At 40.8% G+C, this 1,068,631-nt stretch overlaps 2 protein-coding genes, 1 long non-coding RNA gene and 2 pseudogenes across 4 annotated transcripts; 4 read left to right on the top strand and 1 right to left on the bottom strand.

The window, feature by feature from the left end:
• The first annotated feature begins 17,944 nt into the window (after nucleotides 1-17,944).
• Nucleotides 17,945-35,681, top strand: LOC137231268 (uncharacterized). The gene is made up of 3 exons (XR_010946434.1): nucleotides 17,945-18,515; nucleotides 18,968-19,119; nucleotides 35,506-35,681. It is a non-coding gene; the product is annotated as an uncharacterized lncRNA (long non-coding RNA).
• Nucleotides 35,682-53,667: 17,986 nt separating this feature from the next.
• On the top strand, nucleotides 53,668-108,539 carry SLC6A5 (solute carrier family 6 member 5). Its single transcript, XM_067749620.1, has 16 exons — nucleotides 53,668-53,910; nucleotides 55,296-55,832; nucleotides 58,411-58,549; nucleotides 61,120-61,251; nucleotides 61,599-61,772; nucleotides 69,581-69,722; nucleotides 72,845-72,977; nucleotides 81,290-81,424; nucleotides 83,371-83,474; nucleotides 86,907-87,031; nucleotides 92,318-92,430; nucleotides 93,169-93,300; nucleotides 94,268-94,367; nucleotides 100,769-100,869; nucleotides 104,856-105,023; nucleotides 107,434-108,539. Exons 1-16 carry the CDS (start codon nucleotides 53,908-53,910, stop codon nucleotides 107,587-107,589), a joined length of 2,394 nt encoding a protein of 797 aa, XP_067605721.1. The 5' UTR covers nucleotides 53,668-53,907; the 3' UTR covers nucleotides 107,590-108,539.
• Nucleotides 108,540-124,591: 16,052 nt separating this feature from the next.
• On the top strand, nucleotides 124,592-990,416 carry NELL1 (neural EGFL like 1). 2 transcript variants are annotated; one of them, XM_067749618.1, is made up of 20 exons: nucleotides 124,593-124,802; nucleotides 133,506-133,634; nucleotides 206,144-206,294; nucleotides 254,596-254,766; nucleotides 292,927-293,023; nucleotides 312,548-312,620; nucleotides 313,256-313,338; nucleotides 321,645-321,779; nucleotides 322,685-322,787; nucleotides 331,357-331,430; nucleotides 339,143-339,242; nucleotides 351,905-352,033; nucleotides 534,140-534,265; nucleotides 657,062-657,184; nucleotides 778,178-778,273; nucleotides 917,349-917,489; nucleotides 945,427-945,620; nucleotides 985,508-985,684; nucleotides 987,968-988,192; nucleotides 989,930-990,416. In XM_067749618.1, exons 1-20 carry the CDS (start codon nucleotides 124,748-124,750, stop codon nucleotides 989,978-989,980), a joined length of 2,433 nt encoding a protein of 810 aa, XP_067605719.1. In that variant the 5' UTR covers nucleotides 124,593-124,747; the 3' UTR covers nucleotides 989,981-990,416. The 2 variants fall into 2 exon arrangements, with proteins under 2 accessions (XP_067605720.1, XP_067605719.1); XM_067749619.1 differs by lacking the exon at nucleotides 917,349-917,489 and having other exon boundaries at nucleotides 124,592-124,802.
• On the bottom strand, nucleotides 664,885-665,207 carry LOC137231267 (vacuolar ATPase assembly integral membrane protein VMA21-like; annotated as a pseudogene).
• LOC137230458 (isocitrate dehydrogenase [NAD] subunit gamma, mitochondrial-like) lies at nucleotides 708,297-709,436 on the top strand (annotated as a pseudogene).
• Nucleotides 990,417-1,068,631: the final 78,215 nt, after the last annotated feature.

Raw genomic sequence — 1,068,631 nt, 5'->3', positions numbered from 1 at the left:
CCTTAAGAAACAATTAAACCTGAGTGTTTTTATGTTAGGTTTGATAAAGAGTGGGAAGCCTTGGGAAGATGTAGTAGGACAAAGGTGAGCTGAATTTAGTAAACAGGGAAACAGCAAGGCCCGATTGTTGGATTCTTCCGGGCAGCCCTGTGCCTTCGGAGATAAGGATGTGCCTTTCTTCTGGGTACAGGGAGGGCACCTATCACATGATGGTTTTATGACCTGCTTCAGGGGAAGGTCAGGAGGTCCTTCCTGAAGGTGGAAGAAATAAGAACAAATCAATGTTTATTCTCATAGCCTCTGTTGAGCACTGTGGGTTCACCTGTTTGCTGAGAAGCAACAGGTCATAAGCAGACTAACAAAATAGAAAAGAAAAGAAAGAAAGAATCTTCCTTCACCTGCCATTTCTCAGATTTTTTCAGCTTGAAATATTCACTATGCCAAGGTGCCATATCTGGAGGCAGCGTGTTCTGAACCTGGACAGTGGTATAATGACTGATTTTTGACACTGTGTAATGAAATGTGTCAACATTTGGAAGATCTGCATAATTCAGTGAACTAATATTCCCCACTCACCAAATTGCATAATGCTAATAATATCCATTCAAGGGGCAAGATAAACTACTTGTCATGTTTGGGTTTAGTATTGAAGATTATCTATGTGAGGCCATATTTTCTTCATATACCTCAACCAAAACAACATTTCATAGCAGGCTGAATGCAGAAGCCACTATGATAATCCAGCTATGTTATTCTAAACCAGATAATAGAGATTTGTAAACATGCTAAACAACACCACTCTTGTCACTAAATATTGTTTTGAAAAATACAGTTATTTTCATTAAAAAGTGTTATTTCTGTGTGTGGGTTTATTATTCAGTGAATTAATCCAGGACTATAAATGTTTCTCAGTTTTAATTTCTAATATAATAGCTAGCAGTAGATGTAATCCACATAAACAAAAGCTCTCTGGGGTCCTTAATAATTTTTAAGAATGTAAGACCCTCCTGTTTTTTTCTGATTTTGACCCACCGCACCCTGCCCCTATCTGTTCTCAATACATCAGCTGAAGTAATTCTCTCAGGACGTAAATCAGATTGTTATTCCTTTACTCGAAACACTCCCAAGAAGCTTCTCATCTCCCTCAGAATAAAAGCATAAGTCCTTACATTCACCTGCAAAGCCCTACACAGCCTCACATCCCATCACTTACTTCTCTGAAGCATTCCCTACTGCTCCCCCATGGACCCACCTCCAGCCACCCTGGCCTTGCCCTCCTTCCTCACCCTTGTTCTCACGCTGGAAGGCACACTTCTGGCTGAGGCTCTTCCTTCTGCCTAAAAAGCTCTGCTCCCCAGTTTGTCCCCTGACTTATTCCCTTGTCTCCTTCAGGTCTGGCCTCAAAAGTCAGTTTCTCAACGAGACTTCTCTGGCCAGCCAATTTAAAGTTGTACAACCCACACTCACGCTCCCAATCCCCTCCCCCTCTTTTATTTTTCTCTTGGCTCTTATTGCCATCTAATATACTATTTTACCAATTTATCTTCTTTATTTTCTTTCTCCCTCCACTAGAATGTAAGCTCCAGGAGGACAGGGATTTTTGTCCGTTTTATTAACTGCTGTATTGTGCCCTGGCACATAGTAGGACCTCAGTAATTATCTGTTGGATTAAAAAATGAATGCAGGGAATTCCCTGGTGGTCCAATGGTTAAGACTTGGCGCTTTCACTGCTGAGGCCCAGGTTCAATTCCTGGTCAGGGAACAAAGATCCCGCGAGCCACACGGCCAAGAAAAAAAAGAAGAATGCAGCATTTACTGGCCAGTCATCTAAGACTGGTGGTTTGCTACAATTAACCAATGATACAATGCTGGTTTATCCTAATTATTATCTATGAATTATTTTTGCCTTTCTGAGTTAGGAAACTTCTTGCATATCAGTTGTACATATTTAAATGTTTCTGTTTTTTCACCCACCCTGATGTTTTAAAATTTCAGAGCCTAAGACTATCATATGGTTTGGAGCCCACAGAAGAACCCTGGGTTTGCATAGGGATGAGTCATTTAGTTGACATATACACATTTACATAGTTTTTAATTGACTTGCATGTTCATCCTTTGCAAAAAGTACATAATTTTGTATATTTCAGAATTGTCAAAGACTAATTCTGCTGTTTGGTAAGTGTGTGGAAACTGCAGAGATACAGTTTAAACTTCTTTTAAAAGATCAAATTATTTCTAAAACAATGCTGTTTTCCTTATTTATGAATTAGTAGATACGGAAACAAGGACAAAATTATGAGTCACTCTCAAAATCTCTTCAATGCACGGCTACATAAACTAATAACATTCATAATAGGAATATTTTAGCTAATGAGAAATCTTGACCATAAATTTTCAAAATCTTACAGAGTTTTATAACAACAGTGACAGCAAGGATTTTTTCAAGTCATGTTTTTGTCTCCATCTCTATCCTAAAGGATGTTGAAAGAACAAAATGTCTTGTGTGGTTTAAGCAGTGCCTTTGGAATGTTTTCTGAAAGCAAACAGCACATTTTTCCCCGTCGGTGACTGGAGCAGAGACCACATGAACGTGAATGTAGCCCCAGGTCATTCTTTCATTAGTGTGTGTGTGTGTCTCCAGTGACCCTCCTGCTGGGAACCCTAATAGGATTTCTTCCCCTTACACCTTTGTCTGCCCTGGCTTCTCACACTGTTCTATGGTGTTTGGTTTAATGAGGCAACTCCTGTGATTAGGGGGGCGGGGGGGGGGAGCCTTTTTCCTTAAATAGATACAAGGATAGCTGAGGGAATTCAAAATTATGTTCTGTGTTTCTTACCATTATATGTGACCCAGCATTTGATGACAGACCTGAGTATGCTGAACCAGGAAGATGACAGTAGTCACTTAATCTCAGGTCTCAGCCATGGCTGGGCAGGTTGCATGTCACAGAAGAGGCTCCATCTAGCCTTCATAATGTGGAAAGACAGAAGACACTACCTGGGAGTGGAAAGGGGTGGGTGCAGAAAAGCAGAGGAGAAAGTAGGAACACTAACATTTTTCTGATGAAGTAAGAACTTGAAATACAATCTAGTGTCGATGGGATAAGCAATAAAATCTATGTGTAAGATGTCTGAAGTAACCAATTATGAAAATTGGAAGGGTAATAGATGCTGGGAAGGTTAGGATAGTATAAGTAAGTAAAACCCTCTTCTGCTGTAGAGAAAGGTAATAACAGATACTTCCTAAAATGGATGTATCAAAAATAGAGTTATAAATACATTATTTAAGGATTTAAAGGTGACGGCAAGAAAAATTTAGAACAAATTGTTTAACAAATTAAAAGAGGTTGGTTCTGGGGAGGAGGAGTGGGGTTGAAGAGGACTGGGAAAAGGGAATCTTGTTTTATTATTATGATCTCTTACAGTCTTTGATTTGATGACCAAGTGTGTATGTGTAAATACATACATATACATACATATCTGCTAGGTAATAAAGGTAAAACATTTGAAATTGAGCCACAACTAGTGACTTCTCTGATCGTCCATGGAGAGGTGGAGCATGTCTGGGATGTCCGGCTCGGGTCTGATTCAGTACATCAGCTCCGGCTGTGAGCCTTGTTCAGATGTAAATGATGCGCAGAGGCTTCGAAAGCCTGCACTGATCCTGGTGTCTCAGCCTTGACGGTGAGATTTGGATGAAAGACAAGTAAAAAAGGCTCATGATAGTAAAGAGCATTACTAAGTGCAACCTCAAAAAACTGAGTTATTTGCACATCCTTCGGATGGCCTAGAAAAATTATGGACACAGAATTATGGACACAAAGTAGCTCTGGGGAGCAGGGAGACCCTTTCTCGGCCTCAGCTCTGTATCAGGTCCCACTTGGGAAAGAGAAATCTTGACTTTATGCTTGCTGCTTATGCTGGAGGTGGAAGAGAAACATAACTCTTCAGAGCTCGTTAGTCCAGAAATTTCCTTATTTTTTCCTGCTGGTGGTTTTAACCACTTGTTCCCAAATGCAGGTCCACGTGCCCTGGGGAGCTTTATTTAAAATGCAGATCCCTGGACATCACCCTGGAGATTCTCATGCTGTAGGTCTTGAGGAGCACTTGGGGATCTGTAGCGATTCTGATGTGCAGCCAGGTGTGAGAACAACTGCTTTAATCCAGTCTAGTTATGTAACCCTCACAAACCACCTGGAGAAATAGAAGATCAAAGTTCAAAGACATTGAGTCATTTTCTCAAAATTGCACTTACAGTGAAGTTAGTATTTTAAGCATATGTGTCTGCTGTGGTGTGCTGGTAAATGTTTAACAGCCAGTTCTACAAAAACAGACCTCCTCCCCTTCAAAAGAGCTCCGATTTGGAGCCCTTGACAAATTTTGGTGGTGTAAATACTCTTCCCATGGCTGACTTCAAGCTACCAACATGATGTCACTGAACTTGGAGGTGGGAAGAGATGCTTAAGAGATCCTAGATATTTTCACCATGTGGACACAACCTTAACATCAAGGACTTACTGTAAAAAATATATTTATCTACTTTAAATATAGCAGTATGTACATGGTAATCCCAAACTCCCAATGTATCCCTCCCTACCATTGAGATTGGTATAGTGTAGGTCCTAAGAAGTGCTGAGGGAAAGAGACCTGATAACCCTGACCCAAAGTTTCCTTTTTTGTTTAACAGCATTCAGCTGATCCTGCAGAATCAGTGTTCCTTAGAATCCACTTGGGGACAAGCTGTGCATTTGGAGAAATTCTAGCAAATTGATTAAAGCACAGACTCTGGAGACAGACCACTTGAGTTTGAATCCTGACTCCACCATTAACTAGTTGTGGGTCCTTGGGCAAATATAACCTTCTTGTCTCGGCTTCCTCAGCCATAAAATAGGTATAATAATACAAGCACACCTTGGAGATATTGTGGGCTTGGTTCCATACCACTGCAATAAAGTAAGTCATATGAATATTTTGGTTTCCTAGTGCATAAAAAAGTTATGTTTACACCATACTGTAGTCTATTAAGTGTGCAATAGTATTATGTCTTAAAAAATGTATATACCTTGATTTAAAAATACTTTATTGCTAAAAAATGCTAACCATTCTCTGAGCCTTCAGTAAGTTATAGGGGTAATATCAAAAGTCAGTGCTCACAGATCACTATAACAAATATAATAATAATGAAAAAGCTTGAAATGTTGTGAGAATTACCGAAATGTGACACAGAGACACAAAGGAAACAAATGCTCTTGGTAAAATGGTGCCGATAGACTTCCTCAACACAGGTTACCCCGAACCTTCAATTTGTAAAAAAAAATGCAATCTCTTCGAAGTGCACTAAAGTGAAGTGCACTAACATAAGGTCTACCTGTAATACCTATTTCATGTGGTCGTTGCAAAGAGTAAATGAGTGAACGCACATGTAAAGTGCTTAGGGCAATGCCAGGCATCTAAAAAGCGATATGTAAATGCTTTTAGTGTCATGTTATTCTCATACCACTAGGCTTCCAGCCCAATCATTCCAGTCTCCCCAGCTCTCAGGTTTCCTGTCAAGCAATCTGGAAGAAGGCAAAGGGATGGGAAGGAAGGGTCTCTTGACATTCTTTTCTGACATCAAATCATCTCTAGCCACACTAGAGGGATATATGATTTGCCATTTTCTTCCCAGAACCTGCCAACTGGGACTGTGATTTTAGATGTACATGTATTTAAATAAAAATGCCCTTAACTAGAAACCATTTAGATATCCCATGACATTGGTTACAGAGAACTTTTCCCTTGCATTAGAAAGAATACTAGTGAGTTTGTACTAGGCCTCTTCCTTCTGAGTCAGCATCATCAGGAGCAGGAATTGTCACCCTTCACAGAAGACTGGTTCCAGGTTCCGACCTTCCGTAGCTATCTCACATCCGTCGCTTCTTCCCAGTCAGGTGAAGGGCATGAACCCTTCCATTTTTTTGCCTTCTTGCCAACTTAGCTGATTGTATTCTGCTCAGTAAAGGGGATGGTGGTGAGGTAACAGCATACAGAATTCCATAAGAGTTGGCTTAAGAGAAGCTAGCAGTGACTTCATCCTAGTTTTGTGAAAATCTGATTTTATTTGAAAAAGAGTGTGTTGAGGTTAAGAGCATGAAGAAGTCATTCAAAAAATATATATCTAAAAGACCAACAAACAAAAATATTTCTAACCTCACTAGTAATCAAAGAAATGTAATAAAGTTAAGATGTCCTATTTCTTCTATCAGAGCAAAGATTTTTTTTTAATTATTAAAACCTAGTAGTGGCAAAAGTGAGGAAATAAGCACTTGATTGCACTGTTATTCGGAGTATACAACCTTTTTGGAATAATATTAGATAATATGCCTCAAGATTCGAAATGCATATGCACTTTGCCATAGCAATTTGACTTTAGAAATTTATCACAAGAAGGAATTGGACATGTAAACAAAAGTGTATGTTCAGAGAGGTTCAAAATGGCTCATAATAATAAAAAACTGGAAAGCATACTAATTATCTATGTAATAGATTGAATGGTTGGTCTTCTTCACCCCAATCTGCACATGTCTTCATTGTAAGCAAAGTTTAGACTTGGCCATGTGGTAAGTTTTGGTCAGTGGTACGTGGGCAGAAGTGACATTAAGCCTAAACTTTAAGAGACTTCAAGTGTTTCTGCTTTCCCTCCTGTGTTTTTGTATTCTCCCTAGCATGCCTCAGTTGGCTCTTTGGCCCCAGAAAGAGGATGAGAGACACATGGAGAAGAGCCATCTTTGCCAGCCTATAGATAGAGCAGCTAGGCCAGGCTAGCTCAGCCAAACTCCAGCCAACCTGCAGACATGTGATATATGTATGGAATTTATATAGAATATGTATAATTTATATAGAATATGCATATTGCTTAAAATTGTTTTAAGCCACTGAGTTTGGGGATGATTTGTTATGTAGCAGTAGTTAACCAATACAGACCATCAATAGACTGTTAAATGTTATTATATGGTAAACCATACTACAAAACTGTTATAAATGGTGATATGATCTATATTTACTGACATGAAAAGATGTCTATTCAATATTGTTAAGTGAAAGAAATAAGATTTCAGAACACTATCTAGGCACAATTACACGCACATACATAGATGTAAGAAAGGATGTTTTGCAGTGCTGACTTCTCAGGGGGACAGTCAGGAATCAGGAAAAAATTGTTTTTCTTTTCTCTATAGTTTTGTTTATTGTTTGATTTTATTTTTCAAAGAGCATCCACCTGTTTTGTAGTTGGAAATAGGGTAATGGCAATAATTATCATACGTACTGAGAGAACAAAAAGATGAGCCTTTGTAGAATAAAGAGAAATGCAGTTAGAGAGGAAAAGAGGAGCCCAGATTACATGCAGCCTTGAAAGGTGGCTAGAGTTCAGATTTGATGTATAAAGAATTAGAAGTAGACGTAATAATAGTTAGCATTGATTATTGCTTATGCTAAGTATGCCAGTAAGTGTACTGTCTCACTTGGTCCTCATAGCAATCTTATGAGGTCAGAGTTTTAACTTTTCTTACTTTACAGAAAAAGAAACTGAGGTTCAGAGAGGGTAAATACTTTGCTGTGGCTCACACAGCTTGGATCTGAACCCAAGTCTGTGTCCAGAGCTCATCTTCTCTCCAGTATACACGCTTATTCTCACTGCATGGCTTTGAGTGGAAGGAGGACATGGAGGAGTGACCAGGAAGCACCAGGTATGGAATCCAAATACCCGAGGGACTGTGGGTAAAGGATAAGTAGAGAATGTTAGAGGATAGGTCACAGAATCAGCCAGAATGACAGGTCAGATCCTACCGCTGCAGTTAGGAGCTGAGTAATTGCGCACCAGTCACTTAGGCCCCTCCAGCTCTGGCTCTATCCTTCCATGAAAACATAGAATAAATAATAAATGCCTTCTTCCTGCTCACAGGAATTACTTCAGTGCCTGGCATAGAAGACACCAATAAGTGATTGCTAATATTTTAACATAAGTAAAGGCACTTTGGAAACTGTAAAATGCCAGTCAGATACTAATAGTTGCTATCTGTAATTTGAACGATCACAATAGTTAAAGGAAATTGATCAGGTCGGCTGAGGCGAGATCGGAGTCGCCTGAGAGACGGCTCGCCTGACCTGTGAGTGTCCTGATGGGCTCGGCGACGGGCTGGCAGTGGGGATGCCTGTCAGGCAGGGGAGACATTCCAGTGGAAGAATCCACAAGAATTGGCAACTGGCCGGTAACTGAAGATGCATGAATGTGACAAGTTTAAAAGGCTGCCAAGGTTTCAAACCTGGAAAAATAGTGATGATCTTGATGAAGAAAGCTTCATTCTCAGTTTGTGGGAAATGTTTGAAAAGTCAGGGAAAAACTCTCTGTGAAGGATTTGTTCACTCATTCATTCATTCACAAATACGTATGGAGCAGTTGCCATGTGCCCGGCACTGTAGTGTACCCAAGCAGATTACGGTGTGTGGTAAGGGCGGCGGGGGACAAATATTAAACAAGCACACAAATCAGTGTAAAATATGCCTCTGATACAGGGGGTGATGGAAGCACAGAGCTGGAAAATGTTTCCTGAGAAAGTGATGATTCAGCTGAGATCTGAAGGAGAGTAGAAACGTGAACAGAGTTTAGCTCAGGCTGTTACTTTGTAGATGCACAGATCAGCTGTCCCAGAGGCCATTTACATCTTGCCGTGTAAATCAGAGGTTCTCAAACTTGAGTGTGCACTTGAATCATGCTGAGGGCTTCTTAATACACCAGCTTCTGCGCCTTCCCCTCAAAATTTCTGATTCCGTGGGTCTGGGTGGGGCCTGAACACGTGTGCATATCTAACAAATTCCCAGGTGATGGTGCTGCTGCTGATCTGGGGGCCACCCTTTGAGAACCGCGACGCTAAGTGAACAGCCACACCACCTCTTGCCAATTCATAGTTCAAAACATGAGCAACTTCTAACAAATGTTTCCCAGGTTGCTCACCACAAAAATCAATTTCCAAAGTCTTGGGGTTGAAATGTTTTTACACCAGGTTGAGCGTTAACATTACATGTTCAACCTTTCTCTTTACTGAAAAAAAATAAACAAAAAAACACGGCTGTAATCGTAGAATCACCCTGCAGTTAGCTCTGGGTGAACAAATGTCAAAGCCCTGCAAACAACTCTAATGGAATCTTTGAAGGGAGAAGATGAGTGCCTGGCCTCTGAGACCGTCCTGAGAGGCAGAGGGCTGTTTGAGTGCAGAGCCAGACAAGGCACGTGCTGGGGGGAGTGGGCTGGTTTGGGATGATCCTGTAATTGACGGCATAGGAGTTGTGTTCCTTGGAGGTTGGGAAAAGGGGAGCCTGCCAGCCACCAGCTACTAATATATTTTAATACTTAACAAAAAAAAAACAGTCTTTAAGATTACACAAGTCATGCACAACTATGTCACCTTTCTGAAGAAACCAGAGCAGTAAAGATAAGGCCTCTCCAACACTGATTCTCCTCTCCCTTTCCCCAGAACTAATTTATATTGTCAATTTGGCATTTATGTTGCCAGGCTCTCTTCTATACAGTTTCTATGGGAACAATTGATTGCTGTTTCCTGTGATGGTATCATACTCTCTTGTTTCACAACTTATCCTTTTTTCACCCATGGGTATGTGCTATGGATTTTTCCATGTCAGTACATATCTCCACCAGACTCTTCTTAATTTTTGCATATTACTGCATAACAGAACAAATGAGGTTTATTTATAGACCAGCATTGAAGTGGCTTCCTCTCCTTCCATTTTTTGTTGTTGTTTTGTCTTGTTTTTCAATGATGACAAACAGTGCCCGAGTCACCATTCTTTATGTGCCTCCCTATAGGCAGGTGTGGGTGTTCCTCTAAGGGACAGATTGGGAAAGAGAACCACTGAGTCCCAGTATTTGAAGGTTTTTTTAACCTTTTAACAGATACTGCCAAGCTGCCTCCCCCTCCCACTAACAGGGTCACTGCTTTTCCCTTCAGCAGGCTGCTTATGTCACCAGGTCTCACACAGTCCCATGAAAGCAGCTCTTCTAGCTTCTGCCTGTCCTGGAGGGCTCAGACCCGAGTCTGTGGGACCAGGCTGAGGATCCAGAGCTGAGCAGACACACACCCCCTCACCTCCCCAACCCCGTTTTCCCCCTTCAACTCCAGCCACATTTCAGGATTAGGAAGCCCAGCTCATCCATTCATCACATGGATAGCTGAATCCCATTTTTAGACTTTAGCTGAGACCTCTGGTGTACGTGACAGATAAAGTTGCCCCAGGAATTTCACTATTGCTGAGCCTGCACTTGAGAAAGAATCATTTTCACTGGGCCTGAGAGATAGCGCAGCGGTTCTCATTCATTCTGAGGACTTAGCCCTTGTGGCCCCAAAGACTTCCTGGCATCCCTCCTCCAGGCAAGTCGAGAGCTCTTTTTGATCTTCAGACAGAGGCCTGCGGCGGATCTGACTCCTGTCTGATTCGGTTGCAGCCATTTATAGTGCTGCCGCGCCCATCAGACTGGCTGAATCTTGAGAATAGATGATCCTGCCTGCCTTTAAATTCCCAGTTCACTGCCTGGCGCTTTTAGGCACACAGAAAATGTTTGTCCAGTGATTGAATGAGGCAATGAGACATTGAGACCTTCTGGAAAGCGGAACTATCACTAGCAGATGGGTTCAAGCACAAACCGGCTTGGCAAGGCAGGTAACACGGAGGCCTCTCAGCGCGCGCCCTGGGTGATGTTTGTCCCTTTCTCGAGGCTGTGTGCTCATGACAACAAAGACTCCTCCCTGCTTACTACTGTATCCCCATACCTAGAACAGAGCTTGGGACAGATGGGCCCTCCATCCGTATTTATTGAACAAATGAACGAACTCCAGGTATATTTCCATCTGTCTTCTCTTTAGAGACACTAACTAGCTTGATTTTCTGGTTTTCTTCCCCTCCTGGGTAGGAGGGCATGGAGCTAATATTTCTTCCCCCATCCTAACATGATGGTGTATTGCAGATGCATTTTTGCAGATGTAAGCTTGAACCTCAATGTAGGTAAACCAGAAGTACACCCCGGAGAGCTGTCAACCAGAGTCACAGTGAGCCATCACCCAGAGTCACAGTGAGCCATCACCCAGAGTCACAGTGAGCCGTCACCCAGAGTCACAGTGAGCCATCACCCAGAGTCACAGTGAGCCGTCACCCAGAGTCACAGTGAGCCGTCACCCAGAGTCACAGTGAGCCGTCACCCAGAGTCACAGTGAGGCATCACCCAGAGTCACAGTGAGCTGTAACCCAGAGTCACAGTGCTACAGATGGGCTGAGGGCAGATGAGAATTTGGTCAGTGAACTGAAACTGTAGGGCAGAAGGTAGAGGGTATTATGCTATATATATATATTTTTTTTTTTTGATGTAGTGCTTTTGTAAGAAGTGGCCCATGTACCCAGAGAATGATGAAGATAATGTAAAAATCACTACAGATCCTGCACTCCTAAGGCAGCCACTGTTAACATGATGATGAACATCCTTGCAGGAATGTGTCTAGGCACATGCACGCCCGTGTGTGTGCATGTGTTAGGTTATGTTTAGCTAACAATGACGGGCAACCAAAATAACGATGATGGAAACGTGATAGCAGCTCATTTCTCTCTCACCTGCAAGTCTGGGTGGGTGGTTGGGGACTGGCAAGGTTCTCCCTGGTGTCAGCCATCCAGTCTTATGCTATCTTGTCATTATATTGTATATGGCCTCCACCTCATGGTCCAAAGGACAGCATCTGCATTCTAGAAAGCAGAAGGAGGAAGGAACAAAAGAGAGAGAGGTTGAGAGAGAGAGAGAGAAATGCCAAAGGAATACACAATATTTCTGCTTATATCCAGTTGGCCGGAACTAAGGTACATGGCCATACCCAGCTGCAGGGGACTTTGGGAAATGTAGTCCTTGTTATAGCAGCCATGTGCCCAACTAGAAATCCTGTTACCATGAAAGAATGGAGAAATGGATATCCAGGGGTATCTGGCAGTCTCTGTCATAATGTTTATGCAACATTACTTAACAGGATCACAGAGACGGTAGAATATAGATTACAGGCTCTGAAGATGACTGGGCTGAAATCTGGCTTCACCACTTACTTTTCAGTTTACTTGTTTATAAATTAGGGATCATAACAGAATAAACCTATTTCATAGGACCAATGTGAGGATTGAATGAGCTAATGTATGTAAAAGGGCTAATGTATGTAAAAGGGCTTAGCATGGTACCTGACAGTAAGCTCTCAGCACGAGTTATTAATTAATCTCCTGCTTTTTCTTTTTAACGCTCACCAATATAATATGGATAAGGTTCTGTGTCATCACCTGTAAATCTCCTTATATTATCCTTTTCAGTAGCTGCACAGGATTTCATTATGTGGCGAGAACATAATTTATTTAACTAGTCCCTCATTGATCACCATCTTAGGTTGTTCTTAATTTTTTGCGTTTATCAACAGTTCTTGGATCCACATCATTTTGTACTTGCATGAATATCTCCTTAAAGTAAATTCCTAGATGTGGGATAGATGGGTCAAACTTAACGCATATTTTAAATGTATTGACATGTCGCCAAATGTGGGTATCATTAACAGGTGATTTCTGAGGACACTGGAGTATTCCATTTTGACCACAAATTTTTGAGCACCTACTACATGCTGAGCCTTTTGCTAGTTGCTACAGAGAGCCCAGAGGTAAATAAAGCATGCCCTGCCATCGGCAAGGAAGTAACCAATCAGGATTTGTGGATAGGAAATTCAGGATGCTACGAGTGCTGGTGACCCAGGGCTTGAGAAGGTCTCCCTAGGGAAGTGCTATTTCACCTTGAACCTGAGGCCCAACACATGTGTGGGTGTGGTGGGAAGGGGAGAATTGGAGAAGGAGAGCATGTTCTAGTGGAGAAGGAATGTGGGTTGAACAGTATAATGTAGAGGTGAAAAGCATGCATTCTACAGCTAGAGTGTCTTGGTCCAAGTCATGGCTCAGCCACTTATCACCTGAGAAAGACCTCTATGCCTCAGTTTCCTCATCTTTACAATAGAGATGATAGTAATAGTAGGGTGGTTACGAAGATTGAATAAGTAATGCACAGCAGTACTTAGAAGAGCTCCTGGCTGATAGAAAGCACACTGTGTCCGTTATTATTAATACTTTCATCCCACCTTTGCTTAAAAGTCTTAACCCAAGACTGTGAGAGTTCCAGCAGTCAGCACCAAAGCCCCCTCTTCATTTTCCCCAATGTTGAACTCATCCATTCAACAAATATTACTGAACACCTCTAAGGGAGATGGTGTAAGCAAAATACTCCCAGACACAGTCTTCAAGGAACAAACTGTTTGGTGGTGAAGATATTTTAAATGAAAAATCCCATACAAACAGAAGCCCAGTTAGCTACAAAGCAATCTGTGCTGTTTCGAGAAGCACGGGGTGATCTGTAAGAGCCTGTCAGGGGCTTTTCCAGTGAGGATGTGACAAAATGACAAAGAAACCAAGACCAGGGGGTTGGGGAGGCTTCAGCCAAGTGGAGGGGTGAGGGGAGAGAATAGACCAGGCAGAGGGAGAGCTTATGGAAAGACCTTGAGGAGGGATGTCTAGCACATCAGAGGAAATAAGTAATTTTTTATTATTAAAAATTATAAATAATTTATAATAATTATTATAAATAATTTATAATAATTATTATAAATAATTATAATAATTATTGTAATTATTTATAGGGGGAGGGTGGGGTGGAGGGAGTGAGGGTAATGGGCAGAGCGAGTGGGGGGAGAGGTCAAGGGTGAAGTGCAGAAGTAATCAGGGCTGGGTCACGTGGGGTCTCCAGCTCTCAGACAGAGGCGATCCCTGGACTCTAACGGTGAGTATGGAGACTGAGTCCCCTCACGAACAAGTTTGTAGCCCCTCCAAGGTCTTAATTCCTGCCAGCCGAAAGGTACCTCCTGTCCAGTAGTTCCTCAAAACTTTTCTTGCCCTTGGCTCCCAAAGAATCCTGAGACTCAGCAGAAAAGTTCTCCACACCAGCACTTTTTCAGGAAAAAAAAAAGAGCATTTAATGAACACCTATTATGGGCCAAGGAATGCCCTGAGCCTTTTACCCATCTTACCTCATTTACTGCCCAACAATCTGCAAGATAAGTAGTATTACCACGAAAACAGAGACTCAGCGTAAGTAACTTGTCCGAAGTCACACAGCTATCAAATAGTAGAGTCAGGTTTCTGAAGGCAAAGTCATGATTATTGACTCTGTGTTGCTGTGACCATGAGGCAGGCATGGCCTGTTTCACACCAGCTTCTTAAGAGTCTCAGGAAGCCACTTCCCTGTGCAGTGTGATACATTTTCAGGCAGCAGTGAGCTGAAAATTACAGGAACCTCTCTTCAACCAATTGTAGAGTTCATTAAGCTGCAGGGAGCTCTTACTATCTTCAGATATTTCAAGGCAGCTCTCTGCTCCAGGAATAAAGGAAAGAACAAATACCCATCCCCAAAAAGGTGAATGAAAGCCTTTGCTAACTAAATACTGCAGATGAGCATCTTCCTCATTTGGCTACAATTACCTCAGTCCCAACTTACATCATTGCTAGTGAAATGATTAACAAAAAATGGTAATGGCACCGATGGTAAATTAAATGGAAATAAAAGGAGCTCAGTGTACTGTTCAATTTCCCACTTGGAAAATTTCCTAAGTTGTGTTCTTCAGCTTCCCACCAGGAATTTTCACATGTAAATAAATAGGCCTGATTGAAACTGCAAACCCAGACCTCTGTGCGTGGCTAACACTGAACTGGAAGCCTGGGATCGCTTCTCTCCATCCCAAGGCTAATGTCAGTGAAGATGGATTTTCCCCTCGTGAAATGTTCTAATGAATTATGTAAATAGAGACAAACACCTTATAGGACTGACCTCTGCCATGGAATGTGACATCCTCCTGCCCTAGCCAAACCAAGTGGAACACTGGATTTAAAGAAGAATCAGGACTTCATGACAACTCAGATGCTTGTGGTGTCTGGGTTCTCGCCGCCACAAATCAACACCACCCACCAAGAGAAATTACCAACAGGTGTGACAAGGAATGGGCATGACAGCTGGGGTCCAGTTCAAGTCATCAGCAGATTCCTATCTCGTTAGAAGCCCCTTATTAGGGTTTTAGGCATAATTGTTAGTTTTTCTAATAGGACAACCTACAAGAAGAGTAAAAGCCCTGGGTTTAAAACCCAGCTCCTCCTCTTACTAACTGTGGGATTTGGGACATGTTACGCAAAAATCTTTCTGAGCGTCCATTTCCTCATCTTTAAGGTAAGGGTAATAATAGCACCTATTTATTTTTATTTATTTATTTTACATCTTTATTGGAGTATAATTGCTTTACAATGGTGTGTTAGTTTCTGCTTTATAACAAAGTGAATCAGCTATACATATGTTCCCATATCTCTTCCCTCTTGCATCTCCCTCCCTAATAGCACCTATTTATGATGTGGATTTGAGAATTAGAAAGAGAATGCATGTTGCACAGTGCCTGACCCAGACTGATTGCTCAAGAAATGGGATCTGTTCTTATCATTATTCGCCTCAAATGAAAGGTTGATTCCATTTCAGGATGAATATAAATTGGGTTTTAGACTCTGACTTCTTAACATAACTTGAGACCCTTTTGGTCTTGAAGTTAGATGTATTTCAGGTTGTACAAAATTAAACTGTTTTTTTAAAAATTACTTATCTGACACTTATTAGCAATGTAACTTGGAGCAAATCCTACCTTCACTGGGTCTTAGTTTCCTTGTTGAAATTATTGAAGCTAAAACTATAAAGCTCTTAGAAGAAAACGAAGGAGTGAATTTTCATGACCTAGGATTAGGCAATGATTTCTGAGATATGACCAAAAGTGTACAAGCAATAAAGGAGAAAGTTGACAAGTTGGACTATATCTGAATTGAAAACTTTTGTGCTTCAAAGGACACCATCAAGAAAGTGAAAGGACAACCCACAGAATGGTAGAAAATATTTGCAAATTATATATAGCAGATAAGAGGTGTGAATCCAGAATATATAAAGAACACTTACAATTCAACAACAAAAAGATGGGCAATCCAATTTAAAAATGGGCAGAAGACATTTGTATGGTCAGGCCATTCAAGATGGCTGTTCTCTTCCTCTCTGTACATCCCCTGCTTGACCAGTCCCGCTTCACTCACATGACTATCCAATTCTCTTAATTATAGAGCTTAATTAGTCCCTGGTAACTAATGATGAGCCCACCTGATGTCAATTCCCCCCCGTAAATGGTAGCCTCCTTCTCCCCCAGTAGCGAAGACTGCTGCCATTCCTGCCCATGGTCTGCCACACACAGTGGGGTGTCCCTCCAGGACCATTTGTGTAAGATCCCCTGTCCCATGAACCACTGATGTTTCTGTTGCTGTCTCCAGGCTCTTTATTTGGTCTCAAGGCTCAGCAACTACTAAGGCGTGAAGGCCTGTGGAGTGCAGCCCAACAACATTTCTCCAAAGAAGTATACAGATGGCCAATACAAAAGCATATGAAAAGACGCTCAACATCATTAGCCATCAGGGAAATACAAATGAAAACCATAATGAGACAGCACTTTATACCCACCAGAATGACTATAATAAAAAAGACAATAAAAAGTGTTGGTGAAGTTGTGGAGAAATTGGAACCTTTGTACATTGCTAGTGTTAATGTAAAATGGTACAGACACTTTTGGAAAAGTCTGGCAGTTCCTCAAAGGATAAACATAGAGTTACCGTAAGATGCAGCAGTTCCAATCCTGGTACCTAAGAGAAATAAAAAAGTATGTCCACACAAAAACTTGTACATGGATATTCACAGCAGCAATATTCATAATAGCCAAAAAGTGGAAACAACCAAATGCCCATTGACTGATGATGAATCTTGAAAACATTAGGCTAAGTGAAAGTCAGTCATAAAAGACTACATATTATATGATTCTATTTTTATCAAATGTTTAGAATAGGCAAATCTATAGAGACAAGTAGATTAGTAGTTGCCTAAGGCTGGGGGTGCTGGGGGGGTGGGCAGGGAGGAACTGGGAAATGACTGCTCCTGGGTACAGTTTTTGTGGGGTGGGGTGATGAAAATGATTCAAAATTAGATTATGGTAATGGTTGGTCAACTCTGAAAATACACTAAAAACCGTTGAATTATACACTTTAAAAACTAAATGGCCTGGACAAGATGATTTGTTTGGATCTTGCCCGATTTAACATTTTCTGGATGAGAAGCACATCTTGGAATGGAGCCAGGCCCTACTGGAAAAGAATGACCCTGCCCATGTAAGTGCACCAAGAAGGGAGAAGAGGTGGATAACTTCGCCTGGGCACGGTGACAGGATCCCATCCCTGGACCATAAACATTAGCTAATTCACAAGTTATCTGCTGCATATGCAAATTGGTGGTCACATGCTCAATAACCACTAATGCTTGATAGGATACTTGCCATATGCCTGGTCCTAAGCGCTTTCCATGGATCTCATTTAATCCTCACAACAGCCCTATTAAGCTTCAGATGAGAAACTGAAGATTGGAGGGTTACAAACACAGGAAGTTGAGGGATCAGAAGCAAATACAGTTTGACCAGTGGCCCAAGGCCTGCCCAGCTTTCTCTCTACATCCTGCCCAGCTTTCTCTCTACATCCCCCTGGGTGTAAGGAAAACGTGTGCTTCATCAGCAGTGAGCAAATAACTGAGTTTAAAATAACCTTATCATTTCTTGCTACAGTTCTTAAAAGCAGGGGTTATGATCATTTCATTTTTTAAAAGCCCTGAATTCAGCTTTCTCGCTGCTCTGGCAGGTACTGCTGTTTGCTTTGCAAGACACACACTCCTGGCTTCCCAAGGCTAGATGTGCACCGCTTATCTAAACCAGGCTGACTGTTCTCTCTTCTTTTTCCTTTGCAAATGTCTGTAATCCAGCAGCTTCCTGGCAGGCTCCAGGAGCTCCGGATTGCTCTACACCTGGGAAGTTTGCTACGGAAGCCTTAAAGGAGCCAGATTTTGAAGCGCCTGCCATTTGTTTTTCCTCTCACCTCCAGCCATAACGCTTTATTTGCACCCTAGTGATTGTACCACCGCCAGCGATTCCTCCATCATAAACAAGAAAATGAGTGGGAATGAGGAGAGCAGTAGGAGACGTAAGTTGTGCTGCCGGCCTTTGCCCCAGCTATCCTGACATCAGAGCCTGGGCTGCAGGGCGCTTGCCTCCAGCCCGACTCTCCCTGCTCACACAGGTGGCCCAGCTCTTATGCTGCTATCAAGCAGGGCCCAGGCCAAAGCTCAAACCCAACAGAGGCTGCACAGAAAGACCTGAATGTCTGCTTATAACTGAGAAACACCTCTCAGTCCAGCTTTGGAGCTTGCCATGGATATATGGAAAGCAGGTGCCCAGGTCTCGGAAAGAACTGCCAGGCTCCATGCAAGCATTTGGGCCTCCACCACGTGGACAGCCCCACAGGTGAGGCGAGGCTGCCATCCTGCCCAGATCCCCGCCCTCATCCCTGCGCAGCCGCGAGCTAGGAGCGCTCGCCGGTTGCCGGGGCTCAGTGGACTGCCATGGGCACAAGAGGCCCCTTCGGAATGATGCTTCCTTTTCAGATAACTAGTGCTTGTGTGAACGAATTGCCAAGGTGTGTGTTTTATAAAAATTCCCAAACCTGAAAACCAGAGTTGTATGATGACCTCACCTGGAGTATCAAAACTGCCCGGAGCGCTGGATCCCTGCCCCTCTACATACCCCACTTCCAGTGAGGGCCCCTGGGGGTGCTGAGCCCAACCCTGGGATTCCCTGTCTACCACAGATCTAGGGGTGGTGGAGATTCCCAGGGCCATGCTTGGGCTACCTTCCTGCATCGCCTGATCTCCCAGGGTCAGATTTACTTCTCCAATGAATGTTCCTTTCTTCTTTAGCAAGGAAGCCTGAAGAGTAAGTGGAGCCTGACTGGGCACAGAGCCAGATCCAAGGACAAATCTACTGTCTCCAGTCCCTGCAAGGAGGGCCAAGAAAGCAGCGATAAACTTAAGGGGATGGCGATCATTCTATTTTCCAGGACTCCATGGAGGTAAGGTAATAGGCATGCTCTGATAAACCGCCTAAAGTGGGTGCAGGTGGTGAGACCTTCCAAAAGCACTGCCTGAGTAACAACAGGTAAGTGCTGCCTTCTGAGCTGGAAGGTCGGTGGGAAGAAAAGTCTGGGCCAGAGCTGCTTGGGTCAGGAAGGAGAGAGATGGAGCCCTGCTCTCTGTGCTCTCCGTCTCAGCCATTTCCTGCACGGCTCAGGCTCTTCTCTAAACGACTAAAGAATGTCTGATTGAAGAGGTGTCTAATTATCAGGCTCCCAGGATCCCCCAGGCCTGGTCTGGCTGTGTGGCTGGTCCCCACCCCCTGCTCCCAGCCCTTTTCCAGGCCTCCCTTTCTGCATGTGGAGAAGGTGGGGCTGGCCCACAGGGGTCTCTCAGGGTCGGGCCTGCGGGGTCAGCCTGAGTCTGTACTGTGATTCACTCTGAAACCCAGGTTGAGTAATAGAATCTGAAGCTCTTCCTGTAATTTTCATGATGGTTCCCTTGGGTTTGTTTATCCGTCTCAGTCTCCCTGATTCTGGCCTGAATCTGAATCTAGGCCACAGTGTGATGAGCAAAGTAAATGGTGCAAGACAATTGCTTAGATTTGCTGTTTGCTTCAAATCTGGATTACAGTTGCCCTTCTAAGTAAGCCTCTGTGAGCACAGGATTTAAAAACTCACAGGTGTCAAGGTCCTTAAAAATCACCAGTCCTTCCCAATTGGTCCTGTGACTCCCTTTCCATAAAAAAAAAAATATTTTATAATACCCTCTTTGCTAACCTGAAGTGCAACTCATAAATAATATAAGCCACCTGTATACATAATTTTTAAAAATCATTATTATATCCTTATTATATTATATAATAACGATCCATGGCCCAATGTGGATGAACCTCAAGAAACGTGCTAAGTGAAAGAAGAGAAACACAAAAGGCTATATATATTGTATGATCCTATTTATGTGAAATTTCTAGAAAAGACAAATCTGCAGAGACAGTAAACATATCAGTGGTTGCCTGGAGCTGGGGGTGGGCATGAGAATTGACTGCAAACAGACCCGAGGGAGCATTGAAGGAGGATGGAAATGTTCTGAAATTGCCTTGTGGTCATGGTCACCCAACTTGTCAATTCTACCAAATCACTGAATTGATGAAAACCCTATCTGAATTGGACACTTTTAAAGCGAGTGAATTTTATATTATGTAAATCACAACTATTTTTTTCTTTCTTATTGAAATATAGATGATTTATAATATTGTGTTAGTTTTGGAAATCACAACTATTTTTTTAAATGTACTTTATCCTTGATTTACATGGTAACTCAATTTTTAAAAAATTCAGTGTGTGTATACTGGTTGTGAAAAAAACAAATTGTGTTCATATTTAAAGCAGAGCTAGATTCCAGAGTCAGAGAACTACGAACAAGTTCTTCATCTACATGAGTATCCAGTAGGACACGTGACAGTTGTGTAGGGTATGGGATAATTCTTCACTGTGAGGGATTGTCCTGGATACTGTAGGATATCTAACATTCTTGTCCCCTGCCTACTAAATTCCAGAAGCAGCCTCTAATCATTGTAACACTGAAAAATGCCCCTATAGAAGTCCAGATCACCCCCTAGGAAGTGGCTTCACCCCCACTGAGAATCCCCGATGTTGTCCAGCATCACGTGGGGAGACTGAGGCCAAGCGAGGGGCAGAGACTTGCCTGCGGGCAGAGAGTGAGCTGGTGCTTAGCTGAAGTCAACCCAGACGTCCTAAATCAGACTTCAGAGCTCTTTGGCCTATACCAGGCCTTTTCACTCTTGCTTGTCTTTCTCTCCCAACTTCGCTGTCATTCTGGTACCTAACATGTAAACAGCTTCATCTCATTCAGAGCTATGGAAAAGGCAGACAGGGGGGCAGAGCTTGTCACTATTATGCTAGCTCATGAAATTCACCCACAGGGAATCCAAGCAATGGGGACAGCTGGTTCTGAGTCCCGAACATGAAGCCTCGGTGAGTGTGTGAGCCCAGGAATATCAAACATCCACTGTACAGACTGCTGTTCCCATCCCCTCCCATGGTAGATATTGCTAATCACTGATGACGTGCTTGCTCTCTGAGATTGAACGCAGACTCTGCCTCTTTCTCAAGGCAGCCATTGTCAATTACCTAAACTTGCAGAAGAGATAAATCAAGTTACTGTCCTAGGGGTGCTGTGTCTAAAGAAAGGAAACAGGCTGGGTGCAGACCTGAAACAAAGAGCCACCATTAATCCAAGAAGTTCAATGCAGGGGCGGAGGAGAAGGCTTCTGGGTGTGATGAACAAAGGAACAGACCAAACTGAGAGACCAGGCAAGGGCACTGGAAACAGCGCTTCAGGCTTTGGTTGAGACAGATGGGTCCTAAGAGAACAGATGCTCAGTAACTGCTTGACGAATGACCACTGAGAGAGGAACAGGGACTGTCTGCCCTGGCTTCATAGCAACCTCTTGGTCAGAGCCCAAGGAGGTGTGTGCTGCTCCCCAAAGTGAGGCTGGAATCCGGAGGCCTCTGAAGCTGATCTCATGGGCTAGACTCTCTGGAGGGTCTTTGCCCCTTATTAGATGTAATTCACCCGGGGCCCAAGGAGTTCCCCAGCACAGCTGGAGGCGATCCCAAGAACAGGTTCCTCTTAAAGGCAACCAGAGAGACTCACGCAATGTCTAAAATTTGGAGAGTAGAGTCTAGTAGCCAAGTGCATGGGCTTTGGAGGCAGACAGACCTGGGTTTGGATCCCAGTGTTGCCAATTACTAGCTTTGGGATCTCAAATTGCTTGACTTCTTGGAGGTCATTTTTCTCTTCTCTCCGTGGGACCTAATTCACAGAGTTTTGTGAGGGTTAAATGAATAGACATTCATTTGGCTTTTCAATGTCCATTCATCTCTCTCACTGTTTAAAAGTAGCCATGCAGTTTAGTTAGGATGGCCTGCATCCTAGGTTCCAGGGATAGACCATCACTGATCTACCCATTCAGGATAATACCAGCCCTGTTGCTACACTGATTGGTTCAGGGATGAGTTACTTAGGCTATGCCAACCAACATGTGGTTTTCTCTTGGTTAGTTCAGTTTAGTTCTGTTAGAATAAATCCAGAAGTGTTGTTTGATGGTAGGAGGAGGTCTCTCTCCTTCTCTCTCTTTCTCTCTTTCTCCTCCTGGATATGAGTGAGGGATTGTGTGTCCTCAGCTTCTGCCAGAAGTCATTTCGCATCCAAGTCATTTCGCAGTCCAGCCTGAGGAAAGCAAACACATGGAATAGGGCAGAGCCGAATCACAGAGAAACCAAGCCAGACCCCTGATCAAACTTTACCTGACCCAGTCTGATCTGTACCTGAACTTTTTTTTTTTTTTTTTTTTGCGGTACGCGGGCCTCTCACTGTTGTGGCCTCTCCCATTGCGGAGCACAGGCTCCGGACGTGCAGGCTCAGCGGCCATGGCTCACGGGCCCAGCCGCTCCGCGGCATGTGGGACCTTCCCGGACCGGGGCACGAACCCGTGCCCCCTGCATCGGCAGGCGGACTCTCAACCACTGCGCCACCAGGGAAGCCCTGTCCCTGAACTTTTAAAGCAAAATTTGGGTTGGAATTCCTGTTACATTTAAGTACTCAACAAATGGTAGCAGTCAATACTATTAGTATTATGATCAAAAGGATTACTAAATAAAGCCCAAAAAAGGGTTTGACATTTTCATTACAAGATACAGTACAATTTTCCCAGTGGTATTCATTTATTTCACAAATTCATCAAACAAATTAATTCAACAAATAATGATTGAGTTCCTACTATGTGTCCCGCTTGGTGCTAGGTGCGAGGTTAGAGTGATGAGCAAGAGAGGCTTGGTACTGCCAAATGCTCAGATCCCAGCCCCACCCCTCGGAGAGGTCTCCTTGCTGAGCTGGAAGGGAGGCTGCTTGTTCACAAATGTGTGCATATTTAAAAGGAAAGCCTTGCAAAATGGTCACACATGTAGAAGCTCTACATCAAAGTCAAGTGGTTCTCAGCGTGAAGATGGCAGGATTTACTCTTATCTCTTCCTGCCTTCACACACTCCACTTCAGCCAGGTACACCCTCCTCACCTTCCTCTGCCTTCAAGGCCCCACCGGAAACTCTATAAGAGGCTTCCTGGCTGATGTAGATGCTTGCTTTCCTCCTCCTGGGACCTCACATCTGTTTCTCTTTACATCTCACCCTGCTCTAATCTTGTAGTCACTCCGGGTCTCCTAGCTGCCAGCTGCCCACTCTTCTAGGTGATCGTCGCCTTGCCTTGCCCTCCAGGCCCTGAACTCTTAGTTTGCATTTACCACCATGATTTCCAACCTACTGCTCTGTCCCAAGGGCCTGCTGTGAACCTGCTGATGGTCCCACTTGCCCAGAGGTGTTTATAGGTGGTTTAGAGGTGATTTATCTGAAGATAATTCAATTCCTATGTTTGTTTGTTTGTTTAAGATTTTTTGATGTGGACCTTTTTTTTTTTTTTTTTGGCTGCATTGGGTCTTCGTTGCTGCGCGTGGGCTTTCTCTAGTTACGGCAAGTGGGGGCTACTCTTCGTTGCGGTGCACAGGCTTCTCATTGCAGTGGCTTCTCTTATTGCAGAGCATGGACTCTAGGCACACGGGCTTCAGTAGTTGCGGCACGCAGGCTCATTAGTTGTGGCACACGGGCTTAGTTGCTCCGCAGCATGTGGGATCTTCCCGGGCCAGGGCTCAAACCCGTGTCCCCTGCATTGGCAGGTGGATTCTTAACCGCTGCGCCACCAGGGAAGCCCCTGGACCATTTTTTTTTTAAGTCTTTATTGAATTTGTTACAATATTGCTTCTGTTTTATGTTTTGGTTTCTTGGCGGGGAGGTATGTGGGATCTTAGCTCCCTGACCAGGGATCGAACCCACACCCCCTGCATTGGAAGGCAAAGTCTTAACCACTGGACTGCCAGGGAAGTCCCCTCAATTCCTGTGTTTTTGTACCTAAATTCCTGACTTCTAGTTCCTGGCTCCTGGCCTTGACTTGCCTGGTGCCTAAATAAATTCCTACCATTAACTAAGGAACTAGTGCCTGGTCCTAACTCAAAAGTTACATTGTAAAAAGGCGAGGGGGGAAATGCTACACTGCTATCCCATCTTCCCCAGCACTGCTTTTCCTTTTATGATATCAATATATTTTTAAAGCAAAAAAGTAGCACATGCTTAGGGGGAAAACTCAAACAGTATAGCATTTGGTAAAGTGGAACGTGAAAGCCTTCCCTCCACTGGCCCTTAGTCCCTTACCCCAGAGGCAGCCATGCTACCAGTTGGCTGTGTTGCCCAGACCCAAGGTGGTCCCTGGGCTCCAAAGGCAGGTTGCCTATATTCAAACCCAGCTCCATCATTTATTAGCCATAGACGTTGAACAATTCAGCTAACCTCCCTGTGCCTTGGTATACTTATCTATAAAACTAGGATAATAACAGGACTTGCTTTTGAGGTTACTGGGGGAAAATATTTTTTAATTTCAGTAAAGCACTTAGAATAGTGATTGGCACATGGTTAAGTGCTTAATCAAAGTAAATTGTTATCTACCTCTTTTTAAATAACAGTTATTAGGGTTCTGTGGTGTGGATGTCTTTTATTATAACCCATGTGGTTTATAGATTCACTAACTAGTTTCTGCAAACTCAGGATCCAATACCGAGAAGTTGGGGCCACATGGAACATCAAGAATGTGTGGTTATGGTTTTCTAACTTGGAACCCAGTGACATCAGAGCTTGCAGGGGTTCACCTGCTGGCCTGAAGATACTGTAAGAAACCATTTTCTAGCTGGGGTCACTTCTTCATTCTTCTAGACCTAATGTTCTCAAACCAGACATCCTTTCCTTCCTCCCAAGTTCTGTGTCCGGGGAAACCAGCACCCTGGACGATGAGCTCTGCTCTGAGCTTAAATTGCTACCAATTAGAGTTAGAGCAGTTTTTCTCTCTCCTCTTCAACATGCTGGGCTGGCAATACTGTGGCTTCCCAGCAGGTTAAAGTGATCACAAGTATCTTGGAATAGATCTCTTTCCTGGAGAGAAAGAAGGGAAACAAGATAAACCAGATGGATCTAAATTGAACACGCTGTTCCTGGCACTTAATTTCCCAAAAGGCATTTTGGTGGCCTCCTGGGAATACTTCCCAAGCAATGCCTGGAGTTTTAACCATTTGACAGCCGTTAACCATGTTGAGCCTCATGGGGCTTAGCTCCCCACCCACCAGTGAAGAGCACCAGCAGAAACTACCGTTTGCCCTGGGAAAATGTCCTATAAGTAGCACCAACAAATCTTCCCCCAATAAGAGCAGGCCACAAGCAATGCTGACAACAGTGCTCAGCAGAGCCTTGATCTGAAAATGCCGAGGAGAAGAAAGAGAAAGACCCAAGCTAGCCCCTTGGAAGCAAATTTTCCATCTTCCTCAATTAAGATGTCCATGCCTCTGTTGTTCCTTTTTGTTGGTGGCACTATTCCGTAGCACTCGGGGGGTTAAAGGCAGATCAGTAGGAGGCAGAATTCCCAGACATTGTTGTTCTTTCACCTCTCGTGTCTAATCAGCTATGGGTCAGGTCTGTTCAGTTATGGGTCTTCCATCCATCCCACCTTTTGCATTGCTAATGTGTATTTCCTGGTTCAACAGAGTATATTGGAACTATTGGGACTTTGTTGACACTCAGCTAAGGGCACAAATTCTAACAATTGTTGACCTCCAGGAAGCCACTTAACTTTGCTGAGTCTTGGTCGCAACGGTTAAAGGAGGAAACCAAAGCTGAATGCGACATTATTGTAAAAGTGAGAGTCGCATTACAAGTGCCCAGTGCTGCTGGTACCTGCTGGATGCTCAAGAAATACCTGTCAGGCTGCTGAAGTAGAAGTGAATGGAGACTTCCAGTTAAATGTGGTGGAACTGACATGTATGTGCAATTTTACTGCTTCCCCAAACCACAATAAAATGGTAACACAGGGCTAAAAACAAGTGTAAACGTATAAGGACACAGAGAACGAAAACAGCATAGCCTTGATCTGTGTGACCTATAATTCAAAGGGAACAAAAAAGAAAGCTTCATTGTAACACCTCTGTATCAGTTATCACACTTGCATAACAAACCATCCCAAAACTTAATGGCTTAAAACAAATACCATTTTATTTGCTCACAGTTGTGAGTCAGTGATTTGGGCTGGGCTCATACAGGTGGATCTTCTGCTAGAATTAACTAGCTCACTCATTTGCAGTAAGCTGGGAGCTGGTATGACTTAGGGCTGGGCTCTGCTGGGATGGTTTATCTTCTCCCTGCACGTGGTCTCACCATCCAGGAGGCTGGCCTTTGCTTCTCCACTTGGTGGGCTCCGGGTTCCTAGCAGCCAGAGGATAAGACCCAATGCACTAGCCTCTGCATGCCTCAAATTTGCTAATACCTCATTGGCGAGTCACAGATTCAGTGGCTGAGCCCAGACTCAATGTGGGAGAGATCTACACAAGGTCACAGATACCTTGGTTCATTCCTGCAACAGTCTACGACAACCTCTGAAGCACGTTTACCATCTTTGCCAATTAAGATGATCATGTCTGTGTTGCCTCTTATTAATAGAGATGCTATTCAATGGTGCTGACAGAGTCAAAGCTAGATCAAAAGAGATAAAAAGCAGGTGGACAAGAAAGACCAACTTAGCAGACCAGAGAAAATGGAAACCAAAGCCTGAAGTGGGGGACTGAAGGAAGCTGGTTCATTCTATAGAACCCTAGAGATTCAGAAATTGAAGCTACCAAGTATCAATACATCTGAAATTCAGAGTACAGGTGGGGCTAAAAACAGAAGAATAGGCTAAACGTCTGTGTAAGAGGCACTATCTCGACCCTCTGCATCTTTGTTCCTGCCCCACACAACCAAGTGAATACCTTTCTATATCCCAGGATTGAGGTATGCTCTGTGGAGAGGTAAAAATGGAAAGATTCTTATCTTGGGGTACCAGGCATTGCTAAAGGTGGGGACACCATACTGAAAACAGGGAGATTACCCAACTGACAGTAAAAGAACATTCATGAGAAAATTAATTAATTCCACAATTGATTAGTAGGAATTCCAAAGAGCAAGAAGACACAGAAAAAGAGAAGTGAAAGTTATCAAAGACTTCAATACATTTCAATAAAATTTCCCAGAACTTAAGTAAATGAGTTGGAAAAGACCCACTGAGTACTTTGTGGAATGAATTTAAAAAGAAAAAACAACTAAGGCGAATCATTGTGAAATTCAGGATATCAGGGATAAAGAGAAAATCCTAATGGCGTCCACAGAGAAAAGATCAAACAAACAACAACAATGAAAACAGGTGACATACAAAAGTTCAGAAATCTACATGGCATCAGACTTAATGGCCACAGGAGATGCTAGAAGATAATGGAGGAATGCGTTCAGAATAATGAGTGGAGAGGGGACCTTCAAGATGGCGGAGAACTAAGCCATGGAGATCACCTTCCCCCCAACAAATACATCAAAAATACATCTACATGTGGAACAATTCCTACAGAACACCCAGTGAACACGGGCAGAAGACCTCAGACTTCCCAAAAGGCAAGAAAATACCCATGTACCTGGGTAGGGCAAAAGAAAAAAGAAAAAACAGAGACAAAAGAATAGGAATGGGGGGCTTCCCTGGTGGCGCAGTGGTTGAGAGTCCGCCTGCCGATGCAGGGGGCACGGGTTTGTGCCCTGGTCCGGGAAGATCCCACATGCCGCGGAGCGGCTGGTCCTGTGAGCCATGGCCGCTGAGCCTGCACGTCCGGAGCCTGTGCTCTGCAACAGGAGAGGCCACAACAGTGAGAGGCCTAAGTACCGCAAAAAAAAAAAAAAAGAATAGGGATGGGACCTCCACCTCTGGGAAGGAGCTGTGAAGGAGGAAACGTTTCCACACACTAGGAAGCCCCATCACTGGCGGAGACAGGGGGGTGGGCGGGGGGGAAGCTTCAGAGCCATGGACGAGAGCGCAGCAACAGGGGTGCAGAGGGCAAAGCGGAGAGATTCCCCCACAGAGGATTGGGGCCAACCAGCACTCACCAGCCAGAGAGGCTTGTCTGCTCACCCGCCAGGGTGGGTGGGAGCTGGGAGCTGAGGCTCAGCCTTCCTAGGTCAGATCTCAGGGAGAGGACTGGGGTTGGCTGCGTGAACACAGCCTGAAAGGGGCTAGTGTGCCACAACTAGCCGGGAGGGAGTCCAGGAAAAAGTCTGGACCTGCCAAGAGGCAAAAGACCTTGTTTCGGGGTGCACGAGGAAGAGGATTCCTTCCCCGTCTGCCCACAGAAGGCAGAGAACCACCTAAGTGAGCTCTAGAGATGGGCGCGAGCCATGGCTATCAGCTCGGACCCCAGAGACGGGCATGAAACGCTAACAGTGCTGCTGCAGCCACCAAGAATCCTGCGTGCAAGCACAGGTCACTCTCCACACCTCTCTCCCGGGAGCCTGTGCAGCCCGCCACTGCCAGGGTCCTGTGATCCAGGGACAAATTCCCTGGGACAACACACGGTGCGCCTCAGGCTGTTGAAACGTCATGCTAGCCTCTGCCGCCACAGGCTCGCCCTGTATTCCAATTCTGACTACCGTACCCCTCCCTCCCCCAGTCCTGAATGAGTAAGAGCGGCCCTACTCAGCGGCTGCTCATGTCGGGGTGGGGAGCAACGGCCTGAGGGTGACCTACACTCAGGTGAGGCCAAAACGAAAGCTGAACCCCAGGAGCTGTGCGAACAAAGAAGAGAAAGGGAAATTTCTCCATGCAGCCCCAGGAGCAGCAGATTAAATCCCCACAATCAACTTGATGTACCCTGCATCTGTGGAATACCTGATTACACAACAAATTTTCCCAAAATTTAGGCAGTGGACTTTGGGAGCAACTGTAGACTTGGGGTTTACTCTCTGCAACTGATTTGTTTCTGATTTTTATGTTTATCTTAGTTTAGTGTTTAGGGCTTGTTATCATTGGTGCATTTGCTTATTGGTTTTGTTGCTCTCTTTTTTTCTTTTTTTACATCTTTATTAGAATATAATTGCTTTACAATGGTGTGTTAGTTTCTGCTTTATAACAAAGTGAATCAGTTATACATTATACATATGTTCCCATATCTCCTCCCTCTTGCGTCTCCCTCCCTCCCACCCTCCCTATCCCACCCCTCCAGGCTGTCACAAAGCACCGAGCTGATCTCCCTGTGCTATGCAGCTGCTTCCCACTAGCTATCTACCTTACGTTTGGTAGTGTGTATATGTCCATGCCTCTCTCTCGCTTTGTCACAGCTTACCCTTCCCCCTCCCCATATCCTCAAGTCCATTCTCTAGTAGGTCCGTGTCTTTATTCCTGTCTTACCCCTAGGTTCTTCATGACATTTTTTTTTTCTTAAATTCCATATATATGTGTTAGCATACAGTATTTGTCTTTCTCTTTCTGACTTACTTCACTCTGTATGACAGACTCTAGGTCTATCCACCTCATTACAAATAGCTCAATTTCATTTCTTTTTATGGCTGAGTAATATTCCATTGTATATATGTGCCACATCTTCTTTATCCATTCATCTGATGATGGACACTTAGGTTGTTTCCATATCCAGGCTATTGTAAATAGAGCTGCAATGAACATTTTGGTACATGACTCTTTTTGAATTATGGTTTTCTCAGGGTATATGCCCAGTAGTGGGATTGCTGGGTCATATGTAGTTCTATTTGTAGTTTTTTAAGGAACCTCCATACTGTTCTCCATAGTGGCTGTACCAATTCACATTCCCACCAGGAGTGCAAGAGTGTTCCCTTTTCTCCACACCCTCTCCAGCATTTATTGTTTGTAGATTTTTTGATGATAGCCATTCTGACTGGTGTGAGATGATACCTTTGTACTTTTCAATTGCATTTCTCTAATGATTAATGATGCTGAGCATTCTTTCATGTGTTTGTTGGCAGTCTGTATATCTTCTTTGGAGAAATGTCTATTTAGGTCTTCTGCCCATTTTTGGATTGGGTTGTTTGTTTTTTTGTTATTGAGCTGCATGAGCTGCTTATAAATTTTGGAAATTAATCCTTTGTCAGTTGCTTCATTTGCAAATATTTTCTCCCATTCTGAGGGTTGTCTTTTGGTCTTGTTTATAGTTTCCTTTGCTGTGCAAAAGCTTTTAAGTTTCATTAGGTCCCATTTGTTTATTTTTGTTTTTATTTCCATGTCTCTAGGAGGTGGGTCAAAAAGGATCTTGCTGTGATTTATGTCATAGAGTGTTCTGCCTATGTTTATCAAACTAAGAGTTTGATAGTTTCTGGCCTTTCATTTAAGTCTTTAATCCATTTTGAGCTTATTTTTGTGTATGGTGTTAGGGAGTGATCTAATCTCATACTTTTACATGTAGCTGTCCAGTTTTCCCAGCACCACTTATTGAAGAGGCTGTCCTTTCTCCACTGTACATTCCTGCCTCCTTTATCAAAGATAAGGTGACCATATGTGCGTGGGTTTATCTCTGAGCTTTCTATCCTGTTCCATTGATCTATCTTTCTGTTTTTGTGCCAGTACCATACTGCCTTGATGACTGTAGCTTTGTAGTATAGTCTGAAGTCAGGGAGCCTGATTCCTCCAGCTCCATTTTTCGTTCTCAAGATTGCTTTGGCTATTCGGGGTTTTTTGTGTTTCCATACAAATTGTGAAATTTTTTGTTCTAGTTCTGTGAAAAATGCCATTGGTAGTTTGATAGGGATTGCATTGAATCTGTAGATTGCTTTGGGTAGTATAGTCATTTTCACAATGTTGATTTTTCCAATCCAAGAACATGGTATATCTCTCCATCTATTTGTATCATCTTTAATTTCTTTCATCAGTGGCTTATAATTTTCTGCATACAGGTCTTTTGTCTCCTTAGGTAGGTTTATTCCTAGATATTTTATTCTTTTTGTTGCAGTGGTAAATGGGAATGTTTTCTTGATTTCACTTTCAGATTTTTCATCCTTAGTGTATAGGAATGCCGAGATTTCTGTGCATTAATTTTTTATCCTGCTACTTTACCAAATTCATTAATTAGCTCTAGTAGTTTTCTGGTAGCATCTTTAGGATTCTCTTTGTATAGTATCATGTCACCTGCAAACAGTGACAGCTTTACTTCTTCTTTTCCGATTTGGATTCCTTTTATTTCCTTTTCTTCTCTGATTGCTGTCGCTAAAACTCCCAAAACTATGTTGAATAAGAGTGGTGAGAGTGGGCAACCTTGTCTTGTTCCTGGTCTTAGTGGAAATGCTTTCAGTTTTTCACCATTGAGGACGATGTTGGCTGTGGGTTTGTCATATATGGCCTTTATTATGTTGAGGAAAGTTCCATCTATGCCTACTTTCTGCAGCGTTTTTATCATAAATGGTGTTGAATTTTGTTGAAAGCTTTTTCTGCATCTATTGAGATGATCAATCATATGGTTTTTCTCCTTCAATTTGTTAATATGGTTTATCACATTGATTGATTTGCGTCTATTGAACAATCCTTGCATTCCTGGAATAAACCCCACTTGATCATGGTGTATGATCCTTTTAATGTGCTGTTGGATTCTGTTTGCTAGTATTTTGTTGAGGATTTTTGCATCTATGCTCATCAGTGATATTGGCCTGTAGTTTTCTTTCTTTGTGACATCCTTGTCTGGTTTTGGTAACAGGGTGATGGTGGCCTCGTAGAATGAGTTTGGGAGTGTTCCTCCCTCTGCTATATTTTGGAAGAGTTTGAGAAGGATAGGTGTTAGCTCTTCTCTAAATGTTTGATAGAATTCACCTGTGAAGCCATCTGGTCCTGGGCTTTTGTTTGTTGGAAGATTTTTAATCACGGTTTCAATTTCAGTGCTTGTGATTGGTCTGTTCATATTTTCTATTTCTTCCTGATTCAGGTTTGGCAGGTTGTGCATTTCTAAGAATTTGTCCATTTCTTCCAGATTGTCCATTTTATTGGCATAGAGTTGCTTGTAGTAATCTCTCCTGATCTTTTGTATTTCTGCAGTGTCAGTTGTTACTTCTCCTTTTTCATTTCTAATTCTACTGATTTGGGTATTCTCCCTTTTTTTCTTGATGAGTCTGGCTAATGGTTTATCAATTTTGTTTATCTTCTCAAAGAACCAACTTTTAGTTTTATTGATCTTTGCTATCGTTTCCTTCATTTCTTTTTTATTTATTTCTGATCTGATTTTTATGATTTCTTTCCTTCTGCTAACTTTAGGGTTTTTTTGTTCTTCTTTCTCTACTTGCTTTAGGTGCAAGGTTAGGTTGTTTATTCGAGATGTTTCCTGTTTCTTAAGGTAGGATTGTATTGCTATAAATCCATATTCTTGGATGGGAAGAATCAACATTGTGAAAATGACTATACTACCCAAAGCAATATACAGATTCAATGCAATCCCTATCAAACTACCAATGGCATTTTTCACAAAACTAGAACAAAAAATTTCACAATTTATATGGAAACACAAAAGACCCCGAATAGCCAAAGCAATCTTGAGAAAGAAAAACGGAGCTGGAGGAATCAGGCTCCTGGACTTTAGACTATACTACAAAGCTACAGTAATGAAGACCGTATGAAAGACTGGCATGAAAACAGAAATATAGATCAATGGAACAGGATTCAAAGCCCAGAGATAAACCCATACACATATGGTCACCTTATTTTTGATAAAGGAGGCAAGAATATAAAACGGAGGAAAGACAGCCTCTTCAATAAGTGGTGCTGGGAAATCTGGACAGCTACATGTAAAAGAATGAAATTAGAGCACTCCCTGACACCATACACAAAAATAAACTCAAAATGGATTAAAGACCTAAATGTAAGGCCAGACACTATAAAACCCTTAGAGGAAAACATAGGCAGAACACTCTTTGACATAAATCACAGCAAGATCCTTTTTGACCCACCTCCTAGAGACATGGAAATAAAAACAAAAATAAACAAATGGGACCTAATGAAACTTCAAAGCTTTTGCACAGCAAAGGAAACCATAAACAAGGTGAAAAGACAACCCCCAGAATGGGAGAAAGTTTTTGCAAACGAAGCAACTGACAAAGGATTAATCTCCAAAATATACAAGTAGCTCATGCAGCTCAATTTCAAAAAACAAACAACCCAATCCAAAAATGGGCAGAAGACCTAAATAGACATTTCTCCAAAGAAGATATACAGACTGCCAACAAACACATGAAAGGATGCTCAACATCACTAATCATTAGAGAAATGCAGATCAAAACTACAATGAGGTATCACCTAATACCGATCAGAATGGCCATCATCAAAAAATCTACTAATAGTAAATGCTGGAGAGAGTGTGGAGAAAAGGGAACCCTCTTGCACTGTTGGTGGGAATGTAAATTGATACAGCCACTATGGAGAACAGTATGGAGGTTCCTTAAAAAACTAAAAATCGAACTACCATATGACCCAACATTCCCACTACTGGGCATATACCCTAAGAAAACCATAATTCAAAAAGAAGCATGTACCACAGTGTTCATTGCAGCACTGTTTACAATAGCCAGGACATGGAAGCAACCTAAGTGTCCATCTACAGATGAATGGATAGAGAAGATGTGACACATATATACAATGGAATACTACTCAGACATAAAAAGAGACGAAATTGAGTTATTTGTAGTGAGGTGGATGGACCTAGAGTCTGTCATACAGAGTGACGTAAGTCAGAAAGAAAAATACCGTATGCTAGCACATATATATGGAATCTAAAAAATAATGGTTCTGATGAACCTTGGGGCAGGACGGGAATAAAGACGCAGACGTAGGGAATGGAGTTGAGGACACGGGGTGGGGGGAAGGGTAAGCTGGGACGAAGTGAGAGAGTAACATTGACATATATACACTACCAAATGTAAAATAGGTAGCTAGTGGGAAGCAGCTGCATAGGACATGGAGATCAGCTTGTTGCTTTGTGACCACCTAGAGTGGTGGGTTAGGGAGGGTGGGAGGGAGACACAAGAGGGAGGGGATATGGGGATGTATGTATACATATAGCTGATTCACTTTGTTTTACAGCAGAAATTAACACAACATTGTAAAGCAATTATACTCCAATAAAGACATTAAAAAATACTGTTACATAAAGTTTTTGTTATACAAGATGCGTAAGTTCTAGACATCTACTGTACAACATAATGAGTATAGTTAACAATGCTGTGTTATGCACTTCAATAAATGTTAAGAGGGTAAAAAAAAAAAGTGATGAGTGGAAATGAATTTCATACCAGAGTGCCACGCTCAGCCAAACTATAATTGTGATGGAAGGCTAAGGATATTTTAGACATTAAAGATCTGGAGAAATATACCTTACATGCATTCTTCCTTTGGGAGAAATGAGGAAGACATAGAAATCAGAGCAAAGGTGTGCCAGTTATTAGCTAATTGCCCGTTAGCTGCAAACCTACACTTCTATACTCTGCTGTGTGATGCTGAGGCCAAGACTCTAAAAATCCCTTTCACCTTGGCCCACTGGCCCCCTGTTAAGCTCTCTAATGGGGAGAGATTACTAGAGGGCGACAGGAGGGCTGGAGAAGGGAGAAGGGACTTTCTCCTTCCTGTTGGATTCCTGTCTACTTGTGGTTCCTGAGAGCATCACACTGGCAACCCTTCACCCCACAGAAACAGCTCCTTCCTGTAGCAACAGTTGAGTCCAGTCTGCAGTTTTCTCAACACTTGCAGAAGCAACTTTTCTGGGCCCTTTAGAGATACCAGCACCAGCTATGTCACCTCCTTCACCCCCAGCACACGCAGTTAAAATAGCTGGCATGGTTTCTAAAGCCTGACTGATATACAGGGGATCCAACACAGGATAAAAAGTAAAAACTCCAAGGATGATAGTGAGAGGAGATTCCAGGGCAATAGCTATGCGTCAGACTGGTGGCTTGCTTGAACTGATAGCCCCAGTTCGTGACCTTCCTGTATCCATGTTCTTTGCAAAGTGACTTTTCAGATTCTTCCATCAAGACGTGCAGTCTATTTCTGTTCTCCTTGATTCTGGCCTTGTGACATGTTTGGCCAATAAAATATGATGGGAGTCATGGTGAGCCAGCTCCAATCCTAGCCTCAAGAAGCCTTGCATATTTCCTTTCTCTCTCTTGGATCCTTATTTCCGTCATGAAGTCTTGTCTAACCTGCTGGAGGATAAGAGACCATGAGGCACGCCATCCAGTAGCCAGCTACCCATCCCCTCCCCTGGCAGAGATGCAGTTAACTGCAGATGCCTGAGGAAGTCCTGCCAAGTCCAGGAGGACCATCCAGCTGAATTCAGCCCCAAATGCCAACCTGCAGAATTGTGAGCTAAATAAATGATTGTTGTTTTTAACCACTAAATGTTTGGGCGATTTATTATGCAGAAACAGCTAACTGATCCACAGACTTAGAGAATAACCAGTCCACACCGGACCAGGAGGATTGAAGGCTCACAGATGGATGAATTCAAGAAGCAAAAGTGATATCATTAGGGAAGCTAATATGTTCTCTGGAGGGCAGTGGGGTGAGTTGGAGTAAAGGCTTGCAGCTTCTTGTAAGCCTTGTAGAAATATTCAGTGTGACCTACATATATGTATAACAGATAGAAATAAAATTCAAATTTACAAAAATGAACGGACTTTGTGGATTTCCTTCTGTAGTGAATGTCAACTCACGATCGTGGACTTGAATCCCAAGGCGTGGTTTCAGCAATCTTGTCTTTTCATGACTGCTGTTTTCACTAGTGGACATGCAGGCAATATTCATCAGCAGTACTCATTGTGCTGCTCGGGCCATCACTCCCAAATCCAATCATCATCTTTGATTCTACCTCCTAAATATGGTCCACCTCTCTCCATTGCCATGCGTCTGCAAGAGCTCAGGACACCATCTCTCACCTGGACCATTACAGCATCTTCTGAACTAGTGTCCCTGCCTCTCTTCTTTTTTTCTTTTTTCTTTTTTTTTTTTTTTTTTGCGGTACACGGGCCTCTCACTGCTGTGGCCTCTCCCGTTGTGGAGCACAGGCTCCGGACGCGCAGGCCCAGTGGCCGTGGCTCACGGGCTCAGCCGCTCCGCGGCACATGGGATCTTCCCGGACCAGGGCACGAACCCGCGTCCCCTGCATCGGCAGGCAGACTCTCAACCACTGCGCCACCAGGGAAGTGCCTCTCTTCGTTCTTGTTTCCTTCAAATAGTCTTCACTGAGCTTCCAGAATGATCTCTCTAAGCAAGTCATCTCAGCCCATGGCCCTGTCTAAAATCCTTTATTGATTCCCCTTTGTCTACAGGACAAAGTGTAAACTCCTTAGGATGGCATACATGGCCCTTCTTGCTCTGGATGCTTGCCTTTCCAGATTCACCTCTTGCCAACTGTCAAGCTTGTCTCCAGCCTTACTGAGCCTCCTCCCACCCCTCATTTTTGTCATGCTCTGCTTTTCTGCCAAGTTTTTGCACATTGGATTCCCTCTGGCAGACTCTGTTGGCTGCCTACTCAAAACTCACTCTTTTATTTTTGCCTGCAGAATCCTAGAAATCCCTTGGTCTCAGGGAAGGTGAGCCTTAGCCCTAGTCTAGAGGTAGACATATACCCTAGTTCTGGCTAATTATTTGTAAGAGGAAGTCACTATGGAACATATGGAAAGTTTTTCCCTTCCTGATAAGAGGCAGGTATGCCAGTCAAAACTAGATCAGCCAAGAGATACTCAACAGTCAGTGCTGGGCTGTAGCATTTTGCCTTGTCCTGGTCCAAATCTGGCCTTCTTGAGATGAAGCCTGTAATCAAAGGTAGAACGTAGGAGATAACAATGAATCAAAGCACCCTGATTCCAGATAATCGTTTCCCCAGTATCTTTCTTGTTTCAGTTTGAATTACAATGCTTTTTCTCTTGCCACTCACACTGTTAGCAGGGCAACTTCTACTCTCTGGACTTTCGGCTCATCCTTATTCTTCACTTGGGCTGGAACCTCATGACAAAGCTATTCTTTGTAGCGTGTGTGCGTGCTACATGTGCAAGCGTGTGTATTTGTGTAAAAGTAGAGAAGGGAAACCTAGCACAAGCATGATTGCATACAAGTATTTTCTGGTGCGTGTGCAGTTTTATTCCCTCACGTCTGCTGACAAGTGACAGGGAAGATACTTGCTGGGTCTTCAGAAAGCTTCTATTATTGCCCTTCGTGATAATTTACTTTATCTCTTTTCCATTCACCTTGAGCCATTATGCCTTCTTTCTTTGCAGCTCAGTAATTGGAAAACTGGTTTACAAATCTACTTTTTCTTCACTAAAGGATTTTTTCCTCATCACACATAGAACCAAGGGAAAGAGAAGAGAAAGGGGGAAAAGAACACACTTTAGTGAGATCTAAAAAGGATGAAAATTGAATTTATTTACTATTCCCACATATTATTTTTCAGGAAAAATGGGAAAAGGACACAGGAATTTGATACTTTGGATAACACAATGCTAAAGCCACACAAGGGATATATTTTTTAATGTATTTAAAAATGTTTGTAGCCTCTAGATCAAAGACTTTAAACTACCTTTGTGGGAGGATGTCAGCTCCAGAGATCACTCCATAACAGAGAAATAACAATGACAATAATAATATTAACAACAGCTCACCTTGATTAAGGATTGTGCTAAGTACTTTATATATCATACTTCATTCACTCCCAGCAAACCCAGAGGTGGGTTCCATTATCACCTCATTTTCAAAAAAGGAAACTAAAGTTAAGAGAGGTTAAAAATAACTTACCTGAGGTCATGGAGCTAATACATGGAGAGGCTAAGACCTCAAACTAGGTCTGACTCCAAAGCCTACAATCTCAACCAGCCGGAGAATTTACATAGCATGCATGACCAGTATGGGAAGGGTTTCTGGACCCACCGCGAAACTACCTACATTTTGTCAGGGGTCTCCCATTCAAGTTCTTATGATTTGAGAAGCCTGGTTTTGATCAAAAGGGTAACCAAAGAGTGTAGGCAGGAGGTAAAAAGTACAGCTGGCACCTGTACTTTTGCTTGCTTGCTCCAGAAGTATTTTTAAAGACTACGTAATTAGGCAGGTATTTTTAATTTGCAAAAACAACCAAATCCCCCATACCTTTCCAGGAGCCCCTGTAAATGCAGAGAACCTCTGTGGAGGTAGACGGTGCAGTCAGACTGCTGGGAACATCACCCTCATCTGCCTCTCACTAGCTGTATGATCTTCTGCAGGTTCTTCACCTCCTTTTTCTTATCTGTAAAGTGAATATAATAATAGCATCTGCCTCAAGTCCTCCAATCTAGAGAATCATCCACAAGCCTTGAAACCTAATGGAATTTGCCCCTTGGGTTTTGAAACTTTGCAAGGGTGACCTCTTTCTTCTTTACATTTTCTCCCTTTGGAATGGGAATTTCTGTAACTGCCCATCCCACCATTGTATTCTGGAAGCAGATAACTGGTTTTCTAATTTCATAGGTTCACAGGTAGAGGGGGATTTTGGCCTAGGATGTTATCCTACAGAGTCTCACCCCCACTTGATTTAGATGATTTAAGTGATGAGATTTGGGACTTTTGAGCTGATATTTAGATGAGATTTTTGGACAGGTTGATGCTTTAATGGGTTGAAATTTGGGGGAATGTAGGGATGTGGTGAATGTATTTTGCCTGTGGGAGAGAAATGAATCTTTGGGGCCCAGAGGACAGGTAACAATAGGCTGAATAATGCTCCCCTACAAAAGATATCCCTGTCCCAGTTCCTGTAACCTATGAATGTTATCATATGATGAGAGAGAAAGAGAAAGAGAGAGCTTTGCCGATGTGATTAGGAATTTTGAGATGGTGAGATTATCCTGGATTATCCAGGTGGGACCTAAATGCCTTTTGTTTGTTTGTTTTTGTTAGAATTATCATTATTATGGGCATTGGAAGGCTTTCAGGAAATAGAACTTTGCAAGGGTCCTTCAGTAGGGGTCTGTGGATGTTCTGGGGTAAATTATAAATTCCCAGAATTTGTGTGTGAAATTTGGTGTGTATGTGCATCTAGTTAGTTGTTTATTCGTTTCCCAGGACAGCAGTAACACGGTATCGCAGGCTGGGTGGAAGAATCTGTTCTAAGCCTCCCTCTGGCCTGTGGATGGCTGTCTTCTCTATGTCTCTCACAGCATTGTCCCTCTATGTGTGTCTGTCTACGTGTCCAATTTCTCCTTTTTTCTAAAAAAAGGGATTCATTTATTATTTATTTATTTTATTTTTGGCTGTGTGGGGTCTTAGTTGCGGTGCACGCGATCTTTCATTGAGGTGAGCGGGCTTCTCTCTAGTTGTAGTGTGCGAGTTTTCTCTTCTCTAGCTGTGGCATGCAGTCTCCAGGGTGCGTGGGCTCTGTAGTTGTGACACGTGGGTTCCAGAGTGCGAGGGCTCTGTAGTTTGAGGCACGCGGGCTCTAGTTGAGGCACGCAAGCTCAGTAGTTGTGGCGTGCAGGCTTAGTTGCCCCACGGCATGTGGGATCTTAGTTTCCTGACCAGGGATCGAACCCGTGCCCCCTGCATTGCAAAGTAGATTCTTTACCCCTGGACCACCAGGGAAGTCCCCAATTTCTCCTTTTTATAAGGACACAGGTCATATTGGACTAGGGCCACCCTCATTTTAACTTGATCGTCTCTGTTAAAGACTCTGTCTCCAAATAAGACCGCATTCTGAGGTACTGAGGCTTAGGAGTCCAACATATTTGGTGGGGCGGGGAGCTTAACGATGTGGATGTTTCCAGAGCTTTCATCAGATCTCAAAGCATCCAGTACACACATTCATGCTTGCACAGGCACACATGCTCACAAAGATTAAAACCCTCAGAAAGGGTGAAAGCCCAGAGAGTGGGCAGCAGGTAGTGAATGGTGGTGGGGAAAGGCTTCCAGGCCCTTGGATTCTCATCTCAGTAGGCAGATGCCAGCTTTGCTAAGCAACATTAAACCGTGTTTTGAAGTAGGCAGTTTATTTGAAGGCAGTGCATGGAGTGGAGGAAGCACAGGCTGTAGAATGAGTCCAATCTGCCTTGACATCACCGAGGCTGTGTTTCTTCAGGGAACTCACTCAACCTCTCTGAGACTGTTTCTTGGTCTAAAAAATACCATGTACCCTAAGGCTATGGATATAAAGTACCAAACTCAGAGTCTGGATCCTAGCAAACATGCAAAGACCCGTTATCATTATGGGTGGGGTACAACTAATGAACAAATATGCTGCTCTGCCTCTGGAAGCCTAGCTCAACAGCAGCACAGAATAAAGGAATAGTGGTGGTGACTCACGCTCTGCTTTCAATCTGAGACAGACCATGCTTGCCTCGTGTACGTGACTTTGGCAGGCTGGGCTGACAGATACGGCTTTCAAGAAAATGGCTCATTGGTCTTCCAGTAAGTCAAGGAGGCAAGGAATCCTTTAGTCGGTTGCATGGGCACTGCCTCAGTTTGACAAAAGACTTTTGCTCCCCCCTGGGGCAGGCTCAGGTTGATGTTGTGTGGAATGTCCAGTGTGTTAGTTAGGGTAAAGTCTGAGCTGCTGTAACAAACAGCCCCAAATGTCATCAGCTTAAACCAGATAAGAACTTAATTGTCTTAATGTCATAGCAGAGAGATAAGAGGTGCTAGGTTGATAGGCTGCCCTGCCATTCTTAACATGTGGCTCTTCCTTGTAGGTACAGAGTGGTGGCTCTTCATCTCTTAACTAGCAGGGAGGGAGAGCATATGCTCAAGATTTTAAGAGAAGACCCTGAGGTCACACATCATCAGCTTATGTCCTATTTGGCCAGAAGTTAGTGACAAGGGCTCATCAAGCTGTAAGAAAGGCTTGGATGCATCATTGTTAACAGGGTTGCCATGTGCCCAGCTAAACTTAATTATTATGGGAAAAGAAGAGAACTAAGAGTGGGGACTACAGCTAGCAGATTGCCTTATCTGGCTCATGGCATCTTTTTCTCATTCTGGGACTGTCCCTTCCTTAGGTAAGTGACCTTGATTATGCTCCTCTTTAAGAAACACCCTCCTCCTGCAACACACACACACACACACCCCTGTATGATTCAGCCCAGATGTGTGGGTATCAGGCCCATGAATATTGGAATATAGAGGTTCAAGCTCCCGTGATTGCATGGTATTTTACAGCCACCTAGCTCTCTCCGTTCCATTATCTTATTTGATCTTCACCTCAGCTTTGAGAGTTAGGCACAGCAAGATTTATTATCTCCTTACAACTGCAGAAAGTGAGTCTCAGAGAAGCTAGTAATTTATCCAAGGCTGCACAATTCACTGGTTCTAGACTCAAGGTATCTGATAGCTAATTTAGAGCATATCCATCTACAGCCAGGGAAAAAGATGGGAAATTGGAACTCAGTTCAATTGGAACAAATTCATTCATTCTTATTAGTGATTCTAGGGGAGTGATGATTGAAAGTAGCTGAAACGCAAGAGAGAAAGTTTACCTTTCTCAGGCACCTTTACGCCTCCTGATGCCTCTCTTCTGACGGCTCCCAGGTCCAGAATCATCATGTCCTCTTCTGGCAGCATGCATTTGTCTACTGTTGGGGGCCTCCACTACAACAGCTTATGGGGCAACACTGTCTATCTACCCCTATCTTTGCTAACTAGGGTTTTCCTTTAAGGATACTTCATGTGTCAACTAGGCGTAAGGAGGAAAGCCATATAGTAAAGTTTACACCAGGATGTAAATGTGTAATTAGTTGTTCTAGGAGCATGTGAAATCAAAAAAAACTTGGTTATGATACTAAATGGACTTAGAATTGGTGGAATTTCAGGGGGGTTGGTGGCCAAGTAAAGATGGTTGAGTTTGGGAGGTTCTTTTGACATAAGGCCCCAAATCTTTGCCTGGCAGGAAAGTCTGCCTTAAAATAAGGTTAAGGGATCACAGCAACACATTATCATTAATTAAGCACCTACTATGTCTCTGGCTCTCTCCTGGGCATATTACCTGCATGACCTAATTCAAGTCTATAACAATGCTGTCAGTAAGGTGTGATGGTCCTTATTTTACAGACGATAAGAGTAAGAGCTGCTATTTTGTTTAGCATTTACTACGTGTAAGTTAAGATATGAGGTTTTGTAAGATTAAATACATTGACCAAGGTCAAATACCTAGTAATAAGAACTAGAATTCAAACCCCAAGCCCTATGACTCCAAAATTGGTACTCTTCTTAACATTGCTTCCTCTGATGCCTGCAATTCTACCACTAACACTTTTTCCTCTGGGAAGAGAGGCTACTGGGGATTTCGTATATTCTTCTTCCCAGTCCACTTTTTTTTTTTTTAATTTGGTTGTGCCAGGTCTTAGTTGTGGCAGGCAGGCTCCTTAGTTGTGGCTCGCCTGCTCCTTAGTTGTGGTATGTGTGCTTCTTAGTTGCTGCCGGTAGGCTCCTTAGTTGCAGCTTGCGAGCTCCTTAGTTGCGACTCACCAGCTCCTTAGTTGCGGCATGTGAACTCTTAGTTGTGGCATGCATGTGGGATCTAGTTCCCCGACCAGGGATTGAACCTGGGCCCCCTGAATTGGGAGCTCGGAGTCTTAACCACTGCACCACCAGAGAAGTCCCCCCAGTCCACTTTTAATCAAATAATTTAGCACAAAAAATTTTAAATATATTGACTGATATATTTGATATATTTCTACAATATATTCATATGAAGTGTTCACTATATATTGAAGTGATTACATATTATTAAGAAAAAAGTGAAAGTATACATAGATGGCATGTTTCCCGTTTGGAAGGAAAAATGTATAAATAGATATAATCTGGGGCTTTCCTGGTGGCACAGTGGTTAAGAATCCGCCTGCCAATGCAGGAGACACGGGTTCGAGCCCTGGTCTGGGAAGATCTCACATGCTGCAGAGCAACTAAGCCCATGCGCCACAACTACTGAGCCCACGCACCACAGCTACTGAGCCTGCACACCTAGAGCCCGTGCTCCGCGACAGGAGAAGCCACTGCAATGAGAAGCCGCGTACCGCAACAAAGAGTAGCCCCCGCTCGCCACAACTAGAGAAACCCTGCATGCAGCAATGAAGACCCAATGCAGCCAAAAATAAATAAATAAAATTTTAAAAATAGATATAATCTGGAAGGATATTTACCAAAACATTCAATGGTTATAACCCTATAACAGAATTAAAGTTTGGAAGTGAATATCTTTTATAATTATGATGATGTCCATCATCTCTCCTGCACATATTCTGATATCTGTAATTGACTACCTCCCCCTTTGCTTTGGGAAATTTCTTCCCCCTCCACGTGCTTTGGATGGAGCTTCCACTCATGGCACGCTGCCCCACTGTGCCTAAGAAATGGACACAAGCCTGGACCAATCAGTGTCCTGTGTGATTGGTCTCAGTGGGGAACAAGCTAAGGTGCCGTTATGATGCCCCATCCACACTGATTTGTCCCATCTGAGTCTGTCGGCAGTAGTGCTGGGGAATTTCTGGGGTACTGACAGCTTCCCACCTCAGACATCCATGTCTCTCTGTTTCTCTATCTGAGAGTTTTTCCCAGTGCTATAGAAACTTGCCAGCCCAAGTGCAGAGTGCTCACAAGAGCTGGGGATTAACACCCTCAGGGATCATTCTCAGCCAATTAGGGATGGGAGTCTGTGGACAAATCACCTTCTGGCTTCCCTGTCCCCTGGTGGGAGAATTCTGACTTGTGTTCCACGTGTTGCCTCTGAGGGACCCCGCAGGCCTGAACTCCAGTTGCCCACAGTGGAATCTCACTCACTAACACTATGTTGACTCTTCTCCCATCTGTTGAGCTTCTCTTGCTCCCTCACCTGTTTTCCCTGGTACCCTTTCCCAAATACTCTACCTGCATCAAAGGCCTTGTCTCAGGGTCTGGCCCTTTCCCCAAACTTCCCAAACTCAGGTAGAGACGTAGCTATCTCTTTCCGCTTGCATGATAATCCATGAGCATTAAACCCAGAATTCTGGTGGCATGACTTCTACAACATGAGAGTCTGAAAACATGAGACAGATGGACCAACAGAGTCCAAGACTCAGAGAGAGGGTCCTCATGCTGTGGGCATCCTGGGATCCAGCCCACCTTGAGGTCAGCTCCCCTCTGACCCTGATCTAGCCATTACTTGTTACCTTGAGCTTCAGCTAGTGTTGAATTGGGTTTCTGTCCCTTGCAAGCAAAAGAGTTCTGGTAGGATGATGTTTATTTTCTTTTTTTTGCTTATGTTTTTCTCTAATGTAATATACAGAAACTTTTTAATGCAAAAAATATGGCAGAATAGGGCAGCTCCCTGGTGGTCCAGTGGTTAGGATTCCGCTCTTCCACTGCTGTGGTCCGGGTTCCATCCCTGGTCAGGGAACTGAGATCCTGCAAACTGTACGGTGCAGGGGGGAAGAAAAAGGCAGAATGACATTCTAAAGGGAAAAAAAAACCCACTGCAAATGTCATTGACATTGTCACATAAATAGCGCATGTGGGTGCACAGTTCACCTTCCTCTCTTAGTATCAGTGAAACCAGGCCTTCCTGAAACAATGGATTCATTGAACCATGAGTCTCCACAGGCAATCACACTCCCCAAATGCTCCCACGGTGCTGAATGACAGAGGGTGTTTCCTTTGTCAGCTCTACCAATCGCCCCGACTCTTAGAATGATTTGGATGAGGCTTCACATTTGGCCCCAAAGCTGTGCCCAAGTTAATGACTTGGAAAAACATATCATCATCCATGTAATCTGCAGAAACCAGAGAGAGCCCTGAATCACGCATTTCCACTGCAGAGGAAGCATTCGCAAATCCTGCACATTTTAACGATGTTTATATTATTTCTCACAACTATTTAGTTAAATGCTGTATAAACAGATGGGCTTATTTGTTTGGTCCTAATAGTTATAAAATTTGAATATTGTGCATATTGACAATTACAAATATTTGTATTTGCCAAGTAATATTCTTTCCATTTAAAAATTCCTTTATGCTAAAGAGGAAGCTGGTTTAGTCTTTATAGAAACATACTATGGCTTTATGTTTCCATGGCTTTTCTATAACCAGAGGTATTCACAGATTGCTGGGTATCACTGGGAAGAGGAATGGAAATAAACCACAGAACACTGTCACGCTGTACTCAGAGCTTGGTTACATCTTCATACACAGCTCCATTCTATGTCTTGAGGCAAACATCAACAAAACAAAACTGGTGCAAATAAGATGGCTCTAATTCTCAAAAATGTGCAATTTCTTTAAACTATAATTCCATGTTTAGGAATTTGCACTAAGAATCCAAATTACAGATGTGAGCAAAGATATATATAGATAGATATGTAATGCAGTAGTATTTATAATAAATATTGGAAACAATTCAAATGTAAAATAATTATTAAATTGTGGTGTATTCATATCATGAAAATCTGTGCAACAATTAAAAACAATAATGTAGGTTTCATGGCAGTGGGGCAGAGCTATTTCAACAATATAAGTGAAAAAAGGCAGATTACAAAAGACTATGGGGACTTACCTGGTGGCGCAGTGGTTAAGAATCTGCCTGCCAATGCAGGGGATGTGGGTTCGAGCCCTGGTCTGGGATGATCCCACATGCCGCAGAGCAACTAAGCCTGTGCGCCACAACTACTGAGCCCGCGTGCCATAGCTACTGAAGCCTGTGTGCCTAGAGCCTGTGCTCCACAAGAGAAGCCACCACAATGAGAAGCCTGCGCACCACAATGAAGAGTAGACCCCGCTCTCCACAACTAGAGAAAGCCCGTGGGCAGCAACAAAGACCCAAGGTAGCCAAAAATAAATTTTAAAAAAAGACTATGAACAGCATGATCTCAATTTTATAAAAACAAAAACCATACCTTTATGCACATGAAAGTCTAGAAGGTCTTACACCAAAATATTAATAGGATATATTTGGAGGTGTTGGGAATATATAATTGTATGTTCTTCTTTGGGCTTTTCCAAATTTTCTGTAATGAGCACGTATTGTCTTTATAATCAGAAAAACAAAATGAAAAAGAATAAAAAGGCACAGTAATATGATTTAGAGAATGCAGTAAGGTGACATAAGAAACCAAGAGGTTATTCTATGACTTTTAAGTCACTCATTCAAAAATACTAAGGGCCTACTCTATGTCAGTACGAGTAGAAATACAGAGGCTGTAAAAAAAATCAAGCTCTTCTGCCTTTGAAGGCTTCACAATTTAGAACAGCACTGTCCAATAGAATGTTCTGGAATGATGTAAATGTTCAGTGCAAGTAGCTATTGGGTAGTTAGTATGACTGAGGTATGGAATCTTACATTTGATTTTAATTAATTTAATCGTATGTAGCCGCGTGTGGCTAGTGGCTTCTATAGAAGAAAAGGCACACTTGGAAATAATTATACTACACTAGTGCTAGAGAAGCACGGAGCGTGGAGCTATTAACTCCGTTCAGAAGAAGCCTCTGAGAGGAGATATTTGGGCAATGAGTCTAAAGGTGTGGTTAGGAATTCACTCTGTAGGGAGGAGAACTTCAGGCAAAGTGTACCGCAGATGCAAAGGCAGAGTCATGACTGTGCCTGGCCTTTCTAAGCAAGACGGAAAACAAAAAGCAAAGCAAACAAAAAAGGATTCCAGAGAAAGCTCAGAAAACAGAAAAGGACACCAGAAAAAGCTCATGACCCATCAGGAAAGATGGGGAGAATGAAATTTGGCCAACAAATCCAGTCATATTAAGCTCTCGAGGAAGGAGTCATTTTGTTACACTGCTAGCGGAATGGTGTTAATCAAACCCACTAAAACCCACTGTCTCACGGTAGGAAGAGCTCTTACTCTGTGCCAAGCACTGTACTAGACGCTTTCAAATGCTTAATCTCATTTAATTACGACAGAAGCCCCGTTTTACTGAAAAAGAAAGCGAGGCTCAGAGAAGTAACTGCCCAAGAACACACAGCTAGTAACTGAACTTGGATTCAAACCCCTGAGTCGTCTAATTCTAAAGCCCTATTTTCACCATATCATGTTACCCCCACCTAGGAATATGTTTAGATAGAACATAGAAACACTCTGCAATGGAATGCAAACCCTAAGAGATTATTTTTAAACATATCATGGGTCATTTCTAAGCTCTCATGGCTCTAATGGTGACATCCCGGGGGCAACTACCATCATGATCAATGAACTCTGGGTTGTCTATCAAAGATAGTAGACTGAGCTGGACTCCTCCAGGTCATTGTTTGATATGGTCTCATGCTGTAGTGAATGCTGTAGATTACTAGAGCTAACAGTACCAAATTTGGTGCCAATGTCCATGGCCCCCTAAGCCCAATTTACAAGAGCACCACCAAATGACAAAATCATAAGGCCCAGAAACCTATCTATGCTGCCTGGCAGCTCCCACTCATGTAAAAGATCTCGAATTTTCAGTGTCCCACTTTCTGGACCGCTGTCCTCACCATCGTGTCTTTTTGTACCTTGCTCAGATTTGACTCGGTAGCCTTGAGTTAACTCCATCAGCTGCCTATACAGTAAAGCTTCCCAACATCTATTCTGCTCTACTTGTGGGAATTCCTGCTAGGTTTGCATGACATTGAACTCAAATTTTTTCCTCCACTAACTAGGACAGCAACAGAAGGCCAAGGGAAACAGGGACATTCAAGAAACAAAAAAAGAGACTCTTCTTTGCTAACATTTAATAAAATGTCAATTCTCTTGTACCCCATGTATTAGAAATCTTCTATTTCTAATAATGAATATATTTGGGACCTGATCTCTCTTTCAAGGATGGTTTCCCCAACTTTGGGTTTGGGAACTTTGAGCAGAAGACTTAAACTTGGGAAGTGATTACTGGGTCGTTTTACCAAACATATGCAACCATTAAAGCAGGGCTACCAAAAGAATGATTTAAAAAAAGGGGGGCGGGGAGCAAGGGAAAGAAGTGAATATGTTGTTGGTCAGAAAAGTATCAATGTTGTCATTATGGAAAAAGTAGAAATCAGAAAAAATTTCAGTTTAGTGTTGTTTTAGTTTAAATTATTTTATAGTTTAATGGACATTGCAAGGATGGGGTGGGGGGAGCAGAACATCATCATATTTTCCAAAACTATGTTCTCTAAAGGTTTTCATTAGGCCCTGGTTCCAGCTCAGCAGAGCTAGGAGGCAGAAACAGCAGGACTTTAGGAAGGAGGATTAGCCAAATATCGGTAGCTCGGATCCTTAATTAACTGAATTCATTTCTCTGAGTTCTGCTCCTCAGAGAAAGACAGTCAGATAGATGTAGGCTTAATACTTCCTAATGAAAGTAGCTCGTTTGGTGACTATCCTCATTAGTTAAAGCAGTAGGTTCTAGTACTGAATTTATTTTTCTTTTAAAAATTGTTTATACACTTTTTAACAAATTTATACATATGACAATCAAAACCATTTTTAAGACATCTTTATTGGAGTATAATTGCTTTACAATGGTGTGTCAGTTTCTGTTATATAACACAGTGAATCAGCTATACATATACATATATCCCCATACCTCCTCCCTCTTGCATCTCCCTCCCAGCCTCCCTATCCCACCCCTGTAGGTGGTCACAAAGCACCGAGCTGGTCTCCCTGTGCTATGCGGCTGCTTCCCACTAACTAGCTATTTTACATTTGGTAGTGTATATATGTCCATGCCACTCTCTCACTTCGTCCCAGCTTACCCTTCCCCCTCCCTGTGTCCTCAAGTCCCTTCTCTACGTCTGCGTCTTTATTCCTGTCGTGCCCCTAGGTTCTTCAGAACCATTTAAAACCATTTTTTTTTTTTTTTACAGTACAGCCTTTTCCTTCTCTTTTCCTTTTTTGTTTACCTCTTACCCTCTCTCCTCTCCACTCACATCAATGCCCATGCTGCCCACCAGTAATCCTACATACTACCCAGTGTGTATGCTGGAAAACACACACACACGCAAACACACACACACACACACAAACACACATACACACACACAAACACACATACACACACGCAGGAATGATATTATATACACTTTAGTGCATCTGCTGTTCTCATTCAATACCTCATGAGTATCTGTCCAAGCCAACTGTATGGCTCTGAACCATTCTTTTTAAGGCTACAAAATCATTTCATGCTTTAGACGTACTATTGATCTAATGTGGATATTTTCCCCCGAGGCTTCATTTATCAACTGTGCTATAATAAGCATTCTTGCACTGTAGTGTTGTTTCTTTGGGATAGATTTCTAAGAGTGAGGTTGCTACATCAAAAAATAGTGTAGTTGCTCTTTTTTTCTCTCTCCTTTTAAAAAAGATTATGCTAGACGTTCTTATTTTGCAAGTGACCTTGAGCACTCACCTCTCTTCCCTGGACCTCTGTTTTCTCACTGTAAAGCAGGCGTGTGGGACTATAGATGACCTTGAATGTCCTCTGCAGCTTGTTTTAAACTTCTCTGCGTCTGCACCTATGCCCACTGCTCTGTGTTTTGCTGCAGTGAAGTGAAAATCATCACTGCTGCTGACTCAAGAACAAGCGTCCTGCCTGTCTGAGTCTCAAGATTTTGGACCTACATTTTGCACACAGGCTAGTTACTTAGCTGAGCCACTGATTTCCAAGTACAAACTCTTCTGAAATGCTATAGTGAGGGAAGATGTCCCTGATTAGTTTGTGTTTCCTTGACACCCGCGGTTCAAATGAGAGCTGGACAGTGAAGCTGATTGCAGAGTTCTAAGGTTCTGCTGTGTACGTTTAGATTTACCTCCATCTAAACAGGACACACTCCTAGCAGCCTCTTTGATTACTTTTTCAGGATGCTCCCAATTTTAATGAGGATAAATACTTGATTATTGTGTGACCACACCACTGAATGAGGAGGGAAAATGTTGCACAATGGTTATCTAGTTTGCCAGGCTTTCTATTCTGTGCATGTCTACCCATAGTAAAGCTTCTGGACCAGGGAGAAAGAACTGTTTTATTTGCTAAATCTAAGGGGCTTCAAACAGATAATTCTTGCAGTCTGAGTAATAACAATTGCTTATTGCAAGAATACCACGCAGCCGACCTCAGTGTAGGTACTTCACACGCATACTCTCATTTAATCCACAAACAACCCTTGAGGGAGGTTAATACATATTCTTATTATCCTCATTTTACAGATCGAGAATTTCCCCGCAAGGTCACAGAGCGAGGAGGTGGTGTAGTCTGTCTGCAGAGCCCACATTCTTAACACAGAACAACACTGCAGTGGAACCCGGCAGTAGCAGACAAGTGGGACAAAAATACTGCATGGCTTCTTGACTATGTTATCAATGTCACCTGAAACCCACACTGAGCACCCCGCACCCATCATCTATAGAAGTTTCAGATGTTTATGGCTCCCATAGCAAAATCATCTGAACACAGATACAGACTGTGGACCAGAGTCAGCACAGACCGTGGGCTCAAATTCTGGCTCTGCCCTCTGACCTTAGGCAAGTTTCCTCGCCTTTCTGTCAAATTGGCCAGGCAGCTGTTTCTCACCTGCTGCCCTGAGGACGAGAGGAAGCTGGCGCCGCAAGCGACAGGCTAACACCAGAGCCAGGGCTTGTAAAACGCCGTTTCCTCTCCATTTCTCTCCTCCTCTAGTGTGGAGGAGGGCAGCATCTTGAAGGCAAAAGGCTGCCCTCCAAGCCCTCTCCTGCCTGGGTTCCAGTTTGCCCCCTGTGTCTTGGCACAAACACTGGCGTCAGGGCTGCCACGGGATGGCCTCCTTTTCAGTAGACTCCCCTTCCCCTGCCCCCCCCATTCTGCTGGGTGGACAGGGGGGTTCAAAAATAGCTATTTATTTGCTTAACTGCGGGGCGGGGGGAGCAGAGTGATCAAGGGCAAAATCAATTACTATTTTTCATCTTTGACAAAGTAATTAAGGCCATAGCGACCGGCTGATTCCGACCGAATGGCTGCTCAGTGACGGATGCGGATTTACGGCCTGCTCGGCGGCGGCGCTCAGAGGCCGATTATCACTCCAAACAGGCGGCGGCGTAGGGCGTGGGTGGAGGCCCGCAACCGCAGGACTTGAGCCTTTTCTTCTTGTTTTTCTCAATACTGCGGCTCACTCCTCGGCGCTTCCCGAGCGCTGACACCCAACGGGGCGCAAGGCCGCCCCTGGCCTCCTGCCCCCGCACGCTCTCTCTTGCCTTCGCCCCCTACCCGGCTGCCAGGCTGGTGCCCGCCACTCCGCATCCGCGTTGGCTTCAGAACAACCCCTCTAGGTCTCCCCGCTCCGCACTCTTCCTCCCCTCTCCACGCAGCCCCTCCTCTACAGAACCTTGCGACTGGAAGTGGGGGGAAGGTGGGAAGCCAAAGCAGTGCCTCTGCCAACCGCCTGCAGCCTGCGCGTCAACCGCCTTTGAAGGACCTGACGCACGTCGGGCCCCAGGAGGGAACCGAGTGCGCACTTGGCGAGGGAGGGCCTGCGGGAGAAACGTCAGACCCGGGGGACTGACCCGGGGCGCGGGGCGGCGAGGACAGCAGTACTCCACCGCCTCTGCGCACTCCTTCTCTCTCCAACCCGGGCAGGGACGTCAGTGCGCCCCGGAGCATCATCGGTGCGCTGGCTGGACGCTCCGCTGGCGCCGGGCACTTGGTGCGGGCGGCTCAAATGCAAATTGCGAAAACTGACTTTCGAAGTCGGGACTCCCTCTTGGACGTGGGCCCAGGGCCCGCCGAGGGAGGCCTACTCTGACCTAGGGGCGCGCTTCCTGGCGCGGAAGTCGGGGGGCTGCCAGGCCTGCCCTTTACAGTTCTCGCATCCTGGTTTGGCTCCTTGGAAACTGGGGACTGTTTCCGAAGAAGCGCCCAGTAGAGCCCCTCGGCTTTCCCCGTGGCTGCCAGAGTCCAGGGTGTTTTCGAGCGCCCACCAGGGCCGAAGCAAGCGCCCCTGTGGGATTCCTGGCCCCGCCTTCTCTCCTGACCTCCCCCAGCGAGAGCCCACCACAGTCCCACCCCATCTCCCTTCCTCCCCGCTCCCGACCTCGCTGGGTTTGCCTTAGAGCGGTCCTCTAGGGAGGGCGCGATCGGCCCCCAGACGGCCCTGTGGGAGGGTTTGGGAGATTCTCCAGGGGTCGAACGCGACTTTCTGAGCCTCAGTTTCTCCAGCTTTCAAACTGGGAGTTTCTCAAAGGTTGTTGTTAAGCCTAGATGGGGTAATTCATGGAAAGCCCTTGCACGATTGAGAGCTTAATAAATATTAAAGCGACAATACAAAGCGGCCTGAAGCCCTCAAGGAAGCTCACAAGGAAGGTCTCTTCAGGGAACCTGTCCTCCTTCCATAGTCATGCAGACCGTGGGTCCCTAGCCGGCTGCCCCCGGAGGGGCCAGGGGGCAGAGTCAGTGAGCTGAGGCATCCGCGTGCGTTCGCGCAGCTCGGAAGTGGAGGGAGGGGCCCGGCAGTAGTGCTCTGGGCGCCCACCGCAATCTGCCGCCGCAGCCTCGCCTGCTGCCGCCGCAGCATTGTCCTCCCGCCGCGTGGGGACGGCCCAGTCGAGTGTGACGGAGCCGACCCCGAGGCAGTTGGCAAGGCTGCGGGCAGCAGGGAAGGGACAAAGTGCTTTCCGTAGCTCCCCATTTCCGAGGCCTGGAGTTGCCTGAAGGAGCCCGGCCAGAAAGGAGAGAAGGGAAGCGTTTTGATACGAATCCCCTATTAGTCTCCAAACTACACCTATGTAAAGGTGTTTTCCCTTTCTAATGATTATAGCCATTGCTTTGTACCAGCAGGAAAGTCCATCTTTCTATCGCCACGGCCACCTCCACCCCAGCCAAAGAGCAGTAGAACGTCCTCTGGTGGCATCTCGGAGGGCCAGCCCTACCGCCTGGTTGCAGCAGATGGTGATTTGGAGGGTCTGTAACACCTTGTGCGTCCAAATCATTCCTGGCTCTGGTGAATTTTTACTGAGAGGGCTAGGAAGAAAGAATGGGTTTCCTTTGACTTTGAAAGTGACCTAAGAACCAGGTCAGTGTTGGAAATAATTTCCTTTTTACTTATAATATTTTCAGAGGAGCTTAAAACATACAATGAGAATAGTGCTAATTTTACTCAGGGATTTCTCTTAATTGTGTTAATGGAGATAAAATAGAAATGCAAACACTAGACCTCAATTTTTAAGCGAAAACGTAGGATCTCTCCAACACTGGTTGGCTGGGAGGTTGGGCTGTGGGAATCTGAAGTCCCACACGCAAGGTTGGTACAGCCTTATAAATGCAGGAACCGTGCGTACAGCCATTGCAGAACTGTGTCGCTTCGTGAGACCCTCCATCTCTTTATAGTAATATTGCGGAATCCGCTGCCTGCAGGTTTGGAGAGGTGGCAACGGGATCTAGCCGAAAGAAAGAGGGAAACATGACAGTGATTTAACTCCTTCCTCTGAGCCCACCTCAGCAGCCCAAAGTGCTCCTCTGGCGGCTGCGCCTCAGCTTGGGTGCAGTGGGACGTGTCCCTCTCATGTTTCCCTTAATTAGGAGGAGGCAAACTTCTATCATTCCCTCCCGCCTGCTTCGGTTTAGTAATCAGACCCACATGAGTCACGCCAAACACGCAGCCCCCTCCCGACCGAGTGACAACTGGCCAGCGTACTCTCGGCTGTTGTCCCTTTAAAACTCGAATCCAAGGAGGTAATGATTTATCAAACTTGTCTTATCAAGAAAATGTCAAACGAAGGGCACCTTGCTTTGCACTGACGCAAACCTGGCCTTTCCCAAGGAGATATAGAAAGCGCCTCTCTTGCTGGAGCCGAACCCAGTCTTGTCAATAGCTGGTTTCACTCTCTGCCTTCAATCTATTATTGCCTGTTTCAGACATGGTGAGTGTTTGCTTTTGTTCTTTTAAGAGGAGAGGGGGCTGCGAGGGTAGGAAGGGCAGATTCGTTTTGGATATTTCTTTTTGAAATGTTCTGTGCATTCTGGAAGGCGAAGGGAGCGCACATTGTACTTGTGAGCATCACCTGGGGTCGGAAAGAGGTTTCCGAGGCTGTGGAGCTGAGAGGCTGGAGGTGTCTCCCAACCCCGCTATTCTGGGAACTGTCCTTGGTGCTGAAAAGCCAGGTGCCGGTACTGAAGAGAGCCTCTGTGGGTCCTAGAGGCTATTGAGATAAGAATGCTGACTAGAACTGAGATACTTAGATTTGGTGCAGATTAAAGAGTTCTGATCTGTGCGTTTGTGAAAGAAGGTTAGACGAGAGGTGTGTGGTTGAGGTGAAGGTAATAGGATTATTCTTAAAGTATAATAGTAATTATTGGAACGAATATTTACAAAGCCCGGAAAGATAACATGAGGGGAGAAAGTGGATGGAAAAAACACCGCTGACAGTTATTTTCATTTGAACCTCAATTGGGAGAAAGCAAATGAAAACTAGTCGTGAGTTTTGGTTCCCAAGCCAGTGGAGGGGCATGGATATTAAACTCGTGTGAATAGTTATTCGTGGGGAGTGGATCAAAAAACTTCTCAGGTTCTTTTACATATCTGGGAATCTAGAAATGAATGTAGGTTGTGTAAGATAACTCCAGTTACTACCTTGTGTTTGAAATCTGGTTTATTACTGTTCTTGTGGGGTTGTTGTTGCTGTTATTTTGGTCGTTATCCTTATTCTTGCTTTTGCTACCTGGCGGGCGGGGGTGGGCTTTGGAGCACTGGGATTCGCACAAGCAATTTGGCCTCAAACACTCGCAGGTGCCCGGGCATCAGCTTTTGTGGCCGCAGCTTGTTTATCGCTTATTTAAAAAAAAAAAAAAAAGCAATGTGCATTGTTGAATGACAAAGGAAATGGGGCGGAAAATTAAAGAATCTTTCTACAATGGTGATGGGAACGTGGGCACTCTACAGTCGTGATGTGAAATCCAAAGAGGGCAGGGACCTCATGGCTGTAGGGTGATTTCCGCGCTCCGCTTCTCCCCCCTCCAAAAAACATTTCTGCCTCTTTTCTTAGTTCACCTTCTATCAGGGAGGAGAATATTAGTTTCTTTATGTCATCCAGTTATCCACAAGACGGACAGACTGAGAAATAATGATTACAGTTTTTCTTGGAGAAGGAAAAAAACAATCCAGATTCCAATTTGTTCCCTAGATATTATGTCTGGACCTGAGTTGTGAACATCTCTATAGGTAGATACAGGTATTTTTAAAGCTGCCGTGACTTTTTTTTTTTTTTTTTTTTTTTTTTTTTGCACGAACTTCACATTATGTTTGCAGGATTGTGGTGCTCCCAAGGAAATGAATAAACAACCAGCCAACAGCCTGGAGGCGGCGGTGGCGCTGGGCCACCACGATGGCTCGTGCGCACCCAGGACGAGCCCGGAGCAGGGGCTTACCGCGGCCGCCGCCGCGCCGCCGTCGCGTGTGCCAAGGTCCTCTTCCACCGGCTCCCAAACTTTCCATTTCCCCGACGCGCGAGCCTGCGAGGCCGAGTGGCCGGGAGTAGGGGCTTGCAAACTCGGTAGCCCGCGGGCGCCGGCGGCCTCGGCGGCTCTGCGGGACTTGAGCGAGGCGCACGGCGCGCAGGCCGCCCCTCCTTCAGGGGGCGCCGGGCCCGGCAACGCGCTGCATTGTAAGATTCCGGCCCTGCACGGCCCGGAGGGGGATGCGAACGTGAGCGTGGGCAAGGGCACCCTGGAGCGGAACAATACCCCGGCCGTAGGCTGGGTGAATATGAGCCAGAGCACCGTGGTGCTGGGCACGGATGGAATCACGTCCGTGCTCCCGGGCAGCGTGGCCACCTCTACCGCCCAGGTAAGCAGGTCGCGCTCGAGCCGCGCCGCCTTCTGCTCTCCAGCCGCGCGAGAGGCGAGCCAGGCCGAAGCGGGTGCACGTGTGCTGTTGGGGAGACCGGACGGCAGAGCCAGGTGATGGATGCGGGAGGCAGCTTTGGGGCTTCGGAAACTCGCACTGCGCTGGGGTCACTAGTTCAGGGCGCGAGGGCTGCAGCGAAGCTGCCAGAGGAACTGCGACCTCAGGACCTGCCGCTACCTGCCCCCTCCCAGCCTCAGTGGTAGCGGAAATCCAGGTGCAGACTCATTAAGCAGTTGAGGCATTTAGATTCTTGCCCCTTTCTGCAGACAGAACCCCCTCTTGCTAATGACTGGGTCTTCGTTTTTTTCCAAAACAATTCTTAATTTAAAAAAGGAGAAGAAAATACAGAGAAAAACCTGGGGGAATAATCACTTAAGTCCTGTAGGCTTTGCACTGCGAATTACATTTATCACATGAGAGCTCATTTGATGAGAGGTGGCTTACATGAGGCCAGTACTGAAGTTTAAGCCTCAGAGCCTATATTTTCCAAAACCTGGTACCTAATTTTGTATATATATTTTCTTAGAGTACCTCTCTCAATTGTATGAGCCTCAGGCCCCCAAAACCTGGATTCACCTGTGCATTTGATCCTTTACGCTCAACCAGAAGCATGAAAAGCCCACAAAGCAAATCCCAGTCCTGAGTTAGGGATGAGGCAGCTATTCCTGGTGGCCCCCCTCCCATATGGACTTTTGTCTTCTTCCATCTCCCTCCAGTTTCTCTCCCTCCTTCCCTGATTTCTTTCCTCCATCCCCTTTCACATACTTTAGCTCTTCCTTTCCCATTGCCTGCCTCTACTGCTATCTCCTCTCCTCCCCTGGGCTCAAGGGCTAAGCGTGTGTAGCCAGTGGTGGACTCTTGAACCAGAACATCTGCCTGTGTGAGATCTAGGGTATGTATAGCCCTTCTTAGTTACTCTAGTGTTTGTACACACACACACACACACACACATGCCCACACAGCAAGAGCTCAGCTGTTACAATAACTAGAAATGGACATAAACTTAGGCTTTCCTGCTCGCCCTTGCTTTTGGGGTTCACCTCTGGAGCGTTTGACTGTGTGCATTAACAGCAAGTGACAGCATGTGCCCAAGAGTGTGACCTCAGGTAGAGGCAGGAAATTTGTTCCGCATGCCTTGCTTAACCTCCGCACTGCGGCAAAAGGGCTGGAATCCCCACCCTTCGTAGCCCCGGAAGAATTGAAGTGGGGTGGTGGTGGCTGGAGGTGGTCTGTGTGTGGGAGGAGTGTAGTGGGGTTATTAAAGATGTTCAGTATAGATCAAGCCCTGCCTTTGCCTATTTTCAGCTCTGCCCATCTTTCCGATTCTCGCCTTTCTGCCACCCACCTCGACCCTCCTCCTCTCTCCCCAAGACTTCCTTCCCATTTTGGCAGGTGCTTCTTTACCCTCCATGGCCTGTGGAACAGTGTGGACATGCCAGGTTGCTAGAATGAGGTGGAGGGTGACTGAGGAGGTGGAAGCTGTGCGGTGGCTTGGGTCCCTGGCAGCTTTGTGTGGTGTCCAGGTGTCCTGAACATTTCCCGAGTTTATTTGAGGTGGCTTCACCTCCAGTTTTTTCTGCTTTCCAGTGAGGCATTCCAGAACCAGGGACTGCCCCAAGAAAGCATCTTAGTGTGAGCTTGGAGAGGTGAGCTCCAAAGATCCAGAGACTGCGGGAGCTGGGGGGTGCCTCAGGGGACAGTGATTCTGAGCCCCTCAGTTTACAGATGGGGACACAGAAGCTCAGCAAGGGCCAGTGGCTTGCCTGGGGTTATCCAGCTGGGACGATAAAGTTTAGACCAGACCTCAAGGTTTTCAATGTCCTGTCTCTTTGCATGTCTGTTTCTCCATTCTTCCTGTTGTTTCACCCCCGCGTCTCTCTCCTTCCCACCTCCCTTGCCCCACTGCTGAAAGGTGCCCCCTTCAGTGAGCTGACCAGGCAGGTCCTGCCCGTAGGCTTTAGAGAAAGTGAGGCAGGGGCTCTGGCTGGCTTCAGGCATTGCAGCTCTCCTTCTGGCCTTAGCATGGGGTCCAAAAAAAGAAAGGGCTGAGTAAGGGGTGTGAGGAATTTTGGGAGGAGGGGCTGGTTAGGGACCTGCTTGCTGGGGACTCTAGGCATGATATTGGGGGCCTGCTTGCCAAATGAACTCTCGGTCGTGGGTTGGGGATGGAGGGACCTGCTTGCAATCCACCTACAGTTCAAGGTTTGGGGAAAGCTGCTTGCTGGTGTGATTTGACTGCAGGGAGAGAGGGGTTCAGGAGTCTATTTAAGATGGCTCTTCTGATCAGAATTGGGAGCCTCCTGCTGACAGACTCTCTGCAGGGTTGAAGGGTCAGGGCCCTGCTTGTAGATGCATCCTCTCTTCAGAATTGGGGTCCTGCTTGCCGATGCATCCTCGGTTGAAAAGTGGGGGCCTGCTTGCTGGGAAGGATCCTCAGCAGTGGGGGAGGGGCGGAATGGGGCCTGCTTGCAGACCTTCCCCGGGGCTGGTATCCGACCATGTGCTTTTCCGCCCCCAGGAGGACGAGCAAGGGGATGAGAATAAGGCCCGAGGGAACTGGTCCAGCAAACTGGACTTCATCCTGTCCATGGTGGGGTATGCAGTAGGGCTGGGCAATGTCTGGAGGTTTCCCTACCTGGCCTTCCAGAACGGGGGAGGTATGGCTTTTCCGCTCTTTCCGCCTGCGGCGTGGCGGGGCGGGCACTTGTGGGTTGGGGGGTGACACAGAGCCCTGGGACGGGGACCGAGGCTGAGAGGGGAGGCTCAGAGCAGCCTCTTCACACTCCAGTTCGTCCCCTGTGGGCATCCGTGTGAAGCCGGAGGGCAGGAGCTATTGAAAGAGGTTGGCACTAGATCCGGGAGGCTTTTGTCTGGAGATGGAGCTCAGAGAAGAGATGGGTCCCCACGCTTCCTCACTGGTCCAGCTTGGGGGGCTGGGCCCTGATCCAGCTGAGCCTTGGTGCAGGGAAGTTCAAATCCTAATTTAGCCCACAGGTATTTCGGTACCCGCCACACTCCCCGCACTTAAGCAACTTTAGAGCCAGGAGCTGTGCGATCCTGGACACTGAATTAAGGAGGCTTTAAGATCATAACCTGGAAATCCGAGCCTACATAGGAGACTTTGGGAATGGGCGCTTGGGTCGTGCAGAACGCAGGATAAAGGCGAACCAGGAGTGGGGAGAACAGAGGGGCTGGGCGTTGTGCTGTTGAAAATCTATTAGAAGCACCCCCCCACACACATCCTCATGGGCACAAGCAGGGCATATTCTGACTTTAGCAAACATCGTTTTGCAAAAACGGTTTCCATTTCATTTGTCCTCACTGGGTGGAAGGAAAACCGTTTCTACAATGGGGAGGACGCCAGTTAGGCCTCTAGGATCCTCTCCCCTGCCCACCGAGGAGGGACCCGGCACATTCACGGTCTCCTTTGCAAGGCGGGGCTAAAGTGACAAGTCAAACCCCCTCTAGGAATAGGAATTTGCACCCAGGATTCCCTTTCACAGCTTCTCAACTGGACCAAGGAGACCAGAGCTGCGCCCCTCACTCCATCGGGTTAGGCAGCTTAAGTTTGTTTGTTTGTTTGTTTGGTTGGTTTTGTTTTTTGATTTTGGTCTCTCGGTGTGCTCCAGGCACAGGGACAAGGGACAGATGCAGCCCCACGTGATGATGAAAACGGAAAAATATGTTAATACCCTCCCCCTAATTCCAAATTAGGACACGTTGACAAGTATTTACGAGGAGCGCAGAGCGTTCGCAATCAGGGGTGCCCCGGAAACAGAAGAACGCATGCTGGCCACACACATACGGGCGCCCCAGCCGTGTTACCCCTTGGTTCTCTGCAGGGAGTCCCCAGACCAGGGTGCCGTGTTAAGCTTTACAGTACCAGGAAAGGGGGCGGGCACTCAGGTTGAGGGTGGGAAGGGAGTTCCAGTCCAGGGAGCGCGGCAACTTTGCAGCCCTGCTGCTCTCCTTGCTGGACAAGTCAAAAGGGTCCGTGCTTTGCTCGCCCGGGATCTGCGATCTGCAATCTGCAAAGTGTTGGGCTGCGCAGGGAGCCGGACGCTGGGAGGGTAGGCAACCTCTTCCGCACTGCGGCTCCGGGCCCTTTCGCGGCGCGGGTGGAGAGCTCGCTTCCTCCCTCCCAGCAGCAAAAGAGAAAGATTGCGCAATCTACATCTTTCTCGAAAACCCATTCAGGAGAGGATAAAGCAAGAGCCCTGGTTTAAAGCAAGAGCCCTGGTTTTGCCCCGACAGGAAAGGCCCTTCCAGCAGGAGGAAGAGACTACAGAAAGATCAGCTTTCCTTCAGTGGAGCCCAGTGTTCTGGACTCTGGCATCTCGAGTCTGAATTGGTTCTGACTCTGCAGCAGCACTCCCTTGTCCAAAGATCATGGCTATTCCCCAAGCCTCTACCGAACAACCTCAAAGAATCCTTGAGGATAAAGAACCCCAGAGAACCCTCAGGAGGTCTGCGGAGGCCTGCCAGCTACTGGTGCCCTAGACTGGGCGTTCTGGGGAATAGACGGGAAGGATCAACATCAGGGGCCCTCGGTCTAGATGAGACACCCACATAAATAGTGTCAAGTGCTTAGCGCCGGGGGAGAGGTACTGTGGGAGGATAGAGAAAGGAGGCTTCCTGAAGGAGGAAGCATTTGAGTTGACCTTGAAGGATGGAAGGGACTTCTAATGTGGAGAAGGAAGTTGAGACGTGTGTGATGGCTGAGGCAGTGGGGAAAGGGATGTCCCTGCCACCCGTCTGGCAGAGCGGGTCCAACCCTGGTTGGCAGAAGGTATGCAGGTGACAAGTTGAGGGCTCCTGGAGTCCTAGCTTAGAAGATTTTAAGGTTTTGGAGGGCTGAGGTGCCAATGAGATTTCACCAAATCTGACTCCAGTAGTGAATCAAAGATGTGAATTTGTTGAACATTAGAAGAGCTTAATTTGGAGACATTGAGGTACTAGAATAAAAAGAGAAAGAAGAGAAAAGAAAACTCACCCAGTATGCAACCCCTAGCAACCCATCCAATGGGGAACTGAAAAAAAGAATGTGTTTGCAGGGTACCCTTGTACATTTCAGAGGAGGGCTCTTAAATGTCCTGGGTACCTGTGGTTGAGCTGGAATATCGAAAGCTTCCTAGAGAAGGCAAGGGAGCTTCCTCCTTGCGGGGGAAGGTGGAGCCAGCTGGCCTGGGCCTCCCTGGGCTCTCACCTCGCACTCTCTCTTTCCAAGGTGCTTTCCTCATCCCTTACCTGATGATGCTGGCTCTGGCAGGGTTGCCCATCTTCTTCCTAGAGGTGTCTCTGGGCCAGTTCGCCAGCCAGGGGCCGGTGTCTGTGTGGAAGGCCATCCCAGCCCTACAAGGTGAGTCCCCCCTGCCTTCCAGCTCCCTCAGCCCTCCCCTGCCCTCCGTGGCACCACGTGGCCCCGGGGAGGGAGACCTGCTTCTGTGATCAGGAGAACCTGCTCCTTCCTTCTCTGTTTGATTGGTTTCACCACTGGGGCCCTCTGGAGAATGGCCAAGATCACCTCTGGCATCGTTCCGTTCCTGGCAGAGTGCCTCAGTGTTCCTGGTAGACACAGAGTCTATTCCACTATTAGCGTATCCATCTGTAAGAGAGAGCCAAGACCTAGGTCCCCACCCTGTGCCCAACTGTAAGGATTCCGCAGGATTTGGAGGGAATGAATCCCCGGAACTTTTGCTTCCACAGGCTGCGGCATCGCAATGCTGATCATCTCCGTCCTAATAGCCATATACTACAACGTGATTATTTGCTACACACTTTTCTACCTGTTTGCCTCCTTTGTGTCTGTGCTGCCCTGGGGCTCCTGCAACAACCCTTGGAACACGCCAGAATGCAAAGATAAAACCAAACTTTTATTAGGTAAGTTTGGATATACCTACACTAGGTGAACTATTCATTCATTCAACGAAGACGAATTGAGCACGTATTATGTTTGCCAGGTTTTATGCTAGGTGCTGGGGGCACAGAGATTAAAACCAACATCAAATGTACTTAATTCTAATATTTAAGGAACTCGTGGCCTAGAGGAGGGGTAATCAAATTTTTGTTTGCTCATGAATAGCTGGAGTGTTTGTTTAAAATGTAGAATTACAAGTCCACCAAATAGTCTGATTTACTAGATTTGGCTGGGGTCAGGTCCCCAGGTGACTCACATGCACGGTACAACTTGTAAAGCAATGGGGTCTAGCATCTAGGGGAGCGATGCTTGTGATCCTGGGTCCACACTTCACAAAATGCTGCCCAGTGCATGAGGTAAACATGAGAAGAGACACTTGAACTGAGGACCTGTGATAGAAGACCTAACCTAGAAGAGGGGAAGGCTGCCCAGGGAGGCAAGGCGTGTGCCTGGGGGAAGGCTGGTTCGGGCCTGAAATCCACTGGGACTTGAGGACTTGGGGGAACTGTCAGCTTGTTGGGTCAAGGGCAAGGGCGTGACGGTGAGGAGGAACAGTGCAGAGTGGCTGGCAAGGCTTCTGATCTGTAAGACGTTTTGCCCCTGATGGTACATGTGTTTGTGTCAGGTAACTTCTCTCTGGATCTCAGTTTTCCTCATTTGAAAAATAGAACTACTAACAACATTCTTCATCCTACTTACCTCTGTAAGGAGAAAAGAAACGGAGGATATGATCGTAGTTGGAAAAACATACAAATAGAAGGTGCTAGTATCACTTGCCTTTGCAGGGGCTCATCATTTTAATGGGCACCAATAAGCAAGGAGTTTCTTCTCTCCCCGGCGGAGCTGTTATTCCCTTTAAGCTGGATCTGGCTGAAGTCAGAATCTTGTGGTCTCTGTATGATTGGCTTTTAGTGTTGGTCCCCCAAACCAGCACTTTTGCCCTGACAGCCTGCACACTGCAGAAGTAGGAAGTTACTTAAATGCTTTGAGTGTGTAAGAGAGAAAGATGACCCATCCCTCCCACACCCCAGAGAGATGCACATTCCTAAAGGCAGTAATGCACACTGGAGTATTTTTCCACACATGTGCATGTATGCACACAACACGTCCAGCCTCCACCTTGAGAGGCTTTGAACGAGACTGCAGGAAAGCTGAAACTGGAAACATGCGCCCATCAAATTCAAGCCCAGTGCACCTGAGTGCTCAAGAATGGGAGGATGGGGATTTGTGGGGTTCCCAGGTGTGCGGCCCAGTGGAATGACCAAGAGTAAGCGCCTCTAGACTCTCTGGGCCTCAGTGCCCTCATCTTTACAATCTCCACGTGGACGGATTCTTAACTTAGCGCAGTGGTTCTCAGCCCAAGCTGCTACACAGGAGAATCACCTGGGGAACTAGCAAATCAAGACATCACTTAGGGTCCAGCCCAGACCAGCTAAGTTGGACTCTCTGGGGATGGAGCCTAGGAATCTATTTTTACAGTTCCCCAGCTGCCCCCAAGGGTGAGAACCACCAGGTTGGTGTTTGCCCACATCCCTTAATTAAGCTGCCCTTAACCATGTTTGGAATGGAGTGCCCACCTTCTTTGCCCTGGAGTCCCTACCAACTCAGGGTCACCTCTGCAAAGCTGCTGTCTGAGAGAACCCCACTCAGATACCCCACTTAAGGTAGCTGTTCTCAGATTCACAACCAATAATCTGCTGCTGGAATGGATTCCCAAAAATGTCGTTTTGGCAAAGTGCATTTTCTAGGATGTGGGGCTGGAGTGGAGAAAAACCTCAAGGTCATCCCAGTGCCCTGCCTGTCTTTCCCAGATTGTGTCTGGGACGGAAGTTACTTTCCAAGGGAGTACCTCTTCCAAAGAGAGCTGTTGTCTTGATCCAGCCTCCAAGGAAGCTTCCCTGGACACTTCCCTCAGGGGTCACGTGTGTCCCACAGCTGTTCCTCGCGAGGGATAGGAGTTCAGAAACACGTTCTCCTCTGCCAACAATATCCACTAATATGTGTGCAGCACCTTAATAATAATAGCCAGCATTACTTACTACACACCAAGCACCATGTTAAACCCTTTAACTCATATTATCAATGTTAAGATGGACAACAGGGGCTTCCCTGGTGGTGCAGTGGTTGAGAGTCCACCTGCCGTTGCAGGGCACACGGGTTCATGCCCCGGTCCGGGAGGATCCCACATGCCGCAGAATGGCTGGGCCCATGAGCCATGGCCGCTGAGCCTGCACGTCCGGAGCCTGTGCTCCGCAACGGGAGAGGCCACAAGAGTGAGAGGTCCGCGTACCGAAAAAAAAAAAAAAAAAAAGATGGACAACAAGCCAACGTATGGTTTAATTATTATTTCCATTTTACAGGTGAAAAATCTGGAGCTCAAGTTTACAAAGCGAGCTCTGTGGTAGACCTTAGATTTGACCCCAAGTTTGCCTGCCTCCCAAGGCCACGGTCCTAACGACCAAGTTAAATGCTTCTCAGTCTACAAAGCAGCTTCATAAATGATGTCTCTGCTATTCCTAATAAGAGCTCTATACGTCCCAAGAGGCAGGTGACGTGATCACTATTTCACAGGTGACAAAGTGGACTCTAAGCCTTAGAGGGTGGAAGTATCAGGCCACAAGTCTCAAGGTAGAGCCAGCACAAGGATTTGGGTCTCATGACCCCTGATTCTCTGCTCATCCAGGGTTCCTGAAGGTTCTATTCTATCAGCCCTGGCAGAGTGACATCTGTCCAGTTGTTCCCTAACTGATGTTTTTAGCTGAGATTCTGTAGGTTTAAAAGAAAGCTCATTTAGGGGCTTTCCTGGTGGCGCAGTGGTTGAGAGTCTGCCTGCCGATGCAGGGGACACGGGTTCGTGCCCCAGTCCGGGAAGATCCCACATGCCGCGGAGCGGCTGGGCCCGTGAGCCATGGCCACTGAGCCTGTGCGTCCGGAGCCTGTGCTCCGCAGCGGGAGAGGCCACAGCAGTGAGAGGCCCGCGTACCGCAAAAAAAAGAAAGCTCGTTTAAACAGTAGTTTGACTTAGTAATTCCACTTCTGGGGATCTATTGTTAGAGGAAAATCAGAGACACAGGTAAGGACTATTCGAGATTGTTCATTGCAGTCATATTTACAATCTAGGAAAACACCGGAAACAGACATGTAACAAAAATTCAATAATTCCATGGTTCAAATAAATCATGGTGCATCCATAGGATGAAGTATTCTATAGTCTTTAAAGGTGAATATTCATTAAACATAGGGAAATCGTCAGCATATCCTGTTAAATGTAAAAGCAGGATACCAATTTATAGTATAATTTCATTTTTACTAACAATATGTGCTGGCTAGAAAACATATAGGAAGGTGATACACAAAATGTTAACTGGTAAACTTGGGGCCATTCTTTTTTTTCTACATTTTCTATCAGGGATGTGTATTTATTTTATAGTCAGAGAATATATATGTATATATATGTATGTGTACATGTATATATATATACACACACATATATATAGTATGTGTGTGTGTTTTTTACAGCAAGCTGAGCACAGTGACTGGGCCAGGCGTGTGGGTGCAGGGCCCCCCGGGTTTTGTGGAATTTTTTGCCTGGCTCACAATATCCCAGGGAACATGAAAGGCAGAGTGAAGACATTAGACAGCTAAGCACCTTGTCGACTGGTATAAACCGTAAAAACGATGCAAGCTCTGAGCAGAGAGAGACAATGGACATTTTTCACTCTGTTCCCTGGAAACATATGGACAGGCTGGGCAGATCTTATTTCATTCTTAGCCAGTGCTTTAAAATTTTTTGTTTGTTTGTTGAAAATGGAGGTATCAATCCTTTCCCCTCTCTTAGTGGAGACCCTCAATCTGTCCTTCCCTGGGTTATCCTCACTTGACTGGGGCCAGGTATCCTTTGTGTAAGTATTGATCCTTTGGGGTCCTGGGGTGTCTTGGAAAAGGGGATGATGGCCTGACTTATAGAGACATGGATAGCTTTGTAGCCCCACTGCTCTGCTGGACAAGACCAGAGTCCAGACAGTCCCAGGCTGCCTCCCAAGTGGCCATACTGAGAGAAGCTTGTTTAGGAAATGGAAAAACTCCCTCCCCCAGGGCGGTGTTCCACAAATGACCTTCCAGGCTCACCCTCCCCCTTACAACCCCATAACCACCGTACCCTGTGTTAGTAGGAAGCTTGTCCCAGGAGATGGGGGTAGATTCCCACGCCATTATGACCTTCACTCATAGCAGGGAGGGGTTTATCCCATGGCCCTTCAGCTCTGCTAGGGACATACTGCCTGGGAGCCCTACCTCATCATTCAGATGCCAGGACCCTGTACCTGCTCCGGCCATGGGCAAAAGCCCTGGCTCCATCCACCGTGGAGGCTGAGCTTGCCACACATTTCTCAGGTGTAGATTGTGAGAGAGGCTGTCTTCCTTAGGGGCATTCAACCCTCCAGGTATTTGTAATGTTGAAGGGCTAATCCATGGCCCGCCAAGTAAGACCAGCAACGGTTCTTTGAAATTGGGAGCTAGCTGGGTCATTTAAAATGCGAAGTGCACAAATATCATTTCTGTTTCTGGAATGGCTTAATTTTCATTAGAACCTTAATTCAGTGATTCCTTTTCTCCCCAGTCTTTCACATGCTTTCATTTATTCATAATTGCCCGCGTAAGGAGAATCTCATTCGAACAGCTTCCAATTCAGCACGATCCTTATCGCTGTTCTTTGTTCAGGGTTGCTGGGCCGCAGAGCTAGCCGATGACACGGCCCATCGTTCCTTCCGTTGCTGGCCGACCTGAAGGCGCAGTGTGCTGGGAAGCGCGCCTCTGCCGCCCAGTGGTGGGAAGGGATGTTGCAGGAGGCTTGAGGCTGCAGGGAGCCCTGCTGCAGTGCCTCAGGGACGCTGTGACCTTGCACTGCAGGGGAGAGCGGTGATCCAGGGACGCCCAGAGACGCTCTGTAGGGAAGCTGTCCATGTGCTTCTCAGTGCCAGTTTTGGAAGCAAGCGATTTGGCGTTTGCCCGTGTGTTAGCGATCTCGTCTGTCTTAGGGGACGTACTTTTGGGCAGGAGGGCGAGAAATAACTTCTGTGCTTACTTACAGAAAAGGGCTATGGATGGTGCTTTAATTGTCTTCATTCTGGTGCCTGCTGGGGGAGACAAATGCTTCCTCGGTAAATAGTTGATAATTATGAGGTGAGATTCCCCCTGAAAGTCTCTGTTATTTGACTAAAGAAGATAGTTTTGAGTAAGAAGGTATTTTGAGGACTCTAATAGTGGTTGGTGGTTCTCAAACCTGGGAGATTTTGGCAGGAGACATTTGACAGTGTTCATAGACAGTTTTGGTTGTCACAACTGGGCTGGGGTGGGGTGGGGTGGGTGGATGTTCCTGGAATCCAGTGGGCAGAGGCCAGGGATGTTGCTAATACCCTGCAATGCATGGACAGCCTCCCACAACAGAGAGTTTTCTCGTCCCAAGTGTCAGTAGTACTGCTGTTTAGAAAAATTCTGGTCTAAAGGACTCATCAGAGGGAAGGGATTCTTTTAATTACTCTTTGCAGTTTTATCCAGTATTCTGAGATATTCTGGGGGATGTGTGGGAGGTAGTAGATAATTTACGGCTGGCAAGTGGGATTGAGAGGTGACGCTGAGGATTAGAGATGCTCACCCCATGCAAAGGTATAACAATGGCGATTGCATTGCGCCCAAGTTTTACTGAATCCAGCTGTGTGCTAAGCATTGCATGAAATTTTCCATTCATGATCAATCTCACTTAATTTGGTTCTTGGAACAACCTTCACACTAGATACACTATTATCAGAAAATGGAGGCTTGGACAGATTAAGGAACTCATCCAAGCTCTCAGGGCTAGTGGAACTCCTGAACCCATGGTTTTACCCACTTTGCTGTTCCACAGAGGGCATAAATTGGGAGTCCATGCACCAGATCTAGGCTGCATGTGCTTTTTTTTTTGGTTTTGTTTTGTTTCGTTTTGGTCCACAGTGCTTAAAGACAATGTGGCCTTATTTCCAATGTTTTAAAATGGAGAGATTTCATGTAAATATTCGGATTTTCTGCATCTTTTATCAGGACACCTAGCAAAGCATGGCACTGATTGGCTGGTAAGTCGTCCCTCGGTATTAATGGGATTGGATCCAGGAGCCCTTTCGGATACCAAAATCTGCAGATGTTCACGTCCCTTATATAAAATGGTGTAGTACAATGAAAACAGTATTCAGCCAACCGCCATCGAAATTTCAATCCGTGGTTGATTGAATCCATGGATGTAAAACTGCGGATACGGAGGGCAGACCGTACTCTCTGTTCGCCACCCCTTTTTACCCTCCATTTTATATCTTTCTAATTTGTGTCACCAGCCTGGCTTCTGAAGGTGTTTGAGTTTATGTTCCCTGCTCTCTGTTTCCCAGTAAAGTGGTTAAGAGCATGGCCTCCAAAGAGAGAGTGACTGTTTGCCTCCTGATTCTGCTGTGTGACCTTGGCAAGCAACCGCACTTCTCTGTGCCCAGTTTCTTTACCTATAACATACAGATAATAACAATACCTACCTCGCAGGCGTGATGTGAGGCTCAAATTAGTTAATGCATATAAGACATTTAAAATAGTACACAGTAAGTGCCATATAAGTGTTAGTTATTGTTGTTATTGTTACTTTTCATCTCTTTATAAATTAATATCCTTTGGCATTAATCCCGGTGGACTCTTTATCTAAAATATCCATCAAGTGATCATAGAAACATTGTAATGTGGTCAGGAAGACTTCAGTATCTTCCTATTTCAAATGAGGATCATCATAGGCACCTCCCAGGTCTTCTGAGGCTTCCACAAGATAATAATTGGTAAAGTGTCCAGCACGGTACCTGACATGCTAAGACTCACCTGATTAGTTCCCTGTTCCCATCCCAGCCTAGGTCAGGCATTCTCAGCCTCAGCACTATTGACATTTTGGGCTGGATAATTCTCTGTCGTGGGGCTGTCCTGTGCATTGTTGGACGTTTAGCAGCATCTCTGGCCTCTGCCCTCTAGTTGCCAGTACCACCCTTTTCCCCAAATATGACAACTAAAAATGTCCCCCGACATTGCCAAGTGCTCCCTAGTGGACAAATTCGTTCTCAGTTGAGAACCACTGTGTTCAGTCCTGTTGCAGGCTCACGAGCACATGCGAGTGTGCAGAAAGCGCGTGGCACACGTATCTTAGGGAACTTCCGTATGTCGGCCGTTGTGCCAGGCAGTAGGTTCAAGGTGGGCTTATTAGTGAGCCTTCTGTGGTAGAGCCCTTCAGAAGTTTTACTTATGTCTCATTAAAATTCATTTCTGCAAGCCATTTATTTTTTGTGGAGTCATAACGACCCGGCTTTGAATCCTGATTCTCTTCCTCATTAGCTGTGTGATTTTGGTAGAATGACCTAACCTCTGAGGCTTTTCCCTCATCTGAAAGACGGAGGCAATAGTACCCACAGCACAGGCTGTTGTGAGCCTTACGTGAGATAATGCATGTAAAGTGCTTGGCGTGTAGAGAGCGCTCCAGAAATGAGAGCCATTGTTGCCAGGACCGGGCACTGCTGGGGGGGTACTGGGGGCTCTGGGATGAATAGCACACAATTTGGGGGTTCATCTGCGTCTAGCTTTGCTCGGTTAATACCCTCGCAAAGTTACTCTCCAATATTTGGCAAATGTTTGGCTTTTATTTTTAAGTTGCTAGAGAGATACACGTGTCTACTTCCTGTACAGATTTAACTGTGTTTTCGTTCCATCCTCTCCTAAACAGATTCCTGTGTGATCAGTGACCATCCCAAAATACAGATCAAGAACTCAACTTTCTGCATGACGGCTTATCCCAACTTGACAATGGTTAATTTCACCAGCCAGGCCAACAAAACATTTGTCAGTGGGAGTGAAGAGTATTTCAAGTAAGATTTTTAAAAAACTTTTCTAAGAGAAACCCAGTGAATTAGTGACTATCCAACTTGTAGACTAGAGGGATGGGTTGCCTCCCTCTGTACCTCCCTACATACTCAGATGCTCAGGGAGGAAGATTTTTTTCCCTGGTCTGGCTTCTGGGAGCGGGTTACTGTGCCCTGTGGGCCTGGAGAGGAGAGTTGGCTGAATGCTGGTGGGAACAGAATTGGTGCTGCTGTAGTTCATGACGCTGATGCCAAAAACATTGCAAAACCTTCCTCCGATGCGATCTAAGCAGACCTTCAGTTGACTAGGTTGTTTTTTGTTTTTACTTGTTTTATTTTTTTCCTTCTGCACTTGTGAGGGGAAGAGAGACACAAATTCAGGAAAGTCAGGAAACAAATCATGATCAGTGATTTGGTTTAAAGAAGAACTAATTCTTTCCTTTTTTTTCTTTTTTAAACAGTTCTGTCTTAGTTTTCTACTTTCTTCGTCCATTTTGCCAGACACTGGGGATTGAGGAAATCCTCAGCCACCACAGGAATATTTAATAATGTTCAGGGAATTATTTCATAAGGGAGGTAGTTGGAGACAGAGTTCAACAGAGAGTAGATAATGTTCTCTAGCTAAGCCTTAAGTCGGGGCTTGTAAACTCAAATGTACTTGGGGGCTTGGTAGGGAGGTAGAGGTAAGACGATAGAGAATGGTGGGGACTGTGGCCAACAGGAGGGGAGGTCTGCCCAGTGGAAGGGAGGCTGCTGATGCTCAGCTCCAACTGGCCCCTGTCTTATGGGAATTGTAGGCAGTGCTGCCAGAGCTTCCATTTTACAAGAGAAGTTGGAAATCAAATAGGAGTTTTTATGTGTCTCTCCCACTTTAAATGTTAGCAAACGAATTCAGATGAAACACTGGGGTCACGTAAAATGCATGTGTCAGGGGGCCCCTGGTTTGTGGCCTTTACTTAGATAATAGGAAGTGGTTACTACTGTTCCCACTAGTTCTTCCAAGCTTTCTCTCTTGTGGACTTAGAGGGCACATGGATGTTTCCTGTAGAACAGAAGGGGGGCACTTAGGCTGAATGAAGAAATAATCCCCTTTGAAGAAAACGTAGGACCAGTGAGGGTGGGCCTTGATTCACCCTGAGCTCTGAGAAAGGAGTCTGACCTCGTGGTGGGCTGAAATCTGATCACATAATCCATGTGGTCAGGTGTATTATGAAGTGTTTTGCAAATCTGCTTTTGGTGGCTTTGCTAATCCTCTGGGACCAGTCTTAGTTTCCAAGAGGGAATGTTATCAGGAGCTTCTTGGGGCCCATCCAACATCCCTTATTAAATCATGGAGTAGTTGAGATGGCCAAGGGGCCGTGGAATTGTTGGCTAGATGGCCTGCCCATTGTAGGGTTGGGGGTCCTTTTCAGTGCTTTAGAAGTACGGTCCCTAAGGTTTGGTAGCCCAGGCTGGTTCCACCCTTGGTGACTTCTACTCTACTCTAGAGCCCAGATTGCCCCAGGAGTTGAGACTAAAAGAGCTCCGGGTTGCTCTTGTGAACCGCAAAACAGCCTCTCACAGTGTCGCTGGCTAGCTGGCCGGAGGGGTGCTGTCCCCTTCACTTCCCTCAGCAGGTCAGGACACTCGGCTGTCATGTCTGCAGTCCAGTAGAGTCTGGATGCTGGCTGGCCCTTGATTCAGGTCACAAAAGACACCCACCTACATGCACAGCACTTTCATCCAGGCAATGTGACTTTATCACAGAGTTGAGGGGATTGTCCCCTCTGGCGTCATGACTCATGGTCTCTGAAGCTGCTTCCTGTCCCCAGGGATGAGGCTACCTGCTCGCCCTCTAGCCAGGGATGTGAGCGTCGCCACCTTCAGCTTACACACAGGTGCCAGCAGCCGCTACAGATGAGCGCCAGCCCCCTTCTGTTTGCGGCTGGTTGTCTGTCTTCGAATACGTTCCCTGAGTAAGGCCCCGCCAGCCCTGCTTTTACATTTCAGCCAACCTCAGCCCTGGGACACGCTCATCACAACCTGAACTAAAATGCACGGCGGCATTTTAAATTCTTTTACCATAATGACTCTGTACTGAATTTTTTAAATTTAAAGTTGTACAAAAACTATTGGGATACGTTCTCACAAAAGAGTAGAACAATACAGAAACACACAAAAATCATCCTTGACAGTTTAGAGTTTCTGTTACTGATGTGTCCTTATGTAAAGACAACAACCTCCATAATGCCCATTCCAGGGGCTGCTACACCAGGACCCCCGACGCTGTTGGATTTGTTGCACTGCTCCTGGGGCAGCTCCAGTTGATGGTGGAGCTGACATAGCCTTGTTCAGAGCCTGCCCAGGGCCATAAATAATTTTTTTTAAGTCGAAGTATAGTTGAATTATAATATGGTGTTAATTTCAGGTATATAGCAAAGTGATTCAGTTACACACACACACATATTCTTTTTTAGATTCTTTTCCCTTATAGGTTATTACAAAATATTGAGTATAGTTCCCTGTGCTAATACAGTAGGTCCTTTGGGACCATAATTTTTTTTTAAATTTATTTATTTTTGGCTGCGTTGTATCTTCGTTGCTGCGCGCGGGCTTTCTCTAGTTGCAGCGAGTGGGGGCTACTCTTCACTGTGGTATGCAGGCTTCTCATTACGGTGGCTTCTCTTGTTGCGGAGCACGCGGCTCTAGGCGCGCGGGCTTCAGTAGTTGTGGCACGCGGGCTCAGTAGTTGTGGCTCACGAGCTCTAGAGTGCAGGCTCAGTAGTTGTGGAACACGGGCTTAGTTGCTTTGCGGCATGTGGGATTTTCCTGGACCAGGGCTCGAACCTGTGTCCCCTGCATTGGCAGGTGGATTCTCAACCACTGCGCCACCAGGGAAGCCCCTTTAGTGCCATAATTAATTAAAAGCAGGGTAAATTCAGTTGGTCTCACCGCAGACAGCTGTGGGAGGGAGCCCGGATCAGCAAATCCCTCACAACCTGATCTGATCAGGTCCCTGATGGGGAGGGTGGGGATGCTGGGATTTTGTCTGAGGCTCTGCAGGAAGATAAAGCCTGCAGACTGTCACCTCCGCCAGCTCATCCTTCCCCTCCTTCCTCCCCTCCCTTCTCTCTCCTTTCAACTCATAGGTACTTTGTGCTGAAGATTTCTGCAGGGATTGAATATCCTGGCGAGATCAGGTGGCCACTGGCCTTCTGCCTCTTCCTGGCTTGGGTGATTGTGTATGCATCCCTGGCAAAAGGAATCAAGTCTTCAGGAAAAGTAAGAACTTGTATTTATCTGAGAGAAAGCTCTGGGACCCCCAGGGCTGTTTGTGTCATAGAGCAGCCAAAGGGCACTGGGATGAGAGTCGGGAGGTGTGGGTGGAATTCTGACTCGTCCCTGAGTAGCTGTGAGGCCTTGGACAAGTGACTTCACTGCTGTCTGTAAAATGGGATAATGCCTTTCTCCCCGGGAGGTTTTAAGGGTTAACTGAGACAGATGTACTCAGGGCTCCTTGTGGATGGCGGGGGCTCTGTGGTGAGTTTCCTTCCTTCCCTATTGGGGACCCTTCACTCAGCAGATGGCACTCCCCGATAGGATTCAATCTCTCCCGAAAGTCTAGAGTTGGTGCTGCCGGCTTTTTGCTTCTTGGTCTGGCTGCCAGCTCAGTCACTGCTCCTCCCAGGAGGCTGCAAGAAGATCAAAGTTGTGAAGGGGATTCCTTCTCCTCCCTCCTGACCACCCCGTTCTCCGTCTTTCGTGCCCTTTCTCCAACCCCCTCCCAACACTCTCCCATCCCACGTGCCCCCAGCATGACAGGGCGATAATCCTGCCAGTGGGAGTTTGGTCGAGCACGTGCTTGGCCCCTCTTGCTAGATAGTCGCTTGGCAGGTCCTTTGGAGGTGGTGGGACACCCACCCCAAGCTCAGTTCCAAGGCACGGCAGGCACGGTGTGCAGGGTCCCTCAGGACACGCTGGATGTTGTGGTAAAGGTCCCAGTGTTTTCCCCTCATCTTCCTGCTGCTTTAGAAAAACCCCGTGAAACAGTTAACCAACCACTTTGATGATAACCAATACGAGTTCATCGTCTGGAGGGTCATTTGCATGTCTCAGCATGAAACCCCAAATGTCTTTACGGCCCAAGGAATAGAATGTGATGGTGGACTCTGAGACCATAGGTTGTGGAGTTCGGCTTGGTCCAGTCGTCCAGGCCAGGGTTTACTGTGGTCACAATAGCAAACAACCCGTTTGGAAGGATCCGGCCTCACGGGAGTGAGGGTCCGTGCCGCCTCTCACCTCCCAGGCATGCTTCACAGGCCCCACCAGGCACCCACACCTGGCACCCATCAGCTACAGAGAGCGGTCTGTCTTCTCCCTGGACTCATGGACAAGCTCACGAGGGCCGTCTGATAACAATTCTTTCTGGTGCCCTCCATGTAATCTGGTTCCACACGGGCTTGAATGGTGGATTCTGGCAGCTTGGCCGGGGTCGCCTGAGCCAGTGGTGCCCTTAAATGACATCAGGTGGGGAGAGAGCCAGACTGGGGGTTAGGAGACCTGGGTTCTAGCCCCCCAGCCCTTCCGTGGTGTTTTCTGTGTAGGGACATCTCCGCTTGGACAATGAAACCTGGTTGAGCTTCGGATTTGCCCTTAGCTTTTATTTATTTAGCCGATAAGTGGAAAGCGGATTTTCTTTATCTTAGCTATTTCAGGAGGCTTCGGTTGTCTCATTTCTAAAGTGAAGGCAGTTGGATTGGGCGATGTCTAAGACCTGCTGGCTCTAACATGATTCTGTCAGAACACTTGCTGGGTGAGCTGGGGGTACTTTTCCTCTCTGACCTCTGTTTCCCCCTCTGTAAAATGAGAGCTGGGATTGAGGACCCTGCTAGCTCTGAATGAGTATTATGAGACTGGAGCAATTGTTTTTCTAGGGCAGCAGGAAGATGAGGAAATGTTAACATGACCCTCACAGTAACGTCCTGTGAGTCCTGAGGTTTCCTGGGCTCCTCGCCTTCCGTGACTTGGAACTGAGCTTGGAGTGGCAGTGAAGGGCCAGCCAGGGCTTCCCTGGTGGCGCAGTGTTTGAGAGTCCGCCTGCCGATGCAGGGGACGCAGGTTCGTGCCCCAGTCCGGGAAGATCCCACATGCCGCAGAGTGGCTGGGCCCTTGAGCCATGGCCGCTGAGCCTGCGCGTCCAGAACCTGTGCTCCGCAATGGGAGAGGCCACAACAGTGAGAGGCCCGCATACCGAAAAAAAAAAAAGGGCCAGCCAGGTGGTGATTGTTTAGCAAGGGGGACCATGTCTTTGCTCAGCCAAAATCGAACTGCAGGACCATCACGTATAGCTAGAGATGGAGAGAGGGCACCTTCAACCATAATCGAAGTGGCCGGACAGGTCTCTAGCAGGATAGGCTAGAAGGTGTGATTGGCAGGAGAAGAGGTGTTAGGTGAGGAGGATCAGAACAGCAGCCTTGTTGGCGACATGAGGAAGGATGGCCTGGTGGCTTTAGAGTCAGACCAGTCTGAGTTCAAATCCCGTCTTGATCACTTTCTAGTTGTGTAACTCTGGACAAGCTGTTTAACCATTGGAACCTCAGTTTCCTCATCTGTAAAATGGGGATAATAGTACATACCTTGTAGAGCTGTTCTAAGATTAGGTGAGAGAATATATATATATATATAATATATATAAATACATATATATAAAAAATACCTGGCATATGATCAGTTCTTAATTGACATTAACTCTTTTCATTTTTGTGATAATGATTGGCTGATGTATTGAGTGGATATTGTCCCGTGATGACATCTTGAAAGCAGTGGCTCTGGTGGGAAAATGGAAAGAGAAAGGGAAGTTGGTTGAACACTCTGTGTGCCAGGCACTCTGCTAACTACTTCATCTGCATTAGTGCATTCAATCTACCCAGCAACCAGCTAGGTAAGGACATTTCTTCCCATTTTATAGATAGAGAAGCTGAGGTGCATCGAGGTAGAGTAAATTGCTGGAGGTCACACAGCTTTTTTTTTTTTTTAATGGTGTAGTATTTACATATAACCTACTCACAAACTCCCGAATACTTTATTTTACTTTATTATTTTTAAAATTATTTATTTGGCTGCGCTGGGTCTTTGTTGCGGCATGAGAACTCTTAGTTGCAGCATGTGGGATCTAGTTCCCTGACCAGAGATGGAACCCGGGCCTCCTGCATTGGGAGCGCAGAGTCTTAGCCACTGGACCACAGGGAAGTCCCGGTCACACAGCTTTTAAGTGGCAGCGCTGGGATTTGAACCCAGGTCTGTCTCCCTTTAAAGCCTAGACTCTTTCCACTACGTGACATCCTCTCCCAAGGAGGGGCTGTTAGGAATAGATGGAAATGCAGAATTCTGGAGCCATCATTTGCATCTGGGGGGATAAAAGTCCCCCCCACTGTGAATCAGGACCCTTGCACTGCTACCCCGTCCTGCTGTCAATAGCTGTCATTACCAGCTGGGCAAGTCCCAGGAGGCATCCGGGTCCCATCTTCCACGTCTGCAAATTCAAGGTTAAGATAAATATTCTCTAAGATCCTTCTTTGCTTATCAGTCTGCAGTTTTGGGGGGATGGTGTTAGAATCAGTTCTTGGCATTGATTTAGAATTTAATCCTTGGTGCTAGATTTTCTGGGCTCTCTCTCTCTGAAATGGGGATTTTTGAGTAGCCCTGAGCAAGTCAGCTTTTCTTTTAGATCTGCTAAGTTATCTTTCTACTTCATCGAGCGAGGTTTCCAATTAGGGTTCAATGATGGATTTTCTTTTAATGAGGAATACCACCGGAAATAATGCCTCCCGGTTTATTATCCTGCCCTGGCTCGTGCAGACATTAATCACGGAGCTTTGTTTGGAAGCACGGCTGCAGCACCTCATTATGACGGGCTCCTTTGTGACCGAAGTTCCACCAAGACTGTCATTTCTAAGCAACAGAGATGTCCTTCTTCTGTTGCGGCAAGATAAACTCCGTTCCTCTTGTTCAGGGCCCTAGGAGACAACGGTGGCCGGTTGCTTCCTATGAGACCTGAGTCTCCCTTTGAGCAGCTAGAATTCCAGAGGCACGGGCGACCAGCAGGCAGCCTGAAGGTCAAATGCAGCCCATCTGACCTCAGGGGCCGCTCTGCCTGAGAGTTATGGCGAGGACACAAAGCCAGCTTAATTAGCTGGCACTGGCTGGGGTGGGGACCGTGGCCTTACCACCTGTTCAGGGCTCCTGTTGTGAGGACTGTGCTGCCAGGTGTCGGGCCAGCAGGCTCAGATCAACTCGTCATTGTCACTCCTGCCAAGTATAATTCATTACTGTTCAAGTTTAATTCTGCTGGCAGTCCATCCTGAAACAGGTACATTCTGAAGCCCCCGTGACACAGGAGAACTAGCTGTGAAGAGACCTCCACAAACACCTGACTAACACTTGGCTCACATCGGAGGCATCCCCGGGATTTCGAAATGAAACTCTGTGCCCTTTCAGTTCACCGCAATCCCCACTGACAAAGTGAGTGCATCATTCCACATACCAGGGCCGGACCTGGTGAGGCAAGCAAGTGCCTAGGGTGTGAAATTTAAGGCGGCGCTCACTCCCAGGTTCCTGCACGTGCAGGCTCGGCCCCATGAGGGTGAGTGCTTCCTTAAATTGTGCACCCCGGGTGTTCCCTTGCCTCACTCTAGTCCCCGCCCTGCCTCACATGTTTCTGATCCTGTGGCCCAGGGAGTGGCATTAAAGGTATGGAAATAGGCTTTGTAGTTAGAAAGCTTCAAGTCTGGACCTTGGCTCCAGCTGGGAGACCTTGAGTGAGATATTTAACCCTTTGTGAGAGGCTTAACCTGAGCCTCAGTTTCCTCCTCTGTAAAATGAGACTGCAAAGAGCTGATCCACGGAGGGAACTCCAGAAATGCGCTGTCTCCCGCACTCAAATGGGAGCAGCGTCTCAGCCGGTTAGACTGGTGCCACTCTTGGGGTCTTCTTCCTGCCGGACCCCACTTTCTATGTCATCTCCTCTCCCTTGCCTCCTTCCACCCTCATCTCCCACCAGCTCCACATGGTCAGGAGGTGAGGAGGATATCCCTTAGTTGTCACCCTGCCCCTTCTGTCTTGGCGGGGCCCCGCCCGGCCCTGTAGCGTTCCTCTCCCCAGCCCCATCCGACAGCTGGGAGGACAGCCCGGGTCATCCTGTGGTGGGTGATTTTCTCCTGAGATGTCAGATGCCTTTGGGTTTCCTACCGTCTGTGTGTGGAAGGGTTTCACTTAAGGGGAAGGAGAGAAGCAGCTTTGGGGGTGGATAGGAGGGAGCAGGGAGCCCCCCCTTCATGGTCCCTGGTAATTCCAGTGCCTCAGGGCAAAGAGTGAAGGGGGCTGCTGTCCTGGGGAACAGGGAGGAGACTCCTGGTCAGTGGTGGCAGCAGTGCAGAGAAAAGGAGACCAGCCCATCTCTGGTCTGTAGACAGGAAGACTTTGGCCTTGACGAGTAATTGGGTTTAGAGGAAGAAATAACTCCTTATCTTTCTTTGACCTGCAGCCTGTCCCATTTCAGCTGACGGAAACTCTGCCCACCACCTGCTGAGGCCACAACCTTTGGGGTCACCCTTGACTCCTGCCTCCCGCCCCCCTCACTCCACATTAAATTGGTCAGGAAGTTCTGTTGCTCTTCCTGCACGGTGTATCTGGTTTCTGATCATTTCTCCTAACTGCCCTGAAACACCCTGGATGGAGCCTTCGCTGTCCCTTGCCTGGACTGCTGCTGTGGCCTCCTAACCGCTGCCCCTGCAGTGTAAACGTGACGCAGCAAGGCGGCGACAGCTAAAATGTTAGATCGTATCACTCCTCTGCCCAAATCCCTGCAGTAGTTCCCCATCCCCTCCCCACCCACACAGACCCACAAGGCTCTGCAGGATCTGTCCCTGCCTCCACCCCTACCCCTGCCCTCCTCTCCCACCTGTGCCCCTGCCCAGCCACAGCAGCTGTCTGGCTGCCCCTAGAAGGCTGGCACACTCCCTTCTTAGGGTCTTTACTCCAGCGGTTCCCTCTGTCTGGAATGTTCTCCCAGATATCCAGTTGGCGCATTCTCACTTCCTTCAAGTCCTGGGCAACTTCTCAGTGAGGCCTTCCCTGTCCTCCCCTTTATTATGGCCATCGTCCCAGCCACCCTGCCCAGCATGTGCCTGGAACATATTAGATGCTCAAGAATATGTGTGCCTATGTATGCATGTGTGTGTATTTGTTGGATTAATAAGAAGTAACCCCGAGAGATTTATCTTCATCTCAACCCTAACTTTCCCTCAATCCATCCTTTGCAAGTCCTTGGATCAGTTCTCATCTCTTAAACATCCCAGTGCCTGCCAGTCACTGCCAGGCTGGAGCCCCTGTCAGGCCACGGGCTCTGTGCAGCCAGCGTGTGACGGGGACTCTATCTCTCGCCCGGAGGCAGGTGTTCTGGGTTCCCCAGGATGGAAGGCTGGGGGTGAGCACAGAGGGGCTCTGAACCAACAGTGCTCAGCTGGTTGTCTATGCCCATCCTGTGGGTGAGGATGAGGGAGGGTTTGGTGGTCCAGGACAGGAGCTTAGCCTCATCCTTCCAAGTGTCTCCTACTGTACTTTTGGGATGTAACTGGCCTATGAGCTGAGGGTTGCGAGGGTTATTAAATTTAGGAGTCATTGGCAAGACAGAAATGGTACTTCCCTTTCCAGGGTCCCAGGCCTGTTCCATGGCGTATGCATCGTCCCACTGTGCTCTTCCAACAGCCCTGTGAGGAGTATGCTTTTGTTATCGCCACTGTGCAGGTGTGGGCACTGAGACTCAGTGAGGTTAAGTCACTTCCCAAGGCGGCCCAGCTCATAAGGGATGGAGCTAGGGTTGGAACTCAGGCCCGTTGGAGTGCAGAGCCCAAGCTCTCCCAGTCTGCTCTTCTCTCTGTCTACTGAATCCGGGTCCCAAGCCCTTCCTGCATTCTGAGTTTTTTTTTTTTTTTTGCGGTACGTGGGCCTCTCACTGTTGTGGCCTCTCCCATTGCAGAGCACAGGCTCCAGACGCATAGGCTCAGTGGCCATGGCTCACGGGCCCAGCCGCTCTGTGGCATGTGGGATCTTCCCAGACCGGGGCACGAACCCGTGTCCCCTGCATTGGCAGGCGGACTCGCAACCACTGCGCCACCAGGGGAGCCCCATTCTGAGGTTTGATTGACAGATAAGGAAGGTGCCTCTCACTCATCCCCATTCAACCACAGCCCCCAAGTTCTGCGATGATATTTCCCAAATATTTCTTGGCTCTGGTCCTTCCCTCTCGTTCAGAATCCAGGAGCCTCCTTTGGCTGGTACTCAGGGCCTCCACGACCTGTCTCCTCCCATGTCTCTAGTGCCCCATTGCTCTTAGTCTCAACTGTGTGCTGTGCTCCTAGTGAATTTAGGGCCTTGCCCTCACCCCTGCCTTTCCCACTTTCTCCCCTCACCTTCCCACCTCACCTCACCTCCTCTGCGTTGCACTTGGCCTCTAAGATCCGACTCGCACGTCATCGCCATGCATCTTTCTGTAATCTCCTGGATTGAATCCAGTGTCCTCCCCAGGACTTCACAGTGTCCTGTTTGGAACTGCTTAGCCCATTATTCAGACATTGTCTCTGGGTCTCCGAGGTCGAGTTCCTTCACTGTTATGCATCTAAGCCCTGGCACAGCTCCCAGGTCATAGTAGGCTGTGATAAATGCTTGTTGAACTTAACTGCATTGAATGACCATCTGTTACAAGTTAGGTGCTGTGCTAGGGGCCCATTTAATCCTCAATTATTTTAAGAAACATGCTATTATCCCCAGTTTACAGCTGCAGAAACTGAGATTCAGAGAGCTGATTAGCTTGACCTAAGTCTCATAGCTACTCAGGGCCAGAGATGTGATTTTATTTGAACCTAAATATGTCTAATTCTAAGATCATGGTTCTCTCATGTCACTAGGCTGCCTCACTTAGGGTGTGTGTATAAACAAGGATGGAAAACTTAAGATAAAGAAATTAATCTCTAATGGTGGGATTTGGGGCCTGAAGCAGAGGGTGGGCTAGGAGTTAGGGAGGAGGGGGGCACATAACCTTTCTCTTTCAGTTGGTCCTTAGGGAGTTGTCCACTTCTGCGCTGCAGGCTGACTCAATCCACAGTCTTGGGTGTCCCCCTCAAGATTTCATTTCTGGGCTTCCCTGGTGGTGTAGTGGTTGAGAGTCCGCCTGCCAATGCAGGGGACACGGGTTCGTGCCCTGGTCCGGGAAGATCCCACATGCCACGGAGGGGCTGGGCCCGTGAGCCATGGCCACTGAGCCTGCGCGTCCGGAGCCTGTGCTCCGCAACGGGAGAGGCCACAATAGTGAGAGGCCCGCGTACTGCAAAAAAAAAAGACTTCATTTCTGGCTCTCTCTGATTCACCTTTGTTCCCAGTGCCTTCCTTGTGTCCCCAGACCTGGAAGAGTTTGGGGAAAACTACCCTATCAGGCACTTGCGTCCGGGTGGCAGATCACACTCTGCCTCTGTCGATGCTCCTTTGGTCACGTCCCGTGTGTCTGCTCCTTCCTGCCCCCATGTCGGTGGCTTTTCCAGGTGGTGTACTTCACGGCCACGTTCCCGTACGTCGTGCTGGTGATTCTTCTCATCCGAGGTGTTACCCTGCCTGGAGCTGGCGCTGGGATTTGGTACTTCATCACGCCTAAGTGGGAGAAACTTACGGATGCCACGGTGGGCTTCTGATTTCATTTATGATGTGCCTGTGGGGGGAACGGCACATGGGGGTGGGTCCTGCTCCAGAACACTGTTTAGCAGAAGGGGTCAGACCTCCGACCACAGGGCATTTCACTGTTTGCCTTTACAAACTCCTGATAATCTTGAAATGTTACACACTCTGGAAGTTTTTAATGAGAACTGAGCAGCTGGGGGTTTCAGATTCCTGGAATAGTTGTCCTACGCCTGGGAGGCTGCAGAGGCTGAAATGAAGAATGAAATTCCCTTAATAGCTTTGGGCCACCTCATGCCACTTATCTGTTGCTAATTATAGTGTGTTGGAAATGGAGTTTTCCTGGTTGGAAAATAATAGCACTTAGGCAAACCGCAAGCAATTATAATTTAAAGGGCTCAGACAGATTTGAATACTTCTGACACACCGAGACACAGAGCCAGCACACACTTACACTTTCTCTTGGCATATTCTGTACAGGCATATCTTACTCTAAAATTCCCAACCCCCAGAACTTCACATGAGGGGGTGATTGTTTAATAAGAAATGCATTTTCTCACCTTAAAGAAAAATCTGCTTTTCCAGAAGATTTTAAGAAAGCATAACTAGGATTGAGTTTGCACATAATGAAAAACCTCCAGATAATGGCAGCTTTAACAAAAGTTTATCTCACTTGCAGCCCAGTGGTAGATAGTCAAGCCCTGGTTGGGTGGCTCCACAGTGTCCCAGGTTCCTGTCTTTCCGCCCCACCATCCTCAGTGAATAGCTGCCATGTAGCTGCCAGAGCTCCACCCATCATGTCAGCATTCCAGGTGGCACAAAGCAGTGAGGGAAGAGACAAAGATAGGCATCCTCCTTCTCTTTAAAAGAGGAGAAAGCCCAGAAATTCCACATAACACTTGATTTTCTCATCATTGGCCAGAAACTAAGTCATATGATGATTTCCTCTCAGCTGCACCTCTCCTGGATTCTGGGAGTTGGCCATTTGGCTGGACATATGGCTGCCTTTAAATAAAACCACAGCTTTGTTAGTGAGGAGCATGGGAGAATGGAGGTTGTGGTACAGGCTTTGCCAGCACACACTTGAACTTTCTCTTTGCATATGTTAAGCACAATTTAAAAAGCAGTTTTAATTAATAAAAAGGATAGGAAGTCCATATCAAATCATATAAATCTATAGCTCAAACTCTTGAGTAGCTTTCTGGAGTTTAATGAGGACAATTAAAAGAAATCGCCAATGGGCTCCCCTGGCGGCTCAGTGGTTGAGAGTCTGCCTGCCGATGCAGGGGACGTGGGTTCGTGCCCCGGTCCGGGAAGATCCCACGGGAGAAGCCGCGGCGCTGAAAGGCCCGTGTACCTCAAAAAAAAAAAAAAAAAGAAAGAAAAGAAATCGCCAAGATGACCAAGAGGTGTTGTCAGCCAAGTTCGAGAATGAGGAGGCACTGTAACATCCACTCAGCTGTGGCACAGAGCTTGCTTTACTTTGATGAGGGGCTACAGAAGTTCAGATTTTTAGTAAATTGTCCTAATCTTTAGGAATGTCAATTTTGTTTTTTATTTTTGGGGGGGAATGTCAATTTTAAAAGGTTTTCATTTTGTACCCATGAATATTTTTGCTGTTCCAAATTGTTTTTTTGAGTGTGTTTCCAGCTAAAGAAGGGGTTCTCCCCTTCTGTATAGTTTTACATTGTAGGGTTTGCAAGCATGAAATGTGTACATTGCTTATTGAGTTCCTCTCCTTTGATTAGAATGAAGTTAGAGTCTCCCAGGTCATTTACTGCCTTTTTGGCTTCCAGTGCAAATGACGTATGTTTCTCGTTTATGTTGGTGCCAAAGTCATCTTGTCCTGACTGCCTTTTCCCCCGGGGAGATGGTGTGGCTTTGGGAGACTCCCCTCCCCTGGGCCAGCCTCCTTCAGTGACCTTAAATCTTCCGCTCTTTTGCCTCCCAGGTGTGGAAAGACGCTGCCACTCAGATTTTCTTCTCTTTATCTGCCGCATGGGGAGGCCTGATCACTCTTTCTTCTTATAACAAATTCCACAACAACTGCTACAGGTATGTGGAGGCACTTCAAGCCCCAGAGGTAGCGGGTGAATGGGACTAGGGCCTGGGGACAGAATCATGGGCTGTGTCATCAGACACCTGAGGCCATATCCTCACGCTTCACCCAAGGCAGAGCCAGACAGTTAGCTCTGGTGTAGGGGAAATCTCCTGCTAAGGCCTAGCTGCTGGCTTCTGGTGGCCTGGCTTGGACCCCAACTTGCACCCTGATTCTGATGCAGGGGATGGAATTGAGTTTCTCTGGAGGTGCCATGCAGCTGGTTGTGTCCTGGAATAGTCATTTGTGAGCTATCTAGTCCATGGATACAGTTGTATGGTAGTCGCTGATGAAGTGTGGTCATTCAGTCACTCGACAAACACCTTTCTAGAGAGCCCTGTAAGAAAGGCAGCATGGTACAGTGGAAAGAATACCTTGGTGATGGATGTGTTAATTAACTCAATGGTGGGACTCCTGTTTCAATGCATATGTATATCAAATCATCACGTTGTACACTTTAAATATGTTAAAATGTATTACAGTTTTATCTGTCAGTTAAACCCAAAGTTATGCAAACTTTGAGTCTCCTCCCAGATTTAGGAAACAGAACATCTGGGAGGTTGGGCGGGCCTGGGAATCTACATATCGAGACAGGATCCTCAGGTGACTCTGGTGCAGGATGACATTTGGATAGTGTGATATTAGGGGACTCTGGAACCCCAAAGATGTGAGAGAGCCTGGACAGCTTCTGGAGGAGGTGACATCTGAAAGTTAAATCCATCTGTGACAAACAGTAAGAAAATACTGAGGGGCTGATTAAAAAAAAAAAAGAAAAAGAACCTTGGAGTCAGAGAGACTTGCATTTGTATTATGACTTCACCATTTTCTAAAACTCCAAGACATGGGTAAGATACTTCACTTCTCTGAATCTCTGTTTTCTCATCTGTAAAATGCAGATTATAATATTTTGTTGAAGGGTAGGAGATGATGTATGCAAAATTCCCACAGCAATATTTTGCACGTAGTAGGTGCTCAGTAGACAGCAGTAGCCATTCTTATTATTTTTAATATGCATGAGATATTTCGTGAACCAAAAGGAAGAGATTATAGTTAAACTGTGGCCTAGCCTGGCTGGGATGGCCTCACACAAGGGACATCTATGCTGGGCCAAATTTCAAAAGGTGTTAGGGGAGGAAGTGAATGTTTTCAGGTGGGGATGAGTGTGGATGGGTGTGATGGAGACGTGGGAGGGAGCAGGTTGATGAGACTGGAGCAGGTGTGTGCTCACCGGGCAAGAAGGAAATAGGGCCTGAGAATTGGCTGAGGCCAGACTGGAGAGAGCCTTTGTGCTAGTCTCCTGGGGCTGCCGTAACAAATAGCACAGAGTGAGTGACCTGAACAACAGAGATTAATTTTCTCGCAGTTCTGGAGGCTAGAAGTCCAAGATCAAGGTATCGACAGGGCTCGTTTCTTCTGAGCCCTCTCTGCGTGGCTTGTAGCTGGCCGTCTTCTCCCTGTGTCTCTACATGGTCTTCCCGCTGTGCACCCTGATCTCCTCTTCTTATAAGGGCATCAATCGTATTGGATTAGCGCCCACTCTCACGATTTCCTCTTAACTTACTCACCTGTTTAAAGACCCTATTTTCAAATGCAGTCACATTCTGAGGAACTGGGGGTTGGGACTTCAACATTTACATTTTTGGGGCACACAATTCAGCCCGTAACAGCTAGAATGCCAGACTAAGGTGTCTGAACTTCTTTGGTCATAGTTGCTTATTAACTTATGACCCGCGAGACTCAGTCTGAGCATCGTCCAAGGGGGAAGCATTGCTCTGTGCTTTGTTAGAAATGAGGCTGTGTGGTGTGGCTAATGGGCAGGAAGTCTGGGTTCAAATCAGAACCTACCATTATGAGCCCATTACCTTCCCCTGGGCCTCAGTTTCCCCATCAGTAAACTAAGGTCCTGGACAAGGTGGGCTGTATCCTGAGCACTTGCTCTGTGCCAGGCTCTGTGCGGTGCAGGCCTCATCTGGTTCTGTCCTCACAACAACCTGTGAGGGAGGTGGAGTCATTGCCACCAGTTAAAGTCAGAGTGGAGAGAAGGGAAGCCTGCAGCACTGTTGGTGGGAATGTAAATTGATACAGCCACTATGGAGAACAGTGTGGAGTTTCCTTAAAAAACTAAAAATAGAACTACCATATGACCCAGCAATCCCACTACTGGACATATATCTGATGAAAACCATAATTTGAAAAGATACATGCACTGTTTATTGCGGCACTGTTTACAATAGCCAGGACACGGAAGCAACCTAAATGTCCATCAACAGAGGAATGGATAAAGGAGATATGGTACATATATACAATGGAATATTACTCAGCCATAAAAAAGAACAAAATAATGCCATTTGTAGCCACATGGATGGACCTAGAGACTGTCATACTGAGTGAAGTAAATCAGACAGAGAAAGACAAATATCATATGATATCGTTTATATGTGGAATCTAAGAAAAGGGTAGAGATGAACTTATCTACAAAACAGAAATTTTTGTAGAGTTACAGATGTAGGAAACAAACTTATGGTTACCAGGGGGTAAGAGGGGGAAGGATAGATAGGGAGACTGGGATTGACATATACACGCTACTATATATAAACTAGATGACGAATAAGGACCTACTGTATAGCACAGGGAACTCTACTCAGTACTCTGTAATGACCTATATGGGAAAAAAATTTTAAAAAAGAGTGGATATGCGTAAAAAAATAAAGTCAGAGTGGAGAGGAAGTGACTTGGTCAAGGTCATGCCTCTAACATGTAAGAGAATTTGGCCTCACGGCTCCATCTAGCTGTGACCCCTCTCTTGGGTCTGGGATGGACAGGGCAGGCCGGGAACGGCAGCCATATGGCCAGCAGAGGGCGCCGGCACCGAGGTGCTGGTCTCTCCTCTCCCCGCCTCCCTTGCCCTTCTAGGCCCCTGTACTCCAACCCCAGGCTGTTCTCATGCTTGGTGGCATTTGTTGGTCCCACCGCCTTCTCTTCTCTCATACGTCGTTCCTGTCCCGGACTCTGCAAAAGGCCTCATCCCCTCAATTTCTGCTCTGATGGACAGACTTACCTCTGCCACTGCCAGGAGGGGAGATCCAGTTCTCGGGCAGGTGGAGCCAGAGCTCTGTCCCAGAGGCCCTGGAGCAGGGCTGTTAGGGGAGGGAGAGCTTTTTGAGTCTTTTGGTGCTTATCCACTTGGCCCAAGAGAGCCTGCGGTCAGGACTGGTGGTTCCTTTCCTTGTGAATAAGAGAGAACAAGACCAGCCTACAGTGAGTACCTATTTAGGAATGGGCATGTGGACGTGGGCACACAAACACGCGAGCACACATTCATGTGTCCCTCCCCTATCCCTTCCTCCTCACAAAGCACGCCTATTGGCAAACTTGTCTCTTCCTCCCAGGGACACCCTCATTGTTACCTGCACCAACAGTGCCACGAGCATCTTCGCCGGCTTCGTCATCTTCTCAGTCATCGGCTTCATGGCCAATGAACGCAAGGTTAACATCGAGAACGTGGCAGACCAAGGTACAGTGCGCTGGTCACCCTGCTGTCGTAGGGCAGGTTCCAGGTTCACACCCTGAGCTCCTCATTCATGCTATGCTAGGAAGTTGGCCTTCTGGAACCGGCTGGAGAGGGGGACAGCCTAGGTCCCCCTTTGCGGAGAGACCCAGAACAGCTGGAGTCTGAAGCTCATGCAGGGTTCGATCTGGCCGGTCCTTCCCCAGAGGTGTGGCTATAAAAGCCCCTTTCCTGTTTCCCTCTCCTTTCCTTCGTTTTCCTGTCCTCTGTTAACTCAGCTCCGGCAGAAGTAAGGTCTCTACCTGTTGGGCGCGGGGAGAGGATTCTCTAGGCAAACGATGGCTCCTGCAGCGGATGTAGGCACAACCTGCTTCCGGGTGGCTTTCCTTGCCGCGGGCTCTGTAGGCACCAAACGCTAATGCTCAGCAAGCACAGCCTTTTCCTGATGAAGCACTTTCCCGGTTGTCAGGTCAGATGTGTTCTCAGGGTCTTCTGCTTAGTTCGCAATGCAGACCCTGCAAATCGTTTCCCCAGTGGGTGGAAAGGTTGGACGGTGGTGTGGGAGGGATGTGGAATACATGTTTACCTTCTGCCCAAGGGATCCCTCTATGAACGCTAACGTTTGTGTGGTCCCTCTGGAGTGTACAGAGAGCGCTCCTTTTTTATCTCATTTAATCCATATTTCTAGCACAGAATCTTGCAGAGAGTGTGTAATACTTTTAGTTGACTTTTTACTTCCACCCAGCCTTGATCTACAGAGGGTTTGGGTGCTGAGCAGGCCTCGGTGATGGAGGGATTTCATCGTGGCGTCGTGTATCATGACGGGCATTCTCTAATCAGGCATTTATGGGCTGCCTTGGTGTAGGGACTGTGCCAGGGGCTGTGGGGACAGGGCTGTGGGCCCGGACGATCCAGAGTGTGGACCTGTCTGTGACTTCCCTGTGCAGTTATCTTTCTTCAAGGAGCTCACTGCAAGTCTCAGGTAGTGGCTCAGACGCCAGCACGAGAAAGAACTAGGCCCTAGCAATGTCATCTTCTTGGTGGGCTGCTGGCTGTCTTCTGGCTCCCTAAGGATAATTAATTACTGCTTCAGCGGCGCTGATGGTGCACTGCAGGCCGCAAAGGGTTACAGAGCCAGCTTGTTGGTGGGGGGAGCTACCTCTCCCTGCAGAGGGTGCTGAACCCCCAGGGCTTTTGGTTCTGCAGCAGTGCACTAAATTAGAGGTCCCAGAGCTGAGCAAATGCCCTTCCCTGGTTGAAAAATTTAAACCTTCTGGGGAGCAGGGAGGTGATGAGGGGGAGGGAGAGAGTGGCGGAGGCTTTGTTTTGGGAGTGCCTATACCACCCGCGCTGTCCTCATTTCCCTCCAGCAGCGTAGCTGGAGCAGGTAGGCCCTGCTCCACCTGCCAGCAGATCTGAGGTGTTCTGTTATTTTTGTGACATTACTGAGCTCCTTGTGAACCAGTGGCCGAGTGGCCAGAGATAGTGATTCTTAAGATGTGGGCCCCATTCGTTAACTCTTCTGAGCGTTTCCTGCCCCAGGAAAGGGATTTGGGGGCACAAGTTGCTAAAACCCAAATTAAATTTTGGTTTTCATTTATATAAAAAGCATCAGACAAATGGCCTGTGTTTCCCTCTGAAACTTCCCCTTTCCAGAATTTTTTCATTTCCTCTGATTTTAACAGGGAGAGAGGAGTACTTCTCACAGGTTCTAACGTGTTGCGTTCATACAGTTGACCCTTGAACAATGCAAGGGTTTAGGGGCGCCGACCCTCCACGCAGTGAAAAATCCGTGTTATAATTTAGAGTCAGCCCTTCGTAGATACAGTTTCTCTGAATCTGCAATTCCTCCGCATCCTTGGATTCGACCAACTGCAGATTGTGTTGTACTGTAGTATTTATGATTGAAAAACATCTGTGTCTGGGTGGACTCGTGCAGTTCAAAACTCTGTTGTTCAAGGGCCAGCTGTACTTGGTAGTTTCTCATTGTCAACAGCACAGGGACAGTGGGTCTCATCTCCCACAGGGGAGGGGCAGTGGCCCGGGAGGTCTTCTCCCAGACCCGTGGGCAGCTAAACCTGCTCATCTGAATTCGCATACAGTCTTACATGTGATTAGCAGGCTTGTCTGATTTCCCCCGTTGTAATGGAGGCTCTGCAGAATACAGAGATCGGGGTCAGGCCTGCATCAGGTACCAGCCCCAAGCTGTCCTAGCTGGGCGACATTGGCACGTGGACATTCAGTTCATTTTTGCTGACCCAACATTAGAACCTGTGCTTTGGTATTCAGTCAAAAGCAGGTTCTCTTTAATGACCTAACACTAGTCCATTTCGTCTACAGCCCCCTTGTAAGGGAGGCTCAAAGTTATTACCCCAAATCTTGGCCGTATCAGAGCTTCTGGGGGCTTGAGGGTGGGGTTGGTGATGAGACCAAGCTGTCCTCTGCTTTTATGATGGGCACAGGGAAGGGGGCGTGGTCTTCTCAGGCATCTACTCCAGAGAAGGAGCTTGCTGGGGAGTCAGCCTTTTAGAGTCATCTCCCAGCCAACTGCTGCCTGGGGAGCACTGACTCATGGTCAGAATCCAACTCAGAGCCCTACCAAGATGCTCACCCACTAGCGGCAAGACTGGGTTGGACCACAGCAGAGGAACACAGAGGTGCGTATTGCATATAGAGTCCCAGGTCTAGGTGGTAACTCTCAGGTAACCAGGCCACTAGGAAGTTCTGCCCTGGCTCCCTCACCCCCTCATAGTTCAGAGACCCTGCTGATGAAGATGAACGCTCTCAAACTGGACTGACCGTCCCACCATCTGTCTGTCACCTGGATGCCAGTCCTTCCAAAGGCACAGGAAAGGGTTCCGGTGTTGCGCCCTCTGAGAATGCATCCACATGTAGTGGGTTTCTCAGAAGAGTAACCACTCCCCGTGTGCTGCGGGTCGTGATGGGTCCATTGACCGGAGCCCCTGGTTCTGTCTTCAGTGGCTCTCTAGGACCAAGGAGGCTGTCACTGTAGGTCTCTGGGGGCCCCACCCAAGATGCTGGCATGCAGAACCCCTTTGATCCCCTCTCATGGGAAGAGTAATAATGGTCTATGCTTACTGAGTTCTCGCCATGGCCAGGCATGGTTCTGAGCCCTTTACTTGTATCAACACGCTTAATGCTCACAGAAATTCCCTGAGTGTAGGTGCTATTATTATCTCCATTGTACAGATAAGGAAACTGACGTTTGTCCAGAGTCTTACCTACGATCCCGCAGCTAGTAAGAGGCAGAGCCAGTTTTCTGGTCCATGGGGGAGAGAAGCCTGCGGTCCACCCACTGGGTCTTGCTGCCTACCAGAGGGAGAGGAAAGAGGCAGGACTCAGCCTCCATCAGACACGAGGGCCTAGCCCGGGGAAAACTCCTCTGTGGCTCGGACAGTCCATCTTTCTGAACTCTACAAAATGTTCTAAAAACATATTTAAAAAATCCACTCTCTAGCCGTCTTGGATAAACAGTGTGCTGAAGATGATGCCTTTACCCTGCATACTTTAGGGAGGCCGCTGAAATGGAAACAGGCCGAATATTTTGAAATCATTCCCCTCCCTGAGAAAGCAGTAAAGCCCAAACGGCCAGAATCCTGTTAACGCAATGAGCCGAGGTCCTCCGGCAGTGGCCATTTGAAGACCTTCTTGTCCACTTTATGGGCCTAAACTGAACTGGCTTCCTCGGTGTTCAGGGCACTGAACTGGCTTCTTCGGTGCATTGCATTTGAGACCTATTTTGAACTGTAGCTTAATACAGATTTTTCTTTCATGGTTCACTCAGGGAGACTTCAGAGGCTGTCTCTACTGTCTGTTCAATAAATGCATCGAGCAGGGGCATCTTAGGCATTCCAGGCTTTATGTTTTAAATAACCAAGGCCCTAGGCAACACTGGGAGCTAACAACCTGATGAATTCCAGTTTAAAAAAGTGTCATTATGCTTGAGTTATAAAAACTCCAGGAGCTACGATTTCTGGCTTCCAGACGTGCGCTGGCCGTGGATTACCCCGATGTTCCCTGGTCTCTGCCCCTTATCATCTAGGTTTCTACCTACAGGGGAATTCACAACTGCCAGGTCTTTAGCCATCTTCCCAGGGAGGCTGTGAGGAAGACAGGAACGGCTGGTGGGGCTTTCTGTTAGCAGAGAAAACTGCAGGTCAGACATCCTCCACCAAGACCACACGCGATATTCTTGGGAAAACCGGAATCAGAGCTGCTAATTTCCAATTTCATTGTCTACCCCTAAGAAAAGCTAATATTCTGTGAGTGCTGATGATGTGCAAGGCACTGGTCTCAGTGCTACCTGCGTTTCCTCATTTGTCCCTCATAACCGCCCTGTGAGGAACTATTGTTATCCCCATTTTACAGATGGGCAAGATTGAGGCTTACAGAAATTAAATAACTTCTCTAGGGTTGCACAGCTGGCAAGTCATGGAGTCTGAATTTGGACCCAGGTCTGTCTAACTATTAGAGACCAAACTCTCTTAACCCTTCTATCATGCTTCCCTCTTCCCCACTTAATTACCTGTGGACTGATGAATCCCCCTCTTTACCAAGCCTTTATAGGGCAAGTTCCTAAAAGCGTTGGACTGATTCATGTTTTATGTACATGGCTTCTCCTGGAGGAGTGACTAGGAACAAGGGTAACAAAATGGGGAAACGATGTCATTCTGGGCATGTTTAACCCTTACGGCAGGGTTTCTCAACCTCAGCACTCTTGACGTTTGGGTAGGATAATTCTTTGTTGTGGGGACTGTGCCATGCATGGAAGGATGTTTAGCAGCATCCCTGGCCTTTACACACTACACACCAGTAATCATCCCCCATAACATCCCAGTTACGAGAATCAAAAATGTCTCCAGACCTTGCCATGTGTGCCTAGGAGGGCAAAATCACCCCCTGTTCTAGAGGGTAATCATTACATTCTCCCCCAACTTACGAATACAAAGATGGAGGTTTTCATGTTATTCGCATGGGATACAGCCTGGCCTTAGAGTCGAGTTGGCCCCGAGTCTCTGCTTTGGCACTCTTTTTGAGCATCTCCTCTGAGTTCCCTGAGGTGTGGACCTAATTCCCCTGGTCTTTCCCTCCCGGGAGCTTGAGGTCTAATTGGGGAAATGGATAGAGAGGAGTAAAAACATAGCAAATAGCAGGAGCAGCAAGTGATAACTAACAACTCGGGGCTTCCATGGAGAGAGGACCCTGTGGGCTTCCAGGAGGAGGGGGCCTTGAGCTGGACCTGTTTGCAGTCATGTGTCTTGTTCCTTCCAGGGCCAGGCATTGCATTTGTGGTTTACCCGGAGGCCTTGACCAGGCTGCCCCTCTCTCCGTTCTGGGCCATCATCTTTTTCCTAATGCTCCTCACTCTTGGACTTGACACTATGGTGAGCCCCTCCCCGCTTCGATCCCTGCTTCTTCTGAAGACTCCTGTCCTGGGTCCTGCATCCAGCCTGCAATGGGGTTGAGCTTAGTGGTCCTTAAACGCCCATCCCTGAGTGATGTAGGGGTGGTGAGGTACCTGTCCAGGGCTCAGGATAACCTTGCATTTGTGGGTGACTCAGGGGATGGGCGGAGGAGCCGTACTCTCTCCCTCTCTGTTCTCCATGCAAGTTTGAGCCTGTGTACTTCCTGCTTTTGGTGTCATTTTGCCAAAGCAAGTCCTTTGGGGCTGAATAAGGGAAAATAATATGAGGTCAATTTTAGGGGAATTGCTCTGGGGCTGAGACTACTACAGATCATGGTGACAGGCACTCAGGGTTTAGTATTTGGGTGCAAAGAGGGTTTTTCCTCAAGCAGAAGATCAAATGCGATTTAAACGGGAGGAGAGGAATTTACATCTCATGAATACAAAGTGAAGCTTAAAGTGTCCTGATGGATGGGTATGAGTGCAGCCTCTGGGGGCTGGAAACACTGCTCTAAGGCCTACATCCTGCTTGGATTCCCCTCACTGGCCTTGTGGGTTGGACCCCAGCAAAGTCTTTCAGGCCCATGGAGGGAATGCAACCCTAAAACCCAAACCTCATACAAATACCACTTGGCCTGGTGGGAAACACAAAGGGCTTTTTGGAGACTTTGGGGTTGGGCGGTGTGTCTCAAGTGTCGCTTTGCTGGCATCATTCCAGTTTGCCACCATCGAGACCATAGTGACCTCCATCTCGGACGAGTTTCCCAAGTACCTGCGCACACACAAGCCGGTCTTTACTCTGGGCTGCTGTGTTTGTTTCTTCCTCATGGGCTTCCCCATGATCACTCAGGTAAGCTGTCTGCTGGGCACAGGCTTGGGATGGGGGCAGGTTGCAGGGGCGCCTGATGGCTCTCCAGCCTTTTACTCTTAGCTCCCGGACCTTATAACAACAGCCAAATCATTGCCATTTCCACGTAGATGGAATCAGTTCATTAGGGATTCTGACCACAGATGGAAATATGTCACCTTGGCTACTAATGATACTTCTAGCATCTTCGTAATTGAGATGTAGCCTTCTTGAGCCAACGAGACAGGTGTGTCCTACTTTAAGAAAATGGAATACATGAAAATACTGACTAGAGAAATTGATTACCTGTAATATACAAGACTTGTAGCCATTTGAGTTCCTTCTAGCCCTGAGTGTCTGGTAAGTTGAGTATTAGCTTACCTGATATATATATATATATATATATATATATATATATTGCTGTCCCTGTGACCTTGAGCGAGTCACTACTTTGGGCCTTGGTTTCTGCATCTGTAAAATGATAGATTGAAAGGAGATGGTCTCTAAGCCTCATCTATTGTAGAGAGACTTAAAGAGTGAGCTGAAAATGCAGGGGGTTGCTTGAGGAATGCCCAGAGACACCTATAGGTCATATGAAGGTCAGTCACATGCAGGTATATGGATAGAAATGGTCATCTATTTCTTAAAGCAAACATGAAGCAATCTGGCTACTTTCACGTATACATCTTCAGATGCTGACCTTTGCCCTTTAAGAGTAAGATGTTAGATCACGTTTCTGGGCTTGTTCTATTGATTAGCTTGGAGTCTTTCCAGGGACTGCTTTGCTAACATGGCAAGGCCCCCAGCTTACATACCTGGCCAGCGTTAGGTTACTGATGTCAAGGGGAGGGGAGATCTTTTGACTCCTGTTTGCACCTGACCCAGCTCAGGATGGAAGGATTGACTGCTAGAAGTGGGAGAGAGCCTAGATCCAGGCCTATTGATGTCGGTTGTTTCTCTCCCCTACCAGGGTGGAATTTACATGTTTCAGCTCGTGGACACGTATGCTGCCTCCTACGCCCTCGTCATCATTGCCATTTTTGAGCTCGTGGGGATCTCCTACGTGTACGGTAAGGGAACCACTGTGCCTCATGCTGAGGCAGAACTTAGTGTCTGTTGCCAAGCGTCCAGCAAGCAGGTCTCCCATATTAAGTAAGACAATGAAAGGGCTTCCTTACAGCTATTTGGGAAACATAAGAGAGCCGCACCTTTATTTCCAACTTGCCTCAGGACCTCTGGGGTCTAGATTTAATAGAGGAACAAAAGACGGCTGATGGTGAAACTCAGTAGTCTTTGTACCAGAAACTACTAGGACCAGGACATGCCTTTGGGTGTGGTCTGGCAAGCGAACTGTCGTTAATGCCTGAGGACAATGGCCAGATTGGGTGGCGGGGGAAGGCTTCTTTTGTATTTTGAGGTCTTGGTAGTTGCAGTCTTCCTGTAGCTTGAGGTGAGGAGAAGCTTCATGGCCGATGCCCGGATACTTTAGTGAGAAAAGAGAACACAGGCCTCGCAGATCCTTAGGAGATTTTGTTAGCATCATGGGAGCCTGTGATACAAGATCTCAACCCCAGATTTTCCTAGGAAGAAACTGCCTGTTCCCTTTCAGATTAGCCCTTCTTAATATCACCATAGCAACCTGCATTCCATTATCAGCAGGGCCATTATCTAGAAGAACAGGAATGGTAAGTCAGCGGATGCTATCTTTGCCCTTCAGTGGAGGTGTCTGTGCGTGCGGGGGAGGGGTCTCACCGGGTGATCTCCTGGGCTCCTTGTGTGCCCCACCAGTCGGCACAAGCAAGTCCTATTGGATTCAAGGCACTGCTGACTTCCCTGTGCCTCGAAGTCTCAGAATCATCCCTAATATAGATGAGGCCTCCTTAGCAAATACCAAGAAGGTGAGAAATGCCAACTCAGATGATCCATCAGTACTTCAAAACCAAAAAGAGATGGTAAAAAGGAAAGCAGGGTATCACTTGGAAGCAGGATGTCCTTGGTATGAGCATCTTGCTTTTAATGTAACTGTTAGCCTCCTGTCCATCAGGGTTCAGCAGCTTCTTGCTTGCCTGAAAAACGCATTAAAATGGAGGGTGATGGGGAGTGAAAATATAAAAAGGAAACCTCTCATGTAAACGTTAGGTGCCCTAGGAAGAGGAAGATACTGTAGTCATCGTTAGGTGTTGGCAGAAGGGAACTTTGTCTCAGCTGGCGATTACATCCCCACTGCAGGGAGAGTTTAGTTTCTGGCCAGAGAAGTGGGCAGGCATGCCAGCTGTCGTCATGGGATCAGAGGCCAAACTGCCAACACTTTGGGCTGATGAGACAGCCTGGAGCCTGCAGTGACACTGTGATTGAGGACCTGCATTTAGGGTGAGGCTACAAAGAGCTTCCTACCTGAGCAGAGAGTGGCAGAAACCCAGCCAATCTACCACAATCCTAACTTTCTGCCCAGATACCAAAGGCTTTGCCATGGAGAGGCCTCTGGGGCCCTCCTTTGGAAACTTAAGCCCTCATGGGTCCATATATAAGCTAAAGTCACCAGATAGTCTGTTGGCAAAGTCAGGAAAGCTCTTCGTTGCAGCACTGGCCCAAGTGCAGGTGGCCATATCATTGACCTCCTCTGCGGTCTGTATCCTCAAAAGACACATTTGCACAGTTCTTTCCGATAGAACAGGGCTGTTCAGTGTGGTTTACAAGCATCATTAAAACAGAAACCTTTTAACGTCTCTATTTTTAGAACTTAAGTAGCTCCCCCCAGCCTCCATATAAAACTGGTGGTAGATTTTTTGGTTCTGAAGGAAAAAATAAGTCCTGAGTGCTTCCGTCCCTGGGCTCTGCTAATCTTCCTGGGGGACCACCCAGGAAATCGCCTGGCCTCTAGAGGGCTCGTGCTGGGCCAGCTTCCAGGGCCAGGTGGACTCTGTGCTGAGCTTAAGGTGAACTTGACTCCTGCTGTGTCGGATGTGGGTGTGAACCTCTGATTTGGACCTGGATGGAATTGTAAGAAGGGGCTCTTGGAAGAAATATTTGAAATAAGCTAACATAATTGTTCGAGGTGAAAGCAAAAGCCTGCACAAATATATAATGTACGCTCCAGAGGACACTGGATTCTTTACTGAGGTGATGAGGCCCCAAACAAATGCAAGGTTAGTTTAAGGAAGTTGGACATGAACCTGTGAAGAGTGAAAATGAACCCGACTGATTTGATTCCCCCCATCCTGGCTGCTGAATTTGAAAAATAAGTAGCTGGATTGCAGACATTTGTGTTTTCTTCTTAGTTCTAAGGATCTCTAGATTCTAGAGGTTGCCATTCAAACATTTAAAATACAGTAGGTACAATTTTCAAGTTTTATCTTTAGATCATAATATCTGATTCAGGTTCTCAAGGCAACACTCTTCAAAGGCCAATATTTGGGTTTGAGGTAGCTAGAAAAGTGGAACTCCCTGAGTTTGGTGTAGGAACAATCCCTTTAACAGGCTGTTACCTAACAGAGTCGCTTTGAAGAAGTGATTCGCATTTTCCCGGGAGCCAATACAGGGACTTTCTGGCTGCGGGGACCGTAGGACTGACCTGCCACCACAAAGCCCTGCTGCCTGCTTCTCTGCTTGGCCCCACACTGTGCATTTCCCCCAAATCACTATATGCTCCATTGTCTTGATCTCTTTTCTTCCGTGTTGATCAGTTACTTGTTTCACGTCCTACCCCACTCTGTCTTTCTCCACATCCTTGTGAGGGATGTTGGAGTCACACAGGCAATGACTTTTACGGGATGGAATATGTCATTCTCCAGTTCTGGCTGTCCATGCTGCAGGCTGAACGCCTCAAAGTGTTTTTGTTTTTGTTTTTAGTATAAAAGAAAACAAAATAACAAAACAAAACACATGATCTCTCTGGAACCCCACAAATGCAAGCTTAATTTTGTTCCTCTCTGGTCCCCCGCCCTGAGCTCCATCTTCACATATGTTCTTGGCTGAAATGTCACTGTCCACCTCTCATTCAGGGTGTAAGTTCCCCCAGCTCCATTTGCTGGGGTTCAGAAAACATTAGGAACAAGAGGTTTCAGTCCATTCATAACCCACATAGGTAAATGCCTGTGTTTAAATGTTATCTTTTTAAATTAATTAATTAATTTTTGGCTGCGTTGGTTCTTCATTGCTGTGCGCAGGCTTTCCCTACTTGCGGCGAGTGGGGGGCTACTCTTTGTTGTGGTGCGCGGGCTTCTCATTGCGGTGACTTCTTTTGCTGGGGAGCACGGGCTCTAGGCGCGCGGGCTTCAGTAGTTGTGGTGCATGGGCTTAGCTGCTCTGTGGCATGTGGGAACTTCCCAGACCAGGGCTTGAACCCGTGTCCCCTGCATTGGCAGGCAGATTCTTAACCACTGCGCCACCAGGGAAGTCCTCAACAGGTATTTATTAAGTGTTCACTGTATGCCCTGCATGTGGGGAGGGCAGAGGTAGTTTTCTATATTCACGGATATTTCCAACTAGCTGCCGGGAAGAGCGAATCTACTTCGTATATTGAGAAGAAGGCCAGTACTAAGCTGTGCATCCCAGCTGTGCGCTTTTGCTGCCCAGAGATAAAGGAGGGCCAGGGTAGCCAGAAAAACTTTGAGAAGGTGGAGTTTTGGAGATAAAAGAATATAAAAGTAGATAAAGACGTAATTTAGTGTTGAGTTTATTGCTAACCAAGGCAGGGAAATTCTGAGCCCACACATAGGGTTTTGGCTCCAAGAGATGCAGGCAGAACATTACATTAACTGTAAGAGAATAATATTTGAGATACACACAGGACTGGAGACCTCATTTGTGGGACCTAGTGCAAAATGAAAATGTGGAGCCCTGTGTTAAAAAATTGTCAAGAGTTTCAAGATGGCAACAGGAGAGATTAAGATTAATCCAGGGGTGGCGCCCTTCTGAGCACCAGGCCCTGTATGAGTGCTTGGCTCACAGGCTAGGAGGCTGGCCCTGGCCACGCAGTGGGGAGAGCAGCCCCTGGAAGATCATAGTCAGACCAAGGGCAAGGGTATGGTTCATAAAGACAAAAGCCACAAAGTTGCATGGGTGAAAGTGGTCGGTTGGTTGAAGGAGGTCCTTGACTTACAGTTCAGGATTGGCTGGTTATACGGAGGTTGTGGTGGGCACATTTCTGGACACCAAATCTGTTGGTTTGAATCTAGAACAGTTGCTATGAGTTCACCACTTTTTTTTTTTTTTTCTGCTATTTTTCTGCTAATTCAGTGAGAAACAGTTGCTCTGATCCCTTTTGGAGCTCTTACCCCTCCAGGTTCAAGGTCATGCTGCAGGCAAGTCTCCATGCACATGCTCCAGGCCCCAAGATCAAGTCCTCTATCAAGAGGTAGCCTTCTAAATAGGAAGGAAATCCAAAAACGAGGGGTGTATGTGTATATTTAGCTGATTCACTTTGCTGTACAGCAGAAGCTGACACAACAATGTAAAGCAGCTGTACTCCAATAAAAAAAAATAAAAAGAGTTAGCTTTGAAGAGGGATCTGGACCAGCAGGCAGGATAGAGCAGGCAGAGGAAGCCGTATGAACGAAGGCGGGAGGGGAAGGTAGACACTGAAGCTGTAAGGGACTCAGGTGGGGGCGTGAGTCAGGGTGTGGGCGGGCTGTGCTGGGCGGGGGCTGGAGCAGCCAGAGGATGGAGGGACAGGAGAGCCTGGCTCAGGAATGAGCAAGGGGCAGGAGGCTTGCCGGGCGGCTCCCAGCTGGGGGGCCACATTTGTGGAACAAGCAGAGCAGTCAAGGGACCTGGAGCCTGTTGAAGGCAGAGGCCTGTCGTCCAGAGCCCTCGCGGAGGCCCACGGGGAGAGCTGACCTCCAGGGCTGGAGCTGACTCTGGAAACCACCGTCTCCCCTTCAGTCCCAGCACTGCTCTTCAGCATCAAACTGCCTCTTGCTGCAACTGGGCCCCCGTCATCCACCCCTTCCTACAGCTCTGGGTCCAGCTCTTGGTTCCCTCTGGGGGAGCTTGAGCACTTCTACTGCCACCCCCCTCCTCCCGTAGGAGGCTATCTGTATGTCTTCCTCTGTCTAACCTTGAACCCTGTCAAATCGATTTCCCCAGGTGAGCTGTGCACCGTCATCTCCTGGGGATGATTTAATAGCCTGGTAACAGGATTGATACTGATAATAGACATTTTTAGAATCTTTTTTTTTTTTTTTTTTTTTGCGGTACGTGGGCCTCTCACTGTTGTGGTCTCTCCCGTTGCGGAGCACAGGCTCCGGATGCGCAGGCTCAGCGGCCATGGCTCACGGGCCGAGCCGCTCCGCGGCATGTGGGATCCTCCCAGACCGGGGCACGAACCCGCATCCCCTGCATCGGCAGGCGGACTCTCAACCACTGCGCCACCAGGGAAGCCCCATTTTTAGAATCTTTTAAGAACTGAGGCCTGCTTTCAGGATCTCATGTGTGCTTCTGAGGGCCTCATCTTTGACCTTTGTCTCTGTTTTTGTTCTCACCCCTCACTTATGCCCAGAGGGTCTACTGTCCAGAGGCCACTCGCTTGAAGGTGTTTGATGACATGAAAGGAGACAAACCAACCAACCCAAAGATGGTCAGGTCAGCTGCTCAAAGTGTGCAGTTCTTGCCTGTGGTGGCCCGTGATTTGGGGCCACCAGTCAGAACCGCCGACTATGAAAGGGCTTGAACTTGGGGCCCTTTCAAGTGCCTTCAGCATAGCGATCCCGCGGTTCTGAGAAAGCCGTGCTTCTGATGAGCTCAGGAAACAATACAGGAAACCGTTCCCTCCTCAAACATCCTCTGTCGCTTTTCCTTTCAGAGAGTGGATGCTGGTTACATGGGGTCCTGAGAATAACTCTCTTGTCTGCTTTTTACTTTACGTAGTTATGTTGATCAGCGACCAAGAAGATCGCAATCCTCTGAGTTCCAACAAAGTGGGTGATGGCCACGTGGCATTCACTTTGGTTCTTGCCTGCCTGTAGCATCTTACATAGAGCGGAGTTAAACTGACTATGGGAGAGTGTCCTTGTGATGGTGAGGGGTAAAAAGCCACATACAGCGAGTCTCCCTCAAAATCCCAAGGCTTTCCTAACACACTGTGCTTATCGATCACAGTCTCAATTGGCTTTGTCAGAGTTGGTTGCTGAGCCCGTGAGCCTACCTCCAAAAGCAGCCGCACGGGTGACCATGCCAGGCTGTGGCAGTGTGGAGACTCCCGGGGCAGGCCGGGATGGAGGTTTTTAGATGTCATGGTGGGATGACATCTCACTTTGAACTTCACTGCAGAGGGTGTTTACTATCTATTTAAATGTCCCATTTGCCTTAATCTTCCCGGCAGCGAGTCATTTGTCTGATGGTTTCCTGCATAAATAGGGGTCACGTTGACACCAGGATGGGGCCGTCCCAGCCAACGGCACTCGAGTGAGGGGCTCTCGCGCCGTCCCCTGCCGTGGCATCTCATGCTTGATCTCCATTGGTCTCTTTGCAGGCTTGCAGAGGTTCTGTGAAGATATCGAGATGATGATTGGATTCCAGCCCAACGTTTTCTGGAAAGTCTGCTGGGCGTTTGTTACTCCAACCATTTTAACTGTAAGGACCGTGTGCTTTATTGCATGGGTAGCACCTTGCGAGCATATGTGATGCTTTATGTTGAACAAGACCTGTGCCTGCATACAGAGGAGCCTGCGGAGCTGGTAGGATGAGTGTTACTCGTGTCTTTCAGCTGAGGAAATGCAGATTTGAAGAGGTGAAGCACCTTGCCTAAAGGTGCTTGACTGACCGGGTGCAGAGCTAGGACGCACGCACAGTTTGGAGCATCCCTAGGGAACATTTCCCATTATATCTGTCTGCCTCATGTGATCACATTTCCCATGTGCTAACTGGGGTCCACGCTCTGTGCACAGTGCTTTATATTAGGGGTTCCCAACCCCTGGGCCGAGGACCGGCAGCGGTCTGTGGCCTGTGAGGAACCGGGCCGCACAGCAGGAGGTGAGCGGTGGGTGAGTGCACGAAGCTTCAGCTGCGGCTCCCCGTGGCTCCCCATCGCCCGTGTTACTGCCTGAACCATCACCCCCATCTGTGGAAAAATTGCTCTCCATGAAACTGGTTCCTGGTGCCAAAAATTTGGGGGGCTGCTGATTTATATGTATTACCTCATCTCTCCCTCACAGCCACTCTTAGGGGTTGGTATTATAATCATCTCCATTTTACGGATGGGGAAACTGACACCCAGAGGTTATGTGACTTGCCTAGGATTGTACAACTATAATTAGCAACAGCCTGGGTTCAAACCCAGGCAGTCTGGCTCCAGAACACTTAATCCTAAACGCTGCTCAACACAGCTACTCTACAACGAATATGTATAGCAGAAGTTAGACTTTTATTGTTCATTTTTATTGCTTTTGGGGACTATCTTATCATCCTCAAGTGTGATGATGACATTTTGAGATCATCTGACATTCATCTTCTTAAAGATCAGAGCCCTTCATGTGTCAGTAAATCTGCATAGGGACTTGCAGGCATATCCTGTCACCGCCTTTATCGTGCCCCAGCTCCTGGCTTTGCCTCCATCTACTCTCCAAGCACAGTAATTGACAGAGACCTTGCCTTTCCCTCTCTTCCTCCCTGGCTTGAAGGTGTCATCTGGGCAAAGGCTGCAGGAAGCTGGCTGTAGCCCCTCCTGGGCCCAGCAGGTGGCACTAGAAACCAGATTAAGACCCTTTTACTACACTGTACCAGCTTCTTTAAAGGAAAACAAGACAGTAAAATTGTAGAGAAAACATATATTTTCCTAAAAAAAAAAAACCCAAACTGTCACAGGGTGAGTTTTAATCAAAACATCTCAATTTCTTTCTGAAAAGACAGAAGTTTAGACAGAAAAACCATTCAGCGTTTACCTCCCTCTGCATTGACAGGAAGACATCATACAGAAGCCCACATCTGTACTCAAATTTCAGAGGCTGTAATTTGTCTGAAAAGTCCCACCAGATTTGGGGCATGAGAGTTGAAAAGGACTAAGGTAGACTTTTCAGTTTCATGAATCTAGGACTGAAGTGTGTGTGAAGGATGGAGAATTACCCATCTCCTGGGAGGAAGACGGGAGACCCCCCTCCCCGCTGTTCCCTATCTCTGCTGAGCTTTGCCACGTCCCTCAGTTACTACTATACACAATTTATTCTTGGGTGGAATCAAAGTTAGAATCTGTTCCAGATTCTACCGACCTTTCCCTCCTGTCTTGGAAGAGATTAAGCTTTAGAGAATCTTATTATATTCTGCAGATGCAGACCACATAATAATAATCAGCAGGATGACTTGTGGTAGCTGCTTTAGTAAGTACGTCTCTCAAGCTGCCAACCACTCTGATTGGTGGGTGATTCTTCCCCCATTTTACAGTTGCCTGTGCTGAGGCTTGGAGAGGCTAAGGAGCTTGCCCAAGGCCACACAGCTTGCAGGGGGCAGAATAAGAATGGAACCCAAGGCTACCTAGGCTTCAAGATAACACATTTCTAAATACATTTCTAATACATTTCTAAAAGCCTAGTTGCTTTCATCTCCAAGTGGAGTTTGGCCAATTCTGGATTAAAATAATCCTTATCTTCTTTAGGAGCAGAATGTCAGGGGAAAGGGATTCTAGGGCCTTGCTGTGTTTTTCTGAGACAGTTCCTCAACGGTGCTGTGCTTTACTCGATTTCCATTATAAAACTCACCTCAGAAACCTGTGGAGAGGTCCCTGGCTCGGTGGCTAAATTATCCTTTCTCCTGGCCAGGTTCATCTGAGGGCAGGGTGTTTGTCAAACCTGACCTGGCAGAGGGAAATTGATGGCAAGACCAAGTTGGCACAGATAAATTTGATGTGATATTTGTGTCATAGGAAATGGGTATCAAAGGACCAAGGCTAACCCTTCTTTTTTTTGCCACTTGCCCTTCTGTAACATGGCTATCTTGTAGTAGGCTAGAATGAGCTGAGATTATGGGTTTAAATGACTTCAAAAACCCTGAAATGAAATTGATCATTTTTATATGTGCCTTCATGGAATTATAGAGCTATAAATATTCTGCATGCCATTATTGTACACATAGGCGATCACGTGACTGAATTATGCACACACATAAGCAGATGTATTGCTGTTTATATAGTAAATGAAATGGAGCAACTTACCATAATTACATGAGGCCATGCTTCCAACAGACTGGTTAATAAAGCTTATAACTCTAGGGGCCGATATTTGAAAGGGGGCCTAGAGGAGATATCTCTTATAGGAGCAGTTTTCTCAACCACTGTCTTCAGTCTCATGTTGCTTCGAATCCATATACTGAACTGCTGTTGCATTGAAATAATCACTTGCCCCGGCAGCCTGGGCTTTACAGCAATCAGGCAGATGCCTTACATTTGTCTAATGCTTCGCACTTTCCCCAAACACTTCCATATATTATCTCGCCTGACATAATTCCCTCTAATCATTTTCAGGCAGTTCTTTTACTGCTTAAGATAGAATGAGAGAGCTGGGGAGGAGGGAAGGACTTAGGCAGGTACACTGTTCTAGGCGGAGGCTGCCATAGGCGGGATGAATACAGGGAAGAACTCAATTTTCTGAGGGCGGTGCCCCCTCCCCCAACAGAGGCTTGGCTAGAGCGTTAGGACCCCTCTTCTGTCCTTTTCGGTGCCTCTTTTTCCAGCATATCTGTCGCCTTGTTCCTCCTCAGCTGCACTAAGACTTCAGAGGGCTCGCATCACTGTTTCCAGCCAAAGTGTGCGGTGATGGGGGAAAACGGGGCGGCTCCTGAGTAAATACCAGACTGTTGTTCCCGGAAAATCCCTGTGTTGTGTACCTGGTGTGAAGTGGATCTGTTATATAGCAGAGAAGTCTGAGACATACAGGTCCCTCAGCCAATTCGTGGTAGAGCTGGGATTAGCCTGCCCGTCCCCGGCCTCTCGGCTCACAGGTTGCTGACGAGGCCCGTTCACCTCGCATCAGTTGAGGGGTGGGCTGGGCCTCCACTCTCTTTGTCCCACAGCTGATTATAGGACCAAACTTCCTGCTCAGCCACTGCTTGGGGACCTCTCAGCCGGCCTTAGAGGCAGCTCCTGCAGATGGGCTCTTCCCCATTCAAGGTGAAAGCAAAGTAGATTTTATTCATTTTTCACATTAATCTAATGGAGTTTTTCCTTATAACAAAAGCTTGATTATCCATTATAGACAGTAGAGACACCCCTCTCCTTAAAAACACCCACCATCCCCTCTCCTGCCTCCACCCCTCTGTCACCTTAGCGTATAGCCTTTAAAATCGTCCTCTCAGCCAGTCTGTGTGTATAGACACCCATATGCATTGCTCAGTTTTTATGGGATGGCGAACGCAGCATCAGCGGCTCAGTGTGTGTCACGTTCATCTCTGTGAAATCCAGTTTCTTCATTTAGAAAATGAAGTAATAATACTTCCCTTTCAGGGTCGTTATTGGGGTAAAATGAGGTAATAGACAAAGAAGCAGCCAACTCACAGCAGGCGACCAGCACATGACTGTTGAAGGAATACTTCACATCCCCACCCTAACGCGTGTGTTTCTCTTTCCTTCCCAGTTTATCCTTTGCTTCAGCTTTTACCAGTGGGAGCCCATGACCTATGGCTCTTACCGCTACCCTAACTGGTCCATGGTGCTCGGATGGCTAATGCTCGCCTGTTCCGTTATCTGGATCCCGATTATGTTTGTGGTAAAAATGCATCTGGCTCCTGGCAGATTTATCGAGGTAATTGTATCAGCTCCCTCTCCTGCCGTCCCCTCCCAGGGCAAAAGCTCCGAGAGCTCTGTGCTTTAAAAAAACAAAAGATTTGGTGAACTTATTCTAAGGGGAGACATGGTGATTAAGTGGTTACAGTTGCTACCGTTTCTATTAAACCCATTTTTATTACGTATTAGTCCTCTAATGGAGGGACTCAGCCAGTCCAGTGGCTGAGCAGTGGCTCTGGGGAATAAACGATCAGAGTGTCGCCTCTCTCCTGGTGCTTCCCCCTCCTCTCCCCTCATCCAGAGCTTAAATCCCAGTGTTTGGTTTTTAACCACACATCAAATTCCCCCTTTCCTGACGTTCCTCTCTGTCCGAGGTGCCTCCCCCAAAACACCTATTACGATTACGTTTAAAATCACTCCCCCTTCCTGCTATGCCTGTGTTAGGCATGGCTGAGGGGTCCAAGCTGATTAAAATGTCACCATCCCCGAAGGATGTAATGAAAGGTCCAGGGCATGCCTGGTATAAGGCATGTTGGTTGTCTTTGTCGGTTAGTCCCTTGCTGGACCCATTTCTAATGCAAAAAACTCCCCACCCTCACTCCAGAGAGGGTGGTAAGGGGACTGCCACTTGCTGAGCCACCAGTGAAGTGTGGTCAGGCCTTTGTTATTCATGAGAAATCACGTGCTCAGACGTGTTAGGAAGAGATCGGCACTGCCTTGTCTTGGCGGTCCAGAGGGCTGCCATTTTGATCTGGCCCAGGGACTATGGAAATGCAAATGATCGGCCTCCAACTCTGCTCCGCTGAACTAGACTCTCAGGGAAGTAGGACTCTGGCGTCCATTGTTTAACGAGCCTCCAGGTGATTCTGATGCAAATTCAAGCTTGAGAGGCATTGGATTAGACTCAGGCAAAGAAACACCTGCTGATGAGGGTAGTGAAGAACAGCTGGGTGGGCTTTGCTCTTGGTCAGCCGGATTGAGGAGGAGAGGGCCCTGGAGCATCTCTCGCAGGCTCGGGAGGGGAGAAGCAGATGGGAATAGAGCATGTGAGTAAACGCCTTACACACATGTCCACGCGATAAGGAGGTGGCCTTTGTGGGGGGTTTTTTGTGGGGTTTTTTTGCGGTACGCGGGCCTCTCACGGCTGTGGCCTCTCCCGTTGCGGAGCACAGGCTCCGGACGCGCAGGCTCAGCGGCCATGGCTCACGGGCCCAGCCGCTCCGCGGCATGTGGGATCTTCCCGGACCGGGGCTCGAACCCGTGTCCCCTGCATCGGCAGGCGGACTCTCAACCCCTGCGCCACCAGGGAAGCCCTGGCCTTTGTTTTTATTGGACTAAAGATGGAGGCAGAGTTGACAAAGGGAGATGCAGGAGTCTTCTTACTGAAGCAGTGTTCCAGTTTCCATCCTCAGGAAATTGTTATCTCCTTAAGGTAAATTGACTCAGCCCTCTCACCGCCAGGGATGGCTTGCCTGAGCCTCAGATGGACCTCCTACCCACTGACCCAGAAATCTCTGTCCCTCTGAACAGAAGCTGCTTTAGCCTCTGCTACTTTTGTCTTAGGCTGAAATCCTCTAAACTGATGAGTCGGCAATATACATTTATTATGGTTGGTGCGGGACACGAAGGTTGCAAACTGATGATTAAGGGGAGATTAAACTAACAGCTATAAGAAGCATCTTCACTTTAATAGGTAATAAACACATACCTGTTGCCTCTTATGTAGTCAGAAATATGTTTTCTTTCCTTTTTCTAGAAAATGCTCCAGTCAAATTATGTTTTCCATGAAAGGTTCAGTTGACGGATTAGAGACATTCCCATTATTTTTAGCTTGCCTGCAAGAACCCACACTTCTGAACCAAGTCAGAAGCGTGTATTTTTGTCAACAGATAATTAAAATCTTTGCTCACTCCTGGCAATGTATCTTTGTGGTTGAGGGTTTTTTTCCTGGCCATTTATATACTTTGGGGAAATATGCTAAACAAAACCCAATTATTTTGATATAACAACTCACTGTTGAGGCTACAGAACAAAAGTGAGTACATGTCCTTTGCAGACTGCATTTGGCAGTGGAGAGAGCAGCTTGTAGATCCTCTCCATTTGGAGGGGAAAAAATGTATAATTAAAATCTGGGCCCTTTATTCTCTATTAATCTTGTGCAAGGCAAACCCTGGGCAACTGTAATATTGCTTGCAGGGTGATATAAATAATTTCCAGTGAACTGAACTAAGTCTCCTCTTAACTGCATCCCTGGCCTTGTTAATTAATGGGGCTGATCTTCCTAACTGCTTCTCTTGGTGGGGGACCTCTTGGTTCCAGGAGGCGTTCTGGCGAATGTGGTCACACGCAGTTTGGGGATGGGTGGGTGGTGCCTGGGGGAAGAGGGTGCTTTGCTTCTGTGACCCTGTGTGTCTTTGGCTTCTTTGCAGAGGCTGAAGTTGGTGTGCTCGCCGCAGCCGGACTGGGGCCCCTTCTTAGCTCAGCACCGTGGGGAGCGTTACAAGAACATGATCGACCCCTTGGGAACCTCTTCCCTGGGACTCAAACTGCCAGTGAAGGATTTGGAACTGGGTACCCAGTGCTAGTCCGATGGCATGGGTGGCCCAGACTTGATTCCGTTTCTGCTCTCTGCCTTCCCCTAGTGTTTTCCCCAGCTCTCTTCCCATTTTTCTTCTTCTCTCTCCCCACATCTCGGTTCATACCCGTGCACGAGAGTGGTGACTTAGAAAAGTAGGACATAGTGTCGCATGCTGTAGCCAGGAGCTAGATGGACCACTTGAAGAGCGGTTTGCCTGTGTCCATGCTGTCAGTTTCTGGTGGGGTTTACCCCGCAGGCTCGAATCAACTAGGGGAGCACTTTCCAGCGAAGTCTCAAGTAGATGTGCGTGCGCTGGTCAGTAGAGAAGCGTCCTCTGTGGTCGTCACTGGTGGTGCCGGTCAGGCTTATGCAGCAGGATGGCAGGATAACCAGACCGTTAGTTTGGACTCATCTGAGCAACGTAGTGATTTCATTCCGACACCCAAAGTTCAGGACTGGGTACCTTTGGAGGGTCAGCAGTGGTCAGAAAATGGTTTTGAGTAAGACGAGCCGGTGGATTTGGACACCCCCGAGGTGGTGAAGTTCCCATTTCCATTCATGATTGGGGCTCTGTTTCCTTCATCTGGACCAACTGTCTCAAGTGTACCAAGGACTCAGATGCTTTCTCTCTGCAAACTGCAAATCTCAGCAAAGAGTTGGTTCTCTCCCCTCAGTTGTCTTTTGTTGGAATAACCATATTTGTGAATTCTTTGGATGCTTTCCCCCACCTCTGCATTGTATTTGTGCCCAAAGTTGTACATTCATAGCAGAGTGCCCTTTTTGTTTCTCCATGACGTCTAGCACTGTGGTTCAATGTCGCCCTTCCATGTTTCTTCTCTTCTAAATGTCTTTCTATGAGCTGTAGCTACCTTGTCTTTCAGCCTCTGGGAAAGCAAGACTTACCCCGGTTCTGTCTGTATATTATATATATAAGACACAAACTCTTAAAAAACATAATGTCTCGGTTTTTACTCTTCATTTTTTCATTCACAGTCAATGCCAATTGTGGCCATAGAATCAAAGAAACGGAGAGTTGAAGAGAAAGCAACCACAGTATTCACTGCACTGGTAGCACATTTAGGTCACTGTATTTACAGAGATTTCTGATAGGTACAGGTTAGGTCAGTAGCAAGTGAGCTAATTAAAGCTATAGCTTTTAAGACTACATTTAGCTAATTCAATTGTAAGAGTTCCCAATTCACAGTACTCATAACCACACTCTAATGAGAGCGAATCATAAGTCCGCAGAGGTTGGTGAAGCCGTAACCTTTATTATCTTCTTGTATCCCGAACATACATATATGAGATTTCTATAATGTGATATGTGTTCACGTAGTGTGTACTCGCAGTGGTGTTTTCTGTCTTTATAAATATCTTATTAATCACTGTAGAGATGGTGAGTGTAGGATAGTGTAGTCTGCGTTTGTTTTTTTTTCCCTTACAGTGATAATATCTAAACCTAAAATTGTTTCCTTAGGGGAGACCATTTCAATCATTTTCTTATTTGTCTTCATATTACAGGGTCTCAGGCAAAGTTTTCAGTTCAAATCTTGTATACTGGTGTGCCATTTTCATCCTGTTGAACAGTAATGAAACGCAACAATAGACCTTAAAGTAACACTTTTTAAAAAATGACTTCATTTGTTAAGGAAAAAGGAAAATCTCAACTCATCTTACTGAGCTCTCCCTTTTCTGGGGCAAATATTGTTGTCATTTGCCGGCACTGACGTGAACTTCCGGTTTTCAAGAGCAGCCTGTGGAAACTTTCAGAAAAGGAAACAAAGATGGGTTTCGAACTTTAGGTTTTTCATCTCTTTTGTCTGCAGGGCACGTTTGTTCTTCCCCCTCCTCGTTCTCTTCTTCTGCTTACCTCCCAAAGCTAGAACTTACTAGAATCCATCACAGAGACTGAATCCTAAGCTTCCCCTAGACTTAGCTTTAGGAAGCTGAGTTGTGGCTTCCCCTGTCCCAGTGTTTCCCATAGTGACCTGTCTGCCATTAACACTGGTTTCCCCAAGAAAGCCATATTGTAGAGAAACCCCCTTTGCTGTAGCAGATTCTGCATAGTGGTACCAAAAATTAGCCTCTCCAGTTGATATCTGATGAGGTGGGAGAGGAAGGAAGCACTAACTTAGGTTTGGAAGTGTTCTGCAGCCTTTCCCCTTTGAAGGTTGAAGAAGAGAGCTGAAATCAATTAGCATTCTCCCATAGGACTGGTACGTTTGTGTCAGGATGAGTGGTTTTTGGCTTTCCTCTCTTGCCTCTTGGCTAAAACTCGAGTCTGATGCTGGATGCCAACCCAGTTTCTGTTAATTATTGCTGTTGTGATTAAAAGAAAGGGGGAAAAACTCATGGATGCTGCCAGATTTGTTTTGTACACACTGCAAGTTAACTTAATTGTCAGAATGGGGACAGCCTCACTAGCTAGTGTGTTTTGCATTTGGGGGCAGCGACATCCGTATTCATTACAATTTGTCCAGTTAAGACCCAGGACCTGTTCCCTGAGCAGCTGGGTTTTTGTTTTTTCTTCCTTTTTCCTACAACTTTCAAGTTTTATGTACAGTTTCCTTAAAGGTGGAAGGTTCTAAGCTTATCTGGAAATAGTTACCTTGTGAGTTTAGTTTTGCCAGTTTCTACAGTCGTGTTTAACTTTTGAGGCTTTCCTTGTCAGAGATGTGTTCAGTATCTGAGCTGTTTCTAGTCATCACCAATCTACTCATGCTGCACGTCCCCTAGACTTGGCTGGGACGCTAAGAGCTGAGATGCGTATGACCAGATGGATGTTTCCATGCTATTAAAATGCACAGTCAAGTGGAAGGGAATAAAATGAACGAATAAAAATAAAATGAGCAGCATTGTCATAAGGTACCACTTGAGATTTCCCCTTCAAACTGAGGCAAAAACCGAGTTGCTGAAGAAAGACTTTCATTGGTTCACTGTGCAGAATGGTGGGGTATTTTCCACTTGTGAGATTATTTCCTAATACCAACAAATGCCAGAAACCCATCCAGAGAAAAAAAAAAAGCCATATGTTAAAAACAGTAACGCTGTAATATCCTTAAAGGAGAAAAAAATGTATATGTCTTAACAATTGGTGTTGTGGCTTCTTATGCAAACATTTGTCTTGCATATTAGTAACTTTTAATCTCTTTAAGGCTGTGTGTTTGCCATGTACAAATGTGTCCAGTCTGGTCTTTTTTCTCTTTTTCTTTTATATTTATTTATTGCATGAAATCTGTGGTCAATGCAAAATCTCGATGACCTCAACGTCTTTGAAATTTCCAATGTGTTTTTAGTATGTCAGAAATGGAATCAACTTGTTTTTCAGTGAGTGGCACTTTAAAAGGACACTGAACGCAGTGACCCGGAAATGGATAAGACTTGGGCTGTCTTTGCTAATGTTGCACTGGAGTGGAGTTTTCCTTTAATTAAGTTCTAATTTTGTTATCTACATGTGCCTCAGTGCTTCTTGATAACCTTAACCTGTCAGCATGGTTTTCCCATGCCTAAAATTAAGATATTTTTCTTTCCTCTTTGTTCCCTTGGCTATCGGTATCGGTCATCATTCTCTCCTCAGAGACTTGCACAATAACTATGACTTAAAGTAAGTGTGATGGCAAGATCCTACTGCTGCTGCACTTGGATTTGGGTCTGTGACACGCTTCTCTGAGGCAGATGACTCGAGCAAGGCAGGCTGGGTGGTAGGTTATCTTGCAGAGAAATAAAGACCAAGGCCAACGAGTGGAATGAGCGTCACCTATGTTTCATACCAGGTATCACGCAGAAAACCTCCAGGCTGGGAGCAAAGGTTTGGGTGATTTAATCTTGATACTAATTTCTCTGCAAAGTGGCCCTAGGATTTGCAAAAGTGAAGCTTCCTATCTTTCCTGGATTTTGCTTCAACTGTACAGAAAGGCCAAGTAATTTTGAATTGTGGTCTCTGCTCGGGTCACCTCTGAGCAGCCTGCAGCGAAAGAGGAAGGGTTCTCGGATTGGGCGTTCATCGCCTCTGAAGAGCAAGCAGTGGTTTGATTTGCCTGCTATGGGTTAAATACATCTTCAGGTAACCATTTGCCTTATAGGTGTATTTTATTGTTAGGGTGATGCCTAGTAACTGACTAGGAGCTGTTTTGTCTCTCATTTTTTTGGTCTTTTTTTGCACTTTATATGGACCTATCATGGAATAGGTTTACTCTTAAATTGTGTACTTGGCTAATGTCCTAAATGCAGGCATCTTACATGGTCCTGTCGCCTATGAATAAAGATATGTTCCGTAATCAGGTCCTTATATTTTTTCATTAACTGTACTTGAAGAAAATATATTACGTTATAAATGATGCATCATATATATATATATCTTATAGAGTACATATTATATACTGTGCATTATTCATTTAAGAAGTCATTATTCTTGAGGCCCTACCTCAAATTTTGTATTTATGTGTACAAATGCAATTTATGGTATTATATATTTGCCTATTATATACTGATATAAATTAGAATTTATCCTAATAATGTATGAGTTCACAAAACCCTAAATAAATGTCAGTGTTTAACCTGATGATTACAGAATTGTGTCTATTTCAAACCCGTTACCCACATTCTTTCTTTCTTAACAAGTGGCCTTCAGGTATTCCCAGGATTGATCTGTTTTGTTGGGAGAAACCTGGAACAGAAATGGAAAACTGCCTTCTTGGGAAAATGAGATATTGCACTGCTGCAGAAACAAATATCAATGAAATTGTTATATTCTTAGCCATTGGAATACACTAATCATCCCTCCTGGAGAAGGAGAAGGAGGGAGGGAGAGAGGATCTGAGTGAATCTGAACAGAAGGATTGGGCAAGTTAAATCCTTGGGTGTGTTTTAACGACCATTTTGTCAGTCTTCAATTCAACTTTATTTCAGTTCTGCAAACATTTACGTTGCTCCTCCACTGAGTCAGACCCCAAGCAACACTGAATAAAAAATAAAACAGTCCCAGAGCTCATGGAACACAGAGCTTAGCAGAAAGACTACCCATATTAAACCGACACACAAGCAAATAAACGTCATTCCTCTCCTTTTAAGTGTGTGGAGCCCGCACATTCCCTGCCCAGGGAGGGGCCCTGAACTCTGGTATCATGTGTAGAGACTGGCAGCTGGACACTCCTGTCTGATCATGTTAACCCGGAAGCTTGACCCTGTCCTCCTCCAATAAACACAGACACTCGCATTCCACCTCCAACTTCAGCTGCCACGTGGGCAGGCTATGGGCATGAGCTGCACCGCTCTTGGTGGGAAAAGAGATGCCCTCAGAAGCTGATGCTGCAAACCCCAGGCCATGAGCATAGGTGTCCATCCTGTGGTAAGGAGGCTTTCACACACCCCCTCAGGCTTGTCCATAATACTGTGCTTCGGCAGGCAGATGGAGCCGCAAATACTAAACTCAGTGAAGACCTCATCTTGAAAGAAGAACGCTCCGTGGCATCAGAATTTGGTGCTGGCTTGTCATCCTTGATTTCCTTCCTGTGATGTATTTGCTCAGTTGTGTTTTAACTTTTTCTGGAAAATTCTCAAGCATATATAAAAGTGGAGAGTGTGGAAAAATGAACTCCCCTGTCCACATCACTCAGTTTCAACAACTATCAACTCATGTCCAAGTTTATTTCATGTATCCCTCTCCCCACTCTGAACTGAAACTTTATTTCTTTGGTGTATTTCAAAGCAGAGCCCAGACACCATGGAATTTCACTTGGGAATGCGCTGTTGTGTTTCTATAGCCCTATAGTATTTATTTTTTTTATTGAAGTATAGTTGATTTACAATGATGTGTTAGTTTCAGGTGTACAGCAAAGTGATTCAGTTATACGAACGTGTATGTGTATATATATTCTTTTTCAGATTCTTTTCCATTACAGGCTATGAGAAAATATTGAGTTCAGTCCTCTGTGCTATATACAGTGGGTCCTTGTTGGTTATCTAGTTTATATATAGTAGTGTACTATGTGTATGTACCCCTTTAAACCGTCTTTCCCTAAATGGGGATAATGCAATGTGGGAAGCTTAGCGTCCACACATCTGTAGCAGGTTGATCTACTCTGGGCTGTTAAAGAGGGTACAAGGATCTTTCTGGAAGGAGCTAATGGTGTTTGCTCTGATACCTCCCCTGGCTTCCTGCGTCCAACCTTTCATCTCGTTTTCATTTGTTTGGCGACTATTCCTCCCCGTGGACTTTGTGGCTATTTTCCTAAGGAGCTCATTCCTGCCCCTTTGTTCTCTGCTTTTGTTCATGCCTCCTTCCTGCATCTCCTCAGATGTCTCTCCTGGAGCCAGACATTCAGAATCTCACAGCTGCAGAGAAGTCCAAGGTCATTTATTCCAGCATCTCTGATACACAGATTCTTCTATGACAGTCTGTTTTGTGGGAACTGGATTTACAAGGCAATGCAAGGAGGGTGGGTAGTCGCTGTCTGAAAGGTTCACCATAGGAGCCTTTTACAGGAGAAAGCTCCTCCCGTGCCTTTCTCAACTTGACAAAAGTGGATTTACTTCTCTGAGTTACACATTCTACTGCATAAACTGAGACTGTGTGTGGTTTGGGCCGCTCCTTTCTTGCCTTTTAGTGTAATCTGTAATTTTATGAGAATTTTCGTATTGTACGTCATTGAACCCAGCCCCATTCCCTTTTGCAGAAAACTTCTCCTGTTGCTTGTAGGATGAGGAGAAAATAACATCTGGAATAGAGTGTGGATCGGCATTGAAACAGAATCACATTTTCATCATTATTGATCCATTCACTCATGTATTTACTTTTACACTCTACTCAATGTCTTAATTATGTTAAGATGTTAATATAGTTCCAGTACCTAATAATTTGTGACACAGTAGGTAATAAATGCATTTTTTATTCAAATGAGCAAATACTGAGTACTGGCTCTGTACGAGGAACAGAGCTCAGTGTTATAACATGTAGGAAAAACACGAGTAAGACTTGGTCTCTCCCTCCAGGTTACTCAGAGTGAGTGGGGCTTTGAGACAGGTACACACGTTGCCATAACACACGGTGGCAAGTACCAAGTGTGGCCACAGGATTTAGGACAAGAACATACTGAGGGGATGCAGAGGAAGAAATTCCTTCTGGCTGAGAGGATGAGGCAGGACTTCAGGAGATAGGGACACGGGGAGGGTTTTGACCATGAGGAAGGTATTAGGATGAACTTCCCAGGTGGATGAAAGCAAGTGAGTGATGGTATGAGGATAGGACTCTTTCAAGGAAGAGTGGTGGGCGAAGTTGGAAAGCATCACATATGCTTGTGGAAGTGAGAACTAAGGCTGAAACAGAGTTTAGGACTTGACAGGCAGGTGCCTCCAGTGGCAACAAGAAGAGTTTAGAGGCTCCCGGGGACGGTTATTGAATCATGGAGAGATATCTCCTGGCAGAGGCATCCATGATGCCGGAGACAAAGCACTGTCACGAGTTCAAGTGCCGGCTCTATATCTTATTAGCACAGTCTCAGTTTTCTTACTGGTACAGTTGGAAAACATACCCATCTCACATAATTGCTGTGAGCATTAAGTTAAAATCTGTATGTGCAAATTTAACACCACAGATAAATGTTGGATGTTTACTGTTATCGTCAGATCTGTGCATTCGGAATATTGACCTGGTCACAGTGTCAAGGATCGGTGGAAGTGGGGAGAGACCTGGGGCAAGAACACTGGTTTGATTGTGCAAGAAACCAGCCTTTTCAAAATGTTAGAAGAAACACCAAGACACCAGGTCGTAAACCTAGAAACATAGGGGTCTGTTTACAGGTAATCTCCTTTCTGACTCATGTGACTGGGGCCATCAGCGGTTATACTTAAAAATGTGAGCAATCAGCATGGAGATGACACCAGCCAATAGGGACAGAGGCTGGAGCATGGTCCTGGAGACTCTTGCCCTGCCAGGTGCTGCCATGTTAGTTTCTGGATCTTGGCAAATTCTCAGAGTCCAGGGGAGGTGCTGGGATAGGGGTGGGGCTTTGAGGAGGGACTCAGGATTCTCAGGACAGCCTGGATGTTCTTATCCCATTACTCGGTTCCTCCTGCTTTCTCCTCTCACTCAGGAAGGGGAGGCTAAGGCATTCTGTGGTTATTTATGAGGGATACTCATTTGTACCATTTGCAACCAGACTGCGTGCCATCTGCATCCCATGCTGGTGTTGGGGAGAGAGGCACCGAGAGAGCTTTGGGTGCTACCTTCCAAGGTTGTATGAATTTGATCTTTCTTGCCTGTGGGTTTTGAAAAGAGACCATAATAAAAAAAATCACTCTGCCCCACTTGCTTGAAAGTGGAGAGCACTGCTAAGCGTAGGCTTGTGACAGTCTTGGTGTGCGGTCCCTCTCTTTTCCTGCCTTCAGGTGAGTGTTTCTTATACACCCTGTGTCTTGGGGTGAGGGTAAGAATGATGATGAACTTGCACTAGACCAGTATTGGTATTTTGCAAAACTGGAACAAGGTGAGGGAGTGCCACAGAGATAGAATTTCTCTGAACTTCTGTTCTTGCCTTCCTCAGGAACATTTCTGACTTTAGCTAGGCTTGTCACCCATTCAAAACATGACGTTCCCTAGTTCCCTTGCAGCCAGGTACGGTAGATGGACTACCGGCTCTACTTGTCTTCACCCCGATCCGAATCACACCCGGGGTTTGTCCTCATCGTGGACGGATTGTACTTGTCCCTCGACTTTACTAGCATGTAAGCAGGAGTGCCAGTGTGCCAGTTTTGAGTCTAGACCTTAGGAGACCTGGCCTGTTTTCACATCCTCTTTGTGCTATGAGAAGAACATGTCCTGACATGTGGGACAGAGTCGTTCAGCTGACACACAGACCTGCTGTGAGAAGTGGGATCAGCCCAGCCACTGTAGCCTGAAGCACACATGCCTGAATGAGACTGAATGAGCTGAATCCTCGCCAACCTGCAGATGTGTGGGAGTAAGTGCTTAGTGTTGGATGCCACTGAAATTTAGTGGTGTTTGTTATGCTGCAGTAGCTAACAGATACATAGGGAGTGACCATGTGACTAGGTTCTGCCGAAGTTTGAGTGGAAATGATACATGGGGCTCCTAGGCATACCCTTCTCCTTCTCATTCTCTTCCATATTTGCTGTCTGGAATGTGGATCTAATGGCTGGAGTACCAGTAGCCATACTGAGCCATGAGGGCAAGAACTACGTTCTAGGAATGATGGAGCAGAGATCTGGGAAGAGCCTGGCTCCCTGTGGACTTCATAGAGCCACTAAATTAAACCTGGTTCATTCAACTCTAGGATATTTTTTTTGCCTGAGAGAGTCTTAAACATCTCTTATGTAAGTTATTACTTGGGAGTTTTTCCTGTTATATGAAGGCAGATAGAATCCTTACTGATATAGGTAATAAAATGAACTGGGCTGACTGGAAGGAGACCCAAGGAGCCTCTGGGAGATGTGGGAGAGTTTAATGTTACTTTGTTGGTGAGGAGAATTTTCATGGCCTGTGACTCTGGAAAGCAGTCTTAAAAGCGCTGGAAATGACCATTTCTGTTTTATGTATTGTAGATGGGCAGAGCCAGTCTCAAGAATTGATGTGATAGGTTGTTGCCTAAAGTACCTCGAGCAGGCTATCCCTGTTCAAAAATACCTCTCCCACTATAGCATCCCACGGCCTGAATTCCCTCCAGTAGATATTCATTGCTTTGTGTCAACAGGCCAGCTCACTGATGTGGCACTTTAGTGAGGGATGCCCCATCTTCCCTAATTCAGTGTGAGTACCAAAGGATGCCTTCCTCCTAATTTTCCTGCAGAGTGATGGTAACACTGTGGAGCACATGGGCCTTCTACCAGGCATAAAGGATCATTTTCAGCCCTGGAAAAGAAGGCTGGGTGAGCACCTTGTGGGCAGCCCAGGGCCACGGGACAGTAGAAGGAGGCTTTATGGAGGAAAGTTTGAGAGTTGATCAAGAGGATCATATCTTCCCCAGTATTTTGGTTTCCATGTGAGGGATTTTCCTTAGACCCTCCTGGCCCTTTACTACGCTCCCTACTCTCTCCTCTTTTATAGAGGAGGTGGATGGCCACTGGTCCTCATTTCTCAATGAGCTCTCTTTCACTTTCTTTCTCCACCCTGATCAGTGAGAGCAGACGGCTGTGCCAAGGTCCAGCCTGGAGGGAGGGCAGATGGCCAGTCCGTTCTGGCTTTCACACGAGGCTGTGCTCTCCCAACACTGTCTCTATATTCATAAAGGCCATGTTTGGCCTCCTGTTAACTCTTTTATTTCTCGGTTGGTCAGAACTCATGCAGGAAATAGGGCTGCTTTGTATTATTAATCTCCCACAGGACCTCAACAAGGAGACTGAATCCACAGGCTTTAGCCCAGGAGAAGCGGTATAGCTCAACTGTTAAGTACACAGATTCTGCAGTCCTACTGTCTGGGTTTGAAGCTTTGCTCGGGCATATGTTTGACAAATGGCTCAGTTTCCATATCTGTAAAATGGGTATAATAATCCCACCTACTTAATTGGGCTGCTTTGAGGAATAAATCCATAGAAAGCACTTGGCTCAGTAACCCACACCTAGTTACACTTAATAAATGGAGCCATTATCATTCTGGTTAGTGTTGGGGCAAGGTCTGCCTCTAGGGCCTGTTAGACGATAGGGTTTCTGCTCTCCCCTGGTTATAGGAATGGACATGTACTTATATAACACTGAAAACCTGGATATTGTGTACACCTTGGTCCTTATCCTCAGAAACTCAAAACTCAGATTATTGATTTTATGGATTAGGAGAGTTTCTTCCGAAAGAATTATGAGATGCCTTTATCTATATGTCTATGTACAGATTTTTCTATGTCTTCCTGCGGACTTACACCTAGCTTTGTTCTAAAATGTGTTTGAAGCTGCAAGACAGAAGGACAATAGTTATCTTCACAAAATATGAGTCCCTGTAATCTGGATGTCATTGAAATTGATTGTAGTAATTGGAGTAGGGAATACATTTTTTGTGTGTAGAATTCTTATATTCATATTGAAACAGAGGTATGGGCGTGAATATATTCACTCTACCCCTCTTTACGATTGCACGTGCATTTCAGGAAATGAAAATACCCACCCAGGTCCAGGCGTGCATAGTTCTAGAGAGTTTGGGGCTTGCTGGGTTTGTGAAGGAAACTTGGGGGTTTTTGCACTTCCCTGGGCTCTGTCAGCAAATTGGCACTTGTGTTAGTTTCCTAAGGCTGCTACAAAGCACTGTAAATCGGAAGGCTTAAAAACAACAGACATTTGGTCTCTCTCAGTTCTGGAGGTTTGAAGTCTGAAATCAAGGTGTTAGCAGGTCCATGCTCTCTCCAAAGCCTCTAGGGGGAGGATCCTTCCCTGCCTCTTCCAGCTTCTGGTGGCCCCAGGCACTCTCTGGCTCGCAGCCCTTCAGTGTCTGCCTGTCACATGCTGACATCTGTTACATCTCTGTCTTCACATGGCATTTTCCTCTTCCTATAAGGACACCAGTCACATTGAATTAGGGCCCACTAATGACCTCATCTTCACCTGATGATGTCTGTAAAGACTCAATTTCCAAATAAGGTCACATTCATAGGCACTGGGAATTAGGACTTCAACATATCTTTTTTGGGGGACACAATCTTATCCATAACAGCACTATCCTCTATTCTCTCCAGTTTTACAGGGAAATGTGTTGTGCACCCATAAATATGAAGGTAGTTGGAAGGCTGTTTGGACAAAGGAGAGTGACTTATGGAGGGGACTGGAGGGCAGTATATGAGATGGAGAGTTTCTCAGCCTTGGATACTAAGGAGTCTTCCTCATTCTTCCTCTCTGGAATCCGCTGCCCTACATAGAGTCAGCAGTGGAGCAGCTCCGAGGGTCAGTGGGACATGGCAGTCTTACTGTTGCCTTGGTGATGGTCAATGAGAAATGTCAGTTCTCTATGCTGCTTCCTGGGAGAACATCCGTTGGTTCATTCAGCAAAGGTTTATTGAGCTCCTAAAATGTGCCAGGCACTGTTCTAGGTAGAGAGATATGGCGGTGAACAAGGAAGACGAAAATCCTACTCTTGTGGCATTCTCTGGGGGGGAGACAGAATAAATGTCAACAAATCAATTGATATTTCAGATAGTAATAAGCACTATAAAAACATGAAGCAGGGTTAGGAGACAGAGAGCCATGGGCGTGAAGTGAGAAACTTCTTTAGGCAGGTCTCCCCGAGGAGTTGACATCTGAGCAGAGATGTAAGTCAGGTAAAAAGTGAACCACACAAAGATTTATGGAAAGAATGTTCCAGGCAGAGGAAGCAGCACATACAAAGACCATGAGGAGGGTGTGAACTTGGAATGTTTGAGGAATAGCAAGATGCTGGAGTGAATGAAGGGGAGAGGGAGAGAGAGCTGGGAAGGTGGGCAGAGACCTTGTAACATGTTTGGATTTCTTCAAGATATGATGGGAAAATGCAGGGGAGTTTTGAGCAAGGGAACGTGATCTGATACATGTTTTACATGTTTACATGCCTGCTGGGGGATGGCTGAATTGTCAGGGGCAAGAGGGGAGGCTGAGAGAATGATTGAGAGTCTAGGGCAGTAGCCGAGGGAAGGGGTAGTCATGGATTGGAGGAAGGTGGGAGTAGTGAAGGGTGGTGAGAAGTAGCTGATTTGGGATTTTTCTTTAGGTCTAAGGGAAAGCAAGTCAAGGATGACCCCACGTCATTTGGTTGGAATACCTGATGAAGGCTGGTACCATCTCCTTAGAAGGCAGCAGGAAGGGAGTTTGGAGGGGGGCAAATCAAAGGTCCTCATCTGGCCACATTACAATTTTTTTCATGATCATTAACAAAGTTTTTTAAAAACAGGTTTATGGATATACAATTCACATATTATACAACTCACCCATTTAAAGTGTACAGGTCAATGGCTTTTAGAATATTGTGAATATCTGTGAGAGTTTTACGTCCATCACCACAATCAATTTTAGGACATTTTCATTTCCCCCCAAGTAAACCCTGCGTTCCTTAGATGGCACCCGCCAAGCCTTCCTCCCCCTTCCCCCTGCCTTAGGCGACCAAGAATCTACTTCCTGTCTCTATGGATTTGCCAATTCTGGACATTTTATATCAATGGAATAATACGACGTGTGGTTCTTTGTGACTGGCCTCTTTCACTCAGCATAATATTTTCAAGATTCATCCCTATTGTAGCATGTATCCGTACTTCATTCCTCTTTATTGCCGAATAATATTCCATTATGTAAATATACTGCATTTTACTTACCCACTCGTCATCAGCTGATGGGCATTGGGGCTGTTTCTACTTTTTGGCTATTATGAATAATGCTGTTACGAACATTTGTGTACAACTTAGTGTGTGGCCATATGTTGTCAGTTCTTGTGTATGTACCCAGGGGTAGAATTGCTGGGTCACATGGTAACTTTACGTTTAACTGTTCGAAGAACAATTTTACATTCTTGCCGACCAGCAGTATATGAAGGATCTAATTCCTCCACTTCCTTGTCAACATTTATGATCTGGCTTTGTGATTTTAGCCATCCGAGTGGGTGTGAAGTGATACCTCATTGTGGTTTTGATCTGCGTTTCCCAGCTCGCTAATGATGTTGAGCATCTTCTCATGTGTTTACTGGCTGATTGTATATCTTCTTTGGAGAAACGTCTATTCAGATCCTTTGCCCGTTTCAAAACTGGGTTACTTGTCTTTCACTATTGAGTTATAATAATTTTTTTTTTTTTTTTTGTGGTACGCGGGCCTCTCACCGTTGTGGCCTCTCCCGTTGTGGAGCACAGGCTCCGGACGCGCAGGCTCAGCAGCTATGGCTCACGGGCCTAGCCGCTCTGCGGCATGTGGAATCTTCCCGGACTGGGGCACGAACCTGTGTCCCCTGCATCGGCAGGCGGACTCTCAACCACTGTGCCACCAGGGAAGCCCTATAATAATTTTTAATAAATACAAGTTTCAATCAGATATAGGACTTGAAAATTTGTTTCCCATTCTGTGGGTTGTGTTTTCACCCGTCATGATGTCCTCTGAAGCACAAATATTTTTAATTTTGATGATGTGGCCATGTTACAATTAAGGCACCTGATAGGTAGTTGGGTATGTAAGCCTGGGGTTCAAAGGAGAGGTGGGGACTGGAGATACGCATGAGAGAATTATCCATGTGTAGATAGTAGTTAAACCCAGGAGGCTGGATGGCAACACATAGGAGTAAGTGTGGCCGGAAGAGAAGAGGACCGGGGACTGAGCCCTGAGTCTCCCCAGTATTTAGGGGTCAGGAAGAAGAGGCAGAGGCATGATCAAAGGAAGCCTCTTCCTGGAGAGACCATGGAGGGAGGCCATTCAGAAGGGCAGGGTGGACTTGGGATGTGGTATTGGGTAAACCAAGGCTCACTGCTTTCACTGAGCATGGATCCCATTGCAGTATCCCAACAGCATAGCCACGTGGTCCCTTAATTGACACCACAGAAATTTGATAGACGAATTCTGTGAAGGTTACCTTAGGCTACACACTCCAAATCCCTACTCAAAGGCATTTATAGGAGGAGATTGAAGTACTTAGTTATCTAGGAAGATTTATGACCTTGTTAAGATTAACACTTGTTACTGCTAATGGATGTGATGCTGCAAAGCTTTGACAGAACATATGCCTTGCTTTATTTTTTAATGGAACATGCTAAAAGCTCCATCCCACAGGACCAACTAATTACACAGAAGCTTTAACAGAGAGAAAGCTCTAAAGGTCTGACTCAGACTACCTTTTCCCTTTGTTGGGGTCACTGTGACTTCTAGGATTTCTGAGATCAATAAAAGGGCCTTTAAAACAACAGTTCAAAGCCACGAAGGGCTGCTCCTGCTGAGGTGTATTTAAAATCCGTGGAGAGACAGGGGGCATGGGTCTCACAACACAACATGGTGTAGGGGAGTTCTCGTTCATTAGGCTCAACTAAACTTGGGGAATCCAATTTTCTGAAAGATGTGTGATTTTAATGTTAGCTTTAAATGTAACATGCTCCAGGTAGAAGGAAAAAGTCCTGACTCTGTAATGAAAACACACAGAGAGAGTCAAGGCAGACAGATCCCCTCTGGGCTGGAGCTGATCCCAGAAGAGATGGAGAATCAGTTCAGCCTTGACGTCAGTTTACCTCAATCCTTCAACTCAACTTTGGAGTGGCAGTACACTTCTTTGTTGGCTTCCCTTCTTCTACTTCCGCTGGTAGGAGCTGGAATTTATCTCTTGTTCATTTCCTTTTTCATCTGCTAAGGGACCACAATGCAAAGGGCCTAGTGGGACAGTGGCTTGCATACAGAAATATCCAGAAAAATAGGGCAGAGATCAGAAGAGTATGCAGATAAAACCTTCTCTTAAGGGCTTCCCTGGTGGCGCAGTGGTTGGGAGTCCGCCTGCCGATACGGGGGACATGGGTTTGTGCCCGGGTCCGGGAGGATCCCGCATGCGCATGGGAGGATCCCGCATGCCGCGGAGCGGCTGGGCCCGTGAGCCGTGGCCGCTGAGTCCGCGCGTCCGGAGCCTGTGCTCCGCAATGGGAGAGGCAAGAGTGAGAGGCCCGCGTACCGGAAAAACAAAAAACAAAAAAACCCCACCTTCTCTTAATAAACTGTGTTGCAAGTTTGGTGACCTTCAGTGGTGGATCCTGGGATCATAGCGATGTAGGGGTTACGAGTACAGGGAGTGAGAGGGGGCACGAGAGGTGAGAAGGGCAGATCCTTATTAGTGAAGAGGATTCTGGAACGTTGGAATTGTCTCCTGGGAAATAAGGGAGGGTTGTGTTCAGAGAAGTTTCCCTTTCCTTCTCTGGGATCCCTGTTGCCAGTATCAGAGGTGTGGGGTGGACTCGGAGAGGGGACCAGTGCGAGCAAGCTGAGGAGTTTTAAATCACGTGGGGCTCATTGGGTACAAATCAAAGGTTCTGTCATGTCTGATTTCACGACTCTGCATCCTAGTTATAAATAACATTCCTGGATGGAAGTGCGACAAACCTGGGAGCTATTTCTAGGGAAGGCTCGGTTCCAGAAGGGGGTCACATAGAAGGAGGAGGACTTGAGTTCTTTCCCACACTCCTAAAACAAAGCCCAGCTTTTCCCTCCGGGGAATGGTGCTCGGGAGGGTCCCAGAGGGACTGCGGGACAGGCCTAAAAGTGACTATGATGGCTTTTGACAAAACCATCGAGAAAGTCACTCAAGAAAAAAAAAAAGGTTAGGAATTTCCCCTAAGTGGCAGCATCTGACCTGCGGAACCGGAAGGCTTGCAAGTAGACCCCCCAAACCCCACCGTGGCTCGCTCAGGCTCAGCGACCCTTTTTCTGGGCCCCCTGCCTCAGCGTCCTCTCCCTGAACCTCCAAAGCGTGTACCCAGTCAGAGGGACCCACCGAGGAGAGGGGACAGAAGGTGCAGGTGGCGAGCCGCGACTCGGCCATCATTCCCCTCAGGGCCCTACTCGCTCCTCGCCAACCAGTTGCCTAAGCAAATCCCGAGTAATTGTTTTCCGGGGAGGGGCTGGGCGCGCTCTTTGGCGCCCCCTGGGTCGGGATTCCCCCTGGAAAAAAACCCACCCGCGGGGGCTCCGCGGTTCTCAGTCTCGACCAAGATGAACTAGGGCAACTTCTGCAGTCTCCAGCACGGCACGGAGGCAGAGACAGCGGCGGTGGCGAGGCCGGCTCGTCTGGGCTGGAGAGCGTGAAGCCGAAGGGGTGCTTCCGCCTCCAGCTCCTCCCTTTTGCCCGCGGGTCCTGGGACTCCAGCTCCGGTGCTCCGAGGGGTAGCGGCTGCTGCGCCGTCCGCCCGGGTCTTCGCAGCGGAGGGGAAGCCGCTCCCAGCGCTGAGCGCAACCTGCCGGAGTGGCCGAGCCCCGCGCTCCCGCTCCAGCTCCGAGGAGAGCGCAGCCGCAGCGGGGGCCGGGGCCCGAGCGGGGTGCCGCCGCCCGCTCTGGGGGACGGGCTGGGGGCGGGGCGGCCGGGGCCGCCTTCCTGGGCGCGATCCCCGAGCGCAGCACCCGGCGCTGCCGAGCCACCTCCCCCGCCGCCCGCTAGCAAGTTTGGCGGCTGCGAGCCCGGCGCGCCTCGGAATCGAGGCGCATTTGTTTCCTCCTGGCTTCCGTGCGCCCGGTTCGGCGGGGACCCTTGGGAGCGATGCCGAAGGATGTGATCTTAATTGTGTGGTTTTGTGTGTGCACCGCCAGGACAGGTAAGCACGGCTGTGGCTGTCGGAGGGATCCAGGGATAGGGGGGAGCCGCGCCGCTGTGCCCGGCGCCCACCTAGGCGTGAGGAGAGCTGGAGCTGAGCTCTGCACTGGTCCGGGGAAGGGCGTGGATGGGTCCCTCGAACCTCTCTGCCCCGGTCCAGGTGAAAGGGTGAAAAGTGGGACTCACAGGCTGGAAGATGCCCCCCGAGGAGTGCCCCCTTCCCGGAGGACACGGCCTGGCGGACCCAGGAGTGAGGGGCGCGGCCATTCGGGCGCACCCTCCTGCTGCTAGTAACCGGCTTCCGGGTCGAAACCCACAGTAGGGCGGGTCCGCGAGCCCCACACCCGTGAACTTGACAGATGCGGTGGAAACCGCTGTTCTTGCGTCCCGCCGGGCCGCAGAGGGAGCGCTTCCGGCCGGCGGGCGCTGCGAGGGCCGGGAGGGCGCGGCGCGGGGTGAGGGCTGCGGGCGATCCTGGGATTCCGCGATCTCTTCCTCGTCCCCTCCTGACTCTTCTCCAGGGGAACTCCAGGAGTGGTCTCTCTTGCCACCCCTATCCCCCCCTCCCCCAGAGGGCAGGACAAACTGGGGGGAATTGGAACTGTGGGAGCAATCCCGGGGAGATTCTCTCAAGCTCGCACTAGTTTTCCCGTGCTATAACTGCACGTTGGGGGGTTGTAAAGGGGAGGCAAGGATAATTGGCGTAATTTTCTGAAGTCCTCACTTCTTTCTGCCTCCAGAGACGCAGTTGTGAGGACTCTAAGCGCGCCTCCTTCCTTCAGCTTCTACTCGCCCCCAGCCCCCATGTCCCTTGGGGTTTGGAGACCCTCTCTCAGCCGCCTTCTCCAGGGGACTAGTAGTAGATTTGGAAAGGTGGGGGTGGGGTGGGATGGAGGAGGAAATTAGCAAAAATAGGACCCTCCCCCCAGGGGTGGGGACCGGGCGTCGCGAGGTTTCATCCCTACGCTAGCCATCCTCACCACGCGCGGCCGACTTTGCACCCCAGAATCGGTGTGTAGTCATTCCCTCTGCTTTTCTCTTTTATCACTCTCATTTCCCTTCTCTAGAGGCATAGCCTCCTTCCCATGCAGAGTTTATCTGTAGAGGGCTGGGGAGGGATGCCCGGCCTTGGTCCGCTCAAAAGTTCCCTCCGCTGGCCCTTTCCATTTTCCCCAGGACTGAGCGGGAAGCAGCTTTTCCTTTGCTTAATGAAAGAGCGGCGGGTGTGGACTTCTCCGGGGACAAAAGGCATCCCCATCCCTTTCCTATCTCCATCCGAGCTCCCCAGGCTGCCGAGGTGCCAAGACTCGGTCCAGCCTAGAATAGGTGCTTCTTGAGTGCCGGCCCATCTAGATGGGTTAGTCTTTTAAAAACCGAGAACACACTGGAAAAAACGCGCCCCCGGAAGATCAGGGCAGGCGAGGCTAGTGCAGAGCCTGGGCTGGCAGCCCTGCGTGCAGAGAATTGGAACCGAAGAGAGAGAAACTAGGTGGGGGAGAGGGCAGCATCGGGCATTTCAGGTCTCAAGTGCACATCACAACCAAATATACTTAACGTCCTTTGTTCTCATTACTCTTTTGAAAAGTCGGCAAAAAGTGCTTCCCCCAGAAGTGGACTGTGTCTCCAGGGCACGTTGCTTTTGGAGATCTTTAACGACACTGTCTTTTCCCCTTCCCCACATCAAGCCCCTTTAAAACTTGTAAACAGTCTCTTGCAGGGAAGATTTACTCCTGTATCTATTCATTCATTCAGCGAAGAGTTGAGTGTCTTGCTGGGTGCCAGGATTGCTTATATAAAGAGGAACCGGCTTGCTTGACTTCCAGAAACTTACAGCTTAGCTGAGAATCTACATAGAAACTGAAAAGCAGTTTTATTGTACAGCTTGATGGGGGTGGGGGGGGGGAAGAGAGGTGGGAGTACAGGAGTTTGTATTGAGGAAACAGAGGAGGGGAGGTAGGAGTGAATTCTGGGGAGGGGTGGTCGGTAGTCAGGGAGGTGACGTTTGAAAGTTGTGTCTGGAAGGCTTTGTAGGGAGTTTTCCAGGTGCACAGAGTAGGGAAAGCATTCCAGGCAGAGGGCACAGCTTGTCCAAAGTCAAGGAAGCATGGAAGGATCTGCCCATTGGTTGTGGCAGTTGCTTAGGGAGCTTGAGTTTTCCATGCCACTTGGTACTCTTTGAACACCAGAGGCTGCCTATTTCTTCTACAGAAATTATCAGAAGAATGAGAAAGACGGGGGGAATTATATCTCACTTCTTTCACTTACAATTTCTTGCAGCTTGAGGTGGTCTGATGAGCAATTTTTTTCTTTGGTTTTGGCCAGGAACCATCATACGAGCATCACACATCCATCCTCTGAGGTAGCTAAGCCTGGCTCTCAATTAGTTTATCAGGAAAGTTTATTTGTCAAGTGGGACAATTGCTGTCTGGGCTGTTAACAGTCCAAGATGAAATAAACACGTGGTTCACTGAGTGAGCTGCTCAGATATCACTGCCTTTTAATGGAAATGAACAGATGGTATCAGGCACATTTTAATTAAAGCAGCACTGCAGTGCAGTAGCAGTTACATATGAAAAGATCTAATGATAGGTGTCACAGGAAGCTGCTTAAATTACTCATTGTTCAGAGAATTTGTTTTAAAGAGTAAAGTGGAGTCAAGAATAGGTCCTGTTCTCCAGTGCTGGTTATTTCTGGGTGAAAAAAATCTGAGATTTCCAGGTACCTCACTAATAATGAAAATTTAGAAGGCTATGATAACAGCCGTAATAATACATTACGTCCATGAGTTTTCTCCAGTAACCTGGAAGTGTGAATAATGTAAAACTCAGTGATTACTCCCCCATGGCTTTCAAGTGTGGTTTGGTCGCCAGGGCAATGGTTAGAGGGAGCCCCTGGGGCTGAGTGGATGCCTTTTGCTGCCACCTGCTGGAAAGGAGAGCTTTTCTTTTAGAAGCACCTCCCAGGCAGTTCATTAACTATGAATTGAATAATAGAGCTGTGAACAAAAGCCTCCAGCCTCCAGTGATCATGTGAAATATTGGCTGACTTGGAACAGGCATAGAGCATGTTCTTTAAGGACGTTGCTTTCGGGGTAGTAAGAAACTTTGTAGGAGTCCAGAGGCCCAAGTCCGATCAAATGGTTGTGAAATCCTGCTGGTAAATGAGGTCTTGGAGCAACTCTGCAGCATCGTATTCCCCTGCATGTGCCAGAGGAAAACAGCTGCCACCATGCACAGTGAGCTGGATTAGATCTGAAGTGAGCCACGTCCAGGAGGATTCGCTTGGGAGCTTAGGCCTGGGACCCTGAAGGTGGACTGAGTGGGCTTTGGGCCTCAACACTCTCTGGGCTAGACTGAGGAGTGGCCAGCAGCAGGTGTCCTGGGAGATTAGGGTGGAGAGTCTGAATCTCAGAGCCAGGCCTCAAGTGCCTCTGTGACATTGACATGCTGCCTTCCAGGTTTTAAAAAATATTTTATTTTTCCCCAGAAGCTTTTTTTTTTTTTTTTTGCGGTAGGCGGGCCTCTCACTGTTGTGGCCTCTCCCGTTGCGGAGCACAGGCTCCAGACGCGCAGGCGCAGCGGCCATGGCTCACGGGCCCAGCCAATCCGCGGCATGTGGGATCTTCCCAGACCGGGGCACAAACCCGCGTCCCCTGCATCGGCAGGCGGACTCTCAACCACTGCGCCACCAGGGAAGCCCGTTCCCCAGAAGCTTTTTATCCTGCTTAATTCCAATACCCAACTTCAGCCATTTGAGAGCAGTTATGGCCAAAGTAGAAAACTTCAATAGAGTTTCCTTGGAAAGGGCAAGAGCTCCATGCTTGGATAAGAAGCAGAAACATTAAAATAAAAAAAATATTTTTATGGAACCAACACTTTCATACTGTATAAGGTTCAGGTGAAGCCATGCAAATGCTGCCTTATTAAGATTTTCTGATTCTTTAGGCAGTGGGCAAAGTGCTATCTTTTACTCATCCAGCTATTGGCACCAGGTATTTTCATCTTGAAGGGGACCACTTAGAGAAAAGAATACAGTTCTGTTTCTGGAAGCCTAATTGATTTCTCTTGTTCTGTTTTCATGACTAGAGGAATACAGTTATCTTAAAGCCAGGGAAGCCCCTTCGCTTGCAGGGTATAGGGGGAGGGGTTAATATACATTTAATATATAGATTTCACAAAGCACAGCCAGGGACTTCCCTGGTGGCGCAGTGGTTAAGAATCTGCCTGCTGATGCAGGGGACACGGGTTTGATCCCTGGTCCGGGAAGATCCCACATGTTGCGGAGCAACTAAGCCCGTGCGCCACAACTACTGAGCCTGCGCTCTAGAGCCCGCGAGCCACAACTAATGAAGCCCACGTGCCTAGAGCCCATGCTCCGCAACAAGAGAAGCCACTGCAATGAGAAGCCCGCGCACCGCAATGAAGAGTAGCCCCCGCTAACCGCACCTAGAGAAAGCCCACGCACAGCAACGAAGACCCAACGCAGCCAAAAAATAAAAAAAAAAAAGCACGGCCAGAGTGAGAAGCCCTTCTACGTCATCTGGGCATGTGGAGGGGTTGGGAAAATGGGAGCCGCCTGTATCTTTCGTATGATTCCAGTGGAGTTGAGGACCAGGGAGCTGGAATGGTCTGGAGAGCTGGTCCTGTGAAAGACAGACGCAGCAGACCCCAGCTGGGCACCAGATATGTGCTAGGAGTGTTCATACAGTTATCACTGAAACCTCACGAGGCTGGGAGGTGGGTATTGTCCCCATTTTACAGTTACGGGAAATGAGGCTCGGAGAAGTGAAATGATTTTTCCAAGGGCACAAATTTAGTAGGGAGAAGAGACGGGACTGAAAGTGGCTCTTAGTTTAGTGTTGTTTCCACAACACTTTCCAGATTGAGGTGTTCTCACATGGAGGTGGGAATCCAAGGGCACCATTGGGGGGTTCTGCCAGTTCTACAGAATCTGTGTGGGTGCCTTTGAGGCTTGTCCGGTTGCAGGGCTCCAAGTTTGGGAGATTCAAACAACTTAGGGATAACCATTATTGTGGGTCTTTAGTCCCCGCGTTGGTCAACTACTGCCACAATAATATTGTATAACAAGCCACCCTAAACTCAAAGCAACATTTCTTTCTGTTCACGCGTCTGTCGGTTGGTTTGGTATTGGCTCACTGGGGCCAGGTTGGGCTGGGAGTCGTTCCAAACCCAGGTAGGGTGTCTGCTCCGTGTGTCTTAGTCTCCTTGGAGCGTGGCCCAGTAGGGCCATGTTTTTCTCACTGTGATGCAGAGGTACAAGAGAACAGGCCCCACCACACAGGCACATCCAAGCCTCTGCTTGTGTGACATTGCTAACATACTAATGACCCAAACTAGTTACATGGCTGGGCTCAAAGTCAAGGGATTGGGAGGTTTACTCCGACTCTAGTGGAAGGACATGCAAAGCCACATAGCAAAGGGTGTGGCTATGGGAGGGGTAAAGATTTGTTTTTTTAATTTATTTTTGGCTGCACTGGATCTTCATTGCTGCGAGCAGTCTTCTTCTAGTTGCCCTGAGTGGGGACTACTCTTGAGGCGCGTGTTTTGCGGTGGCTTCTCTTGGTGCAGAGCACGGGCTTTAGGCGCATGGGCTTCAGTAGTTGTGGCACACCGGCTCAGTAGTTGTGACTCACGGGCTCTAGAGCGCAGGCTCAGTGGTTGTGGCGCATGGGTTGTGGCGCATGCACTCTGCAGCATGTGGGATCTTCCTGGACCAGGGATGGAACCCCTGTCCCCTGCATTGGCAGGTGGATTTTTAACCACTGCGCTACCAGGGAAATCCAGGGGTAAAGATTTGAAGCCAAGAATTCGGTCAACCATATTCCTTTTAGAAGGTTTCCTGGGCTCGAATGCCATCCTGTCCTCTTGTGGTATTCCTCAGGTATGCATATTGCCCTTAGATCACTGCACCCAAAGCAGTGATCATACATCCACTCATCAATTAATTAATCAGGTCCTGGGCTTCCCTGGTGGTGCAGTGGTTGAGAGTCCTTCTGCCGATGCAGGGGACACGGGTTCATGCCCCAGTCCGGGAAGATCCCACATGCCGCGGAGCGGCTGGGCCCGTGAGCCATGGCCGCTGAGCCTGTGCTCCGCAACGGGAGAGGCCACAACAGTAAGAGGCCCGCGTACCGCAAAAAAAAAAAAAAAAAAATTAATCAGGTCCTAAATTCAGGGCCTGACATATATGAAGCCTTGTGCAAGACACTGGGGCTACAGGGATGCTTCCTTCCTCTTGTGTCCAGCTAAGGGCACATTTCCCAAACCACGTTCCAAATTCCTGGCCAGAGATAGACTAGTGTGGAGGTCCTCTGAGATCACTCTTAATTTAATTTCTGCCATATAGGTGTAGAGCACTATAGATCAAACTGAAATATTAGTTCCTTTCCTGCCTTTTCAAGGTGATCAAAGAACTGCTGGTATCTGAGCTCACTTGGAGAAAAACATTGCCAGTCTCAACAAGAGGCTTATGGTGCTGTGACCTGGGCTGATAGATGCCCGTTAGCGCAGTACTTCTTTGCACAGAGTAGGTACTCGGTCAGTCATCAGTCTTTGTGAATGGAGTCTGTGTCAAGCAGGTAGGATGGAACCTTAAGTGAGATCATAAGGTAAATCAGAGCACATCCCACTCTTCCTCCCCTTAAACACATACCTTAAAGCCCTCCATTGATACTCCATTGCAATTAGAATACTGTCCCTTTCCTTGTTGCAGCTCACAAGGCAGGGCCTACTCTGGGGCCTCATTTTCTACCACTCTCCCCCGGGCTCACTCTGCTCTGGCCACACTAGCCTTTTCACTGTTTCCTCTACACGCCAAGTTTGTTCCTGGTTTGCATTTGCATTTTCTGTTCTCTAAACCTGGAAAGCTTTCCCCTCCAGGTCTTCCCTTCCGGAATGACTGCACCATCGCCAGCCGCTATAGTCATCAGTTGTCTGCTCAGAGGAACCTTCCTCTACCACCCTTTCTAAGTCTCCACCCAAGCTGCTTTCTGTTTCATAACTCTGTTTTATTTTCTTCGTGGCATTTATTGCCATCTCAAATTATCTTATTTATGTATTTGTTTATTTTTTGCCCTCTCCTCACCCGCTGCCCTAGGAGTGCATGCCCAGGGAGGCCATCTCCAGTGCCTCGCAATGCAGTGTGTGTGTTACATAGAAAGCACTCAGTCGTATCTGTTGAAAAACGACTGAATGAATGAGTTGTCTTTGGGTAAACTGGTCTCGCATCTGGCTGCATTTCAGAGGACGAGGGGAAGCCTGACAAAAATTGAGAAGGCAGCTCTATGCATGTGCCTTTAATTTAACCCTTTGTCCACCTTCGGCTCCAAAGACCCTTCCCAGAGCCACCTTCTGTGGACAGAAGCCTAGATTGCTGCAGCAGCCCCTGTTTCCTAACAGGAAAAGAGTGAGGGGAGGGTACATTTCCTTCTCCAGTTCTGTGGGGAAAGGGGTGAGGGCAGGAGGACAGATGAGATTATCACAGCGCTTGGTGCCCTGATGAAATGCACTCGGTCTCTCTGGAACAAATTGGGTGTAAGCTCTCCACATCTTGCCTCAGCGACTGCATTACCACCAGACAAACGTTGACAGTTGTTGCTGATTAAAGCATTTCCAGCTGTGCAGTCAGAATTGCACTACTGAGGTGCTAAGTGTAGACAGGCACAGCCTTTAGGAATGGCTTAAACATGGTCCCTTGGAGTGATCGCTAGCCTTATTAATATATATAATTGGAAGCCACTTTGCAGTCAGGAGTGAATCATTCTGCAGAACACCCTGTAGATGAGAGACAGGCTTAAGGATTTGCCTTTTTCAGATGAGGCAAGGGGGGCTCAGGGCCCTGTTTCTCTGTGCTAAGTTTCTCCAACAAGAGTTGTCAGGGTGTCTAACTTTTCACGAATCCCCTTGAAATCGACATCCATTGTTCTGAGGATCTCTTTCCTGGCCAGTCCCTCTGCCACCCTTATCCATCAGGGTCAGGATCCCTCTCATTTTCTTCCTCTTTATCGAAGGTGTTGTTGCCTCATTAATAGTGCTCTGTGGAGGTGTTTCCTGGTGACGGTGGTGTCAGATTTCACTACTGTATCAGTCTCTGAAGCAGGTAGATCAGGGGCACAATCCTGTATCCACAGTTCCCGAATCTAGAAAAGCTCAGAAACCCAAAGCTTCTTCATAACCCACCTGACAGCAACACCTACCCTGAGCTGAACTCCTCTGGTGGCAGAACTTGACCTGAACAGATATGAGGCTATTTATAGTCTTTATTTATACCAATTAGAGGACAATATCAGACTTCTTGCTCTACAAATATTGTGTTTGGTGATGGGGGACTGATGCAGACTTTGCGGAGGGTGTTACATAGAATGTAGTATGTGGGCCATATTAGCTTTCCAACAGATGATCCAGTCTGAGTTCTGAAATATATTTGGCCCCTAGGGTTTTGCATAGGGATTATCAATCTGTCATGGGGAATGGGAGAGGGGGAAGGGATGAAAAAACCACAGTATCAGCGGGGGTGATGGAGCAAAGAGTTGCCTTCATTTTCCATCCGGGGAAAGAGCATCTCTAAGCGCTCATCGCTGGGTTCCTTGTATTCCCTGCCACTCCTGTGGCCTCTGTCATTTCTGTTCCATGTTCCGCAAGCAAGTCAGCATTTTAAGCCAAGATGGCTCTTTGTTCCTTTGCAGTGGTGGGCTTTGGGATGGATCCCCACCTTCAGATGGATGTTATCACTGAGCTCGACCTCGTGAACACCACCCTTGGAGTCACTCAGGTGTCTGGACTGCACAATACCAGCAAAGCATTTTTATTTAAAGGTAAAGGCATTTTTCTCCTTTGCATGGGGGCAGAACTTGGGGAGGAGGGTCTGTCTGGGGACTGTTCCTCTGGTGTGTATGTGTCGGTATTTGTGTGTATTTGCTATTTCCCTTGTGTTACCGTCGTGAGGAATGTTCAGAAATGCCGAGGGTGTTTAGATGTTTGGGGGGTGTTCTGAGGGTGTGGGAGGGGGCAGTCGGGGGCGTGCTGATGAAATATTTGGCTTGGCAGTGACGTATTTCCCGGGGGATTTTGGTGGGGCTCTAAAGTGGAATGAATTTGTAAAGTCCTTGAAAGCCATGGGCAGCCACATTATTTTTACAGGATATTTCTTCTACTGTTATTCCTATCTTTACCTATACCTACGTCCATTCCTGTTCCTGTATCTTTATCTCTCATTTAATGGGTGGACCATGCACAAAGAGGATGTTTCATGGCTGCATTTTCTTAGGGGTACAGCTTACTTGGTTCTGCCCACTATAAACTTGACTATAATTCATTAACTTGTTCAGCAAGCATTCATAAAGGCAGTGCAGTGCGCTTCTTAAAAGCCTGGGCTCTGGAGCCTGACTCCCTGGGATTAAATTCCAACCCTACCACTTACTGACTTTGCGACTTTGGGCGATTCCTTAGGCTGACTCTGCCTGTGTCTTCATCTGAAATAATAGTACCTAATGGGGCAGGTGCAAGGATTAGAGGAGCTAATCCATTAAAGTGGTTCAAACAGTGCCTGATAACATAGTAGATCCCTGGTAAGTATTAGCTGTTATTATGGAACTCCTATTGTGTACCAGGCAACATGCTAATAGTAGGATTATTAGTAAGAGTAAATAAATGTGGTGAGAGAAACAGTCATTACACAAGTAATTATTGACTTCCAGTGGCTATACTTACCATGAACGGGGTGTATAGGTTGCCAAATAAGAGTATACAGGGAGATCTGATTTATTGGGAGTGGGGAGATAGTGGTGGTCAGGAAAAGTGACCCTGAAAAAGTGATACGTCAGCAGAAAAGTGAAAAATGAATAGAAAGCTTGTGTAGGAAGAGGTGGCGGCTCAGAGCATTCTGGGCAGAGAAAATAATATGTAGGAAGGTCTTAAGGCAGAAACAAATGGAAAGACATTTAGCGTGGCTACAAGGTGGTGAGTGGCTGGAGAGGTAGGCAGGGGCTAGGTCACACTGGGCCCAGAAAGCAGAATTGATATTTAGCTTATATCCACGGGCTTGGGTGTACTGACGCTTTATGGCCAGTGTCTATTTTGATAGGTGGGAGGCCATGTACTTGTTAACTATTGCAAATATTACCCTTGCCCATAAGCCATGTTAGTTTTTCACTTTACTCTCAGATCAGTGGGGGCCTTTGATGAGTTGAAGGAGGGGAGTGATCTGATCAGATATGGCAGCCTAGATATTCCTCTATGAAAATGCCTGGCAGGCTTCTTTTAACCCAGCCTTTTGTGAAGATAACAGAAGGATTATTTTAGAATGACTGAACCAACATTATGGGATGAGATATATATATATATTCCCTCTGCAGAGAACTTAAACCTTCTTAGTAATATACAGCACATCTACAGATACTACTATATAATAATATATAACAAGACTACAGATATGTTAATTTCCACTTACTCTTACTAAGGAATTGGTGAAGTAAGTAAACTGGGCATGGTTGAGAGAATACAAACAGGATTAGTTTTCTCTTTGCATTGTGCAAGGTCTCTTCAGTTACTGTTGAGAGGCCATTCCATTCTTTTTTTCTTTAACGTTTTTATTGGAGTATAATTGCTTTACAGTGGTGTGTTAGTTTCTGCTTTATAAAGAAGTGAATCAGTTATACATGTATACCCATATCTCTTCCCTCTTGCGTCTCCCTCCCTCCCACCCTCCCTATCCCACCCTTCTAGCTGGTCACAAAGCACCGAGCCGATCTCTCTGTGCTATGCGACTGCTTCCCACTAGCTATCTATTTTACATTTGGTAGTGTATATATGTCCATATATACACTACCACTCTCTCACTTTGTCCCAGCTTACCCTTTCCCCTCCCCGTGTCCTCAAGTCCATTTTCTAGTAGGTCTGTGTCTTTATTCCCGTCTTGCCCCTAGGTTCTTCATGACCATGGTTTTTTTTTTTTTTTTAGATTCCATATATACGTTAGTATAAGGTATTTGTTTTTCTCTTTCTGACTTAACTTCACTCTGTATGACAGACTCTAGGTCCATCCACCTCACTACAAATAAGTCAATTTCATTCATTTTTATGGCTGAATAATATGCCATTGTATATATGTGCCACATCTTCTTTATCCATTCATCTGTCGGTGGACACCTAGGTTGCTTCCATGTCCTGGCTATTGTCAATAGAGCTGCAATGAACATTGTGGTACATGACTCTTTTTGAATTATGGTTTTCTCAGGGTATATATCCAGTAGTGGGATTGCTGGGTCATATGGTAGTTCTATTTGTAGTTTTTTAAGGAACCTCCATACTGTTCTCCATAGTGGCTGTATCAATTTACATTCCTACCAACAGTGTATGAGGGTTCCCTTTTCTCCACACCCTCTCCAGCATTTATTGTTTGTAGATTTTTTGATGATGGCCATTCTGACTGGTGTGGGATATCTCATTGTAGTTTTGATTTGCATTTCTCTAATGATTAATGATGTTGAGCATCCTTTCATGTGTTTGTTGGCAAGCTGTTTATTATGTTGAGGTAAGTGGAGAGATATACCATGTTCTTGGATTGGAAGAATCAACATTGTGAAAATGACTATACTACCCAAAGCAATCCACAGATTCAATGCAATCTCTATCAAACTACCACTGGCATTTTTCACAGAACTAGAACAAAATATTTCACATTTTGTATGGAAACACAAAAGACCCCGAATAGCCAAAGCAATCTTGAGAAAGAAAAACGGAGCTGGAGGAATCAGGCTCCCGGACTTCAGACTATACTACAAAGCTACAGTAATCAAGATAGTATGGTACTGGCATAAAAATGGAAATATAGATCAATGGAGCAGGATAGAAAAACCAGAGATAAACCCACGCACATATGGTCACCTTATCTTTGATAAAGGAGGCAAGAATATACAATGGAGAAAAGACAGCCTCTTCAATAAGTGGTGCTGGGAAAACTGGACAGCTACATGTAAAAGAATGAAATTAGAACACTCCCTAACAACATACACAAAAATAAACTCAAAATGGATTAAAGACCTAAATGTAAGACCAGACACTATAAAACTCTTGGAGGAAAACATAGGCAGAACACCCTATGACAGAAATCACAGCAAGATCCTTTTTGACCCACCTCCTAGAGAAATGGAAATAAAAACAAAAATAAACAAATGGGACCTAATGAAACTTAAAAGCTTTTGCATAGCAAAGGAAACCATAAACAAGATGAAAAGACAACCCTCAGAATGGGAGAAAATATTTGCAAATGAAGCAACTGACAAAGGATTAATTTCCAAAATTTACAAGCAGCTCATGCAGCTCAATATCAAAGAAACAAACAACCCAATCCAAAAATAGGCAGAAGACCTAAATAGACATTTCGCCTTCCCATTCTTGATTTGAGAAGTGCTGCTGACACTTTGTCAACAGAGTTGCTATGGAAGCCTGGCTCATCTGTAAGCTTCATGAAAGCAGAAGTCTTCCTGTCTAAATACCCCTACATCTCTAGGGCCAAGTATTGTGCATGGCACACAGTAGGTGACAAGTAAACATTTTGAATTGAATTAAAATTTCCTCTGTCCAATGTGCTCTATGAAAGGCTTGTTGCCTACTTTATATGCTGGTCATTCACTCAATTTATTTATTCCCTGGGCTAGATCTCTGCTTTCTAATTTGTGTGTTCTCTGCTTTAGCAGCTGCTTTTGGGATGTCTGCCATCCCAAATCTCTCCAACATTAGGGAGAGATTTTCAGCTTCTTTGCTGGGAAGAGTAACTTTATTATGGGACTTTGAGGAGGTTTTTCCCTTTCAAGGTCTCTTGTGATGACCTTACCTGGATAATCTCTCCATCTCTGAATCTGTAATTTAATCACATCTGCAAAGTCCATTTGCCATGTAAGGTAACATATTTCATAGGTTTTGGCAATTGGGACATTGACATTTTTGGGGAGCCATTATTCTGCCTACCACAAAGTCTGCCCACTGGCCCCCAAAGATTCTTGTCTGCCCCACATGCAAAATACATTCACCCCATTCCAATATCTCCAAAGGTCTTAACCAATTATAACATCAGCTCAGAGTCTGAAATCTCATCCACTCATCAGTTGAAAAATTCCAAATCTCACTCTCTAAATAATCTAAATCAGGTATGAGTGGGACTCTGAGTATTTGCCATTTTGGAGCAAAATTACTCTTTATCTGTGGATCTGTGAAACTAGAAAACAAGTAATCTGCTTACAAAATATAATAGTGGGACAGATATAGGATGCCAGTTATAGAAGTTCCTGTTCAAAAGGGAAAATTGGAAAGAAGAAAGGGGTCACCAGGCTCAAGAAAATGTGAAATCCAGCAGGGCAAACTCCATTGGGTTTCAGGGCCTGAGGATCATTCTCTATGGTCCTTGACTCTGCCTTCTGGGCTTGTGACTCTTTCCTCTGAATCCTTCTTTTTCATGAACAGTAGCATAGGTTTGTAGTTGAATAGTTTTATCAACCTGTTTCTTGCTTATAGAATTTTGGGAGTCGATCAGCCTTCTTTCATTTCATGTTCTTTCTGTCCCCTTCAGTCCAAGTTGGCAGTGTTTCTGCTGGTATAACATTCTCAAGAACGCAGAGGGTCTCCTGTCCATTAGACAAAAGGCTCATTTACAGATCTTTCTGAGATAATCTAATCTCTATTTCTGACTTCTGCTGGGATGGCTGAGGGGATCCATGAATTACAACCATGATCTCTTCAAAGAACCCTCTGTGTGACTGAATATTCTGACCCTTTGGTCCTTCAGAGTCACTAGCAAAAGGTGGTTCAACCACACCCTTGGCTTTTTTCCAGAGCAGACTTTTCCTGACAGTGAATCTCCTAATTTTATTGTCTTTTCCAATCTGGATAGGCTGGGAATTCTGCATATAATCAGTCCTGGTTCCTTTTTGCTTAACAGCTCTTCCCTCAATCTGTCTTTTTCTTCTTACCTTTTACTATAAGCAGCAAAGAGAAACCAGGCTGAAACTTCAACACTTTGCTTGGAAATCAGAAGTCAAAAATGGGCTTTAAAAAGGGCTAAAATCAAGGTGTTGGCAGAGCTGTGTTCCTTCTAGAGCCTCTATAGGATAATCCATTTATTGTTTTTCCAGCTCTAGAGGCTTTTACATTCCTTGGCTTGTGGGTGCATCACTTCAACGTCTGCTTCTGAGGTGACATTTCCTTCTCTATGTTTCTGGCATGTTTTCTTCTCTGGTACTGACTCTTCTGCTCCCTTTTTCCCTTATAAGGACCCTTATGGGTCCTTTTCCCTATATTGGGTCCACCTGGATAATCCAGGATAATTTCTTCATATTAAGATCCATAACTCAGTCACATCTGCAGTGACTCTTTTGCTGTGTAAAGTAATATATTTATAGATTTTTGGGATAAAGATGCAGACATCTTTTGGGGGTAGGGAATATCATTTTGTCTGCCATAGGATGGCTACCCTCTGTTGGGCAGAAATATGAGCAATATGATATTTCCAGTTTACTCCAGATAAGTACTCCTTTCCAGTGCAGCACTGCCCAATAGAAATATAAGTAAGTGAGCCATATCTGTGATTTTAATTTTTGTAGTAGCTGTATTAAACATGTAAAAAGAAACAAGTGAAATTAATTTTAACTATACATTTTATTTAACCCAATATATGAAAAATATTATCATTTCAACATATGGTCAATACAAAAAATTATTAATGAGATATTTTATATTTTTTTCAAAGTCTTCAAAATCTAGTCTATAATTTATAGTTACAGTTATAGTTAGAGTATACAGTAGATTTGCCAAGTTATTCCATACATAGTTTTAAGTATCATTAAAAAATTTAACAGCTTTGTTAAGGTGTAATTGCTTATAATAAACTGTGCATATTCAGACTGTATCGATTGTTAATTCTGATATGTGAATGCATCGGTGAAACCATCATCACAATTAAGATAATGAGCATACCTATCTCCCCCAAAGTTTCCTCTTTTTAAAATAATCCCTCCTTCCTATATTTCCCAACCCCCATCTGCAGGCAACTACTAATCTGCTTTCTGTCACTATACAGTAGTTTACATTTTCTAGAAATTTTATATAAATAGAATTCTACAGTGTCTAGTTTTTTTTTTTTGATCTGAATTCTTTCACCTATCATAGTTATTTCGAGATTAATCATATAGTAACATGTAAAGTGCTTTTCTTGTAGCCAGTATATAGATGGGTCTTACTTTTTTTTTAAACCAGTATGATAATTTCTGTTCATCAAGCTATTTAGATCATTTATACTAATGTGATTATTGACAGTGTCATATTTAAATCTATGCTTTTGTTGTTTGTTTTCTATCTGTCTATCTATTCTTTGTTTCCTTTTTTCCCTCTTTCTGGCTTCTTTTAGATTAATTGAACTTTTCAACTGATTTTTTGAAAACTCTTTTGTTGGCTTACTCATTGTTTCATTATTTTAGTGGTTGTCTTAGGGTTTATAGTATACATCTTTAAATGACAACAGTGTACCTTCAGGTGATACAACTTTATGTATGTAGTAAGTATATTTCAAGAGTATACATCTCTCCCCCTGACATTGTACTATTGTTGTCATACATTTTACTTTTGATTCTGTTATAAACTCCATATTACATTGTTGTTATTTTTATTAGTCAATTATCTTTTGAACATATTTAGATAATAAAAAAATCAATCACATGTTTACTCTTGTAGTTACTGTTTCCTGTGTTCTTCAGTCTCTTGCGTGGATTCATATTCCCATCTGGTATCATTTTTATCCTGCCTGACGGACTTCCTTCAACATTGCTTTTAGTGTAGGTCTGCTGGTGATGAATTCTTTCAGATTTTGTATGTCTGAAAAAGTCTTCATTATTTAAAACAATTGTTGCTGAGAGTAGAATCTTGGGTTGACAGTTTTATTTCTTTCAGTACTTTAAAGATGTTGATCCACTGTCCTCTCACTTGCATTGTTTCCAGTGAGAAATCAGTTGTCGTCCTATTTTTGTTCCTCTGTAGGTAATGTAACTTTTCCCCCTGCTTTTAAGACTTTCTCTTATTGCCAACTTTAAGTGATTTGATTATGATGTACCTTGGTCTGATTTTCTTAATGTTTCTTGTGTGAGGGAGTTATTGAAATTCATCACATTTAGAAAAAAAATGGCCATTATATCTTCAAATATATTTTGTTTCTCTTTCTTTCCTTTAGGGACTCCAATTATGTGTATATAAAGCTGATTAAAGTTGTTCCATAGCTCACTGATACTCTGTTCATTTCAAAAATTCTTCTTTTTTCTCTCTATGTATCATTTTTGATAGTTTCTATTACTTTGACTTCAAGAACTGTTTTTCTGTATTGTTTGCTATTAGTATCATTCTGTTTTTTTTTATGTCATGTATAGTAATTTCATCTCTGTACATTCAGTTTGACTCTTTAAAAAATCTTCCATGCCTTTATCTAACTTTTTGAATAGATGGAGTACAATTGTAATAACTGTTTTAATATCCCTGACAACTAATTCTAATATTTGTATTAGCACTAGGATGATTCTGATTGACTAACTTTTCTCTTCATTACTGCTTCCTTGTATACTTGGTAATTTTTGATTGAATGCCAGACATTGGGAATTTTGCCTTGTTTGGTTCTGGATATTTTTGTATTATAAATATTCCTGAGTTTTGTTTTAGGACACAGTTAAATTACTGAAAAACAATTTGATCCTTTTGGATCCTGTTTTTTTTTAAATTGAGGTATAGTTGATGTACAATATTATATCAGTTTCAGGTGTACAACATAGTGCTTCACAATTTTTGAAGGTTATGGATCCTACTTTTAAGATTTGTTAGATGGCTCAGAGCAGTGCTAGTGCTAGTATATAGAATAGAATTAATTACTTCCCATCACTGAGGCAAGACCTTCTGTATACTCTACCCAGTGCCCCATGAATCATGGGGTTTTCCAGTTTGAGTGGTGAGAAGAGGTACTCTTCTTGGTCCTGTGTGTATGCCAGGCACTGTTGCCTTTTGGGTGGTTCTTCTATGTCAGCTGAGAGAGTTCCATATTTTTCTCTCTGCCGTTATCTCTCACGTGTGCTGTCCTGTGAAATCTAGGTGCCTTGGTCTCCCCACACTCTCAGCTTCTCCTCAATTTGAGTGAAGACTGCTGGGCTTTGCTTGCATTTCTCTTCCTTGTGGCACAGCCTGGAAACTCTCAGAGGGGTAAACTTGGGTAATTGTAGGGCTCATCTCTTTTGTTTTCCATCTCTTGAGGGTCACTGTTCTTCATTGACTGATGTCCAGTGTCTTGAAAACTGCCATTTCATTGAATATTCATTTAAATTCAAACTAATTCAAATTAAATAAAATTAAAAATTAATCTCCTCCACCACACTAGTCACATTTCAAGTGCTCAATTGCCATATGTGGCTTGGGGTTACCATATTGGACAGTGCAGGTCTAGAGAGGCTCAGAGATTTTAGTGTTTCACCACGGTTCAGTTAATATGAGCAAGGTAAGAAATCCTGTCTTTCAAGTTTAATACATGATAGTAAGGAGCAAACTACTTAATCCCTCTACCTCACAGTACCTCCATTTACTCACTGATAAGATGGGGTAGTAATTGTACTTACTATATATGGCTGTAGTGAGGATGAAATATTTATACACATAATAAATTAATACACATTAATACACACAACACACTGTATTTGGTACATGGCAAACTCTTGTTAAATGTGAGTCCATGCATTTTTAAGTAATAGGGTATAACTTTGGTCTTCTTCTCCTATGTGTATCATCTGTCTTGTGTGTTGTTAATGTCAGATTTTAAAAAAAATTTACTTATTTATTTATTTTTGGCTGCGTTGGGTCTTCACTGCTGCATGCGGGCTTTCTCTAGTTGCAGCGAGTGGGGGCTACTCTTTGTTGCGGTGCGTGGCCTTCTTATTGCAGTGGCTTCTTTTGTTGCAGAGCATGGGCTCTAGGCACATGGGCTTCAGTAGTTGTGGCACGTGGGCTCAGTAGTTCTGGCGCATGGGCTTAGTTGCTCTGCGGCATGTGGGAACTTCCTGGACCAGGGCTCGAACCCGTGTCCCCTGTATTGGCAGGTAGATTGTTAAACACTGCACCACCAGGAAGTCCCTTAATGTCAGATTTTAACCTGCAGACGTAACTTGGGATAGTGGGAAAAGCAGAGGGTTGGGGAGGGGGCAGAAGATTAGGGGTTAGCACTTTCTATGTATTAATTTATTTTACCTTACTACACCATATAAGGTAATTATTATCATGCTTCCATTTTATCAGTAAGTAAATGGAAGTACCTTGAGGCAGTACTTAGGGGGACCAGTGGATATGTCTCTTAATGTCTTCCAGCCTCAGTTTCCTCATCTGGAAATGGGATTGATTGTAAGAATTTTATGACAATGTGTGAGAAAGTACTTTGAAATGTAAGTATAACTGATGCTGCCTGGGTGGGAGCTAAGCCAGAGCCAGAGCCACAGAGACACGGAAACATGGAAGCCTGAGGTGACATGTATCACCCTGGCTGTCCTGCTACTGTGGCTTGTTCTGTTCCCCTCTGCCACTCACTCATTTTCCCATGAGCTGGAAGTGGATCACCCCACTGGCTGAGACAGGTTGTCTTGTGGAAATGAAAAAAAAAAACTATTATATATAGTATGGATAAACAATCAGGTCCTACTGTATAGCACAGGGAACTATATTCAATATCCTGTAATAAACCATAATGGAAAAGAATATGAAAAATAATATATATAGACGTATAACTGAATCACTTTGCTGTACACCAGAAAATAAGACGACATTGTAAATCAACCATACTTCAATAAAATAAATGAAAAATAAAGAAAAAAGAGAAAAATATAAAGTATAAAAAACAAATTCATTCTCTTTCCTTCCTTTATTTTTATTTCTTCTCCTATTTCACCATCCTAAGGCCAGCTCTGAGTTGATGTGTATTGAGGGAGTGAAAACCTTCATTTCAATGCTAGCCTCTTAATATTGATAGATTTAAGTAGAAAGCCCAGTTAACTGGAAGCACTCCTATTATACCAGCTCCAAAGCCTGATAGGATTTATTTTCTGGCTACTCAGCTTTTTAAGGTTATCTTTGTCACTGCTGTCCTTGTAGAGTGTAAAGGCTTGAATGAGGAAGATTTTTATTGTCTTCTTACCTGAAACAAATCGTATTTTAATAGGGATTGGTGATGGGGGCGGGGAGAATAAATGGCTATGTGTAAGACAGTCATAGATCTTCTCTAAGCTGAAAAACATCCTAAATATTGAATACCAGAATCAGAGTTTCAAAAATCATCCTGGAATATTTTGCTTTGCTTTGAGTGGGACTCACAGAAGCTCTGATGGTTTGGGACTGTACTTCTCCCTGACTGGCCATGTCTTAGCGTTGAGTAGTTGGGAGGATTTGTCTGTCTATTGGTGTTTCATTTATAAAACTGAATTAGAATATACATGAGTGCAAATTCTTTAATGTGTTACTTTCTTTTTCCTGTCAGGAAAGTGCTACCTTTTAGGAGTTGTACATTAGAATTTCTAAAGAAAAAGTAGTATCTTTCCAGTAGCTTGTTTTATGTGACAAGATAGAACAAAGGCTAACGTGGGATACTTTGAGGAGAAGATTGAGGCTTTTAGCACCTATTTGCATTCTAGGCTTTGAGCTAGATGTTGGGGAAGACACAGATGAATAAGGCAAAGATCCTGGCTGCAACGAGGGTACAGTCTAGAAGGCAAACACAGCATGTTGTCAGACGTTGTAACGTAGAGGACAAGAGAATGGGCTTGCAGCGGGCTATGGATAAAGTATGTTGAAGAGAGACATTTCTTCTCACTGGCTAACCTGGGGAAGGCTCCCTGGGGAAGGTGGCACCTGAACCAGAACTTGAAAGATGGATAGGAAGTAAATCCGTTTCTGTTTCATAGGAGCACTGCCTAGGTATAATCATTTTTACAAGATGGTGCTTGAAGTTTGAGCCATAACTCTTAATACTTAGAAAATCTGAGTAAGATGGAGTTACCCAAAGGGTTTGTTTAATGCTGATCTTCCAGATTTCCTGCCACCCACTATTGCCCAAGTCTAAATTGTTTTTTCTGTTGATTGGATGTGCCTAGTCGCTAATTACCTCTGGGAGCATTTCAGAGTCAACCTCACTTTGAGTGGAGTGATTTAGTATAACTTTGCATTTAATCAATTAGTGGAGTGATTCAATTCACATGCCAGCGTCTCCCAAATATAGGTATTTTTTTGCTCTTGGCAAAAAACAAAAAGCAAAAAACAAACAAACCCTCAAGCAAGCTGCGGGAGTGGAGTGGGTTTACAAGTTCCTCTCTGGCGCAAATTAACACCTGCACTGGTGTATTCTGGAAAATCATTCAATGGCTATGTGAGTAAATGGATGTCATAGATCAAATAAACTCTGTCTTTGTTTCCCAAAACTGCCCACTTCTAACATCTGCACTAAAATCTATTTTCTCAGTCATGCTCCTTTTCCTATCAAATTGTACATTAAGGAAAGCAGAGATGGAGAGAGACAGCAGAGAATGTAAAAAGATAATAATTCTTTTAGAAACTATTAGGTATAAGAGCCAATTCCATACTAACAAATTGACCTTGGGCAAATTACCTCTTGGGATTTGTTTCTTCTCTGGACATTAAGTAATAACGGTAGTGTCTATGATACAAGATATTTTAAAGGGTTAATTTAGATAATATAAATTTATCATAAGTCATAAAAAGAAATTGAAAATGTTAGTCAATATTATTATTAAGAGTATTTATTCAGAAAATATACTTTTAAAAATTAAATAAATATTTAGCAGGTACCTACTATGTTTTAGGCACTCTTTCAAGCACCAGGACTATAGCAGTGAGCAAATCAGAAGTCTGGCTCTTAAGGGTAAACAGACAATAAGCAAATAAATAGGTATAAAGTAAGTTCAGATAACTTTAAACAATTAATATATTTACAGTCAGGAAAATATTTCTGTTCATTTTCTCTCAAGGAGTATATATTTGCAGTTACCTACTTACTTAATTCCTAATAAGGATGGATAACTGTTGTCTGACCTTCATTTTTTTTTTAAAAGAAGGGTTACCTCAACTCCTAAAATTTATCTGCCTTTTAATCCTTCCACCAACATTCCTGTATATGTACTGTTTTCATGTCCATTATACAGATGAGGAAACCGAGACCCAGAGAGTTCCAGTAACTGACATTAGTTGTAGTGACAGACATAGGATTTAAATTCAGGAGTCTATACCTGCAGAGTTTGTGCAGGTCCCAATCCGTCTCATGGCTGTTTTTCCCTACTTCATGATGGTGGGAAAGACAAAATAAGTGCAATATGCTAGAGATATATCTTCTTCTAAGAGACACCAAAGGACAATCTGTCAAAATATATTTTGGCAGGTATTTTATTTTTATTTATTTATTTAACATCTTTATTGAAGTATAATTGCTTTACAATGGTGTGTTAGTTTCTGCTTTATAACTAAGTGAATCAGCTATACATATACATATATCCCCATATCTCCTCCCTCTTGCGTCTCCCTCCCACCCTCCCTATCCCACCCCTCTAGGTGGTCACAAAGCATAAAGCTGATCTCCCTGTGCTATGCGGCTGCTTCCCACTAGCTATCTATTTCACATTTGGTAGTGTATATATGTCCATGCCACTCTCTCACTTCGTCCCATCTTCCCCTTCCCCGTCCCCGTGTCCACAAGTCCATTCTCTAGGTCTGCGTCTTTATTCCTTGGCAGGTATTTTAAATCAACCAGGGCAGATGGTTGTTTTGTAAGTTGATGAATTTCATTTAATAGAATTTTTAATAATTCCTTCACTTGGAGGGTCCTGCTGCATATCTGGAGATGAATACCTGGTAATCTGTTTGGCTGCTTAAAGAGAACATGCAAGAAAATCAGAATTCACCATGGGGCTACAGTTTAATATGTGTCCATTTAAAATGTAGTCTCTGTGGCCATTTGACCAGCCTTTCTTGAGAGAGCATTGTGGGAGAATTAGCTCCACCTTAACTGCTGTGCTTTTTAATGAATGCTGTGATTCTTAATTGGGGTTTATTTTAACATATTGGGACTAAACTCTTTTCTGTGGGAACACATCTCCAAAATTAGAATGTAAATCAGTGGAGAAAGTATGATTTGATATGCAAATATTTTATTTAAATACAACTTTTCAGGGATGCAGCCAGTGTACGAGGGGGAGCCAAGATGTTCTGATAAGCTAGGCTTGCTCAGCCCTCATGCTTACTGTCTGTGAAAAAATAAGGCACACACACCATCTGGCAGCATGGGGTCGCAGAGCATGCACGCACCGCGAGCCTGGGAACCCAGGGTCTAGCTTGGCTCTTTCGCTGTTGATTCCTGGGTATATCCCTTGACTTCTCTGGACCTCAGGTCTTTAAAGTCATAGAATATCTAGCTTGACAAGGAATTCTTTTGCAAAAGAAAAGAAAAATCTGGACAAGCACAAGGCAACAACGCTGTAGCTGTTTTCTAGAATCAACAAATATTAATGTTTTGTCATATTGTTTAGAGCCTTACAAAACTTTAGACTCAGTTGAAGTCTAGATTCCCCTCCCTGTTCTTTCTCTCTCTCAACCTCCTTAAAGGCCATCACTAACGTGGTTGATTAGTATTTAGTCCATTTGTGTATATGTAGGTGTGTGTGTATGTGTTTGCACGCTCACATATTGCCACATTTATGTTTTTGTACGTGTCCATACACAAGACACATAACAGAGAGGGTGTATGTGTAGGGGCTAAGTACAGCCTTTGGAACCAGATGGCCTAGATTCAAATCCCAGATATGACTCTTAATAGCTGTATCACCTTGGGGAAGTTCTTTAACCCCTCTTTGCCTCATTTTGCCCAGGTGTAATATGGAGATAATAAAGCATCTGTCTTCAGATTGTTCTGTGGGTTGACTTGATTCATGTGATATATTAGAATATTATTGGGCATATAGTAAACATTTGGTAAATGTTAGCTGTTGCTTTATGTGGCCTAAGACATATGAATGGCATCATATAGTATGGACCTTTCTGAAACTTATTATATTCACCATTATTCTTTTGAGGATGAATAGATCTAGTCCATTAGTTTGAACTGTTGTATAACTGCACAATGTATTCATTCGCCTATTGGTGGAAACTTGGCTCGATTCAGATTTCTGACAAACAATACTTAAAGGTACATCTTTGTGCATGCTTCCTTGCCCATGGTTCTTAAATTCTTCAAATACGTACCTCACTATAGGGAGTCTTCTTTAAGGGAATCCTTAAGTGTCCAATAATCCATTAGTCCAATCCTATGGTTGGTCGCCTAGTGATGGAAGTAACACCACATCGTGAGGCAGCTCATATTACTTTTGGAATTCTCTGTTGGAAATAATTTAAAGGAAGACAGATTTTGGTTTAATGCCGTGCCCTTGCATTGATCCCATCTAAATAACTCTAGGCCAAATAACATTGGCCACCTCTTTGTTCCTTGACTGCAGCAAGATTTTCCCTGACCCACGCCATCATTCCTGCTTGCCTTTTGCCTGGAAGACCACCTTATAGCTGCATTTTCTCTATCTGGCTCCTACTCTTATATATCACTTCCTCAAGGAGGTCTTCCCTGACCATCTTACATATGAGGGTTCCCCATTTTGTTATGACTCATCACTTCCTGGTGTTTAGTCCCTCAGAGTTCTTTTCATAAGTTGAAAGTATGTATATATATACACACACACATATATTTTTTGTTTGTTTGTTTCCTATGTATGTTTTTGTCTCCCAGAAGATCATAGGTAACTCCATGACTCCACTTGTTTTTTTTCTGTCGTAAGTCAGTGCCTAGCACAATGCTTGGCACTTAGAGTTGGTACTTAAGAAAGAGTTGTTTAGGCAGTGAATAAAGAAATGATTTAATGAGGCACTATGACCACAGAGATAAAGTCTAAATCCTTTCTCATGAGACATCCTCTCAGATATTTGCAGACAGCTTTCAAGGTCTCCCTCCTTTCCTTTCTCCAGGGTTAACGTTTCTGGTTGCTTCAGCAGTTCCTGATAGGACATCATTTTGAATTTCCCCATCATTTTCTCTTTTTCAACTACCTGGCTAATTGTCTCTGCTCCTAATGATGTCTGATGTCTTGAATTGAACATGGTGTTTACAATCTAGTCTGACCAGGACACAGCAGAGCATCCCTCCTTGTTCAAGTTTATATTCAAGTTCATATCAAGTTTCTATTACTGCAGCCCCATCACAGAATTAATTCATAATAAACTTATTGTGGACCAAGACCCCATAGAGATTGGTTTGTTTGCTGTTTCACTTGCTAAGCTCTGACTTTTCCCTTCTTGATCTTACACAGTTGGTTTTTTGGACCCATGTTTATGTCCTTATGCTCATTACCATTAAATTTCATTACTATCTATAGAGGGAGAGGGTTGGATTAAACCACCAAGGTCACTCGCAGCTCTTAAAAATGGAATTGGTTGTTACAGAACAGCACTGTCCGATAGAACTTTAAATTTAAGTAGCCGCATGTGGCTAGTGGTTACTGTATTGGACAGTGCAGTTCTAGAGAAAAAGTTTCAAATTTTGAAAAGATGAAATGGTATGTATAACATTTAGGGAGAAACCAGTGTGGGATCAAATGGTCTGCTCAGGGTCAGGATTCATTTATTCAGTGTTCTTTTATTTTATTTAATAGATTTGTTTTCTTTTTTTTACTGAGCGTTAGCAAAGTGCCAGGCACAATACTAGATGCTGGAGATATAGCTTTGAAGAAGGTAGTTATGACCCCTGCTCTCAAGGAACTTCCTGTCTGGTACAGTGTTTTCAGCCCTGGTTTCATACTAGAATCACTTAGGGAACTTGAAAAAATTCAGATGCTGAGGACCTACCTTTAAGAGATTATGATTTATTTCATCAAATGTGAGGTTCACGTTAGACTTTGATAGTCTTATAAAAACTCTCTGGGTGACTCTAATTGGCTGTTGGGGTTCAAAATCTTTGGTCCAGGGGAAAGTAACTGCCCTTCTCGATAACTAGCTGGAGAGAGTCCTATTTAAAGTTACACTTTGGTGGGTAGGTTTTCTGCATATTCTAAAGTCCTCTACTTGATACTCTGATGTGACCTAATCTTCCCTCCCCAAGTAAGAAAGACTGCCTGAAACACGATGGTCCATGGAATCGATTACATGGTCTTGTTTGTTGTGTAGTGACGTCAAACATGCAAATATATCCTCAAGATAAGCTCTGAACTCCATCTCTTGACAAAATGTATTATTAGTCTTCAAACTGGATTTCTCTGCCCGTGCTTTTTTCATCTATAGTCTTGACCAGGTCTCCAGATTCTAGAACTTGATACTTTAGAACTCAGCCCCAGTAGAATGAGAGGAATGAGGAGACAAATGTTCATGAGGTGGAGGGAATATTGGCTTGGACTCTTCAAGCAGGAGGATATTTATGATTGTGTCACTCAATCTAGGCTGGGTTTTACTGCGTCTCATAACAAGGGCTGGTTTCTCTCTCCATGCTCATCGTGGGACATCTGGGGCCTCTGGAACAAGCAGACAGAGCATTCTTTACGTAGAACTTTGCTGGTTGTTGTGACAGAGGGAAAAGAGAACATGGCAAAGCATGAGCTGACCTTTAAAACTTCTGCCTAGAAATATGTCACTTTTGCTGAAAGCAAGTTCCATGACAAAGCAAAGAAGGGGCCTTCCCCAGGGAAAGGCAGCAAATATTTGTGAATGATAATATAGTTTATTATAGTCTTCCCTTATCATCACAAATATTTGGTTCAATTTCTTTTCAGCTCGCAAAACACACCCTCCTCCTGCCTTCCTCTTGGGAGACCATACGGAAAGTCTATCCAGTCGTGGCGGTCCACTCAAAGCCCAGGATCCTGTGATGGACTTTACATCAGTTATTTATTTGGCCTCTCTTGCTTCTGATACCCATGCACTAAAAATTCTGCTTCCCGTATACCCAATATATAATGTTAGAACAGGGCTAGAATAACTTAAATAAATACTTTTTTTTGGAAAGGGAAAGACTGATAGATACACAATTATAGCAATTTTGGGATTTAATGGGAGAGATGCTAAAAGGGCCTCTTACCTTAGGGATTGGGCATGTTCTGTGGCTCCCCAGAAGTGGATCTCCTGTCTGTTGTTTTCGATGGCTCTTGCTTTCACTTTCTTGGGAGTCTCTCTTCTTCCATTATCCTTTTTGGCAGCTGAAAAACTCTGTCAATCCACTTCTTCCCCATAGAAGGTTGGGGGCCCAAGTGTTGTTTTGTTTCCTAAATGGTCACCGTCTCTCTTAGTTTAAGATAGTATTCATTTAATTCCAGTCAGTTTTATGTACCAAGGGCCACACTCACAATTACTTTTCATTACCTTGAACTTATCAGGCTTTCATGGAAGAAGAGCCAGACCCTTAGCCATTTTGTCCAACTGAAGGGATTCACTGGAACTACTTTAATTTGTTAAGATGTTTTAACAAAGGGTGGATGTCCGAACCCTTGATGTGATCTTTGCCTCAAGGCTGAGTTTTTTTTTTTAAAAACTGAGTTTTGATTGGCTTGCTCAAAGTATTTCTCAGTTGTATCTTTTTTACAGTTTGGAGATAAAAAAAAGTTGTCTCTTTCAACAATACAAGTCCTGGAATTTCTAGACTATGTTCCCTTTCCATCCACAAGGTGGCCAATTCTTTTGTCTCTCATCTTGTATTAGTTTTCCAGTGTTGCCATAATAAAGTACCACAGACTGAGTGGCTTCAATAACAGAAATGTATTGTCTCATAATTCTGGAGGCTAGAAGTTCAAAATCAAGGTGTTGGCAGGGTGAGTTCCTCCTGAGGACTGTGAGGGAAGGATCTGTTCCAGGCCTCCCTTTTTGGCTTGTAGATGGTTGTCTTCTCTCTATGTCTCATCATATTATTTTCGTTCTATCTACATTTCTGTGTCCAAATTTCCCCTTTTTATAAGGGCACTAATCATATTGGATTAGGGTCCACCCTAAAGACCATGTATTAACTTGTTACCCATTCCAAATATGGTAAAGAACCTATTCCATATATGGTCACATTTTGAGGTATGGGGGGGGTGGGCACTTCAATGTAGGAATTTTGGGGGGACCAATTCCAATGCATAACACATCTCTTTCCCCTAGTCCTTGTCAAATGCAGCCAATAGTAATTGAGACATACACTAACTTTCTGGTCAGTGTACCTGAACTCACCCTGCCAACACCTTGATTTTGAACTTCTAGCCTCCAGAATTGTGAGGCATAAATGTAGTCACCAGGTACATTTATGTCTTCCAGTTTATTTCAGATGACAGCTTTACCAAATAGTCCATCACTGTATAATAGAAATAAACATCTTTCCAGTCTCTAATAATACAGTTTCTGCCCACTGCCAGAAGCCAATGCCACATATTTTTAGTTTATCTCTTGTTGTTGTTGTGTTGTTACAGCAACACCTCATTTCTTGTACCAATTCATGTATTGACGGGAAGGCTAGGTGTTGTTGCAATAAACAACTAGTGATTTACAAGATCAAGAGTTTATTTCTTGCTTATGCCACGTGTCCTTCATGAATTGGCCACCTCTCTCCTTCATGTTTTTCGCTCTCTGAGATCTAGTGCAACCTCTGTCAATAGCCTGGCCATTGCTGTGGCAAAGGGAAAAAGAAAGGTGAAGTGTCCACTGGCTCTTAAAGCTACTGGTCTGAAGTGATATGTGTCACTTCTGCTCAAATTTCATTGGCTGAAGCAAGGGGTATTGCCAAGCTTTAAATGAAAGGAGACGGGGAGTACAGTTCTCTTCTAGCGACAGGCAGGAAATATTTGTGAGCAGGTTTACAGTCTAGAACAATGGACTAAATATTTTTAGAAAAGTTCAGAGAGATAGAGGACAGAGCTTGACACCTTGGGACTAAGCAGGTGGGAAAACTAGAGCAGTTGGTGAAGAGAAGGACTTTGGCCTTGGGAATGAGAGGAGCACCAGAAGATTCTATCTTTCATCAGAGACTTAACAGGTTAATATGTCAGAGTTGAAAGGATCCTTGGAGGGGGCATAGTAGGCTGTATACTCCAGAATTTCAAGTTGCAGCTCTGCCACTTAATTGCTGTGTGACTTATGTCAACTGACTTGACCTCTCTCAGTCTCTGTTTCTCACTTGTCAAAGAAGATAGCGGTATCATTCATTCCACAGGAATGTTTTGAGTATCTCACTTCCCCTGTGTAGTAACTGTGTAACCTTGGATAAGGTGCTTGACTTAGATATACCTCAGTTTCTTCATCTGTAAAATGGAGATAATAACCGTAAGTGTTTCGGGGGGTGGATAAAGGATTTCCTGGTTTAAAACATTTACGCCCGTACCTGGCTGGTAGTAAGTGCCCAATAAAAGCTAATTATTGTTGTTGTAGCTGCAGTTAGCCCAGGTGATACACAGTGCTAGACGCACAGTGGACAGTGGGCACATGGTACATACGAGATCATCACTTTCTGCACCAACACTTTATTGAGGAGTGTGAGTCTTAAAAGATGAAGCAGAGGAGGGGGGAGTATAAGAGAGAGCATCACCAAGCAGGCCATGGGTTCCTGGCAAGCTGATTTTTCCGTCTCTCAGGATGTACTCATAGAGGTCATGTATTGTCATCGCCTCTCCAAATGGTCCGTACACTAAGGGGGGACGGGAGAAGAATGTACCTGTTGACTCCTAACTCCCATGGGTCCAAATTCCTACCATGAAGCATCTATGTTTCAAGACATCTGGGCTACATGTGCGTGGATGCCATGTGAGTCCTGAGATGTCTCCTGCCTCTGTGGCATCAGGGAGGCCCCAGAGCATGAGATGAAGGTGAGTGGCCTGATGAGAGGGGAGGAATTGTTCGAGCATGCATCTGGGCGACAAGAGTAACTGGGAGCAGCTCCACAGCAGATGTGTTGGTGGCAGCAGTCGTCTGGCTGCATCACCGTGGGACTAGTGTAAATGGGTGCCAGGGCCCTCTCTGGCTTGAAAGCAAAGCAAGTTCATGAATCCGGGTGTCCTATAAACATAATCACCTTTTGAGCCCCGTTTTCTCACTTTACAGGTGAGGGAACAGATAACCAGAGTGGGAAAGGATTTATAGAGGGTGATACTACTTGTTACTTGCAGAATAAAAATTAGAATCCAGGTCTTATGAAGAGTTAGTTCTGAGATTTCCTGATCTCTGGTTCAGGCCTTGCTCATCTCCATCCATCCATCCATCCATCCATCCATCCATCCATCCATGCATTCATCCATCATCTCTGTGCTTGGCATTTACTGAAGTTCTCCCTTGTATCTGGTGCTATGCTGTGCTGGGCACGTCTCACAAGAGAATGCAGTCACCTCTTTCTCCTATCTTTATGTCCTCTTCTGCCATGGTGGTGGGGAAGGCAAGCCAACAGGGAGGAAACTGGAAGCACTCCGGATGCCTGGTAGACGGAATGACTGAGGTTGCCCGGGCCAAGGGAAAAGGAAAGGAGCTGTTCCATCTCTGCCTTGAGCTCCAGTGTAGTGGCAGCAACTCCCCAATGTAGGGAGAAGATGGATTTCCAAGGAGGATACCCGGCTTCTCTGAATCTCACAGGACCTTAAGACATACAGCCTCCCCATTGGACCAAATCATCAAAGGGCCTAGTGGCTCGCTAACTGCAAGGCACTGTGTAGGAATTATGAATTACAGGCAGGTCCATGTTATGATTCCTATCCTTTAGCAAATGAAAATGTAGTTGGGGGATAAGCAAATATATAAAATATTATTAATAGTACTATGTTATTAATATTAATAACTAAGTTACTGTTCTTGGCTAGGAGGCATCTGTTGTATCTCAGTGATCTCAACTTGGAGTCCATGGACAAGCCTGGTGAATCTGTGGACTCCCTGAAGTTACATGCAAATCTATGTATTTTTCTGGGGAAAGGGTCTATTCCTTCCATCATATTCCCAAAGATGTGTGCAGTCCCTTGCAAATAGAATTCACTCTATTGAATTCATTTTCATAGCAGCCCTAATTTTTCAGATGAGAAAACCAAGGCCCAGAGAGGTTAAGAGGCAGAGTCAGTACTTGGACCCAGACCTCTTTGACCCCAGACCCTGTGCTTGACCCACTTTGCCGTGGTGTATTCCTACAGCATTAATAAGGGGAAGATGAGGCAAGCACCTCTGATCTGTGCCTGGGAATGGTGTGTGATTGCTGCTTTGAACAGAAAGTACATGCTTTGGGGCAAGGCCCTGAGACTTGGGATCATTCATCTTGGAGAGCGGGGGTCCGAGGGCAGCACGCCTTCCATTGGGTTCCTGGATGTGCACAATAAGGGTGGTGGCAGCCAGCTGTCCCCATCCCCACAGAGGCCAGGGCCAGTGCCTGGCTGCATGAGGAGTGTAGTTTATACCCAAGGAGGAACTTCCTGACTATAAGGGGGTGACTGAAGGAGGAATTAAGTCTCCTGAGTGGTCAGAGTTGGCTCTGTCTTGAATAGTTTTATTTAAATTCAGGGGAAGGATACATCATCTCTGAAGGCTTCCTGTGATCACCATTTTTCTTTGTGGTTCTAAATCCACTATAATTTCCTGACATCCAGTTGTCACTGGTGAGTTCATTGGTATGTCCAGGTCCGGGTTCTCTGGTATCTTCAAGCTGCAGCCCCAGCAGGGGCATTCACACCCGCACCCCTTAACTCTGCTCTTCACCTTGAGAAATGCAGTTCTGCAGATACCCGGGGAGGTCTGCACCTGCATGAGGCACTAGGGGCTTCAGATGCGTTGTGAGAACTTTCACAGCTTGGCAAGTTGCAAGACTTTGGAGATGACCTGGTGAGGTTCTGTTGCGTGACTTGAGACCACGCTGGGAAATCATTCTGTTGGGTTTAACAGGCTAATGGTTGTGGCCAGATGAAAGAGGAGGAGAAAGCTGGAGCTTCTGGAATTCATGGCTGAAAGAACCTTCTAGAACTACAGAACTGCATGTGAGCTAGGCCGGAAGGGGGTTCACCATGAGGGTGTGCATAAGAGGTGTGGAGTGGTGTGTGTGAAGTTATGTGTGTGAATGTACCCCTATGGCTTTGGGAGTGTGATGTGGGCACGGGTGTGAGTGTGAGTATGTGCTTGGGGAGGGGCTGTGTGTGTATGTGGTAACGAAGACCTGGGTCTAAATTCCAGACCCACCGTTTATGAGTGGGGTGGGTTAGTTAATTTACCTCTCTGCATGTCAGTTTTCTCACCTGTCAAATAAGAAGAATAATAACCACCTCACAGAGTTACTGTGAGGGTCAACACAGAAAGCATGCATGAAAAGTGCTAAGTAAGGGTCGAGTCCATGGCAGATGTTAGTGTCTGTCATGGGAGTATGTGTGCGCATCCATGTGTGGTAGGCTGTGCATATGTGCATGCACACACATTGGTTTTATCCCCAGCTGTCTTAGCAGACTCTCTTTAACTAAGGGGCTGTCTTAGCAGACTCTCTTTAACTAAGGGGCTGTCTTAGCAGACTCTCTTTAACTAAGGGGCTTCCCTCATCCAAAATCACGGGTGTACTCTCCAAAGCTCCTTTTCTAGAGAAGCATTTCACAGGGAATCTCTCCTGGGACCCATCCTTCCTAGGATTTGCCCTGATTTCCCACTAGGATTGTTCACAGTTTTTGTGCTGCCTTTTTGAGTCTTTTTCTCACCAGCTGTCATTTCCCAGGTTCTTTCCCTGTTGTTGGTGGAGGGAGGAGGTGATGGGGGCGCTTAGGTGATCTTATGTACATCGGGCTCACTTACGTCCACTTGAGACCTACCTACAGTTTGCCCTTTCCTCCTGCCTGTTCCCTCCTGGTTCTTGTGCTTTGTGGATCTTAGTGAGTGGAAGATGGTACTTAAGTTCCACTTTCAATCCGCATCAGCTTTTTGTGGTCGGTATTACCATATTTTCTCTATTTTGAGATTCACGTTTTACCTTTTAACATGGTGTGTCGTACAGTCAAGGTATACATATAGTCACTGAAGGTGATATTGCTTGTCTCTAAAGCTTTTACTAAAATAATAGTGCAACTTAGAGGGGATGGCTTCTTTGACCTTCATCTCAGCACTCGTAACCTTACATTTCAATGATCTGTTTCTAGGACTGGTTCCCCAGCTTCATCAGGAGCAACTGTGGGGCAGGAGGGACTGGGTCTGGCTTCTGAGCAGTGTCAGGCACATTGTGGGTGCTCTGCTCAGGCTGGTTTGAATGAGTGTGTAGATAAGGTGTGAATCCTCCCTGGAGGAGCCCGCAGGCTGGTGGGTCTTAGTTGCTCCCTTTACTGTGGCTTTTGTCCTTTTATTCTGCATTAAAAGTTTGGGGGTACTCCTGTAGTTTTGCTGCCAAGGTCACTACCAGAAGAATCTAGTTAGGGAGGCAGTACAGGTGTGCGTGAAAAGATGATGAGCCATGGGGGGCATCCCTGGTGTTCCTGAATGGCTCCCCGATGGTGGGTGCGGTGGAGGGGTGAGGTTCAGAGATGCTTCAGGGCTGGCGGGATCCGGAAGGACTTGCAGCAGGAGCGGAAGAATGAGTAGGGCTGGGTTAGGCTGAGAGGGGGAGGAAGGCATAGGATGCTGGGGGAATGGCATGAGCAAAGGGACAGGGGGACCGTGATCAAGGGACAGTGAGAGGAGAGTTTGGCTTGAATAAAGAGTTCATGTGAGAAAATGTGGGAGAGAAACCTGGAAAGGCAGGTTAGGGCTTGGCTGTGAGAAGCTTTGAATGCCAGGCTCAGGAAGTTATGGGGGGGAAGGCATGGACTTTGGTATCGTTTAGACCTGGCTTCATTCATTCTTTCTTTCAGTAAGACATTAACTGAAATGCCAGGTACTCTTCCAAGTGCTGGGACCACAGTGGAGAACATGAAGACCAGCCCCTACCCTTGCACAACTTACATTCTAGTAGATTCAAGTCCTAGTTTTGTTATTTACTTCCTGGGTAAACATCAAGAAGTTCCTTAAACTTCCCAGGTCTCAGTTCTTCGTCTGTGGGATAGGGATAGCCGTCACTAAATGAAATCATGTAAAAAAAATAACAGCTCTGTATCCAAGTGGTGTTAGCTTCCCCCTTCCTCTTTCTTCTTGCCATTTCCCTTTCCTCACTTCTTTCCATAGGTTCTGGGGAGCCATTGGCTCCGCTCTATGCCTGCTGCTCTGAGAGAAGGACATCGCACCTTTTCAACTGCCGCTGGGACTGCCAACTACAGTTTAGCGCTCTCCATAGGCTCTTGACCTCATGCATTTGCCTCCTGGGAGTGACTGTAAATTGTCATAGACTGAGGTAGTTCATCAGCAGTAGAAATTAACCTACACGTGCCTTGGGAGTTTCTCCAGGACGACTGCAATTTCAGGGTGTGGTCTGAGCTCAAGCTGAGGCATACCTAGCAAAAACTAGATTGGGAGCACAGGCCAGAAGGGGCAGGAACAGGTGGAGGTACGAAGCAGAGTCGGAGGAGGGGAGAATGGGAGATGAGAAGAGATAAAGGGCCCTAGGTGTAGGGCGAGACTCTACTGGGGAGGGGTGGACCCCATGCAAAAGTTTAACTCCTGTTAAGTATTTGTTGAGTGCCTGCCACACGCCTGCCAGTGTCCAGCTGCTGAGGCTAGAGCAGTGAATAAGAAAACAAATTCCCTGCCCTCATGGAGCTTGTGTAGATCAGAAGAGACAGATAATAAGCACACTAACAAAGAAATTACAAGATAATTTTGAACAGAGATGAGGACCATTCATTCATTTACTTATTCATCAACAAAATTTTGAGTGTATTCTATTTGCTAGCTATTATTTGAGGTGCTGAGAATACAGCAAGGAAGGGGACAGTCTTTACTGTCATGGACTTTGCATTCTAGTGGAGACAAGTCAGTCAGTAGACAAATATATAGTAAGGCTCAGTTAGTGATAAGTACTATGAAAAAAAGGAAGATAACAGAGTACAGTTGACAAGGGTGCTTTTCAGATCAAGTGCTTATAAAAGGTCTGAAGAAGAAGATGATGTTAGAGCTGAGACTTGCTGAAGTAATGGAAGAAGCTATACCATATCCTGGGGGAAAAGCATACTGGGTAGATGGAACTGCAAGTACAGAGGCTCCAAGCTTGGTGAGTTTGAGAAAAATCTAGGAGGTCAAGGTGACTAAAGTGAAGAGGGTGAGGATGAGAGTAGTAGGAGTTAAGATCAGAGAGGTAAGCAAAGGCCAGATCGTAGTTGGACTTTATTTTCCATGGGTGAGAGCAGTTGGAGGATTTTGAGTGGGGCAATGATGTATGATTTGCGTTTTTGAAATATGACTGGCGCTCTGTGGAGGATAGAATGCAGAGGGCCAAGGGTATACTAGAGAGATCAGACAGGAGGCATACAGGCAGGGGTCCAGGGAAGATGATTGCTTTGACTAAGAATGTCGTGGAGGAGGTGGTCAGAAGTGTTCAGGTTTGGGATGTATTTTGCAGGTAGAGACAACAGGATTTGTGGATTTGTGATGAACTGAATATGGGGCTTGAGGGATCTGGTGGAATCAAGGCTGCCTTCTCCTTATTGCTGCTGGGAAGACTAGTGGGGATACTGCTGTCATTCAGTCCTATTAGGTCATGTTGTCTTTGGGGAGCCTATTTAATGTCCACAGGAGAAGTGAGGAGACATTGGGTCCTACAAGTCCAGAGTTAAGGGGAGAGGCATTGGGTCCTACAAGTCCGGAGTTAAGGGGAGAGGCATTGGGTCCTACAAGTCCAGAGTTAAGGGGAGAGGTGGGGCTGGAGGTATATTTCTGGGTGTCATCAGCACGAGTGTGGTATTTGAGGCCAAGGGAGTGTTGAAATCACGTAGGGCAGCGGCTTTCAAAATGTTGTCCATGGATGAGTAGCAGTGGCAGTAGCACCTGGTGACTTGATAGAAATCCAGATTTTTCAGCTCTTCCCTAGACTGACTGAATCAGAAACTCTGGGTGTAGAGTTCAGTGATGTGTGTTTTAACAAGCCCTCCAGATAATTCTGGTACAAACTCATACTGAGTGTTGGGGGGTGAGTGTAGACAGAGAGGAGGTCCAAAGATTGATCCATGGGTCCCTCAACAATTAAAATCTGGAGTAGAAGGAGCCAGCAGTGGGAACTGAGAAGAACCAACCTGGAATTTAAGAAGAAGACGCAGAAGGTTTTGCAATGGATGACAAATGCTTATGAGGAAGATGTGGATGGTTGGTTCAAATGCTGCTGAAGATTGAAGGAGATGAGGAACCAAATGGTCCAGTGGATTTGGCAAGATGAGCATCTTTTCTTAGCCTTAGCTAGAGCAGTTTCAATGGAGTGGCTGTGACGAAGCTTGTTAAAAGAGAAAGTGAAGTTGAAGAGAGAAAGGAAGGTAAAGAAGCAGAGACAGCAAGTATAGGCAAGCGTTTGGAGAGGTTTTGTTATAAAGGGGAACAGTGAAAAGGAGCAGCTGCTGGAAGGTGACTTGGCGTCTATAGGGAGGTTTTTGTTTTGTTTTGTTTTGTTTTGTTTTAAGGCAGGAGATATAACATATTTGAAATTGAGTGGGAATAACATAGTGGAGACAATTAAACAGGAGATAAACAAAATCTACAAACCTCTAGCCAGGCTTTCCAAGAAGAAAGAGAGAGGACCCAAATAAACAAAATAAGAAGTGAAAGAGGAGAAATGGCAACCAATACCACAGATATACAAAAAATCATAAGAGAATACTATGAACAATTATATGACAAATGCAACAACCTAGAAGAAATGGACACGTTTCTAGAAACATACAGCCTGCTAAGACTGAGTCAAGAAGAAGCGTAATTTGAACAGACTGATCACTAGAAGTGAAGTAGAATCTGTAATAAAGCTCCCTGCAAACAAAAGTCCAGGGCTGGATGGCTTCACTGGGGAATTCTACCAAACATACAGAGAAGAACTTCTACATATCCTTCTCAAACCATTCAAAAAAAATGGAAGGGGAGGGAACTCTCCCAAATTCATTCTATGAGGCCTCCAAATGCTCTGATACCAAAACCAAAGACGCCACCAGAAAAGAAAAATTACAGGCCAGTATCTTCGGTGACTATACATGAAAAATTCCTCAACAATATAAGCAAACCAAATCCAGCAATACGTGGAGAAGATCGTACACCGTAATCAAGTTGGATTCATTCCAGGGTCACAAGGGTGGTTCAACGTATGCAAATCAATCAGTGTGATACACTATTAACAAAAGGAGAGACAAAACCACGTGATCATCTCAATAGACATAGAAAAAGCATTTGACAACGTTCAGCATTCATGCGTGATCAAAACTGTCACCAAAGTGGGTATAGATGGAACATATCGCAAATAATGAAAGCTATATATGAAAAACCTAGATAGACATTTCTCTAAAGAAGACATAAGACAGCCAAAAAGCACATGAAAAGGTACTCAGCACTGCCAGTTATTAGAGAAATGCAAATCAAAACCACAATGACCTCACAGCAGTCAGAATGGCTGTCATCAAAAAGTCTGCAAATAACAAATGCTGGAGAAGGTGTGGAGAAAAAGGAACCCTCGTACTGTTGGCGGGAATGTATACTGGTGCAGCCACTATAGAAAACAGTATGGAGGTTCCTTAAAAAACTAAAAATAGAGCTACTGTATGATCCAGCAATCCCACTTTTGGGCATATATCTGGAGAAAACTCTAATTTGAAAAGATACATACATGCACCCCAATGTTCACAGCAGCACTATTTACAATAGCCAAGATATGGAAGCAACTCAAATGTCCATCAACAGATGAATGGATAAAGATGTGGTGCATGTATATACACAATGGAATACTACTCAGCCATAAAAAGGAATGAAATATTGCCATTTGCAGCAACATGGATAGATCTAGAGACTATTACGCTTAGTGAAATAAGTCAGACAGAGAAAGAAATATAGTATATGATATCACTTACATGTAGAATCTAAAAAATAATACAAACGAATCTATAATATGTATAAAACAGAAACAGACTCACAGATGTAGAAAACAAACTTATGGTTACCAAAGGGGAAAGTGGGGGGAAAAGGGATAAACTAGGAGTGTGGGATTAACAGATACAATACTATATATAAGATAGATAAGCAACGAGGATGTACTGTATAGCACAGAGAATTATACTCAATATCTTGTAATAACCTATAATGGAATATAATCTGCAAAAAACTCCCACAACTGAATCACTATGCTGTATACCTGAAACTAACTCAATATTGTAAATCAGCTATACTTCAGTAAATAAAAAAGAATGATGCAGGAGAGAGGGGTACTAATAGCAGGAGGGAGGTCCTTGAACAGGGGTGAGAGGAGCTGGAATCCCATACATGAGTGGGGCACTGATCTTAGGAGCAGGACGAACCGATCCTTGGCAGCCAGAGGGGAGGCAGGCTATCATACATACAGAGGACAGTGAATACAGAGGACAGTGAATACGGGGCCATGAGGTTGGCAGACTTAAAGGTGCAAAGATGAGGTCGTTTCCTCTAGTTTCTCAGTAAAATAAAAGTGAGGTCATCCATGGAGGGCTAGGGGAGGTGGTGGAGGTTTGAGGTGAGAAAAGTAGGTGTGAAATAGAAGAAACTACAATGGGTGATGTGATATGATAGAGAATGCTTCCTCACGCCCCTCTGCTCTCATGGGTGGCAGGTGAGAGGGCGGGGAGGGGAATCAGAGCTCCCACAGGGCACACTGGCCTTGCCCCAGGAACCCCAGGTACCCACTGGCTGAGGAGGACCAGCTGTTAGCACACAGGGATGGTGCAAACAAGCATCCCAAGATGCCCCCAGTCAGGAAGGAAGCCGGGCACTCAGCCCAGAGTTGAAGCTGAGCCCCTTCACTGTGGTTTGGGATGGTCTAGAAGTTCTAGAATCGTCTTGGCTTTTCTCTCCATCCAGAGAGGACAGAGGTCTCCTTGGTCCCTGGGGTTTCTCAGGCCTGTGCTCTGCTGACCCGTGTTCAAAATGTGGCATTAGTTTATTTACTTTATAGAACATTCTGTATTTATCTTTTAAATTGCAAACTACTTTTTCACTGTAACAAAGGAAATAATCCTAAAATTTATACAGCAAAAATCAGTCATCTCCAGACCCTTTCTTCCTGCCCAACCCCACCTACATCCCGTAGTTGTGCATAGCGTTCTCCCTACTGTTAAGTTTTGTTTTCTTAGTCCTATTTTTATTATTTTCCCGGGCTCTTGAGTCTGATAACCTGGTTTCAGTCTTGGCCCTCTGGCTTCCTGTTTTTTTTTTTTTTTTTTTTTTTGCAGTACGCGGGCCTCTCACTGTTGTGGCCTCTCCCGCTGCGGAGCACAGGCTCAGCGGCCATGGCTCACGGGCCCAGCCGCTCCGCGGCATGTGGGATCCTCCTGGACCGGGACACAAACCCGCGTCCCCTGCATCGGTAGGCGGACTCTCAACCACTGCGCCACCAGGGAAGCCCTGGCTTCCTGTTTTGTCTCTAATATTGTTCTCCATTGAAGGGGACCGGAGCTCCCTAGGTGTAGCTAATTACGAAATTTGGGGCAGGGGAACATCACGATGGCCCTGGGTTGTCTGCTTTCAGATATATCTGGATTAGTGCAAAAAATGGCCAAGAGGAACAGTGAAAAGGCTCCCGTTGGCTGAGGTGGGGCAATTTACTTATAAAAAGCAATAATTATTGCCATCAATTGAAATAAGCTGTTACTGGCAATCCGTGAATACATGATAATGGTCAAAAGGAATATGACCCTGAACAAATGCTTCAACTTCTCGGTGCCTCAATTTTGCCATCTGTGAAAAGATTGTAAAGATTGAGGAACGTTAATTCCTGCAGAGAGATTAGCAAGCAACTGGCACATCATATTCAATGAGCATCAGCCATAATTCACATTATTATTGGTATTATTTCCATGGAATGCTCTACAGGATTCTAGGATAAATATTCCATTTGTAAAAGTTCAGAGTGGGAAAAACTCAAATATTTACTAAGAGCTACTATTATGTAGGCGCTGTGCTGCACTCTGAGTTGGAACCAACAGGAAGTGTTGTTTGCAGTTATATGTGAATTTGATGTGTTTCTTCCCCACTAGATACAAGCTCCATGAGTTAGGTTCTTTGTGGTGTTCAGCAACTGTATCCCAGTAATACTCAGTTGAGTGGCAAAGGGAGGTATTTATACAGACTATAAGTAGTGTGAGAAAATGTAATCTAAAAGATTGTGAGATCATAGCAAATATTTCTGCTGTGGGTTGGAGGGGTGTGTGTGTGAATGCACGTGTGCATGCATGTGTGTATGGTGTCTGGGAAAGCATCCCACGAGAGGATCCTCCAAGCCTTGGTGAGTGGGGGCAGGTTGAAGAGTAGGCAGGAGACGGTCTGGGCAGAGATGCTAGGGCCTGGCAGAGCACTGGCGCACAGAAGTGCTCGGTGCACACAGACTGAATGGATGAATGAGAAAGAAAGGCGCTGAGGTGCTGTCCAGGGCGCTGGGTTTTCTGGGTCCAGGGAGCGCAGATGATGGGGAATCACTGATGGTTTTGAACAAGAGTGCTTCAGCTTGGACAGGAGGTCTCAGGAGAGAATGGTTTGAGCTGTTGTGGAATCAAAATCTGGGTCGCTTTACTCCTTGAACTCTTGTCAGAAAATGTGATGTTTTTCAGAGGCTATTTCTTTTTTTTCCCTTCCTTCTTCTCTGGTAAAATTCAGTAACAGCCTGGGCTCTGGACTGGGACCTGGATTCAAGTCCCAACTTGGCCAGGACTAACTGCGTGACATTGGGCCATGTCCCTCACTTGTAAAGTGGGGGAAGTAATACCCATTTCCCAGGGGTCTGTGACTCACCGGTGAGGTAGCGTCTGGGGAGGAGCCCTGTAGACTGGCTAAGAGCCATGGAGATGCGAGGGATGGGGCTTCTTCCTTTTCTCCTCGGAGGCGGTGGTGCCCTGGTCTTTAACTCCAGAGGAGCCAGACTTCGCTTCGATTAGTGAATTCCTTGAAAGTGTGGTTCACACTGCACTGGCTAGTGTCCTGGATAGCACAGCTGTCGCTGTAGAACATTCTAGAGGATGCACTGCCTGTGAAGGGGTAGGGAGGGAGGCCACAGGGGTCTGCAGACAGCGCCGAGGAGATGGCGGTGGCTTGGCAGTGCCTTCCAGGGCCTGCTGACATTGCCCATTGGAACCTGCAGAGGAGAGAGCCCTCAGGTAAGAGTGACCTCGTTTAGCGGCAATGTCACTCTGTCTTACGGGCTGTATTTGGGGACGGGCAGGACACACACTACCCTTGTTTGGTTGTTTCCTGGGAGCCAAATGCTCCCCATCAATGAATGCTGCCTCTGAGCTTCCTGCTGTGCTTTGTAGCTCTTTTTTCTTTTTTTAAACATCTTTATTGGAGTATAATTGCTTTACAATGGTGTGTTAGTTTCTGCTTTATAACAAAGTGAATCAGTTATACATATACATATGTTCCCATATCCCCTCCCTCTTGCGTCTCCCTCCCTCCCACCCTCCCTATCCCACCCCTCCAGGTGGTCACAAAGCACTGAGCTGATCTACCTGTGCTATGCGGCTGCTTCCCACTAGCTATCTGTTTTACGTTTGGTAGTGTACATATGTCCATGCCACTCTCTCACTTTTTCACAGCTTACCCTTCCCCCTCCCCATATCCTCAAGTCCATTCTCTAGTAGATCTGTGTCTTTATTCCCGTCTTGCCCCTAGGTTCTTCATGACCTTTTTTTTTTCCTCTTAGATTCCATATATATGTGTTAGCATACGGTATTTGTTTTTCTCTTTCTGACATACTTCACTCTGTATGACAGTCTCTAGGTTCATCCACCTCACTACAAATAACTCAATTTCATTTCTTTTTATGGCTGAGTAATATTCCATTGTATATATGTGCCACATCTTCTTTATCCATTCATCTGTCGATGGACACTTAGGTTGATTCCATGTCCTGGCTATTGTAAATAGAGCTGCAGTGAACTTTAAACGTTCCCAGCAGACAGTAACCCAGCCGCTTGCCTGCCAGTGTTTACATTTTCTGTCGAGGCAGAGAGAGTGGGAGCTGTAGCATGGTAAAAGCACTTTCCCGTTTCTGTCATTCTCTTGACAGTCTTTCCAGAAACCTTGGGCAGTGAACGTCACAGCGGCCCCTTGCTCAACTGATGTGCAGTGGGATTTGGGTGGGATTCAGCTGGGTAAATGACAGACACATTCATGGACATCTTCCCCAGCCATTCCCTGGGCACAGAGAGAGGACGTGACCTCCCCTCACTGTCTGCAGGGCTCCCCAGAGGAAGTGTTTGATGTACAGTGGGGGGTGGAATGGGAAAGGCAGGTGGGGAATGGTCCAGAAAAGTCGAGTGGTCTGGAAGGGTGGTTTTTAAAGGACCCATCCAGAGGTAGATAACAAGATACACAGTAACTCTGTGCCATATGATCCAGCACTCCCACTCCTGAGCATGTATCTGGACAAAACTGTAATTCAAAAAGATACATGCAACCCTATGTTCATTGCAGTAGTGCTTACAGTAGCCAAGGCATGGAAACAACCTAAATGTCCATCAACAGATGAATGGATAAGGAAGATGTGGTACGTATATACAATGGAACATTACTCAGCCATTAAAAAGAATGAAATAATGCCATTTGCAGCAACATGGATGGACCTGGAGATTATTATACTAAGTGAAGAGAAAGACAAATACCATATGATATCACTTATATGAAGAATCTAAAATATGACAGAAATGAACTTATCTATGAAACAGAAACAGACTCACAGACATAGAGAACAGACTTGTGGTTGCCAAGGGAGAGGGGGAGTGGGGGAGAGATGGACTGGGAGTTTGAGATTAGCAGATGCAAACTGTTATATATAGGATGGATAAACAACGAGGTCCTAGCGTATGACACAGGGAACTATATTCGATATCCCGTGATAAACCATAAAGGAAAACAATAACAACAAAAAAAGAAATAGTTACTAATACGCTTCACCCTTATACTAGGATGAAGATTCAGAGAGAGAACTATTCATTCACCTAACAAATATTTATTGAGCAACTACTATTTGCCACGTCCTCTTCTAGGTGTCTAAGCTTATAGCAGTCACAGACAATAATCCCTGTCCTCATGGAATTTACATGCAGTGAGGGAAGAAGAGCCAGCACTTACTGAGTGCTGAACACACCAGACACTTTTCTAATCCAGTGACTTGTTGCAACAACCCTATGAGATCCACGCTCTTATTACCCCCCATTCTTCAGAAGTTAGGTAACTTGTCCAAGGTCACTCAACTTGGAAGTGGCATGGCTTCTCCTCTTCTTTCTGTCATTTTCTAAAACTGCAGGATCCTGATGCTTTCTTAGCCTTGCGATGCCATTTAGGGCACAGCAGCTTCCGGCTGCCCCTGGCCCTGAAATTCCTCAGATTTAGGACTCCTTTCTTCCTTGGTCCTGATGGAGAAGCCCCTTAACAGATTCCTGCTGCTACTGGTGCCCCAGGTCGCAGCATCAACCTACTTTGTCTTTCCACAGCATTTGATTTCTGCAGGCTTAGGTCCCTTTTCTGTTTCAGTGATGTCAGGAATAATCTTTTGCCTAGCACCTCTTTGCCTGCAGAAAGGGAACTTGAATCTATTTTTTCTAATATTTTCTTTTTGATTCTGTCTGGTGTTCCCGTCCCTCTTTCTGCTGGTTTAACTTTTCTGAAATGGCTTCAACCTGCTTCTTCAGTTCCTTCTCTGCCACTTTTAGGCCTAATACTGTGGACTGGTCCTGAGATTTTCCTTTCCTTTTCTTCTTTCTCTTTCCCACTCTTCTTGATTTGACTTCAAGATCAAAATCAGTTTTTAAGCTATTCTAATCCTTCCCGGGTTTCTGATGTCCTTATGCAAAGTGCAAGTAGTAGCTTTGTGTGCACACGTTCGTCCCTGAAGCCTTCATGCCTCCTGATGGTGCTTTTCCCTCTGCCTTGATGCAGGTCTGGTTCTCAGTGCCAGCATTTTAGATAGAGACCTTTTACTTTTCCCGACTGGAACCTGGCTTTGTGCTACCACCAGTATGCTTTTTTTATCTATCTCAACTTAAGAACGTGTCATATTACATCACCTGGCAGAAGAGCTCTCATTCCTCTCTACCTGTTCACGGGTGATGCCACCTTCTCATTGTGATTGAATTGATCCCCCTGTCTCTGAAGTCCACGAACATAATCAGGATTTATTTAATATCCCCAATTAGGATAAAAGGGGCAGAGGCATCTTGGAATCCTCCTGTCAAACCACCAAGATCATCAGGGTCTTTCTTTGTTTTCATATCTGTTAACATCCCTAAAAAATTCCAGAGACTCGGGTTTCTAAGAGATGGACTTCTGGGAGTGGTGAGTAATTCAGAGAACATACAGACAAGCCACTCGAACCCATCAAGGTTAAGTCTGCCATGGAACACTACAAGTCTTGTGCAAACCTCTCTCAACTCCGGGAATTCTAGTATCTTGTGCTCATGAAGATTGGATTGGGTATTTGGCCAGGGAACTGAGGAATACATCATCTCTGCTCCATCAGTCATCCCTTCCTACAAAGTCCCAAGGGACATACATACTGAAGTCATGCTTTTCCAAGTTTACTGTGCATATGAAACTTGCAGGGATCTTGCTAACGTATGGATTCTATTCAGTAGATTGGGGTAAGACTTGAGACTCTGCATTTCTAACAAGTTCCTAGGAGACGCTGATGCTTCTGGCCCATGGACCACCCTCTGAGGAGCAAAAGGCTAGACGGCGAAGAGTCAGCAAAGGAATATTTTTATTATTTGCTGGAGCTTTGGCCCCAAACTCTGTTACTTCCTCTAATGAGGTGGACTTTGCAGTAGGGAGGACTTCTTTTTCCAAGAGAAGCCTGTTGTTTCTATCGGGGCATCAGTCTGGTTCTTTTTTTTTTTTTTAATTTTATGGAAGTACAGTTGATTTACAATGTTGTGTTTAATTTCTGCTGTACAGCGAAGTGACTCAGTTATACATATTTATATTCTTTTTCATATTCTTTTCCATGTTGGTTTATCATAGGATATTGAACATAGTTCCCTGCGCTATGTAGTAGGCCCTTATTGCTTACCCATCCTATATATAATAGTTTGCATCTGCTAATCTCAAACTTACCTCACCCTGCTCCCCCCCACTGCCAGCCCTGGGCAACCACAAGTCTGCTCTCTATATCTGTGAGTCTGTTTCTGTTTCATAGATATGTTCGTTTGTGTCGTATTTTAGATTCCACATATAAGCGATACCATATGATATTTGTCTTTCTCTTTCTGACTTACTTCGCTTAGTATGTTAATCTCTATGTCCATCCATGTTGCAGTCTGGTTCTTATTTGGCTTTCTTAGGGGTGAAGAGCTGCGAAGGACACATCTTCCCAAGCTGGAGAAGGTTTTGAGCCATGTCTTACCTTAATGGCTGTAGACAAGGAAGGGGGTCAAAGAGGCAGTGAAGGGAAACCAAGAGGGAAATGACTGGAAATCCCTCCAAGCAGCAGCAAACACAATGCCTTTCCTTGACATTCAAGGATCCTGGTCTTTGTGGGCCTTGCCTTCACCTCTCCTTCTGGAACACTAAAGACTCTACTATCTGCCCCTTAATATCACCAGTCCATAGCAGTGCTTCTTTTTGGTGGTGGGGGAGATATGGGGATAAAAGAACTCACTCTTCCTTTGCATTCTGTTCTTTCCACCTAGGATGGCTCTGTGTACACCTCTCCAGTAGATATAGATGCCAGATGATCTACACTGAACTAATGTAGTCCTACCCAGTCTCCAGTCACAGACTCCACAGAGCTCTCTTTCTGCTTGTAGAAACCATTAAATCCCGTGACTCTGAAACTTTTCTAACTAAAGTCCACTTACGCACAAGACCTGTGACTCACCTGCCAAATCTATCCCTACTTTCTAGAGGTGAGGTATCATAACAATGAGATGTTACTCTTCAAAGTGATTCTTGGCCTTTATTTTCTTTGGTAATGAGATGTACATCTTCTTCAGCAAGCACTCAGAGCCATGTATGAATTCAGTTTGATCCATGACTTTTCTCTTCATTTCCTGCTACTGACCTTGCCCGCTTTTCTCCTTGCATAGGCCCATATTTCCTGGTGTCCTTTGCTGACTTATCCTCAGCTCCTGTATCTCCAAATGTTGGACTCAGTTGTATCTTCAGGTATCTTATCATATTCATGTCTTTAGGTGATCTCCTCTGGTCTCATGGCTTGAAATGCCATCTATACATTGTTGACACTCAAATTTATATTTCTAGTCTGTACCACTTTCCGGAAACGCAGAATTGAACACCTAACTGCCTAGTTAACCTCTCAGATATAAGATGCCAAAACCACCCACCTTCCCCACTCCTCAACTCTGGACATCTTCTTACCCCAAGCCTTCTCCATCATTTACTCAATTGCTCAGACCCAAAACTTAGGGAGTATCCTTGAACCTTTTTATCTTTTTTTTTTTTTTTTAAATGTATTTATTTATTTTTGGCTGCGTTGGGTCTTTGTTTCTGTGCGAGGGCTTTCTCCAGTTGTGGTGAGCGGAGGACACTCTTCATCACGGTGCGCGGGCCTCTCACTGTCACGGCCTCTCCCGTTATGGAGCACAGGCTCCAGACGCGCAGGCTCAGTAGTTGTGGCTCACGGGCCCAGTCGCTCCGCGGCATGTGGGATCCTCCCAGACCAGGGCCCGAACCCGTGTCCCCTGCATCGGCAGGCAGACTCTCAACCACTGCGCCACCAGGGAACCCTGAACCTTTTTATCTTTACATCACTAATCCAGTCCACTAATTAGAACCATCTCCTCTACCTCCATAATATATCTTGACTTAGATCACTTCTCAGCATTTTCATAGCCATATCCCTATTCTAAGCTACTATCGTTTCTTGCTTGGAATATCATGATAGCCACCTCACTGGTATCCCATCTTCCACTTTTGCACCTCTGCGGTCCATCCTACATACAGCAGCCAGATACTATTACTCTTATGTTTGAAACTCCCTAATGACTTACCAATACACTTAAAATAGAATCCAAGCTAAAACCATTCTTGTAGAGCTCTACCTTATCAGGCTCCTTGCTATCTCATCCATATTGGCATATGAGTATGGAAGATGACTTCCTTCCTCACTGTAATCAGACCGATTTCCTCTGTCTGAACATATGAGTCAGCTATTGCTGTGTAATAAACTACCCCCAAACTCAGGAGCATAAAATGATAAACATTTATTCTCACTTTTATAGGACTCCAAGTTGAGTGAGTCAGCTGATCTAGTCTGAGCTTGGCTAGGAGGTTCTTCTTCAAGCTGAAAATCCAGCTGGTCTTGTCTCTTCACAGTAGTTTGAGCTCAATTCTGCTCCAGCTGTGATCATTATGGAACCCAGGATGAAGGGCCAGCACCTACTCAGGGCATGCTCTTCTTGTGGGCAAGGCAGAAACCCTGGGGGGCAGGCCAATCACACAGGCCCATTTTAAGCCTTTGCTCATGCCACATTTGCTTATACCCCATTGGCCAAAGCCAAGTCATATGTCCAGTCTCAACAGCAGGGGGCAGGGTAGTGTTTTCTGTCCACAGTGGGAGGAGGACAGGAATACATTTGGTGAATGACAGTCCAAACCATGATATACTCCAAACTTGTTCCTGCCTCAGAGCCTTTGTACTTGCTGTTCCCTCTGCATGGAATGCAGTTCACCTAGATCTTCATGAGCCTGCTTCTCATTATTCAGTTCTTAACTTACATGTTACTCCCTTAGAGAAGACTTTGAAGGTTCTTGATCTTGGCTAAAGTAACCTTCTCATTCCCTCTTTACCACATTACCCTGTTTTATCTTTTCCATCATACTTGATTGAGGCCTGGCATTGCCTTACTTACTTGTTTTGTTTGTTTATTGTCTATAATCCTCCAATAGCACATACAGTTTTGGAGGACAGGACCTTCTGTTGTTCACAGAAGGATTCTAATACCTGGAACAGAACTTGTTACATAATAGGTGCTCAATAAATATTTGGTTTGACCAGGCATCCAATTCTTATATGCCTTAAAGTCCAACTATTGAAAATCCTAGGCCTCAAACACTGTGGACACAAGAGTGCATCACCACACGTGGTAGGGTTAATCAAATGACCCCCTACAATCTATAATAGTAATTATGGAGCTTAATTAACATTAATTTATAAGCAGTCTTAACAGTAATTGAGAGCCACAATCAACTAAAGATAGCGCTAATGATGTTGATACCAATATATTCTTCCTGAAAACTGTGGGTCTTCCAACCATCTGCACATGTTCATACACCGTAGGAGATTGAATGTTGCCAGTAGGAGCATTGGATGTTGTCAAGTATTTAAGTCCTTAGTAGACTAGAAACACGCTAATTTTAGTTGACTGGTAACACATTACAGTAACCTAATTAGTATGTTGCTGGTAAGTAACCCTTAGCTGTCCATAAAAATAATTCTTTGAAATGATGGGCTATCTACTCATGAAATTTATAAAAGCACCTTTATTTCTTGGTCAAGTTTGAGACTCTTGAAGAGAATGCGAGTGGTGTACCCCTGGGCAGTGGGCCACATTTGAAGAGTTACTGATCTGGTGCAATGACATCATCTTCTGAATGAGGACATTGAGGCTCAAGGTTGGGAAAGGATTGTCCAAGAACACATGGGTAGTAATGGCTGAATCAAGAACTATTATTTCTGGTCACCTGACTCTGATCTCACGGTTCCTTCTGCTCTTCCATTCTGAACCTCCATGCAAAGTGAAAATGCCTTCACAAGGAATAAGATTTTCTTACCTATCTAGGGCCTATTCACTCTTAAGTATTTAACTCTGAATGGGCTGGTGAGGCAGGTCAGGGCAGGTATTATTCTATTTAATAGGTAAGGAAACTGAGATGTGAGGGGCCAGTCAGTAGCAGAGTTCCACTAGAATCCCTATCTCCTGAGTTAGGGAAGACTTCTCTGGTTATGTGGACTGTGGCTACAGGTCAAGGGTATCATTTGACAGTGTTAGTTGACAGAGAGTGAAGCACAGGGTCTGTAGGACCTTTGACCTTACTCCTAACAGTGGGCCATAGACTGAAGTTCTTTGAGAACCATCAGACAAAGGTCTCTAAGCTTCAAAAACTTTAAGGTGACATGGACTAGTGGAAAGATGTGATTTGGAGTCAGATTTGGGTTCAAATCCTGCTGTCTACTTACTAGGTCAGTGGTCTTGGGCAACCAGTCTGACCTCAAACTCCTCATCTGCAAAGTGGGGGGACATTGACAGCCTTCCCCTTTTAGGTGTGTAGTAAGGAATCAAAGCATGTGGCCCATAGTGGACACTCAGTAGTGATGATGATTATTTAAAGTTGTATTGAGCATTGCCCTTTTGCGATTCTATCACATTTGCTGAGTGGGACTTTCATATAATGTGAAATTTTATTTACATCATGTATCCTAGATCATTTTAAGGTCTGTTTTCTTGATCCGTTCACCATTCTTTACCAATTATTTACTTCTTTGTGGTGGTTTGGTAAATGGAAATTTAAGACGTGTAAGACATACAGCCTCCACGGAGCTTTGTTCCTGGTTATACACGATATACTCTGAAAGCTGGAAAGACCTTGAAACGACTTTGACCTATCCCCATGACTGAAGTTTAACACCATGCTCACCCCGTACCAGGCTGATAAAACCCTGTCCTTTTCTTTGCCTTCTGATGAAGTCTCCGGTGACGACTCCTTTTTTTATGTAATATTTAGTTTTTTGAAATTTATTTATTTATTTATTTTTGGCTGTGTTGGGTCTTCATTGCTGCGCTCGGGCTTTCTCTAGTTGAGGTGAGCGGGGGCCCCTCTTCGTTGCGGTGCGCGGGCTTCTCATTGCGGCGGCTTCTCTTGTTGCGGAGCATGGGCTCTAGGCTCGTGAGCTGCGGAAGTTGTGGCACGCAGGCTCAGCAGTTGTGGCTTGCGGGCTCCAGAGTGCAGGCTCAGTAGCTGTGGCGCACGGGCTTAGTTGCTCCGTGGCATGTGGGATCTTCCCGGACCAGGGCTCGAACCCGCGTCCCCCGCACTGGCAGGCGGACTCTTAACCACTTGCGCCACCAGAGAAGTCCCCACTGATGACTCTTGAGATAACTCATTGTTGGTCTTCTCCCCTTTAACTCAGAGATGTGTCTTGTTCACAATTACATGCCTGACTTCCTTCTTATAAAACACCTGGCATATGTAATAATAATTTTGTGGAACAACTGAATATTGTCTCAGAGTGACGGACAGTGCTGACCTGGAGTGCAGTTGAATATATTTAAATAGTGGGAAAAAGTTAAGTAGTCTGTGTGGGAAATGTACCTGCTTTGAACCTCTGTGTATAAAAAGATATTCTCATGTGGTCATGCATGTTTGGGAATATTTTATATGATATATTAGTAGAAATAAAATGTCTTTTGAAATAAGCATATAAACATACATTGATTGATTCAGCGAGAAGAATGTGTCTCGATCAGCAAGATACTAGGAAGTCTAGGCATGATGGGAAGCAAGAGCTGTTTGGTTTGGCATCTTTTCATTTAAAAGGGAGGAAGGACTTGAGATGGAGTTTGGAAGGCATCTATGCAGAGGACAATGCCTGAGATCCTATGATAATGTTCAGATGAGAGTGATCTGGATATCAGAGGAGAAGTCGAGTTTGTGAGCTTCAGACCTGGATCCTGTCAGCTCTGTGTGGTTTCTCTTGCTTGTGTGGTTGGGACCTGCATGTCAGTAACCCATATGCCCTCACCTGGCCTGTCTGTTGGCATCACTGTGTGAAAGAAAGGTGGGTCTGGGGGTGGAGTTTATATTCTTAGTGAATTTCCTGACCGGTCAGATTGCTAAGCACGAATTGCTCTGCATACCCTGGCCATAGCCAAAGATGGTTGAGCTTGTGCCAGAGTTAGGGCTACAGTGTGTCAGTCTACGCGCAAATCCTTCGTTCCACGGCCAAAGTTTTCTCCTTCCTGCCTATCCACAGTGGAGTTAGAACACCAGTGTTCCTTCAGTGCCTTCCCATCACCTTGGGATGTGTGACATGGCCTCGTCTAGATGCGCGACTGTGTCTTACCACCCTCTTTGCTCTCTGTACTCCAGTCACGTTGCTGTGTCAGTTTCTCGAATGCTGCGTATTTCCTCATGCTCTTGTGTAAGTTTTGGATATTTTGCCTGCAAGTAAGTGATCGTTCACACTCATCTGGCTTAAGTAACAAGGAAGCTTTACGTATTATCTCATGTAATAAGAAGTCCTAAAGAAGAGAAGCTCTAGGTTCAGTAGATCGGCAGGCGGACTCTGAACCACTGCGCCACCAGGGGAGCCCTGTATGCAGTCTTTGTATCTGGTTTCATTTTGCTCAACATAATATTTTTGAGATTCAGCCATGTTGTTGCATGTATCAGTGTTTCATTTTTACTGCCAATTAGTCTTCCATTGTATGAATATATTTTAATTTCTTTTGGGTAAACATCTAGGAGTGGACTTTCTGGGTCAGAGGGCCAGTGTAAATTTATAAGAAACTACCAAAGAGTCCTCCAAAGTGGTTGTTCATTTTGCTATCCCATCAACGGAGTGTGAGAGTTAAGGTGCTCTACATCCTCGCCAATATTTGATATTATTAGTCCCTTTAATTTTAGTCATTCTGACGTGTATTTAGCAATACCTTATTGTGGTTTTAATTTGCATTTCCCTGATGACTAACTATGTTGAGCATCTTTTCGTGTGTGTGTGTGTGTGTGTTTCCCCATTCCTATATCTTTGTGAAGGGTCTGTTACAGTCTTTTACCTGTTACTATTTTTTTTCCTTTTAATTATTGCTTTATGGGAGTTCTTTACATATTCTGGCTACAAGCTTTTTGTCAGAAACATGCATTGCAAATATTTTTCTCCCAGTCTCTGACTTATCTATTCATATTCTACTGGTGTTTTCATGAGCAGAAATTTTAAATTTTGATGAAGTCCAATATATAATCTTTTTTCTTTTGTGGTTAGCTTTTTGTATGTTGTCTAAGAAATCTTTGACTACACTATAAAGTTATGAAAAAATTTTATCTTCCAGAAACTTTATGGTTCTAACTTTTATGTTTAGGTCTATGATGCATCTTGAATTAATTTTTGTGTGTGGTATTAGATAAAAGTTGAGACTCATTTTTTAATATACATATATCCAGATCTTCTGGCACCATTTGTTAAAAAGACTTTTCCTATTTCATTGACTTGGTGACTCTGTAAAAAAAATCATGTGATCGTGTTCTCTATTCTTTTCTCACTGATCTGTAGCTTTATTTTTACACTGATACCACATTCTTTTGATCACTGCAGCTTTATAGTAAGTCTTGAAATCAGATAGTGTAGTAGTTCCAGCTTTGGTCTTTTTTCATGATTGCTTGGTAATTCTAGATCCTTTCAAGTTAAATTTACATTTTAGCATCAGCTTTTCAATTTCTTCAAAAAATTCTACTGAGATTTTGATATGTTTTATATTAAATCTGTGTATCAATTTGGGACAGTGTGCATCTTAAAAATATTGAGTCAACCAATGAACACTATATATCTCTCCAGCAATTTAGGCTTTTAAAAATATCTCTCAGCATTATTTTGTAGTTCTTAGTGTAGAGGTGTTGCACATCTTTCATTGGATATATTCTTTGATGTTAGATTTTTAAAAGCTATTTAAAATGTAATACCATTTAACTTTCATTTTTAATTGTTGCTATTTTGTAGAATTGAATTAACTTTTATATATTGATCATTTATCTTGAGACCTCGGTAGATCCACTTATTTGTTCTGGTAGTTTTTTTTTTTTTCCTTTCATATACTCTATGAGGTTTTCTTCATTTACAATGATGTCATCTGTTAATGATGGCAGTTTTACTTCTTTCTTTCTAATCTTTTGTCTTTCATTTCTTTTCTTGCCTTATTGCACTGTTTAGGACTTCCAGTACAATGCTGAGTGGAAGTGATGCAGAACATTTTTGTCCCTATTTTAGAGGGAAAGCATTCAATGCTTCACCATTAAACATGATGTTACCTGTAGGGCTTTTTTCTGGGGTACATGCCCTGTATCAAAATGAGGAAGTTGTCATCTATTCTTAGGTTGCTAAGAGGTTTTTTGTTTTTTTTATTTTTTGAGGTATAATTGACATATAACATGATCTTGGTTTCCTTGTACCACATAATGATTTGATATTTGTACGTATTGAGGAATGATCACCACAACAAGTCTAGTTAACATCTGCCACCATACACAGTTACCTTTTTTTTTTTTTTTGTGGTTAGAACTTTTAAGGTCTACTTTGAGTTCTTTCCCCCCTATCATCATGAAAGCTTGTTGCATTTTGGTCAGGTGCTTTTCTTGCATCAATTGAGATGATCTGATGCCAACTCTAGCTTTAGTCAGCTTTGGGAGCACCCGTTCCAACAGCAGGAACTGTGGAAGGGCAAATATTTATAAACATCTCTTGTACAAATGGCAAAGAAAAACCTACTCTTCTTTGAGAATTTTGTCTATTAAATAAAGTTATAACTGGTGAGACCACAAAATTATTCTTTACCCTAATTATTGTCCTTTAAACAGAAAATTTCAGAGATATGTCTCATATACTAGAAATTACCGTGCTTTTAAAATCTTATCATTAACTATGTCTGGGAGAAGTAGAAGAGAAAGGTAGGAATGGGTACCATGCTTGGACTAGGTGGTGTGAGATTAACAGATGACACAGAAACACTTTCTTTCATTTGGCTCAATCTTTCCTTCTAGAGGAGTGATCTTAACATGGGACAGTGTGGAACAAACAGGAAGTGAAAGTCCAATTTAGTTACAAAATGGAAAGAGAACTTCAAAGTGCTTTAAACAAGTTCTAGCCCTGAGGCTCAGATGAATCTCATCCAGAGAAATAGGATGGACTTAGTTTTGATCATCCAACCTCTGTCTTATAATCTTAGGGAAATCATGGGAAATGAGGGAGGAGATGAAGGGCTGGATATTTATCCTTTATAATTATTATTTTTTAAAGGGGAAATTCTGGGTTCCAGAAAGCATAGCCTAGTGATCTTAATATCTCTTCTTGGCAAATTTTTTAATATCTCTTCTTGGCAGATTTCTTTCTTAATTAAACATATGGGAACATTAGAAGAGAAATTGTTGACTCCCCTGGAGCTGGTTCAAGAATCCATTCAAGTGTCACCTTTCTTTGATGGCTTCGTGGACCCTAAAAGGCAGAATCAATTCAGTTTGGTCTTTGTGCTCCTACATTAATTATACTTGACTCTGGCCCTGACCACATATTTTCTCATAATTTGTGTCTTTAGCTGTCTGTGTCCTTCACTAAACTACCTTTCTAAAGGCCAGAACCAAGTTTATTCTCAGTTATATCCCTGAGTTTAGCAAGTGCCTTAAATGTAAAGGCACATACTAAATGTTTGTGTGATAAATGAAATGATAGGACTTGCCAAACTCATATTTTTGAAAGAATATTATGTACCAGCCAAGCTCTTTTACTTGTAATAGATCAACAGACAACTAAAATGGCTTAAGTAAAAAGGAGAAATTTAATTGGCTTGTGTAACCAAAGTTAGGGATAGAAGTGGCTTGAGTCCTCATAGATTAAGGTACTCTAATGATGTCATCATGACTTAATTTCACTTTCTCTTCGTTTTTTAGCTCTGCTGTTTGGGGCTGGTTATTTGCAGACAGGCTTCTCCCGTGGGGAGCAAGGTTGCCCCTAGGATCTCAGGCTTATATCATATTCTCTCCAGAATGTCAGTGGAAAGATGCCTCTTTTTTGTCAAGAAGTAAAACAAAAACTTTGGAACTGTCTTATAGGGCTGTCATTGGTCATATACCCATCCCTGAGCCAAATACTGTGCTCAGAAGGATAGATGATGCTGATTGGTCAGGCTGGGTCATATGTCCACCCATGGAGTTGAGGGGTGGAGTCAAGACCTGAACCCAGTAGACTGAAAGTGAGTGAGTGGTGGATCTCCAAAGGAAGACAATGGTGTAGTTACAGAAAAGGAGGGAAAGTGCGTAATGAACAGGGAAAAAACCTCAAATACCTCTGGGTTCTCAACCAGTTCATCCATTGTTATCTCATACACAAGTATACTTTGATTTCAGTGGGGCCTTAAGCACAGTCTCTCAGGATGCTCTTTGGGCATGATGGTTAAATGTGAGCTCGTTGATAATACAGTTCGGTGGATTTATAGTTGGTTGAACAAACATATCCTAAATGTGTTGATTCATGAATTGATGTTGACAGGAAGGGTGGTCCCCAGGGCCATGCTGTCTGATTTTGCACGTAATCCTCTCTGGGCTGGCACTTTTCAGCAGCAACTTGGAAGAAGACGATCATAGGTATGCTTATCAGACCTTTGGGTTGACAGCTCCTGGAATTTTGGGTTTCCCAATCTGGTAAAGTTGCAGAAAACCTTTAGGAAATGATGCAGAGTCTTCAGCTTTTTATTTTTGCCAAGTAAGGATGCAAATATGTTAACTATCATCTATTCATTTCACCAATATTTTATGGAGAAAAGATATTTTAATATCAAAAAAGGGAGGAAGAACGTGATCTTACAGAAAAAGAAAGCGCTTCCCCCAAAAGGACAATTGGCTTCCTTATAGTGACATTAAAAGAAAATAATAAAATGGGTATAACACAAATGATTGCAACGTAAAAAGTCAATTTTCCAAATTACAACGAGTCTGATTTCTGTAATTTTCTCCCTTATAGATTTGGCATTTTGGAGATTTATATTTGACAGTACATCACAGCACAGAGCTTTAATGTCAGCCTAGGGACCAGATTAGTTTTTAGACTTAGTGGAAAGTTCAGATTCACATAACTCTGCTGACACAAATAAAAGAATGACACTCTTAATGCTATTTCACTCGATTCAGACATTTTACGTTATACCAAGAGAGGATAGGAAACAACTCACCCACCTACCCACCTACAGGCCATATACGTGCACATCTCTGGCCTGACATGCCTCAGCCATTTCTGCTGCCTACTTTTCCCCACAGGGCAGGGAAGAAGCTCTGTGGTTTCTGGTAGTGAGGTGTGCAGGAATGATGGTGGGGGACTCGGGAGTGGTTATGGGGAGCGCTGTCACCTAGAGGGCTGCCCTCACCTGGTGTGCTCAGGCAAAGGCCCTGAGCATCTTGAGTGAAGCAGGCAGGAAAGCAGCTGAGAGGAATGCTGAAATCAAACCCTCCTTCACCCACCCGCAACCAACCCAAAGTCTGTTCAAGTCCCCTATTCCACAGCTGTTGCTGGAGGTGATGAAGAGCTGGGAGAAATAGCTCCTTCACTGAATGTCAGGATCAAGGTTCTCAGTATCCCCGTGAGCAAGAACCAGGAACCGAAACTGACAGGATGGAATTTCATAGGGATTAGTACAAAGTTCTTCCCAGTGGTTCAACTGCACAAGAGCAAGCCTACCTTGAGAGCAGTTTAGGAGAAAAAGACCTGTTTTGTAAAAAATTTATTATTATTATTTTTTTTGCGGTACGCGGGCCTCTCACTGTTGTGGCCTCTTCCGTTGCGGAGCACAGGCTCTGGATGCGCAGGCTCAGCGGCCATGGCTCATGGGCCCAGCCGCTCCGCGGCATGTGGGATCTTCCTGGACCGGGACACGAACCCGCATCCCCTGCATCGGCAGGTGGACTCTCAACCACTGCGCCACCAGGGAAGCCCAACGTGGGGTTTTTAATGGACTCAAGTTCAGTATGAGCCAAAAGAACCTATGCCATCAGTCTTTGACCACCTTAATGGGAACATAATGTCCAGATCATTCTAATGACTTCATCTGAATGTAATTACTTCCCAAAGGTCCCCCCTTCCAAGTACCATCACACTGGGGGTTAGGACTTCAGCACAGAATTTATGGGAGGGAACACCATTTAGTCCATAACACATACCTATCACTTTCCTTCCCAAACAGCCCCTCATTCTGATTTCCCCTCATACCATTGCTAATCTTTCTTTTCTCTAGTCTGCACTCCAAGCTGTGGCCAGCAGCATTCTCCCATAGGACCTGTTCAGAATGCGGTGCCCTGTTTAGAATGTGGCCTGATGAATCCAAACTCCTTAGCATGACATTTGAGACCTTCCACCAATCTGGCTCCAACCCATCTTTCTGTTCTCATCTCCCACCACATCACATTCCTGATTCTAAGATCTGTCCATCCTACAGCTGATCCTTGAGAGTGTGTTGCCCTTTCCTGATGGAAGTCTGTGCTTTTGGTGTTTCATCAGCCAGAGATGCCTCTGTCTCCGTTTCAGCCTCTTTAACTTCTTTCATGTGTATCACATTTTTTCTTGACCCATCCTGGATGACCTCAGACTTAAATGGGTTCTTTCTCCTGGAGGATACGGTATATTTCTTACCATTGTCTTTAATCCACATTTTATTCTGCCTTATTTTGTAGCTTGTTCATCTCTCTATCTCCTCTGTTAGGGTGTAAGCTTCCTGAGGGCAGGGGCTCTGGTCATTCATGTTCTATTCTCCCCCAGGGCTTTGCATACAAGTGGTTGCATACACCAACCTCTTGACAAGCTCAAGAGGTTTTAGGTTTATTCTGTGGAGAAGGAAAGGGCACAAGTAGGACCAACCAGTTGAAAGTTCTTTATTTTGATTTAATCTACAGAGAGACATTTTGAATTAGGTCTGATCAATAATGGAGAGGGTTTGTCAGGAGGTGGTGAGTGTCTGTCCCTGAAAGTATTCAGACAAAAGCCAGGAAGACCATCTCTCAGAGATATTAGAGAGAGAATGCCTGAATTAGTGGGAGGTTGGGTTAGGGGTCCTCCCAGGCAGGGTTTCTCAGTCTTGGCACTGGTACCATTTGGGGCTGGATAATTCTTTGCTGTGAGGGCTGTGCTGTGCATTGTAGGGTGTTTAGCAGTATCCCTGTCCTCTAACCACTAGGTACCAGTATTACCGCGTATGGCTGCCAGGTTGTGACAACCAAAAATGTCTCCAGACATTACCAAATGTCCCCTGGGGGCAAAATCACCCCAGTTGAGGATCGCTGTTTTAGGGTCCCTTCTATCAGTGAGAATCTGTGAATGTTTTTGTTTTTCTGTGTAACAAATCTGCCAAAATCATTGCAAATTCTGTGGGTTGGGAGAGCAAAAGGGAAGGATGGAGAAGGAACAGATCTTTATGGAGTCTACCATATTCCATGACAATCTTGGAGGTGGGGCGTTTTACTTTTATTTTACAAATGAGGAACCTAAGACTCAGAAAAGTCCTTCAGCTGTTGAATAGCATAGTTGGGGCTCAATGTGGGCTTGCCTCACAAACTCTGTCTTCTTCCCCCGCCTCCCCCGCTTGCTGTTACCTAAGTGTGTTTCTCATTGCCTTTAAACTCGACTCTTACGTTAACCTACCTCCTTTTGTGAGCCTCACATTTAAAGTCTGAGGGTGTTTCAGTACAGTTGTCCCTTTGTATCCGCAGGTTTCGCATCTGCAGATTGAAACAACCACAGATCAAAAATATTTGGAAAAGAAAAAAATTCTAGAAAGTTCCAAAAAGGAAAATTTAAAGTCTGTGCTGTGGCAACTATTTACATAGGGTTTACATTGTATTATGTATTATAAGTTGTCTAGAGATGATTTAAAGTGTATGGGAGTATGTGTGTACGTTATATGCAAATACTACACCATTTTACATAAGGGGACTTGAGCATCCCTAGATTTTGTTATCTGAAGGGGTCCTGGAACCAATTCCCCATGGATACCAAGGAACTACTGTATTTACTTCTTGTAAGTTTCCGCAGAGCTTTCGCTCAGTGCTCCCCAATAGGGCTGACCTAGAGCCTCGTGGAAGAAGCCCACGTTGTGATGCCTTGGCACGGATGCCCTTACTTAACGCTGCTCATGGCTTGTTCTCCCCCTTCACCAACTTTATCAAGATACAATTAATATGTAACATTGTGTAAGTTTAAGGTGTAGAACATGATGATTTGCTATATGTATCTATATATTGTGAAACGATTACCACAACAATGTTAGTTAGTACCCATTACCTCACATAATTACCATTTTGGTGTCTGTGTGGTGAGAGCATTTTAGGTCTCTCTTAGCAAGCAGATCTTAGAAGTTCTCATCACAAGAAAAGTTTATAACTATGTATGGTGATGGATATTTTTGTGGTGATTGTTTCATGATACCTACAAATGTCAAATCATTATGTTGTGTACCTGCGATGAATATAATGTTCTATGTCAATTATATCTCAATAAAAAAGATCTACTCTTTTAGCAACTCTCAAGTATATAATACAGTTTTGTTAACTACAGTCACCATGCTGTACATTAGATCCCCAGAACTTATTCATCTAACAACTGGAAGTATGTATCCTTTGACCAACATCTCCTCATTTCTTCCACCTCCCAGCCCCTAGCAACCAACGTTCTCCTCTCTGTTTCTATGAGTTTATTTTTTTTAGATTCCACGTATAAGTGAAATCATACAGTATTTGTTTTTCTCTGTCTGACTTATTTCTCTTAACATAGTGCCCTCAAGTTTCATCCATGTTGTTGCAAATGGCAGGATTTTCTTCCTTTTTATGGCTGAATAGTATTTCAATGATATAATAATATTATTATATAATATAATAATAATATATATATATACCGCATTTTCTTTCCTTTTTTTTTTTAAGTGAGCAATGTTTATTGAGCCTCTATTATTATAGTCCTGGGAGGTGATTTACAGGAAAATAGACATGGTCCTATATCAGGAGGTTATGTGTGAAGACTCTGGAGAAGTTTTTATAATGATAAGAATAAAAAGTACTATTTTTTTGAGGGATTTCTACTTTATAGGATTATTGTGAGGATTACATGAGAAACTTTTACTCCCTCCCCACTTTTGTACAGATATAGAAACTAAGCCTTAGCAAGGTCAAATGGAGACAAACTCAGATTGAATGTTTCCACTATCCTGGTGCTCTGTCAGCATCATATTGTACAGTTGAGCAGGTTGTTCAGTGCTCAGAGGTGCCTGGCTGAGAGTGGAAGTTATACCACATTTTCTTTATTCATTCATTTGCTGATGGACACAGGTTGTTTCCGTATCTTGGCTATTGTGAACAATACTGCAGTGCACATAGGGGTGTGGATATTGCTTGAGGTAGTGATTTCATTTCCTTTGGATATATACTCAGAAGTGGGATTGCTGGAACACATGGTAGTTTTATTTTTAATTTTTTGAGGAACCTCCATACTGTTTTCCATAGTGGTTGTATCAATTTACATTCCCAACAACAGTGCACAAGGGTTCTCTTGTTTCCATGTTTTCACCAACACTTGTTATCTCTTGTCTTTTTGATAATAGCTCTAATGGCTTGTTTTAAGGGAGACTTAAATGTCACCAGGATTCACAAACCTGTGAATACCAATGGAACCCCACGGTATTCATAATAACCACAAAAACATCTATTCTCGCTCCATTCTGCCCAAGAAGAACCTAGTTTTCTGTGCACCATCTCAGGAACCCCAGGTCTTTCTGGGGTCCCTTATAGGACACCTCACCACTCAGTCTGACAGCTTCATCCACCACTGGGCATGTTTTTTTTTTGTTTTGTTTTTGTTTTTTGCGGTACGCGGGCCTCTTACTGCTGTGGCCTCTCCCGTTGTGGAGCACAGGCTCCGGACGCGCAGGCTCAGCGGCCATGGCTCACGGGCCCAGCCGCTCCGTGGCACGTGGGATCCTCTAGGACCGGGACACGAACCCGCGTCCCCTGCATCGGCAGGCGGACCCTCAACCACTGCGCCACTGGGGAAGCCCTGGGCATGTTTTTTTTTTCTCAACTCTGGCCAATTCAGGAGTCTGCTGGGAGAAGGTTCATTATTGCCAGGACTGTTAGAATCTCTTATGAATCACTACTTCTGTCCAGGGTGCTGTGCCCAGTGGACCCCAGGGATGCCGGTCTTCAGGGATGCAGAAGGCACTTGCTCCATTTGAAGACAGAGCTATCCTCCCTACTTTGGCTTGGGACCCAGCCCCTTGGAGGAACAGAGCATTCCTAGCTTTAAGTAGGAGAAGGACTCTTATTCCAATTACTCCACACTTTGTTTCCTGGCCCCCAGTTATCCCTGCTTTGCCTAGACCCCACAGAATCTCTCAAGAAAAGACTCCGTCTCCTCTGAGCTCTTATCCCTCTAGATATAGAAGCTCAAACCCTGCCCAAAGGCTGGGCTGGGGAGGGAGCAGACATCATTCTCTACCTGCATCCTCACAGAAAAAAGGAATCCTTCTTTTTTCCACCCCAGTTGCCAAACGAAAGTCCCAGAACATATAGCGGCTCTATGGTTTAGTGCGGGGAGGGAGCTTGCCTATACTTACAGCACCTGAGTCTCCACTCAGCCAGCCATGATGCCCTCTTACACAGAGGAAAGAGGAGGTCTAACACTCGAACTGGGAAATGCCAATATTTCCTGTACCATCAGTGAAAGGTTTAGGCTGGAGTACATGTAACTGTAATGCTCTCACGTGTGTTTGTTTCATCCTTTTGATTGGTTTGACTAGTGTGGCCGGTTTCATTCTCTGCTACTCAGGATCTGTCTAGGACACCACAGATAGCTGCATGTAGGGTTATGATTGGAGAGCCCTGGAAACATTTGGGTACACACTGGTGTTGGCACACATGTGGATGGGTCTCATGTCCCAGATCGTGAGTCCCTAGACTTGATCCGGGACAAGTGGACCTAATGAGCGCTGTCCTTCCTCTGCCCTCATAGGCCTGGGTGGGAGAAGAAGGGAGATGGGGTGTGGAAGGTAACACCCAGCCAATGGGGGAGAGAGGGAGTGACCGACTAGGGCCCATGGTGCTAGGAGTCAGCTCCCAGATCTATCGAGCAAGACCTTGAGATTTGCCACTTGAGATCCTGTGACTTAAAAACAAGATTTCTTAGGATTTCAGGCAGCATTGTTATTGGTATACATGCGGCTGATTTGGTCATCTTTTTATCTTCGTTTCTTTTTGCCCCTAAACCTGAACTTTGATGTCTAATCCCATTTGACAGTGTCTTTTAAAGATTTAAATGCTGCTGCCAGATTTCCCAGCCCTATTTGGCCTCTTTGAAATATTGGGTCTGAAAGAAGGAAGGCTCAGCCCGGCACCTACAAACGGCAGCCCCTCAAGAGTGCCAAACGGTGCTACTGTGCCTTGCGCCGAGGGAATAAAACTTAGCTTTTCCTCATGAGCATTCAAGCTGCTACCTTATTTTTCTGCCAGAGATTCAGACTCATCTTGCTGTCCACACTGCAAGCATGTCTGGCATGTGAGTGTGTGTGTGTGGGTGTATTTGTCATCAGCACCTAACCACCTTTGCATTCCCTGATGTCATGAAGTGTCAGTCGATGGCAAGATGCCGTTTAATGCAACATGGCATTAGGTAAGACAATGTGACTAAAGTCATCTCGGAAACTACAGCCTCGATGTAGTCGCCATTCACTGGGCTTCAGAATGGTTCTCATGGGTAGTAAAAGTCACAGTTCAAGACTACCTGGTGTCTTGGAGGAAGTGAGTGAAGATGAAAAAAAAACGTACGAGTTTACAATTTCCCCAAATAGGCATCACTGTGCACCTGCGAAGTACACACAAGAAAACAACAACATATGCTGAAGCTTTTGCATTCTGGTTTTCCTGATGATGCCGGGTTTCATTTTCTGGAGGAGTGTTAGAAATGTTTCCTAGCCTCAGCTTAATCTTAAATGTGCTTGTCATGTCCCACAGACAAACCCATAAGTTGGGAAGTTTGGCAAATTGCTCATCCAGGAGGTCTACATCTTGGTTCTTCAAGTTCTAGGCAAGCAGTGACTTTAAACTGTCTTTTTGCTCTTACATATTTTGAAACAAACTCTGGGGCAAAAATGTATTGGGGAGGAAACTTGGAAGCCAGCTGGTTTTCTATGTGTGATAGAACAAGATGCTCAGAGATTCGTTTGAAAAAAATGAAACCTCGAAACTTGAAGTCTGATGTCCCTGGGGCCATATGATAAATGCCAGTGGTTGTGCAAGTTCCTTTCCTTTCTTTTTCACATATATTTCTTTGAAAGACAGACCAGAGCCTGAACTTGGAAGGAACCTGGCAGCCTTTGCTGGGGAGAGGAAAATTCTCGAAAGAGAACGCTGTGGGTGATTTAAATATCTCTCCAGGTGAGTGCAATCACCTGAATGATGTTTAAGATGTAAAGTCACATACTTTGCCCACTAGTCTGTGGTTCTGAATGTGTCTCTTTGAGTATTGGCAGGAGGATTCTTAACCACTGTGCCACCAGGGAAGCCCCCTGAGTCACATTGTTTGATGTGCTGTTTCAAGTCAGTTTCATAGTGAGCAGAGCACCCTTTGGTTTTTTGATTTGTTCCCTAATTATCTAGAAATGTCCTCATTAAGAGAGAAAGTAAACACGGTTTCAGGTTCTGTGCTGAAGACAGGAATTGTCAGGTAGTGGGAGGGGGACCCGGGAGAAGGGAGAACCCACGTGTTTCTTCTTTGAGATAAAAGCCCATCCCAGAAACAAAGGCTGTTAGAATACAAAAGCTCTTTGTACACTGAGCACGTCTGCTGTTATGGATGAACCCTCTCCAATGGCTACTATCAAACTTGTCATATTTTATTCATGAGTTGTGGTGTGCCTGGATGAAATAAGAAAAGCAAAGCTCCAAATCAAAATTATTGCATAAAAAAGATAAAATAGTTATTATTGTGACATTTTGGAAGAATTCTTAAATCTCTCCAAGAATTCACTTGAAAAAGTTACACGGAACGGCTGGGTGTGCGGCATGTCATTTTGCTGGTCGGGGCTCCTGGGCTCAATTACATCTGGACCCACACTGACAGACTCTATGCCTATAGTGAATAAGAGCATAATTAAAGAAAGGGCGACAGCAGTGGTCGTCAGGCATCTTTTTTTTTTTGCAGTACACGGGCCTCTCACTGTTGTGGCCTCTCCCGTTGCGGAGCACAGGCTCCGGACGCGCAGGCTCAGTGGCCAGGGCTCACGGGCCCAGCCGCTCCGCGGCATGTGGGATCTTCCCGGACCGGGGCATGAACCCGTGTCCCCTGCATCGGCAGGCGGACGCTCAACCGCTGTGCCACCAGGGAAGCCCTGTCAGGCATCTTTGCATTTATCATTCTTACATTATTACTCTGTGGTTGATAAAATATGGCATTCTTGTTGTTTTATTTTTATCTTTTTTTTTAGAATGTGGTGTCTGGATTGTGTGGTATGCCTTGTATGGGGAGATTTGGGGGAATAGTGGCAGGAAAGTCCACTTAAAAGTATGCCTTAGGGCTTCCCTGGTGGCGCAGTGGTTGAGAATCCGCCTGCCAATGCAGGGGACACGGGTTCGATCCCTGGTCCGGGAAGATCCCACATGCTGCGGAGTAACTAAGCTCGTGTGCCACAACTACTGAGCCCGTGTGCCGCAACTACTGAAGCCCACGTGCCTAGAGCCCGTGCTCCACAATGAGAGAAGCCACTGCAATGAGAAGCCCGTGCACCGCAATGAAGAGTAGCCCCTGCTCGCCGCAACTAGAGAAAGCCCGCACGCAGCAACAAAGACCCAACACGGCCAAAAATAAAAAAAAAAAAGTATGCCTTACACCCATAGATGTTGTAGGACAGCAACAAAGAGTTTAGGAAAGAAGCTGTTGGTTTACATCATGAATTTGAAAAAGTAAGCTGAAGTGCTTTTGTAAAAAGACATGCCAATTTCACTGAAAAAAAAAAAAGAAAAAAGAGAAAAAGGCCCACTATTGCTCTAGTGGCTCTCTCTGCTGACACAGGGCTTGGGTGATCCCCATCTATTTCCTGATTTATCCGGAAATGCCTACCATCCCACTCTACCCTTATGCTCATGGCCTCCCCGTCTCTGGCCCAAATTAGTGATGGATTCATTGTAAGCTAACTTACTCAGGATTTATTTTCATCCTATGGTGTTCTCTCCACTTGTTCACACTGCCGGATTGTAAGTGACCTGAAAGCCAGTGAGAGAAAGCCTTGTCCACATAGTCTCCGTACGCGCCCAACTCGTGTGGTGTCGTCCAACCCCTGGCACTCAGACAGGGAAGAAAGTGACAGTGACGAACATTTTAAAAAACTGTTCATGTAGATGATTACATGTACATGTCATGTAGATTCTGTGATATAAGTATCATCATTATATTAGTCGCCATTTAATGGAGGAGAAACTGAGTTTCGGGGGGATTGAATGACCTGTCACTCGGATGCTAAGTGCCAGGACTGATGGTGGATCCAAGGTCTTCTGATCTCAAATTCCACTTCCACACAGGGCAGTGTTTCCCAACCTTTTCCATATCATGACACATGATTTTCAAATGGCTATATTTGTATATTACACTGGGGAAAAGACAAGGGGCTGTTTTCTTTTTTTTGCCTGAAGTACTCTTCCTGGCCACACCGAGGGCTGAGAGGATCCAAACCTCAGAGATACCTGTTACCAGAGCCGCAGCATCTGTGGAGAAGCACCTGAGTGAGCCAGAAAGGGCCTGGGAAGGCAGGGGATGGAGGTTTTGTGTGGAGCCTGGGTGTATGTAGAGTGTGTGGTATTAGCACATGTTAGAGCCATGCCGGGGACGGGTTGCGATCCCAGATGCATGGAGGGTCAGCCAGGTCATCGCTGAGTGTGTGCACCAGCGAGGGAATGCAGACAGCGGGTGACATTGTGCAGTGCCCTGTTATCTCCTCAATGCCACATTCACTGCATTGTTACCTGTGGGAATGTGGGCCCTGTTGCCAGATCATTTAATTTTTTACTGGAGGTCTGGATCTTTATATGAAAGCTGGGAATTTTTATACTATATCCCATTGATTCCAAGACACACACACATTCACATTTTTGTAGTTATGTAATAAACGGTCTTATGATCAATAGTGTCTCAAAGTCCTAATGGGTAGCTTTTGGTGTTCTTTGTAGGGTGTGTAAAATAACGGTGTATCTTGTAATCTGTGCCACCTTGGACTTGATGAAATGTGATGTGTAGGTTGGGAGAGCGGTGGAAGACACTGAAGGCTAAACTAACATGCTGGCGCTGCGCCTGGCCTGAGGCTGGTCACTTTATCACTTTGGACCTGGAGCCAGGACTCCGCACAGGACCCAGTTCTCAGCTGTGACTGCTTCTTACAATCACTTCGGATACTTAAACAAATAAATCCTGATGCCGTCTTCACCCCAGACTACTTTCCTGAGTCTCCGGGTGTGAGGTACCTTAAAGGAGAAGGCCCCCGTCTGCCTAGGCATTTATGAGCTGCAGGCATCAGTGGAAAGGAGAAACACAGGGTGACAGGTACTTAGGGCTTGGCAGAAGTTGCCCTGGCAATTGGCTTTTAACTGTATGTTTCATGCATAAGCTAGCCACAGCATCCTTTTTGATATTTCCTTTAAATCGAAGATCTCACCATGATTAGAAAGCTGCCCGACCCACTAGTGTGTGCTGGGGACAGGGCAAGCTTGGGAGCACAGCTTCCTGGACATCTGCTTTGTTTTTTAAAATTTTTAGTTTTGTTTTTTTAGTTGAAGTATAGTTGATCTATAATGTGTTAATTTCTACTGTACAGCAAAGAGATTTAGTTATACATATATTCTTTTTTTAATATTCTTTTCCATTATGGTTTCTCATAGGATATTGAATATAGTAATACACTAGGACCTTGTTGTTTATCCATTCTATATATAATACTTTGCATCTGCTAATCCCAACCTCTGACTCCATGTTTCCCCCAATCCCTTCCGCACTTGGCAACCACAGTCTGTTTTCTATGCTGGACTTTTGCTTTGAATCTCGCTTTTTTCCATGTGTAACTTTGGAATCCGTTCCCTCTTTGAGTGACTGGCTGGAGGACAATCTTTTTTTTAGAGCCCTTATCTTAAAGGTGCCTCTAAAGCTCATTTATATATTAATCAATCAGCAAGCATTAACTGGGAGTCTGCTGTGCTGCCGGGTGCCAGCCACTGTGCTGGGTCCTGTTTGCACAAGAGGAATGTGGAAGATGCTCTGCGCTTGGGGGCCCTTGGTCCAGGTGCAGGGATGAGAGAACCAGAAATAGATCGTATTCATTCATTCAAAAATGTTTATTGCACACCCATATGATGGGCACTGTTCTGGCTGTTAGAGATGTAGCGGAGAAAAGACAGAGTCTCTGGGTTCCTGAAACTTCGGTTCCAGCATTGATGGGGAATCACAGTGAACAAGTATACTCATAAATTAGTAACTATAGATAGCCATATAGACTCTGAAGGAAATAAAACAGCAATACCGAGGAGAGAAAGAAGGAGAGGAGAGACTTTAGATAGATAGGATTATTGGGGAAGGCTTCCTTGCAGAGGAGGTGTTTGATCTGATGCCTGAATGAAGAAGCCAGCCATGCAAAGATAATAGTATCATTCCTGATCACTTACATGATTAATGATGAACACTTTTTATGTGCTAGGCACTGTTTTAGATTCTTTATATTTGTTAACTAATTTCATCCTTAAAATAATCCATAATAGTTGTAACAGGGAGATGGGTATTATGAGCCCCATTTTACAGAAAGGAAAACAGAGGCACAGGGAGGTTAAATCATGTGGCCAAGGTTAGGTCCAGTAAGTGGCAAAGCTGAGAATTGAATTCAGGCTGTTTTGCTCCAGAGCTGACATTTTTGGAAGAGCTGGTACAAAAACCCTTGGATCAAACAAGTTTAAGGGGCACAAAGATGGCCAGTGTGGGTGGAAGTACCCGAGGAGGTCGGAGAGTGCGGCCAGGGCCAAAGTAAAAGCTTGGTCTTTGTTTCAGCCCCAGCAGCAACACCAAGCCACGCAGGGTCTTTCAGGCCATTGTAAGGAATTAGGGTCTTATTCCAATTGTGCTGGTCAGTGTGGTAGGTTGAGAAATGACCCTCCCCCACCCAAAGATATTCTGTCCTAATCCCCAGAACCTGTGACTGTGTTACTTTACATGATTAAAAACAACTTCGAAGATGTGATTAAGTTAAGCATCTTTTGGTGGGGAGGTGATCCTGCATTATCCAGGTGGGCCCAATGTAATCACAAGCGTCCTATAAGAGGGAAACAGGAAGTTCCGTCAGAGAGCGGGTGATGCAAAGATGGCGGCAGAGAGAGATTCTACGTTGCTACAAAGCTAAGTTGGAGGATTAGGAAGGGGACCTGAACCACGGAAAAGGCAAGGTAAATGGATTCTCCCAAAGAGCTTCTGGAGGGAAGGTGGTCCTGCCCGCATCTTAGTTTTGGTCCAGTGAAACCCATTTCAGCCTTCTGACCTCCAGAACCGTGGGATAATAAGTTCGTGTTGTTTTAAGCCACTAAGGTTGCAGTGATTTGTTATAGCAGCAACAGGAAACCAATACAGGCACCTGTTTGAGGGTTTAAAGTAAGGGGTCGACGGGATTGATATGATGTGATTTAAGTATGAAAAAGATTTCCTTGATTCTCCAATTGCTACATGAGAGAGAGAGAGAGAGTCAGAGAGGAGTGGGGAGAGGAGAGGAGGGGGAAAGAAACAAGTGGAAGCAAGCTGGCATTTGACAACTGCTGCAGTATTACAGTCAAGAGGATGGAGGGTCTCGGTGGTGATGGAGGTGGAGCTCAGGGCTTGCTGATGCACGGATGTACCCTGAGACACCCTGACAGAGAGCAGGCAGATGAGGGCATGAAGGAGCCTCAAGATGGCTGGAGAGGTGGGAGGAAACCCAGAAGAATGCAGTGTCCAAAAGACAGAGTGCCTCAGGGCTTCCCTGGTGGCGCAGTGGTTGAGAGTCCGCCTGCCGATGCAGGGGACACGGGTTCGTGCCCCGGTCCGGGAAGATCCCACATGCTGCGGAGTGGCTGGGCCCGTGAGCCATGGCCGCTGAGCCTGCGCGTCCGGAGCCTGTGCTCCGCAACGGGAGAGGCCACAACAGTGAGAGGCCCGCGTACCACAAAAAAAAAAAAACCAAAAAAACAAAAAAACAGAGTGCCTCAAAAAGGAGGGAGAGGACAACGGTTGGGAGGTTGCTGAGAGGTTAGTTAGGCCGAGGATAGAGAACTGACTATTGGATTTGGCAAGATGCAGAATGTAAGATGGGTCACAATGGGTGGTAGTGGTCAGTGTAGCTACAAATACTGGCTGGATGTCTCTGTCTAGACCAAGTCTGTCCTACTCACCGTGGCCCAGCGCCTGCCACAGAGAACACGCCCCGAGAATATGTTTGAGCGAATGATTGAATTTTGGAGTGAAGGGGGAAAGCACGCTGAACTGGGGGCTCCAGAGCTTCACGGAGCTAGAGGAATTGGGTTGGGTCTCGCGAGATGGGCAGGTTTTGCATCGGCATGGTGGCTGGAACTCCAGGTGGGAGGAGAGTTGAGATCCCATGCCCGTGGAGCTCCTCACCTGTGCCGGGCACTGCCCCAGGCACCACACGTGTTCTGCATTCCCAGGGCTCACCTGGGGCCCGAGAGAGCTCGCCAGAGGGTCAGCGAACAACCACTCGTGGTGGCAGAGGTTCAGGTGGTTTGTGGCTGAAAGAGTATCTGCAGGGACTTCCCCGGCGGTCCAGGGGTTAGGACGCTGTGCTCCCACTGCAGGGGGTGCGGGGTTTGATCCCTGGTCGGGCAGCTAAGATCCCACATGCAGTGGGGCATGGCCAAAAATTAAAAAAAAAAAAATCTTCTGGCTGAGTCAGATCATACCCAGGTAGAAAAGACTCCTTGGAAACCTACCGGGCACCCTTTGAGATGAATTAATCATAAAGACACTATTTAAAACACTGAAGGAGTAATTTACTGAAAACTGACTCAGCGTTGTTACCCTAGGACGTGCCAGAGCCAAATTATGTGTGGCAACAACGATCAAAGACCAATTTTCCCCCAAACCAACATGTTCATTTCTTTACAGAAGCCTCAGTAGGTAGGGCTTGTAATTTGAGCCCTTGGTTGTAGATCTTGTTTGGGAGGGTGGCCGCGGGAAATTGGTGGAGAAGGATCCAGTAGCCAGACGGCAATGGGCTTTGAATTCAGGCAAGCAGCATCTCCAGCGGTTCATTTTAAGGGTGACATTAAAGATTGTATTCTCATCCTAGTAAACATTAAGAGGTCAGTTTTCAAAGGAGCACAGCACGTCTGCCAGAATCCACACCCAGAGCCCCTTTCTGCACTCACCCCATTCTGCACTCACCCCACATTTCCTGGAGCTTCTGTTCACAGCCTGGAGTTTCAGGTGTTCAGAAAGCTTTACTGACCCTCCTCAGCACAGGGTCTGAAAGGCCTGTAATGACACTTTCCGGGAGCCAGGAAGCACACCCAGCGAGCATTGCAGATAGATGAATAGTGCGGGAGACCTCCCCAGCAGTGACTCTGGAACTAATGAGCTAACAAGGCATGTAATTAGATTAACACATGTGATCTTAGAGCTGATGATCTACTTTTTAGGACAGTGGAAATAAAGGAGCTGAAAAGAAAGCATTCCACTGAGGAGTTCCAAATTATTATCCCTTTGGAAATATTCAGGGCACTTGAAATAATAGAGCAGAGCACCTTCTCCAGTGGCCATGCCAGCAAGTATGGGCCCTGACAGGTGGTCAGTCTCAGGCTGGGGGTAGGGCGGTGCTGAGCCGAGAGGGTACCTCATTCATCACTTAGTTCTTGCTGTGTTACCTGGGACCGATGCTGCTTTATGATTTCTCTGTTGTGGAAAGGATTTCTTTTTCCCTCCTTTGCATAGCATAGTGAGACGTTCCCATATTACTTTCTTGGCATGTATAGTGACCGGGCCTGCCCTAACCTAATAGGCCAATTACTTCTGGAAGGACCTCCTGTAGCGTTCCTCTTTTTCCTTCAGCTTACTTGGAGAGAAAGAAATCGCACATTTGAGGTTTGCCAAGCTGCCTCCCTCTCCCCAGCTACAGACTTCTGCCATGCAGAGTCCCTACCCCCTCCACCCTGGAGTCATACCCCTCACCTCTGACCACTGGGACCCCAATAAAGCAGATTTTACCTCTGACCCTCCCCTCATTCCTTACTTCTCATTCATTCTTTCACCTCTGAGCTAATGCTACCCTGTTGGTCCCCAAGTGCTAAATTTGTGCAGTTTCTGGGGTGAAATCTCCGAGGCCACCAACATTGTTTCTCACTTGAGCTCCTGACGGCTTGCTAATTAATATGATTTTGGCCGTTGCAGCCTGTGTTGAAGTTGGACCACTTTCCCAGAGGTGGGAAGTCAGACACTCATCCACAAAACCAAGTAAATCACTCGTATGTGAGGGGGAAGACCTCAGATACATCAGGAGCATCTTCCTGTGGTTTGGCATCTAGCTTTGCGGGCTGTGGGCTTTTAAGAGCACTTCCTGGCCTCATGAACAGGGGTGCTTGGATTCCTGATAGAAGAGTTATGTGATTAAGATACCTCAAGTAAAACACACGCTTAGAGCTCTCTGCCTATCACCATGATGAGATGCCAGCTCTGTTGCGAAAGCTGGGAAAAGAAAGCGCTGTTTTCCATCAGGCGGAATACAGGCTTATCTGGAAGAGTGTCGCTTTCTGCTTGTAGATGCCACAACTATCTCTTTGCCCACAGAGCCACGGGAGCTTGCCTTTGAAACATTAGCTGTTCACCCTCGTAATTGCACCATCCTTTAATTTAATGAAAACCCATTAAACCGAAACAATAATTAAAATGAGACATCATCTCTGTAGGAGGTTTGCATATTAAAATCACTGCATTTCAATGCCAGCAGATTTTTATTCTTGAACAGTATTTGAAGCAACATGTAAAAATGATTTATAATGAATAATCATAAACTAGAGAGCTTGGCGGTTGAACATGATGCCTCACTGTTCACTATTGAATTTGAGTAGATGTGGCATGGTCAAGGCCAGTACAGCATTGAAAATGTCTCTCTTAAGCCTGAGAATTAGGCCTGTGCACAAAAGGGAAGTAATTATAATTAGGTTAGCCCACTGCTCCAAACTTTTCAAACAGGCTAGAGAGTGCATGTTCAATATATGGGGCGGTTTAGGGTTTTGGAGGAGCGATGCCCCTTAGATAGGGGAGACCTGGCATTGGAGTGCAGTGGAGAAGTTTAAAGGTTCTTCCTTGTCTGGGGATTAGGGAAGTCGTACAGAAATATACAGAAAGAGCTGGGAAGCTGGAGTCAGAAGACACATCTGTACTTGCTGGAGGTAGGATCTTGGGTGAGTCACTTAACTTGTACACACCAGAGATTCCTTATCTTTAAAGGGAGGTTATTAATGCCTACCTAGTGGTTATTATGAATATGAAATGTGGTCATGTGTGAACCCATTGGCAAATGTTAAAGCTCAGGCTTCCAGTGTGTAGATTTCTGAGCCACCTTTGCAAAGCGTCTCGGAAATGCTGTCCTAAAGAGGCCAGGGAAGGGGAAATACTTCTGGCGCACAAGCTATATGGTAGGCACACTCCATGTATTCATCACTCCTTACTGAGCCCTGCCACGTGGGTGGTATTACCACTGTGTTTACGCATGGGGCAACTCAAGGATGAAGGAAGGAAGCTGAGTTACCCAACCTCTCACAGAGGCTACATGGTGGAGCTGGCATTCAAACACCAGTTGGGCTGAGATGGGTGAACAGGGCAGAGGCGGTGGTGTGCCGTGATTGGCAGTACACAGATCTGAGTTTGAAATCCAGTGACGATACTTAACTCTTAACGATACTTAACGATACTTAACTCTTAACTTAAGAAACTTTCTAAGTTTCTTAACTCTTTGTGCCTCATTTATAAGATGGAGATAGCAATACTGACATCCCTGGGCTGCTGTGAGGATTAAATTAGGAAGTATATTTAAAGTCCTTAGCTCAACATCCAGCACACAGCAAAAATTCAAAGATGTTTGGATGTCGGTCGGTTGGCTGGACCTAGATTGGAGTACCTGGGAGCTCAATAGACTCTGCCCACTTTTTAGTTTAAGAGAAGAGAGAACTGGCCACTCATGCCTCCAGCCATGGCTGGCAACCCCTGCTGACCCGCCCGTTGCCCTCCTGCTGGGCCACAGCCATAATCTGCCACAGCCCCAAGCCTCTCCTGGCAGGGTGGTGGTTGGCATAGCTTGGTACACCCCATCCTCCAGGACTCAGGGCCTGCCCCAGCTGTGTTCCAGATAAACAGTTGGCCTGTTCTTCCTGTGTGGCAGGCACTGTTTTAAGAGATTAACATGTGTGAATCTTATACTAGCTCTATGAGACAGATGCAGTTTTATTCCCATTTTACAGACGAGGAAGCTGAGGCACAGAGAGGTTAATGAGTCCATGGTCACACAACTAGTAAGTGGTGAAGCTGGAATATGAGCCAGTCAGGCTCCAGAGTCTGAGCGCTTAACCGCTGCCCCGCACTGTCCCTTATCGGGAGGATCAGGTCTCTGAGGGGGAGCTCTCTGGTCCTGCTCCAGGTTATTTCCAGCCATGTGTTGCCTCCTGAGCATACTATTCTTTTGCCTCTGAACTGAACAACTGAACAGTTCCCATTCATTTATGTTTGTGTCTTTTTTTTTTTGGCAGTATGCGGGCCTCTCCCTGTTGTGGCCTCTCCCGTTGCGGAGCACAGGCTCCGGACGCGCAGGCTCAGCGGCCATGGCTCACGGGCCCAGCCGCTCCGCGGCATGTGGGATCTTCCCGGACCGGGGCACGAACCCGTGTCCTCTGCATCGGCAGGCGGACTCTCAACCACTGCGCCACCAGGGAAGCCCCATATGTTTGTGTCTTTATTACTAGATGCTTAGCCCCTGGCAGATAAAAGATGTGTTTTCGTCAGTTTTGTGTCCACAGTGCCTGGTTCAGAAGAGTGCTCGATAAAGGTTTTAAAGGTGAAGAATTAATGAGCTAATGGTCGGATGGATGAGTGAGCAGTTCGCAGAGGGCCGGGACCAGGACTGTCCTCATGTCTTTTGTAGCAACCCAGAGAGCGTCCCGTGCTGGGAACAATGTTCTTGCCTGTGCTTGACAAACTTCTGTGCAACTTCATCCACCATGTGGTGGGCATACCTCTGCGTTCTCAGACTCTTGACCGTGAGTGTGGATTAAAATGACACCTGACTTGACTGTCAGTTATTACCAAAATACACCTCAGTCCCATCAGCCTGAGCTGTCATGAGCTGAGGGTCTCAGCTTATGAGAAATGCCCCAGCAGGCCATTCGGGGAGCTGACCAGTCCTCTGCTTTAAGAAGGGGAGTGTTATTCCATGGGAAGCCAGACCTGGTTGAGCTTGGCTGGAGGGAGAGGAGGGGGGAATGTCACTAATTTAAAGAGACATGGTTTCATGATGGAAAGCTGGGTGGTTTATGCTTATTTTCTTCTTTTGTAGGATGCCCTCTTTACTTCTCCCCTGTTTCTATAACAAAACTGATTGTTTTTTCCTTACAATAATTCTGGAAATAATACAATCTAGAAAATTGAGATGTGTGGAAAGGAGAAAAATGTCACCCAGATTAGCTCCCAATGCTAACATTTTGATTGAAGGCCATCATATCTTTCTGCTGTGCATCACCAAATACATTTTTTATATACTTGGTATGACATTCTACATAAAATTGTGTCCCTGTTTGACATTATTGCCTAGGAATTTCCTGTGTTATTCTAGTACCTTTGATATTATGTTATCCTACGTAATTTTCCATTGTATACAGTCTAATTTACAATCATTCCCTGGATAGCTTTTTTGCTATATGATGCAGTCTTCCTCTCCTCCCTGCCCCAGTTTTAATGAGATATAATTGGCATGAAACATTGTATTAAAGTGTACAGCTTAATGATTTGATATATGTATACTGCAAAATGATTACCTCAGTAAGTTTAGTTAACATCCATTGCCTCATATAATTAGAATTCTTTTTCTTGTGATGAGGACTTTTAAGATCTCTTAGCAACTTTTTTTTTTAAATGTATATATTTATTTTTGGCTGCATTGGGTCTTTGTTGCTGTGCGCTGACTTTCTCTAGTTGCAGCGAGCGGGGGCTACTCTTCATTGCGGTGTGTGGGCTTCTCATTGTGGTGGCTTCTCTTGTTGCAGAGCACGGGTTCAGTAGTTGTGGCTCGTGGGCTCTAGAGCGCAGGCTCAGTAGTTGTGGCACACGGGCTTAGTTGCTCCGCGGCATGTGGGATCTTCCCGGACCAGGGATCGAACCCATGCCCCCTGCATCGGCAGGCGGACTCTTAACCACTGTGCCACCAGGGAGGTCCCTTAGCAACTTTCAAGTAGCCAGTATGGTATTGTTAACTACAGTCACCATGCTCTACATTACATCCCTAGAACTTAATTCATCTTATAACTGCAAGTTTGTAGCTTATACAGTGCAGTCTTTTTATTAAAAAAATCTTTATCAGCCTTTTTTTTGTTGTTGTTCTCCTGTCCTGTGATTCAGATAGAGCTGGCATCCATGCTTTACCCCTATCTTTATTATGAGGCATCCAACTGAGATGGGGGTGGAGGGATGAGGGTTAGTGGGGAGACTTGACCACTGGTAGGTTATAGTGCCAGTGTAGGGGGACAGCGTGAAGAGAAAGAGTGATCACAGTTTGCTAACTTCTTAGTGACAAGGGGATGCATTGATATTCCTTACCAGTATTTTTTTTTTGAAGTTCTGAACACTACTTTTAAATGGTTGGCTTTGTTCATCACTGAATTTTTTATTTATTATTTTTTTACATCTTTATAATTGCTTTACAATAGTGTGTTAGTTTCTGCTTTATAACAAAGTGAATCAGTTATACGTATACATATGTTCCCATATCTCTTCCCTCTTGCGTCTCCCTCCCTCCCACCCTCCCTATCCCACCCCTCTAGGCGGTCACAAAGCACCGAGCTGATCTCCCTGTGCTATGCGGCTGCTTCCAACTAGCTATCTATTTTACGTTTGGTAGTGTACATATGTCCATGCCACTCTCTCACTTTGTCACAGCTTACCCTTCCCTCTCCCCATATCCTCAAGTGCATTCTCTAGTAGGTCTGTGTCTTTATTCCTGTCTTACCCTTAGGTTCTTCATGACATTTTTTTCTTAAATTCCATATATATGTGTTAGCATACGGTATTTGTCTTTCTCTTTCTGACTTACTTCACTCTGTATGACAGACTCTGGGTCCATCCACCTCATTACAAATAGCTCAATTTCGTTTCTTTTTATGGCTGAGTAATATTCCATTGTATATATGTGCCACATCTTCTTTATCCATTCATCGGATGATGCACACTTAGGTTGTTTCCATCTCCTGGCTATTGTAAATAGAGCTGCAATGAACATTGTGGTACATGACTCTTTTTGAATTACAGTTTTCTCAGGGTATATGCCCAGTAGTGGGATTGCTGGGTCATATGGTAGTTCTGTTTGTAGTTTTTTAAGGAACCTCCATGCTGTTCTCCATAGTGGCTGTACCAATTCACATTCCCACCAGCAGTGCAAGAGGGTTCCCTTTTCTCCACACCCTCTCCAGCATTTGTTTCTAGATTTTTTGATGATGGCCATTCTGACTCCTTACCAGTATTTTAAAATATTTATAAGAAGAGCTTAGCTCCTCCACCATGATGATCTACTTAGTAAAATTATGGGGCCACCTGAATCTCTTTTTTGAGTCATGTAGTAATTATAAAAATGATTAATACCATGTGTCACAGGGTTCCTTGGGTTTAGTCCCCGAATAGAGGAGTTAAGGATGCTTAGCTGGCTTTACCCTTAGGTGGCTCATTATGTTAATGTACTTTTTCTCAGCAGGTTGGGGTTATAGTTGAGTGTCTTTGGTAAACCTCCTCCGTTGTGTTCCAGGCTTTGGAATCAAGAAATAGTATTAATGCAGTAAACATTTTTCGAGGTTCTACCATGTGCCAGGCAACATGCTGAGTGTATCTGTTGATAAACCTTCCCTGTGGAATGTAGTCCAGTAGGCATGATAGCCATTAATGAAGGGATGACACACAATAAAGTGATTAGACACATAAAGACTTGATATTTACAAGAAGTACAGTGAAGACAACATAGGGAATTCGAGCTGGTCTGGGATGGTCAGGGAAAGCGGGCCTGAAGGAGTAACGATTAAGCTGGTATCCACGGAAGAGAGAAAGAAGAGAGGTCACTGAAGATGAGAATATACCAAGGTGGGAAGGAATATGGCCCTGGGAAGAAGAGGCAGGAGGCTTGTGTGGCTGGAGCGCAGGATGAAGCAGGTGGGAGAGAGGAAAGACAGGCGAATGAAAACGTAAGCAGGAGTGCCAGGCGGATGCTATGGAATGTCCTGATCACCTCTGCTGGGGCAAGACTCAGTTTTATCTCCAGTCATGTTGTGTGACCTTGGGCAAGCCATAAAACTTATGTGTCTCAGTTTCTTTACCTGTAAAATGGGGGATTGTTATTTAGCTCAGGGGTTGTACGAATAGATTGTTCATAAATATTTCCCGAGTGGATACAGTGTCGGGCGCTGGGTATATGATGGTTTGTCCCTTTTCCACAGGCACCAAGCCCTGAGGTCCTACATATTGGCAAACCGTAGACATAGCACAGTGAAGAGTGTAGCATATGGGACCAGCCTGCCAGGTTGGGATCTCAGAACGTGGACTCCTAGCACAGTGTCTTTTAGAAAGTCATTTAAATTCTGTAAACCTTACTTTTCTCATATGTAAAGTAGGAAAAATAATAATGGCTACTCCTAAGATTATTGTAATTAGATGATATGCGCAAAGCAGTTAACCCTGCGCTTGGCACCATCGTAAGCCATACACGTGTTTGCTTTTTATCATTCAGGCTCCTGGAGCTAATGGAGGTTTAATGGGATATTATCGTGAACTTGTTCATGGAGATAGAAATCCTTTACACATTAAGTGGGAGTCTTCTGGTGTCCCTATTACTTTCTGCTTGTGATTTCTGCTGCTTTGAAAGTGCTTGGATCAATAACATCTGAAGTTCTCAAAGAAGGGCCCCAGGACCTAACAGGGGGACATGTGCCTCTCTCCACACAGTAGGAATTGCCCTGTGGACAGTTGGCAGTTCTGAAATGGCAAATTTCCTCTCTACTTAGAAATGAAAAGCCAACTGTCCTTTCAAATTAGCAAGTGTTGCTTTATCTTTCGGGGCCAATCTTAACCACAAGCTTATGTGGGACTCAGGCTAGAAGGAGGTGCTATGTCTATATGGAGGTTCTGCCACGTGTCGAGGTTCTTAGTGTACACATGCTGTGATTACGGAGACGTCGCCTGAATTCACCATCACTCAAGACTGAGGCCAGCTGCCCTGGTGTGTCTGTTTCGTCCTGTTTCTGGCTGCTGCTGTCTTTGCTCTCTCAACTCACCAATCAGTGGAGAGTTCCCTCCAATGTTAGATTGAGTAGATGCTCTCCTGCTGGACTTTTAGTGACAGAGGCTTGCAGAGAAAGAAAAACGCCAGGATAATGGAAAACACCTGGGTGTTCATAGCCTCACAGCGATCCTGCAAGGAATGCCCTCTTCTCTCTATTTCTCACCTGGGTGTTCATAGCCTCACAGCGATCCTGCAAGGAATGCCCTCTTCTCTCTATTTCTCCTGTCTAGTAAATGCTTATTCATCTTTTTTGACTCAGGCTCAAAGTTACGTCCTGTATGATGTCATCCCCAGCCTCCCCGGGTCCCTTCCTTCCTTCTTTTATGCATTGCCCTACTCTGTTTTCACCAAGTAACTGTCTTGCTTATGTAGCTGTCCTGGATGCCAGAAACGGTTTTTACCTTTTTGCTGATACCTGACACAGCGTTAACACAGGTATATGTTTGTTGACATTGAAAATCACCACCCTCCTCACCCTGTAAGTCAGGGAAAATGGAAGTGAAGTTTCTTCTACATTAGGCAGAGAAGAGCTTGTGAACACCCTCGTTTAATTTCTCTCCTCCATTCTTCAGCCTCCTTCCTTCACCTAACACGTTTTTACTGATGCTTCCTCATCACATTAGCATTTTTAGTGTTTCTCGAAAATTGACTAGGTAGAGCTATTTCATCCTAGTGGGGAAAGAAAGGAAATAAGGTAAGGAACATGAAACAAGATTATGGTAAGTGATACAAGGAAATAGTTGATCACAATACATATACTGTGATAAGTGGTCTGAAGGAAGTCACCAAAGTGGCATTTTAGACATTAATGGGGGCCCCGTTGGAGGGAGTGGCCAGGAGGTTGCATTTGCAGTGAGAGCTGGGGGAGAAGGGAGAGGTAGGCAAGAGGCATTTGTGTGTGACTGTGCGGGCCATGCGGAAGAGCCTGATTTTATCCCGGGAGCGATGGGAAGCCACTGGAGGGTTTTAGGCAAGAGATGGAAATGATCCTGATTTCTGCCTTAAGAAGGGCACTTGGGCTGCTGTGTGGAGGATGGAGAAGGGAAGGTAACACGGAGACCAGTGAGGATGCAGTTGGAGAGATGATGGCAGCTTGGACAAGAGTTTGAAGAGTACAGCTGGGAAGAAATGGACAGATGCCAGACATGGGAGCCCTCATGACACACTCTCGGATTGAATACGGAGCGTGTAGGAAAAGAAAAAATTGAGGACAATTTCTAGTTTTTTGGCCTGAGGAAGTAGGTGTTTCCATTTACTAAGACTGGGAACTCTAGGAGATAAGAGAGGGTTGGGGGAGAGAACAAGAGCTCAGTGGGCGAATACAACTTGGTGTTAGATATTCAGATACTGAATATGGAGATGTTCAGAAGGACACTGCATATATGAGTCTGTTACTTAAGGGAGAGGTTGAGGTTGCAGATATAAGTTTGGGGGTCATTGGCCATCTGGCTTGATGATACTCCCCCAGGGAGAATTGAATGAGAGGTGAGGATACCCGTAATTGATGTGATATTAACTCCCCTAGTAGGCATTGCTGATCAATCATGGCCCTCTTTGCATTGGGCCTAAGCTTCAGAATCCTCTAATGAGCTCCCTGGGCAGCCACCGACAATCAGTTGATTCCTAATTGATGGGTAAAGTAGGAAGTAGCAAACAGGAAAAAAAAAGTAAACGACAAAGTTAATCAAGAACCAAGTGTCTTTTCTGGCACCAAATTCTAGGTAAAATATATTATGAGGCTCTTTGCCCAGTAGTAGTAATAATAAAAATAACATTAACAAACATTGGCTAATGATCTCTAGTTTACAGAGTGATTTGTTCATACGTTTAATTGGTTTTGAATATCATCCTGGAGAGTCTTCGGCTAGGATTCTGTAGAAGGCATAAAAGCATTCCCTAAGTGGCTGTCTCTTATCTCAGCCCTGGACAGAAGCTGACAGCATGCCGCTTAGTAGTAAAGTAGTGAAAGCCTTTCTTTGGGCAGAAAGGCAAATGTCATTGAGGTAGGTTTTCTGTGGGTACAGTGTTCTTGGGTTGGGTCCCTCCTTGGAAGAGGACCAACCTTGCTTCCCACTGTGCATAGCCTAGACTTGAACAGCTGCAAGACTGGTGTTCTGTGCTGCAGACTTGAAACAGCAGTGTATAGAGTTATAGGAGATAAAGCTGGGGAGGCCCTGAGAAATCACCTAGTCCAAGCCCCTCATTTTGCAGATGAGAAGACTGAGGCCTGAGGTCAAGAATTCAAGGATTTCTTTTTGTTAAAAACCACTCTTCAGGATGAGGTTCTTCAGGGTCCGAATACAAGTCTGTGATGTTGCTTGGGCCATGCAGCCTTTGCAGTTCTATGTTTTTCTTTTAAAATGTTTTTAATACAATTTTTAAAGGTTACTTTCCATTTACAGTTATTACAAAATATTGGCTATAGTCTCTGTGTTGTACAATACATCCTTGAGCCTGTCTTACGCTCAATAGCTTGTACCTCCCACTGCCCCACCCCTGTGTACTCCCCACTTGTAACCACTAGTTTGTTCTCTGTATCTGTGAGTCTGCTTCTTTTTGGTTATATTCACTAGTTTGTTGTTTCTTTTAGATTCCACATATAAGTGATATCATACAATATTTGTCTTTGTCTGACTTATTTTAATTAAGCATAATGCCCTGCAAGTCCATCTATCTTGCGGCAAATGGCAATATTTCATTCTTTTTTATGGCTGAGTAGGATTCCATGGTATATATATATACCACAGCTTCTTTATCCATTCATCTGTTAATGGGCACTTAGGTTGTTTCCGTATCTTGGCTATTGTAAATAATGCAGTTCTATGTTTTTCAAAGCTTCCTCGGGCAGTCCTGGAGAAATACCCAAGTAGTTACCATTACCATCAGAGGACGTGGTCAGGGCATGAGAGAAGGCCACCAAACACGTCTTTGGTGTTCATTTGTCATCCTCTGAATAGTTTTCTCTAATTCAGCTCCCTTGGTGCCCACTTTCTGCTGCCAGAAAGTGTAGTGTAAAATAGTGATGTAATGCCCAGTTTATCATGACAAGGGTGAGCCGGAAATGAGGGATGTCTCTCATTATGCGGATGTTGCAGAAAGAAAGATTTCTGTCCAGTAGCAGGATTAGCTGGACTCGCACACCTCTGGCCTGCTGAATTGGCCTCAACCTTAATAAACATTTCACGAGGACAGTCATCCGCTGCATGTTTACAGAGGAATTCCAGGCGCGCTGATGGATCATGGGCATGCCTTGTATTTATCCTTTAAGCAAAAGCAGAGTTGTCTGGCATTATTAGCTCTAGTAAATCTCTTTTGGGTACAAGGCAAGGACGGGTTTCCCTAGATGCATTGTGGAGAGAAAGAAGCTGAGGCCACGGGAAAAGGGAAATTAGAGACTGCTGAGTGGCCCTGGATCCTATTAGACTCAGGATTCTCTGAATTTTGGACCCCATTTATCAGACTGCCTCTCACCTTATTTTCAGCAGCTTAATCTGTTTGCAGCAGGCCAGATTGCTCCGTGTCCCATCACAGTTCCTGTCAGAAAATCACCGGCTGGCCAATTGTGAACTTGTCAAAGTGACAAGCGGGCACGGTGGCTGAGACGGCATGCCCAGGCTTTGCCTTGAATGCGCGCAGCCGTGTGGAGTGGTGGGTGGCGCCTGAAAACGGAAAACTACTGACAAGAGGGGAGAAGGGAGAATGTACCGTGGACCCTCTGGACAAGGCATTTTTAACTGTGCATCTTTTCTCCTTTTCCTTCTTGTATTCCCTCTCCTCTTTTCCCGTCTGTATTCCTCCTTTCCTTCCTCTTCTCCTCCTCCATTTCCTCTTCTTTCTCCCTTCTGTTCCTTCTTGACTCCTAGATATAGAAAGGGAGATCCACGCAGCCCCTCACGTGAGTGACAAATTAATTCAGCTGTTCCGGAATAAGAGCGAATTCACCTTTCTGGCCACTGTACAGCAGAAGCCATCCAGTTCAGGAGTGATACTGTCCATTCGAGAACTGGAACACAGGTAAGAAAGAGCTTTCTACTTCTCAAAAATATCTACCTAGCATTCATGGGCTGTACAGAATGCCTTGGAATTTCCTGGAGCTCCAGGAAAATGTTCGGCTTGCTGAAGCCTCGTGACTGTTGAACACATTCATGGACTGACTTTGCCTTAAGATATCTTTCTCACCTATTTTCTATCTCCTGGTAGACTTTGCTCATATAAAACTACATGCTATCCATCAGATTTAGGCCATCAAGCAAGTTACATTTACCAAGAACCTCCAGTAAGCCTTCATTGTGTTTATTTTATGTAGGAACTGTGCTTGACGCTGGGAACATTAAGGTGAATAATACAGAGTGTTTATTCTAAGGATCGCATCACACAAGCTAGTAGGGAATATGGACAAATGAATGTCACGAAGAATTGTAGATGCAGTGCTGGAAGCTTGTGTTTAGGGAATAAAGGTAGTAGGCAATTCTGCTAAGCTTTGTAGTGAGCCAGGAAAAGGTTCAGAGAAGATGATGACTGTATAAGGAAATCAAGTGAGTAGATGTTTGACAGGCTGAATGGGAAGGAGTAAGGAATAGGAAGAAAAACATTCAAGGAAGAGGTTGTGATGATTTGGGGAAGGAACCGGTAAGTGGGTAAGTAGATGACACAAAGTGTGTGGGGTGGGGGCTGAGGTGTTTGAGGCAGGCAGAGATAGGTGGTATCATAGAGGCAGGTGGAAACGAGATCATTCCAAAGCTCTGATGCTGTGTTGAAAAACTTGGACTAAAGTCCCCGTAGATGATGGGAAACTACATAATGGTTTTAAGTTTGAGAAAGGTCACGCTATTTGGGAGTTCAAAGTAATGATTATTAGATAATCTAAGACAAGGATATAAGGTCCTTTCTGGGATATACTGGTGAGCTGTGGCAAAGCAGAGGGTGAGGGGAAAGATTGTGTCCACGAACCTCCATTCCCTTAGAGCCCCTCTGTTGGCCCCTGTAAGCGTGCTGGAAGCCTTCTCCCCAGACCAAAGCTCCTGGACAAGCAAACAGATCTCTTTCTCAGAGAGACTGGCGGTATTTCAGTCTGCTGTCTGTGTAGTGCCCTGGGGGTGACAGCCTGCCAAGGACTGTCTCTTCGACTGTTTTGGTCCCATGGGACCCAGGAGCTGGGCTCCAGAGCCAGGGAATCAAGGGTGTTCCTTGGGTGGCAGCTCTAAAAACCAGGGCACCGCATGGTGTAAGAGCTCCCTTCTGGGAGATACTGACCCTCTGGAGTTTGCAGAGGGAGGATGTCACGGCTGCCAGTCTTCCTTCTGGAGAGGGTTCCAGCAGGTTCCTGGATGTGTGTGTTAGATTAGATGCCTGCCCCTCAGGCCAATGCTTTATTATAAGCAAATGAGCCTCTTTCACGTGAAGTCTGGGCGCCAGAGGCTTCCTCTGATCTGGGCCCCGAGCTGGGTGAGTCCCAGTGTGTGAGCTCTTTTCTCAGGTCATTACAGCCTTGTGGGTCTTGTGGACACGAGCCTCTTTGGTTTTCGCAGCTAGACGTTGTGGAGGATTGTCTCTTAGGTGCAGGTGTTAAGAGGTGGGGTGCCTGATGTGGGGTTCAAACTCTTTGCTTCTTAAGGAGAAGCTTTGGGTTTTAAGTTCCCTACTGACTCTGGGTCTCTGAACTGGGGCTGGGGTTTACAGTGAGATTATGTCTCACCCTATCCTATCTGCTTCGATGCAGTTTTTTTTTTTTTTTTTCCCATCATTTGTCCCATGTGCTCAGCCAGCCTTTAGGTTTTTTCCAGAGGAAAATGTTCCATAGGTAGCTGTAGACTTAGTGTGGAGGACGAGGTGCACTCGGGATCTACCTGTGTCACCATCCTGAACTGGAACCTCCCAGCCAATTTTATTTTTATTTATTTATTTTTGGCCGCGTTGGGTCTTCATTGCTGCGCGCGGGCTTTTCTCTAGTTGCAGTGAGCAGGGGCTACTCTTCGTTGTGGTGCGCGGGCTTCTCATTGCGGTGGCTTCTCTTGTTGTGGAGCACGGACTCTAAGTGCACGGGCTTCAGTAGTTGCGGCACGTGGGCTCAGTAGTTGCGGCATGCAGGTTCAATAGTTGTGGCACACGGGCTTAGTTGCTCTGTGACGTGTGGGATCTTCCTGGACCAGGGATCGAACCTGTGTTCCTTCATTGGCAGGCAGATTCTTAACCACTGCACCACCAGGGGAGTCTCCCAGCCAATTTTAACTGAATACCAGTTTTATATTAATCCATTGAAAATACCGATGAAGCACCTGCTCTGTTCTAAGTGCTGTGCCAGTTTTTGTGGGGAAGTGAAAGAAACGAAATCTAACAGAGTTTGGCAATGTGGGAAGCAAGGCATGACCACGTAAAAAAACTAAAGAATAAAAAAGAGCTATTAATAGAGAAGTAATAGACTGGAGTTACTAGGCAGTGTGTAGCTAACTTCAAAATTATGTGGCTCCCCAAACTTACCCCTGTACCCGTCCCTCCCCCCCGCCCCCGGGGTGGACAGCAGTGGCAGAATGCTGGCCCCCCACAAGCCCACAGAACAGTCGCTGCCTAAGCAGAGGGTGGCAACTGGGGAAAGACAGGTGGGCCCTGGGCACCAGGAGCAACCGGGCCAGTGGCTGAGAACTGGTCCCAGGGAGGTGGTAGGTGGTGGGAGGGAGCTGCACATGAATGGAGGCTCCAAGGGCCCAGTTCATGCTCTACTGTCCCATCGGACTTCACTGACAAAACTCAAAGTCAAAGGTAAAATTACTGAGAATTTCAAGATGGTGACTGCAGAGCATTAACCCCCAAGTGTGGGTCCCTCCTGAGGGCAGGATCCTGTGCAAATGCACTGGTCACATGCCCATGAAGCCAGCCCTACCTTGACCTTGCAGCAGACACGGTGGTGCTCTCCCTTGACCCCCTCACATCTCTTGTGTAGGTTCTGTGTGCCCTTCACCTGGCTTCTATGGGCTTTGCTTCTGAAGATTGACACCTTACAACTTGCCTCAGAGCACTGACCCTCAGCCTCTATAGCCCCTTCACCCTACTATACTGAGAGCGGAAGTGTCTAGGAGTTCACTTCCTCCCCAGGCAGCCTGGAGTCAATGATTGACTCATGAGTGTGGGAGTATGGAAGCCTAGTTCCCTGGCCTTCAATGCCCAGAGGCCAGTCATTCTCTGAGGCTTCATTCATCCCCCAGAGCAACCAGGGATCAGGCTGAGGCTGGGACTTCCCTCCCTCCCTCCCTCCCTCTCCTGGGAGCACTTCCTTAGGAAATCACTTGCTCTCAAATCTTGTCAGGGTCACTACTGGGGAACCAGAGTTCAGATAAACCTTCCCTTTTCCTACTTTTTGATATATCAACCTAGATAGGTAAACTGAGGCAAAAGTGATATAAAGGTGGTAAGTTCACTGAGTTCAGTACATTAAATTGGTGGTTAAGGAAGACCACATAGAAGGGAGACTGCTGAACAGGTAGACTTCTGCAGGCAAGGGAAAGAGAAGGGTATAGAAGCAGGGAGAACAGTGTGGGCAGTCACACGGGGAAGAAATGAAAGAAACGCAATTTTTTTTTTTTTGGTTGTGGGGAGAGGTGCGGAGAGCAGATCATTCGCTGGAGCAGAGGATCTTTCCATGTACATTTTCCACAGAGGTGAGGATCTCAACAGTTCTGCCTCTTTCCAGTGGTTAAGTTTGCCCTCAGCCTCAAAGGGATGTGATGGCCCCTGACCCTTCTGTGGGGATGCAGTCAGCACGGTGAGCTGGTTGTTTCTGGGCCAGCCTGGCAAAAGTGAGCTGCCATATGTGTTGGTGAGCAGGCATGGGTTAGGGTCCACATGTTCCGTAGGCTGGGAGAAACCACAGGTTCTTATTGCCCAAGGGTGGAGATGTCAAGTCAGCCTCAGCTTCACAGACATAGGAAGGTCATGTCCTTGCCCCACTGGCTTTGTGGGGTTGGGTGTGAGGGCTTCCCCAGTATGAGGGCCATACACACGTCCAAGAATAGAGTGTGGGGCATCTTCAAATGCTTCTCAGTGGAAGCAGAGAACTTCCCAAAGCAGGTGAGAAGTGAGTGGAATGGCAACCGATATAGTAGAGCACTGGCTTCAGAGTCAGACATGATAGAGGCTGGAGTCTGACTTCTAGCTTTGCAGTACCCGCTGTTTAATATGTTGGAACCTCAATATCTTTATCTGTAAATGGGGATAATAATCTGTCTTGCAGGATGGCCGTGAGGATGAAAAAAGATAGTGCATGTTAAGTGCACAGCTCTGAACAAATATGTATTTCTTCTCCTTGTCTAATCCTAAGTCTTGAAACTCTATTTTATGGGTTTCTCTTTTGGAATCTAAAAAAATCCATATCTTTAAGAAACGTTTTGAAAAGCCTTTTGTGTTGCCAGGAGAGTCAGCTGAGGCCACCTTCTCTTACTTTCCCGGCAGGATTCTAATAGACCTTAAGGGTCATTGAATGGAAATCATCTGACCATTTTTCATTGTAATAGGAAAACCTCAGGTCTTGACTCAAATGAAATAGATATAAAGAAGTAGAAAATAAGTTCCCCTCCACTTCTGAATTCTGTGGTGCCTTCCTGCATGTTTGTTTAGTCTAATCAAGGCAAGGTATAAAGGATTAACTCTGAATCTGAAATGTACTTGGCTGTGGGTACTAAAGATCTGGTTCCATGCTTAAGGAGATTACCATCTAGTTAAGGAGGCTCTCAGCATGCAAGAAGTAGAGGGGAATATATATTTACGAATTAGGCTTTTTATAATACAAAAGATGTTCCCATCTGTAATATGTGAGAACCTTTAGTCATTTTCAGATTTCTTTTTGTTTTCCAGGGTAACAGTGTCTAGAGCAGCGAATTGCCTTTGTACACATTTGGCATGCACATTTGACCGGGTATAGAAGATAATCGGGCTCTTCTTTATTCAGTAGCAGAGGATCCAGGGATTTGATAGACTGGATTGATAAACTGGAATCTATTAAGGATCTGGGAAGTCAGACACCCAGGTTTTTCTTTTGATTCTCTCCTGTGTGATCCTCATTGCACCTCTCATGATCAAGGTGAATTGAATATGCATTTGCTACAAATAGGATATGATGGGCACTATTAGATTCCTAGCTGAATTTTTTTTCACATTTGGTTTTTTTAGTATATTCGGAGTTGTGCATTTATCAACATTATCAATTTTACAAGTTTTCATTACCTCTCAAAGAAATCCCTCACCTCTTAGCTATCACTCCCCAATCTCCCCAAGGGTCCTCCAGCCTTAGGCAATCACTAATCTACTTTCTGTCTCTGTGGATTTGCCTAAATGGAATCATACAAGGTGGCCCTTTGTAGCTGGCTTCTTTTATTAAGAATGTTTTCAAAGTTCTTTAGTGTTGGTAGTATGTGTCAGTAGTTCATTTCTTTTTTCTTTTTTTTGGCCACACGTTGTGGCTTGTGGGATCTTAGTTGCCCGACCAGGGACTGAACCTGCACCTTTGGCAGTGAGAATGCAGAGTCCTAACCACTGGACTGCCAGGGAATTCCCCAATTGCAAAATAATATTACATTGTTTGGACATACCACCTTTTATTTGTCCATTCATCGATTGATGGGACGCTGGAGTTGTTTCCACTTTTTGGCTATTATGAATAATGCTGCTGTAAGCTTTCTTGTATAAATTTTTGTGTGGACATATATTTTTATTCTCTTGGGTATTTAACTAGGAGTAGACTTGCTGAATCAAGTGGTCACTGTGTTTAACTGTGCAGTTGTCGGACTGTTTTTTTCCAAGTGCCTCCACCGTTTTACATTCCCACCAGCAGTGTGTGAGGGTTCCAAATTCTCTCCATCCCTGTTAAAAGCTAGTTATTAGCTTTCTTTTTGATTATAGCCATCCTAGTAGGTGTGAAGTGATATTGCACTGTGCTTTTGATTTAAATTTTCCTGGTGGCAAATAATGTTGCGTATCTTTTCATGTGCTTATTGGCTGCTATATATCCTCTTTGGAAAAAATGTTTATTCAGATCATTTGTCCATTTTTAACTGGGTTGTGTGTCTTTATGATTTGGTAATAGTTATTTTATAGATACAAATCCCTTATCAGATGTGATTTACAGAATTTTTTCCCCCATTCTGTAGAGTCTATCACTTTCTTCATGGTGTTCTTTGAGGCACAAAAGTTGTTAAATTTGATGTCCAGTTTTTCTTTTATTGCCTAATCCTGAGACTGAAGATTTATTCCATATGATTTCTTTAAAAAGTTTTATAGGTTTAGTTCTTATATTTAGATCTTTGATATATTTTGAGTCAAGTTTTTTAATATGGTGAGAAAGGGGTCCGACTTCATTTTTTTGCATGTGGATAGCCAGTTGTCCCAGCACCGTTTGTTGAAGACCAATGAATTTTCTCGGTACCCTTGTTGAAGATCAGTTGACCATAAATGTGAAGATTTATTTCTGGACTCTCAAATTCTATTCCACTGATATATTTGTTTATTCTTATGCCAGTACTCTTTTGATTATTTGGCTTTGTGGTAAGTTTTGAAATGGATAAGTGTGAGCCCTCCAACTGTGTTTCTTCTTTTTTAAGATTGTTTTGGCTATTTCAGTCCTCTTGAATTTCCGTATGAGTATTAATGACCAGCTTTTCAAATTCTGCAAAGACGTCAGCTGTACTTTCAAAGGGATTGCATTGAATATGTAGATCATTGTGGGGAGTACTGCCATCTGAACAATATTAAATCATATCCATGGAATGTCTTTCCATTTATTTAGGTCTTCTTTAATTCTTTCAAAGTGTTTTATAGTTTCAGAGTATAAGTTTTGCAAGGCTTTTGTTAAATTAAAAAATTATTAAATATTCTTTTTGATGCTATGGTAAATGGAATTATTAATTTCACTTGTTTGCTCATTGCTACTTTATAGAAATGCAAATTTATGTTTGCATATTAATCTTGTATCCTGAAGCTTTGCTGATCTCATTTATTCTAATAATTTTTTAGTGGATTTCTTAAATTTTTACTTACAAGATCAGGTCATCTATAAATAGAGTTTTATTTCTGTCTTATCTGAGTGCCTTTTATATTCTTGCCTAATTGCCCTGAGTAGAACTTCCAGTACAATGTTGAATAGAAGTGATGGGAACAGATAGTCTTGTCTTGTTTCTGATCTTAAGGAGGAAAGCTTTCAATTTTTCACCATGAATTGTGATGTTAGGTGTGGATTTTCTTAGATGAGTTTAACCAGGTTGAAGAAATTGTCTTCTATTCCTACATGCTCTCATCAGGTTGAGGAGGTTCTCTTCCATTCCTTGTTGGTTGAGTGTTTTTTTTTAACATGAAAGGGTTTTAACTTTTTTCAAGTGCTTTTTCTGCATCTGTCAAGATGATCATGTAGTTTTATCCTGTTCTATTGATGTGGTGTATTATACTAATTGATTTTTGGATATTATACCAAGCTTGCATTCCTGGGATTAATCCCACTTAGTCATGTGGTATAATCCTTTTTATATATTCCTGGATTTGATTTGATAGTATATTAATTTCTATATCTATATTCATGAGAGAGATTGGTTTGTAGTTTTCTTTTGATGCCTTTTGTCTGATTTTTGTATTAGATTTTTAAACTATGTGAGCTATGTGGAATAGTTGTTTTTTTTTTTTTTTTTTCCAGTACGCGGGCCTCTCACTGTTGTGGCCTCTCCCGTTGCGGAGCACAGGCTCCGGACGCACAGGCTCAGCGGCCATGGCTCACGGGCCCAGCCGCTCCACGGCATGTGGTATCTTCCCGGACCGGGGCACGAACCAGTGTCCCCTGCATCGGCAGGCGGACTCTCAACCACTGTGCCACCAGGGAAGCCTTGTTTTTTTTTTAAACTAACATTTGCTATTTAGTGTACCATGAGCCAGGCATTTAATTTTTTTTTTAGATGACGCCCCTTTATTTGTTAAGTGTACAGTTTTGTAACTCAAAAATATTGAAAATTTTGTCTCTCTCATTCCAGTATTTATACTAGCTATGTCGCTCACATTCCAATGTTTATACTAGCTATCCCTTTTTCTTGTCTTATGATACTGGCTGGAATCTCCATAACAGTGGTGAATAATAATCATATTAAAGGTCCTCATTAAAGTCAGGAAGAAGACATCAGACAATCCTGTCTTTAATGTGTTCCTTATCTGTTTAAGCTGCTTGATATAATGTCTGGTAGTTTCTGATCTGTCTATCTTATATATGTGTGTGTGTGTGTGTATATACACACACACAGTCCACATGTAAAGGAAATTGAGATCTATTTCTGATTTACTGAAAGGTCATAAGATCATGAACAGCTGTTACATGTTACTAAATCAATCTAGCTTATATATATAAATATGTATATATGTGTATATATAGTATGTATATGTGTATATGGATATATATGTATATACATGTAGTCATCATGTAAAGGAAATTTAGTTTTCTGCCTGATTTAAAAGGCCAAAAAATCATGAACAGCTGTTACATTTTATTAAACACCCTCTTCAGGGTACCTTTTGAGATAATTACGTGTTTTTTCCCTGTCATTTATTAACATTAATTACATTAATAGAGTCCATAATGTTGAACTATTTCTGAAATCCTTAAATTTATATTTAGTAATGTTTAGGATTTTTGCATCAATGTTAATAATAGTAATATTAATAAAAATAGTAATAATAACTAATTACTGGAAGCATTGATAAATGCCAGGCATTGTTCTAAACATTTTACCTTAAACTCATTAAACTCTTTTTAACTCGTAAGTGAGATACAATAGGTTTTCCTGTGTACGTGATTTAATTCAAGGCTTTTTGAATTTTATGCTCTAGACTGGTTTAAATATATAGGCAATACCTCTTTTATAAATGATTCTGATGGAATTAGCCTGAAAATAATGTGGGCTGATAATTTGTGTCTCGGGAGGCTGGGAACTCTTATTACTGAAAATGTTCATTTTCCATCTCTTTATGGTATTGTTCTGTTTAATTAATTTTAAGCTCTTCTGTGGACCAATTTACATTTTGTTGAAATCATATATTTCATCGAGATCGCCCCCTTTTTTGGGGCAAATAGTTGGACATTATATTCTTAATAAAATTTTTATATTTGTGGTTATATCTTGTAAACGTGGAATAATGTGTTTCCTTCTTGGTCAAGCTTATGGATTGTGTAATTTATTGGCCTTTTTGATGAAGCAGTTCTTAAGTTTTATTGATCAAGTCTACTGTTTTTCACTTTAAATTCATTGATTTCTGCTTCTTACCTCTTTTTCGATCACTTTGGTATTTTTACTAGCTTCTTGGATGTTCAGTTCATTTGTTTTCAGTATTTTCTGTTTACTGGTAAAATCCCTGAAGGCTTTTTCTTCTGAGTACCACTGAATATAGCCCACGGATACTGCTATATACTGTTTTCCTTTTCTGTACTTTTCTATAATTCTTAATTTCAGTTAACTTCCTCTTTGATCCAAGTTAGAGGAGTATTAAAAATTTCAAAGTGATTAAATTAAAAAATACTTAATGGGTGACTCCTGGTTTTATTGTTAACTGTACATGTAAAATATGTTCTGTAAGATGTGAGACGGAAAACCTCTCTGGTACCTGTACGTGCTCAATATTTTTAGTTTTTGAGGGGGAACATTTTAAAAGGATGGACAGTTTTTGTGTGTATATAGATATAACTTTATGTGTAACAGTTGTGTTATTCAACTTCTGTGTTTTGATTTATGATCTCGAACTATGACATTCTGAGAGAGATAGATTAATAGCTTCTATTATGATTAGACTTTTGTCATATCCTCCTTGGATAAGTTTAAGGGCTAAGCCTGGAAATGTCATGCATTGCCTGTACCGCATTTTATTGACTAATACTGGGAAATTTGATCTAGCAGTGTGCCAAGGATGAGAAAACCTGGATGTTGGAATAACGAGGCGGTCTCTGTTTTGATTGTCTGGGATGTAGTCTGTGCCCAAATACATGAAAGTAACGTGGGTAAGAGGCTGCATCACATAGGGGCTTTTTCCAGGTGGTACTCTGAGGTACATAGTATATATTAAGCAACTATTAAGTGAATAGATGATTCATTTACTCCAGCTCTGGTTAGGGCTGCTCAGAAATTTCATGGCTGATTTCAAAGGTTCACATGGAATATATTGTGCCAGGAATAGTACTGTCCTGGATGTACTATATGTGGGAGGCTGCACCGGACAGTGAAAACGGCAAAGGTGTTGGTATCTGGAGACTGAAACGAATAATTCCTTGGGATTTTTATATAGGATTAGAAGTATTTGCAAAACATCTACCATAGTTCTTGGCACATAATTTAAAAAACAAAAAGCCATGATGGTGTTGTTAAGGTGGAAATTTGATGCTGAGGGGAAAGAGGATATACGGAGGAGTGACCAGAGAAGCAAACAGCCACTTGACTGTAGTTCACTGGTTAAAGGAAAACAGTATCTATCACCCCAGTCTTCAGGTAGTGTTCAATTTCCAGTCAAAAGTCACCTTTGCTGATGAAGCACAATGGGGAAACCACATTCTGGATCTGAACACTTGCCCTCATGTGCACCACGGGGAGTTGTCATCCACTGCCTTTTCCAAAGCTGTCATCCAGAAAACCTGCATTTACTGTTTTGGAAATCACTGTTTCCAATTTCTGCTAGGCTTCCAGCTATTCTCAGGTAAGGCCATTATTGAATTAATGTCCGAAGAGTTCATTCAGTGGCTGAGTTTCCTTCAGCTAAAGGCGGGCATCTCTCTCCCTCGTGGGGTTCCAGCAGCCAGAAGTGGATCATTTGGGAGGTGATTCCTTAAACCAGGGGCGAATTTCTTGGCATAACAATATCTAGAAACTCCCTAGGTAACTGAGCCAGTTGAGTTTCTATGAATACCTTGAGTGAGTAGATAAAATGAAATGATAAAACTTAAATATAAAGGCAATTGAAAACATACCTGGAGGTAGCAATTGAAATAGACTCTTCCGTGTAATGGAATGGGCACTCTGTTATTAATTCTCATCTATATTTCTAATTTGATGGATTTTTATTTTTTTTATTTATTTTTTTTTTACTGTACCCATAGAGCACGTTGGAGGAGCAACAAAGATGAATCTGTCTCGCTGAGCTATCTTAATAGCATTGCAGACTTAATGTTTATTTTTCCTGATTCAAGTGTGTTAATACGGAGCTTTGTTAAAATGGAAAGCTTAATTAACATAGATTAAATCTAATCAAACATTCTGCCAGTATACGCAACTCTATAAGATATAATGGTACATCTTCTGGTTTTCAATTTTATTCCTAAATTATAGATAAAATTAAATCTAAGCATAATTATCTAGGAAGCTGGAAGCTAGGAGTCTAAGAAAAAGCTTCCTGTGGGACCCTTCTGTGAGGAGATGAAGAGGACATTTTGCGCCCCCTAAGAAGGCATCTCCTCTTTTAAAAGATTTTGTGTTTCGAAAGATACTCTTCAGTTTTGGGAGTTCTTGTGGAAAGAACTACTTTCTACTTTGATGCCAGATAGATGTGGGTTCAATTCCTGGCTCTATCAGTTACCAGGCAGGTGAGCTTTTGCAGCTGCTTTTGATTTACCTCAAACTCAGCGTCCTTTCATGGAAAGTGACGTTAATGATTACCATGTCATGGAGTTACTGGGAGGATTCAATAGAAGCACGTAGGTGCATAGTTCCTCAAGCGTCTCAGTTTTCAAGGCGCTCATCAAATCTCATTTCCCTTCCTCTCCTCATGTTTGTTTGTGGATATTTCCTCATACCGTCTCAAATTCTTCAGAAGTGAAAAAGGTAGATATTGGGAATTTCTCATCATTTGAAATAGTACTTAGGTTTTCACATCAAGAGATTGTTGTACATAATCTAAAAATAGTGGTTGTCCTAATGGAGTGCATTCAGTAATTTCTAAGCAGCAGATTTACCTTCCTAGTTATGGATGATTTAAGCTAATATGTAAATTATTTTGCACTTTCAGACAATTTATTGAAGATGTCAGAATGGAGGGATAGGAGGTGGAAGAAATTCCAGAATAGTATTACATGGTTTGAACCTAGCCCAATAAAAAGTTTTTCTCGGGCTTCCCTGGTGGCGCAGTGGTTGAGAGTCCACCTGCCGATGCAGGGGACACGGGTTCGTGCCCCAGTCCGCGAAGATCCCACATGCCGAGGAGCAACTAGGCCCGTGAGCCATGGCCGCTGAGCCTGCGCGTCCGGAGCCCGTGCTCCGCAACGGGAGAGGCCACAGCAGTGAGAGGCCCGCGTACTGCAAAAAACAAAAAGCTTTTCTCATGGGTGATTAATAGCACATTTTTAGAAATTAAACTTCTTATATAAACTTAAGTTTAATTCTTTCCTCAAGGATATATAGTATAAGGCTTATATTAAAAAAAGAAGTAGGTGACTTCAGTTGTTAAATTGCTTACATTTGGGAAGGAAAGAAGCAAGTTCAGATTGGAATCTTGTCCAAATGCAGATCTCTCTATGCTGCTTTCAAAGTATACAAATAGGTTTTCACTTTCCAAACAAATGTGGGGAGGCTCTAGATTTAGAGCTGTGTTCCTTTTAGACTGTAAGCTCCCTCATCAACAACATTCAGGAAATATTAACGCAGATCTATCAAATACTATGTGTGGTGCTAGATACTGCAGTACAATTGTGAAGCATACAGGGATGGAGATAGTCAGTTGAAGAAACACCCCAAAGTATGGTTAGTGCCCTGATAAGAGGAATACAGGGAGCACAGAGCAGGGTACCTTGACTTTCCCAAAAGGAGTTGGAAAGCCTTCTCGCTGAGGGTTATGCTTAAGAGGCAAAGTAGAATGAGTAGAAATCAGGCAGAAGATGGTGAATGGAAGAGGGTTCTGGACGCAGCATGAGCAAAGGGGCGAGAGATGAGAGTGATCATGGTGCCGTAAAATAACTGAAGAAAAATGCCGCGTTGTTGGAGAGTGGGCAGAGCATTAGGTAGGGAAGAAGGGGCGTGGCCAGAAGTGAACCGCAGAGTCAGGCAAGAGGCTAGATGTGAATGGCTTTCTAAGCAATGCATAGGGGCTTAGCTTTTATCCCAAGGGCAATGAGGAGTCATGCAAGGGACTTAAGTACAGGTGCAGCATGATTAGATTCGTGTTTTAGAAAAATCGCACTGGCTGCTTAGTGGAGAATGGCGTGGAGGAGGCAAAATTGGAGACAGAAGGCCAGTTAGGAGGTTGTTGCAGTTGTCTAGAATCTAGACTCTAGATAAGAGGATGGAGACCTGGACTATGTCAGATAACGGTGGTGCAGATGAAGAGAAATTGATTAAGATAATTAGGAGGTAGAGTGAACTGGTTGTGGTTTTATGTCGGATGTGGTAGGGAACAGAGACGGGGAGGGGTCAAGGGTGATGCCCAGGGCTCTGGCTTGGGCTACGGGGAGGTACTGTGCCCTGAGCAGGCAGGATGAGGTGGTACATGACTTTTTTTTATCCTTGTATTTATGCATGTCACATGGTATAGAGTTCCTTGAATTTGCTTTGCTCAATTTTTTAGTTAAATCAGTTAACAAAAATAGAAGCTGCAAAGGGTAAGAATGGATGGGAAATATTCTCTGGGAAATGGGATCACCTACTTCTGGAAGGAGCCTTCTTCTTGAAGAAGGAAAAGGCAGCTAAAAGTTAAATATGCATCATCTAGAGATGCTGCTAAATGCTAGGAGACAAGACACCTGGAATCTGGGTTTCCATCATTTTTATCTTTATGCCTAGCAGAGTGCAGACAGTTCCAAGGGAAAGTTTAAAGGCTGCAGTGAGCATTAGAAAGTAGTAATTTTCAGATAGAAATAAATGAATGGAAGGATTGCATGTTAAGAAAATGAGGTTTTTCAGTAACACACTCATTAAATAAAATTTAAATCTTTGTCAGAAGAAATGAAGCTGCTCAGATGACTTTTGACCTTAATTGAGGACGAGAAGTATCATAGCAAGAGAGTATAACGTTTTGGGCAAATTGCTCATGCTTGCACATATGCTTATTAGATTTTGGATTGCATAGTGTTTGAGAAACAGAAAACCAGCAAGTGTAGCCATGAACCCTTACTTTCTTAGTAAGAAAGTCGCAATTGCATTAATACTTATGTATAAAATCATTCAAGTTCAGTGGAATTCTCCTAGAGAATTTAAACTGTCATCTTTGACTTCCTTTAGAATTAGTAGTTGTGAAACACTTGCATGCCTGCGTGATAGGTATTTACTCATTCGGTCTGTGGAGAGAAATGTGGAGAGGTGGGCCTTGTCACTGCTGAAAGATTTAACACCCTGACTTGCCAAATTCTGGGTGGAAGGCATTCCAGACTGTCAGACCATTGACGAGAGTGGTACATTGGCAGGGATGCGGGGCCAGAAGTTAGAAGGCCTGGGCTCAAGTCTCTGCTCTGTCAGTGAATATCCAGGAGACCCTGGGCAGGCCCCTCCCTATGCCTCGGTTTACTTATCTGTCAAATTGGAATCTGTTCATTATTCCTCAGATACTAGTCTGTGTCAGACACTAATCCGTAGGCAGGAGCAGCGGTGGATTCTGCCGTGGCAAAGAGGACATGCAAGGGACCTGATCTTGGGGACCTTGCATTCTAGTGGGGCGAGTCAGAAGGTAAATACAAAAATAAACCTAACTGTACATATCATGAGAGAAAATAAAACAGGGATGAGTGACAGGCCTGTGGAAAAGAGGCCAGAGAAGCTTTACGAAGATGGGGCATTTGAACTGAACCTAAGAGCGAGCCAGCTATGAGAAAATTGGAAAGATGCGTGTCCCGGGTGTAGGAGAGGGTAAGCACAAAGGTCCTGTGGCAGAAACCAGCTTGGCGTGCTCAGGAGGTAGACTGAGGGCTGGTGTATATGGAGTGTTATAAATAGAGGACTCAGTGAGGGAGTGGCTCTGGATGAGAAGCTAATAGTAATAGCTGCTGTGACATTTTTGCAGTGTGAGGGGAAGTGCTTCATAAATGACAAAGCATGATGTTTACACAGGCCGTATCATTTCTCGTCAGAAATCACTTATGGAGCACCAGCTGTATACAAAGAAAGTCTACCCATCCATGAGAACTGTTCCTTGGAAATCAAAATAATTTCATAATGTGCGAAGAAGCTACAACAGTTACATTTTTTATAGAGCAAATGAACTTGGTGTTTTTTTTAAAAAAAATTGTTTAGGAACCCCTTCCTCCCCCAACAACCCTTAATTGATTGAATTCTTTGCTGATTCTCATAGCTTGGTAGGAGTGAATCGGCCGTAAAGGTTATCCGTTCATCTGGAAGCAACGAGAATGAGGTTCTTCTAGCCAGTAATAGCCTTTCCTGAGAGGTGGAGGGTCTTATTCCCGAGAATGTGGGTGTGGCACAGAGGTGCAGGATGTGTGAGGAGGTGCAGAGGCCCTGGGGCTGGAGTATAGCCTGCAGGGCAGTAATGGCAAAGAGCTGGTGTGGTGACCTTGGTGGGCTCCCCACGAGAGGCAGCCTTGCAGGGTTTGTTGATGAGCATGGACTTTATCTTATGGGGTAAAGGTTGAAAGTGCAGGCCTAGAGGTGGCTTGCAGAAGAGCTTTGTTTGCCTCACATTGTACTGGCCCCCATAGTAATTTTTTTCCATTAAAATTAAAAAAAATCATGAAATTATTGCCAACATTAAAAAAAATTGGGTGATTTGGCCTAAAATCTCAGCTTTCTAGCTTCTCATGAGAAGCACGACATGCATTCTTCAGATGACCTCAGTCCCTAGCTCCCCTGATTGTCTCCCTATCACTGTGACACCCTGTTGGTTGCTGTCTTTTTTTTTTTTTTTTGCTGTATGTGGGCCTCTCACTGCTGTGGCCTCTCCCGTTGCGGAGCACAGGCTCCGGACACCCAGGCTCAGTGGCTATGGCTCACGGGCCCAGCCGCTCCACGGCATGTGGGAACTTCCTGGCCCGGGGCACGAACCCATGTTCCCTGCATCGGCAGGCGGACTCTCAACCACTGCACCACCAGGGAAGCCCTGGTTGTTGTCTTTTTAAAAACATTTTTTTATTAATGTACAGTTAGAAAAGTGAAATTCTTGTACACATGTTTTTATTCGAAGAAAAAAACTAAAGAAACTTAAAGGGCTGCTTGTTTCATGAAAAATAGTTCAGACTGTCAACCCACTGCAGTCATGTGAGATACCTCCGGGCCCCTATAGCTAACGGAGTTGGTGATCCCCTTCTGTTGGGGTTGGGGTGCCGGTGAGGCGTTGAAAAGCAGGAGACAGGCATGCTGAGCTGGCGGCTTTAGAGAAAGTTCTTAGGTGGCTGTGCAGAGGATGCATTTACCATACTGGCATTTTTGTTGCTCCTTTTCTTAAAGGAGTCGGGCCAGTTCAGGAATCATGATTGATGCTCTTCAAATTGAAAGGACGAAAGGAATCCAAGGGCAAAGAGATGAAACTAGCTAAAAAGCCCCTTGGCCACGCATTACATCTTCCAAACAGGATTTCTTTCCGAAGCTGCATTAGACTGCTTTCCACAAATCACCCCAAGGACATTGCATTTTCTTATGGCCTTGGTGGCCACATTCTCTGAAGTCAGAGTTTGGGAGCGTATAGTCTGATAAAGAAATTTAGGCTGACTTCAGGGGTGGTTCTCAGTTTGGAAGGTAGAGTTTAGTTCCTGAGATCGTGGAATCCTTGGGATGGATTAGTAACTAACTGGGCAGTCGGACAAGAAATTATCCTAGAAGAGCTGTCCTTGAAAATCTGAGCTGCGTAGTCATCATCGGTTTAGCAGAATCGGCTCTGCAGAAACAGTAAGTAGGTACACATGATGAGTTTAAAGGGGACAGTGAACATAACCACTGCTGGCCCATTTGTCTCCGTTTGTTCTGCCCTGATTTGATTCTGGGTGCCTGGCTCTCAACTTTGGGAACATGGAGTAACTGATGTCTTTCTGGGTATTGTATATTCAGTGCCTTGTGTTTTATCTTGATCAAACCAACCAGAGGTAGGAGTGCTTCATAGTTGTTCCCAGCATTCAGAACATGATGTATTTTTTTCAAAGAGCACATGAATTCATTTGGTGGTTTTGACTTCATTCACAGAAGAACCTTGGGCTAAAAACTGGGGCTGTTGGTCTGGCCCCCCTTAAATGATGACAGCTTTCAGCCTGAATTTACACTTCTGAGACACAGTGAAAGGGGAGGCAAAATTGATTACCCAGAATGTGCTAGCTATTGGACAGTCATTATCTCATTATGTCCTCATCACAACCAAGATTGGCAGTTTCCTGATCTCAAAGATGGAAAAACAGTGCCTTTCAGAGAGGTGAAGTAACGTGCCCAAGGTGATGTAGATAGAAAGTGGCACAGCTAGAATACAAAGCCAAGTCTAAAGTACTGGAAATAAGACCCAGAAGGGTGCTTAAGGATTTTGACCAACATGTTATCTTTAAACATCACTTTTTATGTTTTATGTCTGGCATTCATTCATGTGAGTGATTACAGTTTTGTTGAGTTGGACATGTTGAGATTGATGGCATTCCAGCCTGGCTCAGTACATGCATCACTGACAAGCATGTGGCAGGTCTGCCACATAGGACCCAAGGACTCCTGGGTCTGCAAATAGTCTTGTAAAACGAGAACTATGTTACATGATAAAATAAACTTGAGAAAGATGACACATACTCTTTCTTTCTCGGAGAATCACAGTAAATATTAGCATATTTAAGGCTCTTCAAAATCATGTAATAAAGTCCTAGACCCTTTATTAAGCACTTCAAATGCATCATTGCATTGAATCCTTACAGAATGATGAAGTAGTTTCTATCGTTATCCCCATGTCATGGACGAGGATCAAGCATAGATTGTTGGTGGCCTTGGCAAGGATCGCCCAGCTGGTAAAATGATGGAGCTGGGAGTCAAATCCGGGTGCCCATCTCCTCAGCATGTTTTCTTAACCAGTGTATTGTATTGGTTCCTTCAACTCGCTTACTGTAGCATTTCCCAAACTAATTTTTATCATGCAGTGCTTTGCGGAGTAGTGTTTAATATCATTTAGTTGAACTAGCATTCTAACAAACACTGGGAAACGCTGCACGTACAGCATTGATTCAGGGCCGCTCTGGCCTGTCAGTCCAGAAAGAAGCAGTTTGGTGGCCCCAGAGAGGCTTGGAACTCTGAACACAGCTGAATAGGGGAGGGTGTCACGGAACCGGCAGTAAGAGGCCACCAGAGGCTTGATGGTGTTGAACCCAGTTCAAGTGTTTCATTAGTCATCGGTGCCTGCACTTCGCCTTCGTGTGGTTGGCAATGAGAGGCCTGCTGAAAAAGACTGTTGTTCAGATGCTTCGAAGGTGTCCAGTGCCCAGCTGGGCTTTGGTTGGTGCAGTGAGGGTACTGCCTGGGGCTCTGTCCACCTGTCCAAGTTCAGAGGCAGGAAGAGGGGGCTGACAACTACAATATCTGCTTATAACTTGTCAGATGAGACTTCTTAAATTGTTGTGTTTCAGATGAGGTAAGATAAATTGCTCCTGCGCTTGTCTAGTCAAGGAAAAGTACAACTCAAGGACTTGATGGATGTCAAATTTCCCTCCTTTAAGCCACTGTGGATCCCAGAAATGGGTGGATTGGCTGGGAACATTCAGACACTTTATTTTATTTGTTTTTATTAAGACTTTAATTTTTTAGAGCAACTTTAGGTTTACAGCAAATTGAGAGGAAAGTACAGAGATTTCCCATATACCCCTTTTCCCCATGTGTACATAGCCTCATCCACTATGAACGTTAATCACCAAAGTGGTACAATTTTTACCAAGGATGAACCTACGTTGACACGTTATAATCACCGAAAGTCCATAGTTTACATTAGGGTTCACTCTTGGTATTGTACATTTTATGGGTTTGAACAAGTGTATAATGACGTATATCCATCATTATAATGTCATACAGAGTATTTTCAATGCCCTGGATATCCTCTGCTCTCTGCCTACTCATCCCTCCCATACCTAGAAACTACTTTTTTTTTTTTTTGGTGGACAGGATCAGTTTGTTTATTTTTTCACACACACACTGTATTTTATTTTTACAAGAGATAAATAGACTGACACTGGGCATTGTAAATGGATGACCACAACAAAAGCAGCAATGATTGCAATTACCAAACACGAAACACACTCACACTATGTGATAATATTGACATTCAGTCCAGTAATCCTCCACTGTAACGGCTCCTTTACTTTGCAGTGAAAATTGATTTGTATATTTTTTGCCTCTGAGTCCTTGTGGGATTTTTTCTTTTTATTCATACAGAAAGTCACAAAAATTATAATCATCCTCATCAGTTCACTCATTCCCATGTAATTAATTTGTTTTTTCATCTTTTGTTAACACTTTTATGAGTTCATCAGTTTTCCATTAGAGTTCTGAAAATGCTTATTCATTCAGTTCAGCAGTACAGTCAGTTACCAGAAACCTGTACTTGTCAGAGTCTTTTCCATGAATTCCTTGAAGATGAAACCCTTTTATAGGAACATTTTTGCAAAAGCATCAGAGTACACCCAGAACTGTCTGTAAATGACAAAAGACTTAAAAATGATCACGTTTAAGATTTGATGAAAGTTCATAATAATTCAGTTGACAAGGAAATTTAGTTATTTCTGAGATATACATTTTAAAGTAATAACTAGATTATGACTTATAACATTATACCGGAACATATAAGATTTTTAGAAATTTCATGTAATGTCTGAAACAGTAATGTTAACATTTCCATACAGTTAACCCAAAGAAAGTTTAGTATTAGTTGTTTTTTTTTTGTTTTATACTGCAGGTTCTTATTAGTCATCAATTTTATACACATCAGTGTATACATATTTTATTTTTTTAAAAAGCTTTTTGGATATGGACCATTTTTAAAGTCTTTATTGAATTTGTTACAACATTGCTTCTGTTTTCTGTTTTGGTTTTTTGGCCGCGAGACATGTGGGATCTTAGCTCCCTGACCAGGGATCGAACCTGCACCCCCTGCATCGGAAGGCGAAGTCTTAACCACTAGACCACCAGGGAAGTCCCCAGACACTTTAAACTTGAGGAGAACCGTGAGAATTTATAGGAATCTTTTCCCACTTTTTGCAAAGCCTCTGAACTAGAAGTACAGCAGCCCCCAGGGATTCAAAATAACTTCATTTTTCATCTTTCAGAGTGCCTTGGGGACTCTAAGAATTATTTACTGTGGCTCCATGGTACCTCAGGGTTGGAGAGAGAATCTATCTGGTCCTTTGAGCTCCTTCCAAGCAAACCGTTTAGGAAGATCTATAGTGGGTATTACTGGAGGGTGGGATGTGGTTTTCAATCCAGACTGTAGAAGCAATGGAACTTGAACCCTATAACAGTGTCGAATACTATTTTGATGGTCCAAGAATTCTACAGGGATTTTGAGCAACCTTTTTCGGTTAGTGACTCTTGGTGCTCTGTTGTTTGGGGAAGCTGGAATAATTGCTTGTTTCTGTGCTCAGAGAACAGTGATGTTTCTCAGTAAAGCCTGATGTAAGGTAACCATGGGTAGATACAGAACTTAGGAGGCTGATCCTTTCCTGAGAAAGATAGTGGAGGACAGCCAGTGTTGGTGCCCATGTACGCCCACTACCGGTTCAGCATCTTCTATTTGTTCTGCTCTCCTTTTTCCCTCTCCAAAGAGTTATTAAACACCTTTTGTGAACTGGGTGCTGTGTTAGTTTTTGGAGAGATTGAGCTGTGCCTTTGGGGAGACAAACCCATCAATAGGTACAGCACACTGGGTAAGGGTTAGAAAAGGGTGACTTAGGACGTTGCTCCTTTGCTCAGCATCCTTCAATTGCTTCTGCAGTGATTCAGGATAAAATCCAAAGGGTTTACCATAGCTACGATACAAGTCCCAATATGGTCTGGCCCCTGCCTCTCCCTTTGATCTCATCTCCTGCCCTTCGATGTTGTCACTTGGTTCAGCCCCAGTGGCCACCCTGCTGCTTCAGAAACATGGGCAGCTCTCTCTTGCCTCGGTCCTAAGGCTTTTGCGTGTATTTCCCTTGTCCAGGAGCACGTCCTTCCTCAGGACTCACTTCTTGCTTCATTTCATGTGCTCACACCTGGTTAGAGAAGTCTTCTCTGGCAGCACTGTCTAAAATAGTCCCTCCTTGCCCCTGCCATTCTCTATTCCTACAACCCTGCTTTACGTTTTATATACTTTCTCATCATCTTACACAGCATATATTTACTTGTTCCCCTCTCTCTTCTATTATATAAGCAGCTTAAATGCAGAAATTTCCATTGTTTTCTTCTTTGCTATATCCCAGGTGCCTTGAACAGTACCTGGCACCTTGTAGATGCCCAGTCAATATTTATTGAATGAATAAATTAGGAAAAATTTTGTTGAAACACAGAAGGAAACCATCAACTTCCAGGGAAAGTCAAGGGAGTCGTTATAGAGTAGGTGGCATTTCACTTGGGATTTGAAGTATGAATAAGCGTTTGCCAGGTGGAGAGTGTGGGATGGGGAGGTAGGTGGAGGGAGGGAAGGATGAAGGGTATTTCTGGGCATGACTCCTTCCCTCCTTCCACTCTTCCCCTTCTCTGGCTGCCTCTACATACAGATTACCAGCTAGCATCATTTCTGGGAGAATTCACCACTAAGTCTCTTGTTCTCAGGCTCCCACATTATAGTAAGATGTGTCAAGTGCCTGATTGAGCTTAGATATGATTATGATGAGGTTGGGGAAGGGGTGGGTGTATTCATTCTTCTGCAATGAGTATTATCAGCTTATAACTAGCTCCTTATATGAAGTACACAGGGGTTTCACCTGCTGGCAGAGGGATTGTAAAGCATCTTGAATTGATTGTAGGGTAATAATGTCCATCTCCAAAGGACTTGTTATGATTGCAAAGTATCCAACTGTTTTCATATGTTTAAAACTCAGGATGAAGTTAGATCTCCACTTGGAGCTTTTTCTCACTCTGACACTTAGAATTTTAATTGAGCCCCAGTAGCTAGATCTTTAAAATGAGATAGTGTTCAAACACTGTAATTAAATTTTTAAAAAAGGCAGTGGTAACTTACATACCAACAGGCTCAGCCTGGATTCTATAGTGATTCGCTTAATGCTTGATCTGAATATCAGGGCTGCTCTCTTGTCCTTTTTGCATGCTACTGGGGAACACTTGCTTAGCAAATGAGGGTGAACCATCAGAAAGCTCTTAAATACCCTCAAAGAGATGAACTGAGGGCCTCTCTCTAGATCCCCCCTGGGTAGGCAGTAAAAGTAGGTCCATTTCTTTTCTATTTTCCTCTTTCCTTTTTTTTTTAAAGTCAACTTATTGAGGTATGATTGACATACAAAAAACTGTACATATGTAACAAACAACTTGATGAATTTGGACATATGTATACATCTGTGCCATCAGTACCATCTATGCCATAAACTTATCCGTCACTTCCAAAAGTTTCCTCCTGCCGTCTTTGTCATTTTATTATTTTTTAAAAAATAAATAATATTTTATTATTTATTTAATATAAATAATAATAAAAAATATTATTTTGTGTGTATGTGATTAAAACACTTCACATAAGATCTACCCCCTTAGCAAAATTTAAAGCATGTGATGCAGTGTTTTTAACTATAGGCTCTGTGCTGTACAGCTTTATTTTCTAAGAGGCTTATACCCAGGGTACCTCAATGCTTAGTCAGGACACTGTGTTGTATTAGGTTTGTACTGGGTCCGTGGTGGTCCCAGGTAAGAACTGCTGACCAAGTCAAGCTGGGAATGGATGGGAGCAGACCATGGGTTGGCAGTTGATGCTAGGCTAGGGGGCAGAGAACACATACAGGTTGGATTATTAGGCAAAGTAAAGGTTGGAAACCAAGCAGAAGGAATCCATGCCACGCAGAAGTTGAAGAGGTCAAGGTCAAGAGAATGGTTCAGTAAACTGATGTTGTCAGGACTCAGGGAGCACTTGGGTAATGGACACCAAGGTCTCACAGAAAGAAATCAAATAGACATTAGCAAGAAGGTAATTTCATTTTCTTTCCTCGGGGGACCTAGCAGGGAGAAACATGGTGTAAATGCCGAATATGTTGATTTCATTAGTGAGATTTTTTTTTTTTTCCCCCTTTCCTGAGATAGAAAGCCTTTTTGCTAGGTCAAGAGTTGCCCTTATGGCAGGTCTGCCCAGGGCCTGCATATGTGGACAGTGAAATCCCTCTGGGATTGAGAATTGAGAAGCTGGGTTTTCCAGGAGACTTTTGACAGTTAACCAGTGTTGGGAGTAGTAACCATCTTTACATCCCTTCATATGGCTGCTGTAGCTGAGTCTGGAAGGGTGGGTGTGAGTTGTAAGTGTCCAGGAGAGGAAGAGAACTCCAGGTAGAGGGGGTAGGAGTAAAAAACGCAGGGTGGGAAGGTAACGGTGGCAGGTGAAACCAGAAGGTTGGTGGTGGTAACATAGTTAGGAGTCTGGTGTGCTTGGCTTTGCTGGAAGAGCTTGGACTTGTGATGATATATGCTGATGAATGAATGAGGTCTTCATGTAGACAATGGGGGTAAAGAGGCTTAAAGCAGGTCCAGCTTGCAGTGTAGAAGGTGATCCCTGTGGGTGCATCTGAGGTGCTTGACCTGGAAAGCTGGAGAGAACAGCTTTGCCCCAGGGACACAAATCATAATAGAACTGAAGGATCGTACTGCACGAAAGGGAGAAAAACACGAGGTCTAGGAGGGAAAGCAGCAGCAGGCGATGCTCTAAGGGTTCCAAGAAGCCCCGAGACCTTTTCCGCAGATGCACTCGTATCCCCATGAACTTCAGGCTCCAGAAGATATGGTTGAATATTTTAACTATGTGGTGAACTTGTAAAATACAGATTTTAGGAATGTTATAAATGCCCAGAATCTGAAGCCCTGGAAATTTGGTCAGTGTGAGGTAAGTTGCCAGGTGATTCTAATGCAAGCATTCTGTGGATAAGTGTGTGGGAATCACTGCAAGGCATTTCTAACTATGCCTATGCCCTTGCTCTCTGAAGGCCAGAGAGAGGAAGCTGCCATTCAAGCAGGGCTGGAAGGCGAGCCAAGACTCGTGGAGACCACCCAGGAATCTCCCTGCACCTGCTGTGGGGAATCTGTACAGGAGGAATCTGATTAGGATACAGGTTCGGCTGCTGAAACAAAGACCAAAATAACAGTGGTTTAAACGAGATGAAAGTTTAATTCTCGCTCATGCAGCAGTGTGAATGCAGGTAGTCCAGCATCGATGTGACTATATTTTTGTCCTGCAACCTCTGGGATATTGCCCTCTGCCCCATGGTTCATGATGGTTTGCTCCCAACCCCTGCTAAGCCAGTAGGATGGAGAACAGAAGTGGAGAGTGTGCTCCTTGTATCTTACTGTGACTTTCACTTGCATCCAGGTGGCCAGAACTTGATCACATGGCCGCACTTAACTGTAAGAAAGGTGGGGAATGTGGCCTTTATTCTGGGCGGCCATGTGCCCCACTAAGAGTCTGTTACTAAAGGAAGGAGAGGAAAGTGCACTCGGGGGCAGCTGGCATTCTCTGCCTCTAATAGTCTTTCAGATCTTTGCTGAAAGAGTCCTGGTCTCCTCTCTGGGCATGTGAGTGAATTCCTGGAGAATTAACTTTTATTGCATAACTCTGGGTCAGGAGATTGATAGCCTTCCAGGAAAATCATACAAAGGCTCTCTGTGGAAGCTGGCTTCCTGTGGAAGTTCTCACCATGAAACCCCTCCAAGCAAGAAAGAGCTTTGGCTGGAGCTCATCTAGATACTTGACTGATACAGTTTAAATTAGCTTGTGCTTTGAACATGACCTTTGCATAAAAGAGAGGGATGGGGGGTTGGGGGGTCTGTAGAGAGAATATTTTGTGGCTGAGTGGAGGCACAGGGACCCAGAATCTGCGGAGGCTATGCTTTTGTGTGTTAAATGCTTTTCATATGGGATGGTACGTTATCTATCCAGAAGATGTGAATTTCAGACCAGTCTCTATTGCTTACTGGCAGTTGGTCTAACGATGAGATCTCTGAGAAACTTAAGTTGAGATTGACAAGAAACAGCCTTGGTTTTGGGGTCGGAGAATTGAGAGAAGGAGCCATGGCTTGGGTTATCTGAGTCTCAATGTCCTCATCCATAAGATGGAGATTCTTATTGTCACTGTCAAGATATGAGCATTAAAATTCCTAATTCCATGGACCCCCTAACATTGTCCTGTGATCTGAAGAGCCAAAGTGACAAATGTCAAAATATTATGTTTTCATTCATGTGAATATTTAAAATCAAATGAGACAATTTTAAAACTCTGTAGACATTGCACCTTATCAAATGAAGTGGAGGAAGCTTTTTCTGTGGCTTAGAGAAATTCTTGTGGCTGATCTTTGGGACTGTTCTTTTAATTGAAGTATAGTTGATTTACAACGTTGTGTTTCTGGTGTACAGCAAAGGGATTCAGTTGTACACACACATATATATATATTCTTTTTCATATTCTTTTCCATTATGGTTTATTACAGGATATTGAATATGGTCCCCTGTGCTATACAGTAGGACCTTGCTTATCCATTCTACATATAAAATTTGCATCTGCTAGTCCCAAACTCACAATCCATCCCTCTCCCATGTCCATCCATGTAGCTGCAAATGGCATTATTTCATTCTTTTTTAAGGCTGAGTATTATTCCACTGTGTGTGTGTGTGTGTGTGTGTGTGTGTGTATACACCACATCTTCTTTATCCATTCATCTGTTGATGGACATTTAGGTTGTTTCCTTGTCTTGGCTATTATAAATAGTGCTGTTTTTCTCTTTCTGACTTACTTCACTCTGTATGACAGACTCTAGGTCCATCCACCTCACTACAAATAACTCAATTTCATTTCTTCTTATGGCTGAGTAATATTCCATTGTATATATGTGCCACGTCTTCTTTATCCATTTATCCATTGATGGACACTTAGGTTGCTTCCGTGTCCTGGCTATTGTAGATAGAGCTGCAGTGAACATTTTGGTACATGACTCTTTTTGAATTATGGTTTTCTCAGGGTATATGGCCAGTAGTGGGATTGCTGGGTCGTATGGTGGTTCTATTTGTAGTTTTTTAAGGAACCTCCATGCTGTTCTCCATAGTGGCTGTATCAATTTACATTCCCACCAGCAGTGCAAGAGTGTGCCCTTTTCTCCACACCCTCTCCAGCATTTATCGTTTGTAGATATTTTGATGATGGCCATTCTGACTGGTGTGAGATGATATCTCATTGTAGTTTTGATTTGCATTTCTCTAATGATTAATGATGTTGAACATTCTTTCATGTGTTTGTTGGCAGTCTGTATATCTTCTTTGGAGAAACGTCTATGTAAGTCTTCTGCCCATTTTTGGATTGGGTTGTTCGTTTTTTTGTTATTGAGCTGCAAGAGCTGCTTGTAAATTTTGGAGATTAATCCTTTGTCAGTTGCTTCATTTGCAAATACCGTATGCTAACACATATATATGGAATCTAAGATAGAAAAAAAAAAGGTCATGAAGAACCTAGGGGCAAGACGGGAATAGAGACACAGACCTACTAGAGAATGGACTTGAGAATATGAGGAGGGGGAAGGGTAAGCTGTGACAAAGTGAGAGAGTGGCATGGACATATATACACTACCAAACGTAAAATAGATAGCTACTGGGAAGCAGCTGCATAGCACAGGGAGATCAGCTCGGTGCTTTGTGACCACCTAGAGGGGTGGGATAGGAAGGGTGGCAGGGAGGGAGACGCAAGAGGGAAGAGATAAGGGGACATATGTATATGTATAACTAATTCACTTTGTTATAAAGCAGAAATGAACACACCATTGTAAAGCAATTATACTCCAATAAAGATGTTTAAAAAAAATAGTGCTGCTATGAACATAGGGGTGCATGTGTCTTTTAAAATTAGTTTCAGGGGACTGTTTTTTAATTGACAGTTTTAGCTAGGGATGTACTGTGTTTGTTGCTCACATAACAGACAAACGCAGGTATTTCTCGTGGAGGTTTAGATTCAGCTCCATCTGCTTTGTCATTCCGCCCCCTTCAACATGTGGTACTTAAAGTTGCTCTGGGGTTGGTCTTCATTCCAGCATCCAGAAAGAGAAGGATTGGATGTGGGAAGTTGAGGGCCATTCCTGGAAGCAGCATATATCAGTTACTTCTGTCCACATTCCTTTGGCTGGAATTCCAGCACATGGCCATACCTGACAGCAAGAGAGGCTAGGAAATGAGTCCAGCTTTGTGCCAAGAATAAAAGTACCTGCGTTTGGTGATTAGCTAGCAGTCTCTTCTATGCTGAGTTGACGTGAACCATCTTTTTTCTTCTCTGTGGAGAGAGTGATGAGGTTGTGAAGGGGAAACTTTGCTGAAGTGACTGTCATCTGTTGTGATGGGTGCATGTAAGTCCTCAAGGAAGTTTTGCTACCAACTCTTACCTTCATTTACATAGTGCCAGCAGTCTCAGTGTCTCTTTGCTGGTGCCTGCAACTTCATGTGCTTTACAACATCCTAGACGTGGTGTCATGGAGTAGAAAGAACATCATTAGTGTTATGGAAATCTGGGTTCAAATCTGTGATCCACCACTTACTAGCTGTGTTATGCTAGTCTGATCACTCTATATCTTCGAACTTCAGCTTCTTCATCTATAATAATGGATATAATAACATATTATTATACCTTCCCTATGGGCTTATTTTGAGGATTTGAAACAATGTCTGCTACATAGTAGGAACTCAGTCATTGGTGGTGGTGGTAGATGTTATTATCATACAGGTGTGCTTACCGTTCTCAGCCCAAAGGGCATGGGTTGAATTTTTCTTAATGTCTGGCTCTATCTTGTATGCTCTACTCTTGGGATATTTATTAAAATCAGTCATGTTGGAAATCTGATCTCTACATCTAACTTGGAAACACCAAAGACCCATAAAAGAACTACTAATAATAGTAACTTTGTCATTATATTAGTGACTGATGAGGAACCATTGACTGCTCTCTTCCAAGGTTTAGAGTTGAGGCCTTGTTCCTACTCAAATTTTGCTCAGGATGGCTGGAGATGAGGGCTTTATGGAACTATTTTGGGGTTCCTTTTCCCCAGTAGTTAGTGGTCTGCTAACTTCTGCCCTCTGTATGTCTTTGGGCCTTCCTTGCTCTCAGATACCCATCCCGTCTCATGCAGGATGGGAGAACATGTAATTTCTTTCTCTTGCTGTCTTTCTTCTCATTCTTTTTCCCGGAAAGTCCCTTTCAGTCAATTTCAGCAGCTCATTTCCTAGCCATTCTTCTTAAGATTTCACCTTTTTGCAACTTTGACAGGTAGAAGGTGGATTTCACAGTTGGAACCAGAGTGAGTTGATTGTGTCCCTTGATTTATTATAAGAATGATCCAGTGCCTGGGGGAGACAAGGAGCAGCCATGAGCCAAGATCTTGCTGGGGGAAAAGCAGTCAAGAGAGAATGCCTAGAGGATCCAGTCTTTCCTTTTCCCCAAGTACAGAAAATGTCACAGAATCTTCCGTTGCGATGTCAACCATTGGTATGGCCTCCTTGGCTCTGTGTTTTGGGGGAGTAATTTATTTACAGTACTTACAGTAAACAGTAACTTAGCATTCTCTTTCAAACTAATTTTAGACTTAGAGGGAAGTTGCAAAATGGTACAGAGGTCTTGTATATCCCTCACTTACCTTCCTCTTATGTAACCGTGGAAAAATGATCAAAAGCAGGAAATTGACATAGCTGTAGGATTGTTAACCAAATTGCATGCCTTATTTGAGTTTTATCAGTTTTTCCACTAATATCCATTGCCCCTCCCTGTTCCAGGATCCTATCTAGGATCCCACCTTTGTATTTAGTTACTATTTCTACTTAATCTCCAAAATGTGGCAGTTTCCCAGACTTTCCTTGCCTTTCAGACTTCGACATTTTTGAAGAATATTGACCAGTTATTTTGTAGAATACGCTTCAGTTTGAGTTTCTGACGTTTTCTCATGGTTAAGCCTTTTTATTTTTAACCTTTTTAAAAAATTGAAGTATAGTTAATTTACAGTGTTGTTAGTTCAGGTGTACAGTAAAGTGATTCAGTTATATATATATATATATTCTTTTTTGGATTCTTTTCCATTATAGGTTATTACAAGATATTGAATATAATTCCCTGTGCTATACAGTAGGTCCTTGTTGGTTACCTATGTTATATATAGTAGTGTGTATATGTTAATCCCAGACTCCTAATTTATTCTCCACCCTCCCCACTGCTATCCCCTTTGGTAACCATAGGTTTGTTTTCTATGTCTGTGAGTCTGTTTCCATTTTGTAAATAAGTTCATTTGTATCTTTTTTTTTTTTTTTTTTAGATTCCACATATAAGCGATATATGACGTTTGTCTTTCTCTGACTTACTTCACTTAGTATGATAATTTCTAGGTCCATCCATGTTGATGCAAATAGCATTATTTCATTCTTTTTTATGAAGGTAACCCTTTTGAGGGGGACAGGACTACTATAGAAACGATGTGATGCTTTCTCCAGGCATGCCATCCTGTCAAGGGGTTCCTGATGTTGACATGTCTTGTTACTGGTCGTGTTAACCTTGATCACTTGGTTAAAGTGCAGAATGAGAGTTTTCTTTGCTGTAAAGTTTCTATGTTTCCTTTTGTAATTAAAGGAAGCAGTAATTTAAAGGTCTTTGCCCTGCCACAGGTGAGAAACTGCTTCTGAGTCACTGGGCTGAGGAGGTTGCTGGTGGGCCTGTTTGTGGAAGGAGGCAGAGGCATAGGATCAGGAGCCATGTCTCGGTAATACCTTGTCTTGTCTCGACGCCATGGCTCTCTCCAGCTTCTTTCTTCATCCGACTTGCTCGTCTAACTTCTTTGTGGTCTAAGTAAGCCAGCAGAATTTCTTTTTATATTTCATTGTAAGGTCTTCCGTTAAAGGACGTTCTTAGCATGAAAAGAGAGTTTTTCTTGGCCTCTTGGTGTGATGGAAAGGGAGGCATCTTTACAAATGCATTTCCGTGCATTCCGTGCACAAAAGCATTCCGTGCACAAAGGCATTCCGTTCAAGGTAGTCAGGGATATATTTTACGTGATTGTGAAATTCCTGATTTTTAAAGCAATTATTCCGTCTTCTTTTTAGGAGATTTGACTTTTGAAGCTTTCTTAGTATTGAAAAGCAGTTGCCCAGTAAACACTCTGTGATTTCAGAGAAAGTTTTGGTCACGGTTTCCAACTCCAAGGACGTATGAGTTAGTCTCTGATCGCCTTCTCTTGCATCCTGTGTCCAAGACCAGAGATGAGGATACAAAAATCCAAATCTCCTAATATTCAGGAGTTTTTACTTCTAGTCCAACGTGTGCATCTTAAAAGCCACACTCATCTTGTGATGACCTTGCTACAGATAGTGTGGCGGGCAGACCAGCAGCAGGAGCATCACTGGGGGCCTATTTGAAATGCAGTATCCTAACCCTCGGCCCAGACCTACTGAATCAGAGCCTGCATTCCAACAAGATGATTTATGCGCACCTTAGATTCTATGGAGCACTTTTTTTTTTTTTTTTGTGGTACGCGGGCCTCTTACTGTTGTGGCCTCTCCCGTTGCGGAGCACAGGCTCAGGACGTGCAGGCTCAGCAGCCATGGCTCACGGGCCCAGCCGCTCCGTGGCACGTGGGATCTTCCCGGACCGGGGCACGAACCCGTGTCCCCTGCATCGGCAGGCGGACTCTCAACCACTGTGCCACCAGGGAAGCCCTCTATAGAGCACTTTTTAAGAGATGCTGATTTTACAGTGGTTCTACCTCCCAGATGCCTGGGTGGTCTGAGCTGATCAAGGATGAAGATAAAGTCAGCTTCAGGATGATGGTATCCAGGAAGCTTCTCCAGCCCTTAAGCAGGCTTGATGGAGATGGGGAATATAATAGGAATTCTGTCAGTGCAGTTAAAATTGATTAATCTTGAAGGGCACAAGTTCTTTGGGGAGGCTGGATGGACTCTATCCTTCAGGAGGATATTTTCCCTCCTGAAGCATCTTCTTGCCCCTCTCCCTCCAGTCTAATAGTTCTCATCTACCGCCTTCTTGAAACTTTCCTGGATCACCATTCAAGACTGGACTTTTTCCCCTTTCTTTAAATGTCAGGCTTGTATTGTTTGTTTTTCTGTACTTTTTTTTTTTTTTTTTTTACTTCAAGTGGCATGTAGATTCCTTGCAGGGAGGCGTGTATATCAAAGGTCTTCATACTACTCAGTGCTTCCTGCTTACTTAACACTGAGGGCCATCCCTTGCATATGATTTTCAGTTCTGCTTTCATGCCATGTAAACCTTGCCTAGCCTTGAGGAAATGGACCATTAACTAGTTGTAGTCTGGATTTGTGCTATATAGAAGTCATTGATTTTAATTTTGAGTGGGAGTATGTTTCAAATAACAATTGAAAACTGCAAGGATAAAGAAGATCTGTGTATGAAAAGATCTCTTGTTACATTAAGTGAAAGTGTAGAACTGTAAGGATGGTATACTACCACTAATGTTAGAAAAATGGGAAAAAAAGAATATATTCATATTTGGTTTTATAGCATAAAAACGTCTGGAGGAAAGGATAGTCTTTATCAAATGAGGCTGCAACAATTGGACGTCCTTATGCAAAAAAAAAAACCTAAAACAAAACAAAACTTTGATAAAGACCTTAACCACTTTCACAAAAATTAACTCAAAATGTATCATAAACCTTAATGTAAAATGCAAAACTATCAAACTTCTAGAAGAAAACAAAAGGGAAAATATACATGACCTTGGGTTTGGTGATGAGTTTTTATGTACAACATCAAGTGTATGAGTCATGAAAGAAAATGGGTAAATTGAATTTTACTAAAGCCAAAACCTTGTGCTTTGCAGAAGATACTATTAAGAGAATGAAAAAAGTAAGATTGGGAGAAATATTTGCAAAACATCTGTTAAAAAAAGTTGTGTCCAAAATATGTAAAGAACTCTTAAAACCCAACAAAAACAACCCAGGTAAAAAATGGGCCAAATACCTGAACAGACACCTCACCAAAGAAGACGTGTAAATGACAAATAAGCATATGAAAAGATGCTCAATATCATTGTCATTAGGGAAATCCAAATTAAATACGAGATACCATTACATGCTGATTAGAATGGCTAAAATCCAAAAAACCTGACAACACCAATTGCTGATGAGCATGTATAGCAATAGGAACTCTCATTCATTGCTGGGGGAAATGTAATATAGTACAGCCACTTAGGAAAACAGTTTGATAATACCTTACAAAGCTAAACACAGTCTTACTATATAAGCCAGCAGTCACATTCCTAGATATTTACCCAGTTGACTTGGAAACTTATTTTCACACAAAAACCTGCGCACAAATATTATTAAGCTGCTTTATTCATAATCACCTAAAAGAAGCACCAAAATACCCTTCAGTAGGTGAATGGGTAAGTAAACTATGGTACATCTATATAATGGGATACTCTTCAGTGCTAAAATAGGAATGAACTATCAAGTCATGCAAAAAAATGAATTAATCTTAAATGCATATTTAATATTCCTGGTAAAGGAATCCAGTCTGAAAAGGCTACATACTGTATGATTTCATTTATATGATATTCTGGAAAAGGCAAAAAAAGGAGGTGATAAACAGATCAGTGATTTCCAGGGATTTGAGGAGAGTTGAATAGGTAAAGTACAGAGGACTTTTATGGGCAGTGGAGCTATTGTGTATGATACTCTAATGGTAGATACACGACACTGTGCATTTGTCAAAACTCATAGAAATTTACGGCACCAAGGTGAACCTTAACGTATGCATATTTAAAAATACTATTCAGGGGATCAGGGGATCCTAGGATAGAATGCAGAATGTGACTTACCAATCTAACTGTATTACAAATGTGTGAAACAACCTCAGTAAAAAGGGAGTTGGAGAAAAAGTTGCTGACCTTAGTAACTTGGGAAACAAGAGGAGCCTGTAAGACTAAAGGCCAAGGGAACTGTATATGGATATTTCACTCTAGTTGAAAGTCGTTGACATGAGGGTGTGGGTTAACAATTCTGCAATCACTATGCATGTATGCTAGACGTGAATAATTAAGTAAATGGCTGGTGGATTGTGGGAGGTTACATACAGATAACTCTGGGGAAGAGACCGGAATGATCCATATGGTAGTGCATTAAAGTTTGACATCAATATAAACTCGTGCTTAGCTTAATTTACATGCAGATAGATAATATAGAAATATTTATGGATATGTGGTATAATAACCAGTGTGTGTATGTATATATATATATATATATATATATATGTATTTCTTCTGTTAGCACAGAGGACCTAAAAGCAACAGTACCCCAGTAGTAATGAGCACACCAAGAGCTCAGATCTTGGTTTCAAAACCATTCTCCAATAAAAACAACCAGGTCTCCTTGCAGAAATGGCTGATTTTAGGACTGGGCCAGAAAATACATAAGATAAGGCTTAAGCATCTTGTAGTACCAGAAACCAAGGAAGTGCTCAAAATGAAACAAAACCAAGAAACCACAAATGATGGGAATATGTTTAAGGGGCATAGGAGCCAAATGAAAGAACTTCCAGTGGCTAAAGCTGGAAAAATTTAAGGACGAAGAAAACTAATACTGGATAATAACCCAAAGTATAAAGTGATAACCCATGAGTTATTTATTTACTGTTATAAAGAAATGATTGAATAAATAGACGGAGAGAACAGACCTTCCTTGCAGTAGAATTCCAAATAATGTATGTAGATGCTCCTCCCTCAAAGAAATGGAGCTTAACTCTCCACTCCTTAAAGTGTGGACTGCACAGAGGGACTTCCTTCCAAAGAACACAGTATGGATAGGGAGGAGGGGGAAGAGTAACTTTACAGTGGAGAAACCTAACACACTAAACACACTACTCAGCCAGGTAGGGGAACAGCAAGATTAGTATCAACAGTAATAAGTCAGATCGATGGTATGATTCCCTGATATGGTATGAGAATTTACCTCTGGGGCCTTCCTTCCAAAAATCCAAACCTAAGTCTAAGCATGAGGAAAACATTAGACAAATCCCAGTTGGGGGAAATTTTATGAAATATCAGTACTCCGTAAAATTCTCAAGGTCAAAAGGCAAGTCTAAACTGTCACAGCTAAAAGGAATCTAATGAGACATGATAACTGAGTAATGCCATATCCTGGATGGGATCATGGAATAAAAAAAAGGGTATTAGGGGCTTCCCTGGTGGCGCAGTGGTTGAGAGTCCACCTGCCGATGCGGGGGGCGCGGGTTTGTGCCCCGGTCCGGGAAGATCCCACATGCCGCGGAGCGGCTGGGCCCGTGAGCCATGGCCGCTGAGCCTGCGCGTCCGGAGCCTGTGCTCGGCAACGGGAGAGGCCACAGCAGTGAGAGGCCCACGTACCGCAAAAAAAAAAAAAAAAAAAAAAAACCCAAAAACCAAAAAAACGATATTAGGTAAAAACTAAGGCAGTCTGACTAAGACATAGACTTTAGTTCATAATAATGTATCAGTATGGTTCATTAATTGTGATAAATGTACCTACTATATGAATGTAAGTTGTTAATAATAGGGGAAACTGGCTATGGGTTATATATGGCCTCTGTGGTATCTTTGCAGTTTTTCTGAAAATCTGACTATTGTTAAAACGTTTATTTAAAAACTTTTTAAGGATACACAGGAAACTGTTAACAGTGGTTGCCTGTGAGGGGTGATTGGGGCTGGGAAGATGGAGCATAGGATGGAAGGGAAATATTGAGTACCTGAAAAGATATTTATTTAACATCTTTATTGGAGTATAATTGCTTTACAATGGTGTTAGTTTCTGCTGTATAACAAAGTGAATCAGCTATACATATATCCCCATATCTCCTCCCTCTTGCATCTCCCTCCCACCCTCCCTATCCGATCTCTCTAGGTGGACACAAAGCACCTAGCTGATCTCCCCGTGCTATGCGGCTGCTTCCCACTAGTATCTGTTTTACATTTGGTAGTGTATATATGTCCATGCCACTCTCTTACTTCATCCCTGCTTACCCTTCCCCCTCCCCGTGTCCTCAAGTCCATTCTCTACGTTTGTGTCTTTATTCCTGTCCTGCCCCTAGGTTCTTCAGAACCTTTTTATTTTATTTTTTTAGATTCCATATATATGTGTTAGCATACGGTATTTGTTTTTCTCTTTCTGACTGACTTCACTCTGTATGACAGACTCTAGGTCCATCCACCTCACTACAAATAACTCAATTTCTTTTCTTTTTATGGCTGAGTAATATTCCATTGTATATATGTGCCACATCTTCTCTATCCATTCATCTGTTGATGGACACTTAGGTTGCTTCCATGTCCTGGCTATTGTAAATACAGCTGCGGTGAACACTGTGGTACATGACTCTTTTTGAATTATGGTTTTCTCAGGGTATATGCCCAGTAATGGGATTGCTGGGTCATATGGGAGTTCTATTTTTAGTTTTTTAAGGAACCTCCTTACTGTTCTCCATAGTGGCTGTATCAATTTACATTCCCACCAACAGTGCAAGAGGGTTCCCTTTTCTCCACGCCCTCTCCAGCATTTATTGTTTGTAGATTTTTTGATGATGGCCATTCTGCCTGGTGTGAGGTGATACCTCATTGTAGTTTTGATTTGCATTTCTTTAATGATTAGTGATGTTGAGCATCCTTTCATGTGTTTGTTGGCAATCTGTATATCTTCTTTGGAGAAATGTCTATTTAGGTCTTCTGCCCATTTTTGGATTGGGTTGTTTGCTTTTTTGATATTGAGCTGCATGAGCTGCTTGTATATTTTAGAGATTAATCCTTTGTCAGTTGCTTTGTTTGCAAATATTTTCTCCCATTCTGAGGGTTGTCTTTTCGTCTTGTTTATGGTTTCCTTTGCTGTGCAAAAGCTTTGAAGTTTCATTAGGTCCCATTTGTTTATTTTTGTTTTTATTTCCATTTCTCTAGGAGGTGGGTCAAAAAGGATCTTGCTGTGATTTATGTCATAAAGTGTTCTGCCTATGTTTTCCTCTAAGAGTTTGATAGTTTCTGGCCTTACATTTAGGTCTTTAATCCATTTTGAGTTTATTTTTGTGTATGGTGTTAGGGAGTATTCTAATTTCATTCTTTTACATGTAGCTGTCCAGTTTTTCCAGCACCACTTATTGAAGAGGCTGTCTTTTCTCCATTGTATATTCTTGCCTCCTTTATCAAAGATAAGGTGACCATATGTGCGTGGGTTTATGTCTGGGTTTCCTATCCTGTTCCATTGATCTATATTTCTGTTTTTGTGCCAGTACCATACTGTCTTGATGACTGTAGCTTTGTAGCATAGTCTGAAATCCGGGAGCCTGATTCCTCCAGCTCCGTTTTTATTTCTCAAGATTGCTCTGGCTATTCAGGGTCTTTTGTGTTTCCATACAAATTGTGAAGTGTTTTGTTCTAGTTCTGTGAAAAATGCCATTGGTAGTTTGAGAGAGATTGCATGGAACCTGTAGATTGCTTTGGGTAGTATAGTCATTTTCACAATGTTGATTCTTTCAATCCAAGAACATGGTATATCTCTCCATCTGTTTGTATTGTCTTTAAATTCTTTCCTCAGTGTCTTATAGTTTTCTGCATAGAGGTCTTTTGTCTCCTTTGGTAGGTTTATTCCTAGGTATTTTATTTTATTTTTTTGTAATGGGAGTGTTTCCTTAATTTCTTTTCCAGATTTTTCATCATTAGTGTATAGAGATGCAAGAGATTTCTGTGCATTAATTTTGCATCCTGCTACTTGACCAAATTCATTGATTAGTTCTAGTAGTTTTCTGGTAGCATCTTTAGGATCCTCTGTGTATAGTATCATGTCATCTGCAAACAGTGACAGTTTTACTTCTTCTTTTCTGATTTGTATTCCTTTTATTTCTTTTTCTTCTCTGATTGCTGTGGCTAAAACTTCCAAAATTATGTTGAATAAGAGCGGTGAGAATGGGCAACCTTGTCTTGTCCCTGATCTTAGTGGAAATGGTTTCAGTTTTTCACCATTGAGGACGATGTTGGCTGTGGGTTTGTCATATATGACCTTTGTTATGTTGAGGTAAGTTCCCTCTATGGCTACTTTCTGGATGGTTTTTATCATAAATGGATGTTGAATTTTGTCAAAAGCTTTTTCTGCATCTGTTGAGATGATCATATTGTTTTTCTCCTTTGATTTGTTAATATGGTGTATCACATTGATTGATTTGCGTATATTGAAGAATCCTTGCATTCCTGGGATAAACCCCACTTGATCATGGTATATGATCCTTTTCATGTGCTGTTGGATTCCGTTTGCTAGTAGTTTGTTGAGGATTTTTCATCTGTGTTCAACAGTGATATTGGCCTGTAGTTTTCTTTCTTTGTGACATCTTTGTCTGGTTTTGGTCTCAGGGTGATGGTGGCCTCATAGAATGAGTTTGGGAGTGTTCCTCCCTCTGCTATATTTTGGAAGAGTTTGAGAAGGATAGGTGTTAACTCTTCTCTAAATGTTTGATAGAATTCGCCTGTGAAGCCATCTGGTCCTGGGCTTTTGTTTTTTGGAAGATTTTTCATCACAGTTTCAATTTCAGTGCTTGTGAGTGGTCTGTTTATATTTTCTGTTTCTTCCTGATTCAGTCTCGGAAGATTGTGCATTTCTAAGAATTTGTCCGTTTCTTCCAGGTTGTCCATTTTATTGGTGTATAGTTGCTTGTAGTAATCTCTCATGATCCTTTGTATTTCTGCAGTGTCAGTTGTTACTTCTATTTCATTTCTATTTCTATTGATTTGAGTCTTCTCCCTTTTTTTCTTGATGAGTCTGCCTAATGGTTTATCAATTTTGTTTATCTTCTCAAAGATACTTTTTTTTTTTGCGGTATGTGGGCCTTTCACTGCTGTGGCCTCTCCCGTTGCGGAGCACAGGCTCCGGACGTGTAGGCTCAGTGGCCATGGCTCACGGGCCCAGCCGCTCCGCGGCATGTGGGATCCTCCTGAACCAGGGCACGAACCCGTGTCCCCTGCATCGGCAGGTGGACTCTCAACCACTGCGCCACCAGGGAAGCCCTTAAGATACTTATTTTTGAACTATAAAAATAAAAAAATTCAGTAGAGTTAAGAAAACTGAAGACTTTATATTTCTTGTTTGAGAACAGTAATATTCGTTCTCTTTAAAGTCTTTAGGAAGTTTTTAGAAGTTTAGAAAGTACTATATTTGTGTTGACCATTACTACAGCTACTACTGTTACTATTTAGAAACATCTTAATTTTGAATTCCTGGAGATCTGGAGCTATACCTTAGGTTTAAGATAAGATACAGCTGTGTGGTTCTGAGCTCCATACCTTGCGCTGGGTTGCTTAATAAATATTTATATTTGACTGTATTTGGAGGCCTTTAGTCAAATGCTGACAGTCGTTCTCTCCTTTGTTAGCTCATCGGTAGCTGTGAACTTTTTAATCTTTTTAAATTAAAATTTTTATCTTAGCTTTCCAAGGTTCCGTGTCTTTTCTCTTGGTTCTCCATATCTGGGAAAGTTAGAATCCAGCCTTTCCTTCATTAAGAATAGCATGCCTACTCCCATGATTTTTAAGACTGTCACGGAACTGTTGTGAATAGGGGTAAAGAACCTGATTTTTACATTTCGTTTCACATAAATGTTTTATTTTCAATAATGGAGGCAGTTTGTAGTTGCTGTCACCATTAATTTCTTGCTAGATGTTTGCTAAGAGGATCGAGTACAGAAGTAATATGTAAGTTTACAACTGCAAATAAAATCATGTCAAATCTAAACAAGGGAAGAGGGAGGGCAGAGAAACATTCTTTCTGAGAAAAAGCAGGATGTGGACTCTTTCATCAGCATCATCCTTCTATGAGGCTGTTTGTTTCCATGTTTGCAGAAAGAAATAAGTGGACACTAGGCACTTTGTAAGGTGACTTCCAAATGTTATGTCATTTTTTTTCCTTAAAAGAAACCTGTGAGGCATATTATTTTCTACTTGTTGAAGAAAAGGAGGCTTAGAGAAAGGATGTATCTTGTCCACATTTACACAGGGATTAAATGGCTGCGTCAGGGATTGAACACAAGCCGGCTAGATTCTGAAGCCCCTCGTATATACTAGGCATGTTTTTTCTGGTGTCTGTCCTCTTTCTACTACACACATTGCTGTGAATAAAGGAGACAGAAGTTGGTATTAATGGAAGTTTGTCCAGATAAATTAGTATCCTTTAACTTGGTAACTTTATAGACTGGAAGAGAACTTGGGGCTAGAACCCACAGAAGATACCTGATTTATAAAAGGACCACCGAGGTGACCACTTCATTTCACTGAACATGATGTTTGAGGCCAAAATGTTGGGACCTGATACAAGAAAAAAAAGGGTTAGTGAGAAAGATACCAATGTATTCCTTCAGTATTTATTTCTTTAAATAGCTACTGAAAATGATGCATTTTAAAAGATATGATTTATTGATACTGTTTCCATTGCATTTTCTGGGCAGAATTCCATTTTTTATGTTGGAAGAAAATGCATAGTTATAAGTCTGCGGGGCTGTAAGCAGAAAATTGGCACTTTGAGGTTTGATCATGTGGCCAGTGGCCCCAGGCATTTAGTAGGCACATACCTAAAAGATAGTTTCAATTTTTAAAGTTGTAAGACCTGTATACCTGAAGTTAGAGTGTTCCAGTTTCAGTAACAGGTCATCCCCAAACTTAGTGCGTTCACAGATTCTGTGGGTCAGGACTTTGGACAGTATCCAGAGAGGGATGGCTTGTCTCTATTCCACAATATTTGTGGCTTCAGTTGGGAAGAGTGGACAGCTGGGGAAACCATCTGGATGGGTTTTCACTCATATGTCTCGTATTTTTACTGGTGGCTGGCTGGGGTCTATCCTGGTAGTTGGAGGTGTTGACCAGAGTACCTAGATGTAGTCTGCCCAGTCTGGGCTGGCCTGTCTTACAGCATGATGGCATCAGGGGTGTCAGGGTTCTTACACAGTGACTCAGATCTTCAAGCTCAAGTGTTCTAGCAAATGAGATAGAAACTGCACCGTGTTTTATGATCCAGTCTTGGAAGTCATCAGGCATCACTTTTGCCCTTAAAGCACTGAGAAGCCTACCTAGGTTCCAGGGGAGGGGACATAGATCCCTCCTTTCAATTGGAAACAAGTCACAGTTGCATTGTAGAAGACCACATGAGATGGACGATACCATTGTGACTATTTTTGGGAAGATATCATTTGCCCACCAGAATATTAGGCCATACAATGCAGGTTATCTATCTTATATAGGACTGGAGATGACTGTATTCATGCCTCCTGTCCTTCCTTTCTATTTATAGCCTAGCAATAGCTTCATGTCCATGGTTACTTCTCAGTTTTTTTTACCTTTCCTCAGTTTCATGTTGCTGTATTTCTCATTAATAAGTCAAGGTAATCTAATAGCCTCTAAATCTCTGTGGATTAGTAACAATACAGCTTTATTTTTGTTTAGTCCTTATGGGAGGAATGGTGTTCCTGCAGTCATTTGAGGACCCAGACTTACTCCATCTAATGACACCACCACCCACTAAGGGCTCTGAATCCTCTTTTAGGCCCTCCGCAACTGGCATAGATAAGACACCCTTCTCTTAACTGCCTAGTGTTGGTCATTCATATCACCTCTGTTCATGTTTTGTTGGTGACAGCTAGCTAGTCATATGGTCCCCCCTAGACTCAAGGGCACTGAGAAGTACAGTCCGGTGTGTGTCCAGGGAGAAAGGCAAGGTGTGAATATTAGCTACATCTGCTACATTTGCCATGTTTGCCATCTCCTGTCCTCTATCCCCCAGGCTGCTAAGGAACCTGAACCTAAGCATTGCCAGAAAAGTCAAGGGTAGAATGAAACTAACCAAGCAACCAATTATTCAGTTTCTTTTAAAGTATATCAGTTTGCAAAGTAGTATTGGAATTGTAGGAATTTAGACCTGAGGTTATTAAAGATTATTTAGTTCAGTGGTTTAAGACTGTTGACACCATGGTTTCCTCATGGTGTTTGGAAGGAGATTGCTTTCATCCAAACAAACTTATGGGAAACTCCAATTTATATAACAGGTAAGAGTGAAGCTGCTCTGGTTAAAAAGAGGTTGTGTCCCCATCCTTTTCCTCTGTGCTAGCCCCTAAGGCTTTTCCAAAGAATCCTAGGGCTCTGTGGATCAGATCTAACCACTTTCTTTAACAGACATGAGAAACCGGGGCACAGAGAGGCAGAGACATATTTACCAAAGATTACATGGCTTGTCTATAGCAGACTGAAGGTTGAAATCACATCTTGGTATCCTTGGGCCAGTGCTCTTTGTATTATTATTCACTTAAAAATTGTGCCATTGCCTCTTTTCCGTACACATAGTCCTTGAGCCCCTGGCCTGAGGTAGGACATAATATACCTTCCTGGTATTTTTGGCTTCTTCTCTTCATTATCCTAGGGGTGGGCAAAGGGCCAGGAGAGGGAAAAGAGCTTCTCTAGGAATAGCTATAGCATTTCTCTCCGTAGATGATGATTTCCTCATACTGTGAGGAATGGGGGCTTGCACTTGAGTCCATCTGTCGATGGACATTTAGGTTGCTTCCATGTCTTGGCTACTGTAAATAGTGCTGCTACGAACATTGGGGTGCATGTATGATTTCCTCATGGTGTGAGAAATGGGGGATGCCGTGGCATCATGGGGACCAGGGATGGGGGCTACCTGAATTCACTTGCCCTCTGACCCTGATAGGGTCATGTCACTGTATCTGGAGGGGAGCACAGTGTGGTGGAAACAACATGGGCTCTGGAATTCAGCAGACCTGGATTTAAATCTTAGGAGTTGATGTGACTTGGGGCAAGGCATTTTCTCATCTGAGCCTCAGTTTCCATACTTCTCATGGGAATATAATTACTGGCATTGAAGATTGTTGGCAGAATTAGAGGTAATATACTTGAAGCCTCATTACACAGTAGAAAGTAATGTTGCCATTGGGAGCATCCACTTGGTGTCTGTCAGACCGAAGTTTACGTCATAGTTCTGTCACCTGTACGAGCTTCAGATCTTAAATTTCTTTTCTGTAAAGTGAGGTAGTGGTTAAAAGCGTGGACTTGGGAGGCTGCATAAAGCAGGAACCGTGGAGCCAGACTATTCCCCGTTGGAATCCTGGTTTTGCTCTTACCTAGCTGTGTAGCCTTGGGAAAGTTATTTAATCTGTGTCTTGGTTCCATCTTCTATGAAATGGGGATGGTAATAGTTGGTAATATTTGAGGTTGCAGTGAAGATTAAATAAGTAAATATTTGTAGAATAGTGCCTGGTACCTAGTGCTGTGGAAGTGTCTGTTAAAGCAAATAACAAATAGATAAATACCTCATAGGATGCGGTAGAGATTATTTTGATATGAAATATAAAGACCTATAATCATTTTCTGGTAATAAGCACCATAAGTATTGACTATTATTATTTTTTAACAGAAGTATAGTTGATTTATCATGTTGTGTTAGTTTCAGATGTACAGCAGTGATTCAGTTATACATAGATACATCTGTTTTTCAGATTCTTTTCCATTATAGGTTATTACAAGAGAGTGAATGTAGTTCCCTGTACTATACAGTAGGTCCTTGTTTATCTATGTTATGTATAGTAGCTTGTATCTGCTAATCCCCAAATCCTAATTTATCCTTCTCCTCCCTTTCCCCTTTGATAGCCATAAGATTGACTTTTATGTCTGTGAGTCTATTTCTGTTTTGTAAATAAATTTATTTGTATTATTTTTTTTTAGATTCCATATGTAAGTGATATCATGTGATATTTGTCTTAGTCTGACTGACTTCACTTAGTATGAAAATCTTTAGGTCCATCCATGTTGCTGCAAATGGCATTATCTCATTCTTTTTTAGGGCTAATATCCCATTGTATATATGTATGTATTGGGGGTGTGTGTGTGTATATATATACACACCACGTCTTCTTTATCCATTCCTCTGTCGATGGACATTTAGGTTGCTTCCACGTCTTGGCTATTGTAAATAGTGCTGCTATGAACATTGGGGTGCATGTATCTTTTCGAGTTAGAGTTTTCGTCTTTTCTGGATATATGCCCAAGAGTCTTGCTTGGCTATTATTAAATAAGTATTAGCTATATTGTTAAAGGTAGAATTAACCTTTCCTGAGGTCCTACAAAATTCTAGACCATATGCTAGGAAATTTTTCTTGTAATCATCTTTGATATTTTTCCGGATTTGGGGGAATGGTCCACACAGGTGCTTCCTATACCTGTGATTTGTTTCCCTTTACAGAAAGTAGGTAGTGGCCTGCCTGGCTTTCTCCCTGTCCCAGTAACCCTGCCAGGGACACACATTGGGTAGAAGTGGCCTTGTTTCCCAAATCCATTTTGCCGTGACCTCCCCACCCAGACTTCCAGGAGGTGGTTGTTCAGGGGCACAGGAGAGCTGTTGGAAAGTAAGCCAGTGCTACAGTGACTCTGGAGCTCTTTGGGGATGTTAGTTATTTCTCCAATAGTCAATATATATCCTTGTGGAATCGCTGGAAAAGAGACTTTTGCTTAGAAACTTTCTGTCTTTACTAATGAATTAGCACTGGATACCATTTTATTTTATTTATTTATTTATTTATTTAGTCGTGCCACTAGGCTTGTGGGATCTTAGTTCCCCGACCAGGCATCGAACCTGGACCCACAGCAGTGAAAGCACTGAGTCTTAACCACTGGACTGCCAGGGAATTTCTTGATACCATTTTAAAATTAACTTTTGCTGTTTTCATCCTAGTATATGGAAGAAACACATTCATCCAGCAATAACCACTTCAAACTTTTGAGTGTGTATAGTTATCTTGTCGGTCTATCTAATATTCTCAAGAAATGGATTCCGTGGTATGTTTTCAGGAAAATGCCAAATATTTTAATAAAAATAACTTTGTTGATCTTAACCTATTTATGTCATTTGGAATTATTGTTCCTACATTTTATTTATGAATATAGCATGGGATTCAGGCAGTCTTGTGAAATTTGACTTCAGTTCATAGTAACTGATTAATACTCAAGGGTGGGCTTTGGAGAATTATTCATGCTGATTCTGGATAGGGTCTGCCTAGCACTTAAGCAAGGCCTTAGGTTGAAAAAACTTGAGCTATGTAAATACAGGATGGGAATGATTCACCCTCATAGCATCTTGTATCAAACGACTTGTAGTATTAGACGTTTGGAAGTCAGTGTAAGCGTTAGGATGCAGTCAGAATTGTGTACAGCCCAGAGGAGGAGTCTTTATTCCCGGATGCTGTATTTACGGCGGAAGCTGATCCATTTTACCATACGTAGATCGTGGTGACCGAGTTGGGGAAGGATCTGCAAAGAGTAGTTAAGACAGCATCCTTGGCCAGGAAGGACTCAGTCTGGGTGGGGGACAGGAGTATAAAAGAGAGAGCTGGGGATGCTTGGTCTGAAAGAGAACACTTTGTAGTGACTGTCATTGCTGTTTTCAAATATTTGAAGGATGCACAGGTTTTTCTGGGAGCCGAGACAGTTCAGTAGAACAGCACACTTGGCTGAGGTCCCAGGCTAAGGGGAGAATTGCTGCTCACAAAATCTGGCTGGTAACGTTATCACCCATACAGCTGCCCCTCCCTGCAAACTCCTGGGAGGACCCTAAAGCATTCGGGGCAGAGAGCTCACTGGACACTGGCTTACCATCTCTTCCAGTGGCCTTCCTTTCCCTGCCAGCACCACATGGCTCTTACTTGCTCATAACATCTCCTTCCTTACCATGACTAGTTGGCCAGGAAGTAAAGCGACACCTGGTGTACTCTACCACAGTGCTGCTTAAGTTTTAATGTGTACATGAATCATCTGTGGATCTTATTGAAATGCAGATTCTGACTCAAGTGGGTCTTGATTGGGGCCCCATAAGCTGAATTTCCACAGGTGATGATGCTGCTGGTCAGTGGACCATCCTTGAGTAACAAGACTCTACTACAAATCATGAGTCTACCCTTTAGGCTACAGTCAAGCACTGTCAGGCCGAATGGCCACCTCCTCCATGTTGCTTTCAGGACTAAGCCGTACATCTGTATTAGCAGAGGGTTACTGCCTGGAAATCCTGCCTTTTTCCCTTCCCAGCACTCATGAAACACTTTTAAAAAAATTATTTACTTATTTATTTTTGGCTGCATTAGGTCTTCGTTGCTGTGCACGGGCTTTCTCTAGTTTCAGGGAGCGGGGGCTACTCTTTGTTACGGTGCGCAGGCTTCTCATTGCGGTGGCTTCTCTTGTTGTGGAGCACGGGCTGTAGGCACGCAGGCTTCAGTAATGTGGCTCATGGGCTCTAGAACGCAGGCTCAGTAGCTGTGGCGCACGGGCTTAGTTGCTCTGTGGCATGTGGGATCTTCCCGGACCAGGGCTCGAACCCGTGTCTCCTGCACTGGCAGGCGGATTCTTAACCACTGCACCACCAGGGAAGTCCCTCATGAAACACTTTTATCCAGAAATCACTTAGCCATTTGGTTTCTTTGTCATCTCTAGGGCCACTTCTGCAGTTATCCAACTTTTTTTTTTTCTTTTTTTAATTGCCTGAGAGCATTCTCAGGCCACAGGATTTGGCCCTGTCTGCAGGCCAGAAATGCTGGGGAATTACTGTCACCTGTAAGCAGTTCTCAACTCTGACATGTTTGTTTGGTTTTTTTTAAATTAAACACATCATCTTGACTTTCACCCAAGTTGTTTGAGATACAGAAGTTTTTGTATATGTGCATGATGCTGTCAGATACTTTACCCCGAGACACAAGTATCCATTTGCCTAACATTGGGGCACATTTGTTTTCTCATAACTGTATACTTGTGATTATCCCAAGGGTACCCACTTACTCCAATTCATTGCAAAATGATCTTTAAAGATCTGTTTATAATACATTGAGCATTGAGGCCATAACCCCAGGAATAATGATCAAATCTTGTTAAATATATATGCCTCTCTTTTTCTTTCTTTTTTTTTAATGATTCAAGTTATCTGGAGTATTTTTGATTGTCATTGATTGAGGTCTTTTCAAGGTCATGTCTCTTCCCCCAGCAGTAGCTTGTTGGTCAAAATAAAGTGATTGAAAGTGTTCTTATGATGTGTTGATCTTGGTACAGTCTCAGGTGTCAGGTCCTACTGCTTTTCCATACAGGAGCTGTGTGGTCTCTGGCAAGGTACTTAATATCTCTGATCATCTGTGAACTCATCTGTAGAATAGTGATGATAATCTTTACCTTGAAGAAATTAATTGAGATGTTTATGAAAGCACTTGGCCCATTTCCAGCACATGCCAGTCACTTTTATTTTTATTTTTTGTACGCGGGCCTCTCACTGTTGTGGCCTCTCCCGTTGCAGAGCACAGGCTCTGGATGCGCAGGCTCAGCGGCCATGGCTCACGGGCCCAGCCGCTCCGCGGCATGTGGGACCTTCCCAGACCGGGGTACGAACCCGTGTCCCCTGCATTGGCAGGCGGACTCCCAACCACTGCGCCACCAGGGAAGCCCGCCAGTCACTTTTAAAATGACAGCTTTGCCTCCCATTTGTTTCTCTTAGGCCAATTTCTAGCTTTTTTGGAGGGAGGGGCACACATTTTATTTCCTTTTTCACTATTCTCAAAGCATCTTGAGAACAGGATCTGTATTTTAAATCCTATCTTGGCTTTTCACTATGTGTTCAGTCATGATACGAATAAATTAATGAATGACTAGATAATCTCTAAGGTTTTCCTGACCTTTTAAGTCTTCTGATTGTTCGATCCTTCCAGTGTTCTGGCTGCTTAGAAAAAAATTGGGAAATTCTCTTAAAATGAATGTCTTCTATATTAAGGGATTTCCTCCTTAGTAGTCTTAAAAAAATATGTATTATATTATTACTAGTAAGTATGTACCTGGGCCCAGGAGTCGGCTGCAATAGTATAAGTAACATTTTCAATTTGTCATCTTGGGCCTGATTCTTTGTATAGTGCAAATGAGATAGTCAGAGGCTGGGCTTGATTTTGCTTCCCCTGCAGTGCTCTCTTGGGAAGATCTCTGTGAAAGATGAGCAAGAAATGTGCATTTGTTTTCATCTGTGACGTGAGATTTGGAAGTTATGCATAATAGAGGCTGAGTTTTGTGATATATTCATCTCAGTCCTCATGGAAGATGCATTTTATGTTCTGGATTAAATGTGCCCGGGATAGTGGGGTCAGGCCAACTCAGCGGGTTAGAGGAGAAGCAGTAGGTCCTTGCAGATCTTGGGATTGAACCTGATTATCTGTCTAGGCGAGTAGTCCTTGAGTTGTCTGTATGAATAAGCTGCTGGGAGATAGGGCCAGTTGAGGCCATCTTTAGTACTTTGTCCTGTGCCTCTGGGATGGGCACCAAACTAGTATAAAGTACGTAGACTGTCACATCTAGACCTGAGTTTAAATCCTGGCTTGGGTACGTTACTTAATTCCGGAATCTCAGCTGTTTTCTTTTTAATATTTCAAAAGGGGTAATATCAGTCTTACAGTTTTTCGTGAGTGATAGATTAGATAGTATATGTTAAATGCCTAGTGCAGTGCTCGGCAGTGAGATTGGGCCCTGTGTTGATGATGACCATGGTGACACATTTCAGAAGGGCCACGTAGGAGACGAAGCAGGCCTGCCAACCGTGAAAGTATCAGCCCTGGTGTGTGACTGGGGAGTGTCCCAAAGTTGGCTGCCTTTTATGACTAAAGTGCAGACTGCAGTGGTGGTGCTCAAAGTTTTTCATGGGTCTGAAAAAAGAAGGTAACAATCTGGGGAAAGAAACACTTAATTGTATATTTCATTCCATGAAATTTTGAAATACTGACACATATGTGAGTAGCTTCAAACTTTGCTCCCCTATTGATTATCTAAGAGTTGTTCTTCACTTATAGCTTCTTGTCCAGAGGGAAGTAAAAAAAAGAAAAAAGCCTTACTCATCTCTCCTCTGACAGTTTATTTCCATTCTGAACTATGCTTAAGCGACACTGCACCAAGCTTTGCTAATTAGCTTGTGGCCTGTCACTCACAGCGGATCATTCAGTCTCCATTTCAGGGCTTCAAGCTGTCACCGTGAGGGCTCCCAGACAAAAGGTGTATTGGGTTCCATACCGTACAATTGATTGTGGGTTGTGGTTCTTTGGGTCAAGCTGAGCTAATTTTAGATTCTGGGAACCCTGGTAGTAAGTCATGAGGATTGATGATGGCTGTGTAAAATAAAACACATTTTTGTTCTTTACATACAGCTATTTCGAACTGGAGAGCAGTGGTCTGAGGGATGAGATTCGATACCACTACATACATAACGGCAAGCCCAGGACAGAGGCACTTCCGTACCGGATGGCTGACGGACAGTGGCACAAGGTCGCACTATCAGTTAGTGCCTCCCATCTCCTGCTCCACGTCGACTGCAACAGGTATGACTTTGCCTTTGATCTTTCGTGATTGTGCCCTTGAAATTGAGCAATGGGGAAGGGATAAAGCCAACCCCCTCCAAGCCTTACTGGGAAACAAACCAAAGGACCCTAATCGTCATTTAACATACCAAAATGGGCCATTAGGCGTGCTGGAATGACCATCTGTAATATGTTAAGAAAACAGTTCATTAAAATGGAAACATATCCGGCAATTAGGAAGAAATGTACAAAAGGTTGATTATAGATGGGGGAATATTAAGTGCACCTCGGTGTACTCCAGGTACTAGCTGGAATTCCATGGAGCTGTGATCACAGTTAAGTGTGATATATTGTTGTTGAGTTCGTTCCACTTGGAAGCGAATGAGCTGGTCTACCTTCGACTGAATCTGAGAAGGCGGTGCTAGTGGAGCGGCTAATCCTATTCGACTTCATCAAGCACAGCTTTGCTTAAATATCTTTTCCAAATGGCAACTTCTTAAAGAGGCTGTTCTTTGAATCTTTTGGAATTGATGCCATTTATCCTCTGTAGAGGAATGAGCCTCCCAGCTTGTCAGAGGATGGGAGGACTATTTTGAAGTCGGGGCTTTCACAGGAGGTTGTGGGTTGGGTTGAGAAGGAGATGTTGGCTCCTGTGTCCGTCCCTGGGCAGGGAGGTTGACTGCCAGCTGAAGAAAGGACACTGTTGGTCTCTATTGGATCACTTGTGGCTGGACAGCTGGATGATGGTGGTCAAGGGGAATATTTTGATTTCTCTAGAACCCACTGAAAGTCCTTACGGATAGTGATCTGAGTCCTATTATAGAGAATTTTTGGTGCTGCAAGGTAGCTATGAATTGTTGGTTTTTGTTAATGATACTGTCAAAGTTCAAATGATTGTTTGGCCACAGAACTTGTTCTCTTGGGCCCAGGATAAGGTACAGGCATGTTGGGGACAGCCTCCCTTCCGGCACCCAGTAGAAGGAAGCATAATCCAAGGTCAGGCATTTCTGATGAGATGATGCTTCAATGTACTTGCCATTCCAGCTCCGCAGTCTCTTTTTAGAAGAGGACCTGGAGAGGCAGAGAATAGAAACTAGTGTCAGGTTTAAGGGAAGTCCCGCCATCTTAAAGTGAGTCTTGGTACAGTTTGATGTCATCTGTTTTGGGCACTTTCTGGATTTTTCTGAAGAATCGTGGCTTCAACTAGATGTAATGTGTGTGCCTATGGACCACGTTTCCATAGAAACCATAAACTCCTTTTTACCATGGGCTGGGCAGTCTGGGTAAAGCCAGCCCTCAGTCACTAACTCCACTTCCACCTTCAAGAGCTTATTGGCTCTTTCAGTTCTCTAGAACTAAAGTGGCCTGTCAGGGAGCACGCTTGCTCCCCCCTACCCACCACTCATGCTGCCCCAATGGGAGAGAAGAAGGGTCCTGCATATCCCCCTATGCCATAGGCCAGAAAGGAGCCTCAAAGGCCTCGTTTAGTAATTCCCAAATGAAAAGTCCTGGAGACACCACTGTTTCCTTGCTTTGCAATTTTTTTGCTTCCTCTTTTCAAAAGTTTTATCTTCTATTTCCCCATATTCTCCCCTCTAGAGAAGAGGCAAAAGAGGAGAGAGGATATGTCTCTGCTAATCGAAGGTTTCCTGCCTGCAAAATGCTCTGGTCCCTCTGAAATAGTCTCCCCTGCCATCCTCAGCCATGTTAGCTGTGGGAATTTGGGCACATTAATATCTTTTCATCCCAGTTTTGGGACTGCTAATACTAGCACATACTCACAGATGCTAATGTTAGAAGAGATAATTCACATAAGGTGCTTTGGGTGGTGCTTGGCCTTTGGCACCCAGTACGTGGTGGTGGTTGTTACTGTTCTATTATTATTTATTCTGCACATCTGTGGTGTCTCTTCGTCTCCAAACTTTCATTTACTGTATATCCTGGCCTCTCTACCAGGAAAGTAGGGAGAGAACAGGAGAGCTGGAACCCACAGTATACTTCAGGGTCAGCCCCATTTATATGGAATGGATTGAGGAGATTCTAAATATTATTTCCCTTCTCTTGAAACTTTTTATACTTTGGTTCATGGCATAACATGTTTTTATGTAAGATCTTGGAGGGAAAGCATAAAGTTGTTGCCAGTTAATGATTTATGGACCCAACACAAATGGGTTTTTTAGATAGGTTAGGGAAAGAGAGGCTGGGAACGACTGGGCCATAGAGGAGGTAAATTTTGATTTTGGTGTAGGAAAAGTCTAGAAACAGAGTTCCCAAACCTGAGTACACTTAAGAATTACTGGGGAACCTATAAAAAGCATATGAGTAACCGGGTGCTATCTCTGACCTAGTGGATCAGATTCTCTGAGGGTGGAACCATATTCTTCATAAGCTCTCCGGGTAGTTCCTAGGCAGGCAGGTTAGCCTTGGTGCATGGACTCGCGTTTGAAAACCCGTGGTTTAAATAGAGGGGGCATCTGTGGTTTCCCCAAATGTGGGAAACTCGACTGCATAGTTTGTGGTAGTGGGGGACTGCATTCGTGCTTTCCGCTGAAAAAAAATAGGGTGGGTAGAAGCTGGAGGACAGGCTGGGCTGCAACAAATAAGTGAGGGACCCTGGAAATCCAAGTACCTGAAGCAGATCCCCAGTAGGGAGGAGGAAAGTTTAAGGTGGGCTAGTGTCTATTACATGGAATAAACATATCTTCTTCAGAAGTTTCTTGCTAGCCAGCACTGGTTGATTTTAGGGTGGCAGAAGCTCTGGTCTATTTATCAAGATGCTGCTCTACTACTCATCTAGGCCACCCTCACAGAGAGTGAATTCAGAAAGGCTGATTTTTATTCCTTAAGCTATGTATTTCATACTGCCGTGAGATTCTTCCTTTTTGATTCCTTTACCCTTAAAGTTACACTGTCTTATTTTTCTCAACCTGTCACCTGCTAGAGTTGTGCTGGGTAGATGATAAATGGTGATGTGATAGATAATATTTATTGAGTGTTGACTGTGCTAGTGACAGTGCTAAGTGCTTTACATAGATGAATGCATCACTCAGGCTGTTATTTTTATCATTTAAAAATGATGGAGCTGGGCTTCCCTGGTGGCGCAGTGGTTGAGAGTCCGCCTGCTGATGCAGGGGACGCGGGTTCGTGCTCTGGTCCGGGAGGATCCCGCATGCCGCGGAGCGGCTGGGCCCGCGAGCTGCGGCCGCTGAGCTTGCGCGTCCGGAGCCTGTGCTCCGCAACGGGAGGGGCCACAGCAGTGAGAGGCCCGCGTACCGCAAAAAAAAAAAAAAAAAAAAATCAAATCCTAGAGCTGCCACTTAGCAGCAGCAGGATTGCAGAAATAGAATGTAACCTCAGTTCCAACGGGAGGGACTATTGTCACTGGACTTAGAATATGAGGCAAGGCAAGAGCCAGACTCAGTGTTAGCAGTTTGTTCTTTATTTCTAGTATTTTTCTCCCCTTGTCTTATATTGCCAGTCTTTGGAGTTGTTGGGTAAGATGTGGACTCTTACTAATGGAACCCATTGCCTTGGCATAAGGGAAGGGACCTCCATCTATTGTTGCACATCTACCACAGGCCAGCTAATGTGCTAAGTATAATACTCCTTAGGACGGCCATGTGGTGTGGGGGCAATTTCATTAGACCCATTTTACAGATTTGGAATTAGAAAGGCTCCGAGATGGTAAGTAACTCAGTCTCAATCACATAACATAAAAAGCATAGAGCCAAAACTGTGAACCAGGATCTAACTTCCCAGCCTTGTCTTCTCTCTTCTCTGCCTCTGAAATTCATGTCCTTCCCAAGACAAAGTTATAACCATGCCAGGAAGTCTTCCCAGGAGAGAGAATCTACAGAAGGTCCAGGAACCATAAAAACACTTGAAATCAGGAAGAGAAGATTGCCAGGCAGTTCTTTTGCTCTGAGGAACTGGAATGTAGCAGGATTTTCTACCTTTTTTAGAATTGAGAAACAGAGCCCTTTCAGACCTAATGACACAAATTGTCACAAGAAAAGCGACCGCTATTTTAGTTGGTAGGTGAACACTTTCTGCTTGCTATTGAGACACACTTTTCTCCCTGCTTCAGCTGTTCAGCTGGGCCTAGTTAGAAACTCCCAGAGTGTGGGTAGCAGATCACCTCAAGCTAGAAACATAAAAGGAACCACTCAGTTGGGTGGTCAGCCTGATTATCTCCACTGCCTTAGGTCTTTCTTTAGCTGCCTTGGTAATAATAGTTGCCAACAAAGCTGAGAAGGAGGCCTGAACTAATCTTCCTCAGCTTCCCCTGCTGCATTCTCGGCTCACCCCGTGGCCTCTCCCCATTACTCAAAGCCCACAATCCATTGACATTGGGGATTCAGGGCCTAAGAGTTCTTTCACCACAAAAGGGATTTTCTTTCCTTCTCTTTATTTGGTACCTCTTAATTTTCAATCAATCCATCCAATGAAAGTATTGGACACACTATCTCTGCCAGGCTGTGGAGATACAAAGCATTAGGAGTTCTTGCCATCAGGAAATCCATGGTTTATTTGTCCAGTACTTTTGAATTCTGAAGCCACCAGGGCCCCCCCAGTGATTGGCCCTGGTCCTTGGATATCAGAAAAATCGTGGACTCAGATGGAAGCCTTGTGCACAGGCTGTTCTGACAACTCATAAAAGCAGCTGAGCAGTAGAGAGAACTGAAAAGCGTTACTCCCAGCATCTTGGTCTTGAAGTGACAGTGGAGGAACGGACTCAAAAGTGTTTTCCATTCAAATGGTACACGTATCCAGCCTTCAGCCAGAACTTTCTGCAATATGCAGGTCTCCCCACGCAAATCCCACCTCCTCTTGCCTCACTGCTGCAAAAATTTCTCTTACACAGTCCCATTGTAATGGAGCTCTGAACTCTCACCTCATTTGTTCAGATGTGCACAGGTAGACAGAGCGCGTGTGCACACACACACACCTGCAGCCCAGTTGTCACTCTGACCGTTAATATATTCTAGACAGTAAACATATTTAGATTTTACTTCTAACGCACGCTATTTATTCACTGCAGAGCGCATTCAGTGTTTCCGTACAACTGATTTTGAAGAACATGCAGAACCAGGAAAATAAACTTTCTATAAATCACTGAACAAGTCAGTAATTCAAGGTTCCTCTTGAATATTTCAGAGTAACTTCAGGATGTGAGCATCTGTTTGTATCTCTAGGTTTTTCATAATGAAATATGGTGACACGGCATCTTCTTTCCAGAGAGCTCCTAAAGTGTTTACAAACATCATATTATTAAACCACACATTCCTTAAGGTAGTTAAGTCACGTATAATGTACTCCACTTTCTTTTATACAAACGTTTGCACTAGAGTAAGGAGGGGGAAATTAAGAGATGAAGATCAAAGGCCAACGCTTCCAAAGGAGCCAGGCCAAGATTCTCAGTCTCCTGCTTCTCCTACTGACAGATTATTTACTTCACAAACAGGAACACGTGCACACAACTCATCATCAAAATTAAAACTGAGAATCCAGCATATGCCTCATGTCCAGCTAACCCGGTAGCACCAGCTCTTCTGTCCAGGAAGAGATGACGAGCAAGCTAGGAAGATAGGATATAACCCACGTGTAAATTTAACTAACAGTACAAGGCGACAGTGCAAGGGATGTTGTAAGTGCACGATGGATTGCTAGATTTCTGCTAGAGACAATCAGGTCTTGGAGACAACAGGAGAAAGACTCCTGGGGACATGGAATAGCCTCTCAATTTCTTACCATCCCAGGTGAAAATGCATGACAATTTCTGCAGCTTTACAGTTTTTGCCACTGTGTGATGTGATTCCATGCCAGTCATATGAGAACTGGGCTTAGAATGAGGTTCATCTTATAAGCATTACACAGCCACTTATAGTGCTGGTGAGAGAAGAGTGTGTATGGGTGAGTGGATGAAGTTGGCGGTGAGAGAAAGCCTGCAGGAAGAGACAGAGAAGGAAATATGACAGGGGAGGGGAGGACAGGGGAAGAAAAGCTGTTCTCCAAGTGACCAGGCATATGGGCTCTGTGGTCTAACCTAAACTTGTAGCGAATGCTGGACCTTTGTCTTGGTTTTGCCATTTATAAAATGTGACTTAAATGCAGTGATGCAGGGATATGAAATCAGGAAATCTGTGTCTTACATTCTTTGAAGATTCCTCCCATCGTCTTGTTCTCTAATCTTTCCTCCCTCCCTATGCCAGAAACTCTGCTTGCATCTGTAAAATGGGAGTAATAGTAACTCTTCTACCATATGGTTGTTGTAGGAATGTAGCAAGAGAGTGTGTGCAAAATCCTTAGAAAATTTCAAGCTACTATATGAACACACAGCATCATGAAGTACTATAAACATATACCATCATATAGAAAAGATGTTAAAGTATCATATTGAAAATGAATACAATTTAGCCAGATTTTCACCTGTATAAAAACAGTGGCTCGTGTCCCGTGGATGAGGATCTAGTGTTTAATGTGGATCGGTGGTGCAGTGTAGGGTTTGAGGTCCCTGAAGTTATTCTGACTGCCAAATCCTAGGCATGGTTCCCCAGTAGTTTGTCTTTTAGTTCCATGGTAGGTACTGCAACATCATGGTGCACGGTTTTTATGCCAACACAGTCCCTTTAAAAATAAGTAATTGCAGAGTTTCTTTAAAAATATGTAACTGAGGCTGAATGGGGTAGGAAACATGCCCTCCAATGTAACACGATCTTTCGTTGGTCCTGGCAGGGCTTTGAGAATGTGGTATGGCGTCTTTCCTTTTATATTTCTGTGAGAGAAGAGGTTCAAAGATTTACTTCGCCCCTCCTCAAGCCATGAGCCAAAATCGTCAGAGCTTTTAGGAGGAGGTGTAAATAAAGCAGGTGAATGAGGAAACTCATATGTTACAGTTTCCTGGGTCTCCTAAACAAAATAGATACTCTTCGCTTCTCTACTTTGAAAATCTGGCTTTCTAGCACAAAAACATTCTGGATTGAAAATTTGAGATGAAGGAAATTGTTAAATTTGTATGACCCTAGGAAATTCGTTTACTGTCTCTGGGCCTTAGTTCCCTAGGTATTAAAAGAGGGGCTAGGACCAGATTGTTTCTAAATCTTCTTCCACCTCTACGCTTCTGGGCATCTCTCTGATTCTAGCTCATCACAGTGAGCTAGATGAGCTAGTTAGGGTATGATTTTTTTTTTTTTTTTTTTTTGCCTTCAGAACCCTGGAGAGCAACCCAGCATGCCACCTTCACAGGGCTGCCTCTGTAGTAGACCGGCAGGGGGTTTGCAGTCATCTGAATTGATACCTGGGTTGACAGTGCAGCGTGCTGCTGGAGAGCAAAGATTACTTACCGTGGCTGCCCAATCTTTTTCTTTTTCTCATTTGTCTCCCTTCTTGCTGGAGTAGATGCTGAATATGCATTTTTGGTTCTAAGACATGTTGGCATTTTGTTCCCTCCACTTGTGTTCTTTCTTTCTTTCAGACGTATTCTGACCCAGACATGTGGCAGCAGACAGCCTTTTTGGAGGGTACAGGCTGCCCTGGCTATGGAGGCCCTGGTAGCTTGGTAACCTACAAGATAGAGCAGTGTACTGTAGTCAGCAGATGATGGGTAGTTGTGCTGTTAAAAAACATAACACATCCTCTGAATACTGAAGGAAAAAAAGCCTTTGCTGCTGCCAAGCTGTAAAGACTTAAATAATGGGAGGGAATGAATCTAACGGTCTAGGTGGCCAATTTAATACAGTCCATGTTGTAGATTTTTTGGCAGAGTAGAGAGTGGCTGCTTAATTGTTACGACAGCTCAGACATTACCATGTTGGCTGTCTCATTCTGGCTGAGACCCTCACAGTTCTACTCATGCTTTGTACCCTGCGGCTTATTCATCCCAACCTCATTAGGTGGATTCCGAATTTAACTTTGCCCTATCTTCTAATGACATCAGTAGATAAACCTATTTCTCATTTTGTCTTTTCCAAAACCTTTATCTTTTCCTCTTGTTGCCTGGTGGGTTTAAATATGCTTTTGGTCAACCGTGGCCTCAGTGGCAGAGAGAGGTAGGAGGTGAAAGGATCAATTGAAATGGATAATGAGAGAGTGGCCTGCATTTCCCCCTATCCACCTGCACTCCTGAGCTTTCAAAATTGCAAATGGAAAGGACTAAAAAGAAATACAATAGGTGGTTTGTATCTCTTTATCTGGTGGTTTGTTGGCTACCTGAGGCCATGAGGAGATTAATAAGGAGGCACAGTATTGCATACATGGGGCCTAAGATGTATTAAAATAGTAAGGAAAATAAGACTTCATTTCCAACTTACAGTGATTTCGTCTACATGCCTTCAGACACATCTTGAGTTGTGATTGTATTGCATGGGCATGGGTCTATACGGGATGAATGGAGGGGGAAATAGGCTGCAGGAGAAATAATGTTTTCTTGTAGGAGAAAATATTGAAGCTTGCATCTTTATTGTTACAATTCTACTCTGCCCTTTTTGATGGATGTGTATGGTTATTCCTTAAAAAGGAAAGCAGTGAGAGAAAATAAAAAGTCAAACCAGAACAATATGTATGATGCAACCGTATTTTTGAAAAAAAAATACATTTATACATTAGTTGTCTCTTTGCTTTTATGCTTCACTCATTGGAAAGGAGCATTGGGGAATAAAAAAATGCATGAGCCAGCCATGAGGACTTTTTAATTGGAAAGGAAAAAGAATTCCAAATACTACATTAGTTTTCTAGTTAGACCAGGGGTACAGATGTTGTCATTGAAAAGAACTGACTTTCCACACTACCAGAAAGAAATTCATCTATCTCTCTGGGAACTTAAATTAACGTTATAAATAATAGGCAGAGCGGTTGGAGGCAAGGAAACAGATTTATAGCTGAACCTGTTCGGCTGCTTTTCTCTTAGGGGGTGTGGTGGGGATGGGGTGTGAAGATGAGAAACCTTGGAAGGACAAGGTTTCCGTGCACGCTTTTCCCTGCTCTAACCCCCAGTTCAGTTGACTTGTCTCTCAGCCCATCCATCTTAACTTCTTGCGAGTGTGACTCCCAGATGGAGCTCCAGAGCCACTAAGCCAGCTGGTTAATGTGCCTGGGCCCTCAACTGAGGGTTTTCTGGGGCAATTAGAGTTGAAATAATTTCCCTTCTCCTTAAAGGGCCTGTGTGATGCTGTCTCTAACTCGTCCTCAGGAGTGTCCTGTTGCATCTCTACTCGTTAGAGTCTATTAGTCTGAGGATATCACTTACCTGACAGCAAATTTCACACGTAGGAACTTACAGGCTTGGAGTTGGGGCCATGAGCTGGCTTCTTTGGGATACTCAGAATACTGGTATTACCCAGAATGGAATTTCATTTCCACTGGAGGTTAAGAGCCTTGGGCTGTGTTTCATTCTGGTGTGTCCCCAGCACAGCTCATGCAGTTACTCAGTGTTCTCCAAGTTGGTGCTGTCTTTGAAGCGGAAGCAAGGAAGGAGCTGGGCAATCTATGATTCCAATTTCTCGAATTCTTTGACATTTTGCCCTTAGAGGCCCAGCACTATGCTGGGAAAAACTCAGGCTTTTTGCTCAGTCATTGCTGAGTGGAGGTTAGTGTTTTGGACTTTTTTTCTTTTTTTTTTAAGAGGTGATTTATATATTCACTTGATTTTTTTGTAAAAGCACTCTGAGGTAGATGTTCTTGCATCGTATAGATAGGGACTTTTGAGGTGCTGAGAACAGAAATGACTCGTCCAGGGGTTCATAGTAAGTCAGTGGCAGGCTGGAGCCAGAGTCCAGAGGTCGTTCCTTACTCCTTTTTTTTTTTTTTTTTTTTTTTTTGCGGTACGCGGGCCTCTCCCGTTGCGGAGCACAGGCTCCGGACGCGCAGGCTCAGCAGCCATGGCTCACGGGCCCAGCCGCTCCGCGGCATGTGGGATCTTCCCGGACCGGGGCATGAACCCGCGTCCCCTGCATCGGCAGTCGGACTCTCAACCACTGCGCCACCAGGGAAGCCCAGCTTTACTCCTTTCTCAGGGAGATTATTCTCTACCAATCCCCTCTACCTTCTTCCCTCCTTCTCCTCCTCTATCTTTTTAACACTCCCATGTGACAAGATAACACTTCTAACTTCTCATGGAAGAAGTGTAAGCCATCCCATTTATAAACTGAAACCAACAAAGGCCGAGTTCCATGTATTACTTTCTCAGACTGGGGAGGCTGGTCACTTCAAAGGGCTGCTTCCTTGTTGCACCAAAATCGACCTTGTTATAAATTCCAACCACTGTTGGTCTTTGGACTCTAGAAAGCTTATGTGAAATTATTTTTAGATTTAAAGACTCTCCTTCCTTCCTGGAATCTACAATGTTGACCGACAGGTTCATGACTTCAATCCCACAGATATAATATGGGGTCAGGCCTTCGAATGGCCCATTATCCACATATGATTGGTATGCCTTGCATGTGCCTCTGTGCTGATGTGTAATGACCAGGGACCTAATCTTAAATCATGACTGACTGCAGATGAGCCATTCGGCCATTTCTTCAAATGTGAAATAGATGTGTTACACCGGTCTCCAGTGTTACACAGCTGGCTTTACACTGTTCCAATATAAATTTTGATATTCCCTATTTCAAGGTGATAAACTCTGTGTGTTCTTTAAGGTGACTTCGCAATCACAAGGTCTCATTAAAAACTACTGATGGTGAAATAAAGGGTTGGGCGGTAGGGGACCCCCATTTAGGAGGGCATTTGTCATTATTGCTTCTTTTATTGGTATCTAATTAGATATGTACTAGAGCCTGCAGGAGCTAATAAGAGAACAAGGCCAAGGATGTAGGTGAGCACACTGAATCTGAGTCATTTTCACAGGCAGCAGTTTTTCATGGACATTAGGGCGATACATAAAGACTTCACCCTGCAAACCTGATCACCATATGCCCTTCCCACCCCAATACACATGTAAGCTCGTTTAATGGCCTTCTATGAGTTTTAGGCTAAAAGTCACAATCCTTAATATAGCTTAAATTTTTGAATAGTCTGGCCCATGTTTCCTTCTTCAATTTCCTCTTGCACTACATTCTTTTAGTTCTTTAAGTACCATATTCGTTTAAGCTGCAGGATCTCTGTACATGCCATTTCTCGAATATCAAGTTCATTTCTACTTATCCTTAATCTTCAGGACAAAAGAAAGAAGTTTCTTGTGTTTTACAGTTTCACCATAAACTGTTTATCGACAGAGTGGTTTTTTTTTTTTTTTTTTTTTTTTTTTTTGCTGTACGCGGGCCTCTCACTGTTGTGGCCTCTCCCGTTGCGGAGCACAGGCTCTGGACGCACGGTCCCAGCGGCCATGGCTCACGGGCCTAGCCAATCCGCGGCATGTGGGATCTTCCCGAACCGGGGCACGAACCCGTGTCCCCTGCATCGGCAGGCGGACTCTCAACCACTGCGCCACCAGGGAAGCCCTACAGAGTGGTTTTTGATCATTTGATTGACGTCTGTCTTTCTCACAGGCTGCATACACCCCGAGGGCTCACCACTGTATCACCGGTGTATATTGTGGAGCTGTCACATGATAGGTAGTCAACAAATATTTGTGAATACCTGAATGAATAAATAAATGGAAGAGTGGTCTAAGGGTCTGTATTTGTGGCTTCTGACTTGTGATCCTATCATTCTAGGTGGTTCCATTTGTTAAGTCTCCTTGTTCTTTGCCTCAGTCTCCTGATCTGTATCGAATAGGCATTGTTTCTACTCAGTCTGCTTGTACAGGGTTATTGTGAGGGTGAAATGAGAACCTGCATGGGAATAGGTGTTGTAAATTTCAGTGTGCTTTGTAAATATAAGGCCTGGGGAAAGGTGAAGATGAAGTAAGCTTAGCATTTCTTTTTTTAAAATTAAAAATTTTTTTTAACATCTTTATGGGAGTATAATTGCTTTACATTGTTGTGTTAGTTGCTGCTGTATAACAAAGTGAATCAGCTATACGTATACATATATCCCCATATCCCCTCCTTTTGCTTTGAATTTCTGAGGATTATTCTTTGCTCGAGGAAGGCAGTTAATCTATAAGACTTCCAGTGATTTCCTGGTCTGATTCACAGCACAGGGTGAACTATGCCTCACTCTCGAGTTGAATTTACATGTGTCCTGTGTCCACAGGAGCTCTGGCAGGCATGAAGGAGTGGACGTAATTTACAGAGAGGGTACAAACAGAAGCCAATCACAGGTAGGATTAAGGGGCATGTGCCCTCTCTGCTGGAGAGTAAATACAGTTGGATATACTTGTCTGGACTGTGGATATATCACCATCCTAAAATTCTGTGGGTCTGTTTCTTCAACCTACAGCTGAGGCCCGCGGTAAGGGGCTTTCATCAAACCCTTTAGTAAGCTCTTCAGGCTGGATTTCATGATTGTCCCAGGCTGTTTTGGTATAGCCTTACTGTGAAGTTCAGTGGACATGTTTTTCCTTTAATTTTCTTAAATTATGAAAGGTGCTTGCCTGATTCACACTTGACACAAAATTAAAAACAAAGAAGAAAACAAGAAGCTATGAGGACACAAATTCTAAGCAACACTGTGAAGTTTGGGGTGAAAATTCTTGCAGTATAGGTTATTTTTAGCTTAATCTAGTGGAATAATTTATTATAAAGCATTCACCATATAAATGATATAATAGGTAATAAAATACTGGATAACTTATAAATAAAAAAAAACATGAAAGGTGCAAACTGTTCAAAACCACGTGATACCAATCACCCTGCCCCTAATTCCATTGCACAGAAGTCATCATTATTACCAGTTTTATTTCTCTTCTCTGGAAGTTTTCTTTGCCTATGCAAACACATTGTTTTTCAATAATAAGACAGCACTGTACGTATTGGTGTTTAATTTGCTTTTTCATTTAACAGAATAAAGCCTGATATGCCATCGGTGTGCAGCAGGAACATACTTAGGAGGAACGAGGGCTGCTTTGTTCCTTGTAGGATAGTCTGGACAGCTCTGTCCCTTGGCAGTGTGGGGAACAGTATCTACCTGCAGGCCTCTAGCCTCCTGCTTTGGGCTGTAATCCACACCTCTGGCCTGTCACGCACAGCAGTGACTATGGCAACAGGGCAGGGAGCCAAGTGCCCCTGCCCTTGGATCAGCGTGGCCTGTCTCAGCTCTGTAACTAGGTGAGACCGTAGCAATTAGCCTATGCTAAGATGGGAGTTACAAGATTGAAGTGGGTGTATGATGAGGGTCAGATGCTCTGAGCGTGGGCATGATGCTAAATCTTATTTCACGTGGCTGAAGTGGAGCTGGTGCTAGCCAGGGTTAGGCATCGGTGAGCACAGTGAGAGCAAGTGTAGTTTCATGGTTAAGAGCACAAGCTTTTGGATTTGGATAACTCTGGGTTTCAACTCTGGCTCTGCCACTAGCTGTGGGACCCTTGGCAAGTTACTTAACTCTTATAAGTCCCAATCATGAGATAAGGTTAATATAATGCCTCCCTCATGGGATTACTAGAATTAAATGTGACAGTGCACATGCATCAGATGAGACGTTCCTGGTTGCAAACAACAGTGGTTTAAACTGTAAGGATACATAATGTTTATTTAAACAGGAAGTTTAGATGAGGCAGTGCCTGAGATGAGTTGGTGCTCAGACATGTCATCTGGGACCGATGCCATCCTTTTTATCCATGTACTCTGTCACCCTTGCCAGTGAAAAGCCTCTAGAAAGGCACAGACGTAGAGAATAGACTTGAGGACACGAGGAAGGGGAAGCTGGGACGAAGTGAGAGAGTGGCATGGACATATATACACTACCAAATGTAAAATAGATAGCTAGTGGGAAGCAGCCACATAGCACAGGGAGATCAGCTCGGTGCTTTGTGGCCACCTAGAGGGGTGGGATAGGGAGGGTGGAAGGGAGACGCAAGAGGGAGGAGATATGGGGTTATACGTATACGTATAGCTGATTCACTTTGTTATACAGCAGAAACTAACACACCATTGTAAAGCAGTTATACTCCGATAAAGATAAAGATGTTAAAAAAAACCCGAAAAGCATCTAGAGACAATGACAAAGGGAAAAGGGGTCACCATGATTGACCCCTTAGACCAACCATCCTTCCTTCCATGATGCTGGTACACATCTCCCTCAACAAAACTGAGGTACTTGGAGCAAAGAAGGGGAAACGACATCTGTAGGCTGTCAACGGTGTTGCCACAGCTTATCAGTAGTTTAGTACCATGCCTGGTAATTGTTCAGTAAATGCTGCCAAGGTGCTGCTGATACTGAATTTGATAATGATGGGTCTTCCACATCTGAGCAGAACAGAAGTAAACAGGAGGACAAATACAAGGAGATAATACGAGTATCTGGCTAATCAGGAATCATTTATATACATGGATGTTCCTGCCATCAGGGAATCTTCAAGGCCACGATCAAACGGGGGAAAGAATATGAGTGGGTCCGAGAGGCTGACCCAGCTTCTGTCTCCGGAGTCCATTAACCCTGTTGGCTGGGAGCTCTTGTTAGGCATTTACTTTGGGAAACCTGGCCTCTGCCTGTTGCTGCTGTCTTCTCACGGGTCCTTAAAACACAGCCGCCCCTTCCACATGAAGTAGCATGGCAGGCCCCTCGGAGCCAGTGCCTGACCGCAGCTTTTCCCCAGGCCCGTCTTCCCCCTTACTCTCACCTCATAGTCTCATCTCCCGTCTTCTTGGCTCACGGATCCCTAACTTTTGATACCTACTGCTTTCCCCACTCAGTTTGGCAATTTGTTTGGATTTCTTCCCTGTTGACTGACCTCAGTGTCACGGCTCCTCTGCCGGCCCAATCCCCAGCGGCTCCACTGGCAGGACAGCCCTTTCTGCACTCTGTACTCGGCTTTTCTGATCATCCTAATGTTGACTCCTTCCCGTAGCTTGATCTTTTTCTTTTCCTGCTATATTTTGACTGCAAGTTGGGTCCTGGACAGCTTGACGGGGTTCCTGCTTACCCCCTGGAGTTACAGCCATGCAGCAATGGGCTAGACATCTGCAGGTGGGTTCAAGGCTTCACTTGGAGTCAACCTCGATTCCTGATTTCAGTGGAGACGAAAATGATGACAACGTTTACAGTATCCACAGGGCTATTCAACATACACGTTATATGACCCAGCCTTGCCCTAAAGCTTGTCCTTACTAAGTGCCACATGAAAAAGATGAACTGCTATTTGCAAGATGGGCAATCACTGGATTAACCCAAATGTCACCTCCTTCAAAAGGGAGTGTGCTTAGGTATTGACTCCAGTCTTCCCTCAAGGGGGAGACAGGGTAGGATGGTGGTAAAAGCCTGGGGTCTGGGCTGGGTATCTTCCATCTGCTTCTCCAGAAACATCTCTTCCGTCTCTACTCCACTCTGCTCTGTGTCCTTGCGGGCTGACCTATGTGGACTGCATCTGGGGGCTCCTTTGCCATCTAGATTTCTTTTGAATTTCATCAGCAGGAAGAAGAGGCAGGAAGTTGGAGGGAGGTGAGGATTTCTACTCCCCATCTCCTTCTCTGTGTGGTCACATGGCACTAGGTCACTTTTGACTGAAAGCCACAGGCCCTATCAGGTGGCCTCTTTTTTGAGTTTCTGGCCCTTTTATGCCCAGGAAGGAAAGAGCTCCCAAGCCTCCACCCACTTTTTACAGTCTCTCTGGTAGTCTGCCATCTCTTGTGGTTTATCTAACTCCCTGCTCGTACTTCTTTCTGTAAATAATCCCTTTAATTTATTATTCTCTTTTCAAATGACCAAATTTCAGTATGGTGACTATTTCCCACCAGGATCCTTACTGTTACGGGTTCACAGTCAGATACCCCGGATCACTCTCTGGCTTTACTGCTTCCTAGCTGTGCTTCCTTGAGCTACTCATCAGTAAAAGTAGGGTGGCAAGAATAATTGCTTTTGTCTATCTCTTCAGGAAGAAAAAAAGGGTGTGAAAATACCATGTAAACTGTAATTTACTGTGCACAAAGAGGGGTTCCTGTCACTGTGATATGCCAGGAGCTTGAAGTGGGAACTGGGGAAAGCAGAAGGCTTTGAGGATGGAGTGCATAGGTCTCTAGAGAGGGCTGTGCATCCTCACCTCCTTCTCCAGCAGAGTTAATGAGAAGTACAGATGACAGGAGGATGGGACCCCACAGATGATCCTTCAAAGACAAGCCCACAAGACCTCCTCTTGCATTCACCTCAGCCCACACGTCCAACTCATGTGGAATACGGATGAGATCCCCTCCAATTACAGACACGTTACTGAGTGATGATGTTAGCCTCTGCTCAGATGGGTTCTCTGATAAGGCCTTTGGAAAATATAATTACATGGTCAAAAAAGAGGAAATTGTCAAATGGTGCTGAGAGACAGATGAAAAGGCCGATCGCTTGGCTTTTGTTTTTCACTATTCAGAGAGCACAGTATTGCAAGAGTAAGTCCTGTTATTTGTGTCCAGGATAATCTGACACTGGTTGCTAAAAAGAAATGGCAGTGGTATTTATATCGGAAATTACTCTGGAAGGCGTGTGCCTGAGCTTCTAGAGGGATGTGGTGCCGTCTCGAGCTGATCGCTCTTGATCACAATAATCTCATCCTTTTTTATTGCCTGTGAAGGACTTTCACTGTGTGAAATTATCTTGATCATTTAGTTGTTTACAATTTTACCGTGTCTCATTCTCTCTGACCCGTACTCCTCACCTCCGGTAAAGAGTGTCAGCAGGGCTTCCCTGGTGGCACAGTGGTTGAGAGTCCGCCTGCCGATACAGGGGACACGGGTTCGTGCCCCGGTCTGGGAGGATCCCACATGCCGCGGAGCGGCTGGGCCCGTGAGCCATGGCCGCTGAGCCTGCGCGTCCGCAGCCTGTGCTCCGCAATGGGAGAGGCCACAACAGTGAGAGGCCTGCGTAAAAAAAGTGTCAGCAAGTTAAACTTGTCTTGCGTTTCAATGCTGTATCCCCAGCACCTGGCTGAATGCCTGAGTCAGAGTGGATACTTGTTTGAGGATTTGTTGAATTAGGGAATGAATGAGTGAAGAAATGAGGGGAGGAATGCTATGCATAAATGACTAGGCATGAGAGAGAATTCTGGACCTTGAAGGAGCTGACATCTAATATTCTTGGAAGAGTATTTGAAGAGATGGGCATAAACCCACAATTCCAAGACATGAAGTGCTCAGAGCCCTAAGCATTGTCAGAAGCAAAGACACGAGTTAACTGTTCGAGGGTTTGAATGTGGGAGAACTGACTTCCAGTGGAAATGAGTAAGGTATAATGAATGGTGATTTGTGAGTAAGCCTTTGGATTAGAGCCAGACTGCTGTGTTCATATCCAAATCCCTCATTTTCCAATGGTTTCCCTAATAAGTTAAATGGACCACAGTTTTGTCATTTATGGGGAGAAAAAGGTAATAAATGACCCTACATCATGGATTTAATTGAAGTAATACATGGAAAGCATATAGATTTATGGCTGGTACATAGTAAGCACTCAGTAAATGTTAATAATTTTTACCAACAGTAGTAGTAGGAGGAGAAAGGAGGAAGAGGAGGACGAAAATGTTATGAAATAAAATTCAGTGAATCCTAGCCAGTAGATGAGAAGATTTGGATTCCAGCGCTATCTCTGCTACTCAATTACATGACCCAAAGGAAGAACTTCCCTTCTCTGGGTGTCACGCAAAGTCAAGAGTTTGAACTTGATGGTCTCTGGGTGCCCTGAGATAATGATTACGTGCTTAGAGCTGGGCTTGAAGGATGCGCAGTATTTTTGTGTTAGACTCGTGTGCATGTGGGGGATACCTTCCCTTCTGATTTTCATTTTCCTGCTCATAACGTAAGGTTATTTAATTAAGAGAAGAACATCCTCTCTCTTGTCCCTCTTCTACCCCAGCGCACACACAGCTTTGGGTACAGAGAAGGTTCTCAGATGCCCATTGGTTGCTTGACTGACGGATTTGGTTGGGTGTTAGGGTTAGAAAGAGTCCCAAGGGGTCCAGAAGAGAAAGGAAAAATGAAGGATTATTTCATTGTTTAATATCAAAATTGTCAATGAGACTTTTAATTTCATCCTCATCCATATATACTTGAGATAAAAAGAGGGAAATGGGAGAACAGAAGATAAGAAAGTAGGAAAGGAATGAATGGTATTTATTAGGTGCCTACCATGTGTTGGGAGTTGACATATGGCATCTCACTGACCTTCAGGACAACCCTGTGAGATGTGGGTGCAGGTATTGAAGGCATTTTTATTCCCATGTTGACCATGAGGAGGTAGGATCAGGGAGGGTTAACCTCCCTAAGGCCCCAAGCAGGACTCAGGTGAGGGTGGGATTGAAACCCAGGCTTGTTTGACTCCAAAGCCATCATACTCTCCTCCTTTGTGAGGTGATATTCCATCTCTCCTCTCTCCTTACACCTTCAACACTTACTCCTCTCCCCCACACTCAGTGGATAAACTTTCTTCCTGCCTCACCCAGAAAATAGAAACAGAACTTTACTGACTCCTACCTCCACAGCCTGCCTGCTCCGGGACCATGGCCTCTGCATTTCCCATTGCTGTGCACGCTCTCCATGCTCCTGTTGAGGGCCATCCCCCTCCCTGTGCAGGACATCACTCGTCCCATTTCATTCAGTCCTGCATCATCAGTATTTCCTCTCAACAGGACTACCGCAAGCAATATAAATACATTGTAGAAACCTATCATATATAAATAAAAATCTTTCCTCAATCCCATATCCCTCTCTCGCCATTTCTCTGGTTCTCTTTATAGTATAAATCTACAGTAGAGCTAGTAAACACTGTTCACTTCTTCCTCTCCCCTTTTGAATCCATCCTAGTCAGGTTTGGTCCCTATAATCGTACCAAAGACACTCTTGTTAAAGTCACCAAAGGATCTCCATCTTGTCAATTCCAGGGTCCATTATCCATCTTCATCTTATTTGACTGATCAGCTGCACTTGATGTTATCGGTCACTCTCTCCTTGAAAATTATTCTTCCCTGGGTTACTGGGCCTCCCAAAACTTGGAATTATCTTTTATTCCTTAAATTTTCCCTCACACTCTAAATGTAATTTATCAGCAAATTCTGTTAATTTTATATTCATAGTGTATCTAGACTCTGACCACTTTTCACCACCTCTGTAGAGTCTGGTCCAAACTGTTACCATCTCTCATCTGTACTGTTTCATCTGCAACCTGTACTGTTGCCATAGTCTGCAATAAGTAGTTTTCCCTGATTCCACCTTTGCTATGTCCCTATTCCTAGTCTATTCTCAACTCATCAACCAGAGTAATCCATTTAAATAAGATCATGTCAGTCCTCAAACTTCCTAAACCACATGAGAAAACTAGAATACAGTGGTGAAGCAACTTATATGCTCAGGGTTATATTGCTGGTAAGCAGCAGAGTCATGTTATAAGTCCAGTTAATGTAGTTAGGAATAAAGTCATAACCACCTATATTGAAGAAAAGCTATATGTTCCAAGTATCCCAGCGTGTAGTTGGAAAGGTAAATCAATTCCTATAACAATGTGGTAGGTTCCACCATAGTGTAGTAAAGGATGCTTCAGAATACGGAGATGGTGCTATTAATCTAGCTTGGTGGGGTGGTGTCACAGGGAGGATATAGAAAAGTTTCCCTCCTGTCTGGATTGTTCCAGGAAAATGGTGGTTGCCTAAATCTGAATCTCTTCACATTCTTTCCGAAAACACTTATAGGTCAACAAGGAGAGCAAATAAATGTATATATACTGACATTGTTAGCATAAATGGAGGCAGAAAGTACCATAAACTTCAATGTACCTGAAAATAAGTCTTTACAAAATGAACATAAAAGAGCAGAAGATTGTGTACAAAACTATTAAAAATGAGAAAATATGTCAGCTGATGCAAATTCTTCTAAAAAACCAAAGTAGAAAAAACTGTAATACAGTATTCCAGCCAGAGTCAATTATACTTTAACAAACTTTTAGAGATATGAAACCCACTCCTAATCAGAAATTCAGAAACTCAGAGTGGAAATATAAAAACAGCAGGAATATATAAAACATGAATGACTGAATGCAGGAAAGAAATGAAATAGACATTATTATTTTAGAAATAAAGAACAAATGACAAGAACCCCAATAGAGAATAAAAAGAACTACAGGGGCCATTGAAGAAAGGCATTAAAATAACTAAGAAAATGAGTATTAAATAAAAAAAATAAACAGTAAAATCATCCTTAACAGAAAATGCATGTGTTAGATAAGCTTTATTTAGGAGTGACTTATAGTGCTGTTGCTGTTAAGTTCAATGTTAATAAATCAAAAACAAATAGATTAAATAAGGTGTCTTTAAACTGAAACACACATAAAACAAGGTTATGCATTGATTAATGAAAATGTTGTGATCTGAGGCTCACAGGAACCTAACTCTGTATTTCCTTTGGGATAATGATTCAGTATTTGTTAGTTCTGCATTTGCAGCAACCTTATAGAATAAATACTGTGAATAATTTAAAAAAAAAAGAATAAAAATACCTGGAAAGAAAATGGTCAATAAAGAAAATAGGTAAAGATAATCCAACATATATATATGTAATTGAAGTACCTGAAGAAGAAAAATGAAATAATCAAATGGAACTAATATTTAAAATTACAATGCAAGATAGGCAAAATAATCTTGAAAAAGGACTAATTTGGAGGACTCAGTTTTCGATTTCAAAACTTACTATATAACTTAGAATAATCAAAACAGTGTGGTGTTGGCATAGGATAGACGTATGGACCAATGGAATAAATAGAAAATCCAGAAAGAGACCCTCACATATGTAGTCAGTTGATTTTCAAAACAGGGGTACCAATGTCATTCAGTGGGAAAAAAACAGTTTTTCAACAAATGGTACTGTAAAACTGAATATCCACTTGCAAAAAAAACGAAGTTGTACCCTTACCTTTCACTACATATAAAAATTAACTCAATGGATCAAAGACCTAAATGTAGGAGCTAAAACTAGAAAACTCTTAGGAGACATGGGGAAAAATCTTTAAGAAGTTGAATTTGGCAATGACTTCGTGATACCAAAAGTACAGGCAATAAAAAAATAAATAAATAAATTGGACTTCATCAATATCAAAAACTTTTGTGCATCTAAAGGAGTATCCAAGAGAAATAAAGCCCACAGAATAGGAGAAGATATTTGCAAACTATATATCTGGTAAGGGATTAATGTCCAGAATAAAGAACTCCTACAACTCAACAACAAACAACCCAGTTCTAAAATGGGCAAAGGCAGAGATAAACCCACGCACATATGGTCACCTTATCTTTGATAAAGGAGGCAAGAGTATACAGTGGAGAAAAGACAGCCTCTTCAATAGAGGTGCTGGGAAAACTGGACAGGTACATGTAAAAGTATTAAATTAGAACACTCCCTAACACCATACACAAAAATAAACTCAAAGTGGATTAAAGACCTAAGTGTGAGGCCAGACAGTATCAAACTGTTAGAGGAAAACATAGGCAGAACACTCTGACATAAATCACAGTAAGATCCTTTTTGACCCACCTCCTAGAGAAATGGAAATAAAAACACAAACAAATGGGACCTAATGAAACTTAAAAGCTTTTGAACAGCAAAGGAAACCATAAACAAGATGAAAAGGCAGCCCTCAGAATGTGAGAAAATATTTGCAAACGAAGCAACTGACAAAGGATTAATCTCCAAAATTTACAAGCAGCTCATGCAGCTCAATATCAAAAAAACAAACAACCCAATCCAAAAATGGGCAGAAGACCTAAATAGACATTTCTCCAAAGCAGATATACAGATTGCCCACAAACACATGAAAGAATGCTCAACATCATTAATCATTAGAGAAATGCAAATCAAAAGTACAATGAGATATCATCTCATACCGGTCAGATTGGCCATCATCAAAAAATCTACAAACAGGAGTTCCCTGGTGGCGCAGTGGTTGAGAGTCTGCCTGCCGATGCAGCGGACACGGGTTCGTGACCCGGTCCGGGAGGATCCCATATGCCGCGGAGCGGCTGGGCCCGTGAGCCATGGCTGCTGAGCCTGTGCGTCTGGAGCTTGTACACCGCAATGGGAGAAGCCACAACAGTGAGAGGCCCACGTACCACAAAAAAAAAAAAAAAAAAAAAATCTACAAACAATAAATGCTGGAGAGGGTGTGGAGAAAAGGGAACCCTCTTGCACTGTTGGTGGGAATGTGAATTGATACAGCCACTATGGAGAACAGTATGGAGTTTCCTTAAAAAACTAAAAATAGAACTACCATACGACTCAGCAATCCCACTACTGGGCATATACCCTGAGAAAACTGTAATTCAAAAAGAGACACGTACCAAAATGTTAATTGCAGCTGTATTTACAATAGCCAGGACATGGAAGCAACCTAAGTGTCCATCAACAGATGAATGGATAAATAAGATGTGGCACATATATACAATGGAATATTACTCAGCCATAAAAAGAAACGAAATTGAGTTATTTGTAGTGAGGTGGAAGGACCTAGAGTCTGTCATACAGAGTGAAGTAAGTCAGAAAGAGAAAAACAAATACCGTATGCTAACACATATATATGGAATCTAAGAAAAAAATGGTCATGAAGAACCTAGGGGCAAGACGGGAATAAAGACACAGACCTACTAGAGAATGGACTTGAGGATATGGGGAGGGGGAAGGGTAAGCTGTGACAAAGTGAGAGAGTGGCATGGACATATATACACTACCAAATGTCAAATAGATAGCTAGTTGGAAGCAGCTGCATAGCACAGGGAGATCAGCTCGGTGCTTTGTGTCCACCTAGAGGGGTGGGATAGGGAGGGTGGGAGGGAGACGCAAGAGGGAAGAGATATGGGGACATATGTATATGTATAAGTGATTCACTCTGTTATAAAGCAGAAACTAACACACCATTGTAAAGCAATTGTATTCAAAGATGTTAAAAAGTAAAAAATAAAAAAAATGTGCAAAGGATTTTAATAGACATTTCTCCAAGGAAGATACACAAATGGTCAATAAGCACATGAAAAGATGCTCAACTTGCTTAGATAAAAAGCACAGTGAGATACCACTTAATACTAATATGAAAGCTATAATTAAAAAGAAAATAACTGTTGAGGATACGGAGAAACTGGACCCCTTATACAATGTAAAATAGTACAGCAGCTACGGAATGGTTTGGTGGCTCCTCAGAAAGCTAAATAGAAGTTACCATATCACCAGCAGTTACACCCCCAGGTACATATCCAAAGGAACTGAAAGCAGCTTTGAATAGATATGTGCATGCCAATGTGTATTTTAGTATTTTCCACAATGGCAAAAGTCAGAAACACCTCAAGTGTCCATCAACAGATGGATAAACAAAACGTGGTCCATACATGCAGTGGAGTATTATTCAGCTGTAAAAAGGAATATAGTTCTGATACATCCTACAGCATGGATGAGGCTTGAAAGCATTACGCCAAGTACAAGCCAGGCACAAAAGGACAAATATTATTCTCCTTATATGAAGTATCTAGGATAGTCAAATCCTAGAGAATGTAGAGGTTAACAGGGTCTGAGGGGTGGGAGAATAAAGAGTTATTGCTTAATGGTTACAGAGTCTCTGTTTGGAGTGATGAAAAGTTTTGGTAAAAGATGGTGGTGGTAGTTGCACATCATTGTGAATGTAATTAATGCCCCTGAATTGTACACTTACAAATGGTTAAAATGGCTAAAATTGTTATGTAAAGTTTAAAAAGTTAATAACAGAATATATCCCAAACCATTTAGTATATACTTTAAATAAGTTATATTGTAGGTGAATTATATCTCAATAAAGCCGTTAAAAAGTACAATGCAAGAAAACCAAAGGAAGTCCAGATCTACATACCGAGCGGAACCATCATGAATTTGGGAAAATGGACCTGTAAAGTCAACTCTGAGATATCCTAGTAAGGGTATTAAATTTTATATAAAAATATTCTCATGACTTCAAAAAGGCCATGTCATTTACAAAGGAAAGAAATTCAGGTTGGCATCAGACACTCTGACAGCAGCATACAAATCAGGACAAAAGTAGCATTTTCAATAAAACTTGAGAAAGATAGTATGAGAAAAGCTTCCCAGTTTGACAACAGAGTTGGGTCTTGCTGTGTGATACAGCCAGATAAGTGCTAGAAAGGTATCTTGAACCAGGGGACCAGAGTGTACAAAGGTTGGAAGGAAGAGAGTGCACGAAACTTGTAGGACTTGCAAATATCAATAGTTCAGTGTGGCTGGAGTCTCTGTGAATTGGAGAGGCTCCTAAGGCCTTAGATTACATCAAGCAATTCATTTATTTATTCCTTAACTTAATGGGTGTTTCTTGAGTATTCGTATTAAGTGCTCAGTAATGTCTAGTCAGTTATGTGTTACTGAGAGCGTCGTTTCTGAGATCTGTATGAAAAGATGAGGGAAAGGTTAAAGGGACTAGGGGAATGTGCATATAAATTTTTATTTATGTGTGGAAAAGTAGCATGGGGTTTACTTGAGTAATTCTTCTGTTACTCTGAATATCCTTTTTCAATTGAAAATGTGCATTTCAGCTTTTCCGTCAACCTAGTAGTATTAAAAAAGTATGTTGGCAGTTAATCCATTTAAGAGGCAGAGGGAGCCTAGCCAGTTCACCCAGTGGGTAATCATACAAGCACAGAGAGATGGTTGCATCCAGGAACTGATCAGACTGACACAAATGCAAAAATACATGAGATGAAAACCATTGTTATTAAGCATACATTTTGTGCCTAGCACTGGTCTAGGTACTGGGGATGCCACAGCAAATAAGATCTTATCAAGTTGCCCACAAATTCATAAATTGCTGATTACATCACAGAATGTAAATGAGGTAGGCACCAAGGTGTGGTGAGATCAGAATTTTTATCTTCATATACGCTGCTGAGTGGGCATCCCAAGACTTACTGTAGTTCTTCATCTGAGTATAGAATTGTTTCAGTTAAGTGTATTTTCCTTTACATTTTCATGTTAGTTAAGATCCTTACGTTGTAAGTGACAGAAATCAATTTGAATAACTTGAACAAAAAAGGCAAGATTATTAAAAGGTTACCAGATTATCTCATGCACAAAACATAAGGAAAGGGATGTAGCTGGGTCCTTGGGAGGATCTGAAAAACCAACAAGCATTCAGGTGGTTCAACACTGCATTACTTAAGCCATTTCACATCAGTATTGGGCATCAGTTTTTAAAGCAATTACTGTGCAGTGTCGTATAGAGCCTTAGAAAGGTAAAAGGAGCAGGGATCATTTTCTTTATGTAAAAGTTGAGGAAATAATCCTAGGAAGATAAAGTGATTTGTCCAAGGTCACGTCCCAAGTTTAGTGGGTAAGCCCAGAATTTACAAGTCTTTCTGACTCTTGAATCTTTTCTTTTCCCATTAGCCTTCTTCAAATCCTTCTTTTTCTGACATGCAAAAATTTCCCTTATAATTCCCTCACCTTCTTAATTTTTCTTTTATCATTCATTTTGGTTTTGGAATTAAAGGAGTCACCTATGTGTCCTTAATAATAGGCTTATCTGAGACATCTCTTAAAACTGTCTTTAATTTGTACCCTGTAATCTGAACATGAAGGGGCCACTAGGAAAGGGAATAATTAAACAGATTAGTGGGAGATCTCAGTTGTCTCAGTGATTTTCTTATTATCATCCATGAAATGCCTTATCAGAAATGGGCCATTATAGTTTAAATGATCAGTCGGAGTTTGAAAAGGATTTGAAACCTCATCAGACACTTTCTGAACTTGGAGTTATAGCCTCGTTGTTTTCCAAACTCCAATGTTTCCTCCACAATGAACAATAACTTTTTGATTAAACAGCTGGCAGTCACTACTGAATGCCTCACAATAACAAAAGTCTTCCTTCAGATCAGGAAATTTTATCTAAATTGCTTTGCTCTGCTTCGGTGATTGTGAACTCTGACCTAAAAATTTCTTGCAGCAAAGTGATTACTTTTTAAAAGAAAGAGCCCCAAACTAAATGAGTAATTCAGTGAACGTGATACAAAGCAGAGGTCAAGGCACAAAAGTTGTCCTCTCAGTAAACATTATTAAAAAACAATCAAGTCTGTATCAACACATTTATATTGGGAAGGCTATAGACAGCAGCTGAGAGAGAGGCATGAAAGTACCGCTTAGTAGTCAAGGGCCTTCCTCACTAGTTTTGCTCTTGAAAGGAGCAGCTACCTTTATGTAGCTAGTACCGTGTGCCAAGGACTGTGCCGTCTTTTCCATATGAATTAATTAGTACCCCAACTTCAACCCTTCCTGCCCTCCTGCTGGCGTTTCCCATTGGTTGAAACCAACTGGAACCAAAAAGGAGAGGGAACCTCTTAGTCTTCTTTGGAACAGAACAAAGCAGAGTCCATCTGGAGGGGGTAAATGGAGATAGTCAGCTCACCTTAGCTTTTGCCACTATTTGAAATTGAACAACAATGAACAAATAACTATAATTTAACTACACTGTAATGAAGGCTCCAGGAGGCCAGGAATATAATATTACTCTTGTCAAATAAATTTACAGGTGGCTACCTATATATTGTCTTTCTATCCGTTCCTGTGTTCCTCCATCCATCATCTACACAACTATTAATGGGCCACGGTCAGGAGAACCCTTTTACTTTTTTATATGCACCACAAAACGTTGGGATGCTGAAGGACTTATTCTTTGTGCTGCTCTGTTTGTTTGTTTGTTTTAATTTAAATAGAAAAACATCTAGAAACGGCCTCATGGAGGAGATTGTTCCCCTGTGCCTCTCACTCTGCCTTGGAGACGCCCTAAGCAGAGTCCCAGCTGCTCCTGTCATAGGCTAGCTTGACTGTAGCAGGGCAGGAGGAGATCCTAGTCAAACCTGACTTTGCTTCTTGAGGACAGACTTTGCCAAATAAAGCCTTCATCAGAGATTCTTTTTTACAGTGGGGCCAGGCTGGCACCTGTTGAATCTGATTTTATGAGGGGTGTAGAAATCTGTATTTTTGGAAAGCTTACTAGGCTCCCTTAATGTTTGGCAAGAGACCTTACCTTATGTGTGCTTTCCAAGGTCCTGAAAAAGTGAAGAGGTCAAAGAATACAGATCTCTGCTTGACTCTTGGGGACACCAATGTTGCAGGTGGTGGTGGTGGTCTGTGGTTGCATCAGGACTTCATGGAGAGAGAGAAATATTTACCTTGTCCCTTATCATAGCTTCTAGACCCTGAAACATTTCACATGGGTTGTTTGGAAATGGTCAATCTCAGGCCTTTGGGGAGACATCCATTTGCTCTGGGAAGCTTTAAAGCATTACATAAGGATGTCCCATGTGGTCTCTGCATGACAGATGGCTTTTGGATCTTTATCTATTAATATAACAAGTAGCAGATGGAGGTTGAATCAGAGACCTTCAATGTCCTTTCTGACCCTGACAGTCCTAGTTACCAATGTGTGCTTTATATAAACATCAGTCCTTTGATTTATCATTAAATTTAAATCTCCATTTAGATGAATAATAAAATGGGGCTACACTAAATTTTCACCCACTCATGAGTATCAGCAAATATTTTGGAGGCAGCTAGTCTAGGGTATAATTGAACACTTCGTGCAGCACGTTTTCTGAATTCCTGGAAAAAAATGGGACTAACGACTGGATTCATGTGCTATCAGTGGCTACACCAAGGGAGTGATGTAGGAGGCTCTTACTCTCCTCTCCTTCCTATCACATTGCTGCCTCTAAACTCCTCTTTTATAGAAATTGTAAAGCTGACAGTGGGTACTGTTTTCTAACAAGCTGAGCCAAGTGTCTTAGATGAGGCTTCTGGTATCGTTTTTCTGAAAATACTTCAAATTAAAGTACCTCCTGGATTGTTCTGTGAGGGTGAAAGCATTGACCTTACCTAATAACATTAATAATGTTTTACTTTAGAAAAGCATTTTAGAATTTGCAATGTACTTTTATTGAGATTATCTGTTTTATATTCATTGAAAACCTATGTAATAGGTATTGTTATTAAGCTTGTGAGTGAAGAAACTGAGGGCCCAGAGAGGTTTTGTAACTTGCCCCAAGTCACAAAGCTTAAATGGTAAAGGTAAGACACAAACGGATGTTTTCTGACTTTAGTCCAATGATCTTTCTGTATCTCACACTGTTTAGGTAACCAACTGGTTGAACATTTGACTTTTTAAGAACAGAATCAATAGAGGATTGTAAGACAATGTGGCATAGCACGAGTTTACATCTGGATTTGAATTTAGGCTTTGCCATTTATTGAATGGTATCACGCAAGTCATTTAACTTCTGTGAACATCTATCAATTGAGTATAGCAATGCCTGCCTTTTAGGGTTATTTCAAGGATTATAAAGTTTGTAAAGTTCTTGCATATAGTAGATAATCGAGGGCAGCTCTTAAAAGTTTTGAGGCTGTGTCTCTCTGAGTTTGAGGATTACTGTCCTTGCCAAGTGGTCTTCTATCATCTACTAGGACATCCTTCAGAGACTGTAGTTCATTGCTTCCCAAGGCTGTTCCTTCTCTCTTTGTTTTCTGACTGCTAGAAAATTCTTACCTTGAGCTAAAAATACCTCCTTGTAACTTACACTTGTTGGTATACGTTTTACCTCTTTTAGCTACATAGACCAAATCCAATCCCTCTTCCACGTGACAGTCCTCCAAATATTTGAAGACTTTATCTTGCTTTCCCTTAATCTTTACTTTTTCAGGCTGCACATCCTCTGTTCCTTCAGCCATTCAGCACTTGATTTGGCTCACGAGACCCTCACAATCCTGCTTGGTTCTTTCTAAAGTGTGTCTGTTGATCATCTGAGAAGTTCCTACAACTACATGTGATTATCTCTAGGCAGATGGACTCAGATTAGAATGAGATAATTGTCTTCTTCTGGTACAGTTTAAGATGATAACATCCTTTTTGGCAGCCTTAGCTTACTGTTGATCAAAACAGCTGTGTACTTTTTCTCAATATGTATTTCTGTTAAACCTTAGATCTCACATTCTGTCTTTGAGAAGCACAGTCCCTAAGCATGGGATCTTTCATTTTTGATGTGAAATTTCATCTTATTTGATTTGGCCCTAATTTCTGCCTATTAATGTCTCTTTTAACCCTGGTGGTATTATCTGAAAATGTATTATGATTGAAACAGTCATACCAACTCCGTATTTTCCTGCAGATTCAATAAGCCCACTGCTATTACACTGTTGAATCGTAGGTAACAATGCTAAATATGACAGAGCTGGTTGTCTGACCTGATCCACAATCAGCATGATCTTGGGATAGGCAGAGCATAAGGGTTAGTAAGAAGTTGTAGGACAGAGATATTTGGGGCATAAAATATGGTTAAGAAAGGAAAGTACTGTTGGTATGGAGATCCCAATGAGGAGAGAGAAAAGAGTAAACTTTAATTGCCAGACAAGAAAAAGCATGCATCTGGCAAGTGTTCGCTAAGTGGATGAAGCAGGTCTTCATCCATCTTCTTGGGGAGACCTCTCTTTCTCTTGGAGGGTATTCATACCCTCCTCCGGCAAAGTCTCTTTGCTAATCTCATTTGAACACTGCTGCCTTCTCTTTCACCACAACAAAGGCATCTCCATCCAGATTTCAACTTTGCCTTCTCTTTTTAGTTCGCATTTGTATTTACTCTGCTGACAGCGGCTGCGAAACTGTTTAGAAACCTGCTGAGCCCTGCTACCGTCCTCCCTCCTGAGCTCTGCATGGATTTGGTTTAGAAGTCAGTTCTTACGTGTTGGCGCCATTCTGTATTCACCTCTATTATCCGTCTCCCCGAATACAGTCTGTACCTCCTGTACAATGCCAGAGGTGCCATTTTCCCCTTGTCATTTGCTGAGTGTCATTGGTTTCGTTAAACAAATTGGTAGGAGGAGACCACAGAGCTCCCCTTTGGGGGTATTCCTTTCATGTCCTTCTGGTACAAGCCCTGTGTGATGTGTCTTCCATGTTAGGAAATAATTACCAACAGCCAAGCGACCTGACACGGAAATTCAACAAGTAGCTCATCAGTGTACATCGCTGGCAGACACTCTGGCCACAGTGAGCAAGCTTTGAGGAACTATTTTGTAGATTGCCATGACCTACGGAATGAATGCTGAACAGGGCCAAGAGCAATGCCAATGACGCCATAGGTGTCTTTTGTTTTTCTAGTGGTGACCAAGAACTTCGTGTTCCCACATTTCCCCTATGAAGCTGAGGGGGCAAGATTGCACGATGCCCCCTTTAGCCTGAGTTCAAAAGAGGGAATTGCCTCCTGTGCAAGCTCCCCCGCCACCGTATTAGTGAGGGGAGATAGAATGGGAGTTGTCTTGTGTTCTCTAATAGGGAACTTTCTCTAAGGAACACCTTGATATTCACCAGTGCTGGCTTAAAGGCAGTGAGGATGAGGCTCTCTATCTAGCAAAGGAAGGTCATTGTAACTTTCCTCTTCAGGGAGTTTGTGAACACTTTTCTTCAATTCTAGGCAAAGCCCCAGATAAACCTCTTCATTTAGCGTCTCATTTGGGCTTCATATTGTCTTATTGAACAGCGGCCTAATACATGTCAATTCGCAAGGTTTACATTGGAAATTCATTCTTCTGTATAATTGGGAAAGGTACCGTGGAGTCCCTTCAGAGGCCTTTCTTCACCCAGGTAAATAAAAATCCAATATTCCTTCATATGTAGTGTTGTTGAACCACTGCATTTCTTTGTGTTGAGCTCTGAGGGCTTTATCGGTTAACAGAAAATCTAGTTCTTCATAGAATATTGACTGGTCTTTAAGCAGATGGCATGCTTGCTAGGGAGGGCATTCTTAAAGTCATGAATAAAGAGAAGCTGTACCTTGTGAAGAAAATTCCTAATGGGAGCCCTTGATTCAGTGGCTGACTTGCACGAGGAGCATGATAGTTGCTCTTTGCAGTGTTCATTCCTCTTGAGCAGTTTTTATGTTTGGATGTTTAATTTTTCATGCTATTGTATTAGAAATGAGTTACTTACACTTTAAAATACCGTTAGATACTAATGGCATGCAAAATTCCCATAATTCTCCCAATACATCTTAATAGCCAGCATCTCATTTGAGTTCAAGGCCTAGAAACACGACTAAATGGGAATTGGGCCTTTTTTTTGGCCAAAAGAAAGGGTAGATTTTAGATGGTTATAGAGTAAATGCATTATTTGTGTCAGGTAGCCTATGGGAATATGATAAATTTGGGCTGATTGTAATGCCATCAACTTAAGCAGTAAATCGTGCACTTATCAAAAGGACTATGCTTGATCTGATTAATTTTCAAGTTGCTGACTATTTCTCTTGACTATTTCCTTCTGAAATACATATATCTGGCTTTCCTGTTAGTGAGTTGTCTGCCTGACAGATTCAAATTTGCTATCCCTATCTCTTTTCTGCATGGAAAACAGTGAGAGGGTTTTTTTTTTTTATCTTGCTCTATTTTTTTGTGGGGGGGCGGGGGGCTTCTTGTGTGAATCTCATGAGCTGGTGATGATGGAGGAAAACACTTGAAAAAAGTTATCATGTCACTCATTTTCACTGACTGCATTTTCCTCAGGAATATCTGCATAAAGTCTCAAGTTCAACTGCCTGATTTCTTAGTTTGTGTCATTCATTTTTGGGAATTGTGCATCATAAAGTCTTAGCCATAATACTTTAGGGCTTGTGTAACTGTCTGTAGCCCTCTTATTCTGAACATACTGCCTTCATTCATTCATTCAGTATATGGAGTGGGCACCTACTTTGACTAGGCTCTCTTCCAGATGGTAGAGATACTGACATGAAAAAGATAGACGAGGTCCTTGCTTTCAAGATGCTTACTTCTGGTAGGAGGAGACAGTCCATCAGCAAAGAGCCAACGGTGGAGAGTCATGTGCTTTGATAAGCGTAAAACAAGCTAAGTGATGAGTGGTTGGTTGCTACTTTATTTAGAAGGGTCAGGGAAGGTGTTAGTGCAGGAGACAAGTGAGCAGGTGCAGGGATGTTGCTGCGAGGGTTTTATTTCCTCCATACTCAGCAGATAATCAGTGGTTGTAGCAGTCAGGAAGTGCAGACACAACTCGAGTGTGAAAGTGCTGGACGCAGGGGTACCACGAAAGGCCAATTGCTCCTTCCTTGGCAGGGAGGTCTGGGAAAGCAGGTTCAGCCAGGACCAGAATTTTAGACTTCAACGGTTAGTGGGAGCGTATAGAGTCATATGCTGATGTTCTAGAGAGTATGTCCAAATGGGCCATCCAAGTGGGCAGGGTCTCAGAGGTCAGTAAAGAACCAAAATACAGGGCAGTCAGAATACATAAAAAATAATATATATAAAAAGGATAAATAAGGACGGCCTGAGGTAAGAACGTAGAGGGCTTTGGCTTACTGCTGACATTTTTTGTTTCCCCAGAAACCTTTTATATGGATTGGCTAAATCCAATTAAGGTCCCAAATGGAGTAGGAAAGTGCCTAGTACTGGATTAGGCAAAAGTGTTAGGAGTAGTGTCTTGTCATATTTTACTCATATAAAAACCATGTATTTTGTTGTTGTTCTTGGTTTGGTGATTGTGTGTTCAAACATACAGTCTAATATATTATAAAATATTTCTTATACCTCTTCCTTTTTCCTGAGCCCTTCTCCTGTCTAATGTGAGTTTATGATGAACTTTCAACAAAAGTCAAGCTTTTGTAAATGTCAAAGAATTACATATTTTGGAGGGATGTAAAAGATACCAAGATGTTTGCTTAATTTGCATAGAAAAGTTTGTGACTTACGTCTTGAAAGAATTGAAAAAAGCTAATGAATGACATTTCAAAACTAACATAGTAAAAATACTGGGATTTTGGTATGTCATAGAAAATGTACTTTGTCCAAAAATTTTGTTTTAATCCTAGAAAATGTACTTTGTCCAAAAATTTTGTTTTAATCCAGAGTTTAGAATCTTAAGTAGGCTGTCAGTGTGTACTCTAATCAGGTTAAACAGCAACAGAAGTTAATGCTGTTAATTCCTTTGTTTTGTTCCTGTTACATATTCACTTGTTCTAGCTTTTAAATTTGTAGAAGGTGAAAAGAAATTTAGGATTTAAAAATTTTCAGTGTGGGAATTTATGACAAAATAGACACTAAATTCTTGCATTGTAACATTGAAATCTCACACCCTCCCATGCGACCGTGATGTCATTCCCCTAAACTGTGTCCCAAAGCACAAGCCAGGCACCTAAGATACTGATAATCCCATCTCAGTGGATTCATTTGATGTGAGGTGCAGCCGGTGGGCTGAAATGTATCATGTGACCTGTGTAGCTCTGCATCCTTAGACACCTGTGAATTTTACAGACTGGCAGCACCTACTATGTACCAATGGCATTAAAACTATTCAAGCCTCACCACAGCCCATACAGTCAGCAGTAACATCCCCGTTTTTTATTTTTTTAATTTTTGCTTGCATTGGGTCTTCATTGCTGTGCGCGGGCTTCCTCTAGTTGCGGCGAGCGGGGGCTACTCTTCGTTGCGGTGTGCAGGCTTCTCATTGTGGTGGCTTCTCTTATTGCGGAGCACGGGCTCTAGGCGCGCGGGCTCCAGTAGTTGTGGCACGTGGGCTCAGTGGTTGTGGCTCGTGGGTTCTAGAGCACAGGCTCAGTAGTTGTGGTGCACGGGCTTAGTTGCTCCGCAGCATGTGGGATCTTCCCGGACCAGGGCTAGAACCCGTGTCCCCTGAACTGGCAGGCGGATTCTTAACCACTGCGCCACCGGGGAAGCCCATCCCCGTTTTTTAAATGAGAAAGCTGAGGAACAGAGAAATTAAATCACTTAATTAAGGTCATATAGCTAGTAGAATGCACAACTGGAATGTGAACCTAAATCTATTTTATCCCAAATTCATGTGTCTCTGCTATACCACGCGATCTCTGATATCTCTTGGCATTATAGGCGTGAATCTATGACAGTCACCTTTCTGTCTTTCGTTGGGGTATACTTGTTAGGGTAAAGAATACTAGCCACAACTACGGAAAATCCTCTCTATCTCAGTTGGGTTGCCGTCCAGTTGGGTGTGTCTGGCTGGCAGGTGGCCTCCCACATCATCATTTAGGAATCCAGGCCCTGCCATCTTGTGGCTCTGCCCACCTCGCAGCCCTTAGAGCCTTCTCTTGTCAGCTGAAAGAGACAGTGTGAAAGCTGCTTGAGGGAGGTTTTCTGGGGCTAGGTCATGGCTAGCAGTGGTGCAGATCCCTTCCATTCACGTTCCATGGCCACACCCAGAGGTGAAGGAGGCTGGAAACCTTGTAGCCACGTAGCAGTGTAGCAAGGAGGAAGAGAAAGTGGGTTCTGGGAGAGCTAACCGGTCCTGACCTTGTGCTTTGGCATGTGGTCTTGTTTCCCCTTTCCCTTCCTGATGAGTAAGTCAAGTTAGGAATCTTAATTTATTTGAGTGAATCGCACAGACTTGGGGTCTGGGTTCAAATCCCAGCTCTGCCATTCACCAGCTGCCTAACCATGGACAAGTTATTTAACCTTGCCAAGCCAAGAATACCTGCCTGATGGTGGTATTGCGAGGATTAAGTAAATCAATATAAGGAAAGTCCTTAGTACAAATGCTTGACACACACTCGGTACTGTGTAAGTGCTGGCTGTTATGTGGGTGTGTCAGCTCTACTTTATTCTTCATTCACAACTCAGCTGTAGTGTCCCCTTCTTTGGAAAGTCTTCCCTTTCTTTTCTGCTTTTAAAAAAATATCTTTATTGGAGTGTAATTGCTTTACAACGTTGTGTTAGTTTCTGCTGTATAACGAAGTGAATCAGCTATACGATATTTTCTTTCTTCTCTGCTTCCGCAGATCCTTGCACTTATTGCACTGAATTGTAAGGTATGTGTGTGGCTGTGTTGTCTGTCTGGCTCAGGCATTTCACCTGAGGGCAGGAACTTGGCTGTGCTAACTTCGCCTGTGTGTCCCCATAGCCAGCAGAGTGTCACACACATTGTAGACAGTCAGATGTTTCCTGACGGGAAGGAAACCTCATTAACCAGAAGAGTAGAATATCAGAATACAGTATTCGATTTCCTGACCACGCTGGAAGCCAAGGAGTTCATGTATTAGCTTTGACTTTTCATTTCAGTTGGTTTGGGCAATCCTACATTTAAGTGACAGATCATTGTGCCCTACCGGCTTATTTGCATGAGCCAGTCCAGCTCAGGGATCAGCAGCCCTTTTGCCAAGATTCTGATTGTATTTGTCTGGTATGTTGGTGTCATAACTCCCCCTGTAGAAGGGTGAGCTTAGAGATGTGATAATCCTGTTTCTTAGTTTATGAGATATTATCAGCATTAATCCATGCAATCTTCCCTCCCCTCCCTCCTTCCCTCCCTCCCTCCCTTCTTCCCTCCCTCCCTCTCTCCTTCCCTCCTCCCTCACTTTCCCCCTCTCCTCCTCTCCCCATCTCCCTCCCTTACTTCCCTTCACTCCCCTCCCCCCCAACCATTCCCATTCCTTTAGGAAAACACTGTCATATACCTTATGTGACTCTTAAAGTTTGTGTATATCTTTGGCTAATCGATAAAATAGTTTTGCATGTACGTAGTTTTAATTTACATAATTGTAGACCTTTTTAGCTTTTTCACTCTATTCTTAAAACTTTTTAGCTTAATATAATTTTAATCCTACAGGAAAATTGAGAATGGTCCAAAAAACAATCATAAACTCTTTGCTCAGATTCTGCTCTGTCTCTCAAAGTAATAATGTGTGTTTACATATGTATGTACTTATAGTGTGTATATACACATTGTTATTTTGAACTCTTTGAGAGCAAGTTGCAAACCTCATGACCCTCTACCCCTAAATACTACAGTGCATATTTCCTAAGAACAAGACATTTAAATAAACACTATCCACGTTCTCAAAATCAGGAAATTGCACACCAATCCAACACTATTTTGTAATCTACAGTTTCTATTCAAATTTCACCAGTTTTCTACTAATGTCCTTTATGAGATTTTCTCTTTTCCTGCCCCCAGATCCAGTCCAGGATCCTGCACTTAGTAAACATGAGATAAAGGCCTCCTTTGCTCATTGGCGCTCACATTCTAGCATATTGAAAACCAAAAAGAAAGCATTTGAATGGAAAGCTCCTGTCACTCTGATAGATGCAAATGTTTTAAAATGAAGGTGAAGATAAATAGTTTGACAACATTTTCAATTTTTTAGTGAAATGAACTCCTGGAAAATTATGCTTCTGCCTCTTCCCCTAGATAGCGATTTCCGATTCTCTCTGGCCTCCTCTGAAATTCACCAGCGTTGAACATAAGTTTTGCATCGTTATCTCCATAGTGCATAAATAATTTTGCATTCTACTTTCCTCTGGTGAAAATTATTTTGTATATATATTATTTTGTATATATTTTCCCATATTTCATAACCTGCATATTTAATCACTATTAATGACTAGTAAATTCTGTCAAGCTGAACTACTGTAACATATGTGTTTCTCTTTTGTTGTAAATTTGGCTTGTTTCTCGTTTTTCACTAATATTAGAAAAAAACTTTTTTAAGGAAGTATATAGCATCTTCTTGTATTAAAGCAGTTTTGACAGATTGTTTCATTTAAAATGTTTCCTTCTAACATACAGAAAGAAAGGTTGCATTTTTGTGTAGAAAACACAGGCTGTCTTTTTCAGGGAAACTTATTTTTCCTTGATTATGTTTCAAGCCTCCATTTATAATGGAAAGATAATTAATAGAGAGGGATCTGATATATTTAGATCTTTGTCAGTTGAATACTTTGCATGTATTGTTAGGAAACAGCATGTTTCCGGTGGGGAATAGGAGAGTAATGCATGATCTGGCTAAGATACAAGACTGCAGTGTGATAGTTCCCAGCTGCAACGGCCTTGCAGTCATTCACTGGCTTTGACACAACTGGACAGTCCTTCAGGTCTTCTGCACTTACCTACTGAGAGCTGCTGGAGGAATCCATCACCCTCTGCTAGGAGGCAGTCAGCTGCATCCCAGCTGGGAGGATTGATGAGTTGTTAGACCTCTGGACCTACCTGGGTGATGATTCTCCCCACGGCTGCTCCAAGTAAGGACAGAGGAATGAATGGAATGGACAGGGCCATCATGAGGAATGGAAATTCACAGATGGTCCCTATATCTCACCCCATTCAGAATCTTCTGAGCGCCTCAGGAGACAAGTTCAGTTCTTAGGCAAGCTCTTCCTTTCCCTTCTCAGTACTCAGGTGCTGGAAGGTACTTGCCAGGGGTGAGGCGGAGGCCTGTGATCAGCTGGTGGTTACAGGGACTGTTTCTAAATTTCAAGATTTGTAACTGACTAACGTGGGGCTTGGGAGGGCAGAGCAACTGAGACAATTCAATTGAATTGCTCAACAGAGCAATTCAGCTGTTCAGTAGGTTTTATCAGTGCTTTCAAAGGTCCTGCGACTGTTGCCTTCTCTGTATTAGTTATATGTCTTACTATATCATATGAAGGTTTTCTTCATATACAGAGTTTTATCTTTTACTCTATGAGGGCGGGACTTTGTACGTCTGGTTTATTGCTCTGTCTCCTGCTGTCTTGTATGGAGCTTGGAGCATAAAGAAATGCTCAATAAACATTTGTTCATTGGATGATGACTTCAGTTACTTGATTTTGTACACTAGGCACATTATCATGTGTGTAGCTGCTACTCAGTTATTTAGAGGGGGATAGGAGGTTACCGTAGAAATGAGTAGCAGCTGAATAAAGCAGTCAGGGAGTAGTAGAGCACAAAGGAGAGTACATGGGCTTTGCAGCCAGACAGGTGGAAATTCTCATCCCAACTTTACTGTTCCCTGGCTGTCTTGGTTGACCCATTTACGGTCCCTGAACCTCAGCTTTCTCACCTGTAACATGGACAAAACCACTTTACTCACAGAGTTTGTATGAAATTCGTTGCTCAGAATAGACACTCAAAAATGGTACCCTTTTCCTTCTTCCCCTGCCAAAAGGGCAAAGATAGAAAGCCAGGAGGGGCCCAGATAATGTGTCTGAGTGTTGTCAGGAAACAGATCTCTGTTTATGTTACCTGTCATCTAAAATGTGCCACATGTTGGCTTCATCTCTCTATACCAGCTGCTGATGCCATGAGTACTTCAAACAGCGTGTATGTACCTTTTGGTTCTGCTTTGAGCCTCTCTATTAGTAACTGTGTTCTTTGCCCTTATAGGATTTATGAACGTGTGATAGACCCTCCTGAGACCAACCTTCCCCCAGGAAGCAATTTATGGCTTGGTCAGCGCAACCAAAAGCATGGTTTATTCAAAGTAAGCACTACTTTCTACTTTTGCTTTTCTATGTGTTTGACGTGAATTTAATCATTTAATTGTCACAACAGTTCTCTGACGTAGGTGTTTTGAGACTAGACAGAGAGTTCAATGACTTGCCCAAGGTCACACACTTCACTCTACTGCCAGATATGGATGCTCCAGAATGTAAATAATTCTCAAAATGTTTCTTATTGCCCTACTTCTGGGAGATTTAAGGTAATCTTCAAATTGGTTTTCATTGTCAGAACCTGTTAATTCAGGTTTGGGTGGATGTCTAGTCTAGATAAACAATAAGAAACGACTCAACTTCCATGAGCTTTGGTTTTCCTGTCTACAAAGAGGGTAATATTGGGTTGGCCAAAAAGTTCGTTCGAGTTTTCCCATAAGGTGTTTCGGAAAAACCCTGAACGCACTTTTTGGCCAACCCAATACAATAACTGCATTCATAGAAACATGAGGATTCAGTGATAAAGTGAATTGAAAAAGTTAAAAACATCATGAAATTTAAAGATTGCCTTGTTCTTCAATAGAATGGCAGAATTTTGCTTCTGGCAGTATGGTCGACTAGACATTTTTAAAATCCTCTTGCTTCAAAATGCCTGTAAATGCTGGATAAAACAACAGAAATCTTTTATGATTTGTCATTGCACTTACAATAAGGTATATCCTTAGAGGCTAAATACATGAAGGGAAGTGAAAACCAGAGGGATATAGGCCAATATCAGGAAGGTAGATATGTAAGTTTATTCCTTTTCTTTCTCTTAATCTATTTCTCTATTCCAACTTTATTGAGATATCAATGACATATAACATTATGTGTGTTTAAGGTATACAACAGTTCGACACACTTAATATATTGCAAAATGATTTCTACCATAATGTTAGCTAACATCTCCATCATATCATATAATTATCATTTCTTTTTTGTGGAGAGAACATTTACGATCTACTCTCTTAGCAGCTTTCAATTATATAATACAATATTATTAGCTGTAATCACCATGCTGTACATTAGATCCCCAGAACTTACTCATATTATAACTGGAAGCTGTTACTCTTTGACCAACATCTTCCCATTTCCCCCACTCCCTCTAAACCCTGGCAATCATCATTCTACTCTCTGTTTCTATGACTCAGGTTTTTAGATTCCACATACAAGTGATATTATACATGATTTCTCTCTCTGTCTGATTTGTTTCACTTTGCATAATGCCCTCAAGGTCCATCCATGTTGCAAATGGTAGGATTGTTTTCTTTCTCATGGTTGAGTAATATTCCACTCGTGTGTGTGTGTGTGTGTGTGTGTGTGTGTGTGTGTGTGTGTGTGGTGTGTACACATAGACATACCATATCTTCTTTATCCATTTATCTGTTTATAGACACTTAGGTTGTTTCCATATTTTGGTTATTATGAATAATGCTGCAGTGAACATGGGGCTGCAGATATCTTTATGAGGTAGGGGTTTCATTTCCTTTGGATATATACTCCACATTATGTGGAAGCCACCCAGAAGTGGGCTTGCTGGATCACATGGCTGTTCTATTTTCAACTTTTTGGGGAACCTCTATGTTGCTTTTCATAGTGGCGGTGCCAATTTACATTTCTATCAACAGTGCACAAGGTTCCCCTTTTCTCTAATCCTCTCCAACACTCGTTATCTCTTGTCTTTTTGATGACAGGCATTTTAAAAGGTATAATGTGATATCTCATAATGGTTTTTTATTTGCATTTTTTGATGATTAGTGATGCTGAGCACCTTTTCATGTACCTTTTGGCTATTTGCATGTCTTCTTAGGAAAAATGTCTCTTCAGTTCCTCTGCCCATTTTAAAATGAGACTTTATCTTGCTATTGCATTGTATGAGTTCTTTGTATATTTTGGATATTAACTCCTTATCAGGCATATGGTTTGCAAATATTAGTTGACTGTATAGGCAAGGATTTATTTTTGGGTTTCAATTCTGTTCCATTGGTCTATGTGTCTTTTTTTTTTTTGTTTTTTTGGGTTTTTTTGCTAGTATCATATTGTTTTGATTACTATAGCTTTGTAGTACAGTTTGAAATCCAGAAGTGTGACGCCTCCAGCTTTGTTGTTCTTTCTCAGGATTACTTTTGCTATTTGGGGTCTTCTGTGATTTTATACAAATTTTAGGGTTTTTTTTTTCAATATCTGTGAAAAATGCCATTTGAATCTTGAAAGGAATTGCATTGAATCTACAAATTGCTTTGGGTAGTGTGGACGTTTTAACAGTAGTAATTCTTCTGATCCATGAACATATGGGATATCTTTCCATTTGTTTGTGTCTTCTTCAGTTTTTAATCAAAGTCTTGTAGTTTTCAGTATACAGATCTTTCATTTCCTTGGTTAAATTTATCCCTAAGTATTTTATTATTTTTGATGCTATTGTCAATGAAATTGTTTTATTTCTTTTTTGGATATTTTGTTGTTAGTGTATGTAAATGCAACTGATTTATATATTTTGATTATGTACCCTGCAACTTTACTGACTTCACTGATTAGTTATAAAAGTCTTTTGGTGGAGTCTTTAGGATTTTCTGTGTATAAGATCATATCTGCAAGCAAAGACATTTTTACTTCTTCCTTTCTAATTTGGAAACCTTTTTTTTTTTTTCTTTTTCATGCCTGATTGCTCTGTCTAGGACTTGTAGTACTATGTTGATTTAAGAGTGGTGAGAGTGGATACCCTGTCTTTTTTCCTGATCTTAGAAGAAGAGCTTTCAACCATTCACTGTTGAGTATGATGTTAGCTGTGGGCTTGTCATATATGGCCTTTACTATGTTGAAGTGTGTTCCTTCTATGCCCAACTTGGGTGTTTTTTTTTTGATTTTTTGGTTTTTTTGTGGTACACGGGCCTCTCACTCTTGTGGCCTCTCCCGTTGTGGAGCACAGGCTCCGGACGCGCAGGTTCCATGGCCATGGCTCACGGGCCCAGCCGCTCCGTGGCATGTGGGATCCTCCCGGACCAGGGCACAAACCAGTGTCCCCTGCATCAGCAGGCGGACTCTCAACCACTGTGCCACCAGGGAAGCCCAACTTGGGTGTTTTTATCATGAAAGGATACTGCATTTTGTCAGATGTTTTTGACAGAGCATCTACTGATATGATCATGATTTTCATCTTCCATTCTATTAATGTGGTGTATCACATTTATTGATTTGCATATGTTGAATCATCCTTGCATCCCAGGGATAAATCTCACTTGATCATGGTGTATGTTCCTTTAATGTACTCTTTAATTTGGTTTGCTAATATTTTGAGAATTTTTGCATCTATATTTATCAAAGATACTGGTCTATAGTTTTCTTTTTCTGTAGTGTACTTACCTGGTTTTAGTATCAGGCTAATGCTGGCCTTGAAAAATAAGTTTGGGAGTGCTCCTGCCTCTTCAGTTTCTTGAAAGAGTTTGGGAAGGATTGACATTAATTCTTTAAGTGTTTGGTAGAATTCACCAGTGAAACCCATCTGGTCCTGGGCTTTTCTTTCCTTTTCCTTTTTTAAAAATTAAGGTGTAATTTATATACAATAAAATTCTCCTTTTTAAATGTATGGTTCTGTAAGTTTTGGAAAATCTATGCAGTCATGTAACTACCATCAAGATAAAAGATTGTTCCATAACCTCCAAAAATTCCCCTGTGCTGCACTTTATTCAAGTCTTCTCCTCATCCTAAACGTCTAGCAACCACTGATTTGTTGTCTGGCCCTATATTTTTGCCTTTCCCAGAATGCATTATAAATGGAACCATTTATGTAAGTATGTATGTGTGTTGAGGTTCACCCATGTTGTGTATTTCAGGGATTCATTCTTTTCTATTGCTGAGTAACATTCCACTTCTGTTCTATGGATATGCTACAATTTGTTTATTCATTCCTTAGTTCATGAACATTTAGGTTGTTTTGAGTTTTTAGCATTTATGAATAAAGCTATTAAAACATTTGCATACAGGTTTTGGTATGAACAAAAGTTTTCATTTTTATTTGGGTAAATATGTCAGAGTGGGATTGCTGGGTCGTATATTAAGTGTATGTTTAACTTCATAAAAAATGCCATTGAATTTTTCCAAGTGGCTATACTATTTTACACTCTCATCAGCAATGTATAAAAGTTCCAGTTAGAGCCTTAAATTCAACATTCTGTGTGGGATGGGGAAAATGGCTTAGATTCCATGCAAGCTTAGAAGTTGGGACAGAAACTTCTGAAATAAAGCCATGATTCAGAAGACCACCCCTCCAGTGAAAGGGTAGGCAGAAATAGTCTACTACTTAGCAAAGGGAGGCAGTCCATTGACTAGCTTTTCTCTGCTTTATCTCCACACACACAAAAAATAGTTCCCTGATAAGAATTTGAAACCAGCTCTTGACATCAAACAGATGTAAAATTTGGATTTACATCCTCATGAAGCTCAAGAAACTATCTTAATGTGATCCTGGGTTGGGCACCTTGGGATTCTTAATGAAGAAAATACAAATTATCTTTGGGAAAATCACTTTTCATGCAAACTTCACAAGATTACTACAGATTAAGTTCATGCAAATATGAGTTTTTAGCCATCATGAGTAAGAATGGGAAGACACAACAAACTTCCCAATTATCCCTCAAAGGGCTGTAGAAATTGGAATTACAAGATAAAGAATTCTTTAAATCCCTATACTTAAAATGTTTAAAGAAGCAAAATAACAAATTAAAAAAAAATGCATGATGACTAGAGACGATAAATATGACCAGGGAGATTTGAGTCAAAAGTTACTTCCAGAAACGGGCTTCCCTGGTGGCGCAGTGGTTGAGAGTCCGCCTACTGATGCAGGGGACACGGATTCGTGCCCTGGTCTGGGAAGATCCCACATGCCACGGAGCGGCTAGGCCTGTGAGCCATGGCCGCTGAGCCTGCGCATCCGGAGCCTGTGCTCCGCAACGGGAGAGGCCACAACAGTGAGAGGCCCACGTACCGCAAAAAAAAAAAAAAAAAGTTACTTCCAGAAATGAAAAATATAGTTATTGAAGTGAAAAAACTCAGTGAATCTGCTAAACAGTAAATTAGACACAGGTAGGGAGAGCATTTGTGAAATGGAAAATATTGTCAAATGATTACCTTAATTGTAGTGCAGGGATAGAGGAAAATAGGAAAGGTTAAGATGTAGGGAAGATGCATATATATGGAAAAAATTTTTATGTATGTGTTTTGCTTATATGTATTTAGTGTGTGTATGTATGTATATGCTTCCATAAATATTTAAAAATTCCAAAAGATAATGGGAGAAAGGGGTTATGGGCACTATTAGAAGTATGATGGCTAAGGATTCTCTAAAGTTGATAAGACATCAATTCTTATTACACAAAACAGTGCAATCAAAGTGTAAGCTCTTGCTGTCAAAAAGTCACTTAGAAAACTTAGAAGCTTAAACTATTTTTTTTAAATTATTTATTTATTTATTTTTGGCTGTGTTGGGTCTTCATTGCTGCGCGCGGGCTTTCTCTAGTTGTGGCGAGCGGGGGCTACTCTTCGTTGTGGTGTGTGGGCTTCCCACTGCGGTGGCTTCTCTTGTTGCGGAACACGGGCTCTAGGCGTGCGGTCTTCAGTAGTTGTGGTGCACGGGCTTAGTTGCTTGGCGGCATGTGGGATTTTCCCGGACCAGGGCTCAAACCCATGTCCCCTGCATTGGGAGGCGGATTCTTAACCATTGCGCCACCAGGGAAGTCCCTCGCCTTTTTATTTAGCTCATAATTCTTTGGGTTAATGGGATGATCTTTCTGGCTTGGTCTGGGTACGCTGGTGTCTACTGGGCTCTCTGATATGTCTATTGTCATTTGGTTGGTCAGTAGGTAGCTTCTTCACATCTCTGGTGGTAGATTGGCTGTTGACTGGTATACTGCAGTTCTTCCCCATGTGTGGAGTCTGCTCAGGCTTATCCAATGGCAGTCTTGAGTTTCCAAGTGTAAGAAAAAGAGGAAGCCTTACAGCACTAGTGCATTTCAAGGCTCTCTTTGCTTGATCGCATTTGCTAATAATTTATTGCCCAAAGCAAGTCATATGATGAAAGCCAGGAGTGAGGGGTAAATAAATAGACTTCATCTCTCGTAGGACTGTTCTGCAATATAACATTGCAAGAATATGGATGCAAGCAAGGGAAGAATTGAACATTTTAATAATCTATTACACAAATGATGATTAATAGAAAGCCACACCTAGACATATTAGCAGAATAGCAGAACCCCAAGGTCACAGAGAACATCTTAACCGTAGCCAGTGATAAAAGGCAACTTCTTCAGAAAAGAATAACTTAGACTGAACATCTGGAAGTCTGAGCAAGAAAAAATAGGAGAAGGTATGAAAACCAATATAAATAAGAAAAGCACACAAAAATCACTGCAAAAATTAAAACAATGGTTATTAATTATTAACAATTTTGTGCCAATAAAATAGAAAACGACCGAAAAATGTCTTAAAACTATATAAATTATCAAAATGGACTTAAAAAGTGCAAAACCCAGGTAGTCTTAGAATCATTAATGTATCATCAGGAATTCATGATTCGAAATCTGTTGTATCAGTTAGCTTTTGATGCATAGCAAATCAACTCAAACCTTAATGGTTTGAGACAGCAACCATTTCTGTAGCTCAGAATTTTGTGAGTTGACGTTTTGGGCTGGGCTTTGGTAAGTTGTTCTCATATTCTCAGTGGGTTTAATCATGCATCTTTGGTTAGCTCCTAGGTTTCCTGGGGGCTGGCTGTACTAGAATGGCCGTTAGTTTGATGGCTCATCTCTGCTTCATGTGATCTCTCATTTCCTACCAGTCTAGCCCAAGCTTGTTTACATGGTGGCTGATCAGGGTTTCTAGAGCTGGAGCAGATGTGGGAATGGCCTTTTGAAGCCTATGCTTGAAACTTGCACGTTATTTTTGCTGCGTTATTTTGGCCAAAGCAAGTTACAAGGCCAGATTCCAAGGGTCTGGGAAATTGACTCCACCTTTTGGTGGGATACAAATTCCCATTACACAGGGCATGGACCCAGAAAAGAGCAAAGGACTGTGACCATTTTTTTAGTCTACAATGTCTTTCCGCCAAATAACTGCTGGGTTCAGATGGTTTTACAGGCAAGTTCTATTACATCCAAGGAAACCATTCCAATCTTACATAAACTCTTCCAGAGAAGAGAATAAATGAGAACACTCATTTATGAAGATAGGGTTACCTTGATTCCTAAACTAGACAAGGACTGTATAAGAAAGGAATTGTATAATACAAGGCAATTTACTTTTGAACACAGATTAAAAATGTAAACAAAATATTAGCAAACTGAATCTAGCAGAGTGTGTGTGTGCGTGAGAGAGAGCGAGAGACCCAGTTGTTGGTTATTTCAACAATATAAATTTGTTTTTATCACCAAAACATTTATTAACATAATTCAACACATGAAACAAAGGAGAAAAAAATACTGTGGTCATCTCAAGAGGCAGAAAAGCACTACATAAAATTCAGTCCTGACTCATGATAAAAAAAGTTCTTAGCAAAATAGGAATAGAAGGAAACTTCATTAAACTGATAAAAAGTACATAAGAAAACATACATAGAAACATCGTACTTACGGTTTAAATATTAAGAGAATTCCTGTTAAAGTCGGGAATCATACAGGCCATCCCTATTACCGTGTTTCTTTTTGACACTATACTGTAGATTCTTACCAGTAAAGTAAATTAAAACCTTAAGGATTATGAAAAAGAAAAATATAATTATTCGTGAATTATATAACTGTCTACAAAAAAATTGGACTCATGAATTATTAGAATGACCAAGAGAGTTCAGAAGCACTGTTGGATGCTTTTTGTGCGAACAAAAGTTTTCATTTCATTTGCATAAATACAAAATCGAAAAACAAAATCAATTGCATTGCTGAACAAAAGTAGCAACAGTAGCAGTAACAAAGATACAGTTAAATATAATATTTTGTTTATAATATAAAAAATGTGTAAGTACTTAAGAACAAAATCAAATACATACAAGACAGTTATGAAGCAAATTGTAAAATTCTATTAAAAACTATATTAAAGAACACCTAAATGGGAAGAAATATACCATGTTCTTGGAGAAGGAGGCTTAAAGCAGTAAAGTCAGTTTTTCTCAAATTCATCGCTAGATTCTGTGAGCCTGTAGTAAATTCCCAACAGGATTTTATTTTGTTTGTTTTTGGGTGGAATCTACAAGCTGATTCTAAAATTCTAATGAAAGATTAAAGAACAAGAATAATGAAGACAGTTCTGAAGAAGAAAATGGGAGAGGGACTTGGCTTTTTCAGATACAAAGGCTTATTATAAGGTTATAGGAATCTTATAATGTCATATTGGTGCAAGAATTGGCACATGCATCAATAGAACAGAATGGAGAAGCCAGAAGGATACCCTTCCATTACATGTGGCAACTTGGAAACTTGAAGTGGCATTCCCGATCAATGGGGAAATGACGTATTCATTGATAAATGGTTAGGAAAATCAGTTATTTAAATATTTCATATATATATTAATTGATGTAATTGGTTTTTGTGTATGGTGACAGGAAAAGCTTTAAATATGTATTTGCTCACCATATGTACAAAAATTTACAAATACAGTTGATTTAAAAGCTAAATGTTAAAGCAAAACTTTGCAAGTTTTAGAAGACAACGTAGGAGCATATCTTCATGTTCTTCGAGAAAAATTTCTTAAGCTTAAAATATAAAGAATCTTTAAAGGAAATATTGATAAGTTTAATATGTAGAATAAAAAGATCTCATCACAGATGATCTTGACAACAAAATCAGTTGACAAAGACATAGTATCCATTAAAGAAATGCTATAAATCAATAAGGATTATTCTTATAACTCAATAAAAATTCTGGCAAAAGATACGAAAAGGCAGTTCCCCAAAGTGGAAACGTGAATAGCCAATGAATGTACTAAAAGGATTGCCACTTCAGTAGCTATCTTGGAAATGCAAATTAAAACCATTAGTAGATACAATTTCTTAGCCATCAGCCTGACAAAAATGAAAAAAAAACAAAACAGCAAAAAACCTGACAATGTTAAGTGTGAGGGAGACAGTTGGGAACAGGACACATACTCATTGTAGTGGAAACTTGCATTGGTAGAATACTACGGAGAACAGTTAGGGAGATTTTGTATAAAGTTGAAGATGTGTGTACCTTATGATACAGGAACCCAACTTACAGGTATAAGCACTGAAGAAACTCTTCTTTCTATGTTTCTTCATTGAAGAAACTCATGTACCCAAGAAGATATGTACAGACATTATCACAGGAACAATTTCTTTCTTTTGTAATTTCAGAAATTTGGGAAAAAACTATCACTGGGAGAAGGTTTAAATTGTGGTAAATATTAAAATCATAGAACTTGAATAAAAATTGATGAATTGCAAACATAATGTTGAATGAAAAAGCAAGTAGCAGGAGAACATTATGGTATTAAATCATTTGTATGTGTAAAAATCAAAACAGTCCAATTTATTGCTTATTTATACATTCACATGTAAAAAGGTAAATGCATGGGAATGATAAGCACTAAATTCAGACTAGTTTAACTTCTAAGAGGAATAAATGGGGATTTTATTAGAGATGGGTACCCAGAAGTCTTCAACTATAGTGATAACATTTTATTTAAGGTGGGTGGGAAATTCACAGGTATTTGCTGTAGTTTGGTTTCAACCCTTCTGTGCATCATAAATATTTGAAATTAAAAATCATGACATAATTTTTCAGGGTGATAATTCACATGTATGTGTATAAATATGTACATGTATCCATATCCATACAGGTGATTTTTTTCATGTCCTATGATTTTCCACATGTCCAAGAATCATCAGAAATTTATCTCTCTGTTCCAAACTGGCTCTCACTTATGCTATTTCTTGTTTTGTAGCTAGTTACCCACTGGTGAAGCTACACTTTTCTTAGGGGTCTTACCTCTGTAGTGAAGGGCAGCAACTGGTTCCCAGCCATGGAGATACATCAGAATCAGATGGGAAGAGTTTACAATTCAAATTTCTGTGCCTACCTAGACCCACTTGTTGAGAATCTGAACTGTAGGGTTTGGGAATTTATATATTTTTAAAAGGCCTTTCTCACTGGTTTTGATCTGTAGATTTGAAGGCTCAGATTTGAGTGCACTGACATAGGTGACATGTGTTGATGGTCTAGATTAGTGTTTCACCTTGGTCTCTCTAAAGATCTCACAAAATATAAGATATAGTCAACAATTAGCTTCTGCTTTAGTGTCTTTTTAGATTAGTGTCTCTCCAACTTTAGACTGCATCCAGGAGGGATTGTTAGAACACAGGTAGCTGGATGTCAATAAACAGTGGAGTAGGCAGCTCCAAGTTTCTTTACTTCCACAGAAACATCAAAAAATAAGCAGAAACTGTTAGAACCAACTTTGTCAGAATTTTGGCAAACATTAAATGTTTGTAGCAACCAAGTTAATTTTGAATCAAGAAAAAGGCAACATCAAAATAGCAGGAAAGCTTTATGGCATTTTTACTTGCCCTCGCCCCACACCAGCTACAGCTCAGTGGCAGTCTTGAAGATGTCAGCCCATGTTTCCAGTGTGGGAAAATGGTCCCTGGCTCTAGAGGGAGCAGAACAAATCTTATCTACAAATTATTTTGTATGTCTGTTCTGTCTGGGACTATCTGAAGGACTGATGCAAGGCACTTACCTCTATTTCACCTAACTCAGAATTCTCCCAGGCCAAAAAAATTGGTGGACATTTCTTGAAAATATTGCAAAGCTACCAAACAATCTGGGGCAAAACCTTACAGTTGACACACATTAGACAATCTAGAGATAGGAGGAAGAGCTGAGGAGAGAGATTCTTTGGGCAGTTTAAGGCATTCAAAAGCAGTCATGTATATGGGGAATTTAGAGAGCTATATGCATGCCCAGAGCAAGATTCATGCTCAGAAAAGACCTGAGAATACCGTAAGCGTTCACTTTGGGCTGATCCCTAGGATCAGTGCAAGCATGGCTAAGTGTTAAATGAGGGCTCCAGCATATAGCATGCTCTCCCCCAACTTTCCCCCTCTCCCAGCTCCTGGCATTCAAGGAAATCTTGGTCTAAAAACTGTCTGAACACAAGATCCAGAACAGAGATTTTAGTGACCAGACATAATAAGGAATACAGTCTCTATAAAAATAGTCAGAGGGCTTCCCTGGTGGCGCAGTGGTTGAGGGTCCGCCTGCCGATGCAGGGGACACGGGTTCGTGCCCCGGTCTGGGAAGATCCCACATGCCGCGGAGCGGCTGGGCCTGTGAGCCATGGCTGCTGAGCCTGCGCGTCCGGAGCCTGTGCTCCGCAGCGGGAGAGGCCACAGCAGGGAGAGGCCTGTGTACTGCAAAAAAAAAAAAAAAGCCCCCATGATTGGTTTAAGGCTCTGCTGTTGCTACCTTCAAGTTTTCAATAAGTTTTGAACAAGGGACTCTGCAAATTAGGTAGCTGATCCTGAATAGTTTATAGGGGGGCTTACTTGTTTCTTATTGGTCACATTATCTAGATTCTAAGATTTACCAGGGTCAGAACTGTGTCTGTTTTATTCAACAAGTGCTTCAAATAGTATCAGGTGCACCGTTGGCAGATGATGTACTCTTAACATGAATGAATAAATGCACTAGCTATGAATCTGCCTTATTTGTAAAGTGCAAAGATGTCTCTCATAAAGGTAATGCAGATTGTATAAGAATATATATATTAAAAGCACCCGGCACTTAGTAGGTTTTCAGCATGCATTCCTTCTCCCTCTTTCTTATGTATTTAATGCTCCGTATACGCTTAACTCTATACTGTAGTAAAGACAGGCACTTTTGCTGCCTTTTAGGGACTTCTGTTTTAGTTGGGAGCTTGTGATTAAGACAGGGAGAATAGTTTGTCCTGTTATCTATTCCAGCTTGATGAGTGTATGATTCTCTGTAGATATAAGGAATCCTTGTTTAAGAGCCCAAATACCTGATACAGGCAGAAAACACAACGGGTGTTTACAGACTTGGACGATCATTTTCCTGCGGAAGTGGGTTGTGGGGATGAGAAAGAGAGTACCAACAATTATTAACTGCTTTCTACGTTCTAGACCTAGTCTGGCTGTACATATATTATCTTAGTTAATTATGTGTCACCTTCAGAGAATCCTAATAAGGTAGTTACTATAATTGTCCCTCTGTATCCTGTTTCCAACACCCCTGTGGATACCAAAATCCATGGAAGCTCAAGTCCCTTATATAAAATCCATGTATGCTGTGAACTGTGCATCTGCGGTTACAAAGGGCCGACTGTGTTATCCCTACTGTGTAAATCAGGCAATGGGGCTCAGAAAGGTTAAGCAACTTGCCAGTCTCACGTAGTTTGCAAGTGATGGAAATAGGATTGAAGCTTAGAACTTTCTTTTTCAATATTTTTGCTTATTCAGTCAACAAATATTTTTTAGGGGCTTGCTTGCTATGTACTAGTCACTGTGTTAGATGGTGGAGTATTTCACTTAGGTATGCCATGTCCTCTGGAGGAGACAGACCTGTCTTTTTCCAGGGCTCTAGCCCAAAGAAACAGGTGGTCCCAGTGAGAAGCACCAAAAGGAGGTGGCAGTTCCACACACCACATCTCCCTAGGGAGCATTGTGATTCTCCTTGTTCCCCTATAGGAGTAGCGCCATCCAATAGCTCTTTAGAAGGAAACCTTTCAAAACTCATCTCCCTGTATACCAGCCCGTGTTTCATTCCATCCTTTGGTGAGATGAGATGGCTGGGGTAGGGGGAATGTATCACTGTCTCATTACAGAAATTATCTTGATCAATGCTGCAGAAATCTCCCTGTAAAAGAGGCAGTCACTTCTCCGATGACTTATCAGGCTTTTAATATATACCTGGTAGAAGCTGCCTCCTGGGTCCAAGAACCACACCTGCCTTTTGGCTCCAGAACTAAATAATGCTTATGTTGTGTTCTCAGGTTAAAACTGTATTGTTCTCTATTTTAAGTATGAATACATCATTTCATAGGCAAAGTAAAAGCAAAAGCTCACTTGTCAAACCTAATTTCTGGGTCCTGGTGCATCGTTAGGAATAGTGCAATGAAGGTGCTGCTGATAAAAGAGCAGAGGGTGGAATCGCTTGCTTGTTGCTTGGCTCGTAAGCCTCTGGCTTTAGTTACTTCCTATCAGAGACACAGAACACAGGCTGGGAATTTCTTCGCTTCAAAACAGCATTCATTTGAGAAAATAGTTGGCCAGTAGTGATAGACTTATCTGAATCTTCTGATTGTCATAGGTTTTCATTATCAAGGTGGTTGCCTACCGCTCAATTTCCCTTTGTTGCATTCTAAAATGATTATGCTGTCATTATTCCGAGGGTAAGCCTAGGTGAATCACAGTGCTTCAGAGGTTTGGGTGTTCTGACAGTTTCTAAATAGTTGAGATCTCATGGAGAATTCCCATCTCAAAGCCTTTCACAGAGGCCAAGCCTTTCTGTCTCTGTCTCTCGCTATTTTTCTGTCTGGTGAACTTGGGTCTGAAACCGTTCCCTTACCTGGACTTCACCGTCTCCTTAACAGCTGAGCTGTCACTGGGAAGTGAAATTACTTTTTTTTTTTTTAATGCCACAGCTGTTTTTTTTTTTTTTTTTTTTACCTCAGCTGGTTCCCATAATTCCACAGATGGTAAACATATGTTTATAGGCACATAGAAAAAGAAGCTATATTGGATTCCTCCCATCTCTAATTCTCACTTTTCCTTTCATGCAGAAAGTCAAAGTCACAGAACTGGGGAATCTTACATATTTGTAGATTAATATTTCTGTGCATTAAGGCTTTGGAAACAGCAGGACAGCTAATGATATGCTAATGAACTGACAGTTTTTATTGATCATAATGAAAGTCGACAAGTGTCTTTCTTGGCTTTTATGCAAGCTGGAATATTTTATTAACTGTCTTCAGGGCAGAAATACATAATTGGCTGCATTGTGAAAATCCTCCTTGTCGGTTTCCCAAGTCTTACTTTTTGCTAGCCTGTTGCCAAGGCTTGGGTCCTTGCCAGTTTATAAACAGAACACATCCTCATCCATATATTTACATGCCTTCCAGGAACTCTCCCCACCTCCTTTTCCTTTCCCTTTTAAAGCAATTTGTTTCAGTGCTTTAGCATACAAAAAAATGGAACCATTTTCTTCAATGTAAACAGAGATCTGCAGGGAAATAAGAGCGGTAAAAAAAGAATTAGCATTTGTTTGGCGGCAAAGCTGCTTTCATTTGTATCAGAAAGCTCCAGGTGTTAGTAGGGTTTGCCTAATAGTTATTCCATACAGAAGAGGATAAATAATGGCATAATTTTTCTAATCTTTTTATTGCATCTTCCTATATTCCTTACTGTGAAATGAGTAAATGTTCTTGGAACCACGGAAATAATGGGCATCAGTGCCCCAGACAAAAAACCCATAATGTATAACCTGCCTGGTACAAATTTAGTTTTCAGTGCCTGGTGAGCTGAGTGCAGGGGGAAGCAGAAGGTGGCAACAGGTGGATGTCACAAAGAGGAAAAAATATCTGTTTTTCTTCTTTCCATCGTACTGATAGTAAAAGCTTATTAATTTGGGTTCTGCCCCTTAGGGAATTTTTTAGATCCTCAGAGGGGCTGAGATCTACCATTGCACTAACAACAAGAAAATGGATTGTTTAGCAAATTAATAGTGCAAATAAGATTGCAGGGGAGAATGTTAGGCTACCTAAAAGGACCTCAGTTTTCCAGCATTGAAAAACTGTTTTAGCAAGCTGTTAGTATCTAATGCAAATAATTCATTATGGCTGGTTGAATACTATCTTTCCATGAAGGCAGCTAAGATAGAACCTCACTTTGATAACAGGACTTCCTTGTAGCACCATTTTGTGCTACAAAGCCCACATAACTGTGAGACTTTCTCAAATGATATATTTTACTTACACTGTGTTGCAGTGGCCCAGCCCTCATTTGGAGTTAGTAGACCTGTAGTTGATGGCCAAAGATTAAAGTGTCCTTTAGGAAAGCTAATTAAAGTATCAGAGCTTTAGATTTTTCATAGGTCAAATGACTAGGTAATCTGGCCCTAGATCAGTAGTTTTCATCGGGCATCTCAAAATCACCTCAGAACCACTGTCAAAATTTCATACATGACTGTGCTCCCTCACCCTCCTCTAAAATTCTGATATGTTCCCCTAGTTTAACAACTAGCATTCTACATGATTTTCACAGACTCTTAACAGCTGTGAAAATTATAGTTCAGTATTGCATCAGGGAGGAAGAAATTTTCCTCTACCCTTCTAGGTTCTTCTGACAAGTCTAAGAATTCAATTGACATGAGACCAATTAGCAGAAACTCAAAACAAATTTTAATAACATGTACACATGGCAGAGACCCAGGAAAACTGAGTAGCTTACCAAAAGAGCTGAAACCCTCACCTTAAATACTGTCTTCAGCTAAAGACAACAACAGAGAGTGTGGTGGTAGGTCTTTGGGACTCAAGGGGAGGTAGGCAATTCACACGGAGATGGCAAAGCAAATGTTCAGTAAATAAATGTTTGCTGGGCCATGCAGAGACAATGGGATGCAGAGTGCACGCTGATCTCTAAGTTGCCCCACCACACCTAGTTCATGTTCCTTGCAGATATTTCTGATGACAGTTCTATTCTGGGAACAGGCCCTCTATCTAAATTCTTTTAGGCAGTTAGGGGGAAGGTCAGAGTTTCTTCCTGAGTCTTTTGGGCCTTGATTGTTTTCAGGTCTAAATAATCTGCAAGCCAATGAGACATTTAGAGTGGCAAATTTTGCTCTCTTACAATTATATAATTTATAGTTTTTAGGAATTTGATGCAGGTTAGGTATTGATTGTACCTACTTCGTGAAATATACTATGATAGGAATGGCAGGGAAAGCTGAGGTGAAAACCTATGAGTTTTGCTTTCACGGTTTTTATAATTTAGTGATTTGGTTAGTTGCCATTCAGTTCCAAATCAGTAAGATTTTACTCTGTTTGTGTACTGGATCCAGGTGCTGCTTTCACCACTCTGAACTTGTAAGGAGTAAACACTCTTGCTCCAGAAAATCCAAGTGATTGACAACAGGGCAGGGTTTTTCAAAGTGGGCCCCTTGACCTTTCATGGGAATCCTTTGGGACGGCCTTTAAAAATGCCGATTCCTGGGCCCACTCCAACCCTCCTGAAACAGAGTCCGGGGTTGACCCAGGAATCTGATGTTAAACAAATACTCAATGTGATTCTTAAGAAACTGGCAGTTTGAGAAATACTGCTGTGGTGAATGGTACAAATGAGGTCCACTACTTATAGGCCCAGCCAGAGTTTTTCTTTTTTTTTTCAGTTAAGTGTAGATACATTTAAAGTGAAATGAAGAGAAATAATAGAAATTCTGTCTTTTTATCCCTTATTTCATCTTTTCTGGGGAGAAGTTGCTGTGCTCTAAGGTACATTTTCATCTATAGAAATCCTCCCAGATGATTTTTCTGGGAGAAATAAGGCTGATCGAGCTTCTTTGTTGCTTTATACTTTATAAAACTCCGTTTTCTAAAGAAAACTACAGGCTTAGCAAATGCTTCTTTTATTGACAGATGTCCAGGCACTAAATAGTTGGCCCTCCATCTGCAGGTTCCACATCCGCAGAATCAACCCATTTCAGTCTACAGTCGGTTGACTCCGTGAATGCTGAACCTGTGTGTGCAGAGGACCTACCGTTCTATGCCATTTTATATAAAAGACTTGAGCATCCACAGATTTTGGTATCTGTGGTGGGTGGGTGGTGGAGGGGGAAGGGAGGGTCCCAGAACCACTACCTTCCAGCTACTGAGGGATGACTCTAGTTCATATGACCATTCAGTGCAAGACCTTTTGGTTCTTATCATGGGGAGGTACTGGGATATATACACAGGTATGTATTTGTAGGTTCACATACATACACTCACACTTCTTTGGGTTACAGTTGGTATTTGTACAGTACATTGCCACCCTTCATTTAATCCAGCATGGAATTACATCCGTGCAAATACATTAGCATTTCCATCTTGATTCATTTGGCAAGAACATGTTTTTATGCCACTATGTGGGCTGACCCTCATGACCTCTTTTTCAGAAAAAATATCAAGTGCCTTGAGTTTTTGTGTTGATAGGGATTGAGATGCTGTCAGTTCTTATTGCCATTTTTGTTCGAGTCAACATCATTGATCTTCACCTAATGATCTGTGTAACACACACGCATGTGCCGGAGATTAAAAGTGGAAAGACAGAGGAGGGAGGCAGGTGGAAGAAAGGTGTGGGAGAGGCAATTGTTAAGAAAACAAAAGGAATACTGCCATGTATAATATATGTTGCTACAGGATAAGTGGATGGGAAATCCTTTTCAAATGGACTTTTTTTTTTTTTTTTTTTTTTTTGCGGTACGCGGGCCTCTCACTGCTGTGGCCTCTCCCGTTGCGGAGCACAGGCTCCGGACGCGCAGACTCAGCGGCCATGGCTCACGGGCCCAGCCGCTCCGTGGCATGTGGGATCTTCCCGGACCGGGGCACGAACCCATATCCCCTGCATCGGCAGGCGGACTCTCAACCACTGCGCCACCAGGGAAGCCCTCGAATGGACTTTTTATTTGTTTTGGCAAAGATAATACCATGACAAATATACACCAGGTTTCTGAGGGCCCTTTCCATGGCTGATAAAAATAAGAATGATTTAGGCTCTTCTAACCGGCAGATATTAGATAGACCTCATCCTTTCCTGGTACGTGTGCTTTTGCCACTTTGGCATCAGGGAGGGTGACCAACTGTCCCGGTTTGCCTGGGAATCTCTGTTTTAGCACTGAAATCTCTAAATCCCAGGCAAACCTGAATAGTTGGTCACTAGAACTTCATCCATATTCAGCCTCATTAGACAGATATTTTCTGATGTGTACTTAGTTCTCTCTGACGGGCTGTTCTTTGAGGGAAATCTATCACTTTGTCTGCTCGGGACTGATTTTTTCTTTTATCTTGAAAGTTAGCAAAAGCACAGAGATCTAAATTGTGACACTTTCAGTTTGGACGCCTGCTTCATTGACCCAGCACTTGAGTGCTAGAAGGTTCTGTAGCTTTTACATGCAGCACTTCTTTTTCCAGATGAAGCAACTGAAGCTCAGAGAGGGTGGTTGACTTATTAAGTCCAGCCAGTTAGCTACAAATGGATCCAGACCTTAAACCTTGGGCCCCTGACTGCCAATCCCATGCTTTTCTCAAATTCCTCACATGTGCTTGAAAGGCACCCTGGCCTCTCAAAGGAGTTAATTTGCTTTGAAAAACTGAGCAACTTTGTGCCAGGAAGAAGCTGATTGACTTAGACTGTGCTCCATTAATTGCTCCCTGTAATTCCCCGACAAGAGATGACAAATTCATTTTGAAGAGCTGTGGCAGGCACCTTCTTCCCATGGTGAGGCTGTCTCTTCTCTTAATCACGGACACTGCATCATCCTCGAAGAGGAAGAGGTTAATCAAAGTATCTAATTCGGAGGAAGAGGCCTTGTGACCCTGTTATTTCTATTAATATTTCCAATTAATATTTTATCTTGGAATAATAAGCAGAAACAGCATTTGCTGACTACCTTCTGCTGTTTAGAAGATGAGCACATAAATGTTAAATGTTGCTTCCTTTGAAAGACTCACCACACTATCATAAGCCTATATTTTATTTATAGATTAAGCTCAATATTCTGAACCAGCTTCTACATGTTCCATCCGTTCTGTAATATCTCTTCCATCAAATCAGGAAAAAATACCCTAAAAACGGAATCTTGAAATTCAATGTGAAAAATCCAAAAGCCAAGTCAATATTTTCATTGAGAGATGGTGGCCCCAAACACTTTCTTAAATTAGGGCTGTTCTTCCAGACTAAATTGCAGAATTAAAAGACCATCTTTTATCCACAGTGAGGTGTTGAGCAAATCTTAAGACTCACCAGCAAAGACTCATGTTACTCAAGTAGCTGAGAGCAAGGTTCTTAAGGAGTTTTCCCCATGTCTAATTTTATTTCCTGGACTAAATGAATCAGTAGAGCATTTTAGTCTAATATGTTCCTATTGTCGCTTTTTCCCACTTAAAAAAATCCTGTAAATCAGCAGTATTTAACGTTCCAAGATGACTAGGGCATTGAGGAGAATTTTTATTGCATCAATGTCTTTATAGTTGGACAGTTTGAGAACATTGACTGATGGATCCTTAGTTCTATGATATCATTAGCATAAACCAGTGGTAAGTAATTGTAGCTTTCTCAAGATGAATGGATATTTTGAGATTTTGTAGAAGAGGATGGTTTGGAGTAGGTCAGTGTGCACTAAGGCCAACTCACCTTCTGAGTATGGTTATCAGTCTTGCTAAAAAAAAAAGAAAAGAAAACTTCCCTGCAGAGAGCATGTGACAGGGGCCATTTGAACTGGTAACTGTAATACTGATTGCCACCTCTCTATTCTGTTATCAAGGGGATTATCCAAGATGGGAAAATCATCTTTATGCCGAATGGATACATAACACAGTGTCCGAACCTGAATCGCAGTAAGTAGCAACTTAAAGCATTTCTGAATTATTAATATTATATAGCTTGTTGATAATATCAGAGAAGCACTTCAGGAAGGATACAAACAAACTGTTTACATTGTTGACTTATGAGGTGGTGGAGTTAGTGAGAGATTTTATGTATACTAAAATACTTCTGCGTCTTTGGATTTTTAAAAAGCTTATGTATTTGTAGAATAACATTTGAAGGTAAGAAGAGATTATGTGAGCAGTTTTGGGTCTGTAATGTTTCATATAATTATATAAATATATGTATATAAACTATTTTTTAAACTTCTTGACTTGGATATATATGAGTGTACTTTTGCTGCTTCTGTGATCATTCACAATTCTTTAGTCCCAATAAAAATGAGAGTTTAGTTTAAATTTAAAAATGTTTTCAAGGTAAAAACATACTGTCCTTTTCAGTTAGTCCTTGTTCCTTTCTTTTTGCTTATTAATAAAAGGAAAAGATCTAGATCTGAAATCCTCTGTGAATTCACTCCAATTTTGAAGTCACACTTAACCAGAAAAGCGAAAACACTTTTATATAGCTAAACAACTACTGTTTAAAAAATATATATATTTTTCTGTTAGCACAGTAGCAACATTTATTTTATATTTTCTTTATTGAGCTTGTCCAACTTGCAGTGATTTCTTAAGCCTGGTGCAAGGAATAATGGATTTACAAGAGCTTTTGGCCAAGATGACTGCAAAAGTAGGTATCTAAATTTCACTCGTGATGTTTCATTTCTTTGTCCATCCTATCTGGAGTTTAGAATGATATGCTGTAATGGAAACATTTTTAGTGTTGGCATCTGCGATATGTTACTATAAAATGGTTTATTCTTTTTTGAAATAGGACAACCTATAGTAAACATAACCATTTGCGCCTTTGATACTGTTAGACGGTATCAAAATACTTAGTTGAAAAATGTTTGGAAGAAAAGCAATATGTATCACTGTATATTCCCTGGGAGTGGAAAAGGAATTTGCCCATTGGCTATTAAACCAGTAACACTGAGAGATGATATATGGTCAGAGTCACTGCTGCTTATAAGCTAATGCATTTTGGATGCAAGAATCATTGCCAGTAGTCGGAAAGGGCAGAATAGCTATTGTTAGGAACAGATTATTGTCACAGGAAGGCATTATATCACATTTCTAATATATGATGCATTTCAAAACTGGTCCTGAGTTAAATAGTGAAGGAGGCAAAGTTTGCCTTTCAACACCTTCAGTTTTATAATTCTGCATCTTTCCCTCCTCCCCATGATTCACTTAACAAGCATCTTTTGAGGATCTGCTATTTGCCAGGCACTGTGTTAGGCACATAGGAGGCAGTGATGAAGAGGATGTGATTTCTACCCCAGAGACGTTCATATTGAGCGGCAGAGCCGGGAATGTAAACGATTAGGGGCTTTGATAATATATACTCATAACGTTTAGATGGATAATGAAAAGCCCTGAGCCTTGTGAGGAAAGGCGCTGAATAAATAGAAAACGTGGCCGATGCTGTTGTTATGATACCGATCAGTCGTGGACATGAGTTCTAGCCTAGGGCAGAGAAAGAATTTGGTTGGCCCTAAGAGACATTATGCTCTGCAAAAGGGAGAATTTTAATAACAGTGAAAATGATACCTCAATCCTATTCTACCTGCGGCTCTGACTGCTCCTGCCATCAGCCATAGCACGTGGAAAAAATCAGTGGGTAGGTCGGTGTTTGGGATGTACGGCTGTATTTTGGACTCAAAGACTCTGCTGCTGAAGATAATGTTTCTGCTTCAAACTAGGTCTCTGGCCAAGTCCCCTTTTTGTCTGCAAAGGAGAGCACTTTTGTAAAGAGAGAAACTAAAACTGAGATTCGAGAGATTCTTTTCACTTCAGAGTACAGTGGAAATGTGAAACGTAGGCAATAATTTCTCTTCCCAGCTTGTGGCATAGAGAAGCTTTTATGTCATATCGTCTGAAGCAGCTTGATCTCAATACTGTTAATTATATTTTAGATCGCTACCAAATTTTTGGAACAAGAAACATGCCACTCAGCCTCAGGTGACTGTGGTTCTCCATCTCCTGGTGATGAGAGTGCCCTTTTTCATTCTCATTCTTTCCCATTGCAGGAATGTCATTTTTCTCTTTTTAGCTGTACATTATTATCTAACAGCCACATTGAGCTCTGTCCACAAAACATTATTATGTAAAATGGCCATTTGTGAGGCAGAAGGTATTTAATTGTGAGCAGAAATGGTTTAATCCACCGTCTAAACACCCCCAGCACTCTGGAAGACTTATAAAAGTCTATTTCTTTCAAACCGTGAATAGAATTATAATTAGAAAACTGAGTACTTCCATCTTCACTGCAAAATTTGGAGTCTGTGATAATCTAGAAGAAGAGTTGGCAAACTTTTCTTGTAAGGAGCCAGCCAGTAAATTTTAGTCTTTATAGATCAAGAAGCAAAATTGAGAACATGATGTATATACCTATTTCACTTCAATATAATCAATCAATATAACATGAAAGGGGGCTTCCCTGGTGGCTCAGTGGTTAAGAATCTGCCTGCCAATGCAGGGGACACGGGTTTGAGCCCTGATCGGGGAAGATCCCACATGCCGCGGAGCAACTAAGCCCGTGCACCACAACTACTGAAGCCTGTGCACCACAACTGCTGAAGCCCGCATGCCTAGAGCCCATGCTCTGCAACAAGAAAAGCCACTGAATGAGAAACCCGCACATCTCACCTCAGTGAAGACCCAATGTGGCCAAAAAAATAATAGTGATAATAATTAAATAAATTTATAAAAGAAAAAAAATATAACATGAAAGGATGCTTAACATTGCTAATCTTCAGGGAAATGCAAATCAGAACCACAATGATACATCACCTCACACCTGTCAGAATGACTATCATCAAAAAGAACACAACCAACAGATGCTGGCAAGGATGTGGAGGAAATGGAACCTTTGTACACTGTTGGTGGGAATGTAAGTTGCTACAGCCACTGTGGAAAATGATATGGAGGTTTCTCAAAAAAACTAAACTAGGACTACCATATGACCCAGCAATTCCATTCCTGGGTATATATCCAAAGAAAACAAAAATGCTAATTCAAAAAGATACATGCACCCTAGTGTTCATAGCAGCACTATAAACAATTGCCAAGCTGTGGGAGCAACCTAAGTGTCCATCAACAGATGAATGGATAAAGAAGATGTGGTACACACACACACACAGAGGAATACTACTCAGCCATAAAAAGAATGAAATTGTGCCATTCACAGCAACATCAATGGACTTGGAGGGCATTATCCTAAGTGAAATAAATCAGACAGGGAAAAACAAATGCTGTATATCACTTATATGCGGAATCTAAAAAATACAACAAACTAGTGAATATTTTAAAAAAGCAGCAGACTCACAGATATAGAGAACAAAATAGTGGTTACTAGTGGGGAGAGGGAAGTGGGGGAGGAGTGATATAGGAGTGGTAGATTAAGAGATACAAACTATTATATAATAAGCCACCAAGATACATTGTACAACACAGGGAATCTAGCCAATATTTTATAATAACTATAAAGGGAGTATAACCTTTAAAATTGTGAATCACTATATTTTGCACAGGTAACTTATATAATGTATTGTACATCAACTACACTTCCATAAAAAAATAAAATATAACTATTGAAAAATGTAAAAGTTATTCTTAGCTCACAGGCCATACAAAAATAAGTGCTGGGCCAGATTTGGTCCATGGACCTTAGTTTGTCAACCCCTGATCTGGAATAAACTGGAAAGATATTCATATTAGGTAATATTTATTGAGCATTTACTATGTGTTAGTTACAATGCTTAAACTTTTATATTCACTCTCTCTCTAATCCTTCCAGCAATCCTCTGAGCTAGGTTTATTAGCCCACTGTCCAGATGAGAAGACTGAGTCCCAAGAAAGTTATGTAGCTTTTCCCAAGAAAAGTGGATGGCAAAGCCAAGGCTCAAACTTAGATTCTGTAAGTTGGATCATAACCGAGGAAGTTTATGGTTGGAGGAGAGAAGATTAGAAAGAGAACCAAAAGATATAAAGAAGGAATGACTGATGGAGAGAGGGAGGTGAAAGCTACCAGTAGGAGGATGGCGATACCAGTGAGAAGAAGAATGAGCCCATAAGACGAGAGGAAAAGAGAAGTGTGTGTTCAGATGGTACCTGTTGGGAGTGAAACGTTAGCATAGAGCTTGTGGCAGCTTTTGAAGGAGGAATGTCAGGGCAGGGACAAGCCCGCTTAACTCACCCATCTGGTTACAGCCACTTGTTTTCCTTAGATAGATGTGGGAATTTTCTGAGTCCTGGGTTTACATTATGTGTCCTCCTGCCAGGACCGCACAGGGGTCACTGCTATTGCATTATCTCCTTAAGGGTTTTCAGATCATAGGGACTGCTCAGAATCAGACTGCTAACCTAGGATCCGCCAAGTGAATTCTCAGCAAAGAATTCTTTAAGACTTCTGAAGGAAGATATTTCCCTCTAGCCAGTGCCATGGTCTGAGTAGGAAGGTCTTCCTTCTGAGCCTGGTGCAAACCTTGTTTCCTTTTCGTTCACTCTTAAGCTGAGGGTACAGCCCTTTGGGGCTGTACCTTGATGTAGGAGTTTCCTTTAAGACATCCCATCTTGGGCAGACCCTGTTCTCTATTTCCTCTCCCTGGCCCCCTGTGCGAGGTGGGAGCTTGAGGGCTCCATGTTTTGGCTAACGTCATGGAGGTTGGCTTTGGTGCTCACTCGCCTTCCTGGATCCCTGGCTGTCAGTTTGTTTTGGCCACTGTGGCTTTATTCCTTTTCTGTCAGCTCCTGTGATGATTTTTAAAAGTTACGATTTGTGTATATTGTCCAGCATTTTAGTTGGTTCAATTGGTGAAGTCTTTTAGGGTACCTAGTCTGCCATCTTGGTGGAAGCAGAGTGTAATACACCTCTTGGCAGAGTGAAGGAGATGGAGTCTGGAGGGATAAGACGAACTGGAACTCAAGTAGGGTTCCTGGGTGCAAAGGGAATTCTGTGGCGCCAAATCGACCTGGATTTGGGCTTTGCCTTTAGTTAGATAAGCCTATCATGGCAAGATTTAGCTGATGGGTTTGGAGGTTTGGTTTGAGTTGCCCAGCAGCTGTGATTAAAATAGGCATTAGTCATGTAGATCATGGTGGAGATAGAAATGGGCTTTGGAGTAAGATTCATCTGATGTTGAATCTCATTTTTATCACTTCTTTGGTTGTTTGCAGCCTGGAATGAGTCAGTGGTCTCATTTCTAGCTGCAGTTTCCATGTATGTAAAATGGTGACAATTATTCTTCGTTTTATAAAGATTGCATTGAAAGTTGCTGTCAGAGCCCTGGTCTAGAGCCAGGAGGTTTTGGAAAACAGCAGAAAGTCCTCACACTTGGGTCACAGTGGAAGCCATGGAATCCTACCGGAGAGCGAGCCCAGCGCACAAGCTGGACAGGAGTTGGTAGCCAAAGTCACATCAAACCAAACAGACACAGACACCAGATCAGCTCAGGGTTGTGCCTAGGAGGGCTTGCTCTTCCTTTTCTCCTTTCAAAGTATAGGGTGATTGAAAATGACTGTGCCCTTGCTTGATGTAGGAAAGATCAGGGAAGCAGCTTGCATGTAGCGTCAGGTGACAGAGGTCAGGGTACAGAAGAGCCCTCTTGAAGAATCCCAACATTGTGGCAAAACCATACTTTTTCAAGGGGGAGAAGGTGCAGGGAAGCGGTCCCCTGATACTTCCCCTAAGTGATCCACAAGAGACCACCAATCCCCTGGCTTATTCTGGAAATTCTCCCAGGTAGTCTCTACACTGTGGGAACCACAAACCTGCTGAGCCAGGTACACAGCGATAGGATCAGGCTGTGTCCTGCTCTTGCATCCCACCTGTGCGGTAATCACATTCTTCCTTCAAGCTCAGGAGAAGAGATGCTGAAGATGGGGAATTTCTTGATTACTTCTGTTTAAATCTTTGACAAATCTATTTATGTAAATCAAGCTTGGAGTGGCGTTTCAGCTTGTAACATTGGATTTTGAGACTTTCATTGTTTCAAGGAGCTCAATAGTGATTTTTCAATTAAGCTTAAAGGTTTAATACAATAGATTTCTTTTTTCCCTTTTATATAGCAAATGCCAAATAAATAATATTTCAAAGGAAAAAAGAAATCTACTGCATGACTAATGTACTTAGATTCATTCATTGACCTCTTACTGTGAAAAAGGCCTCTGCTGTCTGTCTTTGAACGTGTAGAGTTAAGAATAAATGATTCGGTCCATGGTTGCTTGGATAAGTGCGCAAAGGTAAAACAAAAAAGAGTTGTAGATTTGATACCGTATCTATTTTGGATCTTCAGGCATTCTTAGAGAAAATGGCAGGTAGTGTAGAAATAGCTTTTGAAAATGAACTTGTATAAATTCAGCATGCTAATGCCAGTGACAGAAAATGTAATTCATTTTTTAATTCAGAGTTGTTTTTCTCCTTTATTGTGGCTTCAGGATTTAAGCAGGGGAAAAGGAAGGCAAGATTACATATTAAGTGCCTTTGAAAAATTAGCTTTTTGCCTTAATATTCCTTTGTCTTGGTGTCTGTCTGATGCATTCTTATCATCACAGAGATTAGGGTTTTTTACTGTTGTCAGAACAGGCTAAATATATTAAAAATTTAAAGACAGTACTCAGAAGGGAAGCAAAATCGGCCTTGAGAATAGCTTCCATTGTATTAAAATCGAGGCTTTTCCTTGCGGTTGAGTTTTGTAGGGGAGCATAGCTCAGCTTTGTTGGGCAGTCCTGGAAATTGACAATATTGCCTTTAGGCAAAGCTCCTGGATTTACAGGAAACTTGGGTAGATACAGAATAGCCTTTTGAACTAGTCCATAAGAAGTCCCCTTCTTGGAGTGATACAGACACTAGGGTTCTTCCAGACTTTCAGAGTAAGACAGGCACTTTCCTCTCACAAACAGATTCCTCATCCTGAGCCACTTTTAGGAAAGATTCCCTTCTAGTTCAACTCTTCCTTGTTCATTCCACGGTCATATGTCTATCACTACCTTATGTGGGAACTACTGAGGCTATAGAAATGAAGTAAAGATAATATGTGATGAGTTATCACTTCCTTTTTATTATCTCTTACCAATACACGGTTTTGGTACTTGGTGTCATCAAACTCTTGGAAGTATATGTTATCTGCATTTCCTAAAAAATTCCCAGAGAACGTAATTACCGTCGATTCTGGATGCTCTATGATTAAGCTGGAGATTTAAGTGTAACTTGAATGTTTGGAAGATCATGTATAGTAGAGTCATAGGAAGCTAACTCTTAGGCACGGTCGACTCAGTTTTTTCGGGGTTGATTATAGTGCATGTGGTTTGTTTAGGATTCTATTTGTTCTTTTCCCTTCCTCTTGGTACTACCCATGGCAGGCAGACGAGGAACAAATTTTCTTGAGAAATTCCAAAAGTTTAGAGCAAGAGATGGAATAAATGACAAAAACCAAGGTTGAATTCCATTTCCAAAGAGTAGCACTGTTATGAGTAATTGAGAGGAGCATGTACGGAGTGGAACCATAGAAAATGTAGAAAGATGGTAGAAGTCATCATTAGCCAGGTTCAACCATTATAACTAAAATGTTGCCTCCAAATAGTCTTAGTTGGGATCAAAAATTGATTCAATCTCCTGTATGGGGAAAATACTCAAGACGGGGATATATAAGTATGATTGAGAAGGAAAAGGAACTGTGTGATGAATTTTTAGAAAGTGGTATTTGTTCTTCTGTCATGACCTTCTCTATGTAAGGAGAAAGGAAGAAGGGTGAGATTGCTACCAGGCCAAGTTACTCCTTGGTATGGATGTGATGACAGAGAGATCACACCACATTTCAAGTTTTTTTTGTACCATAGTTTTGAAGGCAACCTGGAGTCGCCTACATGGACAATGGTCAAGAGGGAAGGTTGGAACCATATCACGAGGAGCTGTTAGGGGAACCTGGCGGGGCTGACTGTGGTCAGGGGCAGGCATGAGGACAGGATAACCTCAAATGTTTGTAGAGCGGTTAGATTTACTCAGGATGGGCCACAAGGCAAAACTAGGTCTAATAGGAAGAAGGGAGAGAAATTTCACAGCTCAAGCTAAGAAAGACATTTCAAATATCCAGAGCTAACCAAGAAAAGTAGCTTTCGTTGGAAGGTAATGAGTGTCCCATCACAGTTACATGTGCAAACAGGGGCTGGATGACCACTTGAAGGGGTTACTTGTCACGTCATTTAAACTTTATAAACTCTTTCAAATCGGAGATTCTAAGATTGCATGTTTAATGGTAGCAGTTGGGTGACCTAAAAAAGGAAAAAGCTTTTCTTTTCTTTTCTTTCTTTTTTTTTTTACAAAGTCCTCATCTCACCCGGGGGTTTGGTTGCCTCTCTTGAACTTGTCTGAACACCAAAGTGGATTCTGGGGCATTCTATTTGGAGGATACTGAGCTGGGGAGAAATAAGGTCTGCCTATGACTTCCCAGAATTTTTCATAAAAGAGGAAGCAGTGACTTCCCAGCTTGTAAACCATGACACTCTGGTTAGTGTGTGAAGAAGAGGGATAGGATTGCGGGAGATAAATGTAAGGGCTTCAGAGCTGCTGATTAGATCTCCTGTAAACATTGTAAGGAGTCCTTGAGAACACATTCATTACAAGTGTTTCTGTGTGAGTTTGAGCTGAAAGCACACACGTTGATGAACACCCATGAGGTCCCTGAGATACAGTTTAATGTCTCATTTGGTGCTCATTAGACCATGGGAGCCAATATGTCTTCAATTTAGAATGCTTCTACCTTGTGTGAAATTAAAAAAAAAATCTTCGAAAAACAGATCTGGCTAAGAATCACTGAACTGCTTTGAGCATTTTTTTCTCCTCCCGCTTGGATTTATTTTTTCAGGTTGCGATTAGCTTTGTTAGGACAATGCTGTTGAATTACAGAAATTACACGTAGTCACTCTTGTTTGCAGCTGAACTATGCAGAGACAAGACTTAGTCAATTGGAAAACTGTCATTGTGAGAAGACCTGTCAAGTGAGTGGACTGCTCTATAGAGACCAAGACTCCTGGGTTGATGGTGATCACTGCAGGAACTGCACGTGCAAAGTAAGCCTCTTTGTACCTAAATGGACAGTTTTAAGAGGGCAGTTGTACAAATTATTGTGTAACCTGTTTCTTTATAATGCTGACTCTAAGAAGTACTGCCTTTTTACGAAGTGCCTACTTAGTAATTGGCGCAATTGTGAAGGGAAGCTGGAAAAGTGTCATTACAAATGCAAATTCTTATCAAGAGAAAGCAGATTTTAATTTCCAACGCACTCTAATATGATCTAACATGATTAAGAAGCTTACTGTTTAGAGATTAGAGTAGCAGAGGGAGGAAGGGACTCCTTTGGTTTTCAGACCACCTAATGGCTCATTCACAACTTTTCTCTGCTATAATACCTTTTAAAAAGGTGGTTTATTTAGTTTCTAGGTGTTTTCATTGTATTTGACGAGGTAGCCATTTTCTGTTTTAGAGACCCCCTGACTTTCTTTCAGGTTATCCCTTATTTGTATGTACTATTTGATCTGTTTCAGAGAATTACAAGAGGTTCCCCCAAATTAATATCGAAACCCTGTTCAGTTGCAATTATTTGATAACTATCTGAAGAATGCCATTGTTTGTCTGCAAAAATACAAAATGATTGTTAGCGCTTCAACAATGGTTGACAGGGTCTGCAAAAGGTGTTATTTATGTTCTTGTAAAAATAGGCTTTTCTGTTTTCTGCCTAATCTACTTAGTCCACATGGGCAGGTGGAATAAAGCCAGTGATGTGTATCAGAAAAGTAACTGAGGTGGCATGGGTTCGTTTGGGCTGGAGAAAATTCTTTATTTGGGGTCCTGGAGGGGACTGGGAGTTTCTCACACTGCTTCTGTTTCCCTGGTGAGGCTTCTGGGATGAGATGTGAGCTTTTTGCTGCTGAGGTCACTTCTGCTGAGATTCCTCTCCCTGTTGTTCCTTCCTCAGAGTGGCGCTGTGGAATGTCGAAGGATGTCCTGTCCCCCCCTCAACTGCTCTCCGGACTCCCTCCCTGTGCACATTGCCGGCCAGTGCTGTAAGGTCTGCCGACGTGAGTACTAACTGAGGGTCAGGGTGGCCCTCTGTGCTTCGAGATTGATTTATTCCCCTATTTTTCAGGCCCCAATTGATTAACATTGATGAAAGGAAGTCCTAGCAGTTGATATAATAATAAATGTATGATAAGAGTGGCTATATTTTAATCACTTGTGACGTGCAGACACTTTACATAGGCTATTTTTTGTTTTAAATCCTCACATCAACCTTAATTATTATTCTTTACATTCTTATGTAGAGGGAACTGGCGTTCACAAGTATTAAGTCACTTGTCCGAGGTCAAACAACTGGTAGTGTGTGGAGTTGCTCCGTAGTCAGGACTCCAAGGCTCCGTGTGCTTTGGTCCCCTCATTTTGATTGATCAAGGGCCACACTCTGTGTTTCGGCTCTCTGAGGTCTTGGCCAGGTTTCCTGTTATTAAAGGGCCTTTGTTAGGAATTTCTGGATTGAACTTCAGTTAAAATATTGGAACAATTTCCTTCAGAGTTGGCGGGTCCAAATTATATAATGATTTAAAAATCCTTTTCCGTCTGAATTACAAAGGACACTCTTTCAAATGAAATGGTGAAATGAACACTGAGACAACCAGGAAGAGTAAAAGCTGTCATTTAGAATGATTGGTATGTGCCGGTTACTATTTTAGGTCATTTCATTCTATTAGCTTATTGAAACCTCACTGCAATCTTTTAGGTGGGGATTATTTTTATCCCTGTTTTATAGGAAGCTTGGGGAAGATAGTTTACCAAGTTTGCAAGGCTGGTGAGTGACAGAGGTGAGATACAAAATGAATTCTGTCTGACTACAAAGCCCAAAGTCTTTTTATCAAACCATATGCTCTTCTTTGAAAAAGGAGAGTTTACGTTAGAAACGTGCCATCTGATGGATAATTTTCAAGACCATTTCTCTACCAAAAAACCCACCATCATCACTAGGTCTTCAAAACACAGTGGTCTAGTTTTTTGTCAAGAATAGCATGTCACCTAATATGACAGTGGAAGTAGGGATAGCTGGTCTGTTTGTACCAGCCCAATCTTTTTTTATACTCTTTCGAAAGGAACTTTGGAAAATGTCTTCTATTTATGGTTGGCACGGTACACCCGTTACTCTGGAGGGCTTACGCAGAGTTGATCTAAAAGAAACTTTCTTATTTCTATTCTAAGTGCTTTTGGAAGTCATGTCTGGCAATACAGATAGATCAGGGGCCCAGATGTTGAGATTATAGTTTGATTCCATGATGGAAAGATAGTTTTTAGTAGCCATAGATTATTTTTTTCTATCTTGATATATTCTATATAATAGAGGAAGAAGTTGAGAAACTTAGGAATTTGTTTAAACAATACGAGTTACTTTTAATCTATTACTTTGAGCTCTGTGGATAGATCTGTGAAAGCTGTCTCTTGGCAGTTGTTGTTTGGACATGGGAGTAGGTGAGTCCTTCAGCTGTTTTTTGTGTTAAACTTTTGATAATCTACTTGTAAAAGCGATGGAACATTTGAAAACACATAAGGGTAAAGGTAAAGATGGAAAAATCACCCATAATGCCACCACTTGGAAACAAACACTCTTGAAGTTGTAGTGGATTTCGTTTTTTAAAACTTATACTTTGTGGACAATTGAGGTTTTATTATGCAGATAATTTTAACCTACTTTGTTGACTTAGCGTTATCACTTAAGTGTATTACTATCCTTTAAAAAACTCTGTATAAACCTCATTTTAATGAGCTTCATAGTGTTCCACCCTTTGGCTGTTGTGTAACTTATTTAATTATTCCCCAATTGTTGGAGAACTAGGTTGTTTTCCCACTTTTCACTATTGTAAATTACTCTTCAATAATATGTTTTGTGAGGACACATTTTTGTATTTTACGTTTTCTTAAGATAGAATTCTCCAAAGTAGAATTATTGGGCCAAGAGACTGACATTTTCAAGGTCCTTGATGTATATCATCCAATTATCCTCTCACTAGAAATGTGTGGGATAGTCATTTTTCTTTATTCTAAGTTACTGGAGAATATTAAGTTTTAAAAAACATTTCAGCAAGTTACCCGATTTTACCAAGATGCTGATACATGAGCTAGCTAAACCATCAGTGTGCTTTTTGCCTTTGTTTGGAATTGATAGCAGTTTAGCTAGGTAGAATGAATTTTCTCAGCAGCTCTGATCGGTAGTTTGAAATGTTTATAGTTTAATAAAATGGTAATACAAATAAATGCTTAAGAACACTGCTCAATTATCATATGACCCAGCAATTCCACTCCTGGTCATATATATGGAAAAGACTAGAAGGGTGGGATAGGGAGGGTAGGAGGAAGATGCAAGAGGGAAGGGGATATGGGGATATATGTATACGTAAAGCTGATTCACTTTGTTATACAGCAGCAACTAACACAACAATGTAAAGCAATTATACTCCAATAAAGATGTTTTTAAAAATAAAAGTAAGCAGAAAAAAACCGTCTAATTTGAAAAGATATAGAAGTTTTCAAATATTTTCACATCAGGAAAAGGATGGAAAATATTTCCTTTGGTTGTCCCTTTCAGATAAAATTTCCCAAGCTACTCTCTGGATTTGGGTGGGGCAGCGTCCGAGGGTTTCTGAGAAAAAGTATTGATTTGATTCAAGAGCCGATACATGAAAGCTGATTGTTTTGTGTGCTCGTTTACTAAGTGTTCATCCACTCGTCATGGCTTCAAGGAGCTGTAGCACTTACAGATGAGGACATCCATGTGGCAATAGGAAATAACCTGGTCTAAGTGTTTAAGTCTCAATTCATTATCTGAGAAAAATACTTTATTTTGATAAAAAAACCCAATAAATCAGGCCATCTCCAAGAGCAAGGCAGTTTTCATAATTTCTGATACTAGGCTCTTCCTCCATCTTTTTGGGAGGCATCAGGGAGAACTCAGGAGAGCCTTCTAGATTCCTTAGCTATGGGCATGGAAGTCCAGAAAGTAGTGCAGGAGTCTCATTCCTCCAACATTTCTTGGGTGTCTGCTCTGTTTAAGGAATTGCACATACCTAGCTACACATTAGAATCCCCTGGTGAACTTAAAATAGAGTGTCCCAGGGCCCCTCTCTGATCTGCTAAATTGGAATCTCTGGACAGTGGTGTCCTAGAATTAGTATTCTTTTGGTAGATAGATTTGGGAACCATCAGAGATGGGAGAGAAGGAGAAGGATGGAGAGGGAATCTTGAGCTATGCAAAACAGCATTTGCAAAGGAAAACAAGTTGCAGAAGGACAGGGAGATAGTCTGTTAGGTGATAACAGGGTTTTTGTAGGTGAGAAGTAGAAATAAGCTGCAAAGGTGGGTTGGGGATGGACGATGCTGACTGTAGTCCACTGAATTCGTTCAGTCATCCTTACTGAGATTCCTCTCCCGACTCTGTTCTGTCCTCTGGTTACAGCAACGGGCACATGTGGATCATTCATTCTATGTCAGACACTGTTAAGCTTTTTTATGTGTATTAATTCATTTCATTCTTCCAAAAACCTAGAGTCATAGGCTCCACTATGATCCCCATTTTATAGATGAGGAGGTAAAGCACAGAGAGGAGCACTAACTTGTCCAAGGGCTCTCGGCCTTGGTGGAGCCAAACTAAAACCCAGGTAGTCTGGCTCCAGAATTAATGCTTTTAACCTGTCTCCTCTCCCCGCCTGCTGTCCAGGGAGATGTATGCCCCATCTCATTACAACAGAGTACTGTGCAGTATGTATGCTATGTAAGATGCAAGGGTAGCACAGAGAAGGGAGTGATTAATTCCATCAGAAACTTAGGTGTGTGTGTGTTAGGAAGACTTCATGGGGGAAGGAATAGCTGAGTAGGGTGCTGACAAATGAATAGGAGTTTGCCATGTGGACAAGGTAGGTAAGAACACACCTGCCAAAGGGAATTGCACATACAGAATCATGGAAGTAAACACAGCGTTTGTTTGGGGGGCTCAGAAGCAGGCTTTGGAAGCAGGGTTTGGCATAATCAGAGAAATGCTTTGATAAAAGCCCCTGTGTGGGGAGAGCTGGAGGCAGGGAGCTGGGTGTGGGATTCAGGCCCATTTGCAGGTGGAGGTGATTAGGCCGGCAGGCAGTTAGGCACAGCCGGAGGACATGGAAAGGAAGGGATGAAGCTGAGTGATGGCCAAAAGACCTGGGGCAGGGTAGGTACTCTGTAAGCATTTTTTTTTTTTTAACGTGAGACAGATGAATCAGGGACAGAGCATCTGTAAGGGAGCAGTTGCCAGGTTTCGAACAAGAGCCTGTGGGAGACTCGTAGTGTGATTAACAGAAATAAGGCAGGTGGAAGAAATGGCTTCAGGAGCAATACATTCTGTTCGGCATAGGAGAGTTGGAGATGGCTGAGGGACAACCAGTTTGACGTGGGCGTCATGCTCAGAGGGGTGGTATCTGAAGCTAGGTCTGTGAACGAGCTCACCGAGGGAGGATGGCTCCTTGGGCGTTGAGCTTTTCTGCTCTGCCACTCTCCTTTAAAGTGTAACACAGAGTGTTGATTTTGATGTTCTCAGCTGCTGAGTGCCAAGGGATGGCTGGAGTGTGTGCAGGGTGCAAATCCCTAAATAAAGACAGAGCAACCTCACATCCACATCCGACAGGGGTGCCAAGTGGGGCCTAAAGGTTGTTTATTTAGTGTGCACCCGAATGGCAAAAGTGTCCATCCATCGCGCTAGAGCAATCAGGCTCGGATTTGAAGGGCCACGTGTCTGTGGGCACAAAAAGATACAACTGCATAACTGTTTCTGTAAATCCCCAGTACCTTTGTTTCTGACATCGTGGAGAAGCGTGTGTTGGTGCCGAGTTTCAATTTCATCGTCGGACACTGTGAAATGGTCTTGTTTGCATGTCCCCAGTGTGATGTGAAGGGCTTCAGGTATCCATTTACATTTCTACTCATACTAAAAGCTGTTGGAATGGCATCCCAAATGCCCCAGCCACAGGTACCGGAGCCTGACTTACCTTCTGCTAGAATTTCCCAGATATCAAAAATAAGCCTTTTGGCTGTAGATCAAGAGGTTAGATAATGAGGACTGGTGTTAGGCATACGGTGGGGCCGGGAAGGAAGGGCATCGTCAGAGAAGTGGGGTGAGGATGAGGAAGCAGGGGAAATTCTTGTGACCTTCAGTGGTGATGCTGAAAGCTGTCCTGAGATAACTTTGGAGATATTGATATTGTAATCGTCCATGCATCCTGCATCAGTGCCAAGGCTGTGAATGGCTGAGGTACACAGCATCATGTTGATGTCACTTGCAGCCCCTAAGGCACCCTGCCATGTGAAGACATGAAGTTCAGTGGACATTTAATTTTTATACCAGGTTGGTAGATTTGAGGGATGGATGTGTCCCTGTGTGTGGTGTGACTGTAAACAGTAAGACCCTCCTGTCTCCAGATCGAAGTTCTGGGATGAGTGTCTATTAGAGGATGAGAGGAATCGGGCGAATGTCTTCAGACAGGGTAGCAAATGTGATCCTAACATCATGGGGGTGGCAAGGTGCAAAAATAAGGAAGGAAAGTCTATTTCTTTGCTTCCCACCCTGGGCCAAGGAGCAGATGGCAGATTTGACAGCCGTGTATTTAGCAGAATTGTCACTCTGGAGCAAGCCGTCTTGCCAAGTTGGCAGCAGCTGTGTTTGGGAGTGTGGGAGTTTATTAGGCAGGAATTTCAGGCTCTTGGAGGTATGGTCTCCCCATGCAAGCAAATAGGGGAATCCACGTGATCATTAGGACCCATGAGTCAGAGTCAACTGATTTATCTGGAAAACTGAGGCATAAGAGATGATCGGGGATAATTTTTTAAAATGAAGTGAGGAAGGGGGTTATCTAGAAAATGTTATTGGTTCTCTACCTTGTTGTTGATGGCTTTGCTCTGAAAACCTTGGTGTCTGCTTTTAAAGTTTGGAATAGCATTGAATAGCATTGAATAGCAGAAAGAACTCTCATCTGGGAATCAGCACATTTCTCTGCGTTTTGCTACCAAGGAGGCTCATTAATTCTAAAATTGTTACTAACAATAAGCCCAGAGAGGCACTGAGCCTGGGGCTAGAGATAAAGTTATGAATAGACATAGTTCCTACCCTCATTGGGGCAACAGAGGTAAAATGTGATATTTTCTCTGTTAGGGCGAGGTCCAGAGTACCGCACAAACACAAAGTGAGGGCAATTCTCCAGTGTTAGAGGTCAAGAACAACTTCTTGGGGGGAAGTCGGGCCTAAGTTGAAACTGATGGGTATATAGGATGGAAGGTTACCAGGAGCAGGTAGATGAGGCTGAGTGTTCTGGAGAAGCAGAACAGTACATGCAAATCCCAGAAGCAGAGCGTGGCTGGAGTCTTAAGTGGAGGTGTGAATGTTTGGGAGTTTGGGAGGGAGAGTGAACGCACAGGGATGGCCTTGTGTGCTGACTTCAGGAATTTGAACTATATTCTGAGGGCTTGAGTGACTCATAATGATTTTAAAGCAGAGCGTCCTATTTGCACTTAAAATATATATTCAACTGTTGTATGGGGAAGGACTGGGTAAGATCAGACCAGAACATAGGAGGCAAGTTAGGAAGTTTCCTGGTAGACTAAAGAGGAGGGATAGCCTGAGTGAAGGTAGCACCTGGGGGCAGGTGGTGGGAATGGAGAAAAGTGGGTTGACTTGAGAAACAAGGAGGGAGCCTTGCAGGGATTTGGGTACTGATTGGACACGGTGCTGAGTAAGAGGAAGGGCATAGAAGGGCCCTAGGCGGTGGGGTATGGGTGGTGGGTGTGGAGGCTAGGGGTGGATACTGGTACCATTCACTGAATGCAGATACTAGAGAGGCACAGATCTGAGTTAGGTACGTGTTGTTTGTTGCAGGGCAGGTTCTGAGAAGAAACAGACTGTGAAACGGAGATTTGCTTGTACTTTATTAGGAAGTTCAGGATCAGTTCTGGGGTGGGAGTGAGATAAAAGGAAGCTGGGTTGGGCAGAAGGAGAGGTTGAAGTGCAGTGCAGTTACAACAGATACCTCAACCATTTCTCCAAGGAGTTGTGGAGCTGGAATGACCCTTGGAGTTATCCTGAGTTGGGGCAAGGGGCCAGGACTTTGCAACATCTTCATCAACTGCTCATTGGATGTGGGCTGTGCTGGGAAGGGGCCTTGACTTTGGACAGGGGCAAGTCCCGGATCACTATTCAGCTGAGAGCTGTAGCTCATCACCTGTCTGGCAGTTTCAGGAATGTGACCTTTGGCCGTGGAGGGGGATCTGGGTTGCACACCATAGTAGTCACTGTAGGATCGTGATGTTAAGTAAACCAGTGTCTCTGGGCTTTCCTTTTCCTGTGGTCAACAAGAGGGAGTTGGATGAGTTGTTTGCTGAGGTCCCTACATACCTGAACATTCCATGAGTCCGAAGATTGTAGAACTAAGAAACTACCAGATTGAATTCACCTGTTTCTAACAGATGGCGAAATGGAGGTTCTGAGAGCTGAGGTGCTTTCTGTAAGACAGTGAGTTAGTGGTGGAGATCTCTTCGAGTGCGTGTCTTCACTTCTGCTTCTCCCGAGGACGAGGGCTGAAAGCATCCTCATTTGTGCGGAGAGGGAGTGATCAGGCCTTTGCTTTCCTGTGGATGTGGCTGGAGAATTTGGCAGAGCTACATTAGGGTCATATCAAATTAACATATTCTGCGCTTGCTTAAAAGTGGGTCAGCATTTATGCTTCTCTGTTAACCTTTTTCCAAGGCCTGTCTCTCTTCCCTGCCCTCCCTGTTAGCCTGTTCAGCTTACCTTTCCAAAGGCAGTCTGTCTAGTACTTTTTTTTTTTTTTTTTTTTTGCGGTACACGGGCCTCTCACTGTTATGGCCTCTCCCATTGCGGAGCACAGGCTCCGGGCATGCAGGCTCAGCGGCCATGGCTCACGGGCCCAGCCGCTCTGCGGCATGTGGGATCTTCCCGGACCGGGGCACGAACCCGTGTCCCCTGCATCGGCAGGCGGACTCTCAACCACTGCGCCACCAGGGAAGCCCTGTCTAGTGCATTTTGATTCAGCATTTTACTCACTTGTATTTCTTGGTTGTCTCTGAGCTTCTTGGGAACAGTTAAGTTAAAGACATGCGCTTCCTATGATCACAAGGGGGAAAAATGGTGTCTTTCTGCACGTGACTGAGGTCCTGATGAGTGGAGTATATATGCAAGTCCGTTCTCACCCAGTCATTTGTTTTATTGCTGGAGTAGCTGAATCAAAGCTATGCTATTATACTCCACGGTGATGACAACCACCTCTTCCTTGTTTTAACATTGACCGCATCAATTCATTCTCTAGTTCCTTCAGCAACCGCAGCATTGAAATAGTTGTATGTGCTTGGTGTGAAGGACTCCTGGCAAACGTAATAGAGATGACAGTCTGAAAGGGGATTCAACAGTTATCCCCATCCTATTTCCATGTCTTACTTCCAGACATGCAAAGAGCTTTGCATTGCTTAGAATGAGAGCATTTATATTCTGTGGAATCTATTGGAGTTGGATGGTGCCCCTGAGGTCATTTTGTTGCATAGTATGACTGTCTGAACTGTTTTTCTGTTTTATTACAGCAAAATGTATCTATGGAGGAAAAGTCCTTGCAGAAGGCCAGCGGATTTTAACCAAGAGCTGTCGGGAATGCAGAGTAAGTTTCAGTCTTATGATCCCCATTACTTGTAGAGAAGGAGATGCGGGCTTTAGGTAGGAGTCTGGAATGGAGCATATTGTCCTGAGTGGACCACTGAGGGGGAGGACTCTCTGGTGGGCTTGAGTCCTGGCTGTGGAGTTCCCAGCCACTGTCATTGTGTGGTTAGCCTGTGGTCAGCCGTGGATCAGGTAGCCTTGGGAAAGACTGTTAGGGAAGGAAGTGAGAAGGGGGAAGGGAGCTAGCAGCTACCATGAGTCAGGGAGGTTGTCAGGTGGCCCTGGGAAAAGGTTTTGATTTGGTGTTGGGGCAATTAGTCTGTGATGTTAGTTGTGGATAGTGCCACTTCTACTCCTAAGAGTCTGATATAATGTTAGACAGTGCCTCTGTCTCCTGCCTGCCCCATCCCGTGTATTTCTCAAAATAAGATGTGTAGAACCATAGATCTCATTTAAGACTGTACTTCAATAATAATAAAAAAAAATCATGCAACAAACATGCATTGAGCAATTGCTACCTACCAGCATGGTACTAGATTCTGGGTGTACAACAGTGAACAAAACAAAGTCCTTGTCTTTATAGAATTTGCAGTCTGGTGGGGAGACAGGCAGTAAGATATAAACAAATAAATATACAAGATGCAGCTGAGCCTTGAACAACACATGTTAGGACTGTGTGGGTCCACTTATGCACGGATTTTTTCCAGTAGTAAATACTGCGGTGCTACACTATCCACTCTTGGTTGAATCCCTGGATGTAGAACCGTGGATACGGAGGAACCACAGGTACAGAGGGCTGACTATAAATTATGTGCCGATTTTAGACTGCGTGGAGGGTCGGCGCCCCTGACCCCCGCATTGTTCAAGGGTCAACTATGATGCCAAATTCTATGAAAAATACAGAGCAGGTTGAAGGGGTAGAGAGCTTTGAGGTGGGGATGGATGGTCTGGGAAAACCTCTCGGAGGAGGTCATATTTGAACAAAGTGCTGCATGAAGTGTGGGAGCTAGCCAAGCACTTACTTGGTTGAGGTGCTGTCCTAGAACGCAAGAGTGAGAGACAGAGGGAAAGAAGGAAGTGAGGGAGAGCAAATTCAAGGAGGCGCCTTCCAGAGCTGCCACTGCCCCACAGCGAAGCAGGCCTGGTTTTGAGGGGCATCTCCAGGGAGGCTGGCTGGAACTACTGTGTCACAGAAGAGACCATCTCTCCAAGTGCTGTTTCCTATGGCATTTCATTTGCTTTTCGTCACATCCCTGGAGAAAAGAAACGAGTGTATTTGAAAGGTTGAGGAGAATGAGGCATTTAGGGACATGCTGAAGCTCTCAGGGAACTCGAATCTGGTTCGTTTTGGGGAGCTTTGGGGGAGGGAAGGCTCTTTCCTGTCTCCTGTCTCTCATTGGCCAGAATCTACCGCAGGAGTTAACTCCTTTGCGCCTCCCCACTGCGTTTCCCATTCGCTCTTTCTTGGCTGCCCCTGGGAATGGCAGAGATTCCATGGGTCTGGACAGTCTGGCAGGTATGCAGGTGTGGTGGTCCTTCTGCGTCAGTGGGGACTGTGGGGTGGACTCCTTAGTCTGTGGCAGAGGTAGAGATGGTGTCAGTGAGGGCTCCGTGATCTCTCAATCAACCATGGGAGCTTCCAAACCTGGGAGTGGGGAAGCGGGTGGGTGGCCCCCAACGTGCGGCTGGGACATGACCACATAGGGATGGTGGGTGGATTAAATGAGATAAAGCATGTGAAGGACTTCGTTGGTACAAAGTAAGCCCTCAACACGTGTGAGCTATTTTTCTTATTCCACATGACCATACATGTCCTCTCTGAATATAAGGCAGATGTCATGTTCCCTGTGGATTGTTTCACTTCTGGGGGAGGGAAGGTGATTTGGACTCTAAAACGCTTACTTTTTTCTTCCACCTCAAGGGAAGTTGGGATGACTAAAGGCAGTCTTACCCACTCTGCTGATGATCCCAGGATCCACCCTGCATCTGTCACTCACGACTAGCAACCCCCTTTACATATTGGGCAGAAGTAGTGGGTAACCCTGGCAAGGGTCACGATTGTGACTCCATCCCTGTTACCAGCAGAGAGGATCAGGGCAGACACCATCTGAGACCTCTAGAAGATATGGGTGTGGACTTACATGCCAGCATATTGGAAATGTACTTAACATGATTATTGGCACGTTGTAGGTACTCTCCTTGCTCTGGTTCATCTTTTACTGTTTTTGTTTTGTTATGATTTTATAACTTAGGAAGAAGTTGGGGCAGACAGGTTATTCTTTTTGCATATGTGGTTTGTGTTCGTGTGAATAATTTCAGCATCTTTTAAAAAGTCATTAATTTCTTCATTTATTGTCTTTCTACAGTTATTTACTAAATACTTTATGCACAGAGGGAAGCCTCACTGACAATAATATTTAACATTTCTTGAATATTTAGTATTTTCTAGACACTATTTAAAACATTTGAAACTTTATCTAATGTAAACCTCATAATAACCCTGTTATTTGGTAGGGGTAGGTAGCATTATTATCATCCCCATCTTACAGATGAGGAAATTGAGGCACACATGATCAGAGTCACATAGCTAGTCAAGGAACCAGTTGGGATCTGAACCTGTGTGGTCTGAATCTACAGGCTCCTCTCTTAGCCTCTCTACTGCCAGTCCTGATGGTGTTAGACTTGCTTGGAAATAGTTCACATTATTGAATTGTAGAAGGGTGGATTCAGAAGGGTTGAATGATCACTTTTCAGTCTATCTGAGAATACCAGATTGGTCAGGCTATGGCTCATTGATTCCCTTGATAAAGGGTAGCATTTATAAAAGGCCAGAGAAGAGCTTCGGGACACATTTAATGGATGTGGTCAGCAGGGAGAGAGGGTGACGGGTGTAGGATGAGAAGGCCTCGGGTCTCTCTCGCGCAGCCTTTTGCAAGATTTAAGCCTTAATGCCCTAAGGTACCTGTTGTATATGATGAATTAACTTCTCTCCTAGACATCTAAAATGGTCTTGCATAAGTGCTATCCTTGGGAGAATTGAGCAAATAATTACTCAAATAATTTGTGTTCTTTTTTTTTTTAATGACAGGTCATAGTCACTAGACTGCTTGCATGACAAGAATGGATGCATGCACTGAATTTAGGAAGAGAAACTGTTTCCTCCTAGTCTGTCTGGGAACAGTTTCCCAGCCTTTGTTTGTGTTCCTCATTTGGAGGACAGTGTTTGTAACTTGCCTACACTGTATTTAAGACTATAATTTGATTTTAATTTCCTGTTATTAGCTTGGTATGTCAATATGTAGTCCCATTCCCATAACTGGACTGAATTGATTATACCTTTTGAAAATATAAATAGCAAACTTGTACAGTAATATATTGTAAGTTATGGGAGGTCAACCTTTTTTCAAACTAATCTTAATAAAATCACACATAAAATTCTAGTCTTATAAAAGGTCACAGCCTCAGCTGTAAATTGTTAAGATGTTTTTATTTTTATTTTTTTTACATCTTTATTGGAGTATAATTGGTTTACAATGGTGTGTTCATTTCTGCTTTACAACAAAGTGAATCAGTTATACATATACATATGTTCCCATATCTCTTCCCTCTTGCGTCTCCCTCCCTCCCACCCTCCCTATCCCACCCCTCTAGGTGGTCACAAAGCACCGAGCTGATCTCCCTGTGCTATGCGGCTGCTTCCCACTAGCTATCTATTTTACGTTTGGTAGTGTATATATGTCCATGCCACTCTCTCACTTTGTCACAGCTTACCCTTCTCCCTCCCCATATCCTCAAGTCCATTCTCTAGTAGGTCTGTGTCTTTATTCCTGTCTTACCCCTAGGTTCTTCATGACATTTTTTTCCCTTAAATTCCATATATATGTGTTAGCATACGGTATTTGTCTTTCTCTTTCTGACTTACTTCACTCCGTATGACAGACTCTAGGTCTATCCACCTCATTACAAATAGCTCAATTTCGTTTCTTTTTATGGCTGAGTAATATTCCATTGTATATATGTGCCACATGTTCTATGGTTCAAATGCAGATCCCCAGTTGACAAAAGGCTGCCTGATGATCCATGCGTTTCATTTTCCTGGGATCATTTCAAAGCTTCAGCAAGCCCAGTTAGATAAGAAACAAACTTTTGTTTTCAATATTTTCACCAAGTGATTCCAGAAGTTAACATACTGTTTTATTTTGTTTTATCTCTTTTATCAAGATGAATAAACTCTCCTAGCAGTCTTGGTCAGTTTTGTCCAGTTATTGCTGCCCTGTGACAATATTTTAGGCTAGCAACATTTTTTTTAATTTTACTTAAAGATGTGAGTTTTATATGGTATTAGAAATTCAGGTTGAAGCATAGTGATTAGTAAAGAACTTGAAAGTGTTTATATTTGACATGGTGACAGTTACTCTAAATGAGAAAGAATGGATGAATTATATTTTGCCACCAATGCAGAGTTCCAAAGGTCATAAAATAACATACCACAATCAGGAAGTTTTAAAAATGTTAATCATCAGATACTTATTAGAGAGAGTTTGAAAATAAAGTAAAAAATGGTTTGTGCCAAATTATGTGCCTGGACTAAATGGACTTGGTGGCACTTATGTTACTGTAATCACAGTTCATAGTATTTTCAAATTCATGTAAAGGGGTTTGTCTCTCTTTGAACGTTTGGAATTACGGTCTTACTCATTAAGTATGTTAAAGGTTGATTGGAATTGTTGACTGCTTTAATCAGTAGTCACAGCAACCTTTTATATGTAAAAAAAAGAACCTTTCGTGTATAATTATTTTTTAAAAAGCCTTCTGTGGCATTTTTATTTTTTTTAATTCAAGAATTTATTTTATTATTATTTTTTTTTGCGGTACGCGGGCCTCTCACTGTTGTGGCCTCTCCCGTTGCGGAGCAACAGGCTCCAGACACGCAGGCTCAGCGGCCATGGCTCACAGGCCCAGCCACTCCGTGGCATGTGGGATCCTCCCGGACTGGGGCACGAACCCGTGTCCCCTGCATCGGCAGGCGGACTCCCAACCACTGCGCCACCAGGGAAGCCCGGTAGTGATGTTTTAAAATACACAGAATTTGAAGCAGTTTGCTGAAGCTTGTTGACACATGACACAAAGATAGGGGTTTTAAATGTTTTCAGATAGCCACCAAAGAGATATTACTGCATGCAGATTTTTAACTTGTATTTACAAATATTTCATGTCCAAAGCATTGCAAAATGAGAGTCTTGATTTTTCCCATGTACCAAAAACACATTCACCTTAGATTTCAATGACAAATGTAGTGTTTTTAATATTGCTTTTTTTAATAAAAGCAAATACATACTCAAGATACAAAATTTGGACTATAGAGAAAGGAAGGAAATATAAGGAAGTAAAAAAAAATCACTCCAGAATCTCACCACCTAGAGATAATCTCTTTTAACAGTTTAATTTTTTGACAGCAAGAGTGAAATTTATCTCATCGTCTTAGTTGAGATTCTCCTAGAAGCAGACCCTGAGCTTAGGATTTTAGTACAATGATTTATTAAGATAGTGCTCCTGGGAGGAAGAAGTAAGGGTGTGGGCATGCAGGCTTGGGCAGGCAGCTCAGCAAGGGTGCCATTTTAGGTGAAAGGTCAGAGGTACCCTGATTCACCTGGGGTTCTGAACGTACCCCAGCTATCATCTCCCCTTGAAGTAAAGAACCTCCCATGCCTGTCAGTCACTGGCTCTGGGCCGTGGGGCTGGGGGTTGTGGAACTTGTAGGTAACTTCTGGCTCCCTACAAAGTGGCTCCAGTGCCCAAAGGGACCCTCTGAGGGCTGAGAGATGAGCCATTAGCAGAAAGGCATTTGAAGTTGGGAGATGGGCACAGTGAACTGATAAAAGGGATCCAACAGAGTTCACCATTCATGTTTATGCACGGAGGCAGTAGATAATGAATAAATACATTAATATTGAAGGATCGAAGTCGAGGCAGCAATGGTAAGTAATTAAGCATTGTGTTTTCCTTTGCATTCAGCTTATGCTGCTGATAGTGAGGTTATTAACATCCATTGGTTTGTAATAATCGGTTTGATTCCCTGTTGCAAAAGCTGAGGTTCAACTGATAGGCATACTGCCCTTAGACTGGTGCTAGCTCTTGAGGCCAGGTGCCGTCCAGCGTGGCCTGGATTGAGGGGTGAGAGTGGAATGTAGCTGAAACGGGGACCGTGGGCGAGTAGCAGGGTCGGTTCTCAGCATCTTAGGGCCAGTTTTAAGATAGGAGAAAAGCAAGAGATCTAGATGCCTTGGGACGGATCAAGAAATGAAGAGCAAAAGGGAACAAAAGACACTACAAGGAATGCCTTGGCTGAAATTTATGAGAAAGGAGAGGAAACCATGGTGCCAGTAATCCAGATGATGGGTAGTTGGAAATTATATTACATTTGACATTTAAAGTTATGTTTATGTTCATATTTACGAATGGATGTGCCTGATATAATGGGAGTTCTGCCAAACCAGGGAACCCTGGAATGACAGCATATCTTGGAGATGGAGAACTCAGAATCTCCCCCATCCTTCCTGGTGGCCCAGCTCCATCCTATTCTCCCATCTGTGTTGAGAATTACCTTTTGGACTTAAATGAGCTTGCTTCTTGGTTGACTTAACCATGCTGTTAAGAATGGGAGAAAAAAACTTAACATTTTAGATAAAATAAGGGACTCTCAAACCCTTTTTTATAGTAACTATTGAGCTGATTTTAAAAATTCAGAGTGAAACTAAATATAGATGCTAGTGATGTCAACAAAGAGGACCTTTGGTGAAGTGAGGTCCTAAAGATTCACCTGCTGAATATTTAAAATTTTATTGTAAGTGATTTTATTTATGTCTAGGGACTATCTAGTGCTCATCTAACTGACCCACTTTCAGTTCATCGTACCTGTATACCTTGGTCCTTGCTGGTCCCTCTGCCAGGAAGCTCTCTTCTTCCTTATCTTATTCACTATTTAGTTCCTTCAAATGTGGCATTTTCTTCATAATTTCTCCCCACTTGGGCAGAATTAATTATTCTCCTGTGATGAGTTACCATAGCATAATTAGAGCACATTGTTTTAGGACTTACTGTATTGTATTATGGTTTCTAGTCTAAGAGGTTTTTTTTCCCTCCCTCCATCCAAACTGTGAGTTCATCAAGGGCAAGGAAAATGTCTTATTTATCTTGGGGTTCACAGTGCTTGTGATCCAGGGCAGTGCCACAGCTGTCTCATAAAAGCTCATGAGAGCTCATTGTACATAACTTCCCAACTCTGTGGTCAGTAATGTCATGTTGGTAGTTCACAATGTCCGGTTATTGACACCACAGAAATCAGCAAATGCTAACTTTAGGGTTCCGCCATCCAATAGTCAATTGTTAAAAATTTACCAGCTCTACACTGTCCGTGACATTCTGCTATATAGAAGATACTCAAAACCCCTTTGTTGAAACAAAAAAGAAAAAAAAAAAAAAACCAATTGTTGAAATTGAGGCTCTTCTGATACAGAAAGGGAAATTGACCTTCTCTCTTCCAGGAGTCTCATCAGTTTAATTTGCGACTTTGTCATTATTGTGGGATTCCTGGGATTCCTGTTAATTATCGTAGGTTGTTATCAAGGCAGGCTGTTAACAATGAACATTTATGTTTGGATCAACAACTAAAAATGTGAACATTGTTTTGTTTCCTGATTATTTGGCTTGCAGGGTGGAGTTTTAGTAAAAATTACTGAAGCGTGCCCTCCTTTGAACTGCTCAGAGAAGGATCACATTCTCCCAGAGAATCAGTGCTGCAGTGTCTGCAGAGGTAAGAGGGCTTGGCATGGAGCTTTGGGTGGGGATGGAGGGCAGGGATTGAAGGTTTAATGACTAGTGTGATGACAATAACAACTGTCCAAAACTCTGCTACTTAGATATGTGTATATGCTATTTACCGTCCTCAGTTATAGTCTTATCAATTGCAAAACGGGGATAATAATCCTATCTACTTCCTAAGACTGCTGTAAGGATTAAATGGGATAATGCATAAGCACCTAGCATCATGCCTACCACATGATAAATATTCAGTGAACGATGGTTCCTATAATAATAATAATAGTTCCTGCATCATTATTGCATTTTTTTCTCATGAGTGGGATTGGGAAACATTCTTATCAGCTCTTTCCATGGGCCAGTTCCCCTATCTGCCAGAGGATGACATACACTGAATCCTTACTCATAGATTTATATACTGCTTTTTTATTTCCTGCAAGGAAAAAAGCTTCAAGTAAGTAGCACTTAACTGCTAATTAATGCACGAGCAGAAATTATTTTGCCGCCTATTCCTGAAATTCCCCTCTTTTCCAAATTTATTTCTTCAAATCCTCTGGATCAAATATCACTTCCTCTCTGAAACTTCTCACCCAGGCAGAATTAAATAGATTAGGAGAATCTGAAATTGATTTGAAATCTTACCAAAAAACATCCAGTTAAACTCATTGCTATTATTTTAAACCTCTACCCACCATACAGTCTTCTCCACATTCTCACATATCCAGTGAGTTAGATTCTTTCCGGTTTACCTTGGAAGCTTCTAGAGTTAAGAAGCCGGAGCATAACAGTTTAGCTCAGGTTATATCCTATCTTACTTTTTTCTGTCTTTTCTCTAACCCAAGCATTGGCAGATATTTTCTGTAAAGGGCTACAAAGTAGATATTCTCACCCCTGCTGTTGTATTGACAAAGTGGCAGAGGTGATAGGTAAATAAATCAGTGCAGTGTTTCATTAAAATTTCATTTTGAGAAACGGGTGGCAGCTCGTAATTCGCTGACCCCTCCTCTAGTACCTTCTGATATATAAAAGTATATATTTGATCATGGCATGTTTTCAGCTTGGGCTGAGATTTCTCTTTGTGGTTAGTCTAAGAGAGCTGTGTTTTGGTAAAAATTCCCAGGAAAACTTAGTACCTGGATAACCGTAAATGGCTGTTAGAATTCGTGGTATGCCGTCAGAGTATCTCCCCTGATTTATCTGCTTTCATGGCTACAAGTGTATTTGCTGCTCAGATGCTTTAGAAAGACGAAAGATTGACTGGAATTTCAGAGGGATGCATTTGTTGGTAACTGATAGGGTTGTTAAGTAGGTCTTATAAGTTAATGCAAAATCCATCACTTGATATTTGTTCAGGTGCCACGTGGGACTCAGTGTATGTAAATCCTTTCTGATTTATGGTTTCATTCGAGCAGGATCATTGATTATCCCACAGAAATTCAAGAAGATTTTCATTGCTCTGACCCAGTTTACAACAGACTGGGTACCACAGCTTCTGCTAGCACTTCTCGGGGATGCAGAAACTTTTTTTTTTTTTTTTTACCAACGAAGATGCTGAGAGATGGGACATCTCATTGCAAAGTTGACTCATTTAAGGCTCCTGTTGCTAGCGACCTGGTGGCTTTTACCAAAGCTAAGTCAGCTTTGAGGGGAAACTGGGAGGCAGGAATAGGGCTTCATAGATGCGATCATAGCCAGGGCCAATCTGTACAGTTGAGGATTTTCTTCTTCCTCCCACCTGCTTCCTTCTCAGCCGGGAAACTACCAGCTCTTTTTATTTAGCAGCTGATGGTTTTTCTTGGAGGCGCGTGTGAGTGAGGGAGTTATTTATGTCCCTTGACAAGTCTGTGTTTTAACAGGAACCAACGTGTGTCTTTAGAAGAGATAGGGAAAAGGTGGAGAGGTTCTTTTCCTGGGAAGCAGGTTGAATGCAACCATTTGGGTATATGGATTCTCTTAGGTTTCTCCTATTTATTCCTATCTCAGAATTCAGACCTAGAATGAAAACAGCGTTATTTTTGACTGAAGCCCTTGTCAGCACCATTTACTGTCATTACCTCCTTTCCTGTTGACCCATAGCAGAGAGGAGCCCAGAACATTCAGCCCACTTGTCCACATACTGGGACTTGCTCTGCACATTGGACAATCAGGAAATGAAAAGGGTATTTGTCTGGGCAGTGGGGCGTTCTCTTTTTCATAAAAATGTAAAATTTATGTGGTGATGGACAAAAAAATCCATCCAGATGCGCTTAAAGGTCCATTGTCTTGACATGTGCTCTCCATGAATTTTGCTCTGTGTCTCTTAATTCCAATTTATTTCCCAACAGCGTCCTTAAAAATAGCCTAAGAGTTTCTCACAATATTGTGGGAGATATTTTTCCCCTTTGACTTCTGTTTGTCTTTTACCTTTTCCTCTGTGCTCGTGTTTTCTGAGTGGAGTCTTGGAAGATGAGGGGGGCTGGACAGTTTTGATTCTAATTAGACTGGGAAAGCCCGCTGGGCCTCTTCTAAGGCACGTTATTCAGTTCTCCTTCCCCCTCCTCCTTGCCCCTCTCAAAACCAGAAAGTAATGAAAAGATGAGAAACGCTCAATTTCTGTGTAAACTAATTTTTATCCTGCATATGGAGGGGCTATACCATTTGCTTTGTGGATTGAGACTGTCTCCTGATTGACAGGCAGCGAGCGAACAGAGAGAGGTAAGACTGATGACCTGAAATACTTATTTCAGGGATGAGCACAGTGGTGTGATTTCAGCTGTGTGGTTTCTGCCACCCTGATATTATTGATTACAGACACGGAAGTGGCTGTAGCCTCTTTCAATACCTGTACTGAAGGCCCTTCAATTAGCATATTTATCATCTCTCTTTGTCTTACTGGGAGTGTCAGGTCTTTAGTCTGAGGGAAATCACCCCTCAGTATCATCGCTCAGAAATCTGAGTCAAAGCCTTTCTCATGCCTGCTTGGGGATTTGAAGTTTTCCAAGGTTTATTTTCATTAGGTTTAGACTGGAATTTGAGAAAGCACGGACGGTGCTTTTTGCCCCCTGTTGGTTGATTAAATAGTATCCATGAAGCTCTCCAACTTGGAAAAAATAACGCTTTTTTTTGTTTGTTTGTTTTTGCGGTAGGCGGGCCTCTCACTGTTGTGGCCTCTCCCCTTGCGGAGCACAGGCTCCGGACGCGCAGGCTCAGCGGCCATGGCTCACGGGCCTAGCCGCTCCGTGGCATGGGGGATCCTCCCGGACCGCGGCACGAACCCGTGTCCCCTGCATCGGCAGGCGGACTCTCAACCACTGCGCCACCAGGGAAGCCCTAACGCTTGTTTTAATGATTACATTTTTTTTTTCCGGTACGCGGGCCTCTCACTGTTGCGGCCTCTCCCGTTGCGGAGCACAGGCTCCGGACGTGTAGGCTCAGCGGCCACGGCTCACGGGACCAGCCGCTCCGCGGCATGTGGGATCTTCCCGGACCGGGGCACGAACCTGTGTCCCCTGCATCGGCAGGCGGACTCCCAACCACTGCGCTACCAGGGAAGCCCTAATGATTACATTTTATGAATCGATTCTTTGAATGTAGGAGAAAAGGGAGGGATGAAGGTATGTTCCTACCATAGAGAATAGTCCTGTCGTTTTCATGTCAATGACTGAATGAAATTATTTTCAGTACCAGCTGAAGGCTCTGTTTCATCTGTGAAATAGCATTAAGACCCATTTTGCAGAGTTATAACTTGTTTCCTCAAGACCTAACGTGTTGGCTTGATTATGAAGCTAATTTTTTTTTTACACTGAGTCATGCCCATTTTCTGATACGGTGGTATGGTGATACAGCTCCCTCCCCCGCTTGCTTCCATTCAAGGAGAGAGGTGCAGATTATAGCTTTATACTGGGTTTTTCTCTTTGTGGGAATCAGACCTAAGACCTTCGAGTTAAGGATAACAGGCTCTGGCTGATTTATACTGTTCGTTGTATCAGCAGAACCGATATCCACACTCAGTGCTTGGACACCTTGACTCTTCAAATCTTGGGTAACGACAAATGCTGTAACTCATTTCTCTACCCTTCAGAGAAAAATGAAGGTAATCAGCTGAACAGGTAGTTATATCCACAGGGCTACTGGTGCAGCCAGGATGCTGTTAGGGACAGAACTGCAGGACAGTTAGGGAAAACACATGCAAAAAGAATCACGATGTTAGACGTTGGCAGGGAGAAGCCACTTTGCAGTTGCTGGGATCCACCATCTCAGTCACCAGCGACACTACCCAGAGCAGCCCTAATCACTGGTGCAGTTTGTTTCTGACGCCTCGGGACAGTGTGTGCTGGCAGCATGAAATTTGTTTATCCTCATCATTACCTTGAGGTAATGGCTATAGCAGGAGCCCGTCCACTTAAGCATAAGGCCACGAGGGTGGAGAAAGGGGAGTGGGTACCGGAGTGACATCTATGCTTCTGCCTTGGAAGGAGTAACAAAAGTGTGGCTGTAGCCCCAGCGGAAAAAGATTGCTCATAAGTTGCCAGTGCTCTCAGTTGAAGGGGGAACAAAAACCAACGTGACTGTGTCTTTTCAGGATCGCTCCGGGAGAACACACCGATCGTTTGGCTCATCCCAGAATGCTTGCTACATACACTCCTTAGGGTTTTATTCCCTTCATAATTGGCTCTAATTTTATCTTCAGTGTTGCCAGTGACTTTGGAGGGTTTGGCCGCATGTTTAAGCTTTTCAGTGTTGAGGAAAAAGTTCTTTCCGACATCTGTTCCCAATGTGTTTATCTGTAATTTTAATTCATGCCCACTTGCCTTGTCATCTGGCCTGGGCTGAAATTAGTTGAGATTATTACTTGTACTACTTAAGATTTTATGCCCTTCAGTTAACTCCTCCCAAAGAGTCTTGGTGTGGCATGATCTTCTTTTTTTCTAGACCTCCTCATCATCTTAGATGAATTTGTAACTGAAATGGTTTTAGAGGATTTCAGTGTATTTGAGGTGAAAAGAGACCTGTAAAAGAGGCACTTAATCAGAAGGTAAACTAGTGCCTGTATAGAGGAACCCATAGTTTATAGATGGGTCAGGTCCTCTGCATATTGATAGATGGAATCTGATCAAAATACCTGCAACCGTGGACCACAGTGGGCACTGGAATGACAAGGCTATATGCTCAGCTGTTGAGGTTGGGGACAGAGGGCCTTTGGAGAAGAGTTCAGTCTCAGGGAGCCCTTGAATTCTGTGTTCCTGAAAGTGCCACAATGGATCCAGGCCCAGGGAGCCTTGGGAAGGAGGCACATTGCCCCAGAGAGAAGACCTGAAACTAAGACCAGGCTGCCTTGGACTGGAAGACCCCTAAGTGTTGACTACTGTAGAAAAACCAGTTGCTTTCTAAGACAGAACCTGTGAGAATCCAGAGCTCTGTCTCTAGTAGGCCCATCCTGATGTTACAACCCTCTGTCCACAGGAGCTAAAGGACTGTCTTCACCCCTCCAGGGCCCAGGCTTCTGTGGTATGTATGTTGGTTGTGGAGTACGTTAGGGCATCCTGTTCCCATAAAGGATCTTTGGGCCGTATCCCTCCTATAGGGCCAGTCCATGGGTGGAGCTGTCTCCATACCAACTAGGCACATGGAATATATTGTACTCGGTTTACCTTTGCTCCTTGTGACTTTCAAGCTTGGGCAAGCAGCAGTGATATGAGGAGTATTGGCTTTCTAGGATCTGAGTTAGTGTAGAGGAAGCTGAGGTGCATTTTCAGATTGTCATTTCAAAGGTAACCTGCTTGACCCTTGGGGGATGCGGGAGATTGAGGACAAGCAGTGGTGCCCTATGTGGAATCAAACTTTATCGTAGAGAAACTAACTCCTGCCCAGGGGTAGTGACCTATTCATTCCTTGCTGTGGAAGAAGTCACAGTAGTCAACCGTAAAGATGCTTATCCATCGTTGGATGGAGAAACCAGAGATGAAGCAGAATGGGTGGATGGTTTGCTGTAATTATAAAAAGGTACAGAGTGGGATCTGGAGAGTGGCAGTGTGAGGGCTTCATTACGATGGGCAGGGTTTATTATATGCAGATTAGGCCAATGGATTTAAAGAAAGCAAAGAGTTTTACAAGTGTTATTGATCTTTCACTGGCAATAGAACTCTAGATTCAGGACCACGAAGGGAGTCCAAATTTTAGACCGCTCCCAATGAGAGGAGAAAATATGACCCCAACACTTAACGTTTCTTCTTTAGTTTCCTTGATCATGTCGTGGACACATGCTGCTCCCTGTGTTTGGAACTCTTACGATTTGTCCAGTCAACCTCACTCATCCCTCAAATCTCCTTTTGATACCTAGTGTTAGGACCCTTCTCTGTGATACATTCCGGAAGTACCTTGCTCCTCTCCATCACAATATTTCCTGTAACCCAACACTCAAGGGTAGCCATCCCTGCTAGAGTGTTAGATGAATGAAGGCATGTTTATGATGTTTGTGGCTTTTTTGTTATATCCCTATTGTGTAGCACAGCGGCTGGGCACACAGCAGGGGCTTAATAGTTGTCAAATGAATGAATAGTACCTCTGCCAGGAACTAAAGGAGGTGTTTGGAATAAAACCTGGAATCCCATTTCAGCAGATTGTGTGTCTTCCTCTGAGCATCTGCTCATTTCCATCACTCGAACGTAAATAAGCTCCAAGTGGGTCTTACTCATCTTGGTATCTCATCCGTGGATGGTGTTCTGTCGTGTGATGTTATTTTTCTTCTGACTTTGAGTCCCCAAGCAGCAAGTAATAATGGACTGTGTGCTGGAGAAAGAAATAAGGTTTGTTCCTTTGAAAGGTTCAAGGCATGTCAGGGACTAGAAATTGCTAATGACTGATGGAGTACTGGTCTCTTCAGGTCAGGGTTGGCGTTCCTTGAATGTCCCTTAATGGTTAAAATTATGGCTGGGAGGTCGTGTAGAGTGGTGGAGAGAGACTGGGTATTAGAATCATATTTGGGTTTATATCTCTCTTTCACCCTGCTAGCTACGTGACCACAAGGAAGGTAATTAACATCTTTGAGGCTTGGTTTATTCATCTTTAAAACACTCCTTTAGTTCTAGTTTTGAAAGACTGAGGATTTAGTCATTAGCTCTACAAATATTGGAGTGTTTATAATGTGTTGGGTATTGCCTTAGGCACAAGGGAAACAAACTCACAGGGTCCTTTCCCTTGAAGAAGTGAGCTCCTCATGTGAAGACAGACATTCAACAAATAAACACAGAAATTAACATGTAATTAGTAATTGTGATACCTGCTATAAACAAGAAGAATAGGGTGGTATGGGAGAGAGTAATGGGATTTTCTTTAGACCTGAGGGACAGGAAAGCCTTCTCTGAATAGAATATATTTAAGCTGGGACTTGACGGCTGAGTAGAAATTATTCTGGCAGGGATGTTTCATAATGTTCTGAGTTGGTGGGACAAGCTTGCAAAGACCCTGAATCAGGAAAGAGACTGGAGTACTAGAGGAATTAAAAACAAAGGCTGATACAATTGGAGGGAAATGACAGAGGGAGAGGAGAGCCTGTTTGTTGTTTCAAATCAAAGTTAAGGATTTTGTATTTTTTCTTAAGTAAAATGGGAAGCCCTCACAAGATTTTTAAGGGGGATTGTGACATGACCCAATCTGTTTTATTTATGTATTTATTTATTTAGGCTGTGCTGGGTCTTAGTTGCAGCATGCAGGCTTCTTAGTTGTGGCATGTGGACTCTTAGTTGTGGCATGTGGGACCTAGTTCCCTGACCAGAGATTGAACCCAGGCTCCCTGCATTGGGAGCACGGAGTCTCACCCAGTGGTCCACCAGGGAAGCTCTATGCCTGGCAAGTTAGAAAAACTCAATAAATAGCAGCTTTTATAATAAAAGTGTTCTCTGTATTTGGACCAGTACTAGTTAAATGATGTCACTGTGTGCTTCTAATTATAGGACGATAATTCCACAGACTCTAGAGCTACTTATTAAAAATATTCAAGTAAAATAACGTGAATATTGAGTATGTGTGCGCATGTGCGTGTGTATTCTACAATCTGGTCACAGCTTCTGATTCTGGGAAAAAAAGAGTGATTTAAGAAAGAGGGTGATAGATATATATATCATATATATATATATGGCTCTGTGTACTTTCACAAGTGCACTAACTTCTCTGAACTTCAATTGCTACATCTGTGAAATAGGGATAATAATTCCAGTTTCATAGGGTTGTTAACAGAGTTAAATGGGTTAATGCATCTGAAACACTTCACTGAGTGCCTAGCATATATTACATGCTCAGTAACTGTTAATCATTATTATTACAACTGTGCCAGATTATTTGAGGTTCTTTAAACTTACCCTTTTTCCTCAAGGGCTGGAGTTCCATTCCTCCCACTAGGATCTGTGTCTTGCCCCTTTTCAAGTTTCTACCTGTGATGAATCAAAGGTCAAGTTTTGCATCATCTAGAAGGGATTTCTTCTCTGACACACTATGATAATTTGTACTGCTCACAACTTACCTACCCCTGTATTTAGCTTATATCCCCTTAGAGTTTCTAATTTCCTTGTGGTCAGGGAATGTCTCACACATTTTGACGTTGCCCCCGGGAGCTTGCGTGGTGCTGCAGTCCACAGAGTGGGTGCCCCATACAAATTCAGTGGATGTTATTCACTCGTGCATAAAGGCAAGCAAGCACTGAATAAATATTGCTTGAATAAAGGCCTGCATTAATTATAAAAAAACAAAACATGTGTTTTTGGCACAACGGTGAGGCCCAGCCAAAGTGCATTTGTCCATAAACTGGGTTTGTCTCACAGGGGCCCTTCATTGTCCTTGAAATACAATTGACCCAACTCTCTGCATTGTGAATTGATATGGCACGTGCTTGATAGATATGCATTGGAAAATCAACAATGTTTGAGGGGCTTTTTTCCAGCCTGTCAAATGCATGTGGAAGGAGGACAGTTGCAGTCTTGGGAAAGAAAAAAAAAAAAAAAACGCAGCCATGTAACAAAGGATGCACATATGACATTGAGTCAAGGATTATAATGAAAGAAAATGTGATAACTTAATTGATCAATTCTGACGTGGGGAGGGAAGGCCAGGCACTTCCTCTGGCAAAGAAAGCTATGATGCCTAAAAATTGTCCCTTTGCTAGCAAAAACATCACGTACTTTTAATGGTTATTATAAGCTTTTCAAGTCCTTGTGAAAGTGCTCTTGACTGACACATGTTTCACAAGTCCAGCAAATTCTTCCTCTGATTTTGATTGGGGCAATCTCCAGTTAGCAGGTCAGATAGTGAGGCTGGATGTGATGCCACGCTCCCCCAAGCCTGTGGGTCTACTCTCTAACATCACAAGGAGCATCTACATCTTTCACTTTTTTTTTTTTTTTTTTTTGCTAGGTTTGCTCTGTGAGAGGATACAGGAAAAGTACATGGGCCTTGGAGCTTACCAGACTTAATTTAGAATCTTAGCATCTCCACTTACTAGCTAGATATTAATGAGTCTGGGCTTTTCTTATCTTGAAGCTGAGGATAACAGTGTTATCAACTTATTTGAACTTCTATGTCGTTGTCAGTATTATCATTATCATAATCATTATCATTCTCATCACAGTGGCTAACGTTTAGTGACCACCTAGTACGTATCAAGAATTGCTCTAAGTGCTTTATATGGATTAGCGCATTTAACTCTTTCCACACATATTAATAGGGTATATTATTATCCCCATTTAAAACATCTAGTGTAATGCCAGACATATAGGTACATGAATGTTATTATTTAATAAGAGTTGTTATCTTTTAGACTAAGTATGGTCTAAATCTTGTGTTGGTTTAAGATTCTGTTTCAAAGGAAAAACATTCTAGAATGTTATCACCAAAAGGAATTAAACTTGGAGTTGATATAGTTTAGTGTTTTCTATATTTTTTACAGCCAGAAACTGTTGTTCACATGATCACTATATCAAAAATATAAAAGCAAAGCTATTCTATTTGAATCAGGGGTGGGGGACTTGAGCCCTATCCGACAACTCAGCTGTGCCCAAGATTCTGAGGAACAGTGTGAAAATCACTGATGTTGTCCTTTCCTGGTATACGTACCTAGACAGGCAAAGCGATTTATTTTGTTTATTGGTATAGACCCTGAATTATAAATTAGATCTCCTCTCCAAGAACAGTTGTTTTTTTTATGAGACTGCAATATGTGATGTAGCAGTATAATTATTATTTGCTAAAATGTACTGAGTTAAAGATGATAAAGCACCTTCATATACCTTGTTATATTTGAACTTCACAATTCCTGTGGTGGGCGTAGCCTATTACTTCTTGTTCACCTAAAAATGATGCGTAACATAAATTTTTGGGGGGGTCGGGAGGAAATTGGTGCAGCTTGTCATAGAGGTAGGAGAAAAAAATATCAGAGACCAGAAATGTTGGAAAAGGGTGATTCTTTTGAGATAAGTTAACACACTGGAGTTGGCATTTGCCCAGAGGGTAGAATGGTAGCATCTGGCTTCTAATGGACACTGTTTAAGTAGACAGGAGACAAAGCCTGGGGCTGGTGTGAGATGCGTAAATCAAGAACCTTGAAGGGTAAATCCTCAGTGGGTGACTAGGAAAAATCCACTCTGCAAGAGAAGACTTGCCTATCAGTCTCGACTCTAGATAGCCAGTATGGCAGAGAAAAGTTTGCATTCCTGAAAGCTTAGGGCCTAAATTTATTCTACCCGTGTGGCTCAATCCTTATGCCCCAAGGCAAAATGTAATGTAAAGTGATGGTGGGTTGATAGTTCCCTCAGGCACCTGACAAAAGCAAACACAGATGCTCTCTGAAGAAATACAATTTTACAGCCCAAACCTCAAGTAATTTCCACAGATTAAATACTAAAACATATGAGCTCACAAATAAAAGACTCACTCAAAACACAAGAAAAGAAGTCCTCATGCATGATACTCAGCAAAACAAACTGTAAAATCAGATGCTGATTTTACTTTAATAAAGTCGGAAGACTGAAGATACTGGAGTTATCTGTATAAAATATGTCTAATATGTTTTTAAAAAAGGAAATTAAAAGATGAAAGAATAAGAGACCACAAATTTGATCAAGGAGACTGAAAGAGAAAGAAATTGAATTCTACAAAATAAAATTGTAAGTAAAATAAAAATGATATGGATGACTGAAACAGAACATGACACTACTTGAGAGAATTAATAAACCAAAAGATACATCCAAAGTTAAACAGAATTCAGCATAGAAAAAAGCAAGGGGAATAGTAAAGCAAGTCTAAGAAACATGGAGGAGAGCTTGAGAAGGAAGGAATAATATTTATCTAATTCAAATTCCAGAAAGAGAGAATAGATAAAATGGTGAAAAGAGAATGTTTGAAGAGAAAATACCTGATAATTTTGCAAATTGATAAAAGATTTAATCTTTAGATTCAAGAATCCCAAGGAATCCTAGGAAGAATAAATAAAAATAAATTCACACCTAAATACCTTAAAGTTAATGAATACAAACAAACCCCCTTCCCCATCAAGCAAACAACCAAATAAAATAGATCTTAAAAGCCACAGAGAAAGTGTTTGTCACATACTAAGAAATGATGATTAGGTTAACAACTGACTTCTCAAGAGTGATAATAGAAGCCAGAAAACAATGGAATATCTTTAAAATGTTGAGGCAAAATAACTCTATACCCAAAAAAGCTATTTTTCAATTAAGAGGGTGATCAAAGGACATATTTAGATAAATTAAAATTGAGCACAGTTACTATCAAAATATCTTCATTAAAGGAACTTATAAAGGATACATTAAGAAAAATAACCATCCTAGAAGGAATGTCTGAGATTCAAGAAGACTCTTGGGCAAAGAAATGTTAAACATGTGGTTAAAAAAGTATGCCTCAGGAAGCATGTTCAAGAACATTCCTTGCAGCATTGTTTGTAATTCCAAACCTGCAAATAACTCAAATGTCAATGTGTAGTATAATGGATAAATTTTGGAATATTCATGCTATGGAATATTATACACCATTGACAAATAAATGAAAGATAGCTATAGACATTAACATGGATGAATAGAAAAAAACCACCGTGGAAGATATTACAGTATGATTTCACATGTGAAGTTCAAAATGGGCAAAACTAAATAATCTATAATTTTGAAATACATACCTATGTATGGTAAAACTATAAAAATATGTAAGGGAGTGATTAACACACAAATTAAGAGAGTTGTCTGATGGCAGGGAGGAGGATTCATTGGGGACCTGTAATAAAGGGGTACTGATAATACTGTATTCATTTTATTTATATATTCATATATACTCATTTTATATATCTCTTATGTATCATAAATTTTGCAATAAAACAATTATAGAAAGACAAGTCATATAAGAAGGCAGTAGAAAGAAAATTCAGGATCAACATGGATAAAAGCCTTCAAGAAGGAACAACTTTAGCAAGTGTGTATATTAGGGGGAAAAAATGTGAAGCATGGGATGGTCCAACGTTTCCTAGTCCTACTCTTCTACCCCCTTGCCAGCTTACCTTTGCATATTGCCAAGGCGTGTTCTCATGTATGCTGACATATAATAAAAATGTCTCATGCTTTATTATTTGGAAGTCTTTTATTCTTTTCTTTCCTGATGTAAAATTTTGTTTGCTTCTTCTAGGTCATAACTTTTGTGCTGAAGGACCTAAATGTGGTGAAAACTCAGAGTGCAAAAACTGGAATACCAAAGCTACTTGTGAGTGTAAGAATGGTTACATCTCTGTCCAGGGAGACTCTGCCTACTGTGAAGGTAAGTGAACTATTTAATAAAGTCAGCTTGTGAGAAATGTATTCCTGGTGGATGTGGTTGAAGAATGAAAGCCTTCACTTGGTTCTGGTCCCATGGGATCCTATAAAAAATTATACCAACAATCTAGGATATTCTCTTCTTCTGACTTATCCAGGCTGCTTAGTAGCATGTAAAAGCAAGACCTTTCAATCACCAGCAAAACCCTAAACCCCTCATTTTATGTTGTCTTGTTTGGGTATATTGTCTTCTTCAATTTCAGTTAAATGTTACATGGTGGATCCTCTTTTTGAACGGATGCTTTGATACTAGCTTATACCCAATTGCCATCATCTTCACCTGCCAAGGGCAGAGTTTTTTTTCAGTTGTGTTTCCTAATGACTGATTCATGTGTTGCTAATTCCCAAACTCTACTAAAAGTCCCAGTGACAGATGGACTCATAACTTTGGCACATGGATTGGTATAGTAGGTTGGTGGCCTCAAGCATCAGTGACCCCCCTTTTCTACTTTATAGAGCAGAGCAACTCCTCTGTCTTACGTGAACTCCTCTTTCCATGCTCAGCGTGCTGGGGGCAAGCATTGCATACTCCTTTTCCTTTAATATAGCAGAGGATCAGGGATTAGTTCTGACCCTGGATTTACATGTACAGTGCCCTAAAATCTGAGCCCATCCATTTCTCCAGTGCTCACTGGCTCTCTCCCATCAGTTTAGAGAAATTCTTATAGGCAAAGTGATGGCTAGGCTGTTTTTCCATCCTGGTTGGACCTAATTATTCCTGTCACCTTTACTAGTATTATTGAACCTTGGTGTTCTGTTAATTAGGAAGGTAGATGTCTTGACTGGAATAAATGCTGCAAAATCTTGGTCACTGTCCTCCTACTGATTTGGTTCTCATGTGGGTCAAGTATTGTCAAGGTAAAGACAGTTGATGACAATAATGGTAAATTCCTTTCCATTCTTCTGTTTTATGTTGTTGACCCCTGCTTAACTTTTTGACTTTGACTAAAGTTGTTAAGGAAATGTTTCTAATTACTGTTAGTGTTCAGAACCTGGTAGAAAGCCTCTGTTTTTCATTTCTTCTGGAAGACTTTCTTTATTACTGCTTTGGTTCTCATTAGCAATATAAGTCTAACTAATAGTTAACCCCCAACACACACACTTTTTTCTACACTTTTTTTTCCTTTTGCTTACCTGTATAGATTTGAACTTGATTTGGGAGACATGCCACTTGGGAGGGTGAAGTTGCCCTTTAGTTATGAACCTTTTCATCTATCCATTAACATCATGTTACTTATTTGTCAGTTTTGAGGAAGAGGACTATTAATTTCAATACTTCACATTAACATTTATTTTTTATATCTTACCTTATGCTATTTTGTATTTTTTGTCAGAAAATTACTGTAATTTTAAAAATAAAAAATGTGAACATTTTCTTCTCCATTTATCATGAAAAAATCCCACAAGCCAGGTAATGGTCTAAAAAATTTGTTTTCTTACCTTCTGCTATATGTGGGGAGAGACTATGAACAATTATAAAAATGATAGAAGGAACCTCAAAATAATTTGAATCTTGATTCTACCATTGGCCGGTGTTTTAGTTGTCTGTTGGAAGCAGTACACCCACCATTCCTGGCTCCCCTTAGCTATTGAGACCTGGCAGAACCTGGGAGGAAATTGCTGGTACCAATGCTGTTTTGGGACTCTTTGACTCTCTCCTCATTTTTTGTTACATAGAATCAATTTTATGAGGTACCATTTGTGGTATTATGCCTACCCTTTGTGAGGCCTTATTTTATTGATTATGTTGGGCGATTCTAGGTCTGAATCCCTGTTTCCTTGAACACGCTTCTCAACTCGTTGTGTGCGCGGGGCCTTGGGTCAGTGTATACTGTGGTACCACCCTTGAGTCATGGTAATGTCCTCGGGCTTTAGTCATTTTTCTGTGATCAGGGGGACATTCTGCAATTCCAGAGGGCATGTTCATAATGAGAAGGATAGCACTTAAGGAGAAATGACTAAACGTTAGAGCCCATTTACAGTCTAAGAATAGAACTCAGGGACTAAAACAGGGGTCAAATACTGGGCAACAGGATGGGAGGCACTGAGAACCAAGTAGAGTGAATATCAACATTTAGAGCAAACGCCCTCCTCTCTCTTCATTCAGCCATCTTCAGCACACTTGGGCTTTGGGCTTATTTTCCTGTGGTTGAGTGGTGGCTGCCATAGCCCCAGACATGGTGTCCTCATACCAGCATCCCAAAGAAGGAAGGAAGGGGCAGGGGTTAAAAATCTTCTCTGTGTGAGGTTCTGTGTTTTTTTTGTGTGTGTGTGATGATCATATGGTTTTTATTCTTCAATTTGTTAATATGGTGTATGACATTGATTGATTTGCATATATTGAAGAATCCTTGCCTCCCCGGGATAAATTCCACTTGATGATGGTGTATGATCCTTTTAATGTGTTTTTGGATTCTGTTTGCTAGTATTTTGTTGAGGATTTTTGCATCTGTATTCATCAGTAATATTGGTCTGTAATTTTCTTTTTTTGTAGTATCTTTGTCTGCTTTTGGTATCAGGGTGTTGGTGGCCTTGTAGAATGAGTTTGGGAGTGTTCCTTCCACTGCAATTTTTTGGAAGAGTTTGAGAAGGATAGCTGTTGGCTCTTCTCTAAATGTTTGATAGAATTCACCTGTGAAGCCATCTGGTCCTGGACTTTTGTTTGTTGGAAGAATTTTAATCACAGTTTCAATTTCATCACTTGTGATTGGTCTGTTCATATTTTCTATTTCTTCCTGGTTCAGTCTTGGAAAGTTATACCTTTCTAAGAATTTGTCCATTTCTTCCAGGTTGTCCATTTTATTGGCATAGAGTTGCTTGTAGTAGTCTCGCAGGGTGCTTTCTATTTCTGTGGTGTCTGTTTAACTTCTCCTTTTTCATTTCTAATTTTATTGATTTGAGTCCTCTCCCTCTTTTTCTTGATGAGTCTGGCTAATGGTTTATCAATTTTGTTTACCTTCTCAAAGAACCAGCTTTTAGTTTTATTGATCTTTGCTATTGTTTTCTTTGTTTCTATTTCATTTATTTCTGCTCTGATCTTTATGATTTCTTTCCTTCTACTAACTTTGGGTTTTGTTTGTTCTTTCTCTAGTTCCTTTAGGTGTAAGGTTAGATTGTTTACTTGAAATTTTTCTTGTTTCTTGAGGTAGGCTTGTATAGCTATAAACTTCCCTCTTAGAACTGCTTTTGCTGCACCCCATAGGTTTGGATTGTCGTGTTTTCATTGTCATTTGCCTCTGGGTATTTTTTGATTTCCTCTTTTATTTCTTCAGTGATCTCTTGGTTATTTAGTAATGTATTGTTTAGCCTCCATGTGTTTGTGTTTTGTCCATTCTTTTCCCTGTAATTCATTTCTTTTCTTTCTTTTTTTTTGCGGTACGTGGGCCTCTCACTGTTGTGGCCTCTCCCGCCACGGAGCACAGGCTCCGGACATGCAGGCTCAGCGGCCATGGCTCATGGGTCCAGCCGCTCCACGGCATGTGGGATCCTCCTGGACCAGGGCACGAACCCGTGCCCCCTGCATCGGCAGGTGGACCCCCAAGCACTGCACCACCAGGGAAGCCCCCCCTGTAATTCATTTCTAATCTCATAGCGTTGTGGTTAGAAAAGATGCTTGATATGATTTCAGTTTTCTTAAATTTACTGAGGCTTGATTGTACCCAAGATGTGATCTATTCTGGAGAATGTTCTGTGTGCATTTGAGAAGACAGCGTGATCTGCTGTTTTTGGATGGAATGTCCTATAAATATCAATGAAATCTATCTGGCCTGTTGTGTCATTTAAAGCTTGTGTTTCCTTATTAATTTTCTGTCTGGATGATCTGTCCATTGGTGTAAGCGAGGTGTTAGAATCCCCCACTATTACTGTGTTACCATCAATTTCCTCTTTTATACCTGTTAGCATTTGCCTTATGTATTGAGGTGTTCCTATGTTGGGTGCATATATATTTATAATTGTTATATCTTGTTCTTGGATTGATCCCTCGATCATTATTTAGTGTCTTTTCTTGTCTCTTGTAACATTCTTTCCTTTAAAGTCTATTTTATCTGATATGAGTATTGCTAGTCCAGCTCTCTTTTGATTTCCATTTGCATGGAATATCTTTTTCCATCCCCTCACTTTCAGGCTGTATGTGTCCCTAGGTCTGAAGTGGTTCTCTTGTAGATAGCATGTATATGGAGCTTATTTTTGTATACATTCAGCGAGCCTGTGTCTTCTGCTTGGAGCATTTAATCCATTCACATTTAAGGTAATTATCAATATGTATGTTCCTATTTCCATTTTCTTAATTGTTTTGTGTTTGTTTTTGTAGGTCCTTTTCTTCTCCTGTGTTTCCCACTTAGAGAAATACCTTTAGCATTTGTTGTAGAGCTGGTTTGGTGGTGCTGAATTCTCTTAGCTTTTGCTTGTCTGTAAAGCTTTTGATTTCTCTGTTGAATCTGAATGAGATCCTTGCCAGGTAGAGTAATCTTGGTTGTAGGTTCTTCCCTTTCATCACTTTAAATATATCATGCCACTCCATTCTGGCTTGTAGAATTTCTGCTGAGAAATCAGCCATTAACCTTATGGGAGTTCCCTTGTATGTTATTTCTCATTTATCCCTTGTTGCTTTTAATAATTTTTCTTTGTCTCTAATTTTTGCCAGTTTGATTATTCTGTGTCTCGGTGTGTTTTTCCTTGGGTTTATCCTGCCTGGCACTCTCTGCACTTCTTGGACTTGGGTGGCTATTTCCTTTCCCATGTTAGGGAAGCTTTCGACTATAATCTCTTCAAATATTTTCTCAGGACATTTCTCTCTCTCTTCTCCTTCTGGGACCCCTATAATGTGAATGTTATTGTGTTTAATGTTGCCCCAGAGGTGTCTTAGGCTGTCTTCATTTCTTTTCATTCTTTTTTCTCTATTGTGTTCTGTGGCAGTGAATTCCACCATTCTGTCTTCCAGGTCACTTATCCGTTCTTCTGCCTCAGTTATTCTGCTATTGATTCCTTCTAGTGTAGTTTTCATTTCAGTTATTGTATTGTTCATCTCTGTTTGTTTGTTCTTTAATTCTTCTAGGTGTTTTTTCTTTAATTCTTCTAGGTTTTTGTTAAACATTTCTTACATCTTCTCGATCTTTGCCTCCATTCTTTTTGCAAGGTCCTGGATCATCTTCACTGTCATTATTCTGAATTCTTTTTCTGGAAGGTTGCCTATCTCCACTTCATTTAGTTGTTTTTCTGGGGTTTTATCTTGTTGCTTCATCTGGTACATAGTCCTCTGCCTTTTCATTTTGTCTGTCTTTTTGTGCATGTGGTTTTCCTTCCACAGGCTGCAGAATTGTAGTTTTTCTTGCTTCTGCTGTCTGCCCTCTCAGGTTCTGTGTTTTTAAGTTTGAAGAAAGTCCTTCCTAGAAGGTCCTTTGTAACCTCCTTGCCTCTCTCTCCATGCAGAAATCTTCTGCTTATTTTTCAGACCAGGATTATATCCTCTCCACCCTGAGACCAACGAGATGACTGTCATTGGTTTGGGCTAATTGTGTCCAACCCCCGGATTTGGAATAGGGGGTTTGCCTTCCCTGAGACTAAATGATCTTTGCCCTTTGTCTGAACTAATTAGAGTTGTAGCAGTAGGAGGCAGGTGTATGGGTGGTTTTGGGTGGGCACAAAGCTACGTATACTACATTCTTTTTTGGTAAAATTTAGCTTATGGCCATTTACCCAGCTCTGTCTTCAGAATTTTCCTCTGGGATGCTCACCACGTGCCTGCCTGGGTACTAGAGACTCTCAGAGGCTGAGTTCATTGTTTCACTATAGCATAGAGAGGAGTAGATAACTTATGAACTGCTTCAGGCAAGTTATTTTTTTCTCTGAGTAAGTGGAGTGAAAATGACCCGTATTTCACAAACTACGATGAACACGACTGGCTTGCAAATTAAAACAAAATATTACATACATTGTCCAGGCTAACTTGAAAAACCTCTTCAGGCTTTCAGTGGAAAAGGAAGCACAAAAGACTTTCAATTTTCTTAACTTCCTAAGGTAGTAGCAGAGATATAGTGTATTAGGGACTCCTGCTCTGCAGAGACTGTCATAGAAATTGCCATAGAGAAGATATGGGAACTCCTGGCCAATCAATAGAAGATAATAAGACCCTTTGTCAGCTGTGATACAATTCACAGGATTTCGTTTCATTTTGCCTCATCTGACTCGAGCAGGAACATTCCCCATTTTGAGAATTGCTGTAGTTGGACTTTGGTGTTTTATGAATCTGGTCTACTGAGGCTTTTTTACCTTTGGGATGGCATTTTCAATGGGTTGGTCTTAAATGGTTTCTGATTCATTAGCTTCAATTAGAGGTAGTGTCTGAGGAAAGTACAGCAGTTGGGGTCTATTCATGATCTTCTTGAATTTGGAGTCTATATAGAGTTTCATAAACTTTTTCTTCCTATAGTAAAAAGTTACATTGAAGAATAAAGAACAATGTGATGTGCGTATACATCATGCAATCTGTCAGGCATAGAGAGTACTACAAGTAGTATTAAATAATGTCTCCTACTTACAGAGTGCTCTGAATTTTTCAAACTCCTTTTATATATATTGTATTCTTTGAGCCTTCAGTAAATGTCTGAGGAAAATGGTAACGTTGGCCACATGAACTCCACTTTGCAAGTGAGGACAGAAAGACTCAGAGAAATGAAATAAAGATAATACTCGACTCATTTCTCCTCCAGGGCTTTATGCCCTGACTTATGCTGCTCCCTTCCTTCCCATCCCCCACCCTGTTCCAATGTGGTATTGTTCAAAATATTTGCTATCTCCTTCATCTAATGAAATCTGAATGGATGTGAGATGTGTACCATTTCGTAGTAGAAGATCTAAGAGCTATTACAGGGTTCCACCTCTTTCTCATAAACCTGCATTGTTCCAGAGCAGGGCCTCTCCTTTAGCTAGGGTTCCAGAATGAAGTCTACATAGAGCTGTGTGACAGCTGACAGGTGAGGAACATGTGGCATGGGTGAGAAATAATTGTGTAAATCACTGAAACTTTGAAGGGTGCAATTATCTGTTACCTTTGTGTGACTTAGCCTAAGCCTATTGGTACACCTGCCTGAATTAGTTGACCCACATCTTGTAGTTTCAGAAGGATACCTCCAACTAAGCGCTCATGACTGAAAGTAATTTTTTATGGAGCAAGCATTGAGAGTTACTAGAAAAAGTCTGAACTGTATGGATCATTAATAGTCTGCTCTGGCCCTGCTGCCAGGTAATAGATATTTTGCAGACCGCAAGTTGTAAACCAGTGCTTTATTATGGCCAGTTCCGATGTGGGAAATTGGTTTTCCCAATTAAGATGATGAGACAATGCAGGTCAAAAATTTAGCAAATTGTCTGGTATTTACTAGTGATTTAGTGGGTCACAACAGTTATCATCATCAACTTATATCAGTGTTTATGAGGATCTTTCTTGGAATTGGAAGAGTGTGTACTCATTGAGACCAGTACTTTGAGAAAGTGGGCTTCTCACGTCTGCATCTTTTGGGAGAATTGGAAGGTAGCAGGGGAGAGTGTTCTTAGTAGGAAGGACCAGGTTTTATCAGTTCTGCCAGGAGCATATTTTTAGCAGTGAGGTACCAAGTATAATAATTTATAAAGATGAAGTTATTCCTTCCTTGGAGAAACACAAGTGGAGCTGAATTCAAGGATAATATGTTGTGGAACAAAATGAGTTTTATTGGGTTGAATTTAATAATGTCATGTAACAAAACTGCTGAGATGTCTGAAACACAGCAACTGATTAGCAAGGTGATTTATAACTTCTTTCGCATGACGGAAAATGATGACAGGGTCTGACCCTTAGAGTGTTAAGAGGCTGGGAAAGTGGCAGAAAGGTCGGAGTTCAAGCAGAAAGAAGATTCAGAAGAACTAAGGGAGTAGATATTTTTTGGATGCGGTGGCTAGAGTGAGTGCACTGCTGTAGAAACAAGCCCCTGTGAATTCCTGATGAAGAGAATGAATGGAAAAATGGTGAGTATGCTTAGTTATACTTCTAATTCTCCAAGGATTAATTAGGTAACCCTTGTTTTGAAATTTTATAAAATGCACACGCCTCATGATCCATGTAGCCTAGTTTATGCTCAAATCTGGGCTTCAATCTCCTGCTTTGGACAGCGCAGGGATCAAAAGCCTCTTCTGGATTATTCATGTTAGTAAAAGCTTAACTCTAAGCTCCTGCTCAAACTTATTTCCAGGGGTTCAGAATGTTTGAGATAAGAATACCTCGGGGTATCCTTTTTTTTCCCTTTCTTATTTAGCCTGCATGACTAATGGAGAGATCTTCTGGTATTCAGATATCTGGCAACAATCTCACTGCCACCACCACCCTCACCTTCCCCGTCAGCCTTCCCAGGACACAGAGATCTCTAGCCATTGCTTTGCGTGTGATAACCCACTTGCCCCTTTCCTCCTAGCAGGAGATAGAGCTGAGCTTTCTTCCTGGGCCTGGCTTTTCTTCGCCTCTGCTTCTTTATTCCCAAGGCTGCTTTACAAAAGCATCTACTCCTGCTCTCCCACCTACTTAAACTCTTGCCTCTTCTTAATGACATCCCCCCACCCCCATCCCTATAACTTTTTTTTTTCCCTATAACTTTCTTTTTGGAATTAAAACAGCAAAAATATAGCCCAAATCCAAACCTTGGTTACTGCACTTGGGTTGAACCACGGGGTTATTTTTTCAGCTCTTTACTTAGGAAGGAGCCCCAGTCAAACCAACTGGGGCAGTGGTCAGGACTAGAGGTTAAAGTAGCACTTGTCTTTTTGTTGTTTTGTTGTTGTTCTTGTTTTTCAATTTAACCATGTTTTGAAAGATCATTTATAAGATATTTGGAATTTTTAGTTATTTCTTCATGATAAAAATGTCCTGAGTGTTGATGAGTTTTCTAAGCCAGCACATAGAAGCCAAGCGAACTCATCATGTAGCTGAACTATTGTACTACAGAGCTCTCCTGAGTTCCACGGTTCTGAGAGCAGAGGACCATGTATTGGGTTGGTCAAAAGTTCTTTCGGGTTTTTCAGTAGAATGTTACGGAAAAAACCCGAATGATCTTTTTGGCCAACCCAAATACTTTTCTCCCGATCTCAGTTAATGACACTTTCATCCATCCTGTTGCTGAGGTCACTAGATGGAGAAGTCATCATCAATTCCATGCTGCCTTCACCCACAACATCTGCTGCATCAGGAAGTCTTGGTAGTTTTACTTGGAAAATGAATCACGAATTGACCCATGTCTTGCTCCGCCTCTAGTCCAAGCCTCCTTTATCTCATGGCTTGTGATTGCAGTGGTGTCCACTCTTGCCCCCCATAATCCATTCTCCAAACATCGATCAGGGTGAGCTCTTAAAATGGTAAGTCATATTATGCCACTCTTCTGTTTGAAATCATCTGATGGCTTCCATGCATCTTAGAATAATGTCCAGGATTGGTCCTGTGTAAGGCACTGTGTGAACTGGACCCTGCCTACTCCTCTGTGTTCGTCTCGTACCACTCTTTCCTGTGTTCTCTCTTCTCCCATCAGGCTCTAACTCCTTGTATTCCTTCAATAGGCTTGTGCAATAGTTCTTACTTGGCCGTAGGATGCCCTTCACCTAGATCTTGGCAAATCCCCTTTCCAGTCATCATTTAAGTTGTAGCTCAAATGTCACTCTTTAGAAAGGTCTCCCCTAACTACCCTCACCTAATTAGCTCTGTTCCTACCCTCAGCTCCTCTATACCATTTTCATTTTATTTAATTATTTTATTTTCTTCATAGCACTTTCTAAAATTGTTTTCTTTTCTTTTTTTTCTTTTTTTTTTTTTTTTTTTTGGCGGTACGCGGGCCTCTCACTGCTGTGGCCTCTCCCATTGCGGAGCACAGGCTCCAGACGCGCAGGCTCAGCGGCCCTGGCTCACGGACCCAGCCGCTCCGCGGCATGTGGGATCTTCCCGGACCAGGGCACGAACCCATGTCCCCGGCATTGGCAGGCGGACTCTCAACCACTGTGCCACCAGGGAAGCCCTAAAATTGTTTTCTTGTTTGTGTTCTCCTGTTTAAAGGTTTATGATCTGACTTTTCCCTTTAGAATAAAAGCTGCAGGAAGGCAGTGACTTTATTTTATTCACTGTATCTCCAGCACTAGGAAAGTGCTTAGGATGTGATGGGTGCACCAAACTGTTTAAAGAATAAATGAATGAATGAAAGTCTCTCCCCGATTCATGCCTTTCTGTATCTGACACTGCTTTCTTGAGTCCAGTTTGTCTTGTTAGTGTTGATCAAGGGCTGCCACTTAGAATCTGTATTTTGGGGGCTGATTCTGCTCTTTGCTTTGCTAATACCCCAGTCGTGTAATGTTCTGACGCTGCCTGCTCACTTCATTCCATGTAAACTGCACTTCCATTATCTGCTATAGATTGACTTTCTTCACCACATAGCAAGAGAGAAATTGTAGCTCTTTCTTAATTTTGATAAGAAAAGCATCATTTAAAAAATTGTTTTAGTTAGTTGCTTATAGAAAAAAAAAACATTCTCTGGGATTCAACAAAATAGAAGCTTTTGTTTCTATTCATGTAGGCTTTGAAGTGGATGCTTCTGGTTGGCAGGTGGCTTTTCTCAAAGCTGTGATTCAGGGACCCAGGCTCCTTCTCTCTTTGGCTCCGCCATGTGCAGCGTGGCTTCCCAGGTTTCCATGGTAGGGGAAAGGGAATGGAAGGTGATGGCCATGAGGTTTTTATGGACCAGTCCTGGCCACATTCCACTTGTCTCAAACTTAGTGACTGGCCTTACCTAACTGCAGGAGAGGCTGGTAAATGTTGTCCAGCTGTGTGCCTAGGAAGAAAAAGAATCTGTTTAGGTCAATAGTTTTCCAGTTTTGCCACAGTTACTAAGTGATTAAAAAATAATCTCCCCCATTAATTTTATGCCTCTTACTTTTTGTTTATTTCCTGAATCCCCCCATATGTATCTCTGGTTTCAACTGATTGTAGGAAAACTTGCTCACGTGGAAACCAGATAGGATTTCACTATCTTGCTTCCCCTTTCTTGTTTGTGTTATCTCCAGACTTCCCCATGGCCCTCACTGTATCACCTCATCTGCAATTGCTCTATCCCCATACACCTCATGTCCCGAAGTGACCCATCTCTTCTTCCTTCCAAACAAAATTTACAGCTTCTCATGTGCTACAGTTCTGAGGTTTATGCTAGGAGGAAAACAATTCATGAAACAAGTTTACACACATTTGTAAATGATTGATATCCATATAACATTCCCAGAGATAAATGTATTCTTAAAAGAGGATGCCTGTTAATTAAGAAAACCCCCCAACTGTTAAATTTCAAGTAGCATAGCAAAAGAAAGTGAAAAATTAAAGTCACTTGAATGTGGGAGAGAGAGCTCTTGGCAGGAGAACTAAGCAGGTTGTCCGTGCCTCAGAGTTTGTCTTGGTAGTCAGCTATCCTCAAATATTCCTGCTTTGCAGAATTTTCCTTGACTCCATTTTTTTTTTTTTTTCTTGACAACTCCCAGGGCAGTGATATAGTGAAAGAACATGAACTAAGGATATGGAGATCTTGAGTGATCCTGGCTCTACCTCTTACCATCTGGGTGATCTTGGAAAGTCACCCAGTTCTTTTGTATTTTGATTTTCTCATGGTCCAAACAGGACTTTTAAGCATCTACTAAATAGTACTGGTTGCTTGTGCAGGTTAAATAAGGTGTTGAGTGTGAAAGTATTCAATATTTTGTAAATGCTAGAGCAGTGTAGCTCTGTACTGTAGCTTACTGATGATGATAATTACATATTTATACATTATGTAATTATTCATCGTTATAGTAACAATAAATATTTTCATCTTCGGCAGTGCTTGGACTAGAACTTGGCCTTCAGGTATTTAGGGTTGAGATATACTTGCATACACACATGCATGTGCACGCACACACATATACACACACACAGAGATTATATATCTAACTGTGATGGTTAATTTTATGTGTTAATTTGGCTGTGCTAAGGGAAGGCCAGACAGCTGGTAAAACATGGTTTCTGAGTGTGTCTATGGGGGTGTTTCTGGAAGAGATTAACATTTGACTCCCCTTACCAATATGGGCAGGAGTCCTCTAATTCATTGAGGTCCCGGATAGCACAAAAGAGCAAAAGAAGGATAGATTCCTTCTTTGCCTTGAGCCAGGACATCCATCCTTTTCTGCCCTGGGACAGTAGAGCTCCTGGTTCTCAGGCCTTCAGACTGCAGGACTTATAACAGCAGCCTCCTGGTGTACATGCCTTTGGACCTGGACTCAGTTATACCACCCACTCTCCTGGTTCTCCAGTTTGTAGATGGCCTATTGTGGGACATCTGAACATCCATAACATGTGTGTTACAATGTCTGTATGAGGTATTGAGCCAATACCTATAGTAAATCTCCTTTTATGTATAAATCTACATGAGAATGGCGATACGGCTGGTGGTCAGATGGTGAAAAGCATTGTAAGCATGCTAAGGAGCCTGAGTTTTATTCTGTAGGCCAGTGTACACCCATGTAGGATCAGACATAACAGCAGGTGAGAAATTGGATCCATTGGGGTATGGAAAAAATATTAGAACTTTCATTTAAGTTTATTTTCATCTCATCCTTTAAATTTCTATTTTGGTATAAGTTTTATAATGTACATCCTATATTAGTATAATAACACATATATGTATTTTATTAAATAAATATTTTCATATAGGAGGTACATGCCCCAAACTGGTATCAGCGAAGATACATGATTAAAAGCAGAGATCACCGCTGTAGGCCACAGAGAATTTAGTGGGGGATCTGAGGTGGGGAGGACATTACTGAATTGATACGTTAGGAAAGTCAATCTCATAGCCACATGGAGGCAACACTGGCTGGGGAGATGCTGGGGGCAGAGAGCCAGGTTAGGTGACAGTGCTTCCATAGTGGTGTCTGCATCGGTTCTCAGACTTGGCCACAATGGGTGCGGAGGAAATAAAGCATCATTAAATCAAAGAAATCAGCTTGTCTGGCCTTGCTTGGTGTCTTTCCTCAAATCCTCGCAGACATGTTCCATCTGATTCTTGACCATGACTTCCTTCTGAGAGCTGGGTGCCCCAGTGTCTGGCGTTTTCCCAGGGGAATCTTCCTTGCTGTGCTCTGTGGTGCATCTGTCAGAGGGGCTGGATGGTACACAGAGGCAAAGCCTGCAAGGATGGTCTTAGATTATTTTCCGATGAGGTACTTTCACCTTTGGCTTACTGTGCAGTAATTTAAGACTTCAGAGTGTCTCCTTGAAAGACATTATGCATATATTATGTTGTGTACAGTCCTTAGCATTTTTATGTAGCAAAAAAGAAAAAAAAAAGAAAGGAAGGGGAAAAAAATCCCTGCTCACTTTCCAGGGACAAGTCAAAGTTTTAGAGCTTTAAATGGAAATGGGAATTTAGTAGACTTAAACATTTTTGGTTGTTTAAAAAATATATACCTCTTGTTTGCTTTGTTATGGAGCGGAGGCTGGCACACCATTGTAGAGCAATTACACTTCAATGGAGATGCTGAAAAAAGGAAAAAAAAAGTAAAACATTAAAAAACATATATATATATATATATATACCTCTTGGCTATCTCTAAGATGCCTAATATCTAGACAGGACTGAGAAGAATTCAAATCAGTGAGTTTTAATTGTGCCCTTGGTATTGTGGCTGGTATAATGCCTGCTGTGGCTTCTGCTTTGTCATGAAGCTTGCCTGGGAAAACAAGAATTGTACACTCAGAATAATTAGGGAAGAATAGCAGGGGGATAATAGAAAGATTTGACTCAGATGAAGTGCACTTGAATTAGAAATCCTGGCTTTACCATTATTTTTGTGAACTTAAGCAGGGAACTTCATGATTCTCCATTCCGCTTTGTAAAATTAGTGTGCCAATTTTTACCTTATTAGTCTCTTAAGCATTGTTATAGGAACTCAAGTGAGCAAAAAGGTCTAAGGTAAGATCTAGTACAAAATTGGATTTTAGTTAAATGTTACGTTTAAGTGTGGTAAATGCTCAATTAGACATAATTCAGTCTTACAATCTACGGTTCAAGATATGCGTCAGTGAGTAGTAAGGAAGAGGAGGTCTAATTCCTGTAACTACCAGGAAAGATGCCGTAAGAGAGGGGTTTTGCAAGGTTGGGATTGACTGGGAAGGTAAGTAGGGGATGCTATGGGACAAGCAGAGACACTAGGATGAGATTCAGTTAGTGAAACCAGAGGGAGGGTAAGAAGGAGATCAGTGTGAGAGTTGGGAGGAACAACATCTTTCAAGATCTGGAGGTACAAGAGAGGTGGAAGATGGAGAGTGGTGAGTGCAGAGGGAGGCATCCTGTAAGCCTGTGAAGTTCAGGGTCCACACTGAACAATGGGAAGTTGCTGAAGGGTTTAAGAAAGATGTGATAAGATCTGATGTGTATTTTGAAAAATCATTCTGTCTGCAGTGGGGGACGGAATATAACAGCAAGGCAGGGACTCCAGTTGTTGGTCTGTTGGAGTCATCTAGGCAAGGTGTAGTGGTGGACGTGGAGGTGGAAAAAAGGGCAGGAGGGGAAACTGGCAGGATTGGTTGATGGAGTGGATGTGAAGGGTAGATTGGATATTATCTGAAAAGTGGAATTAGAGTCAGTTCTCTGGCTGCTTCATCTACAGCGCAGCAAACTCTAATGGCTGACTTAGTGGCTTCCTCCTCTGGGCTCTGATAGTATTTTGTTCAGACTCGTATTAGAGTGCCTGTCACACAGGATATTAATTACTTTTTTTTTTTTTTAACAATAAACTTTATTGCAGAAGTACACTTCAAAATTTGGATGGGGAGTAGAAGAGAAAAAGGGATGGTGAATGCTGAGGAAAATAAAAGAGGAAAAGAGGAAGAGCCCACCCCTCTTAATTACTTTTTAACATATTTTCTAGGTAAAGAGCTATTCAAAGTTCAGGGCTATGTCTGATTCGTCTTTGTATCCCCAAGACCCAGCCTAGGGCTGGAACATGCTAAATATACAGGGAATACTTTCTGAATGAACCGATGAATAAATGGAGTCACGATTCCCCATGAATAAACTTCAGGGCTCTATGGCGTCTTTCCATGAAGGTGTTTAGCATCTCATAGAGAAATCTTGTTAATTTCTTTGCCAGTTTTAAAGTGGAAAAAGCGACCTTGACACGTGTTCCAATTGTAGCACATCTTTACAGGAGCCTTCCCCTCCTTTTATAGTATTGAAAAGATTTGCAGAAAGCCCAGTGCTAGCTAACAGCTTCTGAGGAGCCGTGGCAGAGATTCAGGGACTTCTTCCCATTCACTTCTGGCTATTTATCACTTTTCTTGCTGCTGCTGAAATGCTGAACTTTGTCTTTTGTTGTTGACACCTGGCTTCTCAAAAATCTAATGGGAACTTTTCTGAGCCAAACGAAAGGAATGTGGTGTAGCAGGTAGATTAGAGTTTACCTGTCAATGCCTCTAGCATTGTGCAAACTTAGGTTTTGCATTTGACTGACAAGGTAATAAATATATTCGTTTAGGGTTGGGAAGAAAGAAGGGAAATGAGCATTCACAATGTAAGGTTCATGGGGGCTGGAACTGTTGCTTGTTTTGTTCACTGCTGTATCCCTAGCACCTAGGACAGTGTTTGGAAGAGAGTGGCTACTCAGTTAAGTATTTATTGAATAAGTGAACGATTGGTGGTAGGAAATGGAACCTTCTCAAGTATTTGATAGTTTTCCTTTGTCTAGAGAAGCTTAGCATTTGTGCTAGGCAGGTCTTTATACTTGTTATCTTATTTAATCCGAACCGTCTCTACTTGGTTAATAAAGAAACCCAACACCACACATCACTGCTCTGTAGTAAATGACAGAGACAGGACTTAATCTCGGGTCCTCCTGACACAGAAAGTAATGCATAGCCCGTTGGCATCATCCAGAGGAAAAATAACTCCAGTTGATTCCTGTTATACTTTTTTTTTAATTTGCCAAGACACATCTGCCCAGGTGTCCATTTTCTCCAGTTCTAGTCTGTGTCAAATTTCTTACACAGAAGTAATATTATATTTCTGACACACCAGCACAGCATTTTGTGGAGGGCAGGGTAAACAGAGCATCCTTTCTCAATTGCAGACAAGCTGTGATAAATAGCGATTCTCAGGATGCTTGGGGATCTTTAGTTAGCTCTCCCTTCCTGGGCTACTCTTCTGCAAAGCCATAGGAGACTGGGCAGTTTCTCTCACATCCAGGTTTTATTGGTCTGGGGTGTAGGCAGTCAAAGGGAATCTGTTTAATGTGAAGTTTGAAATGCTTACCTTTCAAAAAGATAAGTGGTTTTGGTACTTCTTCTGTTCCCAGTATCTCAATGTACTTCCACAACGTGGATTTTTTTCCAAAGCCTTTTTGATGAGTTGCAACTCATTAGTAGTGAATGATTATCTACTATTATTCACTAATGCTGTTCCCATAGGTGATCAAAATTAGGGGCTTCTTTGAGTCTTCTTGGATATATCTCAGTGCATTGCCTGCCTTCTTCCCCAATCCTTTGTTAAGAGCTGGGCCTCGCCTGAGGATGCAATTGAAATCTACCACTTATTATGTAATTAGTTCTGGTATAGCTTCAAAAGTAGACTTTCCTTGTTAGCGGTTACGAATATTATATTTGAAAGTGAAGAACTCAGCCTGAACACCACACACACACACACACACACACACACACACAGACACACACAGACACACACACACAGACACACACACACACGCAGACACACACAGACACACACAGACACACACACACAGACACACACACAGACACACACACAGACACACACAGACACACACACACAGACACAGACACACACACACACACACACACACACACACAGTGTTCACGTTGTTTTTTTCACTTTTGAACATAATTTGTAATATATTTTAGTATAGACGATAAATGTCCACGGCATACAGTAATTGGCCAAAGCGCACTGGAATTTAACCGGTTACCTAGTGACAGGCGGGCAGTTTGGTTTCTACATCCCCACCCAGCTTTGTGGCTCTCCACTGATCACTGAGTATTGAACCCCTCTTGTTGATCTGGAGGGCTCATCCCAGTGTTGCAGTGTGCTCACTGTAGCATTTGTAAAGTTTATTCCACTTGTCCTAAGAAGGGAATGATTCCTTTGCTCATATATGTTTCAAACATGCTGCATACCAGAGATCAGAATTGCATTCAGTGCTTTAAAAAGCCCTTAGAAAACTGTGTTTAACCTAGCATCTGTTCAACTTATTTGTACGTGAAATCATCTTAACACGTGAAATCTCTTATTCCATGAAACTAGTGTTTTGTGGAACACATTTTGGAAAATGGTCCTTAATGTGTTTTACTACCTAAATTATAGGCTCTACTAATGTTTACAAATCTGGGGATTCCGGAAATTTCTGGATATTTATATTACAGATTCAAGATTTCATATTATGACTCCAGTGAGTTGTAAAAGTTTAAGAAATCTTCTTTAATGTGAACTCCTACAAAATCTGTTTTTTCTCATTAGGAATTTGTCTAACCTATGCATCACAAATCTATTTTTTTCAGAATAATAATTAAGAAAATGGTTCATCCTCTTCTTTTCCCTCATTTGGTAAAGTTTGGGTTTGATATTGCTGAATATGTGACCATTAAGCGTATGTATGAGTAGAATAAATATAACAAATATTTGTATAGTGCATTGTAGTTTATCAAGTGCTTTAATATATTCTATTTCCTTAATCTTCTATCAAATCCCGTACAATATGGATTGTCATTTTAAGACTCTTTCATAGATGAGAAACTAGGATCCTCTCTTAAAACATACTCAAATTGCTTTTTGAATACTTACTGGACACAAGGCACTCTTATTAGCATGGAGAGTAGACTCCAAGAGGTCAGGGGTTTTGTCTGCTTCCTTCCCTGCTGAGTTTCTAACATCAAGCCTCACCTGGAATGTAGAAGCTAATCTGTTGTAATGGTTGGGTGCATCAGCGAATGAATAAATCGTAGTTATCATTGCTGCTAATATTTAGTAATATATTTTATATAATTACTTTACGTGCTTTTTCATCTTCTTCATATTATACCCTAATAAAAATATTGATATTCTCATTTTACAGATGAGGACCTAAGGCTAGGAAAAGTCAAGTGGCTGGCCTGAGGTTACCCCATTAGTTAAGTAGTGGAGTTAGATCGCTTAGCTTCTGTAATCCTATTTCTTATCTCTGCAAGAGGGAATTGAGGCTCAGACGTTATAATTAAACCTGTATCTTTTTATACCTAAGCCAGCTGTTTTTATACAAAACCACATCATTAGACCGAATTCAGCCCCATGGTAAACAAATAATGATGCTGCTGTTGCCACTGCTGCCAATTACCATGTCTTCAGCATCTATTCAGTGGCAGTCCGTGTGCTTAGCATCTTACATGCATTATTTCACTTAATTCTTACAACTCTACAAGCTAAGGTACTACTTTTATTTTCATAAAACCACAGCTTGGAGAGGATAAATGAGTTACCCGAGGTTACTCTGTTAATAAATGGTATGCCCGCAACCCTAATCTCAGACTGTATTTGTCTCCATGAGAAAAACACAAAACAACAACAGCGACAACAACAACAAAAAAACAGAAGAAACAATCAGAGGAACTCAATGAGGTGTTTTATCTGTTTTTACTTTCTCTTCTTATAGTGGGCCCCGGGAGCATAATTTGGATCCCTTCGGTAGGAAACAGTTTGGGCAGTTTTTATTTCACAGTCCTAGACCACACAGTTGAGGAACACCCTCCTGGATTTCCTAGATCCCTTTCCTAGTGTCTCCCAAATGGAGAATTTCACGGAAGAACCTAGATGAATAGCAGACCTGGACATATCACCTTCCTGCTCTCATGCTGTCATTCCCTTCCTCCAAGACCCAGGAGTCCTCCCCTCGGCTTCCTTCCTTTCTCCTTAGGTTATCCTGCAAAATCAGCTCCTCTCGTTTAGCTGTCTGCTCCATTGCCCTTCTCTTTCTAATCCCGCCAGTTTCCTCATTTTCTAATTATTATCCACATTATTGATGCTTAGTGCGTAGTCTAATAGGACATTTTGTTTATAATGGCCACAGGTAGTTACACTTCAAAATGAATGAATGGGATTCGACAGGCCCCTCCATCATATTTACTGGAGGAAGACAAAGGGTTTAAATTAACGGATTAATTGGAAGCCTGTTAGGTGCACTTAGTTTCTGGTTGACTGAACCAAGTTCTCCTCTTAAAAGGTCAATGAGTTTTTCCATAATTTTTAGCTGCTCTGAGAAAGGAACTGTAAATCTTTCCGTTTATTTGCTTTATAAATCTTCCTTCAGCTCACTTAGTACAGGGCCGAACATCATAAATCCATGGCTTTCTTCTAGAAAAAGAAAAACAGGCCGTGTTAACCTAAAAGGAAACCTGGTCTACTAAAACTATAAGAAGCTGTTAATGTCAACTCTTCCTGACTGGAAGATACAAGAGAGTGTGTGTGTGTGTGTTTGTGTCCACACACACACACACATGTATATACATATATACGTTTTGAAAAGTCATACCACCGGGCCTGCTGGTATTATGTAAATAGCACATTTTACCATATTTTCCAAGGGAATGAAATAATCTTTTTATTGAAATAGTATCTGCTTTAACCCAGGTGCCTTAGAGTTGGAAATAATAGAAAACATGGTCAAACTAGTTAATGATGTGCTTGGAGACTTGGAATTTTTGATTATCTGAGGGGAAATCTTGGGAACCCTTGTGTGCCCCTTTGTTGTTGAAAAATCTTTCAATTCCTGAATCCCTTTTCTGGCCTTGGAGTGCGTGAGGCTGTGCTCCTTATTGATTTCTGCTTGGTGACTGAGGTTACTCACAAGGCCACCAGCTCTTCTTGGGCATCGATTCTCAGCCTCTTCTTGTTTATCATGCTAGGTGTGTATGGTCAGGTTGAGGCTCATTGCCTCTAGTCATATGTACATGGAAACACAACTTTGGAGGTGGTTTTTGTGCCCTATTGTTAGCATTTGGGTTTTTTCTCCCAAAGTGGTACCCAGCAAAAGAAGAATGGGATCTTCTTAAAGTCAGAGAGGGTGTCTTATTCATTGATGCAACTCCAACACCTAGTACTGCTCATGGCACACTGGTTAGAAACTGTGTTTTCTAAGTATTTGATGACTTAAAATAGATGTGTTTGAATCACTGAGGTTTTAAGTATTTTGGATAGCTGACCTCTCTTCTTCCCTCCCTTTCTTTCTCTGAGTTTACTGAGCGCTTCTTGTTCTCAGATACGCTGCGGGCACCAAGACTACCAAGAAAGGAGATCAGCATCTCCTGACCTCCTCTCTCACATTAGACATTGGTTGCTTTTACACATGTCCTCTTATCTAATGGTCACAATACACTATACAGTAGATTGTATATTCCTCATTTTTAAAGATGAAGATATAAATTCCAGAAAGATTATAGCTAAGATCGACATTAGGTCAGCCTGTGTATACACATTCATTTATCCCTGGGGTTCCTGAATGCTGCTGAGCAGCAGAATCTCCTGGGAAGTTTGGTGAAGATTCAGTTTCTGGGGACCCTTCCTGGACCCAGAGTCTGTGCAGAATCTTTAGGGACCCTAACTGCTGAGAGGTTTATGATGTATCCCTCATAGATAAGTCATTATTTTTGAAAATAAAATTATAAAGTAGGTATAAAGAGGCCCTATAAAGTTCTTAACTTTTCTTGGATGACTAATGCATAACTTAAGAAAGATTACATATCAATTTATCTTTAAATTTCATACTCTTGCATGTACTCTCTCTCTCTTTTTCCTTTACTCCTTTTGCTTTCCTTGTGCCTTACCCCATAGTCTGACTATTGGATAACTCAGCAATTCCCAGACCATGGGATTCTGATGCACAACGGTGGAGCAGTTCACTAAATATTTTGGGTTCTATGCACTTCTAGGCACTAAACATTTGCCATGGGACATGTTCTGGCCAAGGAGTTTTAAGCTGAAGTCATGTGTGTTGCTTCCAAGCCAGAGTATTTAATTTCTGTGTAAGAACCTCCCAAACCCCTTGGCAACAGCAATCCCAGATAAGGGCAGTTTTGTTAGCCTAGATTCCTGAGTATTACAGTAAGCTGCACCCACCTCCTCTGACCTGCACTGGACATGTAATATGAGTTAAATTAACTTTTGTTGTCTTTAAGCTACTGAGATATGGGATCGTTTGTTATCCCAGCAAGACCTGTGGTAGCCATGTGTGGAAACTACCATTCTATATTATACAAGACACTTGAAAGTGAGTTTTAAAGGCTGAGTAGTATTTTACCAGGCAGATAGGGAGGAAAAAGGATATCAGCCAGAGGAAATGCAGATGTACTTTGACACCTTTATTTATCAAATTCTTAATTTTTGTCATTTTAGAGGATTGTGTAGAAGCTGAAAAAATAATTTTAGTAGGGAGCATGAATTCTCAGCTGGGGATATCATAAGGTCCATCAAAGGCATTTGGGTATGACAGAAAATAGGCTGGAGAGAGGGCACAATGTGATGGTGAAATGCAGGTGAGTTGTTTATTATACCTAGAACATTAACTAAATGTGGGGAAGTGGTGGAAAATGAAGCAATTTAAGTTGATAGTGGCCTAGAATACAGCCACTATGGAAAAGAGTACAGAGATGCCTCAAAAAATTAAAAATAGAACTACTGCATGACCTAGCAATTCCACTCCTAGGTATTTATCTGAAGAAAATAAAAACACTGAGTTGAGTGGATATATGCATGGCTGTGTTCATTACAGCATTATTTACCGTTGCTAAGATATGGAAGCAACCTAAATGTCCATCAGTGAATGAATGGAGAAAGAAGATGTGGTGTAATATATATATACACACACACACAAAATGGAATATTATTCAGCCATTTAAAAAGAACGAAATCTTGCTATTTGCAACAACACGGACCTTGAAGACATTGTGCTAAGTGAAATAAGTCAGACAAAGATGAATACCGTATGATCGCACTAATTTGTGGAATATTAACGAAAGAAGAAAGCAAGCTCATTGGTGGTTGCAGAGATGGGAGATGGGCAAAATGGGTGAAGGGAGTCAAAGGTACAAACTTCCAGTTATAAATTAAATACGTCATGGAGACGTAATGTACAGCATGGTGACTGTAGCTAACACTTGTATTGCATATTGTAAAGTTGCCGAGAAAGTAAATCTTAAAAGTTCTCATCACCAGAAAACATTTTTTTGTTAACTATATATGGTGATGGATGTTAGCTAGACTTACTTTGGTGATCATTTTGAAATACACGCAGACGTTGAATTACGATGCTGTACATCTGAAACTAAAATAATGTTGTATTTTAATTGCACCTCAATTTTAAAAGTGTAAAAGAAACAAAATAAAAACCAGTGCCTAGGAGGCATCCCTCTTCTTCTGAGCAGAGCAGTGCCACGTTAGGCCTATTGTCTTAATTTTGCGAATAGTTGGCAAAAATCATCAGACCTTTGACAAACTCAGTTAAGCTTAAGACGTTTGACTTGGCCCTATTCCTATTTCTCTCACCTCTGGTTTCCCTTAATGGTAAGCTAATCAAATGTAGGTATGTGTTAGATTCAGAGTTTCTAGCCAGAAAATTTCCCCGTGAAAAAGCAAGGAAATAAGAATCCAGTAATGGTGTATAAGTGTGCTCGTTGTATGATTAGATTTCTTTGATATACAAATAGCAGGAATCCAAACCCAAAATGGCTTAAGCAGACAACATTTATGGACTGAAATAACTGAAAGTAGTCTTCGGGCAAGGATGGATCCGGGGCTCCAACAATCTCACCAGGACTCTGTCTCTTTATCTCTGGCTTCTGTTGGTTTTATTTACAGGCAAATCTATTCTACTGCTACCCTCAGCTTCAAGCTTGCTTGCTAACTAGGTAATCCGGGTCATTTTAGCAAGAATCATAGAGTTGAGTCTAATTAGTCTGGTTTAGGTCCAGTACTTGGCCCTGAACCACTCATGGTATCCTTGAAACTATAACATACTGATTAGCCAGTCCTAGGGTACAGCGTGGAAAGTGACAGCAAAGGTCATCTCTACTCAGTCTACATGGAGAGGAGAGGTGGTTCCTTAAAGGAAACTCAAGGTGTTATATCAGAAGAAATGGGGGATAGATTTTGGGTAGGAAAAGACAATAGCTATCCTCTACTGTGATGTCTTTCAAGTTTGCTGATGAGGTTGCTGTAAAAATGATGGTATGGTTGATAATGATTCCTCAGAGAAAGCCCTGAACTGAGATTTAGGAGAACTGGATTTAAATCCCCAGTTTCTACTCTCTGGCTGTGTGATCCAATCTCTGTGTACCTTAGTTGCCTTACCTGTTGAGTGGATGAAATGATACTCTGCACGATGTTGCTATGCAGGCAGTAAGATAGGATATTGCCCACGTGGTATCTTTAGAGATTGTCCAGCCCCTTCATTCTGCAGGTGAAGAGGGTTAAATGACTTGATCAAGGTTGTATAGTCACTAAAGGCAGAATCAGAAGTGGAGTCTCTGTCTCTCAATGTTAAAGCCATGATTTTAGTAACAGTTGTGAAAGCACTCGGGAAGATTTTAAAAATTATGTGTATGTGATTTGCTCTTTCTAAAAAGTTGTTTGTATGTGGAATTCTTGTTAATGAAATAATTTTAAAAGGCAGAGCTTACTAATTTAAAGGATTTCTATAGTTAATCATTTAGAATCTTCTTGTTAAGTGAAAAAAACCTCCACCCAATTTACCTTTGTTTTGGTAAGTATTATATTTTTTTACATACCACCTTTACTTCGAGTAAGGTCAGATCTGCTAATTCTGTTATTTTAAGATGACATCTTGATTTTCATTGTTTTTAGCATAACGTAGTGGGGAGAGAACAATCTTAGGCAGCAGAAAGACTGGCTGCAATTCTGCCTTAGCTCCTATTAAGCTTTGTGACAGGGGCAAGTTACGGAGCTGCTGGTCTTCATCCTTTGTGGTGTGTATTATTGCCCACGGTAGCATTCGAAGCTATTCAATTCCCACCCCACCTGCACCTTCTTAAAACACACTCTCTACTGTGGCGCAACATTCTGGAATTCTTGCTCCCTCTCAGCTCACTTCCATTCTTCAGCTGTTAAGCGATGGAGATGGAGCTCCGCAAGGCTTGATCCTAGACATTGTCTCTGCTCACTCCCTGTTCCTTGTCACTGCCCCACCCATCTACATCGGTGCTTCGCTTAGCTCTGATGGATGATTGACTAACACCTTTATACTGGACCCCCAGCCGAGACCTCTCATCTAAACTCCATGCCTTCGAGTCTGATTGCGTATTTGACAGCTACTTAGATGTCTCGAAGGCACCTCAAATGCAGTGTGGCCAAAACAGATGTCCCATGTTCCTCTGGAACACCTGCTCTTCTCCTAGTACTTCCTCTATCTGTGAGTGATAGCACCAACCATCTTGTTACACAAGGCACAGATTTATGAGGCATCCTTAATGTTTTCCTTTCCTTCATCCCAGTATCCAATCCATCGTCAAGTTTGCTTGATTTTATGTCCTGAGTATCTTATCAGTCCATCCGTTTCCATCCACATTCCCTGCCTCCCTTTAGTCGCAGCTTTCCTTGTGTCTTATCTCCACTGTGGCAGTGGCTTCTTAATTTCCTTCCTTCTGGCTCTTTCCAGCGGGTTTTGCATGCTGCACAGAGAGCCATCTTCTCAAAATGCAAAACGTATCATGCCATCCCCCTTGCCATAGTGCATGGATTCCCACTGCTTTAAGGAAAAAGATGCACCCTTATCATGGGCCATAACGCCCTTTAGGATCTCTCTTCTGGTCTCACTTTGCACCATGCTCCATCTTTCTATTCACATGAGCAGTCTCTCACTAACAGCCTGTAGCATCCTTTCCCCATTCCTTGTAACTTCTCCTTTGTTATCTTCTACCTTTTCTTCAGATCTCAGATCAATTACTTCTCAGGTGACTTCACCATCAGGGTCAAATTTTCAATATACACTCTCTTAGGACCATATATATCTCCTTTTTGTGCACCCTCACAATGCTAATTTTATGTTTGCATAATTTCTGGATTCTTCCAGTGATTTTTCCCTTGAACATTATATCCCTAGCACCTAAAAAAGTGTTGGACATATTAGGTGAGTAAAAAATATTCGACCCTCTTACTTTCACCCACTTTTTGTGAAAATGCATGACCTCTGAAGCCAGACAGATCTGAATTTGTATACTGGGTTTGCTTCTTACTTGTTACCTGACTTGAGTGAATGACTTGAGTTCTCTGGGTTCTCGGTTCCCTCATCTGCAATGTGTGCTAGTAATTCTACTGTATACGTTGGAATCAGATGAGATAACATAGTAACCCACCCAGTAGGGGGCCTTATGCATGGTAGAAACTAAGAAAATGTTCATTCCCTTTCTTCTCCCCTCCAGTACTCCTTAGAATATAATAGGTTATTTTTTACAAATGTCGCGATGCTCTTCTCTTTACATTTTTCTGATCTTTACAGCCATCTCCTTTTTTCGCCTGGGCTGGGAATCTGCATGACTCCTACTGGATTCTGTTCAGTTCATTAGTGATGAGTCATCACCATCTCGTGTCCTCTCAGTGGTCCATGCAGAATCACATGGCACCTTAATAGCCAACATTTATGATGATGGGCCGTTTGTAGGGAGATGGGAGTAATTTGCTTAGGTTCAAAGGTACATTAACTCGCTTTGGTCACTCAGACTCAAGGATTAAATTTTTTCCGAGTCCCCAAATGGCATCTCTACTTGGGTCGTCTTTGATTTCAAACCCGATTTCAATAAATTTTAAAAAATCCATGTTGTACTGGCCGAATTATTGGTTCCCTCCCAGTTATGTTGATTCCCTCAAGGATCTGGGTTGATTAGGTCAGCTCTGTTTGCTGAAAAAATTAGTAATGTAACTTTTTGATCTGATTTACCTGGTCAGCTCACCAGAATGATCAAACTAGTTGTCTTGAGTACCTGTGAACAAGAGGAATGGATGTGCCATTAGGATGATGAGGTCAAATAAAGTTACTCTTCGTTAGGTATATCCTGCTTTGTTCCATAAAATGTTTGAGGTCGCTTACAAGAATATAAATGAACGGTAAAATCATAGAAATAAATGTAAAATGAAAATCCCACTAGACAATGAAATCATGGCTAGACTAGAAATATAGAAGGAAATTTTATACCTGAATTTGTTGGCAATAAGCCTTATATAATTACTAAAACTGGGCTGCACATATTTTGCTGAGCAAAAGAGGAACCCTGATTAGTTGCAAGATTCACACTGTAACAAAAATTAGGGCATTTCAATGGAAGAAGGAGCCTTTGGATTCAGGGCCAGGCTACTGCTGTCTTGTGAGGCTTTGCTTAGGAACTTTCACCCCTTTGATCTCTGTTTTCTTCTTTGTCATGAGGCAGTTGGACTCAGATTCAGAAGTCACACTCTGGCATCCTAGGTGCCATATTTGGCCTACAGATGTTTCTCTCTGGCTTACAGGGCACTTTGGAGACTTTATTTGATGCCTCTTGACAAGGTTTGCAGGCCTCCAGTTTGCCACATTCCTCTTCACTCCCTCTTGTGATACACCTGGTTCTCTTCTCTGGAAGCCAGGAAGCCCCCGCCAGAAAGCAGACCAGGGGACGCCTCAGGCTAGTCTCGAAAGACTGGATGTTTGATCAGGACTTTTCAGGGTCCCAGGACCCTCCTTTCCCATTCTGCCGTTTTACAGTCCTGTCCCAGGTCCACTTCTCTCCCCAGACATTGACTGTCCATGTTCCAGATGGGCATGAGAGGGAGATTGTCTGGAAAGATGGCCCTTGTCAGCTGGCCACTCTCACCTTCACCCCTAATTTGAAGATGCTTATCCTGTCAGTCTCCTATCTCCTCATGAGCTCTGGACACCTTCTCAAGGACCCCGAAGGATCGGGTTTTACCAGGTGCTACTGGCTCATGAACTTCATCCTGCATCAGAATCACCTGGAGTCAGATGGCCAGGCCCCATCCCCAGAGTTTCTGATTCATTACGTCTGGGGTAGGGCTTGGTAATTTGATATTTTGACATGTTCCCAGATGATGCAGCATCCTTCCTCATTCCGGATGGCAAAAATATGCTTTGAGAACCACTGTTCTATACATTGGGGCACCTTTTTACCTTCTTAAGTCCACATCAATAAAATAAATGGCTGTAGACATCATGTATGCCTTACCCTGCAATGATGGGAAGTTATCTCCATCTCTAAGAGAATCAGAGAACAAAGTTGTGGCCAGGTGGCTCTTCTTTTCTTTCCCCTCAATTTTATAACCTTCACTTACATAACATTATGTAAGATATCATGTAAATAAACTTCAAAAATTACAAAATTTGTAATTTTGTTATTTTTCAACTGGATTGAAGGGTTAAGTATTTTAAAGAATTAATCCAGAAGAAAGCTACTGAACATATAATGCAATATTTGCCTAGTACAAACTCTGGCATATGGAAGGCAATAATCAAAATGGCTTTTTTAATAGATAAGAAAGAAACCACACAGGGCTGAAACATTGCCTAATTCTGATGAAAAAGGCCAAAGCCATTTTAATTAGATTTTGCTCTAGATACATCCTACTTAATTTATTATTCTCCCTTTGCAACTCTCCTCAACTAATTTGAGCTCAGTTGTTATGAACTAGTAAAAATCTGTATGGTGTCGGCTCTGGAGCCAGACTGCCCAGGTTTAAATCCCTTCTCTACCACTTACCAGCTGTAGATACGGAGCAAGTTACCTAACTTCTTTGTGCGTTATTTTAACTCATGTGGATAATGGGGATAATAATAGCTCTTACATCATACCATTGCTCTAAGGATAAAATGAGTTAATATATGTAAAGGGTTTGGAACGATTCTTCACACATATGTATGTCGATGGTATAATGGTATTCTTGCCTTCTCCAGGGCATGGTATATTTTGTGGAGATTACTTCTCGATTTTGATACATTGTTTTCCACTTAATAAAAGAGAAAACTAAAGCACAAAAAAGACTGGAATTTGTCTGTGTTTACAGAGACTAGTTACCATCCCCAGCTCAGCCTCCTGGGTTGACCTGCACTTACACCTTCCATCAGGGAAGGTAAATGTGATGTGGTGTTTTCACTCCGCTACTTGGTAGTTGGAATCTCCTGTTGTTTCAAGAAATACCATTTCCTTGATTTAATAAATTCCCCTTGCTTTTCCTGCTATTTTATCACATAGGGATGGACTGCACTTCAGACTTAAGATTCCTTCTTCTGAGCAGACGTTACACTAGTCATCTGAGTCAGAATTGATCCACCTATCATGGTAAATAATAGCTGTGAACGTAATCCAGAAGCCCTATTATCCTCTGCTTGTAGATAATAATGGCAACATCTTATGCTCATAATACTTCGATGGGTTTTCCAAAGCTTTTTCCTCAGGGAGGGTTGTTATTTTTTCAGCTTGCTACCACACAAAGATTTGGAATCCGACAGGCCTGAGCTCTTCAGCTGCCTCCCCAACTAGCTAACTGTTTAGCTTCAGGCAAAGTGCTTAACCTCTCTGAGCCTCAGTTTTTCCACCTTCACGGTGTTGAAGTATCTCAAAGTTGAGCCACTGGCCTGCACTCTTCCAGCCAACCAGTCTCAGAGCTGGGTATAAATCCAGGTCTGTGCGACACAGAATGCTCTCTTATTTATTGTTTTTTTTTTTTTTTTTCTCCCCCCTGTAATTGCTTAAGAGCAAGATGGTTTGTGCTTGCTGGTCCTGAGCCTCTGTGGGATGAAGGAGCCTGGGGCTCTTGACCAGTAGCTCTCGTTCCAGCAGTTTGATTGTAGCTGATAAGCTTAGGTGGGCCCCTCCCTCTGGGTAAGGCATCTTCCCAACTCTGGGCTGGAAAATCAAGCCTGTTCACTCACTCAATACAAAAAGGGTGATGGATACAAACCAGGCCTGGCCATTGAAACTTTTTTATTGTTTTGATTTCTCCACTTTGCTCTTGTCATCCTCTCTGTTCCACTGCCTTAGTTTCTTGACATTGACCTCCTTTCTAGTCCTCGAACTCATCTAGAATCACATAGCAGACTTTGAGGTTGGTCTGCTGAATGGTCTGAAGTCAGTTGGGGTATAAAGCAAGAAGCAGCTTTATTTGTCTTCAGTCACTGCCATCAGTTGTTTCCTTAACAACATCCTGGGCTGATTCTACCACTTTCTAGTGACCTCTGTGTATAAAAAGTCCAGTCTAGTTTGAGACTTCCGTTTCATATCCAATTTAATGCTCATCTTTTCCCTTCCCTTTGAGCACTGCCCAAGCTTTGGCCTGAAGGCTTCAGTGGGGATGGAGTGTAATCCAGGTTTTCATTCTGCCTCTTCCTGGGTAGCCAAATACTCATCCTTTCATGCGTCAGTGTGTAAAGTCTGTGGCAGGTCCTGTGGGAACTCCTGTGGCACCTCCTGTGGCATGTGTCCTGAACATGGACATTGACTCTGGCCTGGCCTTTCATATCTAACCACCCCTCCTTTTATTTCCCTTTCTCAACAAGGTACTCCAACAGCCCCTTGCTGCTGGGATCTCCTTATTCAAATGGCAGTTCTTCTGGATATTGACCTGGAAAAATAGCTCGAATTCTGGTTAGCCTTCAGTGTTCACTTGACACGTAGGAGACACGCATTCTCGACATGCCAATACCAGGGGTGCAGGCCACTGCTCTGCAAACCTCTCTTTCTGTTGGCCACTTCTCTCTAATACTCTTTTCCTTCTGTTCTGACGCAGAGAAGATCAGTAGGTTCATTGCCTAAGCAGATATCCATCCGGCTAAATAGCATCTCAGTTTCTCCTTGCTGACACCCCCAGTCCTTTGGAACCATCCTTCTGTGACCAAGTCATTCCTCCCAAGCTAGTGACTCTTGGCATATTATCCTGTCTCCCTGCTCCATAATCTTCTGCTTGTGTAGACAGGGGACGGGAACGGAGTTACAGTGCTTTGGTTAGCAGAGCCTGCTGAAGGTATCGGGCACTCAGTTGCTTTTAACTCGCTTTAGAATTTGGTACTTGACTCCTTTCTGTCCTCAGCTTTGAGACCGAGTCTGGCCCTCAGGAGAAGCCCTGGTCAGCATCCGATGACACTCGCTTCTCTGTGTCTTGACCCCAGCAGCTTCCCTGGCCATGCCCTGTGGCTTTCTTGTGGTGCTTCCTACTCCTGGGTTTCTCAGCTCCCTATTTTCCTGACTAGCCCCAATCCCTGAAAACCAACTGTGGTGTTTGCCTAGAAGATCCAGCTTTGTCAGATGTGTTCCAGCTCCTAGGTGAGGAGATTATCCAAAGGAACTATCCAGGGAGGGTCAGAGTGGCCACCATGGCCTGGTGAGAAAGCGTGGAGCCATAGGCCATCACCAGGGAGGGGAAGTTTGCCTACTGAGGGCACACATGCCCAAGACTGTCTTTCCCCTGTCTCGTTACTTCCATCTCTGATACCAACATTTCTGGCAACAAATGATTTTGTTGTAGTATGTTGTCTTTGTTCCTGTAGCTCTGTGGGCTGGGCTGACTGCAGAAACCCACCATTTAACTGCTACTGAGATTTCTAAGGTGTATTTTCAACAAGGGAAAGTCATGAATCTTTATTTTCTAAACTTCATATACATGCTCTCATTTAATTTTCCCAATGACTTGTTTGTGGTAGGTGACCTTATTCCCATTTTAAAGAGGTGTACACTGAGGCCCTGAGAGACATACATCACATGCCCAGTCTGGCTAGAGCCTGCGCTGGAGTTAAAAATCCAGAAAGGTCTGATTCCAAAACCCTTAGCTCTTTCCCCTACATAACAATGAAAAGATAGCTGAGGAGGCATTCCAGGCCAGGCCAGCACACTGACACCTCCCTTGGGTTGGTTGTTTACATAAACTGCCACAGGTTTCAGTAACGACCTCCTGACGCTGATGCTGACCTCTTGGGAGGACATGCCTGGCCAGTTCTTGGCCTGAGGAGTGGCTGCCCTTGAACCGGAACCTGCTCTGGGGACCATGCTTGCTAGGCCACACTAGCATCCTATTCTCCAGGCTTATCGTTATGCACATTCCTAGCAGCAGCAGAGAAAGTTAATTTGGCAGAAGGAAATTAAACTCGTCTCTTATTCTTCATTCCCCCAGAAGTATTGTACTTGAGGAATATCACATCCCCAAGGTGAGAGGTATTGTGCAAAAAGGCACAGCAACCCCTCTCCTTCCTTTGTTCCTTCAAAGCCTGTGTAGGGTGAAGGCAAAAAATGTGGAAAATATTTTTATTTACCCCAATAACATTTTTAGGAAGACAAAGATATTTACATGCAAGGTCAATAATTCAGAGTTGCAGGCTGCTGAATTTGTAACTAAGAACAGTTCCTGGGGTAGCTCTGTAAACAGGGCTTTGCAGATGAGGAGTCTGGGCAGGAGACTGTTTCTATTTAAATGTGATCTCCATCACCGCACGCGTGCCTGACAAATAAGACTGGGTTTCTGTATTTCTTGCTTCGTCTGTGATTTTAATTTCTGGCCTTGCCTTTAAATTGGAGTCTTTACATATTTCGTTGCTGTCCAGGGTGCTGGAGGCTAGGGTTTGCAGTCTGCAGTACTTTCTGGAAATTTCAATCTTTGGAAACTTTGGCTCAACCTGAACATCTTATAGATTAAGAAGGGTGATCCAAAGAGATTGAGAACCTGGGTTTTAGTTGTAGTTTCTGTCACTTACAAGTCAGTGGCTTCTCTATCCTGGGGTGGGTCAAGGTCAGGTGAATAGTGGTTGGTAACAGCCTGGAGCAGAACCTCTGTCTTCTGATCAAGTCTTGACCTCTTGCCACTGGATCAGAATGACTGCTATTCCCCCAGCCTGAAGTATCATTTTTGACCACTTACTAGAAACTTTGAGTTTGATGGTGCTCATCACTGCCTTGCTGTGCTTACAGCTTTTAGTGAAGCGGGTGTCTCTCTGCCTAGAATGCCCTCCTCTTGCTTGTGTGCCTGGCAGACTCTTACATAATATTCCTGGCTGCATCGAGACACTACTTCCAGGAAGCCTTCCTTGACTTCCCCCAGGCAGACTTCGATATTCTCTCTGCTCTGTTTCCGTTTTACATGTTCTATTCATTACAATTCCGCTTATTGCGTGACTGATGAGTGACACGTTATTCCCTGCAGTGCTTTTCCAGGGCAGGCGCTAGCCTAGGGTTGGTGTGCCATACCTGTCCGTTGACTAAGCGAACACACAGCAACACTGGGCTGTGGTAGGTCTGTTGGTGAGACTTTTGCTGCAGCAAGCAGGGAGGTTGCCGTCACTTCTCACTTAGACAAGGCAAAAGTGGCCCACTTTTGGCTAGTGTCCATTAGCTTGGCCAGCAAACAGAATCTTAATGAATATATTTAAATGTGCTTTTTTGTTGCGAAAGAAAGAAAGAATATATCTGGTCTCTGCCCCCATCCCCTTTCCTGGCACTGTTGGCACAAAGCTCCTAGAACCCCTGGAAACATCTGAAGTGATACAGGTCTTTTTTATGCTAATGAGATGACTGGCGCCTGGGGGTAGGGACTGGTTGCCAGGGGAACTAGTCCTGTGATTAGAGAGTTAGCCCTACCCCTGACCTCTAGAGAGGGAAGAGGGGCTGGAGGTTGAAGCCCCCATAAAAAACCCTAACCTAAGGGGTTCAGAGACCTTCTGGGTTGGTGAACAAGAATATATCCTTGTGCCAGGAGAGTAGCACACTCCAAACTCCACAGGGACAGAAGCTCCTGTGCTCAGAACCCTTCCAGACCTCACTGTATGTATCTCTTCATTGGACTGTTCATATGTATCCTTTAAAATAGCCCTTGTAATACATCATTAATAGTGAAAGGTAAAGTGCTTTCCTGAGTTCTGTGAGCTGTTGTAGCAAATAATAGAAATTGAGGCAGGAGTCATGGGAAACCAGTCAGAAGTCCGGTGACCCAGATTTGCAACTGGCATCTGAAGTTGGGGCGGTCTTTTGGGACTGGGCCCTTAACTTGTGGGACCTGACACTACTTCTGGGTGGATAGTGGCAGAATTGAATTGAATTGTAGGACACCCAGCTGGTGTTTATTTATTTATTTTTTTTAGGACTTTATTTAATGAAAAAATTTTTGACCACGTGGGGTCTTTGTTGCTGCGCACGGGGGGCTTTCTCTAGCTGCACCTAGCAGGGGCTACTCTTCGTTGCGGTGCGCAGGCTTCTCATTGTGGTGGCTTCTCTTGTTGCAGAGCACGAGCTCTAAGTGTGCGGGCTTCAGTAGTTGTGGCACGCAGGCTTCAGTAGTTGTGGCACGCGGGCTCTAGAGCGCAGGCTCAGTAGTTGTGGCGCATGGGCTTAGTTGCTCCGCGGCATGTGGGATCTTCCCAGACCAGGGATCGAACCCTTGTCCCCTGCATTGGCAGGTGGATTCTTAACCACTGTGCCACCAGGGAAGTCCCCCAGCTGGTGTTTAGAGAGTCAGTTGTTGTGGAAATAATCCCACACATCTGGAGTCGGAAGTATTTTGTGAGCAGAGGGGTTTTCCTTTAGTAAGAGTTTCTCTTTTAGCATCACCATTCTGTATCCTCAATGAAATTTGATAGCAAAATAAATGTGATTTCTGTATTCTTCCATATCTTCAAAGACAATAATGTAAAGATAAATTGGGATCATCATATATCCCTATCTAGTTTAATGTGCTAGTTAATTAAACCAACTTCTGAGGAATCTAACTTACTTTTATTTTTTGCAGCATATACAGATTTGGGGGTGTCATATTTTGTAGCTATTAAGTCATTGTTGTTTAGGATTTGGATGTTGGATTTGGAGACACATACACCCGTTTTCCCCACGTATAGCACACTATCAAAAACAATCATGATATGAACTTAGCAGGCCAATTTTGAAATAAGTACTGAGCGTTGTCATGAAAAAACATGAAGATTCCCTGAGCCACCAAATGCTGCAATAAAGGAAATATGATGAAACCTATGTGAAATCTAACAGTTAGAAATAGCTACAGTGCATCAATGCCTGTACAGGCTCACAACAGCATGACTGTTTTTATGATCCAATGTATTGTTCACTGTGAACAGAGAGCCATCAGCTAAAAGCTATGCTTTCTGGACATTCACAATTAAAAGTAAGAAAGGACAGCAACAGCATTGGTGATGAACAGAAAGGTTTTTTTACATTGAAAATGTAAAACCAAGCAGTGGAAACTTATGAGGAAAATGTAAATTATACATGTCCCCAAAGTGGTAAAGAAATATTTATACTCATTCTTGTAGTAGGTAGATTGTCCACATTTTCCAAATCTGCCATTATACTTACAAGTGAATTAGTTTAAATTTTATATTACAAGTGCCAGGCCTTAGAAGAGCTAAACTAGAATTATTCGTTGTCCCCTGGAGTTACTCTAGTAATTTTGGTGTAATACCCTGCTGAGATTTATATGAAAATGAATTTTAATTTCTAATAAAGTAACCATATGCTTTGGAGGATGTTGCAATAAAGTGTCATAAATAATTATTGTTTCTAACAAAGTCAACCTTGCGACAATCACATCTTTTAACAACTACATTAGACGTGGATTTTAGCCATCTCCATATTTCCACCACACTTTCCTTGAAATCTCAACAGGAGGGGTAGCCTGGTGGAAACCTTTTTCTTTCTCCTTTCTCCTCACTTACATAATGTTATTTTATTTTAGAACTGCAAGTGCCTCAAAGGAGACAGGTCTCCCACAGACTTAATGTTTTTTTTTTTTCTCTCTTAATTTGTTGTTTTTCCCTTACTGCTTTTAATATGTTTTCTTTGTATTTAATTTTTGATAGTTTGATTAATATGTGTCTTGGCATGTTTCTCCTTGGATTTATCCTGTATGGGACTCTCTGTGCTTCCTGGACTTGATTAACTATTTCCTTTCCCATATTAGGGAAGTTTTCAACTATAATCCCTTCAACTATTTTCTCAGTCCCTTTCTTTTTCTCTTCTTCTTCTGGGACCCCTATAATTCGAATGCTGGTGCGTTTAATGTTGTCCCAGAGGTCTCTGAGACTGTCCTCAGTTCTGTTCATTCTTTTTACTTTATTCTGCTCTGCAGTAGTTATTTCCACTATTTTATCTTCCAGGTCACTTATCTGTTCTTCTGCCTCAGTTATTCTGCTATTGATCCCTTCTAGAGTATTTTTAATTTCATTTATTGTGTTGTTCATCATTGCTTGTTTCCTCTTTAGTTCTTCTAGGTCCTTGTTAAATGTTTCTTGCATTTTCTCTATTCTATTTCCAAGATTTTGGATCATCTTTACTATCGTTATTCTGAATTCTTTTTCAGGTAGACTGCCTATTTCCTCTTCATTTGTTAGGTCTGGTGGGTTTTTACCTTGCTCCTTCATCTACTGTGTGTTTTTCTGTCTTCTCATTTTGCTTATCTTACTGTGTTTGGGGTCTCCTTTTTGCAGGCTGCAGGTTTGTAGTTCCCGTTGTTTTTGGTGTCTGTCCCCAGTGGCTAAGGTTGGTTCAGTGGGTTGTGTAGGCTTCCTGGTGGAGGGGACTAGTGCCTGTGTTCTGGTGGATGAGGCTGGATCTTGTCTTTCTGGTGGGCAGGTCCACGTCTGGTGGTGTGTTTTGGGGTGTCTGTGACCTTATTATGATTTTAGGCAGCCTCTCTGCTAATGGGTGGGGCTGTGTTCCTGTCTTGCTAGTTGTTTGGCATAGGGTGTCCAGCACTGTAGCTTGCTGGTCGTTGGGTGAAGCTGGGTCTTGGTGTTGAGATGGAGATCTCTGGGAGATTTTCGCCGTTTGATATTACGTGGAGCTGGGAGGTCTCTTGTGGACCAGTGTCCTGAATTTGGCTCTCCCACCTCAGAGGCACAGCACTGACTCCTGGCTGGAGCACCAAGAGCCTTTCATCCACACAGCTCAGAATAAAAGGGAGAAAAAGTAGAAAGAAAGAAGGAAAGAGGATAAAATAAAATAAAGTAAGATAAAATAAAGTTATTAAAATAAAAAATAATTGTTATGAAAAAATTTTAAAAAACGGACGGACAGAATCCTAGGACAATGGTGAAAGCAAAGCTATACAGACAAAATCTCACACAGAAGCATACACATACACACTCACAAAAATAGGAAAAGGGGAAAAAATAATCTATCTTGCTCCCAAAGTCCACCTCCTAAATTTGGGATGAGTCGTTGTCTATTCATGTATTCCACAGGTGCAGGTACATCAAGTTGATTGTGGAGCTTTAATCCGCTGCTCCTGAGGCTGCTGGGAGAGATTGCCCTTTCTCTTCTTTGTTCTCACAGCTCCCAGGGGCTCAGCTTTGGATTTGGCCCCACCTCTGCGTGTAGGTCCCCGAAGGGCGTCTGTTCTTCGCTCAGACAGGACGGGGTTAAAGGAGCCGCTGATTCGGAGGCTCTGGCTCACTCAGGCCGGGGGGGAGGGAGGGGCATGGAGTGCGGGGCGGGCCTGCGGCGGCAGAGGCCGCCGTGACGTTGCACCAACCTGAGGCGCGCCGTGCGTTCTTCCGGGGAAGTTGTCCCTGGATCCCGGGACCCTGGCCGTGGCGGGCTGCACAGGCTCCCCGGAAGGGGGGTGTGGATAGTGACTTGTGCTCGCACACAGGCTTCTTGGTGGCGGCAGCAGCAGCCTTAGCGTCTCATGCCCGTCTCTGGGGTCCGTGCTTTTAGCCGCGGCTCGCGCCCGTCTCTGGAGCTCCTTCAAGCAGCGCTCTTAATCCCCTCTCCTCTCGCACCAGGAAACAAAGAGGGAAGAAAAAGCCTCTTGCCTCTTTGGCAGGTCCAGACTTTTCCCCGGACTCCCTCCTGGCTAGCCGCGGTGCACCAACGCCCTGCAGGCTGTGTTCATGCCGCCAACCCCAGTTCTCTCCCGGGGATCCGACCGAAGCCCGAGCCTCAGCTCCCAGCCCCCACCCGCCCCGGCGGGTGAGCAGACAAGCCTCTCGGGCTGGTGAGTGCTGGTCGGCACCGATCCTCTGTGCGGGAATCTCTCCGCTTTGTCCTCCGCACCCCTGTTGCTGCGCTCTCCTCCGCGGCTCCGAAGCTTACCCCGCGCCGGCTTCCTGTCTCCGACAGTGAAGGGTCTTCTAGTATGTGGAAACCTTTTCTCCTTCACAGCTCCCTCCCACTGGTGCCGGTCCCGTCCCTATTCTTTGTCTCTGTTTTTTCTTTTTCCCTACCCAGGTACGTGGGGAGTTTCTTGCCTTTTGGGAGGTCTGAGGTCTTCTGCCAGCCTTCAGTAGGTGTTCTGTAGGAGCTGTTCCACGTGTAGATGTATTTCTGGTGTATCTGTGGGGAGGAAGGTGATCTCTGCGTCTTACTCTTCTGCCATCTTCTCCTGGTCCTTTCTCTTTTAGTTGCTGCAAAGAAAATGGATCACCTTAGGTTGCAGTGTGCATGATTTGTCCAGAGGAATTAACTTGGCTCATCCTTTTCCTGTGATTAATAGTTATTAATTTTGGTAACTGTGAACAACTGAGTCAGAGGGAACAACAACAACAAAAAAACCAGCTTCCATTTATAGTTTCACTTTCCACATCTCAGAAGAGCTCAGTGGTTCCATTTCTTATCTCCTTTCTTCCTTTTGTTTTCCCTTCACCAGGCTTTCTTTGCCTTACTTTACTCAGTGTCAATCAGTAAGTCAATTAGCACATATTTATGTGCTGCCCTGGTTCATGATGGGTAGTGTGGGGCACTGAAAGAGGAGTAAGACAGGATTTTTATCTTCTGTAAATCACCTCCTTACAGCTAATCAGGCTACCCGGCATGCTACTGAATTTAAGTGGAGGAGGAATTCAGAGAAATGTTAGGTCAGTGGGGGCTGAACTAGACAGGGGTTTCATGAAGAGGGTGGGAGCTGAAGAATGAATAGGATTTGGATGGAAGGATGGAGGAAAGGAAACATTTTATGCTCATTCCACAAAAGTTTATTTTTAAATATTTTAATACTCAGGTATCAGGTATATTAATACTCAGAAATCAGTACCCTACAATTCAGTATATAAGAATTTATTTTCTTCAGCCTGATCTAATTCCCTTGCCTTCTTCTCAATAAAAGAAGTGGGGAAGTGTCCAATTAGCGGTACTTGGGTCTCTCTTAGTTTGAAACTCTTATTTGGATGAACTCAGTCTCATTTAGGTAAGCCTAAGTGTTAAGTCTGTTCAAAGTTTCAAGCTTACTCACAGCTTTTGGAGATTTCCCCTTTCCCTTCGTTTTCTCAAGATGATACTGACATGTCCTTATGGCAGAGGGGCTAGGGTGTCTGGTCTAAGCATTATTCCAAGCTGCTTTGCTCTATCTACCCTTGGATGAGGTATCATTCATCTTACCCAGTCTTTGGGTGGTGGTCTCTGTTCTTCTGTGTCCTTTGGGGGTTTCCATGCATGATGAGTGCTCCCAGGGAGCCTCTCCATCTTGATGACCATGGTTCCCACCTCTGCTGATTCTCTGAGACCTGATTGCAGCTCCCATTTGCTCTCCTGTTGGCCCCTACTTGGTGACCTCCCTAGCTGGCATGCTTAGGAACCTTGTCATGGTGGGGACCCAGGAAACTCTGAAATCCTTCCTGCCCATACCCAGGGTCCTCAGAACCACTGATCCTCTCTCTGCATAAGTATGCCACGCCACCATTTCTGTTCAGTTGCAACTTCCCCCTGTTGGTGTGGTAGCACCCTGTTGGAGGGGTCTCCTTCCAGACTTCCAAATGGCAAGTTGACTAGCAAATTCTTTGTTTTTATATCCTCCTCTGCCCTCTCTGGGGTGTTTATCTTCTTGATGCCTCTGCCTCTATAAAGCTAAAGAGCTGGGGATGTTAGGTCCTTAACACCTTCATTCTTCATATATCCTCTTGGAATCTCCCCCATCTCCATGCTGCCCTCACTGGAAAGTCTTCAGCTTCCTCATTCTATCTAGTAGGAACTTCTATATCATATTCTTTTTCCCTATCCAGTGGGCATACCTTCCATTTTTCTTTGGCAAAAAAACCCTTTATCCTTAATGATGAGAAAAGCTGTAGGGGAGAACCCTGACCCCCACCACTAGATTATCAAGGGGAAAATACGCCAAGAAATATTTCTCTAATAATTAGTCACACCACTCAGAATAGCCATCATCAAAAAAATCTACAAACAGTAAATGTTGGAGAGGGTATGGAAAAAAGGAAGTGCTCAGGCACTGTTGGTGGGAATGTAAATTGATACAGCCACTATGGAGAACAGTATGGAGGTTCCTTAAAAAACTAAAAATAGAACTACCATATGACCCAGCAGTCCCACTACTGGGCATATACCCTGAGAAAACCATAATTCAAAAAGAGTCATGTACCACAATGTTCATTGCAGCTCTATTTACAATAGCCAGGTCATGGAAGCAACTTAAATGTCCATCAACAGAGGAATGGATAAAGAAATTGTGCTACATATATACAATGGAATATTAGCCATAAAAAGCAACGAAATTAGGTCATTTGTAGAGACATGGATGGACCTAGACCGTGTCATGCAGAGTGAAGTAAGTCAGAAAAAGGAAAACAAATATCACATATTAACGCATATATGTAGAATTTAGAAACGTTATAGATGATCTCATTTGCAAAGTAGAAATAGTGACATAGACGTAGAGAACAAATGTATGGATACTAAGGGGGAAAGGGGAAGTGGGAGGAATTGGGAGGTTGAAATTGACATATATACACTAGCGATACCATATATAAAATACATAACTAATGAGAACATATACAGTATAGCACAGGGAACTCTACTTAATGCACCGTGGTGACCCAAATGGGAAGGGAATACAAAAAGGAGGGGATATATGTATACGTATAGCTGATTCATTTTGCTGTACAGCAGAAACTAACACAACATTGTAAAGCAACTACACGCCAATAAAAATTAAAAAACAAAATGAAAAAAATATTTCATAAAATCTACCAATAAATACAATGTATGACCAAATGAGCCCAACACTATTTTTCTGATTCACGATTCAATGAAATTGTGAAAGGTGATGACTGCTCTGGATTTAAGATTTCAAGGTTCCTGACACCAAGTCAGTCGTATGGATGGGACATGACAAGACCAGGTGTTGGGCATCATGAAGAGCTACAGGATGAGACATGAGGCTCAAGGGTTCCTTTATACTTTACAGCCCAGAGAAATAGCAGATTTGGAGTCCATCCCCCCAAACCAGTCTGAAAAAGAGAGTAATGCTAAATGCAACATGTTACCCTTGATGGAACCTGGAACAGAAAAAAAGACATTAGTGCAAAAACCAGTGAAATATGAAGTCTGGAGTTTAGTTAATAGGAATGTACCAATGTTGATTTCCTAGTTTTGACAAATGCACCATGGTAATGTAAGATATTAACATTAGGGGAAACTGGATTACGATATTCAGGCTCTCACCGTACTACCTCTGCAACTTCTTTGTGAATTTAACACAATAGAAAGTTTCTTCAAAATGAATTACTTATCTGTGGACAAAGCCAGAAAGCAAGAAGCAAAATGAAAACTATTATTCATTGTTATAATCTTGTTTCTTTATTCTTTTTTTCTGTCCTTATATTTTAGAATGGTTTTAAAAATCGTGAATGTTAAACAGTTTCTTTGGTGCCATGTATATGTGTATATATATGTGTGTGTGTGTGTGTGTGTGTATAAATATATATATATATAGTTTACATGGGCTGTTTCAATAAACAGTCATTTAGATATGTGGAAAAAAGAAAGATTCCTCTTTTCTTTTCCAGCACTTTTGACAGGTTGATCCTCTATGAGAATGCAAGCCACCTGCATTTCAGTGATTTAGTTTAGATACCGGAAGTTCTTTTTTTCTTTTAGTCACAGTTGATTTTGTTGTTACTGCTTCTGAAGTTTCTTTTGTAAGGAGATATTTTTGCACTTTCAGTTTATAATTTTTTTTTTTTTCCCCACTGATGGTGGTGACAATTTTCATTAAGCACTTCACACATTGCCTTCTACCATCTTTAGGTACCTCCGGTCCTGTTATTGCCAAAATTAATCTTCTTCCTAGGTGTGGAAGCACCTCGACACAAAACACATCTTGCAGGCTATTGAGCCGAAGCAGCAGCTCATTTACCGGCTTTGGCTTGGTCAGTAATGTTGACCAGTAGGAAAACTTCGACTGTCTTTCATCCTCCCGCTGGTCAGTATTATTATTATTATTATTATTTTTAAGATGTTGGGGGTAGGAGTTTATTAATTAATTAATTTATTTTTTGCTGTGTTGGGTCTTCGTTTCTGTGTGAGGGCTTTCTCTAGTTGTGGCAAGCGGGGGCCACTCTTCATCGCGGTGCGCGGGCCTCTCACTATCGCGGCCTCTCTTGCTGTGGAGCACAGGCTCCAGACGCGCAGGCTCAGTAGTTGTGGCTCACGGGCCTAGTTGCTCCGCAGCATGTGGGATCCTCCCAGACCAGGGCTCGAACCCGTGTCCCCTGCATTAGCAGGCAGATTCTCAACCACTGTGCCACCAGGGAAGCCCTGGTCAGCATTATTAACTCGCTAGTCTAATGAGTGTGCTTGAAAATTGCCAACCACGTTTGCCTCTGTATAAGGGAAGATTGGATTAAATTCAATCTGTACAACGTCAAGGATGATGAAAAGTACGTGTCTTGCCTATTTATAAAGGCTACTTTTATGGAGATCTTCCTTCTTTCTATAAACTCACCTTTTTTTTTTAAATGAAATATACATTTTCAATAGGAACTTATTTTCACTAGGAATAGAATAGGATGACACCTATTACTTGATGAGCAGCAAATGTGATTCGGCAGATTACATTAAATGAGATTCCTGTTACACATTAGGCTGAACTCATTGTGCAGAAAGACTCATGGCATCCAAGTTTGGATTACGTGATGGTTTGTAATATTTTATATTGTATGCCACGCTCCTACTCTAGGTCAGTGATGGATGGTAACTTGCTGCTTCGTTTTTTGTTTCTGTGCTCTGCTTTCTTGCCCATCATAGTTGGCTCTTTCCTAATAGTTGGGGCTTCATCATATTTTAATGTGATGCTACTGTGTCATCCTGATGCAGTCTGTCCACAGCTGTGCTACTTGTTAGTTCTTGGGTTCCTGGCAACACTCTATCTGGTGTATGACATTTTTCCTGTTGATAACACAGATGACCCCAAATAATCAACTGGTCCCTTAGACTTGCCATCCTAAAAATTTGTGCCCCAGCTTGAATTTCCTTTGGTTTCATGCTACTGTATTTATATTTCCAAGGCAAGAGTTTGAAGCTTTTAAGGGAAGCTGAAGGGCATCCATTGAATTCACCCTCAAAAATTAGCACCCCTTACCCTGGTGGCTAGATTGGTACTAATACAAGTCCATCAATAATGATGGAATTGAAAACAGGTGATTTTTAAAAGAGTTACATGCTTACTAATATTCTTCCTCTGGACCTTGTTTTATTTTGTTTTCTTTTAAAAAAACTCATCGATAAAAACTTTGACCCCCGTGTAAAAAGTCCCAGCTTCCGTTACTTGAACTTTTCCCTCAACTTTAATGGGCATGGGCTTTTCTTATTTTGAGTTTTAAGCTGTTTTAACTGGAAATGTGTCTCAGCTTCAAATTAGGTGCATTCTGTTGTTCTTCTGCTCATTATGGTATCAAAGGTTGAGCTTCTTATCTTCCACCTGCTCTGCAAAGAACATGGATACTCCAGAGTGTGCTTGCTAATTATATTTGATTACTTGAAAGGTCGTGTGAAGGCTTTGAGTGGGTTTGGGTGGAGCTGTTTAGAGTGTCGATGGATGATGTCCCTCAGCTCCAGAAAGGGCTAATAAATGGGGTTGGACAAAGGGTGTTGGCAGTGATTAACTAAATCATGGTGAAAGATGTGGATCTGCCCTTGGGAAACTTTTCTCTCCTAATCAGCTGGTATTCATAGTTGTCGTTTGACCTTGAATGAGAACCTTAGTCTGGTTTCCTGTGTCACTGAGGGATAGTGGGATTCAAGATCATTGTGAAATGGTTGAGTGTAACTACTTAAGAGCACCTTCTTGAACTGTCCAGTCATCCTAATCGTGCGTTTTGGGGCCCAGAGTTAGAACCTCAGAATTGTTGGCTGTTGATTTTTAGCCAGAATCTAAAGGGATGGTGTTAGGGTCTTGTTATCCTTTCTCCGAGCAATTATGGACAAATATTACTTTTTAAAAAGCTAAAGAACACCTAGGAAAGACAAAGACAGCTCTTAGGAACTTTTAACATCTTATGTTTTTGAAGTCATGGGAGACTCCATAGGAGAAGTATTTTTGAGACTCCATGGGAGAAAACACTGTAATGCCTCCAGTTCATCCTGATGGAGTACATTTGACAGGGGTTTATATATAGGTCAGATACCTTGCTTTTTTATGTGAGCAGAATGTGAGCCTTTTGATAGCCATTATTTTTGGACTTAAATGTTCTTTATGTAGCAGGATGTTAAAATTGGACTCTTTCTGTCCTGTGGAGAACAGCTCAGAGGCATAGAACAGAACATCAGGTGGCAACAACTTCCTCATTCCGAAGTGATGCTGGACCACTTAAGTAGGACTTACAAAGAGGTGCCTAAGGACTCTGGACCATCCACTTCATCCTACTGAGAAGGTCAGGGAAGAGAAGAATGGACAGGTGGAGAGAGCATTTCTCTGGATGGAAATAAACTCTTCCCATGGGAGAGGGAGAGAATTCACTCCTCCCCATTTAGCCCAATGAAAAGAACTTCATGGATACTCCTGGAGAATTTGTGTTTTGGGAGATTTTGAAGGGCAAACGATTTATTGGGTAGGATGGGAATGCCTATTAAAAATGAAGTGAAAGGAAGTAGCTTTGTGCAGGGAAAGCCCCAGACCACATGCACACCTGATAAGGGCTTGGCCCATCAGTGGGGAGCTCCCCAAAAAAGAGGAGTCCCATGTGAGGCACAGATGGCCTGGGCTTGGTACTTCTGCAGGGCTCAGTTACTCTCTGGGGACAGCCTGGGGAGAATGGGGCCTCAGCTCTGGTGCCGTGGCACGGGGATGCAGAGGGGGGCTGTCGGCTATCTGTGCTTTTCACAACAAAACAGTAAGGTCTTTCTTGAAGAGAGATCCGTGCAGCATATTTCCATGGCTACCAGGAATGGCAAACGGCTTCTCCATGTGTTTCCCAATGGTTCCAGCATCTCTGCAACGTAACATTTCTGAGGAGGACCTAAGTACCTATTAGGGGTCATAAAAGGCTTTAGACTAGAATATGGACGCTCCTAGAATATGGAGGCTGGGCAAAGATATTCTATAAAAATTACTACATTGATTAATGAACAAAGGGAAAGACTATGCAGATATTTGGGTATTCTGGCCATTTTGTCTCTGATAAACGTTGTATCCATAGCAGTGAATGCGAAATGCTGAGGATTGAGGGATAGATGGGGTGGAAAGTCTTCCTGCTTGTCTGGACTGTCTATTCCATTCTATTTAGAAAGCTTTAATCTTCATAAGTAAAGAGTAACGGGATGCTGCAGAGAAAGAGGTAGGTATGTTTGTCTGGAACTTCCTCAGCTGGAAAAGTCTTCCTGGATTTGCACCAAATCTGCCTCCCACATTCCCCCCTCTCCCCCAACATCCCTGTCTCCTGCTCCATCCAAAAAGTGTGCCCTTCAGTCTGGCAGAAGGTGTTACTGCCCAAGGGCTGCTTGCCACAGAACTGCCCAATCCTGTGGCTCTCAGCCAGTGGAAAGCTTTCCTCCTCTGCTAAGTCACCTTAGTGAGGCACACTGCCCTTAAACTTAGACTCTTCTAATCCTCTTCCCCCCTGCAGCTGTCACATGCTGTCTCCTGCCACTTCCACTTGCAGTGGATTTTCTTCTGCAACCTTTGGATATCCTAGGAGTCGTCTTGAATGCTAAGGATTTCTTCTAATGCTCCCAGTTCCTCTGCCTCTGAGGAGTTGTGCTGACTCCTTAAAAGCATGATTGCAATTTTTAACCACTAATAGAATGAGTATTAAATTAATATTTCATTCACTGATGGGGTTGATAATTTCTGTATTCTTAAATATGTTTTATTCATTAACTAGTTGATCATTAATTGAACAAGCATTTGCAGAGCATATCCTATGTTCCAGGCTCTGCTAAATTGTGGAATAAAGTCATTTAGACTTGGTTCCTGACTTCAGGAGGCTCAAGGTGTTTACATTTTCCTATAAATCATGCCTATAAATATAGAACTAATTTTTTTCTTTTAGCTTTACTGAAAGATCCCTGGTTCTTTGACAGAGTGCGGATGTGTCTGGTGGGCCAGCTACCACTACATCGAGATATGATATAAGCCTATATGAAGAGAACAAGCCTAGAGAACATCAACAATGAAGTGGTCACTAAGACTCCATTGTTCTATTATGTCACATTCATCTCGTGTGTTGGAAAGTTGAGGCTGGCAGGAACACTAGAGACCATCTAGCTCAGACTCTAGTTTATTGGCCCAGAGACCACAGCTTGGAGAGAGAAAGTGACTTGCCCAAGGTCAGATCCCATAACTGAGAGATCTGGGACCCTGGCTCTTTCTCCACACTCTTTGCTTTCTTCTGACATGTGTTGGTGCAGAGACCAATGGCCCTTGTGCCAGGGAAGCTGGAAGAGGTTTTGCCACCGTGTAAGCTACAGGATGGGTTAACTCCAGGATTCTTAGCTCGAAGGGTCTCTGACTCCAAGAAATAAACTGCTAGAATTAATGCCAAATTACTTTTTGTGTTGTACATAAATTATGAAAGTAGGTGTTTCTAAACTCTGTAGGCTCAAATTGTTTTTAGCTGTTGTCATGTTTCCTTTTTATTGCTTGATTATGATTGTGATTTATCATGGTCATCCACAAGGGTTGAAAATGTGGAGAAAACAGCATTTGGAGCTTCCCCAGCTTCGATGATATGAGCTTTTGCTTTGACCACAAATGGCATTTTGAACATTTAAGTAGCTGCTTGTTGTTTGTTCCATGTCTGATTCCCTCACTTGAGAGCAGGGACAGGCTCCTCCGAACCTTCATCCCCAAGCCTGACCTCAGTCCCACATGAAAGATGTTACGGGTTTGGATGGTGGGCATGGTTTCTTGATAAGCAGGTCATCCCAGTAATGAAACTATGTAGCCCATCGGAGCTGAGCTTTTGAAACAAAGCCATGTAGGCTCAGATTTTAAGGTGAAGAAGTGTTTAAATACAAAATACAGATGAAAATTTTCCCTGGACTTTTTGTTTGTTTGTTTGTTTGTTTGTGGTACGCGGGCCTCTCACTGCTGTGGCCTCTCCCGTTGTGGAGCACAGGCTCCGGACGCGCAGGCTCAGCGGCCATGGCTCACGGGCCCAGCCGCTCCGCGGCATGTGGGATCTTCCCGGACCGGGGCACGAACCCGTGTCCCCTGCATTGGCAGGCGGACTCTCAACCACTGCGCCACCAGGGAAGCCCTCCCCTGGACTTTTGTAGAGTGACGGATGTGAGAAAAATTGAAGGACCCATGTATATTCTTTTTGCGTTGCCTTTGCCTTAGAATCCCTTCCTCAGCTTCTCTGCCTGGAAACTTTGTATTCATCCTTCTATCACTAGTGCTGTATGCTTCCACCTGAAGAACTGTCTTCCTGTCTGTGTCCCCACTGCACTTTATGATGACCATTATAGCGCTCGTGACACTGAAGTTTCATTGTCCATCAGCGTCTTTCTCCCTGGCTGTGCTGTGAATTTCAATGGCAGGGAATCGTCATATTCATCTCTGTGTCTCTAAAGCCTGTCACAGGTGCTGGTACATAGTAGGTGTTCAATATATAATAATCGAAATAATAATAAAATCTAATAATTAGAATGACAGGCTAAGTTTACATAATAATATGTATAGTAATAAACATGAATGCAGATCTTTTTTGATTACAAAGTATTTTTGTTTATTGCCTTACTTGATTCTAATATCAACCCGAGGAAAGAGGTATTAATATTCCCATTGTTCCAGGAAGGCACAGAATCAGAGGAGTTATTTTTATCTAATAAGAAAATTGAGATTCAGACCCAGGAATTCTGGCTCCAAACCACATGCCCTGACTTCTCCATGGAGATTTTCAAATACCAGGCATGGACTGGTGCCTGTTTGCACATATCCATGATAAAATGAGTAAAATAAGGTAATAAATGAGTTTTTTATAACGCTGAATTTAAAATAAAGAACCGTCCTTTATGTTGTTTTAAAGTGTCCTTTCTAAAATAAAACGATAGTAGTAAAACATGGTATATTAAACATCTCTACTGTCCAAAAAAGAATATTGGCTACAGTTTGTAAGATAAACATTATTACAAAAAAATTTTTTTTGAAGTGTTGCCAGTTTGCTAAACCGCAAAGCCTAGGAACCACAGCTACCTTGGTGAAATACCTCAACTAGTTAATTTTTTCCACGCCTGTCTCCTGGAAGCAAATGATGAGGAAACAAGCGCGTATTAGAAATTTAATCAAGACCACATCCATCCCAAAGTCATCTAGGGCGTGTCCTGGAACCAGAATATAAGAAATCTAATTTCTCATATTTGCCTTAGCTACATCCCTGGAAAGTGAGGACTCATATTCAGAATAGTAACCGTAGTCACATTATTCTTATGAGCTTGTATTTCATTATGACGGTATTCATTGACGCTTAGGCGTGGGTAAAAACGTCTGTATGATGACTGTCCACAGTAAGACTTAAAACGAGGTTCGTTGCTATTTCTCATTTAAGCCTCATCTTAAATTCGTATTCTGTTATTTCCGGAGCATGCTGGACAATTGCCTTTTTTCCCCTGTGTTTACAAATTGGATAACACAACAGATTTCCCCACTTTTCAATCCAGAAGCTGATACTGGGTGCAGAAGGTCTGCTCCACCAGGTTTAGTTTTTGTCCCGGGCTGCATTCCCACCCAGTGGCTATTGAACGGGACTATTGACAGAGCTTTTTGCTGGGCAAAGAACGTGGATGGTTCATCACACTGGTGGCATTTGGAGCCCACGTCACTGCTCAGGGGTGCTGCTGCCTGATCACTGGCATTTTGCTGCCTCTTGGCCCTTGTCTTTAGGAATGAGTAGCATGTATTTCCAATCTCTTCTCTTCTTGATAAACACAGTGTTTGTGAGCGTCAGCATTAACGGCGCAATTTTGCAGCCCCAAGGTTAAAAGCTTGCCGATGTCTCATTAACTCACGATGGCATTTCATTTTTAATATTGCCTAGGAGCCCTTGCTTGAATCATCACTGTTCAAATGACTTTAATTTGCAGAGGCAAACATAGCGGTGATGGATGCTTTAGAGATGCAGACCAAAGTGCAAAGCGGTGGGTGCCGCTTTGGTGGGCTTATTCTTGGTTAATAATTGTTCATAATGTTAGGAACATAACGTGTGACACTAGTATAACAAAGCGGCGATAAAGCTAGCTTTGGACTTAGACTGATTTGGGCTTGAATCCCACCTGTGTCTGTTGCCAGTAAGCCTTAGGCAACTCACTTAACCTGTGTCACAGTTTCTTTATAAAATAGATGTAATTATTAATCTCCTAACTTCAGGGGAAGATTAAATAAGAAAAAAGTGAAAATTAAAAAATATATATAGCTAGTGTCTAGCTAAGTACTGGGATGAAGTCTGTCCTGTGTGTTACCTTCCTGGCGGCACACAAAGAACTTTTGAAATCAAATGCTTTGCCTGAGGTCACTAAGACTCAGAGTGACAGCAAGTGTAGACAATCAGAAGCCTTCCTGCTCCCTCAGTGAGGTCTCTGAATGGCAGAATCTCCACCCTGTGGTGGTGGGGGGGAATGCAGGATATGGAGGACCCTTCTCTCCAAGTCTTGTTTTTCTCAAGAAGTGGGACCATTAATATACCTGTGTCATGTTGTACTCTAATGATTGAGCCCCATCTTCTAGGGGGTACGGTCACTGTGCTTGACCTTCGCCCTTGTTCATCTTCCCTCCACGTGGTGAGTGACTCAGGCCTTGCTCCCGGAACAGACCCCACCCACTCTGGTCCTCAGTCCTCTCTTTGCTCTCCTCTCATCAGTGTTTATAGGTTCTCAGTGACAGGTCTCTTATGTAGCTGGCTGCAGCAGGGGATTGGGATCGAAGCCACCAACTCCATCCCATTCATCTGAAAGCTCGGCGCTGGAGTTTTGGCCAGTGTGGTACCTTATTTCCCCACTGTCATTGACCCTGACACGACTCTTTCTGACAGTTTCATGGGGAGGTTGGCTGGATGGGCCAAAGTGAATTCCTTGGCCTCTGAATGAAATAAACGTCTCTATCTCCCTCTAACACGGTGAATTCCTGGGAAAGCAAAACACAAAGTAAAAATCAGAGTTAACTTTTTATGGCTATCCGCCTGTGGGTGGGGTAACAGGTGATATATCTACATATAACAGTGCGAGGTGAAGGTGGGCTGACCATGCTTTGTTCTTGGGACTAGAACAGGAGAAGGCAGGATTTTTCTTGAACAAGGCAGGATTCTATTCCAGATGTCATCCTCCATCCTATCCCATAACTAGGGAAACAAAAGAAAGCAGTCAACTCACCTAATATCTTTCCCTTATCCTATTATTGTCTGGTTACATTTTGTTTTCCAAAGTTGGGATGGAGACAGGCATTTTTGAAATTACTAGAACCTTTAAACTCGTTACAACTATCCGTTCTTTGTGACATATTCTCCCTAGAAGACATAATAACATGTGACATATTGTTAGGATCGGGGCATTCACAACTGGTGTGTGTATATCAGGCATGGGGTGAGAAGCTGCAGAAATGATTGGGGTGAAAGTTATTGCTAGCTTGGGGCTGCTGTGTGCTGTAACTGCTGCAACTCTCTGTCTGGAGCTTTTTGCATATGCATAGTGTACACACACACCGCCCCCCCCCTCCCCCGCCAGTCTTCCTGGCTGGCCTTCTCTTCCCTGTCTTGGAGAGCTCTCTGTTTTGTTAGAAACAAGGTAGCCAGCTTCCATCCTCTTGTTGTCTCAGTGCCAGGTTTGTGTGGGAGGGATGCATGCTCATTCGCACTCAGTTGCAATTGTAGGTGCTATGCAATTATGATTTAACAGTGAGCAATTTCATCACATCCTTCAGTTCTCAAATTAAAGAACAGTGATCATAGGATCTAGATGCTCAGTTAAAAACAAGCAACTTTAAACATTAAGGTGTGGCCTGCTATCTAAGATGATTTCTGTAACTTCACATGTGTAGTTAAAACGTCATATATATAGTTACAGATGTAAATAAGGATAGCAATATCCCCATTGGTTTATCTGCAAAGGCTCAGATGAAGTTCATGCCCGAAAGTGAAGCCTTCTGTAACTTGTACAAGAGACATACCAAGGAGTTCAGAGCTGGAAGTGACTTTATTAAATCATTGAAGACAACCCTCTTCATTTTTTTTTTTTTTTTTTTGCGGTACGCGGGCCTCTCACTGTTGTGGCCTCTCCCATTGCAGAGCACAGGCTCCGGATGCGCAGGCCCAGCGGCCATGGCTCACGGGCCCAGCCGCTCCGCGGCATGTGGGATCTTCCCGGACCGGGGCACGAACCCGTGTTCCCTGCATCGGCAGGCGGACTCTCAACCACTGCGCCACCAGGGAAGCCCGACAACCCTCTTCTTTTATGGTAGGGGTAATAGATGCCCAAAGGAGTGAAGCAACTCACCTAAGCCTCTTTAGTGGAAGAGGTTGAATTCACCAGCTCTCACTAAACTGCTCCCACTCACCTTCTCTCAACTCTGACAGTAATTATACCCTGAATCCCCGAGTAATTAGAAATTGGATCACATATTTTGAAACTTCTTACATTGCTTGCTTATTGTTTCATATGTGCAGACTTGTCTAACCTACTTCACTGAAAGTGTGTTGAGGGTAAGACCTGCAAGCTCTTCTGTCATGAAGGCTGGGTTGATGCTAATCGTTTAGCGGAAAGATTCAGTGAATATTCACTGATTGATTGAAAAAGCCAAGTACTTTGTCTACATGATTCTATGTAAAAGAATACTAGGAAATTAAAAATGAGATCTGAACATTTTAGATTTCCTTCCAATAGACGGCATTTAGACTGTGAGTGTCTTGGGGAAAAGGTTGCATTAGAGTAATTTTTAGACTCACAGAGCCTGGTACATAGTAGATGCTGAAAAAAAAGTTTGCTGAATAAGTGAATGAGTAAATGAATGAAGAATGTGGGTAAAGAACTAATTAGGAAAAAAGCTGTGGACAGAAGCTGAGAGAGGGGAGGTCTATAAGGAAAAGCTAGCTTGTCGGGATCCCCATGCTTGCCCTCACACGTATCCTACACCAGGATGTGAGACAGGCAGACGTGAGAGGTCTCCCTCTGGGGGCCTGGGTCCTAGAGAACTTTCTGTTGTCTTGTGGTACCAGGTCTTCTACTAACTCACTGACCTTGGGCACTTGAGAGGGCAAGTGGTAATTAACATGGAGGGGAAGATGAAGTTCCTAAAACACCGTTGCTCTCAAGGTCCCATCAACGGAGGCAATTCAAAATATCAAGTAAAGTGCAAATGAGGTAGGTTGGTTGGTGGGAAGTGAACATTTATGAACACTTGGTTGTCCTATGGCCTGTGTCAATTTGATATGTTCCCAAACCTTTGTACTTCGTTTTACTATTGTAATCATTACAAGTGCCGATGATGGGTCCCAGTAATGACCGCCTCTGACTCACGGCTGCCACCAGCAAAACTCCTGGAACTCCAGTGCACCTGATTCAGCATTCTCCTTGGCTTTGAGCCCACAGTTGTCTCACATCAACTTCTAAGGAGCCTCATGGAATTTAGCATCACTTCATTCATTCATTCATTTAAGTAACGTTTATTGAAGGTCTTCTACTTATTAGGTGGTGTGCAAAGTGCTGAGGATATGAAGATGAAAGGACCGTTACCTGTGTTCCCAGTGCTCACTGTGATGTGGGAGGAGTAAAATAAGGCCCCAAGCCCTAATCTGACTTCATAATATCTCATAGAAAGAGCCTGGGGCTCACAGTGGAGCCGAGGGTTTCACCAGCAGAGGTACATGTGATAGGTTACCCAGAGATCACACCAAGGTGGCGATTCCTCTGATGCAAATCACTGCCTCTTGCTGCCTCAGACATCTGATCTTGCCAGTTTGCTGAGAAGAGCTCCATCTCTGAGGGACAGGCTTATATTTGACATGCTCGTAGAACTTGATTATAGACAATATCTCAGAATGTCAATTCAGTAATTTACAGTAACTGTCAGGCAGGTCAGACATCTCAGGCAGACCAGGATATTCTCACCTTGAAGGGAAAGAAAAATGATCAGAGGGTTCCTTGACGAGCATGTGCTCGGAGGAAGGTTTTCATAGTAGCTGGCTCTGGTATGCTGGTCGCTCCATCCGAACAGTACACGACCCCCGGTCAGGAGGTGGCTCTGCTTGAACGGCCACCAGAATCCCCTCTCCCCAGAACGGGCCCGCCTGACATCCCAGTTCTGTCCTTGCACTCTGGCAATGTGACTGTTTACTATTGTGGCTTTATCGAGGTGTAAAGTGTTCAGAGGAATGGATTGAGGGCATGTCTTTCAGACTGTGCTACAGGAGTCTTTTTTTCTCTTCATAGAGCATTGCACTTCATATTAATTTCATTTTTATCAAAATACAGCCTTTGTATATTTTAAAGTGACCTAGGGACCCATGGCTTATAATGGAGAAAACAGCAGTCTGCCGCTCACCCCTTCCCACTCCTTCCCTGAGGAAGTTTCTTTCGAAATTTCTTCCATTGTTTATATCCATTTGTTCTTATGGATGTGTGTGTATGCTATCATTTACACCATTTTGTGCATTTTCCATGGTGTTTCTCTTACAGTAAACAAGGATTCAGCTTGCTAACTACTCCCGACCCCGCCTTGTCTGCCCTTCCTTCTTTTCACCCTTCCCCTAGAACTAGGATTAACAGGAAGCTTCTGGTGAGGTTTGAAAAGGCTTAACTTGCCGAGTGTGCAGTTGTAATCCCCAAAGCCCAGGGCGCAGCCCATGCTCTGACCTAACAGTTAAGACTTCAGGAAAGTCATTTAAAATATAGGACCCTGGGTTTCAACCTCCTCAGAATTAAAGTGGTAATTCTTGCCATCTAGAAAGTGAAGGTGGTGAATAATATATGTAAAGTGCTTATAACTGCATACCTTAAAAACAGGCTAAGCTAAGGGTAGACCTGAGGGGCTCCTTTGAATGGTGAGGTGTCGCAGAGAGCTTGACTAGAAATACTTCTATACTGGAGAATTTAAAGCAGGTAGAAATATGCCCCTCCTCCTTTGCCTCAGATCCTAAAAAAAAAAAAAAAAAAAAAAAAACCTCTGCAAACTGTCCTTAGCTTGGCCAGCTTTGAGCCGTGTCACTCTGCAGTATTTTTCCACCTTTGGCTGCCCAACCCCGTTTCTGTTCACATTTTCTCTAAACAAGGTACAATGTCATTGATGAGGCGTCCTTCTGCTTAGTAAATTACAATCACATGGCAGTTCTCATTCCTTGAAATGACTCCCAGATCACCTTGATGGGGATTTTCAGTGCTTCTGAATTCCTCAGTCACACATTTACAGACATTCCCTAGGTTTATTTCCCCAGATGGCTAATCTCACCCCATTGTATGTGGATTTTATGAGTTTAATTCTCAGGTGGCAACCTTATTTCTCTTCTCTTTGCTTCCTTAAGACCTAATCATCCTCAGAAATCAATCTCAGAATTTCCTTTCTGGTGAAGCCTTTTTGGACTTCCTTTGCCATCCATGGGATGGAGCACACCCCTCTCTTCCTGTTACAAGTTGGGTTTTCCGGAAGCAGATGCTGCTGAGATGGAGTGTGAGGTACAAAATGTTTATTAGGGATCAACACCTATGAAATGGAAGGGAGCAGGACTGGGCAGAGGGGGAAGTTATAAAGCTGATACAACGAAGACCTGGAGTAAATACTGTATGTCAGAGTTGTCATGTATGTCACGTCAGATCAAGACACCTATGCCTTTAGATCTACTCATGGCTCTACCCCCAGTGAAGGCTGCCCTGGGAAGAGCATGTCCTCAGACCTGCAGCTAAGGTGAACCCGGAAAGAGCCGACAGCTGGGGGCTGCCTACTGACTGTGCTCTGCAGCTGGGTGGCCAGTCCTTCCTGCGGGGTCAGTGGGGGGCTGGGGGTGGCGGTCTTAGATATCCATCTTTGTGTCTGTCACATAAGCAGGGTACTTATGTCAGTTTCTTAGTGAACACCCTTGATTGTAATTTATCGATTATTGTCCGCCTTCTCCCTAGGATGGTAAGCTAAGCTCAGGAGTTCTGTCTCTATTGGGCTCATCATCTCCAGCATGTAGTGGGCATGCAAAAAAAAAGTCATAAAACCAGTGTTTGTCTTCAACATCTAGAGTTATTTCTACCACTGTAGTCATCACTGTAATCTGAAGGGCAGAAAATGACTATTGCCTGAGCCCCTCTTGGAGGCCTGCTACTGCGCCAGCCTTACACCTGCAAACTGGTACTTTGTGAGACAAAAGCCATTGCTCCCACATTACAGTCGAAGAGCTGCGGCTCAAAGAAGTTGAGCAACTTTCTGACTCCAGGGCCTTAGCATTTTCCCATGCACTGAGCCAGCTCTGCTGCTGAGGCTGGGCTTCCAGGTACCACGATGAGAGCGCCTCTGAGTTAGGACCTGTGTCTCCTCTGGCTTCCATGTCGATATTCAAGCCCAGAGGACATAGGCCACCCCACGTTGAGCACCACTTTAGCTGCTGTATTTTCCTGTTGATGCCGCACTAAGGTAAGTCGAGCACCCTCCTATAACCAGAATGCTCTGTTTCATACAGCAAGCATCCTGGAGCTGCGAATCTTCACGTGGTTTGCTCTGTCTTTTCCAACTCTGATAGCGTATCCCAGATGTTGCCTTTGGGAACGTATGAGAGTATCCCAGCATACCCTTTGATGTGCTGTGTTCACAGCTGTTCTCCCTGTCAGCCTTTCACTGAAGACCACAAAGTTTTCCCCAGGGGTGCCCTTTCTCTCTCCTCCATCCAGGAATTATCTGGAGTTAGGGGCATGGGAAGCCCACTCACCCCCTTATCCTGGGGGAGTCTTGGCTGGCATCTCTTAGGACCAGCCCACCATTCTTGGTCTCTCCCATGATGCTCATGGTGCCCTGATGCAGGCAGAGCCCTGGCCATCCCCTGGGACTGCTGGCTTGTGCCCCATGTTGAAGTGGATACTCATCTGACCTAAGCCCTCCCTCTGGCCCCAGGGTATAACAGTGCTGAAGATATTAGCCCTGGAAAGGTTAGAAAAACCTGGGGTTGTTTGGGAAGAGCCTAGGAAGATGCCAATTTGGTTTCTAATCTTGAGGCAAGGGGTGAACATAGATGGCCAGAGGATGGCGGGGGGGCGGGGGGGGGCGGAAATGGCAGCAAAGGAGGCAACCAGGCAGGAGAAAATCTCAGAGGCTGTGCCAGGAAAGCCCAGAAGCAGTGGTCTAGGCTGGAGAAAAGCGCTATCCCTGGAAGGGATGAGTAGGAACAAAGCGCGTGCAGGCGAGAAAGCGCTTGGAGTGTAGGATGTGGGATCAGTACAGTGTGTGGCTGAAAGCACAGTCTCTGAAACCAGACCATTGGGATCTGAATCCACTTGCCACCAGTCCTGTGACCTTGAGCAAGTTACTTAACTGCTCTCTGTCTTAGTTCTCTTCTTTGTAAAACGGAGATAATTACAACCGTTACAAAAATGGGCTGCTGTGAGAATTAAGTAGGTCCAATGTCACCTGCCAGGGATGTTTTTTGTTCTTTAAATGAACTTTTGACTTCGGAACAGTTTGAGATTTACAGAAAGATTGCAAGGAGAGTGCAAGGAGTTCTCAGTTTCCCTTATATTAGCATCTTACGCTAGCTGTGTGATGCCTTTGTTACAATGAATGAACCAGGGTTGGTACATTGTAATCAATTAAAGCCCATGCCATTATTCAGACTTCCTTGGTTTTACCTAATGTTCTTTATCTGTGACAGTATCCCATCCAGAAACACCACTTATATTTAGTCATCATCTCCCCTCAGGCTCCCCTTGATGTGACAGTTTCCTTGTTTTTCACGACCTTGACAGTTCTGAGGTGTACTGGCCAGGCGTTACGTAGAATGCCCATCAGTCGGGATTTGTCTGATTTTTTTCTCACTGTTAGACTGGGGTTATGTGTTTTGGGGAGGAAGACTCATAGATATTTACTTTGTACTTTGGGTTATAATCCAATACTACTTTATTTTGCTGTTCTAATTGTTCCCGCCTTGTCGTGCGGGAGCTCCTTCCGCTGGCTCCTCGGAAGGGGATTTTCAGTTGGATTCAACCGTGTCAACTCAGTGACTTAGTTGGATTTGATGCAGTGGGAAACCGGGGCCCTGAGCAGAAGTTGCCTGTGCTGTCACTTTGCGATTAGATTCTTTCAGTTGCCAGAATGTGTCTAACCAACTCCGGGCAGGTCTTCCTAACCTCCGAGATGGGAATTCTTGGAGTGGAATCAAGTTTGTACATTTTGTAACCTTATCTTCTCTCCCTGTTCACACTGTAAATTCTGTTTGAACAGCTGAGAAAGATCCTCCCTAGGACAGATTAATGAAGAAATGGAGTTTAATGTGCTATTACTTCCTCAGCCCCGCGATGCTGGCATTCTTTACAGTCTGAACTTTTTCTAACCAAGCGCTAGACAGGCTTATTTCCCAAGTAAGTTTTATATTCATGGGGCTGATGAAACCGTAATTCAGTGAATGCACAACTCCTGGTTTGAGCACTTATACTTCTGTAATTACTTGCTTGTGGATTGCTCTAATCTCAGGACACTATGAAATCCTGGAAGACAGAGAGTGTATTTTATGTATAGTTGTGAATCCATTGCCTAGCACAGTACTATATTAGAGGCTTAACAATGTTGATTAAATAAATGAACACAGGACTGGAAAAGTAATTAATTTGTTTACTCGGTGAACTTGTTAATAAAATATTATTTAAAGAAAGTCAGAGATTGTGTCCCACCCCCCCCCCATCTCCCCGTTGTGGTGGTTTTCGTATCAGCTTCTTAAGCACTTTTGAAAAAATAGCCTTAATTTTGGCTCTTGTTTTCCTTAGCTGACCTTTCCCATTGCACTTGTCAGACCTTCTGCCTCTTGGCTTTCACTTATCACTGAGCATTACTTGTTCACTGACCTGAACTTTGTCCGTTTTTTTTTCAGATTTCTGTACCTTTTCTTGTTATGTCAGCTCTGTTTTTCTTTAGGTAACCACCTTTTGACAATTTTTTTCTGTTCACCAGTTTTATTTCGTTTTCCCCTTTTTATTCCTTCTTCTGGAGATGCGATGCTCAGTTTCCCTTCAAGCTTCAACATCAAGGAGTTTGATGAATATATTAGTTTTGTTTATTGCTGGATGCCGTTTTAAAGAACGGACCCAAGTGTGAATGGAGCAAGGTTGTCAACGAAGGGCCCAGAAGAAGAGGAAGAGATTCATCCTTGCTGTTGAACTTACTGCTGCGGGAACTGGGTATAAGCACAGGGTGGGCTCAGGGTTTGCTCTGCAAACCAGCCTCCCGTTTCTCTGTGGCGAAAGCAGTTCTTACTTGGGAGTGACCTTGGTGATAAATGCCTGTCTGGGTTGTGTTGGCCTGACAGTATATTAACCTTTGAAGGTCAAGCTTCTTTCTTCTTTCACAGTTTGCTTTAACCTGTGACCCTCAGGTGACTGTTTTTTTGCTGCACGGCTTTATTGTCCTGTGGCCAAATCAATGCTGTTGTGAAAAGGTCAGCAGCTCTGAAACACCTTTGGTTCATAATGGAATGTAAGGCCCATTTTCAAGTTCCTTCCCATCCCTTCTTTCTTCCCCCTCCCACCGGTAATCGATTCCAGAGCCCCATCTGTGCTTTTCCTCTAAATGGTTCTTCTTTACAGGTGTTAACATTGCATTTAAGTAAAACATAACATTGCCCTCGTTTTAGCAGGCACATCCTGTTAGAAACACAGTATGCTCTTCATTCCCACAAACAATGATCTTTGCATTGTCCCTGTTTCTGGGCAACTGTTTTGCTGTATAAATGGCCATTTCAGCCTGGTTTATGTGGACCTGATGTATAGAGCTTTTATATCTGAACACTGAGCTGCAGGATCCTATAGCATTTGCCTTCTGTGCTTCCCATACTGGCAGAAAGTAACTGCATCCTGCAGACCCTGCGGTGGAAAGAGGCTCTTCCACTGTGGTGCTTATTGGCATTACTGGCCACTAATGGATGGATGCCAGGTAATGAATATGTCGTTAACTAACCTTTCCATTTCCATTGTGTGTTTGGACAGGCAGGGCTATTCAGGGCAAGGTGAGTGCAATTACATACCTTCCCTTTAATGACAAATCCGTTTTGGTTGAATTCACCCACTTTCTCCCATCCAGTAGCTAAGAATAAACCAATTACCTAGAGAAGCCTTGAGATAAATCAGATAAACACATTGCTTACTTTTTCTTAGGCCATGGAAGCATTTGGTTCGGTAAGCACAAACCAATCCTACTTTGAATACCCAGGAGGTCTCCAAACCCCTGAGAAAGGCACATAAGTGTGCCGTGATTTAGTTCCACCGTCTCTCTAGTTTCCTTTCTCCATTCACACCCACAGGCACTCCTTTTCTTCCCTAGCTGTAGTGAAGAAATCACAGTCCCTGTAACAATCTATGCCCTTCATCTGTTGGTGCCTTTGTACACGCTGTACTTTTACCCTAAGTCACCTCTCCCTACTGGTTTCCCACTCATGCCCCATCATTGTTAAACCTTCAGTGACCCCCTTCCCCACCTGTAGAACTGACCATCCCTAACTTCATGCCCCACTTGTACTTGGTACATTGTTGTACCTATCATGACACCTGGCAATTTTGGGTCAATGTGTCTGTCTAGACCAGTGCTGTCCAATAGAGCTTTGTGCAGTGAGGGGGAATATGTTTAATAGGGTAGCCAGCAGCCACGTGTGGCTACGGAACACTTGAGATGTGGCTAGTGCAAGTGAGCGCTGAAACTTTAATTTATATAGCTGGTCGTTGCTACCATATTGGACAGCGCAGGTCCAGACCAGTGGTTTTCAGACATTAGTATGTATCAGAATCACATGGGGGGCTTATTAAAACACATATTTCTAGGGCCCACCCCCAGGGTTTCTGATTCAGTGGGCTTGTGTGGGGCCTGAGAATTTGCATTTCTAACAAGTCCCCAAGTGATGCTGATATTTCCTTTTTTTCTCTTTTTTTTAAAAATTGGGATGTAGTTGCTTTACAATGTTGTGTTAGTTTCTGCTGTACACAAAGTGAATCAGCTCTATGTATACATATATCCCCTCTGTCTTGCATCTCTCCACCCCCGCATTCCACCCATCTAGGTCATCACAGAGCGCCGACCTGAGCTCCCTGCGCTATACAGCAGGTTCCCACTAGCTATCTGTTTTACACATGGTAGTATATATATGTCAGTCCCAATATCCCAGTTCATCCCATCCCCCTGCCCTCCCCCCACCCCGTGTCCACATGTCCATTCTCTACATCTGCATCTCTATTCCTGCCCTGCAAATAGGTTCATCTGTACCATTTTTCTAGATTCTGAGGATTCATACTTTGGTTTAGTGGTCTAGACCACTGTTGGCAAATTATAGCCTCCAGGCCAGATTTAACCAGCTACCTGTCTTTTTAAAAAATTAATTAATTAATTTGACTGTATCAGGTCTTAGTTGTGGCACGTGGGATCTTCATTGCGGCATGCGGGATCTTTTATTGTAGTGAGCGTGCTCTTCCTCGCAGTGTACGGGCTTCTCTCTAGCCGTGGTGTGTGGGTTCCAGAGCGCACCGGCTCGTTAGTGTGGCGCATGCGCTTAGTTGCCCTCGGCATGTGGGATCTTAGTTCCCTGACCAGGTATCAAACCTGCATTGGAAGGCGGATTCTTAACCACTGGACCACCAGGGAAGTCCCAGCCAGCTACCTGTCTTTGAATGCATCTTGTTGGAAACAGTCTGCCTATCCATTTACGTTGTCTGTGGAGGCTTTCAAAATGACAGTCAGGTAATTGCAAGAGTAGATCATATGACTTGTAAAGCCAAAAATATTTGCTATCTGACCCTTTACAGAAAAAGTGTGCTGACCCTTGGTCTCTGTGAATGTGACTTTGTTGTCTTTGTAGCTTTGGACCCTGCAACAGTGTGGGGTACAGAGTAGCCACTGAATGAATGAAATATTATAGAGGATTCCAGTTAGATATAAATATTGGCTTTATTTATTATGGTAGATTGTTGTAAGCTTTTTACAAATTTTGAAACAATCTATTTGAGTCATTTTTACTTGAGCCATGAGGCATTTAAAATTCATGTCCTTTAGCAATTTGATCAAGGTGAAAGCTTTGAGTAAAGGACTATGAAATGGAAAAGCCACATTCATCTGAATGGTAGGAATATTGGCTGTTGAATTTATTATTAGTAGTTGTAGTAATGTTTTATAGAAATCTCATTGGAAAGCCATTATTAAGGCAACATTCTCTTAAGACTGAGAAGAGCAGCTTCAAGGACCTGATCCCAAAACCTCTGCTCTGCTTCCAGGGCTAAAATTAAGGGGCCTTTCACACTGGCTTGTCCTGGTGCTTCCTCTAGGCCACTGAAGTCACAGGTGTGCTGAAAATTTTCAAGGTCCAGATACCAGTAACTAAGAGCTTTTTGGAATTCCATTAAAGTGAGGATTATAGCCTTTAAGCTTTTTTTTCTTCTTCTTTTTTTCCTGTTTCACACGGCTTTTTTGGGGCGCAAAAGAACAGTTTAGAATAGTTTAAATTTAGCAGCATCTAAATTTGCTATCCAATCTGAAACCTGGAAGTTATTCTTCATCTCTTCTTTTCCCTCATATCAGCATAGTGGTTAAATGGGTAAGCCTTGTAATCTTACTTGTTATGAGCTGTGTGACCCTGAGCAAATTACTTAACCTCTCTGGTCTCAACTCTTAGGGGTTCTTGGGAAAGTCACCCAAACTCTCCATGCCTCAGTTTTTATGCTGGATTCTGTGTTGTTGACTGGGCACCACCACCACCACCAACCCCTTCTAAAGGCACCGTTTACATCATATTACAGAGAAGCAGGAAAAAAAATTCCCAGACTTTTCTTTCCTAAATGATTTCTGGTTAGTAGCAGCCAATGACAGGCCCTTGGACACGTGTTGGGAGGAAGGAGAGGAGAAGCCCCTGTTCTCCAGAAGCAGTTACAGCCAGACACCTGGTGGATGTGGGAGCCACAGCTGTTTTCCAATGAGCTCTTAAGAATGACCTGTTTACACTGCAGCTCCAAGCAGTGGTAAGAGGGTCTCAGAGGTTCTTTAGATTTTTAGCGGCTTCCTGGTGAGCTCTCAAAATGACTGACTTCATTGCTGCAGTCTGAGATCACTAGTGGTTGCTCCCCAGCATTTACTCTCCTGGTCCTTCCAAACAATATGAAGCTTCAGTGTTCACCTTCTTTCCCATACCTGGAATCCATAGGTTGGCTTCTGTTTTCCTAATCAAGCTCTGACTGATATAGTATTCTCATTAGTTAAATAAAGATAATAATAGTCCCGCCTCGTAGGATTAAATGAATTTTATAAAGACACACACACTCTCTCTCACACACAGACACATATACCTGAAGCTCTTTTAACGTATTTTATATTTATTTTTTATGTGTCTTCCCCATTCCCATTGGAATATGAGCTCCGCTCTGTTTAGATTTTTTTGTTGGAAGCCTCCTCTGCTTTTTTTTTAAATAATTAATTTTTTGGCTGCATTGGGTCTTCATTGCTGCACGCGAGCTTTCTCTAGTTGCGGCGAGGGGGGCTACTCTTTGTTGCGGTGCACGGGCTTCTCACTGTGGTGGCTTCTCTTGTTGCGGAGCACGGGCTCTAGGCGTGCGGACTTCAGTAGTTGTGGCACACAGGCTCTAGGGTGCAGGCTCAGTAGTTGTGGCGCACGGGCTTAGTTGCTCTGTGGCATGTGGGAATCTTCCCGGACCAGGGCTCGAAGCCGTGTCCCCTGCATTGGCAGGTGGATTCTTAACCACTGCACCACCAGGGAAGTCCCCTCCTGCTTTCTGTCTAATTTGCATTATATGTCCATCTCTTACATTTTTCAAACGGATTGATATTTGTCAATGCAAATTTGATCGTGTGTCTTTTCTCCTAATCAGCAATAACTCCTCATTATCTATGAGGTAAAGTAGAAACTAGTTCCATAGAGTGGAAGATAAAGTTGGCCATGATTGATCACTTACCCACTCACAGTCTGTGCTGTAGCTCTACTGAAGTTTTGAGACTTCTATAACTTACTTGACTATTTCATATATCCGTGCCTTTGCACATTCTGTTCCATCTGCTGGGGAGATCCTTCCCTCTTTTATCTACCTGGTTAACTTCTCCATCTTTAGTACTTTGCTTAAACATCATCCTTCTGCATTCTGAGATCCTAGGCACAATTGGTCATTTATTTCTCCTTAGTCCTCTTACATTTTGAACTTATTTATCAGGCTTACCTCAAAGTATCCAAAGTAAATATTTGCATGTTTGTCTTTTCCTTAATTCTGTAAGGTATTTGCATCAAGAACCTTTACTTATTCCTCCTGGTATCCCTAGCCCCGGGACTAGGATTGAACAGGATTTAGTAATATATGTGTAACATATGAATGATCGAACACTTTCATAGCTACCTCAGCCTTACAACTTCCAAAGGAGTACACTCGGGGTCCACGGCGGGTTAGAGGCTATGGTGTTACAGATTCTGTCATTCTGTAAAAGCTATGTCTGAGTATATGGAACAGTGGGAAATATTTTGGCCGGTGGGCACAAAGACTGATCTGCTAAACCAATAGCAACTGGGAACAAACTGTTCTCACTGTTGTGGCTCCAGGGGTGTCAGATGTTTGGGTTTGATCTCCCTGATTAGGAGAATTTTCAGTTCTTCAGAGGATGCTGTTTTCCTCTCTGTTTGCCTGGTTCTCGTCACGGGCTGTTTCATTGTGGCAGGTCCATTACATCATGGCTGTCTGGTAGGAAAAGAGGTTCTTGGCTGCAGGTGTAAAGATGAAGCCGACATGTAATGTGCTGTTGTTTCCCCCCAAGCTGGTGCAAGAAAAGATGTATATTTTCAGTGACTCTTCAGCTGTACTTGGGAATTTTTAGCGAGTGGGTTTTTGCAGGAATGCTTAGCTCTGTTATTTACCACATGGTACAAGTTAGAGACGGATGCGATGTGGCAGAATCCTTATTTGTTTTTCATTGGCACAGGCTGCTTCCCATTCAGCCCTTGTTATGCTGCTTCATTTTAAGTGTTCCTAATGTTTGGACATTTCCCACTCTCGCCTCAAGATGGTTTAGTCATCAGAATGCAGTTGGGAAGTTTTCACCTTTCTTTCTGCTTTAATTAGTCTTGTGAAAGCTTTACTCCCCTTGGGGGTGTCAGGGAGCTATAATCAAGTTTGACATAAAAAGTCTGGGCTTGAGTCTTAGTTCTAACACAAGCCAGCTTTGTGACTTCGGATAAATCACCTAACCTGAGTCTCGTGTGCATGCTGTTTTAAACGGGAATGATAAGCTGTGACAAAGCGAGAGAGAGGCGTGGACATATATACACTACCAAACATAAGGTAGATAGCTAGTGGGAAGCAGCCGCATAGCACAGGGAGATCAGCTCGGTGCTTTGTGACCGCCTGGAGGGCTGGGATAGGGATGGGGGGAGGGAGGGAGACGCAAGAGGGAGGAGATATGGGAAAATATGTATATGTATAGCTGATTCACTTTGTTATAAAGCAGAAACTAACACACCATTGTAAAGCAATTATACTCCAATAAAGATGTAAAAAAAATAAAAAAATAAAAGTAAAAAAAAAATTAAATAGGAATGATTACATTTGCTCTTCTTATCTCCTAGGGTATATTAGTCTGATGAAGGGCATTCTAGTTCTAGGGCAAAACCAGGACCAGTACAGTTGACTCTTGAACAACGTGGATTTGAATACCTCAGGTCCACTAATACACGGAATTTTTTCAGTAGTAAATACTACAGTGCTCCACAATCCACAGATGTTGAATCCGTGGATACAGAAATGTGGATAAAGGAACCACTGATATAGAGGAGCTGCATACACAGAAGGCTGACTGTAATTTACACATAGGGTTTCAACTGCATGGAGGGTTGGTGCCCCAGACCCTCGTGTTGTTCGAGGGTCAGCTGGACTCCTTTTCCCCTAAATGAGTGACCTATTACACAGGAAACGTAGACTCCCAAGCAGTAAGACACTGCTGAACTTTAACATCACCTTCTGTCCTGCCAATATTCGGTGGCTGGAGAAAGGGTGACTATATGTGGCCCAAGAGGGGTTTAAGAGTTAGAGTGTCCCATCATTCCAGGTGAGTATGGTTTACTCTGATGACAGAAAGGGAAGTAGGGTCATTGTACACTCTGAGTCTGTCTTGTCTGGTTAGGGGCTACATGTATTTTCAGCTGGGGGTGATTTTGCCCCCAGAGGACGTTTGGTAATGTCTGGAGACATTTTTGGTTTTCACCACTGGGATATGCTACTGGCATTCAGTGGGTAGAATCCGGGGATGCTGCTAAACGTCCTCCAGTGCGCAGGACAAACCCTCCACAACAAAGGATTATCTGTTCCCAAGCACCAGTAGCGCTGTGGCTGAGAAATACTGATGTGTTCTGTGTCGTCCTGTCCCAGAGCTCCAGGACTAGTCAGGAGGAGCGGCAACCATCTGGATGCAGACACCAGCGGAGGGGATGCGCACTCTGAGTGGCCTGCCTGAGGGCCATTGCTTGGTTTAGCCCTGGACCCAAATCCTGAATTCTGCTCCAGATTTTTTTTTTTTTTTTTTTTTTTTGCCGTACGCGGGCCTCTCACTGCTGTCGCCTCTCCCGTTGCGGAGCACAGGCTCCAGACGTGCAGGCTCAGCGGCCATGGCTCACGGGCCCAGCCGCTCTGTGGCATGTGGGATCTTCCCGGACCGGGGCACGAACCCGTGTCCCCTGCATCAGTCGGACCCTCAACCACTGTGCCACCAGGGAAGCCCCAGATTTCTTAAAATTTTACTTTTTATTGAAGTATAGTTGATTTACAATATTGTGTTAGTTTCAGGTGTACAGCAGAGTGATTCAATTATATACATATATATCTTTTCCAGATTCCTTTCCCTTATAGGTTATTACAAAATATTGAGTACAGTTCCCTGTGCTATACAGTAGGTCCATGTTGATTATCTATTTTATATATAATAGTGTATATATGTTAATCTGAGCCCAGTACCTGCTTATGACGTGCACTTGCATTAGACTCTTCTCTGCCCATTGTTCACCCTGGAATAGTCTCTTGCATCAGTATAACCTAATGGTTAAGAATGTGGACTTAACAAATGGAATGCCTACTTTGAGTCCTGACCTGTCGTTTATTAGTCACGCGACCGCAGACAACTCTCTGTGCCTTCACTTGTTTGACTCTAAAATGGAGATATGAGTACCCATCTTACTCGGTTGTAGTCCAGTTAGTATGTGGAAATAATACTATCATATGCCAACTACCAAGCGCCTAGAATGGTGCTTGGCCCTTAGGAAGTGCTTGAGAGATATTAACCATTATGTGTCTGACTATACTCCAGAGCCAGTACACACCAATAGCATCAGGATATGGTTCCCATATAATTTCAATTCAGTTGGTCAAAACTTTATTTTACGCCCTATTTTGTGCAAGACACAGGGCTGGGCAGTAGGAAATTAAAAATGCCCTAAACATACATTTAAGTAAATGTATTAGTTTAGTCCAATGAATATAATAGAACTGTATATCTTCTCTTACAGCAGCTCCAAATTGGGAGTGGTTAATTCTATCTGAGAAGAAAGTTCTTTTTTTTTTTTAAAAAAAAGGTTCATTTTTAAAAGATGAAAAAGCAGATGGGGAGAAGGACTTTCCCGGTAGAAAGCAGAAACTTCGCCTTATTCTGTAAACTCAAGATGGTTTATCTCTCTCTCTTTTTTAAAAAAAATTTATTTATTTAATTTACTTTTGGCTGTGTTGGGTCTTTGTTGCTGCGCACAGGCTTTCTCTAGCTGCGGTGAGCGGGGGCTACTCTTCGTTGTGTGCGGGCTTCTCCTTGCAGTGGCTTCTCTTGTGGCAGAGCATGGGCTTTAGGCGCGCGGGCTTCAGTAGTTGTGGCATGTGGACTCAGTAGTTGTGGCTTGCGGGCTCTAGAGCACAGGCTCTGTAGCTGTGGTGCATCGGCTTAGTTGCTCCGCGGCATGTGGGATCTTCCTGGACCAGGACTCGAACCTGTGTCCCCTGCATTAGCAGGTGGATTCTTAAGTGCTGCGCCACCAGGGAAGCCCAAGATGGTTTATCTCTTGAACCTTCTCCACATCTCAGCTGTTCAGTCTCCCTGCCTGGTATCACTTTGACTTTATCTCCCTGATCTGCAGTGACAGGAAGACATCACTCCTTCTTTTGTCTCTCTGTACTTTTTCTGCCTTGATAAATAGACTTGTGTCAGAAAAGACATCTTTGTGTGGGAGAGCCTCTGAACTTGCTCCTTTTATCCCTTTCCTGCTTGGAAGAGATACCACTGTAGGAGGCCCAAACTGGCCACTAATTTTGGGAGCCCCTGCAGTAGACCAGCTGGACATTGGACTGATCAGCAGTGATCTGTGAAGCTGTGTGAACTTGTTTACCCTCGTGATGAGCAGGAGGAAACCTCTCCTGGTAGGGATCTGCTGGCTGATAGTACAGAGAGAAACTTAGGAATTAAGAAAAAAAAAATTCTCTTTCCTAAAGTTTTTAGACCTTCAGAAGTGTACCCAAACTACAAAGTGCCCATTCTACAGAGAAAGAGGGATTATGTTTTGCTTGTAGCTGTGTTTATTTTACTTTATTTTTTTGTGGTACGTGGGGCTCTCACTGTTGTGGCCTCTCCCGTTGTGGAGCACAGGCTCCGGATGCGCAGGCTCAGCGGCCATGGCTCATGGGCCCAGCCGCTCCGCGGCATGTGGGATCTTCCCGGACTGTCCCCTGCATCGGCAGGCGGACTCTCAACCACTGCGCCACCAGGGAAGCCCTGTAACTGTGTTTTAATGAGCTACATTTGCCTTAAGAGTTGAGATAAATGTGTTTATATATCCAGCCTTACAGCCAGTCTCCTGAGGCAAGCTGCACAGACTGAAGGAAACACTGAATATTGAAGCTTGGCCTGATTGGGGGTAAGGGAGGGTTGCAAATCTGAACAGAGCTTTTTAAATCTTTAATATCTCTTTCATGTTTATCTAAGTGTGAAAATATGAGTGAATGATCAATTAATTATGGCCCGTACAGTTGAGGGTAATTGCTCATTCACGCTCAGAGAATTTTGGTTCCCCAAATAGTTGCTTCATTTTAGGCATAGGTCTTAAAAATTAAACTTGTTTCAGCATCAGAGCATGTCCTAGGGAAGGCAAGTCAGATGAAGGCTTTATTATTGCTAATTACAATGTTGTACCTTTAGAGAAGCACCTGTGTTGACTGCATGCGAGTTGCTGTTCTTTGAATGCATGCAGATTGCATTATGTACGCTGTACTTGGCCTCTTGATTCCGTACATAGGGAGTTGCCTCTGAGGTGTGAGATGATACTTTCAGAGTGGTGGTAGGTCCATTTGCAATTTTGTTTCTAGTAATTAAACTATCAAAAGAATGTACCATTTCTCTTGAATTCCAAGGGGACTGATTTCAGTAGCGCCATGTTTCGGCTGACCCAGGATAAAACCGTGAGAAGCCAAGTGAACTTCTGTCCTTGACATCAAAACTTCTCTATCCTCTCTTCTGCTGCCTTAATGGAAAGTGCATTTTGGGGGTTTCTCCACCTTGGCATAATTGCCATTTTTTTCGTAGGGGCCTGTTCCGTGCATTGTAGGGTGTTTGGTAGCATATCTACCTTCTGCCCACTAGATCCCAATAGCATTCCCTCCCCGAGTTGTGACAACCAAAATGTCTCTAAACATTGCCAAGTGTTCTCTAAGAGGCAAAATTGCCCCTGGTTGAAAAACCACTGTACTATTCAATGCTTCATTTATACAGGGAAAAAAAAGGCGTCTATTACACTGTGACCCTCAACTATATGCTGGGCAATGCAGGAGGTTATTTGACCTTAACAGAGGACCATGTGTACTGATTTGCCTTGGCAAGTCTTGTTTCATACCTGTTGTCACACCACAATGATTAATAGCACCCCCCCTTTCCCTTTCAAAAGTATACAGGTTTGAATGACAAATTTTAAAGACACCATAGGTTTGAGTGAAATACTTAGATCCTCCCAGTTGGAGAAATGGAAATTAAGCTCTGAAATTCAAGTGATTTGCCAAAGGTCAGGAGCACAGCTGCTAAATTGGGTTGCTAAACCTTGAAATCAAGATGATTTACATCCGAAGTCCTATTGGTTGTTTTGATATTTCTGTCTGATCTCCCCAGAGTGATCTGTAGTAACTCTTAACAATAAAAGGCAAGCCATGGCAAGACCCTGGAAGAATTCATCCTTCTCAGTATCCAGAAACAAGAAGAGTTTAGAATTGGACAGTCCTAGATGCAGATCTGAGTTTCACTATTTACTTTTCCATGACCTTGGGACTATGCCTCCTGTATTTCTGTGTCTATGAAATAGAGATAATAAACTGAATACAAGGCTATCCTAAGTGTTAAATTAGATAACGTATGTATAATATGGCACCTGGCATATATTAAACACTCCATAAAGAATTGACATTATTAGTATCAACCCCAGGAGAAGACAGGAGGTGGTAGAGTTCAAGACGTAAAGGAAAGCAGGCAGAATCCTAGGGGCTGTGATAGGCGAGAAGAGTCCTGGGCGAGGGGGTGCCGTGTAGGGCTGTCAGCGTCCTCTGGCTCCCCTGAGAGGCTGCATCTGGAAAGAATACTCACTGAAATTTTGTACCTCAAAGCTTAAGCTCTTCCTCCCTTCCTAGGATATTGTGAACTTATAGGGCACTGTTGAGAAGCAAAATGCCGTAAAGACCCAAAGCCGTGAATTTCTAACAGTGGGATTTCACCTTGGAGAGTTGAGTACAGAGAGGGCCAAGCCTGGTGCTGGGAACGCAGCAGTTCTAGTTCTGTTCAGATAAGCAGCTGGGTGGTCCTGATCTCCTCCTTTAAACCTTTATTTTCTCACTATAAAAAGAATTGTAACTAAGCCCTAATATCTTCTTTCACATAAAAAAAGACGCACAGAATGACTTTATAGCAAAGTTAAAAGAACAGTAAAAGAAACTGTCTAGTCAGCCACGACACTGTCATCCCTAAAAGTCCCCTGTGCTAGTTTTAGTTGTACTTTGATTTTTAAATTCTGGAATCTAAGGAGGTACCCCTGGGGAGTGGCAATACAGGTAACTTTTATAGGTTTTTGTGTTTACTTGTATTTTCTGAATGTTCTACCATGCGCATGTTATCACTTTGCAAATCAGAAAATAGCTAATGCTGCTCGTTTATTTTTTAAGGCTATGAGACTGCAGGTTGAATAGGCCAGTGGGGAAAAATACTCCCTGCCTAGAAAAAAAGAAGTCCTTTGAGTATTAAGACTTAGAACATCGGTAGTGTGTAACCCTGCCGGGCCCGTGGACCATTACCTGAGAGATAATGTACCATGGAACATGCTAATAAACACAACGCATGATGCTTGTTCCCGCTCACCCCCATGTCCCAGCTGCATGGGCACAGGTGGCTGGTGTGGCGTCTTTGTTCTGGCCCATCACTCTGGGGAAAACAGACGTGCTGGGCGTTCTGCTCAGTTGCTTCGATGGGTTTTAGTACACCACATTTTATTTTATTTCCATTTTGTGCATGTATTAATAGTCACTAAGCATTTCTCTAAGGAGGTGCATCATTGCATAGAAGCTGCTCTACCAAAACAGGTGCAAATGTTTTTCAAAAGCCTTCTTGCAAATAAAGATGGCTGATGAGTTTTCAAAACTAGTAACAATTCTCATCCTTTAGAGAGAAGAAAAAAGATCTAGAGATGTTTTGATGTTCCAAAGTAAGAACAAGCACATTCAGTTTCACTCAGAGATTAGGGTACTTTTGGAATGTGTGTATTTTGTTCATTCGTTTACAAATATCTGAACTATGAAACCAACTTAGAAAAATGGATTTGCTCAAAATCAAGTCAGTCAGGGGAATGATATTGATTATCATCTTTACCATTAATTTGACTAAATTCTCTGTTCCATGGCTTTCTTTACCTAACAGGTTCTTTGGCGCTTGTCAGTGTTTGGACCTATGCACTCATATAGTCTCCTCAGGACACACTGTAATAGCTAAGGGCTCAGTTCTGGAGTAGAGGTGCAAGTCCTGGCTCTGCTAAGTACTTAGTAGAGTTAGTTAAAATTGTATTGTCCCAACTTCTTCATCGATCAAGTGGGAATAATAATAGTATCTATCTTGGAGGATTGTTTTGAGGAGTAACTGAATGTAGATTGCATTCAAGAGTGCCTGGCCCAAGTTAGAGCTCAGTGACCGTTCACTTTTATTTCTGATATTCATGAGTGAAAGAGATTGCATTCTGGGATTGACAAATGAGAAACAAAGCAAACTTCCTTAATACAAAACGTAGCAAGGCAAAAGGATTCTCTGTTTAGATTCCAAGGCTTACTCAGTAATCCCAATGCTATAGTTTTTTATAATCCAGACTCTCTTTATTTTCTCTTTCATCTTGGCTCTTTATGTAAATTGTGGTTCATTCAGTGGGAAAAATTTACCTAAAACGTTTTCCCCCATCTCATTCATGAAGTGTTCGGTGTCCATTTCAACTCCCAGTGATCTCTCCCTGCCACAAACTCTTAAGTGTTTCTTCACATCAGTCTCTCATTCATTCCTTCTTGAAACACTTGAGTGCCCTGCTTGTCCCACTTGCTAATAAGACTGAATCAATCAAATGGAAAAGGCCACTTCTTTCAATGAGCTTGTCTTGGGGACCGTGGTCTGTATAATGTTTTTGAACTTTTCATCTTTTGTTCTCTGCTAGATTTAATTCTGTTCTCAGTGCCTGAGACTGTGCTATTTGCATCCCCTGTAGGTGATGAAAAAGTGCTTAATGAGTAATAATTTCAAAAACTGTAGCCATATATATATATATATATATATCTCACATCTTCTTTATCCATTCATTTGTTGATGGACACAGGTTGCTTCCATGTCTTGGCTATTGTGAATAGTGCTGCTATGAACATTGGACATGTTCATAGCAGCATGTATCTTTTCAAATTAGAGTTTTCTCCGAATATATGCCCAGGAGTGGTATTGCTGGATCATGCGGTAATTCTATTTTTAGTTTTTTAAGGAACCACCATACTGTTCTCCATAATGGCTGCACCATTTTACATTCCCACCAATAGGGTAAGAGGGTTCCCTTTTCTCCACACCCTCTCCAGCATTTATTATTTGTAGACTTTTTGCTGATGGCCATTCTGACTGGTATGAGGTGGTACCTCCTTGTGGTTTTGTTTTGCACCTCTCTAATAATTAGCAAAGTTGAGCATCTTTTCATGTGCTTATTGGTCATCGGTGCGTCTTCTTTGGAGACGTGTCTGTTTAGGTCTTCTCGTTTTTTGATTGGGTTGTTATTGAGTTGTATGAGCAGTTTTTATATTTTGGAAATTAATGCCTTGTTGGTTGCATCTTTTACAAATATTTTCTCCCAGTCCATACATTGTCTTTTCGTTTTGTTTATAGTTTCATCTGCCGGGAAAAAGCATAGAAGTTTGATTAGGTCCCATTCATTTATTTTTCCTTTTATTTCTATTGCCTCTGAAGACTGACCTAAGAAAACATTGCTACGATTTATGTCAGAGACTATTTTGCCTATGTTCTCTTCTAGGTGTTTTATGGTGTCATGTCTTATATTTAAGTCTGTAACCCATTTTGAGTTTATTTTGTGTATGGTGTGAGGGAATGTTCTAAATTCATTGATTTACATATGATGTAGCTATTCTTCAATGAGCATCTGGGTTACCCAGCTCTATGCTCTATATGCAAAGTCTCCTTTATTCCTCATAATCCTATGAAATTAGCGTTATTCTCTTCACTTTATAGTCAAGGAAACAGAGACTCAGCAAGGTTAAAGAACTTCCCAGCATCACAGACCTCATTAGTGGAAGATTCTGGATTTGAATCCAAGTTTATCGCATTTTAAAGTTCATGGTCTGAACTGTTTTGCCATACTGGTTGGGTAGGTACATGGGGGGCATGCATAATTAAGTGAATAAGTTTAAAGGAAGTTTAGGTTACATATATATCACCTGGTTGTCCTCAATGGTCAGTTCTTCTCAGTATCCTTTGCTGGTTCTTCCTCGCTTTCCTGAGTTCTGACCATTGAAGCTCCCAGGGTGCTCTTCATGGACTTCTCTTTCTGTTTTGACTCCCTTCCTTGCTGATCTCATGTAGTCTCATGGTTTTAAATACTGTCTATATACTAGTGATTCCCACATTCACATGTGAATCCAGCCCTGACCCCTCCATCCTAGATTCACACATTTTACTGCTTACTTTATAACTCCACTTGGTGTCCAGAAGGCATGTACAACTTACATCTAAAACTGAGCTTCTTGTATTTCCCATGACCTGTCTTCCCCAACCTGCTTCTCTGTCCATCATTCCCATCAATTAAAGGCTGTCATTCCATTTGCTCAGGCTAAAACCTCAGGAGCTATCCTTGATTCCGATTTCTCACATTGCACATGTAATTCAGTGGCAAATTCTGTCGACTAAACCGTCAAAATAGATCCGGAATCTATCTGACCACTTCTCCCCATCTTTATTGTCACTATCTGGTTTAAGCCACCATCAGCTGTCACCTCTATGATTGCAACCGTCTCTTCACTCCCCTCTCTGTGTCTGCTCTTGCACACACACACACCCCCATCTCTTCTGCACATCGCTGCTAAGGGGATCCTGGTAGAGTGTAAATCACATCGTGTCACTTATCCCAGACCTCTTCCTCAGCTTCCTAATTCACTCAGTGTAAAAGCCAAGCTTCAAAGCCCTCCCTAGTTGGCGATGCCCTTACCTCTTGGATCTCATCTCCTCCTAACCTTCCCCATACGTAGCCTCTTCCTGCCCCTCCTACCTCCGCGCTTATCTGAAACACACCAGACAAACTCTTCCCTCTAGGCTGTTGCAGTGGCTTTTTCCTCTGTACGGCTCATTCCCATACCTCTTCAGGTTTTTCCTGATTTGACATGTTGTCAAATCAGTAAGGTCTATTTCAAACTGTGTGTCATCCCCACTCCCTGTCCCCCTTCTCCGCTTTTATATTCTCCGTAGCAATCACCACCACGTGAAACGCTCTACACCGTAACAGTAGATGGTAAGCAGCACAGAAGCAGGAATTTGTGTCGTGTTTCTCGTCCCAGTCCCTAGAACGTTGCCTGGCACCTTCTATATACTCATGAAATATTTCTTGCGTGAGTGAATCAATCGTGCATTTATTTCGTGCCAGGCACTGTGCTGAGCATTTTGCATTCGTTAGTAAATTGTAAAATATCCACTGTTAGCCTTTGAATTAAATAATCTTATCATACATATTTGACAGAGGAGAAACCTGAGCTTGGAGAGGTGATATATCCTGCTCAAGGTCATGCAGCTAAGTGCAGACATGGGTCTGCTTCACCTCAAGACCCCGGCTCCAGATAATTACATTCTGCTGCTTTTTGTATGCCAGCCCAGACCCCTGTCCCTCTCTTTCTTGGAAACACATGCACGGTTAGCCCTTTGGGGACATTTCCTTCTGGTGGGCTGTAACATGTCCTTTCTTAGTGTCCTGCCAAGGATTAACGGATGTTCTCTGGGGGAAGGTAGGAGAATCAATGCCAGTGATTATTTTTCTTTCATAAAGGAGCATAAGGGAGTAGCTGAGGGGAAGGTTTAGGATCAAAATTTATTTTGAACGACATATGTAGGAAGAATGTTACACCCATTGGTTTAGTTCTCACAAGGCAGTAATTCACCATGTCTGAGAGCGCCGGCCATTCTCACAGGGCATCTCTGATTGAAGCTCCAAAAGCTCCCATGATTACTCTGGGGAAAGCCTGACTTAGCTGTTTCCTCTCTATTTCTGGTTTCTCTACTTAGTTTTCCAGCTCCTGCAGGGCAGGGACCGTGTCTCCAGTTAGCAATGAGTAAAGCACTCTTGACTATTAACCAAAGTAAAGAAAAAATTCCAAGCTGGCAGAATAAAGGAATACACGACGACACGAAGTCAGTTCTCAAACATCCTCTGTTGAGACTCTTCACACCAGGCCCAGGGTTGATAATGATCTTCATGCCTGTTTATTCCTCCACTGTCCTGTTAATGCTCAAAGATGTCCATGGATTATGTACAAATAATGCTGTGGTTCTCTCAGAATTGGTTTGTCTCAGCGATAACCACCTCTCAGGTTCTGGGATTCTGCCAATGGAACCAGAGGGCAGAGGGTCAGTTGTTGTTGTTGTTTTTTTTCTTTTTTTTTGCGGTATGCTGGCCCCTCACTGTCGTGGCCTCTCCCATTACGGAGCACAGGCTCCGGACGCACAGGCCCAGCGGCCATGGCTCACGGGCCCAGCCGCTCCACAGCACGTGGGATCCTCCCGGACCGGGGCACGAACCTTGCATCCCCTGCGTCGGCAGGCGGACCCTCAACCACTGCGCCACCAGGGAAGCCCCCAGAGGGTCAGTTTTAAGGACAATTTTCTTACGGTTTACAGTTTCTAAAAGGCTTTTGTTTTGTTTTGATTTTTAGCAGTTTAGTTTCCTTGAAACCTTAGCACCCTCTCTGGAACAGTTTATTTGTTGGACTAAAATGAACAGGTAAAAGGCATTAAAAGGAGCTGAGCTGCCGGGGTGGGCCTGGCAGTGGACAAGGCGGGGTGAAGCTGAGCTGTGCTTCAGGGGTCATTGAACACACAACTCCTGCTGCAGCTTAGCTTTCTCAGTGGTTTTAGCTCCTCTTTTGCTCACACGTTACAAAGGTCAGGTAGACACAAGTCTGCAGAGAAAACCTGCTTCTGAACTTGGTTCTTAGAAACTCATTTCTTTTTTGCAGCACCCAGCTGAAAACAGAGAAAAAACATAATTATATATATCATGTTATAATTATAAAATCTAGAGTGTAGGAACCTACACTCTAGAAGCCCTTCTACATTTTTGAGGGGATGGAACAATGTTTTCCACCCAGAGCATAAGATTTCCTCATTGAGGACTGGTCCTCGGAGATTGATTTAATTAGTTCAGAGCAGACAGGGCGTCAGTGTTTTATTTGGGACGTCAGTATTTTCCTTTAAAGCTCTCCTTGTGATTCTAATACAAGGATTGAGAACTACTGCTTTAGGCAAGCTCTCTGGTCTTGGTGCAAAGAGAATTATTTCCTCCTGCAGACTTTATGGAGTGCTTTGGCCAGAGGAAATATGACCCATTCAGAGCTGGAAAAAACATTTGGAGAACACAGGGGCTTTAAGTGAATGACTTCATACTGAAGACCTAATCAGCATTTCAAAGGGAAGTGATAACAGGGAGTGTCCACTGATGAAATGAAAAGCTGGGATTGGCAAAACCAGTTTAATTAATTAATATATTTATGTGACAATCTGAGCGTAACTCACAGTCTGATTTTATTCTGGTCTTCTTTCCGCTCTCTACAATTCTCTCCTCTTCTTCCCTCTCTTTTGTATCCATGCACTCTACCTCTTTCTCTTTTCCTTTCTCTTTCTTCTTTGATTTATATTTTTCTTCACTTTTTCCCTCTACTTTTCTTATTTCTCCCTTTGGCCAGAGTATGAGATGAGGTATATTTTGTGTTGTCTGCAATGTTTATTGAGGAATTGTGTGTTCCCAGTGATTTATCTTAGAAACAAATTAGTTGGAAAGTTTATAGTTTTTTTTTTTTTTTTTGGTGGTACGTGGGCCTCTCACTGTTGTGGCCTCTCCCGTTGCGGAGCACAGGCTCCGGACGCGCAGGCTCAGTGGCCATGGCTCACGGGCCCAGCCGCTCTGTGGCATGTGGGATCTTCCCGGACTGGGGCATGAACCTGTGTCCCCTGCATCAGCAGGCGGACTCTCAACCACTGAGCCACCAGGGAAGCCCGTTTATAGTTCTTAAATTAGAAGACTCTCAAACACAGATGTAGAGAACAAACGTATGGACACTGAGGGGGGAAAGTGTGTGTGGGGGTCATGGGCTGAACTGGGAGATTGACATATATACACTAATATGTATAAAAGGGATAACTAATAAGAACCTGCTGTATAAAAAAAATAAAATAAAATCCAAAAAAAGGAAGCTCTCAAGTTATCCTTAATATGTTGCCCTGAAGATTTTGCCCTCCCCCACTCTGCTCTCTGCCTCTTGTGGGTTCTTGGAACCTAATAGAAATAGATTCCCTTGCTGGGTTAGCACAGTACAGGTTACATTAGAATCACCTGAGCCAGCTAATGCTGCTTTCTCATCCTGTACATCATGTGTAGGTTTGTAAGTGTTAACTTTAACGTTTCAGAAACCAAGCAGTGAAGGACAGAACTATTTGCTTCCCGGTAAATATCTTTTTTTTTTTTTTTTTTGTGGTACGCGAGCCTCTCACTGTTGTGGCCTCTCCCGCTGCGGAGCACAGGCTCCGGACACGCAGGCTCAGCGGCCATGGCTCACGGGCCCAGCCGCTCCGCGGCATGTGGGATCTTCTCGAACTGGGACACGAACCCATGTCCCCTGCATCAGCAGGCGGACTCCCAACCACTGCGCCACCGGGGAAGCCCCCGGTAAATACCTTAATTGGATGTCAGGAATGTCCTTGTTGTGTTGTACCTTACTGACATTCATTGAAGGTGGAAGAGACAGGGGTTTTGTCTTCAATAAATGGCAAAGTTAAGCTTAATTTAAACTTCACATCATAATTAGGTCTGTACTGTCTTCCTTTGACGTCGGTTGTATTTTAGTCACTTTGGTGTTTGTGTAACAAATATGTTTTGTTTCATAGGCTAATCTTTGCTGAGTTTCCCAGCTCATATCACTTCTTTCTCACCATCTTCCTCTTCTCCCTCACCATCATCACACCATCATCATCACTACCACCATCACTGTGACCACCCAAAGGCACCTAATTGAGATCTGAGTCTCTATGCAAGAGCCTGACCTACCAGGGTTGTCTCTGAAAAATCCACTTTACTGACTTCAGCTAGATTCATCTGATTTTTCTGAGTTCCAAACTTATTTTGTCCTGAACCGCTTGGATTCAGGCTCACAGTGCCAAGGAGAAGCAGGGGAGGAAGAAGGAAACGGGAGTGGGCTTGAATAAAGGATATGAGAAGAATGTTTGATTGAAATAAAGGGACGAATCACCTAATATGTTAGCTTCCAGCTTTCATTCCCCTCTCCACTCACCATTTGTCTAACAGAAAAGAAATGGAAAACCGTTAACTGCTTTTATTTTGATGGCAGGGACGTTATACCTGAAAACAAGATTGAAGATCTTAAAATTTCTCCATCCTCAGCAAGACCTCTAGTGACCTGCTGAATAGTTACTTAAGAGATTGTCAGTATAGAACTAAATGAAGTGATCAGAAGCTCATCACGATATATTAGATGATGGGTACACAAAAGTTTGGGGAAGTGACAGCCTGTAGTATTGGATGCTGGCTTGTGAATTGAACTTTAAAATTAAATTAGATCTTTCTTTAGGAGTCAGCAGAAGAGACTCAGAACGGGTATCTTCTACAAGAAAATTGTTACTGCCCTTGCATGCCTGGATTTAGGAACTGTAGATGGTTCGGAAGGGTCCCTAATTTGTTCTGGTTCAGGTTACAGCCTTACGATTAGAAGATATGATGTGTCTCTGTAGTTGGGTGGTTTGTACTTTCTGAGACATCATTTGACCTTTCAGTGGCACAGACAACTGTTATAGAGGAAATGTCACAGCTGGAGTGGAGTGCCTTTTTTGGGGGGGCAACCTTTTTGATATTCAGCTAATAGTGTTGGTACTCCAGAAACTCGGGGCATTAGGGTCCTTCTGTGTTTGGTTTTCAGTTATATGTCTGAGGCCAGTTAACCTATTCGTTTAGGACCCAGTGATAATGAGAACCAGACCTCATATGATGCAATTTCAAAAATGTTTTATCTTCATCTTTGATTTGTTTTATTTTCTTTTGGTTTTGGTTTCTCTTAGCATGGTTTCTCTTAGCAGGTTTCTTTTAGCTGTTTAACTCAGTGGGGGAGTAAGATATTTAAAGTTTCTGGTGCTTTTGTGAAAAGAGAGTTCTAAAATTTGTTAATTTTACTTTGCTCAGATTAGAGCAGCAATATGTGTTCATTTTAGGGAATGAAGATAAAAATCATTGATGATTTCCACCCCTCCACCCCAGATATAATTACTGTTCATGTTTTGGTACATTTACTTATAGGCTTTCAATATGCCTATATCTATCATTATTGCCAGTTTTTACATCAACATCTGTAGTTTAAAAGAATGGATATTACAGTGTTAATATTTACCATATTTCCCCTTAATATTATATCATTAGCATTTTCCTAAGATACACATATTCTTTTAGAATATGGTTTATGCTGACTGTAACATTGCATTGCACAAATATACCATTCTCTGCACTTCCGTATTGTGAGATATTTAGGTCATTTTCAATTTTATAAATAATGCTTCAGTGAACATCCTTGTGCATAAATCTTGCTTAAATTCCTTTTGAGTATATTCTTATGTTAATACTCAGAGTTTTTTTCAGGTAAAATACCATTTCTACGGGGCTTGCTGATTCTATAAAGTAGCCTTTAAATTTTTTGACAGATGCAAGGTAGCATTGTGTTCTGGGGAGACACTGAATTACAGTTAGAAGACTTAGACGGAGGACGCGTTCTGCTACTTTTTGGTTATGTGACTTTAGGAAGGGGATTCACTGCCCTGGTCATTTTTGCTTCCTTGTTTGCAAAATGGAGAATACGAAACTCATCTTACTTTCCTTTTCCACTTGTGAAGATCAAATGAGGCAGTGAGAATAGAAGCACTTCGTAAACTTGAATGCACTTTCATCTTGTGAGGTTTTTTTTTAATACTTCTTTGTACAGCAGATATTTTTCAAGTGAGGCATATCATTTTTTGTTTGTTTTAATTTATTATTTTAGACAAGTGAAATGATACAAAAGATAAAAGAAATATCCGTGTGGCCAACATCTGATTTAGGAAATAAAACATTTATTTATGTAACAATTACTAATCTAACTGAGGCATTGTACCCACTCCAATTGCATGGCCTCTCCCTTCCCCCAAAAAGTTGCTCTTCAGAATTAGGTTTTTATCATTCCTAGTATGTCTTTATCACTTCACTGGCTTTGAAGTTATCCACTTTATTTCTGGTTGTTATCCTTCAAGTTTTAACATCCAGACTTAGCTTAACAAAATCTAAAGTTATTATTTTTATCCCCCTTCTGAACAGACCTTACTTAGAATACTTGAAGTCCAACCATCTCTGTCTTTTATGTTGCTTTTCTCAGAATTTGAGTTCTATTTTGTTTCGTCACTACCCAAACTAATTATACTGCATAGTCATTGTTGGTGTGATTTACCCACGTGGTCTTTGCTCACCATTCCTTTCTACCTGTCATTCTTTTGTCCTGGCTTACTTTTCTTTTGTCAGAGGGTATCCGTGAGAAGTTTCTTCAGTGAGAACTATTAGTGGTAAATATATTAGTTTTTGTTTGTTTGAAAATGACTATTTCAATCTTATTCTTGAAGAATTATCTCTATATTTAATTCTAGGTTGTCACTTATTTTCTCTCAGTATCTTAAAGTCATTATCTCACAGTCTCCTGGCTTCCCTTTGTTGATATGGAGACATCTGCTGCTGTGGTTGTCAATATTCTCTTGAATATTGTGATGCTTTCTAGTCTGTATAATCTTGTTTTCTTTGGTTATCTGCAGTTTTATTAAGATTTATTCATTTCTTTTATGAACAATGACAAAATAAATTGTGTATTTTAATTGTAAAAAAAAAAAAACAGATTTATCCAGGTGTGGATTTCTTTATATTTATCCTGTTTGGTATTAATTTCCTCAATTTGAGGGGCGGGTGAGTATCATAAAATTTGGAAAATATTCAGCTTTTCTCTTCAAGTATTGGCTCCTTGCCATTCTCTCTCTTCTCTCTCCCTTAGAACTCCAGTTAGATTTCCTCACTCTGCCTTTCATGTCTCTTTACCCATATTTCTATACTTGCTGTGGAAAGTGCTGTGTTGCCAGTGAATGAATTCTTTCTGTAGTCACTGAGTTTGTAATTTCAGTGATTACACACACATGTATCACATATATATACATACATATGTATTTCTAGAAGTTCTGTTAGTTCTTTTTCAAATCTCCCTGACCCCTTTTGATAGCATCTTTTTAATTTGTTACATTTTTGAGTCCATTTTCAATTTTAAAACATTTAAAACATGTATTTTATAATATGTATTGGAAAATTCTATTATCCAAGTTGTTATTAGCTTTATTGCACTGTTCTTTTTCTGTTTACCCTCACTCATGGTGCCTTGTTTCCGTGTATTTTTTATTTTTAGTAATTGTGGATTATGAACTCATTTTCAGTACCAATTAGCTATGGGGATCTTATGAAGCCTGGCTTAAGAGTGTGTATGTACAGACCAGTAGTGTTCAATAGAAATTTCTGCAATGATGGAAGTATAATGTTTTCTATCTCTGCTGTCCAGTGTGGTAGCCACTAGTCACATGTGACTATTGAGCACTTGAAATGTGACTAATGTGAGGAACTGAACTTTAAATTAAGATTTAATTAAAAAATTTAATTTAGTCATAAGGCTGGATAGCATAGGGCTTTTTGCTTCTTCCAGGTACACTTGGGAACTACTAATTTGAGCCCACTTTATGTTAATATTTTTACCTGTGGTATCTATCCCATGCTACAAAGATGAATAGATTTGATCTTGAAACTGTCAGTCTAGGCCTATGGTTACACAAATTCAGGGGGATATTTTTATACGTACAGGAGAGGCGCATTACTTACCCATCTCCCTTTTCTGGTGGGCAGATGAAGTTTTAGCCCACATTTTCCCTAATGCATGCATGATTCTTTAGGAGTCCCAGCTTTACTTAAGGATTTTGTTTCTAATCTTGAGAAAATCTAAATCCTTCTCTTCTTTCCTGAACAGTGAAATCTGGTGGTCATTTGGTCATCAGTCACTCATGTCTGTGGTTGCTAGTTCCCCCTTCCTTTTGCTGACTGCAAATTTCTTCTCTATCCTTGTAAGCTCAGATATTCATTTGTCGAAAAGGGTTTGTTATATTTTATCTGACAACACTCATTGTTATGAAATAGGCAGTTCTCAGGATATTTATTCTGCCTTATTGCTGGAAATGAAAGTGTCTCCAATTCTTCTGAGTAATTTCTTTGTAGTGGGCAGATATCGGAGGCCTTTCTTGCTGGGCGTGGGGAGATATGTTGGTTGGTAGTTAAGTAACAGAACAGAAATGTAAATAGGTCTTTTTCATGGGCTGTTAAGTTCATGAATAAAATAGATGAAACATGATACTTTGTATTGGCAACTGCATACTACTAACTTGTTTGTAGGTAGGGTTTTATGTACCTGGTTTATGAGCAAGCTGCAAGCATCCTATTCTCCCAGCTCTATCAAGGCGCATAGGATTATTGATCTGTGAGCCATGAATCCACACTGTGAAGGGTACATTTTCATATTGCAACTGTATGAGAAACCTAGGAGATAATAGTGAGGTTCAGTCAGCGAGGCAATATGTTGTAGATGCTTTTGTTTTATTTGTTTTGATTGTTTTTGGAAAGATGATCTTGATTTGATGAGTCTGTCGGTGTTAAGTAGTCAATATATTTTCCATCCCTCTCCATTTTAGAATGCATATATGAATTAGATGCTAACACAAAAAACAACTGTGTAATACAGAAAGAGAAGGCCGTGGGTAATGTGTACTAGGAAGACTGTAGGACTGTACTTTCGCTAATAAAAAACGGGGAAGGGCTAGTGGTGATGGCCCCTTTTCTGAATCTTTTAATTTTATTCTCTCAGCACTATCATTGTAATTGCCGATATTCACTGAACACTTACCGTATTCTGTGTACTGTTCTAAAAGCTTATTCGTTTTTCTTTTTAACCCTTCACTTACTCCATAATGTAGGTTCCGTTATAATTCCACTGAGGACATTATTCTCCATTGAGGACATCAGCACAGACAGATTGAGAAACTTGATCAAGTTCACACATCTAATAGGCAATGAGACTCAGGTTTGAAGCCAGTGCCCGACTCTGAACCACTGCACATCATTTTAGAAATACTCTCTAATGTTGCATGTTTTGATTTCTGTAACTACAGAATCAGTGGCGTAAGTGAAGGTTGTAGGTGTGCTCTCTGCTATAGTACGGTGTTTGTAATTTTCTTTCTCACGTAGCAAGATGTCTGGATGCTGGTTCAATGATGCTGTCAAGGATCCAGGCTCTTTTATTTTTCCTCCTTCCATCCTTAGCATGTTTGGTTTTCATCCTCAGGCTTGCCTCATGGTTGCAAGATGGCTTCTATACTCCAGACATCACATTCTTCAAAGTAGGAGGAAGGGAAAAGAAGTGGCAGCTACGTCTGTCCCTTTAATGGGGAGAGAAAAGACTTGCCCTAAAGCCCTCACAGAGCCAAGCTCTTCTGTCTCACTGGAAAGGATTGTATCACATGGCCACCCCTGGCTGCAAAGGATGTTGGAAAATTGATTGCTTCACTTTTTTCAAACTCTTGAGTAGAAGGTAGGCAAGGAAGGAATTGGGAATGAGTACGGAGATAGTTAACTAAGTGTCCTCTACAGTGCAGTGCTGGAAACTTAGAATGGTTGGAATCTACTTGGTGAGACAAATTATCTGGAACTCACCTGGGTGAGAAAGTCACATTGTGGGAGGCAGGAAAGCCCTCTTGCCTTGCCTGTGCCTTCTGTTTGCTTGTACTGATGAGGACCCGAGGACTTCTGTCCTCGGCACCAGCCTCATTCCGTCCCAGAGCCAACCTGTGTGCACCAGCCGGTGGCTGGGATCTGGAATTCATCTGTTGTTCTAGCACCAGGCTTCTGGAATGGAATACCTAGCTGAGACCCTAGTTTCCACCTAGTTGCTCCGTGTTCTAGTTAGTCTTTAAGTGCTAAAGAGTTTCTCCAGTTCCTGGGGCTGGGGTTCAGCTTTGATTCTTAACTGTGCTTCAGACTGTCCTTGGCACCTCAGCGTGCCGGGCTGAGGGTAGGACACCTGCATTCATGTTATGCAGCCCCTTCCCTTTGATGCTCTTTACTGAACCATGACACCATCACTGCCAAGAAAGTCCTGATGCCTGGCTGCCTCTCATGGCTCCTGTGTATCAAATCAAGATGCCAACAAGGCAGTCTCAGGTTCAGCATGACTTGGGGATACTGTTGATTTTATATGCCTTCTTCTCAGGCTTGCATTTTCCTAACTTTAACATCTTCCTCTTCCTCTTGTTACGTGCTTCACTGCCAAGGCTGCCCAAGCTGTATCAGTTGTTATGACCTACACTGTCCTATGTCCACACCTTCCTGGGCCTGAGGCAGAAACTCTCAATAGACTGATTGGGTCCTAGTCTCTTCCAATTACAGCCAGTTTTGATACGGCCTGAGAGTTCCCTGATGATCCAAATACCTTTCCAGTCTACTTCATAATATCTAAAATTCTACAACCAGCAAGTTGTTCCTCATTTCAGCCAATTTAACAAGGAATTATTGGTACTTACTAGGTTCCAGGCTCTGTGGTGGGAATACAGTTACATAATACATTACCAGCTACATTATAGCCTAGCAGAGAAGACCAGAATCAACACACTTATCACAAGGGTGAAGGTTTTATGAAAGAGGTACTACACAGTGGAAATGCAAAATGTCGAATCTATCCCAGGGAGCTTAGAAATGCCTCCCTGAGGGACAATCTGGGACCACTAGGTTAGGGAGAAGGGGAAGGGGGGTCAGGCAGCATGCAGGGCCAGCACGAGGACAAGTGTGGCAGGTTCAGGGAACTGAAAGCAGGCTGGCTTCATGGGTGAGCAGCCTGTATAATCACACAGGGTCTTGCCTTTAGAAAGACCTTGCCCTTGATTTCATGTTCTGCTGTTGCCATCTTGAGATTTTTGATAATAATTTTGAACATGGGGCCCCATGTTTCCATTTTGCACTGGGCCCCACAAGTTATGAAGCTGGTCCTGATTGAGAGGAATCCAGTGTGCTGAAGGGTGGCCATCAGAGGTCGATGGAGAACACGTAGGCAGTTGGTGGAGAGAAATGCCTGTGGGAAGGTGAAAAAAATTACCTCTTGGTCAATCATTTATAGTCAACAAATATTAAATGACTGCTACGCATGCCAGACACTGTGCCAGGTACTGGAAAGCTATAGTGAACAAAACTAATGAACAAAAACAAATTGCTGCTCTCATGGTGCTCACTTTCTAGTGGAAGAGACAGACAATAATAAATAGTATGTCAAATGACAAGTGCTTTGAGAAAGAAATGCAGTAGGGCGGGAGGAAATGACGGGGAGATGTAGGATGTGTGTGTTCTTTTATGTGGGCTGGTCAGGGAAGGTGTGGTCGTGTAGATGGAGCATGTGACAGAGGGGACGGGGTAGGAGGTGAGCAGAGAGGTGGTCGTGTGGGTTCTTGTAGAGCATGGTAACTAAGGACTTTGGATTTCACTCTGAGTAAGATAGGAAGCCACTGGAGAGCTTCCAGCAGAAGAATGACATACTTATTTATACCTCACAAGTGCCATTCTGATTGTGTGTTGAGAACAGACTAATGGGAGGCAAAGGTAGAACCAGGAAAATCCATTACAATGCTGTTATAATAGTTTAGCACAAGAGGCTCGTGGCCTCATTAGAGTTCTAGTGGAAAAACTGGTGAGAAGTGGTTGGCTTCTTGGATAGATACATCATGACATTGATAGGATTTGTTGATGAGATGGGATATAGTTTGTGAGAGAGAGCAAAATTGAGATTGCTCCCATATTAGTCATTTACATGTTAGTGTGAATAAGCTTATCTAATCCCTTCCTAAGAGCAAATTTGATAAAGAAGATAGAATATTCAGGGAGATGCAAAGGAAACAGAAGGGAAAGATTGGAAACGTTTTGGAGAAACAGCATACGCTTACAGTTTTGCCTTGTTAACTTTTATGAGAAAACTAGTAAAATTATATTTTGTTCATATTGTCCACAGGATGGAAGCAAAGCATTACTATAAAGATTGATACAGATAAGATTGAAAAGGACCCCCAGAAAGGTGTATGAAGGAATAAGAAATATTGAGCTTGCTGAAAGGCATGTTCTTTAGAGTAATTTTATCATTTATACGAAGAGTTCTCAAATGTTTGTCTGACAACAGATGCTGGCCTAGTTACATTGGAATCAACATCAGCGTTTGTTAAAAATAGAGATTCTTGGGGTCCATGCCTCCCAAATTCTGATATATGACTAAATTTGTCAGGCGTATTGTTTTATGAAGCTTCCTCTGTTGATTCCAGTGCATAGATATTTGGGAAACTACTGGTTTATAATCTTTCTTTGATACTTAATCAAAATGTTGTCAGGAAAATTCTGGACTGGCAAGAAAGCAAATAGTAAACTTGTACAGGAATCATGCATAATGAGTGAGCCAGCGATTTATAGGCTGTGGGATAAAAATCAATTAGTCTTCATACCTGTTAAAACCTGGAGAAATTAAGAAAAGAACTAATTGGCACAATAGGTTGATTGCATTGCCTTTTGATATTAGGCAATACAGGTATTAATAATGTTGTCTTGGCAATTTGCTGAAGGAGAAAGAAAACACTAGATTAAAAAAAATGGGAAAACAAATTTATGGTTACCAGGGGATAAGGAGGGGGAGAGATAAATTGGGAGATTGCGATTGACATACACACACTACTATATATAAAATAGGCAACTGATAAGAACCTACTGTATAGCACAGGGAACTCTACTTAATACTCTGTAATGGACTATATGGAAAAGAATCTAAAAAAGAGTGTATGTATGTATATGTATAACTGATTCACTTTGCTGTACACCTGAAACTAACACAACATTGTAAATCGAATATACCCCAATAAAAATTAAAAAATATATGGATTCTAGAACCAGCTCTGGCACTAACTTGCTTTTGGCAGTGATGTGCTGGAATTGTCTGGAATTGGCTTGAAATGGCTTGTGAGAGCCAAGCATGATGTTTTCAGGCATCTTGAGAGCCAATTTAGCATAGCCCATATTAAAACTAAATTACATCAATTTATGATTAAATAAATCATATTAAAAACAAAGGTAATAAATACGGAAAACTCATCATCCGCTAATTATTTTTCTACATTTTACTGTTATTATCTGTGATCTTGCATCTGAGTGGTGGAAATGCTATGAAATGGTTCTATGGACTGAATGTTGTCCTCCTCAAATTCATCCTTTGAAGCCTGCACGCCCAATGTGACTGCATTTGGAGATAGGTGAAGAGGTAATTAAGGTTAAATGAGGTCATCAGGGTGGGGTCCTGATAGGATAAGATTAGCGTCCTTATACAAAGAGACACCAGAGACCTGGCTCGCTTGCTCTCTCTGCCACGTGATCATGGAGAGAAGGGGGCTGCCTGCAAGCCAGGAAGAAAGCTCTCACTGCAGACCAAGTCAGCCGGTGCCTTGGTCTTAGACTTCTCGGCTTCTGGAACTGTGAGAAAGTAAGTTTCTGTTGTTCAGGTCACCTGATCTGTGTCATTTTGTTACGGCAACCTGAGCAGACTAAGACAAATGGTGCTCTACTATGTATTTCTTCCCAGCTCCACATATAGTGACATCATGTCAGTAGCTTCAAACTGGCCATGCTGGAAGCATTTGCTTCACAGAAATTGGCAAATGATACAAATCAGAGTGTATTTGATTTATTGTTTTGTTGATTGTTTAGACCAGGGTTTGAAAAATCATGGCTCATGGAACAAACCCAGCTCAGGACTGATTTTATATAGCTAGAAGGCTAGGCATGCTTTTTACATTTTTATAAGGTTATAGCAACAAACGAATTTTAAAAATACACAAAGAAGAATACATGACACATACATACATGGCATTCAAAGCCTAAAATATCTGTCTGGCTCTTCACAGAAAATGTTTGATTCCTGACCTAGACTAAACAAAGTGACAGAGAAAGTATTAATAATACAGAGTAAACGTGAGAGCGTTTCATTTCTGTATTAGTTACCTTGTGAATAGTACAAAAAAATGGAGGAAATAGTCTTCTGGGATTCAAAAACTATTTTCCAATTCAGCAAAATGTCTCTCAGCATAAAATGAACAAAGTTTTGAAATGTGTCTTTTTTGTTTCATCTTCCTCATTTGTTTAAATAAGAATATCAACCAGCATTCATGTTGGAACTTTGCTTGTTCATCGCTTGCAACAATAGGTTGTCTATGGATTCAGGAATTCAGAAAAAATCAACAATAGTATTCTGTGAGAATCAACTGGCTATATAGAATTGATAATAAAGACTATTGCATATTTTATTATTTGTAGTACGACACATCCTTTATAGCAGTAAGACTATAATAAAAGTGTGTACATATATATGTCTATATTAGGTATAGATTGCTACAGAATTAATTATGGTAAACTTATTGTCTTAAACAGTATATATTTATTATCTTACAGTTTCTGTGGGTCAGGAGTCCTGCACAGGTTAGCTGGGTTCTAGGCTCAGGGTCTCCCAAGGTTACAATCGGGGTGTCAGGTGGGCTGTGTTTTTATCTGGAGGCTCAACAGGGTTGGAAGCTGCTTCCAGCCTCCCTCAGATTGTAGCCAGAGCTCATTTCCTTGCAACTGTAAGACTGAAGGCCCTGGGTTCTTTTTGGATGTCAGCTAAAGGCTGCTCTCAGTTCCTGGAGACCACCCTCACTCCTTGCCCTGTGGGCCTCCCACATGGCCACTTTTTTTTTTTTAGCACATAGAAAGCATTTAATAAGTGTTAGCTATTACATTTAAGACCTTTGTTGTCATTGTTGTTGACTTATTTATTGTGAAGCATAACACACACAGTGGATCCCCAGAAGCTCCTGTACCCAAGTCTGTTTTTCAGGTTCTGCTTTCAGGGATGGCCAGTTTTTTTTGGGGGGGGGGTATGCGGGCCTCTCACTGTCGTGGCCTCTCCCATTGCGGAGCACAGGCTCCGGACGTGCAGGCTCAGCTGCCATGGCTCACGGGCCCAGCCGCTCCGTGGAATCTTCCCGGACCGGGGCACGAACACGTGTCCCCTGCGTCGGCAGGCGGACTCTCAACCACTGCGCCACCAGGGAATACCACGGCCACTTTTTAAAAGCCAGTAGGCAGAAAGAAATTCTTTAGTGAGAGTCTACTAGCAAGATAGGGTCTTCTGTAAGTTAATCACACAAGTGACATCTCATCAGCTTTGCAAGTCACAGGTTCTACCCACATTCAAGTGGAAGAACATACGCAAAAGCATGAGCATCAAAATTTGGGGATCACAAAGGTCACCTAAGAGTATGCCCGTCACAGTATGTGTATTCTGGGGACAGGAGGGAGGAGGAGAGTTGGTTGTTAAACATTTACCAGCACATCACTGGATGTGGGTCAAGTCATCAAATGTCTTTGAACCTCAGTATCCTCAACTTTAGGTGTTGGAAAGCATATCTCAACTTGGACTCCAAGGAACACTTGGAGATTCCCAATGCCCACTAGCAGCTGAGTGACTTTTTCTTTAAACAGTTTAAACTTAATTAGCTCAACTTTTCCCAAACTTACTTGAGCAGGGAGCATTTTTAAAATGAAGCACCACTTAACGTCCCGTGGAGCTTTAGGGTACTGTAGCCTAGGTGACTTCCAAAATTCACTTGCACTTAATAATTCTATCATATTTTTACCTAAAATTTTTTTATTGGAGTATAGTTGGTTTATAATATTGTGTTAGTTTTAGGTGTACAGCAAAGTGATTCAGTTATACATATACATATGTTCATTCTTTTTCAGATTCTTTTCCCATATAGGTTATTACAGAATATTGAGTAGAGTTCCCTGTGCTATGCAATAGGTTCTTATTAGTTGTCTATTTTAGTAGTGTGTATATGTTAATCCGAAGCTCCTAATTTATCCCTCTGCCCCTGCAGCATTTCCCCTTTGGTAACCATAAGTTTGTTTTCAAAATCTGTGAGTCTGTTTCTGTTTTTTTGTAAATAAGTTCTATTTAAAAAATTACATTCCACATATGAGTGATAGAAAAAGACAAATATCATATGCTATCTGATTTCACTTAGTATGATAATCTCTAGGTCCATTCAAGTTGCTGCAAGTGACATTATTTGGTTCTTTCTGTGGCTGAGCAATATTCCATGGTATATATGTACCACATCTTCTTTATCCATTCCTCTGTCTGTGGACATTTAGGTTGCTTCTATGCCTTGGGTATTGTAAACAGTGCTTCAGCGAACACTGGGGTGCATGTATCAATATCTTTTCGAATTATATCATACTTACTTAACTTTCATATTCTACCTAAGCACCTTTGCACCAGCTATTTCCTCTACCTGGAAATTCTTCCTCTAGATCTTTGCTTGGCTAGCTGCTGCTTACCAACTCATAAGTCACCTTCAAACACAGTTCTCCCCTGAAGTAACTCAAAATGTGGTATGTGGACTAATACTGCCGTCCAGATATTTGTTGCTGGTCTATGACAGGAAATTGAACTTTACTCCAGGATGTAAATCAATGAAGCCACTGAGTATGCTGCTTATTTTAGATGACATTTTTGTTCCTTTCTCTATTGGTATTATTATTATTATTTTGCAGCAAAACTTTATCTGAGAACAAAGTACATTCCGGAATAAACTTCTTAACTTGTGGACTGAGACAAAACTTACTCAAAATAATCATTTTTAATAACATAGGGTTAGAGGATGAGGAAGGGTTAAAGGATGAAGGAAGTAGGAAGGAATAGGGGTAGGACTCAGTGGGAAGGGGACGGCAGGTTAGGGGTGAATGGAAGGCCCTATGTTTAAGGGGAAGGGTGCAAGTTCTAGGAGAGAAACTCCAGGGATTTTTTTTAAAAGCACGTATTTACTCTGCCTTTAGAAAAGTTTTTTAAGATCCATAAAGGAAAAGATTCATAAAGAAAAAATTAACACTGCTGGATGATTTTCTAGATGAGGGAAAATCTAGTTTTCTGGGGAAGATCTGTACCAAGATCTCTTAAAAATCTCCAACATCATCATTGCTAACTGGTTCAGTTTTTGTTGCATAAAACAAAAAAAAAATGCAGTAATAGCAGGTTTGGCTTTATTGAGTCCCCATGCAGGGGCTAACAGAGGAAAATCCTTCTCTAAAAGGCATGAAATTGGAGGGTGGGAATTCCTGAGGGTAGTCTGGGGTCATCTCTGAGCCGACAGAGATCTTTAATGCCCTTATTCCAGTGACACACACCTTTCTTTGGCTTCAGGTGATACAAAGTCTTCTTTTGAGGGGAGCTCAGCTCTGTTTCAGTGGATGCAAGAAATGTTAATAGTTCTGTAGAAGTTGTGTCACTTAGTATTATTACTGATACTGAAGGAACATGATCCCTTCAGATATGATGGAAAATACAGATAAAATATGAATCAGAAAGAATTTCCTCCTAATCTCACCAACCTAAAATTATAACATATATTTTCATGTATTTCCTTCCAGCTTTTTTCTATTCACCCACGTACTTTTAATTTTTTAATTTTTTTAAACACAGTTGAGATAACACTGAATATTTGCACCTTTTAAAAAATACTGGACATCATGTCAAAAGCACTTCCCTATGTCCTTAGAATTCTTTGTAAACATCAATGGAACGGCTGCACAGTATCCTATCACGAGGATAGAGTAAGTTACATAAACATTCCACTATTTTTGGACTATTAGGTGGTTTTAATTTTTCCCCCTATTATATGTATGAGTTGGTAAACATCTTCTGATTCATCTTTGAATGCATGTTGAAGGAATTAAATTGTATTAATGAAGTGGGTGTGCGCAAATGTGGCATCGTGTGTCAAAGCGTTGTAGCCTTCTACCCTTTACCCTGCCCCTACGTTTCTGCTTCTGTTACCCTTGTGCTGGTGGAGCCGTGGGTTTGCTGCTAGTGCTGGCTTGGCCGCCTTTTCACGTGAGCACGAGAAGGATCTGGCATATTCTTAATTGGGAATTTTTATGTCTGCTTGGACCCTGAAATTTCTCTGGCAATAGTGTTTGCCAGTCTTGGACTTTGGCCCTCATAGCCAATCTTGGGTAAAAAAGAAGAGAGTGGGCAGTTCCCCCAGTTTCAATGGAAATTCAACTGTACCTATATTTTCATGGTGAAAGCTTAAACCGCTTATCCCTCATATTATCTTGAGTCATTAGAAAAAGAATAACTCTTCTCTGACCTAATATAATTTCCAAAGCCATTACACAACCTCTTTGCAGCATGAATTCGTAATAGACTTTAAAATCTGAAAGGATGCAATTGTGAGCAAAATGATGAAAGGAGAAAGGGAAAAATGAAATTGTCAAGGTCAGTAATCAGTGCCCTTGCTTTAAAGCCAGTGTTCCCTGCCATGGCTGTACAGCTTTTCTTTCTCAGCTTTGTTGTTGTATATTATTTATGAAATAGCTGGGCCCTTTTCACGTACCTATCAGCAGACCACAGTGTAATATTACATTGAAAGAATTTAGAGGACTCCTTTTTTTTTTTTTTTTTTTGCGGTACGCGGGCCTCTCACTGTTGCGGCCCCTCCAGTTGCGGAGCGCAGGCTCCGGACACGCAGGCTCAGCGGCCATGGCTCACGGGCCCAGCCGCTCCGCGGCATGTGGGATCCTCCCGGACCGGGGCATGAACCCGTGTCCCCTGCATCGGCAGGCGGACTCTCAACCACTGCACCACCAGGGAATGCTAGAGGACTCCTTTGATCATAATCTGGATGTAGTCTAGTGAAGAGAACAGTGACACTTGAGTAAAAAGACTTAAAGGAGCTGAGTGCAAACTATACCATTGATGGTGTATCACTGCATGATTCTCAGTGTCTCTCAGCTGCTTTTTTTTGTTGAGGTATAGTTAATTTGCAATGTTGTGTTAGTTTCAAGTGTACAGCAAAGTGATTTAGTTATACATACATAGATATTCTTTTCCAGGTTCTTTTCCATTATAGGTTATTACAAGATATTGAGTATAGTTCCCTGTGCTATAGAGTAGGTCCTTGTTGCTTATCTGTTTTATATATAGTAGTGTGTATATTTTAATCCCAAACTTCTAATTTATCAGCTGCTTTAAAATTCATCTTCCACTTCAACAAGACTGGACTAATAATGCCTAATTGCTTGCCTCCAAGGTTACTCTCAGTTCACACTTAACTGTATTATAAAAATATAAAGGGTTAATACTAATGTAATATTGTGCCATTAATGGGTGAACACTGAGTGGTTATTGAGTTCAGTTTTTTTAGCTGGTTTTACAGAGCAGCAAGTCCAGGGAAACCAAGCTTTTTTTCTCACCAGCTGTGGGCTGGGTGGTTAGCATACATCACTTTTCATAATGCTTACAATCATTCTGGAGAAACTCTGGTTCAAAGGGAATGTGTAAATTGCTCCAAAAGACTGCAGTGCTAGTTGCTGGCAGAGCTGGGGTTTGAGCTTAGATTGGTCTGATTCTAAACATCATGCCTTTTGTACTAGATCAGTATTCATAAACTTTTAAAGGGCAACAAGCAAACATCAACCTTGATTTAAATATGTCTGTTCTAACAGTTCTTAAATACATACAAACATAAAATCAGGTATATGTTCCCTATAATTATAGCTCTTATACATCTACAAAGGCAAACGGATTGACTAGTTAAGTATAAACAAAACCACAGGCCAATAAAATTCAAATTTTAATTTCATTGATTCAACATGACCAATGATGGTGTGTGCTGGAATTCAACCTGCAGTGGCGGCATGTAGAGAGCACGGATTCTAAGGTACAGGTTCTTTGGGTTTGGCACATGTACACCACCAACTGCGGTGTGACCACGCGTTTGCCTCCATTTTCTGTGTCTGAACCATCGTTAAGTCTTCTTTTGGACAGTGTGCCATAAATTTCATTTGGCCTTGAACATATGCTTTATCAGTCAAGTCCACCTCTTTCTTATTTGCTAACGGTCCTTAAAGTATAACCTCTTAGCACATCGCTTTATCAATAAAAAACAAAGATGGGCACAAAAATTGCACAGCAGCACTGTTATAAAGAGTTCATCCAGATAACCCCAGATATCCTTACATAAAACAAAGATTGTTGTCAAAACATATTGTATTGCAGTAGGATTCACATACCCCGGCAAGCATCCATATATTCTTAATGTCTCGTGGACGGTTTTTCAGGACACTGGGCCATACTGCTCTGCTCGTGAACCCACAGGGAAGACAGTGTCTGGGAGAAAACAATAAAACGGGCTAGGAAAAGAAATATTCACAGGTGTTACTGAGCCTAGCAATGCCGTGGAGCAATATTCATTGAGAGACTCAACAGCGCTGCTAGTCCAAATGGTCTGTACTCCCAAAGCTTGGCCTGTACACAGAGGTGTCAGAAGTCTCAGCATCAGGTGCCTGAAATGGAAACCCGCTCTGGGGACAGCGGCTTCCTCACTGCAGCATCCTGTCTTTTCACCTCTTGCTGGTGAGAGCCAGCCCCTTGCCAGGCTGACCTGGGGACTTGCAGGTGATGATGCTTGAGAACATCTGATGAGAGGTGAATGGGAGGTCAGGGAACTGTTGCTGCCACAGATTCCCAGCCTTGTGCTCTAGCCCCCCTGGGAACTGAATTCTACTGTATTTGTTTTATCCATGTGTCCTAGCTGCATACACAGAACGTGCTTTGCGAGATCGTATTTCATTGTAATGCCTATTTTTTTCATATTTAGTGCATAAACATGTCTTTTGGTAAATTGAGGACCCAGATGAATAGTAATTATGGATCAACGCATTGAAGTAGCTTTTGAAATTGTCATAAGCACCCTGAGGGTTTCTTATGGTAATGCGTGTAAAATTCATAAAAAGTTTATGAGTACTGATCTAGTTGCTATTAATAATGCACAAAGATGGAAATGGGACATGGCTGTGACAAAATTATCTTTTAAAAGTAACTAAAGATGAGTGCAGGAAAATATGGTAGTCCCATTTGGGGTGAAAGCGGCATGTGGGCAAGGAGAGTACTTCTGTTCACACCCGGTAACTTCAGAAATACTTACTGTGAATCTGTAATGGCCAAGCACCTATGTTCATTGCAAGGGATACAGCAGTTAAGAGGTTGACAGGGTCTGGCTCTGAACTTATGAAAGTTATTTTCTGGATATTAAATAGATACTAAATGAGAAAATAAATGAAATGGCCAAAAATGTTAATAAATGCTAGAAGTCAAGGCCTTACGTTTGGAAAAGGACATGGTGTGTTTTTGGGAGTGTGGGTTTGCTTAGAGAAATAGGGGGAAAGAGGCGCACCATGCAGTTCAGGAGGCTGGCAGAGTTCACATGTTGAAGAGTCTGAGGGCTGTGCTAAGGAATTTTTAATTTTTTCTAAGTGTAAGGATTCATTACTAACAGATTCTAAGCAGAGACAGGACATGGAATTTGTATTTTTATATGATCTAATGACTGATTTATGAAGAATGTGGTGGAGGAGATCACATGGAAACAAGGACTCCAGAGAGGCTTCTCCAGGGAGAAAGGACGGTGACTGGATGGTAGCAGTGAAGATGGAGAAAAGTGGATGGACTTGACATGCATTTACTGAAATATATTCAAACAGATAATAATACTTGGGGATGGAGAGAATAGAGTGGAATAAAAGACAAGAGGATTCAGGGATGATCACAGAGTTTCTGGCTTTAGTAGTTGTGTAGATGATGGTGTCACTTTGTGAGAGGGAAATTCAAGCATTCCCTTTGGGGCATGTTCTTGAGATATCTGTGAAATATCTAAGAGGAGGTGAGTAGTAGGAGGTTGGACATAGGAGTCCTGAGTTCAAAGGAGAAGTCTCCAGTGTAGACTGGAGATACAAATGTGGGAATTATCAGGATGTAGGTGATATTGGAAACCATAAACACGGCTGAGATCATCAAGAGAGAATGATAGGGGCTCAGACCAAATCCTGAGGATTTAAAGTTTCGAGTTTAAAGGAGATGGAGCAGCTAGCAAAGAGGACTGATAAATTGTGCCCAGGGAGATAGAAGACGCTTTCAATGAGAAAGCAGAAGCCTAGGATAGGGATTTCAAGAGGAGGAATTAATTCTGTCAAATGCTGCTGAGAAACATTAGATCAGAAAAATATCTGTTTGATTCAACAAGAGGTTTTTTTTGTTGGTGACTTTAGTAAAGAGCAGTTCCCAGTGGGAGTAGTTGAGGCAGAAGGCTGCCAGAGAGGAGTAGGTTGAGGAGTGAATGAAAAGTAAGAATGTGGAGAAGACATGTGTAGGCAACTCTTTTGAGAAGTTTTGAGTAACAGAAAAATGGGTTAGGAGCAGAGGGACAGATCAGGGGACAAGTTGAAGTTTGTTTTTGTTGTTTGGGTATTGTGGGTACATATGTTCATGTTTTAAGATGAGAGAGATCAGAGCATGTACCAACATGGATGGAAAAGATCCAATAGCGGAGAGAGTTGTGATGTCAGAGAGAGGGGATCGTTTAGGGGGCAAGTAGTATGGCATCTATAGGACAAGTAGAGAAATTGCCCGTTGATAGGGAATGGACATTCCTTTTTTCTTAAGAAGTAAAAGATGGGTGTGGTTGGTGTGTTGATTTGTTGGTGGAGAGATGAGTGTGGTTCTATCTTAGGCAGTTTGTTTTCTCTATGGAGTGTGAAGTGGGGTCATCAGATGAGAGGTGGTGAGAATACAGCGATGGGAATCTGGAGGTAAGAGGAGAAGGTTTAACTAGTCTTCTCAGAGTTGGGGAGGGAACGGTTAAAAGGAATGTATAGGAGTGTCCATTAAGCTAGTTGTGTGAATTAGTGTTTTTGTTGTTGTTGGTTTTGTTTTTTTTTTTGGAACTTTCAATTAATTGTGTGAAGGCAAAGCAAAACAAAGAGTTGAGTTCAACAAGGCTTAGGGTTTTGCCTGGACAAAGTATATAGAGGAACAGATGACCGAGGAGGTCGAGGTTAAGGAAATGATTAAAAAGAAAGACATGGAATCTAATCTAAGACCGGGGAGAAGGCTGGTGACCAATGAGAAAGTAAATAGTAGATTAATGGATCTACTATTCTATAAGGTAGAAGAATTGTGACAGAAGTGAAGCAGTGCAAGTGAGCCAGAAGTATAAAGAGCTATTGGTTTGAATGTAAGAGGCTTATAATGAAATTGTTGAAGGAAGTAAAATTTCTGGTCCTGATAAGGTCTTGGGTGCGAGTGATGGTGTGAATGGCTGACGTGGATTGAAGGAAGAGTGTTGATAGTGAAGAGGTCAAGAAACAGAGTCCAGGAGACTCATTTGTAGTATTAGAGTTTCTCAAACTGTCTTCTATGGTGCAGAGGAAATATGTATAGGGACTATTTTATAAAGAAGAGTTTCTTTGTCAAATGCACTTGGTAAATACTGCATAATTTTCTATCACTCCTCTTCCTCAGATACAGATCGTATTTGCATTGGAAAGGCACCAAGAACTCTGGTAGAAAGATACCTGTTTAATTAAATTAATTAACTTCTATAACTTTTTTGGGGACCACATTCTTATTTCTTAACTGTTGCTAAACTTTCTTGACTATTCTCACCATTTTATTCTTCCAGGCCAACATGGTTACATTTCAGTAATAATCTTGTGTGGACTTTAATTGAAATTGAGTTAAACATATAATTAAATTTTGGCATAATTGCCTTTTAAACATTATTTAGTTTTATCCCAAATGCCTTTCTTTCCACTTATTCAAGTACTCTTGAGTCTTAGGTTACATTTTAATAGTTTTTTTTCCCCAACGTATGCCTTTCCTGAATATTTCTTGTTAATGTTTTTCTGGTTATTTTTTGTTGTGCTGCTAATATGGTGATTATCTTTTTCCACTATATTTTATACCTTTTTATTTCTGGTGCTTAAGGGTGCTATTGATTTTTGTATATTTACTTTGTATCTGTCTTTATTACTGAACTCTTTTATTAGTGTTAATGGCATTTTATTTGATTCTCTAAAGCAGTGTTTCTTAAGTCTCAGTAAGGTGTAGACCAATTTTTAAAAGAAAACAATGTTTTGAACAGTGTGTAATGACTTAAATTATTTCTTGAAGTTAATTAGAATAACATTCCTAAAATATAAAAACTTATAACTAGGAATATGCTTCTTTTTTGGTAGCTCTTAATTATAAGCCACAAAACTAATACACGTCAGATTAACAGCGTTCGTTACATGTAGTTAATAACGTTATTTTGCTGAATTCAAACCAGTGCTTGTGATGTGATGGTGTACTGATTGCTTCAGCCCAGGGTCATACGGTTCAACACATCTCAAATATCGTGCTCTGTGAAGGCTCAGTTCTCTCCCTGAGTTTCATTCATTCCATCACTGCAAAGCCTTCATTTATGTCATCACTTGATGAAAATGCTAAATTTATGTGCAACTGTGTTCTTTTCCTATCAGCACTCAACAATTAGTACACTAATTTTTGTACCAATGTAATGTATTAATAAATTGGTGTAGCCACTTTAGAAAACAGTATGGTGATTTCTCAAAAAAACTAAAAATAGAACTACCATATGACCCAGCAATTCCACTCCTAGATATATATGTGAACGAAAAAAAAAAAGAAAAGAAAAAACACTAATTCGAAAAGATACATGAATCTCATTGCTCATAACAGCATTATTTACAATTGCCAAGATATGGAAGCAACCTAAGTGTCCATCAACAGATGAATGGATAAAGAAGATGTTGTATATATATACAATGTGGTATATGTATACAATGGAATCCTACTCAGCCATAAAAAAGAGCAAAATTTTGCCATTTGCAACAATATGGATGAAGTTGGAGGGCATTATACTAAGTGAAATAAGTCAGAGAAAGACAAACACTGTATGATATCATTTATATGTGGAATCTAAAAAATACAGCAAATTAGTGAATATAACAAGAAGCAGACTTGAAGATATAGAGGACAAAATAATGGTTACCAGTGGGGAGAAGGGAGGGAGGAGGAGAAATATGGGGGTAGAGAATTAAGAAGCATAAACTATTAGGTATAAAATAAGCTACAAGGATATATTGTACAATACAGCACAGGGAATATAGCCAATATTTTATAATTACTATAAATGGAGTATAACCTTTAAAAATTGTGAATCACTATATTGTACACTTGTAACATATAGTATTGTACAGCAACCATACTTCAATAAAAAACTAAATTAAAGAAAATCCAATAATACTTGGGAATAATTGTGAGCAAATTATGTGGCCATTCGCAGTTATAATCATCTATGACCTGCAGGCCAAATTCAGCTTTCCCCATTCATTTATTCTAGATTTTTAAAAGTTTATATTTCAGATGATCATAGAAATAAAAATATAAACATAAAAGCACTATTGAGAACTGGAGGATCCCTGAGAATGTACCCATCCATGAACCTTTAGGAAGATTCCGTGAAGCCAAGTGTGAGAAATGTTGCTCTTGGGAAACTGAGGTAAAACGATACAACCCATGTGTTTTATGAAAGAGGTACCAATGAGATCTTTTCATTTTCAGTTGCTCTCTATGTTAGCTTACTGGCAGAACTGTCAAATGGTAACTAATGTTTAAAAAATGATAGTAGGCATCCTGTTTTTATTTATTTGTTTATGATTTTAATGAGCATTCCCCTAGTGTTTCACTATAATCTGCATCAAATTTGATCACATTCATTTTATTATGAATTAATTAATTCATTAATGGCTGCGTTGGGTCTTCATTGCTGCGTGTGGGCTTTCTCTAATTGCGGCGAGCGGGGGCTGCTCTTCATTGTGGTGCGCAGGCTTCTCATTGAGGCGGCTTCTCATGTTGCGGAGCACCGACTCTAGGTGCTCAGGCTCTAGAGTGCAGGCTCAGTAGTTGTGGCGCACGGGCTTAGTTGCTCCGTGGCATGTGGGGTCTTCCCGGACCAGGGCTCGAACCCGTGTTCCCTGCATCGGCAGGTGGACTCCTAACCTCTGCGCCACCGGGGAAGCCCTATCCCATTCATTTTAGGCACCTATTAGTTGATCCTGTTGGTTATTAACAGATGCATTCGTGATGCTATTAATAGATTTTCTAATAGTAAGTCATTCTTGCATTACTGAACAGACATCTGTTTAGCGGCAGTATACAATTTAATATTTCATGCTTAAAATTTCTAGAATTTCTAAATAGCTTAAATACTGTTTTCTAGTATTTTACAACTCGGTTCTTTATCAAAATTGGCTTTTATCTTGGAACTGGTTTTCTGATTGTGTTGTCACATTAGGTTATGGTATCCAGGTTTGTTAACATAATAAAATGGATTAGGAAGAGAGTTTAGCAAGACTGCTGAGGGTTGGTTTAGGTTCAAGAATGACAACGTACACTCAGTTCAGAGTTGCTTTTACTTGGTTTGCCTACTGAACCAGCTAACATGTAGACTTAGAGCTTATACAACAGCTGAGGATGCAGGCGAACGGACACAGCTCACCAGCACTTCCTAGTCCTCTGAGGATGCGCACCAAAAGTTGGGTGATAACACAGTCCACTTGGAGGGTGAATCCTTCAAGTCAGAGAGGCCCAGAGCTGAGGGGTGTGCCTTTGCATACTTAGGTTAGGCTGAGGGAGGGCTCACATCCGCATTGGAGGGTCCGTCTCTTACCATATAAGGCTTTACTCTACCACAATGAGGTACTTCCGTGTTCTGTCTCTCACTGTTTCATCAGCCCTAGAGCAGGCCTGGGCTCATCAGGGAACATCCGTTTCTTCCTTTAATTGGGACACTATATCGCATATGGGTCATTGGTAACTTTGAAGTTAGAAACAACTTTCTGGTGAAAGTAGATCTGGAAGCTTTTTTGAAACTAATTATTGGATGTCTTTTCATTTCTTAGATGCATTTTGGTCTAGTCAAATTTTACACTTTTGAATCAACCTGTGATCTTGTGATTTCTAGAGAGTGGTTTATTTCTTCAAAATTTTCATGTTCATTAACGAGAAAGTCAAAATACTGCTATAATTTCCACTTTCCTTCAGGTCTTTTGTTAGATTCCCATTTGCATTCCTGAGTCTTTGTCTCATTTGATCTGTTGATGTCTTTCTGCCTCTTACAATCCTTGTTTGATATGTGGACACATTCTCCTGCTTCTTGTCCCCTCTTTTCCAGGAGAGGAGTTCTTCACCTGCTTATTATTTTTCTGTTTTCTGGCTCCTGTGACTTAGGTTTGGCCTTCTCCTCGAAGCGAACAAACATGATTCTTGCTTTCTCGGGGCTAGACAAACCGTGGGGCGCCGGTTACAAGGGTGTGTAAGCCCATTCATCCACTACTTCCTTTCCGTAGGCTACTTCCCTTGCTTCCTTTTCATGCCTGTGGCACATTCATGCTTCTGTTGGCTTCTTCTCCTTTTCCTCCTTTTCTTCCCTGTTACGTGATGGCTTCCTTCTGTGACTGCTGCCCTTTATTTTCCTCATCTGGCAAGACAGTGCTTCTGGGAGTGTCTCAGATCCAGTTCACCGGAACACCCACCCTGGCTTAGAGAGTAGCATGCAGGAATTTTGGGAGGGAGTGATCTCAGGATCAATGCCCGTGAAGAAAGGAAGGAAGCAGGACTGGGAAGGGAAGAAGTTGAACTGCTACGTGGTCAAAATTAAAGCCTCAGCCAATCCCACAGGAAGCTCTGGAGTGTGCTTGGCTGGCAGACTTGTCCTGCATTTGAATAAGCAGATTGCATCAACCCAGGGGGGACCAGTCATTGGATGTGATCCTAGGAAGGGGACATGACCTTGGGCAAGGCAGCTTCTCCTCAGCTGAGGGAAATTCCTAGAGAGAGACTCAGCTGAGATCTGTCAGCTGCCAACACTCTCAAAATTGGAGGGATTAAGTGCTTCAGTCCTGTAAAGGGAGCCGGGCGGCAGCATAGCCCTGCAGCCATTACAGGAAGACTCACTGTTGTCCTTTCCCACTTTTGCTTTTGTTGTTGAAACTTCTCCTGACCAGGCATCTCTGCCACAAATGTTTTCAAATGTTATCTTTCCCCCCAAATTACATCGCTTTCAACTACCGTTAGTTGATTTGGCTTTGCGATGATGCCAGAAACTGTAGCTACTTGAAATGTTCATTAATCAAGAAACACAGAGCAAATTCTCCCCCAAGATCTGAGCTAGATAGTATTGGATTAAAATGTCTAGGATTGCACATTAAACACAGTCTTTCCCAATCAGGGCCACTGTCATAGGATGTATCTTTGAGTTTCCCCTGCCTTAGAGTGAGGTACTGACTCAGTAACTTTTGTTGAATAACAAACCACCCTCAAGGTTATTGTCAAATAACAAAAATGTGTATAATTTCTTATGTTTCTTCAGGTCAGCCTGGGCTGGATGGTCTTTGAAGGGCCTACTTATATGACTGAGAAGGTGGCTTAATGTCAGGTGGGGCATGGAGGGAATTAGCCACACATCTGCCATCCTCTAGGATGCTAGCTTAGACTTGGTCACGTGGTAGTGTTTTCAGAGTTCCCAAGAGCAGCACGAGAGGGCAAGTGCCAACACACAGGCACTTTTTATGTCTCTGTTTTTGTGATGGTTGTTATTGTCCTATTAGACAAAGCAGATCACATGGCCAAGATGAGACTTAGTGTGGTAGGGGACTACCCAAAGGCAAGGCTACAGGGAGGAGAATTATTATGGGCATTTTTGCCAACACTCTACCACAGGTACCATCCTCAGATGGTGTGACAGACGTGTTTCATCTTTGCTTAAGTGTCTGAAATTGCAGTGTCCTGGAATCAGCTTATATGGCCTTGAGTCCCCTTCACTACTTTTTCCTTATGTCAGCAGGAAATCTTGTGGTCCTTACTCATACCCTTGGTGTCTGAGGTGTTTCTGCATATTAGATGTGGTTTCTTTGCCCCTCTGTAGAACTGTGACTCAATTCAACTTGATTCTGTCATTGGCCAGTGCCCAGCAATATGTAAGCTGTCAGTGAATGTTTGTAGAATGGATGAGTGAATGAAGGAAATGAGAGAGTGATGGGAATTACTGATAGATGGCAGCACTTTTTTTTTTTTTAATAGTAAAGCACAAAGCCCTTGATCTTGCCCCTTGGAACTGATCTCATGGGTTTACAAATGTCAGCATGTTGAACAATGGGAATAAGTAGAAAATAAGGAAGGAAGGAGAGAGGTTAGCTGGGAGAAAGGTGGGGTCACTGCATAAAGTCAGGGAGTGCTGTTCACATGGAATTAGTGAGCGGCACCCTCTGAAGTTGTGCAGTATGGAAGGCTCAGGACCATGTTCTGCATCCATCTCTGAGGTTGTCTTCTTGTCCCCTAGTTCCTTTGCGTTCCCTCCTTCAACAGTAAAGTGAACCGTGTTTAAGATTTTTGAACTGCATTTTTAGGAGTTCCTAAGTATTTTCCTGCCAAGCCATCGGGGAAGAGGAAAAACTGTTTATGCCTGGATACCTATTCACAGACATCACTTGAAGTACCCCCGCCCCCAATTTGGTGGGTCTCAGAACATAGACTTACCCCCAGCAAAGATCTCAACTTTATGTTGCTACATACGAGTTCAATCTTTTGAAGACCCACACAGCTCAGTAATTCCTGGCAACTCCCCATTGCAGGCCCAAATTCAAGGCTTTAAAATTTAAATTGAAAAAAAAAATGTATTAATGAAATGTTAGTTTGACAACGGATGCCACAAGCAAACACAGATGTAGATGTCAGTTAATGGCGATGGCTGTGCTGCATTTGAAATGCTTTCAGAGCCCATGAATAAAAATAAGATATAATTGTCTGCCTTTGTCGGCAGTATTATTAACTTGGCTCGTCCCATCCCCCTCCCATCACAGGAGATCATCTGTATGGTTTTATTTAGCATCATAATATCAGGGATAGGTGGGGAAACCAAAAGAAAAACCTGCAAGGTTTTCTTTTTTTCTTTTAAGGCTTGCTTCAGTCTTTCTTCTGTAAGCTAATAATTGTAATCAGATTCTTAGAAGTGACAATCTGAATAGATATTACTTAAAACCCATCAATTATATACGTGTAATTTTTGAGACAGTCTATTTTAAATTGGCTTTTTTGGGGGGTAGGTTGACTTAATAAGGTGTAGGTAGCACAGACTCTGAAACAACTGGCAGAATTAAAATATGCAGTGTTGTCTGGCTCAGACAAGAAGAATTACTTCTAAATCCGCTGTGACATGTAGATCTGCAGCCCTACATCCTGCATCAGCACAGCTAGGGCTGGGGTCAGCAAGAGCCTCTTTGTTAGAGAAATGGTTTTGAAAAAGTTTTATTCTCTAACGTTTGTCCTCTTGCCTTAACCAAGATTAGGAAATACCTGGGTGACCCCAAGGTCACTTAACCTCTCTGGGACTTAGTTTTCTCATCTGTAAAGTTGAGGGGGTTGGACTCAGGGCCCACAAAGTTTGCATCTCATTTTGCAGTTCTGTGACTCTAAGATTGATTCTTGACAGCCAAGTGACCATGCCTCTGTAGATTTGAGGTTCAGGGGGCTACTCTTAACAATTCCTCACCACCCTGCTGGCTCACCAAGATTGTCACGGCTGCTGGGGTCTGTGTCCTGTTAGTGGGAAGGGATCCCAGGGACAGGAGCTCGTAGAGGAGCACCTCTCCCTTTCTGGACTCTGCACCCAATCAAATCCAGTGGTTGCATTTTAGTTGCATCTGTTTAACTGTGGGACATGACATTTTTCATTTATAAATTCTGGGGCAGCAGTGGCAGAGAGATAAGGAAGTGACCTTCACCACATGTTTGACACAAATGGTGCCAAAATAAGTACCTGTTCTATTTCTTCTTCTCGTGGTTCATTCATTAATTCAGCAGACATTTGTTGAGTGCCTACAACGCGTCAGGCATTGTTCTAGGGGGCTGCGGAGGCGGGGGGTGGATAGAGCAGTGAACAAAATGGACACAAATCCTGCTTCTGCAGGGCTTACATTTCCTATCTAGCAATTGGAAGTAGAACATAAATATAATGATTTAGAAGATGGTAAGTGTTAGGGAGAAAAATACAGTAGAGTCAGGCAGATGGGCAGTGCCGACCCTAGGAAGGGTGCAGTTCTCAGCGGGGCGGTCAGGGTGCTGCTCACTGAGAAGAGCAGTTGATGAGACTTGAAGAGAATGAGTGAGCCATGTGGATATCTGGGGAGGAGAGTCCCAGGCTGAGGAAACAGCCAGTGCAAATGGCCCAGGTGGGAATGTTCTTGGCAGGAGCGAGCAGTGGCAGGAGTCTGGCCAGTGTGGCTGGAGTGTGGGGACGAGGGGAGATGGAGCGGTCAGGGCGAGTGAGATCTCCCAGACCCTGTGCATCATTGTAAGAACTTTTGCTTTTGCTCCGAGCGAACTTTCCCCCAGGGGAACCTAAGCTGAAGAGTCACATGGTCTGACATTTCTACACAGGATCGCTATGACTGTTGTGTTGGGAATAGACTTTCGCGGGTGAGGAGACAAGGGTGGTGGCAGGCAGATCACTCAGGAGGCTGTTGGGAAAATCCAGGAAGATATGGTGGTACCTGGGACCACAGTGGTAGCAGTGGAGATGCTGAGAGTGATAACATTCTACATATATTTCGGGGGTATAGTCAACAATGTATTAATTTAGTGAATCACCCCACAGATATTTATTGAATGGTCTTCAGTATGCCAGTTCCAGACATGGAGATATAGTGAGCAAGGGCATCTCCAACAGTGCTGTGAAGAAAACAGAAGTGAGTTATATCTTGGACTCTAGAGATGAGTCGTTGAGAGCACTGGTGAGTTGGTTAGTTGATCACTGAAGAGGCAGCTGAGACCTGAAGGAGCAGAAGCTACAGTGTAAAACGTTTCAGGAGAGCATTCCACTGCCGAGGGGACAGCGGATGCAAAGGCCCTGGGGCCAGCACAAGCTTGGCCCGTTTGAGGACATGAGGAGCCTACAGTGGGTAGGTGAGTCGAAGGAGTGGATGTGGAGACAGAAAATGAAGTTGGAAAGGTGGACGGGGCTAAATCAGGGTGGGGATTGGATCAAGGGGGAGAGTTTGAATCACTGAGGCTTGTCAGGTCAGAGACATCAGACAGCTTGAAGGGTGGAACAGACATTTTTGGTTTGATACTAGAACCACATTGCTGCAGCTGAGTGCCAGCTGTCTTGAGCCCATATTCAGTAAGGCTCCATCCCAGCTGCGCCAATGAGGTGAAGCTGGGACTATTGATCCGTTACAGCTGGATGGTCTGTGTTAGCATGACCCGTTCTGAACTCAAGTGCACTGGGACTTCAGAGGATCTCCTCTGAGACCCTCAAGAGTTCAGGGCAGGAGCTCTCCCCAGGGAGCCCAGGGGGTAGGCTCAGCTGTATGCTATGTACGTTACATACTCAGTGTCAGCATGTAAGTTGCAGGAGGTGCAGAATAAACTACCCGGAGTCCTGCACAGTTAAGGGGGAAAAAAATCCATCAGCATTTCTCTCAGTCATTTTTTATCACTTTTGAGAGCTTCCTGCCATCATCTCCATCAGTCAAAAAACAGAGGCAGTTGGGGAAATTGTCAGGCCCAGGAAGCTTTCCCTAAAACGTAATTGTTTGGCAAAATTGCTTTTCTTTGTGTGTGTGTGTCCATGTTTACAATAGGTCTCCTTCAGGTGGCAGGTGCCTTACTTGAGTGAATGTGTCTCTCTGATAAACCAGATTCTTGGTCAAAATCAGTTCCTGTTTCTATGGAATGTAAACAATAGGAATAAAAACAGCAACAAAAAACTTGATGTGTATTTTTTTTCCCATTAACGTTTTCGTAGGTTCTTCCTATGTATCTTTCAAAATATAATTGCTTTTCCTGATTTCAAAAGTAGTCTATTTTCATTGCAGAGAAGTTGGAATGTAGAAAAATCTCTGAAGACAAAATAAAACCATCCATAATCCTATAACTTAGAGATCAACCACAGTTAACATTTCCATAACGACTTTTCCAGTTTCTGTCTCCGTTATTTCTGTCTCTGTCTCTCTCTTTTCTATCTCTGTCTTTCCCTCTCTCTCTAATATGAACACTTTTTTTTATAAAGTTCGTATCCTATTGTACTTACTATGTGCTAAATGCTTTTCCATTAAATAATATATTTTTCAGCATTAAATATTCAAGACCATAATTTTTTTTTTTTATTTAAAAATTTTTTTTGTGTGGTACGTGGGCCTCTCACCCCTGCAGCCCCTCCCGTTGCAGAGCACAGGCCCCGGACGCGCAGGCTCAGCGGCCATGGCTCATGGGCCCAACCGCTCCGCGGCACGTGGGATCCTCCTGGACCGGGGCACGAACCTGTGTCCCCCACATTGGCAGGCGGACTCCCAACCACTGCGCCACCAGGGAAGCCCAAGACCATAATTTTAAGTGGCTTCTTGCATTATATCTTCTGTGTATTATAATTCTCTAAAGTTTAATAATATTTAAACAACTGTGGGGACTTTGTGTATACATTTTTGTGATTATCTCTGTTTTTTTTCCTTAGAACATGTAGAACAGCTAAAGAAAATAGATTCTACCCTTTTAAGGTTCTTGTGAAATATTGCTCAATTGTCCTCAAAAAATGGTATGACTTCATACCCCACATAGTTTATATAGTAATTTTACCCCAACCGCGTTATCCTCATGATATTACAGTTTTTGAGTCTTTCCAACTTGATAGGTCAATAAGTGATAGTGCACTGTTTTAATTTACATTTGTCTGATTCTTAATGTGTTAAATATTTTTCATATGCATATTGTACATGTGCATTTCTTCTTTGGGGAATTGCAAATTCATGTCCTTTGCCTGTTTTTTATCAGTGTATTCATCTTTGCCTTTTTTGTTTTTACATTGAATATTCCTATTTGTTTTTTTTTTTTTTACGTCTTTATTGGGGTATAATTGGTTTACAATGGTGTGTTAGTTTCTGCTTTATAACAAAGTGAATCAGTTATACATATACATATGGTCCCATATCTGTTCCCTCTTGCGTTTCCCTTCCTCCCACCCCTCCAGGCGGTCACAAAGCACTGAGCTGATCTCCCTGTGCTATGCGGCTGCTTCCCACTAGCTCTCTATTTTACGTTTGGTAGTGTATATATGTCCATGACACTCTCTCACTTTGTCACAGCTTACCCTTCCGCCTCCCCATATCCTCAAGTCCATTCTCTAGTAGGTCTGTGTTTTTATTCCCGTCTTACCCCTAGGTTCTTCATGACATTTTTTTCCCCTTAGATTCCATATATATGTGTTAGCATATGGTATTTGTCTTTCTCTTTCTGACTTACTTCACTCTGTATGACAGACTCTAGGTCCATCCACCTCACTACAAATAACTCAATTTCGTTTCTTTTTATGGCTGAGTAATATTCCATTGTATATATGTGCCACATCTTCTTTATCCATTCATCTGATGATGGACACTTAGGTTGTTTCCATCTCTGGGCTATTGTAAATAGAGCTGCAATGAACATTTTGGTACATGACTCTTTTTGAATTATGGTTTTCTCAGGGTATCATCTTTGCCTTTTTTATTTTTGTGTTTTATGAGCATGTTCAGTTATTTTCCAAGTATGTCATTTGCATTTTAATTTTGTTTATGGTGTTCCTGGATTAATAGAAGGTTTTGGGTTACATCAAATCTTTAAAATCTTAACCATCATTGCTACCTTATTTGCTTTTATGATTAGAAAGATATTTGTCACTGATGGACTGTTGTAATTTATACATTAGTTTCATTTAAAACCATTATTTGTGCTTTACTTGGTCTTGTGGTGAGTAGGGGTATAGCATTATTTTTTTCTTCAAATAGTTGATCAAATGAATCAGAACTATTTACTTAATAATCCTCATTTTATTTCTGATTTAAAATCTTTTATCAAATAAAATAACAAGTCAGTATTTCAGTTTTTGTAGTATTGCACTGTGTTTTCAATATCAGACTATATAAGTTTTTACCTCAAATCTTTTTCTCTTTCTTCTTTTTTCTTTAAAAATTCCTTGACTTCTTCCTTATTGAGTTTTTCAGAAGATGTTTCTAATAATTGTATCAACTTTCAAAGACATTTACGTTGAAATTGCATTAAATTTATCAGTAGGTAATTTTGAGAGCATTGCCATGTTTATAGGAATATAGCTTCTCTCTCTTTAGCAGGTCAATTTCCAAATCCCTTAATAAAATTTTTGAGCTTATTTTCTTCTTATAGTCTTGCATATTTCTTTATAAATCTATTACTGTGTATTTAAGCCTATGGTTCACTGTTATGGACAGAAACTTTTGTTAGATGTTCTAGCTGAATGTTGGTCTGATTTAGGAAAGATCTTGGTCTATGGTTTTATTTTTTAACGGGTGTCATACTGAGTGGAGGAAATACTGAGGAGGGATTGTTTAAACATGGCCCTGATGGGAATAGGGGGTCAGGGATGCCTCCTGTAAGAGGAAACACCTGGACATGGATTGTTTCTCTTTCAACTTTTATTCCTCATACAATTCAGCATCATTCTGAACACACCATAGAAACTCATTAAAAGCTTTTGTAAAAAGTACTTGTTGGTTATTCGTAATAATCCTTTTTCACTTCTGCTTATAGGTGAGATTGCGAAAGTAGGGATGGAGGGAAATATTGATTTCCATGCTGTATAGTTGGGAACACTGTAATATCTAAGTCAGTGTACCACTGATGTTTATTGAGTACTGTCACCTTCCCAGGTCTTGGGCCAAGCAAGAAGCTCACATGAATGCATTTAATCTCCACAGTACGCTTGTGAGCTAGGCACTTTGTCGTCTCCAGAAAAGCGGAAGTGAGAGAGCTCCAGCAGTTTGCCTAGGTATCAGCAGCAGTGGTGGGCAGGGCCAGACTTTGAAGCCAGGGAGTGCAGTTCCATAGCCCTTGTTCCCAAATGCTAATTTGAGTTACATTGATTCACGAAAGTCCCGTCCAGTGAATTATATGACATCGTATTGGCCATGGCAATATGACATGATATTGGCAAATAATATGACTTTACTTGCTAATTTCCATAAATTGAACGTTTATGCTTGAGATCCAAAAGATAAAGACGGGCTGTAGCAGAAGCGAGGAGGTTTGCATTCCTGTTCAACTCTTCATCTAACTCTGTGTGTGACTTAGTCACTTTCATTTTCTGACTTTAGTGTCATCATCTGAAAAATGGGGGTGGATTATGTAAACTTCAGAGAACTTTTCAGGAACTCTAACAACCTATGATTATAATACAACATTCTACCCTCAGAAGATAGGCTCCCAGACCTACCTTTCAAATGGGCATTCATTTGAGACTGACTATATTTTTATGCTGAGCACAAAGCTTATTTTTTGAATTAATCATTTGCTTTAGCAGGCTCTTCTCGCCATTAAATTTCTTTTCAATTTTTATTAAAATTGAAAAAGAAATCCTCCTCTAAAACATAAATGCACATCAAATGTAGACTTTAATATTTGTCATTTCATAGACTCACCAAATTTTAGAACCAGAAAAGATATTAGAAATTGTCTAGCACAGATAAGGAGACTGAAGCTCAGAGATGCTGAATTACTTCCTGAGATCACATGGTAATTAGGTGGCAGGAATGTGATACAAAAACCACGTTTTGTTTCTAGCTACAGCCTGTGTTATCTCCCTGATTTTCATGGTAAAAATATTTCGCTATCAGAGGCCTGAAAAATTGAAGTCATTTCTAGGAAAAAGGATAAGAAAAGGGGTTTGTGGGTTTCAAAATTTGAAAGCTTTAAAAGTAAAAGACAAATGACAAATTTGCAGTATAATACCATTGTATATATCCTTCGTATATTAAGGATTTCATCATATCAATAAAAAGATAAACATGGAAATTTTAAATATCAAGCAAAACATGACATATAAGAAGACATTTCATAAAAGAAGAAATATATCGGCCCATTAAAAATTAGAATGGATGAAACAGGTGAAGGGGATGAAGAGGTACAAGCTACCAGTTATAAAATAAGTCACAAGGATGTAATATATAGCATAGGGAATATAGTCAATAATATTGTAATAATTTTTATGGTACCTAATCTATAAAAATATCAAATCAGTATGTTGTACATCTGAAACTAATATAGGTGGTTTTAAGTCAACTTCAATGAAAAAAAAAAGATGATCTAATGGAAAAAAAAGTTAAACTTCTCTGTTAATCAAATACATGCAAATTAAAACAATTAGATACCATTTTCCAAACTATCAAATAAGTCAAGATACCATTTTCCAAACTATCAAATGTGTCAAGATAGCACAAACAGGGAAATGGACACCCTTATACTTTCCTTTTTTAGCAGAGCAATAATAGGGCGGTGCTCATCAAAAGTCTTAAACTTTTACACATCCTTTGAGCCAGCAGTTCACCCCTCAGAATTTATTTAGGACGTGTTATGGTTGTGTTATCTTTAGGACATGTTATAAATATGTCAATATCTAGATGTTTATCCACCTATCATTTTTAAAATAGTGATTGAAACAAACAATGTCTAATAACAAGAAACTGATCAAGTGTCATTAATGTTAATCCATGTAATTAACAAAAATGTAGTCTGCAATAAAAGAGAAATAAATACTTGATATAATATTCTGTGTACAAAAAGCAAGCTGCAAGTGGGGTGTTAAATGAAATCTCTCTTTTGAAAAATTGAATCAACATTTGGAAATATAACCCCCAAATTTAAAACTGGCTATAGATTATGAATAATTTATAACTTTTTATCTATCTATATTTCTTTATTTTTCTATAATGACAATGAGTTATTATCATAACAATAAAAAGATAAGTATTTGGATTATTTCCAAAGACATTTAAATGGTTTAAAGAAACTGTTATTCCTTTTCCTTATACCTTTATTATGTGCAGAGAGGCTGTTGGTTAAAAGCTGCTATGTCAGTTGTTTGGCAGCTTCTAGCCAAAGGAGATTGAGTTTGAGCTCAAAATCTGGACAATAGAAGATCCCAGAATATAGGCAATGTTGTTGTGTACAAGGACAAGTCCTCTGTCTAGGGAGATATTATCACTCACCAATGGGCACAGCTCCCATACTATGTAACTGTTGGACTCATGGGTAGAAGGGCAATTATGTGAGCATGGGTCCATGGATGTCATTTGAAGCAGATTTGTTCACGGTTCTCTCTGGTTTAGGCTTAGTGATTCATAAGTTCATTATAAAATTTTTCTGAAATCTCAGATACATTTTGAATTGCTTAATCGAGAAATGTATTATCTTGGGACTTTCCTGGTGGCGCAGTGGTTAAGAATCCGCCTGCCAATGCAGGGGACACGGGTTCGAGCCCTGGTCGGGGAAGATCCCACACGCCACGGAGCACCTAAGCCGTGCGCCACAACTACTGAGCCTGCGCTCTAGAGCCTGTGCTCCACAACAAGAGAAGCCACCGCAGTGAGAAGCCCGCACATCACAAAACGAAGAATAGCCCCTGCTCCCCGCAATTAGAGAAAGCCCGTGCATAGCAATGAAAACCCAACACAGCCATAAATGAATGAATGAATGAAATGTATTTGCTTTATGTTCCTTTCTTCTATTATAATAAAATAGTTTGGGTCTGACTGTCATCTTTTGAAATGAAAACATGATTAATGAAAGGGCATTTTCCAAACTTTAAGTGAAACAAATGTTTGGATTAGCTGGTTTAAATTGAATTGTTTTCTTTCACTTTTATTACGAAGCACACTCTGTGTCATTTCTTATTTCACTGCACTGTGCGTTGAGATTTGTTCTGGAAGTGAGATGGGAGGCTTCTCAGCATTTTACCCTCTGCTCTCTTGGTGACACGTAAGCCTCCTGTTGCTGAAATCCTAGCGGTGATATTTGTGTTTATGTGCACTTGTAAAACAAGATCTAATATGAACTTTTCTTTATCCACGGTGCCAAGTGAACTTCCTCTTGGTTGTGGGGGAGATGTGATTAAGTCAGATGTAGCAGTGGATTATTTGTATAAACAGGGCTTTAACGCTCTAGAATGTCTTAAGGAAATGTGACATCTAGTTTTGATGCATTGAGACATCAGAGGGACTACGTGCTCTGGGGCTTCCAAAAGACTTCTGACCCTAATTCCTTTCCTCCCACCCTTTCACTGTTGTGTCATCTCTTTGGGTTTGTGTTGAGTTCCAGAATGAGAGTTATGATTTTCTGCAGGGCGAGAATTAACTTCCATTGATTGTGGACCCAGAGCCAACTTTGGTCAGACAGTCACCATTTTCTCTGGTCTCCTCTGGTTGAGTCTTTGCAGCCCTGGCACCTAATGCTATATTAGTCACATGATGAGTTGTGAAATCCTGCTTATCCTTCAGGGCTCAGTGCAAATATTACCCTTCTCCATGGTAGAACAAACAGTTCCCTCATCGAGTTCTGGTAATATTTTAAAGATAACCTCTTTTTACACACTTTTCACTTTGCGTGGCACTTAATCTTAACTCTCTATCTCTACATCTATACTGTGAGTTTCTCAGCTTCCTGAGGGCACAGACCAAATTTTATTTAGATCATTATCTTCAGTGTCTAACCCATGGTCATACTCAGTGAATATTTACCTCATACGTTGAATAGAACTTTGGAAATTTCCCAGTCTGCTTTTCTGAATCTCTCCAAGAGAATCCTTCTCAAATGTTCTCCTCACCTTCACTCCTTGCCTTTGGGGCAAGATTCTCCTGGCTTTTATTCCTGGTGATACTAAAGGCATCCCAACAAGACATTCTTACTTACTCTGATATAATTTTATTTCCCCAAGGAAAAGCAAAATGTGTATTTTACCAATTCAGAGAAATTAAGAGCTTCTTGCTTTCTGATATACATTAGGGCCTGAAAGTGATCGACATGATATGGCTGGCTTCCCGTATTCTCAAGGACAGCTGGCATCTGTTCTCTGCCCTAAGAGACCTAGGGATGACAGGGCATGAGGATGAATAAATAGGTCTGCTTTGTACTAGTGCTTCGACCATTGCCGCCCTTGGGATTAAGTGGAGTACGCTGTTGCTGGATCACAGGTTGGATCTATGTTCTTATAGTTAAAAAAATTTAATTCATCTTATGACATCCTCAGGAGTCTATCTGCATGGGCCCAGCAGGGCAGCCAGAGTGAAGAATGCTTTGTGCTAATGGACCACGTGGCATTAGACATATTAACTAGGTAAATAGGACCTTGGTGTCCCTCTCCGCTTCTGCTTCTCCTTGGGAAGGCCACGTTGTCACTATTCATTTCTTTAGGCCATTTCTGTAGCTCCAGCCTCACTTAGCAGAGCTGTGGCTTTGGACTCACACAGTCCTGGATTTGAATCTTGACTCTGCTTCTTATTTGCTTTGGGACTGTGAGCAAATTACTTAACTTCTCTGAGTCTCAGTTTCCGTCTCTGTAATGGTTATTTTACGTGAAAATGTGACTGGACTAAGGGATGCCCAGATAGCTGGTAAAACATGACTTCCAGTGTGTCTGGTCTGTGGGCGTGTTTGAGTTAGTAGACTGAGGACAGAAGACTGCTCTCCCCGTGTGGGTGGGCATCATCTAAACCGCTGAGGGCCAGACTAGAGCAGAAAGGCAGAGGAAGGGTGAATTCTCTCTCTCTTCTTGAGCTGGGATGTCCGTCTTCTCCTGCCATTGGATATTGGAGCTCTTGGTTCTCGGGTCTTCAGACTCTGTGACTTACACCAGTGGCCTCTCATGTTCTCAGGCTTTTAGCCTCAAACTGGGAGTTACACCATAGGCTCCCTTGATTCTTAGGCCTTCAGGATTCTGACTAATCCGGACACCACTGCCTTGCCTAGCTCTCTAGCTTGCAGTTGGTAAATTGTGGGACTTCTTGGCCTCCATAATGACATGAACTAATTCCTCTAATAAATCTCCTTTTATATATATATGTATATATATATATGTAAATCTGTATATATATTTATCCTATTGGTTCTGTTTCTCTGGAGCACACTGACTAATAACCTCTGTATAATGGAAGCGATAATATTATTTACTTCATAGGAATGTTTTGAAGATTAAGTTAAATTACATAATATGTGTTAAAACCTTGGGAATTATAAGCACTTAAAAATGTTAACTGTTACTGTTAACTAATAAGTTATGTCATTTGGTTTCCTGTGAAGATGTGGATCAGCCGTGCCATCATTATTATGAGGATGGTCTTTGCGTGCTCTGTGTTTTTACGTAACATTTCAACCTGTTTCTCCGTTTGCTTGCTGACATCTGGTAAAACGTCACATTATTGATTTCAGAATCCTATTATGTACCAAATAATGAACCAGAGTGTAGGGAAGAATAAAATACAACAGAAGAAAATTCTTGAATTGTCTAGGATCCCCTCAGTTACCTCTACTGACAGTGGTTGTGTTTGTGGACTTCCCTTTTTTTTTTTTTTTTTGCGGTACGCGGGCCTCCCACTGCTGTGGCCTCTCCTGTTGAGGAGCACAGGCTCCGGACGCGCAGGCTCAGCAGCCATGGCTCACGGACCCAGCCGCTCCGTGGCATGTGGGATCTTCCCGGACCGGGGCATGAACCCGTGTCCCCTGCATCGGCAGGTAGACTCTCAACCACTGCGCCACCAGGGAAGCCCTCCCCTTTATTATTTTTTTTAATACCTGAAGCATCTTTGGCATCAGAAAACCTGATACCCGGCTGACACATCTGGTCAATTTATCAGCTCTTCCTACTATATGTACAAATCACTGATTTAAACCCTGTGACTACAACAGTATACAAGATGGACAACGTCTTTGCTCTCATGGAACTTATATCCTAGTGGAGACAGACGGTGAGGAGACAAATATGTGAAATGTGTGTGTGTAAAAATTTCAAGTGATGATAAGACACTAACAAAATCAACTAGAGTAATGGTTGGGGTGGAGTGGTAGTAGGGTCTGCTTTATTGAGCAAGGAGATCATGGAAGGTTTCACTGAGGAAGTGGTCTTTCAATTGAGCTTTGATGGGTGTGCAGGAATTGGCCAGGTGAAAAGGAAGGGGGAAAGCTGTTTACACTGTAGAATTTTAGTTGGGAAGTTAGGCTTTGGGGTCAAAGTTTTGGTTTCCAAATTCAAATCTGCTCCTTACTAGCTGGCCTTGGATAAAGTATTATATTTAACCTCACTGGATTTAAATACTTATCTGAAAAAGGGGTTTGCTGTAAAGATATATTTTTTAATAAATTTATTTTATTTTTGGCTGCGTTGGGTCTTCGTTGCTGTGCGCGGGATTTCTCTAGTTGCGACAAGTGGGCTTCTTGTTGCAGTGGCTTTTCTTGTTGCGGAGCACAGGCTCTAGGCATGTGGGTTTCAGTAGTTGTGGCACGCAGGTTCAGTAGTTGTGGCTCGCAGGCTTTAGAGCACAGGCTCAGTAGTTGTGGCGCACGGGCTTAATTGCTCCGTGGCATGTGGGATCTTCCTGGACCAGGGCTCGAACCCATGTCCCCTGCATTGGCAGGTGGATTCTTAACCACCGTGCCACTGGGGAAGTCCCTGCTGTAAAGATTAAATGAAATATATTTCTTAAATTTCTTGATGAGGTGCCTTGCTCAAGAAACATTAGCTGGCATTAACACTTGCAAAAGCCTTGCAGTGAAAGGGAAACCGTTTTCTCTACTGTTTTTGCTGTGGCTGATAGAGAAGCAAAGTTCCCTTTTTTCTCCCCTGTGGAGAACTGGAGGTTGTGGGATTTCTGCTGTTTCCCTGTTGTACTTCCCCTCCAATTTGACTAGTCAGAGTCTGAGACATTCACGGGGCCATGTTTCCTTAGAAGAGGGTGAACCTGTGTTTCCTTAGAAGCGTGTGAACGTGTTCTTTGCTCTGGAGGGATGGGCTCTGCTCTTTTTTTTTTTATTTTTGCGGTATGTGGGCCTCTCACTGTTGTGGCCTCTCCCATTGCGGAGTACAGGCTCCGGACGCGCAGGCTCAGCGGCCATGGCTCATGGGCCCAGCCACTCCGTGGCATGTGGGATCTTCCCGGACCGGGGCATGAACCGTGTCCCCTGCATCGGCAGGTGGACTCTCAACCACTGTGCCACCAGGGAAGCCCCATGTGCTCCGCTCTTTTGAAATGAGCACCCTCCCCTCCTTACCTCCTAGCCTGAGGTTCCTGCTCAAAGGAAGTGACTTAGGCAAGACCTGCCTCAGGCCAGCCATTCTCCCATTTTGCCTCTCGTAACTGGTTAGTCTCTTCTTTTCAAGACAGTTTCTGGTATCTAGAACTGAGCTGTCCAGTATGGTAGCTATTAGCAACATGTGGCTATTGGTAGCATTTGAAATATGATCAGTCCACTTTGAGATGTGCTGTTGTTACCAGGCAGGGTCTCCTGTGCCCAGGGCACAGAAAGCCAAACAGAAAGCCAGACATTGGGTATTTGCAGCAAAGTAAGGGTTTATTTGCAGGGCACCGAGCAAGGAGAATGGGCAGCTCATGCTCAAAAGACCTGAACTCCCCAGTGGCTTTCATGCAAGGGTTTTTAAAGTAGTTGTTAGGGGTGAGGGTCATAGGATGCATGATTAGCTCATGTACCTTCTTCTGATTGGTTGGTGGTGATGTTTGGGGAATCCCAACCTTCTGGTTCCAACCAGTCTGGTGTCTACATGCTTGTGGTCAGCATGTAGTCACCATCCTCCACCTGGGTTGGGGCGGGGGAGTCTAGTTTCTTTAGAATGACTCAAAGATATACATCAGATTGTTATCCATATGCCTTTAGGAGGAACTAGGAGTCCTGTGACTCTTCTCCTAACCCTTAACTGCCTGAGCCTGTTCTTTGGAAGTCTTGGAAGGCCTACGAGGTTAAAACCTTTTTTCTACAAACAAGGAATAGGGGACTGGGAAAGGCTTTTGTACCCCGGAAGGCCCCATAGGGTCCTGCTTGTTTTCAGTATAAGTATAAAATACGTGGCAGATTTTGATGAATTAGTGTGAAAAAAAGTAAAATATCTCAATGATTTTTTATATTTATTACTTTCGGGGATGATGTTTTGGGCATAATGAGTTAAATAAAAATTTATTAAAATGAAATTTACCCTTTATACTTTTAAAACAGTGGTTAGTAAAAAAACTAAAAATATGTAGGTGGCTAAGATTTGAGGTTCACATTATATTTCCTTTGAATGGTGCTGATCTAGAAGTATGAGGATTCTAGGAGATTCCTTACATCTATGCCAGAGTCTTCAGCCCAGTATTAGTAAATCTATTAATTTGATCCCTTTTGTTGAATGCTCTTTCTCTATTTTATAAACTAATTAAAATTGAAAAAACTGGAAAGAATGAACTTTAGGCCTCTTGTCCCTAATAGGTTTGAGGGACTATATTTCTACGTCAGCAGGTGTATTGCATTTCAGTTCTGGCCTTGAGCACCGACAGTTAGCACAACCCTGTGACTTAAAGGGCCCAGCTTACAACAAGACTGTCCTAGTTTCAGACCCACTGGCTACAAATCTGGGGTGGGAGGTGGCTTCACAGCCTTCCTCAGGTTCAGTAGTTCACTAGAACAAGTCAGAGAACTCAGGGAAGTTCTATATTTATAATTACAGTTTATAATGGATGCAAATCAGGAACAGCCAAATGAAGAGAAGAATAGGGCGAGGTCTGGGAGGGTCCTAAACATAGAGCTTCCATGTCCCGATGGAGTCAGGATGTGTCACCCTCCTGGCACATCAGTGTGTTTGCCAACCAGGAAGGTCCATGAGCTTTGATGTAGAGTTTTTATTGAGATTTTGTTATGTAAATATGATTAATTGAATCACTGGCTATGTAATTGAAGTCAATCTCCAGCCCCACTCCTCTCCCTGGAGGTCAGGTTGGCTCAAAGTTCCAACCCTGTAGTCATGTGGTTGGTCTTTCTGGTGACTAGCCCCCATCGTGAAGTTACCGAGGGGCCCACGAAGAGTCACCTCATTAGCAAAAACTCAGATGTGATCCAGGGGGCTCAGGAATAACGAAAACACTTCTATTACTTGGGAAATTCTAAGAGTTTTAAAAGCTCTGTACCCAGATCCTAGGACAGATCCTCTGTACCCAGATCCTAGGACAGGCAAATTCTTTATTATACAAAAGACTGAAAAGTCCAGTGTGGGAAAAGCAAATAGACCAATTCATCATTTAACCTGTGTTCATTGAGCTGCCAGGCATAGTTCTAGAAGCTTGAAATATACCGTGAACATCAAACATCCCTGGTCTCTTGGAACTTATATTCAGGAAGGGGCAGACAGACAATAAACAAAAAACCAAACAACAACCCTACTATGTAAATTAGTTACAGACTATATTAGAGGGTGGGGCCCTGGGTAAAAGCAAAAGTAGAACAGGGATTACCAGTGCTGGTGTGGTTGGTGTGACAGTGGTAGGTTGTGACTTATAATACGGTGGTCAAAGTCGGTCTTGTTAGAGACTGACACTGAAGCAGAGACTTGAAGGAGGTGAGGGAGTTAGCCCTGCAGAAATCTTGAAGAAGTATGTTCCAGGCCAAGGGAACAGCCAGTGCAAAGGCCCAAAGGCAGAAATGTTCCTGGTAGGTTAGGAAACCACCAGAAGGCCAGTGTGAACCGAGCAAATGAAGATGAAAGAAAAGGAGAAAAGTAGAGGGAGCAAGGGACCAGACTGTATGGGGGACCTGGTAGACCATTGATGGGGACTTTGGATTTTTTTCTGTTTGAACTTTTCCACTAGAGAATTTTGAGCAGAGGAGTAACGTGACCTGACTCCTTTTGAAACATTGACTCAGGCTGCTATGTAAAAATTCACTCTAGCAAGCAAGGATAGAAGAAGAGAGATCTGCTTTGAGACAGTTGTCATTCTCCAGGCAGGAGATGATCGTTGCTCAGAATAGGGTGATGGCAGAGGACGTGGTGAGAATGGTCCAGTTCTGCATGTGTTTTGAAGATAGAGTTAATAGGGTTTCCTCAAAAATTGGAGAGTGAGGGATTGAATGGTCTAAGGTAAGACTGGCCCCTGAATATCTTCTAGGCCATGATAAGGAGTTTGGGTTTTATTCTCACTGCAGTGAGGAGCCGCTCAAGAGTGTAAGCAGAGGAGTTCTCTGATTACATTGGTATTTTACAGCTATCACTCTGGAGGGTCTGTGGAGGAAGGATGGGAAAGGGGAAAAGAGGAGAGGATGCTGGGGCCAGGGGAGGCAATTAAATCCTTGTAACTGTTAAGTACTCATACTGTGGAGGACCTAACCCCCTTCATATGAAACAAATTAAAATACACCCACGTCCTCTGTTAAATAGCAATTTTTACTGTAATAATTTGAAAGGAGTTTATTAATTTTGCTTTTGAAATTTTTGACCTGGGTTACACATTTAATTCATGAATGACTTTGACTTCTCAACAATCATAATGCCTACCTAGGGTAAGTGAGAAAAGTCTAACCTACAAATTGTTTTCAGATGTAAAGGTGTTTTTGCAAATGTAAATTTTAATAATTTTTTGAAATTGACATAATGGTACATTTTGTAGACAAATCAACACACGTTAATATTGATTGTGTAGTTTTCTTTTTGTATTTTTGAGCACATTCTTCCCCCCCCCACCAAGGTCTTAAAGATTTTTATAGGCTCCTAAAAATCTTACAGGCTTATAAACCTAATGGATTAAATGACCCTGGATAACAGGAGGACAGTTAGGAAGCTGTTTCATCTGAGAGATACATTTTTTTTTTTTAACATCTTTATTGGAGTATAATTGCTTTACATTGTTGTGTTAGTTGCTGCTGTATAACAAAGTGAATCATCTATACGTATGCATATATCCCCGTATCTCCTCCCTCTTGCGTCTCCCTCCCACCCTCCCTATCCCACCCCTGTAGGTGGTCACAAAGCACCGAGCTGATGTCCCTGTGCTATGTGGCTGCTTCCCACTAACTATCTATATTACGTTTGGTTCAGTGCCACTCTGAGAGGTACCTTTTAAAAGGATTTGGTTCCCACTGGCTTCATGATGGCAAGATTTTAGAGAAATTCAAGTATAGTCAGTGTCCTAGGTTTTGTTATATAATTTCTACATTTCTTTTTCAGAAGTCACCTTGAGGCTCTTGGACACACCGATCTTAGATTTGCTAGAATGAGTTGATGATTTTGCTCCTTGACTCCATTTGCTTCAATATGGTCTGTTCATGTCGCCATGGAAGTATTTTCCACCCTGATTCAGTGAGGGTGTCTAGAGAATTATTAAGAGGCTTCAAAAAATGTACAAACCGTTGGTTTTGTTTTTACCAGACTAGATAATAGATTTCCTTTTTATTTTCCTGGTAGCCTGGCATTGGATTGCATGTATTGAATTAAAAGAGATGTTTAGTCCTAGCTATATTATATAGGGCTCGATTTTAACTGTGGAGTAAATAATTCTAAGGGGACACTGCTTGTCTTAACTCTGAATTCACTTTCAGTTATTATAAAACATGCCAAAAGGTTTTGCAATGAATCTGGGAAGAAACGACTTTTCCCCATTCAACTGAGTAAGTGCTTGTGTGATTAAATGTTCTGATATTCTTTGAGCTACGGAAGAAAGAGAAAACATCAGTTTAAAAAATCAAACTAGCAATCTTCAAGGATCAAGTATTTTCCCCTTTTTGTCAAAAATGCTCTGGGTAGGACCCTTTATAAACACTTTATGCCTTTGCTGGGGAACTCATCCATGTCTGCCCTAGGTGTCCTTAATTCTTTTATAATTTTGAATGTTACAATTTATCTGATTTGTCAGCCTTTTCCTGAGTGGGATTTCTAGTTCCCCTTTAAAATGAACACAGTTCATCAAATTTGTTCTCTTGGGTTAATTTGCTCTGGATTCCTTGCTAGTAATGAAACAAAAGGCTTTTCAGGCTAGATATGTGAATGATAAATGATGACATCTTTTCCCCCTTTCCCTTACTTAGAGCTGCCAATCTCTTTATAAAGATGTGATGTCTCCCTGTTCTCTCAGGGTACCACTTTCATCCCTCTGATAAGAAAACCTTAACAGGCAGCCCTGGAATTGCATTCATCCTCTGATGATCTCACATTTTGCCTTGGCAGTGGTCCGTAGCAAGTGTTTTAACTCTCTGCTCTGACCGTATCAGTGGAGTTGGCAAAGGAATGCTTTTTGATTTTGTTTTTAATATGCCATGAAAAAGTACAACATGGAATAGTGGGGAAAATATGGGCTGTGGGTTTACAGTTTTCAATCTGTAGCTTTTCCCTCGTCTGAGTACTTTGAGTTATTTGTTTCTCTTTGTGCTCATCAGCTTACTGATCTGTAAGGAAACAGGTACTATCATTCAATCATTCATTGTGTGTTTATTGACAACTCCTACATGCCAGGCAGTGATCTAGGCACTGGATTTATAACCTGAATAAAATAGTTCCTGCTCTCTTGGATCTTTTTATTAAGGCTTGAATGAGGTAGGAAATGAGGCTGTCCGACACGTAGTGATTCCTAAGTACAAAGTTAATTCCTTGACTCGCCTTCCCTGCAGAGTAAGGGATTAGCTTAGTGAAAGTATATTTAACATTTTTTTATTGTTTCATTTCTGTTGGTTTGTTTTTGAATATGAAAGGGGAGTTCATGTGAAGTCACACGTTTTAAACATGAGAGTCCCTAACAAGTGCAAAGAAAGCAAATGATCAAGGGAGATTTCTAGACAGCACATTAAGCCAGATGACCTAGATACTGACTGCTTGCAAGACTTGAAAGCTTCTAAATTTGCAGACACGATATTTTCTGAAAGTCTTGCATTCTAAAGTAGTGTTCAATCTCCCTGGCCTAGCCTGGGATGAAACACTCTGTCTCTAATGGAGGTAAGGCTTGTTCTGCTGAGACCTTCCATATGTTGGGAACAAGGCAATGGTCAATGTTCAGAGGAATATCTTCAGGATGGTCTTTGGCCAAGGGAAATACTGACAGGTTTTTACAGAGGGGGGGTTTCCTCTTCACTGAGGAAAAATGCATTCACAAAGAAGTCTAGAAAGGAACTAGAGGCAAACACAAAGAGCTTGGGAGGATCACTGGCTTGGTGTATACCAGCAATAAGATACATTTCTAAAACTCCATCATCTACATTCTTTTCCTCCCAGATTTGACACTTCCCTTGCTTTCAGTCAGTCCTTCTCATAAAGGGTGATGTGTTCATTGTGGTGTGGGTGGACTTTGGGTGTATGCCAGACCCTTCGATAGGATGAATGCAAGTCCCTTTGTAGGAAGGGCCCTGCTTTACAGGACAGAGTAATGACGTGAACAGTGGCTAACATCTCTGGAGTGCCTACCCCGTGGTATGTTCTGTTTTATATCTTTTACACGTATTACCTTATTTAATCCTCATAATCAATGTTCTCCCCATTTTAGACGTAGACATTGAGAGCTTAATTTATTTGCCCAAGGCTGCTGAGTTAATAACTAGACTCAGGATTTAAAGAAGGACATTCTGAGCCCAGAGTCCACTCTTCTACTTAGTTACGTAAGCAGAGGATAACTGTATATGGATTAGAATCACTGACAGACCTGGGGTACGTGTAGAAATTGAACTATCACTTTCCATCTGGGGCTTCCTCTCCTTCTCTTCTTACTTCTCTTTGCTTTTCAACACACACACACACACACACACACAGACACACACACACAGAGACACACACAGACACACAGAAACACACATATGTTCAAACATGCACGTTTTCCAGAGTTTTGATTCCACGTCAGCTCAAGATAAATGGATAGAGCAGCTAGGTGGGGCTGCTGAGAGTACAGTCAGAATCTCAACTTTGAAGAGTTGAGAGAAGAAGGATAAAAAAGGTCAGTGGGCTGGTCAATTTGCTATTGACCAACAGATTCAGGAGTCCAGGTGCCTGCCACAGCTGTGCAGTCTGACTTGAGGTGAATCGAATCTTGGGGCTAGATTGATGGGGCAGGACTGCCTTTAGAACACCTTGAGTTTGCTTGGAGGAAAACCCCCAGGGTCTCATAATATGCTTAATGTTTATTAAATAAACAAGGCTTTGGGGGCCCAGTGAGCCTCTGAACTAAGGCAATGGCAGCAGGAATGCATTAGCTCTAAACACGTATATGTACAGGTATACATGCATTCCTTGGAGTCCTCGGGGACCTAAAGCCTACATAACAGAGCCAGACTCTGAGTTTCTTTCGGAATTTTCTATCTTTTGGAAACACTCTATTTGGCTCTTATCGTCTGGAGTTGAAAGCAGTGAATATCTCTGTCCACTTGGCAAGAACAGAAGGCCTTAGAATGTGGAAACAGATGTGGTTTTTTTTTTCAAGCCCTTTGGATGGTTCGTTGCCTGGAAAATGATTACACACTGTACCTCCCATTTGTGGTGAGGCTTCTAGAAGTTGTCAACACTCTTTAAAGATTTCAAGAAGGGCAGCTTTGGGGCGTTATTGCTGGCACTTGGCTTGATAATGTTACTCTGGGAGAAGGGGGTCAGGAGGGGAAGTAACGTGCAGAGTAAATTCTGTACATATAGTCCAGTAAGTCCCAACCGTTTGTGAAGTTGTGTAACCTGATTTTATTAGGTCTGTTCTTACACACAGAGGGTTGTGGGACATACATTTATTATTAACCGTTTTAAAATTAGATTGATTTTTGGTTTGCAGTATTATTTGGAGGACTTTTGAATTTTTCTTGAAATGGTTATTATACTGTAGGCTGGGAACCACCAATTAAGGACCCGAGGAATATACTGGAAAAATATGGACCGTGGAGGCAGCTTCACAACTTCACCACTTACTGTTTGTGTGACCCTGTTTGGGAAAGTTATTTAACCTTTCTGAGCTCTTTTCGGGTCATTGTAAGCTTGAAGATGAAATATGTGGGCACAGTGCCTGACATAGAGTTAGGTACTCTTTGTATATTCACTTTATTTTTTTCCCTTGTCACGGATATATAGGTATTAATAGACAAATACGGTGCTGTCAGGGATCATGCGGTCATTTAAATTGAAGGGACAAAATCATTTTCCTGACCCGAACAGCATGTGTGTTCATCTCACACCCCGAGTAGCTCACTTACCTGGTCACTCCAAGGCGGTTTTATTGAAGTAGCCTGATGCCAAAGGGAAATCGATCAGGATTCCAGTGTGAGGCCTTGTGCTAAAGTAAATGAGAAGAAAATTGGAGGGAAGCTAGTTTTACACTAATACCTGTACATAACCTTTCTCCTCTGGGGCTTTCTTATTTAAGAGAGAGATAAACAGCAAAGTCCTACTGTATAGCACAGAGAACTATATTCAATATCCTATAATAAACTATAATGGAAAATAATATGAAAAAAATCACTGCTGTACACTAGAAACTAACACAACATTGTAGATCAAGTATACTTCAATAAAATAAATTAAAAGAGAGAAAATTTCAGGAGTTAAGAAGCCCTTATAAACATAAGGAAGGTTTTGGAATTGATACTCACGGTTAAGGATCCTGGATGAGCTTTAAATCAGAACTGTTTTTTCTCTCCGTTTGGTGTCGGGAGGTCGGGTTCTCAGAGGCTGCAGTTAGAGGCAAAAGAATTAGAAAACCAGACAATGGGGCTGATCCAAGAGCAGTGAGTCTATTGCTGTCGTTTCAGAGGCTCCATGAGGGGTCTGCTACTAAAATGGAAGAATACAGGTGTTGTCCTACTTTGCATGAAAGTACATTAATACACAGAATGTGTTTCTTTGAAAGACATGCTTCCATGTTTTTTCTTAAATTTGTCACCTGCTGTTTCTTATCTAGAGCCTGGTATGTGCTGAACATACACAATTCAGCACAGTGTGATTTGAGTATAAAATCTCCATCATTCATGATGAGTTGCAAAGCGCCCAATGACATTAGGATTTGCGTCTGAAGAAATTTGAGAAATCACTGTCCAAGATCTGAGCCTGAAGATGTCTTAAACAGCATCTCCAAGTAGGAGAGATTCTTAGCCACATCAGCTTTCCCACTTGCCAGATGGTTAATAGTGGGCAATTTTTTTTGTCCCTCATTTTGACAACTGGAAAACCTACTTATCTTGCTTGCCTAGAAACTGACAAACGTGTCTTCCAGTGTAAAGACACCAAGTACTCTAAGGGCTCACCTTGTTTCCAGCCCTCCCACATTGTATAGTCCAGGTTTGCCTCAGAACATCAGCATAGTTAAGAGGTTAAGAACATGGCTTTGGAATCAGGGTGCCTTGGTTTTAAATCCTGCCCCATCACTTATTTACTGTGTACTCGGGCAAATTTTAATAATAGTACCTATCTAGTAAGTTTATTGTGAAGATTAAGTAAATAAATTAACCAGAATGTATGCTTTCTCTAGGGAAGGGATTGAGTCTGGTTTGAACATTGCTGTAACCCTGATACCCATAGCAGATGCTCAATAAATATTACTTATGAGAATTAATGGATAATGCATATTAAGCATTTAGCAGTAAACCTGGCATATATCAGTCTCAAAATGATTAGGATAGTAGTAATAATTATAATAGTTGTATCATTAGCATTAAGTTACTGCATCTGCCAAAATAGAAAACTACAAAGTATTTTGTAGCCGGAAGGAGGGCGGGATACTTTTCAAATGGCATCTTGCAAAGCAGTCTCCTGTCATTTAGATCCCTTTTTAAATCATCAGTGTGGCTTTGGACGGGTCTCTGGCCGACTCTTATTTCATCAGGTGAGGATGACATGACTTCTAATCTCTCCGTTTAGCCTTGTGTGTCCAGACTGATGAGGGTGGCTCTTGGAAGCAGCAGGTAGCTCATGGACTCAGACATCTGGACTCAAAACTTTACTAAGAGCGGAGAAGATGGCAAATTCTTCCAGTCTTTTAGCTCGATAGGTGACCTAATGGGACAGTCACTCCGGAAAGCATTTGTTTCCTTCCTGGAAGAATGAGTATCTTTGAATGAAAGTGTTTCACCCTTTTTCAGGTCTGACTTCTTAGATATCTTTGTGGGGTTTCTTTTTTGTCTGATGGCTCAATGTGTCTCATAATGATCAGGTCTTCATCATCCTGTCCAACTGGATAGCAGAAGTTCGTGAGAAGCAAAGAAAATGGGAGCCACGCCCCTCTCATTATCAGGGGAATTGGATTCCCTTGTTACCCATATATGCAGAAGGGAATGAATTTAAACTAGCAACTAAGATATCTTTATGAAGGCTTGGTCTGTTAACTTGTTTAGCTTGGTGCTGGAAGCCATCAGAGTTGCTAGTGTAGCAGGTGAACTTCTAGAGAGCTGATGCGGCTAATAGCCAAATGCCATACAACAATCAAGTCAGTAACTGTGGGAATTATTAAACACAAGTGTAATGGCCTGGAATAGAAACACTGAGTGCTTTGTAAATTACTCCATTGTTATTTGAAGGAAAGAACAATACAAGTTGAAATATTGAAACTTCATACATCACATTTGTCTCACTACTATTGTCCAGTGCAGAGTGATCTCTGGATTTTATTTATAATTCACAGCTAAATTGTTTTTTTCCCCTCAGCTGCAGAACTCTGACTTGAATTCTATTTTCATTTTAAACATCAATAGTTCATTGTGTAAGAGCATTCTTTGCCCTGAAAGTTCTTGGTGTTTTCTATGAGGAATATAGCACAGTAACAATTCTTTATATGGATGGGAGATATAAAAAATGACAGACTAAAGATAGGTGGTTAAGTTGTAACAAAACCCAGCACATAAAGCTTGGCAAAGATTTATAAAGAGAAACAGAACTCTGGTTCGTGCCAGAGAAATGAGTAAAGAGGAATTGAAAAAGGAAAGAACGTATGCTTCAAAGCTATATTGAGACATGGCTGCCTCAGTCAGGAATAACATGCCCTAATTTTGTTGTCTCAGAGCAAAACACTTCTTTTGCTGTTGATTATTCAGAATACGTGCCATTAACCATATGTGTACGTCTTTAGTCAACAGTGTGGCTGTAGCCTACATTTCACTAACGTGTGTTCTACTTCCTGTTCAGGTACCCAGCACCCAGAACTATGCCCCTGACCTTTTAATCTCTCTTGCTCTTTCCTCCTCATGTATCTCATCAAAGCTCCCTGAACCTTTGCTTCTTAGGCAATCTCCCTCCCTTTTTCTTTCTGCTGTTGACGTTGCAAGCTGCTCTTTTGTGCAAGATGACTTGGAGCCAACCCTTTCCACACCTGGAAGTTATGTTGAATGACTGTCTGGTCTCATCACCTGGGAGGCAGATAACAAACCTTAATCAGTGCTAGCATTTTGCAGATAATCTTTGGTAATCATCATAGGCCACCTTGGAATAGATTACTTAGGATTGATCTGGAGTCTCAGTGCCTGGATTTTCTAAAGAAAGAATCAGAGGGTGCCATTTCCAGGATGTATCTTGAATGGAAGAGAAAGTACAGATAGAAACCAATTTTTAGTCTATTGCAGTCTGACAGTTTTGGGAATCTGCAGTTGGATATAAATAGATGTCAGTAAGGACAGTTTATCTAATGAATGAGTTGATGATTTTCAAGTTGAGTTCTTGTGTAGCTGTTCAGTGTTGAGCCAAAGGAGATGTCAGCCCCTCAGATGCAAGTTCTAGTGGATGGGGTGAGACCTTTGGTGCATAAAGTTATTGTGAGCAAGCACAGTCAGGAAGAGCTTCTTGGAGGAAGTAGCATTTAATCTGAGATTTGAAGGCAGTAAAGTAAAAACAATAAAAACAGGTGTTTTATTACTTCACAGTTTAGTAATATATCTTAAAAATTGTTTTTGTAGTTAGGTTCAACCAGTTAATTCAAGTGCTATAAACAGGGAATACGTAAACCTTTTCCATTATCAGTTGAAAAAGGGGCTTCTAAGCAAAACACGATAAAGTTTAAGCTGGAGAGAAATGGGCAACTACCTCCTTCCAGTAGCTGTTGAATATCAAGTAGTCAGGAATTAAAAAAGACAAACATTTGGTATATAGTTGAGAACTAGATCAAGACTGGGAGAACCAGTTTTTTAGCCTTATTGGTTGAGGATGAGTTTTTGTGGTAAATGGCATTTCTAGGAGATTAAGGACTTTGCTGCCCAAAATGTGGTCCAGAACCATTAGTATCAGAATCATCTGAGAGTTTATTAGAAATGCAGAATCTTAGGACCCTCATAGACCTACTGAATCAATTCCTCATATTAACAAGACTCTCAGGTTCCTTGTAGGCACTTTCACATTTGAGAAGCACTATTGTAGAAAGCAGAAGTATTCTCGTGTGGGCAGCATGTTGCAATGCAGTCATACCTCACTGACAGTCATCTGAATCAGAGTCAATTGGGTAGCATTTTTTTTAACAGCAGTAACACAGATCTAATGAATTAGAAGTTGGGGCTAGGGTTGTGGGGAGGTTGTAGAGATTAGGTATAAGTTTCCACATTTTGAAAACCTCCCCCAGACATTCTGATAATCCAGGTTTGGGAGCTACTGATGTGTGAGACCACAGCAGTGATTCTTACCATGAATGCTCACTAGAATCCCCTGTAGTGTTTCAGAGAATGCCAGTATGAGGGCCAGACCTCCAGAGACACGATTTAATTAGTCTAGGGTGGAGTTTATACACGAGTATTTTTGTAACAGCCTTATTGAGATATAATTTACATACCACAAAATTCATCCATACATGAGTGTTTTTAAAAAGCTTTCTAGATGATTCTAACATGCTGCCAAGCTTGAGAGCCCCTGGAAGAAAACTAGCAGGAGGTTATTATACTTCCCAGATGGAAGACGCAAGAGGCTTCGAATTTGGGCATTGTCAGTAAGTGAAGGTGTGTGTGATTGTATGAAGCAGCGACGTAGGGAGGAATTCAGAGAATTCTGAGGTTGAATTAACAGGATTTCATGATTAATTTTCATGGGGTAGAGCAGGGGTCCCCAACTCCCTGTTAGGAACCGGGCCGCACAGCAGGAGGTGAGCTGCAGGTGAGAAGAGCTTCATCTGCCGCTCCCCATTGCTCTCATTACCTCCTGAACCATCCCCCGCACCCCTCCCCCCGGTGGAAAAATTGTCTTCCACAAATCTGGTCCCTGGTGCCAAAAAGGTTGGGGACCACTGGGGTAGAGAATTAATTCAGGCGTCTAGGATTATGTCCGTTTTATTTGATGGACTTGGTGGATAGTGACATCTGGGGACTTTCCTACCTATTTCCTTTATGGGGTTCCTTTTCATACAGAAATTAGGCAACGTGATGTGTGAAATATTTAGACCTATAGATTTTCTATAGTATGACCAAATTCAGCAGGAGCAACAAGTTATACTGTTACCAGAAGGGAGACCCCTTCCAGGGCCTGAGGGTGGGCTCTTGTCTAACCCTCAGAAATGAATTGTCAGGAGATACCCATACTGACAAAACAAAAGATTTTATTGGGAAGGGGCGCTGGGCGGAGAGCAGCGGGTAAGGGAGCCCAGGAGAACTGCTCTGCCACATGGCTGTGGCTCGTAGTCTCAGGATTTATAGTGGTGGGGTTAGCTTTCCGGGTTGTCTCTGGACAGTCATCTTGCTTGTGCCCATATTTGGTCTGACAGAGGGTCCTTCCTGGCGGCACACGCAACTCTCAGCCAGGATGGATTCCAGCGTGAGGGTTTCTGGGAGGTTGGCAGGACATCTTATGGGCTGGCGTCTCCTCCCTCCTTTTAGCCCCTCTGGAATTCTCCAGGTTAGTTTTTGGTGGCAGCACCATGTTCCTTATCGGGACCTCCTGTTGTGAGACAGCTCATGCAAGCAGTTATTACTGTGTCTGGCCAAGGCGCGTGGTTTCGGTCAACAGGTCCCAAATGCTACCATACCAAAGAAATTCCTGAACACATGACCTTAGTACCTTTTAAATCTGTAACTAAAGATATCTCCTTTTCGATCTATTCATTGTGTGTTGTACAAAACTTTCCAAGTATCTCCCTGTACCTTTCCTAAAGGTGAGTTAAGATAAATAGTATTGTTACATGTGTTGCCCCACTCCACATACCCTTCATTTACACCGGCCAAGTTTCATTATAATGTCATGAGCAAGAGGAGGGAGCTTCAAGCTTGAAGTAACCACAGGTGATACATGCACAGATCAGTCTTTGCCAAGATCTCAGCTCTACAGTGTTTTTGTTTCGATTCACTCTTAAACTCACAAGAAAGTACATTTCCTGCAGTGTTCTCCTTATCTCTCCATTTTTCAATAATGGGTCACGTGGCACAGAGTTCAGAAGAAACATGGTTATTGAGAGTGATAAGGAGAAAAACTTGGTCGTAGAACAACTTGGAATCTATTAGAATCTCTGACTATGTCTCTCTTGGGTTCTTACTGATTCTGGATGAATTTTTATGAAGATGTAAACAACTGAACTCTTAAACTGCTAATTAAAGATGACTAAACAGTTTTCCAGAGCCTGGAGGAAATTTTGTTGACTCAAATGTTTACAGGTTGGATTGAGAAACACAGCTTTGGAAATGGTCTTTTACTCTCTGGATGTGGAATAGTTCAGCTAATAGGAAAAAGATTGAAAACAGCCTCAACTCATCCCACCATCAGTGTCCAGCATGGCTGTAGAGTCTGCATCAACCAGAATTGGGCCTGAGCCTCTATGACATGGGTATCATGTTCTGAGCTGGACAGAGCTGGATTTTTCCCTTAGCTACCGTTTGTTGGCTCCTTACTTTCCTCCACTCAAGACTATAACTGTAAACAAGATATGGGACATTGCCTGCATTAGTGGTTGTTTCACATACACTACTGTAGGCAGGAGCTAATGCAGAAAATGACCCGGAAATGATGTATGTGCAGGGAGTTATGGTTTTTCATAGGCTGGATTACATTAAAGCAAGATTACAAACCATCTCAGTTTCCTTGGACAAAAATCTTTTTCAGGATTACAGAGTCAGGTAGGGGAGGTAAGAGAAGACACTGGCTAGCAGAACTGTACTTGAGAGTGTTAGCAGAGCCGGACTAGGTCTTGTCCATGTCAGCTCACCTTCCAATTTTAAATGTGGAGGGACAAATAACAAGTACTCAAGAGAATAAAAGTGATGGAAAGGACCTTTCACACCCTTTAGTCATTAGTTCTACCTTGCTCTCTGTTCATTTAAAGATGTATAAAAAGGAAAGCGTATGAGCTTATTTAAAAATTGACCAGAATAACGTAAGCCATAGAATAATTTACATGCCTTTGTAAATGATGCTCCACAGGAAACAAAAGGCAGTTTTAGATGATATCTCATTAAGATAGGAAATAAAAGTACATAATCACAAGGAGATATCAGAATACTATAAAAAGCCCGTAAGCTGAAGTTCAGTTCAAGATGATAGACATATTGACTGAGAAGGCAACTGTTGCAAGAGTATTAAAAAATTAAGAGCAGAATTAAAATTCCTGTTCTGTACCGTAAATAACTAACACGGTGGAAAATAGAATCAGTAGCAGATCAGTAGACTCAAACTTGAGAAGTTGTCCTAGAAAGCAGGGAAAGGACAAAAAAAAATTTAAAAAATGGGTCAGAAGGTTATAGATAGGATGCAACCATAGTAGTGCTTCTCAAATGAAACATTGAAAATACCAGAGACTAGTAAATTATATGATCAATTGTAAAACCAAAACGTATATTCATCCATAGAACAAAAGACTCCATGTAACAATAGCAGAAAGAGTACTATGCCTAAATATATTCTGATGATTTTTTCAAAGATAAAGAATTTTAAAATTCTATAAAATCCTCTAGAGGACGAAATAAAAATGAAAATAAAATTATAGCCTCAAAGAAACAAAAATCAAGCGGGTCCCAGACTTTTCCTCTGCAAAACAAGATATCAAAAGATAAAAGAGAAATTATGTTGAGTTTTGATAGAGAAAATTATGCAATCTAAGAAATACCTCTCCAGTCAAATTGTTCTTTATATATGACAACAGAAAGTCTAAGGGCTCAAAGTTTATACATTAGAAGAGGCATACCACATAACCAGGAAATAATTTAAAGTAAAGAGCTCAAGAATGGAGTAATCATTTTAATAACTGATTTTTTAATTAAAAAACACATACAAATGGATATCAAAGCTGATTGCTCTTAGAAGGAAATGTAAATCATTTTTATGTAAATTAATTGCTAAGGAAAAACATGTACACACACATGTATGAGAGACAGGAGGAGGGGATGTGATTCTTCTTTTGAAAATCTTAAAGGTAAATACTAGTAAAATTAAAGATAGAGGATCAGTGTTCTAAATCACCACAGAAGGTACAAGCAAACTAATCACAGTCCTCTTAATACAATGAACAAATAAACAGACAAATGGTGAGGGAACCTAAAATATAGAAAATTAAACATAAGATAATGAAAAATTAAGTATATGGTATAAATAAAAAGTTAAGGTAAAAGACTGCCCTTGAATTTTAAGAAATAATTATATTCATGTTATAGGTGCTATTTCTAAAAAAACAAAAGCAAAAAGCAATAAAATTCCAGAACTGAGCCAAGTATAGAAAACATCTGAACAGAAAAATGCAAGAGAGGCAGTATTAATATCTGTCAAAATAAAATTCAAGGTAAAAAGCTTTAAGAGAAAAGAGAGTAGTCAATATTGATGAAAGGTAAAATCCTTAATAATGTTGTAGATATGAATCTGTGTTTACTAATAAAATATCAAGACATAAAGCAAAATCTGTTAGACAAGCAGGAAAAAATTGAAAGAAGCCCCTGTATTTTTCCTTTTAAATAAAATGTAGTGGTTTTATTTTTTTAAAAAAGCAATACAATATATCATTAAAAATTCAATCTTTTTAAGGAACTATTGAGTGAAATACACATCTCCCTCTTGCCTCTCTTAGACCCCCCAACAGCCCTCTTTGGAAATAACCACTATTCTTGTTTCTTGGATGTCCTTTTAGTGACACTGTGTGCATATTTAGGAAAATATGTACATATAAGTTTGTGCATATATTCCTTTTTATTTATACAAATGGAAGCATATTATACATATTATTAAGTGCCCCTTTTCCCACCTTACCATATATGTTGGATATAGTTCCATGTTGGCAGCATATGGACTCATTTTCCTCTTTTCTGTGTCTATGTTGTATTCCTTTGCTCAGCTCTGGCATGATTTATTTAACCAGACTGCTATTGGTGAATATTCCAGTTGTTTCTAGGTTTGCTTCTTCAAAACATGTTTTCAGTGAATATCATTGAACTTATCTCTTGGTGCACATGTACATGTTCATCTGTAGGAAAAAAATCTTGTAAGTGGATTATATCAAATGTGCATTTCAAATTTTGATAGATACTTCCAACTTGCCTTCCCAAAAGTTTGTGACAACAATCTCTCTCATCACTGGGGTCCACACCATCTGACTATACCTGTCTCTCCCTGATCTTGCTACTCTCATGTGTTAGCATTTTCCCTTATCCATAGCTTCTGATTACAGTCTTTCTCTTCATGCCAATTCCTGTCATTATTCTTGATGACTTCAACACCTACTTGGATGAAGCTATCCAACATGGTGATATCTCAGTCTCGTGAGCTTCTTATCTCCACTTGACCATAGCCATCCGTCAGCTCCTTCTCATGGTTTAAACAATATTTTTATGCTGATGATTTCCATGGTGGTACCTAAGGATTTGTCATCATCAGAAATGGCAGTGTTTCCGGCATCTTGAATCAATTCCATTCTTTAGACAGAAGATTGTATCCGTCCATCCTCCTTGCTCAACCATTCCCATAGCAAAAAATTACTTTACCTCTTTGAAATGTTTAATCCATTGCTTCCACCTCTTCTTCATGATTCCTGGGTCCTCTCATGTCTTTCCTTGGTACAGGTTAAATTCCGTGGCCCATTATTATAATCACTTTCTTAAAAATATTTCCCAATGCCTGTGGCCTTTTCTTCCACGTTGTGTACCTTAACCTTGGATGAGCCCAACTCTCCAGCTTCTCCACGTTGTCCACAGGGAGCTTAGCATTACCAGAGAAAGAAACCAGGTAAGCTTCATTTTACACTTAGGATCACAGAATTTCACTTAGAAATTCAACATTACTCAGCGATCATCTAATGTTTTACTAGTAACCTTGTATGCTTTCTTTTTCTACTCAAACTTTCAGCCAAACCTCTTTATGCTGTCACTCCCACCGTTAATTTGTAACCTTACTTCATACGTCCGTGAGAAAAATATAAATCTTCAGAAGAGAACTGCCTTGTCATCCAACCCCCAGATCCGCCCCATGTCAGCACCCAAATGCTGCTCTTTCCTGTTGCAACAAGCGCCTCTTAGCTGATTAAAGGCCAGTCCTTCTCTGTGCTCTGCATTCCACTCCTCTTTGCTTTCCTGGGACCTCACTCTTTATTCTGCTTCGTCAATTTCACCCTCTCTCCAGAATTCCTTCCTTCAGTATACTATCCTTATCTTTCACCCTACAAAAATTCCTTTTTTTGTCCACATCCTCTAGCAGCCCTTGCTCCTATCCGTATGTCTGTTCAAGGCCGTTCCTCGGAATTGTCTCTTTAGGCTGCTTCCGACTTTTATATCTACTCTGTAACCTATCCCAGTGCCATTTCCAGCCTACCACTCTGCTCCGACTTACGTGTTGCCACATCCAGGGGAAAGCTCCCTGTTATCACTTTACTGATCTCTCAGCCGCATGTGACCTGGGCTAATCAGCACTCCTCTTCTTGGGACGGTTTCATCTCTGTTCTTCTGCGATTACATATTTTCCTCTTTCCCTCCCCACCTCTCTGGTCGCTCTTTCTTAATCATCTTTGCAGGCTCGTCTTCTCACTAAACTCAAAATTTTGATGTTCTCCAGCTTCAGTCCTGAACTCTCTTTTTTTAGTTTCTTTTTTCCCCTATAAATTCACATTAGGTGGCATCAGTTTAATATCTTCAGCTCAGATCTTTCTGAGCTCCGAGTGTGTATATAATCATCCAATTCCTATTTCGAAATACTGTGTCCTAAGCTGAACTCCTGACTTTCTACCCTAAACATACCCCTGGCCGTCTTTACTATCTTATTCTATTAGACTGGTACCCATCCAGTTCTACTGCTGGAAGCATGGGAGTCATTCTCGTCTTCATCAAGCAAGTCTCCATCCAGCAATTTCTATCCAGTTTACCCGGGAAATGTATCTCCAGTTCATCTACTTGTCCCCATGTTCAAGATGCCATTGTCTCTTCTGTGGACTAGTGAAATAGCCTCTCTTCTGCTCTCTACGTTTCCCTTTTCTCCCCATCCCACGTAGTCTACATCCAGCAGTCAGAGCGATCTTTGTCAAAAATAGAGATCAAATCGTATGAGCACCAACTGTGTGTTAAGTGATTTAGGTGGATCGTCTCATTTATTCTTCAAATGATCTTACGAGGTGGGTACTACTCTTGCCCTTAGCGAGGTTAAGCAATTTGATCAAGGTCACGCAGAGAGCAGGCGAGGCAAGTGAGATATAAACCCAGGCTGCTCGATTCTAAAGCCCACAGTCTGAACCACCAGGCAATGCTCTTTCGGAGAAATGTACCATTTTCCTCCTAACAGCGACTTGAACTCTTGTAGCTTAATACTTCATCTGTAGTGCCTCTGGGGACCTTGAAAATTACAGCTGAATTCTTTGCAGTGGCGATCACTTGTTCTTCTGGCTCTCAGCGTCAGAAGGAGTCATGTTTTAGGCAGTTGAATTAGGACAAGCTTATTGGAGTTTCATTCTGAGTTAGAGAGCTCCATTCTAGTGAGCTCACCATTTTGGGAGTCTGTTGTGGACCCAGCAAGGAAAGAAAACTTTCTGAAAGTACAGAGGAATTGGACAGCACCAAGGTGATTCTATAGCAATAACATATGTACATACTCTTTCTCTGCAACTGCCCAGTAGCCACTGGTCTCTTATCAGTTAGTCACGGTAATCAAAGATGCAGAGATACACTGTTACCTTTAGACGACAATTTCTCCATGAAGCTTTTGCATAAAAACAAGCACAGTATGGAGGTTCCTTAAAAAACTACAAATAGAACTGCCATATGACCCAGCAATCCCACTACTGGGCATATACCCTGAGAAAACCAAAATTCAAAAAGAGTCATGTACCAAAATGTTCATTGCAGCTCTATTTACAATAGTCCAGAGATGGAAACAACCTAAGTGCCCATCATCAGATGAATGGATAAAGAAGATGTGGCACATATATACAATGGAACATTACTCAGCCATAAAAAGAAACGAAACTGAGCTATTTGTAATGAGGTGGATAGACCTAGAGTCTGTCATACAGAGTGAAGTAAGTCAGAAAGAGAAAGACAAATACTGTATGCTAACACATATATATGAAATTTAAGAAAAAAAAGTGTCATGAAGAACCTAGGGGTAAGACAGGAATAAAGACACAGACCTACTAGAGAACGGAGGATATGGGGAAGGGGAAGGGTAAGCTGTGACAAAGCGAGAGAGAGGTATGGACATATATACACTACCAAACGTAAGGTAGATAGCTAGTGGGAAGCAGCCGCATAGCACAGGGAGATCAGCTCGGTGCTTTGTGACCACCTGGAGGGGTGGGATAGGGAGGGTGGGAGGGAGGGAGACGCAAGAGGGAAGCGATATGGGAACATATGTATATGTATAACTGATTCACTTTGTTTTAAAGCAGAAACTAACACGCCATTGTAAAGCAATTATACTCCAATAAAGATGCAAAAAAACACACAAAAAAATAACAAACACCTTTAGTTCTTTCCTTCCAATCCATCCTCCCCATGCTGCCAACTTTATCTTTCTAAAAATACAGCCCAGATTCAGCAAGTTCAGTAAGTAGGAACCTCTGCAGCTTTCTCCTGCCTTCTGAACAAAGGCCAGACTCTTATTTTGGCTTTCAAAACTCTCTAGGATGGGGTTCCAGTGCTATTTTTTCTCCCCAGACTTATCTCTGCCTGTACCCTTAATATATATTATGCTCTCATAAATGAAAACAAATTGCTTTTCCCTACACAAACGGGTATTTTTCTCACTCCATTTCCTTGTTCTCTTAGGTTCTTCAACCTGTAATGCTTTGTACTCCCCAATGTCTGAATTTAAAAATCCTTATTTAAGGTGTGAAAGCATATGGCATAGTGTTAGGTAGATATTAGCTTATTGTTACTGTTTGCTACTCTTTCTCCTACAGCATGACTTTTAGCAGACAGCTCAGAAAAGTGGAGAGCAAGGCTTTCTAAAGGGATGGTGAGTTTAGCGGTCCTTGGTACTGCTGGGCTAGTGGTAATGCGGAGAGCAGGGGCTGGGCCATTTGGGAGAGCTAGAGCCTCAGGGCTGGAGAATGTATATTCAGGTGGAGGTCACTGAATCCCCAGACTGGCCAGCTAGAGTGGGCATCTGGCTGGCTCCCAGGTGAAGTAGAGAGGAGGGAACAAGATTGTAGATGAGAATTAAGTCAGTACGTTTTTTACTGGGCCATTGGGAAGGTTAAAAATATCAGAGATGAAAAACTGGTTAGGAGTGTGGTGGACCGCACAGCAGTGCTTGGAGGGTGTTTTTCTTGTGACGCAGCACATGGCCTGAGGTCAGAAGTTATAGGAGGGATTTTGCCCAGGGCGAGAATCAGTCTCCCCAAACTGGCCTGCTAAGTTTCCTTTTATGAGAGGCTTCTGGAAGAAAAAGGGGTTTGGAGAAAACAATAACATGCTTGGGTCACACTGCTAGTTGAATCTCTTATGGTATCAGTGTCACCAGAGCATATACTGCTTCTCAGAACACCTCTTGTTGGCTATTAGGAGCTGTGATAAGATTCAGGGCAGAATCACAGGCAGAGTGGAAGGCCCATTTGTAACGACCTCTAATTTGGACTGTAGACATTTCCTTGCAAGGTTATGCCTGGGGTGACAGAGACATTCTGACAGCATTGAAATTACGCATCTATCATACAGTTTTAAACTTGGGCCTTATTACCAGTCCTCACTGCTATATAGTATATGTAAATTAACGTGCATTAATTTTTTTAATCATTGCCAACGACTCAATGAAAATGCACTGTTATGTTACAAGTCTTATTTTGTGTTAGGTAAACATCATTACAGTTTTTATAATCCTATTTTGGAATTTCATTTTTAAAAAATATACAAAGAGCCTCAAAAAAAATTGAAATGACTTGGCAGGAACATTGCTTATGATAGTGAAGGTTGCACTTTGCACAACTCCAGGGAGTGCTGTTCTCAACTTAGGTACTATAGATTCATATTGTTATTGCGATTTTCAGGTAGGTGGCATTGAAATGTCTTGAGAAAGGGGCACCTTTGTCTCCCTTTCTCATACAAGGTTGCGGTTGCATCTAACAATGGGGCTACGTCCTGAGCTTCTCTGAGGCTCTGAGGTCCTGGGTATATGAATGTTAAAGGTAGAGTCAAAGGTAATTACTTATCTGTCACCTCAGTTTCTTAGTCCTCCTGGTTGTTACATTGATGTAAATAGACCAATATGCCCTTCAACCAACAAATTTTTCAGCAGTGATTAGAATAGTAGCAATTGCTTATGATTGTTAGGAGGATAGAACAAGATAAAGAATACATTCTAAATGTGGCATTTGGCTCAATAGATTTTAGTTATTGTATTGATTTGATTTATTGGTTAATGAAATTTGTTCTGAGCTGAAAGTCTGGCTTTCCGTATTAGCATCGAGGATGTCTCAGGCCCAGGATGGAATGGTAGCTTGCTGGGTCAACTCTGCTGGGGTATCCAGTAGGTAGAGGCACCATGATTATTTACAGATAGCTGCCATTTGTTAGCCAGTGGTTTGTAGCACAGGGGACTGCCCATCATCTTGTTTTGTTTGGTTCCCTTTGTCCTGATGGCACAAGCATAGTGCATCTGTGTCTCATGGCTCTAATCCTTCTCACAGTACTAGGGTTGAGAGGACTTAATGGCAGTACATGCATAGACCCAGACAGGTTAACAGCACACCATCTAGGATATTTTTCTCAACACGGTAATGGTTTAAGAGCGCATTCTCCTAGCTTGTGTGCTTTATTAGCTGTGTGACCTTGGACTAGAACTTGATGATGGGGTGCTTCAGTTTCCTCACCTGTATGATGGGTATGAAAAGTAATTACCTCTTATGGTGTGGGGATTAAAGGAGATCATTCATATAATATGCTTATAACAGTGTTTAGCACATAAAATTAAATAAGTGTTAAATATTCTCACACGTGAATATACATTCAGTTATTAAAATTTTGAGAGCCTATCATATGTTAGATATTATTCAAAGTATTGGGGTGCCACGGTGAATAAGACAGACAAGCTCTCTATACTCATAGGAACCACATGCTATTGGAGGAGACGGATAACAAACAAGAGAACAAATAAATGAATCCTGTATTTCAGGATGATAGAAAGGGTGGCAAGTGACTGGAGAAAGTACTAGTTTATCCAGGTCTTCAGAGAGGCCATGTCTGAGGAGGTGACCTTAGAGTTAAGACCTGAAGGATGAGAAGGGACCAGTTTTGGACAAAGATTATTCTAGACAGATTATTCTATTCAGAAAGAACAAGAAATGTCCCAGTGCAGTAATGAGCTTGATAGGTTCAAGGAACAGATAGAAATTTGGTGTTGTTCTAATAGAATTGGAGACCAGGAGGGTGGTAGGAAAGACAGGTGAGCGTCAGGTCCTGTATGGATCATAGGAAAGCAAGTAGACTTTATTCTAAATGTAAGGAGAAAGCAAAGGAAAGTTTTAAGCAAGAGAGGGATATGATCTGATTTATGTTGTTTTAAAAATAGCTCAGGCTGCTTTGGCAGAAATGGACTTTCAAGGACAAAACTTGACATGGGAACGTCAAGAAGCTGTTGTATTTGTGTCTTTTCAAACCCGTGAGCTCCTGAAGGGCAGCTGTTTCATCTTTCTGTCTTCTGTGTTTCAAACGCAGTAGTCACTTAGTAAATGCTTTTGGAAGGAGGAATAAATGGAATGAACCAGGAACCTCTAAGTTCCATGTATGGGAAGCATATTCCCTATGGGCGTGTAGGCAGGGGCCGTGTCTTACCCTAGCACCTGACCAAACCCAGTTGTTTTGTTCTCAGTAGTGTAAGTTGAATGACTATTCCCAATGTCAAAAACATAGCAAAAGACTGAGAAAGAAGGAAAAGAGTGCTCTTTTTCAGCCTCTAGATTTTCAAGCAATAAACTTGGTGATGTCAAAGTTTTGCTTTCTGTTTGGGTCCACGGGCTATTTAACATTAAGAAGATTTCGCTTCTGCAGTCCACTAAAAGCACCAGTGTTTTCATTTAACTAAGTGTGATCTTAAAGTGTGAGTAGGTGGAATTGAAAGACTTCTCGAGCGATCATTGCTGCAGCTAATAAATGAAATTTGAGGTGAGTCTGAGTCTACCCACTGGGGGCACCCACCGCTCACTGACTTCTGTCATTTGGATAAACTTAAACTGAGAGCGTGATGTTCCCAACTGCATCTGGCAAATTCTGACTGCATCATTGTCAATCCTGGATGCTTCCACTCACTTTCGTAATAACCCATTCATCCTTTATCAGCCTTTACCCTAAAATAGGTTATAAATCCAGATCATACTCAGCATGACTTTCAGATAAAAAGCACCAGTTTTAAAGGTAGATTGAAAAAATCTTGAACAGGAGAGAAAAAGGAATGAGTAACCAGTGGACTATTGAGTCTTAATGGAATCGTTTTTAACTAAAGATAAAGCTTGGCTTTGAGATTGGAGGCAGCAGAATGAAAATGCTAGTTTTATTTCACAGCCAGGAGCAAAACAATTTAGATCAAATTTTCATTAAGCTTCAAGTGTGGAACAAGGATGGGTGAGAAAATTTTGTGTTCATATCCAGGAATTAAAAAACAAAAAAGCTTTCTGTTTGAGTTACCTTAGGTTATGCTTAAGGAATTTAGTGCTTGTGTGATCTGGAAAGACAAAAAAAAGAATGAAAATAATTCTCTAGTTACTAGTGTTATAAATTATAGCAGATTACCCAAATTCATTGAAAGAGGTGTCTATTCTCTATTTTTTCATTATCATACTGACAGATGTTACCATTGTGTATGAGTGAGAAATGATTCTTTGAAGACCAATAAGAACTCCCTGTCTTGCCCTAATATTATATGAGTGTTGCAAACTTGATGTCCTGTGAAAGTGTTTGGATGTGAAAGTACTTTAAATACCAGGGTTTGCTGAAACACAGCAGGAGGGAAGGAGAACGAAAGATGCGGACTCCATGTACTTGTTCCCTGCTTTCCTTTAGGTCAAGAGTCAGCAAATTATGGTCCTTGTGCCAAATCTGTCCCACTGCTTGGTTTTCGTAGATAAAGTTTTATTGGAACACAGCCATACTTGTTTGTTTATGAATTGTGTATACAGTAGCTGTTTTCATGCTACAGTGGCAGAGTTGGGCAGTTGTGATAGAGACGTGACCCACAAAAGTCTATTTACTATCTGCCCCTTTATGGGAAAAGTTTGTCAACCTCTGCCTCAGAGTCAGGTTTTACAATTTGCCGTATTTCGTTCCAAAAACAAATTGGTACTTCTTGGTATTTACCCAGAGGAGTTGAAAGTGTATATCTGTGCAAAAACCTGCACACGGATGCTTATATAAGCTTGATTCATAATTGCTAAAATTTCAAAGCAACCAAGATGCCCTTCAGTAGGTGAATGGATACACAAACTAAAGTATATCCAGATGATGGAATATCATTCAGCACTAAAAAGAAATGAGCTATCAAGACATGAAAAGACATGGAGGGACCTTAAATGCATATTACTAAGTGAAAGCCAATCTGAGAAGGCTACATACTGTATGATTCCAGCTATGTGATGTTTCGGAAAAGGCAAAACTATGGAGAAAGTAAAAAAAAAAAAAAAAAATCAGTTTTTACCAGAGGTTGGAAGGGAATGAATAGGTGGGGCACAGAGGATTTTTGGGTCAGTGAAAATACTTTGTCTGATACCATAATGATGGATATATGTCGTTATGCATTTGTCCAAGTCCATAGAATGATTAACACCAACAGTAAACTGTAATATAAACTATGGATTTGGGGTGATTACATGTCAGTGTAGGCACATCAATTGTAAAACAAGTACCACTCTGATGGGGGTATTGATGATGGGGAAGGCTCTGCTGTGTGGATGAGGGGGATATGGGAAATCTCTGTACCTTCCCTTCAATTTTGCCGTGAATCCAAACCGTCCCTAAAGAAAGTCTTAATTAAAAAAATTTAAAAAGCAAACTGTCAATCAGTCTTCTAGGCTGACAGCTTGTTTTCTGTGACTCCTAGGGAGTAAGTGATTTTGTGTGTGTGTGCGTGTGCGTGTGTGTGTGTGCGTGTGTGGCTGAATAATTTTTGTAGCTCCAATAAAGCCTACTGTTCTAGATTTTATACACCCGGCTGTAGGAGTTTATAGATGACCAGGGCAAGCCCCAAGGGACATGACTCAGAGTGTGTGATTCAAAGGAGACATAGCAGCGGTCTGGGAAAAATGATAATCTTGATGGAAGTAAACTAATTGCAACAAAGTGCTTCTGTGTGTCTGAATCTGTATTGTACGTTTTTGTCTCATTAATTGTCACCATTACCCTACGAGGTGGAAGAGTTAGGGTTTCACATAAGGAAACTAAGATTCAGAGAAGTTATTTGCTTAAAGCAACAAATCTAGTGACAAGCCCAGACTGAAACCAGAATTTGAGCCCAAAGCCCATATATGTCTGTTCTACCACCGCATTGCTTTCCCCCGGGTAAGCTGTGTACATAAGCCAGACAAAGTCAACAGATTTGTACTGATGGCAACAGGTCATTTTCCTCAACTTCACACTATCTTATGTTGCATGTACAGGTCAAGGAAATACAATTTTTTTTCCAGCTGCAAAGTAAGAGAGTATTAATTTCTTACCACAGGCTGCTATTCGTAATTCACATCTAATTTTTTAAAAGTATATCTTCAAAATGGTTATAGAGGTCAGTGTTCACACTTCTTGGAAGATTTGCAACATTTTTTAAGGTAGAGAGAGAGAGAGAGACATCCTCCCTTAAGCATTCTCATCAGCATTTAATTTTTCAAAAAGGTACAAAGTCCTTCAAAATGCCAGAGCTAAAGGTTGTTGGGGGCACGGGGAATTCAAGATCAATTATATGGGTAGCCTGCTCTGATTTATCACTTGAAAATAGCATCTATCTCTGAATTTAAAGAGAGGCTAGTCAATATCACAGCACAGAGATAGGACACAGCCAGTGTAAGAGTATTAGAGATAAAAAAGAGAGAGAAGTGAAGAGCCCGCCCCTCAGCCCGATGGTTGGGGGATGGGAAATAGATCAAAATACTCAGAGTGGCAGCTATTTTAACGTAATTGTTCAGAATAAAGCAGTGGTAAGGCAAGAATTACTCATTTTCGAGTACAATGATCTAGTGTTCATCCTAGACCAGTAGCAGAATCAGGTCTAATGGATGGCAAAAGTGAAATATGTATTAAACGTATGGAAATTGGTTTAATTATATTAATATGTCTCACTTTTCATTCTCATCTTCAAGGTAGGTGAAAGGCGTGTATAAAAATAACCTAAGTGTGGTAATCCCTTGAAATTCTTCTAAAATTTTGAATAGTATTAAATAAAATTATCACTGAGATTAGAATGAAAAATTATCGTGGATGAATCTCTTCCCACCTTTGGACCAAGTCATCTCTCTTTTAATGGCTTCTTTTTGTGGACAGAGGAGTGGGCTATAAATGCATCAAGCCCCTCATTTAGGATACATATTGATATGGCTAACTATATACATTCTGTCAGAAACAAAACCACGTCCACGACAAAATTAACAAAGTGTTTATTCATAAGCTTCTGGCAAGGGAATCCATCTGCCATTACTTTTAGTTCTGCAGGGTTCGAAGGTATTACAAAGGAGAGTCATTTTTATAGAGTAAAAAGAGGAAAGTCAGAGATAGTCTCTGATTGGCAAGCATTCTATTCAGGTATGATTTTTGGAAGTTGGGCAGGGGGAGACTTTCCAATTGCTCTTCAGTCCTTGGTTGACTGTGAGGGAGGAGAGAGCAGTTGAGGGGTGTTGCAGATGAGGAAGGAGTTTTCAGTGTTAGGGATGGAAGGCGCTCTGTGGCCGGCCATTTCCTCGAACAAATGTGGACCCAAGAGGTGCCTTTTTGCAGTCAGATTGTCATATGGTTCTTATTTAGGGAGGGGGGCACTGCCGAGGCAGGTAGTTTCTCAGTGCTCATTTTCTTCTGACCATGATGGGGGATGGAGCAAGGGCTTCTCATGGACTGTGGTGCATTTGTGAGCCAGCTAGCTTCATCTCATGTTCATCTCATATTCATCTCATATTCTTCAACTTCCATTCTGCCACTTCCTGTAGTTTGTGATGTACAATGTACAGTGTACAATGATACAGAAAAGAAAGAGTCCGCAAAGAAGAGAAATGGCCCAAGAATGGGTGTTAAATGGCCCAGAAACATTTGCGCACAGCTGGGTCTATAAAGCTGAGTTCATCTTCCCAGGATTCGACAGCATCATTAGTCATGGGTGATGGTGTGGGTGTTCACCACGAAATTATGGTCAACACCCCTCTCTTGGGAGGGTAAGCAAAATACAGCCACGATGTGGATCATAAATAATGGAAAAAGGCTTTGGGGTTCTCCCTTGCTTGTTCAGTGTTTCTCCAGCTTTAACAGAGATATTTTAGTTGATGGTGTGGTGACATATTTCTGATAAGCAGCAGTGAACCTTGGGGTCAGGGTATCTGAGATTTAGGCTTGGCTCTGTCTCTTTCAGCCGTGTGACCTTGGGCTCATGGAGAGGCCTAGTATCTTGAGTAGGACAAATTAGGGAGGAGATCAGTGCCATAAGTGCAGAGAGGTCTGCTTAAACTTTGGCTTTCTTGGTCTGATTACCTGAAAAAGAAATGGATTTATTTTTACATGGACCTTAACGAATATCTTCATGAGTGTGTCTGATGGAGGATCATTTTTGTTAGATGGGATTTGGATGTGAGGCAAAGCCTCCAGCTCCTTGGGAGACAAATGACAGGGATTCACTCAGATAGAGGATGTATTGGCTCTGGTAGGAAGAACCTGTTATAATATGCTCACTCCTAACTAATTGTCTTATGATCAGGCACAATCTCTTTATGAGCATCAAATTTTGAAAAAGTTGGAGCGTCAAAATAAAATAGACAGATTTCAACCCTGGCTCTGCCACTTGTGAGTCACATGATCTTAGGAAACTTAATTAACTTTTCAAAACCTTAATTTCCTTCTCTATAGAGTGGAAAATTAATGCCTTGAAGAATCAGGGAGGTTAAAGCTAATGAATGCACATTTCCCAGCACATAATAGGTGTTCAGTAAACTGTAGCTGTTTTTATATGACACATAGGTATTTTACCTCAGCCAGTATCAGGCAGTTCATTTGTGGCTGAATATCCTCTCACCAAGAAATACCCTCTTCTCTAAAGACCTCTTCTGGAGCTTGGAAATATATTATGTTACTCAATAGATTTTACCCCAGTATTTAAAAAGCTTAGCTAAAGACCTCAGAACATTTTCTTAACATTATAAAATGTACCTAGAGGAATTTCTAGCTAGTTGAAAACTGACCTTCATTTAACTCTGGTTTAAATAACCCAAGTATGTGAGAAAGGGGACTTAGTAAATAAATGAGGTTATTTCTGAAGCCGATAGCAAATGCACAGGAGCATGGATAGGAGTGGGTGATAATCTGTGTTCAAATTTTAGAGGACATTTTTAAAATCAAGGTATAATTGACATATTGTATTTCAGGGGTACGACGTAATGATTTGTTATTTGTATACACTGTGAAATGATCACTGCAGTAAGTCTAGTTAACCATGCATCAGCACGCAAAGTAACAGGAATTTTTTTTCTTCTGATGAGAACTAAGATTTATTTATTTTATTTTTATTTTTTTGCGGTACGCGGGCCTCTCACTGTTGTGGCCACTCCCGTTGCGGAGCACAGGCTCCGGACGCGCAGGCTCAGCGGCCATGGCTCACGGGCCCAGCCGCTCCGTGGCATGTGAGATCTTCCCGGACCGGGGCACGAACCCGTGTCCCCTGCATCGGCAGGCGGACTGTCAACCACTGCGCCACCAGGGAAGCCCAGATTTATTTTTTTAATCAACTTTCAAATATGCAATGCAATATTATTAACTATAGTCACCAGGCTGTAAATGACATCCCCGAGACTTAAATTTATTTTATGACTGGAAGTTTGTGTCTCTTGACCTCCTTCACCCATTTTGCCCACCCACCCCAACTCTCCTCCCCGCTGGCAATCACCAATCTGTTCTCTATATCTGTAAGTTTTGTCTTCTTTGTTCGTTTGTTTTGTTTTATAGATTCCATATGTAAGTGAAATAATATGGTATTTGTTTTTGTCTGACATTTTACTTTATAATACAATTGACCCTTGAACAAGATAGACTTGAACTGCGTGGATCCACTTATACTGGATATATTTCAATAATTAATACTACAGAACTACACAGCTGAATCCACAGATGCAGAGGAACCATGGAAATGGAAGACCAACTCTAAGTTATATACAGATTAACCCCTGTTTGTTCAAAGCCAACTGTGCTCTCAAGGTCCATTCTTGTTGTAAATGGCAAGATTTTATTCTTTTTATGGCCAAGTAGCATGCCACTGTGTATATGTATGTGTGTATATGTGATATATATACACATATCCCCCACGTCTTCTTTATCCATTCATCCACTGATGGACATTTAGGTTGTTTCCGTATCTTGGCTCTTGTAAATAGTGCTGTAATGAACATAGGGGTACAGATATCTTTTTGAGATAGTGTTTTCATTTTTTTCATATATGTACCCAGAAGTGGAATTGCTGGATCATGTGGTCATTCTATTATTAATATTTTGAGGAACCTCCGTACTGTTTTCTAATACTGCACCAATTTACAATCCCATCCACAGTGCACAAGGGTTCCCTTTTCTCCACATCCTTGCCAACACTTAGCATTTCTTGTCTTTTGGACAGTAGCCATTATGACAGGTGTGAGGTGATATCTCATTGTGGTTTTGATTTGCATTTTCCTGATACTTAGTGATATTGAGCATCTTCCATTGTGCCTGTTGGCCATCTGTATGTCTTCTATGGAAAAATGTCTATTCAGATCTTATGCCTATTTTTTAAATTGGATTGTTTGTTTCTTTGTTATTGAGTTGTACCAGTTCTTTATATGTTATGGTATTAACCCCTTATAGGATATATGATTTGCAAATATTTTCCCCCATTTGGTAGGTTGCTTTTTCATGTTGTTGGTTTCCTTTGCTGTGCAGAAGCACAGTTTGATGTAGTTTTGCTTTTGCTTTTGCTTTTGGAGTCAGATTCAAAAAAAAAAAAAAATTTGCCAAGATTGATGTCAAGGAGCTTACTGCCTGTGTTTTCTTCTAGGAATTTTATGTTTTCAGGTCTTACATTCAAGTCTTTAGTCCAGTTCGAGTTAATTTTTGCATATGGTGTAAGACAGTAGTCTAGTTTCATTATTTTGCATGTGGCTGTCCTGTTTCCCAACACTATTTATTGATGAGGCTGTCCTCTTCCCATTGTATAATCTTGCCTCCTTTATCCACAATTAGTTAATAATATATGTGTGGGTTTATTTCTGGATTCGTTTTTCTGTTCTATTGATCTGTATGTCTGATTTTATGTGAATAACACACTTCCCCCCCCCCCCCCGCCACTCTCTCTTGATTACTGTAGCTTTGTAATATAGTTTCAAATCAGGGAGCATGATGCCTCCAGCTTTGTTCTTCTTTCTCCAGGTTGCTTTGAGTATTTGGAAATTTTTGAGGTTCCATACAAATTTTAGGATTATTTTGTTCTATTTCTGTGGAAAATGCCATTGGAATTTTGATAGATATTGCACTGAATCTGTAGATTGCTTTGGGTAATATGGATAGTTTAATAATATTAATTAGTATTATATAAACAATACATTAATATTAATAAATTAAGTAATATAAATTAATCCATGAGCATAGAACATTTTTTCATTTATTTGTGTTGTCTTCAGTTTCTTTTATCAGTGTCTTATAGTTTTCAGTGTTCAGGTCTTTCACCTCATTGGTTAAATTTATTCATAGGTATTTTATTATTTTTTTATGCAATTGTAAACGGGATTGTTTTCTTAATTTCTCTTTCTGATGGTTCTTTCTTAGTGTATAGAAGCACAACTTATTTTTATGTATTATTTTGTGCCTCGCAACTTTATTGAACTCATTAATGGGCTCTAGAGTCTTTTGGTGGAGCCTTCAGGGTTTTCTCTTTATATAAAATCATGTTGTTCACAAACAGTGACAGTTTTACTTCTTCCTTTCCAATTTGGATGCTTTTTATTTCTTTTTCTTTCCTAATTGCTCTGACTAGGACATCCAATACTATGTTGAATAAAAGTGGTGAGAGTGGGCATCCTTGTTTTTTTCCTTATCTTAGAGGTAAAGCTTTTAGCTTTTCACCGTTGAGTATGATGTTAGCTGTGGGCTTGTCACATACGGACTTTGTTATGTTGAGTTACATATCCTTTATACCAGTGATCTCCAAGCTTTTGGCACCGGTTTCGTGGAAGACAATTTTTCCACGGAATGGGGAGGGGATGGTTCAGGCGGTAATACGAGCGATGGGGAGTGATGGGTAGCAGCAGATGAAGCTTCGCTCGCTTGCCCGCAGCTCACCTCCTGCTGTGCAGCCCTGTTCCTAACAGGCTGAGGACCGGTTCTGGGGGCTGGGGACCCCTGCTCTATACCCACTTGGTTGAAAGTTTTTATCATAAATGGATGTTGGATTTTGTCAAATGCTTTTTCTGCTCTGTTGAGATGATCATATGATTTTTATCCTTCATTTTGTTAATGTGGCATATCATGTTGATTTTGTAGATGTTGATCCATTCTTGCCTCCCTGGGATTAATCCCACTTGATCACGATGTATGACTCATTTAGTGTCTTGTTGAATTCAGTCTACTATCATTTCATTGAGGATTTTTTCATCCATGTTCATCGGGGTTATTCTGTAATTTTCTTTTTAGGTAGTGTTTTTGTCTGGTTTTGTTATTAGTGTGATGACAGCTTCATAGAATGACTTGATAAGTGTTTCTTCCTCTTTAATCTTTTGGAAGAGTTTGAGAAGGATTAGTGTAAGTTGTTCTTTGTATGTTTGTAAGTGAATTCCCCAGTGAAGCTATCCAGTCCTGGACTTTTGTTTTCAGGGAGGTTTTGTTTTTATTTTTATTTTTTATTACAGATTCTGTTTCACTTCTAGTGATAAGTCTGTTCAAATTATCTGTTTCTTCTTGAATCAGTTTTGGTGGGCTGTATGCTTCTAGAAATGTGTCCATTTCTTCGAGGTTGTCCAATTCATTGGCATGTAATTATTCATAGTATTCTCTTATGGCCCCTGCTAACGTTGGACTTGCCCCAGCCATGGGAAAGCCAGTAATCCACTTGGATGTCCAACAGAAACTGCACTTACAAAGCCACCAGCCGCATAAATCCAAAGCCACCAGCCATGTAAATCCGCCAAAGTCACACAGCTGCGGGACTTGGCTCAGATTTCAGCCCTGCCTTCGTGTGTGGGTAATCCACTGGTGCCTGTGGCTCCCAGATCTCCTAGAGGTGGCCCTGCCCCTCCTTTTACTTGTGCGTTAACAATAGGGCTTCTATGGTGGAACCTGGCTCTGTTCTGCACAAACCTCCAGTTGTGGCCAGACCACACTCCTGTCCCTTTGGGCTGTCTCTGCGCAGCCAACCCCAGTCCACTCCCTGGGTCTGTCAGCTGAAGCCCTACCTTCAGTGCCTGGCTCCCACATGCAGCAGTGTACACGTGTCCTGGGCTGGGGAGTGCAGGGAGGTGGCCAGGAGTGTCTATGCTGGTCTCTCTCTGCCCTGTCTGCTGTAAGCCAGCTGCTGCACTCTCCTCTGAGCCTCTGAAGTTCCCTGTCTTTTCTGCCTGATCTCCCAGCTGGTGAAGGGGATTCCCAGGGTGAGGGACCCTTTCCTCTTTCACAGCTCCATTCTAAGTGTACAGGTCCTGTACCGATTGCTTTTTAAATTTCTTTTGTCCTACCTAGTTACAAGGCGAACTTTCTTGCAGCTTTCATCGTGTGAGATCTTCTGCCAGTGCTCTGTAGGTATCCTGTGAGAATTCTTCCACATGTTGATATATTTTGATGCATTTGTGGGAGGAGGTGAGCTCCGTGTCCTTCTATTCCGCCATCTTCATCTCCGCCCAGGCTTCATGACTTCATACTAGCTTTTTAAGTGATTAATCCACTATGCTTACTATATATTTTCTTTACCTGTGAGATTTTTACTCTCATGTGTTTCCTTGTTACTGATTAGTGCTCTTTTCAGCTTAAAGAAATCTCTTTAACATTTCTTATCAGGTTTAGTGGTGATGAACTCCTTTAACTTTTTTTTTTTAACGTGCTCAGTAAAAATTTATTGAATGGAAAAATATTATTCTGTTCAAAGTTTATACAAATCAATGTAAAATTTTAATCAAAATTTCAACAAACAAATCACAGAAATGAGAATTTTAGAAGTTTTGGATTTCTAAAGAGAGAAAGATGAGTAGATGTGTTGGAAAAACAAAGACCATTTTATTTATTGTGATCTACATTAAAGGCAATGATTCCATCAGACAAAAAGTGTGCATATATTTTTCCTTTTAAATGTATCTTTTATACATTAGAGGTGTGGCTGTGTAGCACTCTTTATTTCAAAGTAATTTAAGGTGAGACAGAAAGTGGATTCTGGTAAGGTAAACTTAGGAGTGTTTTGCTCAAATGTTTTATTATAGTCAAAATTATTTGAAAAGCCATTTAATGTATTACAGATATTTCACTGTAAAAATGATCCTTGTAAAGGTTATACGGAATATTTTATAATGTGATATATATTATAAATAAACACTTTAAACTGTATTACGGAGAAAAATACAAATAAGCCCTACAGCATTTTTTTTAAAAACCAAACTTGAGTTTAAAATTTTGACTGTTCTTTCTATAACCATTGAAGAATACATTTAATAAAGAGATACAGTATTATTCTAATAATTGTCTTGCTAAAAATGTCTTTTTTATGTATTATGAGTCTTAAAATTTCTAGTGACATTTCACTGACTCCATACATTTAACCTAGAAACTACAAATACTAACTCTGAATCACAGCAAATGGGAAAAGAATTTGATTTATTCAACTCTTAAAGAGAAAATAGAAGTTCTGTTTCATTCCTTTTTTTTTTTTACTTTTGGAATTTTATTTTATTTTTTTATGCAGCAGGTTCTTACTAGTCATCAGTTTTGTACACATCAGTGTATACATGTCAATCCCAATTGTGCAATTCAGCACACCACCATCCCCACCCCCCAGCGGCTTTCCTCCCTTGATGTCCATATGTTTGTTCTCTACATCTGTGTCTCAACTTCTGCCCTGTAAACTGGTTCATCTGTACCATTTTTCTAGGTTCCCCATACATGTGTTAATATGCGATATTTGTTTTTCTCTTTCTGACTTACTTCACTCTGTGTGACAGTCTCTAGATCCATCCACATCTCACCAAATGACTCAATTTCATTCCTTTTTATGGCTGAGTAATATTCCATTGTATATATGTACCACATCTTCTTTATCCATTCGCCTGTCGATGGACACTTAGGTTGCTTCCATGACCTGGCTATTGTAAATAGTGCTGCAGTGAACATTGGGGTGCGTGTGTCTTTTTGAATTATGGTTTTCTCTGGGTGTATGCCCAGTAGTGGGATTGCTGGATCATATGGTAATTCTATTTTTAGTTTTTTAAGGAACCTCCATACTGTTCTCCATAGTGGCTGTATCAATTTACATTCCCACCAACAGTGGAAGAGAGTTCCATTTTCTCCACACCCTCTCCAGCATTTGTTGTAGATTTTCTGATGACGCCCATTCTAACTGGTGTGAGCTGATACCTCATTGTAGTTTTGATTTGCATTTCTCTAATAATTAGTGATGTTGAGCAGCTTTTTATGTGCTTCTTGGCCATCTGTATGTCTTCTTTGGAGAAATGTCTATTTAGGTCTTCTGCCCATTTTTGGATTGGGTTCTTTGTTTCTTTAATATTGAGCTGCATGAGCTGTTCATGTATTTTGGAGATTAATCCTTTGTCCATTCATTCATTTGCAAATATTTTCTCCCATTCTGAGGGTTGTCTTTTCGTCTTGTTTATGGTTTCCTTTGCTGTGCAAAAGCTTTGAAGTTTCACTAGGTCCCATTTGTTTATTTTTGTTTTTATGCTCAGTACTCTAGGAGGTGGATCAAAAAAGATCTTGCCGTGATTTATGTCAAAGAGTGTTCTTCCTATGTTTTCCTCTAAGAGTTTTATAGTGTCTGGTCTTACATTTAGGTCTTGAATCCATTTTGAGTTTATTTTTGTGTATGGTGTTAGGGGGTGTTCTAAGTTCATTCTTTTACATGTAGCTGTCCAGTTTTCCCAGCACCACTTATTGAAGAGACTGTCTTTTCTCCATTGTATATCCTTGCCTCCTTTGTCGTAGATTAGTTGACCATAGGTGCATGGGTTTGTCTCTGGGCTTTCTATCTTGTTCCATTGATCTATGTTTCTGTTTTTGTGCCAGTACCATATTGTTTTGATTACAGTAGCTTTGTAGTATAGTCTGAAGTCAGGGAGTCTGATTCCCTCCAGCTCCATTATTTTCCCTCAAGACTGCTTTGGCTGTTCCGGGTCTTTTGTGTCTCCTTACAAATTTTAAGATTTTTTTTGTTTTAGTTCTGTAAAAAATGCCATTGGTAACTTGATAGGGATTGCATTGAATCTGTAGATTGCTTCGGGTAGTATAGTCATTTTCACAGTATTCATTCTTCCAATCCAAGAACATGGTATATCTCTCCATCTGTTGGTATTATCTTTAATTTCTTTCATCAGTGTCTTATAGTTTTCTGACAATAGGTCTTTTGTCTCCCTAGGTAGGTTTCTTCCTAGGTATTTTATTCTTTTTGTTGTAATGGTAAATGGGAGTGTTTCCTTAATTTTTCTCTCAGATTTTTCATCATTAGCGTATAGGAATGCAAGAGATTTCTGTGTATTAATTTTGTATCCTGCAACTTTACCAAATTCATTCATTCACTCTAGTAGTTTTCTGGTGGCATTTTTAGGATTCTCTATGTATAGTATCATGTCATCTGCAAAGAGTGACAGTTTTACTTCTTCTTTTCCGATTTGTATTCCTTTTATTTCTTTTTCTTCTCTGATTGCCATGGCTAGGACTTTGAAAAGTGTGTTGAATAATAGTGGTGAGAGTGGAAATCCTTGTCTTGTTCCTGATCTTAGAGGAAATGCTTTCAGTTTTTCACCATTGAGAATGATTTTTGCTGTGGGTTTGTCATATATGGCCTTTATTATGTAGGGGTAGGTTCCCTCTATGCCCAGTTTCTGGAGAGTTTTTTATCATAAATGGGTGTTGAATTTTGTCAAAAGCTTTTTCTGCATCTATTGAGATGATCATATGGTTCTTATTCTTCAATTTGTTAATATGGTGTATCACATTGATTTGCATATATTGAAGAATCCTTACATCCCTGGGATAAATCCCACTTGATCATGGTGTATGATCCTTTTATTATGTTGTTGGATTCTCTTTGCTAGTATTTTGTTGAGGATTTTTGCATCTATGTTCATCAGTGATATTGGTCTGTAATTTTTTTTTTGTAATATTTTTGTCTGGTTTTGGTATCAGGGTGATGGTGGCCTCATAGAATGAGTTTTGGAGTGTTCCTTCCTCTGCAATTGTTTGGAAGAGTTTGAGAAGGAAGGGTGTTAGCTCTTCTCTAAATGTTTGATAGAATTCACCTGTAAAGCCGTCTGGTCCTGGACTTTTGTTTGTTGGAAGGTTTTTAATCACAGTTTAATTACTTGTGATTGGTCTGTTCATATTTTCTATTTCTTCCTGGTTCAGTTTTGGAAGGTTATACCTTTCTAAGTATTTGTCCATTTCTTCTAGGTTGTCCAGTTTATTGGCATAGGGTTGCTTGTAGTAGGCTCTTAGGATGCTTTGTATTTCTGCGGTGTCTCTTTTCACTTCTCCTTTTTCATTTCTAATTTTATTGATTTGGGTCCTCTCCCTCTTTTTCTTGACGAGTCTGGCTAATGGTTTATCAATTTTGTTTATCTTCTCAAAGAACCAGCTTTTAGTTTTATTGATCTTTGCTATTGTTTTCTTTGTTTCTATTTCATTTATTTCTGCTCTGATCTTTATGATTTCTTTCCTTCTGCTAACTTTGGGTTTTGTTTGTTCTTCTTTCTCTAGTTCCTTTAGGTGTAAGTTTAGATTGTTTATTTGAGATTTTTCTTGTTTCTTGAGGTAGGCTTGTATAGGTATAAACTTCCCTCTTAGAACTGCTTTTGCTGCATCCCATAGGTTTTGGATTGTCGTGTTTTCATTGTCATTTGTCTCTAGGTATTTTTTGATTTCCTCTTGGATTTCTTCAGTGATGTCTTAGTTGTTTAGTAACGTATTGTTTAGCCTCCGTGTGTTTGTGTTTTTTACGGTGTTTTCCCTGTAATTCATTTCTAATCTCATAGCGTTGTGGTCAGAAAAGATGCTTGATATAATTTCAATTTTCTTAAATTTACTGAGGCTTGATTTGTGACCCAAGATGTGATCTATCCTGGAGAATGTTCCATGCGCACTTGAGAAGAAAGTGTAATCTGCTGTTTTCGGTTGGAATGTCCTATAAATATCAATTAAATCTATCTGGTCTGTTGTATCATTTAAAGCTTCTGTTTCCTTATTTATTTTCATTTTGGATGATCTGTCCATTGGTGTAAGTGAGGTGTTAAAGTCTCCCACTATTATTGTGTTACTGTTGATTTCCTTTTTTATAGCTGTTAGCAGTTGCCTTATGTATTGAGGTGCTCCTATGTTGGGTGCATATATATTTATAATTGTTATATCTTCTTGGATTGATCCCTTGATCATTATGTAGTGTCCTTCCTTGTCTTTTGTAACATTCTTTAAAGTCTATTTTATCTGATATGTGTATTGCTACTCCAGCTTTCTTTTGATTTCCATTTGCATGGAATATCTTTGTCCATCCTCTCACTTTCAGTTTGTATGTGTCTCTATGTCTGAAGTGGTTCTCTTGTAGGCAGCATATATATGGGTCTTATTTTTGTATCCATTCAGCAAGCCTGTGTCTTTTGGTTGGGGCATTTAATCCATTTACGTTTAAGGTAATTATTGATATGTATGTTCCTATGACCATTTTCTTAATTGTTTTGGGTTCGTTTTTGTAGGTCCTTTTCTTCTTTTGTATTTCCCACTTAGATAAGTTCCTTTAGCATTTTTTGTAGAGCTGGTTTGGTGGTGCTGAATTCCCTTAGCTTTTGCTTCTCTGTAAAGTGTTTGATTTCTCCATCTAATCTGAATGAGATCCTTGCTGGGTAGAGTAATCTTGGTTGTAGGTTTTTCCCTTTCATCACTTTAAGTATATCATGCCACTCCCTTCTAGGTTGTAGAGTTTCTGCTGAGAAATCAGCTTTTAACCTTATGGGAGTTCCCTTGTATGTTATTTGTCATTTTTCCCTTGCTGCTTTCAGTAATTTTTCTTTGTCTTTAATTTTTGCCAATTTGATCACTATGTGTCTTGGCGTGTTTCTCCTTGGGTTTATCCTGTATGGTACTCGCTGCCCTTCGTGGACCTGGGTGGCTATTTCCTTTCCCATGTTAGGGAAGCTTTTGACCCTAATCTCTTCAAATATTTTCTCGGGTCCTTTCTTTCCTTCTTCTCCTTCTGGGACCCCTATAATGCGAATGTTGTTGCGTTTTATGTTGTCCCAGATGTGTCTTAGGCTGTCTTCATTTCTTTTCATTCTTTTTTCTTTATTCTGTTCCGCAGCAGTGAATTCCACCATTCTGTCTTCTGGGTCACTATCCGTTCTTCTGCCTCAGTTTTTCTGCTATCGCTTCTTTCTAGTGTAGTTTTCCTTTTAGTTATTGTATTGTTCATCTCTGTTTGTTTGTTCTTCAGTTCTTCTAGGTCTTTGTTAAACATTTCTGGCATCTTCTCGATCTTTGCCTCCATTCTTTTTCCGAGGTCCTGGATCATCTTCACTATCATTATTCTGACTTCTTTTCTGGAAGGTTGCCTATCTCCACTTCATTTAGTTGTTTTTCTGGGGTTTTATCTTGTTCCTTCATCTGGTACATAGCCCTCTGCCTTTTCATCTTGTCTGTCTTTCTGTGAATGTGGTTTTTGTTCCACAGGCTGCAGGATTGTAGTTCTTCTTGCTTGTGCTCTCTGCCCTCTGGTGGATGAGGCTGTCTAAGAGGCTTGTGTAAGGTTCCTTATGGGAGGGACTGGTGGTGGGTAGAGCTGGCTGTTGCTCTGGTGGGCAGAGCTCAGTAAATCTAATGTGCTTGACTGTTGATGGGTAGGGCTGGGTTCCCTCCCTGTTGGGTGTTTGGCCTGAGGCAACCCAGCACTGGAGCCTACCTGGGCTCTTTGCTGGGGCTAATGACAGACTCCAGAAGGGCTCACGCCAAGGAGTACTTCCCAGAACTTCTGCTGCCAGTATCCTTGTCCCCATGGTGAGCCACAGCCACCCCTCGCCTCTGCAGGAAACCCTCCAACACTAGTAGGTAGGTCTGGTTCAGTCTCCCCTGGGGTCACTGCTCCTTCCCCTGGGTCCCGATGCGCACAGTACTTTGTGTGTGCCCTCCAAGAGTGCAGTCTCTGTTTTCCCCAGTCCTGTCAAAGTCCTGCAATCAAATCCCACTGGCCTTAAAAGTCTGATTCTCTAGGAATTCCTCCTCCCATTGCCGGACCCCCAGGTTGGGAAGCCTGGCGTGGGGCTCAGAACCTTCCCTCCAGTGGGTGGACTTCTGTGGTATAAGTGTTCCCCAGTCTGTGAGTCACCCACCCAGTAGTTATGGGATTTGATTTTACTGTGATTGCTCCCCTCCTGCCGTCTCACTGTGCTTTCTCCTTTGTTTTGGATGTGGGGTATCTTTTTTGGTGAGTTCCAGTGTCTTCCTGTCGATGACTGTCCAGCCGCTAGTTGTGATTCTGGTGTTCTCGCAAGAGGGAGTGAGAGCGTGTCCTTATACTCCGCCATTTTGGTTCCTCTCCTTTAAGTTTTGCATGTCTGGAAAACTCTTTTTTTCCCCTTCGATTCTGATTTACACCTTTGCTGGGTAGAGCATTCTTGGTTAGAAGTTTTTGTTTTCCTTTCAGCACTTTGAATACATCATGCTATTGCCTTCTGGCCTGCAAAGTTTCTGCTGAAAAATCTTCTCTTGGCTTTATGGGTATTCTCTTGTACATACAAGTTTTTTTCTTGCTGCTTTTAAGATTCCTTATCTTTAAATTTGACATTTTAAGTATGTGTCTTTTTTTTAACATCTTTATTGGAGTATCACTGCTTTACATTGTTGTGTTAGTTTCTGCTGTATAACAAAGTGAGTCAGCTATACACATACACATATCCCAATATCTACTCCCTCTTGCATCTCCCTCCCACCCTCCCTATCCCACCCCTCTAGGTGGTCACAAAGCACCGAGCTGATCTCCCTGTGCTATGCGGCTGCTTCCCACTAGCTATCTAGTTTACCTTTGGTAGTGTACATACGTCCATGCCACTCTCTCACTTCGTCCCAGCTTACCCTTCCCCCTTCCTGTGTCCTGAAGTCCATTCTCTACGTCTGCGATTTAATTCCTGTCTTGCCCCTAGGTTCTTCAGAACCAAGTAGAATGTGTCTTGGTGTAGATCTCTTTGGTTTCCTCTTGTTTGGAACTCTCTGGGATTCCTAGATCTAGATGTTTTCCTTCCCCAGGTTAGGGAAGCTTACAGACATTATCTCTTCAAATAATTTTTCTGCCTCTTTTCTCTGTCTTCTTTCTTGGACCCCTGTCATGTTTGATGTGTTCTATAGGTCCCTTAAGCTATCTTCACTTTTTTAAATTCTTTTTTCTTTTTGCTTCTCTGTTTGGGTGAGTTCCACTGCCCTATTTCTAGATCACTTATCTTTCCTCCTGCTTCCTCTAGTCTGCTGTTCAACCCCTCTAGTGTATTTTTTAATTCAGTTATTTTCTTTCGCTCTGTGGCTTCTGTTCGGCATTTAAATTTTTTCTCTCTTTGTTGACGTTCTCATTGTATTCATCTATTCTCGTAAGTTTGGCAAGCATCTTTGTGACCATTACTTTGAATTTTTTATCAGGTAAATTACTGATCTTTGTTTCATTAAACTTCTTTCCTGGGGTTTTATCTTGTTCTTTCATTTGGAGTATATTTCCCTGTCTCCTCATTTTTCTTGCTTTTCTGTGTTTGTTTCTCTGTATTAGGCAAAACAGCTACCTCTCCCAGTCTTCAAGGAGTGGCCTTGTGTAGGAGATGCACCTTTTGTTCAACCTTGCCCTGGCTCTTGGTTGTTTCTTCAACCTTTGTGATTATCAAAGCAGCCCGATTTATTCTTGATAAGTTCCAGTTGTTGAGGGTGTGCCATGACTTGTCAGTGTTCCAAAGGGACGGATCTCAGTCAGTGCCTAGATTCAGGCTGATTGGAAGCCAGGCCCTCAGACAGCTGCTTTTAAAGTATGCAGGTGTATACAGTCCTCTGGCCTGCTGTTGTGAAACCTGCTGGCCTCCAGAGTGAGCAATTTTCATTGTCCTCTGGGGTCGACAGTTGCAAATATTGGGGCTCCAGATGAGTGTGTAAGCTCCTTTCCGGGAGGTACTGGTGAGCTGTATCAAGGCCGAGGGAGAGTGCAAAGACGGTGTCCCTCATCTCTAGCCTCTCGATGTGTGGCAGACTTGAGGTCTGACCTGCAGGCTGAATCTCCAGGACAAGTAGATAGAACTTTTTCACAGGAAAACTGGGGGTGTATTTCAGTCTGCTGTCATGACCCTGGGTGTGATAGCCTGCCAGAAACTCTCTGCAGTTATTTCAGTCCCATGAGACCTAGAAACATAAGCCCCCTGACCACTAGCGCCAGGCATGCTTAAGGGGTGCCCCCGTCTGAGCTGTGTATTTGGCTTTACAAGGGAGGGGGAGTGCACAGGGCCAGGGCAGGGCCGGGGCGTGTTTGGTAGCTTTCTCTGGGCAGCAGGGGAGTAACAAGGCAAGGTGTGCCTGTCGATTTTAGCAAGGCACCTGGAGAGTGCTGGCTGGGTGTGTCCCTCTCTTTTAGAGAGGCAGAGGGAAAGTACAGGGGGTAGGGCATGCTTGCTGGCTTTCGTGGAAGAGTGGCGGGCCAGGGGGCACCCACTGCTTTCAGGGAGGGGCATGCGAGTGCAGGCCCAGGGGACACTCACTGGCTTTAGCAGGGCCATGATGGAGTGCTGTGCTTGCCTGCTGGAGTTAACGAGGTAGAAAGACAGTGCAAATGTTGTGCCCGCTCTGCCCTTCGCCCCCAGAGAGAGTCCCAGAAGGCCCCTCCCATCTGGCAGATGCTCTGACATTAGCAAATGAATCTTCACATATGGTCTGGGCTCTTTTTTTTTTTTTTTTTTTTTTTTGAGGTACGTGGGCGTCTCACTGTTGTGGCCTCTCCCGTTGCGGAGCACAGGCTCCGGACGCGCAGGCTCAGCGGCCATGGCTCATGGGCCCAGCCGCTCCGCGGCATGTGGGATCTTCCCGGACCGGGGCACGAACCCGTGTCCCCTGCATCGGCAGGCGGACTCTCAACCACTGCGCCACCAGGGAAGCCCCTGGGCTCCTTTTGAATGTCTGTTCTTGTGCTGGCTCTCAGGATGAGTGAGTCTGTGTGCAAGCACTCTATGAGTGGAATCTCAGTATCCTACAGCCCTTTGGGGTCCAGAGCATGAGTCCCGCTGGTTTTCAAAGCTCAAGGTTTTGGGAGCTTGTCTCTCTGGTGCACATTCCAAGTGTTGGTATGCCTAATGGGGGGCATGAACCCCTTGTTCCTCAAGGAGAAGGTTCATATTCATGAGATTTCTCCCAATTTTGGGTAACCATGCCTGGGGTAGGGTTTTGGTGAGACCACATCTCTGCCTCTTTTGCCCATCTTGATGTGGCCCTTTTATCCTTTGTTGTGGGTCTTTGTTTTCGGGTCTTTTGCAGAGGGAGTTGTTCCACTTGTAGTTGTAGATTTGGTGTATCTATGGGAGGCGGAGAGTTTAGGATCTTCCTACGCCATCATCTTGAATTGCCCCAGTTCCTAGAGGGCAAATATTTTAAACAATTTTCTGTCAGTGTTCAACTAAGAAACTAGGCAGTGGAAAAAGTGATCATTGTTGGAGGACCAACTCTTATCTGACTGTGTGTCTGATTCTGAATTTTACTATATAAGATATTCATCATAGGTCTTTTTTTTTTAAGTTAAGTATTTTTAAAAAATTAATTGTTTGGCTGCATTGGGTCTTCAGTGCTGCTGCACGGGCTTTCTCTAGTTGTGGAGAGCAGGGGCTACTCTTTGTTGGGGTGTGCGGGCTTCTTGTTGCAGTGGCTTGTTGCAGAGCACATGCTCTAGGCACGTGGGCTTCAGTAGCTGTGGCATGCGGGCTCAGTAGTTGTGGCTCACGGGCTCTAGAGTGCAGGCTCAGTAGTTTTGGCGCATGGGCTTAGTTAGTTGCTCTGCGGCATGTGGGATCTTCCTGGATCAGGGCTCGAACCTGTGTCCCCTGCATTGGCAGGCGGATTTTTAACCACTGCTCCACCAGGAAGTCCCTCATCATAGGTCTTATTCTTCGCTGTTTATTATTTATCCATCCATCCAATTAGTCATCATCAAGTCACTTGTTTTCAAATGTTATTTTGCCCATATTTTATAGTAGGTGCTTTGTGTCATGGGTTTTATGGACATGGAAGTGTCCCTAAGACAGCCTCTCTGTTTGAAAAAAAAAAAAAAAAAATCAGGCCAGCAGGGGAGAAGATAAATGCAGAAATAATGATAATATAAATTTACAGAAGTTAAGTTTCTAGAAGTTGAGGAGATAGAGTGGTTCTTCTACCAGGGTAGTTCCTGAGTCAGGAGTATATACAGGGCACCACAGGGGAGTCAGTGGAAAGGCAGAGAATGGGAATGCAGGGGATTTTGCGGAGTGGAACTTAAGATGGGCTCTGTATGATGAGAATATATTTGCTAAAAGGACGGGTGGGCGGTGGGGTTGGAGGCACAAACTATTGGGTGTGAGACAGGCTCCAGGATGTATTGTACAACATGAGAAACAGAGCCCATGTTTTGTAATAACTGTGAATGGAAAGTAATCTTTAAAACTTGCATAAAAATTTAAAAAATTTAAAAAGTAAAAGGACAGGTGAGTAGAGCACCCCAAGTCAAGAGAATAGCATGAAAGGTGGCATCGTATGTTCCAAAGTGATGTGGTTCGTCTTTCTTTCTGCTCGTTTCCATAATATTTACTGAACAGCTTTATCATTCTCTTGGCTCAAGCCTGTTACTAGGACTCAGTAGTTCAGGGTTTTGGACAGTAGTGACTTAGGTTTGATTGGCAAGTTAGGCAGGTGAAGAGAATAGGGAATAGAGACTACTGGGAAGATAGCTTAGCAGTAAAGAGTGAGAGCTCTGAAGCTAGCTGCCTGGCTTTGGGTCCTGGCTTTAGTAGCTATTAGCTGTGTGATCTTAGGCAAGTTACTTAACTCTTCTATGCCCTAGTTTTCCCCATAGTGAAACAGGCTGAATAATGGTACTACTGCATAAGGTTCCAGTGACAATTAAATGAGTTAATACATGTAAAGAGCTTAGAAGAGTGTCTGGCACACAGAAGTACTGTGTATTCCAATAATAATAATGATGATGAGGATGATATCTGCTTCTTAGAGAGAATGGGAAAACATTGAGGCCCTTATGCATTTCAGGCACAACTGCAGGCAATTTACGTACTTGGTCAATTCTTAAAAACAATCCAATGTGGGTATTCTATAAAATAGCCACTTTGTAGGAAAGGTCACACAGCAAGGTACAGGAGGAGAATCTGCATTCGAATCTACTTGTTTACTATTAATATTTATCATTCCAAGACCTGATAGCTGGAGAGCATGGTGGTGGGCAGTCAGTGGGAGGGTTTGGGGCCTGGGAGGCTCAGGGGTAGGTCTAGTGTGAGAGTACCTAAAAGTGAAGGTGGAACTAGAAACAGACTCACTGTAGAAGTCTAGGCAGGTGGGCAGTTCTCTTGAGGGTGGCCTGGTGAGATCAGAGTAGAGAAGAGGCAGCTTGAAATCTGAGGCATGAATGTTGTTTCTCATGAGTTACAGGAACAAAGGCAAGGCAGGCAGTGGTGTGCTGGTCAATGTTTAATGTTGGTTCAGGGAGCAGGGGGCCTGATTTGTAGCGATTGTTTATTTCCATGCTTTAACGATAACCACTAAGCAGCCAACGTGAAGACGTGACTGTGGCTTTGGGAAGATACGGACACAGTCATCTCTCATGAGCCCATTCAAAGGAGCAGCATTCTTCCCACTTGGGCAGAATCCTCTTGGGGGTTTCTTTAGCCATCATGATGCAGTCTCCACTAGTTCTGCCTCTTCCTTGGCCCCAAAGAACTCTCTGGCATTCAGTCTGGTCCCCAGCAAAGGATGTACTTGTCGACTCAACAGCGTCATCAGGCTTTTGACGTTGCCTAAGATCATCCCCCGGGCTTGCTGGAGCCACGCCGCTGCCCACCTCCGTCATCTTTACTCACTGCATGAACTGCCAGGTCTTCCGATCGGTTGTCCTCTAGACCCTACTTCCAGTCCTATTTTCCGTGTCCTTTGAGCTGATTCTTCTTTCTGTCTGGTCTTTTTCCTCCCATTGCACTGTGTTCTCTGGAACCCTTGTTGCCTTGTAAACAAATGCCCCCACGTCCTCAAACTCGCTGCAGAACAGCGTCCCTCCATCTCTCAGCCTCCTTGAATTCCTCTCAGAATACAGCTCTCCTACAGCTCGCTGAGCGGAGACTGCATTTTCTACAGAACCTCACGTACCTTGGAGGCCAGAGGTGACATTGGCTTCTCCAAAGATAGCTTTCCTGCATGTAATTTCTTTCTTCCTCATAACAAAACCTTTTCTATTTGGAAGTCTCAGCCATCTGCTCATGACACCTGCTGTCCCTTCAAGTTGCCGTCAGTGACACATCTCCTGGCCACTCCCCCTCACTCACGGAGGCCTTTGGTACCTGGCTGCTCACGCTTCATCTCCACGCTGAGCTGTGCCCTCATTCTTGGCAAAAGACTTGCCTTGAAGATTTTTATCTTTGGGAGCACAGTCACCTTCGCTCCCACAGCACTTCATTAAGCTCTTGACCTTGCCATCACTTAGTGGCTCTGTCCCTAAATTCATCAGCTCCTGTCCCTGGGTATAATCTTTCAGCTGCAAGCTCGTGCACACTCTCTCTCCACTTATCAACCCACCGCAGCCAGACTTCTACCCTCGTTCTACTGGTGCCGTTCTTAACGTGGTCACCGGTGCTCTCCTGCCAGATCCGCCCTCCATGCATTTGCAGAATGATCTTTTAAAAATGCATCGGTGATCGTGTTATTCTCTAGATTAAAACACTTTAATAATTCTATTAATTCATCCATTTACATTCAGTTACATTGATCTACAACAATGAACGAAGTAGTAAAAACTCACTGCACTCAATAGGTGTATACACCTCATTAATATTTTCTTTAAAAATGAAATAAAAATATTTGGCAACTCCTCGTGTTCAAAAAATTTTTATCCTCAAGCAGCTTTTGTTCCCATGTAGTCCACATAACCCTTTTAATTCAGAACTGAAGTGGAGGCCCCTGAGCATGACGTTCAAGGCCTGGCTTTGACCTATGCTCACCTTCCTCCCACTTTCCTTAGTTCTGTCTGGTTCCTTCACGACCTTTCAGTTCTGTGAAGTCATGTTCACAGATGTGTGTCCTTCACGCCCTGGGCCTTTCCTCTGGTAATCCTTCTTGCAGGGATTCCTGTCCTTCCCATTTCCTACCTTCTCCTTTATCAGTTGTGTGAGCATTTCTTTCATGACAGTTCCCGTCGGATAGAATTGCTCATTACCTCCTTGTGGCTGTTCCATGCATATTCCCTCTAAAGTGGCTTCAACCTCAGTGTCCTTCTTTGTTTATGCCTCGGTCTCCCCTTATTCACTGTGGACGCCCTGGCCAAGCTGGCCTCATCTCTGTCACCACACCAGCCGTCAGAGTTCCTGGCCCGTTGAGCTCCTGAAGGCAGTGTGAGCATCCCAGGGCCAGGCTCGGGCCCAGGTAAGCACTTTCACCCTCAGCAACCCACAGAGAAAACACCCGCCCCACCCTGTCCCCCAAATCCGAAATAGTGCTGCAATCCTTGGAAAGATCAATAGTAATTTTTTTTTTTTTTTTTTTTTTTTGCGGTATGCGGGCCTCTCACTGCTGTGGCCTCTCCTGTTGCGGAGCACAGGCTCTGGATGCGCAGGCTCAGCGGCCATGGCTCACAGGCCCAGCCGCTCCGCGGCATGTGGGATCTTCCCGGACCAGGGCACGAACCCATGTCCCCGGCATTGGCAGGCGGACTCTCAACCACTGCGCCACCAGGGAATCCCAATAGTAATTTTGAATGTGGCTTTTTAGAGAGCCCTGGTTGTACCACTTGGTAAAAGCATCTTTACCTTGAATTAGGTGCTCCATGGGCTGAGGTGTATAAGACCCCGAAGAGGAGGGGTCTGCCATTGAGCTCTGGCCCTCTTTTCTTCCTCCATCTTTTCTCCCCAGTAAATGTTTTTAGATGAGCATTTGATAATCACTGCCTCCCAATTCCATCTCCGCCACCCCCTTCTCTGCCTCTTTTTCTCTGTTTATTCTGTGGAGGGGGGGTATATTTTAAAATTCTAAAATTTGTTTGCAACTCTCAGGCATATCTTTGAATTAGATCTCAGTGTATATCTAAAAGGAGGGATCTCAGCATTTTTTAACCTCACTGAAATGCCATTATTATTATTATTGCTATTTAAATTTTATTTTTCTAAGATTAAGTTCATTTTCCTAAAGTAGGAAGACCAATTCATCTTTGTTATCAGCCTTTTTTTAAATTAAGAATCTGCCTCTCTCAAAGGAGGTTTCAACTCAAAAGGCATAAGTTCTTTTTTTTTAGAAGATGTTGGGGGTAGGAGTTTATTAATTAATTTATTTATTTTTGCTGTGTTGGGTCTTCATTTCTGTGCGAGGGCTTTCTCTAGTTGTGGCGAGCGGGGGGCCACTCTTCATCGCGGTGCGCGTACCTCTCACTATCGCGGCCTCTCCTGTTGTGGAGCACAGGCTCCAGATGCGCAGGCTCAGTAGTTGTGGCTCACGGGCCTAGTTGCTCCGCGGCATGTGGGATCTCCCAGACCAGGGCTCGAACGCGTGTCCCCTGCATTAGCAGGCAGATTCTCAACCACTGCGCCACCAGGGAAGCCCAAAAGGCATAAATTCTGAGTTTTTAAACTTAGGCATTTTAATTTTTCACACTTTATTGGACAAAGACATTACAGAACACACACACACACACACACACACACACACACACACCCCTTCAACAGATTGACTGTCTCTCACTCACACACACACACACACACACCCCTTCAACAGATCGACTGTCACACACACACACACCCACCCCTTCAACAGATCGACTGACACACACACACACACCCCTTCAACAGATCGACTGTCTCTCACTCACACACACACACACACACACCCCTTCAACAGATCGACTGTCACACACACACACACCCACCCCTTCAACAGATCGACTGACACACACACACACACACACACACACACACACACACACACACACACACACACACACACACACACACACACACACACACACACACACACACACACACACACACACACACACACACACACACACACCCCTTCAACAGATCGACTGTCCGTGCCATCATGCAGTCCCAGGAATGGCAGCTGCTCTCAGGAGGAAAAGGAAAGTGAGTTAGCCTGAGCAGGGGGTGGCAGCCCTGCTGTCACCAGTGGGGATGGGGAATGGGGACCCGCAGGGCGAGGAGGAGGAGAGTGACTGCCTCTTCTCATCTTTTGTTTTTTGGGGTACGCAGGCCTCTCACTGCTGTGGCCTCTCCCGTTGCGGAGCACAGGCTCCGTACGCGCAAGCTCAGCGGCCATGGCCCACGGGCCCACGGGCCCAGCTGCTCCGCAGCATGTGGGATCGTCCCGGACTGGGGCACGAACCCGTGTCCCCTGCATCGGCAGGCGGACTCTCAACCACTGCGCCACCAGGGAAGCCCCTCTTCTCATCTTTGAAGGAACAAGTCAAGGGGCGTTGGCTGGCTCCGTGGAGGAGTCACTGACGGGCAGAGGACGCTAACTTGAGAAGCCTGCTCCCTTTGGGTTGGGTCCCCCAAGGCCGACTAGAGAGGAGAGCCAGGCCTGGCAGCCTGTCAGGAATGGCTGCCTTTGAAGCCATAAAGTGAGAAGAGGCAGCCAAAGACATTGTGGAGGCCCAGGACCCTGTCCAGGGTGCACATGTGTGTCATGCACGCTGTCTCACTGACTCTGCGTGAGGATACTGTGCTCCTCAGACGTGGAAACCCAGTTCAGAGATATTCCGTAACTTGCCCAGAGTAACACTCATTGGTAGCGAAGCTGGGCTTTGAACTGAGACGGGCCACATATTTTTCTTTCTAGCTCTGTGACATTCAGCTGCACAGGTGCTTACCTGGTTTTGTCCCCCTGAGAAAGGAGAAATGCAAGTTTTGGATTGTCCCCCTTGCCCCCTTTTCAAACAGCTTTATTGAGGTATAATTCCCATACCATATAATTCACCGATGTAAAGTGTTCGAACCAATGGTGCTTGACATAGTACACTCTTTTACAAATTGTGTGTTAAATTTTATTTAATATTTGACATTTTAGCCATTTTTAGGTGTACAATTTCATGGCATTGATTGCATTCACAGTGTTGTGCAGCCATCACCACTCTCTATTTATGAAACTTACTCATCACCCAACAGAAGCCCTGTAACCATTAAGCCATGACTTCTCATCCTTCCCTCCTCCCAGCCCCTGCAAACCCCTCATCTTGGTGCAGCCATAACAGTTTGGGGCCGTAAAACAGTTCAGTGGTTCTTCAAAATCCAAGCATAGAATTACCAGATAGCCCCACAATTCCAGTCCTAGATCTATACCTAAAGGTGTTGAAAGCAGGTACTTGAGCATGTACTTGTACACCAGTGTTCATTGCAGTGTTATTTGCCACCGCTAAAAGGTGGATGGTTCTTTCTTTTCTTCATCCCAACCATATGCCTGATCCTCTTCTTTACCACAGCAGCTCTGCTTAAATCTTTTCTTTTCAACAATACAGTGTTGTTAACTATACTAACCATGTTGTGCATTCCATCTCCATGACTTACTTGTCTTATGACCAGAAGTTTGACCCCTCTCACCCATTTTCACGCCTCCTCACCTCTGACAACCATCAATCTGTTCTATGAGTTTGGATTTTTTTTTTTCAGATCCCGCATGTAAATGAGATCATATGCTATTTTCTTTCTCTGTCTCACTGCACTTAGCATAATGCCCTCGAGGTCCCCCATCCCTGTTGTCACATATGCCAAGGTTTTCTACTTTTTTATGGCTGAATAACATTCCATCGTGTGTGTGTGTGTATGTATATATCTATATCTACATATATCTAAATCTATATGGGTTTTCTTTATCCTTTTATCCATTGAAGGACACTTGTTTGCATGTCTTGGCTATTGTAAGTAATGCTTCAGTAAACACAAGGGTGTGTATACCTTTTTGAGATGGTGATTTTATTTCCTTTGCATAAATACCCAGATGTGGAATTGCTGGATCATGTGGTAGTTCTATTTTTAATTTTTAAAGGAACCTCCATACTGTTTTCCACAGTGGCTGCACCAATTTGCATTCTAAACAACAGTGCATAAGGGTTTCCTTTTCTTCACATCCTCACCAACACTTGTTTTTTCTTGTGTTTTGGATGAGAGCCCTTCTGACAGGTGTGAGGTGATAGCTCCATGTGGTTTTAATTTGTGTTTCCCTGATGATTAGGGATGTTGAGTACCTTTCATGGGACTCTTGGCCATTTATACGTCTTCTTTGGAAAAATGTTCAGGTCTTCTGTTTTTTAATCAGATTGACTTTTCTCTGTTGAATTGTATGAGTTCTTGTATATTTTGCATATTAAGCCCTTATCAGATATATGATTTGCATATATTTTCTCCTGTTCAGTAGGTGGCCTTTTCATTTTGTCGGTGGTTTCCTTTGCCATATAGAAGCTTTTTTAATTTGGTGTAGGGTTTAATTCTGTTTTTTATATTGAGCTTCCAATTTAGATGTTATTCCAAATGGAGTTACTTCAGTATAGAGCAATGTGTCGTAAATGTTTTTTTCATTGTCATCCCCCTAAGGTGTCTTTTTGACATTTTTTTCCTTATCGTTTACTCATGAAAATTTAATACCAGAGATATACTATATATCTGCTCCTGTGCTGTGGCCCTTTGGAGAATCACAAACTTTTAAAAATAGCTAAGATTTTTTTCACTCCCCCAAGAGCCCGGTTGAGAGTGAGGGTGTGAAGATTAAAGTATTACCTTGGGAGCCAGGTCTGCCTGGACTCGAGTTCTAGCTCTGCCCCCTCCTTGTTGGGTGACCTTGGGCAAGTTGCTTAGTCTCCCATGCCTCAGTTTCCTCATCTATAGACTTGAAATTATGAAAAACCTACTTCAAAGGGTTATTATGAGAATTAAATTAGTTAATAAATGTAGACCAGTACCTGGTACTTGGTAAATGCTACACAAATGTTAACTATGATTATTTTTTAAACGGTTCTTCCATTTAAAAGTAGTTCAAGACCAGTAGATTGTATGAAAACCCGATTCTCTTCCATTTTCCTCCTTTTGAATTGTGTTTTCCATTGTACTTTTGAATTGTGTTTTTAGAGGAAAGTGGGTTATGAGTCATTATTCTGTGGATTTTTTCTCATTTCTCTTCATCCATTTATTTTAAAGTTTTTCAACAATCACTTTTCATAGGAGTCTGGACTTGGTGAATTTTAAGGACCACTTTAAATGCTTTATGGTTTCAGCTTTCATATTAGATAAGATGGATTCAGTCAGATGTGTAAAAATTTGGAGTTGGGAATAATGTTGATTTCAATTCAAGAAGATTGTTGCATCTAAGGAATCTCTTCATATGGGGAAAGGCACGGAGAAGTAGCTGTCCTTCCTGAGGACGTTCAGCTGATCATCATTCTTCATACAGGTGCTGGAAGACAAGGACTGGTTTTATTGAAACCCGGTTGTGTTCATTAACGAACTGCCCATAGGTCCACAGGCGCCTGTTTGTTTGTGTAATTCAGAGGCTGGTATTTAATCACTGGTTAATTTGATGCTGTAGTGAATCAGATATAAACCTCTGGCACCAAATCATTTATTTTTAAAAGACTGAGACCTCTGTGCCCTTTATTGTGACTGCATGGGAAAGGTGGTGAATAAATAATTTGACAAATTGTGGCTACAGGAAATTGCTATTTAATTAACTGAGGAAAGTGGATATGAGGAAGGGGAAGCTAAGGTGGCTTTGTAGAGAGGCAGAATAGAGTAGATACCAAGGTTCAAATTCTCTGAGGTCACCTTCCTGCTGTTTAACCCTCCATAAAATAAAATGAAAGTATTAATATATACCTATCCATATGGTACTTGTGAGGATGAAATGAAAGTATTAATATATACCTATCCATGTGGTACTTGTGAGGATGAAATGGGTTAATCCATGCAAAGTGCTTCATAACTATGGCACAAAGTAGTGATCAATAAATGCTACCTGTAGAAAGAATAGTGCAACCAGAGATAAAGAGGATGTAGATGCAGCTGGTGGTGCTGCAGTCTCCCATCTCATTCACTCTTGGCTAACTTCTGTGTATCTTTGTAAAGCAAAAGAATAACTGCCCAACATCTCTCCATTTTTCCCAACTCCCAGCCCCTGGTCATCACCAGTTTAGTAATTTCTATGAGTTTGGCTTTTTTAGATCCCACATGTAAGTGGTATCTTATGGTGTTTGTCTTTCTCTGTCTGAGAGAGAAGTGCTTATTTCACTTAGCATAATACTCCCAAGGTTCATCCATGTTGTTGCAAATGGTAAGACTTCCTTCCTGTGGCTAAATGATATTCCATTGTGTGTGTGTGTGTTGTGTATCTCACATCTTTTTTCATTCATCTTTTGATGGTCAAAGAGTACAAACTTCTTAGTTATAAGATGAATACGTTCTTGGGATCTCATGTACAGAATGGTGATTATAATGAACAATACTGTATTATGTATTTGAAAGCTGCTAAGAAAGTAGGTCTGATGACTTCTCACCACAAAATAGAAATGGTAATTATGTGACCTGATGGAGCTGTCAGCTAAGGCAGTGGTAGTGATCATTTTGCAACAGTAAGTGTATCAAATTTACACATTGTATACCTTAAGCTTCCACAATGTTATATGTCAATGATGTCTTAATAAAGCTGGAGGAAAAAGAAGAATTGCTGCCCAATCAAAGTGATAAGGGAAGGCCGTCAACATTTTATGAAGGCTGCTTCTTACCTTCTCAAGACCCACAACGAACATCTTTTGGGTGAAACCTTCCTCAGTAGTTTTTGATGGAATTAGCCGCTTCTTTTTCCGGTAGAATTTTGTTCATGTTCAGCTGACTGCCTCTTCCCTGGCTTAGGACTGGTTCTGTATGGTCTGGCTTTTTTCACTTAGTATAAAAGCCAGAATACAAGGACCACATCTCACTGACCTTCGGAATCGTTACTGCCTCTGGAATTCAGCAGTCTCTTAATAGCTCTTGAATTTGCTTTCCCAGGGGCAGGGAAGGCAAGAGACCATATAGCTTCCACATTTCCAACTGATTCATAACTCAGGAGGAAATCTTGGATCTTTTTGGAAGCGCTCAGTCGTTTTGTTGGTACCGTTGGCTGAAGTAGGGTTCAGATATTAATAGATTCAGGCAGGCTGGAGCACAGCCTACAGCTAAAGCTGAACGAGTCACCTTTCACTCAACGTACTTCTTTCCTTGCAGATAGATACTCAGCATCAGTTTGTGGATGCTCTCCAAGGTCAGAAAAACCAGCCTGGGAGAAAAAAAAAATCATAGAGAGGTATCTTACAATGCTCTTCCGATGTCAGCTAAAAATTGGTGTGCTGTGATTCCCAGTGGCACAAAGAGATGTTACTTTATGACAGTATTTAATTCTGAAATTGAGCCCAGCAGGGGGAGAAAACATCTTAGCATGAATTTGCAAATATCTGACATAGCTGTATATGGGAAATACTTTTAAAATATCAGAAAATCCAACGATCTAACTTCTACCTTATGATGTATTTAACCCTGTGGGAGAAGACTTCTTTACTATGCATGGGATGACCAAAAGGTTATTTGAATTTTTAATCTGCAGATATTTGATCTGGCAGGCAACATGTTTGTTTGACACATATCTTGGAATATGATGTAAAAATTCATCTCACCAGGCAACAGAAATTGAAAGGGTTATTGTATTAGTCAGTTGGAGCTGTCATAACAAAGTGTCGTCGACTGGATGGCTTAAACAACGGAAATTTACTCACAGTTCTGGAGGCTGGAAGTCTGAGATTAGGGTGCCAGCAGGGTTGGGTTCTGGTGAGGGCTCTCTTCCTGACTTGCACATTGCTGCTTTCTCCCTGTGTCCTCACGTGGCAGAGAGAGAGTACGCTCTTTCATGTCTCTTCTTTAAAAGGCACTGATCTCATCAGGAGGGCACCACTCTCATGACCTTATCTAAACCTAATTACCCCACAAGCGCCCCATCTCCAAATGCCATCACATTGGAGGTTAGTGAATAAACATAATGAATTTGCTGGGGGAACATAACTCAGTCCATAGACGTTATATAGGAAGCTCCCTAGATTGTCTTATTTTTCTCTTCTCTTCTCTTTTCTTGTCTTACTTTCTCCTTTCTTTGCCTTCCTATATTGTCTTTACTTCCTGTCATGTTCTCTCTCTTCCCCTCCCTCCCTCCCTTCTCCTCCTCCTTCCTTCCTTGCCCATTTCCATCCTCCCTTCCATCCTCCTTCCTCTCTCTCTCTCTCTTCCCACCCCTCTCTCTTACACCCCCCTGTCCCCCAAAGCTCCTTGTGATAACATGCTTCAAGGCACAGACATTTTGGGGTTGAATCTGATAGGCAGATGTGTTTTGCTTGGTTCAAAATATTTGAAAAAAAAAAATGGAGGCACTATTTTAAAAAGTTAAATTAATACTAGGGTATGTAAATTCTCTAGAAAGATCAGAGATCTAGCCCACAGTCCCTGGGAGGCAATACTACAGAGTGATGAGTACAAACTCTGGAGTCAAGCTGCCTGAATTCACATCCCGGCAGTCCAGGTACGCCTCCTGGCTATGGGACCTTAGACAATTAACTGTCCATTCCTATGGCCCTAGTTTCTCATCTGTAAAGTGAAGATAACATTTCAAATTCTTCCACTGTCTTTCCGCCACTGAGGTTTAGTGTCATTTTCCATGTATCATTCGCCTTGCACAGTGTTTTTTACCTTGTAAGAGAAGAATCATTTCTTTGTTCTTGGAAGTAGAGAAGTGAAAACGATTGAGAGAGATTGGTAGAGTGAGGGAGGGAAGGGAGAGAAAGGTAGGTAGGTAGGGATTGATTTATATTTTAGGAAAAATAATATATACCTTATTTATTTGGGGGAAGGGGCATATTTTGCGCGTATATCTTCTACCTGGCTTCTGTTGGCATTTGGTTTATATTTCTGATTCCATAGGCATTTAATTTCTCTCCCCTTGCTTTAGGAAGAAAACAATAATTATAGAGAAGCACGGAACATTGGATAAAGCACTAACTCCAGAGTTAGAAGACCTTGATTCTGTTACCAGCTCACTGATTATCTGTGTACCTTTGGGCAAGTCAGAATTCTTCTCTAGGTCTTTATTTTCTCATTGAAAGAGGTCATAATAATTCATATCTTGTCTGCTTCACTGGATTTTTATAAGTTCAAATCAGAGACCATATAGGCCCTCACTTTACAAAATACCCAGTGTGACACAGTTGGGAGAGTACTGACAGTTCTAATATCAATCCCAGTGCCACCATGTTTTTATAACTCATGATTTCTGAAAAGTCAGGAGATTAAAGTCTGGTAGAATTCCTCTGCGAGTTATCTTGCTAGTCCCTGGAGGGCTTGTCCCAAGCTGTGCTTTTGTTTGAATGTCTGTTGCTAGTCCTGGCTGTTCTTCATTTTCTGGGGAGACGCCATCTCAGTTGAAACAGGTATCAAGGAACAATGTGAAGGTTCAGGTCATCTTAGTAGTATTTTCTAGGACTTGTGTCTTGGAAAAGACATCTGGAACATCTTCAAGCTCATTGAAACAGGATGAAAGCGGGTGGCCCAGAATATAATGCTACGGAGGCAGGGTTTATGATGAATTGTGAGGACAGAAACACCTGAATGTGTCAAGAACTTTAGAACCAGGGAAGTCTTTAGATGCTCTCTGATCCAACTCACCATTTTATAAATGGGAAAACTGATGTCTAGAGAAGTGCCCAGTGCTAGGGTTAACTAATAGAAAGAGCAAGAATAGAGCTTGACTCTTGACTGTCAATCTAGCACTCGTGTCCAACAGTCAGAGTGGAAGAAGTGTGCTCTTTTTTTTTTTTTTTGCGATACGCGGGCCTCTCACTGTTGTGGCCTCTCCCGTTGCGGAGCACAGGCTCTGGACGAGCAGGCTCAGTGGCCATGGCCCACGAGCCCAGCCATTCCGTGGCATGTGGAATCTTCCTGGACCGGGGCACGAACCCGTGTCCCCTACATTGGCAGGCGGACTCTCAACCACTACGCCACCAGGGAAGCCCCGAAGTGTGCTCTTGAAGTCACAGAAACCTGGGGTGAAATTGTAGGTGCTCTCCATTGTCGTTTCTGATGGCAGTCCATTGGATGGTTGGGGATAATGAAATGAGATGCACACAGTTCTAGGCACAGAGCACAGTCTCAATAAATATTGATTTTCTTTGTTTACTCTGTTTCTTTTTTAAATGTGCACAGGGAGTGGGGCATAACTTCTCCCCCTACTCCCCCCTCACCCCACTCTCTGCATCCAACCCTCTCTGGGCTGCCTTTTTCTAGGAAATTCTTATGTAACTAGTCTGAGTAGATCACACTGTTTTATTTAGAGAATTCTTTGCATTTGCTTCTATCTTCGCTACCCAAGCTCTACACTCTAATTTAATGACGACGATGCCAAATTCAGCTCTGTTTGTTCTGAACAGTCTTATGCAGATGGACGCTGGTGATATGTGAAGAATCATGCCACATCAGATTTCACTTGAAAGTCCATAGGCATACCTTCTTAAAACAAAAACAAACTACTTTATTTTCCTGGGAAGGGACATAAATCATGTATTTTTGTTACCCCAGAAGACCAACAGAGGACAAGCACTGATATTTCAAAGGTGACAAGCAATCTATAAGAAGGAATCACAATCTGAGCCCCATTATACTCCAGCTGATATATACTGCAGTGGGGTTTATAGGTGTTTCTCTAACAATATTTAATAAAAGACCCAGGCCCCTTTGTCACTAGTTTCTAATCCTACAGGGGGCCTTCAGTAGTCTTAAGCATCCTGAGTTAAGGTTGTATCAAGGGTTCCAGCTCAGAGCAGAATGCTATCACCTGTTTTGGGGTCCTGGATCTCTGGAGTCTAAAGTTTGAAAGTATTAGGATTTAATATAAAAGAGCCACAGAAGCGGTGATGCACAGTACAGCTTTACTATTTTAACAGAGAGTGTAATACGAAACAAATGTCATGAACAGTATTGCACATGGACATAGAATTTGGAGATCTGCCTGTTTCCATACACTTTGTGATGGCATCAGCCACGTGTAACATAGTCACAGGATCGAAAAGTTATGGAGGGCTAAAACTGGCCCAGTGAAATCAATGCCAACTTTGAAGGGAGACTGTGGATTCAAACCCAGGGTCTTAGGCTTACTGACTTTATGCCTTGGACAAGTGATCTAATAATCTCTGAGCCTTGGTTTCCTCATCTTGACATGGGGGTATCTATCTCCTATAGTAAGTAGTCAAGTGGAATAAATGGGGTGATGGGATGCTACCTGTGGAGTACCTAGCATAGTGTCTCATATGTTGAAATGACAGCTACTGGGTATTAACCAGGTGCTAGGGGCTGTTCCTAGTTTTACCTTTTGAGATTAGCAACTATTAGCCTCTTATTCATTTTGGTATCATACTGTGCTTAATGATGTGTTTTAAAATTTTTATCCATTCATCCTTCTGGTAGTCACCTTAACTGTGGTTCTTAGAAATTCTTGCTAGACTGATCCAAACCTTTAGATTGAGCCTGGCCTTCAGTGTGTTCAACTTCTCCTTTGAAGTTCAGTCTCAGACATTGCCTCTTCTTGCCTTCTGGCTTTTGGGTAAATATGAGACTGGAAAGGACCATTGCTTGAGAGAGGGACCTGCTTTAGGCAAAGCACCATCACCACTTGGGCAAAAGTCAGATGGCTTTTCAGGTTTATATTTAAAAACCTCATTGTGGGACTTCCCTGGTGGCACAGTGGTTAAGAATCACCTGACAATGCACGGGACACGGGTTTGAGCCCTGGTCCAGGAAGATCCCACATGCCTGCCGTGGAGCAACTAAGCCCGTGCGCCACAACTAGTGAGCCTGCACTCTAGAGCCTGCGAGCCACAACTACTGAGCCCGCATGTCACAACTACAAGCCCGTGCGCGTAGAGCCCGTGCTCTGCAACAAAGAGAAGCCACTGCAATGAGAAGCCCGTGCACCGCATCGAAGAGTAGCCCCCGCTCGCTGCAACTAGAGAAAGCCCGCACGCAGCAACGAAGACCCAATGCAGCCAAAAATAAATAAATAAATGTATATATTAAAAAAAAGAAAAAAAACCCTCATTGCTTTGGGCTCACTCAGTTTCTCTCTCTGAGCATCAGGTCATTCTTTAATTGGGGAGTTCTGTTTGTTTTTTTCTTTCTTTTTTTGGGGTAACTATTCATGACCTTTTAGGATCTTTTGTCTGTGAACAAAAAGCATTTGTCCTAGGCTCGTTTTGAAAAATCTCAGTTGTTTTCTATGTCTCAAGATTTTCTCAGGATATCCCAGGTCTCTGAAGATGTTAATTCTGTTTTGATTCTCTGCATAACCAGACTTGCTTGTGAAGCACTCTTGAATCCTCTTGAAACTGTCTCCAGGCTTGTGCCTTCCCCTGAGGATGGAGAGGCAATCTTTCTTAGGCAGATGTGTCTCCCCTCCATCCCCTGTCCCCATCCTCAAGCTAGGGGAATTGTCAGTTCCTTACTTTCTTCCATCCTCTTGTCTCAAGGGACCTAACCGATGACTCTAAACACTTTTTCTCTCCCTACCCTCATTTTTACCAGGAACTGATTTTTATATCTGCTGTTTGTGTGATAGAAGATAAGCAACAAAGATAAGGTTGTGACAGTTTAATTTCCTGGTACATTTGTCAACTTTTCTGCCTTACTTTGGTTCTTCCTCTTTCTGGACTGGTACCAGAGCATTATTAGATATGCAAGGGCTGGAATTACCAATGGTATGAATTGAAAACAAAAGCAACTCAAAGACACATCAGCAGAGTGGCAGGGATGTGTGGCCATGGGGTCCTAGGTGGCTCGCAGAGAGCAAGGGTTGGATAAACCTATGTGAGAAATTCTCTCTGGGGTTTCCTAACATCCCTTTTCTGATTTTTGAAAATATTTTTACTCAGGGCCTTGGCATCCTATGAAACAAGGAGATAGCTTAGCTGTTTGAATCAAAATAAACTTGTTATGGCCAGGTAACTCCTTCAAATCTAGATGAGGCAGACAGCTCTCAGCAGTTATGCAGTGGCCTGAGGGAGATGAGTCAGGAGTTTCTCTCTGGGAGGAGCTGACAAGGGTCCATGACAGAGAAACAGTCATTGCCATCAGCAGCCTGGTTGGCAGCTGTGGCCCATGGGTGGAAGATTGAATTGCCTCTGAGGCAAGTCCTGACTAGTTTCTCATCTTAAAAAATGGCTGGGCATCCTAGCAGTACAGAATGAGTTCAGTGTGGCTGCATCTCTGTGAGTAAAATACCAGTGTGACTTAGCCTTCAGCTGGCCCTGCTCCAATCCACTCTCTTCACTACAGCCGAGTGATATTTTGAGAACAGAAATTGGACTGTGTCACCACCGTGATTAAAGCCCAGGCTCCTTTACGTGGCCTCCAGGGCCCAGCAGGGTCTGGCCCAAGCTCATCTTTCCAGTTTCTCTTCAACTAGGCAAAGTTCCCTCCTCTAACGAATTCTTCTTATTCTTCTCTATCTGGTATGTTACTCACCTCCCCTTCACCTGTTTCATTTCTATTTCAGGTCTTGGATGAGCAATCACTTCCGTAGAGAATCCTTCTCTGAACCTCTCAGACTAGGTCAAATCCCCATGAATTGATCTCACATTATCGGTAGAACGTATAAGTTCTGCTCAGTGCCTTGCCAGTCCATGATGGAGTTTTGTTCATCACTCTGCCTCAAAGTGTAGTAGAGGGCTAATTAGTGTTCTTTGAACGTACAGACTAAATGGTCCTCTCCCTTTCTAACTCTGCAATGACAAAAAGTTTAGCCCCTGTAGTTTCCCTTCTGTTTCCTCACCTCCAATCTCTAAGCTGAATTTCTGTTCATCTTTCAAGGTCAAGCTTAATGATCTTCTTTGAGATGTTTCTCATGGTCATTCTTTGTACTAGTCAGAGTAGGCTCAGTGGCTTAAACTAACAAAAGCATATTTCTAGGTCATGAAATGTGTCCATCATGCTGGTCTGGTGACCTGCTCCTCATTCAGGGAGCCAGGCTGAAAGAGACTTCATCTCTGTGCTCCCACACTTTCCAAAAAAGAAAGAAGGAAATGCGTTAAGCCTGATGCTAGCCCTTAATCTTTCCACCCCGGGGTGGTATGCCCCTGCTCAGATTCATGCTTTGTCATATAGTCATGCTTAGTTTTGAAGAGGATGGGGAAGTACAGTTGTATTATGTGCCCAGGAAGAGGAAAACTGGTAATACTGGATGAACAGTACTAATGCTGACTAGCCCCCTCCTATACCTGGCTTTTCTTGGTGTCCTAGTCTCTCACTTACAATGATCGATTCTTCTCCTCTCACATAGTCATATGAAAGACCTTGTAATCAACGAAATCACCTTTGAACTCTTAATGTCAAGCACATTACTCTATAACTCCATCTCCTAGCTTTCCAGCTCACACGCTCCAGTACTCTCACTGGCATAGTACTCTCACTTGCCTCCATCAGGATTCCTGCTGCTGTTAGGGTTCACTTAGGAAGCAAACTCTGAGTTGGAGACTGGCATGCAGGAAGTTTGTTAGGGAGTGCTGTAGGGGTGAACATATATGGGGGAAGGGAAAGATACAGGATTGGGCAGAGGGCGGATTTAGCTCATCTCAGTGAGTTCTCTGAACCTGGGATAGTCCTTTACACTTATCTTGAGTTGGGGTAAAGGAGAACCAGCCTGCATTGAAGGTTGTCCTGAGGACGGCAGTGTAACTAAGGATAAGGCAGCTCGATTCAGTCAAGGACAGTTTTCCTAAAAGGCTAACAGCTGAAGATCGTTAGCAGGCGGTACTTCAGGCAGCTGGGGGAATAAGTTCTTCAGTTGTGAGGAGAGATCTGGGCAGTACATTTCAACTGTCTACATCCATCTTACTGTCATCACTTCTGTCCTTAATAGCTGAGGTTCCTTGGTATCTCATTATCATCAGCTCTTTTTTTTTGCAACCTCAGTTCCCTTATTTCTCTTTTTACCTATCCTGTTTGTTTAAAAACTCATCTCTGGGTACACCTAACTTTCCAAGTACCCTGCCCCTACCACAGATATCTGGATGAGACAGGAAAAAAACACATGGCCATGCTGACTGCTCTCACTTAATATTTATGGCCACAAATCACACATGCCTCTGCAGCCACCTAGTATACTCTATAGTAAATTCTCTTTCCTTCTTTCCAAAATGATTATTTCATAACTTTTCCCCTTTCCTTAAACATCCGATACCTCCTTCCTCTCCTAGTTCTCTTTCTTCTCGTTTCACTGAGGAAATAAAAAAACAAGTAAAGGAGAACTACTTCATCTTTCCACCACCCAATATGCCAACTTATCTCCACCTCTTCCCTTATCTCTTTGTTTCATTCTTGTTGTGAAGATGACTTCCTCCATCTGTGGACTGGAACACAACTCCTCTTGCCTCCCCAGGACTTGACTTCTGCAAAGATCTGTTCTCTCTTCTATACTGTCAATTTTCTTCACTAGTGTTGAATCATTCCCAATGGCGTGTAAACTCACTGTGATCTTTTCCATCACGAGAGAGTCTTTAAACAAGACTGTCTTTCATCATCGAGTCTCCCTAGAGTTACTGTTTCAGTTTTTCTTCTCTTGATGACAAAATATCTCAAAAAGTTTGCCTTGTTTCTCTGTCTCCTTCATCTTTCATTCTTTCTTTAATTGACTCCTGTCAGGCTTTGCCAGCCACTTTCCCCAAACTACTCTTACCAGGCCAAGGGCAGCAGTGAACTTCTTGCCAAATCCAATGGTTAATTCTCTTCCTATCTTATTCAACTTTCTCAGCATCACGTGACAAAACTGACCATTACTCCTTTCTTGAAACATTTTTCCTCTTGACTTTCATGATATCCACTCTTCTGTAAAGCAAAATTTCTTTTTATGGCCGAGTAATATTCCATTGTATATATGTGCCACATCTTCTTTATCCATTCATCTGTTGATGGACACTTAGGTTGCTTCCATGTCCTGGCTATTGTAAATAGAGCTGCAATGAACATTGTGGTACATGTCTCTTTTTGAATTATGGATTTCTCAGGGTATATGCCTAGTAGTGGGATTGCTGGGTCATATGGTAGTTCTATTTTTAGTTTTTTAAGGAATCTCCATACTGTTCTCCACAGTGGCTCTATGAATTTACATTCTCACCAACAGTGCAAGAGAGTTCCCTTTTCTCCACACCCTCTCCAGCATTTATTGTTTCTAGATTTTTTGATGATGGCCATTCTGACCAGTGTGAGGTGATATGTCATTGTAGTTTTGATTTGCATTTCTCTAATAATTAGTGATGTTGAGCATCCTTTCATGTATTTGTTGGTAATCTGATATATTCTTTGGAGAAATGTCTATTTAGGTCTTCTGCCCATTTTTGGATTGGGTTGTTTTTTTGTTATTGAGCTGCATGAGCTGCTTGTATATTTTGGAGGTTAATCCTTTGTCAGTTGGTTCGTTTGCAAATATTTTCTCCCATTCTGAGGATTGTCTTTTGGTCTTGTTTATAGTTTCCTTTGCTGTGCAAAAGCTTTGAAGTTTCATTAGGTCCCATTTGTTTATTTTTGTTTTCATTTCCATTTCTCTAGGAGGTGGGTCAAAAAGGATCTTGCTGTGATTTATGTCATAGAGTGTTCTGCCTATGTTTTCCTCTAAGAGTTTTATAGTGTCCGGCCTTTCATTTAGGTCTTTAATCCATTTTGAGTTTATTTTTGTGTATGGTGGCAGGGAGTGTTCTAATTTCATTCTATTATATGTAGCTCTTCAGTTTTCCCAGCACCACTTATTGAAGAGGCTGTCTTTTCTCCATTGTATATTCTTGCCTCCTTTATCAAAGATAAGGTGACCATATGTGTGTGGGTTTATCTCTGGGCTTTCTGTCCTGTTCCATTGATCTATATTTCTGTTTTTGTGCCAGTACCATACTTTCTTGATGACTGTAGCTTTGTAGTATAGTCTGAAGTCAGGGAGCCTGATTCCTCCAGCTCCATTTTTCATTCTCAAGATTGCTTTGGCTATTCAGGGTCTTTTGTGTTTCCATACAAATTGTGAAATTTTTTGTTCTAGTTCTGTGAAAAATGCCATTGGTCGTTTGATAGGGATTGCATTGAATCTGTAGGTTGCTGTAAAGCCATTTTTGAAAACATAAATTCCAGAAAATACTAAACTCTTTACTTAAGGTTGTAGGTTATCTTAATTCTTACCATGAACTTTTTATGAGAAAGCAGTGGTGCTCTGATCTCCATTCCAAAGAGAAAAGATCTTTTTTGTTGAATCAGCCCATTATTCTTTGACATGGGATGCATCTCCAGGTTAAGGGGTGAAAGACATTAATTTGCATTAGACAGTAGCTGCAGTCTGTATTCACAGTACAACGTGGGAGAAAGTGGCTACACCATCATTTTGTAACAGATGGATTAAAGCATGTGTTAGTAAGAAAAACAAGCAGAGAGGGGCTCGATTCCCTTTCTCTCTCTGATAAAAGAAACACCATGTACAGTGGACACCTAATAAATATTCATTGGTATCAATGCCTGGACACAGAACTCCTTGATTTTGGACATTTAAAACAAGCATTTTTCTTGGTTAGAGATTACTAATAACATATTCAGTCTTCATACTTAGGTTCTTCACTGTTGTGTCCCACCATGCATCTTTCTAGAAATATTTTCAGTTTAAGGTGGGATCTTCTGCATCAGCTGAATTTGCACTTAAGCTTTTGTGTTTAACACATCTTGCTTTTTCTCTTGGCTTCAATGGGCATTCGCTTTTTCTGATTTCATTGTAAGATGATTACATTCCGGTTCAACCATCTGACTAACCGTGATATTGCTTCTTTTTTTTCTCCTTCAGATATTGATGAGTGTGCGGCTAAGATGCATTACTGTCATGCCAACACTGTGTGTGTCAACTTGCCTGGGTTATATCGCTGTGACTGTGTCCCAGGATACATTCGCGTGGATGACTTCTCTTGTACTGGTGAGCATTAAGAAGTTGCTTTTCTGATTCAGTCCTTCTCTGTGCCGTATCTGTGTCATTACATTTAGCTCTAAGTACACTAAGTACTATTTTCAACTAAGTAGTTCTTCTCTTGCATTATCTTATCATCAACTTTTTAGGAATGAAGTGATAATAAGAGAAATTTTGTCGGCCTAATTTATTTCCACTCCCAGTATTTCTGTCTCTGTGTGTGTGCGTGCGTGCATGGGTATATGATTTGAAATTGAAGACCCAGTTGCCTATGGTAACACTGAAGGACTTAGAGAGAGACATCAGTTCCAAATTGAGAAAAGTATCAAACTGTTTTCCTTCCATCAAGGTGAAATGTGTTTTTATGTGAGAAAATGTACTTTGTTCTCGTTGGGAAAGATAAGAGGTTAAATTTAAAGCAGGAGCGAGAGTATCTGGTGGGCACGGATTGGGTATATGGGAGCCAGTCAAGACTTTTCACTGACATATGCTATTGTCAGTTTTGTCCCTCTTCTTCCCTTTATCACTGGGCTGTGAATACAAAACTGGAATTCCATGGACTGTGGTCACTGCCTCTGTGTGAGCAGTGCTGGCTTGGTGGGCATTTGGTTTGGGGTTCCATTATCATGCAAATCACGAACACAGAGACAGGAACAGTAAATTGGTTAAGGGTGGTAGAAGATTCTGAGTCTTTCTTCTCTTGGATGAAATGTCTTTGAATGCCTAATCTGTAACCTATAAGGAAGGTGCTCCCTGAATACACGATTTCAGTCATGCTGTGTATTTCTCTGACTCTTGGCATCTTTCTCTTTGTCCTAATGACTGATATATAAAAAATGATTTCTTTTTAAACTAATTCATTTATTTTAATTTATTTAAAAAATTTTAAATTTATTTTCACTCACAGTGGAATTCCACTCTTAATATATTTTATTTTAATTTTATTTTTATTTTTTTTTAAATTTATTTATTTATTTATTTTTGGCTGCGTTAGGTCCTCATTGCTGCACGTGGGCTTGCTTTTAGTTGTGGCGAGTGGGGGCTACTCTTCGTTGCGGTATGTGGGCTTCTCATTGCGGTGGCTTCTCTTGTTGTGGAGCATGGGCTCTAGGCGTGTGGGCTTCAGTAGTTGTGGCACGTGGGCTCAGTAGTTGTGGCACACGGGCTTAGTTGCTCCACGGTATATGGGATCTTCCTGGGCTCGAACCCGTGTCCCCTGCACTGGCAGGTGGATTCTTAACCACTGCGCCACCAGGGAAGCCCCAATATATTTTATTTTGAATTGCCTTTTCAGAGGTGTAAAAAGTTATAAAAGTTTGAGAAGCATGTTTGTATGTCCAAATACTTTTGCCATTGATTGTTGTATATTTTTACGTTACTGTTCTTTGGCTAAAGGATTTCAGATTGATGCAAGATTCTGACTCCTGCAGTAGACCAAATATTGTTTACCTGTCTTTTATGTATTATTACAAAATTCCCAGAGAAAAAAGAGACTTCATAAACATTATGCTGTGATCCAAACATTTTAAGGGGGCAAAACTCTTTTGGACCTGTAAACAAATATAGTCTAAAAATCTGTGATATTACAGATGAGTCTTGTTCTGTTCTCAGTGGTCTGTCCAGGTCCTGACTTATGTTAACCCTAACATGAGGCAAAGGCAGTGGATCATCTCCCAACACAGAGGCACCGTATCATGCAACTCAGACCTGATTAAGACACTGCTGGGTGGAAAGGCCTTGTTGAAATTATATCAGAATACGTAGCACCTCTGCTCTTATTTTCTTCACTGAAGGAGGAAGACAAGAGCTGGTGCTTGTTGAAAGCCTCTTAAGGACAGGTGCTCTGCCTGGTAGTTTGTACAGTGTATATGCAACCAGATGGAAAATGTAGTATTTTAAGAACTAGCTCCAGAGTTACTTTTAGAAAGAGAAATGTGTTGTTTGGAGTAAAAGGCAAGTGTATGATTATCAGTGGGTACACCATCCAAAAAAAACAAAGAGTAAGTAGTTCTGCAGGGAAACTTTTTGTTTTGTTTGTGCATGTATTTTGTCTGAGAGAGAATAGAAAAGTTAGAACAAAAGAGAGAAATAAAAGAGGGAGGAGAGAGGAACCAGCCAGAGAGCAGAAGGCTGGGTGCTGTGGAGGACAGGGGTCAACGAAAACTGCTCAGTGAAAGGATGACTGAAAGGACTTTTAAGGGTAGGAATATTTAGTGTGAGGGGTTTTGTTGTGGTGGTTTTGCAGAATAGTATGCAGGGCGAGTCTTCCTCATGACCCTCTAACTTTCAGCAAAATCTGCCACCTTGAAGACTGGGTGAGACCCTCCCCATTCTGACCCCAATGAATGCAGGTTAACATGAGGGACAGTGAGGGAAATGGTACATGTGTGTATAGGATATCGTGACCTCAGGGGCAGAGGTAACCATTCCGATCCTTTCCCTGCCACCCAAAGTACACTTATACAGACATGAATGCAACAATCACAGTCACCACGGCCTCCTCTCAGGAGTGTCAGAAATCTCAGTGAGGGCTTTTGGACTGCCCCCATAGGTCATAGAATTGGGGATAAGATATTTTTCTTAAAAAAAAAACTTCCACTGATCCCAGAATTCTTCTTATATACTGCCCATTTTTCTGCTTCTGTTCATAGCAAACGTCTTAATTGCATCGTCAGGGGTTACTGCCTTCCTTACATGTACTTGCCTCACACACCCTCTTCATCCACTCCCACTAAGTCTTCCAGATGCACCATTCGACAGAGAGTACATTTATCAAGGTCAACCATGAGCTCCATTTTGTTCAGTCTAATCTTCTTACCTCTTGTGACCTCTCAGCAGCATTTAGCAAAGCTGACTACGTCTTCCTTTTTTAAGCACATTCTTTTATTCACTTCTGAGACAATGTATTTCCTGATTTTCCTTCTATGTCACCGGTCACACCTTCCCAGTGTCCCTAGCTATTCTTCTCCCTCTGCTGATATCTTAAAGGTTACAGTACTGTAGAGCCCTGCCCTGGACCTTTTCCTCTTGTTCATCCATGTCGTCTTTTCAGATGCCTCCATTCAGTATGATGACATTACAGCATCTCTATGTTAATAACTCGTAAATTTCTATCCAGTTCCAGTCTTTCTCCTGAGCTTCTGAATCATATATTCAACTTGACATCTACACATAGGTATTTAATAGGCATTTCATATTAACATGTATGAGATAGAACTCTGGATTTCCTTCCATCCCCGCAAACCTCCTCCTCTTCCAATTTTCTGCATCTCAGCAAATGAAAGCACCATCTATCTAGTTTTTCAAGCCAGGAAGCTCCGGGTGATACTTGATTGCTTTCTTTCTCTTGTCCCTCCCTTTCAGTCTGTACATCAGACTTGTTGAATCTACCCTCCACACGCTGTCCTAAGTCCGTCCACTTCATCCATTTCCGTCCATATCCTCTACTACCAAACTACGAGACATCCTCAGTGATTACCATTCTGGACCTGCTGCTCAGGCTTGCTCTACTGCAACTCTCTATTCACAGAGTGATGAGGGCAAACTTGTAAAACCAGGACTTTCTGAAGATCTCTTGTAGTTTTCCATTTCTCAGAAAATCAAGTTAATTCTCCTTATTTTGATTTAAAACCCTATGCGACTTTTTTCCTTTCTGCCTCTCTGACTTTATCTTGTACCATTTCCATCCTTGTCCTTTAGGAGGTGGCCACCCAAACTTTTGACTTTGTTTTTTTTTTATTCAACAGGCTTGTTCTGCCTTAGGACAGTTCTACCTTGGCTACTTAGAATATAGCCCGGCACAGGGCAGTGCTCAATAAGTATTGAATGAGGGAATGAATAAAGCTGCTTGACCCTGGGCTAATTGTTTACTTCTCTAAATCGCACTTGTAAAACATTGCTCATATCTGTTGTACCTATAGGTTACTGTGAACATCAGATAATATGTGTGAAAACATTTATCATGGCCCTTGTATCAGTCAGGTTAGGCTGTTCTGCAGTAACAACCTCAAATATGAGTGACTTAAAATAATCAGGTTTTGTTTGTTGCTCATGTATTTCACTGGTCAACAGGAGTGGTGCTCTGCTTATCATAATGACTTTGGGATGTAAGCTGATGGAATAGTCACTATTGTGAACATTGCTAGTCACCAAGACAGGGAAAAGAGAGCCTAGAGCATCTTGTATCAGCCAAAATATAGTCTAACCAAATCCCTTTGACCTACAACTCATTGACTAACTATAACTAGTTGCCAGTCCTCAAACAACTACAAGGAGAAGAGGAAAGGCCTTCCTACCATGTACCTAGGTTTGACAATTAGACGTATTTGGTGAATGGTGCTAATAAATACCATAGCAAATGATACAGTAGATTCTTAACAAATTTTGTGTCCATTGACATGAAGAGCTGTTGATTAAAGTCACCTTATTTTTGAGTCGCAGTTCACAATGTGATGGGGAATGTAGTCTCAAAAAATAATGATGATATTAAACACATTGTACTGAGTGCTATGATGGAAGTTCAAGCAAAACGCAATAAGAAAAGGGTGTTTGATTGTCAGGTTGGAGCATCTGGAATGTGTTTGCAAGCCAAGAGGAGCTATTGGAGTTTACCAAGGCATGTTAGCACGCATGTAAAGTAGAAATTTGGGAATATAGATGAGATGTGAATGGGAATATGGAATATTGATGGGAATGTGGAGAGGTAAGAGACAAGCATCCTTTCTGATGGTCATTTCTCCTCTAGACCAGATTCAAGGTCCTCCATTAGACATTTCTATAGTAAGCTGGAACTCTGACCTTTACCTTGGTGTCCTGAAAAAAATAAGCCTGTCAGGCCAAGTGTGCTCTTTATAAGATAAGCAGGTCCACAGCTTTAATTTCTGTCATTTCTTTATTGGCAAAGAAGACTTCTTCCCCCAAGTGGTTAGTAGTCTATGTAATAAATGAGGTATATAACAGATATCTGCCACTGTAAGATGTCTTTTCAGATGCTTTGTTTCCAGAAGAAATTTGCTAGGAGAAATTGACAGGCCTGAAGACATCCTTTTGTCTGCCATGAGTTCCTGACATGGCATTTCTCATTATTGACATTCTTATTTCCAAAGATCATTCTAGTCTCTGTCCCAAATCAGTTAGTATCTGCTGCCACTGTTCAGTTGGTTTTCAAAGTACATTGGGCCATTTTTTTCTCTCCTTTTTTTTTTAGTTTGTCATTTACTCTGGTGCTAACATTTTAGAAGTTAGTAGTCATATAGAAAATCTCCATTCAACCAAAAATGAGTGAGCGTATAATTAAAGAAGACATATGAGCTTTGGTGGTACATTGATTTATTGAATGATGGATTCACTCATTCATTCACTCACTCATTCATTTATTCATTTATGTGTCCAATATACAATTAGTGTCTGTCATGAGTGTTAGGAAATATGGCCAAAGACATTAGTGACAAATGACCTCTTTGCCCAGGAATTTCATGATTAGTGAGGCAAGATCTTCAGCTGAGAAAACTCAAATGTGCATTCACCATCAAATATGTTCCAAGTTTACCAAATCAATCCCTCTTTAAAGTCTTAGTGGGGTTTAGTTAAGTACTGGGTATTTCACATCCTATAGTGTTGGCCCTTGACAAGTTCCAGAGAAGGATCCCCAAAATTGCCCTTCCCAGTTCTATGCTGTAACAACAGTTCTTTGAGAAAGGAGAGGAAAGACAATATATCAAACAGAAAAGAAATGTTACCTCTTTCCTACATTTTTTCTGGTTAAAAAGTGAAAAAGTCATATCTCGCGGGATAATGAAATTTCTGAGGATTCAACATTGAAAATAGTCACCTAGAATTTTAAAATGTGCTATAACTTAATCATTACTGTGATGGCTGGGGTTCCCTGACATAACTGTGTAATTTGTATGAGGCTCCATGCTTTTTTCTAGGAACATTTCTGTTGGTGAAATCGAAAACATTGGACCTTTGTCACTGGGGGAGTTTTTGGCCTTGGAATTTGTGTGTGATTCTAAATCACTTTCTGTTCTGTAAGAGATCCCTGAGTTGCCCTTACTTTTTTATGAATTTTGAAGCTGGAGGAGTATCAAAAATTGAGGTTGGGGAGTCCTTTCCTCTTCCCTGGAGCCTTTGATTTTTGAAATGGTCAACCTGCTTGATTTATTGGTCCCTGACTTTCATTTATCCCCAGTTAAACTCCCTGTGTTTAGGTTGTTTGATAAGACATTACCTTTGAATACTCAGGAAGCTTTAAAGGAGGATACTTGTGATTTATGATCAAAGCATGCAGCAGTAAGACAGGTACTTGACAGTAGTGGGTAAGCACCCATTTTTATGCCAAAAACTTTCCGTAAAGGTAAGAAATAAAGGGAACAAGTGAGATAACAAATATCATATGTGATTTCCATTATCTTGCTAAGAGATTTTTTTATGTTTTTTGATATTGGCATGGAAGAGAGCTTGAAGGAAGTATGTATTTGAAATCAAGTAAGCTTAGTTAAAGTTAGATATAATAGTCTATTAATTGAATGGTTTAAGTTAAGTACCACATAATGAAAGATGTGAGATAACAGTTTAAAAGATGTAAAAGAAATTTGACACTAGTTTTCTGGAAGATGTTTTCCTACTAAGGTCGATGAAATACAGAACATTTCAAATATGAGATACCTGATGTTTTCTCATTGAGCAGGGCCATATGAAATGGAGCTAAAGTAGAAAATCCTCCACCTTGATTGAGCACAGAAGTAAATTATGCATTGATTATCCTTATCTTTCAAGCACATAGTGTGTGCTTGTTTCGGACACATTTGCTCTGGTATACTTTTGACTCTCTGGCATCATAAAAGGTGCAAGTTCTAATTACTTGCCTCTCAGTCAAGAGGTGATACAGACATAAGAATAAAATTCCAGTCATGGACCTGTAGACTACTTTTACTTTAGTGGGAAATGCTGTGTCAAAGGCTTTAGAATGCAAAACATTTTATTAAAGATAACAGACTACATTTATTGATATATTGAATAAGAAAAGTCAAAATAAGACTTGGACCTTTGGATATTTCAAAACCCAATTAAAAACTCTGATGTTCTTTGGAGGCATTTGCCTTTTGTTTTGATTTGTTTGCCTGGTATATTCATTTTTTCTTCCCTTTATTTAGAAAGACTTTGTCACCTTCCTCCCCCTCCAGAGGAGGGATGTGAAAGTACCAAAGTAGGATTCCAAAATTCTAACCCTTTAGGGCAGAGGGTCTCAACTCTCATCTCAGATTAGAATCACTTAGGACATGAATTTTAAAAAGTCGATACCTGGGATCTACCCCTTGAGGCTTTGATTTTCATTTGGTCTGGGGTTGTGACCTGGCTTCAGTGTTTTTGTTTAAACGTCCAAGTGATTCTAATATGCAGTCATGGTTGAGAGCTCTTGCCTTTGTAGAGCAGAGATGGTTAGAGTTTGGAGGGAATATTGGGGTGGGGTTGGAATCAGAGAGAAGAATTGCCCTCTATATTGTAGACTAGAAAAGGATTCCTTTGAATGGGTGGTGGGTGACATGGTGGCAGAAGGTAATTAAAGCAGAGATTTGGATGGTTTCTGGAGGGAAGGGCTCTGCCTCCAAGGCTGCCTTCTGGGATGTGTATAAGACTCTGGGGAGAGAATGGCTGTGGGATGCTCTGTAGGTAGGGTCTCATGGGGAGGTCCCGAATCTTCAATTGTGTCCTGACTGTTACGATGACTCAAAAATGGGACATCTCCATGGTGACCTGTGTGTTCCACGGGCCAAGGACCAGACTGATGTCTCTCTGCAAGTGTCTTGATTACTTGGAATCTCCTAGAACCATGACACAGACAGATGAAAGCAAAGAATCCTTAAAATGACTGAGACATTTTCACTACCCCACTAGTGCAGAAGAATAGGAGTTCAGAACCATTCATTAAGTTGAAACGAAGAAATTATAGAAAGCTACATTACTTGCACGTACAAATTTGTGACTGGGCTTCTCTGCCCATCATCTGTTTTCACAGGTACAAAACAAAACAAAACAAAAAAGTTAACAAAAGGAGAAAACAGGGAAAAATTGAGAGACCCCTCTAAACAGGGTTCACGGAGTGAAAATTAATAGAATATTTGGTTTTCCGGGCCAATTTTAGTTTTCCATATGTAGTCCTGGAAAAGCCGAAGACCAGAAACTTACTCCATTTAGCAACAGTAGTGTTAAAATAGTGCTAAGGTTTATTAAAGCCAGGAAATATGTCTTAGGGAGGATATCAAAGGGCATATCCCTTGATATTTTAGGATGAAGGATTTGTCTGGTGTTTGGCTTCCTTGTTGGGTTTAACTGAGAGGTTTTTGTTTGTTTGTGTGTGTTTGGTTTTTCGGTTTTTGTTTTTTTATCAGCACATATTGTAAAGGATCTGAACCACATTAACTGCTGCAGACCAACTAGCATAAACGATGGATCTTGCCCCCAGGGTGTTTGTGCACAAACCTATTAAGAACCGTGTTGCCTTTGACTCCAATTCATCGTAAAAGCCTTGTTAGTGTTTCTGTATACTCCATTGTTGGAGTTGTGCATGCAGAATGACAATTAAGCTTTCACATAAAGGGGTTTGATTAAGGATGCTTTAGCACTTACAACACCGTTGAGGCCAGCCTTGCAGCCCTGCTTATATCCACATTTGAGTCGACACAATGAATGGGCATTTCTCTTTAATAACCCAGCAAGCTATCATGTATTCTTTATTTCCATCTTAAAGATTTGGTAAATGCATATATGTTTAGCTGTTTCCACACTTGTCTAAGATATAGCGAAGTATCTTTGGATTATGTTTCCTTTATGTAAGAGTATTGAAAATATACATTACTTATTCTTGAGCCGAATGAAAGCTATACATTCTCATGGTTAAAATCTGGTGTATAAACTGGTGTATAAATTCAACTTGTTGCAAGCTTTGGCAGTGCCACCTTTTTACTTTGTAAATTAGAAAACCGTTAAAGTTCTGTGCTTCTTCATCAGTGTCCTCTGTACACTTTCATGGAGTTGTTGAAGGATAAAGTGAGACGGTGTAAGTACTCGGTTCAGATGATTTTAGCTTAAAGAATGATTTAAGAAAAACCCAACTCTACCGGCTTAAATGATAAATTTATTCTCTTATAACAAAACGTCTAGGACAGTGTTTCTAGAGTTAGTTAATTCAGCTGCTCCGTGACATCATCAGTGACATAGATTGTTTCTAACCTTTTACTTTGCTGTTTTCATCGTGATAGTTTGAAACTTGATCTGACTCCCTTCCAGGTCTCAGAATGGCTGAGGCAACCCCATGCATCATATCTCAATTTAACAATGTCCCAAAGTCATAAGAGAAAAGAGGATTTCCTTCCTAGAGTCCTTTGTTAAGACCAAGGATAACTTTATCAGAAATCCATCCCTAGAAGATCTGTTTTCATGTCTCCTTGGCCAAAATTGTTTAATATGCCTATTAATAAATTATACCTTAGAAAAGCAAATAGAATTACCTTGAATCAAGATTTATCCCTGAGGGTGGGGCAAGTCCCGGTTTCCTTTATAATACTTGGGTTGTATTGTCAAGGAAGGAGATGATATGTATGTATGTGTAGATCCATAATTGTCTAGGCAACTGACAGCATCTGTTGTCTATTCAAAGCCTTGAAAACTATTTCAAGCGTAGGAGTAATTAAAAGAAATGCAATTAGATGCTTATACTAAATTTATGTATGTGCCTATCTCTGTGTAGATATATGGATAGATATTATATTTATTTACATATATGTCAACCACCCATTTTTGGAAATGGTTTAGGAAACAGGCACCTTTTCATACATTGCTGGTAAGAATATAAATTGATACAAACGTTCTTGAGGATAATTTGACAGGATGTATCAAAAGGCCTAGAAATATTTATTTACAGCAACTTATTCTAAAGAAACAATCAGTCACAGCTACATATGTGAGAAGATTTTCATTGTGCCCATTTATTCCACTTATTATTTATAAGAAAAGAAACTAGAGGCAGCCTAAATACGAACTAATGAAAGTTTGATTGAATAAATTACAATATATTCATATATTGGAATACAATGAATTTTAAAATAATATTCAGAAGACTATTCAGTGTCAATGGAAAATTCTCATCATACAGTATGATGAAATTCTAACCAGTATGTATACTATTTTCCAATTTAAATAATAAATAAAAACTATCTACGGATATACATAAACACATAGAAATAGAGGCAGGGAATATTCCCCCAGATAAATAGGTATCAGAAAGTATCTGTGAATGGAAGATTATATGTGATATCTTTTCTTTACACTTTATGTGTTTTCCACTTTTTTCTGTGGAATGGAATACAATGCAGTGAACTGTATTACATTTTAGTTTTAGAAAAGTGTTATTAAAATATTAGAAAACAGAAAATGCTAGATAAAGATGACATTGAGTTTATTCCTCCAAAATCTCCTACGTGTCATCCTACTAAATTAAATTTTAAAAAATGTTTATGACTTGGTTGTGCTAATGCATTTCATCCTTAGTGACATAGATTAGGAGTCTGAACTAAAGAGATTAAAAGCAATGGCTTTGCTTCATCAGGTTTCTGAGTAATTTGATTGGCCAATATGTCAGTTGAAGGGCACTTGCAATTATGATGCTGTTTTCGTCCTTTGAGGGTCCTAGAAGGTAATCTGATAGCCAGGTTCTACCTGCCCTGTTTTTCTTCAGCTCTTCTGGCAGGGTTTCCAGATTCAAGGCAATTTGTCCAATTTTTTTTTTTTTTTTTTCTTGACTGTAGCCAAGTCAAAGAGAGAAAGTGAGGGGAGACAGAAAAGTCCCAGGATTTTCATAGAAAAGCAACCACTGGATGAGAATCAGGCAACGTAGATTCTAGTTCTACCCTGGATACCAGCTCACTGAATGAACGCCACTGTCTCAATATTTTCCTTTGCACCTTGAAAGATTAAGGATTAATTAGCTCAATAGTTTTCAGTCAGAGGAGCTGGGATTCCAAATAAGATTTCTTTTGAAAGGAGTTCAGCTTATTTAAAAAAAGACGTAATCTCGCAAGCTACTACTTTTCTAATTCTGTGATTCTTTAAGATATGGTTCCTGACCTCTAGGAAATTATGATCTCTTTGGGGGGCATACAATTTACATTTTAGGAGCATAATTTTATAAGGCATATAGGTGCTAAATTGTGAGGTGTGAGTGTAAATGATGTGGGAAAGAGCACTGGTGCTGGGAGAAAGAAGGGCATTAATTACTACATGGTAGCGAGAATGTGTTTTCCACAGGGAGCTGTCTGAATGGGTTTGATTTTGCCGTTGAGTGGGAGATGGCATAAGAGAAATAAGATAAAATAGGGTGAGTGGTGCTTTAGACATAGATCCGTCTCCATGTTGGTCAATCTACAGCAAACCTGGAGGTGTCCTGGGTCGAAGTGGGAAAAACAGAAGGCTCTGAATCAGACAGACCTGGGTTCCTGCCCCAACTCCAGGCATTTATTAGTAGTGTCAACTTGAATCAGCTTTGGGGAAATGGACATACCTTTCTCCCAGACTCTTGTGAGGAGTAAATTAGATAATATTTCTAAAGTGGTTGGAAGAGAGCTCAGCACAGAGCTCTCTGTGTTTGTTCAACAAACATTATCTACTACTACCTCTATTTTACAGGTGAGGAATCTTACTTGAGACACAGGGAGGTTAGAGAGCACATAGCCACAGCCCTTGGGAGTGCTGGAGGAGGGGTAGATAGGAACGAAGGACTTCTACCTTCAGAGACTCAGATGCAACCTCCATCAGAGCTCTTTGGAAGATGCCTTTAAAATGCTGATGCAATATGGACTGCAGAGGCTCAGTCAACATTGGCCGTTATTAGAATGACAGGCAGAGCCTGGGACTTGGGTCCAAGAGAATCCTGTTTAACCCACAGCTCTGCCCTTTATAAGCTTTGGGATATAGGTGTGATTCCTTAAGTGCCCTACGGCTCAGTTTGTAACCCCAAGAAAGCAGGTTGGGTTTTAATGTTTAGACACATGAAAAAGCCCAACCCAATGACTGATTCTGAGATGGTGCTCAATATTGAAGCACTAAGACTTGATCAACAAATTTCCCTTTCTCCCTTCTTCTCACCAAATGGCTCTAGAAGCACTTCCAGGGACACCGAGGCTCTTTGAAGTACATCTGGAAGCCCCTTGTCTTTAGAGGCTCAGTCTCTGTTGACAGTGTCCAGATTCTCTGGGAGCCTGCAGTTAGATGCTTTGGGCTCATGGGTTAAGGAGATCAGCAAAAAGTAGATTCCCAATGGTCTGTAACTAGCAAGGAATACATTCCTTTATTTAAAGAAAAATATCACCTCTAGAGTCATTCGTTTTGTAAGTTCCTGGAGACCAGAGCTTTGGAATATGTTCTATAAGCTCCCTTAAAACATTTATGTTTATTCCCTGAGAAAGGAAGCCCCCTAAACTGTGAACACCTTTGGCATTTATCAGCTCTGCTGGCTGGCATCTGGTTAGTCCTTAGGGGCAGCCATAGGACAAATTGCTTTCAGGACAAGGGTCAGAAGCTTGGTCTAGGTTGGACTCCAGGATGCGGTTTTGACAGTTGGGAAATGTCCTCGGAGGGAAATCACAGCATACAGAGAGATGTGTAAAGCCAACAGTGAGTTTGTCGTCCACCTGTTGAATACCCGATGCCTACATGGGTATTCTGCATTGTGGAAATCACACTGCAGCTATCAATTAATATTTTAATTGTTTCTACTTATATCACGAGCGTTGGCCAACTTAGTAAATTCCATAAAAATACAACTGCTCGTGGCTGCAAAATATCCTGTCTTCTGTATGCATTATTTTAGTTTTTGCCACATTGAAGAAGTATTAAGATCCAGTTGCTTCTCTGTCTTCATTTGGGTCTATCATATACATGCATTTAGTCTTCCGTTATTACGATGGATGGTGATGGTTGTTTTTGCCTCAATTTGGATGAGGAGTGAGTGAGTCACAGAGCAAAACTCAGACCAGCCCCAAGCAGGAAGTACACATACTTAGAGGTTCACGCAGTGGGAGGGATCAGGGTTTCTTAGGTGTTATTCATTAACGGACATTTCTGGGAAAAGTATAGGACCCTAAAGAACTGTGTAGCATTAACGCATATCTTGGCGGTGTCAGGACCTTGCATAATTATTTTACATAAGAACACTTTGTAACTAGACAGGTGCTCCAGCGAGCCCCTGTCTTGTTTATGAGATGTGTTTTCCATATTTCTTATTGAGTTCTTTGTTCTTTAAAATTCAAAGAGTCTTCCTAGATCAGCTAGCAATTATTTTTCCCCTTTTGGCATTCATTTTCCCATTCTGACTGATCAGTTGAATGTAGGGAAAGCATTAACGTATCAGGAATTTCAAATAGCTGGAATGTTAGAGACATATAAGGCGTCAGAAAATACCTTCATGTTACAGTGATTTGATTCTGAATTTGGACGAACTGTTGAAGAAATGTGCCCAGAGAGAGCTTGCTTTTTGATTCTCCAAAACTTTAGGGTATTTTCTCATTAAGAGAAATTCTTTTCTTCAAGCAGGTTGTCCATTTGACTTGGTTCTGTGAAAGATGTGGCATTGTTTGGAAGCAGATAGCATCCTTGCCTATCAGTGTGAGAGGGGCATGAGGGGACAGTTCCTGTCTCAGCCAGAGTGTGTGGTCTAAATGACTGTTAGGTCACAGCAACCCAGGCTGAGCGGCTTACAGTGCAGTGGAGGAGATCAAGTGAAGATATAGCCTGTCATGCTTCTCTTGGCCTCAAGCAAACCTTTTTTTTTTTTTTTAAGGACAGGTTGGAGCAGCTCATAGCTTCAGAGCCAAGCCCATGAGTGAGGCCAGAGAGCAGTGCCCTCAATCTATTTTTAGGATTTAGAAAACCTGCAAGTTAGAAAATAGCACTGGTATGTAATCGTGCTTACGTCTCAAAGTTCCTGGAGGTTTGAATTTGCTCCACTGCTATTTGGACATGTTTAATTTTATTTTGTCTCTTTTCTCGTCTCATTTTGTCCCTTGACTCTGTACTCTCGGGTGTGTTATTATAGCTTTTTCCCTCGAATCTCCTTTCATTTTTTTCTTTTCATATTTGCTTCATTAATGTGTGTGTTATTATTTATGACTGATCTGAACAAATGATGGTTTGAATGAGGGATGTAGGATCAAAAGTGAGTTAAAACAGAAATGAACAAGTGTTGATAAGAATATGGAGAAATTTGGAACTCTTGTTGTACTGTTAGGGAGAATATAAAATGGTGCAGCTGCTGTGGAAACCAGTTTGGTAGTCCCTCAAAAAATTAAAGATAGATTAAAAATCATATAATCCAGCAATTCCACTTCCAGGTATATACCCAAAATAACTGACAGTAAGATTTTGAAGAGATATTTGTGCACACATGTTTACAGCAGCGTTAGTCACAAAAATAACTAAAATGTGAAAGCAACTTAAGTGTCCCTCAACAGAAAAATGAATAAGCAAAATGCAATATATCCATACAGTGGAGTACCATTCAGCCTTAAAAAGGGGGGACATTCTGACACATACAACACGGATGAACCACAGGGAACATTATACTAAGTGAAAGAAGCCAGTCACAAAACGACAAATACAGAATGATTCCACTGTATGTAGAATCTCGAGTTGTGAAATTCATAGAGACAGAAAGTAAAAGGTGGTTGTTACAGGCTGGGGAGTTATTGTTTAACGGGTATATAGGTTCAGTTTTACAAGATGAAAAGAGTTCTGGAGCTGGATGATAGCGATGATTGCACAACAATATGAATGTAGTATTTAATACCACTCAACTGTACAATTGAAATGGTTATAATGGCAAGTCTTATGTTATGTGTACTTTACCACAATAAAAAAACAATGGGAAAAAATGCCACCAGGACAGATCTCTTCCTGTTACTGGGTCTGCTTTAGAAATAACATTTACCATGGTTCTCCTTGCTTCCTGTAACATATTGGGTATCAAATTCTGGTTTTTCCAGAGAGTGATTTATTCATTCATTACTTTATTCATTAAACGATTATTGATTGAGAAATCTACTGAGCATCAGGTATTATTCTAGATGTCGTGATACATTAGCGAAGAAAACAGAAAATTTTGCTATCAGTGGAGCTTTCATTCTAGTTGGGTGGAGTCAAACAATAAACAGGAAATATCAATATACAGTATGCCAGACGGTAAGAACTATGGGGAGAAATAAAGTGATGGAAGGAGATGGGGGTGCTAGGGTGGGCAGCGGTGCGGTTTCTTTTTTATGCGGGCCTCTCACTGTCGTGGCCTCTCCCGTCGCGGAGCACAGGCTCTGGATGCGCAGGCCCAGTGGCCATGGCTCACGGGCCCAGCCGCTCCGCAGCATGTGGGATCTTCCCGGACCGGGGCACGAACCCGCGTCCCCTGCATCGGCAGGAGGACTCTCAACCACTGCGCCACCAGGAAAGCCCAGTGGTGCAGTTTTATATGGGGTGGTCTGGAAAGGTCTCACAGTAAGGGGCACAAAAGCAAAGACATGAGAGGAGTGAGGGGAGTAAGCCACGCTGATCCCTGGAATAACGATCCTCCAGGCTGTGGAAACAACAGATGAGCAGAGCAGTCATCTATGCAATGACTCAGGATGAGGTAAGGAGGCTTGTTAAATCAGTAAACTCCCATTGGCTCTTATCTACCGTACGTCTGTCTCTAGTATTTTCCCATGGAATCAAGTACGTGTGTTTCGTGCCGCAGAGACTTCTTTCACGGACTCTGGGTCATGACTGTCTTCCCAAGACTTAAAGATGATAGAATTTGAGCCATTGCCTAAATGGGGAGTTCCTGTGTTTTTTTCTTTAAATGGCAAGCAAAGCTTTAATGGCCCCAGCCATTACTAGGACAATACCCTTTTTAGAAGAATAGAGTTCACAAAGGGACATTTGAACACAGCTTGTAGGGAGTTCAGTTCTCATGTCCCATTACTGTTAACAAGGTCTCCACATTTAATTCCACAGGGTAAATGTGACAACTGTAGAGTCAGGGCCAGAAAGTATCTCTAAGCAACCAGGGAGCTGAAAGAGCCTTGCTTTTTTCTTTATTTTTATGTCTGTGGTATTCCATTTCCCCTGCTGTTGATAAATAATTCAGAAAAGAAAAGAATGTTTCAGCCCTGACTTTTTAATGCCGAGGACAAATGCATTATGCGATTGGTCCCCAAACATGCACAGGCTTTTGCAAGAAGGTCAGTATTTTGTGTTTGTTGGTTGGCAGTGTGTTCTCTGGGGTTTGCAATCGATTGGCTTTGTTCTTGTAGCCAGAAGAAAGGTGAGGACTGCGTGTATGAAATACACAGAGCTGACGCTGTCATGTTGTCACGGTCCCTAAGCGGGCTGCTCAGCAACAGGTAATAGACTGGTGGGTGTTGATGAGCTGTGCAGCTTGGCTTAGAAGGGGCGATTATCGGAGGACATCTGGTGACATAAGGTAATTGTCTTGAAACCTGACTGGACCTGGGCTACAGTACCACACTGAGCATCTAGGTACCAGGGCGTGCTGGCAGGGGAGGACAGATGTCACAGTGCCTCTTGTTGAACTTGTTTCTCCTGCAGCTAGGATGTCCATGCTTACCCAACTATGGTACCCATTTGCTTACACTGGAAAATAATTCTAATACAGAGATAATAATAGTATATAATATATGTGTGTGTATATATACACACACACATATATATATATAAAGTATAATAATAAAGTCAGAAAATGGCCTCTGTGGATAGAATCGTGTTGACAACTCATGTTTAGAAACAATGTTACTATCCATATACTAAATGAATAATTTGGGTCACCATTCACAACAAATGCCAATGGTTAGTTGGCTAAAAGGAATGGAGTGGAGAGGAAAAAATTCTGTATTGGTTACTAGAGAGACATTTTAATCCAGACTAACACAGTATATGCCCTTGGGTAAGTCATTTTATCTCTTTGGACCTCAGTTTTCTCATCGATCACAGGAGAATGTTACATTATAAATAATGTTCAGAGGGTCTACTAAGCTCTTAATTCTTTGAAGCCAAGAATCATGGCTTTTCCTCTCTTTATCCACAATGCCTGCCATACTAATAGGCACCTTTTGTTCGTTGTTTTTCCTAGTGCACATCTGTGATCATTTGGAGTATTGCAATTGCAATTTTGTTTGATTTGTAGAACTTTATTTTTTTATTTTGTTTTATTTTTTGGGGGGGTACGCGGGCCTCTCACTGTTGTGGCCTCTCCCGTTGCGGAGCACAGGCTCCGGACGCGCAGGCTCAGCGGCCATGGCTCACAGGCCCAGCCGCTCTGCGGCATGTGGAATCTTCCCGGACCGGGGCACGAACCCGCGTCCTCTGCATCGGCAGGTGGACTCTCAACCACTACGCCACGAGGGAAGCCCAGAACTTTATTTTTAAAGGTGCCTTTGAGTTTTATATTTACAACTTTTTAACATGTTTTAAAAGAATGTGTGAATGAGCTACTGAAATACTCTTTCTTTGGTAGCGTTTGTTTCGCTGAATATTTTATGTGACTTCTGCATATTGGCTCAGGCCATAATGATGTTTTATTAACCGTTATTAACTTGTGACTCGGACTTATCATACAAGCGATCAAAGAACCTTCCTTTTGCACATGAGGAGATTTCTGTGAAGGAGAACGGGAGACACTGGTTCAGGATGGACAGCTGGTCTCCCTTTTGAAGCCCTTTTCATGCTGAGTTTTGTAGATGCTTTTGAACACTTGTTGACAAATGTCACCCCTCTGGCACTCACCCTGCTTCTTTGTTTAAACTGGTGCCCGCAGAGCCCAAGCAGCAACACAGCTGCTGACAGTGTAATGATAATTGCTACCAGTTGTGCCTTTCCTCAAGGATTAGGCTGTACTGGGGGCAAGGGGAGGGGAAAAGATATGATGGAGGATCACAGAAAGAATGGGGACTAAATATCAGAAGACCCACAGTGAAATCTCAGCTTGAACTATTATGAGTTTTATGACTTTGGACAAAATACATAACTGAACACTTTCTTCTTTGGTAAAATGAGGGTGGAGACCTCTGTTTTAAGGCCTTTTAAAATTTATGAAAGTGCTATGAATGGTGCTGTGGTCTAAGTGCTATGGTCAGAGGAAAGGTAGCACTTCAGGCTGGGGTGACCAAAGAAAAGTTTGAGTTAGTGGCTTCAGAGCTGTGAAATAGCATTTGGTTATTGTTGGAACCACGAGGAGAGACTTTGCCAGTGGAAGGACTGGCAGGTGTCAAAGCAGGGACTGAGAAAGACTCAAGACCTGTTGAGGCAAAGCAGAGTGTTTTAACTTCACCGGCAGTGAGAGCCCTTAAGAGTGGGACGCCCTTAACCAAAGGCTTCCGTGCTCCTTTGGCTTCTTTGCTTTAAAATCCCTGATTTTGACAATTCTAATAATCACTCATTCAACAGCAAATATTTGTGGGGTGTCAGCTCTGTTTCAGATCCTCTTTTATGTGCTGGGGATAAAGGAGTGGGAGAGACAGAGTCCTTGCTGTTAAGCGTTTTTAGAGAATTTGACAATATTTGTGCCTAATGAGGACATCCTGCCATGGAATTGGTATGAGCAGAGGAGGAATTTTAGCAGAGTTTTCAGTATCACTTGAGAGGCATCTATTTACAGGCTACAGTAGCCTATTGAAAAGAGCTTGCTTTTTGAACGTGAAGTCCAAATACGTGAGTATTGGAGGCGTGAGTGTAGAGTGCTTGGAGCTAGTGAAACTAGGTTTCCTAACTAAATGAACTTGTGTACATTTCTTAACTTCCCTAAAGTTTGATCTCTCATCTATGTAATGTGCATAATATTAATATTTATATCATAGGGTAGTTTTGAGGATGAAATAAAATATCGGTGTAAAACACTTTGCCTGATGCCTAGCATATGATATGTGCTCAGTACATGTTAGCTGTTATTGTTCCTATTATTAAACTTTTTATTGGTTTTGTTTTCCACTTAATATTTAACATGTACTCATAATACCTCTTAAAAGAGGGGGGAAACACACTATCACCTTTATTACTATTACCTTTACTGCTTTCCATTAAACCCAGAGAGATCCTTGGCTTTTGGGAAAGTGCAGATCAGAAGAGCAGTTTATTTGTAGCTTTTATAAAAAAGCATCTCTGTAGATTCTTTGAGTGGTAGGAAGAAAAGAAAATTACTACATTTTTTAGGCATGATGGTGATTGTATTTCTTAGGAATGGATAGAAAGGTCTCATGAGTGTTAACTTGTGAAGGAACAAACCAGAGAAGTATGTCTGGTGTAGTCCAGGTATTCAGGGAGCAGATGAAGATGATGATTTGGGAGGCATTTGTCGATGTGCCCAGATTTACCAACTGGATGGAGGACGCACTGTGCAGAGTTGAGCCCAGACTGTGGAGCCAGAAAGGCCTGAATTAGCATCTTACCTCCACAGCTCATGTGGCTGGCAGCAAGTCATTTTAACCCATCTGAACCTTTTTTCTTATTTGTAAAGTAGGAGTGATAACAATAGCAGTACTTGTATCATGGCATAATATGAAGGTTAAGCGAACTAATAAATGTAAAACCATTGGTGGCAGTGTGGCACATGGAATCAGCAAATAAAACGTATAACTAGATATCTCACCAAACCTGCAACATAGTAGTTGCTCAATGAATATTAGCCACCTCTTTCTCCTCAACTGCTTTATATATTTTAATTTGTTTATGCAGATTTGAAGGAAAATATTTAAAACACTGGCTCTTACCTCTTATTTCTCAGTTTTTGGTCCCACAACTTGGTGTTTCATTCTCATGCCTAAATCCTTGCAAACTGTTTTCAGATTCTAACACCTGTATCCCTCCCTGCTACCAGGGCTAGAATGTAGGTTGTCTTTTACCCACATGACCTAAAAGACAGTTAGTGCTTTATTATCAGCCAGATGATTCAAGGAGTTGCAAAACAGATCTTAATGATATTTATATCAATCATTTATTCAACAAATACTTGAGTATCTGCAGTGTGTTGGGCTATGTTCTAGACGTTACATATAGAGAGCAGGATATAAGACAGACCAAATCCCTGCCATCATGGTGCTTATATTCCAGACATGGAAACAGTTGATTAAAAACAAAAAAACTTGTTATTTCAGTTATAAGCATTGTGAAGAAAAACAAAAGAAAATATAGGACTAGGAAATGATTGGTATGACCAGGAGGGTATTTTATAAAGGACAGTAGGATAAGACTTATTGAGGCATTGGCCTTTTTGAGCCAGAATCCGAATAAGGGGTTAGGGTAAGCCGTACAGAGCTCTGTGAGAACACTGTAGTTAGAGGGACCGCTGAGTGCTGAGTCCCTAAAAAAGGACTGAACTTGGTGTGTTTGAGGAACAGAGAGAAGGCTGTCCTGAGAGAGACACATGGTAAGATTAGGTCAGTACAGAGAGATCAGGTCTTGCACGGTTATGTGGACTCTGGTAAGGGTGTAGATTTAATTCTAAATGTTCTGGAAAACCATTGAAAGTTTATCCAACCATAGCAATGATAGGATAGTCACTACTGAGCACAGCGGTGATTATATTCCATTGATCAACCAATATGCATTTCTGTAGCATTTTCTGTATTTCCAGCAGTGGTGCAGTGGGTAGGGTTTGTGGGTATTGGTGAGTTCAGAAAGGTAGGATAGGAAATGCCTCTGTCCATAAGAAACTTAATATAGAAATGGGGAGATAATTCTATTATACATGGAATAATTCAAAACCAATGCTCTAAACTATAATATTATCTCTGAATACAAAAGAAGGTGATAAAAGGAAGAGGCCCCGTGTTTTGAAGAAACTTGGGAAAAATGTCTGGAAAGTTTGGAGGAACCAGGTATAGAGGGCATATAAGTCTCCCCGAGTAGATTAGACATAATAGGTCACCGGGAGCCATTATAAACTCCTGGACTGGGTATTTAGATGATCGATCTGGCAGTAGTGTGCTTTGGAAGAAGCGGGATTAAATACTCAGAGACTAGTTTGTGGATTGTATAATAAACTTGTTCACCAAAGCCTGGATAAAGCTGGTGGCTTCGGTGGCAGGTTGGATAGAGGAGACTGAAGAGAGGGAAATAAGTTTTAAAAATCCTAATGTTTGTACTTTGTGAAACTAGAAAGACGCCATTTCCATGAATGGAAATGGCATTATTGGAAAAAACGAGTCATTTTGGAGTAGAACAGTATGGGTCCTGTCTGTAGTGACGATAGGATATTTATTCAGGCGTGTCTGGTCGGTGCAGTTTAATAAAGCAAAAGGGTATCAGATGATATTTAACCAGAGGATTCAGGAGTGGCAAATGAAACTCAAGGAAGGTGATGACAATAGCAATAATGACTACTGTTATTCTGCTATTACTATTTCTTATTACTATCATCGTCATCACGTCACTATCATCTTTTAGGTTAGTGTCCATTTTCTTCACTACAGGGTAATTGTGCACCAGTGGTGCATAATAGGCAACTTAATCACAAGTTGAAATGAAGACATCTTCACCCGTCAAGATCAAATTATATCACCAGCTCTCCTTTATGGACCACCATGTCCCGTGCTCACCTGTAAAGAAGCAAAGACAAGAAGGGAAGTTGGCTGGGCCTGTCTTAGATGTATAATTCTACCTGCAGTTAACATGGTCCAATTAATGCCTTGGACAATAATTCTGATTGATATGCCTTACTTTTAGAGTGGAAAGAGGAATGAGACATATAAAGAAAGCAATGGAGATCTCCTCCCTTCTTATAAAGTGAATTCAACGTATAAGTGGATAAAAATACCAAACTGGATTAGATGTGAGAGTTAGGTATGTGAGATAGAGATGGGAGTCATCCTGCTACAAGTATGTGAATAAGGATATAAGAAAGTGTACAGAGAAAGGTGCGTAAGGCCACGTCCTAGAGGAGAACCCCATATGAAGGCCTTGGGTTGTGGGGTAGCAGCAGCAGTAAATGTGGCAGTAAAATTAAGAGATTAAGATTAAGAGTAAAATTAAGAGACCATACAGAGGCTTTAGGAGAGTGAAGGTATGGAAAATTCCATTATATTTGACAAGAAGAGAGTCACTGGCAATCTTCCGAAGAGCAGAATCACTGCTGTCTCCGATAACAGGATTTAAAAAGAGATATTTTGATAGAAAGTTGGACAGTGGTTAGAATATGGAGGTTTTTGGCAGTCACACAGTTAGAAAGAATTGTAGAGAAACCTAAAAGGGACAGCAAGGTCAAATGAAAGACACTTTGTCCGCTCAAGTTGACTTTTAAGATGAGTAACATTTGAATGTTATACGGGAGAAGTGGGTTGAAGATGCTTAAGAGGCGGGCTTTATTGTGGGCAGGCAGGGTACAGGTGGAGGAGCTGGCTCTATGGGAGGGCTTGGAAAGGAATTGTAAGACAGGAAGGAATAGAGGATAGAGCCAGGGAGAGGGGTCTAGAGTGAAAGCCATGTATGCTTGCGGAGATCCACGCCTGGCAGTGCGCTAAAGCCAACTTTTCATTCGGTACGCTTTCTGCAGCACATTTTCCTTCCTCTGTCTTTCACAAACCACAGATACCAGTTCTACCTTATGTAAATAGAAATGTAAGGCTTTCCCTCTGGTGGGACCTTTGAAATATACTATCCACTTTATTGTTCTGTCACATTTCTCAGCACTTTGTTTTTCAAAGGTGTTTTGCTATGTGAGGATAGGGAGAGCCTGATGGCATTGTTAAGCAACTAAATCTGGGGTTGAAAGCTCTGCATGAGTGGCATTTAATTATTCCCTCAGTGCTTTTGGGGAGATCTCATAATTGCTCTCTCAGTCTCCCCATCTGCAAAACTGGTATAAAACCAGCTTTCTGGGCTTCCCTGGTGGCGCAGTGGTTGAGAGTCCGCCTGCCGATGCAGGGGACACGGGTTCGTGCCCTGGTCCGGAAGGATCCCGCGTGCTGCGGAGAGGCTGGGCCCGTGAGCCATGGCCGCTGAACGTGCGCATTCGGAGCCTGTGCTCCGCAACGGGAGAGGCCTGCATACCGCCAAAAAGAAAACAAACAAACAAAAAAACCAGCCTTCTTCTCCCTAGGGCATTGGAGGCTTACTAAGTTAATGTTTTATAAATCACCAAAAAGATTCTAAATGCAAGTGCTATCATTACCCACCTACCAGATATGATGGCACTCATAATGACACATGTATTACCTCATGTTCATTTCCTTGGCAATAGCCTGTGCATTTGTAAAGAGATTCTGCTTTCTCTGCCAGGGCATAAACAGAGGCAGACCGTCTGTCACCCAGAGACACATCGGCAAGAGAGTGAAAAGTGGATATATGGTTTGTTTTGACCTAAATTTTGTTTTGGGTGTAGTATGTGTTACTACTGTTGATTGGGTGTAGAGCCTGTTGTGAAATTTTCTCTTGAAAACAAAAGTCTGCCCCCCACCTTGCTGTAAAATATTGAAAAATAAAATGAGACATGAATGCTTCTTGGGACGTGTTGAGTTTGGGATGTCAACATAGGAAATTTGAAATTCAACTGTGAATAGGCAGGGTTTATCTCAATGAGTGCTCAGCAATGTTTAAAATCATATTCAAACAACAAAGTCGAAAAGGTTATGAATTGTAATTAGGAAGGTAGGATAGTTTCTGTTTGGAAGTGTGGCCGATGATGGGATCCTTCCTCTTTGCAACGCATCAGTGCAAGGAGGTCTCTTTGTGTGGTCTTGGGTCAGGGTCCTTGGATTACTAGGGATCCCAGCATGACGCTCATCATATTTTAGGAAATACTTGACTTTATTTATTTATTTATTTTTTCGGTATGTGGGCCTCTTACTGTTGCGGCCTCTCCCGTTGCGGGAGCACAGGCTCCGGACGCGCAGGCTCAGCGGCCATGGCTCACGGGCCCAGCAGCTCCGTGGCACGTGGGATCTTACCAGACCGGGGCACGAACCCGTGTCCCTTGCATCGGCAGGCGGACTCTCAACCACTGCGCCACCAGGGAAGCCCGGAAATACTTGACTTTATTTCAGTTAAGTTAACTAACGATGATACGGTTTGTCATGCACTGTCCTCATTGGAGTATTTCTGTAAGAAGCCAGAAATAATAGAAGAACAGAAGAACAGAAATAATAGAAGTCAGAAATACTGAGGGTTTGTGTTTCCAATGGAGGCTTAGCGAATTATCTCCTCTAGATAGTGCGGGGATAGCATGGATTGAATCACAACAGAACAAGTGCATCCTACCTCCAACCCCTAACATACTCTCTTAAGGTAGGGGACAGGACCTTCTTCAGGAAGTAACAGGTTGGTCCTTTTTCATACATTCTGTCGGTTGTTATTTTCTAAATGTGCCCTCATGACCATTGAAGCCTGAACTGGTACCATCAGTTCAGTCCCCATCTGGACTCAGGGGCATTGCACTTGCTGTTTCCTCTGCCTGGAATGTGCTTCCCTCTGACATCTGCCTGATTCACTTCCTCACTTCCTTCAGGCCTCTAACCAAAGCTTTATCTCAGCAAGGCTTCCCTGGCCACCTTTCAAAAATGTCAGTCCCTGGTGACACGTCCTTTTTCCCTTCTCCATTGTACTTTTCCTTCTTAGAGTGTATCACTATGCACCATGCACCACATATATCCACTATATATTTCACTCAGTTACCTTATTTATGGTCCGGTTCTCCCACTAGAATATAAGCTCCATGAGGGCAAGGATTTTTGTTGGTTTTTCTCACTGCTGTATACTAGTACCTAGAATAGTGTCTGGTATATAGTAGATACTTAAAAAATAATTGTTTACAGTGTAAGTGAGCAATAAATGTGACACCGAATAGTCTGTGTGCTGTGGTGGATACTACAGATGTATTCAGTTGCAAGTAGTAACAAAAAATCCATCTCAAAGTAGTCTAAGCCGTAAGGGGGATTTATTGATTCATGTACACATAAGTCCAGAGGTCAAGAAATTTTTTTAGACGAATTTTTATACTGTTTTTCCACTTAACATTTTTATTTATTTAATTATTTATGGCTGTGTTGGGTCTTCGTTTCTGTGCGAGGACTTTCTCTAGTTGCGGCAAGCGGGGGCCACTCTTCATCGCGGTGCGCGGGGCTCTCACTGTCGCGGCCTCTCTCGTTGCGGAGCACAGGCTCCAGACGCGCAGGCTCAGTAATTGTGGCTCACGGGCCCAGTTGCTCCGCGGCATGTGGGATCTTCCCAGACCAGGGCTCGAACCCGTGTCCCCTGCATTGGCAGGCAGACTCTTAACCACTGTGCCACCAGGGAAGCCCCAGAGGTCAAGCAATTTTGAGGGCTGGTTTGACACAGCAACACGGGGATGTCATCAAAGACCTGGTTCCTTTCCTTTCCTTTTCTTTTCCTTCTCTCTGCTCTGACTTCCCTGATTTCAACTTCACGCTAAGCCTCCTGGGATCTCATTATCTCATCCTGATTCCAAGATGGGTGCCAACAGCACACTTTCTTTCACATCTGAAGAGAGAGAGAGAAGGTTGTCTCTGAGAAACTCTATCCGAAGTGCTAGAAAGCCTCTTTCCCAGAAGCTCCGAGCTCACATGTCCACTCTTGCACCAAACACTGTGGCCGGTGATTAATTTAGCTTCAGTCACAGGCTCATCTCAAGAGCCTAGGTTGGACTTGCTGTTTCCCAAAGCTCCTGGTGTGTGTGTGTGTGTGTGTGTGTGTGTGTGTGTGTGTGTGTGTGTGTGTGTGTGTGTGTGTGTGTGTGTGTGTGTGTGTGTGTGTGTGTGTGTGTGGTGTGGGTACCCTAATGAAAATCAGGATATGCTTGATAGTAAAGTAAATGGATAAAGAGAAAAAACTACAAAGCTTTCAAAAACAGACAAGACGTTATTTCACAAAGCCTAGGTCTTCTGCAGGAATTAAATATAGAATTAGCTTCATGTGCTATATGCTATGAAGTGGGAACACAGATGTGAGGGTTTAATGAGACCACATGTATAAAGCACTTGGAACTTTTGGACACATTGGGGTTTAATAACTGCTGTTAAAAGTGCTTTTATTGTTATTTCAATACACAGAAACCTTGGGAAGGGTCTTTTGGCCATCACCAGCTTTGGACCAGAATTTAGCCACAGTGCTGAAAGTATGGTAGTGTTTGAACCTTATAAATCCAAGGAGGAATGATAAGGGAGGTGATTAAGGAAACAGAACAGTAGCTTAGAGCAGAGGGCAAATTCTCAGCACCTAGCAATGCAGAAAGCAGCAGTGCAAACACCATTTCGTGTCCCCTTCTCTGTCCTTTTTCTTTCTGTATCTCTCCAGTCACTCTTTAATAGAGCCATGACTCAAAGGTCAAATGCTCTGAAACCAGATTCCAGTCCTGTCTCTCTTTTCCATTCCTTCAAATGTTGCTGTCTGAGGATATCTGCTGGTCAGCAGAAGATGTCCTGTTAGGATGAGCCTTTCCATTCCTCTCAAGAAAAATACATTGATTGGTAATGGAATCTAGATGGTAGACAGTGGATTGTCTCACTCAACACCTGTTCAACCCCACAGAATGCCTTCCTGTTTTATGTTGGCTGGAATGCTAGAATCTGCATTTCCCCAATTCCCTTATTATCAGCTCCCAAGCATGGCAAAGTATGACTGAGGGTTGTCAAACAGGTGACGTCTTGGAGGCTTTGATCAGGAACTGAATTATGTGGGAAGAAAGAGAGTGATAGAGGTTTCCATCATGCTGGCTTAAATCATGGCAGAGACAATGGTGTCAGTTTCTAGCTTTTTCTGGAGCCTTTCTGATTTGACAACTTCCTGATCCTGGCAGAGTTGGAGTGGTTCTGTAAAGGTGGCAGCTCTCTAATGCTGTAACCTACTGATTGCAGCACAGGCAGCATCCTCATTTGTGTGGCAATTCTGTGGTGTGGTTTGGGGAATTGTTCCTGGAAGTTCAGTCTGGAGTCTATTTCTTCAGCCTTTTCCTTTTACTGCCTCCTTCTCACCTGGAACTGGATACAGTGAAAGAGCTTGGGTGCCGCTGACCCTAGAACCAGCATATCTTTCACTCTTGGACTGCCTGCCTCTGAATTGCTTGAAACGAGAGAGAAATAAACTTCAGTATTTAAGCCCTCAAAATCAAGCCACTGCTTTTTGTTGCTGAAGCCTAATCCTAACTGATACATAGGCCCCATGGCAAAGGAGCACAGTATGACATAAATAAAACTGTTCCCACGCATCTGGGAGCTAACGGTGGTTCCTTCGGGGTCCTGGGTTATGTGTAAGTAAAATGAGGTTGAGATATATACCAATGAACAGATATTTTCAAAAGGGCAGCGTGAGTGGGATGCAGGCAGAAGAGGAGCGTCTGGGTAAGGATGTTTTTTTTTAATTTAATTTAATTTTTTTAACATCCTAACGGGAGTATAATTGCTTTACAATGGTGTGTTAGTTTTTGCTGTATAACAAAGTGAATCAGCTATACATAAACATATATCTCCATATCTTCTCCCTCTTGCGTCTCCCACCCATCCTCCCTATCCCACCCCTCTAGGTGGTCACAAACCACTGAGCTGATCTCCCTGTGCTATGCGGCTGCTTCCCACTAGCTATCTATTTTATATTTGGCAGTGTATATATGTCCATGCAATTCTCTCAGTTCTTCCCAGCTTGCCCTTCCCCACCTCCATGTCCTCATCCATTCTCTACGTCTGCATCTTTATTCCTGTCCTGCCCCTAGGTTCATCAGAACCATTTTTTTGTTTGTTTAGATTCCATATATATGTGTTAGCATAAGGTATTTGTTTTGCTCTTTCTGACTTACTTCACTCTGTATGACAGACTCTAGGTCCATCCACATCACTACAAATAACTCAATTTCGTTTCTTTTTATGGCTGAGTAATATTCCATTGTATATATGTGCCACATCTTCTTTATCCATTCATCTGTTGATGGACACTTAGGTTGCTTCTATGTCCTGTCTATTGTAAATAGAGCTGCAGTGAACATTTTGGTACATGGCTCTTTTTCAATTATGGTTTTCTCAGGGTATATGCCCCGTAATGGGATTGCTGGGTCATATGGGAGTTCTATTTTTAGTTTTTTAAGGAACCTCCTTACTGTTCTCCATAGTGGCTGTATCAATTTACATTCCCACCAACAGTGCAAGAGGGTTCCCTTATCTCCACGCCCTCTCCAGCATTTATTGTTTGTAGATTTTTTGATGATGGCCCTTGTGCCTGGTGTGAGGTGATACCTCATTGTAGTTTTGATTTGCATTTCTCTAATGATTAGTGATGTTGAGCATCCTTTCATGTGTTTGTTGGCAATCTGTATACCTTCTTTGGAGAAATGTCTATTTAGGTCTTCTGCCCATTTTTGGATTGGGTTGTTTGTTTTTTGATATTGAGCTACATGAGCTGCTTGTAAATTTTGGAGGTTAATCCTTTGTCAGTTGCTTCATTTCCAAATATTTTCTCCCATTCTGAGGGTTGTCTTTTGGTCTTGTTTATGGTTTCCTTTGCTATGCAAAAGCTTTTAAGTTTCATTAGGTCTCATTTGCTTATTTTTGTTTTTATTTCCATTTCTATAGGAGGTGGGTCAAAAAGGATCTTGCTGTGATTTATGTCATAGAGTGTTCTGCCTATGTTTTCCTCTAAGAGTTTGATGATGTCTGGCCTTACATTTAGGTCCTTAATCCACTTTGAGTTTATTTTTGTGTATGGTGGTAGGGAGTGTTCTAATTTCATTCTATTATATGTAGCTCTCCACTTATTGAAGAGGCTGTCTTTCTCCATTGTATATTCTTGCCTCCTTTATCAAAAATAAAGTGACGATATATGCGTGGGTTTATCTCTGGGCTTTCTGTCCTGTTCCATTGATCTATATTTCTGTTTTTGTGCTAGTACCATACTGTCTTGGTGACTGTAGCTTTGTAGTATAGTCTGAAGTCTGGGAGCTTGATTTTTCTAGCTCCATTTTTCTTTCTCAAGATTGCTTTGGCTATTCGGGGTCTTTTGTGTTTCCATACAAATGGTGAAATATTTTGTTCTAGTTCTGTGAAAAATGCCATTGGTAGTTTGATAGGGATTTCATTGAATCTCTAGATTGCTTTGGGTAGTAGAGTCATTTTCACAATGTTGATTCTTCCAATCCAAGAACATGGTATATCTCTCCATCTATTTGTATCATCTTTAATTTCTTTCATCAGTGTCTTATAGTTTTCTGCATATAGGTCCTTTGTCTTCCTAGGTAGGTTTATTCCTAGGTATTTTATTCTTTTTGTTGCAGTGGTAAATGAGAGTGTTTCCTTAATTTCTCTTTCAGATTTTTCATCATTAGTGTATAGGAATGCAAGAGATTTCTGTGCATTAATTTTGTATCCTGCTCCTTTACCAAATTCATTGATTAGCTCTAGTCGTTTTCTGGTGGGATCTTTAGGATTATATATGTATAGTATCATGTCATCTGCAAACAGTGACAGTTTTATTTCTTCTTTTCTGATTTGGATTTATTTTATTTCACTTTCTTCTCTGATTGCCGTGGCTAGGAATTCCAAAAGTATGTTGAATAATAGTGGGGAGAGTTGACATCCCTGTATTGTTTCTCATCTTAGAGGAAATGCTTTCAGTTTTTCACCACTGAGAATGTTGTTTGCTGTGGGTTTGTCATATATGGCCTTTATTATGTTGAGGTAAGTTCCCTCTATGCCTATTTTCTAGATGGTTTTTATCATAAATGGCTGTTGAATTTTGTCAAAAGCTTTTTCTGCATCTATTGAGATGATCATATAGATTTTTCTCCTTCAGTTTGTTAATATGGTTTATCACATTGATTGATTTGTGTATATTGAATAATCCTTGCATTCCTGGGGTAAACCCCACTTGATCATGGTGTATGATCCTTTTAATGTGTTTTTAGATTCTGTTTGCTAGTATTTTGTTGAGGATTTTTGCATCTATGTTCATCTGTGTTATTGGCCTGTAGTTTTCTTTCGTTGTGACATCTTTGTTTGGTTTTGATATCAGGGTGATGGTGGTCTCATAGAATGAGTTTGGGAGTGTTCCTCCCTCTGCTATATTTTGGAAGAGTTTGAGAAGGATACATGTTGGCTCTTCCCTAAATGTTTGATAGAATTCTCCTGTGAAGACATCTGGTCCTGGGCTTTTGTTTGTTGGAAGATTTTTAATCACAGTTTCAATTTCAGTGCTTGTGATTGGTCTGTTTATCTTTTCTATTTCTTCCTGGTTTAGTCTTGGAAGGTTGTGCTTTTCTAAGAATTTGTCCATTTCTTCCAGGTTGTCCATTTTATTGGCATAGAGTTGCTTGTAGTAATCTCTCATGATCTTTTGTATTTCTGCAGTGTCAGTTGTTACTTCTCCTTTTTCATTTCTAATTCAATTGATTTGAGGCTTCTCCCTTTTTTTCTTGATGAGTCTGGCTAATGGTTTATCAATTTTGTTTATCTTCTCAAAGAACCAGCTTTTAGTTTTGTTGATCTTTGCTATTGTTTCCTTCATTTCTTTTTCATTTATTTCTGACCTGATCTTTATGATTTCCTTCCTTTTGCTAACTTTGGGGTGTTTTTGTTCCTCTTTCTCTAATTGCTTTAGGTGTAAGTTTCGGTTGTTTATTTGAGATGTTTCTAGTTTCTCGTGGTAGGATTGTATTGCTCTAAACTTCTCTCCTGGCACTGCTTTTGCTGCATCCCATAGGTTTTGGGTCATCATTTTTTCATTGTCATTTGTTTCTTAGGTATTTTTTGATTTCCTCTTTGATTTCTTCAGTGATCTCTTGGTTATTTAGTAGTGTATTGTTTAGCCTCCACTTGTTTGTATTTTTCACAGATTTTTTTCCTGTAACTGATATCTAGTCTCTTAGCGTTGTGGTTGGGAAAGATACTTGATATGATTTCATTTTTCTTAAATTTACCAAGGCTTGATTTGTGACCCAAGTTATGATCTATCCTGGAGAATGTTCCATGAGCACTTGGGGAGAAAGTGTATTCTGTTGTTTTTGGATGGAATGTCCAATAAATATCAATTAAGTCCATCTTGTTTAATGTATCATTTAAAGCTTGTGTTTCCTTATTTAGTTTCATTTTGGATGATCTGTCCATTGGTGAAAGTGGGGTGTTAAAGTCCCCTACCATGATTGTGTTACTGTCGATTTCTCCTTTTATGGCTGTTAGCATTTGCCTTATGTATTGAGGTGCTCCTATGTTCGGTGAATGAATATTTACAATTGTTATATCTTCTTCTTGGATTGATCCCTTGATTATTATGTAGTGTCCTTCTTTGTCTCTTGTAATAGTCTTTATTTTAAAGTCTATTTTATCTGATATGAGAATTGGTACTCCAGCTTTCTTTTGATTTCCATTTGCATGGAATATCTTTTTCCATCCCCTCATTTTCAGTCTGTATGTGTCCCTAGGTCTGAAGTGGGTCTCTTGTAGACAGCATATATATGGGTCTTGTTTTTGTATCCGTTCAGCCAGTCTACATCTTTTGGTTGGAGCATTTAATCCATTTACATTTAAGGTAGTTATTGATATGTATGTTCCTATTACTATTAATTGTTTTGGTTTTGTTATTGTAGGTCTTTTCCTTCTCTTGTGTTTCCTGCCTAGAGAAGTTCCTTTAGCTTTTGTTGTGCAGCTGGTTTGGTGGTACTGAAATCACTTAGTTTTTGCTTGTCTGTAAAGGTTTTAATTTCTCCATCAAATCTGAATGAGATCCTTGCTGGGTAGAGTATTCTTGGTTGTAGGTTTTTCCCTTTCATCACTTTAAATACATCCTGGCACTCCCTTCAGGCTTGCAGGGTTTCTCCTGAAAGTTCAGCTGTTAACCTTATGGGGATTCCCTTGTATGTTATTTGCTGTTTTTCCCTTGCTGCTTTTAGTAGTTTTTACTGTGTATTTAATTTTTGTTAGTTTGATTAATATGTGTCTTGGCATGTTTCTCCTTGGATTTATCCTGTATGGGACTCTCTGTGCTTCCTGGACTTGATGGACTATTTCCTTTTCATATTAGGGAAGTTTTCATCTATAATCTCTTCAAATATTTTCTCAGACCCTTTCTTTTTCTCTTCTTCTTCTGGGACCCCTATAATTCGAATGTTGGTGCGTTTAATGTTGTCCCAGAGGTCTCTGAGACTGTCCTCAGTTCTTTTCATTCTTTTTTCTTTATTCTGCTCTGCGGTAGCTATTTCCACTATTTTATCTTCCAGGTCACTTATCCGTTCTTCTGCCTCAGTTATTCTGCTATTGATTCCTTCTAGAGAATTTTTAATTTCATTTATTGTGTTGTTCATTATTGTTGGTTTGGTGTTTAGTTCTTCTAGGTCCTTGTTAAATGTTTTTTGTATTTTCTCCATTCTGTTTCCACGATTTTGGATCATCTTTACTATCATTACTCTGAATTCTTTTTCAGGTAGACTGCCTATATCCTCTTCATTTGTTAGCTCTGGTGTATTTTTACCTTGCTCCTTCATCTGCTGTGTGTTTCTCTGTCTTATCATTTTGCTGAACTTACTTTTTTTGGGGTCTCCTTTTCGCAGGCTGCAGGTTTGTAGTTCCTATTGTTTTTGGTGTCTGCCCCCAGTGGGTAAGGTTGGTTCAGTGGGTTGTGTAGGCTTCTGGTGGAGGGGACTGGTGCCTGTGTTCTGGTGGATGAGGCTGCATTTTGTGTTTCTGGTGCGCAGGAGCGCATCCAGTAGAGTGTTTTGCGGTGTCTATGACCTTACTATGATTTTAGGCAGACTCTCTGCTAACGGGTGGAGTTGTGTTCCTGTCTTGTTAGTTGTTTGGCTTAGGGTGTCCAGCACTGTAGCTTGCTGGACGTTTAGTAGAGCTGGGTCTTAGCCTTAAGATGGAGATCTCTGGGAGAGCTTTCACCGTTTGATATTATGTGGAGCCGGGAGGTCTCTGGTGGACCAGTGTCCTGAACTTGGCTCTCCCACTTCAGATGCACAGGCCTAACACCCAGCTGGAGCACCGAGACCCTGTCAGCCACATGGCTCAGAAGAAAAGGGCAAAAATAAGAAAAGTGTTAAAAGCAAAGCTATACAGACAAAATCACACAAAGAAGCATACACACTCATAAAAAGAGAAAAAGGAAGAAAAAATCTCTATATATTAAAAAGGAGAGAGCAACCAAATCAATAAGCAAATCTACCAATGATAATAAACTGTAAATACTAAACTAAGATAAACATAAAACCAGAAATAAATTAGATGCAGAAAGCAAACCTGAAGTGTGCAGTTGCTCCCAAAGTCCACCTCCTCGATTTGGGATGATTCGTTGTCTATTCATGTATTCCACAGATGCAGCAGGTACATCAAGTTGACTGTGGAGATTTAATCTGCAGCTCCTGAGGCTGCTGGGAGAGATTTCCGTTTCTCTTCTTCTCACAGCTCCCGGGGTTCAGCTTTGGATTTGGCCCCGCCTCTGCGTGTAGGTCGCCTGAGAGCGTCTGTTCTTTGCTCAGACAGGACAGGGTTAAAGTAGCAGCTGATTCAGGGGCTCTGGCTCACTCAGGCCGGGGAGAGGGAGGGGCATGGAATGCGGGGCGAGCCTGCGGCGGCAGAGGCCGCCGTGACGTTGCACCAGCCTGAGGCGTGCCGTGCGTTCTTCCGGGGAAGTTGTCCCTGAATCAGTGGACGCTGGCAGTGGAGGGCTGCACAGGCTCCCGGGAGGGGAGGTGTGGATCGTGACCTGTGCTCGCACACAGGCTTCTTAGTGGCGGCAGCCGAAGCCTTAGCGTCCCATGCCCGTCTTTGGGGTCCGCGTTAATAGCCGCAGCTCGCGCCCGTGTCTGGAGCTCGTTTAGGCGGTGCTCTGAATCCCCTCTCCTCATGCACTCTGAAACAATGGTCTGTTGCCTCTTCGGCAGGTCCAGACTTTTCCCCAGACTCCCTCTTGGCTAGCCGTGGTGCACTAACCCCTTCAGGCTGTGTTCACGCAGCCAGTCCCAGCCCTCTCCCTGGGATCCGACCTAAGCCTGAGCCTGAGCCTGAGCCCCCAGCCCCGCCCGCCCCGTCGGGTGAGCAGACAAGCCTCTCGGGCTGGTGAGTGCCGGTCGGCACCGATCCTCTGTGCGGGAATGTCTCCGCTCTGCCCTCCGCACCCCTGTTGCTGTGCTCTCCTCCGTGGTTCCGGAGCTTTCCCCCACCCGCCACTGCCACCCGCAGTCTCCGCCCACGAAGGGGCTTCCTAGTGTGTGGAAACCTTTTCTCCTTCACAGCTCCCTCCCACTGGTGCAGGTCCCGTCCCTATTCTTTTGTCTCTGTTTATTCTTTTTTCTTTTGCCCTACCCAGGTACGTGGGAAGTTTCTTGCGTTTTGAGAAGTCTGAGGTCTTCTGCCAGCATTCAGTAGGTGTTCTGTAGGAGTTGTTTCACATGTAGATGTATTTCTGATGTATTTGTGGGGAGGAAGGTGATCTCCATATCTTACTCCTGTGCCATCTTGAAGGTTTCCTGGGTAAGGATTTATAGAATGGCTGTAGGCATGTGTTTCCAGTCCAAACTCTCCCTTTATTCTCTTACCAGTTGCCTTCTTGAGTCTGTATTTGGCCAGTAAGTGCCACAGTTGATGATTACTTTTCCCTGATTCACTGGAGCTTGAGGACAGTTTTGGTTAAACGTTGTGTAGCAGGGCAGAACTTTTTATTATCTTAATAGCTGGCCAGAGAATTCCTCTTAGAGAGGGATTTTTGCTTAGGAAAATAATTCAATGAACTCAGTGGCTAGAATTGAGAAGACGGAAGGGATAGTTAGAGTAATCGACTGTGGAAGTAAAACAACGTGTAGAGTTGATGGAAATGAGAAAGGAGATTGGAGGGGAGAGAATAGCCAATGATATGATGGGAAGTTGGGACATGATGTGAGGTGAAATGGCTAGCAGAAAATTCTCAGTAGTGGCGTGGACAGAGGACTTGTAAGACCAAGGACATGTCATGTTCGGTGTGTTAAGTCTGCATCACTGGGATGTAAGGTACTCCTGTTAAAAAGTAAATAAATATATCTGATTTTACAAACACATATTGAGAGAGTGCTTTTCCTTCCATTCTTTCCCTCTTTATTTCCTTCTTTCAAAAATTAAGGGAAGAGCTGAAGGTTTTTTTAATTATTTATTTATGACTGCGTTGGGTCTTTGTTGCTGTGCGCGGGCTTTCTCTAATTGCGGCAGGCGGGGGCTACTGTTTGTTTCAGTGCGCGGGCCTCTAATTGCGGTGGCTTCTTTTGTTGCGGAGCATGGGCTCTAGGCACATGGACTTCAGTAGTTGTGGCTCGCGGGCTCTAGAGAGCAGGCTCAGTAGTTGTGGTGCACGGGCTTAGTTGTTCCGCGGAATGTGGGATCTTCCTGGACCAGAGATCGAACCCGTGTCCCCTGCATTGGCAGGCGGATTCTTTTTTTTTTTTTTTTTTTGTGGTATGTGGGCCTCTCACTGTTGTGGCCTCTCCCGTTGCGGAGCACAGGCTCTGGATGCGCAGGCTCAGCGGCCATGGCTCACGGGCCCAGCCGCTCCGCGGCATGTGGGATCTTCCCGGACCGGGGCACGAACCCGTGTCCCCTGCATCGGCAGGCGGACTGTCAACTGCGCCACCAGGGAAGCCCCAGGAGCTGAGTTTGACATCTAAATTTATTTCATAGGAAAAGAAAATGGCACACTTCACACAGTAAAACTATCCATAGGATAATGAATTCATTCAGATTGTGTGCCTCAATCCCACCCTGTTGGGATTTGCTTAAATCTAACATAAGCCTTTGGATTTCTACAGTTGTGTACTAGGGGTGTGGACCAATCTGAAAGGTTGAGGAAACCCAAGCTATAATTAGGTGATGTTTCTTTCCAAGGAGCTCTCTGTTTGTAGACAGGTTGTTCATTATAAAGTCACAAGGAGGCTGAAATATCCATCAGTATTTCAACATAAAGCAGAAGGTGAGTGTTGGAAAGATTAAAAAAGATGAGGGTCTGTTGACCACGTGAAAGAAGGCTGTGTCAAAACCAGTGTAAGGACAGAGAGCAAGGAGATGGACCATGGTGCCACCAGTAGCAGAAAGTGGGGAAAAGGAAGGTAAATAAGCGATAGACTCCGAAAAGCAGGAAAGGGGTAGGTGTCAAGTCTGGATTGAGAGGAAGAGTACACGTCACATCTCAAAACGGTATCTGAGGGTAAGTGAGAAAGGGAAGGACAGTGGGGAGCTGAGGGGCATTATGGGAGTGAGTTGAAGGAATGGACATATCTGTAAGTGAGTCAGCTCCACACAGGCAGAGCAGTATAGCTGATTTGCAGGAAACCTCAGGTGGGCCATGTGATGGGCCCAGGGAATTTTGCAAGGGAAGATAAAGGGAACATCTTGGGATAAGCTCCTGCGAAATGGAGGTTAGAAGTAAACTACTGTTTTTTCTTGAATGTTTAATCTAAGGAGAGTTGTATTATGATCAAGTCAGGTAATCTGAGACACGTGAAATCTGCATTCATGCTCACATCCCTGCATCTGCTGGCTGCAGTGTTGGAGGCTACAACTGAGAAAATAAGATCTTACCAAACAGCGTGAGGGGAGCTTTAGGTTTTCAGATTTGTCAAATTATCTATCTATGTATCTATCTATCTGTCTATCTGTCTATCCGTCTATCTATGTATCTATCTATCTGAGGTAGAAAGACAGAATGAATACAGGTTTTATTTGTTAGCATTAGCATCCTCTCTCTTAGGCTGTAGTTTTCCTTCCTACTCTGTCACTGGGGTCTTATTCCCAGGGGAAGACTCCTAGGTACAAGGAGAAGTGGGCATTTCACCCCAGAAGTCTTCTGCTTTTAGTGTGTCTGTTTCAGGAGCAGATGGGAAGTGAAGGTAGCAGTCACAGCAGGTGGAAGGCGCATATGCCCATTTCAAGACCTAACCTTGATCCAAAGGCTGAGAGAGAGTCCCTGAAGAATTGGCTTGAATAGAATGCTAAGTAGGAAAAGGAGTTTCAGTAACAGAACATGCTGTAATTAGAGAGCAAGGGAGAAAAAGACTGACAAGCCCCAAACCCCAGTGGTGAGGTAGAGATTCCCTTGACAAAGAAGCCCCTAAAATGCTAGTCTGTAGTGCCCTTCATCTCAGACTCTGGAATCAGACAGACCTGATAGGAATGCCTACTCCATCACTTACTGGCATGTACCTTTGGGCAAATCGTTTTAATTTGTCTCCTCAGTCGCAGAGCTTAAAGAATAATAATACCTGCCATATACGGTTTTTATGATTATTAAATGAGTATATGTAAAGCACTTGAAAAAAAGCTGGGTACAGAGTAAGTGCTGTATAGTTATGTGTTTTATCATCCTCTTCCTCGTCATCTCTTATGTGCCAGGTACAGAGGGCAGTGCTTAATCTGGAATATCTAATGCTCATAACAATTCTATGAATAGGTGTTATCCCTATTTTTCAAGTGAAGAAACTGAGACTGAGAGAAATTAAGTAATTTGTTAAGTAGTACGTGTTGGAATTGGGTTTTAAACCTAGACAAGCTGGATCTAGAGCCCCAGTGCTTAACTTCAGAAAGTGGTCAGGTGCTCAGCACACACTTACGGCTCCGCACGTAGTTCCTACTACCATCATTTGAGATGGAATTGGTCGGGTGGAGAGAAAGAGTTAATCCAAGCAATTAAGATAGAAAGGTGGGCGTTGGTAATACTAATCAGATGTCAGATACAGAAGAGAAATGTCAAAATTAATGTTTGGATACTCAGTTTGACAGTGCTGCTCTTATCTCTTTATCCAATTATGTCAGATACAATTCAAGAGCCAATCAACTTGGTCTTGACCAGGTGTTTTAGATTTGTTTGAGTAGGACAGACCTAGTACAAAGATGGCTGTCGGGCTTCTTCAGCCTTGGTGGTGGATGTTGCCCTCTACAATGTGCCTTGGAGCCAATGTCAGGATCAGGGTGGTGGGCCAGATGTACCAGGAGTCAGATGTAAGTCAATTCTTATTTTACAACATTGAATTTCAAGGGTGAAGGGATTTCCTTTTACAACATGAGAGGTTAGCCTCTGTTTCTTCTCTCCTCCTTTTTATGTCCCTTCCCCCACTCTATCTCCAGAGTTTAGCCCAGGGCCTAAAACAAAGTAAGTTCACAGAAAGTATTTGTTGACAGACTGAATACCCTCAGAGTGATTGTGCTTCTGCCCCTCTTGGGCTATGTAAGCTCTTCCGTTGCCTTTCGGTTTCATTCTACTCATTTGTAAAATGGGGGTAATAATGCTTATCATCAAAGGTGGTAAGTATTAAATTATATAATTTATATAAAATTCTTTTGTGTACTGTCTTATACGCAGAAGGTGCTGATAGATACGAGTTTCCTTTCCTGTTCTAGCAATTAGGGTCTGCCAGAAGAAAACAAAAGAATTCATCCCAGATGGTTCAGAAAGAGACTGATTGATGGGGTTACTTACAGAGACCTTGGTGGGGTTAAGGGTATATGAAAGCAAGGTGACACACTCGGCCTTTGCCGTCCTTAGGTCTGAGGATAGCAGAGGCAAGAGAGAGCCAGAATTGTGGGTCTGGGGCTGCCATTGAGGGCTGTCGCTATGGAGGCATGAAGGAACTAGGAAGAATTACTCCTACCCTCTCAGCTCCTGTCCTCCACCTGGAAGGCAGCCAACAGAGAGCATGCGGACGACAGCACAGGGCAGAGAAGGATGAGAATAGGTGTGGCTGTGAGTTGGGTGGGTGGAAAATGGAGAGCTACCAGTATGCATACCAACAGTAAAGAAAGATAATAGGGAGAAAAATACAACTCCCTTTTAATTCTAGAAAAGCATCATTTCCTGCTTCATGGTACCCAGAGATCCCGATGCACTGGGCTTCTAAAAGCAGCGCTGAAGGAATTTACTTAGAATACCTTTTACTTAGAGCAGCAGTAGTTCTGTGGGACTTCAATAGCTGAGATTTGGAAAAAAATGTTTTCCATGCTTAAACGAATGTGGGAAATGCTGAGTTGAACAAAATTAAACAGATTCACTCACTGAAATCTTTCTCAGAGCCTGTGCTTAACTAAGGAGCATTTTGAATCTGTCTGTGGGAGATGGAATGTAGAGCATTCCCCAAACCTGTCTTCTTGGAGTACTTCATGGATAAATACTCCTTGGAAATATACCAAAGGAAATTCTCATCTAGGAGTTTTTTTCAGCTGTCGACTGAAAAAAAATGCACCACGTGAGAGTTGTGAGTTAAGTTTTATTTGAGGAAAAATGAGGACTGTAGCCCGGGAGGCAGCATTTCAGATAGCTCTGAGGAACTGCTCCGAAGAGGTAGGGGGAAGGCCAGCATTATATGTGATTTTAGTGAAGTGCGGGTGTGTGCAACCAAACACACACTTGGGCAGAGTGCTGCCAGGTACAAGGAACAGATGTCATCGTTAATGATTTTAGTGCCTTTCTAGATATGAGGAGATGCAAGATCTGGGCTCATAACCTTTTCTCCTGAAAATATTTAACTATTCCTAAAGACCCGTTCTGCCAGCTTTTCCCAGAGCACAGAGTGCGTCATTCTTGATCTCAGCCCTGACCTCCTTTCAGGGGGTGTTGAAGGTCAGCGACTACAGTGGCTGGGGACCTAATCCTTGTAGAGGCAGATGGCAAGTGCCAATTTTTAGTTGGCATGGCCTAGGGGAAAGTCACGACCCTCTTCTCTCTGCTTCTCAGATGCAAGCTGGGGCCCAGACTTCCTGAGTCAGAATCCTCAGTTTCCATACTTGGATCAGCATATGGTTTTAAATGCCTTTGTGTGCTCTATCCTTTCCATTTCTCTGATCCCTTAGAAAGGTAGTTGCCTTGGATTAGTTCGGCATTAGCAGGAGTATCCTGATGGAGAGATGAGCTGTACAGGTAGCGGTCTTCAAGCGAAGGCTTCTGTTGGCAAGGATTTATCCCTATTGGGCGTCCTCAGGGCAAGCCGGCTGTGTCCGCTTTCTCAGTATTATGTGAGAAGCATCTTAAGTGTGTATGACACCAAGAGATACAAAAAGGGCTGGACACCATCTCTGTCGCCAAGGAACTCAAAATCTCATTGTGAAGGCATATAAACACGTAAACTGCTCAGAAAAGAATTCCGTATCGCCCTTGACCCAATGCCAGAACCCACTGTGGAACCAAAGGGGTGTTCCGTAGTTGGTTGTGGCTGCGCATGTGAAGAAAGCAAGCTTCTCAGAGGTTGAGCAGTCCCCCCTGGACCTCACAGGTGGTGGGATTTTAATAGGTGGATGGGGAGGACTGGTGGGTGTGGGGGAGGGGAGACAAACCCGGAGAGAGAGGTAATTTCAGGCAGAAGAAGCTGCGAGAATGGGAATAGCAGGGGTTTAGCAGGTAAAGCCTGTCTTCCTTTGGGTGATAGATTCATGGAAGGCGAGGACCAGGCTCTGACTGTTCTCCTTCTGAAGCCAAACTGACTGCTCTTGGTGGATTTCACTTAAGCGGGCTTTCAGAGGCTTCCTTCAATCGGTTCCTTGAATTGCTTATGAACAGCAGCGGGTTCAACTTCTCCCTGTGGGCTCGTGGTGTAGCTTTCACCCACTGAAAGTTAATTAGAGGACGCAAAGCCCCACACAGCTCTCACACTGGATCCTCTGTAAGGAGCCAGCAAATTGGGCTAGGGACCAGGGTGAATTTCACTCGAGGTATTTTCTTTCTGCAGAGAAATTGCCAAAACTGAAGGCTTGTGAAGTCTCCAAATTTGAACAGCAAGTTTTCCTTTTTAAAATTCTTCTGTGTGATAGAACCTTCTGATAAGATTTCCTTAATAGTGTGTTAGCTTAGGGGCCACACTGCAGTCCTGGAACATAAATCCTGCACGTGGAGAAATAAAGACTCATTGATCCTTTGTGTATCTGTTTGGTTCTGTTACTTCTTTTCCGTCCCCTCTCTTTCTCACACCGGCCACAGCATACAGAAAAGAGTACCAGGGAAAATCATGAGACCTTTGTGCCAGTTTTTACTCTTTGCCTTAGGTTCTACTTAGGAAGGGAGACTTTTTATGCTTTAGTGGTTAAGAGCACTGGCTTTGTCATCCCATGGACCTGAGTTTGCCCCATTGGTGACCTGGCTGTTAAGGAGTTTTCAGTTCACGGCTTAGTATTAGATGCATCGCTTCCCACTATAGCAGGTAGGTTTATATTTCCTGTCTTAGATTTCCTAAAACCTAAAAAAAACAGTCCTGCTCTTCATTCACTCATTTGTTTTTTCATTTAGTCAGATATTTATTGAGCACCTACTATGTGCCAGGATGTGGACAAGATGCAGTGAGTTCCTATGATGAGTTTGTTCTAGGCGATGGGAGGAGACAGGTAAATAGGTTCATTTGGTTACTGCGTATATGACAACTTCAGGTAGGGATAACGGCAACATTAAGTTAAAAACTACCGGCTAGTGATACGTGCAATGAAGAGAACAAAATAGGGTAAAGCTGGCCGGTGACTAGGGTTGGGGGAAGGGCCATGTTAGATCGGGTGGGCAGGGAAGGGCTCTCAGAGGAGGTCGCTTTGAGCTGAAGAACTGGAAAGAACCAGCCATGCAAAGACGTGAGAGGAGAGTATTTCAGGCAGAGGGTAGGGCAGTTGCAAAGGCACTGTGGCTGTGGGAGTGAGTTTCTCTGGAGCATAGTGAGGCCCAGCAGTGGGTGCTCAGGTTGGAGACAGGCTGCAGGACCCCTTTGAACTAAAAGCAGGAAAGCTGGTGGTCAGCAGAAATGGGTGGTCCACATGCTATCGCGGGCTGGCCACGCCTTGCTCTCATCAAGCCATGGCTGCACAGTTGTCAAGCATACAGCAACTCTTACCCAAAATGCAGCCAAGAAAGGGGCTTCCCAGACTGGCGTGGGCGCAGAGGGGCTGCAGACTCTGACCTGGTGACTGGCACAGCTTTCTGTTTTGTGTTTTGGTTCAGTTTTAAGGTTTTAGGCTGGAAAGCTGGAAAGCTGCCACTCAGAGGGTCCCCTGCCCCTGTTCTCAGTGATCTCCCCCAGTTGCTGAGGGGCTGGGAGAGGGGAAGGTAACAGGGAGGCAGTGGGGGTGGGTAAGCCCCAGCTGTTGCCTTTGCCACACTGATTAGGATGGGCCTCCCTTGTGGCCTGGGCAGTAGGATGCTGAGATGCAAGTACACTTGGATGAGTGGAAGACATCATTCTCCACCTTGGCTACATATTTGAAGCATCTGAAGTGGGTGTGTTTTCAAATGCTGTGGCTCAGAACTCCACCTTCTCACCCAAACATTTCTAATCGAATTGGTCTAGGGTGAGACTTGGACTTAGGTATTTTTCCCAGAGCCCCCAGGTGGGACACCACGTGGCCTGGCCACACAGTCAGGCTGTGGACCTATGGTCTAGAGTGATAAACATTCTGCTTTGTTTGTTGTTATTTCTTTGCTTCTTTTTCCTAAGACATTTCTCCATGTCTTTGACTTGAGAACCAGGGTCCTTTACCAAGTTCCGAACACCTGCTCCTCAGAAAGTAGAGTGCAGGTAGCAACCTGAAAACAGGTGTGTGTGTGGTATGAGTGGCGTAAGTTCATGCACATATATGTATATGGTGTGAGGATGTGTATGCAGTACGTGTATAAGGCGTATGTGGTGTGTGTGTGTGGTCTGTGGGTTATGTGTGGCATGAACAGTGTGTGTGTGGTGTGTATGTGTGTGTATGTTGCATTTGTGTGCTCTGTGTGGTGTGTGTGTGTGTAATATGGAGGGTGTGTGTGTGGTACATGTCGATGGAGTGTGCCTGGTACATGTGGTGTGGGTCTGATGTGTGTGTTGTGGATGTATGGTGTGAGTGATGTGTGTGTGATTCTGTTTTCATGCTGTGTGTTGATGGTGCATGTGACGTGTGAATTTCAAGTGGATCTTCCATCACATGTGGTGACGTTGGTTAAATTCTTTGCCTCTCTTGGTCTCAATTTCCACATCTGAAATGTGGACTGTCCATAGTATCTCTGCCTCATATGCTTGCTTTAAGGATTAAGTGACATAATGCATATAAAATCCCTTTAGCATGGTGCCTAGCACAGAGTAAGCTCTCACTAAAAGTTATATGATGGAGATGAAGTTTTGATGAATTTCCTTAACCTTTCTGAGTCCTACTTTCTATCAGTTAAATGGGAATAACTATGACAAATAGTGTTATGGCAAAAATCAAATGAGTTAATATCCTCAAACATCTGTTCCGAGTTAAAGTGCTATACAGAGGTAGGTGTGTCTGTAAGTCTCACTTTATTGAAACATCTTCCTACGTTTGTTAGGTCTGGCTGATTTCTTTGTTCAAAATAAGTAGAGGTCTGTTGTCTCTTCCTGATCTTGACCTTAAGATTGGTTGACATCATAGAAGTAGGTATGGACCCCACTGCTCCCTAAAGGTGAAGCGCTTGGGGTATCAGAGTGTTTAGACCACTCCTGAAGAAGGTGGGCAGATCTACTTCTAATGCCCTGCTGTACCTTGTCACAGTTCTGTATGTTTTCTAGCAAAGGAAGTTTGGCAGTGGAGGGGGGCTGATAGGATTTTGTTTGCACAAAGCATTTGTTGTCTAGCAATGGTAGCATCAGTGTGATTGAGAGAATTTATACTTTTAATCTATTTCCTGATCCCAATTCTCCCCTTATCAACCTTCATCTCTGCCTATTGCTCCCAGTGTAGCCATTTGACAGGTGGTATGTTTTTGCTTGACAGTGATTAACGTTCCAACCCCGTTGTTCAAAACGAAGTGCATGCTAAATGTCGAACCAGCAAAGCTGCCTGTAATTTTGGCTGAGAGACATCGTTTCAAATATGTTTGTGAAAAACTCAGTCTGCATTTGTTTTCTTGTCAGAAAGGTCCTGGGCAGCTTGGGGGTTGGAGGAGGGAAAGGACAAAAGTGGGGCTTGTGATAATACTGACCTTGATCAGCCACTAGAATACTGTGGACTCTTAGATATAATGTTATTAGCATTTTCATTTTATGAAGTCTCAGACATTTATTTGTGCAATTGACAATTGTGAAGATGGTCCTTAAAATGAGAATTCTTTCAAATGAATTTCTTTTTAATTAAACAAAAATATGCAAACAAGAAATTATAGGGCTTTTTTTTTTCCTTCCAGGAATGAGCATGAGAATGAAATATTTCAGGCACAGGATACTTCATATCTCTGTGTTCTTTTTTTGTCTCTTCCCTTGGGCTTTTACTTAATTATATCCTGAGTGGTTTTTGTGATTTGGCGTCAACCGCTTCTGTGTCTTTCTGCATTTACATAGACTTTCTCACAGAAAAGTCTGATCTCGGTTCAGATGTGTTTTCTGTAATTGTCATTTATGTCACCTCTTAGAACCTCAGAATGACCTTTCTAAATTATTTTTTCTGAAATTCATGACATGCCTCCTTCCTGTTGCTGCAGATCGCACATAGACGGTTGGGACTTTTTATGTTCCCCATAACCTTCTTAGAGAAGATGAATTTCAGTCCAGACATTTAAAATACAATTGTATTTTTATCAGGTGTTTTACACATCATAAAATTGCTAGTGTGTTAAATAGTCGTTTTCGATTTAGCCAGACGAACCATTCATTAAACCCATCTGAGGTCTACAGACAAGCTCTCAAAAATGAGAAGCTCGGTTTGGGGCTTTGGGTCTGAGTTGTTAATGGTGTGTGTGTTGTCTGTTGTGTGTGTGTGTGAGGGAGAGAGAGAGAGAGAGCGAGCGAGCGAGCGCATTATTGTATCAAAGTAGCTGGGAATAACCTAAGATTTGTTTTGGTGGGAGTGGGTAGAACAGACTTGTAGGTATATACATTTCATTAACTAGCTATTGAGCACTTGTGATATACCGGGCGTACATACTAGTACTTGGGATACAGCCGTGAACAAGACAGTTCATCTTAAATAGGGCTTTTGGGATCTGGAACTTAAGGGAAAAGAAAGGAAATATCACTTATTTAAGGCCTAGAACGTGCCTGCTACCTTGCAAGACAATTTAATACATTTTATCACCTTATTGATCATAATTATAAATAGTAAGTCAGTGAGGTCGTGTTATCCTTATTTTACCGGTGAGGCAAATTGAAGCTCAGAGGTTAATGTCAATTGCCCAAGGTTATTCCACTAATAGGAGGCGGATCTAGAATTACCTGACTCCAAAGTCTCTATGTTAGCACGCCGTGCTATTTCTCTTTAGAAGTTGAGAAAGCATTTTTACCGCATAGAAATCCTACTTTCAAACTCCAGAGACAGCCATTGATTTATCAAGTCTTTTTTACCAGGATTGAGAACCATGCTAGGGGCAGCATTAAAGTGTTCAAGTGTGACAAAACTCATGGCTCTTCTATCTTCCCATTTAGGGGACAAGATGCAAAGAGCTGTGAAAATGGGATTAGATTGCCCGAGTAATAAGCCGTATGGCTCTGTAGCTTATGCTGAAAGGTTTGATTGTTCTGAGCCCTCTTGTGGGTAAAATGTTAGTCTTCTTTAAAGACCACTGAGTGAACTGCTACCTCTCCTGACCAGGGGAGGGGGAATGGATTATTTTCAAGACCCTGTTTCTAGATCAGCTGAAATCATCAGTGATCAAAAATAATGCATGCATTGCAGAGAATATTTTCTCACCCTGGGGAATGGTAACATTGAATCTGGGTAGAAAGATGATTGGTCCAGGACTTGACATGGCCGGGGAAATCTATCTTTGCAGCCACCTTTTAAAAGCAAAACTGAACTGTGAAATCCAATTCAATTCAATCCATCCAGCATTTAGTGACTGATTATTATCTGCAGAGTTTATGCTAAGTTTTGAGGATACAGAGATAAGTGAGCCACAGTTTCTTCCCTTAAGGAACACATGTCCAGTGGGTGGGGCATACATGTAAAACTATAGATACTCTTCCAAGGAGATCAGGGCAAAAATATAAAGGTGTACATATTTCTTACAGCACTTCTTTTCCTCTATCTGACTTATTTCACTTAGCATAACCCCCTCCAAGTCCATCAGTGGTGCTGTAAATGGCAAGATTTCATTCTTTTTATGGCTGAGGAGTGTATGATATCAATTATATGTGGAATCTTTAAAAAATACAGCAAACTAATGACTACAACAAAAAGAAGCAGACTCACAGGTATAGAGAACAAACTAGTGGTTACCAGTGGGGAGAGAGGAAGGGGGAGGGGCAAAATGGGGGGGGAGTAAGAGGTACAAACTATTAGGTATAAAATAAGCTACAAGGATATATTGTACAACGTGGGGAATATTGCCAATTTTTATACTAACTATAAATGGAGTAGAACCTTTAAAATTTGTGAATCATTATATTGTACACCTGTAACATGTAATACTGTACGTCAACTATACTTCAATAAAAAAATAATATATACGTTTCTTAAGTAGTCAAGAGGAGGGGGAGATTAATACAGAGGGAGAGAAGGAACTGAAGAAAGGCTTCCTGGAGGGAGGAGAATATGTAACCTTCCTGGAGGGGAGGATTTTGTAGGATGACAAGAAATAAACCACACAGTTATAGGACATGTGAGAAGGTGTTTCAAGCAGTGGAGACAAAATTTGAAATGGCCATCTTTAAGAATTAGGTTTGGGAAATGTGTTAGTGCATAAATGTGAGAGAGGGAGGTGAGGAGGGTAGATGATGAAAGTTAACACAGGCCATGTTATAAAGAACACTGTATTGTAAGGTATAGTATTTATAGGTCTGGGTTGTAAGCAGTTGGTCTATGGGTGTCTTGTGGGTGAGGTTAGGGGCAGAAAACTCATGTGAAAGTGTCTTGCGTTATTTCAGGTAAGAGGAAGTGGCCTGAATTAAGGCAGTGAGGTTTGAGAGGCAGATTTAGCCTAAGGTACAAGTGGCAGTTCCAGGAGATTGTTGCGAGTTGGGAGTGTGTGAGTGAAAAGTCAGCAGAGAATGATGTTCAGGTTCTGACTCGGGACTGGGTGGATGATGGTGCTACTAGCAGAGAAAGGCATCTGGGAAAATGAGAGTTTGGGAATGGGCATGGTGGAGATCATTTATTCAATTTGGACAGGCCGGATGAAGGGAATTTCAGAAACCCTTACGGAAATGACTAGGGGCTGGGTAAGTGGGTTGTCTGGAACTCTAAATCACTGGACATGGAGAGTTTTGCGGAGTGTTGTCAAGACAAGGGTGGCATTTTAAAATGTGTCAATACATGAACTTACCTTTGGAGAGAGCACAGAACAGAACTCTAGGAAAACCAGCATTTTAGGAACTTAAGAAAGAGGAGAACATAGCTAAGAAAACTGAGAAGTAGTTAAGAGGAAGGAGAAACACCAGGAAAGTGTTGTCCTTGAAATGAAGGAGGTAGGAGTTTTAAGGAGAGAACAGGAGACTGAGAGGTCAAGTTACATGGTTGTAAATTGCCCCTTGAGTTAACATGTAGGAGTGCATTGTGACCCTTGCCGGGAAGTGCCGGGGACAGGGGCAGAAGCCAGAGGGCTATATATTAAAAGGTGAATGAGTGATCAGGAAGTGAAGACAGTGAGTGTAAATCAATTTTTCAAAGAGCTTTGGTGGAAGGTAATGAGAAAATGGATGGTAGCAAGAGAGGGCTATGGGATAAGGGAGGAGAGGCTGAGGTTGATGAGATGGGGAGAGACTTGAGCATACCTTTAGATGAAAGCAAGTTTTCGGTAACAATCCAGAGGCTGAAGAGAGAGGACATACTTGAATAGCACGTAGACAAACAAGCCCGCATAGAGAGAGCAGTGTTGAATAGAACAGGATTCTTCACCCTGGGAGTCAGTAGGGAAGGAGGAATTATGGGTATTCCCGAGACATGGAACTTCATAGTTGGGACATAGGGCAGGAGACTGAGGGAATTGACAGCTCCTGATCACAAATTAACGGGGCACGTTGGAACTGAGGGCATCTGCTGAGTTTAAAAGAGAGTGAAGATTTAAAGAGAGTGAGAAAGTGACTGAAGATGTGGGGAAGGGAGTGTCCCAGAAGGAAGTTAAAAAATTAATTTGAAGTGTGGAAGATCCACATGGAATTGGAAAGAAGAAATTTTCAGCAAAGCCCATCAGAGGACGTGATCTTTCTTCAGCCATGCTCAGCTGTCTTTCAGGGACAGAAGTCTGACTGTAGGGCTGAACACTGGCTGGGGATACGGGAGTGTGTTAGTGGGAGAGACAGGAGCTCAAGTGATGGACTATGGAACTTCCCTAGGATAAACATCAGAAAACAAGGGAAAATAGGGGTAGCACCAGGGTTCACAGTTTAAAGAGCAGGTGTATTAAGAGTAGGAAAGTTGGAGATCTGGAAGGAGAGGAAGTTATGATTAGGGATCAGGGTGTTAAGAGTTTAAGATTCCTGATATGGGTCACTTCAAGGTCACTGGATAACCCAAGAGGTGATTATGAGAGGGAGACACTGAAGTGGAAAGGAGGTAGAAGTTTGATTTGAAGAAATCCAAAGCTTTGAAAATAGAGTGGTCACTGGTCACCCACATGGACATTGAAATCATTGAGGATAACACCAAGAGTTGGGGTAAAAGCACTGGGGAAGCCTTTAATACACACCAAATTAAAAAAAAAAACCCAACCTCTCTAAAATATTTGCCTTTGACCGCTATTATACTTGTCCTTGCTGACTCATTCCATCTAAATATCTCTACAGTATTTCATTTTCCTCTTCACATAAATAGACCATGTAGTATTAGATATATCTTTTTGTAATGGAAAATTATACAAGCATATTACAATAAGCATTGTGTATGAATGCAAGCATTTGATATTTGTTGAATAAATTAAAGTGTTTATCATCAACTTCTTGCATCTTGAGAATGACACACTGGAAGTTGACACAGGACATGCATTTGTGTTTATGTTTTTGGTACAGTGGTTCTTGCTGAGACATGACAAACCAACCTGTCTCTGGCTCAAATGAAAACTGCAATCTTAAATTGATTATATATGTTGGTTGTTCAATTTTGAATTCAAGTTTCTGATGTCCTTGCTCTTTAATAACATTTTTTCTTCTTTGAGAAGCAATATGATACAGTAGTTTAGAGCATCATCTCTGGAATTAGGCTTCTGGGATACAAACCCTACCTGCAACCCCTTACTAGCTTTATGTCCTTGGACAATTACTGTAACCTCTCTGTGCCTCAGTTTCTTTACTTTTAAAATGAGTATAACAGTAGTCCTACAACATAGTATAGTTGTAAGGATTAAATAAGGATTCAGTGAGGTGTGAGGATTAAATTAGTACTTAAAGCAGTACCTGGCCATCCTATATGAGTTTTGCCTGTTATTATTTTCCAACTATATGTTCTATAAATGCCTAATCACTTGAATACTAGATATGATTCTGCCACCTTGACATTCCATATTTTTACCTTGGTTCTTTGTCTCATGGGATGTCTTAGGTCCTCATAGTAGATGAACTCATCTTTATAGTAAGTGAACATGTTCTGCTATGACATAGTTTTCGTCTGTATTTGGAAAATATTTTTTCAGTCTTCATATCATATCTGTATTTCATTCAGACTTCCTAATGAGTATGATAGGATTGTGTGGGCAGGCAGTTATTGGTTTAGATGTGGTTATTAAATTCAGATTTATTTATTAAATAGTAAAAAAAATCTTACCTTTTTACCAAGGTGTGTTTTTTATTCTTCCAGAAAGATTTGTGTTTTCATGTTTCCATGTTGTTCAGAAACCAGGCATCCTGTGTTTTCTCAATCTGGACATATGGTAGTAACATTATTGACAGAAATGGTGGAATTGAGAGGTTCCTTGCCTTGTCCAAGGTCATATAATGATTGGTATGCTTTTTTGTACTCAACATAGCATTCAGAATGCTTCTGGTTTGGCTTTCATCTCATGCCTCGGTTCGATCCTGGCTCTCTCCCAACATTATTAAAGCTGGATTCTAGTTTCTCTGCCCGTCCCCATCTCAGTAACTTATCCATTACTCTGGATCCTCTAGAACTGAGCCCCTGATTTATTTGTATCAGTCACTCTAAGTCCTTAGGGTGTGAACCCCTTTGTTCATAGACCGTCTTCCCTGAAGCCACTTACTTCGACACAGCATTATACATCCTTCTCAGTTCTCCATTGGTGTTAACTTAGTAGGCTTGACTGTGATTAATTTAAGCAGAAAATAAATGTTTTGGAAAGATCTGAGAGTAGGTAGATGGGAGATATAAACCGAGGGAGGAAATGCACATGCACGATCTTGCTTTAGGAATGGCCTGACTAAAATGCCCTGGATGGTGCTACTGCACTTGAACACTGCAGCTGTGTGTCTGGTTTTTCCAACCCTGGACACTCAGCATCATGCCACTGAAGTCTCACATCTAAAGTCCTACTGCAGTATATAAGTCTAATTAGCCAAAGCCTTTGATTCACTTCCCAAGAGCCAGAGGCCCTGAGAGAGGGCATCTCTGCTGAAGTCGCACCTCCGTGCTCTAGTTATCCAGGTGTGGGGAGGGGAATCACCCATCCTCTTTGGCATCTATCGTGCTAGGTGGGACTCTGCCTCCAGCCAATCTTTAGGTAACTGCCAAAATTTTAGTTGCTGGACAGTTAAGCAAAAAAGTTCAGCACACCGCCATTTGTTCTCCCGTTGCTTGTAACAACATCCATATCCCTCCTACTTGAGCCACTGCTGAGTCCAGTTTTCCCACTCAGATCATCTGCTCCATGGTCAACTCTCAGGATTGGATGAGGTCCCAAGACCTAATAACCAGAACACAATTATTCCTAATGGTTTTAGCAGTCTCCGCAGACACCTCTTGTCCTGCTAGTTAATTTGTATGTTACCTAACAAACAAGGATATTCTTTTTTTTTCCAAAGAAAACTGCATTTGGATTTTATTAAGTATAAGCACATTTATCTCTTCAAAGAATACAAAGAATGCATATGGAAGTCTACCCTCCCCTTATTAAATGAGGACAGGTAAAAACTTCAGCGGGTAATTTAAAGTATCAGAAACTGCAGTATTGTGCCGTGTGGGAAACACTGAGCATCCTCAGCTGGGAACTATTTTCTATTCATGGTTTGAGGACATATTTCTCAGCTAATATTTCTTTAGATCCTGGGTGTTGTTTGAAATGTCTATTTGTAAATATCATCTGACATGATATTTAATAATTATCATGATAATTTGATAATTAATCTCTAGGTTAATTATTCAGAATGGGAAGGAGTTTTTATTTTAAATCACTTTTCAGTGTGTGGTATGTTTTGATTTTATCATGTGCCCTTTTCTTCCTGAGTAGCAGTTAAAGGGTGACAGGGTTTTGTTAGCTACACTAGACTCTAGAATCCATTATCAAGTTGTATTTTTCTGTTACTCTGCAACTGGCACTTATACGTGTGTGTGTGTAATCATAACATTTGAAGTCTCCTTATTCTTTTGTTTAAAGGCAACAAATGGAGCTTTCAGGGAAAGTAATTTATTTATGAATACTTTAGCAAGTTTTGAGCAATGGGTGTTTTATTTCAAGGCAAAAGAAACTAGACTAATAGTGTGTTTTCATGGAAACAAAGGAGACTTATACATTCTGAAGAATTTATTACCCGATTCGTGCTCTGTTTTAGCTCTGCTACAAATGGAAAGGTCATCTTCTTTTCCCTGCAGGTATTACTGCAGTCTCTTTGGGAATAAGTTCCTTTTATCCTAACATACTGATTTTAAATAACGTATCCAATTTAAATGTGTATAATTTTCATGGATTTGCTGTTTTAACTATGATTTTAGCCTCCTGCTATGCTTCACACATAGACACAGACACACACATTGGTAATTACTAGTAGCATTTTTCCAACCCAGGTGCAATCAGTTTTAAAACTACATTTTACTTAATCTACTGTACCCAAAATATTATAATTTCATCATGTAATTAACGTAGAATTATTAGCAAGGTATTTTATGTTCATTCTTTCCCGCTAAGTCTGAAATCCCGTTTGTAATTTACACTTGCAGCACATCTCAATTTGGAAGAGTCACATTTGGCTGCATATTGGACAGTGTGACTCTAAGATGTTAAACGTCTCTCTCCAGGCTTGCCTCTGGGAAGAGAATCTTTATCTCACAATTAGGTCAGATTTTTTTCTTATTTGGTTTTGTCTTCTTTTTCTGCCTTAGTGTGAGCTGAGTGGAGAGGAGGTGGGGCTGGCTGGAGCAGGGTTTGGGTGTGAGATGCCTCTCGGAATAAGTGAGAGAAATGAGGAGGCCGGGAATCTAGTGGGGATGACTAGATTATTGTACCTCAAGATGTAAGTATATTCCAGTGGGGTCTTACGGGTTGGTTGGGTTATATTTGAGTAGTGTAGTGTGTTCGTATATATATCTTTTCTAGACACAGCCAAGTTTTAAGATTCTGGATATTTTAAGATTCTGGATATGGAAAAAAGCATGAAGCTATGCCCCCAAGAATGCATTACTTGGGATTAGTTTCTAAATGAAGTTGGTAGAGCCTGACCTTCAAGATCTCAAGCCTGTTCGACGTCACAGAATCACTGGGGGCCAGTCTTATGCAGAAACAGTGCCGAGCCAAAGACTGCTTATGTATTTGCAACCTTTTGAGTATTGTAGACAATAGCCACTAGTTTAGGAATTGGTGCAATATGTACTTTTTGTCTCTATAGTTGTTTGTTTTAAATAATTCAATTCAGCAATTTCATTGAGACTTAAAGATACAGAAAGACATAAATCACATCTACTATGTACCCAAGATGTTTATAGTCTAGAAAGGGAGACACGTCATACTGCGGGAGTACAGTAATAGAAATTGGTATGATTTAAAGTGGTTGTACTGAGAAAGAGATTAAACCTGCCTAGGGAACAATGAGACTTTACTGAGCTAATGGTACTGGTTCCTAGTTTTGAAGAAGACCAGGTACCTGAGAGATGGGAAAAGGTAGTCCAAGTAGAGGAGTCAGGTGGCAAATGGAAGGGAAATTTCGAGTCAGCTGGTATCAAAGGGGTGTGTCAATGTCAAAAAGGAGTGGACGGCAAAGAAGAGAGGAAGACAGAAGGATTCAGGTTACAACGGGCCTTACCCACTGTGCCTGGAGCTTCAACTTCATCCTGTAGAGTTTCGTTTAAAACAGAGTCTTTGACAGTCTTGCTGAGGATGGGTGGAGAAAAGGCTATCTAGAGACAGATGGTTTTAAAGCTTTGGGGATTGTCTGGGTGGAGGACAGTGGTGGTCAAAAGTAAATCAATGGTAGTGAAGATGAGTTTGTGAGCTACTATTTAAAAGGTAGACATTTTGGACTGGGTGGCTGTTATAGACTGAATTCTGTACCCCTAAAATTCATAGGTTGAAGCTCTAACCCTCAGTGTGACTATGTTTGGAGATGGGGCCTTTAAGGAGGTAATTAAGGTTAAATGAAGTCGTAATGATGGAACCCTAATCTCATAGGACTAGTGTTCTTAAAAGAAAAGGAAGAGATACCAGGAGTGCTGGTACAAAGAGAAAAGGCCCTGGAGGACACAGACGGACGGTGGCTGTCTGCAAGCCAAGGAGAGATGCCCTCCAGAGAAACTAAACTAGCAAGTACTTTGATCTTGGACTTCCAGCCTCCAGGATTGTAAGAAAATAAGTTTCTGTTATTTAAGCCATGCAGTCTGTGGTACTTTGTTATGGCAGTCTTACCAGACTAATACAGTGGCTGATTTCAAGTTGATGTAAATAGTAAATAGTTTTCATTTATGGGCTTTTTCATTATTTTCTCTGCCCTGTACTTCATAAGAGGCCTGAGAAACAGGGTTGCTTAAATACCTTGTGGAATTTAAGAGAACAAGGTGGCTAAAGTCGAAGAGTTAATTGAATACTAGCATGACTGTGTGAGTCTCAGAATTCTACACACATTACTACTCAGCCTCCACAAGCTAATCTGAGGTTTGAATGCCCAATTCAGGTACCTAGATAACTGTGGGAATATTTGTTTCTCCGTCAACCTGATTAGCAAAAGTCACCTGCATTGGCCAAGGCCTGTTTTTGCCTGTTATGCTGCATGCACTTAATACCACACTTTTTATCTCTCATCCAAAATGCCCCCACTTGTCCCACTTCTGAAAGAAACCGTGGTACAATATAAATGCATTAGTCATTTTGGCTTTTAAAAATAGTCACCTCCTAGAGTAATGGAAATATAAACAAAGATAAACAAATGGGACCAAATGAAACTTAAAAGCTTTTGCCCAGAAAAGGAAACTATAAACAAGACGAAAAGACAACCCTCAGATTGGGAGAAAATATTTGTAAACAAATCAACGAACAAAGGATTCATCTCCAAAATATATAAACAGCTCATGCAGCTCCATATTAAAAAAACAAACAACCCAATCAAAAAATGGGCAGAAGACCTAAATAGACATTTCTCCAAAGAAGATATACAGATTGCCAACAAACACATGAAAGAATGCTCAACATCATTAATCATTAGAGAAATGCAAATCAAAACTACAATGAGATATCACCTCACATCGGTTAGAATGGGTATGATCAGAAAATCTACAAACAACAAATGCTGCAGAGGGTGTGGAGAAAACCCTCTTGGACTCTTGGTGGGAATGTAAATTGATAGAGTCATTATGGAGAACAGTATGAAGGTTCCTTAAAAAACTAAAAATAGAATTACCATATGACCCAGCAATCCCACTACTGGGCATATACCCAGAGAAAACCATAATTCAAAAAGACACACACACCCCAATGTTCATTGCAGCTCTATTTACAATAGCCAGGTCATGGAAGCAACCTAAATGCCCACCAGCACGAATGGATAAAGAAGATGTGGTACATATATACAATAAAATATTACTCAACCCTAAAAAGGAACAAAATTGGGTCATTTGTAGAGATGTGGATGGACCTAGAGACTGTCATACAGGGTGAAGTAAGTCAGAAAGAGAAAAACGAATATCGTATGTTAACGCATATATGTAGACTCTAGAAAAATGGTGCAGATGAACTGGTTTGCAAGGCAGAAATAGAGACGCAGATGTAGACAACAAACGTATGGACACTAAGGGGGAAAAGCGGGGGGTGGGGTTGTGGTGGTGGTGGGATGAACTGGGAGATTGGGATTGACATGTATACGCTGATATGTATAAAATAGATAAACTAATAAGAACCTGCTGTATAAATAAAACAAAATTCAAAAAAAATAGAGTAAGGTCAAAGAAAATACAATTCTTCTTCAGAGCATTCAGAATCTTCTGCTGTGGTGCATTCTCATCAAGAGGATGGAAGGAAAACTAAAATCTTGTAGTTTGTACCTCATTTTAAAAAGCTTTATACTATTTCCATCACAAAACCACTTAATAGGATGAAAATGGAATCATAGGTGTGTGGAATCATACCTACATCTTATTACTTGGTGCTTCTCTGCATGATTTCATTTTTAGCAAACATTTCTCACTGGGAATCTTTTATTTTCTTCTTATTTCTATTCAACTCAATTATTTTGTCAATGACATTCCTTCTCATAGAGCCTTGATTATTTCAAACAAGTTACCATCAAAGTTATTTTGACCATAAGTGTGTGGATTTATTTTGGGGCTTTCTATACTATTCCATTGATCTATGTATCTGTTTTTGAGCCAGTACTAAAAATAGGACTACCATATATGACCCAGCAGTTCCACTCCTGGGTATTTATGCAAAAAACTCAAAAAACAAAAACACTAATTCAAAAAGATACATGCACCCCAGTGTTCATAGCAGCATTATTTAAAATAGCCCAGGTCTGAAAGCAACCTAAGTGTCCATCAACAGATGAATGAATAAAGAAGATGTGATATACACACACACACACACACACACACACACACACACACACACACAGGAATACTACTCAGTCATAAAAAAGGATGAAATTTTGCTATTTGCAACAACATGGATGGATTTGGAGGATATTATGCTGAGTGAAGTAAATCAGACAGAGAAAGACAAATACTGTATGATACCACTTATACGTGGAATCTAAAAAATACATCAAACTGGTGAATGAAACCAAAATAAACAGACTCACAGATATAGAGAACAGTGGTTACCAGTGGTGAGAAGGAAGGGCGCAGGGGCAAGATAGGAGTAGGGATTAACAGGTAGAAACTACTGTGTGCAAAATAAATAAGCTACAAGGATATATTGTACAACATGGGGAATATAGCCAGTATTTTATAATAACTATAAATAGAATTAACCTTTAAAAATTGTGAATCACTATGTTGTATACCTGAAACTTAAATAATATTGTACATTAACTCTTACCTCAATGAAAAATGTTCTTTTGATTTGTATCATCCTATAGATAAAGCAAGTCTAACTATTTGTGTTGAGTAATTGTTACTAACTTTCAAAGGTTGACTTCAGAAAGCATTACTGTACTTTCCAGCTAATTATTGGTGCTATTATCAGAGGCAGTAGTTATCTGCCCCTGTAGTGATCTTCACTTTAGTTGCCTATGTGCAGGCTATGGTTTTCTGTTTCTCATTCCAAACTGCTGAGGTCTATGGCCTGGGATATGTCCATTCCTTAGACTAATAGCAGGAATTTCATTGCCTTGGTGATCTCGTGTAGTCCAACTTCTTTTTCTTTCTTTCTTTTTTTTTTTTTAATAAATCTATTTATTTTTTATTTATTTTTGGCTGCATTGGGTCTTTGTTGCTGTGCGTGGACTTTCTCTAGTTGCAGTGAGCGGGGGCCACTTTTTCATTGTGGTACGCGGGCTTCTCATTGCGGTGGCTTCTCTTGTTGCAGAGCACGGGTTCTAGGCACACGGGCTCAGTAGTTGTGGCTCACGGGCTCTAGAGGACAGGCTCAGTAGTTGTGGTGCAGGGGCTTAGATGCTCAGCGGCATGTGGGATCTTCCCAGACCAGGGATCGAACCCGTGTCCCCTGAACTGGCAGGCAGATTCTTAACAACTGTACCACCATGGACGTCCCCCAACTTCTTTAAATAGTTTTTTTTATATGCTGATGATGTCAAAATGTATATCTCCAGTCTTGAACTCTCTCTTGGGATGTAATCTTCTAAATCCAAGAGCCAAGTTGACAGTTCTGCCTAAGTATCTAATAAACATTTCAGACTTATCTTGTCCGTAGTGAGCTCTTGAATTCTCCCTCCCCTAAAAACATCTTTTTTCTCCAGTCTTTCCTGTTTCTATGAATACTACCCTAATCCATCCAGGAGCTGAAGCGAAAACTTTTGATAAAATGAAAGAAAAAGAAAGGGAGAAGGATGTGGCCATCTAAAACAAATAATAAATTTACAGATGAAGGAATAAATATATTAGTTGGCCACTGAATATAAAATTTGGAATCCTCTTATTAACAGAAAATAATTTTTAGAGTAGTTTAAAAAACAAAAGTGTTAAGAAATTATTTCTGTTTCAAGCTTAAAAGTCTTCAAGAACTTCTCTTGTCCATAGGATAAAATTGAAGTACCTTACATTGTATATTAATTAGGGATTTTTTATATTGAGTAGTAGGAAACCAAATTGGCTTAAACAATGGAAGAAACATTGACTCAAGCAACTGAAAAGTCCGGACATAGGACTAATTTTGAGAGAGGCTTGACGCAGTGAATCAATGGTATGATTTCTTCCCAAATACCAAGAACACAAAATTTAAGGTATTGTTAGAAACGAGGGAGTGGCTTGATCATAAGGTTGGCACTTGACAAATACTCACTACAGCTGCCCTTGAAGATACTATGCATCCTTTCCTGCCTCTGACCTTGTGGGGTACCAGTATTCTCCCTTGCTCAGTATTACCCAGTTATGTTGATTTTCTTTTTATTCCTTGGTCACACTGAGCTCTTTCTTGCTTCAGGGCATTTGCACTAGCTATTCTCTCTGCCTGGAAGTTGCTTCCCTCAACACTTTGGCTCCCTTTCCTTCAGATCCTAGCTTAAAATCATCCTCTTAAAATATTCTTCTTTTGACCACATACCGAGAATAGACTAAATGCTACCTTCTCCCCACACCCACACCCCACCTTAGTTACTCTACATCATCCTATTTATTTCCTTTATCATAGTCATCAAAATCTGTAATGGTCTAGTTCACATACTTGCTTACTTAATATTTATTGTCTATTTCCTCATTATATTTTAAACTCTATGGAGAGAAAGGTCATATCATTCTTATTCCATGCTACATCCTTAGCATGAAGAAAAATGTCTAAGAACACAATTGCTGTTTAATGTTTATGAAGTAATAAAGGAATAGGTTCCTAAAGCCATAAAAATCTCTGCGCTGGAAGGAAATTAAAAGGTCATCTCTGACAAAAGGCCATCCAATCTCTGTGTTAATAATCCTGGTGCCATGGAATTTACTATCTCCTCAGGCATTTCATTCCAACTTTGGTTGTCTCTGACCATTAGAATGCTCTTCCTTTTTAAACTGAGTTAAAATATATCATCTGACCCAGATATGCTGAAGCTAGTTCTACTCCTTGGAGTCCAATTTGTATATGATATTCTTTCAAGCTGTTGAATATAACTGCCACCTCCTTCTCCCTTCCTGTGTCTTGTTTTCTTTAAAGTTAGATTTCCCTAATTTTTTCATCCATTTCTTATCTAACAAGGTTTTGATTTTCTTTACCATCCTAGTGACTCATCCATTAACATGTTCTAGTTTGTCTATTTAACTGTGCTCCGCGATACCCACAGTATTATTCATTGTCCATTGAGAGGAACCTTTCCCTGCCTTGTTTTATTGATAGATGCTGTAATTCTCTTAAATCCACCTGAAGTCTCTGAGCTACTGATTCTAGTTGAACCTATGGGCAATTAAATCTCCTAAGTATTTTTCCTCAAATGCTGCTGTCAAACCTCATGGCCATCAACTTGTAAAATTATGCATATTTTTCAGTGACTCATCTTCCTTTTCATTGAAACAGGCAGAGGATTGTTTCCTGAGGAAGGTTTTGCAAGGTCAAGTGGTTGTTCAGGCACTTGCATTGGTTAAACTCCTAAGTCCTGATGGAAGACTTTATTGCTGCCTTCTTCCCACACGTTTGTCAGAGCCTATGATTCAGTTCTCTACTGGTGATGCAGTATATCTGCTCTCTGAATTCTGATGAGAGATAAAACCTTGATACTACTATTATATAATTCTTATCAAAAACTCAGGATTGCCTGAATGATAGTCCATCATTCCCAGTGCTCTAAATTATACCTTTTAATCTTGCCAACTCATTGGAGCAATGTCTATTGGGACCTTGGTGCTTATTTTTTCCCTTTATAAAACCACTTCTTTCAAGTGGTGTTTGGGCTTTTGCCTTATTGAAGGATGTAATAGGGAACAACTGAGAGAAATTTGTTGTTGTTTTTGTTGTAGGGATATTGTTAAGGATGTTGCTTAAGGTACTTTACCGAGGACTCACCGTTTTTATTATGAAGATCTAAGAGCGAATTTTTTCTCATGTTTCAGTATCAAAATGAAGAAGCTCTAAAGCTCCCTTGAAAGAATGACTTGTGCTTTTTTAAAAATTTAATTTAATTATATTTATTTGTTTTTATTGAAGTATAGTTGATTTACAATGTTGTGTTAGTTTCAGGTGTACAGATTCAGATATATGTATTCAGATACATGTATAGCTGAATGATTCAGATATATGTACATTCTTTTTCAGATTCTGTTCCATTATAGGTTATTACAAAGTATATAGTTCCCTGTGCTATACAGTAGGTCCTTGTTCATTATATATTTTATATATAATAGTGTGTATATGTTAATCCCAAATTCCTAATTTTTCTGAAGAATGGCTTGTTCTTATTTTAGGATGTTGTGTATCTTGTAACTGTCTACGTTCTTCCTTTCATTTGACTGTTAGGAAGCTTAGAGCTACCTTTTGGCTCACACATAATAACTCTGCAGGACTGTCTTGTAGGCATTTCTGTTGCTGATATTACTGTTGATTTGGCTATTATGATGGCAATATTCCTTTTCACATTAAAATATGAGATTTGGTTTATAATTTTCTATTATATAATGCATTATGCTAATTGAAGTTTTACTCTGCATGAAGTCTTTTCCATCTCCTTTATTCTAGTAACTTTGGTGAACCCCTCCCTTACTCCATTTGGGTCGCATCGGGACAGTCAATCTTAATTCCTTGGTCACTTTTTGGCACAGAGGTAGTCATGTGACCAGTCTGACCGTCAGACACATGGGCGGGCATTTGATGCAAGCTAGGCCAATTAGAATAAACCCAAGTCTTCTCTGTTGAAGACGCTGGGAAAATTTCATGTCCTTTTGCTTCATAACTGCAAGGATGTGGGCTTAGAACCACTGGTGGCCATATTTCCTTCCCCATGGCACTCTCCTGCATCATTTGTCTATGAGAATTAGGTTGATATGCAATTAGAAACAGAGGCAAAAATGAGAGAGACACACACACAAAGACAGACAGAGAGACCGAGAACACCTTAAGGACATAATTTGAAATCCAGCTAGGACTGAAGGCAGACACACCCTTACATGTCACAATTTTACGCAACAAAAGAAAAATCCTATTTTTTTCTCCAAACAAATTGGATCTGGTTTTGGTCATATTTACCTAATATATAATATTGTCTATTTGTTTGTTTGTTTATATATTTATTTATGCTGCGTGGCTTGTGGGAGCTTAGTTCCCTGACCAGGGATTGAACCCATGCCCTCGGCAGTGAAAATGTGGAGTCCTAACTACTGGACCTCCAGGGAGTTCCCATAATATTGTCTTTTTAATTTACTTTATGTATGTTTATAAGATCCCTTGGACTTCCCTGGTGGTGCAGTGGTTAAGAATGTGCCTGCCAATGCAGGGGACATGGGTTCAAGCCCTGGTCCGGGAAGATCCCACATGCCGCGCGGAGCGACTATGCCTCTGCGCCACAACTATTGAGCTTGTGCTCTAGAGCCCGCGAGCCACAAGTACTGAGCCAGCGTGCCACAGCTACTGAAGCCCGCACGCCTAGAGCCCATGCTCTGCAACGAAGGAAGCCACTGCAATGAGAAGCCCGTGCACCGCACCGAAAGAGGAGCCCCCGCTTGCTGCAACTAGAGAAAGCCCGTGCGCAGCAACAAAGACCAAACACAGCCCAATAAAAAATAAATGAAATCCTTTAAAGAAAAAAACACCCTTAAATACTTTGTTGAATGAGTGTCAGTGTGTGTGTGTGTGTGTGTGTGTGTGTGTGTGTGTGTGTGTGTGTGTTATACATGCAATTGTTTTTTAAAGACAGAAATGAAAACTTTTAAATTTATCTCTATAACTACATCTTGTGACACCTACATCTTCTTGGCTTGCTATGATCCTTTTGGATTTAAATTCTATTATCTAACACCTTTTTCTCCTCACTAACCTGTTATCAGTCATTTATATATCCGATCAGTGTAACATAGATGTCCATGCAAATCATTGACCAAAATGATAAACACAGCAGATCTGGGCACTTACATGCCTTTTAGAGACCACTTTGCTGGTAGATACAGCCTATTAATCAGGATTTGGGTTAGCTTATTTCTCATCAGTAAATCCAAATAGTGAGTCCTTGATCTTATGGCTGTCCTCTAAAAGGTTTTCCTAATGTTCTGAAACACCTCTTCATTCTAGTATTAGAGTGACCTTACTAAACTTTGATGTTAGTTCCTATGGAATTCCTAACAAATGATATACTCTTTAGCCCTACTATTTCAGAGTTTTCTTATTATAAAAGAAATACATGTTTACTGTGGAACTTGTGTGCAGTATAAATATATATAAAGGAGAAAGCATAATTAATCTATAATCACACCCAGAGATAACTAGTAACTTTTTGGTACATATACTGTTACATATACAGTGCCTTTTACCTACACAGTATGTAAGTAAAAGCAACATTTTGGTATGTATACTTGTGTATACACAGAGATAGTTATCCCAGAGATGACTCTTAACTTTTTGTTATGTATACTTTTATTCCTTTCTTTGCACAAAATAAACATAAAGATGCAAAATATTGTATTTTTTTAACAAAACCGTGATACACCCTTTTATAAATTCCTTTTTCCACTTGACAAAAGGTGAGCATTTCTATGCATTACTAGCATTTTCAATGCCATATGGATTTTTTCTATTTTTAGATATTTATGTAAGCTGCTTACAACTGTCAGACAAATAGTTTTCTTACTCTAACTTTTGCCTTAAAGCCCAAAGCCACAGAGGCCTGGGCTCCTTTGCATTTCTGAATCAGGATATATATGCTGATATATATATATTTATATTTCTTTTTTCCTCAAGAAACCTGTCTTATTACTGTGAGGTATTTCTTGGGGTCCAAAATGGAATTTCCCTATATTAAATTCAATACTATAGTACTCTTCTGGGGCTATAGAGCGTGTATGTGGATTTCTGATGCTTCTCTCTTAGTCTTCGCTCCCAATTTTTCTCAAAATTAGGTCCATCTTCCTTAACGCATTGTTATTGCATTTGCACTGATCTTTTTCTAGTAGGATATTTTTATTACAATGAAAATAAAGTATTTTTCTTATGACTTTGGCAATTGAAATTACATTTACATGTTTGTGAACTTCCTCTGAACCTGGTGAAGTGCTTTGCTATGAAAGTACTTCATGATGATCTGGTTTTCAAAGGCCCAAACAATTTTATTTCAAAGTTTTCAACCATCAAGACTGTGAAAGTTGCTGTGTAAGCCCAAGAAAAGAATTTAAAAATTATACCCCAGAGGTTATTTTTTAGACCTATCTATTGAACCACTGTAGGGTCATTCATGTCTAGTCTAGCCTATATGTCTCCTCAGCTGCTTGCAAATCTGAAATTTTAAACTCCTTGTTATTAGACTTTAACTAGTAGCAATGTCCCCAGGGCAGTATCAGGTTAGTAGACCAAGGTGTTGCTGGATTGCGGAGTTTTAACCCAAGCTTGTTAGCCCGCAGTGTTTGACTTTGTGGTTTCTCGTTTCCTATCTCATATGTGGGCGGGGTGGGGGGGGCACCTATTTCAACTAGCCAGGCCCAGGACACAGTGACACAAGACTGATTTAGCAGTCCTCCTGTTCAGCTGATAACAGGCTGCTTCTCTGAGATCATATGGTTGATCCCAACTCTACATCCACTCTCTTTCCTTGGCTTTGAGAAAATGGCCACTATGTCAGATATTATGCCCCAAATAGTTTTGTTTTCATATCTTATCCCGGGAATGTACCATTCATTACCTTTCCTGAGGAATTAGTCTTAAGGTCTAATTATTAATAGCTTTTTTTCTATTCTTGTTATTTAATAATGCTATTAGTGCAAAGAAGATCCTTTATGGGACATTTAGTGTATGCCACACACTGCTCCAAATACCTTATGTACATGTTTAAGCCTGAGGCTGTTTCTGCACATTTTCAGAAATGTAACTCATATAATTTCTTTTTAAAGGCAGCTTGCAGCTTAACCTAGATATTTCTGGGTAGCAAGGCAGGGAAAACAGGCTAGTTTTTGTTAGAGGTTGATGGGGCTTATAAGACTTGACTCACTGACAGGTGTGTGTGTGTTTGTGTGTGTGTGTGTGTGAGAGAGAGAGAGGTGGAAAGACAGAGATGCTACTTTGCCTAGATTTTCTAGAACACTCTCTGAAAGCTAGATCAGCTATAGAAACAATAGAGATTAAAGTGTGATTTCCTCTATTAATTTATTACATTTACTTTACAGTAGAACTCACTATGGGATATCCCTAAATAACTGGCTACTCCCATGCATTTCAGATTTGATTGGGCTCAGAAAAATTTGATTTACCTACAACTTCTCAGAAAGAGATTTGTGCCAGTACACTTCTCTGCTAAGAGACCCTTGCTGTTCCAGGCATCCTGATTTAGGTGAATTATTTGACAGTAGGAAGCCAATGGGGTGAATTACAGGCTTCACTGTAGAGGCCAGTGAGGGAAAAGTTGAATTGTAGACTCTGGAGGATTTTCTGGAAATGTCACTCTAACTTCCAGTTCTCTGTTTTGCTTATAATTAGGTATGTACAGTGATCTCAGATTTATAAAGCACTTTCACATTCTTTCTCTAGTTTAATAGCTGATGTACTTTGTCACATGGAGAATGACACTTTCTGTCTCCCCTGCCTGTCAAAACTCTCCTGACATAAGTTCCACTTTCTCCACGAAACCTTTCCTCATTACTTCAGGGGACAGCAGTGCTTATCCCTCTTCTTTCTTCCCTTCAAGTCAGTTCACCAGATATTTGAGAGCTAACTACGTACTAGGCTAGATGGATAAGATCAATAAGGGAATTCTCCATCTTCAATAAGAGGCAATCCCATAAATGGTGCTTGGTACTGTGCCTGATATATGATGGGTGGCTTTCAGGAAGTATTTATTGACTTGATTATTGCCTTGGTACCTAGAGGGATATATGTGTGTGTGTGTGTGTGTGTGTGTGTGTGTGTGTGTGTGTGTGTGTGTGTGTGTGTGTGTGTGTGTGTGTGTGTGTCTGTCTGTGTGTCTGTGTGTGTGTGTGTGTGTGTCTGTGTCGCTATAAAAATGCAGTGGAAGGAACCTGAACCAGCCTTGGAGGTATGTGTTTGGGTTCGGAGTAGATTCAAGGAAGGTTCTTAGAGCAGGTAATACATTACCTTAATTGATAATAATTACGGCTATTGCTACGTGCCAGGTGTTCTTCTAAATGCTTTGCATACATTTCTTTCTTTAATTCTCACAAGGATTTACCAGGAAGCAAGTACTATCATTCTCCCTCCTTTATACACAAGAAGACTGAAGCTCTGAGTGGCTAAGAAACTTCTCCAGGTCACCTGGCCGAAAGGGACTGAAGCCAAGATTCAAATCTGAGAGAGAACTCCCTCCTTAATGCATAGGATACATTCTTTATCCAAACTCGGTCACTCCTGACAGTGAATCAGAGTGCAATTCAGTAACTAAGCCAGGACGACAGGCAGAAATTGCACATATCAGAAATTGCACATATCAGAAATTGCACATATCAGATGGTCTAGACTGCTATTTGTCCTCTCAAATGATAAGATAGTTGGTTAAATGTAGTCTTGATCTCAAACAATAGAAGTGAAGGACAGACAGTGGGGATGGAAGGAAGGAGAAAGATGCTACAGTTGCAGCAAAGCAGGTGGGAGCTTGGGGGGAGTTTGGGGGAGGGAAGGAGAAAGCAGGTGTGATCATTCATCCTCTGCGTTCAAGTTTAGAGACTGCTTTAAGACCCATTGTTCTTAGTTTTTTGTTTTTTTTAAAAATTATTTTATTTTTGGCTGTGTTGGGTCTTTGTTGCTGCACATGGGCTTTCTCTAGTTGAGGCGAGCGGGGGCTACTCTTCGTTGCGGTGCGCGGGCTTGTCATTGCAGTGGCTTCTCTTGTTGCAGAGCACGGGCTCTAGGCATGCGGGCTTCAGTACTTGTGGCACGTGGGCTCAGTAGTTGTGGCTCATGGGCTCTAGAGCACAGGCTCAGTAGTTACGGCATGTGGGCTTAGTTGTTCCACAGCATGTGGGATATTCCCGGACCAGGCCTCGAACCTGTGTCCCCTGCATTGACAGGCAGATTCTTTAACCACTGTGCCACCAGGGAGGCCCCCATTGTTCTTAGTTTTTTTGTGTGCTACAGTTCACATGGTGAATAGATTCCCTGGGTGTTCTCAGGTGAGCTAGCATCCTACATCATTTATGATTTCTCAATATGGGCTGCAGAATAGATAAGAGAGGCCGCAGGTGGTTGGTAATTAATCCCTGTAATCTACCTCCACTTCTTTCACTCCCTCTCCAGAACTGACATGCCAGTGAACGAGAGGGAATAGCCTTGAAACCATTCTTAATGACATTCAAGAAGTAAATCATTCTAAATTTCTGTATCTTAATTATGAGTCATTGCAAATCACTTGTTCCTCATCTCCCACGCAGACAGACCATGCTGGAACATAGATGTCCTGGCATCCTTTTTGAAAATCCTGCTCTAGGCTACAAACAGAATATCTTGCACAAAATTCAAGTTGACTGAGTTGCTGTCTAAAATGGGAAGCAGTGTCGCCCTGGCCTTCTTTCATTTCCAAAAGAAATTTCCTATTTACTTAGCTCTTTCCTATCAATTGTGCATCCTGGGTGGGTCTGTCAGCCGGTAGCCCCGTTAGCACTTGGAGATGACATCTTCTCATTTGTTTGGCTTCTGGGCCTTTCTGAATTTTCATTTCTAACCATTCTTCAATTTCATATTTGTACTCTCCCCCTCTTTTTTTCTCTAACTCAAGAGTCAGTGTTAGAACTTGATTTTATTGTGAAAGCACATGTGGTATATCCTGATACAAAGAGATATGAGAAGGGATTTTTAATCCCTGTAAATATTTACGGTTGTTATTAGAATTCATGATGAATATTAATCAGGTGGATAATAATCCTAATTGGTCCAATTTAGAATTCAAAAGTAATCCACTGAAATAGGGTGTGACAGTCTTGGCTTTAAATTTATGCATTTCTCATCCTTAAGGTGAAAAATGGGTTGGTAGTTAGATATCAGTCTTTCTCCATTTAGCTTCTCTACAAACAGAATGATTAAATGACCTTTGGCTGCTCTTTTGGCGTGGAAGCATCTTCAGGTCATCATGACAATAGGGTTGTTGTTTATTTCTTCAAACAATAGTGTTTTCTTTTTTCCTTTGAACACATTTAAATGTTGGAAATTAGTTTTAAAATACCTCCTCTTTGGGATGACTGCTGTCATAGATAATGGGAAAATTCAGGCTTTGGGCAGTCTAATTCTGGCTTACAAGGTTGGCGTGCAAGATCTTCAGTCAACTGACCCTTTGTGCTTATCTTATCTGAACACCCTTGTTTTCCTGCATGGCTTCCATAGTCTTTACCTTATATGGTTACCAAAGGGAAAAGGGGAGGGGATAAATTAGGAGTTTGGAATTAACATATACACACTACTATATAGAAAATAGATAACCAACAAGAACCTACTTTATAGCACAGGAAACTATACTCAGTGTTGTATAAGGGAAAAGATTCTGAAAAAGATTTCATCTATCTATCTATCTATCTATTTATATACATATATATATATATATATATATATCTGAATCACTTTGCTGTATACCTGAAACTAACACAACATTGTAAATCAGCTGCACTTCAATAAAAAAAAGTACTTACTATTTTCTTCTTGCTAATGTTAGGCCTCCATATTTACCTGCAAAGAGAATCTATGTACTAACATTAAGGTTTCTTTCTCTTCTTTGTGGGTTGCTGTGAGCATTAGATGAGCTAATGCAGATAAAGCAACTTAGTACAGTGCCTAGTACATAGTAAGTGGTACCTGTTGTACCTGGAAATGTCAGGAAGTTTTTCTGTCTGCAGGAACCTTCTGCACCGTCCAGCTCACAATTCCAGTACCTTTGTTTTGAATTCTCCCTGAGTTGTTTCATTGAAGTACAATAAAATGCGTTCCCTCTCAAGAGGAAAGGTGAGTGATTGAGCAAATGCTTGTCTCAAGAGTCCCTTTGTTTTCGTCCTGTGGGATGCTGGAAATGTGATCACAGTTACATTTGCTGATCACAGGGGGACTCTAAAAAGCTCCCTACGAGCCAGACTGGCCCACCTGAGGTTTTGAGCAGCCATTGTTACAGTGTGACAGCTTCCTGCCAAGTGTCCTACTAGTAGGCTTGAACCAATTAGTAATGGCTGTCAAATTGACCTGCTAGTCACTATAGCATTTTTTAGGCCTTTAAATTTGATTCCACTTAAATTACCTCATGCAGTTGAGGAACAATTGCATGGGCAATTTACATGTACATTTCTCTTTACAAAAGAGAAAAAGGGGAGCCTAGCATCCTTATGCACTTTGCCTACATTTGCATCACACCCAATAGACGTCCAGCCGGCATGGGCCCTCCCTACTCTATTTTGTCATCAACCAGACATTTCGTTGGTAACACAAATGTGAATTTCTGATAATGTGAATCCCGACTGAAACTTCTGAGACTCTTGTGTTTCTGTCTGTATTGACAAATTCCAGTAAGGACTGGCAGTACGAATAAGGAATTCCCAGAATGGAGAAGTCTAACAGTAAATCCAGGTATAATGAGCTCCTGTGTGAGAATAAAATATAATTTGTCAAGAGTTATTACTACTCAACTAATAGTGAGAGCAACACCAAGACTCAGGTTTTCTGGCTCTAGTTATCTACATGTGTTTTCTCCCCTAGTGGCAGGGTTATTGATTCAGGTGCAATGATAAGAGACCCCCTCAGGGGCTTCCCTGGTGGCACAGTGGTTGAGAGTCTGCCTGCCGATGCAGGGGACATGGGTTCGTGCCCCGGTCTGGGAAGATCTCACATGCCTGCACGTCTGGAGCCTGTGCTCTGCAACGGGAGAGGCCACAACAGTGAGAGGCCCGCGTACCGCAAAAAAAAAAAAAAAAAAAAAGAGACCCCCCCCCCCATAGGTAACAGGGCTGCCTGACATTGCATTTTCCCCAAAGCCAAGAGACATTGCCCACAGTCCACGTGCTTTGGCAAAGACTCTAGACTCCTTGAGAGTAATATTGGTAGGTCACTGTATCATTGATGCACAGACTTCAAGTTGCATATTCATACCTGGAGAACTTGTTGCAACTGCTGATTCTGGAGCACCTACCCCAGAGATTTAGATTTAGTGGACTGTAAGTGAGACCCAGGAATCTGCATTTTAAAGTGCACCCCACGCCCCCTGCGCCTAGTGTGTGTTTTTTTTTAACATCTTTATTGGAGTATAATTGCTTTACGATGCTGTGTTAGTTTCTGCTGTATAACAAAGTGAATCAATTATACATATACATATATCCCCATATCTCCTCCCTCTTGCATCTCTCTCCCTCCCACCCTCCCTATCCCACCCCTCTAGGTGGTCACAAAGCACCGAGCTGATCTCCCTGTGCTCTGCAGCTGCTGTGCCTAGTGTTTTTGATGTGATTCTCTACAGTTTGAAAATGACCGCACTGAGAACTGTGACGGTCCTGGTGCTTGCAGTGTGGGAGGCACAAAGGTTATGCCTCTCTTATTTGATTCCCTTTTATCAAATCCTTTACTAACTCTTGAAAACTGCACAACCTCCGGCACTTTAGTCTTGTCTGAAAACTCCTGTGTGGCCCCGGAATCCCTCCATGCTTTGGCCTTTTTCAAAATGGAGGTAGAGGGGGTCTGTGGATAGTTATGGAAATTGTAGCATGGATCTGACTCTGTACTATGATTTTACATATGTTGTTTGCTTAATTCATTTAATGCTCACTGCAGGACTATGAAATCGGTACTGCCATCTCCGTGTTACAGATCCAGAAACAAATCCATAGAAGTCACGGATTTGTCTAAGTCACCTAAATAATGCACCATAGAACTGGGAGTCAGGTCCACATCCTTCCTTGTTTGAAGCCTGCGCCCTTTCCATTGCAAAGAATGTGTAACATATCAGAGTATTTACCACCTTCTTCCTCCATCCTGACCCTTATTCACCCAAAGCCATGTTATGGACTTCAAGGACATTAATGGACTCCAGGTTTAAGGAGTGGTAACATGTTATGTGGTCAACCTTAGTTCTTTCTTAGATGCTAATATGAGTTACCTACAATTCGTTAGTGAACTAGTAAGGGGAGTAGTACTAGTTTTTTTTTTTTTTTTTTTTTTTTTTTACAGTCCTCCTCTCTAATAAGGATTTCATTTTGTTCTCACAATGTTTCTTTATTTTCTTGGCCTTGTCTGAGGCCACCAGTTACCAAGTATTTAATGAGACTTGATCGTCATTCTCAAAGGGTTTGCAATCTAGTTGAATAGATGAAAATAAATATGGACTCACTCAGAACTCTTCCTCCTTTCCTCTTCACTCTAAAGGAGAGTCCAGGTGATATACCAGATTATTTTAAAGGCCTTTTGCTAAGACGTTAATTAATAGTATTACCATGAATAACACAATGAGACATTGACTTCTTTTTCAATGATAAAGTCTCCTTATTAGTACAATTAGTTAAGTCCAAAAATCAATTTAAAGGAAAATGTTAAGTAAACAACAGTAGAGACTTCTATGGTTGTAAGGCAAAAATCAGAAGTTATCCTTGAGAGCTACCACAGGATGAGAAAGAATGACTGTGATATTATGAAACGCTGAGGAGTTGTGTTCTGACTGGGCAAGGCATGGGAAAAGGGCAGAATATCACAAGCACCTGAGGACATTTTTAAAAACTACTCAGCATCTTCCAGACTGAGAATCACTGATTCATAGAATAATTAATTATTGTCTGGGTTCTGGCCTTCAAGGAGCATAGACGTTTCGCACTAGTTTTTTTTATGATCAGATCATAGCTGAAGATATCTCCTTGGAAAAGTTGGTCTTGAGCTAGTTCCTGAAAACAAAGTATTTTGAATATGGAAGAGGTAAAGAGAGGATAGTTTAGGCCAGAGACCAGCAGAAATATAGGCATAGAGGAAGTAATGTGTTTGGAGTGTTTTAAAGCATGGGTCCCCGATACCCAAGCCGCGCCTGTTAGGAACTGGGCTGCACAGCGGGAGGTGAGCAGCGGGTGAGCGAGTGAAGCTTCATCTGTATTTACAGCCGCTCCCCATTGCTTCCCATTACCACCTGAACCATCCCCCCAGCAACCCCGTCTGTGGAAAAATTGTCTTCCACGAAACTGGTCCCTGCTGCCAAAAAGGTTGGGGGCTGCTGTTTTAAAGTATAATGAGGGAAGGTGGTTTGATTACATTCTAGTTAGCTATTGCCACAATAATTATAGATCACAAACCACCTCAAAACTCAAAGGACCTTTGGGTTAACTGGGGTGACTTTGCTTCATGATGTGAGTCTGCTAGTGTGTGTCTCCTCTCTTCCTCCTTGGGACAGCAGGTGAGCAGAGACATGTAATTTTTATGGAAAGGAAAGTGTAAGACAAGCCCAAACATACATACACATGAATTTTAAACCTCTGCTTACATCATATCTGTTAACGTCCACTGTCCAAAGCAATTCATGTGGCTGAGACAAAAAGACAAAGGAATACACTATCCCTTTAGTAGTGGAGCTACAAAGTTACCAGGCCAAGGGTGTGGATACAAAGAAGTGTGAAGAATTGGGACCAATAATGCAATCTATGATAGACTTGAACATGTGGTAGTAACGGGATATAAAATTAGAATGATGGTGAATATCTATTACAGCTAATGTTTAATAGATAACAATTGCTATATAAGTAATAATAGATGTTTGATAAGTGTTATATGAATGTGTATGGACGAAAGAACTGGAATTCAGTAATGTTAGATTTAATAAAATTAACGGCAGTTTCCGGTTTACTTTCTTGGCCATAAGAATAGCGTGAAGAAAAGAGTATTTTTGAAAAGTGAATTTGATATCCATCCATCTAAGGAATTAATCAGTTCTATTGCAGTTACCCAGCTGTTCTTCGTTACCTATTGCAGTCTCTGAGCTCCCTCCTACCCAGCTAGTTTTGCTCTGTGTTCTACTATTATTCCTTAAACTCCTGTAGTTCTTGTCCCAATGTATGTTTTTGGTGTTTCTGTAATCACATTTGCAAATATGCAGTTACTAAGTGCAGAATGTATCGTCTCTCAATGCATGTTTCTGTATTATGCTACAGCTCTGTCTTTGGTATTCATGGTTTACAATTTTGCTTTTTTGGTATTTTCCTGTCTTACTGTTTCCTTCTTCATCTCCATTTTTGAGGAATACTTCCCAAATTCTCACCCTCCTTGCCTATAGACAGTCACCTGCTGCTCATTCCTTGTGGCTCTAAGATTTAGAAGTAAAGATAAAATAGAGTTCCCAGAGTGGAAGTCTTATGCTCCAAATCTATCTGATTTTAAGACCTTCTTGAAATTGATAGCTTTATACTTTGACTTTTTTTTTTTTTGCGGTACGCGGGCCTCTCACTGTTGTGGCCTCTCCCATTGCGGAGCACAGGCTCCGGACATGCGCGGCCATGGCTCACGGGCCCAGCCGCTCCGCGGCATGTGGGATCTTCCTGGACTGGGGCACGAACCTGTGTCCCCTGCCTCGGCAGGCGGACTCTCAACCACTGCACCACCAGGGAAGCCCTATACTTTGACTTTTTGATAAGTCAGATTATACTCTTCAGCTTCATCAAAGTCTCATGTATATTTGGTGAAAGTTTAATTTTTGGCACATTTGATAAGTGTTCATATTTCTTTAAGTAAACTTATACTGTGTTGATATTTTGTAGAGTAGTTTCCCTTATACTATCTCTCCCTATTACATGGAGTAGCATATCATCTTTCTTGAAAGGATGATCGTTTTGATCAATGTATTATTATTTTCTAGCTTTTTTGAACAATGATAGTTACACAGAATGTCTTTTTTTCCCATTACTAGTTTTGGATAAATGAAAAACAGTCTTCATAATCTCCATTATGTCTTTAGGGCTAACTTAGTTCTTGGGCTTCAGTAGTGTGTATTTATCTACTAGTCATAATTACCATCTATCCAAATTCCTAGGTAAAATGTGACTGCCCTAGAACTTGGCTTAAAGAGAGGACTCAATGAGTAGCCTTTTACTTGTTTCTAGGGAGGCACATTTTGCATGTAGTTTGAGTTAGGAGCGTCTTATCCCTTCTCCCTTTGCAACTGAAATATAGGAGAGTATCTGTGCAACAATTTGGGACAGGAGTGAACAGACTTCTTCTGGAAAGGGCCAGATAGTAAAATGTCTAAGTTTTATAGGCCATACAGTGTGGGTAGCAACTACTCAAGCCTGGTGTTGTAGCAGGAAAGCAGCCGTAGAGCATATGTAAACAAAGATGGATGTAGCTATGTTCCAATAAAACTTTATTCACAAAAAGAGAGGTTCAAGATGGCGGAGTAGAAGGACGTGTACTCACTCCCTCTTGTGAGAGCACCAGAATCACAACTAACTGCTGAACAATCATTGAGAGAAAGACACTGGAACTCACCAGAAAAGATACCCCAAAGACGTCCAAAGACGAAGGAGAAGCTGCAGTGAGATGGTAGGAGGGGCACGATCACAATAAAATCAAATCCCATAACCGCTGTCTGGGTGATTTACAAACTGGAGAACACTTATACCACAGAAGTCCACTCACTGAAGTGAAGTTTCTGATCCTCATGTCAGGCTTCCCAACCAGGGGGCCTGGCAATGGGACGAGGAATTCCTAGAGAATCAGACTTTGAAGGCTAACAGGATTTGATTGTAGGACTTTGACAGGACTGGGGGAAACAGAGACTCCACTCTTGGAGGGCACACACAAAGTAGTTTGTGCATCAGGACCCAGGGGAAGGAGCAGTGACCCCATAGGAGACTGAACCAGACCTAACTGTTAGTGTTAGAGGGTCTCCTGCAGATGTGGGTGGTGGCTGTGGCTCACTGAGGGGACAAGGACACTGGAAGCAGAAGCTCTGGAAAGTACTGCTTGGCATGCGCCCTCCTGGAGTCCACCATTAGTCCCCCAAAGAGCCCGGGTAGGCTCCAGTGTTGGGTCGCCTCAGGCCAAACAACCAACAGGGAGGGAACCCAGCCCCACCCATCAGCAGACAAGTGGATTAAAGTTTTACTGAGCTCTGCCCACCAGAGCAACACCCAGCTCTACCCACCACCAGTCCCTCCCATCAGGAAACTTGCACAAGCCTCCTAGATAGCCTCATCCACCAGAGGGCAGAGAGCACAAGCAAGAAGAATTACAATCCTGCAGCCCATGGAACAAAAACCACATTCACAGAAGCATAGAGAAAATGAAAAGGCAGAGGACTATGTACTAGGTGAAGGAACAACATAAAACCCCAGAAAAACAACTAAATGAAGTGGAGATAGGCAACCTTCCAGGAAAAGAATTCAGAATAATGATAGTGAAGATGATCCAGGGCCTCAGAAAAAAAATGGAGGCAAAGATCAGAAGATGCCAGAAATGTTTAACAAAGACCTAGAAGAATTAAAGAATAAACAAACAGAGATGAACAATACAATAACTGAAATGAAAACTACACTAGAAGCAATCAATAGCAGAATAACTGAGGCAGATGAATGGATAAGTGACCTGGAAGACAGAATGGTGGAATTCACTGCCACCAAACAGAATAAAGAAAAAAGAATGAAAAGAAATGAAGACAGCCTAAGAGACCTCTGGGACAGCATTAAATGCAACAACATTCGCATTATAAGGGCCCCAGAAGGAGAAGAGAGAGAGAAAGGACCCGAGAAAATATTTGAAGAGATTACAGTCGAAAATTTCTCTAACATGGGAAAGGAAATAGCCACCCATGTCCAGAAAGTGTAGAGAGTCCCAGACAGGATAAACCCAAGGAAAAACACACTGAGATACATAGTAATCAAATTGACAAAAATTAAAGACAAAGAAAAATTATTAAAAGCAACACGGGAAAAACAACAAATAACATACAGGGGAACTCCCATAAGGTTAACAGCTCATTTCTCAGCAGAAATTCTACACGCTAGAAGGGAGTGGCGTGATATATATAAAGTGATGAAAGGGAAGAACCTACAACCAAGATTACTCTACCTAGCAAGTATCTCATTCAGATTCAACAGAGAAATCAAAAGCTTTACAGACAAGCAAAAGCTAAGAGAATTCAGCACCACCAAACCAGCTCTACAACAAATGCTAAAGGAACTTCTCTAAGTGGGAAACACAGGAGAAGAAAAGGACCTACAAAAACAAACACAAAACAATTAAGAAAATGGTAATAGGAACACACATATTGATAATTACCTTAAATGTGAATGGATTAAATGCTCCAAGCAAAAGACACAGGCTTGCTGAATGGATACAAAAATAAGACCCATATACATGCCATCTACAAGAGACCCACTTCAGACCTAGGGACACATACAGCCTGAGAGTGAGGGGATGGAAAAAGATATTCCATGCAAATGGAAATCAAAAGAGAGCTGGATAGCAATACTCATATCAGATAAAACAGACTTTAAAAGAAAGAATGTTATAAGAGACAAGAAAAGACACTACATAATGATCAAGGGATCAATCCAAGAACAAGATATAATAATTATAAATATATATACACCCAACATAGGAGCACCTCAATACTTAAGGCAAATGCTAACAGGTATAAAAGAGGAAATTGACAGTAACACAGTAATAGTGGGGGATTCTAACACCTCACTTACACCAATGGACAGATCATCCAGACAGAAAATTAATAAGGAAACACAAGCTTTAAATGACACAATAGACAAGATAGATTTCATTGATATTTATAGAACATTCCATCCCAAAACAGCAGATTACAATTTCTTCTCAAGTGTACATGGAACATTCCCCAGGATAGATCATATCTTGGGTCACAAATCAAGCCTTGGTAAATTTAAGAAAATTTAAACCATATCAAACGTCTTTTCTGACCACAGCCCTATGAGATTAGAACTCAGTTACAGGGAAAAAAACATAAAAAAACAGAAACACATGGAGACTAAACAATATGTTGCTAATTAACCAAGAGATAAATGAAGAAATCAAAGAGGAAATCAAAAAATACCTAGAGACAAATGACAATGAAAACACAATGACTCAAAACCTATGGGATGTAGCAAAAGCAGTTCTAAGAGGAAAGTTTATAAGCAGTACAATACTACCTCAAGGAATGAGAAAAATCTCAATCTAACCTTACGCCTAAAAGAGCTACAGATAGAAAAACAAAACGCAAAGTTAGTAGAAGGAAAGAAATCATAAACATCAGAGCAGAAATAAATGAAATAGAAGCAAAGAAAACAATAGCAAAGATCAATGAAACTAAAAGCTGGTTCTTTGAGAAGATAAACAAAATTGATAAACCTTTAGTCAGACTCATCAAGAAAAAGCAGGAGAGTATTCAAATCAATAAAATTAGAAATGAAAAAAGGAGAAGTTACAGTGGACAGCATAGAAATATAAAACATCCTAAGAGACTACTACAAGCAACTCTATGCCAATAAAATGGACAACCTGGAAGAAATGGACAAATTCTTAAAAGGTGTAACCTTCCAAGACTGAACCAGGAATAAATAGAAAACATGAACAGACGAATCACAAGTGATGAAATTGAAACTGTGATTAAAAATCTTCCAACAAACAAAAGTCCAGGACTAGATGGCTTCACAGGTGAATTCTATGAAACATTTAGAGATGAGCTAACACCTGTTCTTCTCAAACTCTTCTTAAAAATTGCAGAGGAAGGATCACTCCCAAACTCATTCTATGAGGCCACCATCATTGTGATTCCAAAACCGGACAGAGATATAATAAAAAAAAGAAAATTATAGACCAATATCACTGATGAATATAGATGCAAAAATCCTCAACAAAATACTAGCAAACAGAATGCAACAACACATTAAAAGGATCATACACCATGATCAAGTGGGATTTATCCCAGGGATGCAAGGATTCTTCTGTATATACAAATCAATCAATGTGATACACCATATTAACTAATTGAAGAATAAATACCATATGATTTTCTCAATAGAGGCAGAAAAAGCTTCTGACAGAATTCAACACAGATTTATGATAAAAACTCTCCAGAAGGTGGGCATAGAGTGAACCAACCTCAGTGTAATAAAGGCCATATATGACAAACCCACAGCAAACATTCTCAATGGTGAAATACTGAAAGTATTTCCTCTGAAATCAGGAAGAAGACAAGGGTGTTCACTCTCGTCACTATTATTCAACATAGTTTTGGAAGTCCTAGCCTCGGCAATCAGAGAAGAAAAAGAAATAAAATGAATACAGATTGGAAAAGAAGGAGTAAAACTGTCACTGTTTGCAGATGACATGATACTATACATAGAGAATCCTAAAGATGCCACCAGAAATCTACTAGAACTAATCAATGAATTTGGTAAAGTTGCAGGATACAAAATTAATGCACACAAATCTCTTGCATTCCTGTACACTAACAATGAAAGAGCAGAAAGAGAAATTAAAGAAACACTCTCATTCACCATTACAACAAAAAGAATCAAATACCTAGGAATAAATCTACCTAAGGAGGTAGGTAGACCTGTTGTCAGAGAACTGTAAGACGTTGATGAAAGAAATCAAAGACAACACAAACAGATGGAGAGATATACCATGTTCTTGGATTGGAAGGATCAATATTGTAAAAATGAGTGTACTATCCAAAGCCATCTATAGATTCAATGCAATCCATATCAAATTACCAGTGGCATTTTTTACAGAACTAAAACAAAAAATCTTAAAATTTGTACGGAGATACAAAAGACCCCAAATAGCCAAAGCAATCTTGAGGGAAAAAAAACAGAGCTGGAGGAATCAGACTCCCTGACTTCAGACTATATTATAAAGCTACAGTAATCAAGACAATATGGTACTGGCACAAAAACAGAAATATAGATCAATGGAACAGGATAGAAAGCCCAGAGATAAACCCAGGCACCTTCGGTCAACTAATCTATGACAAAGTAGGTAAGGTTATACAATGGATAAAAGACAGTCTCTTCAATAAGTGGTGCTGGGAAAACTGGACAGCCCCATGTAAAAGAATGAAATTAGAACACTCCCTAACACCATACACAAAAATAAACTCAAAATGCATTAAAGACCTAAATGTAAGACTGGACACTATTAAACTCTTAGAGGAAAACATCGGAAGAACACTCTATGACATAAATCACAGCAAGATCTTTTTTGACCCACCTCCTATAGTAATGGAAGTAAAAACAAAAATAAACAAATGGGACTTAATGAAACTTAAAAACTTTTGCACAACAAAGGAAACTATAAACAAGATGATAAGACAACCCTCAGAATGGGAGAAAATATTTGCAAATGAATCAATGGATAAAGGATTAATCTCCAAAATATATAAACAGCTCATGCAGCTCCATATTAAAAAAATAAGCAACCCAGTCCAAAAATGGGCAGAAGACCTAAATAGACATTTCTCCAAAGGAGACATACAGATGGCCAAGAGGCACATGAAAAGCTGCTCAACATCACTAATTATTAGAGAAATGCAAATCAAAACTACAGTGAGGTTTCACCTCACAGCAGTCAGAATGGCCATCCTCAAAAAATCTACAAACAATAAATGCTGGACAGGGCGTGGAGAAAAGGGAACCCTCTTGCACTGTTGGTGGGAATGCAAATTGTTACAGCCACTATGGAGAACAGTATGGAGGTTCCTTTAAAAGCTAAAAATAGAATTACCATATGACCCAGCAATCCCACTACTGGGCATATACCCTGAGAGAACCATAATTCAGAAAGAGTCATACAGTCCAGTGTTCATTGCAGCACTATTTACAATAGCCAGGTCATGGAAGCAACCTAAATGCCCATCAACAGATGAATGGATAAAGAAGAAGTGGTACATATATACAATGGAATATTACTCAGCCATAAAAAGGAACGAAATTGGGTCATTTGTAGAGACGTGAATGTACCTAGAGACCGTCATACAGAGTGAAGTAAGTCAGAAAGAGAAAAACAAATATCATATATTAACGCATGTATGTGGAACCTTGAAAAATGATAAAGATGAACCAGTTTGCAGGGCAGAAATAGAGACACAGATGTAGAGAACAATGTATGGACACCAAGGGGGGATGGAGGGGTGCGATGAAGTGGGAGATTGGGATTGACATGTATACACTAATATGTATAAAATAGATAACTAATAAGAACCTGCTGTATAAAAAATAAATTAAATTAAATTTAAAAAACCAAAGCAAAACCAAAAAGAGGTAGCTGACTGGAGAGCTGTATTTAACTCCAGGCCATAATTTGCATACATGTGATTAGGAGACAATGATGTGCCTATATGTACTGCGCAACACTATTTTGCTTTCTTTATAGTATTAATCTGTATTGCATAATCTCTGATTTATATCACATCATCTGGAAGAAAAAAGCCCAAATCTTTGGTTGTCTCCAAAGCTGAGTTTATAGTAGGTGCTTCCTTTTTGTTGTTCAAATTAGTGAGAATTAATTGGAAAACAAATTTTTAGATGATTGAAATGTGTCCTGTTCTAGAATTACTAATTTGTGCACAATTCTGTTTGCCACGCTGTTGTTCATGATTTTTATCAGAGCATTTACATAGAAATTCTCTTTTAGCCTCTAACATGATTTGTGAGCAATCAGAAATACTGTAAGATCAAGAGTAGACCATTTTGCTTTCTGTGGAAATTAGTTGGCAAATAATGTAGAAATTAATCATCCGTTTCTATTTATTTACAGCTGGGAGCTGTTTAGGGCTCACTTTAGAAGGAGGGTTTCTCTTCCTCCTCTGGCTGGGCAAAGAACACACTGGCCTAATCCTTTCTCTGAATTTTGTCTTAGAAGCTCTTTGGCTGTGATCAGTCTACTGCCTTCTGTTTGTCTCTGATGTGTTTCCTTTCCCTTCTCTGGACCAAGGCTTAGGGTCACTGTCCTGGTTAGGTCATCTGGAAGTCCCATTGCAAATCTTTTGTCTAAGTTTCCAGCCCTTTTAAAGAAACTGTTCTCCGTAGATTCTCCTAATAATTGAACAGCTTATTTCAAAAAATGTCCTCTGCATAGGAAACTGTGCTTTCTAGGTAAATCCTGAATTCCAGCCCTTGTCTTCTTATCTCATCATTTATGTAGTAGGCAAAGTAAGCTCCATGTCAGAGAAACTTCTTTGAAAGTGACGATGCACCTGAGTGCCCACATTTCCCTAAGTTCCACCAGTCTTTAGTGAGCTGAATACTTTCTGTCCCCAAGGTGACCATTGCAGGAGCTTAGACCTCTGAAACCTAATTTATGACTCATTGAGATTCTGCTGGCTTTCATTGGACTGATATGTGGCAATGAGCAGTAATTTTATATTGGGTTGATAAGGAAAAGCAAAAGAAATAGCACAAGGTGAAACTAGACAGTTGTATTTATTCAGGGAATACCTACTGAAAGGGGAAAAGCTGCTATTTGTTGAACACCTACTAAGTGCCAAAGCTGTGTGGCTCTGAGGAATCCGAGGCTGAGGAGTTAGTAACTTGTCAGTGTCAGAGGTAGGAGATGGCAGAGCTGGATTTGGAACCCAATTCCAACTTCAAAGTCATTCTCTTTCCCTGCATCACACTGTCACATGAGCAGTACATATTGGTTTAAGGAAAGAGCTGGGGAATGACACCTCTTCTTTTACCATCTCTGAACCACATACCCAGTAAGAAGTTTGTATTTTTGTAGTGTTAGTGACAGAGAATGTCTCCACTTAATTTTGTTGACCTTTACTCCTCTGTTTTTTTCTCGATTTTAGCGAGTTAAGTGTTCTCACTTTCTTGACTGGACCGTGGCAAATTGCAAAAACCTCAGATCTTCATTTAAAGAATGGAAAATGCAGCACCTTAAATTATCATCATTATTTCTTCCCTTCTAGTGCACCAAAGGTGAGAGACTGGTTTCTGAGTGTATGTGGTCCATCCTGGGAGAAGAATAGCTAAGATTTTAATAGTGCGTCTATGAGTTAGGTATTACTCTAATACTTGACGTATGTTGACTTATTTAATTCTCCCAACAACCTTACAATGTAGGTACTACCATTATCCCAAGTTAACAGATGAGAACACAGACACAGAGAGGTGAATTAACTTCATACAACTACTGTGTGGAGGAACTGAGATTCAAACCCTGGTTGTCAGACTCTAGGGACTGTATTCTTAAGGAAATGGGATCCTCTGAACTTTGCAGTCAGTCAAAGTTCACCCAGGAGACAGAAATCATACCAGATATATTAAAGGAGAGACTTAATATGATGAATTGTAACTATATATTAAAGAACTAAAAAGGCAAAAAGAGAATGTCAGGGTACCACTGATAAAGCAACTTCTGGATGCAGATGGGCTGGGAGGACAAAACGGTGAGGACGGAATTACTAATATTTCAGAAGCTTGGAGAAGAGGCTTTACAGAGCAGAGACTCAGATATCCGAGGATGGGGCATTGTTTAGCTGGTGCTAGTGTCTCTGAGAGTGGAAAAGTGGTATCACGGGACTGGTCTGTGGATGTCTAAGGAGGAAGTGTTGGCCAGCTGGTATTGATATCTGGGGGCGTCATAACAATGGTTCTTCAAGTGCTAGGAAAAATGCAGACTGGAACCAAATGCTGCTACTGGCAGAAAATTGCTGCTGTTGGATTGAAGAATCATTGCTAGGAATCAAAATGAAAACAAATAAGAAGGATGAAGTCCCTTCTGCATTCTGAAACCTTGCTTTTCCCTTCCTGCATCCTTATGGGCAGAGCCTAACAGGGTGAAGCTGGCAAGGTTGAGATGTGGTTTTGAGTCGCAGTCCCAGCACCACAAAGGAGAGTTGGGTTTGACTCAAAGCGCAATTTTCAAATAGGGAAATCTGTTCAAAATTCAGCAGGAAAACATGCTACTTGGGAATTTCATTTGGTTCCCTCTGTACAGTGAAATCTTACACACCTTTTATGAATATGATCTGCCTCTCCTATTAAATTAGAGAGTCTCTCTAACAGTGCCTGACTTAGACATTTTTCAAGGGCCAGCCTAGTACGATGCACATAGTAGGGACATAATAAATTATGATTGCGGAAGTGACGTCTAAAAAACGTGAGTATAGATTTCCTGTTTAGAAATCATTTTATAGGTTTCAGAGAATCTGTTCATGGGTTCAGCTGAACAAATAAAGCCTGAGTGTATCATTCAGGGTAAGGGCTTATTAGATCCTTGTGGATTCTCAAGAGAGCTCCAGTGTTTGCAGCAAAGTTTACAAAGATTGAAACAATATCCACTCTCTTTCCCCTGGTGAGATGCTCATTAATTAAGGAAATGGAGACATCGATCTGTTTGGTGGCACTCCGTCAGCAGAGCCACGGCCTATGAAAAGGTAGGGTCCAATTTTCATTCATATTTCAGGGATGCTTCCCAGTTGGGTGGCAGTGTTCTGATCCCCCATGTAACCTGTCAAAGGATAATGGATGTCCCTGATGGGAACAACGCTGACCCGACGGCTCTTCTTTCATTTTAATAATGTGATTGGGATCAGGTTTGTGGTGCCAAATTGATAGGAAATCAGTCATGTCTTTGAACAAAAACAAAAATGTGTGTGAGGGAAGGTAGAAAGAAATAATTCCCTTAGTTTGAAACAAAAGAAGAGAAAGCGGCATTTCCATTACCGTGATTCTTACTCTAGGATTACAGATCCTAAAAGGATAATTTTCTGTTTCCTTACTTGTTGGCCCACAGTATGTTTTCTAGGTTGAGTGTGGACAGTGTGGTATAGAGGCGGTAACCCCATCCTACACCAGGATGCTTGAGCGTGAGCCCCAAGTCGGCCAGGAGCTGCTCTGTGAGCTTGGCTGTGTCACTTGGCTTCATTGACCTTCAGTTTTCTCTGTTGAAAAATGAAGACGTTGGTCTTAATCAACATCCCACATTTTCTTCCTCATTCCTACAGCATCTTCTCTGGTCTTATTTTCCTTGGCATGCTAACGTGTATTGTTTCAGATGAGTCAGTTGAGAAGAAACCCTCGCTTTGTCAGACCTATGTCAGTACCTCTGGGTGGGAGTGTGGTGGTGGTGGTGGGGTACATGCCATTCCCCAAAGAGTAGTAGTTTCTTTACAAAATGACTTAATTTATGATATACATATTTTACTAAAGTGAAGGTCACCAGCCCAGTTGATGAACAGATTTTGATTGAAGTGAAATCCATGTTTTTTCTAAGTCATGTAGATTTTTGCTTTAGGTCCTGTCTGTTGAGATGGAAAGTTTGAAGCCATATAGTAGTATAGTGAGAGTAAATTTCTTCACTCTTCTAAATATAATGTTCAAAAAATCTATGTGCAATATGAAGTGATTATGTTATATCTTAAAAATGGAAACTTCAAAGATAGCATTCTGTTCTATTTTTATGTTAGCACCAATTATTGCTTGTGCTTTAACAGCTAATCACATAAGAATTGTCTTCTCTTGAGCTAGACCAATGGTCTTTCTTCTTTTTGTACATCCATCTATCTATCCATCTATCCTGAGGGCTTGGATCTGACAGGATCACCCAGAGGCATTGTACAATAGTGTTTTCTCTTTTGATGTCCACAAAGATTATAAACCAAACAGTCCAAGTATCACTTGTTTCAATTTACAACTCTTGTAGTTTGACTAGGGACATACTTGTATTTTATTCTATGCTCTTTCCTTTCTTACCACTTATAATGGGCAAGCTATTCATCTTTCCTGAACCTCAGTTTCAGTCTGCGGAATTGAGATCCTACTTCCCACCTCACAGGGTTATTCTGAGACTTAAAAGCAATTGTAGGTATAAAGGTCTTAGTGCAGTATCTGACATACATCAGTTTCTTCCCTTCTAGTTTTTAACCTGCTTCTTACTTACTATTATTTTGAAAAAGTGGTTGCCTTGTAGCACCATATCTGGGCTTTGGTGAGTGTATCTGTTTTTTAGAAGGATCTGAAACTGACGCTAACCTAAACAAAAGGGATTTATGGCAAGACTATCAGGAACTCATAGACTTGCTTGGTAGGATGGAGAAACTCATATAGAAAATGACTGGAATCCTGGAGGTTCCTAATGGCCAGGATACAGGAAGAAAGGAATAGTTCCATAGCAAGAATGGTTGAGTGGATAAACCTAACCACCACTTCTTCTGCCCTCTTATTTCTCCCTCTCTCAAAATTTAAAGCTGAAGGAGAGGAGGAATCTGATTAGCTGAGATTAGGTCATATGACTTCTCCATGGCTTTATGGTGCTCTTGAAACAAGGCTCCATTACGTCAGATCCTAGGTAGGAGGGAAATTCCTCAAATTACTCTTCCATCACAGTACACACACTAGTGGTAAAGGACAGGAAGCTCCCCATAAGGAACCCCAGATACCGGGGGAAAAGGAAACGGATGCTGGATGGACAAAAAATAGCAAATGCCAATGATGGTGAGCATATGTGTGCTTATGCTATCTATCCACAGATAAGTTTACAGACTCTGAATCCATCAGTTCTCAGTTTTTATGTTGGTAAACTTAAGGGTCTTGATTGATTTTAGTTTGTTCTTCTAGGACAGCCTTTTCTGTCCCCTAGGATGTTTTAATTGCTCATCCCTGGACTTTTTCCAAGTCTTGTTAAGTCCTTATTGAGCTGTGGCAACCAGAACAACACAGCTCTTTGAGTGCTGATGTAGTGTGATTAGTTTCAAGGAGAGGACAGTGTGTTTGGTTTTATGTCCAATATCCTTGGTCAACATTAATATTATTTATTGGAGGATAATACGTTTCATTTTTACATCACTTGGGCATCTGGCAGTGTAAGCCTTGCTGGCCCTGGGGAGACCTAACATTGTAGAAACAGAGAAATATGGATAAACAACGGAGTTATTTGACACTACTTAGGAGAAGGGGAAAAAATAAGCAAAGATCCACATTTCTGCATACCCGCAGTCTGTTCTCTGAGCAGAAACCCTTTGATTTGGGGTTTAGATCCAAGTTGATTTGGTTGTCAATTCTGGTTTTCCAAATATGTGACCTTCAGCAAGTCACTTTAACTTTGCCTGGTTTCAGTTTTGTCATCAGTGAAATAGGAATAATAATAGCTTGACGGGATTAAAGGTGATTTTATGTGATTACAGTCATTGAGGCTTTAGCAGAATATCTGGCACATGGTAGAAACAGAATTTAAAGTCTCCCTTTCTCTTCCCCCTTATATCAAAAAGACAAGAGAAATCTGAAATAATTAAAATCATTGGATCCTCTTGGAGTTAATCAAGGGAAGACTTTACAGGAGAGGCGAGCCTGGAGCTGGTCTTTGAGAGAGAGAAGTGACAGGACTTCATGGAAAGAGAGAGCGAGAACATGAACGGAAAAGTCAGCATATCTGAAAGCTGGAAGTAAGGAAGACAAACCACCTTCCTTCTGGATTTCGGAGTAGCTGGTTAGAAAAAGATGGAAGATGGTGGTGAGATACGTGCTGATGAGGTTTGATTTGAGAGGTTTCTATGCCCAGAAAAGCATACAACAAAGCAACACTTAAGGTGGTAAATTCACCCATGATGACCTGCCTGTCTCGAAGAGTAGATTGACTATTAAGCAATGAACACTTTCCTTTCAGATTTTTTCCTATTTATTTTTAAATTTCATCCAGTATCTCTGATAAAGAGGGTTGACTCTATTACTTGTCACAGGCTCTATTCTAACTTCATCTCTCCAAGTTGTCTCTGTGAATTATAACTCTGTGTCTGCCCCAGGGTTGCTTTATTCAGAGTCATAGAATGTTAAAGATAGGCTACTACAGTTCATCTACATTTCAGATGAAAAACCTGAGGATCTGAGAGAGGACCTTGAAGTGCCAAAGACTATGGACTTTTGGAAGCGTGGTGTAGCAGAAAAAACGTGGATTTTAGGGAGATTTCTTGCACTTACCTAAATGCATGAACTTGGATCTGTTATCTGACCTTTGGAAACCCAATTTCCTCTCTGTTTAAGAGGGTGGACAATGCCTGCCTCAAAGGATGAGTGTGAGGCTGAAATAAGGGAACATCTCGCAAAAGAGCTCAACAAATGTTAGTCCCCTTTCCCTTCCTTTGGAGCTGATTCACGTTCTGCAGTTTAAGAAAAGGGTTTGGCCACCTCTTAGGGGAGGAGCACCAAGGGGAAAGGTAAAATTACAGAAGGAATCTAAGGGTAAATGATTGATTTTTGGTTCTGTTCTTTTCTAGGCAGAATCATTTTGGGGAAGGAGGTGAACAGCGTTTCTTCCTTAGTCACTGCTCCTGGGGTTGGGACACTTCTCATGATTCTGATAGAAATTCAGACTGACGTTTGAGGGATGAGGCAGGTGGCTGTCATCTCCATTAAGAATAACGGCACCCCAGCCCTTTATCCTCACGTCTGCAAGTGTGTTTGGCTCCCATAGGAGGTTTATGTGTCGGCAGTTTCAGCGAAATGATTCCTTCCAGCTCAGACATGTAAAGACTTTCAGATGGCCCTGCGGCTTTTTTCTCTCACCTTTACTTATTTCTGTAGTCTTGAAATTTACAACCCTTAAGGCTACACAAGCTGTTACCCAGAACTGGAGGAACTACTGAACTGGGATTCTTTTTCCCTCTAATTAAAAATTTAAAAAAACATTTTATTTAACTAAAAAGAACCAGAAATGAAAGTAAAGCCTAATACACTGGAAGGCACAGTGAATAGAGAACAGATGTGCAAATTAGAGAAACTGGATTTAAGTTTCAGAATTTCCACTTAGCTGCTCTTAGGCCTCTGGCTGTGTGTGCTTGACCATCTGATCTTGAATACAGTATTTCAAGGATCCATTCCAGCATAATCTTTTTGTGACCCGGTAAGTGTATTCTTTTAATAGGTTCACAAACGATTACAAACATAGAGAAAAATTGAGAGTATAATGTAATGAGCAGTCTTGTACCTACCGTTGAATCCTATCAAATTTTAACATTTTGTTGTCTTGCCACATATACTTTCTTTAAGAAGTTATAGGTAACATTAAAATGCTTGTATACCTCTCTTGGATCTCATTCATCTTCCTGTTTCTGTTGAATTTGATACTTATCTCCATGGATGTTTCTGTATTTTTACTGTCTATCTATATATCTGTCAACACTATGTAGAATTCTTTGGTATGTTTCTCACATTACAAACATGATATCATACTGCATATATTCAGTTGTCATTTGCTTTTGTCACTCAACATGTTTTTGAGATATATCCATGTTCACATACATAGCTCTGGTTCATTCATTTTAATTGCTATAGTAACCCATTACATGAGTAATCCACAATTTACTTATTCTTTTTCCTGTTCACTAGTTTTTACAATGGCAAATAATGCTGGAATTATTACACTGGTAAAGGTCTCCTCTGCTATATACATCTTTAACTTGCCTTGATATTGTCAAATTGCTACCAGAGATTGGAATCACATTGTTCCAATTGCTTATTCCTGTGTTTGTTTATTTTATAGTTACTTGTTAGCTCAAGGAATTATTAAGAATCCTAAATTTACTTTCTTTTTTCATTTAACACACATTATGTGTTCTCCTCGGCATTGGACTGCATTAAATATAAAAATCAGAAAGACTCTAACCTGGTTACAACAAATTCTATACCGTAGACGAGCCATATGCACTTATCATACTTATTATTATCATATATAATAGTAAAAATGTCTACTCAGTCCATTGGGCTATACGAATTTACTAGGACCACCTTTCTTAAGTTTAGTTGAAACAAATGACCTTACAACAATTTTTAGGTGCTCTACTGTGGTTTTTATTTGTTTATTGTTTTTGTTTTTACTTTTTTTACTTAGAGTGCTTCTGGCATTATAAGAAACACATATTACTTGGGACACAGATATACTTTAATTGTTTTCCTATAGTTTTTTTTATTTCTATAAATCTATTTTATTTATTTTTGGCTATGTCCGGTCTTCGTTGCCGCACACAGGCTTTCTCTAGTTGCGGTGAGTGGGGGCTACTCTTTGTTGCGGTGTGCAGGCTTCTCATTGCAGTGGCTTTTCTTGTTGCAGAGCAAATGCTCTAAGTGTGTGAGCTTCAGTAGTTGTGGCATGCGGGCTCAGTAATTGTGGCTCACGAGCTCTAGAGCACAGGCTCAGTAGTTGTGATGCACAGGCTGAGTTGCTCTGCGGCATGTGCGATCTTTCCAGACCAGGGCTTGAACCCATGTCCCCTGCATTGGCAGGCAGATTCTTAACTACTGCACCACCATGGCAGTCCAAATTCTTAATAAATTTGCCTTGGTTATGGTCAAAGTCCTCTGGATATATTGTTCAGCTGCATGTAATGTTGTGACTATTACCAGAAGAAGAAAGAAGACTTTCTGTTGTTGTTTGAGTTTAATACAGATGTTTGCTTGTGATATTTAGCAGTACTGAAACTGGAGTCTCAGGAATGGCTCTTGTGAAGATTGTGAAAAAATGCTCAGTCATTTGTTGAACAAGATAACAGGTCTTGTTTCCAGTTGTGTTGTCAGTCGAATTGACAAGACATGATCGTTTTACCCAGCAGCAAGTAACTTACTTTAAGAAAAGATATGGAACAAGGAATACTGCCACATACACAACCAGTAACATCATAGAGGCCTCACACACCTAGATGCAGCTGCTGGTGTCCCATCCCAAAGCATGGGATTTGTTTTGGTTTCAAGGCATGGGAACTGACCGTAGTCTGGAAGGGAAGACTCTGCATGTTATATTGGGCATATTCTAAGGTAACAATATAATAGAGGGATTTGAGAGCATGGCTTTGGTGTCAAACAAGTTCAGGTTCTGGCTGTAGAGAAGCTGCAGGGTCTGTGGTCCTTCAGCTTAATATTCCTGAGAGTCACCTAGTACGTGGAGGGGAGCGTGCCCAGTTCCCATTCTGAAGTACAACTGCTGACATAGGTACCTAGCTATTCTGACGACAGCCTTAAATCAGAAATCAGCATGTGGTAAACCTAGTGGGACCATCATTTATCTCTAAAGGTTGTATTTCCTCGCTTGATGTTGCAGAATGTGCAGCCAGGGATCAGACGTTCCTCAAGCGTTCCCAGAGGCTGGAGGAAGAGATTATCGCCCAGCTGTTAACTCTTACCTGTTATGTCATCTCATTTTTCTAAGCCTCAGCAACTCAGTGGACAGTGGGAGAGAGAACATAGTAGAGATGGTGTTTTCTGCCTCCCTGGCAGAGAAAACTTTGCATGTCATAGTGGGCATATTCTAAGGTAGCAATATAATAGTGATTTGAGAGCATGGGTGGGCTTTGGGGTCAAACAAGTTCATGTTCAAGCCCTGGCTCTACTACTTCCTAGCCATCTGTCACCGTGGTAGGCAGAAGATGAAGGTATCCACATCCTAACCCCTGGAACCGGTTAATATGTTAGGTTAAAAAAACAAAGGATCATATGGTAGTTCTATTTTTAGTTTTTCAAGGAACCTCCATACTGTTCTCCGTAGTGGCTGTATCAATTTACATTCCCAGCAACAGTACAAGAGGGTTCCCTTTTCTCCACACTAAAAATATAACTACCATAACTAAAAATAGAACTACCATACAACTGAGCAATCCCATTACTGGGCATATGCCCTGAGAAAATCATAATTCAAAAATTGTCATGTACCACAATGTTCATTGCAGCTCTATTTACAATAGCCAGGACATGGAAGCAACCTAAGTGTCCATCATCAGATGAATGGATAAAGATGTGGCACATATATACAATGGAATATTACTCAGCCATAGAAAGAAACGAAATTGAGTTATTTGTAGTGAGGTGGATGGACCTAGAGTCTGTCATACAGAGTGAAGTAAGTCAGAAAGAGAAAAACAAATACTGTATGTTAACATATATATGGAATCTAAAAAAAAATGGTTCTGAAGAACCTAGGGGCAGGACAGGAATAAAGATGCAGATGTAGAGAATGGACTTGAGGACACAGGGAGGGGGAAGGGTAAGCTGGGAGGAAGTGAGAGAATGGCATTGACATATATACATTACCAAATGTAAGATAGATAGCTAGTGGGAAGCAGCCACATAGCACAGGGAGATCAGCTCGGTGCTTTGTGACCACCTAGAGGGGTGGGATAGGGAGGGTGGGAGGGAGGGAGACACGAGAGGGAGGTGATATGGTCATATATGTATACGTATACCTGATACACTTTGTTATACAGCAGAAACTAACACAACACTGTGAAGCAATTACACTCCAATAAAGATGTTAAAGAAAAAAACCAAAGGAGAATTCAGGTTTCAGATGGAATTACAGTTGCTCATCAGCTGACTTTGAGATGGCTTCATTATCCTGGATTATCTGAGTTGGCCCAATGTAATTACAAGGGTCTTTATAAGTGAAAGAGGGAAGCAAAAGAAAGAGAACCAGACACGTGGCATCATGAGAAGGAATTAGCTACACATTGCTGGTTTTGAAGACAAATGAATGGGGCCTTGAGCCAAGGAATTCATGCAGCCTCTGGAAGCTGGAAAAGGCAAGGAAACATCTGTCTCCATAGCACTCCCCACCCGCAGCCCCCCACCCCCCGCAAAAGGAATACAGCTCTGCTGATACTTTGATTTCAGTGCAGTGAGACCCATTTTGGACTTCTGACCTCCAGAACTGAAAGATGATAAATTTGTATTGTTTTAAGCTGCTAAGTTTTTGGTAATTTGTAACAGCAGCAGTAGAAAACTAAAACAATGCCCTTTATTCTTCTGTGATTTAGTTTCTCATTTTGTAAAATGATGTTTGTAACAGTCCTATTCTCCTACCATGGTTAGAAGATATAAGTACCTGTGCAGGGCTCTGTACTCACTCATTTTTTTTTTTTAATTGCACTACAACTGCTTTACAACGTTGTGTTAGTTTCTGCTGCACAATGAAGTGAATCAGCTATATGTATACATATATCCCCTCCCTCATGGATCTCCCTCCCATGCCCCACCCACCAATCCCACCCATCTAGGTCATCACAGAGCACTGAGCTTCCTGTGCTTTATAGCATGTTCCCACTAGCTATCTATTTTACCCATGGTAGTGTATATATGTTAATCCTTATCTCCCAATTTGTCACACCCTCCCCATCCCCCTCTGTGTCCACTCGTCTGTTCTCTACATCTACATCTCTATTCCTGGCCTGGAAGTAGGTTCATCTGTACCCTTTTTCTAGATTCCACATATATGCATTAATAGACAATATTTGTTTTTCTCTTTCTGACTTACCTCATGCTGTATGGCAGACTCTAGGTCCATCCACATCTATACAGACGACCTAATTTCATTCCTTTTTATGGCTGAGTAATATTCCATTGTATATATGTACCACACTACTGGGCATATACCCTGAGAAAACCATAATTCAAAAGGGCACATGTACCCCAGTGTTCACTGCAGCATTCTTTACAATAGCCAGGAAATGGAAACAACCTAATGTCCAACGACAGTTGAATGGATAAAGAAGATGTACTCACTCTTGGTGAGACTTGGTGACTAGAAGTCAGGAGACTTGGGTTATGGTCTTAGGCAAAATGAGGACAATAGTAATTTCTTGCCGTTCATATGGAACTGATGTGAGAAGCAAATGAAGTTGTCTTAACTTTTATTTTTTAACTAAGGTACTATTCAAAAGTAACTTGTTGTAGTTTAACTCTACATTTCAAATGGTCTTAAAAGATGTTTTGTCAAAGATACATGAAAAAAGGCAAAATATGACACATGAACCACCATTTGATTCCAGGAAATAGTGCTGGAGTAATAGGTGGTATTAATTTCATTGATTGGTACTGAGTAGTATGGTTTTTTCTTTTAGATGTTCTATATTTATTGCATTTTTAATTTCCTATTTATGTGGTAATGATTATGGTTCTTAATTACAAATCCCAGAGTTTTATGTTATCTTTTAATTGCAACCTTTGCTTATGTCTGAATGTAAACACAAAGCTATTTATTTAATTCAACTGAAAATGAAGTGGAAGAATCATCTATTTGGCAAGAATATAATTATCATACATCCAGTAACACATTTTGAGTGTTTTAAAAGATTAATTGTAATTTTCAGTAAGTGGAATGGTTCTCATAGTACTGCTTGCTAATGATTAAGTAGTTCACAAATATTTATGGTGAGTTTTGATTGAATGTACAGTTGAATAGGTAAATTCAGGCAGATACAATTAAGACTTATTTGTCTTGATTCCTTTTTAAAAGTACAGCTGACCCTTGAACAAGGACGTAAGGGGCGCCAGCCTCCACACAGTTGAAAATCCACTTAGAATTTATAGTCAGCCTCTTATATGCAGTGCTTCTGTATTTTCAGGTTCAACCAACTGTGGATTGTGTAGTATTGTAATATGAATTTATTTTATTTTTTTATTATTTTTTAACATCTTTACGGGAGTATAATTGCTTTACATTGTTGTGTTAGTTGCTGCTGTATAGCAAAGTGAATCAGCTATACGTATACATATATCCCCATATCTCCTCCCTCTTGCCTCTCCCTCCCACCCTCCCTATCCCACCCCTCTAGGTGGTCACAAGGCACAGAGCTGATCTCCCTGTGCTATGCGGCTGCTTCCCACTAGCTATCTGTTTTAAATTTGGTAGTGTATATATATCCATGCCACTCTCTCGCTTCATTCCAGCTTCCCCTTCTCCTTCTCCATGTCCTTTAGCCCACCCTCTACGTGTGCATCTTTATTCCTGTCCTGCCCCTAGGTTCATCAGACCATTTTTTTTTTATATTCCATATATATGTGTTAGCATACGGTATTTGTTTTTCTCTTTCTGACTTACTTCACTCTGTATGACAGACTCTTGGTCCATCCACCTCACTACAAATAACTCAATTTTGTTTCTTTTTATGGCTAAGTAATATTCCACTGTATATACATGACACATCTTTATCCATTCATCTGTCGATGGACACTTACGTTAATTCCATGTCCTGGCTATTGTAAACAGTGCTGCAATGAACATTGTGGTACGTTACTCATTTTGAGTTATGATTTTCTCAAGGTATATGCCCAGTAGTGGGATTGCTGGGCCATATGGTAGTTATATTTTTAGTTATTTAAGGAACCTCCATACTGTTCTCCATAGTGGCTGTATCAGTTTACATTCCCACCAACAGTGTATGAGGGTTCCCTTTTCTCCATACCCTCTCCAGCATTTATTGCTTGTAGAGTTTTTGATGATGGCCATTCTGACTGGTGTGAGGTGATACCTCATTGTAGTTTTGATTTGCATTTCTCTAATGATAGGGATGTTGAGCATCCTTTCATATATTTGTTGGCAATCTGTATATCTTCTTTGGAAAAATGTCTGTTTAGGGCTTCTGCCCATTTTCTGATTGGATTGTTTGGTTTTTTGCTATTGAGCTGCATGAGCTGATTGTATATTTTGGGGATTAATCCTCTGACAGTTGCCTCATTTGCAAATATTTTCTCCCATTCTGAGGGTTGTCTTTTCATCTTGTTTATGGTTTCCTTTGCTGTGCAAAAGCTTTGAAGTTTCATTAGGTCCCATTTGTTTATTTCTGTGTTTATTTCCATTTCTCTAGGAGGTGGGTCAAAAACGATCTTGCTGTTATTTATGTCATAGACTGTTCTTCCTACGTTTTCCTCTAAGAGTTTTATAGTGTCTGGCCTTACATTTAGGTCTTTAATCCATTTTGAGTTTGTGTATGGTGTTAGGGAGTGTTCTAATTTCATTCTTTTACATGTAGCTGTCCAGTATTCCCAGTACCACTTATTGAAGAGGCTGTCCTTTCTCCACTGTATATTCTTGCCTCCTTTATCAAAGTTAAGATGACCATATGTGCATTGGTTTATCTCTGGGCTTTGTATCCTGTTGCATTGATCTATATTTCTGTTTTTGTGCCAGTACCATACTGTCTTGATTCCTGTAGCTTTGTAGTGTAGTCTGAATTCAGGGAGCCTCATTCCCCCAGCTCCATTTTTGTTCTCAGGATTGCTTTAGCTATTCGGGGACTTTTGTGTTTCCATTCAAATTGTTAAACTTTTTGTTCCAGTTCTGTGAAAAATGCCATTGATAGGGATTGCATTGAATCTGTAGATTGCTTTGGGTAGTATAGTCATTTTCACAATGTTGATTCTTCCAATCCAAGAACATGGTATATCTCTCTATCTGTTTGTATCATTTTTAATTTCTTTCATCAGTGTCTTATAGTTTTCTGCATACAGGTCTTTTGTCTCCTTAGGTAGGTTTATTCTTAGGTATTTTATTCTTTTTGTTGCATTGGTAAATGAGAGTGTTTCCTCAATTTCTCTTTCAGATTTTTCATCATTAGTGTATAGGAATGCAAGAGATTGCTGTGCATTAATTTTGTATCCTGCTACTTTACCAAATTCATTGATTAGCTTTAATAGTGTTCTGATAGCATCTTTAGGATTCTCTATGTATAGTATCATGTCATCTGCAAACAGTGACAGTTTTACTTCTTCTTTTCCAATTTGGGTTCCTTTTATTTATTTTTCTTCTCTGATTGCTGTAGCTAAAACTTCCAAAACTATGTTGAATAAGAGTGGTGAGAGTGGGGTAACCTTGTCTTGTTCCTGATCTTAGTGGAAATGGTTTCAGTTTTTCACCATTGAGAACAATGTTGGCTCTGGGTGTGTTATATATGGCCTCTATTATGTTGAGGTAAGTTCCCTACAATTCCCACTTTCTGGAGAGTTTTTATCATAAATCAGGGTTGAATTTTCAAAAGCTTTTTCTGCATCTATTGAGATTCGCATATTGTTTTTCTCCTTCAATTTGCTAATATGGTTTATCACATTGATTTATTTGCATATAATGAAGAATCCTTGCATTCCTGGGATAACCCCCACTTGATTATGGTGTATGATCCTTTTAATGTGCTGTTGGATTCTGTTTGCTAGTATTTTGTTGAGGATTTTTACATCTATGTTCATTAGTGATATTGGCCTGTAGTTTTCTTTTTTTGTGACATCTTTGTCTGGTTTTGGTATCAGGGCGATGGTGGCCTTGTAGGATGAATTTGGGAATGTTCCTCCATGTGCTATATTTTGGAAGAGTTTGAGAAGGATAGGTGTTAGCTCTTCTCTAAATGTTTGACAGAATTCGCCTGTGAATACATCTGGTCCTGGGCTTTTGTTTTTTGGAGGATTTTTAATCACAGTTTCAATTTCAGTGCTTGTGATTGGTCTGTTTATATTTTCAGTTTCTTCCTGGTTCAGTCATGCAAGGTTGTGCTTTTCTAAGAAGTTGTCCGTTTCTTCCAGATTGTCCATTTTATTGGCATATAGTTGCTTGTAGTAATCTCTCATGATCCTTTGTATTTCTTCAGTGTCAGTTGTTACTTCTCTTTAATTTCTAATTCTGTTGAATTGAGTCTTCTCCCTTTTTTTGTTGATGAGTCTGGTTAATTATCAATTTTGTTTATCTTCTCAAAGAACCAGCTTTTAGTTTTATTGATCTTTGCTATCATTTCCTTCATTTCTTTTTCATTTATTTCTGATCTGATCTTTATGATTTCTTTCCTTCTGCTTACTTTGGTGGTTTTTTGTTATTATTTCTCTAATTGCTTTAGGTGTAAATTTAGATTGTTTGTTTGAGATGTTTCTTGAGGTACGATTTTATTGCTATAAACTTCCCTCTTAGAACTGCTTTTGCTGCATTCCATCGATTTTGGGTTGTTGTGTTTTCATTGTCCTTTGTTTCTAGGTATTTTTTGATTTCCTCTTTGATTTCTTCAGTGATCTCTTGGTTATTTAGTAGCATATTGTTTAGCCTCCCTCTGTTTGTATTTTTTACATTTTTTATCCTGTAATTGATATCTAGTCTCATAGTATTGTGGTCATAAAAGATACTTGATATGATTTCAGTCTTCTTAAATGTATGCTGTTGTATTTGGATGGAGTATCCTATAAATATTAATTAAGTCCATCTTGTTTAATGTGTCATTTAAAGCTTGTGTTTCCCTATTTATTTTCATTTTGGATGATCTGTCCATTGGTGAAAGTGGGGTGTTAAAGTTTGCTGCTATGATTGTGTTACTGTCGATTTCCCCTTTTATGTCTGTTAGCATTTGCCTTATATATTGAGGTGCTCCTATTTTGGGTACATAAATATTTACAATTGTTATATATTCTTCTGGATTGATCCCTTGGTCATTATGTAGTGTCCTTCTTTGTCTCTTGTAATAGTCTTTATTTTAAAGTCCATTTTATCTGATATGGGAATTGCTATTCCAGCTTTCTTTTGATTTCCATTTGCAAGGAATATCTTTTTCCATCTCCTCACTTTCAGTCTGTATGTGTCCCTAGGTCCGAAGTGGGTCTCTTGTAGACAGCATATATACAGGTCTTGTTTTTGTATCCATTCAGCCAGTCTGTGTCTTTTGGTTGGAGTATTTAATCCGTTTACATTTAAGGTAGTTAACGATACGTGTGTTCCTATTACCATTTTCTTAGTTGTTTTGTGTTTGTTATTGTAGGTCTCTTCCTTCTCTTGTGTTTCCTGCCTAGAGAAGTTCCTTTAGCTTTTGTTGTAAAGCTGGTTTGCTGGTGCTGAACTCTCTTAGCTTTTGCTTGTCTGTAAAGATTTCAAATTCTCCATTGAATCTGAATGAGAACCTTGCTGGGTAGAGTAATCTTGGTTGTAGGTTTTTCCCTTTCATCACTTTAAATATGTCCTGCCACTCCCTTCTGGCTTGCAGAATTTCTGCTGAATGATCCGCTGTTAACCTTATAGGGATTCCCTTGTATTTTATTGCTTTTTCCTTGCTGCTTTCAATTTTTTTCTTTGCTTTTAATATTTGATTAATATGTGTCTTGGCATGTTTCTCCTTGGATGTATCCTGTATGGGACTATCTGTCCTTCCTGGACTTGATTGACTATTTCCTTTCCCACATTAGGTAAGTTTTCAACCATAATCTCTTCCAATATTTTCTCAGTCCCTTTCTTTTTCTCTTCCTCTTCTGGGACCCCTGTAATTTGAATGTTGATGTGGTTAATGTTATACCAGAGATCTCTGAGACGGTCCTCAATTGTTTTCGTTCTTTTTTCTTTGTTCTGCTCTGCGATAGTTATTTCCACTATTTTATCTTCCAGGTCACTTATCCGTTCTTCTGCCTCAGTTATTCTGCTATTGATTCCTTTTAGAGAATTTTTAATTTCATTTATTGTGTTGTTCATCATTGTTTGTTTGCTCATTAGTTCTTCTAGGTCCTTATTAAACATTACTTGTATTTTCTCCATTCTATTTCCAAGATTTTGGATCATCTTTACTATCATTACTCTGAATTCTTTTTCAGGTAGACTGCCTATTTCCTCTTCATTTGTTTGGTCTTGTGAGTTTTTACCTTGCTGCTTCATCTGCTGTGTATTTCTCTGTATTCTCATGTTGCTTAACTTACTGTGTTTAGGGCCTCCTTTTCACAGGTTGCAGGTTCGTAGTTCTCATTGTTTTTGGTGTCTGTCCCCAGTGGGTAATGTTGGTTCAGTGGGTTGTGTAGGCTTCCTGGTGGAGAGGACTGGTGCTTGTGTTCTGGTGGATGAGGCTGCATCTTGTGTTTCTGGTGGGCAGGACCGTGTTCGGTGGTGTGTTTTGGGGTGTCTGTGAACTTAGTATGATTTTGGGCAGCCTCTCTGCTTATGGGTGGGGTTGTGTTCTTGTCTCGGTGGTTGTTTTGCATGGGGTATCCAGCACTGGAGTGTGCTGTTTGCTTAATGGAGCTTGGTCCTAGCTTTGAGATGGAGATCTCTGGGAGAGCTCTTGCCAGTTGATAATTCGAGGGGCTGAGAGGTCTCTGGTGGTCCAGTGTCCTGAACTCAACTCTCCCTCCTCAGAGGCTCAGGCCTGACAGCCGGCCGGAACCTCAAGACCCTGTCAGCCACACGGCTTTTGGGAAGTCTGAGGTGTTCTGTCAGTTTTCAGTAGGTGTTCTGTAGGAGTCGTTCCACATGTTGATGTATTTTTGATGTATTTGTGGGGACTGAGGTGATTGCCACATCTTACTCCTTCGCCGCCTTGAAGGTCCTCTCTCTTTACACCTCTTGTTGCTAGAGGATCCACATTTCATCAGGAAAGGACATAAATCTGGCAGTCTCACTTCAGGCCTAGCCCATCCACCTTTTTTCCCTTTGTGCCTAGTCTGTTTCAGTTGCTCTGAGTGGGCCCTATGCAGAGGCCTTGCGCCCAGCCCTTCTGACCAGAGTTACTTGTGAAATGGCTGAGCCGACACCTCAGCTCGGGACATGCACTGAAGCTCCTCCTGTAATCTGAATGTAGTGAAGAAAATTCCGAATGTAAGTAGATCCTTGCAGTTGAAACCCATTTTGTTCAAGAGTCAACTGATTTTCTTTATTGAGGTCAGGATTATATTACGTGTGTGTGTGTGCGTGTGTGTCTGTATGGAACGAAAAGTGAATGAGGCTGTTATTATAACTGGTTACCACTGTTTCCCTTTTCAAAACCACATGGCAATATGTAGTGTGATAGAGACCCTGTTTGCATGTTCTAAATTTTCAGGTGACTTGTGGTCATAGTTAGAAGGTACATTTTGTAATGACAGATTTTTAAAAATGTATGTTTCCTGTGGAGATTTGATGAAGTAGTGGTTTGTTTAGGTTCTATACTAGAAGCATCTCAGTTAAAAAGAAGGCCACAGAAGGGGGTGTGGTCACACTTTTATGGATCAGCAGATAGCCGAGTCAGTCGTGCTTACATCACGCCCAGAATCTGAGCTGTTTCAGTTACCTCTTAGGGCAAATGTATCACAAAAGGTCCTCACCCATTTTTGAGCCTAAAGATGAGGAGCAAGGTGGACATCTAGGAATCTATTAAGGTTTTTACAGGACTTTTCAGCCATTGTTTTTAAACCATTTATCGCTGAGGAGCGATATCCATTTGTAATATTTAAACAATTAAAATGAATATAACTCATGCAGACCCTGACAGTGTATTTCTTGTTATTTCTTCTCTTCCTCTAAACATCAAATAATGGTGAAGACTCTGGTTATTTGACTACTCCTATGTGAAAATTCAAAAGTTAAAATTGGAAAGATAAATGGAGCAATTTATAATGTTGCAAATAGTTGATTTACCTTGTACAAGAATACAATTCCTTTTCAAAGAGGTTGGCAGAGAGAAAACTTAAATTTGAAGAGTTTTGTAGTTTTGATACTCTCAAGTCAATCAGCAATAAAGAATGGAAGTTTCTCCTTACATTTTACAGCACATGGGAGGCCATTGGATCATTCTTCAACAACTGGATAAGGATTCAGTTGGGTCTGCATTCAGACCCGACATTGGAGACTGCATAAGTAAAAGGAATTTTTTTATAGAAATCTTGAAAAAGTCATATCAACAAATATTGGAAAATGTGTTTGCATTTTAGAGCCAGTCAGCATCTTTGCCACAGCCACAAGGCAAAAAAGAAGCATCTGAAAAGGAGAAAAGAATGTCTTTATAGAGAAAAACAATCTTCCTCTAAGTAAATCTAAAATAGAAGTGTTTCAGGAACTTTGTGTCCTTCTACAAAATTACCAAACACCAGAAAATTTCACAGATATGAAGTCGTTTCATTTGATGTTTCTGATTTTTTTTTTTTTGAGTGACAGGGATAAGGGAAGGTTTTAGAGAATGTCTGCTGCCTTCACTTCTGACACTGCAAAGGGAGAAGCCAGTATCAGATTTTTAGATTGCAAGGATGTGTGTTACTTTTATGAAAAAAAACTCATGATGTTTATACGTGAAATTCTAAGCTTTGTAGATTTTACAGGATTAGATGTTAGCTGTGCTGGGTCTCCTCTTTGCAGAACCTCACAGATGTGAATCATTTCCATTCCATCAACTTTCATTCCTGTTGAGCCCCATGATAGTTATAATGTCAGTGTCCTTCACCTTAGAAGATTCTCCAGCTGTGAAGCAAAGGACAGGGACTGAACACACATTGACCTTTAATCTATTAAACTATCACTACAGGACAGACTCATGTCAGTTACTGGGTGGCATTTCTGAGAGCTCTCTCTCTGGCTGCTGTGCCTGTCCTGTGGCCTCCACACCTCCTAACCCCCATCCTGATACCCACCCGTCAACCCGCAGGTGGGAGCTCAGCCCTGCAGCTGCTCCTGTCTTTTGTGAATCAGTGATGCCTTAGCCCCTTGACTGCAATAGGCTTAGTTATTTTTCCCACTTTTAGCTTTTGGAACAGCTGGAGAGCAGGGTTAAATAGAAGGAGCAGGTAGCTCAGTGGTTCTCAACCTTCCCTTCTTTCCTGGAAGATTTAAAAAATGCTTATATCTGGGCCCCATCATAGAGATTCTGATTCTTAGCCCAGTTGTTCTGGGCTAAGACTGAGCACTGATTCATTTTTTACATTCCTGAGATGATTTAATTGTGGCTGAGAAGATCTAGGAGCTTAGATATAGACTTAGGATTGCCAAAGTCTAGTTCCTGGACCAGCAGCATCAACATCACTTGGGAACTTATTAGAAATCCAAATCCTCAGGCTCTACCCAAGAACAACTCAATCGGAAACTTTTAGGGGCAGGGCCCAGAAATCTGTGTCTTGATAAGCCCTCCATATTCAGATGATGCCAGAGTTTGAGAACCACGGGTCTAGACTAACTTTCCAAGGTAGGGCAATGGCTTGAGGGCGCATTCCATTGATACCGCTATATTATATGTGAACGGAGGGTCAGCACAGACCCAAGTGGAGGAATAAGTCAGACACCAACCTTTGGGGAGCAAGCAGGATACCAAGATTCATGCTGGCAACCCAGCATCCCAGAAAGTTCTGTTTATCAGGAAATAGTACCAGATCCCAGCAAGTGGTGATTAGAGTGTGAGATTTAGAGAGATGCTGTACTGGGTTCAAATCCTGGCCTTTATTCACTTAGGAAACTAACCTCTCTGAATTTCATTTTTCACATAGGTAAAACAGGGACGGTAGTTATACCTTTCAAGGTCGCTGTGAAAAATAGAATAAAATTGTGAATGGAAAATATCCAGCAAGAGTAAATGTCTAACACATGCTCACAGCAAAATGCATTCTCAAGCAATTATTGATAATATTATTTCTGTACAAGAAGAGTCATTGCATTGTATGTGGTGCTGTCACTTTCTCCTCTTGTGTCCATGGCAGGTATTAGAAATTAACCCCAGCAGTCTTCCCAGTGGATTGGGGCCTTGAATCTTTTCTGATACAGCACTCCAGGCAACAACAATCAGACCTGGCTTTCAAGATGAGCCCCGTTTGTCACCCGCAGTTAAGAATGCAAAAATCTTCTTAGAGGTATTCCTGTTCCTCCATTTCTTTCTTGCCCGCATTTACGAAGCACCTGCTATAGCAGTTTCCAATAGGTACGTAACGCTAGCCACATTGAAAAGTTCTGGTAGCCACATGAAGAAAATAAGAAACAAGTGAAACGAAACTTAAATTTTTTTTCATTTAATGTCATGTATCCAAAGCATTATTTTTTCAATACATCATAAATATAAAAATTATTGAGATATTTTACATTCTTACTTATGGGACTAAGTCTTGAAAGCCAGTGTCTATTTTATACTTAGAGCACATCTCAATCCAGATTAGCCTTTTTTATTTTTCGTGGTACGCGGGCCTCTCACTGTTGTGACCTCTCCCGTTGCGGAGCACAGGCTCCGGACGTGCAGGCTTAGTGGCCATGGCTCATGGGCCCAGCCGCTCCACGGCATGTGGGATCTTCCCAGACCGGGGCATGAACCTGTGTCCCCTGCATCGGCAGGCGGACTCTCAACCACTGCGCCACCAGGGAAGCCCAGATTAGCCATATTTTAAGGGCTCAGTAGCCACATGTGGCTAGTGGCTGCCATATTGGACCATGAAGCACTAGGTCCTCACGTCAAGGTCATAGCCTCAACAAGCTCACAGTTTATTGTGACTCAGTCACAGAGAGATGATAATATTCTCCTGCACAAAGTGCTGTTACCCCCCAGTTTGGATTTTCATGAAGAACAGGGTAATGTCTGTGTGGGACAGAATGACTGGCATTTCTGCAGGCTTCGTTTTCTTTTTTTGCTTCTGTATCTTGCCTATGTGGCTGGAAATATCAGCTCCACTTGGAGCCAGCAGGTCTGACACTCTCTGATCGCATTGCTTACTTTGAGTGGAGGTTTGTTTAGTGCCGCTGCTAAGGAATGTGTTTCTGCTGTCCTACCTTGATATTTGTCCATAATCATGTGACAACCAACCACTCATTGAGCTTGTGCAATAATATGCAAGGCACTGTGCTAAGCCACTCATGTACCAGTGGCTTCCCACCACACTCAAAATGCTATCTGATGACTTCGAGGGACCTACCTGGTTTGACCCACGGCCACCTGGAAGACCTGATTTCCTACCATCATCCCTTTTCCTTACGCCACTCCTGCTACCTTGACCTCCTGGATCTTCTTTTTCCATACTCAAGCCTTTCTCTTGGATTTATCTCAGCCTTGAATGCTGTTCCCCAGAATAACCATATGGTTAGCTCCTTCATTTCACCCAGGTCTTTGTTTAAATGGCATCAGAGAAACCTTCCCAGACCTTTCTATCTAATTTAGCACTCTTGTCACTCCCCATCTTTTCTCTCTGGTTTATTTTTCCTCATATTAATTATCACTACCCAAAATTATGTCACATATTTCTTTACATATTTATTTGTTGGTTGTCTCCCCCACCAAAGTGTGGTCTCCATCATGGCAGGGAAATTCTCTTTGTATACTATTTGGTTTTCTGTGTTAGCACAGTGCAAACACATAGAAGGTACATGGTAAATATTTGAATGACATTGCATATGTATTATCTCATTTAATTTTTTTTTTTTTTTGCCGTACGCAAGCCTCTCACTGTTGTGGCCTCTCCTGCTATGGAGCACAGGCTCCAGACGCGCAGGCTCAGCGGCCATGGCTCACGGGCCCAGCCGCTCCGTGGCATGTGGGATCCTCCCGGACCGGGGAACGAACCCGTGTCCCCCGCATCGGCAGGCAGACTCTCAACCACTGCGCCACCAGGGAAGCCCTCTCATTTAATCTTTATCTGGCATTTTTGACTAAAAGAGAAACAGTGTGAGAGATAACACATCATAAGTGTAAAATTACAGTCATTAAGTAGCAGAGCTGAGACTTTAACCTAAGATGGTGTGTGTCCAGAGCTCAGATTTCTAATCCCTTCACTTTACCACCTTTTGAGAGGACAAAACCTTGTTTATGACCTTTATCTGCGCTTTTGACCTCCTATAAATTCTCCAGAAAAACCTTTGGCTCTGATGGTATGATTTTCTATTTCCTCCCCTATTAATACATTGCTAGATAGCATCAATCAGAGGAACCGATACCGAATTTGGTGACAGGTTTCACCAGTGCTATCAACATATGCATTGAAGTTTCTAGGGAGATCATGTAGTTGATGAAAATATATTTTGATTGCTGCAAAATTGCTCATCCTTGGGTTCATTTTAGGGCCCATCTATGTCAAGTGATAACCGAAACCATTGCAGAGTGAAGACGATGTGAAACTACTGGCAGATAGTGAGTTACCCTTTAATATACCTCATTCTGAAGATTGAAGGCTGTCTCAAAGGAATAAACAGTCTTTCCAGGTGCTTTGATTTCATTTCAACTGAGCTCCATACAACCTCATTGAGCTGCTGTGTCACACCATGCCCTGGGCGCAGAGCCAGGGATACTGTCCTGGTAATCTATTGCTGTATGATGGCCACCTCAAACTTAGTCGTGTAAAACAACAACCATTTTACTATGTTCATAAATTCTGGGGGTGGATAATCTAGACAGGGCCCAGCAGAGATGGCTATTATCTCCTTGATATCTGGGCCTCAGCTGGGAAGAATTAAGGGCTGGGGAGACTCAAACAACTGAGAAATGCCATCTTCCTAAGCCTCCTATCCTCACGTGTCTGGTGCCTGGGCTGATATTCCTTGATGTCTGGGTTCAGCTGGGGCCATCACCTGGAGCTTGTACACATACATGTGTGGCCATGTGTCTTCAGCCGTCCACAGGTTGGCAGCTGGGTTCTAAGAGGTAATGTCCTGGGATGGGGCATCCAGAGAATGAGCATTACAGAAGCTGCCAGACTCTTTCTGACCTTAGCCTTGGAAGTCATGTGACATAGTTTCTGCCACATTCCCTTAATTACAAATGCATTTCTAGGGGAGGAATAGATTGTACCTCATGATCCAGGGAAGGGTGAGGTTATATTGTAGAATAGCACGTGGGTTGGGAGATATTGATTTGGCCATTTTTAGAAAATCTGCTACAGACCCAGGAGAAAATGATATTTGTTACTACCTGTAAACACCAGGAGTTACACAGAGGTGGGAGACAGGCGTGGGAGACATATCGGGCAGCTTCATTTTCCTTTGGAAAGCAATCCTGGCCTACAACGTGCACATTCTATATGTAAATGGGGTTATTTCCTCTGCCTTGTGTTTCCATCCCGTTGTTCACTAAGGCGATTTTTCTAGATCTGTCACCTTGCTGTAATGATTCACTGTATGAGTTCTGGTATTGCTTTGACACTTAGGCTCAATTTGTTTGCTTCTTAATCATCCAAGACAGTGTACCCTCCAATCCATGAGGCTAAGAAAGCTTAGTGTCTTCTCATGCTCCAGGGATTTTCTTGTTACTACAGATTCCCAGGAATACTCATCAGAGAGCTGAGGCAGCACAGACAGATTGTAAGCCTCTTTCACGCTTAATAAATCTACACGTTAATATTTTTAGGGTGGCATTCCCTTTGTTAGTTGGCCTGGCATATGTATATACATTTAAAATTCATTTTATTGAAGTATAGTTGATTTATAATGTGTTGATTTTTGCTGTACAACAAAGTGATACAGATGTATACATATTCTTTTTCATATTCTTTTCCATTATGGTTTATCACACAGAATATTGAATGTAGTTCCCTGTTCTATACAGTAGAACCTTGTTTTTTAATCCATTCTATACACAGTAGTTTGCATCTGCTAATCCCAAACTCCCATTTCATCCCTCCCCCACCCTCTCTCCCCCTTGGCAACTACAAGTCTGTTCTCTATATCTGTGAGTCTCTTTCTGTTTCATAGATAGGTTCATTTATGTTATATTTTAGATTCCACATGTAAGTGATACCATATGGCATTTGTCTTTCTCTGTCTGACCTCACTTAGTTTGATAATCTCTAGGTCCATCCATGTTGCTGTATATGACATTATTTCATTCTCTTTTACGGCTGAGTTGTATTCCATTATATATATGTTCCATATCTTTATCCATTCATCTGTCAATGGACATTTAGGTTTCTTCCATGTCCTGGCTATTAATAGTGCTGCTATGAACATAGGTGTGCATGTATCTTTTCGAATTATAGTTTTGTCTGGATATATGGCCTGGCATATATTTTTAAGTATTCTAATTTTCAGAATCCTAGCCCAGCTGAGCAAAACAAAAAAAACTAACAATTACTGAGCATCTACTATGTATTAAGAACTGTGCAGATCTTTCTAATTATATCTTTATTAATACAACTCCACAGCAAGGTGGGTGGTGGTGTTTCTTCTTAAAGATGGGGACATTGAGCCTCTGAAGGTTTAAGTGACTTGCTGATTTCTTAGAGCTGCTTCACATGGGGACTGGGGTTCAAACTCAGTATGCGTGTCTCTCAAATACCTGCTCTTCCCCTTATCCCACAGATGCTGTCGCATGATTTCATTATGGACTTTGTATCCTCAGTCCCCTTTCTTTCGATCCTCCTGTGTCTCTTTTCTAGGAAACACGAAGGGCATCAGGACTTGGTCCCTCACTGTCCTCTCAGAACCTTATCAGGTGAACAATTATACGTAATGTTGGTAGATTCGTTTTCTAGCAGTGCCATAACAAAGTGCCACACACTGGGTGGTTTAAAACCACAGAACATTTTACTCTCACAATTTGAGAGGTCAGGATCCAAAATCAAGGAGCTAGCAGGGCCACACTCCCTCCACAGGCTCAAGGGGAGGGGCCTTCCTTGCCTCTTCTGTCTTCTAGTGGCTCTGGTGTTCCTTGACTTGTGGCTGTGTGAGTCCAGTCTCTGCTTCCAGCTTCACATGGCTTTCTTCCTGCTGTGTCTTCTCCTCATATAAGGGCACCAGTCATTAGACTTAGGGTCCACCTTAATCCATTATAGCCTCACCTTAACTAAATACATATGCAAAGATGCTGTCTCAAAATAAGGTCATGTTCTGGGGTTCTAGTGGACATGAATTTTGGGTAGAAACACTGTTAAACCCACTACAGTTGGGTATGGAGGAGGAATTCAAAAGGAACGAAGGGATATATTGGAAAGCACGATAATAGGACTAGCACATTTTCAGGGTTCTGCGTTTCCCTTTAATTCTATCTTCTTTTTCTTTGGAACCTCATGAGTCAACTGAGCCCCAGAGCAGTAGAAAAAGAGTCATAATCACTGGTAAAAAGGGGGAGGAAAAGAGACTTTTCCCTTTGGCCAGTCTTTCTCCCAGATTCCTTTTGTTTTTCTGCACTATCACCTTGCTTCAGAAAGACAAAGAGCAGTACATTCATGTCAAGAATCCCTGAAGGAGAAGGCAAACTTCTGTGATAAAGAAAAACATCAACACAACATTAGTTTTCTTGCCATATTTCATATTTAGACAGTTTTCTTCAGAGTTTCTCTGGGTAGTTGTGGAACCGAAACAATAGCAAGCCAGCCTCTTCGCAGTAAAGAGATAAAAGGGTCACTTTGGGGATGCTTAAGGGACCATTACATAAAACCCCAGTCAAACAACAATTTCACATCTTTCTTTCATTCTCATTTTGGATATTTCTATTGGACTAGCGTTTTAAAAGAAACATTGGACTACAGTTCAGCTCTTCATTAATTTCGTAGTTTAATGATGCATTGCTGAATTATCCATGTGGAACAAAACTAACGTTTACTGAATCCGTATTACTTGGCTGGTACACCCTAGACACATCTTCATACTTGCTCAGTCACTCTTCCCAGCAGCTCTGTGTGATGGATCTTATTGCTTCCAATTTCTGGTGACAACACTGAGGCTCAGAGAGCAAGTGACAAAGCTGGGTTTGGACTCAGGGCCTTGGGGACATAAAGGAGAGTAACAGAGCTCCTAGTAATATCTTCCCGGAATTATTGAGGAAGGGTTCATGGAAAACGCAGGCCAACACCACACAGTGATGATGGTGGTGGTGGTGGTGGTGGTGGTGATGGCCTCTGCCATTTCTGGAGCACCTACTGTGTGCCCTAAATGATACCAGATGTTTTACAATGTTTCTTCCCACGAACATTCACTGTATAAATGTTTCTTGAATATCCCTTCTGTAGTATAATCTGTTTGAATCTGAGGAAGCAGATACTAAACCCAGTTTTCTACTCTTAGTCATGGTATCATTGTCTGCATTTTATACAGACGGAAACTGGGGCACAGAGAACTTGTCAAATCTTTCTGGGATTTGTATCCAATGCTGAGATTTGCATCCAGATCTGTCAGCCTCCAAAGTTTTGTCTTTTCCGTGCAAACTTGATTATACTCAAAAACCATTTTCTTTCTTCTTTAAAACAAAACAAAACCAAAAACCCCTCTGTTTTTTAGCAATAAAAGATACATATTGGTTGTAAAAAATTCAGAAGTACAAAGTGAATAAAATAAATAGTATAAGTGCCTTCCATTTATCCTCTACCCAACTTCTCGGTGTAAATCACTGTTAATAGTTTAATATACATTTTTATAGATTTTCTACATATGTACAAATATCATATGTAAATGATTAATATATATTATGTATAACCTGCCATATTTAATATATAGTACTATATATCCAAGCAGAAAAGCACTTGATTGAGTTACTACTTTGTGTTTTGTTTCTCTCTGCTGTGGAGAAATTAGGGTATAACAGAAAATAATAATAAAAATAAAAGATTATTTTACACAGATCACACATACACACAAGAAAGGATGGGAACTGGCTCGTTGCCTTTCACTTCTCGTCTTTACTTCTGCAACCCTTCCACCATATCTATTCTGCTCGTAACCCTACTCGGGGCTTTGAGTTGAGAATGGCTTCCAGTCCTAGAGACCCCAAAGCATCTTTGCCAATGGGAAGTTAGTACACATTTTCTGGAAACAGCTTAAGTGCTCAACAGATGAATGGATAAAGAAGAGGTGGTATATATATAAACAATGAAATACTACTCTGTCATAGAAAGATGAAGTCTTGTCATTTATGACAACATGGATGGACCTTGAGGGCATTATGCTAAGTGAAATCAGTCAGATGGAGAAAGACAAATGCCATCTGATTTCACTCATGTGGAACATAAAAAAACAAACTAAAAGACCAAAATAACTGAACAAACCAAACAAAAACAAACATGTAGGTGCAGAGAACAGAGCAGTGGTCACCAGAGGGGAAGGTTGGGGGATGCAAAATGGGAAAAGGGGGTCAACTCTATGGTGAGGGAGGGAAACTAAATTTTTGGTGGTATGTACACTGTAGTGTATACATAAACAGAAATATACTGTTGTATGCATGAAATTTATACAATGTTGTAAAACAATATTACCTCATTTAAAAAAAGAAAGAAGAAAAAATCAAAGACTGAATCTCCCAGAAGGAGCTGGGATTATAAGGATTATAAGGAGCTTGGTATTTGGGAGGATAAAAGTAGTCTAAGCTACAGTAGTTTAGCCCCAGAAGAGGGAAGATGGAAACCTGTAGATTCTTCAGTGGTGTCCCTGAGAGTGGGGAAAGAATGGGTGTATGGTACACCCCCAAATTCAGGTCCCCACTACTGGGATACCTGTTCTTGGCAAGGATCTCAGCACCTGAGTTTAGCAGGGGACTAACAGGGCTTCAAGCCTCCTTTTTATGGGCTAGAGTAATAACCAGTGTGAAAATCAGACAGCCCTCCCACCAGCTTTTGCCTGAGACCCCCAGAACTGTGATGGAATCCAGCTGAGGGCAAAGTGGGGTGGAATGGAGCTCAATAAGGAACGCAATTTAGTTGTCCATTCTGGCAAATAGAGCGTTTAGAGTTATATTTATTTTGACTTAGAAAATTGTTTCTTGAATTCAAGTTCTGTGTTTGAACATTTGTCCTTGAGCCTAAAGCACAGATTTTCAGATTTCACATTTAAGAAACTGGGGATGAATACATTTTATATCTAATTACTTCTCTCTCCTTCCCCAAATATTACTATTAAATAACTGCTGTTTTTTAATTAAGGAAATGTGACATATCCCTAGGATATTAGCAGAATAACTAACATTCCTGATCCTCATTTGCAGAAGCACAATTTCACCCAAGAATTATGTCTGATGAGTCTTTACATCCTCATCTTAAGACATGGCCACAGAGATAAATGTGCCAGCTTATTTCAGAACTTTATCCTTAGTAATTTTTAACAGATTTATTGAGATATAATTTACATAGCATAAAGTTCACCTCCTTAAAATGTACAGTTCACTGGCTTTAAGTATATTTTCAGAGTTGCACAGACATTATAATACTCTAATTTTAGAACGTTTTTATCACCCCGAGGAGAAAACTTGTACCCATTCCCTTGAACTTAGCCCTAGGTAACCACGCATCTACTTTGTGTATCTATATATTTGCCATCTGGATATTTTATGTAAATGGGATCATACAATAGGTGGTCTTTTGTGATTGATTCTTGCACTTAGCAAAATGTTTTTGAGGTTTATCCATGATACATGTTGTAGTATGAGCAGTGCTTTACTCTTTTTTATTACTGAAAAATATTCCATTACAAGGGTATACCACATTTTCTTTATGCAATCGTCTGTTGATGGCTATATGGGTTGTTTCCACCTTTGGCTATTATGAATGATGCTAGTATGAACATTCCTGTGCGAGTCTTTGTGTGGAAATGTTTTAATTTCTAACTGGTGTATACATAGGAGCATAATTGCTGGAACATGCGGTAACCCTATGTTTAACAGTTTGTGGAACTGCCAAAGTAATTTCCAAATATTTTACATTCCTGCTAGCAATGTACAAGGCATCCAGTTTCTTCACATTCTTGTAAATAACTTTTAGTGTCTTTTTGATGATGGCATTCTAGTGGGTGTGAAGTGGTATCTCATTGTGGTTTTGCTTTGGGTCTCCCTCATGACTAAAGATGTTGAGCACCTTTTCATGTGTTTATTGGACACTTATATACATGCCTTAGAGAAATGTCTATTTAAATATTTTTCCCATTTTCTAGTTGGGTTATCTTCTCCTGCTAAGTTTCTTTAGATATTCTCAATTCAAGTCACTTATCAGACGCATGATTTGCAATTATTTTCTCAGAGTCCAGGGGTTGTGTCTTCAGCTATTCTTTATGAAAGAAATGGCCTGCCTCAGAGAGAGCTCCTGAAGCTGCATGCCTTTCTTCTTTTCCCACAGTCACTGTGATAAATAAATATATCAACACATTATTACCTGGTTGTATTTCATTTATAAGCTCTGCCCATCTAAGTTTCCCCCAGCTGCCTGATTCAATTACTTTTCCCTTGTCTTAATTCTCCTTGAGCTGTCTACAATTTTTGATGCCAAAGACAATAATACTCTTTTCTTTCAGTCCTTCCTTATTCCCTCCCTCCCTCCCTTCCTTTCTTATATAAATAGGTACTTTTACTAGACAATTACTGGGTTTCAGAAGCTCTGCTAGGGCTTGGGGATAAAGAAATATATTTTCTGTCTTTGTGCTCTAGTAAAGAAGACAGATGTTAATAAACCACTAATACACTAATAAGCATAAAACGATAACTGTGATTAGCCCTTTGAAGGAGAGGCGCTGGGGGTTATATGAATATATTACAGGGGAAACTTCCTGGTCAGGGAAATAAGTGATTCTTTTCTCCAAGGAGGTTAAGAACTGGGTTGGATACCAAGGATAAGCAAGTGTTAAGGGAGCTAAGAGGGAAGAGCATGTGAAAGTGCCTGTGACCAAGGGAACAAAGCCCTTTGAGGCAGGAAATAAAGTGTGGTTGGAACAGAGCGGGCAAATATGAAAATGAACCGAGGCAGTTAGGTAGAGGCAAGACCATGATGGGCCAAGGAGGTTGTAATAGAAGTGTTTGTCCACATTTTAAGACCAGTGAAAAACAACTGAAGTTTTAGAAAAGGCGGGAAGATGATCACATTTGAATGCCTACGAGATTATTCTAAGTGCAGTATGAAGAATGAATTAAAGGTGGGCAATAGTGAATGTGAGGGTCCACTGAGGATCTATAGCAGGAGCTCAGGTGACAGCAGCTTAGATGTGGGTAAGATGATTGTAGCTTGGATGAGGGCGGTGGAAATGGAAATGGAGATAAAAGAATGAATCTGAAAGATATTTAAAAAGAAAAATCAGTGAGACTTGAAGATAGCTTGATGATAAGGGATTAAGGGAGAAAGACATTTCAAGAATGACTGATAACTACATGACGCTAATTATTCTGCCATGGTTTGACAGTAACTGCCTTGGTTTGAGTCTACCATCCTATAACCTTGCACCACTTAAAACCTCTCTGTTCCCATTTCTTCATTTAGAAAATACGGATGATAATATTTAGTTCATATGAATGCTATACCACATTTAGAGCAGCATCTGCATAGTAGTATGTGCTCAATAACTATGCTAAATAAATAAATGTGCTCATAGCATGTTTAGGAAAAATCCCAATTACTAGGGATTTCTCTGTTTGAAAAACCAGAGAGGGAAAGTGACTACTTTCTTAAAAATTAAACACACTGAAGACTTTTGGTTCTGGCCAAGGTCGACTATCCCCAAACCTCCCAGGTCGTTAACAACTAAAAATCCCGTGGATATAACACAAAAAATATCCAGCAAGACTCTGAAAGGTGCAAAGAAGGTGGACTACCTAGCAACTCTGGGAGGTGAGGAACAACAAGGGGTGAGTTCTCCATTTTCTTTTTTGCCTCTGGTGTCTCCCGGATGGGGAGTTAAAGAAGCCTGAAACCTAAATCCACAGACAGGCACAGAAGACAAACGCTCCAAGGAGAGCCAATTCTACTGCTCCTAGGGAAAGAATTAGAGAAGGGGCTCTAACACAGCCGAAACCTTTTTGAAAATACCTACCCTCCTTGAGCCATATGTTCGTAGAAAATCTGCTTGGTAGAAGCAGGCAGTGCTCTGATTCCCTGTCTGTGGGAATGTCGGTGGGGCTCAACATGGAGCTGGGCCTCTACTCTAGCCCAGCAGCACACAGACTGAACAACACAGACTGGCAGTGCAAGGCAAGGCTGATGGGTGGTCCAACTCTCCCAACTTCATTGCCAGTGGGTCCCAGCCAGACTTCCACCTCCACCCAGCATTGCCAAGACTGTATGAGGTGGAGCTAACTTTACACTTAATGGTGAAAGACGGAGCGCTTTCTTTCTAAGATTAGTGGCAAATGATGGTCTGCTCTCATTCCTGTGTGCCGTAGCACCAGAAGTCTTAGCCAGCAGAATAAGGTGGCAACGCAAGGAAATAAAAAGCATACAGATCAGAAAGGAAGAAATAAAGCTATTCCTATTTACAGATGACACGATTGTCTATGTACACAATCTTGACGAATCTACAGAAAAAATTGTATAACTAGTAAGTGAGTTCAGCAGAGTCAAAAGCTCTACAAGATCAACACACATAATCGTTTTCCTATATGCTAGCAACTATTACATAGAAACCAAATTTAAAAACGTAACATCGTATACAATAACTGCAAATAAAGTGAAATCCCCAGTTGTAAATCTAATAAAACATTTACAGGATCTGTGTGCTGAAAATTACAAAACCCTGATGGAAGAAGTCAAAAAACAACTAAATAGGGAAACAGACTGTGTTCATGGATCAGAAGATTCAATATAGTGAAGATGGCAGTTCTCCACAAATTGAACTCTAAGTTCCTGTGAAAATCCAAACAAGATTTTTTATAGAAAGGGACAAGCTTATCTAAAATTTATATAGAAAGGAAGAAGAACTAGAATAACTAAAACAATATTGGAAAAGAACAAAGTGGAGGGAGTCACTCTATCTGATATAGAGGCTTTCTGTAACTTAGAATAATCAAGGCAGTATGGAATTGGCAGAGGAATATATACACAGATCAGTAGAACACAGTAGAGAACCCAGAAACAGAGAACACAAATACAACCAATTGTTGTTTTTTTTTGTAGGTCAGATATTTATTATAATAAAAATGATCAACTCTACCTGTAGCAGTTAGGTTCCTTTAAGAATATGTCACTTTACAAACAAAAAGGATGAGCACAGTGCTACTTTATTTTACTTACTGTGTTTACTTTTTTTTTAACATCTTTATTGGAGTAAAATTGCTTTACATTGTTGTGTTAGTTTCTGCTGTATAACAAAGTGAATCAGGTATACGTATACATATATGACCATATCACCTCCCTCTTGCGTCTCCCTCCCACCCTCCCTATCCCACCCCTCTAGGTGGTCACAAAGCACCGAGCCAATATCCCTGTGCTATGCGGCTGCTGCCCACTAGCTATCTATTTTACATTTGGTAGTGTATATATGTCCATGCCACTCTCTCACTTTGTCACAGCTTACCCTTCCCCCTCCCCGTGTCCTCAAGTCCATTCTCTATGACTGCGTCTTTATTCCTGTCCTGCCCCTAGGTTCTTCAGAACCATTTTTGTTTGTTTCTTTTAGATTCCATATATATGTGTTAGCATACGGTATTTGTTTTTCTCTTTCTTACTTCACTCTGTATGACAGACTCTAGGTCCATCCACCTCACTACAAATAACTCAATTTCATTTCTTTTTATGGCTGAGTAATATTCCATTGTATATGTGTGCAACATCTTCTTTATCCATTCATCTGTCGATGGACACTTAGGTTGCTTCCATGTCCTGGCTATTGTAAATAGAGCTGCAGTGAACATTGTGGTACATGACTCTTTTTGAATTTTGGTTTTCTCAGGGTATATGCCCAGTAGTGGGATTGCTGGATTGTGTGGTAGTTCTATTTTTAGTTTTTTAAGGAAACTCCATACTGTTCTCCATAGTGACTGTATCAATTTACATTCCCACCAACAGTGCAAGAGTGTTCCCTTTTCTCCACACCCTCTGCAGCATTTATTGTTTGTAGATTTTTTGACGATGGCCACTCTGACTGGTGTGAGATGATACCTCATTGTCGTTTTGATTTGCATTTCTGTAATGATTAGTGATGTTAAGCTTCCTTTCGTGTGTTTGTTGGCTATCTGATATATTCTTTGGAGAAATGTCTGTTTAGGTCTTCTGCCCATTTTTGGATTGGGTTGTTTGTTTTTTTAATATTGAGCTACATGAGCTGCTTTGTATATTTTGGAGATTAATCCTTTGTCAGTTGGTTCGTTTGCAAATATTTTCTCCCATTCTGAGGGTTGTCTTTTTGTCTTGTTTATGGTTTCCTTTGCTGTGCAGAAGCTTTTAAGTTTCATTAAGTCCCATTTGTTTATTGTTTTAATTTCCATTTCTCTAGGAGGTGTGTCAAAAAAGATCTTGCTGTGATTTATGTCATAGAGTGTTCTGCCTATGTTTTCCTCTAAGAGTTTGATAGTGTCTGGCCTTATATTTAGGTCTTTAATCCATTTTGCGTTTATTTTTGTGTATGGTGCTAGGGAGTGTTCTAATGTCATTCTTTTACAGGTAGCTATCCAGTTTTCCCAGCACCATTTATTGAAGAGGCTGTCTTTTCTCCATTGTATATTCTTGCCTCCTTTATCAAAGATAAGGTGACCATGTGTGTTTGGGTTCATCTCTGGGCTTTCTCTCCTGTTCCACTGATCTATATTTCTGTTTTTGTGCCAGTACCATACTGTCTTGATGACTGTAGCTTTGTAGTATAGTCTGAAGTCAGGGAGCCTGATTCCTCCAGCTCCATTTTTCATTCTCAAGATTGCTTTGGCTATTCGGGGTCTTTTGTGTTTCCATACAAATGGTGAAATTTTTTGTTCTAGTTCTGTGAAAAATGCCGTTGGTAGTTTGATGGGGATTGCATTGACTCTGTAGATTGCTTTGGTTAGTATAGTCATTTTCACAATGTTGATTCTTCCAATCCAAGAACATGGTATATCTTTCCATCTGTTTGTATCATCTTTAATTTCTTTCATTAGTGTCTTATAGTTTTCTGCATACAGGTCTTTTGTCTTCTTAGGTAGGTTTATTACTAGGTATTTTATTCTTTTTGTTGCATTGGTAAATGGGAGTGTTTCCTTAATTTCTCTTTCCAATTTTTCATCATTAGTGTATAGGAACACAAGAGATTTCTGTGCATTAGTTTTGTATCCTGCTACTTTACCAAATTCATTGATTATCTCTAGTAGTGTTCTGGTAGCACATTTAAAAAACTTTATATTACCCCTTTTATGGCTGTTAGCATTTGCCTTATGTATTGAGGTGCTCCTATGTTGGGTGCATAAATTTTTACAATTGTTATATCTTCTTCTTGGATTGATCCCTTGATCATTATGTAGAGTCCTTCTTTGTCTCTTATAATAGTCTTTATTTTAAAGTCTATTTTGTCTGATTTGATAATTGCTACTCCAGCTTTCTGGATTTAATCCAGATTTAATTAAATCTGGATTAAAAGGGTAACACAATAATAGTAGGGGACTTTAACAGCCCACTTTACCAATGGACAGATCAACCAAAATGCAAATAAATAAGGAAACACAAGCTTTAAATGACATTAAACAAGAAGGATTTACCTTGCTCCTTCACCTGCTGCATATTTCTCTGTCTTCTCATGTTGCTTAACTTACTGTGCTTGGGGTCTCCTTTTCTCAGGCTGCAGGTTCATAGTTCCTGTTGTTTTTGGTGTCTGCCCCAGTGGGTGAGGTTGGTTCAGTGGGTTGTGTAGGCTTCTTGGTGGAGGGGACTAGTGCCTGTGTTCTGGTGGATGAGAATGGATCTTGTCTTTCTGGTGGGCAGGGCTGCATCCAGTGGTGTGTCTTGGGGTGTCTGTGGACTTAGTATGATTTTAGGCAGCCTCTCTGCTAATGGGTGGGGTTGTGTTCCATCTTGCTGGTTGTTTGGCATGGAGTGTCCAGCACTGGAGCTTGCTGGTCGTTTAGTGGAGCTGGGTCTTAGCACTGAGATGGAGATCTCTGGGAGAGCTGTCGCCGATCGATATTATGTGGGGCCGGGAGGTCTCTGGTGGTCCAATGTCCTGAACTCAGCTCTCCGAACTCTAGGCCTGACACTAGACCAGAGCACTAAGACCCTGTCAGCCATGCAGCCAGGTACGTGGGGAGTTTCTTGCCTTTGGGGAAGTCTGAGGTCTTCTGCCCGTGTTCAGTAGGTGTTCTGTCGTAATTGTTCCACATGTAGACATATCTTTGATGTATTTGTGGGGAAGACGGTGATCTCCATGTCTTATTTCTCAGCCGTCTTGAAGGTCACCCACTGTGTTTACTTTCGATTACAACATTTATTGTTATTCTTGTCTTGGTATCATATTTGTTATATTATTTCAGGAATATCCTGATGGTTATAAACTTGTCCTCAGGGGGGAACCAAGCAACAGGGAGCTGTGCTGACATTCGCTGCTGTCACTGGAGCTACTGTTCCTGCAGCTTCGCTCCTAGGCCTCCACTCGCCAGATCCAGGCAGCCTTCCAGGAGCTGCGACTCCTGGTTACTGATCCCAGAGCTGCCCACCGGGTCTCACAGAGGTGTCTGGTATTAACATCTGTACCAATGCTCTCGGTTCCAGACTCTCCTCTGTGCTAAGCAGACATCATCATCTGAGCAACAGCGGTGCTCCCTCAGCTGGTCTCTCCCCGTGGAAGCTCCCAATTGGTTTTTGACAAAAGTACAAAAGCAATTCAGTGGAGGAAAAGTAGCCTTTTCAACAAATGACATGCACAGGCGAAAACCTAATCTTCTTACCATATACAAAAGTTAAGTCAAAATGGGTCATGAACTTATCTAAGAGGTAAAACTACACAAGTGTTAGGAAAAATATGAGAAAATCTTTAAGACCTAGGGTTAGAGAAAGAGTTCTTATATGTGACATTAAATGCACTATCCATAAAGTGAAAAATAGGTAAATTGAATCTCATCAAAAGTAATACATTTTGCATTGTGAAAGGCTGCTAAGAGGATGAAAATACAAGCTGGAGACTGTGAGGAAATATTTGCAAATCACATATCCAACAAAGGCCTTATATCTGGAGTATATGAAGAATTCTCAAAACTCAACAGTAAAAAAACCATCCCATTGTAAAATGAGCAAAAGACATTTCACCAAAGAAAAATAGATGGCAAATGAGCATGTGGAAAGACATTCAACATCATTAGCTACTAGCAAAATGCAAATTAAGAGCTCAATGCAGTATCATAATACACACACGAAAGACTAAAATTTAAAAAGTGAAAATACCAAATGCTGACAATGATGTAGAGAAACTTGATCACTCATGCATTGCTAGTGGGAATGTAAAATGGTTCAGCCGTTCTGGAAAATCATGTGGCAGTTTCTTACAAAACAAAGCAAGCACTTATCGGATGCCCCTATAATCACACTTTTGGACATTTAACCCAGGGTAATTAAAATATATGTTCACACAAAAGCCTGTGCACAGATGTTCATAGCAACTTTGTTCAGAGTAGTAAAATACAGGAAACAATCCGCATGCCCTTCAATGTGTGAATGGTTGAATAAACTGTGATATATTTTTACAATGGAATACTACACAGCAGGAAAGAGGGATGAACGATTGAAACTACAACAGTCTGGATGTGACTCAGGGGCATTGAGCTTACTGAAAAAAAGTCAATCTCAAAGATTACTTACTGTGTAATTCCACTTGTATAACAGTCTCTAAATGACAACTATAGAGGTGGAAAACAGATCAGTAGCTGACAGGGGACAGGGATTGGGGGTGATGGGGGGAGTGTGGACTAGGTGCAAACACAAAGTCATAGCATGAATGTGGTGGTGGTTACACAAACTTATACATAAGTTAATGTTACTTAGAACTACAGCCATATGTACATACACAACATGAACGCAGTTTGAAAGCATGGTGTGAACTGAATTAGGTCAGTAGACTACTTAACAGTGACACACAACTGTCAGTTTTCTGGTTTGGATATGGCACTACCACTATATAGGATCGCACTGTGGAGAGAAACTGGGTGAAGGAGTTAAGGGACATTTTGTACTACTTCTACAGCTTCCTGTAAATCTGTAATTATTTTTTTAAAGGTAAAAGAAATTACCTACATTGTGGCCAACATTATAGATACTCCTTTGACTCACATAATAAAGTGGGAGTTTAGAAAAAGTGCAGGAGAAGAAATGAGGAGATGGGAGTTCGAGTTACAGACGTACACCTTACTATCTATGTACTTACAGGAAAAGCCTCTTACATGCTCCAAACTGCAATTTCGTCTATAAATATGACTAATAAAACCTGCTTGGCTTGTCCCAGTGAGGTTACTGTAACAATTTTTTGTAAAATTCAAACTAGATTATTTTGAACAAAGTGAAACTGTAGCCAGCCAGACCCCAGATGTGGACGTTTGCAGCCACAGCTGGAGTGACTGTTACAGTAGCTTGTTTGGATCCTGCTTAGTTCTCTAAGGAAAACAGTGTGTTAATTGATAATGGCTATTGATTACAATGTTACAGAGGTGGATTAGAGCCCTTGTGAGCCATCCCATAGCAGGGAAAAGAAGAAGGAGAAAGGAACCGTGTGATAATGACAGTGCTTAATGAGTACCAATAAATATTAGCCAGCATAACAATAATTATCATTAGTAGAGAGCTTGCTGCCAAAATTGTTATTTATTTGTCCTGAGAGGTTTAATACTCCAAATTTACCATAATCAAACTCTGGTTATATATCAGCAATCCTAAACATAAATCCTTTACCTTCCCAATCTATAGTCTTGTTTCCCAGGGACCATAATTGAATCTAAGCAAATATTTCTTTGAATCTTTAAAGAGGTATTCTAATTTGTGTCTTCAAAGGCCTATCTGTTCACAGCCTTTCTGCCTGAACTACCAGCCTGTAAAGGAAAAAGAAAGTTTTCTTAACCAGTTTTAACCACCATTCAACAATTGATTCTGCTTACAAATAATTGTAGTAGTAGTGGGAAGAGTAGTAGTAATAAGAACAATGATAATAAAATAGCTTACACTTATGGAGCACTTACTAGTTGCAATTAGCTGTAATAAGTATTGTATCTATATTAGCTAATTGAGTCCTCATAAAAACCCCAGGAGATAGATTGTATTATTATTATTATTTTTTTTACCATTTTAACCATTAAAAAAATATTTATTGGCATATAGTTGCTTTACAATGTTGCGTTAGTTTCTACTATACAGCAAAGTGAATCAGCTATATGTATACATATATCCCCTCTTCTCTGGATTTCCTTCCCATTTAGGTCAGCACAGAGCACTGAGTATAGAGTTCCCTGTGCTATACTGTAGGTTCTCATTAGTTATCTATTTTATACATAGTATCAATAGTGTATATATGTCAATTCCAATCTCCCAATTCATCCCCCCCCCATAGGTTGTATTATTATCCACATTTTACATGTGGAAACTAAGAAGACACAGATTGTCTGAGTCACTCAAGTGCACGTAGCTGGTGAGTGGCACGTCCAGGATCATCTAACCCGGGCTGTGTGGTTCTAGAGTCTCTTGCCTCTATGTCCTTCTACCTCTCACAAGAGCTTTTCTCACACCTGAAGCATCTCCAGCAGCTGGAAGGGGATTTGAGATTTTTAGAAGGAGACCGTTTCTTCTATGGCCATCTCTGTCAGACATAGTTTTGAGGGTACTGGTTACTTTGAAAACTCGGTTGTGACTAAAGATAATAAGATGTGAAAGTTTTGGAACCTTTGTCGTTTGGGGATAGGCTGGATCTTCAGTGGGTATTTGGGACCAGTGTAGAAAAAGACAGACTTTATTCTTGGCTTTAGGGGGTCACTTCTGTGTGACTTGGTTTAGCTCCAGCCACGTCCAGGTTACTTCCAAGTACTCAGTGATGTGATCATTCTGTGTCTGGAGTTACAAGTCCAAACTCCTCCACTTTTTAGTTTCGTGATGTTAAGTTATTTAATAATTTAATATTTAAATTTAATAATGTGTTTTTGTCTCACTTCCTTCATTGTAAAATGAGCAAACATATTTCACGTGACTTGGGAGAATTAAATGACATCATATATGTACAATAGTTATCCCAATGCTTGGCACTCGAGGCTGAATACTACTATGTGAAGTCGAGAAAGTAAAGTCAGGGTTGTAGAAAATGGACTACAATTCCTTTCCTCAAAGTTCACTACTTAAGGCATTCATGATAAAATTCGCAAACCTCATCACCATATATTGTGATTTGATTGCCTCCAAAGAGATAAAATTTTAAATTTATTAAAAGTTCCAAGAGGGTTAAAGTTCATGTGTTAACAGAGAGCAGGCGTGGACGCCTGCACGGTGAAAAGTGTTCATATGAAGTGGTCTTTGAAGCCAGGCAGGGGCACAGATATTCAACTATACTGGGAGAGTATTTTGAGTCAGGGAAACATCATGACAAACTAGAGAGGTAGGAGTCAGCTCGTGCACTTGCAAGACAGTGATGGGACCACCTCATTAGAGAAGGGGCTTTGCATTAAGAATATTGGGAGATAATACAAGGTAGGATAGATGTGTTAATTAACCTGATGGGGGAATCCTTTCAGAATGTATATGTATATCAAATTATCACTTTGTACATTTTAAGTATCTTTCAACTTTGTCAGTTGTAACTTTATAAAGCTGGTGGCAGGGGCGGTGAGGTGGGGGACACCACATGGGCAACGATGGACCGGACTTCTGGAATGTTGCATAGAACCACACCTTTCTCCATACTGTTCTGTTGCCTGGAGTGCCCTTCATGGGCATTTCTGGCTGAGAAAACCATGACCATTTTTAAAAGACTAGTTCAGATACTATGTCTTTCAAGAAGACTTTTCTCCCTCTTAGAAGTCATTTCTTCCCTCCAATGAACTTTTATTCCAGTTAATCTTTATTTCTTTTATCAAGTATGAGCACACATGCCAGTTTGCCTAGGTCATTCTGAGTTATGCCTGTTATTCCAGTGTAATTATTAGCAGAGCCCCCTTTCACTCTAAAATATGTTCTGTTTATATGATAAAATATGAGGTCACCTACTTATAACTCTTATCACTTCTCCCATGTGTTCCGGTTGGTTACATATTGCTGTCTGGTGGCCTCTATTAAAATGTTCATATGAGCAGAGACCATATCTACTCATTTGTATTCCCAATACAGACTCTAATAATTACTACTTAAATGGATTTAAATAAGGAGATTGAAAACTCTTGGGGTCTAAACCTATATTCTTAGACTTCTTTGTGTCCCTAATATCATCTGGTATTGCACCTGTACATATTAGGTGCTTGCTAGGTCCGTAAATGTGATTGGACATTCATAGGATTATACTATTTCTGGACTATCCTGGAGATGATGATCTGAGCACAGACTAGAAGTGTGTCTTCATGAATCTTCTCCCTTCACACTGCTTGCTAACCTGTTCGCATTTCTGTCTTAGAGTTTGTGTTGGTTTTAAGGCCTAAAGAAACATTTTCTTTGAAAAACCCAAGGTGTTAAATTAAGAGCCATGTGCATTTGTATACTTGACATTATTGCACGTGGGTGACTGAAACAGCTCTACTTTGTAGAATTTAACCCTTCTCATTACTGGTCCCTGTTAGGCAATTTAAAATAAAAATTAATGAAGGGACTTCCCTGGTGGCTCAGTGGTTAAGAATCTGCCTGCCAATGCAGGGGACACGGGTTCGAGCTGGTCCGGGAAGATCCCACATGCTGCAGAGCAGCTAAGCCCGTGTGCCACAACTACTGAGCCTGCCCTCTAGAGCCCGCAAGCCACAACTACTGAAGGCCGCGTGCCTAGAGCCTGTGCTCCGCAACAAGAGAAGCCACCACAATGAGAAGCCCGTGCACCGCAACGAAGAGTAGCCCCCGCTCGCCACAACTAGAGAAAACCCACGCGCAGCAACGAAGACCCAGTGCAGCCAAAAATAAAATAAATAAATAAATTTATTTTTAAAAATTAATGAAGATAGATGATATTTCAGTTTATTGGTACATTGATCTAACAGTTTGCTTAACAAACTATATTGAATTTTTAGTTTTGTTCAATTAGTGTTGATTTCTTTGAGATTTATAGCTGGAATTGCAACTCTTGTTTTATAACCTGTTCTGACTTAAATAACCCTACTTGATTTTTCTTCTTAAGATTTCTAAGAAGTTATACTAGCAGATGTTAAAGGGAATAAGGGGCATAAACTTTCTCACATTATTTATTTACAGAGGAGTCGTTTAGTTGAGTATTAAAATATCCTGAGGATGAGGGGAGAGTCTAGTTATCTGTGAAATCTTGATTTCTAACTTGGAATCTTTCAGTCCATTTCATAGTGTTAGATGTATTTTCCCCTATGTCTTGTGGATTAAGGATGCCATGGCTCTTTGAATGTATATAACCATATTACTACACGTTAGGCAGCAGCCCAGTGGTTAAATTCTGAACCTTGTGAAAATACTTGTGAGTTGATGCTCCTCTGCCGGGCTGTATTAGCTGGGCCTTCCTCTTTAGTTTTACCCTCTTTGTTCTGTTGGAGAAGAACACTGATAGGGTGTGACAGGTGGTTTACCTCACGAGCTGGACCCAGGCGATCGGAGCCTCCATACCCAATTCCCAACCTTGGGGCTGTTGACATATCAGACTGGTTAATTCTTGGTTGTCGTGGGCTGTCCTGTGCATTGTAAGAGGCTTAGCAGCATCCCTGCCCTCCACCACTAGATTCCAGTGGCATCTCTTTTCTCAAAGCATGACACCCCAAAACATCCTCAGACGCTGTCACATGTTTCCTAGGAGGAGGAGATGCAGCATTGCACACACCGTGCCCCTGTCCCTATTGAGAACCGCTGCCTTGGAACCTCTGCAGAAACCTTTGCAGACATGGAAGCAGCAGTGACCTTAGAGAAGCACTTAGCAATCATTGTCACTTGCATAAGTCGCTTGACTTCTCTGACACTCAGTCTGTTTACCTGCCAAGTGAGGATAATAACATCCATCTTTTAGAGTTGTTGAGATTTCAACCACATCAGGCATGGAAACTGCCAGGCATAGAGTAAGGTCCCGATGCACGGTAGTCACTGTCGTTCTTACTTGGTGAGTTCCAGCTAACTTTTCCAACACCAGTGATTCCAGCTTATGAAAAAGTCTCTCTCTTTCTCACCCTGCAAACAGAGCACGACGAATGTGGCAGCGGGCAGCACAACTGTGATGAGAATGCCATCTGCACCAACACCGTCCAGGGATACAGCTGCACCTGCAAACCGGGCTACGTGGGCAACGGGACCATCTGTAGAGGTAGGCTGGCCGTGTAGGGGCAAGCCCTGAGCTGCAGCCCTGCCCAAGCTCTTGGCGCTCCTGTGGCAGACCCGTTGTGCCATTCTGGTGGCTGAGCGTGGCCAGTGTTCCTGTTCCTGGACTGCCAGTTGGCAAGGGCACTGTGCATCAGAGAAGAAGGTGCTCTGAGTCTACCTTTTGGGTTGAAGGAAGAAGGTGTGAGTGTGGTTCGGGGGCATGGTTCCGTATCTAGATGGCTCTCTTCAGCTTTGCCTGTTGGCTTGTGTTTGTGATGGACGCACTGGTTGCTGAGAGCCCTGCTCAGAGGGCATGTGGGCACTGCTCATGGCCACACTCTAGGTATCTGTTCAGCGTAGGAAGCTTAAAGTTTCAGCCTCTCTCTGTGTTTGGAGCAGTTCAGAGGCCAGTGCCCTGGCTTCTGTCTGCATTTAGAATAAAATTCCCATTTGTCCTTCTGGCTAACGAGAACATTCAGAATCTGGTCCCTGGCTCCTCTCAGCTGCATCTCTGTGTTCTCCCCCATTCTCCCTTGGTACCAGTGCACTATTCCTCGCACAGGCCAACCACATTCCTGTCTCAGGGCTTTGTACTTGTGCTCCCCTGAGCCTCCATGCTCATTTCCTTCAGGTCTCTGCTCAGGTCTGCCCCCATCGTCAGAGACTTTCTTTGACCACTGTTTCTGAAATAGACCCCTGGTACTTTTCGGCCCCATACCCTCCTTTATTTTTTCTTCACTAACACAGCCTATCATAACATTATGCATTTATGTGTTTGTTTCTGTATTGTCTGCCTCCCCATGGGGATGTAAGCTATGTGAGAGTGACCACTGGGTTGCATCTCCCTACTCTGTCCCCAGCAACTAGAATGGTAGCTGGCACACTGTAGACAATCAATAACTAACTGAATCAACCAAAGAGGAAAGAGACCCAGTCACATTGAAAAAGAGGCAAAGTGTACAAAAAACCCAGGAAATAACCCTTTGAGTTAGGTATTATTATTATCCCCATTTTAGAGTTCACAAAGCTGAGACACAGAAAGGTTAAGTAACTTACCCAAGGACACACAGTGCATTATCAGTATTCTTCTGAAGAGGTGACATGCTGATGGTGAAAAATAATGAACAATGACTTCCAAGAGGAGAATCTTAGAAGATTGATTTTATTCTGTGTTGGGGAAGTTGGGGTAAACAGCCTCATGCATGACTGAGAGTTAAATTGGTGAGACTTTTTAATGGCAACTTGACAAAATCAATCTACTTTTAAAGTAAATCTGAAGGGTCATAGAGGGATTCTCTTGAGTCCATAGATTTTACCTCTTGAAATGTGTTCTAAGCATATGCTCCTGAGGGGCGAAAAATGCACATACAGGGATGTTTTTGCCACATTATTTGTATTTACCAAAAACCAGAAACAGCCCAAGTATATGTCAGTAATGGAATGATTTAATTTATTTGGAGTATAATTTAATGGAATACAATACAGTGGTTTGAACTTCTGAGTGTATCTACAGACACGTGCACACACATATACACACCCACACTGAAAGGCATATTTTTGAGAAAAAAAGAAAAGTAAATAAAACCAAGTTGCAAGACAATACATATGGTAGACATATAGTATAATCACCTGGCTAGTTTACTATTATTATTTTTTAGCATCTTTATTGGAGTATAATTGCTTTATATTGTTGTGTTAGTTTCTGCTGTATAACAAAGTGAATGAGCTATATGTATACATACCTCCCCATATCCCCTCCCTCTTGCACCTCCCTCCCATCCTCCCTATCCCACCCCTCTAGGTGGTCACAAAACACCAGGCTGATCTCCCTGTGCTATGCAGCTGCTTCCCACTAGCTATCTTACATTTGGTAGTGTATATATGTCAGTGCCACTCTCTCACTTCCTCCCAGCTTACCCTTCCCCCTCCCCGTGTCCTTAAGTCCATGCTCTATGACTGCGTCTTTATTCCTGTCCTGCCCTTAGGTTCATCAGAACCACTTTTTTTTTTTTTTTTTTAGAGTCCATATACGTGTTAGCATATGGTATTTGTTTTTCTCTTTATGACTTACTTCACTCTGTATGTCAGACTCTAGGTCCATCCACCTCACTACAAATAACTCAATTTCATTTCTTTTTATGGCTGAGTAATATTCCATTGTATATATGGGCCACATCTTCTTTATCCATTCATCTTTATCCATTCATCAGTAATATTCCATTGTATATATGGGCCACATCTTCTTTATCCATCCATTCATCACTTAGGTTGTTTCCATGTCCTGGCTATTGTAAATAGAGCTGCAATGAACATTGTGGTACATGTCTCATTTTGAATTATGGTTTTCTCAGGGTATATGCCCAGTAGTGGGATTGCTGGGTCATATGGTAGTTCTATTTTTAGTTTTTTAAGGAACCTCCATACTGTTCTCCATAGTGGCTGTATCAATTTACATTCCCACCAACAGTGCAAGAGTGTTCCCTTTTCTCCACACCCTCTGCAGCATTTATTGTTTGTAGATTTTTTGATGATGGCCATTCTGACCTGTGTGAGGTGATACCTCTTTGTTGCTTTGATTTGCATTTCTCTACATATATTTATGTAAATACAGGGAGATGGGAACCATGCAGATTGTTCACCTTATTACCAATGGGTGTGTGAACAAGAACATCCACTTATTGCTATAAATTCAATATTGTTTGCATCTCCTACAGTGGGGATTTATATATGTAATATTTGTGTGTTTTTTAAAAAGTTCCATGAGACAAATAAAGAAACTAGTGCTCAACTTTTAAAAGAAGACTTGAAGATATTTCCAAAGCAAAACAAAAAAATATAAACTTTAATATAGTTCCACAGGTTATCAAGCCACTGCTGACACCTGCATGGTAATGCTGTAAATCTGAAGAACAACACAGGGAATTGTTTTTAATGCATTATTTTTCAAATTGCCATTACCTCATACAATGCTATTGGTTGCACCAGGTCAGTGGGTTTTGTTTGTCACGCCCTCTCTTGCCACTGTGATAGGTAATGGCTTCACCTTTGTGGAATTTGGAAGTCCCAACTGTGAAAAATACGAGTTCAAATAATGTTCCTGGTGTCCATGGACTCTGAAAATACATCTTCCCTTGAAAGTTATGAATCAGGGAAAATAATTTTCTTAAAGTAATTCTCATGGCCCATTGTGTTAACCTTAATGAGATCAGGAGAATCCTGCGTTTCATCAGTGTTATGTGGGGAAGCATTGCAGTAGAGGTGAAGACTGGACAAAGGAATTGGAGAATTGGGGTTTAGACCTGATTTCCTTACTGGTGAGCTGTCACTTCTGTAGTTTTACATAGTACGGTTGGGTTAATGTTACCTTCAGTGTTTATCCAGCAGTGTTATTGCAAAGAATTATTAAAGGAATACATATATTGTTGTGTTTTAAGCTATCAAATGGTCTAAAGGTGGAAGATAGTATGATTGGTGGAACAATGATGAAGGGCAAGGGGAAGGCAGTACATGAGTTGGCTTCAGCCTCAGCCTTGTGACTCAAATACCCAAACATGTGTCTGTTTCAAGGCATACATTTTATAGTTGAGTTTTCCACTAGTAACTGGATCATTTATAGAGGGAGTTGGACAAGGCGTATCAAACAGCTTGAACTGATTCAGAAGGTCTGAGAGAAGAGATGGCTTGTATTGTGCTGGAACCACGGTCTCGGGCACAGATGATCCAATCCTCACCAGACTTGCCAAATAGACACTCCTCTTCATAAAGGAAAAAGCTATTACTTGGGTACAGAAGCAGAGAAACTTAAAGCAATCATTTCACTACCATTCCTTCCTGAGGGCTGGAAAAGATACATGATCAAGACTCTCCTCATCGCCCAGAAAGGCTCCCCTATTTTGGATGCACTAATATTATTGTTAATAAAAGTATATTGGTAGCAATGTTCACAGGAGTACTGGAGTGTCAATACTGCAGTGTTGAGCAGAACTAAAATAACGTCAAACTTATTTGTAAACTCACTGTCATGCAAATACTTACCAACAAGCACTGGTACTGAATTTAGATCTGAATGTATCTGTTATAGTCCTTAAGGGTGGGGGCAGGAAGGACACTTTACTGATTTAATTCTAAGAGAAGGAAGTCTCTAGGCCCAGAGACTATTATTATGCTTACACTTTCAATAATGCTTCCTTTGAAAAATGTGACTGAAACTTGAAAATGAAACTGATTGTCTAGTCTAAGCTTTCAAGATACATTATGTTCATCAGCTTGGTAAAGAAAGGCAGACAGACACAGAAGCTGTATTGCAGTCTTGAAACCAGCAATAGTGCATTAAGAAAACAGTCACAAGAAGGGAACTTGTGTGGTGCTAGGTGCGATATATTGGTTGTGTTATTTTGACTTAACAAGGCAGACCTTGATGTAGTCTTTTCATATTCTTTTCCTACAAGTGCATTTTTCCTAGGCAAAAAAGGGAGTCTCTTGGATGCACTTTAAGTACTCTCCATCACTTACCAAAGTCACTGCTTACCTTTTAAAGTTTGCAGCCCAGTAGACGTAACTGCATCCTTAGGGGCTTAAGGGAAGCACGTTAAACCAGCTTGTATCTCAGAGGGAGTGGAGATCTGGCACTTAGACAACTGCTGATTCTTTAAAAACTGCATTTTGAGGTTGCACTTTGGTGAGTCACATAGATGTTTGTTATCTGTAATTGTCACATCCAAAATGATACATGAGATTAGCAGAGCCATATATATATCAGTCAATTTTATTTTAAAACAGGCTACTGAACATTGAGTTTCTGGTGAAAAATCAAGATAAGACTGGCTTTCTTTCCTAACTAACAATTCTCAGTGGACCAGGAGGCTTTCTTTAGGCAACGTTATTGAAAGATGTCACAGTCAATCTCTAGGCTCTCTGCTGGATTATGATCTGTTTGGGGAAGCAATTATTTGCAAGATATTTAAGGTGCTTAACAACTGCTACTTTTATAGAATGGTGCGAGCTATACTTAACATACCCATCTCAGTTCAGAATATATGCAAAGGGTATTTACCTTTTTTAGAACTGAAAAACGAATGTACCTGGTTGGATGTCATTTTTTTTTTTTTTCTTTTTGGGCAAAGCTGATGAGATCTTTATGATGAAAATAGTCTTACAGTGTATTTCTGTTAGATTCCCATGAAACGCAGGTTGTTTTTTTTTTTTTATTTTTTATGGAGTGTTTAAATTCCTTCAACAATTCAAAACTGAATTCTGCTGTCACATGTAAAATGGTATCCACTTGAAGAGCTAATGACATCAGATGCATTCTACAGCAGACTTTTCATTTTTAAGCACAGTGAGAAAAAAGGTTATATTCTGGGGGGCAAAATGGTAGGTGAGGTTAAGAAGGTCACGTGATAAATCAGTAGCCTGTACTGACGCTTCAAGTTACGCTCCCTAATTGAGGTTATTCTTACAATCAGTTTTCAAACAATAGTGAACATATTCCTCCCTTATAACATTGATATAAGGGCTCAATTGTAGCTTTCCTTTCTATACATCCTGAAAGGATGTACAAGAGGAAATCACTGAGACATCTTGAAAAACAAATCTATTTGTCAAATACCATGTTATTTCAACAGCAGCAAACTAGTCAGTTAACAGTTAAAACCCTAAGAAAATATTAACTTGTTTGAAAACAAGTCTATATTGTAATAACCCCAAATATCAACCTTAACATCCGATTCTAACTTTCAAATGCTGGGTACCTTTTCCAAGAGGAAATTACATCTGCTTTAACATGAATCCCCAGTTTAAATACTTGCAGAAAAACACACATATTATCTACTCAGCAAATGTCTGAAATCAAACAAAATAATCCAGCACTGGACATTAATATCTTACAAATAGCATAAGATCCCAAAAGTACAAGAAAAACCTTTATAGAAAAAGAAATTATTTGGACAAATTCTAAGTACAACAAGACATCTAAAGAGGGGACCATCTAGAAATCTACCATACAGTACACTAGACTCAATCTGGAGCATTCTACAATTTTATATTAAATTTGTACAATTTTATACCAAAACTATAGTCATTTTAAGAAAACATTTTACATTTAGAATAACTACTTAAGACATTTAAACTGTAGATAATATTTAACTATAAGCAAGAATAAAAAATAGTCCTATAATAATCTTTTATCTTTTCTCAACAAGTAAATAAACACAGATGCCTTCTTTGCTTTTATGCCTAACTACCTCTCTACTCCTTTAGTCCAGTTCCACATCATCAAAAGTAGGGGTGAATAAACAAAATCAGTAACGACAAACACAGCAAGGGCCATTGTAGTAGGGGTTATCAATGATGGGAAATTTGTACAATGAGATATCTAGTTAAAGGAGTAAAGGTAGAATGTGCTTTTTAAGAAAACGGCCAATAATCACTCATCTGAAAAAATGCAAATAGGCGCCAGGTAAAATTGGCAGAATTTGAACTGAAACCAAACTTTTAGTGTGTATCAAACTAGCATTAAGAAATGCACACAGGATGTAAACCAAAATAGTGGTTATCTCCAGGTGGCAACATTACAGGGAATTTAAATTTTCTTCCTGTTTTAATATGCATTTTTTTCACGTGTGTTTTTAGATTGCACACAAGTAGTACCAAGTGGCTAGAAAGAACACAGACCAAGGATACTAAAGTAAAACCACAGGGTCTTTTTCTAGCAGAAAGGACCTCAAGGATTATCTAACTTAGATACATTATCTATGTATGTATCTGGGATATAACGGCACTGATTTAAAAGATTAGACTAGAAATTCCAAGAATACTTCCTAGACGATTAAAAATAATCTATTTTCAGGATTGTTTACACTCCCTAAGTATGCAAAACTTAACACATTTAAATGTAAATTCCTTCATATACGTTATTAAAAAGTAGGAAAAACAAATTTAAAGGGAGTTTACACAACCTTGTAATTATAGCATAAGTTCATTGTTGAATGACAGAGCAAAGCAGGTCATTACAGAGTTTGTCTGAAAGCAGGAAGCTGGCCTGCAAGGGGCCTTTAGGGAGTAGGCTGGGTGCCCAGGCAGGTAGCTCTTTGCTTTGCTGTCTGCATTCTTCAATAAGCCCAGTCCTTTTACATGAATGGGTGTGATTCAGCCTAGTTTCCCCATGAAATAATGTAATGAAAGATTTCTACTGACGAGGGATTACACTTGATGCAAAATTTCTCAGTGACATTCAGATTAATTCCAGTGTCCACAATTTAAGCAATTTCCAGTAGGCATTTACAACCCAAAATCCAATGACCTGGTGTTTTCATGATAGGGAAAGTGTTCCAGCGAAAAATAAAGTTTAGATTTGCTCCACTATGTACATCTGAATATATCCAGAGGAGTAAAACTCAAAGCCAACCAAAAGACAAAATGCTATAAAATATTTTTTTTGTTGTAAGGTAATCAAATTCTTCCCAGAATAATGTGTAACTAATTTCACATATTTATTTGCAACCAATTTAACTTTTCCAAATTCTCATTTGCAAATGAGAGGCTCATACAATTAAAGCTGATGATACAAACCATTGTTTCAGAAGGGTCAGAATTTACACTAGTCAAACGTGATTCCATAAGATTGATTTTAACATGTTCTTTCAACTTTATTAAAATCATCAATATCCCAGACGCATTTACCACTTAAAAAAAATCAATGCTATCAAAAGGTGATGTTCACTTTAATCCTGTTTGCCTTCACACCACTGCCGTGAGCCTTTATTCCAGGCCACATAAACAAAGAGGGCCAGGACCACGTGGACGGCGACCACTGCAACAAAAGCAGCATAAAAATAGCTGTCTCTGTTGGACATCCCAAAGGCGCCTTCAAAAGCATAAGATTTAGTCGTGAAATGTAACCCAATAGGTAAAGTGATTATTAAAGCTGTGAAGAACAGGAGCGTCTCCAGAGTAGATGCTAATGAACTTTCATTTCTGAAGTCTCATGGCTGCAGCGCATTCAGCACCACTTTATCAAAGCGCTCCATGGCGTCGACACACGCTAACAGCAGGCGCTCAGAGGCAGGCTGGGCTCAGGGGCCGCGCTCAGTCGGCTCCGCAAGAGACCGGTCGCGGCTGACTGCGCCGCTGGATGTTATATTTTAAGGCAAGGTTAGCATAAATAGATCTGGTTCTTTATTTTTTTAGTCTGTAAAGGGTGACAATTACTTCATAATACTAGTTTCTTACTGATTTAATCATGCAGTTATGAGAAATAGCCAATATCTATATCCGATGTTAAATTCCTGATTAATTTTGTTTCTTTAATTAATTAGTTAGTTTATTTATTTATTTATTTTTGGCTGCGTTGGGTCTTTGTTGCTGTGCGCGGGCTTTCTCTACTTGCGGCCAGTGGGGGGCTACGCTTCGTTGCGGTGCGCGGGCTTCTCATTGTGGTGGCTTCTCTTGTTGCAGAGCATAGGCTCTAGGCACGCGGGCTTCAGTAGTTGCGGCATGCAGGCTCTAGAGCTCAGGCTCAGTAGCTGTGGCACACGGGCTTAGTTGTCTGCCGCATGTGCGATCTTCCCGGACCAGGGCTTGAACCCGTGTCCCCTGCATTGGCAGGCAGATTTTTAACCACTGTGCTACCAGGGAAGTCCCTGATTAAAAAAAAAAATTTATTGGAGTATAGTTGATTTACAATGTTGTGTTAGTTCCTGCTGTACAGCAAAGTGAATCAGCTATACATATACATATATCCACTCTTTTTAGATTCTTTTCTCATGTAGGCCATTACAGAGTATTGAGGAGAGTTCCCTGCGCTATACGGTAGGTCCTTATTAGTTACCTATTGTACATATAGTAGTGTGTATTTGTCAATCCCAGTCTCCCAATTTATCCCTCACCCACCCCCCACCTTACCCCCTGGTAACTGTAAGTTTGTTTTCTACATCTGTGACTCTGTTTCTGTTTTGTAAATAAGTTCATTTATAGCCTTTTTGAGATTCCACATATAAGCGATATCATATGGTACTTGTCTTTCTCTGTCTGACTTACTTCACTCAGTATGCCAATCTCTAGGTCCATCCATGTTGCTGCAGATGGCATTTTTTAATGGTTCTTCTTAATGACTATCACACTGTGAAAGCTAAGTAAGTAGTCAAGAGCCTAGAACACGTTCCGTTGCTGGGTCTGCCTGGCCCAGAGACTTCTTAATATTACCTTAGAGGCTTCTTTTTTTTTTTTTCGGCCACACCTCATGGCTTATGGGATCTTAGTTCCCCAACCAGGGGTCGAACCTGTGCCTCCTGCATTGGAAGCATGGATTCTTAACCACTGGACCGCCAGGGAAGTCCCCTTAGAGGCTTCTCTTGATTCAGATATTTATTAAGGTAAAGGATAAGTCTAAAAACATTTACAAAGAGTGTGCAAGTGTCAGCAGGGTTTGGCAGTAGTGCTAACTGCGATCCTTCCTCAACAGGATTTTGGTGGGATGCTAAACTAGTACTGACCAGTAGAACGTGTTGTGGTTTACACTTGCCTTCTTTCACATTTCTGCCTCTTCCTATTCCCAACACAAGGATATGTTTCTTCATTTCAGCCTCATGCATGCCACTCTGTTTGTTTTCTAGAATAAAGTTAGATACGTTCCTGGCAGAGTAACTCAGCTCTGCTGAAAACTGCTCAAAGCTTTAGTCCCTAAAATACGGCCATCTTGCAACTCAGCCACACTGAGTTTGGTGTCTGTTTCTGTTGCTTTTGCCTAATCTTCTCATTTATACATAGATGTTTATTTTCCAGGGCATCTGGATTGCACCTTGTCCTGTGATAATGAACCAGTGTCCTCACTTGCTAATAAACATGACATTTTCAAATTTCTTCTCACCCTTAGCTTCTAAATTTTAGGGAAAACTGGAAGGCAGTAGGGTTAACGTGTGAAACTGCTTGTATAAGGTTAGGAAACAGTGGTAGCTTCTGTCACAGACAGGCTTGAGAATTTCAGTAGTTCCAAAACACTAAGTTCTTACCTATCACTCACTAAGAGCTGGTGGTGTGTGTAGAGGGTTGTGCTCCACACAGTAACTCAGGGACCCACTCACCTTACATCTTGTCGCTGTGATCTCTTCTTGGTTCTCAGAATCCTCACCACTCCATCAGCAGACGGGGAAGGAGAATTAGGTCATGCGTGGGAGGTTTTGAAGGGCCAGGCCTGAATGGGATGCATACTTCTTTGGCTCACATGGCATTGAGCAGAATTAGGTCCATGGCCCACCTAACAGTACAGCAGAATGTCTGTGTGCTTGGGAAGGAGGGTGAGGCCACAGCTGTGGGTGAACACTAGCAGTCTCTGCTATATTGCTGTTGTGAATACAATTCTAAGTGAATAAAAGTGGCTGCATTATTATTTGTAGAAAACAAACCTCCGTGTGCAATTCTAAAATGGGTTTTGGCTGATGCACTGTGAAGAGCAGGCTTTCCAGTAAGAAAGATGGAGTATCCAGGGTTTAAAAAGGTCTGCAGTAGAGCTTCCCTGATGGCGCAGTGGTTAAGAGTCCGCCTGCCGATGCAGGGGACACGGGTTCATGCCCCGGTCCGGGAAGATCCCACATGCCGCGGAGCGGCTGGGCCCGTGAGCCATGGCCGCTGAGCCTGTGCTCCGCAATGAGAGAGGCCACAACAGTGAGAGGCCCGCGTACCACAAAAAAAAAAAAAAAAAGGTCTGCAGTGGAATGCACTCATTCTTTCCAACCATGTCATCACCACTTCTGTCTGGCTTCTGTCAAATTAAAGATAGCTCACTTTTTATCTAAGCTTCTGATCCTGCCAGTTACAAGAAAAATTGAGAAACTTTATGGGTCACTTGAAAGTAGTGCAAAAAACTCAGAATCATTAAATATCTCTTCAGCAGAGCTGCCAGTGACATAGTAAAGTAACTCCACTTGAGCCCTGGACCTCTCATCATTCTGTTACTTAAATAACTGATTCCTGCTTGTTACTATAACTCTCTTCCTAAGTTTTGTGATCATTTCTTCCAAAATCAGTGAATTTTCCACTTTTAAACTTACAACAGAGAAATCATGTGTTGGTTCTCTTGCACTGTGTTCTTGTATCACCTTACTTATTTAGGGATGATACTATTTGTAATGTGCGATATTCTGAAACAGATACTGGACAGGGATAAGGCAGAATTTGAAGTATTTATTCAAATGTAGTTTAACTATAGTTTTAAGTTGTGTTAGGAAAAATGTACTAATTTAAGATAGATTTTCTTTTAAGTAGAATATTAAAATTTCATAAAATGGATATTTTGCCTGGATTAAGTGACTATGTAGATGAGGGAGGAATTCTAGATATTCTTCTGAAACACAGCCTAGTTTTGGAGATGTGACCAGATGAGCTTGGAAAATGGTTTGAATTCAGCCTCCTAGACTATTTATTTTTATTTTTTTTACATCTTTATTGGAGTATAATTGCTTTATAATGATGTGTTAGTTTCTGCTTTATGACAAAGTGAATAGTTATACATATACATATGTTCCCATATCTCTTCCCTCTTGCATCTCCCTCCCTCCCACCCTCCCTATCCCACCCCTCTAGGTGGTCACAAAGCACCGAGCTGATCTCCCTGTGCTATGCGGCTGCTTCCCACTAGCTATCTACCTTACGTTTGGTAGTATATATATGTCCATGCCTCTCTCTCACTTTGTCACAGCTTACCCTTCCCCCTCCCCATATCCTCAAGTCCATTCTCTAGTAGGTCTGTGAAGGGAATAAAGACACAGACCTCCTAGACTATTTAAAGCGAGGGCATGATCTTTGGCATCTAAATGGCAAACTCTGTTTTGCACAGATAAGGGTATTGAATATTGGAATATTCATTTATAGTATCTCTCTAAAGACTACATTAAGTAGAAGAAAAATAAGGTGTAATAAATTTCTCAAAAGCAAACTTGCTTTATGTTTAACAGAACAAAGTAAAACACACACATGCACGTACACAAGCATATGGTTTGACATTAGTAGAAGACGTAAGGGCTCTAGAATAGCAATGCCCAGTTGAGATACAATGTAAAGCACACAGGTTAATTTAAGTTTTCTGGAAGTTGCTTTACCAAAGGTAAGAAGAAATAGGTTTGACACCTCTCGATCCAGACATTTCAAGTGCTCGGCAGATAGCTGTGACTGCTGACTACTCCAGTAGCTCTAAAACATTTAGGATAGGTTTCAGTTAATAAGGATATGGTACACTCTTTAATCTGTACCCCTGATCACATGGAGAAGATGGCTAGGGAGGCAGCATGGTGCCCTGAACGTAAGAAATGGGGCTTTCCATCATTTTCTTTGTTATAGCAGCCCAGGTCTGGCTTTCAGTTGAATGCAAAACCGTAGTGTTTATTAAGCAGACGGATGGCTGGAATCCATATACTGGGGGCTGAGAATATCTAATTCCTTCTACAGTATAGCATTTCCTGTCTCAGGATGGAATTTCCCCATAAAGTCACATATTGAATAGAAATGAGTAGCATTCATCAAAGCTCAAATTATACTAAGATAAGAGAGGGTAGATGGGAAAAGAAAACAAGTCTAGAGCGTTTACTTTTGTTGCGTTTCAAGATCAGTTTCATACTAAAAACAATTCATAAGAGAGCAGACATGTGCAGTTCATAATGACCTGCTTACTCTGGCGATGCTCACCGGCTTTACATAGCAGCTCGCTCTGCAGTCTCTCGCAACAGCCGTGAGCCAGAGGAGAGCCATGCGTTCTCGAGGCTAGGGAAACGCGGCAATCTGTGGATCATTTTCTGACACGCTTATCCGTGCCACTTAATGGGATCGTACTTGAATGCTGAATTTACAGAGAATAAAACCTCATTATTTTAGACCCAGATAATTTGGAATTTGCAATAACTTTATTGAAATTGAATTAGCAAGAGGCAACCTCCAACAGTGTAAATACAAGGGCTTTTGAATCTGGCACTCTTGACGTCAGACCTCCACTCCCACACACACTGTGGAACGTAGGGCCTAGTCTCTTCACTTCTCTCAGTTTGCTTGCTCGCCTAATGAGTTTGGAGGAAATGACAGTAACTTCATCGTGGATGTTACCACTCGTCTTTTCCAGTCTGGCTGCTTTCTAATCCACCCAGCGCACGTCCAGATCCAGTGATTCTCTGTGGCCTACCTGCAAGCTGGATGACAGAGTGATGAAGGGCATGGCTTCTGGAGCTAGACTGCTTGCTTAGAAGCCTGGTTCTTACACCTAGCTGTGACATCTTGGGCTAGTTACCTAACTAATCTGTGCCTCGCTTTTATAATTGGGCATAATAATTGTATATATCTCCATAGGTTGTTTTCAGGACTAAGTGGAGTGTAAGTGCTTAGGGTAATGCTTGGAATATATTGGGTACTATCGTGTATCTCTCTCCACTGTGAACTCTATGCAGAAGATCTTCCCGTGCTTCCCCATGACTTTAAGGGTGGGATTCACACCTCTTAGCCTGTGACACAGGTCTTTTCTGATCTAGTTGCCACCTACCTCTTTAGTCTCATCTCCTGCCACTTCCCCTCCAACAAAACCAGTCCTACTTTAGTCAAACTACTTACAGTGTTCCAAGTCTTCCTTGCTGTGGAATAGCTCAACGGTTACGTGCATGGATTGTTGAGGCCAGTCTGCTGGGTTCAAAACTGGTTTCTAGCACTTAGCAGTTCCATGACCTTAGAAGTTACTTAAACTTCTCTGACTTGAGGGTTAAATAAAGTGCCTGTACATCGTATGTTCTTAGTTGTTACGTCCTCACTTTGAATGAAAAATCTTTGCCTTCGTTTTTATTTGGTGGGAGCTTGTCCTTCAAAATGCAGTTCACGTTCTACCTCTTTCAAGCCATTCGCCTTCACCCCTCCTCCGTGTTCCTGCATATCATTCTCTGTCTTGGCATTTATCACACCATAGTGCAAGTGCTAATTTGCTTAATCTATCTCCCTCACTGTCCTGGGAAGGCAGACAGCGTGTCCTTGTCATCTTTGTGTCCATAAAGCCTAACACATAAGGGTTATTTAATAAATATTTGTTGAGGAAAATAAGCAGTAAACTAGTTGTGAGGATTAAGTGAAATAACCTATGTTGACCATTTGGCACATAGCAGGAACCCAGTAAATACGAATTTCCTTTCCTTTAGAATTTACTAACAGTAAAAAGTAAAATTTACTTTTTCCTATGTCGCGTGTGAAAAGGGTTTTTCGCTTTACTGGGAAAATTAAGAAAGTCAGTAAATAAGGATCTTGCTCACAGTACAGATATTCTACATTTGATCTCTATTTGGATGTGTCTTTTCTCATCAGAGTAGTGATGAGAATGGTTTGGGGGTTGGGTCCACCATATTCAGCTTATTCCAGTTAATATAAAGTATGCTTTCTTTTTACACAATGAATGTCGAAGCCATAGAAATATAATGCTCTAAAGAAAAGTATGGCCATTTACCTAGAAGGCCACCCCTTTGACAATAATAACAGCTAGCTCGTTGTTGTTGTTGTTGTTGTTTTTCCCAGTTTTGCTACATTTTAATGGTAGGTTTTTTAAGGGATTATTTTTAGGTCTTGTCAGCAACATCAAACAAAAGGTACTGAGTACTCCACAGGGTACAGAGCACTGCCGAGCACCTCAGAAAATGCACGTGACCTGGCGAACATGTTGTTCTTGCCCCTGAGGAGCTTACAGTCTGGGGGGGCGCGGTGTCCAGGGGTTGGGGGGTGGCTGACAGCTCACAGTCTTAGGAGTTGAGTGAACAACAGAGTAATTTATTAAGGCAAATTCTTCATCCCCTCAAGCTACTGTGGATGGAATCATTTTGAAACTCAACTAATCAAGCGAGAGGCAAGACTGACTTTGGTTGAGAATTCTTCAGACTCATATAGTTTTTTAACATCCATCATAGCAGACAGAACTGACCTATCAGACAACTGAAAGTGGAGACTAGATCTCTTGAACTGCAAGGGCTAGGACTTAATTGTGGTTAATTATTTTAAAAAGCAAACATGCTGAACGGTATGACTAGGCTTATTACACTAGTTTAAAAATAGGCCAAGTACTGGGCTTCCCTGGTGGCGCAGTGGTTGAGAGTCCGCCTGCCGATGCAGGGGACATGGGTTCGTGCCCTGGTCCGGGAAGATCCCACATGCCGCGGAGCGGCTGGGCCCGTGAGCCATGGCTGCTGAGCCTGCGCGTCCGGAGCCTGTGCTCCGCAACGGGAGAGGCCACAACAGTGAGAGGCCCGCGTACCGCAAAAAAAAAAAAAAAAAAAAAAATAGGCCAAGTACTGGCATGGCCTTCCCCTCTCGCTAGCATTGGTCATTTAAAATAGTGAATAGTAAACATGTGGGCTCCACATCTAACCCACAGAATTAACAGCTAGCTTTTATTGAACACCTGTGAGCCAGGCACTGTGCTAAGAGCTTTACAACAAACATCTCATTTAAGTCATACCAGTTCTCTATGAAGGAGGCAGAATTATTGTCCCCATTATATACATGAGGAAACTGAGGCTTTAGAAAGGATGATTGAGGCAGTTAGCTATGTAGTCTAGGCCGGGGATGAGATTAGATAAGGAGAAGGGGGTTTTTGAAAAACAGGAGTCATCATGTGTGTGGATACCAAGTCATTATATGGATACAAGCTTGGAGAATGCCAAGACTTTTCCTACAGGTCATGTGGGAATAATAGACTTTTCATGAGAGAATTGTAAGGGAAGGAAATTTTGGGGGCATGAGCAAGGACCTGATTGTTGTTGAGGACCTGATTCTTTTTTTTTTTAATTTTTTTTTTTAAACCCCACATTTGTTTATTTATTTATTCTTTTGGCTGTCTTGGGTCTTCGTTTCTGTGCGAGGGCTTTCTCTAGTTGTGGCAAGCGGGGGCCACTCTTCATCGCGGTGCGCGGGCCCCTCACTATCGCGGGCTCTCTTGTTGCAGAGCACAGGCTCCAGACGCGCAGGCTCAGTAGTTGTGGATCACGGGCCCAGTTGCTCCGCGGCATGTGGGATCTTCCCAGACCAGGGCTCGAACCTGTGCCTCTGCATTAGCAGGCAGATTCTCAACCACTGCGCCACCAGGGAAGCCCGAGGACCTGATTCTTGTTCCACCTGGTGGAGGAAGCGTTCTCTGAAGAGGATGAGGGTTTAGGGAACTCCGTTTCACATCCACTGAAGTCCCATAGCCAAAATCTTTGGGACAGAACGGAGTAAGGAGCAGGAAGGAGAAAGGAAGCAGCAGACCTGATGTTGAGTTTGAACTGAGATGGATGCAGGGAAGGGTTGCATTTTGGGTGATGGAGATCAGAGGAGTGTGGAGCCTGGTTAGATTAATCTCCATATTCCAGTGGTGGTTCCTAAGGTAGAGTCAGGGGAATGACAGCTGCAGAACCTGGATTACAGACAACTGGGGAGAGAAAAGGAGGATGGCCAGAGTAGAGAAATGGACATCTGTTGTTTTTACCAGTGAGCGTTCTTTCACCATATTGCTAACGATTCCTCAGTTTCCTTCTGGGAGCCACCCCTCCTCACTTTTAGTCCCTATGGCCCTAATGTTGGAACCTGTAACCCTTCTCTGGCACAATTATAGAAGTGCATTCTCCTGGCCACAGAGATTGGTTCAGGTTTGACACGTTACCCAAGCAGATCCAATTAGTTCCCCCCCCCACTCTGGTTACATTCGACAGGGAGACTAACTTTTCTACTATGGAAGGGGGTCTGGAAGAATATGACCAGGAACATTTATGGCCATTTTGAAACCACAGGGGAGAAGCTGTCTGAGAATGAAGCCAACACACAGAACTGTGTGGAGAAACGGAGCTGAATCAGACCTTGACAATATCGTTGGAGCTTCTGTATCCAGTCATGCCTGAAGGGTTGCTCTGGGTTTTCCGTCATTTTCTAAGAAAGTGCTAACTGTTGGTACGGTAACTCAACCGCTTTGGGAAGGAAAGCAGTAAGAATCCTTAACATTCCAATGGGAGAAATCTTTGTATTTCTATGAGCATAACATATATTTGGAAAAAAGGTGCTAATGAATCAGGGTGGTTAAAGTTCTTACTATGAAACCAAAAGGCAGGCAACATTTTAGAGAGAAGAATAATTAGCAGATTTGACTACAGACTTGTACTTGTTTTTCCTCTGGCATGGGCAAATTATTATCAGTCTTAGTATTCTTTTTTTTTTTTTTTTTGCGGTATGCGGGCCTCTCACTGTTGTGGCCTCTCCCGTTGCGGAGCACAGGCTCCGGATGCGCAGGCTCAGTGGCCATGGCTCACGGGCCCAGCCGTTCCGTGGCATGTGGGATCTTCCCGGACCGGGGCACGAACCCGTGTCCCCTGCATCGGCAGGCGGACTCTCAACCACTGCGCCACCAGGGAAGCCCCAGTCTCAGTATTCTTGAATGAGGGTTTTTTCTTATTCCCTAGAAAGTTATTTATTGTATGAATGCATATGTGGAGCTCTGTGGATGCTTTTCTCCTCTCCACTCTCCTGGAGCCTTTCAGTCCAGGTCAATAAAACAGGTACCACTCTGCATCATTCATACCATCCTCAAAACCCACAGGGTTCTTCCTTGGTTCTTGACTGTTGGAGTTAAAATATAATTTCCCTCTTCTTTAGAACGGTGCTGTTTAGATTTCTTATCAGAGTCCAGCTGTATCTGAAGGCCTATATTCTAACCTCCCGGATTGGTCGGGGAGAGTTGTCATATTTTGTCTCTGGCTGATAAGAATTGGAACACAAAAGAGTTCCCCTTTGGGTAAGATTAAACCAATAACTCTAATTCAGATCATTTCATTCAATTGTATTATCTTGAGCAAAACACTCTATTCCTTGATATTGCAGATGATAAATGTTGGAGAAAAGGAATAAAAATAGTAATTCCCAGTTTCTTTCACGTCATGATACACATAGAAATGATACTATTTCATAGGCACATGGGTGTAAATAGATGAGGCTGCTCACTGCTGAGGGTCACCTGGCTGGACTGAGTGGATCAGTAGCTCAGCACACCTTCCCCTATTCCTGGCGCTCTGACTGGGAAGCTTCTGGGTTTGCAAACCATAAGGCCTGGATTTTGGTCGTAGCTCAGCCACTCAACCCCCCTATATTCTTGGGGTGTCCTCCTTTCCTTTTTTAAAAAGTTTTTATGATACTATAGTTGATTTACAGTGTTGTACGAAGTGTACAGCAAAGTGATTCAGTTATATATATATATATATATATACACACACACATACATGTGTAGAAATTTATATACTCTTTTTACATTCTCTTCCATTATAAGTTATTATAAGATATTGAGTATAGTTCCCTGTACTATACAGCAGGTGCTTGTTGATTATTTTGTATATAGTAGTATGTATATTTTAATCCCAAACTCCTAACTTATCTCCCCCTTCCCTTTTGGTAACCGTAAGCTTGTTTTCTACGTCTGTGAGTCTATTTCTGTTTTGTAAAAAAGTTCATTTGTATCATTTTCTTAGATTCCACGTGTAAGCAATATCATATGATATTTGTCTTTGGCTTACTTCACTTAATATGATCATCTCTAGGTTCATCCATGTTGCTGCAAATGACATTATTTCATCCTTTTTATGGCTGAGTAATATTCCTTTTGGGTCCTCAGCTCTGCATCCTTAAATGAAGAATCTGAGGTCTAGTCCTAATGTAAATGTCTGTATATCAGGAGCATTATCAGATCTGATAAACAGAGGTTTATGAGGTGCACTGAGGCTTTAAGCATGAAAGTATCAACACTAAGCTCATTGCTTAGATCTGTTTAATTACTGCTAAGCATCCCTGTTTTGTGCTGGTCTTAGCCTATCAATCACCAATGTTGTGGTTTGCCGTCAAGATGCCAAAGATCGTAATTGATTACACCTTATTTTTCTTCTACTTAATGTAGTCTTTAGAGAGATACTATAAATGAATATACCCTTGTTTTTCTTAGTGTGACTGCAAGATGCCCTTCAGCAATTACCAGCAGGAAACTGGAAACATAAAGGTTTCTTAATTGAAAGACCTGGAAATTACACAGCACACCAGGAGCAACATAGCAAGGTCACCAGGGGTGGGCCCAGAGGGAGGGTGAAGCCCAGAGCCTGGGGCTGTGCCTTTATGGAGGCCAAGGGTGGGGGGCCTAAGTTTCTGTGGGCTCACTCCTTATTGGTAGAACATATTTAAAACATAAGAGTGGTGATTTAAAGGACAGCAAGAGGAAAAAAGAAACAAGTAGTCCAAATGGTCAGATATTTAAATCAATCAACATCTGTAAAACAAAGGTGTCTCAGTGCAGGGAGGTGGCCTAGCTCTTGATGTAGTTGTGAGGCTGGAAGTGTGTTTATTTGGGTTAACCATCTTTGAAGGGGATGCCTCTTGGAAATGAATGCCTTGGAAATCAATGTTTAAATCAGACATTTGTATTATAAAAAAGCAACAACAACAACAAACCTGCCAGGGCTTATACCACAATACTCTTTAAAAAAAATCAGACCTACATTATTTAAGATACCTGTATGATAGTCTATGACGTAGAGTGTCAGGGTCTGGGTTAAGTACTCAGAGATTATTCATAGAATTACTGAATGAAAAGGAAGAGTTGAGATAATTTATTCCCCAGATACAAAAGAAGATTCTCCTAAAATCATCAGAGTGTATTTACGTAGAGCGTCATGCAAATACACAATTGAGGATGCTTAGAGCCAGCTCCTAGTTGTCCTTTAGCAGCATAAAGAGAAAAGCATAAATACTTAATCCATACATTATTAGCCAATTTACTCCTCCTTAGCCAAGTCTTTAGTATATAGAATTAGAGACATTTCAGTATCAATAACCTGTTACATCCAGCAAGAGCGGGAGCTGACCACTTTGATGGGACAGGACCGCACTAGATCCAGCAGGTACGGATAATTGGAGTCAAATGATCAAGGAGTAAGGAGAATGAAGACACTACATGTGCCACCCAGGGTGCAAGAGAATCATGAATTCATGATCATAGTCTAGGCAAACTTTTGGCAAGGGTCTGAGGGAGTGCTGTTGTCTGCATGTTTTGTGTCCCCGTCAAGTTCATATGTTGAATTCTTAAAACCCAAAGGTATTAGGAGGTGGGGCCTTTAAAGGGTTCTCAAGTCATGAGAGTGGAACCCTTATGAACGGGATGAGTGCCTTATCAAAGAGGCTTCAGAGATCTCCCTAGCCCCTTCCAACATGTGAGGAGGCACTGGCTAGGAACTAGGAAGAGTGCTGGCACCTTGATCTAATGTTCCCCAGCCTTCAGAGCTATGAGAAATGCATTTCTGTTTATAAGCCACCCAGTCTGTGGTATTTTGTTACAGCAGCCCGAACAGACTAAGGCAGGGGGGTTCAAGATGATGGAATGGAGTACAGTGAGGAGAACTCAGAAGTGGGAAATAGTGAACCAAGCAGATTTGTAGTGTTAAGATGGTCTATTTATGGGTAGCTGGGTTCCAGACACTAGAATGAAGTTCAGGAACAAGTTCAAGCATAAAGTTTCAGTCTATCAGAGGAGCAAGGACAAGGATAGGATTTATGAACAGGGCTGTATTTATTGAATGCACACAGACACACACAGAAGTTAACATGCGTGGTATATTTAAATGTAAGGCTCTGTCCAGACATTTACACATACTATTCCACTTAACCCTTACCAGATCCCCGAAAGGCATGCATTATTCTTTTTACAAATGAGACAGCAGAGGTTTAGGTAACCACCTGTAGTCGCACTGTTTGCAAATGGTAGAACTAAACTTTGAAGTCAGGTCTACCTAACTTCAAAGTCCATCCTCTTTTCACTGGTATGTAAGAGAGGTTAGGTAACTAGAATCTTAGAAACAGGGACCAAGGAAGAAATACTGAATAAGATTTGTAAAATACCCTAATATTGATTTGGGGGACATTTATGCATTCTGCCTTATGTCAGGGTTGATCCCTGGAATAATAGGTGCAACAGGATTTGGGGTGCAGGAGCCCAGCTCAGAGCCTCGTGGCCAAGTTGGCCCTGACACGCTCTGTAACCATGCATCAAATTTCTTTCAAATCTGTTGCAACTGAAGGAAGCTGTGTCCATCTGAAAACTTGATGCCATTTTTTAGTGCAGCAGACTGAACCTCAATACTAACCCAGGTATACATTGATATCCCTTACTAAAGTTAGTCAAAAGCAGTCAACTCCTTCTTCTATAATAAGTTGACAATCGGGAATTATCGTAAATGAAGCTAAAACAGAAGCTTTTCATACCTTGAACAAGCACGTATAGTTTGAGGTTTTGCTTATTTTACGTGTTCAGACTTTTAGGAGAGGTATCTCAAGAAGGGAAACATTTCGAATAAGTCAGAGTGTAGGAAAAATGATACAAAAGCCTTGAATATTAGGTTCTAATCTCTTTGAAGGTAGGTATTGATCACTTACACATGAGTTTGCATTTGAAGGCCTCTTAGCGCCTACCTCTTGATCAATTTAACCAAGTGAATAATTCCTGAACTTGGAGTGTACAAATGATAACAGGTGAAGTGTCCTAGTCTCTATTGAAAAGTATTTACATTTGAGTAAAGTTACCAAAATTACATCCTTTTAAGTAAATCATATGTTTCTGAGGATAAGGATTAATCTAGAAATGAAACTCTTCATTGATGGACAAACAAGTCATTATAGAGGTAGAAGCATCTGTAGGGATCATGTCTCTTATTTGTATGTCAGGATGCTCTGGGGAAAGGACTTGCCTATAACTGTTACTGAATCGGACTTGGGTTGGCTTGCTCACACGCAGTAAAGCCAATATACTGCCACCAGGTTGTAGTGAAGGAAAGTGCAGCGTTTACTGCAAACACCAAAACAAGGAGTGCAGGGAGCTAATGCTCAAAAAACCCAAACTCCTTGATGGGTTTCAGGGAAGTGGGGAGGAATTTTAAAGGCAAGGTGAGGTAGAGAGTTACATGGTATGTGATCAGCTCATGCACAATTTTCTGACTGGTTGATGGTGAGGCAAAAGGGTGGTGTCACGACTTAGCATTATCAACCCTCAGGCTCCAGCCAGTCTGGGGGCTACATGCTTATAGTCATCATGCAGTTAGCTTCTTCCATCTGGTGGAGGTTTTAATGTCTGTAAAACAATTTAGGAATGTGCATCAGACAGTGTTATCTATGTCTTTCACAGAGGAACTAAAAATTCTGTGACTCTGCTATATGGTTGATTTACTATTGAAATTGTTACCAGTTCTCCTAGCCCAACTGCTACTATCTGTTACTACATGTTTGCATTCTTTCCATCATTAATTCTTGAGCCAGCCTTTTATGACTCAGGGGAGGTCTGAGAGACTAAAGCTTTTCTACAAACAAGAGGCAGGTAGAGGACATTGGCAGTGGGGGTGTGGGTGGGGGTCTGTCCCGGGAAGGCCCCATAGGGTCTTGCTTGGTTACATAACCTCTTCACTATAGAATGAGGCTGAGAATCCACGTTTCTAACTCTTGGAAATCTTTTCATTATTCCATGGTATCTTCCTCGACTTGTTTGTTTCACAGCTATTTTTATATGCTACTGTACATACTACAACTATAGTGGTAGAGTGGGAACTATGACTTACATGGCAATTTACGTGCTATCAGAGTAATTTTTACTTTGTTATTTCCCAGATAACCCTGGAGGGAGATAGAGCTGTCAACTCTGTTTTACAGATGATGAAACTGAGTTTAAAGAGGGGGAATATGTTGTTCGAGGCCACATAACAAAGACACTAGAGCTCAGAATCAAATGCAGATTTCCTTGAATGCAGAATATAGTCTTCTTCCAATGTATTGATCATAAGGCAACCATGTACTATAATATTCAACTTCTGACATTTTTGAGAGTGAGGAGGAAGATATTAATGGTTTCACTGGTCTGGGATAGACATGTGGTCGCCTTATGATTCACGACACTTCTTGATCAACCAAGAATATGTCAGATGTTTACCATCAAGGGTGTGATGGCCAAAACAAAACCTTGGTCTTAGTTCAGGAAGAGATGTCTGGGATTGAACAAGTCATTTATTTATATTTATTTATTTTTAATTGAAGTATAGTCGATTTACAATGTTGTTAGTTTCAGGTGTACAACTATATATATATATATATATATATATATATAAAATATTGAAGGCTGTGGGGCTTGCTCAGCTGTGAAAATATATATTCATTTTCAGATTTTTTCCCATATAGAATGAAGAAGCTGTTTTTAAGCTGATTAATGAGGGTGAGTAGAAATTAGTGAAATTAACAAAGTCAGAGGTTTGCAGAGGGAGGTGATGTGGAGAAAAAGAGAAAGACACCTATGTCAAAGGAGCAATGTGGACCAGTTGCAAGAAAGCATGCACGTGGAACTGCATGGAGAAGCATGGAACTGCTCCTCTCCATATGCCTGGTCATTCAACTACCAAACTTGCCTAAGAATTGTAGGCCACTGATTTATGCTGAAGATTTCTTTTCATAACATTAGGCAATGAAAATAGTAAATGTGTCTCTGTGAAGTCAGCGTATGTTTAAATATAAGAGTAATTGTAAGACTAAATGGAATGCTTATAATGGTACCTGAAGAAAATGGAATGATGGAAAAATGCCGTTTCCGTGCTACCCAAGAAATTACATTATGGAAATTGTGCCACCAGAGTGAATTAATAGATGGCTTAAAAAATTCAGTGCCCAGCAAACAAATGCATATATTAAGTATCTTGAGTAAGATTAATGTTACAGGAACGTTTGCTCAGTTTGTGGAAAAAGGCCTTTGCGTGCAGGGAAGGGGGTGGGTGAAAAGGCAGCTTTGAAATTGGACAGCAGGAGAGCATGCATATGCCCGAGGGATCTGAAATCCGTTGAACTGCCTGGATATTCATCTTTGCCCACCAGCCATTTTCAACAATCCCGGGTCAGACTTGTCTTTGTTGCTAACTCTTGGCTGTAAATGTGGCAGACACGCCGGTGATCATTGATGAAATGACCAACAAGCTGAACTGGACTGTCTGCTGGGTGAGCTTTGTCTTTGCCATTAAGCGGAGTTTCCCGGCCCTTATTTTCACAGTACATTTCACAGCCATTTCTGAAAGAGCCCAGCTGTGCTGAGATGGCCACTGGGGGGTATGTGATGCTATTGCCTGCAGCTCAGGGATGTCTGAGAGCAGCTGAGCAAGCCCCACAGCCTTCAAACACTCATCGAATTGCTTTCCAGAAGCACATTTCTTCACCATTGTCTGACATAGAAGGGAGCAGAGGGAACGGTCATGATCTGAAATGACAGACACTCTGGGTGGGAGTGAGCTAATTTACAGGGGAAAATACAGTCTACAAGTTAAGAACAAAGAGAATAAGAGCCCTGTAGACTGTCTTGAGGCTTTTAGTGTATCCTGGAGAGAGTATCCTTAGCAGTGAATAGATGGGTCTTAGAAGAATGATTTGGGGTGCCAACGTTTTCCGCCCACTGTGGTTCACAGGGGTTTGCATTTATCTTGCCTGTCCACAGAAGCTGAACTTCTGAATCTGACACCTCAGCTGTCTTAAGTTTGTTGATAACCTTCAGACATTCTGTTTCCCAGGAAAGTAATTGCTTTAGTCTTTGAGTGGTTAAACCACAGAGAAGCTCTCCTTAGGAAACCCGCAGTATCTATCATAAGGCAAATAGGCTTTTCTGCTTGGATCACCTACCACAAAGCTAACAACTAAACTCAAAGTTTCTTAGTAAAATGCTTTTTCTAAACTAGATTTGGAGGGAGAATTGGAATGCAGTTTGACAAGATTATATCCAGGCAAACATCTGGGGCAGGGGTTGGGGGGAGGAGACAACTTCAGTAGAGCTGGGAAACCGGAAATGAGGACGTGTTGTTAAGAAGCGGCTTTTCATACATTTGTATAGTAATTAATCTATGTCTCCCTTTCCCTCCCATTTCCTGAAACACTCTGATTATTGTGTTTCCTGGTTGCGGATTATATTCTTTCTATTTTTAAATTTGTTCACAAAAAATGCACTAGCAAAATACGATTTAAAACCTACCCAGTTGCTTCTGGAAAGATCTTATGTGCTTGTGCCTGCCTGTCCAGATTCAGTACTGACCCTTCTCACCTCCGCTTCTGATGGGGAATCACCCTGTGCTCTTATTACTTAACGGCTTTTGTATTTGCTGGTATTTCCGCATGGAATTTTCTCTAGGTTTTAACCGTTGAGGGAAATTTCCTTCCTCTTTAAAGCATCAACTCAAGCCTTACCTTCTCATTGAAGACTTTCCCAGTCTCCTTAGCATTCAAACATACTCCCTCTCTGCTCCCACTGCAAGCAGTTCTTACAGACATACCAACACTTGGTGTACATATCACCTCTATTTACATAGCTGTCGCCCCTACCAGCCTGTGATTCCCTCAGAGGCAGAACTGCTATCTTTCTCCTCTTCATTGCCTAGCAGAGTGTCTGGTACATAAAAAGCACTCTATACTACCCATTCATGCTTATGACATTTATTTTTTCAAGGTTCCTTTACTTCATATCCATATGATATGTACTTTTTACCTCTACTGAACAGTCTCTATATAATTATATATTAGCTCTTGCTAGGAACCAAACATATATACGGATTGGTATGACTTGAACACACAAATGCTGCATGGAGTGGACTTACGTCTGTCCTGTGTAGTTAACAGAAGTGAAGTGCTGCTGATCTGGGTGTGAAGCTAGGTAGGAAACAAATCCCACTGGGTTGCCCTTCGTGGTAACAATTAAGTTTTGGAAGGTAGATCTGCTGTTGGATCTACTAATATCTATATTTTTTTCTTTCTTTCAAAGGCGATATAACTCTTCACTTTAGCCTCAGGAGGTCATAAGTAGCTTAAAGCCGTCATCATGCTTGGACTGCTTGGTTAGCATGAAATACACAGCAGGTGTCAGCCTGCCTCCCTGGGGTCAGATATATTCAGGTTACCAAACTGCCAGGGGTGTAAAAGTGCTCACTTCGTTAGACTGTGGAGCCTGGAGTCGTGGTAGGTGTATGACTGCTCTCATCAGTGACTCCCTTTCCTGAAGCCTCTTGCTCTAGGCTGTGGGTGCCAACTTGGAGGGAAGGACCCGGGGTGTCAAAACAATGGCAATATAGTAGAATGACTAAGAGTATAAGAGTATCTGAGTTTGGGTTCCCCAGAGGCAGGCTATAAGAAAAGGACCTGAACTCCTCGATTTTATTTGGGAGGCAAGCACAGGAAACACGGGTAAGGGAATCAGAGTCAGACAGGAAATGGGAGGTGGCCAGTGTTGGGTGCTTCACTTGAGAAGTGAGTTACAATTATGGGCAGCAGGAGCTCCATCCTTATGGGAACTTTGGATAACTGTGGCCCAGAGTTATCTCCCCCAGGGGCTGAGTCGTTGCTGGTTGGCTGCTCCTGAGGAAAATGAATTTCCCAGCATTTGTCTATTGCTAGCCTCCCCTCAGGCTCAGCAATGCAGATGCTGGAAGGGGGACCTGGGCATGTATGTGAGGAAATGGTAAGGCCCAAGGAGATGTGCCGGTTTCCTGCTGCACACTGCTTACAAAATCAATATTCAAAATTGATAGAAAAGAAAGTTGCCTTTAACCAGAATGCCGGCAATCTGGGGAAGACGGTGGACTCAACACCCCCCAGAAAACAACCTCCAAAGATTCTGCTCGGCTATGAAAGCTTTTAAAGGGAAACAGGGAAGTAACCTCGGTTAATCATTGAGATGGGGTCAGAGTCGTCGCCACCCCCCTGTGGGCAGCCTTGTGGGCAGCCTTGTCAACTCCTCGGGATCTTCCTCTAGATGCTATCTTGGTCACACAGTTTGGTCACACAGTTTGTTCGGGAGATTACTGAAGGGGAAGCTACGGAAGAGATCTGGTCATCTGTTAATCACTTATTCTTCATTTCTACTTCCTTGATCTATGGAAAGAACTGACAAGTTAGACAAGGTATTGTGTGATCAAAAGATTTGAAAGGTGTGTTTGGGCTGGAGATGAGTAGAGCATGGGGGTGCCTGTTTTTAAAATTACTCACAATATAGCTTTGGTAAGGTGACAAGAAAAGGGGCTTCCTGCTGAGGGCAGTTTCCTGCAAAGAGCTGCTTACAGGGGAGGGACCAACAGTGTCCACTACAAGGAGATGTTAGAATGTTCTCCAAGACACAATTAATGTAGAATTTCAAAGTGAGATGCCAGGCCACCAAGTGGACACTTCTAAGGAGATATTTTTGAGCCAGTTTCATGACTCTTGTATACCTCACCCACTTCAAGGATGTGGAAAGTCCAAGAGAGTGGAGTTAGCATTTTTGGAGGAGACCTTTTCTGGACAGATCTGTCCTACAAGCCTCTTCACGTCCAAATGTGCCTGTACCATTTCTCTTACCAAGCCTGGGAGCCCTTCAGTTATATTACTGGGGGAGCCTCATATGTGGCTTCTGAAGTTTGGTGACACAGTGAGCTGGAACCTGAGTCCCACCTGGGGAGTGTTGGAAGACAGGCTGGTGAGTTGCTCTGGGGCTGAAGTGAAGGGGAACTTCTGCTATGATGGGAAGTAGCAGCGCTCTCTGAATAGCCCTCAGAGGAGGCCTGGGTGTTTCCTCGTGGCCACTATGCTGCACTGGAGCCATTTTAAGTTTTGCCAAGAATGTTGCAAGGAAGTAACAATGGAACAGCGAGACTATATGTGGATTGAAAGAGAAACAGGAGTTGAAGCTATAGTGGCCACCTGGAAGAGAGTCATTGTCAAAGTCAGTGTAGTGGCAGGAGAGGAACACCCACAACAGAGTCCATAACTGTATATCTGCCACCAGAGATCCCTACTCTAGATGACAACTGCACCTCCCATCTAAGATGCATCCTTTTCTCCTAGTTTCTTCTCTCCAACCTTATCCTGGAAGGGGAAAAATAATTAGTTAGCCACCTAAGGAAGAAGGAAACCTGTAGGTGGGGAAAGAGAATGGACCATGTCCCTTTCTCCCACTGGAAGTGCCCAACCACAGTAGACCCCAGCAGTGATTAGAGGTTGAAACAGTCTGGAGTTTGGATTAATGTCTAGAGCTGGACAATTGTTCATAAGTCTTTCCATTATCTAAGAGGGAGGAAAAAAGTTATGGGACTTGATCAAGATTTCATCTAGGAGCAAAAAAAAATCTTTCCTCAGAGTCAGAGCTAAAGTGAAAGTTGTTTATTATATCATGTGGGTGGTGTTTGTTAAATCATGGTCTGGAAACAGACCTGGGTGGAATTTTTTTTTCTGTAGCTTGTTGGCAATGTGGTCTTGGTAAAGTTCCTTACTCACTATTCTCCAGAGAAACAGAATCAATAGGGAACATGTACACACACACATATAAACACATATATAGTTAGAAAGGTTATTATAAGGAATTGGCTCATATGGTTGTGGAGGTAGCCATGTCCAAAATCCCAGAGCCAGTGTCACAGTTGGAGTCCAGAGACTGGAAGCTGCTGTAGAACCAGGAAAAGCCAAGGTACCAATTTGAAGGCCATCAGTCAGGAAGAACCAGTGTTTCAGTATGAAGGCTGTCAGGCAGGATAATTCTCTTTTGCTTGGGGAAGGGTCAGCCTTTGTTCTATTCAGGCATTCACCAGATTGGATGAGGTCCATCCTTATTATGGAGGTCAAAGTGCTTTACTCGTCTCCTGACTTAAAGGTTAATCTAATCCAAACACACCTTCACAGAAACACCAGAATAAGTTTTGACCAAATATCTGGGCACTCCGTGGTGCAGTCAGGTTGACACATAACATTAGCCCAAGCATTCACGCTCTGTGAACCCATATGGTTCCCTCAAGGGTGTGGAGAGATGAAATGTGAAAGGTGGAGAAGCACTGGCAGAGTCAGAAGCTCAGGAAATGGTGGCCATAATTGTTGTTAATGGGAGTATTCAGAGAAGCAGAAGTTTGATCCAAGCTTAGGAAAGAGAGAACTCAGCGGTGTAGTCACAGCAGTGTGGCCAGCAGTCAGGGGAGTAAGAAAAGTATGTCCCTGAGATAAGACAAATTTGAACCTTAAGTAAGTCTGGTCTTGGACAAAGAACCCCTTATATTGTGCCTGTTGAAGCAGGGAAAAGGTGATTGATTTAACAACCTTAAACATTTTTTTTTTTTTTTTTTTTTTTTTGCGTTACGCGGGCCTCTCGCTGCTGTGACCTCTCCCGCTGCGGAGCACAGGCTCCAGATGCGCAGGCTCAGCGGCCATGGCTCACGGGCCCAGCCGCTCCGCGGCACGTGGGATCCTCCCAGACCGGGGCACGAACCCACGTCCCCTGCATCGGCAGGCGGACTCTCAACCACCGCGCCACCAGGGAAGCCCTAAACATTTTTTTAAATAAATTTATTTATTTATTTTTGGCTGCGTTGGGTCTTTGTTGCTGTGGGGGGCTTTCTCTAGTTGTGGCGAGGGGGGGCTACTGTTCGTTGCGGTGCGTGGACTTCTCATTACGGTGGCTTCTCTTCTCTAGGCGTGCGGGCTTCAGTAGTTGTGACTCGCGGGCTCTAGAGAGCAGGCTCAGTAGTTGTGGCACACAGGCTTTGTTGCTCTGCGGCATGTGGGATCTCCCCGGACCAGGGCTCGAACCCATGTCCACTGCATTGGCAGGCGGATTCTTAACCACTGCGCCACCAGGGAAGCCCAACAACCTTAAACATTTATTGATCATCTGTTATATTCCAAATATTGCATTAGTATTTGGAGATTTGAGAATGAATGAGATGTCATCTCTGCCCTTAAGGATGTTATAATCTGTGTGGGTAATCTTTTGATAACTTTACAAGTCTATTGGGTCTTAACAGAGGTATTATAAAGCATAGTGGGAGTGACTTTCTGTAATAGGGGGTCAGGGAAGGCTTTACCAACAGGTTTCTTTTTACATGAATTTCAAGGAACGGGTAGGAGTTTGCTAAATGAATATGAGGGGTAGACATTTCATGCAGAGAAATAGCATGAGCAAGTTCATGGAGGAACAATTGTTCATGGTATTTTGGGGGAACAAAGTATAATATGTTGCTGCTGGGTCACAGGTTAGTTGAAAACAGAAGATGAAAAGAGTTCCAGGAAGGGTCCAATGGGTAGGCTGGGCCAGTAGCCAGGAAGTCTTGAAGGCTCCAGTAAGGAGTTTGGACTTTAATCTCCATAGAGCAAAAGAGTGTCATGGTCACGCTGGTATTTTACAGAGGAAAGAAGAAAAAATAAAACAGCAGGGAGGAGTTTCTCTAGACCACTGTAGTTAAAAGACGATTATTTTTCTGTTTTCTCAGAAATGATTTCCAGGATTTAGCTGGCCTAGCTCTTGGGAACCCAGCTGATATCAATGAAGCAATTCACCCTGCTTAGCAGATTTGAATTTAAGCTGAATTTGAATCGAGTTGTCCTGATCATACACTTTAGAGTGGAGTCCTGTGTGGCCAATAAATTCTGAGATGCAATTTATGTACAATCAGAATTATCATCAAATCCTTTAAATCTCCTGTAAAGTACAGCTCAGCATAGTTCCTCAGTTTAGCCAACAGATATTTATTGAGTGCCAAGATTTGTTCTAGATATTGTGTGTATAACAGGGAACCAAACAGATTAAGTCCCTGCAGCTGGGGAATTAAACAATACAAATGAGCAAATAAATACATGTTTTCAGCTAGTGATATGTACCAAGAAGGAAAATAAAGCAGGATAAGAAGCTACAGAGTGAAGGATGGAGGGAGGCTGTTCTCTGATACAAACAATAAACAGCCTTTCTGATAGGGTGATATCTGAGCAGAGCCTTGAACGAGTGAAGAGGTAAGCCAGGCAGGTATCTGGGAAGACTGTTGCGGGCAGAGAGAATAGCTAGTGTGAAACCCCTGAGGCTGGAGATGCTGAAGGAACTGCAAGTAGACCTGGGCGGCTGGAGTAAGTGTTCAAGAACAATGGTAGCAGATGCATTGAGAGGACCTAAGGTCAGATCACCAGGGACTTGCAGGTCCTGGTAAGGTATGCACCGGATTTTATTCCGTGTATGCAGAGGAATCAGTAGAGTCTCTCTGAGCAGGGTAGTTTCATGATGAGATTTATCTTTTGTAAAGGATTACTCTGGCTATAAGGAATTAGGATTCCTTATAGAAAAAGGATTACTCTTGCTTCTATAAGGAAGCAAAAGTGGAAGCAGGAAGACAAGATAGGATATTTCCGTAGTTCATGTGCGAGATGAGGATGGACTACAGTTGTAGCTCTGGAGGTCTTCAGCGTGGTGGGATTGAAGCAATTGTTTGAATTTAGAACCAAAAGGATTTGTTGATGGATTGGGTGTGAGTATGAGATAATAAGGGGTCAAGAGGGATGATTCTGAGGTTTTCAGTGTGAGCCAAAAAAATGAGCTCTTTATTGAGATTGCTAAGATGGTGGGCAGAGCAGCTGGTGAACTTAGTGAGTCTAACACAACCATTTTTTTCCCCTGAAGAGTTAGAAGAGTTTGAAGTTTATTAGTCAAGCACCAGATGAAGATAATGTGATCTGAAGCCACATTAAAGACAACCAAAAATAAATACTGTGTCTTTAAACATTAAAGTCACATTCAGTAAAATACTAATGCTATTTAGAGGCATGCAGGAATAACAGAGACTGAGTCACACAACAACAGGTTCCCATCTCCCATCTCAGACTCTCTCGTTTTATGGCAGATACTCATCAAGTGAAGTGGAATGGCAGAAGGAATCACCCACAGTCTAAAATATTTCTCCCAGTGTTTCCTCCTTTCTCCCTCCCACCCTCCCTCATTTTCTCCCCCTTTTGCTGTCTGCGTACAGGACATTAAATATACAAATGTTACATCACTGTGTGTTGAACCTTTTTTCTTGATACACTGCCGTGATTGCATTAGATGTTGTAAATGAGGAACTAGGATTTCTCCAGATGAGATGAATGAAAGTAAAATGCTTTTATTAATTTTCAGATGCGCAAACTGACACTTCACTTATCTCTAGACACTTTATGTAGATTCAGAGCTGACATACAACCTTCCAAAATATTTTTATCGAACAGCACCCAAGTAGTCCATAGATATGAGAAAGCGTAACACTGCTACCTGTGACTGAATTGAATTTGAACAAACCTGGCACATTGTATATTTGTTTGAAAATAGTTACTTAGTTTTATCACATACTATTCTTTCTGATGCCCAGACCTTGATGAGCACCCTAGACAATGTCTCCCAGGTTTTTTTCCAGTGGACTATGGTATTATTGCATTCATTTCATGTAAGCTCATTGGGGACATGTTAACAAGGTACTAGACAAGTGATAGGTTTCTGTTCTGCTGGTAATTAGATTTGACAAGTATTGTAGGCTGCCTCAGAAGACAGATTACTGTCCATGAGGCTGCTTTAATGTCATGACAGTGCCTTCATAAGATGTCCCTTTGTCCAGCCAGAGGGATTCAGGATGAAGTGGCTGGCACCATGGATATTCAAACCTGACTCATTAGTAGCTTAGAGCATCCTCGTGTATTTCATTTTTTAACATACCCTCTGGCAGTTTGGGACAAAAAGGATATAGAACTTTCACCTTCAGTTGACCACTTATGTATGTATGTTCTCATCCTTTGACATCCCATGCCAAACTGTAGCTCCGCGAAGAGAAGTATTTTAAGTTGCTGGAGACTTGTCTGTCTTCTAGCTGGTTAAGCCGGCAGACTAATACATGTACAGCGGATAGAGCCCTTATCTACGTGAGGGCAAATGATATTCTGTCTTGTTATTGAGGAGCCTCTCCCCTTTTCTTGTCATACTTTAGAGGAATGAATTTTAACTCATATAGGTCCTAAGATATTAAAAAATTAGCCCATGCTCACAAAATATGAAGACAGATTTTAAAACCATTTCTTTTTGGTAAGAGGAGAATTATAGATGCAAGTTAATTCATTTTCCCCATAAGACATATTAATATTTTCTATCAATTTCTCAAATTGTTAAGTGGAGGAATATTAAACTATTAAGTGCTGTAAATATTCTTTATGTGGATATAATATTACAGAACCTTCTCTACCTTTTCGAATAGACATACAATACATGACTGTACTAAACAACTATATTGTTATCGAAGTGTTGCTTAATAAATCATTACTATTTAGAATGTTAGTTTGTTGGTTCTTAGAATTTCCTACATTATACTTTTGGGCCAATATGTGCAATTTGGAATCAAAATAAAATGAAATGGCATGTTTTAGTATTATTCTTGTATTATTTAGACTGATATAAATTACCCTCAAATATGGCATTCACACTAATAATACTGATGATAGACATGCGTTGAGCTGGGCACTGTTCAAATTGCATGCATTTATTCCTCACGAAACTCTTTGAGGAAGATATCATTCTCATTTATACAAGAGGAAACTGAGGTAGAGAAATTTCGAAGCAGTTTTCCCAAGCTCAAATAGTTACAAGTAAAAGAGCCAGGATTAGAACCCAAGCAGTCTGTTGACTTTTAACCCTTATGCTTTGCTGCCTCAAAGGAACAATCTCTGCACACTGAAAATTAATTTGTATTTCTATCAAGTTTATACATACATGTAGCTTAAAGAGCTAAACGGTTGTAGAAGGATTTATAAAAATGATTTATCCCCTGGAGAACTTTTCCCATTTCCTATCCCTAGAGGCAACCACTTTGAATGATTTTAACATTCTTTTTTTGGTGTTTTTGTCCATATCTCTAAATAGCACATGTCTTTGCTACTTCTTTATATTTCCAACTTTGGCATTTTTTATTGACTTTCCACCATATAAGGGGGATTTGGCTCTCTTCTGCACACCTCAGCATGCATCTTATTGTTAGACCAATATTCTGCATTTATGTTATCATGACCATGTGCGTGCTATTGGTAAATGAATTACTATCAGGTACCCTTGGTTTCCTTTCTTGCACAATTCTCGGTTCCCCTGTCGTTAGTAATCATTTAGTTTATTCGTCTTCTTGCTTAGTTTACTGTGGATTTATCATAATTTATTCCCAAACTCTCACCAGTTATATAAATGCCCTCAAAGACATTAACACTTTCATGTTCTTGAATAAATCTCCTCCAAAGGTCGACTGACTTACAGGCTCACGGCATAGCTCATCTCCTGGGAATTGCTCTTTATCAAAGGGGACCCCCTTTGCCTCCCTGGGGTGGTAGCCCCTGTTCCAATATACCAGGCATATTCTTTCCTGGTTTACTGCTCTGGCTTGATGGAGTACATTCTCCATTAATTATATGAGGAAGGATACATGGGAGAAAAATTTTGAGACCTTCTCTGAAAAATGTCTTACTTTTATTAAATGCATGAATACCTAAAAAATTGCTAGGAAACTGTCTGGCATATAGTAAGCAAAAGATACGTGTCTAGTAGATAATTTTACCTTCATCCTTGACTGACAATTTAAAAAGACTTTATATTTTAGGTGGTAAATAATTCTCCTTTCTCAGAATTTTGAAGACATTCTTACATTGTCTTCTAGGCTCCAGTATGAAATTTGAGAAGTCCAATGTCTTTCTGACATTCTAGCGTTTGTTTTTTGTAATTGGCAGTTTTAAATTTCCTGATGATATGGGATAGTTTTCCTTCACTTTGTCGGGCACGCAATGGACCTTTTCAATCTAGATATTCATAATTTTTTTTGGTTTTGTTTTGTTTTTCACACACACACACACACACACACACACACTGTATTTTTTTTTTACAAGAGATAAATAGACTGACACCAAGCATTGTAAATGATGACCACAACAAAAGCAACAATGATTGCAATTACCAAACACGAAACACACTCATACTATGTCATAATATTGACATTCAGTCCAGTAATCCTCCACTGTAACAGCTCCTTTACTTGCAGTGAAAATTAATTTGTATATTTTTTGCCTCTGAGTCCTTGTGGGATTTTTTTTTTAAATTCAAACAGAAAGTCACAAAAATTATAATCATCCTCATCAGTTCACTCAGTCCCATGTAATTAATTTTGTTTTTCATCTTGATCTTTTGTTAGCACTTTTATGAATTCATCAGTTTTCCATTAGAGTTCTGAAAATGCTTATTCATTCAGTTCAGCAGTATAGTCAGCTACCAGAAACCTGTACTTGTCAGTCTTTTCCATGAATTCCTTGAAGATGAAACCCTTTTATAGGAACATGTTTGCGAAAGCATCAGAGTACACCCAGAACTGTCTGTAAATGACAAAAGACTTAAAAATGACCACGGTTAAAGATTTGATGCAAGTTCATAATAATGCAATTGACAAGGAAATTTAGTTATTTCTGAGATATACATTTTAAAGTAATAACTAGAATTATGACATATTATAACAGAACATATAAGATTTTTAGAAATTTCATGTCATGCCTGAAAATTTATATTAACATATTTTCATACAAATAACCCAAAGAAAGTTTAGTATTAGTTGTTTTCTGTTTGTTTGTTTTTTTATTCTGCAGGTTCTTAATAGTCATCAATTTTATACACATCAGTGTATACAGGTCAATCCCAATCGCCCAATTCAGCACACCACCATCCCCACTCCACTGCGATTTTCTCCCCTTGCTGTCCATACGTTTGTTCTCTACATCTGTGTCTCAGCTTCTGCCGTGCAAACCGGTTATTCTGTACCATTTTTCTAGGTTCCACATACATGCGTTAATATACAATATTTGTTTTTCTCTTACTGACTTACTTCACTCTGTATGACAGTCTCTAGGACAATCCACGTCTCAACAAATGACTCAATTTCGTTCCTTTTTATGGCTGAGTAATATTCCATTGTATATATGTACCACATCTTCTTCATCCATTCATCTGTCGATGGGCATTTAGGTTGCTTCCATGACCTGGCTATTGTAAATAGTGCTGCAATGAACATTGGGGTGCATGTGTCTTTTTGAATTATGGTTTTCTCTGGGTATATGCCCAGTAGTGGGATTGCTGGATCATATGGTAATTCTATTTTTAGTTTTGTTTTTTTTTTGCGGTATGCGGGCCTCTCACTGTTGTGGCCTCTCCCATTGCGGGGCACAGGCTACGGACGTGCAGGCTCAGCGGCCATGGCTCATGGGCCCAGCTGCTCCGTGGCATGTGGGATCTTCCTGGACCGGGGCACGAACCCGTGTCCCCTTCATCAGCAGGTGGACTCTTAACCACTGCACCACCAGGGAAGCCCTATTTTTAGTTTTTTAAGGAACCTCCATACTGTTCTCCATAGTGGCTGTATCAATTTACATTCCTAAAAACAGTGCAAGAGGGTTTCCTTTTCTCCACACCCTCTCCAGCATTTGTTGTGATTTTCTGATGATGCCCATTCTAACTGGTGTGACGTGATACCTCATTGTGGTTTTGATTTGCATTTCTCTAATAATTACTGATGTTGAGCAGCTTTTCATGTGCTTCTTGGCCATCTGTATGTCTTCTTTGGAGAAATGTCTATTTATGTCTTCTGCCCATTTTTGGATTGGGTTGTTTCTTTAATATTGAGCTGCATGAGCTGTTTATATATTTTGGAGATTAATCCTTTGTCAGTTGCTTCATCTGCAAATATTTTCTCCCATTCTGAGGGTTGTCTTTTGGTCTTGTTTATGGTTTCCTTTGCTGTGCAAAAGCTTTGAAGTTTCATTAGGTCCCATTTGTTTATTTTTGTTTCTATTTCCATTACTCTAGGAGGTGCATCAAAAAAGATCTCACTGTGATTTATGTCATACAGTGTTCTTCCTATGTTTTCCTCTAAGACTTTTATAGTGTCTGGTCTTACATTTAGGTCTCATATCCATTTTGAGTTTATTTTTGTTTATGGTGTTAGGGAGTGTTCTAAGTTCATTCTTTTACATGTAGCTGTCCAGTTTTCCCAGCACCACTTATTGAAGAGACTGTCTTTTCTCCATTGTATATCTTTGCCTCCTTTGTCATAGATTAGTTGACCATAGTGTGTGGGTTTATCTCTGGGCTTTCTATCTTGTTCCAATGATCTATGTTTCTGTTTTTGTGCCAGTACCATATTGTCTTGATTACTGTAGCTTTGTAGTATAGTCTGAAGTCAGGGAGTCTGATTCCTCCAGCTCCGTTTTTTTTCCTCAAGACTGCTTTGGCTATTCGGGGTCTTTTTCGTCTCCATACAAATTTTAAGATGATTTGTACTAGTTCCATAAAAAATAATTTGATAGGGATTGCATTGAATCTGTAGACTGCTTTGAGTAGTAAAGTCATTTTCACAATATTGATTTTTCCAATCCAAGAATATGGTATATCTCTCCATCTCTTGGTATGATCTTTAATTTCTTTCATCAGTATCATAGTTTTCTGCATACAGGTCTTTTGTCTCCCTAGGTAGGTTTATTCCTAGGTACTTTATTCTTTTTGCTGCAGTGGCAAGTGGTAGTGTTTCCATAATTTCTTTTTCAGAATTTTCATCATTGGTGTATAGGAATGCAAGAGATTTCTGTGCATTAATTTTGTATCCTGCAACGTTACCTAATTCTTTGATTAGCTCTAGTAATTTTCTGGTGGCATTTTTAAGATTCTCTATGTTTAGTATCATGTCATCAGCAAACAGTGACAGTTTTACTTCTTCTTATCCAATTTGTATTCCTTTTATTTCTTTTTCTTCTCTGATTGCTGTGGCTAGGACTTTGAAAACTATGCTGAATAATAGTGGTGAGGGTGGACATCCTTGTCTCGTTCCTGATCTTGGAGGAAATGCTTTCAGTTTTTCACCATTGAGAGTGATGTTTGCTGTCGGTTTGTCATATCTGGGCTTTATTACACTGAGTTTGGTTCCCTCTATGCCCACTTTCTGGAGAGTTTTTGTCATAAATGGGTGTTGAATTTTGTCAAAAACTTTTTCTGCATCTATTGAGATGATCATATGGTTTTTATTCTTCAATTTGTTAATATGGTGTATCACATTGATTGATTTGCATATATTGAAGAATCCTTGCATCCCTGGGATAAATCCCACTTGATCATGGTGTATGATCCTTTTAATGTGCTGTTGGATTCTGTTTGCTAGTATTTTGTTGAGGATTTTTGCATCTATATTCGTCAGTGATATTGGTCTGTAATTTTCTTTTTCTGTAGTATCTTTGTCTGGTTTTGGTATCAGGGTGATGGTGGCCTCATAGAATGAGTTTGGGAGTGTTCCTTCCTCTGTAGTTTTTTGGAAGAGTTTGAGAAGGATGGGTGTTAGCTCTTCTCTAAATGTTTGATAGAATTCACTTGTAAAACTATCTGGTCCTGGACTTTTGTTTGCTGGAAGTTTTTTAATCACAGTTTCAATTTCATTACTTGTAATTGCTCTGTTCATATCTTCTGTTTCTTCCTGGTTCAGTCTTGGAAGATTATACCTTTCTAAGAATTTGTCCATTTCTTCCAGGTTGTCCATTTTATTGGCACAGAGTTGCTTGTAGTAGTGTCTTAGGATGCTTTGTATTTCTGCGGTGTCTGTTGTAACTTCTCCTTTTTCATTTCTAATTTTATTGATTTGAGTCCTCTCCCTCTTTTTCTTGATGAGTCTGGCTAATGGTTTCTCAATTTTGTTTATCTTCTCAAAGATCCATCTTTTAGTTTTATTGATCTTTGCTATTGTTTTCTTTGTTTCTATTTCATTTATTTCTGCTCTGATCTTTATGATTTCTTTCCTTCTGCCAACTTTGGGTTTTGTTTGTTCTTCTTTCTCTAGTTCCTTTAGGTGTAACGTTAGATTGTTTACTTGAGATTTTTCGTGTTTCTTGAGGTAGGCTTGTATAGTTATAAACTTCCCTCTTAGAACTGCTTTTGCTGCATCCCATAGGTTTTGGATCGTCGTGTTTTCATTGTCATTTGTCTCTAGGCATTTTTTGATTTCCTCTTGGATTTCTTCAGTGATCTCTTGGTTATTTAGTAACGTATTGTTTAGCCTCCATGTGTTTGTGTTTTTTACGTATTTTTCCCTGTAATTCATTTCTAATCTCATAGCATTGTGGTCAGAAAAGATGCTTGATATGATTTCAATTTTCTTAAATTTACTGAGGCTTGATTTGTGACCCAAGATGTGGTCTATCCTGGAGAATGTTCCATGCACACTTGAGAAGAAAGTGTAATCTGCTGTTTTTGGATGCAGTGTCCTATAAATATCAATTAAATCTATCTGGTCTATTGAGTCATTTAAAGCTTCTCTTTTGTTATTTATTTTTATTTTGAATGATCTGTCCATTGGTGTAAGTGAGGTGTTAAAGTCCCCCACTATTATTGTGTTACTGTCGATTTCCTCTTTTATAGCTGTTAGCAGTTGCCTTATGTATTGAGGTGCTCCTATGTTGGGTGCATATATATTTATAATTGTTATATATTCTTCTTGGATTGATCCCTTGATCATTATGTAGTGCCCTTCCTTATCTCATGTAACATTCTTTATTTTAAAGTCTATTTTATCTGATATGAGTATCAGAAATGTTCTCTTAATGGAGTCCCTGTATCCTCCTCATTGCTTCTGTCTACTGATTTGCTTTGGCTTCTGTCTTTTATGTCAGAAGCTTTTCCACATGTTTGAACCTGGCTCTTCACTCACTTAACATATGGATAATAACGCATGAATTGAAAGTTCTGTGCAAATGGAGATGTGATGGTTGACAGTGAAATTCAGTATAGGATGGTCTGGTCCATTCTCTTGAGAATCAGTCGATTGTCAGTATCTTTAAATATTTTATTTTTAGTTGTTGGTTTTCTTAGAAACTGCTCTTCAAAACTCCTATCCAGGGAATCTAAGTCCACCTGTCAGCACTCTGTTTGCTGTATAAACTTTCACTTATTTCCCCTCAATTCAGCATGGAACTTGCATTTAGTTGTGCATAGTGTTCCCCAGAGCAGAGCGTAAATGTCCGTTCTTCTGCTAGGTTGGTGGCTGGGGGCAGTCATGTAACTGAGCAGAATAAGGAAGATGATCTGGGTGTTTGTTTATTAAAGAGACTTTCCACGCACCTTTACCTGCCACTCTCAGGGGTATCTGTTGTTGCCAGTTCCTGAGGCTTTGGGGTTCCGTGTTGCAAAACAAATGGTTTCTTGGCTTTTCTCTCTGAATGTTTAGGATTCAGCTTTATCACATCTGAAAAGTCAGTCATCACTCCTTCATCTGCTTTCCAGTTTACAAAATTGTCTTGTCTTCTCTGTCATTCTCATTGCCATTGTAGTTTTACAATTCAAAAACAAAAAATAAAAATTGAAATAGAAACGTAGTGGGATTTCAGGAAGGAGCAGATGCAAGTACATGCATTTAAGCATCTTTACTTGGAAATTTCTTTGTGGATATTTTTAGTTTTGCATAATCATCAGTTTATCTGTTAGATGCCTGAACGTCCACCATGGTGATTTGGTTTTTGTGTGAGAGTCTTTCTTCCCTTCTCAGGGATACGAGTGGGTGGGGGAAGGTTGCACATGGAGACATGGAGAAGCACAGGAGAGAAAAAGCAGCATGATGCAGGGGAAAGAGCACAAGCTTAGGGGGAAGAGACTTGAGTTTGAATCTTCTGCTAACTTCATAAGAGTTGCTTATCCTCTTGGCATATCACTATGTTTATTTATAAAATGAAAATAAAACACCTATCTCCTAGTTGCATTTTGCAGATGGAGATAAAGTGCTACCAAACACACAGCCTTGGATATGGTGCCCAGTAGAGGCCGTTGTCCATCTTGAATGAAGGGAGAATATTTGCAGGCCAGGGATGGGGAGAATGGAGGGAATCCTTTGGAGAAGGTTTTTTAGATTAGTGTAATCACACCTACTTTGTAATGTTGACAGGGGATAAACCAGCTGGCTAAAATAGCTGGCTTCAGAAAGTCCGCTCTAATTTCCAGATTCTGTAGTTACTATAATAACCTCATTGCAAATCTTGGGTCACTGGGTCATGCTGGGTTAACAAGTATGAAGTGTGCTTTATAGGGACTATGATTTCAGGCTAATTGGGAATTTTTAAGAAAACCCACAGTGTATGTTTACCTCAGCTTGTGTCAACAGTTGTGGAATGTGTGTGTGTGTATGTTTTGAACTAAAAACTGAGATAGGTGTAACAGAGAGGACTTTGTTAACTCATGCATCTAGTCATTATTAACACAAAGAGATTCTCTTGCCAGACCCTGGTTCAAAGGGAAACCTCTGAAATACAGAGCCTTCAAGAACAATATAATGATTATACTCGTGAATCGTTCTTGGAAGACAACAATCCTCCCAGACCAGCAGAGAGAATTGAATGGCATAGTTAACGCCCTAGGTAATAGCAAAAGTATTTAATAGAGTTGTTCATGTGGCTGTAAAGTTGAGTTAGAAGGGAAGATAAAAAGCTGTTTCCAATTAACCTGTAATCTTGAGTCTTCACCTGTCTTTCCAGAAAGGCCAAAGTTGCTGCTTAAGCGTCAGTTTTATGACTTGACTCTAAACTTTACTGTTTCATTCAAAAGCCAACCTGCTTCTCACCCCAGAAAAGAATAATGTGACTCCCCACCCCTACCTCAATATCCTTTTGGCAGGGTGGGAGTTTTTCCTTTACTAAATGAAAACTGTATCTGAAAAGCTCTTCTTAGTGTAAGAATAAGTGTAGCTCTTCCTCAAACAAGGACTTCTACAGCCAATTCAGTATTGTACAATATGTATCCCCTTTTGGAAAACAAGGAGGACATCTCTGGATTACTTTTTTTTTTTTTTTCTTTGCGGTACGCGGACCTCTCACTGCTGTGGCCTCTCCCGCTGCGGAGCACAGGCTCCGGATGCGCAGGCTCAGCGGCCATGGCTCACGGGCCCAGCCGCTCCACGGCATGTGGGATCTTCCCAGACCGGGGCACGAACCCGTGTCCCCTGCATCGGCAGGCAGACTCTCAACCACTGCACCACCAGGGAAGCCCTGGATTACTTTAAATCTGGCTCCTCACAGTCCTCTTTGAGAACTATGCATCTGTCAGCTCTTCAGTGGTTATTGAATAGCGATGGAATGACAGGTGAGAAATTGCATTAATTGTGCAACAGAGAAAATGGAGCAAATTATGTCTCTGTGCATTGATCTTTTTTAGAAAATTATTGATAAAACAATGTTCATAATCAGTTGGTTCTATAGGACAACATGAAATGGATATTAAGAGTTTTCTAAAGAGTGTATGTGCAGATAGGTGGGGGTGGGTGTGTATTTTAAAATTCTGCTTTCATTAAGGCAAAGCTTTGATATAAATGGTCCTGTGCCTTGAAAATTTACTGTCTCTTTTTTTAAGTGCATGTTTTCCTTTTTAAAGGGGTATCTTTCAAAACCTTTTATTTTGATTTCAAAAATCCTGAATGTTTCTCTCCTGCCTTCAAGGTCTCATAAATTTCTTAGATTTGCCATTCAGGGTTCTCCACCCTCTGACCCCAGTGTACTTTCTCCATTTGTCTGCCACTGTTTTCCTACATAAACCTTTCCTTTCAGGTGAATGGCAATGTTTAGTGTACCCTACAGGCCTTTCAATTTTGCCTCCATCTCAGAAATCCTCTCCTTCCCTCTGTACTTATCTGCTGCTAGCCCGTCTTTCAGATGTGTCTGAAACACTTTCCCTCACCATCCCTACCCATATACATGGTCAATCCATCCTGTGCATTTCCACTTCCCAGCTGGGTCACTCAGGAATCATTTACCATCCACTGCCAGTTTGTATTCCACCTATATTCATTCCATTTAACTCTGCCTAGAATGCAAGCTCCTTGAAGGCAACAGGTTTTATATTTGTTACATAGCATTTCTCTCTTCTGACATTAAAAGATCCACTTATGTGTTTGTTTCTTGCTTGTTTATATATTTATCTATCTCTGTATCCATTTATCTGTCCATCTATCATTCATGTATTTTTTGCTGTCTACTCCCACTAGAATATAAGTTCCAAAAGAAGTTATGAAAATTACAAAGGTTACAGAGGTTATATGTGGCAGACAGTTTGGCTTTTGAGCCAGTGCTCACAATCACTAACCTATACAGCCTCATGGTTGTGGTCAGTGACCCCATCATTCTTCTAATTTTACTTAACCTCTCAAAGGATGTTGATACTGCTGACAATTCATTCCTTGAGTGTTACACTTCTCTTGGCTTCTATGACCTCCTTTTCTCTCTGTTCTCCTCCCGCCTCCCAGATCACTTCATCTCTATTCCTCTCATGGTTCGAAGACTGATGGTCCCCAGTTTTGTCTTCATAATTTTTCTGTGCTTTGTCTACAGTCATCTTTCTAGCCTAGTACTTCTTTTTTTTTTTTTTTTTTTTGTGGTACACGGGCCTCTCACTGTTGTGGCCTCTCCCGTTGCGGAGCACAGGCTCTGGATGCGCAGGCTTAGCGGCCATGGCTCACGGGCCCAGCTGCTCTGCGGCATGTGGGATCTTCCCACACCGGGGCACGAACCTGTGTCCCCTGCGTCGGCAGGCAGACTCTCAACCACTGCGCCACCAGGGAAGCCCTCGCCTAGTACTTCTTGACCTTAGTGACATATGACACGTTACAGTGTCACAATCAGTTATGACATATGTCAAAACCACTCACTTATTCATAAGTGTTGAGTTACAAGCTCCTGTGAATGATTTACATTTTTAATAATTAGACTCACCTTAGAGTTACCATTATAAGGATGTCATATTCACTCATTTGCATTTCAATGGTATAGGCTTGTTGGTGTGGGGAAAAGTGGAATCAGAGTTAGCTGGAAGTGAATTGCTCATAATTCATAGCCTATTTTCTGTTTGCTGAAAATACCCAGGAACTGTGGTTATTGATGCGGCATTGATAGAGCAATTTTGAAATACTATAATTGTAAACTGTGGATTTATACTTGTATTTGTTTCCTTGATTTTACCCATGGATACTTTTTGAAAAAGGGAGAGAGATGAAGAAAGCATGCATCTTTATCTGCATAGCACAGAAATGAGAAGGAGGCTCTAGTTACAGTTTCCCAGTCACAGGTAGTGTGATTATCCAAAGGACATGTGCAGTAATACCATTTATATTAACATCATGAATAAACATAAATATTATGTGCTATACTTTTTAACCATAAAATATGAATTATTTTTCTTTGTTAGTACATGCTTACTTTTTAAATATTAACTGTAGAGGTCTGAATTTGGTCTTTAAAATATAATTTTATGTAACTTTTATATTAGATTATCCATATATATATTTTTCCCTCAAAAAGAAGTCATGTTTGAGATCAGTAAATAGATGGCTTTACTAATCATTTGCAGGTAAAATGCTTTTGTAAATATGACCTATAAAAACAGTTTGGGAATTCCGTGGTTTATTTGGCCAAGTACTTTTGTTCATACGTGTGTGTGTGTGTTTGGTTTTCATTACAATCTGAGTATACTCCTGGGAACATGTCTCATATGAATGCTATTCATCGTCTGTCATGGCAGAAGCAACGTTGAAAACCTCTGCTTGAGGCTATTTCATATACTTTTGTGTGTTTAACTTTCTCCCATAAGTTGATGACTCCTGAATTTCTGTCATCACCCACAATCCTTTCTCTGGAACTGCAGACTTATTTATTAGGCCACCCACCAGGCATCTTTATGTGGATGTCTTACAGCTCCCCAAACACATCATGTCTGAAACTGAACTCGTTTTCTATTCTATTTCCCCAACCCAGCTGCTCTTTTTTCAGTGTTGTACATCATTTTCATCGATTATATTATCAGTCACCCAGTTCATTAAGAACATTAAGAATAATAGTCCATGTCTCCCAGGTCAGTAGCCTAGTCCTGTTTATCTCCTAAATATCTGTGAAATTATTTCTCTCCTTCCTCACTGCCTTCATCTTAGTACAACTGCTCATCATTTCCTGTTGGAACCATTTCATAGCCCAGTGGTTCTCAAATTTCAGCATGCGTCAGAAGCATTAAAACACAGATTGTTGGGTTCCCACTGCAGACTTCCAGGTTCAGTATGTCTAGGGATAGTTACAAGAGATTACGTTTCTTAGCAGTTCAGGGTGGTCCTGATTCTGCTGGTTTGGGGATCACTTTTTGAGAACCACAGTGATTGCCTGTTAATTGGCCTCCTTGCCACCAGAATAGTCACCTTATTATTTATTCTGCAAATTGCTTCCCAGAGGATCATTTTTTAAATGCAACTTGTATTATATCTCTCCCTTACTTAAACCCATTTACTGTCTCAGTGTCACACTTAAAATAGACTTAGTTTAACTCTTACCACTCAAATATGTGAAACCATGGCACTCTTATTGTCCTTATATCTGCATGTTGGAATATACATATCATAATTTTGTCCCATTGAGGCTAAGAACTTTTTCTAATATCTGGGGATGTTTATAGGTCAATCTGGCTATTAAAATCTCAATGAGTATCCAGTTTATACTCGCAGTCTCAGGGCTTCCTTCCTTCTTTATCCATACCTTTAAAAGATTTATGTCCTTTCCAGGGTTAGGAAGAAGATTGGGGTGTATGTAAGGGCGGCCCATTGGTTGAAACAAAATTGTGTAGTTGGGTCTGTTTATTTTTCTGCCAGCATTCTCTCCTGGTATTATCATCTGCTCTAGCCTCAGGCACTGGTGGTGGACAGCTGTTATCCATATTACGTGCCATATTAAGTGCCAAGCAGGTACCCAGCTGGCTCCTACTTTATAGCCATTTTATATCAGTTTTTAGAAAGGAGCAGTACTGCTTCTTTCCTTTATTCCCAGCAGCCTCTAAGTACACCACATGCTGGCCCCGAGTTGCCCGGACCTTGTGAGGATGTAAATACAGGCCCTTGCTACTCAAAGTGTGATAAGAGGCCAGTAGAATCTGTATGACTAGGGAGCAACTTGAAAATGAAGGCTCTGCTCCCCTCCCTCACTAGAACTACTGAATTAGTGCCTGCATTTCAATGAGATCCTAGGGTGATCAAGTATGAGAAACTGGCCTAGGCCTCTAGGACCCCTAGAAATATTCACCTCACCTGTTGCAATTCTCTGTTCCTTCACAATATATGAATTTGTAGAGTCTGTGTTAGCCAGTTTCTTCATCTGTGAAATGGGAACTATAATGCCTACCTTGGCAGATTATGATGTATATAAAATATTCAGCACAGTACCTTAGATGTGGCAAGTGTTACATAGTGGTAGCCACTATTAAGTCTGCATCTTCATCTTCTTGAATTTTGACAGCCTTTGGAAGTCTTCGTAAATAAGTCACCAACCTCCCCAAACAACCGCTAACCTACATCAGGGGTGGTGGTGCCCGAAAGTTAAGTGAGAATGGGATTGTGGCTGGTTTAAAATTTGCCAATAAATATACTTGTACATTTATTTGCCAATAAATATACTTGTATATTTATTGGCTATACTGGTATAGCTTTGGGAATCTAAGAGTTTGCCTGCCTTCCACGGTTGAGTGGTTGATTTCTAGAAATATCAGATGTTAATGCTTGTAGCTCTGATCTGGGAGAATATATTAAAAGACACTCCATATCATAGTGAGAAGGGAAACACAAATCAAAAACATAGTGAGATACTACCACCAAAATCTATTTGAATGGCTAAAATAGAAGTACAATAATACCAAGTATTGATGAAGATGTGAAGCTGTAATTCTCTTACATTGGTAGGGATATAAATGGTATAACCATTTTGGGGAAGTGTTTAGCAGTTTCTTAAAAAGTTAACAACAATAAAAGGAACGAACTCCAGCAGGCAGAAAATCAGTAAAGACATAGTTGAACTCAACAATGTCATCGTAAACTGGGTATAATTGACATTTGTAGATTCCTTTACCCAACAACAGCAGAATACACAGTCTTCTCAAGTTCACATAGAACACTCACCAAGACCACATTCTGGGCCATAGAACACACCTTAACAAATCCAAAAAAATTGAAATCATACAATGTCTGTACTCAGACCACAATGAAATTAAATTAGAAACCAGTAATAGAAAGATAGCTGAAAAAATCCCCAATTAAATGTGGAGATTAAACAACACATTTCTAAATAACATATGGGTCAAAGAAGAAATCACAAAAGAAATTTTAAAAATATTTTGAACAAAATGAAAATGAAAACACAACAAAATTCATGGGATGTGGTGGAAACAGTGCTTAGGGGGAGATACATAGTAATAAATGCATATAGTGGAAAGGAAGAAAGATTTAAAATCAATAATCTAAGCTTTCACCCTTGGAAACTAGAAAAAGAAGAGCAAATTAAATCCAAAGTAAGCAGAGGAAAAGAAATATTAAGAATTTGAGCAGAAATCAATGAAATTGAAAAGAAAAAAAATCAATAGAGAAAAATCAATGAAACCAAAAGCTGATTCTCTGAAAACTTCAGTAAAATTGATAAGCCTCTAGTCAAGCTAACAAAAAGAAAAAGAAAAAAAAGGACATAAATTACTACTATCTGAAAAGAGGGACATCACTATAGATCCTATGGGCATTAAAAAGATAATAAAAGAATACTATGAACAACTTTTCACTCACAAATTTGATAACCTAGGTGAAATGGACTAATTCCTTGCCAAAATTCACACAAGAAGAAACAGACAATCTGAAGAGGCCTATATATATTTTTAAAACTGATTCAACAATTAATAACCTTCCAAAATGGAAATCCCCAGGACCATTTGTGTTCACTGGTGAATTCTACCACACTCTTGAGGAAGAAATTATACCAGTTCCCTATAATATATTTCAGAAGACACAAGGAAAAGGAATACTTTATAACATAGTCTATGAAACCAACATTACCCTGGTAACAAAAGCAGACAAAGGCATTACAGAAAAAGAGAACTACAGACCCGTATCTCTCATGAACATAGGTACAAAACTTCTTAACAAAATATTAGCAGATTGAATCCAACAATGTATAAAAAGACTTATACACCATAATCAAGTGATATTTATCCCAGTTATGCAGGGCTGTTTCAACATTCAAAAATCAGTTAATGTAATCCATCACTTCAACAGGCTAAACAAGAAAAATCACATGATCCTATCAATAGATGCAGAAAAACATTTGACAAAATTCAACACCCATTCATTATACAAAGCTCTCGGTAAACTAGAAGTAGAGGAAAAACTGCATCAACTTGATAAAGAATACCTACAAATAATCTACAACTAACATCATACTTCATGATGAGAAACACAAAGCTCTTCCAGTAATATCAGGTACAAGGCAAGGATGTCCCCTTTTACCCCTCCTTTGCAGTATTACCCTGGAATTTCTAGCAAATACTATAGGACAAGAAAAGGAAATAAAAAGTATACAGATTGAAAAGGAAGAAATAAAACTGTCTTCATTTTCAGATGACAATATCATCAATGTAGAAACCCTGAAAGAATCAACAGAGAAACCTCCTGGAACTAGTAAGTGATTACAGCAAGATTGCAGGTTACTAGGTTAATATACAAAAGTCAATTGCTATCTTACACACCAGTTTTCAATTAAAAACACAGTATCATTTACATTAACATTTCCAAAATGAAATACTTAGGTATAAACGTTAACAACATATATATAAGATCTATATGAGGAAAACTATGAAACTCTGATGAATCAAATTAAAGAAGTACTAAATAAATTGAGAGACATTCCATATTGATGGATGGGAAAACTTAATATTGTTAAGTTTCCAAGATATCAACTCTTTCCAAGATTCGATGCAAACGTAATCAAAATACCAGAAAGTTATTTTGTAGATATTGATAAACTGATTCCAAAGCTTGTATGTAGAAGCCAAAGACCCAGAATAGCCAACACAACATTGAAGGAGAAGAACAAAGCTGGAGGACTGACAGTGTTTGACTTCAAGGCTTACTGTGCAGCTACACTAATCAAGACACTGTGGTGTTGGCAAAAGAACAGATGAATAAACCAATGGAAGATAATAGCCCAGAAACAGACCCATGTAAATAGTTAATTGATCTTTGGCAAAGGAGCAAATGCAGCACAATGGAATAAAGAGAGTCTTTTCAACAAATGGTGTTGGAAAAACTGGACATCAACATATACAAAAAATTAATCTAGGCACAGGCCTCAAACACTTCACCAAGATTAACTTAAAATGGACCATAGACTTCTATGTACGATGAAACACTACAAAACTTCTAGGAGAAAATCTGTTATAGATGACCTTGGGTATGGTGATGACTTTTTAGATACAAGACCAAAGACTGGATCGATGAAAGAAATAATAAACTAGACTTCACTAAAATTCAAATCTTCTGCTCTGCAAAAAGACTTTGTCAAGAGAATGAGAAGACAAGCCACAGATTGGGAGAAATTGTTTTTAAAAGGCACATCTGATAAAGAACTGTTATCTAAAGTACAAAGAACACTTAAAACTCAACAGTAAGAAAACAAATAACTTGATTTTAAAAATTGGCAAAAACCTTAACAGATATCTGATCAAAGAAGATATACAGATGGCAAATAAGCATATGAAAAGATATTACACCTCATATGTCATCAGGGAAATGAAAATTAAAACAACGAGATACCACTACAAACCTATTAGAATGGCCAAAATCTGGAACACTGACAGCACCGATGCTGGCAAGGATATGGAACAGCAGGAACTCTCATTCATTGCTGGTGGGAATGCAAAATGGTACAGCCACTTTGGAAGACAGTTTAGCAGTTTCTGACAAAACTGAGCATACTTTTACCATACGATTCAGCAACTCTGCTCCTTGCTATTCACCCTCATGAGCTGAAAACATATGTCCACACAAAATTTACACATGGATGTTTATAGTAGCTTTGTTCATCATTCACAAAACTTGGGAACAACCAACGTGCTTCAGTAGGTGAATAGATAAACTGCGGTACATCGAGACAATGGAATTTTATTCAGTGCAAAAAAGAAATGCATTATAGAGCCATGAAAAAACATGGAGGAAATTCTAATGCATATTACTAAGTCAAAGAAGCCAATCTGAAAAGGCTACAGAGTGTATGATTCCAATTATACAACATTCTGGGAAATGCACAACTCTGGAGACTCTAAGGAGATAGGTGGTTACCAGTGGTTGCAGAGAGGGAGGCATGAAGAGACAAAGCAGAGAGGATTTTTAGGGCTATGAAACTACTCTATATGAATCTACTAGATGATATATGTCATACATTTCTCTAAACTCAGAATTTGCAACATGAAGAGTGAACCCTAATTTAAACAATGGATTTTAGGTGATAATGAGGTGTCACTGTAGTGTCATCAGTTGTAACAAATGTACCACTCTGTGTAGGATCTTGATAGCTGGGGAGACTGTGCCTTTGTAGAGGCAAGGAAATCTTTTTTGGGGGCATTACTTTCAAGTTTAATTATTAAATGACTGAGAAAAATTGGTAGAAGTTGATGGACTATAAAACAAATGTAATAAAGATAAATAATGTCAATAGAAAGTTTTCTGTAATCAAGAACTAAATTGTTACCAAAACAAATTTCAGATCCCATCAATAGCTTTAATTAATTAAAACACCTGTAATTGAAGTTATAAATAGGCCCTTGGATTGTTTCCTAATATAATTAATGGAGAATAATAAATTGTTTGAACTTATTAGAAAAAGATTTAAATTTCTGACAGACCTGACATGAGTGCTAATCCCAGTGAAGGAAACATATTACTTGGGAGAAGGTATTAACAATGGTGTGCTGGTACTTGCTTAGCAGCTAGCTTTCTAGCTAGGAAATAAATAGGGAAAATAAATAGGGAAAATAAATAGGAAATAAATAGGGAAAAAAATAAACAGAAGGGCTGATTTGTAGTTTTGAGGCAAGGAAATCTTTGTATGGGAAATCTCTATACCTGCCATTCAATTTTTCTGTGAACCTAAAAGTTATAAAATATGAAGTCTATTTTTAAGTATGTCATATGGGTACATTGAATGTGCTTAATGAATTGTCCAATTCCAAAGTGTATTTTCTACTCTATAACACATCTCCTTGTGACTAGTACTCTGTCTCTCACTGCAGTAGAATGTCTGTCCAAGATAGAGTACAAGGAAGGAGAGACAACTGTGACCGAGGCAAGAATTTTGGATCTAGAATTCCACCAAAAGAAGCCAGTTCAAGCCAAGAGGAAAAGCACGTATTTTTACATAAATTAAATCTCTACTTATGGATCATGGCACTGAAGATGCTGACAGCTGCCAGGTGCTCTTGAAGGCCATGTTCCCACCAACTATTCTAGGCCACTCTTGGGAGATTTTCCTTGGCCATGAGACCTCACTGAGGAGCTTCTCTTTTAAACACAACATTCCTCCAGCAGCTAAGTCTGGTGGGTGGCACACTGTGACTGTGATTCCTGGGGATGGCATTGGACCTGAACTTATGCTGTGCAACAAGAATGTGTTCAGACATGTGTGTGTGCCCGTGGACTTTGAGGAAGTGCAGATTACCTCCACTTCTAGTGAAGAGGAAGAAGTTCACAGTGCCATCATGGCAGTCCATCAAAACCACGTGGCCTTGAAGGGCAACTTTGAAACTGACTACAACCTACCACCATCTCACAAATCACAAAACAGTGTGTTTCGCAGTACTCTAGATCTCTATGTCAGCGTCATTCGTTTTAAGAGCCTACTAGGTGTGGAAACTAGGCACAAGACATCAGAGGGTGAATACAGCAACCTGGAGCATGAGAGTGTGAAAGGAGTGATAGAGGGCCTTAAAGATCATTCCTAAGGCCAAGCTTTTGCATGTTGCTGAATATGATTTCCAGCTGGCCCAGCAGATGGGGTGCGAAAAAGTGACGGCTGTGCACAAGGCCAACATCATGAAACTGGGAGATGGTCTCTTCCTCCAGTGCTGTAGGGAGGTGGCATCCTGCTATCCTCAGCTCATTTTTGAGGGCATGATTGTGGATAACACCACCATGCAGCTGGTATCCTGGCCCCAGCAGTCTGATGTCATGGTGATGCCCAGTCTTTATGGCAACATGGTTAATAACGTCTGCACAGAGTTGGTTGGGGGAGCAGGCCTTGTGCCTAGTGCCAACTATGGCCACATATATGCGGTGTTTGAAATGGCCTCAAGGCAATCAGGCAAGACTATAACCAATAAAAATGTGGCCAACCCTACTGCCATGCTGCTGGCAAGTTGTATCATTCTGGATTACCTCAAGTTCCATTCCTCTGCCACCTCCATTCGTATTGCAGTCTTGGCATCCATGGAGAACAAAGACATCCAAACTCCAGACATTGGAGGCCAGGATACCACATCGGATGTCATTCAGAATATCATAGATGACATCAGTGTTGCCAATTAAACAGTCAGTGCCTTAGAGGCTGAGCTAGCCTTCAAATTCCTTCCTGTCCCACACTTTACGTTGCTCTACCCAGTCAGAAAGCCCAGCCGGCTTGGCTAATGTGGACTCTAGAATAAACTAGCTCCTGTTCCAACTCAGAAGAGGTAGGGGGAGGGAATCAAGTCTGATTTTTTTTCTATTAAATTTGAATGCCATAAATACCATAAACATTGTTGGTTTAAATTAGCCATACCTATTTTGTCGTCTGTGTATTGAGGAATTCTTCTCTATTTTAATGCACAATTCACACTTTTCTATGAGATGATGCAGTGAATTAATAATCAAAGTTGTTCGTAGAGTCCTGGGCCTTTTCCAGAACCTGGCACACTGATTTTCTCTTATCTGGGTCATTAAAATTGTGCAAACCAACCTGCAAAGGAGGCTGGCTTCTCTCTGGAGGTTGTTAATGAGTTAATTGGTGCAATAAAATTTGCCTACAAAATATACATTGTCATTTTAATAATAAATAAGGTACCATAAAGCTGAGCTAGTTCAGAATGCTTCCACTCCCTCCTAGATATCCTGTCTTTTCCCCTGGTCTTGTTTATGTGAGGAAGGAATTTTTGCCAGTGTAATTTTTCACACATGGGCATCTCTGAGTACCGCAGCACTCCTGCAAAGGGGGTTCTTGAATTCCTTCCTTGAGCCTCTAAGCTCAAGAGTCTAGACATTATATACCCAGTTAACAGGCACTGGGCCCATGACTCTGCTATAGAAATAGAAGCATGGACTGTAAACTCCATGCTCACTGCTTTACAATCTTCCATGGTTTACTTTCTTTTAATCTCTCTTTCAAAGAGAGAGTGTGCATAAGAATATGAAAAACACTGTGCTCGTTTGAATGTTTACTGTCATTTTATTATAATATATTTTATTTACAGTAATTCTAAGGTCATAGGTGGGAGAAACACAAACAAAAATGATAATTTTATTAGTGCTGGGAAATATTTATTACTCAAGTAGGAAATAAAAGCAATGACTATAAAAATTTACAGTAGTTTTATCGGCAGGAACAGCTTGCAGATAGAAGGGAGATTGAAAAAAATAGTAAATCCTTAATAATATTTTGGAAACCTCTGTGTCTCAGCTATAACCCTTGGATCCTACCATGGTTCTTGGGCCATAAGTTAAAGACATTGGACTGAGACCTGAAAAAGTCCTTATGGTTTCCAAAAGACTCTGTCTTATATTGCCTTAATCTCACCTATCCTCATTATGTATAATGTCAGGGCTCAGGGTTTGGAAAACCAAATGCTAGTTTGAGGGGATTTAATTTGAGGAGGAAATGACTACCTTCAACCCTATCTAGAGGTCTTTCTTGAAGAACAAGGCAAGCAGGGAGAAGTCAATTATAAAATAATGATGGTATTATTCCTTTTATTGGACACTAAACATGTCATTGGCCATGGCTGCCACTGACCTGTATGGTCCTTTCCTCTGGGCAGATATAGACCTGGAACCAGAGGCATGGTTTGATGAGTGGAGAAGGGATGGATTTTTGGCTTGAAGTCCCCCTACCTCCAATGCTACATGAACCCGTATTACCTTAACCCACTCTCCCCACTCTGTACCCCTTTCTCTCATGGCTAGGGAAGTTTACTCACCGCACAGCCAGCCCAACTGCAGACAGTAGCCCAACTATTGGCTTTTATCTGCCAATGGGAATTTCTGCTGATAGGTACATTTGAGCTGAAGTTTCCCCTCTTCGTTAAAGATGACTGTTTCCAAAATCTTCCCATAGTTTTTGGGCCAGACTGCTGTGATGGCACCTAATACACCACAGTGGAATTTTCCATTTATCAGTATTTGATATTCCCACTTAGCTATGAACATCTGTAGGGCAAATACCGTGTGTTCTTTTTCCTTGTCTTCTGTATCCCCTAACATAATGACTGGTACATACAAAATAAGTAATATGTTTATTGAATCAACCAAAAAATGAATGATATGGGTGACACTGCCTAACTTTTCTTATATGTAACATGAGATAATAACTGTATCTACCTCACAGCATTGTTGGGAAAATAGAGCAAGAAAATACACGTAAAGCTGGTAGCACTGTGCCTGTCCAATGGTTAGTGCTTGGTGTAGTTTATAAATTTTTATTTTCATTAGTATCCATTATATACCATTCTAAAAGCTAGTTCTGAGGAGAAACTGGGAAATGCTATTAATTCATTACTGTCTTTGGAATTTACTGGATAAGTTACTTTACCTATTATTCTATTATGGGTTTGTAACTGACTTTCAACTAGGGTAGCAAACCATATCTGCTTATTCATCAAGTCCCCTTATCTCTCTCCTTTTTATTTCTTGAATCCAGCCATCTCTCTTCTTTCTCACTTACCCCTCCTTTCTCATTAGGCTTTCTCATCTTTGGTGACTTCCCAATCTCTGTTCCTTCTCTACCTTGTGTCCTGCCTATAGTTTAGCCCACTTAAATCTATTTCTACAGCGCACTCAGCCTGAACTTTCTAAAAGGGAAATAGGATCATGTCACTTCCTTACCTAACACTTCTCATTGAACAGCTTTCCTTTGGCCTTGAAAGAAAGTCAACTGAGCACAGCATGAAAGACCTTCCATATTCTGATCTCTGCTTCCTTCTCCAGGTTCACCATTTCTACCCCCTCTCCCCATCCCAATAACAACACAAAGTGGCACAAGAGAGTGCAAGCAGAGCTCATTGTCAAAGAGCCATGTATTCTTTCTAGTTCAGGCCTTTGTATGTGGTCTTGCTTCTTCTCCCCTTCAGGAGATGATCTCCTTGTCATCTAGAGGACTAGATGTAATTGTCACCACCTTTGGGAAGCCTTCCTTGACTAGCTCTTTCCATTCCCTGCTGAGATTGAAGGGAGGAACTCCCAGTTCCCCCAGAGTCCTCTGTGTATCCTATTTCGTGTTTTTCTCTCCGGTTGTCATTACATGCTTTCCTTCCCATCAACCTTACTATACAATGTGTTCCTTGGCAACAGGGGCAATTGAGTCATGGATCACTATAGCATCAGCACCTAGGACAGGGACAAGCTCTTTAGCGTATGCTCATTCTAAATATTAATGGAAGGAAGATAGGAAGGAAGGTCAAAGGAAGGAAGAGAAGAATGGACTGAATTCCCAGGTAGGAGTGGAGGATTGGAAGAACTAATCTATTGCAAAATTCTCCTGTTTGGCTCCAGTGTATGAACCTTTACAAGATTGCTTCTCTCTAGAGAGCACTAAAGCCCTCAAGGCCATAAAACGGGTAGTTGGCAGGCTGCCTCTGTTTCTTGAGAAGATTTCTGTATTATTGTTACATAATTTTTATCTTAGGTTTGTCAGTTTATTCTGCTTTGTTTAAAGCTAAATTCTGCTATCAATAAATATCAATACAAAGTTGGACAGCTAAACGGTATCACTCTGTAAATATCTTTCCTCACCACCATCTTCATAGATTTGGTTTTCTAGAAGGATGTTTTAACATTCTTACTTCAGCTTTCTGGTATTCAAAATCTTGTTAGGGGACATCTATGAATTTTGGGGAAAACAGTGAATCTGTTTAAAAGTTCAACTGGGAAGATTCCTCTAAGAACCAGGAAAACCTGTGTTTCTCACCATGAATTTGTGCCCTTCTTGTACTAGATAATGTGAGGTATTTAATCAATTGAAAGTTTCCCTCATTGCCTTGCCTACTAGCAGGCACAGGAAAAAGCCTTCAGCAATTTTTTCTTCTCTGAAATTTTCTCTTGTCATTCTATTACTTGATTTTAATGTATTTTGCTCTATTAATTTCATTTTCTTATATTTTGTTTTACTGTAAGCCACTTAAATCACAATTAAGGAACACAAAAGGAGAACTGGGTTCTTCACCTTTTCCTTCTTTTCCTTCATTCTAGTTCATTTTCAACATTGGCATCAGACGGATCTCCTTAAAGCAGTGTTTAGATTGCCATTACTCTGTTCCCTCAATTTGTAATGTATTCAAAACCCTCCATAATTTTAGCTCACACTGTCTTTCCACTCTTAGAGGTTCCAATTTTCCTAGATGATGTTCCAGGAAATAAAGATACCTTCATTTACCTAAGTACAACCTTATCTTTTCCTTCTATTGTAATGTAATTCCTCTCATTAAGGAATTTCCCAGTTGAGTCTCTCTGCCTGTTACAAGTCTACCCATTATTCAAGGTTCCAAAAGTACTTCCTTTACTAGAAGGTTTCTGATTACCCCCATCCAGATATACTCCCCTTATCCTCTCTGAATACACAAAACCCTTTTATTGGACTTTTGAACTCGTTCATTTCACATTTTGTCTTGTATTAATGTTTTATCTACTTGACTTGAGCCTTAATATATTATATGCTCCTTGAGGATAGGGATATTTTAGCCCATGTTCTGGATCTTGTATTACTCAATATAGTGCATTGTATGTAGTAGGTACTAATTAAATACATACCAAATTGGATTGAAGATAATGATGATTTTAGCTAATAAATTTTTTGTTTCTTATGTGCCATACATAATTCTTCATGCTTTGCATGAAGAATTTTATTTAATTCTCATATTAGATGAGAATTTTATTTAATTCTCAGATGATTATTATTGTATTCCAAATTTTGTAGATGAGAAAACTGAGGCATGTAGAGGTTAAAAAATTGGTCTAAGGTCACACAATTAACAGGCGGTGAAGCCTGAGTTCCAGTTCTGGCACTGTGGCTCTGGAACCCAGGTGTTTAAATGGTCATGAGGGTTTGTACATGGTGAGTTTCTCATACTCTTATATGAAAGTGGATTAGGTTTCACCAATAGATCTCTGTTCATTATACCACAGCTATCTCCTAATATAATCTATAGGAAAAGTTATTGCTAACGTTTTTTGAACCCTTACTATTGTGTTAGGTACTGTCCTAGATGGTTTACATATATTAACTCATTTAATCTTCATATGAGCCAATTATATTGACAAAGAAACCGAAGCACAGAAAAGGTAACTGACTTGCTCAAGGTCAATCAGATTGTAAATAGTGGAGCCAGGATTAAAATCAAGCCAGTGGCACCAGTGTCTAACCACTATTACTAAACTGCTTCCCCACATTTTAGGTGGTCTAGATAGCCCAGGATGAGAAAGGCAGAATATCTAATCAGGAGAATAGCGCCGGAATCAAGCATCACATGTTGAACATGGTAAATCAAATAGTCGAACTGCTTCTTTGTAGTAATGGCAGATAAAAAAAGACAAAACATGGAAAAGAAATGATGTGCTGTTGAAACAAGAGAATAGAATAATGATAGGAAGTGGAAAAGCAATGCTGAATTTTGCAAAGAGGAGAATTTTGAATAAATTTATCCAGTTCTGGCTCATTACAGAGGTTGCAAGAAACTGACAGTATTACTGGGGGCTCAGCTGGGAATATGTAAAATGTCTGCGGGAAGCTGTTACAGAGCTAGAAATTTTTTGAAGGGAGACACTTGGTTCTTGGAGTTTGTCTGACAACTTGCATAACCTTGGGACTCAATGCGGTAAAGTCTTCTTCACATTGAAATGAATTTGCTGACATGGGAAGCTACATATATTGCATTTGTGATTGCTCTAAGAAATGCAAGGAAAAGAGAAGAGAGACACATTGAAAATGGAAAACAAAAATCACTCAACTTCACAAAGCAATTTAAAAATTGGAATATCTTGTTACCAATTTTGCAAATGCTTAAAAACCAACACAGCCTGAGTAAAAACAGTGTCTACTGAGAAAGACACTAGTCTGGGCTTTCATCTGCTTAAGCATCTGGTTTGCTAGAGCTAATGCCAAATTTAGTTCATGCCAAATAGATGTAAATGAATGGTTGTTGCCACAAGGGAGAAAGAAAATATTGTGTATGTTCAAATACAAGTTATTTCCCCCTTTTTTATCCCTCAGAAAAAAAGAATTCCCTTAAATTCAAATCCTTATAATGTTCTTATATTAACAGGTGTTCTGTCAGTTCTTTGATTTTGAGTGGCAGAGTATTTGGAGTAGGGAAACACAGGACATTAGCTATGCCAGTTTGGGGCTTTTATAGAAATTATCTGTAGAATAAATTTTTAAAGGAGGCAAAAAAAAAAATCCCTCAACAAAAAATGAGTCATTATTCCTGGGAGCATATTGTCATAATTGCAAGTATTGAGTGTCATTATATATGTGCCTTTTAAAAATCACTTAATGGCAAATTTCAGGTTTTGGTCACACTGGAGATCACATATATTTACCTACTAGACAAATGGGGAAATGAATCCTAATATTATACAATTGGATTCTTGTGGCTTTGCTTGAGATTTCCAATGAAAGCATCAAATACAGATTCAAAAAGTGCTTTATCTCAAACTACTTAGACAGATGGGATGATGATAGGTTTGGAAAACTTTAGAGAATTTGAAAAATGACTCTGGGTTGGGGAAGACCTTGAGGTCAAGATTCATGGGAAGAGATTAAATGAAATTATTTCAGTGTCGTGGTAAAGGACAAAGTAATAATTCTAAATTAATCTATTATTTAATATCACCTATTAAATAATGCATTCAAAACAACTATGTGTAATAACTGAATCCACAAATCAAATCGTATGCATAGATAGTTATCTCATTAATATGTCCCTCAGAGTTATTCACCTTTGCCCAGAATATTTTTTCTTCCTGTTTTCTTTTTTAGATCTTATCACTGATAAAAAAAGGAATCATTTTCCTTATATTTGGAGTTGCTTCCTATTTAGGCATTTACATTATCTCCTAAATGGAACATGGGAAATGAGAAAAATGAAAGAAAATAGATTTTGAAGTTATTGTGCAGAAATCTATAATAGCAGAGGAAGAAGTCGAGATTTCTGGAAATATTAGTAGTATTGTGGAAAGAAATGCAAAGGAATTTCAAATGAAATAATATTTAAGGCTGTGGCTGGAGCCATACCTAGGGTACTTCATCTAGGTTTGATTTTTCAGATTGATAAAAGATGTAATTTCTGTGAAAAAGCACGGTGTCACAAATCAACTATATGCCAAATACCAGAAAAAGATGTTGGAGAGCCTGGTTTATAAATAACGTGTTTACTCCACGGTAAGAAAAGTCCCTGGGATTGATCCTTTACAGGGTATTCATGTTGTGATGGAATTAGGTTATTTGGATGCCAATTTTACTCTTGCCAGCAGCAAGGTACTTGTTGCACAGTAACTTCATCCATCTGTTCTTTTAGTTATTCACTTGTTCCTCAGTGTTGTTTGACCTCCACTGAACACTTGCTTTGAGCTGGGTGCTGTGCAAACCACTGAGGGTACAGCTTGCCTATCAATGTCCTTTCTCTCCAGGAGTCCTCGGGGCTGAGGGAATCAACAGTCATCCAGGAATTACAGTCATACCTTGTTTTTTTGTTCTTCACTTTATTGTGTTTTTGACAACATCAAGCAAGTCTGTTGACACCATTTTTCCAACAGCATTTGTTCACTTCGTGTCTCTGTATCATTTTGGTAAAATTCTTGCAATATTTCAAACGTTTTTATTAGTATATTTGTTATGGTGATCTGTGATCAGTGATCTTTGATGTTATGATTGCAAAAAGATTACAACTTGCTGACGGATCAGATGGTGGTCAGCATTTTTTAGCAATAAATTTTGCTTCATCAAGGTATGTACCTTGTGTTTTTAGACATAATGCTATGGTATACTTCATAAACTACAGTATGGTGTAAACATAAATTTTATGTGCACTGAGAAACCAAAACATTTGTGTGACTCGCTTTATTGCAATTTTTGCTTTATTGTGGGGGTCTGGAACCGAACCTGCAGTATCCCTGAGGTACGAAAGGGAGTGTGATAAGTATTGTAATAGAGGTATAAGCAAGGCGCCATGAGAGCACAGAGGAGGAGAAATCAGAAATCTTCCCAGAGTAAGTTGTGCCTCTATGGGGGAGAGAGGGAGAGAGAGAGAGAGAAAGAAAAAGAAAGGAGAAGTAGGAGACAGAAGGGGAGGACCCTGACTGGGAGAGCTCTTAATACCATCACAAGCCACTTATCTGCCCATTACCTGATACAGCTTTTACTCTTAACTCCCATCCTTTCTTATTTTGCATGTAATTACTGTTGAACTCATTTTACCTACAAAACCTTGCCCTAAAGATGTTTACCTAAAAGGTAAGATTTTCAAGGTTAAAGGGGAGCATCCGATTTTTCTGTGAAGTGATTTTTTTGGAATGAACTCTTTACATTGATTAGTGAACCTGATTAGACGCCTCATCGTAGTTGACTCTAATTCTTGTGATTAGGAAGATTTATTATTTTTCTTAAGCTCCTTCAAAGCCCAATGCTGCTCTTCAAAGCCTTTCTGGTTTTTTTCATGTTTTTCTATCAGTATCTCTGTGAGCACGGTTCATCATTTTGTTCTTTCCAGCACCCTTCTTGTTTCCTTCATCTCTCTCAAATGCCTCCTTGATAGTGAACTAGATCTCTAGAAACATGTCATCTTTTCTTCCTTGGTGATCAGCTCCAGAGTGAACTCCCTGCTCCGATACCATTTTGACTTCTCACTCCTTCTGCAAATGGCCTTGCATTTCGTTTGACATTGTATCTGTTGCCCTCCTCAGTCACCTTTCATTCTAATGGCAGTGGCATCATCTACTCCCCTGTTGGCCCTGAGAAGCTGCCCATAGGCTAGGCTCTGCCTGGGGTCTGTCGTAGTTGCACATCCCTCTTCTCTGTCATGGTAGCAAAAGGCATACCCATGGCTCGAACATTCACCACACTCCTCTGGTTCAGGTAAATAAACAAACCACCACAACAGCATTTCCAGTGAGAATAACCTTATCACTCTTCCACCTGATATTTTCATCTTCTTTTTCCAAGAAGCCACCTTTCTACAAAAAAGATTGTCAAACTCTTGATCTTCTCCAGTGAGCCTATTTCATGTCTGTTTAGAGCACTCCAGAAATGGGCAGCTGAGGGTATTAGCATGACTTGACCATGGTTATTGTTTTCCTCCAGACTGACAGATGCTTTTTGTAGAATCCAGCTGAATTTCATTGGAAAAGAGCTTAAAATGCACAGGAGGAGGAAAGTACTTCTCTCAGGATCCCTGCTGAGCTGATAGCAGTCTATGCGAAGTCATCTATTTAAACAGAAATAAACATGCCTTGGGATTCCAGGAGCCTATTCTCAGCTTTATTAAGCTATTTTCGGGTTTATTAAGAAATCTGTGTTTAATTTTTCCAGCATCTTCAGTGTTGTTCATTTAGCTTTTCTCTGTGTGTAGATCAGTTAGAACCCTTGATGAGAACACAGACTTGGAATTCTGCCCCTCATGGAAACACAATGCGTTCAGAGAAGAATAAAGAACCTGGGAGACTTCTGAGGGCCTAGGCAGAAACTTGTACTTAACTGGCTTTTCGTGGGGAAAAGTATTCCTGGTCAGATGTTGCCTGTGCCTGGGTCCTGGAAGATTTCACCGTTGGGTATTTTTTTCCTTCTAAAAGGTCCCTCGGATTTATACAGCTTGGTCACCTGTAATAAGTCATACACTGCTCTAGGCCAGGGTCAGCTCTGTGTGTGTGTGGGGGGGGATAGTAAATATTGTAGTTTTTGTGGGCCACGTGGTCTCTGTTACAAGCATTCAATGCTGTCATTTTAAAGCAACGGGAGCCACAGACAATAAATGTGACTGGGTTCTAATAAGACTTTACTTATGGGCACTGCAATTTAAACTTCACATAATTTCCATGTCATGTAATATGACCCTGATATCATAGGACTTTCATTTGCCAGAAGGGGAATTAGGCAGTGAGCCTGAAAACACAAATAATGAAAATTATGTCAAGTTCTAAGGGAGGAAGAAAGAAAACAAAACAAAACAAACCAAGGGTACTGTAACTGACAGCAACTGGTGGTTGAAGGACTGAGGATGTGGGTTGCTTGAGCTAATCAGGGAAGGCTTTTCTGAGGTGGCATCTGAGCTTATCTCTGAATGATGCCTGAGAGACGTGAACATCTCGTGCAAGTAGCAGGAACAGGGAAGGGAAAGCACTGAGTCAGGCAGAGCTCCGGGCATTTGAAGAAGCAAGACGACTGGTTTCGCTGGAGAGGACATTGTCTGGCCCTCCTCTTTCCCTTCTGCAATGAGAGAGGGATGTGGTGATGGTCAGCTAGGATTCTGGCTCAGATGAAGGGCTTTGGGATTCATTCAGGTACCAGTGCCAGACCATAGGTAGGTTTAAAGTTGGAGAGTGATGGGAAGTGGTTTAAGAATTTGGACAGGTCACTTTGGCTGCTGGGTGGCTGAGAGATTGAGGTGGGGGAATGAGAGTGGAGGCCAGGTGGTCGGGAAAAGTGGTTAGGAGGCATGTCTGAAATACAGTCTTTTCCATTTCCTTTCCTAACACTTTTCTTAAGGTCTGGATCTGACAGAGGCTAAGGAGACAGTGAAGAAAAGTGATAAAATATATAGCTCAGGTTGAACTACCAAATGAGATTTGCATCAATAACACTACCAAGAAATTAAGTCCATATTTTACTCTGTAATGGCCTATATGGATATGGAAAAAGAATCTTAAAAAAGAGTGGATATATGTGTACGTATAGCTGATTCACTTTGCTGTATACCTGAAACTAACATAACATTATAAATCAACTATACTCCAATAAAAATTAAAAGAATTTTTTTTTTTTTTTTTTTTTTTTTTTTTTTGTGTGGTACGCGGGCCTCTCACTGTTGGGGCCCCTCCCGTTGTGGAGCACAGGCTCCGGACACGCAGGCTCAGCGGCCATGGCTCACTGGTGCAGCCATTCTGCAGCATGTGGGTTCTTCCCAGACCAGGGCACAAACCCGCATGCCCTGCATCGGCAGGCGGACTCCCAACCACTGCGCCACCAGGGAAGCCCAAAAGAAAAATTTTTTTAAAAAGAAATTAAGTCCACATTATTTCTGTTACCTCAGCATTGCTCACAAGGACAGCTAACTATCCTGGGGGTGCTTGCTAGGTGTGGCATTATTTCATTTCATGTTCACAGAAATTCTGTGAGGTTGGTGTCTTTATCCACTCTACAGATGAAGAATCTAAATTGTAATAGGTTCTGCAATGAGCCAAGAGGTCTCAAAACTGGTAGGTGGCAGAGGGAGTCTAGGACCCACGCTTGTCTGACTCTTAAGTATGTGATCTTTGCCTTTATGTTTCAGTTATCTGTTACTGCACATCAAACAACCTGGAGTGCTGTGGCTTAAAACAACAATGGTTTATTCTTTCTTGTGATCTTGGGGTTGGCTGGGCTCAGTGAGCGGTTCTCCTGCTCGGTGTGTTGTTAGCTGGGATTATGCGTGAGGCTACAATCAGATGGTGGCTCATCCAGGGCATGGAACGTCCAAGATAATCTCATCCTCCTGGCAGTTGATGCTAGTTGGCTGAGGCATCTCTGTTCTCCTCCATGTGACATGTCAGCCATCGTTAGGCTAGACAGGCTTTCTTACTGCACGATGGATGCGCTCCAAAAGGGAGCAATGTGGAAAGACAAGCCAGGCCCAGTGTGTAAGTGCTTATCAAGCTCTGCTTCTATGATACTCATTGAGGTCATTACCTCAGAGCAAGTCATACCGCCAAGCCCAAAATTAAAGTGAAAAGAGAGGGACTTCCCTGGCGGTCCAGTGGTTAAGACTCCATGCTTCCAATGCAGGGGACATGGGTTCGATCCCTGGTCGGGGAACTAAGATCCCACATGCCGTATGGTATGACACAGCCAAAAAATACAGTAGAATAGAATGGAATAGAATAGAGTACAGTAGAATAGAACAGAATAGAATAGAATAGAACAGAACAGAACAGAATAGAATAGAATAGAATAGATAGAATAGAAAGAATAGAATAGAATAGAAAGGAGATTCTACATGAGAGGTGGGTTCATTAGGATCCACCAATAACAATGACATTGTTATTCTAGCTTCTGCCTTTATACAGAAATATATGGAAACTATTTCCTCTTTTGTGATACATCAGGACTCTTCTCAGCAACTAAGGATAAGCCAAGGCACCAGATATGTATTGATCCATGTGTTAACCAGACATTATTGTTACATAATAGTTATTGTTCCTACTATGAGTGAAGCTAGGAACAGTGTGCTAGGAATTGTGAGTAAAGAAAAGCTGGTTCTTTCCTCAAGGTGATTAGAGTCTAGAAGAAAACATGTATGATGCTATCAGATGAGTACCTAAAAAATACAGATGTGTGTTTGTGGATAGAAATACACCTTAAGATATATTTCAAATTGCTCTTATTGGAGGCCTGGATACATTTCAGAAAGATGTTCTTCTTATAAAAATATACCTTTTTCCAGGTTGGTATGATTTTTTATATCGTGGAAGAAATTGAAGCATTTATTCTTCCAGAAAATTAGAGGGCATTGTGAAAAGTCAATTTTTGTCAAAGATGAACTAATATCCAAGTCCACTATTTTAAGAAGGAGAACTGCATCTGCTACCATGACCTTCAGCTTTATTTGATCTCTGAAACCTTCTAGCAGTCAGCTTCCTATAAAAAAAACAACATAAAAAAGCCACTGGCATGAAAGCTTCTAATTTACTCATCACGTGTATGACAGCTCTCTAAGCAGTATAAACTTTTACATACAGTAGATGCTCATTTAATGTTAATATCTAAGCTGGCATCTGCTGTTCATTGTTATGGTATAGGTGTTTGGTATTCTAATGAGATTTAAAAACAAACAAAAAGTTACAATAGCATTTAACATGTGCTTACAATATTTCAGGCACTGTCAAAATGTCTTCTTTGTATCATTTCCTCTTGCCTTTGTGCATGTCTGTGATGTAGGTACTGTAATTATCCTCATTTCCTAGGTAGAAAAGTTTTACGGAAAAGAGTTAAGTAACTTGTCCAAGAGACAGGCCTTGAACCTTGGACCTTTTGATTCCCAAACCCATTCTTTTTACCCCATATGTAACACAGACGTAGCAAGAGCTTGTAATGGGAAAGAACGTTGGAATGGCCTTCAGGAGACTTGAATTCTAGTCCTTTGGGCTGAACTAACTAGCCATGTGATCTCAGATAAATCAACTTTTGCTTGAAAAATAAAATTTAACTCTCTTCTCTGAAGCACAGACATTTGCAGCCCATATTTTTATGCTAATTTAGAGCCTACATTTTCTTCACAGCTTACATTGTATCTTCTGTGCTCCTAATCTCCCTTATCCTACTGTGTTTTTTTTGGGTTTTTTTTACTTAGCATTTTCACCTTCTAATATTCTATATTCCGTATCCTCTGCTTAATTATTCTCCATTGTTTATCTTCTGTCTCTCCTATTCAGGGGTGCAGACTCCAGTGAGGGCAGGGACCTTTGTCTGCTTTGCTTCAAGGTGTATCCCAAGTGCTTCCAAAAGTTCCCAGCACATGGGAGGCCCCCAATAAATGTATAGTCATTCCTGTTAAGGAATGTGGTGGTGGAAGATAGGAAGAGGCATTCCAGGACGAAGGATATGGTGTAAGAAAGGACAATAAAACATTGGATATCTTGGCCTTTTAAGACATTTCATTTATGTGAGGAAGTAATACGGGAAGAAGATGGACCCATGCAGAAGAGGCACAGTGGAGAGGTCTTCAGTGCCACACAAGAGAGTCCACATTTGATTTGTTAGGTAATAGAAAGCCACTTTGATCACCAAGATTTACTCAGCCACCAAAATTTCCAGGGTGGCATCATTTGTTCTAAGAGACAAACCTTGAGGCTTAATTGTATTTTGAAGCAACATTTAACTTTCTTCTCTGAATGTGTGGTCAGTCTTTCCTTGGGAATGACAGGAGGCATCAAGGAAATAAGAAATGATGTTTTACTCGGAGCTCAGTGTGAAAAATGTGCAGGTGAAGATGTGCTATTCTTTATTTATGGTTATTGAATTCGAAATTTAGCAGTAAAAATCTGCTATTTAAAGGATTGCTACACTGCAAAAGACTTGAGAAGCACGTAGATTCTAGGGGTACTTAGAGAATCGTTTGATGCCTGTTGGGTGACAAGCATAAATGCATTCAAATTAATCATTATTGCCATTCTAGCAAGTAAAATGCAGCAATGTGTTTATCAAAAGGACGTTTCCAAGAGATATGAAGAGAATATGATAAATAGCAGAGCAAGTGCGTCATGCTACAAAGCCATGTGGTGAACAGAGGCTATCAAACTGCATCCACTGCATAGTCTAAGGCAATATAGATTTTATGTATATATTACATTTCTTATAAACATTTCATAAGCATCATTTTAAGAAAATAGCTGCATGTTTTTCTATTTTGAGTATTTACAATCATCTTAACCTTTCACACACTTTTGGACATTTCAGTTTCCAAATTCTCATAATCGTAACTAACTCTGCAGTGAATATCTTAGTGCACATTTTTCCATGTTGATTGTTTTCCAACGAGACCATACTCACAGTGGAATTAGTGGGTCAAAGGATATGAATTATTTTGCATCAATTCTGTCTGCTAATTTGGCTAGTGAAAACTGGTACTTGTTAATGTTTTTTTTAATTACTAATGAGGCTGAAATTATGTTGATTAGCCAGTTGTTTCCTTTTCTCTGAAATGTCTGCCCATGTCCTTGCACCTTTTATCTATTGGAGCCTAGTGTTTTTCATTTGGATATGACACTCAGAATTCTGCATCTTCAAAGGCTGAGTCTTTGGGTCAAGCCAAATTGTCAATATAACTGAAACAATTAATCAACTCATTGGAGCAGCTGGTCAATCTCCTGATGTGATGGGTCATTTCATCCATACAAGTGGATCAATTTAGTGATACATCTGGTGGAATAAAGGTGCACCCAATAAATCATGTTAGGAAGTAGAGCTGAAAATCTGGACATAAACTGCATCAACTAGTTCGATTTGCTCATGAGTTCACACGCATCTCCTTTCTGATTCTTTCCAAAGTATAATAATGGTGATGATGGGAAGTTCAGGGAACTTCTGTGTGTGCACTAAGAGCCTCTGCACGAATTGCAGTATGTCAACCTTTTTATCTTCTTTTGAGTTGGAGGTTCTGAAAGCAATCTTCTCCTTGAAATTAACATCCTCGATTCTCTCCTTTCAGTGATGCTTTGCCAGATGAAACTCTCATTGACTTCATTTAATAAATGAGAAAGCTCATTCTCTCATTTATCATAGGTTGTACTCTGCAATTGGATTTATGCCAGAATCAGAGATAAGGAGATTATAGGAAAGTGTATGAAATTATGAATGCAAGGTTATTTATACTTCAGGTGAAAGGGGAATATATTTTTTCCCATCTGATTCTGTGGAAGTTTTTTTTTTTCTTAATTAGCCGTGGTATCTTTCAACTTTACCATTGTGACTCTGAGATGTAATAACATTTAGGGACAATAGAAGCCAAAGTCATCAGGCACAAAAGGGGTCTGAGTTTTTTTAATCTAATTTGATGCCGTGAATGGAAATTAGATTCTTTAACTATAGGTTTGTTCTATGAAGAATTAGGATGTTGACAATGTGTCTCTTCTCATTATTTCCTTTCCAGTTATGCAATTTATTTATGTGTTTCTTTGGATATTTGCTCTAAAAATGAACACTGACTGCATTACTGCTGCATTATTGCTCTGCTTGAATGGTCCTTGGCGACTCTACATCAGGGGATACAATTTTCTCACGAAAGGTGTCATGGCTGTGAACACTGACAGCTCTTTGGCTAATTAAAATTTAAAAGATGTTAGTATCCATGAAGCTTTAATAGATTTATACCTGATCTGTTATGGATGGAAATAGTCCATTTAATCCATTTGCAGCTAGCGCCTAATACATACATGCATGTGTGTGTGTGTTTTTTAATGAGATAAAAGCAAATTCAGATAACAGGAAAAAATAATTAAAAGAACAGTTCCTTTTTCCTTTTACAAAATTATTTTGTACCCATTCCCAAGCACACATACATATTTACAGATACACACACACACACACACACACACACACGAAAAGAACAGTGGCTCATGGTGAATATGTAATTGTTTTGGACTCAGGCAGACATGATTCCTTTCTAGGCAGTCTGTTCTGAACATCTATCTACTGCAGTGGAGCAGAAATCTAACCACATCCCTCAAAAGCTAGCCCAGGACAGAAGCATTCATTCTGTGATCTACCATGATACAATATGGTGATGCATTTCCCCAGCTTTAATTCTAAGCTAAAAGCCAAAAGCTTTTTATGTCTTTTCAGAAGAGAGCTTCATCTGAACCACTGCTTTAAACTAGCAGATTGAACCACAGTTCAGCAGCCTGCAGCTCAAATGGTCAAGTTGAACCCAAGATCAATTTTTAATTGGTCAGTGATAGAAGCAAGAAAACTAGCGTTCAGAATTAATTTCTTAAAGATAGTGAGTATGGTTCTCTATTCTTATTTCGACTCAGAAGGATCCCGAGCTATTGGTCACAGGTAGCAACCAAACTAAACAAAAAGCTTGTGTGAAACCAAGTGCTTAGCATTACTAAACACATGTAGGAAAGACCACGGGCTGTGTAGAATCAGACAGCTCTAGGTTGGAACCTTGGCCTTGTCACTTACCACCGAGGGACTTTGAGAAAGTTATTCAACTGCTCAGAGTCTCAGTGTCTTCATCTATAAAATGGGGATAAAACAGTAAATACCTCCTGAGATTGTAAAGCTGAAAGGAGAATCTGCATGTAAAGGAGGCTATGGTGTATCACGGTGTGGAGTTATCAAAGATAACAATATTGGTGGATGTAGCATCAACATTGTGTAAAAGGAAGCCAACCTGACTTGAAAATTGAGGTGCTGAGCTAAGACACCAAGGAAGAAAGCTGCTGAGAATGAGGGCAAATTCAGCCTCCCTAGACTCTCCCTCTGTGAGGGCTTCTAGGAGGGCATCCAGGGGAAATGTGACCTGTAAGACCCTGCGTTTCTTTGTCAGATTTTGAAGAAAAATGCCTAAAGTGTATATGTGAATGGAAATGTGACGGAGCAGCATCAAATATCTCTGTAAGGAATAATCGATGAGTGTCTTATTCTCTTACTGTAGAGCATGTGATTTCATTTCCAAGATTATTCTAGGAAGAAGAGAGCATCAAGAGATTATTTTTTATTTCATTTCTATAAAATTCTGTTTTCCTTTTCTCTCCGTCCTCCCCAACATACTACCACTTCTTCAACTTTACTTTCAAGTTTTATTTAGCAGTGGGAAACCATTTTCTTGTGACATTGCCTTTTGATAAAATCATAAGCCACTGACATTATTTCTAATTATACACAGTGAATGGTTTAATTTCCTCTTTGAACTGCTTAGGTGCTGTATGTCAAACATGTTTCTTTTGATCATCCCATGGGGTTGATACCACGTTATAGGAATTTCATCAAAAGGAAGAGTATTGTGGAGCAATGAGGCTCTAACATGCCTTGAAGAAAGCAAAGTTCTTAGGTAGAGTTAACCTTCTGACAAGCCCAAGGAGCCCCCATTTTTCAGAAAATTTACTATGCGCCACACACTATGTTAAACCAGTAACATAGGTATGCTTTTATTTCAGTTTTACATCTGCTCTTTGGAGCAAGTGTAATTTATCGTAATTATCCTTATTTTATTAATTCAGAAACGTAAGGTAACTTTCTCAAGGTCACACAGCAAGCAATTGGTATAACTTCTCTTTGATTACAGCTCAAATGCCAAAGCTCTCTTCCCCACCCTATACTGTCGCTTAAAGCCTAAATAGTTTAAATATATATTTTCTGAATGTAACACTTTTTTTTTCATTTCATACAATGATTTTTAAAATGTTTCACCTTCCTGCTCTTCATTACTCCCACTTTCTCAGTGACAAGATAAGAACTGATATAAAAACAAATATTTTGTCAAGAAGAGTTCCTCTTTAGCCTTTCCTAATTATGAGTAAACTGGGAACTTTTAGAAAATGTAAGTTATTTTTAATCATTCATGATAAAGAACCAACTCTTCTTCATTCCAGTCATTATTCCAATGTTTATGATCTTAATGATATAGCTTTATATTAGATAAGGATAGGAGCTACAATTTCTTCATCTTAATAAAGGCATTTCTACTTAATGTTTGTAATGTGTAAGGGGCTGTGATAAGTGCATTATATTTTTTAAACTTTACAAAAACTGTGTGAGAAAACTAGTATTAGATCTCATTTAATACATGAAAGAAGTGAGGTTGAGAGGAACTATTTACTTGTTCAAGTTAAGTTATATAAAACTAGTAAGTAGCAGAGCTCATACTTGAAACCAGATCTGTCCGGCCTTAAGTATGTGCACTTTCTTTTACACTTACTGTAATAATATCAGTGTTCACTCTCACTGTGAACTAGTGTCCAAACAGGCTGATAATGACAATAACACCTTGCCATTTAGTGTTGTGTCAAGAATAACAGAAACTTAACTCAGCAAATAGTCACCGAGTGGCTACTCTGTGTCAGGCATTAGCATAAGCAGTGGATCCAAAGCAAAGCAAAAACAAACGTGGTGCCTGTCCTCTTGGGTCCTTATAAACTTGTGGGAAGACATAGATCAATTCAAAGAATTAGTTAATGACAGTTGTGATACATGCTGTAAAAATAATACAGGCTATCACAAGAGTGTGTGACTGTAAACTGACCTAGTTTCTGGGTCAACAAAGGCCCCTGGTTTCTGGGGAAGTAATCGTTGGTTGAACCAGGAAGAAGGTATAGGAATTAGCTGATGTTCCTTTTTTTTTTTTTTTTTAAATCCGGTAGGGTTGATGACATATTATAGGAATTTAACATAGGGTGGTGGTTTGGAGGGGTGGCGGCCAAGCAGGCAATGATGTTACAGCCTGTGTGCACGTTCAGAGGCAGGAAGGACTTTGAATTTTGGAGTGGAAGAGGAGGATGCTGATGAGGTAACAGGGCTAGATCCTGCAGAGCACTGAGTGCATCTTAGCCATTTTCTTTCTTTCTTTCTTTCTTTCTTTTTTTTTTTTGTGGTATGCGGGCCTCCCACTGCTGTGGCCTCTCCCGTTGCGGAGAGGCTCTGGACACACAGGCTCAGCGGCCATGGCTCACGGGCCCAGCCGCTCCGCGGCATGTGGGATCTTCCCGGACCGGGGCACGAACCCGCGTCCCCTGAATCGGCAGGCAGACTCCCAACCACTGCGCCGCCAGGGAAGCCCTTAACCATTTTCCTCTGTATCTGATGGGTGCTGCGAATCCATCCAAAGGTTTAATGTGTGTACAGTCTGTCATTCAAGTTGGCTGAGCTTTCCTTTCCAACTTCAGTGCATGGACTGCAGACACCAAGCAAGCAACCCGTGTAGTGGCTTTATGAGCTGAAAACCAATCTGTGTGTTTCAGTAAGGAAATCTGTAGCTGTACTTGTTTCTCACATAGTGTTTAACGACTGAAGCAGCTTATTGATGCTATCAAGAAACTGATACATTTGTAAAAAAAATGCATTATCCATGCTATAAAATTAAATGTTGCATTGCAGAGCAATATACTAAATATCTCCTTAGTCAATTTTTGCAAACTAAATGTTATAAAATTACATTGGAGCACAGAGGCAGCACAAATCCATGGGAAATATATTTCTTTAAGAAGTCTATTTTGTTAGCCCGTATTTATTTATTTATTTTTTTTGGTTTCACTGCACAGCATGTGGTATCTTAGTTCCCTGACCAGGGATGGATCCCGTAACCCCTGCACTGGAAGCGTGGAGTCTTAACCACTGGACCACCAGGGAAGTCCCCTGTTAGCCTGTATTGATAGGCAGGTTTTAATTACCTTTTTACAAAAGTGTGTATTTTCCATGCCTGGGAAAAGATGTACATTCTTTTCCCCATGTTTTTCTCTATATTTGTGTATGTCTATTTGGGGCTTTGAGGGCATATGCATTTTAGCAACTGCTTTGTGTGGTATGTTAGCATAAAATCAGATATATATTCTTTATCTTTTTCTATACAAATATAAATAACATGTCCCTGTGTAGCCAGGATTCTGTTTTTAAAATCTCTAAAATAGATCGTGGATGTAAGTGCCTAGATTACTTTTCAGTGCAAGAACTGGAACTGTCCCCAAAGCATTCTGAGCATGTCCTGCATGATTGGATAATCCCCAAATTTTGCATAAAAAGAGGTTGAATAACCTCTTCTTATCCCTAGAGAAATAACAGCATTTACTGAGCACCTACTTTGTGGTAGGTGCTTTACATATTGTCTTGTTTAATTCTCACAACCAAGAGTGAGTACCATTATTACCCTGTTTTATAGATGGATGAACTAAGGTGCAGGAAGATTAAGTAACTTGTTCTATCCACACAGCTAATAAGGGTTAGAGCTTAGATTGAACCAGGCAGTCTGATTGGAGAGTCCATATTCTTAGCTTCTACCTGGCAGTGCACTATTCCAATGTGAGATGGCTCTTTTAGAAAGGATGTTTTCTTTTATATGGTAGCTTTTTTCTCTCTTTCTTTTTGGAAGGACCATTTTGTGCAGCTTGATGTTAACACATATCCCCTCAAATATACTTACTCCCCCAGAAAAATAATTAAATGATAATACTGATGAAAATAATAGCAGCTGGCATTAATCAAGCCCTAATTATATGCCAGACACTGGGCTCCTACTTTAAGTGTCACATTTCCTTCTCATTTCTATGAGAATTCCATTTTTTATAGATTATGACACAGAAGCCTAGATTATAGTAGATTCTTCTTGGAGTGGCAAAGGTAAGAATGCAGATTATGTCTGAGCAAGGTGCAAGCCCGTGCTTTTCACCCAGTACACAGAATTGTCTCAACTCTATACCCTTTCATGTGCAGTGCAGTTACGGGTACCTATAAAAGCCAGGGATGGATAAGGGAAGCATTTTATAGTTTATCAAAACATGAGGTCTGGCACTGCAGTTTTTTAAAACCCAGCAATTAATTAAGCCATCTCCTCTTTCTCACCTCTGAGGGGAGATGGAGTTCATAGGATGTCCTTCCTCCGTATAAGAAGCCGTCTGTATTTGGAGTCTCCCTCCACAGCCTCCCCTTCTCTATGATGAGTGAGCTTGAAACCATTCATGCATCTGCACCCATGTGATTTTTTTCCAGTAGGGTTATCTGACAGTCAGTTCTCAAGACCCTGCTAGGTTTTTCCTTTTTAAAATTCAGGTTTGTAAAATCTTCCCTGGTAATGGAGCCTGACAATCTGACTACCTGTCTCTGAGCACTGACCATGGGACAGGCTCAATGTCACCTGTCATTCAGGATTCATGGAGGTGAATGAGGCATGATTCCTCCTTCTAAGAGGCATCAACTTAAGTGAAAGAGATAGAAAAACTCGGAGTAAATGTGACCTTGTCTTCTATGAGGAAGATGACCTTAGATCTCCTCTAATAAAAGTCCTATTTTCATGGCTTTAACTTTTTGACTTTGGCAGTTTCCAAGCAACTCCAAAGACTATGAACGCGACATACTTCTCAACCTTGCTGATACGCTGAATTGGGTCTTTTACATTTGAGAGTCAAGTCATTAGGCACTCTGGAAACAGACGGTTGTTCAATTACTCATTCAACAAATGTTGATGGAGCATCTCTGGGGAGAGCTCACACTCCAGAGTCCTCTTTCCCCAGTTCCCACTGTCACCAGCTCTGCAACCTTGAGCAGCTTCCTTGGTTTTATCAACCTTTATCCTCATCTGTGAAATGTGGATGGTAATAGCACTGTTGCCAGAGAGTTGTGGTGAGATCATATAAATAAAGCCCTCGAAGACCATGCCTGAGGCACGGTAAGGCTTCAGTAAAGGTGAGCTGTTACTATTAATAGCAGCACTTTCCAGGCACTTCACAGGGTGCTGAAATGAAATGAGCAAACCCATATGCTTTGCATCCATGGCAGAGATGCAGAGAGAGAGAGAGAGGGAAAGAAAGGTCCCTGCTCTCTGGAAGCCAAAGTTTGAGGAAATGAAAGAAGGCTCAGCATGACTGGAGCACAGAAAGCAGGGGAAGTGATGGTGGATGAAACTAGAGAAGGGGATGGGAACCTTGTCAGTTTAAAAGTCGGCCTAGGGCTTCCCTGGTGGCGCAGTGGTTGAGAGTCCGCCTGCCGATGCAGGGGACACGGGTTCGTGCCCCGGTCCGGGAAGATCTCACATGTCACAGAGCGGCTGGGCCCGTGAGCCATGGCCGCTGAGCCTGCGCGTCCGGAGCCTGTGCTCCGCAAAGGGAGAGGCCACAACAGTGAGAGGCCCGCAGTACCGCAAAAAAAAAAAAAAAGTTGGCCTAAATCCTTAAAGCAGTGGGAAGCCACTAAAGTGGTTAAGAAAGGGAGGGGACATTTTCTATTTATATGTGGGAGGATTAATGGCTGATGGATGGGTGGCTCAGAAGAAGGGCACAGTAGATGTAGCATGAGAGCTCTTAGTCAGTATGTGAAATAGCCTCAAGTGTAAACACTTGCATGCAGTGCAAATATGACAGGTGTTAAGAGGCAGGAAGGAATAAGAGAAACATTTTATTCTTTATTGAAATAGGAATTGCCCAGTGTCACACAACTAGTAAGTGGTGAGGCTGAGATTGGAAGCAGAATTCATGCTCTTAGCCCCATGATCTTGCTTAATGATCCAGGCAAGACACAATGGTAGCTTGGACCACTATGGAGGCAGTGATGGTGGAGAGGAGATTCAGTAAGTGTTCAGGTCGAAGAATGGACAGAACTGGGTGAAGGATTGAAAATAGCAAATAAGCCAGGCTCTGTCTCTCTATGTGACTCTACTTAATTTCGTGCTTGTAAAGGGTCTGATGGAGATCCCTGAAATTTCTCAGATGTCACTGCATTACGTGATCTCAAATATGTTGTTAAAAATATTTATGCATCTTAGAGACTTGCAAAGGTCTAGAAAATTCTTTCTAAATGATTGCCACTTTCTTTTGAGAATATTTAGAATCTTTTCATTGTTTGTCCACAGAGTTAGTCACTTTCAAAGTTGGATATAATAAACAGCATTTTACCCCAATATATTGGGTGGTGGTTTTGCTTGTTTTCTGCCTCTAAACATATTGCAAATCTTTCAAACTTTTGAGCCAGTTAAGGGAGTCACTCTGTTTTTCTTTTGTTTGCTTATTTTTGTTTTTGTTTCTTTGGTCTATAGAGAAGTTTTAAAAAGAAATGTTAAGTTGCAAATAATACAATGACCTTTCAACAGTTATCTTACACTCTTACCATATGGATGTATTAAGTTTGCTTCTCATTTTAAAGGGTTTAGTGTTTCTTAGTACATATTTGGACTAGTTTCTGAACATGAGTTTTTCAACAATATGTTAGCTTTTAGTAATATCCTCAATATGCCAGCTTTCTCTTCTTTTTGTGTCATCCATATCTCTAATCCTCCCTGTTCCCACAGTTAAGTCCCTGATTTTTAAATCCTGCTAATACCCAGGAGACTTCTTTTGGAAAATTTCTAGCTTGAAAAAAAATGTCAAATTATGACTTTTATTTGACATTATGCTACCTAAAATTCTTGCAAACAGGTTGAGGAGATCCTTTTTTTTTCACACATTTAAAAAGGTTATTTTTTCTCCATTACTGAAGATTAAAATATGACCAGTGAAATAATCTTTGGAAACATTGAAGAATAAAAGGAAGGAGAAAAATCACTCATAGCATAATATCACTATTTAGAGATTATCATTGTTTATGTGTTGATATATTTCCTTCTAATCCTTTTTCTGTATTTAGTGTCACAGTTATGGTGGAGGTCCAGTCCATAACATGCAGGGGTGACAGGGTCTACTTCTTCCCTGTCTTGGTGGTGAGAAATCCAAGCTGATTTCACCGAGTCTCAGTGAGGTCAGGTGTACCCACGCCTACTGCACCCCTAAGATATCCAGAGCTCCCCTATGTAGTTCTGGGGACTAAAGAGTTTCCTCGATCACTGAATCGAGTTACTCCCATGAAAGATGGTTAGATGTGATCTGGGTGAAGTCTCAGGATACTGGTGAGTGGCATAATGTTGGATCTTTTTCAGGCAAAGTACGGGCAGCTGGTCCTCACTGGACAGCACAGAGAGATGCCTGGGTGTCCACTTCTACTGCTTGGAGGTTCTGGTTGTGGGAATTACTTCCTCCTAGCAGGTAGAGCTAGGGAAGGGGGAAGGAAAAGGGTGGGCCCTTAGGTGATGATGAAAACATTTCATAAGCCTAGAGCCTGGGGTGGAGACACATAAATTATTATCTTGATATGATGGTTGCTTACTTTATGTTGTTATGATTGTGATCATAACATAAACATTATTATTTGCTTAAATCATGCTTTGTCCCTGTTAATATATTCCATCTAACATAAACATTTCATTTCCTAGGTTAGTGTAAATAATGATATTTATGATAATAATCATAATAATTTACACTTATACAGTGATTATGGAAACTTGCCCAGTATCACACAGCTAGTAAGTGGTAAAGCTGAGGTTGGAACCAGTATTCATGTTCTTAGCTACTAAATGCTACTGCCCAAACTCCTTCCAGGCATCATTGTAGTACACATAATATTCCATTGACTGTATAAATTAAACTTTACTTAAGTATTCTCTTACTGAAGTAAAGAACTGTTGTTTGGGTGTATTTTTATAAATAATGCTGTCATGATCATATTGATACATAAAGCTGTGTTGTTTCATTGCTTTAAATTTTTTTCTGTAGGACTTACTCATCAAAGTGGGACTATTGACTCAAAGTTTATAAACAAGGCTGTGGCTTTTGATATATATACCAAAATGCTTTTTCTTGTCAGAGAGGTTTAATTCACACTACCATCAAAGATTTGTGGGAGTTTCTGCCTTAGATATTTTATCTCTCTGTGTAGCATCCATGCTAAACCTGCTAGTAGAAAGCAGTCTGCTGGCAGTCTAGGAAGATATTCCATATTTCCCTCAAGGGATTAAACATTTCCTTGGGGCATTTGATAACATATAGGTAAATTTGGCTATGGGAAGTAAGCAGTGCAGGGAAAGAAATGAATTTCAGGCAGAGGAAACATTAGCAAAAACAGATGTTGAAAAGTAAAGCCCTTGATTTTTGGAACACAGATTTATTTTAACTAAATACTTGTGGGTTGGGTGACTTTAACAAGGGGTCTCGCCCTGGGCAAGTCACTTAAGCTCTCTGGTCACGCACTTAATAGGCTATAAAACCAAGAGTTTAGATTATTTGATTTTAAGCATCCTTAAAATTCTAGCATGAGTTATTCTCTAACCATGCAAGTTAAATAAAATGAAAAGTCCCCATATCTCAAAACAGAAATTCTGTATGTTGCTTAAGTTCTGAAAATATGTATTTCTAATGGGTAGGAGGTAAAGGCTTTGCAATGAAAGCTGTTATTTCTAGACGATAACTAATAATTCTGGGAGATTCATGGGCGCATATGTCAATTGTGAGCAACTTAAAACTTCAAAGTTCTTGTTCCACTCTATAGCCTATAAGGATATTCATTTGTTTCCCTGACCTTGAGTGGATTCTATAGCACAGCGTGTTCCTTCTCTTGTACTATAGAGAGAGTTTCTTATAAAATTAGGGGGAACATAAATCAGGTCAAACTGACATTGGCACCCAGAGATAGGGCAGCGTGAAATCCATGTTCTTAATCCAGTGGGCACCATCTGCTCTTTGGGGTCAGGGAGGCAGTGCTTTAGGATGGTAGCTACAGTTAGCTCACCCCAGAAGCTGTAAATTTGAAGGGCACAGAGTAGCTCTTCTCTTCCTGGAAAATGATTTACAAGGGCTTATCCGTCTTCCTGAAGTTAGTACCTTTGTAATTTATTTGAAGCAAGGCCATTATGGCCCTATCACACCACAAATGTCTTATTTATCCTTCAAGGCCCCACGGAAGTGCTCTGCCTTCCAGGAAGGAGGTTATCCTCATGATACCTCTCTTTAATATCATCAGAGTGTAAACTCCAAAGCAGAATGCATCCCGTTTATCTTTGCATTCCCGACATGCAACACATAGTAGGTGTTCAATAAATGTTTGTCAAATAGATGCAGGAAAAAACGATGGATTACTTTTCCCAGGAGGAATTATTCTTCCCCTTGGGTTCTTACTAAACTCTGTTGTTGGTAGATGTGCAACATAATAGGTAAGAGTCTGGGAGATGTGAAACGTAATACATAAGAGTCAAACTGGGGGTTCAACTTCTGGCTCTAGCTCTTATGAGCAGTGTGACTAACCATGATAAATGGCTAACTTCTTTGTGCCTCAGTTTATTCACCTGTAAAGTGGGGTTACTTTATAAGGCTGTCCTTCAAAATAAATGAGATAATACTTGTAATGAGTTTAGATTATCGTGTTACTTGTTTCTTCCATCATTATTTGTATGCATGTTAATATGATTTATTAGATTAGAAGCTTCTTTAAAGTAGAACCTCATTCAAATTTGAATCTTCTCTTAACAGTGAGGTCTCAGCAGTATTTACTAAACATAATTGACGTAGTGATTTGGAAGGTTCAGCTCATCAAAGCACAAACAACTGTTAAATTTGCCAGCCTGATGAACAGCCTTCGACTGCAAACCCCACGAGAGCTGGGATGGTGTTTTTTATTTTTCTTTCTTTCCTTCTTTTGTACACCCAGCAGCTAACACATGCTTGGCATATACTGGCCATTTAATAAATGCCTGTTGACTGCTTGGTATATGCCAAACGCTGTGCTAAAGATCTACAGATTCCTAAGACCCAGTCCTTGCCTCCAAGGCCTTTAAGATTGTTCTTTATTTTTGAGTGAGTTTATGAAATTCAGCAGGAAGCAGAGAAAATAGAATCCAAGAGTATGAAGTCTGATGGGAGGGAGGTGCTACAGGGGCCAGGGATATACCTCAAAGCCCCCCAGAAGATGCTGACCAGGTTTCAGTGGGCTTCATGTCTCCTGAATCACTGTAGATACCTCTGCTCTCGCCAGAGCCCCACCACCAAGCCTCGGTGGGATGGTGTCCCCTTTCCCCTCCTACTGACAACAGTCACGTTCTTACAACACTGCCTTGCAGTCCTGTTTAAAGCAAATATATTTGAATACGAGCCTACGTCATTGGCATTATTTATAATATTTGTAATAATTATTTTTATTTATCCTCTGGAAATCCAATGCTAAACTGCTCAGCAAACTGCTCCAGAGAGCAGGGAGAGAGTTGGAAGCCCTCATTCTTCATTAAAACATTGAAAAGCCAGTACTGTGTCCTGACATCACCCTGAGGTGATGATCGTCTGAGAGGCACTCACAGCTTCACTGAGATAAGTGTTGAAGTATCAGAATAAACACTGAAAATACTTGGTGTGGATATGATGCTGTGCTGGTGAGGAACTCATTGTACTTTCTCATACATTATCTTGTCCTCACAGTAACCCTGAAAAGTAGGTGGTCTCATTCCCATTTGACAGGTAGCTCAATCTGCAGTTTACCCCAGGAGGGCCGGGCCCCTTACTGGCTCTCTCCGAGTCTCTGTTGCTTCCCAGCAGAGTGGGAAGCTCCCATGTCGCTTCCATTTGGTCCCAGTGCCAACTGGAGAGCGGCATCAAAGCTTTCCTCACCTGACACAGAATTCTGACTTCCCTTTCTATGCTGTTCTCCAGGACAAGACCCCTGAAATATGCTTTCTATGCACGCTTAAATATTTTATGTTAAGAGTGATTGAAGGCAGACTTCAAGTAATACTTCCTGTGGTTTATTGGCTCAGTTAATTTAACATTAGGAAAGAAATGAGAATGAATAAAAAGCATTGCCCATTTCCATATGCAAATGTGTGCCTGGAGGAAGCTGTTAGTTGCAGGGCAATCCGTACATTCCAGAAATTTAGGAGAATGGCTCATGACTCTGACATTAGTTTCTGCAGGTTCTAGGGTTTGTCAGAGAGCTCTTCCTTCATCCGTTGTTTTCTTTTACAGGATGTGGCGTTTTTGTTATTGTTGTTTTGTTTGATTTAATGACTCAGAAATTCCCTGCCTCTAAGAATGCATCATCAGTGCTGTGTGTGAGCCATGGGAGGCTGTCTCCCGGGAGATTTTTAATTATGCGGCTCTGATAGGTGCTCATTATTGGGCTTCATTTCCTCTCCAGCCTCAGCAATCCATATCAGCTTCAGCAGGAATTCTGCCAGAGACCTGTCAGGTCATGGTCCCTGGGGTGGGGGCGGGGGAGTGATTTTCATGCAAAATTCTCATCAACTCTGGGATTCCTCAGAGGTGATTCAGGGGCCATTGCTGGAGGCAAGAGGGAGGCCAACCAGCAGCACTCCAGTCTAGTTTTGCTTTTCATCTCTTATGTATATGTTATCTTTTACATAAGGGGGTTCTACTGAGTTAAAAGTCAAAGACCACTGATCAAGAATAGGAGGGAGCTAGTAATAATGGCAGACACTTATTGATGTTTGCTATGTGCTGGGTTCTGGATCTGCATTCTCTCACATGATCTTCTAAATGTGTGAGTATTCCCATTTTATGGATGAGAAAACTGAGGCTCAGTGATGTGAAGTCACTTGTCCAGGTCACGTTACTAATAAGGGGCAGACCTAGGGCTCCTTTCTTTCCTTTGTTTCTTTCCACAAAGCTTCATTGGGCAACGGCCCAGTCCCACACATGGTGTAAAATACTGAGGAAATGGCAGTACGTAAGAAAGATATAGCTCCACCTTGACGGGGTTTATGATCTAGCAGGATTTGAATCCAGGGGTGTGCGACTGTGGCACCTGAGCTCTTAACTTTTGTATGATAGTGTTTCTAAACACCAAACCCTGGGGCATGATCTTGAGGTAGTCTCTGGGGAAGATGTGAGCAATGAAAAGAATAGATGTACACCAAATGAGTCAGACTGTACTCACTTTCTGGAGGGTGTGTGGGCAAGGAAGGTCCCATGATATGATGGATTCTGTACTCCTAGAAAAACTCCCCCCTTTTGTAGTGACTAGAAAATGCATGGACAATTCTGATTCTCTGCACAATTCCTTTCCAGTGTTAAACTATGACTTTAAATATGGTGTAATGTAAAGATCACTGGCCTGTGAACCAAGAGAACTTGGTTCATGTCTTGAAGCCCTTGTCATCTTGGGAAAGTACTTTACTTCTTTAGCTCATTTCGCCATCTGGAAAATAATGTATTTAGGTGGTATCCTTGGTTCCTTCTAGTTCAGATGCCAAGATTTTGAGTTTGTGAGTGTAGTAGGTATATGCCCTAGGGTTGGAGGACATTTGTCCTCTTTAAGAAGGGATGCCCCCTACAACAGTGGTTTAAAAAAATTTTGACTATTGCCAACAGTAAGAAATCCATTTTATATTGTGACTTAGGATGCAAGCATATACACATACCAGAAAAAAGTTCATAAAGGTACCATTACTTATGTGATACACTCTTAAATAAACTATTGTATTCTGTACTACTTTATTTTTGTAGAAGTGTTGACTATGATCCAATAAACTGATTTCATATTGATTTCATTACCCACTAGCTGTGCCTGGTTTCATGAAATCAGTCTGCCAAGGGGAGTTTCTCAAGGTCAAGCCACATCTGCCTCCTGCTTGCTTTGGAAGATTAAAAAATATATATATTTATTCCTCAGACTGCTGAACAAATGCCCCATTGCCCTCTGGGATGGTTGTCCCTCCCTCTTTGACTAGGCAGGCAATCTGTCCCAATTTCCTTCTTTGCTTTTGTGATGCATTAGACCCTTTGCTATTCTTAAGTGCATTGAAAGTGTCTCCTTAGGATAAAAGCACAAACCATTGTTGTATGAAGAGGTGATCAGCCAATTCAGCCTGGAATAAAACTGCTTCACTCAGTCATCAAAGAGCTCTTTAAAATTTTCTAATGCATGGAACTTAACTGGAGAGAAAAAATAATCACCCGTATTTTGTCAGGACGCAGCAATGCAGTAAAACACTTGCAGCTTGTGAAGTGGCTTTATTTCTGTCAGGTTGGGCTCCCTTCCGGTTGGTGGAGAAATTATTATGGTAACGTAACAGATTTGTAAACTGAGGCCGAGAGCCCGAAAGACTAGGGGTTATCTCAGACAGTGACCACATCACATGATGAGGCAGAACAATGTGTTGAAAACTCACTGGCTGTTCTCTCCCTGAAGTTCTTTCTCACAGCACCTCTATTTTGTTGCTTGTGAAGCTAATAACAGTGTCAGGAGAGATGGAAGTTGTCATTTAGCCAAACCTATTGGAATATGTAATTTCTGGTCTTCTCTCCTGTTTCTGTCCATCATGGGTGCCATTTTATTTTTATCCCAATTTTTGGTGATAAAAATACCAAAGAAAATGGGTGAGATTGAGAAAATAAAGAGGAAGATAGATGTTATAGAGGTAGGTCTTGGAAACATTTAATCTTCACTGAGATGCGTTTTTTTTCTCCTTTCAGTTAGAGGATAATGTTATTTTATCCTATTTCCCTTTTCTTCTCTGTCTAAGAATTTCCAAATCGTATTTTCATATGATTTGGAAATCGTATGAATTTGGAAATCGTACGTATTTGGAAATTTTCATATTTCCCTTTTCTTCTCTGTCTAAGAATTTCCAAATCGTATTTTCTTTTCTTTTTTTTAAAAGCATATTTGCATTCTATTATTTTAAGCTGACTCTCACTTTCTCTTCATTAGTCTTTCTGTGTGTCTTTTAAAATAGGGGTTTCTTTTCCTTCTTGGAGGGAGAAAAATCTTGGCGAAAACTGGAAAAATACAAAAAGTACAAATACAAGTATAATTTTATCATTCAGAGAAAATACTATTATTAATTCCTTTCCAGTATGGCTACATTTTTCTTTCTGTGTATCGATTTGTCATAAATAATATATAATTCTATTTTCTGACTTGTTCCTCTTAGACTTAAGCACTTAGGTTGTTTCCAATGTTACTCACTTACAAATAATGCTTCAGAAGATATCTTTTTACATTAATCTTTATCTACATCCCTGATTTATTTCCTTTGAATAGATACTTGGAAGTAGAATAGTTAGACCAAGGCTTTCCACAAAGGCTAAAACAATTTAGTTTCCCACAGTATCACATGAGAATGCTTGTCTTGCCGCCTCTTCCCATTTGTTTTCTTTTTTTCTTTTTTCTTCATTTTTTATTGGAGTATAGTTGCTTTACACTGCTGTGTCAGTTTGTGCTGTACAGCAAAGTAAATCAGCCATACATATACATATATCCCCTCCTTTTTTGGATTTCCTTCCCATTTAGCTCTGAGTAGAGTTCCCTGAGCTATACAGTAGGTTCTCATTAGTTATCTATTTTATACATATTAGTGTATACATGTCAATCCCAATCTCCCAGTTCATCCCACCACCCCTTTCCCCCTTGGTATCCATACGTTTGTTCTCTATGTCTGTGTCTCTATTTCTGCTTTGCAAATAAGATCATCTATACCATTTTTCTAGATTTCTCATATATGAGTTAATATATGATATTTGTTTTTCTCTTTCTGACTTACTTCACTCTGTATGACAGTCTCTAGGTCCATCCACGTCTCTGCAAATGACACAGTTTCGTTCCTTTTTATGGCTGAGTAATATTCCATTGTATATATGTACCACATCTCCTTTATCCTTTCCTCTGTTGATGGACATTTAGGTTGCTTCCATGTCCTGGCTATTGTAAATAGTGCTGCAGTGAACATTGGGGAGCATGTATCTTTTGGAATTATGGTTTTCTCTGGGTATATGCCCAGTAGTGGGATTGCTGAGTCATATGGTAGTTCTCTTTTTAGTTTTTTAAGGAACCTCCACACTGTTTTCCATAGTGGCTGTATCAGTTTACATTCCCACCAACAGTGTAAGAGGGTTCCCTTTTCCATTTGTTTTAAAGTGAACCTTTTGATTACTAATAATGTTGAGATTTTTTCCCATTAGTGTATTGATCTTTTGCATGTTTTCTCATGTTAAATTTTTAAACCTATTTTCAAAACATTTTAAAATTGAGGTATTACTTGCATATAGATAAATACACAGGTCCTAAGTGTACTTTTCAACAACCTATGAAAAATGCCTATGCTTGTTTAATCTTGTCACTATCAAGCTATAAATCATCCCAGAAAGTTCCTTTGTGCCTATTTTTAGTCACTGACTCCACCCAGAGGCAACTACTGTTCTGATTTCTTCCAGAACAGTTTTTCCTACCCTAGAACTTCATATCAATAGAACTACATAGTACATAACTCTTCAGTAACAAGCTTCTTTAGCTCAGGATCATTTTTTTAGGGTTCATCTCCATGGTTCAGTGTATCAATAGTTTATCCCATTTTATTGCTGAATAGTACTTAATTGCATGGGTATACCAGCATTTGTTTATTCTGTCTCCTATTGATGGACATTTGGACTGTTTTGTGTTTGTTGGTTTTTTTTTTTTTTGGTTATTATGAGTAAAGCTGGAATGAACACTAGGACTGTTTTGGGGTTTAAATCTACCATCTTCCTATTGGTTTTCTGTTTGTTCCACCTGTTCTTTTCTCCTCTTGGTCATTTCCTGCCTTCTTTTTAATGAGCAGAATAGTTTTCACTCTCCCATTTTATCTCTACTATGAGCTTATTAGCGGTATCTTTTTGTTGTTTTCAAGGATTGTGCTATGGTTTGTAATACGCATCTTTAACTTATCACAGCCATACTTCAAATACTATTATTCTAGTTCATGTTTAAATTAAAATCTTCACAAGAGTATATTTCAGTTATCCCCTTCCAACATCTGTGTTCTTATTTTTATACATTTTATACCTATCCATGTTGTAAACCCTGAAATACATTATTACTGTTTTTGTTTTAAATTGTCAATTGATTAAAAAAATTTTAAATGAAGAAAAATATCTTCTGTGTTTGCCCTAATATTTACCATCCCTGGCAATCTTTATTCCCTTCCTCCCCCTCCCTTTTTTTAAGAACCAATTTTCTCTCTGGTATTATTTTCCTTCTACATGAAGAACTTCCTTTAATAAAATTCAGGTTTGCTGGTAAAGTCTCTCAGCTTTTGTTGGCCTGAAAAGTATTTTGCCTACTTTTTGAAGGATATTTTCACTGGATATAGAATTGGAGCCTTTTTTTCTTAGTACTTAAAAGATGTAATTCCTTTGTCATCTGCTTGTTTTTGCTTGTGTGCTTGCTTTAAAAAAAAAAACACTGAAAATCTTTGTCTTATGACTGGATGTTTAATCTATTCAAACTTAATGTTATTTTTACAGTTGGATTTATGTCTACCATTTTACTTTTTGTGCTCTGTGTGTCTTGTGTCCTTTTTTAAAAGACTCTATTTCTTGTTAATGCTTTTTTTAAAATTAAGTGAGTATTTTTTAGTATAGCATTTTAATTAATGACTTTTTCACTAGATGTCTTGAGTTATTTTTTTTAGTAGGTGATCTAAAGTTTACCATATGCATTTTAATTTACGAGAATCTATGTCAGACTTATATTCATTTAATTCCAGTGAAATACAGAAATACCACTATGTTGCTCTATCTCCTCTTCCTTTTGTGCTATTATTGTTACACATATTACATATATATATGTTAAAAACCCAACCATGCATTGTTGTGATTCTTTGTATAATTTCATACCTTTTAAAGTAGCTGAGAGAAGAAAGTAGAGCAATGACATGGTTTATAAATTTTGTTGTTGTGTTCTTATTCGCCATTTTTGGTTCTCTTCTTTTATTCCTGTGAATATGAGTTGCCATCTAATGTGAATTCCTTTTGCCAATATAGCTTTGCTTCCACTCACATTCTTTGTGTGGTTATTGTTAAATATATTATAGTTACGTATGTTATAGGCCCAGTAATATAATTGCGTGCACACTGTTTTATACAAATGCATTTTAAATGAAGCAAGAGAAGAAAGGAGAAGAAATATGCATTTATACTGTGTTATAATTGCGTAAGTACCTTTACTGTTTTTTCTTTTTAAATATGGACAAGAATCCCATTTGGGGTCACTTGTTTTAAACTGAAGAACTTCCTTTAATAGTTCTTATAAATGAGCTAGATAGCAACAAATTTTCTCAGTTTTGTTCATCTGGGCATGTTTTTATTTTTTCTCATTGCTGAAAGATTTTTTTTCTTATCTAAGTCTTTCTTTTATTTTTCTCCAGGTCTATTGAAAAATTATTGACAGACATCACTGTATAAGTTTAAGGTGTTCAGCATGATGGTTTGATTTACATATATTGTGAAATGAGGTTTAGTTTAGGTAAGATCCATCATCTCATACAGGTAGAATAAAAAGAAAAGAAGAAAAAAATTATCCTGGTGATGAGAACTCTTAGGATGGATTCTCTTAACAATTTTCATATGTATCATACAGCAGTGTTAACTGTAGGCATAGTGTTGCATATTACATTCCTAGTATTTATTTTATCACTGAAAGTTTGTACCTTTTGACCACCTTTCTCTGATTTCCCGTGGCCCCTCCTCTGGTAACCACAAATCTGATCTCTTTTTCTATGACTTTGTTTTGTTTGTTTGTTTAAGATTTCCCATATAAGTGAGATCATACCGTATTTGTCTTTCACTGTCTGATTTATTTCACTTGGCATAATGCCTTCAAGATCCACACATGTTATTGCAAATGGTAGGATTTCCTTGTTTCTTTTTATGGCTGTGGTGTGTACGTGTATATATGTATGTATGTGTGTACCTGTATATAAACGCATGCCACAACTTCTTTATTCATGTGTCCACCGATGGACACTTAGGTTGTTTCCATGTCCTGGCTATTGTAAGAACGCTGCATGTGACATGGAGGTGAATATAGCTTTTCGGGTTAGTGTTTTTCTTTCCTTTGGATGTATTCTTAGAAGTAGAATTGCTGGATCACATGGTAGTTCTATTTTTAATTTTTTAAGGAACCACCATACAGTTTTCCATAGTGGGTGCACCAGTTTACAATCCAGCTAGCAGTGCACAAGGGTTCTCTTTTCTTCTCATCCAATCCAGCATTTGCTATCTCTTGTCTTTTTGGTGATGGCCATTCTAACAGGTGTGAGGTGATATCTCGTGGTTTTGATTTGCATTTCTCTAATGACTAGTGATGTTGAACATCTTTTCATGTACCTGTTGGCCATTCCTATATATTCCTTGGAGATATTTTTCCTAGAAACAAGATTTTTGTTCATCAGCTTTATTCTTTCAGAACTTTAAATATGTCATCTCACTGTTTTCTGACCTCCGTTGTTTCTGATGAGATGTCCACTGTTAATCGCATTGAGATTCTCTTATGCATGAGGAGTCGTTTTTCCTTTGCTGCTGTCCTAGATGTTCAACATTTCAACTGTGATCTGTCTGGGTTTGAATTTCTTTGTGTTTATCCTCTTTCGATTTTGTTGAGGTTTTTGAATGTGTAAATTGATGTTTTTCATCTAATATGGGACGTCTTAAACGTTATTTCTTTGAATATTTTTCTGTTCCTTTCTCTCTGTCTTCTCTTTCTGGTATCCCACTTATGCATATGTTGTGCACTTAATGGTGTCCCTCAGTTCTAAGACTCTTTATTTTTCATTTTTTCCTCTTTCTTTGGACTGAATAATCTTTTGATCTATCTTCAAATTTGTTGATTCTTCTGCTAGCTCAAGTCAATTTTGGAGAACACTTAGTAAATCTTTTATTTTGGTTACTGTAGTTTTCCACTCCAGAATTTTCATTTGGTTCATTTAAAATAAGTTTTTATCACTTTATTGATATTCGGTATTTGATGATACATCATCACCACACCTTCCTTTACCTCTTTAAGTATGGCCCCCTTTAGTTCTTTGATTACATTTTGTGTAGCTGCTTTAGAGTCTCCGTTAAGTTCAATACCTGAGGCTTCTCACAGGCAGTTTCTGTTGCCTGCTTTTTAAATATTTTTTTTTCTGTGTATGGGTCATACTTTCTTGTTGCCTTGAGTAGCTCATATTTTTTTGTGTGTGTGAAAAAGTGGGCATTTTAGACAGCATATTGTAGCAACCCTGAATACTGATCCCCACCTCCAAGAGTTATATTTTTGCTGTTTGCTTGTTTGTTATTTGTTGGTACAATTTCAGTGAATCCAATTTTCCTTGAAGTATGAAGTCTCTGATTTGCTCTTCAGAAGTATAGTCTTGAACATGTTCGTGGTCACCCTGGCAGACAGTCATTTTATCAGGCTCTCTCTTTCTCTGATCTCCTTCGTAAGCTGCCTGCCTCTATCGGTAACACACATAGCTCTCAGGCTCCACTAATTTCTCCTTGATTGCTCTGCTGTTTTGGATAATCCTATGAAACATAATGTGCTCCACCATACGATTCAATTAAATTTAGACCCCTTTTCTGGAGAATATTTTGAGGCTGATCTTTGGAGTATATTCTGACCACAGGGGGTTTCCTTTTCACCGTCTCTTCCCCTGGTTCCCTCTGGTAAACTTGTTGACCTGGGGTTTAGCCTGTTGCTCATAAGGAGGTATCAGCCTCCTCTTAATTGCTTACCATCAAAATCGCTATTTTTTTCAGAGTGCCCTAAAGCTTGAACTTTTCCACATTCTTTTCTAAATAAAATCAGTTTCTTTGGGGAAGTGCTTTGGTATTCTTTCTTATGGCCTGTTGACGTATATTTTTAAGTTTAGTTTCAGTGAATCTAATATAGCCTTTATCCAAGGGGTCTCTTAGATCTATTTCTAAATTTGGTTCTTTCTGGGGTCTCTACTTAATGCTCTGGGTATTCAGCAAGATCTCTCAACTTTTACTGGACAGAACTTGAATGTTTGCTATCCCTGTTAAGCTCCAGTAAGTGCTTCAGGTCATAGTGCCCCATTAGTTCTTCTTTGCCTGGCTACTTGGAGTATTACTCCAAGGATGCACAGCTTTATCTTCAAATATTCAAGGGCTCCCGTATGCAGACTTTTAAAACTTCCTCTGCTCAGTTTTCTCTTCTTGAGTACTCTGCCCTCAAATTCCAGTCACCTCTGCGTCCTCAGACTCTAATCTTTATCCCTAATCCTCAGCAAGACGGCTGTACCCTGCTGACTTTCCTTATACCATTGTCTGGAAAGTGCATCCAGGCAGAAAATTGAGGCAACCTTAGGGATTGCCTTATTTGTTTTCCTTCTATGAGGCGTAATCTCCTGGGCTTCTCATTGTTTGATTCCTGAAAGTGGTTGTTTCATATATTTTATACAAGTGAAGTTGTTTAGGGTAGAAAGAATAATCATATCCTCTAAACTCATTGCAAGAAGTGGAAGTCCTGCCCTTTTTTTTTTTTTTGCGGTATGCGGGCCTCTCACTGCTGTGGCCTCTCCCGTTGTGGAGCACAGGCTCCGGACGCGCAGGCTCAGCGGCCATGGCTCACGGGCCCAGCCGCTCCGCGGCATGTGGGATCTTCCCGGACCGGAGCACGAACCCGCGTCCCCTGCTTCGGCAGGCGGACTCTCAACCACTGCGCCACCAGGGAAGCCCCCCATTTTTTTTAACTTAGTGTTTTTCTTATTTATTTGAGCAAACATCTCAAAACGCCCAAAATTTGACTTTGTCTGTTATATTAGCTGATATTTTCCTTTTCTGTCATTTACCTTTAAATTATTTTTCACTGTCTTATGATCTTTATGTTTTAATTTTTACATAACTAAATATATTGGTGTTTTCTTTGTAATTGCTTCCAACTAGAGATCAAGCATCCACCTAGAGTTTCTTTCATGGAGTTTTTGGAGCTTCATATTTTCTTTTAAATTATTATTCTACTGAGACTAGTTATGGTATTGTGATAAGATCATTTTGTATGTCTTTTTTTCTAATTTTCTTCAAATCATTTGTAGAAAAAGGTGTCGTATAAATAAAATAAATAGGTGTCACTGGAAACTGGTTAAATATTTTTATCAATTATTTTAGAGTCCGTGCATATCTATTCTGTGTCATGGATTTAAGGTCGTTCTTGGGTAAAATGAGATTAAGACAGATCATACTGCATGCTTCTTTTTAAAAGACAAAATATGTGTAAAATCAATAAAAATGGAAATGAGGACATAAAGACTAAGACAAGCACTAAGGAGCAAAGCAGCAGCCAAAGTGGATAGTTCTAATTTAAGGTAGTGGTTACAGTGACCAGACTTGCAGTCAGAAAGATCTAGATTTGAATGCTGGCTCTAACACTTACTACCTTCTTGATCTTTATCTCCATTATTTAGAGGTTATGCTTAAATTGAAATTGGACGGTTCCTGACACCTCACCACTGTGGTCATTATCGTTGTTGTGATGGTAGTGGTGAAAATCAGAAATATAAAAAGTTGGAGATGCAGTTTCAGTGACGTGATTGGGCAAGGGTGAAGGAGTGTGGTGTGGCCTTTGCTCTCTTTATAATAAAATGAGTAGGATGGTGTGAACTATGTGTTTCTAAGCTTGCTTCCATATGTAAGTATATATATATATATGTATGCCTGTGTAGCATCACTAGGTATTTCCCCTAGATCCATCTCTTTCTACTTACTGGTACCATGAGTTGCCATATAATTCAGTCCCTGACCTTTGCACAGGGAGGCACTGAATGTTGAAGCAGTGAGTGGGGGAAACAGGTAGAAGGTGGAGTGTGGGGAGCAATTGGATAGTTGGCAGTGTTTGCATGACTTTCCCTGTCCCATTGAGTACGTGTTCTGTTTGGTTTATCTGTTCTTCATAGACACATGGTAAACCAGATCAGACAAAATCGGCTCTTTCCTCCTTTGCTCAAAGGAAGCTTGTAGTGAAAATACACTAAAATACACATAAGGATCGCTGAATTGAAATTCCCTTTTCTCCACTCTGAGGTGGATAATTGTAGGCCGGTTTCTTTTCCTGCCCGGTTTCTACTTTGCTACTAGGATGTATAATCAGTAGGGCCAGAGAAAGTCCTGCATATGCATCAAAGTTTATTCACTTATTAAGTTTTCAGTCAAGTCCTTATTGAGTGATTTCTGTGTGTTAGGTGCTGGGGACGCAGCTGTGTAACAGTCACAGAGCCTCTCCTTGTCCCTGTCCTCAGGGAATTTATCTAGAGGGATAGACGGACATTAAATAAGTGAACATATGTACAGTGACTACTACAATGGAGAGAGGCCAGGTGTCACGGATGAAAAAAGTGTAGGCCAGTGGTTGGCAAACTTCTTGCGCAGAGGGACAGGTAGTAAATATGTTAGGCTTTATGAGCCAATAAGCAAAATGGAATAATTGTTCTTACCAAACCGCCAATCAGTTGCTTTTACATTTAAAAATTTAAAAAAAGTCTTAAGTCACATGGGCCTTACAGAAACAGACAGCAGGCTGTAGTCTGCTGACCCCTCATTAGGCCAAGTATATAATACGTAATGTAGTCTGCTGAGTATTATATCTCTGTCCAGAGAGTGTTAATGGTCACTATTTTCTTAAAGGATTTGTGTGAGAGAGATCTCCCTGGCTTTCTACTTCCACCTATCTCTACTTTATTTATCTCTCTCTATATATATTTATATCCTCATAGAATTCAAAAGTATGAATGAAATACATGCAGTTGTACTTACCAGTATATTTTTGTTATTTTAATTCGGCTGCCTATGTGGATCCTCTGGGAGAGGACAGAACCATTTCATTAGTTTCCATACAATGTTCTGGTGACTTTAGTGGTAAAGTTACTGTGATTGTGTAGATTCTGTGACAGTGGCTGGATTAATCACCAGTATGTTGTGGTGTATCTGCTGAGGCAGCTGGGGAGGGAGGCTGAGAACAGGTACTGTGGGAGCAGACAGAGGAAGAGAAGAGAACAGCTCAGATACCTACTGTCCCAGAGTAAGATCGGCCACCTTGTTAGTTTTGACTCTCCACTGTTTCATAGGTTAAAAAAATCTGTTTGTACTTAGTAGAATCAGAGGCATGGTATCCTCTGTGAACATACTAAGGTATTTGCAGAGGCCCCTGAAGAGCAATGTAATTCAATTAGAAAAGAAAGAACACTTAGTACTTTCAAAAACTCATTGATGATATTACAAAATACAAAAGCCAAACCTTTTTTTTTAAACTGGCACTTAAAATGTCTGAAACACTTTAAAATGTGCTGAATTTTATTCATTCTACTGTAAATCTATCCTAAGTTTTCGATTCAAGCATTCCTATAGGTACCCCTATATATTTTTGGGGGGCAGTTACACCAAGAAGTAGAAAAAGACAAAAAATTCAAATGCATTCAATTTGACTTTATAAATTTCCTTTATTTCTCTCTTTCTCCCTCTTGCTCTCTTTCTTTTTTTCTCACTTTCCCTTTAATTATCTCAGTGTCTTACTTTTTTCTGATCTTATTTTATGTAAACTAAGGAAAGAGCTGTGGCTGGGGAAAATGCCAAAGAGCTAATCAACAAATTGTCAATAATAACCATGTGACTCAAGCCATAAATCACTTTGGATTAAGCATCAACCTTCATCTGGGTATGAAATTTCCAATGCCATTTATTTGTTATCTGCCAATGGAGATTAAAATGTCCCGTTCCCAGGAGATTTTTCAGAAATGGATGGATCCTCACTCTCAGGGCAGGTGGGAAGCTGCCTGCCTGAAAACGGTCAAATAAAGGCAATGACATTGCTAGGTCCTTTTCTTCCCTAAAAACTAGAATCCATGTATATACGACATCCAGTTAGAGAGTGAAAATTTGGTCAAGCCATTATGTTTTGCATATCATGCCAAACACATCTTAGATTAGAAGAGCAATCGACTGATGATCTTAATGTTGTGTGTATGTTGTGTGTGTTTGTGTGTGTGTGTGTGTGTGTGTGTGTGTGTGTGTGTGTGTATTACTTGCCCTCTGGATATATTGTTTAACAAAGTGAAGAAAGAGCCTTTTCATGAAACTCCTGTGATTAAAATAATAACTAATATTTACTAAGCATTTGCTATGTTCTAGAGTCTAATTCCTTTACTTACAGGTGTTATTTGATTTTCTCAATCACCCTGTGAAGTAATTAATTCAGTATTTCCATTTTCAGAAGAATTTCTAAGGCATAGAGTGGTTAAGTTTTTGGCCCGAAGTCACACCATTTGTAAGTGGAAGGGCTAGGATTTGAACCCAGTGTCCAAAGCTATGCTCTTACTACACTGTGCCAGTCCTATCGCCTTCCTTCGTAGACATTTTCATAATTTGCAGTTCTGTATTTCTTTGTGTGAGTATCTTTTTATAATGTCCATCTCCTCCCTAGACTATAATATAAGTTCCATGAGTACAAGATTGCAGCATTTTGTTCTCTGCTGCATTGCTAGAGCTTAGGATAGTGTTTTGCACACAGCAGGAAAGCACTAAATAAACATCTGTAGGAAAAATGAATGAACAATATGCTACAGGAATGGTGTTGTATAGCAGTAGTACCAAAGATAACATTTGTATCCTGCTTTGCAGATGACAAAGCATTTTTATCACAGTTGCCAAGAACTGCTCCCTTCAGCTCTGGGCAGTGGCCAACAGAACTTTGGGGTGTTTCACTGACCTAATGTTGCCAGCTGCCACCATGAATACCAGCTTTATCCCATCTGTAGCCTAACTCTCACAACTGAAACATCCACAGAGGCTTTCCAGCTGAGCCTCTTACCTCCTCCTCCCAATTTCTTCCAGCTTTCATTGAACTTTTCTTCATTTTCCAATAAGAATCAGAAGCAAAAGCTTTTGTTTGTTTTTATATTTGGAGGGATGTCATCTAAAGCTCTTTTTTTTTTTTTAAGCGATTTTTAACCTGTTCTAATGATCATAATAGCCCACTTTTTGCTTACTGGCCATAAATCAGATACAGTTCTCAACATTTTATATATATTAGCTCATTTAATTCTCAGGAGAAGCCTATGAAGCAGATACTATTACTATCCCTAATTTTTAGATCAAGACACAGATACAAAGAAAACTTAAGCAATCTGTCAGGATTGAGCACCCAAGTAGCCTGGTTCCAGAGTGTGCCACCTTAACCCCACACTACTATGATAATAACTTCTATGCCTCTTGGCCAGTATTGATTGTGTTGGGTCTACCCTCCACTAAGTCCTTTACATTTTTTCTTAAAGATATTCCCCAAATAGTATCAGCAAAGTGGATACTATTAATTTCTACATTTTGCATAGGAGAAAACTGACTCATGAAGATGAATATAATATGTCCAAGTTCACATAACAAATCAGGTCATCAGTTCATATGGCGAATCAGAATCAAACCCCAAAGGCAGAGGTGATAGACTCAGAAGCCTTCCACTGCCCTTGAGCAAAGTTTGCTTCAGTTCTGTTTGAATATTACCGTTTATCCCAAGTCTGTTTTAGTGTTAGACCCACGCAAAATCAGCAACTGACATTTATGTAATAATAGTTCTTGCACATTATTCAATAAGTTAAAAAATCTTTAACATTCTTTAGAGATGACCTATTCTAACATCAGAAATGTAATTGTGATGTCAAATCTGCACCTTCTTATAAACTTCCTCAGGTTATACCATAAACTTGCCCTGGAATATTAACCAGAACTTTTTATATGTATGTGAGTAATAATACCACTCCCCATCTGTGTAGCACTTACAGAAACACATTTATTTAGTATTTACTCTCAGCCGGGCGCTGTGCCAAGCCCTTTTCCATTATTATCTTTTGAATCTCACAGTGACTGTATAGGGTGACTTTATCCGTTTGTATACCTGATCCACTTGAGATTTGCAGAGGCTAGTGACTAGCCCAAGCAAGAGTCAGTAAACGGGGAAACTAGGTTTCATTCCCAGGACTGTTCATTCAGAATTTAGAGTCTTTCCAACTTGTTTTTTCAATCTTGCTTGGTTCTATCAAAATTTATACATAAAAAAAGAACCAAATAGTTAGTTTAAGTGATTTGCTTGAGATCACAAAGTTAATAATAGGCAGAGGCCTCGCTAGCATTAGGTCTTTTTTCTTCTAATCTGTTGCTTTTGGCACTGCACTTAACACATCTCATACATGTACGCATCGTATACACACATATTAAACAGATACGAAAATAAAATACTTCGCAGTTAAACTTAGTTTTTAGTTTTATTGTCTGTTTTCTTTCCTTTACTCAGGTGGCCCTTTAAATGTCTAATTGCTGAAGTTATTACATTCAAGGATTATACAGCAAGAACAAGTCAAATTCCAAAACTCACAAGAAATAAAAGGTATTCCCTTTGAAGATCTTACGATATTCTGAGAGAGTAAGGCTTAAATAAAGAGGTAACTGGGTTGAAATTTCAGACCAGTTTTGCATGCAAAATCTTGGTGAGTTTTATACTCAGTTAAACAATATGCAATCATTAGAACAGATATATTGTGAGAAGGGACTCCTGCGAAAGTTGTTTCAATGCAAGGAGTTATTAATGCAAGCTGGGACTACGTAGGTTGTTAGGGTCTTCTCAGTGAAATGGTAGTTTTTAAGGTACTTGGCTTGGAGCGCTGAGTGTAATTTTTCCTAAAAATGGAACTGAAATGGAAGAGACCAGGGAGGTTGAGTCAGTCTACATAATTTATATCATAATAAAGTAAAGGATATTCTCTGGATCATTTTTGTTTTTCTCCTATGATCAAAGATAACATTAAAAAATCCATATAACCCCATCCATCACATTTGCTGTGTCCTTGTATTAATCAGGATAGAAAAACTATGGCATTCTAATAGTAAACCATACAGTCTCAGTAGCTTATACTATAAAGTTTATTTCTTACATAAAGTCTGATGTGCACTGAATCACCCTCCTCCATCTTATACTTATGCCATGTGTTTGACATGGCTTCCAAGATCACTGTGACAGCAGAAAGGATGGGTAGACAAGACCCACTGACGCTTATATGGCACATGTGCCTTCTACTCAGAGCCCATTGGCTAGAACTAGTCACATGACCCTGGCCAACTGCAGTGGAGGATGAGAAATGTAGAAGAGCAAATGGTTATTTAGTGAATGATGTCTCCGACCCATTAACTATGATTTATTCCCTTCCTCTTCTGCCAGCCTGCTTTTTCCTCTCCCACTTTTCTTTCTTCCAGTGCTTTTCTTCCTTCATCTTTCCTTGTTTCCCCTTCATTCAGCCACTATTTAACAAATTCCATATCTCTTGTGCAGGGTGCTTGCATGCCCTTAAGAGTGAGTGCCTCCTAAGTTATGTGCCTTATATGCTTCTCTTGTCTCACCCTCGTCCTGGCCCAGCTACTCTGTGCCACATGGTTTCTAAGTTGAGGAATATACCAGAGTCAAACATGATTCCCCACACTCCAGTTTCTTACAGTCTTTTGAGTGAGATGTGACATGTAGGCAATGCAGTAGTAAAAGAGAATGCATGTGTCATACAGTTTCTACAGGTAATGTGTGTGGGAGCTGATTCAATATTGTTCTGCACTGCTAAATGCTAATCAGAGCACTTTGCTGGACCACATATTAAGGGAGTAAGAGAAATACAGTCCTCCTGCTTTATGAAGAGCAATTGCAATGGAAAGACATCAGAGAAAAAAAATTTGTGTGGTCACCCATTATGCATACTTTAAATAGGTATAATCATTGTGTCAGAGGTTCGCAGACTTTGCAAACTTTAAGCTCTGAGCGTAGCTTAAAATGTGTGAGATTATCTGGCCTAGGGGAAGGCCCAAGGTCCAGATCTATCAAAGCTCCTGAAACGGTTATTTACTCCAGAGCTTCTGGAGTAGGTGCAGATACTGACTGCTCTTCTGTTTTCATGAAACTTTACCCCAGATTAACAGCAGCAAAGGTACTCTGACTCCTCAAAAAATATCTAACATCATTCATCCCTTGAAACTCCTGGCATGGATAGTATTGCAAGTAGGAAAGAAGCATTTCCTTTCTTTTTTTATGTCTGAAGAGAGCTGTCCCTGCCACAGGACTTGGAATAGCCCATAAAACTTGAGCAAAAGGTTAGTAAAGCATAGAAATAAATAATAAAACTAAACTGGCAAAGTTTGATGAGATCTTGATTAACTGGGACAGAGATTGCTCTTAGGGGTCCAGGGATGGGCTTTAGGAAGACTGAGGACCGCCCTGAAACATTTGTGTGTATTTAGTTATATACATTTTTGAAGAAGGGTCTATCTATAAAAGATTAAGAGCCACTCGCCTCATTTCAGAGAGGTGGAATCCCCAGTCCAAGAGATTTAAAGTCATGCCAGATATCAAGCAAGTAATCAGGAATACATCCACTTCTAGAGCCCTGTTGGTCTTATCCCCACCATTATGGGTTGAATTGTGTGTCTCCCCCCACCCCCAATATTATTAAAGTCCTGCACCCTCTGTACCTGTGAATGTTACCTTATTTGGGAATAGAGTCTTTGCAAATGGAATCAAGTTAAGATGAGGTCATTGGGGTGGCCCTAATCCAATATGACTGGTTTCCTTATAAGAAGAGGAAAACTCCATGTGAAGCCAGGGATACACAGCAAGAAAAGCTGCAGGCACAGATTGAATTAGTGCACCTAGAAGCCATGGAGTGAGAGAATACATTTCTGTTGTTTTAACCCACCAAGTTTGTGGTAATTTGTCATGGCAGCCCTAGGAAACGAATACGCTCACTCATCACTAACTTTCCATATCCATACATTGTTTGTTTTTTTTTTATCATGTTGGTGCCAGTGCTGACAGTTATGTTCTGCTGTGCTTTGAAATGAATGTTTACTGGACCTAGTTTATGTACTCCCCCGGGTACTCTGAGCCCATCTGCCCCCTGGGCCTTGCCTGCTTGCCCTGCTTCCTGACTGGAATAGCTGAGCAATGGCTCCTGTCATTCTCACAATTCTAGTATTCCAGCCACCAACCAGAGTTTACTGATTCTCTGACCTGTCCTGGGGTCTAGTGCCAGGCTTTGGGACCACCTCCATCGTGCTGGCTCTGGGAGGGTCTGCAGCAGCTCCTATGTCTAAATCCAACCTGACCAGACCCCAGAAGCTCTAGCTTCCCCAGCACCTCCACAGGGGTCAAATAATACCATCTAAAATTACAGGACAGTTGATGCTCTGTGGAGCAAACTGATGGAGAAAAGGCATGAGTCATAAGGAGACAACATGTGAATTGTTTTCTCTCCTTCTTGCAGACTGTTCTGAGATGCAGAGGTTTTATAATGGTTCTTCTGAGATATCCCATGTCACCAAGAAACCATTATCATCATTCACAATGTTATTTTGCTTTACCTACTGTAAAGGAAAGGCTGCTGTGTTTCCCAGTCTGGAAGCTCTTCAAATCCTGTCCTTTTAGGTTTTTATGGAGGCTTCATTTTGTAGGCATCGTTGATTGAAATCTTAGCCATTCATGATTGAACTCAATCTTCAGCCCCTCTTCCCTCCCTGGAGGTGGGGGATGGGGGCATGGCTGAAAGTTCCAACCAGCTAATCATGTGGTTGGTTCCCCTGAAAGGGATTTATTATGCATAACGAAAGATACCCATTTCACCTTTATATTGTGGAACGGAGAACAAAACTAAATATTGTTTTTAAAAGATGTCCCTACAGCTCTTACGTAGGAAATTACAAGAGTTTTAGGAGCTATGTGCCAGGAACTGTGGATGAAGATTATTATTATATCACAATATCATACCTACTGTTATGGGTTGAATTGTGTTCCCACAAAATTCATATGATGAAGCCCTAGCCCCCAGTATCTCAGAATGTCACCTCACTTAGAAATAGGGCTGCAGATATAATTACGATAAGGTCATAGTGGAGTAGGGAGAGCCCCTAATCCAATATGACTGGTGTCCTTATAAAAAGGGGAAATTTGAACACACACACACACCATGCGAAGATGAAGAACGAACACACACACACACACATACACACACACACACACACACACACACACACACACCCATATGAAGATGAAGGCAGAGTTCAAGGTGATATTTCTGCAAGCCAAGGAATGGCAAAGATGGCCTGCAAAGCACCAGAAGCTAGGGGAGAGGAGCATGGAACAGATTCTCCTTCACAGCCCTCGGGAAGAACGAATGCTACCAACACCTTGGTCTTGGACTTCTAGCCTCCAGAACCGTGAGACAATGAAGTTCTGCTGTTGAAGCCGCCCAGTTTGTGGTACTTTGTTATGGCAGCGCTAGCAAACAGGCATAACTACTTCTCATTGTCTCTTTCCTTCTTGCTTTCACTGGATTGCACCAACTTCCCTCCCCCATCCGCCGCCACCGCCACAATAAACATTCAAACTTGTCTCAGGCTCTGGTTTTCCATAAACTTAAAGCTAATATACCTTTTAATCCTATTTTGGCTTTAATATGTGTGTGATTATCCCTGGATTGGGTACTGACTTAGGGAGAAGAGATATGATATATCATTTTCTTAGAAAAGCTCACAGTTTTTAGCTATGCCCAATTTGTAAAGCACTAGGAATCAACTAAGGCAGAATGTTTCATGTTATACATCTACATAGTGACAGAGTTCAGAAAAGGGAGAGTCACATCATAAGCTTCTAGAACTGCAAAATGAACTATTAACTATGGCGGACCCTATTTTATCTGTGTGGTTTCCTAGCATTGCCAAAAGCATAAACTTGTATTTAGTGTATTCTGTACGTATTTTTGAATTCTCACAAAGGGACTTGTGGCAGGCAAAGGGGAGTCTTATTCCAAAAGGGATACTCAGGCATTTGTAGACAAGGCCCCGTGTTGGTAATTCAGACAAAGTAATTAGAGATTATGACTGTGGCAGTCTGGAGTATATGTGATGAATGGTATTAATTGGGAGTGAATTGATGCTGGTGGGTAAGGAAAGATAATTTCTCCAGCCAATTTCTCCAGCTAAGTCCACATGAAACTATTCCCCAGACCAATCCATTATTCCCATCAAAAGGCATTTATTAAATGTTTATTTGCATATCATACTATGATAAAGGGAGGAACCAACCAGCTCTTGGAACACACTCCCTTGTGTTAATAGATAAACTGAGGCACATTAAAATGTCTAAGAGTTTACCTTAGCAAACATCAATTCAAATCCAGCAGCACTCTACCAGCAGGAGCTAAAGGAAGGGCTTTTGTAGAGCAGACAAGGAGACAAAGCACGGAAGTTATGTGATTGGCTATAGCTTAAGAGCTTGCCTTTTTTGGGAAAGACTGGTTGGCTGTTTGTGATTGGTTCTTCTTAAGTTTAGATTTCTGAACCTCGAGGCATTTACAGGAATTGACACTAGCTTAGGTTTCCATTTGCTCACCTAGGCTCCTGATGTATTAGAGTCAGCTTAGCCTAACGGCTTCCTTGTTTACTTTAGTACTTGACATACGTAACCTATTTAAGTTTGGAGAAAAGAGCAAGCAAACTTCATATGGAGTTTAGAGCTTCAAATAAAGAAAGTTGTGTACTTAGTAATACCTTTTTTTTTGAGAGGAAACCAATTGAGTTCTCATTTTTCTTGTTCAGAGTTTCCAAATATCTCCATAGTTAGAGATTCATGTGAGCTTGTTTATGTATATAACTGATCAAAATATGGAACTGACTCAAGATCTCTGATTTTTGCTTCCAAACTAAACTCTCACTACCCAAGGAAGACGTGTACAGCAGTACCATGGACTGTAACATCTGTGATGCCAGGGCCAAGTCTGAACTGTCTCCAGTGGGTCCTGAGTACCTGCAAAAAGCTTGGGTGAGAGAAAGTATGTAAAATCATCTGTTAAATGACAAAGCCCTCAGTTCTGGTTGGATTCAATACAGATAATTTCTCAGGACAGTTCCATAAGGGAAGACATTAAATCTCTGTCAATCACCTATCATGTCCCAGACTTTATACTAATCACTTTACATAATCCCTAGCAAGACCCTTCTCTTTATTTTAAAATGGTTATAATAGTATCTGTTTGGTTTTTATGGCAATAGAAGGAATCAAGTAATAGTATGTGAAGAACTTGTCACTGTGTCTGACATAGAGCACATTTTTAGTTACCTTTCTCTTCTTTATGAGGCTGTTGTTAGCTTTTTCTTCTTTCCTTTATTATATTCAATATCCACCCAACATGCCTCACTTTGATTTTTTATGTCTGTATTTAGGTGATGAAAAAGCTTATCAGAGATGCTGGCTATGTTTAACATCATTTTTAAGGAAATTCCTCAGTGACGCCCATCTTCCTCTTCACTGGTCTCCTTCCTTTAATATTATTGAATGATAGTTTCGCCACAACAACAGCCTAGACCTCTAATATCTATCACTGGTACTATTGAATTGTTTCTAAGCCTAACAGCTTCTAATTTTGTCTCTTGCAATTCATACTCCTCTGTCCTCTAAGAGAGATCTAGCCAAAATACAAATTTTTTTAACATCTTTATTGTAGTATAATTGCTTTACAATGGTGTGTTATTTTCTGCTTTATAACAGATTGAATCAGCTATACATGTACATATATCCCCATATCTCCTCCCTCTTGCATCTCCCTCCTGCCCTCCCTATCCCATCCCTCTAGCTGGTCACAAAACACTGAGCTGATCTCCCTGTGCTCTGCGGCTGCTTCCCACTAGCTATCTGTTTTACATTTGGTAGTGTATATATGTCCATGCCACTCTCTCACTTTGTCCCAGCTTACCCTTTCCCATCCCCATCCCCGTGTCCTCAAGTCCATTCTCTAGGTCTGCGTCTTTACTCCTGTCCTGCCCCTAGGTTCTTCATAACCATTTTTTTTTTTTTTTAGATTCCATATATATGTGTTAGCATATGGTATTTGTTTTTCTCTTTCTGACTTACTTCATTCTGTATGACAGACTCTACGTCCATCCACCTCACTACAAATAACTCAATTTCATTTCTTTTTATGGCTGAGTAATATTCCATTGTATACATGTGCCACATCTTCTTTATCCATTCATCTGTCAATGGACACTTAGGTTGCTTTCATGTCCTGGCTATTGTAAATAGAGCTGCAGTGAACATTGTGGTACATGACTCTCTTTGAATTATGGTTTACTCAGGGTATATGCCCAGTAGTGGGATTGCTGGGTCATATGGGAGTTCTATTTTTAGTTTTTTAAGGAACCACCATACTGTTCTCCATAGTGGCTATATCAATTTACATTCCCACCAACAGTGCAAGAGGGTTCCCTTTTCTGTACACCCTCTCCAGCATTTATTGTTCGTAGATTTTTTGATGATGGCCATTCTGACTGGTGTGAGGTGCTACCTCATTGCAGTTTTGATTTGCATTTCTCTAATGAGTAGTGATGGTGAGCATCCTTTCATGTATTTGTTGGTAATCTGATATATTCTTTGGAGAAATGTCTATTTAGATCTTCTGCCCATTTTTGGATTGGGTTGTTTGTTTTTTTGATATTAAGCTGCATGAGCTGCTTGTAAATTTTGGAGATTAATCCTTTGTCAGTTGCTTCATTTGCAAATATTTTCTCCCATTCTGAGGGTTGTCTTTTCATCTTGTTTATGGTTTCCTTTGCTGTGCAAAGCTTTTAAGCTTCATTAGGTCCCATTTGCTTATTTTTGTTTTTATTTCCATTTCTCTAGGAGGTGGGTCAAAAAGGATCTTGCTGTGATTTATGTCACAGAGTATTCTGCCTATGTTTTCCTCTAAGAGTTTTATAGTGTCTGGCCTTACATTTAGGTTTTTAATCCATTTTGAGTTTATTTTTGTGTATGGTGTTAGGGAGTGTTCTAATGTCATTCTTTTACATGTAGCTCTCCAGTTTTCCCAGCACCACTTATTGAAGAGGCTGTCTTTTCCCCATTGTATATTCTTGCCTCCTTTATCAAAAATAAGGTGACCATATGTGTGTGGGTTTATCTCTGGGCTTTCTATCCTGTTCCATTGATCTATGTTTCTGTTTTTGTGCCAGTACCATACCATCTTGATGACTGTAGCTTTGTAGTATAGTCTGAAGTCAGGGAGCCTGATTCCTCCAGCTCCATTTTTCTTTCTCAAGATTGCTCTGGCTATTTGGGGTCTTTTGTGTTTCCATCGAAATACAAATTTGATCATTTATTCCCTTGTTTAATCTTTTCAGTAGCCTGGAATAGCCTACAGACAAAGCCCAGACCCCGCAGCCTGACATACAGGCTCCTACCTTCCTCTTGAAACTTGCATAGTTCAGCTGCTCCTATGGAGGTTGCATTCCCATGCACACGAATGATCTTCTTGTTCTACAACTTTGCACTTTTGCTTAGCCGGCCCTTCTGCTGTGTTTCCTCCCTCTCTTTTCTTACCTTTCTTTACCTCACCAACTCATCTCATTCTTTCAGAGACTGCTAATGCAGCTGTTCTTCTTGGCAACTTAAGGAAAGATTAGGTACCCTTCCTTAATGGTTCCTTATCATCATGTGTTCTGATTATGAGGACTTAAGATATTACATTGAAATCATTCATTAGCACCTGTTGCTCCCACAGTAGTCTAACCCAGAAGTCAGCAAACTCTTTTGGTAAAGAGACAAGTAATAGATATTTTAGCTTTCTGGGGCACATGGTCTCTGTCACAACTAGTCAACTCTGCCGTTGTAGCACAAAAGCAGTCAAAGATAATAGGTAAATTAAGGAGCTTGAATGTGTTCCCATACAACTTTATTTACAAAAATAGATTGCAGGCCAGATTTGGCCTGTGGCTTGTAGTTGGTAAGTTCTTGATAATGGAAATCACAATCATGTCTTTTCTTTCTTGGTATCTTCAGCACCTGTTTTGGTGCCTGGGATGGAAGGGTTGCTCAATACATGTTAATTGAACTAGGAGTGTGTTAGCCCCTCCAAACCATCACATGCCAAGTGCTTATTCTTGTTTTTATTTGAAGTACAGTCGGGTTGCTGTTAAACAGTTTCAATTCTGTATCCAGCTGGCATGCCTCATTTGAGGACCAAAAGTGAGTCAGTACTTCCTAAATTAACAGTTTACACTCTAAAAAGGAGATCCGTGTATCCTGCCTGAGCATCTAAGGCTTCTTGCTAATTTTCTCAGGTATTCCATTACCCTTGGGTCTTTCAGCTCTCCTTGAAACCAGCCACAGTGCCATCTGCAACCTGTTTATTGAAAGCTGTGTGACTAAGTACAGTAATAGAATTTTTCAATCAATACCCAATTGTAGCAGAAGCCAGTGGAGAGATTTCAGGGCAGCTGTAACATGCTGAGGTAACTTGGTGTCTCTAAGAAATCAGGCAGCAGAGAGCAGTATTAACTGAGTTCCATCAATCACACATGTAGGCACTGGGCCTGAAATTTGGTATAGGAGCTAGAGGATTGCATGATGTGTATTTGGTTGTGTAAACCCAGGCAACAAATTCATCTGAACTCTGCTTATGACATTCAGCTGGTTTGGGCCCTTTGTAACAATTTTCTTTTCTTTTCTCCAGTTCAAAAATTCATCAGTCTCCTCTGTGCACATAACACAAAAGGAAGAGCAGTGGCACCTAATGGTAACCCTGGGAGAGTTGGTACCAAGAGGGAATATAGCCTAATAGAAAGAAACTTGGAAGTCAAAAGACCCAGAATTCAAATTCCAGCTGTTCCTCCTACTGCGTATTTTGGGTCTGAGTCAGGTTACATCCAGAGCGTTAAGTTTTCCTGCCTTTACAATGGGGATAATGCCTGCCTGCCTGCCTGCCTACCTGCCTGCCTCATCACAGTGTCTCAGTGAATTTCAAAGCAATTTTGGGCTTTGAAAATGCTATGCAATGATAGTTGTTGTATTATGAGCACCTCAGTTATTCCGCTTCTCCAGGGAATGATGTGTCAACCCTAAGTGAATTTCCCTTATAATTTAATCTGTTAAGTGCCAGGAGTTTAATTTTAACAAAGTTTATGTAAGTCTTTCTCAAAGAATGCATAGCAAACTAACTGCTTTATTAAACCAAATAGTCGATGCAGATTTAACCCACGTGCTGTTCAGAGTTAACACTGGGAATTCTGCTTCTGTTTGCAGTATCATAGCTGTAGGTGCTGCTGGCTGTGGAACTGACATGTGATTGGGCTCTGGCTTAGAAGGAGGATGGCTTTTGCCTTCTGGAAAAATCCCAACGACTTTGTTAAACTGAGCTATTTGCCTCTTTTCCACAAAGGGAAAATGCATAGTTGGAGAATTATCGAAATACTGTTGTAGTATCCAACAACACCCAACATCCAACACCACGGAGTTTGATCTCTTCTTAGAAAGAAGTGAAATGAGATCCCAAGGGTTTAATGACCTGCTCGTGATGATATAGAAAATGAGTGTCAAAGCTCACACCCAGGGCTTCCCTGGTGGCGCAGTTGTTGAGAGTCTGCCTGACGATGCAGGGGATATGGGTTCGTGCCCCGGTCCGGGAAGATCCCACATGCTGCGGAGCGGCTGGGCCCATGAGCCATGGCCGCTGAGCCTGCACGTCTAGAGCCTGTGCTCTGCAACGGGAGAGGCCACAACAGTGAGAGGCCCACGTACCCCCCCTCCAAAAAAAAAAAAAAAAAAAAAAAAGCTCACACCCAATCCCTGATCATCTGACAACATTAACAGTAGTGGACATTTGCATAGAGCTTTACAGTTTCCAAAACATTGGCATATCTGTATCTTATTTGGAAGTTGACAGAATGGGGGTCACTCCCTCCATTTCCAACATGTTAAGTGACTTTTCTAAGGCCACCCAGTTGCTGTCTGGTTGGGGAGAGATGCTGGGGACATGCACCTATCTTCTGATCACAGGTTCCAGTTTCATTCCAAGCCATCATATTTCACACCCCTGCACTGTGCCTTGTCTATTAGAGCATGCCGTGTAAGTGCTGCATGGCATCTGGGGCAGTGTGGCTTTGCTGACTGCTCTAAATTTTCTTCCTGAAAAAAGATGTCTTCTCTCAATAAGTTCTTCCTGTTTCAGAGCAGTTTCTCCAGTGTGGCCGTTGGTATGCTCTGAATTGTTCATAAAGCATTTAAAACCTTACTGTGAGGTCTGTACCACTGGTCCTAGCAGTCACAGGCACCTTCACATCATATCAGCTCTACCCACTTGGACTCACAGTCTGCTTCTGTCTCCAGCCTCATCTCCTGCCCCTTTTTTCTTAGCATTTTCGGTTCCACCCATGCTGAATTAATTGAAGTTCCCAGCATAAGGAAGCCTCTTTTTTTTGCTGTTTTAGTAAAAAATATTTCAGCTGGAAGCGATGTAACCCCAACTCAAACTGGCTTAAACATACCAGGGAATTTATGGGCTCCTGAAACTAACAATCCAGGGATAGATCAGGCACTGCTGGACTCAGTATTTCCAAATTAGTATAAGGAAGACGTCTGTCTCTCTTTTCCCTTTCCTTCAGTCTGAATTTTTCTGTGTTAGATTTCTTTCTTAGGCCAGTTCTCTCAAGTGGAAGGAAAGATGACCACTGGCAGTTCCAGATTTATATTACCTAAGCAATTCCATTGGAACGAGAGTACTTCCTACCACCTCCAACACTATGATAGCATCAAGAAAATGGTCTTTTTGAATTGGCTTAATTATATATTTCCATACTTAGAATTGGGACATGCAATGAGTTCAACCCAATCCACACAAACTGAGAGTAGGGATAAGAGAGATTCCTGAAATAAAACAACACATCGTGTTACTGTTAATGGGGAGTGAATGCTGAACAGGCAAAAACAGCAAACTTTCACTACGTGCACTAAAAGGCCTGTCCCTCAGTTCACCCTGTTAAAATATCTGGTGCCATGTTACTCACCTAGAAAACTCCTGTTTATCTTTCTAAACCCTACTCATAAGCCCTTTACCATGTGGATGATTTGGGGGTAAGTTACTTAACCTCTATATGTTTTAGTTTCTTTGTCTACAACATTTAGAAATAATCAAGCATCAGACTAAGGCCCTCAGTTGGTCAATGTGTCCTCAGTATGGCTCTGTCTCAGTATTACTGATTATAGTAATGTCCTATGAAACCGAAAATGAATGTGAAGTGATTTGGCCTTTTATTTAATGTCTCACAATCTGCTAGACTATAAGCATTACTGTTTACTCTGCAGCTCTTGAAATAAGACTTAGTTCTTTCATCAGTTGCCTTGACACAGTCTAGAATTTATAAATCTGATAGACAGTAAGGCATCTCTGCCGTCATGCCCAGGAGGTTGCTACTGTCATCTCAGGAGACTCCTAGTCTGAGAGACTGGAACCCCCTCTATCCCCTCTCTCCATATGCTCTTTTCATCTTCATGTTAAGAAATGTCCTAAGTCCTCAACTCCTTGCTTTTAGTCTTTGACATGGCTTCTGCTGCTGTAGCCAATCTCTACTTCTCTTCCTTCCATGTCTTTCCTATCTACTGCTTCTCAGGTTCTCCGATTTTATATCTAATGATCATCAATTCCTTTTTTATTCCTAATTTGAGATACAATCAAAACACCCTTTTGGATGATAATCTCATTCACTTCATTTGGTTACCTAGATGTTTTCTCTTGTGCTTACTGCTTTGACAGTGTTCTCCATTCCAGTAATTTCTTGGGTATAATTTTGGATATGCTATCATTCTGGATGCTGCAAGTTCCTGATTCCTCTTTTGAAAAATAGCAAATGGTAAATACCAGCACCATGAATGGTTAGTGAAAGAAGAGGAAATGATTTAACTGTTGAGGTAGATTTTATTTAAAAGTTCGAAAGCTGCTAGTATTGTTCTTACGATTCAGAATTTTTCTTCTCCATTGCCCAATGCATAGGTATAAAATTTCATTTATACTGTATATTCTGTTCTGTTGAAGAAGAAAATAGAAGCCAAAGCACTTGTAACAGGCCAATAGAAGCCACCTGAGTATCTTCTCCAATGATAACAGGAAGTTTAAAGTGCCTAGTGACATTCAGCTAAATCTTTTGCTGGTTTTAGAAGTCTACTCTGTGATTTGTAATTAATTTATTCAGTAAGGAGCGATTGCTTATGTATTATGTGCCAAGAACTGGGTGCGGAACTGGAGACAGAGGGATGAAAGACATGATGTGCATACTTGAAAAGCTCAAATCTCTTAGGCCAGACAGACTGGTAAGAAGACAGTTAGGAGAGTATGATAAGTGATGAAATGTCTCTGGAGGAATACAGGAGGGGCCTTATAGTGCATTAAATAGTGACCCCCTCCCCAAATATAGGTCCATGCCCTAACCCCCAATACCTGTAAATGTGACCTTATTTGGAAATAGGGTCTTTGAAGATCTAGTTAAGGATTTTGAGGTGATACCATCCTGGATTTAGCGGGGGCCCAAAATCTAATGACTTGTGTCATTCTAAGAGAAATGAGAGGGAGATTTGAGACAGGGCCCCCCTGGGGAAGGCCATAGAAAGATGAAAGTAGAGATTAGATTTAGGAAGCTACAAGCCAGGGAATGCCAAGAACTGTTGGCAGCCAGAGAAGCTGGGAGAAAGGCACGGGGCACGTTCCCCCCACAGCCTCCAGAAGGCATGAACCCCATTGAAACCTTGATTTCAGACAGAGAGAGAGTAATATTTTTTGTCTGTGTTAACTCACCAGTCAGTGGTAACTTCTTACAGCAGCTTTAGGAAACTAATACAGGCCTTTAACCTAGACTGCAGGCCTGGGGTGAAAGAGGGTCATCCAACATAAAATGCTTCCCAGTTCAGGAGACGTTTCAGCTGTAGATTGGAGGCCAAGGAGGAGTTAACCAATTTACCGATGGGGAAGAGAATTCCAGGCAGAAAAAATACATGTAAGCGTAGTCCATTTTATTGCCAGAGAAAAAGCCTCCCTAATTCATAACTCTGTAGAAGAAGGGCAAGAGACATGTTACTTACCCAGTTTGTTTCCTTTGGACAAAGTTCTTGCTTCTACTCTGCGGAGTCTACCTGGTCCATAGATTATTGGGGGAGCTGTTGACTCCTCTCACGCCTCCACTTCTATCACACCGGTTTAGGGGACCGTCGGTTTCTCATCTGAATTATTGTAATAGCTTTATAAGTGGTCTGTTTGCTTTTATTGTCGCCTTTTCCACCCCATGGTCTATTTTTCCTCAACACAACAGCCAGAAAGATCCTGTTAAAACCTAAGTGACATTATGTCACTCTGTAGCACAAAACATTCCAACGGCTATTTCATTCAGAGCAAAAAGCCAAAGTCCTTAAGTGTCCTAAAGACGCTAAGAGAAGAGAGGTTCCATGACCTTTCTGCTGCCATCTCCTGTGACTCAGCCCCTGCCTCACCTGGCCTGCTTGCCGTGCCAGAAGGTGCTGGGTAAGGGCCTGTGCCAGCACCTTGGCACTGAGCTGTTCCCTTTGCCCAGAACACTCATCACCCTCCTTGTCTGCCTGATCTGCTCTCTCTCATCCTTTATGTGTCTGTTCAAATGTCAATTTATTAGGCCTTTATGACTACCCTACGTAGGTATTAACCCCTCTCCTAACACTTATCTCCCTTACTCTGCTTTAGTTTTCCCCGTAACACTTACTATTATCTGAATTTTTGTACTTTTGCTTGTTTGCTTGTTTTTCCCCCACTAAAAGGTAAGCATCATAAAATCAGAGACATTGTCCGCTCTGATCATTGTTATATGTTAACTGCCTAGCAGAGTACTCGGTGCATAGTAAGATTTCAACTGCTGGTTTTTGAATGCCTGGATCAACGATTCTTAGATTTTTTTTTTAACTGTGAACTTTATAAAAGAAATGAAAATGTTTGATAGGAATTTCGAAACCCATGCTTTATTTAAAAAAAACAAGTTTCAAGTGTAATATTATAGAAAAGATGACTGAGGCCTGCAGTGGGTTCTGATATTCATTCCATGTTCCTTCTCACTGAAAAAACAAATGAGCAAACAAAAAATTGGGGTTGCCAAGTACTTTTTTTTTTTTTTTAACCTGAACTCCCTTTTTACTTCTTACAATTATCCAAGGAAAGATTATAGTCCTTGAGGCCCAAATGTTATCAAATGGCTTCTGAGGGAGGCTCTGCTTCTCTCCTGTGTATTTTGCAAATGCTGGCTGGGCTGTGAGATGCCCCATCTTGTCTTTCTGTCCCTCTAACCTCGTACTCTGTACCTGTCATTTCCTTGCTGGGATCATAGTACGCTGATCAGAATGAACAGTCTCTGCACACTGTGGGTATAGAGGAGATATTTAAAAATTCCCTGCATGAGCAGATTTCCTTCCAGCTGAGAGTCTGAGCTGGGAGCAGCTCCTCAGCTGGGCAGAAAGTTGGACGCCATGAAAACTCCTTTATAACACCCTCAGGAAATAGTAGCCACAGCATCTTGCTTACCCTCTTCATAGGCAGCATCATGTGGGCTAACCAGATGGATACAAAAGCAAGCTCAGCCTGTGTGGGGAACTGTGCCTGGGGCGGTAAGGCAGCCAGTGAAAGTGGCAAGGGACAAATCTGGAGAGGAAGGCAATGTATCAGGCTCTGTGCCACTTGCTTTCATGTTTATATTGTCATTTAACTTGGAAACAAATTTGATGAAGAGGTATTTATGTCTTCATTTCACAAGTGAGCCCACAGAGGCTCAGAGAAGGCGAGTAATTTAGCCGAAGGTCACACAGCTAGTGATTTAATCCAGGTTTCTCTGATTCCAGGGGCTGTGTTCTTTTTACCTGTACCACGCTGGCTATAAATTAGAAATACGTTTAGAGGGATGTGAGCTTAAATATTTCAAAAGGAACACTGGCTGAAGAATGAGGGCAGCTCATGTTGTAGATGAGATATAGCTAAACATCTAGACCATACAGATAACCAGGCGGTGGTGAAGGCTAGAGGCCCGGTGGGTGTGTATGAACATGAAAGCAGCCATTAATCAGGCAGGCTCGCTTAAGAGGACCCTGGGTTTTGACTTTGAAGGCAGCCAAGGAAAGGTCAAATATATGTTTTGAGTCCACCAGCAAGCAGCACTCTTTGGAATTCCTTTGCATTCTACAACATGATAATTAATAATTCTAACTCTGGATTCATTGGTCGGGACCTTCCAGCATGGAACTGAAAAGCAGTACATTTTCAACAAAATACAAATGTAGCCTGATAGCCCTGTGAATTAGGGTTTCATTTACCCTTGGTTCCCCACATCAGTGTATTTGTCCTCAGATGGGTTTCCCCACTGTGTATATAAGTATGTAACTAATAATAATAATTAAAATCGTTTGAGTACCTGGGACTAAGCATTTGACCTTTATTCCTCATAACAACCATGTAATGAGGAGGGTATTTTTCTTTCAATTTTGTCGTGAGGGAAATAAAGTTCGCTGATATTTCTAGATCAGCCCCAGGTCACACAGCTAGAAAATGGCAGATGTGAGATCAGCAGTCATGGTGCCCATTTCTGAAAGCCTCTCATCTGACAGCCTAGGTGTCTGTCTGTGGTAGGTATTACAGAGTGTGGGTGCAGAGAGCAGTGTTTGCTGCAGGGTCTGATTGCTAAGTTAATTCTTCTTCATTCCTCTATTCTTTTTATGCTTTCATCCTTCTCTCCTCCCTTATTTCTACCTTCTCTTCTTCCCTCCCCACAATCTAAATCCCCAAACTAGTTTTCACCCATTGGGTAAAGTTGGCATCACTTCTCAGATACCTGATGCTGTTTTAGAATCCCAGAGCCTGAAATTCTTTGTCTCTGCTTCCTAATTAACTTTCTCTTGAGCAGGTCATCTACTTCTCTCCTCTCAGTTTTCCCATTTACAGAATGAAGGTACCATTACAAATCACCATTCAAGATTCTTATGAAGCACTTTCTAAAACAAAAGCTTAAAACTCTTTACAAATCTGGGAAACTGTTCAAGTTCCAAGATGGAGGTGGGAAATTGAAGAGCTCTCTTGAGAACTTGGGTCCACCCGAATTACCCAGCTTCTGTCACTGCAGCTGGGATCCGTATCTCACTCAAGATTTAACGTCTAATTCCATGCGGTTATATAAAAATCACATAGTGATTTTTCCTGGGAGAGCTTGCTGGAATTTATTTCTTAAAGTCTCTAGACTGTGACCTCCAGGGGTAATAGATGTGTTGGGCTCCAGTATGGCAGTACAGCAGGGAACCTTCTGACCCTCGCACCCCAGGCTTTCTCCTCAACTGCTTTTCACAGCTAGCACTTGCAGGCTCCCATTTCCTAATGCTCCAGTAAACGCTGAACACCAAATTTTGAATTGCTTTCAGAGTTTTTGTTGCAAAGATGTAATTTGACTGTTGCCCTAGTTTGTACATTGTAGGGAGTCCCGAACTAACTTCCTGAATTTTGCTTTTGGAAATTTGAACACCATCTCTCATTCTGTTCCTCTTCTTGGGTTTTTGTCTTAATCCCGTTCATCATTTTCTTTGTTATTGATTCCAGTGCTCAACAAGCTCTCAAACTCTGCCATCGATTTGTGTACCGGTTAGGGAAGGTAGGCTGTGAAGAGTTTTGATATTTGAAAGAAAATGCTGTACTATATTAATTAACCTGGAGAGAAAGAGATTGACAGATTTAAAAAGAACTAACATTTACCGAGTGCTTACGATGTCAGGGCATTATGTCAAGTACTTTACCTGCACTATCTTACTTAAGCCCGGTAGTATCAGTATGATGTAGGTTCTCTTAGTGACCTAGTTATACAGGTAAGGAGTATGAATGTAAGTTCATTTGTATCTTTTTTTTTCTTTAAATACAAAGCAAAAGTAGACTTACAGACATAGAGAACAAATTTATGTTACCAAAGGGGAAATGGGGGGGGAGGGATAAATTAAGGGTTTGGGATTAACATATACACATTACTATATGTAAAATAGATAAGCAGCAAGGACCTACTGTGTAGCACAGAGAACTACATTCAATATTTTGTAATGACCTGTAAGGGGAAAGAATGTGAAAAAGAATGTATATATATGTATATACATATATATGTATATAGCTGAATCATTTTACACCTGAAACTATCACAACATTGTAAATCAACTATACTTCAATAAAAAAATAAAAATTAGAAAGAAAGTTAGAAAGAAGTTTGATGCTCAAGGAGATGAAGGAACTTTCCAAAAATAATCACAATGGTAATCATTTTGCAATATATAAATGTATCACACCAGCATGTTGTACACTTTAAACTTACACAATGTTGTATGTCAATTATATCTCAGTAAAGCTAGGAAAAGAAATCAACCAGCTAATAAGGGCTGGAACCATGACTGGAACCTAGGTCTCTCTTTCCAGAGTCATGCTCTTAACCGCTCACTGAGCCATAGGTGGTCCTGAAAGACTTACCGAGGCACCCCGGTTGTTTGGGTGATGTGTCAGTGATTGACCCCACCCCCCAGGGGCACCCCCCAGAGGCTGAATGTCCCTCATTCCCAAGTTCTTAGTAATTTCCTGTTGAGTTGTTCTCCCTTTTAGATGATTCTTCCAGTTCTACATTTCAGAGATTTTAAAATCATAAAAATGAATTCATATTCAATATTTTGATTCTGCCTCCCTAAGAAAGAGACCACTCTTGTTCTGAATGAAAGTGAGTTGGGGAAAAATAAGATAATATTGGCAGTCCTAAATCCTTCATAAGACCAGTGGGTATCTGGTGAGACAGGCAGAGCAGAAGTGGCCTGTCTGTGAAGTAGCACACATCCTGCGTTCATGACATCCCAGCTAATCCCCCCCACTCCTCGTTCCTCACAGCCCCTCTTCCAGGCAGCTGAAGCCTCTTTTAGTTCCACTCAGTTGTGCTTCATGCCTCCGTACCTTTGCAGACACTGTTCCTTCCTCCTGACTTTAACACCCTTGGCCCCAAGCTGCCTGATGGTTTATTATTTATTTTTCTGATTCAGCTGAGGCAGCAGCTCTTCTTTGGAGCCATTCTTGACCTTCCAGGCAGAAACAACCCTTTCCTTCTTTCTGCCTCCTTTTGGTTTTGTGTATTGCTAGGATCTGTAAAGCATTATGCGATCCTAGCAATCTGCTCCTTAGGGCCTTTGCACTTGTGGTATCCTCTGCTTGGAGCACTCTTCTGCCTGATAACTGCATGGCTCACTCTTTCTCCTCTTTGGGTCTTTTCTCAAATGCCACTGTCTTAGTGCCTTCCGTGGTTACCCTGTTCAATTACAACCTTCCCCGCTGGCGTACCTCATATCCCCCTGGTCTGCTCTATTTTTGACCATAACACTTGTCATCATCTAATTTGCCATCTCACTGACATGTTTATTTTGTTATTCTGTATCTTCCCGCTAGAATATAAACCCATGTGTTGACATGTTTTTATCTGTCTGTCTGAGCCCTGGTTCTCAGAATAATCCTTGGCACAGAGGGTACTCAATAAGTGTTTATTAATTCCTAAATTAAGGGACTGCCTTCTCTCAACTTTCATCATACTGATATTTTGAGCTGCACGATTCTTTGTTGTGAGGCTGCCCTGTGCACGTAGGATGTTCAGCAGTATCCCTGATTTCTACCCACCAGTAGCATTCCTCCAGCTGTAACAACTAAAAATGTCTCCAGGCATTTCCAAATATCCCCTGCGGGGGATATTGCCCTCAGGGAGAATCCTTGTGTTAGAATCCCAGATCCTGGAAAACAGGGATCATATCTGTTTAGAGTATCTGGTGTCAAGCACACAGTAGATGACTGATAAATTTGTAAAGCTGGAATGATCTGACTTGGTCAAATGTTTATCTCAAATTTCACGATATAGTTAGTTTGTACACAAGACTGTCTTCTCAAACTTTATTTTCTCTATATAATTAAATTACTCTACCAAGAAATATGGGTTCAGTTTCACCAGAGTTCAGGATGATATAGAGGAAGGCAGAGTTGCAATAAACATGACCATGGCCCTTAAGAATCTCATAGTCCAGTTATAGAAACATATATATAGCACCCCCCAAATGCAGAAGGATGCATTATCTCTCCCTTCAAGCTATGCCACTCCTGTCTAGTTCACCTTCTGTAACAGATTTTCTATAAAAGCCTAGTGAGCAAATATTTCAGCTTTGCAGGCCATATGATCTCAGTTGTAACTACATCCATAGAAAATAACACTTGTAGACATTTTCTTATCTTTTCAGTCTTTCTAGAGCTAAAACCAACATCTCAATGTGAAGATTTCAAGGTTAATCTAAAAGTGACTCTATGCCCACATCCTATCACAAAATGCTATGGACTAGAAAAATGTGGCTATCACCAAGAATGTATGAAACAAGTACATGGTTTAAACCGCAGTTTTAGTGGGTTGGGAAAGCAAGTCGTTGATTCATAGCTGCATTTATAAATTACGTACAACAGAATATAATACAATACCATACATGGAAGGCAGTACAGTACAGTATAATGCAAGGCAATATGATAGAAAATACCAGAACGCATTACACGTACTAAGAGTACATTTTATATTTCTGGTTGTCTGTGTGTGTACGTATGGGGTTTCTGATGTAAAACTTATTGCGAACTATTTAGTGTAATAAAAAAGATCAGCAAAGCACTGTTTTAAACCAACTAGAATAATGGATAGAAAAATGGAAAAGTCTATATGCAGATACCCAGGCAAGACACTATTGTACCTTAAGGTAGGTAACAAATCTGGAAAGGGGATGAGAGATGGCATGATGGGGAGGATGGCTCACAGATTGTAAAACGCCCCTGCTTCCCCACATGGCTTACTGTGTTCTGTTCTAATGTTCAATCTCTAACCTTGATGTGAGCTATCAGCACCTGTTCATTTTCTTCATTTATTTGTTACCTTTCTGCAGGACAAAACCATGACCTGAACTGTCTTTTCCTGTGCTTCTCTACCTGGCAAAAATCCCATTCCTTCTTCCAGGCCCAGCTCAAATGCCAGCTCTGTTGCAAAGCTTTGCCCAGGTGCACCAGGCACAGTTAATCACGTTCTTCTCCACGTTCTCTCAGTACTTTATTTGTACTGCTACAGGGGCACAGATCACATTTGAATGTGCTTGGTTTTATATGTGCCATTCTCTGCTACTCGATCGTGAGCTTCTTGGGCATGGAGGCAATTTTCATGTCTCCTTTTAGACTTCTCAGCACTCAGCACATTATCTATGTTCTATTATGTTCTGAACAAGGTGAGGAATAAACCACAAAGCAGACATGGTGGAGGGGGGTGATCTCACCTTTATTATTGACAAGGCTGGATTGGAGAACAGGAGTTTAAGTCTGTAAGTCAAGCTGGTTTGCTAAGAATAAACACAGAATAAGACCAGCTTACCCACTGAATCCCAGGGAGAAAGGCATCATCAGGGAAGTAAGGAAAATTGATACCATTTGAAGGCATCTCACTCCCAAGAGAGAAGCGAGGTAGGCATGGAGTTTTACTGAGCGTGACCAGATGTTAAATATTTTCTCCCCCCTTTGGAATTTAGGTGCATATAGTCAAATTAATTATAATCTTTGGTTTATGACACCTTGTAACCATTGGTCCATGGTGGCCAGCTTTTATTTATTTTGATATCTTGATAGTTATTTTTAATAATGAAATTCACACCTACTAACTCACCATCCAAAATAAAACTAGAAATGTAAATATTACTCACTCCTAATGATAGTTTTTCTCAGCCCATTCTCCTGTTTCTCCCACCCAAGGGACATCATCCTGATATATATTGTTTCCAAATTTACCAATACAATAAATCTCTCTACCTCCCCAGGGACAGAATGAGCAAAGCTGGCAAAGAGAGGGCAGAAATGAGCTTAAGGAAAATGCTTTCTCAAGGAAACCAGGAGGGAGGGAAAAGGGTTTACTTCTACCAGATGGTGTTGATATGTTTCCTTATTTTTTCAGAATACAGGGTGTCCCTAGAAACTAAATATAGGCCAGTTATACTTTAAGAGTATCATACCAAGTGTTTAGAACTTGGAGGGCTATTACTTTTTTTATTAGTGTAAAACTATTTTTGTCAAATTGAGCACATGGTGATAATACTAGGCATCCACAAACCTGGCGTCCGCAAACCCAGTTTCTCATTCTGTTCCCCGTAAAGTCCAAGTTTTGTTTCACATGCTAAGAATTTTTTAAATATAAAAGTAGTCTTTCTTTGGATAAACTCCCTCAGTTTTGAATTTTTTAATTTATTTTATTGCGCAGCAGGAAGAGTCCTTTCAAAAATAGAATCATACCATTTTAGAGTTGATCTGATCCAATATCTCCCCCAGGGTAGCAGTTAATAACAAATGCCATTATAATGACAGATTCAAGTTTGTAATCTCATTGAATATCTGCGGTCTACAAGCCATACTTTGGAATCTAGAAAGTGGTCGACAAAGGAGTGACACACCCATGGTGCCTGAGTTCTTCTGAGTTTGCAAAAGAGCTATGATTCCAAGTCCCATGGCAAACCACATGATACTGCTGGGGTCACCAAGTCAACGAAGGAGGGACAATTAGCCCTTACTAAAGAATAAGTACCATAGCATAGGGATCTTTCACCGCTGCATCTCCAGAATCTAGATGAGGAACTGGTGCGTTATAGTACTGGTATTTGGAAAAGCAAAGGCCTGGTGGTAAGTTAAGACAGTCACATCCAGTTTTAAGCTTATTCCACTTGCAGTGCCCTGTGCTGGGTGGTTTACGTTGGTAGTTTAATTTAACCTGCACAGCATGGTGTTTTCATTATTATCATTATTGCTTTGCTCTTGAGAAAACTGAGGTCCAGAGGAGTGAAATTATTTGCTTAGGTCACACAGCTAATAAATACAGAGCAAGGATTTGGACCATGTGGTTTCTACCATCCTGTCTTCTCATAAGCTAGAAAGAGGTATAGAAGGTGACCTGGCTTCTTGTTCTGGTTATGCCATCAACTAAGTCATGTCGTGCAAATTATAGGTCCTGTGAGTACCAGAAGAAATGCTAGGTTCATAGTTGATCCAGAAGGGCCTATCCAGATATAAATAATGTGTGCACAATTTTTAGACTAGGATCCAATAGTGTGTTTTGATGTTTTATGAGGTTTCAAAGAAAACTCGCACTGATCTTGATTTCTCCAGAGTAGCTTAAGTTTTGGATGACATGCTCCTTTTTAATTTGCTTTTGTGTTTTTTTTGAAATTTTTGGCATATTACCTAAGGTTCAAGTAGGCAGTGAATTTCTTTATTCCAGATAAGTTCCAATAGAAGCAGTATGTGCAATTGGGTGAAATGTGACTTAAAATGGACAGAAATGGAGTTTAAGTAATAGGTGCATGAAGTTGCACAACTCCCTACACCCCTTCTTCAATGCAGTGTGTGAAATTTGGGAGATATTGTTTTCTTCCAATTTGTAGTCAGTTCCCTTAGCCCTTATGAGACTATTCAAAAAGGGAATAAACCTGCCTATGTGAATACCAGATTGCAGGGGAATCTGCACTGTATCTTATAAAGAGGAGGTAAGACTTTGAAGCCAAACAAGTCTTTGTTTGAATTGGCTCTGCTGCTTATCATCTGTGCAGCTTACAGAGGGCACTTGATTTCTGAGTCCCCATTTCACCATTTTTATTTGGAAACAGTAACACCTATCTGATATTTGATGATAAGGGCTACTACTACTCTTTTGAGAAACTAAATCAAGCACAAAGAACAAGGGTTGTGGGCTTCCCTGGTGGCGCAGTGGTTGAGGGTCCGCCTAACGATGCAGGGGATGCGGGTTCGTGCCCCCGTCCGGGAAGATCCCACATGCCGCGGAGCAGCTGGGCCCGTGAGCCATGGCCGCTGAGCCTGTGCGTCCGGAGCCTGTGCTCCGCAACAGGAGAGGCCACAACAGTGAGAGGCCCGCGTACCGCAAAAAAAAAAAAAAAAAAAAAAAAAGAACAAGCGTTGCCTTAAACCCATCTTGGTGAAGCTGAACACCTTATAGGATGGGTTTATGTTGTCTGTGTATTAGACAATTTGTACAAGTTTCACAGTCATAACCAATTAATTTTATTTACAAAATACTTAACACTATGTGCCAAACACTATTTTAAGTCCCTTACAAATATTGACTCATTTTATCCTTATGGCATCCTATTTATTCTATCTGCACATTCTTAGAACATCACAAACATATGCTTTCTTCACAAAATCTGTTATCATTTCTGTTTAAGAGGTGAGTAAGTCAAGAGCACACGTGTATTATAAAACAACACCAAGTCTCCTAACCATGTCTGCTGATGTGTGTGTGTGCGCGCACGCGGGCACATGTGTGTACACAGATCTGGATCAAGTGCTGTTTGTGCCACAGAGAAACCCAGACTGAGCTTCCTGCTTCCAAGCCCCTGCCTTCTTTGGGTGCCACTTGAAACTTTTCTTTACCAGATTTGCATCTGTCATTCTTAGCTTGCAAAAAATTTTTCTTGTTCTGTTGTTAACTTCAATGCAGAGCTCTACTCTAAAAACCTAACTTGAAATGTTTGTCACCAGAGCCCACAATGTGTGATTTGGGGGACAAGAGGTTTCATATACATTTGTATACATATATTTATATGCATTTGGTTTCTGATGAACATACCAAGGTAGATATTGTCTAAAGCTTTTTTTTCTTAGTCTCAGGGTACTGAGATGCTGGAAATAGGAAATGGTATTCGAATACCAAGATACACACTATATATCTTCTGGCAGAAACAGAGGACCTCACAATTAATTGCTCAACTACAGAATGTTAAATCATCCAAGGGACATCAAGTGATGTGGAAAATGACAATATTGTGAGAAGTTCTATTTACTTGAACTAGCATTCAGCTATCTAAAGACATAATGGAGCTTTTTAAAGTTAGACCCATATTATTTATGTGATAATGCCAAAACATAACCATGACATTTTTCCAGGGTGACATTTTCCAACTGCAATTAAAAATCAAAACATTTGCTCACCGAGCTCTCATGTGAATAAAAGAAATCCCGTGTTAACAAGTTGCAGTCATCTTCATTAATGAGAAATTTTGCAGGTTAAGAACACAAAATTATTGGTTATCCAGCAGGGTTTGACAATAACTTATTCAGATGGAACTCTTGCACAGTTGTGAGAACAAGTGTTTTCCTGTCAGAACAACCTGCAGAATACAGACTAATTCATTCAGCAAATATTTTTTGAGCATCTACTGTGGCCTCAGATTCTGAGACTATGGTGCCACGGGGAGCAAAAATAATCACAGTACTTGCCATGATAGGTCTTGTAGTCCAGTGGATGGAAGAGGAGATGGTAATCAATTATGCATAAATGAACATTTATATTTAAAACTGCTAAGGAAAGGGGCATGGAAATATGCTCTGCTAGTGTGTAATAAGGGGAACTAATCTAAGGCTAGCAGGGTAGTGCGGAGATGGCCTTAGGATGACTTTGCGATGTTTGTCAAAAAGCTTTATCAAGTCTATACCCCTTGAAATAGGATTTGTACATGGAGGCACTTTCCCTGAAGGAATAATTTGAGATGTGTTAAACATTTTGTCTATAAGGACAAGGCATTGTTTTTATTATAGAAATGTTGGAAACATCTTAAATATTCAAAAGTAAGCACTTAGTTAAATTTATTATGTCCTTCAAAATTGTTTTGACTACCGAAAATCTTCAAAAAAATGTAAAAATATTTTTATTGTAATAAAAATGCTTAGTAAGAAAGAGTATCTACAAAAGAGTATTTTAAATGCCTTTGCCTTTATCCTAACCCTGTCCTTTCTAGCTCCTCAAATGATTCTTTGATTTCAAATATATCAATAATCATGCTAATAGCAACTGTAAGAGCTCTTCATACCAGCTACCATTTAGCACCAAATACTTTATATCCATTATTTCAATTGATCTGATGTAAACCAGTGAAATAGGTATTATTTCATTTATTTCTTTTTGTATACCGTGACTTTTAAATATGTCAACATAGATATGTATTCCCTGTGCAACAATGAAAGAATTGTTTCAATGCCCATGCTATCTACCATGAATTTCCTTATTGCCATTCTATCTAAGAGAAATCCCTTATCTTTTTGTGACAGCATTCTGTGAAGAGGGCTGCAGATATGGTGGAACATGTGTGGCTCCTAACAAATGTGTCTGTCCTCCTGGATTCACAGGAAGCCGCTGCGAGAAAGGTAACCTCATCTGGTGTGTGTCTCTGTGTGTGTGTGTGTGTGTGTGTGTGTGTTGGGGTTGGGGGGAGAGAGAGAGACTAGGCTTCAGAGAGAATGGAGGCTCTTCCTCTGGAGCTATAGTACTGCGGGTTGACTTAATACATTATGTCTTGATGGTGGATGTGGCTCTCCTAAAGTTGGGTACCTTTTGATGACTGTGTAATAGGCATCCTCCTTCTGAAAACAGAGCTTCATTTGCCCTCCCTCCAGCGTCTCTAATTTAGCAAGGTCGAGTCTTTTCTCTGCCTCCGTTTGCAGTGTGCATTTTTAGTGCTAATTAGAGATAAAGGCTGACAAACTGACCAGCTCCACTTAATCCTCTATTGGGTAGCGTCACAGGCAACCACTGGAGTTCTAGCAATCTGCAGCACCCACGGAATCTAAATGAGAACCACATGCTCCTTGTGTAAAAGCACATTAAATAACCCCAGCAGCAGGTTTATTGGTGTGCTTGGGATTTTATTATAATATTGGTTTACTAGGAACATTATCATTCATGGACCTGATAATATAAGCCAATTAGTATTGGTAAGATTCCATTATGTACAGCTGTCTATTTGCAGTAAATGTAGTGTTTACACTGGGCACTATTTAGTGAAATCTAGCTCTTTTATTAATTGGAGAAGTCCTCCTACCTGTGTGTAAATGAAATCGACATTCAGTGCCAAAGTGGCAGTGTATGTATCAGTGCAAACAAGAGGTTTATGCCATGTGAAACTGAGTATTTCATTGTATTTTCCCATGAGCTTCATTAGGTTAAAATCACTGTGTTATGTGTTTCTGAGTCTGGAATGTCACACTGGACACTTCTCATAGTAGAGCATAGCACGATGGCAATATGGTGCTATAGTCCTTATCCCTATTATTAGATGAGGGGGAGTATGTTTTCATCTAATGCCAAAGATCTAAGCAAAGCTCTTGCTTCCTTGCCTTCATGTTAAAGGTTTCTGAATTTAAATAATAATTTTTTTTTTTTTTTTTTTTTTTTGCGGTACGTGGGCCTCTCACCGCTGTGGCCTCTCCCGTTGCGGAGCACAGGCTCCGGACGTGCAGGCTCAGCGGCCATGGCTCACGGGCCCAGCCGCTCCGCGGCATGTGGGATCCTCCCGGACCGGGGCACGAACCCGTGTCCCCTGTATCGGCAGGCGGGCTCTCAACCACTGCGCCACCAGGGAAGCCCTAAATAATAAATTTTTTAAATGAGCCTGTTTATTATACCCCAACTCGTTTGACATATTACATTGCACTGCCTGTGTATTTATAAGGCAGCCTGATCCTTTTAAGAACATGTCAGAATTTAACTACATAAATTATTCAACAAGGAAATCAACAATGAGCATCATTGTTTCCATATTTTGTGATATTATCAACAAATCAGGTCACATTTGTTAAATAATAATTACTTGGTTTGTCTTTAAAAAAAAGACATATAGAGCCAAGTTCCGCCTCCGAGCAGCATGAGAGAATTATCACATGGAACTGAAGGATTCTTGTCAAAAGCAAAGTCACTTAGCACACATAACCATATTGCAGTGCATTTGATTTTAATTCGGTTTTCTAAAATGAAAAAAAAAAATCTAAAGGTTTCTCAGTATTTCCTCCAAAACTGCTATGTTTCCCTAAAATTAGAATACAGGAATTAATGGAGACAGAATGGTGATGATGGTAATGCTGATGGTGAGGGATTCTGATATTACTAATGATATACCATTTGTCATGTACTAATTATGCATGAGACCTTTTAAATGATCATTTTAATATTAAGAACAAACAAAAGAGATAGATATTATTACGCTCATTTTATAGATGGCAGACTAAAGCTTGGGTAGATTAAGTAACTTAAGCAATGCTACAGAGCCCGTATTAGAACTGAGAATAAAACTCAACTTGTATTCCACAAACTACATTTTAAACCCTTGCATGTGTTTCAAAGGGATAATGATGAACTTCCTGTAAAATCTGGGCTCCTGGTGAATCAGAATATCTGGGGGAGGGTCCATGAGCCTGCACTTTCACCAAGCACCTCGGGTTGCTTGTTATAAACCAGTCATTTTTATATTGTCATAGTGATATTTAACCAGAGTATCTACTGTAAAGTTCTTATTCTTTTTGCATCATAAAGCATTGGAGGAGAGCATTGATCTTAGACCAGGGCCTGAGTCGGTGGCAGCCCAGGAAGAATCAGTTACGGTTTCTGATGGCTTGCTGATTTGACCTCTCTCCTTTGCTCTGCTCAATAAGTGGCTGATTGAATCGGTGCTTACATTCTGGTCCATAACGTGGAACAGGAAAAAGCGAGATAAAGGAGAAAATCAAGACCAGAGGCAAAAGTAAGACAGACATTGGCAGGTTATTGGTTCCTAGATAAATATTAAAGTTGAGATTGAGAATTACTTACTCTTGAAAACTTATACAGTTGCTATAAGGTAAAAAAAAAAAAAAAAAAAAAAAATAAGGTTTCTCTGTATGTGATGTTGTCCTCCATTTGTAGCAAAACGATTCCATTTAATATTGGCCAATATTCTAGTTCTATGAGATTTTTTTATGGATAGCGTAAAGTACATGTTTTTCCAATCACTTGTGTGCAAGGGATCTAGGTGAATTATAGGACAAATACTAAAAACCTGTTCCATATCTTGTCAGAATTATTTTGTGGTGCTCACTGTCAGCAATAAACATTAAATAATTCCACTTGACATTGAATAGTGATGCTAGATACCTTGAGACACAAGGTGCAAAGGGGAAATACAAATGCATTGTGAATGTCTAATGGCATGGTTACATTAAATGTCATATTTGGTTTGTTTTAATTTTAGGGCTAATTAAATGGTCCCATTTGAGCTATATAGAATCCACTTACATTTAGTTTTAAAAATGTTTCCTTTGCCCCCGCCCCCCGCCCCCCGTCCCCCGTTACTGGTTTTATTCATTGCTTGTGATAGCCTTTCAGAATTCAAGTATATTCAGCTAAATCACTGAAAAAGAAAATGCCTATCTGAAACATAATGAAGTTGAAAATTCCACTCACGTTTGATGTGTAACACAGAGATGAACAACTCTGCATTTATTTTATATTGATAAGATTTTAGTAAATGTACACTTTTCATAACCCCACTCAAGATAAGCAAACATTTTACCTCCCTTGGTTTCTGGACGACGTATTACGTTAGCTCTTCTCTTACCCTTTGTTCCTTCTCTGTGCCCTTAGCTTTGATTCGGTTTCACATCTAACATGGAGATGTGTAAAGAGAGAGATGAGTGAAGAGCCAGTAAGAAGAGTAGTTGTGTTACTCTTAGGATAGAAAAGGTCCGCCAGTGAAATCTCTTTGTAATCCTAGAGAGCTAAAAGGATATCATGCCACACTGACGTAAAGGAGCCAAATACAAAACAAAATGAAACAATACGATTCGTCCTAGAGACTTTTCAAATATAAAATCAAAGAGTTACACTAAATCCAGAGGTATGTTACTTACCATAAAATAGCATAGGATCATCCTCTAAGAAGTGAATGTTTTCTACTTAGCATTAAGCAAATTTGCAAGCAACAAGTAGAGATTAAATATAAGGTAGCAAGCTTGTCTAATGAAGGGTTTCTTAACCTTGACACTATTCACATTTTGGACAGATAATTCTTCATTGCAGAGGGCTGTCCTGTGCACTGTAGGATATTTGCAGCATTTTAAGCAGGCTTTTAAAAATTTATATATCTATATGTCTAATATTAAAATATAAAATATTTATATAAATATTTATATTTCTAAATATAAATATAAGCATTTTTTAGGAGACAGAAAATCATTTTTAAAGCATCTCTTCAGGAGTTCTAGAAGTACTTTGGGTTTACTGTAATTAGAAAATTCTTTTTTTTGCTAAAGTATAGTTGACTTAACAATATTATATTAGCTTCAGGTGTGCAACCTAGTAGTTTGACATATTTATAGACTATACTCCATACAAAGTTATTATAAAATATTGACTCTATTCCCTGTGTTGTACGTTATGTTTTTGTAACTTATTTATTTTATATCTAGTGGTTTGTACCTCTAAACCCCCTTCACCTATCTTGCCCCTCCCCCAGCCCTCTCCCCTTGGGGAACCACTAGTTTGTTCTCTGTACCTGTGAGTCTGTTTCTATTTCTGGGTAATCAATAAATAGCAAAAAAGTTGAACAGTATTGTGCATTCACAGTATAATTTCTAGTTATTTTTTTCTATTTTGCTTATCCGAAATTTCTAATTTCTCTACAATAAATATAAATTATATTTGTAATAAGAAATGATTTTTTAAAAGCTTAACATAAAGAGAATTTAAAATTCATGAAAAGAACTTCATTTTTCTCAATGACTGGGGGCCTTTTAACCTTTCCTAAAGGGAAACGACTTTTTGCAGGATAATTTATTCTCTTTTTTTCCCTGTGCTTCAAGACGTTGTAGATATATAGGCAGAGGGTAGTAGTTTACCCTGAGTATATTGTCCATCCACCAAGTAAAAAGAATGGTCAGAAGAAAGAACTTGTCTATTTTTCCAAATTTTAAATCTTGCCCCAATTTTGATGGAGCTCTACCAGTGTTCTATTTGCTACTGCTCTGCTCACCTCTGTCATGGAGAAGATTTTTGTACGAGTCTTTACAAGGGTGGATAGTAGCTCCATTATCTAAGTGGAGAAGAGGATATTTCCTTGCCAGGTATAACAGGACTCTGGGGAGGGCATTTGGGAGGAGAATTAGTGCAAATTCACAGCAGTTAGGAGAGTTATTTAACTTTTCTTAGCACGAGCGTTCTCAGGCTGTCTGACACATGGCGCATGCTCAGTAAATAGCAGCTTCTGTTATTAATGTTGCTGCTATTGTTGTGTAGCTAACAGGTGCCCAGGAAAGAGTAAGCAGGATTTTTGTGGCATCATACAAAAGGGAAGTACTAGGAGTTGAGTTTTCTCTGAGTTGCCCATCCAGTTGAACCCACCAAAAAAGGAGAGATGCAGATCCTCTTAAAAATTTCATTGAAGTCAGATGAGTATAAATTTGTTTGAGGAACTATTCCTTGCACTGGTTCTTTCCAGAAATAGAGAATGGCAGAGGATAGGCATTGCGCCGGAGAATGGGAGGAGCCCAAACCCACCAGCACTGAGATCATTCATGTTTAAAGCAGCTCAGCCTTGGGTTCAGCTGCTGAACCTATAGTATCTCGTTCCCCTCCTCTTCTCAATTCCACCCGCTCAACTTTATTTTTTTCAGCCGTGATAGAGAAATGGAACTAAAGATGTGACACGCTTCTCAGTGGCTCCAAAATGGAGTTGTCACTGAACTCTCAGACCTCTTTGGAGCAATTTCAAAACCCTGTCCATGGTCCTGCCAGGCTCACCATTTTGCCAGGTTTCAGACATCTGGAAAAATACCTGAAACCATTTTTCATTCTCATCTCCTTGGTACAGAGCAAGTTTTCAAGTCATCTCAATATAATTGTAGGGAGCTATGCCTTCTGTTCACAAACAGCGATTTGGACTATAAAGATGCAGCCTGGGATAGTGTAAAGACTTCTAGACGGAAGGACAGAGGCCTGTGTTCTGCTACTCGATCTGACATGAATTACGTAGCCTCTGTGAAGTGAAACTTCCGCCCACTACCCATGGATTATGAGTCCCAACCTTTTGCATTTGTTATTTCTTGTGAGGCAACTAGTCCCACCCTAGGGAACATATATGAGGATGTGTATAAGTGTTACTCAGCCAGTCAGTAGTGGAGTTGTGGTTGTAACCCATGCATGACTGAATCCAAATTTTACACACTTTCCAATAACCTGTTGCCTCTAGCTCGTATTACCTGTGTTCAAGGGCAATTAAATCTAACAGATTACATGCAAGGCTAAATACCTTATGTTCTTCTGTGGGTAATAAACCGTACTCTCCTACTTGATGATGGGCATTGATTTATATATTCCTTTCAACATCTTTGTTGCACCTAAGGTGAGAAGAGAATAAACAAAATAGGAGTAAGAACACACCCTCTGACGTCATTCTAGGTCAGTCTCGGTTGGGTTCCACTATTTACCAGAATCGATGAGATTAGATCAGATATACATAATGTTTCTAAGCTTCAGTTCGCCACTAAAAAAGGGATATCAGTATTACTTATTGCATATTATTATTGTAAGGTTATATGAAATAGTCTGTTTAAGGCATTTGGTAGAGTCCCTGCCGCAGTCTGAGAAGTCTGCACTGAGGAGATGTGGACACTTTCTCTTTTCCTCTTTCAGTATCGTATTTTAAAATTCATAGGTGTCAGGAATCTTATCCTGGGTGAGATAATCTCGTGGGAAAGAGGATAAGGTCTCACGTAACCAGTACAGTGGGTTTCTAGTGTTGAGGCCCTCTGGACGAGCGATGCGCAGTTGCTGGTTCTTCCTTGGTGAGTTGTTTTGGTAAGGGCCTTTGATCACGAATTACTTCCAAACGAAGTTCCCTTGACATGACGATCCTTTGATCTTCTGTAGCTCTGAGCTTGTGAAAGGCCACTTCTCTGTTGTGGCTCCTTTGCTCTGCAAGATTAACATAAGATTAGGGTGACGCTCTGATGCTCTTCTGTAGGATTCCAATAAAGCAGACACTTTCCCCCTCCTTCAGTCCAAGCGCAGCCCTCTCTTAATGTGGTCTTTTTTTTTTTTCCTCTGCTATGTGACCGAGGCAGTGCCAGACCCAGGCATTAACTTTTAGGCTCTTAGGGTACAAGTCAAATATAATTTGCTTTGTCCCTAACCATCCAGGGGACATTTCTAGATATGCTTGAAGACTGTCACCCTGGGATGAGTTGAGAGAGGATGTTCTTCCCCCTCTTTCCTGCAAAAAGAAAAGAAAGGGTGACCTGGAACTGGAAGCATGCCAAATCTCTCTCTCTAACCAAGTTCTCACTTTTGGCCTCATCACCATCCCTTGCTAAATTTCTAGGTCTTTGTTTACAGAGCCGGAAGGTGGTTAATGGTTAATGTAAGAAGATGGTTAATGGTTAATGGAGGCATTGCTGATTTTTGAAAGTATTATAAAGGTAGTCTAGCATACAGCTTTGAAACATAGCATTATTATGTATCAGAACTCTAACATAGGAAAAGTCCAGTTTTAATATGCTATTATGTTTGAATTCAACAAATATTTGGTAAATGAATAAATGAGCATACACAAGGACCCTAAATTTCACATGGTCCAGTCTTTTCATTTTATAGATCACAAGTTGTAATGGCTCCAGTTGAAATCTAATTTAAAAGACACCAAAGTAAAAATGTATTATACTGGGGATGGAGGAGAGAAAGGCCATTAATAAGAATGCCATTAATAAGAATAGTATAGTATAGAAATTTTGTGTATTTCCAGTAGCTTTCTCAGCACACTTTCCAGAAGCAAAGTAAAGGGCACCAATCTTTTTAATGGATTGGCATTCCTCATCAAATACATGAAAGCTATTAGGGATTACCTAGTCTAGTTAGTAATGCAGAAAATAATTCCTGACTATTTAGATGACAAACGGTTCTTCCTCCCCCGCCCAGGCAAGCTCGTACTATTGAACTGTGAAAGTCAGGAGTTTGGTTCATAGGCTCATTTTTAATCCTCTGCCCTGGGAAATACAAACACCCTTGTAACTTGAAGCACAATGGCTGAACAGAAAGGAAATCCAGGCTTCTGTAAAAATAGGACCGACTGGAGCCCAGAAATTACAAATGTTCCCTGGTAACTAGTATCCAAGAATTCTTTCGATCCAAGTATATTTAATGCACTGTAGATCATGTGGAAAAAGCCTAATTGAAGCCAATAGCTTGGCCGAAAAAGAATGTAAACTCTTGCAATTTGCATCACTCTCTCCTAATAGGATCCACTGATTAGAAAAGGTAAGTTGCCCGAAGATGTTCGCTTGGGTCCAAAATATGATGAATCAAATAGCAATATCTATGCATTCATTTTGGTGATGGTTGAAAAGATAAGAAGTTTCAGGCTTGGTGGGCTAATGTGGTTTTAAGGCATTCTCCAGTTTAATAGAGACCTTGAAGTTATCTGTGGGAGGCAACAATTTTAGCCAAGAAGATTGAGTCCATAAGGGGAGATTCTGGAAGATTATTTTATTAATCTTGCTAAGAAAACCTTTCAGTACCTCCTCAGTGCTTACAACATAAAGTCCATCTTCCATAGCGTGATATCTAATGACCTCCCTGATTGGACCTCTGCCTACCTCTCCAGCTTTATCTCCTCCTTCTCCTCCACATACATCTTAAATCCCAGCCCATTCTAAACTACTCTGGTCACTGAAATGCACCTTATTTTTTCAAATCTCGGAGCTTTTGCCTGTAATGTTCTCTCTGCCTGTAACACACATACAGGCTTACATGTTGATCGCCAATATCTGATATTAATTAAAATACAAGCGTACCTCGGAGATACTGCAGGTTCAGTTCCCGACCACTGCAATGAAGTGATAATCACGATAAAGCAAGTCACACAAATTTTTTGGTTTTTTGCGTATAGAAGTTATGTTTACACTATACTGTAGTCTTTTAGTATGCAGTAGGATTATGTCTCAATAAAACACTGTACGTACCTTAATTAAAAAATACTTATTACTCAAAAATGCTATCATCTGAGCCTTCAGTGAGTTGTAGTAGTAACATCAAAAATCACTGCATTAGCACATTATAAATCAACTATACTTCAATTAAAAAAAAAATTAAAGGAAAAAAAATCACTGATCGCAGATCACTGTAACAAATGTAACAGTAATGAAACAGTTTGAAATATTGTGAGAATTACCAAAATGTGGCACAGAGACAGGAAGTGAGCAAATGCTGTTGGAAGAAAGGTCCCGCTAGACTTGCTTGACACAAGGTTGCCACAAACCCTCAATTTGTAAAGAACACAATGTCTTCCAAGCACAATAAAGCAAAGCACAATATAACAAGGTGTGCCTATAATGGAAAAGATTGGTTATTGAGGGTCTCTAATTATCTAGAATCCTCATGATCTGCTCCCTCTCAAAATATTCCTCCCACCGTCTTCCCCATTCCAGTTGATGATGAAATCTACCCTTTCCCATTCTCTGGATCAAGACCTTGAAATTGTCTTTGACTTCCTTCTTTTGCACAGCACATCCAAATCCTTGCTCTGCCTTTAAGATATATTTGGAACCCAAACATTGTATAATCTCCACCACTACCACTCCTGTGCATGACATCATCATCTTTAATCTAGGTTATGGCCAAAGCTTCCTAACTCATCTCCCATCCACTGTTGTACAGCTATCATCTCTTCTTAGCATGGTAGTCAAGGGGACATTGCTAAAAAATAGGTGAGATGGAGACACTGCTCTGCTCCAAACCCTCCATGGCTCTCCATTTTCACTCAATAAAAGTCAAAGTCGTTACAGTGGTCAAGACTCTTCATGCTCTGAGCCCCACTCCCTATTCCTTCTCTGTCCTCACTGTTCACTGTGCTCCCCCTCACTTGAATACCTTGTTTTCCAGTCATGTTTTCCTTACTGTTTGGTTGCTTGGAATGTTCTTCCCCCAGATATTTTCATGGTCAGCTCCCTCATGTCATTTAGGTTTCTGCTCAAGTGTTACCTCCTCAGGAAGACCTTCACCCCTAACTAAAATAACATATCTCTTCCTGCTTGTCACTCTTTTATGGTCATCAGAGCCCGTATCACTCTCTGATATGATAATGTTGTTTTGTCTGGTCCAACTGCCCAGCCAGAATATAAACTCCATGAGGGCAAGAGTTGTTTTATCTTATTGTCACTGTGTTTCCAGGGACCAGGGCAACACCTGGCACATAGCAGCTGCCCAAAACATTTGTTGAATAAATAGATTCTTTAACAAGAATCTCTTTAAGTTTTTGTGTTAGTCTCCAAAGCCATGATACTGTCATCATGACATATCTTGGGAAGAATGAGAAAATTATTGTTGTCAATCACACACTTTCATCCCTGGTATTTTTAGATCATATGTAATCAGAGTTATCCTTGATGTTTTCTTCTCCCTCACATTCCCATTCGATCAGTCACCACAATCTATTTTTTCTCCATCCTACTGCCTAGTCTAAACCACTGTCATTTGGGTTTTGCTTGGAATGATAGCAAAAGGCAGATCTCCAGGTCCCAAGTCCTGCTCTTTCCTCACACAAAAAACGGTTCTTTCTGCTGAATTGCAGCCAACATAATCCCTATAAAATGCAAATGCAATCAAATCATTTTCCTGCTAAAAAACCTGAAATGGTTTCCAGTGCCCTCCAACCTGGACTCTCTCTGAGTCCCTTCCCCATTTCAAGTTACAATCAATAACTTGAATTTTTCCCAAACTGAACTTTTTTACATTTTCTCAAAGCAATGATCTTCTTTTCTTTTTTTTTTTAACATCTTTATTGGAGTATAATTGGTTTACAATGTTGTGTTCGTTTCTGCTTTATAACAAAGTGAATCAGCTATACATATATCTCCATATCTCTTCCCTCTTGCGTCTCCCTCCCTCCCACCCTCCCTATCTCACCCCTCTAGGTGGTCACAAAGCACTGAGCTGATCTCCCTGTGCTATACAGCCGAAGCAATGATCTTCTTACTGCAGGTCTCCACCCAGGGTATTTGCTCTACCTGGAACTCTTTGCTTCTCTTTCCTCACCTTCCTTCTTCCTCCCACCGTATCCAGCCCCCATCTTCCCTTGTTACCTTACTTAGATTTTAACTTAAGCTTTTCTTCAAAAATATTTTTCAGACTTCCTAGTTAACGGTAAGTCCCTTCCTGTGTGCTCTGTATCAACTTGGTTTTCCCTTTCATAAAATGGATTACATTTAATAGCATGTTTACTAATTTTCTCTCCCCTTTCTTCCTACCACCCATCCCTGTAGCATAGCCAGCATATATGTTTAACTTCTCTTGCCCCACGCAAAAAAACCCTATAAAACATTAACTTGATTCAGCAACTATTAACCCACAGTGTCTCCAAACCAAAATGGCCTATGTCCTAACCACTTTTCTTCCATCCCTTTCCTGGTCCTATTCTTCCCACTTCAAGGTGTTAATGACAAAGAATATAAATTAGATCATATGGGATCTGTATAACATGTTTCTGGATGAAAGAAGCATTAGCATCTATGAAGAAAACATTAATAGACATAAACTAGATGGTTCATTTCAGGAGGAGAAGCAAGTCCTTCCTTCCTCCCATAGACAAGCCCCAGCCTGTCTTAACATACCCCTGACCCAGGTAAGCCTGCCCAGATATGGCCCCTCCCTGGTTCTTAAATTGGCACGTAGTCCTGTTTGGATTGGACCACTTGATTAGAAAAGTCAAAGAACTGCGAACTGCACTTTTAAGCCCTTTTTGATTTACTGTCAGCAAGTTATTATGGTGCTCTTCTTTCAATAAATGATCTCAAATACCCAATGGCAAGCTTTAACTTTTCCAGCTACTTGGTCTCCAGTTATGTGGAAATACCATGGTCACTTACGCATTCCCCACTAACTCCATGGATTAGCATTTTAGACATGCTTACATTTTTTTCTCTACATATTTTTCTCAGTGTCTCTTGCAGTAGTTATACTTCTCCAATCTCTAAGATTTTAGTCAGAATGATGAACGCACTGTTTAACCTGCATAGCTATTATTTAATGCTTAGGCTGGACCTTAATTGAGGCTAGAACTTGTGCTGAGTGCTTGACATATATTATAGTATGTTATTTAACACACTATACTATAACCCAGAAGTCTGGCACTGATTAGCACCCTCCAAACCTGTATTGCTTGTCTAATTTCATTATATAATTCTGTACTGTTCCCACTTGCCATTTTTCAAGCATATAAGCATATCTCAGGCTCTTTGCACCTGGTGTTTTTTCTTTCTGGAATGTTCTTTCTCCATATATCTCGGTGGCTCATTTCTTTACCTCCTTCAGGTCTCTACTCAACTGTCAGTCTCAGTGAGGCCTTTCCTACCACTTTATTAAAATTGCAACCCTAAATCTTGCCCCAGTCAATATCACCTCCATTCTCTGATTTCTTTCTTTTTTCTCTTTGCACTCATCACCATTTATGACACTGAATATATCATTAATCTATCTTGCTTATTCTTTCTTCTCCCACGGGAAAGTTGACCACCACGATGGCAGAGATTGTTGTCGGTGTTTGCCGCTATAGCCCCGCTCTTAGAATAGTGCCTGGCATTTAGTATACATGCAAGAAATTGTGAATCATTGATGATTATCGTCATTTATCGAGTAAATTGGGATTAAGAACTGTAAGGTAATATGACCACGATTATAGGGCTAGGAAGTGTCAGATGTAATTTGAACAGTTCTTTGTGCTTCAAAGCTCTGGGTTTTAAACACTGTCCTTTGCTGCCCTTCTCCAAAAGGCAAGGCTGATTACCTTTAACAATTGTCAGAGCTCATCTCTTGTGTGTTGTTTTTCTCAGTTAAACTCTGAATTCTGAGCGTGCCACTGTGATTCCTTTATATACCATCGACACTGTGGTGATGGTCTGAGAGACTAACTTTCCTCGTTATACTTCAGTTGATACCCTCTTCCTTAGAATGGGACTAATGTAATAGAAGTATTTCATGTGGTATAGATCTTTACAGTCTCCAATGCATGTTTCCAGGAACTGTATCATCTCTCTTTTCATCTCATAACAATTCCATGGAGGATGTATTATCATCATTCTGGTTTTACAGATGAGGAAACTGAGGCTAAGAGATTAAAGAAACTGCTCAAGGCTAAGAAGGGGGACAGCTGGGACTTGAATTCTTGTGTGGTGATTTAAAATTCCACGCTCTTTAAGTTTCTGTTCATTATTATGTCATGCCACCTGCCTCCCTCCTACAGGAGTCTTCACGTCTCTTGGCTCCAATTCATTAATATGTAGGCTGAATTTGGAAGTGCCAGAAGAATGCCATTGTTACGCCTTTTACTCATAGGGCATTCCTGAATTAGGACAGTGGGGCACAGCGTAACCTTTTGAGATGAACTGCCTCAACCACTCACCGTGTGGCATTGACCAAGTTATATAACTTCTCAGGCGTGCAAGTCACAGGAACTGGAGAAAGTCTAATTAGTAAATAGTAGATGATGATAAACTGGTAGATTGTAAAGAATCACAGTGCAGAGACTGTCATTTATAATTTCTGTATTTGAGAGCTGTGTTATCAATTGTAGCCAATATTTATATAGCTCTTTATAGTCACAGACTCTTTCAAAGATACTTTGTTTTTAGAACACCCCAATAAAGCATTGTGAAGTAAGCTTCATGTCCATCTTACAGACAAAGAAACATATTCATAGAGATTAAAATGGCTTTTCTAAGTTCATCCAGTTAGTCAGCCTTGAGCGGGTATTCTAATATGGGTCTTTTAGTTCCACCATTCCAGACTTTGAACTTGAAGTAGAATAAAGGCAATGTGAACCTCCCCGTGTTGATGCCACTCCAACAGAGATTAATGCCTAAATATTGTTCTTAAAAAACCCTGAACATGTTAGGGCATGACTTAACACATCCTCAGAGTAGTGACATTTTAAAAATCAGAAGGAGACAAGATGTCTGAACAGATGTTTGCAGGTAAGCAGTGTACCAACAATTTGGAAGTTTCTGGAGAGATCTGAAGTCTGTTATATACATATCTGCAGATCTTTCCCTGCTCTAACACCCTCAGGTTTTTTCTCAAGGAAAACTTATTTTAATGTAAATACATTTTCGTTAAGTGAACCATCTTGCTTATAATTTAGTAGTAGTTAGCACTCAAGTGCTGGGCATCTGAGCAGAAACTGTTTTCCTGTTCTTCAGTCTATTAATATACCTGTAGTCAATATTTTTGAGGTGACTATGTACCAGGCACTGTTACAAGTACTTAAATGGATTATAGGATAAATACTATTATTATCCTCATTTTATGGGCGAGGGAACTGAGGCTTGAACAGCTGTTAGGTTGGAGATCAGCATTTGCTTCTACAGTGCAATGGGCAGTTTCTGTTGTTCCAGCTGTCTGTATCATTGAAGGTATTCCTGGAAAATAAGTTCTGTAATTACTTATTTAAATCACTCTCCCTTTCTCTCCTCAGTTTCTGCAATAATTAGCCGAGATGTTATCTAATAAAACCCTTGATTGGTAAATGTCACATTCATCCCCTTTTGTTTAAGGGTGATCTCAAGACTTGAAATAATCCTAAGGGTGCAGGAAGAGGGAAAAGCAGGAGATCTGGAAAACTCACAAAAAACTTAATAAACATTTATTGAAATATAATCTGTAGATAGAGAAGCACACAAAAGATAAGTATATCACTCAATGAATTTTTAAGAACTGAAGACATCTTTGAAATCAGGAACAAGACTGAAAAATAGAACCTTAACTGCATCCCAGAAGCACCCCTTCCTGTCCTCTTCCAAGACCCCACCAAGAGGAACTACTGCCCTGACTTATAGCACTGTAGAAGAGTTTTGCCTGTTTTTGAAAGTCATTACAAATGGAGTCAAATTGTAAGTCCTCTTTTGTGTCTGACTTCTTTTGCTCAACAATAGATTTGTGAGGTTTATCCATTCTGTTGCTTATAGTCGCAGTTATTTAATTCTCATTGTGGAATAGTATTTCATCTTGTGAATATGCCAAATGTATTTATCCATTCCATTGTTGGACCTTTGAATTGTTTCCACTTTTGCTTATTTTGCCAGACTGAAATCCTTTTATATGACTTTGGGTTACCATATGCAAGTATTTCCATATATCTGTATATCTAGGAATGGAATTACTGGAATATGCTCGGGTTCAATTTTAATAGATACTGCCAAACAAACAGCTTCTCAAAGTGGCTCTACCTATTTATATTCCCAGTAGGCACAGATGAGAATTCTAATTGCACCACAGTTTTATCAATACTTATTTACTATCTTTTTCATCTTAGCCACACTGCTGTTGTGGTATTATATTCTTGGTTTTAATCTGCACTTCTTTGATGACTAATATAGTTGAACATGTATGCTTACTGTCCATTTGATTTTTACTGTTTTATGAAGTATCTAGCCAGGTCCTTTTCCCTTTTCTCTAAGGCACTGCCTGTTCTTTTCTAATGCCCAGTTTTAAAAGGCAAATAATTCTACATGATTAGCTATGAAAACACAGCAATTTCTTGTTCCTATCCTACTCCATTCCTCCTCTCCAGAGTCAATCATTTTCTTTTCTACATCTCTGATTATAAAACATTCATAATATTATATCGTGATTTCTCAGTTTTAGGCATTATCTATTGACCACCAGGGAAGATGATGAATTATATCCTTTCAACCTCTCACTCAAAGTGCACTCACAACACACACAGACATGCCGACATACACACCGCACACAAACACTTCTTATTTCCTTCTTCTTTAGTTTCATTAGGTCAGTATTTTTATCTTTTTATTTCTATGATATTTTAACGCACGCTGCAGAGTTAGCTATGGTTATTTCTCCTGTATTGTACAAATGCTTGCTTTACCTGGATTTAATTATTATCTCATTTTGTTATTGTTTATTTGCTCAGTTTTTTATTCACTCAACATCCATTCAATCTCAGATATTCCTCAAATAATATTGGGTTGGCCAAAAAGATATTCCGTAAGATGTTACAGAAAAATTCGAATGAACTCTTTGGCCAACCCAATACTATCATCCCAGTGCCTTCAAATATATTTTATATTTTACAACTTTAACTCAATGAGGAAAGCTTTTCCAAAGCCTTCTGACCTCTTCCATTCTACACTGGAAGCTTGTTAGGTGTACAGCACAGCTGGGATTTTTTGGATAACCTTTCAACATCATCTCATTTCCGTTGGATCTCCTGTTTTCTGACTCCTGTCTATTTTTCATTTTTGCATTACACCCTTATTTAGAGGACGGGTATTTAATTAGCTTCCTAAGTGTGCATGGAAGATAAATTGTTCAAATGTTGCATGTCTGAAAACGTTTCTACTCTACTTTTGCATTTATTTGATAGTTTGGATGGATGTAGAAATTCAGGTTAAAAAGCATTTTTCTTTAGAATGTTATAGGAATAACTATTATTATATTTTCTAGTGTAACTTTTGAGAAGTACATTGCCATTCTATTCTTGATCATTTGTACGACAACTGGAAAATTCTGGAAAACTTTATTCCTTAGTGTTATAAAATTTGATGAAAATGTACATTTGTGAGGGTCTATTATTAAAACAGTGTACTGGGAACTTTCAAGATTCTTTGAATTTGGAAATTCCTGGGTTTGTTTTTGGGATTTAAAAAAAAGTTCTTTGATGATTTATTCCCTTGAATTTTCATTGTTATTTATTTCTGGAACTCCTATCATTTGGGTGTCAGACCTTTAGATTGGTCTAATTACTTGAATACTTCTGCCTCATTTTTTATCTTTCTCTTTTTTAATTTCACTTTTTGTTCTTTTTCTGGGAGGTGTAGATATTTTCTCAAACTTAACTTCCAAATTTATTGTTATTTATTTCTACTATCCTGTTTTATTACTGTTTTCTGAGTGTTCTCTTTATGTTGTTTCCAGTTCTTGTAGGTAGTGTCTTCTTTCACCTTTTCAGAGATAATAGCAAGAATTACTCTTAAAATTTTTTCTTATTACTTAATATAATATGTTTTTTATAAATTGACTATTTTTCTTCTAGTTTGTTCTTATCTTTGTATTTTCTCAAACATCTAGTAGCCTTGGCTATCTGCTTATTTTTGTGAGTGAGACATTAAAAAGTTGGTTGAAAATTCAGTTTACCTATGTGTGATATTGATATAAATGATTTTAGGTTTATTCTTTTGAGCTATTCAGATTTTTCAGAGAAGATTCTTCCAGTCTAATGGAAGGGATCAATGCAATTTCTGGAAGAATTATACTTGGTTGCTAGCGTTCTGAGAGCCAGGTGGGATGGATAAGGCAAAGGGTTTCAAAATTCAGTATGTGTATTTCCACTGAATCCCCCGTTTTTAGTATGGTATCTTTGCTCTCAACTGTCTTCCAATTTCTGTGGTACCCTCTGCTGAGAAGAAAACTCCAGTCTTTGTCGGGGCAGGAGAAAGGCCAGGAGTCTGGCTGGGGTGAGGGAACATCTCTGAGGAGTCTAACTGCTTCTTTATCTAGTTTCCAATTAGTTTTCCTCTTTTAGCCTCACTATTCCCTGCAGTGCCAGAGATACCTGATGCCACCACTTCCTGTGTTCTGTGGTGTAAATCACCTTGCTTTCTGGCTTCCCCACTGCAGGCTATGAGTCATTTTCCTTAGGTCTTCTGACTGAGTTAACTCTCATCCACCTCTTTTCCAGCTTCCAAAATTATGTTGCCCATGTCTCTTCTCCAATGTCCTTTGCCTTTTGAGGGTTTATGGCCTTCATAATTTGTCTTTGATATTATTTTATTAGTGTTTCATGGAGAAAGTAGAGGTAGATGTGAGTATTTAATCCAGCATCTTTAATTGGAATTTAGCCCCTCAGTTCTGAAAGTGTTTCTGACTCATAAATGAAGAGTCACAAGAAACCATGGATGAAAATGTATATACAATAACAGTAGTATAAATGAATGTAGAATTAGAGGATATAAAATATATTTTTCTTTCAGAAAAGAGAAGATTGGGGGAAGGGATATAATATAATATAATAATATAAAAAAATATTAGAAGAGGCTTCCTGGAAAGACAGACATTTCCCCTATCTGGAAGTACAGTATCTGACTAATTTCAAAGACCAATAGAGCATTATTTATGATGTTAAATGTTTGAGTTATTTCTTTAAATTTGCAGGATGTTTTGGAAATTGCGGCCATAAATTGCCTTTCCACTAAGGATAGTTAAGTCAGGTTTTAAAAAAAATCAAGAGCTATTTCACATGAAATTTCATTTGAAATGTAATTTCAAATGATTTGGAAGTGGGCCTTTCAGTGGCTTGGGAAATGACCAAGGGAAAATAAGTAAGAGGAAATGGCAAAGGGAAATTTAGTACATAATTGGGGTTGAAGGACCATCAAGATACCATAGAGATAAGCACTGGGCTCAGACTTATTTAACAACTTCATTAATGATCCGGAAGAAGGAGGATTCAAGTTAATTAAATCTGCAGATGGTCCTTAGTGGAGTTACACATACCAGGGCGAACTAAGAAATAATACAGGAAGACCTGGGGGTCAAAAGCTTTGATAGCTTTGGGCACAGAAGAGCAAAATTAAATTTGGGAATGATAATTAAAATTGAATACACTTTGTTCAATGAGAAAATAGGAGTTAAACTGCAGACAATCGGTGCTGAATAGAAAATAGTAAAGCTGAAAGAAATCCTGTGGCTGATGAACAAGTTATTTAGACAAGAGCCTTGCTTTGTGACTCCAGAAATACATTCATTTTAAAAAGAACATGTACTTTTTAATATATTTGCTGTGTGCATAATATTCACAAAACATTTAGTCACCAGGAGATGGCTGACATTAGAAACACAAATAAGAATCTCTCTAACCTCAGATGTATTTACGCTCTATCAGTAGTAAGGTAGGTGGAGTAGAATCTCACAAAAATATTAGAATGGATTAATGAGGTTAAGATCAAGACATGATGAGAGGTGTATGATGGGGAGGAACCACTGAGAGGCAACTGACTACAAAATCGATGATTTCAACTTTTCGATATAGACTCTTTGTGTTGATGTGGTGTGAGGTTGGGAAGATTGTTGGGTAATTTTACACGCTGTCCCAGTAGTACCGTTCACTGTAGGGCACCCTCTCAGGTCTGGGTGTTGAAGAGTTTGTCTGGTTTCAGTAGTATGGTCAATAGAATGGAAACCAACCAAGGCCTGGGGACAGTAGAGCAGCCTAGATGAAATTATAGTGATAACTATCAGAATGGAAATCATATGTACGCAAAGACATGCAGGGGCAAGATGTCGACCACTTATTGAATACCTTGCGTGTGTCAAGATTGTTCCAAGCAATTTACATTAAGTTAACTCCTTTAATGCTCACACTCAATCTACAGGATTAGACATTATTCTCATCTCCAAATTGCAATCAAGAAAACAAGCCTAGGAAATGTAAGAAAATCACCTAAGGTTAAGTGCCAATAAGGATGCGTAAACTGGAATTCAAACCGAGGGCTTTCTGTTTCTAAGATCTATGTGCGTTTGTTTTTTTTTCCCAACTATGTTACACCGTTTGTCACAGAATACTAGCATAAATAATATATGTAGAACTCGTGTGTGTGTGTATTTTGTCTATTCTTTAGAGTTTTAGGTAGAGAAACATTCTTCTGAGACTCATTGACAGCGCTATTCTTGCACACTATAAAGTTGTGAGCAGATTTCACTCTGTGCAGTTTTCAGTGCAAAATCGTCTTAAAGGAGTGTTTTGTACTTGGGTTAATTGTTTTGCGTCTTGGGAGAGGAGACACATTAACTAACATGTAGCAGAAATTATATAATATGATAGTGTCATTCCCAACTGTTGTCACCCAGAGTCACCATGTTTTAAAGTTTAAGTATCAGTATGTTTAAGAAGTAATGTTTATGTATGTTAGCAGATTCAGATACTCTACACTTTAGGTAAGGAGATACATTGGAAGTCTTTCCATTTGTCTTTCAGCTGTAAGTTCCCCTACTCGGAAGGAACAAGAATTACCAATTTCTTGTGTGTAGGCTACTAGACCACCAATTTTAACAGGACCCAGATGATGTGGGTTTTTTTAGAGGTGATGAGGGCACCTTGTGTGTGTATATATATATATATATATATATACACACACACACACACACACACAAGAGGCATTAAGTGGGTCAGAGAGAATTAAGATACACTTCACAGTTTTATTTGAAGAGGCAAGAGTGGAAAAATTCCCCATGAAGTGTGCTGAAAACCACTAAGAAATGGGAAAATTGGAAAATGCAGGCAGCTTTGCTGGAAAGTGAGCAAGATATAAGGAGGGAAATCCCGAAGATTAACAGTGAGAAGAGATATCCAGGGTGACTGATTGCTTTAGCGTCTCTGTATCTGCCCTCTCTTTGAAACTAATCAGAATTCCTTGAGCTTCTGGTGAATGAGATTTCTAGGTGAGAAGAATTCTGTTTGTAATACAAGTGAGGTGGTTTGAATTGAAACTTAATCACATTTAGGAAAGTCAAGGATCCCTTCTGGGAGAGATCAAGCAGATTATGAAATGATTTTAGCACACTGGTAACAAGACCATTCTTTCTAACTTTCGAATCTATATTTGGCTAACTAAAACACATGGAAAGAAAAATCCTGTTTTGGTCCCAGGGGCAAAAGACCTAAGAAATATTTCTTTCTAACTCCTATTTAAACGACTCATTCAGTTTCTAGAGCTCACTTCACCCACTAAAATTGCATCAGTAATTGTAGAGAAATTTCTTCATGATAGAGTGGAATCTCTTCTATTATTCTAGTCATAGTAATTCCCCCATTATTTAACAGTACATGGGAAATATCACAAGTCATGTTACAATATAGGACTTGGAAAAACATGAAATATTAACAGCATAATTCTACTTTTTCACATGAGTAGAAATTATACTGGCCTCTCTGAAAATAACACCTGAATGGAAGTCTCAAAGATGAGAAGCCTGAAAAAATAATAAAAAAGAAACATCAATCCTCAAAACCAACCAAGTATGAGAATTTATTGATTAGGGTCGGGGGGAGACAACACTAGCTGAGATAACATCTAGCCTAGAGAGACCAGGTCAATTCATATAGACCTTAAATATCTTTTCAGTACCCTCTTCAATTCTGGGAGCATGCAGTTGCAAGTTTTGGCAGAAGTAGTTTTCACTTGCGCATATCTGATGATGAAACTTCCTTCATCACATAAACGAATTTTTGCCCCAATGCTTGTCATCAAAGCATCAGTAGTTAACAAGCCATACCCTGTGAACTTGCTCATCACCTGCACTGTTACATTTTTCCTAAGGAGAAAAATCTATAGGGAACTAAGCTTATGGAAGGGGGCAGTGGGGCGGGGGGAGGGAGTATTGGATGTATATGTTTTCTAAAGCAATTTTCCAATACGAGCAACTGAAACCACCACTTTTATAGAATTACTTACCTCATTTACCTATTCAAAATTATAAAATAATATGTGGTTCATTTAATAAATAAAAACTGGTTTCAGAACACTATATACAAGAGCAGAAACCAATTTTATCCCAGGTAAATGAAAGATTTCTGAAGAAAGGGCTAAAGAAATACAGACTAGGGTCACTTGTGAATTGCAGAATTCACATGTATTTACTTAGTCCATAAATGGTTACCAACTACTTGCTATGTACAAAAATGCTTTAAAATAAATCCAGATGATGAGTTACCAGGGGAGATAAGAGAGGTACATAAATAATTATTAATACATGATTTTTAAAATGATAAATTCTGTATGAGAATCATAAAGAGCTTTCGTAGGATTTTAGAGGAGGAATATTACTTCTGTTTGGGGGCAATGGAGGAAGAATCAAGAAAATTGTAATGAATGACAGGCATTTGGATAGCATTTTAAGTAATGAATCAGACACATCCAACTCAACGTAGAGAAGTAGCATTTGAGAAAGAGAAAATAGCATGAACGAAATCTTGCAGTGTGAAATTACAGGACCACCTTGGGAAAGCTGAGCAATCTAGTCTGAAAGGTGGGTTGGGATTATACTTATTTGTATTAAGCTCAGATGCAGAAGGATGAGCTAATCATCTCTCTCACTTGCTGCACACTATCATGCTACTCTTGTAAGTTCTCTCCCATTTGTTTATTTAATCTCCTGTCTCTCGCTGCTCCCTTCTCTCATGCCTCGCTCTACTGCAAAGACAACTATTTAATGTATCTGATATGTTTCTTTACTTATATGTGTTCCTTGAAATGTGAATTCCTCTTTTTTGCATTTTGATTTTCAACTTATTCAAATGGTATAATGCTGTATATTTTGCCATGATTCCTCTCTTGAAAAAGCTCAGCACCTTTGTTTAAATGTAAGATTTAGAGTGATTGCCCTGTTTACTTAAAGTCCACTTGTTCTGACTGACGAGATTTTTTTTTCCAACATTAAATGATTGTTTATTTTTCAGGTTTAAAAGTTTTGAAATATATATATACAAGCTAAATAAACTACACTCAGAGAATCAATGTGGAGCAGAACATATTATTCTGGATAATAGGATAGGATACAAAGATGATAATGTCGGGAATTCTGTGGTGGTCCAGTTGTTAGGACTCCGTGCTTTCTTGGCACAGGCAAAAAAAAAAAAAAAAACAAAAGGTCATGTCTTCAAGTACAAAGAAAAACTGGTAATGCTGCATGGTGTAGTGTCCTAAGCGTGTTTCCATCATGTTTTTCTCATACATTTTCCCTCCAAAATAAAACCCAGACAGCCACTATTCCCCTTGACTGCAAGCAATATCACTCTGAATAGCCTCTTAATTGTCACCTTGTCATTCTGAAAATTTTCCTGGTACATAGACCAAAACAGGGACTGATGGGTTAAAATGCACGTATAAACTTTATTTGACTAAATCCTACCAGATTGTTTCCAGAACGGCTGCATCAGACCAACTGTCTGCCAACAGTGCATGATTCTAAATTTCCCAATCTTGTCTGTGTAAATCATAGATCATTGTTTAATTTTAATTTCTCTAAGTACCAATGAATTTATGTATCTCTTCCTATGCTTCTTAGTCTTTTAGATTTACTTTAAAAATAAAAATTGCCTGTTGACTCATTCTGCCCATTTTCCTGTTGAGATTCCTATCTTTCCCTGGTTGATTTTAAGGAGCTGCATATTAGAATGATGTTAAATAGAGGTAGAGATGGGGGCAAGTTCATCTTGTTTCCCATCATAAAATAACGTGTCAAAAATTTCTACATTAACTATAATGCTATAATATTTCAGTGAGTTTCTGATGTATCACTTCCAGTGCAAAGAGTTCTGTTCTATTCCAGCACTATAGAATATACATGTATATACACACATTATATTTATTATATTATATAATTATATATGAGGGCTATATATCATATGTGAGGGAGGGTTATATGGACAGAAATAAATGTTGGACTCCTATTTTTGTGCAGAGTACATAAATGATTTACAATTCTTTTAAAAATTAACAGTATAAAACAAATGAAGACTGGGTCTTGGTATTAAGCATGAATGAATCCATCATTTTTTTGTATGTCTCAAAGGTTCCCTTGATTTTTGTATTAAATAAAAACATTGCAGGGACTTCCCAGGTGGTCCAGTGGTTAAGACTCCATGCTTCCACTGCAGGGGGCACAGGTGCTATCCCTGGTTGGGGAACTAAGATCCCGCATGCTGCGTGCATGGCCAAAAAACCCGAAAAACAAAGAAAAAATTGGATTAAAAAACGTGGTATATTCTGTGGTGACCTAAATGGGAAGGAAATCCAAAAAAGAGGGGATATATGTATACACATAGCTGATTCACTTCGCTGTACAGCAGAAACTAACACAACATGGTAAAGCAACTATACCCCAATAAAAAAAATTAAAAAATAAAAAAGTTGTAGTTTTTCATTGTAAAAAATGGGAAAATATGAAAAAGTATAAAGAAAAAATTAAAATTACTCATAACTTTATTCCAGGGGAGGAAATACTCATATTACTCTATTTCTTTTCACCTAGCATACTTACGTATGCACACTCTTTAAAATTTTTGCAGCTTAAAATATGCTTATTGTATAATTTTAAGTTGTGTAAAACATATATAAATTATATAATTAAATATATATCTATATTAAATCTTATATAATTATACAGATAGATTTCATAGGCACATATGCTCTAGAATCACGTTTTAAACTATCTAAAATTTTGCATATTAAATATTAATATTATATTTGTGTAAGAAATACAAACATCTATATAAATTTCAAAAGTATATTTGTAACTAACAAGAGTTAGCCCATACTAGAGATATCAGACTGTATTTTGTTTTTATTTTAATAATCATAAATCATTGCTTTTTTATGGAAGATATTTTTAATAATAATAATGATAATAATAACAGTGGACTTGGCTTACTCACTTAAGGCCTGTGTCTTCCACTGGAGTTCCAAGCATCAAACTCTGAACATGGCTACAAACCACGTTTCCTGAGGCTCTCTGTGTCTTTAAATGTTCATTAAAAAATATGCCATGTATGGTGCCTCCTGCTCTAACACTCCGAAAGCCTGTGTGATTCACTCCCTGTGTCTCTCCTCATGTTGAATGATTCATCAATGTGCATGAGTTCAGCTGTATGGAGTTCCTGGGCCCATGGGCCCACCTGCCTTGATGAGACAGAAAATCAAGGAGGTATCTCATCAGTTGGTCTTGGGAAGAATCTTCAGGATGATCAAAGGAGACTGGCCTCAGGCAAAAGCAAGGATCCTTACAGGGCCTCAGAGAGGTCCAGTATGAGGAAGGCAGGTGGAAGAAGCACCATATTTCATTAGAACAAAGATAAAGCCTGTTTTGCCAATGATCACCTGACCCTTAAAGTGTCTGGTAAACAGTAGATGCTCAGTAAGTGTCCTCTGAGCTGAATTCTAAGTTCTTTTATGTAGTAGTTAAAAAGGTTTTTGTTTTTACTTTGTATTAATATGTGCCTCCTTAAAAAGGTTATTCCTATTCCATTCTTGCCTCGTATGCTCATTTCTCCATTTCTCTTTTCTTCCAATTCCTTACACTTTAAATAGGGAGCTTATGGTCAGTGATTTTTATAGCACTAATTGGAACTAACAACTCCCAAGTGATCCAGTTATTCAGTAGCAGTTAGAAACACTGCTCAGGACGGTCATTACAGTATTCTGATTTGTCTGTGCTGGGGATAACAGTCATCTCTCTATTGAAGAAAAAAACAAAAAACTTAGATAGAAGTATAAGCAGGTACAACTAGATGCATTTCCAAAGACGTCTCTTGAAATTAGCTGTAAAGCCGCAGGGAAAATAAGGCATTAGAGAGGTGGCAATGGAGTATGAAACCTCTTCATTTCAGGTCAGTTTTAAGTCTACAGGTGGACAATACTTCATGATTGATGGTTGGCTAAGAAACATTGAATTGGGTGTTTGGTTTCATTATTAGTAAGTAGGCATTTTGTCAAGCTGTGTTTGTGGTTGACAGTCTGATTTTGATGGTGTTCAGCTATTGCCATTTGGTAGAAATTAAGGTAAATAGTTAAGAAAGCCTGGGTTTTACGATGAGACATAGACGTGCCTTTGAATTCTGGCTTCAGCACTTACCACTGAGTCTCATAATTTTTGGTTTGGGCTTTAGTTTCCTCTCCTTTCACATTAGGATAATAATGGCTAAATGAATTTATTTAGGATAAGTAAAAATAATACTAGTTAGCACTTATTGAGCACTAACTCTGTACCAGACGCAGATTTAAGTATTTTTACATATATTTACAAATTTAAGCATCAAAATGCATACAACCAATTCCCCATTTTACAGATGAGGGAACTGAGGCAGAGAGAAATTAAGTAACCCAAGAATATGGCAGATCCAGGGTTTTTGTTTTTTTTATTGGAGTATAGTTGCTTTATAGTGCTGTGTCAGTTTCTGCTGTACCCCAATGTGAATCATCCACATGTATACATATATCCCCTCTTTTTTGCATTTCCTTCCCATTTAGGCCACCACAGAGCTCCGAGTAGAGTCCCCTGTGCTATACAGTAGGTTCTCGTTAGTTATCTATTTTATACATAGTATCAATAGTGTATATATGTTAATTCCAATCTCCCAATTCATCCCACCCACCCCCTTTCCCCTTGGTAACCATATGTTTGTTCTGTATGTCTGTGTCTCTATTTCTGCTTTGCAGATAAGGCAGATCCAGGGTTTGAATTTAGGAAATCTAGTTACAGAGCCTGCAGTTAAAACACTGTGTGTTACCTTGCAATAATATCTCTCATCTGTGAAAGCTGTGATGCTGATGGAAGATAACGGTAATGCTGATGATGGAAGTCGATAGTGATGGTGGAGTCAGGTCAAGGAAAAACATTACTAACACCCTTACCCTGGGCAAGTCAGCTTCCTCTTCATAGCTCCTTCAGTGTAGCATTGCCAACTGGTTTAGAATTTCACAGATGGAATATCTGTGCAAATATAAAAGATTATTTCTGTACACGTTACTGGTGGACTACTCAGTGATTGGATAGTACTTAGAAATAAATTCTAGTTTTGTGTTTCTTTTTTCTCTTCATTTTCACCCTTCTTTAAGAAAGTCACCTTTAATAAAACTCTGGTTTGGGTCACAGAATCCTTTCTAGAATCTCCAGATTGGAGATGAGCTTTAGATCTTCTCTTATTCAAACACCCACCCCATGCCTCACTCTCCACCCAAAGTTTGTTTTCTTATGAACTCATTCTAATCTCTTTGTTATGGTGGTTGTTGTTTGTTTGTTGTGAAAGGAACTCACTCCTGCTGAGGCAGCACGTTCTGTCACATTCATTCATATTTTCAGGTGGAATCTGCCTCCTTATGATTCAACTTTTGGTCCTAGTTTTCCATCTTGGAACCAGTTAGGGAACTAGCTCCTTCCATGTAGCAGCTTCCTCGTGCTGAAACCTAAATTTATTCCCATTAAACTTCTCTTTTTGGATTTGACCCACAGCTCTAGGCTGCCAAGTTCATTTTAGGTCATAATTCTGCCATCCTGTGTATTCACAGTCCAATCAGTTTCAGGTTACCTCTAAAGTTGGTAAACATGTGATGCCCTCTGTGTCTCTCTCCAGTTCCTGAGTTGAGGGAAACTTTTATTTCTGCTCTGCAATCAGATCACATTAAAAAGCTAAGTTGGCAAATACTTATGACTTGTCTGTGCCACAAATAAAGGAAAAAAATTAGACTTGCAGTTTCATTAACATGTCACCCTTTAGCGTTTATCTTTTTATACGATTGTACTGATTTTAGCTCTTCTCTCTTTGTATGTCCACTCGTTTCATAGTTAATGATCCCTGTCCACATCTCAGTGCTAGGGCAAAGCACTAGGCATAGCAGTCATAGGATTTAGCTCTATTCCTTTCTTTCTACTTTAAGTTATACAACCCTTCCTGTAACATTGGCTGTTAAAGCTGAACCACCACTTGCTATAAAACAATCTTAATAGAACATACAAAGCGTCTTCTTAGTGAAAACGTAAAAGATTTTTATCAAATTGACGATATAAGATCTTCAGCCAGAACTCCTTGGGAAGAAAAAAATATATTTTAGGTAATAGAAGTTACCTGCAAACCATGAAGTTATCCAGGGTACAGTATAAGACACAGACAATTAAAAGGGACAGGGGGAAGACTTTGACAGATGTCGAACGGCGTCTTTTTTCCCCAAATTCTTAAATGCAAAATGCTTACTTGGCAAACTAGAGCCTGAGTGAGGACTGTGAAGGGCTGTTGTACAGGTGTTAGGTATTTGTCCTGCATCCAGCTAATATCAGCAATTTAGGTAAGTTACTCTATGTTCCCTGCGGGGGGACACTACCCAGAAAGTACAAAACGACCTAAGAAAAATTATTCTGAGTTCTTGCTGGCGGCAGACTTAGTTCATAACCTCAGATTGTACCAGGGATCCATTAGACTTTAGCTGGCAGGTAGAAAGATGCGTCACTGAAACTTAAGGAAAAGGAAGTTGTAGCATGCTTGCATGGTCAGAGAAAGCGAGGCTGACGCAGCATTTCTGATTTAAGCCACTCGTAGGACATGAAGCATCTTTAACCTTATCGCAGGCTTTATGTATGCCGGATCAGAAAGAGTGTGAAGTTCACATCAGGCATCCTGGGTGTGCATCCTGCCTCTACCTGCCAGTAACTGTGTTTATCCTATAAAATGGATTAATAACCTCTACTTCACGAATGTACAGTGAGGAGTAAATGCAATAATTTAGGTGTAGAGCTGTGCCTGGCGCATAGTGTATTTTTAGATACAGTTTCCCTCCCTCGTCTTTGATTTAATTTTTTTTTTTTTTTTTTTTTTTTTTTTTTGCGGTACGCGGGCCTCTCACTGTTGTGGCCTCTCCCGTTGCGGAGCACAGGCTCCGGACGCGCAGGCTCAGCGGCCATGGCTCACGGGCCCAGCCCCTTGGCGGCATGTGGGATCTTCCCGGACCGGGGCACGAACCCGTGTCCCCTGCATTGGCAGGCGGACTCTCAACCACTGCGCCACCAGGGAAGCCCTGATTTAATTTTTTAACCAGGGAAAGAGGTAGGTTGACACTTAAATGTTAGAAAAGGTATTCACATCTGATGTCAGATTTAAATATTTATACCTGCAGTCTGAAAGAACAGGTGCAGGCTTAGATAATTCAGCTTGCCTTCCAGTTAGTCCTTCTAGTTGTCAGGAATTGGCTGTGGTCATGCTTGGTTTTTCATCTACCTTTCCTGGTGTCAGCCATACTAATATTTTTGTACATATGAAGTTTGACAACTGCACTCCAGGAAAATTCTTTTCTGGACTCTTTCCGCATTTTCAGTACCTCCTTTCCTCCTCCACCTCCTTCTGGGGGAAGAAAGTAAAGCTGTATTTTCATCTGTAGAACAGTACTGAAGAATTTAGGCAGGAGATCCACCCATGATATTTGCAGTTGACTAGAGATTACAATTTTGGCATGAAGTACCCGTGTTCTAAGGGTGAAATCTCAGACAATCCCAGATTTTTGCTATGTCAGCCATGGCCTGGGCATCTAGATATTCCTATAAGGTAGCCACACCCTTTTACCAGGTTGCCACGTGTGCTCGCTCATCAGGGGAGAAAGGCAGAGTTAAGAAGAATAATTGGAACAACAGAGTACTTTAACTAATGCTTGGTAGAAATCACTATTCCTTTCTTTTCTTTCTTTTTTTTTTTTAACTCATTTGTCTCTTAATCTAGACGATGTCTTTGGTATCTTGGTCTCTACCACTCTACTGAAGAATAGATAGATTTTATCTCTTATGTTGTGAGTTTGTATCTCTTACTCCCCTTCATCTATTCTGTCCTTCTCCTGGCTCCCTTCCCCTCTGGCAGTCACCAGTTTATTCTCTCTGTGAGTCTGTTTTGTTTTATTTGTTTGTTTTGCTTTTTATATTCCACATATAAGTGAAATCGTATGGTATTTGCCTTTCTCTGATGTATTACACTTAGCACAATACCCTGCAAGTCCATCCGTGATGCCACAAATAGCAAGATTTCATTCTTTTTCATGGCGCATAATCCTGGTGACTGTAAATAATAAATATAAATATAAGTACGTGTATATATATAACATCTTCTTTATCCATTTATTTATTGTTGGACACTTACGTTGCTTCCATATCTTGGTTATTGTAAATAATGCTGCAATGAACATACGGGTATGTATATCTTTTTAACCTAGATAAATACTCAGAAGTGGAACTGTGGGATTATATGGTAGTTCTATTTTTCATTTTTTGAGGAACCCCCATACTGTGTTGCATGGTGGTCACACCAATTTACATTCTCACCAACAGTGCACGAGGGTTCCCTTTTCTTCATCTTTGCCAATACTTACTGTTTCTTTTTGGTAATAGCCATTCCAACAGGTGCGAGGTGGTATCTCATTGTGGTTTTAATTTGCATTTCCCTGATGAGTAGTGATGTTGAACACTTTCTCATGTGCCTGTTGACCATCCATATGTCTTCTATGAAGAATGAGCTATGATTCTTTAACCCAAGAGGGCATCTGAAAGAAAGGTCTTTCTCAGTCTTCCATCAGGAGCTTGTGAGGCCTATTGAAGTTTCTGAACCCTACCCATTTGCTTCTAAAGTCACCCTGAGATAGAGCTGAGCATTGCAACTCTTTCTTTTAATTGGATAATTATGCAAAGGTGAGAGCAGCTAAGAGTTAGCTGGCCCTATTGATATTAGCTGATGCCTGAAGAATTGAGCAGTGACTCAGTTATCAATATCTGCTGGGAAGTCACCGACAGGATCAAGTAAGAGATAGCTGACCTCCTGTGGAGGACACACTTTGCTGCTGAAATGGCTGTTAAATCATTCTACATAGATTCAGGTGTATAGGAAAAGCCACTTACTCTATTTTTATTATCGTAAATTATAACCCTATTCTGAGCCCCCATTTCAGACTAGTGGGAATTCAATCTTTAGCATATTGAAGAGGGTTCCTTCACAGAGTCCTATGAAGATCTTGGGGTCTCATGGGGCACAAAGCATTTGAGCATGTTGTATAGTCTACACTGGTCAGTGCTGGGATGCTCATAGACCAAACCTGCATAGACTGTTAAATTTGGAGACTTTACAGATGACACAAATCCAACCCAACCTATCTTAACCAAAAATGCAAAATGTTTTTCACATTGTTGGAATGTCCAAGGGAGGAGCCTCGTCTCTGGGCATAGCTAGATAAAGGTGCTCAGATAATGTCATGAATCTATCTTTCTCTCACGGTTGTTTCCATCTGGGTTAGTTTCCTTTCAGCAGGCTCCTCCCCCATCATAAAATTTTGGCCACCTGCCACCCCAAGTAACTTATCCTAGTGGATATAGAAGAGCTCTTTAGCTCTTCCAGCAGATGGGTCCTTAATTGGCTCTCATTGTACTTTTGGATTAAGTGATGCAGGTAGATCATTCTGCATGAATCACAGGGACTAAGGGAAAGAGAGGGGCCTAATGGAAAGTCAAGAATGTTATCAAAAGAATGAGGAATAGATGTTGGGCATACGGAAACAACCAGCATCTACCTGGGCACAGAAAATGGGAATCTTTCCAAAGGTGGGAGCACAATTATTAGAGTCCTGTCTCCCTACACACATCATTTAACTATTTCTGTCAATTCTAGCTCAGCCTTTTTTGTAGGGTGCTGAGAATGAGTGGACAGGGGCTTCCACCACCTGTGGAATGCATCCTCATTCATCCTTTAATCAATGTTGCAAAAAGATCTCTCTTGTTTCTGCTCCCACCTCTGCAGTCAAATGGACTGGGCTTCTTCCCCCGCAGATACATTAGTACAATCTCGTTGAACTTTAGTTTTCACAAAAGGCATGTGGCCTTCAAGCAAGTTTGTTTCTCAGGCCTGAAATATAGAAGGAGCCTGACTACTCTTGGAAGCAGAGAGCGGAAAATATAAGAGATTGCAAGAAATTTCTTAAAACATTTTCCTAGTACTTTTGTTTCATACTCATATTTTCTTTTGCTTAATCCACACTAGGTCACACACACAGAACGAACTGGTTGACTGACTTAGTTCTTGCTGTTCTTCAATCTCTTGCCTTTATAGAGAATATAGGGGGCAAAATGGTACAGTTCAAAGGCTTTATCAGGAACTTTTGAGTATGTGGTCCATACAAGAGTAATTAAAGTAAGTTCAGATTTTCTGATTTACCTTCTCCAGTTCTGCTTCATAGACTGCTAGAAATTCTGATTTGGGTTCACCAGTCCTAACCTCTCATGTTATAGACAAAATTAACACCAATGACATTGTGATTTGATCAAGAATCAAAATGACTTGTAACTACCCTTACCTGACGGCTTGCTGTGATGCCAGGCGCTGTAGAATCATACTTTTTACTACTAAATTATCACAGTAACCTCTTATAAAATGGAAATAATGATGAGGTTTAGAAGTCTTAGGCACTAAACATGTAGCTGGTGTGGCCTGGAGATGGGGTTAAAATTTTATTTTTGATTTTCTTTTTAAACTCCAGAGTTCATTATCTGCAGGACAGCATTATTGCTAGAATCTCTCCCTGGGTCTCCTGTATCTCAGTCTGAGGGCCTTCCCTCAGTGGCCCAGAGGAGAGCAGCCTCTGTCAGTGTTGTTCAAATTTTGCTTCTTGGAAGAGCTTTAGGGTTTCACCCACATCCCCTTACTACTCACTTGGGATGGGATGGGAGCCAAAGAGCCCACTCTAAGTCCTCCACTCCCACTTTAACCAGAGCTGCTCTGCTTTTTCATCTCTTAGGTAAGGGGATGGCAAGGGAGCTTGCATTTGAGGAAAGGTTTACCAGTATCTGTGAAGACCCCAAGTTTCACCATCTCTGAGGGCTGTGTGGTTCTTCTGCCCAAAGATGCCTGGGGCCACCAAGCTCTTCTTTAATCACACAAACCACTTTGCTGCCCCAGGCCTTGCTACTTCTTGTCTCTATCCTTCCTCTTGGTGTTGCCATCACACATTCCAGTGGTGGCTTGTTCAGCATTTCAGCAGGGACTAAAGTGGATGGCCTCACCTAATTTTGTAAAGAGTATGGGAATATCTTGGGTTTGATTCATCTTTGTAGTTTTGTTTTTATTATTGTAAGAAGAAACAGGACTTGGGGTGTTTTTTGTTGTTGGGTTTTTTGTTTTGCTTTGTTTTTTATCGTCTTGAATTTATTATTTCAGACTTGTCGTTGTGCTCTGTGCTAATAGAACACAAAGATCTGTGGCCTGAGGTAATTGAGGTCAATGGAAATGTTTCCAGTGAAGATAGTGCAAAAAATTAGATTCTGGGCTCTCAGAAAGTTGGCCAAAACAAACTGTTATCTTCATGTACTATTTCCTTCCTTGGGATTTTCATTAGCTCCTCTGCAGCATCAGTTACCACCTGCTAAACAGATGATGTACCAATCTATATTCTGGGACCTAATCCTTTCCAAACTCTAGATCCACACGCTGCTCTGAAATGGATTTTTCAGTGTGTTGAAAGACCCTTAACTTGGTCAAAAATGGACATATCTTTCTTTATTGTGAATTAATTCCTTTTGCTAAAAATTCCCATTATTTTCCTTCTAAGTCTGCCCCTAGCCCCAGCAGGAATTGTGGACCTTTAACCGAATTAAGTCCTGACACCTAGGAAGTTGGGTGGACCCTGAACACGTGTCGATTCATGTTGATTCTGGATTCTGTCTTCCAGAGGTTTCAAAGCAGGATGCGAGACTGAGTCAGTAAGGTTGTACTGACCACCGGAATTTTAAGGTAGTAAGTAGGAGCAGAGTTGATGCTAGGAAAACCGAATTCATAGAGAAGCAGAAAAAAAGAGTTTTGTAAAGGAAGCCACAGCAGGAGAAGAGAGAGGACAAGGAGAAAGATATGGAAAGAGTAAATTTCTTAAAGCTCGCCTAGTTCCTGGGAAGACCAGCAATATTTGTCATTGGGTTCATTGAAAGTTCTCTGTATGTTTTTATAATCAACCATACTTTCCCTTGAATTTATTCAAGGGGGGTTTTGTCCCTTATAGCCAAATTATTCCCAGTTGAGGCCTTGCTTTTCCTGAATTTTCTAATAACAGTAATTATCACAAGAAGTAGATTATCGAGTGATTACTCTCTCCAAATTATGGTATCACTTAGTGCTTTACCTCAATTAACTTCTCGATCTCAAAACACCCTTATGTGATAAGGATTATACTCTTTGTAGAGATGAGGGAATGAGGCTTAGGGGAATTGAGCATCTTGTTCAAGGTCATTTAAAACTATGCCTGACTCCAGAATTAGGCAATTAGCCGTCTCACTAAAATATCTCCTTATTTCTATTAATGCTACTTTTTATCACTCAACCTCAAAAGTTGAATCTTTTTAAAAATTACTTATTTTGCATCATTGGCAGCCAATAAATTATCTGAATTTTCTCTTAAATATCCATTCTGCCTTTAACTCAGGCTCCCCATCCCCCTTGTTCACAGCACTGCAGGGGCAGGTTTCTCTGTTTTCTCGGTAGAGCTCCTTCCAATTTATTTTATGAATTGCAGGTCTGATTTATCGTTCCAAAGCCCAGCTCTGATTATATGACTTGGGTTCTTCCGTGGACCCCTACTTCCTGCCAAGGCTGATAATATGCTTTTATACTAGAACTCATGCCTTATCCAGTATCTGCCCAAATTAACTTTCTTACCTCATCTCTCCTCGACCTCGTGCATTTACCCTGCCCTCCTGCTAAACAAAGCTACTCATTATTTCTCCAAATAGTCCTTGAACATTGCTGAGCCCTGCCTATCTGCTGGTTCTCTATTTTCATAGGTCAGGTCACTATTTTAGGATGAAAAGGAAAGAAGGGCAAATGCTCCAAGGCTCTGAGTCCTCTTGCTACAGTTTTTCCAGTAGCTCTGCTTGTAGAGATATGGATGCTAGATCATTAAAAAGGGCAACTAGCCTGTTAAAGAACTTAAAAATTAAAGAACACATGTTTTGATGTGAGCATTGATTTCCAATCAGCTGATAATAAGGTTGTTACTTTCACATGACATTTATTCCCAATATAGCTGGTCAGATTTTATCTTAGGTGAACAGACGCTGGCCTAGATGAAATCTGTCATCTTCTTACATCCTTCTTGAGATTTGAAGGAATGTGTTGTATATCACTGTCTCCTATACATACACATATACACATGACAGTGAGCACACAAAGAGTGAAAGAATGCAAGAAAGAATGAGTGAAACTAGGAAAAGACAACACCATTTAAATGAGTTTTGCATTTTTAAGTTGAAGACATAAACTCACTCCATTAAGATTTCATTTATGTTGAAAGTAATTTTTATAATAATTACATATTTTAGATTAATATAATTTTTTAAATGAGCTTGCTTTATCGCTGCTTTTAGTTACTTTCTATACTGCAATGCTTTTCCCCTTCTTTTTCATATGGGACTTTTTTTGTCTTCTGATACAGTGGAAATGTCAATTGCTTTTCATTTTTCATTGTTCCATCATATAGACACAAGAAAACAAATCTGTTTGAGAGAACAAGGTGATTAATGTCTATAGTGCATTAAGTATTCAGAACTTATGTCGTTCATTTCATTTCCACTCTGTAGTAAACTGAAAAACATTTAGTTATTTTGAAAGTGCATTGCCAACAGAGAGAATACATTCTGAGTAAATTTCAGGTTCCATTAGGTTTGCTTTAAAACTGAGAGATGGAGTGGGGTAGGGAAAAACGAGGAAAGAAGAGAGATTTATTTCTCCATCTTTTTTCTTTTTTTGGTTCTTTTTTACATTTTCTGGCCTGGGCTCTATTCTAACAGCATAGTCACATGACTCAATAATTTATAACCTAACATAAATCAGATACCAGTCACAGTTAAATGTGATTTGTTACACATGTGGATTTCTGTTCATGGTATCTTTATTGAGATTTTCAGCAATAAGATGTAATATGGCATCTCTACCTATTTAAAAGCTTCATGCTGTTTGATCCCAAAAATGATTTGCATCTTCCTTATCTCAGTGGCGAGAATATTTGATACAAGGTTGCCTACTATGAAGTCCCCGTGGGGTAGTGTGTCTGGTGAGCTCCCTGCACTGGAACAAATGGCATTCACCGTTTCTGTGGGTTTAGAGATGCTTACGGCTGGAGACAGATGAATAGCAACTTAGTTTAAGAGGGAATTAACTTAATATAAACCCAAAGTTTCCTCCCTCCCCCAACAGATGGCATATATGATGATTTTTTTTTTTGAAGAGATTATAATCTGTCCAGTTTCTTTCTTTTAATATGATAGTACCAATTTGGGAGTCAGATTACACAAGTCCCCTGGTGAATTACTATCATAACCTCAAGGGAGGTTTAGAACTTTCTGCTCCTCATTTTATTCATCTGGATGTGAAGAAAATAATGTGTAAATTACAAGATTGAGGGAATTAAATGGGATACAGGCCTACCTTCGTTGTACTGTACTTCATTGTACCTTCGCAGATATTGCTTTTGTTGTTGTTGTTTTCTACAATTTGAAGGTTTGTGGCAACCCTGCATCGAGCAAGTCTGTAGGCACCATTTTTCCAGCAGCATATGGTCATTTCACGTCTCTGTGTTACTTTTTGATAATTCTCGGGATATTTCACATTTTTCATTATATATTTGTTATAATGACCTGTGATCTTTGATGTTACTACTGTGACTTGCTGAAGGCTCAGATGAAGGTTAGCATTTTTTAGCAATAAGGTATTTTTAAATTAAGGTATGTACCTTATTTTTCTTAGGCATAATGCTATTGCACACTTCATAAACTACAGTATGGTGTAACTTTTGTATGCACTGAAAAACCAAAAAATTTGTGTGACTCGCTTTATTGTGGTATTCACCTATTGTGGTGGTCTGGAACTGAACCTGCAGTGTCTCCAAGGTGTGCCTGCACCTGTAAAGTGCTCTAGGATAATGTCTGTCATATAGTAGGTGTTCAACAGAAAGTGTTGGTATTCTGCCACATGTCAGGGGAGAGAGAGAGAGAACAAGCAAAGGACACTTTGTGGTTTCATTGAGGTTTTGTAGTCCTGTGTGTGGGCTTTGCTTTGCTGTCCAGTTCTCAGGAATTCCTCTGTTGAAACCACAACCTTGAAGAGTGTTTGTTTCCATGCAGTGACTTTACTGCTCATGCCTCTACACTAATATATGCCTACCAATAACATAACTCACAGTAAACCCTAGTCAGGGTGGGGTAGAGTAAAAATACCTAGTGGAGGTTTGTGTAAAAAAATTATTTGGGGCCTATAGCAGCACTGAAACTAGGGTGAGGTGAAAGAGACTCTCACTTCAGATGCCAAAAACCTTGGTAATGAAGATAAATATTATTCTAATGATTTTTTTTCTTTTCGAAGAGACTTTAATTTCTAGAGACAAATCCCACTCTTCCTTTCCCAATCCATTCCTTTTTACCTTGAAAAGTATTTTTTTTAATTGAAGTATAGTTGATTTACAATGTTGTGTTAGTTTCAGGTGTACAGCAAAGTGATTCGGTTTTATATATATATATATTTTTTTTCTTTTTCAGATTCTTTTCCCTTATACATTATTACAAAATACTGAGTAGAGTTCCTTGTGCTATACAGTAGGTCCTTGTTGTTTATTTTATACATAGTAATGTGTATCTGTTAATCCCAAACTCCTAATTTATCCCTCCCCCACTTTCTCCTTTGGTAACCGTAAGTTTATTTTCTACATCTGTGAGTCTATTTCTGTTTTGTATATAATGGAATATTTTTAAAAATCAAATCAGTGCAAAAAATCTACTATGAACAAAATACCAAGTTTTTAATAAAGACACGATCTACCAGAGGTGGGATTCAGATCAAGTGGGTGGGATCATGGTGCAGGTGTGAAGCCCAATAAAGATCTGCAGCACATCAACGAGTGCCTTGTGAGGATTTTAAGCGTTGGTTGGGAGATTTCAGAGATGTACTTTTTTTTTTTTTTTCTTTTTTTTGTGGTACGCGGGCCTCTCACTGTTGCGGCCCCTCCCGTTGCGGAGCACAGGCTCCGGACGCGCAGGCTCAGCGGCCATGGCTCACGGGCCCAGCCGCTCCGCGGCATGTGGGATCTTCCCAGACCGCGGCACGAACCCGTGTCCCCTGCATCGGCAGGCGGACTCTCAACCACTGCGCCACCAGGCAAGACCCAGAGATGTACTTTAACAGACCTTCCTCAACGATTTTGGCTATCAATAGAATATGAGGTTTATATTGATGATCTTTTTTACCCCCTTTTCAATAATGAAAATACGTGCCCCGCCATAGATTTTGTTACAGGGCCTTTAACCAAAGACCATAGTGGGAGGGGGGAACTCATGACGACTGATTTTCAGGTACAAGGTTGGCAAGTTTGCATACTAAGTTTCATTTAGAGGTTCTCAAATTCAAGGAAAATATTGCTTTATATTTTCAAAACAGCTTGACTGATGAAAAACTAGTAGAATAGTGTCTTCTCTGTTCAGTTAGTTATTTTCTCCAAACTTATAGCTATAGAAAATGTTGTTCAAAACAAAGAGTGTTTCTTCTTCTGAACCCAGCCTAGGTATTAGAAACTCGATAATTTTGTTTGGATTGTATTCAGCGGATTGATAGATAAATAGAAATTCATATTTATTGCTATTAAATAATAGAAACTGTGACTTCTGGGTGCCTAGTCTGCCTCAGGCACTAAACCAAGTGTTTTTTTCCTTCCCTCCTCTAATGCTCAGGTGAGCTCCGTAAGATGGATTATTTACAGGTAAAGAAACTGAAGTCTAGAGACGTTGAGTGAGTTCAAGATCACACAGTCACTAAGTGACTGAGGCAAAAACTGAGCCCAGGTCTTTCTGATTCTGATGTCCATGCTCAGTGCACGGAGGCAAAGGTTGAGGCTTGAACATCTGTGCTTTTTGTTTGGAGGAAAGTGAGTTCACAGAAAACGAAGTATCAGGAAGAAATACCCTATCAACCTCAGGAATGTTTACCTCCTTGGAGAAGCTTCCAGAGATAGAAAAACCAAAACTAACGTAGAAACACAGCAGATGGAATATGATCCCCCTCCGGTGTGTCTCGATGAGGGCGCTGGGGGCGTGGCATGGAGGGAGTAAGGCAACGTGGTGCCTAAAGAAAGAGGCCTGAGAGGAAGCTGGCCAGGTCTGGTTCTGCTTCGAGATCTCTTCTGAGTCTCACCTGCCCTTCCTGCACGAGCCTGGCTATTGCCCCTGCATCACTTTGCAATCCTTCGCCAACCAGGAGGTATCACAGGCTGTTGGAAATAAACCTCTAGTTCCACAGGCATCCCAGGCAGTGATGCTGACCCCCTCTCTTTCCTCATTCAGATGTCTGGAATGGAGTATTCTGGGTGACCCAGTACTTCAGCTAATAAAAAAGTATGCAGTAATAAAACACATGAGAAGCTGTATTAAAGCTAATAAAACTCATGACTGCCAATTTACAGGGCCCCTCAGTCCTTTGCAGTGGCTTACTGTCACTGTTACAAGTATCGGTATCACTGTGTGACAGCTGTTGAGGACTGCTGAGTCATCTGGAATTCTCAGAGATGGAATGTGAGATCAACCATAACCCAGGATGTCAAATCTGGATGAAGCACCTATTATAATGGTTGTGAAACGACATGACGGAAATAGTGACACGCAGGGGTGGCTGGGGTGAGGCTGCAATGCAGTGAATGGGCTTTAGCACCCATCCCGATGTAAATCTTAGAAGCTTCACCTGTATGGTTCTGTGTATTAGGTTCTTACGTAACGTTGATTTGAAGAAGTTTGACTGCTTAGAAGGATGAGCATAAATAGATCTTTCATCAAATCCTATTTCCTCATCTTCTGTTTATGAAATCTGAGTCCCAGAAAGGTTATTAGACGTCTTGCCTAAGCCTCACACTGGGTTAATAACAAGACTAAAACAGGAACCCGGGTCTTCTGACATCTGGCTTCCAGTTCTTTCTCTATTTTGGCCTGTATTTGTCTGCATACCTGTTCCAAGGCATCTCTGCTGCCGTGTCACGCATCTTCCTCAAATCTTAGTTGTCTGTCACCCCTGTGCAATAGCAAAGCGATTCCTTCTGATGTAGAAAAATGTTTTTTGAGGCCATGGGCAGATATCAACATTTATTTCTTCCCATGACCTGTCACACTTTGAATCAATCCCTCTGAGTTGAAAGGCAGGACATATTTCATCAGCTGTCAGGAGGCAGGCGGCCTCAGTGGGGGCATGTAAATGGCATTTTGGTTTATATTCCTCCTGTAGAGGCAATAATAGTATGATCAAGGCTTCCGTTGCTTACGATGGTAGTAAAATCTTTACAGCCCTCCATTTAATGACAGACTGGTCTTTCTGATGCCGTATGACACAAACCTACCCAGAATTAGAGATTAGGGAGAAAGAAATTCATGAACTTGAGCAACTGTGATTATCGTCCAGAGAGACTGATTATGTGTTTAATGAGCTTGAAGCAGGTGGAAGATGCGTGAGAGTTCTGTGCCGCTGGGTCTGATAAAGGGTCTCTAGAAATCAAGTTAATCTGAATATTTTTATGAAGGAGGGGGTGAGGGAGAGGGTGGGTCAAGGAAGAAAGACCTGGTGGGAATAAAGTATACAGGGTATTTGTTTAGTTTGTTTTTTTCCCTTTTTGCTACACACACACACACACAAACACACACACTCCACTCTGGGAAGTTGGTGGAAGCTCTGAATAATCTCCCGAGAAATATTTGCGTATATACCTTGAACATGTTTGAAAATTTGGAAGGGGTTTTAGTTACCTGAAAGTCTATCCATTGACTTGTAAGCATCCATGGATCACAGCCTAAGAACCGCTGATACAGCAAAAGAAAAACCCAGATGTGATTTGGTTTCTATGATGCCTGATAAGCCTTTCTCTTCTGAGCTCTTTTTCTTTTAATAAGAAATCCCCAGACCTTTCATAAATATACTACTCTTTTCTTCCTATGTATTATCATTTTTCATTGCATCCTTTGGATTTGAAAGGGCGTTTTATGGAGTGGGAATGGGGCAATTTGAAAATGGGCCTTTGCTTTTCAAGTCCCTTAATAAGGGTTACTTTGGGCAAAGGACTCTACAGATAATTCTGGAATAGTTTCAGCCTATCTCAGTGCAGGGCTCCTCCCCGTCGCCATCCCCCAGCTGCTAAGGAAAAACATGCTGAGTAGGGCAGCTTCCATATATCCTCCTTCCCTTTGTTCAACCTCTGAATGAGGCATTAAAATATGAAGAACCATCCCCGCCCCCCCCCAAAAGGCATCAGGAGGAAATGAAAAAAACTAGAGGGCCAAGATAATCCCCAAGGTACCTCCTGAATTACTCAGTTAACCATGCTCTTCACTCCTTCTTGGTTGTTATAACTGTCTAAAACCAGAGTCAGTTGGTGCTTTGAGGAAACTGAACTTGTGCTTGAACCCACACATAGAGTATCACTTCCTCCACCTTTCCTTGCCCTTCCTCTCAGCAACTTTACAGAAGGGAAAGCCAGAGAAACCTGGGTAAATGTACCTTGGCTTGCCAGCCATGTTCAGAGGTGCACTGTCTGTGGCTGCCTTGAAGCCAGTTGCCCTGGAAAGAAACAAGTGATTTGAGCAGACTGGGATAAGTGCCTCTTTCCCAGACTTAAAAAGGATTGAATTTCTCAGTAAGAGGCTGATTAACACCAGGCTGTCTTATTTTTTAGCAATCTGATGGACAAGTTTCTCTTGTTGCATCTGTGCACATCCAGATTAAAAATGTGATGATGGTGCTGGGTTTATTGATCTCTGTTTCTTTGTTTGTTTGGCTTCTTTTTTTTTTTCATTTTCTCCCTATCTTTTCCATTTTTACAAGAATGGTCCAAGGTAGTAACTATGTCACCGTGATGTCCCTCCTTCCGATAACAACCAAGTACCCAGGCTGGGGCTTGTAATCACTTACTGTGCCTAAAGTTTGCCTTCCATTTGCATTACTAAGGGAGCGTTAAACAAAAGGAGAGGGGGTGGAGTTTCTCCATTCTCTGGCACCAAGACTTAAAAACAGATGTAGCAGCCATGTGTCTGGGACTCCAAGACCCATGCCAAGTAACATTGTAGTTACCACTAATTAGGTTCCATTCACCAGGAACTGGTGTTTCCACAATCCTTAACATTCAGTATCTTCTTCATCCTCAGGAGGGGTTGGGAAAGATGGAGGGAAGCCTTTTGGTAAACCAACTTCTGATGCTGTGTGTCTGCAAAAAAATTATGCCTCTTACAAAGATTGAGCTATGCAGTGTTTTGGTCTCCTGGAGCCCCTGCTGCTACAACACTCCAGGAAGCAAATATCTTTCGTCAGAGAGAAAATAAAAGTCTGTGCAAGGTGCCTCCAAATGCATACTGATTCTCCACCGAGGACAAAGATTGTTGTCTGTTTTTCTGCCCACAAATCGAGTGTGGTTGATCTGTCTCGTTCATACATGGGCATAAGTTAAACAGTGGTACTGATAGCAGGATGATGTGCTAAAATGAATATTACCTCAGATGGGATGATTTAGTGCTTCTAACCTTGGGGTGAGGCCGCCTCCCTGGTAATTAGTGAGGTGGCTGACTTCATAAATGGTGGCCTCCGTGAGCATTCATTTCCCCTGCAAAAGTCATTCAGCCTCTGTGCCTATACTCCCTGCATTAATTAGTCATTTGCAAAGGAAAATGAGGGAAAGAAAGGGGATGAAATTGACCTTTGATTCAAATTTCATGTAATAAGGCCAAAATGCTCTGAAGAAAGTCAAGGTGACAGAAAGATAAATGTTTTTTCTATCTTCCCCTCTTTCCCTTAACCCTTAAACTGGAAGATGCTAATGTAATTTTTACATACAGGATCTCCCATTACTGCTTAAACACAATAAAACATACAGTGGCGATTGGATCTTCACAATCATACCTCTGAACCAGGGGGCTGGCGACAAGTGATCCTCACAGGGAACGGCGCTGGAGGCAAGTTGCGGGCGGCATGACTGCCCTTCACTTGCTGAGGCACATGTGGAATAAAGTCTAGGTCCTTTGTTTTCCTTCAATATTTAGTGGAGTCAGGAGCGCAGTTGTGCAAATTGCATTTTAGGTAATTTATATTGTCTCATATTTCATGTTGATTATTTATGGAACCCACCAAATCCTCACAAAAATTGTGAGTTTATCCCTTTTTATGAATGAGGAAAGTAAGGCAGTAAGAAATACAATAATTTGCCCAAGGTTCCAGCTGGTAAGTGTCAGAGTGGGGACACAAACCCAGGCAGCATGGCTCCAAGTTCATGCACCTGAATAGTATGATACGCTGCTTCTTACTATTAAGTGAGCTGACGTGTGTAGAGGGCCTAGAATAGAGCCTTGAACGTAGTAGGTGTTACACGAGCATTTGCTCTTGTTCTTGTTGTTTTTCTCCTCCCCCCTTCCTCTTCCTCTTCCTCCTTCTCCTTCACTTTACTATAATAATAATTACATTTATTTTAACATTAACGCGTTGCTGCCTTTAGCACCTTTTCTGTAACATTACTCCGAAATGACTAATAGATGTTTCCATTCATTTCTCACGTTTGGTGATTTTCATGTCAGAGCTGTTCACGATTTTTTTTAATCGGGAATCCTTGTTTAAGGAGTTTACAAAACCAAAGGAGGATAATTTGTCTCCCAAACGTGGCTCTACAGGTTATTTTCTGTTTTACTAGTGTATCATCTATGATGTACCTAATAGAGTTGTTATGAATCAGACTCATTTGCCACGTGAGGTTCATGAGTTAAGAATTTGAAGTGGAACACAGGAGTTGATGGACTGGGAGGCCTTGATTGGTTATCTCCGGGATTAGATGATTGTCAAGGGCGACTCCCTTCTCCTTGTTCCCGTCATCTGACCCTATGCTACGTCTCCTATTTGATTTCTCACCAGGGTCAGGTCTGATTCCTAAGTGCCCCCTCCACTCCCTGCTGTCCCATGTCACATCCAATACCTATGATATTGTTTTGAAATAACAAAACAGAACATGTCATTCCTCTCCAAATCCCACCCAGGTCAATTACACCTGCTCCTAGGGAGCAGGTAATCTGTAATTTTACCCAGAGGTAAAATTGCTTGATCATATGGTAGTTCTATTTTTAATTTTTTTGAGGCACCTCCATGCTGGTTTCCACAGTGGCTGCACCAGTTTACATTCCCACCAACAGTATACTAGGGCTTCCTTTTCTCTATATCCTTGCCAACACTTGTTACTAGTCTTTTTGATAATACTCATTCTAACAGGTGTGAGGTGTTATCTCATTGTGGTTTTAATTTACATTTACATGATGATTAGTGATGTTTAGTATCTTTTCATGTGCCCATTGGCCATCTGTATGTCTTCTCTGGAAAAATGCCTATTCAGAATCTCTGCCCATTTTTTAATTGAATTTTTTTTTTTTTTTTTTGCTATTGAGTTATATGGGTTCTTCATATTTGGGATATTAACTCCTTAGCAGATATATGATTTGCAAATATTTTCTTCCATTTAGTAGGTTGCCTTTTTGTTTTGTTGATGGTTTCCTTTGCTGTACAGAAGCTTTTAAGATTGATGTAGTCCCACTTGTTTATCTTTGCTTTTATTGAAGATTTTAAAAGTTTCCTTTGAACGTTTGGTAGAATTCACCAGTGAAGCTGTCTGGTCCTGGATTTTTGTTTGTTGGGTGGTTTTTGATTACTGATTCGATCTCTTACTAGTAATTGGTCTATTCCTATTTTTTATTTCTTCCTGATTCAGTCTTAGAATATTGTATATTAAACCATTTCTTCTAGGTAGTCCAATTTCTGTGTGTATACTTTTTCACAGTAGTCCCTTGTGATCCTTTGTATTTCCATGGTGTTACTTGTAACTTTTCCTTTTTCATTTCTGATTTTGAGTCTTTTCTCTTTTTTTCTTAATTAGTCTAGCTAAAGGTTTGTCAATTTTGTTCATCTTTTCAAGGAACCAGCTCTTAGTTTCACTGTTCTTTCTATTGCCTTTTTAGTGTCTATTTATTTTTTCACTGCCAGCCCTCACTTAAGACCACCCTTCTATTATAAATCTTCACAGTATATCTGCCCACAGACCCATAAAGTTTTTTTGAGACATTTTAAGGGAAATGAAAAAATTTGATTCTTCTAGCCTATGTGCTTCTAAAGGCAGTTGCTATGTCTTGTATTTCTACATAGTAGGTGGTCAGTGGCTTTTAAATAAATGAGGTTTACAGAAATGAATGAATGTATGAATAAAGATATACTAAATCTTATGTCTTCTATGGTAGTGCCATTCAATTCAGTTCAATTCAGCTCAGTCCAATAAATATTCATTTGCAGCAGGTAGTGACTTTTATATCATGGATACAAGATGAATAAGAAACTATTTGTTTCTTTCCAGGAGTTTAATCTGGGGCAGGGGCACCAATTGTAAGTAGGCAGCTCTGAGAACAAGTTTATTGATCCGATCTCATTTGAGATCAGAGAGCAAGTTTTTATGCCTAATTTAAAGAAAAGCAGAGACTTTGCATCAGGTTAAAGGCTTTTCTGAGTCAGAAAATCTTGAAGACACAGGTCTGCAAAGTGAAAAAGAGTACCTTCTTCCATAGTTGATTATACTATTTATTCAAAAATTTTGCCTTGTCTTTTTTCTTGGTCCTTTCCTTCTGGGTTTCTAAGCCATTCCTTGTTAGGTCCTTCCCCATGAAAGAATTATACTCCCCACCTTGATGACATCAAGCTTGGCCATATGGCTTGCTTTGACCAATAGAGTATAAGTGGAATCAACTCATGTCACTTATGATCAGAAGTTGTAAAAGACTTTGCATAGTTCAGTTATCTCTTTTTTTCTCTCTGCTATGAGGATGGCATGTCCAAAGTTAAATTTAGATCAGAGGTGCAGCCAACCTGCACAGACATGAAAAGTGAATGAGAATTAAACCATTATTGTTGTAAAAAGCAAGATATTAGGTTAAAGTTGTTTATTGCTGCACATGCCTAGCCTAAGATAGCAAATATATTTCCCAAGAGCAGAGAGAGACTATCCTCACCCACTCTTCCCCTTAACGACCGCTGCTCACCTTTGTCTGTTCCAGAAATTCTGGATGGATGAAGAAGAGGACTGAGGTACACGTGCACACTGTGCTCCTTTGGTTATACTGCACTGTAATGTAATGTCTTTGACCAAATCCTTTGTACTTGAAAGCTGGTCCTACTACCCAAAAATGTAAAATAGAGTTAGCAAATCCTGTTTATGGTATAAGCTATTGAGAGAAAGGGGTCTCTTTGATGACAAAGCCCAAAATGATCTTTTATAATCCTGCTAAGGCAATTTTAAGAGTTCTGAAATTGCCACATAAAGTTGAAAAAGAAAATCCTATCAGCTATGTTTCCCCATCAGTTGTCATGGAAACTGTCACATTTTGGGGGGAGGGGGTGTACAATACTGAGACAGTTAAATGTTAACCTGAGTATTAGTAGAAAGAAACTGCTAAGTTGCAGATAGAAGAGGTTTTGAAAGGTCACAGAAATAGAGACCCAATCAGTCATGAATTCAACTTTTCTCCTAAATCTTTGCAGCCACCATTGTCATCAAAGGCACGTACTGAAATTCTCTGAGGAGTCTGACACTCTCCTCTGAATATTCTCTATTGCTTGTCCCAAGGAAGAGCAGGAAGCTATTAGTTTGATACACATATTTATGACTCCAGAATATAATTTTACTTAATCCCTTGGGGGAAAAACACCTTAGGTTGTCACTTTGATGAAGAAACAGGTGAAACATGTAAGTAAGAATACACATAGGGGATATCAAATATATAGTTTTGGAAGATGATAAAGACATTAATTCATTCAGTCGATGAGAAATACAGCTTTCATCACATTCAGGTCACATTACAATTAAAAAAATCTCTCTCTTGTTCCTGATGCTTTTATTAAACTTTCTCATTGCTATAACTTTGCATAAGGTTGTTCCTATTAATAGTCATTTCTGGCCACTTCTTGACAGTTTGTTCTACACCTACTTTTCTGTCACTTGTTGGTTTAATCATACCTGCCTGGATGTTCCCATATTAGATTGACCATGTTATTACAGTATTTGAGGCAGAACTCTGTGTGTGTGTGTGTGTGTGTGTGTGTGTTGTTTGTGTGGTGCCTGCAGTAACATAGTACAAACCTGGTACACTGAAGTGCATGTTTAATGAATGAATGATGAATGAATGAAGAGCATGTAAGTGAGATTGTGTTAGGCTTATGTCAACTTTGTAATATTGAACAAGTCTTTAAGTTTCAATCTTTTCTATAAAATGAAGGTACACTGGCAACGTTGACCTACTCATTTAATATTAAAGGAGAGACAATTCAAGTTAAATGTGGTAGATTAAACATATGCATTTATATCTGCTCCCTCCACATATCTCCAAGAAAGGAACAAAAAGTATATAAATGACATTAAAAGGATAAGAAAAAGATACAAATACACAAGTATGGAAAGAAGAGGAGAGAGACAGTAGTGACTGAGAATGGAAATGCAAAGTATATAGACAAATGGGAACAGACAGCATATCAGAGAAAAATGAAACTCAAGTATCTGGATAGTTACTTGCAAAGAATTTTGGGAAGACTTAGGAATTGGTACCATAAGCTGCCTCTGAAGATGAAGATCAAGTGTGGGGATGAACAGAGGAGAATTGGGTGAAAACTTTTCTGAAGATCAGTATCCCTCAGGTGCCTTCCCCTCCCTTTTGAAAACAGGGGCTACATCTTTCCCTCCCATCAGAAGACTGAAGGTTTGCTCTTATGAGAAATTGTACCAGAAAAGCTTCATAAATGGGAGTACCAGGCACAGCAAAAGGCAGGGTGAGGATGTACAAAATAAATCAAAGGAAGTAAATGTAAAGAAGTCTCCAGAATTGCAGCATCCCAAATTCCCTCCCCCTATTTGCAGTCTGGCATTTAATTCTCAAGAGGATGATTAGATGATTTCTCTCAGAGAACACTGATCACCTCAAAATAAAAGACCCTTAGGAATACTAGAATTTGAATACCATACAGCAAAGTAACCAAGAAAGCCTAAAAGATGAAGCACAGATAAAAATCAGAATAGATAAAAGAAACCCACAGTGAATAAGAGACAATGTGAACAGAAGAAGATGCCAAAGGAAAAGATGCAGAAAAATGAAAAGACCTTTCATTTATGAAATAATGATGTGATGCTATAAAATGAAACATTCCAAGAATAAAAAGAGGTTTTGGAAATTAGAGCTACAAAAGTTCATTTGACTAGTTAGAAGGTCAAGTTGAACATATCTCAAAAAAAGAGAATTAAAAAAAAGAATAAAAGCAAAAAAAAAAAAAGAAAAATGAGAAAGAACAAATAAGAAAATCATAGGATATGTTCAGAAAGTTAATTCTGGATAATAGAAGTTCCAGAAAGAGAAGGTAGAAAAAATTTGAAGAACATTATCAAAGATTAATGAATAAAATTTCCCAGAATGCAAGGACATGAGTTCCCATACATGAAGAACTCACTAAATATCTAGGTAAAAATTTTTAAGTGGTGCTAGGAAAACTGGACAGCTACATGTAAAAAAAATGAACTTAGAATATTCTCTAATGCCATATACAAAATTAAACTCAAAATGGACTAAAGACCTAAACGTAAAATCATATACCATAAAACCCCTAGAGAAAAACATTGGCAGAACACTCTGACATAAATTGCAGCCATCTTTTTTTTTTTTGATCTGTCTCCTAAAGTAAAGGAAATAAAAGCAAATATTCACAAATGGGACCTGATTAAACTTAAAAGCTTTTGCACAGGAAAGGAAAACATTGACAACATGAAAAGACAACCTACTGAATGGGAGAAAATATTTGCAAATGATATGACCAATAAGGGATTAATATCCAACATATACAAACAGCTCATACAACTCAACATCAAAAAAGCAAACAACCCAATTTAAAAATGGGCAGAAGAAATGAATGGACATTTTCCAAAGACAACATGCAGATGGCCAATAGGCACATGAAAAGGTGCTCAACATTGCTAAATCAGGGAAATGCAAATCAGAACAACAATGAGATTGTCAGAATGGCTATTATCAAAAAGACTACAAATAACAAGTGTTGGTGAGGATGTGGAGAAAAGGGAACCCTTGCACACTATTGGTGGGATTATAAATTGTTGCAGCCACTGCAGAAAACATTATGGAGGTTTCTCAAAGAACTACCTTACGATTCAGCATTTCCACTCCTGGGTGTATATCTGAAAAAACCCAAAACGCTAATTCGAAAAGATACTTTTGAGGAAAGTTATTTAGAGTCTGCAGTTTTGCAGATACTAAAAATCAGTTACAAAGATAAAAAGACAATACTAGATATTGAAGCCAATTTCCAAAAGTACTTCTATGCTTTCTTCCTTAGAAAGCTACTAGAGATGTGTTCCTCCAAAATGAGGATGTAAACCATGGAGTGCAGGGAATCTGGCAAAGTGAGCATCCACACAGGAGACAAATTTCAAAGGATAGGGTGTATAATTATAAAATCAACTTGAGCCAACCATAAAGAGTGTTTACGTAGTCATAATAATGTAAGCACTAAATAATTGGCTGACAACATTTGTGATAAACTATGCTGAGACATGGAAACAGCAGAGAACAAAAAGGTGTCCTCATCTTCCAAACAAGGAAGTCAATTGAAAATGTTAAAAATTAGACAAATCAAGGAATGAGCGTTAAATGTGGAGGGAAATACCAGAAGACATAGCTAAAGGAGAAGAATATGCTTGCCTTTGGGGGCTGACAGTCAGAAACAGGAGGGATTTGACATTTTTTAACTCTATTTATATAGTATGTTGGACTAGAAATACACCAAAAGAAATACAGTGAGAATGAACAGGAGAAAACCTTTTGTTCACTGTGGAGTCCATTCCTCCTTTTTCAATAATTCTACTGTTTCTTGAAATTAAGTTTTCCATTGGACTTCTCGCATCATAATATTAAATGTCTGTTTATGGTTCTGTTTGCTGCACTAGTCCCCGAACTCTGCATTCACAGTGCCAGTACAGTGCCATGCAGTTGGTATATAATCTACCTGGGCAGAGTTCTGTGTCTCATTCATCATTTTATCCCAGAATCTAGTAAAATCCCTGGCATAGAATATATATTGGTTGAATAAATGAAATTCGGGCTGAAAATGAATGAATGCATAATCCATTATTATGATTTTATGAGCATCATAAATCACAGATTAATATGAGAAAGAAGATACTTTTAAAGATGTTCATGAAAAGTGGGTGTTTGAAATGTTCTCGAGGAGATATGCGAGCACAAATTGCGAATCTCTATATAGGCACATACATTGTTTCACCTTCAAGGTTCATTATATAATTATGCACAGGTCCCTTCATACTGTATTGAATTGGCTGATTCCACAGCTGAATCACTGCAGGGATCTCGGTCACTAAACACAGTATGCACCACACTATCAGCTATCTGGAGTTGACATCCCTGTGTCCTATTGTGATACACTCCTCACAACAAGTGTTGGTAGTAATATGAAACTGTCTATCATGATTTTAATTATTTCAGGCTATTAGGACAGTTATATAATACTTTAATACATTTTTATATTTTCCCTGCACCCCATTGTTTAAGCTTACCAAATCATTGGATGTCAAGATAGAGTAAATGACATCCTAGACCTGGATTTGAAGTCCTGGATGCAAATCCCATCTTTATAAAACTTAATAACCTCTGTGAGTGTATTTGTAAATTATCGTTGCAATAATTCTATGTAATAAAGGATTCCAAAACACAATGGCTTACAATAGCAAACATTTATTTTTCTGACTCAGGTCTGTAGGTTGGCTAGGATTCTAATGGGTTCAGCAAAAATTGACTGGATTTAACTTCGAGTAGTGGTTGGGCTTAGGTATATTCCAGATATCTTTTCATTCTCTTTGAACTTTCAGCTACAGACATGTTCTCCCAGGATGATGGCTGAAGCACAAGAGCTAAGCCAACTCATGCAAGAACTTTTAAACCTCTGCTTGTATTAACAGTCTCTAATCTTTCATTGGTCAAAGCACATGGTCAAATAGAACATCAATCAGGTATACATCAGTCAGGGTTCAGTTAGAAAAAAAATGAGCTGTTATAAGAAGTGGTTAATTGTAGTAAATTGATCTTACACCAATATGGAAAGAGCTGGTCATTTAAGGTCTGGTAAAGGTATGCGGAGAATCAGAAGGACCCCGGGTGAGGGTTGAGAGCAGTGGGTGCAGTAGTGAATCTGACCTGGTCTGTGCTCTCAAGCAGCTGGCGCTGAACCTAGTTAGAAAAGCCTGGTGTACCTGTACTTATAGTTAAAGGTGGCAACTGTTGTTTTGAAGATAAAATGGTTTGGATTTTCAGTGAACAGATAGGGTATTTCAAGCAATTAGCTTCAGGAAAACTTTCTAGTTTAAACTCACTTGAGAGTGAAGGAAAGGAGAGTTAATACAGGGCTAGTATTGTATTCTGAAGCGGCTGGAGAACATGCAGGGCTAACATCTTTGTTCTCCATTTTTCTAGCATCCTCAGTAAAGCCAGGATTTTGATATTTTAAGGAGAATAATCATTAGTCAATTTTCTGGCAAAGGAGTGAAACCAAAGCGTTCTCTGGTGGCATTCTTAGCCAATTAAATACTATGAAGTTATAAATTAATTTGGGAAATTTCTGATGTTGTTATTTCTTAATCTGTGTTTAGGATTTGGATTCAGTTACTGATTGATAAACATTCCAGAAGTACTCACTTCTTTCACTTCCTTCCAACTTTCCCATTTATTTTTTTCTGATAGAATGTTTCAGATGGGAAAGCAATAATTCTTCTTTACTCAAGGCATTTTTTTATATAGGATTTATGACTTGGAAACCTTTTGTTTTCTTAAAGGAACCATAGTGATCACCCTTTGTATCTGAGCTGCCACCATTTAAGAGAGACTTGGTGCTGAGAAAGAAAGAAAGAGAAGAAAAATGCAGCTAATTCACAAATCATAAAATATGTCCCCAGAATTATTAAAATGCATGCATTGTGATCTAAGAGTCCTGGAAGGTATGAAAGGCTTCAACATCAAGTGACAATTTTGGCTGTGATAATCTATGAAAAATCTATGCATGATCACATTGGATGTCTAGACCTGCTTAGAACTGTTACTGGCATTTTCCGGGTGGGCAGTGATAGCCTTATGGTCACTGCCATTATAACCCTCCATACTGTAGTTTCTGATTCCTAGCCAGACCAGTTCATTTTGACTTTGGCCCTATAATTCCTAATGACATAGAATGTGAGTTCCACTCTTGCATTAACACGAAGTATTTTTAATTTTTAATTTGCTCATGCAAAAAGATAGATACTGGTTTAATAATTTGATTGCTTTGTTCACTAAAACAGTGATTTTAAAACACTTAACATTAAACTGAAAGTCAAAAATGTTTTAAAACATTAACAAATTTTTAAACATCTTTAGACAATTTACAAAGCTTATGGGCTTCAATATTAACGTAACATTGACAAGTTGGGAGAAATGAAAGATGACTCACATGTCTTAACCGATTTTCAAACAAGGGCTTGAATCTGACTTTCCTATTTTAGCTTTTAAAATGGTAAAGGAGGAATTTTTGACTTCATTTAAGACCAGCATTTAAAAGTGGAAGCTAGTCTATTGGAGGTATGTAAGCCATGTCGCAACGGAGCTTCAATCCTATCTTGGCTTGAATCCTATCTGTAAACACCCTAACTTCAGTGCGTGCACAGCAAAGGTATGGCTTGCTATTCCAAGAGAGTTTGCTATTCCAAACCCACACATTCTTAGCTGCATCAGGTTTGAAATTCAAATGCTAGATAATTTGGAAATCACTTTTGAGGAGGAAAATATATTAAGATGCATTTGCCCTTGTCAGACTGGATTGATGACAAAGGCTTTGCATATTTACAGGTTAGAAGAGGCTGTGAGCAGGATAGTCTCTCATATGTCTGCAAGATAAATTGAGCAACTTGGTTGGCGTGGGATGTGGGTTCACAAAATTTCAGAGTGTCTTTGCCAGGAACCCTAAAACCTCAGAGCAGCAGCATCTCTAGACACAGGAGAGGATCCTAGTACTTCTCTATCTTAATCCTTTGATTTGTTGATCTGTAAAAATGATAAGAGTACTATCTATCCATCTTAAAGAGTTGTGGTAAAGATTAAATAAGATAAGCCAAGTTTCCCTACAGTGCTTGAAACGTCTGAGACGCTTGTTACATACTCACTTCTTCCATCTGTTTACACAGGTTTCAGGCTTCTTTTGTGGTTACTGGCAGATAACATGAGTCTATGAAGCAAGTACGTGGAAGACAAAAGATATTAAGAGTTTGGTATCAGAACTAAACATAACATCTGCCTGGTTATGCTGCCTGTTAAAATAATCTGTTGACTACACTTGACCAATCTTTTCAATTAAAAGCTTGCTTGGAATCTAACTTTTTCAGTAATTCTTGCATTCCTTTGATTATTCCACTATATACTGACATTGTGGGTACATTTTAAGATTGTGTTTATTTTTGCTGAAGACACTTTCCACATGATTTTTATAATATATGTAAGATTTGTAACATTTTATGAATAATGAGAATGTTTTGAATTCTTATGGACATCTTATTATACTTTATGCAAATGGAAAACTGAGGACTTTATTTTTTATTGAAGTATAGTTGATTTATAATATTAGTTTCAGGTGTACAACATAATGATTCAACATTTTAATAGACTATACTCCATTTCAAATTATTACAAAATAATGGCTATATTTTCCCTATGCTCTATAATATATCCTTGTTGCTTATCTACTTCATACTTAGTAGTTTGTACCTCTTAATCCCATACCCCTATCTTGCCCACCCCCCTCCCCATTGGTAACCACTAGTTTGTTCTCTGTGACAGAATTGCATTCATTTTTTTGGTTGGGTAATATTCCACTGTGTGTGTGTGTGTGTGTGTGTGTGTGTGTGTGTGTGTGTGTGTACACACATCTTCTTTATATATATGGATACATCACACGTCCTTTATCCATTCATCTGTTGATGGACACTTAGGTTGCTTCCATATCTCAGCTATTGTAAATAATGCTGCTATGAACATTGAGGTGCAGGTATCTTTTCAAATTAGTGTTTTCATTTTTTTGGATATATACGGGATAGAATTGCTGGACTATGTGGTAGTTCTATTTTCAGGTTTTTGAGGAACCTCCATACTCTTTTCCATAGTGGCTACCTCAATTTACATTTCCACCAACAGTGCAAGAGGGTTCCCTTTTCTCCACATCCTCAGCAACATTTGTTACTTGTGGTCTTTTGTATGATAGTCATCCTGGTAGATGTGAGGTGATACCTTATTGTGGTTTTGATTTGCATTTCTCTGATCATGAGTGATGTTGAGTGTCTTTTCACTTGCCTATTGGCCATCTGCATGTCTTCTTTGGAAAATGTCTATTCAGGTCTTCTGCCCATTTTTTAATCAGGTTGTTTGCTTTTTTGATATTGAGTTTATGAGCTGTTTATATATGTTGGATATTAACCCCTTATCGGTCACATTATTTGCAAATATTTTCTCCCATTCCATAGATTGTCTTTTTGTTTTGTCGATGATTTCCTTTGCTGTACAAAAGCTTTTAAGTTTAATTAGGTCCCATTCGTTCATGGAAAACTGAGGACTTTTAGTCATTTTGTCTGAAAACCTCTACAACTAATCTTTAATTTGTCGGTTTAATTTTTAAAGGAAATTTGAGCATTAAACAGAAGTTTCAAGGGAACCTTTTTAAATGCTGTTACCACCTCAGATGTACATTCAGTTCCCTTAAAAAGAACCTGGGTCTTCAGAGAGGCAGGGCAGTGCCCCTTAGATCATAAAACATAATTTTGAGGGTGAGATGGGGGTCACCACTCAGGCTTCGTGAACTTCAGATAACAAGAAGTGGTAGAATAGAAGACAACTCAACCTGCAGCATAAGCCAGAAGGAGTCCAGCCTAACTCCAGGAGGAGCGTGTGTCCCCACTGTATACACAGTCCCCTGCAGCACCTTGATCCTGTTTGTATTTTCTTGCCTGTCGCACTGTGCTTTCATGATTATCCCTCCCCCACCAAACCAAGCAACTTGAGGGTAGTTACCAAGTCTTTCTCATCTCTATATCCTTTACAGCTACGGCCTGGAGTATGGTAGGTCCTCAGTAAATTTTGAAAAAAGCGAATGATTGGGGGGGAACTATATGTAGGTTTTAAAAGAAAATCTTTGAGTGACTTCCCAATTCAAAACCCATCCAATCTAATTCTTTCAGCATATGGAGCAAACTACATTATAATTTAATGATGCTATTGATTCCAAAGGATGTTTGAGATACCTGCTTTCTTCCTGCCAATAATTTGCTTGGCTGACTTCCTTCAAATTTATGTTCATACCTTCCTTTCTCAAAGAGGACTGTCTTGACTACTTGTTTTTGATACCGCCTCACTCCTGGTACTCCCAGTGCCCTTTACCTGTTCTCTATTTTCTTTTTCCAAAATCCATGAACTTTCCAAAATCCTACATCATCTAATTATTTATTATCATTTACTGTCACTCTCCTGCTGGAAGCATGTAAGTTCCACTAGGGCACCTCTGTTGATTTGTTTTGTTCACTGATATATCCGAAGTGCCTTGGATGATGTCTAGTACATTCAATAAATATTTGGTGAAGATTATAATACAAGATACTTAAATAACAAAGAGAGTCAGCTTTGATTCCTATAAAGTGTTTCTAAGGTAGAAGTTAGGATTTAGATATTTTATATAGATTTGCCATAATAAGGTTGGGAAAGAAAGAGGTCTAATGATCAGAAAATAAATGTATCCATTTATCCAAATTGTGATCTGCTGAAGTTTTGCCATAGTTGAGAGGGGTTTCCTTCTGTGTTAGCACCAATGGGACGTCTTGTGCTTTGAGTGGCCACGGTTATTTTCCTACCCCTTTTCCCTTTCCCTTTGTCATTTGGCTCAGTGTATTACCTCTACACGTTTTCATGTTTAACCATGTTATGTCTTGTGCTATTAGCTGTCTCTCACAAGGAGTAATGTCAAGGGTTTATGAATGTGGGCTCTGAATTCAAACTGCTTGTCTCTTTACCTTGAACCCGTCTTTACTAGTTAAATGTAAGACTGGGCTGTTTTCTTTACCGTCTGTACCTCAATGTTCTCATCAACAAAATTGGAATAATACTTGCATCTTTTTTTGTAGGGCTGTCTTATGGATGAATAAGATCTTTTGTGAAGCACTTGTTAACGGTGTCTAGCACGTAGTAAACTCAAGACTAAAACTCCAAGGATAAAATGAAAGCCACTTTAGTTTTGTCTTAAGTGGACTGTAAGTGTACTGCATGTAAGGACTATGCAGGCTTCATAGTTTGCTGCTTGTCCTCTAGAACATAACAGCAAACATTATATCTGTTTTCTGAATGATTCTTTGGCCTTTCAGTGCCCTGTCGCTGGTTTTGACTACTGTGAAGGCAAATGGTCTCACGATGTTCCTAAAGATAGCTACAGAAATGTAAAGCAAAATGAATTTCACACATTGTTGATGTTCTTATTATACTAGCATTTTTTTTTTTGAGGAAGCTGGAGTGAAAAAACTTGTTACTGTTGGCTCTTAGAGCTGTTTGCTTCCTGATTCTTTGTCCTAAACGTTACATCACTCAGTTGAAGTCCTAATAATTGTCAATACCCCCCAGCTAAAGGACACCGGGATGCACCTGTAGTCAGTTAAAGTTGGGTTCACTATTTGCTGCAACAAGGGACATTGCAGGTTACTGGGGATAGTAGTTATCTCAACAAGAAAGTGTTAAAGGATGGCTTCTGTGTGATTTGGTCTTGTGTTAAGTGATTTGGGGAGGTTTCAATGGAAGTATGACGCTATTGCTTACATTTCTGAGGAAAGGGTAAAAGCATGGTTGGGGGATCTTAATCATTTTTTTTTTGTTTTTATCTAGGAATCAGTAGGAATTAAGCAGAGCTAAAGTCATAATTGCTAAAGAAGTAGCCGTCACTATTACCTGAAAGTGGGAACTGTGTGAATTTTTTGGTCAGTTTGCACTGTACTCTTATTTTTATCTGTGCTCATATATGACTTAAAAGGTATATTACTTTGGTATTGCTCTCTCATGATCACTGCACAACTCCATGTAAAATTGTTCATGTTCAGCAGAACGCCATGGTCTAAAGATTAGAGCCAGACTGGATATCAGGTGAATGTTGTCAGGACTGCTTTTTTTCTACAATCTTCTATGACTCTTGTCAACTTTTCTACTTCATTCCTCAAACTCCCAAGAATTATTTGGGTCTTGGTCTGATATTCCAATCATCCACAAACATAGACATGTAATCTTTTTTTTTTGCGGTACGCGGGCCTCTCCCGCCGCGGAGCACAGGCTCCAGACGCGCAGGCCCAGCGGCCATGGCTCACGGGCCCAGCCGCTCCGCGGCACGCGGGATCCTCCCGGACCGGGGCACGAGCCCGCGTCCCCTGCATCGGCAGGCGGACCCCCAACCACTGCACCACCAGGGAAGCCCTAGACATGTAATCTTGCTCAGTGTATCTGCTCTCTAGACTTGCTCATGTTTTCTGTGTCTCACCCACCAAATGTACTTTCCCTTCTAGTATTCAGTTAGCTTCACATCAAGGTAAAAGTTGTCTCATCGCTTTGGTCATCTGGACCAGATTAGTGACCTCCTCAGTTGAGAGGAAGCCTGGAGACTCATCAGACGAGCATACTGTACACGTTATCAGCTTCTCTGTCTTTCCCACCAGATGGTACTGCCAAGACTTTAGTAAACCTCGCAGGAACACCTGTCCAACCCGTGAGTTCCTGTATACTCTTGTGTAGGTTTAGGTCATTTTAGACATGCCTATTTCAACACCTGAGCTAGATGTTGTTTCTCACGGACAGGAACTTAGTCCGTTTTTATCCCTCACAACATGTAGTACAGTAATGAGCATGCCAGGGCAGTCAGGAAATGCTTTATAGAATGATTGTCTAGAAGACCAGAAAACAGGAAGGTTTATTGTCACTGTGAGAATAAGCCACCTTCCACATGGTACTTTTTCCTAGATAATAAGTATATTCTGGTTAAATGTGGAAAGGAAAAAAAAACACAAAAAAGTAGCATTACTAATTCTGATTCTGTTACTTTTTTGTAAGTGCAAGACTTGTTTTCACACTTGTTTTAAAATTTCTATTCTCATTTTCCATTTCCTGTAGTCCTGTATTTGCTGTAAGCTTCTCTATTCTCTATTAGTTTGTCGTAAATCATTGCAGAGAATCTGTGTATTTGCCAATATTGTGTACTGTGTTGGGATTAGGAGACTTCAAAAGCCATTCCTAAAGGTTTGTTTTAACCACTTCTATGGACACTTCCCAATTTTATTCTCTTTTTATATGTTAGTTTGGCAGAATCTTCAATATCTCCTTTTTAAAAAGACTCAAATAATGGTCTTTAAATAAACTTTAAATAAACTCTAAATAAACATTGAGAACTTTGCACTTATGGTCAACAATCACGGCCTTAAGAATGTACTTATTCGCATTGATAATCCGACTGGTGAATTTTGCCCTCCTCTCAGTATTTTGTATTTATTTACAAGAAAAGAAATGAAAGGAAAATGATTACGTGAAAGCCTTCTGAAAAGAGAAAAAGACTTTATCCTCCTTATTGTTTGCACATGAAAAGAACATCTCTTGCCCACTGGTGGAAAAAAAATACTATTTTTATTTGAGCTCAAAATGTGTAACTTCTCATAGTTCACTGGATTTACTAAATGCTTGACATTAAAAATGGGGACTACTTCAGCAACATATCATTATTGTTATTTAGTTAAATACATAATTTCTTTTTCTTATCCCCTTTACTTGCCTCTCACCTGATTAAATATTTTGAGGAATGGATTTTTGTAATGCATCAGTGCGTTCCTTTAAAACTAAACAGAGCCAGCCCCCTTCTGTGCCTCAGTAAGGTTACATAAGGCGGTTATGAATGGTTAATCTTCCTTTTTACTTTTTCTGCTCAATTTTATGTTGGTAACATCAGTGATAATGGCTGGATCCAGTGAAAGTAAAATGAGCATCTCCTGTCTTACTGTATCACAGACTTGTAGGGGTTGATCCATGGGAAGCCAGTTACTATGGGAGAGACTGAAACCTAGAGGTGGTCCTCTCAGCTAAAGCTTAGGGTTGAGGTGGGACACAGATTGAACTGGAAATGATGGAAGGAGGTATGCCTCAAATGGCGAAGGTGCGTGTTTGAGAGCATGGGGAGAATTCACAGGTGGGAATCTAGGCTATAGACAGGTTTACTAAGAAATAACTAGACCTAAGAAGGAATGAGACACCATGACAGGGAAGAAGAAAGTCAGTGGATATTCAGTTAGGTAGGAAGACACTGACTGAACTTCTAGTCCTCAGTTCTTGAGACAGAATCCCAACTCTGGATGTTATCAAGTATAAGGGAATGACTAGGCCACAAGAACAAGACAGATTTTAATCGAGGCTACACCTGGAGGACATAGAAAAGGGAGGGCCAAGCACTGAGTGAGTTGGTTTTATACATTTAAAAGTACTTACTATAGTCTGATGATGGAGAAACAGATCGATCTCTGATCGCTGATGGGAATAATATCTACAGATGGGACTCAGATGGCACCAGCACAGGCAGGCAGAGCCGGTTTACAGGGCAAGGGGTAAGAGGCCATGCTGTTACTGCAGCCAGTCGATCAGTGCTAGCTCAGGTAAAGCATAATCAATGAATTGATGACTCTGGAGCCAAGGATCCCGCTTTGGGGACCTTTTCTTGCTAATATAGTACCGTCCTGAATTTACCCAAGAAAGTGATTATTCCAACTGCATACCATGCTTTAACTTCATTGTTTTAGGTGTTGAGTGCATCTTCCGTATAGTTTTCATCCATTCCATACTTTAAGGAAGTAAGAACTTTACTAGATCTTCCTCCTGTCCTCCTTCTGGGATTTCCTAAAAACACTCATTCATGACCATTTCTAGCAACAGACACTACCCACTGCGTCAATCTCTTATTATATCATGTGGGTTATCCGCCTCACAATCTGGTGACTAACACAAAGCTAGACATTCTTGGGAAAGAAAAAATGAGATATATTATTTGCCTTTAAGTTGCTTTCATTCTTCCCAGGGGACAGTAACATTCTTTGTGAGAGTAGTTTCAGCAGAGTGTCGGGGTCCCATGACTGCTTGCCTTCCTGAGAAGGGTCTGCAACTCTCATTTATTGCTTATAGACCAGATTGTGGTAAAGGCTTTTACCTCTGAGAATCACATTACCTGAGTGAGTTGTTGAAGATGTGTAAAATTTATGGGAAGTAGGAATTAGAGGAGTTATCTATACTAGTTCACAGCTCTACAGAGCCTGCTGTGTTTTTGCAAATGTTTGAAACGCCTTTATTGTTAAATCTCTTTTATCTTATCCCCCACGTGTTGCCACCTAGAACCATATTCAACACCAACATTGAATTGGTTCTGTTCTCCAGAACACTTGTTCTTTCCCAAACCAAACTTTGGCTCTCCTTGTTTCTTCTGTCTCAAATGTCTTCCATGTTCACCTTTCAAAAACTGGCCTATCTTTGAAATCCCTCCTATTTATAATGTTTCTTAGGACAACCTTGAACCACCATATCTTCCCTCATCCTGGGCTGTGTCTGTGTGTGTGTGTGTGTGTATGTGTGTGTGTGTGTGTGTGTGTGTGTGTTTACTACTCAGTTGTCATTTGACATACTTTGTTCTGAATTGTCATTTGATGTGTTTTATCCTCCCTGCTATATTACATAGTTATCTGTAGTTATCTGGAGTTAGGATAATATCTTGTACTGCTTTGTATTTTCACACTATTCTGTGTTTATTTGATATTCACAATCAGTAAAGGCTATGTGATATTATTAATTTTGCATTAGACAGATCTGAATGGCCAGCATAACTCTCAAGCCATGATTTTCCAGCTCTAAAATTGGGGATAAGGTTACCTGGTTCTCAGATCATCTATGAAGATTGAAATTATGTATGTTAAGAGTCTGGCACCTTAGTTTCTTTATAAATGTTAGTTCTCTTGTTGATCATTTGATAAGATCTGGTATCAGTAGGCGGTACATCTTCAACAAGATGTTTCATTAGCTTTGGCTAAACACATAGTCCTGTAGTAAATTTACGTTGACCTTGTTTCTTCATTGGATACACAGTGAAAACTTGAGTAACAAGAGCCCAGCTTCATGGACTATATATCTAACCAGAAATGTTGTTATGTTACTTTCATTGTCCCTTAGATAGGTATTTTTTAAATGCATAGAAATGATTTAATTAAAATAACTAGCAAAACAAAAGAATAGCTACAGGCTCCTATAATGTAGGAGTTCTTTATACTGATCCTGTCATCAGAAGAGACATATTTTTCATCTTCAAGTCCTTTATACTGATCCTGTCATCAGAAAAGACATATTTTTGTTTCACTTACTAAAATAGAAAAGAAAGTAGACTGATTGTTTAAATGATTTACAGCATTCACCCAGTCACCCTGTTCACTTGGTTCATGCCTATTCATTCTTCATGTGTCAGTTTAGATAAATCTACTCTAAGAAGAAACCTTTTCCAGTTACCTAGGGTAATGATTCGGAGGCGTGCTTCTGGAATCCTTTGAATCAACTCTGTATTAACTCTGGTCAAATACCTCCTGATTTGTCTGTATCCAACAATAGAGAATAAGCTTCATGATTGTAAGGTTCCTGTTTATCTCAACCATTGATGATTCTTCACCACATAGCACTTCAACCCCCTCAGGGCAGGCAGGCAGTAAGTATAATACTTTTTGAAAGCAGTAAATAGTGGGTCACTAGAAAGAAAGCTAGACTAAATTAATTTTAATTAAACAAGAAATTCAGTTATTCAGGGTAGTCCTCTTGTGTCAATCACTCCAGTTAAATTTGGAGGGGCATTTAGATATAGTCCCTCAATTATCAAGCATATTGAATCATTTCACATATATTAACTGAGCACCTGTTATGTGCATGGAACGCTGATACGTTTAGTTGAGGCACCTCTTGCTCAGAGATATGTTATGCAAGTCTGTGCTCAGCACAAGATTGAAAGAAGTGGGTCTCATAACAGCATTGGAGGTGAGGCACTACTTGACAATGACACCTTAGCACCATGTTGGAGAGTTTACCTAAGCTGGAGGTGAGGCCAACAGTATAAACGCAGTGAACATGGCTGAGGCCACTAATAATTTAAGGCCCTGAGGTGGAAATTAGCCACAATTAGCTTTCCTATCCCCTGTAGGTAGAAATGTTTGTTGTCTTTTTTGTCTGTTTGTTTTCATTCAACACTTCCATTTTGTGTACTGATTAACAACTACTAGGATGGCTAATGCTTAATGAATAAGTTTCAATGTTTGTATTATTGAATGAATACAAATTGTTTAGATAAAGAGCTCCTGGTAAGAAGCAAAACATGATATTCATGAAATTTGGAAGCATCTTTTGTCTTTGTTTTTATTTTCTTCTGAATGGGAATTAAAGATTATTTTTTGTTTTTATTTCATTTAAAATGGAAGTAATTTTCCTTTCTGATTACAAAATGTGCTGCAGTTTCATTGTAGAACACTCAGATGATATCAAGTTATAAAAGGGAAAATAATGATCCTTGTTTGTTCCTCCAACCAGAGATAACTCAGGTTAACATTTTGTTTGTACAATTACTGACATTTTCTCTTTGTATGTTCACGTACACACACCTCCCAACATCACCGACCCAAAGCATATAAATTGACCCCACACTATAAAATTAAAATGAGATAATGCTGTAAATACTTCTAAACATTCTCCCCTTAACAGAATATAATAAATATATTTTTAGACAACAGACCTATATTGTCATCACCGTAAGCAGTTTCTTACCAGTGAACAGCAAAGGAAAATTTGATGGTTTACTGGCTTAAGAAGATCTGTGATCATCTATGTGCTTCATCTTTGCAAATTGGTTGACTCAATCCTCAGATAAAAGTTCTGGATGTGAAACTTCTCTGGTTATGCACACATTTAGGGTCTTAACACACAAAGCCAAATTGTTCTCTTCGGGATTTATACTCACTAACTCTCCCAACAGCTGGGTAAGAGAATGCCCATTTTGACACCCTACCAACATTGGCTATTATCATCATTATTTTGAGTCTGATAATATTTATAATTGAAATTAGATTAAAAATAGTTTTTCCTGATCATAAAAGAATCTGTCTTATTGATCTTAGAAAATTTAATGCTATTATTGATTACATTTTCTTATATATTTTTTGTATTTTGTTCATATTTTATTCTACCTAGTGAATCCCTTTACCATTTTCAATTTTTTTTTTTGGCTGTGTTGGGTCTTAGTTGCGGCACACGGGATATTCGTTGAGGCATGCGGGATCTTTTGTTGTGGCACGCAGGCTTCTCTCTAGTTGTGGCATGAGGGTTTTCTTTCTCTGGTTGTGGCATGCAGTCTCCAGGGCACATGGGCTCTGTGGTTGTGGTACGCAGGTTCCAGAGCGTGTGGGCTCTGTAGTTTGTGGCACACAGGCTCTCTAGTTGAGGCGTGTGAGTTCAGTAATTGTGGCGTGTGGGTTTAGTTGCCCCGCGGCATGTGGGATCTTCAATTTTTAACCTAATAATCTTTTTTAAAATCGTATCTTAAGAATTTCCCCATGTCATTATAATTTACTTTTAATCATTATTTTGTGTTGCATAATATTAATCAAATACGTGTACAGAGTTCACCCAAATAAATACATATACATGTGTTTAATATTATTTTTAACACTTTATTGACATCTAATTGACATAGAAAAAACAGCTGCTTTTTAGAGTGTACAATTTGACAGGTTTTGATATAAGAATGATGGTGATAATAGAAATCATTGTAAAGTTTCCTCATCTGTCTTTGTAATTTACTCTCTGACTCTTCTCCGCCTCCCCTCCAACCAAAAACCACTGAATTGCTCCTTCTCTCTCCCTTTCACTATATATTAGTTTGCATTTTCTAGAGTTTTATATCAATGGAATCATACAATGTGTCCTCTTTCTTTTTTGTCTGATATTTTTTACTCAGAATAATTATTTCGGGCATCTAGTTGTATCTTATATATTTTTTTGTGTGTGGCTGTCATCCGCATTTCCCTGATGACTAATAGTGTTTGGCATCCTTCCATGTGCTTATGTGACATCACATGTCTCCTACGTGAAGTTTCTGTTCAACTTTTCTAAACATATTTTTAAATTGCACTGCTTTTCTTTTTGTTGAGTTTTGAGAGGTCCTTATATATTTGGATAAAATTCCTTTATCTGATAGATGCTTTGCAACTATTTTCTCCCAATGTGTGGATTGTCTTTTCATTCCCTTAACAGTTTCTTTGAAGAGGAAAAGATTTTAATTTTAATGAAGTCCAGTTTGTTCTTTTCTGGATTGTGCTTTGGTTGTTGCAGCTAAGAATGTTTGGATAACCCATTGTCAAGAAGATTTTATCCAGTGTTTTCCCCTAGAGATTTTAACATTTTAAGCTTTATATTTAGGTCTATGCTACTTTTTGAGTTAACTTTTTAAATGAGAAAAAGTATGGATCAAAGTTTTATTTTTCTTTTGATTATGGATATTCATTGTTCTGTCACTATTTGTTGAAAAGACTAACCTTTCTCTCCTGAATTGCTTTTGCACCCCTGTCAAAAATCAGTTGTCCATATATGAGTATCATATATGAGTTAGTCTATTTCTGGACTCTACTCTTTTCCATTGATGTTTGTCTGTGTTTAACCAACACCACATGAATTTATCATTGGAACTTGACAATAAGCCTTGGAATAAGGTACAGTTGACCCTCCATCTTTTTTCTTCTTTTTCAAAATAATTTCATCCTTTTAAAAAGCTATCAAAATGCATCTCCAGTTTGCTTTGTTGGTGACCTGTTAACACTAATGAAAATGGATAGTTATGATACCTCTGTAAGTCAGGTCTGGGAGGTCAGAAAAAGTAGAAATTTATTATCATTCTATTATTGTTCATTTAATTTGAAAAATAAGTATTCATCCAAAAATATAAAGACTCTTTTGATCTGATAGAATGGCTCAAAAAGAAGTGAACCATCTGTGTCCTTCTCTTTTTCATTATAATTTCACTGTAATCACCCTGAGGGATAAATCTGCGGGATCGCCAATGAATTTTTCTACAAAGCCTTAAAGAAGAAGAAAACAAAAAAATTGTTGTTAGTTTAAAAGGAAAAGTCTTCCAGGCTCTGTCTGCTATAGCGTATTTACAAAATGCATCACTGTTTGAACATTGATACTTACAACTGTGGGTAGAAATATGATTTATGCTATTGAGGGATAAGCTGGTATAATTGCTATGTCACATGATGATACTGATTGCAATCTGGATGAAAATTAGAAATGATGAAGCCATGTGTCAGAAATCCTAACAACTTCGAAATTACAATTGAAAAACAGAAAATGTTACTATTGTACAAAGTCGCTGAAGGCACAAAAATTCCATCCTGAAACACCATCATGCTCATTTCAAGTGAGCCCTTGGAAGAAAGGCTATATGTTGACTAACTTACCTGGAAGGAAGCACAATGTTTACACAGAGGGGAGAAGGATGGAACTGCACACAATGGGGGTCACTCCCAAATCTGTTTTTGCTTATGAAATATTTTGAGTAGTCCCTTTGTTGGTATTCCTGTTATAATGATAGTCCCTGATTTTTAATTTAGAATAGATTGCTTACTTAAATGCATATATTTCATTAAATAACTGCATATATTTTTAGAAGTGAATGGTGAGGAATGAACAGAAGAGAGGTTTTGTGTCATGCAGTATGCTAAACATTTCATTTGTATCTTCTGATTTAATTTCTTGAACAACATAACAAGGTTGATATATCATTTTACTGATTATGAAATTAAGGTTGAGTTTGGTTCAGGAACTCAGAAAACTACTACGTGTTAGAACTGGGATCTGGTCTCAGGATTTTATGACCACAAAGCCTGTGTTTTTTCCTGAAGAGAGATATCCAAATGTATTGATTATCGTAAAAGAACTGTGAGCCAATTATAAAGAGGTTGTTCTTCAGAGGCTGCATCTAGACTCTGGACTTGGTAATTCCATTTATGTTCAGTCCCCAGAAAGAAATGTAAAAGATTCTGGGAAAAATAGGATCAGAAATTCACATTAAATGATATTTATCGGACTAAGAGAGAATGACGTGTTTTAACTCAGCCTGACAGGTGCTAAAATGTTTGGAGCCAACAAAGACTTTAGGTAGACTGCTTTTTCTCCCCTAAGAAATAAAATCCTGTTAAGAAGTTCCTTAATTAATACCTTGTGCATGTGTGTGTATGTGTGAGTATGTGTGTACTCATGTGCGTCTGTGTTTGTGTGGGCAACGTTGTCTAAAGTGGTATTTAATTTCATTCAGTATTCATTTTGGACCTGAAATATTCTGGGGAAAGCTTTCACGGTAACACTTTAAATTATTTTGGCATGTAGAAGTGAATTATTGCCGAGAAGGAAAAAGGGGAGGGGGGAGGGAAGGAAACACTTATTAATGTTTCTGTTGTTAAGCTAGAAATTTCTCATGTAAAACCTTGTTTGCTCCTCATAACATGTCTGAGGAAAGACGAAAAGATCAAAGCATGGGATATTCATTGTCATTTATTACCTCATGTCTAATGTCTTGAAAAGAGTTATTTCATGTATTTTGCCTAGGTGTTTTGGTTGTATCAGGTGGATAACACTAGCCCCTATTACTCCCTTTTGACCAAAAGTGGACGTCATCTATTTGTTTGTTTTTTTCTTGAATGACTTTGGTAGTTGGTGCTTTGAAGGAATTTGTTCATTTGATCTAAGTTGTTTAATTTATAGTTGTTTATAATATTTTCTGATGGTCGATTTGACATTTCTAAAATCCATAGTTGTAATTTGGGTGGTCTTTCTTTTCTCTTGATAATTCTGCCCAAAGTTTTATTAATTTTATTGTCCTTTTCAAATAATCAGACTTTGAATTTATTGCTTTTTCTCTGTTGGTTATCCATTTCCTGTATTAACGATTGCTGCTCTTACCTTTATTATTTCCTTCTTTCTTTTTACTCTGAATATAATTTGTTCTTTTTAAAGCTTCTTAAGGTAGAAGTTTAGATCATTGGTTTGAAATCTCATTTTCATATATATGCATTTGATGCTATAAATGTCCTTTTAATCACTGCTTTAACAGCATCCCACAAGTTTTCGTATTTTGTGTTTTCATTCTCATTTAATTCAAAATATGGTATAATTTTACTTGTGACTTTCTTTTTGATCCATGGATGTGTGTGTGTGTGTGTGTGTTTAATTTCTGAATACTTGGAAAATATTTCTATTATTTACTTCTATTTTAATTTTGATTTTATAACATTCTCTATATGATTTGTCTTTTTAATTTATTGAGAATTGTTTAATAATCCAGAATATAGTCACACTTATTTAATGTTCCATGTGCTGGTCAAGAGAATTTTGGATGGAGGATTTTGTAAATGTCAACTAGGGCAGGTTGGTTGATAGTATTCAAATCTTCTATGTCATTACTAATTTATTGTCTACTTGTTCTATCAGTGGTTGAGAGATTAGTCTTGCAATAGCCTACTATAATTGCAGATTTGTCTATTTCTCCTTTAAGTTCTATCAGTTATTGCTTCATGAACTTTGAATCTCTGTTAGCATCTGCATACACATTTAGGGTCATTATATCTTACTGATTAATTGATCTTTTTGATCATTATCTAATTTTACTTTTTCTGAAGTTTACTTTGTCTTATATTACTATAGTTACTCTAGTTTTCTTTTAATTATTATATGCACGGTAAATTTTTCCATGTCCGCGTTGTTTTATTTCAACTACATACTTTGACAGCATAAGATTGGGTCTTTTTTATCCAGTCTTACAATCTCTGCCTTTTAATTGAAATGGTTAGGTTATTTGCACTTAATGCAATTATTTTATGGTGGGGTTTTAATCTACCATATCTCAATTTGTATTTTATTTATACATTCTGTTCTTTGTCCCTTTCCCTCCTCTTTTCCCACCTTCTTTAAGATTTTTTTTTGTAATGATTCCATTTTATCTTCACTATTAGCTTGTTAGCTATAACTATTTTTTTTTAGATGTTGCTTCAGGGTCTACAATATACATCTCTAACTTGTCACAGTGTACCTTCAAATAATATTGCTTTGCCTCATATGTAGTGTAAGCACTTTATCACATGTTTTTTTATACAGCAGTAAACTTCTATTTTCCCCTTTCAAGGCTCTGTGCTATTTTTGTCATATATTTTATTTCTACATATATTATAAACTCCAAAACATATAAATATTAGGTTTTTAAAGCCAACTTTTCAGAGGTAAAAATGAGAAAAACTTGTCTTTTATATTTATTCACATGTTTACCATTTCCACAGCTCTTGAATCTATTATTTTTTTTTTGAAATCCAAATTCCTTCTTTGTGAAGAATTTCCATAAGCATTCAGTGTACTGTAAGCTGGTTGGTGATTGATGCAGCTTTTGTTTGCATGAAAATGCCTTTTTACACCTTCATTATTGAAAGATATTTTCACTGAATGTAGAATTATAGGTTGACAGGTTTTCCTTTCAATACTTTAAAAAAGTTGTCTTTCTGGTTTGAATGTTGTTTGAAGAGAAATATGTCATCATTCTTATCATTACTCTCTTTTATATAATTTTTTTTTAATCTGGTGGCTTTTTAACATGTTCTTGTCCCTAGGTTTTATCCATTTGATTAATATTTGCCTTCGTGGGGTTTTCTTTATGCCCTTTTCTTTTGGTTTGTTGAATTTCTTGGGTATGTAATGTTATGGTTTTATCAACTCTGAAAAAATTCTGGCCATAATTTAGGCCTTATTCCTTCAAATAAGTTATTTTTGAACCGCTTTAATCTCTTTTTGTCCTAGGGCTCTAGTTATTTGTGTGTTAGACTGCTTGATATTGTTCTATAAGTCACTCAGACTCTCTTTTTTTTCTCTCTTTGCTTCATTGTGGATAGAGTCTAGCGCTCCATCTTCGGTTTTACTGATTTATCATCCACAATGTCTAATCTACTGTTTAGGGTGCTCACTCTCTCTACTGTGGCCTGGATACTGGCAGTATGCTAGGGGAAATCACATGACTTACTTCCTGTTTGCTCTTCTCTTAGGGATCACTGCCCTGCACTGCCTGTTCTCCATAGACAGAGTTATTTTGTAATTTTTTTTTCTTTTTTTAGTTTTCTAGTTGATTAATGCAGGAGTGAATTTCTTTGGGGGGTAGAGTGGAAGTATTCCCTCAGTAGATTTTGATTTTTTTTTTATACTGATCTTGCATTGTCGTTTTGGACGTTCAACTTTATAAACAAATATTTATTGGGAATCTATTAAACTAAGCTTTATAGAAACAGAAAGATGCATAACAATGTGAGTCTGTCTTCAAGAAGCAAGACAACTGTGTAAAACAAAAATTGCTATCAAATAAGACGTGGTTTGTGGATGAAATGTTTAAAAGGTACTGTCAAGGACACAAAAGAAGCATGGAGAAATTTCATCAGAAGTATATGTATGGTGCAGAGGAAGATATACATCCATTTGGCATGGGATTGTGAGACCAGAAATCCAATTCTTTTAACCTGATATGTTGCCTTCAGAAGGCCAGGATAAATTCTGTAATCTCTTGATAAGTTCCCCAAACTAGGGTTACAAAGACAAATAGAAATGATACATCCCTTAAGGAGCTGGTAATTTAGCAACAAACTTATAAATAAATAAATTGAGGAAAGTGCTCTAGGACTGAATAGGAAGGGATGGGTTAGTGTTGAATTTCAACCACAGGGGAAGACAAGGTCAATTCTGGCTGAGCAGCCAGGAAGTCTAGATTAAGGAATTTTCCATGGTGCTGATTCAGAAAATTGAAGAGTTCTTTGCTGGGTAGGTTGATGTGATGTGTTGTGTGGGTGAAACATTATGGGGAAAAAAAGTCTTAAGAGGCAAAATTCAGATTGTTGTGCTCTGTAATCTACAAGAAATATGAAATGCAAGGACCGAGAGTATAATGGAGGTGAGTGTAATTAGAAAAAAAAGACTGAAGGGTAGGCGAGTTTTATATGGTTGAACATTATTTTGTAAGATTTTACTGACTATTGTTTAGTCAGTAGTGAACAGTGAGATAAATTTATTACTTCCAGATTTCTTTTTTTAAACATAGGGATGGATAGTGGTACCCTTCACCAAAACAATCAATACAAGAGTAGGAGGCTTGGGCAGGAGCGGAATGAATTTAATTTCAGACTTTTAGGTTTTATGTTCCCAAGGATATTTACTTAAAGAAATCAAATAGACATTTTAATATAGTGTTCTTGCTATAGTTTATGGAATAAGTTGAACTAAAGATAAAGTTTTGGGATTTATCAGCTATAGGCTGTTGTCAAAGCCATTACTGTAGATTAAATAATCTAGAGCAAATGTAAGGAGGGATGGAAGATGACCTACAGAGTAGCCCCTGGAAACAATGGCTAAGGAGAAATAAGGAAAAACGGAAGAAAATTATGACTCAGAAGCAAGGGAATTTAGAATTCCTAGAAAAAAAGTTAACACTGTTAGATGTTTAAATTTAATATATGATGAATGATAAGAGCGGTCTGCTAGACCGAGTTAGGATGTCATTGGTAACATTTGCTAAGTGGAGAAGTGAAGGCCCAATGAAGATGAGAGAAGGAAGATTAGGTGATAGAGACCAAGGCTGAAGATTAATTACTCCCCCGGAAACCTAGCTGTGAAGGGAAGAAGAAGAAGATTATCCAAAGAGAGACACTGGTAGAAAATTATTATTTTTAGGAGGTAAAACACTTAAATATATTTTTAGCCTTTGTTGTAAGAACTAGTGGAGAGGGAGAGGTTGAAAATTTAGCAGCAAATAATCTTAATGGTAGCATGGGTATGGTAAGACCATCTCTTTCATACGCAGTTGGTGAGTGTATAAATTGGTATAATCTTTTTGAAAAGTAATTCAATAATGTGTGTAAAGAGCCATAAAATATAGTTTTTGACCCCATAAGTCTGCTTATAGAATTCGACCCTGTGGAATCAGAGATGCAGATAACAATTTAGGTACAAGGAGAATAATCACAGCATCATTTATAATAATGAAAAATGGAAACAATCTTTATTTTCAACAAAGAAGGCATAGTTATATAAACTATAGTGTATTCATAGAGTATTATACAACCATTGAAAATCCTATTTTCAAAGACTTTCAAATTATTAAGGGAAATGTCCTCATAATACACTGTTGAATGAAAAATGAGAAACAAAACCAAAAAAAAAAGCCAAACCAACTGAATGTAGAATGTAATCTAATGTTGAAAATAGAAACATAAAATTTAAAGGGAAAAGTACAGAAATGAGTAGGAAAAACTAGAAAATTGAACAGTGCGTCAGCAGAGACTTAAGGAGACTAGGTCCCAACAGTGACGTCAGGGTTAGTTTAGGTAGAGAGATGCCTCTACCTGACTTGGAGAAATAGAAGGATATTTGTAGATGTGGGGAAGGAAATTAAAATCTTTTTGTGTTGTTAAACGTGAGCAAGTTCTTCATCATCATCACCACAATTCCACGATCTCAATAACACATATTGTGGGCTAATTATGTGTCACATTTTGTGTTATATGTTTTTAATGTCACAGTAGCTACTATGAAAGGTAAGTAAACCGGGCTTCCCTGGTGGCACAGTGGTTGAGAGTCCGCCTGCCGATGCAGGGGACGCAGGTCCATGCCCCGGTCCGGGAAGATCCCACATGCCGCGGAGCGGTTGGGCCTGTGGGCCATGGCCCCTGAGCCTGCGCGTCCGGGGCCTGTGCTCCGCAACGGGAGAGGCCACAACAGTGAGAGGCCCGCGTACCGCAAAAAAAAAAAAAAAAAGATAAGTAAACTAAGTCATGGAAAGCTTAGATGTTATACACGCTAGGAAACGGTGGAGCCAAGATCCATACCTGGTCCTGTTTATCTCCACAGTCCAGTTCAGAGCCTTCTGCTGAGAGGGGAGTGGGACAACTTTGATAAGAAGAGACTAAAAAGTTATGTAATAGTCACTGTGGGTAAATTGAAGGGAGCTGACCAGAGACAAGAAAAAAAAATGACTGAACGGCACCAGAAGTTTCCTTAAGATCACTTATTTGGAGTGCCACCAGTTCACAAAGTTATACATTGTTTTCTCCAAACGCAGTTAAATGTGTTGCTGTGGGAGAGAAAAGGAAAGCTGAATTACTTGAAAGTTACGGTTTACTAGGGAGATTCAATGAAAAGAGTAGGATTTGAAAACTTTGAGGATGTTGGCAATAGTTGAAGCTGAATGTGGGATCTAAGCTTAATATGGATGACAAGGTTTTTATAAAGAGGTGAAGGAACAGGGTAAAAGACAAGGGTGGAGAGAGGGACTGCAGTCCTTGAAGGGGGTCGGGGCATAGTGAAAAGGGCAAAAGCGGAAAGGGCAAATACAATTTGTTGTCATCAAGAAGGCTGAGGACTTTGAAGCTGTATGGTTAAATGGTTAGGATAGCTGCCCAAGATTCTGTGAAAAAATTAATGATTACATCATCTCTATGATGGTAGAAATCAGCAGTAGAGATAGACTGTGAGGCATGTTCCAAAGTGCTTAGCAGATAAAATGGAGTGACCAGAAATATGAGATAGAGCAGAGGTGGGAAAGTGGGATGGCATGAATCTCAGAATATGAAAGGAATGTGCTGAGGATCAGTGAAATAAAGATCTAGCATCAGCAAGGAACACTATGAGAATGACCCTGGCCTCTACAGCATCGGGGAAGAGGGAGAGAGATTTTCTTGAAGAAGCAGCTGATAGCCTTATGCTTAGGACATTGCCTGGTGCACAAGGAAAGCTGAATGCCAACTCATTCTCACTTTATAGACAAAGGAATGAATATAGAATTAATGGTTTTACACCAGGGGATGGAGGGATTCTGGGAAGGGTTGAGGATGTCATGGAATGGGGTCCAATTACCTCGGAGTCGGGGTTCCCAAGACAACATTAGAAAGCTTTTGTAAAGAAGACCAGAAATGATTGAAAGAACTTGATGGGAAAGGCACAGGATAATGGATGAATGCCAGCCATATAGAGGTTTGTTAATTGGAAAGGCTGGTGTTCTGATCTGTGACTGAGGCTGGCACGCGTGAAGGACTGGCTCCCACTGACTATGCTACAGTCCCTAAGACTGGGACGACTAAAGCCTATGTAGTCTGAGGAGCTAACAATGATGAAAGCCTGCAGTCTTTGCTCAGTACTCAAATAGCAAGATGTAGAGAAGCTTTCATAATGTTTTTTAAAGATAATTCTGCTTTGGCTGTTGGAAATGATTCACTGCCCTTTAAACTGCTCCATTCCTAGAGGAATTGTTGGCTTGAGGTAGCTGTGGAATAGGGTTTATTTCTTCTCATACAAGTTAGCTGTCATGGAGCAGTTTAGATGAAACTACCCTTAAGTAGAGCTCTTTTTACATGGCTGGGGATAAACTTGGCTATTTCCTCCAATGCCTTAGCCCTCAGTGGTATAGAGGTAGACTTTTGGTTGCTAAGAGCCAAAAGCTTCAAGTTCTGTCACTAGCCTAAGTTCTATTTTTCTGCTCTGACCATTTTGGTGAGAGCCTCTGAAGTGGTATAACCTCTCTTCTGTAGCTTACATGTCAACAGGATGCATATAAAAAGGAAGACTCAGCGACATCTAGTGAGATGTGAAATCAGTATCTGTATTATTTACTGAACACATGCTGAGCATTTTTTACCAGAATCTTTGGTAAACATCTTCAGTCATAAATTTCACAAATTCTTGGATGGATTTGTGCTTTAATTAACATTCTTAGCTGGAAACGAGAGGCAGATGGGAAGTGTTGTTAATAATTCCATAATTGATAACAGTCACTTCTGAAACACAGGAACAACTCATAACTCACTGATCATTTCAGAGAACAAAACGCTTCAAATCGTTAGAGAAGGGCTCAGTGACATGGGGAGTTGAATAGTCCAGTGAATGAAGACCAGGTCAGAGGCAGAAGTCCTGGGTTTGAATTCACTTAGCATGAAGATATCATCTATCTTCTCGAAGCCTTATTTTCCTCATCAGTCAAGTAAGAATAATTCTTATTTTCACAGGGTAGATATGAAAAATAAACGAGAGCATGTGTTTGAATAATCAGTGCACAATGCCTGGTACCAAGCAAACCCTCAGTAAATTCACTTGAGGTTAAGATATGAAATACACAACAGCCCTGGAAGTTATCAGTATCCAATATCCACTCAGTGCTCAGCCCTCGTGACAATTCAGTTTTTTAACTTTTAAATTTCTGTTTTGAGCGTCAGGAACAACGTACTTTTTGATAAAGGTTCTGAATTTAACAGATCAGTTTTACTTTCATTTAACTTAGAACTTTTACCTAGAATGCCACGTATTTCCCTGCCATAAAACCTGTTAAACACTCAGGGGATCAAAGTTCCTCAGAGCACCTTAGGAAACACTGGTACAAGGTTTCAATCCCCTTCCCATTACTGGTAGGTTGCAGTTAACAGCAGCAGCAGATTAATGTTTATTAAGTAATCACTCTGAGCTAGGACCTATCTCATGAAATTTTAACTATAAAATCTCTCTTAATTCTTAAACATATTTGGGGGTCAGTGCTATTATCAGCACCGTTTTGAAGTTGAGGAGACAGAGGCACAGAGGTATAGAAGATGATTTGAAGACAGTTTCTGTAATCACAGTGCTAATCTGGGATTTAATCAGCTCGTGTGGTTCGGTGGATGCCACGTAGAAAGTGAAGACCACGAAACTAAAAAGATCCCCATGGAGTGGCATCTTCCTAAGGGCCAGAGAATGTTAGGAAACCAGAGGAGCAGAGCCACATACAAGAGCAGTGAGCTGAGAGTAAACTAGAAGTCTGGGGTGTTTTTCTAGAATGCTGGATGCTGTCAGTGGCTTGTTTTTACCTGTCAGTCATGGTGTTGTGTGTGGGTAAGTCTGCTGGCTTTAAAAGGCCGGTAATAGGATGGACGTCTTGGTTCAAATGGGAGAATTTCATTCAATGAGGCTATGGAACTTTATTCATTGTGTAGATTCATAGAATTAGAATTAAATAAAAGAGAAGCATACTGGGTCAAACATGCATAACTAGGAAGGCAGCAGACATTGCTACATTCCGTTTGGAATTTTAAACTGCTTTCATGTGAAGGAATCTACTTACTGCATCCTGATGGATACCAATGAGCATGCTTTCTCCTTAGGTTAGCCCAAATAACTGTCAAATGCAATGCTTTATTTTAGCAGAGTTTATAGGTTTTGTGAATTTAAGGGAGAATGATACAGTCAGAAGCTGAGTTCTCGGTCAAAGGTAGTGACTTCTTAGCATTAAGGGGACCACATTTGCTCACGTGTATCCAAGAAGCTGTCCTTATCTACTAACCTGGGCAAGTGTGCATATTCCCTGAGAATCTAACTGGGCACAGTTTTGAAAGGTGGATACTTCTCCTTTCCTACCACTATAGAAAAATTCTACAAAGTTGACAAAGGTCAAAACTCCCCCAAATTGCCAAGGATTAAAAACTCCCCAAAGTTGCAGTTAAGCACTTGTTCCTGGGTGGAATAGCAGTTTGTATACTATTTAAGCTGGACTGAATGAGACAAAGGAACCACTGCAGGGAAAAAAAAAATGGGGTTCCTTGAAATATTCACTAAGAATTAATCTGCTGAGTAATTCTCTAAAACCTGTACAAAACTACCTTAACTGTACTATAGAGTCCATATCTAGGAACCTCTCTTCTGTCTGCCCTTCTGGGGCATGGTGGTAGATCTCTGTCCAGCAGTGAAAATGGGTTAACTACCTGTCAAAAGAGGAAAACCTATTCTATCGTTTGGGTGATGGCTGATTCCCACTTTCTGCTCTGTAGAAAAATGAGAGTGGTAATCTATTCAAGACCTAGTAAAAGATATTTGATGTTTTTTGGAGAATTGGTCATTAAGTGGTGTGATTTGTAATGAATTGATTTGTAGCAGATTAATTTGGGGCTGTGTGGAACTAGAGCCTCACATCAACCTGCCTCATTAGTGAGGGTCACAGAACAATATGGATGAACATGGGACCTTCCCCTATGTGTTTTACAGTTCTGGACTCCTTGTTTAAACCTGAAATCATGGCTTTCAAGTCCTTAGGGACTGAGTACCTAAGTTGTGGGCAATTTTGCAAAGGTTCCTTATTTTTAGGTCAGGTCTATCCTCTCTCTTTAGCTTGGTAGAGTCTATCCTGCAAAGGTTCCTATTCTGCATTCCTAAACTGAGGAATAAGAACTGCATCTGTCACTGAGAGGATGCCTAATTCAGACCTCGCCTGTTGTCCTGCTTATCTGTGGTTGCGTAACTAACCGCCTGACCACTTAGTGGTATAAAACAATGATACTTGAATTATGCTCGTGCCTCCTTGGGTCAAGAATTCAGACAAGGCCAAGCAGAGGAGGCTTGTCTCTCTGAGACCTCAACTGGAAAGACTCTATAAAGACAGGATGTGGCCTGCATGGCTGGGACTGGAAGCATCTGAAGGTGTCATTACTTAACATGTCTGGAGCCTGGGTTGGGACAGTTAAAGGCTGGGCTCAGCTGAAACCATCAACCAGAGCAACGCACATGGCATCTTTATGTGACTTGGGCGTCCTCACAGCATGGTGATCTCAGAGTAGCTGGATCTCTTCCGTAGTGTGCAGGGATCCACATTCATGTGTTTCAGGAAACAAAGTATTGATAGAAGGTACATAGCCTTTACAACCTAGATTTCAACATCACGTGCATTTACTTCTGCTTAAACTCCAAAAATGGTAGTCACATGCTGCCCAGAAGCAGAAGTAGATACAGTACATTCCCACCTCTTGCTAGAAAGTACCAAAGTTCTGGCTGTGTTTTAAAACTGCCACATTTGGTAACTGGCAACACCAAGTAAAGACAGTACGTTTCAACACACCCCAATCTATCTCTAAATAGATATTGCCCCTTTAGCGCAATCTACTTTGGTTCTAGACACATATTCTAGGGACATTTCCATGGCTCAAGCAAATCTCAGCATGACAGCTTAGGACCAGTTTGGGAGGCTCAGGGGAACACAAGTCTCATTAAGTTTTAGTCATTCTTTTCTTTGGAAGCTAAAAGTCATTCTCTAGCTTCATCGTCTGTCTTGATCACTGTACCTCATGGGATGCATTTTTAGACGTTTCCAAATTAGTGAGGGGGCTTTGCTGCCTCTGACAGCGTTCACCGTGAAATGTTGTGACCGATGGGCCACATCATAAAGGAAGATTACTGAACATGGGTGTTGAGTCTGGCTGCTATGAGACCTTGCAAAGGGGTGCTTCCCTTAGTGGGTCCACCGTGATCTGAGCTCTGTCTTCACAGACTTGCAAAATCTGAAATTCACTATCGGTTAGTACGTGGTCTTAGAGATCAGATCACGTGAAGCTGGTTGCAGGAGACTAAAGTGTAAGCCAGATACCAGTTCACTAATTTATATGAGGAACTCTCACTACTTAGGGATACTTCCATTCCCTCACTTTCACAGTCTTTCCCTGGAGGTACCCTACATGACAAAGCAAGTGAGTATTGAACAAAACTCTGGAAGGCGGTTATGATGTCACGATGATCTCAGTGTACTCAGTGCCTAGCAGGGGATGAGGCTCACAATACATGTTTGTTGAATATATGAAAGAGAATACTTTAGAATGGACGAAATCTTAAGGAGGATGTAATCTGATGGTTTTCAAACATCCCCTAGGGGCCACCTTGGAGATTAATGGGCAGGAAGTAGAAGGGGTCCTCTTGTATCTATTTCAGATATTAAAGCTCTTCCTAAGATTTAAACTTTGAAAGGAGTTCTACTGGTACACAGTATCAGCAGCTAATAATAGAAAATATTGGCAAAAATAATGTGTTGATGAGTAAACTGAGACCCCAATAATTACGTAATATGCCCAAAGCCACCCAATTAGTAAGAGACTGAGCTGGCACTCAAATTGGAAGCTTCCCATTCCAAGCCCTGACCTCTTAATAATAAGCAACATGCTGATGACTCACTGGGAACTCGGCACCTGATTTGTTGTAAAGTTCTCCCATCCGTCTCCTGACAAGAGCATTTGGCATCTGTCCAGAACTTGTTACAGCATTTTCATCTTCTTTCTGAGAAGCAACACTTGACATTTCAATCATCATCTTATAAAATTCTCTCCTGCCCCAGTTTTTTCCTCTTCCTCCCTAAGCCTCATCCATTCACTTTCTTTTAAAATTCCTTGGACAGCCTCACAGATGAGATATTCTCTGTTACGAGGAGGATGAACTGGACACGTAGACGGTAAAATCCAGGCCAAAGCTCATCCTAAAACACAGTTTCCTTCAAGCATTGTTATCACTACTATTGTTCATCCATTCCTTCAAGCTGCCCTCTTCTGCGGATGCTTTCAAGAGGTCGAAATAACCCTGCTGGCTTATTTGCGTGTAAAACATGCAAGCCCGTGGCCCCAGAAAAGTATTTCTTTCTCATCTCCAGCTGGCTGTGCAACTGACCTTGCCTGGGAGCTGTACCTACTACCTTTCTACCCACAGTTGACTCTGAGGGTCAGAGATGAAAAAGCCTCTGGGAATCTTTAAATCCAGTCTTATTTTACACACGAAGAGTCTGAAACCCAGAGAGGGGGAACAATTTGCTCAAGGCCACACAACTAACGAGTGGCAGAGAACTGTGTCTCCTAATCTCTAGTTCAGGACTCTCTTAGAAACAGTGGGCTTACTTTGCTTCCAGTCCAATGCAGTGCCCTCCAGCTGAAACCCCGGTGGCAGAGCAGGCTCCCAGCATCACAGAGGACCTCAGTGGACCAGACATGGCATCCAAACAGCTGAGGTCATGAGGAGCACACGGGCCCAGTGGACACCAGTCAGGGCGGAGAGACAGCTACCAGCATCAGGGGCTGAGTGCTCCAGCTGTGCCTGCGGTCTGTCACTCCAACTCTTTGTAGTCACAGGTGATTGGGGGCATTAGCAGTGTGCTCACCTGGAGCCAGAGAGGACTAGAGCAGATGGTGGGGACCACAGACTGTTGTTTCTATTATGGCCAGTGAAAAGAGGTAAAGAATGAGTCTTAGTCTGGAGCAATCGTTTTCAAACTTTTTTTTTTTTATAAGTAGCAAAAAGATTGTATTTTTCCAGGCCAAATCTTGCCTGGAACTTGAGTGCATAGGATGGATAAAAGCAGAGCCGCTCTGGTTGAACTTGGAGAGAGAATAAGATGTCCTCTGAGGTTCCTGGCTACACAGAATTCGGATAGTAACGAGCAGAAGGAGAACCCGCCACTAGGAGAAGTTCCGGAAATCTGTGCCGGTAGTTTGGGTATTCATAGTGATTAGTGGGGGTGTTCTTGTTATTTAGTGGGCAGGGAACTGGGGATGTCAGGTGTCCTGCAATATGGAGGATGACGGTTCTAGATGTCCTGTGTCCTACATGACAGGTATGAATATCTGCCCAGACATTCATGTAGATGAAAGAGCAATGTGTAAATATCTGATAGTTTATTTTACATATGACAAGTGGTATTCGTTACACAGTTTTAACACACACTGCATTTCTAGAAATGCAACGGCTAGGGTGATTGGGAGAAGAATGTACATTTTTGTCTTCTTAAGAGCTTCACCAGAAGTCGCTCACTAAGAGACATAATGAAAGGGTTAACATCAAGCTTTCTGGCTTTGAATCCCAAATCCTACTCTTCACTAGCTGCGTGTCATGATGGCCAAGGTACTTAACACTTCTGTCTCTCAGTTTCCTTAGCTGTAAATTGGAGATAATAACAGTACCTATCTCAAAATGTCATGAGAATTAAATGAGTCAATAATGTAATGTGCTCAGAGCAGTACCTGGCACAAAAGAAGTGCTCTAATTCATCTTGGAAAATCATGTCAGTGGTGGCAACGCCGCTTATGTTAGTTGTGGCTCTGAAGAATTACACCTGCGTTATTTTGCATTTGCAGTTGTCACATTCCTGGTGATTATGATTGATGGATAGAGAGGTATTTAGGTCTTATTTTAAAAGATCAGTTATAGGAAAAAGTGCTGAAAGTAAAACAATTGAATATTGTCCTATTTCACATAAATATAAACATATCGTAGGTAAGTAACTGCTTTCTTACATTTCCTAGAGTAGCCATGCCCAGCCTTTTACATATTGATTATGTATTTTTTTATTATAAATTACTTTCTTTTGTATCTTATATTTAGAGTTCATGTGGATTTCTTTTAAGGTCATATGCGTAGGTAGTGTATACTACTTTTAAATTTCATTTCAGGAAATGAGTAAGGAAAGCATTACAAAATGCTTGTTTATAACGGCACATTGGGTGTGATTAGATGGAGGACCACCGCAACAGATGAATGAGAATCACCTGGAACTCCTGAGTTTGTACCTCAAGAGTTGTCTGGGTTGGTCTGGGTAAAGCTGAGAAGAAGTAAGAGGTTTCTCCAGCCCACTGTGTTTTTCCCTAATCCCCCTTGCAACATTTAAGGCTCCAGTAAACACAGGTTGAAAATAGCTCTGGGACAGAGTCTCAAAATGTATCTGAAAATGTATCTTAAGTCCCACGGGCAAGCTTCTTAGTAGAATAAAAATGAAACCACTGGCAATGGCATTGTCGTCAGCTGCATTCTAAAGGCTATTAGCAACAAACGTATTAAAAGATTTATTACAGATGACTAAAACCTACTGTTTCTATTGCATAATTAGACATTTCTCAAATTTATTCAAGCATCAATTCACTATTCCACTGAGGTATCGGCTATCACCAAAGTCCAGGCCATTCTGAAAAACTCCACAACTCACACAGACAAAGTTCTTAGAAATTGAGGGAAGGATGCTTTGTTAACTGAGTGTTACAGGCGTTTCAAGTTGTTTATGGCTTTTAATTACTACTGTTCTTGATTCTTAATTATAAACCACTACTAATTTAGTTCTATTAATACTGGTTTTGTTTCTTGTAAATTACTTTTGCCTAAACTTATGTAGTGATGCTAATTTTAATAGTATTTTGGGGGGGGGTCAATAATTTGTCAATTAGAAAACTTTTATGTAATTGCATTTCAATTAAAATGTGAATTGTCTGCATCCAATCCCCAGTTTGCTTCTACAGTGACATGTTTCTATTTGTCAACTGAATAACAAGTTACTACCTGTCTGAAAAGTGAAAAAAAATGAAGTGGGTTGAGTAAAAGCCCTACCTTAAAGGACCAAGGTTGATAATATTTAAGAGCCATTTAAGAGCCATAAGAAAGGTGTACCTGGGGTGAGGGTAGAGTAGAGAAGACCCAGGATACCATGCAGAAAGGTAGAGAAAGTGGATGCCCACCTACAGACAGATTCTTTTTTATCTGAAAGCCTATTTGCAGGACACAACAAAGAGACTCAGCTTACAGATGAACCAAAACTTTTCTGAGGAACTCTGCTTGGAAAGAGTGAACAGACAAGTCAGATTGGAAATGACATTTCTCTGCTTTCAGACACTTGAAATATTTTTCTGCTGGAAAATCTGGGCTTTTTTTAGCCAGATTCCATTCATCCATGGGCAAGAAGAGCAGATACTTCCAGGACTTACCAGGAATTCCAACGACCTCTGTCTGAATAGAAATGAGAGTAAATATCAATCAAACTGTAGATAAAATCATCTATGAAACTTTCAGGGACCTACTTATTTTACATCGAAACACATCCACATATTTCTAGGCTAAGATAACATGTCAGTAGGATGATTAGAAGACAAAATTCCATGCAAGTACAGGAGAATTTTTTTTTTTCAGTAGATTTTGCATGAGTCCTAGAAGTGAAAATGATTGGACTGAGCTCCATTCACAAGATGGGGGTTTTTGCAAAAGTACCTAGTATCCTCCCTCCACCTAAACAGAAAAAAGTCCAGCAGCCTCAGTTGGAGAGTGTCCCTTGGGTTTTCTTCCAGCCCTAGAATTCCATAATTTTTGGCATAAAAAAACAGTGAGATTCCTGAACCCTATTCTGCTCACTGTAATCTTCTTTGCCATAGCTCTTTGTAGTCAGAACCTAGAGGAATGAACTTCCTTTCCCATCCCCCTTCACTTGCATTTCAGGTAAACTGAATTATCTACACTCATTCCACTAACAGGAAAAAATGTACCACACATTTTTCTAGGCTTTTGGATGCAAAGATAGGGAACCTGATTTCAAGTTGCTCAAAGCCCAGGGCCTTCCTGGTACAGACAAATGAAACAATTATTATAATGCAGTAGAGTAAGCATTGCCTCTCAGATAAGTAAGGTCTGCTATGGGAGTGGAGGATGTTGAGTTGTAGCATCTTGAATCCAAAGGCATTGTAAAAGTGTTAAGTACCACTATGCTGTTTGCAAAGAGATTAGATATATCTTTGTGCATTTCTAGATTGCCATATTTGTCTCCTTTTGAAATTAGATCGTGATGCAAAATGGGCCTCTCTGAATGCAGATGTTACCGGGTATGACACTTATCCCCCCCCTTTTTGGGTTCTTCATCTGAAGAGTATAATGAACAGTAGCACCTGATTAGTGCTTTCCAACCTTCATCCATAAAAAAGTAAATAATATCTAACACTTACTGAGGGCTGACTCTATGCCAGGGACTTGCGTGTGTGGTTTTCTACATGTACTTACATAACTCTCACCACAACCGTATGAAGTAGGTACTCTATTTCCACTTTAAAAACGGAGAATTGAAGGAAAAAAATGTACAGCAACATGACCAAGTTCACAAAGCTGGTACAAAGTAATCTTACTAAGCTTACTGTCTCTAGAATAATCCATCTAAAATGCAAACAGAATCACATCACTTTCCTGATTCAAAGCCTCAATGGCTCCCTTTGCCTAGACTCAAAAGGGTAAGGTCCAGTGTCCTTAGGGTGATATCTGTGTTCTCTATGATTTGGCCACTTCTCCTATCTCATCTCTTGACTTTTCTTTCCTTTATATGTTTCAGCCATACATGTCAGTCTCCCAATACACCTCTTTTCATATTTTTGGCTTCCTCTTTTAAATTGCCCAATATGTACTTTGTATTCCTCTTGCTCTTTGTAGACTTCAGTGGCATGCCTTCTATGACATTTCTCTGCTGGCTTCAGGTCAGTGGTGGTACCTGTCCTATATATTTACCTGGCAGTCTGTGCATCTTCATGACCAGAGCTTACCGTATTACACTGACATTTATTTAAGTGTTTCTCTCCTGTACTAGGCTGCAGAGTCCTCAAGGACCAAAGCCATGCCTTACTCATCCTGATATTGGTGGCCTCTGGCACTCTAGAGCAGAGTGGATGCTCAGAACGTGCTGGCTGAAAGGTTCTGACCCAGAGGTTGTTCTGTGCAGCAGCTAAGGGCCCTGACCCTAGAGCTCAGATCCTCCACTAACACTTACTGCTGTGTCACTTGGACAGTTGATTTAAACTCTCTGGGCCTCAACTTTCTCATTTGTAAAATGATAAAATTAGTAGTATCTTCATATTCATTGTAAAAATTACACACAACAGTGAATATAAAATACATAGCAAGCTGTTTTGTACATAATAGTCACTTGTAAATGTTAATTGTCATCAATCCTCATCATTATATTTAGAAAGGGTCATACTCAAACCCAAGACAAGAGCACATCTGTTTAAGGCTACAAAAACTCTCAGAGAAATTCTACCCAGGTTTACATCCTTGCCATTTGCTGAGTTTGTCAATCCTTGCAGTGGGAAAACTTTAAGGAAATGTGGCTGTATACATGGATCACATTGTGTACCACTCAGTTGTTTGCTCTCTTTTCAATGGTCTCTTTTCCTGTATTGGAGAAAAAAATTATAGGCTTGAAAATTTACGGAAGGTTATGGATGAGTAGTCTGAGGAATATGAATAAAACTGAGCCTAAGATAAAATGATCAGACTTGCCACTTTTTCAGTCTTGCCAACTAGAATACACGTTAATAAAACTATTTAGGTATGTGCTGCTTTCTGATTTATTCTTGGGGCTTTCTGATCCATAGAGCCGAGATTCCTAATTGGTGAACTAGAAATGTTGGTAAATATGTAGCAAAGGCATGACATTTCCCTTAAATGATATAGACTTTAAAGAACTGAAAATAATTTCCAAGACTAAGTGAATGTTGTGATATAATAATATAATTATAATAACTACCTTTTATTGTTTATTGACTGTGATGAGCACATTTGTATTTATTATCACATTCAATAATCACAATTCGATGAGGAAGTTACCATCATTATTCTCAAAATAGAAATAAAGAAACTGAGAACCTCAGGACTTGTTCAAGGTCAGTAGCTATAAAGAGGCAAACCTGAGACACTGAACCAATTCTGTGTGACTCCCAAATTCATGCTCTTTGTCACTGCACTGAACAAACACACACATAGAGACACATTCATACGCATGCGTGCATATGTGAAAAGCCAGTAGATTCAGGCTCTTAAGTATATAAAGCTGTAATTGAAGTATAGAATTAATTTTTTTTGCTTCATATTAAAAGCCCATGTTTGGTCAACAAATAAAAAAGAGACAAGTTTTAAAACATTTATTTTAGCCTGTTCCTGAAGACCATGGAGTTCAATTGAGTTCAATTTCAGGAGTGACTTCAGCATTAGAGTCAATAGAGAGCAAGACTGATTTTTTTTTCTTTTCCTGATGGTCTTTGAGCTGTCTAAGCTCCCAGAAGCAAGACACAGGTTCATTGTCTTTTTTTTTTTTTTTTTTAAACCCTCTGCCCAGCTGTGGCTCAGCTAATACCTCCAATCTCTGGAAAAGTTTAATTCACTCTTGTCCCTGATCAGCAAAGCACCTTCTGCCTATAGCTCAGTTCATCATTAGTTTGATTGTACTTCCAGATACCCAAGACACTGGTAATCAAGTACAACTTGCTTTCCCTTAACCTAAATTGTTGAACTTTAAAGATTTGGAGCATTACAACATTATTTTAACTTATGTCACTAAGCACATTACTCCTTCGATTGTTACTGAGTCATAAATCACTCCCTGGCCTTTACCCACTGCCAGGTTTGCAGTTAACTATTGAGAACAGATTCTGAGATACCTCTTGGAAAATAAAATCTTCCTCTATTTGTTACATGTCTTGTTATCTCATTCTACTGAGAGATCAATGTGATATTTGAATCAAATCAGGTAGGTTGGTGTTTAAAATTACAGAGCAGTTCCTAGGAAAAAAAATGACTAAGTTTTGCTTTTCTTGGACAATCAGAGGAACCTGTGTTGTTGATGCCTGCTGAGATGATGGGCGTATCCAAGAAGAAAAAAATCAAATAGGAAATGTTGCCAACGGTTCACTCCTTCCTTCCTTCTTAAGCCTTTCTTTCTTCCACTTATGCCAGTTATTGCATGCCTACTATAGGTGAAGCACGGTGCAAATCTCCCAGATTTAAAGAATGGAGATACAAAGATTAATCAAACTTTGTCTTAGTTTTAAGTTGTTTTCATAATATGAGGGCAAGCAAGACATGCAGGGCAAAAGGTAACTAAAATTCAAAGTGGGAAGTGCTCGGTGCCATAGAGAAGCCCAGGTAAGCCTATGGAAGTTCATGTGAGAGATTCTTCCTGCTAGGAAATCAGGGAATTCCATGACTGTGGCAACTTTGGAAATGGACTCTTACAAAAGATAGGAAAGAAAGAAGGACAAAGCTGGAAGTATCATACCCTATACTGTACTTCAAACTATACTACAAAATTATAGTAATCAAAACAGTATGGTATCGGCACAAAAACAGACTCATCGATCAGTGGAACAGGATATAGAGCCCAGAAATACACCCCTAGACAAATGGTCATTTAATCTACAACAAAGGAAGCAAGAATATACAATGAGGAAAAGGCAGTCTCTTCAATAAGTGGGGTTATGAAAACTAGACAGCTCCATGTAAAATAATGAAACTAGACAATTTTCTCATGCTGTATACAAAAATAAACTCAAAATAGATTAAAGATTTCAATGCATGAAACTATGAAGCTCCTAGAAGAAAATATAGGCCGTGTGCTCTTTGACCTCATGCTTAGCAATATATTTTTGGATCTGGATCTGTCTCCTCAGGCAAGGGAAACAAAAATAAAAATAAACAAATGGGACCAAGTCAAACTAAAAAGCTTTTCCACAGTGAAGGAAATCATCAACAAAATGAAAAGGCAATCTACTAAATGGGAGGAGATATTTGCAAATGATATGTCTGATAAGGGGTTAGTATCAAAAATATATAAAGAACTCATACAACTCAATATCAAAAAAACACACCATCAAATTAAAAAATGGACAGAGGACCTGAATAGACATTTTTCCAAAGAAGACATGCAGATGGCCAACAAGCATATGAAAAGATGCTCAACATCACTACTCATCAGAGAAATACAAATCAAAACCACAATGAGATATCACCTCACACCTGTCAGAATGGCTATCGTCGAAAAGATCAGAAATAAGTGTTGGTGAGGATGTGGAAAAAAGGGAACCCTAGTACACTGTTGGTGGGAAGTAAATTGGTACAGCCGCTCTAGAAAATTAAATATAGAACTGCCATAGGATCCAACAATTCTACTCCTGGGTATTTATCTAAAGAAATCAAAAACAGCAATTTGAAAAGATATATGCACCACAATGTTTATAGCAGCATTATTTATAATAGCCAAGATATGGAAGCAACCTAAGTGCCCATAGACAGATGAATGGATAAAGAAGATATGGTGTATATATAATAGAATATTACTCAGTCATAAAAAGAATGATATCTTGCCATTTGTGACAACATGAATGGACCTGGAGGGTATTATGCTTAGTGAAATAAGTCAGAGAAAGACAAATGCTATATATTTTCACTTATATGTGGAATCTAAAAAACAAAACGAATGAACAGATATAACAAAACAGAAAGAGACTCACAAATACAGAGAACAAACTAGTGGGGGGGGGAGTGAGATAGGTGAAAGGTATTGAGAGGTACGAACTACCAGTTATATATAAAATAAATGTCACAGGGATGTAATGTACAGCACAGGGAATATAGTTAATAGTTTATAATAACTTTCTATGGTATGTAATCTATAAAAATACCGAATCACTATGTTGTACAGCTGAAACTAACACAGTATCCTTCTGTGGTGGATGGGTAGTCAGGACCATCTAGGTGATTTGTTCCCATGAAAATATCATTGGTCTGTGATATCATTCATTTAAGGTGAATTGTTTGTATGTTAACCAGGGATTTCTGAGACATGACCTCAATTTCACACATAGTATTAGGTTGTCAGGGTACTTACTTTTATTTTAGGAAAGGAAGGGATACTTTCAACCTTGTCTTAGATTAGAGAGACAACTGTCCTCTCAGCTAATTTGGAAGGCCCTCTGTCAAACAATATTGGGCACAAGAAAACCTGAACAAGATCTGAATTTTGTGGGCAACATAATTTACATATAACCAATTTGATTTTGGGGCAGACAAATGATTTGGGGGGAAATGAGGTTCGCTTAGGGCACCCCGTAGTTTGTTAGTATCAAACCGGGTTTAGAAATCAAATAACTATTTCTACTAACCCTGTATTAAGAGAAAAAGTATCCCTTAAAATTTGCACAAATGTCTGTGTTCCAAGAGCCTCATGGTTTGAAGTGTTTTCAGATATTCTAAAAGGATGCTTGACTTTACCATGACAGGGATAAGGGAAGGAAAATAGATATTTCTTAATTTTAAAAATACTTCTTAAATAATACTATGTACCATGTACTATTTCTAACATTTTTCTTCTTTACAAACTACCTCCTGTCTTATCATCCTATTCATATTAAAACATAGTAGCACCATGGACTTTGAGATCCTGTAGCATTTGGCCTCTGCTTACCTCTTTGTTTCCCATCTCCTGTCACTGTCACCGTCACCATCACTTCAATTGCTTTAGTCACATTGACTTTTTTCACTGACTATATTAACTTCATTGCTTCCTTGAGGTTTATGCACTTGCTATATCTTCTGCCTGGAGTGGTCATCCCCAACAAAGCCTGTGGTTCTCTCTCTCCCTTCATTCTGGTCTCTGCTCAGAGAGGCCTGCCCTTACCACCTGGTCCAAGGTAGATCTCCCACCACTGATCTCGGCTACTTCTCCAATTTAGTTTTCTCTATCTCACTTAATACCACCTAACATAATGCTATATATTAATATTTTAGTTTACTGTCTGGGTTTCTTTCTAGATTATAAACGTCAAGAGAATAGAGACTTCTTTTGAATTTTAGGATTTTATTTATTTTTTTATACAGCAGGTTCTTATTAGTTTTCCATTTTATACGTATTAGTGTATATGTCAATCCCAATAGAGACTTTTATCTTGCTTGCTAACTGCTGAATACCCAAAGCCTAGAACAATTTCCAGTGTGTAATAAGCATTTAATCAAAATGCATTAAATCAGAGGTAAGTATTACTGTCCATGTTTTACGGGGAGGTGCATATTGTCATCAGCAGAGACTGGAAATGTACTCAAAATCGCCAGCCTCGTAACTGAAGCAGCTGGAAATTAAACTTGAAAGCTCCCTCCCTTTTCACTCCACCAAAATAACTTTAAAGAGCATGCTGTAGTAAATTTCTCCCTTGTGTTGCAGAGTTTGACATAATCGATAGCTTCTTCCACAATACCTCTGTTATAATTAGGTATTTGTTTTTCTCACTTTCCATTTCAGTATAACCTAGTCTGGGCTGTCATCATCTGTGGGAAAATTGTGGAGTATTTACTACACATAGTAATCATTAATTAATGCACAAAGTATATTAACTTTAGCTAATACAAATAATAGTCATGATGATACCACCTGTCTATTTGACAGAGCTTTTTCTCTCATCTCTTATCTCAGTTCAGTGAACATCAGAGCAGGAAGGCATCTTAGAGACACAGAGTGGAAAGGGATTCTTTCAGTGTCACATATATCCCTGTAGTAGGTCTCCATGCTCTTTCTGATACGGCCAGCTGCCTTATGGCCTGCGTATGAGAAAAACAAAAGGAAAAAGAAAAGCAAAATCTATCTTAATGCCCTACATTTTTCCTTTGCCTCATGTTAACGTTTGTCATAACGCGAGTTCCTTGAAAGCTATTCTATTTATTTTATCCATGCTTTTTTAATTATGGGGAGACATGATGGAGCCATATCTCAGTGTGGTTTTAATTGGAAGTATTGATGTTTTGAAGTTGCACCCTGCTGGGAAAATTTTAATTATGATCCACATGTCCCCAGCCTGAATGGTTCTGTGGTGAATTGTAATATTGTTCATAGCTCTCCATTTCCTCCCCACCCCTATAAGAGGAATATACATCTGTATCCTTTGCCACATCACTTGCAGCGCCTTCTGTAGGTACCACTAGCAAGACTGGCCGTGTAACTTGCTTTGGCCATTAGCATATGAGTCGATAGGATGTAAGTTGCATCCAAGCAGACACTCCCTGATAGAAGAAGAAGCATGTTACACAAAGAGGCTGCTGTTTTATCCTGACACCCAGAATGGGAAGTCAGGTGGGGCAGATTCCAGTAAACCTGGAGCAGAGCCTGAACTGACTTGCAGCCTTTATGTGATACATGTAAGAAATAAATATTTTATTGTTGTTGTCCATTAAGAAATTGAGTTTGTTTGTTAGCATAACAAATGCTCAGTAGTAGAGGTTCAAAGAAAGTAAAGCAAAGAATTATAAAATCTCAAGGTTGCAGATCCATCCGAGGTCATTGAGTCCTGACCTCTCTCCAGTATAGGAATTACTCCAGAATATCATGCCTAATAGCCATCAAGCCACTCACTGTTTGAAAATCACTCACAAGAAGCTACCTTGTCAACTACTCAAGAATTGTTTAATCTTAACCTATCCAAGCGATACCTTAAGCATGTTCCTACATCCATGGCATCATCTGAGTTGCACCTGTACAATTAATTATTTATAAATCCTCTTCAATTAAACTCTTTTTGTTTAAATAGATTTACTTAACAAGAGTACTTGTTATCACTACCCTAACTGGAAACCCATTATCAGTTGCCTTAAACAGAAGGTCATTCAGTAAAAAACACATACGGTAGAAATGAAACAATATTATTGATCCTAGCTATTCCCTGTTGATTCCTATCACTATGGGTCTTTCTCTTTATTAACAAGAATTATTAAGAAGTATTACAAATTGAGTCCTACTCCTTGTTACCAGAAAGAGGGAAAGAAAAATTAATGAAGGGTAAGTTACTCTGTGATTTAGGGCTGTTCAATTCATACTTCTCATTCTGTGGACCATCAGAAAGACACACCAGAAGATAGAGTTGGAGCAAAGGGAGCATCACTTCTCTCAAGGGCAATTATCAAGGATAAAGCCTCTTCAACAACTTCTTTTATGGTAATATCTTGATCCCATAGGTATTGACTGTAATGCAAAGATGATAAAATTCTAATTCTCCTTCCAATTTTATACTATCACCTCTCCCCATAGTCTTAAATCTTCTTTTCTCCAGGATAAACATCTCCAAGTCATCAACTTTTCCTTGTATGCTATGCTTTCTATGACTCGCCCCCAATCTCCCTTCCCTGGATAGTCTTCACTCCTTGTCAAGTTCCCTCGCTCTGAGGCAAAAAATGAGTAGAGCTCACATGTGAATAATTGTGATGGTCTGGAAACTTACTGTGTAAAATTCACGATCATAATTAGGATGCAGTGGGAGACTGGAAACAGTAAGTGGCTGATGATTGACTCTCTCTGGTGCAACTGCAAAATTCTTTCTGAAATACAATGAGAAGTTTTCCGGAAACTTGTACTGTTAGCTTTGGAATTAGCAAAGCTTTAAGCTCTCCTAAGCCGGGGGGTGGGGGGACTACTTTTATTTTAACCATTCCAGTTCTAAGAAGGGATCAGGGTTGCTGTTCCTACAAATGACCTTCCTGTTTCCATGCAGAAGAAATGTAAATCAGTCAATGAGAGATGGTAGCAGCAGGACCTAGTCAAGCAGGGCAGGGAAAAAGGAGAGTTTCACTATCTGGGAAGAACCTGACTGTCACACAACCTGGCAGGGTCTTTTGTAAGTGAAGCTATTACACTGTCCATTTGGCTTGACAATGTCAGCCACAGACGTGCTAAATTGTCACACTTCTCTGACAAAAAATCCTGGGCAGTGATTCCTTCTTTGAGTTAAAATAGCTTTCAGACCTCTCTGTCTACCAGGAAACTAACAGGGCTGCTCTGCAGTGCTGCCTGATTAAAGCTCCTTTGTGTGCACTTCCCACCTCCATCTACCCACCCCGGACCAATAGCACTGGAGAGGGAGAGGGAAGAAGTCCAGTCAGTTATAATGTTATGCCTTCTGTTCCCCTCATAAGGCTTTGCTCTGATTTTTTTCCTTACTATTCCCCTGCTTGACCAAGTAGGGTGGTCTGAATGGTTGGGAAAATAGCCCTTGAATTGATTTTTTTTTTTTTTTTTTTTACTATTTTGGCTTTCTGACTTCTACCTCTTCTTCACAGCTTCTTTTCTGGCTCCTGGCCGTATGGTCTTGGACAGATCACCAGTCCCTTAACCGCTTTGAGCCTCAGTTTATTCCTCAGTAAAATGAGAAATTTACAATGCCTTCCTCCAAAGGCCATTGTAAATATTCCGTGAGATGACGTGAAAGTTCTCCAGGATACCGTCTAGCACATAATAAGTGCTCAATAAGTGGGGTTTAAATCAGAATCAGACTATGAAATATTAAATCATGTTCTTCTAATGTGAATGCCTCAAAGGTAAAATCTATCTAGATCCAAAGAGCCTGTAGGGCAAGTTCACAAAGACACCTTCATAAAGGGCTTATACACATTATTCATTATTTCTATTCATACAAGACTTAGTGACTGTTGAAGAGAGCTCGGAAAAGAGCAGTGAAAATGATGAAAGGTCTGTGAGGTCATTCCTCTGGGGAAAAGGTTAGAGGAGATGTGTTCTTTAATCTGGGCAGGTGAAGATTGCTGCATGACTTAATAACGGTCTTCAAGTATGATTGATGTTAGTGACTGAAAGAGTAATGGAAGGGTTGCATTAAAGTGGAAACACATCATTATCATTCTCCCAAAACCTGCTAGATACTTCCTAAGAGCACAAGTAGATGAAATAGAGTCCTATCGCTAACAACGATAGATATTGGGACCGGATTCAAGGAGAAAACCCCCTGCCTGTGTACTTGTCAGTGGCAGAATCTGGATGGCTGGCGGCAGGACATTTTTGAGAAAGCTTTGCCCACCCTGGACTTTAGGCAATTTAGTGACTTCTGTCTACAGACTATGATCTTACCTCTAAATCTGGGCTAGACCCCCCAATGTCCAAAACAGTGCCTGACTCACAGTGAATGTGTGACAAGTGTCTGCTAAAAAGCTTTTATTCCTATCTTTTGAAAAATGGAGATAATATTCTACCCCTAGGGTTGATCCACGTGACATACACTACCGTGACAAATGCTCCCTTTCTTTATAAAAATGACTGTAGTGGTGGTGGTTGGTAAGAGGAGAAGTTGCACGATAGGAACTGGATAACTTCTGTCTGTCACTAGATTGTGAACTTTTTGTGAGCAGATTTCTGACTCTCCAATGTTTGAGTTCAGTGTCTCTCAATCATGAGAATTCCCTGGGGAGCTTTAAAAAAAAAAAAAACAACACTGAAGCCAGGGACTCAAAGCAGACTATTTTCATCCAAATCTCTGAGTATGATGCCTCATCTTTACCATTTTGTAAGGTGCAGTCAAGTTTGGGAATCGCCGTTCTAGCTGAATGCAAACTAGAACTAGGAGAATAGAGGACAGAGAGCCAGCGCGCCTTGTGATCCTTATCCCCCAAATCATGAACCCTTGAAAGTTCCAGACCGTCTTGAAAAGAGCAAAAGTATAGTTTCTTTAGAGAGCACTAGAATTTTTTCTTATCCTGCTAACACTGATCCTCCATGGAAAAAGAATATAAACTGGTCTCTATTTTTTTTTACATTCTAATATTTTGACTCAACTCTTATATAGGTGGTAGAAATTGCTTCTTTAAATCTTTATGAGGATGGAAGGCTTTCAGTTTCTATTTTTGTAGAGTTTTATATGCTTCTTGACCTTTATGCCATACATCCCCAACGGAAAATTTGTGAACATCTCATATGTTCTAGAGCCGTGACTAGCATCTCATGTTGAAGGTTTCACATTATCTAAAATTATATTATCTAAATTTATATGCCAGAGAGGTATCTTAATTTTTCCTAGAGCTATAGAAGTCTATAGGCAATAATGATACGGGTGATCTATATCTTGGGAATATTAAAGAATGAGGATTTGACAGATAAAGAATCCCATATTTGGTATTCAAAATAATTAGCTAGAATAATATACAAAAGGGAAAAAAGTCTACATGCAGCTGTAGCCTTCAGATCATTCTGTCTTACAGTGATTATTAAAATTCTGGCAGTGAGTGGATATGGAAAAGTATTCTTTCTACTCCCTCTTGTTCTCATGATTTCCTTAGAATATGGCCAAGCTCCTCACAAGGGTCTGAAGTTACTAGTTTGAAGAATCGTTACTTAAGAATCTACTACTTCTTCCATGAAAAATATTGCTCAGTTGCAATTGACCACTACAAGACAGTGTCTTTTTACTTGAAAAACATGGTATTTTTAAAAGATTATCTGTTAAAATGAAAACAAAGCAAAACCAAATTGTCATGAAACTTTTAACACCAGAAAATTCATTTCGCAATCTCCCTGGATTTATAAACCTTGTTTGATAAATGGTAATTGGCTCTGTTATGGTTACTATTAGGCTTCTGTAAACTTATAAGATAATTAGCAAAGCTAATGTTTTCTGCACCTCTCCCATTATCCCAGAAAAGGAAACAAAAATTTCTTGTTTGAAGTACATACCAATATGTGCTTCCTGCAAGTGCACCTTCAACAGACTAACTGAATGAATTGTTAGACAGGGTTATTCACGGTTACCACCTTAAACATAGGTTTGGGGATCCCAAACACAATGATTTAAATACTGTCCTGTCAGAGGTGCTGCTTCGGGCAGTAATTAGACTACTGGTTTAGATGCTACATAAACTGCTAGTAAAGCAATTCTTCAGTAAGTATCAAGATTTTTAAAAATCTTCATACCTTTGGAGTCAGTGTTCCATTTTTAAGGGGATTTCCTAGAGAAACTGTGTAAAATGTAAACTAATATTTATATGTAAAATGTGCCTTACGCTGTTAGTCATTAATCAGAAGAGTGTACAAGTAGAAGTAACCACGTATTTAGCATGGGGTATAATTAAGGAAATTAGGATACCCAAAGAATGAAATATTGTATGGTTATCATATTTTGATAAATGCTAAGTAACAAAAGGAAAATATGAAATGATATATGTAGCATATGCCCCCACTGTAAAAAAATGCATACAAATGTTAATAGAGGTTATCTTGGGCAGTAGAATTTGAGGGTTTTTTCCTTGCTTTATTTTTTATATAAATTTCTGAATTTTCCATAGTTTTTCTTTTTCTTCCATGATGGAAATAGCCCTATTGTTTTTTTCCCCCCTAAAAAAAAGAATAAGAATAACAACAAAACACTTGCCGATACAAGTTCAAACATAAACACCTAATGAGGAAAATGACATTCATTTCCCCACACCCTGAGAAACCACCATCATTTTGGTCATCATTTTCACATGCATCACCATTTTTTTTTTTTTTTGCATACACATCCGTGATTCATACTTTTTTAAAAAGACATTTATAATGCTGCTTTATGGTAGACAACTTTTTTCAGTTAGGTTGTTTTTCCCCTTCTCTCTTTTTTCCCTTTCTTCCTCTTCTTCTTGTAGTTTGATCCACTTCCCATGTAACCACCTAATATAAAAATTTACAGATACACACTTCAGGAATATGTATGTGTAGGTTTGTGTTTATATGTTTATATTATGTATTTATATTTGTATATATGTAGTAGTTTATATATCCACATATATATATGTGAGTGTATATTATATACTGTATATGACATATATGTATGAATATACATGAAGTCATAGTAATGATATGAAATTGCCAATATTCAACTGCTTTTGACTTGAAAAATGTCAGTTTCAAGTCAAGGGTTATTAAGATTATTATGGTGTGGATAAACTACAGTTTACTCAACCTTTCCCTCATTGATAGGCATTCCTTTTATTTGCTGTTCTCAGCATAAATGTTTCAGTTATCATAATTGTACATATATTCTCAATAATCAATGTTTTTTATACCTAAGGGGGATGTTTTTGTGTACGATACAGATTTTTACCAGAACCATTTACATATATTATTAACAAGGATGTATTTTGAATAATCTTTTCTGATATTTGCAAAACCTTTCATTTTGTCCTTTTAGTTGGGCTGAAAATACAAAAAATAATCCTGTTGAATAATAATGATGATAGTGATCATTTCTGCCTTTTACTTGATTTTTCAACAGAAAACTTTAGTGTTCATCCTTTGAGATTGCTGCTACTGATTTTTAGTAGATAGACTAGGTCTTGAAACCATTTCAAGTTTATTTTTGTGAATGGTGTGAGGAAGTGTTCTAATTTCATTGATTTAAATGTAGCTGTCCAGCTTTCCCAACACCACTTGTTGAAGAGACTGCCTTTTCTCCATTGTATATTCTTACCTCCTTTGTCATAGATTAAATAACCATAGATGTGTGGGTTTATTTCTGGGCTCTCTCTTCTGTTCCGTTGATCTATATGTATGTCTTTGTGCCGATACCACTCTGTTTTGATTACTGTAGCTTTGTGGTATAGTCTGAAGTTTGCAAGGGTATGCCTCCAGCTTTGTTATTTTTCCTCAGGATTGCTTTGGCAATTCTGGGTCTTTTGTGGTTCCATATAAATTTTAGGATTATTTATTCTAGTTCTGTGAAAAGGGTCATGTGTAATCTGATAGGGATTGCATCAACTTACAAATTTTTGGAGCAGGGGCTGGCTTTGGAATAAATGCCAGTCACGTCATTCCTCAAGGTGTGCTGGTTGTTATCCCCTTGCTAGGGAGTGTTATTGGTGTTGTGGTGTTTAGAGCCTGTGCTGGATGTGAGGCAGTGCTTCCTCTTTGCTCTTTGATTATCACCCCCCTGTCAGGACAGGGTCTGCTCCCCAGTTATTGGAGTAGAAGCCTTGAGGGTTGGGTTCAGTCAGGCTCCATTGTCCTTGAGCATGTGCCCTGCCTGAAAGGAAGTGATTGCTGAAGCTAGTGAGGCCCGTGTGGTCACAGTGAACCTACACATCGCCTGTGTTGGCATCTGTGGCTCCTCTCAGAAGCAGCCCAAGATCACGTTCCTTTCTCAGTTGTGTCCGTCCCAGTTCTAGTGCACAGATGTGGTCTAAAGTAGGCTGGGGCTTGGGATTGAAGTGTCGTGACTGCAGGAATTGAGGTGGCTGTGCTTCCACCTGGGATCTGGGCTGCCTTTGTGGCAGACTTCTCCCAGTACCTGTCTTCCCCAGATCTGGTGCTAAGCTGCACAGAGTGGAGTGGGCGGAGCCGGGGCTCTCTTGCAGGGAAAGGAATCGCTGAGTAGCCCTACCCAGGGTCTATCTGCCTGAGATTCAGTGTTTAGCCACTGCTTATTCTTGTGGTGCCACCCAGTGCACGCTGACAGTGGTCTCTGCTGTTCTGCCTGGATCATACCCCAGGTGCCCTGGCCTCTCTTTGCATAGCTAGACCAAATCTTTGCCCTGACCTCACACCAGGCTGTGACATGGAGTGAGTGGGGCCAGGGCATTTACCTCTTCAGATTGGGAAGTACAGCAAGGAGGCAGCAGCTGCCAGTACAAGTCTCTCTCGTCCTAACTGTTAGCAAACCAGCATGAACCCACTCCTTGTGGGGAGAGTCTAGGCTTCTCTAGCCCTCCTATCTGTCTCAGTAGGTTTCCTAACAGGCAAGGTGGCTTGTCTCCTCCATGTAGGGCCCCAGGTCTGGGAGGCTCAGAGTGTGAGTCAGTCTGCTCCCTCCCTGGGGCAAGTGTGTACCCATGTGGACCTTCTCTTCCTCACAGATCCCTCCCAGGGACCCTGCTCTCAGCTGCTGCCTGTTTATTTTCCTTCATTCTACACAGTTGCATGATCTTTCTTGCAGCTTTGGTTTTATAGGAGATCTTCTGTCAATTTCCAGTTAGTTTTCTGTGAGAATTGTTCCACGTGTGGATGTATTTTTGATGTGTTTGTGGGGGGAGGTGAGCTCCCCATACTCCTACTCTGCCATCTTGATCCCCCTACTCCACAGTTGATGTTTTTCACTCAGCTATTTTTTAGATACATTCATATTTATACATATAGTTCTAGTAATATATTTTAATTGCTGTATAAGTTTATATTTGAAGAAATTAGACATGATTTAGTTTCCATTTTTATAGTGATCAACATTTAGGTTGTTTCCATTTTTAATATCATAAAAATTGTTGCAGTTAATATATTTGTGAATTCTCCTTGTAAGCATACTTACTTTCAGGGACTATTCACATTAAGATGTTATTCCACAACACTCATAGACAGTAAACCATATAGAACACATCCTTGTAAGCATTTACAAGAGTTTCTTTAGGGTACATATCTAGAGATGGAATTATTGCATCCCATGATAGGACTGTCTTCAATTTTATTAGATATTGACAAATTACTCTTCAAAGAGGTTTACCAATTTATACTATTGTATGACAGTTGGTTTTCCACACATTTTCACTAATAGTTGGTATGGGAAAATTTTACTTTTTTTCTAATCTGACATAGGAATTGGTTTATTTTGGTTATGGTACATGCATTTCCTTGATTAAGCAACTTTTCATCAATTTATTGGTCCTTCTGTTTACTTTCAGTGCCTATTTTCTACCCATATTTCTATTGTCATCAATATTTTTCCTGTAGATTTATAGGATTTTAATTACACACTGTTCTGTTTTATAGCATCCTCTTTGTTTTACATCATCCTTGCACGTACCTTCTCTTAGTCCATGATATCTCTTGTCAATTGTTGATGTTCCCTTGTTTTCTCCTTTTGATTAATTTTTGTGTCTGTATTGTATTTCAGAAATCCTCTCTTAGGTGGCATCATGAAGACATTATCTCACTTTTTTATGGAGTATTATGCGACTTTCCATTTATTATCTAAGGTTTTTAACACATTAAAATGTGTTTAAAAAATGTGTTTTTATATATAGTGTGAAGTAGGGATCTATTATTTTCGCTGTCATTCTATAGGAAGAGCCAGTTGTCTCATTTACTTGTGTAGTCCACCTTGAACATGGATACCCCTTCATTATAATCACATTAATATATATATAAGTCTATTTGCAGTCTTCCATATTGTTTCATTGGTCTATTTGCTATTCATACACCAATAGCACATTGTTTTAGTTACTATATATTTTTTTAAAAAAACTACAGGTCATCTCGTAGCATTTATTTCCCACTTTGTTTGAAAGTTTGTTCTTGGCCTTTCCATAGAATTCAAATCCAGCTGTTGGAGTGGCCAGCTTTCTCTGCCCCTGTGGCCAAAGTCGTTGTGAGTTATAGCAAGTTGTAAGTTTCCTGTTTGAGGCACTGGGAAGATGACTGTCTGCATTGGCCAACTCTACTATAAAGACAAGCATTCTCCTAGCCTCAGGGTGAGAGGATTTAATTCTCCCACTCAGCTCTCTTATGATTTTTAATGACAGGGAACAGCAGGTGTTTCCAAGGGCATTTACACAAGTCTAATAAAGTCTTTCTTCCTATGGGTCCAAGGATCCTTGAATACCAAGCTTTCTAGACACCACTGTGTTCTCATCCTTACCCCAGGGCTATCCAGTACCAGTCTAATTACACTTCAAACCCAGGATGAGAGAGTCTATGTCATCCGTTTAGACTGGGACTCAAGATCCTGGCATAGCTTGCTGACATCTTCTAGGACCTGTCTCGTTGCCCTAACCAGATCTGCATTCCTCAGGATAAGACATAGGTATCGGATTAAAGTTGAAGGATATGAGGGCAAAATGATATGTTTTAGGCCTCTATCTAGAATCTTCTATTACAAAGATTATATAATGATAAATTTAACTTATCATCTGGGGAAAAAACATTTAAAGTAAATCAATTTAAAACACATAATATCAACATGGCATAAAAGGATTCTCTTCCTTTTTATAGCATCCACTTCACCAAATAATTACACTAGTGTGATTAGCTATCACTGCTTAGTAAGAACCTAGTACTTTCAGTACCTTCTAGAATTTAGATTTCATCTGTCATGAGAGTTCTTACTTATTCTACTACATATTATACTGTTTGGCCCAAAAATGTTTTCTGTATTGATGAGTTTTATAAATAGCTTTAGATTATTCTTCACTTCTCTCCAAGTGCTAAACCACTGTACAGTATCTAAAGATTATGTACTGTCAACCTGTTTGCTCTTCATGCAAGATGTTAGCCCGTATTTGGGAAGACCTGCTTTATGATTTGTCCTTTATGGCTTTAGTATTTTATTCCCTACGGAATATTTATAATCAGGTGGAAATACAATTCCCAACAATTCAATTTGCATTGTCTTTGAAGCATATATACATTTGGGTGGCCTTTATATCTTCTTTTTTATTTCCACTACCCAGAACCACTGCTCTGTTCCTAACAAAGGGTTCATCCAGTTTATCTCTATTATAATTTACCCTTATTCCTAACAGTGATATGATGCTATGCTTCTTGTAGTGTTGTTGGAAGATTTAGTTGAGATATTATATTTACAAACTTTTTTGTAACTTTTGTTAACAAGGTGTTTTCAGATATGTTATCTCATTTGAACTTTATCCCTACTCTGCAATGAAGGCATTATTTTCTCCATTATAGGAGGAGAGAGACTGAGATTCAGCATCACACTTAAAGTTATTAAACATAAGACAGGACTCAAACTCATAGTTTCTTTTAATTAGTATTCTCCCCACCCTGTGTCATATTTTAATATCCAGAGCATATAAATATTTTATCCATCGTAGTGGGTTGATGTTTGCTGGTGACCGTCCTGATGGTGGTAAAGGATGTGTTTGTTCTATACTGTTTACTGTCCATGAGTATTGTGGAATAACATCTCAATGTGAATAGTCCCTGAAAGTAAGTATGACTTTGCCAACATGCATCGTCTGTAGGTCTTTAAGTGTGTGTTTGTGTGTGTGTGATCTCAGTAAGTTTTTTTATTTTTTGCTGCTAAAGATATCTCAAAAACTTTTTAGTTGATGGAAATTTTTATCTCTTCTGAGCTTGGCAATTTAATAGAGACTGGTTCTGTTTTCCTATCATTTTTATTCTTATTCAATCAGAAAAGCAACTGAAGATGTGTGATTTTGGACTTGCAAATTGTTGTGGTAGTTGTCTCACATGTGACCCAGTATTACCTAGAGTTTGACTTACACTTCTTGGATACTCTGCTTAAAATCTCATTGTCCATTGTAGGGCTTGCTTCTTCTTTGTATTTATCATCATGTAGAACATTTTGACAACTATTATTTCACCTCATCAGCATGTCTCATCTGATTATGCTGTGAGGCAAAGTAGCAGGAAACCCCATTATTTGAGTCATTAACAATGAACTGGACAAAGGAATGTGTAATCAACTGTGGGCAATAATATGTGCATTATTGGGATTTAAACTGGTGTATTCCATCTGTTCTAATTACTATAAATCTGTCATAAGTGACAGAAAAAGATTTATATCTTATTACTTACCAGCTGATAATGTTATGGAGTAGGTCAAGTTTCTCCTCTTTGTGGCCTTAGTTCACCATACACGTGAGAGACAGTCTGTCTGTGATGGGGCCAATGGAGTAACTAGAGTAAGCCTCATATACAAAGAGTGTTGGGGAGCCAATGTGTGTACATTTTATAACTCCTCTTATTGCATGTCTCCCTTCCTCCAATATTTCGTACTTTTTGGCCAAGTCCCAAAAGTTTAATTTGTTTCAAGACCAGCCCTGAACAAAGGTCATCAACACTCCTGTCTCTTGTGTTTGGGAAACAGTGGCTATAGCTTTGAAATCCTCTGTCCTTACTCATGTGTGTTGCAGACTCTCTCCTGGAAACAAAACATGACTAAGGCTTAGAAGGCCGATACGGGTGGCCTCTGTTGATTTAGAGTGGACTGATTTCTGACCGGTGCCACTCCAATTATTTATTATCGATAACGTTATCAATAATGGAGGTAGGAGATGGTATGATCAAAATTCACAAAAATGGAGAGGTGAATAAGAATTATCAGTAAAGTGCAGGAGTATGCAACCCTGGATAAGTAACTGACTTGTCTTGATTGAAGAACTGCTATTAATTCTCTGGCACTGGGTTAGATTTGAAAACTGAGGAATAGAGAGACCATGACAAGAAAGTGGCACGATTCAAGTAAGATCTTCTGGCTCCAAAGCCCATAACCTTTTATGCAGAAATACTGCAGAAAGTGCAGGTTTCTGCAGAAATACTGCAGAAAGTGCAGGTTTGCTTTTAAAACTGGTTAATGCATTTATTCTCACCCTGATTGAAACTTTCTCTTCCTGACTCAGGCAACTCTCTTATCATCAGCATTCACCACATAGCCCTGGGGAAGTTATCCTAGAGAAGTTAAGGGGTCCTGGTGTCCTTGCAGCCTGATTCATCAGAATCTTTTCCAATTTGATTTTGAAGGAAGTTAGGCCAACAGTATATCTATTGCCTTTTAGTATCTTGTTCTTCATGGTCTTTATTATTTCCTGCCTTTTCAGGCAGTTTTGAGCTTTAGGATTCTTTTGGTGAGCAGATATATCCCAGTGGCCTTTTCTGGTTATACACCTGCCTTGTGACTATGCAAGGAAGGAAAAAAAAACTGACATAGCACATGTGCATGGTTTTCCTCCTTGAACAGGTCCTTGGAAAGCTGGTGCTATTTATAATGTTAATAGAATGATTCTTTTTCTGTGCTTCATTCCCAAAGAGAGAACACACACGGCGTACTTTGAATGGTAAGCTGGAAGCTGAAGGGAACAGGCATGAGTATGAAGAGAGGATCAGGTTTATGCCATCCTCTCAGAGTAAGTGAAAGTCCCCATATCAACCACATACCAGTTGAGATATAGGACCTAAGACACAGGGATATACTACTGTTAAGACAAAAAAGAAGACAAAAATCAAATAATGAAGTATAGTTGGCCTGCCATATCCACAGGTTCTGCATCTGTAGATTCAACTAACCGTGGATTGAAAATACCCGAAAACATTACAGAAAGTTCTAAAGACTGAAATTTGAATTTGCCTCATGCCATCAGCTATTTATATAGCGTTCACATTCTAAGTAATCTAGAGATGATGTGAAGTACATGGGAGGATGTGCATAATGTGCAAATACCATGCCATTTTATATAAGGGACTTGCGCATCCTTGGATTTTGGTATCCACCGGATCCTAGAACCAGTCCCCTGCAGATACTGAGGGACAACTGTATGTTTCTCAGTAACAGAAATAAGCAGGGATTTGGGGTTTGAGTTCTATCGTGTTTTCCATGTGTCTTGGGTAAATCCTCCTATCTGTACAAGTTCCAATTTCCTCAGCTGTGGAATGAGAATAATAATCGTCCTTAAAGTTACTTTAAAGCACAAGAATACAATATGGGCCAATACAGAGCATGATACTTGGAACAGGTTCCTTCTTCCCTCGTCTTAAGCATGTGACCTAAAGACTGAATCTGATGATCTTTAAGTTTCTGTGAAGTTCTGATACTCCTGAACTCTATACGTGTGCTGTCCAGAGTGGCGGCCACTAGCCACATGTGGTCATTGAGCATTTGAAATATGGCTAGTACACCTGACCAACTTAATTTTTAATTTTAATTTGGTTAAAAATTTAAAACTGAAGCTTATGTAAAATATTTTAGCACAACTCTATTGTCTTGGTAGGACTACATTTTACTTTCATTGTTGCATCATGTTAAGATATTATTATTCATGTTGTAGTGTGACAGTTGGCTTTTTATGGGGTTTCTAAATATCTCATTAATAAATGTTATATATTGATTGTATATTGAAATGATAATATTTTAGCTATAATGAGTTAAATATATATTATTGAAATTAATTTGGCTCCTTTCTTTTTACTTTTTTGATGTGGCATCCAGAAAATTAGAAATTTTATTCATGGCTCATAGGATATTTCTATTGGACAGCACTGCTCTAGATAGTATAGGAGGATGCCTCAACATCAAGATTGACATTTGCAGCTCAGAGGACAGCTTTACATCTGTCTGGAGAGTTAGGGAAAGGTCTGGTCAGGCAGACCGTCGTGTGTTGACTACAAGGCTGGGGTTAGTCTGTTACTGTGCCTGGATCATGTTTGAGGGGCTCTCAGAGAACAGATAACATTTACATTGCTTCTCACCTTGAATAGTTGACTGTAAATCAGTCATTTAAAGCTATTCTGCATAGCTTTATAATGTCTGTCTCAGACTTTGCAGCATTTTCTCTGAGTCTCCATATTCTAGTACTTACTTGCCCAATCTAGTCCTTAATTTTGGATTCTATTTCATGGCTGTGACACTGGGTTCTTTTTCTATTTTTTGACGTTCAGGAATTGATCCTCCAACCCTCTTCACCTCCAGATTTTTCCTTGATTCCAACTTTGATATAGTAAATATTGTGACATCACTGGGAGGCGTGAATTATATCCCTGCCTGGATCCAGGTGCTGGATCCAGGAACTACTTAGCTGCATTCTCAACAGGGATTTTTCTCTTGACAAAGGCGTCCCGAATTAGTGAATAACTTGTGACTTTCTGTCACTGTGAGAAAGTTGGTTCCATGAGATCTTTGTGAGAGCAGAGCCCTCGTTTGTTCTCCAGGGCTTAGAGCAGCAGGCTGGCACATAGGTGTCCAATAAATATTTTGACAGAATAATTGGAAGCTAGGGTTCTTTTTCCCAAGCGCATTTAACTTTATTGTGGTAATACTGTCATAATAATACCTCATATTTGTCAAGGGCTTTGTAGTTTACAGAAGCACTCACATCCATTATCTCATTTGATCCTCACATCAGCACCATGCGGGGATTCTTATTTCATGTTCTTGGATGTACAGGCAGAAACTCAGAGAGATGAGTAAATAGTGGGGCAGGAGTTGGAACTTAAGTCTTTTGTTCTTCTTTCTCTAATTGCTTTAGGTGCAAGGTCAGGTTGTTTATTTGAGATGTTTCCTGTTTCTTAAGGTAGGATTGTATTGCTATAAACTTCCCTCTTAGAACTGCTTTTGCTGCATCCCATAGGTTTTGGGTCGTCGTGTCTCCATTGTCATTTGTTTCTAGGTATTTTTTGATTTCCTCTTTGATTTCTTCAGTGATCACTTCGTTATTCAGTAGTGTATTGTTTAGCCTCTATGTGTTTGTATTTTTTACAGATCTTTTCCTGTAATTGATATCTAGTCTCATAGCATTGTGGTCGGAAAAGATACTTGATACAATTTCAATTTTCTTAAATTTACCAAGGCTTGATATGTGACCCAAGATATAATCTATCCTGGAGAATGTTCCATCAGCACTTGGGGAGAAAGTGTATTCTGTTGTTTTTGGATGGAATGTCCTATAAATATCAATTAAGTCCATCTTGTTTAATGTATCATTTAAAGCTTGTGTTTCCTTATTTATTTTCATTTTGGATGATCTGTCCATTGGTGAAAGTGGGGTGTTAAAGTCCCCTACTATGAATGTGTTACTGTCGATTTCCCCTTTTATGGCTGTTAGTATTTGCCTTATGTATTGAGGTGCTCCTATGCTGGGTGCATAAATATTTACAATTGTTATATCTTCTTCTTGGATCGATCCCTTGATCATTATGTAGTGTCCTTCTTTGTCTCTTGTAATAGTCTTTATTTTAAAGTCTATTTTGTCTGATATGAGAATTGCTACTCCAGCTTTCTTTTGGTTTCCATTTGCATGGAATATCTTTTCCCATCCCCACACTTGCAGTCTATATGTGTCTGTAGGTCTGAAGTGGGTCTCTTGTAGACAGCATATATATGGGTCTTGTTTTTGTATCCATTCAGCCAATCTGTGTCTTTTGGTGGGAGCATTTAGTCCATTTACATTTAAGGTAATTATCGATATGTATGTTCCTATTCCCATTTTCTTAATTGTTTTGGGTTCGTTATTGTAGGTCTTTTCCTTCTCTTGTATTTCTTGCCTAGAGAAGTTCCTTTAGCATTTGTTGTAAAACTGGTTTGGTGGTGCTGAACTCTCTCAGCTTTTGCTTGTCTGTAAAGGTTTTAATTTCTCCATCAAATCTGAATGAGATCCTTGCTGGGTAGAGTAATCTTGGTTGTAGGTTTTTCTCCTTCATCACTTTAAATATGTCCTGCCAGTGCCTTCTGGCTTGCAGAGTTTCTGCTGAAAGATCAGCTGTTAACCTTATGGGGATTCCCTTGTGTGTTATTTGTTGTTTTTCCCTTCCTGCTTTTAATATGTTTTCTTTGTATTTAATTTTTGACAGTTTGCTTAATATGTGTCTTGGTGTATTTCTCCTTGGATTTATCCTGTATGGGACTCTCTCTGCTACCTGGACTTGATTAACTATTTCCTTTCCCATATTAGGGAGGTTTTCAACTATTTTCAACTATTTCAAATATTTTCTCAGTCCCTTTCTTTTTCTCTTCTTCTTCTGGAACCCCTATAATTCGAATGTTGGTGCATTTAATGTTGTCCCAGAGGTCTCTGGGACTGTCCTCAGTTCTTTTCATTCTTTTTTCTTTATTCTGCTCTGCAGTAGTTATTTCCACTATTTTATCTTCCAGGTCACTTATCCGTTCTTCTGTCTCAGTTATTCTGCTATTGATCCCATCTAGAGTATTTTTAATTTCATTTATTGTGCTGTTCATCGTTGCTTGTTTCATCTTTAGTTCCTCTAGGTCCTTGTTAAATGTTTCTTGCATTTTCTCTATTCTATTTCCAAGATTTTGGATCATCTTTACTATCATTATTCTGAATTCTTTCTTTTTCAAGTAGACTGACTATTTCCTCTTCATTTGTTAGGTCTGGTGGGTTTTTATCTTGCTCCTTCATCTGCTGTGTGTTTTTCTGTCTTCTCATTTTGCTTATCTTACTGTGTTTGGGGTCTCCTTTTTACAGGCTGCAGGTTCGTAGTTCCCGTTGTTTTTGGTGTCTGTCCCCAGTGGCTAAAGTTGTTTCAGTGGGTTGTGTAGGCTTCCTGGTGGAGGGGACTAGTGCCTGTGTTGTGGTGGATGAGGCTGGATCTTGTCTTTCTGGTGGGCAGGTCCACGTCTTGTGGTGTGTTTTGGGGTGTCTGTGAACTTATTATGATTTTAGGCAGCCTCTCTGGTAATGGGTGGGGTTGTGTTCCTGTCTTGCTAGTTGTTTGGCATAGGGTGTCCAGCACTGTAGCTTGCTGGTCGTTGAGTGAAGCTGGGTGCTGGTACTGAGATGGAGATCTCTGGGAGATTTTCGCCGTTTGATAATACATGGAGCTGGGAGGTCTCTTGTGGACCAGTGTCCTGAAGTTGGCTCTCCCACCTCAGAGGCACAGCACTGCCTCCTGGCTACAGCACCAAGAGCCTTTCATCCACACGGCTCAGAATAAAAGGGAGAAAAAGTAGAAAGAAAAGAAAAGAAAAGGAAGGAAAGAAGGAGGGAGAGGGAGGAGGGAAGGAAGTAAAGAAAGAAAGAAAGAATATAAAGTAAAATAAAATAAAGTAAGATAAAAGTTATTAAAATAAAAAATATTAAGAAAAATAATTTTTTTTTAAAGAAAAAACAAAATAATGGATAGAACCCTAGCACAAATGGTGGAAGCAAAGCTATACAGACAAAATCTCACAGAGAAGCATATACATACTCACAAAAAGAGGAAAAGGGGAAAAAAATCATAAATCTTGCTCTTAAAGTCCACCTCCTCAATTTGGGATGATTTGTTGTCTATTCAGGTATTCCACAGATGCAGGTACAGCAAATTGATTGTGGAGATTTAATCCGCTGCTCCCGAGGCTGCTCGGAGAGATTTCCCTTTCTCTTCTTTCTTCTCACAGCTCCTGGGGCTCAGCTTTGGATCTGGCCCCGCCTCTGCGTGTAGGTCGCCGGAGGGCGTCTGTTCTTTGCTCAGACAGGACGGGGTTAAAGGAGCAGCTGCTTCAGGGGCTCCGGCTCACTCAGGCCGGGGGGCGGGGGGGGGGGTAGGGAGGGGCACAGAGTGCGGGGCGGGCCTCCGGCGGCAGAGGCCGCCATGACATTGCAACAGCCTGAGGCGCGCCGTGCGTTCTTCTGGGGAAGTTGTCCCTGGATCCCGGGACCCTGGCAGTGGCGGGCTGCACAGGCTCCCCGGAAGGGGGGTGTGGATAGTGACCTGTGCTCGCACACAGGCTTCTTGGTGGCGGCAGCAGCAGCCTTAGCGTCTCATGCCCGTCTCTGGGGTCCGTGCTTTTAGCCGCGGCTCGCACCCGTCTCTGGAGCTCCTTCAAGCAGCGCTCTTAATCCCCTTTCCTCGCGCACCAGGAAACAGAGGGAAGAAAAAGTCTCTTGCCTCTTTGGCAGGTCCAGACTTTTCCCCGGACTCCCTCCCGGCTAGCCGTGGCGCACTAACCCCCTGCAGGCTGTGTTCACGCCGCCAACCCCAGTCCTCTCTGTGCGCTCCGACCAAAGCCCGAGCCTCAGCTCCCAGCCCCGCCCGCCCCGGCGGGTGAGCAGACAAGCCTCTCGGGCTGGTGAGTGCCGGTCGGCACCTATCCTCTGTGCGGGAATCTCCCCGCTTTGCCTTCCGCACCCCTGTTGCTGTGCTCTCCTCCACGGCTCCGAAGCTTCCCCCATCCGCCACCCGCAGTCTCCGCCCGCGAAGGGGCTTCCTAGTGTGTGGAAACCTTTCCTCCTTCACAGCTCCCTCCCACTGGTGCAGGTCCTGTCCCTATCCTTTTGTCTCTGTTTATTCTTTTTTCTTTTGCCCTACCCAGGTACGTGGGGAGTTTGTTGCCTTTTGGGAGGTCTGAGGTCTTCTGCCAGCGTTCAGTAGGTGTTCTGTAGGAGTTGTTCCACGTGTAGATGTATTTCTGGTGTATCTGTGGGGAGGAAGGTGATCTCCGCGTCTTACTCTTCCACCATCTTCCCCTCCAACCTCGGAACTTATGTCTTTTGTTCAAAAGACCTGTTTACTTTCCTCTGCTTCCACAGCACCTTCTACCATCTGACTCCAATATTTGTGCGTAATTCAAGAAACTTGCAGTGTGCCTTTGTCATTCTTGCCTTAATTCACTCGATGCTTATCATGATGTGCCTATAATAGTTTTTGAGAAACTTGGGTTTTATATTGCTCATTCTCTCTGTTCCCATTTTTCTCCCAGTCATGTGGGTTTGGACCTTTTTCTGCTCTTTCTCCTGGCTTCCAGAGAGGATATACACTACTCTAATTTTAATTTCAATGAGTGTTTGTTTTAAACTCACCCACTCATTAGCTCGAAGCAGAGATTCCAAAGTCATGCTCAGTGTCTCCCTCTTGTATCATCCCCAGCCTGTTACCAGATCCTATTGATTCCACTCTTGAATCTCTCTTCTCTGCAGACTCCATAGCTCTCACCCTTGGTATCTCTTGCTTTGATCATTTCAATATGGTGGGATTCAGAGTTAACATTTTCCATAAGAAAAGTTTTTAAAAATTACGTTGTCTTGACAAATGAGATAAAACTTCCTTGTCATGCTGGCCTTGGGATGTCACCTTGTAGGAAGACTACCTGTCTTCTAAGGCCTCCCACATGATTTTCCTGCTTCTAAACAATCCTCCAGTCTTCACTAACCCGTATCTCCAGAGTGATCTTTTCAAAATAGAAATGCGATTATGTCATGTTTCTGCTGAAAAACCTTAGGATGATTTCCCACTTAACTCAAGTAGGACTTAAATTAAGGACTTTCCTAGAGGAATCCCAGCTTATCTGATAAACTCATCTTTTCCTCACCTTGCTCTTCCTTAAGCCTTGTGCTTCAGCCACATTGAGCACCTCGATGTTTCCTGAACACTCTGCATTTTATCCTGCATCCAGGGTTTTTACATATGGTGTTTCCTGGTCCTGTAATGCTCTTAAAAGAGCATTCACCTCCATCAGGGGAAATTCTACTTGCTTTTCAAGGCTCAGATCAGACATCTCGCCTATGCTATTTCTTTCATTCTCATCTCTATCCAACAGTAGCGCCCCTTCCTCTCTTCTAAAAACCTTGACTCTAACATTTAGAGTATTGGTGTATTTACCTGTTTGTCTCTTTTTCCTCTGCTACACTATGAAATCTCAGGTGTGAGGACCATGTCTTTTCTCTATATGTCTTCTGTGCCTCGTACTTACTCATAGTAGCATTTCAGTAAATGACTGATGACTGAATAAAGGTTTGAATTCTGAGTTTTCCCCTAGGTACATACACAAAAATTCCAAAACCATCTGGTTAGTTCAGGGCCACCAGCATGTCAGACTCTCATAATATAAGCATCCTAATATGATAAGACAGGCTGAAAACTAATTAAAACATCATGCTGGTGCATGTGTTAAAAAATATTTTTACAAATTAGGTGTGCTGTCTTAAAATAATGATTTTTAAAGAAAGGTCAACACCCAAAGTGGGGTTGGATTACTATGCTTAAAAAAATTGTCAATGTGGTTGCCATTTGCTTATTTCTGAGTTTATTCTGACATTTCAGACACTTAAAGCAGCCTGATAATGGAGATCCAGAACTGCAGAATCACAGCACAGCTGCTGCTCGACATAGTAATGCCTGCTTCACCCAACAATTCACAAGTCCACTCTCCCGCCAAATAATGGTGCTCAATCATGTTTGGGATAACATATTTGTGACTTTCTGGTCTAATTTGTCCCAAGGTATTTTCAGAAAATACTACAATATAATGACTTTGTACTCTTAGTAGGAGCCACTATTTAAGACTTTGAAGTAGGATCTGGAGTAAACTGACCTGGGCTTTAATACAGATTTGATGTGTGCTTTGGGATTTCCATTTCCTTATCAGGAAGGGGGCTAACACTTTATTGCAGTTGATGGAGGCATTAAAGAAGATGATATATGCAAAGCACACAAAAGAGTGATGATTATTTTTATCTCAAAACATCAAGCAACCTGAGTCCATTAAGCTCCCAACCCCTAGAGACAGATGTTAGACTCACTCTAATGTTTACTACCATGTTTTGTTTTTTTCTATATCTATGTATTTTTATTTGGTTTGGTTTGTTCCTTTATTTAAAAAGTTTTTATATTCCACATGCATCGTATTCTTCACTGCCTAGCATGGAGGAGATAAGCAATAAGTGTTTGTTGAATAGATGCTGTGGTTTTAGACTCATGGCCAGAGAGACGATAGAATAGGAGATCCTTTCATTTGCTGAGCTCTCATTCTATCTTGCCCAGGAAGAAATGGAAAAGACAGGGCAAGTCACATCATATGCTGAACATACGTTATTTTCTAAGTGTTCCATTAGGTAGGTTCATACTATGTGTATTTAATCTTCACTCTATCCATGTATTATATTTCCCATATTTTAGTCACAAAGAATCAGGCTCACACTCTAACAAATTAAGAAACTTGTTCAAGGTCACACTTTGGAAGAAGGAAAGCCAGGACGCAAGCTCAGGAGTGCTGAATTCTTTCCATATCAATGCCTGAGACATTGTGAACAAGATGAACCTTCAGTTTTTTTGAAGAGTTTTTTTTCTCTTCTTCGTTGAATATCTTCCCTTTACATAAAGAAATATTCCAGGAAAAAACTGGATTTATATTATTTTTGTGAGCTGGGAAACCTGTGTTTTAAAAATTAACAAAAAGAAATTTTTCTTTAAAGATTTATTCTCCTGGGACATCTGGCAGAAACAAAATCTCATTCTTTCTGGAGGCACTCAGCACCAACTCAAGTCTCACCCGGTTCTCAGGTGCAGCTCCATTGAACACAATCTTTTATTCAAAACCTCCAAATAATATGAATGAGAGTCAGAAAATTAATAAACAACAGAATAACATGTGCAGGGGTTTCAGAAAATAGAATTGTTGGATCCCAACACATATTTTAGGAGTTAAAATATGGGATTAAATTTGTTGAATACAGCTTAAATGGTTTTTTGATGTACTTCAAATCTTTTGTGAGAATAAAAGAAAGGCTAAAGTTAATGATAAAAGCATGCAGCTTGTGAAGTTAGGAACCTCAGAATAAAAGAGAGGGAACCAAAGGGAAAAAACTAAAGATGATAGCAAAAATAAGTAAAATGAGAAATGAAATTTGAGGATCATCAAAAGCTGAAATTATTTCTTTAAAAAGATCCATTATATAAACAAAACCCTACTGTCATTAATCAAGGGGAAATAGTCAAGGCACAAATAGTCATTATTAGAAATAAAAAAGAAGGTTTAAGTACAGATACAAGTAATCCTTTTTTTTTTTTTGCGATACACGGGCCTCTCACTGTTGTGGCCTCTCCCGTTGCGGAGCACAGGCTCCGGACGCGCAGGCTCAGCGGCCATGGCTCACGGGCCCAGCCACTCTGCGGCATGTGGGATCTTCCCAGACCGCGGCACGAACCCATGTCCCCTGCATTGGCAGGCGGACTCTCAACCACTGCGCCACCAGGGAAGCCCAGATACAAGTAATTATTAAAATAAAAAAAAAATTTATCTTAAAATTTGAAAACTTAGACGAAATACACATATTATTGGAAAAATATAATTTACAAAAACTGAATCATTAAAAATTTCAATTAGTTAGAATTCTATACTCATACGTATAACCATACGTATAGATACTCAACACTCAAGCACAGATATTATTTAATAAGGTCAATTGAACGTCTAGGAAACATATAGTACTGAACTTTACAAAATATTTCAGAGAATAAAAAAGGGGAAATACTTCCCAATTTCACTTAATATAGATAGTATAAACTTGTTACTAGACTAGTCAGAATCAATTTAATAAAGGAAAATCACAGTCTAATATCACTTATATTTTAAAAAATTATTTTCAGAAGAAATATAAGGAAAATAACCCCCAAATGATTATTTTTTTAAAAATATCATGAATAGGTTGCTCTTATCCTAGAGATTCAAGAATGATTTAACAGTACCTAATTTTCAATAATTCATTACATTAAATGATGCAAGGAGAGAAATATTATCTCACATTAAAAAAATAACTTTCAGTACAATTCATTCACTGTGTTAAAGAAAAAAAATCTTAGCAACTGTGGGATATGTGCTGAAAAGCTAGAGCAAGCCTCAAATTGAATGGTGAATCGGTAGAAACAACCTCTTAAAAAACATGAGGAAATAAAAGACTGAAGATCATTCTACATTAGCATAAATTGACTTTTGTTCATCAAAGAAACTATCCCTCCCAAAAAGGTGAAAATATAAGGATGAATAAGATATTTACAACAGATATAAACCAACAAAGGTAATATGTAGAATATACAAGTAACTTAAAATCTGTATGAAAAAGGAAAACAAATAGAATGGACCAAATGATAAATACAATTTACAGAAATTAGAAAAATCAATAAGCGTATGGAAAGATGAGTTTCATTAGTAATCTGGGAAATGTAAATAAAACCACATGAGATACTGTCTCACACCCACTGTGGTAGTAAAACTTCTGACAGTACAAAGTGTTGACAAACACATGAAGCTCCAGGAAAGAAAATGCACACTTTTAGCTGGAACATATATTTATATTAATTTCTAAGCTTTTTGGAGAATTGTTTTGTACTTTGGTAAAGGTCACTGTGTGTGTGTCTCTGACCCAACAATTTCACTTACAGGAATATACTTGAGAAACTCTTGAGCAGGTACACAAGAACATACCCATGGGAATGTTTGTAAGTTCATTGATTGTGATTGCAAACATTGGGGAACTGAATTTGTATCAAAGAGAGGATAGCATAATAGCACAGAAATTGAACAAATTAGTAAATGTCAAAACAATGTTGAGTGAAAAAAGGAAGTTACAAAAATATGTGTGCAGCCTTATTCCATTTATATTATTTTAAAAATGCAAAAGAACAGTATTCATTGTTTAGGGATTTGTACATAAAGAAGCACCTGGGAATGACAAAACTATGATCATAACACTGGTTAATACTAGCAAGATGTGATCAGGTGGGCATACAGAGGAGTCCTCAACTGTATTAGTAATGATTTATCCTTTTACCTGGGAGGTGGTTGTTGGTGCTTTCACAGCATTACCTTTTACACTTTTTTGGATTACTCCAGGATTTCATAAAAATGACAGGTATGTGTATAGGTGAGCAATAGAGATTAATAGTATTCTCATTGCCTTCATGATGATTAAAATGAATTCCAAAACTTCTGAGGATTACGACTACAGATTATATCATTGATCCTTGTGTTTGATCTATTAGGAGAGGCAGTGAATGCATGTACACAACGATAACCCGTGCACTGAAGGTCTCATTGAAAAGTCTGGAGACTGAGGCCTAACTAACATCTTGGGCGCTTGTGTTGAATGACAAGACCTCTGCAGCCCTCTAGGAGTAGCCCAGGATGACTTAACATGATTCTGTACTGTTGGTGAATGCACGACTGGTCACATCTTGTTTTCAGTTGTAAATCAAAAGCCATAATGGATGCCTTTTAGAAACTGTATTTATAAACGTGCAGACAGGCAGAGAACAGTGGCTTGTATTCAATAAACACCATAAATGGCTGTGCTGGAATAGAGCATAGAATCCAAATGCAGTTTAAACGTGTCCTATGGAATTTGTGAAGCATTTTCTTAAAGCAGAACTGAGCAAAGTCCCATTTCTGCCCTTGACTTGAATTGTGAAGAAGCATAAAGGAAATCTCCTTGGTGTCCATCTTCTCCTTGGTGTCCATCTTTTCCTTCCTTCTCACACATTCTCTGGTTGGGCTAAAGCATAAGCACAGGATCAGGGTTAAACCTAGTTACAGTTTGTGGTAACAAATTGTAATGTATTTGCTTTTGCCCAAATCTGCCAAAATGTCATGATGCAGCCTAGCAGAACCTATTTAAGCTATAGTATTAATTCCTGGAGCATGAAAAGATACACCTGTGGTGTGAGCACTTTTTTTCCCCAAACTCAGCTCCTGAACCCTCTCAGGAGTTCCTTATTTACTCCCCAACCTCTCTTGCTTTATATTTATTGTCCTTTTGACCACTTCAAATGTGATCTTTCTTTTTACCATGTGAACTGCCCTCTTCTTGACTAGTCACTTGTACCCGTCTCTCTTAGCTAAGATGTTCTTGTCTATTTCTCTTTCTTTTAAGTATAACTTTTATGAGTGTTTGCTATTTTCATGATTTGATTTGAAGTATTAGTTTCAGTTAAGAGAATGGAAACAAATTATCATGGTTTATATCTCACCTTCATTTTCTAGCTGTGTGATCTTGGGCAAGTTACATAACTTCTCTGAGCCTCTATCTCCTTATCTGTAAAATAATAATAATAATAGTGTCTGTAACATTAGGTTGTTGAAGGGATTAGATAAGCAAACACCTGTAAAGTGCTCAGAAGAGTGCTTAGCAGAGTCAGCACTCAATGTGTGCTAGTTGTGGTTTCTCATCGGTTATTATCAAGATGTTACCTCCAATATATTCCAGCAGTTGTATTCACTGGAATCATCTCTTACTTTCTCCGAGTCACCCTAGCTTCCTACAACTTTCTTATTTGTACTTTCCCTCTAGAGTTACTGGTGGCTTACTCTATTTGGCCCTACAGGGAAGGAGCCCAACACAAAGGAGCTTCCACTGAGCTTGCCATTCTCACCGTCAACTATCTAGAATGATGTGGGCACATGGCGATAACCAGACAGAAAAGTCCCTCTCCTCATGTGCTTATATTCTAGTGGAGGAAGAGAGACAACACACAAACATCTCTGCCACATCACATCAGACACTGACTAATGCCCTCAAGACAAGAAAGCAGCATAATGGAGTAGGGAGAGACTGGAGACTACTTCAAAAATGGTGGTCGAGGAAGGGGTCTTTGCGATGGTAGCATTTGAGTTGAGACCTAAATAACAGAAGGAGCTTGTTGTGTATATTAAGAACATTCCAGGAAGAGGAGACAACGAGTATGAAATCTCTAAGATAGCTGATGGATTTGAGAAGTCCATGTGGTGAGTTCTGGAGTGCAGTGAGCTGAGGGGAGAGTGGTATGAGATAAGGGAAAGGGTGAGGACAGTCTAGATCTTGTAGAGAATTGTAATGTAATTCAAAGCTTCTGTTAAAATCTAAATACTATAATAAAACCCATGCATTGGAAAAAGTGGCCCTAAAATATTAAATTATGTGAAATACAAAGATACTTCATAACAAGGTTGAGGAAAAGACTCACTGAGCCTGCCCAGGTGAGCCAGCTCCGAGACCTAAATCCACCCAGGCTTTGCTGCTATTTGGTGCCTCCTGGTGGCTATTGTCCTCAGGCCTCAATATCACATTGAGGCTACTGCTATCCTTGTCTTGGCTAAAATGTGCAGCTATTCCAGAAATGTCCCAGTGAGATGGTGCCCATGATGATTGTTGATGATCCCAGATGATCAAGCTCAGAGGATATTGGGCACATGGGACCCATTCTCATTCCTGTTTTCTGCTGGCCTTCTGTTCTCTTCTCTTTCCATCTCCCCAGAAGATAATGTTTTTATTCCACCTCTATTTGAGAATAAGGGTTAGACAGAGAATGAGAGCTAATTGCCACTCAGAAATCCTATTATATATTAATTCATGCTATCAGGGAGTATATAATCCCAGAATTTTACTGTTACAGAGGATGACATGGTAGCTTTGATTTTGTATTTAACTGCATTGGACTTATTAATATTATATTGTCTAATATTGTAATTATATATGTTCTTTTCTCCTTCAAGGAGTATAAACTCCTAAAAGGCAGAAACCAGTCATCCAGCTCTGTACCACTGGTTATAAAGAGGTAAAAGAAAACCAACATTTTTATTCACATACTGCAAATAGTAGTACAAGTCTCACTTAATAGCCACAGAAGTCTATAAGACAAGAATTATTATCTCTAGTTTAAATATGAGAATGAAGAACCCAAAACCACACAACAAGGAAAGGACAGATCTGTGTATTCAATGCCAAACCATCTGAAAATATAAGCCGCATGACCACGAAATAGTATTTGAAACATATAAACCAACAAAGCTCGTTTACATTCCACTTCAACAGATCCACTGCCTTGAGCTCTGACGCAGGTTGCTGGAACGTAGCTGATACTCAATATCAGCTGGTGAGTTATAAGTGAAAAACATATTTGGCCATTTTGGAGTAAGAACAAGGGGTTAAGGGCACCTATTCGCCTAATCTAAGGATTCAAGATTATTGGGCCCCAAATTTATTCTCAAGCATTCAGGCCACAGTTAGCTACTGTCTGGGGGCCCAGGCAGCCCTGCTGAAGCTGCCACAGAAGAGGTACTTGCCAAAGTCAATCAGTCTGTCTCTGCTGTTCAGTTAGGTTCTGACTTGTAATCCTCTTTCCTCTATCACCATTTTACTCAATGAATTGTAGTCAACACCACAGGAATAATTAATGCCTATGAAATAGTACTTGAATAATGGGAAGAGAAGCCAAATGTGGACTGTTTGCAATTATTAATAAGGGTATTCCCCTTTTTCCCCAAAATAATGTGGGCTTTGGCTTTTGCAAAGAAGTCATTCCTTAGTGAACATGTACATATGTGTGTTTTTGGGGGTGGACATTGGTATGTAGATATCTGGGGGAAAAAAAACTTTTGCCAGATTATGATGACCCAGTTCTCTACTATTCAATCTAAAAAAGTCATCTTTTTCAATTTTAAGAAATTATATATTTATAAACAGATTGCAGAGGCTAGGAAAAAGAGGAAGTAAAAAAACAAAACTTTTAAAAGCGGCAAGTTTTCTCAAAGAGATGCTTGTGACTCTCAGTCCATCAGAGATGATCGTGTTGTTAAACAAACTAAACAGAGTGGAAATAATAAGATTTAAGAAAGTAAGAGTCACCTGCTATTGAGCATGGGCTTTGAGTTCTGAGATCAACAATTTGCAGGCTTTATCTCATTTAAATATCACATTGATGTAGCCATTATTTTCCCCATTTTAGTCCCATGGACTGAAACAGATAATACCTGTCCATAACCAGGAAGGGACAGAGGCAGAGTTTGAGCTGGTTCTGGTTGACTCTAGAACCTGTGGCTTAGAGTCTGAGCTGCCCTGATTTGGTCATCTGTGGTGACTGTGTAAGAATGGTGATGGGACATTCGTCCCTGCCTGCAGCACCAGGCATGTGCCCCAGGACAGTCGCATCAATCCATTGGTATTAAAATATTCAAATTTCTATTTGTATTAGTTGTTATCTTATAAAAATAAAGACATAGAATTGTACTAATCTTTAATTGCAAATGATTTAATTGCAAACAGTTGCCCTGGCAACATCATTTAGTTAGCACAGAAAGTAGTTCATGATTAAAAGCGAGACTCTCAGAATCAGCAAACCCGTTCTGTCATTTTGCAAATGTTAAAAATAATACATTGGAGAGAACAAACATTTTTGTGAAAGTAATAAATAACAATGTCATTAATATTACTAATTGATTTAAATATTTGCCTAATTTTTAATTTTGTGTGTGTTTGGTATGTAAAAATGCTTATATAGGGGTTACTAAAAAAAATATTTATAATATCAGAGGTGCGCCGTTCAAAAAGTTGAGAGATTGTGTTGCCCTTGTCAACATGAGGGCAGCCTCTTCTGGCAGCTGTTACAAACTCAGGTATCTACACCTGTCCAGCATGAGAAGAACCAGGTATGAGCTGCTCTGCAGTGGAGAATTCATGTACTATTTAAAGGCGGCAACCACTGCTCATGTCCCACCAATTGTTGTCACGTGGAAGCGTGGGCCCAGGGTTGCCAGATTCATTTTTTTAGAGATGTCAGTAATCTAAAATTTGTATGTGAAATCCCCAGATTCTTCATGTTGGTATCTGGTCCAGTTGTTAAATAGACCTCTGTGTGTGCCAAGCAAAGCCATACGATGTGTGTGGACTGTTTCTGGTCCCAGGGCTGACTGTGTAGGTCGTGTATTCTAAGGCCACAGGAATAGACCTGGCACAGGTACTGTGCAGTTTTCTTTGTGACAGGAAATCCCTGCCTAAGGAATTGGGAAGCTATTCTTTTTAGAGTGTCCAGTCCTGTCCCATTTTGTTGAAGACTGATTTTCAATGTATTCGTTCTTCCTTTGCCAGTGTTACTATTGAGAAGCCAGGAGTTAGGTGATGAAAGCCATACTAATGCTTGTGGTGATGGCAGCGGATGGTAGAATCCTTCTTAGAAGGAAACTTCTTAGTAGGACCAAAGGTAAAGCAGCCAAAAAATGGTGAAACATTCTGAAGGATGACTTGACTTTTCCTTGGCAAACATGTGTGGACACCTAAATTATTTGATAATTCCTCTTTCCTGTTTGTTTTTAATGATGCTTTAGACATGTGCTTCATTTCTATAGTACGGACCTTCATGTGGCCTTCAGTATAAACAATCTGTGGTATTCTATGCCTGCTATGTTTGTACTTCTCTTTTTTAAAATTTTATTTGTTTTAACTGAAGTCTAGTTGATTTACAATGCTGTGTCAATCTCTGCTGTTCAGCAAAGTGACTCACTTATACACATATAGACATTCTTTTTTTAAATATTCTTTTCCGTTACAGTTTATCACAGGAGATTGAATATAGTTCCCTGTGCTATACAGTCAGACCTTGTTGTTTATCCATCCTGTATATAATAGTTTACATCTGCTGATCCCAAGCTCCCAGCCCTTAGTTTTGAAGATATCAGTCTCTGGTGCACTCCAGGGGACAAGGGTGGGAGAGGGCAAATGGGAATAGCTTACTGAAAATTATTGAAACAGAAGAGACTCAAGAAAAGTGAAAGCTGGATGGGTGAAGACGGAGCCAATAGATATATCACCAACAGGAATCAAATCCCATTGCAGCATGTTAATTAATTCACTCTGGAGGAAACTTCCTCTTGTTTCCTGCCACTAACCTCCTTTCTATCACCAAACGCCTGAATAGTTAGCATATTACGCTAAGAAGAACATAGACCCAGGAGGCAGAGGACCTCAGTGGGGCTTTCCCACCTTGAGCAGTTTCTGAGTCTCAGTTTCACCAGGTTTGAAGGGAAAATCTGAAACTTAATGTGCCCCATTCACTGTGGGGCATGAGGGTCAAACAAGATACTGAGTGTGATAGCACGTCGCATATAGTTCCATGCTGAGCCTGCCCTGAGAGATCACCATTGTTGTCAAGCCCGCAAGGTACAGCATTCCGCATCAAAAAGACTGTCTTAGGAGCTCCATGATCTAAGTTCGAATGTGGAGCCAGAGCATCCTCTAGACATTGCAGAGAGTACGTTCACACCTCCACGGCGGTTCACTGCAGGTTGGGGAGCAGCAACTGAAGCTCTACTGAACTGAGTAATGATCTTCCTGCAGACCTGGCTCTGGACGTGTTCCCCAGAACTGCTAGAGTTTCTCCGGGTAGGTAGCACTGAGTTTCCCCCAGAGAGATGATTGTTTCTTTGTCTGGCTCCCTCAACAGACTCTGAGGTCCTCAAGGGAAGAGGCTATGTGTGGTATTTATGATTTCACAGAAGAAGGTGGAAGAAAGAGTCAATGTTGCATAGTAGGAGAAACAGAGTATTTGGCATTAGACAGACCTGTACTGGAGCCTCAACTCGATCATGTAGTATCCTACATGGCCTATACTTTTGCTTCTCTTATGTGTAAAATGGAGAGAGTAAGTCATACTTCTGGGCATTTAGTAGACATGGAAGAAATATTCATTCTCTTTCTTCTTTGCATTTCATCACCTAATCTCTGGACTCATGATAGATGATGGTGTGTGTGTGTGTGTGTGTGTGTGTGTGTGTGTGTGTGTGTGTGTGTGTGTGTGTGTGTGTGTGTGTGTATTCATGCTGTTAGGTAGGAGACTTTAGATAAATTACTTCTCTCATTGGGCCTCAATTTTCCTTTGTTTAAACAGATGGTCATTGGACTCAGAGTTTGCAAACTGAGAGCTTGAATTCAATGAAAACTTATTTTCTGTGCCCTGTCCAGTGTTGGCCTAACTGGTGTTTTAAAAAAATAAGATTAACTTTACAGGCAGACTTAACCAGTGAACCTTCAACTGAGTGAAGGAATGGTCTTTGCTGGGATTCCTCCATGGCTGGAGCTAAGTAACAGCTGCTCCCAATAGGCAGGGCATGTACTCTCACCAGTTTACTAAAGCCTGGGCTACATCGTTCACTTATTTTGCCTGCCTGGATTCTGTTAATCTTTGGAATGTATGACCTTGAATATGGTAGCATATAAAAATTCCATTCCTCTGTTCCCTTGTGACTCAGTGATTTCTAAGCATGTGGAATTTCGACAAACTTAGCTATTACCAATACTACAATGGCTAACCCACACAATTGGAAAGAGCTGTTGTTTCTCTATAGGCACTGAAAAGGTACAGATGACAAATGACCATAGACAATGATATTATCCTCTAATCCGTTTCTGAGTGATTTTCACCCCATGTAATCTACTCTATCAGTAGTCTGTCTTCTCTAGACCTCTAGATACCTAAATGGACTCTCAAGTTGAATGGTTGTTTGTTTGAAGCAAGATGACTCGTTTTCTTTGTTTCCACTCGTAGTTACTTGGTCCCGGCTCTGAGCTTTCCAGATCATAGATTCTCAGGCTGACTCGCAGGGCCAGCTCTGGCTCTGGACCCTTTGTGAACAGCATCAGCCCAGTAAAGACATTTTCAGACCAAATGCATCCAGGATACTGGGGCACTAGAGCCAGAAAAAGCAGCATAAATGTTCTTTAGAGATCTTAAATTCACGTCCTTCTATCTGTTTAACAGTATGCTTGAATTTTGTCTTCTGAATTTCTTCTCCAACTCACGGAATAGAAAAAAAGACACTTTTCTTTCTCCCCTTCCAAAAACACCAATTACAGAACTTTGGGAATTTGACAAATAAAGGCTTTTACTTTTTTTCCAAAATAACTTTTTCATTATTGTGGTTGCTTGTCTGCCATTAAACAATATAAAAGAATTTTTTCTTTGGGTGTAATCAGATGGTGACAGAAATATGGTGAAGTTTTCTAAAGGACTGACTTATTTAAACATTTCATTTTTTATTGGAGTCTGAAGCCTCTCTGTTTTATTTGGAGGTAAATTATCTTATTTATCATGTCTGCATAAATACCTCCACTATGAATAATGCAGGCTATTGGAATACTCAACAAAAAACATGTGGATCTGTTCTGAAAGGAACAGGTTTAACATCTTGCAGGAATAAATTAAAAACCAACTTGTGTTCCACCTTTTAAGCGAGAAAATAAAGCATTGTTCAGGATGGTTTCACTGCTGTCTTAACCAAGGATTCTTAAGGCCATAAAGATACTTAGGATTAGGTATAATGAATGGCATAAGGGGAAAAGGTTAAAACATAGCCATTTCAGTTTCCTGGTCACGTCAGGCAGACCTGCAATTTGGTAAGAGTGACAGTGTGACCTACTGAAAGGGAGACTAGCCTACTGAAGTTTTAAAATCAAAAACAAGTTCAAATCTTACCATACCATGCACTAGCTAGCTTTATAGAAATTATTTGCTCTCTTTTGAGCTTGGTTTTCTTATCTACAAAAGAGGGATAAAAGTATTCTATTGGTTAGTTGTTGCTTGTGGCTGCAAGTAACAGGACACTCAAGTAATTGTGACTTAATAATAAAATCCTGAATTAAGTTCCATGACATAAATCTGGCATTATGTAGCTGCAGGGTTAGTTCAGAAGGCTAGTTTGGTGTGCCTGTAATTTTACTGGATTTTCTCTCATGGGACCAAGATGGCTGCACTCCCCATTGTCAAGTCCTCCGTCAGGGCTGCTACATGGAATGGATATGCCAGGAATTCTGTCATTTCACCATGAAAGGCAACCCCATTCTTACTTCCAGCCCCAGCAGACTTCCCCTTACTTCTCATTAGTCAGAACTTGGTCACATGCCCTTATCTAGATAAACCACTGGGAAAGGCGACAGGGATAGCAGTATGACCACAGACCTGTGGTTCTCAAAGTATGGTTGTTAGGAAGATTCTGGTAAGCTTGTTCAAATACAAATTGCTGGGTTCTACCCCCAGAATTTCTGGTTCAGTATGCTGGGGTAGGGCCTGATAATTTTCATTTCTAGTGTGTTCACTGCTAGTTAATGCTGCTAGCTTGAGGATTACTCTTTGAAAACCTGTTATTTAGATCGAGTAATTCCACCCCTGGGGCTGGGATATGGGCTTCTTCTTTTCTGAGATTAAGGAACCACTACTCTTTATGTAAACAACTCAAAGTTCTACCAGAAGGGAATGGAAGGTGGTGTATCGGTCACAACCTAGCAGTTAAACAAAAACCTCAGCAGGTAATTCAGTGGAGGTAGTTTAATAGAGTGAATTATTTACAAAGGTGTTAGAAGAGCTTAATGAGCAATTGGGGGAAGCAGGAGCGACCTAGAGATTAGCATTGCAGGAGCCACTCCCCCTGCTTGGGCTGGAAAAGTATAGCCCTTGTCAGAGATGCTACCAAAGGTAGAGAGGGTGGGAAGAAACGTCCTGCTTCTCTCTTCCTCCCTCACTCCTAAGTCTCACCAATGCCCCCAGTCAGCCACACCTAGCTGAAAGCCAGTTGACAAAAGGGTCTGAGGCATACTACTCTCGGGAGTCAACAGAGGCAAGGTAGGTACTGAATGGACGGCAAATAGATGAATGACTGGCACAAGGGGCTGGGAGAATGGTTGGCAAGGAGTCAGCTGCAAATGCTTGCTGTGTATAAAACTGACAGAAGCGTTCAAAAACATATTTAGAGTAGTTAACAGCATGCATGTTACAAAACAAGATCTCGGTAAATGGTGATGATGATGAGCAACAATGACAATGATGATAATGATGGAATGAAGTGATTCCCAGAGAATTGCCGGAACACATTATGTCCCCTTTACTAGTGTGAAGTGTACTCCGCCATCTTCCCCAGATCCTCAGAGGAATCTTTTACACTTAGTTCATAGAATGACACTGGACGTCTTTCTTTACCTTCTTGCTAACAACAGATACGTATATCAGAAACTTTGATCTGATGCTAAGACGAGAATAGAGAATTGAAAGTGCCCTTTAGACTGAGAAGCATTCCTAAGGGAAAGTTGTAGACTGTCCAAAGTAGGATGGGTTCGTGAGCCAGTATATTCATCTCAGATATGCTGCAGTTGTAAAATAAAACCTTGATTGGTTTTGAACTCAATTCTTAGGTCCAGATACCTCAGGTGAAGCTGACTTTATGTTTTGCTCCAGGGATGGGCTGGTAATCCAGACATGGCCACAGCAATTACTTCAGGACTCAGCAGATGACCACGTTGAGACCAATGATGCTCAAATCCTAGATTTTTGACAATGCTGTTGATAAAGAATCTCTCTTTTTGATGGATTTAGAACAGCTTAGAACAGCTGGAGAGGCTCTGGTTTAAAGTGAAGCTAGAACAATGAAGAGCAGAGTAACAAGAGGAGGAGTCTGAATCCTGATGATACTGTTTGATTACCTGAATCCCATAGTTTAGAACCCCTGGAGGTTTCAATTAGGTGAGACAGTATGTTTATTTGGGGCTGGAAGTTGTTAAGTGAGGTTAAAGTATAACCTGAAACCGATGGTCCAAGGTTAAAAGGTGTTTCAGCATCAACTTACCATTCAAGTACTCATTCCTGGGCCTCTCTCCACATACCTGGTCCTTACACCTCATGATTACTGCTTTCTGTTCTCCTAGATCTGTACTTCACAATTACTCCTCCAGCCTTTGCCCTTCACTCTTTCTTTCGTTTTGTTGTTCAGAATCATATTTTTGTATTTCCTCTGGTTCTCAGCATCGAAAATTTACATTTGGCTCTTCTGCTTCAGGTTAAGAAATATGCCTTCTATTTTAATAGTCTTTGAGAGGCCTTGATGTCGACACTGACGCTACCTCACATACTCCAGCCCCGTGGCAGGACCAGATATAGTGTAAAAATCTGTTTGCCTGTCTTTTACTAGTTTCTTACAGTGGAAAGTGAGATCATTGGTCTTAAACTTTTCTTTTTTCTAGTAAGCGCATTACAGCCAAACATTTGTTTCCAGGCGTTGCTGTAGCTGATTCCCGCCAATTTTAACATGTTGTATTTTTATTATCATTCATCGTATTTCATATTTTCCCGTAATTTCTTTTTTAGTCTATGGGCTTTTGGAAGTGGTGTAGTTTCCTAATATGTTTACTTTTTCTAGATATCTTATTGTTATTTGGCTTCTCATTTAATTCTGAAGGTCAGAGAACATACCCTGTAAGAATTCAATCTTTTTAACTTTTTAGAGATTGTTTAATGAACCAGCATTTGTTTTATCTTGATCAGCTTTTCATGTGCACTCGCAAAAAAAATATGTATGCTGAAGTAACTGGGTGTCATTTCAGTAAATGTCAATAAGTCTTGTTTAGGTCTTCTACATTCTTACTGATTTTTTTCTGTCTAGTTATTCTATGAATTACCGAAATATGGGTGTTAAAATTTCTGGATTTGTGTATTTTCCCCTTTAGTTCTTTGGCTTTGTTTGATATATTTTGAAGCTTTGCTATTAAGAACTTTCAGTATTTAGGATTGTTACATCTTCCTGATGAGCTGACTCTTTTAGGAAATGCCTTTTTTATCTTTGCTAATTTTTCTTATCTTCAAGCCTATTTTTTTCTGATATAAATATAGCTATTCCAACCTTTAACAGTGTATACATATATCAAATTATCATGTTGTACACTTTAAATATTTTACAATTTTATTTGCCAAGTATCCCTTAATTAAGCTGAAAAATAATACGTATTCCAGCTTTCTTAACATTCATGTGTACACGTTATATCTTTTCCCATACTTCTAAATTGCTTGTACTTTTGTATTTACAGTGCAGCCCTTGAAGACAATATATAATTCGATCTTGCTTTTTTATCTAGTCTGGTAACCTTTGCCTTTAGCTGCGTGAGATACACACACACACACACACACACACACACATACACATTTAATACAGATATTGATATGGTTGGATTTGGGTTTACCATTTTTCAGTTTCTTTTCTTTTTGTCTGATTTTTTTGATTTTTTTAATTCCTCTTTTCCCTTTATTGATGGCTTCTTTGGGGTTAATCAAATACTTTTATTTTATTAGGTTTTTTGCTTTTTTAAAATTATTTTTAGTGGTTGTCGTAGGGATTACAATATGAACCTTTAATTTTCAGTCTACTCTGGCTACTGTTTTGCTAGATCAGTATAGTTCTGTTTTTCACAGACTACTTTGAATTAATATTTTAATACTTGAGTATGGTTCCATTTTACCACCCACCTCTCCTTTTGCTATGGTTGTCATTTGTTACATCTACGTACATTCTGAGTCCTACAATAGTGACATAATTTTTGATTTAAAGTTATTTGTATTTTAAAGAAGTTAAGAGACTAAAACAGAGATAATCCATATAGCTTATATATTTTCACCTATATTTTTTATTGGTAATGTGCTTCATTTCTTCCACTGGATCTGAGATACCATCTAATTTCTTTTTCCTTCACCCTTAAGAACTTCCTTCAGTGTTTCTTGTAGTGCCAGTCAGCTTGCTATGATCCTCTGTTTTAGTTTATCTGAAAATATATTTATATTACCATCATTTTTGAAAAACAGTTTTGTTGCATCTAGACTTCTGGATATATAAACCATTCACACTTAGTGTGATTGTTGATATGGCTAAAGTCTCTCATCTTGCTATTTGTTTTCTATTTGTCCCATGTGTTCTTTGTTCCCTGTCTACTTTTTTATGTCCATTTTTGCAATGAGTGTTTTATAGGATTGCATTTTATCTTGTTTCCTTATTAGTTATCAATCTTTATTTTGTTACTCTACTGGCTGCTTTTGTATTTATAGTATAACCTTTAACTTATCATAGGCTACCTTTAAGTGCTATTATACTGCCTTACATTTAAGAACCTTACAGTAATACACTTCCATTTCTTCCCTGCTGGACTTTATGCTGTTGTTGTACATTTTATTTCACATGTGTTTGAAACCTCCAAATACATTGTTTTTTTTTTTTAATAAACAGTCAAAAATCATTTAAAGCTATTTAAATAATAAGAAAATAATTTAAAAATAAAAATTTAAATTTTTTGCTAAAAATAATAAAGAAAATAATTTTACAGTGCAGACACCATTTGCAGTATTCTTCGGTCTTTTGAGTGCATCCATATTTTCATCTATTATCATCTGCCTTGTGCCTGAAGGACTCCCTTTAAAATGTCATGTAGTACTGAAAGGCTAGCTGTGATATCTTGCAGCTTTTATATATCTGAAAGGTCTTTATTTCACTTCGTCTGTGAAATTTATTTTTGCTATGTATAGAATCCTAAGTTGACAGGTTTTTTTTTTTTCATTCTATGCTTTTAAAGCCATTACTTCACTGTCTTTTTCACTTGCATTGTTTCACGAAAGAAATCTGACATTCTTATCTTTGTTCCTCTGCATGTAACATATCTTTTTTTTTTTTTTCTTTGACTACTTTTTAAGACTTTTTTACTTTATCACTGTTTGGAGGAAGTTTGATTATGATGTACCTTCATGTTTTCTTCTTCATGTCTCTTGCACCTGGGGCTCAGTGAGCTTCTTGATTCTATTTGCTTATAGTTTTCAATGCCTTTGGACTATTTTTGGCTAATATTCAAGTATTTTTCCTGTCTTCCTGCTCCTTATTCAGGGACTTCAATTACACATGTATTAGACAACTTGATTTTCTCTTATAGTTTGATTCTCTTTTAATTTTTTTAAAGTCTGTTTTTTATTTATATTTTGTTTTGGATAGTTTCTATTTCTGTGTCTTAAAGTTCACTAATCTTTTCTTTTCTAATCTGCCAGTAGCCTCATACAGTGTATTTCTCATCTCATACATTGTAGCTTTTATCTCTATTAGCTTGATTTGGAGATACATGCATGCAGATGGTGTATATATATATATATATGTATACACATATATATAATATTATATTATATATTCTATCTATAATATACAGTTAATATATATAAACTCTTTTCCTGTCTCTATTAACTCTTTTAACATGAATACAGTTATAATAACTGTTTTAATGTCCTATACTCTAACACCTGTGTCGGTTCTGTTTTGATATCAAATGATTTCTTTCCTCTTCATTTTGAGTTAGATTTTTTTTTCAGACATCCTAATAATCTTTGTTTGAATGCCAGTCAATATTGATTTTACCTTTTGGATACTGGATATTTTTGTATTCCTATAAATATTCCTGAGCTTTCTTCTGGGACACAGTTAAGATACTTATACACAATTATATCCTTTTGGGTCTTGCTTTTAAGATTATTAGTTGAGGCCAATGCTGTGTTTAATATAATGCTAATTATTCTACAGTACTGAGGCAAGACCTTTTTGTGTACTCTATCCAGTACTACTCAATGAATTATGAGAATTTTCAGTCTAGCTTGTGGAAGCATGCACTAGTTCCCTCCCTAGGTGACCACCAGATACTGTTGCCTCTAATCCATTCTGATTGTCTTTCTCCAGCTTTGAGTAGTTTCATGACACTCATTTTCTGATCAGTACTCTGCTGAATACATGAAAGGGACACCCTGCAGGACTCCAGAGTTCTCTCTGTGCAGCTCTTGCCCCTCCACTACTCTGCTCTGCAAACTCTAGCTATCTTGTTCTCTCCATACCCTTAGCTCCATATCCTTAAACCAGGTAATCCACTGGGCTCCTCTTGTGCTCCTCCCCCTTGTACCAGGTCTGAACCTCTCTCAAGGTAGCAAACTAGGGCAATTGCAGGACTCTTCTCATGTGTTTTATGTCTCTCAGGTATCATTCTTCTTAACTGCCTAATTTCCAATATCTTAAAAACCATTTTGTTCATATATATTGTTTGGATTGTTCTTGTTATTTTGGGTGGGAAGGTAAGTCCAGTCCCTGTTATTCAATTTTCAATAAAAGTAGAAGTCTATTTATTTTTCAACTCAGTATCTTTTTATTTCAGTCCTTGAACATATTTCTGTGTTTCTTTAAAGTTCTGTCTACTTTATCCAACATCTGGGTAAGAGTGGGGTTAGTTTCTATTATCTGCTTTTTCTCTTTAGCATGGTCACATTTCTTATTTCTTTAGATGTATAATTTTTTATTGCGTATTGGATAATTATGTTCCTACTTAGTAGAGGTAGAATTTTCCTCTGAAGAGTGCTTATTTTCATTATAGCAGGCAGTTAAATTGGTTAGCCTCAGACTCTAATTTCTGTCTCCTCTGTAGTAGCATTGGCTGAAATCTGTACTCAACTCTTTCACCTGCATATCTGTTGCTAACGATAAGTTAGTTCATCTTTAGGCCTGAAATGGTGCTTAGCCACAGGTGATGCTAAAAAAGAAGTTCCTTCTTCCTCCAAAATATGCAGGAGGCTGTATGGGTTAATGGGCGTATTCTGGAGTCAAGTAGACCTTGGTTTAAATCTCTCTCTGCCACTTTCCAGATGCTTTACCATGGGCACATGATTTAAACATCTAAGCCCCCATTTTCTGTTTAAGGTAATTCAGATTATGTCAGAGCCATTCTGAGAACCAGATGAAGTAGTGAATATAAACCACTTGTCGGAGGGCCTGACATATAGTAAATTACTAATAGGTAGAAGTTCAAAAATTCTATTTGGTAAGAGAGAAACTATAGCAAGAAACACAGAATATTCTAAAATAGAGTGGATATAAGTTAAATAGGGTAGCAGAACTGTGTTAAAGAGCACAGTAGGAATTCAGCTGATAGAACTGTTAAACACTACAGGAATTCAGAGGAAAGAAAGAGGATTTTTTTGTGGGATTAAAATTTGTGCTTGGATTTTAACTTAAAAAAAAACAACAACAGTCACTTACAGAGTGGGAAGCATGAAATGAAATTGCACATAGAATATGTGGATACTAAGGTAACCAGGCCAGAGCGTGCCAAGGTTTTGTGCTGAAGAATTCTGAGAAATGAAAGAGAACTGATAGGCAAAGTGAGGTCAGATTATTGACTCTTTGAATGCCTGGTGGGAGGTTTTGACAATAACGATCATTTGTAAGTACTAGAAGAGCCGGATATAATAAAATCACAGAATCATAGAAATTTCAGACTGGGAGTGAATGTGACCTAGTTCAATGGTTTTGTTTGTTTGTTTGTTTGTTTAATTATCAATGTGCAACACAGTGAAACTTTAATAGATCTATACTACAGAAATGTATAACTTGCTCAATGGCCACTCCAGGTGGGTCCGTCTGGAGATTCAACTGGTTTGCCTAAGAGAACCTCCATGGAAACCTAGTGCTCTGTTGAGTACTAGTTGAAAAACACTGATATAGTTAAATCTTTGCTTATTGTAAAAATAAAAGAGTTAATGTATTGAGTTGGAAAGTGACTTACTCAAGCTGAATTAGCTATCGAGTGCCAGAATAGCTAGTGTTATTTTAATTAAAATTTTCTGAGCAATTAGATTTGGGAACATCTCCTGTGAATTGGAGAAGACAGTGGTGGAAAGACCAGCCAGGAGATACTGCACTCATTCAGGTCTGAGAAAATAAGGAACTGAGTGTGGTGTTGGCAACAGATCTAGCGAATGGATGCAAAACAGATTTTTAAACCATGTCAAAGGAAGAAGTTTCAATGCATCTCCCTTCCCTTCCTCTGACTTTCCCTCACCCAGAGGATATTCCTTTTGTGCCACTGAATTCCAGGTCCTGCTCTGTCCTCATGTCACCTCATGGGCTTACAACCTAGCAAAGGGCTTGCTGAGAGGATGGATATTTGAGTATAGACTTGGAGGTTGAGACATTAAGCCATGGAGATATCTGAGAGAACATTCTAGACAGAGGAACAGCTTATGTGGACAACATATGCAGCGGCCGGAGCATGTCTGATATGCCTGAGGAGTAGCTGGGAAGTCAGTGTAGCTGTCCTGGCCAGTGTAATCAAAAAGAACAGTGTTTGATGAACTCAAAGAAGTAAGAGAAGGCAGATCATGTGAGGTTTTGTAAGCCGTTATAACAACTTTGACCTTTTATTCATTGATTGTGAGGAATGAGAGCTGAGACGGAGTACTGGGGAGGAAAATGAGTTTGATACATAGAAAGATATATGTTATAGTAATGCTTTGGGTAGAATGAGTTTGAAATGAAGAGACCTCTGAGATTAGCTTATTCATAGGCAATAGTAAATGTGTGTATGAACTTTTGTAAGAGGTCACATTATAGAGACGTAGATGAGAAACCCTCCAGATTAGAGAGGAGAGTTAAAGTGGGATAAATTGATTCGTTGTAGAAGAATTTGGGAATGATTTGTTCAGAGAATAGTCAAACAAAAAGAAGCACTTCAGAGATAAAATTAGAAGGGTACAACTCTCTTGTGCCAAGTCAGTAAAGAAAGAGATTTACAAAAGGCAGAGAAGAGCAATATCACCAATGCCACTGATGCTATTGTTAATAGCAGGCACCGTTCAGTTTAATGGACTGAACCTAGTTGCTGATCAGCACTTACGAAGAAGAAACAGTAATAATGATGTCACCATATATTCTGTGTAGCAGTTAATTGACTTCCAGAGCTTGTTTATACCTTATTGAAGCTTTGTTTGTGAGGCAGACGAAACATTTATTTTTGTTATTGCAAATTAGATAATGAAGAAACTGAGGTACAAAGTGATCACTTAAACTTGATAACACCATTCAGCTGGTTAGTAGCAGATGAAGACATCAGCCCAAAGCCCAGATCTGCCATCTTGTAGGGAGTTAAAGCTGGAAGAAGACTGAGGTGTGCTACAGCACAGTTCTTTCCTTTTACACGAAAGGAATGGAAGCCTGGAGACTTGGACTGTCTTGGCCTGGACACATAGTTCCTCCATGACCAAGTGGGGATTAGAAATTACAGAATGTTAGTGATTGCAGACCTAATGAGTGCCTGCCTAGTTTGGTGGAGTAGCTTTACATTGCTCTCATTCAATCCTTAAGGTAACAATGAGAGCTAGGTAATGTCCTCCTCCTTTAAGAGCCAAGGAAACTGAAGCTGAAAAAAGATAAACAACCTGCTCGGAGACTTCGAACTAGGAAGTCACAGAGCCAGGATTCAAACTCAGGTATATTTGACTACAAAGCTTTGTCTCATTTGCACATTGTCTCAATTCTCGGTTTTCAGCACAAAACCTCCCCTGTAGCTGCCTGCATAATCTTGATAGGTGCTGTTTTTTTCTTGTTTGCTTTTTTTTTTTTTTTTAAGATTGTGTCTGCATGCTTCTGACCTTAGCACAGTCTTTCCCCTTAATGTGGAAAGGGGTCTATCAAAACAGTTAGGAAACGCTGGCTGTAGCAATAAAGCAGCCCCAAAACGTATAACGGCTCAGTAAGATAGAAACATATCTCTGCTCACATGAAGAGTCCCTGACAGTTTCAGGTCTGCGGAAGGGCTCTGCTCCACTTAGTCATGCATGGAGCCAGACAGACAAAGGCTCTGCCATTTTCAACCTGTGGCTTCCAAGTTTCCTTATACATTAGCCTCCAGTGGGAAGGTGGAAACAGCGTGGAGGTTCATATGAGATATTTTTGTGGGCCATATTGGAATCACATTATTTCTAACTTTAGAGCTAGAGCTTAGTCACAAAGCCTCACCCATCTGCAAAAGACATGTAGGCCTCACCCATCTGTAAAGGACCTACGCTCAGGACACACCCTTGGGAGCCCAAGAAGAAAAGATGGAAGAGCTAGACTGTTTTTACCACAGAGCCTTTCTTTTTCTTTTTTTTAATTCAAGTATAGTTGGTTTACTATGTTGTGTTAGTTTCTGGTGTACCGCAACGTGATTCAGTGGGTACACGCGCATGTGCACACACACACACACGTGCACACACACATATATTCTTTTACAGATTCCTTTCCGTTATAGGTTATACAAGATATGAATACACTTCTCTGTGCTATACAGTAGGTCCTTGTCATTTATCTATTTTATCTATAGTAGTTTGTATCTGTTAATCCCGAGCTCCTGGTTTATCCCTCCCCTGACCTTTCCCCTTTGATAACCATAAGTGTATCTTCTTCGTGTATGAGTCTCTTTCTGTTTTGTAAATAAGTTCATTTGTATCATTTTTTTTTAAATTCCACATATAAGTAGTACTATATAATATTTGTCTTTCTGTGACTTACTTCACTTAGTATGATAATCTCTAGGTCCATCCATGTTGCTGCAAATGGCGTTATTTCATTCTTATTTGTGGCTGAGTAGTGTTCCACTTTATATATATATACACACACACACACACACACACCCCACCTCTTCTTTATCCATTCATCTGTTGATGGACACTTAGGTTGTTTCCATGTCTTGGCTATTGTAAGTAGTGCTGCTATGAGCATTGGGGTGCATGTATCTTTTCGAATTAAAGTTTTCTCTGGATATATGACCAGGAGTGGGATTGCTGGATCTCCACACTATTTTCCATAGTGGCTGCATCAATTTACATTCCCACCAACAGTGCAAGAGGGTTCCCTTTTATCCACACCGTCTCCAACATTTATTATTTGTAGACTTTTTGATGATGGCCATTCTGACCAGTGTGAGGTGATACCTCCATGTACTTTTGATTTGCCTTTCCACAGAACCTCTCTTTTTCATTTGTCTTTTTAGTTTCCCTCAAGTATTCTGATGTATGCTATGTTCAGTACAGTCCTGGAACTCAGCAAATATTAGATAATAATCAGGTTTGTGTTCACTGTACTTGTGGCAATTTATGGTATTGCTTTACTTCCTTAAAGTCAGGTAACGTTTTTTGGGAGGAGAGAATCCAGTTTTATGGGGTGTATATTATAGATTCATAGGTTCTATCACTGAATGTTTTGCAATATTACAATCGTCTCAAAATACAAATGAACATCAGTGTCTTATAGTTTTCTGCATATAGGTCTTCTGTCTCCTTAGGTAGGTTTATTCCTAGGTATTTTATTCTTTTTGTTGCAATGGTAAATGGGAATGTTTCCTTAATTTCTCTTTCAGATTTTTTGTCATTAGTGTATAGGAATGCAAGAGGTTTCTGTGCATTAATTTTGTATCCTGCTACTTTACCAAATTCATTGATGAGCTCTAGTAGTTTTCCAGTAGCATCTTTAGGATTCTCTATGTATAGTATCATGTCATCTGCAAACAGTGACAGCATTACTTCTTCTTTTCTGATTTGGATTCCTTTTGTTTGTCTTCTCTGACTGCTGTGGCTAAAAGTTCCAAAACTATGTTGAATAGTAGTGGTGAGGGTGGACAACCTTGTCTTGTTTCTGATCTTAGAGGAAATGATTTCAGTTTTTCACCATTGAGAACAATGTTGGCTGTGGGTTTGTCATATATGGCCTTTATTATGTTGAGGTAAGTGGAGAGATATACCATGTTCTTGGATTGGAAGAATCAACATTGTGAAAAATGACTATACTTACCAAAGCAATCTACAGATTCAGTGCAATCCCTGTCAAACTACCAATGGCATTTTTCACAGAACTAGAACAAAACATTTCCCAATTTGTATGGAAACACAAAAGACCCTGAATAGCCAAAGCAATCTTGAGAAAGTAAAACGGAGCTGGGGGAATCAGGCTCCTGGACTTCAGACTATACTACGAAGCTACAGTCATCAAGACAGTATGGTACTGGCACAAAAACAGAAATATAGCTCAATGGAACAAGATAGAAAGCCCAGAGATAAACCCACGCACATATGGTCACCTTATTTTGATAAAGGAGGCAAGAATATACAATGGAGAAAAGACAGCCTCTTCAATAAGTGGTGCTGGGAAAACTGGACAGGTACATGTAAAAGAATGAAATAAGAACACTCCCTAACACCATACACAAAATGGATTAAAGACCTAATGTAAGGCCAGACACTATAAAACTCTTAGAGGAAAACATAGGCAGAACACTCTATGACATAAATCACAGCAAGATCCTTTTGGACCCACCTCCTAGAGAAATGGAAATAAAAACAAAAATAAACAAATGGGACCTAGTGAAACTTCAAAGCTTTTGCACAGCAAAGGAAACCATAAACAAGATGAAAACAGAACCCTCAGAATGGGAGAAAATATTTGCAAATGAAGCAACTGACAAAGGATTAATCTCCAAAATTTACAAGCAGCTCATGCAGCTCAATATCAAAAAAACAAACAACCCAATCCAAAAATGGGCAGAAGACCTAAATAGACATTTCCATACCATAATTCAAAAAGAGTCATGTACCACAGTGTTCATTGCAGCACTATTTACAATAGCTAGGACATGGAGGCAACCTATGTGTCCATCAACAGGTGGATGGCTAAAGATGTGGCACATATATACAATGGAATATTACTCAGCCATAAAAAAGAAACGAAATTGAGTTATTTGTAGTGAGGTGGATGGACCTAGAGTCTGTCATACAGAGTGAAGTAAGTCAGAAAGACAAAAACAAATACCATATGTTAACACATATATATGGACTCTAAAAAAAAAAAATGCTTCTGAAGAACCTAAGGGCAGGGCAGGAATAAAGATGCAGACGTAGAGAATGGACTTGAGGGCACAGGGAGGGGGAAGGGTAAGCTGGGACAAAGTGAGAGAGTAGCATGGACATATATACACTACCAAATGTAAAATAGATAGCTAGTGGGAAGCAGCCACATAGCACAGGGAGATCAGCTCGGTGCTTTGTGACCACCTAGAGGGGTGGCATAGGGAGGCTGGGAGGGAGACGCAAGAGGGAGGAGATATGGGGATATATGTATATGTATAGCTGATTCACTTTGTTATAAAGCAGAAACTAACACACCATTGTTAAGCAATTATACTCCAATAAAGACGCTAAAAAAATAATTAAAAATATATAAAATTTTAAAAATGCAAATTAACATTTTTAAAGATCCAGAAATTGTCTCTCAGTCCTAACGAGTGACCTGGTTACAAGGTAATATTAATTTTTTTCTGTCTTCTATTTTTAAGCAGTAATATAGAGTCCAAAGTTAATATCCTATACAATAGGGGAAACAGTAGATTTTGCTTAAGGGTGTTTTTTGTTCATCACATCTATGAAGTTTGATTTTGTTATTCCTGATCTACAGATCAGAAAGCAAAAATTTGGAAAATTCTAAACAATATACTAGTGTGTTGTTGGGCAGGAGTTTGAAGTCATATTTGTGTGCAAAGCCAGTGTTCTCAACCATGGTTACGTGTTTACATTCCAGTTGCACTGACAGACTCTTAAGTGTCTGGAGTACAGGGACCTTCTCTTTTTCATCTCTTTATCATAGGGTGGAATATACCTTCATACAAGTATGCTCAATAAACTTTTGTTGAATGAATGAAAGCATCAAAAGTTTTTCTCATGGCTCAACCTACAAATCCCTAGAAAAGATATAATCAACTATTTCACTGTGAACTTTAACCAATTAATATGAAATACAAAAGGATCTCCTTGGAAATAAACTTTGAGAACAACTTTATTTTGTAAATTTTCAAATAGCAAATCTGAGAGAGAGGAGATCAGATGAGGGAAGAGATTCATCCAAGTCAAGAAACTAGAATTTTGCAAGAATCCAAGGATGTGTTTGCCAATGACTTTTGATAGCAAATTCACTGTACATTCCAAATAGGGTTAAACGCGTTGTTTAGGACACATCCTATGGAAAAACCTTGGGTTGTCCTCTGTTTTTCATGCTGAATAAAAAACTCAAAGTACAAGTAGGATTCTTGATTGAAGGCAACTTTAACTGTGTGTCTTTTGTTGCCTTAAAATCTCTAAAGATTAGACTCAGAAGCAAAGTCTTAAAAACTATATAGTGTCTTTTAGACACTATAAAGTGTCTTTCAGGTAAATAAGATATAAAGATTAAACTAACCCCATAATATTTAATTTTGCAAATTGACATTGTATCTTTGTGATTTGCAAATAGCAGGAACTCTTGTGGTACTTTGAGTCTCTATTACAGCACTTTTTCATTGTTCCTTATGTTCGGTCCATTGTCATTTATTTTTTCATTCATTCATTCCCACAGACTTGTATTGAGTACTTTCATATTGCTTGACATTCACTTATTATTCCAAGAAATGTAAACCTAAGATGTTGTCTCTATTCTTGGAAAGTCTGCATTTGAGGGATGGACACAATAGGGAAATACTGCTGTGCTTAAATAGATGTGTGTGTACATAGTGAGGCATTAGGGAGGGAGGACCTGTTTGTCTGGAGGAGTTGGAGTAGGTGATATCAGTTAGGGTTTGAAGGATGAGTGTGTGTGTTATGTACCTCTTCCTCTTGTTTGAGAGCTCCTGGGTTTCAGGAATCACATCTTCTTCACGTTTGCATCTGTTTTGCAACTGCCACAATACAAATAGCATCCTTGACATGTATTTTCAGCTCAGCCAATATTTAGAGAATTGAATAAATCCATTTTCTTGGTGTAAATCTTCCTTTCTCCATTCATCAATGACATGATGTGATAGAAGAGTGACAAGTACGGGTTCTAGCTCATTCTGAACCTGGTTTCACCATATGTTAGCTATTTGACCTGGGCTATCATGTGATTCATTATGTAGCAGACACTTGGATACAAAAGTGAATACTATAGGTTCCACTCTCAAGAATCCTCCAACATCTTGTTTCCTCTGCTACATTTTCAGGTCTGTGCTGAGATTTAAACAAAATCCTAGGATTTGTTACAGGAAGGAAAAATGATTTTTTTATTTGTCTGTTTCCTTTGCAATGTCTGACACCATGGGATGCACCCAGGCTCACTGTGATTTATCAGAATTCCTTGAGACAGGGCCGGATTCCGTGGTGAACTCACAGAGACCCCGTTCCTGGAGCATCTGTTTTGTTTGTTTGCCCGTAGCAAGTGCTGACTGGGAGAAACATATCTCTTAGGACAAAGGCAGTCACAAACCATTTAACAGTTTTTAAAGTCCCCAAAGTATCACTGAAAAGCCTCCACGTGTTTTCTGTATTTGGGTATGTGGTTGTTGCTTTTAATACTACTGCGACTATACAGAAGAAATAGCCAGTTTTACGAACACGATGAAAATATAAGCACCTCTCAAGTACAGCCTGGTCTCCTATAAAATGAAACTGTTGGCTTCAGTTATAGACCTGGCCCACGAAATAGAAATGTGCAGCCTTGTTTGCAGGTGCTATTGTGTGATGAGCCCTGGTTATTCCCAGTGAAGCCCCAGAATCTGCTGTGTGCAGTGCAGCTCCCAGGCAAGGAGCACCTCCACTACTTTTCTAATTTTCAGTATAAGCCAGGAATACCCCAGTGTCTCTGGGGTAATTGCAGATGTATAATTTGACTGGTTGTATTCACTCCCTATGAGTCTTCCATGCTACACAGATAACTTATATCCTGCTGGATCGTGGAAGCTTTTACTAGTTTCTCTTATTTCATTTTGGGAATAAAAATATCTGTGAATTGAAAAAAAAAAATTGCACATCATTCAGTATTCCCACTCCTCCTAGAAATTTCCTGTAGAATTGAGAGCAGGAGGAATTATTTGTAAGATGTTCAGATAATTTATCCTCCAAACTGAGTTGGTTTTGAGAGTGAAAGAGGCAGCAGGTGACAATGAGACCAACCAGGACATATGATTTCTATGGTTATTTGAGAAGTTTTGCTTTTGTATATCCTGGTTTCCTGACACTAACTGTGGCTAGATGGTTGTTACCTAAGTATTGTCATTAGTCTAGAAATCACAGGGTCTGTGGGGAATCATGACAGACTTTCTGGAAGCTTTGGAAATAAACGTCTGAGGCAAAACGTGTTGCTGCTTCGTTACAGAGAGTTATCTTTCAGCCTCTCATAGAGAAGTTCTCTCTGAAAATCAGTCTTCTAGTTATGTCTGTTCCTCTTGGTGACCTGTATTTAGAAATAACCAAACTGACTTCATAACTTAGGGCCCGGTCCTTCCCCTCTGTGAGACATGGCCTCAAGTCACTTCTCTGTTTCAATTTATGAACATTTTAGTGATTCAAGGTGTGTCCCACTGAACCACACACCTGTAAAATTTCAGAAATGAAACCATAGTTGTTGAAATTTTATTGTTTGGAGATTTATAACAAATGCACACACAACCTGACTGCTATAGCTGAAGGTGCTATAGAAGCACTAGGTCCTGTGGCCTGATTGCATTTAGAAAGCTGAGGGATGCTGTATGTCAAAGGACTGCATGAACTTAATGACACAGCCATAGAGGAAGAAGATGGCAGTTGGCAGAGAAAGGCCAGGATGGAGCTGCCCAGAATAAAGAGCTGCACCTTTCGTCTCTTTACCTGGCTGGAATGCTATGAGATGAGACTGGCAGGTTTCAAACTACATTCACAGCCTTGTGCACAACTCGGGACTTTTCAGTATAATAGATACACTGGTAGTTGATGCCTACAGCACGGCACTGCTGAACAGGATTCCGAAGTGCGTTGTATCCATTATGTGTTATATCTTAGTATTAATTAAATTTCTATTTGTATAAGACTGCTGTAGTTCAGGTGTTTCTAGGAGGACTAGGGGGGAGATTCCCAGCCCGCAATGGCTATATTCCAAGAAATAATTGCCTGGAGAGATTCTGTAAGATGAGCTGAGCCTGGCATGACGACTGACAGCTCATCTTTCTGCAGTGGTGTCATTTTCCTTCAGCTCAGAGGCAAGCCTTTGGGCTAGAGAATCCAGGCATTTGCTGATTCTAAGAAGCCAGATTCTAGAGCAAATAGAGCCCAGAAAACTTCTTTTCATCAGGCACGATTGAAGAATGAGGAGCTCTGATTGACGATCACAAATCAAGTCCTTAAGTGAATCAGCAGTTTTAGAAAGAATTAGAACAGTGGCTCTCAAACTGTGCTCCCCCAAAACTTAGTTTCACAAGATATTATCCAAAGAAAAAGCATTTCTCAGCCCAATAAATTTGGGAAACGGTGCATATTATGATTCTGCTAAGTTTTGCAGGGCATATAAAGATGATAAGTCTCTGAGACTGAAATCTATAAAACATTAGTGTAACACTATTTAACCTAGAGTTTCCTGAACTTATTTGTTCACAGGTAGTTTCAGAGAATACCAAATAATATCTGGGATTACTATACTGAAATCATTGAAGCAGAGAAGAGTCATATACTCTGAATAACAAAACTGTGCCAAACATCCTCAATTTGGTTTCTGGTGATTCAGAAACTAACACAGCATGTGCCGTTAGGAATGTCTTCATGACCATCAGTTCTCATTCATCGTTCAATTTATGAGAAAGCACCCAAAAAACGAAGCTTTCAGTTTGTTTGTTTGGATTCTAGAAAAAAAAGATGGGATACAGTTTTTCCTGTAACTTTCTTTTAGGTGACTAACCAGTTTTAATTGATATGTTGACATGAGCATGTTTTAGGTGTTTATTGAAAGGTTGGTGTCAAAAGAAATTAATGTCCTGGTGGGCTTGTGTTTTTCTCTGAGGCAGATATTGATGAATGTACAGAGGGGATCATTGAGTGCCACAACCATTCCCGCTGCGTTAACCTGCCAGGGTGGTACCACTGTGAGTGCAGAAGCGGTTTCCATGACGATGGGACCTATTCACTGTCCGGGGAGTCCTGTATTGGTAAGCAGCTTTCAGCCATGCCCTCCATCCATCTGGACCTTTGCAGGAGGGGCAGCCTGCTTTGGTAGTCTGTTCAGCTCCCAGTGTTAAGATATGACCCCTCACTGGTTAAACTCATCAGTTTTCAAATTTCCTCCCTCTGCAATTCAGGGATCAGGGCAGGGATTAGGCAGTGCAGGGTTTTAGAACTATTATACAGAAACTGGGGCAGTCAGAGGACAAAGCCTGGGTCTATAGTCTGTGGCTTTTAGTTCTTTCTGAAGGAAACCACGACTTGCTGGAATTTTTCACAGTTTAAGATACAGCTGTGGGAGAAAAGGAAATATTGAGGGACTTAGAAAGTTTAATTTAAATCTCGGCTCTTGTACTACAAAAGTCACTGTACCTCTCTGAGCCTTCTCCTGTGAATACATAAAAATGTGGATAATAATGCACATATATTATTAGATTTAAATGGGATACCATAATATTTAAGGATTATAAGCTTTGGATTGATGCACAAATATGATAGAGTCAAATTAACCTTATTATTGTTGCTATTACCACTGCTGTCATCTTTGCAAGGTCTCCTTTCATCACTTTTCTGCTTGCAGTTCTGTTAACTGCTGAACAGAGGAAGTTAACAGATGGAGTTCTTCCCCTTCAAGACCTTATACCTTTCACAAAATCCAAACAACTGATCAAAAATGTAATCATTTCAGGGGCTTCCCTGGTGGCGCAGTAGTTGAGAGTCCGCCTGCCAATGCAGGGGACACGGGTTCGTGCCCCGGTCCGGGAAGATCCCACATGCTGCGGAGCAGCTGGGCCCGTGAGCCACGGCCGCTGAGCCTGCGCGTCCGGAGCCTGTGCTCCGCAGCGGGAGAGGCCACGGCAGTGAGAGGCCCGCGTACCGCAAAAAAAAAAAAAAAATGTAATCATTTCCATGAGAACCTTGGCCAGTCCAGTTATTTCATGTCATGTGGACTCAGCTGAATTCTTAATGCTGATTTGGACAGACCCAGAGGGCAAGCATTCTGACCATGGGTTCTCAAAGTTCAGAATGCTGAATTCAAAAATGGAAATTTGACTTTGCTCTCTGCATATCTGCATCTTATTTTTTCTAAAGGTTGCTCCTGAGAACGAGTCAGTGTTTTTTACAACTTTTCCCCTAAGATTGCCTTGAAGCAGAGATGAACTGGGGGACAATAGGCACATGGCGTGAATTATCCATTGCAATGTCAGCATTACTGTTGAGAGGCACGCAGTGTAGTTGTTGGAGGCATAGACCCTTGAGCCAGACTCCCTGAAGTCAAATTCCAGCTCTGCCGTTACTAAGTAGGTTGCGAGGTCTTAACTAAACTCTACCTCATTTGTCTCATCTATAAAATGGAAATGTTCATGATCCTGCATATTCAGCCCTCTGCCCCACGTCTATCCGTGTTTCTTTTATTGTTAAAACGATGATTTGCAACCTCAGGGAGAGGTTTGCATCTATCCTGGGTCTTCATATGCTTCCTTTACACGTGGCCAGGAACTTCTGTATGTGCACAACTCAGAGTAAGTAGATGTTATGTGAATAGGGATAGATCAAATGGCTGTTGCTGGATAGAAATATAGAATATTGACATATGCGATGTTACATTTTGGGGCTAAAGATAAAAATTTCATTTTTAAAAACAGTACTTAACATCAATAAATAGGTGACTCTTAGCTTTTTTGTGCATAAAAGACCTTAAACATGACGTAGTTGATCCAATTTGATAACTGCCTGGACCTGCCGTGGTGTCGCACACTTCTGTGCCTTTGCATGGGCCGACCCCTCTGACTGGAATGGAACAGAGTTCTGAGTCAAGGAGCTCTTCTCCTTGATCACGTTGATTCACATGTGAATTTTTGTTCATTTTCCTAACTTCAGCTCATGTTTCACTGGGACCCCATGAAGCATTCTTTGATGTCTTCATAGGAGTTTTCGCTTCTCTCCTCTCTAGCTCTAGAGCTTTTAACCCGGCATATGTTTCTGTAGCTTCACTTGTTGCACTACCATTCAGTTTATTTGCTCTTGGACTAGCCTGTGAACATGAAATGAGGTTTATTCTTCTGTCTCTCCAGCGAGACCCTTTGGTAGTTGGTGTGCAGTAAATGGGAAGATGCAACCACAGTTCTTGTGTCCAATAAAGAAATGCAATCTCAGAAAGAGTGACACCTTGCTTCCAGCCACGTAGCTTGTTTGGTACAAGTCGAGACTCAAGCCTAGGTCAAGGGTGACTCTATGTCCCAGATGCTGGGGAAAGTCCCACTTTATACCTATTGTTCTGCTGTAATTATCAGTTGTGCCCTGTCACTGTCATAACTGTCCCTGTTAGAACGACAGACGTCATGGTCACCTCACCTGCTGATTTCTCTCTGCCATGCTGAGTGACGTGCCCTCCCCAGGGATGCACTTTCTTCATCCATGAACTGCTTCCTGCTCTGCCCAGGAAAATGTCGGTGAACTGGATTCCTTGGCAAGGAATTAGGGTTGTTTTTAGTAGTAACATATTTTCTGAATTCGCTTTCATTTCCTCACCTTTAAAAATAGCTTTGTGTATGGGTCTTACTAAGAACAGAAATCTGACCATCATTTAGGTTATTTTTGGTAGTTGAGAGCACTGTTGGTTCAGAATATTTCTTAGTGTAACAGATGTATAAATCTGATCATGTCACTTTCTTGTTACATCCTTCTAACGCCTTCCCATTGAATGTAAATAAATTTCTATCTTCTTTGCATGGTCTTCCTCCAGGCTTTAGGTGACATTGTCCCTGCCCACTTATTGGGCTTATCTCTTATATATGTTAGCCTTTCTGATCTTTTCATGCCTTGAACATGACAGTGAACTCACCCAGTTTCAGGGCCTTTGGCTTTGACGTTCTCTCCGTCTGGAACACTCAACACCTGTTTCCTTGCATGGTTGTCTTTTTTTTTTGAAGTATAGTTGATTTACAATACTGTGTTAGTTTCCTGTGTACAGCATAGTGATTTGTTTTCTTTTTCTTTGCAGATTATATTCCATTAAAGGTTATTACAAGATATTGGGTATAGTTCCCTGTGCTATACAGCAAATCCTTGTTATCTATTTTATGTATAGTCGTTTGTATCTGTTAATCCCATACTCCTATTTGTCCCTCCCTCCCTTCCTTTCTCTTTGGTAACCATAAGTTTGTTTTCTATGTCTGTGAGTCTGTTTCTGTTTTGTATATAGACTCATTTGTATTATTTTTTAGATTCCACATATAAGTGATATCATATAGTATTTGTCTTTCTCTGACTTATTTCACTTAGTATAATATTCTCTGTGTCTATTCATGTTGCTGCAAATGGCAACATTTCTTTCTTTTCATGTCTGAGTAATATTCCACTCTGTGTGTATGTGTATGTGTGTGGTGTGTGTGTGTGTGTGTATGTGTATATGTGTGTACACACACACACACACACACACACACACCACATCTTCTGAAGTCAATCATTTGTTGATGAGCACTTGGGTTGCTTCCATGTCTTGGCTATTACAAATAGTGCTGCTCTGAACATTGGGGTGCATGTGTCTTTTTGAATTAGAGTTTTCATTTTTCCAGGTATATACCCAGGAGTGGGATTGCTGGATCATATGGTAACTCTACTTTTAGTTTTTTAAGAAACCTCCATACTGTTTCCACAGTGTCTGCACCAATTTACATTCCCACCAACAATGTAGGAGGGTTCCTTTTTCTCCACACCCTCTCCAGAATTTGTTTTTCTTCTTTTTTTATGAATATCTTGAAGTCCTAACTCTTAATTAATTAATTTATTTTTGCTGTGTTGCGTCTTCGTTTCTGTGCGAGGGCTTTCTCTAGTTGCGGCAAGCGGGGGCCACTCTTCATCGCGGTGCGCGGGCCTCTCACTATCGCGGCCTCTCTTGTTGCGGAGCACAGGTTCCAGACGCGCAGGCTCAGTAGTTGTGGCTCACGGGCCTAGTTGCTCCACAGCATGTGGGATCCTCCCAGACCAGGGCTCGAACCCATGTTCCCTGCATTAGCAGGCAGATTCTCAACCACTGCGCCACCAGGGAAGCCTGAGAATTTGTTATTTGTAGACTTATTTTTTCATTTAATTCTTAGCTCGAATGCCACTTGTTTGAGGAGACTCTCCCTGACTATTTTATCTGGGGTAGTTGCTTCATTAGATCACTCTCTTTTATATCTTTTATAGCATTTTCTTTGTTTACAAATTTATTGTGCATATACATATGTGTAATTGTCTCCTGCCACAAATGTACAGATTCCCTGAGGGCAGAGACCTTGTCTGTGTTTCACCGCTGTACACACATTTCATCATGTATACACAATGTAGGCACAAATTAGGCATCAATGCATATATGTCAAATGATTGAAGGAATAGATGATAAAACTGTATCAGGTCAAATTTATTTTGTATTTGGTTTGACACAACTAGTTGTGTAGATTGCAGTGAGTAATGTAAGATGCTAAATATCACAAAATCATGTGAGTCTTTCGTTTCAGAAACATAATATTTATTAAGAACAACCATTACACCAGTACTGGGTTAAGTCTTCTGGGAATATGAGTATAAAGAAGATAAGACCTCTGTTGTTGAAGGATTTATAACTTGAAATATTTTGAATCATAATAACCTATCTTAATGGCACTGAAAATTAGCACATACAATAAGCCCTAAATAACATCAGCTACTAATGCTTACATTTAAAAGAAATAGCAGCATCTAAAACAATCATTTAAAAACCTCTTTTAAGTGTTTTAGCAACATGCACTCAGCTATGCTTTTTCCCCAGACAATAGCAGGGATGGCATATGTTGGAATCTAAAATATGGCAATTACAGGCTTTTAGGGCAACAGTCACCTGATACTCCAAGCCATTTTTTGTTAGATGAGGTTAACACCTGCTCTACTGACTTCATCAGTTACTGGAAACGTCGAACGTTACTAACATCATAAAGAACAGCACCCTTGCAAGATTTACTGTTGCCTCTTTCTGCTAAAGTAGATCATATAATTGAAGAAATGACTAGTCTAGGTATTGCAGAGACAGACGGAATCGCCCTTCTTGAGAAGTTTATCAGAGTCTCCTCTATCTCCCTCTTTCTCTCCCATTTGCTTGTATATGTTTATAAGTCCAGGAGAGATGGGCACACACAGGTTTGCTAGCTGGAATTTGTAGACGAAGATGACAGGGATGCCTTATTACTGTGGGGTCCGGTGCACTTTGTGTTTGGATGCAGTGGTGGGAGTTCAGTGACTCTCAGTTTTCGCATAGAAGCTGTGAGCAGTTCCTTTTTATCTGGGCACAGTTATCTGGGTCATTTAGAAAAGAAAACTAATGTATAATCAACAATGCCATGTCTAAAGAGCAGGATTTTACATATTTTGAAAATGAGATTCAGATTCCTTTGGATGTCAGTCTGTCTCCGTGATCTTGCTTCTGCCTTTGAATCTTTATTTTCCTCTGCTCGCTCTCATCTCCCACGTGAATTCTCAAGCCTCCGCAAATATTTCTTCCACTCTTCCCATACCCTGCACTCTTTACTCCTTTGCTTGTATGCTTTTCCCTGACCATCCCTCTATCCCCATTTCCACTTGTCAAAATCCTGATGAAGTTTTACACCCTAAACTAGTGATTCTCAAATGTGTTTCACAGTAGATTCACGTGAGTAGCTTTTTAAAAATACTTATAGGGCTTCCCTGTTGGCGCAGTGGTTGAGAGTCCACCTGCCGATGCAGGGGACACGGGTTCGTGCCCCAGTCCGGGAAGATCCCACATGCCGCGGAGCGGCTGGGCCCGTGAGCCATGGCCGCTGAGCCTGCGCGTCCGGAGCCTGTTGCTCCGCGACGGGAGAGGCCACAACAGTGAGAAGCCTGCGTACCGCAAAAAAAAAAAAAAAAAAAAAAAAGTACTTATAATGGGGCGTCACACACCTGGAGAATCTGATTCAGTTGGTCTGTTATGGGATAGATTGAGGTCATTTTGTTAAGGTCTACAAGTGATTAGAAAGAATAGTCAATTAACATAGAGAACCACTGTCATATTTCTCTAATACTAAAAAAAAAAAAAAAAGGCCTACCTCTCCTATGTTCTCATAGCCATGTGTTTGCACGTGTTGTATGGAATTTATCAGATTAAGTTAGTTGTCGTCATCAGTTCCTTATAGCCTGCAGTACAGCTGAGGTCTTTTTGTATCTCCTATAGATTTGTATTGAATTAAATTGTATTGTTCATGCAATTTTGTCATTATTGTTATCAAACAAAATTTTCAAATCCTGGTAAAAGCCATTTTGTTGACGGACTCGGGGATAACATACAGCTCTTCCTATGGGGCGCGGCACCTCTTGGCCTCCCATTATTGCGTCCTCTAAAGGGACCTGGTTGTGTGAGGCAGGTTCCCAGACTCTGGAGTCTGTTTTCTGGTCACTGTAAACAGCCCAGTGAGTATTTACTTGTCAGAGCAGCTGCTGCAACTGACATGAACTTGCAGAGCAACATAAAACAACCAGAGAATGTTCCACTGGAATCTCTTGGGAAGGAGAGTTCACTTTTTATTGATTGAAGCATCAGGGCTGATTGAAATGGTCTAAGAATGATTTGGGTTCTGCTGTCATTGCCCAGTGTCTAGTTCTTATAGGAGTGGAGATTAAAAAAAAGGGCTAGAGGGGGCTTCCCTGGTGGCGCAGTAGTTGAGAGTCCGCCAGCCGATGCAGGGGACACGGGTTCGTGCCCCGGTCTGGGAGGATCCCACATGCCGCGGAGCGGCTGGGCCCGTGGGCCATGGCCACTGAGCCTGCGCGTCCAGAGCCTGTGCTCTGCAATGGGAGAGGCCACAGCAGTGAGAGGCCTGCGTACCACAAAAAAAAAAAAAAAAAAAAGGGCTAGAAGCTGGAGATGCTCCCTGTGACAAACCTCACTGCGGGGGGGTGGAGGATTATGAAACCTTAGCCGGTAACAGTGTGATACAGGAGAGGCAGGTTTCCAGTATATACTTATAGGATTGTTGGGATTCAAATCCCAGCTGGGCCGCTTTCTAGCTGAGCCACATTTGGCAAACTATTTAACCTCTCTCTCTAAACCTTAGTTTCCTCAGCATACAATGATTAAAATAATATTTCCTGGTGGAATTTTTTGTAACATAAGTGTTCCTATATGCCAATATCCTAGCAAGTAGTAGATGATAATAGTCAACATTTAACTTCCCTTCGCCTAAATCTCTCATCTGTCAAGTGAAGACAGCAACGGTGATACTAATAAGAGCCAACATTTATTGAGAGCTTACTTTCTGCCAGGCACTGAGCAATTTACAGAAGTGCTGACCTCATAAATTGCTGTGGAGTAATTGTGAGGATTAAATAAGCTAACGTAGGAAAAAAACATTCAGCACTTGTGTTTTTAAGTGCTCGATAAACGTGAGCTATTATCATGAACTGAGCACCTACCCTATGTGCCAGGGAACTTCATGCATTACATAATTTAGTTCTCACAACTGTCTTAGGAGGGAAGCCCTTTCACTGTCATCATTTTAAAGATGTGGGAAGTAAGGTCCCAGGGATTAAGATAACTTGTCCCAAATTCCACAGCCAGTAAGGCTGTAATCCAGGTGCCTTTGATCCCAAATCTTCTTTCTGCTTTTAGTATGTCAACACTGTAGAGCTGTCTGGAAAGGAGGAGACCTGTGATGAGCCACAGACAGAGGAGCTGTTAAGCAGAGCAGCTACAAGTCAAGGAGACAAGGCAAAGAGAGAATGAGGGAGTATAACTGAGACCCAGACAGAGTTGCTGTATTCTGTCTGAATCAAGAGCATTGGGGAATTGCTTTATCCGAGGGACTCAAGGGCTGTGTCTTTGGGCCCTCCTGCTAGACCAGGAGCAGGATGTCAAGGTGGCAGGTTCTTGACAGGTAATCTGATAGCATCTTAGCCTTAACAATAGTATCACCTGGCTATCCACTGATGCAATTACCTTCCCTGCATTTTTGATGATATGAATCCAGAGTAGAAAAGGAAAGGAAGGCGTGGGGAATAAAGGGTATGAGAAACGGTGGTAAGTAGATGTTTAACTAATTATATTTGTTCTTTCATTCATTCATTTATCCCCCGCTGCTCGAAAGTAGTTAGTATATACAAAGAACACACATTCAGTAGGGTTATTAAAATAAAAATATTTGAAAAATACAGAAAATATACTAACCATGAGAGTTAACAAAGACGTTTATGAATATCCTGACAGGCAGAGCAAAAAGGAAAGCATGATTATATGAACTGGTCTAATCTGAAAGGAGTTCGCATAAAAAGTCTTTAAGGAAAAAGGCTCAAATGTGCTTTTTCTCTGTTCCAGAGCAGAGATATGCCAGGGTGGTGAAAGCATCTTTGTGGACCAGAGTATTTCAAGCTAAGAAAGTTTCAGAGACAGAGGCATACACACCAATCTCGGAACACTCATTGGATTTTCTCTTTGCCAAACAATAATACCCACCCATGCATAAAGTATTTTCATTGAAACGGCTCCTGCCCCAACCTTCCTTGATAATATTTAAATGATCTCTCATTAACTTCAAAATTGATATTTGTTGCCAAAGAACTTTAGGTTTGGTTTTCATCCAAGTAATGAACTATCTAAGAGACTTCCCAAAGGCAGACACCACCTGGCCATGTCGCTGTTTAAATAGCTTTATGCATCTAACTAGCAGTGGTGTGAAGTACATGGGGCTGTGGTCTGGGGACTCAGGGGAGCTCAGTTGCTTGGCACAAGATTGCCACCTTCAAATGGACAGAGAGACCAGGGACAGACACCACCTGGGTATGGAATGGATATGGAATAAGATTGGTATAATCAGGACACAGGATGGAGAGGATAAGAACATTTCCCAACATCTAATAGAGGGGATATTCTGGGTTCCCCAGAAAGGGCCTTACCGTGGATATTAACACACAGTTGCAAATGTTAAATCAGATGAGAAATGTGTCCCATCAGACCCTCTGCAAGTTTCCTGCTCCCCTTCAAATCCAGCCATGCATACATAAGCCTGGAGCTGTTTAACTGTAAGTTAAATTGGATATATTTGGGGGACTTCTCGAGGAAGGCAAATGTTCCTCCTCAGTTTTGGTGATAAACATTTCAAACATATAATTTCACAAAATGATGTCAGAATAGCATTCATCGCACTAAGCTCAGGTGTGAACGCAAAGTCCGTTGATCACCCTCTGCCTATCCGGGCTGACACAACAGGCCTATGTGATACTATCCACTTCAGCTCTGGAACTGAAACAAGACATCTCAGGGAATTATCCTAACAGACCTCAAACTAGCGACAGGGTCTATCCTCTAAGCCACCCCTGGCCCTGATTAGTATCTTTTCAGCGACAAACACCTTCCTAATGGAAGCTGTGACCGGCCATGGAACAGATAAATGCACAGTGCATGGAGAGCCAGGGAGCTCCATTCTAATCCAAGTGAAGGTCACCTGGGTGATAATGAAGAGGAGAAAAACTAGAAAACTATTAAAAAAACAACTCTTCACAAGGATTGCCATGTTATACTTATTATAGCCACAAAAATAAGCCTGCCGTGGTCTTAGCACTAAGTTAGGTGATACGAAGTGTCCAGAGAATTCACCCCTAGGGACTTTAAAACACCAAGCTGGAGACAAAAGTCAACATATGCGAAACAACCAGTAGCATTCTGATACAGGTTATAATCTTATAATTAACTGTAAAATTATAGGGTCAACACTGTATGTAGGTAATTAGGGAGGAGAGTGCTTAGAGAGGATCAAAGAACGGTCATGCCAGATTGCACGGGGGTGATTAGACTTGAAGGATGGAAGGGTTTATGTGGTTTATAGATATAAAAATAAAAAATAAATATTAATAATAGGGAAGATTGATTACTTCATGTTCTAGTCACTCTTCTAAAAACTTCACATTTTCTAACTCATTTTATCCTCAAAACAACTTCATTGGGTGGGAATTTTGATAGTCTCTACTTTATGGACAAAGAAACTGAGGCACATAGATGTTCCATAAATTGCCCATGGTCATCCAGCTATTAACTGGTAGATTTCTTCTTCCAGAAAGGGTTAATCAACGTCCTTTCTAGGAACTGTGTACATGTTTAATATTTTTGAAATATTAAGCAACAGGAATATTACTTTCTTTATTGCCCATTAAAATCTTGCTGCAAAAAATGGTACTATAAAAGCCACATTTTTATTTATTGAATGCCAACTGTGTGTCAGTTCACTTTCAAAAACCCATTGTAGGTAGCAAATGAGGAGAAACACGTCAAGCAGCGCAGCCATGTGTGAAAGAGCCCATGTTCTTTCTACTCCCCCAGTGGCCTCTGTCAATTGTATATTAATTGTAGATAATTTACAAAAGGATTAAATTAAGTTGTGAGTATTGATCATTATTCAGATAATTGCCTCATTTTCTACTTCACTGTGTGCTTATAGATACATACCTGGTATTAAGTCCATAATTTTTATATTTAGTTTATCTTACGTGTGTGTACAGAAGGAACTAAGGTTTTACTCCATACCAATGTATTCTGGGGGAGTCATCACATATCTGAACAAAAGAGAGAGATCTAGGATGATGGCCATCTAAGAGGTCACCTGAGTATATCAATCATCAGTGTGTTCCCCTTCTGAGAGGTTGCCTCAAGGCTATGGGAACTTCTAATATTGCTACATGGTATCAGGTCACAGTCATGAAGATCCAGAACTTCAGAGTCCGAAAGACAGGCATACCTGAAGAGCTGCAGCTGGCTCGCACTCCGCTCAGCTGCTGAGGTGTGGCTGTTTGCTATCTCCTGTCCCCAGCTACATTGAACTAAAAAGCACAGCTCTGCTTCGTAGGCCTATACTTTTGACTGGAGCCCGGTTTCTGCCTGGCAAAAGAGAGCAAGAACAAAGTGATTGTGACTAATTGAAGCTTTTCCTTTTCCCTGCAGTTGACATCAGTGGTTAAGACCAGACTGGGGTGATGCCTCCAACAGAGCATTTATCAAAGTCTGGATCTTAGGGCACTAATGCTGGGATATTTTGCAGCAAAGGCTTTACTAGTAAATACATCTGGGAAATTCTAAATAGAGTTAAGGTGGTTTATCAACTGCAGGGCTTTTCAGAGCCTTTACATTGAGAGTGTCCAGAATTTATTTGGCTTTAAACCCTTTTTTTCCTCCTAGGCATCCTATGGATTTGGCATTTCGTAGAATATGCTAACTGAAAGCTCAGCTGAAAAAATGAATATAGCCTACTCTAACAATTTTTAGAAAACATTATTTGTTCAGTATCATTAAATAATGTGCTGTTCAAAAGAGGGTTTTTGTTTTTTTTGTTTTTTCAGTTCTGCAGCAAAATGTTTTTGGGCATAATACTTGTCCTTTAAGTACCAGCAATTTTTATATTATTATTTAATTTTGCTATAAGAAAATCATTTGAATATATGATCTTTTGTCTCTTGCATTCTTTTTTTCCTGTGATCATTAAAAATGTAAATCACTCAACTCTACTGTCCTGTACTGAGTGATCTTCTAAAGGCTTATTGGGGCATAGCTGTTTTGTCCCTAAGCTGAATGGTCCCAGTCCTTATGTTTTTGACAAACATATTTCTCCTTTGAATAAGTCTTTATCTCCTTCATGTATTACCAGCCTAACCTGTAATTTTTTAAATGATACCAAGAAGATTGCTTTCCTTTCCACTGTGGTAAATGAAGACTTGGTAATTTGATGTCTCAGGCCACAATAACTCAGAAGGAGTAATTAGAAGCCAGTTGCCTCTTTAGGCTCTGGGGATGTAAAGAGGGGTGATGCAGGTCTCTGGGGTGCTCCATGACAATTCTACTTTGCATGAATCAGCCCAGTGGGAGTTCTGAGAAAAGGAAGCAAGTCAGATGGCAGCTGTGAGGAAGGCTGTATTGGAGATGGGGGGGGAGGTCGTGCAGTGGCTCATACAGAAGGAGTAACAGTTGTATGATATACAAAGAAAAAGTGATATTTTTCCCTAAAATAAGTACTTTTCAATGCAATTATGGTTTTCTTTAAGGTCTTCTCTTTGAATATGAACTTGGCATTTTTACAAAGATCAGGCAACAACAGAAGCACTTTGATTTCCTCCTACACAGGATCTTGAAGCTAACACCATGCAAAATCTTCTTCATGAGTTTTAAATGACTTTCTTTTCCTTTCTTCCTGAGGAGTTAATCCCACATGAGTGACACTAGAATGACGGGGGGTATTCCTAAAAATAGCTTCTTAACATTACTTCCTGTGAACTCAGTTTCATGTAGCTTAGGGCAGAGGTTCTAGAAGTGTGATCCTCAGACCAGCAGGATCATCATCACCTAGGAAGCTATTAGAAATGAAAATCCTCCACCCGCCCCCAGACCTACTGAATCAGCAAGTCTGGGAGTGGACCGGTGATCTGTTTTATAATGCTCCCCCGTTAGTTGATTCTGATGCCCACTCATCTTTGAAAACCAGTTTGGTTTTTTGTTTCATTGAAAGGCTTCAGAGGGGTCCATGCATGCCCTGAATCTGTATGCAAGTATGTGTATATGTGTGTACGTGCATCTTTTGGAGGAAGCAGAACCATATTTTTCACTCGGATCTCAGAATGACACTAACTCCAGCAAGGTAAAAACCACTGCTTAAACATCCGGATCCAGCACTTGAGGGTCTCTTGCTGAAATTATTTGACCTGAAAGCCACACACATTATGTTTGCTTACAAGCCATTGGCTAGAAATAGCTGTACAGCCCAGTCTGAATGCATGAGTTCAGGGAAGTATAATTCTCTGTGTGTTCAGAAGAAGTAGTAAACCCTAAGTCTCTATCACATTTCCATACAATAAAAACCATTTATCATAGATAATAGATAAATAGATAGATAGATAGACTGATGAGAAATTGACTAACTCCTCTTAGGGTTGGGGCATATGGGGATGGCAATGTATATGGGAATTTTTCACAGAAAATATGATATTTTTCACAGGGTCTATAGGATGAGAAGGAAATTTTCCAGACAAAGTAGATATTAAGTATTCCAGGCAGGAATAGTAGTCTGATTGGGGACAGAATCATGGAAGAGATCTAATTATGTTCAAAGGATGGTGAGATTTCCATTGTGGATGAAGTACATGATATATATGGTCATGTTATGGGTGAGGAATGGCAAGAAAGGAGCCCTGGAAATAAAGGTAGAGACCAGATTATGAAGGGTCTTGTGTTCTAAGCTAAGGAGTTGAAAGTTTTGAATTATTTCATAAATATTAGTGTCTCTAAAGGTTGTTGAAACATCTATTTTGTTGCGACAACCCTGATACTTTTTAAGTAGCTATTTTTAATATAAAAGATAGCTATGTAAATAGAATAGTGTTTCCCACAAAGTTTCAAACCCTCTATCAGACATGTATCATTGTGATTTTCTACATCTGTGCAATTTTGCTTCTCCTGTTCCTTTTGCTTGGAACGTCTTTCTTCTGAAAAAAGTGAGGCCATCAGAATTAGATGGCTTTTGATCATGATTATTATCCAGCAACTCCTGTGTGCTAACATTTTGGCCTGTAGTTCTCACAACAACTCTTCAGTTTCGGTATGATTCCTCATTTTACAGAAAGAGAAAATGAGGAACAGAGAGGTCTGCTCTCTGCCACACAGCGAGTAAAATTTCTCAGCTGAGAAATTGATATGACTTACTAAAGCAGTTAGTTTAGGGATACCTATGAGTAAAATATTGATTCAAATTCAATTTTCTGCCAACTCCTAGAAATATTACCTTGTAGCAGCTCAAACTGGGTCATTTTCCTGCTAAAAAGCCCTTGAGATAGTGAGAGAACGGTGTGATCTATTAATCTAATCTCTCTTTGAAGAGGCCGAGGCAGGGAAAACAGGAAGGTGCTACTGTAATAGTCCGAGCAGTAGAGATGGAGAGGGCAGAGTAAGCTACACTATGGGGTGGATGGTGAGCGTTCTGTATGCTCCAATTAATTGTAATTTTTTTAAAGCGGGATCTTGCCTTCGTTGTTTTGGTATCACCTTTTACATACAGTGAGCATCAGTTCATATTTGGAGGGTCTATGTCTTGGCTGCTGTGTTGAAGATTTACCATTTGGTCTTTGCAGAAAGTTTATTTTCTACAGACTTGGGAGCCTGCCATCATGTGATGATGTGGGACAAGCCTGACCTGAAGTAAAGATGCCTCTGTTTGTGTCCTAACTCAGACACTTACTAGCTGTAAGCCCTGAGCATGTTCCCGAATTTCTTATACTGGGGTACAGGTATTGCTGAAAGGGTACCCAGAGCTAGATGAGGAGTCTTGCTTTGCTCAGTCGTTTGAGGGGAAAATGATCTTTCTATCATAATCCTGACTAAATGGCTGGATTGAAAAACTAGCAGGAAAAATAGTTTTTAAAATAGAAAATATGAAACCTCAAATACATTTCAGACCCATGGTTTCCCTTTTATGTATGTCCAGGATTCAGAAAAGTGAGGGTTCACTCTTTCCTACCTTAGAGATAAACTTGGTAGAAATGTTTGAGAAGCAATGATCATTTGACCCTCTGCTTGGTTCTTTTAATGGGAGAACACGGTAATGCTAACATTCTAAGAAGTTTTTTTGAAAGGACAAAGTAGATCATGATTTGAAAGGATTTTGAAAACCCTAAGGAGTACAGTGTATACAAGTATAATAAATTATTGTTATTATACATAATAAAAAGATAGAAATCTGTTTCATAAAGACATGTTAACATGACTCAATAAAATGAGTCAAGGCTGGGATATCAAAGCATCCTCAGGTTCCTAAAAAGATACATGTAAAGAATTATCCACTGTTTGCCTGCTCCATTAAAATTTTACCGTCCCAGGAGCAGGAATTTTGTCTGTTTTGTTTGCAATAGTATTCCCAATGCCTAGAACAGTGTGTAGCATATCATATGTGCTCAATAAATATTTGTTGAATAACTGAATTAATAAAAGGACTCTCAAAGCAATAATTTCTATTATTAATGAGGACACTGACCCTAACTGCTGCTTACTCTGAGGAGCTGAGCTGGACCACAAATGAACTGCAAGAATTCCTTTTGTTTATATTGGAGCAGCCTGAGTCATGTCAAAGATAAATAAAATCAGACTCCAAGTGGTAAGGACAGATTTTAATCAGCGGTAAGCTACTGCAAGAGAGAAGAGGGTCCAGTGTGAACTGAATTCAACTTAGATTTGTGCAGAGGGGACTGAACATTCTAAAAGGAAAATGCGGGAGTTGGAAAGAGGAAAGTGGGGGCTTGAGTAGAAATAAGGAAGTGGAAATTTACAAAAAGCAGGAAAAGGTGTTGGTCCATATGAATCCCATCTGGGTTTGTTAACCAGCTGTTACTGAAGTTAGGTTTCTACTCTCCTACAGAGACTGGGAGGGGTGATGGAGGCCTATCTTCATTCAGGTGTTAGCTGGAACAGCAGAAAATTCTTCTGCAACCTTGAGCTTTCCCATGCAGGATCCTAAAGGGACTGGAGCCGTTACTTTATTGATGCTGCCTTGAGCTGTTAGAAACTATGCTAGTGTTTGTTAATTTTTCTCATGTGGGGTGGACAAAATTATTTGTGCTAAGAGTCTGCAGGGTTTATAGGCCCAGGTTGAGGCCTAGTCAAGAAAAGGGCTCAGAGGAGCCTGACTAGAGTTTGCTCAGGGAGAGAATTTTAGTCTATGGGCTCCTTTGCTTTCCACTAGAAATGAACTTAGTTTGGGCTCTTATGGTTTTAGCTCCTGTAAGGTAAAAAACACAGAACGACAAATTCAAAATAAACAGAACTTGCCTCCCAAAAGTCTAGGGCAGAGTGGGTTCAAGTTGCCTACTCTTTGCCTCCTTTTTCCTTTGACTCTCACAAAAGCCTTCTAGATCTTTCCAGAGACTATCCCTTCAAAAACAGGAGGCAGCCCCAAGTCTATTTTTACCAAATCAGTTGATGAAGAGAAGAAATACGAAGAGAGAAAGAAGATGAAAGAGAAGGAATCATCCAAGAAAAGACACCGTGAGATCACATTAAGATTTATTTATAGCATGTTAGTCTTCTCTGTAGATGCTGCCCTTCTTGGCATGGTGACCCAGATCTTTGTCCTAGATCAATGTCCTAACTTGCCTTCTGCTGGGACAAAGCTTTTGGAAAAGCTTTGACCCCTTCCTAGAAATCAGGGACCATAATAAAGAGAGTGGTAAAAAGAGATGATAACTAAGAGACACGGACAGTCTCTGAATTCTTAGGGTCTGTAACCTGAATCTCGTGTTATTTAGGTTGAGACATGGTTTTGAATTGTACCACTGACAATGGTGTTTGACCTTTGATTTCTATGTAAGTTGCAGGATGCTTCTAGTAGCAAATGAAATTACTTTGTAACCTCTCTGTGCCCACAGCCTTTCCTTGGCATAGAAGAGAAGAAATTATTTCTCATCTGTCAACTTGCTTGAGAGAATGATTTGTTAAAATAGAGACTTAGTTTTGGTTTTCACTTGGCTGGATTCCCCATCCATATTTGTCACTAAGGGTAACATTTGCCAGGCTTCAATGAAACAGGAAAACCATGCCGTTCCCTTCATTACTTTCTCTCTTCAGCACCTGCTTGCAAATACTCATTAAGAGAGACTAGGGATATTTCAATAAACAGTAAATGTCCAAGAAAATGGTTTAATTCTAAGAAATCTCTTTGTTATCCTGAAACTGTGTTCTTCCATTCATTTCCATCCTGTTCTCCATTTGTCACCAGTCATATTGTAACACTGGAATTACAAGCTCAGTCCTGCAAAGGTGAAAAGTAATCATATAAAGATGAAAATGAACAAGACCATAGAAAGTATTTTATATAAACCGTATATTTTATTAAAGAGAAAACTGAGGCCCCCAAAGGACAAGGGTTGATCCATCAGATTCAAATTTAACACCTGTTTATGCACGTCTAAGTAGACGAAAGGCACTGTAAAAGGTGCTGTGGGAAACACAAAGATAAATAAGACCACAATATTACTTCTGAATGAATAACAAAGATAGAAAAGTACATTCCCAGCTAAGCATACAAGGTAACATAAAGGACATATAGGTAACATAAAACCGAAGAGCAGATTCCACACTAGGAACTCCGGCCAGAAGAGCCAGATGCGAGGCCTCTGCACGTGGCCCGCTGTGAGCAGGTGAAACCCAACTAAGCACAAAGGAAAAAAAAAAAGCCATCACAGAGCTGTGACTATTTTCAAGGCTACTGTTTTTCTCTGTGGAACACTGAGAATCCTAAAGATGCCACCAGAAAACTACTAGAGCTAATCAATGAATTTGTAAAGTAGCAGGATACAAAATTAATGCACAGAAATCTCTGGCATTCCTATACACTAATGATGAAAAATCTGAAAGAGAAATTAAGAAAACAGTCCCATTTACCATTGCAACAAAAAGAATAAAATATCTAGGAATAAACCTACCTAAGGAGACAAAAGACCTGTATGCAGAAAATTATAAGACACTGATGAAAGAAATTAAAGATGATACAGACAGATGGAGAGATATACCATGTTCTTGGATTGGAAGAATCAACATTGTGAAAAATGACTATACTACCCAAAGCAATCTTCAGATTCAATGCAATCCCTATCAAACTACCAATGGCATTTTTCACAGAGCTAGAACAAAAAATTTCACCATTTGTATGGAAACACAAAAGACCCCGAATAGCCAAAGCAATCTTGAGAAAGAAAAATGGAGCTGGAGGAATCAGGTTACCGGACTTCAGACTATACTACAAAGCTACAGTCATCAAACAGTATGGTACCAGCACAAAAACAGAAATATAGATCAATGGAACAGGATAGAACGCCCAGAGATAAACCCATGCACATATGGTCACCTTATCTTGGTAAAGGAGGCAAGAATATACAATGGAGAAAGGACAGCCTCTTCAATAAGTGGTGCTGGGAAAACTGGACAGCTACATGAAAAGAATGAAATTAGAACACTCCCTAACACCATACACAAAAATAAACTCAAAATGGATTAAAGACCTAAATGTAAGGCCAGACACTATCAAACTCTTAGAGGAAAACATAGGTAGGACACTCTGTGACATAAATCACAGCAAGATCCTTTTTGACCCACCTCCTAGAGAAATGGAAAAAAAACCAAAAATAAACAAATGGGACCTAATGAAACTTAAAAGCTTTTGCACAGCAAAGGAAACCATAAACAAGACCAAAAGACAACCCTCAGAATGGGAGAAAATATTTGCAAATGAAGCAACTGACAAAGGATTAATCTCCAAAATATACAAGCAGCTCATGCAGCTTAATATCAAAAAAACGAACAACCCAATCCAAAAATGGGCAGAAGACCTAAATAGACATTTCTCCAAAGAAGATATACAGATTGTCAACAAACACATGAAAGGATGCTCAACATCACTAATCATTAGAGAAATGCAAATCAAAACTACAATGAGGTATCACCTCACACTAGTCAGAATGGCCATCATCAAGAGATCTACAAACAGTAAACGCTGGAGAGGGTGTGGAGAAAAAGAAACCCTCTTGCACTGTTGGTGGGAATGTAAATTGATACAGCTACTATGGAGAACAGTATGGAGGTTCCTTAGAAAACTAAAAATAGGACTACCATACGACCCAGCAATCCGCACTACTGGGCACATACCCTGAGAAAACCATAGTCCAAAAAGAGTCATGTACCACAATGTTTGTTGCAGCTCTATTTACAATAGCCAGGACATGGAAGCAACCTAAGTGTCCATCGACAGATGAATGGATAAAGAAGATGTGGCACATATATACAATGGAGTATTACTCAGCTATAAAAAGAAACAAAATTGAGTTATTTGTCGTGAGGTAGATGGACCTAGAGTCTGTCATACAGAGTGAAGTAAGTCAGAAAAAGAAAAACAAATACTGTATGCTAACACAGATATATGGAATCTAAAAAGAAAAAAGAAAAAATTGTTCTCAAGAACGTAGGGGCAGGACAGGAATAAAGACTGAGATGTAGAGAATGGACTTGAGGACAGTGGGAGGGGGAAGGGTAAGCTGAGATGAAGTGAGAGAGTGGCATGGACATATATACACTACCAAATGTTAAATAGATAGCTAGTGGGAAGCAGCTGCATAGCACAGGGAGATCAGCTCGGTGCTTTGTGACCACCTAGAGGGGTGGGATAGGGAGGGTGGGAGGGAGATGCAAGAGGGAGGGGATACCGGTATATATGTATACATACAGCTGATTCACTTTGTTATACAGCAGCAACTAACACAACAAGGTAAAGCAATTATACTCCAATAAAGATGTTAAGAAAAAAAAAGAAAAAAAACTGAAGGGCCGGAGTGTTGTTCTTTTCAGTTGAGGGTGAAATTTTCTTAAAGAGATTAAGCGATAAAATGAATGTAACAATAGAATGTGTAATGCATAGCCCAGTGTTAGGCATTTTAGTAATTTGTAAAAACATCTCTGTTGTACTCTGTGTGATGCAGATGCAGCTATAACACAACCTACCCTCCTACCCATAAGCAGATATGTAAAAACATATATATCTAAGTTTGTTGGCGTCAATACTGTAGCTTCTCTGTGCAGTAAAATTCTCTTTGGATAGTATTTCAATATTTATAGATTTTTTATTTATTCTCTACACTGTTCAGAATTGTACTGATTTTAAACAGATGTAATCACTAGTTAAAGAAGCATGACTTGTTCATGGCAAAAGCAAGCCAACTTTGTTAATTTAGGAGGCTGCTCTGCCTGTATTCTACTCTTGTTTTCATACCTAGAAGGAACTGTTTTCTTCATCTGCACTAAAACACCTTAATTTGTACAGCCTAGAAAAAAATATAGTCAGTGACCAAGGCAAGTTTGTAAAGTGTCAGTAAACTATATTCTTTTGGTATTAGTCACTTAATACACCGGATTTACCAATTAGGGCTCAGAGAGAACTTGGAGTGTTAGCATTTCTGAATTTGGCTGGCCAAAGTACAGATCAAATCTATGAGAATTTGTGTGAGAATTCAGAATTCAAGTGGAAATCCCTCAGTAAACAGATGAAGGTGTGGGTTGGCTGCATAATAAGAGCTCAGGTATATTCTGAAGAGAGAGTGCAATGGAATTCATAAGCTGAGATGAAATCCAGGAGAGAAAAAAATAAAGAAACAAGAACAACAGTAACAACAGCTAATCATTTTTGAACAATTACTGTATGATAAGCATTGTATTATGTGCTTACTCAAATTACCAGATTATCCCAGGGCATGTTTTTTTATCCACAATTTCAAATGATAGGACTAAGGCTTAGAGATGTTAGGTAAATTTTCCAGATGTTGGGTAAATAAGTTGCAGGGGTAGGACTGGAGTGCAGTTGGCTTATTTGCTCCATTTGCCTAGAACTTGCCCAGTTTTATCACCGAAAGTCACCTATCTCAGGGACCCCCCTCAGTGCCAGGGAAATTGGGACAACAGGCCATGTTAACTTGTACGCACAGCTGCTGAATTCCAAGGCTTAAGCTTTAAATTGGTATCTTATGCTGCTTCCATTGAGGAGAAAGAGAACTGATGACCAGAGATGGAACCTTGGAAAATGTTAATAACTTTAAAAATGGGAGAAGACTATAAGGTCCTTACTTAAAGGGCTGTATCCTTTACCCATTTTATCCCCAGTCTTTAGCAATGTTTAAGACAGAGTGGATGCTCAATAAATATGTGTAATTAGTTAAGTGATTGATGATTGATTATTAGTGATTGGATGAATGAAGAGGTAAGAGGATAAATAAGGCAACAGCACATCCCACAAGGATCAAGTAGAGAGCTCTTAGACGGAAATAAAATAACAATATTTACATGAAGGGTAATGCTTTTGCAAACTAAAGATCATGAGAACCTTTAGGATTTAGGCTTTGAAAAGAGAGTCACGTGGAAGCTTGCAAATATTTAGGAGAGAACAAAGATGCATAAATGCAGGGAGCTGCTGGTTGTAGGCCCTAGGAAGTAAGACCTCGATTTAAGGAAGAGATAAGGAAAGAGTGAGCTGAGACAAAGTGTTCCTTTCTTTTGCTCAGAGAGTCTGCTCAGTTAAAAGAGAAGACCCATTGGAGAAAAACACAATTACACACTGAGCAGTAAAGAAACACCACAAGGACACATTTCTTCCTAACTCGAGAAAGGCTGGAAGCTGGAACTATAAAGACTGAAGCGTTAACGCTGGAGGGACATTGGGACTTCTTCCTAAGAGACACATGATAGCATCTCAAATAGACAAAACTATAGCTCACTGATCTGTTCTTTCAGTCTTTACCTTTCAGGCTGAACGCCTCATGTTTCATTCAGTTGAGATGAGTTTGAGCCCTTCACTATGCTGGTGGACCTCTTCTGATGTGTCCTAAGTATTTCAGCCCTACTCTTAATAGTCTGTGCTCTAAAGGGAACGTGATACCAAAGTGTGATGTGACTGGCACACATAGAGCATGGCTGTCACCTCTCTTGTTCTGGGCCTGAAACTTCCTATGCTTAAAATTTCATTAACATTGTATTTTGCAAGCCATCTCAGACCTCATATTTTCTCTACTTGTTTCTTTCACTTATTTTGCTGATGTGCAGTATGTATATTTTCCCCTGCAGTTTTCTCTGCCACTGTAAGAGAAGCAATGCTGCTTTAGCTATGGGAGTGGCATCTGTGCTCTATCTTGTCTATCATTAATAAACCCCCAAGCTCTGTTCTCATTTCCAAGCTGCTAATGTCTGGTAATGACTTCCAAGTCAGAACACACACAGCTGGATATTCAAACCCCAGGTTAAATTTTGTTTTCTGACATATCATCTGTCTGGAGTTTGAAAGTAAGTCTAGATGTGTTGCAGAAGTTATTCAAGGAAGAAGATGGGATAATGAAAAAGATCATTCCTTTGACCTAACTGCTACCAAACCATTGGAAAAAATTGTTTCCCTTGATCTCTCAAATCAACTTGTAGAATTTTCAGCTCCTGAGGCAGGTACCATTACAGTTGTTATGCTATTAAAAGTTCTGCAGAGGCTTTTTTTCTTGAAGACTAGGAAAATTGTTTGGAGCTAGGTTGGGATTGGTTTGATTGCTGTTGATATAAACATCTCTGAATTGTATTTTTTTTTAACATGTGCAAGTAACCTAAGAACTTCAAATTAAAGAACAAAGCAGATCATCTAGGCACAACTAGATTTTTTTTAGGCAAAATTGAGTACAATAATAATAGTTCTCAGAAATTGTGAAAATGTCAGTGCAAGAAAATTAGTTCTAATGTAAGCCTAGCTGTGGGATTTTATTGAAAATGTTCTCATCCTAGCATGGGGCATTTAAATAATGAATTTACAAGGAGAAACACAAGGAAATCACAGAGAGCCATTACTTACAATAAGAAAAAACAAGTACACTTTAATGGTTATAGATTTGAGTATGGAATATTTTGCCTGAGTTTTGTTTCATTGCCTCTTTGTCATTGGAGGCCTGTCTGATGATTTGGGTAAGTATCATGGGTGAATGTCTTTGTGTTTGCTCAGCAGAGAACAACAGTTGCAATATGTAAATAGGGTGCCTCTTCCCTTTGGATGCCTTGGGATATGTATAATAGATTAAGCTGGCTTTGTGCAGAGCAAACAGGTCTGTATTACCAAGAATATGAATAATGTCAGTTTCCATAATTGCTAACATCTGGCTTTCCATAAATCTGTTAAATTGTATGGAAGCAGAATTAGATTTCTGCGTCATAAGTAAAGCAATTACATGGAATTCTGTAGGCAATACGGTCCTATATTCAACTGTGAAATCTTTTCATTCTGGAGCAGCAAAAGCAAATCCAGGTTTTGAACCCTGTTTTTATTGTGCACCCTAAGTGTGTTCATCTTTTTGCTCAGGTTTCTTAATTTATGAGAGGAAAACACTGCCAATATGTTTGTAACTTTGTAAATGCAAAATAAACAAATGTTAAAATAGCATATTATAGCTGGGCATTAATTGACAATTTAGAGGTTATTTTAGAGGAGACCATAAATTAAAGATCCTTTTGTAGCCACTGGTTGTGGATCTGTTGAAATTAATCTTCCAGATAATTCCTGGGGTGATTTATTGATGAGTCTTTCTCTGCCCTTGTCCCCTTAAGCATTTGACAGGAAACTGGGATGTGGAGGGAGGAGGAAAGGTGGCCTTCCTATTTCAGTGTGGTTACTACTGAAACCACACTGAATTTATTGTACTTTGAACTAGACCCAAGAGCTTTTCCTGATGAAAAGTCAACAATAAAATGTGTTCCCTGAAGGGAAGGGTTGCGGTTGTGTCTTATGCTTATTGAACACCCCAAAGACCAAATTTTGGCAAAGTAGGCTTTATAGTAGTATTGGTCTGTAAAATTCTGGATTTAAGTAAGTTAAATAAATATATTGCACATCCACAGTATATTTTGTTGTACTTGGTACTGAGAAGAGAAAAAGGAAAAAGATTTAGTCCCTGCCCTCAATGAGCTCACCATCTATCTATGAGCCATGGATAAATTAAACATGGAGCTCCCAAGAGATGAATGCAAGGATAGCATGGTGTGTGTGCAAGGTACAGAGAAAGCAAAAAGTCAGTAGTGACTGTCTTGCAGAATGAGGGATGGTGATGCTTGGTCTTGATCTTGAAGAATGCATGGGAGTGAAGATAGCACAGGAAGGGAAATGCTTACCTTATCAATTAATTTATACCCCACCCATTCCATAGGGGCTAAGAAACAGAGATGGGTGGGGGGAGTACTCCCATAATTAGAAAAGGCATGTTCCAAGGCACAGGCAGAGGAAACACCATGGTCTGTTTGTAGGTCACCCATTGCTTTTGAAGAGAAAGGGGAAGAGACAGAAGGTAAAAACTGAAGTACTAAATCGGGGCTTATGTGTATGCCAGGAGATTGAACTTTCTATTATAAGCATCAGAGAACCACAGAGAAGTGGCAGACAGAGGAATGACACGGACAGGTTTGATTTTTAGAACACCACTACCCTGTAGAGGGTATTTAGAGCAATGATTCTCCTCTGGCTGAACAGAGCCCAGATGTCTGGATCCTAATTTATGTCAATTAAATCCAGTTCTAGTGGTGGTGAGCCTGGGCTCCAGTACTTTTAAAAGGCTCGCCAAATATTTATATTTTGCCCACAATCTCCAAATATTTCCATTGTGCCCACAATCAAAAAAATCACTGAATTAGAGTGAGAAGGGTCTGGAGTCAGTTGAGACCAGACAGGAGACTAATGCAATAGTCCTGGTGATAAGGATGAAAATCTGAACTGAGTTCAAAGAAATCTGAATGTTATTTTTATGATTATATATGTGATGAGCCACCTAGCTAGCTATCATCAAGTTACTCTCTATCTGTATCTCCTAGAGATACAAACTAGATTATAAGTGTGATGAGAGAAGTATAAGACAATGTTTTGTTACTTTCAGCAAAAATTGAGGAGTGAGAATAGTGCAAAAATACCACTTTAGTATTGTTCCAAGATAGCATATACCTAAACAGTAAGCCATGTACCACCAACTGTCATTGCAATGAGTGTTCAGAGAAGGTGAATAATTACTATAAACTGGCATCATATTGGGAGATGCTTAACTGAGGAGGTAGGGCTTGAACTTGATCTTAATCATTCACATTCATTAAATCAGGAAACAAATATTTTTGAGTACTTATTATGTTATCTGGTTTTATTTTCAAAAGACAATAGATTAGGTGGGTATGGTTTTATACAGCTGATAATTGAGGGTCAGAGAGACTTAATAATGTGACCAAGGACATACAGTGTGATGTGCAAAATGACTGGTACATAGTAAGCACTCAATTAAGTGGGAGAGTTTCGAACATGAGCGACCTCCTGACTCCCGCATTCGATGCTACTTTTTGTTGGGAAGAATTGGAGTAGAGGAAGAAGGCTGGGAAGATAAGAGAGGCTTCTAGGTGGGAGCACCATATGGTCTATGTGTTGACCAGGAATAATGAGGAAGTAATTGAATTCTGATTGTAGTTGACTTGGAGTCTAGATAGCATAATTTGGGATCATTTCCACAGTTTTCAAAGGAGGAATAATTATTCATTAACTAAATGTCTTGACTGAGCCTACAATTGGTAGAACAAAGACAAAAATAATAAATCTTATAATGAACTAGGTCTTAGAAATATTGTTGGAATTCCTTAACATCTTCTGCTTTGTACCACGCTGTGAAACCAAGTTTTATACCAATATAGTGCATGCAGTCAGAAAGGGAAGATAGGTCATTTGTTTCCATTATTTTTAAGTCACAATAGTTTTAAATTCTACCAAACTTTGAGTAATCATATTGTATCATTCTCTGAATTTCAGCTAAAAATGCTGAAGAGGATCCATGTAATATTTTATCTTTGAAAATGAGTAGCAATATCTAGAGGGCAAATTAGTTGAAAGTATATAAAACCACAGAATATTCTAGTATGCTGAAAGAAGCCTTTAGACCTTGAGTTGGCACAGTGTAGTGGAAAGAACTCCAGTGCACCTTTCAGAAGGCCCAGGACACAGTCTTTGCTCTAACAGATACTAGCTGTGTGACCACTTAGCCATCTCTGTAATTTAGTTTCTTCTTTTGTAAAGTGAAAACAACTATTCCTATCCTGCAATTATATGACATGACTTGTGAAAAAGAATGCTGAAAAACTTTGAAACTATGTATATAGTATATTATAAATATATATATATATATATACATATATTAGCAGTAAAATTGATATTATGCCTTTGAGCACTTTAGGGGGAAATGGCACTTAAATTATTTTTCTGTAATTTAGTTCCATAATTCTTAAATGCCTACAATTTTATACATATTTAACATGAATTTTAGGATGAAGAGTAAGTTAATTTATACTGTTCCTATTCTCACCTACCATAGGAGTCAAGCCTACCATTCAGTAGCCTACCAACAGTTATATATATATACTGCTGTGTTCCTCCGTTATCACCTTCATGAGGACAGTGTCTTATAAGTCGTTGCCAACATTTATAGTACCAGTGTGCAAAGAACCCTGGTGCATGGTAGACTTTCAGTAAAAATGTGTTGAACTCAACATTGTCACCTGAAAGATATTTGAAGGACTTGGCGGTAGATTAATCAGTGGAGAAGACAAATGACATGATAGACAAATGGCTAATGTTTTCAAATACCTTAAAAATTGTCATAAGAAAAATCAAGTAGACTTTGCTTGAGTGACCTCAGAACTAGTACCTAAGTAGAAGTTACTAGATAATATATTTTATTTCAATGTAAGGAAGACATTTTTTTTAACATCTTCATTGGAGTATAATTGCTTTACAATGGTGTGTTAGTTTCTGCTTTATAACAAAGTGAATCAGCTATACATATACGTATGTCCCCATATCTCCTCCCTCTTGCGTCTCCCTCCCACCCTCCCTATCCCACCCCTCTAGGTGGTCACAAAGCACCGAGTTGATCTCCCTGTGCTATGCGGCTGCTTCCCACTAGCTATCTATTTTACATTTGGTAGTGTATATATGTCCACGCCACTCTCTCACTTTGTCCCAGCTTACCTTCCCCCTCCCTGTGTCCTCAAGTCCATTCTCTATGTCTGCATCTTTATTCCTGTCCTGCCCCTAGGTTCATCAGAACCTTTTTTTCTTTTTCTTTTTCTTTTTTTTTAGATACCATATATATGTGTTAGCATAAAGTATTTGTCTTTCTCTTTCTGACTTACCTCACTCTGTATGACAGACGCTAGGTCCATCCGCCTCAGCACAAATAACTCAATTTCATTTCTTTTTAAGGCTGAGTAATATTCCATTGTATATATGTGCCACATCTTCTTTATCCATTCATCTGTCGATGGACACTTAGGTTGCTTCCATGTCCTGGCTATTGTAAATAGAGCTGCAATGAACATTGTGGTACATAACTCTTTTTGAATTATGTAAATTGATACATCCACTATGGAGAACGGTGTGGAGGTTCCTTAAAAAACTAAAAACAGAACTACCATACAACCCAGCAATCCCACTACTGGGCATATACCCTAAGAAAGCCATAATTCAAAAGGAAGACGTTTCTAAAAGAGTTATTCAAAGATAGAATAGGCTGCCTTGTGCAGTAATAGATTGTCTGCAGGGAAAGGACTCAAACCAGGGCTGGACAGCTATGTGTTTGAGATGTTAAGGTCACCAGAGCCCTGAATGTCAGGGGAGGGCTACTGGATTTATGTTTTCCTTCCATACTTGGCTGTCAATGAAAAACAGCAAAATATATGGTGTCTTTCATCAGCATTCATGCCATATCCTAACTGTACCTCTGAGATGTTTTCTTGTGTGAGCAAAAATGTTGCTAGCCATTAGGGTGGTGAGTTTTTGATTAGGAAAGGCATCCTCCAAGAATTATTTCCTTTTCTTTCAACCTTGGCCCCAGGATCTGGGGGCAGCCTAATTTGCTCAGGGTTGCCCTAATTGCTCACTTGTTTTGCCCTAATTGCCCACTCCTTCCTACTCAGTGGCTAATCTATTCACACTTCTTCTATAAGACCCAGATCTCCATGGGTGTATCCATACTGTTAACGAATTAGCAGTATTTATGGCTTCTGGATGGTATAGTTCTTGAGAATATCGTAATAGCAGTTCAGAGTTCCTCCTGGATAATTTAGTAATTAGAGTCTGACAGCTGTGGGTTTGAGTCCCAGAGTGGCCACTTATTAGCTATCTGACAGTGAACATGTTATTTAACTTATATGAGCCTCAGCTGCATGTGAACAGCTTGGCACAGTACTTGGCACAAGGCAAACACTCAATAATGTTAACTAATGCTATTACAAGTGATGATTATTTTCTAACGATCATCTTGACTGGACTCTAACGTTCCATGCTTTCTTCATTGCAGACATTGATGAATGTGCCTTAAGAACTCATACCTGTTGGAATGATTCTGCCTGCATCAACCTGGCAGGGGGCTTCGACTGCCTCTGTCCCTCTGGGCCCTCCTGCTCTGGTGACTGCCCCCACGAAGGAGGACTGAAGCACAATGGGCAGGTGTGGACTCTGAAAGAAGACAGGTGTACTGTCTGTTCCTGCAAGGTGAGGCTAATGTGGTGCCGCGGAGATTGTCACTGTTCTTTCTCTCCCTCCCCCTCTGCTCTCCCTCCCCATGTCTTTCCCCCAGGTGGTTGAGTCATGGGTCTCCCGTGATTCCTGAAAAGACTTCTCCTGTTCTAATCCTAGCTACAGCTAATGATGCTGCTGAGTGGCAGGCAGACCTGCTTGGAATGAAAAGTGAGGTATAGGGTTGCAAAGAGACTGCTGAACCCGGGGAGGGGGTGTGGGGAGCAGGGCAGAGAAGCCAATGTTAGTCCTCCCACTGAGAGCTGGCAGTGCCTTTAAGGTCAGCTGGGTGAGAGCTTTAATGAGCCCTCAACCCTCACTTCTACAGTCCTGCTGATTAAAACTTCTCTTTCTCTGAAATGATCACCTGCACGAACTTGCTCACTCTTCTGGTGACATCATCCAGAAAAGCAAGGCTCAGACACTTGCTTGCAGTGGTCAGAGACAGGTGGGCTTCTGATACATTCTGAACACAATAATGATAGTACGAGGCCGTCTGGCCAAATGATGTCTTCTTTGTCGTTCTCAGTGCTGGGCTATTCCTTACGTTAAGTTGTTTGGAAGTGAGTTTAATGCTTCTGAAAACAAAATTCTGTCATCAACTAGTTTTGCTTTATGCTTTGCAAAATGGGCCTATTGAAGTGTTTGATTTCCTTGTGCTTTATTTCTTCTTTTGTTGATCTTGCCTATTCATTTTCCTTTGATATTGCTTTCCTGTAGCTCTTAACATTGTATTTTTATGTCCCATCGGGATGGGATTGTTTAATATTTGGCTTACGGGCATGGGAACTCTGAGAAATTACTTGCTTAGTAGCCTTGTAGAGAGCTGGTCTCCTGATAAACTCAAGAGTGTTCCCTGGAAACACAGTAGAAATGGACCTTGAAAAGTCCCCCAATTCATTCACCTGCCTTCAAGTCTGTCACACCTGCAACAGACCTGGGGACACCTATTTAGGAAAACTCTTTTACCAGGTGTTTAGATCATTAGCCCATAACACCCATTTTTCCCCTTATACATAAATATAGTTCCCCACATTTAAACTTAGGTCCATTGCCCCCAGTTGTTAAGTACCTCCTATATGCCAAGCATCCTGTAATTTAACAACAGCGTCCCACTTAATATAGCACAACTCTGAAAGATGAAGAAACTGAGTTTCTAAGTTTTAGGGGAAGTAATGTATGCTTAATATCACAAGATATAAATGTGTAAGCTGGGATTTGAATTCTACTTGCCTCAAGTTTTATAGTTTTCTCATCTTGCTACATGTCCTGTAACCCTCTACAGATGACATCTGTTGACATTTATAAAAACCAATTAAGTAATCAGTCAATCCAACTTGGCTGAGCTCAATGCTCAACTCAGTACTATGTTAATGACTGGGTAGGACATTCCCTCAAGAAGTTTTCAAGTTATTAAGTACAATATTTAAGCATGTGGCACTGACTCAGAGCTAAAGTTTTGGGGTTTTTTGGCCACGCCGCGCAGCTTGTGGGATTAGTTCCTTGACCAGGAATGGTACCTGGGCCCTCCGCAGTGACAGCGTAGAGTCCTAACCACTGGACTGCCAGGGAATTCCCAGAGCAAAAGTTTTTGAGAGACGGAAAAGCTTGTTGTGGGTTAGAATAGTTGAGAAAGGCTTATGGAAGAAGTTGGTAATTAGGTCTCCATTCAGCCAGCAAAATGAAGATGAATCCCTTTACTAGTTCTTTTCTAGAAAATATTGTTTGTCTAAACCTTTGAGGAGGCTCACAACCTGACCCCAAGTCCTTTTTAGGCTTTCTAGATCCCCAGTACCTGGAACAGGCAAGGGACTTTAGTTGAGTATGAAACCGAAATTTATTTTTCAGTTGTTGTTTTATTTAAGTCCATGATAAAGCAGGGCACTTACCAATCATTAAGAATTTTCCAAAGCTTCATTAATTGGTGGGGCGAATAATCCAAGCAGGCTAAGTTGACTTATTCTGCTTTGACACCTAAAGTACCTCCAAAGACTTCTGGAAATCAGACTGACATTACCACAGGAAAGGAACAATTCCTGTCCTCTTATTTTGTTAATATAATGCACCTCCACCACCACTGCACTCCTTTATGAATAAAGTACTGGGCAGAGTTCTCTACATAAGTCTTTTTAAAAAAATAATTACCCATTAATAGCATAGCTTCCAAGAGGTTGTGGGCGGGGAGGAGGTCTGGCTTTAGGAGCTGAACTGAAACCCTGAGTCAAATTCTGTAGATCATCCTCAAAACATGAACTTATTTGCAATCCTCTTTGTTTGTTTCCATTATTTTCAGTTGTAAGTATTCTATTCTGATTTGATAAGAAATATTTCCAGTACTTAAGCATCAAAGTGAACCATTATAATGGCATCATCTTAGAGGCTAAGGAGTAAAATCAAGGTTAAGATATAAAGTCCTAGCTTTTTAATCATGCCCTTGATGTTTCAAATTCAAAGAAAAAAGAATCACACAAGCAGAATCACACAAGCCAACAAAGGGTCAAGGCATACTGTTGAAAGAAGCAAAGTCAAAGTTCTTTCCCCCTTGAGAATCAGTACATCAGGTTAGCTGATGTTTCATGCCAGTGGACAAAATTGGCCTTGAGACATGTCCCCAGCTGAGTGGAGTTCAGTGATAGAGCTAGGCTAGCGCAAATGGATTGGGCTTTGTTTAGATGCCATGTGCTTCCGTGACAGTGGCAATGATTTTGTGCACCTTTAGACCCCTTAGTTGATTAGGCACAGAATAATTGCTGAATTGTTTGGAACCCACGTTCCTCCAGCATTATCCAGATCACAGAAACCCAGAGTGAAAAATGGTTCTCTCGCTGGGCTTGATCCCTAAATCCTAGTTACAGCCCAATTTCTTTTCACAGATACCCATCTGTGGCTTTTCCTTTCATAAATCTGTCCAGGGCCTTATGGAGACATTTTTGTTTTCTATCTGTACTACATGGAAAGACAGAGTGGTCTCAGCTTTATTAGTTTCTAGGAAATGCAGCATTTTAGTATGAGTGGTTACATTTATATTGGAGATCATGGAGATGAATGGGGAAATGGATACACAGTTAACCACCTGTCATGCCATGGTAGAGTCATGAACAATTTATTTGTTGAGGGAACATACGAAGGGGACGGGGACGTATGCTCTATATTCTGGGAGGATGCAGAAAGCAATAGGGAATGACTTCACAGAGTAGGTGAACTTTGAAGGAAACATTAAAGGATGAGAAATTTATCCATGTAGAGGTGTGGGGAAGGTGAATTCCAAACAGAGGGAAAACAAGAACAAAGAAACAGAAGCATAACGATATATATTAAAGGAAATATGAAGTGAATGTTGAGATTAGAATATCAGGAGCAAGTGAGCAGCTGAGGATCACGAGAGATTTTTTCATTTAGGATTAGTGTGGCCTAATCGTGGTCTGATTGACAGCATGATGGACAGACTGGGGAGATCAAGGCTAAATGGAGAGATACCACTTAGGCTGAAGTAAAGGTTCAGGAAAGTAAAGGTGAGAACCTGAAAGAGCAAGAGAGGTAGGATCACTTGGGAGCTAACACAGAAGTAAAATGATGGGTCCTGATGAATGATGATGTCAGACACTCAGCCTCTGTGGCTATGTGTGTGCTTATAATGTAGGCACAAAAAAGCTTCAGAGAGACATGCTGGAAGCTTAGCTGCCCATTTTCCTGGGATAAAAGAATTGAGGTGCCAGTTTCAAGTGAAGAGACAGGATTTGCGATTTACTCCTGTACCTACACCTTTACCTACTACTACTACTGTCATTAGTAGCTGGAAAATCCAGTGGGAGAAAGAGAAAAGCTATAAAGGCCAGATTTCATTTCTGGGCTTCATTCAGAGGGTTTGTTTTTGTTTTTCTGTTTTGTTGTTATTTTTGTTTAATTAAAAAGAAAGGTAAACTAAAAAGAAAAGCATTCATCCTGAAAGTAAATATAATACTGAGGACCTGAGCAAAACCAGGTCTTGAGTTTTTCTGGGAATTACAGAGATGGGTAGAGAAATAGAAACTATAGGCAGTCACCCACCATTCATATTAAAGTCAGGGCCAAAGAGCTGTGACAAGGAAGTTGGGTAAAGCGTAGAAGATTTTTTTGCCTTGAAATTGTCTGGAATACCAGCCATTTGATCTGGCCTCGTATAAGCCTTTGCCCAGAAACTGAGGAAGGTGGCCACAGTAGGGAAACTAAAGGCTTCGTGCTTTTCCTTCAGGTAAGGAGAGAATAACCCTCTCTGCAAGGAGCTGACAGTAAAATAGCCCTGCCATTCTCAGCATGGCACTCACTCCGAGAGTGAAGAACAGGGATGAGTCAGCCTGTGCCTGGGGCCAGGGTAGATCTTAGACTTCTAGAATCCTGCAGCTACTCATAAAAATGCTTTGCTTTGCTCTGCTCTGCTCTCAGAACTTAACCAGCACCATTATCAATACCTTCCTGTCTAGGGTGTTCTTGATGGCAGGAGTTGGCTGTGCAAGCCCTAAGGTTGTGTTTCCCTTTCTTTTTTTTCCCACTTTTGTTCATTTTTATTTATCAGTTAATAATAACAAATACTTTCCTGTATGTGTGGAATTCTTGTTCTTAGAAATATTTAGTAGTAGAGAATCCATAGGGAAAAATGTGAGTTGTTACACTATATGTGTCTTGTTATAATATTTTACTGGTATAGTTGATTTCAAATATTGTATTAGTTTTAGTTATACAATAGTGATTCAATATTTTATACATTATATGCCATTTAAAGTTATTATAAAATAATGGCTGTATTTTCCTGTGCTGTAAAATACATCCTTGTTGCTTATTTATTTTATACATAGTAGTTTGGATCTCTTAATCCCCTGCCCCTATGTTACACAACCCCCCCTTCCCTCTCCTCACTGGTAACTACTGGTTTGTTGTCTATATCTGTGAGTCTGTTTTGGTTTTGTTATACTCATTTGTTTTATTTTTTAGATTCCACATAAAAGTGATAACATAGAGCATCTGTCTGACCTATTTCACTAAGCATAATACCCTCTAGCTCCATCCATGTTGTTGCAAATGGCAGGATTTCATTTTATTTGTGTGTGACTGAGGTAATATTCCCTTGTATATACATATCACATTTCTTTATCCATTCATCTGTTGATGGATGCATAGGTTGCTTCCATATCTTGGCTACTAAAAATAATGCTGCTATGAACTTTGGGGTGCATCTGTCTTTTCAAATTAGTGTTTTCACTTTCTTCGGATATATACCCAGGAAAGGAATTGCTGGATCCTATGGTAGTTCTATTTTTAGTTTTTTTGAGGAACCTCTATACAATGTTCTATAGTTGCTGTACCAATTTACATTCCCACCAACAGTGTGCTAGGGTTGCCTTTTTTCACATCCTTGCCAACATTAGTCATTTATAGACTTTTTGATTATAACCATTTGAACAGGTGTGAGGTGATATCTCATGGTGGTTTTGATTTGCATTTCTCTGATGATTAGTGATGGTGAATATCTTTTCCATGTGCCTGTTGGCCATCTGTATATCTTCTTTGGAAATACATCTATTCAGGTCTTCTGCCATTGTTAAATTGTTTTTTTTTTAATTGAATTGTATGAGCTGTTTATGTATTTTGCATATTACCCCTTATTGGTCATAACATTTGCAGATATTTTCTCCCATTCACTAGGTTATATTTTTGTTTTGTCAATGGTTTCCTTTGCTGTGCAAAAACTTTTAAGTTGAATTAGGTCTGATTTGATTTTTTGTTTGTTTTTTAATTTTATTGGAGTATAGCTGATTTACAGTGTTGTGTTAGTTTCAGGTATACAGCAAAGTGATTCAGTTATACATATATTCATTCATTTTTAGATTCTTTTCTCTTATAGGTTATCACAGAATATTGAGTTCCCTGTGCTATAATATGTCCTTGTTGGTTATTTATCTTATTTATAGTAGTCTGTGTATGTTCATCCCAAGCTCCTGATTTATCCCACCCACCATGTTTCCCCTTTGGTAACCGTAAGTTTGTTTTTGGTATTTGTAAGACTGTTTCTGTTTTGTACCTAAGTTCATTTGTATCATTTTTTAAAAATTAGATTCCACATATGAGTGATATATGAGTGTCTGACTTACTTCACTCAGTATGATCATCTCTAGGTCCATCCATGTTGTTGCAAGTGGCATTATTTCATTCTTTTTTTAGAGCTGAGTAATATTCCATTGTATATATGTATCACATCTTCTTTATCTATTCCTCTGTCAATGGACACTTAGGTTGCTTCTATGTCTTGGCTGTTGTAAGTAGTGCTGCAATGAACACTGGGGGTGCAGGTATCTTTTCAGATTATGGTTTTCTCCAGATATATGACCAGGAGTGGGAATGCTAGATCATGTGGTAGTTCTATTTTTAGTTTTCTAAGGAACCTCCATACTGTTCTCCACAGTGGTTGTACCAATTTACATTCCCACTAACAGTGCAAGAGGGTCCCCTTTTCTCCACACCCTCTCCAGCATTTACTGTTTGTGGACTTTTTGATGATGGCCATTCTGAGGTGTGTGGAGTGATACCTCATTGCAGTTTTGATTTGTATTTCTCTGATAATTAGCGATGTTGAACATCTTTTCATGTGCTTTTTGGCCATCTGTATGCCTTCTTTGGAGAAATGTCTATTTAGATATTCTGCCCAGTTTTTGATTGGGTTTTTTGTTTTTTTGACATAGAGCTGCATGAGCTGTTTGTATATTTTGGAGATTAATCCTTTGTTGGTTGTTTTGTTTGCAAATATTTTCTCCCATTCTGTGGGTTGTCTTTTCATTTTGTTTATGGTTTCCTTTGCTGTGCAGAAACTTTTAAGTTTAATTAGGTCCCACTTATTTATTTTTGTTTTTATTTTCATTACTCTAAGATCCAAAAAGATTACTTTTTGGATCCAAAAAGATCTTGCTGTGATTTGTGTCAGAGAGTGTTCTTCCTATGTTTTCCTCTGAGAGTTTTATAGTGTCCGGCCTTTCTTTTAGGTCTTTGATCCATTTTGAGTTTATTTTTGTGTATGGTGTTAGAGAATGTTCTAATTTCATTCTTTTACATGTAGCTGTCCAGTTTTCCCAGCACCACTTATTGAAGAAGCTGTCTTTTCTCCTTTGTATATTCTTACCTCTTTTGTCATAGATTAATTGACCATAAGCGTGTGGGTTTATTTCTGGGCTTTCTATCCTGTTCTCCCATTTACAAGGTTATCTTTTTGTTTTGTCAACGGTTTCCTTTGCTGTGCAAAAGGTCCCATTTCATTTTTTTTTTTTTTTTTTTTTTGCTTTTGTTTCTTTCCTTTGCCTGAGGAGACAGAGTCAAAAACATATATTGCTATGATTTATGTCAGAGAATATTTTGCCTATATTTTCTTCTGGGAGTTTTATGGTTATTAAAGACATTGAGGTCTTTAATCCATTTTGAGTTCGCTTTTGCATATGGTGTGAAGAAATGTTTTAATTTCATTATTTGACATGTAGCTCTCCAGTTTTCCCAGCACCACTTCTTAAAGAGTGGTGTATATTCTTGCCTCCTTTGCCATAGATTAATTGTTCATAAGTACATGGGTTTATTTCTGGGCTGTCTATTCTGTTCAATTGATCTATGTGTCTGTTTTTGTGCCAGTACCATGCTCTTTTGATTACTGTGGCTTTTTAGTATAGTTAGAGAGTATGATACCTCCAGCTTTGCTCTTACTCTTTTTTCCCCACAAGATTGCTTTGGCAATTGAGAGGCTTTTGTGGTTACATATAAATTTTAGGAGTATTTGTTCTAGTTCTGTGAAAAATATCATGGGTATTTTGATAGGAATTGCATTAAATCCGTATTGCTTTGGCTAGAATGGATATTTTAACTGTATTAATTCTTCCAATGCAGGAACAGAGAATATTATTCCATTTCTTTTTATCCTCTTCAATTTCCTTCAACATTTTATAGTTTTCAGAGTATATGTCTTTCACCTCCTTGGTTAAATTTATTCCTCGGTACTTTATTCTGTTTGATACAATTTCAAATGGGATTTTTTAAATTTTGTCTTTCTGATAGTTCATTATTAGTGTATAGAAAAGCAACAGATTTCTGTATATCAATCTTGTATCCTGCAAATTTACTGAATTCATTTATTAGTTCTAATTGTGTTTTGATGGAGATTTTTGAGTTTTCTATATATAGTATCCTATCATCTGCAACTAGTGACAGTTTTACTTCTTCCCTTCCAATTTGGATGTCTTTTATTTATTTTCCTTGTCTAATTGCTGTGTCTAGGACTTACAATATTATGTAAAATGGAAGTGGTGAGAATGGGCATCCTTGTCTTATTCCTGAATTTAGAGGAAAGGCTTTCAGCTTTTCACCATTAAGTATGATTTTAGTTGTGTGTTTGTCATAAATGACTTTCATTGTGTTGAGATATGTTTTCTGTGTACCAACTTTGATGAGAGTTTTTATCATGAATATATGTTGAATTTTGTTAAATGCCTTTTCTACATCTACTGAGATGATCATGTGATTTTTATCCTTCCTTTTGTTAATGAGGTGTATCACATCGATTTTTCAAGTATGAACCATCCTTGCATCCCTGGAATAAATCGTACTTGATCATGATGTATCATCGTTTTGCTGAGAATTTTTGCATCTCTATTCATCAGAGATATTGGCTTGTAATTTTCTTCTTTTGTACTGTCTGTCTGATTTTGGTATCAAGGTAATGCTGACCTCATAGAGTGAATTTGCAAGTATTCCCTCCTCTTCAATTCTTGGAATAGTTTAAAAAGGATAGGTATTAGTTCTTCTTTATATGTTTGGTAGAATTCCCCCTGTGAAGCCATCCAGTCCTGGACTTTTCTTTGCTGGGAGTTTTTTTTTTTTAATAAATTCAATTATACTACTAGTAATAAGTCTATTCACATTGTCTGTTTCTTCCTGATTCAGTCTTTGAAGGTTGTGTTTCTAGAAATTTGTCCATTTTTCTAGGTTGTCCAATTTGTTGGCATATAACTGTTCATAGCATTCTTCTTATTATTTTTTATATCTCTGTGATATCAATTGTTATTTCTCCTCTTTTATTTCTTCTCCTGTTAATTTGGGTCCTCACTCTTTTTTTCTTATGAGTCTGACTAAAGGTTTTTCAATTTTGTTTATCATTTCAAAAAAATCTCTTGGTTTAATTGATCTTTTCTATTATTTTGTTTGGTCTCTGTTTTATTCATTTCCTCTCTGAGCTTTATCATTTTCTTCATTCTGCTGGCTTTGTGTGTTCTTCTCTTCCTAATTCCTTTAGATGGTAGGTTAGGTTGTTTATTGGAGATTTTTCTTGTTTCTTGAGGTAAGCCTGTATTGCTATAAACTTCCCTTGTAGGACTGCTTTTGTTGCATTTCATGGATTTTTGAGAGCTGTGTCTCCATTTTCACTTATATCAAGGTATTTTGTGATTTCCTCTTTAATTTCTTCATTGACTCATTGGTTTTTTAGTAGCGTGTTGTTTAGTCTCCACGTGTTTGCGCTTTGCCCATTTTTCTTCAGGTAATTGATTTCTAGTATCTTAAATTTGTTGAGTCTTGTTTGTGGCCTAGTATATGATCCATCCTGGAGAATGTTCCACAGCACTTATATATAATGTGTGTATTCTGCTGTTTTTGGATGGGATGTCCTATGTATAAATATTGAGGCCAGGTGGTCTAATGTCATTTAAGACCACTGATTCCTAATTGATTTTTTTGTTTGGATGATCTGTCCATGATGTAAGTGGGGTGTTAAGTCCCCTACTCATTATTGTATCATTATCAATTTCTAACTTTATGTATGTTAATATTTGCTTTATATATTTAGTGCTCCTGTATTAGATGCATATATATTAATGAATGTTATACTCTCCTTGTATTGATCCCTTCATTATTATATAATTCCCTTTGTCTTTTGTTATAGATTTGTTGTAGTCTATTTGATCTGAGTAGTTACCCTAGCTTTCTTGTCATTTACATTTGCATGAAATGTCTTTTCTCATTCCCTGAATTTCAGTCTGTGTGTGTTACTACCTCTGAAATGAGTCTCCTGTAAACAGAAATGGGTCTTGTTTTTTTTATCCAAACAGCCACCCTATGTACTTCATTGGAGCATTTAGTCAATTGACATTTAAAGTGATGATTATTGATAGATATGTACCTGTTGCCATTTTGTTAATGGTTTCTTGGTTGATTTTGTAGTTATTCTCTATTTTTTCCTTCTTCTTTTAGTTTCTTTCCTTGTTGTTTGATGATTTTCTTATAGTGATATGTGTGTTCCTTTCTAGTTTCGTATAATGATGGTAGCTTTTTGATTTGTGGTTACCATCGGATTCATATATGTTGACCTATATTTACTAGTTTTAAACAGGTAGTCATTTAAATTCAAACATATTCTAAAAGATCTACATTTTTTATTCCCCACATTTTGTATTTTTGATATCACATTTTACATCTTTATGTTTGTCCCTTTATTGATTATTATACAGTTGATTTTACAATTTTTTAATTGTATTTTAATCTTTGTTCTAGCTTATTTTAGTGGTTGATCCTCAGCCTTTATCTAAATTTGCCTTTACTATTGGGATGTTTCCTTTCCTATCAACTTACTTCTTGTAATGGCCTTTTCTCTTCCACTTAGAGACACTTTATCATTTATTCTAAGGTTGGTTTAGTGTCAATGAACTTTTGTAGTTTTGCATGTCTAAGAAGTTCTTTATCTCTCCTATTCTAAATGATACTCTTGCTAGGTAGAGTATCCTAGGTTGCAGGTTTTTCCCCTTCAGCACTTTGCAGGCCAGAAGGGAGTGACATGGTATAGTCAATATTTATATAGAAAAATCAGCTGATAACCTTATTGTAGTTCCCCTGTATATGACTGTTTTTCTCTTGCTGCCTTTAGAATTGCCCCTTTATTTTTAACTTTTGCCATTTCAATTATGATATGTTTAGTGTGGATCTGTTTGGGTTCATCTGTTTGAAACCCTCTGTGCTTCCTATACCTGAATATCTGTTTCCTTCTTCAGGATTGGGAGGTTTTCAGCCATGATTTCATCAAATACAGTTTCAACCCCTTTCTCTCTCTTCTCCTGGGACCCTTATAATGTGAATGTCGGAACATGTGATATTGTCTCAGAGGTCCTTTAAGCTGTTCTATTTTTTTATATTTGTTTTCTATTTGCTGTTCTGATTGGGTAATTCCATTATTCTACTTCCAGATCACTGTGAGTTCTTCTGTATCACCTAGTCTGATGTTAATTCCTTATAGTGTGCTTTTTATTTCAATTATTGTATTCTTTGGTTTTGACTGACTCTTTATATTTTCTAGTTCCTTGTTAAAATCCTCACTTTATTCATCTATTTTTTTCCCTACTTCAGTTAGCATTCTTGTTATTTATGCTTTGAACTCTTTATCTGGTAAATTATTTGTCTCTCTTTTATTAGTTTTATTTTTAAGGGGATTCCTCTTATTCTTTCAGTTTAAACAAATTCCTTTGTCTTCTCATTTTGCTTAACTTTCTCTGTCTCTGAAATTAGGTGAGAGAGTTACCTGTTGGGGTCTTGAAGGAGTGTCCTTCTGTGAGAGCATCCCTATACAGTCTACATGTGTCCAGGGGCTTTAGTGGGAGAGCTGGATCTGACATGAGCATGAGTCATGTGTTTCACCAGAATGTGCTGGAAACTAACACATTGGTAGGATATGGGTCTGGAGATGAAGTTGCTAGGACCAGAGCCAAGTGTGATCTAGGGCTTCTCCTCTGCTCAGTGGTCAGCACCACCCTACTGGGTCTGGGGTCGGGTCCCAAGTTGCTGGAGCAGAAGCCCTGAGGTTCGAGTATGAGCTGGCTCCATTCCCTCTATGTGTATGCTCTTTCCCCTCCTAATACCAGCACCCTCACTCCAGAGGAGAACAATGCTGGAGCAAGAAGGGCTGGAGCAGGTGCCCTCTGTGGGTCTAGGCATGGGCTGTGGTACCTCTGGACCCAGTCAGAGTCCAGGACCTCTTCTGATGTGCTGCCTCCATAACGGCCAGAAATGACTGCCCCCACTCAGCTCACATCCTGCTGGGACTGAGCTGCCTTTTTCCTTCACAACTAAGCTCTCTCTTCAGCTGCTTTAGCCCTCATCCTAGTGTGGAGCTGCACCAAAGAGCAGGTGGGGCTGGTGTGAGCACTCAGCCTGGGTCTAGGGACGGGCTGTCCCAGCACTGGTGTCTGGGACCACTTCCGAAGTACTGCCTTGGTAAGCACCACTATTGGCTGCTCCCTCCCTGTTCCTGCCTATACCCAGTTATGTCCCTCAAAACTGAGCCTTTACCCCTGTGTGGAGCTGCACTGTGAAGCAAGTGAGGCCAGAGTGTGCCCAACTCAGGCTGGGGCATGTACTGGGGTGGTTGCAGGAAACAGCCAGAATCCAGTGTAGTTTCAATCCACCCTTTTCACCTTGTTTCAGGAGTAACCAAGAATGTGCACCTTCCTCACAAATGGAGTCCAGACTTCCTACAGACCTCCTGTTAATTCCACTGGCTGTCCAACCATCCCACGGGCTCTGTATTCCCCTTGTCAAACCCCAGGGCTGAGGCACCCAATATATAGCTCTAACTACTCACTCCCAGGGAGCATTCCCCGCCTCTTCTGAGTACTCTCCCATGGGAACAGGTATTGACCTTATAACTTCTCTTCCCTTTCTTCCCTTTCTACCTGTGTGACCCTTTCTTACAACCTGTGTTGTAAGAGATTATTTCTACCAGTCTCCAGTTAGTTTTCATTGAGAACTGCTTCACATGTAGATGTATTTTTGATGTGTTCATGGGGGGTTTGGCATCCTCTTACTCTGCCGTCTTGGTCTCTGTCCCTGTGTTTCCTTTTCTGTGCTTCTGCCTTCAGTACTCTAGGGGTCCTTTGAAGAACAGAGGCTCCATTTTTATTCCCCTGACTTCATATTCCTGTGCAGTTCCAAACCCTACCTTTTCAGTGCAGGAGCTTGAGGGTTACGCCATACTCATTCCCCAGTGGACTTGGTTACTTTGCTTCTCCATCAGAGGTTTTCAAACTTTTTCTTGCACAGAATCTCTTGTGAGACTTTCCTCACTGACTCTACCCCTCAAACTTTCTGATATAGTAGGTCTGGGTCGAGGCACAACAATTTGCATTTCTAATTATGGGCATACCTCAGAGATACTGGAGGTTCACTTCCAGGCGACAGCAATAAAGCAAATAAAGTGAGTCACACAAATTTTTGTGTTTCTCATTGAATATAAAAATCATGTTTACACTGTACTGGAGTCTATTAAATGTGCAATAGCATTAAGTCTAAAAAAGTATATATCAAATATTTTATTGCTAAAAAATGCTAACCATCATATGAACCTTAAGTGAGTTATAATATTTTTGCTGATGGAGAGTCTTACCTTGGTGTTGACAGCTGCTGACTGGTCAGGGTGTTGTTGCTGAAGGCTGGAGTGGCTGTGGCAGTTTCTTAAAATAAGGCAACGGTGAAGTTTGCCACATTGATTGACTTTTATGATTTCTCTGTAGCGTGCAATGCTGCTTAATAGCATTTTATCCACAGAATTTCTTTCAGAGTTGGAGTCGACCATCTCAAATCCTGCTGCTGGTTTATCAACTAAGTTTATGGAATATTTTCAGTCCTTTGTTATCATTTCAAAAACCTTCACAGCATTTCCACCAGAAGTAGATTCCATCTCGAGAAACCACTTTCTTTGCTCATCCATGAGAAGGAACTCTTCATTCATTAAAGCTTTATCATGAGATTGTAGCAATTTAGTCAAATCTTCAGACTCTCCTTCTAATTCTAGTTCTCTTGCTATTTCCACAACATCTGCAGTTACTTTCTCTACTAGAAGTATTTAAACCTTCATAGTCATCCATGAGAATTGGAATCAACATCTTCCATACTCAGAATGTTATGTTGAACTCTTCCCATGGATCATGAATGAACGTTCTTAATGGCATCTACAATGGTGAATCCTTTCCAGAATGTTTTCAATTTCCTTTGCCCAGGTCTATTGTAGGAATCACTGTCTATGGCCTTATAGCCTTACAAAATGTATTTCTTAAATAATGAGACTTGAAAGTCAAAATTACTCCTTGATCCATGGGCCGCAGAATGGATGCTGTATTAGTAGGCATGAAAATAACATTAATCTCATTATACATCGCCATCAAAGCTCTAGGGTGACCAGGTGCATTGTCAATGAGCAATAACATTCTGAAAGGAATCTTTTTTTTTTGCGCAGAAGGTCTCAACAGTGAGCTTAAAATATTTAGTAAACTATGTTGTAAACAGATGTACTCTCATGCAGGCTTTGTTGTTCCATTTATAGATCACAGGCAGAGTAGATGTAGCATAATTCTTAAGAGCCCTAGGATTTGGGGAATGGTAGAAGAGCATTAGCTTCAACTTGAAGTCACCAGCTGCATTAGCCCCTAACAAGAGAGTCAACCTGTCCTTTGAAACCAGGCATTGACTTCTCCTCTCTAGTTATAAAAGTCCTAGAGTCTTCCAATATAAAGCTGTTTTGTCTATGTGGAAAAGCTGTTGTTTAGCTTAGACACCTTCATTAATTATCTTAGCTAGATATTCAGGATAACTTGGTGCAACTTCTACATCATTACTTCCTACATCACCTTATACTTTTTCTTTTTTTAATTTTTATTTTTTATTGGAGTATAGTTGATTTGCAATGTGTTAGTTTCAGGTGTAGAGTAAGGTGATTTAGTTATACATATACATATATCCTTTTTCAAATTCTTTTCCCATATAGGTTATTACAGAGTACTGAGTAGAGTTCCCTGTGCTATACAGTAGGTTCTAGTTGATTATTTTATATATAGTAGTGTGTATGTGTTAATCCCAACCTCCTAATTTATCCCTCCCCCCTCATGTTACCCCTTTGGTAACCATAAATTTGTTTTCTCAGTCTATAAGTCTGTTTCTGTTTCATAAATAAGTTCATTTGTATCAATATTTTTAGTTTCTACATATAAGTGATATCATATGATATTTGTCATTCTCTGTCTGACTTCCTTCACTTAGTATGAGATAATCTCCAGGTCCATCCATATTGCTGCAAATGGCATTATTTTATTCTTTTTTGTGGCAAATATTCCATTGTATATATGTACCACATCTTCTTTATCCATTCCTCTGTTGATGGACATTTGAATTGATTCCATATCTTGGCTATTGTAAACAGTGCTACAATGAACGTTGGGGTGCATGCATCTTTTCAAGTTAGAGTTTTGTCTGGATATGTGCCCAAGAGTGGGATTGGTGAATCAGATGGTAGCTCTATGTTTAGTTTCACAAGGAACCTCCATACTGTTCTCCATAGTGGCTGTACCAATTTACATTCCCACCAGCAGTGTAGGAGGCTTCCCTTTTCTCCACACCCTCTCCAGCATTTATTATTTGTAAACGTTTTGATGATGGCCATTCTGACGTGTGTGAGGTGATACCACATTGAAGTTTTGATTTGAATTTCCCTGATAATTAGCGATGTTGAACATCTTTTTATGTGCTTTTTGGCCATCTGTATGTCTTCTTTGGAGAAATGTCTATTTAGATATTCTGCCCAGTTTTTTATCTGGTTGTTTTTTTAATATTGCACTGCATGAGCTGTTTCTATATTTTGGAGATTGGTCCCTTTTCAGCCATATTGTTTGCAAATATTTTCTCCCATTCTGTGGGTTCTCATTTCATTTTGTGTATGGTTTCCTTTGCTGTGCAAAAGCTTTTAAGTTGAATTAGGTCCCACTTTTAATTTTCATTACTATAGGCGGTAGATCATAAAACATATTCCTGCAATTTATGTTACAGTGTGTTCTGCCTATGTTTCCCTCTAAGAGTTTTATAGTGTCCGGCCTTACATTTAAGTCTTTAATCCATTTTTATTTTATTTTTGTGTATTGTGTTAGGGAGTGTTCTAATTTCATTTTTTTACATGTAGCTGTCAAGAGACTGTCTTTTCTCCACTGTATATTCTTGCCTGCTTTATTGTAGATTAATTGAACTATTCATTTTTTGTCATCTGCATCTTATAATTTTGGAGTACAAGTCTTTTGCCTCCTTGGGTAGGTTTATTCCTAGGTATTTTATTTTTTTTGATGTGATAGTAAAAGGGATTATTTCTTCATTTGTCTTTCTGATCCTTCATTGTTTGTTAGTGTGTAGACATGCTACAGATGTTGGGGTGTTATTTTGTTTCCTGCAACTTTGCCGAATTCACTGACAAGCTCTAGTAGTTTTCTTGTAGCATCTTTAGGATTTTCTACGTACAGTATCATGTCATCTGAAAACAATGACAGCTTTACTTCTTTTCCATATTGGATTTTTTTTCTTTCTTTTTCTTCTCTGACTGCCTGGCTAGGACTTCCAAAAACTATGTTGAATAAAAGTGGTGAGAGTGGACATTCTTGTCTTGTTCCTGATCTTGGAGGAAATGGTTTCAGCTTTTCACCATTGAGAATGATGTCAGCTGTGGCCTTTATTATGCGTGGCCTTTATTATGCTGAGGAAAGTTCCCTCTAAGACCACTTTCTGGAGAGTTTTTTTATTTATCATAAATAGTATTAAATTTTGTCAAAAGCATTTTCTGCAGCTATTGAGATGATCATATGGTTTTCATTCTTCAATTTGTTGATGTGGTGTATCACACTGATTAATTTGTAGATATTGAAGAATCCTTGCATCCCTGGGATAAATACCACTTGATCATGGTGTATGACCCTTTTAATGTATTGTGGATTTGGCTGGCTAGTACTTCGTTGAGTATTTTTGCATTTATGTTCATCAGTGATATTGGCCTGTAATTTTCCTTTTTGTGGTATCTTTGTCTGGTTTTGGTATCAGAGTGATAGTGGCCTCACAGAATTAGCTTGGGGGTATTCCTTCCTCTGCAAATTTATGGTAGAGTTTCAGAAGGACAGGTGTTAAATCTTCCCTAAATGTTTGATAGAATTTGTCTGTGAATACGTCTGGTCCTGGACTTTTGTTTGAAGTTCAGTGCTTGTGGTTGGTCTGTTCATATTTTCTCTCTCTTCCTGGTTCACACTTGGGAGATTGTACCTTTCTAAGAATTTGTCCATTTCTTCCAGGTTGTCCATTTATTGGCATATAGTTGCTTGTGGAGTCTCTTATGATCATTTGTATTTCTGTGATGTCAGTTTTAACTTCTCCTTTTTCATTTCTAATTCTATTGATTTGAGCCCTTTCCCTCTTGATGAGTCTTGCTAAAGGTTTATCAATTTTGTTTATCTTTTCCAAGAGCCAGCTTTTATTTTCATTGATCTTTTCCAATGTTTCCTTCACCTCTATTTCATTAATTTCTTCTCTGATCTTACGAGTTCTTTGCTTCTACTAACTTTCACTTTCGTTTGTTCTTCTTTCTGTACTTGCTTTAGGTGTAAGGTTAGGTTGTTTGAGATTTTTCTTGTTTCCTGAGGTAAGATTGTGTTGCTATAAACTTCCCTCTCAGATCTGTTTTTGCTGCATCCCATAGGTTTTGGGTAGTCATGTTTTCATTGTCGTCATTTTTCTGTAGGTATTTTTTGATTTCCTCTTTGATTTCTTCAGTGATCCATTGGTTGCTTCAGAACATATTTTTTAACCTCAACGTGTTTGTGCTTTTTACAGTTTTTTTTTCCTATATTTGATTTCTAATCTCATAGCATCATGGTCAGAAAAGATGCTTGATATGTCATTTTTCTTAAATTTTACCAAGGCTTGATTTGTGGCCTAAGATGTGATCTATCCTGGAGAATGTTCCATGTGCACTTGAGAGGAAAGTGTATTCTGCTGCTTTCAGATGGAGTGTTCTATAAATTAAGTGCATCTGTTCTAATGTGTCATTTAAGGCCTGTGTTTCCTTATTGATTTTCTGTCTGGATGACCTGTCCATTGATGCAAGTGGGGTGTTAAAGCACCCCCATTATTGTGTTACTGTGGATTTCTCCTTTTAGCATTGGCCTTGTATATTGAGGTGCTCCTATGCTGGGTGTATATATATTTACAATTGTTCTATCTTCTTCTTGGATTGCTCCCTTGATCATTATGTACTGTCCTTCCTTGTCTCTTGTAACATTCTTTATTTTAAAGTCTATTTTATCTGATATGAATATTGCTACTCCAGCTTTCTTTTGATTTTCATTTGCATGGAATATCTTTTTCCATCCCCTCATTTTCAGTCTGTATGTGTCCCTAGGTCTGAAGTGGGTCTCTTGTAGACAGCATATATACAGGTCTTGTTTTTGTATCCATTCAGCCAGTCTATGTCTTTTGGTTGGAGCATTTAATCCATTTACAATTACGGTAATCACCATTAAAAGGTATGTTTATATTGCCATTTTGTTAATTGTTTTATTTTTGTAGGTCTTTTTTCTTCCCTTCCTCTTTTGTTGTCTTCTCTTGAGACTTGATGACTATATTTAGTGTTGTGTTTGGATCACATTTTCTTTTGTGGGTGTGTATCTATTGTAGATTTTTGATTTGTGGTTCCCATGAGGTTTTGATATAGCAGTCTATACATATATACAAAATTTTTTTAATTTGCTGGTCTCTTAATTTTGAATGCATTTCTAATATCCTGCATTTGTACTCTCCTCGTCATACGATTTTTGGTTTTGATATCAGATTCACGTGTGGACGATTTCCTACCTTTTCTTTATGTTTGACATTTCCAGTGAGCTTTCCCATTCGTAATTTTCTTGGTTCCACTTGTGGCCTTTTCTATTCTGCTTAGTGAAGTTCCTTTAGCATTTGTTGTAAAGCTGGTTGGTGGCACTCAATTCTCTTAGCTTTTGCTTGACTGTAAAGCTTTCGATTTCTCTGTCAAATCTGAATGAGACCTTACAGGGTAGAGTATTCTTTGTTATAGTTTTTTCCTTTTCATCACTTTAAATATTCCATGTCACTCCCTTCTGGCCTGCAGAGTTTCTGTTGAAAAATCAGCTGATAACCTACAAGGGAACTCCATAAGGTTATTTGTTTCTTTCCCCTTGTTGCTTTTAATATTTTTTCTTTGTCTTTTATTTTTGTCAGTTTAATATGTCTCTCGGCATGTTCTGCCTTGGATTTATCTTGTATGGGAATCCCTGTGCTTCCTGGATTTGTGCATTTTTCCTGGTGGAGGGGACTAGTGCCTGCCCACTCATGGGTGTAGCTGTGTCTTCTCCCTCTGGTAAGCAGGGCCATGTCAAGGGGTGTGTTTAAAGGTGGCTCAGGAAGACTTTAAGCAGCTTGTCTGCTGATGGCTGGGGCTGTGTTCTCACCCTGTTGGTTGTTTGGACTGAGGCATCCCAGCACTGAAGCCTAAGGGCTGTTGGGTGGGGCCCAGTCTTGGCATCAAAATGGCGGCCCTTAGGGTAGGTCATGCCAATGAGTACTCACTAGTAACTCTGCCATCAGTGTCCCTGTAGTGAGTCGCAGCCACCCCCTACCTCTATAGGAGTCCTTCCAAGTCCAGCAGGTAGGTCTGGCCCAGGCTCCTATGAAGTTACTGCTTTTTCCCCTGGGTCCCAGTGCACATCATGCACCCTCCAAGAGTGAGGTTTGTTTCCCCCAGTCCTGTAGATTTCCTGTGATCCAGCCCTGCTGGCCTTCAAAGCCAAATGCTCTAGGGGCTCCTCCTCCTGATGCCAGACCCCCAGACTGGGGATCCTGATGTGGGGCTCAGAACTTTCACTCCTGCAGGAGAACTTCTGTGTTATAATTATTTTCTGGTTTGGGGAGTTGCCCACCTGGCGGGTATGGGATTTGATCGTATTGTGAATGAATGCATGCCTCCTACCATCTTGTTGTGGTTTCTTCTTTGTCTTTGGAAGTAGAGTATGTTTTTTGGTAGGTTCCAGTCTTTTTTTGTCGACGGTTGTTTACCAGTTAGTTGTGATTTTGGTGTTTTCATGAGAGGAGGTGAGCGCAGGTCCTTCTGCTCCGCCATCTTGTCCCGGAATACTTCACCTTGTACTTTTGTTATAAAGATGGCTCCGTTCCTTAACAGTCATGAATCAACCTCTGCTAGCTATAAACTTTTCTTCTGCAGCTTCCTCACCTCTCTCTCAGCCTCCACAGAACTGAAAAGAGTTAGGGCCTTGGTCTGGAGTAGGCTTTGGCTTAAGGCAATGTTGTGGCTGGTTTGATCTTCTATCCAGACCACTAAAACTCTCTCCACATCAGCAATAAGACTTTCACTTTCTTATCATTCGTCTGTTACTAGAGTAGCACTTTCAATTTCCTTCAAGAACTTTTTCTTTGCATTTACAACTTCTGTTTGGCACAAGAGGTCTCCCTTTTGGTCTATCTTGGTTTATGACACAGCATACCATCCTCATTAACCTCATTCACTTCTAGCTTTTGATTTAAAGTGAGAGAAGTATGACTCTTCACTTGAATGCTTAGAGTCCATTGTAGGGTTATAAATTAGCCTAATTTCAATATTGTGTCTCAGGAAATAACAGGGAGGGCAGAGGACAAGGAGAAAGGCAGGGAACTGGTGGTTGGCTTTGCAGTCAAAATACACACATTTATTAAGTTCACTCTCTTTTTTAGGCACAGTTTATGGCACGCTAAAACAATTACAATACCAACAACATCAAAGATCACTGATCGGAACTTCCCCGGTGGTGCAGTGGTTAAGAATCTGCCTGCCAATGCAGGGGACACAGGTTAGAGCCCTGGTCCAGGAGGATCGCACATGCCACAGAGCAACTGGGCTGTGTGCCACAGCTACTGAGGCCTGCACGCCTGGAGCCCATGCTCTGCCACAAGAGAGGCCACTGTAGTGAGAGGCCCATGCACTGCAACAAAGAGTAGCCCCCACTTGCAACAACTAGGGAAAGCCTACACACAGCAACAAAGACTCAATGCAGCCAAAAATAAATAATAAAATATTAAAATTACAACAAAAAAATCACTGATCACAGGTCACCATACCGAACAGTAATAAAGAAAAAGTTTGATTTGTGAGAATTACTAAAATGTGACAAAGTGAGCAAATGACATTGGAAAAATGTCACCAATAGACCTGTTCTACACAGTTGCCACAAACCTTCAATTTGTAAGAAGTGCAGTCTGTGAAGCACAATAAAGCAAAATGCAGTAAAACAAGGTATGCCTTTAGTTTCCAGAAGATTCTAATGCTAATGGTCAGACGACTCCACTTTGAGAACCATTGCCCCAAGAATCCTTCTGTTCTGAGTGTGTGTGAAATCCTTTTATCCTACCTCCCAGTCTCTTCATAATACAAGGAAGCAGTATAGTAGAAAGTGATTCTTATAAAACTCCAGATTGGGGTCTAGTTCCTGTTTTATTATTAATTTGCCATGTGGAAAAGTAATTTCCCCTCTCTGGACCAGAATTCCTCTTGATTAAAATGAGTCCGTTGGATTAAGTGACTGCTAAAAGTTTTCTACACCAGTTGCAAATTAGAGGGGACTTAAAAAAAAAATAATCGTTTGTGGGGTATAACCTGAAGGCAAAATTTATTATTTTGTGAAAAGATTGAATATTACTTCCCAATAAATTTGTATGTGAGAAGGTAAAACAAATGGGTCTAGAGTACCACTACTAATTTTATACTTCATATTTGGGATCAAACAACTTCTTTAAAGGGCAAGATAGGTGTTGCACACTGTAAGATCTGTCTCACTTACTCAACTTTACTGTTGAGTGAGAATCAGGTGACCAGCTGAATTTGGACTGTGGGCATCAGCTTGCCAAACCTGTTTTATGTTATTATTCAATTTATATAAGTAATCCTACCTAAGTCTACTTCCTTAAGAAATTTGACCTACCTAAGTCTACTTCCTTAAGAAATTTGAAACTATGGGAAAAAAAGGAATAGTGATATTATGCAATAAGGAGTAAAGTTTCAATGTATTGACTATTCAGTAATAGAATGTGTAATTTACAGTATAAAGTATAATTTTTATGATACAGTAAGAATATGCCAGGAAAGTATATGTCCCTGGTATTTAAAATTCAGTAGCAATTTAAATATTACAATACTTACTGCTTATAGCTGAAATTTCATTATAAAATTGCATAAAAGCATTTAGGTTCTATGACAAAAGGGTGTGAAAATACATCTTTGTCATGTAAGTTGTCATTGTCCTGACCACCCAAGCTAGGATAGAGGTCAAGCTCTAGGAATAAACCCACAAATCTATGGCAAGTAGTATTACTCGCCATTAGTGGGCTCCATTCTCTGGCCAAATTTCAATTCCAGTGTGGTTGTGCTCTGTGAGCTGATGTTTTATAATGACATTCTCATTGAATTAAATAAGGCCACCTGTGACATGTTTATTATTGAAAATTATTTTCTTGACAGTTAATAAAGATCAGAGCAGAAATAGAGACAGAAAAACAACAGAAAATATAAACCAAATTAAGAGTCAGTTCATTGCAAGGGAAAAAGGAGAAAGGACTCCAGTCAACAAAAGTATACATGGAAAAGGAAACATTACAACTGACACCACAGAAATTCAAAGGATCATAAGAGGCTACTTTGAACACCTTTACTTCAGCAAACTGGAAAACTTAGAAGAAATGGAAAGATTTTTAAAAACATAACTTACTAACACTGATTCAAGACTGAATAAACAGATTACTAGTAAGGAGACTGAATCAGTAATGAAAAAAATCTCACAACAAAGAAGGCTTCACTGGTGAATTTTAAAGAATTGAGGAGGAGATCAAGATGGGGAAGGATGAGGATCTGACCTCCCCCGATGAACACATCCAAAATACATATGTACATGGAGCAATTCTCACTGAAAACAAACGAGACTGGCAGAAAGACTTTTCTACAACCAAGGCTGTAAAAGATCCACATGGACTCCGGAAGGGAGGAGAAGCCATCAGGACAGGACCTGTGCCCCTAAGAGGGGACAGAGAAGAGGAGGGAGCTACCATGGGTTCAGAGAGCATCCCTGGTGAGTAAGGGGTTTGAACCACATATGGGGCAGCCTGCCCTGGGGTCTAAAACTGGGAAGACAAGTCCCCTTAGCTGGTTTGAATACCAGTGGGACTTAGAACCCCAAATTCAACTTGTGAAGATTACTCCCAGGAAGGAAGGAAGCAGATTGAAACTTCATGGGGGCTCTGGCCAGCTTCCTACTACCACCCCAGCACATGCCTCAACACACTGAGCACCCAAGCAGGCCCCTATAGCCCTGGATAAGCTCCCCACTATGGCAAAGGCTGTTGTTGCCAAGGAGGGTGGGCACTTGGCTCGAACTTAGCACTTCATCTGCGTGGGGCAAGTGTGGCCATTGCTGGTGCTTTTTGAAGCTGTGGATTGGGAGCTGTGTGAAACTCTGACTGGGGCGCCTGGACCATCACAGCACATACCCTGGCCTGCACCAGATACCTGCTCCAGCCCTTCTTTCTCCAGCACTGTTCCCCTCTGGGGCCAAGGTGCTATTGCTGGGAGAGGGGAGGGCACACACTTGGAACAGAATCACCTCAGACCTGACTTTCAAGGCTTCTGCTACAGCACCTTGGGCCCCAACCTCATCCCTGGAGGAGGGTGACAACCACTGAGCATGGGAGAAGCTCCAGCTCACACCTAGCTCTGGCTCTAGACATTCCAGTTCCTGCCCCCTCTCCCACCAAGGTGATAGCTGCCAACACATCCTGGGGGAAGATGTGACCTGTATTCACCTCAGATCCAGCTTTCCCACCAAAGCCACTTCACAAATGCAGACTTAATAGGAATGCTCCAATAGAAGGACACTGTTTCAAGACTGGGATGGGTAACTGTTTCACCTACTTTCATAGAGACAGAAAGTTAAGCAAAATGAGAAGACAAAATGAGAAAGAACAAGAAAAAATAAATAATGTAAAAAACATTATTGTAAAAAACAAATAATTTACCAGTTAAAGATTTCAAAGAATCAGTAATAAGAATGCTAACTGAACTTGGAAAAAAATAAATGAAGGAACTAGAAAATATAAAAAAGAACCCATCAGAGTTGAAGAGTAACTGAAATAAAAGCACACTAGAAGGAATTACCAGCAGACTAGGCAATAGAGAACTCACAAGTGATCTGGAAGATAGAATAATGGAAATCTCCCAATTAGAAGAGCAAAAAGAAAAACAAACAATTTTAAAATATGAGGACATTTTAAGGGACCCTCAGAGACAACATTAAGCCTGCTAACATTTGCATTATAAGGGTCTCAGAAGGAGAAGAGAGAAATGGGTAAAAAATGTATCTGATGAACTTATGGCTGAAAACTTCCCAATCCTGAAGAAGGAAACAGATACCCAGGTACAGGAAGCACAGATACCCAGGTACAGGAAGCACAGAGAGTCCTAAACAATATGAACTCAAAGAGACAAATCCTAATTAAAATTGCAAAATTTAAAGATAAAGAGAAAATTCTGAAGGCCATTAGCTGATTTTTCTGTAGAAACTTTGTAGGCCAGAAGGGAGTGGCATGATATACTTAAAGGGAAAGCCTTGCAACTTAGGATACTCTACTCTACCATGTGATCTACATGCTAAGCCAAAAACCTGGTCTCAACAAATGTAACAGGATAGAAATTATATCAAGCATTTTTTCTGACCACAATGGTATAAAACTGGAAATCAATTATAGGAGGAAAAAAATGGGAAAAACACAAACACATGGAGACTAATTAATAAACATGCTACTAAAAAAAAAAAATAAAAAATGGGTCAATGAAGAACCCAAAGGGGAGATCAGAAAATACCTGGAGACAAATGAAAATGGAAACACAATTTTTCAAAATCTATGAAATCCAACAAAAGGAGTTCTAAGAGGGAAGTTTATAGCAATACAGGCCTACCTCAAGAAATAAGTCTCAAACAACCTAACGTACCACCTAAAGGAATTAGAAGAACACATAAATCCCAAAGTCAGCAGAAAAGATGAAATAATATCAGAGAGGAAATAGAGACCAGAAGAAAATAGAAAAGATTAAACAAACAGCTGGATTTTTAAAAGATAAAATTGAAAATTCTTTAGCCAGACTCATCAAGAAAAACGATAGGACCCAAGTAAACAAAATATGAATGAGGAGAAATTAACAACGAATATTACAGAGATACAAAAAAATCATAAGCGAACACTATGAGCAGTTATATGCCATCAAATCTGAATACCCAGAAGAAATGGAAAAATTTCTGAAACATACAGCCTGCCAAGACTGGATCACAAAGAAATAGGCAATCTGCATAGAATGAGTACTAGTAGTGAAATTGAATTAATAATAATAATAAAAAACCTTCCAGCAAACAGAAGTCCAGGACTGGATGGCTTCACAGGGGAATTTTCCCAAAAATATAAAGAGATAATACCTATCTTTCTCAAACTATTTCAAAAATCGAAGAGGAGGGAACATTCCCAAATTCATTCTACGGGTCAGCATTACCCTGATACCAAAACCATACAGACACTACAAAAAAAGAAAATTACAGACCAATATCTCTGATAAATATAGATGCAAAAATTCAACAATATATTAGCAAACCAAATTTAACAATATATAAAAAGGATCCACACCATGATCAAGTGGGATTTATTTCAGGGATGCAACAATGGTCCATTATTTGCAAAATGAATGTGATACACTTCATTAACAAAAGAAATGACAAAAAATCTTTTTATCAAATGATCATCTCAGTAGACACATAAAAAGCATTTGACAAAATTCAACAGCCATTCATGATAAAAGCTCTCATCAATGTTGGTAAACAGGAAACATAGCTTACAAAAATAAGGACCATTTATGACAAACCCACAGTTAACATCATACTCAATGGTGAAGAGTTTAAAGCTTTTCCTCTGAAATCAGAAACAAGATAAGGATGCCCACATTCACCATTTCTATTTAACATAGTAATGGAAGTCCTAGACACAGCAATCAGATAAGGAAATGAAATAAAAGACATCCAAATTGGAAGGGAAAAAGAAGTAAAACTGCCACTATCTGCAGATGAAGTGATACTACATTAAAAAATCCTAAAGTCTCGGCCAAAAAAATTAAGTAAATGAATTCAGTATATGTGCAGGATACAAAATTAATATACAGAAACCTGTTGCTTTGTATACACTAAGAATGAATTAATAGAGAGATCAAGAAAGCAGTCCTGTTTAAAGTCACATCAAAAAGAATAAACTACATAAAAGTAAACTTAACCAAGAAGTTAAAGACCAATACTCTGAAAACTATGAGACATTGATAAAGGAATTGAAGATGAAACAGAAAAATGGAAAGATATCTCTTGTTCTTGGATTGAAAGAATTAACAATTTATTGACCAGAGACGTGTCAGTAAGTTTTTTAGAGGGTGATACAATTCACATCACTGTGCAAAGTTGTTGGAGCTTAAAATTGACCAAGGGTTCATTATACAACTTATGGTTGTCATTATCATTCATATTTTTCTCCATTAGGTTTTTGTTCCAACCTACCTTGTGTATATTATAAACGCCACTTTATCATTCATATTTTTCTCCATTAGGTTTTTGTTCCAACCTACCTTGTGTATATTATAAACGCCACTTTATTACCATAAAATTTTCAAAAATGACACATCACGAAACTTTGAAGAAGAAATTTTCAGTAAATTTTATGCAGATACTTTCTCTGATTATCTGAGTGACATAAATACTAGTGTCACCGAAGATGACAGTTCTTCAGAATATAGTTCTGATTCAGACAGTGTGCATATTAGACCAACAAAAAGATGAAAAAACCTCAGTGACTGATTCTGATATGGAAAGTGAAAATGAAACTCACGGTTCTGGAGAATGCTCCTTTGCTTCTAGAGTGGATTGAAGACAACATTTCATGAAAATTAGAAGACTTTACAGGTATGTCAGGTGTAACTATTGAATGTAATTACCCACAAAGTGTTAGTGAAATAACAGAATTAATTTTCGGTAACAACTTTTTCGAGTTGGTAGCTTCTCAAACAAACTTGTATCACCAACAGAATGAAAAATCATATAAAAAGTATGATAAGGCTTTAAAATGGACTGATGTAACCAATAGTGACATGAAGAGGTTTCTTAGATTAATAAGTTTGATGGGACAGATAAGAAAATCACACTGGAAAGAATATTGGTCTGCTGATCCTTACTGAAACACCTATCTTACCAAAGATTATGATGAGAAGAAGGTTTGAACAAATAATGACATTTCTTCACTTTAATGATAACTCAGAAACTCTACTTCCTGCAGACAGGATTTCAAAAGTTAAACCTCTTTTGGATTATTTTCTACCAAAATTTCAGTTGCTCTATATACCCAAACAAGAGCCATCACTTGAGGAGGCAATGCTAAAGTGGAGAGGACAACTCAGATTCAAAACCTATAATCCTGGAAGACTTACAAAATATGGAATTTTGGTCAGGATGGTTAGTGAAAGTGAAACTGGATACATATGCAACCTTGAAATTTATACAGGTGAAGGAAAGAAACTGCAAGAAACAGTATTATCAGTCCTACAACCTTATCTGGGTTCATGGCACCATATTTACCAAGACAATTATTACAACAGTGTGTTCACATCTGAAATATTGTTGAAAAACAAAACCAGAGTTTGTGGGACTATAAGAGAGAATCAGGGTCTACCAAACCAATTAAAGGAGAAATCTGAAAATCTACAGTGAGGAGAAATGACATTCTTACAGACGGGAGAAGTGATTCTTCTTATATGGAAAGACAAGAGGCTAGTCTGCATAGTGACAACTATTCATGACACCTCCACAACATCTACAGGAAAGGAAGACAGGAGGACTGGCTATCACATAACTAAGTCCACTTGTATATTAGAGTATAATAAATATATGAAAGGAGTTGATTGATCCGATCAATATCTGGCAAACTTCAATATCCTCCAGAAAACTCAAAAATCGTAATATAAAGTGGGTTTCTGAATAATTGCAGTTTATTCAATGCATTTAAAATTTATTGTAGCCTTAATGCGCAGAATAAAATGACTTACAAACAATTTTTGTTAGCAGTACCGAGAGTATGGGTAACGGACCATTCTGGTGAATGTAGTGGTAGCCCTGCACCTGGTCCTTCTTGTGGAGTTTATAAAAGAGCCCCCCACAAAGATCCACCTTGTCAACTATCAGGTAAAATAAAAGAACATATTCTAGAGGAAATAATATCCACAGGACTAAAAAAAAAATGCTACCAGAAAGTGTAGACTCTGCTTTATCCAGGGGAAAGCGCAGTGAAACATGGTATATTTGCAATAGATGCTCTGTTCCCCTGCAGAGAGGTACCTGCTATATACTGCCTATAGCACTCTAACAAAATATTAGAATGGTTTAGTAAGACATGTACAAAGTTTCAAATAAATACGTAAGTGCAAAAAAAAGTTTTTGATATTTGCTCAAATGTTGTTTGATTTTGAGGTGTTTCAATATTCACTTATATCACAAACTGCCAGCCACAGGTGTTAGTTTCTGCAAAAACCTCCCAGGCAATAATGTGTTAATATTGTTAAGATGTCCATATTACTCAAAGCAATCTACAGCTTTAATGCAATCTCTATAAAAATACTCCATGACATATAATCCTAACATTGATTTGGAACCACAAAACACCCTGAATAGTAAAAGCACTCTTGAGAAAAAAGAACAGAACTTTGAGAAAACAGAACAGAATTGGAGGTATCGTGCTCCCTGGCTATAGACTATACTGTGAAGCTACGGTATTCAAAAGAGTATAGTACTGGCACAAAAACAGACATATAGATCAATGGACCAGAATAGAGAGCCCAGAAATAAATTCACACACTTATGATCAATTAACCTACAACAAAAGAGGGAAGAATATACAATAGAGAGAAAACAGTCTCTTCAAGAAGTGGTGCTGAGAAGACTGGACAGCTACATGAAAATAATGAACATTTCTTTACACCATATAGAAAAATTAAAAAATAGGTTAAAGATGTAAATGTAAGACCTGAAACCACATAACTCCTAGAGGAAAACATAGGCAGAAAACTCTTTGACATAAAGTGTAGCAATATGTTTTTGCATCTCTCAACTCAGGAAAAGGAAACAAAAGCAAAAAAAAAACCCAAACAAACAACAACAAAAAACCCCAACAAACAAATGGTACCTAATTAAACTTAAAATCTTTTGTACAGCAAAGAAAACCATCAACAAAAAGAAAAGACTGTCTACAGAATGGGAGATATACTTGCAAATTATATACCTGATGATAGGTTAATATCCCAAATATATAAACTGCTCATACAACTCAATATCAGAAAAACAAACAACCCAATTAAAAAACATCAGAGGACCTGAATAGACATTTTTTCAAAGAAGACGTACAGATGGTCAACAGGCACATGAAAAGATACTCAGTGTCTCTAATCAGAGAAGTACAAATCAAAACCACAAGGAGATATTACCTCACACCTGTCAGAATGGCTATCATCAAACAGACCACAAATAACATGTTTATGAGGATGTGGAGGAAAGGGAAAACCTAGTACTCTGTTGGTGGGAATGTAAATTGGTGCAGCCACTGTGGAAAACTGTGTGGAGGGGCCTGAAAAAACTAAAAATATAACTACCATATGACCAGCAATTCCACTCCTGGGTATATATCTATCTAAAGAAAATGAAAACACTAATTTGAAAAGATACATGCACCCCAATGTTCACAGCAGCATTACTTACACTAGCCAAGATATGGAAGCAACCTAAGTTTCCATCAACAAATGAATGGATAAAGAAAATGTGGTATATACAGACACATACAAACATATACACACAAGCACACATACAATGGAATATTGCTCAGCCATAAAAAAAGAATTAAATTTTGCCATTTGTAACAACATGGATGGACCTAGAGGGCATTATGCTTAGTGCAATAAGTCAGAGAAAGATGGTATGTTATAACACATGTGGAATCTAAAAAATAAAGCAAGTGAATGAATATAACAACAACAACAACAAAAAGGCTCAGATATAGACAACAAACCAGTGGTTACCAGTAGGAAGAAGGAAGAGGGGAGGGGCAAGATGATGGGAAGGGCAAGATAGGGGTAAGGGATTAAGAGTTAAAAGCTACTATTTGTAAAGTAAATAAGATACAAGGATATATTGTACAACAAAGGGAATATAGCCAGTATTTTATAATGTCTTTCATGGAGTATAATCTATAAAAATATTGAAGAGTATAATCTATAAAAATATTGAATCTATTGTACACTTGAGATTAATAAAATGTAAATCAACTATGATTCAATTAAAATAAAGAATGAAGGAAGGAAGGAATGAAATAAGGAAAGAATAATTAACACCCATCCTTCTCAAACTCTTCCCCAAAAAAACTGAAGAAGAGGGAACACTCCCTAAATCTTTTTCCAAGGCCAGCATTTTCCTTTTAACAAAACCAGGACAGGACCCTAGTAGAAAGAAAACTATAGGCCAATATCCCTGATGTGTATATATGCAAAAATTCTCAAAATACTAGCAAACCAAATTTGGCAGCACATTAAAGGAATCATTCACCATAACCACGTGGGATTATCCCTTGGATACCAGGATGGTTCAACATAGGCAAATCAATCAATGTGATACATCACGTTAAAATAATTAAAGACCCATATGAACATCTCAATAGAAGCAGAAAAACATCTGACAAAATTCAACATCTCTTCTTCATAATAAAAACTCTTAGCAAATTAGGCATGGAAGGAACATGCCTCAACATAATAAAGGCCATATATGACATAAGCCTCCAGCTAACATCATACTCGATATTAAAATGTTGCAAGCTTTTCCTCTAAGATCAGCAACAAGACAAGGGTGCTCACTCTCACCCTTCCTATCAACATGGTGCTAGAAGTCCTAGCTAGAGAAGTCAGGGTAAAAAAGCAATAATAGGTATCAGAACTGGAAAGGGAGAAGTACAATTGTCTCTATTTGCAGATGACATGATTTTGTATAGAGAAAATCCTAAGACTCAACCAAAATCTATGAGATCTAATAAAAAAATTCAGTAAATTTGCAAGATACAAAATTAACATACAAAAATCAGTCATGTTTCTATATACTAACAATGAATTTTCTGAAAAAGAAAGAAATTGATCCCATTTACAATAGCATCAAAAACAATAAAATACTTAGGAATAAATTTACCTAAGGAGGTGAAAGATCTCTACTCTGAAATCTACAAGACACTGATGAAAGAAATTAAAGAAGATAATAATAAATGGAAACATATCCCATATTCATGAAATGAAAGAATTAATATTTTTAAAATGTCAGTACTACCAAAAGACATCTGTAGATTTAATGCAATTCCTATCAAGATTTCAATGGCAGTTTTTACAGAAGTGGAAAAAATACTCCTAAAATTTATATGGAACCTCAGAAGATCCAAATAACAAAGAAATACTGAGAAAGAAGAGCAAAGCAGTTGGCATCACACTTTCTCATTTCAAGCTATACCATTAAGCTATCATCATCAAAAGAGTATTACACAAGCATAAAAACAGACAAATGAACCACTGGAACAGGATCAAGAGCTCAGAAATAAAACCAAGCACATATGGTCAACTAATACTTGACAAGGGAGCCAAGAATACTCAATGGAGGAGAAAAAACATCTCTTCAATAAATGCTGCAGGGATAATTGAATATTCATATGTAAAAATAAAACTGCACCACTATTTTACACCATTCACAAAAATTCAAAATGGATTAAGATTTAAATGTAAGAACTTAAACCATGAAACACTTAGAAGAAAAAATAGGAATAAAGCTCCTTGTCATGGTAATGATTTTTTTATATGACACCTAAAGCACAAGCAACAAAATTTTTAAAATAAACAGTTTGGACTACATCAAGCTAAAAACTTCTGGACAGCTTAAGAAACCATCCTCAAAATGAAAATACAACCTATGGAATGGGAAAAAAAATTACAAACCATCTATCTGACAAGGGGTTAAGATATATAAAGAACTCATACAACTCAATAGCATAAAAACAAATAACACAACTAAATATGCATTAAGGACCTGCATAGACATTTCTCAGAAGAAGATATATGAAAAGCCAACAGGTACATCAAAAGATGCTCAGCATCACTAGTCATTAAGAAAATGCACATTAAAACCACAAAGAGGTATCACCTCATGCCTGTTCAAATGGCCATCATCAAACGGACAAGAGATAACAAATACTGGCTTGAATGTGGAGGAAAGGGAACCCTTGTGTACCGTTAGTGGGATTGAAAATTCGTATGACCACTGTGGAAAACAGTATGGAGGATCCTAAAAAAAACTTAATAAAATTACCCTATGATCCAGCAGTTTTGCTACTGGGAATATATCCAAAGGAAATGAAAACACTAACCCAAAATGATATCTGCACCCACATGTTCATAGCAGCATTACTTACAATAGCTAAGACACAGAAACAACCTAAGTGTTCATAGATGGATGAGTGGATGAAGAAGTCGTGGTATATATTTACAGCACAGTATTATTCAGCCAGAAAAAAATGAGGAAATCCTACCATTTGCAACAACATGGATGGACCTTAATGGCATTATGGTAAGTAAAATAAATCAGAGAAAGACAACTACTGTATGATTTCAGTTACAGGTGGGATCAAAAAAGCCCAACAAACACACAAACAAGCAAAAACAGAGAATAAGAGATCAGACTTGTAGAAGTAGAGGGTGGGTGGGGGATTGAAAGAAGGTGGTCAAAAGGTACAAACTTCTGTAAGACAAGTAAGTGCTAGGGATGTAATGTACATCATGACAACTAGAGCTAACACTGCTGTCTAATATATAGGGAAGTTATTAAGAGAGTAAATCCTAATAGTTAACATCAAAGGAGAACTTTTCCACCTCTTTTTGTTTTTACTTTTTTTTTTCTTATCTATATAAGGAAATGGATGTTAGCTGAAGCAATTATGGTAATCCTTTCACAATATATGCAAGTCAAACACCACTCTGCTGCAACTCCTTAAACTTATACAATGATGTATGACAATTATTTCCCAGTAAAAGTGGAAAATAATTTTCTTGACAGTTAACCTGTAATTCAAAAGCCACTGTGAACAGGGCTATTGTTCTGAAGCCTGTTAAAGTCTAAGAGGGCCCTATTTGGCATTCTCACATAATTGATGAGATGTGAAATTACTTTGAACTAACCCTGGAGGCTATTCACTTATTCTTATTCATTCTTTTGAACAGCACACACAGAAAAACTTGACATTCTGATTGGGTGCCATTGCCTGTTGAACAGTACCTGCTTCCAGAAGAATCTATCCCTGTGTTTTATGTTGTTCACAAATAGCCATGTGGGTTCCTAAGACCTGGTCCTTCTATACTTGGGGAGAGTAATATTGTGGTCAGCTGAGCTGACCAAATGTTTTCATGTCATAGCTATCATTTTTCTTAGCTTCTGTTAAATCCATAGGGGAGTCATTTGGGGTATGGTTATTTAAACCAAATATATTAGTGAGTTAAAATCATGGTATATGAGCTATAAGCTGAAGGTCTATTGTTGAAAAATTCCTAGGACCTGGACACTCCTTTGTCCACACTAGCTGAATTCCCTGACACAGTTCATCTGCTTAACTAGAGTCTCTCACTTGCTCTCTCTATAAATATGTGCAAACATGCGTGTGCTTTTATACATATATGTATATATGCATATGTATGTATGTGTATGCATGTATATACATATAATCTTTCATCCCCTAATATTTTGAACACTGATTTCTTGTCATTTCTCCTAGTAATAGAGCTGATGCACACCATTTGAGGTAAAGCATTTTTTAACCTGTTACTTCATTACATATGTAGCCAGCATGTCTCCATAAAGAATGTAAAGCATTTAAAGATTTCCACTTTAGCTGGCAGTAAACATATCTCAGCAAGCCCTGTCCTATTCAACATTGTTGTCCATGAAGTAGATGAAGACCCTAAGGGCAGGCCCATCAAGTTTGCAGATGACACTAAACTGAAGGAGGACAAACTAAGATGAATGACAGACACAGCATTTAGAAAACATTGTGACAGGCGAGGGAAATGAAATGAATCTAACAAGATGAAATACAATACGGATAAACACCAAGTTTTACACTTCCAAACAACTAACCACACAAGACACAATAGGGCTTAATGAGGTTTTAGTCTTCATTAACCTCATAAAGGTCAACACTATGACATAACCAAAGTAAGTAAGGAAGTAAATATTGAAATCAGGCTGCATTTATAAAAGTACAGTACTTAAAACAAGGTGACCATGAGTCTCACTTCATTTTGTGTTGGTCAGACCATTACTGAGGAATTATATTCAGCTCTCTAATTCAGCTATCTCATTTGAGAAATGGAGATAAAAATTTCTATTCCACTGAATAATCAGTATTAAATGTGACAATGCATATAAAAGAGTTGGCACAATGTGACATGAAATAAATGTTAAATTGATGGTAGATGATGACAACAATTATTGGAAATACTCAAAACTGTTGAAGAAGGTGGCAGTAAATGAAGGGATGGAAAAAGGTATTCCATGCAAATGGAAATCAAAAGAAAGCTGGAGTAGCAATACTCATATCAGACAAAATAGACTGTAAAATAAGGACTGTTACAAGAGACAAAGAAGGATACTACATAATGACCAAGGGATCAATCCAAGAAAAAGATAAAACAATTGTGAATATATGTGCACCCAACATAGGAGCACCTCAATATATATAAGGCAAATGTTTACAGACATAAATGGATAATTGACAGTAACACAATAATAGTGAGGGACTTTAACATCCCACTTGCATCAATGGACAGGTCACCCAGACAGAAAATCAATAAGGGAACACAGGCCTTAAATGACACATTAGAACAGGTGGACTTAATTTGTAGAACATTCCATCTGAGAGCAGCAGGATACAATTTCCTCTCAAGTGCACATGGAACGTTCTCCAGGATAGATCACATCTTGGGCCACAAATTAAGCCTCGGTAAAATTTAAGAAATTTGACATCACGTCAAGCATCTTTTCTGACCATGATGCTATGAGATTAGAAATCAAATACAGGAAAAATACTGTAAAAAGCACAAACACACGGAGGCTAAAAAATACGTTACGAAGCAACCAATGGATCACTGAAGAAATCAAAGAGGAAATCAAAAAATACCTAGAGAAAAATGACAATGAAAACACGACGATCCAAAACCTATAGGACACAACAAAAACAGATCTAAGAGGGAAGTTTATAGCAACACAATCTTACCTCAGGAAACAAGAAAAATCTCAAACAACCTACCCTTACACCTAAAGCAAGTACAGAAAGAAGAACAAACGAAAGTGAAAGTTAGTAGAAGCAAAGAACTCATAAGATCAGAGAAGAAATTAATGAAATAGAGGTGAAGAAAACATTGGAAAAGATCAATGAAAATAAAAGCTGGCTCTTGGAAAAGATAAACAAAATTGATAAACCTTTAGCAAGACTCATCAAGAAAAAGAGGGAAAGTGCTCAAATCAATAGAATTAGAAATGAAAAAGGAGAAGTTAAAACTGACATCACAGAAATACAAATGATCATAAGAGAGTCCACAAGCAACTATATGCCAATAAATGGACAACCTGGAAGAAATGGACAAATTCTTAGAAAGGTACAATCTCCCAAGTGTGAACCAGGAAGAGATAGAAAATATGAACAGACCAACCACAAGCACTGAACTTGAAACTGTGATTAAAGAATTCCCAACAAACAAAAAAAAAAAAACAGATGTATTCACAGACAGATTCTATCAAACATTTAGGGGAGAATTAACACCTGTCCTTCTGAAACTCTACCATAAATTTGCAGAGGAAGGAATACCCCCAAGCTCATTCTATGAGGCCAGTATCACTCTGATACCAAAACCAGACAAAGATACCACAAAAAGGAAAATTACAGGCCAATATCACTGATGAACATAAATGCAAAAATACTCAATGAAGTACTAGCCAGCCAAATCCAACAATACATTAAAAGGGTCATACACTATGATCAAGTGGTATTTGTCCCAGGGATGCAAGGATTCTTCAATATCTACAAATCAATCAGTATGAAACACCACATCAACAAACTGAAGAAAAAAAACCATATGATCATCTCAATAGATGCAGAAAACACTTTTGACAAAATTTTATACTATTTATGATAAAAAAAAAAATCTCCCCAGAAAGTGGTCGTAGAGGGAACTTTCCTCAACATAATAAAGGCCATATATGGCAACCCACAGCTGACATCATTCTCAATGGTGAAAAGCGGAAAGCATTTCCTCTAAGATCAGGAACAAGACAAGGATGTCCACTCTCACCACTTTTATTCAATATAGTTTTGGAAGTCCTAGCCATGCAATTAGAGATGAAAAAGAAAGAGAAAAATCCATAATGGAAAAGATGTAAAACTGTCATTGTTTGCAGATGACATCATACTATACATAGAAAATTCTAAAGGCACTACCATAAACTACTAGAGCTCATCAATCAATTTGGTAAAGTTGCAGAATAGAAAATTAATACACAGAAATCTCTTGTATTTCTATACACTAACAACAGAAATTCAGAAAGACAAATTAAGGAAACAATTCCATTTACCACTGCATCTAAAATTATTAACTACCTAGGAATAAACCGACCTAAGGAGGCAAAAACTTGCACTCTGAAAACTATAAGATGCTGATGAAAGAAACAGAAAGTGATACAAACAGATGAAAAGATATACCATGTTCTTGGATTGGAAGAATCAATATTGTGAAAATGACTATACTACCCAAGGTGATCTAGAGATTCAGTGCAATCCCTATAAAATTACCAATGGCATTTTTCATGGAACCAGAACAAAAACTTTTAAAATTTGTATGAAAACACAAAAAGACCCTGAATAGCCAAAGCAATCCTACGAAAAACAGAGCTGGAGGAAATCAGGCTCCCTGACTTCAGACTATAGTACAAAGCTACAGTAAACAGTATGGTAGTGGCACAAAAAGAGAAATATAGATTAAGGAAACAGCATAGGAAGCCCAGAAATAAACCCATGCACCTATGGTCAGTTAATCTACAATAAAGGCGGCAAGAATATACAATGGAGAAAAGACAGTCTCTTCAATAAGTGGTGCTGGGAAAACTGGACAGCTACATGTAAAAGAATGAAATTAGAACATTCTCTCATACCTTTCACAAAAATAAACTCAAAATGGATTAAAGACCTAAGTGTAAAGCTGGACACTATAAAACTCTTAGAGGAAAACATAGGCAGAACGCTCTGTGACATAAATTGCAACAATATCTTTTAGGATCTACCTCCTAGAGTAATGAAAATAAAAACAAAAATAAACAAATGGAACCTAGTTAAACTTAAAAGCTTTTGCACAGCAAAGGAAACCATAAACAAGACGAAAAGACAACCTACAGAATGGGAGAAATTATTTGCAAACAAGGTGACTGACAAGGGATTTATCTCCAAAATATACAAACAGCTCATGCAGCTCTATGTGAAAAACAAACAAATAAACAACAACCCAATCAAAAAATGGGCAAAAGATCTAAATGGACATTTCTCCAAAGAAGACATACAGATGGCCAAAAAGCCATGAAAAGATGCTCAACATCACTAATTATCAGAGAAATGCAAATCAAATCCACAATGAGGTATCACCACACACTGGTCAGAATGGCCATCATCAAAAAGTCTACAAACAATAAATGCTAGAGAGTGTGTGGAGAAAGGGGAACCCTCCTACACTGTTGGTGGGAATGTAACTTGGTACAACCACCATGGAGAACACTGTGAAGGTTCCTTACAAAACTAAAAATGGAACTACCATACGATCCAGCAATCCCACTCCTGGGCATATATCTGGAGAAAACCATACTTCAAAAAGATACATGCACCCCAATATTCATCGCAGCACTATTTACAATAGCCAAGACATGGAAGCAACCTAAATGTCCATCAGTGGAGGAATGGATAAAGATGTGGTACATATATACAATGCAATATTACTCAGCCATAAAAAACGAATGAGATAATGCCATTTGCAGCAACACAGATGGACCTAGAGATTATCGTACGAAGTGAAGTGAGACAGAGAAAGATATTATATCACTTATGTATGAAATCTAAAAAATGATTAAATGAACTTATTTACAAAATAGAAATAGACCCACAGACATAGAAAGCCAATTTATGGTTACAAAAGGGGAAATGGGGGGATGAAGTAGGAGTTAGGGATTAAAATAGAAACATTACTATATATAAAATAGATAACCAACAAGGACCTATTGTATAGCACAGGGAACTATACTCAATATCTTGTAATAACCTATAATGGAAGAAAATGTAAAAAAGAAAAAGAAAATATATATCTACATGTATGTATAACAATCACTTCGCTGTACAGCTAAAAATAACACTTTGTAAATCAAGTATATTTCAATAAAAATTTTTAAAAATAAGATATTTAAAAATAAAAACAATTAAAAATTTATAAAAGAAAGTGGCCACAACAACAGTGAGAAGATTCAAAACTATGGGGAATGGTCAAAAAATTAAAGATGTTTAATCTAGAGATGAGATGATTCAGAGGAGACGCAAGAGCTCTCTTCTAAGAACAAAGAGTAAAAATGTGATCGAAGGGATGGGGAGTTCTATGATTACCAAGGGTGTAAACAAGGATCAATGAAGATGGGCAAGAAAAAGTGCAATTTTTAACATTCAGAAAGATACAGAGTTGCGTAATTAGAATACCTTCCATGGTGGTGAGTTCTTCAAGACCGGAGAGCTTTAAGCACAGGCTTGATGACTTTTGAATATGGTTGCTCTAGACTAATCAAGTATAGGTCAGAAAGTTTGGTTATGTGTCCTCTAAGGTGTATTCTGGCCCTGAGATTCTCTGGTTTTGTAAATATTCAGCAAAGCAGTTATAACCATAAAAGGTGGCCACATGTCTCACCTTAAATTTTTAGCTCTTCATTGTCTGAGATGAGAAGTTACCGTGAGCAACAGACATATAAATGAGAAACACTGCAAAACAGTCTGTCTTAACGTTTGAGTGCCGTTGACCTTCAATCCCTTCTGAGTGTTCAGGGCCATTATTCCAGAAATTGTACTCTGCCTATAATTTGGGGAGCTGCCTCAAGGTGGGAAGTGACACCTTATTGTAGCTCCTTATAATAAACAACCTAAAAACTATCTTGTAGAAGAAAAATTATTTTGAAACCAGAATATCTGGTGGTGGTGCTTAGAGAATTGCTACCTCTGTGTTACTAGGTAAGTCTTTTAGCCTCTCTGGGCCTCAGTTAATTCTTCTGTAAAAAGGGTATAGTCAGACTTCCTCCCAGAGTTGAGCCAGAAATAAAATTAGATGAATGCATTTGAATGTATTAGGTTGTTCATTGTGAACTGGGAAAAGTACAGGAGCATGATTTTCCACTCAAATGAGTGCTTGACTGTTTATGCATTTTTAGCTGCTGAGTTATAATGTTACTTAGAAATATGATTTTTAAGAAACATTTAGAAGAAAAGTTTGAAAGAACATATTGACTTCCCTCTGCAACTTAGAAATGTCTCCATGTTTACCTGGGCTGCCCTGCAGGCAAGGTCAGGGAAAGGCAGGGTGTGTATATATGAGTATACATGTGTGCATCTGTTTCGAGCAAAATGGGAGGTGGCTAGGGGAGCACTCTGACTAGAAATCTTTCCTATGTGCTCTGTAAAGTGTTTATAAAATTTGGTTTCCATAGTGCAGCTTATTGTTTCCCTAATGATGAAACCTCCTTAATCTCATTTCTAAACAGGATGGGAAGATATTCTGCCGGCGGACAGCTTGTGATTGCCAGAATCCAAGCGTTGACCTTTTCTGTTGCCCAGAGTGTGACACCAGGGTCACAAGTCAATGTTTAGATCAAAATGGACACAAGCTCTATCGTAGTGGAGACAACTGGACTCACAGTTGCCAGCAGTGCCGGTGTCTGGTATGTTGGCTTCCTTTAGAGTGTGTTATCCTATATATTCTGGAGGGGTTTACAAGCTCAGTTGTCTGTGGGATTTAGTTTCCTGTGATTTGTGATCCTGTGCAGGGAGTTGTGGGTCCTGTGGCTAATTACAGGGCATATGTTCTTCCAGAAGACATTAGTATTCTACTATTTAAAACACCATGTAAGACAGAAAGGACATTTATAGCACAGATTTGGTCTAAGTTAGTTTACAATTGCTACTTTTTAGCCACTCCAGATCAATAAAATTCCCCACATGATAGAAGGCTTTCAAAGCCTTGATGGGGACTTATAGTTCTTACAGAGTCAAATCTTTCATTTCTTGGGACATTACCATTAAAGCTTTCAATATCAGAGATAGCAGAACATAGTAGAAATATCAAGGATTGATATTGATTCTAGGTCATAGAGACAGTCCTGGTTCTCCCACATGCAAGATGCGTGTAATTAACTTGGGCAAGTCCTAACATTTTACTTGATCATTCTTTCCTTCAGTGTGCACAAGTGGATGGGCACCTATTTTGCAGGGCTGTTGTGAAGATCAGTGATGTGAAAGGCAAGTGTAGTACTTGACACATAGAAGGTACTTAGTGAACAGTAGTTACTATTGTTCATATTTCCTAGATTGAAAAATTTGTTTTACAGTGCTAAACATTAATGTAGAAAAATGAAGGTTATTTTGTATCTTAATATGGGGATACTAATGATATAATCAGGTTAGAGAAAGTCCAGAGGAAAACCTTAATTTCTGGACCTGGTTCTTTCTGTTTCAAATTATATAACACAAAGATTTCTAATGTTGCAAAGACTGTTAAGACACATTATCATAGTGAATATGATGTTCCATCTCTGAGGTAATTATAGCCAGTGGAGCTAAGTCATAACTAAGTCAACTTGTAATGGAAACTGTTAGCTGTGTTCCATAATTTAACATTTGCTAAAATTAATGATTCAGTCTATGGATACTGTATAAAGACAGGCATTTAGAAAAACTGTGCTGTAAATTTCTATTGGATTTTCTAAAGTCACCTGGCAAATGTGCAGATAATCTTAATAGAAACAAATCCTTCTTAATCACTCCTAATACTGAGGAGTATAACTCAGATATATTCAAATCATAGCCATTCTTACATCTCCCATTCAAGAACAGGCAAACACAACACAACTATAGAATTAGGTTCCACATCAGCCTGGAAAATTACATTTCTCTTTGAAGAAGCCAATCATCAGGCACTCAGAAAAACTGGTATTAATTTTAGACATGATATTTTCATAGAATTTCAAAAGAGTATCCTCTCTCATCCCCAGACCCTAAGGTTATTATTTCCTGGGAGAACCGAAGCTGCTGAATATAACTTAATAACGACTTGAGAATAAAGTGGCTTATATTTAATAAATATCAATAGTTTGCATGTGCCAGACTCTGGATGATATAACAGTGAGCATGACAGACACGGTCTATCATGAAGCTGACTAAAGGCCATAGTCTTGTGAAGCTGACTGAATAATTAGGCATGCGTTTGCATAAATTATAATGAGTGTCATGATAAGGGAAGAGGCTACATAGGTAGTAGTCTGTACTATGTGCAGCTCAGTGGAGCCACCGTGGCCACATCCTGGAACACTTGGAGGCTCTGTCTGAACTGTAACACCTTACACACATTTGTGATGTGTCACTAGCCAGACATTACATTCAAAACCATTATGAAATTGTTCTCCTGATATTGCCCAACCTCAATTTTAAATCCAATATAAGCAACTCAGTGCATGTTGTTATTGAAATAGTACAGTGGTTTAAGTTCCTCTTTGACCTTAAGGGAAAGAGATTTCTCTTTACACACTAGCTCAGTACCTTATCATCTATTTGTTCATTTGTTTAGCATTCATTGACCAGAACTGTGCTAAGCATGGGGGGATAAAGGAACAAGCCCAAAACCTGAAAGCTCAAAATGTAATCTGGAATTGTATTGATAATTATGATAAGTCTCACGATAAAAATAATTATGGGTTGCCATTGGCACGCAGAGATGGGACCGAACTCTTTCCGTGGCTACAGTATAGACAGTCAGCAAAAGCACTCTGGAGGAGGTGATGTCTGTATTTGTTCTTCAAGGAGGAAACACATCATACCCATAATGATGCAAAGTAGCAACAGTCAGTGAGGACAGTGATGGAGATTCCTGAGAATTTCCCCCTCTGGGACTTTGGCAACAGGATTGTGCATAAGGTCAATGATGAAGTATTTTGGCTTTCTCTCCACAGGAAGGAGAGGTAGATTGCTGGCCGCTCACTTGCCCCAATTTGAGCTGTGAGTACACAACCATCTTGGAAGGGGAATGTTGTCCCCGCTGTGTCAGTGACCCCTGCCTGGCTGATAACATCGCCTATGACATCAGAAAAACTTGCCTGGACAGCTATGGCCTTTCTAGGCTTAGTGGCTCAGTGTGGACAATGACTGGATCTCCCTGCACAACCTGCAAATGCAAGGTAATTGGGTGTCCTGAGGATAACCAGGCCTTGAACAATTGCCAGAGAACACCTGCAGGAGGTCCACTCCTGATGTTTCTGAAGGCACAGGTTCCAAGGGGCATGGTGGAAACACAGGCAGGCATTTGCTTCTCCCCAGAGGTTAATCTGTCTGAATGGATTGTAGCTGTACCGTGTATTAAGGCAAATTCCAAATGATAACCATGGAATAAAATAGTCCTCTCTTTTGCCTTTTAAAATACAGGATTTAAACAATTGCACTAGGCCCAATTATGGCTGATTTAAGCTATTTTGACCTGCATATTAAAAAGTAAAAAAAAAAAATCTTTTTCATCCTGGAAATTTTTATAAGCTCTTTCATGAAACTGCCAATGTTAGAAGAAAGTGTTCTATAAATCTATGAAGTTTTTTGCTTTGTTTAACTATCACAGTACCTAATGCAGGGACTTGAAACTCTTGCTGCACGATTTAATTAATTGTGATTATTTGCCTATCTTTTTGGAGGAGTTACCATGAGGCATCCTCATATGTCATTAAAATTAACAACTGACCCCTTCCTACCTTCAAAGCTTATGAAGAGCTATGACTGTAGTCAACTTGAAGCAAGGGTTAGGCAGGGTCAAATTTCTGCCGAAACATCTGCTTAAGATTCCCATGATTAAGCATGTTAAAAATATTAGTGCCTGGGCTTCCCTGGTGGCACAGTGGTTGAGAGTCCTCCTGCCGATACAGGGGACACGGGTTCGTGCCTGTCCAGGAAGATCCCACATGCCGCGGAGCGGCTAGGCCTGTAAGCCAGGGCCGCTGAGCCTGCGCGTCCGGAGCCTGTGCTCCGCAAGGGGAGAGGCCACAACAGTGAGAGGCCCGCGTACTGCAAAATAAATAAATATTTAAAAAAAAAAAATATATATATATATATATATATATATATTAGTCTATTCAAGTCTATCAAATCCTGGCTCAGCTTCAGGCATCAGTGGAAGGATCCCAACTTGTCTTTTTATGCTGTTAAATGTGGATTCTTTTCTCCTTCCTGAAAAGTACCATCTTAAAATGCAGCCCAATACATAAAGGACATCAAGCTTCATATAGCAAGAGTCATGGTCCCATTGTACCTTCAGCCCCATCAAACACAATGACCAGGAGATGTGGAGACCTATGTTATTTAGTATTATTTTTCTGAGCTTAGGTTTGAGATTCATTTAGGAGGATTATAAAGGTATATTTACATTAATACATGTAATTGATTTTTCATGAATTCCCAAAAATTGATATGTACCATCCCCTTCACAGTCACCATGAGATAGTCTATATTTACCCCTAACATGCCCACCTTTCTGTAAGCCATTTTGGAGTTATTTTCAGACTCTTTTGGTACTTTTGACTAGTATTATTAATGGCAATTTATCTTTCAGGGGGTTATTTTTGGAAAGAATCTCATTTAGAGTAAGTCCAGTGAATAAGTTGTGTAAACAGACAACTTGGAAATACAGAGGAGTCTCAAACAAACCTGGTCTGAGCTCAGACAGGGGTGTATGAAGTTGCACTGCCAGCAGTAGCCAACAAGAGGGACCCTGAAGGGTCTCATAAATCTTTGGCATTTTTCTAGTAATTTTTTTATAGCATTCATGGAGTTGGTCTCAACATGTAGATGGTCATTTTGAATATAAAGGTGGACACTACATATTGATTTATAGTCTATGTCTCATTGGCTAATGCTTGTGTCTTGATGCACAGAATGGAAGTGTCTGCTGTTCTGTGGATTTGGAGTGTCTTCATAATAATTGAAGTATTTAAAATGGACTCATCATCGCGGGAGAAAAATGGACAAAATAACCATCCAACATGATGAAGAACAGGAGTTGGTGTTTTTAGTTTTTTGTTTTTAACTACAGACAATTACCAAAGTTTCCACTGAAGGAAGGTGTTTGGGGGTTTACCTTTTGGACCTACCACGTTGCTCATTCTTGCTAACCTAGTCTAGGTGACCTACGGCACAGTGCATTTAAGTCTATGGTGGTTTAAAAAAAAAAAACAGTTTCCCATGTTGTAAATCACGTTTCCCTTATCAGATCATTTGCAGACACATTTAAATGATCTCATGGTAAATGTTGATGTATTTTTTTGTTTATTTTGTGTACTAACATAATAGAGGCTCGGCTCCTTTTGTTTATTTTTTCTGGATTTTTGGATCAAATTCTACAAATAAAGTTGCCTGTTGTGATTTTTGTCCCATCCACTGAATACTTAGTATTGAGATTCCTGTGAAATGTATTAATATGTGTATGTAGAGCCTAACTGCATCTTACTTACATTTCAAACTGTTGAACCACACCTAGATACCCACTCGTTCAGCTTAAGCAAGCTGAAAGCAATTATGATATGTTAAAGAGGGGACCACAAACATAAATAATTATTTGAAAAAGAACTTTCTCCTCCCTCTTACAAACAAAATGAAACAAAACCTTAAGCCACAATTTAGAAACAGCAATGCTTGCAGACTTTTCTGGCATTGAAAGAGAAAGTATCCTTGCATCGGTTTTATATAGTATTTGATAACTTACTTACAAGGGACTTCCATGCTTTTTAATACAAGTTGTCACTATAGGAGAGGTGCATGGTGTTATTCCTACATTATATAAGAGTAAATTAATGTATCCCAGTCCACTAATTTGTTCAGATCTAGTTGATTTATAACACATTGGGATTGATAACCAGGTCTCCTGATGCCTGTCCAATGATATTTTCTACTAAATCATGCCACATCACATATGGTAGAGGACATGCTTTTAAGAAGCTGTTTGTATGGTCAACAGTGAATGTTTTCATTTGAGCCACTACCATATTTTTAAGCGATGGCAGTTATCAAGTTACATAAAATGAATTAAATGTGCAAATGACATTATATCTGAGCTGAGAATTAAAACAGTTGTAGTTTTCAAGTGAACCACACCTTAGTGGTTTGTAATACTTAAGTCTCCTGAATTCATCATTGTTCTGAATCAAGTTGGTTCATGAAATTTTGTTCACAAAATAAAGACAAAGACCTAAGTTGTTAAGTCAGTCATGCTAGATATATTTTAAATCCCAAATATTAATAGAATTAATAATTAAAAATTACAAGTTAAGATTACCTATTTATTGATATTTGTCAGTATTTTTGTGAAGATAAAATTAACTACAATTCACTACATGAGATCAATTTCACGTGCTAAATTATGATATAGCAGTTAAAACTATATTTGACAACTACTGCTATAGTATGGTAAATTAGAACACGTCTCCATTTTAATTCTTTAAGTGTAATCTTGGAACAGAGATTTTGAAAATGATTATTTAGAAAATATTTATGGCACCTCCATTAAAAAATACCTGTCAGTTTTCAATGGAAAAACAAAGACATTTATAAGAATCATTTGTGGCTGTATAAGTGAGGGGTTGGCAAACTATGGTCCCTTGAGTCAAATCCGGACATCTGCCTATTTCATTGGAACACAGCCATGCACGTTCATTTATATATTCTCTACTGCTGAAGAAAGTGGCAGAACTGAGTAGTTCCAACAAAGACGCAAAACCAAAAATATCACCATCTTACCTCTACAAAAACGTTTGCCAACGTCTGGTGTAAGTGATGACTGAACACTGGTGTGTATTTTAGAATGTGTGTTTCCATTTTTTTCCAAGGAATTTCCAGAATTTAACAGTTTTCATTGAATCTGTATATATTCATACTTTGTTGCAGAGCCATTAGCATTGATGGCTCATCCTAAAATACTGGTGTTTCACAACTACAAACGTAAGACTCAGTATTTTCTTCATTTCATTTCAGTTAAATTTAATCTGTGCTAACATGATGATAAAATGTTATGGATATTTAGTAACACAATTTAAAGTACTGCCAGCTCCTATCTATATGGGGGTTTTACTTCCTGTAAAATAATTGATGACAGTTTCTTATTAAAAACTTGAGTACTTTATTCATAAAGTACTGTGCTGAGCTGGGGAAATAAAAAGATGAACAAAATTGTTTTTACTTTAAAGATCACCATTATGTGGGCCTTTAGAAGGTGCTGACAATCTTTGAATCCATTAGGGGATCATATTGAAATAAATTACTGCCTGAAATATCTTCTCCAGCCAGAAACTGAAAAGTTATTTTTAAAAGTGTGGTAAACCTCCTGATAGAATGTGCTTAAGTCTCATGCTGTGATTTACAGTGTGAAATGGCTATCCACTTACTGAACAAAAGAAGTGTTTGACAAACATACCTCCTTACAGATCATAACCATTGTCTTCAAGTGTAACATACACATTGGTAAGAAACAATGATAAATACATAAGCAATTATGTAGCTACCCTCTGATTTTCAATAGTGTAAAAGCACTGTGATTCAAGAGAGTAGAATATGAAGGGAGATGAAAGTCCTATATATTAACAAGACACATCAATTAAACATAAATTTTGCCTCATTTCCTTCTAGGTTGCATATGAAATATATATATACATATATATGTTATATATAGGTACCATATCTATAATCTATATATATTTATATGCAACTGATAATGCATATATATTAATATGTGTTCATATGCTATGTGTATGTTTGTTTATTTAGTCTCAGAGCTTCCCCTCCTCTGAGCTTTCTAGTTCTACACTGATGTTACTGTTACATTTTCCTTGAATTATGCAATAGGCTAGAATACATACAATCTTCATTTTCTAGCATCCAGCATAGTGCCTTGCATAGGGTAGGTTTTCCATTAATTATTTTAAAAATTAAATTCATAATCTTTTATAGTATCAATAAGTTATCATGGGGTGGTGGAAACAACTCACTTTAGTGGCTTTCAAATGTTCTTAAGCAATAAGACCTGTTTAAAAATAAAATTTATTCAGTGCTTTACTATAAAAATCAGATAAAAGCAGAATTTTTCTGCTTGGAGCAAGCGTTGGAGAACTGGAATACCTTCACATATCCCACCACAACTCACAGACATCAAGAGAGCACAGCTTAAAAGCCACTGACCAACCCATCACCTTCCCTTCTGCAAATGAAACCAACACTCAGATGTTAGGTGAATTGCCCATAGTTCATAATTAATTTGTTATGGACCTAGAACTACCACCCAATCCACCCTGGTTTTCCCTCTGCCATCCTGGTAATGATTTGAAATGTTTTTTCACATTTCAATTTCAAGTGAGCTTTACTCCTTCTAAATGGATGACATTAAAAGATAATCATGAGTTCAGGCCAAGATAGTGGAGTAGGAAGACCCTGAGCTCATCGGCTCTCATAAGCAAAAGTATAATTATTTGCAGAGCAATTATTGATGAGAAAGACCAGAATCTAGTAGAAAAGATCTCCTGCAACTAAAGATATAAAGAAGGAGAGAGATGAGTAGAAGGGGTGGAGCTGTGGTATAGTCAAGACCCATACCCCCAGGTGAGTGACCCACAGATGGGAGAATAATTACAATTGCAGAGGTTCTCCCCTAGGAGGAATGCGTCTGAGCCCTACATCAGGCTCTGCAGCCTGAAGGTCTTGTACCGGGAAGAGGAGCCCCCAGAACATTTGGCTTTGAAGGCCATCAGGGCTTACTTTCAGAAGACCCAGAGGGCTGTGGGAAATAGAGACTCCACTCTTAAAGGAGGCACACAAAATCTCACATGGTCCAGGATGCGAGGCAGAGGCATTGATTTAAGAGGAGCTTGGGTCAGATCTACCTGCTGATCTTGGAGTGTCTCCTAGAGAGTCAGGAGGCAACTGGAACTCACTCTAGGCATGTAGACATGGGCAGCAGCCATTTATTGGAGATTGTTCTACTGCATGGAAACAGATGCTGGCAAGTGCCATTTAGGAATACTCCCTCTAGCTTATTAGCACTAGGACCTTGTCCTGTCTGCCAGCCTGTAGGCACAAGTACTAGGATGCCTCAGGCCAAGCAACTAGCCAGGTGGGGACAAAGCCCCACCCACCGGCAGGCAGGTTGCCTTAAGACCTCCTGAGCCCAAGCCATCCCAGGACTTGACCCTGTCAACAAAAGGGACCCAGCCCCAAATACCAGTGTTAACAGGCGCAAGCCCAGGAACCCCTAGGGCTCTGCAGCCAGAGATCCTAGGACCCAACTCTGCCCACCAGTGAGCAGGCATCAGCCCTAGGACCCCCAGGGCCCCAGACCCACCCACCAGCAGGCTGACACACCAGCTCCAGGACCCCCAGGGTCCCCTATAATTGGAGACTCTGAGACTCAGCTCCACCCAACCAATGGGCAGACACCAGCCCTGGGACCACCACAGCCTCATGGTCTACAGTGGCAGGATCCAGCCCACCTACCAACAGGCCAGCACCAGTCTTAGGAACCTCTCGGCCCTGGTCCCACCCACCAGCAGACCAGCACCAGTTCTGAGACATCTTGGGCCTCTCAGCCAGCTGCCATGGGATCCCACCCCACCCATCAGTGGGCCAACATGAACTTTGGGACACTCTGGACCCCGAAGCCAGCTGTGTTAGCACCTGGCCCTGCTCACCAGTGGGCCAACACCAGCTTCAGGACACCCAGCACCCTGCACCCATAAGTGGATTCTTCGAAGCCTGAAACCTTCCCACCAGCAGGTGGACATGAGCCCTAGGATCACTGCAGCCCCATAGCCTGCCTTGTCAAGACACAGCCAATACACCATAAGGCCTGCATCAGCCCCAGGACACCAAGCGTTCTGGCCCTGCCCATCAGTAGGCCAACACCAACTCTGAGATACCTTGATTTTCTCAGCCAACTGCTCTGGGATCCAGCGCCACTCACTAGTGGGCCAGCACTAGCTTTGGGACACCTGGGAAATTGCAGCCAACCATGTCAGGAAATAACCCCACCCCCCCAGCAGGCCAACACTAGACCCTGGAATCCTAGCCCCACAACCACCCAGCCCCAGAAACTGGCTCTGCCCACCAGTGAGCCAGCAGTAGCCAGGGTTTATCAGCCACCCAGCCCTGCCAACCAGTGACAGCAGCTTCTGCACAAGGCAAGGCCTGGTAACCAACTGGACCAGAGGCCAGTCATGCCTGCAAGACCACCCAACTAGTCAACCCACCACAAGAGAAAGACACACACAACCCACATAGAGAGCACACCTAGAGCATATTAGCTCTGGTGACCAGAGGGAAGTGTGTTGCTGGGATGCATAGGACATCTCCTACACAAGGATACTTCTCCAAGATTTGGAAACATAACCAACCTACCAGATACATAGACATAAACACAGAGAATAAGGCAAAAAAAAAAAGGTGAGAGGAACACATTCCAAATGAAGGAATGAGATAAAACCCCAGAAGAAGAACTAAGAGAAATGGAGACAGGCAATCAACCCAATAAAGGGTTCAAGGTAATGATTGTAAAGATGATCAAAGAACTTGGGAGAAAATGGATGAACAAAGTGAGATGTCTAACAAAGAAAAGATATAAAAAAGAACCAGAGCTGAAGAATACAATAACTGAAATAAAAAATGCACTTGAAGGAATGAAGAGTAGATTAGAAGATACAGAAGAACGGATCACTGAGCTGTAAGACAGAGTAATGTAAATCACTGAACCTGACCAGAAAAAAAAAAGAATAAAAAGAAATGAGAACATTTTAAGAGACCTCTGTGACAACATCAAGCATGCTAACATTTGCATTATAGAGGTCTCAGAAAGAGAAGAGAGAGGAAAGGGGTAGATAACATATTTGAAGGCACTGTAGCTGAGAACTTTCCTAACCTGGGAAAGCAAACAGACATCTAGGTCCAAGAAGCACAGCAAGTTCCAAATAGGATCAACCAAAAAAGTGCCACCCCAAGACACATTGTAATTCAAATGGCAAAAATTAAAGAGAGAATATTAAAAGCAACAAGGGAAAAGTAACAAGTTACACATAAGGGAACTCCCATCAGGCTATCAGCTGACTTTTCAGCAGAAACCCTGCAGGCCAAAAGCCAGTGGCATGATATATTTAAAGTGATGAAAAGGAAAATCTACAATGAAGAATACTCTACCCAGCAAGGCTTTTATTCATATTTCTTGGAGAGATCAAAAGTTTTACAGACAAAAATGTGATCAAGACAGCAGAATAGTAGGACATGAAGTTCACCTCCTCCCACAAATACATCAAAAATACATCTACACGTGGAATGATCCTCACAGAATATCTACTGAATGCTGGCAGGAGACCTCAGACTGCTGAAAGGGCAAGAAAATCTCCACATAACCAGGTATGACAAAAGAAAAAAAAAGTGAGAAAGAAATCAGGATGGGACCTGTGCCCCTGGGAGAGAGCTGTGAAAGAGGAAAGGTTCCTGCACCCTGGGAAGCCTGCTCACCAGCAGGGAGATTGTCTGGGAAAGAAGAAGAGCTTCAGAGCCTCAGAGAAGAACACAGCAGCCAGAGTGGAGGGAGGACTGCACAGATGGTCAGTGCTGCCACCCCGCACTCCCCAGCTTGAGACACTCATTCACGAGTATGGGTGGGGGCTGGGTGCTGGAACTCAGGCTTTGGAGATCAGACCCAGGGAGAAGACTGGAGTTGACTATACAGAAATGGCCTGTGAGGGCTGGAATCTGGTATGACTGCAACTGAGGGTGTACACAGAGGAAGCCCAGGTTGCCTTAGAGACCGGTGCCATTGCTTGAGGGGTGCATGGCGGGGCAGGACCTGTCATTGTAGCCTTTTTCCATATGTGCATGCTCACAGAGGTCAGGACACCTCCTGCACAGGCTGGAGGGGCGATCATGAACAGTCACTGCCCACCTGGATTCCAGGAGTAGATTTTACACTTGTCAACATATATGCATTTTGTCAACATATATGCACACGATATGGGAGCACCCAAATACATAAAACAAATACTAACAGACATAAAGGGAGAAAGGAATACGATAATAGTGGGAGACTTTAACACCCCATTCACATCAATGGACAGATCTTCTAGACAGAAAATCAATCAGGCAACAGAGATCCTAAATAATACAATAGAACAGTTAGATTTAATTGATATTTTCAGGACATTACATCCAAAAATATCCAGAATACACATTCTTTTCAAGTGCACATGAAACATTCTCTAGGACAGACTACATACTAAGGCACAAAACAAGCCTCAACAAATTTAAGACTATAGAAATTATCTCAAGCATCTTTTCTGACCATAACAGCATGAAACTAGAAATTAACCACAGAAAAAGAAAGGAGAAAAAAACAACTACATGGAGACTAAACAACAGGCTACTAAAAAACCAGTGGGTCAACACTGAAGTCAAAGAGGAAATTAAAAAATACCTTGAGACAAATGAAAATGAAAACACAACAACACAAACTCTATGGGATGCAGCAAAAGCAGTTCTTGGAAGTTCAGATACAGGCCTTACTCAAAAAACAAGAAAAAATCTCAAATAAACAACCTAACCTACCACTTAAAAGAATTAGAAAAAGAAGAACAAACAAAACCTAAAGTCAGCAGAAGGAGGAAATAAAGATCAGAGAGGAAATAAATACAATACAGATTTAAAAAATGATAGAAAAAAAATCAATAAAAGACCTGGTTCTTTGAAAGGATAAACAAGATTGACAAAAACCTCCGGCCAGGATCAACAAGAAGAAAACAGAGAGAACCTAAGTAAACAAGTAAGATATGAAAAAGGAGAAATAACAACTGATACTGCAGAAATACAAAAAAACCTAAGGGAATACCATGAACAATTATATGTCAACAAATTCAACAACCTAGAAGAAATGTATGCAGAAAACTATAAGACTGATGAAAGAAATTAAAGATAATACAAACAGATGGAGATATATACTATGTTCTTGGATTGGAAGAATCAACATTGTGAAGGTGACTATAACACCCAAAGCAATCTACAGATTCAATGCAATCCCTATCAAACTACCAATGGCATTTTTCACAGAACTAGAACAAAACATTTCACAATTTGTATCGAAACACAAAAGACCCTGAATAGCCAAAGCAACCTTGAGAAAGAAAAATGGAGCTGGAGGAATCAGGCTCCTAGACTTCAAACTATACTACACAGCTACAGTCATCAAGACAGTTTGGTACTGGCACAAAAACAGAAAAATAGATGAATGGAACAGGATAGAAACTGCAGAGATAAACCCACGCACATATGGTCACCTTATCTTTGATAAAGGAGGCAAGAATACACAATGAAGAAAAGACAGCCTCTTCAATAAGTGATGCTGGGAAAACTGGACAGGTACATGTAAAAGAATGACATTAGAACACTTCCTAACACCATATACAAAAATAAACTCAAAATAGATTAAAGACCTAAATGTAAGGCCAGACACTATCAAACTCTTAGAGGAAAACATAGTCAGAACACTCTATGACATGAATCACAGCAAGATCCTTTTTGACACCCTCCTAGAGAAATAGAAATAAAAACACAAATAAACAAATGGGACCTAATGAAACTTAAAAGCTTTTGCACAGCAAAGGAAACCATAAACAAGACCAAAAGACAACCCTCAGAATGGGAGAAAATATTTGCAAATGAAGCAATTGACAAAGGATTAATCTCCAAAATTTACAAGCAGCTCATGCAGCTCAATATCAAAAAAACAAACAACCCAATCCAAAAATGGACAGAAGACCTAAATAGACATTTCTCCATAGAAGATATACAGATTGCCAACAAAACATGAAAGGATGCTCAACATCCCTAATCATTAGAGAAATGCAAATCAAAACTACAGTGAGGTATCACCTCACACCAGTCAGAATGGCCATCATCAAAAAATCTACAAACAATAAATGCTGGAGAGGGTATGGAGAAAGGGGAACCCTCTTGCACTGTTGGTGGGAATGTAAATTGATACAGCTACTATGGAGAACAGTATGGAGGTTCCTTAAAAAACTAAAAATAGAACTACCATATGACCCAGCAATCCTACTACTGGGCATATACCCTGAGAAAACCATAATTCAAAAATTGAATTATGTGGTATATTGTCATATACCACAATGTTCATTGCAGCACTATTCACAATAGCCAGGACATGGAAGCAACCTAAATGTCCATTGACAGATGAATGGATAAAGAAGATGTGGCACATCTATACAAAGAAATATTACTCAGCTATAAAAAGAAACAAAACTGAGTTATTTGAGGTGAGGTGGATGGACCTAGAGTCTGTCATACAGAGTGAAGTAAGTCAGAAAAACAAATACAGTATTTTAACACATATATATGGAATCTAAAAAAAAAATGGTTCTGAAGAACCTAGGAGCAGTACAGGAATAAAGATGCAAATGTAGAGAATGGACTTGAGGACATGGGGAGTGGGAAGGGTAAGCTGGGACGAAGTGAGAGAGTGACATGGACATATGTACACTACCAAATGTAAAATAGCTAGCTAGTGGGAAGCAGCCACATAGCACAGGGAGATCAGCTCGGTGCTTTGTGGCCACCTAGAGGGGTGGGATGAGGAGGGTGGGAGGGAGATGCAAGAGGGAGAAGCTATGGGGATATATGTATACGTATAGCTGATTCATTTTGTTATACAGCAGCAACTAACACACCATTGTAAAGCAATTATACTCCAATGAAGATGTTAAAAAAAAAATTTTGACAACCTAGAAGTAATGGCCATTTTCCTAGAAACATAGAACCCACCAAAACTGAATCAAGAAGAAATGGATACAGCCACTATGGAGAACAGTAGGGAGGTTCCTTAAAAAACTACAAATAGAACTACCATACTACCCAGCAATCCCACTACTGGGCATATACCCTGAGAAAACCATAATTCAAAAAGAGTCATGTACCAAAATGTTCACTGCAGCTCTATTTACAATAGCCAGGAGATGGAAGCAACCTAAGTGTCCATCATCAGACGAATGGATAAAGAAGATGTGGCACATATATACAATGGAATATTACTCAGCCATATAAAGAAACGAAATTGAGTTATTTGTAGTGAGGTGGATGGACCTAGAGTCTGTCATACAGAGTGAAGTAAGTCAGAAAGAGAAAGACAAATACCATATGCTAACACATATATATGGAATCTAAGAAAAAAAAATGTCATGAAGAACCTAGGGGTAAGACGGGAATAAAGACACAGACCTACTAGAGAATGGACTTGAGGATATGGGGAGGGGGAAGGGTAAGCTGTGACAAAGTAAGAGAGTGGCATGGACATATATACACTACCAAACGTAACATAGATAGTGGGAAGCAGCCACATAGCACAGGGAGATCAGCTCGGTGCTTTGTGACCACCTAGAGGGGTGGGATAGGGAGGGTGGGAGGGAGGGAGACGCAAGAGGGAAGAGAGATGGGAACATATGTATATATATAACTGATTCACTTTGTTATAAAGCAGAAACTAACACACGATTGTAAAGCAATTATACTCCAATAAAGATGTTAAAAAAAAAAGAAGAAATGGATAATTTGAATGGACCGATCACTAGAAGTGAAACAGAATCTGTAATTAAAATCTCCCTACACACAAAAGTCCAGGACCAGATGGCATCACAGGAAGATTCTACCAAACATACAAATAAGAACTTATACTGATCTTCTCAAACTCTTCCCAAAAAATCGAAGAGGAGGGAACAGTCCCAAAGACATGATATGAAGCCAGCATAACCCTGATACCAAAACCAAAACAAAGACACCACCAATAAAGAAATTTCCAGGCCAATATCTTTGATGAATACAGATGCAAAAATTCTGAACAAAATATTAGCAAAACAAGTCCAACAACACATAAAAAATATCACACACCACAACCAAGTGGGATTCACCCCAATTTCAGAAGGAAGGTTCAACATATGCAAATCAATCAATGTGATATACCACATAAACAAAAGACAAAACCCACATGATCATCTCAATCATTTGATGAAATTCAGCATTCTTTTATGATAAAAACTCTTACTAAAGTGGATATAGAGGGAACATCTCAATATAATAAAAGCTACAACAAACCCACAGCCAATATAATACTAAATGGTGAAAAACTGAAAGCCTTCCCACTAAAACCTGGAACAGACAAGGATGCCTACTCTCAACTCTTCTATTCAACATAGTATTGTAAGACATAGCCACAGCAATCAGACAAGAAAAAGAAATAAAAGGTATTCAAATTGAAAGAGGTTAAATTATCATTATATGCAGATGATATGATACTATATATAGAAAACCCTAAAGACTCCACACAAAAACTACTATAACTGATAAACAGATTCAGCAAGGTAGCAGGATACAAGATCAACATACAGAAATCGGCTGCATTCCTTTACACCAACAATGAAATATCAGAAAGTGAATGTAGAAAAAAAAAACACCACATTTTAAACTCAGACTCCCAAAACTAAAATACTTAGGAATAATCTTGACCAAGGAGGTGAAAGATGTATATGCTAAGAACTATAAAACATTAATAAAGGAAACTGAAGATGACTCAAAGAAGTGGAAAGATATCTCACGCTCCTGGCTTGGAAGAATTAATATTGTTAAAATGGCCGTATTATCCAAAGCAATCTACAGATTTAATGTGATATCTATCAAATTACCCATGACATTTTTCACAGAACTAGAACAAATAATCCTAAAATTCATATGGAACCATAAAAGACCAAGAATTGCTAAAGCAATCCTGAATAAAAAGAGCAAAGCAGGAGGCATAACCCTCCCAGACTTCAGACAACACTACAAAGCACAATAATAAAAACAGCATGGTATTGGCACAAAAACAGACATATGGATCAATGGAACACAATAGAGGTCCCAGAAATAACCCACACACATACGGTCAATTAATCTTTGACAAAGGAGGCAAGAATATTCAATGGGAAAAAGACAGTCTCTTCAGCAAGTGGTGCTGTGAAAGTTAGACAGCCACATGTAAAACCAATGAAGTTAGAAAACATGCTATTGCCACACAAAAATAAACTCAAAATTGCTTAAAGACTTATTATTTATAAGACATGACACCACAAAACACCTAAAAGAGATCATATGCAAAACTTTCTCTGACATAATTGTACAAATGTTTTCTTACGTCAGTCTCCTAAGACAGTAGACATAAAAACAAAAATAAACAAATGGGACCTAATCAAACTAACAAGCTTTTGCACAGCAAAGGAAACCATAAACAAAATGAAAAGACAACCTACAGAATGGGAGAAAATATTTGCAAATGATGTGACAGACAAGGGCTTAATTTCCAAAATATAGAAGCAGTTCATACAGCTCAACAACAAAAAAACAACCTAATCGAAAAATGGGCAGGAGACCTAAACAGACACTTCTCCAAAGAAGAAATACACATGGCCAGTAGGCACATGAAAAGATGCTCATCATCACTAATTATTAGAGAAATGCAAATCAAACCTACAGTGAGGTACCACCTCACACTGGTAAGATGGCCATCATTAAAACGTTTACAAATAACAAATGCTGGAGAGGGTGTGGAGAAAAGGGAACCCTCCTACACTGTTGGTGGGAATGTAAATTGGTACAGCCACTATGCAGAACAGTATGGAGCTTCCTCAAAAAAACTAAAAATAGAACTAGCATATGATCTAGCAAACCCATTCCTGGGCATATATCCAGACAAAACTATAATTCTAAAAGATACATACACCCCTATGTTCATAGCAGCACTATTCATAATAGTCAAGATATGGAAGCAATCAAAATGTCCATAGACAGAGAAGCAGATAAAGAAGATGTGGTACATATATACAATGGAATACTACTCAGCCATAAAAAAGAACAAAATAATGCATTTGCGGCAACATGGATACAACTAGAGATTATCATATTAAGTGAAGTAAGTCAGAGAAGACAAATACCATATGATATCACTTATATGTGGAATCTAAAATATGACACAAAGGAGCCTATCTATGAAACAGAATCACAGATATAGAGAACAGACTGGTGGTTGCCAAGGGGGAGGGGTTTGGGGGAGGGAAGGAATGGGAGGTTGGGGTTAGCAGATGTAAACTTTTATATATAAAATGGATAAACAAGGTCCTACTGTATAGCACAGAGAACTATATTCAATATCCTATGATAAATCATAATGGAATATTCAAAAAGAATTTATATGTATGTATAACTGAATCACTTTGTTGTATAGCAAAAATTAACACAACATTGTATATAAACTATACTTCAATAAAGAATATTTTTTAAAAAGTTTTACAGACAAGCAAAAGCTAAAAGTGTTCAGCACCACCAAACCAGCTTTATAAGAAATGTTAAAGGTATTTCTTTAAGCAAGAAAGAAAAGGCCACAGCTATTAGGAAGGTTAAAAGACCAAAAATGGTAAAATCATCTATACCTGCATAAGTAGTTCAGGAATCAACAAAACAAAAAGATGTAAAATATGATGTCATAAACAGTGATTATGTAGAAGGTGAGTAAACATGCAGGGTTGTTAAAATGCATTTGAAATTAAGAGATCAGCAATTTAAAATAATCATAGATGTATGCATACACACACACATGCACACACACACACAAGCTTGTTACATATAAACTTCATGGTAATCACAGACCAAAAATCTATAACAGATACACACACAAAAAAGAGAAAAGAATTCAAACATAACACTAAAGATAGTCACCAAATCACAAGGGAAACAAGCAAAAGAAGAAAGGAGCAACAACAACAACAACAAAACCTAGAAAAATAACACCAAAGGAATTAACAAAATGGCAATAAGTACATGACTATCAATAATTGCTTTAAATGTAAATGGAATAAATACTCCAATCAAAAGACAGAGTAGCTGAATGGATACAAAAACAAGACCTATCTATATACTGCCTACAAGAGACTCACTTCAGATCTAAAGACACATACACACTGTAAGTGAGGGTATGGAAAAAGGTATTCCATGAACATGGAAATCAGAAGAAAACCAGGATAGCAATACTTATATCAGATGAAATAGAATTTAAAACAAAGATTGTACAAGAGACAAAGGATATTACATAATGATCAAGGGAGAAATCCAAGAAGAAGATATAACAATTGTAAACATATGTGCACCCAATATTGGAGCATCTAAATACATAAAGCAAATATTAAAAGATATAGAGAGAAATTGACAGTAACACAATAATAATAGGGAACTTTAACATCCCATTTACATCAATGGACAGATCATTTAGGTGGAAAAGTTAATAAGGAAACACTGGTCTTAAATAACAACTTAGACCAAATGGACTTAATATATATAGAACTTTACATCCAAAAGCAGCAGAATACACATTCAAGTACACAAGGAACAGTTTTCAGTATAGATCACATGCTAGGACAGAAAATAACTCTCAAAGATTTAAGAAAATTGAAATCATATCAAGCATCATCTTTTCTTGCCACAACACTATGAGACTAGAAATCAACTGCAAAAAAAAACACAAACACGTGGAAGCTAAACAATATTTACTAAACAACCAGTGGACTACTGTAGAAATCCAAGAGGAAATTTTAAAATACCTGGAGACAAATGAAGACAAAAACACTACAATCCAAAATCTATGCAGTGCAGCAAAAGCAGTTCTAGAAGAGAAGTTTATACCAAAATAAGCCTAAATCAGGAAACAAGAAAAATCTTATATAAACAACCAAGCCTACATTTAAAGTAACTAGGAAAAGAACAAAAAACCCCAAAGTTAGTAGAAGGCAAGAAATTATAATAGAGCAGAAACAAATGAAATAGAGATTTTAAAATACACAAAAGAAATGATCAATGAAAGTAAGAACTCTTTCTTGAGAAAGATAAAATAATTGATAAACCTAGGGCCAGACTCATTAAGAACAACAAAAAAAGAGAGAGGGGGCAAATCAAATTCAGAAATGAAAAAGAAATTACGACTGACATCACAGAAATGCAAAGGATCATAAAAGAACACTTTAAACAAGTATATGCCAATAAAATGGACAACCTAGAAAAAATGGACAAATTTCTACAAATGTACAATCTCCCTAGACTGAATCAGGAAGAAATAGAAAACATGAACAGACAAATTATCAGTAATGAAGTTAAATTAGTAAGTAAAAGAAAAAAAAACCTCCAAACAAACAAAATCCAGGACCAGATGGGTTTTTAAATTTTATTTCTTTTTATACAGCAGGTTCTTATTAGTTATACATTTTATACATATTAGTGTATATATGTCAAACCCAATCACCCAATTCATCCCACCACCACCACGACCCCCCCTCACTTTCTCCCCTTGGTGTCCATACGTTTGTTCTCTACATCTGTGTTTCGATTTCTGCCTTGCAAACCGGTTCATCTGTAACATTATTCTAGATTCCATATATATGCGTTAATATACGATATTTGTTTTCCTCTTTCTGACTTACTTCACTCTGTATGACAGTCTTTAAGTCCATCCAGGTCTCTAAAATGACCCAATTTCATTCCTTTTTATGTCTGAGTAATATTCCACTGTATATATGTACCACATATTCTTTATCCATTCATCTGTTGATGGGCATTTAGGTTGCTTCCATGACCTAATTATTGTAAATAGTGCTGCAATGAAAATTGGGGTGCATGTTTCATTTTGAATTATGGTTTCCTCAGGGAATATGCCCAGTAGTAGGATTGCTGGGTCATATGGTAATTCTATTTTTAGTTTCTTAAGGAACCTCCATACTGTTCTCCATAGTGGCTGTATCAATTTACATTCCCACCAACAGTGCAAGAGGGTTCCCTTTTCTCCACACCCTCTCCAGCATTTGTTGTCTGTAGATTTTCTGATGATGCCCATTCTAACCTGTGTGAGGTGATACCTCACTGTAGTTTTGATTTGCATTTCTCTAATAATTAGTGATGTTCAGCAGATTTTCATGTGCCTCTTGGTCATCTGTGTGTCTTCTGTGGACAGATGACTATTTAGGTATTCTGCCCGTTTTTTGATTGGGTTGTTCGTTTTTTTAATATTGAGCTGAATGAGCTGTTTATATACTGGAGATTAATGCTTTGTCCATTGCTTCACCAGCAAATATTTTTTTCCCATTCTGTGGGTTGTCTTTTCGTCTTGTTTATAGTTTCCTGTGCTGAGCAAAAGCTTAAACTCTTCATTAGGTCCCATTTGTTTATTTTTATTTCCATTACTGTAGGAGGTGGGTCAAAAAAGATCTTGCTGTGATTTATGTCAAAGAGTGTTCTTCCTATATTTTCCTCTAAGAGTTTTATAGTGTCTGGTCATTTTAGCTCTTTAATCCATTTTTTTTTCTTTAATCCATTTTGAGCTTGTTTTTGTGTATGGTGTTAGGGAGTGTTCGAATTTCATTCTTCTACGTGTAGCTGTCCAGTTTTCCTAGCACCACTTATTGAAGAGACTGTCTTTTCTCCATTGTATATCCTTGCCTCCTTTCATAGACTAGGTGACCATAGGTGCGTGGGTTTATCTCTGGGTTTTCTATCCTGTTCCATTGATCTATATTTCTGTTTTGGTGCCAGTACCATAGTGTTTTGATTACTGTAGCTGTAGTATAGTCTGAAGTCAGGGAGACTGACTGATCCAGCTCTGTTTTTCTTCTCAAGACTGCTTTGGCTATACAGGGTCTTTTGTGTTTCCATACAAATTGTGATTTTTTTTTTGTTCTAGTTCTGTGAAAAATGCCATTGGTAGTTCAATAGGGATTCCATTGAATCTGTAGATTGCTTTGGGTAGTAGAGTCATTTTCACAATGTTGATTCTTCCAATCCAAGAACATGGTATATCTCTCCATCTGTTGGTATCATCTTTAATTTCTTTTATCAGTGTCTTATAATTTTCTGCATACAGGTCTTTTGTCTCCTTAGGTAGGCTTATTCCTAGGTATTTTATTCTTTTTGTTGCCATGGTAAATGGGAGTGTTTCCTTAATTTCTCTTTCAGATTTTTCATCGGTGTATAGGAATGCAAGAGATTTCTGTGCATTAATTTTGTATCCTGCAACTTTACCAAATTCATTGATTAGCTCTAGTAGTTTTCTGGCAGCATCTTTAGGATTATCTATGTACAGTATCCTGTCATCCACAAACAGTGACATTGTTATTTCTTTTCCAATTTGGATTCCTTTTATGTCTTTTTCTTCTCTGACTGCTGTGGCTAGGACTTCCAAAACTATGTTGAACAATAGTGGGGAGAGTGGACATCCCTGTCTTGTTCCAGATCTTAGAGGAAATGCTTTCTGCTTTTCACCATTGAGAATGATATTTGCTCTGGGTTTGTCATATATGGCCGTTATTATGTTGAGGTAGGTTCCCTCTATGTCCACTTTCTTGAGAGTTTTTATCACAAGTCAGTGTTGAATGTTGTCAAAAGCTTTTTTTGCATCTATTGAAATGATCATATGGTTTTTATTCTTCAATTTGTTAATATGGTGTATCACACTGATTGATTTATGTATATTGAAGAATCCTTGCATCCCTGGGATAAATCCCACTTGATCATGGTGTATGATCTTTTAAATGTGTTGTTGGATTCTGCTTGCTAGTATTTTGTTGAGGACTTTTACATCTATATTCACCAGTGATATTGATCTGTAATTTTCTTTTTTTTGTAGTATCTCTGTCTGGTTTTGGTAACAGGGTGATGGTGGTCTCAGGGTGATGGTGGTAGAATGAGTTTGGGAGTGTTCCTTCCTGTGCAATTTTTTGGAAGAGTTAGAGTTTGATAGAATTCGCCTGTGAAGCCATCTGGTCCTGGACTTTTGTTCGCTGGAAGATTTTTAATCACAGTTTCAATTTCATTACTTGTAATTGCTCTGTTCATATCTTCTATTTCTTCCTGGTTCAGTCTTGGAAGGTTATACCTTTCTAAGAATTTGTCCTTTTCTTTCACGTTGTCCATTTTATTGGCATAGAGTTGCTTGTAGTAGTCTCGTAGGATGATTTGTACTTTTGCAGGGTCCATTGTAACTTCTCCTTTTTCATTTCTAATTTTACTGATTTGAGTCCTCTCCCTCTTTTTCATGATGAGTCTGGCTAAATGTTCATCAATTTTGTTTATCTTCTGAAAGAATGAGCTTTTAGTTTTACTGATCTTTGCTATTGTTTCCTTTGTTTGCTTCATTTATTTCTGCTGTGATCTTTACGATTTTGTTCCTTCTACTAACTTTGGGTTTTGTTTGTTCTTCTTTCTCTAGTTCCTTTAGGTGTAAGGTTAGATTGTTTATTTGAGATTTTTCTTGTTTCCTGAGGTAGGATTGTATTGCTATATACTTCCCTCTTAGAACTGCTTTTGCTGCATCCCATAGGTTTTGCATCATCATGTTTTCCATGTCATTTGTCTCTAGATATTTTTTTATTTCCTCTTTGATTTCTTCAGTGATCTCTTGGTTATTTAGTAACATATTGTTTAGCCTCCATGTGTTTGTGTTTTTTATGTTTTTTTCCCTGTAATTGATTTCTAATCTCAGAGTGTTGTGGTTGGAAAAGATGCTTGATATGATTTCAATTTTCTTAAATTTACTGAGGCTTGATTTGTGACCCAGGATGTGATCTATCCTGGAGAATGATCCATGTGCACTTGAGAAGAAAGTGTAATCTGCTATTTTCAGAATGTCCTATAAATATCAATTAAATCTATCTGGTCTATTGTGTCATTTAAAACTTGTGTTTCCTTATTAATTTTCTGTATGGATGATCTGTCCATTGGTGTAAGTGAGGTGTTAAGTCCCCTACTATTATTGTGTCATTGTCGATTTCCCCTTTTATGGCTGTTAGCATTTGCCTCATATATTGAGGTGCTCCTATGTTGGGTGCATAAATATTTATAATTGTTATATCTTGTTCTTGGATTGATCCCTGATCATTATGTATTGTCCTTCCTTGTCTCTTCTAACATTCTTTATTTTAAAGTCTATTTTATCTGATACGAGTATTGCTACTTCAGCTTTCTTTTGATTTCCATTTATATGGAATATCTGTTTCCATCCCCTCACATTCAGTCTGTATGTGTGCCTAGGTCTGAAGTGGGTCTTGTAGACTGCATGTATATGGGTCTTGTTTTGTATGCATTCAGCCACTGTCTTTTGGCTGGAGCATTTAATCCATTCACATTTAAGGTGATTATCAGTATGTATGTTCCTATTACCATTTTCTTAATTGCTTTTGGTTTGTTTTTGTAGGTCGTTTTCTTCTCTTGTGTCCCCCACTTAAAGAAGTTCCTTTAGCATTTGTTGCAGAGCTGGTTTTGTGGTGCTGAATTCTCTTAGCTTTTCCTTGTCTGTAAAGCTTTTGATTTCTCCATTGAATATGAATGAGATCCTTGATGGGTAGAGTAATCTTGGTTGTAGGTTCTTCCCTTTCATCACTTTAAATATATCATGCCACTCCCTTCTGGCTTGTAGAGTTTCTGCTGAGAAATCAGCTGTTAAGCTTATGGGAGTTCCCTTGTATGTTATTTGTCGTTTTTCCCCTGTTGCTTTTAATAATTTTTCTTTGTCTTTAATTTTTGTTAATTTGATTACTGTGTGTCTCAGCATGTTTCTCCTAGGGTTTATCCTGCCTGGGACTCTCTGTGTTTCCTGGACTTGAGTGGATATTTCTGTTCCCTTGTTTGGGAGGTTTTTGACTATAATCTCTCCAAATATTTTCTCAGGTCCTTTCTCTCTCTCTTTTCCTTCTAGGACCCCTATAATACAAATTTTGGTGTGTTTAATGTTTTCCCAGATGTCTCTTATGCTGTCTTCATTTCTTTTCATTCTTTTTTCTTTTTTCTGTTCCGTGGCAGTGAATTCCACCATTCTGTCTTCCAGGTCACTTATCTGTCCTTCTGCCTCAGTTATTCTGCTATTGATTCCTTCTAGTGTATTTTTCACTTCAGTTTTTGTATTGTTCATCTCTGTTTGTTTGTTCTTTCATTCTTCTAGGTGTTTGTTCTTTAATTCGTCTAGGTCTTGGTTAAACATTTCTTGCATCTTTTCAATCTTTGCCTCCATTCTTTTTGCGAGGTCCTGGATCATCTTCACTATCATTATTCTGAATTCTTTTTCTGGAAGGTTGCCTATCTCCACTTCATTTAGTTGTTTTTCTGGGGTTTTATCTTGTTCCTTCAACTGGTACATAGTCTTTTGCCTTTTCATTTTGTCTCTCTTTTTGTGAATGTGGTTTTCATTCCACAGGCTGCAGATTTGTAGTCCTTCTTGCTTCTGCTGTCTGACCTCTGGTGGATGAGGCTATCTAAGAGGCTTGTGCAAGCTTCCTGATGGGAGGGACTGGTGGTGGGTAGAGCTGGGTGTTGGTCTGGTGGGGAGAGCTCAGTAAAACTTTAATCCGCTTCTCTGCTGATGGGTGGGGCTATGTTCCCTCCCTGTCAGTTGTTTGGCCTGAGACAACCCAGCACTGGAGCCTCCCCAGCTCTTTGTGGGGCTAATGGTGGACTCTGGGAGGGCTCATGCCAAAGAGTACTTCCCAGAACTTCTGCTGCCAGTGTCCTTGTCCCCACAGTGACACAAAACCACCCCCAGCCTCTGCAGGAGACCCTCCAACACTAGCAGGTAGGTCTGGTTCAATCTCCTATGGGGTCACTGTTCCTTCCCCTGGGTCCTGATGCACACACTACTTTGTGTGTGCCTTCCAAGAGTGGAGTCTCTGTTTCCCCCAGTCTTGTCAACGTCCTGCAGTCAATTCCCACTAGCCTTCAAAGTCCGATTATCTGGGAATTCCTCCTCCCATTGTTGGACCCCAAGGTTGGGAAGCCTGACATGGGGCTCAGAACCTTGACTCCAGTGGGTAGAATTCTGTAGTATAATTGTTCTCCACTTTGTGAGTCACACATGCAGCGGTTATGGGATTTGATTTTATTTTGATTGCATCCCTCCTACTATCTCATTGCGGCTTCTCCTTTGTCTTTGGATGTGGGGTATATTTTTGGTGCGTTCCAGTGTCTTCCTATCAATGATTGTTCAGCAGTTAGTTGTGATTCTGATGCTCTCACTAGAGGGAGTCCAGGACCAAATGGTTTAACAGGTGAATTCTACCAAAGATTTAGAGAAGAGTTAACACCTATCCTTCTCAAAGTATTCCAAAAAATTGCAGAGGAATGAATACTTCCAAACTCATTCTACAAGCTCAGCACTACCCTGATAACAAAACCAGACAAAGAGTTCACACACACAAAATAATATTTCAGGCTGCCAAGTAGCAAACTCAACATTAACAAACTCAAATTCAAGGATACATTAAAAGGATCATACATGATGATTAAGTGTGATTTATCCCAGATATGCAAGGATGGTTCAGCATCCACAAATCAACGTGGTACACCACATTAACAAATTGAAGAATAAAAATCATATGAATTATCTTAGTAAATACTGAAAAACCTTCTACAAAGTCCAACATATATTTATGATAAAAACTGGTCACAATGTGGATATAGAGGAAATATACTTCAACATAAAAAAGACCATTTGTGATAAGCCCACAGCTAACATCATACTCAATGGTGAAAACCTGATAGCATTTCCCCTAAGGTGAGGAACAATACAAGGATGCCCATCTCACCACTTTTGTTCAACATAGTAGTGCAAGTCCTAGCTACAGCAATCAGAGAAGAAAAAGAAATAAAAGGAATCCAAATTGGAATGAAGTAAAACTGTCATGTTACTATATGTAGAAAATCCTAAAGATGCCAAAAAAATATTAGAGTTCATCAATGAATTTGGTAAAGTTTGAGGGTAAAAAATTAATATAAAGAAATCTGTTCCATTTCCATACAGTAACAATGAACTATTAGAAAGAGAAATTAACAATTCCATTTACCATTGCATCAAAGAAATACCTAGGTATAAATCTAACTAAGGGAGTAAAAAACCTGTACTAGGAAAACTATAATACAGTGATGGAAGAAATTGAGGATGACACAGATGGAATGATCTATCATGTTCATGGAATGGAAGAATTGATATTGTTAAAACATCCATACTACCCAAGGCAATCTAAGATTCAATTCTTATCCCTATCAAAATATTCCAAATTTCAGAGAAATGGAACAAATAATCCTAAAGTTGACTTAGAATCACAAAAGACCCCAAATAGCTAAGGCACTTTTGAGAAAAAAGAACAGAGCTAGAGATATCAGGCTTTAACTTTATATTACAAAGCTAGAGTAATCAAAAGAGAATAGTACTGGCACAAAAAAAGACACAAAGATCAACTGAACAGAATATAGATTCCAGAAATAAACCCACGCACTTATGATTAATCTATGACAAAGGAGGAAAGAATATACAATGGGAAAAAGACAGTCTTTTCAACAAGTGGTTCTGGGAAAACTGGACAGCCACACATAAAAGAATGATATTACAGCATTTCCTCACACCATATACAAAAATAAACTCAAAATGGGTTAAAGACATAAATGTAAGACCTGAAATCATAAAACTCCTAGAAGAAATCATAGGCAAAACACTGTTTAACATAAATTGTAGCAATTTTTTTTGTACCGTCTCCTCAGGCAAAGGAAACAAAAGCAAAAAAAAAACAAACAAACAAAAAACCCACAAATGAGACCCAATTAAACTTAAAGGCTTTTGCACACTGAAGGAAACCGTTGACAATTGAAAAGGCAGCCTACTGAATGGGAGAAAATATTTGCAAATGAGATGATCTATAAGAGGTTAATAAAATACAGAAATAGCTCACGTAACTCAGTATCAGAAAAACAAACAGCCTGAATAAAAAGTGGACAGAAGACCTGAATAGACATTTTTCCAAAGACGATATACAGATGGCTAAGAGGCACATGAAAAGATGCTCAACGTGGCTAATCAGAGAAATGCAAATCAAAACAACAGTGAGATATCACTTCACATCTGTCAGAATGGCTGCTACAAATAACAAATGTTGATGAGGATGTGGAGAAAATGGAACCCATGTGCACTGACAGAAGGAATGCATGGCATGTTCAGAAATAAATTCAGAAAACATTTTTCAAAACTTGAATCTTTACATCAATTTGCTGCCTCTGCTCTACCCTCATCTGATTTCTTGGTTCTTGTAGGTTGGAATCATAATCAGTTTTTTGATTCATAACTGTGATGTCATCTTATGTTATAGCTTCAAACAGGGATAACAGAACATTGAGAAAGAAAAGAACCTCTTTGACTAATCTGAGAACATAACAACTGCAACCACCATGACTACAACGATTGTAGAGATTGTAGTAGATTGTAGTGGTCAACTCTCCAAGACAATGTCCATCAAGTATGAAAAGCTTTTGAGGAGAAATGAAGTAGATTACCAGAAAAATGATGTTTAACTAATTTATAGCAGCTTTTCAATACCTGAATTTTTTAAAATAAAAATTTATTATTGAGAAGGGATATAAATATTTTAGGAAACAAGAAGCCAAATAGAAATATCTAAACATATATAAATGCAAATTTACCTGGAGTTATTGACAGTTGGTAGGCCAATCTCACATGATAAAAAAGGTTCAACTTTAAAAGGGACATTTATACAGTTTTGTGGTAATTTAGCACTACTGTTTCAGGAAAGTAAAGAACCAAATAAAGATAAGGATGGGACATGGGAATGCTACTTTTAAATGCAAAATTAAAATATTCTTTTGAATATTTATATTCAAAGCATTAACTTCAGCAACTTCAAAACTTCAGCAACTTCAAAAACTTACAGTATTTTAAAGAAAATAGAACAAAAATCAGGGGTACTGTATGCCATAATATTTACAAATGATGAATATTACCTTCAATCATGTTTGAGAACAGAGCTGAGATGATTCTGTTGTGGACCAGGCGCTTCCAGGGGAGGATTTTTCTTAGATAAATTTCACAAATAAAATTCAAAAATGACTAATTGAAGGAATGGGTCACTAAACTAGAGAATTGGAGTTACAAAAGCTTTAAACAGATTTGAAATTATCAATTGTTATAAGTGATAATGTAATTCAAAGAAGTACTCAGTAAGATGGAGGGAGTCACAAGAAGGGCAATGACATAAATAATATGTATCTTATAGGGCTCACTGGATTGTTAACCAGTTATTGCCAGCTGAGAATATGGGCCCTGTATTCCCATGCTTTTCAATATTTCAAATCGAAACTATTGATTTGGACTTTAATGTGTGATATTATGAGTCTTAAATTCTGCATCCAAGTTTATAATAAACATGGTACATACAAAGCATGTCTGCAGACTAATGTCATACCATGAAATCAATTTGTCACCGATCTCTCTGGTTTAGAGCCACAGGACACCCTAGAAGTTATCTAATACTTCAAAGTTTACAAGTCAGTAAATGAATTGCTTTTCTCTGTACCCTAACTTCACCCTCCCATTTATCATTCACTTTAATCATATGGCATTTATTCATGTTTAAACCCCAGAATTTCCTCAGTATAATCTGTGTCTGCTTCTGCAAAGTGTGTATGCAGATATTTCTATTGATTAAATTCTACTGGAACTGGAACACTTACTTAAGCTCGTAAAACATCAGCCTTCTCTCTGTTAGAAGGCATCATCAGTCACCATAAATATTTCCATTTCTGAAACCAATGATGTGTTTGTAGAAAGTATTCATTCAGAAGACTTAAGATTATTGTTTACCAAAACTGTTCATTGCCCAGGCACCAGATATGAATTCACACAAGGGTTCTGATGATTTAAATTTGTGCACGTTTGTTGAAACAACAAGACAGCTAGACCCATGATCTTCCCTGTTCCAACCTCACTCTAATTCACAACGAGACAAAATGTGGTAGACCAAGGAAGCCTAGGTAAGATAGGACATCCAACAGCTTATGACTTGTGGGCAGGCTCTTGAAGTATCATCTACAGAGATGAAGAAAGGAAAACACAGAATACCTTCTCATTAACAATAGCAGATCTTGGTAGCTGCAGTACATCTGAGAAAGGACTGTTTGTCATTCATTTCTGCTATTCAGCACATAAGAAAAAATGAAGAGAATAAATATAAAGTGGACTTGAAAATTTTGTAAATGAAGAACGTGAAAAGACACTACCTATTATATTGAAGAGTATCAGAATTAGAACTAGCCTTGTATATTAGTCTTCTGTGGCTACTGTAACAAATAATGATAAACCTGATGTCTTAAAACAACAGAAAATTATTTCCTCACAATTCTCTAGGCCAAAAGGCTAAAATCAAAGGGGGCCATCCTCTTTCCGTATGCCCCAGGGGAGAAATCCCTCCTTGCCCTCTCCAGCTTCAGATGACTCTAGTTGGTCTTACGTTTGTGGCTGCATCACTCTAGTCTCTGTCTCTGTGGTCACGTTACCTCCTCCTCTTCTCTGCATGTCTCTATTCTGTGTGTCTCTTATAAGGACATTTGTCATTGGCTTTAGGGTCCACCTAATAATATGGGATGATCTCATCTTGAGACCCCTAACAATTACATTTATAACGACCTTTTCCAAATAAGATAACATTCACAGGTTCTGGGAATTATAGTGTAGACATTACTTTTGGGGGGCTGCCATTTGGCTTATTACACCTTAATTTATTAGGAAGTCTAAAAAAATATTGACTTAACCCCTTTATATATTGAAAAGTTACAGTTCCTCCTTTCTTTATAATCTGAATCACTTAGGCACTAGGGTGGATACTGCCTATGTAATTTTCACTCACATATAGAGAAGATGTTTTTCTACCAGTATACAAATACCCATAGACTAGAACTTCTACATTCCAGACATTTTCTAGAGAAACTTATATTTAAGGTCTTAAAGAGTTAAAACCCTGGATGAAATTAAGGAGGCAATTATAAAAATTAAGAAGGGAGTGATGAGGCCATTGCTATTTCATTTTCATACAAGACATTTTATTCAACAGTCCTTGGATAGCACTTGGTGCCCATCCATAGTCAAACATTGACATTGCCAAAATGCAGAAGTAGAAATTTGAGTTAAACGCTCCTTTTTCTTTTTAAAAAAAGACCTGACTGTATAACCACAAAAAATAGACAATAGGGATATTTAACTGGAATTTCAAGCAGACCCTAAAATTTTCATGAATTCTCCTCTGACAGTCAGTTTCAGCTTTCCCCCCATACTTGACAGCATACCAGATAAAGCTTGAGACTTATGCCTTTAAGCCTTATACATGCGTATGCGTTGCAAATATCTCTTTGCCCACCAAGATTAAAAAACAAATCTCCCTAGTATACCTGATGGTACTATATCATATCAATTTCACCTCGATTGCAGAATGGAGTTCATTAACTTAAAATCATTATAGTTTATCACACATTCCTCCCTTCATTTCATTCAAAGATAGTTTGAAAGAATCCATCTCTGGGCATTTGTGCTCAGGAAGTAGACTTTGAGCTAACAAACCCTTTTCAATTAATTATCAAATCAGTATTTCATGGACAACTCACCCAGCTCTTTATTTTTGGAGCTGAGACAAGAGGACAAATATAGAATTAACACATTATCTGACAAAGACTGTAGTAAGCATTACACAAATGTTGTCTCATTTCATACTTAAAATCCTCCTAAAAGTTGGGGATAATGATGCACATTTTACTGATGAGGAAATGATGACATGACCTTGCCTTATAGTACACAGCTGTCAGTAGAGGTTCTGTGATTCTAAAGCTAAAGCCATACTGAGTAGCTGGGAAATATTAAGAGAGGAAACTTAAAGCTGTTTTGAAGAATTAGGAACAGAAAGGCTTTCCCAGAATAAGGATAGAGAAATGAAAGAACTAAGCTAGAGGAGAGTGGGCAGTGAGAGTAATACAGCATGAGTTAGGATTATAGAAAATCTTTTATGCCCAGCTGAGTTGTTTGGACTGGGTTGCACAAGACTGGATATCTACTTTGGTTCTAGTAGGACCACCACTTTTACTGTAATTCTCAGTAGAACTTTGCTATGCTGCATTTGATAAAGTAATGTGTGCCTGGCACATGCATGGCTAAGAGTCCTCTCACCCCACGATTTAGCAGCTGTTAATTTTCACTTTAGCATTCTGGGTGAGGTGGGTAATTACATTCAGCTGCCTGCAACCATCCCGCTGCTACTTTCCTGCAGACCTGTGACTCTTCGTTTGTTCTCACGAGTAGGGTTGCATTGTGAGCTGTGAAACGAATCCAGCTGTCCAGTCCCTGGCAGAAGCCTGTTCATCATCTGCCTCTCTGCTCTGGATCTAGATGGTTCAATCACACTTCTTTTCAGCGGGGAGATTTATCTTTCTAGTCACTTTACATAGCAATCTTAGAAAATATGAAAGCTCAGTCTCACTGTACAATGGACAAAACTACTAAAAATGCCACTGTTTGGAGCATGAAGAAAATAGCATATTGTGAAAAAGACAAAATTTGAGAGTGAAGCTGAGGAACTCAGACCAAGAAAAAAGGTTTGACTGGCTTTTGTTAACAGCCTATGTGATGCACAACAGCAAAAGTGAGAAACAGACAGTATGAGGTGGACTTAAAAGCAAATAAGTCAGTGTATTTGGCTCAAGCTTTGGAGCCCAACAAAAGATAGCAGGAATTGTGGTGATGTCCTGAAACATCCCTCCAAAGCACATGCATATGTCTTGGTTCAAAAAACTTAGTGTAAAGAGACCAGCTCCCTATGGTTCATGCTTACTCTTTCAGTCATTTATGAATTTATATTTATGCTAGGTAATTATTGGTTATTTCATTGAACACCTATTTTGGACAATATTATTTAGGAAAAAGAACGCAGCAAGATACAGAAAAAAATGTTACAGACATTCAGAGGAAAGAGATGTCACTTCTGGATGAAAGGATACAATTACAGCATTAATTGATAAAACATTGCTGGATAAAACAACTTCTAAGGCTGGGCATTCATTTTTCTAATATTAACGACGAAGACTCTGTGAGCTATTTTGAAGGAGCTCTAAGAAACAGGGTATGAGTAGTGACTGGTTATGGTGTCAAAGTGCAGTAGGAACCAGCCCAGCCCAGCATCCTGACCATCTGACAGCATAATCAGGACACAGTCAACAGGTCTGTAGGAGGGCGGGGGTCAGTAATGATAGAAAATGCGGAAAGAAATAAATGGCATCATTTAAGATTTGACTATTTGCTGATGTTCAGCCAGATGTTGTACAGTTTTAATATAAGAGGTATTTAATGGAAGAGTTTGGAGCAAAGGGATGAAGTTACAGAGCATGATTCTGATGCCACAGTGAGGCATTTGAATGAAGCCACCTGCACACAGAGACTGGAGAACAAAGTGGCAAGCGGAAGAATGAGAACTGTCACCGGAGGACGAAGATAAAATGGAAAGAGCACATGTTTTGGAGCCAGGCAGTCCCGGGTTTGAATCCTTGTTCCACTACATCTTAGTTAACTGTGAACAAGTTACCAATTTGCCTAAATAGCAACATCCTGGTTTGTTTTAAAAAAGGGGGGTAACCACATACCTTGATGAATTTTTATAAGATTACGAGATATATTATGAAGTTCGTAAACTTAATTGATACTCAGTGAATAATACTTATTATTAGGATAATCTTCGTTGATGTGTTTTCTCATATTGACCCCTTCTGATGCCCTGTCCCCTCTTGCTTCATCCTCTTAGACAACTACATAAATAGCTTGTCAGGGATTGGGTGATGCTTTTATTCACAGTTCAACACGTCTTAGCCATAGTGATGAGCCATGAGGAAAATACATAGCTTATCCAGTTTGTTTTTCCCCTCCAAGAATATGCATGGGCAATCTCAACATCTGAAGGTGCTTTTGGGGGAAAAATTCTAAAAGAATGATGAACTGCTAACAAGCTGGGTAAATTCTATAACTGCTCAGCACTTGGATTCTTCTGTCAGGCTGTGTGGGGAAGTAGAATAATGATAAATGGGTGTATTAGAGGTACACGGTTGCAAGCAAGTAGGTAATGATAGGAAATGATAACCTATTTGCCAAAGGACCAAAAATCAAAGTAAAGAGCAGTTGAGTAATTTGAAGTCATTTGATCTGATAAATATTAGGCTGCTGAAAAAGCTGGGTATTGTTTCCCTTGGAAAACCTGAAAGAAACACTTAACCTTGGAAGCTACAGGCAGCATACCCTATCCTTCTGCACAGTTAAGAAATTGAGGGAATTTCTGAAGAAACAATACATCTTGGTGGCACTTTTCCAATAATAAAGGATAAAAAGGGATTTTCACATAACGGAGAAGGAAGACTGAGTAGATTGACTCCAATTTTCCCTACTTGGGTGGCTTCAACACACCTACCCCCCGTTCCCACCATGTTCATGTTCATGAGAGATATTAAGTGGTCTCTATTGGAGTTATCCAATCAAGCCAGATCAGCCAGTATTTACTGAGTGCCCAAGACTGAATATTCTATGGAGATATTAAAACAAAAGCCAGGTGTTCAGAATGAAGTTTTGTTAAAATAGGTCCCAATGAGTGACTGCAACAGGTGAGTCATTTCCTATTTTGCCCACGTTCTAATACCTATTGTCTTAAGGCAAAGAATCAACAAATGACTATTCTTTCCCAGGGATAGAATTAGATAATGTGTAGATATCATCATACTGTTTCTTAGGGAGAGAAAGCAATTCACATGGTATTAAAACAGCAGGTATGAGATGCTGCAGTTATCCTTTCCAGATACTATTATCTAGGTAATTTGAGGAAAAGACAACAAAAACAATTGCTTAAATTATGTAGATTGAAGCCCTGGGGCTAAAATTTTTGGAACACATTTTGACCTGGTTTTCAGTCAAAAGTATTTATTATGCACCAACTGTGTGTTGATCAAGGAAGAAGAAGAATGAAATAATACTGGCCCTTTTCCTTGAGGAGCTTAAAATGTATAAGGAGTTATAGACTATGGATTTAAAAGCAACGTTGCTAAGTGTTGTGATAGGGGTCACCATAAGGTGTTAAGGAAGTAAAAAGGAGGAGAACCTAACTCATCCTTTGGGAAATGTTGTCATGGAAGACCTCAAGAGGCCTGAATTGAGATGGAACTACCCCAAAAAAGCTGCAGTAAATAGTGTTCCAGAAGATGAGAACAACATAAGAAAGTCCACAGAGGAGTGACATGGTAGCATAGGTAGTTTCATACTACTTATAATTGTGAAATAGGAGGTAGGGGAAAATGGTAAGAAGGATGTTTGAAGAGGGAAGAAAGGCCAAGTCTTGGAGGATTTTGTATGTCAATATATGGAACAATTAGAAAACAAGCAGGGAAAATGACTTGGTAACCCAATTTTGAGGTTAAAAATGGGAAAAATATTTAAGTGTTGACTTTTCAAATAAGGTCCTGGTGGCCATGACAAATTCCTGGTCCATTAGCACTTGCCACAGAGGTGGTAAGTATTCTAGAATTTTGTTTTAGGTCTTTTGGAATAAAGGATCCAAGAAGATGAAAGGATGGTAAGTCAAGCACACTTGGAGAAAAAACAACATTACTGGGGAACAGAGAATAGGTGACCCCCAAAAAAAAAGACTGATGAAGAGACTTTCTGGTTATAATCCTTTACAATACACTCTTCTGACCTTGGCCTCTGTCCTTATGTCTTTGCTACTTTGGGTTTCTCAGGCTGTAAAAGTTCTAATAGAATGTTGTCAGTGAAATTAGGAAGTATGTCTTTGAGCAAATGGAAGAACTAGAGAAAAAGTGAAGCAAAAGTGTAAGTAACCAAGGAAGGTGTGAGTAAACTGAGTACATATCATCCCCTCTCCACTCTTCACTCTGAGGATAAAGAAAATAGAGAGTGATCTTTAAGAATCAATTATACCCCTAAGATTGTCTCTAAGGGTAAGAATGTCTCACTTATTCTTATGTATCAGTTTTAGGCATTCATTTGTTCATTCTTTTATGTAGTTTTCTATTCATGTACTATTCTACTTCCTTACTTAGAAGGATAATTTTAATATCTATTTAGAGCTTAAATACACCAAAAATAAACAGGAAACTCCTAAGTATCACCACAACAGTAAAAAAAAAAAAGTAAGGGCTAATTATAACTTTTTTAATGACTTGCTGTGAACTAGGCATTGCTAGTAACTTCCTTAATGTTCACAATAAGTCCATGGCAATGGTAACACCATTTCAAAAATGAGGGAACTGAAGCAGAGAAGTTAAGTAATATGCCTAAAACTGCAGAGTTCCTAAGAGGCAGAGCTGGGATTTGAATCCAGTAGAGGAGTTAAAACTTCAACTGACCAACGAAGCTGATTATGCTTTTCCTCCTCCTACACTAGGAAATAAATTTTCAATTATGTTTCCTCTTCTCACTTCTATTATTTTTCCTCTATGTTACCCAACATCACTTTATCCTTTCTCCTCTGATCACTAACTGCTTCTGTTAGGGTACAGAGAGGGGAAAAAAAAAGAAAGAAAGAAAGAAAGAAAAACACACAGACAATTTAGATATTTCAAGCAGAGGGAATTTAATACAGGAGATTAGTTATACATGTGTTGGAAGGGTTCTGAAGCTAAACAGAGGAAGCCAAATCAGTTAGCAGAAGCTGGAAGTATTGGGAGGGATAAAAAGAGGAAGTGGTGTTACCAAAGCACTGAAACAAGAATCAGGACCAACTGACAGAAATTATTGATAGAAAAAAGATAGGGGCTGCCCTGTTGGAATAGGGACCAGCCCTCCTTGTGAGAGTTGGTATCACAAAAAACACAGGCACTGCTGAGGACATTGCCCAAGGCAGGGAGATAAGAGAAATATCCTGGATCCTCCCCTCCTCCTACCTTCTGGTCTTCTACTGATTCCTCCCTTTATTCCAACCTACCTATAAGTCAGAGGGAAAAGGACATTTGGAAAATACAATAAAACAGGGGTAGGACTGAAAAGGAATGTGAGAACAAATGAGCACATGACTGGTTCCCCAAATGGCTGATTAACCAGCTTGTCCCAGGAGCCATTTTCTCAGTCAAACCACAGATATTGCCTGCCCATTAATGGTTGAAGTCAAGCATCTATTTCTGAAGATACCTATTTCTCTTGGTGACAAAGTACAGATATGTACACTCTTGAAAGAAACAGGTTCATTTCCTTCAACAGCAGCCAGTAACGTTTGGCACTGATTTAAGTTAGAAAGGTAAAGAGACGATATCTTTGGAACTTCATGACCTAAGAAAGGTAGGTCTCACTTTCAATGCTACAGTTTGAAATATTATGTCATTAACTTTTTTATATATTCCCCCAATAACTTTTAAAGTATGCTCCCAAAGGGCATCACTATTCATTGTAGAATTGATTTATATTTTGTCATATTGAAACAAAATGGCAACTCATGCACCATTTCATACGGGCATTTTCAAATAAAATATGGTGCCTGAGCAAGAGTTAGAAACATGTACTATTGAAGGACTAACAATATATGAAGCATTTAGACATAGAGTTAGATTCCTTCTTGAAGAATTTTTGCAGTACTAAGGAGACCCCAGGATGTCTGAAATAAGACTCAATAAAAGAACGCATTTATTCTCGCCCTGAAGAATTTAGTATTTGGCTACATTTACACTTTTGATTACCACTGTTGGTGTTGCTGTCACCAAAAGTCCTGATTCAAAAAAGAAGAAAAATAACAACAACAACAACACACATACGTCTGATCAAAAACAGTAAAATACCTAGGAATAAACCTACCCAAGGAGGCAAAAGACCTGTACTCTGAAAACATAAGAATCTGTTGAAAGAAATTTAAGATGACACAAATGGATGGAAAGATATGCTGTGTTCTTGGACTGGAAGAATCAATATTGCTAAAATGGCCATACTATGAAAAACAATCTATAGATTCAATGCAATCCCTATCAAGTTACCAAAGGCATTTTTAACAGAACTAGAACAAAAAATTTTAAACTTTTAATGGAAATATAAAAGACCCCAAAATAACCAAAGCAACCTTGAGAAAGATGACAGAGACGGAGGAATCGGGTTCCCTGACTTCAAACTATACTACAAAGATACAGTCATCAAAACAGTATGGTGTGGGGGGGTGCTTCAAGATGGCGGAAGAGTAAGACGTGGAGATCACCTTCCTCCCCACAAATACATCGGAAATACATCTACATGTGGAACAACTCCTACAGAACACCTACCAAATGCTGGCAAAAGACCTCAGACCTCCCAAAAGGCGAGAAACTCCCCACGTACCTGGGTAGGGCAAAAGAAAAAACAGAGACAAAGGAATAGGGTCGGGGCCTGCAAGAGTGGGAGGGAGCTATGAAGGAGGAAAGGTTTCCACACACTAGGAAGTCTCTTCGCGGGTGGAGACTGCAGGTGGCAGAGAGGGAAGCTTTGGAGGCACAGAGGAGAGTGCAGCAACAGGGCAGTGGAGGGCGAAGCAGAGAGATTCCCGCACAGAGAATCTGTGCCGACCAGCACTCACCAGCCCGAGAAACTTGTCTGCTTACCCGCCGGGAAGGGTGGGTGCTGGGAGCTGAGGCTTGGGCTTCAGTCGGATCCCAGGGAGAGGACTGGGGTTGGCTGCGTGAACCCAGCCTGAACGGGGTTAGCGTGCCATGGCTAGCCGGGAGGGAGTCCAGGAAAAGGTCTGGAACTGCCGAAGAGGCAAGAGACTTTTTCTTGCCTCTTTATTTCCTGGTGCACTAGGAGAGGAGATTAAGAGTGCTGCTTAAAGGAGTTCCAGAGACGGGCGTGAGGCGTGGCTATCAGCACTGACCCCAGAGACGGGCATGAGATGCTAAGGCTGCTGCTGCAGCCACCAAGAAGCCTGTGTGCGAGCACAGGTCACTATCTACACCTCCCCTCCCGGGAGCCTGTGCAGCCCACCACTGCTGGGGTCCCGAGATCCAGCGACAACATCCCCGGGAGAACACACAGCACACCTCAGGCTGGTACAACCTCACGCGGGCCTCTGCCACTGCAGGCTGGCCCCGCACTCTGTACCCCTCCCTCCTCCCTGCCTGAGTGAGCCAGAGACCCCGAAGCAGCTGCTCCTTTAACCCCGTCCTGTCTGAGCAAAGACCAGATACGCTCAGGCAACCTACACGCAGAGGAAGGGACAAATCCAAAGATGAATCCCAGGAGCTGTGCGAACAGAGAAACGGAAATCTCTCCCAGCAGCCTCAGGAGCAGTGGATTAAATCCCCACAGTCAACATGATGTACCCTACATCTGGGTAATACCTGAATAGACAAAGAATCATCCCAAATTGAGGAGGTGGACTTTGGGAGCAACGATATATATATATTTTTTCCCTTTTTCTCTTTTTGTGAGTGTGTATGTGTATGCTTCTGTGTGTGATCTTGTCTGTATAGCTTTGCTTTTACCATTTGTCCTAGGGTTCTCTCCGTCCGTTTTTTTTTTTGTTTGTTTGCTTTTGTTCTTTTTTTAGTATAGATTTCAGCGCTTGTTACGATTGGTGGATTTGTTTTTTGGTTTGGTTTTTCTCTTCTTTCTTTTTCTAATTACTTAAAAAAATTTTAAAATAATTATTTGTTTTTTATTTTAATAACAATTTATTTTGTTTATTTTATTTTATCCCTCCCTCCCTCTCTCTCTCTTTCTTTCTTTTACCCTTTCACTCTGAGCCATGTGGATGACAGGCTCTTGGTGCTCCAGCCAGGTGTCAGGGCTGTGCCTCTGAGGTGGGAGAGCCAAGTTCAGGACACTGGTCCACAAGAGACCTCCCAGCTCCCCATAATATCAAATGGTTAATATCTCCCAGAGATCTCTATCTCAATGCTAAGACCCAGCTCCGCTCAACGACCAGCAAGCTACAGTGCTGGACACCCTATGCCAAACAACTAGCAAGACAGGAACAAAACCCCACTCATTAGCAGAGAGGTTGCCTAAAATCTAATAAAGTCACAGACACCCCAAAACACACCACCAGACGTGGACCTGCCCACCAGAAAGACAAGATCCAGCCTCATCCACCAGAACACAGACACTAGTCCCCCCAACCAGGAAGCCTACAAAACCCACTGAACCAACCTTAGCCACTGGGAGCAGACATGAAAAACAATGGGAACTATGAACATGCAGCCTGCGAAAAGGAGACCCCAAACACAGTAAGTTAAGCAAAATGAGAAGACAAAGAAACACACAGCAGATGAAAGAGCAATGTAAAAACCCACCAGACTGAACAAATGAAGAGGAAATAGGCAGTCTATCTGAAAAAGAATTCAGAATAATGATAGTAAACATGATCCAAAATCTTGGAAATAGAATGGAGAAGATACAAGAAACATTTACTACTGGGCATATACCCTGAGAAAACCATAATTCAAAAAGAGTCATGTACCAAAATGTTCACTGCAGCTCTATGGACAATAGCCAGGAGATGGAAGCAACCTAAGTGTCCATCATCAGACGAATGGATAAAGAAGATGTGGCACATATATACAAAGGAATATTACTCAGCTATAAAAAGAAACGAAATTGTGTTATTTGTGGTGAGGTGGATGGACCTAGAGTCTGTCATACAGAGTGAAGTAAGAAAAAGAAAAACAAATACTGTATGCTAACACATATATATGGAATCTAAGAAAAAAAAAAGGTCATGAAGAACCTAGGGGTAAGATGGGAATAAAGATACAGACCTACTAGAGCATGGACTTGAGGATATGGGGAGGACGAGGGGTAGGCTGTGACGAGGTGAGAGAGTGGCATGGACATATATACACTACCAAGCGTAAAGTGGATAGCTACTAGGAAGCAGCCACATAGCACAAGGAGATCAGCGAGGTGGTTTGTGACTGCCTAGAGGGGTGGGATAGGGAGGGTGGGAGGGAGGGAGATGCAGGAGAAAAGAGAAATGGGAACATGTGTATATATATAACTGATTCACTTTGTTATAAAGCAGAAACTAACACACCATTGTAAAACAATTATACTCCAATAAAGATGTTAAAAAAATAAAATAAAATAAAATTACATATTAGAAAAAAAAGAGCAAACAAACAATCATGAAAAACACAATAAATGAAATTAAAAATTCTCTAGAAGGGATCAATAGCAGAATAACTGAGGCAGAAGAACAGATAAGTGACCTGGAAGATAAAATAGTGGAAATAACTACTGCAGAGCAGAATAAAGAAAAAATAATGAAAAGAATTTTGGACAGTCTCAGAGACCTCTGGGACAATATTACACGCACCAACATTAGAATTATAGGGGTCCCAGAAGAAGAAGAGAAAAAGAAAGGGACTGAGATAATATTTGAAGAGATTATAGTTGAAAACTTCCCTAATATGGGAAAGGAAATAGTCAATCAAGTCCAGGAAGCACAGAGAGTCCCATATAGGATAATTCTAAGGAGAAACACACCAAGACACATATTAATCAATCAAAAATGAAATACAAAGAAAAAATATATAAAGCAGCAAGGGAAAAACAACAAATAACATACAAGTGAATCCCCATAAGGTTAACAGCTGATATTTCAGCAGAAACTCTGCAAGCCAGAAGGGACTGGCGGGACATATTTACAGTGATGAAGGGGAAAAACCTACAGCCAAGATTACCCAGCAAGGATCTCATTCATATTTGATGGAGAAATTAAAACCTTTAAAGACAAGCAGAAGCTAAGAGAATTCAACACCAACAAACCAGCTTAACAACAAATGCTAAAGCAACTTCTCTAGGCAGGAAACACAAGAGGAGTAAAAGACCTACAATAACAAACCCAAAACAATTAAGAAAATGGTAATAGGAACATACATATCAATAATTACCTTAGGGCTTCCCTGGTGGCGCAGTGGTTGAGACTCTGCCTGCCGATGCAGGGGACGCGGGTTGGTGCCCCAGTCTGGGAGGATCCCACATGCCAGGGAGTGGCTTGGCCCGTGAGTCATGGCCACTGAGCCTGTGTGTCTGGAGCCTGTGCTCCGCAATGGGAGAGACCACAACAGTGAGAGGCCCGCGTACTGCAAAAAAAAAAAATAAAAAATAATAATAATAATTACCTTAAATGTAAATGTATTAAATGCTCCAACCAAAAGAAATAGACTGGCTAAATGGATACAAAAACAGGACCCATATACATGCTGTCTACAAGAGACCCACTTCACACCTAGGGACACATACAGACTCAAAGTGAGGGGATGGAAAAAGATATTCCATGGAAACGGAAAGAAAGCTGGATGGGCAAATCTCATATCAGACAAAATAGACTTTAAAACAAAGACTATTACAAGAGATGAAGAAAGAGACTACATAATGATCAAGGGATCAATCCAAGAAGAAGATATAACAATTGTAAATATTTATGCACTCAACATCGGAGCACCTCAATACATAAGGCAAATACTAACAGCCATAAAAGGGGAAATCGACAGGAACACAATCATAGTAGGAGACTTCAACACCCCACTTTCACCAATGGACAGATCATCCAAAATGAAAATAAATAAGGAAACACAAGCTTTAAATGATACATTAAACAAGATGGACTTCATTGGTATTTTTAGGACATTCCATCCAAAAACAACAGAATACACTTTCTACTCAAGCACTCATGGAACATTCTCCAGGATAGATCATATCTTGGGTCACAAATCAAGCCTTGGTAAATTTAAGAAAATTGAAATTGTATCCAGTATCTTTTCTGACCACAACGCTATGAGACTAGATATCAATTACAGGAAAAAATCTGTAAAAAGTACAAACACATGAGGCTAAACAATACACTACTTAATAACCAAGCAATCACTGAAGAAATCAATGAGGAAATCAAAAAATACCTGCAAACAAATGACAATGAAAACATGACGACCCAAAATCTAGGGATGCAGCAAAAAAGTTCTAAGAGGAAAGTTTATAGCAATACAGTCATACCTAAAGAGACAAGAAACATCTCAAATAAACAACCTAACCTTACACCTAAAGCAATTACAGAAAGAAAAACAAAAAAACCTCAAAGTTAGCAGAAGGAAAGAAATCATAAAGATCAGATCAGAAAAAAATGAAAAAGAAATGAAGGAAAAGATAGCAAAGATCAATAAAACTAAAAGTTGGTTCTTTGAGAAGATAAACAAAATTGATAAAGCATTAGCCAGACTCATCAAGAAAAAAAAGGGAGGAGACTCAAATCAATAGAATTAGAAATGAAAAAGGAGAAGTAACAACTGACACTGCAGAAATACAAAGGATCATGAGAGATTACTACAAGCAACTATATGCCAATAAAATGGACAACCTGGAAGAAATGGACAAATTCTTAGAAATGCACAACCTTCTGAGACTGAACCAGGAAGAAATAGAAAATATGACCAGACCAATCACAAGCACTGAAATTGAAACTGTGATTAAAACTCTTCCAACAAACAAAAGTCTAAGACCAGATGGCTTCACAGGTGAATTCTATCAAACATTTAGAGAAGAGCTAACACCTATCCTTCTCAAACTCTGCCAAAATATAGCAGGGGGAGGAAGACTCCCAAACTCATTCTACGAGGCCACCATCACCCTAATACCAAAACCAGACAAAGATGTCACAAAAAAAGAAAACTACAGGCCAATATCACTGATGAACATAGGTGCAAAAATCCTCAACAAAATACTAGCAAACAGAATCCAACAGCACATTAAATGGATTATATACCATGATCAAGTGGGGTTTATTCCAGGAATGCAAGGATTCTTCAATATACGCAAATCAATCAACATGATACACCATATTAACAAATTGAAGGAGAAAAACCATATGATCATCTCAATAGATGCAGAGAAAGCTTTCGAGAAAATTCAACACCCATTTGTGATAAAAACCCTGCAGAAAGTAGGCATAGAGGGAACTTTCCTCAACATAATAAAGGCCATATATGACAAACCCACAGCCACCATCATCCTCAATGGTGAAAAACTGAAAGCATTTCCACTAAGATCAGGAACAAGACAAGGTTGCCCATTCTCACCACTCTTATTCAACACAGTTTTGGAAGTTTTAGCCACAGCAATCAGAGAAGAAAAAGAAATAGAAGGAATCCGAATCAGAAAAGAAGAAGTAAAGCTGTCACTGTTTGCAGATGACATGATACTATACACAGAGAATCCTAAAGATGCTACCAGAAAACTAGAGCTAATCAATGAATTTGGTTGCAGGATACAAAGTTAATGCACAGAAATCTCTTGCATTTCTATGCACTAATGATGAAAAATCTTAAAGTGAAATTAAGAAAACATTCCGATTTACCACTGCAACAAAAAGAATAAAATACCTAGGAATAACCCTACCTAAGGAGACAAAAGACCTGTATGCAGAAAATTATAAGACACTGATGAAAGAAATTAAAGATGATACAAATAGATGGAGAGATATACCATGTTATTGGATTGGAAGAATCAACATTGTGAAAATGACTCTACTACCCAAAGCAATCTACAGATTCAATGCAATCCCTATCAAACTACCACTGGCATATTTCACAGAACTAGAACAAAAAATTTCACAATTTGTATGGAAACACAAATGACCCCTAATAGCCCAAGCAATCTTGAGAAAGAAAAACGGAGCTGGAGGAATCAGGCTCCTGGACTTCAGATTATACTCCAAAGTTACAGTCATCAAGATAGTATGGTAGTGACCCAAAAACAGAAATATAAATCAATGGAACAGGAAAGGAAGCCCAGAGATAAGGTGCACATAAGGTGCACATATGGTCACCTTATCTTTGATAACGGAGGCAAGAATATACAATGGAGAAAAGACAGCCTCTTCAATAAGTGGTGCTGGGAAAACTGGACAGCTACATGTAAAAGAATGAAATTAGAACACTCCCTAACACCATACACAGAAATAAACTCAAAATGGATTAAAGACCTAAATATAAGGCCAGGCACTATCAAACTCTTAGCGGAAGACATAGACAGAACACTCTATGACATAAATCACAGCAAGATCCTTTTTGACTCACCTCCTAGAGATATGGAAATTAAAACAAAAATAAACAAATGGGACCTAATGAAACTTCAAAGCTTTTGCACAGCAAAGGAAACCATAAACAACACGAAAAGACAACCCTCAGAATGGGAGAATATATTTGCAAGTGAAGCAACTGACAAAGGATTAATCTCCAGAATTTACAAGCAGCTCATGCAGCTCAATATCAAAAAAACAAACAACCGAATTCAGACATGGGTAGAAGACCTAAATAGACATTTCTCCAAAGAAGATATACAGATTGCCAACAAACACATGAAAGAATGCTCAACATCATTAATCATTAGAGAAATGCAAATCAAAATTACAATGCAATATCATCTCATACCGGTCAGAATGGCCATCCTCAAAAAATCTACAAACAATAAATGCTGGAGGGGTGTGGAGAAAAGGGTACCCTCATACACTGTTGCTGGGAATGTAAATTGATACAGCCACTATGGAGAACAGTATGGAGATTCCTTAAAAAACTACAAATAGAACTACTGTATGACCCAGCAATCCCACTACTGGGCTTATACCCTGAGAAAACCATAATTCAAAAAGAGTCATGTACCACAATGTTCACTGCAGCTCTATTGACAATAGCCAGGACATGCAAGCAACCTAAGTGTCCATTGACAGATGAATGGATAAAGATGTGGCACATATATACAATGGAATATTACTCAGCCATAGAAAGAAACGAAACTGAGTTATTTGTAGTGAGGTGGATGGACCTTGAGTCTGTCATACAGAGTGAAGTTAATCAGAAAGAGAAAAACAAATACCGTATGCTAACACATATATATGGAATATAAAAAAAAAAAAAAGTCATGAAGAACCTAGGGGCAAGATGGGAATAAGACCCAGACTTACTAGATAATGGACTTGAGGACATGGGGAGGGGGAAGGGTAAGCTGGGACGAAGTGAGAGAGTTGTAGTGTATACATGGACATATATACACTACCAAATGTAAGATAGATAGCTAGTGGGAAGCAGTTGCAGAGCACAGGGAGATCAGCTCAGTGCTTTGTAACCAGCTAGAAGGGTGGGATAGGGAGGGTGAGAGGGAGGGAGATGCAAGAGGGAAGAATTATGGAGATATATGTATATGTATAACTGATTCACTTTGCTATAAAGCAGAAACTAACATACCATTGTAAAGCAGTTATACTCCAATAAAGATGTAAAAAGAAAAAAAATGTTAAAAAAATAACCAAAACAGTATGGTACTGGCACACAAACACACATATAGATCCTTGGAACAGGATAGAAAGCTCAGAAGTAAACCCATGAATTTATAGTCAATTAATCTACTATAAACGATGCAAGAATATACAATGGAGAAAAGACAGTCTCTGCAATAAATGGTGCTGAGAAAACTGGACACCTACATGTAAAAAAATGAAATTAGAACACTCTCTAACACCATTTACAAAAATAAACTAAAAGTGGATTAAATACCTAAATGTAAGACTGGATATTATTAAATTCCTAGAGGAAAACATAGAACACTCTTTGACATAAATCAGAGCAATATTTTTTTGGACCAATCCTTCCTTAGAGTAATGGCAATAAAAACAAAAACAAATGGGACATAATTAAACTTAAAAGGTTTTGCACAGTAAAGGAAACCATAAACAAAACAAAAAGACAGCCTTCCATTGTCTTTGTAAGAAAATATTTCCAAATGATGCAACTGACAATTAATTTCCAAAATATACAAATATCTCATACAGCTCAATATCAAAACAAACAAAGGAACAACCCAATCAAAAAATGGACAGAAGATATAAATAGACATTTCTCCAAAGGAGACATACAGATGGCCAAGAGGCACATGAAAAGATGCTCAACATCGCTAATTATTAGAGAAACACAAATCAAAACTACAATGAAACAGCACCTCACACTGCCCAGCATGACCATCATCAAAAAGCCTACAAATAACAAATGCTGGAGAGGATGTGGAGAGAAAGGAACTCTCCTACACTGTTGGTGGGACTGTAAATTGGTACAGCCACCATGGGGAACAGTATGGAGGTTACTTAAAAAATGAAAAATAGAGTTACCATATGATCCAGTGATCCCATTTCTGGGCATGTATCTGGAGAAAACTATAATTTGAAAAGATACATGTACCCCAATGTTCACAGCAGCAATACTTATAAGAGCCAAGACATGGAAGCAACATAAGTGTCCATCTACAGAGGAATGGATAAAGAAGATGTGGTATATATACAGAATGGAATATTACTCAGCCATAAAAAATGAAATAATGTCATTTGCAGCAACATGTATGGACCTAGAGATTATCATACTGAGTGAAGTAAATCAGACAAATACCATACAATATCACTCAAATGTGAAATCTAAAAAAATGATACATATAAACTTATTTATAAAGCAGAAATAGACTCACAGACAGAAAACAAATGTTTGATTTATATTTTTATATATATATATAAAATCACTTTGCTGTACACCTGGAACTAATACAACATTGTAAATCAACTATATTTTAATAAAATTTTAAAAATATATATGCATGAAGTAGCCCTCCTACCAAACTTCCTCATTAGCATTGCATTACCCTGGGCTATGACCTGATGCTATCCTTTCTAATTTACTTCCAGGTTCTTTTATTTTTAGTTGTGTTCATCCAAACTGTTATTGACCAGCATGTCTTTAATGGCTCTGAGTTCATTAGAATTCCCTCCAATTTGGTTGGTCAGAAGCCTCTATGAAGGATCCTACACTTAAGAAAATAGGCTCTTTCTAAGGATAACATGAACAGTAATTTGTTCCAGTGAATCCCCAATGTATCCTTAGTGTGGCATTGTTTTTTCCCTATAAGTCTAGATTTGTTGAGCAATTGCTGCATCTCTACACTTCATTTTGCCTATGGAGACAGCTTGAGGACATTTGACATGATTGAATAATGGAATGAGAAAAAGCTTGCATAGAAAATTGGCTGAATTTCTGAAATAGGAACCTATTTTCCTTTCCTCCCTCAGTTTTCTGAGTCTGGTTTTGTTTTTATGGAAATCTATAGTTTCTGTCATTGTGAAAGCCTTACTTGAAAGAGATAATACTAATAAACCACAGTGAGAATATACTACAGGTAGCCCTAATAAATGGACACACCTGTTCGCAGCCTGACTTTAGAAGCAATTGAGCAATAGAAAAGAAAAAATTTAAAAACAACAAAAAGAGTTATATTATGAATAGAACTGTTTGGAGAATGTGACTTGGGTGTATAGTAATAGTGGGCTTCATAAAATTGATTCCCAGAATTAAACAGATTTACCCACTTACTATTGGATAATAACTCCCACATACAAGCACTTACCCCTGTAAAATTTAATGTACAGAGGAGCAGGGTAGAATGTACACTACTACACTAGGGAGACTAGTGCCAAAACTCAAGGAAGAAAGAAGGGGCTGAGCTTTGCATAGACTCAGCTTCTTTCCTTAACTGACTAATCATATTAGTAATTCCTTCCCTCTTGGGAAGTAGCAAGTAAATGGGCAGAAGCCACCAGGTGCTTAAACAAGGCAAGAGTAGAGATACATATTGTCTATTAGTGTCATCCTTTGTTTAATTTACAACTTGATCTCTCCTTTTCTCCTCCTTTCCTTTTTTTTATTTTTGTTTAGAAATTTCATGTAATGTCTGAAACATTTATATTAACACATTTCCATACAAATAACCCAAAGAAAGTTTAGTATTAGTTGTTTTTTGTTTGTTTGTTTGTATTTTTATACTGCAGGTTCTTATTAGTCATCAATTTTATACACATCAGTGTATACATGTCAATCGCAATTGCCCAATTCAGCACACCACCATCCCCATCCCACCGTGGTTTTCCCCCCTTGGTGTCCATACGTTTGTCCTCTTTTTACTCTTTATTCTCAATTTTATTTAATTCATACAGCAAATACTTATTGAGCACCTGCTCTGGCTGATCTATGACAGGATTTTTTCATTCTCCATTTCTTGCTCCATGCTTACCTGTGCTTTAAGCCTACCTGTTACTTACATGGGCACTGCCAATCTATTGAAGTAACACAGCAGGGTAAATGAAGCTTTTATATACATTTGCCAAGTTCTCTGTTGAGTACTATTTTAAATTCATTCACTTAATCATTCAAAACGTTTATTGAGCACTTAGTGTGTGATACTTTTCAAGTGCTAGGGACAGAACAGTAAACAAGCCAGGAAGAGCTCTTGCCTCAAAGTGTTTATACTACAGTTAGGGAGATAATAAGCAAACAAATAGATACATAATATGTCAGGCAGAGATAAGTGCCTTAAGGAAAATAGCTCAGGGTAAAGGAGATGAGAAATGAAGCCTGTTTGGGGACAGTGTCATGAGGGAAAGTCTAAGAAGAGAATCTGTAAGCATAGGCCTGAAAGGAGTGAAGTAGGTGGCCATGAAACTGTATGCGGAAGAGCCTTCAAAGCAGATGCAACAAGTATAAAAGGTGTGGTATAGAAACAAATTGACCTAAAGGAAGTATTCAATATATATAGAACATTGTATCCCCAAACCTCAGAGCACAAATTCTTTTCAAGCACACACAGTATTAACAGAAATTGACCATATGCTGGTCCATAACTCATCAAAATTTTTTAAGATTGGATTATATTTGATATATCATTGGAATACCATGTACTTAGGTTAACAATCAATTTTAAAAACATTAGTATGTGTGTTTGTAAGTTAAGGACTATTTCTAAATAGCATGTGGGTCAAAATAAGAAAATCTTACCTGTCATAATGGATATCAACGCATATTAGAGTATATTTTGAAATGAATAAAAATACTGCATGTTAAGATTTATGGGCTGTAGCAGTTGGGTAGAGAGGAAATTACAACCACATATGTATACATTAGAAAGATTAGGGACTTCCCGGGCGGCGCAGTGGTTAAGAATCCGCCTGCCAATGCAGGGGACACGAGTTCGAGCCTTGGTCCAGGAAGATCCCACACGCCGCAGAGCAACTAAGCCTGTGCGCCACATCTACTGAGCCTGTGCTCTAAAGCCCGCGAGCCACAACTACTGAAACCCATGCGCCTAGAGCCCGTGCTCTGCAATAAGAGAAGCCACCGCAATAAGAAGCCTGCACACTGCAACGAAGAGTAGCCGTCGCTTGCCACAACTAGAGAAAGCCCGTGTGCAGCAACAAAGACCCAACGCAGCCAAAAATAAATAAATTTATAAAAAAAAAGATTAAATTTGACAAGAACCCATCTCATGAATTTAGAAAAAGACAAAGATTGTGAATATTAAAAGGAAATGTTTTTTTAACTGAAAAATAAAAATAAAGCAAACATTTAAGAAAAAGGATTAACACAGCCAATAATTCTTTGAAAAGACTAGTAAACTGCCAAACCTCTGATGAGATTTACCAAGGTGGGAGGGAGGAGAGAAGAAGCACATATAGTTATCAACAGAAGAGAAAAAAAAGTAACATCTCAAGAGTGGCTGCAGTCCAACAAGAAAGAAAAAAGCGGGGGCAGGATATCACAAACACTTACAAACTAATAAATATGACTTATCAAAATTGGCAAAAGTAGATGACCTGCATATCCCCCTTATATCCCCTTAAAAATGTAAATTCATGCTAAAATACTTCTTAGAAATTAACTCTAGGCCTACTTGATTTCATCAGGAAATTCTCCCAAGCACTCAAGGAAGAAATCATTTTAATCTTACATAAACTCTTCAAGAAAAAATAGAAAATGTGTGAGACTAGCATAACCTTAATACTGAACCCCAATATGGATACCCTTAAAAAAATAGAAGTAAGGGCTTCCCTGGTGGAGCAGTGGTTGAGAGTCCGCCTGCCGATGCAGGGGACGCGGGTTCGTGCCCCGGTCCGGGAAGATCCCACATGCCGCGGAGCGGCTGGGCCCGTGAGCCATGGCCGCTGAGCCTGCGCGTCCAGAGCCTGTGCTCCGCAACGGGAGAGGCCACAACAGTGAGAGGCCTACGTACCGCAAAAAACAAAAAAAAGAAGCTCACTGTGAGATAATAGAAAATACATATTGTTCTCTGCCCCCAATTCCTAGCACAGGGCTCCTGAAACCTTTGTAATTTACTAAGTGATAGGTGTACTAGGAGCTTCTCTTGCTCTAGTATTTGGTCTCTGACCCCATCCCTGTCCTTGACTGTTGGAAGAGGTCATTGAGGAGAGGTGACCAGGGGTTGACCCTCGAGCTGGACCTGGGCAATCAGAAGCTCTTCATCCCCTCCCTGCCCACTGTTCCCACAGTATGAGTGAGCTGTTTCAAGGAAGCAGCCTTGAGAGAAAAAGGTGTTGTCGACTCTAGACCATCTGGACTGTGTATGTGACTGGACCCATTAAGGCCTCTATGTAAAGTTCTAAGATGCTGGCAGGTAGGTGCAGAGAGCTATTTGTCTTGTGACTGTTGAAGGCAAGCCTCATATGTAAGTTCCTTTGCTTATTAAATCTGCCACCTACCAATCTGGAATGGCCTGTCTCTTTCTTTGGTCTCTCCTTGCCCTCCTTGTAAGGAGGCAGCTACAGAATTCATCTGGGGAATTCCTGAGTTTGCAAACCAATACTGACATAGGACTTTTAAAACCCTTGTAAATTCCTAAGTGATAAGAGCACTAGAAACATCTTTTCTTCTAATGAAGCGACTCTGGGTGGGCTCCTGGATGGGAGCTGGTCACCAGAAAAGTTCAAATCATGCTTAGAAGCTTGGAGATTTTAGCCCCACTCCCCCATTCTCCAAGGAGGGGCTGGAAATGGAGTTAATAATTGATCATGCCTATTTGAGGAAGCAACCATAAAATCCCAATAGTATGGGGTTTGAACTGTTTTCAGGCTAGTAAATACATCCTCACTGGGAGGTCGATGCATGCCAACTCCACTGGGATGGAAGCTCCTGCACTCAGGACCCTCCAGACCTCACCCTATGTTACCTCTTCATCTGGCTGTTCATCTGTATCCTTTATCATGTCCTTTAAAAGAGTGGCAAATATATGTGTTTCCCTGAGCTATGTGAGCCGCTCTAACAAATTAACGGAACTGACGTGGCGGTCATGGAGACCTCCAATTTGCAGCCAAATTGGACAGAAATTGTGGGTAACCTGGGGACCTACTTGTGATTGGCATCTGAACTGGGTGGCAGCAGTCTTGTGGGACTGAGCCCTTAACCTGTGTGATCTAACAGTATATCCAAAAAGATATCAGAAAAAAGTGTCAGAATTGAGTTAAATTGTAGGACACCCATCTGGTGTCATGGAGAATCACTTGCTGTGGGGGAAAAACCTCCACACATTTGGTGATCAGAAGTGTCAGAAGTGAAGTGTTCTGGGTCAATAACAAAGGACACTCACAGGAGAAGGACTCACAGGAGGAAAAACTGCGTTTTTCCTTACAGTCACTCTTAACCGATCCTAAACGTAATATTAGAAAACTGAATTTTAAAATATGTGAAAATAATACATCTTATCCAAGATTAATACCCCAAGAATGAAAACTGATTTAACTATAGCACATAATTCATCTTATAATTCATCTTATTTACAGATTAAAAGAGAAAAATCATCTCAGTATCTCAACAGAGGTAGAAAAATTGCTGGATAGTATTCAAGATCCATTCATATTTAAAGAAAGTATCAAGCTGGGGCTTCCCTGGTGGCGCAGTGGTTGAGAGTCCGCCTGCTGATGCAGGGGACACGGGTTCGTGCCCCGGTCTGGGAGGATCCCACATGCCGCGGAGCGGCTGGGCCCGTGAGCCATGGCCGCTGAGCCTGCGCGTCCGGAGCCTGTGCTCCGCAAAAAAAAAAAAGAAAGAAAGAAAGAAAGAAAGTATCAAGCTACGAGTAAAAGGGAATTTCATTGACCTGACAAAGCATATCTACAAACAAACTACAGCAAACAATATTAAATAATGAACCATTAAAAAGCTTCTTTTTGGTGTCAGGATCAAAGCAATGATGTCCACCATTGCCACTTCTACTTAGCATTATATTTGAGTTTTAGCCTTAAACTAGGAAGAAAGTGATACTAAAAATATAAGAATTAGAAAAGAACATATCAAATTTATCATAAATTTAATTGATACAATTGTATTATTAGAAAATCCAAGAGTCTATAGAAGAATTATTAGAAGAGGCAACTTGTTAAAGACATTGTAATAAAATATAAATTACTAGAATATAGTTTGTTATTATGAGTTATGCCAAAGTTGTTTATGAAATCAAGATAGAAAGATAAATTTAATACTACATTCCAACCACAAATAGGTTAAAAAATACTAAATACAACATGACAGCACCATCAAAATCTATATAACATCTAGCACTAAGTCTAACAAAATTTGTGAAATTCCTCTAAGTGGGAATAATAAATTTATTGAAAAAAATAAACAAAGTGAGAGAAATACTGTGTTCAGGGATATGAAGAGTCAATATTTTAAAGTTATCATTTTTGCCCAAATTGGCATAAGGAGTCAATATTATCCCAATCAAAACCCCAACAAATGTTTTAGTATGTTTGCAAAATGATTCTATGATTTTTATGAATATTCAATGACCAATAATAAAGACATACCTGATGAAAATAACAAGGTAAGAGACTTGTTCTGTCAGATGTCATAAATTACCATAAAGAAATAGCAATTAAGACAGTGTGATATTGACAAATAAACCAGTAGACAAAATTAGAAATAGATCCACACTTATATGGATTCAAATTTTAACAAAAGTGATATTGCAGAGCAATAGAAAGGAGATGGACTTTTCAATAAACAGTGCTGTAGGAACTGGGTAGTCAAATGGAAAAAAATAAAGTTGATTCACTACTTTACATCATACACAAAAACAAATTCCAGATAGATCAAAAATTCAAATGTGAGCATATGAGACTATCTTCACAATTTGTTGAGACAAGCTACAAAAAGCACTAAGCATAGAGTAGAAAATACATTTGGCCATATTAAAAGTAAAATTATTCTTCATCATAAGACACTATAACAATGTGAAAAGACAAGAGAGGAGATATTTGCAACACGTGTAATCACCAGAGGGTCTGAATTCAAAATTTATGAAGACATTTTATAATCCTCTAAGAAAAAGAAACCCCAAAGAAAAATTAGCAATTAACTTGAATAGGGATTCCACCAAAGGCTAAAGTCAAGGTCAATAGCATGTAAAAGAAGGCTCAGCCTCATTTGTTGTCAGGAAACTGCAAATTAAAGTCACATGGAAAAAAAAAAAGTAAAGTCACAAGGAATGATAACTATACCCCTACTAAACTGACGAATTTAGACAAATAGCAAGAAATGTTTAGGTTATGGAAATAATCATACACTCCTGTTGAAAGGCTAAATATTTACAACCTTGTAAACATTTATTTGGCATTACCTTCTAGTGTTAACCGTCTGCACATTCTATGACCCAGGAATTTCAGTGTTAGATGTTTAACCTAGAGAAACTTGTGTGATGTGAACCAGGACACCTGTACATGTAAGAATGTTCATAGCAGCATTGCTCAAAATACTCCCAAACTGGAAATGCACTACAGATCTAGCAGTGTGGATTAAAAAAAAAAAAAAGTGATTTATTTGTACCAAGTGAAATTCTGTACATCAGCGTAAATGAATGAACATAGCTGCACACGACACAGTTCATCTTAGATACATACATTTGGTTCCACCTACATAAAGTTCAAAACCAGAATTACTGTTTATATACATGCATATATTTAATGAAATAAAATAAAAAATCTAGGTAATATTTCTATAAAGTGAGAAAGGTGTTCGTAAGCAGAAAGCGGATGGGGGAACATCAGGACTCCTGATAGTGGTTTTACAGGTGTGATGATTCTATAACCATTGTCTAAACTGCACATTTGTATATTATGATGTTTTCAGTATATAAGTCTTATTTTAAATAAAGATCATTTATTATCCCTGCAAAAAATAAAGGAAAAGATGCAGCCTTGCCCTTGAAATAGTTATAATCTGATTAAGGGACACAGTTGAAAGAACAATTACTTGGTTCTAGTTGAGTTTAATAAAGACTGTAAGATAGGACTATCCCTTGTTCTGAGATGTCACATTGAAGTGACAAATTAAAACTTAACTCTGTCTGAAGTAGGAGTCTAAGTATTAAATAGCTTGTTCTTTCTTATACTTCGTAAATACCAGGATAAACTCTTTCATGCAACTAGATAGAAGGGCACCTATTGTGCTAGTGTGGGAAACAATATGCATTCCAAATTATTGACTTCCACAATTAAAATCCTTGAGCAGTTATAAATCCGGAAGTATTAGAAAGGATACATGATCATTACGACTTAGTTTTTGCCCCTTTTCTGCTCCATACTATCTAACCAGAGATAGATTCCATGATCTGGGAGTACAGAGGCAATTGGCTAAGAAAGGGGTGCTGGCTAGTTGTTGGTCTGTCTCTATGCTCCAAAGATAGCTCATGAATCAACGCAAAGAGTACCTGTGCTTCCCTAGTCCTATCTGGAACTCTTACAGTCAGAAGCTTTATCAATGTCCTTTGTGCCACACTAATGGAAAACAATAGAGCAGAGACGGCTGCTAGGGATGGTAGGGGCGGTTCGTTTGCCCTGCTCTAGATCCACCTGCAGTCGTGTTCTGCACCAGTCTCAGCCTATCAATAATCAGTGTTGTGGTTGAACTGGCCCTTGTGATTCTTATTAAGATTCCAAAATGTCCCTCATCAATCACTCTGAACTTTGAAAAACAAAATTAACAAAGGTTTATTACTTACAAGACCTGGAAATTACAGGGCACACCTGGGGCCACTCTGTGAGGTTGTGGATAGAGAGTGTGCACAGGCCTGGTGTTCTCCTTTGATTGGGGTCAAGGGTGAGGGCATACAGTTTTGAGGGCTTACTGTTTACTGGTGAATTTAAAACACAAGAGTGGGAATTTAAGTGCTGGAAGAGAAAAAAGAATAGCTCAAATGGTCAGTTATTGAAATTAACCAAGATCTCTAAAACAAAGGAAACTCAGCCTGGCTCTTTATCTAGTTGTGTGGCTGGAAATGTGTTTACTGGAGATGGCCATCTTCGAAGGGAATGCGTCTTTGAAGTGGAAGCCTTGACAATCAAAGTCAGGCACTTGCGTTGTAAAAACAAAAACAACTGTCAGGGCTCACACTAAAAGTCCCAAAGTGACACAAAATAGCAATTGATTCTTCCCCCACCTATAGAAAGGGGCACAGAAGATAGCTGAAAGAGGAAGCCTGCAGACCAGAAGGAGAATCTGAAAGAGAGCATGGAACTTGACAAGAAGTCACAAAGGTTGTCCCGTCTCTGTGCTTCTGTATCTCCAACTTGTGCACTGCCTGCCTGAGGGAGACATGTTTGAGACAAGATGGGGCAAATGGCATCTCAAAAGATGCTAGCACAGAATAATAAGGTTAGAATAGATGTCTTCCTCCAACCTTGGCGTTACCCTCTTAGGAACTTGTAGTGAGTCCCAGCAAGAGGAAGGGAAGATTGGGCTTTGCAGGAGAGAGAGCGACCGAATTTAAAACGTGAATTGACTAAGAAAAGGTACAATTTTAGTGAGTCTCCTTGGAAGTTACTAGTTGACATTTTCTGTATCTGGCAGAATAAAGGCTTGAAACATCAATTAAAATGAGTTATATAAAACAAAGACATTATTTCATACACTTGGGCTTGGGGCCATTGAAGTTTTTACCTGAAATGTATCCAGTGATTTCCATCTCAGTTTTCAGGTTTGTGTAGTTGGTCCTTTGTCTTTTGTGTACAGGTTCCTTTATCCAACACGCAGCAAGCCAAACTCCAAGGCACTGAGTTTTGCAGCAGAGAAAACGTGTATTCACAAGGCAGCCAAGCTCAGAGACTGGAGAGCAAATCTCAAATCTGCTTCCCAAAAGGGGAGGAGCTCGGGATACTTATGGGATAAAGCTGAGGCATGGGGAGCGTGGGGAAAGGTGATTGGAGATAAGAAAAAGGTGAAGTAAGTGTTATTCTGCACAGATGCAACTAAGCTACAGGTTTCTTAATGGGACGCATGGTCAGAAAATAGCAGCATTAACATGCTTTGAGGGTGGAGGTTTTGGCCCTATGATATCAAAATCTCACCAGGTGTATCCTCACACATGCCCAGTGGGAGGGTTGGTGGTCTTAACCAGTTTCAACCAGCTTGAGTTTGAACTGGACACAGCTCACTAACTTCCTGAAAAAAAAAACTTGGGCAAACATCTTATTGTTTAGGCTACATGACAGAGGACATGCAAGTTTTTATAAAAACAATTAAAGGGAGCTTGATAAGTGAAAGCAGGTTATGGGCGTGATAGATCTAACTGATGATTACCCTCAGCTTCAATCTCAATGGCTGCTCCAGAAGCAACGTCCTACAGGCTATGATGAAATATCTAACTGAGGCTTCCTACGTAGAGCCATGTTTACTTGAGCAATCTTATTTGAGAGAAAGCTGTGTGAGATGGACTTTGTCATTTGACAATTTAGACAAAGCCCTTGTCTTTGCTGATACATTTGTAATGTCTTGTAATGTTGGTTTTCCCTATGGCAAAGGAATTCCCTAGCATTTAACCATTTCAGAGATAGGTAATTAAGAAGTAATTTTCCTGTGGTGATGTTTGTGGTCTTATCAAATGAGTCAGCTTCTAGCACAGCAGTAAAGTTGCATCCAAACTGAACATGGTTTACAATAATGGAAGCAGATGGTTTACCAAGTTAGGGAATGAGAACTGATTATTGATTTGCTATCCTTGTAACAACATCAGTGGAGAGTGATAATGAACTGTACCGCTTGTAACAGAGTAAATATCCATTTTTATATTACTTGCTTTCTTGCAAATTGGCTACTAGCAGTGAGAGTAAAATATATGGCTGTCTCATATCTCAAAGCACTAAACAAATTGCACTAGAGGAATGCAATGAAGCACGGGAGAGCATTTGCTGATATTTATAACTTGAGCTCAGGCTGAAATCTGCATTAAAAAGTTCACAATTCTCCCTGTTTATTTTCTGCAGTCATTTAGCTATTGCTTCCACAATTCTTAGCTCTGCAGTTATTTTGGAATAATGCATAATTGTCTTTTACCTCACAACACTAAAGTGCTCTGGGGCTCTTATCAATTTGTCATTTCCATGACAAAATATAGGCTATTTTCTGGCCTTGTATTTCTTGAAAAAGGAAAAGTATCCATAGAAAAATAAGAAAAAAAGGAGGATCAATATACAGGAATGCAGCTCTACAATGATTCTTGAATAAAGACTTTGAACTGATCTGAAGCAAAACTTGGATTTTTTGTTTTGTCTCTCTTCTTTAATCATGACTTTATTTCCACCGCTTCCTCTCATGTAACTGGCATTCTGTCAGTGGAAACTATCTAGAAATACTCATCTCTGAGTCACGTTTCCAACATTTTCTCTCTTCCTGTCGGAGGTGCTCTGAGTCTGCATACATTTTGCTATTGATTCTATTTTTAAGATGGATGATTTTGTGTGATACTGGACTCTACAATCTCCCTGTGCCAAGACAAACAGGTGTTTCCACAGTTGGCATCCACAGTGCACATACCTAGGAGGGTTATTTTTGAATCTGGGAAAATATTTTAGCCACTAGCCAGAAGAGAGGATTCATATTCAAAAATCAGTTTATCCCCAGATGTAGTAGCTGTATCACTGTTCAGAACAGGGTTCCCAAACACTGTCATATCAACGTGGCAGTGCACCTTGTATCCTAAAACAGAGAACCCTGTTGCTGGAGACAGTAAATGGATGCTCTTTCCCCTTTATTCCTTTTGAAGATCACTGAATAAATTAGTGGAAGTGGTATATGAAAAGAAGAATCTAAAAGCCATATGCAGGGATGACAGAGTTTTTTCACTCTGATCTATTGGTGATAGCTTTCTTAATTCTTCTGTTGAGAAGGATTCTGAGGAAATATCTAGGCCTAGTGGGAAAGCAGTGTCATATTGAATTGTGATATTTCCCTAGGCACAGAATATAGAAGAGAGTGTATCACATGGTTCCCACCCATGACACATAAAAATTCCTTGCATTTGTTTGAAGTTTCACAGCTTTTGGAGCATTTTCATGTGTTGCATTTTGAATAGAAATCATATGTTCTCTTTTCTTTCTTATTTATTTATATATTTATGTTTTATTTTATTTTTTTTTTATTGAAGTATAGTTGATTTACAATGTTCTGTTAGTTTCTGGTGTACAGCAAAGTGATTCAGTTATATATATGAATATATATATATAATCATTTTCACATTCTTTTCCACTGTGGTTTATAACAGGATATTGAATATAGTTCCCTGTGCTATATACAGTAGGACATTTTTGTTTGTCTATTTAATATATAATAGTTTGTATCTGCTAATCCCAAACTCCTAATTTATCCCTCTCCCATCCCCTTTCCCCTTTGGTAACCATAAATTTGTTTTCTACATCTGTGAATCTGTTTCTGTTTTGTAAATAAGTTCATGTGTATCATATTTTAGATTCCACATATAAGTGATATCATATGCTATTTTATCCAGAAATAGTAACTATTATTGAACATGCAGCCATGCTCTTACAGTAAAACCCAGACTTTTTTTTAATAATAAAAATATATCTACATAGGTCCACTGATTTTATAAAAGCATGTTTCTTTGTACAGTTCAGTGATTTTCAACTGGAGGTGGTTTTGTCCCTCAGGGGACATTTGGCAATGTCTGGAGACAATTTTGGTTGTCAAATTGGGGACCAGAAAACTGCTACTAGACCTAATGAGTAGAGGCAAGTATACTGCTAAATGCACAGGGCAGCCACCCAAAGAATTATCTGAGATTGAGAGACCTGCTCTAGCTCATAGTATAAAGCACTCATCTTGCATATCACACTTGTAAACATTTTTACTGGTCTTCTACTTAACCTAATTGAAGAGCACAATATTCTAAAATCAGCCAAAAATCACTATTAAAATTTATCTTTATAAACTTAAGGTATCAATAATCTTTATCACTAATATTTACCAAAATGGGCTAAATGCTGTGACATAAATGAAGCCTGAAGATACTTTAAGGACGAAATCATATATTCTCTGACAACAGTGGAATTAAACTGTAAATCAGTAATAGAAAGATAAAAAGAAAATCTCCAAATGTTTAATATTAAAGCAAAATACTCTATATTACCAATGGATAAAAGAGGAAATAAAAAGGAAAATTATAAAATATTTTGAAATAATGAAAATGTGCATATCAGTATAAAGCAGTTCCTAGGTGGAAATTTATAGTTTTAAGTGTCTATTAGAAAAGAAGAGCAAATGAAAAACCAATAAGCATTTATCTCAAGAAGCTAAAACACAGATACAAAAATCCGTAAAATATTACAAATGAAATCCCAGCATATATAAAAAGGTAAACACATTATGACTAAGTGAGGTTTTATTCCAAGAACGCAAGATTAGTTTAGCATTTGAAAATCACTCAGTATGATTCATTATTTTAACAGAAAAAAAAAATAGGGGGAAAGCATATGGTCATCTCAATATATGAAGAAGAAGCTTTGAAACAAAAATTCAATACCTGTTTGTGGGTATAAAATTTTTTTTATCAGTAAATTTGAACTAGATGGAAAGTTACTTAACCTGATAAAGAATTTCTATCTTAAAAACCTACAGCTTATATCACACAATAAAAAAATTAGTGTGTCCTTCCACTTGAATTTGGAAAAAAGTCAACAATGTCCATTGTTATAACATCAAATCAAACTTGTACTTGGTACCTAGCTTGTTCTTTTGTTCTTTGGTTTTTGGAGTGATGCTCTTTTCTCTCTTTTCTTTTCCCTCTTTTATTCAAGTGCTTTTTAGCTATTGTTGAAATAGGCTATGTGGAGTAAGTAAAAGAATAACTTACTTCACATAAGATAATGAACACTGAAAACTATAAGATAATGATGAAAGAAACTGAAGAAGACACAAATAAATGGAAAGAATTCCACATTCATGAATTGGAAGAATTAGTATTGTTAAAATGTCTATACTATTCAAAGCCATTTATATATTCAAGGGAATCCCTATCAAAATTCCAATGGCATTTTTTACAGAAATAAAAAAATTCTAAAATTTGTATGGAACCACAAAACACTCTGAATGGCCAAAGCAATCCAGTGAAAGAAGAACAAAGCTTAAGATATCACACTTCCTAATTTCAAACTATATTACAAAGATGTAGTAATCAAAACAATATAGAACTGGCATAAAACTAGACATGTTGACCCATGGAACACAATCGAGATCCCAGAAATAAATCTTCACGTATACGATCAACTAATATTTGAGAGGGAAGCCAAGACTACTCAATAGTGAAAGGATATTCTCTTCATTAAGTGGTGTTGGGAAAACTGAATCACACGCAGAAAAGTAAAATCGGACCCCTGTTTTATACCACTCACAAAAATTAACTTGAAATGGATTAAACACTTGAACATAAGATCTGAAACCATAAAACTCCTAGAAGAAAACATAAGGACAAAACTCCTTGACATTGGTCTTGGCAATGACTTCTTTTTTTTTTTTCCGGAACGAAGGCCTCTTACTGTTGTGGCCTCTCCCGTTGCGGAGCACAGGCTCCGGACGCGCAGGCTCAGCAGTCATGGCTCACGGGCCCAGCTGCTCCGCGGCATGTGGGATCTTCCCGGACTGGGGCACGAACCTGTGTCCCCTGCATTGGCAGGCAGACTCTCAACCACTGCGCCACCAGGGAAGCCCTGATTCCTTTTTTAATATGACACCCAAAGCATGATCAACAAAAGCAAATATAAATTAGTGGGACTACTACTACATCAAACTAAAAATCTTCATAGCAAAAGAAACAACAAAATGAATAGGCAACCTACGGACTGAGAAAAAATATTTGCAAGCCATATATCTGAAAAGGGGTAAATATCCAAAATGTATAAGAAACTCACACAACTCACTTGCAAAATAAACAAACAATATGACTGAAAAATGGCCAGAGGATCTGAATGGACACTTTTAAGAGGAAGACATATATATGGCCAACAGGTACATGAAAAGATGCTCAACATCACTAATAATCAGGGAATTGCAAATCAAAACCACACTGAGATATCAGCTCATGCCACTTAGTTAGAATGTCTATCATCAAAGAGACAAGAAATAAAAAGTGTGGCAAGGATGTGGAGAAAAGGGAACACTTGTACACTGTTGGTGAGAATATAAATTCATACACCCACTATGGCAAATGGTATGGAGGTTTCTCAAAAAATTCATAATAGAACTAACATATGATCCAGCAATCCCACTTCTGGGTATATATTAAAGGAAATGAAATCAGGATCTCAGAGATATTTACACTCATGTTTATTGCAGCTTATTCACAATAGACAAAATATGGAAACAACCTAATTGTCTATCTACAGATGTATGGATAAAGAAGAAGAGAGATATATACCTATGCGTTTATATATACAGTTGACCCCTGAACAACATGGGTTTCAACTGCATGGTCCACTTATAATCAGATTTTTTCCAATAAATATGTACTACAGTACTACACAATCCATACTTGGTTGAATCTGTGGATGTAGAACTACCGATAAGGAGGGCTGACTGTAAAGTTATACTAGATTTTTGACTGCTGGAGGGGTTGGCACCCCTAAACGATAATATTCCTAATTGTTCAAAGGTCAACTGTATACCCTGCACACAATGGAATATTATTTAGTCACGAGAAAGAAGGGAATCACAGATGAAACTTGAGGTCACTGTGCTAAGCGAAATAAGTCAGACATAGAAAGATAAATATTATATAATCTCACCTTTATGTGGAATCAAAAAAAGATAAACACAGAAACAGTGAGTAGAATGGTGGTTACCAGGGGCTGGAAGATGGGGGAAATGAGGAAATATTGATCAAAGGGTATAAACTTGAAGGTATAAGATGAAAAATTCTGAAGAGCTAACATTCAGTATAGTGATTACAGTTAACAACACTGTACTATATACTTGGAGTTGCTAAGAGAGTAGATCTTAAATATTCCTACTACAAAAAAATAAATGGTAATCATGTGATCTGATGGAGGTGTTAACTAGCCCTACTATGGTAATCATTTCTCAATATATAAGTGTATCAAATAAACACATTGTACACCTTATACTTACACAATATTATATCTCAATTAAATCTCAATAAAACTGGGGGGAAAACTTACTTCTGATTCCTAATCAGATTCCTAATTCGCTGCAAGAATCAATTCCTGAGAAGGCCCCTTATTTGAAACAACTCAAGATGCTTGGTGTTATGTGCCTGCTCAGAAAATATTGAAGAAATACTTTGCAAATGCATTTAGGAGAAATAGCAAAAGACTTTGGCAGTGATCAGACAGCAAGGTTGTCCTATTTTTTCCCATCAATCCACACATTGATCCTGGAATGCAAAAACTAAAGAAAAAACAATCTCTTAATCAAGAAACATTGAAAAATTCATACCTTATATTAAGGTTTTTATCTTATTTCATCTAATTTCTGTGGGATCTGTAAGACACTTGATAATAATATTACCTCACGGGAGTGGAAATTAACAGTCTGAAAGATTAAAGAAATGGTTGGAATTTCACAGATAACTTGGGCTTGAGAAATACCATATAGTCTAGGCTTTAGGAATACAAACTTTGGGAACTATTCAAATCTGGGCTTAAATCTATTTTCAATACTTTATCTGACTGATTATGAATAGTTATTAACCTGTCTGAGCCAATTTCCTTTTCTTCACTAGAAAGCTTTGTAGTGACGCTAATCATTGTTGCCTTAGTTACACATCTTTCTAAAATTTCAGAAATAGTTTCTCAGTCCTAAATATATGTATTAGTATTCTGTGATCATGATCATAGCTGAGATAATTGTATTAGAATCATTTCCAAAAGCAGATGTCTGCAGAAGGAACTAGACTGCACCTGACAGTAGTGGCATATCAAGGGAGGCAGAACCAGTAATAAGAGGATGCTTTGTGTGTAGGTCATTTACAGATGATAATAAGGCTGACAAAAAGTTCTGTTTATTATCTCTGTGAACTAGCCATCCTAAAGAAAGTCAAAGTCAGTGAAAAAATACTCCTTTCCATTGGAACAAACTGCTCCCACCAAATCCCCAACACCTAATTTTGGTACATCAATACCCAACGGGCAGATACATATTTACATTCACTGTAGGTATTCTCTGGATTGACAGTACACAGGCAACATGTCAAGCATGTTAAAATGGAGATAATCTTCACTGGCATTGCCACTACTCTTGCTGTCTGCTTCTCAAAATTCATTGGACAAGAGGACTCTCAGCTCACTAGAGGTAAGTCCCGGGACATGGTGATGAGATACACAGAAACTGTGGTAGATTTTTTTATCTGAATAAACCAGAATTCAGAATTAGAGAAGAAATGTTACTATTATGGGAGAAGATGGTAGTGGGATTAAATTCTCATTAGGGAAAAAAAAACCCCACAGTATATTCATTGGTAAAACAGTAAGAATGATAGCTGACTATTCATCAGAAACAATGCAAAAGAGAAAAAACTATTAAATGACATCCTTAGGGTGCTAACAAAAAAACAAAACAAAACAAAATCCCTGTAAACATGGAATTCTTATTCAGCAACTTACACTGCAAATTGTTCAGGGAAATAAAATGCTCATTTGCACGATATTTGCAACTATTTTGTAGGGTGGAATTGTATGCATGTGGTTTGTGTGCATGTATTCCTTAGGTTAAAGGTAAATTAAACTATATGGAAACTCACTACACATAGGCACGCATATAAAGGTAAATATAAAATGTATACAATGTATAAACATGTGTAAATTTATAAATTTATATGAAATATATATAAAGGTAAATGTATATTTTCCCGTTACTAAAAATAATTGACCACTTAAAGTGAAAATAGTAACAATACACTGTAGGGTTCATAGCTTCTGTAGATGTATGGCAACAATAGTGCAAAAGACTAGAGGGACAAAATGGAAGGATGCTGCTTTAAGTATCTCATATTACATGCAAAGTGGTATAATATTTTTTGAAAGTAGATTGTGGTTAACTAAAGATGCATATTTTACACTCTAGAGTGACTTTAAACAAAGGCAGTATGGCTGATAACCCAGTAGAGAAGATAACATGTAATACCAAAATATGCTTTAATGAAAAAAAAGTCAAAAAAAGAGATTCAGCTAACAGTAAAGAAATAACAATGTAACATAAAGCCAACAATATAAATAATTACATTAAATGTAAATGAACAATTGAAAGGTAGAGATTATCAGCCTGGATAAAATACCAAGTCCAAACTATAGGCTTGTTTTTTTTTTTTAAATAAAAAATGCACTTCAGGTTTCAAAATACAGGGTAAAACTAAAAGGATAAAAAAAGATAAATCAGGGAAATTAATCATAAAGTATAAGAAAACTGGAGCAGTTTTATGAATACTAGACAAATTAGAATGCAGGAAAAAAGTATTCCTAAATGCAGAAAGTGATCTTTTATAATGATAAAAGAGCCTAGTCATCAAAAAAGACAGAAATATGAAATATGTAAAGACCAAGTAATAGAACTTCAAAATATATGAAGCAAATCTGACTGAACTAATGGGAGAAATAGACAAATTCATAATTATAAGTGGTGTTTCAAAGCTTATCTCCCAGTGGTTAATAGAATAAGTAGACAAAAATTATCAAGATTATAGAAGACTTGAAAAAATCTCAACCAATTCTTCCTCAATATTTATGACACTCTGCTTTCCAATAGCAAAATAGCCATTTTTTTAAAGCGTGCACAGAACATTGGTCAGATAGAAGATATGATAGAATATAAAACAAGGCTCAATAATTTTAAGGGTTTTGAAATAAATAATTAAATGAAAAACTAATATCAGTAGGATATATGGAAATTTACCCAAATATTAGAAAATTAAGTAACACTTCTAAATAACCCCTAGTTCCAAGAAGTTACAAAAGAAATTAGAACATATATTTTTTAATTTTTAAAAATTTTTTGGCTGCATTGGGTCCTCACTGCTGTGCCTGAGCTTTCTTTAGTTGTGTCCAGCAGGGGCTACTCCTCATTGCGGGGTACGGGCTTCTCACTGTGGTGGCTTCTTTTATTGCGGAGCATGGGCTCTAGGCATGCGGGCTTCAGTAGTCCTGGCACGTGGGCTCAGTAGTTGTGGCACACGGGCTCTAGAGAGCAGGCTCAGTAGTTGTGGCACATGAGCTTAGTTGCTCCGTGGCATGTGGGATCTTCCCCAACCAGGGCTCAAACCTGTGTCCCCTGCATTGGCAGGCGGACTCTTAACCACTGCGCCACTAGGGAAGCCCTAGAACATATTTTGAACTGAATTTTGATGAAAAAAAAAATTTAATTTTGTAAGATGAAGCTAAAGCAGTGTTTAAAAGGGAAATCCATAGCTCTAAAAAAATGCTTATAATAGAAAAGAAGAAAGATATTAAATGGGTAATCTCATTCTCATTCCACACTGAAAACTTAGCAACAGAAGAGTAATGTAAACCCAGAGCAAAGTGACATAGGAAATAAAGATGGGAGCAGAAATTACTGAAATACAAAGTGGAGAAACTGTTTAAAAAAATAAAGACCAGGCTTCCCTGGTGGCGCAGTGGTTGAGAGTCCGCCTGCCGATGCAGGGGACACGGGTTCGTGCCCCGGTCTGGGAAGATCCCACATGCCACGGAGCGGCTGGGCCCGTGAGCCATGGCCGCTGAGCCTGCGCGTCCGGAGCCTGTGCTCCGCAATGGGAGAGGCCACAACAGTGAGAGGCCTGCGTACCGAAAAAAACAAAAAAACAAAAAACCAAAAAAGACCTGGTACTTTGAAAAGGTTAATAGAAGTAGCAAAATCCCTAACTTTATTGTTAAGAAAAAAGAGAGACAACACAAGTTAGCAATATAAGCAAGAAGTAAAGAAGTGACACTACTACAAATCCAAATGACTGTACATTAAATGTATATTGTATATTAAAGAATAATAAGAAAATATTATGAGCAATTTATGTCAATTACTTTGACAACTTAAATAAAATGAAGAAGTTTCTTGAAAGAGACAAATTACCAAAACCAACAAAAGAGAAACAGAAAATAAATTAAGTTCATAATTGAAAATTTTCTTAAAGCAACTACAGTTCTAGCCTTAGGTGTCTTCATTATGAATTCATCAAACATTTAAGAAGTAAATTTAAAGAGTAAATAATATCAAACTCTACAAACTTTTTCAGAAAATAAAGCTAGAGGAAACATTTCTCAATTTATTTGGCCAGTATAACCCAATTTGACAAAATTTATTACACATTCATGATAAAACAAACAAACAAACAAAACCAAATAAACAAAAAATCTCAGCAAGATCTCAAACTGATAAGGAGCATCTGTGAAATATCTTTAGGTAACCTTGTACTTCACAGTGAAAGACAATGTATTCCTTCTAAGATCAGAAGAAAGCACATTTGCCCACTCCTACCACTTCTATTCAACATTATGCTGAATAGAAGTTAACAAGAGGATCTAGCCAGCACAGTAACGTAGATTGGAAAGGAAGAAATAAAGCTATATTTTTTATAGGCAATATATCACTTATGTAGAAAATTTCAGTTACCTGCCAAAAAAACTCTACTTCAGCTAACGAATGAATTTAGCAGTATTGCAGGAGACAGGCTGGGCTTCATTGCTATGTAATCTATGCAGTTGCACTGGGTCCCATGTTCAGAAATGCCCTGCACTTGGTTTAATGCTCTAGTGTCACTATCTTGAAATTTGAACAAAGGGCCCCAAAATTTTATTTTGCACATAGCCCTGCAATTTATGTAGCAGGTCCTGGCAGGAGACGAGGTCAATATAGGCAATCTATTGTACTCCTAGTTACCACCACCACCAACAAATGAAAAATGAAATAAAATTGCAACAGATTCAAAATACATAAATGAATTAGGAACAAGCTTTACAAAACCTATGTGAGGCACTGAAAGACATAAAACATTGCAAATTAAATTAAACAAATGGAGTGATATATAATTTTTATGGATTGTGAGTCTCAGTATTTTTAAGATGACAGATTTCTCGCAAATGACCTATAGATTCTACATAAACCCAATCAAAATATCTGCAGATTTTACTTATTGTAAAATTGGCAAGCTTATATCTAAAATATCATACGATATTGCCTTTATGTGTAATCTAAAAATATGATACTAATAAATTTATATACAAAACAGAAATAGACCCACAGACATAGAAAACAAATTATAGTTACCAAAGGGGAAAGCGGGGGGAGGGAAAAATTAGAAGTTTGGGATTAACATATACACACTACTATATATAAAACAGATAACAAACAATGACCTATTGTATAGGACAGGGAACTATACTCAATATTTTGTAATAACCAAGAAGGGAAAAGAATCTGAAAAAGAATATATGTATATATATAAACTGCATCATTTTGCTGTACACCTGAAACTAACACAATATTGTACTTCAATAAAAAAAAATTTAAATAAAATTTATTTGGAAATGCAAAGTTCCTAGTCTAGCCAAAATAATCTTAAACAAAATGATCAAAGTTGAAGGACTACCTTATTTGTAGTATTTATATAAATATATGGTAATTAAGATTGGGTAGTAGTTGCATACAAATTGACAAATAGAGTCATGCAACAGAATAGACAGTCCAGAAGTAGACCCACACTTACATGGTCAATTGGTTTTTGATCAAGGCCACAAAGCATATCAATGGGGAAAGGAAGGTCTTTTCACAAAGTGGTACTAGAACAATTGGCTATGTTTTCAAAAAGGGAAACTTGACTCATACCTCCTAGACCACATATAAAAATTAATTGAAAAAGACTATAGACATAAACACAAAAATTAAAAATATTAACCTTCAAGAAGAGAACATAGGAGAAAAAAGATTTTATAATCAGGACCCAGATACATAGACAGGACTTTTCATAAAAGAAAAATTAGATAAAATTTATCAAAATAAAAATTGGGGGCTTCCTTGGTGGCGCAGTGGTTAAGAATCCGTCTGCCATTGCAGGGGACACGGGTTCGAGCCCTGGTCCGGGAAGATCCCACATGCCGCGGAACAACTAAGCCCGTGAGCCACAACTACTGAGCCTGTGCCCTAGAGCCCACGAGCTGCAACTATTGAGCCCGCGTGCCACAACTACTGAAGCCGTGCGCCTAGAGAGTCCACCTGCCGATGCAGGGGGCATGGGTTCATGCCCTGGTCTGGGAAGATCCCACATGCTGCAGAGTGGCTGGACCCGTGAGCCATGGCCACTGAGCCTGTGCGTCCGGAGCCTGTGTTCCACAATGGGAGAGGCCACAACAGTGAGAGGCCCACGTACTGCAAAAAAAAAAAAAAAAAAAAAAAAAAAATTGGTGTATTTATAAAAATTAAATGCTACATAGCAATAGAAAGAAAGGTACTACTGTTACTTGGAATAGCATGGATGAATCTCAAAAACCTTATATTGAGCTAAATAAGCCAAACACAGAAACGTACTTACTGTATTATTACATTTATATGAAGTTCTAGAAGAGGTAAAACTAATAATGTAAGGGAAGAAAGTCAGTACACTAGCTGAAACTGGAGGGTTGGAGGACCTGAGCAGAAGGGGAGAGGCAGCACATGGAAAGGAGGGGCTCTGGAGTGTGGAGTTCCAGAGTTTGGAGGTTTTATGGCCCTTGGACATCTTCCGACGTAGCTTTAGGCAGCTTACAACTCACAAATGCATGGGAGATTCCTGCATCTTTTATGCTCTCAAGGAGACATGGGTTTGAGCCCTGGTCTGGTAAGATCCCACATGCCGTGGAACAACTAAGCCCGTGAGCCACAACTACTGAGCCTGTGCCCTAGAGCCCACGAGCCGCAACTATTGAGCCCGCGTGCCACAACTACTGAAGCTGTGCGCCTAGAGCCTGTGCTCTGCAACAAGAGAAGCCACTGCAATGAGAAGCCTGCGCACCGCAATGAAGAGTATCCTCCGCTCGCCGCAGCTAGAGAAAGCCCGCGCGCAGCAACGAAGATCCAATGCAGCAAAAAATAAAAATAAATAAATAAATTTATTTAAAAAGAAAAAGCCAGTACTAAAATTTTCCCATTTTCCCATTCCCTAATATTTCCCATTATCACATATAATAATCAATAGATTCTTTATATCAGTTCTCTACCCTTCCCCACCCAAAAAAAGAAAGAAACTGAAGGGTTGGAATACAGAGGGTGGGAACAAGAGGATCTTCCTGGCATGAAGGTATTATTTGATACCTTGGTAAGATCTAGATTTTACAGGAATGTGCTGACAACCTAACTCTCAGCAACAAAAAACCCCCCAATTTGTAGTATTTGTAGATTTTTCTTTTGGTATTAATACTCCTACGAATGGTTGAATAGCTGACTTGAAGAATTTTTATATATTTAATGATCAGTCCTTGTAATCTGGTTCTAGCATACTGCTGAACATTGATGTGTGCAATTGTCAAAGTTCACCAAGCTATACCCTGAAGATCTGTACATTTCACTGCATACAAATTTTACCTTAATAAGAAATATGAGAAAATACAAGTTTATCAGCTCTACAAGATAGTCTAGCTAAGTACAATTTTCTCAGCAAGCCACATCTTCAATTTAGCTTCTCTTTTCCCATTGTTTTGCATAGACTCTCCTGGAGCATAGTTGCTTTATATTACTTGCCTGCTCTCTAAGAAAATTGAATGGCTATTGTATACTAGACTTTGTATTCAAGTGGATTATGTCCAAATACCAGGATCTGCCTACCTTTACGCTAGTTTAGAGGACCAACACAAGCAGGTAATCCATGAGTTTGTTGACTGGGTCTAATCACGTGAGCAATCAAATGGCTCTCTTAAGAATTTCAACTGCTACACTCAGGGACAAAAACATCATTTGTTTGCTGGAGCTGAATTTTTCCTGAAGTAGATTTTGCTCAAGGCATCCATAAAAGACCATGTGCAAGGTGAAATTACAAAGGAAACCATTGACAGAGTGAAAGTAATAGAGCAGAAGCACAAAGAGGAAGAGAAACACTATGAGCTGATGTTCATACAACACTTAGATGGTAATAATCGCAGGTAACATCTATTGTGCCATTACTTTATGCCAAGTTTTGTTATATGTAAGCCTATTCAATCATTACAAGATTACAAACATAGAGATATTTCAGTTAGTCAAGACCAAGGAAAACACAGTCCTTGTAAATATTGAGGAATAGGCATTTGTTATATGAATTAGACCTCACACAAATATGGGAGGAGGTGCGACAGTAAAAGTCTGGAAGAGAGGGTTAGGAGGGGGTCAGAAAGGGTTAGAGAAGCCATTGCTAACTAGTTAGCCTGAAGCACTGGTACAGGCGGAAAAGTCAGAGCTTGCAGATAAATGTAAGAAGCCAAGCACATCTGGCCACTGAAGTAGAGCTGCATAGGTGTTGCTCTCTGGGAAACTTGCCTCTGTGTAGCTCTTGCTTTCGTGAGTCCACAGCCAAGCACTTGGTTGCAGGCCTGCTACCACTGTTGCTCATCAAAGCCAGCAACCAGTAAAGTGAGTTAGCCGGGGAATGCAGGACTGAGAGGGCACACTGACACTGCCAGCCATTTCCACACGCATCCATCACCACGCTGGACCATGATGATCTTCTGAAAGGAATGACTTCTGCTTCACTTCACCTACCTAATCCCAAGTAAGTTCCTCTTTTGACCAACTCTAACCAGGAACCACACTGTGAAGAGGATCTTAGCAAATACAGATCTTACCTTGAGCCAAGTATATACAAAACAAAGTAACACAATACAATTTCCCAATTTACAGAGAAGGAAAAGAAAGATCAAGCTGGTGAAACAATTTGCCCAGGTTTTTATACACTTAGTAAATGCCTGAGCTGTGACCCAAACCCAAGTGTACCTGATGCCAAACTGTTTCTTAGCATCATTCTACGGCTGTCTTCACGGATAAGGTTATTGACCTCAAGGGCTTTCTGCTTCCAGCTCCACATTGTCACATTCAACCCATTTTTACTGAGGGGTTTATGTGCCTTTGTAACCAAGCAACCTTATGTATGGTTGTAGCGAAGATTAAATGAGGCTGTATAGAAAGTGTATTTAATAATGCTTTGCCTGTGAGCTCTTGGTACCTTGTGGCTATTGGTGTAATGATGTCGCTGATGACGATGAATGGTTTTACCTTCAGGAAGCTTAATAAAGGAAAAAGCGTGGTCCAGGGTTTCTGGACAACAGTTTAGCTTTGCTGTTTAATCTCTGCTCTAGTCATAACCTGTGAATTTCAGTTTTTTAAATCTCTAAATGAGGATAATACTTTCTTCTCTGACTCTTCCCGGGATTTTTGTGAAGATAATACAAATACACATATATATATACACATATATATTTTTTCATATATATGCATATTATTATATATACATGATTTTTGTTGAGACTGTGTTTCCTGGGCTTGTTCTCTTCCAGTTATCCCACCATCCCACACTACCTTTGAGAGCAGTTTGGGCCCTTTTCTAGAATTAAGCCTCTAACTCTAATAATCTCTATTATCCAGGGGGGTTTTGAAGAAGACACAAGGAAAATGCGTGCAAAATATAATCTACAAACCAACATGAAGCCTTATTATCACCGATCACCTTACTTTTGGTGGTTTCCTTTTGAAAACATGGAAAAGGTAAGCTTGTTGTTATGCCCACCTAGTCTACCCCCACTCAGTCTAACCCCACCCCCATCCTGATGAAAGCTTTGAGCTGGGCTATCTCTGCAAATTCTGTGAGCGCACACTGCTGTCTCCACGTTATACCCCAGCACGTGCGCAGAAGGAGATTTCAGCGTGGTTATCTCTGAGTTTCCCTTTCCTTTAAGAAAGCTGTGTTTCTAATCTGTGGTGTGATGACCTTTCGCCTACCCTGTTAGATAAAATCACAGGCTTTTCCTTATCAGTGCAGAGCTGAGAGGAGGCTTGCAAACTGAATATAGACTTTACCTGTGAGCAGCATGAAAAATCAACTAAAACTAGTGCATCCTTGCAAGTAACACTCATTGCCAGTCCAGTGTTTCTCTAACCGCAGCCCATGCCAGCATTTGGAATGCAATCTTGCATCCTCCAAGTTAAGAATTTAGCAACATCTCAGCTTTAGAGAACTCACAGAAGAAAGTCATTTATACTACAATCTTTGTTATGCTTAAAAAAATAAGAAAAGGGAAATGCATGGGATATTGCCTCATCACAGACAATCAAGCATTTTTACCCGGACTGTTTTTCCCCTAAAGATCTGAAATAACACCCAGACAAGTTTCCAGTATGTATGATGTCTCTTAACAACAAGTTGTTAAGCAACAACAAGTTGCTCCCAATACTCACTACACTGTGTAGGGTAGTAGGTGGCAGGATGTGATGGGAAGTGTATGTATTTTTTTGTCTAATTAGACTTGAATTCCTGGATCCAGTATTCTTTTCTGGATAATTTTAGGTATATTCTTATTTATGCTTTTCTTTCAGAAAACACTGCCCACTTGAGAGTTTCTTTTTTTTTTTTAATATATTCTGATAAAGAGTAGGGGTGAATATCTCTTTGCTTCCTTGTTTTCCTGCTTTCCTTCTAGAGAGCTGTACATGGAGAGATCAGCTTTTTGAACTGGTAATTGACTTGTGCTCAATAACACCCCAGGAACCTCTGACAAGTTTCTTAAGGACACTTTTGTACCTGAGTCTCTGGACTCCTCAAGATAAAAGCTCAGAACAGCAAGGACTCTGTAGCTACATCCACATGTGATGATACTGAATGTAGACCAAAGACAGAGCAGGCTGTGCCGACCATTAAATATGCACCTATAAGCATGAAAATTAGCTTTGGTCGTAACTGCAATTCCCAGAAGCCCCCCAGGCCTCCTGAAAGCTGAAGTGGATTATCACATCTTCTTGGAATATAAAGAGGAGTCAGGTGTCAGGTACCTGAGCTGATTACCTAAGAAGATCACCTGAGACTAAATCAAGTGTTTTCTGATTAGCAGTCAGTGCAACAGCTCTAATCTAATAAGCTGACGATCAGGGAGAATGAGAGCTGTGAGAGGGAGAAAGGTCGTTTTTCCATCCAAGGTCCATTCTGAGGCCTGCTATCTCCCAGACCTTCTTTGTCTGGGTTCCACAGAACTGGGAGAAAGTTAAGCATAAGCACATTTGCCTTCGAGAGTCACATGAATTGTATGGGTTAGTTAGTCTGGAATTCTGAAGTCTCTTTGGGAGGCTTCAAAAGGAGAGTAGTTAGGGGCTTCCCTGGTGGCGCAGTGGTTGAGAGTCCGCCTGCCGATGCAGGGGGCATGGGTTCGTGCCCCGGTCCGGGAAGATCCCACATGCCGCGGAGCGGCTGGGCCCGTGAGCCATGGCCGCTGAGCCTGCGCGTCCGGAGCCTGTGCTCCGCAGCGGGAGAGGCCACAGCAGTGAGAGGCCCGCATACCACCAAAAAAAAAAAAAAAAAAAAAGGAGAGTAGTTAATTAGTTTGAGGTGAGATGTCTAGGTGCTCAGCTTAGAGAGTGGAGGACTACTGAATAGCTCTCACCTGCCGCACTGATTTGTCCTGCATTACATTCCTGGGGCAGTCAATGAGTTTCCATCTTTCAGCACCTCTGTGCTCTGCTTTACGATGGTGGGACTTTGAGTGTACAAACTACCTTTTTGAAAGAAGAAGGATAAACTTGCTCCTTCCTTTCTGTTTCCCGTTCTTGTGATTGTCACCCCTTCAATGCTTCTTCACCCTTGAGGTAGCAGTTGCTTCCATAGGAGCAGCTGAATCTGGTTTTCAGTCTTTCCAACATTCACAGAAATAACCTCATCGAGCACTGTCAAAGATATCGATAGCAGCTATCTGGTCTTCCATCCTCAGAGGTCTGGATCCCAGCCTCACAGGACCCCAGAGCTACCAGCACATGCCAGGCAATAGTTCTGAGTTTCAGCTCCAAGTAACCCCTCCTTCAGGCTTTAGTAAGTCCTACCTCTTGCCTTTGTTGCACAGTCCAATCAGAGTAGCTGTTTCCTGCAGTTATTATCTTAGAATTCTCTCTCTTTTTGTTTTTACCCTTTCAGTCACCTAGTTGGCTGAATTCTAGTTAACCATCCCTTAAGTAAATTCTTTCCATTAAAATTGCTATGTGATTTCTATCCCCTCCCACCGTTATAGAAATTGGTACCAAAAAACCACAGACCACCCAAAACAAGGTTGTGGATTGGTTCAGAAGTGTCCTTGAGTTTGAATTCAGAGTTAAGCACCTTGCCAACAGGAAATAGGATGTTAGTAATGCATGGCATGCAGTGGCATCACAATTAATTAAACTATCACCTGCACTAAATGGTAATGATATGCCTACTGAATAGTTCTGCCTCCTGATGGGAACCTAAATGGTAGTTTATTTTGGGGGTTTCTTCAATAGAAAATTTTACCTGCCTATTGCTTTCCTTGGCTCTTATAATAAAATCCAAACTTCATCCCATGGCCTTCACATCTCCACCGTATCTGGTCCCTTTCCAACATTGTCTCCTACCTGTTTCCCTCTTCCTTACAAACCTTTAGTCTTCCTTCTTACTATAAAGGGAGGAAGCTTTACCTCACCTAAGGGCCTATGCCATAGTGGTTCCCTCCAGCTGTAATGCTCTCTACCTGATCTTTGTATAGCTGGCTTCTTCTCATTATTCAGGATGTAACTCTAAGGTCACCTTATTGGAAAGTCCTTCCCTGACCAGACAACTGCCGTGTGTATCTGGAAAAGATGGCCAGCACCTTCATACTTGAACATCACTCAAATTAACTGAGAAAAATATCATCGTCTTTCAAATGGGTTACAGATAAGTAATGCAGACAAGAACATACAATCGTTAATCATTGTTTAAATAATTGAAACAGCTACTTAGTTTCAGATAAATGTTCCTTTACTTTATGTATTTCCGTTTTTGTAAATAGAAACATCCTTTGGTGGGGGCAGGGGATCAGTAAATAGCACCATGAAATCAACAACGCCTATCAGATGTTTATCAACTTAACATGTCTCCCGGTATTTGCTCTGGTCATTCTCCCAAAACAGAATTGTGCCCATTAGGAATGCTTGCTGAACATGTAAGTATGTAGAATTAGTGTTGGTTAGAATTCTATAATAATTGTACAATCTCAAAAGTAAGTTGAAAAGTCAGAAGTAATAATAACACATTAAAAAGTATGGAAAAGTTAGGTATTTGGATAGGCAAAGTTGAAAGTGGTCTTTAAAATGGTGAACTGTTACCAAGAAACACTTGGAATTAACTACCCCTTTCATAACAGGACAGATATGTATTAAAAAAGTAGATGAATTTGTGGATGCTCTTTTAATATTAATATGAACACCAATTTGTCCAGTACTGGATTAGTATTAACAAGAGAGAGGATGAAATTTTAATTTAGAGTATCTCCTTGGTTCTGGCAGCTCCTGACACCCTCTGGAAGACCCAACATTCCCCAGAAGTCCCTGGCAGCCCTTCTAGATGTTCATCACACACCAGACATCGTGGTGGTAGAAAGCACCTGGAATTCTGCAATTGACACAGCTGGGGAAAGCTGGGAGCAACCAAAACAGAGAGGAACAAGGAAAGGTTAGCAACTAGAAAAGGAAAGCATGGATTTCTTGGTAGGTTCTAGTTAGATGATACATGGTAAGAGATTCCCTGTTCATTCACAAAGCCCAAATGCTCAGCCAGGCAGCCTTCTGTTCTGCCAAAAAGCCAGAATGATGTTCAGGGAGAGATTTTTTTTTTCTCTTAATTCTGTAATATTTCTAGGACATAAGGCTGTGATTTGCTCTTCCCCAAACTCCTAGGTTCAATTCAGCATACCTCAGAAATATGTTACGTAACTTCCTGGATTACAATGTCATTTACTTTACATTAGGAGTGTAGGTCATTTCAAGTACATTATTAAAATACTGATAAAGATATTGAAAATGCTCATTTAACCCTCCACCAGGCACTCCTCACCACCATACACATACATACTTGCTATGCTTTATCATTAAATTATCTAAAAACCACCCAATGGTCTCCACATTGGCTACTTTGCTTGGTAATCTGATGATGGGCCAGATATATCTTTATATTAATATGGAACAGATTTAACCCAAGGTCTTCCTTCCATATAGTCTGATTGAATTGGATTAGGATTAGATTTTAAAATTCACTTCTGAGAAAAAACTCCCCTGGGGGGGTGGGAGGGAAAGACAACAGATATATTAAGTAGTTATAAAATAGAAGAGATTTATATCTCTATTAGGCTTATTTCTTGCTTACAATATTCTGTCCTATTGAACATGTAAGACACATTAGCAAAAGAAAAACTTTCATGGGCAAGGCAGAGGAAAGAAAGACAAGGGTAAGGAGGTTTGATGATCTCTAGTAGGTAATCTTTGAGTCACATGTTTTCTCTTTGTTCTGCAAAGCCAGTGTACTTGTGTTTTCAAAGTGAATAGAGACAAGAATTTAGAAACACTTAAACTTCCAAACTTCTGAAATTGGAGGATAGATCCTCTTATTTATATGAAAAGCAGCCTCGAATCAGATATTTTACCTTATAACGCAAACAATAGAACACTCTATTTAGATTATTTTTCGTTTGTTTACCAGTTGGTTTGAACAAAGCCCACTTTGTTCTCAAAAGGATTTAAGATAGTTAAAATAACATACATGTTAGATGTAGGAACTTTAAATAAAGACAATTGAGGCAGAAGAAAATGGAGGGTAGAAAATTAAGGTAGAATCAAAACTGAGTTTAATACAGTAATAGTTTTCTTCTTACCTTTGATTAGGTAGAGAGCACAATTGTGTTCAACCTTTCTAGCAATCAATGGGCATAGAGAAACATTACTGTTTATGTGGTTCAGAGGGGCCAAAAGATGGAAAATAAACCAGTTACTTCAGAAAAGAGTATTACCTGGTATAAAATAACACATTTTCTCCCATATTTTTTAAAGAAAGGGTACCCTGTAACATAATGAGTGAAGCCTTTATTCTGAAAATAGAATACATTTCAAAGTATTGTTTCACATAATGCCTCTCAGTGTAGGCTGGCAGCCATCATTCCAATTATAAACACTTTAAACCACTTATAATTTACCAGACAGAATTTGAGGTTGAGTGATACGATGCAGCAAAAGAACGAGATTCTAAGGATCCAGCTCAAAAAAGAGGTAGATAATATATAACTTAGACCAGTAGTTCTTGCCCTGACTGCACGTTAGAAACGTGAGGTGATTTTAAAAAATGTTGATGAACATGTGCCATCCCAGATAAATTAAATTATAACTTCTGAAGGTGAATCCCACAAAAAGGTATCTTTTCAAAGTTTCTCAAATGAGTCTAATATGTTTCCAGAAATCACTGAGAAGAATGAATGAACTGCAAAGCCTTTGGGCACTGCCCATAAGTAGTACTTTTTAGCCACGTTTTGGTAACTGAGTCATGGTGGGTCTGATATTTCACTCTTCAAAACGTACTGGGAGCATATCTAGTTATATTGCAAGATGAACAAAGACCCATGTGCTCCAGCTGTTTTCATTTAAAACTGGATGATCAAAACCCAGCTCTTCTGTGCAGAGGGAGCGCCTGTGGACAAAGCCAAATTTCTCTTAGGGAAATGAGTACTGGTAAAAATGCATGGATGAAGAGCTGTTGGTTTCCCTCACATTGGGGGAGCTCTTTCCTGTCCATAAAGCACTTTCACATGCACAATAGCAATTGAGCCATAGAAGGGCATTTGAAGTAGGTACATTATCATTTACATTTTATCAATTATTTAACTGAGTTCCAAGAAGTCAAGTAATTTGCCTAAGGTCAGTTAGCTAGTGCAGACCAAGAACTAGAAGACACCTCTGCTGACAACTAATTCAGTACCCTTGAAACATGTATTTCATCCTCTAACTTCAAACCTCCAAAACTTGCTTTGCTGGATCAATCACAATGAGGATGCTAAAGAAAGAGGAAAACAGAATGAATCTCTTTTGATTCCATGTCTTCCTCCAGCTACTGTCCCATTATTCTGCTCCCTTCTTCTGTAGAACATAATGAGAGACATATCCATACCATTTGTCTCTACTTCTTCATCTCTCATTCTCTATTCATTGTAACCTAGTTAGGCTTTAGTCCCCAACACTGCACTGAACAGGTCTAGAAAACCCACTGTGGTAGCCAGCCTCCAAAACAGTCCCCCATATCTTCCAAGTCCTGCTATTTACTCTCTGTGTCCCCTTTTGCATTGTACCAAAGTTGGTCTGTGTGACTGATAAGACACAGTGGAAGTTATGGCATATCACTTCTGAGATTGGGTTATAAAGACTGTGGCTTTCATTTGGGGCATGTGTGTTCTCTCTCTCTCGGATCACTCACTCTGGGAGAAGCCAGCTGTCATATTGTGAGAACACTCATACAGCCTGTACGGAAACTTCCCACATGGTGAGGAACGGAAGATTCAGGCCAACAGGAAGCAAGGAACTAAACCTGCCAATGGCCCTGTGAGTGAGTAGGACGTTAGATCCTCCTCAGAGAACCTTCAGATGACTGCAGCCCCAGCCAATATAAAAACTGCAACCTCGGGCTTCCCTGGTGGTGCAGTGGTTGAGAGTGCGCCTGCTGATACAGGGGACACGGGTTCGTGCCCCGATCCGGGAAGATCCCACATGCCGCGGAGCGGCTAGGCCAGTGAGCCATGGCCACTGAGCCTGCGCGTCCGGAGCCTGTGCTCCGCAACGGGAGAGGCCACAACAGTGAGACGCCCGCGTACTGCAAAAAAAAACAACAAAAAAACCCCCAAAAAAACTGCAACCTCATGGGAGACCCTCAGCCAGAAGCACCCAGCTGAACTGCTCTCAGATTCCTGACCCTCAGAAAATGTGTAAAAATAACAAATACTTGCTGTTTTAAGCTACTAGGTTTTAGTACCGCACCCTCCTTCCCACATAGCCCATCTGGGCACTTTGTAGCTGTCTGTACCTCTTTTTCTCTTGAGCTTCTGTTGTTGATCCTGATACTTCATGTTCAATTGGAATAAAACATTAATGGATCCAGTTAAATTTCTCACAAAATTTAATTTGTTTTTTCCTGAACTACACCCCTGTCTTGGGATGACTGTATATGTCCAATAATATATTGTGAATGCCTCTTTGTTGCAAAATGTTTCTTCACTTGTTTTCACTTGGTTATTCATGATTATTCAAGATTCAACTCCAGCATGTTCTCCAGGAAGCCTATTTTGAATTCCTACCCTGGGCTTCTGCTGTGTTTGCATAGTATAGCATCCTGTGTATTCTGATTACATTCACTTATCAAGTTAAATTGAAATTCTCTTTGTACATCTTTATATTTCTTTCATTAGTTCTTAAGTCTCTCAAAGGCAGAGGTCCTCATGTATCACTGCTGCAGCAACATCCTCTAGTTCACCTCCTGCCTCATAGTAGATATTCACTAAGTGTTTGATTATCTCAGCTGAACAAGATTTATGTAAGCTAGAGTAATAAGTTCCTTTTGCATGCCTATAAGTGAATACTGCAGATTTGAGTACCAGAATTTCAGGTTTCTTAGATCTCAGAGTAGTTACAAGGGCCAATAGGAGTCATGACCTATAGGAGCCAGACAAGGCAAAGGAGGGCTGGTTTAAGGCTGGTAAAGAGTGATATGGAATGTGGAAAAGTGGATCTAAGATTGCCATACCCTATGCCTTAAAAAAAGTCCATAAATATGATTTATAAGGTGAATACCCATTTTTAATGCTTTCTAAGATACTATGTAGGCCAACCAAACTGGCAAGACTTGGTGAGCTTGTGGGTTTTGTAAGTGTGCTTTTTTTAAACGGCAATTTTCTTTGTATCAAATATATAAAAATTCATTGTAGAAAATCTGAAGCATCCAAAGACAGATATAATAGTAATCCTACCACCCCTAATCTTACCATCTAGACCTATACATGCCCAAACACTATATTATATATATATTATATAATATATATACATATATAATAAATTCCAATTTTAGATAATTCTGTTTTTCTTTAAAAATTCAGATGTAAGGAGTAACTTTTCTATGTCTTTTAAGTATTTACATATTTATTCAATAAATATTTACTGATCATTTTGAATGTACCAGGAACATAATAGCACATCCCATATTTAATTAATCCCTTATTATTGAACATAAAACTTATGTTCAGTGTTTTGCTCTATAAATACTGATGTGGTGAACATTCTTTTGCATAAAATTCTGGGAAAGGTTTAATTTTCAACAGCTCCATCACTCTATGTTTAGAGATATACAGTTTTTAAAAAGGGAAAAGATAACCTCAAGTGCCTTCTTAGGTTATGAGATGTTGCCATCCCCTCAAAATCACAATTTTGACAGTTGCTTTAGGAAAATACTGCAGGACTATTTTATATAAAATTCACATTGAACCACAATCCCCCATGCATTTTCACTAAAAAGAACGAAGGCTAGGTCTCCTAGTGAAGACCCCAGGTGCTTTCTGATATAAATGTAGGCCAAAGCATGAAGCTGAGAAATCTGCCATTTGATTTATCACCCACCACACAGTCCTTTGAACCAAAGGATGCCTAAAGACCTCACGTCCTTGCTGCAACTGAGAGGGTTGTGGCCAAGAAGGGAAAGAGAAGAAATTTTATTAAGTAAGTACTGTTTTGAAGCATTATGCTAAATCCCTTAAAAACACAGTGCCTGACACATTACAAGTTTCAATAAATATTTCCAAAATAAAGAACTGTGGTCTTATTAGCTCTTTGTTCTTGGAAATCTAATTAACCTTTCACCATCTCAGTTTCCTTTTCTGTAATAATTATTATCTGTAAATTCCTACAAAAGCCCTGTGAAGTTTAGACAAATCTCATTTCACATATGAGAAAAGTGAGTCTGAGATTTGCTAGGAGACTTGCCCAAGCTCATTAATTAAATGGTGGCTGAGTTTGCACTTAGATCACAAAGTCAAGTCTAAGAATAGCACACACTAGCAATCTCTTAGCATTGTTTCAGGAGTCAAGTTCATTCGTCTGCCAGTGGAGATATCCAACTATCAGTGGAGCAAACACCTCAAGATACTACAGGGCTTGCATGGAGTCTCACAAATGGCTGGGGATGCTGGTGGATATTGAGCTAGTTGTGGTACATCACTGACTTATTGTTTTTTTCAGGGTCTCTGGTTCAAATCCAACCTCATCTAATGCTTGAATTCCCAGTAAAACAGCTTCACCACGTGGCTACAATCTCTGCTTCAAACCTGTTGGTGCAAATCCTGAGGTAGTCCCTTCAATCTTTAACCTGATCTAATCTCAGAATTCCCTATTGGATTTAATCAAATCAAGACCATGCCAAAAATGGTATACAAAATCACATCCACTCCATTTCAAGAATGAATATAGGTGAGGTTTTCTGCTAGGTTTTTAAACTGCATTACTTCATTTAATTCTCTTAATAAACCTATGGGACAAACACTCATAAAAGTTGCAGCTTAACAGTGACTTTCTTAAGGTCACAGAGTTAAGACATAGTCAAATGGATAGTGTATGTGAGCTCTATATTGGATTCTGAAGCCAAAGCTCTTAAATACTGGGCCAAAGTTTTACAAACTTGGATGCCAACCCATTAGTGTGAGGGGCACGGCACTGCCTTGTGCAATTCCAGGGGGCACTGTCCACTTCTCTGCATTGTACTGGGGCTCTGAGTGAGTCTCAACTTGCATTAAAAAATACAAAATAGAAAATAAATACACGGGTGTATCACACATAGTAATGTAAGTAATGTTCTATAAAACGTGTGTGTGTGTGTGTGTGTGTGTGTGTGTGTGTGTGTGTGTAGCAACAGCATGTTATGGCTGAGAACACAGACTCTGGAGCCAGATTACTTGAGTTTCAATCCTGGATCTGCCCTTTGCCAACTGTAAGACCTGTGTAACTTAACTTTACTTCTCCACACCTCGGTTTTCTTATCTGTAAGTTAGAGTTAATAACAGTGAACACCTCATAAGGTTATTGAGAAAATTCAAGGAATTAATGTATATAAGGCACTTAGCATGATGCCTGGCACATAGTAAGTACTCATTACCATTTAAAAATTTTATCTATAATTACTACTACTAGTATTATGAGGTGTGTGTGTACTGGATCATGATGTAAGGTACTTTTATTAAGATAGGTCATGGCCAAAAAATTTGAAGGCCATTGCCCTCAACTATTTGGCCTCCCTTTTAAAGTAGATACTATTGAATTTGCAAAACTGATGACCCTCTGATAAAACATTACTAAATTTGACTCTATTCTTATGGGCACAGAGAGATTAAGCAATTCTAGTCCAGCAACCCAGCTTTTGGAGAAGAGGCGGTGGAAGCAGTACTCCAGTAATCAGAAATAATTGGTGTGCCTATAATTTCTAATAGTCCAATGGAAACTATTGGAATAAAAGAAGACTC

The sequence above is a fragment of the Pseudorca crassidens genome, chromosome 9 (assembly GCF_039906515.1).
Source record: "Pseudorca crassidens isolate mPseCra1 chromosome 9, mPseCra1.hap1, whole genome shotgun sequence".
In the NCBI taxonomy this organism is placed as follows: domain Eukaryota; kingdom Metazoa; phylum Chordata; class Mammalia; order Artiodactyla; family Delphinidae; genus Pseudorca; species Pseudorca crassidens.
The sequence above is the reverse complement of the archived record's forward strand: the minus strand, read 5'-3'. Positions and strand labels throughout refer to the sequence as shown.

What these genes read in the sequence shown, in the direction of transcription:
- NELL1 (XM_067749618.1), top strand. Translation starts at nt 124,748, where the DNA reads ATGCCGAAGGATGTGATCTTAATTGTGTGGTTTTGTGTGTGCACCGCC. An exon ending in GTGCTGCAGTGTCTGCAGAG is followed by an intron (nt 339,243 to 351,904) that starts GTAAGAGGGCTT and finishes TGCTTCTTCTAG; the next exon opens with GTCATAACTTTTGTGCTGAA. An exon ending in GCCAGCAGTGCCGGTGTCTG is followed by an intron (nt 985,685 to 987,967) that starts GTATGTTGGCTT and finishes TTCTCTCCACAG; the next exon opens with GAAGGAGAGGTAGATTGCTG.
- SLC6A5 (XM_067749620.1), top strand. An exon ending in TTCCACAACAACTGCTACAG is followed by an intron (nt 83,475 to 86,906) that starts GTATGTGGAGGC and finishes TCTTCCTCCCAG; the next exon opens with GGACACCCTCATTGTTACCT. An exon ending in CTCCTGGCAGATTTATCGAG is followed by an intron (nt 105,024 to 107,433) that starts GTAATTGTATCA and finishes GCTTCTTTGCAG; the next exon opens with AGGCTGAAGTTGGTGTGCTC.